General features: G+C 43.4%; 3 protein-coding genes, 1 non-coding gene and 1 pseudogene across 4 annotated transcripts in view; 4 read left to right on the top strand and 1 right to left on the bottom strand.

The window, feature by feature from the left end:
* Positions 1 to 159,564: 159,564 nt before the first annotated feature.
* LOC126476094 (5S ribosomal RNA) lies at positions 159,565 to 159,682 on the bottom strand (annotated as a pseudogene).
* Positions 159,683 to 358,720: 199,038 nt separating this feature from the next.
* On the top strand, positions 358,721 to 949,970 carry LOC126473517 (tyrosine-protein phosphatase Lar). The gene is made up of 32 exons (XM_050100619.1): positions 358,721 to 358,757; positions 407,926 to 408,216; positions 814,826 to 815,020; positions 826,764 to 826,874; positions 833,864 to 834,139; positions 834,699 to 834,983; positions 837,378 to 837,401; positions 843,991 to 844,091; positions 849,844 to 850,039; positions 863,410 to 863,543; positions 864,180 to 864,330; positions 873,313 to 873,612; positions 887,196 to 887,335; positions 887,440 to 887,642; positions 893,115 to 893,284; positions 903,597 to 903,868; positions 912,198 to 912,416; positions 917,260 to 917,541; positions 917,705 to 917,921; positions 927,890 to 928,065; positions 931,621 to 931,815; positions 931,907 to 932,130; positions 932,670 to 932,895; positions 933,292 to 933,492; positions 934,516 to 934,734; positions 934,842 to 934,996; positions 935,096 to 935,225; positions 937,277 to 937,432; positions 940,766 to 941,071; positions 944,130 to 944,410; positions 944,551 to 944,686; positions 948,737 to 949,970. The coding sequence occupies exons 2-32, from the start codon at positions 408,051 to 408,053 to the stop codon at positions 948,803 to 948,805; spliced, it is 5,916 nt and encodes a 1,971-aa protein (XP_049956576.1). The 5' UTR covers positions 358,721 to 358,757; positions 407,926 to 408,050; the 3' UTR covers positions 948,806 to 949,970.
* Trnat-ugu (transfer RNA threonine (anticodon UGU)) lies at positions 521,372 to 521,445 on the top strand. Its single transcript has one exon. It is a non-coding gene; the product is annotated as a tRNA-Thr (tRNA).
* A 109,187-nt stretch (positions 949,971 to 1,059,157) lies between the features above and the next one.
* On the top strand, positions 1,059,158 to 1,130,254 carry LOC126474817 (pancreatic triacylglycerol lipase-like). The gene is made up of 5 exons (XM_050102290.1): positions 1,059,158 to 1,059,232; positions 1,070,586 to 1,070,715; positions 1,092,707 to 1,092,828; positions 1,119,687 to 1,119,941; positions 1,130,118 to 1,130,254. The coding sequence occupies exons 1-5, from the start codon at positions 1,059,178 to 1,059,180 to the stop codon at positions 1,130,252 to 1,130,254; spliced, it is 699 nt and encodes a 232-aa protein (XP_049958247.1). The 5' UTR covers positions 1,059,158 to 1,059,177.
* Positions 1,130,255 to 1,134,116: 3,862 nt separating this feature from the next.
* The window catches only part of LOC126474816 (lipase member H-B-like), a 39,089-nt gene continuing 19,772 nt past the window's right edge, over positions 1,134,117 to 1,153,433 (top strand). The window contains exons 1-3 of the mRNA XM_050102289.1: positions 1,134,117 to 1,134,253; positions 1,138,137 to 1,138,147; positions 1,138,255 to 1,138,452. Coding sequence (XP_049958246.1) covers positions 1,134,117 to 1,134,253; positions 1,138,137 to 1,138,147; positions 1,138,255 to 1,138,452 — 346 coding nt within the window. The remainder of the gene's footprint in view (positions 1,134,254 to 1,138,136; positions 1,138,148 to 1,138,254; positions 1,138,453 to 1,153,433) is intronic.

The following is a 1,153,433-nucleotide window of genomic DNA, read 5'->3' as shown; positions in this document are numbered from 1 at the left end:
TTTTTTCAATGAAACCAAACTAGCAGGTAATGCAAATTGGAAACAACCAAACTTAAAAATAATTAGAGCCTTCCTAAATGTAATATTTTGTATATGAAAGATACACGAAAATCGTTTTATACGAATTTTCTTACGCTAAAAATTAAGCAAATTATTGAAAGTTAGCTGCTAAATCAAGTCGATGAAACCAAAAAATACTCGTATATGAATAACAAAAAAAAAACTTGCCTTGTTATAAGTATGTCTTCTGCTGTTCATCGATATAATAAAGTGAGCAGATTTGCCCTTTTATTACCTGAAAATTACATACAACGTAATTTTTATGTAATTTACGTAACTATAAAATACTTTTTGATTACCGGTCGTGGATGCAAGTGCAAGAACAGTTTGGAGCACATGTAAAATAGGCGAGAGCAGCGAACGAAACGAATAACTGGATACTGAACTAACTTGGAGCAGTCGGCAGTGAAAATGAGACAGGTGGTCATGCGAAGAACGACAAGTGCGGCCGAGGGAGACCGAGACTGAGACGAGCACGCGACCGAGGCTGGAACGAGAACTACCGAAGTGACCGCCGCGACCGAAGTGAACTATGAACCGATCGTTCCTCGTTCCCGGGAACTATAAGTAGACCGCCGCGACCGAAATGAACTATGAACCGATCGTTCCTCGTTCCCGAGAACTATAAGTAGACCGCCGCGACCGAAGTGAACTATGAACCGATCATTCCTTGGAATTCGTTCCTCGGTCCTTTCGTTCCTCTTGGTGAACCGTTCCTTTGCACCCGTTCGTTCGCGAACTACCCATCTCTACACCAGAGGTGTGAAGGAACACATTAGTTTAAATAGGCCGCCCACAAAATACACAGTAGTAAAAACAGTGGCCATAAAAACAGCAGCCAGTAATTACAATCGTTCTTCAAAAATACCACAGCAAGTTAACACAGAACCTCTCACTATATATCAGTAATGAATAAGAAGCGTTTGTACCAGACACAGTCACCTTTTTAACTTGACAAAGTAAAGTTCATAAAATGTTCTTAACCCAGTGCATCTTGGCATACAAGAGATTTCTAGTGAGCCAAAAATCCATATACTTGTAAGTCTGACAAAACAGACCACGCGTCAAAAGAACAGGCCGACTGGAAAACCGGTTGACGTGCCCCACTTGACGCCAAGTCGGGAGTAGACCGCGTCCGCGCGGCGCAGGTGGTCCGCAGGAAGTTCACTTGTTGGCCGCTCGACAGGAATTATCGAGGCTGCCCCGGAAGCGGCAGCGCCGAAGCCCCCTCTCACAAGTTGGGGTACTTCTCCAGCGGGGCGCGCACCCCGCGCCAGAGCTGTTGAGCCCGCATCTCGTGGTCGTGCGGTAGCGTTCTCGCTTCCCACGCCCGGGTTCCCGGGTTCGATTCCCGGCGGGGTCAGGGATTTTCTCTGCCTCGTGATGGCTGGGTGTTGTGTGCTGTCCTTAGGTTAGTTAGGCTTAAGTAGTTCTAAGTTCTAGGGGACTTATGACCACAGCAGTTGAGTCCCATAGTGCTCAGAGCCATTTGAACCAGAGCTGTGGAGCGGGTGTTCAAAGCGGCTGTAGACACGACGGAATTGAACCGCCACACAGTCGTATCACCGAGTGCATCATACCTACAGTTCCTTTCGTTAACTTTTGGGACAAACAGAATAGTTTTGTGTTTACTTTGAGAGATAACAGACAAACAGTCAAACGAATTATGTTTGTTATTCCAACAGACAGAATGATATTCACAGAGCAATAAATTGGACATTTTGCTTCATTTAATAATGACGCACAAAATACAAATAATTTCATATTAATGTGAAATAATATAGGCTTGGTTTGCCTTCGCAAATGTTTTGCAACAAAATGCAGAAATAAACCAAAAGCTAGGAAATAATGAGTAATTAATACTTTGAACTTCTACCGCGACGTTGTAACACTTGTGTCAGCCATTGTGGTATACTTTGTACAAGCTTCTGTAAGTACAAAATACTTAGATTTTCCCATTCTTCTCGCCGGCCGAAGTGGCCGTGCGGTTAAAGGCGCTACAGTCTGGAACCGCAAGACCGTTACGGTCGCAGGTTCGAATCCTGCCTCGGGCATGGATGTTTGTGATGTCCTTAGGTTAGTTGGGTTTAACTAGTTCTAAGTTCTAGGGGACTAATGACCTCAGCAGTTGAGTCCCATAGTGCTCAGAGCCATTTGAACCATTTTCAACCCATTCTTCTCACAGCCGTGTCCTGACGTCTTGTTTGGACTGTATTGGGTCTTTGCAAATATTTTTTCTGACTCATATCATAATGGCTACATTATTATAGTTGAAACCATGGTCAAGATTTAGAATAAACATAATTAGTTCAACTGTGGGCTATTTTTCATTCGAGGGATACCATAAATTCTCTGTGGGGTGCATGTCCGGACTCGGTGGAAGGTATTGACAACTTTTGGACAGTTGTACAGGAGACACAACCGTACAGTATACGGGGTATGTTTGGGATCGCTGTCCTGATAAAATTCAAAACAATCTCCAATTCCCAGATTTTCTGCGCTCTTCTTCAAATTGTTCCTTAGAATCTGCAGGCACACATTTTTATCCATTGTTTCGTCAGTGAAGACCAGCTCACCCACTCCCTGGGTCGACATACAACCGCAAACCGTAACATGGTCCCTGTTACGTTTCACTGTAGCTGCATATTTTGTTCTTCCAGCTCTTTGTTAGGCTGCCGCCAGACCGTTATTCGTCCATCCGGTCCTGATATGTTAAATTTTGGTTCATCCGAAAAAGCTACTTGACTCCATCACTCCATGTTCTTGTTTGTGTGTTCCCTTGCGAATAACATCCTTATCTTCCTATTGGCAGGAGTGATGTAAACCTTCCTTTTTGCAGTTCGGGCATGGTAATTTTCTCTGCACAGTACTCGTTTGATTGTGCAATTCGTGTAGCAGTGGTTCGTGGATCTTTCTTGACCTTTTGTGTTATTGCCCTCTCTTCTCCTCTCTCAAATATCCTTGGACGGCCCGTCTGTGGCAGATTTTCTATCCTGTCTTCATATTTATATCGACGGGCGATGTTCCCTACAGTACTTTTCTTCATATTCAATGACGTTGCTGTTTCTCCGCATGTTCTCCCCTTTTAGTGATGGAACATTACGATCTGCCTCTGTTCAAAAGACCTGTTTTTACCTCTACGTACGGTTGTATACGAGCACACTTGTGTTTCCTTCGTGCTCTCGACAGGTAATGACTGACATCGCCGGATGTGACGAATAATTAAAGTGAAGAATAGTTAACCATCATAAATTCTTTCATACCCAGACATACTGTGCACAAAAACTTATGAGAGGCACTGTACGACTGCAAGTATATTTTGGTGTGCACTGCTGCTACCAGTATCATCCCAATACCAGTATACCATACCAGTATACCAGTCCAGCATCATCACGTTACATTAACTGGCGGTGAACGGAAAGAACGAGTATCGATGTCTCCGTATCAGCTCCAGTTTCACCGACTTTCCCGTCCTAAGCATTTCTCGAGGGAAGAAATATCGTGTCTCATTCTTCTTGGAACGTGCGCTCTCGTCATTGCAACAAGTAGCCCTCTGTCATACACACCGCCTCTCGTGTAGTGTCCACCACCGGAGATTGTTGACTGTATCCCTAATGCTCTCACGCTGACTGAATAAACACATATCGAAACGCACTGCCTTGGAACTTCTCCGTCCCCTGTTTTAAACCTATCCGGCAAGAGTCGCGAACTGAGAAGCAATCCTTGTGTAAGCCACTTACTTCGTAGATAAAGATTTTTCCACTGTATCTCAGTCTGCCATTTGCTTTTCCTAAAAGCGTCATCTGCAAACAACCGAAAAAGGCTGCTCAGATTGTCTCCCTAATCGTTTGTGCAGATTAGGAACAGCAAAGGGCCTATAACACTACCTTGGGGAACACCAGGAATCGCTTCTGTTTTACTCGATGACTTTCCGTCAATTACTACGAACTGTGATCTCTTTGACAAGAAATCACGAATCCAGTCACATAACTGAGACGATATTCCATAAGCACGCCGTTTCACTACAAGCCGCTTGTATGGTACAGTGTCAAAAGCCTTCCGGGAATCTAGAAATACGGAATCAATCTGAAATCCCTTGTCAATAGCACTCAACACTTCATGCTAATAGAGAGCTAGTTGTGCTTCACACGAACGATGTTTTATAATTCCATGTTCACTGTGTGTCAATAGACCGTTTTCTTCGAGGTAATTCAAAATGTATGAGGTAATTCTGCTGTCTCTACTGCGTATTCTCTGGACCTTATTCGATAGGAGTTTTTCTTCTTGTTTCTCTTTCCTTCCGTTGATTGGGCGTAACGTCTAGTCGTTTTTAAGTTCTTTTTCGTATTAGGTTCTAAGGTTATGACATGGGCGTCTATGACCTCATTTGTTCAAAAAAGAAAGAAAGAAATAAAAAATAAAAAAGCACTCTCGCGCTCTTCTTCGGATGGGTCCCGGCTGGTCCATAATCCATCTTCGAAGTCATCATTCTACGTTTTTAGAACTTGCTTGAGGAGTTTGCAATTCCCGTTGGTATCATCGGGGGAGAACGATTCCCAGATAGAAACCTTCGTTGGAACCGAATGATGCATCCCTTTTCTAATTGTATTGTTGGAACGGTTATTGTTTGTGACTCGATTATAGTTGCTGTATAAAAGGTTCTACGCAAAAAACCTCCCATCTCAGCAGTCGGTTAATCGGAAATTTTGACCTTGACCGCGTGCGCCTGATAAAAACAATTTGGCAGGCAATCGTTTCCGAAGAAAAGTTACCGGTTAGTGGGGAGAAGTGTACAAGTTATCTTAAAGAACAGCCAATTCCAGTTCTTCTATCCATTGCTTATCAGAATTTTGATTACAATACATAAAAGAGCGCAGTCGCACACGTGAAGCACGAAACGGAAAAAGATACCACATAACTCGAATAATTCACGAAAAACTCAAATGAAAAAGTTTAAAAATAATTAATATGGTCGCCAACCCAATTGGACCCTGTCTGTTCCCTAACTGAACGATATTGAGAAGAGCTATGATCACGAATCTGTTTAACTGCACGTGTGGCAACAGAAGGTTCGCACACACGTTTCCAACAGTTCAACACGGTACAGAGTAATAATGAGAAAATGATAGCATTTGCTTCGAATCATTAATAAAACAGAAACGTAATATTTTGGAATAGTAACAGACTGTTTTTATTTAAAATGATGAACTGGAGGCAATTGTTTTATGACATGCAAAAAATTTCTGGAATTTGCAAGCTAAACACGATGGAATGTTGTAACTAATTTGAAAACGCTCAAATGAATAGACAAGCATTGCCCTTCAACAAATTTGCAACGCCGGAATACGAACCAAGCCAACATACAGTGCACTTTGATAATTGACATAAAACGAAATGTGAAAAAATTCGTAATTTTAGTTAGATTTGCCAGAAAAGTAGCATTTAAGTTGACTTTGCCTTTACTTCAGTTGAGATTCGAGAATGAAATTTGCCACTGATTATTACTATAGGACAGAATAGTTAAATTCCTTAGGCTTCTTCAATAATTACTTTCATTTATGGTTCCAAATCAATAAGGAGACAAGTGACTTTCACATTCTTTCATTTAGTTTCTAAGCGACGGCACTCCGATATTTAATAACGGGAAAGGATTTGGACCCTTTGTAGGTGAAAATGACATAGGATGATAAGCTCGAGAATCTACAGTTTTAACGTGCAACACGTTACCGAAGTGAAGGTCGCTTCAAGTGACAGCGTAATGCTTCACAATGCTACAAAACGTGAAGTAAATAATACGATATGACAGTTCCTCGTAGTTGAGATGCTGTATCCGCTAATGCTCCTGTTGCTCCACACATAGCCCGTACACTTTAATTAACAATGCCTATTACGCAGCAGGATCTTGATGTTCTTGCAACGTCGTACATCTGCCCACATTTTTCATGCTTTTTGCGTCGCAATTAACGACTTCGCCTTACATAGACATAATTTTCCACTGTACACGCAACCCGCGCGTCCACTAACTCTCCTGTTTCACGCTGCCGCGGGCTCGCTCAGACGTCACATTCGTCGCGTCCAGTGACGACGCTAGCTTCCTAACTGCACACACTGACAAACGATGCTAAATTTCCCTACCGGCACTAACTACATCATACTACAGAAATAGTTTGCATTGGTTGCGAAAAACATATTCCATTTTCAATTTACATCTAATATTTTAATGTTTGCAGAAAAGATAATCTCATACAATACGCAAAATTGACAAAAAGATTTAGGTATCACATCTCCGTTGTAGTGTCACAAGTGCAATGAAAATTACGTGGGCGTTTACTGTAGTGAATCTGCAACGTTATTGGATAATATACGTATATACATTCACTTCGTTTTCAATAGAGCATTTATTGGAAACAAATTGCGTTCTAACTGTGTGACCCAGGACCGGACGTATGTGTATGTGTCCTGTAAATGTACTGATATAGACAGAAACTCTGTTAAAGGTGCCGCTGTATTTTTAATCCGATTGCAGAGCGTAGCCGGTCTTTATCGGACAGTGAAAGTGCGTTAGATTGGATAGGTGCAATTACTCCTGCAGATGAAATTACTGCGACGTGAAGCTGTTTATACGGCAAACAGTGTTGCCATATATGCCTGATTCAGGCTACTGTTCATGAGAAACGCGATCTGTTCTCATCAGCGGAACTGCTTTCCCTGTGTGCGAAAGGACAGCGTATTGCACCAGCCGAAGAAAAAAATCAGCGAAATTCATCTGTGTGTGTGTGTGTGTGTGTGTGTGTGTGTGTGTGTATGTATGCTCGCGCGCCCACGCGCGCTAGACTGCCATCTGCCCTCTGGAGCACAAGCCCGGGACTGGGTATCAAATTGTGGATGTTTACACTTCTCTTAAATGTAGTAGTATCTCTGCAATTAACTCCCTCGACCTCCTTTTCTGTGTCATCGTAGGAACTGGCTCTTACATGCAGTTTCGACGTTAGCAAACATCTTGAAATTTAAGGATGAATCATGCATTACCCGTTTTCAGTTAAACATATGACTGTATTTCTGTATTCTTGCAGAGTAAACGCTCTGAAGGCAGAATAAACTAGATATGGTTTCTAAATCAATGATAGATGTGTTTCTTCTGATTTCGTTCTTTTTTTGACAGTAGTGTACACTGACGAGCCAAAACATTACGAACATGAATTTAATGAGATGTTGGTCCACCTCTGGAATGCAGTGCATCAGCGATTTTGCGTGTCATTGTTTCGCTAAGTCCACGGTGTATTTCCGGAAGTGTGTCTCACCAGGTGTCTACGCACACGCCAACCAGTTCCGGCAACTTGCGGTCCAGTGGCTTGTGGGAGCAGCGCTGGTGTTCACTGGCGTCCTCCATGTATTCCACGCCTCGATGTATTCAGAACTGCAGATATCTCCCGAAACGCCAGAGAAAACGCGCCTGACGACTGTTAGAAACGACACTGCACATACACTACTGGCCATTAAAATTGCTACACCAAGAAGAAATGCAGATGATAAACGGGTATTCATTGGACGAATATATTATACTAGAACTGACATGTGATTACATTTCTAACGCCATTTGGATGCATAGATCCTGAGAATTCAGTACCCAGAACAACCACCTCTGGCAGTAATAACGGCCTTGATACGCCTGGGCATTGAGTCAAACAGAGCTTGGATGGTGTGTATAGGTACAGCTGCCCATGCAGCTTCAACACGGTACCACAGTTCATCAAGAGTAGTGACTGGCGTATTGTGACGAGCCAGTTGCTCGGCCAACATTGACCACACGTTTTCAACTGGTGAGAGATCTGGAGAATGTGCTGGCCAGGGCAGCAGTCGAACATTTTCTGTATCCAGAAAGGCCCGTACAGGACCTGCAACATGCGGTCGTGCATTATCCTGCTGAAATGTAGGGTTACGCAGAGATCGAATGAAGGGTAGAGCCACGGGTCGTAACACATCTGAAATGTAACGTCCACTGTTCAAAGTGCCGTCAATGCGAACAAGAGGTGACCGAGACGTGTAACCAATGGCACCCGATACCATCACGCCGGGTGATACGCCAGTATGGCGATGACGAATACACGCTTCCAATGTGCGTTCACCGCGATGTCGCCCAACACGGATGCGATCATCATGATGCTGTAAACAGAACCTGGATTCATCCGAAAAAATGACGTTTTGCCATTCGTGTACCCAGGTTCGTCGTTGAGTGCACCATCGCACGCGCTCCTGTCTGTGATGCAGCGTCAAGGGCAACCACAGCCATGGCCCAGAGCTGATAGTCCATGCTGCTGCAAACGTCATCGAACTGTTTGTGCAGATGGTTGTTGTCTTGCAGACGTCCCCATCCGTTGACTCAAGGATCTAGACGTGGATGCACGATCCGTTACAGCCATGCGGATAAGATGCCTGTCATCTCGACTGCTAGTGATACGAGACCGTTGTGATCAAGCACGGCGTTCCGTATTACCCTCGTGAACCCAACGATTCCATATTCTGCTAACAGTCATTGGATCTCGACCGACGCGAGCAGCAATGTCGCGATACGATAAACCGCAATCGCGATAGGCTACAATGCGACCTTTATCAAAGTCGGAAACGTGACGGTACGCATTTCTCCTCCTTCCACGAGGCATCACAACAACGTTTCACCAGGCAACGCCGGTCAACTGCTGTTTGTGTATGAGAAATCGGATGGAAACTTTCCTCATGTCAGCACGTTGTAGGTATCGCCACCAGCGCCAACCTTGTGTGAATGTTCTGAAAAGCTAATCATTTGCATATCACAGCATCTCCTTCCTGTCGGTTAAATTTCGTGGTTGTAGCACGTCATGTTCGTGGTGTAGCAATTTTAATGGCCAGTTAGTGTCCTGCATGACTTACGGGCTGATCTCTCTCTCTCTCTCTCTCTCTCTCTCTCTCTCTCTCTCTCTCTCTCTCTTACACAAACACAAACAAGCCCCGCTTAACCTTTCGCTCTTCTTGCATCTCACACATTTCCTCCTCCTTTTCTAGTCCCCTTCTTCCGTTCACCAACCAGTTTGTGTTTTGCCACACTCTTACTACGTCACTTACGTGTCCACTCTGACTTTTATCGGACCGTCTGCGCTTCCCTCTTTCTTCCCGCTACGCCCTCTCTCTCCATGCACTCAGTGACCGTTCTGCCCGCACTACGGCACTGCGCCAACGTGCTCGCCACGGGCTAACAAACTTTGCCAAATTAAATGACGAGCGGCGGGAGACGGGCCGGCTGCGTAATTCGCGCGCAAACACGGCGCCCCGGAGCCGCGCGGCCGGCCTTTTAATAAAGCAGTACTCGGCCTGTAATGAGCATGGGCGGAAACCGCGCCGTAGCGATGAGCGACGCGTCCCGGCTGGCCACTCCGCTCATAAATACCGCAGCGTCGGGCGCGCGGGCGGCTTCCTTGTACCGCGCGCCCGCCTGTTTAGCCGGAACCGCTCAGCACGAGTGCAGAACGAAAACTGAATTACGGCTGCTTGTTTAACGTTAGCTGCCGACTGTTGATAGGCGCAGCGGCGATGCCGGGCGTGTCTGCCCTTCGGCGCCCTCTGTAACGCGACACTGCGTACGTTTAATCGGAGCCAACGCGCGCACCAAGGTACAGGGCAAAAGCGTATAACACTACCAAGCAATCAGAAGTTGCTGGTAGCGAACGTGTGGGCTATTCTATGTGATGAACCAAGATCCCTAATGACCTACGGTTTGGTATGCCAGAAAAGACTCTCAGACATCTTGAGACGGGTGTTACGATTAATCAAGGAAAACCCCCAGTTGGGAAAGGGGTCCAAAATTAGTTGGTTTCTGTCGAGTTCCATTTTACAATTTCTTTATTGATTACTTCAACCATTAAAAATCATTTCCTTATCACTTCACCAGGAACAGATCCAAAAAGCTAGTAGGCATGAGTGCCTTCTCAAAACAATTTACTTTATAGTTAACGGCCAAGACATTTTACTTAAAACCGACTTTGATAAAACATTTGATAACAAATCAAAATTTTCCAAGTACTGAAATTAAAAACTTTACTTTACCGTTAATAGCCAAGCCATTTTATTTAAAACAGACTTTGATGAAGCATTTAATACAAAATTAAAACTTTGCAAGTAATGAAACAAAAGAACCACGAATTTGCATACAATTTCGCTACCGAACATTTAGGGAGCCAACTTCTTTTAAACTTTGGCACAACAAGATATTAAATTACAAGGGCTCGCTAACAGGAAGGCAGAACTAGGATTTTCAAAGGATGCCAAGTACACTAAAACAATCAAAGTAAAGATGCAGTCATTCACCTTTTACAGTAACTAACAAAGTTAAAGGCACGCAATTTTAAAAACGCACCAACGAAAGGCAAACTTAACCTTTTTAAACAGTGGCCAAAAAAGAATCAGAGTAAAACACAACCATTTAACATTTTGCAATAACTAACAACTTTAATACCGTGTCCTGACACCAAAATGCCCTGGGATAGAAATAATTAACCGACCGGGTGTAAGGGCGGCCACAATTGTCTCCTGAAGGATGCTCAGGCTAGAAGCGGACTAACAGACCCACAACGCCTCACATTCGGCAATCACATCGACCTCACGCGAGGCCAGGGGAGGAGGAGGAATCAAATCAGGAACCATAATCCCTGCCCAAAAATACACTTCCTCCCAGGCAGTACTAATAAGAAGCCAAAAGATCACTGTCTATAAATACACCGGCAACAGGGACAGGAAGCCCGAACGCAGGAGGCCACGAGGCAGAAAAGACGCTGGTTGCACAAACCAAAATTCTTCAATTAACATCTAAACCTTTAACCAACTTAACTTGCAGTTTTTCAGAGAAGCAGCACGTGAACTCCGATGCAAAAGTTCCTCTCACGCGACCGTGTACACGTCGTCAGCGTCCCCAACTGGGCACAGTCACGCAGCCACGCGCTCTGTCACCGGAGCCCTCGTCTTCTCTGCAACCACGGTGGCGAAATACCACTCCTCAGGTTAGGCGAGTTACTACTCCATCATTCCCGCCTCCAGACGGAAAATTTAAAGACATCCGTTGCCGCTCCCACCACGTAGTGACTCGGAACCACAGCCGTGGCCCCCGGGTGCTCACAGCAAGAGCTTACAGCCTTGTCCCCCTCGTCTCGCACCGCCAGGATAGACCACGCGGCTTCTCTGAACAACAGCCAACTCACCACTGCCACGCCACGCCGCGGTCTCATCGTACGACATTCTCTAATTCCCGATTTTAAAAACCGACCGACCGACAATACGTACACTTCATAAGTGAGATATAGATAACTTTGTATAGCCATAGATTGTTTTGTGTTGCTGAGTTAAATACAATGAAAGTAATGTTCTTGATAGAAACAATTCGTCTTTTGGCTACAAAATCCTATTTTTTAATATAACTTCGGTTCAGTGCGATGCCCTTGCGCCACCTTACTGCGAGGGCATGTATGCCCATATGGCACCATTCCACTGGTCGACGTCAGAGCCAACGCCTTGCTTCATCAGTAACCTCCCAATCATCCAATAACTGCTTCACGAGAAGCGCCTCCTTCATTGCGCCAAACACATGGAAATCGTAGGTTGCGAGATCTGGGCTGTAGGGTAAATGAAGAAGAACAGTCCATTGGAGTTTTATGATATCTTCTGGGGTACGCAGACTTCTGTGAGGCCATGCGTTGTCAAGGAGGAGGAGAAGACGGCAATTTTTTTTTTTTTTTCGCCGAACAGGCCGATGTCGTTACTTCAATTTCTTAAGGGTAGCACATTACAGTTCAGAGCTGATCGTTGAACCATGAGGGGTGATATCAAATAGAACAGCCTCTTCACAGACCAAGAACACAGTCTATATGGCTTTACCAGCGACTTTCTCCCTTTCTTAAAAGGTTGTATATATTGCCATTTTGTTTCCGGTTCGAAGTGATGAACGCATAATTCAAATTCTATGACTGTGTTCGATAGAAAAGTTGTCTTGATCAGCCTCGTATCACCCATGCAATTCCGCACAGATGGTCGTTCGTTGCTCCTTATTAGGCAGTGAGTAACCCAGTAAGTAACACTTTTGAGTACCCCAGCTGATGGACGAGTGTGTCAGTACTACCAACGGAGACGTGCAGTTGAGCAACGAGGTGTTTGTGATCAGTCGATCACCTCGAATGAGTGTCCGCACGTTCCAACATTGCAGGAGTCACAGCTCTGTGCGGTCGGCCGGCACGCGGGAGATGAGACAGGTTTCTTCGACCTTCCTGCACTGATGACAGGTGCCATGCCCAACGACTCACCGTGCTTTTGTTTACTGCTAGGTCTCAGTAGACATTCTCCAAGCACCTATGAATACCTGCCATTCTCTGGTTTTCCACCAAAAGAAACTAAGTGGCGGCTTTCTGCTTGGAACGCACTTCCGTTAAAGACGCCATTTTGAAGGTTATGTATAGTGTCGCCACATATCGGAAGTTCATGAAACTATAGGAGCTGAAGCGTGAATATTCCACGATGCCCCACCACAAATTCTGCATTTTTTTGAGCCGAAATTGGCCGAGAAAAAGAAAGTGTTGCCATATTTGTTGAACGCCCCTCGTACAATTAATGTTTTTGATGCAAACGATCAGTCCTGAATGCTGAGGAAACCATGAAACACCCTGACTCTTATTAATGGTTAGTAGCGTCGTCCTACATAGATGTATTTCTCTCACTGCAGTGTTCCGTACTAATTTAGGCAGATCTATGTATACACGGAATGTGGGCTGAAGCTCTGAATTGCGGCTGCTTGAAAAGTTGCGCGGCCGATCTGAAGCGCACGTAGTGAGGTCTTGAGAATTCATCGTCCTCTGGTGCCATGTATGCGTGGCGCTACCCTCCTCCTCCTCCCCGCTCCCCGCCCCCCTTTCCCCCCTCCTCCCTCCAACGGTGAGGGGGAGCGATGGGTGAGCGAGCTCGCCCGGCGGCGCGCTGGCGGAAGGTTTGAAAGGGTTGTCTTCCGCGTACGTCGAGAGGGGTGTGGCTCTTCGGGAGCGGTCGACGAGGGTGACATCGATGCTGCACGCGTATAGATTTTTCCGGAACTGTATTTATTATTACCCATAGGTAAACCAGGGGGGCAGGCTTGAGTTCATTGGTAACATGCTGCGAAAATACTGTCAATCTTCGAAGAGTATTGCTTACGGGCACTAGAGGGACCCATTCTACAACACTCTTGGAGGGTTTGGGATCCTTACCAAATAGGGTTAGCAGCACGAATGGTAACAAGCTTGTTTGATCGACAGCAGAGAGTCAAGAAGATGCTGTAAAACCTGAATGGGCAGTCGCCTGAGGACTGACATCATCTATGCCGCGAAAGCCCCCTTACGTGTCTTCATGAACCAACTTTAAGGGAGGAACTGAGGAATGTACTACGACTCCCTGTGTATCACCATCTTACGGACATTGAAGATCAGACTAACTACAGCGAGCACAGAAGCATTTATCAGTCATACTTACGATTGTTCCATACGCGAGTGGAAGGAGAAGAAAATATAAGAAGTGGGAAATATCCTCTGTTGTGCACATCACAGTGGCTTGCAAGGTGTGGATGTAGAGGTAGAAATATGTTCTGGTGTCCCAATATCCTCTTGTCCGACCTATCGGTTGGTTACATAATTGATATGCAGGTACCCACGGAAGTCCATTGTCGAATGTGATTATCCTATCCCTTGCAAACTTGGTACGTATGCTAATGCGTTAATGTGGAACCGATTTACGGTGAAACAAAAATTAGTTCCAATTTTGGCCACCAGGTGTAAATCTGGTGCCATAAGCATCTCGTCGACGTCTCCGTGTTGATATTGGGAAAAAATCTGCAAGCGGTGGTTAATAATAAATTCGACGTTATGCCTTCCTAACTTGTTTGACCTTTTCTGCCCACGTTCCGTTCCTAATCCATTGCACATGCAAACAATTATATACATCTTTCTTGCATTCATAACGCCAGATTTGCACCTGGTGGCTAAAATTGAAACTAATTTTTTTCCGGCGTACGTCGGTTCTTCATTAACACATTAGAATACCTACTAAGTGTCGCTATCATATGATAATCACAGCACACACTGGAACTCTCCTATTAGCTGCGCTTCAGTTATAACCACGCCGGTATGTGTATTGATGTCACAAACTTTCGTCTCGGGGACGTTATATTTTATTTAACTCTGACTGTCTCACACCTAATCACCTGTTCTACGAGTTTATATTTCTTTCAGATCACACTGGAAAACTTTTGCTTCCATCCCTTTAGTACTGTTATTTCCATGAATCTGAGAAATTTGGGCAGTATCCGTCGTTTTCTGCATAGTTAAATTCCTATAGTTCGGTCTATGATGTACCTATTTTTTAAAATGCCGTTAGCGTTGCGGTCTTATAAATTACGTTGGTGCAGCATTTGCATTATTTGGTATTTCTGTAATTTAATATGATACATGCATTGGTTACATATCTATGAATGATAGAAATATTTCCTAAACCTCTCCAGCCAATGAGCGGGATCCCTCTTACATAAAACCATCGGCGAGACAGTGCTAAAAAAGATGCATAGTTTTGTAATCTTCACAAAGGATGAGGAGGAACTGTTTGATCAATACTTCTATGTCAATAAGTGTTGTAAATATGGAATGCTATTTTAGAATAACGAATTAAATGTTGCCGAAGAAAAGTTGAAAGAACCTTTTACATATTTTCGCAGTGATTGTGTGTAAAGGCATACCAGTCCGTAGCAGTTCCAAGTTCTAATTCATGCGTAGAACAGTATTATGCAACGAATCTTTCGTGTACAAAATTTATTAAGTAAAACTCTCTTAACGTTGCAAGAACTTTTGTTAAGCTGTTTCATGCAATTCGATATTTAATGGAAGTAAGTCTATAGAGAAAATCCACATTGCTAAAAGTTGTAGCCAAAAGCTAATGAGTCGAACACAGTCGACTTCATTGCAGGAGATAAGTCATTCACATACATCTACATCGACACTCTGCAATTTACCTGGCAGAGGGTTCATCGAATCAGCTTCACAGTAATTGTCAACCATTCTTTATTATTCCACTCTCGAACTGCGTGCGGGAAAGACGAACATCTATATCATACGTGCGAGCTCTGATTTTCCTTTTTTTTTATGATGATCGTTTCTTCGCATGAGGGTTGGCGTGAACAAAATATTTCCGCATTCCGAGGAGAAAGTTGGTGATTGAAATTTCGTGAGAAGGTCCCTCCGCAACAAGAAATGCCTTTGTTTTAATGTCCATCCCAAATCCTGTGTCATGTCTGTGACACTCTTCCCCCCCCCCCCCTCCAATTTCTCGATAATACGAAACGTGCTGCTCTTCTTTGACCTTTCTCGATGTACTCCGTTTATCCAATCTGCTAAGGATGCCACACCGAACAGCAGTACCACAAAAGAGGAGGGACAAGCATAGTGTAGCCAAACTATTTCGTAGATCTGTCCCATCTTTAAAGCGTTCTCCAAATGAAACGCAGTATTTGATGCGTCCTCCCCACAGAATTTTCTACGTGTTCTTTCCAATAAAAATTGTTCATAATTGTAATTCCTAGACACGTAGTTGAATTTACGGCTTTTAGATTTGAATTATTTACCGTGTAATCGCAGTGTTAACAGATTTCTTCAGCACTCATTTGGATGACTTTTCATTATTTAGAGTCAATTGCCAATTTTCTCATCATACAGACATCTTTTCTAAATCGTTTTGCAATTGGACTTATGATGGCTGTATTGGACGACAAACGACAGTATCGTCTGCAAACAGCCTAAGACGGCTATTCAGATTGTCTCCTAAATCGTTTATATAGATAAGAAACAGCAGAGGATCTATAATACACCTTGTGGAACACCAGAAATCACTTTTGTTTTACTCGATGACTTTGTGTCAGTTACAATGAACTGTGACCTCTCTGAAAGGAAATCACAAATCCAGTCCCATAACTGAGACGATATTCCATAAGCACCCAATTTGATTACAAGCCGCATCTGAGGTACGGTGTCAAAAGGCTTCTGGAAATCTAGAAATACGGAATCAATTTGCAATTCCTTGTGAGTAGGTCTTAACAATTCCTGCGAGTAAAGAGCTAGATGTGTTTCACAAGAACGATGTTTTCTAACTCCGTGTTGCCTGTGTGTTAATATAATAGACCGTTGTCGTCGAGGTAATTCATAATGTTCGACACACAATATATGCTCCAAATTACTGCTGCATATCGACGTTAATGATACGCGCATTCGTGCAATACGGTCGAGCAACAGTAGTATCTGGTTTCATAGTTGACATATCGGATTTTGTTGTATCATTTTAGACAACCCCTCATTGTTCAGAATGCCGAATAGCGTAGTTGGCATAATCTTAAAACTATGACACCCACTTTCACGGTACGTTCTAACATGATTTAGATTTTCCCTAAACCACTTCAGATGAATGATGGGACAATCCTTCTTTACCGTGTCGTTGTACAGTGGAAACTTGCGCTCTCATTTTAATAATCTCGTTCCTGTCTGGACATTGGATTCCAAGCTTGTTTTCCACGATTCTGGTGCTTTAGATATTGTTTACTGTCACTGATTACACCGTATTTTTGCTCCACACTTATACCAGCTTTGAGTGATGTCTAACGCACTCCTTCTGCACTCGCAAAAGTATTTCCTATTTTATATAAAGAAATCGTTTTTAAACCATTTACACGGAATGCTAAATTTCAGTTTAATCACCCTGCACTATTGTTCACACTGGTGCTAGCTTTCGCTCCTGTATCTTTGCTTTCATAGCCCTTCGTTAGTTTATGTCCACAACTATACTGAAATCCTGAAATAGCGCTCACGTTATCCCAGATTAACTATCCTAACTGGCGGATACTCATTTCTCAAAGCTGCTACTCTTCTGCTCTCTGGAACGTAATGATGATAAACATTTTGACGCGGCGATGCGACTGTAGCTGTTTTGTGGACCTATTCCACAGCCGACAGTTAACGCAATTAAAGTTTATGTAGTGTTTTTTGCTGGGCAACGTTTACCACGCAAAAGCTGAGTACCGTGCTTGTATATTTTGGCCTAACAGTAATTTCAGGGTTCGTTGACCGTCAGTTCTGTTAGCCGTGATGGCTAGAGCAGACCACCGATAGGCAACGCTCGCAGTTAATCCGACAACATCGCTGCAGTTGCGCTAAAAGTATAAAAATGAAAAAAAAAGTTCGATCTTGCTGCGCGAGTTTAAAGCGCTGGATAAATACCGACACGTTTAATATCACGCACAGGCTTTTGGAACGTAGAGATATTTTCTTTATTAACCGTGCTACCCGCTTTGTACTTCATTATCTTTACGAGTTGTTACTGGTGTGAAATGGCTGAGCGATGGACTACTGTGCCTCAATAAAAACATGCAGATCTATTATTCTGCTGCTAATATAGTGTTTCCATATCAAATTTTAATTGTATATTTCGTATTTAAAATCTGTACTATTAGTAGTTAGGTGACAGTGAGGTTCGCATTTTAGTTATTCGGGCTTTATTTTTCGAAAAGACTTGTCGGAGAAGTTTTTTTTTGTGCCAGCACGTCAGCAAACACTCTATAATCATTGTGTTTGTTACGGCAACAAATTTCAGCTATTGGTAGTCACATGTAGCCCAGCTGAAGCTGGAGAGACATTCCAGTCGCTTACACTCACACACATTTGTTGCAGGGGAAGAATCCAGAAGTACAAGTGCTGCGGACGAAATTTACGTTCGTCTAAATAGCTCTGTGCCTACTGATACTTTTTAATTAATATTCAGTAACTTCTCCGACTTAGAAGCAAAAGTCTTATATGTGAAGTTTCGAGTAAAACTGATCTGATATGCATGTACGTACCCGATGCAGTTCGATGGTCCATTTATGGAAAGCGTGACAAGACTCTGTGGCATGGATTGAAGTCATTGATAATAGCTAACTGTATATGGCATGCACGATTTGTGAAGTGCCCAGTCGGGCGGAAGTGACACTAATAATGGCATGATGCAAGTGGTCAGGATTTCAGGATGGGCGGTGGGGGTGGTGGTGGTGGTGGTGGTGGTGGTGGTGGTTAGTGTTTAACGTCCCGTCAACATCGAGGTCATTAGAGCCGGAGCGCAAGCTCGGGTTAGGGAAGGATTGGGAAGGAAATCGGCTGTGCCCTTTCAAAGGAACCATCCCGGCATTTGCCTGAAACGATTTAGGGAAATCACGGAAAACCTAAATCAGGATGGCCGGAGACGGGATTGAACCGTCGTCCTCCCGAATGCGAGTCCAGTGTGCTAACCACTGCGCCACCTCGCTCCGTCAGGGTGGGCGTTATACCTTCTATAATATTCACCGCGTCCAGACAGGCAAGTGCGGAAGTGCCTTACGACGTATAACTGCCACCGGAGACAAAGCGCAGCGGTTGACAGACTGCTATAAGTCCGTCCCCAGCGACTACATGGACTTTAATCTGCCTTCTTCCTTCATTCTGCTTCCTGAAAATTTGTAATCCTGATGCTGTTAAAATAAAGATACGTCACAGCAAGTGCGTGTGTTATTCCGAATTACGATGTAATGTTCCTTTGAACATGCATGCATGTCCGAAGGAACAGGCACTTCGGCGACTACAGTCGTTATGAAATACATTAAATGTATTCGCATTTGCGAATATGGAAAACCATCGGCTGTGTATTGGAATGACGACAATGAAAATTGAACCCGGATTTCCCGCTTACCGCGACCGGTCGCCTTACCATTAAGCTATCCGATAACTAATCACGGCCAGACTTAAACTTCCGTATGTCATCAACCATGTGTCTTCAACCATTACTTGTCCGGATTCAAGTCCCGATTCGGCATACATTTTCGTTGTCGTCATTCCCTTGTACAGCTGATGGCTGTCCGTATACGTAACTGCAAATGAATTTCATGTAGAAAGTAAAAACGGTCGATTCGGTAAACATACCTTCGAAATGAACCATCTCCAGCAAGCGTAATGGACAGCATGTTATTGTAAGAACAGTTACGTTCTAATAAATATCACGAACTACGGATATATTGGCACATCTCCATTGGAAAACCGTTTCGTCTCTATCATTTGTTTCGTAGTTGGCAGTGCATTCAAGAAATCGTCCATTCCTCAACCGGAAAAAAAACCGTAATTAATTTGAGCCGAAGTGCGGAAGGAAAAGAGGGGGAGGGGGGAAGACGGAGAAAGTGAAAGCGGTACAAATTAAAGTACTTACTTCCTATTGATTCACCTTTTAATGAAAACGCCTTCCCACGCGCCAGAAGAAACTCAATTAGTGAGCTTAAAAGCAATATTAATGCCTGCGGAGCTCGGCGAGACACCGAAACTTTCCAAAGTAATCGCTGAATTTTTGCGCGTGTCCTCCGGCAGAAGGCAGAGCGGAAACCAGTCATAACTTTATAAACTTTTTTGTCGTCCGAATTCTTAGTCGCAGAGTAAAAAAGCTACATTTCTGCGCCTGTTTTAAAACATTACGCCGCTATTTCTGTTGCTGGTGGGATATGCATACAGAACTTTCGGTGATTGTTTGTCATTCTTTGCGTCCATCCATTTTCGTATCCATTTTTTCTTTGATTGTTGTTTCTCGTCTTGTAAACGTCCCTTGAAAGATAAAGTCGTTTCATAACGCCTTATCCGTGGTTGACGCTGCTTTTTATCCACCATACTACATCCTGTTGATTGCCTTACATTCTTTGTCATTAATTTGGTCAACCTACAAGCAAAGAAGTTGCAGTGGCTTTGGGAGACTTGAGTCTTGTTGGGGAGAGCTGCATTATATTCCTATAAATTTTATTTAACATTCTGTTTCACGTTTATTGCAGGATTTAAGAGTCATGGAATACTCTGTGGCCGAGCAGTTCTGGGCGCTTCAGTCTGGATCCGCGCAATCGCTACGGTCGCAGCTTCGAATCCTGTCTCGGGTATGGATGTGTGTGATGTCCTTAGGTTAGTTAGGTTTAAGTTCAAATGGCTCTGAGCACTGTGGGACTTAACATCTGAGGTCATCAGTCCCCTAGAACGTAGAACTACTTAAACCTAACTAACCTATGGACATCACACATATCCATGCGCGATGCAGGATTCGAACCTGCGACCGTAGCGGTCGCACGGTTCCAGACTGAAGCGCCTAGAACCGCTCGGCCACTCCGGCCGACTAGGTTTAAGTAGTTCTAAGTTCTAGGGGAATGGTGACCTCAGATGTTAAATCCCATAGTGCTCAGAGCCATTTGAACCATTCATGGAATATTCAGGGCTGTAAGAAACTATTCTTGATTAGCCGCCATCGTAATTTAGGGCATATATTACAGACGCAGTTGTACTTGTATAGTGAACACACAAGTTAAACGCAATTATCCTTTGCGATAACAATTTTTGTGTGGAAAGTTGGCTGTAAAAAGTTTCAGCTAATGCCTTAGCAAAACACTGATCAAGACGAAACGATTGAGGCAACCAAAAAATGTTGGTTCCTATCCTTTTTCTCTTCTCATACACACAGTGAAGAGGTAGCTAATGCGCTGAAAATGTCTTTAGAAGTGCCCATGATCGAAGAGAATCTTTGGAATGTTCGCGCTTTGCAGTTGTAAGCGTGACGTGACTTCATCCTAACAACGCGACGACAGTGCAGGCATATTTCTGCAAATGCGGGTGCTCGAGCGTGGGAAGATACTTGCTGCAACACGTCATTTATCTGCCTCTTTGAAATGCAGGATTCCTGGCTAATCTGTAGCAGCGATGGGTTCTTAGAGTCTCTCTCCAGCATCCTGGGTTTCGTTTTCCGTAGATTCCTGGCGTCACTTTAGCTAAATGTTCAAATTGTCCATTGATGTCATAGATAATGCTGGTTATTTCTTTTGTGATTTCAGTATCAACGAGGTGATAAACGGTTGCTCCGTTTCCATGTTGTAGGTAGGAATCTTCAAGCATTTCGCGAATAGCTCCTTCACACATCGTCCGTGATCGAATTTCGAATCAATTGATGTGGCTGCAGGAGCCGGAAAAATATATATAATCGGTTTTTTGCTGGAACCGTGTCACCACTTAACTGCCTTCGCAAGCATATCTGATATGAAATATGATAGTTTTTCTATTCTGCTTCTTTCAACTTCACTTTATACTTTTCTCCATCGCAGTTAATGATGTGACCTTCCCCTCCCTTTTTTACGTTTTCTCTATAACGCCTTCATTTTACTTTCCCTTTTGCACTCACGCGCCTAATAATTGAAATTGCTCAAAAAGGTGTGTAGTTTTTTACATTTCTGAATGTGTCGCAGGTCTAATGTACGGAAGCGAAGGGATCAGAGAAAGAATGATGGATTACTCAGTTTAGGGTCGCTGCATAATAGAAGATTCAGCATACTGTAAAATCGAAAGCCACAATAAGAGGTGGTGCTAATATCACTGCTTTACTTCACTTACCGGCAGTACAAGGTTACCAGCCCTCCCACTGAAATATTTCTTACAGTGAGAAAGTAGATTGTAAGTAGATACACCGACTTTAAGGTGCAGTGTTAAGAAAGAAGGGGAGGCGTAGTTGACACAGAGTGCCACGAATAACAAATGAGTGTTTGTAGCAACATTCGCTGCTGTCTTTCAACGCTGCGGCCTTAAATAGTTAATCAAAAAGTCAAACTGAGCAAGGTGGCTCAGCAGTAGACAGCGAATGCCCTTTGAGGAACAGCGAAATTTAAATATGTACCTCTTCCGTAATCCCACCCCCTTCTTCCCAGCTGACTTAATTTAGGTTTTCCGATATGTGGCTCAGTCACTTCATGGGAATGTCTGGGTGGTTCATTCGGCGCGGCTATCGCCGATTGCATCCTCTATTCTCGTAAAAATAAAAAATAAATTGGAATGCGATATGCACGTACAGAGATGCCGGTAGTATCACATACACAAGGTACAAAAGAACAATGCATTGGCGCATCTGTCGTTTGTACTCAGATGATGCGTGTCAAAAGGTTTCCGTCACGATTATGGACTCACGGCGGGAATTAACAGCTTCTGAACGCGGTGGGGTAGTTGGAGCTAGAAGCATAAGACATCCAGTTTCCGAAATCGTTAGGCAATTGAATATCCCGCGATCCGCAGTGTGAAGAGTGTGCGAGGAATACCAAACTTCAGCCGTTAACTCTCACCACAGTCAACGCGGTGACCGACGGCCCTCATTTAACGGAAGTTGGCTCTGAGCACGATGGGACTTAACACATGAGGTCATCATTCCCACAGAACTTCGTAAACTTAACTAACCTAAGGACATCACACACATCCCTGCCCGAGGCAGGATTCGAACTTGCGACCGTAGCAGCAGCAGCGCGGTTCCGGACTGAAGCGCCTAGAACCGCTCGACCACAGCGGCCGGCTTAACGAAAGAGAGCAGCGGCGTTTGCGTAGAATTGTCAGTGCTAATAGACAGGCAACACTCAGTGAAATAACCGCGGAAATGATTGCGGGACGCACGACGAACGTATCCGTTAGGACAGTGTAGTGAAATTCGGCGTTAATAGGCTATGGCACGCGAGTGTGTTTGCCAACAGAGCGACATCGCCTGCAGTACCTCTACTGGACTCGTAATCATATATGTTGGATTCTAGACTATTGGAAAACCGTGACCTGGTCAGATGAGTCCCGACTGCAGTTGATAAGAGCTGATGGTAGGGGTAGAGTGTGGCACAGATCCCACGAAGCCATGGTCCTAAGTTGTCAACAAGGCACTGTGCAAGCTGGTGGTTGCCTGATAATGGTATGCTATGTTTACATGGAATGGACTGGATCCTCTGGATCAACTGAACCTTTCATTGACTGTAAATCGTTATGTTTGGCTACTTGGAGACCATTTGGAGCCATTCAACTTCGTTACGAACAACGATGGAATTCTTATGGATGACACTGCGGCGTGTCCACCAGGCCACAATTGTTCGTAACTGGTTTGAATAACATTCTGAACAATTCGAGCGAATGATTTGACCACTCATCGAATATTTGGGACATAATCTAGAGCTCATTTAGTGCAAAAAATGCTGCAGCGGCAACACTTTCGCAATCACAGACGGTTGTAGAGGCAGCATGCTCAGTATTTCTGCAGGGGAATTCCAGCGACTTCTTGAGTCCATTCCACGTCGAGCTGTCTGCACTGCGACGGGCAAAAGGAGGTCCACACGACGGTATTCCATGACTTTTGTGACGTCACTATAGCTTACATTTTCCCACAAGTCGAGCAGGCTGCTATTCATCACACCAAGTAGAGACGCTATCCGAGTCGTCCTGTATCTGAAAGATGACACAGTCCGTCCGCTACAGCATAAGCTACAAACAGGAGAGCAGTCCCATTACACTCCTTCCCTGAGGCACTCCTGACGATACTTTTGTCTCTTTTGGACACCCGATCGCCGGGACAGAGCACTGGGTTCTATTACTTATGAAGTCTTCAGGCCACTCACATATCTGACAAGGGAACCTCCCCATCGCAACCCCCTCAGATTTAGTAATAAGTTGGCACAGTGGATAGGCCTTGAAAAACTGAACACAGATCAATCGAGAAAACAGGAAGAAGTTGTGTGGAACTACGAAAAAAATAAGCAAAATATAAAAACTGGGTAGTACATGCGCAAGATAGGCAACATCAAGGATAGTGTGAGCTCAGGAGCGCCGTGGTCCCGTGGTTAGCGCGAGCAGCTGAGGAACGAGAGGTCCTTGGTTCAAGTCTTCCCGCGAGTGAAAAATTTACTTCCTTTATTTTCGCAAAGTTATGATCTGCCCGTTCGTTCATTGACGTCTCTGTTCACTGTAATAAGTTTTGTGTCTGTGTTTAGCGACCGCACCGCAAAACCGTGCGATTAGTAGACGAAAGGATGTGCCTCTCCAATGGGAACCGAAAACATTTGATCGCAAGGTCATAGGTCAACCGATTCCTCTCTGTTCTGTGCGCTGTAGTCGACTGACGTCGTGTGTATCGACGTTTGTTTGGGTGTAGCGTCCCCATGCTACGGCGCAGTTACCTCGCATCGGACGGACGGACGGACAGATAATAATTGTTTGAAAATAAAATTTTTTTTCACTCGGTGGAAGACTTGGACCAAGGACCTCTCGTTCCGCAGCTGCTCGCGCTAACCACGGGACCACGGCGCTCCTGAGCTCACACTATCCTTGATGTTGCCTATCTTGCGCATGTACTACCCAGTTTTTATATTTTGCTTATTTTTTTCGTAGTTCCACACAACTTCTTCCTGTTTTCTCGATTGATCTGTGTTCAGTTTTTCAAGGCCTATCCACTGTGCCAACTTATAACTAAATCTGAGGGGGTTGCGATGGGGAGGTTCCCTTGTGAGAACCTGTTCCGTACGCCAGGACCTCAGTTGTGAACAGTGGGGTATCGTGTCAAACGCTTTCCGGAAACGTAGGAATACTGAATGCGTCTGATGGCCTTTTTTTTCACTTGCGCAGCGGAAAGTGAGCCGTAGCAGACAGAGAAACGTAAGCGTGATTCGACGGGGGAGGGGGAGAAAAATGCGCGCGGAGCTGAGGGCCGGAATTGGCTGCGGCGGGCCCCCGTAATGAGTGCGACCGCTACCAAAGCGCTCCGCCAAAACAGCTGGGCCAGAGGGCGCGCCGCGCGTCGCTCTGCGGTCGCCCAATTTACGGCTATTAAGCTGTTTAATGATCTGGCAATTAAGCGCCGACCGGCAAAGAGTGCGCCAAACCTCAGGCCCGCACGCGCACCGCTCAATGTGGCCAAACCCGCCCGCGGCCACTCCTGCTCCGCGGGTTACCAGGCGAACGGAGAAAGTGCGCAAGCTTCCCATTATTAATCTGGATTTCCACAGACGTGAATTACTTACACACGCATCGTCCCTTCCCACTACCATCACCACCAGGACGCTTACGTATATTTTTGATCGTCTGCACGTCGCAGTTGGAAATGCTACTTACACAACTTCCAAAATGGCGGTAAGTGAAATTAACCGCGCGGGAGTTTAGCAGCTTTTAGCCAAAGAGCTCATAATGACGCTGATGAACATATCTACGTCCATAATCCGCAAGCCACCTGACGGTGTGTGGCGGAGGGTACCTTGAGTACCTCTATCGGTTCTCCCTTCTATTCCTGTCTCGTATTGTTCGTGGAAAGAAGGATTGTCGTTATGCCTCTGTGTGGGCTCTAATCTCTCTGATTTTATCCTCATGGTCTCTTCGCGAGATATACGTAGGACGGAGCAATATACTGCCTGACTCCTCGGTGAAGGTATATTCTCGAAACTTCAACAAAAACCCGTACCGAGCTGCTGAGCGTCTCTCCTGCAGAGTCTTCCACTGGAGTTTATCTATCATCTCCGTAACGCTTTCGCGATTACTAAATGATCCTGTAAAGAAGCGCGCTGCTTTCCGTTGGATCTTCTCTATTTCTTCTATCAACCCTATCTAGTACGGATCCCACACTGCTGAGCAATATTCAAGCAGTGGGCGAACAAGCGTACTGTCACCTACTTCCTTTGTTTTCGGTTTGCATTTCCTTAGGATTCTTCCAATGAATCTCAGTCTGGCATCTGCTTTACCGACAATCAACTTTATATGATCATTCCATTTTAAATCACTCCTAATTCGTACTCCCAGATAATTTATGGAATTAACTGGTTCCAGTTGCTGACCTGCTATATTGTAGCTAAATGATATGGGATCTTTCTTTCTATGTATTCGCAGCACATTACACTTGTCTACATTGAGATTCAATTGCCATTCCCTGCACCATGCGTCAATTCGCTGCAGATCCTCCTGCATTTCAGTACAATTTTTCATTGTTACAACCTCTAGATGTACCACAGCATCATCCGCAAAAAGCCTCCGTGAACTTCCGATGTCATCCACAAGCTCATTTATGTATATTGTGAATAGCAACGGTCCTACGACACTCCCCTGCGCCACACCTGAGATCACTCTTACTTCGGAACACTTCTCTCCATTGAGAATGACATGCTGTGCTCTGTTATCTAGGAACTCTTCAATCCAATCACACAATTGGTCTGATAGTCCATATGCTAGTACTTTGTTCATTAAACGACTGTGGGGTACTGTATCGAACGCCTTGCGGAAGTCAAGAAACACAGAAATGTTGGGTATGAAAATGGGCATCTCGTAGGAATCGTTTGGGAACATCCAATATGCTAATGATGGAGTTACCTTCCGAAGAGAAATTTTCTTTCGAAAATCGTTTTCGAATGAGTAAAATCAATTTTGAAACCTATCCATATTTCTGCCTCTGTACACTTATGTAGGATGCCGTGTCAGCTCGCATTGAATTACGAGTAACGCTGCAATATCTCGGCATCTGGAGTCACTGTAATATACATATAGCATTCCGAAGATCACTGGAGGTAGATCGAAAAGTAAGGCTTTTGTCTCAACAGTTAAGCTTTGTTTTTATTTTCGAAGTTAGTCAAGGGTCTGATAGGTCACATGTGATGTAAATGTAGGTTGTTTTACCGGTGGAATCTATAAATTTGAAATCAAACTTATTACTGCTGTGCAGAACAGTCATTACTCGACGATAGCGTCGGTACGAGCACTGTTGTATTTGCATATGCGTGCCATGGCGATGGTGTGGCCCAAACGAATAGCGAAGTTCTGCATGACCCGATGAAGTGTCGGAAAATCCGTGCTGTCGATGCCCTGCTGTCGATGTCCTGAATGGCTGTTTTCACCTCAGCAATAATTTTGGGGTTATTGCTGTAGATCTTGTCTTTAATGTAGTCCCAGAAAAAGGACTCATATGTGTTTAGATCTGGAGAATACGGCGGCCAATCAAGGCCCATGCCAGTGGCCTCAGGGTACCCCAGAGCAAGAATGCGGTTCCCAAAGTCGTCCTTCAGGACATCACTCTCCTCCTTTGATGGGGTCGAGCCCCGTCTTGCAAGAACCACATCTTGTCGGAATCAGGGTCACTTTGGATAATGGGGATGAAATCATTCATTTTCGAAAACCACGTACCGTTCGGTAGTCACCGTGCCACAAGGAATATCGAACCGATTATTCCGTGACTGGACATTGCGGACCACACAGTCACCTGTTGAGGGTGAAGAGACTTCTCGATAGGGAAATGCGGATTCTCTGTCACCCAGATGCACCAATTTTTCTTATTGACGAACGCATCCAAATGAAAGTGGGCTTCGTCTCTAAACCAACACGTACAGCTATAATAATTCCTATCATGTCCCTTGTCTAACCGTGCAGTCTGAACGTGCTAACGCAAATCATTCAGAAGTTACGTCGATTTTATTTTGTATAGTGCAGTAATTGTCACCCTTTAAGACCTAGGTCTGCCAATTCTTTGTTTCTGACCACTACTACTACTACTACTACTACTACTACTACTAATAATAATAATAATAATAATAATAATGTAGTGTAGGCCTTACAGCAGTGTAGTAACCGTCATATTGTTACTGTTGTGCTGTCGCCGGCCGTGGTGGCCGAGCGGTTCTAGGCGCTTCAGTCTGGAACCGCACGACTGCTACCGTCACAGGTTCGAATCCTGCCTCGTGCATGGATGTGTGTGATGTCCTTAGGTTAGTTAGGTTTAAGTATTTCCCAATTCTAGGGGACTGATGACCTCAGACGTTAAGTCCCATAGTGCTCAGAGCCATTTGAACCATTTGTTGTGCTGTCAATTCGTTTGTTTACTTTTACGAAATGTATAATGCAGCAATTTCTAGCCTGTTGCGGGAACTTGGTACAACTTGGAGAAGGCATTTTCATGAGATATTCAAGCATATGTGAGGTACATGTTTCAGTTTTAATGACATAGGTGCATAGTGCAAAGTATGTTTGTAGGGTGTGGGCTCTATTGGGAAGGTGATGTTCATACATTCGTCTCACAAACTTTAACACCCATGTGATAGTGTCACACGTTCATGCTAATCCATGAAAAAAATATAATTATTCTGAACTTTTGTAACAATATCACGCAGCAGTGATAATAGGAATAACCTTTTAGGAATATCAGGGGCTGTCAAAAAGTTTGCGTTTGAGGACGTTGCTCCAGCGTATACGGATCGAGTACTGATTCCGATGACGGTGTATAGGCGAGGGATTAGTCGGGCATTAGAATTTTTCAGACGTGTACGCGGTGAATTTGGATACGTGAAATATGGCGTCCAAAATGGACCTAAGTGCTGTTACAGTTTTTTTGGCTGCCGAAGGACAAACACCTGTAGACTTTCACCGAAGAATGAAGAATGTGTGTGGGGCAGCACTGCGTCGAAAACCAGGAAAACTGTGACAGGGGGTGCTGCTGCTTCTTGATAACGCACGTACTCACCTCGCAAATGTCGTAACTCAGTAACTCCGGTGGGAGACACTCGATCATTCGTCCTACAGTACTGATCTCTCCCCATGCAATTAACACGCCTTCAGTTCCTTAAAAAAAAAGAAAAAAAACCTAGACGAGTCGACAATTCCTGTCGAACGAGAATTTTCAGCAGGCAATTAGGACTTCTTCATGCAGCAGGAGACGGTGTTATTTTCAATGTGGAGAAACGGTGGGATGATTGCCTCAATGCTCAGGACGACTTTGCCTGATTGGCATACCGATTCTGGACATTACACTCCTTATAATTTAGTTTCATGACCAAAATACAATAGACCTCTTCTGTTTTTACGCTTCAGACAACATTTTACCCCTCCGGGGGTAATTACGGCCATGTTGGAAACCACTGCTTTACATTATATTGAAATAACTATGCGAAAATCTGACGTATGTATGCCTGTCAGAGGCTGAGTAAGAGTTGAACAGGGGTCGCTTTGTCGTACTAAATGACTTCTCCAGCTGTTTGCATTGTGTTCGGGAGGCAACTGACATTACGTGAATGTAATTATTAGTTTCGAAGAAGTGGCGCTCTTCCACCTTGACGCCCTTGACGTCATCAAGGAAGGCAGCAGTGGCACGTGTACGTGTAACCAATCGCCACCTGCCGGAGCTTAACAATGGGGGCCGTGCTAACGAGACGGCGCATTACGGCGGACGAGCTGCTCAAGAATTAACACGATCGATCGTACGCAGTCCGTGTCCGCGGGGGGCAGCTCTGGAGGCCAGGTAACGACCTCACCTGTGGAAGTTCGACGTGGCCGGGCCCGTCAACGTGGAGGTCATTAGAGAGCGAGTGCTGGCTCGACGTCGCACGCACCGATCGCGCCGATTTTTGGAGGGACCTTTTCGTCAACAGACAGAGAACATATTCCTCTGAAGAATTCCTTGCCGTATCACTACAGATTCGTCGCCAGTGTCAGTACTGTTTCTCTTTATCTTTCTTCTTGTGGCGGTACGACGGTAAAATCGAGGCTTTGGAAGCTATAATATCGCCAACCAGTCACTTGACGAATTTATTGGTTGAGTTGGGTTGTTTTGGGGAAGGAGACCAAACAGCGAGGTCATTGGTCTCATCGGATTAGGGAAGGAAGTCGGCCGTGCCCTTTCAAAGGAACCATCTGGGCATTTGCCTGGAGCGATTTAGGGAAATCACGGAAAACCTAAATCAGGATGGTCTTAGGCGCTGGAGTCATGGACTGTGCGGCTGGTCCCGGCGGAGGTTCGAGTCCTCCCTCGGGCATGGTTGTGTGTGTTTGTCGTTAGGATAATTTAGGTTAAGTAGTGTGTAAGCTTAGGGACTGATGACCTTAGCAGTTAAGTCCTATAAGATTTCACACACATTTGAACATTTTTTTTTCTAAATCAGAATGGTCGGACGCGGGATTGAACCGTCGTCCTCCCGAATGCGAGTCCAGTGTCTAACCACTGCGCCACTCGCTCAGTAATTTACTGGTGCTGTGCCGGAATTTAACCTCGGCAAGGGGGCGATTTGCGTCAGAGACACTCAGTATTCAATGATGGGACCTTACTGATGGCGCTGACCCGAGTGGCCTTAACATGTAACCTTCCTAGCATATTACTGTACAATGTTCTTACCGACGCAGCTATCAAGCCACGACATACGGCCTGCCCTTACAGCTGCACTACTTCAAATATCTCTGCTCTGCTATCCAAACATAAAAAGAAGGCTCTAAGCACTATGGGACTTAACGTCTGAGGTAAGCCGGCCGTGGTGGCCGAGCGGTTCTAGGCGCTTCAGTCCGGAACCGCACGACTGTTACAGTCGCAGGTTCGAATCCTGCCTCGGGCATGGATGTGTGTGATGTCCTTAGGTTAGTTAGGTTTAAGTAGTTCTAAGTTCTAGGGGACTTATGACCACAGAAGTCAAGTCCCATAGTGCTCACAGCCATTTGAAGCATCTGAGGTCATCAGTCGCTAGACTTAGAACTATTAAACCTAACTAACCTAAGGACATCACTCACATCCATGCCCGAGGCAGGATTCGAACCTGCGACCACAGCAGCCTCGTAGTTCCGGACTGTAGCACCTAGAACCGCTCGGCCACCGCGGCCGGCTATCCAAACTTCGCAGAAGCTCTGCTGGAAACGTTGCTGCACTAAGATTCCCGGAAGAAGTAGCATTCTGAAGAAATTAGTTCTGACTCTGAAGAAATTCGTTCTGACCTTATCATCCTCAAGAAAGTGAAATGGAACATTTCTTCCTTCCGTCTTACGACTGGGTCCTACGTACACAGGTAGTTATTTGAGATTAGATTGTTGTTAATGTTGTTCATTTGTAATTTTATTTTCTATTAATTACCTCGGATTTTCCGTAGTTTGGTCAGTGTTGTTTTATCAAAACATTTCCTCCTGGTACTATTTGGTGTGGGTATCAAGCATTTCACCAATAATGTAGGATGGTTGGTACGAGTGTTTTGCGACAATCTGCTTTGTAGACAAATTGTGTTTTCTCATCATCCAATCAGTTAACCGAAATCTGCCACACACTCTACCTGCGACGGGGTCTGTCTAATGTTAGAAATCGTAACATACTGTTGCATTTACATCTACATCTACAAAGATACTTCGCAAGCCACAGCACAGTGCGTGGCGGAGATTACCGTATAGCACTACTAGTCACTTCCCTTCCTGTTCCACACGCAAATATAGCGAGGGAAAAACGACTGTCGATATGCCTCCGTATGAATCCTAATTTCTCGTGTCTTATGTTCGTGTTCCTTACGCGCATCGTATATTGGCGGCGGTGGAATCGTTCGCCATTCAACTTAAAATGCTGTTTTTCTAAAGTTTGTCAATAGTGTTTCTCGAAAATAACGTGTCATTTCTTCCAGGGATTTCCATTTGAGTTCCCGAAGCATCTCCGTGACACGTGTTGTTCGAACCTACCGGCAACAAATGTAGCTCTTCAGTGTCTTCGTTCAATCCGACCTGATACGAATCCCAAACACTCTAGCAGTGCTCAAGAATAGGTCACACAAGAGTCCTTTACAGGTAAACCACTCTTTCCTAAAATTCTCCCAATAAACGGAAGTCGAACATTCGCCTTCCCTACCACAGTTCTCCCGTGCTCGTTCCATTTCATATCGCTGTGGAACGTTATGCCCAGATATTTGAGCGACTTGACTGCGTCAAACAGGACAGTAGAAATATTGTATCCGAAAGCTACAGGCTCGTTCTTCTTACTGATCAGCATTAACTTACATTTTTTCCGCATTAAAGCTAGCTGTCATTCATCACAAGAACTAGAAAGTTCGTTTGAATCATCTTATACCTTCCTACAGTCACTCATTGGAGTTGAGGGATTGCAGCTGCGAGTCGTTGGTATTATGGTGATAGAGTACTACGTCTTTGCGCCTTATGAAGTGTACAGTTTTACATTTCTAATCATTTAAGTTACCAATGTTTCCACTTCTTCGATATTTATCAAGTTCTGCTTAAAAATTAGTAGTGGTACAGTTATTTTTCTACAGTATTTCATCATAGACAAGTGCCTCATCTATAGGGGTCTAATGTCACTATTAATATTTCTTGCTGAGTCATTAATGTACAACATGATCAGCAATGGTCTCAACACACTTTCCTGTATCCGCGATAACATGCTGCGTGGTCTCTACCGAGAAATTCTAAGTCACATACTTCGTTTAATACTGTGTACGACCGTATCTCTGTTTCTCTCACGCATTCAGCGAGAGAAATTTCGAACTTCCAAGCTCCCTGTTTTGTTGAGCCATGGTACGCACGTAAAACATTTTGTCGTGGAATAATCTGGTGAAGAGTCAGTGAACCAGTACTGTACGTACTTCATTCTGCGGGGGCGGCAGGTCGTGGACGTGCCGGCACGCGTTGTGAATATTGCCGCAGCGTGCTCCAGTAACTGCTCGCCTCGCCAACAGGTACCGCGAAAACTCGCCCCACCCCTACCGCCCCGGCAGCACTGCCTCCGCGGGTGTTGCTCTTGTGCATCCTAAGGCAGCAACTTCGCCGTAACACGGAACCCCCCCCCCTGCCGAGAACTTCACCGACTGAACGCATGTACCGGTTTCGGCAGCACTGTCGTGCCCGTGTTGTATGAACTCGTCAGCATGTGAAGGGCTTACCATAACTTCCGACGAGAGCCGCTCGGCGTGCCTTCTACGTAGGCGTTGCTCGCAGGATTTGCCTCGCAACAACAAACGAAGTTATGGTTCTCTTACGGAGCCGTGTGCTAGCGGAGGATTGGGTATTTTAGGAAGCTACTCCACCCAGAAGCCACCCTCAGCGCCTTGTTGGTGAATTGCTGAACGTCGATACGTCTCAGTCCTCCAGTTTTGCGTATTATCCGTCGTAGATAAGTTGCCACTTACCTAAAACTACACTACTGGACATTAAAATTGCTACACCAAGAAGAAATGCAGATGATAAACGGGTATTCATTGGACAAATATATTATACTACAACTGACATGCGATTACATTTTCACGCAGTTCGGGTGCATAGATCCTGAGAAATCAGTACCCAGAACGACCACCTCTGGCCGTGATAACGGCCTTGATACGCCTGGGCATTGAGTCAAACAGAGCTTGGATGGCGTGTACAGGTACAGCTGCCCACGCAGCTTCAACACGATACCACAGTTCATCAAGAGTAGTGACTGCCTTATTGTCACGAGCCAGTTGCTCGGCCACCATTAACCAGACGTTTTCAGTTGGTGAGAGATCTGGAAAATGTGCTGGCCAGGACAGCAGTCGAACATTTTCTGTATCCAGAAAGGCCCGTACAGGACCTGCAACATGCGGTTGTGCATTATCCTGCTGAAATGTAGGGTTTCGCAGGGATCGAATGAAGGGTAGAGCCACGGGTCGTAACACATCTGAAATGTAACGTCCACTGTTCAAAGTGCCGTCAATGCGAACAAGAGGTGACCGAGATGTGTAACCAATGGTACCCCATACCTTCAGGCCGGATGATACGCCAGTATGGCGATGACGAATACACGCTTCCAATGTGAGTTCACCGCGATGTTGCCAAACACGGATGCGACGATCATGATGCTGTAAACAGAACCTGGATTCATCCGAAAAAATGACATTTTGACATTCGTGCACCCAGGTTCGTCGTCGAGTACATCATCGCAGTCGCTCCTGTCTGTGATGCAGCGTCAAGGGTAACCGCAGCCATGGTCTCGGTTGGAAACTTTCCTCATGTCAGCACGTTGTAGGTGTCGCCACCGGCGCCAGCCTTGCTGAATGCTCTGAAAAGCTAATCATTTGCGTATCTCAGCATCTTCTTCCAGTCGATTAAATTCAGCGTCTGTAGCACGTGATCTTCGTGGTGTAGCAATTTTAAAGGCCATTGCTGCATCAGTGGAAGTGCGTAAGGTCTTTGTAGCATCACTGATGTCGATGTGTGGATTTGAAAGTTCTCTTTGAACAAACCATTTATAATGCTGAGATGTGAAAATTACTACCCGTGAACCGGTAAAGCGCTATTATGAAATAGAGATTCGTTTGTCTTCAGAAAAATTGTGAGTACCAAAAGAGTACAAGATGCTACAAAGTGAGAAATTTAGGACATTAGCTAAGGCGAAAAAAGGCAAGGTGATTGAAGCGAATGCCGTCATATTTTTACGAAAAGCGGAAGTTGAGGAGGTACAGATGTAGGTACCGTTTGAACTCAATATGACAGATATTTCCATTGCAGTCAGTCGGAAAGTATCTGATACAATCACTCGCAGACTCATCTCCAAAAAATGCGGTATTAATTTTGTGCTAATAGAAGGGAAACAAGGCTGTATTAATAAGTTATGATCTAGATCCAAAGGAACTACAGACCTTCGCTGCGATCGGGCATTGATTGAATGACTGGGAAAAGTTGAAAATTTGTTCCTGACCGGGATTCGAGCCCGGGCCTCTCCTCACTTTGTCAGGATGGCTCAGTCGGCAAAGTATCTGCCTAGTAAGCAGGAGACCAGGATTTGAATACCGGTCGGGAACAAATTGTCAAATTCCCCCATTGATTTCAATCAATGCCTGCTCACAGCCAATATCTGTAACTCCTTTGTGTCTTAATTCATAATGGGTGCTGGATCTGCAATAGCGTCTGTTGTTTCCGACTTTTCCGAAGGAACAAATACCCCCCTCCCTCCACGCACACACACACACACACACACACACACACACACACACACACACACACACACACACACCTGTCATAAATAAAATATGTGAAACGATTTATCCTGCCGCCGTGTGAAGTTGCGAGCAATTTTGACGTGAACCGCTACGCAACTCATTGTAGACTGCACTAGGAATTAGAGACAGTAATTTGATTCACAATAACTTGGAAAGCCTTAAAACAAAACATCAGTTGAATCCGTTTGCGGCGCTTCGTATTTAAGCGACGCGGCCTCTCCAACAATCAGTGCAGCCATCGTTGATTTTGAGAGCTGCAGCTGTTTACTCTCCTCTCAGAAGAACTGATTGAGAATTCAGCTGCAGGTATCTGCCAGACATACAGCCGGTACAGGGTGGTGTGTGCTCTTCTTTCGTCTGCTGCCTCGTGATTGCCTCGCAAACAAAGTGGGTGAATTTGTGGTTACCGGGGGTACATGTGGAGCGCACAGTTTTGACATCGTTTTCATATATGATGGAACGCGACTTATTTCGTGTATGCTGTCTGCAAGCCACCGCATGATGTGTGGCGGGGGTACCATTATCATATTGTGTCAAATCGCGACTGTGTACGGGAATAACGGCTGCCTTTGAACTTACGTACGAGCTTACCGTCACGATCATTTTACGAGAGACATGCGAGGAGCAGTGATGTTCTCCTCCACTCCATTTGGAATGCCCACTCTTGGAATACACAGGCCAACAAAAATTTTTGTTTGAAAAACTTTTTTTTACTTTGATAGCTGATCCTTATAGATTTTTATGAGCTGAATCGAAATCTAGCTTTAGTTTTTTTGTATCACCCATAGTTTTCTTGCAATATGCTTTTTATTATACAGTATAAAATCCTATGCTATACAGTAAACGGGGAAATTAATGAAACGCTTTTTTACAACATAAGCGTGGTTTGTATTTACAATAAGCTACTTAAAACAATGATATGTGTTAATAGAGGTTTCACTTGTCAGCTGGAATTGGTTTGTATTTCCTTTCTCTTTTATATTTGAAGCTTCTTGTGTAGCTTTTCCTACGATGAACTTCTCGGTGAAATGACCAACAGTTGTCCCCCATCATGTTGACGTTCCAGCGGACTTAGTAGCGTTTTTCCATCACGAGTTTTTGGTGAATCAATAAACAGCCTACAGTCTTCCTTTTTGTATTCAATACCAAACTCATTCATCAGACCGGGAATGTCTGAGCAGTACACTAAATCACCTTCTTATTGAAAAAACTTGGAAAATTGCTGCTCTCTCTTTCTGTTCATGTATATGCTGGTTCCAACTGCCAATAAATTCTTTTATTTTAATGTAGAACCAAACAATTCAGCTTTCCCTTTCGTTAAGCCCAGATCCCTAACCAAATCGTGAAGCTAGGTCTGAGTAAAGAATTGGGCTCTAGACTTTCTGTGGAATTCATCATCATCTGGTTCATCTAAATCAGATTGTAAATCAGAAAATAGTCCTGTTGGAATAGAATTTAAATCATCTCGTGGTTCAGGAACCAGCAAATCTACACCATGCCCTACTGGTCGGATGGCGGATGGAAGGTTAGGGTAGCTTATTACCTTCTTGTTTTTCGAATTATGACCAGTGATACCAACACTGCAAAAGTAGCAATCATCAGAAGGGTTTCTTGGCTCTCTCCATATCATAGGAACAGCAAATCTAAAGGCTTTTTTCTCCTTTTTGGACCATGTTCTCAAATCTTCAACGCACACAAAACATACTTTAAGCGGGGCCCAAGATTTATGTTGATCGAAACGAGGAGCTATGACCATTCGTTCATCTTGACTAATGTGAAACACATCTCCTCTATTGAGAAAGTGTTCATAGCTGTTAAGGTACGCACTTTAGAGCCCACGTTTAGTAAACATTTTTTCCCGTTTTTGTCCATACTACCACCTCTGAAAGTAACCTACCCTACACTCTTCGCAACACAAGAACCGGTACATGTATTCAACTGTCAGAGGTATCAGAACGGTTTTCGTTTATAACTTTCGACTCGTTCGTTTCCGGTACAGGGATCCTTATTTCAGGTTAACACATTTAGCCTTCTTCATCATCCAAGAAAGTCTGTAACATCATCACGGAATCACCCCGTGTATACGTACATTTACAGACGCCCGCGCCTATAACTTTGACACTGTCTCGTTGGATGACGATCCCGGACATAGGATCCTATTCAAAATACGATATACTCACTCCCCTCTACAAGTGCTAGAATTCTGTAACGAGAATGGCCGACCACCCTGAATAGTCAAATTTGCTACTATACACATCTTCAGGTACTTAAAATAATATTTAGTTCATTGTTTTTACTTGGCAGTTGCCTCTGATGATGAAGTGATGCGTTAGGCACGTGACGCTGTGGTTTTCCAGTGCCTGTGTTATTCTGATTACGACACAAAGTTCCTTTGTACATGCAGGCACTGCGTCGACTACAGCCGTCATGAAATTCATTAAATGCATGCATACAGCCGCGCGGGATTAGTCGAGCGGTCTGAGGCGCTGCAGCCACGGACTGTGCGGCTGGTCCTGGCGGAGGTTCGAGTCCTCCCTCGGGCATGGCTGTGTGTGTTTGTCCTTAGGATAATTTAGGTTAAGTAGTGTGTAAGCTTAGGTACTGATGACCTTAGCAGTTAAGTCCCATAAGATTTCACACACATTTTTTGCATGCATACATGCGTGTCCAAAGGAGCTTTACATCGTAATCAGAATAACACAGGCACTGCAACATGGTATTTATCTGCCGATACTGGGCAAACGACTTACAAGTACAACGTCTGACTTGTACGGGAATCGGTCGCAGGTTCGAATCCTGCCTCGGGCATGGATGTTTGTGATGTCCTTAGGTTAGTTAGGTTTAAGTAGTTCTAAGTTCTAGGGGACTAATGACCTCAGCAGTTGAGTCCCATAGTGCTCAGAGCCATTTGTACGGGAATACACACAATGGATGTAAGAGTACAGGTCGTAGACGCATGGTTAACGACATATAGAAGTTTGGGGCAGTTCATGAGTGGTGCACGGATAGCCAAATGGTAAGGTGACTGCTCGTCGTAAACGGGAAATCCGGGTTCGAGCCCCGGTCCTGCACAAAACTTCAATGTCGTCATTCCATTCTACTGCTGATGGTTGCCCTTATTCGCAATTGGCAATTCATTTAATCTATCTGTCGCTGTGCCTGCAGTACTCAGATGCATCGTAGTCTAAATAAAACTATGGTTGGGACTGGGGGCTGATGTTCTTTTCTTTGTATCTTACCAATGTAAATCAGTCACGGCTGCAACTCTAGGGACCATGGATAGGATATGACTAGAGTTCCGACTGCCAGTTTATCAGCTATTCTTGTGGAAATAATATTATTGTGTATATAAGGCGCATACTCGAAATGGGATTTCCCTCTAATATTATTCCTGATAAATATTGCAAATGCCACATATGAAGTTGTTCGCACTTGAATGGAGAAAAGCCGGCCACTGTGGCCGAGCGGTTCTAGGCGCTTCAGCCCGGAACCGCGCTGGTGCTACGGTCGCAGGTTCGAATCCTGCCTCGAGCGTGGATGTGTGTGAGTCCTTAGGTTAGTTAGGATTAAGTAGTTTCTAAGTCTAGGGGACTGATGACCTCCCATAGTTCTTAGAGCCATTTGAACCATTTGAATTTTTGAATGGAGAAAATGTGACTTTACAACAGTTCAGCTCGCCCATGTCGATAGGTAATTAAAGTAAACTAAAGTGGGAGATCGATGTGAACGCTAAAATAATAATAATAATAATTCCAGACTGGAGTGGGACAGGGTGACGGACTTCCACTATCACTCTTTAATATCATTCTTGAAAAAATTATCAGGACATGGGGAAAAGAAGTCAAAGGAATCCAAATTGGCATTAGAAAAGATAATAGATTCAATGTGAAGTGTTTAGCTTTTGCGGATGACCTTGCAATCCTCACAAATAAGCCACTAACGCCATAGAGAAGTTACACGAAATTGCACGAAGAACTGGCCTGCAAATCTCATATGAGAAAACCAAGTACATAGAATGAGTGCCACAAGACAAATTGCCTTTTGTGACAACCCATGGGAAAATCGTACAAGTACCACATTTTAAGTACCTGGGAGAAATCATCCAGCCATCTGCGATCAGTCGACCGGTGTGACCGAGCGTTTCTAGGCGCTTCAGTCTGGAACCGCACGACCGCTACGGTCGGAGGTTCGAATCCTGCCTCGGGCATGGATGTGTGCGATGTCCTTAGGTTAGTTAGGTTTAAGTAGTTCTAAGTTCTAGGGGACTGATGACCTCAACTGTTAAGTCCCACAGTGCTCAGAGCCATTTGAACCATCTGGGATCAACCTAAAGGCCAATGAGGAAAGAATAAAAAAACTACAGAAAGCATATAAACTCACGTGGAACTATTATAACAAAAAGTCCATATCCGTTAACGCAACACTGTCATACTTCCGGAGGCACTGTATGCATCTGAAACAACACAAATAGGTGGGCAAACTAAAATCAAAGAAATAGAGAAACAAGAAAGGAAAATTCTCAGGAAAATTTTTGCACAATACAAGAGCAAGGAATCTGGAAGAAGAGGCCAACATCAGAATTATACACTCCTGGAAATGGAAAAAAGAACACATTGACACCGGTGTGTCAGACCCACCATACTTGCTCCGGACACTGCGAGAGGGCTGTACAAGCAATGATCACACGCACGGCACAGCGGACACACCAAGAACCGCGGTGTTGGCCGTCGAATGGCGCTAGCTGCGCAGCATTTGTGCACCGCCGCCGTCAGTGTCAGCCAGTTTGCCGTGGCATACGGAGCTCCATCGCAGTCTTTAACACTGGTAGCATGCCGCGACAGCGTGGACGTGAACCGTATGTGCAGTTGACGGACTTTGAGCGAGGGCGTATAGTGGGCATGCGGGAGGCCGGGTGGACGTACCGCCGAATTGCTCAACACGTGGGGCGTGAGGTCTCCACAGTACATCGATGTTGTCGCCAGTGGTCGGCGGAAGGTGCACGTTCCCGTCGACCTGGGACCGGACCGCAGCGACGCACGGATGCACGCCAAGACCGTAGGATCCTACGCAGTGCCGTAGGGGACCGCACCGCCACTTCCCAGCAAATTAGGGACACTGTTGCTCCTGGGGTATCGGCGACGACCATTCGCAACCGTCTCCATGAAGCTGGGCTACGGTCCCGCACACCGTTAGGCCGTCTTCCGCTCACGCCCCAACATCGTGCAGCCCGCCTCCAGTGGTGTCGCGACAGGCGTGAATGGAGGGACGAATGGAGACGTATCGTCTTCAGCGATGAGAGTCGCTTCTGCCTTGGTGCCAATGATGGTCGTATGCGTGTTTGGCACCGTGCAGGTGAGCGCCACAATCAGGACTGCATACGACCGAGGCACACAGGGCCAACACCCGGCATCATGGTGTGGGGAGCGATCTCCTACACTGGCCGTACACCACTGGTGATCGTCGAGGGGACACTGAATAGTGCACGGTACATCCAAACCGTCATCGAACCCATCGTTTTACCATTCCTAGACCGGCAAGGGAACTTGCTGTTCCAACAGGACAATGCACGTCCGCATGTATCCCGTGCCACCGAACGTGCTCTAGAAGGTGTAAGTCAACTACCCTGGCCAGCAAGATCTCCGGATCTGTCCCCCATTGAGCATGTTTGGGACTGGATGAAGCGTCGTCTCACGCGGTCTGCACGTCCAGCACGAACGCTGGTCCAACTGAGGCGCCAGGTGGAAATGACATGGCAAGCCGTTCCACAGGACTACATCCAGCATCTCTACGATCGTCTCCATGGGAGAATAGCAGCCTGCATTGCTGCGAAAGGTGGATATACACTGTACTAGTGCCGACATTGTGCATGCTCTGTTGCCTGTGTCTATGTACCTGTGGTTCTGTCGGTGTGATCATGTGATGTATCTGACCCCAGGAATGTGTCGATAAAGTTTTCCCTTCCTGGGTCAATGAATTCACGGTGTTCTTATTTCAATTTCCAGGAGTGTATAAATACACAGACAAGATTACGGATACAATAATGAAAAGAAGAATGCAGTTCTACGGACATATCCACAGGATGAATGAAAACAGAATTTCAAAGCGAATTCTTAAAGTCATCAACTCAGGCAGGGGAAAAACAAAATGGATAAAAGAAGCTGAAGAGGATCTCAGACAAGCACACATAACAGTAAACGACGCAGAAAATAGAACTGAATTCAGGAACATAATCAAAAAACATAAATTTGACCACAACACAGAAGAGACCAGGATGCAAATGGACAGCGGAGCGAAAGAAACAACACAGTGAACACATGAAGAAAATTTGGGCTCAGAAAAAACATAAACAATCATCATAAAGGAATTCAAGTTCAAACGCTCTCTTAAATGGGAATAATCGAAAACAATAATGGCTCTGAGCACTATGGGACTTAACTTCTGAGGTCATCAGTCCCCTAGAACTTAGAACTAATTAAACCTAACTAACCTAAGGACATCACACACATCCATGCCCGAGGCAGGATTCGAACCTGCGGCAAAACAATAATAATAGTAATAATAATAATAGTAATAATAATAATACAGTTTGAAAATGTTGCGCTGCCGATGCTAAGTCGTGCCTTTTCGCCTGGTACAGCGCTGATCATTGCAGCGGCAGGCTTAAACAGGGTCACCTACTCAGCTTCGTGTTTTACCGGACATAAATGCGAGAGACTCACTGGTGGCTGCTGCCCGTGGAGCTAATCGGCCGCCAGTTTCCAGAGAGGTGCTTCATAAACAGAATTGTAAAAATTACCGCCAGTGAACGGGTGGTAGGGGAATTCCCCCGATAGACCAGCGACAGAGCGTAAAGGCCGACGAATCGTTAAAACGAGAAAATAATTGGCGACCGCGCTGCGTCCAACTGGGGCTGGCTGTGAGCGCGCCGACCAGCCCCCGAAAGCCACACTCCACTCGGCCAGAATATTGTTCGCTGCAGAATCAACGCCCGACGGCCCATACGGGCAATGTGTGAACAACGGTAAATGCTTCAAAACGCCAAAGCATCAAGTTACCGTCGAGTGACCGTTTTATTATAGCAGCGCGTCCCCGAACCGTAATGAGTTCTCGCTGACCGGGGATTTCAATACTTCCACTACTGTGCTACGATTATATCCACTAATCTTCGATAGCTGGCCACAACTACATATCGAGAACTAACTCTTTCGCAGTGGTATATATTACAAAAACCTTCAGATCAGAATGTTCAATGCCACTACTCATTCACGTTAATTCCTTCAGTTTTTCCATCAGATGACTGTTTCACATGGGCTATACCAATTAAGAAATAGGAGGTCAGTGTTTTATAGAGCGACATCGTAAAGTAGGTGTACTGTTGACGGTGACACACTACTTAGCGAGTCGGTGTACAGCAGTTCACTAAATTGCAGGGAGCATAAATACACCCAAACTATGTCGACTGCTTTGGGGCGATTATCGCGAGCTTTCGTACGTATCGTATACATGAAAGCTGCAAGGTTTTCTTTTTGTTTCGTAGCGTGACCTCCTGATAGCCCTCTATTAACGCTGAAGGCGATATGGTACCACCCGATACTCGGTTATCGCATTTACCAGTTTTTTCTTCTGTTTCTTTATGTTACTTTTTGATATGTCTCTATTAAAGGAGAAGGCGATATGAGAAAATCCAGTTTAACTCACAGCACCTGTCGGCAAAGTCTCCATTAGAAGTCGCGCCACTGCCACTCGTTCTGAAGAACATTACTTTGTCATTTGAATTGGTTCCGCGTTCATGTAGCGCTAATATTTTTCTAGAAAGCTGTCCATTTTTTGGTGTTTCGCATTTCAGCGCTCCATACTTACTCGCATTCTCAAAGCGTTCTGCTTTCTGAGCTGTGACTCCCAAAACAGCTCTCAGACTAACGAACATCAGTTACTTTTTCTGTATCACAAGTAAATTAGTAAATATTTAAATATGCGAAAAACTCATATCGTTCTTCAGATGTGCGACTCAAATGTAGGGTGCAAAAAAGAAACCTGATATCGTCGAATCGATCAAAATTTGCTGAATGACGACAGGACAGAAAATCGCCATCGTGGAGCTACGGGCGTAAAATTTGCAGCCAAACAGCGACAAGCGCACGCAAATGAGTGGATTAACCTGCCTCAGTTAAAACGTGTTATACTAATGCAATTGCTTAAGCTGAATTGTCAAAACTCGGCAAAAGCTAAATTTGTATTCACGGCTGGTTAATGCGTTGTTCACTTACTGGGCAAAGCTAGACTATTAAATCAATTATCCTGCAAGTAGTGTAATTGCAATAATTTGTTATCATAATGCGTTAGAGAAAGAGCACATCAGTAAGGTTGTCGACATATATACCTGTACAATCTAAAGGATAAGTGTTTTAATTTTTGGTAATATTCTGAGACCATGAACGAGAGTTTACTCCGGCACGCAGGTCAGTAACTGTGAACTAAGTAATCTGATGATAAAGAAAGCAGTAGTTAAATTTTGAAGCACCACTGCTTTTTCAAATGTATCCACGAAATTTCCGCCGCCAACATCGCTAAAAAGTTGACAACGTCGAAGAAATGATTGGGTCGCCTTCTCGAAAAATACTGACGTGTTAAGAATGATTGCCACGATCTGAAAAATTATTCCCATCAGCTCTTCACTGGTGTCGACCGCACAATTTCGCAGTTATTTCGGTACGGGTCGTTTGCCGTCTCATATTTGTTGGAACGCTTTCGCTTCAATCTTCTGATACTTTCACCTGTGTCACTCTTTGACATAATTACGATACACCAAATAAATTTGCGATTCCGTATACTAATAGGAAAATCTAAGCTTCCGGTCGACAGTGTATTCGGTTTTCCTCAAAACCACACTAACCGTATTGTGTTTCGTATTTGTTTACTGAACAATGTTGTTTTATTTTCTTTCAGGTAAGTATCACAAGCAGCAGCTTTCCTGACGCTCTCTGCTCACGTGCAAAAAGATGGGACGGTCTCGGTGAAGCTCTTCCTGGTTTTTCATCATTTAAGAACGGCCCGATTTGTGGTCGTACAAACGTTATATGTTTGACCTTAAAGAGCCACTTTCATCGAGGTAAGTTTTCATAATATCAATTATTGTGGAATGGCGACACGTTAGCGTTTTCTTTGTATGCAGGATTTTTCAATTGTTACGGACGGCATTCTGGCGGAGACGGATATCACACTCACAAATCACACTCACAACGCCATTGCGTCATTCTTGTACTTAAGTTTTTGTAGGAGATTAATCTGTGCTCATGTCTGGAGGATACCTTCATACTTTTGAATTATAGGAGATGGTCAAAAATTTTGAGATAAATAAGTGTAGGTGTCTGGCGATACGCCTGATGAGAAGTAGACACACGGTTGTCTTGCTGCATCACCGTTTTACGCAAAATCTACGGATCTTTACTCCTTTGCCTGTTCAGAGACGCCATATTAACAGATGGCATTCTGGCCGAACAGAACTATGACGACGATAACATTCGTAAGTGGGCTTTTCTTGGTTATTGGACGGGAATAACTGTGGCGCCTAGACTGTTAGGCTGTAGCAAAGTGAGGAAGGAAGTGGTATTTGAACGGAGTAGCACAGAAGTTATCACACGCTGTCCATATGTTGCTGGAATGTGTTTGTGGGGAGATACGAAGGTGTTTGCTATGAAAAGCAAAGTGCATGCTTTAACTGCGAGTTTCGTCGTGTTCCCACCAACATAAGAATAGCTGCCTTTCCATGCAGCTTCGGTTACTACTGTAGAAACTGAAGTGTCAGAGTTACATCGGCACTCACATTAGGTGTCGAGCAAGACATCGACAGTACTTGTCGCATAAACGAATGTACAAACTCAGTCTAGACGTTCATATTTATGTCCCTTGTTCCAGAAACAAAGCCGGCCGCGGTGGTCTAGCGGTTCTAGACGCTCAGTCCGGAGCCGCGCGATTGCTACGGTCGCGGGTTCGAATCCTGCCTCGGGCATGGATGTGTGTGATGTCCTTAGGTTAGTTAGGTTTCAGTAGTTCTAACAAGGGAACCTCCCCATCGCACCCCCCTCAGATTTAGTTATAGGATGGCACAGTGGATAGGCCTTGAAAAATTGAACAAAGATCAATCGAGAAAACAGGAAGAAGTTGTGTGCAACTATGAAAAAATAAGCAAAATATATAAACTGAGTAGTCCATGTGCAACATCAGTAACATCAAGGAAAGTGGAAGCGCAGTAGCGCCGTGGTCCCGTGGTTAGCGCGAGCTGCTACGGAGCGAGAGGTCCTGGGTTCAAGACTTCCCTCGAGTGAAAAATTTACTTTGTTTATTTTCGCAAAGTTATGATCTGTCCGTTCGTTCATTGAAGACTCTGTTCACTGTAATGAGTTTAGAGTCTGTGTTTTGCGACCGCACCGCAAAACCGTGCGATTATTAGACGAAAGGACGTGCCTCTCCAATGGGAATCGCAAACATTTGATCGCAAGGTCATAGGTCAACCGATTCCTCCACAGGAAAACACGTATGATATATTCTATACGACGCTGGTGACGGCATGTGCGTCACATGACAGGAATATGTTGTCGACCCACCTAACTTGTACACTTGGCGAATGGGTAAAAAGATTCTTTTACCTTGCCCGATTTAGGTTTGCTTGTGGATCTGATAATCACTCCCAAAAAACTGATGAAAACATAATAGTTTGTCACATAAACTGAAAATAAAAAATTAAACTTTTCGCTCGAGGGAAGACTTGAATCAAGGACCTCTCGTTCCGCAGCTTCTCACACTAACCACGGGACCACGACGCTCCTGTCATTAGATTGGCCTTCATGTTGCCTGTCATCCACTAATCAGTTTATATATTTTGCTCATTTTTTCATAGTTCCACACAACTTCTTCCTGTTTTCTCGATTGATCTTTGTTCAGTTTTTCAAGGCTTATCCACTGTGCCAACTTATAACTAAATCTGAGGGGGGTGCGATGGGGAGGTTCCCTTGTAAGTTCTAGGGGACTAATGACCATAGATGTTAAGTCCCATTGTGCTCAGAGCCATTTGAACCATTTTGAACCAGAAACAAATTAAAAGTAGCTCTAATCCCTCAGTTCTGGGCGAGACACATAGGAGGTATACATAGTTTCTGAGGCTATGTTCTTAGTGTCAGAGTTCACCAACACCTGAGCCCCGCAGTGTCTCGGACAGCAAACAGCCCGTTCTGTCTTAATAGCAACGAGTGAAAGGTTTCGTAAAATAAAAGCAGTGTGTTGTATCGCGGATAGATCCGAGGATCTCGCTGGCCCATAAGTAGCACAAAATCCTACACACAATGCACAGAGGCAAGTATTCTGTGTTGACTATTGCAGTAATGTTGAAAGCTGATACAAGGATACAATCTTTTCAGAGGCAACACATGATGACCTGCTATGTCTGTGGCATACTGCTCTACTACAGAGGTCCCTGAATTAGTGCCAGAGATGATCTGAAGTCATATCCCGTGGCTCCCCACAACAGTCGTTAGTGGTAACACTGTCGTCTCTCACCAAAACTTTGGCAGCATTCAATGCACCACGTCGACATCATATCCGCATACGACAGTCATCGGAGGTAATGTAAAACGGTGTGTCATATATCATGTAGATTGAGAGGAGGACTTACAGAAAAATGCATATCAGCAGGAAGCGTGTGGCGAATGAATTCATACCTAGAGACGTGTCAGACAGTAGCATTCCCAGACAGTGGGTGTTGTGTTGCGAGTGTGGGGCAACACATGCACTATTACATATGCCCTAGACGCAGGCGAACGCACTGACGACTTAAGAGCACGGATAAACAACAATAAACTGTTTGCTTTTGTCCTTTTCCCGTATGCCTGAGGGGCTGAGCGGATGTATCTACCACATTCCAGTACTAAATATCTTGTCACTCTGTTACATTAACTACTACATTCTAGAGCCAGAGAAACTGGTACACCTACCTAATATCGTGTAGGGCCCCAGCAAGCACGCAGAAGTGCCGCAACACGACGTGGCACGGACTCCACTAACGGCTGAAGTAGTGCTGCAGGGAATCGAAACCACGAATCCTGCAGGGCTGTCCATGTATCCGTAAGAGTACGAGGGGGCTAGAGATCTCTTCTGAACAGCACGTTGCAAGGCATCCCAGATATGCTCAGTAATGTTCGTGTCTGGTGAGTTTCATGGCCAGCGGAAATGTTTAAACTCAGAAGAGTGTTCCTGGAGCCACTTTGTAGCAATTCTGGACGTGTGGGGTGTCGCACTGTCCTGCTGGAATTGCCCAAGTCCGTCGGAATGCACAATAGACATGAATGGATTCAGCGGATCAGACAGGATGCTTACGTATGTGTCACCTGTCAGAGACGTATCTAGACGTATCAGGGGTCCCACATCACCTCAACTGCACAGGCATCACACCATTAAAGAGCCTTGAGTAGTCCCCTGCTGACATGCAGGGTCCGTGGATTCATGAAGTTGTCTCCATACCCGAACTCATCGATTTGCTCGACACAATTTGAAACGAGAATTTCTTGTGCGTTTGAGTGCTTGCTCTGCACAACCTTTATTTTAATAACAGTGTAGTGTAGAGTACCGCCGTTGCTATCGACCCTTGTATCGTACAGGCTTTTGTTTGTTTTGGTTAGAACAGCTCAGAGTCAGTTAGACTGTCAGTGAGAGAGCACCGCAAGTTCCTGCTGCTAATAAGGCGAGTACACCGTTCACTTATTACATATTTTTACGAGCTTCAAACAGGAGCGATTTCAGTAATGAATAGGAATAGGAACTGCGATTGCTGTGTACAGATGCGAGCTGAGTTGCTAACCCTTCACTCACAGCTCCAGGCTGTGTTGGCTTCTGTCACACTGTGGCAGGTCGGACACGGGTATGCGAGGGACGTCTCCTGATCGGTCCACTGCTGTGGCCGCCCTGGCCAATGCCTGCACTGAGGTGTATCCCTCACCCATAGTCGAGTGGCAGATCATTCCAAAGTCTTGCAGGCAGCAGAAGACTTTCCGAGGGGCCGATCGTAGAGCCTCCTCGGTTCGTTTCGGGCCTTATCTGTAGCTGACGAAGTCTCTGAGCCGGATGCAGTCGTCCACCCTGTTCCAGAAGAGGCTGCTCGGCCCGCAAGGGTTGGGCATTCACAGAGGGTGGGTTTGCTGGTAGTTGGGAGCTCCAACGTTAGGCACGTAATGGGGCCCCTTAGGAATATAGCTGCCAAGGAGGGGAAGGAAGCCAGTGTGCATACCGGGGGGAGTCATTCCGGATATGGAAAACGGTGCTTTCGGATGCCATGAAGAGTACAGGGTGCAGACAACTGCAAGTGGTGGCCCATGTCGATACCAATGACGTGTGTCGCTTTGGATCGGAGCAGATTTTTTCTGATTTCGGTCGGTTAGCGGAAATGGTAAAGACTGCCAGTCTTCCTTGCGAGAGTAAGGCGGAGCTCACCATCTGCAGCATCGTCTCCTATGTCGTTAATATACGCTCCTGGAAATTGAAATAAGAACACCGTGAATTCATTGTCCCAGGAAGGAGAAACTTTATTGACACATTCCTGGGGTCAGATACATCACATGATCACACTGACAGAACCACAGGCACATAGACACAGGCAACAGAGCATGCACAATGTCGGCACTAGTACAGTGTATATCCACCTTTCGCAGCAATGCAGGCTGCTATTCTCCCATGGAGACGATCGTAGAGATGCTGGATGTAGTCCTGTGGAACGGCTTGCCATGCCATTTCCACCTGGCACCTCAGTTGGACCAGCGTTCGTGCTGGACGTGCAGACCGCGTGAGACGACGCTTCATCCAGTCCCAAACATGCTCAATGGGGGACAGATCCGGAGATCTTGCTGGCCAGGGTAGTTGACTTACACCTTCTAGAGCACGTTGGGTGGCACGGGATACATGCGGACGTGCATTGTCCTGTTGGAACAGCAAGTTCCCTTGCCGGTCTAGGAATGGTAGAACGATGGGTTCGATGACGGTTTGGATGTACCGTGCACTATTCAGTGTCCCCTCGACGATCACCAGTGGTGTACGGCCAGTGTAGGAGATCGCTCCCCACACCATGATGCCGGGTGTTGGCCCTGTGTGCCTCGGTCGTATGCAGTCCTGATTGTGGCGCTCACCTGCACGGCGCCAAACACGCATACGACCATCATTGGCACCAAGGCAGAAGCGACCCTCATCGCTGAAAACGACACGTCTCCATTCGTCCCTCCATTCACGCCTGTCGCGACACCACTGGAGGCGGGCTGCACGATGTTGGGGCGTGAGCGGAAGACGGCCTAACGGTGTGCGGGACCGTAGCCCAGCTTCATGGAGACGGTTGCGAATGGTCCTCGCCGATACCCCAGGAGCAACAGTGTCCCTAATTTGCTGGGAAGTGGCGGTGCGGTCCCCTACGGCACTGCGTAGGATCCTACGGTCTTGGCGTGCATCCGTGCGTCGCTGCGGTCCGGTCCCAGGTCGACGGGCACGTGCACCTTCCGCCGACCACTGGCGACAACATCGATGTACTGTGGATACCTCACGCCCCACGTGTTGAGCAATTCGGCGGTACGTCCACCCGGCCTCCCGCATGCCCACTATACGCCCTCGCTCAAAGTCCGTCAACTGCACATACGGTTCACGTCCACGCTGTCGCGGCATGCTACCAGTGTTAAAGACTGCGATGGAGCTCCGTATGCCACGGCAAACTGGCTGACACTGACGGCGGCGGTGCACAAATGCTGCGCAGCTAGCGCCATTCGACGGCCAACACCGCGGTTCCTGGTGTGTCCGCTGTGCCGTGCGTGTGATCATTGCTTGTACAGCCCTCTCGCAGTGTCCGGAGCAAGTATGGTGGGTCTGACACACCGGTGTCAATGTGTTCTTTTTTCCATTTCCAGGAGTGTAGATCAGGAACAATAAAGAGCCTGTAGCACTTCCTTGGGGAATAACGGATAGTACTTCTGTTTTACTCGATGACTTTACGTCTATTACTAAGAACTGTAACCTTTCTGACAGGAAATCACAAATCCAGCCGCACATATGAGCCGATATTGCATTGGCACGCAGTTTGATTAGAAGACGGTCGTGAGGAACGGTGTCGAAAGCCTTCTGGAAATGTAAAAATATGGATTGTTTGTTGATTATGCTGTCATTCACCGTCTTATAAAGTCATCAGATGACCAAAACGAAACGGAAAATGATTTAGATAAGATATCTGTATGGTGCGAAAAGAAGCAATTGACCCTGAATAAAGAAAAGTCTGAAGTTATTCACATGAGTACTAAAAAAATCCGCTAAATTTCGATTACTCGATAAGACAAACAAATCTTAAGACTGTAAATTCAACTAAATACTTAGGGATTACAATTACAAATAACCTAAATCAGCACGATCACTTAGATAATGTTGTGGTAGAGCAAACCAAAGACTGCGATTGATCGGCAGAAAACTTAGAAGGTGCAAGAGGTCTACTAAAGAGACTACTTACACCACGCTTGTCCCCCATATTGTGGAGTATTGCTGTGCGGTGTGGGATCTGCATCAGGTGGGATTGACGATGACATCGAAAAAGCTCAAAGAAGGGCGGCTCGTTTTGTATTACCGCGAAATAGGGGAGATAGTGTCAAATGACATGATATGTGAATTGGAGTGTTATCATTAAAACAAAGGCGCTTTTCGTTGCGACGGGATCCCCTCATGAAATTTCAATCACCAGTTTTCTCCTCCGATTGCGAAAAATTCTGTTGGCACGCACCTACATAGGGAGAAATGATCATCACGATAAAATAAGAGAAATTAGGGCTCGCACAGAAAACCTTAAGTGCTCGTTTTCCCGCACGCTGTTCGAGAGTGGAACGGTAGAGAGACAGCTTGAAGTTGGTTCAGTGAACCCTCTACCAGGCACTTTATTATGAATAGCAGAGTAATCACGCAGATGTAGATACTCATCCGACCAGGCAACGTGTTTCCATTCAAAAACAGTGCAATGTCGGTGTTGACGGGCCCAGGCGAGGCAGTCATCAAGGGTACACGAGTGGGCTTCACCTCCGAAAGCTATATCGACGATGTTTCGTTGAATGGTCCGCACACTGACGCATTGAAATCTGCAGCAGTTTGCGGAAGGGTTGCACTTCTGTCACGCTGAACGATACTCTTCCGTCGTCGTTGCTCCCGTTCTTTTTCCGGCCGCAGCGATATCGGAGATTTTATGTTTTACCGGAGTCCTGATATTCACGGCACACTAGTGAAATGAAATGGTCGTACGGCAAAATCCCAATTTCATCGCTACTTTGGACGTGATGCGTCCCATCGCTCGTGCGCGGACTAGAACACCAAGTTGAAACTCACTCACATCTTGATAACTTGGCATTGTAGCAGCAGTAACCGATCTAACAACTGCGCCAGACCATTCTCGTCTTATGTAGGCGTTGCCAACCGCAGCGCCATATTCTGCCTGTTTACATATCTCTGCATTTGAATGCTCATGCCTATACCAGTTTCTTTGGCACTTCAGTGTATAAACCATTACAGTGACGGTAGCCGTCTGCATGAATGTCATGATGTTCAAGCGGCGAATGGTTTGAGACGAGGCAGATTGTGGCGACTACAACACCAAGTTCAAACTCAGTCACATCTTGATAACTTGGCATTGTAGCGGCAGTAACCGATCTAACAACTGCGCCAAACCATTGTTGTCGTATGTAGGCGTTGCCAACCGCAGCGCCATATTCTGCCTGTTTACATATTTCTGCATTTGAATGCTCATGCCTATACCAGTTTCCCTGGCACTTCAGTGTATAAACCATTGCAGTGACGGTAGCCGTCTGCATGAATGTCACAGTGTTCAAGCGGCGAATGGTATGAAACGAGGCAGATTGTGGTGAGTATTTCACGCACGTGGCGGCCGCCGGCGGGCGATTTTCGCTTCGCTTCGCTTGGCGACGCGCGCGCAGCGCAGCATGCATCCGGATCGCGTGCGCTGCCCGTCCCGGCTGGGAATTTATCGCCGGCAGCTCAGCTCAGCGCAGCTAGCTCCACCAGCTCGCCTCCCGCCATCGACCGCGCGTTATCGAAAAGCCATCGCAGCGCACCGCAGCACACCGACCGCCCCAGACCCTCCGCAACGTTCGGCTGCGCGCCATTTGCCGGCAGCGCCGGAATGGCGGGAGTGGGTCGCGTAAAAAGAGGACAGCGGGTGCGCCTGGGTCCTGAGTTGGCAGCGGCGCAGTCCGCTGGCTCTCGTAGACGCTGACACCACTTTTGATGAAATTAAGTAGGTACCAGTCTTACTGGCAAATAAAAAGCGTGTACTGGACCGGCACTCGAACCCGGAACCTTTGTCTATGGCTAGCAGATGGTGCACCGACTGGGCAGTCTAGTTACGATTCACACCCTCGCTGCATTAGAGTGGATCGTGAACCGTGTGTGGTTAGCTCATTGTGATAAGCATTTGCACGTGAAAGGCGAAGGTTCCAGGTTTGAGTCCCGATGCAACTCGCACTTTTATTCTGCCTAGAAGTTTCTCACCAGCGTATACTCCACTGCAGAGTGGAAATTCGTCCTTGAAAGTGATAAGTACCTCATACACTGAAGCGCCAAAGAAACTGGTACAGTCATGCACATTCAAATACAGAGATATCTATATATATACTGGTATCTGTTCTTTCGGACATGTCCGAAAGAACAGATACCATCGGCGACCATGCAGCTCGTTAGAATGATAATGGGCAGGAGCACTACGAATATAGAGCGGGACAATACGTTGAGAATGTGGGTTTCGAGGGAGGCGTGCCAGAGATAAATCCCTGAAGTCGCGCTATCCTGTGTGTCCTCGGTGGCTCAGATGGACGCCGGCACGGTACCTCAGCGTGTTCGGTCAGAGGGTTACGTGCCCTCTGCAATAAAAAAACTGAGTTAATCGATCAACGGCAAACTAAACCGATGTCTTACGACGTCCGCCTCGAGCAGCTGCAACGAACAAAAGCGAACAAAATGCCGGCACGGTAAATCAGCGTGTTCGGTCAGAGGCTTAGCAGCCCTTTGTAATAAAAAAAAAACTGAGTTAATGGATCAACGACGAACTGAAACGGGTGTCTTGCGACGTCCGCCCCGAGCAGATAGAGCCTCTGCCATGTAAGCAGGAGATCCCGGGTTCGAGTCCCGGTCGAGGCACACATTTTCATCTGTCCCCGTTGACGTATGTCAACGCCTGTAAGCAACTGAGGGTGTTCATTTCATTGTAATTACAGAGATACCTATCCAGGCTGAATATGGCGCTGCGGTCGGCAAAGTCTATATAAAACAACAAGTGTCTGTCGCAGTTGTTAGATCGGTTACTGCTGCTACAGTGGCAGATTATCAACATTTAAGTGAGTTGGAGCGCGGTGTTATAGTCGGCACACGAGCGACAGGACACACCATCTCCGAGGTAGCGATGAAGTGGGGATTTTCCCGTACGACCATTTCACGAGTGTATCGTTATTATCAGGAAATGCGGTGAAACATCAAATCTCCGACATCGCTGCGGCTAGAAAAAGATCCTGCAAGAACGGGACCACCGATGACTGAAGAGAATTGTTCATGCGACAGTAGCGCAACCCTTACGCAAATTGCTGCGGATTTTAATGCTGTGCGATCAACGAGTGTCAGCGTGCGAATCATTCAACGAAACATCGTCCATATGGGCTTTCGGAACCGAAGACCCACTCGTGTACCCTTGATGACTGCAAGATACAAAGCTTTACGCCTCGGCTGGGACCGTCAGTATCGACATTGGACTGTTGACGACTGGAAACGTGTTGCTTGCTCAGACGATTCTCGTTTCAGTTCGTATTGAGCGGATGGACGTGTACGGGTATGAAGACAACCTCATGAGTGCATGGACCCTGCATTTCACCAGGGGAATGGTCGAGCTGGTGGAGGCTCTGTAATGGTGAAGGCGTGTCCAATTGGTGTGATACCGGCCACCTGATACGTGTAGATACGACTCTGACAGGTGACACGTACGTAAGCATTCTGTCTGATCACCTGCATCCATTCATGTGCATTGTGCGTTCCAATGTACTTAGCCAATACTTGCAGGGCAATACGACACCCCACACCTCCAGAATTGCTACAGAATGGCTCCACGAACACTCTTCTGAGTTTAAAGACCTCCGCTGACCACCAACCTCCCCAGACATTATCTTTATGGAGCATATCTGCCCGAGGTAGTATTTGAACCTGCGACCGTAGCGGTCGCGCGGTTGCAGACTGAAGCGCCTAGAGCCGCTCGGCAACTGCGACCGGCTCTTTCATAGGAACCATTCCGGCATTCACATTAATTTATATAAGGAAATCATGGAAAACCTAATTCTAGACCCTCCAGGTAGCCGAGAGCACTAACACGCTGCTTCCTGGACTCGGGTAGGTGCGCCGACCCCGCATCGTATCCGCCCGGCAGATTAACGACGAGGGCCGATGTGCCAGCAAGCCTGGATGTGGTTTTTAGGCGGTTTTCCACATCCCGCTATGTGAATACCGGGCTGGTCCTCATTTCCGCCTCAGTTACACGGCTCGCAGACATCTGAACAATTTCGCACTATTCCATGCATTACACTCGACGCAGATAGTTGGAGTACACTAATTCCGTCCCGGGGGGTACGGGGTGACGGCAGGAAGGGCATCCGGCCATCCCTTAAACATTAACATGCCAAATCCGATTAACGATGGCTGACCCTGCGTAACTGCGGGACAAGGCTCAAGCGATAGATAGAACGGAAAACCTAATTCTAGATGGCTGGACGGGGTGAGTGAAGTATCAACCCCGTGCTTGAAACTAGTGAGACGGTTTGCATGACGCAGCTTAGTAGCGCCTCTTTGACATTATCGGTTGTCGCTTGGTGTTTTCCGACAGGTTTCAGTGCATACGACAAGCGATAAACGTCCCGTAATACGAGCGAGGCGACCTTTCGGTTTAATTACAGGGCAGGTGTCACTGCGTTAGCTGTGAGGCGTGGATGACTTCGACAGCCTGCCAGGTGACAACCCGCTTCGTCCTGAGGCCTGCGCCCGTTGCGCACCCGTTCCCAATTTCCACTCTGTTGGCGTGGCGGGCGCAGACCACCGGGCGGAATTAGATTACTGTCACTATTCCACGGCGTGTAATATATCAAAATACAGCGGCGATAAAAATCCACTCTGCCCACTGCCCGCGTCCCTCGAGCGCGTCGTGCTCGCCGTGTGTATCAAAAGTGAGACCGCCGTAGTAGCTTAACCCGTTCTGGTTGCAGCTTTACTCGCCGGCAGGTTGATGAGTAATTACAGGCACACAGTTGAGCGGTTTCAGTTTCCATTTCATTGATAAGATGTTGACAATTTGCCTCCAATTCTCAAAGACGATGTTTTGTCGATTTCTTTTTAATTTTGTCAGGTGAAATTAGTAACAGCCGGAGGACACAACATCGGCGATCGCATTGTGTAAGCTGATACTTCGTAGTTGTTTCGAGAGTGTTACAGTAATAAATGGAAGTAGCCAATCCATAGGGAAGTAAGTGCTGTCTTCGCATGGTTCGAGTGGTAATGGTACACATCAACGTAAGACCGTGAATATCGCACAACAAGTTAGCCAGCTAGTTAGTTAAATGTTCCATAGAGTATTTGAACGATACTTTTATCGAAAAGTATGGAACGTGTCAGTACACAGGATATGTAAACATAGCTAGTGCAAACATCAATTAACACATTATATTTTTAGCCCTATTCATGTAAGTACTCATAAAACTAGAAGTTTTTTTGTTCTTTTTTGACAGGTATACAGACACCAGTTTTTAAATAGAAATTTGCCCGTGGAATAGGAGGTGTTGTCCAGGAGAAATGAGTTTAGGTTTGATTTAAGGCTAGCATTACTACATGTCAGACATAACACGGTATTAGGCTAATGCTCAAAAACTTTTGTTGCTCTGAGGACAGCTTTAATAACTGGTAATAAATGTCATTTGATCCTGTAGTGTTGTTGATACAGATATCACTATTCTTCAAAAATTCTGTTGGATTATTTATGCCGAATTTCGTTAGCGATTATATTGGGGCATTCTACCCTGTTGACTGATTCCTCCTCATGTGCTACATTAGTTGTTGGTATGGCTCTTTTTGTTGTAAAGAATCAAATATACTGTGTTTTCTCCAAATTCAGGTAGAGTCCATTTTCAGAGAACCATTTAATAAGTCCTTGAAGAACGTGATTAAGAATCTCTCCTGTTGGTTTTTGTCTAATGGACTTCATTATAACACTATTATCATCTGCAAAAATTATCCTGCTTGCTGGATGTTGAGTGGAAGGTCATTCACATATATAAGAAATAGAACTGAAGACAAAATTGAACGTTGTGGGCTGCACATATAAATTCTTCCGAGCTACTTAAATTTTCTACATTTCCAAGATTGTATGAAGTAACCAGCACAACTTTCTGCACACTGTTTGTTGAGTATGATTGAAACCAATTGTATGTAAAGCCATCAGTTTCATAAAACTTGAGTTTGCCTACCAGCGTTACACGATCTACACAGTCAGACGCCTTGGAAAGACACAAAAATATTAAATGGCGATATTTTATTATTTGATATTTATGTTAAACATTTGAATGTGTAAATAGCATTGCCCGTCGAGCAACCCTCCTGGAATTCAAACTGTGATATGTTAAGTAAATTCTTTCTACATCAGTGCGAGAGTACTCTTGAGAAGACTGCATATTTTAATCGGTCTCGAAGAGTTCCCTGTGACAGTCATGCACAGGTTCAGGTTCCCGTCAAGAGCTGCTGGCTGTATATGAACGCCATGTGTGTTGCTGTTGGTGATGTATGCTTCTTGACAACAACTTTGGAACTTGGGATGAGTTTTGCAAGGGCCTGATTCAAGTTAATTGGTCTCTCCGACATACCGGGCAACACGTCTCCATTATGGTGACTATTTCACAGTACTGGAAGGTGCGCCTTATCGATGTCACAGTATAGCATCCCCAAAGAGCCGAAAGATTCTTCGACAAGGCTTAACAGTAGTGAAATGACAGTGAACCGTTATGTGTACCCCTACTCCTGTTGGCAAAAGTTAAGCAGTGCAGTTCGTTGCTATCCGACAAACCGTATGATAATTTGGTGTTTTGCGTACCATTCAGTCAGCACCACATTTCGTTAGTAATACATCTGATGATACCAAATTTATGTTAGCACTTGTTGAGTACATTATGCCTTTTAGTTATATTTGTAGACTACTATATATTAGAAAGATTAATATTTTGTGTTTGCATTTTCTGCTGCTTTATTAGGAATTTTCTGCTTCTTTATTAAGGATTTTATGCTGCTACTTACCCTAGTGTTCCTGGCGTAGGGTAGTATTACAGTAAGGTGAGACTTTTCAAGTCTCCATTTATGAGAGACTGATTGTGAATTGTAGACACCTTTTCATGCCAATTGAAATCATGTGATCTTCATTGGACAGGAAATGATTGGAATGAAACTTCGTGCGTCTTGCTGCAGCCAATCCACTGCTCAGTATTCGGGAACACAGTGGGGGGAAACACGACAAGCTGTCTGATACTACGACATGCAAGGAATAGGAAAAAGTAAAGTAATCACAAAATTTAAAAATTAAATTATATTCACGGTACAGCAGTCTACATTTCATAAGGTTTTTTTTTTTTTTTTTAATTTAAAACCGCTGATAGTGGTGGATTATTGCTGAAACTAAAAGCGGGATTAAAAACAAATTCTTTGATTCAAGGAGGATCCGCCAGTCCTATATTACTATTCTAAAACTGTGTGTGATGAATCACTCCGCCTGGACGGCGTTAACGCTGGATCTTAGCGAATGCGTTGGCGTATTCCAAATAATGGCGGTTAAAGTGCCCACCCAATGATCCAGATTAACGTACTTAAGGCAAATGCTCAATTTGAGTGTGCAAATTGCATGCGAAACGATGTGATAACATACTTATTACGACTGGTATTTTTGTCAATTCATTACATGGAAGAGATTCCGAACATTGGTGAAATTCCAATGACATCTTGTCATCGGATCAACCGTTTTCCTTTTTTTCACTTCGCCGTTTGGAAGTGTCTTCTCGGTGGAGCTTCACAGAGCGAAAGAAACTGGTACACCGGCCTAATAAAGTTTAGGGCCCTCGCAAGCACGCCGAAGTGCTATGGCTCGACGTGGCGTGAACTTGACTAATGTCTGCAGTAGTGCTGCAGGGAACTGACACCATGAATCCTGCAGTGCCTGTCCGTAAATCCATAAAAGAACTAGGGGCTGGAAATCTCTTCTGAAAAACACTTTGCAAAGCATCCCAGATACGCTCAGTAATGTTCATGTCTGGCGAGTTAGGTGGCAAGCGGAAGTGTTCAAACTCAGAAGAGTGTTCCTGGAGCCACTCTGTAGCAATTCTGGACGTGTGCGGTGTCGTATTGTCCTGCTGGAATTGCCGAAATCCGGTAGAATGCACAGTTGACATGAATGGATGCAGGTGGACAGACAGAATGCTTACACACGTGTCACCTGTCAGAAGCGTATCGAGACGTATCATGTGTCCCATATTATCCCAAGTGCACACCCCCCACGCCATTACAGAGCCTCCACTAGCTTGAACAGTCCCCTGCTGACACGCAGGGTCCATGGATTCATGAGGTTGTCTCCATATCCGTACACGTCCATCAAAAAAATGTTCAAATGTGTGTGAAATCTTATGGGACTTAACTGCTAAGGTCATCAGTCCCTAAGCTTACACACTACTTAACCTAAATTATCCTAAGGACAAAGACACACACCCATGCCCGAGGGAGGACTCGAACCTCTGTCGGGACCAGCCGCACAGTCTATGACTACAGCGCCTTAACACCGCTCGGCTAATCCCGCGTGGCACACGTCCATCCGCTCCATCCAATTTGAAACGAGACTCGTCCGACCAGGCAACATGTTTCCAGTCTTCAACAGTCCAATGTCGGTGTTGATGGGCCCAGGCGAGGCGTAAAGCTTTTTGTCGTGCAGTCACGAAAGCCCATAACGGTGATGGTTCGTTGAATGGTTCGCACGCTGACACTTATTGATGACCCAGCATTGAAATCTGTTGCAATTTGCTGAAGGGTTTGCACTCTGTCACGTTGAACGATTTTCTTCAGTCCTCGTTGGTCCCGGTTTTGGAGATTTTTTTTCCCAGCCGCAGCGATGTCGTAGATTTGATGTTATACCGGACTCCTGATAGCCACGGAACGCTATTGACATGGTCGTGCGGGAAAACCGGCACTTCATCGGTACCTCGGAGATGCTGTCCCATCGCTGTTGCTGTGACTATAACACCACGTTCAAACTCACTTAAATTGTGATAACCTTCCACTGTAGCAGCAGTAACCGATCTAACAACTGCGCCAGACCCTTGTTATCGTATACAGGCACGTCACCGCAGCGCCGTATTCTGCCTGTTCACATATCTCTGTATTTGAATACGCTTGCGTTTCTTCGGCGCTTCAGTGTATGTTGTTAGTTTTTCGTACTTTCTCAAATTAATTTCTCTTGATAAAAAGCGCCTGCTGTCAAAATACTTTCACGTCGGTTATGGCAAGCAGTCACGTGCACCGTGTATAAAGGGCATTCTGTCGTTTGGTTGTACGTACACTACTGGCCATTAAAATTGCTACACCAAGGAGAAATGCAGATGATAAACGGGTATTCAGTGGACAAATATATTATACTAGAACTGACATGTGATTACATTATCAAGCAATTTCGGTGCATAGATCTTGAGAAATCAGTACCCAGAACCTCTGGCCATAATAACGGCCTTGATACGCCTGGGCATTGAGTCAAAGCTTGGATAGCGTGTACAGGTACAGCTGCCCATGCATCTTCAACACGATACCACAGTTCATCAAGAGTAGTGCCTGGCTTATTGTCACGAGCCAGTTGCTCGGCCACCATTGACCAGATGTTTTCAGTTGGTGAGAGATCTGGAGAATGAGCTGGCCAGGGCAGCAGTCGAACATTTTCTGTATCCAGAAAGGCCCGTACAGGACTTGCAACATGCGGTCGTGCATTATGCTGCTGAAATGTAGGGTTTCGCAGAGATCGAATGAAGGGTAGAGCCACGGGTCGTAACACATCTTAAATGTAACGTCCACTGTTCAACATGCCGTCAATGCGAACAAGAGGTGTCCGAGAGGTGTAACGAATGGCACCCCATACCGTCACACCGGGTGATACGCCAGTATGGCGATGAGGAATAGACGCTTCCAATGTACGTTCACCGCGATGTCGCCAAACACGGATGCGACCATCATAATGCTGTAAACGGAACCTGGGTTCATCCGAAAAAATGACGTTTGGCCATTCGTGCACCCAGATTCGTCGTTGAGTACACCATCGCAGTCGCTCCTGTCTGTGATGCAGCGTCAAGGGTAACCGCAGCCATGGTCTCCGAGCTGACAGCCCTTGCAGCTGCAAACGTCGTCGAACTGTTCGTGCAGATAGTTGTTGTCGTGCAAACGTCCCCATCTGTTGACTCGGGGATCGAGACGTGGCTGCACGATCCGTTACAGCCATGCGGATAAGATGCCTCTCATCTCGACTGCTAGTGATACGAGGCCGCTGGGATCCAGCACGGCGATCCGTATTACCCTCGTGAGGCCACCGATTCCATATTGGATCTCGACCATCGCGAGCAGCAGTGTCGCGATACGATAAACCGCAATCGCGATAGGCTACAATCTGACCTTTATCAAAGTCGGAAACGTGATGGTACGCATTTCTCCTCCTTACACGAGGCATCATAACAACGTTTCACCAGGCAACGCCGGTCAACTGCTGTTTGTGTATGAGAAATCGGTTGGAAACTTACCTCATGCCAGCACGTTGTACGTGTCGCTCTCGAGATCATTGCTCTGAAAAGCTAATCATTTGCATATCACATCATCTTCTTCCTGCCGGTTAAATTTCGCGCCTGTAGCACGTCATCTTCGTGGTGTAGCAATTTTAATGGCTAGTAGTGTATTTTGGCTGGATTGGGCTAGGGTAGATGCAGAATTGGCGCATAGGCGTCCGGCATCGGGCCCCCGCCGGAGGCTGCCGGCGTTCGATGGTGCGGAGCAGCGGGCTGCAGCGGTTCCCACGGAGACGCGCTCTGTCAACAGGTGACGTCACGTCGCGCCGGCCGTTGTTTGCGAGCGGGCAGCAACAACACAGGTATGCAAACAGGCCGCGGCTACGACAGCAGCGCCGCCAAAACTCACCGCCGCAAACGTTTTGTCGGCGACCCGCCGCTGTTGACAAAAGCGTCGCGCTTATGCGCCGCCTCCGCTTGCTGCGGCCGGCTTGCTCCAAAACATGCGCCATCACGCTGTGCAACCACGGCTGGCGGCGGTCACCAGGCCGACGCGCAGTGCACAGTGCTTTCAGGTGGGACAGCGAAAGATTCTCCGTCCCATGTATCTCCGGCTACTGAAGTGTTTGATCTGGAGGCTGCTTTCCCAAATTAATGTGGGCCGCGGTGGCAACACAGAGGAGCAGAGGTGAGGTCGAGGCGTAGTTCGTGAGCTACAGGCAGCGCTCCGAGCGAGAGAGAGAGCCTGAAATGTCGATTCGATGATGCTACGTCCTCACCCACACATGTTAAAGCTGTGTGAATCTTGCAGGGTAAATCACCTAAACCTTGCGACGCAAATATTGCCCAAATGAAGAGTGTTATAGATGACGGTTTTCACAGAATGGATTGGACGTCAGGGGCTCGTACTGTTAGCCGATCATCAGATAGGTAATCATACTTAGATAGTGTATTTTTCTGAAAACATACCATTTTTAAATGGAAAATGCCTTTTGATATTAATAAACTTAAAGCAGGGTAAATGTAAGTGATATTTGTCGGAGGATTGTAGTACGAGTCGTTTACGGCATATCGTATTTTGAAAAGTTCCCACAATGACACTTCTACAACACCTGTCGTAGCACACACCAAAGAACAAGTGTCCAGAATGAGATTTTCACTCTGCAGCGGAGTGTGCGCTGATATGAACAATGAATGTTTCAACAACACAAGTGTATTCACTAGTTATATGGAGTCTGACCAGTAATGAGACAACTGACAATCACGGGCTGTGTTCAGAAGCACCACCGGCAGCGGCAGTGCACGCTCCCAGTGTGGTATGGAACGACTGCTGCACACGTGCCAGCATTCCAGCGGAGATGTCCGAGCAGGCTGCAGTAATGCGTCGTTGCATATCTTCGAGTGTACTTGGTATGTCCTTGTCGACAACGTCTTTCAGCTTTCCAGGCAGAAAAAAGGCTACAGGCGTCAAATCTCAAGAACGGTCCGACCAAGGTACAGGTCCTCTGGGTCCATTCCAGGTATTTGGAAACAGTTCGTGAAGACATTCAACAAAAAAAAAAAAAGGTTCAAATGGCTCTAACCACTATGGGACTTAACTTCTGAGGCCATCAGTCCCCTAGAACTTAGAAAAACCTAACTAACCTAAGAACATCACACACATCCATGGCCGAGGCAGGATAGGAACCTGCGACCGTAGCAGCTGCGCGGTTCCGGACTGAAGTGCCTAGAACCACTCGGCCACAACGGCCGGCCCAGTTTAAGTCAACAGAGCAACATGAATTCTCCTGTTCACCGCTACCATTCAGAACACGTGTATTCCTCTGAGTTGCGGACACAACTCCTGCGCGATTTGTGCGAATCTCCTCCATATCCTTATAGCCGTTATGTAACAGTGTGGTTACCTTCTCCCTCGTAAATTGAAAACGTCCTCACTATTCACGTGAATGAATGTACAGGAGCAGCTAGAATACTCAAGTGAGTGGCCAGCAGAAAAGCGACCGCCAGTCCTAGGCTGCAGAAAACTACTGCCTTATACAAGCGTTATGTTTTCATCTTTCGTCAGTATTTTAATGCTTCGTCGTGTGAAAGGGTAAGAAACGTAAAAATATCGTAATCTAGCTTATACGACGAGGAACGACTCAGAATGGTAAAAAAGTTGTGGTGTCAGCAACTGCAGTATTGAACAAATAAAATCAGTGTATAGAAATCCTGTGCGAGAACTTCCGGAAGTATGTTATCGAAGACAGCCCGGTGGGATAAAGTCGGCAGGTTGGTTAAAAGGGCGCTCTCTAGCACCGGAGACGGAAAGCAGATCCTTTTTCGCGAGTGCTGTGCTTACGCGTGTGCGAGTATACCACATCGCCCTCTCCACTAATGCTGCCTGTTTTCCGGGTAAAGACAGCGCAGAGACTTTCATTTCAAAGAAGCGCCTTTGTGCTCCAGGATTTAAAGAAAGAAAGATTGCAGGTAGGACTTCTGCGTCGTGCTTGAAGGGAGTGAAAGGAAATTATTTCTCGTCCCACGTTCCGGAGGCTGCTGCCTTTGTGACGTGATTCTCAGTTCTTTAGGGAACGGGGAGGGAAGAGAAGGAGGGCGAGAGAGAGAGAGAGAGAGAGAGAGAGAGCGACGTAACTAAGGGCTCGTAAGCATCCATTCATGCCTCCTCGACTCAATTTACGGAAATCTTCTTCCTTTTCTCATTTTGTAAGCCACCGTCAAACAGCTGAACAATGCAGGCGTGTACACAAGCATCATTAGACATTTAAGTTGCTGCGTGTAGAATGGTGTTGACCAATGCAGTAAGTAGATTTTAAAGAATGAGTGGTCCAGTTAATATCACGGGACAGTCACCATCTGATACTCGGACGAAACACGGCGCAGCTCGAAGCTCAAGACAGGAAGTTGTAACCCCCGTAAAATATACGGCATCGAGAAGCAAGAGGAAATTACAAGTAGCCGATGTGAGATTTATGAGCTCCCTTGGAAGTAATGATGTATGGACGAAACTGGAAATGTTCGCTTTCAGGGCACTTAACTAAATCGAAAATGACATATTGAACGAATGGACACTAACAATATTCCAAAGATTTTGGTTGCTTATAAGCCAAAGTTTGAACCTTATGGATCACTATTATTATTATTATTATTATTATTATTATTATTATTATTATTATTATTTACTTTCTCCCCTTACATAAACCCGGTGAGATGGCGCAGTGGTTAGCACACTGGACTCGTATTCGCGAGGACGACGGTTCAAACCAGCGTCCGGACCTCCTGATTTAAGTTTCCCGTGATTTCCCTAAATGGCTTCAAACAAATGCGGGATGGTTCCATTGCGAAAGGGCACGGCCGATTTACTTCCCCATCCTTCCATAATCCGAGCTCCTTCCATAATCCGAGCTTGTCGACGGGACATTAAACACTAATCGCTTCCTTCTCCTCCAATACATAAATGGATAGTGTAATGGAAACTACTGATAACAGCTTGTAAAAAACACGTGAAAAACAACTGCAATCTGCATGAAAATTCTGTTTGGGCTATTGTCGTGTATCAATGTAAACTGATCCATTTCATCATTTCATACTGCTACTTGACATGCATTCAATCCCGTCCATGTGCGAACGGATCTGTGGAAATCAAAAGTATCCGGACATCTGTTAGTGGATTTTAATACAGGGTGTGTCCACCTTTCACATTTATGACAACTTCAACTTCGCTGGGGACATTTTCAATTAAGTGTCTGTATGTCTTTGTCGGAGTTACAGTCGGTTTTTCCCCAAGACGCGAAAACAGAGAAGTAGTGATTTTGGACGGTGGGGCCTGGAGCGAAGCCGAAGTTCTGATGGGCGTTAGCTACAACAGCTCCACAGACGAACTCGCCGCCACTCCGGGGCACACTATTGGTGCTATGTACTTTTTAATTCCTGTCTTCTATGTATTTGACAAGCCTGTGTATTACAGATGGAGTGTGCTCTCGTCATGACGGAAGATCCGTGCACAGTAATATTATTTCCAGTAGATCCGAGGATGACACAGACTTGTCGAAACCGGCCTCTGAGAAAATAAAAATATTTCATCACACGATCTTGGCTGCAAAAATTCTTATTTGTGAAAAGATTCTCCTCTGGGTTCAATTCGGTGTCTCGGCAGGACAGTCCATTTTAGAGATGCTGCGTTATGACAGGATGCGTTTTCATGCTGATCCAAAAAATCATCGTTTCGGAGCTGGTGTTCTTTGGTACTCAGTACGAAATACTGTTAAACTAGCTGACCCGGCGAACTCTGTTCCGTCTTAAAGCCAATAAATAATCGGATTTTGGATGTTAAGTTCAATTTTTTATTAGGAAATACAAACAAAAAATTAAGTATTTTATTGATTCTTTATTCTTTATGTTTTTTTAGTGCATAGCTTCCGCTCTTCAATTAAGTACCTCGTCGTACACGACATGTTTTTGTTTTATTATCAGGCGCAAGAACAAACAACGCAGATGGTCTTTCGATCCGTGAACATGCCACATATAATTGACCATGTGAAAAACATGGATATTCCAGATGTAAACCACAGACTTTCAAGGATTGGCCTTGTGATTTGTTAATGGTCATGTCGAATGCAAGACGGATCGGAAATTGAAGTCTTTTAAACTCAAACGGCATATCGGCTGCGATCACCGGGATCCTCGGAATGAGAACTTCCTTACCTTCGAATTTTCCTTTGAGTATCGTCGCGTAAATAACGTTGTTCATCGATTTACTTACCACCAAATGCATACCGTTGCACAGTTTTGGTTGGTTTATGTTTCGAAGTATGATTACTACGGAGCCAAGTTTTAGGCGTAAATTGTGCGGTGGTAAACCAGGCACATCCAAGGAGTTCAAAAATTCAATTGGATAGTTGGTGGCTTCGTCTTCATTTGTTACACAGTCAGTAGTATGAATGAATGCATTTTACCAATGATCTCATTCTGAATTAGGTAGTTTAGGTCATCTACATCTTAATTCTTAGCCGCTAAAATTGCTCGCTGACTCAGCCATTCATTACTTTTGTAGTTAGCAATGATGTTTGGGAATACTTTATTGATAAGTTCGTCTTTCGATGAAACAAATATACAGAAATATTTGATCGTCTTGGTCGCGGCATTGTTAATGATGATTCAAAGAAAATTCAAATTATTTCTTTAAATTTTTAATTAATGATATATGCTGATACTTAACCATAGACGTTTAGCTGTCATTTGCGTTTTGTTATTCCATGTCAGATGCGTTTTTGTTATACCACGTTTTATAGTGACGTTTAGCTGACACTTGCGTTTTGTTGTTCCATGCCAGATGCGTTTTTGTTACACCACGTTTTGTAGCGGTCGAACGGGATAAAAAATATCCTATGTCCGCCTCCTGGTTCTAAGCTACCTCTCCACCAATTTTCAGCCAAATCGGTTCAGGCGTTCTTGAGTTATAAATAGTGTAACTAACACGACTTTCTTTTATATGTATCATATCCTTCCACATTTGGTGTTCTCTGATCACGAAAAACACCTGCCTATCGTAACATTAACTCCTCCGTACTTCACTGTTAGCACTAGACATAATGGCAGGCCGGTCGGAGTGGCCGAGCGGTTAAAGGCGCTACAGTCTGGAACCGCGCGACCGCTACGGTCGCAGGTTCTAATCCTGCCTCGGGCATGGATGTGTGTGATGTCCTTAGGTTAGTTAGGTTTAAGTAGTTCTAAGTTCTAGGGGACTTACGACCACAGCAGTTGAGTCCCATAGTGCTCAGAGCCAGCCATAATGGCAAATAGTGTTCTGCAGGCGTTCATCACCACAAGCCGCCCCATCAGATTGCCACCGGGTATAGCGTGATTCATGACACAAATGCGCTCGTTTCCAGTCGTCGAATCTCCACTGGTGGGGCTCTTTACACGATCTCAAGCGTCACTTAGCATTGGCTACAGATTGTGTGGTCTTTTAGGAGCTATTCGACTATAGTACGCCATTCTCCTTAACTCCGTAGGCACAGTCATTGTGGTAGGCGGTAGCACGTTGGAACTCACGTGTGAGTCCTTCCGCCGAATTCGTGCGATTTTTACAACTCTGCTCCCTGACACTCGACGATCCCGTTCCATCATTACACGAAGTCTTCCTGGTCTTGGTTTAGTTGTGATTTTTCCTTCGCGTTCCCACTTCGATTTGGGCAGGTTTAGGAGGGTTGAAATTTTACTCGGCGAGTAGTCAACGTTCGAAGTCACGAAGCTCTCCTCGCTGGCCCAGTCTGCTGATGCTGCTTCTCTGGTGTCAAGGCAACTGTCCCTGTCTTCTTATATACTGGCGGGTTAAGCTCTCGTTGCATCTAGCTGTCAGTTCCACATTGCAATGGAATGTCCGGACACCTTTTTATCAGGTAGTGTACGTTTCTGTATCGTCGCCAGCCGTAGTGACGGCAGTAAATGCAAAATTTTCTCTCACAAGAATATAGAGCTGGACAAAGAAAGTACTTTTCATAGCAGAAAGCCGGCCGTTGTGGCCGAGCGGTTCTAGGCGCTTCAGTCCGGAACCGCGCTGCTGCTACGGTCGCAGGTTTGAACCCTTCCTCGTGCATGGATGTGTGTGATGTCCTTAGGTTAGTTAGGTTTAAGTAGTTCTAAGTTCTAGGGGACTGATGACGTCAGATGTTAAGTCGCATAGTACTCAGAGCCATTTGAACCATAGCAGAAATATTCGTCAACTACGTGCTACGTGAATCATACAACTCTCGGCACAATAGTTTCATATTTTCTGTTTGTGTTTTTACTCTGTTTGCTGCTTGAAAATTTTATCATTCGTTCTCTAAATGAAGGTAAGACAGATTTATTAACGATAAGATTAAAATACTCTGTATCCAACATTCCGAAAAGAAAATAATTTAATTGATTGCCGACTCCATGGAGCCGGCCGCGGTGGTCTAGCGGTTCTAGGCGCTCAGTCCGGAACCGCGCGACTGCTACGGTCGCAGGTTCGAATCCTGCCTCGGGCATGGATGTGTGTGATGTCCTTAGGTTAGTTAGGTTTAGGTAGTTCTAAGTTCTAGGGGACGGATGACCACAGATGTTAAGTCGCATAGCGCTCAGAGCCATTTTGAACTCTATGGAGTGCTGTGTGCACAACGACCATATATGTTAAATTAAAAGGAAGGTCAGCGTTGGCCGTAGTAATATTGATGGTTTATTGATAGCAAAATCGATTTTCAGTCACATAGTGATCATCTTCAGTGCTGTGGTGTACAAATTAAACTTGATTACTGATAATAACTTGATACCAGTGCCAATGAGTTTAATTTGTACACCACAGCACTGAAGATGATCACTAGGTGATTGAAAATCGATTTTGCTATCAAAATTACGGGCAACGCTGACCTTCCTTTTAAAATAATTTAATGTAACGATGGAGTCATCGGACTAGTTAGGGCAGCTGAAGATGATAGGCGGAGAAGAAAGTCGTTCAGCGAAATAGGCTTTTAAAATTACGCTTGCTGCTTGTCTTTGAAGGAAAGTTCAAATGGTTCAAATGGCTCTGAGCACTATGGGACTTAACAGCTGTGGTCATCAGTCCCCTAGAACTTAGAACTACTTAAACCTAACTAACCTAAGGACATCACACACATCCATGCCCGAGGCAGGATTCGAACCTGCGACCGTAGCAGTCGCACGGTTCCGGATTGCGCGCCTAGAACCGCGAGACCACCGCGGCCGGTGAAGGAAAGTTTACAAAGTGTATTTTACCAGTTGTGATGTAAGGCAGTAAGGCGGGGACTTTTAATTCTAACATCGTTAAAAAAAATGGAGGTTGCTCAGCGAGGTACTGAAATTGAGTTGGAGAGACAGGAAAATAAGCAAATGGAACAGGCTAGAGCGGAAGGACAGGAATGAAAGTGAAGAACTGAAAAACGTAGAGGAGGTCTTTGTGGAGCAGTTTGTGTCCACTGACGATGATTTCATGGCATGTGGCATGAGGGCAAAAGAGACTTATTTTGTTCACGGGGAAGTGTAGCACAGAAACAAAGGTCTTTATAATACTGACCTGAAATATCCTAGTGTGTAACTGACACAACTACCGCAATGGATTCTGGAAAAATAGCCGATGCGTTAACCCGATCAGTGTTTCAGCATTTTTACTGTTTGATTTTGCTCTCCTTTTTTTCATTAATCCTAATAGCTTCGTTAGAAATTGTTCTTTCCTTCGCAGAGCCGATTACGACAGATTTATCTAGTGATTTGCTCTCCTATTAAGCCAACCTTTTTTTCCCCCCTTGCGCGGCAGGTTTATACAGCATACTCTCAGTACCAGCTGCAGAGCGCCTTTACGCCAGCATGAAATAGAATCAGAGTTTTTACGCTGTGGCATTTCGAGTGAAATACTCGATCTTTCGACAGCTGACTCCCCAATCGTACGCTTCATGACGGGGCCGGGCACAGCTCTCCCGAGTATTTTATTCGAAATGGCGCGCCTTGAAAACCGAGAACATTTTATTCACGCATCCTCCCACGAAGGACCCAGAGGAGACTGGTCAGTGTGGACTAAGTCGATGAGCGAATAAAATGATTTTGTTCTCTCGAGTGTATCAGAGTAAATGATTTTATCGCAACGAGACGGGAGATGAGCGTCCCAGCTGGCGAACGCGTGTTGAAACAGAAGGAATTCCTTTGAAACGCGGCCGCTGTGCCCGCGGAACGAGCCGGACACGGTGCTCGTAAAAGCAGATGGCGCCATTCCCCACGTAACTGGCCCCGCTGGAAGCTGGGCTCATGCATGGAATTTCCATACAGATCCAGCGCCTCGGCCCTCCCACGTGGTCAGGACAGGGTCGGCCCGCTGTTATCAGCGGCGGAGGTTCGGGTCTCGCTGTCGTGTAGCGTGTTGGCGGTAGACGTCGATTCTAACTCACAGCCTCCACCGGAAAATCTCATTATGAAGAGGAATACAAAAAGGATGGCGTGAAGATGAACATGAAGAACTGTGAGTACTTGACTGTTGGAAGGGAGAAAGTAAATAATTTGGAGTTAGATGCAGAAGTAATTGTAGGTGTGGAAAAAGCAAAATACCTTGGGGTATTATTTAAAAAAATAGGACACAAGCAACCATGAAAGCATCAGTACGATTAATAAAGTACGACCTGCAAAGTGAACTCTGTTCTGTGGAACAAAAAGATAAGAAAAACAACAACGAAGAACAAGGAAGAAGACGCAAAGACACAACTCGACAGCTTAAGTAAAGTAGCCAGAAAGGTGGGACTGAGGATCGCCTATAACAAGACAAAGACATTAAACACCAGTGCAAACTGGGAAACACCGGAAGGCACTGTGCAAATGGTGAACAAATTTAAATATCTGGGAGAATTTATAACAGGAAGGAACAGGAGCAAGGAGGGATTAACAGAGAGGATAAAGAAGATGAGGTCAGCCTTCTGTATGACGAGAGAGGTATACAATAAAAAGAATATATCCACAGAGGCAAAGATAAGCCATTACAAGGCAACAGTGAGGAATGCAGTATTATATGCTGCTGAGACGATGACACTAGGAAGAAATGAGGCAGAGCAACTAGAGAAAGAAGAGAGGGAAATGCTGAGAAAAATACTAGGTCCCAAAAGAGGTGGAGAGAGGTGGATGCGAAGACCTAGGGAAGAATTATACCGGAACATAAGAACAATATCCGGGGAAATCAGACTCAAAAGGGCAAGGTTTGCTGGGAATGTAGTTCGGACCCAGCGACCACACACCTGTGAGTACCCCAACTGTTGGACGAGTGTGTCAGCGCTGCCATCAAAGACGTCCAGTTGAGCAGAGAGATGTTTGATTGTGATCTTTCGATCATCGCGAATGAGAGTGTCCGCACGTTCCAACATTGCAGGAGTCCCTGATGTGTGCCACCGGCCAGCACGTGGGAGATCGAACGAGTTTGCGCGACATTGTTGCGATGATGACAACGCCTCGACCAACGACTCACCGTGCTTTTGTCCACAGCCAGGCATCCGTATATAAGCTACAAGCGCCAAAGGAAACTCAATGACAGCTGTCTTCTTGAATGCAGCTCCTTTACAGACGCCATTTTGAAACGTATAGCGCCGCCACCTGTCGAAACTCTGTGAAACTATAGGATTTGAAGCAAATTTCGTAATTTTTTTAACCAAAACTGGCCGAGAAAAAAGTGTGATGTATTAGTTGTTGACCGCCCCTGTATCTAATAGCTAAGGGCGGATTGTTTTTATCCATTCTGATGACAAGATTTATTGTTGCGTAACTTTTCTAGTCCCCTTTGTGAACGCGGACTAGAACGTAGCAGGTATAATCCTTTCGCTGTCGCCGGCCGCCCACAGCAGATGCGATTTAAATCGCAAAAACCGCGCCGCTGTCCAGTGCGCGACATGGCGGATCGTCCGGTGCAAGGCACGCCGGAGCCGGGCGAGAGCTTCTAAATTTACGCTGACTGGCAGGTGGTATTTTGCTTCGGCGCCGCGTTCTGACGGATCGCGTGACGAGGCCGGGGCGGATTTCAATTAATCCGGGTGAGCAGCGTCTAACGGCGCTCCGGATATCGTGCGAACCGCGTCGGCCTAGTCGAGCACCCGCCGTATGTACGCTAATAAACCTGGACGTACCGCCGTGGGCTAGTGGTGGAAGTGACGGGCAGTGATAGGCAGCCCGCTAGCCGTGTTGCCTGTCTAAAAACAGGTAAACAGACGGCGCATAGTGCAGCTGTCCAGCACTGCTCTCTGATCTGCATTTTCACTGGCCTTCCCTTCTCCATAACATACGGGGTGATTATAATTAAACAGACACCACTTGCGGGGGCCCCATGAAAAACGAGTCATCATAGGACGATGAAACTTTGTGCAAAGATTTGTCAGGACATGCGGAACAAAAATAACGAATAAACCATTGAAAGAAACACGTTTTAATGTCCACTTGAGACGGGAACATTTTTTTATTTTGTTCTATGTTTTCGACCCAGGTAAGAAACTTCTGTGTCTCGCAGCAAACGTAAATTTACTTCAGGTATAGATCGAGCGGCTGCTGCTACTCAACAGTAATCGGAGACACTTTTAGAAGAATCACTTTATTAAAAAACATAACTCAGTTTTAATGTCGTCGGATGAATAGCCGTACAGCTGTATATAACAGAAATGTCTCATCTATGGCCGCGCGGGATTAGCCGAGCAGTCTGGGGCGCTGCAGTCATGGACTGTGCGGCTGGTCCCGGCTGAGGTTCGAGTTCTCCCTCGGGCATAGGTGCGTGTTTGTCCTTAGGACAATTTAGATTAAGTAGTGTGTAAGCTTCGGGATTGATGACTTTAGCAGTTAAGGGGGGTAGGACGTCAAACGGGCCGACTTGGAAAAGGAGAGGCATCACAGGATATTTTAATTTCCAGTGTCTATACTTTTACAAATAAATTCATAAAACTTTGTCAGGATTCACACTCATTCCAGTGGAATTTCGAAAACATAACGATTTCTCAGGATCTATGCACCCAAATTGCGTGAAAATGTAATCACATGTCAGTTCTAGTATAATATATTTGTCCAATGAATACCCGTTTGTCATCTGCATTTCTTCTTGGTGTAGCAATTTTAATGGCCGGTAGTGTATATATAAAAGTTCATTAAAATTTCGTAGTGACTCCCCTTGTAACCACCACTCTTCCTAAAACGTAGTCAGTTACCAACTGTACCTTCCGCAGAATAAATCCGCGTATGCCGACCGTGAACTGTAGCGGTGTCACAACGTCTGCATTCCGTTTTCGTGGGTTCGTCTCCCTCCGGAAAAACGCGACTGGATGTAAACACATATGTGACACTACGGAGCATCTCATGTACGTAATCGAGGAATCAAAGACATTCGTACCAAGTATCAAGGATAATTAAGACCCTCCCTTTGGAAGTGACTGAGTATTCGAATGACAGCACGGTTCAGCATATCCCATATCACTACTATAACTGATGTTCGAGGTACCTAAACAAACGACGAAACTATAACACTTTACGTGTGAAATTTCATCATTTTTTCACTTACTAATGGCTGCATTTGTTGCTGTAGGTGCACTTTTCTTCATAAGTTAGAGAGTTTCTTCGATGAATTTTGCACAGCATACATACCGTACTTACAGGTGTATGAAACTCTAGAATTTATTTAATTTATGAAAAAGCGAATGAGCTGCTGTATTTCAAACTTGATGTTTAGAAAAAACACAAATTTTGTAGTTAATTACCTCAATTTTTACCAGAGTTTTTAATAGATTTTGAAAATTCTAGAGTTTCATACACCTTTAAGTATGGTTTGTATGCTGTGCAAAATTTATCTAAGAATCTCCCTTACTTATGAAGAAACGTGTACCTATAGCAACAAATGGAGCCATTAGTAAGTGAAAATGGCTCTGAGCACTATGGGACTTAACATCTGTGGTCATCAGTCCCCTAGAACTTAGGACTACTTAAACCTAACTAACCTAAGGACACCACACATATCCATGCCCGAGGCAGGAATCGAACCTGCGACCGTAGCAGTCGCGCGGCTCCGGACAGAGCGCCTAGAACCGCGAGACCACCGCGGCCGGCAATAAGTGAAAAAAATGATGAAATTTCACATGTAAAAATAAATTACGTCGTTGTGTTTTTGAACATCCACTGGTATGAATGTGAATTCAGAATCCTTCCTGGTCTTGCTGACAAAGTTTTATGAATTTATTTGTAAAAGTATAGACAGTGGAAATTAAATTTTCCTGTTGACGTCCTACCCCCCGTAAGTCCCATAAAATTTCACATACATTTGAACATTTATCTTCTATGACTTTGTACGTGATGTCCTGCATGACGAGTCCTAGAGTCATGGTAGGCCGCTCCGTGAGGAAGTTGGACGTTACTGGTCCGGTATATGACGGCTGACGTACTGCTGGTGCAGACCAGAACGAAATGGTACGGTGCTACCGCCGTGGAGCGGTGATACCTGAGTGCTGGTACTGCCAATTTGAAGAGTAGGCGTTAACACTTCGCACCGTTCGGCGGTGGCCTAAATAGTCGGAAGCAGATAGCTACCCGTGTGTGCTGCGAGGGCCTTGCATAACGTGCTCTCTGCTGCGAGATATTCGCTGGGTGTCGGCGAGGTCGGGCCTTCCAGACCCTGTGGACGCGACGTGTAGCTCTGTAGTAAACAGCCCAGGCAATGCTTCTTCAACACAGCCGTGTACGCACGTCCTCCTGGCGCGACGGCTGCCCGCACGATTCGCCTGTTGTGCGGAGGAAACGACTACTAGGCGGACACAACAGTAAAACACACCAGTCTCTTACACTTCGGTGATTTCCATGTCCACTTGAATAACAATATACATTGTGATAACTCAGGCTAGTAAGATAAAAATATGAAACTGGTGTCTAATTGTTTACAAACTATCAAAGTTTTTTTTCACACATCAGTAAACTTCCACATGAGCACCCTTGATAGCACGTAGCACATCTAGGCGATATTCAATTTCCGTCCACACATTAGCCTATATCACTGGAGGGATCGATTCAACGACTGTGGTTATCCATTGCCTCAGGGTTTCAAGATCTGGTTCACGTGTTCGGTAGACCTCGTCCTTGACACAACCCCATAAAAAGAAGTCTAATGCGGTTATGTCAGGAGAGCGTGGAGGCCAAACCGTTGGCCCATCACGACCAGTCCATCGCCCAGGAAAGGTCATATCGAGATAGGCACTGAAATATGGCATCCCGGTTAAGACACAAGTTGAAAATATGGTCACTATTTTTTATAAACTTAAATTTGCCATATTTCGTGACAGTACCTTTTCCATTAGACGTTTGCAAGCAAATATAAGTCTTGGCTTCAGTTGTCTAAGTATGATTCCACAATGCATCGTTGTCGGCTGCAGAAAATGACGTGGTTCAGCGTGTTTCTCTCATTTTGGTGTTTCAAATACAGTTTCTTCCAATGTAGTTTCTTCTTTTCAGATAATACAAAAATAATAGTTAACATAATTCAAAATTATTTATGACTGCGACCTTCACATTGTTCTTCCGTCAACACACACCAAGAGTTAGCTTCCGACTCGGACTGACTATAGTCAAAGACTACTCCAACGTCAAAGATATTTTACACAATTCACAAGTTTCCACTTATAATCAGTCTCTTTGCTATTCTTCGATACATTTTCTAATAGTAATCAATATGCTTTTACTCTCAAAAACAGAAGTAAATTAACATATAATAAGACAAATTATAATAAATTCTGACAAAAATATAAGAAAACATTTTCAATTCAGTATCGACAAATACGGTAAAAAAATAACATCTCCCAGATCCATTACAGCACGGACGTCCAAACCCCAATGAGGTGGTGCACCGTCTTGCTGAAACAAGACATCGGGTGATACTGAAGCAGCTGAGGAACAGCATACAGTTGCAACATGTACAGAGACTCTGCAGATGTGATGGTAGCCTCAGCGAAGAAGAATGGCCCGTTAATTCGATCATGCAATAGCGCGCACCAAACATTCACCTTTGTACTGCCTCTGGTGCATTCCACGACCTCGCCAGGGGGTTGTGAACCCCAAATGCGCACATTATGGCGATTCACCACTCCAAATGTTGTCTGGAAGTGTTTCAGCACTGTGGTTGGTGATCATGTCTCATGGTACCACAGGATACATTGTGCCTTCTTCTGATTGGTTAACATGGCTTCTTGGGCACTGCATCTCATTCACTACTTACGTACTGCCAACCTAAAACAGAAAAAAAACTTTGACAGTTGTAAACAATTCGACACAAGTTTCATATTTGTATCTTACTTCTCGCCTGAATTATCAATTAACGTAATCAGGGAAAGTCTTTTCGGACAGCCTTCTGTCGCAAAGTATAAGAAATTATTTGTACTTGAATAGAACAGAAGTACAGTCACATCTCAATGTATCTTAAACTTTGAAATTTTGTACACGGTTCTGATGGATCTGAATTACATTGACGCTGCTGTGATAATTGACGACCGCAGTGTGGGGCTGAGCGGCGGCGCACTGTGACATAAAAACTCTTGCGACAGCTGTGGCGTATGCAACCTCTTGAGCTCGTCCTCGCCGATGACTCTCAGGCGTGGCTGACCTCATTCTACAGACGGCTCCGCACAAAAGTTGCTCAGTGTGACTGCCACCCGCACCCACTACAGCCTGGAGCCGCACTAGAGATACCATTTCACAATTGTTCTCAGCTCTTTTCCAACGGTGGACCAGCAAATGTTCAGCTGCCGTATCACAGCTCGAGTACTGCTTCCAGATCGTACATGACGTCCCCGGCGCTCTTAGCCATGGCAACAGCAATTTCTTTAACTGTTTGTGGATCAGCCTCTCTCAAGAGCAGTGCCCAAATCGTCAGGTAATTCGCACCGGAGATGAATAATATGATTCTTCCGAATCATATTCGTCATCTCCGGTGCGGAAAAAGGAACTCTCTGGATAGCTTAATACGCCGATACTCGAGAAGAGCAGCAGCACTATTCTTCACCAGTGAAGCCCTGCTCACCTTGTCCAGGCCCATTCGGACGGAATCTATAATGTATGCTGATACTTCTGTTTCGACCCTACGTCGCCGAACCAGTAGCGGAGCCTAAGGCAAGTCGTGACACGAACACTACTAAGAACGAAAATAAACAGCACATAGTAAGTTGTCATGAAAAAGAAGTTATTGCAACACCTTATATCAACTAAATACGCTGAAGAGTCAGAGAAACGGGTACACCTGCCTAATATCGTGTACAGCCCCCGCGAGCTCGCAGAAGTTCCTCAACACGATGTGGCATGGACTTGACTAATATCTGAAGTAGTGCTGGAGGGAACTGACACCATGAAGCCTGCAAGGGTGTCCATAAATCCGTAAGAGTACGAGGGGGTGGAGATCACTTCTGAAGAGCACATTGCAAGGCATCGCAGATATACTCAAAAATGTTCATGTCTAGGAAGTGTTTAAACTCAGAGGAATGTTCCTGGAGCCACTCTGTAACAATTCTGAACGTGTAGGGCGTCGCATTGTCCTGCTGGAATTGACCAACTTCGTCGGAATTCACAGTGGACATGAATGGATACAGGCTATCGCATAGGATGCTTACGTACGTGTCACCAGTCAGAGTCGTATCTAGAGGTATCAGGGGCCCCATATCACTCCAACTGCACACGCCCCATACTATTACAGAGCCTCCACCAGCTGGAAAATTTGAAACGAGACTCGTCCGACCAGGCAACATGTTTCCAGTCATCAATAGTCCAATGTCGGTGTTTACAGGCCCAGCTTTGTGTCGTGCAGTCATCAAGGGTACATGACTAGGCCTTCTGTTCCGAAAGCCATATCGATGATGTTTCGTTGAATGTTTCGCACGCTGACACTTGTTGATGACCCAGCTTTGAAATCTGCAGCAGTTTGCGGAAGGGTTGCACTCCTGCCACATTGAACGATTCTCTTCAGTCGTCGTTGGTCCCGTTCTTCCAGAATCTTTTTCCGTCCGCAGCGATGTCGGAGATTCGATGTTTTACCCGATTCCTAAAATTCGCCGTACACTCGTGGAATGGTGATACGGGAAAATTCCCACTTCAATGCTATCTCGAAGATACAGTTTCCCATCGCTCGTGCGCCGACCTTAACACTATGTTCAAACTCACTTAAATCTTGATAACCTGTCATTATAACAGCAGTATCTGATCTAACAAGTGCGCCACATATTTGTTGTGTTATGTAGGCATTGCCGATTGCAGCGCCGTATTCTGCCTGTTAACATATCTCTTTATTTGAATACGCCGGCCTATACAAGTTTATTTGGCGCTTCAGTGTAATTCTATCTCTGCTGACCTGAGTAAAATACCAACGCACAACGATGCTGCTGTGACGATATAATCGACAACAGGTTTTATCTTTGCTTACATATTCGGTCACTTGCATAGCGTCGTCCAAGCCACAAACGTGTTCTCTGAAACCTTCTCCGCTGTCCTATCTAGTAATTGCATGTGCTCTTATGTATTAAGCTCATCGTCATGAAAGCGTCACACACAGCAACATTCGACATCTTTGCCGTCAATCTTATCCAAGTGTTTCGCGATCTTCCCAAAATTACATTGTGCGCAATATGAACTGATCCCTAAATAATACCACATATTATTCTAAAAAGATCCCTGGGAAACTGGGGATTGTATCTGCCGTAACGTCCACGGCTATGAGACGAAGTCCAATAAAAACGTAAAACATTTATATTAATAATAAACATTATCTGTCCGTCTCTCATTTCAGTATTACAGGCGGTGGACAAAAATTGGAAACAGCACAAACATAACACATTACCATACCTGATCCGGCGTAGGAAAAGCGTTGTCATTCAAAACAGCTCCCAACCGTCTCTGAATGTACACTACTGGCCGTTAAAATTGCTACACCACGAAGATGACGTGCTAGAGACGCAAAATTTAACCGACAGGAAGAACGTGCTGTGATATGCAAATAATTAGCGTTTCAGAGCATTCACTCAAGGTAGGCGTGGGTGGCGACACCTACAACTTGCGGACATGAGGAAAGTTTCCAACCGATTTCTCATACACAAACAGCAGTTGACCAGCGTTGCCTGGTGAAACGTTGTTGTGATGCCCCGTGTAAGGAGTAGAAATGCGTACCATCACGTTTCCGACTTTAATAAAGGTCGGACTGTAGCCTATCGCGAGTGCGGTTTATCGCATCGTGACATTGCTGCTCGCGTTGGTCGAGATCCAATGGCTGTTAGCAGAATATGGAATCGGTGAGTCCAGCAGGGTAATACGGACGCCGTGCTGGATCCCAACGGCATCGTATCACTAGCAGTCGAGATGACAGGCATCTTATGCGCATGGCTGTAACGGATCGTGCAGCCACGTCTCGATCTCTGAGTCAACAGATGGGGACGTTTGCAAAACAACAACCATCTGCACGAACAGTTCGACGACCAGCTCGGAGACCATGGCTGCGGTTACCCTTGACGCTGCATCACAGAGAGGAGGGCTTGCGATGGTGTACTCAATGACGATACTTGGGTGCACGAATGGCAAAACGTCATTTTTTCGGATGAATCCAGGTTCTGTTTACAGCATCATGATGGTCACATCCGTGTTTGGCGATATCGCGGTGAACGCACATTGGAAGCGTGTATTCGTCTTCGCCATACTGGCGTATCACCCGGCGTGATGGTATGGGGTGCCATTGATTACTCGTCTCGGTCAGCTCTTGTTCGCATTGACGGCACTTTGAACAGTGGACGTTACATTTCAGATGTGTTACGACCCGTGGCTCTACTCTTCATTCGATCCTTGTGAAACCCTACATTTCAGCAGGATAATGCACTACCGCATGTTCCAGGTGCTGTACGGTCCTTTCTGGATACAGAAAATGTTCGACTGCTGCCCTGGCCAGCACATTCTCCAGATCTCTCACTAATTTAAAACGTGTGGTCATTGGTGGCCGTGCGACTGGCTTGTCACAATATTCCAGTCACTACTCTTGATGAACTGTGGTATCGTGTTGAATCTGCATGGGCAGCTGTACCTGTACACGCCATCCAAGCTCTGTTTGACTCAATGCCCAGGCGTATCAAGGCCGTTATTACGGCCAGAGGCGATTGTTCTGGGTAGTGATTTCTCAGGATCTATGCACCCAAACTGCGTGAAAATGTGATCACATGTCAGTTCTAGTACAATATATTTGTCCAATGAATACAAGTTTATCATCTGCATTACTTCTTGGTGTAGCAATTTTAATGGTCATTAGTGTATAATTACAAGTTGGTTGGCTGGTTGATTTGGGGGGAGGTGGCCAAACAGGGAGGTCATCGGTCCCATCGGGTAAGGAAAGGATGAGGGAGGAAGACGGCCGTGCCGTTTCAAAAGAACCATCGCGGTATTTACCTGAAGGTGTTTGAAGAATCACGGGAAACGTAAATCAGAATGGTCGGTCTCGGGTTTGAACCGTCGTCTTCCCAAATGCTACCCCAGCGTGCTAACCACTGCGTCACCTCGCTAGGTAGGTACAAGTCCTATTTAGTTTTCAAGCGAATCGTATGCCATTCTTCATGCAAAACGGTGGCAAGTTCCGGTAACGCTGATGTAGGTGTATAGCGAGTACGCACCCTTCTTTCCAAAGTAGATCACAAAGGCTCAATAATATTTGGGATCTGGTGACTGTGGCGGCCGCGCGGGGTTAGCCGAGCGGTCTCCGGCGCTGCAGTCATGGTCTGTGCGGCTGGTCTCGGCGGAGGTTCGAGTCCTCCCTCGGGCATGGGTGTGTGTGTTCGTCCTTAGGATAATTTAGGTTAAGTACTGTGTAAGCTTAGAGACTAATGACCTTAGAAGTTAAGTCCCATAAGATTTCACACACATTTGAACATTTTTTTTGCAATGCATAGTCAGAGTGAATGTTAAACGCATATCTGTCCAGATGTACTCGAAACTTGAAGGTAGGAAATTATGGGCTAGTTTGCAGCGTGTATTTGTTACTGTGATGTGACGAATGAAACCGTAGAATTGAGTGAATCCGCTAAATTTAAGGAGCTGAACGCGTTGCTGTAAGCGCGGGGGTCTACTTTCCCGCCCACAGTAAAACGCCTCAGGCGTAATAAAACGCCCCGGCTGCGCCCTGACGCGCAACGCAGGACGGGGATTTCGCAATGAGACCCAACGACGCTATAAATAATGGCGAATTAAAGAGAAGGCTATTTACGAGCAAGTAGGGGCCGGAGCCGGCAAAGGCGGCCGCGGCAAACAAGCTGTACTTTATATTACGCCGCACCTTAATGCCGGTCGCTCGTGGGGGCCATTCGTTTCACTTATGCCGTCCGCTGGCTCTGTGCACGGGCTGCGTCATACCTTTGCCGGCTTCTCGCTCTACACACACTTGCGGTCCGCACCCTCCTGGTAGTGTGATGGTCAGCCAGCAAAAAACAATGATTTTTGCTCGGTCGTTCAATTTGCCACGTTGCCACGAAACAATTGAAATATTTGAAAACAAGTTAAGTTGCTAGGGCCGAATGGAATCTCATATCGGTTTTACAAAGAGTAAAACCGCTTTTATCGCGAATCCTTCTCCAGGCTCTTCGTCCCAAGCGACTGAAAAAAGCGCAGGTGAGTCCTGTATATAAGAAAGGTAAAAAACAGATCCGAAAAATTACAGACCAATATTGTTAAAATCGATCCAGATTTCTTCAGTATATTCTAAGTGCGAATGTAATAAATTTCCTTGAGACAAAAAAAATTTTGTCGATAAAACAGCACTGATTCAAAATCAAATGGCTCTGAGCACTATGGGACTTAACTTCTGAGGTCATCAGTCCCCTGGAACTTAGAAGTACTTAAACCTAACTGACGTAAGGACATGACACACATCCATGCCAGAGGCAGGATTCGAACCTGCGACCGTAGCGGTCGCAGACTGTAGCGCCTAGAACCGCTCGGCCACCCCGGGCGGCTAGCACTGATTCAGAAAGCATCGCTCGTTGCGGAACAGCTTGTCCTTTTCTCATACAATATCCGGCGAACCTAGACTAACTGCAACAAGTACATTCCTGATTCCTAGATTTTCGGAAACCATTTGATATAGTGCCCCACTGCAGACTGTTGACGAAGTTACGAACCTACGGAATAGATTCCCAAATACGTGACTGGCTCGAACACTTCTTAAGTACTAGAACCCATCACGTTGTCCTCGACGGCGAGTGTTCACCAGAGATAAGGGTATCGTCAGGAATACCCCTAGGAAAACAGCTTGACTGATGGGGTGAGCGGCAATCTGCGGCTGTTTGCTGTTGATACTGTTGTGTACGGGAAGGTGTCGTTATTGGATTACTGTAGGCGGATACAAGATGACGTACACAAAAATTCTTCTTCCGTAATGATTGGCAGATAGGTCTAAATATAGAAAAATGTAAGTCAATGCAGATGAAGAGGAAAAACACCCCATATTTTTCGAACATAGCATCAGTAGTGTATTTGCTTGACACGGTCACGTCTCGAATGAAAAACAGCCCACAGTTGCACTAAATTATGTTTATTTTAAACCTTGACCATGGTTTCTGCTATAATTATATAGCCTTCTTCAGAAGTCATCCACACTAATAAATGAAAAATGTCTTAGCCCAGCGGCTGCGTCAAGACCAATAAAATAACTTCAACAGACATAAGCCTTTTTCGAACATAAGTAAAATTATATATGGTACCGTATGTCCTCCGCCACTACCTCTGTTATAACAGTGGGCGGACTTGTCATCTACGCGGTACAGAAAAATAGCCATGCCAACATCTTTTCAAAAATTCAAATGGCTCTGAGTACTATGGGACAGGTTTCTTTTGTTCACCCTTCATTAATTACTCTCTGTTCGTCAGTTCGTTACATTTCAGCTTTGGTACCCACTACATTTGCGTAAGAGACCTAAGGAGGAAAGCAACACCACGGGTGAGGTGCCAGGAGCGGTGTACGCACTGACCAATGTGGATATGCGACTGACTGCTCAGTCATCGAGCGAGGTGGTGCCATAGTGATTAACAAGCTGGAGGCATATTCGGGAGGGCGGTAGTTTATGCACGTGTAAGTATGCCATGGTTTTCACAAAAAAAAATGGTTCAAATGGCTCTGAGCACTATGGGACTTAACATCTGTGGTCATCAGTCCCCTAGAACTACTGAAACCTAACTAACCTAAGGACATCACACACATCCATGCCCGAGGCAGGATTCGAACCTGCGACCGTAGCGGTCACGCGGTTCCAGACTGAAGCGCCTAGAACCGCACTGCCACACCGGCCGGCGCGGTTTTCACATAACGCTCAGTTTACCTACTGGGATGTTTCTCTGAAAAGGACGAGGCTCCTTCGTGTTCCCTATCATTCGTACTGTCTGGGCTAGTGCCACGTCTCTAACGAACTGGTCTTGCTTTTCACAGTACATCATGTGGTTACTCTTGCGCTATGGCGGGCAAGCGACAACATTAAAGTGGACGTCACACTTTCATTCTGAAACAGCACAATAATAACATTTCAGTAAAAGAAATCGGCAATAAACAGTTGGTGTAGTGAATGAGAGAAAAAAATTAGCGAATACAATCGCTTTGAGGTACTGAGGTAGAAATTATTGAGGAAGAGAGGAGATTTTTCAGTGAACTGCAGGTGGATGAAGGGTCCATTGCGACACTTTGCAAGCAGCAAACGGCGTTCCCTTTGTGCAGCTGACGGGTGTAAATGGCGATCTGCGGGCGGCGACGGCGCGTGAGCGCGCAAAAGCCAGAGCGCCGCTGCGCTGCGATATTAAGCTCGGCGCATCAAAGCCGCCGGCATTATCCCGGCAGCGCGGCGGCGCTAAAAGGGCGCCCGAATCTGGAAAAGCTGCGAGCCGCGAGCCCTCAGCCCGTTGTCACAGGTGTCCGCCTGCCTGTGCCGCCCTCACAAAGGGCGCCCCGACGAGCCCTCCCGGCCTCAAATTGGCTGCGCAGATGTGCTGCGCCGTGGCTGCGGCGGGCGCGTCTCAGGAAAGGGAGCAGTCCGACGTCTCGGCGACAGCCTGCTTATGTGGGTCGGAATAGCTGGGATGTGGAAAGGTAGTGGCTTTGGTGAAGGAGTCATACCGACATCCGCCTAAAGCAGGGACGGCCACGATTTCGGCTCGCGGGCCGACTTACGTCTCACGCTTATCGACAACATGTTGTTGTTGTTGTTGTTGTGGTCTTCAGTCCTGAGACTGGTTTGATGCAGCTCTCCATGCTACTCTATCCTGTGCAAGCCTCTTCATCTCCCAGTACCCGCTGCAGCCTACGTCCTTCTGAATCTGCTTAGTGTAGTCATCTCTTGGTGTCCCTCTACGATTTTTACCCTCCTTGCTGCCCTCCAGTACTAAATTAGTGATCCCATGATGCCTCAGAACATGTCCTGCCAACCGATCCTTTCTTCTAGTCAAGTTGTGCCACAAGCTCCTCTTCTCCCCAATTCTATTCAATACCTCCTCATTAGTTATGTGATCTACCCATCTAATCTTCAGCATTCTTCTGTAGCACCACATTTCGAAAGCTTCTATTCTCTTCCTGTCCAAACTATTTATCGTCCATGTTTCACTTCCATACATGGCTACACTCCATACAAATACTTTCACTAATAACTTCCTGACACTTAAATCTATACTCGATGTTAACAAATTTCTCTTCATCAGAAACACTTTCCTTGCCATTGCCAGTCTACATTTTATATCCTCTCTACTTCGACCATCATCAGTTATTTTGCTCCCCAAATAGCAAAACCCCTTCACTACTTTAAGTGTCTCATTTCCTAATCTAATTCCCTCAGCATCGCACAACTTAATTCGACTACATTCCATTATCCTCGTTTTGCTTTTGTTGATGTTCATCTTATACCCTCCTTTCAAGACACTGTCCATTCCGTTCAACTGCTCTTCCAAGTCCTTTGCTCTCTCTGACAGAATTACAATGTCATCGGCGAACTTCAAAGTTTTTATTTCTTCTCCATGGATTTTAATACCTACTCCGAACTTTTATTTCGTTTCCTTCACTGTTTGCTCAATATACACATTGAATAACATCGGGGAGAGGCTACAATCCTGTCTCACTCCCTTCCCAACCACTGCTTCCCTTTCATGTCCCTCGACTCTTATAACTGCCATCTGGTTTCTGTACAAATTGTAAATAGCCTTTCGCTCCCTGTATTTTACCCCTGCCACCTTCAGAACTTGAAAGAGAGTATTCCAGTCAACATTGTCAAAAGCTTTCTCTAAGTCTAAAAATGCTAGAAACGTAGGTTTGCCTTTCCTTAATCTTTCTTCTAAGATGGAAATGGAAATGTCGTGTGACGAGGGCCTCCCGTTGGGTAGACCGTTCGCCTGGTGCAGGTCTTTAGATTTGGCGCCACTTCGGCGACCTGCGCGTCGATGGGGATGAAATGATGATGATTATTAGGACAACACAACACCCAATCCCTGAGCGGAGAAAATCTCCGACCCAGCCGGGAATCCAACCCGGACCCTTAGGATTGACAGTCTGTCACGCTGACCACTCAGCTACCGGGGCGGACCCTCTTCTAAGATAAGTCGTAGGGTTAGTATTGCCTCATGTGTTCCAACATTTCTACGGAATCCAAACTGATCTTTCCCGAAGTCGGCTTCTACCAGTTTTTCCATTCGTCCTTAAAGAATTCGCGTTAGTATTTTGCAGCTGTGACTTAGTAAACTGATAGTTCGGTAATTTTCACATCTGTCAACACCTGCTTTCTTTGGAATTGGAATTATTATATTCTTCTTGAAGCCTGTCTCATACATCTTGCTCACCAGATGGTAGAGTTTTGTCAGTAATGGCTCTCCCAAGGCTGTCAGTAGTTCTAATGGAATGTTGTCTACTCCCGGGGCCTCAACAACATAGATCACAAAAAAGCAAATTTTCATTATTATTTAATAGCTTTTGACGCGGTGAACACGTAACTTAATTTTTATCTGCTACAGACTGTCGCCATACAGACAGACGCAGACAGTTTCACAGAGTTTCGCGCTCAAGTTGCCACGTCATTGGGACTTATTTAGTTTCACACAAATAGAAACGTCTGTCTCACAAATCTGTCGTTCGAAATACTGTAGCACTTCTGCCACCTCATTAAGGAGAGTTGGAAGTTCTACCTAAGGAAATCCATGTAGATGTCCTGCATAGTTTTAACGTAAAGAAATGTCATTATAACTGGAATTACCTTGCAGATCCATCAGTTACATCTCTGCGTGCACAAGGCTCCTTAACGTAAATGGCAAATAATGTCGGAAACATCTCGGAGACAGATGTAAGACTGAAGTGTCCTCAAAACTTTTACAAAACTATTCTTGTAACTCTTTCAAGGCCACAATGAATTCTTCAAACCTCGCGCTTTTTTAATACCAGTGAGTTTAGGGAACTGGTCTGTCTTCGTCAGAATGTGCCCATTCTAGAACGCGATTTTCTCCCTAAATTCATCGTCATAAAACCGGAAAGAAGTTACCTCTCTTAACTGTGGGCAGTTTGCAGTCAAGTCTGCATAAAAAACGAAGTCTGCAATCCATTCCGGATGTTCTGATTTCCGTTGCTGCACTCCTTTTTACTTCAAAAAATCGAAAAATTATTCCATGCATGCCCCTTCACTTAACGTATTTTGCAGTAATATATGAAGCCTCCGTACTCTTCGTTCAGTTCCATTGAAAACTATTGCAGCTCACAGTGGAATAATTGTGGCACTTCAATTTCTTAACGTGCTCTATGCCTGCAAGTTTAACACACATTGTGTCTTGATGTACGGACCAATGAATCCCGTCTTCGATCTTTGTAATTGTCATTGTCAACTAAATCACGCAATAGCCGTCTCTTATGCGAACTGAAAATACTCATCCCTCTCTTCTGTCATTCTCGTTCATTTTAAAGGATTCGATAGATCACTAGATTGCCTCTCTTTGCGCAAACAGCCACTAAACCTGTGAACTTCCTTTGTGCCACGAACAAAAAGCAAAGAGTAAACAGCGGTGACGCCACTATTCTGACGAACTGAGATTGTCGTTCCGACGTCGCGCTGTTCCGGGTACTTCCGAGAAGGACCGAGGAAAGTCGAGAGGCTGGCAGGGGCTTGGCCGGCACACACTGAACTGAACGAAGAGTCCGGAGGCTTTATATATTACTGCAAAATACGTTGATTAAGTGAAGGAGCGTGCATGAAACGATTTTTCGATTTTGTGAAGGAAAAAGGAGTACTGCAACGGAAATCAGAACATCCGGAAAGGATTGCAGACTTCGCTGCATGTGCGAAGTTCGGCACGCCTTGGCCGGCCTTGCGGTAAAGGGATTTGAAAGCGCCATCGCTAGCAAGGGAAACTGACGAGACTCCCTCAGGCCGCTAAAGGCACGAAAGGGCTTGCCAGTACTTGGCAAATTTCCCTCTCACCTTTTTATTCAGTTGCCCATTCATCAGGAGTGTACAGTTATCAGCGTGTATGACATGTGTTCTTCCCGTCTGTGCTGAGCTTCGAAATGCTCATTTCCCTGTCACTAACGGAATGTATTAGAAAAAGAAAATCATTCTGGGAATGTACTAGAAAAAGAAAATAGTGCTTACAGGAGGAATTGAAGTAGAACGACGACACAAAACTGGTAGTAGGAAACGCAGATGCCAGACGGACAACCGGACCGCGCCCACTAATCGTCACCAATTTCGTCGAAACTTACCTTTTATGCAGGACGTAACCAAAAATAAAAGTGACAGGAGTGGTAGCTCGAGATGGCCAAACGATCAAATGAAATTAGAATTTTTTGCGCAAATCGGACGAGGCACGAACCATGGTGTTAGCGTAGTTTACTGAGAGCGGTCGGCGCAGCGGAAAGACTCCAGGACGTAACCCTAGGAGCGTGGGTTCGAGTACGTACACGGAAATTATGTTTATTTTTATTTTCAATTTTTACGTTACTTACACCGTTAATAAACGAAGTAACGTTCAATATCTCATGTTACTAATATTTTCATAAGAGGCATGGAAAGGAAAGGCAAAGGAATATTTGTGGGCCGGCCGCTGTGACCGAGCGGTTCTAGGCGCTTCAGTCGGGAAACGCGCTGCTCCTACGGTCGCAGGTTCAAATCCAGCCTCGGGCATGGATGTGTGTGATGTCCTTAGGTTAGTTAGGTTTAAGTAGTTCTAAGTTTTAGGAGACTAATGACCTCAGATGTTGTCCCATAGTGCTCAGAGCCATGAGAACCATTTTGAATATTTGTGATTGAAAATAAGTTTCCATCAAAGGATTGCGCTTAACAACATCCAGGAGAATTCTGCAAATAATATTTCAAATAGTGATTATACTTAAAGCGCACAGGACTTCTTACTCACCGAGCGAGGTGGCGCAGTGGTTAGCACACTGGACTCGCATTCGGGAGGACGACGGTTCAATCCCGTCTCCGGCCATCCTGATTTAGGTTTTCCGTGATTTCCCTAAATCGTTTCAGGCGAATGCCGAGATGGTTCCTTTGAAAGGGCACGGCCGATTTCCTTCCCAATCCTTCCCTAACCCGAGCTTGCGCTCCGTCTCTAATGACCTCGTTGTCGACGGGACGTTAAACACTAACCACCACCACCACCACCACCACCACCACTTCTTACTCCGTTAGTTTCATTTTGGCATTGGAGAAGACTGCATCAGAATACATTCCATTGTACGTCAACTGCTATCGTCGCCAATATTTGGCGAAATTTTGCGTTGTGCGTGATTTGCTGCCAAAGTGTGCCGATGAGAGAGAATCTTGTCTGAATGTAAACCAGCTTTGCTTTTCTGTAGAAACTGTATAAAAACATGTAATGGTAAAAATGCGGCGTTTATAACGTGTGAAATATGCCGAGAAAATAATTGTTTCCCCTGCTTTGCGACGAATAGCACCCCATCACGTTTAACTAATCAACTGTAAAATAATAAAACTACCTAATTTTATATCCAAAGTTCTCGTGTACGTATTACAATGCCTCCCTTCATGGAAGTTTATTTGCTGTCACAGCTCATACATGCTCTCTTCATGTCTCTACGAAAATGTTAATAAACAGAATATATTTAGCATTATTGCCGTACTTCGCAGTGTAAAGTTATGTAAAAACTGAAAATGAATAAAAATATTTTCCGCGACCTTCGAATTACCGTTCTTCAATCTTTCACCTGCGCCAGCCGCTCTCACCAGACTACTCTAACATCAATGGCTCTTGCCTCGCTCAACCCGCGCCAAAAATGCTACTTTTTTCTGAACGCTCGACGATCTGGAACTCCAACTCTTGTCACTTTCATTTCTGACCAAGTCCTGCGTAAAATCCGCACGATATCGGCGGTGACGCGCAGGCGCTCTCCTCTGATGGGGCTGATTGGAAGAATCCTCAGGAAGTAGCCCGCCCACCAAGCTGGTAGCTTAAAAAAACCCTCGTTCGACCCGTACTTCAATACTGCTCGCCCGGAGGCCAACATTTCGCGCACCACGCACCATTTGCGGCTGAAACAGGACGCTGGTGCACAAAGTACCCTCCACCATAAACCACCTGCGGTGTATAGATGCAGACGTAGAACCACGGTTTTTCAAATGTTCAAATGTGTGTGAATTACTAAGGGACCAAACTGCTTAGGTCATCGGTCCTTAGACTTCGACACTACTTAAACTAACTTATACTAAGAACAACACACACACCCATGCCCGAGGGAGGTCTCGAACCTCCGGCGGGAGCACTGTTTTCCATCACACAGTTCACTGAAATTTGATTTATTTAGATGGTGATTTAACTTTTAACTACTGATACTGAAGAATAGATCAACGTATAACCAGTCTAATTTCTTGTCCATGTAAATTTGTGTGTCGGTTGAAATCTTTAATTACAGTGTCAGATGTAAGAAACTGCAAGTGTCCATCAAATATTACATCCGTTGTAAGTTTCTCAGCAGTTGTGTGCTGCATGTTAGTCTTATCCAGATTTCACGCAATTTTGTAACGATATTCATCCCAGTTACATCTCTTTCCTTCGACAGCGATGAAAACCGATTAGATACTTCTTCATAGCATTGGCTTTCTTCTCCTTGTTAATGCAATAATCAATTTCAGTGCTCCGTGAGGAAGGCGTGGAAATGATAGTATTAAAAAATTCACTTCAAAAGTGACGACTCATTAAAAATTCAGACTTTGCAACGAGTAATAATCGTACTAAAGTTCAGCGAGCAAGATCAGACTACCGAAATAACTTAGCTGGCACAAGAAATGGGAGCGCAGTGCTTTCCTCATGTGCGAATGAAACCCTGCAGTAAACAGTCGACACATCACATACCGTAAACAGTTCACAAGCTAAGGACTGCTGCATCAAGTATTTCCCTTGGATCGCCTTGCCATTTTATGGACGTTCACTGCGCAATCTCCAAAGAAGCTGTGGAGACATGCCGAGAAGTTGTTCAAGCCTTATCAGTCTGTATCCCTGATGCCTTAACATATGTCCTGTTTTCCTGTCCTTCCTTTTTTTTGTGTCTTTCACATATTTCTTTCGTCGCAGATTGTGCGCATAAACTGCTCATTTCTAATCAGAGAACCAAATTTTCGGTATTCTTCTGTAACACCACATATCAAACGATTCGATTCTCCACATTTCCTATTTCCACGCTGCCCATCGTTCACTTCCATAGAATGCTGTGCTGCAAACGCACATTCATAAAAACTTCTTCCTTAAATTGAGGTCTGTGTTTGATATTCAGATTTTTTTTGGGTGAGGAACGCCCTCTTTGCCTATAGTCTTCTGTATATGTTCTCATTCCTTCGCCTGTCATACGTTATTTTCCTTCCAAGATAGAATAATTCCTGCACTTCGTCTACTCTGTGGTAGGTGGAATGCTGTATTGAGTAGGCGTAAAATATTATATCAGATCTGAGTAAAAGTTCAGAACATTTTGTACTGGTTCAAAAAATGATTCAAATGGCTCTGAGCACTATGCGACTTAACTTCTTAGGTCATCAGTCGTCTAGAACTTAGAACTAATTAAACCTAACTAACCTAAGGACATCACACACATCCATGCCCGAGGCAGGATTCGAACCTGCGACCGTAGCGGCCGCTCGGCTCCAGACTGTAGCGCCTAGAACCGCACGGCCACTAAGGCCGGCATTTTGTACTGGCTAATGTATAAACATGAATAAAACGATTTCAGTTTTCAAGTCGCGTCAATTCGAATAAAATCCTCGAGCTTTCGATGACCATCTCCGCCATCCTCGTCATGAGTTCACGGACTGTCGGGTCTGCTACGGTTTCTCGCTTATATAAGGCATGATGACATCATCAGCGGCCAGTCAGATAGACTCAATGTGGCGCGCGCGCGTTAAGTCGACCCTGGCAGCACCGGTGACGTCAGTTGGCGCCAGGGCCAGGCGCCACATTTGAAACTGCCGCACCCGCGTCGCGCATCTGTCTTTGCTTTCTTTCAATGTCCAACGCCCGCCCCATGCCCTGCTGAGTGTGTATCCCTGGTCACTGTTAAAATTGTTGTTGTTTAAACGAATCTCGGCCGCTTCCTTTATAACTGGAGTCCCACTATGTAGATGCATGAGACAACACTTTTGCATTTTCGAACTGTATTTTATGTCCATTTCCTTGGCCGTGCTCCGCTGTGGCCGACTTGTCAAGCTCTCTTTGTTTTATATGGCACTTGTGCCCAGTACAACGCTTCGCAACCGTCTATAAACAGTTCTTAACACTCTTCTGAAGAGTACTATTGTTATGACCAGACGAAACAACAATCGCCTGGCCATGACTTTGAGTTCTTCGATTGCTCTGGGCAAAGGCTAATAGATGAAATATTAGTTCATTTTATTACGTGAATGATAACAAGATTTACTTAAATTGATACAATCCTTTGCCACAGGAGTTGTTGATCATTTACAGCTGTCATTAACTATTAAAGCTTCATTTGACACTTGCAATTAAAACGCTTCTCTTGAAGCACAAAGTTTAAAATTTACAAAACAACATTTCCATCTTAAATAACTGTTTAAACTTACTTGATGATGATGAGTGCTTCAGCTGAAGTCACGAACTGGGACAGAGCACTTCCAAGCTCAGCTCTGTATTGACCTCTGTGTGAGGCCGCTGCTGTGCAGAGAGGGATGGCATGTCTTCTGGGGCGCCTTCTGTTCGTCGTTACGGACTGTAGCTAGACCTCGCTAACGTCTGTGGTATCGATGTGCTTTGACGAATTTGGTTGAATTGTGATCTCTGGGCGATACCACAAATGATGTTAGGTACAAGTAATCACTCTGTATCAAAGCCCTAATCACGTCCAGTTAGACTTCCAAGAAGTTCTACGTCAATTCTTGGAGCTAAGCATTGGTGGGAGAGCGGCGGTCGTCGAAAGATGGGTGGTGGTAGACTGTGGTCCACTGACGTTCGTCACATTAGCTTGCATGACGTCAGTCCTGGGACCTGCAGACTCTCCAGTAGACGCTGCACTTCGTTGTGGTGTCGTCCGGCCGCGTAGCTCCCCAAATATTCGGCAGGCGGAGGGATACTTAGCAACGCTCTAAGCGCACGTGACCGTCGCTGCAAAATGTGCGCAAAGGCTGCGCCCGCTATAGGTCTGACCGGAACTACGGTGTCACCTCGCCGCTTAGCCTGCTGCGAAGGCAACCCGGCGGACTCTGCTGTACTGCGTGGTGCCTATTTGCCCCTGCAACGGCTGCGCAGGCAACCCGGCAGACTCTACTGTACTGCGTGGTGCCTATTTGCCCCTGCATCCTGCGAAGTTCGAGGAGTAGACTTGCGACTTACGGGACCGTATATCCGGGCAGCGTTACTGTGCGCACCGTTGCGGCGACCAGAGCGCATTGAGGGTTCTAGCAGGGCTGCAGCAGGCGGTGAAATAGCCGCTGCTCTAACTGCAGAGGCATTCAGGGACGCCGCGACTACTGTGCGACAGCGGGCGCAACCGCGGCCGCATTAAAAGCGACTCAGCGCCCGGTCAAAGCGTCGGCCAGCACCCTGAAAGCGCCGCTCTGGCACAAGTTGTCCGCGACCGGCCGGCGCCTCGCCCCCCTCCCCCCCCCCCCTCGCTCCACCTCGCCTAATTAATCCTTTTACGGCCTTCCTCTCCCTTTCGCTCTCTCGGTACAATCTTATCAGTGGCGGCTCCTCCTCCTCCTCCGGCACACGCGCCGCCGAGTTAATTATCCAACAAGCCCACTGGCGCTTCATCACCGCCATAACACAAGGAACGCCGGGAATTATACGGCGCTATTTAAATTTACATCTGAGCACGACGCGACGCACCTGTTAAGGCACAATGTGGCCCCGGAGGCTGTTAAACTCACTATCTCGCTGCCGTAGACTACTTTCGCGAGCACTCTTTCATCCGATATAACTTCCTGGAGCTTTCGCCAGCTTTTGCAGGGGCCACGGGCGTCAACGGCGCGGATTTTACGCGGATACCTAAAGCTGAACTCGTGCTACTACCGACAATGTCATCAACGCGTTCGTTGCAAAGCGGTGGCCGCGTGTTCGACTACCAGTTATTTAACGTGCCGTTATTGCCTCTCCTGCTGACACGGAGACCTTGCCGACTGCCGCCGTACGCGCCATCAACAGTGATTTGAAGCTCAGTGCCCAGACATGAATTTCCTAGTACAGTACAGTGAGAGAACAAGGCTTCTGAAAATTATAAGCTTGCCGACTGCTGTTAGGTACAGAACATAGTTTACGGTAGCTGACTGAGTAGCGTAGAAGTCCAGTAATCGCAAAGTCATTAGATCGAATCTTTTTGCTAGCGACATTTTTCTTTTATTTAAATTCCATATTTATTAACAAATGGAAATGTTAATAAATACTGAATCTTTATTTTGATTAAAAATATGTTTCTATTTTTAATTATTAATCTCATGGAACTAAATTATAATTAGATTAAATGAAAAATGCGTATTGTCAAAAGAAAAGTTATATACGTCAGTAATATTATTCAGTCTCTGTAAACAAGCAAGTGTTTTATTTTCTGTTTGACGTTTCGCTTTTTCATGTACTTGGTTATTAAAACATAGAAGACGTTATTTTTATTAAAAAAGTATTGTTCAGTATTTATTAATTAACATTTCAATTTGTTAATAACAACAGAATTTAACTAAAATATGAATGTCGCTACCAACAAGATTGGAAGAAACGACTGTATGCTAAAAGCTCAGCCAGCGGCAACTATGTCAAGAAGTGCGAAATCTTTTGTTCTTAAGAGCGACTGGAGATCTTCTAAGATCTCCTCAACTATATATGATCTTTTATAAGCCCGTGGTGTTCCTTTAGGAAAGTGGCGTCAGAAAACTGACCTTGAAATCCTATAAGTATGAGGAAAATAAAAGAGGGCAGTGCGGTGCATGAGGTGAACTTGTGAGAGAAACTTTTTAAAATGACAGAAATCGGGCTGGCCGTGGTGGCTGAGTGGTTCTAGGCGCTTCAGTCCGGAACCTCGTGACTGCTACGGTCGCAGGTTCGAATCCTGCCTCGGGCGTGGATGTGTGTGATGTCCTTAGGTTAGTTAGGCTTAAGTAGTTATGAGCTCTAGGGGACTGATGACCTCAGATGTTAAGTCCCATAGTACTCAGAACCATTTGAACCATTTTGAACAGAAATCCGTGTAACCAGTCCTATCCTAATCAATGATGGGTGATTCAGCACCCCTACGTATGGGTTTTATGGAACCCACAATTCCTTCAAATACCACGTGCAAAATTTTCATATTTCCTTCCTTGCTACGAACAAATATTAGTCGAGTATAAAAAATAAACTGGACCTTGTTGAAGGAAATTTAATGCAGTTAAATACTGTATTGGCATACATTTTCGCTAGAGGCCGTAGTTTTCGAGTTATTCAAGATAAACTTACAAAAGTGACGTCCAAATTCGTTTTTCTTGAGTAACTCGAAATCCGTGGGCTCTACCCCACTTTAAAATTTAACTACATTAAATTTCCTACAAAACGGTCCTGTTAATCTTTTGTGTATTGAGCAGGAGAATATTAAAATCTCTCACGTCGTTTTTGGAGGCGTTCTGGGTTGCATAAAACCCACAGATAGGTGCAGATGACTTACTCTGTGTGTAGCAGATCTTAACAAAATAAAGCGTTGTTTAAATAACAGCTGAGTAAACAGCACTCTTAAAGAATGTAGGCTCTGGTAAATTTGTTACTTCAAATTTGTCTATATGACCTAATGTTCAGTCACCGATGTCCTTAATGTGATGAGGTGGGGACTCAAACTTGGGTTCCTTTGTCTTAATGCTGCAATTGTGATTACCCTCTTCATCAGCTGCTACCACCGATAATCTTTTGATTGAAACAACATTCCTGGTATCATCTCTCTCGCGTGCTTATTATAGGTAGTTGGGACTAAGAAAACAATTAGCACACTGTCAGCCGTTGATGGTACCACATTCCAGATTATCCTTTTATTGGCGTCGTGCCTTCGCTCTGTTCTCACGCTACCGGATATCTTAATACGTTCACATGTAATTGCTATACAGCGTACTGTCCTCGTTCACCTTGAAAATGATCATTCATGTTGATAAAATATTCGACAATCTATTTCACGATGTTATGTGATTTTTGTCTTCATTTTTGAAAAGGATCCCTCAAATCTGAGTGTTTTATTTTGGCCTTTACGTCACTCTTTTCCACATAGGAAAATCAGTTTGTTTTATTTGCATCTTTACGTCACTGTTTTTCACATAGGAAAATCAGTTATTTTGAATTTTTAATTTCTTCTTATCCTTCTTCTTTCGGGATAAGCGTCATTATTATTATAGGGTTACGTTTTCAAGCGATTCTCTTTCGAATTTCCGTGCCGTATGCATTTCAAAATAATTCGTCCAAGCTACGACCCACCAAAGTGCGTTTCACGCATTCCTTCTTACTGTTTGTTTTATGGCTAAGTGGGCAAGTGTCAGACTACAAATCCAAAGGTCTGCGGCGGAATCGTCAGTCTTTTCTAGCAATTTCTTCGAAACTTCACTCTTTTTCGCTTCCGACTGTGATTTGATAATGTAAAAAATGCCAAGTTGTCGCGTCTTTCGGAAAGCACGTAAAACTAGAGATCCAACTGTAACTGATGGCGTAAGCCAGCTTAAAGGTGTAAGGAGAGGCTCAGAACTGCTTTTCGGGTGCTTTTGCCTTTCCTGAGGCCACGGTGGTCTACACTACTAAACAGCTGAACCATCACTCCGTCACCAGTTCGGGGTTGCAGGTTGTCTATCTAACGGGTTCCATGAGCAACAGAAATCTGATTAGTCAGTTAGAGTTGTAGTGTTATGGTAAACGTATAACCCATTATGTCAGGCTTGGCGGAAACTGTGTGTATGTCTTGAGGTGGCACAGCTCACGGTGCGCAAATTACCCTGATCATATTCACGCAGTATTTTAAAAGGAGAGCATTTAGCGACTTACAAGAAACTTTACTCATAATTTCAAACCTTTAAGGAGCTCTTTCTCACTGACACCCTCCACAAAATTATGAAAGGAAAAAGTTTTTCGCTTTCTGCATTTTCGCTGTTCATGCAGTAAAACTACTTCGTTGCTAGAAACTCTATTCTCAGTACATTTTGCAGACAGAATCCTCACTGGACGACACGAAGTTCAGGAACACGCCGTCATGAACATTGAGTTTTGTGTGAAAAACCAGCTTTCGTTTAAAACGGAGCCCAAATTACTGAGACTATACTTATCCAGTGAATAATCCGAAATTAACAAAACCAACATAATTAAGGTTTTTCGTCTTCAGCCATGAAATAACGTCAGATATTTAAGGTATGAACTCGTTCGTAAAGTAATCAGTTGTTTGAAATTGTTTTATGCAAGGGAGTTCGATTCCTTAAAGAATCGGGGGGGGGGGGGGGGGGGGCGTTGGAGGAGGTGGGAGCGTTATCTTACTGACTGACGTCTAACAGGAATTCTATTTTATTTCCAATTCTTGTGTATGTTAATTTGGTGAGCAACTTGGATCCAGGAGCTGCCAAGCTGACTGTAGTATAATTCTCGGAGTGACTTGCCCTTGCTATTCCTGTGATTGGATGGATGACTTTTATCAGGATGTCTTATGGCATGTCTCTAGTCTCGTAAAGTGTACACTCTGACTCGACCAGCTGACAAGGCTCATTTGAAAATATTGTGTTTACAGTTACGACAGGAAAAATATTAGCTGCTAATGACTCACCACGTGCATCGGGAGGGCGACAGAAAATGTGTGTCCGGGAGGTGCAGAGATCAGTGTTTCATGGGATGTATGTGTTACACTTCACAAAGTCGACATCTTCGACATTCATCAAATGTTGAAAACAAACCATTAACTTGCACCATGTAAACCAAATGAAAAATGGCGCGACACAGTGATCACAAAGGTTCGCACCATCATGTTTGAAGGCAAACTCCTTGAAAACTACAAACCATGCAGCTTCGTATCAAGTCTTAAAGAATGCATATAGAATCACATTGGTGTAACGGGGTGATGATAACTGATGGAATGTGATGACATACAGACGAATGCGAAACAATCTGTTGTGGTGCTTATCGTGAAACTAACTATCCTTTAACGCTTAGTTGCAGTTAGTGTGATTATGTATTTTACAGGCATGGAAAAACAAACGTCCAGAGGCTGAATTTGTCCAGTGGTTGCAGGTGCTATGAATTGCAGTGTCATACTCTTTTCAAGAGGAATATCTTTCTCGAAAGGAGTATGGTTTTTATACGCATTCCTGGAATCAAGCAAGCAAAAGCAACTTATTCTGATCAGCTATAGGTCAAAAGCAGTGCTCATATCATAGCTGTAGCTCTCTTACACTCATTTTCCCACTTTCTTCTGACTGTGACGTATATATTCCCTATTGCCCTTCCAAGGTTACGCACGCCAGAAAGAATCGTTTGTATCTGGGAACCTCCAACTTTTCGCAGCACGGTAAATAAATTTCCAGCCAGTTTACCATTGAGATTAACAATCGGCAAAATTGTTTACTATTGCGTTAAGGGATTCATGTTAGTTGATCTCGATACAACTCTCCTGGTACCTTTAATTTCCAGGGTTCGTTTGACATGCATTTCCTCTTCAAACCCCGACTGCTCGGAGTTGAAAACAAATCTTACTGGACAATGGGAAAGTTTGTTTATCTTATCTACAAATTTTCGGGCCGATTCTGCAGTTTCCTGTGCATCGTCAAGCTGATGCTTTGCTTGAAATTTCGTTCTCTCACGTTTTTCAAGTCTATAGCACTGTTTGAAGTTATTCAGCCGCCCATTGCTTACACTGAAATCAGCATAATCTGCGTCGCGCGCAGTTTGATGTGCATAACATAGTAGGTCACTGCCATGCACGTGCTGTAGAATGTATTCAGCATCCCATGTACATTGTCCGCACGAAATATTTCATCTACCATTTCTTTCTCCCTCTGCGAAATTCCTTGGGTTTCTTTCTGACGAAATGTCATCTTCGGCAGCTGTTGTTGTAGATATATTGCATGGGTTTGCTTTGTTTATCATTGCCACTGATCTGTTTTGCACCAACACCACTAGCACTGCAGCACTGTTGTGAGCTACTGGCGGACTAAGCAATTCAGCTATGCGTCCTAGCCTTATGTGGTGCTCATCATTGGATACCCCGCTCTCGAGGAGCTCCTTGTGAGAGCAATTTGTTGCACGGTGGTGAACACTCGGTCACTACGAGCGGGTGGATGAATGCTTGACCGTTAGCACGGGGAGAACCCGGTGCAGAACATTGCGCCGTGCTGCCTGCAGCCGCCCCTCGCCGCCGCGGACGTCACCGCGAAGCCCCGGAACGCGCTCGCTAAGCCCTGTGAGACAGCCCTGCAGGGCGGCGGCGACGGCGGCAAAAACGGTGGCGCCTGCAAAACGCGAAGCGCAGCCACCTGCCAGCTACCTCCTGGATCCCTAGGATTACCGCCGGCGAGCCCTCAAATCCCCGCCACCCCACTCTCCTCCCAGCAACTCGACGTATACAGCTGGTAAGCAAAACTACGCTCCAGTACGGCGCTGGGCCAATGTCATCCTAGCGTGCATATGCAATCCGTCGCGGAATGCATGTAAACCATTCACGAAATTACCATTTCAGAAGTCTCATTTCGCAATCTTCTCTAAGCTGAAACGACCTGCAAAAGGACGATCGCGTTTGGAGGGTTTGGCAGTGTCAGATGTGGAGGTGCGGAGCTAGAAATGGTAATTAGGACATCGTCGTATAGGAAAGGTGACTTCCATTCTAGCGAACAAGAGGTGCGCGTTGCGATGTAATTGATAATAAAAATACACTCAGATGACAAAAGCCAGTCAAATAGATGGCGTCAGTTTCGCGTACACAAGGTACGAACGGCCATTGCATTGACGGAGCTGTCATTTGTACTCAGCTGATTCATGTCAGAAGGCTTCCGGTGTGATTGTGGCCACACGACGGAAATTAACAGACTTTGATCGCGGAAAGGTAGTTGCAGCTAGACACATGGGACGTTCCATTACGGTAATCGTCAGCCAATATTCCAAGATCCACAGTGTCAAAAGTGTGCCGAGAATATCAAATTTTGGGCGCTATCTCTCACCACGGACAGCGCAGTGGCCGATGACCTTCACTTAACGACCGAGAGTAGCGGAGTTTTGCGTAGAGTTGGCAGTGCTAACAGGCAACCAGCACTGTGAAACATCCCCTTAAAAAAATTAGTGAATTACTGTACTGATAAACCTCTTACATTATTTGATTTTCAAACAGCTGAGCAGAACTGAACGTACTCAGATATTTCGCTCTTTACTTATTCCGATCAACACTAAACTAACACGCAATATTTTTAGCGCAACGCAATCTGACTTTCAATAATCCCTACAAAAGAATGGCCCTCACTAACAATAACCTATACCTTTCACGAATCACCTCACAAAAATCTTAGTTACTCGAACTACTGCAATACAGTGAGCGCCAATACTGCCAGCTAAATAAAAGATTCTAACTACTGAAGGCACTAACTACTGATAGGCATAGTTAGCAAATGAAAGATTTTGATAGAGAATAAACAATGTTTTCACCTTAATAGTGTTCAAAAGTCATAATATATATATCAGTTCATGACATCCAATCTTACATATTTACTGTCTCTGTCCAGACCATCCGCTCTCAAAACTCCGCCATCTCTCTCCCCACATCCACCACTGCTGGCGGCTCACCTCCAACTGCGCAACGCTACGCGCTGTTCACATCCAACTGCCCAACACTACAATAGCGAATATTCCAACAATGCCAACCAGCCACAGACTGCACACAGCACATCCAGTGATTTTCATACAGAGCGCTATGTGCCGTTACCAACATAAAAACCTAAACAACCTACTGGCAACTGTTTGAAATAACCGCAGGAGCCAAGACGGGACGTACGACGAACAGATACGTTGGGACAGTGCAACAGTAAGATGTAGTGTTAATGGCCTATGGCACCAGACGACCGACGCGAGTGCCTAGCAAGATATCGCCTGGAGCGCCTCTCCTGGGCTAGAGACCATATTGGTTGGGTCCTGGACGACTAGAAAACCATGGCCTAGTCAGATGATTCCAGATTTCAGTTTCCTTGGAGCTGATGGTAAGGTTCGAGTGTTGCGCAGATCCCATCTAGTCGTGGGTCCAAGTTTTTACGAGGCACTGAGCAAGCTGGTAGTGGCTCCATAATAGTGTTCGCTGTGTTTACGTGGAATTTACTGAGTCCTCTGGTCCAGCTGAACTTATAGTTGACTAGAAGCGGTTATGGTCGGCTACTTGGAGACCATTTGCAGCCATTCACGCACTTCGTGTTCCCAGACAAAGGTGGAATTTTAATGGATGACATTGCAACATGTCACCGCGACACAGTTGTGCGCGATTGGTTCGCGGTACTTTATGGACAATGGAGCGAATGATTTGGCCATCCGCCCGACATGAATCCCGTCGAACATTTATGGGTCATAATCGAGAGGTGAGTTCGTCCCCAGAATCCTGCACTGACAACGCTTTTGCAATTATGGACGGCTGTAGAGGCAGCGTGGCTCAGTATTCCTGCCGGGGATTCAACTACTTGTTCAGCGCATGCCACGTCGAGTTGCTGGCAATACGCCCGAGTAGGGCCGACACAATATTCGGACGTATCCTCTGACTTTTGTTTCCTCAGTGTATGCCGTTAATTTGCGATATGCCGCTGTAGATCTTGTAGATCACAATGATAGCTAATTATAAAAGTGCTTCCTGCACTAACATCATTTTCAGGCTTAATCGGTCTGCATGCGAGTGGACACTTGTTTGAAACTTCCTGGCAGACTGAAACTGTGTGCCGGTTCAAAGTTTACTCCGGAACCTAGTCATTTATTCGGCCGTCCGTCTGGGCATGCACTGTGAGCTAATGAAAGCACGGTCTCGCATTAATATCTCAACTAACCACACGTCTCAGGGCTCAGATATTAGCGAAACATCAGCGTTAGATGTTTCATGTGTCGACAACGGTCGCATACATAGTTCGCTTTCAGCACATACTCGTAGCACGGTTAAAAACGTAAACATCAATTGCGTGACATGATGGACGTCTCTTCCTGTTAAGTTGCAGTTGGGTTCGGGCTGATATCACCGTACATGAATTATTATGTTAACGTAGGACTGTATTGCGCCCGAACACGTCTGACGTTCACGAATCAGCGATATAGAAATAAATTGGAACCAAATGAAGTTAATCAATTATCCTCTTTTATTTACGAGAAAAGTTACACAAGTAAGTACTCACAGAAAAACAATGTCATCAGTGCCAGCCAAACATTGTGAGTTATCCCACTATGACAATATCGAGAAATCTGAATGATGTTATACTGCTCTCAATTCCCGATGACTGTTCAAAACCATATAGGCCTACATAGGAACATTTGGAATCTCATGTAAGTCTAATCCTTGTAACTGTCACACTGTTTCGCTTAATATTCGATGGATCTGAGAATACTTGCCACACGCTCAAGCCTCTAAGCTGAATTCTATTGAGTACATCTGTCACATTGTCCATAAGAAAGTACACACGTTGGGTTCGACTCCCGACACTTTCCGCTGCAGGTGGTGGCTGTTGAATGATCACGCGTTCGCAGTGCTTCCCACAGCACGTTGTTCTTGCGAAAATCATACCATTCCGAGCTCTCGTCTTAATTAGGTTGAAAGGGATTCTTATCCATTATTGGAGAAGAAACTCTGCTTCGTTTTTCTGCAGTGGTTTGTGGTAAACAAGAACAGTAAAAGGTTACCCAAGCTAACCTGGCTACTCCGCTGCTACAGAAGTTAGAGAAATGTACGGAAACACCAATTCCACAACACATTACCAGGCCTAATACGACGTAAGAAACACGTTGGCATTTAAAACGGATTCCAGCCGTCTCGGAATGGATAAATGCGGGTCTTGTATGTTATCCAAGAAAGTCGTAGACAATTATTTCTCCAAAACAGCGACAAGCAAGCGTGACGACGATGGAAATGGATAGCGATGATGCACACTTCTCTCCTCAGTAGACTGCAAATGATCAATACTACTGAGATCTGGTACCTCTCGTGGCCTGAGAGGGTTCGACAATTAATCCTTGCGCTCGTAAAACCAGTCCTGGGCGAAGCGAGCTACATGAACAAGGACTTTGTCTTCTTGGAACACAGCATCATCATTGGGGAACATACACTGAACATTGGGATGGACCTGATCAGCCAAAATTGTCACATCGTCCTTGGCAGTAATGCGACCCTGCAGAGTGACAATGGGGCGCACGGAATACCACAATATGAACGCCGAAATCATCACCTAATCCCAGACTCGTTTCACTGTTGGGACGTACACTCGCCCAGAAGTTTGGAACATTGTGAAAGACGACTCGTCCGACCAAATGACTTTCTTCCAAGGCTCCTTAAGCCAGGTTTTATGGCTTCGTCACCACATTATCCTATTGTTTAAATATCTTCTACATTTCGCGGCCCTGTCAGCAACGGTGTAAATATTAATATTAGTAATTAACAGCTTCAGTTGCACCGTTTACCTAGAATTTACCTAGGTTTCAATCGAGATAACCCAACCATCTTCAGAACTACCGTTTGTCCATAGTGGACATCGTCAAGCTAAAACTACAAATCCATAAATCAACTGCAGAGTATAAAACTTATCTGGAGCTGCCTCGGCCCCACTTCGCGACCGTGGTGCGGCAACCACTAGTGCTGTACTAGGCGGGCCTGATGACGCTACGGTCAGTTCCAGTACAGCACTAGTGGCTGCCGCACCACGGTCGCGAAGTGGGGCCGAGGCAGCTCCAGATAAGTTTTATACTCTGCAGTTGATTTATGGATTTGTAGTTTTAGCTTGACGATGTCCACTATGGACAAAAGGTAGTTCTGAAGATGGTTGAGTTATCCCGACTGAAACCTAGGTAAATTCTGGGTAAACGGTGTAGATGGTTCAGATGGCTCTGAGCACTATGGGACTTAACATCTGTGGTCATCAGTCCCCTAGAACTTAGAACCACTTAAACCTAACTAACCTAAAGACATCACACACATCCATGCCCGAGGCAGGATTCGAACCTGCATCCGTAGCGGTTACGCGGTGCCAGACTGAAGCGCCTAGAACCGCACGACCACACCGTCCGGCTAGGTTAATGGTGCAACTGAGGCTGTTAATTATTAAAATTAAATTATTAAAATTAAAATTAATTTTCGTATTGTGGTCATTTGCACCACTGATATGTTTTGGAATTTCCCCTCGCCTTGCAGTTCGCTGCTTCTGGAGCTCCCGTCGTATTGTTTAGGTGCGGACAGGGTTCGCTACTGAGACATTTGATCGTCTCTCAGTCGTTTTTAATCATCGTCTGTCGTGATTGCTCAACACGCACTATCGTCCCCAGTGTGAGTTAGAGGACGATGTTTTTCCACTTTTTCTATATGCGGTATAAATCTTCGATCGGTGCCTATTGAAATACCAAAGACATCGGCTACCTTGGTTAGGGAAGCATGCACCGTACGAGCGCCAACAACTTGCCCACGTTCGAATTTACGTAGTTGCGACATACTGCACTCACATCTACACAGAACACTGGTTTGACCACGACTGACGCTTGCTAAGTATTGAGGACATTGGCCAGAGGACGATTCGTGGTAAAACACTGCAATACTGTCTGCAGGATCTCTATTTATGTTGAAGCATGTTTTTGTCCACCCCCTGTAGCTACATATCCATAATTGTGCAAACTCTGCAAACAGGCAATGGAATTACATTTTCCTCCTTGCGTAAGTTAGGGGACGCAGCACATGTTACACTGCCAGTTTCGAGGTCCTCAAGAAAATAAGAGAAATATTCCGTCTCCCAGGAGCAAAGTTTAAGCGAGGCGTCCAAGCAGGAATGAATGCGACGGTGGAGGTGCCGTGGCGCACACGTGGCGCTGGATATACGCCGGCTATTGGAAAACGCTAAGGCACGCCCCCGCGCCCCAGGGGCATTACCCGTCGCTTTTACTGTGCCATTTTTCTTTTGCCTGCTATCTTTCTCTCTTTGCCTCTCACAAATGGCCCTCGGCATTGAGGAGCTAACCTCCTGCCGCTTCCTTACGCCTGCGACGGTAAACAATGTACCGTTCTATAGGCGGCGGCCGGCGGCGAGGCGCCGACTCGGCCAGGCGTGCCACGCATCCCTAATGAGGGGCGAAATTTACAGTCTCCCTCCAGCGCGATGTAAGAGGTAACGGGCAAGAACAGTAACAAGTCTATAAATTATTTGGGAACTTTCTCTGGTAATCACCTACAACGTATTGTGAGCAGCTGTCGTAAGTGAAGACAATAACTGAGAATTGAAGTTAACCGCTCCTTGAAAACACACTACAGGCCATTAAAATTGCTACACCAAGAAGAAATGCACGTGATAAACGGGTATTCATTGGGCAAATATATTATACTAGAACTGACATGTGATTACATTTTCACGCAATTTGGGTGCATAGATACCGAGAAATTAGTACCTAGAACAACCAACTCTCGCCGTAATAACGGCCTTGATACGCCTGGGCATTGAGTCGAACAGAGCTTGGATGGCGTGTACAGGTACAGCTGCCCGTGCAGCTTCAACACGATACCACAGTTCGTCAAGAGTAGTGACTGGTGTATTGTGACAAGGCAGTTGCTCGGCCACCATTGACCAGACCAGGTGGCCCACAGAACATTTCAGTTCTGCGTAGTTATCAAATGGTGCAAATGGCTCTGAGCACTATGGGACTTAACTTCTGAGGTCATCAGTCCCCTCGAACTTAGAACTACTTAAACCTAACTAACCTAAGGACATCACACACATCCATGCCCGAGGCAGGATTCGAACCTGCGACCGGAGAGGTCGCAAGGTTCCAGACTGAAGCGCCTAGAACCGCTCGGCCACACCGCCTGGGCCTGCGTAGTTATCCTCCTGTTTGTTACTTAAAAGTAAACAGTATTTAAAGCAACTGTTAATGTTTAATTCATGTTCTATTCGAAAATAATGGGTTTGTAACCTGAAACAGAGGGATGTTGTAGTAAAAATAAAGAAAATAACACAGGTTTATCACGGAGCGCTAGAAAACGCAATTTCATAAACAAAAAGTTTCAATTAAAAAAGTGCAGAATGAAAATATATCAAACATGGTTTCAGTACTTCGTCGATTTTTTATGAAACATACTTCTGTTATTTATAAACAACTTCTGCATTCGCCAATAATAATAGGAAACTCTTACCTTTGATCAAGATGAAGAACACTTCATTGTATGCAAAGTAGCAACAATAACTTCATATATTTTATATGTCTGTGCGCGTGAACTGTGCTTACATCAATGGTAATTGCTTTGGTTACACAAAAGCGCAGACGTTACGCGATCAAATCATTTTTGTTAGTTAGAAAATGCAATTTATATTCTGCATCTAAATCTACATTTATACTCCGAAAGCCACCCAACGGTGTGTGGCGGAGGTCACTTAATATGTCACTGTCATGGCCTCCCTTTCCTCTTCCATTCGCGTATTGTTCGCGGGAAGAACGACTGCCTGAAAGCCTCCGTGTGCGCTCGAATCTCTATAATTTTACATTCGTGACCTCCTCGGGAGGTATAAGTAGGGGGAAGCAATGTATTCGATACCTCATCCAGAAACGCGCCGTCTCGAAACCTGGACACTTTTTTTTTTTTTTTTTTTCACTTGCCGCCCTGATTTTACGACCCACCACCTAAGTGCTTAAGGTGGGTCTATTTTGACCACTTGGCCGCTACGACCGGTGTGCGGACACTGATGTAGTTGATGAAACTCACACCAGTTCCCGCATCCGGTCGCACCGTTGCCCGTGTCCCGCCACGTGGAGGCGGGTCTGTGCTTTTTTTTTTTTTTTTTTTGTTTCTTTACTTTGGCAGCTTTCCCAAAACCGATTTAACAAAAATTTTACAAAAATTAATTTTGAATTGGAAGAAGGAAATACAAAGAATAGTTTAGTCTGAAGAGGAGAAAAGACGATAGGAAAGGAAGAGATGATAGTCCCACCACCGTAGGGGACTGAGGATGAGCGCCTTGGGATTTATCTTCAAGCCTCTGATCTTCAGTCCCCTAACCTTAGCCTAGGAAGTTCTATTCTATTCTATTTATGGCGTTTGATATCTCTATTTATGTTCTATCTGGTTACTTGTATACAGGTTTAGAGTGCCGTGGTAGCTGATGACAATTGCGACGGTGCGCCGACACTGTTTATGTCTAATTTTATACATTAATCTATTGTCAGTTTTAGGTCTACTTATGTAAGTCTATTGCATGTCAGTTGTTTTATATTGAGACTTAGTATAGTTCTTCCACACTATGGTGTCTGTCTGGGTGCTGCATATAGGTTTATTGTCTGTATGGTCTTCTGTTCCTGTACTCTTTGTGGCATTCGTCAGAAATTTTGTCTGTTAGTGCGTTCAGTATGTCCCAAAGTTCAGGTGTTCTGATCGCGTCGTATATGTGTTCCTCTGTCTGTAAGTGTTGTATCCCAGGTGTGTTCCTGTGCTGTCTGTATTTCCCGCAGAATAGGATTGTGTGTTCGGGGGTTCCCATACCTCCACATGTACACGTTGATGTGTCTCTAAGACTCACGCGATTTAAGTGCGTGGGATAAGGTCCGTGGCCAGTCAAGAAATGCACCATGCCGCGGCTAGGATCGGCATGTTTCATTCTTAATCTTTCCGTTATGTTCGGAAAAAATGTATAGACTCTCCGTCCCTTATCACTTGTGCCCCATTCCTGTTGCCATGTGTCGATTTTCCATTTTTTGAGGTCCCGCTTATTGTTCAGCGGGGAACCAGTCGATATGTTGACCTGGTCTAGTCTACCCATCTTTAACCAGTACAGAGCGGCCCGATATTTGATTGTGATATCTGTCGGGAAGATTCCTAGCACGACACACAGTGCTTCAACTGATGTAGTGCCGAAGGCTCCCGATAGTCGCAGAAGGACGCTTCTCTGCCCTCGCCTAACCGCTGTTCTGTTTGTGACGAGGTTGAGTCTGTGCGCCCATGTACTGGCCGCAAAGCTTAACACTGATTCGAAGAGTGCGCAGTGGTAAGTTCGTGTGACTGACAGAGGAAGTCTGTATTGTCCTGAATTAATCCTTGCCAGTTTATGTAGTAATTTTTCTGCCTTGTTTGTTGTTATTCTGATATGTTCATGGAAGTTCAGCTTCTCATCTATGTATACGCCCAAGTAGCGGGTTACCGTCATTCTCTTTATGTTGTTGTTCTGTATTTTAATAGATGGATTGCGTCTGAGTTGCCCTTTGAGCAGTGTGTATGTTGTTTTGTTGCCCGCTATCTTGAGCTTGTTTGTGTTGCACCATTGTGTTATTGTTTGCAGTGTGCCACTCGCCTTCTCCTCTAGCTGGGCTCTTGTATTTGCTGAGATGACCACCAGTAGGTCATCTGCATAGGCGACAGCACCGTCTGTCCTCATATCCTCCTCCAGCAGTTGCAGGAGAGGTTCAAAAATTATGTCCCAGAAGATGGGTCCACAGATCGATCCCTGCGGACATCCCTTGGTAATTTTCCTTATTACCTTCCGGTTGCCCACGCGCCATTCCACTATTCTGTCTCTGCAGTAGTCTAAAAGACTGTTGTATAGGGCTGCGGGTACTTCCATCTGGCGTAACCTCAGAAACAGTGCTGGCCACCACAGGTTGTCAAATGCTCCTGCGATGTCTATCATGATTGCCAAGGAGTATGTTTTATCTGTGTTTTGTGTAATTTCTAAAGCTCTGTTTATTGCATCATCGATGCTTTTCCCTTTCCGAAATCCAAACTGGTGGGGATTCATTCCAAGTAGGGTTCTGTGAGCCTGCAAGCGGTCACACAGTAGCCTCTCTTGGATTTTTGCCATGGTGTTTATGAGGCATATTGGTCTGTAGGATTTCGGATCTGACTGGTCTCTGTCTGTTGATTTTCGTATGATGACTGCATTTGAGGTTTTCCAGACTGTCGGTACACGGCCTAGCCTTAAGGCGTCGTTTAGTAGTTCTGTTAAGTATGGGGTGATCTGTGGTGCTAGCCTCTTAAGCACTTCTGCATGGATCCTGTCGGGTCCAGGTGCTTTTTTATTCTTTAGCTCTCTTATCGCTACCGCAACTTCCTCGTGCGCAAAGGGGCAGGTGACGGCGTCGGTGTTATACTGTTCATGAAGTTCTTGTCTGAGTGTGATCTGCTCCTGTGTGTCTGAGTCTGTGGCATCTTCCGGGAGGAGTTTGTTCAGCAGATATTGTGCTGTGTTTCTCCATCCCACTGTCATTGTGCCGTCTTCCTGCCGTAGCGTGCTTAATGCCAATGGGGTCTTTATTTTTTCTGTCAGGATCTTGTATTGTTCCCCCCAGATATTCTGTTGTGTGTGTGTGGTCAAGTAGCTCTCCCAATGTTGTTTCCTGGTCTGAAATAATGTCTTTTTGAAGAGTTCTTTGGCTTCCCTATATGCAGCTAGTCTTAGTAGTTTGTCTCTTTGTATCCATGTCCTCTGGTATAGTTTACGTTTCCTTGTCATGTCACGTTTGAGTCTGGTTAATTCGTCTGACCATGGTGTTTCCCGTTGTTTGCTGTGTGTGTGCGTAGGTATTGCTGTTTCTTGTGCTGTTTGGATGATTTGTGTCAGTTTGTGTGCTCTGTAGTCCTCGAAACCTGGACAGCAAACTACACCGCGATGCAGAGCGCCTCTGTTGCAGAGTCTGCCACTTGAGTTTGCTAAACATCTCCGTAACGCTATCACGCTTGCCAAATAACCCTCTGACGAAACGCGCCGCTCTTCTTTGGATCTTCTCTATGTCCTCTGTCAACCCGACCTGATACGGATCCCACACTGATGAGCAATACTCAAGTAAAGGTCGAACGAGTGTTTTGTAAGCCGCCTCCTTTGTTGCTGGACTACATTTTCTAAGGACTCTCCCAATGAATCTCAACCTGGCAGCCGCCTTACCAACAATTAATTTTATATGATCATTCCACTTCAAATCGTTCCGTACGGGTACTCCCAGATATTTTACAAAAGCAGCTGCTACCAGTGTTTGTTCCGCAATCATACAGAACGGTGCTATATAGTTGCGCGTCTCTGCAGTTTAATGTGTTGTTGTAAAGATATAAAATACGCAGTAGTCTAATACTGAAAACTAAATGATGTGCGGTGCTCATTATGCGCAAAACAGCCAAAGAAACAAAACAACAAAGATAAGTCGTTGGCTCCCTGTTTCCCTCGTAGACATTGATTTACATTTCTTTCCCTACCAACACTACCAATAATCCAACCATTTACTACGTCATTCATGTAGTGTACTAAAACTACTGAAGTGCAGGTTTGGTAGGACGCAACTCATGTCCAAACCTGAAGTAAGATTCGAACCCGAAGAATTCCACGTAAATACCTAGATATCTTCTAAAGTCGCCATATTAGCGTGAGCTGTACTGTAGGCACTGTGTAATGTGAAAAATTTTAGCACTATATCGTCTTCGTTAAGTATTGTCAGCCGTCAACGTGGTCGTAGACTGTAGATACAAAAAAAAAACAAAAGCTGTGTTGGACAAACCTCGAAACAAGTCAATAAGCAGTTTGTACACGGCAGTTTGCAGAAAGTTTTAAGCGTGTTTTTAGCGCTGACTCATGCGCGAGGTCAGCGGGTCTGCGCCCTCAGGTCGGCGGCTGCAGTCGATGGCATTGTGGCGGCGTTCTTGCGGCGCTGACCCTAATGACCGCGGGGTCAATACCGCTGGCGAGGACAAGGTCCCGGATGGCCACTGCCGTCCCGCCAACCGCTACTCATACACACACGTTCCACCTAGTCTGTGTTCTCAAACGCTTTCAAATACACGGGCACTGACGCACGTACGCATTTATCTCTCTCTGCATGTTCCTACAGAACGGTGCTACATAGTTGCGCGTCTCTGTAGTTTAATGTGTTTTATTACGAGGGATAGTCATAAATTCTTAATTATCATCACGAATAGATGAAGTTACGTAATTTAATTTTTTGTGGGTTTGCAGGTACTTGTCTGCAGTCCCAGTAGACACTGAAATCCTCATACCACTGACCGCAGCGGGGCGCTACAGGAACAAAAACAACAGGACGCAGCCCGTTTATAAAATGGCGTATCGTGCGATAATTAGCTTTCAGCAGCTGCGGAAATGGTGTACCTGTGTGAACCTAATTAAGACGGCTACAGAAATCATATGCATTGGCCTGACACAGCTGCACTAATTCTGCTGCTGCCGACAGCGAATTACCACGCGATACTACACTTTATCCTCTAGTGGCGTGGGAATTTCAGTGTGTACCACGACTGCAGACGTGTTCTACAAATTATTTTTTCGTGGTTGTAACTGAAACTTTATGAATATACATTGCATAGTGCACAACGTGAATATAATTTGCATAGTACAGGAAAAGGTGCGAGAGATATTCGCATGACTTAAGCATTTTGTGTAACAACTGTGGGTACATCAATACACATATATAGCACTAGTGTTGGTTTCTTTTTATTTCGTCTATTTGTCGACTTTCCGATCAGCTGGTATACAAAAAATATTGCCAAAGAGCGGGTTATTTGATTTCTCTTCCGCGTACAAACATAAAGGGAAGCCAGAAGCGGAGGGAAGAGAAGCGAAACACAGCAATATTTTCTTAACGAGTTCGAGGCTTTCTACAATATCGCCCTTTAAAGAGAGAGAGAGAGAGAGAGAGAGAGATCTTAGCATTATCCTTATCAGTGCAGCCTGAGGAACAAAAATTATATTGAGCGAAACTTCATAAAACAACTGAAATTTACAAAACCATCAAAGACGGTGCAGACACTCTGTATCCTTTACGTCATACGTATTGATGCTCTGGATAGACAAAACGTCGGAGTCTTACAAAATTTTCGTCATTGTTGGAATAAATTCAATACTTCTATTGCATGAATCTCAAAACACCATGAATGCATGAAGGTAGATGTAGATGCAGAGGAAGAAAGTAAAAGACAGAAGAACGTACATAAAGAAAACCTCCCTCAGGAACTCGTAGCATCGCACACGACATTGCGTCTAGTAACTCTTACTGTGCATAACTCTACTCCGCGCGCTGATAAAGGATAGCCGGCCAATGTGGCCGAGCGGTTCTAGGTCAGTCTGTAACCGCGCGACCGCTACAGTCGCAGGTTCGAATCCTGCCTCGGGCATGAATGTGTGTGATGTCCTTAGGTTAGTTAGGTTTAAGTAGTTCTAAGTTCTAGGGGACTGGTGACTGTGGTGTCACCGCCAGACACCACACTTGCTAGGTGGTAGCCTTTAAATCGGCCGCGGTCCGTTAGTATACGTCGGACCCGCGTGTCGCCACTATCAGTGATTGCAGACCGAGCGCCGCCACACGGCAGGTCTAGAGAGACTTCCTAGCACTCGCCACAGTTGTACAACCGACTTTGCTAGCGATGGTTCACTGACAAAATACGCTCTCATTTGCCGAGACGATAGTTTAGCATAGCCTTCAGCTACGTCATTTGCTACAACCTATCAAGGCGCCATATTCAGTTACTATTGATATTGTGAATCATGTACCGTCAAGAGCGACGTTCATCATTAATGGATTAAAGTTAAGTATTCCACCAGCTACGTCCGTTTTTCTAAATTCTAATTTCCTAGTCATGTTCCAGACCTCACGCCAGCCTGCGTGAGCTAAAACGCGAGCATTTCGGCCTCCTTTAGTAAAACGGTGTTGGCTCTCCTGCCAACCACAACAGTGACCTCAGATGTTAAGTCCCATAGTGCTCAGAGCGATTTGAAGCATTTGATAAAGGATATCCTAAAGATTGATCCATCTGGTCAGAAACATTTTTTAGCATTTCACTTCCACCTGCAATATGTTTTTTGTCTGCACACAGTACAGACCGGAAAAATAAAACTACAAGCAAAATGTTAGGTTTCCAACATAAAACAGAAGTTTGCCGTAATTGTAAAAAATGAATAAGCTTCCCCTGTACTCACCAAGGAAATGCATCATTTATAGTACCTACATAACTGCAGAGAGTACATTCCAGTCGAGACTGTAAAAAGCTTTTTCTAAATCTACAAGTATCTTAAATATACATTTGCCTTCCAACTGCAGTACTCGCAAACCGTAGTGCAGATTTAATATTCTGAGACTTGTCGCCTAGGCAACAAACACCAGAATATTGTAGAAGCTAACAGTGGTCGCCATGCATAGTGCACAGTGACAGCCCCAGTAGGAAGAAAGAAAAATAATACTAATGAATATGCCTTGTGTCTGTCACGGTTGAATAGCATTTGATAATATTGCGAGTCCAATTTCACATTTGTGGCTGAGCTCCGGGCCAGAGTGGCTTTCATGTCACAGTTGAGGGAAAAAATAACATTGCCCGTGAAGTTTTTTTACTAGGTTTAAATCGACCCTTTACCAACAGTGTCAAATATTGAAAAATTATTTATTCTTTTATTTGCTTGTTAAAGCAACACGCCACTTCCACAAAAAGGAAAACTGAGCACCAGCGCCCTGCAGCACTATCTGTATCTCAATATGTTATGTTTCTGACTGGTACCTAATGGATATTATTACTGGTTTTTTTAAAATAATCTCTGCAAGACAACGGCAGAAAATAGCTGCAGAAGGACATTTACACACAAGTTTCTACTCTTTACACGTCAGTAGCACAACAAAGATTATAAGGAAGGAGCATAGTTTAAACACAGTATTCCGGTACTTCATTTATAGAGGGCCATTACAAATGATTGAAGCGATTTCATAAATTCATGATCATGATCAGCAATTCATGTCATGGCCTCCACGCTCTCCCGACTTAACCCCATGCGATTTCTTTCTGTGGGGTTATGTGAAAGATTCAGTGTTTAAACCTCCTCTACCAAGAAACGTGCCAGAACTGCGAGCTCGCATCAACGATGCTTTCGAACTCATTGATGGGGACATGCTGCGCCGAGTGTGGGAGGAACTTGATTATCGGCTTGATGTCTGCCGAATCACTAAAGGGGCACATATCGAACATTTGTGAATGCCTAAAAAAACTTTTTGAGTTTTTGTATGTGTGTGCAAAGCGTTGTGAAAATATCTCAAATAATAAAGTTATTGTAGAGCTGTGAAATCGTTTCAGTCATTTGTAACAACCCTGTATTTTCTTTCAGACACAATTATTTTTTATTGTTACATAAGTCCTTCATCGTATTACATGAGAAAGACAAAACGTATACATAATGTCCGTTCTATATTAGGAATAAAATAAAAACATACGCGCACACACATTGAGCTAGTATGCTAGCATTTGTCGGTCGCGATCACTGTCCGTTCTCACCTCCTCCGTTACAAGTTCCCATTTTTAGCAACAGAAAACGCCACAGGAGTGCAGCTTTCTGTATTGCTTGGCCGTCGCTAATCATGTAGAGTTTATGAAAAAAAGGGAAAAAAAAGATTATCCAAGTATCAGAACCGCGTCTTGTGTGTGGAACCGAAGCTAATTAGTGCACATAAGTGTAAAGAAAATATTTACTTTTAATACGCCAGGTATTAGATGTAGAAAATATATACAGAAAATATTGATTTATGATTTTATAATAGCTTTCAAATACTTATAAGATTTAAAAAGAAAAACACGGGGCTCATCCAATACGTAATAGTAAAGAGGTGTGTGTGTGCATTGAATCGGGGACCTAGAAACGACGGAGAGGCTTCGTTGGTCCACAACCCCACAACAGTCCACCCACCCCGCCGCCGCTCCTCACCGAACCCAGGGTTATTGTGCGGTTCGTCCCCCAATGGACCCCCTCCCCCCCCCCCCTTCCCCTGGAAACGTCAGATACCAGACGAGTGTAACTCCAAACATTTGCATGGTAGAGTAATTACTGTATACGCATACGTGGAGACAGTTTTTGCGCAGCAATCGCCGACTTAGTGTAACTGAGGCGGAATAAGGGGAACCAGCCAGCATTCGCCGAGGCAGATGGAAAACCGCCTTAAAAACCATCCACAGACCGGCCGGCACACCGGACCTCGACACTAATCCGTCGGGCGGATTCGGATTCGTGCCGGGGACCGGCACACCTTCCCACTCGTGAAGCAACTTGTTAGACCGCGCGGCTAGGCAAGCGGGCAGTAAAGAGGTGAACTGTTCATGCATCGATTATGCATAACAAGCGTCAGACGTTTTTCATTTTAAGGATTACGAGTACTTTCATAGCTATTAAAAATGCACAATCATAAATTTTCAGGACTACCTTTATGGACTTGCGAGAAATTATTTTATAGGGCTGAGAGAAATTATTTCATACTTTTTAGTCTAATTTAATAGCGTGTCGTATTAATAGTTTTATTGACATTGAAATAATTTTTTTTGTTTTTAGTCTTGCTGGTGGGAAATTTCCCAATGGGTTTCAAACATTTTGAGGAGGTTGTAAGGCAGACATTAAATTTTAGGTTTATTTCAGTGCCTTTTCACCTGGTAATATCTGAAACAGAATAGTGTTATACCTACCTACTAATAATATATCAATCCATTTGTTATTTTCCTAAAAATAAAAAAAAGCAAGCAAATTAATTTTATATTGTTTTTTACAAGATCTTTATGTTAATACTAGTTTTATATTGACAGCTTCATTCATGTACATGTATGTCGTCCTCCGCCTCTCTCTGCCCGCCTCCTGCCCAACCCCCCCCCCCTTCTCTCTCTCTCTCTCTCTCTCTCTCTCTCTCTCTCTCTCTCTCTCTCTCTCTCTCCCCCTCCCCCTCTCCTTCCCTCCCCATCTCTCTGTCCATCTCCTGCTCACCCCCTCCATCTTTTCATCTGCTCCTCCACACCTCGTCTCTCTGTCCATATCTTCCTTCTCCTCTCTGTCTGTCCATCTGTTCCTCTTCTGCCTCCCTCTATATCTACTCCTCTCCTTGTCTCTATCTTATACTCCCCCCTCACACTATTTATTTTTGCTCCCTTCTCTCTATTCAGTTGAGCCCATCTCTGAAACACATCGTGATACTACTCTGCACACCATGCTGGTCACACAGGATGGACTAGATGTCAGGCAGTACCAGTCTTCTACACCCCATCTCCCGCCCTGTCGACCAGACCGACAAGAATGGGAGCTAATATTCCATTGTCACCCCCTTGTGAGCTATGTGCATAGCTCATTGGAAAGTTAGTTTAAAATGAACTACAAAATTTGTACAGAACAGAAATACAGACAGACTGACAAGAAAGCGAGTTAATCCAAACATCGTAAAAATTAATAAATACCTAAAACATACGCGAGCAAAGTGTACTGGTCCGTCACACATTCTTCAGGGTATATTCACTACTGGCCATTAAAATCGCTACACCACGAAGATGACGTGCTGCAGACGCGCCCACAGCAGCGAAAAACTTAGAATGCCATCACATCTCCAGACGTACAGTCTCCGAAATTTGTTCCTAAAATTAAAGCAATGTTTGGTACTGTTAAGACTTCTCTCGGCCAGAAACGCCCTCTTTGCTTCTGTTATTGCGTTTCTCATGCCGTTCAGGCTTCGTCCGTCGTGCGTTACACTGCTTCCAAGATAGCACAATTCTTTCATCTGGTTACAATACGGTGCTCAATTTTGAAATTAAGTTTATCGCTAATCTGATTTCCGTTATTCCTCATTACTCTCGTGAATCTCTGGTTTACTCTCTAGCCATATTCTGTACTCGTTAGACTGCTCATTCCATGCAAGAGGTCCTGTAATTCTTGTTCTGCCGCGCAGGATTAGCCGAGCGATCTAAGGCGCTACAATCATGGACTGGGCGACTGGTCCCGGGGGAGGTACGAGTCCTCCCTAGGGCGTGGGTGTGTGTGTTTGTCCTTAGGATAATTTAGGTTAAGTAGTGTGTCAGCTTAGGGACTGATGACCTTAGCAGTTAAGTTCCATAAGATTTCACACACATTTGAACAATTCTTGTTCTTCCACTGAGGTGTTCACATTCTGCCGGCCGTAGTGGCCGAGCGGTTCTAGGCGCTACAGTCCGGAACCGCGCGACCGCTACTGTCGCAGGTTCGAATCCTGCTTCGGTCATGGATGTATCTGATGTCCTTAGGTTAGTTAGGTTTAAGTAGTTCTAAGTTCTAGGGGACTGATGACCTGAGAAGTTAAGTCCCATAGTGCTCAGAGCCATTTGAGCCATTTGTTCACATTCATTACACGAACTAAATGGTGTAGGCGTCTTTCTACACTCCTGGAAATTGAAATAAGAACACCGTGAATTCATTGTCCCAGGAAGGGGCAACTTTATTGACACATTCCTGGGGTCAGATACATCACATGATCACACTGACAGAACCACAGGCACATAGACACAGGCAACAGAGCATGCACAATGTCGGCACTAGTACAGTGTATATCCACCTTTCGCAGCAATGCAGGCTGCTATTCTCCCATGGAGACGATCGTAGAGATGCTGGATGTAGTCCTGTGGAACGGCTTGCCATGCCATTTCCACCTGGCGCCTCAGTTGGACCAGCGTTCGTGCTGGACGTGCAGACCGCGTGAGACGACGCTTCATCCAGTCCCAAACATGCTCAATGGGGGACAGATCCGGAGATCTTGCTGGCCAGGGTAGTTGACTTACACCTTCTAGAGCACGTTGGGTGGCACGGGATACATGCGGACGTGCATTGTCCTGTTGGAACAGCAAGTTCCCTTGCCGGTCTAGGAATGGTAGAACGATGGGTTCGATGACGGTTTGGATGTACCGTGCACTATTCAGTGTCCCCTCGACGATCACCAGTGGTGTACGGCCAGTGTAGGAGATCGCTCCCCACACCATGATGCCGGGTGTTGGCCCTGTGTGCCTCGGTCATATGCAGTCCTGATTGTGGCGCTCACCTGCACGGCGCCAAACACGCATACGACCATCATTGGCACCAAGGCAGAAGCGACTCTCATCGCTGAAGACGACACGTCTCTATTCGTCCCTCCATTCACGCCTGTCGCGACACCACTGGAGGCGGGCTGCACGATGTTGGGGCGTGAGCGGAAGACGGCCTAACGGTGTGCGGGACCGTAGCCCAGCTTCATGGAGACGGTTGCGAATGGTCCTCGCCGATACCCCAGGAGCAACAGTGTCCCGAATTTGCTGGGAAGTGGCGGTGCGGTCCCCTACGGCACTGCGTAGGATCCTACGGTCTTGGCGTGCATCCGTGCGTCGCTGCGGTCCAGTCCCTGGTCGACGGGCACGTGCACCTTCCGCCGACCACTGGCGACAACATCGACGTACTGTGGAGACCTCACGCCCCACGTTTTGAGCAATTCGGCGGTACGTCCACCCGGCCTCCCGCATGCCCACTATACGCCCTCGCTCAAAGTCCGTCAACTGCACATACGGTTCACGTCCGCGCTGTCGCGGCATGCTACCAGTGTTAAAGACTGCGATGGAGCTCCGTATGCCACGGCAAACTGGCTGACACTGACGGCGGCGGTGCACAAATGCTGCGCAGCTAGCGCCATTCGACGGCCAACACCGCGGTTCCTAGTGTGTCCGCTGTGCCGTGCGTGTGATCACTGCTTGTACAGCCCTCTCGCAGTGTCCAGAGCAAGTATGGTGGGTCTGACACACCGGTGTCAATGTGTTCTTTTTTCCATTTCCAGGAGTGTACATTGACTGATGACTGTTTAGCGGCGATACTTTAGAGCAGACAACAGCATCGTCAGCGAATAGTAAGAAGCCGTAGACAGATAAAGGTCCGCTATGTTGATATCGGACGTGGAAAAGAAAGTCTCCAGTGTACAGAGGTTTCAGCAGTTATGGAAACGGAGGACAGCAGACGAAACTGCTCCAGTGATCGTTCGGCTACAACGTCGATGTGAATGTGACGTGACAACACAAAGTCTCAGTCGCGAGCAAATTTATTCATAAAAATATTCCGTAGAGTTAGCAGAAAGTTAGCAAGTGTCTTCATATCCCGGCGTTTAACGACGGTATCGAAGCGGCTCACCTCAGCTCGGCGCGGCGGCCCGGTGTACAGTGAATTATAAAAGGGCAGAGGAGGAGGCAGAGGCGGCGGCGGCGCAGGAGGAGGAGGCGGAGTTAAGCCGCGTGAGCCGGCGGGCGGCGGTTATGACCTCCTTTATAGGCGTGATAAATTTAATAACGCGGGCCGGCAGATTTATTCGGGCGTGTGATTTACGCGGACGCCGCCGCGGCCGCCGCCTGCGGCCGGCCCGGACGCGCGGCTCGCGGCCCGCAGCCACAGGCGGCGCTTTTATCGGCTTTGCAGCGCGGTTGTCGGCGGCCGCGCGGGCTCCGTAATCCCGGTTTATCCTCCGGTGCCGGCGGCGGCAGCGGCGCCGCTGCGGCCGTGGCCAGCCCAGCACAGCACAGCCGACCTGCCTGGTGAGCGCGCATGCCTGCACACCGCGTCGGCGCTTCTCGCTATACACGGCCTGCCGCGTGCACTCCTCTGTTTCGTGGTACAAACTACTGAGCCGACACCTACGAACACGCCATTTCACCGCGACTGGATAGTGTAACTGGAAAGGGTGATAAATACTGGCCATTAAAATTGCTACACCAAGATGATAAACGGGTATTCATTGGACAAATATAATAGAGCTGACATACGATTACATTTTCACGCAATTTCGGTGCGTAGATCGTGTGAAATCAGCACCCAGAACAACCACCTCTGGTCGTAATAACGGCCTTGATACGCCTGGGCATTGAGTCAAACAGAGCTTTGATGGAGTGTACAGGTACAGCTACCCGTGCAGCTTCAACACGATACCACAGTTCATCAAGAGTAGTGACTGGGGTATTGTGACGAACCAGTTGATCGGCCACCATTGACCAGACGTTTTCAATTGGTGAATGTGCTGACCAGGGCAGCAGTCAAACATTTTCTGTATCCAGAAAGGCCCGTACAGGACCTGCAACATGGGGTCGTGCATTATCCTTCTGAAATGTACAGTTTCGCAGGGATCGAATGAAGGGTAGAGCCGCGGGTCGTAACGCCGGCCGCGGTGGCCAAGCGGTTCTAGGCGTTTCAGTCTGGAACCGTGCGACCGCAACGGTCGCAGGTTCGAATCCTGCCAAGGGCATGGATGTGTGTGATGTCCTTAATTAGGTTTAAGTAGTTCTAAGTTCTAGGGGATTGATGACCTCAGATGTTAAGTGCCACACTGCTCATAGCCATTTGAGCCGTTTTTGAACGGGTCGTAACACATCTGAAATGTAACGTCCACTGTTCAAAGTGCCGTCAATGCGAACAAGAGGTGACCCAGACGTGTAACCAATGGCAGCCCATACCATCACACCAGGTGATACGCCAGTATGGCGATGACGAATACACGCTTCCAATGTGCGTTACCCGCGATATCACCAAACACGAATGCTACCATCACGATGCTGTAAACAGAACCTAGATTCATCTGAAAAAATGACGTTTTGCCATTCGTGCACCCAGGTTCGTCGTTGAGTACATCATCGCAGGCGCTCCTGTCTGTGATGCGGCGTCAAGGGTAACCGCAGCCATGGTCTCCGAGCTGATAGTCCATGCTGCTGCAAACGTCGTCGAACTGTTCGTGTAGATGGTTGTTGTCTTGCAAATGTCCCCATCTGTTGACTCAGGGATCGAGACGTGGCAGCCCGATCCGTTACAGCCATTCGGATAAGATGCCTGTCATCTGGACTGCTAGTGATACGAGGCCGTTGGGATCCAGCACGGCGTTCCGTATTACCCTCCTGAACCCACCGATTCCATATTCTGCTAACAGTCATTGGATCTCGACCAACGCGAGCAGCAATGTCGCGGTACGTGAACCGCAACCGCGATAGGCTACAATCCGACTTTTATCAAAGTCGGAAACGTGATGGTACGTTTTTCTCCTCCTTACACGAGGCATCACAGCAACGTTTCACCAGGCTAGGCCGGTCAACAGCAGTTTGTGTATGAGAAATCGGTTGTCAGCACGTTGTAGGTGTCGCCACCGGCGCTAACCTTGTGTGAATGCTCTGAAAAGCTAATCATTTGCATATCACAGCATCTTCTTCCTGTCGGTTAAATTTCGCGTCTGTAGCACTTCGTCTTCGTGGTGTGGGATTTTTAATGGCCAGTAGTGTAATTAACTTGAAAACGGCGCAATATATTGAATTTTTCTCTTAACAATTATTTCTCAGCTCAGTCTACCCTGCAACACCTTTACAGGTTTTTCAGACTGTTTTCTACCGCCCTGTATAACGCACCAGCCCTGACAACAACACCAATATAATTTTGTGGACATTAGACGCGTCACAAAAAAACTCTGGTCATTCAAATACCCGCTAGTGACGCGTACGGATACGAAGGTACATTAACTTCTGATCGTGTCGTCGGGGTGCTTCAGTTTTTGTGTCAGGCACTTTGCGTAGGTATGGAAGACGTATTTGATTTGGAATCTTTCCAAATGTCTCTGAGCACCATGGACTTAACATCTGAGGCCATCAGTCCCCTAGGACTTAGAACTACTTAAACCTAACTAACCTAAGGACATCACACACATCCATGCCCGAGGCAGGATTGGAACCTGCGACCAAGCGCCTAAAACCGCTCGGCCACACCGGCCGGCGGAATCTTTCCAGAAGCGCGGCTTATTTGGAATTCCAGTATAGCGTCTTCATTCGTAGGTAGATCTTGTTCATTTCTACGAACAGATGAGTTTGTACATCAAGTAGAAATATCGCACTAAGTGGCAACGGAGTGTAGTCCCCGAATGCATCTCCGTACCGCTATCTTGTTTTAGGTAATCTTGTTAGCGGGAACAATGGCGCGGCTGAAATATTTTTAATTAAGTTAACAGGAGTGAGGAGGGCAGTGGGAAGAGCTGAAGCGAAGCGGGAGAGCGGTGACTATTTATGACCCGAGAGGCGCTCGCCGTTTCAAACTTTAATAAGCATTGCGGGCGCCGCAGCTGGGTGGAGACGGGAGCAGGTAGCCACCGCTTTGCCTCCTCGGCTATCGCGCTGTTTCTCGAAACAGCCGCGCCGTCGGCGACCTCTGCTGCTGGTAACAGACTCGTATTTCTGCGCTCACAACGGGACGATAATTAGCCGGAGACAACGGCGGAAGACCCACTTGCTACTCCTGCGGACGGCCACACCGTCGTCAAGTCGGCGCGGAACCCGAGCTGTTATAGCCGCTATCGAAACCTGATATTAGCCGTTGGCTCGGAGCTGAAGTCCCGCCGCAACCGACGCGACCGACGTTCTGGGACTCCCCGAAAACTAGACGGGCAGCTGCTGCAGCGACCGCAGGCTACAGCTGACCACGCGGTGGATCCACGTCAAGCGTCGATACCGAATAACCGCTGCTGGAAAAGAAACACAAGCGAGGATACGGCGTGCTATTTTAGGCCGGTATTCCCCTGTCATATTTCTTTGTCAATACTCATACGTCAAATAATCATGTCAAAGAAATTTCATTGTGTAATAGGGAACTTCGTCAAATCTCGCCTGTGGTCAAATAAATATGATCAAAGCTAGGGTCTCGCCGCAAATTTGATCACAAAAGTCGTTCGTCTTCTGTTCACTGCAGTGTGAAATGTAACCGCTTCGAGCGCTGGCATCGCTGCAGCTATTTGGCGTCTCTGTAGTGTTTTAGTAAACATGGCTTCAAGGTTGATATGTTCCTTTGAGTCTCTTTCGTTTCGACTAGGGGTTGGTGGGGGTGGGGAGGGGACTGAGCAACGGGCACAGTGCATGCTATTAATTGTGTGTTGATGGGCGGGCGGAATACGCTGCAGGTGACTTCGTGTCCACAATTGCAGTTACAGCCATCCACCTCTGCATCTGGAAACATCCACGCAGGTTTCCAGTAAGGCAGAATAGAAGATGTGGTCAATCTCTAAAATAAAAAAGATCTTTCTTATCTTTCCATCGTACTTTGTCCATTTTTGAACTCTAGATGCGACAAGTTAAAAAGCGCTTCATCTGTTTCGTACTTCTTATTAATTTTGTAGTTGTCGGAACACTAATTTCAGTAATTAAATTATTAAAAATTAAGAATAGTTCTTATAACCTATATCGTGTGCTAAACATTTACTTTCTTTCTTTCTTTCTTTCTTTCTTTTGCTTGTGCCTTTTTCCCGCAACGGCGCAGGGTCGGCGTGGTTAATCGGATGTGGCAAGGTTAATTAATGGGTGGCCGGATGCCCTTCCTTCTGTTATCCCGTACCCCCCAGAACGGTATTAGCGTACCCCAACTGTCTGTGTCTAGTGTAATCCATAGAATAGTGCGAATGTGTTCAGATGTCTGCAAGCCTTGTAACTGAGGCGGAACGTGGGGACCAGCCCGGTATTCACCTAGCGGTATGTGGGAAACCGCCTAAAAACCACATCCAGGCTGGCTGGCATTCGGGAGGATTCGATCCGGGGCCGGCGCGCCTACCCGAGTAGGCGGATTGTGCTAAACATTTACTGAGCTTCACATATTCCCTCTTCAGAACTTTATAAATCGCTTCACATTTTCTCGAATTACAGTATGTGATCAAAAGTATCCGCACACCTGGCTGAAAATGACTTACAAGTTCGTGGCGCCCTTCATCGGTAATGCTGGAATTCAATATGGTGTTGGTCCACCGTTGGCGTTGATGACAGCTTCCACTTTCGCTGGCATACGTTCAGTGAGGTGCCGGAAGGCTTCTTGGGGAAAGGCAGCCCGTTCTTCCCGGAGCACTGCACTGAGGAGAGGTATCGATATCTGTCGGTGAGGCCTGGCATAAAGTCGGCGTTCCAAAACATCCTAAAGATGTTATAGAGGAATCAGGTCATGACTCTTGCAGTCCAGTCCGTTACAGGGATGTTATTGTCGTCTGACCACTCTGCCACAGGCCGTGCAATTTGAATAGGTGCTCGAACGTGTTGAAAGAGGCAGTCGGCATCCCCGAATTGATCTTCAACAGTGGGAAGCAAGAAAGTGCTTAAAACATCAGTGTAGGCATGTGCTTTGATAGTGCCACGCAAAACAACAAGGGGTGCAAGCCCCCTCCATGAAAACCATCGCCTCCGAATTTTACTGTTGGCACTACACACGACTGGCAGATGTCGTTCACCGGGCATTCGCCATACCCACATCCTGCCATCGGCATGCGACATTGTATACAATGATTCGTCACTTCACAAAACGTTTTTCCACTGTTCAGTCGTCTTATGTTTACGCTCCTTACACCAAGCAAGGCATCGTTTGCCATTTACCGGCGTGATGTGTGGCTTACGAGCAGCTGCTCGACCAGAAATCCCCCTTCCGCCTAACTGTCATAGTACTTACAGTGCATCCTGAAGCACTTTGGAATTCCTGTGTGATGGTCTGGATAGATGTCTGCCTATTACACATTACGATCCTCTTTTAACTGTCGACGGTCTCTGTCAGTCAACAGACGAGGTCGGCCTGTACGCTTTTGCGCTGTACGTGTGCCTTCACGATTCCTCTGCACTGTCACATCGGAAACAGTGGAGCTAGGGATGTTTAGGAGCGTGCAAATCACGCATACAGAGATGTGACACAAGTGGCATCCAATCACCTGACCACATTCGTATATGGGAGAAACGATTTTTAATGAATAAAATTTGCTAAAAACAGTCTTGATCGCATTAATATTTTTGTAACTGGTGACCTGTTTCGATCTATTGTACGTAGTTCATCTTCGGACCTTGTCCTCCACTTAGGTGACAAGAGGTGGTCTAACTGAGCAGGCTGCTCTAGAGACGTAGTCGACTATTGAGTGGCTGAAGATGATCTAAGAACAATAGCTCGAAACTGGTCACCAGTGTAAATAAAATATTTGAGCGATCAACACTGTCTAAGCAAATTTTATTGATGCACCTGAGATCGCTGTTTTCCTAGTACAATGTTCCAGAAATTTAATTTTGTAGCGGTTTAAATACCTTGCTATAGTAGTTGAAATTGACTGCGACAAAGAAAACAAACCGCACAGTATTTTCCCAGTCGCTTTCGACAAGAAACCTCTACATTACTGTTTAAAAATGTAAGTTGTGTAGATAAACGTGCAAAAATTAAACTAAAGAAATCGATATCTTCTCGAAATTTTACTAGCATTTCCCATTTATAAATTAGATGTGTATTTGTGAAGTATGTGACCTGTGTCCATGTGAACGTTCATTAGAGTAACATGTAAGAGTTTTAAGGGGGGTAGGACGTCAAACGGGACGACTTGGAGCATGAGAGGCATCGCAGGACATTTTAATTTCCAGTGTCTATACTTTTACAAATAAATTCATAAAACTTTGTCAGTATCACCAGGAAGGATTCAGGATTCACACCCATTGCAGTGGAAATTCGAAAACGTAACGAAGTAATTTTTTTACATGTGAAATTTCATCATTTTTTTCACTTACTAATGGCAGCATTTGTTGCTATAGGTACACTTTTTTTCATAAGTTAGAGAGATTCTTCCATGAATTTTCCACAGCATACATACCATACTCGCAGGTGTATGAAATTCTAGAATTTATTTAATTTATAAAAAAACGAATGAACTGTTATATTTTAAACTTCATGTTTAGAAAAACAAAAATTTTATAGTTAATTACCTCAATTTTTACAATAGTTTTTAATAGATTTGGAAAAGTCTAGAGTTTCATTCACCTTTAAGTATGGTTTGTATGCTGTGCAAAATTCATTGAAGAATCTCTCTTACTTATGAAGAAAAGTGTACCTATAGCAACAAATGCTGCTGCTGATGATGAAATTTCACATGTAAAAAAAATTTCTTCGTTATGTTTTCGAGCTTCCACTGCAATGAGTGTGAATTCTGAATTCTTCCTGGTCATGCTGACAAAGTTTTATGAATTTATTTGTAAAAGTATAGACAGTGGAAATTAAAATGTCCTGTGGTGCCTCTTCTGCTGCAAGTCGGCCCGTTTGACATCCTACCCCCCTTAAGTAAATTATTAAAAACTTTTCGAGATTCTTGGAAACAACCTTTCCCACATATCCGTCCGAATGTTTACTAAAGCATCCTCCAAAAATTTCAAGTAAGCTGGTCAAGAACTTCAAAAGATTTTTGGAAACAGCGTCTTGTTTTTATATAGTAGTATAAATTATGTTGCGTACTGTTATAAGATTTTATTTTCATCTTCATCTCTTCGAACGGTAAAATTATTCGTGAAATAAGTCATTGTTCGTTTGTGTAAATATAATACAGGGTGGTCAGATACAGTCTGAAAGCTCGTAAGGGTGTTGCAGGGTAGGTTGCACTGAGAAATAATTATTGAGAAAAAAGTCCGACACGCTCCACCGTTTTCGAATTACGTAATTAACATTGAAGTTAGCCAGTCAGGCATTGCATGCGCAAATTCAAGCGACCTGCCAGAGACGGTGTCGTCTAACGTGTTCTTTTAGCTTCCTAAAACCGAACTAGAGAACGATATAAAAGTTGGACCTGGGGCGGAGAAAGGATCGAACCCGATCCTGAGGTTGAGTACTCTTGCGTGCTATGTTCTGCACTGTAAGAACAATGACACTAATTGTACCTGGCGGGACGCTTGAATTTGGGCGCGCAACGGCATCATTGGCTAACTTCGATGCTAATTAATTAAGTCAGAGCCGGCCGGGGTGGCCGAGCGGTTCTAGGCGCTGCAGTATGGAACCGCGCGACCGCAACGGTCGCAGGATCGAATCCTGCCTCGGACATGGATGTGTGTGATGTCCTTAGGTTAGTTAGGTTTAAGTAGTTCTAAGTTCTAGGGGACTGATGACCTCTGAAGTTAAGTCCCATAGTGCTCAGAGCCATTTGAGCCATTTGAATTAACGCGGAAAAGGCGCAACGTGTCAGATTTTTTTCTTAATAGTTGTTTTTTAGTATAACCTGCCCTGCAACACCTTTACAAGCTTTTCGGACTGTTTCTGACCAATCTGCGTATCGTGTGAATATTACGTCGGCTCTCTTTAACAGACAAGAGGAAGCTCAGAAGGGGAAAAGCGCCGGCCACTATTCGATAGGTGGAAAACAGTGAAAACGAAAGATGGAGTGCGAAAGGTTGGGAGGGGGCGAGAGAAGATCCGCTGTAGCGAACGGGTCAGCCTATTACGAGTTCACACCGACTGCGCCACATAAAAGGCTATTCGACCCGCGAGCCGCGTGTCGTTACAGCGAATGGAAGTCGAATGTCACCCGGCGCGGACACAGACCGGCCGGCTAATTTGTCGCGCCGCAGCTCGTATGGCATTGAAAAAAAAAAAAAAAAAAAAAAAAAGAAAAAAAAGCGCAGCGCGCCTCTGTTTGTGCGTGACGCACCGCGGCCGCGTCCGACGAACAAGCGCGCAGCAGTGCTGGCCTGTCCCCACCTCTTCACACACTCACACATACACACACACACACAGCGCGCGGAAAGGGGTCAGTGCTCGTGGGTTACCCACGGGGAACATCGGCAGCGGCGTCTGCAACTCTGGCAGACGGCAGGAAGAATAAAGGCGTAATTAAATTCTGAAGACCTCGCTACAAAAATAGACCGTAATTAATCGCCATCGGAGCGGCGCGACCTTTGTGTTCGGCCCCCCTTTGATACCGGTTCTCCGTTTCCGTCGCGGTTCCCGCTTTCTGCCCTTGCTGCTTCCTCCCTTCATTCCGCAAGAGAGTGCCTCGAAACAAGTAAGGCAATTGATCCGATCGACAGGGGGGGGGGGGGGGGGGGGCGTGAAGCACTTGCATTCCCGCCCCGACTACATCCCAAGTCATTCTTTTTTCCAATAGAAAACTGAATGGCAGATTTTATCCGAAGTGAATAAATCGTAGGCACAGCTCACGTCCGTGTGATACTAAGAGAAGCCTTACTTTTTTTTGTTTTGTCCACCCTTGTGACTCTGACTGGAGGTTGGGGAGACTACGACCATTCATTATTGAAAGAAAATGAAACACTTACATACGTCCTTGTGTAGCTACCACTTTCGGCGCTTCGGTGCGCCTCAGTGACCAAAGTAACTACACTACTGGCCATTAAAATTGCTACACCATGAAGATGACGTGCTACAGACGCGAAATTTAATCGACAGGAAGAAGATGCTGTAATATGCAAATGATTAGTTTTTCAGAGCGTTCACACAAGGTTGGCGCCGGTGGCGACATCTACAACGTGCTGACTTGAGGAAAGTTTCCAACCGATTTCTCATACACAAACAGCAGTTGACCGGCGTTGCCTGGTGAAACGTTGTTGTGATGCCTCGTGGAAGGAGGAGAAATGCGTAACATCACGTTACCGTCTTTGATAAAGGTCGGATTGTACCCTACCGCGATTGCTCCTCGCGTTGGTCGAGATCCAATGACTGTTAGCAGAATATGGAATCGGTGGGTTCAGGAGGGTAATATGGGACGCCGTGCTGGATCCCAACGGCCTCGTATCACTAGCAGTCGAATGACAGGCATCTTATCCGCACGGCTGTAACGGATCGTGCAGCCACGTCTCTATCCCTGAGTCAACAGATGGGGGACGTTTCCAAGACAACAACCATCTGTACGAACAGTTCGACGTTCGCAGCAGCATGGACTATCAGCTCGGAGACCATGTCTGCGGTTACCCTTGACGCTGCATCACAGACAGGAGCGCCTGCGATTGTGTACTCAACGACGAACCTGGGTGCACGAATGGCAGAACGTCATTTTTTCGGATGAATCCAGGTTCTGTTTACAGCATGATGGTAGCATCCGTGTGTGGCGACATCGCGATGAACGCACATTTGAAGCGTGTATTCGTCATCGCCATACTGGCATATCACCCGGCGTGATGGTATGGGGTGCCATTGGTTACACGTCTCGGTCACCTCTTGTTCGCATTGACGGAACTTTGAACAGTGGACGTTACATTTCACATGTGTTACGACCCGTGGTCCTATCCTTCATTCGATCCCTGCGAAACCCTACAGTTCGGCAGGATAATGCACGACAGCATGTTGCAGGTCCTGCACGGGCCTTTCTGGATATAGAAAATGTTCGACTGCTGCCTTGGCCAGCACATTCTCCAGATCTCTCACCAATTGAAAACGTCTGGTCATTGGTGGCCGAGCAACTGGCCCGTCCTATTACGCCAGTCACTACTCTTGATGTACTGTGGTATCGTGTTGAAGCTTTATGGGCAACTGTACCTGTACACGTCATCCAAGCTCTGTTTGACTCAATGCCCAGGCGTATCATGGCAGTTATTACGGCCATAGGTGGTTGTTCTGGGTACTGATTTCTCAGGATCTACTCACCCAAACTGCGTGAAAATGTAATCACATGTCAGTTCTATTATATTTGTCCAATAAATACCCGTTTATCATCTGCATTTGTTCTTGGTGTAGTAGTTTTAATGGCCAGTAGTGTAGTTTACGCAGACAACCTGTAACTGTGATGTCTCTCCAGTCATCAAGTGTCAACAGTTACTAGGTTATTTTCAGAGTATACGGATATAATAGCTCCATACTTAGCTATTATACGCGACCTCTCGCTCGATGGAAGATCCATATCTAAATACTGGAAAGATGTGCAGGTCACATCAGTACTCGAGAAAGGAAATAGGAACAGACCGCTGAATTGCAGAGCTACATCACTGACATCGATTTGCAGTTGGATTTTGAAATATATACTGTGTACTGTGTTCGAACATTACTAGTGACCGTGATCAAAATAGTCTATTAAGACATAGCACGGATTCAGAAAATATCGTTCCTGTGAAACTCAAGTAGCACTTTATTCATGCGAAACAATAACTGCTATCACCTGGGGATCTCTAATTAATTGCTTACTTCTAGATTTCCAGAAAGCTTTAGACAATGTTTGTCACAAGCATCTTCAAATCAAATTGCGTGCCTTTGCAGCGTCGTCTCAGTCGTGTGGCTAAATTCGTGATTTGCTGTCGGAGAATTCAAGGTTCGTAGTAACTGACGGGTAGTCGTCGTGCAAAGCTGATGTGATACCTGACGTTCCACAAGGAGTGGTAGACGTCACCTGCTGTTCCTAATGTGCTGCAACTGCCGGCCGGAGTGGCCGTGCGGTTCTAGGCGCTACGGTCTGGAACCGAGCGACCGCTACGGTCGCAGGTTCGAATCCTGCCTCGGGCAGTGATGTGTGTGATGTCCTTAGGTTAGTTAGGTTTAATTAGTTCTTAGTTCTAGGTGACTGATGACCTCAGAAGTTAAGTCGCATAGTGCTCAGAGCCATTTGAACCATTTTTTGTGCTGCAACTGACGGGCATTAAACTTCAACGCAAGCATGATATCGGCGAACAAGGTCCTGCCGCACCGTGACAAATATTGCTGGCGTGTTTCGAATCACATCACAGGGAGCTACAATTCTGGCAACTAATTCCATCTCCGTCTCGCACACAAGGGACTTTAGATCTCCCCACAGCAAATAATCAAGGGGATTCAGGTTAGGTGATCTTGCAGGCCGTGGAATAGGATCTCCCCTTCCAGTCTAGCATTGAGGTGTTTGCGGGCCTCCACACTGAAGTGAGGCGGTGCACCATCATGTTGTATCCACATCCTCTCACCAACAGTCAAGGGTACGTTTTCCAACAACTCAGGCAGAACTCTTTGCACGAACCTCAAGTGCAGGTGACCATTCAGGCTTACTAGTAACCAGGCTCGTCCCTCCGGGAAGTAAAGAAGGCACATGTAAATAAACAGCACAGTACGTGCAAACCTGTATGCATGTTAGTTGTAAATAAGCTAGAAAACAGTAAAGCTACTCAAAGCGGTAGACAAGTTTACTTACACATCTCCTTAAGCTGGCTTCTGCGACCCCAGGTTACCTACCTCAGATTGTTCAATGGAGCATTCTCTATGTCCTGTTACATTTTGGACGCTCTTAAGGAAACGCCCTGTATAGGAACGCCGGCGGCAGCGACTCAGTCCACTCGAGCTCGTAACCACATCAGTACGTGAAGCTCGCTGACGCTGAGTAAGTCACGGCTCCGTCACCATCGTTGCTGCAATAGCTGGACTCTATTTCTTGTCGCATTATCTGTATTGAGACTTCGCACGTTTTCAGAACTATACTGAAGAACCAAAGAAATTGGTACACCTGTCTAATATCGTGTAGGGCCCCCGCGAGCCACAGCACGACGTGGCATGGACTCGACTAGTTTCTCAAGTGACACTATGAATCCTGCAGGGTTGTCCACAAACCCGTAAGAGTACGATGAGGAGCAGATGTCTTCTACACACCACGTTGCAAGGCATCCCACATACGCTCATTAATGTTCATCCCTGGGGAGTTTGGTGTCCAGTGGAAGTGTTTTAGACTCACAAAAGTGTTGCTGGAGCCACTCTGTAGCAATTCTGGTCGTGTGGGGTGTTGCATTGTCCTACTGGAATTGCCCAAGTCTGTTGGAGCGCACAATGGACATGAATGGAAGCATGTGATCAGACACGATGCTTACGTACGTGTCACCTCTCGAAGTTGCATCAAGACGTATCAGACGGCCCACATCAAATGGCTCTGAGCACTATGCGACTTAACTTCTGAGGTCATCAGTCGGCTAGAACTTAGAACTAATTAAACCTAACTAACCTAAGAACATGACACACATCCATGCCCGAGGCAGGATTCGAACCTGGGACCGTAGCGGTCGCTCGGCTCCAGACTGTTGCGCCCAGAACCGCACGGCCACTCCGGCCGGCTTGGCCCATATCACTCCAACTGCACCCGCACCACACCATTACAGAGCCTCAATCGGCTTTAACAGGCCGCCGCTGACACGTTGGTCCATGGATTCATGAGGTTATCTCCATACCCGTACACATCCATCCGCTCGATAGAATTTGAAACGAGACTCGTCCGACCAAGCAACATGTTTGCAGTCATCAACAGTCCATTGTTGGTGTTGACGGGTCCAGGCGATGCGTAAAGCTTTGTGTCGTGCAGTCATCAAGAGTACACCAGTCGGCCTCTGGCTTCGAAAGCCCATATCGATGATGTTTCGTTGAATGGTTCGCACACTAACACTTGCTGATGGCCCAGCACTGAAATCTGCAGCAATTTGCGGAATTGTTGCACTTCCGTCACCTAGGACCAATTTTATTCAGTGGTCGTTGGTCCCGTTGTCGCAGGATCTTTTTCCCGCCGCAGCGATGTCGGAGATTTGATGTTTTACCGGTTTCCTGATATTCACTGTACATTCGTGAAATGGTCGTACGGGAAAATCTCCACTTCATCGCTACCTCGGAGTTGCTGTGTCCCATCGCTCGTGCGCCGACTATAATACCACGTTCAGACTCACTTAAATCTTGACAACCTGCCATTGTAGCAGCAGTAACCGATCTAACAACAGCCCCAGAGAGTTGTTTATATAGGAGTTGCCGACCGCAGTGCCGTATTCCGCCTGTATTTGAATACGCATGCCCACAACAGTTTTGCCGGCCACTGTGGCCGAATGTTCTAGGCGCTTCAGTCGGGAATTGCGCTGCTGCTACAGTCGCAGGTTCGAATCCTGCCTCGGGCACGGATGTGGGTGATGTCCTTAGGTTAGTTAGGTTTAAGTAGTTCTAAGTCTAGGGGACTAATGACCTCAGATGTTAAGTCCCCTAGTGCTTAGAGCCATTTGCACCATAGCAGTTTCTTTGGCGTTTGAATGTATAAGTTAATTAAATCTTGTGTTCGTTGTGTTACTTGCTCGTTAACCATCTCTGCTCCTGTCGGGCTTTCCTCCGACGACAGTTGCCGTACCACTCAGTAGCTCAAAAATGGTGCAATTGGCTCTAAGCACTATGGGATCTGAGGTCATCAGTCCCCTAGAACTTAGAACTACTTAAACCTAACTAACCTAAGGACATCACACACATACATGCCCGAGGCGGGATTCGTACCTGCGACCGTAGCAGCAGCGCGGTTCCGGACTGAAGCGCCTAGAACCGCCATGCCACAGTGGCCGGCCACTCTGTAGCACCCCTGTCTTACCGTTGTGTAGGAAGTCGTACACAGCACTCACAATAAGTAAAATTTATTTATTTGCTCTCCTCACTACAGCTGCAGTGTCAATGATCAGCAGTGTATTTAATGAGCTTTTCAGTATAACGGTAAGCGCTTCCGCGGAAGAAATCGGTATATTTCCCGATGGGGCACAGAACGGCCTGCGGCGGTGTCGGCGCGCTGTTGCTGCGGCAAACCGCCGCCGTTCAGGCTCGCCGAGCCACTCCTCGCCGTCTTGGCTGTTTACATCGACCGCCAATTAGCGCGCGACGGCGGCTCCGCACCACACACGCACAAGTAGCCGCGCCTTGAAAGGAACAGCTCTGCCGCGTTCTCCTAAGCTGTTTGTTATTGCTCGCCCTAATTATAGCGGGAAGCTTCGCCAGTACGTACGCTCGTTGTCATTCGAAGAAAATACTTCTTGCCTGAATAAAATCTGCTCGGTTTTCAATCCACGTCATTCCGAATAGAATACTTGAGCTTTTGATAGCAGTTATGAAATAAATAAATAAATCTGACTGCCGGGACTGGCGTGTTGTTCCGCTAATAGGGGCGTGATACTAGCGTCTGGAACCTTCCAGAGAGAGCGCGTGCGCGGGAAGACGAGTTGCGTAGCTCACAGCTGCCCCGGCCCGCCACGGGACCGGGGCCCGCGGGAAATACGGGCTGCGCAACAAACTTTTGACGTCACACTAGTTGCCTTGCTCGACCTACATAACGTACATTCGGCTACGTTCGGGGCCAGGCGGGAAATCCTTAACCTTATATATTATCGCGAGTGAGGTAGCCAGAAACGTGGGACTGAGGATCGCCTATACCAAGACAAAGACATTAAATACCACTGCAGACTGGGAAACACCGGAAGGCACTGTGCAAATGGAGGACAAATTTAAAAACGTGGGAGAATTTATAACAGCAAAGAACAGGAGCAAGGAGGAATAACACGATGAAGAAGATGAGATTAGCCTTCTGCATGACGAGAGAGATATGCAATAAAAAGAAAATATACACAGAGCCAAAGATAAGCCACTACAAGGCAGCGGTGAGGAATGCAGTATTATATGCTGCTGAGATGATGACACTAGGAAGAAATGGGGCAGAACAACTAGAGAAAGAAAAGATAAAAATACTGAGAAAAATACTATGCCCCAGAAGAGATGGAGAGAGGTGGATGCGAAGACGTGGGGAAGAATTGTACCGGAACATGAGAACAATATCCGCGGAAATCAGACTCAAAAGGGCATGGTTTGCTGGACATGTAGTTAGGATGAGTATGGACAGAATGACGAAGAGAGTGTGGTAAACAACAGGGAAAACAAGGGGAAAGACAGGAACCATGTGGATTGTTGTACTTCGGGAGGACTGGTTGAAATTGGAGATCAACGTCGAAGGAAAGGAAATTTGTAGGAACAGATATACACCGACCATATGCCGGAGATCAATGACAAAGATGAAACAGGAGAAATGGACACTGAAGATCTCGGAAGAAGAGCGGGAGAAAAGAAGAGAAAGAACGAAGAGGTTCTGGGAGAAGAAGAGGAAAATGCAGTCCACGAAGGGGCTACCCGTGGTCCTACAGAGGCCGTAACGCAAGAAGAAGAAGAAGAAGTTTATCGCGAGTGTAAGTCTCTCTACACAAGTAGCTACAAAGTATTAATTTGATCTCAAATGGTATCTTGTTCCCCGCTGGAGACTGTCGCTGCAATTCGTACGACATATAGTGTCACATGATGTGACATAGGCCACAGGAACCATATATTTTCGTAACATTGGTTTTCTGAAGAGCCGGCCGCTGTGGCCGAGTGGTTCTAGGCAGTCGCAGGTTCGGATCCTGCCTCGGGCATGTATGTGTGTGATGTCCTTAGGTTAGTTAGGTTTAAGTAGTTCTAAGTTCTAGGGGACTAATGACCTCAGCAGTTGAGTCCCATAGTGCTCAGAGCCATTTGAACCATTTTTTTCCCATAGTGCTTAGAGCCATTTGCATTGTTTGTTTGCTGAGGAATTCTAGAACATATTCTGAGCTCGAATATAATAAATTTCCTAGAGATCAAAAAGCTTATGTCCACGAATCAGCACAGTTTTAGAAAGCATCGCTCCTTCGACTCAGGTTGTCCTTTACTCTCATATATACTGCAAACTGTGGATGAAGGGCAACAGACAGATTCCACATTTCTAGATTTCCGGTAAGCGTTTGACGCGGTGCCCCGCTGCAAGCTCTCGAAAAAGCTATGTGCATATGGAATATGTTCACAGATATGCCAGTGGCTTGAAGACTACTTCAGTAATAGTTCAAATGGCCTTGAGCATTATGGGACTCAACTTCTGAGTTCATCAGTCCCCTAGAACTTAGAACTACTTAAACCTTACTAACCTAAGGACATCACATACATCCATGCCCGAGGCAGGATTCGAACCTGCGACCGTAGCGGTTGTGCGGTTCCAGACTGTAGCGCCTAGAACCGCTCGGCCACCCCGGCCGGCACTTCAGTAATAGTAACCAGTGTCTTGTACTAGACGGCAACTGTTCATCAGAGACGAATCGTCAGTAGTGCCTCAGGCAAGTGTGGTAGAAACGCTATTAATCCGCATATACGTAAATGATCTCGCTGACAGGATGGGCATCAGTCTGCACTTGTTTGCTGATGCTATGGTGTCCAGGAAGTTGTTGAAGTTGAGTGACTGTGGGAAGATGCAAGATGACTTAGACAAAGTTTTTAGTTGGTATGGTGAATGGCACCTAGCTCTAAATGAAGAAAAATGGAAGGTAATGTAGATGAACAATAAAAAGACAATTCCATATTTTCGTATACAGCATTAGTAGTGTGCTGTTCGTTTAAATGTCTGGGCGTAACAATGCAAAGCGATTGTGATAGGGAAGGCGAATGATCGACTTCGATTTATTGGTTTTAGGGAAGTATGGTTCATCTGTAATGAAGACAGCATAGTGCGACGTGTTCTTGAGTTCTGATCGACTGTTCGGGATCCGCACTAGATCGGATTAAGGAAGGCATCGAAGCAATTCAGAGGCGGGCTGCTACATTTGTTGTAGTTTTGAACAACGCGCAAGTATCACGGAGATGCTGTGGGAACTCAATTGGGAATCCCTGGAGGGAAGGCAACTATCTGCTCGTGGAACACTACTGAGAAAATTTAGAGAACTGGTATTTGAGGCTGACTGCAGAACGATTCTGCTACCGCCAACGTACAGTTTACGACCAAGAAGGTACGAGAAATTAGGGCTCGTACGTAGACACATAGAAGGTCGTTTCCGTCACACTCTATTTGCGAGTGGATAAGGAAAGGAAATTAGTAGTGGTCAGGATACATTGGTTACGCACCGTCCGATGCCCCAGTGTCATTTTTGGTGCTTCCATTGTAACATTCCACTCATCAAATGAAGTTTCCGCTTACCGTGATGTGAAAATTTTCAATGAAAGTTCTGAAACTCAGGATTTGCGAATTTAAAAAGTACAGACTGCACTTATTGGTCATCTCTGTGAGGTGTGAGGAACGATAATGAAATTTCTGTCTTCACATCATCCGTTACAGTATTGTCGTAAGTTTAAAATAATGGTTACGTGCCCTATGAATAGCCAGGCAGTCATTACCACACTTCAAAATTTTTTCCTTCGCGTTTCATCACTATTTACATAAATTTTGTTTTTTTTGTTTTTTCAGCACGGTTTGGGATTTCTTGTTTGGTTCAATATCGAATAAGATAGTTTTATGAGTTTCCGTTCACGTGGGGCTACAGTCAGCCATTTGGCTGCATGATATGCCTCATTACACGATCTGTATTTGAGCCCTAGGCCATTTTCAAGTGTTATAATTCGAGCAAATGAAAAGTATGGATAGCAGGAAAGTAGGGCAAAGTATAATTAACGTATAGATTACATGATTGATTTTCTTACTTACATGTCAAAAATTACTTGTGTGGAACAGAACTCATCGTTGAAGTACATATCGTGGGTTATATAAACCTGATACTTCCTAAGTAAAATTGAGAACATTTTTGTAATATGTCAATTGCTTGGCGACTTGCCATAACATATCACTAAAATTTTCTGACTTTTGCGTATAAAGTATCAGGTTTACATAACCGAAGATACATATTTTAACGATGTTCCAAACTAGTGAAATATTTTTGACATGTAAGTAAGAAAATAAGTCATGTAATCTCTACATTAATTATATTTTGCCTTACTTTTGTTGTATTTGTACTTCTTTTGTGTATTCATTTGTTCCAGTTGTAAAATGGCCTATGGCTGAAATCTAGATTGTGTAATAAAGCATATCATAAGAGTCAAATGGCGATTATATCTATACGTAAATCTTTCCTGGTCAGCTAGGTCGGAGTCAGATATCTAGTATTGTATTACGTCGAGTACAGCACGGAAGAGATTATATTGACGATTGAGCTGAACAGGTATTCTGGTAGCGGCGACAGGCACACCTGGCGACTTTCCCTCGAACTTTCGTACATCGTAACAGTTCGTTTCTACCCACTGGCGTTCGGCCTGCAGTCCCAAGAGATAGCGTATGTCGGTAATTTCGAGATTCTTGAAGTAGCCCACAGACGTGAATGAAAGCGCCTGTTCCTACGCCCCGAGACGTTGGGCAGTTTCTTCGGTCTGCAGGTGCGTCCGTTGGGAGGAGTCTGTGCTGGCCGCCAGTGAAAGCTGAAGACGCCGGCGTGCGGAGTGGCGGCGCGAAACAAAGGCGGCAGCCGGCTGCAGGCAGTCGGCACTCATTGTAATGCAACCTGTTGAGAGGCGGCTTTTCGTGCCTGCGAAGGCGGCTATATTCGGAGCAATATTATCCTCCAGCGCCGTCCCTCCTCCTCGCTAAGATTGCCACCGTTGTGCGAGGACTATTAAATGTCTCTTTCGTCCTGTAGAAAGGCAGTTTTGTTCTTCTTCCGCGCACACAATACCGGGAAGTGCTTTTATTCTGTGCTTTGTGTCCGCGCACCAACAACTTCGTCTCAAGGTCCGTCTTATTCAGACGCGCGTCGCTGCTTGTTCTATAAATATTTCTGTTGGCGTTTCTCTGGAACGGCGTCAGAGATTGTTGTATTGACGCTGCCATTATACGCGACGGGCCGAAGGAAGCAGGTAGAAGAATAGAAGTGTTTGCTCACCTCTGAAAGCATCCCGGGCAATGATTTTCTTTCGACTTATCTCGAGATCGGCTCTAAATACTTCGTACGAATCCTGGTTTTTGAAAGACGAAATTCGACATCATTTCGCTTGCCTTACCAAAGTTTGTCGATAGCGCTTTTTGCAAAAGAATGGTACGTAAAATCACTAGAGATATTTCTGACCGCCTTGCTGCTATTAGCACACAAAAAATTTGATTTGATTTGAATTAAATAGATATGTTGTATTAGTGAATGAATTTTCGTTCTGTAACAGAGTGTTCGCTGGTTTGAAATTCCGTGGCAGCTTAAAACTGTGCGTTGGACCTATACTCGAACTCAGGACCTTTGCCTTTCGCGTGCAAGTGCTCTAACGACTGTGCTATCCACGCCCAACTCACGAGTGGCCTTTAAAGCTTCACTTTTGCCAGTCCCAGCGAAGTTAAAGGTAGGAGAAGGCGTAATGGCGGGAAAGTACCTCTAATGGCGGGTCGGAGTCGCGTTTCGATAGCTTGTCTTTCACTATGTAAAATATTTGATAAAAAAAGGGAGAAAAAGATAGCTCAGTGGGGTTGCATGTGCCCGCGAAAGGCAAAGATCTCAGGTTTGAGTCCCGGTCCAACACACAGTTTTAATCTGCCATGTAGTTTGGTTGTACCCTTCTTTTCAATCAATGTACTAAGCGTCATTATTTGGTACATAACACTTTACTGTTTTCAGTGGCGATTGCTGTAATGAGAAGACGAAGGCCATTTTTTGCATTGTGTATGTCACACATTAGCGTGTAATATCAGCTGTTCTCTTAAAACATCGGTATTTCGACTGGTTTCATGCTGAGCTTCAGCCGTTTCTATAGTGTTCTTTTTTAAAACTTTCTGGCTATCATATTCTTCTTCCCATTTCTACCATTATTCTTCACCAATGTTCCTTCCACAGTCAAGTTAACAATTTCTTATCTTAGCATTTCCATGTTTTGATAAGGGGTTCAACCCAGAATTGTATAATCCGATACTGAATCTGTTTCTCCTTCATTTCTTAACTCTAATGACCACTTAATTTGCAGCGTCCTTCTGTAGCACATTTCATGCTTGAGTTTTCTTCTTCACTCCTCTCATTTCGGCACAGTATATTGCCTCAGAGATACACCTGCTCTTTTTCTCCGTATGTCAGAGTTAAACCTTTCTGTCTAAGTAAGTTGTTTAACCCTGCGTCTGATATCTTCCTAGCTTTGGCCATGTTATTTAATTATGACGTATTATTAATTCTTCTGTTTTTTTTTTTTCTTGTGCGTGGTTTGCAAGCAGCGCGTTTGCTACTGAAAATATTGCATTTCCCCCTGGGAGAATTGTGTGCTACATTGCGGGAATAGATTAGTGTTACCTAATCTGGCTACGTCCCCGCGTGACGAAATATCGCGATTGACTTTCCTTCTTTACACATCTTGCCGATAATTAAGGTTCATCAAGTTGGTAATAGAGGAAGGTGGTGGAATTAAAAGTTATAGACTAAGGATTGTGTAGGTGAGCAAGTTCAAATGGATGTAGGTTGCAGTCGTTATGCAGAAATGAATAGGCCTGTGCGGGATAGACTAGTCTTAAAATTTGCATCGAGTCAGTCTCCGGAGAAAGGACTGCTGTTATTATAACAATACCAACAGCAGCAACAGCAACAACAACAACAACAACAACAAGTATACACTCATCCGACGAACAATCGTGTTGCCAAACTACTGTCTAGGTATCTTGAAATTTGAGTGCATCGGTATGATTCTTATCAGAGAAGCTGTAAAACGTGTTGCCTCGAAATTGATAAGTTTCAATACTTCTCGCAGCGTTTTACTATAGCATAAAAATGTGAATTGAACCTTTAGACTTGTTAAGTATGTCAGCTTCAGTCTCTCGACTGCGCATACTGGACTCGCCTTCGGGAGGACGACGGTTCAATCCCGCCTCCGGCCATCCTGATTTAGGTTTTGCGTTATTTCCCTAAATCGCTCCAGGCAAATGCTGGGATGGTTCCTTCGAAAGGGCACGGCCGATATCCTTCCCCGTCCTTTCCTAATACGATGAGACCAATGACCTCGCTGTCTGGTCTCCTCCCCCAAAACAGGCCAGCCAGCACAGTCTCTAGACTGCGAACATAAGCTGAAGCGTGGAACAGCGTGCTCGCCGGACATAGACATCGAGATGGATGCACCAGCTTTGGCCATCCAGATGTATTTGGTTTCGAGTTCGCATCATGGGAGACGTGGACCCTCTGTAGGCGCGAGCTAAATGGAAAGTTTCGCGCTTTCTCGTACAGTTATGTCGATGTTTCCGAAGCTTCCCGATCGGGGACGTTATTTTCGCAGTCACTCAGTTGCTCTTGATTTCTCTCCCGATTTGCTATTGTGGCTTTTGTCGTACACTGTTGGCGATATTTCGCTTTTGCTTTTTGGACTATTCTCAGTGTGTAGTTTCGGATTTGTGTACCGCTTTGGCTGTCGACCTCTCGATCCTTTCGGCCACTTGCCGTTTCCCAGAAACCGACTCGAGGCGCTCCCACACGTAGATAGAACTTTACTAAACATTGCAAAAGAGAAGCTATAGTCCGATTAAAATTACTTTATAATTGACACTTCACGCGCTGGAGCCGGTTTCCTCCAATCAGAGCGCTCAACATCATGCCAGAACCGTTCGCCGCTGCCAGACACTCACAACGACTGCAGTTCACTTGAAATTCGTTGTCCGGCTTTCTTTCATTATGTGTTTGGATCCCGAATCAGGATCAGACACTTTCATTTCGTGCTTCATCACAGATGACAATCACAAAAAAGCGACCCCACCTCCCTCCCCTCACCACCACCACCACCACCACCACCACCACCACCACAACCACACACAGCGATGCTAATGAAATACAGGCGTCTCATATACAGAACTAACCAACATTGTTGGATACTTCACATGTAGCGATTCAGCTTCGGCCGGCCGAAGTGGCCGTGCGGTTACAGGCGCTGCAGTCTGGAACCGCAAGACCGCTTCGGTCGCAGGTTCGAATCCTTCCTCGGGCATGGATGTTTGTGATGTCCTTAGGTTAGTTAGGTTTAACTAGTTCAAAGTTCTAGGGGACTAATGACCTCAGCAGTTGAGTCCCATAGTGCTCAGAGCCATTTTTGATTCAGCTTCACATACACCATTGCCATGGCCACAGAGTTTGGCTTAAATTAGGTAGGATTCGCACGATATTGCGTGAAGCCGAATTTTTGGAAGCTGCATTACATCGTGGTGACTAGGTCACTACATTTATAAATACAGCGGAGTAGCGCAAAGGTTGTTGGATGTTGTAGGTTCGTATCTCGTCAAATGTAGCGAAAGTTTTTGTTTCTAAATCTAATTTAAAGAGTTTGGTTATTAATTTTATTCAGTTAATTGGTTTAAATGTAATTTTTTATTGTGCTATTGACAAGGGATTTGAAATTGATTCCGTATTTCTGAATTTCCCGAAGACTTTTGGCACTGTACCGCACAAACGGCTTCTAGTGAAATTGCGTGCTTGTGGATTATCGTCTCAGTTGTGTGACTGGATTCGTGATTTCTTGTCAGAGAGATCACAGTTCGTAGTAAGTGAAGGAAAGTCTTCGAGTAAGACAGAAGTGATTTCTGGCGTTCCCCAAGATAGTGTTATAGGCCCATTGCTGTTTCTTATCTATATAAACGATTTGGGAGACAATCTGAGCAACCGTCTTAGGTTCTTTGCAGATTTGCAGATGACGCTGTCATTTATCGACTAGTAAAGTCATCAGAAGATAAAAACAAATTACAAAGCTATTTAGAAAAGATACCGGTATGGTGCTAAAATGGGCAATTTTCCCTAAATAACGAAAAGTGACATGTCATCCATATGAATGCTGCTAAAAGAAATCCATTAAACTTCGGTTACACGATAAATCAGTCAAACCCAAAGGCCGTAAATTCAACTAAATACCTGGGAATTACAATTACGAACAACTTCAATTGGAAGGAACACACAGAAAATGTTGTGGGGAAGGCTAACCAAAGCTGCATTTTATTGACAGGACACATAGAAAATGTAACGGATCTACTAAGGAGATTGCCCACACTACGCTTGTCCGTCCTCTTTTAGAATACTGCTGCGCGGTGTGGGATCCCTACCAGACAGAATTGACGGTTTACATCGAAAAAGTTCAAAGAAGGGCAGCACGTTCCGTATTATAGCGAAATAGGGGAGAGAGTGTAACTGAAATAATACGGGATTTGGGTTCAAAAATGGTTCAAATGGCTCTGAGCAATATGGGATTTAACTTCTGAGGTCATCAGTCCCTTAGACCTTAGAACTACTTAAACCTAACTAACCTAAGGAAGTCACACACATCCATGCCCGAGACAGGATTCGAACCTGCGACGGCAGCTGCAGCGCGGTTCCAGACTGTAGCGCCTAGAACCGCTCGGCCACTCCGGCCGGCCAGGATTTGGGATGGACATCATTAAAACAAAGGCGGTTTTCTTTGCGGAGGAATGTTCTCACGAAATTCCATCACCAACTTCCTCCTCCGAATGCGGAAATATTTTGTTAACGCCTACCTACAAACGGAGAGACGACGACTATGATAAAATAAGGGGAGTCGGAGCTCTCACGGAAAGATACAGGTGTTCGTTCCGTCTGCTCGCTATACGGGATTGGAATAATAGAGAAGTGTGAAAGTGATTCGATGAACCCTCTTAGATGTGATTTGTAGAGCATCCATGTAGAGGTCGACATGTAGCTGTAGATTTATAATATTTGGCTGCGTCATTTTCATTAGCGTATTGACGGCATTATTTGCTCTTATTTTTCGTCTCGTCATTCTTTTTTCGTTCTGAATGTGCCTGTGTCGCCCATAATCCGCAACCAAGTGCCAACGAGGACTGCCCATCGGTTGGTAACGCGGCAGCGTCGTGTAGCCTGTGTGAGTGCAATTTCAGATAACCAATGATAGCGAGGAATTACAGTTTGCTTTTAGCGCTGAAACTATTTTTTTTTTTTTCTGTCTTTAGTTTGCTCGTAGAGGTTCACTTTAATCGCGGTGATCAAACTGATCGCGATTGTATTTCTGCCACAGATTGTTGACTGTAATTTTTTCGGATACATTGCACGAGGTTGTGTTTAGGGCATGAGTTTAAATTCAAGGCTACAACACGCTTCGTATGCCGCATTCTAGTCATTGGTCGCTAAAAATCAGCTGCCGACTGATCATCATTTTCGTCATACTGCCTAGCGGCTGCTTCGGATATTGCTCCTTGTTACACATTAACAGCAATTGTTAAGTGACCCACCATATGTGTTCTTTCTGTCGCTTACGCCATAGTCCCGCAGTGATCGCAGGGTCGGCGTGGTTACAACGGATTTGGGAATGTAAGTTTTAGGGGTGGCCGGATGCCCTTCCTGCCGCCACCCCGTACCCCCCAGGGATCGAAGCAGTGCACCCCCAGCTGTCTGCGTCTAGTGTGAATCGTGAAATAGTACGAACGTGTTTCAAATGTCTGCGACGCGTGTAACTGAGGCGGGACGTGGGGACCAGCCCGGTATTCACCTAGCGGGATGTGGAAAACCGCCTAAAAACCACATCCAGGCTGGCCGGCACACCGGCCCTCGTCGTTAATCCGCCGGGCGGATTCGAGCCTGACCCACCATATGTGTGTGTCACCTATAATCGAGCGGTACCCATCAGAAGATGTGGCAAGACTGAAGTGACAAGTGACAGGCGTCAGCTATCAAGTAACTTTAATCGGACTATGGCGTTGCAGTAGCAGGTAGCACGCCATCACTGTATTTGGCAGAACAGGCCCGTTGCAAATGGCGCAACTGCTTTTGCGAAAGATTCTACTGCGGCGCCCCATATCGCCCCCGTGAAAAAGCTCTTCGAACGCCGCCGTGCTGTATCCCCGCCGTTTCCAGCTGCGCCTGGGAATTGCGGCCTCCTTTGTTCCTTCTTTCTGCGTTCCGTTTCCCCCGCTCGCCGCCTTAATTTTTATTTTAATTTTCTCTCTTTGTTTCACTTAGGCACGGCATTACCGGTATTAATCCTCGGTGGGCGCAATTTTTCACGCGGCCCTCCTCGGCGGCGATAGTCCCTGCAGCTCGCAAACGCCCGTCCATCTAATCGCCCAAAGTAAATTAGGAAGAATAATTAATGAAGATGCATCTGGAGGAGCCACCGAGGTGCAGCCGGAGAGGAACATTATTGAAATTGCTTTCTGTGGAAGCAGCGGGAAGGAGGGCGACGGTCTGGGAGGGTGGGGGGGGGGGGGGGGGGCTACGCCGCGCTGTCCTCGCCTCAGAGCACGCTTCTGCTGCCGGCGATGATGGATCGTGGCAGCGGCAACCACTTGCTGGTCGCCCCTTTGTGCGCCGCTTCCGCGGAACAGCATTTGTTGTGCGAATACGGGATAAGCCCCGGCTGAAGCTTACTCCGTAGAATTGCGTCAGCTTTACCTCAGAATTAGTTTTGGCGCACCTCTGCAACTTGTCACCACTGTAGGCACTATACGTACAACTTACACATGCATTCGTCTTCACGGAGCTCAGCTGTGGCTGTCATACTCGTAAGAGGCCTTTTGCTTAAAACAACAGTAGAAGCTTCGTGTCAAATATGGTAAATAATAAAAAAAGATTAATTTTTTTGACAGTTTCCAAATGTACTCCCACATTCTTTAAGTGAGAAGTTAGCATTTTCATGGCGATAATTGCAAGTTGTCGGCAGACTTCAAAAGTTGAATGCAAATAATAAAATATTGTTCACATATATGCTTATCTTCTGTGGCGAAATAAATAAAAAAAATTAAATTTAAGGATTTTTTGAAAAGAGAAAATAATTATGGATATGGAACTGTAACCTTAGAATTTTTTAAAGGCTTTTTTACGGACTGTATTGACCGGCTTGAATGTTGCCAAATTCAGTGCTGCGTGAGATTTGCCTGTAATATAATTTACAATTCTGATTAAATACATTTTTGAATTCTACGTCATTGTTGATTTAGTCAGAGTTCTCACCTTAGACATAGAATTAGTCCTTCTGCCACAATATTAATTCATTAGTCGCCATCAATGTTCTTCTCTTTGTTGACCGTGTGTATCTTCCTGAGTCGGCATCGGTTCACTTCACGTAAAACTTAGATACTTCTCACTATTTTTTATTCACAACACAATAAGACTTGCGCTGCTCGTCGCACAAACCAAGAAATACTAACAAGATGGCTGCCTTTCAAAAATGGTTCAAATGGCTCTGAGCACTATGGGACTCAACTGCCGTGGTCATCAGTCCCCTAGAACTTAGAACTACTTAAACCTAACTAACCTAAGGACATCACACACATCCATGCCCGAGGCAGGATTCGAACCTGCGACCGTAGCAGTCGCACGGTTCCGGACTGCGCGCCTAGAACCGCGAGACCACCGCGGCCGGCGGCTGCCTTTCCGCACACACCAAAAAATTACGTCCATCCTCTACTAGGTAACAATCGAAAGTGTCTCCTAATTCCTTCTTGGAGTATGAAACAAAAGAGAATCTAATATGAACATTACAAATATTATATTCTACATGCCTCTCAATTTAATCTATGGCGCAGCCTTTAAGGGATTGTATGTCTCTGCGTCGGCATGTGTCATTAAACTTCGTCTTAGATATTTTCTTCTGTGGCTGTCTATTCGAATGCTGTTCGTTTAATTAGCATTTAGTGCAGAAACATTCATAACACGCACTTTCTGTTACTGATTCATTTGCTCGGTCTTAACTGCAACGTCTTCGTCTATGATATTTTTATTATATTGCCAAGCTTGGCCAATTAGCAATCATATACAATACATTCCACTTTTCTTCCGCACACTCTGGCCGGCCGCGGTGGCCGAGCGGTTCTAGGCGCTTCAGTCTGGAACGGCGCGACCGCTACGGTCGCAGGTTCGAGTCCTGCCTCGGGCATGGATGTGTGTGATGTCCTTAGGTTAGTTAGGTTTAAGTAGTTCTAAGTTCTAGGGGACTGATGACCTCAGATGTTAAGTCCCATAGTGCTCAGAGCCATTTGAACCCATTTTTCTACACCCTATACTTCCAGTCATCATGTAACTCGCAAAAATTACATATAGCGTAACATTTTAAGACAGCATTCACTAATAATTTCATACTTTACATATCATAACTTTTTCATAAAAATGTCCTACAACGAAAGATATTATCAAGCGTTGTCTTCAAATACATACTTAGTTAATTTCATTTAGGTAGTTTTAGTATGAATCACAGAAAAACCAAGTATTCTCGATTTCACTCGGGTAGTTGTAGTGCCACCACCATTCCCAGAAATTTTTATGCCTAAAAAAAATTATCTTATTTTGCTCTACAAACAATAATTGGCCGTAATAGCTACCGATAATGACGTTAATTTACTTTAATTTACCAACAAATTAATTCGTTTTAATATATACGAGGGCAGTTCAATAAGTAATGCAACACATTTTTTTTCTGAAACAGGGGTTGTTTTATTCAGTATTGAAATACACCAGGTTATTCCCCAATCTTTTAGCTACACAACACTATTTTTCAACGTAATCTCCATTCAATGCTACGGCCTTACGCCACCTTGAAATGAGGGCCTGTATGCCTGCCTGCACGGTACCATTCCACTGGTCGATGTCGGAGCCAACGTCGTACTGCATCAATAACTTCTTCATCATCCGCGTAGTGCCTCCCACGGATTGCGTCCTTCATCGAGCCAAACATGTGGAAATCCGACGGTGCGAGATCGGGGCTGTAGGGTGCATGAGGAAGAACAGTCCACTGAAGTTTTGTGAGCTCCTCTCGGGTGCGAAGACTTGTGTGAGGTCTTGCGTTGTCATGAAGAAGGAGAAGTTCGTTCAGATTTTTGTGCCTACGAACAAGCTGAAGTCGTTTCTTCAATTTCTGAAGAGTAGCACAATACACTTCAGAGTTGATCGTTTGACCATGGGGAAGGACATCGAACAGAATAACCCCTTCAGCGTCCCAGAAGACTGTAACCATGACTTTACTGGCTGAGGGTATGGCTTTAAACTTTTTCTTGGTAGTGGAGTGGGTGTGGCGCCACTCCATTGATTGTCGTTTTGTTTCAGGTTCGAAGTGATGAACCCATGTTTTATCGCCTGTAACAATCTTTGACAAGAAATTGTCACCCTCAGCCACATGACGAGCAAGCAATTCCGCACAGATGGTTCTCCTTTGCTCTTTATGGTGTTCGGTTAGACAACGAGGGACCCAGCGGGAACAAACCTTTGAATATCCCAACTGGTGAACAATTGTGACAGCACTACCAACAGAGATGTCAAGTTGAGCACTGAGTTGTTTGATGGTGATCCGTCGATCATCTCGAACGAGTGTGTTCGCACGCTCCGCCATTGCAGGAGTCACAGCTGTGCACGGCCGGCCCGCACGCGGGAGATCAGACAGTCTTGCTTGACCTTGCGGCGATGATGACACACGCTTTGCCCAACGACTCACCGTGCTTTTGTCCACTGCCAGATCACCGTAGACATTCCGCAAGCGCCTATGAATATCTGAGATGCCCTGGTTTTCCGCCAAAAGAAACTCGATCACTGCCCGTTGTTTGCAACGCACATCCGTTACAGACGCCATTTTAACAGCTCCGTACAGCGCTGCCACCTGTCGGAAGTCAATGAAACTATACGAGACGAAGCGGGAATGTTTGAAAATATTCCACAAGAAATTTTCGGTTTTTTCAACCAAAATTGGCCGAGAAAAAAATGTGTTGCATTACTTATTGAACTGCCCTCGTATGACAAATTTATAACTGAGGTCTAATTTATGAATAGTATAAAATCTGAAATATTTGACAAATGCGTTTACGAAATAAGGTCATTGCCCTTAATTTGGCTCCAAATGGCCACAAATTTTGGAAAAAAAATTCTCTCTTTAAAAAGAAATAATGATCGTTCTAACATAAAAGCGTTGTTCACATAATGAATAATGTTACTTATTCTTGAAATTCAAGTTATTGGCGTAAGATTTTAAGACAGCACTCCGTAACAATTTCATGCAATCGATGGACTCTCTAAAGCGACATATGAAAATTTCTGCCCGACCGTGACATGAACTCAAATTTCCCTCTTATCATGGGCGGTCACCTGACCAATTAGGCTATCTGAGCACGCGCTCTACACTCACCAAAATTTCCATATGTCTCACACACACAGATTATTAATTCATTTACCCACACTCGCGTATCTCGTGGTTCCCGTGCAAGTTTTAGAATCGAGACGACGACGACGACTAAGAGAGTGACGTTGTCATTTTCGTCACAGGCCTGCCTTCGCCTTACGTATGTTTATATTTGATGATTTGATGACGAACTATAGTTTCAAGTATTGAATTATACACCTGTGCGTGTATAGGCAAGTAAATTAATAATCTGTGAGAAGAAATAGAAAGGTGTGCGAAGGACGGAAGTTTGAGTCGGCGTGGAGAGCGTGTTCACGTAGCGTAAGGCGACTGCTCGCAATACGCCGGAAATCCGGGTTCGAGTCCCAATCTGCACAAATTTTCATATGCCGCTTTATCTGATACATCTGCACCTAACACAGTTAAATTCAGTTTCAGGAATAAATTTCAGTGTTTGAAACTATAGTTCATCATCAAATAAAAATATATGAATGTTGTTAAATTACTCAATCTGAATTATTTCAGCGTAATTTTGGCCTTAAACGAATAATCTATATGTGAATAAGTAACAGCAGCAGAATAACATATGTTTAGTGGAGGCTGTACAGTTCTAGGAAATTGCACATACTCGACTCAGACGAGACTTAGTGAATAGTGTTCTTCATCAAACTGATAGATCGCATTCCTTATTGAAACTAATGATGGCGTACCCAGTTTCATTACAGAAGCCGTTTCCTGGGTTCAGCCGTAACCTCGGTTTTATGTGCCGCATTGCTGTGGCATAATGGTTACACCTGGTAGAAAGGTTGCGTGCCCTAGATCGTGCAGTCTTGATTGTAGTTTGATTGTAGCTGCTCCAGGCTGTTATTAAGCATAGCGTTTCATGCCCATGAAAGCGTGTTGTAATAAATCTGCTTCAAAATCGGTTTGCTCCGATACCTCCTATTCTATCGTTCTGTATATGACTTTATCTGTATGCACACAGAGTCATTTGACGGAAAGATAGATGGGCACAGATAATGATCTTATGAACGTTAATATAGGTCATCTAGCAGTAATCGGTATGTCGAATTGTACTGCACCTGATAACTCACTTTTTCAACACGCATACAGTTTTCTTGTGAATTTCACGAAGTGCGTTATGTTAAAACTTTAGGACGGATGTAGTGGATTAGTCACATTTCTTTTATTCCCGTTATTCTGATTCCCAGTAACATGTGCCTACTGAAGATTCGCATTTTTTCCACAATTTTGTGCTATTCCGCGGTCAGTCCTACAGTTTTTATCATTGATTTATCACATCTGCCCGCCCCTTTAGCTGACCAGTCAGTGCGTCTCAGTGATATGTGAAAGACCCGGGTTCAGTTCCCGGTACTGTCAGGAATTTTTCTTCGGTGGACGCACTGGAACTTGATGCCAAAAGAGGAGCCCCTAGAGACAGAAGTAGCGGCTCCAAGGTCGGGGAAACAGACTGCTGCCGGAAGGGCGTGTGTTGACCCCACTTCGCTCCAGATCGCATCAAAAACGTTCAAATTTGTGTGAAATCTTATGGGACTTAACTGCTAAGGTCATCAGTCCCTAAGCTTACACACTACTTAACCTAAATTATCCTAAGGACAAACACACACACCCATGCCCGAGGGAGGACTCGAACCTCCGCCGGGACCAGCCGCACAGTCCATGACTGCAGCGTCTGAGACCGCTCGGCTAATCCCGCGCGGCACTGCATCCGAAAGACGCCATTGCCAGAGCATGAGACGCCAGTCGGTCGATCTAGACTGGCGCATCAAGACTTGACGCGAAGTGGTACTTACCTCCTCTGTCGTCTCCGGCAATGTTTGTAAACGTGAAAAATAGCGAGTTGCGCTGCAGTTCGAAGTCAACTTTAATATGTTTTTCGACTTTTGTTCAGATTCCTTCTATTGACGTTGCAGAAACAACGAAACAAACATGCCAAATTTAAACAGACGCAAAATCCCGAAGATTGGCGGTCCTATACAGAAGCTCTAAACTTAGCGCGGAGTTCAATGCCAGACGCCTGTAACAGTTTCCACAACGAAACTTTGTCTCGAAACCTGGCAAAAAATCCAAAGAGATTCTGGTCGAATGTGAAGTATGTTAGCAGCAAGTGCCTTCTCTGCGCGATAACAGTGGAGATACTATCGAAGACAGTGTTGCCAAAGCAGATTTACTAAACACAGCCTTTCGAAATGCTTTCACAAACGAAGACGAAGTAAATATTCCAGAATTCGAATCGAGAATAGCTGCCAACATGAGTAACGTAGAAGTAAATATCCTCGGAGTAGTGAAGCAACTCAAATCACTTAATAAAAGCAAGTCTTCTGGTCCAGATGTATACCAATTAGGTTCCTTTCGGAGTATGCTGATGCATTAGCTCCATACTTAACAGTCATATACAACCGTTCGCTTGACGAAAGATCCGTACCCAAAGGCTGGAAAGTTGCACAGGTCACACCAATATTCAATAAAGGTAGTAGTAGTTGTCCACTAAATTACAGGCCCATATCGTTAACGTTGATATGCAGCAGGATTTTAGAACATATATTGTGTTCGAACATTATGAATTACCTCGAAGGAAACGGTCTATTGACAGTCAACATGGGTTTAGAAAACATCGTTCCTGTGAAACACAACTAGCTCTTTATTCACATGAAGTGCTGAGTGCTATTCACAGGGGATTTCAGATCGATTCCGTAATCCTGGATTTCCGGAAGGCTTTTGACACTGTACCACACAAGCGGCTCGTAGTAAAATTGCGTGCTTATGGAATATCGCCTCAGTTATGTGACTGAATTTGCGGTTTCCTGTCAGAGAGGTCACAGTTCGTAGTAATTGACGGAAAGTCACTAAGTAAAACAGAAGTAATTTCAGGCGATCCCCTAGGTAGTGTTACAGGCCCTTTGCTGTTCCTTATCTATATAAACGATTTGGGAGACAATCTGAGCAGCCGTCTCCGGTTGTTTGCAGATGACGTTGTCGTTTATCGACTAATAAAGTCATCAGAAGATCAAAACAAACTGCAAAACGATTTAGAAAAGATATCTGAATGGTGCTAAAATTTTCAGTTGGCCCTAAATAACGAAAAGTGTGAGGTCATCCACATGAGTGCTAAAAAGAACGCGTTAAACTTCAGTTACACGATAAATCAGTGTAATCTAAAAGCCGTAAATTCAACTAAATACCTAGGTATTACAATTACGAACTACTTAAAGTGGAAAGAACACACAGAAAATGTTGTGGGTAAGGCTAACCAAAGGCTGCGTTTTATTGGCAGGACACTTAGAAAATGTAACAGACCTACTAAGGAGACTGCCTACACTACGTTTGTCCGTCGTCTTTTTTAGAATAGTGCTGCGCGGTGTGGGATCCTTACCAGAAAGGCAGCACGTTTTGTATTATTGCGAAATATGGGAGAGTGTGTCACAGGAATGATACAGGACTTGGATTGGAAATCATTAAAAGAAAGGCGTTTTTCGTTGCGACGGAATCTTCTCACGAAATTCCAATCACCAGCTTTCTCCTCCGAATGCGAAAATAGTTTGTTGACACCGACCTACATAGGGCGGAACGACCACAGCGATAAAATAAGGGAAATGAGAGCTCGTACGGAAAGATATAGGAGTTCATTCTTTCCGCGCGCTATACGAGATTGGAATAATAGAGAATTGTGAAGGTGGTTCAATGAACCCTCTGCCAGGCACTTAAATGTGATTTGCAGAGTATCCATGTGAGGTTTTGTGAGGTTTTGGACGGATTAAATAAAAGGTTGAGAACGTTAGGTGTTTTCTTTGATTTAACGAAGGCTTTTGACTGTGTTGACCACAAAATATTACTGCAGAAGTTGGAACATTATGGAGTAAGGGGAGTAGCTTACAATTGGTTCGCCTCCTACTTTAAGAACAGAAAGCAGAAGGTAATCCTCCGCAATATTGAGAGTGGTAATGATGTTCAGTCCCAATGGGGCACTGTTAAATGGGGCGTTCCCCAAGGGTCGGTGCTGGGGCCACTGCTGTTCCTTATTTATGTAAATGATATGCCTTCTAGTATTACAGGTGATTCAAAAATATTTCTGTTTGCTGATGACACCACCTTGGTAGTGAAGGATCTTGTGTGTAATATTGAAACATTATCAAATAATGTAGTTCATGAAGCAAGTTCGTGGCTTGTGGAAAATAATTTGATGCTAAATCACAGTAAGACTCAGTTTTTACAGTTTCTAACCCACAATTCAACAAGAACTGACATTTTAATCAGACAGAATGGGCATGTTATAAGCGAGACGGAACAGTTCAAGTTCCTAGGCGTACGGATAGATAGTAAGCTGTTGTGGAAAGCCCATGTTCAGGATCTTGTTCAGAAACTAAATGCCGCTTTATTTACCATTAGAACAGTATCTGAAATAAGTGACATTTCAACACGAAAAGTAGTATACTTCGCATATTTTCATACGCTTATGTCATATGGTATTATTTTTTGGGGTAATTCTTCTGATTCAAAAAGGGTATTTTTGGCTCAAAAACGGGCTGTTCGAGCTATGTATGGTGTAAGTTCGAAAACCTCTTGTCGACCCCTATTCAATAGTCTGGGAATTTTGACATTGCCCTCACAGTATGTATTTTCTTTAATGTCGTTTGTTGTTAGCAATATTAGCTTATTCCCAAGAGTTAGCAGCTTTCACTCAGTTAATACTAGGCAGAAATCAAATCTGCATGTGGAATGCACTTCCTTGACTCTTGTGCAGAAAGGAGTGCAGTATTCTGCTGCATCCATTTTCAATAAGCTACCACAAGAACTCAAAAATCTTAGCAGTAGCCCAAACACTTTTAAGTCTAAACTGAAGAGTTTCCTCATGGCTCACTCCTTCTATTCTGTCGAGGAGCTCCTGGAAGAGATAAAAAATTAAGCAAATTCCAGTGTTACATTCTTGATTTTCTTTATTTAAACTAACGACTTGTTTCATTTTATGTGTTTCTACAATCGTGTTATAATTTCATGTATTGACTCGTTCCATGACCATGGAGACTTCTCCTAAATGTGGTCCCACGGAACAATAAATAAATAAATAAAAAAAAAATGTAGATGTAGCCGTTGCTTCGTATCAGGTAATGGCGCCTCCGGCGTGTCTCCATCCCCATTAGCGGCGGGAGAGGTGGCCTCCTGTTCTGGAGAATTCCGATTCAAATCCCCGTCTGCCCATCCACATTTATTTTTTCCGTCAAGTCCCTAAATCGGTATGATAATTGCTGGGATGGTTCCCGTAAAAGGGCAAGGTGGAATTCTGTCCCCATAATCCCCCAGCGCGGGCTGGTGCTTCTTCTCTAATGCCCTCGTTGTTGGCTAGGCGTAAAACCTGGTCTCTCTTCCTTCCCTTTCGCTTCTCCGTCGTGTTTGACGGAACTTGGGCACCGTGGAGACCTTTGCCGCTGCCGCCGTGCCATGCTCTCACTGTGACGGCGCTATCGACCGTGCGATGCAGTCCGACAGCCCGCGGACGCGTATACGCACTCTCTGATGTAAATGAACCACACAAGAACGTGCCCTTTCTCTCTGCCGACTATCGATGATGCTGCATGTTGTTCTTTCCATGATAAAAAGAGTGTACAAAAATCATATTCATCGAAATAAGAGAACGTATTTACTCGAGCTATCAAAAACAAATGTAGGTTAATTCTTACAAAGAAGAAGACAGCAACCAGCCACTATTAATACTGCTATTTATTTAGGTAAATAGCGCCGTTACCGGTTTCGAACTGGCAGGTTCATCATCAGACGACTGTTCACATGATTTTCAAGATACACTTTACTTTATCGTCCGTTTCCGATTTTTATTCTTCCACTGTGGCGAAGTATTTTTGGTGTCTTGTTGCCCTATGGTGAAAATAACTAACCTCCAAACGATGAAATACAGAGTAAATAAATATGTGAGGTTAAGTGGCTCTGGTACTTACGTCGAAAATTCCGCGCGATTTTGTTGCGAAGTTACCGGATAGTATATTTCGAATATTCCAAAATATATCCAGCACTTATGTAATATGTACATCACCATATTGTGCAAAGTACCCCCCCTCCTCTCTCTCTCTCTCTCTCTCTCTCTCTCTCTCTCTCTCTCTCTCTCTCTCTCTCTCACACACACACACACACACACACACACACACACACACCAAAAAGAATATACCACATGTGAAGTTATCACAAACATTGCAGATTTACAAATACAACAGTGTCAGAGACGTTCTCTCTCAGAGACATCACAATATACAGATTGCTTTGATTTCACAGTATGTTTTTAAAGAATAGCATAAAGTAATGAAAATTAAAGCACAAACATAATCCTTACATTACGAGCATGTAATATTACAGATGAAGTTGACATATGTAGTAACCAGCTTGTGTGAATGCTACTTATATGGTATTATGGAAATACTGTGCTTTATACAAGGAGCAACAGAGAGATGAGATATAATGAATAATATGACAGTAACAATAGTGCACCATAGGTGTTAATATAATTAACACAGTGGAAGAATAAAAATCGGAAACTGATGATAATGTAAAGTGTATCTTGAAAATCATGTGAACAGCCTTCTGATGATGAACTTGCCAGTTCGAAACCGGTACCGGCGTTATTTACCTAAATAAATAGCAGTACTAATAGTGGCTGGTTGCTGTCTTCTTCTTTGTAAGAATTAACCTACATTAATTGTACACAGCCGTGTCAGTTTTAGACAAAATAGCAAAAACAAATGTCTTACATTATAAATCGTTAAATGTAGATAGAGGAAAAGTTAGAAAATTGGAAGACATAGGAAAAATATTGGACCTGACTTAAATCAGTGAATTTAGGGAGGGTTTCCAGTGAATGAACTTTCTGTGAAAGAGATTTAACTACAACTCCCGTATAATTAGGCCGCCAAACTTTAGAGAAACTGCATCGAGTGAGGTTGTCATCCGCGGGGAGTCGCTTTTGAAACACCTGCTGCATTGTAAGGCGTGATCCTGTTAGGGCTGATAGATGGTTGCCTCTATCCGTTCAACCTGTAGCCTGGCGCCTTCTTACACACGTGGCTGCACGGGTTTAGTCGTCGATTAACTATATTCCTCCGATTGCTAGGCAAAATGTGGAGATGATGAACTCGTTAAATATAAACTCGTGTTGAAAATACAAAGTACGAACAGGAGAGAAATTGTACTCGCTCTGACATTAAAAAGAACATAATAAGAACATAATGTGGACAGTAGCAAACCACCTTTGTCTTCACGAGTACCAATATGTAATTTACTTGGCTGATTGTTTTACAACAAGAGCTGTTATGGGAAGTTGGCGGCATAAAAAGTGTTAAATTATCTTTTAATTCCTGTTGTTTTCGCAATTCCGGTTCAGAGGAATTCAGTAAAATTAAGCAGGTACTGTGTGAACCAGCATTTATCAAGCGGGTAATCGAGAGAACCATATTAGCCACTCATCAGATACAGTTGAAATCCTCTCGCAAAGGTCTGAGATCATTTGAATTTCTTTTTTCGTATGCACGGGAATGCTTATCACTCCGTCCAACGTGTGGAATGTGCTCTTCCTTACTAACCGAGGTCATTACTCATCACATTTATGCAAGATAAGGAAAACCTCTACACATGTTTGGAAGATGGAATACCAGACGTGTCATCTCCGTTCCGTATGTATCACGCTCGGCCTCTTTACGAAGATAGGAGCTGAAAAAAGGGCAAATGCGGAGGAACTGAAGGAAGAGCTAATAATTAATAGGCTAGCAGAATCGCCTGGGATCGTTACGTGTGGAAATCCAGTAACATGAATGATATTAAATAGGATTCACTTTCCTAATGTTCTGCAAAATACGTTATTTACTTAGTCGTGAACCGGCTTTTGTCTCCTTACTCCCTAACCAGACGACAGCTCAATGTTGCAAACACAAATAAAATGACGAGCTACTTGCGTAGGTATTACTTACACAAAAGATAAAAAAAATTAAAAAAGTGATGCGTGCAGGATGTTTAGAATCGAATGAATTACACTTATGTCCGCAGCTCGTGGTCGTGCGGTAGCGATCTCGCTTCCCACGCCCGGGTTCCCGGGTTCGATTCCCGGCGGGGTCAGGGATTTTCTCTGCCTCGTGATGACTGGGTGTTGTGTGATGTCCTTAGGTTAGTTAGGTTTAAGTAGTTCTAAGTTCTAGGGGACTGATGACCGTAGATGTTAAGTCCCATAGTGCTCAGAGCCATTTGAACCATTAGCCAATTACACTTATGTGCCATGCACAAATAGCTGTATTTAGCTAGAAATGAAAAATAGATTATGTGGATATCATTATACATAGGAAGAGATGAAAAACAAAATTGAGTTGATAACTGTAATCTAATATCTGTACAACTGAAACTTAATTTAGCAGGGGGAGAAAAAGGATACTGAGTTTGCTCATTTGAAGTTAAGTTTCCGTTTTGTGTGATATGTTTACTGATTTCATGTATTTCCAAGAAGTTGATACTCCAACTTTTCTTAATCTACATTTTGTGGATGTTTCTCTGTTAAAATATGTTCCGCACAAGTTGCATCTTTATTTCCTAATCTGCAACTTCTCTCTCGTTCAAATAATGTAATTGCAGCATCTCTGCTAGACTGACTGACATGTAATTTTCCACAGTGCTTGCACCTGATTTGATACACACCTCCCTGTGCCGAAGGTTGCATTTTGTCTTTATTATTGAATGAAAATTTTCATCTGCTGCTGTTATTGTAAAACACAAATCTATAGCTGCGAGGCGTTAAGTTTTTGCGAGGTTATCTGAAATTTGGCCAACGTATAGGAATGGTGGATAATTTTGTGTAACTTTTGGCGGGTCCCTGTTGGCCAGCGTAAGAAGAAGTGTAATTTTACACATTTTCTATTTTCGAGTTATTGTCAGTCAGGGTAGAGGTATAGGTGTTACTGGAAGCGATGATTCTGATAGACTGTAGTTCAGTTTGAAAGGCAGGTTCAGGTTGTGGAACTGATATGAGACGTTGCTCTGTGGTGTATCAAGCTGCATGTTTGTGTCTGGGAGCTTCCAGGGATTGTGGTATCTATAGGTGCGCGTTTTCTGTGAACGGTAAATAATTGTGCCCTTGTGCTCATGTTTATGTTAACATCCAAAGAAATAGTATATAGAAGGTACTCCCAGCTCCATTGTGAGCTGAATTTTGTTGTGTTGGCATTGCAAATGTTGTAACAATGTATTTAATTGTCGGGAAATCAGACCATAAAAACAGCAGCAGGTTGTATAGTTGTTAGCTGTCTCCTACCAGCATTGTAAAAGCTGCAAATCGCTGGAACATGGAAAGACGCCTTGCGGCCGTCACAGAGACACTCCACTTCGCGCTTGCGTGTAAATTTTTAATATTAATTGAGCCTGCAGTGAGCTTTCAACGTTTTGATAATTGTGGCTGGTTGCTACAAATTTTGATTCGTGGCGATCTGTTTGTTTACATGTTGTAGTAGAAAGCACATCGAGATAGTAATGTATAGTAGGGACTGTTTGTCGTAGACGAGGAACCTTCCTACTGATGACCAAGCTGCCCATATATGGGGATGGATGTTACACCACGTGTGTTTGACGTCAGACTTCGGACAGGTAATATTTCTGGGTGACTCGTTTACTTGTAACATCAATAAGAAGGTCTCCTATCGCATTAAAGTTGCTGAGAAAGGTATACAGATGGACTTCCTTGAACAATGACAGATTTACATCCACAAACTAAAATCACCTCAAAAAATCCTAAATTAACAAACTGAATCAACTCAAAACCTTTTCATCCAGAATTTCCAGGACATCCTGGTACCAAAACAAAAAAAATGACAATAATAACACACATTCTTCTTCGCGCATAAGTTTTGCTATCCTTGTCATGTAACAACTATGGCATTCAGTAACTTATAAAAAGTTTTTAATTACGTAGTAAATATTTCACTCTATTTTTATTTTTTGCCTTTTGTATAACTGTTGGGCCATATTAAAATTATGTTGTCGATATAAAAACGCTCCAGCAGCCAGCAGAATTTGCGGAAATATAATATCTGTACTAGTAATATTACGTACTGTAATACAATGTATCTCATGCCAAGACCATCATGTAGATAAGTGTAATATCTATCACATCTATGTTCTTTGTAAAAACATTAAATGTTTACTTTTTGTGAATCAGTGTAAAACAAGTACAGCTGAACACTGTATATATTTGTGCACACAGCTTAATAATATACATTATAGGAAGAGGTTTGATATGTGTGTCACAAGGTAGTGCACTGTAGGTACCTAAAACATAAGAAACTTTCGGTTTCGTACACTTTTCGTCACCATCTGTTGATGAGTCTGCAGTGGGTCGGAAACATGTGTATGGTTGAATGAATCTTACTAAAAAACAAAAAAAAACTCTGCTGGTTGCTTATTTATTACCAGGTATACCACCAACGATATATTATCTGATGGTTTTTCCTTAAAAAAAATGCCCACCTTATCATCTCTTAATCAATGATTAATTCCCCCAGAAAGATTTGAATGAAAATTTGCCCACGAAACACAGCTTGTCGAGCGCTACTTTAGGTGGAGCTCGTTCATTATTGCTGGAAATGGGAAGGAAAGATAAGCAATTCTGCAAGGAGTGCGGTCGTTTGTTCTTCTGGTCCACACCGGCTGTGTAGTTGCTAATGACGCGCCGGATTCTTTGCCGCCGCGCCCTATTCTTCTGCTCTTTGTCACGTAGGCGCCACCGACCCGCGGCCAGCAATAGCTGAGCCGGCGGCTCATTAGTGTTTATTGTGTATCTGCGGAGCAAGTTGCAGCCGTGTAGCTGCAGCCAGCAGTCGCCCCCCCCCCCCTCCCGAACCTTCACCTCCAGCCACAAACCCCCCCCCTCCCCCCTCCCACACACAACCCCACCTACCAGGCTCTCCCACACTCTTTGCGCCGCGGAGCGACCGGCAAACTTTTTTCACGTCTGATCCGGACCGGCCGCGCGGTCCACTCGGTGCTCGCTTGTTCCCGGCTGTGGTCGCACACCCCGCCCAGCCGTTTCCTTGGACCGCGTTTCATCTCCCTGTTACAAACGGAGGGAGAGCCTTGTATGTCCAAAGTCTTGACGCCGGCAACCGCAGTTGCTTATTCTAAATCTGCGACATATTCTGAGCTAAAATAATGTAATAAGGTATCTAGAACAGAATTACCTTATCCGTACCAACCAGCATGGATTCCGAAAACATCGATCGTGTGAACCCCAAGTCACGATTTCCTCACATGACGTCCTGAAAGCCGTGGATTAAGGCAGTCTGGACTGTGTGGTATCGAGGACGCCTTCGTTGTAACACTTGCAGTGCTGGTCTTGTACGTAGCTGCCATCACCTGTGGACTGGCCTAAATACGTGGTTTTCTTGGAGGTTATAATTCGTGTCTGCAAATATGTAGTGGGAATATCAAAATTTTCCTGGTTTTATTGGATTTTCTACATTATATTTACGTACCTTGGCGTTAATAGTACTACGTCTTCAGACCACGAGTGGCCTACCGGGTCCATCTACATCTACATATACATCGATACTCCGCAAGCCACCCAACGGTGTGTGGCGGAGGGCACTTTACGTGCCACTGTCATTACCTCCCTTTCCTGTTCCAGTCGCGTATGGTTCGCGGGAAGAACGACTGCCGGAAAGCCTCCGTGCGCGCTCTAATCTCTCTAATTTTACATTCGTGATCTCCTCGGGAGGTATAAGTAGGGGGAAGCAATATATTCGATACCTCATCCAGAAACGCACCCTCTCGAAACCTGGCGAGCAAGCTACACCGCGATGCAGAGCGCCTCTCTTGCAGAGTCTGCCACTTGAGTTTATTAAACATCTCCGTAACGCTATCACGGTTACCAAATAACCCTGTGACGAAACGCGCCGCTCTTCTTTGGATCTTCTCTATCTCCTCCGTCAGACCGATCTGGTACGGATCCCACACTGATGAGCACTACTCAAGTATAGGTCGAACGAGTGTTTTGTAAGCCACCTCCTTTGTTGATGGACTACATTTTCTAAGCACTCTCCCAATGAATCTCAGCCTGGTACCCGCCTTACCAACAATTAATTTTATATGATCATTCCACTTCAAATCGTTCCGCACGCATACTCCCAGATATTTTACACAAGTAACTGCTACCAGTGTTTGTTCCGTTATCATATAATCATACAATAAAGGATCCTTCTTTCTATGTATTCGCAATACATTACATTTGTCTATGTTAAGGGTCAGTTGCCACTCCCTGCACCAAGTGCCTATCCGCTGCAGATCTTCCTGCATTTCGCTACAATTTTCTAATGCTGCAACTTCTCTGTATACTACTGCATCATCCGCGAAAAGCCGCATGGAACTTCCGACACTATCTACTAGGTCATTTATATATATTGTGAAAAGCAATGGTCCCATAACACTCCCCTGTGGCACGCCAGAGGTTACTTTAACGTCTGTAGACGTCTCTCCATTGATAACAACATCCGACCGGCGTGTTACCCTTAGTGGAGAATGCGGATAGGAGGGGCGTGGGATCAGCACACCGTTCTCCCGGTCGTTATGATGGTATTCTTGACCGAAGCCGCTACTATTCGGTCGAGTAGCTCCTCAATTGGCATCACGAGGCTGAGTGCACTCCGAAAAATGGCAACAGCGCACGGCAGCCTGGATGGTCACCCATCCAAGTGCCGACCACGCCCGACAGCGCTTAACTTCGATGATCTTACGGGAACCGGTGTATCCACTGCGGCAAGGCCGTTGCCCCTTGGCGTTAATAGTGCTGAATCTAAATTCACAAATAAAACTTCAATTTAATAATTATTATTTTTAAAAAAATTGAAAAGGAGTTGTACTGTTCAGGTGTACATCTTAATAACCAAACAGTTGATTTTTCTGTTTAAATTTCTTTAACAGGCAATTTAAATCTAAAGAAATACACACGACACAAGAACAAAATAAAATTTTGCATCCATAGTAGGTAGTAATTTACCCGCAGGAGAATCCTTCGTAACAACAGAAACTGCGAAAATAACACGATAAACGTATAATCTGAATCATCGTCAAACTGTATCATTTCGTTTTCATGATCTGCATAATAGTAAAAGGGCTTTGTAAATCAATTGCTTCCGGCGTTCCTCCTCTTCACTGCACATTTTGAACACAAAATCAACATAAAGCACAAAAAAACTCACGAAACAGAGAGTTTGAACATCAGCTTACGCCTACAAAACAAGAGACGATAACAGGTTCTTTTTCTAGTCATAACGCTACTACCAACGAACAGAAACTATGAAGCCTGCAGACGTCACAGACGATTTTGGGGTAAATATACGGTGGGGTAAATATACGTTTGACACCGTAGAAAATCATCATAAATCGCTTAACGTAATATTACGTCCACCACACATCCCCATTGTCCGCAAGCGCAGTAATATGATGTCAGCCGTACACTGTTAACGATTACCATCGCAACCCGCGTATCATATCCGTCATGTTCTGTTCCGTATTTCTCGATAATACAAAACGTGCTGCCCTTCTTGAAACTTTTTCGATGTACTCCATCGTTCCTATCTGGTGGGGATCCCATACCACGTAACAATATTCCAGAAGAGAACGGACAAGCATAGCGTAGGCAGTCATTTCGGTAGATTTATTTCATTTTCTAAGTGTTTTACCAATAAATTTCAGCCTTTGGTTCGCCTTTCCCAGAACATTCTTTGTATGATAGTTGCAATATAAGTTGTTTGGAATTGAAATCCCTACGTTTATGTTTGAATCAACAACCTTCAAAGTTGCGTGATTTATCATGTAACCTAAACATATCGTGTGTAAGTGTGTGTTTTTATTTTGTGCTGATGTGGATGACTTCACACTTGGTATTGTTTGTGGTAAATTGCTATATATAATATATATATATATATATATATATATATATATATATATATATTTTTTTTTTTTTGGGAGAGTGAACTAAAATACCTACAGTTGTTTCACGTGCAACAGCACGAGCGCATACCATGAATGCATATACAACAGTATTACGAAGTGTTTTTGATGTTCAAATTTGTATAATTAAACTAAAACGGCGAACAGTGCCAGTTGCAGGTTGTCTGTTTAGTGTCTTCCAGGGGCAACAAAAAATTTATTTTTTCAGTGTTTCATGTAATTTGATTAACCGAATTAAAAAGTTGAAAATGCTGTCATAATCTACTCACTGAGAGGTCATAATCTTATATTGAAGGCTTAACATAGTAAGAAAAGTGATGAAGTGATTCAGCTGCCGCAACCGCTAGGTTTCATGCAACCTGCAGCACTTTCAAATACTAAACACAAGATTTTCATGCACTCTTGCTCGTTACCATTAGTCCTGCAGAGAACATGAACGGGACATTTCTGTAGTAAATTTAATGTAGTTTAATTTTGTACCAGGATATGTTGTCGTTGAAGGCTGTAGTTTTAGAATTATTCAAGAAAAATGCACAAAAGCGATCTCCAAACTCGTTTTTCTTGAATAATTTGAAAACCATGGTCTCTAGCGAAAAGGTATCCCAGTACAAAATTTAATTACATTACATTTTCTTTATAAAGGTCTTGTTCATTATTTTTGTAGGACCAGTAGTTTGTGTGTAGCGAGCAAGAAAATCTGGTGCATGGTTTTTGAAGGTGTTGCGGGTTGCATAAAATCCAGAAGTAGGGGCAGCTGAATAACCCTGGATATCTTAATGGCACCGTATCCAGACTATATTCACCTGTTATTTCAGAATGTGAGTGCTTAGCCACTTCCAGCAAACTGTACACACAATGTGAGGCTTTCAAGAAACTTTTTCACGTTGATACCACCCAGAAACTACCGAAAGGGAAAAAGTTAGTCGCGTACTATATTTTCGCTGTTCTTGCAGTGAATTCTTCTAATAATAGCGGATGTAGGTTACTGAAAGCACAAAACCGAAACGATACGTCCCACAGTGGCCGGGAAGCGAGCAATGGCGTTATGCGGTGGGAAGAGTCGGCTTCACGAGGTATATGTTCCTATGCAACGCCAAAGACTCGCTTACATTGTGCTTGAAACAGCCAGTACCGTAGTATTCCGTGCGCTTAAAACATTGAAGAGCCAAAGAAACAGATACACCTGCCTAATATCGTGAAGGGCCCCCGCGAGCACGCAGAAGTGCCACAACACGACGTGGCATGGGCTCCATTAATGTCTGAAGTAGCGCTGGATAGAACTGACGCAATGAATCTTCCAGGGCTGTCCATAGATCCGTGAGATCTCTTCTGAAAAGCACATTGCAAGGCATCTCAGATATGCTCAGTAATGTTCATGTCTGGGGAGTTTGGTGGCTGGCGAAAATGTTTAAACTCAGAAGCCACTCTGTAGCAGTTCTGGACGTGTGGGATGTCGCATTGTTGTGCTGCAATTGCCCAAGTCCGTCGGAAAGCACAATGGACATGAATGGATTCAGGATGCTTACGTACGTGTCACCTGTCAGAGTCGTATCTAGACGTATCAGAGATCCCATATCACTCCAACTGCACACGCACCACATCAGTACAGAGCCTCCACTAGGTTGAACAGTCTCCTGCCGACATGCATGGATCAATGAGGTTATCTCCATACCAGTACACGTCCGTTCGCTGGATACAATTTGAAACGAGACTCGTCCGACCAGGCAATATGTTTGCAGTCAACAGTCCAGTGTCAGTGTTGACGGGTCCAGGGTAGGCTTTGTGTCGTGCAGCCATAAAGGGTACACACGAGTGGGGATTGGGGTCCGAAAGCCCATGTCGATGATATTCCGTTGAATGTTTCGCACGCTGACACTTGTTGATGGCCTAGCACTGAAATCCGCAGAAATTTGCGGAAAGGTCGCACTTCTCTTCAGTCGTCGTTGGTCCCGTTCTTACAGGATCTTTTTCCAGCAGCAGCGAGAGATTTGTTGTTTTACCTGGTTGCTGATATTCACGTTACACTCATGAAATGGTCGTAGGGGTAAATCCCAACTTCGTCGCTACCTCGGAGATGCTGTGTCCCATCGCTCGTGCGCGAACTATAATACCACGTTCAGATTTACTTAAATCTTGATAGCCTGCCATTGACGCAGCAGTAACCAATCTAACAGCTGCGCCAGACACTTGTCATATAGGCGTTCTACATCTACATCTACATTTATACTCCGCAAGCCACCCAACGGGTGTGTGGCGGAGGGCACTTTACGTACCACTGTCATTACCTCCCTTTCCTGTTCCAGTCGCGTATGGTTCGCGGGAAGAACGGCTGCCGGAAAGCCTCCGTGCGCACTCTAATCTCTCTGATTTTACATTCGTGATCTCCTCGGGAGGTATAAGTAGGGGGTAGAATATGTTCCATACCTCATCCAGTAACGCACCCTCTCGAAACCTGGACAGCAAGCTACACCGCTTTGCAGAGCGCCTCTCTTGCAGAGTCTGTCGCTAGAGTTTGCTAAACATCTCCGTAACGCTATCACGCTTACCAAATAACCCTGTGACGAAACGCGCCGCTCTTCTTTGGATCTTCTCTATCTCCTCTGTCAACCCGACCTGGTACGGAACCCACACTGATGAGCAATACTCAAGTATAGGTCGAACGAGTGTTTTGTAAGCCACCTCCTTTGTTGATGGACTACATTTTCTAAGGACTCTCCCAATGAATCTCAACCTGGCACCTGCCTTACCAACAATTAATTTTATATGATCATTCCACTTCAAATCGTTACGTATGCATACTCCCAGATATTTTACAAAAGTAACTGCTACCAGTGTTTGTTTCGCTATCATATAATCATGCAATAAAGGATCCTTCTTTCTATGTATTCGCAATACGTTACATTTATCTATGTTAAGGGTCGGTTGCCACTCCCTGCACCAAGTGCCTATCCGCTGCAGATCTTCCTGCATTTCGCTGCAATTTTCTAATTCTGCAACTTGTCTGTATACTACAGCATCATCCACGAAAAGCTGCATGGAACTTCCGACACTATCTACTAGGTCATTTATATATATTGTGAAAAGCAGTGGTCGCATATCACTCCCCTGTGGCACGCCAGAGGTTACTTTAACGTCTGTAGACGTTTCTCCATTGAGAACAACATGCTGTGTTCTGTTTGCTAAAAACTCTTCAATCCAGCCACACAGCTGGTCTGATATTCCGTAGGCTCTTACTTTGTTTATCAGGCGACAGTGCGGAACTGTATCGAACGCCTTCCGGAAGTCAAGGAAAACGGCATCTAACTGGGAGCCTGTGTCTAATATTTCCTGGCTCTCATGAACAAATAAAGCGAGTTGGATATCACACGGTTGCTGTTTCCGGAACCCTTGTTGATTCCTGCGTAGTAGATTCTGGGTTTCCAGAAATGACATGATACGCAAACAAAAAACAAATTCTAAAGTTCTACAACAGATTTATGTCAGAAATATAGGCCTATAGTTTCGCTCATCTGCTCGACGACCCTTTTTGAAAACTGGAACTACCTGTGCGCTTTTCGAATCATTTGGAATCTTCCGTTCCTCTGTACTTGCGGTACACGGCTGTTAGAAGGGGGGCAAGTTCTTTCGCGTACTCAGCGTAGACTCGAATTGGTTGCGTTGCCGACCGTAGCACCGTAGTGTGCCTGTTTACATATCTCTGTATTTGAATATGCACGCCTATACCAGTTCCTTTGGCGCTCCAGTGTGTAATGCCGCGCCTGCACGATAGAATGAATTTCATCATATCAGTGCTCCGGGCGAGAGATAACGTGACGGATACAGAACTGACGTGGTGTGCAGGCGGGAGGTAGCATTTCCAGTTTGCGGGTACGACTTCGCCGCCGCATCTTCCACTCGCCGTAAGCAGATTCTTCCGTTTATGCAGAAGGGTCTGGGACTCGCCTGCAAAAGGCACAATTTCTATGCAGCGGAAGTTGGCCGTGCGGACGAGCGGCTAGCGTGGGAACGGAACGGTTCGGCGCAGCTGACTGGGTGGCCGCGCCGCTCAACTTGGGTAATGAACGCGCGGCGGGGGAGGTACGGTATGTTTACGCGCGAGGCGCATTGGCGTTCGTTCCGCCGGGCGCTGTTTCGGCCCCGGGAGCTGGCGGCGGCGGCGGCACAGTAAACTATCCGGCGACGGCGCCGAGATTGGCCGAGCGCGCGGGCCCGGGCGGCCGCCAACTTTTAAATTCATGGACTGGTGCGCCGTGCGCGGCTTAGCCGCAAGTCTTGCGCTATTCATTTCCTGCCGCCCGCGGCGGTGCCAGTTTTATGATGCCGCCCTTATATTCGGCGCAGCTTAAAAGAATATTAGAGGCGGATCTCTCCTCGGCCGGCGCCGCATCGTTAAGTAGTTATAACGCCGCCTTCCCGGCGAAATTTTAAATTAACGTTAATATTTCATTGCACTCACACTGAAAATGAAATTGCTTAAGGTCTCACTTACGGAAGGTTTCGTATACTCCCCGTATACAGCTGTAGACTACTCGGGAAATCGAAGAAGGACGCGTGCCAGAGCACGGTTCTGCTGTGCATCACAGGGTGAGCCTAAACTCCACCGACCTACTCCGAGGTGTTACAGAGGGTGTCCTGAGAGACGATTTATGGCTGCGTGGAAACGTCCTCCAACGACGCTGCACAGCGCCAAAGCTATAGGGAAGGTGCTTGCCACTGGTAATACTTTCGACAGCAGACGCCAGTTGTAACGCTGGCTCCCCTCCCACCAGTGCGTGTGGCTGGCTCGCGTGGACGCATTCCAGGTCGTTCGACGACGGGAATGCTGACAGATCTATTGTTTGCGATCTGTCAGCGAATAAACTGAAGTTTTCTGCATAAGGGGTGGCCTAGCGCTCTGTAACGTCGTTGGGTGATGCTTCCGGAATTCGGTTCTTATCCGCAAATTGTTCAAGACACCCTCTCTAACCTCATGAAGGTTGTCGGTGACGTTCACGTTCACAAAATATAATAAGGTATCTTACCACGGTCTTCGGTATACAGGGTGGTCCATTGACAGTGACCGGGCCAAATATCTCACGAAATAAGCGTCAAACGAAAAAACTAAAAAGAACGAAACTTGTCAATGGTTCTGTCAAACTGAGTTTTATTTCGAAACTTCCTGGCAGATTAAAACTGTGTGCCCGACCGAGACTCGAGCTCGGGACCTTTGCCTTTCGCGAGCAAGTGCTCTGCCAACTGAGCTACCGAAGCAGACTCACGCCCGGTCCTCACAGCTTCACTTCTGCCAGTATCTCGTCTCCTACCTTACAAACTTTACAGGAGCTCTCCTGCGAATCTTGCAGAACTAGCACTCCTGAAAGAAAGGATACTGCGGAGACATGGCTTAGCCACAGCCTGGGGCTTACAATCGCCTGAAACCGGTCGAGACTGAAGAAATAAATCTTTTACAGCTGAAGCGATATATTACCTGATTCCGCGATGCTTAGTTGCGCATATCCTGTCAACCAAATTTCGTGCTAGCCAATAGTATTTATTGAGGTTGGGGGACATGGGGGCTCACACAACACGACTATATCGATAAAACCCATTACTGCACTTCGATACCATCGTAAGATGGCTTTTTATGGGTTACATGTTCTGAGCTATTACGCACGAGCGTAATGATTCTTTCATTTTTCGGGTGTGGTTCCCGTGTGCTGACGTGGCGTTTCAACTGTCGACATTATTCTGGAGCGATTTCATAAATTACTCGTAAAACGCACTGCGAAGTGTCATTTGTGTCTGTCTAGCCAAGTCCATTATCGCTCGTTAACGAGACGGAGGTACCTGTTTCGAATTCGGTTGGCGCAGGGAATTTCCGCCTCGGGTATCGGTTTGGCAAGTGGATAAGAGGTGATGGCATATGGTATCTGATCATGACTCGTGTGTGTGTGTGTGTGTGTGTGTGTGTGTGTGTGTGTGTGTGTGTGTGTGTGTGTGGGCGCGCGCGCCATCGTGAGCTGAGCCATGAAAACAGAGGTAGCTTCTTCTCATACATGTCCTTCGAAAAAAATTTTTCACCATTTGTTTTCTAAAAGATTTTTTATTTTCTTATTCATTCAGTATAAGTATTATCTCAAAAGCCGATGTCCTGGATTAAATTCAAAATGTATGCGCAGTGTTCCTAGATGTAAGACCGCGCCATCTGAGGTTGAGAGGCTGTAAGTATTGCTCGTTTTGGGATGGCGAGTAGCAGTAGATCGGTCGGTGGCTGTCCAGCAACGAGAGGCTCAATTTCTTTGTGAGATATTACTCGTATACACCATCGGTGGTGGCAGTCCATAAATTAAAAACTCGATACATAAGTTTTTAATTTGATATCTTTTAGTTTCCCAATTAGTTTTAATTTTCCTTATATATATTCCATTGATCGTGACCGGGCCAAATATCTCACGAAATAAGTGTCAAACTAAAAAACTACAAAGAACGAAACTCGTCTAACTTGAAGGAGGAAACCAGATGGCGCTATGGTTGGCCCGCTAGATGACGCTGCCATAGGTCAAACGGATATCAACTGCGTTTTTTTTAAAAATAGGAACCCCCCATTTTTTATTACATATTCGTGTAGTACGTAAAGAAATATGAATGTTTTAGTTGGACCACTTTTTTCGCTTTGTGATAGATATCCACCAGATGCTCTGGTTTTCCGCCAAAAGAAACTCAGTGGTAGTTTTCTGCTTGTAACGCATCACCACTACAGACCCCATTTGGAAGATGTTAGAACATTTAGTCTTAACAAAACTTACATATAACACAAAGCAAAATGAGTAAGTAAGCAAGAACAAAACATTTAAGAAAAGTTAACAGTGCACTCAAGCAAAACTATTGAACGCTTAACAAAAAGTACAAATATTACAAGAGAATAAAAGAAAACTATTCCTATTGAAGCACACTACACGAATTTTGTAATGGTGAACTACAAGGGTTGAAGTAATTTGAAGAGAAAAAATTCATTCGGTTATATCGGAGCGCAAGTGCGAGAAAAATAGCACTAGGTGGAACTATTCACGGGCAGCAGCGAAAATATTAGTTTGAAAGGAAAACCGCTGAACCTTTAGGTCAGATTGCATAAAACATCTACGGTTTATCTTCTATGTTGTGAGAAAGGAGAAGCTTAATACTGTTCCACGTATCTGGTATCTCGGCGTGGCAGCCAAAGAAAGAAAAGCCGGTGGCGTGCAGTGCAGATGTTTCAGCGAATAGCGCACAAGGCTCATCACAGTGCATTTGGGAAATCATAAAACACTCCGAATGAGTAACTTCAAAGATGGTGTGGAGAGCTCTGTAAATGAGTCTTTTACGGCGAGGTGGCCGCGAAGCGCCTGCAGAATTTCCCTCAGGCCGCAGCTACGAAATGTATCGGCGCGCCGCACGAACTGACCCTAATGAAAGGCCGCTGCATTTTCCATTCCAGGATTACGCAGTCATAAAGTCGGCTACGCAGTGTGGAAGAGGTTGCCCATACCCTCATTTGCTTAATGTCTCTGTAATTAGCGTTTGGACTGGAAGCAGGTATTACAGCGGAAATTCGATGTCAATAAATGTAATAACCTATGCAGTTCTACTTGCGGTAAATGAGCACAATTTACTTTTTCTGCCACTGCTTTTTGACACCTAAATTGGTAAGTCGTGTTCAGACAACACAGTTTAATCATCTCCCTTTTTATATATTTCAACAGTTTACGTATCACGACGTCGATGTCTGCACGCTGTTACGTCACTGAGATATGTTACGATATCTGTACACTGTTACATGATTGAGGTATGTTACGATTGTTTCCGGAGGCTCCTGCAGTTGTTCTGGTTGACCCCACCTCTGTCGGTGCTTTCGAGCTTTCTTAAATGTTCCTGCTTCGCACAGGTGACTGATTAGTGCGCGCTGAGTCTAGGCTATTAACGATGACTGGAGAAAAGTGGCAGAGGACGACGCAGCTAACGTTGGGCGCACACATGCACGGAAACGCAGGCGCGTAAAACAGCTGAGGTAACTCTGTTAGCGATTGTCGAAGAACAGCGGAGAAAATCGGGAAGAAGATTTGGACTCGTCGATGGCTTGAAAAGCGAATTGTAAGTAGAGAACATCACATAATGCTGTGAAACCATCTAATAATATTACTCGAAGTTATTCGTTAACTCAAATGAATTGTCATCTCATTTTCCGTTTTAAATGGAATACAGCTAAGGTATAGCGTCTAATGTCAATTTGCTGCCTCTGGATCACGGGGGCCCGGGTTCGATTCCCGGCCGGGTTGGGGATTTTCTCTGCCCGGGGACTCGGCGTTTGTGTTGTCCTCATCATTTCACCATCATTTGTGACAGTAACTAAATTGAACTGTGTAAAAAAAAAAAAAGGGACTGTGTAAAAATTAAGACTTGTTACGGGCGTTGTTGAACGCGCAGTTGAACGCCCCAGTAGCCAAACATCATCACCCCAAGCTTTTAAAACTGAATTAGAATGACAGAAGAGAGAGATGAGAATTCTAAAATTCTGTTGGCAGTCATCTAATCGACGGGTACTGCAAATTTGCTATGAAGTGACATTACAACCCCATGTGGGAAGAATTTAAAGATTTTGTTGACAATAGAAGAGAAAATAATTACAACCTAAGACAGACTGGGTTCATTGTTCTGTTCATCAAGAAGCTTTTTGTGGTAAATTTCCAGGCATGGACCACATGATGAAATTGGTGGTACGAATACTAAAATGGGGTACTAAATTGTCTTGAATAATAAAATATTTCAGCAATTAAAACATTTTAAATACCTGGGATGCGACATCACTTACGAATATAATCATGACATGGACCAGAAATTAAACAAATTTACTTCCACACGTATAAGTTTTCAAAATGAACCCAGGACCAGCTGAAGTTTTATAAAACAATAATAATACTAAACCTTACTTATGGGAGTGAAGCACGGTTAATAACATGACACCAACGATGTAGAATAAGGGTTCAGGAAATCATATTTCTTGTAAGAGTCGAAGGGAGTACAAGGGAACATAGAAAAAGAAATGACCATGTAAGTAATGTTTTAGGGATATATAATATCTACCAAAATAAAGGAAAATAGGAGAAAATGGAAGGAACGTGTAGATCATATGGGTGGAAAAAGATTCCCGGTAAAGGCTCTGAATCATTAATTCACTGGATCAAGAAATGTAAGAAGGCCATATAAGAGATGGACTACCATAACAGACAATTGGCATAATACAAGGAGTAAAGGACTGGCTCTGAGCACTATGGGACTCAACATCTAAGGTCATCAGTCCCCTAGAACTTAGAACTACTTAAACCTAACTAACATAAGGACATCACACACATCCATGCCCGAGGCAGGATTCGAACCTGCGACCGTAGCAGTTACGCGGTTCCGGACTGAAGTGCCTAGAACCGCACGGCCACCGCGGCCGGCATGGAGTAAAGAAGAAGAAGAAGAAGAAGAAGAAAAAGGTGATGAAGAATAGTAAAATTTCTGAAGACGCACGCATTATTCCACTGTCAGCTGCCATAGTTTTCGATGGAGCTGAGCAGAGAGTATGGAGACATTATATATTACTGCAAAGTACATTGATTAAGTCAAGGGGCGTGCATGGAACGATTTTTCAATTTAAGGCTCCCTATTGTTGAATTTATGACAGGAAAAGGAGTGCAGGAACGAAAATTACTCATGGACTATGCGGCATGGATTGCAGACGATATATTTTAAGCGGACTCGACTGCAGAGAAACCATAGTAAGGCACTGCAAGATGAGAAACAATTTGTTTCTGACTTTATGGGTATGCATTTAAAAAAAAAATCATATTGCAGGAGGGACAAATGCTGACAAGCACAGTCCAGCACCATAAACCCACTGGCGCTAAGGAAAGCGCGAGGTTTGAAGAGTTCGTTGTGGGCTTGAAAGAATTACAGAGACAGTTTTCTAAACGTTTTGAGGACGCTGCCAAACTTTGATCTGTTGTCGAGACCGTTTGCCATTGCTTAAAAGTGTCCCTCCCCATGTGCAGATGTAACTTATTGATCAGAAATGTAGTTCTGTTTTTAGAGAGAACTTCTTTTACGTTAACAGTGTCCAGGACATTTCTTTCCTTATGTAGAGTTTCCATATCTCCATAATGAAGTTGTAAAAGTGCTACAGTATTTTGATCAGTATATGTGTGTGCAAAAAATATTTTTTCGATTCTGAAAGTAAGTGATAGCATGGCAACCTAATGCGAAAATTTCTCAAATTGCCTGCATCTGTTCCTATGCCAACGATTTGTACAAGAAAAAAATTTCGTCTTTAGAATGCCAAAAATAATTAAATAATACTAAACACTTGCATTGTTTTTGATGTATGTTGTTGAGAAATGTTTAAGAGCAAGTTGTATACAGTGCGACTGAATTGTAATTTACATGCGGTGCTTTCGCAGTGTCCCCGTAGCCGCCTCACCACGCTGAGACGGGGTGCCGAGGCGGTTGGCGAAATGCGTAGCAAGGCTAAGCGCTATGGCACTCGTGCCCAATTCTTGGCCGTTTCCACTCTACAACAGTTTGCTTAAGTTCCATAGAAGTCTGGTCTTGCTGGCCTATGTTCGTGTTTCTTGTTCTTGTCAGTGTTTCCCCACATATTCGTCTCCAGACCGACTCTGCGAAATGCCTCCTCATTTGTAATGTTATCGATCTTGTACTCTCACGAGGGAAACTGCCCATCGCACCCCCGCACAGATCTAGATGTAAGATGGCTCAGTGGACAGACCTTCTAAAACTGAAGACAGGTCAAGCATGAAAACAGGAAGAAGGTGTACCGAACTGTGAAAAAAGGAGCGAAATAGAAACAGTGGGCGGTCCAAGCTCAAGATGTGCAACATCGAGCATAGTTGTGTAGCTGTGGCGTGGTGGTTATGTGGTGACGGTGTTGGACTGCGAAGGGGGAAATCTGTCTTCAAATCTCACTCGCCTCCCAAATTTTTTTTCACAAAATTATAAACTTTCCGTCCGGTCGTTGACGTGTCTGTTCTCATTCTGTAGTCTTGGCGATTATCGTACTATATATTGGTTATAAAATATGCCACATGGTAAAAATATAGTACCGTCGCAAGTATATATGATGAATAGCGAGAGCAGGCATCTACTTTCACAGTGTAATGGTTCTCTATTTACGTGACCATTACGGCACTCCAACCCCAGTTCTCGATACCAGTAATAGCGTACTACTTTTCTGCGAAGTAACAAGACATTTTTGTGACAATATTCACATTTGGTATTATTAATGTATAGATACTCCGATGTATCGATATATTACAGTGATATGGTTCTTGTGTGTATTCATTTCTATGAGACTGTCATAATCTTTGACTTACTTGTAACCGTTTTGGAGCGATTCCGCACAGAGCAGTCTTTGTTTCACTTTGCAGAAATTAAGTTGTTATTTCGCTTTGTAAAAGAACAGTCAAGTCTTGTGTTTGGTTAAAGTGGAAATTAAATATTTGAAGATTATACAAAACTGTTTTCTTGATGATGTGACAATTAAGAAGTAGTATATGTGAATTTGCAAGAAGTTTAATAAAAATGTGGATCTTGAACACCAAGTCAAAAATTATTTCTACCATACCATTGTTCTGATCTGGAATTGTTTGATCATTAAGAATTTCCTGAAAAACGCATTTGTTAGGTCTTCAAATATTGCTAAAATACAGATCTGGACCTTCTAGCAGTCAAAAGTGGAATAACCCTAGAATCAACAAGATGAGCCATAACAACTTCGACGAAATCCGAGTGGGAATCCCTTCAAGATAAGTGCGAAAATTAATGACTTTTTTACAGTGACTTCATTATTTCCATTCTGACGATACCATCCACAGTCAATAACTTTGTTGTTACCCATAAAGCGAGCATATGCTGCGTGAGCAACATTATTAATCTGATTTCTGACCTACTTTGCAAGTGGTGGTATTGTTAGAACAGAAATGAGGACAATGAGTAAGTAGGTGTGAACAATGTTACAAGAAAGGAATTCAAAAGTCAAAATTTCCAGAACGGAACGCAAGATTCATAACATGTGACACTTGTGAAGAACAAGTGGGAGTCACGTACATCTGGAGCTCCTCTTGCAAACGGACGTTAGAGCACGACGCAGACACAAATCCGAATGTAGCGAACAGACAAGTCAATAACCGGACAGATAGTTCCAAATAATATGAAAAAAATTTTGGGGTGCAGTCGAGATTTGAACACTGGTCTGTCCCTTCGCAGTCCAACACCGTAACCACGACATACGTAAGTATGCTCGATGCTGCACACCTTGAGCTTGCGTTGCCCACTGTTTCTATTTTGCGCCGCCTTTTTTCACAGTTCAGTACCCTTGTTCCTGTTTTCGTTCTTGATCTGTGTTCGATTTTTCATGGGCTATCCACTGAGCCATCTTACGACTAAATGTGAGTAGGGTGCGATTGGGAGGTAACCTTGTTAGAAACTACGAAACAGAACATAATTTTCTCTTAGCAATTCCAGGAGAAAATAAAACATGATGATTAGAACTTCGTTGTTTTATCCAGTGACAATTTGACGTGTGCAGCCTCTGTTTATGGCCGTAATCGTTACAAGGAAAAATTTTCAACGGCTTGAGAAGGAAAGGGGAGAGCACAGTGGCTCCCCTCTTCTCAAGGACAACTCTGCCCATCTCTGTGACGGGCGGAATTTGCACTCCCGGCGGGCTGTGCCTCGGCGGACATATGCGGGGATAAAACGAGGGCGCGCGGGAATATTGAAGTGGCTCTCAGACTAATTACCGTCCGCAGGGAGAGGGGCGGCAGCGGGACGTCGCGACGTAAGACAGACGCCGCTCGGCGACAAAGAGCGTTTAACGCTATTTATAAGGCCCAACACGAGCCGGCTGGCTAACGCAATTGCGACGCAGAGAGAAGGCACGCAATACGGAAGAGCCAAATTAAAACCGCGCGCGCGCCCGCGCCGTAGCTCTCTGGCCAACTTCGTTAACTCGGGGTCGCTTCATAATAGTAGTGGGCCGGCGCGGGAGGCGAGAGGAAACGCGCCCGTGGAGGCGGAACAGTCCGGGGCAAAGATACTGCGCGGGTGGCGAATTGGGGATGGCAGGCATCGCTGTGAAACAACCAGTTTTCGCTTATATCCTTTTTTTTCAGCGCCAATTTAGCCAGACTACTAAAACTGCCCAAAATAACCATTTTCTGAAATAACCGTTTTTCGGTTTTTATTCCCATTGCTTCCCATAAAAAACGTAGTAAGCGAAGAAAAATTGAAAAATTTTGGCTCACTCAGTTTCAAGATACATGGAATCAGGATATTAAATTATATAGTAGTAGGGCAACAGGGGTATCAGCACAGTTTGTAAGTGCAGGTTGCGTACATCAGGGGTAAGTATGAACTCAGTTTGTTCTCCATCGATTGACAGGCTATTAATCTGTTGTTCTGCTAAGAGGATTAAGATCCCTGGGAATAATCCTTCCTTTTGATCGCCAGGCCCTTAACCTATTGTTCCCCCACCCCTCCCCTTCCCCCTCCTCATCTGCTCAGGAAATCTCCAACCCTCCCCCCTCGCTGATTCAGGTACCCTCAGGTCTGAGATATTCGAATAGCCCCCTCTCAATTTGTCCTATCAATTTGATTTACTGCCGGCTGGAGTGGCCGAGGGGTTCTAGGCGCTACAGTCTGGAACCGTGCGACCGCTACAGTCGCAGGTTCGAATCCTGCCTCGGGCATGGATGTGTGTGATGTCCTTAGGTTAGTTAGGTTAAGTAATTCTACGTTCTAGGGGACTGATGACCTCAGAAGTTAAGCTCCATAGTGCTCAGAGGCATTTGAACCATTTTTGATTTACTATCTAATTAAATTGATCAATTAATTAATCCCTCCCCTCTGGTAAACCTCCCATCCTTCCCCCTCCCCTCTCTCCCTCTTCTCTCCTACCTGGAATTCGGCGGCACTGTGGCGGAGAGGAAAGATCTCATGACAAGAAATTGAAGGGTGTACTGTTATTTATAAAAAATGCAGTTTCCAGGGGTTGGTTTTCTCTTGCTCATCATTCTCTGCTGTTCAGGAAGATGCAGATCTTGTAAGAAGTAATTAAATCGATCGCTTTTTTATTCCGATCCCTTTGGCCGTGCGGTTCTAGGCGCTTCAGTCTGGAACCGCGTGACCGCTACGGTCGCAGGTTCGAATCCTGCCTCGGGCATGGATGTGTGTGCTGTCCTTAGGTTAGTTAGGTTTAAGTAGTTCTAAGTTCTAGGGGACTGATGACCATAGATGTTAAGTCCCATAGTGCTCCGAGCCATTTGAACCATTTATTCCGATCGCGCAAGGAATACTGTCATGAAACACCCACCAAACGTAATCACGCTGCTAAAAATCCTTCGATCGCGAAGCACACACCGCCCGCCATCGCCTGTCCACTGGACCGCACTGAATGCCACCGCACGCGCTGCCAGGAGTCGGGCTGCACCAATGAGAGCCTTGACAAGCGGCCACCACACGCAGGTGTCCCCGCTCGCGCCTCCAAGACTCACAGACCTGACGTGATACCAATCCTAGAACAAAAGCATCAGGCGGTGGCATCCCTTTCATACTTGACATCTGAGAAATTCCTGTCAAAACACGTTCTCTTTCTCTTTTCTCCTCGTGTCCTGCTGGAAACGCGGCCGTGGGGGCGGAACAATGCGGGACAAAGTTACTGCACGGGTGGTGAAGAAGGGATGACGGTCATCGCTGTGAAACAACCAGTTTTCGGTTACATCGGTTTTTTTTTTTTTTTTTTTTTTTTTTTTTTTTTTTTTTTTTTTTTTAGCACCAGTTTAACCGGACTCTAAAACAGCTCAAAATAACCGTTTCTGAATTAATAGTTTTTCGGTTTTTATTCCTGTTACTGCCGGCCGGTGTGGCCGTGCGGTTAAAGGCGCTTCAGTCTGGAACCGCGTGACCGCTAGGGTCGCAGGTTCGAATCCTGCCTCGGGCATGGATGTATGTGATGTCCATAGGTTAGTTAGGTTTAATTAGTTCTAAGTTCTAGGCGACTGATGACCTCAGAAGTTAAGTCGCATAGTGCTCAGAGCCATTTGAACCATTTTATTCCTGTTACTTCCAATAACAAACGTAGAAAGCGAACAGAGACTGAAAAATTTTGACTATCTTAGTTTCAAGAACATAGAATCAAAATATTAAATGAAATAGGCAAATAAAAGGAAGCAAAGTGATTGACTACTACAAATAATCGTTGGTATTCTCGTATTTACCGTAATTTTTTGAAACTGTGCTCAAAAATCATGTTGTAATCAGGGTTCGCACCACTATTTGGAAAATACGAATAGTCAGTGCTAAAGGGGAAAACTGAGGTGGAAGAATACTATTTTTCGTGTTAATTCGCCCGTTTTCAAGTACTACAAGCAGATAAAGGGATAGACACGGGCGGCAGGTCAGCTGCTTTCTGTTTTTATTGTAAACTATGAATGAACTGTTAAGTTTCAAGTGTCCTCCTTATATACTCGCAGTCTCACAAGTTGTTTATGGCTCCTCCAGTTTTTAATCTTATAAAGTAAAGAGCATTATACAGCGCTGATACTGCACTTCGTAAAATTACTTTCAGGAAAGAGATGGTGCCATTCTGTAATACAACAGATGTCCGACGATGAGAGCGAGAAACTACCGTAAAGGCGAGATGGAGCAAGTCTTGTTGCACAATGCATGTACACGCATACTGTGTAATGTGCCACGCCACTTCGTAACTGGTACATTACTGCCTCAGCAGTGCTGTACCAATTCCTATGACCGAGCGAGGTGGCGCAGTGGTTAGACACTGGACTCGCATTCGGGAGGACGACGGTTCAATCCCGCGTCCGGCCATCCTGATTTAGGTTTTCCGTGATTTCCCTAAATCACTCCAGGCAAATGCCGGGATGGTTCCTCTGAAAGGGCACGGCCGACTTCCTTCCCCATCCTTCCCTAATCCGATGAGACCGATGACCACGCTGTCTGGTCTCCTTCCCCAAAACCAACCAACCAACCAACCAATTCCTATGCGAAGTGTTTATTGCTCTTTTCTTTCGGCATTGTTATTAAAATAGCACTGTTCGCTTTTCCCATTTTCTACAATATTTCAAAGCAATGCAAATTTTACGAATAAAAATTATTCGTTTTTCAAAAATGGTATATTTAAAAACGAAAAAATTGTACTTCTGCTATAGCGAATTGATAATCGTTTTTTTATCCGGTTATTCGTAAAAAATAAAAACACGTGTCACAACCGAGACCAAGGAAATACCGAACAATACCGATTGTTCTAAAATACTGGTAACGGTTTTAACCGGTCTGTTTTTTCCATCCGGCGAACGCGCCGCTGCTGTTGCAGCTCTCGTGCCGAGATCAAGATCAGCCCGAGTTTCTAAACAATCGGAAACAACAGCTGTGGCACTAGACTACGGAAAGATCGACAAAAAGTCAGTGATGGCCAGAAAAAAAACTAGCTACCTGCAGCCTGTAATGTTATGTGAGCCTGACTGCACCTTTTTTTAAACTAATTTATGTCCGATTTTATTCTGAGAAGCTCAGTAATGTATGTAAATACTGTAAATGTAAATTTGATTTAAAAAGTGCTTTAAGAGAAGTGAAGCGCAGCTGGACAGCAACAAACTCTTTAGCGCGCAATCCCTGCAACGATAGTAGTTGTGAATCTGATAAAAAAAAAGAGAACTGTTAATCTGTATCTTGTGGAAAGAGGACGTGTTGCTAGGCCGTCGCTCAGAACTTATTGTTACATTTAATGAAAATTGATATTTTAGTGATAAAACCGAGTAAAGTATGTATAAGAGTTGCCAAACATTTATGTATACAAATTTTCTGGAAGTGAAGAATAGAGATACCTTGTTTTTGGAAAAGGAGGTGAACTTCATTGTTGTCGCCGTCTATCAATCGACAGAATTGTAAGTGTACAAAGTTCACTAATATACAGGAAAAGAAATGCATTCTCTATAGTTTTCATTCAATAAGTAACAACCTCTCATAATTTCTTAATTAAGTAATTGGATTATGTTCTTGTACAATTGTATGGTGCTGAACTCCACTGACCAATTTTGATGTAGCAGGACGTGTAGTTTTAAGGGAGTTTGTGTGCTAAGCAATCTCGTTTTCTTACGAAAAGCAGATTGCTGTTTGATCTTATTTCCTTACAACAGTGGTCCCTTAGGTACGAAAAGCTACGAAAACTTGGGTTCAAAGCTATCCGTAATACGGCCAAGTAACTAACAGGGTCGTATTTTAAACCTTAAAGAGCAATAACTTCCTCCAAATTGTAATACGTCACCAACTGGTGCAGAAGCTGATCATTCAAGGGGGCAGCAACCAAAATACAGGTACCCCTTACGACTTAAAAATAAATAATCTCTATCAAAAATCAATCTCTCTCTCTCTCTCTCTCTCTCTCTCTCTCTCTCTCCAAATACATATATAAATATTCATACTATTAAAAAAAAGTAATTTTATAAGCCAACTTAACTTCGGTTCCTGTGCTAAACGTTACTGTGGGGCACACATGCTGTCAGCTATTAAAAATATGTGGCGTGCGTGACGAACAATGGAAAGTTGCATGTTACGCATAACAAGAAGGGGTAAGGGTTCAAATGGATCCGAGCACTATGGGACTCAACTGCTGAGGTCATTAGTCCCCTAGAACTTAGAACTACTTAAACCTAACTAACCTAAGGACATCACACACATCCATGCCCGAGGCAGGATTCGAACCTGCGACCGTAGCGGTCTCGCGGTTCCAGACTGCAGCGCCTAGAACCGCACGGCCACTTCGGCCGGCAAGGGGTAAGGGAAATAGAACAGATGGGTAAGAGAGAAAACAGGGTTTTAGGACGTAATAGTCACTGTTGGGAAGCTGAAATAGAGGTGGACCGGAGACATAGCGAGACGAGATGATGGAAGATGGGTAAAGGAGATTGTGTGTTGAATTTCTCATGATATGAAAAGAACTTGAGAACGATCTGATTGGAAAATGGATTGACTTCATAAAGAAGGAAATAGAATAAGCATGGATAGGAAAAGCAGAAACTGTAAAGTGTGAAAAAATGTGGAATAGCCCTGTATCAAACAATTTATGATAAACCAGAACCCCCCACCTCCGATTCCTTAAAATAATCGATTCCTGTGTATAGACAGAATGCTTAAGTTATGTTAGAACTCGCTAAGTGGTATAATCAGCAAACACAGAACAGTATACTACCGGCAGTATACTGCCATCTGCTTTCTGTACAAATTGTAAATAGCCTTTCGCTCTCTGCATTTTACCCCTGCCACCTTTAGAATTTGAAAGAGAGTATTCCAGTCGACATTGTCAAAAGCTTTTTCTAAGCCTACCAATGCTAGAAACGTAGGTTTGTCTTTCCTTAATCTATTTTCTAAGATAAGTCGTAAGGTCAGTATTGCGTCACGTGTTCTAACATTTCTACGGTATCCGAACTGATCTTCCCTGAGGTCAGCTTCTACCAGTTTTTCCATTCGTCTGTAAAGAATTCGCCTTAGTATTTTGCAGCTGTGACTTATTAAAGTGATAGATAGATGATTTTCACATCTGTCAACACCTGCTTTCTTTGGGATTGGAATTATTATATTCTTCTTGAAGTCTGAGGCTATTTCGTCTGTCTCATATAAGATCGATTACTTTCAATCGAGAATGTTGGCATTGCCAGAGACAGTCTCATAGCCGACGCCACGTGATTGACAGTGGCGCCCTCTGTACTGCCTATATAATCAGCGCTTCCTCGAGTTCTCTTCGCAGTTCGCCGCTGTAACTCCGAGGATGCCTCCCGCAGTCGGAGACGAAACGTCAGGGGAGAGTTTTATACTTCGACCACGGCCTGTCAGCTCGGAAGTTTTAAGTGAAGACAATACCGGCCGTGAAAGCCTACATTGTACGATCAATTCCTCATTGCGTGGAGGTATCCGGATACTTCGGATGAGACAGTATATATTGGTGAACTGGCAGTTTCTGTTAAGGACATCATATAACTTTCCTGTTAGCTTTTAGTAAGGAGAAGGAAGTGCAAGTATAGCAGAAGCTACCCACGGTCCGCTGCTTGGGACATTACACGCCTCCAGCGCCCCCTCGCTACGTCTCCTTCCCATTCGCGTCCCAGTGCCTCGGCTTTCGCAGTCCCCGGCCACTCGGAGCGGGAATGGCCGCTCGCCGCTCGCCGGACGCCTCCTCTTCGATTGCCTGCGAATTAATTGCGCGCATTAGCATAAGGCGGGCCCCGGAGGCGGAGGCGGGCCCGGCTGGCCGGCGTGCCGGGGGCGGCGTGCGTGGCGTGGCGTGCCGTGGCGCGGCCGGCGGAGCGGCCGGGATCAATACGGCCGGCCGGGCGGACAGCGGCGGCGGTGCTGGCCCGCCGCCGCACGTCACCCGCAGCGCCGCGCCGCGCTCCTGACGACGATGCGTCGCGCCGCGGCCGAAACCTCTTCGCGCCCCGCGCGCTCCGGCCGCACACACGCGTCCTCCGCGCTCGGCGTCGGGGCACCACATTTCCCTGCATGTCTTTTGCTCCTTTTGTCTCAAACTTCTCTACTGGCTTCAGTCACCTCCGTTACGGTGTACGTATTACCGACATCAAGCTCACCAAAGATAATGTACTGCTCACTCAGCATAAACAATATGGTAAGTGTGAGTCCGTTTTAACGCAAAACACTTTATTTCTTTACTTATTTATTTTCCCAAACTAATTTCGGCGACAAATGCCATCATTTCCAGTGGGTTGTTTAAATCTTATTTATTGTACTTTATGACATATTTTTAAGAATTATTGTCGCTGTTCGCGGCTTATTTTCTTGACGTCGTAATGTTCTTTACAAAGTGCGAAAGTTTTTCTGTGTATAGAATCAGCTTCGTACCGTCCAACGAACTTGCAGATGACATGATGTACTCTGAGAAAAAACCGGCACCAGAAAATAAGCCGCGAACAGCGACAATAATTCTTAAAAAAATGCCAGAATGTACAATAAATAAGATTAAAAGAACCCACTGATGATGGTGATAATATGAATTACATTCTTTTTAAGTTCGTAGGCGTCCACGGTCGGTATCATTTTGGATAAAATAATTTTGGGTAGCGGGCTGCGTCATTGTAAACTATGAAAACAACTAAATTGCCGACGTTTCGACCGTCTTGATGCGCCCCTGTTCAGGGCAGCTTACTCCTATGTACTGGTTAATGTCTTTCTTTATATACCGTCATTTTTGGTTACCTGGTGGCTACTGAAATCACATATCTGAGATGTCACTGAACTGTTTAAAGAGGCTGTTACAGAGAGGGTGACTGTACGGTACGCTATTGCCTGTGCTTTTCGGCTGGCTGTTGCCTGTGTTTCTCTGTTAAGTCCTCGGTGGACAATGTCTCGTTGGTGATTGGAAGGCAGTTACAAATCGGCCGCTTGTACCCAAGGGGTAGTGTTTCTGTGCAGCGAGGCGTTAAGGTCGCACGGCAGTTCTCTCGCGGCCGCTATTTATCTCAAAAAAAAAAAAAAAAAAAAAAAAAAAAAAACTGGGAATTCGTCGTGACGTCTTTATTTCTTAATGATCATCTTCAAGGTATTCTCCGTAGACAGCAACGCACTTCTTCAAACGATCTTTCCACTGTTCAAGACATTTTTTAAATTCACTTATAGGGTTGTTCTTTATGCTTTTCAACAATTTTTGCTTTACTTCCTCCACATTGGCAAAACACTTTCCTTTTGAGTCTGGGCAATAGAGGGGTAGATCCGGTGTCTATTGTAGGGGGGTGGGGTGGAAATCGGTGTCATGTGTCATGCCGTTTTTGGTCAAAAACTGCTGTTTTGCCGCACGGTATGAGGCGCCATGTCACGGATTGCGTGGCTTCTCCCACCGGAGATTCGAGTCCTCCCTCGGGCATGGGTGTGTGTGTGTTGTTCGTAGCATAAGTTAGTTATGTAGTATGTAATTCTAGGAACCGATGGTCTCAGCAGTTTGGTCCCTTAGGAATTCACACACACTTGAACTACTGCTTTACGGAGAGGGCAGTGTGGACCAGCGCATTGTCATGATGGGAGAGACAGTCGCCTGAGAGTCAAAGATCTGCCCTCTTCTTCCGGATATTCTCCCTCAATCTTTTCAAAACCTCCAAGTAGAACTCCTGGTTGAGACAGATTGACCCGTGGGAACGAACTGCGCATGCACAACACCGCTGCAATCGGAGAAACAAGAGAGCATTGTCTTGATGTTTGACTTCACGTGGTGAGCTTCTTTGGGACGAGGGGAGCCGTTTGCCTTCCACTGGCTTGATTGCTGCTTTGTTTCGCGGTCGTATCAACAGCACCACGATTCATCACCAGCAATCATGTTGGGAAAAACAAGTCATGGTCCACTTTGAGGTGATTTTGAAGCTCAAAACATGCCTGAAGTCGACCCTCTCCTTGCTCGCCTGTGATCGGGTGAGGGACAACTTTGGTTGCAACCGTACTCATGTGGAAATCTTCAAAATCTTCAGGTAGAACCCTGTGAATTGAACTCCATGATATTCCAGACATGTCACAGATTTGATCAATGGTTCGGCGACTGAATTCACGAACTAGGGTATTGATATTGTCGACGTTTTCGTCACTTCTTGACATTGAGAGGCGTCCGGAAGGGGGTTGGTGTTCAGTTGACATTTCTCCGTTTTCAAAACGGGAAAACCACTCGTAGACTCTGGTTTTACTTATGGCAGCATCACCATAAGGAGTCTTAAGCATTACAGTGGTTTCCGCGGCCGATTTCCCCAACAGGAAACAAAATTCCACAGCCGCGCGTTGCTCTCGACAATCTGCCATCACTTTTTCGCCGAAATGGAAAAAGTTGTTTTACTAAAAAAACTCCCACGGGTGAATCGATGCACTCACAGCGACACAACTTCGCACACTGACTCAGGTGCCGTGACCGTAAGGGACACCTGGTCGAACAATGGGTTCCTCCTCTCTCCCTCCCCGCGACAGCCCATAACCCGTTACTGTTGGGTCCCGCCTCGTATACTTTTAAACCCGGGTCAGTTGCCTTCCAGTCAGCCATCAGTGTAGGACAGAGAATAGGGTACCGCACAGCCATCCCTTCTGTTACAGCCTCTTCAAAAGTGCCCACCGATATCTCTGATATATGACGTCGGTAACGACCAGATAAACCGAAAATGACAGATATAAAGGAAGGCATTCACCACTATGCAGCAGTCAACCGCTGTGGTGTGCGTACTGTAAGACCTTCAGCACATACACCATCAGATTAATTGACTTGTCGCTCTAACGAAGTAGGCGAGTGTCAGCAATATGTCTCGTGGTCTTATCGTGGCATGTTTATCTTCTGCCGTTAGGTCAGACGATAGAAATGCCACTTGCACGCTTAGAGTAGCAGATTGACAGTGACCAACTTTAAATAGAACTTGATTAATTTTCACACACATTTATTAAAATAATAAAAAGCATAAAAATTACTTAACTTGGTTCTGGGTGCTATTTACAATTGACGATCTGAAGTTCCTTTGGTATTGGTACGTTAATCTTATTCTCACATATATCTCTGATACTTGACAAAAGTGTCTACACATTTATCTTCATGGCTATGTACAGGAATATGGTAATCTTATTAGGCGCAGACTGAAACTTGACTATAGACTGGTACAGACAAATGTAGAACTCGTACAGAGTGGTAAAAACTAATGCAGACTGACTAATCGGAGGTCTGTACACTCGTTATAATACCTCGAGCGTTCAGGTATCACTGCGCGAGTGTGATCCGCGAGGAGAAAAGGTTCTACGTTAGCAGCAATCTCATTGGCTGCATTACATATTAATACGCGGATCGGCGGAAGCAGAATTTGGTCCGTCTCTATGGCAGCGCCATCTCGTAATGCGGAGACGGACGAGCGCTGCGCCTGCGCTGTTGTTCTTACAAGGGAACCTCCCCATCGCACCTTCCTCAGATTTAATTATACGTTGGCACAGTGGATAGGCCTTGAAAAACTGAACACAGATAAATCCAGAAAACAGGAAGAAGTTGTGTGGAACTATGAAAAAAAATTAGTAAAATATACAAACTGAGTAGTCCATGCGAAGATAGGCAGCATAAAGGACATTGGGAGTCAAGCAGCGCCGTGGTCTCGTGGTTAGCGAGAGCAGCTACGGAACGAGAGGTCCTAGGTTCAAGTCTTCCCTGGAGTGAAAAGTTTAATTTTTTATTTTCAGTTAATGTGACAAACTCTTATGTTTTTATCACTTTTTTGGGAGTGATTATCACATCCACAAGAAAACCTAAATCGGGCAAGGTAGAAGAATCTTTTTACCCATTCACTAAGTGTACAAGTTAGGTGGGTCGACAACAATTCCTGTCATGTGACGCACATGCCGTCACCAGTGTCGTATAGAATATATCAGACGTGTTTTCCCGTGGAGGAATCGTTTGACCTATGACCTTGCGATCAAATGTTTTCGGTTCCCATTGGAGAGGCACGTCCTTTCGTCTACTAATCGCACGATTTTGCGATGCGGTCGCAAAACACAGACACTAAACTTATTGCAGTGAACAGAGACGTCAATGAACGAACGGACAGATCGTAACTTTGTGAAAATAAAGGAAGTAAAATTTTCAGTCGAGGGAAGACTTGAACCCAAGACCTCTCGTTCCGCAGCTACTCGCGCTAACCACGGGACCACGGCGCTCCTGAGCTCATAACCTCCTTGAACCCAAGACCTCTCGTTCCGCAGCTACTCGCGCTAACCACGTGACCACGGCGCTCCTGAGCTCATAACCTCCTTGATATTGCTTATCTTGCACATGGACTACTCAGTTTGTATTTTTACTAATTTTTTTCACGGTTCCACACAACTTCTTCCTGTTTTCTTGATTGAACTGTGTTCAGTTTTCCAAGGCCTATCCACCGTGCCAACTTATAACTAAATCTGAGGGGGGTGCGATGGGGAGGTTCCCTTGTTAGCGGGGCGCGCTCTAGTGGGGAAGTTGAGTACGCGCTGACTACGCGGAACTATGTACACAACAACCGCCCTGAAGGGAATACACATGAACAAAGCTACTACTATTAACGCTAGTAGTAGAAGCTGCACTGTATGAATGTAGATGATCGCGAGCGTGTAGTAGAGTGCAGTGATTCACAGAACCCGCAATAAACCAGAATCTAGAGAAGTGGATCGAGAATTGAATTCCGCCGTTGCCCCACGGTGTACACAGCACTTGTGAACACGCTGCGTGCGCTCCAGGTCAGCAGGTGGGACCTCGCACGCTGGGGGTCGGAACAGACGGCGCATCAGCATTATTAAGGGCACATTTGCGTGGCTGCGGGCCCGATCTTAAAATATGACGGCGCATTAGCCGGTCTGCGGCCGGCTTAACCATTACAGATGGGAGGCGGCCGGAAGGGCCGCACGCGCGCGCGCCATAGTGGCTATGGCGGGGCGTGCTGTCGGCGCGGTGCCGGCAAATGACATAGGAGAACATTTATACAGAACGCGCCTCGCCCACGCTGAAACACGATTCGCCGACAAAGCCCCGCAACGTGATAGCGCAGCCGCTGCCGCCGCGGGCTAGCGCGTTGTCAAAAAATGCCGACCCACCGGCGCAAACGAAGCGCTCTCTCATTTCGCGCGCCACCATTTCAGGTCTTTTTCAGGCGCGAAACCCGGCTCGCGTTTCCCTCTCCATTTTTTTCCCTGCACCTTCTTTTTCATGCAATCTGCGTAGCTTACACACGCCGATAATGCAAGAAATTGCACGGTGCAATTGTACCGATGTTACAGAAAATTCTGGGCTAGCAGTTCACACTGCTGCAAAGCGTGCTGGCAACTCTCGGTAATACGATTCGACACACTGTAGCCCAAAGGCTCGCAGATTTGAACAGTGGCGTTATTACGGCTGCTATTTTAAAGTGCAAAACTGCTGTCCCGTGCACATTTTCCGGTAGCGACTACCAGTCATATCGGTCGCATACTTTTAGAATTAATTCGGCACCTGACAAGACGAGTACTAAAATATGGAAGGTTAGAGTGTAGCTTCTTGTTGACGTCGGCGTCGTTAGTGATGGAATATATGACCACTTGGATGAAAAGAAAAGAAAAGAAAGCTGTAGGAAATTGAACATGATCTTCTTTTTTCAAACCTGCTTAATATATAAATGAGGACGTCCGACTTCCTGACGCAATATGAATCACTCTCCCCCGAACAGAAATGCAGCGCCACACCGCGCGGCAATGCTGGAGCGGTTCGTGGGACCCTGAAACACTCTGGGAAGAGGCACTGGAGTAAAACATACCGTGTGTATTTTCCAATGTAACACAAGACATCGCACCATCATGTGGAAGATTTTGCAGTTCAATGGATTCCGAAAACAGAGATCTTGCGTAACTCGGCTCACTCCCTTCTTCCAGGTTGATGCCGTGTTCCTTGACTTCAGGACGCCATTTGACACCGTCTCGCATTGCCATTTAGTGATAAAAAAGAGCTCATCGGGTATCGGAGCAGATTTGAGACCGGATTCAAGACTTCCATGCAGATAAAACTCGATAGTTCCCTCTTAACGGAACAAAATCGACAGATGTAAAGCTAATTTCCGGAGTTCTGTACTCGAAGGAAGTGTGATGGGCCCATTACTGTTTACAGTGTATGTAGATGATGTAGTAGAAAGCGTCCTGTGCTGTTTAATACTGTTCGCAGATGGTCAAATGATCAAATGGCTCTGAGCACTATGGGACTTAACATCGGAGGTCATCAGTCCCCTAGAACTTAGAACTACTTAAACCTAACTAACCTACGGGCATCATACGCACCCATGTCCGAGGCAGGATTCGAACCTGCGACCGTAGCGGTCGCGCGGTTAACAGACTGAAGCGCCTAGAACCGCTCGGCCACCGCGGCCGGCTAGGCGTTATGTATTAAGGAGAGGTTTACTATTGAAATTTCGAGAGAGAACTCTCCCGGAACAATCGGACAAAATGTTATTTCCTCCCGCATACATCTCGCATAATTCCCTAGAAATATTGGAACACGTGAGGCAATACTGACCCTACCACATACCTTAGAAAATAGATTAAGGAAAGGCAAACCTGCGTTTCTAGCATTTGTAGACTTAGAGAAAGCTTTTGACAATGTCGACTGGAATACTCTCTTTCAAATTCTGAAAGTGGCAGATGGCTATGAGCACTATAGGACTTAATTGCTGAGGTCATCAGTCCCCTAGAACTTAGAACTACTTAAACCTAACTAACCTATCACACACATCCATTCCCGAGGCAGGATTCGAACCTGCGACCGTAGCGGTCGCGCGGATCCAGACTGTAGCGCCTAGAACTGCTTGCCCAGAAGGTGGCAGAGGTAAAGTACAAGGAGTGAAAGGCTATTTACAATTTGTTCAGAAACTAGATGGCAGTTATAAGAGTCAAGGGACATGAAAGGGAAGCAACGGTAGGGCAAGGGAGTGAGACAGGGTTGTACCCTCTCCCCTATGTTATTCAATCTGTATATTGAGGAAGGAGCTGTTGTGTTGTTGTTGTTGTTGTTGTTGTTGTTGTTGTGGTCTTCAGTCCTGAGACTGGTTTGATGCAGCTCTCCATGCTGCTCTGTCCTGTGCAAGCTTCTTCATCCCCCAGTACCAACTGCAACCTACATCCTTCTGAATCTGCTTGGCGTATTCATCTCTTGGTCTCCCTCTACGATTTTTACCCTCCACGCTGCCCTCCAATACTAAATTGGTGATCCCTTGATGCCTCAGAACATGTCCTACCAACCGATCCCTTCTTCTAGTCAAGTTGTACCACAAACTTCTCTTCTCCCCAATCCTATTCAACACCTCATTAGTTATGTGATCTACCCATCTAATCTTCAGCATTGTTCTGTAGCACAACATTCCGAAAGCGAGCAAGCGGTAAAGCAAACAAACGAAAAATTCGGAGTAGGTATTAAAATCCATGCCGAAGAAATAAAAACTTTGAGGATCGCCGATGACATTGTGATTCTGCCAGAGACAGTAAAGGACTTGGAAGAGCAGTTGAACGGAATGGACATTATCTTGAAAGGAGGATATAAGAGGGATATCAACAAAAGAAAAACAAGGATAATGGAATTTAGCCGACTTAAGTCGGGTGATGCTGAGGGAATTAGATTAGGAAATGAGACACTTAAAGTAGTAAAGGTGTTTTACTACTTGGGGAGCAAAATCACTGATGATGGTCGAAGTAGAGAGGATATGCATGGCAATGGCAATGGCAAGGAAAGCGTTTCTGAAGAAAAAAAATTTGTTAACATCGAGTATAGTTTTAAGTGTCAGGAAGTCGTTTCTAAAAGTATTTGTATGGAGTGTAGCCATGTATGGAAGTGAAACATGGACGATAAATAGTTTGGACAAGAAGAGAATACAAGCTTTCGAAATGTTGTGCTACAGAAGAATGCTGAAGATTAGATGGGTAGATCACATAACTAATGAGGAGGCAATGAATAGAATTGGGGAGAAGAGGAGGTTGTGGTACAACTTGACTAGAAGAAGGGATCGGTTGGTAGGACATGTTCTGAGGCATCAAGGGACCACCAATTTAGCATTGGAGGGCAGCGTAGAGGGTAAAAATCGTATAGGGAGACCAAGATATGAATACACTAAGCAGATTGAGAAGGATGTAGGTTGCGGTAGGTACTGGGAGATGAAGTAACTTTCACAGAGTAGCATGGAGAGCTGCATCAAACCAGTCTCTGGACTGAAGACCAAAACAACAACAATGACCCCGACAAGAATATTCGAGAAATTGGAGATAATGTTTGATGTCGAAACTGTTCGCAGCAGATTGAAGTGTTATTTAATAGCAGGTTTTGTGGTATCAGAAAAATTCTTTCGTAGGAGACGAAACAGCTGTTTTTGTGTCATTATTTGTCCATATTAAATTAACGAAGTTCAAACATGTGCGCTCAGTGCCTCATACCTGTCCACTTTGCAAGTCGTTCCGCGATGTGTACACACAGCCCAGTTCTATTCCCGGAGCGTGTGAAGAAAGGAAGCCGGCAGTTCAACTGGCTGCCCTGTCACCTGATTACAGCTCGTAATTGAAACGGGCAGAATCGGGCTCGTTGTGTTCCGTGTTTGATCCCGGCGTAGTTATCAGCGCCTGTGTACATTTTGAGTTTCGACTGTTTGTGTTTGCGAGTCGAGGGAAGGCGTGCCGCGCGCGTTACGTAGGGGGCCTTGTTGAATTATTCAGGCGCCGAGTATTCACGTAACGAATAATTAATTCGCCAGTCACTCATGAACTAATAAAAGCACGGCGGCTAATACCGCTGGGCGGTGTAGCTGCATGTGAATTCGCGGTCGATGGCTGGATCGAGAGATCCGGGAGCAACGACACCCTGGCGGTGTGGGCCGCTGCTGCGCGACGCTGCTTGCCGGCCGGCTGCCCTTTGGCTGGCCGGTTCTGCGGCTGAGTTGTGCCGCTGTTTGTGCTGTGTACCGACCTGCCAGTGCCACAGTCTTGCGCTCTTGCTTGCGGGGTTAGCGACTTTGTTGTGCAGCTGTTTGTGCCCTCGCACAGACCCGTCAGTATCATTGTATGTGTTTTCACGGCTTGGAGTTGTAAAAAGGCAGAAAGGCTGCATACGAGGTGTGTGAGGAAAGTAATGAGACTAATTTTTTATCTTCCAAAGTTTTTAAACAACAACACTGTTGCCAGTCTTGATATCAGCGTTGAAAGTCTTCAGCTGGTTGGGCCTGTAACATGACCGTAACATTTGGATGTTCTGCAGAGTGCAAATTGGTTCAAAAGACTCTGAGCACTATGGGACTTAACTTCTGAGGTCATCAGTCCCGTAGAACTTAGAATTACTTAAACCTAACTAACCAGAGGGCATCACACAAATCCATGCCCGAGGCAGGATTCGAACCTGCGACGCGACGTAGCGGTCGCGCGGTTCCAGACTGTAGCGCCTAGAACCGCTCGGCCACCCCGGCCGGCCCAGAGTGACAAACTGACGTCGTTTTAAGACATTTTTCAACTTCAGGAAAACCAAAAAAGTCACAAGATCACGTGAATAGGGGACTGCGGAACAAAAGAAATGGCTTCTGAGGCCAAAAGTTCCGCCATGGAAGTGGCCGTGTAGTGGCGTTGTCATGTAGCGTCAGTCACTTCTCTGCAATGTCCGGTCTCACTCGATTCACCCTTTTCTTGTGACTTTCAAGGAAATCTGTGTAAAACATTTGGTTGACAGTTTGTCCTGGAGAAACAATCCCACAAGAGCACGCTCACCTCACGTTTGACATTTTCGTCGGATTTTGAAGTTGTAGGCCTCTTCAACGTGTTCTCGACCTTCTACAAATAATCTGTACCGGCGGAAAACTTGTGCTCTTGATAAGAAATTTTACTCATAGGCCTGCTTCAGCTTTTCAAAGATCACACCCGCGGATTCCCAAAGTTTAAGACGAAGCTTGAAGGCTAAATTTGCTCTAAATTCCGCTTTTTTCGTAACACACAACAAAAACACAGCATCACTTATGGCGCTCTCAAAAATCACATGATCGCTGAATGGAGCTGAAAATCGGACTGAGCATCTGGAAGGGTACGGGTAGAATAACTCAGCATTTCCAGATCGCTCGCAGTGTTGTAGTCTCATTGCTTTTCGCACACACTTCGTTTACTCACATTGTTTAATAACAGAGTGCAGTAGAGGACCTAAGTGCAGGTCGTGGTTGAATTTGGAGCTGGGACACAACGATATAAAGCTGTGTAAGTGACATAAAACAAAGATTCTGTCTGTATTTTCACATCTGCGTGTAGTGTTTGCAAAGTAATGGCTGTTATTTCGCAAATGAGTGGCATTGAAGTGGGGGTAGAACGGCGTAATATTCGCACTTTGCATATGCTATATCGCCGCCCACTTTGATTTCTATACGCTGTGTGCAACAACTTGTCATGTCGTAACTGCATCTATTCATTTAAAATCAAGCTATAGATTCTCTGGTATTCTTTGATGTGATGAAGGGGTGACAGGAATGGGATTTGACCAGATAAACAAAAAAATCATCTAAAGTAGTTTAATAAATGTTACGTATATTAATATAAAAATGTTATTTATACGCTAATTTTTGTATGTTTGAGCTGGGGCATAGACACCAATCCATGTGCGACTGAAGCTGTGCAACTGAGGAGCGTGGACACCAGTTGGTGTGCACCCGTACTTACGAAAAGCGGAACTGAAACATCAAAAGAAGACATGTCTCTTAACTTTGTTTTTATTTTTGTTATCTAAGATGTACCAACTGTCTTATAACATTACCTACTATAAAAAGGGCAACCAATAGGTCTGTAGGTGAAACTAAATAAATAAATAATTAATAAAATCCATTAGGGGTCCCTTGAAAAACTACATAAGTAGCAGCTAAAGAGGACCGAAAATCTTTTATGAAGAAAACCAATACATGGGAGGTTCTGCTCGGTACCTAGATGGACGACAAATGTTTATAAACTTTGGTAAAATATGTCAAGTATTCAAATAAAATACTTAAGAGAAATCATCCAACCCTCTAGATTAAATCATGAAGCAATCTCAGTAGTCAAATCTAAACCATTATATACCTCAGAGGCTGTAATAATTGGAGTTAGATCATTAACTAAAAATATAGGAAAAAAAGGAAAGGAAAATACTAAAGAAAATTTTGGTCCGGTTTATGTTGAGAGAATGCGGATTGGACGGAAGGCTATGTGTTATATCAAAAGTTGGAAGAAAAAGAGATTCAAGTACTATAACAACATTCTCAGAATGAACGATAATAGGCTGACCAAAAGGATTCTCCACCTTGCGCTCTCTGCGAAAGTTAGGAACAACTGGATACTTGAAATTGAAAAAGATCTTCGTGAAATAGGCATTACAAACAAAATTCAAGACTCAGCTGCATTGAGGACTGAAACTGACAAGTGTCAAATCAAAGCATAACCCAATATTACGTGCAAGAAAACATGGACAGAAGAACGTAGGACGAGGAGGAGGAGGAGGAGGATGTTAGTGTTTAACGTCCCGTCGACAACGAGGTCATTAGAGACGGAGCGCAAGCTCGGATGAGGGAAGGATGGGGAAGGAAATCGGCCGTGCCCTTTCGAAGGAACCATCCCGGCATTTGCCTGAAGCGATTTAGGGAAATCACGGAAAACCTGAATCAGGATGGCCGGAGACGGGATTGAACCGTCGTCCTCCCGAATGCGAGTCCAGTGTGCTAACCACTGCGCCACCTCGCTCGGTAGGAACGTAGGAAAAACCACTGTGAGAAGATTAAGAGGTTTTCAGAGAAGAAGAAAGCAAGGACATTAGCGGAATAAGTTCAGTCGCGCTCCATAGCTCGGCTTAACGATGAAGAAAAATTCATTATGGGCAATTGTTTATGAGGTACCTACGCCAAAGACAGTATGCAGTTTCGGTGTAGACTACCGTTCACTGTTAAGCTGGAAAGAGACAGAAGGAAACCTGATGGATGATCCTAGCCTTCGCACCAAAGGACGGTATTTGGGGTCCTGTTCGATGTTTAGTATCTTGTATTTAAGAGACATAGTCAGTGTTCTTTGTTTCCTGCAAATAACCCGAGGACCTTTTAAGTTATGTGATACGCGTCTTACCTAGTTTAAGTACGCGTACCATCGTCGTAATACCTGCAGTTGCAGACTAATTTATCGTTCACTCATATCCAGCCGTTTTACGGTTATTAACGTGGGATACTCGGGTAACTACCAGGTGTAGAAATATGAAACCGGAACTTGGTTGCACTAATTACACGTCTCTTGTTGAGACTGGTAAATAATATTCGATTCAAAATAATCTCCATTGCTATTTATACATTTCCCCCACTTCTCCGGTAGGCTATGAATGGATCCCCAAAAAATCTTTTTTTTAAGCAAACCAGTCAGCGAGCCATTTTCGCACATTTTCATACGAATTGAAGCGTTGTTCAGCAAGAATGTGTCTTAGTGATGTAAATAGACGATAGTCGGACGGAGTCAAGTCTGGAGAATAAGTCGCATGTCCTAGTATTTCCCAACTGAACGCCTCGATCGTTTCCCTGACTCGTTTTTCTGTGTGTGATGGGGCGTTATCATGGAGCAAAATGACTTCGTGTTGCCTTTTGCCATATTCAGGTCGTTTTTCACGTAATGCTAGATTTAAATCGATCATTTAAAGCAATCAGTGTTAACCGTTTCACCAGGTTTTAGCAGCTCATCATAGATGACATCCTTCTGATCCCAGCCAACACAGAGCATTGTCTTTTTTTCCAAAGCAGTTTCGTCTTGCAGTGGATGTCGATGGTTTGCCTGGATTCACCCATGATTTACAACGCTTAAGATTCTCAGAGTATATCAGTTTTTCATCACATGTCGCTATTCGATGGAGAAACGACTTTCTTTTGCATCTGGCGAGCAGCATTCCAGAAGTGGTCTTTCGAGTTGCTTGCTGTCTTTCATTCAGTTCATGCGGAACCCTTTTCTCCACTTTCTACATCTTGCTCATAGCTTTCAACCGAAAAGAAACGACTTTCGGCGTCGCATTCAATTGTCCCGCGAGTTCCTGTTGAGTTTGCGTATGATCTTCATCGATTAAGGCCTGAAATTCGTTGTCTTCGAAATTTTTCGGTGGTTTCCCGGGCTCGTTCTCACCTCAAAATCAGAACTTTTGAATTTTTTGAACCACTCGAAACACTGTTTTCCCAAGAGCGCGTTCGCAGAAAGCTTTGACAAGCATTCGATGCGATTCTGCAGAAGTTTTCTTCAAGTGGTAGAGGAAAACCAATTCTGTCCGCCAGTCGTAGGTCATAAGCACGAAACTCGACATGTTTAAGGGTTTGAAAGAGACACCGATTTATGGAAATTGGGTTACTGTGTGTTGACATTCGACATCGGCAGTCACAGGAAGGCAGACGCGGTCTCATTGGCCCTGTACTGCAGGCTATCACCATCTATATGGAAATTCCGGTTTCACACTTCTACACCTGGTAAACTAAGAACACATGTATTGCGAATGGCCGTTGAATTTTCGATAATATGTTGAGCAGAGATGAAAATTTTTTCAACCGTGTCTCGCAAAAGCCCCTTTTGGGCTGGTGGGATACCTCGATAGCGAGTATCAGTGACCTCCACTGCTAGCCAGCTACTGTTAAGTGATAGTGTTGGAAATATTGACGGCCTGCCAAAGATCCTGGCCAGTCCGCCCCAAATCGCTCCATTGTGTGTCGAGAGACTGTGGTATTTACAGTTAAAGACCGACGCTTTTCTTCGAGAACAACCGGCGCGTATTTTTCGGTAGTTTCCGTTGCCTAATCCGGCGTATCGGTTAAGCCGTCGGCACACGGACCATGCATCCGAACGTTGAGCGTGCCGACTTTCTGACGTCATAGCGTGGAATAGCACGTTCGGGAGTCTTTCCGAACGTGCAGAGCAATATCCGGCATGTCAGATAATCTGAGCGTTGCGTCTGAGCGTTGACCAATGAGATGGCACAACGCCACCTACGTCACACGCACGCCGTCTCCCTTCAGTACAGAGTTCTGAGGCGCCAAATTGGCATTCATTTCAAGCCTACATGTATATATGCCGTTTCTGAGCACCAGCAAATTGAGAATCACTGGAAAACCCGTTGTTAACTGCATGATTCGTTCCAATAAAATAATGAGAAACATCATATTCGTGGCAAACGAATTTTGTAACTGGCGTATTGTGAGAGTAGGCTATTTGAGGCAGCGACACACTGAAGATGCACCCAAAACGCGTTGTTCTTGGTACAATCTGTTATAATTAAATTTCAATTAGTAACATAATTATCTACGATTAACGTTTTTAGCAAGGGTTAAGACAATATGATTAGATACCAGACGTGTGTTGTTGGTTTAGCGTAATGAGTAGCATCAGTGTCCGCTGATAAATTCGTAATTGGTGCGGTGGTTCGCGTCCAAACACTACCAAATTTTTTTCCGTAACATTCGAGTTTTTATTAGGTTCTGATACTTTATTATTAGTTCAGTGTAAGTATATGCTATATTATTTGATGTTACGAAAATATAAGTTCACCTTTTTTGACGGGTGACTTTTTTCGATTGGCTTAATTTACAGCACAGCTTTCGCTACTTGTATAAAGATATTTTGCTCCTTTTTCTTTTACGCTTCGTAATTCACATGTTGCGAAGATTCTGCTACTGGGAAGGAACAGTGATCAAGCAAGACTGACCTTGGGGTTTTACTAAAATGTGGGAATGACGAAATAATGTTTATTTTATGCGGAGAAGTATTTCAAATTTGTACCACACTGTTTGTAGTGGAACTTTTATTAGACTGTGTCCTCACTGATTGGACATGGTACTTTCCTTTTCGTGGACGATGGAGGAAATGTGCGTTTTAATAGAGCTAACGTGGGAATTTGAATCACGCCCGTTGAGTAAACAGTGTGATTTACGAACTAGCAACATCCCAACTGTCGCTGGAGTGCGTTGCGATCGCGTATACCACGTTGAGGCCCACGTACCGTATGCACAAGTAGCATCGTCCCTGAGCGTTGAGCAGCACGTTGAACTTGGCACGCTCCACGTTAACGTTCAACTGCACGGTCCGTGCGCCGACGGCTTTAGGCGGCGTCTGAGGAACTAGGAAAAAGCGCCGCCGGCGCACGTCGGCAGTTACGACCAGCTAGCGAGCCGGTGTGCGGGCCCGCGGTTCGACGCTCTGCTGCTGCAGCTGCAGCCATTACTGCGGACTCAATTAGCGCGCGCGCCGTTGTTACCGCCGGCGGGATTCGGTTTCCTCGGCGGCCGGCCGCCAGTTAGGGCCGGCGTGCATCGCTAATTGCGGTCGCGACCTGCCCGCCTGCCTCTCCTGTGCAAATCTGGACACCCCTGTGTGTGTCGGCAGCGGCTGTTGCTCCAGCTGCGCACCGCAGCCGCGAATGGGAAGCAGAGCGTTGAATGGCCAGTACTGTACATCGCTAAGGCTGAAACAGACAAAGCAGAAAAACATACTACACGAACTGGTGAGGCTAAATTCAAAACAGTGCAGACTAACCACCACCATACCAGTCATACGGACATACCATCGTGTGCTCTTCGAATCAGTACTCAGCTTCGCACCTAGCACGTGGGCACGCACACTGAACCTGGCCACCAACAAAGCATCAGACGAGGGCGGAGAAGTCCCTACCTAGGCTATCTGGAGCCTTCGGTACCACCTCAGTGGATGCACTGAATGTAGTGCCCGAAATATGCCCCATAGATATCATGATCAAATACAGAGCTGAAAGGTGGGGAGACTAGACATGGTACACACAATAACTGGTGTGCCGATACGGACGATACGTCACCTTAAAATTTGGCGTTTGGATACGTGGCAAGGTGAATGGGATATAAATGATAAGATCTTGATGCAATAATTTACCAACAGCCGTATGTATTGTAGAAATTTATTTATTTTATGAACTTCTATGTGCCACCAGTTTCGGCATTACATTGATGTCATCTTCAGGCCCCACTCGTTATAGTCGTAAAATCGCTATACACGGAAGGAGCCATATAACTGGATCCGCGAATCAAAGACTGTGTCGCCAAGAGCTGTAGCAGGACGATTTGATTCGCGGTTCCAGTTATATGGCTCCTTCCGCGTATAGCGATTTTACGACTATAACGAGTGGGGCCTGAAGATGGCACCAATGTAATGCCGAAACTGGTAGCACATAGAAGTTAATAAAATAAAATAAATTTCTACAATACATACGGCTGTTGGTAAATTATTGCATCAAGAAGTTCATGCCAGCCGTCGTCCCTCGATCCATAATGGATCAACGAAAAATGAATGATAAGATGACTTCCTCCATTACATAAGGAAGCGGTTGAGAATGAAACATATCGATCCCAGCCGCGGTGTACATTTCTTAACCGGGCGGGGACCTTATCCGACGCGCTTAAACCGTGTGAGTGTGAGACCAATATACACAGCGGGGAAGAAGGTTCCACAGAACACATTGTCTTTTTATGCGGGCAATACGCGAACAACAGACGTACACCACACTTAGACTACACAGAAATAGACATACATTCACAGAAAGAAGAACAATTGGCACAATTAAAGGTATTCACAAATAGTATTTCAAAAACAACACACGAAGAGTACCTGCGGACATGACAAAACAGACATGCCTACATGCAACGTAACAACAATCTCCAGAGGGTGGACAGCTACACTCACAGCCACAGCGAAAACAGTGACAATGAGGAGGAAGACGATGTGTGACATTAAATAAGCATAAGGTGTTGCCGATCTAGTCAAGAAATCACCAAATGCTGTACAGGGTTCAAATGGCTCTGAGCCCTATGGGACTTAACATCTGAGGCCATCAGTCGCATAGAACTTAGAACTACTTAAACCTAACTAACCTAAGGACATCACACACATCCATGCCCGAGGCATGATTCGAACTTGCGACCGTAGAGGTCGCGCGGTTCCAGACTGAAGCGCCTAGAACCGCTAGGCCACAGAGGTCGGCACATCAGAGTTAAGTAGCAACGGTACAGAGGCAGCATTTGTATGGACCGAGAGATATTCTGAGATTGTGGGGACGAGACAGCCGACAAACTGGTAAAGAACTCAACTACGAGAGGGATGCATTCCGACGGTTGATCTGATTGCTATCGTCAGAGACAGTTCATAAGGACCATAACCAGGTTGAAATTCAACCACGGCTACTATCGTCAACACCTCTATATAAGTCACGCTATACGTTAACCATACTCTTGACTGTGGAGAGATCCAGGATGTTAACAACATACAAGGTGTCCCAGGAGGAATGGTCAGCATTCAGTGAGATGACAGGAACGATCATTCAAAGCAAAAATATCTAGTAAGCATGAGCTCTAAACTGCATGCCTTAGGAACTGTGAGCACTTCATCTTCGATGCGGTGAAACACCCTCATCTACTGTAAGCTCTTTGCTTTCCGTATGTTGAGAGGCTGTAGCATGTCCCAAAATGAGAAACAAACGATCCGTAAACATGCGTTTTAATGTGCATACCTTAAGAGATATGGGCACTTGGTCACCTTCGCTGTTGTGAAACACATCCCTTCTACTGAACAAGTATTCGTAGCTCTTAACGTATGAATTTTAGAGCCGATGTTTACTAGACTTCGGTGCTTCGAATAATCGTCTGTCGCATTTATCTGAATTCTGACCGTTCCTCTGGGAATGTATACTTAGGGTGGCCTAGATGCAGAAGAGAATCTGGAGCTAGTTCACAAGTGAATCAAGAACTACCTCGGAATGTGTCGGAACTCCTGACAATAGTTATTACAAGCATTTATAAATTGATTGTGGGATTCGTGTTAAAATTTGGGATTAAATTGTAACTGTTTAATTTATTTCGGTTAGTTAGAAACCTGTCGGTTAACCTAAGAGAATTATGCGTTGTCAACCACGTCAGTGAAATTTATGTTATATTCCTTAGAAACTTTATAAAAGATAGATTGATCCCTTTAAAGGATAGGCAGCCCTGTAAGTTGGGACTGGCTGTATTGATGTACCCAAAGATTGGTAGAAAAAAGGCATAATCGAGAACTTTAAGGATTCGAAAACTATTGTCTGGAATATCGAAATTAATGGAATGCCCAACCGAGATCTTTGCTTAGTACAGCGTGGTTGCGAGGGGCACCGTACATTTACGCCACTCGCCCATTAGCTACTAAAGTCGTCGGCTCACGTATGTATCTCTAGTATGTGTCCATTATGTGAGACTTCACGTCATCTGCTGCGCCGTTAAAGGTGTTAGTTTTGCATAAACGAAGCAAAACTATATGTTTATCAATGCAATTCATCGCTAACATTTTACTTTTTGTATAAAAATGCATGTATTTGGGTTAGCGTATTTTGTATGCTGTGCTGTCTTCTACGTGTTGGCTTTCGTGCATCTAGAAACAAATACATGTTCTAGAATCCAGCAGTTCTCGTTCTGGCCTCGCGTTCTTCCGACAAAATCCTATCTGCAACATGAAACGAGAGGTCTTGAACTAGGGTGTGGTATCCAAATACTCGATGTTAATTCTAGAGAACACATCGGATTCGATACCTTCTGAGATCGCGGTTCTCGGATTGCCCAATATTACTACGCACCTATCCCCTCGCTCCTTTCCCGCTACTGTTACACGGTACGTGGCAAGAACGATTGTCTGTACGTCTGTGTGTCCTACTTTCTCAGTTTACAGCCACTGCAATTTATCGACATACGTGCAAGGAGATGATACGTCGCTTAACTTTTTGGAACGGGTGCTCTCGGAATTGTAACAGTACGCCAAACCGTATAGCACAATATAACTCTTGCAGGCTTCCCCTCTGGAGTTTTTTTTTTTTTTTTTTTTTTTTTTTTTTTTTTTTGGTACTTCCTTATTTGCATTTTGGTCTTTGGAGATACTGTCATCTACATGCAGTTTGTAATCATAAGTACTTAATTCCTAGGATTTCCTGTCATGTTCTTTAAATGGATTAAGTAGATCAGAAGCAACAACTTTTGCTAAAATACGTGGAGAGATATAACGAAGCGCAGCGGAGGGTTGTATTCCAGTTTAAAAAATTGTGTGTGTGTGTGTGTGTGTGTGTGTGTGTGTGTGTGTGTGTGTGTGTGTAAGGGAGGAGGAGGGAGAGGGAGAGAGAGAGAGAGAGAGAGAGAGAGAGAGAGAGAGAGCCATAGTGCAAGTTAGGCACAGATAACAGTTACATAATAGACAATTAAAACATATACGTAAAGCGTTGAGATAAACAAACGACTATAAATATAGGTGTTATATAGGCCTGACGTTAACCGTTTGTGCAAGAAAATGAAACACCCACAGCCGTCTTTATGATCTTCTTTACTGAGTAGCTACCAGTTTCGGCGCTTGATTGTGTCATTTTCGGACCTTAGTTGATACTCAAGGAGATATCATCTGCCAACTGAGTCAGTTGGCAGTTGATGTTGGAGTGCTGATATCACAGTTCAAGATAGTCTGCGTAAACCAGTTATGTTGGCCACTGATGCTCGTATATATAGATCGTGGTAACCCCTTCAGCAACAACTGAGGCCTGAAGATGGCACTTTGAAGCGCCGCATCTGGTAGCTACACAGTAAAACTGATCATAAGGACGGCTGTGGGCGTTTGATTTTCTTACAGTAGTGAACGGTCGTGGTCCCAAAGAGCTCCAGTCAAAAGGATGGACGTACAAAAACTTAGCCATTTGTAGTTTGACATTAGAGCTGAATCAAAATCTCCATTGCATTCTCGGGATGACTAAATGAACTTTCGATGCAATGTGAAGCTCTCCTTTGAATGTCCTCTATATTTTGTGTCCGTGTATCTGTAGCTACAGCAATGTCTCTCTTGAGTGAGGAGTAAGTATGGCTTTTTTAGTAGTAGCAGTGATGAGTCTGTATAGACCGTCATCGTGCGGGCACACCGCAACCAAGTGAAGTGCAGCTAGTACTCCACGCCGAATGACCAAAATCATAACTGCAGTGGAACGAAATATCGCAGTCGGCGACATTCTGTGGAACCGTCGCTTTCTGTACAGGATCTGACACACACACACACACACACACACACACACACACACACACACAAAAGTTTTATAACCCACCCATCCCCTCAGCAAATAAAACAGAAAGCTCTCCCTAACGACCCTCTCTACTGGGTAGGCAGCATTTCAATTAATTTTTGTGACTTTAATTTCAAAGCCACAATTCTTTCATGTTTTTTAATTGCAGGTGTAGAAAGTATTTATTTGCTAAACAAAGCCTGCTCTGCGTATGTGTTTGGCCTTCGGTGATCAAAAACAAATTAAAAAGTAGCACGCACTCTTAGCTCTTATTTCCACTGAGCACTGCACAGTAAACTGGCCAGAATCACTGTTTACACTATACTTGTGAGGCGGAAACTTATTGTATTCCGGTTTCTGTGTTCCACTTACTGCGCAGAGCGCCGCCCTGTACATTGTAGGTTGGACTAACTAAATCACAAAGCGAATTGGTGCAATGTGTGCTTTGGGAGGGTTGGGATTGAAATCAGCTCTTGCCCGCCTGAGATAATTTTTTCGCTTCTTCCCAAATCGTTGCTGGCAAGTGCACACCACCGCCTAGCTTTCCCGTGCACTCTTCTGTGGTAGAGCGTCTAGTAAAGCGATTAATGACGTAGATATGAAATTAGCTCCGACCTTTTTTCCGTAAATAAGTTCTTAGCTACTTGTTCCGAATGTCACTGAACTGAACTTTGCCTACGAGCCAGGATCCTTCAGGACGGATCCATGAATAAAGAGAACGTGACATATTTGCGCTGATTAGCGGCCAATAACTATGAACGTAATCGCGACGAAATAGATTCGAAAGAAGGTCGCTTGTTTTTGTTTACAAGAAAGAAGCGTTTTGCAAGTGTAACAGAAATGATTGGTCATTCGCTATAAAAGCAGAAACCGTATGGCATTAGTATCTTGGAGACTCTTGAAGGTAGTTCACTCCTCAAAATGGGTCTCTTAGTTCTTGCACTATTCCTTAATCCTTTCCCTTCTCTTATGTTAGATACTAATAGAGAAATGGTGATGAAAGTAATAGTGCGACAAAGCCCTACCACCTCCTCGCTAATATAAAGTGAAGAGTTATGAAAGAGAACGACACTGCTGCTCGGTTACATCTTAAACCGTGTACAGTACCTGCGAAGTGTAGTATGAACGTTAATGATTGAAGCGGGAGACAGTGAGTAATAGTCGTCCATGTGATATTTTCTTCTTGACAGGTTCCAGTCGCTTGTATCATAGCCTAATGCATGAGTGCTATTAATCTTCGATCTGTAACTGCTGATTGGCAAGTAACTTTAACCGAAAGTACCATTTGGTCTGGCAAGCCTTCCAGGACTGGAGAGTGATTAGCAACGATTCCAGAATTATTGAAAGCTTTGCTTCATTTCTTTCATTTCTTTCAAAGGCAGGTGTGACAATTCTACGTCTTCGATCAAGGCTGACTACGAAAATAACGATATCCACGGATCAGAGAATGAAAACTCTTGCAGAGAAGAATCACATCCATTGTCAATGCTTCAGTCTCTCTCTCTCATTTCTTTTTATTATTATTATTAATTTGCTGCATGGAATTTTATGCTCGTGACAGGACACTGTCTGTCTCGTAACGTAATTTACATTTGCGCAGAGGGAAGATAGCGTGCTTGTACGGACAATTACGATGAGACGTCGTAAATAGTTGCGGCTGTTGCTGTATTTTTCTCCCTTGTTTGCAACCTATTCCACTAATGAGCTGCGAACGCGGACGTGTGAAAGTGAAGGATTGCCCACAATTTGGTTTGCATAACAGGCCGGGCGCAGCGAACAACTTCATTTGGCGTCGTGCTTCTTTTTGGGGCGAGCACGACCCGCGCTTTCCGGCCATTGGCTTGGTAAATTTTAATTCGGCCGCCGATACGGTTAACTTATTCACCATTAAAAGCGGCCCGGCGGTGCGCGCACTCTACCGTGTTTGCTATCAGGATTTTTTCCACTGTCCATCGCCATGGTCGGCCGCGCTGATTTATGTCTTTAAAGGCAGCGATTTTTCCAAATGGCTAACATATTTCATATGTAGTACCGAATATATCAATTACACGACAAATGTGATCGCGGTGATGCATTGTGTTCCAGGCGCCACCGTGTACTCTGCCCGTGCGCCACAGTTTCGCTTCTTTTTTTCCCACTGCGTGAAATTTTTTTTTTTAATCCTCGCTCAGTCTCTGCAGTGCAGTAAAGTCCCCTCACCCACTCACCTCACTCAATCCCTTCTCCCCTCCTCTCCCTCCCTCCCCCCCCCCCCACCCCGCTCTCTCTCTCTCTCTCTCTCTCTCTCTCTCTCTCTCTCTCTCTCTCTCTCACACACACACACACACACACACAGACAGACACACACACACACACACACACACACACACACACACACACAGGTGCAAGCGTCAGTGTTGTTTTGCGCTGTGGTACTGTGTACAGGTGCTTTTAGACTTGTTACGATGCACCTGCACAGCCGTACTTGATTTACGCTTTCTGTGGTTTTACTGAACCACTTTAAGTAAAAGCCAGTTTTGTTTTCTGTAGCGGACTACGGCGATTTCCCTCTAACAGTTGTTGTGAGACTGTGCTTCATATCCAACTGCTAGGTCGTACGACTACATACATCGCCTTTTTGAAATTGAGGGGAGAGGAATGCTCTATAAATGATAACTTTTCTCCACTGACGGGATCCTTAAGGAGTAGTAGTAAATACGAGGGTCGTTCAGTGAGTAATGCCCCACATTTAAAAAAAAAGCCATTAATATACATAGACAAACGTCCTTGTTGGTGCTTCACATTTGATGTTTATTCTGTGCGCTGATGAAGTTTCGAACCGTCCTAGCAGATGGCAGAGCCGTTGTACAGCGTCCTAATGGCGTCTACATACGACTCACTTTAAAAGCAGCGTCTGTTATTGAATTCTTGTGTGCAGGAAAAGCAACCGCGGTGAACGTCCATAAACGTGTATGGCGATGCTGCAAGTGATAGGAGTATAGTTGGGCGATGGATAAAGAACGTTTCAGCCTCAGGAAAGGCAGAAACAGAGCTCCATGATCAGCCACGCTCAGCACGTCCTGTCACAGCCACTGCTCCAGACATGCTGAATCGTGCGGATGCCATTATTTGCGCCGACCGGCGTATCACAACTCGACAGTTGTCGGTCAGCACTCGAAGTGCGTTTGCAATGATCGAGGCTGTCGGATATTCAAAGAGGTGCTCACGATTGGTTTCCACGAATGCTCACAGCGGGGCACAAAATTCAAAGAAAGGTAATTTCATCTGACTTGTTGGAGCGTTTTGAGACCGACGGAGAGGCCTTTCTGTCACGGAACGTTACAGGGGACGAAAGCTGGGTGCACCAGTTTGTGCCGGAAATAAAAAGGCAGTCCGCGGAGTGGCATCATCATCATTCACCACAAAAGAAGAAAGTCAAGACAACCCCCTCTGCCGGAAAAGTAATCGTGACAGTCTTCTGGGATTGTGATGGCGACATTCGATGTGATGCCAGGAGGATCAACCACCAATTCAGGGGCATACGTGAAGAGTGTGAATAAACTCAAGAACCGTTTCCGACCTGTTCGATTGGTCAAGAATCCAGCAGAAATCTTGGAGTAAGATAAATCACGGCCACACACAAATCTGAGAACACGGGAACACATCGCCAAATTGGGTTGGACATCATTGCCTCATATACCCTACAGTCCAGACTTAGCACCCTCGGACTTCCATCCTTTTGGCCGCTTAAAGATTCTCTACGGAGAACACACTTTGAAGACGACAAGAGTGTCAGTCATGCAGTGAAAATATGGCTACTCCTAAAGGATAAGTGCTTTTACCAGCAGGGAATACATGCTCCTCAAAATGGTTCAAATGGCTCTGAGCACTATGGGACTTAACATCTATGGTCATCAGTCCCCTAGAACTTAGAACTACTTAAACCTGACTAACCTAAGGACAACACACAACACCCAGTCATCACGAGGCAGAGAAAATCCCTGACCCCGCCGGGAATCGAACCCGGGAACCCGGGCGTGGGAAGCGAGCTGCAGACTACATGCTCCTCCACAACGTTTGTGTGCGGCTATAGAACGTGATGGAGACTACGTAGAGAAATAGCACATGGACATGACATGTTGATGTATATTGTCACCAATTTCTGACTTTAAGAATAAAGCCACGCGGTCTAAGGCGTCTTTTCACGGTACGCGCGGCGCCCCCCCCCCCCCCCCTCCCCGCCCACCCGACGGAGGTTCGAGTCCTCCCTCAGGCATGAGTGTGTATGTTGTCCGTCGTGTAATTTACATTAAGTAGTGTGTAAGCTTAGGTACCGATGACTTCAGCAGTTTGGTCCCATAAGATCTTACCACAAATTTCCAAAAATTAACAATAAATATGTTCTGAGAAAAAAATGTTGGGCAGTACTTATTGATCGACCCTCGTATTTTAGAAGGCGGTAGTGCAGACTGATTGCATGTAACATCTGTATAATTTGTATCGGATTGACCGACCCTTGTATTTTAGAAGGCGGTAGTGCAGACTGATTGCATGCAACATCTGTATAATTTGTATCGGCTAGATAGATGCAACTGTAATAATGCATCTCAATCAGATACTCGCATAACGTGTTAAACAAGGCAGCCGATAGATTTCAAAGTCGATTTTCCATAAATTCCACCTCTGACTTCTGAATTCTCTTGACAGCCGACTTACAGCCCTACTGCTGCGGTCTTGGAATTCTTTTAAGGGGAAGCACTATGCATAATCCGAACGGTCAGTTCGTCTCTTGTGTTTACTTTTTATCTGTAGCCTTCGCTTTTCAGCCCTCCTCGAGGGCAAAAATATGAAGGCAGTAAGGTCTCGGTACCTTCGTGGCCGAGAAACGTGCCCACTTCTGCCTATCCATCTTCGAGGAAATGTTCGGTTTTAAATGTCACTGGACAACTACAGTGTGAAGGGGACTTTTTATATTGAAAGAATATACCGACGCTTCTAGAGAAACGGCCTCTTCCAGTAACGCTCGGAGCTCGGCTTCAAGGAAGTGTAGGCTGCGGCGGCTTGTGAGGCGACGAGGTAATATAACGGGCTCAATGGACTGATGGTCTACCATACCACACCATACATTTACAGGGAAGCGTTCTTGAAAACTTGAGTTCACAAAGATATATTTTTCTCACTTACCGTTCTCACACCTCTGGCAATTAACCGTTCCTGCAAAAGCACACCAATTTGCACCGTGGTTGCGAGTCCACGGTGTACCGATAATAAGTTTTGAGAAAAAGCTTATAATTCCCATCGCTAAAATGCGAAAATTACCGAAAGCTTAGCCTAATTGTGCGTACATCAAAAATAATGAACAACATCGTCCTCAACCGGATGCAACAAAATGTTCAAACCCCACTATCAGAAGCTTAGTTAGGCTTCCAGGGAAAACATTCTAACGAAGGAACATTAGCTTAAAATTAGCTGTACAGACGGATGGAAAGGAATTTTAAAACGTACTTAGTTTTTTGGGGTACACATTAAGCGTTTCATAATACGAAATGGGAAAAGAGGTTCAGGGTAGAAATAGAGTACGGAAATTGATACCAATCATTTTTAATCTGTATAATGAGCAGACACGTAAAAAGTCAGAGAAGAGTGAGAGAAAGGAGTAGTAATACATGGCGAAAGAATAGAATGATTTCTCTTAAATTGAAGAAGACCTCAGAGCCATGTTAAATAAAGTAAATAATGGTATGGGAAAAGAACGGAACGCTTAAATAAACAATCTTAAAACATGATGATTTATGACAAAGGTGAGAAAGCGAAAGATCTAATACATGCGTGTGAGGAAAATGGTTCAAATGGCTCTGAGCACTGTGGGACTTAACTTCTGAGGTCATCAGTCCCCTAGAACTGAGAAAAACCTAACTAACCTAAGGACATCACACACATCCATGCCCGAGGCAGGATTCGAACCTGCGACCGTAACAGCAGCGCGGTCCCGGACTGAAGCACCTAGAACCGCTCGGCCACAGCGGCCGGCCGCATATGTGGGGCTGCTGCAACGAAGTGACTCTCTTACGTATTTGGGAAGCATGATCACTGGACGTGTAAGAAGGAAGGAAGAAATAAGAAACAGAACTGATCAAGCGAAAAGCGCCTTAAATAAAGTGAAGACGATAGTAACGTAGAAAGTGCCTGCAAAACGAGGAAAAGGTTTCAGAAAGGATTGTTTGCCACGTGGCTTTGAAGGGCTCTGACGACTGAAGAATGGAAGACTGAATTCTTTTGAAACATGGTGCTACTGCTGTATTTAGTAAACGCTATTTTTAACTGCTGTATCCAGTAAACGGTATTTTTATTTATTACTTTAAAAAAAGGAAAGTTAAAAAAACACACAAATACACGACAGAGAGAGAGAGAGAGAGATAGATAACGACCCCCACCGTCCTGCCCCTCTGCAGCCACACCCAACACCGCACTCCAGTCGCACGGTCCATAGTTCCCATGCTTTCTACAGCTAACCAAGTGAGCAAGACTATGTGTAGTGTGCAACAGGAAAGCCAATGTGTAATGAACTATATGAGTGTGATCCATCAATCGGCAATGTGTCCTCCGTCCGTCATTGTTTGAAAGAATTCAAGGATACATGAAGAGAAGAAAATGAAAGTAAATGATGAATCACAATAATGTATTTGTAAATAGAAAATTTGAATTTGCTGCTAAGAATCTCTTCAAATCTCGTAACAAAATAGGTATAATTAAATAATTTTCTCTGTAGCATGGACCATTGACGATATTTAGCGTGAACAGGCGTAACATTTATCGAGTAGGAAAAAAATATTCAGTTACAAAATACGTATTTGTTCTTATCTGCGTGACAAACAAACGAGCGTGGATCAAAAATTAATGCTTCGTGTGTTATAAAAAATTTAATAATTAACATAAAAGAGCTGAATTAGTACAGCTTTGCTCTTCATAATACCACCATTCGACAGAGGCACCATGGCGCAAATGTATGCAAGTGCACGGTGATTATTTTGAATGGTAGTGTTGTGTATACAGGACAATTCAGGCTGTGTTCTGTAGTAATTCTGCTGTTATATGTTCGTTATTACATTTTTGATGACTCAGGCGGCATTACCGGTTGATCCACGCTCGTAACTGAAGTTGCGGAAGAATGGTTGATAATATTGACAGTACTAGCGGAGAAACCCAGCGTTGCCCAGGTATATATTTATAGCTGTGTGTCGGCGCCCGTACCACTCAGCGTCTGTCCCTGAGCTTAACATTTATGTCGTCATGTCTCGTGAAGTATGTGTCGTGTAAAGGTATAATTCTGCACTTACTTTCGGTGGTATATGTGCATATTGGCTGCAAAAATGCACTACTGGCCATTAAAATTGCTACGCTTCGAAGATGACGTGCTACAGACGCGAAATTTAACCGACAGGTAGAAGATGCTGTGATATGCAAATGATTAGCTTTTTAGAGCATTCACACAAGGTTAGCGCCAGTGGCGACACCTACAACGTGCTGACACGAGGAACGTTTCCAACCGATTTCTCATACACAAGCAGCAGTTGACCGGCGTTGCCTGGTGAAACGTTGTTGTGATGCCTCGTGTAAGGAGGAGAAATGCGTACCATCACGTTTCCGAGTTTGATAAAGGTCGGATTGTAGCCTATCGCGATTGCGGTTTATCGTATCGCGACATTGCTGCTCGCGTTGGTCGAGATCCAATGACTGTTAGCAGAATATGGAATCGGTGGGTTCAGGAGGGTAATACGGAACGCCGTGCTGGATCCCAAAGGCCTCGTATCACTAGCAGTCGAGATGACAGGCATCTTATCCGCATGGTTGTAACGGATCGTGCAGCCACGTCTCGATCCCTGAGTCAACAGATGGGGACGTTTGCAAGACAACAACCATCTGCACGAACAGTTCGACGACGTTTGCAGCAGCATGGACTATCAGCTCGGAGACCATGGCTGCGGTTACCCTTGACACCATCACAGACAGGAGCGCCTGCGGTGGCTTACTCAACGACGAACCTGTGTGCACGAATGGCAAAATGTCATTTTTTCGGATGAATCCAGGTTCTGTTCACAGCATCATGATGGCCGCATCCGTGTTTGGCGACATCGCGGTGAACGCACATTGGAAGCGTGTATTCGTCATCTCCATACTGGCGTATCACCCGGCGTGATGGTATGGGGTGCCATTGGTTACACGTCTCGGTCACCTCTTGTTCACATTGACGGCACTTAGAACAGTGGACGTTACATTTCAGATGTGTTACGACCCGTGACTCTACCCTTCATTCGATCCCTGCAAAACCCTACATTTCAGCAGGATAATGCACGACCGCATGTTGCAGGTCCTGTACGGGCCTTGCTGGATACAGAAAATGTTCGACTGCTGCCCTGGCCAGAACATTCTCCAAATCTCCCACCAATTGAAAACATCTGGCCGATGATGGCCGAGCAACCGACTCGTCACAATACGCTACTCACTACTCTTTATGAACTGTGGTATCGTGTTGAAGTTGCATGGGCAGCTGTACCTGTACACGCCATTCAAGCTCTGTTTGACTCAATGCCCAGGCGTTTTAAGGCCGTTATTACGGCCAGAGGTGGTTGTTCTGGGTACTGATTTCTCAGGATTTATGCACCCAAATTGGGTGAAAATGTAATCACATGTCAGTTCTAGTATAATGTATTTGTCCAATGAATACCCGTCTATCATCTGCATTTCTTCTTGGTGTAGCAATTATAATGGCCAATAGTGTATTTCGGCTGTACAGGCGCTAATGAGGGAGTAACAAATTATAGCGTCATGCCTCATGCGATACTTCTACTGCATGTACAGCGGAAAAAAGTAAGCAATAAACATTTTTCTGTAGGGATCGTCGCCAGTAATAACCACAATAATGATAATTATAAAATCTTAAAGGTTTGAAATCATATGTAAAGTTTGTAGAAAGTCGTGAAGTACTCTCCTTCCCACATTTCGGGCTACGCTTCTTTTTCACCCCCGTCCTTTGATAGTAGGTTGTTCTTAGCCCCACAACGAATGTCACCTGGCAGTCGAGTATATGTCTGTGGTTCAGGAGGAGATGTGGGAAACACAAACGCGCGCGCACGCACACACACACACACACACACACACACACACACACACACACACACTCTCTGTTGTTTCGTTTTTCTAGCCGTTCGGTGTGGCCGAGCGGTTCTAGGCGCTACGGTCTGGAACAGCGCGACCGTCACGGTCGCAGGTTCGAATCCTGCCTTGGGCATGGATGTGTGTGATGTCCTTAGGTTAGTTAGGTTTAAGTAGTTACTACGGTCGCAGGTTCTAATCCTGCCGCGGGCATGGATGTGTGTGATGTCCTTATGTTAGTTAGGTTTAAGTAGTTTTAAGTTCTAGGGAACTGATGACCTCAGAAGTTAAGTCCCTTAGTGCTCAGAGCAATTTTTCTAATATGAGTGTATTTAAAAGTCCAGATTATTGAACATCTATTGAGACATGAGGGGCTTCAAAAAATAGTAATAGAGGGATGTGGCGATGGAAAAGGCAGTAGCTAAAGGCCACATTGATACAATTATAGAACACGTCAGTTGTAGCTCCTGCACAGAACTGCAGGACGACGCAAGAAGACGTACAGACTGGGGACGTCCTGCCAAGCAATCCACCGATTGAACGCTTGTGGACGAAAAGGAGAATGTCCCTCCAGAACCAGACTGTATACATCCAGAGCGAGCGCGGCCGCTACAGTGGCTGCGCAGGATGTTGACTTATACGCGCAAACACAGAGCGCGCTTGTCTAGGAATCGCCGTACGTCTCCGGTTAATTTGGGGGATTCGGCGGGCGCCTTATACGGCGGACGGCAGGTGGAGAAGCGGCGCCGCGTCGCGTGTGTACACACGACACACATCAAATTAGGCCGGCCGGGCCGGCGTTGTCTTGCGAGCAGACGCCGCCGCGCAGCACGCGACACACACATACTGTAATTGAATCGGCGGCGGGCGCGCCGTGTGCGTTATACAAGCACCATTAGCTGATGGGCCGCCGCCGCTGCTGCCACATCCCGTAGGGACGCAGCGGCCGCCAGCCGCCGGTCGCCGGTCGCCCTGCCTAGGTATAGGGCCGCGAGGGTCCGCCGGGACGTCGGTGACAGACACAGCGCAGCCGCCGCCATTCACCTGCAGCGTTCAGTGCAGGCCCGTCTGCGCAAGTATTACTAGGCTACCTCCTGCGACGAACTTGCGACCTGTCGATAAGGCCGCTATTACACTATCAAATTTCTTTGTCAAAGACTTGATCTACATCTACATCTGCATGATTATTCTGCAATTCACATTTAAGTGCTTGGCAGAGGGTCCATCGAACCACATTCATACTATTTCTCTACCATTCCACAGCGCGCGGGAAAAACCGACACCTAAACCTTTCTGTTCGAGCTCTGATTTTTCTTATTTTATTTTGATGATCATTCCTACCTATGTAGGTTGGGCTCAACAACATATTTTCGCATTCGGAAGAGAAAGTTGGTGACTGAAATTTCGTAAATAGATCTCGCCGCGACGAAAAACGTCTTTGCTTTAATGACTTCCATCCCAACTCGCGTATCATATCTGCCACACTCTCCCCCCTATTACGTGATAATACAAAACGAGCTGCCCTTTTTTGCGCCCTTTCGATGTCCTCCGTCAATCCCACCTGGTAAGGATCCCACACCGGGCAGCAATATTCTAACAGAGGACGAACGAGTGTAGTGTAAGCTGTCTCTTTAGTGGACTTGTTGCATCTTCTAAGTGTTCTGCCAATGAAACCCAACCTTTGGCTCGCCTTTCCCACAATATTATCTATGTGGTGTTTCCAACTGAAGTTGTTCGTAATTTTAACACCCAGGTACTTAGTTGAATTGACAGCCTTGAGAATTGTACTATTTATCGAGTAATCGAATTCCAACGGATTTCTTTTGGAACTCATGTGGATCACCTCACACTTTTCGTCATTTAGCGTCAACTGCCACCTGCCACACCGTACAGCAATCTTTTCTAAATCGCTTTGCAACTGATACTGGTCTTCGGATGACCTTAGTAGACGGTAAATTACAGCATCATCTGCGAACAACCTATGAGAACTGCTCAGATTCTCACCCAGGTCATTTATATAGATCAGGAACAGCAGAGGTCCCAGAACGCTTCCCTGGGAAACACCTGATATCACTTCAGTTTTATTCAAAAATGGTTCAAATGGCTCTGAGCACTATGGGACTCAACTGCTGAGGTCATTAGTCCCCTAGAACTTAGAACTAGTTAAACCTAACTAACCTAAGGACATCACAAACATCCATGCCCGAGGCAGGATTCGAACCTGCGACCGTAGCGGTCTTGCGGTTCCAGACTGCAGCGCCTTTAACCGCACGGCCACTTCGGCCGGCTCAGTTTTATTCGATGATTTGCCGTCTATTACTACGAACTGCGACCTCCCTGACAGGAAATCACGAATCAGGTCGCACAACTGAGACAATACCCCATAGATGTGATTAAATATTTTGTAGCGCTAGAAGGGGCATTACACTGTCATCATATTTGTCGTCAAAGTTCAAGATGCTGACAACAACAACTTGTTATTAACCGCAGTAGTTGCACGTACCACAATTGCACTATGTGCACATGAGTAAGAGACGCGGGGGAAAAAAAAGGAAACGTACCTGGGTGAAGCCGTAGGTTTTACGACGACATTATAAAAGCATTCAACAAAACTTGTTACATGAGCTTATAGTGGAGGATGTCAAGTCGTACATCAATTACTTCAGAATGGATGGGCATACATTTCTGTATGTGCTCAGTGATGTGTATCCTCATGTCGCAAAGCACAGTATTCACTTAAGAACTGCTACATCTGCATAAGTCAGGCTCAATGTAACACTCCGATTCCTTGCTAAAGGGCCGGCCGCGGTGGCCATGCGGTCCTAGGCGCTGTAGTCCGGAACCGCGGGACTGCTACGGTCGCACGTTCGAATCCTGCCTCGGGCATGGATGTGTGTGATGTCCTTAGGTTAGTTAGGTTTAAGTAGTTCTAAGTGTAGGGGACTGATGACCTCAGATGTTAAGTCCCATAGTGCTCAGAGCCATTTGAACCTTGCTACAGGAGACGGTTAGGTTAGGTTAGGTTAGGTTAGGTTAAGTCTACAACCTTCTTAATCTGTTTTTGTATTCACGGTGCCTCACGTTGTAAAGCGCCTCATCAGCTTCATACATCTCTATTAATTTTGTAGTTGTCGGCACACACCAATTGTATTTACCGGCAATGTTTATAAAAACAATACAGACGACAGAACGCTGCAGCGATGCTAGCTCTCCATGTGATAACTTGTCACTTTGCAGTGAACAGAAGACAAGCGACTTCTTTGATCAAATCTACAGCGAGGCCCTAGATTTGATCAAATATTGGACGACATTTGACAAAGTTCCCTATTGCACCATCAGATATCTTTGACAAAGATTTTTGACAGAGATATTTGACAAAGAAATTTGATAGTGTAATACCGGCCTAATCAACAGTATGCTATCGAACGTCAATAGTAGGGCCGCGTAGACTTACGGGGTGACAGTTTTTGAACCATATGAAATAATATCGTCATATCTTCTGAACTGTTTGCTTTAGGACGTTAAACTGCGCGGTTGGCCGCGGGGCTTGATGGGAATTAGTATGCGCATGCGCAGGTGCATTGTTGTTGTCCGCCATTTGCACATGAAAATGTCACGGTACAGCGTGTCTGAGCGTATAGCCCTTTTGAAAGCCTACTATGCGAGCAATAACAGCCCAGCTGCGGCTCAAAGGAAGGATAACCATAAACTGTTGAATCGGATAAAAAAATGAAAATTTGTGCCGGATCGAAATTCGAGACCGGGTTTCCTGGTTATCGCGAACGGGAAATGCGGGTTAGAGTCCCGGTCCGCCGCAAATTTTCATTGTCATCATTCCATTCTATAGCTGATGGTTGTCCTTATTCGCAATTGTGAATACATTTAGTGTATTTCATAACAGCTGCTGTAGCCACATTTATGTTCCTTTGGACATGCATGCAGGTCTTAAGAAAATTTGCATCGTAATCAGAATAACACAGGTCTGACAGGAATCCGAAAGAAATTTTACTCCAAATGTGATCCCACAAATAAGCCTCAGAACCCAAAACACATCATCGAGTTGGATCGGACGTTACTGCCTCATCCACGCTACAGTCCGCACATTTCGCATTCAGGCTTCCATCAGTTTAGGCCACTCAAAAATTGTCTACGACACCGTTTGAAGAGTCTGCACCTCGTGGTCTAGTGTGTTGCTGCCTCTGGATCACAGGGTCCCGGGTACGATTCCCGGATGGGTTGGGGATTTTCACCGCCCGGGGATTGGGCGTTCGTGTTTGAGCCGTGCCGGCTCGTATCGATTGATCGATCGGGTCGGTATGGTGTGATCTTTGGGCTCGGCCGTTTGACGTGGCTTTTGGCCGCGACGAGCGTGTGGTGCTAGAGAGGGAAAACCGGAGAGCCGCGCGGCCTTGGAGAATCAGGGGGAGCGTGCTTGAGCAGGCCGGGGCACGACGCAGAGGTTGTGGTGTGTTTGGCACGACTGCAAGACCGAACCTGGCTTGTTGTGTGGGAACAGGACTCGGCCACATTACCCGAATCGGTGCGGCCCTGGTTTGGATCTGTAAAGGATTTCATAAAAGATTTGGTTTATCTGGACTTTGTGATGTGATACAGTCCGAGTAAGCGAGGTGTATTAATTGCTACTATTGCTGTTCGGAGTAACAGACGGCATAAGCCAGTATGGTGAAACTGTAATATTTTTCCTGGTGCAGTGAGCTGTGTGGACGTTGTTATAGTTGGTTCAAAGCACAGGCTTAACATTGAATCTGTACGTTCTGTGTTATCTAATCGCATTACTTGTTCACTCGTAAACAGTGAAATGGTAGTCTTACTTGACTGTTTAAGTTTATCAGTATCCAGTTAAGGGGTAATTTAAATGAGCTCCCCAGTTTCAGTGGGCATATGTTAACCTACTATAGTTCAATTCTTTTATCTTGGCGGCTCGCGCATGCCCGCCCAGACGCTGGAGATTGCTGCGTTGCCAGTTGCACACGACGCACGCGCCAATAGAAGCAGCGCCATAGTATAGCATAGTTCGCAAGCTTACGTTTAGGGGGGAGCGCGCAGTTCATGAAGTAAAGCCACCACGGCCGCATTAACCCCCTTCGCTGCTACAAAGACGTGCTCCCCGCATTCCGCGCTGGGCGCGATTTTGTCACTGCACTGCTCGCCTGTGCAGACACATCGTGTTCCAACTGCTTTGACACTCTTATCATTCGATTCCACAAAAACTATTTGGCCCAAAAATTTGATTTTTACATGTCTTCTTGACTGATACCTTCCCCCCATAAATGACTTAATTTTGTTTCGATGTTCAACTGAGTTATTATGCAGCATTAAATATAGTAAACCTTTGCACGAAATTTTGAAGAGTTTGCAGAGGTAAAAGTCCATAGAGTTTTCTTTCCGTATGGTCGATTTTAGTTGCCACAATGTTGAGAATGAAATGTGGACAAGATACCTAAATTTCATATAAAATTTACTGTATAACAAAATCTCATTTAATGTAAGTACCACATAGGTGTCGTATGTAATATTGAGAAATATTCCGTCTTTCGCGACTGTAACAAAAGTTTTATTTACATTGAGCACGTTTGGCTTTATTTTAAAGCACTTCAATCAATCAAAAGGAAGCAGACAAAATACATTAAACAAAACTGTGGACTTACAAAAACATTAGGACTTGAATATACCGTCTATCAGTGAAGTGCTCTGAGCTATGTCAAATATAATTTTTGTGTGTGGCACACACAAACATCATTTATTTGCTAAAACACTCATCAGCCAACACAAACGTTGAATATTGCCGGCCGCGGTGGCCGTGCGGTTCTAGCGCTGCAGTCCGGAACCGCGGGGCTGCTACAGTCGCAGGTTCGAATCCTGCCTCGGGCATGGATGTGTGTGATGTCCTTAGGTTAGTTAGGTTTAAGTAGTTCTAAGCTCTCGGGGACTGATGACCTAAGATGTTAAGCCCCATAGTGCTCAGAGCCATTTGAACCATTTTTTGAACGTTGAATATTGTGTTACCGCAGCACAAAACTACGAAAGGTGACTTGGCAATGGAGGACACAAAATATTGTCCACTGAAGATGCTTCAAAAGAGAGAAACGCGTCTGGTCTAAATAAGTCGCTTATTACAGTTGCAGAAGAGGAATATATTTCAGTACCATTGGTAAAACTGCGACTGTGGAACAAAAACAAGAAAGAGAACATGAGTATCATTGTGTATGTGCCGTACCTTACATTGATTGCAGTGCTTTAAAATAAAGCCAAACGCGTCCGGTGTAAATAAAACATTTATTACAGTCGCGAAAGACGGAATATTTCTCAATATTACATACGACACCTATGTGGTACTTAAATTAAATGAGATATTGTTATACAGTGAATTTTATATGAAATTTAGGTATCTTGTCCACATTTCATTCTCAACATGTGGCAACTAAAATCGACCATACGGAAAATACACGCTATGGACTTCTACCTCTGCAAACTCTTCAAAATTTCGTGCAATGGTTTACTACATTTAATGCTGCATAATAACTCAGTTGAACATCGAAACAAAATTAAGTCATTTATGGGGGGAAGGTATCAGTCAAGAAGACGTGTAAAAATCAAATTTTTGGGCCAAATAGTTTTTGTGAAATCGAATGATAAGTGTGTCAAAGCAGTGGGAACACCATGTGTCTGCACAGGCGAGCAGTGCAGTGATGACAAAATCGCGCACAGCGCGGAATGCGGGGAGCACGTGTCTGCAGCAGCGAAAGGGTTAATGAAGAGACAAAGCACTAGAAATTTCAATTGCATTCAAACTAATAAAATTTGTGAAGTAAGGCACTTCGATATTGTTTTTAAATAACGAAAATATTAAGCACCGCACAAGGATTGAACTCATAACCTTATGCGTAGAAGCACACTACCTTAACCATTACGCTAACGCAGCTCGTTTGAGTACAGAACGTCATGAGGACTATAACACGTCACGCAAAATACTGATAAACACTGTTGATATGACTATGAATTACTCACGCTTCGTCGAAGTACAATAGGAAATAAACAATTACCGCTGTTCTTTAATGCGCAAAAGCGGTTTGTGAGATTGATACAAACACCTTTCCCTGCTATCGCCTGAATGAGGAGTCTTACTGCTTGTTTGGTTTAATTAATTAATTAATAGAATATGAAGGAATTGGTATAAAGAATGCTTTTTCCAAACTTTCTATAAAAGGAAGTCTTCTGTCAAGACATTGCTTTCGTTCTATTACTTTATTTATGGCTGAACGTTTCTAAAACTGAAGACACTCGTCCATGCTCTGCACTGCAGTCGACATCTGGCAATGTCGTTCTCTGTTCATTGGCTGACTGTGTTTTGTGACGTCAGATGCGCAGAACGAACCTAAACTCGGCCGCCTACATAAATGACGCGCACTTTAGTGTAGTTTAAATTTCTAAGCTGACTTGGTATTATGCTGTTCGCCCTCGTCCTTTAAGGTTACCTCAAGGGCATTAGTTATTGATTCACCCTTGACTATTTTATTTGAATGTTCGTGAAATAGGCTATTATTTTATACATCGTAGTTATTTTACGTTTGAGGAATCAATGTTTGCCGTCCCCCCCCCCCCTCTCTTTCTCTGAAATTGTGTAGTAGCACGGGCTCTAAGACCTTTTCTTCAGTGTGTTATAGTGTTCTGTGTGCGGCACCGCGGCCGGCTCGCCCGCTTGCTGTGGGTTCTGTCTGGGTCCAGCCGCCTCTGGTCTGGGTCCAGTGCCCCCTTTCCCTTCTGCTACTTGAATTAGCCCGTACCTTTGTAACGTCACGTGTTTTGAAAACGTGTCACGAAGGGGTGTATCCGTTTGTATTTTTTTTTTTTTAATTTTGTGATATCCATGACTGGTTAAACTTTTTCTCATTATTGTAGCCTCCTTTCGCGAGCTTTACTGTGTACAGAATTTAATTAACTTGCGAATCACTTAATGCCTGTTTAAAGATTAATGCCGTTGTTTGAATAGGGCGCTTGCCCGTGCTTGTAAGGATTCTTTGCTAACTTAACCTTACCACAAAAATTTTAAAAATAAAATTTTATTTCCTAAAGAAAAGTTTAATAAAAGTGTTCTTGTTATAAACCGTGAATGTTGCTTATGTGGCCCGGCCCTCCCACTCAATAGCAATTGCCTGATTAGGGTGGATTGACCACCACAGTGTTCTCCTCATCATTTCATCATCATTCATGAAATTGGCGAGATTGGAGTGAGTGATGGTTGGAAATCTGTACGGGCGCTGATAACCGCGCGGTTGAGCGCCCCACAAACCAAACTTCACCAGCCGACCGGAGTGGCCGAGCGGTTCTAGGCGCTACAGTCTGGAACCGCGCGACCGCTACGGTCGCAGGTTCGAATCCTGCCTCGGGAATCGATGTGTGTGATGTCCTTAGGTTAGTTAGGTTTAAGTAGTTCTAAGTTCTAGGGGACCGATGACCTCAGAAGTTAAGTCCCATAGTGCTCAGAGGCATTTGAACCATTTTTGAACCAAACTTCCCCACAGTTTGGATATGTGAGAGCGTGACTGGCGCAGTCAAAACATGGCTGGAGCACGGACAAGAGTTGTTACCAGCAGCTGACGTAAGGCCACAGAACGAGATGGAGATATTGTAAAAAAAAATACCTGGTACATATAAAAGAAACGTTGAGTCATACTGTCGCCAAATACAAATTGTTGAGAGTAAAAATGTTCTGAGAAAGAAATTGTGGGGCATTATTTGTTGAAGTACTACCCTTCAACATGGTGTAAGCGTGGTGTCCAGAGTACAGATACTCTTTCTCGAAATAACGTTTGTACGGCTGCGAATTGGGTACTAATTTCTGTTGCGCTGTAGCACAGTGTAACAGTTATTGCTACTCCGTGCTGGGACCGGCGAGGGAAGATGCAGCCGTAGCGAGCGGGGGAGGAGGCTTGCGCGCGGTCCCGCGTGTAATCGCATTGCCTCCGGGCGGCGGATCAAAGCGCGCCGCGGGAAGTCGCGTCTTTTGTGGACCTCCTTACCTCCGCCTCTTTCCTTAATTAGCCCGATAATTCTGCACGGGCGGTGTCGCTCCATTGTCTGCGGATGTCTGTACTAGATAGATTGTGCGCCACCAATAGCTTCCGTCTTTCTCCGACAGCGAAACACGGTTTCACGCACGGCGAGTGGATTCGAAGAACACTTCCACTCATTTTTGTCTTTCTCCTCCTGCCCTCCGTGACGGTAAGAAGCCATTACAAAAGAATTCCAGGGTTGTCGGAAGCCCGATGTGGCCTCGAATTGTTATTGATCTACATTTGTAAAGGAGCGGCCATTTATTTTGTCAGAAACCTACGCTTGCAGTGTGTAGGGGCAGCCGCTGTTTTCAGGAAATCCTGCTTCTTTGATTACATCAAACAGAATCCCCTGTTAGATACACCGCCCATTATACCTTTCAGCAAGTATCTTCTGAGTCCTTTTTTATTGTGCCTTTTGCCCCAACTTGCTGAAGCCGGAAGATTCGACGATTGTTGGAATCTGGATAGGAAGGTTCAGAGCTGGAACTGTTACTATCCTTTGACAGTGTTCACTGGAATATATTCTTTGAATATCTGATGGTAGCAAAGATAAAATGCAGGGAAGGGGAGATTATTCGAATTGCATTTTTAAGAATCGAAGGATGCGAGTGGGAAGCAGCAATTAAAATAGTGCCACGAGCATATAAAATGTCAATAATTTTAATTACGTGTCAGATCAGAACTAGGAACGGACACAGGCTTTCAGGTGCATGCAACAGACGGGTGACAAACAGGATGAGATAACCGAAAACTGTTCGATTCTCATCGCCTGACCAAACACGTCAGGGAGGATTATTCGTGACCGGTTCGCCAAGGCGACAAGGTTTGATAAGTTTCCTTTAATTTACGTCTATGGTCACAAACTTTTTGCTAACAGATTACCGGTTTCGGTCTTTAATGACCATCATCAGATCTGCAGCAAAAATGGGAAAAAACATAAATACACTCGCAAACTGTCTACAGCTTAAGAGCAATACATAGACCATAATGAGAAATAGTAATTGCAAAATTTACATTTGTGCGCTTTAAATATGAAGAGGCATTCCTGTTTCATAAAAACAAAGTCCTAATGTACTGCAGCCATAATGGCATCGTCAAATGTTAAATGCGAAATCAGCACCAGCATCGTCAGATACATATAAATAACATCATATGCACGAGTCATATTGTCAGTAGCACTACTGTTCAAAACAAGCTACCGTACAGTAGCCACAAGATGTTTGTGTTGTAAGTTCACCAGATGTCGCTAATGTCGGCATACACTAGTTTTCAATAATTAATTGAAACAGCGAAAATTAATTAATTATTGAAAACTAGTGTATGCCGACATAGCGACATCTGGTGAACTTACAACACAAACATCTTGTGGCTACTGTACGGCAGCTTGTTTTGAACAGTAGTGCTACTGACAATATGACTCGTGCATATGATGTTGAATGTGGCTCTGAGCACTATGGGTCTTAACATCTGAGGTCATCAGTCCCCAAGAACTTAGAACTACTTAAACCTAACTAACCTAAGGACATCACACACATCCATGCCCGAGGCAGGATTCGAACCTGCGACCGCAGCGGTCGCGCGGTTCCAGACTGAAGCGCCTAGAACCGCTCGGCCACTCCGGCCGGCCCAAATGATGTTATCTATATGTGTTTGACGGTGCTGGTGCTGCTCCTGCTCCTTTTTCACAGAACCAAGAGTAATTTCAGTGATTAGCAGGAACAAGTTGCTGATTAGTACTTGTCTATAATCAGAGTTGGAAAGAACACGCTAAAAATGACAAACAAATCGGGTACACATGGTATCTTCACACAGTTGATTGTGACCCGATTGCCGCGCGGGATTAGCCGTGCGGTCTGTGGCGCTGCAGTCATGGACTGTGCGGCTGGTCCAGGCGGAGGTTCGAGTCCTCTCTCGGGCATGGGTGTGTGTGTTTGTCCTTAGGATAATTTAGGTTGAGTAGCGTGTAAGCTTAGGGCCTGATGACCTTGGCAGTTAAGTCCTATAAGATTTCACACACATTTGAACTTTTTTTTTGTGACCCGACTGTCAAACGATGACTTTGATCTCAGCGCCGTGTAGATGTTATGCGAGTGCAGGAGGGCATACGCCTGCGTTTGACGATGCTTCCTTCGTTTTGGTTCATACTGGGACGAAACAACGAAAGCAGGCATACCCGCAGTTATCTTCACGCAACATCTGACACAACACTCAGATGTAGGAAAAAGGCAGACTTTGTAAGAAAGAAGTGCGAAATCGGTTACGAGACTTAGGTGGCGAAGTGCTACGCAAACGCCGGGCGGTGTGGCCGTGCGGTTCTGGCGCTTCAATCTGGAACCGCGTGACCGCTACGGTCGCAGGTTCGAATCCTGCCTCGGGCATGCACGTGTGTGATGTCCTGAGGTTAGTTAGATTTAAGTAGTTCTAAGTTCTAGTGGACTAATGACTACAGATGTTAAGTCCCATAGTGCTCAGAGCCATTCGAACCATTTTTGCTACGCAAACAACGCACTACCGCAGGTTAAGAAGAAATGAGAATTACGCCATGCAGCGATTCCAAAGTACTTGTGGTCTGTATTGTCCACAGTAACTAAAAGAAGTAACGTATCTGAAGAAAACTGTGTAATCAAGTGCTTTCTGTCACTTTTTTTTTTACCTCTACATATTGTGCGACCAAGGATTTCACATTATCATGAAATTCGTATAGAGATTCATTCCCCGTCCGATCCGCTTGTCGCAAATTTTCGTTTAGGAGAACCAGTACGAGATCTTCGGTTACAAGTAAACTTTTTCGCGTGTCTCGTTAAAATTCTTCTGAATGTACTGCTACATCAACTTCCAAAATAATTACTTACAATGCTGAAACATTAAAGTATCCGACGTGACGGATATTTCAGTATTTTAGTATTGTGAAGATTTTGGAAGGTGATGTAGCAGTGCACCCAGTGTGATTTTAATGAGGACATCTGCCGCGGAAGCCTACACATTTATGCTTTTCGTTTGTGTGAAGTTCGAGGAAGACTTGTATCAGTTTCCTTTGTGCGTACCGTTTTTTCGCAATACACGAAATGATGTATCAGAATGAAGAGGTGGCAAAGGGGTACTTGTATTATCCCAAGTTTTACAGATGCAGGGTGCTCTTAACGGAAGGCAGCCATTAGCGCGGGAGCACTGTAGCGTACGTTGCCATTGACAGCTCGTTCCGGAAATAGGCTCGTGCGTAGGCGCGCGACCCGGCGCGTACGCACGCACGCACGCACGCACGCCGCATCGGCGACGCGCGCAACATTTAAAGCCGTCCGGCGCGACGCGCTAATTGGCTTAGCCTGTAGGGCCTGTCGCTGAATGTTTGATGCGCCGAGTGGTGGTTTCGGCGTCGTTTGAATGTTTGATCGGAGGCCCCGTGCCCTCTGCGGCCGCCCCCGCCATCAGATCCTCCTACTCCCCCCCCCCCCCCGCCCCCTCCCCCCTCCCAGTGCCCTGCAACATTGATGCGTCTCTCTTGCTGGCGCACTGCCGCCATCTACGGGTCGCCATGGTCACCTCACAGCCGCCCCACCATACGCGTAAAAAGAATCGGCTAGCAGGTGAGAGCTATCGAACCAATTACTGTAGCACTGAAGCTGCATTACGTTCCTGGGAATGAAGGCAGGTGCTACTAGAGAATCGGTACCGCCTCATCGCATTCTCCTAGAAGCTTTCTATCTTGCACTTTCCGGTTCAGCTCACCTTCGTGTTAGATGCTTGACAACCAGTTCTCCGCTCTGCTGATTGGTGAATCTCACGTTTCCAGAATGAAATTTTCACTCTGCAGTGGAGAGAACGCTGGTATGAAGCATCTGCCAGATTGTGCAAAATAAGTTTTAAACCTGATGTTGTTGGAATTGTAGCCATCTTTTCCTACAAAATGATTCAAATGGCTCTAAGCACTATGTGACTTAAGATCTTAGGCCATCAGTCCCCTAGACTTAGAAATACTTAAACCTAACTAATCTAAAGCCATCGGCACACGGACTGTGCTGTCGAACGTCAACGTTGAGCGTGCCAAGTTCAACGTGCTGCTGAACGCTCAGGAAAGATGCGACGTGTGCATACGGTACGTGGGCCCTAACGTGGTATACGCGATCGCAACGCACTCTAGCGCCAGTTTGAGGGATGTTTCTAGTTCGTAAATCACACTGTTTACTCAACGGGCGCGCGTAAAATTCCCACGTTCGCTCTATTAAAACGCACATTTCCTCCATCGTCCACGAAAAGGAAAGTACTATGTCCAATCACTAACGACACAGGCTTATAAAAGTTCCATTACAAACAGTGCGAGGTAAGTTTTGGGTGGATCTTCAGTGTGTTGCTGCCTTCAAATAAGCTACTCTTATAATACGCACGTTACAATAACGTTTCTCATTATTTTATTGGAACGAATCACACAACTAAGAACGGGTTTTCCAGTGATTCCCAATTTGATGGTGCTCAGAAACGGCATATACAGGGTGTTACAAAAAGGTACGGCCAAACTTTCAGGAAACATTCCTCACACACAAAGAAAGAAAATATGTTATGTGGACATGTGTCCGGAAACGCTTACTTTCCATGTTAGAGCTCATTTTATTACATCTCTTCAAATCACATTAATCATGGAATGGAAACACACAGCAACAGAACGTACCAGCGTGACTTCAAACACTTTGTTACAGGAAATGTTCAAAACGTCCTCCGTTAGCGAGGATACATGCATCCACCCTCCGTCGCATGGAATGCCTGATGCGCTGATGCAGCCCTGGAGAATGGCGTATTGTATCACAGCCGTCCACAATACGAGCACGAAGAGTCTCTACATTTGGTACCGGCGTTGCGTGGACAAGAGCTTTCAAACGCCCCCATAAATGAAGTCAAGAGGGTTGAGGTCAGGAGAGCGTGGAGGCCATGGAATTGGTCCGCCTCTACCAATCCATCGGTCACCCAATCTGTTGTTAGGAAGCGTACGAACACTTCGACTGAAATGTGCAGGAGCTCCATCGTGCATGAACCACATGTTGTGTCGTACTTGTAAAGGCACATGTTCTAGCAGCACGGGTGGAGTATCCCGTATGAAATCATGGCGGTGAATCGAGGATGTACAGTACATACTGATGAAAATAAAATGAGCTCTAACACGGAAATGAAGCGTTTCCGGGCACATGTCGACACAACATCTTTTCTTTATTTGTGTGTGAGGAATGTTTCCTGAAAGTTTGGCCGTACCTTTTTGTAACACCGTGTATACATAAAGGCTTGAAATGGCGCCTCATAACTCTGTACTGAAGGGAGGCGGCGTGCGTGTGACGTAGGTGGCGTTGCGCCATCTCATTGGTCAACGCTCAGACGCACGCTCAGAATATCTGACATGCCAGATATTACTGTGCACGTTCGGAAAGATTCTCGAACGTGCTATTCCACGCTATGACGACAGAAACCCGGCACGCTCAACGTTCGGATGCACGGTCCGTGTGCCGACGGCGTAAGGACATCACACACATCCATGCCCGAGGCAGGATTCTAACCTGCGACCGTAGCAGCAGCGCGGTTTCGGACTGAAGCGCTTAGAACCGCTCGGTCACAGCGGCCGCGCCAATTTTCAAATAGAAACAGAAACAAAAAAAAATGAACATTGTGTGTAGGGAAGTATGGAAAAAATTTCGTATCCATGTTTTCGTGAAAAAAACCTCCGAAATTATGAAACGGTCGTACAAAGAAATATGCATAATGTACAGATGTATAAATACTGTATCCAAATTAAGAAACATGATCACAGACAGCTTCTCTATTGTGGACGCAGGGGCTTCGCGTGTCTGTAACGCGATTTTGAAAAAGTCTGTAGGGTAGTGCGTCTTCATAGCTCTGTAGACGGCTGCTGTTTTCAACTACAGCTGTTTGCGCTTTGCAGTTGAAAGCTTTCAGAAGCAATGCCAGTTAGCAAAGATTTCCTTACCTTGACTCGACTGTATGTATTAAAACTTTATTCATGATGCGGCAATTTTTCACGCATCTGTATGTTTCGGAAGTCATATCTCTTGAACTGTATGTCCTACAATGATAAATTTGTCTAGGTACATTCAGCGGCATATGTGGATACCGTCTGCGAAATTTATTGCCAGTACAGTTAGCAGCACAGGAGTAATACATTTAAACTTCATGCTTACAGTTTTAAGACTGCGTGGGGTGAGTCTAGTTTTACTAGTAGCTTTAGTTTGTTAAGAGTGTAACTGCATTACCTGTACATTAGGTGTGTTGCATACCTGTCACGTGTTATCTTATTTTGATCGCTTCGTTTGCATCTGCGATCAGTCTCGTATTAGATTTCCCTAGAAACTGGAAGCAGCGATCTGTCTTGGCACTGAGTGAAGGTTTTTAAAGGACCATGTACCCAACAGAACATTTTTGTTCTACATAGTTATCCTCTTGTCTGTTACTTAAAAATAAACCGTGTTTGTAGCAGAATTGAAATCATCTATGTTGAAGTCTGGTTTTATTTGAAAATTGCTGATTTTTAACGTGAAACAGAGGAATGTTGTAGTAAACATAAAAGGAACGATATCGATTCATCATATTGAGCCAGAAAACGCAGTTTCCTCAGAAAAAGGTAAAATTTAAAAAAAAACGCAAAAATTATATTTCACATCACTTTAATATTTCATCGAGCTTATGTAAAAACACGTTCCTGTTATTCATAGCCGGCCGGGGTGGCCGAGTGGTTCTAGGCGCTACAGTCTGGAATCGCGCGACCGCTACGGTCGCAGGTTCGAATCCTGCCTCGGGCATGGATGGATGTGACGCCCTTAAGTTAGTTAGTAAGTTCTAAGTTCTTGGGGACTGATGACAAAAAAAAATGGTTCAAATGGCTCTGAGCACTATGGGACTCAACTGCTGAGGTCATTAGTCCCCTAGAACTTAGAACTAGTTAAACCTAACTAACCTAAGGACATCACAAACATCCATGCCCGAGGCAGAATTCGAACCTGCGACCGTAGCGGTCTTGCGGTTCCAGACTGCAGCGCCTTTAACCGCACGGCCACATGGCCGGCTGGACTGATGACCTCAGATGTTAAGTCCCATAGTGCTCAGAGCCATTTGAACCATTTTTTTTTGTTATTCATAAACAACATTCGCACTTATCAGTAGTAACAGGGATACCTTGCGTTTAGTCATGGTGAAGTCCGCCTCCGGTAGCTGAGTGGTCAGTGGGACAGAATGTCAATCCTACGGGCCCAGGTTCGATTCTCGGCTGGGTCAGAGATTTTCTCCGCTCAGGGACTGGGTGCTGTGTTGTCCTAGTCATCATCATTTCATCCCCATCGACGCGCAAGTCGCCGAAGTGGCATGAAATCTAAAGACTAGCACCCGGCGAACGGTGTACTCGACGGGAAGCTCCAGTCACACGACATTTATTTAGTTATGTCGAAAAACATTTTGCTGAATTCAAAATGACAACAGTAATTACATAAATACTATTATGTTTGCGATATAAACTAGGCTTGCATCAAAATTAATTGCTTTGGTTACATAAAAGCGCATAATTTACGCGATAAACTAACCTTTATTCTTCATAAAATGCAATTCATATTTTGTAAGGATGTAAAATACTCAGTAGACTACACAGAACGATACGCAGTTCTGCTTCTGCAAAACAAACAAACAGAAAACAGAGAGAAGTGGGCGTATTCCAATTTCTCTCTGGCACTTCCGTTTGTGTTTCTTTTCCTACCATTGCCACGAATACTACAGACTATCCTATTATTTACTACGTCATTTATGTACTGAACCAAAACTACTGAACTGTAGTTTTCGTAGGGTGCAGCACTAGTCATGCACGATGCGGCAGTTTTTCCACGCATCTGCTTGTTTATGGCGTCATATCTCTTGAACTATGTTAGCTATGTGGTTCTTACGTCCAGATCAATTGTCAGTTGACAGTAAGGGATATGTGTACCAAGTTCGGCTGAAATCACTCCATTGGTTTAGGAGGGGATGTGGAATACACACACACACACACACACACACACACACACACACACGTATATATATATATATATATATATATATATATATATATATAACGCATGGGGTGGCTACTCTGTATCACTGTCAATTCCTTGTGTACCTCTGTACGATAACTAGTCTCCTTTATTTTGTCCTTACGCGAAATGAAAAGCGATGCCACTACAATAGTTCTGCAAACTATGGCACACGCTAATTCTCTAGATTCTCTCAAAAGTGTTTCGCGGAATGATCGTCTTCTACCCTCAGGTATTACCATTTAAACTCACAGAGCATTTCCCACAACTTTCTGCAACAGATCGATCCGACTGTAACAATTCTAGTAGCACGCCTAAGGGCTAAGGGCTAGTTCGATGCCTTACTTTACTTCCACTCGTTGAGGATCGCAAGCACTCGAGTAGTACTCGAGAATTGGTCGTACAAGCGCCCTGGTTGCGGTCTCTTTTAGACTTGCAGTGCACTTTGTCAGAACACTCCCAAAAAAATGTTGTGAGCCATTCCTCACATCGATGTTACGTGGCCGTATCATTTCATGTCAGTTCACAACGCTAAGGCTAGATACTTAATCGACGCGGCTGACGCCGCATGCTACTGATACAGTATTCGAACGTTACGGCAATGTTTCTCCTATCTATTTGCATTACCTACATTATTTGTACAGATTTAAAAGCCAGCCGTCATTCTTCGCTTCAAATTCAAATTCTGTCCAAGTCACTCGCTGGCTTTATTTCGGCACACAGAAAAATGGTTCAATTGGGTCTGAGCACTATGGGACTTAACTTCTAAGGTCATCAGTCCCCTAGAACTTAGAACTACTTAAACGTAACTAACCTAAGGACATCACGCACGTCCATGCCCGTGGGAGGATTCGCACCTTCAACTGTAGCGGTCGCGCGGCTCCAGACTGTTGCGCCTAGAACCGCTCGGCCACCCCGGCCGGCTTCTGCATACACAACGGAAGTATTAGTAAACAGGTGTAGCATCGGTTTTATGTCGCTGGCAGAACTTAAAGAGACGCTATATTATATTACGTCATAGGGAGCTGACTGCACATTTGGTGGTTTTTTTATGTCATTGTGTGCGTGGTATGTATATAAGCTATTTCAGAAGACCAGCACACTAAGCATTTCTTGAAAATACGTCGGTTTTGGTACGACATCATATATATATCCACCAAATGTGCAGTTCAGCTCCATATGACGTAATACAATATAGCGTCTCCTAAGCTCTGCCAGCGACATAAAACCGATGCTACACCTCATTGCCTACGTTTCCTTTCACTCCTCGCAGTATAGTGGAACGCGGAATTCCGCGTTGTGGGGGTCAGCAGCTCCTGGTCCACGAAAGTTTCCTCGTACCGCGAGAGAGCGCCTTTGGTCCGCCCTCGGCAAGTGCGTAAACGCGAGAGCGACTGGGCGGGAGGGAGTCGCGCTATTCCGGTGCGTGACGGGACGAGCGGGCGCGCCGGTATGCAGTATGCAGGCCGGCTGAGTGGCAGGACAGGCGCGCGCGCTGCATTGTTAACGGCGTCCGCCCACCTCACGCCCGCCACGCCCCGTCGACAACTTCTGGCCGCCCCCGCCGTCAATCCGGCGTCAGCGGGCCCGCAGGTGTCGCCGCTGGCGCTGTCTCGCCGGCACCCAGTGCAGCGCCACCAGTGCTGCGGTTTCCTAGACAGACGAAAGCTTTGTCCGTAAATCACCAGCGCTCGTGCTAACCGTACGTAGCTCGCCCTTTTCACCGTGGAGGCAGGATGATTCTATACTTCTGTTTCCTAGGGTGCCTCAAACCATTCAACATTGTATGTCACTGTAAGACTCTTGCTAAAAGTGACAGCATACACAATCCGTCGCGCAGGAAAATTTACTGTTATGAAATACACTACTGGCCATTAAAATTGCTACACCAAGAAGAAATGTAGATGATAAACGGGTATTCATTGGACAAATATATTGTACTAGAACTGACATGTGATTACATTTTCACGCAATTTGGGTGCATATATGCTGAGAAATCAGTCCCCAGAGCAACCACCTCTGGCCGTAATAACGAACTTGTTACAGCTGGGCATTGAGTCAAACAGAGCTTGGATGGCGTGTACTGGTACAGCTGCCCATGCAGCTTCAACACGATACCACAGTTCATCCGGAGTAGTGACTGGAGTATTGTGATGAGCCAGTTGCTCGGCCATCATTGACCAGACGTTTTCGATTGGTGTGAGATCTGCAGAATGTGATAGCCAGGGCAGCAGTCGAACATTTTCTGTATCCAGAAAGGCCCGTAGAGGGCCTGCAACATGCAGTTGTGCATTATCCTGCTGAAATGTACGGTTTCGTAGGGATCGAATGAAGGGTAGAGCCACGGGTCGTATCACATCTGAAATATAACGTCCACTGTTCAAAGTGCCGCCAATCCGAACAAGAGCTGACCGAGACGTGCAACCAATGGCACTCCATACCATCACGCCGGGTGAAACGCCAGTATGGCGATGACGAATACACGCTTCCAATGTGCGTTCACCGCGATGTCGCCAAACACGGATGCGATCATCATGATGCTGTAAACAGAACCTGGATTCATCCGAAAAAGTGACGTTTTGCCATTTGTGCACCCACGTTTGTCGTTTAGTACACCACCGCAGTCGCTCCTGTCTGTGATGCAGCGTCAAGGGTAACGGCAGCCATGGTCTCGAAACTGATAGTCCATGCTACTGCAAACGTCGTCGAACTGTTAGTGCAGATGGTTGTTGTGTTGCAAATGTCCCCATCTGTTGACTCAGGGATCGAGACGTGGCTGCACGATCCGTAACAGCCATGCGCTTAAGATGCCTGTCATCTCGACTACTAGTGATACGAGGCCGTTGGGATCCAGCACGGCGTTCCGTATTACGCTCCTGAACCCACCGATTCCATATTCTGCTAACAGTCATTGGATCTTGACCAACGTGAGTATGAATGTCGCGATAAGATAAACCGCAGTCGCGATAGGGTACAATCCGATCTTTATCAAAGTTGGAAACGTGATGGTACGCATTTCTTCTCCTTACATGAGGCATCACAACAACGTTTCACCAGGCAACGCCGGTCAACTGCTGTTTGTGTACGAGAAATCGGTTGGAAACTTTCCTCACGTCAGCACTTTGTAGGTGTCGCCACCGGCGCCAACCTTGTGAGAATGCTCTGAAAAGCTAATCATTTGCATGTCACAGCATCTTCTTCTTGTCGGTTAAATTTCGCGTCTGTAGCACGTCATCTTCGTGGTGTAGCAATTTTAATGGCCAATAGTGTAGAATGGGGAGGGGCGTTCAATAAGTAATAAGTAATTCCGTTGAAAAAATTCGGAATTTGTTGTTAAGAGATCGTGGAATATTCCCGTGTGAGCCCCTATAATTTCATGAAGATCCCATTAGTGGCGGCACTGTACGTAGCCTTCACAATGGCGTCTGTCACGGAGGTGCGTTCCCAGCAGAGAGCTGTCAATGAGTTCTTTTGTCGGAAAACTAGAGGATCGTAGACACTCACAAGCGCTTGCAGAATGTCAACGGTGATCTGGCCGTGAAAAAAAGCACGGCGAATCGTTGGGCGAGGCGTCTGTCATCATCGCAGCAACATCGCACAACCCTGTCCTGTCTCCAGCGTGCCGGCCAGCTGCATAGCTGTCACTGCTGCAGTGCCGCAACGTGTGGCTACTCTCGTTCGAGCTAATCGACGAATGACAAACACCTTTCTGCAGAGTTGGTCGTTTCCATTCCGGGCTTCGGCGCTTTGTAAGTGACTCTTACTGAAAACACCATGTTTCGTCACCTGCTGCGGTGCAAGACATGAAGTTTTGGCCCCTAACGTCCGATCTTCCCATGCCTGTGTGGTGTGCCACTCTGTAGTCTTTGCGATCGTCAGTGAGCGGCGACTCATCTTCTTTTCTCCAAATTTTCTGCCAGAACGCGATACGCAATTGTTTTAGGATATCCTGTGGGGTCCTTAGTTATCCATTAACGATCAATTAGAAGAATTTCAGCCACATTTTGAACATTTTCTTCGACAAGAACTGTCGATGTTACTTTTGGACGTGGATCACTCTCTGCTATCACGAAACCTTCCATAACCCGTAAAAACATTTTTGTGACTCATTGCTTCACTGGCATAAACAGTGTGTATCTCTTCAAAAGTGTCTGTGGCATTTTGAATCAATTTGAAACAAAATTTAATGTTCGCGCGTTGCTCCTTTCACGACCTAAATTCAAAACATACTGTCAATCATTCGGTTATTTCGAGCAGTCTGTGATACCAGTATTACGAGCAGTCTGTGATACCAGTGCTGTTAAATGTGAAACGGAAGCTATTCGACATACCACGCTCGTTATTTCATGCATTCGTTTACAAATGGCATTAGTAGGTACGCGAATATGAAATCATTCACCTTTCCCTTGTGTGTAGTAGGCCCTCCAATACGTAACTAGCTCCAACTACGTAGCAAGTTGTCATCAACAGCGAGTGTTCATTGGAGACATAAGTTATATGAAGAGTGCCACTGGGAAATGTGATACGAACGCTGTAGTTCTCAGAGTTGATAAACCATATGTCGGATAGGTCGGCGCACACGAACTCCCCCCACAGGGAAAGAGACGATGGCAGTGCGAGAGAAAGAGAGAGACACAATGGCAGTGAGTTCGTGAGGGCCAGTGATAATGAAAGACAGAGTCTATGACAGCGACAATTAAGAAGAGAGAGAGAGATAGTGAGAAGAAGCAGCAGCAGTGGGAACGAATGAACGAAATAGCAGGAGTAAGAGAGAGACGTGGGAGACAAGAGCAGCGAGAGGGGACAGTAGTAGTGGGACAAAACGAAGGAGTCTGTGGCTATAAGATAGGAGACAGTGACAGTTAGAGATACTCAAGAGATAATTACAATGAGTGAGCTGAATGAGTGAGAGAGAGTAGGCAAGTAGGAGCGGAAGGGTATGAGCGACTTACAGCGGTGGACTAGTTGTGTGAACGAGTTACAGTCAGGGGAGCCAGAAGGAGTGAAAAATTAGCTGCATGTTAAAAAGAGCGCGTCTATGTTGGCATGGCAAAATTTTTGGGAAAGTTTCTAAAGATCCTGAGGAAGGAAGAATGAGGCAGCTGGAATTCCACTTCTCATTCAAAGTCATTTTAAAACAGAAGTGTATTTTCCATTGTACTTTGTTAGGCAATTTGAGTACCCTTAGCATATCAGCCACCTTTTTAGTCTGGTTAACGCATAGGTATCTATTGTCTAAATTGAAATTTACCCTACAATAAGAACAATAATGTTAGAAAAGTTATTAAGAAAATTACAAATTACGAAAATTGTTATTCAGGGGCAATGAACTATATAAAAATTATTAATTCGTCTAAAATAAAACATATGACTAAAACTGTTCTCGTCCGTGGACTGTGTGGTTACTGCTTTTTAATGTTCCGTCGTTTACCGAAGCATCGTTTCACAGTTTTAAGCACTGTCAACATGTAGCTACAGTGTTGTCAGATGCGAGTAAACTCCAAAAACTGCAACGTACTGCACGGCCAATTCTTTGAGACTACTATTCTTCTGTCTCCATATTCGCAGAAACTATAGTGGACATAGCACTCTTTCCGGAAAGGTCGCAGAAAAGTAAAAAGGCCGTAACATCGCCAGTGGCGTTAACTTACGCAGCAACACGAGAGGATGCTGTGGAAAAACTGCGTCCGTCCGCTCGCTCACACACACTGCTGCTCTCGCCAACGCCAGGGCAGTGGCGCGTGAAATGTCCGAACCGAGTCTCGCTCAAGCACAGCAGGTGAATAGTACCACCTTCTCTGCGCGTAGTGTTTTAATCTCTTCCGCACGTTTCATTCGTGTCATGATGACATGCGATAACTACATTTTCGTTCCGTGTACCACTCTGTTCTTCAAAAGAAAAATTGTTTGGCATTTTACAAAAAATGGTTCAAATGGCTCTGAGCACTATGCGACTAAACTTCTGAGGTCATCAGTCGCCTAGAACTTAGAACTACTTAAACCTAATTAACCTAAGGACATCACACACATCCATGCCCGAGGCAGGATTCGAACCTGCGATCGTAGCGGTCGCTTAGCTCCAGACTGTAGCGCCTAGAACCGCACGGCCACTCCGGCCGGCGGCATTTTACAGTTGAAAAAAATTGAAAGAGAGAGAGAGGGCGGGGGACACAGACGAAAACAATATACTGGATGTTCATTTATGAGTGGAGGGGAGCGACAGTAAATTTTGAAATTACGTGCAGTTTCTACGAAAAGCTAGCTTGTAAGTTTATCTTAGCATTCATTGCTATATGCGTCTGTAGGACTGTCTCTTAGACTACAGTGGGACGTCGTGACATTGAAGCTAACACCTCGATCAGTTGACTGCTCTTGGCGCCCATTTGCAGACAACTTCTGGCATGCTGGGGCTCGCTGTTGTGACCGAGCGGTTCTACGCGCTTCGGAACCGCGTTGCTGCTATGGTCGCAGGTTCGAATCCTGCCTCGGACATGTGATGTCCTTAGGTTAGTTAGGTGTAAGTAGTTCTAAGTTCTAGGGGACTGATGACCTCAGAGTCATTTGAACTATTTTTCAGTGATAAGGATCATTTCAATGAGGCGACAAAAGTCATAACACTGTGTCGGACCTCCATTTGTCCGGCGTAGTATAGCATCTCGACGTGGCATGGACTCAGCGAGTCGTCAGAAGTCTGCTACAGAAATATGGAGCAATGCTGCCTCCACAACCGTCCATAGTAGCAAAAGTGTTGCCAGTGCAAGATGTTGTGCACCAACTGACGCCTCGATTATGTCCCATAAATGTTCGATGGAACTGATGTCAAGCGATCTGGTCAGTCGAGTCAATCGCTCGAATTGTCCAGAATGTTCTTCAAACCAATCGCAAACAACTGAGGCCCGGTAACATGACGCACTGTCGTGGGAACATGAAGTCCGTGAATGGCTGAAATTGCTCCCCAGGGAGCCGGATATAACAATTTTCTGTTCAGTTGGACCAGAGGGCCCAGTCCGTTCCCTGTAAACACAGCCCACACCATTATGGAGTCACCACCAGCTTGCACACTGCCTTGCCGGCCGGAGTGGCCAAGCGGTTCTAGGCGCTAAAGTCTGGAAACGTGCGGCCGCTGCGGTCGCAGGTTCGAGTCCTGCCTCGGGCATGGATGTGTGTGATGTCCTTAGGTTAGTTAGGTTGTTCTAAGTTCTAGGGGACTGATGACCACTGCAGTTAAATCCCATAGTGCTCAGAGCCACTCCTTTTTTTTTCCACAGTGCCTTGTTTCCATGGGTTCGTGAGGTCTGCGCCTCTCTCGAACCCTACCATCAGCTTTTACAAACTTAAATCGGGACTCATCTGACCAGGACACTGTTTTCCGGTCGTCTAGGGTCCACCGAAAGGGTCACGAGCCCGAGAGAGGCGCTGCAGGCGTTGTCGTGCTCTTAGCAGAGACACTCGTGTCGGTCGTCTGCTGCCAAAGCCCGTTACCGCCAGATTTAACTGCTCTGTCCTAACGGATACGTTCGTCATACGTCCCACATTATTTCACGCAGTCTTCCTTGTCTGTTAACACTGACAGCTCTACGGAAACGGTGCTGCTCTCGGTCGTTAATTGAAGGCCATCGGCCACTGCGCTGCTCATGATGAGGAGTAATGCCTGAAATTTGGTATTCTCAGCACGCTCTTGACGCTGTGGATCTCGTAATACTGAATTCCGTAACGGTTTCCGAAATGGAATAATCCATGCGTTAAGATACAACTGCCATTCTGCGTTCAAAGTCTGTTAGTTCCCGTCGTGCGGCCGTAACCACGTCGGAAACCTTTTGACACAAATCACGTGAGTACAAATGACAGCTGCGCCAATGCGCTGTCCTTTTATAACATGTGTACGCGATGCTACCGTCGTCTGTATGTGTGCATAACGTAGTCCCTTGACTTTTGTCATCTCACTGTATAACTATTTTGTAAAAATACTTGAGTCATTAGACCGAAAACTCGATGAATGACGAAGCTTTTGAGGAGACATGGTATCTATGTCAGTACTACAAATGACTCGCAGTGCAACACATACAATAATTCACTGAATAACGGCAACTCTGTCGCTTTTGAGGAAAAAGAACTGTCAATACAGTTGTTCTATGTGTTAGCTACCCTTTGACCTGGGCAAATGGAAAATAACCACCCCATCAATATTAAAATTTTCCAAAAAATTAAGTTAAAAGTACTCCTGTCAGAGCGTTTTGAGAATTAATGCCTCCGATTTTTTAAAGTGAAAACTCTTAAAGCTTTTTAAATAAAACTAACATTATTAACATTCTACATCTTTATTCTTCATGTGTACGTTGTATACTTTGTGTTTAAACCGGGGACCTAGAAACGACGGAGAGGCTTCGTCCCGCCGTAGCCCTCAGTAGTTCACGATCCCACAACAGGCCACAGAAGTCCACCCACCCCACCGCCGCCCCACACACAACCCAGGGTTGTTGTGCGGTTCGGCTTCCAGTGCCCTCCCCCCCCCCCCCCTCCCACCGTGGGAACGCCTCATATCAGACGCCTGTAACCCGAAATGTTTGCGTGGTAGAGTAATTATGGTTTACGCGTACATGGAGACAGTGTTCGCGCAGCAATCGCCGACATAGTGTAACTGACGCGGAATAAGGGGAATCAGTCCGCATTCGCCGAGGTAGATGGAAAACCGCCTTAAAAGCCATCCACAGGCCCTCCAGCACACCGGACCTCGGCACTATTTCCGCCGGGCGTACTCGTGCTAGGGGACCGGCACGCCCGCCCGCTCGGGAAGCAGCGCCTTAGACCGCGCGGTTAGTCTGGCTTCATGTGTACATAACTGTTTCTCAACATATTCAATCTGACGGCGAACCAAGGAGAGATCGGTTTGTTCATAACGGTACTGCAGAATGCTTGATTTCATGACGGAGCCACGACCTCACTCTGCTTGCACGTTTCATCCCCCAGAAAGTTACGTCCCCGAAGGTGTGCTTTAAGTTTCGGAAACATATCAAGGTTAGGGCCTTAGGTGCTATCTTACTTGCGACGAGACGTTATAGGCTACATATTTTCCACTCACATGTAGCGTAAGTTACATCTATAAAACATTTAATAGTTGCTGTAGTGCAGAGAGAGGGGGAAAAAATAAAAACAGCTAACATTCATTGCGATAAGCATATCATAAGTTACATGTAGAAAACATGTAGTAGTTACCGTAGTGCAGAAAGAGAGAAATGAAAAAATAAAAATAGTTTACATTCGTTCATGAGAAGTACAACAGCCGGCCGAGGTGGCCGAGCGGTTCTAGGCGCTACAGTCTGGAACCGCGCGACCGCTAAGGTGGCAGGTTCGAATCCTGCCTCAGGCATGGATGTGAGTGCTGTCCTTAGGTTAGTTAGGTTTAAGTAGTTCTAAGTTCTAGGGGACTAATGACCTCAGAAGTTAAGTCCCACAGTGCTCAGAGCCATTTTTGAAGTACAACAGTAACGACAAATTACAGGAAGGCAGATTTAACGAATGAGCGCTAGCAGTATTGGGTTAAGATAAAGGATGGATGAAGCAGAGAGACAGAGAGAGAGGAACTTAACAAAACGAAAGTGATGAAGTTAGGAATAGGAAACAGAGCATAAGGCTAGTATAAAGACCATAGAAAAACGAAGTAGAATGCCATACGTTCTGCAACTCAGCTAAATTTTCGTACTTCATGTGGGAGGATTTATATACAGACACTGATAATATGCCTGCCTGCTCGCAGTCACAGTGGTCGGGTCACACCCTTGAGACGGAATGACGTGGGGGCAGCGAAACGCTTTCTGCCCCTGCATGCCGTCTGTTGCACGTCTGAAAGCGACAGAGGGAAAGCGTGTTAGTGGCACACAGCTTTTGCAACCGTAAGTGAAACAATTCACATTTGACTGAAAATCTCATTGTGTGCCATTAGTATTTTCTGTAGCTAATTTAAGGCGTGGAAAGGCTAGAAATTTATGAAATTAAAGCGTCGTAATCTGGCTGGAGATAAAGGCTTCGCTTTGAAAAGGTTGTGGAGGCGAGGGGAGTTTTGCGACGTTTTTCATTACGCAAGAGCCGCGATCAGACAAGCAGACGCGGCCGGGCCGCTGCGAGGCGAGGTAATTGTGCGGCGCGGCTTAGCGGCGGGCGCTCCAGGCTTCCAGCTGCGGGCTTCCAGCTGCAGGCTGCAGGTGCAGCCACAATGGCGCCAAATCCCGCCAGCCGGCCACGTCGTCCCACACCCCCCACCCAGACTACCTCACACCGACCTAGGGATTACAGAGTGGCCACTGTCGCAGCCCTAATGCTTGACGAGCCAGTACGATTTACACTTCATAACTGACTCTTACTTCTCTATGAGAGGGAAACCAGATGTGGTAGCACACTTTCGTCGTGCTTTTTTTTTCATTTAAACGCTACAGAGTAGCCCACCACCTGAGTTACTAAGGTGGGCCGTGTGTTACTTAAGACAAGTAACAAGCCAGGCAGCATGTAGGTCTCTTAGCCATCATGGTTGCTCACAAGTTCGGTTAGCTTGGCAAGCACCCATTCCGTTGCCCGTCCCAGCCACGAGGAGGCGGAGCTGTTTCTGATATTTCTGCCCTGGCTGTTGCTCTGCGTGTTGGTGCACTATATAATACAGTAAGTGATGTGAAATTAGCGTAATTAATAAAAACAATATAATTATACAAAATATAAAAGAAAATAAAAATAGACAGAGAAATTTCTAGAATATACGGTATCAAATGAAGGGCTTATTTCAATAGTGGTACAAGTCCATTTTTGTTCATTTTGAGATACAGAGTCCTAAAGTTAAATGAGAGCTGAAAAATCTGCAGTTGAGATACCAGAAATATTCAAGCATATGGCTTCTGTCTGGAGATGAACCATTCTTTCTGTTTATTTGGATCATTAATTTCAGAAGCATTATAGACAGAAAAGTGGAGGTAATGGACTTGTACTACTATTGAAATAAGCCCTTCAAATAAAATAAAGTTCTCACTCATGCGATTCCAGAGTGCAAGGCTGAACATGTGCCCTGAAGTTGAACAGAACTAGATGTCTCTATATGAGATTATAAATGAAGTTTAGACTTCACATGACTCGTAAAAACAGTTTGAATATTAACATACAGTGATAGAAGTTCAAGATAACATTTCAAAGCTATTAGTGATAACTAAAGCCAAAATTCTTGCATAGGCAATTTTAGATACAGAAAGTATTGATGTAGCTAAAAGTTGAACATAACCAAATTCCTCTATACCAAATTTTAAAAATTTACTTTAAAGATGAGATATCATTACAAATCAACAAAGGTTAGAGACAAACGATTACCAAAATAAGGATAATTAACAAAAACTGTAATTAAACTAAGTATACAAGAAAATAAAAATAGACAGTGAATTTTCTAAAATATATGGTGTCATCTGAAACCAAATTCTCACTCATGCAATTCCAGAATACCGAGGATGTACATGTGTCTTGAAGTTGAACATAACTAGATTTCTCTGAATGAGATTATAAATAATGTTTAAATTTCACATGAATAATGACAACATTATGAATATTAACATACAACAATAGAAGTAAAAGATAACATTTGAACGCTATTAGTGACAACTAAAGCCAAATTTGTCACACAGACAAGAATAGATACAAAAATATTCAGGTAGCTATAAGTTGAACATAACCAAATTCCTCTAAACAAAATTAAAAATTTAGTTTAATTTAAATGAGATATCATTGCAATATTAACAATAGTTAGAGACAAAAGATTAACTAAATGCAAACAATGTGTTGAAAATCGTTAAATAAAACTAGAAGTAATTAAACACAATAAACGATTTAATATTACGTTGGAGAACAGTTCATAAGAATTCCATATGCGTAACAAATCTTGAATGTTTGAATGCGCTAGGATGGACTTTATTAGAAAATCAAACGTTAAATCTCATGGTGATATAGAATATAATGTTTCAAATGTGAAAATACTTCGTACTGTAATAAAATGTACCACCTGTTGAGGTGGGATACATCTGTAAAGTATCCTCTGGCCTTGACCAGATTCCACTAAAAATGGGAACCGCCACGGAAACGTAGTCAGTAGCGTTATACAACAACACAACAAAATATATTTTCCCAGTAGCATGATGGATTTACGCCCAGTGTTTCTGCTCAGTCATATTTGAAATGATTAGAAAAGGACTTAAAAATATAGTATGGGAAGGATGCTGTACAAACATTAGAGGAGGATCGTACTTAAAAGAAAACTGAAACTGGAATTCCCGGAAGAAAGATGTAGTTGTCACTAAACACTCTGGGGTAAATTTAGAGTAGGCATGCCATATTCGGAGAAGACTGAGACGATTATACTGTCAGCATCCTGCATCTCGCATACGGATCATCAGAATAGGATTAGTGAGATTAGCGCTTATACAGAGGAACATGGAAAATTTTCTCTTGTTCAGCACACGAGTCTCAAAAATGGTTCAAATGGCTCTGAGCACTATGGGGCTCAACTGCTGAGGTCATTAGTCCCCTAGAACTTAGAACTAGTTAAACCTAACTAACCTAAGGACATCACAAACATCCATGCCCGAGGCAGGATTCGAACCTGCGACCGTAGCGGTCTTGCGGTTCCAGACTGCAGCGCCTTTAACCGCACGGCCACTTCGGCCGGCACACGAGTCTAATCATTTGAAATTTGTGTCATATATTTATGTCTGTGATCCTTTTATGATGTGAAAAAAAGTTAAGCTTCTAAGTTAATACAATCAAGCATTTGTGTCACGTATTTTGATACTTGCAAACTCATTCATCAATAGCTATTCTTCCCGTTGATCTAGACCCATGAGATAGGCAGGAAGCAAGATTTTGCAGTACAAGTAAAAGAAAAAGTCATAAAATTGTTAATTTGTAATCATATCACACGAAAACATATTTCTTTTGTAATGTGTTATGGGACTTCACATATTAAATTAAAGTGTTCTCCAAGGTCTTGGAATTCATGGGGCTGATGTCTTGCCAGTATCGGTATGGATATCAGGTAAGAATTGTCGAGATTCTCGATTTTCGAGGTGGATGAACTGTGTGTATTGTGTATTAAACCGGGGACCTAACGACGGAGAGGCTTCGTCCCGGCATAGCCCTTAGTACGGGCCAGAGCAGTCCACCCACCCCACCGCCGCCCCACACCGAACCCAGTTATTGTGCGGTTCGGCCTCCAGTGAACCCCCCATCCCGGGAAAGTCTCAACCACACGAGTGTAACCCCAAATCTTTGCGTGTTAGAGTAGTTATGGCTCTGAGCACTATGGGACTCAACTGCTGAGGTCATTAGTCCCCTAGAACTTAGAACTAGTTAAACCTAACTAACCTAAGGACATCACAAACATCCATGCCCGAGGCAGGATTCGAACCTGCGACCGTAGCGGTCTTGCGGTTCCGGACTGCAGCGCCTTTAACCGCACGGCCACTTCGGCCGGCCAGAGTAGTTATGGTGTACGCGTACGTGGAGACAGTGTTTGTGCAGCAATCGCCGACATAGTGTAACTGAGGCGGAATAAGGGGAACCAGCCCGCATTCTCCGAGGCAGATGGAAAACCGCCTTAAAAACCATCCACAGGCTGGCCGGCACGCCGAACCTCGACACAAATCCGCCGGGCGAATTCGTGCCGGGGACCGGCACGCCTTCCTTCTCCGGACGCACCGCGTTAACCCGCGCGGCTAGCCGGGCGGGCTTATATGAACTGAATATATACAGAATGAAGCTCGTACGGAAGGCTCAGAGCGCCATTGCTCGCACCTGGCCAGTTTTTTCTAAACTCTTGGCGAACTGGCGCTGCTACTTCTGGCACTTTCCAGTACTGATGAAGTCATGGATATGCCGTAAATTTGAACGAAATCGGCGATGACTAGTAGCCGCGGTCCCCCTGTAAGAGAGAGACGGCGTATCGCCGTGGCAGCGGCTGCCTTCCCAGGGCCTAGCTGCCGGCGGGATGGCGGCACTGCACCGCCCGCCAACTTTAGCGCCAGAAGGACCACGCCGGCGCGTAAATCCATTAGTCGGCAAGTAGTCGCAAATTGACTTTAGAACTGGAACAAATTTGTGGGGGACACTTGGCGGTATAGCGGCGGACGGCGGCCAGCCGCCGACGCCGACGCCTCCTCCGTGTCCGAGCCGACGCTTCCCACTACGGGCACCGCTTTTTATCTTTTCAATCTGTTTCTATTAAGACCACTCGCGCGCAGGAAAGGGAATTAAAAGTTTTTGTTTCCGTCGGCGGCGCACAACAATTCGGGAAGTCTTGCGCGGTGCGGACCTCGCGGAACAACAACGGCGGAAGGGAGGGGGGGGAGAGAGAGAGAGAGAGAGAGAGAGAGAGAGAGAGAGAGAGAGATGGTCGGACGGAGGGAGAAGAAAGTGAAGGTTAGCTCCTGCAGACGAGACGGCGGCGGAAGAGAAAGACGAGACGGTCGTAATAAGGACGTGTCTGCAGACTTGCGTGTGATTTTCTCTCTCAATTTTCGCGGTCTCTGTCTTTCTGGCGTGCCTCGCCAAGTCTTAAGAAGCCACACGTTGAGCGAAGAAACGCGCGTAAAAACAGAAAAAGAGCGTAAGGGGCAGACGACTGCAGACGAAGAAAGACAGCGCGCGAGGCAAATTAAAAATAAGAAGGGTAAGGTGAAAAATAATGTGGGTAAAAGCGGAGCGGAACAGAAATTCCAACTGCTGGGTGTGTTCCCGCTGCTCGGCGTCCCGCCCCCGCGCACGCCGCAAAAAACCCGCTGGAAGTAAACTCGACTCGCGTTGCGCCAGCCAAGTTAGGGCCGGCGTTGTTTTTATAAGTAATTTTACACCCGGGACTCGGCTTCGGGTCCGCGCGCCCGCCAGACGGAGGGGGTGCGTGCGGCTCTTCTGGCTGGTGCAGTCGCTGTCCTGTCCTGGGGGAGGGACGCATGCGCGGGCAGCGCCGCTGGAAACGGTTTCCTGTGGGGCCCGGCCTTATGAAACATGCATTATCCCCCAGAGTGTGCGACTGTTGCGCCCGTATTTCCATGGGGTGAATAGGCCTCGGAGGCCCAGCGGCCACGAGGTGAGTCGGTTGTCCACTGCTGAAGGGTGTGCTTGCCCATCGTCTCGGGCGATTCCGTTCTTATTTCTTGGCCGTTATCAGCTCGTGCGCAGCTCTACGATCCACCTACTGGCAAGTTTGTGGAGTTCTTTCTAGAGCATACCTCGCTGCTGTTGCGGTCTTTAGTTTGATTTGATGCAGCTCTTGACGCTTTGCAAGTATCTTAAGCTCTGAATAACTACTGCAAGCTACGTTCATTTGAACCTGCTTACAGCGCTCATGCCTAGGTCTTCCATATGTCCCTCCATCACCAGCTCGACCACTCCACAGAGTCTCACGATGTCTGCTGTCAAAAGATCCCTTCTTTTTGCCAAGTAAAGCCATAAATTTCTTTCTTTTCTCCGTTGCGATTCAGTACCATGTTTCAGGAATTGTTTATCTTCGTATCTGAACTTCTTACGTTCGTGGATATGTTCCAAACAAACACCTTCAGAAAAGAGTTCTTCACATTTCAGCTTATACAAGGCGATCAGAAAGTTTCCGGTTTACTTTTGAGGGCGTTGGTGCAGTGTATGTGCAACCCAGCGCACTTCATTGCAGATGTATCGGTTAGCGGTTAGTGTGACATTTGAAGAAACTTTTTGATAATCCCTTATATATTAGCTGTTTACAGATTTCTTTTGTTTTTTCATTATTGCCGGTCTCTGTTTTACGTGATCCCCACTTCAGCCGTCGTCAGTTATTAAACTGCGCAAATAGTGAAACTTATTTATTGCTTTCAGTGTTACTTTTCCTAATCAAATCCCTTCACCATCGCCTTATTTAATTCCAGTACTTTCCATTGCCCCTGTTTTACTGCCGTTGATGTTAGCCTTATGACTCTGTAACGACCCCTATACCTTCTTACCTGTTCGTAAAAAATAGCGTTCTGTACATTATGACCTTTTGGTAGCGCCTGCAAAGCAGCATGACCTTACCACCACCCTGACTATCTTTCGAAACTTATAACACTTCAAACACTACTTTTGCGTTAGTTGCACACTTGTACTACAGTGAACCGCGTTCTACATCTATATACGACTACGAGTACATACTCCGCAATCAGCCGTGGGGTGCATGGCGGGACTGTACAACGTACCAGTACTAATCATTTCCTTTCCTCTTCCATTCTCAGATAGAGCAAGGGGAAAACGTTTATCTAAATTCGTCGGTACGATCCTTAACTTCACGCATCTTATTTTGTGGTCCTTAGGCATAACGTACGTTGGCGGCAGTAGAATCGTTCTGCAGTCGGCGTCAAACGCCGGTTCTCTAAATTTCCTCAATAGTGTGTCGTCTTCCCTTCATAGATTCCCATTTGAGTTCACGACGTATCTCCGTAATACTCGCATGGTGATCGAACCTACCGGTTATAAATCTAGCAGCATACTTTTGAATTGCTTGGATGTCTTCCTTTAATGCGACCTGGCGGTCATCCCAAAGACTCGAACAGTACTCAAGAATTGGTCCACAAGCACTGTAGATGCCGTTTCACTTATGGATTAACTGTCGCTTTTAACGTTAAGCCTAGATATTTAATCGATGTTCCTGTATCAAACAGCACCGTACTGACGCTGTATTCGAACGTGACAGGGTTGTTTTGCGTACTCATTCGCACTAACTTTTCCGCATTTAGAGCAAGCTGTTATTCATCACATCTGCTAGTAATTCTGTCAAGTCATCTTGTGTACGACTACTGTCCTTCAACTACGACTCCTTCCCGTACACCAGGCCGCGGTGGTCTAGCGGTTCTAGGCGCTCAGTCCGGGACCGCGCGACTGCTACGGTCACAGGTTCGAATCCTGCCTCGGGCATGGATGTGTGTGATGTCCTTAGGTTAGTTAGGTTTAAGTAGTTCTAAGTTCTAGGGGACTGATGACCACAGATGTTAAGTCCCATAGTGCTCAGAGCCATTTGAACCCGTACACCACAGCGTCGTCAGAAGACAATCGAAAATTGTTGTTCACCCTGTCCGTCAGATCATTCATGTATGCAGACAATAATAACGATTCTGTGACGATTCAGTGTAGCACTCCTAACGGTATCCTTGTCTCTTGTGAACACATGCCATATAGGACAATACTGGGTTGTATTACTTAAAAACTCTTCGAGCCACTCACATTCTGGGAATATTATCTACACAGTCTTACTTCATCCGAGGCATTTAGTGGGCATACTTGGGGGTCATTGTGAAAGAAAGTTATGCACTTCACTTTTACCTTCATCTATCATTCTGATGGATAATGCTTTCGTCTAAAGCGCAGCGACGGCATACAGTGCTACGCCAGGATCAATGATGACCCACCTTTCGCATTCTCCTTCTGGAAAACAATTTAATACCTGTTATAAACCGACGGCACATCCTGAATGGTTGAATCCGTTCAGCTAAGAACAGTTAATGAGTTTATTGTTTCACTAATGTGATTGACGTTTGTCTTAATAGAATAAAACTGAAAATCATTAAATAACTTCGTACTCAAATATTGCGTTTAAGAATTCTGAAAACAAAACTGAAGTTAGCAATGATGAAAGAGTGGGAAACGTCTCCTATTTGAATCTCTCTCTTCCCATCTCTCTTTTTAGAAAATACTGCGTAGTAAGTTGTGTAATCCGCTGAATGGGCTACCTGAATCCTCGTTTCATCTACCTAAGCCTTCGTCATAAGTCGACTGCATCCTCGGCCATGCACTACTTCCGTGGTACAGTGACACTTGTCGCGGCTTAACGGGTACGGGTACAATAATAGAAGCTGTCTTCATTTCATAAGCTTTTTTAGTATTTCATATTTTTCGGAGAGGAGCTTATAGCTAGCTTATCAGTCAGTCTTTCGTTCTCGTAGTTTCTGACATTGACGTGTTTTAAAAATAACATATAGATATATGTCTTAAGCGAGAATCGTGACGCAGGTTTCCTTGGTCTTGATGAGCTTCGACAGATGGTATTACATCGACGTTAGCCACCTAGGAATAATCGTCGGCTGATACTCGTATCCGAGTTTTCATTTCTCTCCTGAGATTTCCTTTGTCACGGTTCAGGCGTGGAAGTGTCGTTGATGGCTTAGCAATCCAATCCTAGCGTGGAACAGGCGGCCACAGACATTACAGCTGATGGAAGGTGGAGGACGTGGCTGAGCCTGGAGGAGTTTACGTCTCTGGCGTTTGTCATTCTCCATTCTTCGACGTTCCAGCTCAAAGTTTTGAAGAGCATTTGAGGTAACTGAACGCCAGCGACTTCGGTCTTCTGCTATTGTGGACCAGTTACTCGGATCGATGTTCAAGTTTTTCAGATTTTTCTTGTACTGATCCTTATAACGTTTGAGAGGGGCACCTCGTGGCCTTTTACCTGTGCTCACTTCGCTGTACAGCATTTGGCGTGGAAGTCTGTCATTTTTCATCCGCTGGACATGTCCGACCCATCTGAGTTGATGCCCAATGATAAGAGCTTCCATGCTATGCATTTTTGCTCTCTCTAGAACAGCCGTGTTGGATATGAAGTCATCCCATTTTAGGTTCATGATATATCTTAGCTTCTGTTGGTTGAAGCGTTCTAGTTTCTTCAGATCGCAGCGATACAACGTCCAGGTTTCGCAACCATATAGCAGGGTGGAAATGACTACAGCTTTGTACACCATCAGTTTGGTGTACAGTGTTAGGTCTTTATTCAGGAAGACACGCTTTGTAAGACGACCAAATGCTACATGTGCAGCACGTATTCTATTCTCCACTTCTTTTCCAGATGAGCAGTTGGATGACAGTATGCTTCCCAGGTAGAGGAAATGGTCCACTTGTTCCAGGAGTGTATCATAGATGGATATGCTGAAGTCAGGAACGGAGGAGCCAGGAGTTGGCTGCGCCATCACCTTTGTCTTTGAAATATTGATGGAGAGACCAAATCGTTCGTACGCCCTGCTGAAGGAATCAACTGACAGCTGCAACTCTGCAGGTGAATGAGCTGGAGAGGCATTGTCATCAGCATACTGCAGCTCTGTCACACGAGTGGTACTGGTGAACCTTTTTGAATGGAGTCTGGACTGGTTGAATAATCCTCCATCAAACCTGTACTTTAGTTCTATTCCTGCATTGTTTACGGTTGTCTCGTAAAGCATAGCTGCCAGATACAATGCAAACAATGTAGGTGCAAGAACGCATCCTTGTTTAAGCCCACTTGTTATTGGGAATTCACCAGTCATTTCATTCTGGCAGAGGACCTGTCCAGTCATATCAACGTGGAGAGCTTCAATCAGGTCAACAAAATGTTCAGGGCAGCCGAAGCGTTTTAAGACCATCCACATGGCTTCTCTGGGAACTGTATCAAAGGCCTTTTCTAGATCGTAGAAAACAAGTAGTAAAGGCTTTTGCTGTTCTCTGCACTTCTCCTGTAGTTGTCGTGCACAGAAGATCATGTCAATTGTCCCTCTTGAAGGTCGAAACCCGTATTGAGACTCAGGTAGTATAGTCTCTGAAAGTGTCTGGAGGCGATTTAAAAGGATTCTTGCAAGAATTTTTCCAGTGACAGAGAGTAGAGATATTCCCCGGTAGTTACCACAGACGCTTTTGTCGCCCTTTTTGAAGATGGTGACAATTGTGGAGTTCTTCAAGTCAGCTGGTACCTTGCGGGTTTCCCACATTAATATAATAAGTGAGAAGAGTCTAGTTTTTAGAGGCAAGCCGCCACCCTCAATAAGCTCCATCGGGATGCTGTCAGGTCCAGGAGCCTTCCCAGGTTTCACACTCTTGAGTGCCTTGCAAAATTCTTGAAAAGTTGGAGGATCAGCCAGACAGGGTTTTGGAGGGTGCTGTGGGACATTTTTGAGAAAATCTCCAGCGGCAGTAGAAGGGCTGTTTAACAGTGAGCTGAAGTGCTCTTTCCAACGATTTAAGATGTCCTGACTTTCAGTAAGAATGGTGGAGTTGTCAGCAGCTTTAAGTGCTCCTGATGATGAGCGGATAGGTCCATACAGCTCTTTAATACCAGCATAAAAGCCACGCAGGTTCCTTGCATCAGAAAGATTTTGGAGTTCTGCGGCTTTCTGTTGCCACCATTTGTTCTTGATTACTCGTATTTCACTTTGACATTTCTGCTTGAGTTTTAGAAAGTGTGCTTTCTTTTCTGCGCAGGATGGATCTTGAGCAAGGGATAGGTAAGCATCCCGCTTTGCATTGATGATGGCTTGGATTTCTCCGTGGTTGTCATCAAACCAGTCACTTCTTTTCCGTGCACTACAACCAACAACATTCTCAGCAGTTTCTTTGATGATGTTCTTTAATGTGGTCCATTCTTGTTCGACGTCATCTGTGGTTGCTGGAGCTTTGTTAAGTTGTTCGGACAGTATGTCTTGGAAGTGTGAGCGAACATTTTTGTTGTTCAGGTTGCTTATGTTGAATTTTCTGCGTGGTGGGTTTGAAAAGTGGGATCGTGGCTTGCGATACTTTGGTACTCTCAAACGGCTGACTAAAAGTCTATGGTCCGTCCAGCACTCATCGATGTTTAGTGCTGCTTTTGTGATGAGAATGTCTTTCTTGTCACGCTGTCGCGTAATAACGTAGTCTATAAGATGCCAATGTTTGGAGCGTGGGTGCATCCATGTGGTCTTATAGCGGTTACGCAAACGGAATTGGGTATTGGAGATGAAAAGCTCGTGCTCAGCACACAGACCAAGAAGTAGCAACCCATTTGCATTGCAGTTTCCCACCCCTTGTTTACCCATGACATCTCTCCAAAAACGGTTGTCCCTTCCCACTCTGGCATTGAAATCACCAAGTAAAATTAATTTATCTTGAATGGGTATTTTAGAGAGAGTACTGTTCAGTTGGTGGTAGAACTGATTCTTTGTGTCTTCATCACTGTCTAAAGTAGGAGCATATGCAGAGACGAAGGTGATGAATCTGTCTGAACCAATGGGTACTCTAAGAGTCATCAGTCTTTCATTAATTGAGACAGGTGTAAGTCGAAGATCTTTCACTATTTTCGTTTTTACGGCAAATTCTGCACCATGGATGCGTGGTTCTCCTGCATCCTTTCCCTTCCAGAAGATGGTGTACCCTGAACGTACCTCACTAATGTGTCCCTCACCTGAGAGTCTTGTCTCACTCAAGGCAGCAATGTCTATATCTAGACGGGCTAGTTCTTGGGTGATAGCCGGCCGAAGTGGCCGTGCGGTTAAAGGCGCTGCAGTCTGGAACCGCAAGACCGCTACAGTCGCAGGTTCGAATCCTGCCTCGGGCATGGATGTTTGTGATGTCCTTAGGTTAGTTGGGTCTGGCTAGTTCTAAGTTCTAGGGGACTAATGACCTCAGCAGTTGAGTCCCATAGTGCTCAGAGCCAAGCCAGTCTTGGGTGATAAGAGCAGTTCTTCTCTCTGGTCTGTAATTGTTCACGTCCAGGAGGGTCCTGACATTCCATGTCCCAATTGTCATAATCATTTCATTCTTCTTTTGTTTACGTCCGCAGTATAAGGAGTGACCTACTGGGTGCGGATTCCCAGCCCGGTTCAAGTGTGACTTCCGATGTTTAGCCCACATTTTCTAGGGCCTTCCCCATTCAGGGTGGGCAGCGGTCATCCTAAATAGGCCTGCCCAGTCGCAGGTGCAGGACCGGATTCCCGAGTAGTCACACGGGTTCTCAGGAAGGCGACCATCACACACCTGCCGCCAGTGTGCAGGTCCAGACTAGTAGCTTCCAGCCTCACTCGGAGCCTGCTACCATCGTCCTTATCCCATCGCCATTGGTCTTTAGAGAAAATGACAGGAGAAATTGCCATTTGCGTGAATTTGTTTAAGGTGGATTACAGCTTGCGAGGAAGTGACCCACACACTATGATTCTGGAACAATTCATCACGGCACATATGTATGTGACATGTGACTTCCGGTACCAGAACTGCAACGAACTGCCGCGAGCTCAATGATGGCTGAGCGGCGCCTTTACAGCCAGTTCGTCTGGCATGACCTCTTCCGCCTCCACGATCTTTGAGAACCTGGGATATAAGATTCTTCTTCCGCTCGCTTCGCCGTTGCGTCGGAGGGTAGATAATAGATACTAGAGAGGAAAGTGAAAGACACCCTTGGGCCTCGGAAACCTAATACCGTTGGGGTCGAAGAAACCAAGAGTTGGCCGAGGGGGGCCGGATAGGAAAGGAAACAGGAGAAGCCTGACACAAGTAAGTGGAAGTAATGCCAGGCTTAGCTAAGGGCCCGTGTGGATGCCATCCACATACTCCCAAGACGGGAGCCCCCTGCGGACCTAGGAATAATACATTTGTATGAAATAGTGGCGTATAAAAGACGATTGACAGTTGCTCTTTGGCGGATCTTTTAGTTGTTCTGTAACGGAATTTGTTGTTTGCTTGTGTGTGTGCGTGTGTGTGTGTGTGTGTGTGTGTGTGTATGTGCGCCTTTTCAGCTACTGAAATTTAACCTCCGTAATTGACTCGTAAGACACTGATTATCCTATTGCCGGCCGCTGTGGCCAAGCGGTTCTAGGCGCTTCAATCCGGAACCGCGCTGCTACTACGGTCGCAGGTTCGGATCCTGCCTCGGGCATGGATGTGTGTGATGTCCTTAGGTTAGTTAGATTTAAGTAGTTCTAAGTCTAGGGGACTGATGACCTCAGATTAAGTCCTTCTTTTTTTTCAGAAAGGATCGAGATGTTTGTTTTCGTGGAGTTACCTGGTTTTCTGCATTGCCTCATCTGAAGATGGTGCAGATCCAATTTTGATCCAATTTTCACTTCAGTAGATAGGGGCGTGGCGCCCGTAACAACATCAAGAACCATTATCTCCTCACTCTGGCTCAAGCATATGTTTTAATGCCGTCCCTGTCGAATGGTCAATTAAGTTCTAGCGTAAATTATATTCTTTCCAAACAGCTGGAGCTCGTAAATTGCGTGCACGATTCTATGCTACCTACTTTCATTCACTGGCATATTAACACGAAGCGATATTCCCTTCTTTCGCGTTGTTCTGTTTTGGTCGTGCCAGTACATGAGTTTCGTAACGAAAAGTAGCAGGTCGGTGGATAAAGTTCCTATCCGCAATTTAGTGTCTTTTGTTGCCATTTCCGCAGCTGCATATGAATTATTCAGCAGACCCACAGCTGGATGAACACAAAAACTCCCGAATAAGTTCCTTTCGCGTCCGGAGTTGTAGATTTCGGCCCCTTTTCCTTGTTAATTACTGAAGAAGTTGCGTAATTACAAAGGGGCCGTCCTTGTACGGCTGCCCCACAGTCTTGTCGTCTGACGTAGCCTACTCTACTCACTGGGAGTACACTCCATCTCTTCGAGATGCGGTCATACTCCGGAGCGCAGAAACACTAAAGTTTCATTAAAGGTATTGAACAGCGCCGTTCTCGAGAATAACGGGGGGAATATTCAGTCTCAGCAGCACTTTTCTTTCTTTCTTTTTTTCTTTCCCTCCAGCCCCGGCGGTTTGCCCCCAGAGAGTTGCAGCATAAATTGGAGTGCGGGACTGCCGCCTGCTAGCGTATTATGTTAATTGCGTTCCGCGGCTCGGAATCCTGCGGCTGACAATAGGCGCGCATCCTCGACCCGCTCCGCTAATTACGAGTGGCCAGGTTTATAAAATTACAAGGAAATTAAAAGAAAATTAGCTTCCCCTGCTCGCGCCCTCATCTCGCCGCCCGGCGCGGGTTTAATTGCGGAGGCGCTCTGGCGTGGATCAGGTGGAGGTTGCGCCCAGGATTTCTTGGCAGGCTGGACACAGAGCATCTGTACCTTGAACGGTCAGATTTCCACAGGCTCTAGGCGTGGACGCCGCCTGTGGGTGTATGACTGGTCCCTTTTCTTAACCACAAAAATACTTTTTTTATACACCCAACGAGGTTTCAAAAAATGGATCAAATGGCTCTGACCACTATGGGACTTAACATCTTAGATCATCAGTCCCCTAGAACCTAGAACTACTTAAACCTTAGGACATCACACACATCAATGCCCGAGGCAGGATTCGAACCTGCGACCGTAGCAGTCCCGCGGTTCCGGACTGAAGCGCCTAGAACCGCGCGGCCACCGTGACCGGCCAACGAGGTCTGCTGGTCACTTAGCTATCGTGAATGGTCGCAAGTTTGTTAGCTTCCGGCCACCCTCGATGTTGCCCGTCCCTGCCACATGGAGGCGGACCAGTTTCGTGAATGAACCACCTATTTACAATTGGGTGTCATCACATTTTCATGTACAAGCTTTGACATATTTAAATACACACATGGAATTCAATCACAATTTGTTTAACGGGTAATGCTATAAAGAAATTAAAAGGAAATGAAACAAGTCACTTGGTTAATGCCCTCCCATATGTTCTCATTCCTGATTGCGGAATTTATGTCCTCAAGCGTTTGTATCTGTAGCTGTGTAGGTGTTGTGTCTTCGACGTGTAACGGGCAGTGAAATACTGTGTGTTCTGGGGACCCATTTTCGCCACATACCAAGTGTTCCGGTATGAAATGAGCGTTTTTTTGTGAAAATGGAACACTAATTTTGAATTGAAAAGTAAAAATATTTTATTCAAAGTACTGACCATTACTTTCTATACATCTTGACCACCTTTCTGGCAATTTGTGGACACCACGCACGCCAATAGAAATGTTCGTCTTTTTAAGAAAACCAATCAGACACCCAATTTTCGACTTCTTCATAGGAATCGAAGTGTTCCTCATCCAATGCGTGTCCCATTGACAAAAACAAATGGTAGTCGGAAGGGGCCAAGTCTGGTGAATACGGCGGGTGAGGTAGCAGGTCCCAACCAAGTGTTTTGATTGTATCCTGGACCAAGAAAAATGTTGAAATGTGTGTGAAATCTTATGGGACTTAACTACTACGGCCGTTAGTCCCTAAGCTTACACACTACTTAACCGAAATTATCCTAATGACAAACACACACACCCATGCCCGAGGGAGGATTCGAACCTCTGCCGGGACCAGCCGCACAGTATCCTGGACCAGTTTTGCTTTGTATGCAGGTGCACTGTCGTGTAAACAAATTACTTTGTCATGTCTTCTGGCCCATTCTGGTCTTTTTTCGATCAATGCATAGTTCAAATTGATCATTTGTTGTCTGTAGCGATTAGTATTCACAGTTTCACCGGGTTTTAGAAGCTCATGATACACCACACCTTTCTGATCCCACCAAACACAGAGCATTGTCTTCTTGCCGAATCGATCTGGCTTTGCAGTCGATGTTCATGGTTGTCCTGGATTAACCCATGATTTTTCCCGTTTAGGATTCTTAAAATAAATCCATTTTTCATCGCCAGTAACAATTCGATGCAAAACTGATTTTGTTTCATGTCTCTGAAGCACAATTTGACAAATGGGTTTTCGGTTTTCCATCTGTCTTTCATTCATTTCATGTGGCACCCATTTTCCACACTTTTGGACCTTTCCCATGGCTTTCAAACGGTCAGAAATTGTTTGTTGTGCAACATTTAGCATTGCTGCCATTTGCTTCTGGCTCAAAGTATCATCTTCATCCAACATTGCTTGCAATTCGCCGTCTTCGAACTTTTTTGGTGGTCTTCCACGTTCTCCATTTCTTACATCAAAATCATTATTTCTGAACTGTTGAACCATCTTTGAATGTTTCTTCTGATAGAGCATGATCACCATATGCCTCGACAAGTATTCGATGCGACTCTGCAGCACTTTTTTTCAAATGAAAACAAAAAATTAATGCTTTCCGCAAATAATCAATTTCTGGTACAAAATTCGTCATTGTTAACACGATGAAAACATATGATGATGTTATTTGTTCCATGACTTGATGTATACTAAATATCTTTGACAGATGTCATACCAACCAAACAAAAAAAAATTAAGGCTCGTTCACAACAAATGTTCCCTATCGGCACGTTTCTATCTTAACGCTCATTTCATACTGGTACACCTGGTACACGGGTGTCACTGTAGCTGAGTCCCACGCGATGTAGATGCGCGGGGTATGGGCCATGACCCGTGAGAAAATGAACCGTGCCCCGACTTGGGTTAATGTGATTCATCTTCAGACGTTCCCTGATGTCCGGGGAAAATTGGTAGACCCTGCAGCCCCTGTCGTCCGTGTTCCATTCCCTCTGCCATGTGTCCACCCTCCACTCAGTAAGTTGGCGTCTGTCGGTTAGGTTGTGCCCTGTGATCTCTGTCACCTTGTCGTGTCTTCCTTTCTTTAGCCAGTACATGGCTGCCCTCAGTCTGATTGTTAGCTCAGTGGGAAAGATTCCTAGGATCACACAAAGCACTTCCAATGATGTGGTTGCGAAGGCCCCAGATAACCTGACCAGGGCGCTTCTTTGCTCCTTCCTTTCAGCGTTCCTGTAAGTTAATAGGTGCAGCCTATGGGCCCATGTACTGCCCGCGAAGCAGACCACAAATTCAAAGAGCGCACAGTGATAGATTCTAAGTGTTGACAGTGGTAGTCTGTACTGTGCGGCGTTCAGTCTAGCGAGCTTATGCATTATTTTAGTCGCTTTGTCGGTCGTAATTTTTATGTGTTCGTTAAACGTCAGTCTTTCATCTAGGCGTACACCTAGGTACCGTGTTGTGTGTTGTCTGTATATGTTCTTATTGTTTATTTTAATTGTCGGATCTCTCGCCAGCGAACCTTTCAGTAGAATGCAGACTGTTTTGTACAAAGCCATTTGTAGTTTATTATTGTTGCACCATGTACTGATATTCTTTAGTAGGTGTGATGATTTGTGCTCTTGAGTCTGCCGTGACTATCACCAAGAAGTCGTTCGCGTAGGCTGTCACACCAAGTGCTCGATTACCCTCAAGGTGGTGGAGGAGGGGTTCAAAGGCAATGCCCCAGAAAACTGGAGCACAGATTGACCCTTGCGGACAGCCATTGGTGATTTTCTTAACAACTTTCTGGTTTCCTGCCCGCCATTCCACTACTGTCTTTACAATAGGGAAAGCTGATGGGATGGTTCTAAATCCGAAAGGATCATTGCTGTTTACGCCAGTTTTCGTAATGCCGAAGTAGACTGATTCAATCCGTCGACAGTATTACAACAGCATGGAGCAGAGCGGAGACAGCGTGAAGTTCCTGTGATCGTAAGACAAAGTACTGGTGTTGTGATTGCCCGTAGGAGTCCGTTTATGGTCCAGAGTCACTGAAGTATCTCGAAGAAATCGATTTATTGACACATAGTCAGCACGGATTTAGAAAATATCGTTATTGTGAAACACAACTAGCTCTTTATACTCATAAAGTAATAAGTGCTATCGGCACGGGATGTCAAATTGATTCCATATTTTTAGATTTCCAGAAGGCTTTCGACACCGTTCCTCACCAACGTCTTCTTATCAAACTGCGTGCCTACGGAGTATCGTCTCAGTTGTGCGACTGGATTCGTGATTTACTCCCGGCCATAAGTGCTATATGATCATTTCATTTAACTTTAAATTATCTTAGAATATTATGTACTATATTCATGTCAGTTCAGGTGCAACATTTGGTTTGTTCTTTTGTCTAGATACAGACTGAAAGAAAATGGCAGATAAATAAAAATAAATGTTGTGACCGGAAGGTCTGTGCGTGACCTTTAGGCGTTTAGAGCGACCAGCACACAAGGTTTATTTATTTATTTAATCGTATGGCTAGGGCCCTCCGTCGGGCAGACCGTTCGCCTGGTGCCGGTCTTCCCATTTGACGCCACTTCGGTGCCCTGCAGTCGATGAGAATGATAGGCTGATGATGAGGTCAGCACAACACCCAGTGCCTGGGCTGAGAAAATTCTCCGACCCAGCAGGGAATCGAACGCTGGCCTAGAGGACTGACAATCCGTCACGCTGACCATTCAGCTACCGGAGGTGGGCAACACACAAGGTTAACGCTGAAAACAGGTCTCTGTATTTCCCGTGTTAGGGGCAGCTGTATTTTACGCGGCTAATGAGGCAATCCTTTTGCAGCCGAGTTGGCGCCCGCACTCCATCGACTTCGCCGTTGACAGGACGGTAACTTCCTTCCGTCTGTCAGCCCCAGAACGATGCGGCTGATAAGCGAAATTCAGGTTTCGGACTCAACCCTCCGTGAAAGTGCTCAGCCCAGGGACAGGCGACGACGCCGTCTATATTTTTAGTAGCATTAAACCTTCGAGAGACGACATAGTCGGACGCCGGAGCGGATACAGCCGCTGCAGGGAAATCCAAACTTACTGCTACTGCTGGAGTGCAGGATTTTGCGCTCGCAACAAAACGCCGCGATCGGCCGCGCCAGCTGGAGGCGCCGCCTGTCTTCGTAAAGCCGCGATAATCCGGCGCGCGCCGCGTTAGCCCGCCTGTGGTGGGGAGGGTGGGTATGCGGACAGGGTGCACGGACACGCGGTGTATATGAGCGCGCGTGGGCGGCGCCGTGTCCGGGCATTAGCGCGACCCGGGCTGACCTCTGCCGCGCTTCCACCTGGCGCTACTTTCTAAAAGGGAAACCCTGTACCTCTACCCTCGCCGCCCTCCACATCCAGCTTCCGGCTTTACGCGGCGCTGCGCTGGCGCGATGTGTCCGAGCGGTGCACTGCCGGGAGACTACATCGCGCGCACGCAGAATTCTGGGAAAGAGGAGAGAGAGAGACAGAAAAAAAGGAGTAAGTTTCCCTCTGACTACACGGTATACGTGACGGTATTTCCCTTTGGTGCACTGGTAGAATGCTTAGAATCTGATTTATCAGTCTTCGAAAATCCAAGGAAAGAAATTATTACCGCCCCATCAATAACGAGGTCAAGGGAGACGGAACACAAGAACGAATGGGACAAACGAAGGGAAGGATACTGGCTGTGCCCTCTTCAAATGTACCATACCGACATTGGTCTAAAAAAAAAAAATGGTTCAAATGGCTCTGAGCACTATGGGACTTAACATCTGAGGTCATCAGTCCCCTAGAACTTAGAACTACTTAAACCTAACTAATCTAAGGACGTCACACATGTCCATGCCCGAGGCAGGATTCGAACCTGCGACCGTAGCGGTCGCGCGGTTCCAGACTGAAGCGCCTAGAACCGCTCGGCCACACCGGCCGGCTTGGTCTTAACAGATCTTGGCCATGCGTAATCGTTCGCAGATTTGAAAAATGTTCAAATTTGTGAGAAGTCTTATGGGACTTAACTGCTAGGGTCATCAGTGCCTAAGCGTACACACTACTTAACCTAAATTATCCTAAGAACAAACACACACACTCATGCCCGAGGGAGGACTCGAACCTCCGCCGGGCCCAGCCGCACAGTCCATGACTGTTGCGCCATGGACCGCTCGGCTAATCCCGCGCGGCGGAGTTTTGAATCCCACGTCTCATGAATGCGCGTGTAATGCATTAGCCACTGTTTTAGTCTCTCTAAATTACACTTGTAGGGTCACACAGTAATGGACCACAGGGGCCCTTAGCCAACCTGCTGTCATGATTTACTCGCGGAAGTAAAGCTGCGAGGACGGGGCGTGAGTCGTGCTTGGGTAGCTCAGTTGGTAGAGGACTTCCCCGCGAAAGGGAAAGGTCCCGAGTTCGAGTCTCGACCCGGCACACAGTTTTAATCTGCCACAGTTTCAACCTCCTATCATGTCGTCGCATGGACAAATATCCAGTTGATGTTATTACCTAATAGTTCTCTTTTAGGGTGTAAATTGAGACCTTAAAGCGATTTCCTGATAGGGAACGTACGTCGCCTATGTCTTCTTGCACTTGACGCAAGGTGTGTGGAATATGGTCTATTTTGCCGCAGTTGGTTCCATTTCGATGGCGACGACCGTATCGTGGATACGTTGCCGGAGTCGGAGGAGGTTGGGCGAGTGTGCAACGTAACACTCTGTGTTGAGGTACCTTAAGAGATTGCAGTTGGTGGTATTGGAAGCTGTGCTGTCATACTGCAAAAGTCATCTACATGTGTGTGAAATCTTATGGGACTCAACTCCTAAGGTCATCAGTCCCTAAGCTTACACCTCACTTCAGAATCTCACGTGGTATCCAACCACTCTTTTCTACAGTTTGGAGGCTAAAGTTAAACAAAAAAGAAACTAAAAAATCAACCCTGTCGTTCAGCATTCCTCAACTGTGATGCATGCTAAGAAACAAGTACATAATCATATATTTTTGAACTATTGACTGCAAACGTTCAGCGCGAAATAAGTGTATCGTTTTCCACAGAAAGAAACTTTAAATGGTTATGAACCTTGACGAATTTAGGATACCACAGATTGCACCAGCGCCTGGAAAATTTGCGAGATGATGATAGATTTCAGTGCAGTAGGTACGTTGAACTGGAACATCATACTGCGGTAATTATTGTATGTTGCAGTAATACAAAGTGTCAGAGAAAGCCATGTCTTATATCTGCCAACTCTCCCGACTTAGACGGGAGGCTCCCTATTTTCCACTTTTTTTTCCCGCCTCCCGATTATTCCATTATTTCAACCGATTTTTACTAATTATCGTCAAACCTAAGATATTTGTTTTGAAAACCCACCATTTCAGTTTTTTTGCAAGTGGTCGGAATTCGTTTGCTTGGTGGTCGGTTTTAATTACTATTCGTATAGAAGTTTTTCGAAATCGAGAAGTCGAGCGCGACCTGTGTATCGATAGTTATTTGTCCTCTTTGAGTCTTTCTGCGTGTGCTTTTATAACCATTATATAGCTTTGTGACTTCACAGGGAAAGACTCGAATCAGTTGTCTTAGGTTTACACTAAAATGAGCCGCAGTATGTTGAACATTCATATTTCGTGATTGTCCTGATTTTTAAAACTGAATCTCCTCGTTTTTTGTTTTCGAAGGTTGGCAGGTATGTTGCCACCACTGGTATAGGGTCTCTGTATTTTGTACTTTCCTTCGCTATGAACAGAGAGGACCAACATCATGCAGTATTACTTCGGAATAACGAGCTCACACAAGCATTACGCGAAATGTAGTATCTATCTCAGTAATTGGGTTCCTTTTTATGGTTTCGTTTTCGTCTCAAAATATACCGGCTGCGGGGATAGGAGTGAATGCAATTAAGCGTGCACTCATGTCGAGAAAGAAGCGCGCACCAACACTAATGCAATTTCTTGCGTGTGAGGCAGATACAGACACGACGACTAGGTACGAGGCGCACAGGTGTAAACTCACCTTCATTCACATTAAAAGATACGTTATTCAACACTCGTTTATTCCTCCATGAAACATTGTATTTCTGATTAGCATATCGACGTGCTGGCACATTAAATGTCGGTGGACAGCTGGTATCTCTCAATGCACGTCTCGGGAACGACGTCCTTCACACACTTAACAAGATCCAGGCCCTTGCGGCGGAGTACCCGCCTGCGAAGTCTAGGCCAGAGCTGAAACTCCCAGCTGCAGAGCCCCTGTGAAAGCGCTTTGAGGCGCCCCGAAGACAGAGCAGTTGGCCAGAAGGTCAAGTCTGCAGCAGGCGCGGTTCTGCGGCCGAAAGGGCGAGATAGCGGTGTGCTGTGTGCGGCGTGCGCAATAACGGGGCGTCACCCGCAGATGGCACCGCCTGCTGAGTAGGCAGCCCGCGGCGCGCGCCCGCGCCCGCCTCCGTGCTCCCTCTGGCGTCGCGCCCGCGAGTTTCTTTCGCTCTCCTTTTCCAGTTTAATAGAAAGCGTACGTCAGATGTGTCAACCGACTTAACACCTGCATAACTTACACAATCATATTTCCCAAATAGGAGTTCATTTGCTATACGTTCGTCCCACATTCATTGTGAATGTGCAGATGTCGAGTTTCAGGGATGTGATTAAAACACAAGGAATGGAACAGCTCGTGGCAAAGATCTGGATAGTGTGATCACTGTGCTTTTTCACTCTGGGTTACTGCAGTACAGATACGCCTAAAATATGTGTCCAGACTTTTCCCTCTTAAGTGTGCATACTGTTCCTGAACAGTGGTAGAGGGTAAGCTTCATATATCTTCGAAAGGGGCCACATTTCTTCGAAAGAGGCGAATATTCATTTCGAAATTATTTTATGATACGCAAGGACAGTTACTGATACCTGTAGTGTCTTGTTGTTGTCTTCAGTTCGAAGTTTGGTTTGATGAAGCTCTCTGTGCTAATATATCTCGTGCAAATCTCTTTGGCTCTGCATACTTCTACACTATATTCAAGCCCCCCTCGACACACACACACACACACACACACACACACACACACACACACACACACACACACACACACAATGCTACACTCTATTACCAAACTGGCTATTCCTTGCTGCCTCGGATGTGTGCTATCAGGCATTCTCTTACTCTACTTCTACCACAAATTTCTATTCTCTCCCATCAGATTACTACCTCCTCGTTAGTTACATAATCTACCCATCGAATTTTCAATATTCTTCTGTAACACCACGTTTCAAAAGCTTCTATTCTTTTCTTATGTGAACCGCTTATCGCCAAAGTTTCACTCTTGTACAAAGTCGCACACTGGTCAAATGTCTGCAGAAAAGATTTCCTAACATTTAAATTTATATTAAATGTTAGCAAATATAGATGCTGACAAAATTCCTCATTCCAAGTGATGCTTTTCTTGCTATTCCCAATCCACTTATCTTCTCCACCTCAGGCACCACCAGTTATTTTACTGCCCAAATAGCAAAACTTTCCCACTACTTTCATTTCTTAATCTAATCCATAGATAACATCTGATTTTAATTGTACTACATTCCGTTATCCTTGTTTTAGTTTTGTCGATATTCATCTTATACTCGTAACTTTTTTTCAAGATACTATCCATTCCGTACTCTCTGACAGTATTACAATTTCATCGCCAAACCTCAACGTTTTTATTTCTTCTCCGTGAGCTATAATTTCGTTTCTAAATTTTTTCGTTTGTTTCTTTTACTGCTTGCTCAATCTCCATATTGAACTGGATCTCGCACAATATAAATTATGGAATCAGGGCATGGCTGCGGAAAAATTTTGCAATGTCTGTAGCATGCAAGCGTAATCCTTTCATGACCGATTCTCAATAAGCCTTCATTGGCCTCTCGTTCTGTACAGGACTGAGAAGACAGATATTTTGATATTTTTAGTTTTCTTGCCTAACTCGTATTTAGTGCTGTATCACATTGCCCCTGTTGTCATACTCTTTACTTTATGTTTTAAAAAGATATGGCTTCGGTTCATACTGTCCAATGGAAAAAAAGAAAACAAAAAAAACCACACTCATCGTCTTTGCCCAAAGCTATCTTATCCTGTCGTCTTTTCCCTATATCACCGTGGCACGTTAGCTGAAAAGTGCACGGGGTGTAAGTCAGGTATGTTACCTTCTGCACTTGCTCTTAAATCTATGAATCGACGACGACGGAAATAAAAGAAAGATTCGGGGGAATGGCGAAAATTCACGGCGAAAATACATCAGTAATAGGATTCAAAATGGTTCAAATGGCTCTGAGCACTATGGGACTTAACTGCTGAGGTCATCAGTCCCCTAGAACTTAGAACAAGCCTAACGAACCTAAGGACATCACACACATCCATGCCCGAGGCAGGATTCGAACCTGCGACTGTAGCGGTCGCACGGTTCCAGACTGTAGCGCCTAGAACCGCTCGGCCACCTCGGCCGGCTCTAGTAGGATTCGTTGATGACGTTGTATCCTGAGAGACAATGGAGAAGAATTACAGGAGTGTTGAATGGTGCGAACAGTACAGTAAGCAGATACTATGGAGTGAGAGTAAACCGAAGAAAGGTGAAAATAAGGTAGCAGAAATGAGATTAATGTAATGGTGAAATTCTGGTACCTTGCAAGCAAAATAACGCATGATGGACGAAACTAGGCATAGGAAGCGGAAAAACACAGGGAAAGAGGGGATTTATGTCCAAAAGAAGTGTATTAGTATCAAACATCGGCCTTAGTTTGAGGAAGCAATTTCTGAAGATGTGCGTTTGGTACACAGCACGGTATTTATGTGACGGTGTTTATGTGACTTATGGTGTATGAGTAAACACGAAACGAAGAGAATCGAATCTTGCGAGGTGTCGCAGTGTAGAAGGGTAACGAAATTTCGATGAACTTACAAGATAAGGAATGAGAAAGTTTCCGCAGAATCGGGATGAAAGAAAGGTGTGGAAAACACAGTCAAGGAGAAGCGGCACGATGACAGGGCCTATTTTAAGAAATCAGGGAATAACTTCAAGGCACTAGACGGAGGTGTAGACGGTGAAACTGTAGAGGAAGGCAGAGACTGGAGTGTATCGGAGGAGTGCAGGTGGTATGCTGAGATGAAGACATTGGTACAGAAGAGAAATTCGTGGCGGCCCGCATCAAACCATTCATGTTGCTATTGTTGTTCTTCTTCTTTTGCCTTTTCGCGGTTCTACTGCGATGTCAGCATTGTTACATTACTGGCCATTAAAATTGCTACACCACGAAGATGACGTGCTACAGACGCGAAATTTAACCGACAGGGAGAAGATGCTGTGAATGCAAATGATTAGCTTTTCAGAGCATTCACAAAGGTTGGCGCCGGTGGCGACACCTACAACGTGCTCACATGAGGAAAGTTTCCAACCGATTTCTCATACACAAACAGCAGTTGACCGGCGTTGCCTGGTGAAACGTTGCTGTGATGCCTCGTGTAACGAGGAGAAATGCGTACCACCACGTTTCGGACTTTGATAAATGTCGGATTCTAGACTATCGCGATTGCGGTTTATCGTATCGCGACATTGTGGCTCGCGTTGGCCGAGATCCAATGACTGTTAGCAGAATATGGAATCGAAGGGTTCAGGAGGGTAATTCGGAACGCCGTGCTGGATCCCAGCGGCCTCGTATCACTAGCAGTCCAGATGACAGGCATCTTATCCGCATGGCTGTAACGGATCGTGCAGCCACGTCTCGATCCCTGAGTCATCAGATGGGAACGTTTGCAAGACAGCAACCATCTGCACGATCAGTTCGACGACGTTTACAGCAGCATGCACTATCAGCTCGGAGAACATGGTTGCGGTTATCCTTGACGCTGCATTACAGACAGGAGCGCCTGCGATGGTGTACTCAACGACGAAACTGGGTGCACGAATGGCAAAACGTCATTTTTTCGGATGAATCCAGGTTCTGTTTACAGCATCATGATGGTCGCATCCGTGTTTGGCGACATCGCAGTAAACGCACATTGGAAGCGTGTATTCACCATCGCCATACTGGCGTATCACCCGGTGTGATGGTATGGGGTGCCATTGGTTACACATCTCGGTCACTTCTTGTTCGCATTGACAGCACTTTGAACAGTGGAAGTTACATTTCAGATGTGTTACGACCCGTTTCTCTACCCTCCATTCGATCCCTTCGAAACCCTACATTTCAGCAGGGTAATGCTCGACCGCATGTTGCAGGTCCTGTACGGACCTTTCTGGATACAGACAATGTTTGACAGCTGCCCTGGCCAGCACATTCTCCAGATCTCTCACCAAGTGAAAACGTCTGGTCAATGGTGGCCGAGGAACTGTCTCGTCGCAATACGCCAGTCACTACTCTTGATGAACTGTGGTATCGTGTTGAAGCTGCATGTGCACCTGTACCTCTACACGCCACCCAAGCTCTGTTTGACCCAGTGCCTAGGCGTATCAATGCCGTTATTACGGCCAGAGGTGGCTGTTCTGGGTACTGATTTCTCAGGATCTATGCACCCAAATTGCGTGAAAATGTAATCACATGTCAGTTCTAGTATAATATATTTGTCCAATGAATACCCGTTTATAATCTGCATTTCTTCTTGGTGTAGCAGTTTTAATGACCAGTAGTGTATATGATATGAGACATTGTTGGTGGCAGACGGTGGCCGGTTGCCATTCCTGACGGTAAAAAAAAAAAAAATAATATCAGCTTTCCGAGTGCTCCGAAATCTCATTTTTGCCAGGTATGTGCTATAGCGCCACCTGGTGTTAGGACGTAGTAGAGTGAAGTCTCTTGCTCTCAGGGCACTAATAACCTCGCCGTTGAGCGCCCTAAATCCATCCACCCACTCGCATCACACACGCACCCCTGCCCCTGTGTGACGCTAAGTTGTGCCCAAGTAAGCGGCAAGTCGGCGGCGCGCAAGGTGCACGGCAGTGCGGCGGGGCAACTAATGCAGTTAGCGGAGCACTAACAGCCGTAATCGCATCGCAGCGGGCTAACCAGCGGCGGGCCGGCGGACGTCCGCGCCGCCGCCGGAGGACAATCGACTCGGCGGCCGATAAAGGGGCTGCTGGGGCGGCGGGGGCGGCAGGGCCGGTGGGGGCGGCTATATTGCTGACGTGCCCCGGCGGAGCCCCGTTATTGCTCACGCGGCCTAAGCCGGCGGCTCAGCGCCGTATTGGCACGCCCTGCCATCGGCAGCCCGGCCGCGGAAAGACGGCGCCGGCGAAAGACCGCGACTGCGGCTTACCTCGCCCTGTCAGCGGCCCCGCGTTTCTAACGGCTCGCAGCCTGTAGCCAACTTCCGGCGCCGTGTCTGTCTGTCTTCCTTTATTTCTCCCTGCTCCTGCCGCGGTTTTCAGTTAGAACGCCGATTGCTTTGGAAACTTTGTTTGAAATGGAATGTGCCAGGGCATTTTCACAACTGTAACATTACTTCGTACCGTCTTTATCGGAGGCAATACGGTTTTAGCATCTCCACGACATAAAGAGCTGTTTCTCGTAATGGGAGAAAGATCTAGCGGTGCACGGAGTAGCACTGGGACAGTTCTCCCAGCTGTTGGTCATGAAATGTGTACTGTACTGCTCTGGACCAGATCTTTTTCCCACTCATGATTTTCTGGCTCTTACGGCTCTTGCGTTATTGCGTACCTCCATCTGTACCCTGCGAATTGCTGTAAAGTGAGGTGGTAGATGGTACCTACCGTATATACCGGGTGATCAAAAAGTCAGTATAAATTTGAAAACTGAATAAATCACGGAATAATGTAGATAGAGAGGTACAAATTCACACACATGCTCGGAGTGACATGGGGTTTTATTAGAACCTAAAAAATACAAAAGTTCAAAAATGTCCGACAGATGGCGCTTCATTTGATCAGAATAGCAATAATTTGCATAACAAAGTAAGACAAAGCAAAGGTGATGTTCTTTGCAGGAAATGCTCAATATGTCCACCATCGTTCCTCAACAATAGCTGTTGTCGAGGAATAATGATGTGAACAGCACTGTAAAGCATGTCCGGAGTTATGGTGAGGCACTGGCGTCGGATGTTATCTTTCAGCATCCCTAGAGATGTCGGTCGATCACGATACACTTGCGACTTCAGGTAACCCCAAAGCCAATAATCGCAGGGACTAAGGTCTGGGGACCTGGGAGGCCAAGCTCCTTTTATACACGATTGTCATGCGCAGTCACTGACGCTTAACTGTCCAGAGCCATCTGTCGGACTTTTTTCCGAGCATGTGTGTCAATTTTTACCTCTCTATCTACATTATTCTGTGGTTTATTCAAATTTATAGTGACTTTTTGATCACCCGGTACGTCATGAGTCGTAAGAGTCACGAGGCAGATTTTCTCTGATATTCCAGTAGATATTTCCAGTTACGTGTATGCATTCGATAGAGAGGTGCCAGATTAGCCTGGTACGATATTTATTTTTATCGCTATGTATTAACAGAGACAGTATTCTAGTAATCCAGCAGCGCCCTTATATCCCTGGCCCGCGCTGACTGCTATCGCTAAACATGCAGCGCTACTAAGTCGCTGCTGGATTCCTGTTTAATTTTCCTGTTTTACTGGCACTCTTAATACATATTGATGAAAGAAATATCGCACTGTACTAATCTGGGACCGCTCTATCGCATGAGCACTTAAAATTTCGCGCCGGCCATTGTGGCCGAGTGGTTCTAGGCGCTTCAGTCTGGAACCGCGCGACCGCTCCGGTCGCAGGTTCGAATCCTGCCTCGGGCATGGGTGTGTGTGATGTCCTTAGGTTAGTTAGATTTAAGTAGTTCTAAGTTATAGAGGACTGATGACCTCAGATGTGAAGTCCCATAGTGCTCAGAGCCATAAAATTTCGCCTTAATAATCATTTCGTTTGAAAGGGAAACAAACCGACGCTTCCGCCGACACTGGACGCCGCATTGAAGACGTGATGACCACTGTTTGTTTGGCTGACTCCAGCTACACGATCTAAAAACAAAATTGTACATATCTGTTGAAACAACAGAGAAAATGCGCCCGTCGTGTCTTTGGAAAGAGGCCCTATATAATCAGCCAATTCCATTCGATCACTTGCTGATGTGGCCTCTTCGAGTCGGCGTCCAACGTACCAGCAGGTTCATCCATTTCTGCCGATCTTGAGCTTTCCATCGCCAGTTCAATCCGGCTGTCGTTATTAAGTCTCAGTCCCATCTGTCCGGTGGTCTTCCCCGTGGTCTCTTTTGCTAAACTGGGCTTCAGTGTACTACTTGTTCTGACCATCTCCCGATTTTTCTTCGAGTGTCATGGCCAGTCCACTGCCATTTGAAGGTATTCACTCTGTCCATGAAGTGACTGACCTTCCTTCTGCGTCTGACACATACTGCTTTTGCCCTGTCTTTCTTTGTATGAGCCAACATCGGACTTTCTATTCCTCTGGGAGTTGTTATTAGTTTTCTAACAATGAAGTCGTTTAACGTATATGTCTCACTGCCAAGTTATTACTGGCTGTATACATCGGTCAAAAACTGTCTTCTACAGCTCAGCTGACACCTTAGGCTTCAAAACTGAAGCTTATCTTCCATAAGATTGCCAGTCCAAATTAATGTTTTGTTCCATATAGCGCCTCTGAAAGTTTGTCGGTAGAGTTCTCCTTCACGCTGTATGGTTATGGACCAAAAAATGTCAAGTAAACATCGACTTAAGAGCTAGGAGCACTTTTTCAGCAGGAGAGATTTGCGTGTGTGTGGTTCTCAGTAAGAAAAAATGTTATAAGACCTGTTTATCTTCGCTACTGGGACGCAAATCTCTTCTGCTGCGAAAGTGCTCGTCGTTGCCACAGTAGTCTTGTACCAGAGGAAGCAAGTGTGAGGATGTTGCTTGGTGGCCAGTATTCTCTTTCTACAACGCAACTGCACACATATATAAACAGGGTTTCTTATTTACTACAACAGAAAGCTACTTATCTTTAAGCTAGTCCATGGTTGTGGTACAAGCTCTTCCGTAGTAATCCTCGTTAGCCTCACTGCTGGTGAAGTACCAGTCCCACTATAAACACTACACTCTCGTCGTTAGGTACTGACTGACACCGACGAGGATAGTGACTGAGACTGCCAGTCTGACTCGGTCTGCAACTGCGACTGCGACTCACTGCTTGAAACTGCGACTGACTGGCCCCTCCGGTCGGCGGCGGCGGCGATCTAAATTCCGGCGAACGATTGGGCGTTGGCGGCGCGTTGCTCGCGTGTGTGTCTTTGTCCTCTCTCCTGATAGGCGCTTGATTCTGCAACTGTTATCGATCTTCTTGCAGCCTCTTTGTCGACCGGCGTGCTGGCGACGGCCTACACCAGCACAACCCTTAAGGTACACATTTGCCTAATTGTTATCTGCATGTTTGCTACAGTGCAGATTCAATGGAGACTGGAGAATACTCGTAGTCTCAAAGACGAAGAAAAAGTGCCTCATATGAAACGATCCGTGTATAAATACAACCTGATGGCAAATTCTGTTCCCAAACGATGCCATTGTATGTAGGGGCGTCATCTGGCTAGCAGACTGTGAATAAAGGGAGTGAAACTAGATCGTGATCAGCGTTTGGTGTGGTGACAAGGCTGGAAGCTGACAGTCAACTTTTTTAACGTAATCTAATGCCCAGTAAAACGAGCGAAAGTTACTGTACGAAAGTGGACTATACTAAAGCCTCTGGCCATGTCTGCACATACAGAACGACACAGGACATGGCTAATGGAGGTGCTATTACCGCGCTCCACCGACGAAAGTAAGTTGATCTGCAGCTCCTTCTCCTTCTACATCTACATCTACATCCATACTCCGCAAGCCACCTGACGGTGTGTGGCGGAGGGTACCTTGAGTATCTGTATCGGTTCTCCCTTCTATTCCAGTCACGTATTGTTCGTGGAAAGAAGGATTGTCGGTATGCCTCTGTGTGGGCTCTAATCTCTCTGATTTTATCCTCATGGTCTCTTCGCGAGATATACGTAGGAGGGAGCAATATACTGCTTGACTCCTCGGTCAAGGTATGTTCTCGAAACTTCAACAAAAGCCCGTACGGAGCTACTGAGCGTCTCTCCTGCAGAGTCTTCCACTGGAGTTTATCTGTCACCTCCGTAACGCTTTCGCGATTACTGAATGATCCACAACGAAGCTCGCTGCTCTCCGTTGGATCTTCTTTATCTCTTCTGTCAACCCTATCTGGTACGGATCTCATACTGGTGAGCAGTATTCAAGCAGTGGGCGAACAAGTGTACTGCAACCTACTTTCTTTGTTTTCGGACTGCATTTCATTAGGATTCTTCCAATTAATCTCAGTCTGGCATCTGCTTTACCGACGATTAGTTTTATATAGTCACTCCATTTTAAATCACTCCTAATGCCTACTCCGAGATAATTTATGGCATTAACTGCTTCCAGTTGCTGACCTGCTATATTGTAGCTAAAAGATGAAGGATCTTTCTTTTTATGTATTCGCAGCACATTAAACTTGTCTACATTGAGATGCAATTGCCATTCCCTGCACCAAGCATCAGTTCGTTGCAGATCCTCCTGCATTTCAGTACAGTTTTCCATTTTTACAACCTCACGATATACTACAAAATCATCATCCACAAAAAGCCTCAGTGAACTTCCGATGTTATCCACAATGTCATTTATGTATAGCAACGGTCCTACGACACTTCCTGTAACCTCCCCCTCACTTATCGACGTTAATGACAGTGAAAAATTAAACCGCGTGTACCTAATGGAAATTTGGGAAAAGCAATCGTCACCGAAGTTAATCTGTCGATAAAGAGGGAGGAAAGAGTTACATCTAAATGAAAGGAAAAATGCAAATGAAACTGGTGGAAATTAATTTTGAAAAGGGATAAAGTTAATAAAGAAGGTAAACGTGCGGCCGTTACGTTAACAATTAAGTAGCGGTAATTAGATATTTGAGATTTGGGGAAAATTACGGTCACCAGTTCTATGGACAATTACTATAGTAACTGAAAGAGAGAGGTTATTGCACATATAATTAGCACTAGAAGCGTGGCAACTGAAGGTTGACACGTGCAGTGTGAAAACTGAAAGTTTGTCAGAAGTAATAAATTTCACTACACTCTGACTTAATTTACAAAAGAATTAATAAAACCGGCAAATTGAAAGTTAATTTAGTGACTGAAATTAATAGTGAGTTTTGTTTCTGAAGCACTTCGAAATTCAGTAAAATACGGTTAGTCTTGGGCTACCTCAACAGTCATTTCAAAAGCTACTTGAATCTAGGCAATTTAGAAATAAGAGATTTAACTTTGAACTTGAATTAAATGATTCTGAACAATTAACAATAGTAAAATTTAGTACGTACCAAGCTGAGCTGCAGTAACAGGTAAGCTAAAATACGGTAACAAAACTCGCACTCTTAATTTGTGCTTGTGTAATCTAAATATTGTAGCCAGCTATGAGTACCTTATCTGAACTTTGAAATTAAAGCAGTGAAATCGAATGATATTACTTTAATGCTGGCGTTTGAATTTCAACGACACTCGGGTTCATTCCGGAATAGGAAGGGAGCCTGCTTGGTAATGCAATTGGGACAATGAGCAACAAAGGTTCATGCCAAGTTGCTGTAATTTTGATGCAACAGTTTGAAAGCTCAGGTCTGCCGTACAGTTCTAAAACTTTACGTGCTACCAGTCTTCCTTGTTGGTTGATTGAAGGTTTGAAGTCGTCGATCGAGTAGGTGGCGACAGTCACTCATTGTCGGCCGTCGCTGTTGCAGAAGCTGGATGTGGCGCCTTCTTCTCGACACGGTCTCCAGCCGAAACGGGCTCTTGATGTGTGCCAGCTAACGATTCCCGTCCGCGACACCATGTCAGAAGCTAACATAGCAAGTCGAGCGCAATTACATGCTGCCAAACCCCGAAAGCGCGGCAACTCGTGGGAACGTTACACAACACACCTGCTCCACTGCCCTCCTCCAGCCAGACTCTGGTCTGCCCGGGATACACGCGGCAGCGTTAACACTACCAAAGATCCTAAACACTTTGGTTCGCCACACGACCTATCGATGTAATCGTTCGAAAGCATAATTTTCCCTAGGCCAGAGCCAGCATAAAAATACAAATAATATTCACAAAACAAACCAATTATACATCGACATAAATGCATAAATATATATATATATATATATATATATATATATATATATATATATATATATATATATACAAATAGTAAAACAATTACAATATATAAAGACGCAGAAATGTCATATCTTCAGGTAACCAAATAAGGAAAAATCTATAGTACAATAGATGGAAATAGGAGGATATGCATTTCCGGCGTCACATCCCCTGCGGCAGACCTGAAATCACTCTTACTTCAGAAGACTTCTCTCCATTGAGAATGACATGCTGCGTTCTGTTATCTAGGAACTTTTCAATCCAATCGCACAATTGGTCTGATAGTATCCTTGACATGCAAATCCTGGCTGCGTCCAATCCTGTTCATCACAGCCGTTGTCCATTGGCGGCCTCCAGCGACGTCGATCTCCAGAGGCGATGAACGGTGCAGTGTCTCTAATTAGAGAGGTGTTCAGATTCACACCGCTTCTGCCGCAGCTGGCGTGATGGGCCACACCTTTCCGCCGTGTTTCGTGTCGCGGTGCCTGCGTGACCGCGCCGTTTAAGCAGTGCAGCGCACGTGGCCTCTGCGAAGACTATGGCCCGCACTCCTCTTAACGCAGACCGGCGGACACGCATTAAAGCTATTGTTTCGTGCGCACTTTTCCAGGGCGCCGTCGCTCGAATCGTTTCAGCCTTGCGTGCGAGGAAAAGATTCTGTCACTGCGGTCCCGTATCTTGGTAGACTCCACTAGGCAGAGTACGGAGAGGTAGCTAAATGCGGCATGTCCTGAAGTATACAACCTTAAACAGTCGCTCACGTAAATAGTTCATAAACCACTCTTCGGCACAATTGCCCGACTTAGCGCCGAGCGTGCCTCCTTAGAATCGTATTTGGGAGAATGAGGTGTTCGCATGTCTGGATATGTGAATTGCGCAGATAAGCATCGAATTTACGGATATAAACCTTCGGAAGGTCATCTATAACTGCGTACCATAGCAGTTACTACGGAGGACAAATAAGCATCGCTTTTCATGTTACCCTACGCTGCTGGTATTCCAGAGATGGTATGAAATGTTACGAATCATAAAAAAGGCTTTATAGTACACCGAGTAGTGTCTTCCTTTTTTGTTCCTTGTTACTAGCGAGAGAGTTGTACTGCTAGTGCCGTTTGACGTCACAAACTTAGTTCAAAAATGGCGCTGAGCACTTTGGGACTTAACTGCTGAGGTCATCAGTCCCGTAGAACTTAGAACTACTTAAACCTAACTAACCTAAGGACATCACACACGTCCATGCCCGAGGCAGGATTCGAACCTGCGACCGCAGCAGTCACACGGTTCCAGACTGTAGCGCCAAGAACCGCTCGGCCACCCACGTCCGGCACTAACTTAGTTGCAAAGTCTCTCATTAGTGAGTGTATAATTACATTAACAGATCTCTTGCACGAATCTAAAGTTATCCTGTACAATTACACGACATAATCTTTGCTACTCAAACATGTGAGAACATAATTATTTCCAGTTTCAGAACACGTATTACTGTCCAGTCTGTTGGCATAGTTATGGGTTCCCCTCTTAGTCCTATACTATCCGAAGTTTTTATGACCTGTTTCGAACAAGTTTATGTTCAGTCACTAAGTCCTAAAATTATGTACTGGCTCAGGTATATGGGTGGTGTGCTGATACCAATAGATACATTGCCACAACGTTTGCACTCCCAACATAATAAAATTCAGTTCACAATAGAGATGGGAAGTTCTTCTATAAGAAAATGGTGTACACTATTGTAGTCTTTAGCTCAACAAGATGCGTATTTAGCATTTACAGAGAAACTGCGGTAATCACTCGAATTTCCCAGTACGAACAAACTCACAAACATGCCGCTTTCCATTCCATGGTGCATCGCCTCATATCAATTCCAGTATCTGAATCTGCTTTCAGAATTAATTGCAGACTATCAAACTTATCGCTGCTGGTAATGGCTATTGCTCTGCAATGATTGAGTTCTACAGAAAAAGAAAATGTGGAAAATCACGAGTACTCAACGTCTGTTCGCTGACGAAGAGGAACCAGTCGTTACTTACGCAGACTAGTGCGTCGTTCCAAATGTTAGCAAAATTTCAAATGACCCCGCAAAAAAATGAGCCTCGCAAACACAGACCTGCGTCTATAAAAACTCTTATCGAGTAGTAAAGAGAAATTGCAACCTTTCGCACAAATTTGTGTGTCATATTCAAACACTGTGAGAGATGATTTGTTGTTTTGTCAGTCAGAGTTGTGGCAGTTAAGTTATGGGAACGTGAGACAAGTCGAAGTTTTTCACACCGTTAAGAAAAGCAGAAACATGGCCATACTGGAAATACTTGAAATCAGTAAAAGTGTGACACATAATGCCATCTTAGTATTAAATAACCAAAACCAGTTTCCTTTTTCTCCTATTAAATTATGTTCAAGTTATGTAAATATTAGATTACAATTGTAAACAGAGCGTTATTTCAAATGGCTCTGAGCACTATGGGACTCAACTTCTGAGGTCATTAGTCCCCTAGAACTTAGAACTAGTTAAACCTAACTAACCTAAGGACGTCACACACACATCGATGCCCGAGGCAGGATTCGAACCTGCGACCGTAGCGGTCTCGCGGTTCCAGACTGCAGCGCCTAGAACCGCACGGCCACTTCGGCCGGCAGAGCGTTATTTCTCATTGTTTTTAAATTCAAAGATAGCGATGTAAAATTGTTTGTTCCTTTGTTAGTGAAATGTAACTGTACTTTTTGTGACATGGAAATTTAGTACTTTCCTTTGTAAACACTTTGCATGTCATCAGTTGTGTGTTTAGTATCGTCTGTTTAGGTAATCGCTGTGTAAGTAGCACGTCATTGATTTATGTTTGCAAAATTCAGTTGTCACCGGACGGTGAACTAAGAATCTGAAAGGTGCTGCGTGACAATGTCAATATGTGAAATAAAAGAGTGGTTTGTCCGTGCTTGTTGGTGTAACTGCACAACCCATGCCCTCAGCGCCATGGAGGCTCTGTAGTATTGTAGCGCTCCACCTCGCCATCAGTAAAGAAGGTTTCGGTTTGGAACTGCAGGAATTGGGTTCGCAGATATTAGTGTGAGAAGAGGACATCGCACCAATGAACTTATTGGAATCGAATGTCAGAATAGCTGAGACTGGCCGTAATGAACTGGAACGTGCTATAATGCTCCAGACAGAATGCTCCGAAATGTTGAATGTTTCAAAATCTTACATAAAGTTCGAGAATGTTCTTGTATTTACTATAATCTTCTAGAAGAAAGTCGTAGAATTTACTAGTATGTTGCAGAATGTTCTAAATTTTCGATAATGTTCCATGATGTTCGAAAATGTTCTCGAATGTTCCGTTGTCCTGTTGTGAAGCGGATACGTTCTAGCACAGAATGGAATAGCCATTTTAGCAGTAATTTGTTGACTATATTAAATTAAAAATGTCCAGTAAGATTCTTTGTGAAGAAAGAATAGATAAATCAGCCAATTCAATGATTAATGCAAATGGAAGTGTTGATTATCCTACCGATTTTTTGAATTCGATACAAGTGCCAAGAATGTCTTAACATTATAAATTAGATTAGAAAGAAGATCATTAATTATTTTGTTGATATGTTATTGAGAAGTTATATAATGGAACAAGAACGGCCGTGAAATAGTTTTGGAACAATATAATTGAAGCAAAAATAATATCGGAAAAAGGAAAGCAAAAAAAAAAAAAAAAAATATTCCGGAACTCTGCTGATGTCCATGGAACTGCCGTTTCAGTTCAAAATACTGCAATTTGCAGTGAAATCATCATTTAGTATCGCTATAAAGAAGGCACATGAACGAACTTCAAGATATTACGGTATTAATAGTCGATATTTTTGAATGTTTCGCAATGTTCGTGGATATTGTGGAATGTTCTTGGTGTTCTACAAGAGATTTGAAAAAACTTTTAATAGCCAAGATCGCATTAATTAGTATTTATTATTGATGATCCGTTTTGACAGTGCAAACTTTCATCTTCTGATCTTCAAAAATTGTTTGATATAAATCGAATTCCATTACGAATTCAACACATATGCTATGTCGTCATTATGGTGGAGGATATACAGCACGTTATGCGTACGTAGGTTTGTCAGAAGTAAAACCATATACAGATGATAAGCACCTTTTACAGATGGGCGTGTTAACGCAAATAGCACTCGACTGAGGCTTGTTACTTCTTACAGTGCACGATGCATAGTAAAGATGCACATTTGTACAAATGTGTACATTTACGTGACATGTTGTATACATCATGGATACATCTCGGTCAGAGTACAACCATTCATTTTACAATTTTCTGGTATTTTCCCGAGCGATGTGGAATGTTAATATACCGGGTGATCAAAAAGTCAGTATAAATTTGAAAACTGAATAAATCACGGAATAATGTAGATAGACAGGTACAAATTGACGCACATGGTTGGAATGATATGGGGTTTTGTTAGAACCAAAAAAATACAAAAGTTCAAAAAATGTCCGACAGATGGCGCTTCATCTGATCAGAATAGCAATAATTAGCATAACAAAGTAAGACAAAGCAAAGATGATGTTCTTTGCAGGAAATGCTCGATATGTCCACCATCATTCCTCAACAATAGCTGCAGTCGAGGAGTAATGTTGTGAACAGCACTGTAAAGCATGTCCGGAGTTATGGTGAAGCATTGGCGTCGGATGTTGTCTTTCAGCATCCCTAGAGATGTCGGTCGATCACGATACGCTTGCGACTTCAGGTAACCCCAAAGCCAATAATCGCACGGTCTCAGGTCTGGGGACCTGGGAGGCCAAGCATGACGAAAGTGGCGGCTGAGCACACGATCATCACCAAACGACGCTAGCAAGAGATCTTTCACGCGTCTAGCAATACTTATTTTTGTTCTAATAAAACCCCATGTCATTCCAAGCATGTGTGTCAATTTTTACCTCTCTATCTACGTTATTCCGCGGTTTATTAAGTTTTCAAATTTATACTGGCTTTATGATCACCCGGTAAATACCAATCGAGGCGTGTCTTTTATCAGCTAGTTGTTAATAATTTGTGGAACATTAGGAAATAACTTGTTGTTTAATATCTATCAGAATGACTTGTCGCGGCAGCAGACCAGACAGTGTTGTACGACTTCGCACTGGCGCGGCGGTGTGGGGGCTGTGCTGTCGCCATTTCCACGGCTGGCAGCAGCAGCCGGAGCTCCAGCAGTGTCTCTCGTTGCCGCCCCCACGCCACGCCCGTCACACGCGTCGCATTATTCCATATTCCTGGAGGCGCCCTTTTATTCGATTCGGCGCCAACTTCTGGAGCTGTCAGCGGCGCTGCGCATTTTGGCCGTTATTGCTTCTTGCCTCCCGCCTCCAGCACATTTTCGCACGTGTCCCGCTAACCCCTCCTCTGGCACGTGTGCCTGTCCTCGCTCGTTAGCGCATCGTCACTCTCCCTGCGAGTGCCCAATGAAATTGCCTGCTCCGACGAGTGCGCTGACGTCCGCCGCTAACACACGGCCTTAGTCTCGCGACGAGTTCCTGCATTCCTCATGCGCAATTTGACAAGTTTCGTCTGCTCCGACACTTTCATTCCTCTCCGTCGTTTCCCTCTTTGTTTCGCTCACTGTTACTATTTTTCGCCACTAGCAACGTGACTTGCTTTCACCGGAGGCCGATTCATACTAGATGTTAGCGGTACGGAACGGAGCAGCAGGCGACGTCATCACGCAAAAGCGATGTGTTCATACTGCAGACGGAACATCAACACGACGTCACTTCGCTTAGCTCAGAACCGAGCGTTGAAAGTGAGGCTATGACACATATAAATACAGGGTGCGTCAAAAAAATGTATACACACTTTGAAGCGTCATAGAAAATTTATTTCCCGTCCTACAATGTTAAATTTCTGGAAATGGAAAGCTTAAACTCCAATTGGAAAAATAATTGTACTTTGAAAATATGATTAATGTTCAAACTGGTGGCCTTCAGCGTCAATACATTTCTGAGTACGATTCACCACTAATTCGGTACATCGTACCAAAGTGATAAGATTTCTGTGCACACCGCCTGAATCTCATTCCAAAGTGTGTCCAGGTTACGTGGTTTACGTTTGTACACCTCATCTTTTACTCTGCCCAATAAGAAGAAATCCAGCGGCGTGAGGTCTGGAGGGCGTGCAGGAAATTCGATTGGTCCCCTGCGTATTATCCACTGGTCTGGCACATTGTGATCCAGGTGTGCTCGTACGTCCCTATGATAGTGCGGCGGGGCGCCATCTTGTTGGAAATAAAACTCATCATTGCCGTATAATGCACGAATGGCAGGGAATATGGAGTCAGCAAGTATTATTAGGTGCGTTTCTCCAGTAACAGTACCTTCAAAGTGGAAAGGCCCAATGAGTCCCCTTGCAGACAAACCACACCACACATTTACACCAGGCGAATTCACAGCCTGTTCAACTGTAATGTGAGGATTATCTTCAGACCAGTACACACAATTGTGCCCATTGACAGTTCCATTGAGTTTGAATTGGGCTTCATCCGACCGAATTATGCTTCCCATGAATCTCGGATCACGTCTCATCATTTCCTGAACCCATTAACAAAATTCTAACCTTCCATCTGGATCGTCGTCACTTAGCTGTTGCACCAGCCTTGGAATGTACACACAAAACCTGCCTTTCTTCAGAATGCGTAGCACACTATTAGCACTTACATTACTCTCACGTGCCGCTTGCCTTGAAGATTTTTGAGGCGAACGCTGAAACAATTCCAAGACCGCAGTTGTGGAATCATCACTTGTAGCTGTACGAGGTCGCCCTGATCGACCTTTATGCACATCACACACTGCTCCATGAATTTCGAATTTGTCTCGTAGACGTGTGATTGTTAATCTTAAAGGTGGTTCTGTACCATACTCACTTCTCCATTGTCTTCGAACCGAAGCTACATTCTCAGACTTCCAGTACCACCTAATTATCTACTTCCGCGCTTCAAAGCTCAAACGCACGTCCGCCATGTTGCAGTTACTTCCTTGCCACTGCTGCCACCTGTTGAAGAAACATAACATTACTTTCTCACTGATATTTAACGTTGTAGAACGGGAAATAAATTGTCAATGACAGTTCAAAGTGTGTATTCATTTTATGACTCACCCTGTATTACGATGTTGTCCCTGTGGTAAAAATGGTTGTATTTTGCTCTGTTTCACGTGAAATTTCTTAAAACAATTCCTTTCTGGTATTGGATCAACAACTTTCTTTCCGCCGTTTTTTTCTCCGAGTTCGAGGCTTTATTGTGAAAAGCGTATAAATAATTTACGATTCAAAGTATTGGGCATCGCTGGTCACTATATATCCCATCTTTCGTGCAGCGTACGAATCCTGCAACGGAAGAACTGGGCGTCGTTTGAGGATGTTCATGAATCGATCCGGTTTTGCATTTGTTCATATGACCGGAAGTGCTGGTCAACCAGGCCGTGTGCCATTGGTCGAAACAGTGGTAGCCAGAAGGGACATTGTTTGGAGAATACGGCGGGTGGGATAGGACTTAACATTTCAACATTGCCTAGTGTGTTTTGACGAGTGTTGCAACATGGGGTCGAGTATTGTCGAGCTGCAAAATCACCTTATCTATCGCTGTATTGTTGCCGTTTGTCTTTCAGTTCTAGGCTCAAATGTGTCAAGTGCTTTCGATAACCATCTCCTGAGATTGTTTCCCTCGGCTTCATTAGCTTTAAAAACGTGCTCTCTTCCACCGTCATACCGGTCTTCGGCGTCAGAATCATCATTCTTGAAAAATTAATAACGTTGTCTGCAAGTTTTTTTCACTAATAAGTGTGCACCAATGTGTGTGAAATCTTATGGGACTTAACTGCTAAGGTCATCAGTCCCTAAGCTTACACACTACTTAACCTAAATTATCCTAAGGACAAACACACACACCCATGCCCGAGGGAGCACTCGAACCTCCGCCGGGACCAGCCGCACGGTTCATAAGTGCAGCGCCATAGACCGCTCGGCTAATCCCGCGCGGCCACTAATTGGTGCCTCACCATAAGTCTTTCCCAGCGCTTTATGACCCTCACCGACAGATTTCTTCATGTTAAAGCAGAAACTTAAAACTTCCCGCAAATGACAAGAACTGGGCTCGTAAATTGACGATTCAATCGAGAATAAATTTATGATACCATCAGAGATCGACTAATACTTTGTAGAGTTATGTTTACAAAGGTCTAAACTTATTGCATGACACTTACGACCTACCGCCTGCGCCCTCTATTGCAAAACTGCGTATGCAGAGTTGTAGACGCAATGCAAGGCACAGAAGAGTTCCTCATTTCCCACATTTTACAGTCGAATATCCTTACGAGTAAAGTCTGTGACCAAGACTGGCGTATCGTACACCATTCTCAGGCACAGCAGCTGCTGTTTTCTTCTTCTTCAGGTTCGATTGTCCATCACAGTGATGGTCTGGCCAGACTACCTCTTCCCAGAAAACGTGAGTTCATTTGCAACGTACCACGTAAGAATTCGCTAACAGATTTGTATAATAACTCACCTTCTAGACTTTACCTATCTGTTCATAAACAGCGCCACAAAATCGAAAGAAACTGCTACACCTAGTATGGTGTGTGTTGAAGACGCACACTCTTCAGGAACTTTGCACCAGAGATAACAGAACATCGCTGGAGGAGAGTTTAAACATTGCTTGCAAGCATCATTGCCTATCCAAGGACGAATCTTGAAACGTGCAGAAAAGAGTGTACAATTTTGACGTCGCTTGACAGCAACGTTGTCCAATAAGGGGTTTAGGAACTAGCAATAGTAAATTTTACTAATGGGCAAGTCAAATTTCATAGCGGATCTTCTTCATAAAATTTGTGTAGTACACCGCTGAGAAATGAAACAAATGGAAAATTGTCGTCCAAACATTTCAAACTATCATCAGTTATTAACTAGCGAAAATGCAGGCTGTGCCAAAAGTCACGAAGGCGTTATAATTGCTTTTACATATCCTGCTCATTTTTGTTTCAGATTCTGAAAAACTATGAATGATAAATCTTCCATACTTGATCTTTAAGTTTGTGAAATATTAATTGAAACTAACGATAAATAAAAAAGTTGTTCGCAGTTATGAGCCGTACGCCACTTTTGCCCACCCAGTAGATACGTTGAAATACATCAAACAATATTTGTAATACATAGAGCCTGTTTACCTTATCCATTGAGGTCTGTCTGTTCTAAGTATCAGGTAACATCTAAAACGTCTGTATTTTCCTCCTTTAATAGAGCTGGTTTTTTTTGCTGTTAAAAAATTATGTAATGAAAATTGCTTCATCAGTGCATCTTTTTATTTCTAGATAATGTAGTCCAGATATTGTGGTAAAACGTAAATAATTTGTTGCTGTCAGACTTCTAGTGCTAGAACACGTGATGGGAAAATATCGAAGTCATCATGGAACGTTTGTAATGTGCCACTAAAACAAAGCAAAATAATAAAATAAAGACTAAGAACACGCAAAAGCAGGAAATACAGTTCTATAAAATGAGCGGCGGCAGCGAAAATAAGTTAACCTCTTAAGTCGGCAGCGTCACTCTAGCGTCAGCATCAAAACTTTCCTTATGTGATACCTTGCCATTGACGTATAACAGTTCCCGCTGGCAGCTTATACGATTGCCGCCATATTTGATGCCCTGTTTCGTCAATTGTGAATCGACCTTTATTCATTTAAATGTAGGCGATGAAAGAAATGTTCAGCAGAATTGGCCACTAAGAGAACAGGAGGTGGAGCTATGAAAGTTTTTGGTCACCTGACAGTGAGTCAGTTGTGTGTCTTAATTTCAGATCCATTGCCGCACTCTTTATGACGATATTGCTTCCTTCCACAGGTAGAGCGTTTAATCTGGACTATATGCATTGTGGATTTTCATAGGAGCACGCCCTGTGTCTGCATAAGGTGACACTGTCACACGACTTTCCCGCGGTATCATCAGCCACAGAAGTACTTTGCTGTTGCTGACACGAACTGATCTCAGCAATCTTCTTCGTAGACTTGTCGACATTGGTTATTTCACGAACAACAACTAGTTTCCTAACAACCACAAAGTGCTCTCCAACCAGTAATGCCAGCACGGCAATTTTTTTTACCTCGCATAGCCTCAGTACCAGTAATAACACTCTTAAATTGCGGAGTAATGTTCCCGAGGGCGTGAAGTATTCGGAGTGGCATTTCTGCAGATATACGGACATTTTATCTGATTATTACACATATGAGAGCGTTCGTTATGGAATCCTTCTACAGACATCTTACACCTCAAAAATCTGCATTTTTTAAAATTATATTCCTCGAGTCATGACTGTTCCACAAGGTCTGTTTTGATGGGTCACGTCAGTAGCACTAAACGGCTGAGTGAAGAGAGTCTTTCACGAGAATAGCGAATATCAGAGAATGGATGTGTCTGCTGCAGGAATGTCAAACACAGACAAACGTCCCACCTCTCTCTCTCTCTCTCTCTCTCTCTCTCTCTCTCTCTCTCTCTCTCTCTCTGTCTCTGTTATGTTGATAGGTAGTGAAAGAGATGGTGTGCAGTTTAGGCGGTTTTATCGTCCGTGTAATCTTAATCACGGTAATATTTTTTCGTGCTACGTTCCGATGTGTAAGTGCCCATGACGGGGTAGCGAAGTGTAACATTTCAAGAATATTCTCACGGCCTCTCAGGAGGTTCGAGCACGCGAACTTGTGATTATCACGTCTGAAATGTCAGATACCACTGCCCGTCCGGCCATCAACGGCAAGGATTCGTATTCTTTTCTGACCATGGTTAATCTAGAATTTCCAGAAACGCCCAGAGTAGCTGTTGAGCATAAGAAAAGGGCAAACGGAAATCATATCGAAAAATCGTGTTCAGCAACACGGTTATTGACTAGGTATGATTCTATTGCAAAGGGAAACTTCAGCATTGGTCGTATACATTTTAAAACTTTTTCTTGTTATTGAATATCGATTTCAAAGACAGAGCGATTATATCAAGGCAAGACTAAGTCTGGTGGACTCATTTAATCATACACACAGTATAACTTCAAAGATGTTCATAGTGAAGAATATGCCAACTAGCTGGTACCTCTAAGTTCTTCACTGTGAACACCTGTGTATGAAGTTATATTGTGTGCATGATTAAACGAGTCCACCAGAATTAGTATTGCACTGAAGATGGTCACTCTGTGATGGAAATCGATATGCAATAATGACAAACGGTTTCAAATTTAGACGAACAATGCTAGAGTTTCCGTTGTTTCCGATACTTGTATGGTCGTGGTACACAAATTTACTAATGGAATCCAATCTGTTGCAAGTGGTATGCATTTCTCTTCCAGTGACCCGAGATTCATCTCGCTACACGAAGACTTACCGTATAATGTTAAAAACATTGATTATTGCTTTCTGGCAAAGATATACAGTACTTCAGATCTTAAAAGTGACAGTTCTTCATCTGCATTCGAAATCTGTTTTTAGTGCATAGTGAAGATTTGGGTGTAGCAAAGCTAATGCAGTGAGCGCTCAGCTAAGATCTACTCTCTTCTGCAAGAAGGAAGTCAGTACCAAGACTAAGTTATCTGTGCACCGTTCAATCTTTCGACCAACTTTATTGTATGGGAGCGAAAGCTGGCTGGATTCAGGTTACCTTATCAACAAGGTAGAGGTTACGGATATGAAAGTAGCTAGGATGATTGCAGGTACTAGTAGATGGGAACAACGGCAGGAGGGTGTCCACAATGAGGAAATCAAAGAAAAACTGGGAATGAACTCTATAGACGTAGCAGTCAGGGCAAACAGGCTTAGATGGTGGGGTCATGTTACACGCATGGGAGATGGAAGGTTACCCAAGAGACTCATGGGTTCAGCAGTAGAGGGTAGGAGGAGTCGGGGTAGACCAAGGAGAAGGTACCTGGATTCGGTTAAGAATGATTTTGAAGTGATAGGCTTAACATCAGAAGAGGCACCAATGTTAGCACTGAATAGGGGATCATGGAGGAATTTTATAAGGGGGACTATGCTCCAGACTGAACGCTGAAAGGCATAATCAGTCTTAAATGATGATGATGATGATGATGATGATGGTGATGGTGAAGATTTGTTAGTACATTGTTGGTTTTTATAGCATTGGAAGGCAGGGGAGGCCGAGGTGGCCGGGCGGTTCTAGGCGCTACAGTCTGGAACCGCGCGACCACTAGGGTCGCAGGTTCGAATCCTGCCTCGGTCATGGATGTGTGTGATGTTCTTAGGTTAGTGAGTTTTAAGTAGTTCTAATTTCTAGGGGACTGATGACTTCAGATGTTAGGTCCCCTAGTGCTCAGAGCCATTTTTTTTTGGAAGGAAGTGTTTTATGATTACACTCTAAGGTTAGCCAAAGGGATGGAATACCACGCTAGTAAAAATGTTACATGAATAACTAAAACTTCGGGCAATGCAATGAAATAGTTTCTGACTATAGCCCCCTCCTGCCCCCCCCCCTTCTTTCTCTCTCTCTCTCTCTCTCTCTCTCTCTCGGAATAACTACTCATCGTAGCCCTAAGCAATGCGTTCGGGAGTCGTTCGTTCCCGTTAGGGGGCTTTCGTGCTTGAGCAGTTGATGTCCCAAAGGCACACGCAACTTCTATTTATCACCACTCTTGTTTGGAGTCGCATGTCGATGCGTAGGCAGGCTCTTTGACCGTGCCCTATGCGGTTTTTGTGTTTTTAAGGGCGCAAAAAATGCTCGGGTATAGCGATGGGAAACTTGCCAGTCCTACCTTTTGATCTTTCCTGCCCGACCCCAAGCGGAGGTAGTGTTCACGTCTGGGAGCTGGTCGCTAACGACGCGGCCACTTTATCAGTGTCAGCGCGGACATGGAAGGCGCACATTTCGCGCCGGATTGCAGCCCAGCAGCCCCTGCCCCTGGATGGCTTCCTCGCCCGCGGTGCAGCCGCGCGTTCGACCGGCCGGCCCGGCGCGGCGCCTGTTGCGGCCGCAGTAATTGTGGCGCGGCCGTGTCGCGATAAAAACCCGCCCGCACGCACGGCCGCCGCCCCCACGCGACCTTGTGCGGCCTCCCGCACTCCCTCTCCTCCCACACCCCTACCTCTGCGCACGCCAGCCGAGAACCGCCGGTGGCAGCAGCAAGCAGTCCAACAGGCGACGGAGGCTCCTGCTGGAGCATGTACCTGCACGTGGGATACCTTTGTAGAAAGACCGGAGAGATGCCGCATTGGCTCGCATTTTGGAAGGACGAAGGTTCAAATCATTTAGGATTCCCGTGATTTCCGTAAATAGCTTAAGGCATATGCTGGGTTGGTTCCTTTGAAAAGGCCACTGTCGATATCTTAGTCATTAATAACCAATCCGAGAATGTGATTTTCACTCTGCAGCGGAGTGTGCGCTGATATGACACTTCCTGGCAGACTAAAACTGTGTGCCGGACCGAGACTCGAACTGGGGAATGTAGGAGGCGAGATACTGGCAGAAGTAAAGCTGTGAGGACGGGGCGTGAGTCGTGCTTGGGTAGCTCAATTGGTAGAGCACATGCCCGCGGAAGGCACAGGTCCCGAGTTCGAGTCTCGGTCCGGCACACAGTTTTAGTCTGCCAGGAAGTTTCATATCAGCGCACACTACGCTGCAGAGTGAAAATCTCATTCTGGAAACATCCCCCAGGCTGTGGCTAAGCCATGTCTCCGCAATATCCTTTCTTTCAGGAGTGCTAGTTCTGCAAGGTTCGCAGGAGAGCTTCTGTAAAGTTTGGAATGTAGGAGGCGAGATACTGGCAGAAGTAAAGCTGTGAGGACGGGGCGTGAGTCGTGCTTGGGTAGCTCAGTTGGTAGAGCACTTGCCTGCGAAAGGGACAGGTCCCGAGTTCGAGTCTTGGTCCGGCACACAGTTTTAGTCTGCCAGGAAGTTTCAAGTTTCAACCAATCCCAGCTTTTATTCCGTCTCTAATGACTCAGTTGTAGATGGGTTGTTAAACGCTAATTTCCCCTTCTTCCTCCATAGTAATCTACATCTACATTTATACTCCGTAAGCCACCCAACGGTGTGTGGCGGAGGGCACTTTATCTGCCACTGTCATTACCTCCCTTTCCTGTTCCAGTCGCGTACGGTTCGCGGGAAGAACGACTGCCGGAAAGCCTCCGTGCGCGCTCGAATCTCTCTGATTTTACATTCGTGATGTCCTCGGGAGGTATAGGTAGGGGGAAGCAATATATTCGATACCTCATCCAGAAACACACCCTTTCGAAACCTGGACACCAAGCTACACCGCGATGCAGAGCGCCTCTCTTGCAGAGTCTGCCACTTGATTTTGCTAAACATCTCCGTAACGCTAACGCATCCGCGAAAAACCGCATGGAACTTGCCCGACACAGTCTACTAGGTTGTTGTTGTCTTTAGCCTGAAGACTAGTTTGCTGCAACCCTCCTCACTATATATCCTGTGAAACCCTCCTCATCTCTCTGTAACTACTACAACCTCATATATCTGTTTCAACCAGCTTACTGTATTCAGGGCTAGATCTCCCTCTAAAATTTTACCTCTCCCCCCTCTCGCCCCCTTCAAGACTTCCCTTTTGATTCCGTAATAAACTGAGGATTCCTTGGTGTTTCAAGATGTCGTGTGACCGGTCAACCGATTCATTCTTTCAGTCAAGCTCCCCATTAATTTCTTTTTTCCACAATTCCATTCAGTACCTCCTCATTCGTTACTTGATTTATCCATCTTGTCTCCAGGAGTGTACTACTGCATCACAATCAGAAACTTCTGTTCTCTTCCTGCCTGTTCACTTCCGCACATGCCTACACTCCATGCAAATACCTTCAGAAAAGACTTCCAAACATTTAAATTTACATTAGATGTCAACAAATTTTCCTCTTTCGGAAATGCTTTTCTTTTCATTGCTAGTCCATTTCACAATCTCTCGACTTCGGTGGTCATCATTTATTTTGCTGCTCATGTAGCTAGTGTCTCTTCTCCCAAGCTAATCCCCCTCAGCATCGCCTGACTTAATTCGACTTCATTTCGTTTCTTGCGTTTTACTGTTGTTGATGTTCATCTTATAATCTCTGTTGAAGACACTATGCAGACCCTTCAATTACTCTCCCAAATCCTTCGCTGCCTCTGGCAGAATTACAGTGAGACTGTCAAATCGTGAAATTTTTATTTCTTCTCCCTAAACTTCAATTTATTTTTTCAGATTTCTCTTTGGCTTCCTCTACTGGTTGCTTAATACACACATTAAATAACACCATGGATAGGCTACATCCTTGCCTTATTCCATTCTCAACCACTGCAGTTTCTCCTGTGAAGTGACTCCGTCAGTATTAGTGTTTTCAGATGCGATTTGGAGAAAATCGGTACTTAGACTGCTGATATTAAAAATCGACGAGACAAGGACGTAAAATAAAGATAAAAATGCTGGTGCAAGCAGCTAAAAAATGACGTCAATTTTTTGGTCGTTGGGTAAGTACTTCCTTATTATTTCATATGAACGAAGTAGGACACTGGTGCAAGTGTACTAATGAGAGGTACCAACTTTAAGCGGATAGTAAAAAAAAGTACAGCATCTTTTCTTTAATGCTACTACTTGTTTTAAACGGAAGTATGTTGAGTTTTCGGTCACATAAAGGACCTATAACAGTTTACCGACAGTGTGGCGCCGTTCCCCTGATACAGAGCCGGCTGCAGTTATGAGAGGCGGCGGGTATTCCCCGCCGGCTGTCAGAACCCACCCCACGTGCGCACCAGCCGGCCGGCTTAACGGCGGACCAGGGAACGCTCTTAACGCCGCAGCGCCGCTAATGCCCCCGCAGCCAGTAGGCCGGCCCAGAGTGGCAGCGTTCCCAAGTTGGCAGCCCTTGCCGCCACGCTCAAACACAAGACGATCGACAAGCGCGTTATCGCCGCGGCCCGCACGCAACCGCCGCCATCTTTGCCTCGCCGGCCGCCCACGGCTTATCGCAGCCCAGGCGTCCCCATTCAGAAAACGGGCAGTTGGCGACAAACGAATGGTGTCTCGTGCGAACACAGGCGCTGCGCCTGAATGTCACGGAGGAATGGCCTCTGCCTTTAAGTCCAAGTCTTACTATCTAGCACCGCCGACGCCAACTCTAGAGAGTTGTGTATTGTGTGCCGGAGCTCTTATTGTGCAAACAGGCGAAGGGCAAACATAGCAAACTGGAACTGTAGCTGCGGAAGACTGGGAGGTACGACGATAGCTCTTCTGTCGTATTGTGATTCTCGCTGTTTAAACAATGTACAAGATTCTCTCTTTTTATGACGAAACACTGATGAGACTGAACATTATAACCACCTCTTAAATAGTATGTTTAGGGTTATCAGGTATCCGTCTTTAGCCAAACATGCCAGGTTTTTTAAGGTCTTCTCCGGCCAAATATGCAGAAGTCCAGCCTATCCGATTTTTGTTTGGCTTTTCCTCCATGAAGGAGAGAACGAACAACTAACGCCCGTTCGAAGCTGACGACGTAAGTGCGAGGAATGAGCGTAACGAGGACTAAGGAGATATATCGTAAAAATGTTTAGGTATACCAGCCAATTCTGTTGTCATGAGTCTGCGATACGATTTCCCTCGTAGACTGAAGGAGCCTGACGTAGAGCATCACAGCCGCGCTACGTGCAGATTGAGCGAAGCAGAGTTGTGTGTGCCGATCGCCCGTCCCGCCAAATGCATGACAGTAAGGTCGTTGACAAGTAGCAAAATTTCATGAAATTCGTGTAACAAGCTTGGAAAGCTTATTGGCACGTGAACTGTGGACAGCTTGTTTTAAATCACAAAATAGTGAAGAATTTTTATCGGAACTAATGAAATACACTACTGGCCATTAAAATTGCTACACCAAGAACAAATGCAGATGATAAACGGGTATACATTGGACAAATATATTATACTAGAACTGACATGTGATTACGTTTTCACGCAGTTTGGGTGCATAGATCCTGAGAAATCAGTACCCAGAACAACCACCACTGGCCGTAATAACGGTCTTGATACGCCTGGGCATTGAGTCAAACAAGGTTCAAAAATGGTTCAAATGGCTCTGAGCACTATGCAACTTAACTTCTGAGGTCATCAGTCGCCTAGAACTTAGAACTAATTAAACCTAACTAACCTAAGGACATCACACACATCCATGCCCGAGGCAGGATTCGAACCCGCGACCGTAGCTGTCCCGCGGTTCCGGACTGAGCGCCTAGAACCGCTAGACCACCGCGGCCGGCAGTCAAACAAGGCGTGGATGGCGTGTACAGGTACAGCTGCCCATGCAACTTCAACACGATACCACAGTTCATCAAGAGTAGTGACTGGCGTATTGCGACGAGCCAGTTGCTCGGCCACCATTGACCAGACGTTTTCAGTTGGTGAAAGAACTGGAGAATGTGCTGGCCAGGGCAGCAGTCGAAAATTTCCTGTATCCAGAAAGGCCCGTACAGGACCTGCAACATGCGGTCGTGCATTTTCCTGCTGAAATGTAGGGTTTCACAGGGATCGAATGAAGGGTAGAGTCACGGGTCGTAACACATGTGAAATGTAACGTCCACTGCTCAACGTGCCGTCAATGCGGGCAAGAGGTGACCGAGACGTGTAACCAATGACACCCCATACCATCACGCCGTGTGATACGCCAGTATGGCAATGACGAATACACGCTTCCAATGTGCGTTCACCGCGATGTCGCCAAACACGGATGCTGTAAACAGAACTTGGATTCATCCGAAAAAATGACGCTTTGCCATTCGTGCACCCAGGTTCGTCGTTGAGTACACCATCGCAGGCGCGCCTGTCTGTGATGCAGCGTCAAGGGTAACCGCAGCCACGGTCTCCGAGCTGATAGTCCATGGTGCTGCCAACGTCGTCGAACTGTTCGTGCAGATGGTTGTTGTCTTGCAAACGTCCCCATCTGTTGACTCAGGGATCGAGACGTGGCTGCACGATCCGGTACAGCCATGCGGATAAGATGCCTGTCATCTCGACTGCTAGTGATACGAGGCCTTTGGGATCCAGCACGGCGTTCCGTATTACCCTCCTGAACCCACCGATTCCATATTCTGCTAACAGTCATTGGATCCCGAGCAACGCGAGCAGCAATGCCGCTATACGATAAACCGCAATCGTGATAGGCTACAATCCGACCTTTATCAAAGTCGGAAACGTGATGGTACGCATTTCTCCTCCTTACACGAGGCATCACAACAACGTTTCACCAGGCAACGTCGGTCAACTGCTGTTTGTGTATGAGAAATCGGTTGGAAACTTTCCTCATGTGAGCGCGTTGTAGGTGTCGCCACCGGTGCGAACCTTGTGTGAATACTCTGAGACGCTAATCATTTGCATATGACAGCATCTTCTTCCTGTCGGTTAAATTTCGCGTCTGTAGCACGTCATCTTCGTGGTGTAGCAATTTTAATGGCCATTAGTGTATTATAAAATACATTGCGACTATGTACCTCTCAGATGCCATCGTCAACAAAGATGGAAAAACTGAAAACGATTTACGTAGCATGATCGTAGCACTGGTTTGAAAGGTGCACGGTGACATTGGTGGCGCAGGGGGTCTCCTGTTTCTCGCGGTTTCAAAGACAAAAGCGGTTTTGCGCGTTATATGACACAGCGCGTAGTCTGCGCGGAGCTAGTAAGCACTCCACTGCAGGTAACTACCGCCTCGCGTCCTTCATGGCCCCACTGAAAATTTTTAATGCCTCTCCCCGGCATTTAGGTGCCGGCAAACTTTGTCCAGGAGACGCTCGGGGCAAACAAACAGTTTAGCCGTGGCTGTCCGCTTGTTTTGCCTCGCCGTTTCCCTTCCCTGCCCCTTCCCCTTGCCATCTCCACTGGCCTCCAGAACGCGGCCGTGCGTCGGGCGCGGTCGACGTCGACGTCGGCGTCGTCGTGGCCGGCGGAGCGACTCTCTCCTGCCCATTAAAAGTTGTCCTAATGAGTCGCTAGCGCGACCGTCCCCGCCCGGGAATTGCATTGTGTTTGTGTGCACCGCAACTTTCTTGCCGGTTAATTTCCTGTCGCCCCCCCCCCCCCCCGGCCCGCGGGACTAATTGGATTATATTGGAGATGCGCGATTGGCCGATATGCTCGGCGGGGCCGCGCCGCTGTCTGCATCTGTATCTGCATCTGCGTTACAACTCTGCGGGGCGGCCCCTGCACCAGCATTACGCGTCGCCTCCCCTTCCGTAGTACTGGGCGCGCTTCACGGGAAGGGTGGCGTAGAACACTACCTTATCTCTCCCATTTTATCGCCGTTGTCTTCATGCGGCTCTCTTATAACATTAGCTTAATGAACTACTCGTAGCCACACTTCGTTAGGTGCTCCGACCGAAACAGGGCGATTCAAAAAAGAAAGAACGGATTTTAATAGTTCACTACATTCAAACTATAAAAGATAGAAACACATTGCACATGCCACTGGGTAGAGGAAGGTTCAAAGTGTTGGCACAGCTGCGCTATTGTCTGTAGCAACAGAGCGACTATACCACAAAGAGAAATCATGTTGTGTGGTGGAATTTGCGCGAAGTCAGTTCATTTGTTCAAGTGCAGCGTGCACTCCGCCGTAGATTCAGCAAGAAGCCGCCAATGCACAGACAGTTAATGACTGCCATACAATATTCTTGGAAGCTGGTTGCATATGCCGAGGAGAAGAGACTGGTCGGCTACTCACGTTTGATGAAAATGTCGGACGTACGCGAGGTTCGTTCTCACGGCAAACCAGAAACTTCCTCTAACAATGGTGTGACGTGTTCTGCAAACGACGCATTCATATGAAGCCTTGCAGGTCGCAGTTACTTCAGCAACTGCATCCCAGAGAGCTTGACAAAAGGTACGAATTTTGAATTTCAGTTCTCCAAGATACGGCAGAGGATACTTTCTCCGAACGACTCAGCTTTTCGGACGAATCGACGTTTCATCTATCGAGTAAAGTAAACCGCCATAATGTATAAATTTTAGGGCCACAAAATCCTCGCATAGTCGTCGAACATGAAAGAGACTCACCGAAACTCAATGCGTTTTGTGCCGTTTCTGTTCACAAAACTTTATGGACCTCTCTTTTTTGTGGATAAAAACAATGACAGGAATTTCATACGGGGATATGCTGCAAAATTGGTTGTTTCCTCAATTTCACATAGGTACCAAAGACTTCGTTTTTCTGCATGATGACGGACCACCTCACTTTCTCCTTCAGATGCGGCGTTATCTTAGCAACACCATACCACAGCGCTGGACTGGAAGAGATGGACAACAAGATCTTGAACATTGCTTTTGGCCTCCCAGGTCAGCAGACATCACACCTTGCGATTTTTTTCTGTATTGTACGTAAAAGATTGAGTCTTTGTTCCAACTGTGGCAGCTACTCTTTATGAGCTGAGAAATCGAATTGTTGAAGCTGTATATTCAATAAACAGGGGCCTGTTCATTCGTGTGTGGAATGAAACGGATTACCATTTCAGTATTTGTCGAGCAAGACATGGTGCTCAAATTGAGTATATGGTGTAGTGACTGTGCGAATATAATACTCTGAACTTTCCTCTGTCCAGTGACATGCGCAGTGTTTTTTCTATCTTTCGTAGTTTGTTTGTAGTAAACAACTGAAATCCGGTTTCTTTTCAATCACTCCGTATAAGAACGTAAATGGATAAAAAGTTTTAATAAAAATTGTTTAAACAGTGAAAAAGTCGGATTTAGTTAAGGACGAAACGAATTTTTATATTGCTTGACACTTAGCAAGAAAATAAGATACAAAAGATAAAATCAAAAGGGGTGTCCTCCTGGATATCTTTTTATGTGATTGCAGGTATATATTCTCTTGAGAAATGTTTTGAAATGTTTGGAGGACACGTTTTCTATTCTTTCAGTTCTCAGGATTGTAGTGCGAACTTTGTCCAGAACATCTACCACGAATGACTCTTTTGTTACTAATAAACTATTATTATTGTTTGTTCCTACGTTCTATTACCAAATTTTGATTTTTTTCGTAAAAGGGATGTTCCCTCATAACATCACTTTCACCATTCAGACGCCAGGCTGCACATCACGCAGCTATCACGGTACGGTACACTAGCAAACATTTTTACTGAAATAATACGTACTTAGTAGCTGTTAACGTGGGAGTCCGTAAGTAGGAATATCATTTCACACCGGTACTGTCATGTGCCTTCAGTATTATTTAATTATGTACGAGAATTCGCCTTTGCGTTTTTTCCGAAAGAAATGTTATAGCCCGAGAAGTAGTCGATGGCGGAGTTAATAATATGTAGACGTGTACATTATTGATTCATCCATAATGAGAAAGTGTAGCCCCATGTAACACTGTCAGTTGTAGGCTTTCGCCCTCCCTGGTATTTTGCTGTCGCGTCGGTGACGAATAACCGTTATGCAAATACCTAAAGAAAATTGTTGGAAGGCTGTATTGAAGCCATGTGAAGAAGAAAGACACTACGCCAGCAGTTAAGCAGAACAAAAAAATTATTGTTTGTTATTATGCACAGGTACATAAAGCAAAATCATTCAATGCTGTTTTTAAACGCCCTGAAATACATGGTGAGCCCAAAGTCTTGACCTGATTATAACAATTTATGGCAGAATAACCGTTTGATATAATAAATTACATTTGATTCCGTTACATAGGTTGGTGTTACTAATCTTTTGTAAGACCACTTACGTTAGTAAACCTCAACGTGTGCTCCCTTGGTAGTTCGGAGAATGTCGAGACGGTATTCCTGTCCCGCCAGGTGTTTCATAACATGTGTTCTGTCACAGTCAAGGGGCGTAATGCCTGGAGAGCGCGGTGGCCAGGGTGTTGCACCGTTCCTTCCAGTCCACCGATCCGGACAATACTCCCCTGACTTTCTTTTCTGGAGCTATATCAAGGACAGAGTCTTCGTCACACCAGTTGCTGACGTCGACGAACTGAAGGCTAGGATACAAGCTGCTGTGGGTACTGTGACAGAACACATGTTACGAAACACCTGGTGGGAACTGGAATACCGCCTCGACATTCTCCGAGCTACCAAGGGAGCACACCTTGAGGTTTACCAGCGTGAGTGGGCTTAAACTAGTAACACTAACCTGTGTAGTGGCATCAAATGTAACTTATTATGTCATAGGGTTATTCTGTAATAAATTGTTATAATCAGGGCAAGACTTTGTGCTCACCCTGTACTACATTCGAAGAAACTGGACAAACATGAAATTTCATCGGTACCGCCGCCTCAAATTACACGTCCTCAAGATACGCATGACATCAAACCTATTCTCAGGCGATCATCAAAACCGGTGACGATGTCGTTTGTGTGCCCCGAAACTGAAATGTATAATTATTTTTTTTCCACAAAAGGGTTAAAAAATGGTTCAAATGGCTCTGAGCACTATGGGACTTAACTTCTGAGGTCATCAGTCCCCTAGAACTTAGAACTACTTAAACCTAACTAACCTAAGGACAAAACACACATCCATGCCCTGCGACCACAAAAGGATTACTGTGTGTGTGTGTGTGTACCTAAGGCGGTATGCCTGATATTCTGTTGAGGAGAAAAAAGTAATTTGAGAATACGCAATATTTGTTGTGGATGAGTTACTGGTAACAAACATAATTGATTAAACACATCGTTTTCTGTATGAATGCAGAGTCTCGCGGCGATAACATTGAATAAAATGTTCTCGGGTTTCCAACCGCGTCAATTGCTTAAAACTACACGAGTGTTATGACTGCTCACTGCCCACTGGAAGTCATAACACTTGACAATAGCCAAGGAGTGTTTGGCCGAAAGCTCTTGTAGTTTTAAGCAATTGACGCGGTTGGAAACCCGAGAACATTTTATTCCACATTGGTTTCTGTGTGGAAATAAAATAAATATAGGCACTTTTACGCCCTTCCGCCAAAATGCTGTCCATAGTATTTGTGTTCTAGGAAATAGTATCAAGAAGTAAACAAATTTGTTCATTACACTTCCACGATTTTTTAAAAAATTTCGCATCTGTAATATTTTGCCAAATACTCTTCATAGAGGCTCCACTGCCAAATTGAAAAACGTTATTTTTCACGTCGCTAAAAGCGTCGCGTGCATCGTCTACAGCTTGTACACACTACAGCGGTGTATCCAATTGGTAGTAAGGCCCGTTTTGTATAATGTGATGCATTCTGCCACTTAAGTTCCGCAGATCGTTACTGCCAATAACATGTTTCCGTCCTAACATAAATGCTGCTCGTGATATTTAAAGCCGCAAGCGACAAAGTAACAATTTCTCGCGGGTTGTTGCCTCCGTTGCTGGTGTGATTCGTGGGTACAGGAGTGCTGTGCAGGAAGAGTGGGTTGTGGTGGGGGGGGGGGGGGGGGGGGGAGGGGGGGACGACCAACCATCACGCCAGTCAATAATGGCTCCCATCGGTGCAACTTTCTTGATATTCTCCCCATATCCATGCGCCGACTTTCGATCGTGTTGGATTATTTTCCCTCCAATATTTCCCTCCCTCTCCTTTCTCTCGTTTTCTACAGTTTGATCCTCTAAGATATTGAAACAGAGTTGTCCAATTCTGAAGTGATTGGACGGAAGCCTGAAGAATATTACACCGATCGCAGAGCCAGCTGCCTGGGGGAGACTTCTCATACGTAAAAAAAAGAAGCCTGCCGCCTGGGAAAGCAATATCTTGTATCGCCTAGGCTCATTTCAGTTGCTTATTTTCTCGAGCTGAACTGGCGCCGCGTTAGCATATACTCCAAAAGAGGTACTCTTAACTTTGAGTGCTTTTGCCTACAAGGAAAGTGAAAGGTTCAAGTTATTGTATTATGTAGTGTTATTGTGAGGCTATCGACTATCTTCAAAAATACCTTGCGATTTTTTAAACCTTTGGAACTTGACTGTCAGAGATTAGATATATTCCACCTACTTCGGTATAAAGCCATCGTTAGAATGGTAAAAGCTCGTATAATAACATATCCCCCGTTTTTCAATTTATTTACAATTGATTTTTCGTCAGTGAAGTAGGTCGTCATCGAACTTTATATCGAAGGAAAATATGCTTATTACGTACAACTGTTTGTCTGCTAGAGTGCGATGCAAAATAAACTATGCTGCACATTTTTAAATTGCTTTGGGCTACGCAGCCATTCAACCATCACAACTCTGTTTTCCGAATACACACATTTTAAATGTCTATATCATCGTATGTGCTTGAATTATCTGTTTGTTATTGTTCCAGAATACACAGACAGTAAACTCAGTTTCAAAGTCCACACGTGATCCTGTGCTGCGTCGGCAGATGTATTTACTAATCCAGTAACAGAAGCCACTTCTTCTTGTTAGCAACTTTCCTTAGATTTCGTTCTGTCTGACACCTCTTCGTTTGGTACTTCACTTATCAAGGTGTGGTGGACAGCACATTATCATTGGTTCATAATGTATAAACGAAGCTAGGAAATACTATTCCAATAACACTTGCTAGTTCGATTGCACACTGTCGAGAGATAACGTATAGCAGAAACGTAGTACATTAAACCTCAAACCGGCTCATCGGAATGCGATTTTTGTTATTTTGAATAGCACGCGACCGATTTCCTTTCTCATCTCTGTCCAATACGCGCTGGTGTTCCGCGCTTAATAACCAGGCGTTCGAACGAATGTTAAACCTTACCTTCTTAAGTTCCCCGGTTAAAGTATCAAATGGTTCAAATGGCTCTGAGCACTATGGGACTCAACTGCTGAGGTCATTAGTCCCCTAGAACTTAGAACTAGTTAAACCTAACTAATCTAAGGACATCACAAACATCCATGCCCGAGGCAGGATTCGAACCTGCGACCGTAGCGGTCTTGCGGTTCCAGACTGCAGCGCCTTTAACCGCACGGCCACTTCGGCCGGCAGGTTAAAGTATAGTGAGTACAAATGTTAGAGTTGCTTGCAGTGTTGGCAGCAAAGCACTACTTGCCATTCGTAAATCATTGCAGCCGGTGAGAAAGGAAACCTTGCTCGTAATGGCGGTATAAAAGTTTTTTTCCCAGTTAGTACCGCTTTATCAGGTGGCCAGAAAAAACAATAACAGATGACTGCGGCGCGTGCTGGCAGGACACGTGTAGGGACACGTCCGTGGCTTTGCCTACAAGTACCTCTCAAAGGGTGATGCTTGCGCGCGCGCGCGTAAAAAACTAAAGAGAACGAATCGCCGCATCTGGAAAGCCGAGCGGAAGCAGAAATATGATATTCATTTACACCAGCAAAAAACAAAGGGTTTCATTTATCTCCCTTTGCATTGTCCATCAGATTAAAATTTCGAGGACAAAGGAGGGCGTTTGTTTGCACGCGGTGTATTGCGAGGAGGCCGGCTCCCCGCCCGGGGCGTGCAAAGTGTAACAAGCAGCAGCAGCAGCAGCGACGCGCCGCGCCGCGGTCGCGCTTTTAATTAATTTGCGGAGGTGGCGGCGGCTCGCGAGTTTGTGCCGCAGCCGCGGGCGCCCACTTGTCGCAGTCTTCTGACACCGCCGCGCCGTGGCGCCGGCGTCAGCGCGATTTCTGCCGCGCCCTCCTCTACCCTGCCGCCGGATATATGTGCTTTGTCAACAACGTCATACGTTTCTCATTGTGTCCATTTTTTTCATGCGGGTGCCACTATTTCTATACGTATGGGATATGGGTTGTAGGATGTGGGTTAGGCTTATATGTTGCAGGGTATAGGTTGCGGGTTATGGGCTCTGAGCACTATGTGACTTAATTTCTGAGGTCATCAGTCCCCTAGAACTTAGAACTACTTAAACCTAACTAACCTAAGGACATCACACACATCCATGCCCGAGGCAGGATTCGAACCTGCGACCGTAGCGGTCGCGCAGTTCCAGACTGTAGCGCCTAGAACCGATCGGCCACTCAGGCCGGCTCGGGTTATGGGGGATCATGGGTTTTGGTAAAGGGTTATGGTATGGGTTGTGGATTAGAGGTTGTGAAGAGTTGTAGGTCATGGGTCGTAGAAATTGTTGAAACCTCAGAATAGCACTGACATTCCGTGTACTCAATTATTTTCATCTTCTTCTGTATTTCAGCTATATAGTCGTTGCCTGTTACGCTGCCCATCTCGTCCTTGACCTTCTCACATTTCTTCCGCCTTCTGGTTTACAATTTTTCAAACTTTTCGTAGGTGGCAGTCTGCAGCTGTTAAATATTTTGGAAAAAGGCATATTTGTGTTATCAACTGTACATTCTGTGTGTATTCTCTACTGGTTTCAGATATTACAACTACCTTTACAACACAAGAATAATCCACATCAAGGGATAAAAAATTCTTTTTTAGAAATTTCTTCCTCTTCTTCTTTTCCTTGTGCCTTTGTCCTACAGTGTCGCAGGGTCGGCATGGTTAAGGTTGAATTTGGCGTGGTTAATTTTAAGGGGTGGCCGGATGGCCTTCCTGTCACCACCCCGTGGCGCGAATGGTGACGATGATAAGGATGAAATGATGATGACAACATAAGCACTCAGTCCCCGGACAGAGAAAATGCCCATCCCGGCCGGGAATCGAACCCGGGACCCTGTGATCCAGAGGCGGCAACGCTAGCCTCTGGGCCACGAGCTGCGGGCACATTTTTGTCGAATATGACCCACCCAAAGGTAGAACACATTTAACTGTCAGAAGAGCCTTTCTGCATATAATCTGTATAAACGTGCTGTACCTTGGCACAGTAACAGTAATGTACGCTTGCTGAAAGCCTCACACTTAATAAATGATATGTTAACCTGTCAAAAGCACAAATGCTAAGTTATCGTCATAGAGACCAAGTTGAAACACATAAAAAGTTGATGCTTTATATCAATTTCTACACAAAATTGATATTTTGTTAGCGTTTCAAGCTGATCTCTTTGTCGATCACATAGCATTCGAATCTTTGACAGTTATAACGTGTCAGTTATTAAGTGCGGTGCTTTCACCAAGTGTAAAATATTGTAATTGTGCCAAGGTATAGCACGTTTATAAGGACTCTGTCACTTAGAACAACTCAGTACAACCATAACAGGTACTGACACATGCGAATTTTGTCACCGTATAAAGATACACAAAACTGTATTCAATTTGTTATACTTACGTTATTTTAAATATTTCTTTTTCTTTTAGTTCAAAACATATGTTAGTCCCCCACATGTTACTGTTAATCATTGTTTACTTTCATTCGCTTAATAAAATCACACCCAAACGTCAGCACCAGATGTTCTTTTAGTGTTCGTAGGTACATTAAATTCAAAGGTTATTAATTTGACTATTCATTGAGTTTTTGCAACAGCAGTGTCTGCTTAGGGAACGTAGCACCAGTCTATTACTGCTTACAGTTATTTATTTTGGAGCTCATTAAACTCCAGATGATTACCACAACTTTATTGGAAAACTGATTGTTCTCTGTATAATTATCTGTTCATCGAACAATTCACGGCAAACACTCCCAGTAGCTCTAGTATACTACTTACCTTCTTCTTCTCCTCCTCCTCCTCCGGTCTTCACCAATAGTGCGTGCCTCAGTCTGGTATCCTTAATATGGGCGCATATTCGTTGTCGTTCAGTGCATCAAGAGTGCTTCCTCTTTCCACGTGCTCTTATTCAGAGACACTGGTATTTCGCCAAAGCACAGAAATTGGTTACTTACTTTACGCGTTCAGGCTCAGAGAACAAACGGCTACAAGACTCGTTTTCCATTGAATTCTGCTTCCTGCATTATGGCGTCAATCATTCCCTACACAGTTATGCAGCAAGTCTTCGAAGATTCCATCTGTCGACGTATTCGCTGTTTTACATAATGGTCCTCTTCCGCGGGAGTAAAAGCCATAGATTTCAAAGACAATGGAAAATTGTCCACTCCACCCGGACGATGTGAGCTACCCATACAAGCAGTTTGGTTCTCATCAATGTGTGGCCTATTGTAGATCTCATCCAACTCACAGATGTTCCTGATTCTCCGTTCCCCGCGTGGCCGAGCCGTTCTAGGCGCTACAGTCTGGAACCGCGCGACCGCTAGGTCGCAGGTTCGAATCCTGCCTCGGGCATGAATGTGTGTGATGTTCTTAGGTTAGTTACGTTTAAGTAGTTCTAAGTTCTAGGGGACTGATGACCGCAGAAGTTAAGTCCCATAGTGCTCAGAGCCATTTGAACCATTTGAACAGTTTCTTACTTTACTATTCGACTTTTTGTGTTAAATCTATCGCCCGATTATACCTCTTAGTCAGTAGAGTCTGATGGCATTTTAAATTTTTAAATTCGGCAGTAATTATATGAAGTGCACCAGAACCTCATTTATCTGGACTAGGTTGGACCAGACGTAATCCCGATTACCGAAATTCCCGATATATTGCACTAACTGCTAAAATTCTATTATGTATTATATAACATAATATATATTTTGACTCTAATAAGAAACAATTTTTTGGCACTTAAACTCCACCGTTACTGCAGTCTACCCACGTGTATAAGTTTCTTTCGTTATTGTAAAGGCTGTGTATGTAAGGATAATTGATCATTTTATATCACATAATTTGCTATAAAATGTACAATTCGACTTTAGAAGTCGTTTAACAACTGAAAATGCTAAACTCCCTTTGCTCTGTGAGGTTTCGAACGCTAGGCATTGTTTTTAATTTAACTAAGACGTTCGATTGTGTTGATCGCAAAATATTGCTCCAAAAGTTGGACCATTGTGGAATACGGGGAGTAGCTGACAGTTGGTTCACCTCTTACTTTAACAACAGACAGGTCATTATTCACAGTGTTGAGAATGTCTTGTGATGTTGGGACTGACTGGGGTACAGTCAAATGGGGGAGGGGAGGGGGTGCCTCAGGTATTAGTCTTGGGGCCACTGCTGTTCCTTATTTATGTAAATGATATTTCTGTTTGCTGATAACAATAGCTTGGTAGTAAAGGATGTTGTGTGCAACATTGGCTTGGTTTCAAATAGTGCAGTTCATGACATAAGTTCATTGCTTGTGGAAAATAAACTACCGCTAAATCATAGTAAGGCTCAGTATTTAAAGTTTCTAACACACAATTCAACAAAACCCGACGTTTTAATTTCACAGAATGGGCCTATGATTAGTGAAACTGAGCAGCTCAAATTGCTAGGTGTTCAGATAGTAAACTGTCGTGGAAAGCCCACATTCAGGATCTTAACGGCGGCGCAGACGTTTCACTATCGTCATTTATGCTGGAGTTGTTTCCAGCTGAAGTTCTAGGTAAACCATTAGCCAAATCTTTAACATATTGCAGCGTATCAGCAACTGTGAAATGTACAGCAAATAAACAATTTTTTCAGCATTCAGTTGCAAGGTAATTTTACTCGTTTACCTAGGTTTCGATTCCAGTAATGGAATCTTCTTCAGAACAAAAACTTAAATTATTTTGTGAGCCAAACACTGGCCATGTCACAGATTAAAAATTTAAAACAATAAAGACGCATAATCATAAGATTATGTCAAAAATGGTTCAAATGGCTCTGAGCACTATGGGACTTAACTGCTGAGGTCATTAGTCCCCTAGAACTTAGAACTAGTTAAACCTAACTAACCTAAGGACATCACAAACATCCATGCCCGAGGCAGGATTCGAACCTGCGACCGTAGCGGTCTTGCGGTTCCAGACTGCAGCGGCTTTAACCGCACGGCCACTTCGGCCGGCTAAGATTATGTCAGTCAAAATTAAAACCATTAAGGCGAACGTAGACGGAGCTACGCCGGCCAGAAATCAGGACCACACGTAAGCGGCTCGAAAACTAGCACTAGTCACAATACGCCGGTCACTACTGTTGATGAACTGTGGTATCGTGTTGAAGCTGCATGGGCAGCTGTACCTGTACACGCCGTCCAAGCTCTGTTTGATTCAATGCCCAGGCGTATCGAGGACGTTAATTACGGCCAGAGGTGGTTGTTCTGGGTACTGATTTCTCAGGATCTATGCACCCAAACTGCGTGAAAATGTAATCACATGTCAGTTGTAGTGTAATATATTTGCCCAATGAATACCCGTTTATTATCTGCATTTCTTCTTGGTGCAGCAATTTTAATGGCCAGTAATGTATATTACGTAGACGAATGTATTGCCGAAATTTCATTAATGTACGTTAGTTACTTTTTGGTGTGCGATTTTTTTCCATCACTGTGGAAAACATGGTAGGCGTACAGTCTGTGACACACAACAGGGAATGCAGGTGCCGTGAAACCCGCAGGTGGCGGCGCGCCTCTTTGTGAGCACCTGGTGGACGGCGGCCAGCGTCCGGCGGCCGGTGGCCAGCTCCGGATATTGATATGGATGCGCTGGAGCCGGGGCGGCGCGCGAAAGTCCGTCCCCGGAGTGCGATATATCAATTAGGCGGCGCGCGCCTCGCCGGCCGGATTAGCCGCGTAATTCTGCCCGAGGGCGCATGATGGACGGCCGGCGCTCTTCCGCTCCTCCGGGGCCGCCGCGATTGCGCCCGGCGCCGTTTCTTCTGTTTCTCCTCCACCTGTCCGGGGAAAAGCGCGCGCACTGCCCGCTTCCCGACGATGTGCGAGTGATAATGGCCGGTTTCGCGTCTCTCAGATTTTGTCTAACAAAACAGCTGTCGGAGTAGACATTAAATCAAGTCTCGTGTCCGTCGTTGGCCAAAAGGGGGTCTGTATTTCCACAGAACGCTTTCTTGTTCCTTTCCTGCGCCCTCTCCCCGTACCCCGATTCTCTTCTTCACAGTGCGCCATACGCTACCTGCTCAAAAGTACCGCGTGATCAAAAAGTCAGTATAAATTTGAAAACTGAATAAATCACGGAATAATGTAGATAGAGAGGTACAAATTGACACACATGCTTGGAATGACATGGGGTTTTATTAGAAACAAAAAATTACGAAAGTTCAAAAAATGTCCGACAGATGGCGCGTCATCTGATCAGAATAGCAATAATTAGCATAACAAAGTAAGACAAGGCAACGATGATGTTCTTTACAGGAAATGCTCAATATGTCCACCAGCATTCCTCAGCTCCTCAACAATAGCTGTAGTCGAGGAATAATGTTGTGAACAGCACTGTAAAGCATGTCCGGAGTTATGGTGAGGCATTGGCGTCGGATGTTATCTTCCAGCATCCCTAGAGATGTCGGTCGATCACGATACACTTGCCACTTCAGGTATCCCCAAAGCCAATAATCGCACGGACTGAGGTCTGGGGACCTGGGAGGCCAAGCATGACAAAAGTGGCGGCTGAGCACACGATCATCACCAAACGATGCGCACAATAGATCTTTCACGCGTCTAGCAATATGGAGTGGAGCGCCATCCTGCATAAACATCGTTCGTTCCAGCAGGTGTTTATCAGCCAGGCTGGGGATGGTGCGATTCTGTAACATATCGGCGTATCTCTCACCCGGCACAGTAGCAGTTACAAAACCAGAATCACGCATTTCCTAGAAGAAAAAAGGCCCGATAACGGTAGATGTGGTAAATCCAACCAATACCGTGATTTTGTCCTCGTGCAATGGAGTTTTCACGACAGTTCTAGTATTTTCGGTAGCCCAAATTCTGCAGTTATGGACGTTGACAGACCCTCGGAGCGTGAAATGAGCTTCGTCGATCCACAACACGTTACTCAACTAATCGTCATCTTCCGCCATCTTTTGAAACGCCCACAACGCAAATGCCCTCCGCTTCACTTAATCACCAGGTAACAGTTCATGATGCAGATGGATTTTGTACGGACAGTATCTGAAGTACGCCTAAGGGCCAGCCAAACAGTAGTGTATCGAATGCCGATGCGACGTGCGACTGCACGAGCGCTGACTTCCCCGTGCATAGACGAACCCGCTACAGTCTCCATTTTTTCCTGTAACTGTCTCAACTGCATTACGCCTTGTGTTCGGTCGGCCACTATGGGGTCTATCGTCTAAACAACCCGTGGCTTCGAACTTCGAAATGATTCTTGCCATAGCTGCATTTGTCAGCGGACCTGTACCCGTTCGAATCCACTTCCTATGGCGATAGGATCGTAACGCTGCACTAGCACATTCCCCATTCTGATAATACAGCTTCACTAAAAGCGCCTTTTCAGGTAACGTCAACATGCTGCGACTACATTATTCCGTGGTTTATTAAGTTTTCAAATTTATACTGACTTTTTGATCACCCGGTATCAGGCCAACCGTAAGTAATGCGGATTTGATGACGAGGTGGGCCGACCAGTGTGAAAGGAAGCAGGGAGTATCCTCCTGTCAGTAGACAAGCAGTGACAGCGGAGTGAGTCTGTCGAGAGCTATCAGTGACTTGGAACGTGGAATTGGTTGTCACTTGAGTAATGAGTTCATCAGCGACGTTTCGCCTCTTGTGAAGCTACCTAAGGCGACTGTTGTGATTGCGAAGCGGACCCGCAAAAGAACAACCGCGGCTGAACCGGACAGAGCAGCGCCGCCAAGTATTGTTGAAGGTAGTTTTAAAAATGGCATAAAATCAGCCGAGGAAAACACTCGTCAGTTCCAAAGTGCTACCATTAGTCCCGCTACGCCACTATAGTTCAATTCTTTTATCTTGGCGGCTCGCGCATGCCCGCCCAGACGCTGGAGATTGCTGCATTGCCAGTTGCACACGACGCACGCGCCAATAGAAGCAGCGCCATAGCATAGCATAGTTCGCAAGCTTACGTGTAGGGGGGAGCGTGCAGTTCATGAAGTAAAGCCATCACGGCCGCATTAACCCTTTCGCTGCTACAAAGACGTGCTCCCTGCATTCCGCGCTGTGGGCGATTTTGTCACTGCACTGCTCACCTGTGCACACACCTGTGTTCCGACTGCTTTGACACTCTTCATCATTCGATTCCACAAAAACCATTTGGCTCAAAAATTAGATTTTTACCTATCTTCTTGACTGATACCTTCCCCCCATAAATGACTTAATTTTGTTTCGATGTTCAACGCAGTTATTATGCAGCATTAAATATAGTAAATCTTTGCACGAAATTTTGAAGAGTTTGCAGAGGTAAAAGTCCATAGAGTATACTTTCCGTATGGTCGATTTTAGTTGCCACAATGTTGAGAATGAAATGTGGACAAGATACCTATATATTTCATTTAATTTAAGTACCACAAAAAGTGTCGTATGTAATATTGAGAAATATTCCACCTTTCGCGACTGTAACAAAAGTTTTACTTACACTGGGCACGTTTGGCTTTATTTTAAAGCACTTCAATCAATCAAAAGGAAGTAGACAAAATACATTAAACAAAACTGTGGACTTACAAAAACATTAAGACTTGAATATACCGTCTGTCAGTGAAGTGCTCAGAGCTATGTCAAATATAATTTTGTGTGTGGCACACACAAACAGCATTTATTTGCTAAAACACTGATGAGCCAACACAGACGTTGAATATTGTGCTACCGCAGCACAAAACTACGAAAGGTGACTTGGCAATGGAGGACACAAAATACCGTCCTCTTATGATGCTTCAAAAGAGAGAAACGCGTCTGGTCTACATAAGTCGCTTATTACAGTTGCAGAAGAGGGATATATTTCAATACCATTGGTAAAACTGCGACTGTGGAACAAAAACAAGAAATAGAACATGAATACCATTGCGTATGTGCCATACCTGTCACCGATGGAAATGCTTTAAAATAAAGCCAAACGCGCCGTGTGTATATAAAACTTTTATTACAGTCGCGAAAGACGGAATATTTCTCAATATTACATACGACACCTATGTGGTACTTAAATTAAATGAGATATTGTTATACAGTAAATATTATATGAAATTTAGGTATCTTGTCCACATTTCATTCTCAACATTGTGGCAACTAAAATCGACCATACGGAAAGTATACGCTATGGACTTTTACCTCTGCAAACTCTTCAAAATTTCGTGCAATGGTTTACTACATTTAATGCTGCACATCAAAACAAAATTAAGTCATTTATGGGGGGAAGGTATCAGGCAAGAAGACATGTAAAAATCAAATTTTTTGGCCAAATAGTTTTTGTGAAATCGAATGATAAGTGTGTCAAAGCAGTGGGAACACCATGTGTCTGCACAGGCGAGAAGTGCAGTGATGACAAAATCGCGCACAGCGCGGAATGCGGTGAGCACGTGTCTGCAGCAGCGAAAAAGTTAATGAAGAGGCAAAGCACTAGAAATTTAATTTAAACGAATAAAATTCGTGAAGTAGGGCACTCCAATATTGTTTTTAAATAAAGAAAATATTAAGCACCGCACAAGGTTTGAACTCATAACCTTTCACTTGGCAGCCCAACACCTTAACCGTTCCGCTACCTCAGCTCATGGAACAGTAATACTCCATAAGTATTCTAACACCTCACGCAACTACTTATAAACGCTGTTGGTATGACTATGAATTACTCACGCTTCGTCGAAGTACAATAGGAAATAAACAATTACCGCTGTTCTTTATTGCGAAAAAGCAGTTCGTGAGATTGAAACAAACACCTTTCCTTGCTATCGTCTGAATTTGGAGTCTTATTGCTTGTTTGGTTTAATTAATTAATAGAATATGAAGCAATTGGTATAAAGAATGCTTTTTCCAAACTTTCTGTAAAAGAAAGTCTGCTATCAAGACATTGCTTTTGTTCCATTACTTTATTTATGACTGAACGTTTCTAAAACTGAAGACACTCGTCCCTGCTCTGCACTGCTGTCGAGATCTGGCAATGTCGTTCTCTGTTCATTGGCTGACTGTGTTTTGTGACGTCAGATGCGCAGAACGAACCTAAACTCGGCCGCCAAGATATATGACGCGCACTTTAATTGTGCATAAGGAGTTAAAAATAATGGGCTACTGTGGTCGAGCGTCTGCTAACAAGCCCCACATTCTGTAGCCAGTGCTAAGCGACGCTTCAGGTAGTGTAATGGATGACGTCGTTGGACAGTGGATGATTGGAAACGATTTATTTCGAGTGATGAATCACGCTAAACCTTGGGGCAATTCGGTGGAAGGACTGGGGCTTGGCGGAAGCCTGGAGAATGTTACCTGCCACTATGTGTTGTCCCAACAGTGGAGGACGAAGGAGCTACTGTTAGGACATGGGAGTGTTTTCGTGGTTATGATGTAGTCCACTTAAATGTGGAAAAATGGGAGGGTGTTCAGAAAGTAATGCAACACTTTTTCTCGGCCAACTTCTGTTGAAAAATATTAGCGCGGAATATTCCCGCTTCAGCCCATATAGTATCACGAAGTTCCAAAAAGCGCTGAACGTAACCTTAAGAATGACGTCTGTAACGGGGTTACGTTCCAGGAATAGAGCTATCATTGAGTTTCTTTTTGGGGAGGACCGGAGTATTGCAGATATGTATAGGCGCTTGCAGAATGTCAGTGGAGACGTGTCAGTGAGCAGAACCACCATCAGTCGTTGGGCGAGGCGTCTTTCACCATCGCAGCAAGGTCGCGCGAACCTATCCCGTCTCTCACGTGCCTACCGGCCTCACACAGCTGTGACTCCTGCAATGCTGGAACGTGCGGACACTCTCATTCTAAGTGGTTGACGAATCACAATCAGATACCTCGCTTCACAACTAGACGTCTCTGTTGGTAACGCTGCACATTCTCATGTCGACCTCTAGAGTGGTACCTTGCACACATAAAGGCCCCCCAGTAAGGTGGCGTAAGGCCATCGTATTGAAAGATAGAGTTTTGAAGCCAAAAGAGTGGGGAATAATATGGTACATTGTAATCTTGAATAAAACCAAGCTGCTTCCAGAAAAAGAAGTATTATTTATTGAACGCGCCTTGTGCAAACACATTTTACAGCTTTGTGAACCGCTTACAATAGCGAAGCAGGTCGGAGACGATGATTGTTTGCACCAGCAGTACAGTGCACACTGCCGTAAAGTCGGTGGATACACTCTACGATGGTTGGAACATTAATAGTGGCAACTATTTATTTACCGCTCGTACAGCATAGATACGTGTCTCAAAGTTTTCCAGACTTTCAAGCTAGTCACCAGCGATGTGGAAGACGTAGGATAGTCTTACCAGTGGAAGTTGTGTTGACAGTTCGAGCGGCGTGGTCTATTGCTCGACGAATTTGTAGCAGTTCTGAAGTGAGTGCCGTGAAGTGTTTCCAATGGTTCCAGTGGCTCTGAGCACTATGGGACTTCCAACCATACACTGGCCCTCTCGTATATGATGACTGAGGGTTAACGACAAAGTGGTGATGTTATTCAATAACTAGGCTGCAGCTCTAATAATAGAGATATCTCCCATGTTACTCAATTTGTCCATCGAGCAAGAGGTAAACAAAGCAAGGAGAAATTTTGAATGGAAGTAAATTCCAAGCGTAAGAAATGAAGACTTAGAACTTGGCCGATGGCGTTGTAACTCCGTCAGAGACAGTAAACCGCAGAAATAAACAGGATATAAAATCCTCGGAAAGAGAAGTATGTTGTCATCGGAAATATATTCAAGTGTTACGAAGTATTTTCGAAAGTATTCGTTTAAAAGTGAAATGTGAACCGTAAAGAGGTGCAAAGAACGGAAGCTTTATAAACGTGATGATTAACAGGAATGTTGAAATTATTTTGGTATACTGGGCAATTAATAGAGATGTCGAATCAGGGAGGGGAGAGGTTCATGGTATAAATTGACTTAAAAACGGCGAGGCTTAGGTTACGTTTTGACGCATGAAATAATAGTTAATGCGGTAATTGAAGGGCTTGGGTAAAAACTGCACCGGAAGACTATGCTTGGAATTGGTGTTAGGTGCACGTGCAGTCTCACAGATCGTAAATATTTGAAGAAAGTCATAGTTACGAACCACCGAGAGGAACTGATAAAATAAACCTTTACTCACTATTAGTTTCGATCGACCGATTATGATTAGATACCATATAACTGTTTACATAGTCGTATATAGTATTGTACTTACTGTGGTGTTAAAAAAAAAATAAAGTGAAGTAGCACACCTATGCATGCAGGAGCGATCTCCACACAGGAGCGTGCATCGTGAGTGTAGGCAGTTTGCTAATACTATTTAACTGTATTCATGCATCTTACTGTTAGGACAGTTTCAGTGCTGCAAGACGGTGTTTTGTTTTGTTGTTTGACGTCACAGTAAGTACGGCACCATGCAGGCTGAAGTAAATAAGTTCATGTTTTTGATGAAAGTCGGTTAGTCAAAATTGATTGTAAACAAATGGTTATGTTGCTATTGGTTGTTCTTTAACATCCATCAAAATGCAGTATATATTCTAATATAAATAGGTATACGGGCGCAGACAATTTCACCAAACCAATCTTCGAACCGATGACAACGACGACGACGACGACGACGACGACGACGACGACAACAACAACAACAACAAAACTACAACTACAACTACTACTACTACTACTACTACTACTACGTTACTAGTGGTAGAGAGGAACACTGTGGTTGGTATGCGTAGAGGGCAGTGTTCTGTTTGCGTTGGTATCCATTGTGACTGTGAACTCTGGTAATGTCGCATGTATAACACTCCACAAGTGTTCTTACAGCTCTTGTGCCCGTGAAACGCCCCAAACAGGATGTCGTTAGAGTTAGGCATTGTAGTCGTAGTTGGGAGAGTCTTCCATGTAACACTGCGATGGAATTTAGCCTTGACTTGGGTTCGAACATATTGCTTTTGTATCGAGCTATCCTGCACTACCTATATAGCCTATAATAAAATTATAAACAGGCGACCAGTTGCAATGGATAAAGAATTCTTTACCTAGATTTCAACAAATTTAAATTTGTCTTCTTCAGAAGGTGGCAATTTTACATTAGTATGGACTGATGTATCATCGCCGTTTTTACAAATGTCTGCATAGATCCATTTGTCAAAATTAAAATATAGCCCTAAAAATAGGGTTTGTCACGTAAATATAAATTAATACATGGATGTTGCAGAGCTCACAGCCGACTGAGTGATAGCCTATGTGATAAGTGGAAAAGAAAGAGGACATCCGTTATTCAGTGTATCTCACATGAATAGCAATAATGAACCTCCGTCTAAGGCCACCCTCTTCCAAAAATCTTCTTCCCGCAGTTAACACTTACCGCTGTTAACCTCGATTTTCGAAATCTGTGCGGGTCTTGGAGACCCACAGGTTCTGGTGACGTTTAGAAGATGTTCCGTAACTAGAATTATTCTGGTTAATGGAAGAGTACGATATTGTGTAACGGCTACATTCCAGACCTACAGTGTCCCGCGTAAGAGCGAATAATACAGTTGGTGATGCCGTGGTACTCGAACGGGAACGTCAAAACTTACGGCCAGCCTTTCGCTTTTCGAGAAGAATGCTGTATTTAGGGCCTAATTCCACAATACTCTAATACTCTTCGCTCAGTTGAAGCGACAGCAACACAGTACACTGCTCTACACGGGATCATCGCCTGCACATCTGCGTAAGTCATGAACCTTTATTTTGCCGATAAAGAGTCAAGATTACGAAAAGCTTTCCAAAGAGGGACGCTATATCACTGCTTCATGTTGTACGACTCTTTGTCCAAGTGTGTCACAAGATGTTATTTGGAGATTAGCTTTTCCTTAATCATGGTTGGTTGGTTGTTTGGGGAAGGAGACCAGACAGCGTGGTCGTCGGTCTCATCGGATTAGGGAAGGATGGGGAAGGAAGTTGGCCGTGCCCTTTCAGAGGAACCATCCCGGCATTTGCCTGGAGTGATTTAGGGAAATCATGGAAAACCTAAATCAGGATGGCCGGACGCGGGATTGAACCGTCGTCCTCCCGAATGCGAGTCCAGTGTCTAACTACTGCGCCACCTCGCTCGGTCCTTAATCATGGCTACACAGAAAGTTGCGTCGTATTTTCAGGGCATTCGTGCGTAATTGTGGTTATCCTGTTTACGCTGGGCAGAAATCTAGTACTTTCGTGGCTTTAGCAAAAACACGAAAAAGGGGTTTTGTTTGCAGTTCGATCAGTGTTAAAAGACGCGTAGTATTTTCCACATCGGAGGGATTTAAAGCACGAAACTTAGAAAAATTAATTTAGTGTATCTTGGGCTTTCCCTGACATCGATAAATCTAATTTCCAGTCATCAAAATAGTTTTGCTCTTAAGTCAAAACAGAAATTTCTGGGGACGAAGTGCGTTTAGATTCTGTTATCGCGCTGTCCTTTTTTTTCTAAATTTCCTGCGAAATTCTTCCCCATTGCACGTGGTCTTCATCTTTTACATTCACTCGACTGATAAACATGTCTGTTAGAACAACTGTATAGTTATTACCGATTTTACTAATTTCTCTGACCATTGCGATTAGAAACAGTAAAGTTAAGAAGACTTTCACTATTACCCTGGAAGCTGTCAATGCTCAGTAGAGGACGCAACTAACCGCTCATGAATAGAGCAACAGCTAGCATTGACAGCTACTGCCAGTGACGTCACAGCGGGCAGCACGGCCTGGAGGGACGATCCCCGCGCGTACGTCACACACAGAAGGTCACGTGATCCCGCGGGGTCCCGGCCTGCAGCAGTCAGGGCGATTTAATAATTCATTAACCCGCCTCTGTAACCGAGGTTGCTAACGCTACTGCAGGTAGTCGAGGCAATAAACTTTCGATAACCAATACTCGTCCGGAGATATGAACACAGTGATTGCTGCCTAAATTGGATGTCCAAGTGCAGTGGGCGGAGCGTTCCGCCAAAAAGTCACCTACTTCGTTTTCCTACGTAATAACTCTAAGGCGCCATTAGAACCATAAAGATGCTGCGGCCTCAAGAGCATATTACATTAGATGCACAATTACCAGAGTAGTAAACAACCTTCATAGTTGTAAATTGATATTAAAAGAGCGCCAAACCCCGACCTAAAGCGAATTATATTTTTATTTTCTTGGTATTTGGCGTGGTGCATTTCCCACCAGCTTTTGTGTTACGCACAAAGGCCTCAGATACACGTATCGCAAATACAACACTGCATTTTTCAAAACAGGATACTAAATACTGAGTTTTCAGAAACACACTCTACACTTGTGGGTACTACGTGCAGTTTATTATGCTTCATCACGTACAGACCGACCGAAACTCTTTGCCTTATCTCCAGCATGATTATTATCTGTCGCTTTGACTGTTGCTACTTGGATTAAAGTATGCTCCTATGTTCTGTTTTTCAGCGCTGCACAATGTCAGCTGTGTAGCTTTATCCAGTAAAGCCCGTCAAATGGACATACTGTGAGTTTGGAAATGGCTGCTAAACCGCCAACTGTGCTGCAGTGAAAAATGCGAAGAGTATTTTAATATAGTTCAGAGACATCAAAGGACTAGGGCGGACAGATAAAAGGGTTTGATAGGGCCTTGAAAAGAAGTTGTAGACTAAGATGAATATCAACAAAAGCAAAACAAGAGTAAAGGAATGCAGTCGGATTAAATCAGGCGTAGATGAAAAAGTTAGATTAGAAAATGATGCACTTAAAGTCGCCGTCAGTTTTGCTATTTTAGCAGCAAAATAACTGATCATGGAAAGAGAAGAAAGAATATAAAACGCTGACTGACTAGCAAGAAAGAAATTCTGGAAAAGAGAGTGTGTTAATATCCAACATAACTTAAATATTAGGATGTTGAAGGAATTTACACTGTATGTGGACAGATGGGGCACACAACTTCCGTTCGAGGGGAATGGCGGCGTCAGGAAGGACATCTGATCACTAACTGTCAACAAAGTTGCCAAAACTGTATAACAAATTCGGCCCCTTGGATTAGGGGAAAATGCAAGGAAGAAGAAGATGATAAATTCAAGTTTTATGAAGTTTGTTTTATGAAGGTATTTATGTGGAGTGTAGCCTTGTGCGGAAGTGAAACATAGACGATGAACCCAGACAACAATGGAATAGAATCTTTTTAATTGTGGTGCCGTTGAAGGATGCAGAGGATTAGATGGTAGATCGAATATTGAGGAGGTACTGAATCAAATTTGCGAAAAAAGAAATTTGAGGCACAGTTTGAGGAAAATGAGGAATTGTTTGATAGAACAGCTTCATTTTGGTTGGAGGGAAGCGTGGGGGGTAAGAATTGTAGAGGAAGATCAATGGGTGGTAAGCAGGTTGCGGTAGCTGTACAAAGATGAAGAGGGCTGTAATGTGGAGAGGTGCATCAAACCAAGTCCAAAACAACAAGTACAAATACAATAGCAACCACCAGTGATCCATGTTATTATCATTCAGAAATTCTGTTTTCGCTGCAGATCCAGTTAGAAATATAATATTACAAAATGATGGTAGGTACAAATCAGAGGAATCTGCAGCATGTGCAACCCCTACGCTCAGAGAGCACGTTTCTGCACCCACCCAGTACGGAGATAACTGAATACGTCCTAGTAACTGCATATTTTGGCGTGAGAACATAAGACGAGATTAATGATCTTCCCTCCTCTCTCTCCCACTCTTTTATCGAATGGGGGTATTAACTTCTGCGATCCCGGAATTATATAGGGCGATTCAGCTGCTCCTTCCTGTGGGTGTAATACAACCAGCAATGCCTTCAAAAACTACATGCGAGATTTTCATATCCTCTCATTCACTACGCACAAACTGTTAGTCTTACATGAAAAAAGAGCAGTGCCCTTTTGTAGGAAAATTAATATAGCTAAATTTTGTACAAGGATACGCTTTCTCTGGACGCCACGATTTTCAAGTTATTCGAGAAAAACGCATTTGAAGCCGGCCGTTGTGAGCGACCGGTTCTAGGCGCTTCAGTCCGGAACCGTGCTGCTGCTACGGTCGCAGGTTAGTTAGGTTTAAGTAGTTCAAAGTCAAGGGAACTGATGACCTCAGAAGTTAAGTCCCATAGTGCTTAGAGCCATTTGAACCATTTTGATACGCGTTTGATGCTGACTTTCGTATGTTTTTCGTGAATAATTCGATAACTGCAGTCTCTATCCCAGCACAAACTTTAACTACGTTAAATGCCCTTCGAAAAGGTCCTGTTAACTTTTTTCTCTAAGATTGATAGTTTGGGCAATTTAATCTCAATGTAGAGAAGTGTAATGTGCTGCGAATACATAGAAAGATCCCTTATCATTTAGCTACAATATAGCAGGTCAGCAACTGGAACCAGTTAATTCCATAAATTATCTGGGAGCAGGCATTAGGAGTGATTCAAAATGGAATGATCATATAAAGTTGATCGTCGGTAAAGGAGAAGCCAGACTGAGATTCATTGGAAGAATCCTAAGGAAATGCAATCCGAAAACAAAGGAAGTAGGTTACATTACACTTGTTCGCCCACTGCTTGAATATTGCTCACTAGTGTGGGATCCGTTCCAGATAGGGTTGATAAAAGAGATAGAGAGGATCCAACGGAGAGCAGCGAGATTCGTTACAGGATCATTTAGTAATCGCGAAAGCGTTACGGAGATGATAGATAAACTCCAGTGGAAGACTCTGCAGGAGAGACGCTCAGCAGCTCGGTACGGTATTTTGTTGAAGTTTCGAGAACATACCTTCACCGAGGAGTCAAGCTGTATATTGCTCCCTCCTACGTATATCTCGCGAAGAAACCATGAGGATAAAATCAGAGAGATTGGAGCCCACACAGAGGCATACCGACAATCTATCTTTCCACGAACAATACGAGACTGGAATAGAAGGGAGAACCGATAGAGATACTCAAGGTACCCTCCGCCACACACCGTCAGGTGGCTTGCGGAGTATGGATGTAGATGTAGATGTGTGTGCAGCGAGCGAGCGAGAGAATATGAAAATACTGCACGATGCATAAAACCCATAGATAGGAGCCGCTGAATCACGTTGTATATTGGAAACGAGAATCGAACCCACCGCCCCGTACCTCAGGGATGTTTAGTTTTTTTCCGAGCACAGACGAGACGTCACTGCAGACGGTGTGTCGCGACATCGGGGCCGCAGAGGTGATGGCCGGCGTTTCGTTGCGGCCCGGCGGTCTCCGCACCGCGGCTAATTGGCGAATTGCCCGGGCTGGCGCAGCGACCGCGTGTAATTAGCAATCTCTTTATGTGGCGCGCGCCTTTGTCCCGGCCGCAGATCGTCTTAAAGGCGATGTCTTTTGGGGCCTGCGGTCGGCCGTAATTACCGCCGCCGTGGGGTGGGGTGGGCCCGCTCCCGGTTATTGTTATTGGCTCCCCTGCTGCGGCGCCGCAGCCGCTACCCGCAGCACACAGCCGCAGCCACCGCCCGTGGCGGAGCGCCGTGCAACTGCAGGCGGTCAGCGCTGACGAATCCTGCCCGGCACTTACCTCTGCTTCTCGTAGTCTCGCCCTGCAGTTAGCTCTGCTCTCGGCACCGCACAACACCAAATTGGGCGGACGAGGGTGGGCGTAGGAACACGGCTTCGATTGAAAAGTATGGCTGTTTTATACTAGAGCAATGTCGTACTCATTAACGTTTCGATACCTTGAAGTATGATAAGAGTAGATCAAAGCGGCTCCAATCTCACGATCTGTTTTCAAACTCCACTTATAACAAACACACACACACACACACACACACACACACACACACAGACAGAGAGAGAGAGAGAGAGAGAGAGAGAGAGAGAGGGAGAGAGAGAGAGAGAGAAAGTAGAGGACATTGAGAAAGTTACCTCGGATAACAGACTGTTATTTTAGTCACACTTGTGGCAAAACCTCCGTAAATATCAGTAGGTGAAGCCCCTATTCATTTCAAGTTATCATCCATCGTTAAACCAAGCTGAATATACAAGGTGGTCCATTGATAGTGACCGGGCCAAATATCTCACGAAATAAGCATCAAACGAAAAAAACTACAAAGAACGAAACTTGTCTAGATTGAAGGGAGAAACCAGATGGCGCTATTGTTGGTCTGCTAGATGGCGCTGCCATAGGTCAAACGGATATCAACTGCGTTTTTTAAAATAGGAATCCCCATTTTTATTACATATTCGTGTAGTACGTAAAGAAATATGAATGTTTCAGTTGGACCACTTTTTTCGCTTTGTGATAGATGGCGCTGTAATAGTCACAAATGTATAAGTACGTGGTATCCGCCAGGACGGACGGTATTTGCTTCGTGATACATTACCCGTGTTAAAATGAAATAGTCAGATCTTTGTGATGAGTGAGAGCTGGGACCATACATTACGTACTTTTACTGAGAAGCATTACAACACCATTTGTAAGGTGTACATCACTACATAACATTACTAGGATGGCAGTATCATTAATAAATACTTACTACTCTTCACAAGTGCTGAGATTTTAATAACATCACTTCATATTTCCAAATGGTAATTACTTATTGTGTGTGTGTGTGTGTGTGTGTGTGTGTGTGTGTGTGTGAGAGAGAGAGAGAGAGAGGGAGAGAGAGAGAGAGAGAGAGAGAGAGAGAGAGAGAGAGAGTGGGGGGGGGGGAGAAATTTCACAAGTTTTAAACAAATTAATACAACCGTTAAGTAAAGCGTTGTTTTATTGTCACGAGGAAAGTTGTTTTCCTGAGTAGGCACTTTTACTTTTGAAATAATGACTTTATTTCATGATTTAGCAATTTGCTATATTCGCCTCCATTGGCATTATTAACCTATCTCGTGATAAAAAATATCGAAAGCTACATCAGCTCCAAGAAGAAACAAAACATAAAATAAGAAATTTACATACATAAAATTTTACCCACCTCACACCTGCGTGGCAGAAAAAAAAAGTCAGCGTACAGCGTAATATATCCCACTCATGTGTGTGAAGGAAGCAACTTGTGGTGGCGTCCTTCATAATGGCTTTGCGTAGCCGTGCTGGTTACGGGGATTGTATTCATCACTGTATGGAAAAAAAAGGAAAGCAGATACACGCTTTGTCAAAGACAGGACCACATAAATATGCTTAATCAAAAAGTTTTATAGAAAATCTCGTAAAAAAAACGTAATTGTATCGGAGACATTCGAAGGCTTTTACTTTTTATTACAAATTTTAAAAATTTGGAACTCTAATCATGAAATTACGTAACGGATTATCAGAAAAGTAAGTAAATAAGAGGGTTCCAAATGTTCGAACTGCAGACGAAACGGTCCCAATGTTGGTGAAGTGTAGCAAATATCCTCGTACAACAACTCTCATTCATCTGTTGGACTGTTAGTGCTCGCACCTTGAATTGTTAATAGTGTTAAAATTTTAGGTAAATAATAAAAATGCGACAGATCATTATTCGGATCATACTGTACTATGCGTACTGTGGAGGATTGATAAAGGCATCGGTCGAAAAGTATCGAATAAAAAAGTATTGCTGTCGAGTTGAAATTACTCGATATCGAGAAGTATAGATACCGTGTCCGTGTGCGTAGGTGGGGTCGGAATGAAACCAAGAAATATATAGGATGACTGGACGGGGACTTCAACACCACTTCTAAAGGAGACGAGTGCAGTGTTTTAATCACCACTCCACATTGCCAGGTGGGAAGCTGAAAAATCAGTTTCCGACGTAATAAATATTTGTTGCTTCCAAGGTTTTAATGGTCGTTGTCATGTTCCAGAAGTGTGACCGCGTCGTTTAACTTTCTTCGAGAGCGCCACATTTCAGATGTATTCGGTTTCGTCTTCTCCTGATTTTTCCCATGGTTCACATTTCATTGTAACGTGTAAACCTAAGTTAGCAAAGAGTAGGCTGCCTTCAGGAGAACTTCCACTGCTTTCGTAACAATAAAACACCACAGTACCATCGTTCGTGCGAAAAGAAAGGAAAGAAAGACGACAGAAATGTTATGTTGGTGTTGCAGAATTAATGAATGTAGACGCAAGCCTCACCTCGCAGTGGAATTCGCGGGTGAGTGTAGCGTTGCCTGGCTGCCGCGACAAGCAGACGCCAGAAATGTATCTTCCGCAGCAGTTCTCGAGATGTTTCCTTTTTTTTGCGGCCGGCACCCCTGACCTGGAGACACTGGCGCAGGAACGCCGCCGCGCGCCCTAATTGTTGTAATTCCGTGCGAGATGCGGCGTAATTTGCGGCTCGGCAGGCGCCACCGCGTGGCGAGCTTTCGTTTGCAGCGCGCCTCGTAAAACACTAATGAAGTAATTCAACACGTCAGCTCTGCCGGGTCTGGTTGCAGTGCGCCAGCTAGGGGCTGATGGAGGCAGCGCTGCAGGTGGCCCGTACAACGGTGCGCGAGTGTCGAAAGACCACGTGCAACTCATGGCAGTCGCCTATCAGTGCAGTTACCTGGCAACTGTTGCGAGTTATCTGATATCTTGGTATCAGTTATAACGGAAGACCGGGCGTATACGTCGCGTACGAGAATCTAGAGGCGTCAATAGGAACAGAAGAACCAAGAGAAGTGCTCGGATTAAAAAAGAGCGTAAGGCTAGGTTGCAATCTATTACCGAATCCTCAGTTAAGGAAATAAAAGAAAAGTTCAAAAATAACGTAAAATTACACAGAGGTGACAAAAGTCTCCTAATATCGTGTCGGACCTCCGTTTGCCCGGTGTAATGCAGCAATTCGACGTGGCACGGACTCAATAAGTCGTTCGGAAATGTTGAACCACGCTGCCTCTAAAGCCGTCCATAATTGCGAAAGCGTTGTCGGTGCAGAATTTTGTGCACGGGCTGACCTGTCGATTATGTCCCATAAATGTTTGATGGGATCTGGGTGACAAATAATTCTCTCGAACTGTCCAGAATGTTCTTCAGACCAATGACAAATGATTGTGCCCCGGTGTCCTCCATAATTGTTGGGGAACATGAAATGCATGAATGGCTGCAAATGGTCTCCAAGTAGCCGACCATAAACATTTTCGGTCAACGATTGGTTCAGTTGGACCAGAGAACCCAGTCCATTCAATGCAAACGCTGTCCATACCATTATGGAGCCACTACCAGCCTGCCCAGTGCCTCGTTCAAAACTTGGACCCATGATTAGGTGGGGTCTGCGCCACACTCGAACCCTACCATCAGCTCCTACCAACTGAAATCTGGACTCATCTGACCAGGCCATAGTTTTCCAGTCGTCCAGGGTCCAACTGATCACGAGCCCAGGAGAAGGCGATGTCGTGCTTTTAGCAAAGGTACTTGCGCCGGTCGTCTGGTGCCATTGCCATAGCCACACTGTCCTAAAGGAAACGTTCGTAGGATGTCTCACATTGATTTCTGCGGTTATTTCACGCAGTGTTGCTTGTCTGTCAGCACTGACAACTCTACACAAACACCAGTGCTCTGGGACGTTAGGTGAAGGGCGTCATCTACTGGGTTTCTGCGGCGAGAGGTAATAACTGAAATGTGGTATTTTTGGCAAACTGTTGACACTGTGAATCTCGGCATATTGAGTTCCCTAACTATTTGCGAGGTGGAATGTCCCATACGTCTAGCACCAACTACCATCCTACGTTCAAAATCACGTCGGAACCTCTCCACACGAATCACCTGAATACAACTGATACTCCGCCAGGCACCGCCTTTTTACACTTTGCGTGCACACCGAGCGAGGTGGCACACTGGACTCGCATTCGGGAGGACGACGGTTCAATCCCGTCTCCGGCCATCCTGATTTAGGTTTTCCGTGATTTCCCTAAATCGTTTCAGGCAAATGCCGGGATGGTTCCTTTGAAAGGGCACGGCCGATTTCCTTCCCAATCCTTCCCTAACCCGAGCTTGCGCTCCGTCTCTAATGACCTCTTTGTCGACGGGACGTTAAACACTAACCACCACCACCACACCTTGCGTGCGCTACACTTGCGCCATCTGTCTATATGCATATCGATATCTCATGTGTATCACCGATGACAGTGACCAAGAATTAAAGGAGCCGATGAATGGACTGAGCAGTCTACTGTGCGTAGAAAGTGGACTGAGAGAACAAAGACGAGGAAGTACTGAGGAGTAGCAGAAATGAGATTAGCGACAAACTGAACGTCAAGTCTACGTAGGATGTGAAACAGAGGAATTTTACTGCTGTGGAAGCAGAATGAAGCACGAAGGATGAAGCAAGGAGTACATAAAAGGAGACTAGCACAGGCAAAATAAACATTTCTCGCAAGGAGAAGTCTTCATCTTACCTATTAGGATGCGGGTATCCGGACACTGTGGCAATTCAAATGAAAGCATTATTAACACTGCCTCCATTCAAAACGTATCTGTGTTTAAATCATCCGCTATGTCCACGTACGGATTCAGTTATTCCTGAAGCATTAACGTGTATGCTTTCAAATACTTTCTTGAATATGAGGTTTGCAAAATCGATGTTATAATACACGGAAGAGTATTACGATAAAATTAGGTATTTGCATTGGGTTCTTTACCGGGTGACCAGTGTAAACTAGCTCCAGAAATACAGGAAGGAGGGGGAGAAGGAGATTAGTTGACGCCTCGTCGTCCACGAGGTCACTGGAGACGGAGCTCAAGCTCGGATTAGGGGAGGATGGAGAAAGAAATCGGCTGTGCACTTTCAAAGGAACCACCCCGGCATTGCCCGATGCTCTTTACGTAAATCACGGGAAACCTAAATCAGGATGGCCGAACGCGGGTTTGAACCGCCGTCCTTCCGTATGTGAGTCCATTGTGCTAACGACTCCGCCACATTGCTCAGTAAAATACAGGAAAAGGTATGTTAAGCGATGTGACATTCCCGTATTACATCGTACCATTTACTGTATTTTTGGACTCAAGAAACGTTCGTACCCATAAAAATAACGTGTTTTATCACAATATTGTTTGTATGTGGACCCTGCTATCACATCTGTTTTATTAGCACCTGTTTCAGGAAAACGTGTGAAATATTTGGCGCTGGAAGAAAATAAGCCCATGAAGATGGACTCACAGCATCATAAATGAAATAGTGTATGATTTAAAAAGTTTACTTTGTGACTGGTGAGGACAAAGTGTTTAGCGAATTGAATGAAGCTCGGTGTAATGAACTGAATGGTACAAATGGGAATAAAGTCAATGAAGATGCAATGGTATGAAATTAATTCAACTTATGTTCTCATGTCATCGCATTTCAGTGATTTCATTCCAACTGATTTCATTTCGCTGAATTTAATTCGGTTCATAAATTCCTGTATGACAGAAAGCCACGGTGCTGCACTAAACTGGCAACCACAGTGATGTTGCTATACCCGCGCATCCTGTGGGATAATCTTTGATTGCACTTCATACGCGGAGCCATCAGTGACCGTGAAAGCTCGAGGCAGACAAGGAGGTGCCCGTTGGTTATGGCAACCGCTTGAGAGACAACGCTAAATAAAGGGTTTGAATCCAGCTGTGACAACATCGCGTTGCAGGCGCAGCGTTTGTGGACGGGTTTCGCTGATACCATCTCACGTCAATGCATCTTCATTGATTTCAGCCTCAGTGACTCCATCCATTTCCTTTCAGCGAGCCTTATTCAGTTCATTTAATACTTTGCGGGGAATGAACGCGTTTTAATCCCTTCCGTGATGGAACGCTACTCCTTCTTGACTCCTCTTCTATAAGAATTACTTTTACGGGAATGTGTTGAGTGTCTAACTTATTCAAATCCCTGTCATCACTTCTGAGTCAATCCTTCACACCCAGTGGAATGCTAGCACTTGACATCGATGTTCCTCTGTGAGAATATATTAATATTTCTCCTTCGTACACTGTTCACTGTCTCTTTCAAATTCATCTAAATAATTTATTCACGTAAAGCACATTTGATACAATAAGTACCTCATAGTCTTCTTTAACGATTGACAACATGCATTATAAAAACACGCAACATTCCATATGAAGAATGGGTGATGCCGTCAATCAAGCTCGATTATGCATTACATATTCCACTGAAATTTTCAGACGCGCCCCGACGTTCGAGCGTTAATCGCGAACAATACGCAGCCGTGGAGAGAATCTGACAGTTACCAACTGACGAGTACCGGCCAAGTTAATGATTTACAGGGTTTACCTGTCTTTGCCATCCGTGTAGTGGATAGGCATTGATACGTGTTGCTGTTAACGTTAGGGACTTGAAAGGCAGGAGGTTCGTACTTCGCTATCGGATGTCGGACGAAGATCAGAGGGAGTGATTCCTGCCAATAACGTCAGTGGTATTAATAGAATGTCTGATGGTAGAAGGGAGAATGCTTTCTCGGAATTTTGAGATCAGTTCAATCGATATTTATTATGCGTAATCCATACTGAAACTACTCTGTGTGTCTTTTACTTCGGGTTAGGCCTTTTTATATCCCCCGGATTATGTTGGACCTCCAACCTTTACGTATGATGTGATCATTTCGATGTCTTTATAAGGTCTGGAAAATTCCTTCATTGTTCGTGTTGTAAGCAATTGTCTGTGACCTACGGCCGGGGACTACGTGACTATTACCTTGTCACTCTGCCCGTTGCATGTTAGGCCTGGTTAAACAACCCGCTTCTTATCTGCCTCGAGTGAACTACACGAAGCTGCCTGATACTGACTGATTTGGGGGGAATTTGTGAAAAGAAATTCATATACGTTAATATAACATTATACCCGTTGTTTTTTGCATCCTAGCTGCCGATGTCTCCATCTTTTCATACTTCAGCTTGCAAATTTCGTTCCGACATATCTCTTATAATTCACTTCTCCCGTAGTGTCAACCTACAGCAACACCTCTAAAATTCGGTCTTCATTGACAATTAATACCTCCTAATTCTTTCAGTTATTTCCCATGTTTCTACTCCATATGTTGCTACACTTTCTACAACAATTTTAAATGCCCTAATTTTCGTTACTGATCTCATATGTATGCTGCATAAAGCTCCATTCAGTTCTTTTGTTGTTTGACTGCTTGGGCCTATTTGGTTCTTAATTTCGCTTTTCTTTTTGGATCCATAATAATGACTCTCAAATATTTATAAGAATCCACTGGACGTACCAACCAAAAATCTAACTTATTTAAAATGTGCTCTTTAAGGTTTTGGAAACGTTTCTATCGTAATAAGGATGTGTCTACAAAATATGACGAGCTCCTCACTTTGAATTTCGCTGATGACAACTCATTTTTGCAGAAGCTGATGAGGACATGAACTACGTGGTTAGAAAATAGCGCGGAGAATATTATAAATGGGATTTAACCATTAATGTAGAGAAAACGTCGTGTTTGTTGCTGGAGACTGACTCCTCCAGCAACAAACACGACGTTTTCTCTACATTAATGGTTAAATCCCATTTATAATATTCTCCGCGCTATTTTCTAACCACGTAGTTCATGTCCTCATCAGCTTCTGCAAAAATGAGTTGTCATCAGCGAAATTCAAAGTGAGGAGCTCGTCATATTTTGTAGACACATCCTTATTACGATAGAAACGTTTCCAAAACCTTAAAGAGCACATTTTAAATAGTGTAGGTCCAATAGCACATCCTTGTAATTCTTTAGTCACTGAAATTTCGCCAGATTTTTTTGTACCTACTTTAATTCTACTAGTTGTGCCGTGCCACTGTATAAGGCTGTAACAGCTTCAAGATATAAATGAGTCACTGTATTCTCTAACGTTGCAGGACACAATTTACAGAGGCGAATGGTATCTTAGGCGGTCTTAAAATCAGTGAAAACCGTATGAATCTTTAAATTCCTGCCCAAACCTCTTTGCCACACGTAATTTTAGGCAAAACAAATTGTCTGTTCATGATCTTCCAGCAAGGAAGTCATTTTGTACTTCTTCGTTCACAATCTGTGATTCGATTCCTGCTTTAAATTTTTTCCGCATAATCTACAGACTTAAGTTGTCACATTTACTCCCCTATAGTCTCAATATTTTTTCCTATCGCTATCTTTATCTGTGTCGCATATGTATGACGTTTTCTATTGCTCTGGCAATTGTTGCACCATTAGAAAGCAGTTGAAAAGATAGGCTATTAACTCCAGAAGTTTATCTGGTCCACTTTTGAACAGTTCGATCGACAATCCGTTTGGAACTGAAGCACGACCATTCTTCAATTCTTCATAGCAAGAAGCACTTAGTTTTTTAAAGATGCTTTTTCCATGCTCGATCTTGTGAACTTCTCGAGCGTTAATGATTATTGGTGAATAATCGTTGCGGCAGTCACCAACACTTAATACGAGCTGACCGCGGTGGCCGAGCGGTTCTAGGCGCTTCAGTCCGGAACCGCGCGACTGCTACGATCGCAGGTTCGAATCCTGCCTCGGGCATGGATGTGTGTGATGTCCTTAGGTTAGTTAGGTTTAAGTAGTTCTTTCTAGGGGACTGATGACCTCAGATGTGAAGTCCCATAGTGCTCAGAGCCATTTGAACCATTTGAACTTAATACGAGTATTCTACAAGACATATATCAATTCTGTAATTACCTGACAATGTCAGAAGGAGAACCATCTCTATAGCAATGTAAAAAAGCTTTCAAAATAGAAGCTTAATTGGCCAGATCGCAGTTCATAAGTATCCTTATTAGTAGTTTCAGCAAAGCTATGTTGCCATCTTTAGATCAGCGGATGCGCTAATTATAAAGGCCCTACGTGTCACGCGTTGCTATCTGGCCATTGAAAACATGTAGCTAAAGGCACAGAAAAGACACTCAGACGCTACAGTATGTACACTAAAGTAGAAGCTATAGCTGTATCAGCTAGGCACAGAGATTTGAAATATGTCACATACAGCGCATCCACTGCTGTTCGTACGGAGCCGGCATACTACCCATAAGTTCATCAAGGCATTGTTGGTCCAGATTGTCCCACTCCTCAACGGCGATTCGGCGTAGTTCCCTCAGAGCGGTTGGTGGGTCACGTCGTCCATAAACAACCCTTTTCAATGCCAGGTATGGTCGGTAGGGTTCATGTCTGGACAACTAGCTTGCCTCTCTAGTCGAGCGATGTAGTTATCCTGAAGGAAGTCATTCACAAGATGTGCACGATGGGGGCGCGAATTGTCGTCCATGGAGGCGAATGCCTCGCCAATATGCCGCCGATATGGTTGCACTATCGGTCAGAGGATAGCATTCACGTATTGCACAGCCGTTACGGCGTCTTCCATGACCACCAGCGGCGTACGTCGCCGCCACATAATTCCACCCCAAAACAGCAAGGAACCTCCAGCTTGCTGGACAACATACACCCATGTGACAATAGTGGATGTGCTCTATCTGATGTATTTCACGCCTCTGTGCCTTGCTGATAACAATTATGACTCCTGTTTTAGTGTACTTAGTGTTGCGACGGAATGTATTTACCTCCACGTCTTCAGTGGCCAGATGGCAATATGCCACACGTATCCGATGATCTGAAGATGGCAACGTAACTTCGCTGAACCTAGTAATCAGGACATGCTGTAAACTGTGACGTGAGCAGTAAAAGTTCTATTTTGAGAACTTTTTACTTGTACATATCAGTACGTTACTATTTATGTATATACGTCAATTTAGTTGTAGACGACAAACGGCGCCCGGGTTCGAGTCCCGAACAGGCGCCTAGCTGGATACGGCTACTTTGAAGTGCGGCGAAAACAGCTTCTGGGATCGGCCGGTACAGGTGTGCGCAGTCGCAGCTTGTGACAGGGCAGCGCGTCAGAGGACGCTGGCTGCGGGCGCCGCTCCGTGGTGGGGTGTGGCGCGGTAGGTCGGTCGGCCGGTCGCGATGGACGGCAGTCTGCCGCACAAAGGCGCGCCCGCCATTGTTCTCTGGCCGACGTCGATTTTCCGCGCTGGCCTCTACTTAACCTCGTTTTCACCGCTTCGGTAATTAGAGGGATTGAATGCGCGCTCTAATGGAACGCTTTGTATCCTAAGAGCTGCAGAAAAGCTGTCTTGTTCGTTAGAGTTGGAGTATTTTGCTGTCAGCGCGGTTCTTTATTGTCCCCTGGCCAGGCAGTCCTTGACTGGTGGCGGACGAGCTCTGCCGCAGGTGCCTTCCCGCTCGTGCGTACTTTTAATTATTAACGGAAAATGAAAAAACTAATAGTAACGGATAAGAAATCGTGCCCGTCGATGTTTCGTCACAAGTTGTAGCCACGTCTACGTACATACTGCGCAAGACGATGTGCAGCGCACGGCCGAAGGTACAACACTGGCCATTAAAATTGCTACACCAAGAAGAAATGCAGATGATAAACGAGTGTTCATTGGACAAATATACTAGAACTGACATGTGATTACATTTTAACGCAGTTTGAATGCATAGATCCTGAGAAATCACTACCCAGAACAACCACCTCTGGCCGTAATAACGGCCTTGATACGCCTGGGCAGCAGTCGAACATTTTCTGTATCCTGAATGGCTCGTACAGGACCTGCAACATGCGGTCGTGCATTATCCTGTTGAAATTTAGGGTTTCGCAGGGATCGAATGAAGGGTAGAGCCAAGGCGCGTAACACATCTGAAATGTAGCGTCCACTTCAAAGTGCTGTCAATGCGAACAATAGGTGACCGAAACGTGTAACCAATGGCACCCCATACCACGCCGGGTGGTACGCCCGTATGGCGATGACGAATACACGCTTCCAATGTGCGTTCACCGCGATGTCGCCAAACACGGATGCGACCATCGTGATGCTGTAAACAGAAACTGGATTCATCCGAAAAAATGAGGTTTGGCCATTCGTGAACCCAGGTTCGTTGTTGAGTACACCATCGCAGGCGCTCCTGTCTGTGATGCAGCGTCAAGGGTAACCGCAGCCATGGTCTCAGAGCTCATAGTCCACACTGCTACAAACGCCGTCGAACTGTTCGTGCAGATGGTTGTCGTCTTGCAAACGTCCCCATCTGTTGACTCAGGGATCGAGACTTGGCTGCACGATCCGTTACAGCCATGTGGAGAAATCGCCTGTCATCTCGACTGCTAGTGATACGAGGCCGTTGGGATCCCGCACGGCTTTCCGTATTAGCCTCCTGAACCCACCGGTTCCATATTCTGCTAACAGTCATTGGATCTCGACCGTCGCGAGCAGCAGTGTCGCAATACGATAAACTGTAATCGCGATAGGCTACAATCCGACATTTATCAAAGTCGGAAACGTGATGGTACGCATTTCTCCTCCTTACACGAGGCGACACGAAAACGTTTCACCAGGCAACGCCTGTCAACTGCTGTTTGTGTATGAGAAATCGGTTGGAAACTTTCCTAATGTCAGCACGTTTTAGGTGTCGCCACCGGCGCCAACCTTGTGTGAATGCTCTGAAAAGCTAATCATTTGCATATCACAGCATCTTCTTCCTGTCGGATAAATTCCGCGTCTGTAGCACGTTATCGTGGAGTAGCAATTTTAATGGCCAGTAGTGTATTTAACCGCCGTACTCGGGACAAGCAAGATACCGTTAGTACCCTGTTTGATCCTTTGCTTTCCATTTAAATCGTACTGTTGTCGACAGTTTCAGGATTTGACGCCTTTGCTAATGTCCGTGCTCTGCGACGCACGGCGAGCAGACATAATCGTCTGTGGGCGGTGTCTTCTGCTCCGTGTAACGTGCTGTTGGTTTCTGGTGGTGTGGTAGTTGATCGGTTCCAGCGCTTCTCGCCTATTCCTGTGTACACGGCACATCCTGGAAGTGGTGGCACGTTAAAAGCCTAGGACCCTCGCGATCTCGAGACCGACTGCCACGTAGGTGAGGCACCCACGAAGTGGTCGCTTTCAGATCTCTCTCTCCCTCTCCCAACTTCTTCTTTCTATTTTATTTGTTCATTATGACTAGTTGACTCTCTCCACTTGTCAGCTTACTTACCCGAGGCGTGTTTTCGACCTACTCAAAGCCGCTAATCCCGACTCACAAGACACTACATCAGTGTTCCACGGCCGATTTCTGATAGTAATAGGAGAGGTGCCCAACGGTGCGATCCACTTCTTGAAACTGCCTATACGGCGCTGTAGGTTAAGATCGCAGGTATCGCACACTGCAGTCATTCACCATATTGGGCCCCCGTTATGCGAATAACTGACAGAAAAAGTCCCAATTTTATGTGACTTGCAGTAGCGCTAAAAAGTTGCACTATACTGTCTGGTTGTGCGGTGTAATGGATAGGATAACAGCTACACGTGCAGGAGAATGTGCGTTCGAATCTCGTTAGGTACCCAAAATTATTCTTTTTTTTTTTTTTTACTCTTTATCGAAATTGTTGCAATCATTATTTTTATGCAGTTAACTGGTTTAAATGTAATTTTTTATTTCTGCTCCTTTGGCATGTCATTTTAATCACCGTATGATCTTTATTTGTTTCATTTTTTTCTTCATATAATTCTTCTTCGATTCGGAATTTTTGTGAACGTGAGTTTAATTATAGCTATCTATAATTATCTGTCAGCTAAAAATAAAAACCGAAAGACGAAGTAATCTGTTTATGTCTGTGCAATGATGTGAAAATGTATTTTTGTTACTAGATGTTGCTTTTTTTTTTTTTTTTTTTTTTTTTTTGCAGGGTGATTGTCATAATAACATTTCAAACGTGACGTGGAAAAAATAACGCAGATGAAAATTTAAATGAAAGACGGGTTCATGAGTAAAACGAAATACGAGCAAAATGAGGAATAGATACAACGAACGCAAAGGAATTGAACTAAAAAATTACATATAAATCAGTTAACTGAATAAATAATGATAACAGTCATCTTGAAGAGATTTAAAAATAAAAAAAACTTAAGACACCTGACGAATTCGAACCCATGGGCTCTTGCATACGAAGCTGTTATTCTATAAGCTCCACCGCACACCCAGACTATGTCATGAAACTATTCCAATGGTACTGAGTGCCAAACAAAATTCCGAGTTTTTTTCATTAATTACTCGTAAAACGAGTTCCCACCAGGGCGAATGGCTGCAATGTGTGATACCTAGGATCTTAACCTACATCACCGAATAGATAGTTTCAAAAAGCCATTTACTCCGCTGGGGACCTCTCCTTGTAAGATGTTCAAATGGCTCTGAGCACTTTGGGACTTAACTTCTAAGGTCATCAGTTCCCTAGAACTTAGAACTACTTAAACGTAACTAACCTAAGGACATCACACACATCCATGCCCGAGACAGGATTCGAACCTGCGACCGTAGCGGTCGCGCGGTTCCAGACTGTAGTGCCTAGAACCGCTCGGACACCCTGGCCGGCTTGTAAGGTGTATAACTGTATATCAGTCCTTGGAAAAAATAAATGTATGAAAAAAAACAACTTAGGACTCATAGAGATGGTTTGATGCTACTTGTGACCACACACACACACAGATACTTTAACCGAAGAATGGGTGGAGCAGTAGAAGCTGGAAATTACTCGAGGTATCCAACAGTTGTGCACGTAAGGCAGCATAATGCATAGAATACAAAGATAATACAGAGGCTGTCGAACAGCAGGAGGAGACACATCTCCGCTGGTAATCGATTCTAGCAATCGAGAGTAGCTTCTCAGTAATTTATCTTCTGCTGTGACATGTCCAAGCGACGAAATATTGTCGACGGCGTTCGGTAGTAGTCGTAGCGTTTGCATTTCCTTTAAACTTAGCTGTCATTGTGTCAAAGTTCCTGACAGCAGACAGGCGCGGGATGGGGGACGCAGACGCACTAATTTACTGAAAGTCAGAGTTCGCATAATTTGCTTAATGACCCGTGACTGTAATAGCAGTTGATTGCCGCTCTTTGTCGCCCCGCCTGTATTTTTCCAGCGACCAGCGTGCTCGCTCTATCTCATCAGGTATATGTATAAGTAAATTAAATTCCCCCTCATTTGAAATGCTGTTTGTGTGGGCATCAGAGAAGCGAAACGTAGCGAGTCGTGTTCAGCAAGAGAGAAATATTACTGGCAATTTCTCATTGGATATTCTGATTGGACATTTTCGTGCTCAGTGGTTTGAATTTGGTGCTGAAGGAGATGTACGCTACAGAATATTACTAATTATATGCTTATTATTGTTGAAATGGAGAATTTGAGCAGATATCCTTCCTTGTCCTCCAATATTCTTTTGTCATAGCTAATGATGTAAATTAAATTGCGCAAAAATATCTCTCTTTTTCTGACAACAAATCTTTGATAATACGTGCATTTTTGAAAAGAAAAAAGTACGGGAGAGATTGCGAAGGCACTATGTAGGAAGCTTTATTTCGGTTATATTTTCATCATTGTTTTCTTGTTATTTTGGTGTTGATCGCTAAGTTTTATGCAGTTTTTCATTAGCGTCGCTTTCCGGCTAATGTCTTCATTTCACCGTCACTCTGCATTCGATGTCATCGACTGTCTATTCGATGTAGTTACATCCAAGCCTGCCCCACGATTATTTTTCTTCCATCGTCCTTCCAATTACAGTTTTCAGCTACAGCTCATGTCCGAGTATCTCTTTGATTCTTTATTAGACATTTATTTCTTGTCGACCACTTGCAGAACTTCTTCCTGCATAGCTCTGTCAACCCAGCTCATTTTCTGTTTCCTGTAACACTACATTTCAAACGCATCCCATCGTTGCATTTTCCTCTTCCCCATATTTCAAGCATCTGTTCATGAAACTCTTCCTGAAAAAACTGTTTGCTTTAGTCTATAGTTGACTTTCTTGTTGTCTGATGACTACCGGGTTCGGCGTAAGTACAAGCATGAGGCCGTCCTACGATCAAAGAATCACAGTTCATAGATAAAATATTCTTTAAAAGACATTTAAAGAATAATTTTATCTGTGATAGACATGTAGTAAAAAAAGTCCTTAAAGTAGAGACAGCCCCTTCCCTGACTTACTGAAAAATTTCTAAATGTAACTGGGAGTCAACCGCGGGACCTTTCGGTTCGTAGTTCATGGTGCTCGGTGATAGTTGCAGGTTCTCTGTCTAAAAGCTTACAGCAGCAACAAAAATATGATTTTCAATATTTCATGTAATTACTGTCTAAATTGAAAAATTTTGAACACTGTCATAAGCTACTCATTAATAGGTAAAACAGGTTAACACAGTAACAAAAGTATTAAAATCAGGAACTATGTGTATCCCTTGGAGCAACGCAACTCATGGCGCGGAAATTATCTAGACTGTATTGATGCAGTATTTGAGAATGAGTGCACTTGCCGATTTTAATACATTATTATTATATTGGCTAGTTAATTAAAAGTATTCTTTATTTATTTATTATTATAAATAAATAATCTTTATGTGGGCTTTTATTTTAATTTTTGGTTTAGGCCGCGTAGGATTAGCCGAGCGGTCTAAGGCGCTGCAGTCGTGGACTGTGCGGCTGATCCCGGCGGAGGTTCGAGTCCTCCTTCGGGCATGGGTGTGTGTGTTTGTCCTTAGGATAATTTAGGTTAAGTAGTGTGTAAGCTTAGGGACTGATGACCATAGCAGTTAAGTCCCATAAGATTTCACACACATTTGAACATTTTTTTGGTTTAGTTATTGTTTTAGTTGATCTATCTTAGTTCCTTACTTCCTTTTATTTTTACTGTCCTGAAAACCTGGAAAATATAAATATTTCGTCTTAATTACCACAGAAGAGCAAGAAATGTATTCCGCAGCGGCGATCTCGCGGAAATTCCTCGTTATCCGCTCCACCTGAAAACTCTAAAACCTTTACTCGCTACGCAGATCGTTCGGCACAACTGTGTGCTATGTTGTTTGAAGAGTCTGGATGATAGCTCCAACAATTTAGCAAGTTAAAGTTTGTTAATTCTGAGATAAACTCTCGACGAATTCTGACCGTGGAAAATGCAGGTTCGCACTATCATTCCAAACTTCACCTCCGAGCGATCTACGTCTCGTAATATCTGTACCGTGATAATTGACTCATTTCGGTGTAGAGATATACACACCTTGAATACTTGATGTTAGTTGTTGGATTTTATTTTGTGCAAAAAACTGTTTGAACATTTACTATATATCGTAATGGCGTCTCACAACAATACAATCTCTCTCCTCCTCTCATGCGTCCGATATCTCCATTTTCTTCACAGTGTGTCAAAATGGTTCAAATGGCTCTGAGCACTATGGGACTCAACTGCTGTGGTCATAAATCCCCTAGAACTTAGAACTACTTAAACCTAACTAACCTAAGGACATCACACACATCCATGCCCGAGGCAGGATTCGAACCTGCGACCGTAGCGGTCGTGCGGTTCCAGACTGTAGCGCCTTTAACCGCTGGGCCACTCCGGCCTTCACAGTGTGTCCACAAAACAAATCTTTGGTTCGGTAAGACACAGAGATGTGTTCGGAGCACGGAACGTCCGATTCTCGCAGTCGGTGTATTCCGTTCACCACAATATCATTTCGTCGCACCCAGATTTTTCTGTAAATCTGCAGTAATTTTGCTCACGCCGAGAGACCATACGACTTCTTACCAAATTTGCTCGTGATTTCCCAGGCTTTTAGTTGCTAGCGTCACCTCAAATTATGAAAGGGAGGAAGCTCACTTGCTGCTGCTTACTACATTTTCGCTATTTGTGCAGTACGTTTTCAGCATCATGACGTTTTAATTTATTCCTTCTTTACTACTAACACTATTCGCAACACATTTAGCAGACGTTGAACATATATGTCATGGAAGGTAACTGTAAAATAATATAATTTTACTACGTATACGGCGTCATAAATACCGAGATGCGTGAAAAGAACGGACCGCAGACTTTGCTCGTACCGTGTGTGGGAATGAGAGCACTCAGCAACATCCAACACGTTATAAACGTAATTCCAACATTTTCTAAACTTTTTCATTCATTTAGGACGTTGTGATTTGTAAAGTATTCTAGAAGTTTGAAGCTGTTTTGTACGTGGAAGTCTCGTAAGATGGTTTCGAACGCCCTCCGTCATATTTCTTATGTGGTGACATTATACAGGAAGTCCGGTCTAAAGGTATACACAAACCAATGCCATAAATGAAAGAATTCGACATTTGATGTTGTAGGGTAAGTACGCAGTTGATAGATACTCTCTCCAAGAAGTGATCGTCACCATTTCATGCATAGCGCATGCGCACATATGTTTTCTGTGCAGCAGATAGACGTACTCCTTCAGTCAACATGTGGACGCAATGTGTGCTACGGTTAGAACAGTTAATATCTGTAACATGTGTTCAGCGGCGTGCAAAAAAAGAATGGAAAGTGAATCATCCCACACGTAAATCCCTTTATCTTACAAAAACTGAAGGTTTGATTTCAAATGCTGGAAAAATCCTAAAACGATCTTAAATGAAGAGAACGTGTACGTGATGCATTAGGTACAAGCCCAAGTAAATCCGTTAGACAGGCTAGTCGGCAACTAACCGTCCCCCTTTCTAAGGTGCGCGACACTGTGCAGAAACGTCTCCGGTTGCGCGTCTACAAATTCCAACTTTTGCATCACATTAAACCCGAGGATCACCGCAGATGATTTGATTTTTCTGGTGAAATGTTGCATCTTATAGACGAAAACAATGTGATTTTGCTGGTGAAATGTTGCATTGTATAGACGAAAACAATGACTACCTCAGTGCAGTACTGTTCAGTGAAAAATCTGTCTTCCACGACTGTGGCAAAGTTAATCTACATTACTGACGAATATGGGGAAGTGAGCCTCCAGGGGAAGTGAGTACGAAAGGGACACAGCAAAGTTAAAATGTGATTGGAATTACATAAACATGGTGTGATTGGTCCATTTTTTTTATAGTCTGCAGTGACACAGCACGCGTGTCTCGGTATGCCGGCGAACTGTGATGTTCCAGAGATGTCTCCCGACGTCGTTTTCCAGGAGGATGGTACACTGCCCCACTGTCATGAGGATGTTACACATTTTGTATCGCTGGATGTCAGTGCACAGGTTACAGAACAAATATTCAAGATCTAGCAGATCTGTGACAAGAGATCTACGCCACAGTAGAGGCCGTAACAACAGTAATGCTTATTAACATGTGGCGAGAAACGGAGTACTCAAAATGAGACTTTCACTCTGCAGCGGAGTGTGCGCTGATATGAAACTTCCTGGCAGATTAAAACTGTGTGCCGGACCGAGACTCGAATCCGGGACCTCTCCCTTTCACGGGCAATTGCTCTACCAACTCTTTTTTCCGCCTTTAGGGGCAATTTCCCACCCCCTTTTTTTATTAGTATTATTTTTTATTTTTATCTTTTTTTTAGGGTTTAGTAGGTCAGGGGGCAGAGTGGGCAGGGGTCGTACTTGGAGGCCTGGCCACGGTGTCCCCGTCTCCTGATAGGATAAGGGAGAGGCAGCGGGAAGGAAACATTGTACATTTATGTAATTTTTTTGTATTAGTAACAATAATATTTTATTTATTCATTTAATTTTAATGTCCCAAAAGAAAAATCATAGATGAAAAAGAAGGGAAACAAATAGAAGGACGAAGTGACATCCTCGACACTTCACTGGGAGTAAATCCTATCCCTCGTAACAACGTAAACCTGGGACTCCCCACCGCTTCGGGGGGTTATGAAGCAAGCTGCCTAGAAAGTTCGCAAAATGCGTTTTATATTTAGACTGGCGTCGGATGATTTCATGTTGTTCCAGTAGATAATGCCAATAGTCTATGACCGATATCAAGGTCCGCGAGAGCATCGGATTGCCGATGTTTTTTGTGAGGGGAAAAAGACAGCGTCAGGGAAGAATAAAGCGTCCATCGTGATCGTAGATTCGCCGGTGCGTCGGAGGAGGGCCATGATGCGTTGCGTCAGCTGCCAAACATCATTTGCCTCACCGCACTGCAGAGAATGTTCGTCGGAGTCCTGCATGCCACATATAAGGCAGAGTGGGGAATCGACCATGCGAATGTCGTAGAATCTTTGGCGGTTGACTGTCTTGCGGTTGATGAATTTATACCATGACGATCTCGCTGCGGTGGTGAGGAGAGGCGTATGGACAGCTCGCCAAATCTGTCGCCAGTCTCGCGTTGGGTATTTAAGTTCGACAACATTGCTGCCATGATGACGCCGCAGGTATCGATATATCTCACGGGTAGTAGGGAGTCTTGTAGAAGGTATCTGTAACTGAAGATAACTAAATCAACAAAGAATCGCGCGACGTGAGAAAAAGAGGGCGAAATTGTGCCTACCGCCACCGGCGGTTCAAAGGACGTGGGAAGAAGCACATCCAGGATGGCCGATGTGACGGCGTGTTGCCATTGGTTTCAAGTTCGCAGCGTCGCTCGCAGGTATAGAGCTAGAGCCTTTTTCCTCACATCCGTGAGGTTATGTCCTCCAGAATGGTGTGGGAGAGTTAAAGTCTCGTATTTGATCTTAAACAACATTCCTTGCCTGACGTAGTATCCAAAGGCCGCCATTAGTCTGTCAGCAATACCATGTGGCATTGGCAGTACCTGTGCCAGGTGCGGCAGTCGCGAGGCCAGGTGAACATTAGTGTAGTCCACCCTTTGGAGCAGGTCGTGCGTCCGGAGTGAATTGTTGCAGTCGGACGTGCTGGAGGAGACGTCGATAGCTCGCCGCCGCTGATTGCCTTAGCGATCGGGTGAATAATACACCTAAGCATCTCAAGATGTCCACCGTCGTAAACGGACTGTGCAAAGCGTCCAGCCCTCGACCGATGTGCATGATCTTGGTTTTATTCATGTTGACCCTGCCCCCCGCAGCTACTCCGTACGTAGTAAGAAGGGTAACCACCTTACTTACTTCGTTCTCCGACGGGACGAGTATCATCAAGTCGTCAGCATATGCGCGACACGTGAAGGAGCTCGCACGAAGGCGGACGCCTGTTAGAGTCGGTCGAAGAGTCTGCATTAGTGGTTCGAGCGCTATTGTAAACAGTATCATCGACAAGGGACATCCTTGCCGAACTGAGCTGCTCCAACTGAGCTACCCAAGCGCGACTCACGCTCTGTCCTCACAGCCTTACTTCTGCCAGTACCTCGTCTCCTACCTTCCAAACTCTCAGCGAAAGGCAAAGGTCCCGAGTTCGAGTCTCGGTCCGGCACACAGTTTTAATCTGCCAGGAAGTTTCAAACGGAGTACTGTTTGGATATCTGTCGAGCTACAGACAGTGCCCACACGGAACTGCCCCAACGTACACAGAAATGTTTGAGCCCTGTGTACAGTGTTGGACAGATAAAGTTGTGAACCTTAATGTGTGCTATAACGTAAAAACAAATCTGTATTGTGGGGCCCTCGTGAGTGAGAAGAGGGCAGCTGCAACGGCGCCCTGCCACGGCCCGCCTGAGGTGGGTGGTGGCTCTGTGTCCCCGCGGGGCGTGCCGCCGGCAAACAAAAGCTAGCGGCTAACGAGTAGCGTGGCGGCCACGCGCCAGCGCTGGCCGTTTATCGCGGCGTGGGCGGCGGGGGCGGCGCGCTGGGGCGACAAATCACGCGCTGCCCCCAGCCGTGCCCTGCTGGTCCTTAGCGCCGATACGGCGACCCTCACTCCAGAGCAAGCGACTATCCTGCGCCACTCGCCCGCCATGTCGCAACGCCAGTTTCCATACAACCACTACAGTGCTTAGAACTGGAATACTATAAACCATGAAGAAATGTTGTGCTTATAATATACACGGAGTCCAACTTATCTTGGCCGCAATAAATAATTTTTTATCGATAAGAAAAATAAAAAAAATATATCAAACAAATTTTGCTTGGCTCTCAGGGGGACATAACCAGCATTATTGCCTTTCTTGTAACTTTAAACGATGGAAACTCTAGGTTGTAATATAAACAATTTAAGGAAAAGATAGATTGCATGGCATTCCGGTCCGAACTGATGTAGGACACGTGTGCGTGAGGTCTGCCTACTTATGTCAATGAATGTGTGTGTATTTCTGTTCCTGGCGACAGCTTTGGCCGAAGGCTATTGCGTAAGTGTTCTTTCGTTGTGTCTATGTGCGACTCAAAGTCTCATTTTTGCGGTGAGTCACAATCTATCTTTTCCTCATATTGTTTCTTGTAGCTTTGCTCGTCAGGAAGATGTGTACAGCAGTACATCTTTTCCAAATAGCACCCTACATTTTTTCATTCGGTAATCTCCTCAAGACCTGTTCGAAAACATGACTCAGTGTATCATTCACGTAAACATGATGCTATTAAAAACGTAACCCAAAATTGACTTTCTTCTGTTGACAAACAGCACAGGTATCCGGCGTACTCTTCCAGTTGCTGCAGCTGACAGCCAACAAATAGCAACAAAAGGGAAGTGCACACCGTTAGTTCAGTTAACCGTCTTCATTTGAAGGTTCGCATGAGTACAGTGTACAATGACAAAGCTCCTTATGGGCTGTGTTATCTCTAAACTTCTCGTCGCTATCGTTTCGCGAGACTAATGTCAGGAGAAATAACATGTTGTGTTACCCTTTTTGGAATGTAAGCTCTCGAAATTTCAACGGTATATATATCCGTGGTTCACAACGTGTTTCTCGTAGCGTCGACCACTCGACTTTCTTGAGCGTCCCCGTAATGCTCTCCTGAAGAGGAAACGTCCCCGAGGCGATACACGCCACTGTTCGTTGTATCGTCTCTATCTAGTCTGTTATCCCACTGAGAGAGGAACAATACTCTGTACTCACTGCAGTGAGTGTTTTGTGACTCACTTCTTACGTGCATGAACTAAATTTCCCTATGATTCTCCCGCTCAATATGGCATCTGCTGCTCCTACTATTTGTTTTGTATGTTGATTCCACTTTAGGTCGACTTTGTTCCGATAAGAGCGACTTGTCGGTGCCTCACGCGGAAGTTCTGGACCCAAGAGTAATAACAGAAGAATTAAGTCACAGTTTACAATAAAAAATTACACCCACACACACCCACCCACACACACACACACACACACACACACACACACACACAGTACCTCACTACCCACTGTCCCTCTATCCCCACCCCAACACCCCACTCCACCCCTCCCTCTACATCTTCCATCATTCTTCAAGCCCGCCCTAAAGCATGTAAACAAGAACTTGTGCAGTGCGCTAGAGTTAGGTTGTATGGTATGAAATGTTTAAATCTTACATAACTGTTGGCAGATGTGACGTCCGTTTGGGATTCGTTACGTCACATACAAAAAAATTACTTACATACATATTTTATATATTTTTATTTTTAATTTATCAGCATGATTGTTTCTCTCAGGGATATTGTCTTCTCTTATCACTTTTACTTACGTGCATAAGTAAATGTGAAACGGGTTCTTGAAGGGCCTCAGTTATTCATGTACCAACTTTAGATTTTGAACGTGATGACTAAAATATAGTTGCCGTTAACTGAATTGAATATAATTTTGTTAATTTCTATTTATTGATTGCAAAGCAAGGCTTGAGAGAATTTCGATTATTGCCGTGGAGCGGCCAAGATAAAACGTACTGAACTAATGGAATCTTTATAGTTTAAAAACATGAACTGAAACGTAAATTAATTATCTGTTGCAATTTAAAAAAGGTTCTTACAACGAAATCTCTCGCATTTGCATTTACTGTTAACACTTTGATAAATAAATTAATAGTTCGGCGCGTAGTGGCCGCCTAGAGGCTGCATCGGAAGATGAGCTTCTCGCAGCGCAAATTACTGAAAAATGCTTATTAAAAATAATTAGCCACTGCGAGCAGTTGAGGTGACAACTATTACAAAGAAATTCATTTTCTAATAATAATAACAAGTTTATTTAAGCAGAAATACGAATAACTTACATAAAATATGTGTAGCCGCTCAATGGCTGCCTTCCGTATAGCGAAACAAAACAGTGTGTGTACCACAAAATACGTCCTTCCTCTTCGGCCGTACAATCGCGTCTCTTTCGATCCTTTTTTATTTTAATAGACATTAAATAAAGATGGTCACTGCATATCAGTTGTTTCAAGAACATTAACTATATCTTTTACACTAATTATATTCATAAAATACGTAAACTACGATTTACAACCGCTAAAAATGTCAATATTTATGTGACGTACCGTCACACAGAGATCCATGTTATGTGTATGTAGTACATGTAGAACAAAAAATGGGTGCATGAATAGAAGAAAAAACTGAACGCAAGTAAAAAACACAACAATAAATGGAAATAGCTGGATTGAATGAGCTGCCAAGAAGCACAGCAAAAGTCATTTCAAAATATGTGTAATTAAGTAATTATGTTTGTATTATAAACCACTGAAGATGCCTAGCATAACTAGGCGAAACATGTTTGGCACACACAAATAAATTCAGTTGCAATATACGAATGTTTTCCTTGTCTGCATGATAAACCACAATTAAAATTAGCAACTGAGGAGAAATGGCTGCCAATATTACGGCTGTCTTTACCCTACTGGACGCCGGTGGAACCATTCTAGTTTGAAACAGTGTCTGTTATACTAATTGTATTATATTGTGGAAGTGTACGTGGACAGGGAAACTGTGCGATGATGTGATGGCAGTGTTGTTTCCTCTTTCACGTTGTTACGAGAGAAGTCGCCGTTGCGTCATTACGCCCGCTCAGTTGCGTCAGAAATGATGCCATCGAGTCGCCTCTGGCCGCGCCGCGCTACGAACGGAAAGGTCTCAGCTCGGGCAGAAGATTCTCCCCGAAACAGGAACAAGTTTGGACGTCCAGTCTGCCGAAAGTTTTAATTGCAGTCCTAACCTTGGTGCGCCGCTGCCGCTGCTGTGGTATTTCAAGTTCGCCAGGCCGCTGCGTTGTCTGCACAAGTTTGGACTCCATTTTATTCTCGGCGGAGGGCGCTGCCCTGCCCGTGGATAACTGTACGTTAATTGCTTCTGCAGTTCACAGCTGTTGTGGTCATTAGAGTCCAGGGATTCAGTGTGCGCCGCGTCGAAATCAAACATCTTTGCGTTATTTTTGTTTCTTCTTTATTCGCACAGGGTAGCTATATCAAATTGATTCCATGTTTGTAGATTTCCAGAAGGCTTTTGACACTGTTCCTCACAAGCGCCTTCTAATCAAACTGCATACCTATGGATTGTCGTCTCAATAGTGCTACTGGATTCGTGATTTCCTGTTATACAGGTCACACAGTACGTAGTTATCCATGAGAATATCTGGCGTTTCCTGGCGAAGAGTTATACGCTCTCTACTGTTGCTAATTTACATATACATCTACGTGATTACTCTGTTATTCACAATAAAGTGCCTGGCAGAGGGTTCAATGAACCACCTTCTTGCTGTCTCTCTACCGTTCCACTCTCGAACGGCACGCGGGAAAAACAAGTACTTGAATTTTTCCGTGCGAGCTCTGATTTCTCTTATTTTATCGTGATGATCATTTCTCCCTATGTAGGTGGGTGCCAACAGAATGTTTTCGCAATCGGAGGAGAAAACTGGTGATTGAAATTTCATGAGAAGTTCCCGTCGCAACGAAAATAATCTGAGCAGCCGGCGTAGATTGTTTGCAGATGATGATGTCTTATACCTTCTAGTAAAGTCATCAGAATATCTAAACGGATTGTAAAATAATTTGGACGAGATATCTGTATGGTGCGAAAATGGGCAATTGTAACCGATTGAAAGTGTGAGTTCTCCCACATGAGTACCCAAAGAAATAAGCTTGGCTATTCGATAAATCACACAAATTTAAAGGCTGTCGGTTCAGCTAAGTACCTTAGCATTACAACTGCTAGTTACTTAAAACAGACCCATCACACAGAAAACGTTGTGGGGAAGGCGAACTACGTTTTATTGGAAGAACACTTTGAAGATGTGACTAATCTGGTAAAGAGATTCCCACACTGCGCTTGTCCGGCCTCTTTTGGCGTATTACTCCGTGGTATGGAATTCTTACCACAAAGGCTTGACGAAAGACGTCGAAAAACTTCAGAGAAGGACAGCTCGTTTTCTGTTATCGCGAAACAGGGGAGAGAGTGTCACGAATATGATACGCAAGTTCGGGTAGCAGTCATTAAAGCCAAGACGTTTTTCGTTTCGGTGAGATTTTAATCACCAACTTTGTCCTCCGAATGCGAAAATATTTTGACTCCCACCTACACCGGGAGAAAGGATCATTGTAACAAAATAAGAGAAATCAGAGCTCGCACGAAAGTTTTAGGTGTTCATATTTCCCACGTGCTGTTCGAGAGTGGAATGGTAGAGAAATAATCTGAAAGTGGTTCGATGAACCCTCTGCCAAGCACTTAAGAGTGAATTGCAGAGTAGTACTGTAGATTTCTCGTCACGAAAACGTGCCCAAAAGCGGTGAAAAAGTAAAATGTCCGTTTAGTCCTCGAGTCACTGCTTCGACTATATTTCCGTTCCAGTTTCTGGGATCAGACTTTCTTCTTTACGAAGAAGAGTGCGGCATTTCTTATTATCGTCTGTTTTTCAGCTACATACAGTAAAATTGAGATATTGTATTTTGTAAAATGCATAATTTTCTAAGCGTATTTGTTGTTGAACTAAACGTGGATACAAATTACGAGTACCTCAAAATGAATTAGACCATAATGCTACATACTGATCTTAATATGACCATTCGATACGTTTGCAAGCAAACATGTAAGAATATGAATGTCTGGTTAGAAAAATCGGTATTTTCGTTGTTGGATCCAAAAATTTGCGCTGGAAGATTTTTCCTTGTATCAGCATCTGCCAAACCGCTCTGTGATTGTAATCATTGCTGTATTGGCGGTCTATCTGAACAGAAGGAAACCCAGCAAAGACGCCGCAAGAATTAGAAGATGGATGATCGCAGTCGAAATGAAAAATGATGTATCTTCAAATCTGTGCAAATCAGTGTTCGATAGAACCCACTCTGCTTTGACGATGTCAGAGGATGTTGGGTAGGAAATCTCCATGATTCAAAGAATAGTGAATGATCCGTCAGCCTTTAAGATACCGTATGCTGACGTCACAGAAGCGAGGGCTGCTTCCGTGTGAGAAGGAATACATCGTAGCATCCTTTACGTTTTAGCAACGTTTTGGTACACCGTAGCAGACAAGCGAATGGGTTGACTTTAAAGCTGTGGATCTTTGTTGCGCGCATTGTCACACGATGACTTTGCCTCATTGGACTGACTGCCTCGAAGTTTCCCAACCCTGTCCACATCAGTGCAGCGCGCTGTGTGTAGAAAGATTTGTTGCTGACTGTGATGACTTCACAGAATACTGATTTCTCAGTAACGTTGCACTGGTCTCAATTTTCAGGTACTTCTGTTAAGTCTGCGTATGACAATCTATTCACTTTTCAAATAATTATCCCCATACGCAAACACTGTAGCTTATTGCCATCACAGTTCTAATTTTTTACCGACATGTAGCCCCACAAAAGTCCCTGGTAAAGGCGTCAGTTTATTGCTTCTATTTCCGTAGTTTCCGATTAGGTAACTATTTGAAACTGTGTAAGAGAACGTACAGCTGTTTAGAACTGCGCAATCGAAACTGCAGAACTGCCGTACCATTACGCTGTAGAGAACACGCTGTAAATGCGACTCAGTCCTCGCTAATGTGATGGAAGTCGTAAACAAATCGTCATTTTTAAGCCAGTGGCAGATAACGAGCCATGAAAGTCTCCCTCTAGTGTCGATGTGGGCGTGGCCTCTCTCTACACTATGGTGCGTTGGTGGCTCAGTGTCTGATGCGCACACTGGAAAGACGATGAAATTTCTTTTTATACGGCTGTCATAGAGACGGACTCGTATCTGTATGGTGATCATGTGTAAGTATTGCAATGTGTGTTGTATAACGAGACGTTACCGTATACTGTTGATGTGAATGGTTACTTACGTTCCTTCAAACCTTAGTCTTGCATTGCTCCTTTAGATGTTTATGCACTGAACTATAAAAATGCACAAAGGAAAAATCTTACTCAAGACTCTTCTTCTCCCTCTGTCATTACCAAGTGTTTCTCACACGCCCTCCCACTAGAAGTCGACTAAATTGAAGGGAAAAGCACCCAAAATATTACAAAAATTGCTTTATACGTAAGAAATCTAATCAGTATAGTACTAAAAGGAATCCGTTACATTTTGGTTACACGATAAATTACACAAAGGGCTGTCAATCCAACTAAGTACATAGTGATAACTATTACGGACAACTTAAACTGGAGCGATCACATAGAAAATGTTGCGAGGAATGGAAAAAGAAAGACTGCGTTTTATTGGAAGAACACTCAGAAGATACAACAGATCTGCTAAACAGACTGCTTACATCACTCCGCCATCTGCTTGACTATTGCTGTGGGGTATGGGATCCTTACCAGACAGGATTGATAGGAGACATCGAAAATGTTCAAAGAAGGGCAGCTCGTTTTGTATTATCGCGAAATAGGGAAGAGAGTGTCACTGATATGATAGGCGAGTTGGAGTGGCAGTCATTTTAAAAAAAAAGTTCTTTGTTGCCGCGAGATCTTTTCAGGAAATTTCAGTCTCCAACTTTCTCCACAGAATATGAAAATATTTTGTAGACACTCACCTACAATGGGTGAAATGATGATCATAATAAAATAAGAGAAATGAGATCTCGCACGGAAAGATTTAAGTGTTCGTTTTTCCAGCGCGCTGTTCGAGAGTGAAGTGGCAGAGGAGTATTGTGGAAGCGGTTCGATGAGCCCTCTGCCAGTCACTTAAGTGTGCTTTGCAGAGTAGTCATGTACACTCCTGGAAATTGAAATAAGAACACCGTGAATTCATTGTCCCAGGAAGGGGAAACTTTATTGACGCATTCCTGGGGTCAGATACATCACATGATCACACTGACAGAACCACAGGCACATAGACACAGGCAACAGAGCATGCACAATGTCGGCACTAGTACAGTGTATGTCCACCTTTCGCAGCAATGCAGGCTGCTATTCTCCCATGGAGACGATCGTAGAGATGCTGGATGTAGTCCTGTGGAACGGCTTGCCATGCCATTTCCACCTGGCGCCTCAGTTGGACCAGCGTCCGTGCTGGACGTGCAGACCGCGTGAGACGACGCTTCATCCAGTCCCAAACATGCTCAATGGGGGACAGATCCGGAGATCTTGCTGGCCAGGGTAGTTGACTTACACCTTCTAGAGCACGTTGGGTGGCACGGGATACATGCGGACGTGCATTGTCCTGTTGGAACAGCAAGTTCCCTTGCCGGTCTAGGAATGGTAGAACGATGGGTTCGATGACGGTTTGGATGTACCGTGCACTATTCAGTGTCCCCTCGACGATCACCAGTGGTGTACGGCCAGTGTAGGAGATCGCTCCCCACACCATGATGCCGGGTGTTGGCCCTGTGTGCCTCGGTCGTATGCAGTCCTGATTGTGGCGCTCACCTGCACGGCGCCAAACACGCTTACAACCATCATTGGCACCGAGGCAGAAGCGACTCTCATCGCTGAAGACGACACGTCTCCATTCGTCCCTCCATTCACGCCTGTCGCGACACCACTGGAGGCGGGCTGCACGATGTTGGGGCGTGAGCGGAAGACGGCCTAACGGTGTGCGGGACCGTAGCCCAGCTTCATGGAGACGGTTGCGAATGGTCCTCGCCGATACCCCAGGAGCAACAGTGTCCCTAATTTGCTGGGAAGTGGCGGTGCGGTCCCCTACGGCACTGCGTAGGATCGTACGGTCTTGGCGTGCATCCGTGCGTCGCTGCGGTCCGGTCCCAGGTCGACGGGCACGTGCACCTTCCGCCGACCACTGGCGACAACATCGATGTACTGTGGAGACCTCACGCCCCACGTGTTGAGCAATTCGGCGGTACGTCCACCCGGCCTCCCGCATGCCCACTATACGCCCTCGCTCAAAGTCCGTCAACTGCACATACGGTTCACGTCCACGCTGTCGCGGCATGCTACCAGTGTTAAAGACTGCGATGGAGCTCCGTATGCCACGGCAAACTGGCTGACACTGACGGCGGCGGTGCACAAATGCTGCGCAGCTAGCGCCATTCGACGGCCAACACCGCGGTTCCTGGTGTGTCCGCTGTGCCGTGCGTGTGATCATTGCTTGTACAGCCCTCTCGCAGTGTCAGGAGCAAGTATGGTGGGTCTGACACACCGGTGTCAATGTGTTCTTTTTTCCATTTCCAGGAGTGTACATTTAGACGAAGAAATCGACAACAGTGGAGACTATTACTTCGAGAATGTAAAAACTAGTAAAACATTCATTTACCATGATACCATACTTTTCTTGGACACGGATTTAATTTCGCATTTACGACCACCCGTTGAAAGTTCATTAAAACTATAAAGTTTCGTGCATAGCTCGATGTTCGAATTATTTCTCGTCGTACAACAATGAAATGATCGTATTCAGCAAAAACAAAAAAGAAGTTCAAATGGCTCTGAGCACTATGGGACTTAACATCTGAAGTCATCAGTTCCCTATATTTAGAACTACTTAAACCTAACTAACCTAAGGACATCACACACGTCCTTGCCCGAGGCAGGATTTGAACCTGCGACCGTAGCACTCACGCGGTTCCAGACTGAAGCGCCTAGAACCGCTCGGCCACAGCGGCCGGCCCGTATTCAGCAGTACTACAATAGAAAATAAAACACAGAACTGGAGCACGATTTTCAATTTCGTGATTATAAAACAGAGTATAAGTTATGTTTACTTCTTGAAAATCTATCTCCAGGTTGAAGGAAGGAAGGTTAGTGTTTAACGTCCCGTCGACGATGATGTCAGAGGCAAAACATAGATTTCGAGTGAGGAAGGATGGGGAGGTCCTTTTCGAAGGAATTATCCAGGCATTTGCCTTAAGCCACAGAAAGCCTAAGAATGAAGCAGTCGGAAGGGGATTTGAATCACCTTTCTCCCGAATGCGAAACCAGTGTCTTACCTGCACCATCTCGTTCGGTTTCCGTAGCATGAAAAGTGGGCGCTTACATTGCACCACAGGACCACTGACATAGAAGAGCCTATCATTGCCTAAGGTACAACAATTTAAACCGCTCTCTCTCTCTCTCTCTCTCTCTCTCTCTCTCTCTCTCTCCCTCCCTCCCTCCATCTCCTACATACGTATGCACAAATTTCCTGTGATATTACGACGGTGTTGCCTTTCTTCCGAGGAGTTAAGAAAGATCATAATAGCTACCTTGTCCACGGTACTTATATTGTACTTATTTATTCCCGTCAAATATTATTTTGGTGGCCCTGGTGGTCCAGTAGGTAGAGCACTAGACTCCATCCTTAGAGATGCCGGGATCAGTTGCGGATGGGGGCGGAGATTTTCTTCATTCCAGTATTCCCAGAGCGCCCCCATGTTCCTTCAGCGTGTTGTCAAATTAGTACTGTTGTTGTCTTCGCGATCCCGACGGGAGCGATGTGTAAACAAATTATAGTACTGTGGTGTCACCGCCAGACACCACACTTGCTAGGTGGTAGCCTTTAAATCGGCCGCGGTCCGCTAGTATACGACGGACCCGCGTGTCGCCACTGTCAGTGATAGCAGACCGAGCGCCACCACACGGCAGGGCTAGAGAGACTTACTGGCACTCGCCCCAGTTGTACAGCCGACTTTGCAAGGAAAGGTTCACTGACAACTACGCTCTCATTTGCCGAGACGATAGTTAGCATAGCCTTCAGCTACATATGCTAGGACCTAGCAAGGCGCCGTATTCAATTGATAATTATAACGTGAAGTATGTATCGTCAAGAGTGATGTTCTACAATTGTGGATTAAAGTTAAGTATTATATCAACTACTTACTTTATTTGCAATTCTCAAGATATTGTCCTGTTCCAGACCTCACGCCAGTCAGCGTGTAATTAAACGCGTGCATTTCGGCCTCCTCTAGAAAAACAGTGTTGGCTCTTCTGCCAACACTACAAGTACATTCCAAGATTCATCAGTTAAAGGTGGTTCTTGAAACTCTTAAAATCCGCTTTCTCGGGATAATTGGCGTCTATCTTCAAGCGCTTGCCTGTTCAGTTTCTTCAGCATCACTGTGACACATCGCCACAGATCAGAGAAACCTGTGACCATTCGTGCCGTCCGTCTCCGCATATGTTCACCATCTCCCTTCGTCGTGAAATATTCTAGGATTGGTCGCACGAGTGTTACGCACTCTCCTTCTTGTAGAGTTCTTGCATTTCCTTGGTCCTCTACTGCTGAATTTTGCTTTACATATGACTACGCCTTCATGACAGTTCCACTTCACGTCCCAACAAATTATTACCGAGTCCAACTGCTTTAAAAAGGCTAAATATGTAACTGTATGATCATCGGCCTCCGTTACCGCGGTGTCTTACACACGTAAGGGCGATGATGCTCCTCCTGAAGGTAGGGAGCTCGCACCCAGTACGGTGGATCAGACACATGTAAAGAGCTCGTGACATACAGTACTTGATTACTAGCCCTTCCTGTAATGACATGAGATATATCTCACAATTTTTTTTCTGTAGTGTCATACGGAATGAATTCGTGTGACATGTTCAGTGGTGGACCGTCTGTCCAGTACTGACCTTCCGCTGAGTGACCATCTTCAAGGTAGCCGAGCGGAGTACGCTATGTACCGACACAAGATTTTAACTTTTGTATTAGCAGAAGAGCCAACACCGTGTTACGCGTCGAGGCCGAAATGCACGCGTTTTAGCTCACGCAGGCTGGCGTGAGGAGGGAAGAACTATACTGACGTGAGGTCTGGAACATGACAAGGAATGAGAATTCAGAAGGCGGACGTAATTAGTTTGATACGTAACTTTAATCCATTAATGATGAACGTCGCTCTTGAAGGTATATGATTCACAATATTATCTGTTCAGAATATATTCTTGAAGATAGTACCTATCGTAGCTGAAGGCTATGTTAAACTGTCGTCCCTGCAAATGAGAGCGTATTTTGTCAGCGAACCATCGCTAGCAAAGTCGGTTGTACAACTGGGGCGAGTGCTAGGAAGTCTCTCTAGACCTGCCGTGTGGCGGCGCTCGGTCTGCAATCACTGATAGTGGCGACACGCGGGTCCGACGTATACTAACGGACCGCGGCCGATTTAAAGGCTACCACCTAGCAAGTGTGGTGTCTGGCGGTGACACCACATTAACCTCTCCTCCGACTGCGTATTCTCAGGTCGGAATGCCTGGTCTAAGATCTACATGACTACTCCACAACTCTTAGTTAAGTGTTAGGCACCGGTCATAGAATCAATTTCGACTATAACTCAGTCATTCCATTCTCGAATACCAACTGGGAGAAAATGAACACCCAACTATTTCCGTGTGAGCTGTCATTGCTCTTATTTTAATACTATAGTCATTTCTCCCTATGTCAGTGGGATACAACAAAATATTTTCTGTAGAGTAATTATTTATCCTCTTTGTTTTGAAATTAGTTCCAAAAATCCTTATTTGATGATGACGGTATTTGGAGGAGGCGGATGGGAATAGAAATTTCGTAAAAACCGTAACAGAAAAGGCCTTTATTTATATGACGGCAGCCACAAATCAGTTAGCATATGTGTGACACTCTATCATCGATTTCGCTCTAATACAAAACAGCATATCTTTCAACTTTTTCGATGTCCTCCGTCAGTCCTATGCGGTAAGGACCCCATACAGCGCGGCAGTACTGTAGAAGAGCACTGACTGGTTTATTTGAGGGAGGCGAACAAACAGCGAGGTCATCGGTCGCATCAGATTAGGGGAGGATGGGGAAGGAAGTTGGCCGTGCCCTTTCAAAGGAATTTTTGAAGAGGACGGGCATACATAGTGTAGACATCTCTTTCGTAAATTCGTTGCACCATTTAAGTGTTTTGCCAGTAAAACTCAGTCTTTGATTTGTCTTCCCTACTTGATAGTTGCAATTTAAGCTGTTTGTAATCTCTAGGTATTTAGTTGAATCCACATTTTTAAAATTTGTATTATTTATCGAGTAACCGAAGATTAGGTAATTTTTTTGGTACTCATTTGCAGGACCTCACATTTTTTTATTGTTTATGCAGATATCTTTCTAAATCATCTTGCAATTCGTTTTTATTTTCTGCTGTTTTTGGTAGACAGTAAAGAACAGCAAAATGACTTACCATCAGTTAATACGAACTGTGACCTTTTTGACAGGAAATCACGAATCCTGTCATAGAACTGAGTCGATGCACCATAGTCATGCAACTTGATTAGAAGCCGCTGGGAGTAACAGTGCTGGAACCGTTCTGGAAATACAGCAATAAGGAATCAACTTGAAATCTCGTGTCAGTAGGACTCATTACTTCATGCAAATAAAGAGCCAGGTTTGTTTCAGAAGAAGGATATTTTCTGGATCCATAGTGGTTATATATCCACCTTCTCGTATCTCTCTGTCCATCTCCTGCTCCATATCACTTATCTCTTTTCCCCACTCTGCCCATCTCCTCCCCCCTCTATCTATTTCTATGTCCTCTTCTCCTTAGTCCGCCTCACCGACCCCCTGTCACTACCGATTCCCACACTCTGCTCAGCCATGCCCATCCGCATGTATAGCCCCCGGAACACATTTGAATACTACCCACACAGAAACACGCGTGTTATGGAGGGCAGCGTAGGTGTTAGTGGTTATCAAGCCTTCTCCCTCCCATCTCCACGACTAAGAGAACTAGGTGGTTCTTGTCCCCTCCATTACGCCTCCTCAGACCCTAGACCATGTGCCATATTTGGCACATATCGATCCAGTGGTTTGAGAAGATGCGGAACACACACACACACACACACACACACACATACACACACAAACGCGAGTGCGCGCATATCCATTTTTATTTGTGTATAGGATATATATGCAGTGACTGAAGGATTTAGAACGGTTGCTCATGTAGAGAAACCAGCTCTACAGTTTTAGATGACGGTTACTGTAGAATACTCAGTGTTGTAGAACACTCAGTATAATGTCGTTTATTGAAACTGAACTACACTTCTCGAACAATCACTATATACACACAAAAACAAATAACTTGTAGACGACCATTCATTAAGAGCGTCGGTGAGGTCCGCCGGAGCTGGTCCTAGCTCGGCGAAGAACTGGCTGTCTGTACTGCTGCTGCGCTGGCCTTATAAAGCCGGCGGAGTACTCCAACTTTCCCTGTGTCTGTGAGACGACCTCTGCAGAAAAAGGTTCGCATTAGTCTCTAGCAAGTTCTGTTTGTTTTGAAGAATTGTTTTCCTCTTGGTTGCGCCTGCAAGTGATTGTGTATGTTATTTGGTACACAGGGGTGTCTTGAGTGTAGTCTGCCGTCTGTGGCAGACGTAACAGTTACTATGGAGACGACGGTGGATGCGGTGAAGAACACCTGTCCGTGTGTCGCTAGGGAGGCTGTAACCGTCACGTGACGTTACCACCTGCCGCATCGTGGCACAGAGCCGCTCTGGTGTTTGACATATCGCTGTGTATTGGGCGGGACATTTATATGATATTTATTAACTAGGGTCCGGCAGGGCGCGGCGCACTGTTTTTGCAACGCGTAATTTACGTGACTGCCCGGCGGCGCAACAAAACAGGGCGACTGGTTAATTGCGAGCGTCCCGTGGCGCTGCGGCCCATCCAGCGCCGCCGAAAATATTCGCGACTGCAGCGCCACGCCGCGGCTGGTCGAGCAGAGCCCCCCCCCCCCTCTCCTACCCGAGCTCACCCCTCCCTCAGCGCCCACCCACGGCGCGCATACATTTCTGCTCTCCGCGCCGCCATTGCTTATGCATAAAAAGTTATCAACTCCATCTTGATATTTCCATCTGCGGCGCGGCATTCCTTCGCGGGCCCTCCGCCGTTATCTGCGTCCGCTGCGCCTTTCTTCGCTCCTCCGGAGTTCTCCGCGTCCCATCCGTCTGGCTACGCGAGTGATGAGCATTCCGATGGCGGCCCGCAAATATTCCAATAGCGGCCGCACACTGGAAGAGAGACCGGGCCGATTGAAGCCAGTGAGCCGTGCCGCGGTTTTACGGCGCCGGCGACACAGTAGCCCGCCCGACGACTCATCACTTGCCTGCCTTCGCGCCCACACTCCCTCCCTCCCTCCCAACCCATGCCACTACTCCCTCTGCCTCTTACGCACATAATTTCCTCGCAGTGTATTTCCGGCGTTAGTTAAAAACCATTCAAGATCGTGTAAAATATTTTTTTAAATTCAAGACAACCGGTTTCAAGTCTTAGCTGTCATCTTCAGGTCTTAAATATATTTTGTAATAAAATATGGTCCTTTTACGCTGACCTCATGTACAAGATCTCAAGTGGATAAAACTCAGCTCATAATAAACGTTTATCATAACTAAGTTTTATCCACTTGACATCTTGTGCAGCGTAAAACGAACATGTTTCACTACAAAGAATGTTTAAGACCTGAAGATGACAGGTAAGACTGTTGAAAACTCTTGACTCGAATAGAAAAATATTTTGTGCTATCTTGGCTTTTGAGTGACTTTGAGCAATTAAAGCAGATCGCCGTTCAATACTCTCATAATGAGAAAATTCAGTCCGGCGTTAGTGTTCAGCTTCGAGAGACGGGGAAGCGCTTAATGCTCTGCATTCGCAGGTGGGAGGGTCAGGGTTCGGATCCCCACCCGGCGATCCAGAGTTTGGTTTTGAATAGTTTGTATTCCAGTGATATCTATCTAGATTGGACGTAAAACTCCAGTGGTCTAACGAGCAGAACACGTCAAGTGCGATAACCCGATTTCCCAGAAACTTCGCTCAGTGGAAGAGGGGTCAAAATAAGCGAACACGTGCCTCGGCTTATCCGTAGATACTCGACTGTTTCTGAAAAAACGACGGTCAAAGTTTCTGAGCTACTGTCGAGGTACTTTATGTGCAGTATCCTTCTTAATTTTGAGCCCCGTGTTCGAAACTCGATTATAGCCTTCATTATAGTTTTTCATTTATATATCCATGTCTGTAGAAGATTACTATAAGAATTTTTTCCATCCTTTATTGATATAACGTTGCCCTTATTCGTCTACTAATTTTATGTCAGATGAATGAATTTTAAAAAAGGAATGATAGAATTGTTTGTAATTGTTTTTGGTGAAATATCGGTAGTGTATCTTGATTCATAATCAGTTGCAAGCGCCAGGTTTCGGGAAAGTGATCCGTTATGCGTGGTATGCCGCAGAATTATCGCCAACGCATGAAATTTTCACCCGCGTCCACGACGTTTGCTTCGCGAGTGAGACTCATACCAAAAAATGTCACTTTGGATGCTCGCGGTGTTCGGGATTTCTGTGTTTCGAACGTTTGTACGATTGGTAGCATTCAAGGGAATGCACCAAAATTTTCTGAAGAATAAGAATAAAACATAAGAATTGGTATGAGAAAGAAATGTCAGAGTATGAGAATTTAAAAATATTGTAACCCCTCAACATACCATAAACACATATATTATGTAATAAATGTGTGACACTTATTGTGCAATCCTATTCTAATTTTACTATTAATATAACCATATTGTGTCCCCTAATTTGACAAGAAACCTTCTATGGATATGGGTAGATAAATGAAAACAAAATAAAATAAAGAAAAATAATAATCCGGTGTCATAGCAATGCAGAAGAAAATACTTTACGACCCTACACTCACACGACTTTGTTACACCGCATGTTCCAGATTTCTGGGGTGCAAGAACGGCCGTAATTCTGTTGTACCGTTTCAAAAATCTCGTGTCATCCGTGTGCTGACAGGCTGAACAGAAATCTGATTCTGCACTATTTCAGTTATACTTTACTCATACGTTCTGTTCGTATGCGAAAGAACTGCATTACTTGCAGCAGAAACCAGTAAATAAGGTACTACTTTAGTCAAACCTTAATGGTCCCCATTGCCTAGTGGCTAACGTGACTGGGTACTAAAGAGGATATTGCGCGAAGGGATATTCTTTCAACAAACTGCCTTTTGGCTTCTGTTTCGGGTCCTTCGGCCGATGTTTGTTTAATTTTGTGGCGTTTCGTCAGTACGAGTGGCTGGTATTGTCAAAGCTTCACCCACCATTGGTGGTGGTGGACTGGGGTCTAGCTCACGACCGCGGATTGTATGTTCCTGGCGCGCCAACGTCCAACGGTTTTTCCATAGTCATTTCCGCTGCGGTTCTCCTCTTGCTACCTGCAACGGTCGTTCGCTGCAGCACGGGAATCCAGGATCCGTTCACCATGACTCTTACACTTTTACGTTCCAGAGGACGTGGAAGTTTTACAGCAACTGCCATAAAATATATAAGTAATTGGCATCACTTCTGACGTCAGTTTTGTAGCCATAAACTTTATCGTGCAACTGAGTTTCGCAGATAAAATCTTCAGAATGTTATGCTTCACGCTAGTCATAATTATCGGTTTGCGTGTGTTAGGATTATCCCATCTACACACACAAGTTTGCCGTTACAGTGTAGTCTACACGGTATAGCACACAAGTGTTGCTGGTATTCTAGAGTCTTGAATGTTTACTAATTACAGTCCGTTTGTCTATGTTCCTTCTAATTATGGAATGGCGAAAATAGTTGTTTCCGCGAAGCATTTGGAAGTGGAATTTGAGGTGGTGTTAATCGGAGCCTTCTATCGTACTATGTATTTATCCTTGACTCATCTGACAAGAAGTTGTATTCTATCAAAAATACTGTACAATTCGTTGAGCTGTGAGAGTTCTTGGGCGCATCTGTAGAGCCAGGCAAGTAAAACGCAGTAGTTGTACTGTGTTTCTCGATATTGAAAAAAACATTCAGTAAAGTATAGCACAATGGAATCATTTTCAGATGACTTCAGCACGACTAACCACCACCTAGTCGAAAGTTTTTCATATGTTTTGGAAAACAGACAGTTCTGTCTGGCTATGCAAAAGACAGATAAGCAGCCGAGACAAACTGAAATAGGAGGTATTCCGAAACAGCTAGGTATCACGTGTTTTTGTTACCCAACGGCACAACTCTCTGTGGAAGTGGAACTCTAAATGTATCGCTTGCATCTACAGGACGCTCTTAAATGGGCCTTGCTTTGGGAAATTGTTATAAATGTCTAGATAACTTAATCCGTCGTGTTCACTAATAAAATAATTAATCAGAATGTAGACAGCATTACTAATAAACAGGGCCTACCTTGGGAAACAAGCGTACAATATTTAGTCCTAATCATTGTTTCAAAGTTAACATTCAGTACACTCGTCGAATTTATTTCCAAGGAAGGAAAGTGATGTATCAACTCGCCAACGGAGATGCACACAATAACTCGATTCAGTGGTTTAGTTTGTTGTGAAATAAGATTTGTTGCTACCAGTCACAATTTATTTTCCGCACTGTGCGTTTCGAGAAATAATTCTCATTATCAAGTGCATTTTTATGTTATTGTGTAACAGGCGAAACGACTGTTTTACAGTCGCAGGCGCTCAAGATTTATTTAATAAAGAATAAAATAAACTCGAGACTAAATTAAAAATCTCCACATTATGTTTTCTTGGAATGATCACTTGCGGCTTGGAAATAAGGGTGAGTCAGAAGGAAAGGTACATGGTTTGAGGGGTGATAGTATTAGTGATTCTGAACAAAAAACTTCATATGGACGTATGCCCTATTCCGAATGGTTTCCGAGATAGTACACATTTAATATTAATTTTGTACGTTTTTCTTGATTTACTCGAAAACCGCACCCTCTAGCGAAAACGTGTCGCAGTACAAAATTAAACTATATTAAATTTCCCTACCTGATAGACCACAAGTGTCCCGTATCAAACTGTTCGTCTCAACTTGCTAATTCAGTATGCTACCTCACACTGGTCTACAGAAACTACGTAAGCTACAGCGCATGCGCGTCGAGCGAGTTTTTCAACATTCTCGCGCTGTCTTCGCGCACATCATTAGTTCTAGAGAAAAAAATGAATTGGACATTTTGTGTAGGAAATTTAATATAGTTTAATTTTGTACTGCGACACGTTTTCGCTGGAGGGTGCGGTTTTCGAGTTATTGAAGAAAACGGAAACCATTCGGAATAGGGCATACGTCCATATGAAGGTTTTTGTTCAGAATCAATAATACTATCACCCATCAAAGCGTGTACCTTTCCTCCTGACTCACCCTGTATGTTCGTCCTTCAAGAAGATGCAAGGTGCGCGTAGACATCTAACGCCACTTACCTCCACAAACCTACCAACAAGCTGTCGAATTCCTGATGCGCAGAATCAGTGATGTATTTCGCTACAAATACGGACAAACAAGATGTTAAGCGGCTGGTCATAACGTTTTGGCTGTACATTAGTACAAAAACTAACACATAATTACGAAAGCCCACAACCCTGACAAATGACGGCCGATGTCTCACGGAGCTTCAGACACAGTGGAGTTCGGAACACCAAAGCGCTTGCCCGATCGGCTGTTCTCGCGTCCCACCCACGGGGCACCGGCGCAGGCCTAGGTATCGCCGCTGAATGCCTCGCCTGTCGATACGCGCGCGGCCTGTCCGCCGGCGATGCGGCGCCTCCTCGCCTGCGCCGCCCCCGCAGCCTTTTATCTGCCGACAATCCCTCCCCGCCGAGTGCCGGCCGAGGTGGCTATCGGAGTGCATCGGCTGGTAAGAGCCCGGAGATAAACCTGGCGCGCCCCCCGATGAAAGAGTGATGAGTCCGCCCAATCTGTCTGCCGGGGGATGCGCCTCTCGAATCCCTCGCCCCGCCGCTACCTGCCACCCTGGCCGCCTCGTATTTCGTCAATATTGTACCGCGCGGTCCCTCGCTCTGGCGCGCAGGGTGGGGCAGGAGGGGGTTAAAGATGTATGCCGAGCTGATGAACGAGCCTCTACCCCTCCCTGGTATACTAAAAGGATAGGTTACCAGCTGCCTCGTTGCGATGTCGGCCCTGGCTCTCGTTAATGATTCGAGGGGAAGGGGAGACACCGAAACTGATGGGAGGTCAACGTCGTTAAACTCGGAACCTCGCGAGCTGCAGGTGATCTGCCCTCCAATAAAAACGCTCGATAGGAGGAAGAGCTGTCAATGGATTTAAACTGTCTCTCCGAGTGCGAAGAAATTGCAAATGTGAGCAACGTCCGTAGGGTCTGTTTACCAGACTGCAGAACGATGTACCACATTCTAATACATCCTGCCTTGAATGGTATCGTGTAAGAGGTGTGCCAAACCAGTGGATTGAATCATATTTGGAATATCGCTCTCAGCTAACTGAAATTAAGTACATGGAAGGCAATGAACTCCAGGTACACCTTTCAGAACCATGTGGACTAAGTCATGGTGTTCCACAGGGCTCCATTTTAGGTCCCTTTCTTTTTTTGGTCTACATTAATGATTTCCAATCACACGTTAGAGATTCTGAACAAGTACTGTTTGCAGATGACACCAGTCTATTGATTGAAGGGAATGAAGAAGAAAATCTTACTGTATCTGCCAAAGATATTACAAGAAGAGTGTCTGAATGGTTTACCAGAAACAGGCTAATAGTTAATCCCCAAAAAACGGTACTCATTAATTTCCACAGTGATCAAAATAAAAATCCGGCACAGCCTGTAATATATATAGATAACCAAAACATTAGTGCTGTCAATGAAACTAAATTTCTTGGGATTCATATCCTGGAGAATCTTAAATGGAGCACTCGTATCACATTTCTAAATTCAAAACTAGCTAAAATGAACTATATAGTAAGAATTCTCTGCAACAATACTAGTGTAGAAACGATTAGGGCTGTATACTTTGCCCATGTACATTCAATACTGAAGTACGGTATCATTTTCTGGGGAAATGTACACCAGTTTTCAAGAAACAAAAGGCTATTATAAGAATAATGAAACGAGTGAGCAGCAGAAAACCATGCAGACCTTTCTTTAAAGATCTAAAGATCCTACCCCCTTCCCTTCATTTATATACTGGAAGTAGTCATGCATGTCAAAAAAAGCGTACTGAGAAAAGCAAACCTTTTTCCTCAAAACAAAAGTGTCCGTGATTACAGTACCAGGTCAGACAGTGACATACATGTTAATCATTGTAACACAATATTATGCCAAAAAGATGTATATCATGCAGGAACAAAACTTTACAACAGATTACCGAGACGTATAAAATCTCTTCCTGAACTACAATGCTTTAAATAGTCTGTGACAGCCTACCTTCTGGAAAAACTGCTACTATTCAATCTCACAGTGTCTTATGCAAGAAAAAATGTGATTTGTATCTTTAGAAATAAGTTATAAATATACAGTATTTCAAAAATTTGTAATTATTAACTGTATAGATCCAATTTGTCATAAAAATTTAAATAATGTAAGTTTGACGTTTGAAAAACCAATAGCTAAAAAGGTTTTCTGTCCAATATCCTGTGTACAATATATGTACTGAAAAAGAGATTTATATGGACAAATAAATAAATAAACAACATCTCTGAACAAAAATTTTTATTTCGGTACTGGCATGCAGCTTGTAAATGTTTAAAGAACACTGTGGCCAGCAGGAGAAGCTACTGCTTGAGTAACAGCTGTTTACTGTCAACCGATTCCCATCGCGAAGGGCGTCATCAGGTTCTTAAAAAAGTCAAGGCAGTGTACTTAACTCAAGCAGTATCGTGAAGTCAATAATAATGTAGTATGAGTGCCTTTTAAATTATTGGCTACACGCTCAGGCACTAAATGCATCATTACTATTGAAAATAAAGAATGAGACTGCCTTTTTTGTAGTCAAAACGTTTTGGATCAAATTGCATAAGAAGGTAAGTCATAAGACCATTTAAATTAAGATTTGTGTGATTTTGTTTGGATAGAGGTCCACACTTGCCACAGTTAATTTTTAATGCCTTTTTCAAGTACCTACATACGTTTCTTGACAGCACAATCATCAAAATTTGCGATGGCAAATGATGTCGTGCTGGTCTCTTGCACGTATTGTACGTAAATAATGCGTATAGCCTTGTAATTCTGAGTTTAGGTGTCATGTGTACGAGGACGTGCAGAAAAGTAATGCTTCCGAACTTTTTTTTCGAAAATTCTTAAAATGTTTTAAATAAAACAAACGTTATCAACATTACACATCGTTATTCTTCATGCCTAGAAATTTATGTCTCAACATAGTCACCTTTGCGACGAAAACACGTTTCTTCCAACGAGAGACCAGTTCGTTGATGCCGTCACTGTCGAATATTTGACTTTATTGACTGAGCGACAGCTTCAGCTCTGCTTTCCACCGCTTCGTCACTATCAAAGCGAAGGCCTCGAAAGTATTCTTCAAGTTTTTGAAACAGATGAGAATCTGATGGGGCCAAGTCGGAAGTGTATGGAAGATGTTCGATGACAGTAAACCCGGGGCGTCATCGAATTGTTGTAGATGTCGCAGCGGTCGTGTGTGGTCTGGCTGTGTCGTTCTGAAGGAGAGAACACGTGTGGACGAAGTCTTCAGATTTGAAACTCTGTTTCTCGCGCAGCGGCGCTACAGCCCGGAGCCCTCTAGCAGCCGAGCGGCTGAAAATATGTAGACATGGAGAATAAAGATGTGGAATGTTGATAACGTTCGCTTTATTTAAAGAGATTTAAGACTTTTCACATAAAATTTCCGAGACATTACTTTTCTGCACTGCAACGTATAATCAAGCAAGAGAAAAAAAAAAGTTCAAATGTGTGTGAAATCTTATGGGACTTCACTGCTAAGGTCATCAGTCCCTAAGCTTACACACTACTTAACCTAAATTATCCTAAGGACAAACGCACACACACCCATGCCCGAGGGAGGACTCGAACCTCCGCCGGGACCAGCCACACAGTCCGTGCCTGCGCCCCTTTGACCGCTCGGCTAATCCCGCGCGGTCAAGCAAGATAATAGCATGACAATTTTGCCATCGCAGTTTTTGATGATCATTTTGTCAACAAATGTATTCAGGTTCTTGAAAATGGCCTGTGGCCGGATTTGGACGATACTACAAAAAATTCCTGTTTAAGGCAGTATGTAGTATTTAAAAATAATTTTATCTGTACAACATACATAGGACGCGATGCTTGTCTGCCTGAACGTATGAAACTTCAACGTAGTATAGTGCAGTTATGCAAAGACTTTTTGGTTGTTGCTTACACTAAAAAAGTGCTTGGTCACTGCTTTGAAAAGCTATTCTTACAGTGTAAACTGTTGTTTTTATGGTTTCGTAGACAAGATTAGCACGTCTTCTTGGTTTTAAAATAGTTAATGGAAATTTCCACTAAAACTAATATCGTCTTGTGTGTGTTTTGTCGTGTGGTAATATGTTGGTAAAGAGCTGTGGCAGATTTCTTGTTGCGTGGTCTTGAGTCCGTTGAAAGTCTTCGTGTTTATTTGCAAATTCGTTTGCCAATCTCCCCAGTGTCTCTCCAACTCCACGTCGCCGCAGTGTAGCTGAAACTGTCTATAATAGTTAGAATGAATGACTAGAAAGAGTAATATTTATGTTCGAGTCTAACCTAATGAAAACTTGTTTACTTCTTCCTTGAATGCAACTTTTACTATCGAGCTGTAATACGTAATATTCACAGTTATAAGTTCCCGTAGTCTTTATCAGAACAAGAACAAAATTGGAGTCATGAACATTACAGTCAACAAGAGAGATAAAAAAATAGAGATAATGATCCGATAATGTTGGATTTTCTTATGCAAGAAATAAAATCTTTGGTTCCTACGCACAGCACAGTATCTGAAACAGTCATCTCCGTAATAAAATGTGATATTATAAACGATTAAAAATTTTTCACTTATAGGTCGATACTAACAGAATGCGATCGTAAGTATCCTTTCTGAGAGCTTTTTCTCTAATTTCAAAACGATGTCCTATTCTCCGTTTTAGATGTTTCAAACACATTCTGTCGTCGAAAACATTACCGAACGAAGCAACTGTAGTATCACAAGAAACACTTGCGTACAGACTACGTAAATTATAGCAAGGTGCACACTGCTGAACGAGAAGCGAATACTTATGTCCCTGTGGTTGTGACGCGTTTTTGGTGCTCGTGCTTGTTTACTGACTATACCTGTGGTAAGTGCATCAGTTTGATTTTTTATAGACTTGGTTTTGTGTGTGATTGACACTGATTGTCAAAAATCTCTTTTTATTCGAGCGGCAGCTTGTTCTGGTGATCATGACCTCCTTTAAATCTCGGAACAATTTCGAAATCCCGCAGCAGATGAGAGTATATGTGGAATTTACAGAGCAGCATGAAAATTATCCAAGATTATTCAGGTATACTGTCATTCAAACTACCTGCGGCATTGACATTGTAGACAACTTACATATGTACATACTGCATATATTAAATGTGACTTAATAAAAAAAATTGGCCAGGCGCGAGTAAGATCGCGCTCTGAGGTTTCCGTACGAATTTAATTATGTATATTCAGGGAATAGTGATTATCGACGATTTTTGTCTGTTACCGAAATGGATACCGTTAGGGTATCGGTCTCAGGGATTCCAAGACTTTCGAGAATGTTATAATTTCAAGTTTGAAATCGGATAACAAATGACAAAAATAATTTTTTCCGTGTGACATAATTCGTTGTTAACAATTTGCATATTTTTGCCTTTGTTTGTATTGTGAAATCTTGCCGCTTGCAAAATTGGGTCAACCGGAAGTGCGCTACAGTTTTTGATGAGTTTGTTTGTGAGTAAGTGGCCGTATTTTTTTTTTTTTATTGTATTGATTTGGAAGCTTCACTTTTTTATACCACCAAGGAACCTTAGATGCTAGTATGTGACATAAATTTCAACATGTATCTGCCCGTTCCTGAAAAAAAAAGGGATTTTTAACGGTAGGACCGACAGACAGACAGACAACAACAAAGTGATCGTATAAGGCTTCTTTTACCGATTGAGATACGGAGCCGTAAATAGGACACAAGCTGTGACTAACTGAATTAAGACATGCTCATTGCCTCAGCTGTGATACGATTGTTCACGGTGTCCCATTGCATCGTACACTTGTGTCGTATTGTGCGATAAGGAACCTACCTGCACGGACCATGTAGTGCGGTGATAGGCAAAGTATTCCGCGAATTACGTATCGCGTTTTCGGTGAATTTATCAGCTTCTAACGTTTATTGCTCGTTCTTTAGTACTGTGGAGTGTGAATGTAGCACGAGAGGCGAACGTTAGCGGAATGAAAGGTGCTTGTGTGTTGATTGAGGTTGTTACTGGTTTGTATTGTCTTTTATAACACTGCCCGTTAAATCAGCATCGGGATTGCAATTTATGAACGTACAGTGTAGTAATGCAGATGCCCTCTTATGTCCAACCCGTGTTCAAGCTACGCAATGCTCTTGTGCTGGTTCAAACACGCACACATAGCTACTCAGGTGATTTCTACTGTATATGGCAAAACCTGTTCAGCCTTCTGGATGAAGGCGACTATTTAACAGTGCAAGTGAAACGTTGAGAGTTCAAGAATTTTAAAAAAAGAAATGAGGCAACTGAACGTCTCGGGATATATTGGATGTATGAAGACGCATCGACGCAATTGAGAGTTCATTATTTGTTCAGACTCAGATAACAATTTATGCGACGTGCATCCTCGGCGGTTATGAAGCTGGACAAGAATTTCCGTGGCTATGGGATACAACTGCAGAAATCGTCTTCTTAAGATTAGTATTCTTAATTTTTAGAGCTGTGCTTTACCTCCGTCTACCTGACACGGGCCATATTTCGTAAGTTTCCGTGTATAGCGATTCTCAAATGGAGCAGAGTCAACACGCTTCTTCCAACTGGACAGATCCACGCGAGAGCGTAATCTTCGTCGCTGAGAAGTCTCTGGTCCAAACCGCTTCACTTAAAATGACTGTTCGTAGTGTACTTTCTTTGACATATCTTTTATTCGTGTCGTCAGGGCGGTAAAGCGAGAAGCTGTGAGTATGGTCCCTGTCAGATGGCGGTCACTAACAGTACTTGTGAGCGGCATCGGCCTGTCTGTATGACCTACGGTCGAACAGCCGCGCCAGCCGCCGTGTTGCAGATATCCTATAACGGAATTGTTTCTCTGGTCTCTGTGCAGGCGCCAACTACTCCGAATACCCGTACATCCAATACCTTACACGTAAGTGCCCTGTGGCAACCCAAGGAAGTAAATCGGGAATACGGTGCACGGATCGTAATGGTCTCTGAGTACTCTGGCACGAAATCGATGTTTTTCAAAGTACAAGTTGGCAATACAGCTTGCTCTTCACAGCAGAATGGTCGAGTCGTCTACAACAGAAAGATGCTACTCACTGACATAAGCATTGTTCTTTTACTGAAAAGCGTGAAACATTTTACGTTTCTTTAAAATAAATGCTTCAGGCATACCATATATTGCTCATCTTTAGACACCAGTCTCGTAACAATGATATATATTTTTCAACAGTAATGTACAGTAAAGTAAAATGCGGTGGCAGATGAATCGAGTGTTCAATCAATACCTTTTTCTTTTTCATCCGACACATTCTTCGAATTAAATAATAACTCTTCACATCACATTATCGTAGAATGAATGTGGTGGGATTATTTGCAAAAAAAAATTAAATGTAAAGAATACCCACGGAATGGTATATAAACCCCTAAACGATGTTACCTTTATATTAAAGTCCGAAGATGAGCATTAAACGACCGAAACACATCGTTAAAAGGAGCATGTAGTTGGAAGATCTCAACAGTGACAGTAGTTGCGGCTCGTGCCTTAAAATAATTAAGACAGGACCCACAGCTACTTCCACTGTTGAGATCTTGTTATACTTTATAACACTTCTATGGCAAACTGAACAGCCTCCAGGACAGCATTACTTTTTGCTGTTCAGAACGTACTGTTGGTGTTTAAAAGCACTAATAACTTTTGTTAAGTTCACATCATATCACAATGACTGTTTCACAACAAAGCTGGGATACTGACCGAAAAGAAATTTTAATCGCTGGTACAAATCTTAAATTGATGAATTCGTGCGTGCACTCAAAATCGGAAAGCCGGTCAAATAATGTATCAAGACAAAAACACGCTGCCACCAGTGTTGGCAGTAATTTGCAGGAAGTCATCGGCCACCGACGTTGTTTTCGACTGTAGTGTGTGTAAGGTGGTAGCAAAATACGTGCCCATCTCGAGTGCAGCAAAATACGAAGCTGACGATGATATGGACTGGATGCTACTTTGTCAACGGGTTCTCTGCAAACTTTTGACATTTGCGTTTCAGAACTGATTCTTCTTCCACCGGAAACACGACTTATATTTTCCCTTCCATTTCCTGCGAAATGAAGTGCTGCAACTTCTCGCCATTTTCATATATTGAAAAATATATTTCCCCCAGTGGACGCACAACCTGCTCCCTGTATGCAGTCACATAGTTCGCTCATGCGTGATGTCTAGTATAAATTTATGGCGCATTCCATTCGTGGCAAATAAACAGCCGGCGTGCTATATTACGAATATGTAACTGTAAGGTTTCATGGCTCTTATAATGTGCAAGGAAACTTTTTTCACAGCAATTTTCTCCTACACAGCGTTCTGTCTGATATGCTTTCAAACTACATCATGCTGCAATTCGATGTTTAAAGGTCATCGTGGCCCAGTACAAGACAGCAAGATAAAAAATTTAGTGCAAGACATTTGCAGTCACAAAAGTCGGGAAACGCGTTTTTGTTTTGACGTCCAATAGCGCCATTAAGCAACATTAGTCGCTAGCAGTATGATGGAGTCAGCTAATACGTAAAATATTGGGTCAGAGTTTTTGTAAATGAAGTAGTTCTGCAATAGGGTTACGAAATGACATGTTCACAGTTTCAGTGACTTTTATCTACAAAAAACAGTGTGGCACCATGTGTTTCAGCAACATGCTGCCATTTGTTGTTAATAAATCACGCCGTGGGTTACACATTTCTTTCAAGTACTGTGTTCTAGTCAGACCACGTAGCCAAATATCGTGAACTTTGATCACGAAAATGCAGTTAGTTGGTTTGTATCATCCTGTGCTTTGGCAGATTTACGTCGAAGCAACAGTATAGTAGCCATTTCTGACACTCTAAACATTAAAGCAAAAACTATGCTTCAGATTTCGTTTTGTTTGCCCGACAGCTTAATGTAGTAACGACTCGGAGACGAAGATGCGCTGCCGAAATGCGTCATGTTTGTAACGTATTATTTCCTTATGTTCGCTAATCATTAAGAATCTTAGCTGCGCATCTTCCATCGAAATAAATTAACTTTCAATGGAATACGTTAATACGGTGGAAGATGTTTGTACTAAACCACGCTCCGAAACCTAATCTTGAAAGATGAGTTTTTTGAGTCTCCTTTTCTTCGTTAGAACTGCGTTATACCGCTTTAGGAAATTTATAATATTACTTGAAAATACAGCTCTTCGGTTGCACAGGTAAAAAATTTCCAACCTTACCTAGGTTTCAACTGCTCTAAGGCAGCCTCCATCAGAAGTAAAAAATTTTTACTTTACCTATAACAGAGTTTTGGAATAATATAAAAATTATTAAATTATACATATGTAATAAATAGATGCTAACATCGACGGCGCGCGCACCTGTCAGTCTGATGCTGCTTACAGCGGCGGCCGCACACGCGACCCTTAGCAGCGCGTCTTAATCAAGTTGTGCATTCCTAGGAAAATGTTATAATGTACAAATATATTTTTATCTTTAACGTGAGCACTGTTGCTCTAAACCATTTCATAACTATTTACTCTATGTAAGTATTCTTTCTTTGTCTACTGTACCGTAGCAGTTAGCTATGATGTAACTTTATTACATATGTATAATTTAATAATTTTTATATTATTCCAAAACTCTGTTATAGGTAATGTAAAAAATTTTTACTTCTGATGAAGGCTGCCTTAGAGCAGTCGAAACCTAGGTAAAGTTGGAAATCTTTTACCTGTGCAACCGAAGAGCTGTATTTTCAAGTAATATTATATATTTCGTCTACGGTTGCTGCGTTATCGGCCATGTTCAAAATTGTAAGCTTTTGGAAATATAATAAAGTACGAAGAAAATGGATGAGGGCCAGTGCGAAAGGTCTCCTTGTCAATATTAGCCTTGTTTTGAGAGCTGCGTTTCATACCGCCCGTCCCTAGAAGAGCGCGCCACGAATGGCGTTCTAAGGGTGAGCAGTTTCACGGAAGATGCCGCAGCAGTAGAGCATAAAAAACACTCGGGCCGGGAATCGCTTTTTCGCGGGAAGCTCCATACTCGTTGTAACAAAGTGGCCGGAAGCACAGGCGAACCGCCAGCGATCAGTCGACTGCGCGGGCCGTCCCCTTTTTTTTTTTGCTGTATTTTTTCCGGTCGGCCGGCGCCGCCACCGCAGCGGAAAATTTGCGTGCGCGCCGCGCCGAGCCGGGGCTCCCGATTGACAGCGGCGGCTGAATGGCAGCCGCTAGGGTGGGGCGGAGCGGCAGGCAAATGTTATTAATTGGGAGGCCGGGGAAGCCCCGCGAATGGCGGCCCGCCAAAGCCGCTTACTGCGCGGCCGAGAATGGACGCTTAATAGCGCCTCTCCGCCCCTTCTGTCTGTGGAGAAGCCTGTCTGCGGCTGCGCAGCAACACGACTCTGACCGCGACTTGTTCCTTGTTAGCGGCATTTTCTTTTGTACAAACTCCCCAATTACCCGTTTTAAGCGGACCAGAGACTGCACGGATAGCACAGATGGTTCACAAAGCCCACGTTATACCAATAGCTGCTATTTATTATATTTACAGAACATACGCAGTTCGAAGCCCACTTCATTGCTTATCGTAACCCTTCAGAAACTGACAACTCATTTACAAAATTACGCTCAAAACACACTGTATTCCGTACCACTTGCTTTCAGTTCGCTTTCGACGCATAATAGTCCAGTATACTCTGTCTCTTCTTCTTTCTTTCTTTCTTCGTTTGGGTCATCTAAGGACCATGTAGCAATTTCAGTGCTTCCTTCTCTGTTGTTCTCTCTTCCCCCCCCCCCCCCCCCCCCCCCAGTATTCTTTCATCTTTTCACTGTTGTTGTTGTGGTCTTCAGTCCTGAGACTGGTTTGATGCAGCTCTCCATGCTACTCTATCCTGTGCAAGCTTCTTCATCTCCCAGTACCTACTGCAGCCTACATCCTTCTGAATCTGCTTAGTGTATTCATCTCTTGGTCTCCCTCTACGATTTTTAACCTCCACGCTACCCTCCAATACTAAATTTGTGATCCCTTGATGCCTCAGAACATGTCCTACCAACCGGTCCCTTCTTCTTGTCAAGTTGTGCCACAAACTCCTCCCCAATCCTATTCAATACCTCCTCATCAGTTATGTGATCTACCCATCTAATCTTCAGCATTCTTCTGTAGTACCACATTTCGAAAGCTTCTATTCTCTTTTTGTCCAAACTAGTTATCGTCCATGTTTCACTTCCATATATGGCTACACTCCATACAAATACTTCCAGAAACTACTTCCTTACACTTAAATCTATACTCCATATTAACGAATTTCTCTTCTTCAGAAACGCTTTCTTTGCCATTGCCAGTCTACATTTTATATCCTCTCTACTCGACCATCATCAGTTATTTAGCTCCCCAAATAGCAAAATTCCTTTACTACTTTAAGTGTCTCGTTTCCTAATCTAATTCCTGCAGCATCACCCGACTTAATTCGACTACATTCCATTATCCTCGTTTTGCTTTTGTTGATGTTCATCTTATACCCTCCTTTCAAGACATTGTCCATTCCGTTCAACTGCTCTTCCAAGTCCTTTGTTGTCTCTGACAGAATTACAATGTCATCGGCGAACCTCAAAGTTTTTATTTCTTCTCCATGGATTTAAATACCTACTCCGAACTTTTCTTTCGTTTCCTTTACTGCTTGCTCAATATACAGATTGAATAGCATCGGGGAGAGGCTACAACCCTGTCTCACTCCCTTCCCAACCACTGCTTCCCTTTCATGTCCCCCGACTCTTATAACTGCCATCTGGCTTCTGCACAAATTGCAAATAGCCTTTCGCTCTCTGTATTTTACCTCTGCCACCTTCAGAATTTGAAAGAGAGTATTCCAGTCAACATTGTCAAAAGCTTTCTCTAAATCTACAAATGCTAGAAACGTAGGTTTGCCTTTCCTTAATGTATTTTCTAAGATAAGTCGTAGGGTCAGTATTGCCTCACGTTTTCCATTATTTGTATGGAATCCAAACTGATCTTCCCCGAGGTCGGCTTCTACCAGTTTTTCCATTCGTCTGTAACGGTATTTTGCAGCGGTGACTTATTAAACTGATAGTTCGGTAATTCTCACATCTGTCAAAACCTGCTTTCTTTGTTATTGGGATTATTATATTCTTCTTGAAGTCTGAGGGAATTTCGCCTGTCTCATACTTCTTGCTCACCAGATGGTAGAGTTTTGTCAGGACTGGCTCTCCCAAGGCTGTCAGTAGTTCTAATGGAATGTTGTATCCTTTTTCTCTCCTCGTACCATTTTGACCCTGTCTTCTTCTCCCTCTTGCCTTGGAATCCTTCCATTTTTAACACATTTATCTTGAAACTCTCTTTCTGTTGCATCTTTTTCACTTATGTTTTTTGTTTCCAAATCTTTCCTAACTTCTTGAATTCAGGCTGTTGTTGACTTCTTGTCTCAAAGATATTTAAAAATCTGTTTGGTTAACCTGTTGCTGTTCATACTGTATAAGTATCCAAAAAATAGCAGTCGCCTCTTTCATAGTGTTTCTTTTATGTTTTCTGTGTTGCGATAAACTTCTTCATTGCTTCTTAATTTCCATGCCTCTTTATTTTTTGGTGGTCCAAGTATTTTTCGAATGATTTTTCTTTCTAGGACTTCAAGTTTGTGTAATTTGTAGTTCAGTACTAAACGTTCTCCTGCATAAAGACATTCTGGTTTTACTACTGTGTTGTAGTGCTGTATCTTGAAATTTTTAGACAGACACGTTTTGTTGTAGACATTCCTAGTTATTCCATAAGCTCTCTCCATTTTATGTACTCTTTCTTCTGTAGCGAATTTTTCTAAGCCATTTTCTTGGATAATTTCTCCCAAATATTTAAATTTATTTACCCTCTTTATCCGGCCAATATCTGTTGCTAGGGATTCCGGAGCATTTTTTATATTTATCATAAATTCTGTTTTTTCTACAGGTATTCTTAAACCTGCTTTGTTGGCTATTTTGTAAGAGATTGATTTGTATTCCAGCATTTGTCAGGTTTTCAGAAAGAATGGCAGAATCATCCGCAAAAGCTAAACAGTGAATTTCATTACCTTTTATTTTCAGTTCCCAGTCTGATTGGTGATAGCTTCTCTTCTTTTAGTTTTTGTTTCCATTCTTTTACAATTTTCTCTAGTACGCAGTTAAAGAGGAGTGGAGACAGGCCATCACCTTGCTTTACACCTGTTTTTATGTTGAATGCCTTCGATATTTCGCCCTGAAACTTTACTTTTGATTTAGTGTCTGTGAGCGTTAACGAATAAGGTTTGCTAATTTAGATTTGATGCCAAATTCTATGATCAATTTATCTAGTATTTCCCTATCAACTGAGTCAAATGCCTTTTTAAAATCTATAAATGTTATAACTATATCTTTGTAGTTTGTAAGTCTGTGACGAATTATGGACTGTAGGTTGAAAATCTGTTCTGAGTAAGATCTTCCCTTTCTAAAGCTACTCCGATACTCTCCAAGTTGGCTATCAAGTGTTGCTTCTACCTTGTTTAGTTGTATTGTTAAAAATATTTTATAACCCACTGGCAACAAAGATATGCCTCCGTAGTTATTTACATTTTGCTTATCACCTTTCTTGGATGGATGAGAGCCACTTTCCAGTCTTCTGGTATCTTTTCAGTTTCCCATATTTCTTCAAACATGAGCTGAAGGTTAGTTATAATTTTTGGTTGAGACCATTTTGTGTTTCGTTTTTCATTCTCTTTTATTTCCTGATGACTGTTCACATTTTAACGAATTTTGTCCTGCTTAGGCTAAAAACAGGTTAGTCCATTTATGTGGCTCGGTGAGCATGGTAACGGATTCCCCGATAGACTCTTCGTCTTCGCTCTCTTCGTCTACCGAGGAATACACTAAAATATTTATACATACAGCAAGCACCCAAATGTCAGGGTGCGAACTGGGATCCACATCATATTTCGGCGGCAAAATATTAGTCATATGAATATTACTGCATTCCAAACGAAAATGTAGTTTCTTCGTATAACAGAATACTTCGTGCTTTTTTTTCAGAAATTGCGGAGCTGTGGTCCCATAATGCACAAACCGGATAATCCATACTCAGATAATCAGGAGCTTCCTGTACGTTAAAATAATCATTTACAACGGTTTCATCAATGTTAGAGACATCAGAATGTTCCATATCTATGACCATAACTTTATTTTTGTTTCCACGATGCGTTTCTTGCTGTTACACCTCAGCCACCATGTGGTTTCAGATAAAAAATAATACATATACATGTTAAAGAGGAACTACTTGAATGACATCAACAGCGCGCATTCTAAACTTCTATTCCTAGAATCATGAAATGTGAAACGAACATTTTTTGTGTGATGTAGTCGCCCATGTGGAAAGGACTTTCTTTCAAAGGCATGGACTATATGCATGAAAAGGACGATCCAACTTTTTTGGCGTATCGACGTCCAGCCTAAACGTTGGTCCTATAATCATGAATTTTCTTGCGAATTGCGAATTTTTGTTATTTATCGTATTCTCCCACTAAAAACAGATTCTGAATAATTCAACACCCAACGGGCTAAATGGGCATTGTGGGATGCAACGCGAAACAATCTAAGAATCAACGTCCAGGCGAAACTATTGGTCGCAAAAACGTGAAATCTGGAGGCATCATTCGTTGTACATCGTAGGCAGGCACTCATCGATAAAGCATTTTTTCGAAATTCAGTCCCTAAGGAGATGGACTGGATGTGGATTGCGTGATAAATATTCTATTGTGCTGCTGGCGTCTGGGAGAGTTAATAGACCATGCAAGCTGGTGCACGTAAGGTTCACACAACACATGTTAGTGACTCACGCCTATTTTCAAGTTCTTTTGCGTGTGTACAAAACGTAGAAATATACGATTGTGTACTTAAGCCCAAGTCTTTTCAGACGAACCATAGCAACCGGAAAAACGCGGTAAACTTGCTCTAGGGAAAAACAGTAATCATAACAAGTGAAATATAAAGTTATAGATTTCTTCGCAATGTAGAATTCAGAAAACAGACCATAACGACGGCTGAAAAGGTAGAACGCAACCACTCAGAACTACATACTAATGAATACATTACGGTACGCCATTCCATTGTTAATAAAAGCCATTCGGCGGATTGAAATAAGTGACTCAAGACCGACTTTGGTCATAGAAAAACATCATGTTGCAAAATTTACGAGTAATTCGACATTTACTCCATAAATCATTTGAGAGCTCTCAAATTATCGTTTCGTTAAGTAGGAGTACTCTAGAAACATTCTTGGAGGTTTTGTTATTTATGTTCCAGTATACAAAGAAAACATATGAAAAAAATTGTGGGTTCACTTTCTAGCTTTTTAGTTTTAAAAATAAGTTTTTGGACGTAGTATGAACACCACTGGTACAACTTTTAGATGCACTTGAATTACACGAGATCTACGTAAAAAAAAAAAATCTGATTGTCTACCCGGCGCCCTGTGTAAGTATCATCATGGTTGGTTTTGTGGACTGGTTGTACGTACAATAACAACTTTTTCTGAGTAATTTCTGTAGAAACTTGTTCCTCATTTGCTCAGTTTAACGCGTACACTCTACTATATGCCGTTTGAATTTGTCTTTGTTTTAGTTTCTTCGTTGTAGGGCAGCCATTTGTACTCAACGTATCTCCAGCTAGAGTCACACTGAAGTAAACAAATTAGAAAAATCTATAGTAGAATGTGGGAGCTTATAAATAGGCTTTAAGTATTACACTCTGATGTACACAGTTAAAACAAATCACTTAACAAATGGGCATAAGTTCTTCGGCGCCAAGTGCATCACACGATAACGAAAGGTCTGTCGGCAGGAGTATTCGAGATGCTATCTCCAAGGCTTCAGCACGTCTTATATCGTACATAAGAGATGCGAAATTTAAGTAATGAACTCTCATCTGTAGTTACTGAGAAAACGTATATCTAAAAATATTTCAGCTTTAATATCGTTATAATTAGGTACTGTTGTTGCAGGACAACATATATTATGTAAGTATTCTTCATGTACTACGAAATGAGCTAACAATGTTATCAACAGCTAGTGCTGTTTAACTCTGCACACCCAGCTTTTCCCATGAATTATGGATCAGTAATACTGTTTCCTTTAGAAGCAAATGAAATTTGTGCATGCTTTCTGTAACATGCTTACAATTTTTCTTACACGTTGACAGTAGCTATTTTGATTATTTAGCTTCGGACGCCTGGCCCGTGTGTTGGCATCCACTACATGGAGAACTTGGACGCTTGTCTGCTACGAATGGAATGCGCCGTATAGGCGACCCTGCAGTCACCGGAAACCACCCACACAAGGGGTACACCCCTGCTCACCGGTCGCATAATACTTTCGTACTGTAACGGAGGAGCGCTAGGGAAACAACAAATATTTTTCTGTGAGAGCGTCGTTCGACATTACGTAAGCAATTATTTCCATGAGACTCTGGCCATCTGGGTTCTTCCGCAACCGTGCAAGCTTATTTAACTTACTTCTGCAGAGCTCGAACATTACGATTCGTGAACCTGTTCCCGATTTTAAAGTGTTCATCTTAATGTTAAAGGAGACAGGCGTGCTTCATATGGATAGCTAGAACAGGCAATTCCCGGGACAGTAACTGTGGCATCTTTTTATGCATTCCAAGCTAACTTCAAAAATAACATGTCACATAAATTTGTTGGAGTACACATTCTTGTTTGTTATTTTTTTACGTTTGTTTCTAGATCTTGTACATCTTGGGCTGAGTCTATGAAATTGGGTTAAGGGAATGTTAAAGCGATCATTGAAGCTGTAAGCACAGAGATAAATATTTGTCCTGTTCGAAAAACTTCACATGAAGCACGTTGCTCTACCCTATCTAACAGTACGTGTTACTGTAACATGGTCATTTCTACGTCTTTCTTTATGTACAAATTTCTTATTTTATATTGCGAAAATTTTATGGAAATCTGACTTCAGTATCGAATCTTTTGGACTTTCCTGGTAACAACACTTTCCTTTACGATGATGTGAGCAAATGCGAGTGAGAATGATTGGTAAGGCAGCTGGCACGCCAGTACCACCATGATATGCAGTGTGACAAAACTATTTGAGCGCTAACGTGCATTCTCTTCTCGTTATCTTAGAATGAGAGACATATGATAATCTATCTTTTAACCTGAGTTGACCTGGAGTATCTATTGCCATGTAATTCCAGTTAGTAAGTAAGCTGCGATGACCTTTTGGAAGCAGTTGGTAAATGGCAGCATGAATCGCTGTGTGCACGGGAAATATTTTAGAGGAGCGTCAGAAATATATCTCTATATTCCGTAAGAGCACAAAAATTGATGTAATTTTAATGATAATACTAATTACTAATGCTGAGTTGAAATGTAAATTTCTGTGTTAATCTTTTAAACGACAATGTTATTTTTGTTTGTTATTTTCATTTATTTCTTATTCGCCCCAAAATTTATCTCTGAATAGTCAGCGGAGTACAGTATGTGCCAAAACAACTCGCTACCAATCATCTGCGCGGCGTAAGACACTGAAATTTGCTGTTCATATGTACCATGCTTAAAATTACCATCCGTTTGTACAGGATGGGGGAGGTTGGATCAACAGCACAACTTAGCTACGGCTCTGGGTCCGCGGTGATAGTGTCGAAAGGGCTACGTATAGAAGAAGATCACGGTCATCTATGTCGACCTGAGGAAACTCGACAGTAGTTTATCCTTGTCTGTCAAATCTCAAAGGTTCAGTGTTTTTGGTTCTGCAATCTGCTCTCCATATTTAGTTGCTACTTTCTGGATTATTTTGAAAACATATATAGGATTAATAATACATGATATTGAAATAATGCAGGCAACAGCAAATTCTTGATCAGATCACAACTATATTGAGCAAACTCTTATATTAGAGTGTGATCGCGCTTCTGGCTTGCGTACACTTGCTACGACACCTATGAGAACAAAAAGACTAACGAGGATTCCTTCGGTAACATGAAACGTGGTCGCCAGTAGAGACGTACGGGCGGGGAAAGTATGTAAAAGTGTCCTCAAAATAAACCATCCACCTTAAGACAGGCAACCCAGCCTCTGATGATATGCGAGGCCGATAGACTCTTGTGCAAGACTGCGTTTTTGTATCTGTTCGTCAACTCGATGCTGCTTCTTTGTTACCTCTGCACTGATTTGACGTTATGTTAACGTCGGTTATTGAACAGAAATGACGAATGCAAGTCAGAGGAATATATTGGCTCTTAAATACGCCATACTGTGTGTTAATGGTTTTCCACTGTGCACCATGTCAGCCGTGTTATATACCTAAGATATTTACTCATATTCTGTAATACGACAACTGGTCTATAAGAACAGAAATATGTATTTTCGACGATGACATGTCACACAAAGATATATTTTAACATGTATGTATTGTTTTCAAATATGTAATAATACCTTGTCCCTATGACCTACACTGTAGGATATGTACGCTTTATTAATTTTCAGTTCAGCGTGGACTTAAGAGTGGCTGTAAAGCCGAATTCACGTTTTTGTAAAATAAATGGGCAATTTACAGTCAGATTTTCTTGAAGAAAAATCTGCACTTCGTGTTGTTCGTATTAGCGACGCTGACAACAGCCAATTAAACGAGCTTCTGAATGATTTCTCCATTCGGACGAAGAACTGGAACAGCATCATATGTAGCACTAGTAGCGATCCGATTTACATTAATTTCTGTGAGCGAAATATTCATTTACACTACTGATCATTAAAATTGCTACACCACGAAGATGACGTGCGAAAGACGCGAAATTTAACGGACAGGAAGAAGATGCTGTGATATGCAAATGATTAGCTTTTCAGAGCATTCACACAAGGTTGGCGCCAGTGGCGATACCTACAACGAGCTGACATCAGGAAAGTTTCCAACCGATTTCTCATACACAAGCAGCAGTTGACCGGCGTTGCCTGGTGAAACGTTGTTGTGGTGCCTCGTGTAAGGAGGAGAAATGCGTACCGTCACGTTTGCGATTTTGATAAAGGTCGGATTGTAGCCTATCGCGATTACGGTTTATCGTATCGCGACATGCTGCTCGCTTTGGTCGAGATCCAATGACCGTTAGCAGAACGTGGAATCGGTGGGTTCAGGAGGGTAATACGGAACGCCGTGCTGGATCCTAACGGCCTCGTATCACTAGCAGTCGAGATGACAGGCATCTTATCCGCATGGCTGTAACGCATCGTGCAGCCACGTCTCGATCCCTGAGTCAACAGATGGGGACGTTTGCAAAACAACAACCATCTGCACGAACAGTTCGCCGACGTTTACAGTAGCATGGACTGTCAGCTGGGAGATCATGGCTGCGGTTACCCTTAACGCTGAATCACAGACAGGAGCGCCTGCGATGGTGTACTCAACGACGAACCTGGGTGCACGAATGTCAGAACGTCATTTTTTTAGATGAATCCATGTTCTGTTTACAGCATCATGATGGTCGCATCCGTGTTTGACGACATCGCTGTGTACGCACATTGGAAGCGTGTATTCGTCATCGCCATACTGGCGTATCACCAGGCGTGATGGTATGGGGTGCCATTGGTTACACGTCTCGGTCACCTATTGTTCGCCCGCATCTCGTGGTCGTGCGGTAGCGTTCTCGCTTCCCACGCCCGGGTTCCCGGGTTCGATTCCCGGCGGGGTCAGGGATTTTCTCTGCCTCGTGATGGCTGGGTGTTGTGTGCTGTCCTTAGGTTAGTTAGGTTTAAGTAGTTCTAAGTTCTAGGGGACTTATGACCACAGCAGTTGAGTCCCATAGTGCTCAGAGCCATTTCACCTATTGTTCGCATTGACAGCATTTTGAACAGTGGACGTTACATTTCAGATGTGTTACGACACGTGGCTCTACCCTTCATTCGATCCCTGCGAAACCCTACATTTCAGCAGGATAATGTACGACCGCATGTTGCAGGTCCTGTTCGGGCCTTTCAGGATACAGAAAATGTTCGATTGCTGCCCTGGAGAGCACATTCTCCAGATCTCTCACCAATTGAAAACGTCTGGTCAATGGTGGCCGAGTAACTGGCTCGTCACAATACGCCAGTCACTACTCTTGATGAACCGTGGTATCGTGTTGAAGCTGCATGGACAGCTGTACCTGTACACGCCATCCAAGCTCTGTTTGACTCAATGCCCAGGCGTATCAAGGCCGTTATTACGGCCAGAGGTGGTTGTTCAAGGTACTGATTTCTCAGGATCTATGCACCCAAATTGCATGAAAATGTAATCGCCTGTCAGTTTAATATATTTGTCCAATGAATACCCGTTTATCATCTGCATTTCGTCTTGGTGTAGCAATTTTAATGGCCAGTAGTGTACGTAGCATTTATACATCATCGCAGGGCTGTTGTTTAATACTGTTGCGACATTTCTCCACCTGTCCCTCTGCGGCAGTTTTGGTAGCGTATCCCCTGCGGCTTTTACGTGCACGCACCGTGTATCGTTCCCTCTTTTTTTTTTTTTTTTTTTTGCTATTTTTTATCGCCTCGTGTCGGCGCACGTAGCGCAAACTCGGCGATCCGGGCCGTGTCGATGGGCCGCGCGTAAAATAAAGTAGTTTGGTTTTAACGTCATTGTAGCGGTAGTAGGTGAGCGACGCGCGGTCGGTCGATGGACGCGCTACCAAGTGGAGCGGGGCGTGGCGCGGCGGCGGGTCGTCACCGGCGCTTTTAATATGCCGCCCCCGGCCGCCGCCCCCGCCGGCCCCCGGCCATGTTAATTGGATGTTTAATTTATCGAGCCGCGGGGGTGGACGGCGTGCGTGCAGCGCGGCCGACGCGCGTCCAAACAGTTATCGGCCGACGTGGCGTTGCCGGAGCGGCGACCGAACCGCCGTGTACCTCGCCCGCCGGTCCTTCGCTGTAAATAAATATTCTTCCTCCCCCTCTAATTGAAATGGCTTGTTGCGTATTTAACCCGCCAGCGAATCGGTTATTTATTTCGTGTTTTTGCACTGGTAGCCGCCGCACTAAAGCCCCTGTCCAGTACCGGCGATGGAAACAAAAAACGGGAGACAGAAAGAGGAGGGTGGAAAAAAAGGAGGGCTCGACATGTAGTCAGTGGCGCCACTGTTCTGGCGCCGCCAACCCTATTGACAGCTGTTGACAAATAAAATGGAGCTAATGAAATATGTGTAAAGCTCGCAGTGCGCCCGGCTTAACGATGGCTGCGCGCTGCTGCAGGGCCCCGTCTTCCCCTTCAGCCCCCGCCCCCACTCCGCCCCCACCCACAGCTTGCTGCACGTCCAATGTTATGAAAGCCAGAGCAGCGCACAACAAGCAGCGACAAGAGACGACGCCATTTTTTTCTTTCGTTGTCCAGACATCGGTGATTGGACACATGTTTCCTTTTTTCAGACCGTATGATTATTCGTTTTTGTACTATTATGAAAGGTTGTAAGGTGCTTCTTACGTGAGGAAGACATTTTCACCAGTTTCATTAAATTATTGTCTCTTATTGATGTATTCACGATAGTTAGGAAGTGCTGTAGTCCGTAGCCGACCATGAATCGGAGAGCATTTCCCACGCTGGCTGGTTAGGTGACGAAGCGACCATATGTCGCGCGTAGTGGGGTGGGGCTCGGCGCTGGACCGTAGCAACAAGCGTCAGCCTGGGAAATACACATGGCGGGAAGTACCGCCATCTTGGCGCCGAAGTAACCGATTTTGTTTATTTATATTTAATAATTAAAGCCATTTATGACAACACGAATACTAGGAGGAGCCTCTGGATGTTTAAAACTATTTATCATAATTTTGCCTCGTTAAAATTCACACCCGTTCATACACAAATGCATATCTTAGTAACTACGAACTTGATCGGAAATCCACGAACTGTGACGAAACTAGTAAGAGATACGGACTGCGCGCCAAAGACGGCAGTCGGCGTTAAGAGCTCTTCGTGTCTTGTTCCATGGTAGCCATGCTCTCGGTTACGAGTAGTTTGTGACATGAGAGTTTCATTATTGATCTAATAGGAATAAAAGTGGTATTATGGCATTCTGAATGTTAATTTCGAGTAAATAGATACCCCAAAGTTGATCGACAGCAATTTCAGATGATTAGCTTCCACCGACAGAGACATCCAATGCGCCAATGAAGAATCTGCACGGGACGACATTTAGAGAGCTGCACGGCGCACAGGTAGGAGGAAATCCGACGACACGACCCACCAAGGCGGATCAAGGAAAGTCCGACTTACACTCGCAAATTCCGGGTGGAAACGCTGACCAGTTATACTGTACGTCTCGTACACCCCCCTCTACGGACTCGCGGCTGAGCCGAGTAATAACAGTATCAGTTTAGAAGCGAGGGGATCTTGCAAGATGTCCCAACTAAAACCGATGCACCTCACGTACGCGTTAATCGCCTGTACTCGAATTGTTTGTGAAGTGACAAAACTGTCTCGAAAGTTTGCTACAATGCATTTTATCGAAAAGTTGAGTACAGCTATGTGTTCGTGCGTCAGTTGTTGTGAGAAGCTCGTATTGTTGAGTTGTTACAGAAATGCGGCAGTTTGCATTAGAACAGCGAATTGATACCGTAGAGGCCCCATCAAGGAATGTAAAGAAATGTTTCAAGCGAAGTGTCGTGGTAGGAAACTCCTCACGACCAGCGCTACTCAAGATATGTACAAGAAACAGCGGGCTCTAGGATCCGTTCAGAATCTGCAGAGGTACAGACGACCGACAATGAAGATCCCTGAAACTATAAGCAGAATTCGCATGGACAATATGTAAAGGTCCCGCAAGTCTTACTAGGAGGTTACCACAGCCGCTTGGTGTATCTAGTACATCTTCTACTAAAAGATATGAAATTAAAAGTCATCATATGAGTTTGGTGCAAGAGATGAAATTTGAGGATCAGGAAAAAACCTGGCTGTCAACAGTAATTGCTAACGGTTACTTGGACCCCTTGCTTCATGTCAGACGAAACTTGGCTTCATTTGTCAGGTTATGTAAACTCCCACCATTGCAGATACTAACCCACGACTCAGACAAGATGGGTGTTTCGTGTGAGTTGTACGGCATGCGTATTACTTGCTTCATATTTTTCAGTTACGCGTTAAACCGTGCCAGACATATAGAGATCTTTGACTCTTTCTGTCGACGGTTAACAGACGTAAGAGAAGTTGTATGCAGTGTTCGAACAAGACGGGCCAACCTCTCACACATCCAACCGTAGTATGGCCACATCACCAACGTGTCTGTAACAGAAACCAAAACATTGCATTGAAACAAGCGTTCAGTTCATAGTGCTGTGGAGTGTGGGAAAAAAACCGCAAAGTGGCATTCATAAGAAGAAGAAGAACACCAAAAATGCAGCAGGAGCGTAATATGTAAGTAATTGTCCGCGCAGCCTGCCACTGATGATGCCTTGCAGAAAATAAAGGCGAAACGCGTATGGCACTAAAATTGTGTTTTATTCAGTTGCTGTCAGACGGTCCATAAGTAAAAATTATCAATATACCGTAATATTACACGCAACCGAGGAAGACAGGACTACAAAAGTTGAAGATGTTAACTCAATAATATTGACCCTGCGTGGTCTGCTTTGGAGAGAAATTTGCGTGATCGCTGTTCAACTCCATCACCTTTACCTGAAGTTGCCACTATTTTGCATGAAGAATGGTGTAAAATTCTGTATTTATCCCTTCCGAGACGACTGGAAGATGCTTTGAATGCCAGCGGTTTTCCTACACCGTATTGGCCATGATAAGTGTTGCGTTTATTTGTATTTCCATATTATTATTCAACTCCTGTATAATTGCATGCATCAGTAGCACCAACAAATATTAACAGCTGGTGTCACTAATAAATTAAAGTGTAAAATCAGACAAATAGATCGCGAAATGTAAAAAAATCTGCGTTATACTTAAGTGATGGAACAGGTACAGTTTGATGATAACGAAATGCGCAGACCGCTATAGTTACTGCATAGACATCCCTAGTGTATGATTTAAAAATTTTCAGAACAGTCGACATCAAGTTATATTTGCCTTTGCTTCTAAGGAACATTCTTGACTACAGAGCTCGCTGCCACCTTGGAAGTGTAAATATTTTTCACTCTCTGGCAGATGTGAATGTCACCATTATGCCCTACTCTAAGTGTGCACGCACTGTGCTTAGAAACTTGAGAAAGAGACACTCAAACCATGCTGTGGCATATGTCGCAGTGACCAACATGTGTCGGCTGACTAGCAAGGTGTTCCACATCGTAATTTGTCGGCTAACAGCCCATAACAATCCAGGCAATCAAATAACTGACGCTATTGTGAATGAATTCATTTACAGCGGCAAAGAGGAAAACAGAGTGATGCCATCGGAAGGCTGTATCCACAAGACGAAGCATCTCTTCATAAGAGAATGGGACAGTGCGCCATGATGGCGGACGAAAATGCTTAGTCAGTATACCCCGCATGATGCTTGATGGTAGTCGACTAAGACAGCACCTCCAACGCATTATACCATCTCCTCTACTCGATTGTGTTGAAATTGTACATCTTAAAAACACATGTTATTTGCCTGCTTATGGCGGAAAGACTGAAAACTGAAGTCACTTGTACATTAAAAACAACTGCATTTTTTGTGTTCTCGGATTATCTTGGGCCAATTTTCAATGGTACATCATGCATTCATTGACGACGCTATTCAGTCAAGCGAACTGTTCCTCTGAAAATGGCATTGCAACAATCCGAAACCGGCTCGCAAATAAATAAATTTTTGTAATTGCTTGGTGACACAGAAGTCATTTATGCTTGAAGCATGCAGCTACCTATGCAGCGGATTCCATCACAACGCGCGGGAAGCTCAAAGTTGCAACACAAAAGTTGACGCTAAAACTCAGGATGCAAGTTAATCGACAATTGCGCGAAACCTGATACGGGAATATGGAGCTGTTGACAGCAGTCCTCGTATGGGTTGGTACCCAGAGACTACCATACAAGCAGTGTGTGAGAGGGTTTTGTTGAGAGAGGCAGCTGTCACTGCCATACTTTGCCGCTGGCCTTTTGTGTACGCGCAGCAGTGACCGAGCCGCTGCCGCTAATTGCCGACTGCCGTTCGCACCCCCAGCGGGCCCCTGCTGCGACTCGAACTAATTCTGAGGTTGCGGGCCCGTGCTCGTCCCCAGATTAAACCGGCGTCGCGACGCCATTGCCACGCCGACGCCGACGGCGACGCCGCCTTCTTTCATTTCAGTCGCGGCGGTTCCCCCCAACCCTCTCTCGTCTGGCCGCTTCTATATTCGCTGCAGTGCGTGAACGCGGCGGAATTCTCTTGTTTCGGAGGAGCGGCTGACGCGTATTCGGAAACTTAATGAATAGAAAGAGACGCTTGCGGTGGTCTCCGCCCCAAAGCAGTAAACGCTTGTGCAGCGGTGAGTACAAATCCTCGCTAGACGCGCAAAGGAAATTGAATTTTCTCGCGGACTGACCCAGATGAGGAAACCAGAAGCACCGGCGTAGCGGAATTGGGCCCTGCCGTAGAATGTGAGAGCTCCAGATGCAAACTTGCCGCTGTTTGTGTCGATGAAAGAGCTCGTCTCGCTTTACGAAAGAAACCGAGTGCAGTTGTACAAACTTGACCGTTCCAGAAAAGTATTAGTGTTGCTTAGTTCGCTTACGCTTACAGCACAGCTAGCGTATTATGTTTTATATAGAAACAGAGATCGGAGAGCGAAGCCACTGAAAATTTGCCATCAAATTTTCTGGGTGTTCAAGCAGCCTCACGTCCGAGTTAAAAGTCCAGCTTTCGAAGCTATTCACCATCTTCATTGTGAGGAGTAATCTGACTGGTGCAACCGATATCGGCGATACCGGCACATAAAACTTCAGAAAGGACATATTACGTTCTTTGGAGGTACGAAGATCTTGCGTCACACGTCGTTTTACAGAGACTGTGTAATAAAAGAAACTATAGCAGTTCCGATGTGCATCAGTAAATCTGTCAGAGATGCCGTCTCTAATCTGAGTGGATCCGGGATTGGACACTGAAAACGGTGCATTGACAAACAAACAAAATTGCAAATGTCGTTCTGGGAACCGTGTGTCCATTTACCTCCAGCCCCGTAATTTGCGCTTACAAGTCTCACTTCCCACGTAGATGACATCACTTACCATCACTACAGTGTCTCTGTTGATCGATTGTGGACGTGGGACAACAGCTGGTCAAATATTTAACAAAGAAATTCTCCAGACACCAGTGCAAACTTGGAAGTTTTTTTTTTTTTTTTTTTTTTCGGCAATTCAATATGCCATCTTCAGGCCCCATATGCACCTCATAAAAATTCCGATATTGACATATTGAGGCCATCTGTTTCTGCCTGTCGTGAATTCCCTAGCGCTTTCTTCGAAGAAAGCGCTTGAGAATTCGCACATCCAGGAACAGATGGTCTCAATATGCCAATATCGATAACTTTTGAGAGGTGCATATGGGGCCTGAAGATAGCATATGGAATTGCCGAAACTGGTAGCCAAAATAATGTTATTGTTGTTGTGGTCTTCAGTCCTGATACTGGTTTGATGCAGCTCTCCATGCTACTCTATCCTGTGCAAGCTTCTTCATCTCCCAGTACCTACTGCAACCTACATCTTTCTGAATCTGCTTAGTGTATGCATCTCTTGGTCTCCCTCTACGATTTTTACCCTCCACGCTGCCCTCCAATACTAAATTGGTGATCCCTTGATGCCTCAGAACATGTCCTACCAACCGATCCCTTCTTCTGATCAAGTTGTGCCACAAACTCCTCTTCTCCCCAATTCTGTTCAATACCTCCTCATTAGTTAAGTGATCTACCCATCTAATCTTCAGCATTCTTCTGTAGCACCACATTTCGAAAGCTTCTATTCTCTTCTTCTCCAAACTATTTATCGTCTATGTTTCACTTCCATACATGGCTACATTCCATATAAAGACTTCCAGAAACGACTTCCTTACACTTAAATCTATACTCGATATTAACAAATTTCTCTTCTTCAGAAATGCTTTTCTTGCCATTGCCAGTCTACATTTTATATCCTCTCTACTTCCACCATTATCAGTTATTTAGCTCCCCAAATAGCAAAACTTCTTTACCACTTTAAGTGTCTCATTTCCTAATCTAATTCCCTCAGCATCGCCTGACTTAATTCGACTACACCCCATTATTCTGGCTTTGCTTTTGTTGATGTTCATCTTATATCCTCCTTTCAAGACACTGTCCATTCCGTTCAACTGCTCTTCCAAGTCCTTTGCTGTCTCTGACAGAATTACAATTTCATCGGCAAACTTCAAAGTTTTTGTTTCTTCTCCACGTATTTTAATACCTACTTCGAATTTTTCTTTTGTTTCCTTTACTGCTTGCTCAATGTACCGATTGAATAACATCGGGGAGAGGCTACAACCCTGTCCCACTCCCATCCCAACCACTGCTTCCCTTTCATGTCCCTCGACTCTTATAACTGCCATCTGTTTTCTGTACAAATTGCAAACAGCCTTTCGCTCCCTGTATTTCACCCGTGCCACCTTCAGAATTTGAAAGAAATCTCAATTTGCACGGGTATTTGGGGAATTTTTTTGTTGGCTTCTACTGATTTCTTTTCCCTTTACCCAGCATCGGCGCAGAGTCAGTGTGGTTATTACCTGAGTACCGGGTTATAGAATTCCGAGGTCACCAATTTGTTCCAGTTTCACAAATTATGAGGAACTACGCAGAAACAAAACAACGCATTGCCGCGCTGTGCGCATTGCGAGATGAGCACTTTCCATATTTTTAGGTTGCACCACGACACATTGTACGCTACATACTGTCCTATCACGGAGAACGCAGCTCCTTCCGTCGTGTTAATGCCTCGCGCGTGCTACTTTCAGCCGGCTGCTCGCACATTTCGCACCAAGGCAGCCGCGAACAAAAATGCAGGATTGGCCTTTTTTTGCTGCGCTTCGTATTGATGTGGCGCTTGTGTAATGTATCAGATACGAGGACGGCGATGTATTTTTTCGATAATCGCCGATTATTCATGACGTGTTAAAAGGGCTTTTAAAATTAATCAGTTTACAAATGCATTATTTTGAAGTAGATTATCCCGCTTCGCCATTGTACACGAACGTTTTTTCGTTGTTCGCAAAATGGGGTGTAGCGTTTCTGACAGCTATCGACTAATTGAACGGCGGCACTGAATCGATGGACAGACACGAGCGAGAGAAGGCAAATCAGAGTGTTTATAATGCGTTCTAAATTCGCCCTATCGTACGCCTTTGCGTTAAATGGAACGGAAATTTCATATCGTCGTAATATCAACTACATTAATAATACTACAAAGGTGGGTGCGTCCAAAACTGCCCATATATAATGCAGATTTTTTTAAAAAGTTTGTTGCTCACATCTTGTTGTTATGCGTGCATGTTAGTCTACATCGCTACTTGTTTTTTTGTGTGATATATTTAAAAATGAAGTTACCTGTTACTGTGATGAAGTTTGATAAGAGAGTTACTTTGGCGTGTGTAAATGGTATTTTGTCGTATCTCCTCTAAACTGATGTTTTATAATGAGTCGTGGATATCTTTCTAAGGGCAAAGAACTATTTTCGTATATTAAACTACAGTAACTCTAAGTGAGGAAACCATGAAAATCATCGAAGAGGACAGAAATGACAAAATTGAATAATATGCGTGTCAAAGTTAACCGCTGGAAGCAAGAGCGTTGTTATAAATTAAGAGAAGCTGTTTAACAAGACTCCACACCATGTAATTAAAAAAAGATGTACTTTTGGTGACTAAATAAGCGGGATAATACTCTTCCCATACCGAAAATACTGCTTAGTACTGGAAAGGCTATGGGGCAAGGCATGACTCAACAAGTTGCTCTGCGTTTCTATAAAAATATAACGGAGACATGTAGATGTCAAGTATGGATCAGTTCCAGACCCCACAATATGCAAGAGCAGTAAATTAACAAATCTTAGAGAAATTCGCTTACCTGGGAACAATCAGGAAAAAGATTGGGGCATACACTGAGACCAACACCCACCCGTACAGAACCAGTAACCAAATTTACAGTTCCATCAGTCACGTAGCTGTTCTCCATGGCTTCAGAACAAAGTAAGTTACAAAATGTGATAGAAAAGAACATGAGATCTGTGAAAGAAAGAATATTATGCAAATACTCCGACATGTTGCGTGTGGATTAACATGGCTGAGACGACAGACAAGGAAGTGTATGCTGTGGCGGATGGAATACCGTATTGGCGTTGTAAAGAGGTAACAGCTGCAGTGGGCTGCTCACACGACAAGAATGTCTGAGATCTTATGTCCTGACCTATGAGAGCGGATCACAAACCGGACGAATAGGATTCATCGGCAAGATGACCTACGTAGCGTCATTAGCTGAGAGGGGGGAAAGATAAGAATTATTATAACGCTAACGAAAATGAAACGGACAACTAAACTGGATCCTGAGACTGACATCAGAAGCCAGAGTGTTTCGGTCGATTGATTAACGGCAGAAGCAAGCAATGGAAAAGGAAATGAATAATGTGACAAGCAAAGAGGAAATAGTACAAGGGCTGTACAGAAAGTAAGGTCCGATCGGTCGCGAAATGGAAATCACTGTAAAAATCAAGAGTGGTGTATTTGCATCAGTTAGCTACACCTTCCAGTTACTTCTCCACATAGTCGCCGCTGGGACTTAGACATTTATCGTAGCGCTGCGCCAACTTTCCCATACCCTTGTCATGGAAGGCAGCCGTCTGTGCAGGTTCACGTGAGCAGCCATGAAAATTGAGGGAGCCACATCTACACTATATGATGAGCGATGAAAGATTTCCCGTCGAAAACGCTGCAGGATCGTCTTCGTTGCGCCTGAAGAAGGAAATGCATGTCAGGTACGTTGTGTGGGATACATGAAATCAGGCGAAATCTCACGGGAGGCACCGATACTTGATGGGAGACCCTATTTTTTAAGCATCTTACTTTCTCACTGTGCGCTCAGAACTCAAAAGGGCAACGTGCTGCGATTGACGGACATACTAGAGACACATCCCAACACATCTGTACAAAGCTTAATCGGATTTTCACGGTGGTTCCCATTTCACGCCAAATCTGGCCTTACTTTTGGAATAGTCCTCGTAGTATTGAAGGGAAAACGGAAGAAGGTGACGTGAAAAGGTGGTTTGTATATAGCTCGCGAACTACAAGTAAAATTGCTACGACAGTTCGCATTACTGAAGGTACTTTCGTTTGAATCTACTAAGCGATAAAAAATCATGTTTACCCTTGAAGTGGGTAGTTTTAGCGCGCTCTCCTCTGCCTCAGTGACCACGAACAGCGATCATATCCAGGCTACAGAGAACACTTCTGAAACCAGGTACAACTACGGGTGAAAGGTAGTAAGTATAGGCAAAAGTGTGCAAACTGTATATAAACACTGAAACTAATTAAAATATGAGATGGAAAAAAAAGAAAGACAGAAGAAGATACAGAAACAGGAATGCTACTGTTGCAGTTTTTGTCTTGCTGGCTGTTGCTGGTAGCTTCCTTCTGCGAATTTGGTGTTCTTGCTCTTGCAAATGTACACAGTATCTATGTAAATTCTAGTCAATAGGACGAGTGGTTTTCTCGGTAGTCTCTTGAGCTGTTCATTTGTTATTGCACCTGGACCAGGTGGTTTGCTGTTCTAAAGATTCTTTACCTTGGTCCTCGCTTCGTTGAGTGTTGTTCGTCGATGTGCATTCCTGTACAGTATCTACAAAGACATGCTTCGTGCGAAAATAAATAAAGCCTCTGAGGTGGACTACATAACTGCGCCCAGTCACTTTCCAGAGTTAATGTATATTTTTCGCATACCCAGTAGCACTGATGACTTCATTCTGCCATACCTTGAAGCTGGATGGATGGCAAGGGACCATGTTCTTCATGCGGAACCGAGGAAAACCAGAAATTGCCGAGGAAAAAGCCGGTGGCGGAAACACGGCAGGACAGTGGAGCAGCCAAAATAATGGCGGTGAAGTACTGAACAAGTAGGAGGGGGAGGAGGAGGAGGACAAGAAGAAGAAGAAAAAGAAGGTAATGCTCACGATGGTGACGATCAAATTGCAGATAGCTATGATGCTGTACTTCCAGCCTCTTAAAAGAAAGAAATGGGAGTAACTGAGATAACAATACGTGAAATTTATAATGTGCCGATATCAGAAGACACTACTGTGTGCTACTTGATTTGAGTACGTCTGCATTATGTTGAAAGATTGTACGTTTAGTATTAATAAAGCATTTTTGATTAAAAAAAAAGTGGGTAATTTCCGCCAGCTCTATCTGGCACAGTGGTGCCGCGTGTCTTGTTCCCATATTAAAACATTCCTTTTTTATATTAGTTTATGGAGCAAAATGAAAGCGGATTTGGATCCAGTAGGATGTATTAAAGAAAAAGACCGAATTTCATTTTCATATAATTGTAGGTCGTTTTGTGTGTGAAATGTTTATAAACATTGTGCTACACAGGGAGGAATTTCGCATTTTGCGCACCAAATAAGATGTCTCCCGTCGAAGGCCTCTTCTCGTCTGTACTCCACACTTCCTTGTTGGTCCTTCCTTCGTTGTGCGTGGCGAAAATTCTAGTAAATGCGTAGCAGTAAGACGAAACGCTTATTGTACTTAAGGAGGACATCCAGTCGATGACCATGGTTATGGAGAGGATCCGGCCAACTGTTCCTCGAGACTAATTACGAATTACAACCTTTTTTTTCACGACCATTTTTTGTACACAACGTACACATTGAAGAATGCAGCGCCCAATAAATGGTGATAAATCTTTTTATAATATATTTTTCACTCTGCTCCTGGCGCCGGCCTGAGTGGCCGAGCGGCTCTAGGCGCTACAGTCTAGAACCGCGCGACCGCTACGGTCGCAGGGTCGAATTCTGCCTCGGGCATGGATTTGTGTGATGTCCTTAGGTTAGTTAGGTTTAAGTAGTTCTAAGTTCTAGGGGACTGATGACCACAGCAGTTAACTCCCACGGTGCTCAGAGCCATTTGAACCATTTCCTGCTCCTGGCCATTTGTTAATCTTTCAACAGATAATCACCTCCCTTGTCTGACGAAGAATTCGCCTATCCCGCAGTTTATTAACGCGCGCTATTTGTATTCTGCGCATATTGGTGAAATATGGACCACGCCATCTGGGGAGCAGCACCCTCACTGCTTGAATTGTGGAATTCTGCTGTCTTCTTGGTTGTCGTCATCCTTTGAAACAAATAGTGGGAATGAAGGGGCTCCACGCTGGATTTAACCGGAGGCATCCTCTGTTACGGCTCATGTCTGTCGCCATGGTTATTTCAATCGATTCTTCAGTAATGGTGTCTCAAGATGTTACAGTGGTCCATTTCATTCTTTTATCATGTTCTATTGGTTGCTGGTGATGATACAATATTCAGCAACAGCAGACGTGATTGGTTGCAAAAGGCGAGTGTAGCAAGGTAATGTGCAGCTTTCCTAAATAGCAGATCTTCAGTGATACCAGAAGGTCAGCAATCTTAGGTGGTTGGCTGGAAACCACTTTAACACGGAATTTACGAGGTTTATAGCTATCTTGAACGAAATATTGCGGAAAAAGGGAAGAAAATATAATTATTTTGCCGGCGTGCTGTCCTCTTTTGTCCACTTCCTGATGTCAACTACGTTATAATTGGATCTGAGAACAACTGGATACGTAGGACGGAGTTTAGCGTGCGGGAGTCGCAGCCAAGAGGCTCTGCACGGTGAATCACGACGCAGGAGTCATCCACTGGTATAGCGGAGGAGACGGTGGTAGCTGGGTGCACGTGCAGGCAGGTGTGTGTACTGCGGTGGTGCCGCTGTATGAGGACTGGGGGGGGAGGGGGGGGGGGTGCCAGTCGCCCGTCACCCGTCAGCGTCGCGCGTTCATGAATATAAATAGGACGCGGCGCACACGGCTGGTTTGCATGTTATTATATGCGGCCCGCCCCCGCAGCTGCCTGCAGCAGCCGCCGGGGCTCCCTCTCTAGCAGCAGCCGCCTCCGCACTCCCTTCTGTCACAATTAACACCGAAAAAAAAATCTCGTGTACCACTGTCCCCATCTCCTGTGCATACCTGTTGCTACAACTACTTGCCCTGTAATTATGTACTTCCAGATCGACACTGCTGAACGCTGGACTTATAATTTCGTTCGTAGGCAGTCCTAAACAATTAGGTGCAAGTGTCACCGCTGTTAATCTTTTAAGTCGTCATGATAGATATCTCTGCGCATGGCACTGTCGTTCTCAATCGGTTCGACGGCTATATCTGTCCGTGGCATTCTGTGGTTTGTAATGGCTCTGAGCACTATGGGACTTAACATCTATGGTCATCAGTCTCCTAGAACTTAGAACTACTTAAACCTAACTAACCTAAGGACAGCACACACATCCATGCCCGAGGCAGGATTCGAACCTGCGACCGCAGCAGTCGCGCGGTTCTTGACTGAGCGCCTTAACCGCGAGACCACCGCGGCCGGCCGACTATCATTAACATCCGTTTGCTGCATAATTCCGTAACATATCATCATTTCGCGATTGCAGTTTATCGTATCGCGACATCGCTGCTCGCGTTGGTCGAGATCCAATGACTGTTAGCAGAATACGGGACCGGTGGGTTCAGGAGGGTAATACGGAACGCCGTGCTGGATCCCAACGGCCTCGTATCACTGGCAGTCGAGACGACAGGCATCTTATCCGCATGGCTGTACGGATCTTGCAGCCACGTCTCGATCCCTGAGTCAACAGATGGGGACGTTTGCAAAACAACAACCATCTGCACGAACAGTTCGACGACGTTTACAGCATGGACTATCAGCTCGGAGACTGTGGCTGCGGTTACCCATGACGCTGCATCACAGACAGGAGCGCCTGCGATGGTGTACTCAACTATGAACCTGGGTGCACGAATGGCAAAACGTCATTTTTTCGGATGAAACTAGGTTCTGTTTACAGGATCACGATGGTCAAAAAAATGGTTCAAATGGCTCTGAGCACTATGGGACTTAACATCTATGGTCATCAGTCCCCTAGAAGTTAGAACTACTTAAACCTAACTAACCTAAGGACAGCACACAACACCCAGCCATCACGAGGCAGAGTAAATCCCTGACCCCGCCGGGAATCGAACCCGGGAACCCGGGCGTGGGAAGCGAGAACGCTACCACACGACCACGAGATGCGGGCTGTGGTTTGTAGCCAGTGGGAAAGACGAGTTGCAGGCAAGCAAATATTATGATGCTGTCGGTACTTCTTCGATAGTACTTCTCTTCAGTTTCATATATTCTTGGCCATTCATCACATTTTTCATTGCTTATGCTGACAAGGACCCAAAATACTGCAGTCACTATCCTGAAAAGAAAAAAAAAATTCTGGAACTGTTTCGGTATCATGCACATGATAAGTTCGGAGAGGGTTATTATATTTACCTCGACTACTGGTACACTAGCCCACATTTGCTTGACAAGCCAACGAATAAGAACACCGACGTTGTCGGTGCAGTGCGGCAAAAACGGAAAGGAGTTCACAGACTTCACGAAAATTGAAGAACCTTAAAAGAGAGAATACGAAACGCCGTTCAGAAAAAAGCAGATGTTGATGGAATGGAGCGACAACAGAGACGATACATTTCAAGAAGTTAATATAAACAATGGCACCGTGCAAAAGCCAACTGTTGTCACGGATTACAAACAAGAATATGGGAGGTGATTCTCTGCTGGAAAGTCAACAAATGGCCAGGAGCAGACTGAAAAATATATTATAAAAAGATTTATCGCCATTTATTAGGCGCTGCATTCTTGAATGTGTACTTTGTGTACAAAAACTGGTGGTGGAAAAAAAAGAGGTTGTAGTTCATAATTAGTCTCGGGGAACAGTTGGCCGGATCCCCTCCATAACTATGGTCATCGACTGGACGTCCTCCTTAAGTACAAAAAGCGTTTCGTCTTACTGCCACGCATTTACTAGAATTTTCGCCACGCACAACGAAAGGAGGACCAACAAGGAGGTGTGGAATACACACGAGAAGAGGCCTTCGACGGGAGACATCTTGTTTGGTGCGCAAAATGACAAGTTCCTCCCTGTACAGCAAAATGTTTTTAAATATTTCACACACAAAACGACCTACAATTATATGGCAAGCAGAGAAGCACATTTGGTCGTCCATTCATTATGTGGCTGTCCTGTTAAGTGTATGCAACAAGTGCAATTTTTTAACAGGGTCTTTGAAAAGCCACAGAGTTGTAGGCGTTTTAAAAATTTTCCAATTCTGCAGTTAACTGAACTATACCATTATAAACTAATGTGTTCTGAAGCTTTTCATCTTGTCAGTATGGTATAACTGTGTCTGACCAATATATCGTGTGAAGGCATCTTCTGTCAAACAATAAAACAATTTTTCGTGTGCTTTCTGCAATGGAATTCTCCCTACAGGCGGCAGTACCATTTCGAGCCGCCTACGGCGTCCTTTCCGTTCCCTTATGAAAGAGAAGAACATGTCTGAAGTGTTTATTTCTTTCTACCTGTCATATCTTGTGTAGCACACAAAGAGTACGGAAGTCCTTGACGTCTACGAAATTCTAGTCGTATTTACAAGCACAACAAATCGAAATGACGAATAACTTACGTGTCCTAGTAACGGATTGTTGTGGCAACGAGAAATATTGGTGCGAACTTATACACCAGCCTAGTATTCCTAGTATTTGCTTCTAGAGTCTGGATTGCACCTTACATTACAGTGTGTGTGTGTGTGTGTGTGTGTGTAATGCCTGATAATGTTTATTATACGGTAAATTAAATTACTTTTTTCTTCATCATTCACTTGGCATATTGTAGAACTTCTCCTCCTGGTTTTTTTCCACTGAGAGTCTTCCATCTTTCGACGTACTGGAAGTTGTTGTCCTTTATTCTATCTGGAATGCCTTCAACTTATCGACGTTAGTTATGAACACCTCGTGGTTGCAAATTTTCTTGAGAATTAATCTGAGCTTCGTCCAGATGCTCGTACTTTTGTAATGTTCCCATAGAATTTTAGTCTGCTCATGCGTACATTTATTTACATTCTCTGCCTGCCGTTACCAATATTCATCTTATCATTCTAGGTTCCTCAACTACCCTTCTTCAGTGTGGTACGTTGTACGAGATCGTTCTCTTGTTGTGTCTGATCTATTTTAACCTCGGAGTAGGTCACTCATAAGCACTTATTATAGTAGCCAGTGTCAACATCACGGAATGGTCATCTCAAGGATGAACATGATTAAAGAGTTATGTCTTACTTTATAGAACACTCAGATCTCTTCTTTTAACTACATTAATCTTTATGGCAAGTTCTGCTATCTTATGATATTGCTAGGTCCTAGAAATGTGAATTCACTGCAAGAAAACTGTACTCAGGTACTTTTGAAATTTGAAATTTATGCGATAAAAATTGCCTAAAGGGCTGATTGTGTTCTTTACTATGCCACGAAACTCTTGTGTTTAGTATGGCGTCAATTTTCCGAAAAGACTAGGCACTTGCTGTAGACGCTATTCTTTCTCTGCCACAGTAAAAACAGCTCGTACTTCTTTTTGTGTGGACTCTACCCTATGGGACATCATGCCTAACTAGCTTCCCCTGGAACAGCGCGAGAGCTTTCTCATTCTGGGTGACGAGTGAGAGGCACAGGGTGCTTTTAACACTGATGAGCGGCGGAGCCTATTTTTAGTGATGGCGGCCCAACGTCATTACAGCACAGGTCGACCGAGGTGTGTTTAATTAGTGCGTGTAGCCAGCGTCAGAGAGCGGCACACGTCAAGTGCTGGCAGCGGCGGGGCTACGCCTGATGAGCCGGCGCGGTTGCCAAATGAAGTGGCGCCCCGCCCCGCCGCCAGAAGCGATCAGCCATTAGGGCAATCTGGCAACGCCGGCCGGCGCAGGGGCACTGACAGTGCAGCCAACTGAGGCGTGGTCATCTGCGACACGGCCACTGTCCGCTGCCGAGCGAGGCAGTAGCAAGCCCACAGTCTGGCAACCCTGGGGACGTTTAACAGCCGTGCGGACAAGTGCTGCCAACTCAGGCGGAGTCCCTTGTGCAAAGCGGTTAAACTGATCACCACTCCGTACAGATAAGAAAGCGTGTAAATTCTGACAGAGTTATACAAACCATAAAGTAGAAATTTCTCGCATTTGGGATTTTGGTTCCAATCTCTGATTTGACTCCAATGTTTCTAAAAGAAGAGATTGTACTACTGAACTGGCTGCGACCTAGATTTCATTTGTGAAATAGCACCGTGTGAAATAAGAAGAAATGATTCGTAGAGTCTGGCTGCAGATTTATGCTGCATGAAATGTGTATTCTAATGTTTTACACCAGCGGCTTCAAACAGATGTGTATTTTCATACGTACTATCTATATTTTACTTAATGAAATCATTTCTTTTGCGCGATGTGAGCTCGAAAGATGAAGTTGCTCGGAAGTGTGATTACACTGCTGTAATGATGCACTTGTTCCATCGGTCACATGAAGCATTTCCCAGGAATACACTACTGGCCATTAAAATTGCTACACCGCGAAGATAACGTGCTACAGACGCGAAATTTAACCGACAGGAAGAAGATGCTGTGATATGAAAATGATTAGCTTTTCACAGCATTCACACAAGGTTGGCGCCGGTGGCGACACCTACAACGTGCTGACATGAGGAAAGTTTCCAACCGATTTCTCATACACAAACAGCAGTTGACAGGCCTTGCCTGGTGGAACGTTGTTGTGGTGCCTGGTGTAAGGAGGAGAAATGCGTACCATCACGTTTCCGACTTTGATAAAGGTCGGATTGTAGCCTATCGCGATTGCGGTTTATCGTATAGCGAAATTGCTGCTCGCGTTGGTCGAGATCCAATGACTGTTAGCAGAATATGGAATCGGTGGGTTCAGGAGGGTAATACGGAACGCCGTGCTGGATCCCAACGGCCTCGTATCACTGGCGGTCGAGATGACAGGCATCTTATCCGCATGGCTGTACGGATCTTGCAGCCACGTCTCGATCCCTGAGTCAACAGATGGGGAAGTTTGCAAGACAACAACCATCTGCACGAACAGTTCGACGACGTTTACAGCATGGACTATCAGCTCGGAGACTGTGGCTGCGGTTACCCATGACGCTGCATCACAGACAGGAGCGCCTGCGATGGTGTACTTAACTATGAACCTGGGTGCACGAATGGCAAAACATCATTTTTTCGGATGAAACTAGGTTCTGTTTACAGGATCGCGATGGTCGCATCCGTGTTTGGCGACATCGCGGTGAACGCACATTGGAAGTGTGTATTCGTCATCGCCATACTGGTGTATCACCCGGCGTGATGGTATGGGTTGCCAATGGTTACACGTCTCGGTCACCTCTTGTTCGCATTGACGGCACTTTGAACAGTGGACGTTACAGTTCAGATGTGCTACGACCCGTGGCTCTACCCTTATTCGATCCCTGTGAAACCCTACGTTTCAGCAGTATAATGCACGACTGCATGTTGCAGGTCCTGTACGGGCCTTTCTGGATACAGAAAATGTTCGACTGCTGCCCTGGCCAGCACATTCTCCAGATCTGTCACCAATTGAAAACGTCTGGTCAATGGTGGCCGAGCAACAGGCTCGTCACAATACGCCAGTCACTACTCTTGATGAACTGTGGTATCGTGTTGAAGCTGCTTGGGCAGCTGTACCTGTACGCGCCATCCAAGCTCTGTTTGACTCAAGGCCCAGGTGTACCAAGGCCGTTATTACGGCCAGAGGTGGTTGTTCTGGGTACTGATTTCTCAGTATCTATGCACCCAAATTGCGTGAAAATGTAATCACATGTCAATTGTAGTATAATGTATTTGACCAATGAATACCCGTTTATTATCTGCATTTCTTCTTGGTGTAGCAATTGTAATGGCCAGTAGTGTATTACTGCGAGGCGGAGTTTGATCGTTACTCGAGGGCAGCAGTGTTTGGTCTTAGCTAGTGATGCGCAGAATTTCGCCGCCGGCAAGAGTCTATTTGGGCTGACTTTTGGGATATTCGTCGCGTGTGGTCGGCCGTTGGCTGGAGGCCGCTCTGGCCGGGTCGCCCCTGGCTGGTAGCCCACCGGGCAGCGCACGGCCGCGCCATGAATATTTGATGGCGCGTGCCGGGCCGGCCGCGGCGCTCCTCGTATAATTCTTATCTGCGGAGCGCGAGCCGAGCCGCGACACGTGTTTGCGCCCTTGTCCCGTGTGTAGCGCCGCCACACCGACTTCTCTCCGTTTAATTCGTGGCCGGCGGTCATTTTTACTGCATGTGCCGCGGCCATTATCTGATGCGCGTCGCGTTTCCTGGGCGTTAGCAATTAAAGTAGACGCCGAGCGAATTAGTGCGCACTTCCGCGGGCGAACTACTTGTTTTGTAATGCAGGTGTGCTGGATAGCTACCTGCGTGTTGTTGTCCATACAGCTCTAAACGCATAAGCTGCTAGATAGCCATCTTCGGTAATCCGAGCAGCCATAGATGATGACGATGACTAATTCTTCGCGGGTAGTTCCCAATTATTAACGGGCATCGTGGAAGTTTAACTGGAACATTTTTCAAATGAAGTAGTTAAACATTTTTTAAATCGATTACCAACGGCTGTTTCGTGAAATGCATGACACACAGCTGTCTAGATGTCCTTTATTATCGTACCAGTTATGCTAAATAACCATCATCGCATCTGATATTCTTCACCGGTTTGCAGCCGGATCATGTCGTCGTCCAGACACAATATTTCGGCGGAGCAGCTGGTCGCCATCTTCAGGTGAGTTAATGCTCGTGCACTGTCTCGCCGGATCTGAATTCCAGCCACAGCGACGGAAACCTTTATACAAATTTTCAAGAATTTTAAGAAAATATAATATTAAAAGTGTTTTTACGCCAGTGGCCAAGACTTGAGCCCTTCGTGGCTCAGTAGAGCTAATTTGGGCTTGAGGAGGCCCGGGGTTTATGAAACTCCGTGTCACTATGGAAAGAAGTATATTGGTCAAACTATTCGAAACATTCAGGACCGGTGCGTGGAACATCATCGGCACACTCGGTTGTTCGAGCCTGAGAAGTCAGCAGTGCCGGAACATCGCCTTAACGAAGGACACAGGATGATGTATGACAAGACACAATTGATCTCTCCTGCTTCTCGCTATTGGGAATGTGTTCTTAAAGAATCCATTGAAATTGGATTATCCAGGGATAAAGGTTTTCCTCTAAGATATGGAATCCGATTTTGTCCGACGTTAAACAACAACGGTCTTCTTTTCGATCATTGGATTCTTCCAACTTGTGCGATTTATCGTTTCTGCCGTCTTCTCCCACAGGCGCGCTGCGTGTCTATTTGCCGCCAGGAGGCGCTGCACATCATCTCACGCACGCGCGGTGCTCTGTTCTTGGTGTATAAAGGTTTCCGTCGTTGTGGCTGGAATTCAGGTCCGGCGAGGCAGTGCACTAGCATTAACTCACCTGAAGATGGCGGCCAGCTGGTCCGCCGAAATATTGTTTCTGGACGACGACATGATCCGGCTGCAAACCCGCGAAGAATATCAGCAGTTATTACGCCGGAAAAGTCTACGAAATCACAACCATCACCACAGTATCAATATGCAGCAGAAAAGATAAATTAATTAAAAAAAGACAACCACCAGAAACGCATAGTTTATAATCAGTTACGTATTATTTTACGAGCGCCATGCCAGTACAGCAATGTTATTAATACGGCCCCGTCAAAACTACTGAACATCAAAAGAACGAACACGTCGTATCCGTTTCAAGAGGTGGCGTGTCAGATGTGAAAGCACAACTATAATAACTGGTCATTAATTAATAGTAAACAAATCAGAGCGTTTGTTATGAAAAGCAAAGCAAAGCGAGGATATAGCTAGTGCTGCTTCGTGCATTCAGTGTTGAAAGACACTACAAAAAGCTATAAAAAGTCGGCCTTAGACACAGAAATAAGATAAAGAAATACCATAAAACACAAGTCATATATTCAGAGCATAATCAAAAAAAAAAAATCTGCTTAGGGAGTAGGAAAATGAATTTGGAGAACGCATTAATACATTCCTTTTATCGAACGTATTATTGGGACAACCAAATCGCCGCACGTGAATCAGAATACAACACATAACAAAGTCAACATCAGCTGAATAACAAACGAAAGAGAGAGATAGAATCATTAAAAAGTAAGGAGGTGACGAACTGCCTCCGGCACAAGAACTAAAATCTTGAAAGCCGTAGCATCAAGGGACATCTTGAGTGCCATGAAGGCGTATCGCTTCTATCATTTCTGTGTGGTTCTAAAATATTAACTGTTCGCAAAGCTGACGAATACACAGCAGAAATGGAAGTTCAGGGGACAACAGTAGACGTCGGCCCAGGCCCCCAGTGTCGAACAAAGGGTGAACTAAGCTTGAAGCCAGTGCTAAACCAAATCTTAGCAAGTACTTCACTTTGGGTACAGCCCGTTTAAAGCACGCGGTGAGAAAACGAGCCTAACGAAATAACCACATAACGATCCAGTCAGAAGATCGGTGACGGCAGACCATTCATCAAACTAGAACGGCCTAGGACCTTATCCTGACCCAAAGTAATTTTCTTTTATCAAGCTGGTTCTTTGAAATAGATTTATCCTATCGAATACATCGGTTGATGATCTGAAACTTCGTGACACACTGAAAATGTTTTGGGCCTGGACTTCCGAACACGACAGATTCAGAGCTACATGGCAGCTACCCTACAAATTTTCCATATCTGAAATGCAACGCTGTTCAACGAAAGACACAGTATGGAGTACTTTAAGAGCTTTCATTCAAGGTGTTCTGGTTTTTTTTCTGAACATGAGTGTGCGTAGTGTCCTAGAATGGGTGCAGAAATGCACTTATCACGAATAAAAATTTATTGAAGTACTGTCAAAAAAAGTAAAACTTAAATTCTCAATGTCGTGTGTGCAATGAGATTGTACATCGAGCACCTGATACTCCCTTTAATTGTAAATGTCTGTTTTCTTATTATTTTTATAATTATTTTTATTCTCATTGCAAAGGGATTACAAACTGTGTTAGCTCTTTGCTGCTGATTTTTAGACTCACTATTTTGCTCTGGCAACTTCTCTCCCTTCTCAAAACCTTTGCGTTGTATTGTCTTCTTTGTAGGTTTCCTTTTCCATTTTAGTCAAGAGATCAGGTTTAAAATGCTTACCTATTCGCATTTGATGATCTTCCTAGAGATATTCATGCTGTTCAGTATGATTGATAGGGCTTAAAATTCTAACGCTACCTCCATCTGTTACTATGTAAATTTTCTATGTGGTAAGAATGTTCTCAGTTACTTAAATTCGTTCATTTATCCAATATTTGAGTTTAGAATATCAAGGTAGTGGTTATAATGTAATTTAATGAATAAAGCAGCAAAATGCATTCTCTACAGTCATGTTTTTCTTATCTTAATGACTTCCCTGTTTAGCTTAGTGAAATAAAAGTTGCGAATGCTGTTATACTATGCTTGCAAACTGATAGTATACTTTGAACGAAGAAAAATTTATTGAATGTTTTTATTCCTGTCTGAATTACTCGTTTAACTTCATTCGTGAAGTGGTTTGCTACTCAAAATTACCAATTCGTGTATTTATCCAAATATTTGAGTCTGGAATATCAAGTTTTCTAATGTAATACCTTTTCTGCAGTATTTTTTTCTTATCCTAACGACTTGTCGGTTAGCTTAGTGAAATAAAAGTTGCGAATGGTAGTATACTTTGAACGAAGAAAATTTTATTGAATGTTTTTATCCCTATCTGAATTGCTCTTAACTTCATTCGTGAAGCGGTTTGCTACAGGAAAATACCAGTTTTTATAGGCGATTCATTTCGGCTCTGCGAACTGCTGGAGATTAAGGAAGAATTATGACACTAATTGGGTCTATCCGCAGTTTGCCGCAGAGAAGTGCAGCGCTTCTCGGCGAGTTTTACGAACTGTTGCTGTTAATCCGAAATACCAATAGCGGGGCCCCTGGCGGCCGATACGTTTTGTTGCCGCTCTCTCGACTGATAGCGGCGCACGCGGGGATACGCTTAAGTGCCGCCTAATGAGTGGCTCGCTAACAAGGCCAACTCCGGACGTGCTGCTCTCTCTGTATGCGAGCTATCGCTCCCACCCCCCACCCCTAAACAAACAATTAGCCGGCTCGTATTTCGTCGTTTAATCGTATCTCTCTGCCGCCATTATGCGTTATCGTCTTCCAGGCGCGGACCTAACTGCGCCCCCACGACCGTTGGCTCGGCGCGTTCGTCTCGTAGCAGAAAGGCACTCGTGGATACATATAATGCGTCCCTGCAATCTTGTCGCCGACTTGAATTTTGTGGAAGCTATAATAATGCTGCTGCTTTCTAAACATTTCAGTGATGTAATACGTCCGCATCGCTGTGGGCGTGGTTCAGGCCCGTTTATTTGGCAGCACGTGGGAAGTTCAGCAGAATTTTAAATCACTCTATGACATTCAGCCGGTGGCCCTTTTCTTCTCGCTAGGAAACGACGAAGTGTTCCCACGTGCTACGTTACTCAAAGAGCGGCTGCACTTTGCTGGAATAAAGTTTATCGCAGTTCAAATATTTCTGGTGCTAAACATGTTTCGACTGGACATCGAGTTTTCAATCATTTTTGAAGGCGATTTCCAACCGCTGTTAAGTATTTCATAAAATGCATAACGTACAATCTACGTGTATTTATAAATTATAGACCGCAGCAAACAGTCGTCCATTTTTTTCAGGTTTTATTTGGCAAATCCAGATTTCGGGTAGTGCCTAGCCATTATGTGCTAAAAAATACGAGAAGTACATGATCATGTGATACAATAAAAAGTTACAAGTCATGCCTTATACATTAGATTACATACCACTATTTTCTACTCTCGATGCATGTCAGTTCCGTGTTGTTCGGGCGTCAGTCACAGTTCTTTGAATACTACTGTATAAAGAAGGTAGGCTGTGTGGAGAACCTTCCTAATGGAAGGTAACCTGAATCTACATATACTTTATTGTCAGTAACCGTCACAACAGTACCTGCATACAGCAAAAAACAAAAGCATGGAACAACCAGAAATTTTTTTTCTGCTTGTTCCATGATTTTGTCTTTTGTTGTATATAGAGTACGTTTTTATTGCTGTGCCCAGGTACTGTGGTGATGATTATCAACGGAAACCGTTAGTGATAATAAAGGACATGTCGATAGCTGCTTGTCACGGATTTCATAAAGTGTTAGTTACCAGATACCGTACAACTAAACTTAAGAAAAAGTGCAAGCAAAGTGCGCAAACACAGTACACTGATGAAGCTCACAACTACGTACATAAACTACAAAAACATTATGAATGACACTGTGGAATGAGACTTGGCGGAACACTGCATCGTAACCGATCGAACTGCAGCTAGTCTTTGCAAGTCCTTAACTAGATACCGGGAGTGTTTACAGCTTAGTTTACACGCATTACTTAAATTTGTGTTTACATAGCAAAATACATACGAATGCTTTACCGTAGTGTAGAGCTGTCAGTTATAATATCATACGGTACATAAATGAATAAAAGTACTTTGAAACGTTGAAACCGGTATAGCTTCATAAATGTGCACGTGAATTGTGACTGTAATAAATTTACTGTTGGATATTGTGTTGTTGTTTGTACTTTATTTTCTCTAAAGAAAATCGAAAGCCAAATACCCGTAATATCCAATCACGCTCCGTAACGTCTGGTGAACGATACATAAATTAAATAATAGTAACGTAATTTTATAGCGCACTTACCTGTATACAGTGCAACCGACGACTATTGGCGCCGCATAGAAGTTGCCAGGGAATGGACTGTTCCCACACACTGCTCATGGTCGTACTGGTGTTCCCGCCTGTATGGTTTCTACGTGATTACAGTAAAGCTGTGAATATGGAAGGGATTCTTATATGAAACTAGCTATCCATGAGTAATATTGTGTAGTATCTTTTCAAGTGTTTCACATTTCAACGAAAAAAGATGACATATGACAACGGTTCACCGGAAGGTGATTTTATGTGACGACAAATCGTTCTTTATTAAAAAAGAATGGTATCGTATTGAGATTTTTTTGCATCCTTTAGCAATAGTCATTCTGTTGCAGTGATGTACCGACAGCTTATCTCACAACTGCCCTCTGAGCGAATCATATAACTGCCATATGAGCGAATCATACGCAGTACTTGTGAGGGAGTTGTCTACTCACCTCCGCTTTAGGCCTTCCTGTTTTAGTTACCTATAAGTTGTAGATATCATGTCATACGTAATCCGCAGCATTCATTTGAGATTCCATCATATTTCACATTCACTTTCCACTGCCAGTGTATGTAATGTGTGCTCTGTCACCCGATTGTGTGTCACCCTCCTCACATTGTCCACTACTCTACTACTAATACCTACAGAAACGCTATGCCAAGAGAGTTTTTCAATGAAATAAGCCAACAGTGCATCTTTAACCTCTGATCATCCTCTTTTTTAATTCTGAAAATTGCGACGATATCCTCCGTTTCACTGAATGGTTCTTCATCTAGGATGATAAGTCCAATTGTTGATACAGCTAACTAGTTAGTAATGTAAAAATCTCATACTTGTTTTGGGGCTTGGGGACTCATGTTTCTGCCCTTACAGTAATGTATCATTTTATGAGTGTGGCGGGTCGTACCTTTCTCCATTCCGTAAATCTTCGTACTGCAGACAATAGTACGATTTTCTTTCTGTCATTTAACTGATGTTTCCTTAGCACCCCCAGCCCGTTGCCGTTGCCGTACTAGTGGTACTTCCTGCAGGTACTCGGGTATTTTCGCAAAAAGCTTGGAATCCAGTTTCGCGTGCCAGTCTGACACATATTTTCATTCGAATAGCATATTCATTACTTTTTCTGGGTCATCAGTGTTTCGTCTGGTTTGTTGCGGCCCGCCACGACTTCCTCTTCTGTGCCAACCTCTTCAAGTCAGGGCAGCATCCAACATCTTCAAGTATTTCTTGGGTGTATTCCAGAGTCTATCTTCCCCTACGATTTTTACCCACTACAACTTCCTCAACTACGAGGAAGTTATTCCCTGATGTATTGACACATGTCCTAACATCTTGTCCCTACACCTCGTCGGTGTTTACCACATGTTGCTTTCCCCTCCAGTTGTACAGAGAACCTCATCATCTCTAGTTCTATCAGCATACGTAATTTTCAACGTCCCTCTGCAGTAGCACATCTCAAACGCTATGATTCTGCTCTTCTCCGGTTTTCTCACAGTCCATAATTCACGTGCGTACAATGCTGTGCTCCAAATGTACATTCTCAGAAATTTCTTCCTCAAATTAATTTCATTTTAGCTCCATAATTCTATTTCCTCGCCGATATCATGTCATGTCATCGCATCTTAATTGAGCTCATCACTATTACTGGTACTCAGGTAAATTGATTTATTGAGCATTCTCACCTATTGTGGAGAAAGTGAGTCTGTGCACTGCAGTCAACATTAACTATTTTTGTTTCCTTTTACTGTCAGGCAAGGTCTAATGTAGATCTTTCTCTGCCCATCCCATACAGACTGCGTCTTTGATTAGTACCTACTATGCTGACAGGTGGTTTTTTTTCAGGTGTCAGAGGGGAGCATCACTTCACGTTTCTGCCATTTGTGGTGTCAGCGGATGATTTGTGCGGAAACGGCATTCACTCATTTTATTTTGTTTTAAAACTCTTTATTTGCCAATTTTCCAGCTTTCAAGCCACTGCACGATCATCATTAGACGATGGTATACACAGATAATTTGTACAAAGGGCAACTTACCACTGGGATTGTAGTGCTGATGAAAAAATTTGGGATTTATATGAACTGATCAGAAGTAGTTTTTCGGACCTGCAAATCTGCGAATGTGTGTAGTCATGAGAGAACAGCGAATAAAAGGCAAGCCTCTACTAATAAGCTACTGTCCACCATTTCTTTTTTTTTTTTTTTTTGTTATCAGTCTACTGACTGGTTTGATGCGGCCCGCCACGAATTCCTTTCCTGTGCTAACCTCTTCATCTCAGAGTAGCATTTGCAACCTACGTCCTCAATTATTTGCTTGACGTATTCCAATCTCTGTCTTCCTCTACAGTTTTTGCCCTCTACAGCTCCCTCTGGTACCATGGAAGTCATTCCCTCATGTCTTAGCAGATGTCCTATCACCCTGTCCCTTCTCCTTATCAGTGTTTTCCACATATTCCTTTCCTCTCCGATTCTGCGTAGACCTCCTCATTCCTTACCTTATCAGTCCACCTAATTTTCAACATTCGTCTATAGCACCACATCTCAAATGCTTCGATTCTCTTCTGTTCTGGTTTTCCCACAGTCCATGTTTCACTACCATACAATGCTGTACTCCAGACGTACATACTCAGAAATTTCTTCCTCAAATTAAGACCGGTATTTTGTATTAGTAGACTTCTCTTGGCCAGAAATGCCTTTTTTGCCATAGCGAGTCTGCTTTTGATGTCCTCCTTGCTCCGTCTGTCATTGGTTATTTTACTACCTAGGTAGCAGAATTCCTTAACTTCATTGACTTCGTGACCATCAATCCTGATGTTAAGTTTCTCGCTGTTCTCATTTCTACTACTTCTCATTACCTTCGTCTTTCTCCGATTTACTCTCAAACCATACTGTGTACTCATTAGACTGTTCATTCCGTTCAGTAGATCGTTTAATTCTTCTTCACTTTCACTCAGGATAGCAATGTCATCAGCGAATCGTATCATTGATATCCTTTCACCTTGTATTTTAATTCCACTCCTGAACCTTTCTTTTATTTCCATCATTGCTTCCTCGATGTACAGATTGAAGAGTAGGGGCGAAAGGCTACAGCCTTGTCTTACACCCTTCTTAATACGAGCACTTCGTTCTTGATCGTCCACTCTTATTATTCCCTCTTGGTTGTTGTACATATTGTATATGACCCGTCTCTCCCTATAGCTTACCCCTACTTTTTTCAGAATCTCGAACAGCTTGCACCATTTTATATTGTCGAACGCTTTTTCCAGGTCGACAAATCCTATGAAAGTGTCTTGATTTTTCTTTAGCCTTTCTTCCATTATTAGCCGTAACGTCAGAATTGCCTCTCTCGTCCCTTTACTTTTCCTAAAGCCAAACTGATCGTCACCTAGCGCATTCTCAATTTTCTTATCCATTCTTCTGTATATTATTCTTGTAAGCAGCTTCGATGCATGAGCTGTTAAGCTGATTGTGCGATAATTCTCGCAGTTGTCAGCTCTTGCCGTCTTCGTAATTGTGTGGATGATGCTTTTCCGAAAGTCAGATGGTATATCGCCAGACTCATATAGTCTACACACCAACGTGAATAGTCGTTTTGTTGCCACTTCCCCCAGTGATTTTAGAAATTCTGATGGAATGTTATCTATCCCTTCTGCCTTATTTGACCGTAAGTCCTCCAAAGCTCTTTTAAATTCCGATTCTAAAACTAGATCCCCTATCTCTTCTAAATCGACTCCTGTTTCTTCTTCTATCACATCAGACAAATCTTCACCTTCATAGAGGACTTCAATGTATTCTTTCCACCTACCTGCTCTCTCCTCTGCATTTAACAGTGGAATTCCTGTTGCACTCTTAATGTTACCACCGTTGCTTTTAATGTCACCAAAGGTTGTTTTGACTTTCCTGTATGCTGAGTCTGTCCTTCCGACAATCATATCTTTTTCGATGTCTTCACATTTTTCCTGCAGCCATTTCGTCTTAGATTCCCTGCACTTCCTATTTATTTCATTCCTCAGCGACTTGTATTTCTGTATTCCTGATTTTCCCGGAACATGTTTGTACTTCCTCCTTTCATCAATTAACTGAAGTATTTCTTCTGTTACCCATGGTTTTTTCGCAGCTGCCTTCTTTGTACCTATTTTTTCCTTCCGAACTTCTGTGATGACCCTTTTTAGAGATGTCCATTCCTCTTCAACTGTACTGCCTACTGCGCTATTCCTTATTGCTGTATCTATAGCGTTAGAGAACTTCAAACGTATCTCGTCATTCCTTAGTACATCCGTATCCCACTTCTTTGCGTATTGATTCTTCCTGACTAATGTCTTGAACTTCAGCCTACTCTCCATCACTACTATATTGTGATCTGAGTCTATATCTGCTCCTTACGCCTTACAATCCAGTATCTGATTTCGGAATCTCTGTCTGACCATGATGTAATCTAATTGAAATCTTCCCGTATCTCCCGGCCTTTTCCAAGTATACCACCTCCTCTTGTGATTCTTGAACAGGGTATTCGCTATTACTAGCTGAAACGTGTTACAGAACTCAATTAGTCTTTCTCCTCTTTCATTCCTTGTCCCAAGCCCATGTTCTCCTGTAACCTTTTCTTCTACTCCTTCCCCTACAACTACATTCCTGTCGCCCATGACTATTAGATTTTCGTCCCCCTTTACATACTGCATTACCCTTTCAATATGCTCATACACTTTCTCTATCTGTTCATCTTCAACCTGCGACGTCGGCATGTATACCTGAACTATCGTTGTCGGTGTTGGTCTGCTGTCGATTCTGATTAGAACAACCCGGTCACTGAACTGTTCGCAGTAACACACCCTCTGCCCTACCTTCCTATTCATACCGAATCCTACACCTGTTATACCATTTTCTGCTGCTGTTGATATTACCCGATACTCATCTGACCAGAAAGCCTTGTCTTCCTTCCATTTCACTTCACTGACCCCTAGTACATCTAGATTGAGCCTTTGCATTTCCCTTTTCAGACTTTCTAGTTTCCCTACCACGTTCAAGCTTCTGACATTCCACGCCCCGACTCGTAGAACGTTATCCTTTCGTTGATTATTCAATCTTTTTCTCATGGTAACCTCCCCCTTGGCAGTCCCCTCCCGGAGATCCGAATGGGGGACTATTCCGGAATCTTTTGCCAATGGAGAGATCATCATGACACTTCTTCAATTACAGGCCACATGTCCTGTGGATACACGTTACGTGTCTTTAATGCAGTGGTTTCCATTGCTTTCTGCATCCTCATGTCGTTGATCATTGCTGATTCTTCCGCCTTTAGGGGCAATTTCCTTCCCTAGGACAAGAGAGTGCCCTGAACCTCTATCCTCTCCTCCGCCCTCTTTGACAAGGCCGATGGCAGAATGAGGCTGACTTCTTATGCCGGAAGTCTTCGGCCGCCAATGCTGATTATTTATCAAAATTTAGGCAGTGGCGAGGATCGAACCCGGGACCGAAGACGTTTTGATTATGAATCAAAGACGCTACCCCTAGACCACGGGTACGCCCTCACTGCCCACCTATCTTCAGTATTTAATGTCTCACAATATCGGCTGAACGGTCGAACGACGTCACTGTGGTGTATACCAATTCGTCACGCAGTTCCTTCTAGCCTAAAAGTGACATTGTGAGCACAGTCGAAATTTGGAATGACCCCCCGAGGTTTGCTGATAGCCTGAGCAGCGTACACGAGTTGCATTGTGCCAACCACTTAAATGCACTGGGAATGAAGATTTGCTCGGTCTTTTAGCTCAGTTACGCTTGTGCCTACGCGTTATAATTTTCTATGCCAAAAGAATATTGAGGAAGTGGTACGAGATTAGGAAAAAAGCATCGACTGGAACAGTTTATAATCACCAGTACTGTATTCCTAGCGGCTAACTGGATTTGTGAAATGTATACGGGCGTCGCGTTCGAGCCGACCGGCCGCCGTGTCATCCTACGCCTTATGGCTTCCCAGACACTGGAACCGCTACTTCTCGCTCAAGTAACTCGTCAGTTGGCATCGCAAGGCTTTCGCACCGTGCTAGAACTTCCACCATGAAAAATATCCGTGATAGTAGCAATATTTGATAGTTTTTTCCTCCGCAAGGCTGTGAAACACGTTGGCCACTCAGCAACTTAGACAGACTTAAGAAATGTGGAGTTCTCGTAAATGTCCACGATCTGATGGTGAGCATGCAGTGACTACGAAGCTGGCTAACACGAACGTAAAGATGTTTGCTTCCACGACCATGTGCCTCAGCGCCTGTTATATATCAGTTATTGTTGTTTTTTCCGACTTAACCTCCCTGTAATTTAATATAGCTATCACCTGAACTGTGTCGCTTCTATTCGCATATCAGCTTCAGTGGTCATTCTGTAAACGTAATATAGATAACACTTGTCTATATTTTATTATTTGTACATTAAGAACAGTTTTTCTTCATAAATTTTGGCGTAAAATTTTCTAAGGGTGTTTTCCCTCTTTTTCATATTTTTTTCAAAGTTCACTGGATTTCCCCTCGTTGTTAGCGGATGTTGAAGTTACAAAAGACCTCCTTTCACCTTCCGCAGTTTTTCGGATTACGAACACACGTCTTCTGTGTTTGTGTTTCTTGCTCATAACTTTGTAAAACGTAGCAAAACTCGACGTCATTGAAATATTACTGATTCTTTACGAATGAAGACGCAAAAACTTTGTGCTGAACGTGGGACATATGAAATTACAGTTCGCAAAGACGAACAATCGCGAAAAGGGGAAAGAAAGTAAAACCAATTTTATTTTAACTTCCACCTCTGTTGACACGGAGGAAAAAATCAGTGTTCAGAAGGTGTGGAAAGAAAATTTAAGTAAATTTTACAGCAACATTTATAAAGAGAAAACTGTTTTTTAATCCACACTAATATTATAAATGCGAAAGTGTGTTTGTCTGTTATCTTTCTACGAGAAAACCGCTGAACCGATTTCGATGAAATTTGGTCCAGATATAGCTTGACCCCTGAGGAAGAACTTAGGCTGCTTTAGACATTTAGAAAGGGAAATGATTTCGACCCCATAGAGGGGTGCCGGCCGCGGTGGTCTAGCGGTTCTAGGCGCTCAGTCCGAAACCGCGAGACTGCTACGGTCGCAGGTTCGAATCCTGCCTCGGGCATGGATGTGTGTGATGTCCTTAGGTTAGTTAGGTTTAAGTAGTTCTAAGTTCTAGGGGACTGATGACCACAGATGTTAAGTCCTATAGTGCTCAGAGCCATTTGAACCATTTTTTTTTGTTAAATTTGTTGCATAATGTACACATTGTATAATGCATAGCTACTTCAACATCACGCAGCGTAGACGGGCGCTCTTGCCTGCGCTCCTGCGCACGCATCGCTCGACAGCGACACTGCGCGTGACGCGTCGTGGAAAGCAGACGCATGAGGGCAGCTGACGTTGTTGCACGTACAGTAGCTGACGTACCCACCATCACTCCGCATAACAACACTAGTGGTACGCGAAAACAGCTGTGCGTAACAGGCAGTATGTTGTTGTTGTCTTCAGTCCAAAGACCGGTTTGATGCAGCTCTCCACGCTACTCTATCCTGTGCAAGCTTCTTCATCTCTGAGTAACCACTGCACCCTACATCCTTCTGAATCTGCTTACTTTATTCATCTCGTGGCCTCCCTCTACAGTTCTTACCCCCCCCCCCCCCCCCCCCCCCCCCCGAAGCTTCCCTCCAGTACTAAGTTGGTGATCCCTTGATGCCTCAGAATGTATTCTACCAACCGATCCTTTGTTCAGATGTGTGTGAAATCTTATGGGACTTAACTACTAAGGTCATCAGACCCTAAGCTTACACACTACTTAACCTAAATTATCCTAAGGACAAACTCACACACCCATGCCCGAGGGAGGACTCGAACCTCCGCCGGGACCAGCCGCACAGTCCATTACTGCAGCGCCTCAGACCTCTCGGCTAATACCGCACGGCCAACCAATCCTTTCTTCTAGTCATGGTGTGCCACAAATTTCTCTTCTCCCCACTTCTATTCAGTACCTTCTCATCACTTGCGTGATCTACCCTTGCAATCCTGAGCCTTCTTCTGTAGCACGACATTTCGAAGGCTTCTATTCTTTTCTTGTCTAAACTGTTTATTTTGCATGTTTCACTTCCATACGTGGCTACATTCCATACACTTTCAGAAAGGACTTCCTGACGCTTGAATCTATACTCTTCTTCTTCTTCTGCTTTTACGGCCTCATTGGACCACTTCAGTCAATCATTTCTGGTCCTCTTCTTTGGTATTTTCCCCTTCCGAGTGGCCCAGTATCTCTTCATTCGTTCCGATGCTTTTCGTCGTTCCTCATCTGTAAATACCCTTTTCATTGTATGTCGTTTGTCAATTTTTGGTTTAAATCTTATTTCTGTGTCCCTCAACTTCTTTAAATTTGGCGTTTTGTTCTGCAAGTCATCCAGAGTTATTTCCAGTTCTTCCATATCCTCTCTTATTTCCTTAAGCCATCCTCCTTGTTGTTTCAAATTCCAGAGTTTCTCAATAATTTTCCTTGATAATCTGGTTTCTGGTGTCCTCAGAAGGTGACCACAAAAAGAGATCCTTTTCTTTCGTATAGTATCGGTGATGGGCTCCAGTTCTCTGTATACCACTTCATTTGGAACTATCCGCCATTGCCCAGCTTTTTGATATTTCTTATTTATGCATGTTCTAGCAATTCTTCTCTCTACTTTTAAAATTTTGTCAATTCTGTTTTTCTGGGTGACTTTAAAAAGAGTTTCACTTCCGTATGTAACCTCTGGTTGAACCACCGTCTTGTAATGTTTTAATTTTGTTTTAATTGATAGACATTTTTTATTGTATGTAGACCATGTTAGTTTTTGAGCTTTTATCATTTTATTAGTTCTTGCTCGCCATGCAGGTTTCTCGTCCAATTTGTGTGTTATAATTTCACCCAGGTATTTAAATTGTTTCACTATTTTAATTTCCCTATTGTTCACTGTGATGTGATCTATTACAAGTGGATCTGTTACCATTATTTCAGTCTTTTCAAATGATATCTGGAGTCCTAATTTTTGTGCTATATTTTGTAAACTTGTTATTTGTTTCGTGGCTTCCTGAATATTATTAGCTAGTAATGCTAGGTCATCAGCAAATCCCAAGCAATTTAGGTTTATTTTATCTTTCTTAGTTCCAATTTTAATATTCATAGGATTTTCCTTGTACCATTCTCTCATTACATATTCAAGAGCACAATTGAATAGCAATGGTGATAAACAATCTCCCTGTCTCAACCCTGTTTTAATCGTAAATGGTTCAGATATTTCTCCTCTAAATTTTACTTTGGATTTGGTGTTTGTTAAGGTTAACTGTATCATTTTTATTAATTTAGGATGAAGTCCAAAATTCCTTAATATTTTCATCATTGAAGATCTATGAATGCAATCATACGCCTTTTTGAAATCTACAAAGGTTATGACTAGTTGTTTTTGCCTTCTTTTGTAGACATCCATAACTAATTTCAAGGTGATTATCTGTTCTGGGCAGCTTCTCCAGGATCTAAATCCTCCTTGATATTCTCCCAGTTCCAGTTCTAGTTGATCTTTACAGCGGTTGTATAGTATTCTTGACATGATCTTATACGTGCAGTCCAAAAGGGAAATTCCTCTATAGTTGTCTGGATTTGATTTTTCTCCTTTCTTATGTAATGGATGTATTATAGCAGTAGTCCAATTTTCTATGTTAACAAATTTCTCTTTTTCACAAATACTTTTCTTGCCATTGCCAGTCTCCATTTTATATCGTCCCTACTTCGACCATCATCAGTTATTTTGCTTCCCAAACTCGTCTACTACTTTAAATGTCTCGTTTCCTTATCTGATTTCGTCAGCATCATTCCATTATCCTCGTTTTGCTTTTGTTGATGTTCATCTTATATCCTCTTTTCAAGACACTGTCCATTCCATTTAACTGCTCTTCCAGGTCCTTTACTGTCTCTGACAGAATTACAATGTCATTGGCAAACCTCAAAGTTCTTATTTCTTCTTCCTGGAGTTTAATTCCTGTTCCAATTTTTTCTTTTGTTTCTCTTGCTTCTTGCTCAATATACAGATTGATTAACATCGGAGATAGGGTACAACCCTACATCTACATCCATACTCCGCAATCCACCATACGGTGCGTGGCGGAGAGTACATCTTACCACAACTAGCATCCTCTCTCCATGTTCCACTCCTAAACAGAACGAGGGAAAAATGACTGCCTATATGCCTCTGAACGAGCCCTAATCTACCATATCTTTGTGGTCTTTCCGCGAAATATAAATTGGCGGCAGTAAAATTATACTGCAATCAGCCTCAAATGCTGGTTCTCTATATTTCCTCAGTAGCGATTCACGAAAAGAACGCCTCGTTTCCTCCAGAGACTCCCACCCGAGTTGCTGAAGCATTTCCGTAACACTCGCTCCCTTCTCATTCATTGCTTCGCTTTCGTGCCCCTCGACTCTTATAACTGCTATGTGGTTTGTGTACGAATTGTAAATAGCATTTCGCTCCCTGTATTTTACCCCAGTCACTTTTAGAATTTGAATTTAAAAAAAAAATGGCTCTGAGCACTATGGGACTTAACAGCTGTGGTCATCAGTGCCCTAGAACTTAGAACTACTTAAACCTAACTAACCTAAGGAGATCACACACATCCATACCCTAGGCAAGATTCTAACCTGCGACCGTAGCAGTCGCGCGGTTCCGGACTGCGCGCCTAGAACCGCGAGACCACCACGGCCGGCGAGACAATTCCAGTCACCATTGTCAAAAGCTTTCTCTAAGTCTACAAATGCTATAAACGTAGGTTTGCCTTTCCTCATCCTAAGTTAAGTCGTAGGGTCAGTATTGCCTCGCATGGTCCAATTTTCTCCGGAATCGAAACTGTATATAAATAACAAAATGTAGGAACATTATGTATACCGTATTTACAGAATGATCTCAGAAGATGCTTTGTAAATGAAAGCAGAAACGGTCAGGTGATGAACATTCTTCATTTGCAGGAAGCGTAAGTTGGAACGAACAAAAACTGAGGCGAACGTAGAAATTTTAAATATATTATAAAGCAGCTAGTCACAGTTGCCGCGCAGATCATCCGCTGTCGCACTGTTGACGGTGTAGAGTGGCAGATTTTAGCGGGGGCCGGTGCTGACGGACGCGTGTGCGGTGCCGTGTTGCAGACCCGCCGGAGATCACGCAGCGGCCGCGCGACCTGACGGTGAAGGCGGGCGGCGTGGCGGCGTTCGTGTGCGGCGCGCGCGGCGACCCCACGCCCAGCATCACGTGGCGCAAGAACGGCAAGCGCATGTCCAACACGCAGTCGCGCTACCTGCTGCACGACTTCGCGGGCGGGTCGCTGCTGCGCATCGAGCCGGTGCGCGTGCAGCGCGACGAGGCCGCCTACGAGTGCTACGCCGAGAACGGCGTGGGCGACGCCGTCAGCGCCACCGCCAACCTCGTCGTCTACGAGGGTGAGTACTCGCCGTCCACTGTACACTTTCAGCACTCACCGGCAGCCGGCCGCGAGCCTGCTGCGTCCAGCCGTCAGCGGATGAGCACCGAAATATCTCTCGAGCACGCGAAGAGAAAAATTTTGCGAGTAATAAAACATTTGCCATCTTTCTGATTTGCAGCTCCTTGTATTGGCCGTGTTTGCAGTTAAAATTTTTGGGTGTGAGGTCCGCCAGTTATGCAAAACATCGTTTTTCTCAGTACCCAAACATGTTTCGGCACCACTGTGCTATCATCAGTGGATTTTCGTTTTTTTTTATTCTTCACATTTAGTGAACATGAATTTTCTGGATCATTTTTGTGTTAATTATTACAGGTAGCTCGTCATTTTTCGTGTGGCAAGCACTTCCGTTTCCGCATCATGCTGAGATATTGTGATGCATACGTAACTGTAACAAATATTTTCCACAAATAACGTAGTAAAACACTAGTCACTACACCAGAACACAGTGTGATTGTCGTTTGTTCAAACCACAAATACTTGTTATAGTTACTACGCGCAACATTAGGAAAGTCATCCCGCAAGGAGGAAATCGTAGAGCGTCTGTTTTCTCTCACCTTATTGTCCACTTCCTGCACAAACTTTTATTAACAACCGAAGGACGCCCACTCCGTTGTTCATCATGCACATGTGTGCGGCCATCTTTAAATGCTCTCACCCACTTTCTTACCGTTCCATCCCTCATAATGTTTTCTCCGTAAACTGCACAGATCTCACGATGAATATCTATCGCTTTTAGGCCTTTAGCACTAAGAAATCTTATAACAGCCCGTACTTCAAAAGTCGGCGGGACTCACGATTATCAGAGGCATCTTAAACACTCAGTACGCAACGTAAACAAGGAAGAATCAGACTGTAATGGCGTCAGTGCGTAGATTAAGGTACAGGCTTTCATTTAAAAATAGAATTATTGAGATATCTTAGGACGTCTTATTTTAATTTCAAAACGGCAATTACTTAAATACACGCCTCGTATATTCTGTTTTCTTCGGCCATCGTCAGGTAATTTTGCTGCCCAAAAAGCAAAAGGCGCCCAATGCTTTTAGTGTCTCACTTCTGTGAACGAGGAATGTGTGCTGAGGGTCTGGCCAGATCTTTTCGTTGCTCCATGTGTATTTGGACTACACGATAGTATTTTTGAGCGCCCAGGTCCCACTTGTCACTGTTACGTTTCTGAAGTTGACTGGTTGCTCTAGAACAGGGCTTCCCAACCTTTTCGAAAATCCGTGACGAACACCTAGTCAGTCAGGAGCACAGTAACTTTAAATTTCAGAGCGAAACCCATGGGAACTGAAAGCTTCTTAATGGAAATGCCATGTTCCCAATGACCCCCCCCCCCCCCCCCCCGAAGTATCAATAGTCTTTGGTGTAGAGATGAATGAAAACAACTTGAAACCAACGACCCAGTTTGAATTCCCACTGTATCCAGACACTTACTAGTGGATTTACTCCCTTTTTCAACACACTATAGCCTGATTAAAATTACTTGGTAATTGAAATTTCACACGATGGAGCTGTCTTCCTCCAAGAGCAATCAACGTCACGTCCAAATTGTACGTTGTTGACAAGCTGCCGCTATTGGTCTGTTCACTCCCAATATTTGGCTACTTTTGTGTAAGGAGCATGCATATTTCGTAACAGTCGTATGTATGTGTGTGTGTGTGTGTGTGTGTGTGTGTGTGTGTGTGTGTGTGTGTGTGTGTGCGGGTTTGGGTGGGTGTGTGGGTGGTTGTGTGTGGTTTTTCGTGTAATCCGAAGAAAAATAATCAAATGTATGTAAAGTCTTCCTTTGGTTGTCCTCCCTCCTCATTCATTTCAACTGGAAACTTCCCTTGTTGTGAAGGCGATGGAGAAACTGCACCCTTCTTCAATGATCCTGACTTCAGCCACCGATCCATGTTAGAAGTAATAAACTGGTCAAAAATCGACTTATGGAATAGGTAGTGCACTGACAAAGCAAGTTCAACATTCAACGATGCTTGGGGCCGCATACGTGCCAGCGAGCGCTGTGATTGGTCGACAAAACTCGCTCCGCGCATGCGTAAAAGGTTTCAGCGCATCTAGCGCCGTGAGCTGGGGCACAAACGATCCCCGTATTGTTGCTAAACAGTCGATTAGAGAAGCCGTATTCTCCGACATTAAACTGCGTATACGTCCTCACTTAGGAACCGCAAAGGCTGCTTGGGGATACGACTTGAAGTAAAAGTACACATGTTTTTCACACGAAAAAAAAACAGTGATGAATTTGATTTTCACATTTTTAGTCAATAATTTTACTCATTATTTTACACGATTTGGTGAAAGGTGGCCGCTGAGATGTTTATATTTTTCCACCTCCGCGTTGCAAATGTTTTGAGTGACATGCCCAGTCGATGCGGTGTTGTTTTCACGTCAATTCTACCAACATTGAGAGTTGTTAAGTTCTCGGGGTTTTGTAAAATTCCTTGATTCATGTCTCGTCGCTGTGCAGCCTATGAAAAGGATTGCGGAAGACTCCCAAATAAATTCCAAAGTACAGTGCAGTTTTAACACCAATATATTTCCTGGACTCTGATGTCCGAGCCTGGTGAACCGTACCGGTTACACCACATGTACCCAAAGTTGACATCAAACGACACAGAGTTCACAACAGTCAACAAAAGAGTGTGCCTACAATACATTTGCTCGCAACCCTAGCCAAAAAACGAGTGCTCCAAGGCGCTTGCGTGACCTCTATTTATACTTTTGTTAACAATTACCTACAATGAAAATTACAATTTTATGTAAAATCACAATTAAAAGTTAAACCGAATATGAGATACACATTGCTAAAGATTTACAATCTCAGTGCTGAACAAAGTGAACCTATTTCCAACTTAGTTACGAGTTAATATAACATTTTCTGACCAATTATGTTACAGATAACAATTACATTTCTAAATTTGTTTATAACAAATCAACTAGTGCCTGAATTTTAGTGCTAACATATATCGGAGATTCAGTTAACATGCTTTATTTATATGTTCTATTTAAATTGATGTAGTAATTTTATACTGATAGGTTTACTGGTACATCCTGACCATGTGCTACATTTCTTTCGATTAGTTACAGTATTAATCTCACATTTATATTATGTTTCTCACATAAGAACAATGTTAATCAGCAAAGCATCGTTTTCGAATTATATGTATACTGAAATAGTGGTTTTTTTGTATGTAAATTGAACAATTAGGACTGGTGTTTATCTTTAATGCTCTCCGAGAGGTTCTGATAGGTAACAGTGGTTGGAAAGCCGTGCTCTAGAAGAATATCCGTTCGTACGACTTTCGGAACATACGCTGACCTGGCAACGCATGCCGTACGCGGTGCCCCGCAGCATCACAGCTGCGCTGTTGGGATTGTTCCTCTTCGCCTGCTGCCGCGGGCCTTCTGGGGCGCGCGGGATTGTGTAAGACGGCGGCTGGCGCCTCGAGCCGCTGCGCCAGTAGCTCGGCAGGCCGTATTATCGCGGCTGCGCGGTTGCGTTATTGCTGGTGCCGCCAGACTGCCACACTGCCGAGCCGCGTAACGTTTATACCAAACACGAGAGGCCCCGCGAAGGCAGAAAATTGAGTTTGCCTGCGAGATGGGCGCGCCGCTGATACGCGCCCTCGCCGTGATTCGGCGCCGGCCTGCGCCACTCCGTTCCGAGTCTGAATTAGTGCGCGCAAACACTGTGCGCTCTGAGGCACAGCCAGCCACAGGGCTCTGGCTGCCGCTGCTGCTGCCAACAGCACTCGCGCGGCTACATCACTCGCTTTGTATTTTCGAGTCATCGGCCTGCTGATTGGTTTCATGCGGCCCGTCACGCATACCTCTACTGTGCCAACTTCTTCAATGTATTCCAATCTCTCTTCCTCTGCAGTTTTTACTTGCTACAGCTTTCTCTAGTCCCATGGAAGTTATTCCTTGACGTCTCAGCAAACGTCCTGTCGTCGTTTCCGTTCTTTTTGTCACCGTTTCCGATTTGTTCCTTTATTTGCCGATTTCTCATCAGTCCGCCTAATTTTCAACATTCCGAAGCTCGACTTCTCAGATGCTTCGATTCTCTTACACTACTGGCCATTAAAATTGCTACACCACGAAGAGGACCTGCTACAGACGCGAAATTTAACCGACAGGAAGAAGATGCTGTCATATGCAAATGATTAGCTTTTCAGAGCATTCACACAAGGTTGGAGCCGGTGGCGACATCTACAACATGCTGACATCAGGAAAGTTTCCAACCGATTTCTCATAGACAAACAGCAGTTGACCGGCGTTGCCTGGTGAAACGTTGTTGTGATGCTTCGTGTAAGGAGGAGAAATGCGTACCATCACGTTTCTGACTTTGATAAAGGTCGGGTTATAGCCTATCGCGATTGCGGTTTATCGTATCGCGACATTGCTGCTCGCGTTGGTCGAGATCCAGTCACTGTTAGCAGAATATGGAATCGGTGGGTTCAGGAGGGTAATACGAAACGCCGTGCTGGATCCCAACGGCCTCGTAGCACTATCAGTCGAGACGACAGACATCTTATCCGCACGGCTGTAACGGATCGTGCTGCCACGTCTCGATCCCTGAGTAAACAAATGGGGACGTTTGCCAACAACCATCTGCACGAACAGTTCGACGACGTTTGCAGCATCATGGACTGTCAGCTGGGAGACCGTGGCTGCGGTTACCCTTGACGCTGCATCACAGAGCGCCTGCGATGGTGTACTCGACGACGAACCTGGGTGCACGAATGGCAAAACGTCATTTTTTGAGATTAATCCAGGTTCTGTTTACAGCATCATGATGGTCGCATCCGTGTTTGGCGACATCGCGGTGAACGCACATTGGAAGCGTGTATTGGTCTTCGCCATACTGGCGTATCACCCGTCTTGATGGTATGGGGTGCCATTGGTTACACGTCTCGGTCACCTCTTGTTCACATTCACGGGACTTTGAACAGTGGACGTTACATTTCAGATGTGTTACGACCCGTGGCTCTACCCTTCATTCGATCCCTGGGAAACGCTACATTTCAGCAGGATAATGCACGACCGCATGTTGCAGGTCCTGTCGGTCCTTTCTGGATACAGAAAATGTTCGACTGCTGCCATGGCCAGCACATTCTCACCAAATGAAAACGTCTGGTCAATGGTGGTTGAGCAAGTGGCTCGTCACAATACGCCAGTCGCTACTCTTGATGAACTGTGGTATCGTGTTGGAGCTGCATGCACAGCTGTACCTGTACACGCCATCCAAGCTCTGTTGGACTGAATGCCCAGGCGTATCAAGGCCGTTATTACGGCCAGAGGTGGTTGTTCTGGGTACTGATTTCTCAGGATCTATGCACCCATATTGCGTGAAAATGTAATCACATGTCAGTTGTAGTATAATATATTTGTCCAATGAATACCCGTTTTTCATCTGCATTTCTTCTTGGTGTAGCAATTTTAATGGCCAGTAGTGTATTTTCCGGTTTCCCCACTGTCTTTGATTCACTACCATACAAAGCTGTGCTCCAAATGTACATTCTTAGAAATGTTTTCCTCAAATTAAGGTTTATCTCTGACACTAGTAAACTTCTTTCGGCCAGGAATGTCCTCTTTTTCTAGTGCTAGTCTACCTTTTATGTCCTCTTTTCTCCGTTCATCATGGGTTACTTCGCTGCCTAGGTTGCATAATTCCTTTACTTCCTCTACTTTGCAATCACTAATTTCGATGATGGGTTTCTCGCTGTCCTCCTCCTGCTACTTCTCATTACTTTCGTCTTTCTTCGGTTTTATCTCAATACGCAGTATTTACTGATTATGCTGCTCATTCTATTCAGCAGATCCTGTAATTCTTCACACTTTCTCTGAGGGTAGTAAAGTCGTTAGCGAATCTTATCATTGATATCCTCTCAACCTGAATTTTAATCCCACTCATCAATCTTCATTCTATTTCTGTCTTTGCTTTTTCGATGTGTAGATTGAACAGTAGGGGCGAGACACTGCGCTCCTGTCTGATACCGTTTTTAATCCGAGCACTTGGTTCTTGGTCTTTCCATTTTATTCTTCCATACTGTTTGACATCTACCGATGTTTTTCCGGCCTACAAATGTCGCGCTAGATCAGAATGCTAGAGGTTTGATGGCTAAATCGAACAACATATGGGTAGGTACTGAATCGAACTCATGACAAAGTAAATTTGCCGGCCGCTGGTGGCCGAGCGGTTCTGGCGCTACAGTCTGGAACCGCGCGACCGCTATGGTCGCAGGTTCGAATCCTGCCTCGGGCATGGATGTGTGTGTTGTCCTTAGGTTAGTTAGGTTTAAGTAGTTCTAAGTTCTAGGGGACTTATGACCTCAGCAGTTGAGTCCCATAGTGCTCAGAGCCATTTGAACAAAGTAAATTTGTTAAATAAGTAATTGGTTGATAGGACATATCACAAGGAATCAAGGAATTGCCAGTTGTTAATGAAAGGAATTGGGCTGGAGGGTGTAAACGTTGCAGAGGGAGATCATGTACGTTCTGGTGGTTACACACATATGAGGAGGCTTCCGCAGGAGAGATTAGCGTGGAGAGCTGCAGCAAACCAATCTTTGTATGAAAACGACAACTACGTCTGTAAAGCCCAATTAAAAAAAAACAGCTATGAATATTACAGAATCATCAGTTCATCAGTTTAATAAGTCGTGGCTGCAAAATTGTGACAGGAAGTATTTAATGATGGAGGAAGGTTTGGGTTCCAGAGAAATGTAGGAACAGTTGAAAACAATAGAACCTTACGGTTTACCTTACAAGACAGACAGAAGGAAAACATTTGTATTGTAGACTAAGAGAAAGCTTTTGGTAATGTTAACAGGAATGTACTTTTTAAAATTTTGAAAGTAGCAGAAATGAAAACAGCGAGCGAAAAGCTATTTACAACTTGAGCAGAAACCGGACTGCCGCTATAAGATTGCAACGACATGAAAGCGAAGCTGAGGCTGAGAAATAACATCCTCGATGTTATTGAAACTGTACACTGGCCAAGCAATAAATGAAAATTTGGGGAAATGAAATAAAAGTTTATTGAGAAGTAATAAGAACTTTGACGTTGATAATGCGTTGTAATTCTACCATAGATGGAAAAGGGCTTGGAGGAGAAATTGAATGGAATAGATAGTGTCATGAAACGAGATTATAAATATCAACAATAGTAATGGTATGTAGGCAAATTAGTTAAATTATGCTAAGGGACTTAGATTAGAAAGTTAGACACTATAAGTAGTAGATGAGTTTTGTTATTTGGGAAACAACTGACGATGGACGAAGAAAAGCCTGTATAAAATGCAGACTAGCAACAGCAAGGAGAGTTTTTCTGAAAACGTAGAATTTTTTAACATCTAATATAAATTTAAGTGTTAGGAAGTATCTTCTGAAAATATTTGTCTGGAATGTTGCCTATTATCGAAGTGAAACGTGGTCAATAGCCAATACAGACAAGAAAAGAACAGAAATATTAAAATGTGGTGCTATAGAAGAATACTGAAGGTTAGGTATGTATATCGAGTAACTAGTAAGGAGGCACTGAATAGAACTAGTAAAAAAAGAAGTCTGTGGCAGAACTTGACTTAAAAGAAGGGATCGGTTGATACGACACACGGTGAGGCATTAGCGAATCGTCAGTTTGGTAATACAGGTAAGTGTGGTCGGTAACAGCTGTAGAAGGAGGGCTAGGCAAGCAGACAGTAAGCAGGTTCAGATGGATGTAGGCTGCACTACTTGCTAAGAGAAGAAGGGTCTTGAGCAGGAATGGCTCAAATGGTTCAAATGGCTCTGAGCACTATGGGACTTAACTACTGTGGTCATCAGTCCCCTAGAACTTAGAACTACCTAAACCTAACTAACCTAAGGACATCACACACATCCATGCCCGAGGGAGGATTCGAACCTGCGACCGTAGCTGTCGCGCGGTTCCAGACTGCGCGCCTACAGCCGGTAGACCACCGCGGCCGGCTGAGCAGGAATGAGTAGCGTGTGGAGAAACATCAAACCTATCTTAGGACTAAATACAACAATTGTTATAACCGAGCCCCTAGCAGTAGAAACTAAAATCCACAACCTGCTTCGATCTACTTGTGATTCATAGTTTCATCAAGGTTACAGGTTTACGGCCGTTTGGAATCGATCTATACTGAAAGTGACTTTGTCACAATTTTGGAGCAGTTCTGTCCAGTGTCTTTATTTCACCACAGGCCCTAGGACAGTCTTTGAATATTACGAAATAATTTTAAGTTCTGGTGGCTATAATACTGGATAGTCTTCTCAAACTTAGGATAATTATACTTTATTGTTCATTTTAATCGAAATCCACTCAACCGGACGTGCATTGTTTGGCGATACTGGTGAAATGTGACATCTGTGGTCACACTGCATAGTATTCTAAATTTAATCATCATGTGTATATGTCCCTTAACTTGATTAGATTAGTGACGCATAGGGTGAATATTTCGACTAACTATGTGATACTACTTGGCAAGACAACTTGTTTTGTTAATGAAATTCCCTTTTTAAATTCAAACAGCCTCAACGGGAACAGGTCTATTATTTTAAAACTGAAAATAATTCAGTTTAAAAGCCTCGAAAGCGACTTTATGATCAGTAATAATAATTATATTTAATGAATGAATTGTGTGAAAGAATTAGAACAAACCCTGGTATGGCATGAAATTTTATAAAATGATCGCCATGCATGAATTTTTGCGTGGTAGGGAGACCTGGATCAAAAATAAATTACCCGAGTAGAATAAGGCTAGTAAAATTAAATTATTTAGACAGCATCGAAAACGAGCCTTGCCAGAAGAACAGAAGATCTAAATTCAGTTCTTTTTTTCAGTATTCAATAACAGATACTAGCTGTTGTATTCAGATACTATGACTATGGTTTCGGTAGTGTACTAACTTTTGAAAAAGTGCGACTGCTACGGTCGCAGGTTCGAATCCTGCCTCGGGCATGGATGTGTGTGATGTCCTTAGGTTAGTTAGGTTTAAGTAGTTCTAAGTTCTAGGGGACTAATGACCACAGCAGTTGAGTCCCATAGTGCTCAGAGCCATTTGAACCATTTTTGAACTTTTGAAAAAGCTTGGCAGTGACACCAAAAAAGCGTTAGGAAATCTAAAGCTTTCAAAATGAAAATCCAATAGAAATGCCTCATGTTATTCTGTGATAATTATCGAGTCGTCGTCGATTTTCGAAGCGCCTCCGTTGCCAAACGTCCCTGTTTCTCTGATAAAATATTTTTTCATTCGTGTTTGTTGTATCCACATTCTAGCAGTTACAAAATAGCTGCTGTTATTCTGGTCTCTTCTCTTGTTCTTCTCGATTCTGAGAGAATTGTCTAGCAAGGTTTTTGTCGTTTCAGGCGCCTCGAATGGTATAACATCATCGCGATTGCTTTTGTTATAATATTCATGTGAATCTATCTCCGTGTTCAACTGACTGAAACTCCAGCTGTTTGCGCAAATTGATCGCTAGCTGCCAGGGGCAACTAGCAGCGCAAGCGCGGTAATGATGTTTTTCGTAGAAATAATTTTCCATTAATTCAGTTGTTTTCTGTTTTTTTCTTCCGAAATAACGCACTTACTAATTTTCATGTTTATATGAACGTGAGTTCTGATTACAGATGTAAACATGTGGTTACTATGTATTTAATAATGCGTATGGCTCGGACAGAATCTATATTTTGTATTGCTGCAAGATATTATACTGAATGGCGAGTAAAATAGTCATATGTAGCTAGACTGATTTTGCAGCCTGCAGTAGAACGCGTAAGTGTATTGTGGTCGCACATTTTGCGTGATCTGCTGATTGTGGTGTGGTTGATTTACAGCAGCATTTGCATACTCATTGCGGAATGAACAGCGTTTTATCTATTCAGAATACGAACCTCCGTGCGAGATGTCTTCTTTGCCTCTCTTGGTTCATTGTTCGTGGTACAGACCCCTAAGGTAAATTAGATGTGTGAGGGGGGGGGGGGGGAGGGGGAGGATCCCTCATTAGTGTGTTCAAAAAAATGGTTCAAATGGCTCTGAGCACTATGGGACTTAACAGCTGTGGTCATCAGTCCCCTAAAACTTAGAACTACTTAAACCTAACTAACCTAAGGACATCACACACATCCATGCCCGAGGCAGGATTCGAACCTGCGACCGTAGCAGTCGCGCGGCTCCGGACTGAGCGCCTAGAACCGCTCGGCCACCGCGGCCGGCTCTACAATAACATCCAAGTCATTTCTGTTGGAGGTACTTCGGCACAACTCACTATTAACTTGTCTCTACTCCGCTGGATGATGAAGAAATGCCTTATTCCTATATGCGTAAAGTATGAACGCCAAAAATTAACGGAATTTGCATAAACTACTTCCAAACCACGAGAATACATCATGAAAATAAAGTTTTACATTCGGGGTGAAGCGACGACTGGAGCCTAGATGGGTATCAGAACAAAAACTATTTCAGTTACACCCTTGTATTAGTTCTTAGGAAGTTGATATGCACAACCCAAACTGCCAAAGAAGCTTTTAAGTATTCAGTTGTAATGTAAACCTTCGACGCTACTCCCCCGGCTCGTTCCTTTTGTTGCAGGAACGTAATCAGTTCCGTCAGCAGAAGACACGAGTTCAGTATCGCTGGCTAAAAGTAACATTAACACTCGCGCAGTCGGGTCATACCCAGCTGACAAGCAGGAGGGCTTCGCATCGAATCGTACGTCATTGCATAAATATCAGTGGACAGCGACGGGGGGCAATCAGAGCTGGCTTTAGGAGCACATGTGCAGTAATATTGAAGCTCCGCTTAGCCACTGTACATCACGATAGCGGGGCCAGTAGATTAGCTCCATCAAAAGTACATTAATATGTAGTTAAGGCAGGGTTAATGCGGGTGACACGCCTGCCTATAGGCGGCGCAAAGCCCGTTAATCACGCGGTGTTTCACCTGCTGCGCGCGGCGAAGGGGATTCCCTGATAGCCACAGGGCTGCCAACGCCGCGGAACAAAAGAGGACGAGCTGCCCGATATTGTGGTTACTGGATAGTAATGTATGAAAATTATAAAGGCAGCGTTGCATATTGACGTCGAGTTCGTGTTCATGGATTACACAATCCACCAGCAACCCTCCGATTCTTTAAAGAATTAAACTCCCATGTATAAAGCAGCTTCAAAGGTCTGTTTGGTTTACAAATGAGTTAATGTGTTAAATATTTGCCTTTAAACATTTCAGAGAGAAAATTTTAGGAAAGACTGGAAATTATGCGTAGATTTGTCGGAAGTTGCTAAGTGCTCTCATTGTGAAACACTGGATGAATATAAACAGGGTAATTTGCACCCCATTTTAAGCAGTTCACGTATCCAAACATTTATGAAGTCATACACACGGAACTGTGTGTCGTACAATGATACAATCTTACAGATACAGTCAGTGACATATGTGGATACTATATGGAGAATGTGTCACAATCAGAGTTAGTAGTAAAGAAGTTATAAATTAAAACTTAGAGCTCGATGTTGAAGTTTTACTGCGCACCATTTTAAGCTAACGCTGGCTTTTCACGTGTATAAACGATTATGACGTCATATCTCCTGAATGATGTGGCGTACAACGATGTAATTTTACAGATACAGAGAGTGGTATATAAAGATACTGTCTGAAAACTGTATTGAGAGTAGAAATAGTAGTAAAGAATTAATAAAATAAAGCGTCATGTCTAGTGCTTAAGTCTGACTGCATGAAAAGCAGAAACGTAGTTAGAGATGAAATTTTTTACGTTCACCAATTTGCGGACGGGGGTGTAGGCGAGTGAAAATTTCTAAAAGGTTTGAAATTGCATGTGAAGTTCGTTGGAAATATATATGAAGATAGTATCTGTGCCCGAAAGAACAGATACCATTAATGACCGTGCAACTTCTCTAGAATGAAATCATAATTAAATCGACACACTAGCTGCAAACAGGCGTTTATATACATCATTGGGGACATTTCCAACATGTCCTCAATTATGTATATCAACGCCTGTTTGCAGCTGGAGTGTCGATTTAATTATCATTTCATTCGTTGGAAGTCGCTAAGTACACTGATTTTCAAATATTGGACGAATGAAGCTCGGGTCTTTGTGGGCCGTGAGTTACGCAACTTCAAGGCAAACACGTAGTTTCTAACTATAGTACTTGTCTACTGTGTCAAACTTTTAGCGTAAGATTATACCTCTTAATGATTAGATTATGATAGCATTTTAAAATTATGAGTTAGACCAATAATTAAATGAAATACTGAAGACAAAATTTTTGTTTCCACTGCGCAACAACTGATGCTAAGTGCCGGGATGTGTTTTAGTAATATAGGTAGGTTGATTATGGCAACGGCCTTGCTGAAGGGTAACACCGGTTCCCGTCAGATTACCGAAGTTAAGCGCTGTTGGTCTTGGTTAGCGTGTGGATGGGTGATCGCTCAGGTCTGCCGAGCGCTGTTGGCAAGCGAGATGCACTCAGCCCCTGTGAGGCCAATTGGGGAGCTCCTTCACTGAGATGTAGCGGCTCCGGTCACGAAAACTGACATGTGTGTTGATCACATGCCCCTCCATATCCGCATCCAGTGACGCCTTTCGGCTCAGGATGACACGGCAGTCGGTTGGTACCGTTGGGCTTGCGAGGCCTGTTCGGACGGAGTTTAGTTTTAGTTTTTTACGTCGACTATAGGGCATGCTAGTGTGCTTTATTTTCACATGAAATATTTATTCTTCACTTATCACTCAAGAGAAAAATTTAGGAAACAGGTAACTCTCAGTTTATTTGCACTCCTCGCCCAATTTTATTACGACGGCACACTAATTGACCGCAGCTGTGATATACGGGTAAGCGAAGCGTCCTAACCGATTTAGGCATATGTTGGAAAGGCTAAATCATGACGGAATTTGAAGTAAATCAGTGTGCAGTATCAAAATGGGCACTTGAACTATGTTACTGATACCAAACGGGTTGACGAAATTTTTCCTTAGGGAATCTTCTGTTTTTCGCTGCCTGTCGAATTTGTAGTTCTGACAGTAGTATTACATATTAATATCTTCATAATCTTCAGCGAACATAGGTGTGTGTGTGTGTTGTCCTTAGCGTAAGTTAGTTAAAGTTAGATTAGGTAGTGTGTAAACTTATGGACCGATGACCTGAGGTGTTTGGTCCCATAAGACCTTACAACAAATTTAAACATTTGCACCACTGGTCACAGCCATATCCTGTGTCAAGTGTAAGAGATAAGTAAGATGCTAGTGTGCTAGCAAGGTAATACATGTTTGCCAGGACTAGTAAGTCTAATAACCTGTTTTCGTAAAATGATGTAAGCTGATCAAGCACCTGAAGATGAGTCCCAATGGCTCTAAACACATCTGCAGTGAAATAAAACTCACGATTTAACCTGAATGCGGCTATTTCTTTTTATTATGAAAATAATAGAGCCACGGGGACAATACAGACAACAGTCTATATAAATTTAAAACAAAAGAACTTACGCTTTTGACTACCTTGGAGGAAGCGTTTTCGTGGACGCCGTCGTTATTTTGAGGCCAGCGTGAGCCGCTACTCTGCGTAATTTCGTTACTGGTTAGAGGCTCCGAAATTCCGGCCGGCTGATGAGGTCTTTATAAGCGCAACAACTCATCTGCACTGATACGCGGAATTTCTGGAGGGCGCAGGGCGAGGGCCCCGCAAAATGTGACAATTAATTATGTGCGGGGCTAACGAGGTGACTATGGGCGGAGGCGGACCTGGTCAGCAGAAACGGGCCGGGCGCGGGCAGTTAGAGCGGTAACTGCCTCCATTCCAGACAGCGGGCTGTGCTCCCGGGCCGGCGGACCACGCATTAGACACACACGGCGGGAATCTGCGCCAACTCCGCCGAAACACTGCGCTGCGCGATGTTAGCCGCCGGCCTAGCAGACCCACGTGCTCGTGCGTCTGCGCTCTACCTGTCCAGAATGGTCGCTTCGTTTAGGATTGACTGCTCATGCTCAGTTCGCTCCACTATAACTTCATTCACTTTTCAAATGGTTCGAAGCAGTATGGGACTTAACAACCGAGGTCATCAGTCCCCTAAAACTTAGAACTACTTAAACGTAACTAACCTAAGGACATCACACACATCCATGCCCGAGGCAGGATTCGAACCTGCGACCGTAGCGGTCGCGAGGTACCAGACTGTAGCGCCTAGAACCGCTCAGCCACTTCGGCCTGCTCCTTGATATCCATATATGTTTCATGAATGGCTCTTCAAGGTAGTTCAAAGTGAATGCAGCCCTTACAAACAGCTATAACTGTACACTGCAAGACTATCTAAGAGAAGGTTCAATTTTTTTTTTTACATACTTTATAGAATTTCTGTATGAATCCCATTGACCACATGGACAACATCTCAGCGGTAATCGATTTCACGCCATCCATTTTGAAACACACGTGGAGTCACCGACGTCAGTGCGTCAGAAATTACACAGATGGATTTCTTTTCATTTATATCTACATCTACAATCCGCAATTGCGGTGTGTGGCGGAGAGTGCTTCTTGTCCCACTGTCACTTCCCCCCTTTCAGGTTCCAGTCTCTCACAGTTCACGATGAGAACGATTGCCGATAACCCTCAGTTCAGAATGGTTCAAATGGCTCTGAGCACTATGAGACATAATTTCTGAGGTGATCAGTCCCCTAGAACGTAGAACTACTTAAACCTAACTAACCTAGGGACACCACACACAACCATGCCCGAGGCAGGATTCGAACCTGAGACCGTAGCGGTCGCGCGGTTCCAGACTGTAGCACCGTGAACCGTTCGGCCAACCCGGTCGGCGATAACCCTCAGTGTGAGCTCGAAAATCTCTAATTTTGAAACTTCCTGGCAGATTAAAAGTGTGTGCCCGACCGAGACTCGAACTCGGGACCTTTGCATTTCGCGAGCAAGTGCTCTACCATCTGAGCTACCGAAGCACGACTCACGCCCGGTACTAACAGCTTTACTTCTGCCAGTATCTCGTCTCCTACCTTCCGAACGTTCCTGCGAACAGGAGAGCTTCTGTAAAGTTTGGAAGGTAGGAGGCGAGATACTGGCAGGAGTAAAGCTGTTAGCACCGGGCGTGAGTCGTGCTTCGGTAGCTCAGATGGTAGAGCACTTGCCCGCGAAAGGCAAAGGTCCCAACTTCGAGTCTCGGTCGGGCACACAATTTTAATGTGCCAGGAAGTTTCATATCAGCGCACACTCCGCTGCAGAGTGAAAATCTCATTCTGGATCTCTAATTTTATCTTAATGATCTTTTCGCGAGATGTGCGTAGGAGGAAGCAATGTATTGGTTGATTCTTCTAGAAATGTACGCTGTCGGAACTTTAACAATAAACCACACCATGATGCAGAATGCCTCTCTTGCAACGTCTGCAAGAGGAACTGGTTAATCAGTTCTGTAACGAAACGCCCCCCTCTTATTAGGATCTTCTCTGTTTCCTGTATGACTCCTATCTGGTACAGCTCCCACTCTGACGAGCAATACCCGAGTACTGGTCGAACGAGTGTTTTGTAATGTACTGCCGGTATTGGTGGACTAGGTTTCTTCAGCATCTACCAGTGACTCTCAGTGTGGCACTACCATACCCGCGATTAACTTTATGTGGTCTTTCCATTTCAGATCCCTCCCTTGGCATACTGCTCGATATTTTATGGGAGTAATGCTTCCAGTGATCTATCTGCAGTTGTGTAATCAAACAATTAAGGGTCTTTCTGTCTACGCATTTGCAATGCGTTACGTTTGCATCTGTTGAGAGTCAACTGCGACTCCCTGCATCAAGTGTCGATCATCTACATACAGGTCTTCCTGCATTTCGCTACGACTTTCTAGCGTCACAATACAACGTCATCATCCATGAAAAGTCTCATGGAACTTACAACGTTATCCACTTGCTCATTTGTACACTATATATCGTGAAGAGTTTATATCACTTCCCTTATGCACGCTCGAAATGTACAGAGGAGATTTTCAGCTTCCAGAAATGTCATAATATGCCAGCATAAAACTTCTCAAAATTCTACAACTGAGCGATGTTAAAGATATAGCCTATAATTTAATGCTACTTTTCGACGACGCTTCTTGGAAACGGAAATGATCTTTTGTGGTGTTAATTCAAAGACCTCGTGTAAAAGCCTCCTTTGTCGAAAACAGTTCGAGAACTCAAAATTCGCTTTTATAATACGCTCGCGTTGGTGTGTATAGGGGTTTCAGATGCGATGTTATTTTCTGTAACTTACAAAATAATAAGCGAAACCAACATTTCTGTGCCGGCCCGAGTGGCCGAGCGGTTCTAGGCCCTACGGTCTGGAACCGCGCGACCGCTACGGTCGCAGGTTCGTATCCTGCCTCGGGCATGGATGTGTGTGATGTCATTAGTATAGTTATGTTTAAGTAGTTCTAAGTTCTAGGGGACTGATGACCTCAGATGTTAAGAGCCAGCCAACATTTACTTAAATATTTAAAGTCAGTCTTTAAGCGGAGTTATCAACATAGCTTTTTAGTTATCTCCCATGCAGGTACAGTACGGTTCATAAATTGTTAAATAGAACATTACCTTTTTTATCATGCAGCTGATATGTCTGAAGCACTTGAAATCAAATAAACCAAATTTCTATCAATTTCAGTTAAGGACATAAAAATATACAAAGTTCTAAGGGTGGATGCAACATGTTCCACCTAACTGCTGTATTTTAAGTGGCCGTTCTGGTGGTAGAGTTCTTCTGTCCATGTCCGATTGGAAACGACACGTTACTAGCTATCAGCGCAGGTAGCCAAAACAATAGAACTGTATTAATTCAGTGTAATCGAAACTTTTCTGACAGGTTAAAACTGTGTCAGACCGAGACTCGAACTCGGAACCTTTGAGGGAGAGCTTCTGTGAAGATTGTGAGGTAGGAGACGAGGTGAGGAGCGGGTAGTGGGTAGTGAGTCGTGGTTGTGTTGGGTAGCTCAGTGGGTGGAGTACTTGCCTGCGAAAGGCAAAGGTCCCGGGTCCGAGTCTCGGTTCGGCACACAGTTTTTTAATCTGCCAGGCAAGTTTCATATCGGCGTATACTCCTCTGCAGAGCGAAAATTTCGCTCTGGAAACATCCTGCAGGCTGTGACTAAGCCAAGTCTCCACAATATCCTGTCTTCCAGGAGTGCTAGTTCGGCAAGGTTCGCAGGAGAGTTTCTCTGAAATTTGGAAGGTAGGAGATGAGGTGCTGGCAGAATTGAAGCGGTGAGGGCGGGTCATGAGTCGTGCTTGGGTAGCTCTGTCGGTAGAGCACTTGCCTACGAATGGCAAAGGTCCCGAGTTCGAATCTCGGTCCGAGACACAGTTTTGATCTGCCAGGAAAATTTCATATCGGCACACATTCCGCTGCAGAGTGAAAATTTCACTCTCGAAACAAGAGTAATCTCTGTGTGCGAGAAGGCACTAGAAACGTTGTAGATGCCCGCTGTCAGTGGTAGAATGCAGTGCTGCAAGGCAGAAGCCGTGGATATTGTGATGGAGTAGTCCCCCGAAGCGGTGCGGAATAAGCACTCGGCGCTCGCTCGTCGGTTTGACACATGGCCTGCGATTGCTTCGGTTCTGGGGGGGAATCCGGTGAAGCGATAGCTCGAAGACGGTGTTGGGGCTGAGGAAACTGCGAGGTACGGCTGGCGCTGGACCGGAGATCGGCGAAGAAAGCTCCGTATTGAGAGACCGCTGACGGTGAGCGCTTCGCCACGGGGCGACTCCCAATGTGGACTGCCGTAGATCGATCGAGTGGCGACCTAGAAATGTTTCGCGGGATCGCGGATGGATACAGCGCTTGGAGGCACGTGACTGGGTGTAGCGATGTAATGCCAGCGCTGGCAGTGGCACGTGTGGGGAGACTCGCGCCACTGGGAACCGTGGCCACTGCTACAGCCCCGGAGCAGTCCCTCATGTTTATGCGTGCGGTTGATTGCTTCCCTGTGATTGCCAGTGTCTGTGTAGCGAGCGCCCGCAAGGCTGGTGGGTCACAGGCGATAGCGTACGATACAATAAGAATGTTCACCTATACTGAGGTGACAATAGTCAGGTGTTAGAGATATGCACTTATACGAATGGAGGAAACATCGCGTACACAAGGTATAAAACGGCAGTGCATTGGCTGAACTGTCATTTGTACTCGGGTCATTCATGTGGAAAGGTTTCCGACTTGACAATACTCGCACGACTGGAATTAACAGACCTCGGACGCTGAATTGTAATTAGAGCTAGACGCATGGGGTATTACATTTCGGAAATCGTCAGGCAATGCAGTATCCCAAGAATTTTGTCGCCTCAAGGTAAATGAGGCGTTAGAACGAGTGCCGTTTTCCTGAAATTGCAACTCATTATGTCTTGAAACTAATTGTACACGAAATGTAAAGCAGCTGGTGTCCCGGAGCGACACGCTTATTCATTGTGCTGTTCCGAGTCATGGTCGGTTAGACTAGGCTCTCATTTGAACACTTCAGAACATCCATGCAAACACAGCATGTTATGTACACCGTGTTCCATGATCACGGGGTCTCGGGTTCGATTCCCGGCCGGATTGGTGATTTTCTATGCCCAGGGACTGCGTATTTGTGTTGTCCTCAACATTTCATCATCATTCGTGACACTGGCTAGATTGGATTGTGTAAAAACTTGGGCTGTGTAAAAATTGGGAGTTTGTACGAGCGCTGATGACTGCGCAGGTGAGCGCACCACAAATGGAAACATCACCGTGTTCCACCCACCCCTAAATCGTTGAATGTCTCTAGCTCCCAAACTACGAGACGTATTCGCAAACTGACGTCCGATCGGTCGCGAAATGGAAACCACTGTGAAAATCTGATGAAGCTTTGATGTGTAGGGGAGCTTCCCTAGAACGCCCGTCGATCCCATCACGTTGCTCTTTTCAGTTGTGAGCCCACAGTGAGCACATAAAGATGCCTAGAAAATAGTCTCTCTTGCCAAGTACGAGGGCCTGCTTGGAAATATCGCCTGAAGTTATGCAGCCCACATCACATATCTGTCTTGCGTTTTCTTCTTCAAGGCAATTCTCATCCGCATTCTGAAGGGGCAATGAAGATGCTCCTGCAGCGTTTTCAGTTGAAAGTGTTTGATTATTCACAATATAGCCGTTTCATCGCTGCCCACATGAACATGAGCATATGAAGAGAACGTTTTGGCACAGACAACGGGGTGTAGGCCAGCGTAGAGAACTGCCGTAAAGCATTGACGGATGCCTCCTAAAACGAGGGTATTGGAAAGTTGTTATGTAAATGTCATGTGGCTAGGGGCTTCCGTCGGGTAGGCCGTTCGCCGGGTGCAAATCTTTCGATTTGACGCCACTTCGGCGACTTGGCGCGTCGATGGGGATGAAATGATGATGATTAGGACAACACAACACCCAGTCCCCGAGCAGAGAAAGCTTCCGCCCCAGCCGGGAATCGAGCCCGGGCCCTTAGGACTGAAATTCTGTGGCGCTGACCACTCAGCTACCGGGGGCGGACGGAAAGTTGTTACAACGCTATGACAAACGTCTAAGTCGCATCGGCGACTATGTAGATAAGTAGCTGGAAGTTATAGCTAACCGATAAAACATTTTTCATTTTCACAGTGGTTTCCATTTCGCGACCGATCGGATCTTACATTCAGAATATGCCTCGTAAAATTGATACAAATTTCATTTAAATTGATTTATACACAAAGACAGCATGATTAAATTAATCGACTACATGACTGAAAGAATTGCTTTCTATCTAAACAATTTTAACTCATTGCTGTTTCTTTCTGGAAAATAACAAAAGAAAGTATGCTTAAAACTCTGCACAAAGTGTAGGGTTCTTACACTTACCTAAGTAAGTAGTCATTGCCTTTGTTATTTTATAACTGACTGGGGAAAAGGACCTCTGACAAGTCGTGTATATATGAGGTGTACTGTAATCGTAGACAAGTTGTTGATACCGCTCTGAGCTATAAAGACTGCCAGGAGATAACGCTATGTCAAAAACTGTACGAGCACAATAATATATTGTCTAATACAGTGGTACAGAAAAACAGTCATAGTACAACTCTTACGCGGTACATGTATTACTGCCAGAACCACAATTTGCGAGACCTCCAGCAGGGCCTGGCTTTGCAGTGAGCCCGCTTTGGTGACGTCGTAGAAACGTCCGCTCGGGGTAAAGCGTTGTAGGGACGCTTGTTGAGCGCGCACGGAGCAACACATGGCCCCCGCGCCGCCGCTCAGCCCAGCAACAAGTCGCGAAGAAACTGCCCGGCTGAGCCTCGTCCCTCGTAAATATTCATCCGCGCGCCAGGCCAGCGCAGGTGCCCCGTGCCCGAGCCCGTGCAGGCGACGTGATTTAAATAAACATCGCGCCCTCCGCCGAGCTTCCGTGTCGTCCTCTGCAACCAGATTCGTTAACTCGCCGCTTATGGACCCTGCAGACACACCCGGTGCTCCTTTTGTGCGGACGGCATATATACTATGAGTTTTCAACTTTGTGTCTGGATCACAATGCCGAACGATCAGTGGAGTGGGTATGGAAGAATCACATGACTGTGTAGAAAATGATTCGCATGATAAATTCCATATACACTGTCTGGAAGCGTATTTCATATTCTGAAACTGTGTCGCAGTTGCGTTGACCGGTGAATGTAACCTGTTCCAAGATTTGCGGTGGTGCCAAAACCGTATACACTATACCAGGGGTTTCCAACAAAATTTTCTAGAGGACCCCTTCATCGAGCATGATTGGTAGCTTGTCATATCACAGTATCAAGTACCTAAAAAGGCCAGATTAAGAATCTTTTTATACGTTTTCTATTTTTGGCACTTAGAAAAAAACTTTGACATATCATTATTGAAAAAATATTGAGCTTAAAACTTTTTCAATATAGCCATCTTTGTTGATGTTCAATTTTTGATTATTGCTCAAAATCTTTGTCTTCCAATCTGGATGTTTAGTATAACAAACTCCTTAAAAAATGAAAATTGAGTATGAGCTGAAAATGACAGGAAAAATTAAAACTGAGTGTATTGGTCTTTTAAGTGTACTACACTTGAGATTGCATTGAGCAGACATGTGTGAAAAATAAGAAAACACTAATTTCATACAAGGTATTATTTATTTGAAAAAATACAATTACAATAGAGTACTCCATCAGTATACAGTTAGTTTTGATTTTCAGTTCTTAATGAGATGAGTTCAGTCTGACCTGTGAGTACATTATTTCTGAAATATTAGGTTCCAAACTTGAAACTTTCACTCTGAAATTCGACCGCATGTCGAGCCGATTCCTATATTTGTTTTTCATGAAACACATGGAAGAAAATGCTTGCTCACACCGATATGTAGTTGCAAATGGATCTTTTTCGTTGCCTTATCTCCAAGTTTCTTGTAGTCCTTGCGTGCTGATGCCCAGAAGTCTGTAATTTTATCACCGATGAAAATGTTTTTCATGGTACCACAGCTGGACAGATCCACAAGTTGATCTTGCTCTTCTTCAGTGAGGCCTTGGATTTTGTCTATTTCTTCACAGCTAAAGGGATTTCAAATCCATCTATCGTCAGGGTCAGGTTAATACTCTCTAAAAGGCTAGGCTGCTTAGATGCTCGGCTACATTGATCTTGATCTAGTCAGGCAAACTCTCCACTGATGACTCCCAGAATTGTTTTAAAGTAGAAAAGTTAGTTAGCGACTCGTTTTCTATCCTTGACGCCCAGATCTGACACTTTTTGACCATAGCACTAATCTTATCCTCAACTTTGAACATGTCTACATTTTTTCCTTGTAAACAAGTTTAACACATTCAAGTGTTCAAACACATCAGCTAAGTACCCAACTGAGCAAAGCCGAGAGAAGTTAGTGATAAAATCCGCGTACTTTGTGTCAAGGAGGAAGACACGAACCTTGTCTGTAAGTTCAAAAAATCTTGACAAGATCCTACCTCGAGAAAGCCATCTTACTTCCGTATGAATAAGAAGTTGCTCATGCTCACTGCCGATCTATTCACACTCTAGGAACACGCTAGAGGCAGAAGTTAGCTAAAACTCTGCTCATGCAGGAAGCGGCCAAAACAAAAAATCTGTTATACGAAATATATTTTTTATTCTAATAGCATCTTGCGAACCCCTTTGGCATAGCTCGCGGACCCCTGGCGGCCTGCGGACCACCTGTTAGGAACCACTGTGCTATACTGTCGAGGAGTGCGGTCGAGTGCCCTTCTTGGGTGAGATTAGATTCAATCTGGACGTACTGTCACATGACGAGAGTTGGGAACACGTAAAGCGCCCAGGAACATTGTCGAACATGATCGTTTGTGGTGTTCCAGTTGTAATGGTCTGGTGAGGCATAATGTTGCACGGCCTTACTGACCTCCAAATTTTTGAACACGGTGCATTCACCGGTGAACGTGATTGCGGTACTGTACTGCTTTCCCCTGCGCATCTTTTCAGGGTGCATTGGACTCTGACTTCAGTCTTACCGCTGTCGATGCGCTATCGCATCCTTCAGCGCAGGTGGATAAGCTCTTCGAACCAGAGGGTGTTCGGCGAGTGGATTGTTCTGTGTAGGAGCATGTGACACAGCATCCGCTACCATCCGTAGTCATCACAAACTTTATTAAGAACCATATCCCGTCTTTTGTAGCGTCCAGTGGACCATCATAAAGAGCTGTGACTTCACTGTAATGATTCTGCAGAATAAAAGTATCATTTTTGTTCGTCTAATTGCGTAATTCTCTCACTTACCGCCTGTGCTATACTGCATGAATTCTTACTATGTATGGTCCAAGTTTCATCGATCTATGCTACAAGGTGTACAACTTTGTTTCCGCCGTTTTTTCCCCAACATTTGAGGCTTTAATGAAACAAATTGGTACACATGTATCACTCAAAGTATTTTCCATCGCTGGCCACTACTTTCTCCCATCTCGCGGCCAGTGTACGAATATCGTGTTGAAAAAATTGTTCATCTTTTGAAGCGATCCACGAATCGATCCAATTTGTGACTTCTTCATGAGATCGGAAGTGTTGGCCAGCCAGGCCATGCGCTATTGTTCTAAACAGGTGAAGAGCAATGTCTGGAGAATATGGCGGGTAGGGCAGGACTTCACATATTATCGTTTCTAAGTACGTTTTGACCTCTTTTTGCAACGTGGAGTCGAGCGTTGTCGTGCTGCAAAATCACTTTATTGTGCTTATCGCCGTATTGCGGCCGTTAGTCTTTCAATGCTCTGCTCAAACGCATTAGTTGCGTTCGATAACGAGCACCTGTGATTGTTTCACTTTGTTTTAACACCTCATAGTACACGACGCCGAGATGGTCCCACCAAATGCAGAGCATGATCTTGGGAGCCGAGAATATTCGGTTTCGCCGTCGACGCGGAAGCATGGCCGAGATATCCCCATGATTTTTTGCGTTTAGGGTTATCGTAATGAACCCATGTTTCGTCCCCGGTCACAATGCGATGCATAAATCCCTTCCGTTTTTGCCTCTGAAGCAACAGTTCACAAACGCCGTTCAACGTCTCTTGGTTGCAGCTCACACTGTACCCAAGTTCCTTCTTTCTGAATCATGCCCATAGCCTTGAGACGTTTTGAAATGGCTTGCTGTGTCACTCCCACGAACCGTGTCAATTCTTCTAGAGTTTGACACGAATCTTCACTCAGCAATGTTTCCAATTCTGCATCTTCGAAAACATTCTCTCCTCCACCACTATGCCGGTCCACGACGTACTTTTTTTGTCTGGGACAATCGTAGGAAATGGACAAACATGGTACTTAACGTTTTACATCAGTTACGTGTGTTCCACTAACAGGATTTTTTGGCATCTTATACCGTTTACTCGATGTATATATTACCGAGTTCTTTATCTCTGTGAAGCGCATTACTTTACATTTATCCACATTTAAAAAGACGTGCCGTTCTCTCGAAGTGGAAAGCCTTTTTGCATTTCCGTATGATCGTTTATAGACGATACTTTCAGATCAAAAACAACATTATACAGAGTATCGCAGAAGAAATGGTTAATTTTCAGGGATATGAGAGGAGCCATTATTCGAAGCAAAAATGTCTCACTGAACATTAGCTCTAAAACGCATACCTTAATAGCTATGAGCACTTTTTCATCTTCTATACTGTGAAACTGATCTCTTCTATTGCAATGTCCTCGCTTTCCGTATTTTGCGAGGAGATAATAAGGGAAAAAGGGAAAAAAGGCCGTTAAACATGAGATACGAGTTATGAGCACTTCTACAGCAGAGAAAGACGCATACATTAAGAACTATGAACACTTCTTCAGCAGAAGAAATGTGTTTCATAGTAGAGAAGAATATCTTTGGCTCAAGAAAAAGAAATTTTCCTCTGAATTTTGTTATTTATTTAGAACAAGTTACTGAAGTTCTTGTAGAGTATCAGGTTGTGCGAAAGACAAGTTACCAAAGTTAGCAAAGTTACGTAACAAAGAACAGTGTACATGAAAAATTGTGATAACACCAAAATTTACACACGTCAATGACATTCGTACATTTTGCACCAAGCTTTGGCTATCTTTTTCCAGATATTGCATACACCGTCGTAGCTTTGTATTAACTTTTATATCCTATTCTTTAATTTTCAGAGTACTGAATAAACAGAATTACCAACCAAAGCTAATGCAGTGAAAGACTTCTCAGCATGAAAAACTTTGAACTGTCCGGAACTTGCTGTTAGAGTGTATCTAACTCTCGAGTTTCTCTGCCTGCGGCCGTCACAAAATAATTCAACTTGCCTAGTACGTGCGTTTCGGATTTCGGCCTGTTCTGTTTACATGCCAGAAACAGCTGCTGCAAATGCGTTTATGTTGATTGAAATCCGTCTCAAATGCGGAATGAAAAGACTGCTGCGTTTGTTATCAAACGTGAACGAAGCGAAATACAAGAGCCGTAACACACGGGCGAATAGCAGAGGATTAGAATCGAATCTAATTTTAGCATTGTACTAACTCCGCATTGCAGAGCCAGGAAGAGCAATGCGCCGATGGCATTCGCAGGCGGGGCCCCGCACAAAGGACGACGTATGCCGCGTGTATTTCGTCCTGCAGCGGTAAACTGAACGAACGGCTCTCCCGCCATTTATCCGCTCCGCACTTTGCGGTTACGACAGGCAGTATTTCAGAAGGCACGCCACACCGCGCATCGAGGCACCCGTTTCCCGCGACAAGACAGACAAAACGTGAGTTTACTCGTCTCGGGAAGGATGCTTTGTGCTGATGTGCGACAAATATATCACGTGGCTAATATGTTTTCGTTCAGGTTTATGGCCTCATGTATCCTCCTACAGTGATACACCATAGTGCAACTATGTTCGACCTGGATGTAGCCAGGTCATAACTTGGTGTTGAAAGATATTGCATCAGCATCATCTCGAGAATAAGCAATTGAGAGGCGGCGGCGTATATATCCTGATTTCCAGACGCGGGGGCAATGTTCAATCCACTGTTGCCTTTAGAGGCTGATCCATGTTATTTAGCTTTCCCTGCAGCGCTTCAGTGCCACTTGGTGCTGTAACTTACTTATTTTGTATTTTTCATTGTCTAGCCCAATATGCCAGAAGCCGGATGTGTGGAATTCCAATTGAATTTCAGAGGTGTTTCCAATTCCGGCATTCGCCTGATAACGAAGGGAAATCGCCCAAAAACCTTGAGTCAATTTTTGATATATACGGTGTCCATAAAGCCCCTTTACAACTTCAAAATTGTATTACAATAGCAGTTGTTGAAATATTTTACCAAAATTTCTTTTATTGTAATCAGTGTTTATAAAAGTTTTTTTGGCAGTATTTAATAGACCCCTATATGGGCGCCTTTAGTTGCACGAAGCGCATCAAGACGGTACTCGATTTCTTGCCATGTTCGCTGTAGCATAGCGTCATCAATGATGGCAATGGCATTACGAATCCTTTGCTTCAAGTCAGCGTTGTCCCGTATCTGTGTTTGATACACGATATCCTTTACACACACCCATAAAAAAGTCCAAGGGAGTGATATCTGGCGAACGCGGTGGTCAAAAAATTGGCCCATTCCTCCCAATCCACCTGCCTGGAAATGTTTCATTGAGGTCAAATGGTTCAAATGGCTCTGAGCACTATGGGACTTAACATCTGAGGTCATCAAATGGTTCAAATGGCTCTGAGCACTATGGCACTTAACAGCTGAGGTCATCAGTCCCCTAGAACATAGAACTACTTAAACCTAACGAACCTAAAGACATCACACACATTCATGCCCGAGGCAGGATTCGAACCTGCGACCGTAGCGGTCGCGCGGTTCCAGAGTGAAGCGCCTAGAACCGCTCGGTCACCCCGGCCGGCTTTCATTGAGGAACCGACGAACATGCAGTCCCCAATGTGGTGGTGCACCATCTTACTGGAAAATGATAGTTGGTTGTAAGTCAATCAGTTGTGGTGCTACATATTCGGTCAGAAGGTCGAGGTAAACATCTGGAGTAATTGTTGACTCGTTGAAGAAAAATGGACCAATTATTCGGTTGCACATGATTCCACACCACGCATTCACTCTTGGACCATCCCGGCGAAGCTCCCTAGTCACATGGGAGAGTTCAGATCCCCAGATTCTCAAATTGTGTCCGCTTAATGTCCCAGAAACATGAAAAGTTGCCTCGTCACTGAAACAAACTCGCTTGAGAAATGCTTCATCCTCTGAAAGACGTTCCAGCATGTTGAGTGCAAACTTTGTCTGTTTTGGCTTGTCATTTGGCTCAAGTGTCTGTAACAGTTGCACTTTGTAAGCGTACAACCGTAAGTTCTTGTGGAGGACCTTATGCACAATTGAACGTGGTAGTTGGAACTGCAGTGCGGATGGACTTCGTAGGTGAAATTCAAATCTTACGAGAACACGGCAAGTGCCATAACCCAATTTCCCAAAAATTTTGCTCAGTGGAAGAGGGGTCAAAACTAGCGAAGAACTGTCTCGGCTTATCCGTAGGTACTCAACCGTTTCTGAGAAAGCTACGGTCAAAGTTTCGACATAATCTAGATGCCTTTCAGCGCGCGATAAGCTCAGTCCAACTGCTGGCATAGTGGCTAGCATCGCGGTCTCTCACTTTTTCGTCCTGTGTTCGAAACCCGATTACTGTTTTTTTTTCTTTTTTTCTTTTATCTACACATGTCCGTAGAAAGTTACTGTACGAATCTTTTTGTCAAGATAAGAAATATAAGGCTGTTATATTAATTGTAAAATAACTACTGGGTTTCACAATAAGTGCCATACGTTTATAACGTAATATATGTATGTGTGGTGCTTTCACGGTTTAAAATCTTTCTAAATTTTGTTATTCTTATATTTCATTCTTACATCAATTCCTAATTCTTATGTTCTATTCGTATGTTTATTCTTCAGGAAGATTTAGTGCATTCTCTTGGATGATTACGATCGTTCAAACATTCAAAACATAGCAGCTCCGAAACCCGCGAACATCGACCGAAGGTAGGTTTGCCACAGTGACATTTCTTCGTGTGACTCTCATTCGGGAAACAAGAGTCGTTAACATTTCTGAACATTTCATGCTTTGGCAATAATTTCGCGGCAAACTACGCATAATGGATCACTTTTCTGAAACTGGCGCTTGCGATTGATTATGGAGCAAGATGCACTACAGGAATTTTACCGACGATTTTAAATAACTTTTCCAGTCATTTATTGTTACTTTTTAATTCATTCACCAGACATGCAGTTAGTGGGAGAGTAAGGACAACGTTATTTCAACATACATTCGAAAACATTCGTGTAGTAATCTTCTACGGACATGGTGGATAAATGGAAAACAAAAATATAAATAATATCCAGGTCTCGAAAATGGGGCACAGAACTATGAAGCCGCGGCGCGAGCCTCTATCCCACCACCTCGGGTGACGTAATTACGTGCTAAAGGAAGCATAAAGTACCTCGAGAAATTTGATCATCGTTTTCTCCGAAACGGCGGAGTGCCTACGGATAAGGCGAGACACGTGTTCGCTTATTTTGACTCCCCCTTCCACTGAGGAAAAACGGGTAGTGGCACATGCCGTGTTCTCCTCGTTAGGATCATAAACTGAAAGAATTGGAACCTTTTTAATTTGTTTCTGGGAGGTTTCACTACAATGTCTCGTTAACTTGCTCACACAGTACGCAGTGGTACTGTGCTGACTCATGTTAAGTGCATTCAATGTGCAACTAAACAATGTTAATTAGTCATAACATATTCATATTTTGAATACAGTTTAAGATTTTAAAAATATGTCGTTACTCTAGGAATATTTTAAAATAGTGGCTCATCTGAATAAAAAATTACAGTGGATGTTCTTGAAATATCTTATGAGATTTTATTGAAACGTTGCTGCGCAATTTCTAAAAAAAAAACCAACTCGTCCCCCACCGTTGTTTTTTATAGCCGAGGTCTTCAGATGTGTAGGATTGGTGCCTTGGCTTCGCTTTGGAAGAACCAATCCGGCATTCGGTTCAAATGATTTCGAGGAATTGACGGGATATCTGAAACGCGGTGGCCACTGTCGTTACTCTAGGAATATTTTAAAATAGTGGCTCATCTGAATAAAAAATTACAGTGGATGTTCTTAAATATCTCGCTCGATAATTCCGCATTAGTAATAATAAACCCACTAGCGAGTCGCTTTTTCGTTCAACAGGATGTTATCACACACTTGACTGACGCTTTCCCGAAGCTAAAATCGAAACGCATTAATAAACGAAATACGGTTCTGTTAAATATGAGGTGCTTGCATTCTTCGCAAATGCAAAGTTCCTCGAATGTACCACGTTCTGCGCTGACTTCAGCTGAACAATGAAGGATGTAAAAGGCAAGAGAAAAAATGCTAATAGCGACCGTCTATTCTTATTCTGGTAACTCGTCAGCCGTGGGTGTAACAAAACTCTCCCGGCTACGAGACTGCATAGAGAGAGAAATACTTTGTACTGTACTGCTGTGCCGGGAACGAAAATTAAGAACGACTGCAGAGGTAGCTTAGCTAGTCCTGGAAACCAAACGCAAAGCAGCGATTGTTAATCCGTAGTGTAGAGCTTTCTGATTGCTTCCTTTAGAAGATACCGAAGCCGACAAAGGGGATGTATAATGGGCTGCCAGGCTGCCGGAAAGTTAGCGCAGGATTCCGACCGAGGAGCGAAACGCCGTGCATCGCGGTAATGAGATAAAATTCTGTAGCCGCCGCGCAACTCGTCGATCGTAATGCATGCGCCTGCGAGCTTTATTAATTAAAAGTTCACAAACGTAATTGTGCTCCATTTTAAAGTTCTGGCAAAATGTTTCAGAAGCTATTAACATCGCAGAAAGTTAAAGAGGAGATTGGCAGTTACGCCGTACGCACGCCATTGTTTGCTAACTTATTAATGAAAGGCGGAGAGGTATTGCACCCGATAGTGGATCGTCCGCGGAAGATAGCGCCGGAGTAAACAGGTCGCACGAGCAACACCGTGCAGCGAAAGGGGCGTTAATTGCAGTATAGTAACACACAAGTCCAGTTGCTCACTTTGGGAAGCATTTTTTTTTTTTCAGTGTATTGGCTTTCGGGCCATGCCAATTCGCCCTCTCAATAGTAGTGTCATTTACGAAGACACGAATCTAAGGAGAAGATAGCACCCGGTTTCGGAGCGGTGAAAAACTCCGACTCGGCTGGGTGTTGAAACCGGGCCCCTTAGCTTAGCAATCCGCCGCGTTGATCGGGCTCCTACCGAGGCGAACACTCTGGGAACTACTGTTATTGTAACAATTTCCACGTTAGTAGTTAATGATAGATATTCCCAAGAAATGAGGAGGATATTCTGTATTCGGGGCGTTACGTATGCACGTGTTCTATAGAAACTCCCCACCACTAGTGATAGCAAGGAGCCATTATACCATTTATATCGAGTATTGATCGTAAATTAAATTTTGTTGTAGTACTGCAGTACTCGAAGACTTCATAATAGCTGACTCCAGTCGAGATGCAATTCTCTTTAGTGCGTATACAACCAGCTGCGAGTTAACAGGTTTAGAAAGACAGTTTGTCTGCTGAGTTGAGTGAGCGAGCGAGTTCAGGACTACCTTCGTGACGTACGCACCTCGGCCTGTCTTTCTCGTGGGCCTCGTGCCCACGGGAGGCTCTCGAGAGAAAGTCGTTAATTTGCAATTATATTATATGAAAAAATATTTTTTTGTTATTTTTTATCCTACTGTACATCTGATAAGACTTCTTTTTTCCTCAATGATGGGTAGATGTATGTATTGCCATTATCGATATTAGTAACGGGCAAAAATCATCTAGATTCTCGATTTCTGGGGTGGGTGAACTACCTGTACACATAATTAAACTCTCGTTGCGCGATTCCTACTCGCACCTAACTGCCTTTTTTTGCATCTAGCAATTATTCCTCAGCACAGCCTTAGTCTGCAATATCCTTACAAAATTTTCAGGCTGTTTCTCACCAACTTGTTTTTAGTTGCTTTGGAAATACTCTCCCCAAACAGGAAGACCTGTGGCACAGTTTCTCGTAGACGAAGTGAGGCAGCGCGACGAACCGGCACGTGGGTGCCGCCGTGGCGCGCCGCCTTGTGGCTGCTGGGGGCGACGCTGAGACCGCAGAGGGCGCGATCCCGGGGCCTCCCGGCGTGTTTAATTCGCGGCGGGTGTCGGCGGGGCATACCTCGGCACCGGCGCCGGCTCACAGGCTAATAAAGACGGCGCGCGTTAATTAAGACTGACGGCGCGCGTGTGCGGGGGGCGGAGGGGGCGGAGGCGGCACCGGTCTCTGGCGGCGGCGCCTCCTCCTGCCCCAGGATTATTATTAATCTGCACGCCCGCGCGGCGCGCCATGCAAAGTAGGCGAGGCGCGCGAAACAATCGCGGGCCGCAGGGAAGCCGCCGGCGAAAATACGGCCGGGGTCGGGGCGGCCCTTCAAAAAGGGATTACCGCGGCTTAGCGGCTGCGGCAATTCGCGCTCGAGGGGGCCATTCATATTTCACACACCAACACCTTCAGCGTGAGCTTTACCCAAGATGCTGTTCATCTGTGTCGCCGCTTCGTTGCGGGCGTCCGAAATATAATAAAGCGCTCGTTGGTATTACATTATTTTCTTTTTCTTCTTTTATGGCAGCTAGAACAAATTTCGAGAGGAAATACGACGCAGGAAACAGCAAACACACTCCAATTTCTTTGAGACAAATTCCCTCAGATCTGACGAGAGCAGGAAAATGACTCGTCTCTTAGGGTAGTAGGTACGTTTCGTCGACAGCGCCGCGATGTCCTCCCACAAATGCAGCACAATGAGGCTGTTACCTGGTGCGACAGGCAGCGCACTGTCTCTTGCTACAGAACATCGCTCCAGCTCCCGCCTTCTGACGTGCGCAGCGTTCTACGTATGTTATTGTTGCTGTTGTTGTTTTTAATCCGAAGCCTGCTTTCATGCAGCTCTATATTCCAGTTTCTCCTGTGCATTGAGCACATATACAGCGTGGCGCACGAAATGTGTTACCATTTTGTTTTTGAATATAAACTTTATTGTCAATACAATCTGAAAGGAACATATATTACAATGAAGAGCCGTCCATGGAGATTTGTTCTAACTCAGCACATGCTCAGTATGTCCACCATTTCGTTTCCTAACTTCCTTCAAACAAACACTGAAGTTAGTGATTACCCTACGGCACATGTCTTCCGTAATTTCACTGCAAGCTTGAAGAATAAGTCTTCTGAGCTCCATTAAATCACGTGTACGTTTCGGGAAAATTTTTTCCTTTAGGTTCCCCGAAAGAAAAAAGTGACATGGATTGAGGTCTGGACTATTGGGGGGCCAATATTGTCCGCCATTGAAGCGACCTGGAAACCTGAATGAAATGATCCGCATGTCGAAATGCTCGTGTAAAAACTCCAACACAGTGTTTGCAGTATGTGGCCTCGCTCCATCTTGAATGAACCACTGCGTGTTGAAGTGCAAGGCAGTAGCAAGAAGCTGTGGAATGAAGCTATTGCGAAGCATGCTCAAATAACGCTCGCTGTTCACAGTTTCTTCAAAGAAAAAGCGTCCAATAAGTCCGTGACTGGAAACTGCTGCCCACGCTGTAATCCTCGGAGCAAAATGTTGTCGTTCATGAAGCACTTCTGGGTTTTCAGTGGCCCAAAAGCAAACATTTTGTTTGTTAACCACACCGTCTAAATGAAAATGTGCCTCGTCTGAAAACCAAACGTTGTTGAGAGTTTCTTCTCTATCCTCCCCCCACTGAGCAAACAGTAGTCTCTGCTGCTTGTGTTCTTCAGTGAGGTTCTGTGCACAGGTCATCTTGTATGGGTACATATGCAAGTCACTTTTAAGAATGCGTTGAACGGAGCGTCTGGATATTCCCAGTTGCACTGCTGCCTTTCTACACGATTTCCCGGGACTTCCCTGTACAGCAACTCGTACCGCTTCAATATTCTCCGGCGAACAAACAGGCTTAGGCCGAGGTCGCTTCGCTTTCAATACTGTTTCTTCCTGCACAAATTTATCATACAACCTGTGGATGGTCTTCTTGCAAGGGACCCATCGTGTGTTAAACTGTTGTCGTAAAGGCCTCTGAGTCACAACAAGGCTTTTCGTTTCAATTGCTGCTTACTAGTCTCCTAGCGGCAGTATCGTGAATTACACGTCATTTCGTAACTCATTTGTTTCTCCAAGCTCTGTTGGTACTGCTGTAGAGATCCCAGCGGGATATCTAATGTGCGTCGTAAATTGTGAAAGAAACAATTGGTAACACATTTCGTGCGCCACCCTGTATAAGAGCGCAATGGCTCTTTGGCTTTAGTTTCAGTGCTGATGCACTAGTACCACCAGAACTCCTATGGGAATAAATAATTTGCCGGTTGGGGCATAATGGACGGGGAGCGCTGCATTGCAGCGTACGATAAGTTGAAATCTGAGTCGGTCAGGGACCTTATCCTGATGGCCGAAGTGGGTAAAGCAACTGCTCATGAAAAGCGGTAATTCCGGTTTCGAGTCGCGATCTGCCTTATCCTGTGCCATGTGTGGCTAGAAGTCAGGAGTTTCCCACCCATCCTTTCCCTTTCTTTCCCTATCTTCTCTCTCTCTCTCTCTCTCTCTCTCTCTCTCTCTCTCTGTCTCTCTCTAGATTCAGTTCAAAGTTTTCGGCTCTCATGGAGACATTTCCATAGCAACTTTCATCCCCTAACAACTCTTATCTCTTATAAATTAAGTTTTAAAGTCTTTTAGTATAACGAAATATTTGCTTAAACTATGTGTTCTTACGCCGAAAAATCGGCGGTCGCTGAAAGTGTTACCTGGCAGAATTCCCGGAAGTTATTTTAAAGTTGTATACGCCAGCAGAAACTCAGGTCTCACATAGTACCATTTAGATTGCCATCGATAAAATGGGGGACAATTATCCTTCCTCCCTAATGCCGCACCATACATTAACCCGCCAAGGTCGCTGATGTTCCACTTGCCGCAGCCATCGTGGATTTTCCGTTGCCCAATAGTGCATATTATGCCGGTTTACGTTACCGCTGTTGGTGAATGACGCTTCGTCGCTAAATAGAACGCGTGCATAAAATCTGTTATCGTCCCGTTATTTCTCTTGTGCCCAGTGGCATAACTATACACGATGTTCAAAGTCGTCGCCATGCAATTCCTAGTGCATAGAAATATGGTACGGGTGCAATCGATGTTGATGTAGCATTCTCAACACCGACGTTTTTGAGATTCCCGATTCTCGCGTAATTCGTCTGCTACTGATGTGCGGATTAGCCGCGACAGCAGCTAAAACACCTACTTGCGCAACATCATTTGTTGCAGGTCGTGGTTGATGTTTCACATGTGGCTGAACACTTCTTGTTTCCTTCGATAACGTAACTATCCGGCGAACGGTCCGTACGCTTGGATGCTGTCGTCCAGGATACCGAGCAGCATACATAGCACGTGCCCGTTGGGCATTTTGATCACCATAGTCATACATCAACACGATATCGACCTTTTCCGCAAATGGTAAACGGTACATTTTAACACGGGTAATGTATCACGAAGCAAATACCGTCCGCACTGACAGAATATTACGTGATACCACGTACTTATACGTTTGCGACTATTACAGCGCCATCTGTCACAAAGCGAAAAACGTGGTCCAGCTATAACGTTCATATTTCTTTACGTACTACACGAATAAGTTATAAAAAATGGTGGTTCCTATTAAAAAAAACGCAGTTTATATCCGTTTGACCTATGGCAGCGCCATCTAGCGGGCCAACCATACCACCATCTGGTTTCCTCCTTCAAGCTAGACGAGTTTCGTTCTTTGTAGTTTTTTCGTTCGATGCTTATTTCGTGAGATATTTGTTTGGCCCGGTCACTATCAATGGACCATCCTATATATTAGCTTACACCGAAATTGTATTTATGGCTTATTGGTTGATGATCATAATATGGAATCTGAACTTACATTAACTATGAACAAGGCTCAACGTCAGAGAGACGGGATGAAGAGGAGGGGTGGCAGGAAGTGGACACAGAAACCGGAAGGAGGAGATGGACAGAGAATGGGGACAGATAGATAGATAGATAGAAAGGGGGGAGAAATGATTGAGAGAGGAAGGGGGAAGGAGGTGGTGGATTTTTGGAGGGGCAGAGATGGGCAGGAGAAGAGAGAGAGAGAGAGAGAGAGAGAGAGAGAGAGAGAGAGAGAGGAGAAGATGGACGGAGGGAGGGGGAGGAAAAGATGGACGGAGAGAAGGGGAAGGAGGAGGAGATGTGCAAAAAAGAGGGGAGAGGGAGGTGGATAGAGACAGGGGAGAGAAGGAGATTAGCACGTGTATCCAATTCCTGTACCTATTAAAAACGCGTGCTTTCTCTTTTCTTTTGTTTCCACATAAGCAGACCGAGCCACAGCAAAGCGTGGCCGAGTGCAGATAGTATGCGATAAAACTGGAATAAGGACCGTGTCATTTAGGGAAGGAATTTTTTCTGTCCTGTGTGTCTTTCTAATCGGACTTGGGTTCTTTAGTTTGCCTGACGAACAAACTCTGTTGCCGAACGGAGGAGGTCAGTAGGTATTTGGCAGTGGGGGGAACGGCTCGTAAAACGCCGCTGTTTGATGGCCACCGCGGGCCGCGGCGGGCTCTTTGGCAGGCGGAGCGTTCCTCGGCGACGATAAATTTCATCGGTGCGCCGCCGTAATGGCTGTTCGATGGAGGATGAAATTGTTCATCTGCGGGATGGGGGCGTGGCCGGCAGCGCGGACTGTCGGCGCGTTGCGGAGGAAGTTGTAAGGCCCGGTGCGGCGAGGCGCAATTACACGTGGCCGCGGCGCCAACTTGGCTGATAAAGGGCGACCATCCCTCCCCCACCGTCTCCTCCCTATCCTGCACGTGGCGTCCGGTGCGACGTGGCCAGGGGGAAGCCACGCTGAGGCGCCTCTCTGGCCAAAATCGACTACTCGCTGCGGGTGCGCGTCACGTGCTTGCGTGTAAGTCACCCTTCAGCCACGTGCCGGGTGAGCAGTGACGTCAGTGATCAACTGACTGGACCGAGCGTTGAATTCTAAAATTTGAGTGTGTTCCAAACTGCGCATGCGAGGAAAAGGGGGACAGGGGTGACGTCTGCTAACACGCCACTTATACACTTGTGTCCAAAATTAAGGCATCACTTGGAAATTTTGCAAAGTAGAAACAATGTAAAGAATACAGAACGTAAACAACTGCAACTTACAGAACATTAGACGAAAATGTTCTTCGTTTTTTCCAAATTAACAGATTTGAACGCACACTTTCCGACAACAGGTTAATTTGCTCACTATGGAGTGTGACCACGTCTGACAACAACGGGGCACGCTGTGAATAACTTCATCAATGTCATGTCGAGGCAATAACGCTCATTCTTCCTGCGGAGCTGCTCGCAAGTCTTGGATAGTGGTTGGTGGATGTTGACGTCATGCTGTCTCCCTAGCGCGTCCCAGACGTTCTCTATGGGACCCCAAATCGGGAGCGCGACCAGGCCACTTCATCCGTGCAGTATCTTCCGTTTCCAAGAAAACATCAACCTCTCGTGGTCTAAGAGGTCGAGTTTTATCATCCATCAGTATGACGTCTGGGAGAACGGGACTTTGAAACAACCGTACATGAAGTCCCAAGACCTCGTCACGGTACCTGACAGCAGCTAAATCTCTCCGACTAACCCATTCAATTTGGAGTGGTCAACATGATCCCTGCTCACACCTTTAGCGATCCTCCTCGATATCTGTTTCTTTCCATAATGTTCGGGTCTCGAAATCGTCTTCCTAATTCCCTTCAGATTTCGATTGCGTCGAGAATCACTCTCCAGACGAAATCAGGACTTATCTGTAAGAATAACATTGGACCACTGTTCGGCTGTACGGGTGGTATGTTGACCACTCCACTCTACACGTTCCCTTCTGCGAATACGCGGCAGAGGCACACATACAGTAGGGCTCCGACAATAAAGGTCACTCTGCCGAAGCCTTCTGTACACCGTTTGCCTCGATACAACACATCAGTGTAAGCTGCGAGATCAGATGCGTTGCTGTGCAGTGATAAGGCGGCACCGTCGTGCCCTTACAGCCAAATCACCGTTCTCTCTTTCTGATGTCACAAGTAGCCAGTCCTACCATGGTCTTCGAGATACAGAATCGATCTCTATAAACTCCCATTTTTATTGCAGATTGAGTTTCTAGACCAAAAAATACTTACGGTTCACTCAAACCATTATCTTCTATTCGTCGTAGATGGCCCTCTTATCAAATAATATCAAGTATGCGTCTTGTTTTTGCAGTGAAAAGCCGACGCATTTGGTTCCTCATTTCATTTACAATCTACATCTAAACATTTGTTTTCTACCGTTTGATAGTGTTGTTCAGTCGGTACTTGAGTGTTGCGAATGTGATCGTATAGTACAAATAATATCGCAAGACATTGACATTTCTGGCAAATAAGCTACGTGTATGGTTGAAATGACTCTAAGCACTATAGGACTTAACATCTGAGGTCATCAGTCCCCTTGAACTTAGAACTACTTAAACCTAACTAACCTAAGGACATCACACACTTCCATGCCCAAGGCAGGATTCGAGCCAGCGACCGAAGCGGTCGCGCTGTTCCAGACTGAAGCGCCTAGAACCGCTCGGCCACACAGACCGCCCAGCTACGTGTATGCTAAATAGTTTTCTTTCCCGTAGAGGGTGGATGTGGTGAGTCCGCATACCATCTGAATGCTTGATTTCGGTGGCCGCTCTCGAATCCTGCCATCTGGCTGACTGAATTCGGTTGTGTTTCCATCCAATCGCCGTTAACTCTCGCGCTGGCCGGTTCACAGACGCACCTGCCATGGATACTAATCGAAATCAAGCGCCATAACCGTGAGAGGCAACGGGGCTAGCCGATATCAACCATCCCAATCGGAAAAGAAAACTATTACAATCATGTTGTTGTTCCTGGATCACGCTAAACGTAGTTCCTAACCTGACATTGAAACTGCTAACCGTGTGTATTGTACTGTACAATCAAATTTGCAATACTAAAGTAAATTTTGAAAATAAATGTCAACTGTTGGAACACACAGATTTACATTTACATTGTAAATGAAATGTAAAATCAAATGCGTCATTTCTAAATTGCAAAAACAGGCACACTTGATATTTGTCGGATGCAACAGCGTCTACCACGAATGGACGAGAATGGTGTGGGTAAACACACGTATTCTTTGGCGTACAATCTCAATATGCAATAAAAATGGGGGAGGGGGGCCGGTTCCATTTGAAAATATACAGTTGATTCCGCCCTCGCAGAAGAGGTGGTTAGGAGATGACGAGTCGTCAAACAGACAAATGTCCCTTTACTGATTTTTTTTTTCACCTGTAACATATTTTTTTTTTCGAGATATTTAGCTGCCTCAACTTAAAACAAGCACCATGTATATTTTCTCGACCAGTGTTTTAATATGTATGGACGGCACGTTTCCCATTCTGTCAGTTCTCGGGAGTGTGGAGAATTTACCATATGAGCTTTGTCAGGAACATCCACTGTGAATTTTGTTTTTGTTACTGATAAATTATCATGATTGTTTGTTTCCTTCATTTTCTCACTTCATTTCGATATTTTCGTAAGATTGATGGTCCCTCATAACCTCACTTTTACTAATCAGACGACAAACTGTAAGCACACAGCGATCACGACCCACGCAGTTTTGACTCTGTCGAGTAAGGGTAGACGACCATTGGAGGCAGACGGAACTCAGTGTAGGAAAAAGTACGCCAGGAGAACTCCAGTAGGATTCACTTGCCACGAGTGATCGATTTAAGGAAAGAAAAACACTTTTCTTTTCCTTTTTCCACTCAGCTGCATTTGTTGTTGTAGTTGTGGTCTTCACTCCAGAGACTGGTTTGATGCAGCTCTCCATGCTACTCTATCCTGTGCAAGCTTCTTCATCTCCCAGTACCTACTGCAACATCCTTCTGAATCTGTTTAGTGTATTCATCTCTTGGTCCCCCTCTACGATTTTTACCCTCCGCGCTCCCCTCCAATACTAAACTGGTGATCCCTTGATGCCTCAGAACATGTCCTACCAACCGATCCCTTCTTCTAGTCAAGTGTGCCACAAATTTCTCTTCTCTCCAATTCTATTCAATACCTCCTCATTAGTTATGTGATCTACCCATCTGACCTTCAGCTTTCTTCTGTAGCACCACAGTTCGAAAGCTTCTATTCTCTTTTTGTGTAAACTATTTATCGTCCACGTTTCACTTCCATACATGGCTACACTCCATACAAATACTTTCAGAAACGGCTTCCTGACACTTAAATCTATGCTCGATGTTAACAAATGTCTCTTCAGAAACGCTTTCCTTGCCATTGCCAGTCTACATTTTATATCCTCTCTACTTCGACCGTCATCAATTACTTTGCTCCCCAAATAGCAAAACTCCTTTACTACTTCAAGTGTCTCATTTCCTAATCTAATTCTCTCAGCATCACCCGACTTAAATCGGCTACATTCCAATATCCTCGTTTTGCTTTTGTTGATGTTCATCTTATACCCTCCTTTCAAGACACTGTCCATTCCGTTCTGCTGCTCTTCCAGGTCCTGTGCTGTCTCTGACAGAATTACAATGTCATCGGCGAACCTCAAAGTTTTACTTTCTTCTCCATGGATTTTAATTCCTACTCCGAATTTTTCTTTTGTGTCCTTTACTGCTTGCTCAATATACAGATTGAATAACATCCCGGATAGGCTACCACCCACTCTTATAACTGCCACCTGGTTTCTGTACAAATTGTAAATAGCCTTTCGCTCCCTGTATTTTACCCCTGCCACCTTTAGAATTTGAAACAGAGTATTCCAGTCAACATTGTCAAAAGCTTTCTTTAAGTCTACAAATGCTAGAAACGTAGGTTTGCCTTTCGTTAATCTATTTTCTAAGATAAGTCGTAGGGTCAGTATTGTCTCACGTGTTCCAACATTTCTACGGAATCCAAACTGATCTTCCCCGAGGTCGGCTTCAACCAGTTTTTCCATTCGTCTGTAAAGAATTCGTGTTAGTATTTTGCAGCCGTGGCTTATGAAACTTATTAAGCAGCATTTATTGACTGCAAGTGGATTTCAGACCGAAACGGCATCATAAGTCATTTTACTGAATGCAGGAACCAACCAAATCTGCGGATTGTGTTATCTTCTGAAAGAGGTTGTGACAAAGTGTTTTGGATGTGTCAAGTATGAAGACACCTCAGTGCAACCACTTGGCACTACTGCAAACTTTAGTCATATTGATCGACACTGGAAATTACGAGAGTGTTTCTTTTGAGACTTCCTACGTGCCGTGGCACGTCGTTGGGAGGAGCGGACGGAACTCCCCGCAACGGCCACGCCGCGGCAAGCAGATGCCTCCCTTCATAACGGCGTGTCAGCCGGCTGTCGCCGTGCATGACGTCACGCGCCACTGGCGACGCGGTGTGGGTCTCGAAGGCGCGACCTCCGCTCCGCCTCCATCCGCCCCGCGTTGCATTATGTATGGCGGGCCCGTCCGGCGCCTGTTGAACAGGTGACGGCTCGGAGCGCCTAATTCCCCCGGGGGACGCGTCCGTCCCATCCCACGCCCCCTCCACCTACTGCGCCGTCCAGCGGCTGTGGCAGCGCCGCCTCCTTGATCACTTGCTGACAAGCGGCTAAGCTTCTCTCGCAGCCGTCACTTTCATGTTTTCCGCCGGAGAAGGAAACAGCTGTCCTGTTGCCAATACGTCACTTCTCTTGTTCCACTAAGGCCATTTGGGACGATCCTTTCGTCGCACGATGTTATTTATTTTGGCTCTGTTAACAAGTGACATGCTGTACAGTTCAGTTACTAAATGACGTACAGGTAAGTAGCTTGCAAGTTACAGGCTGGCGAGAAATATGTATTTCATTTAGCCAAATCTGTTTCGAACATTGACCAATCATTTTCAGCTAGAGTGGAGAGCAGCTACGAAGGCGGGTCATGGTCGGATGTGGAAGTGTACCACGTGACTCACAACCAACCGCGCGTCTTCGTTCTGTGCTGTGTATGGAAGTTCCAACTGTTTATTTCAGTCATAGTGTTCCGTGCTGACTGCTGACTGCCTTCATAATGTTCATCGTTAGTGATGGTAAGCAATCACGCCAAATGGTTCGCAAACAGGCAAGAGGAATAGTGAAGAATACTCAGTATTGTAGAACAGTATAATGTCGTTTATTGAAACTGAACTACACTTCTCGAACAATCACTATATACACACAAAGAAAACAAATAACATGTAGACGACTATTCATCAAGAGTGTCGGTGAGGTCCGTCGGAGCTGGTCCTAGCTCGGCGAGGAACTGGCTGTACTGCTGCTGCGCTGGTCTTATAAAGCCGGCGGAGGTCGGCGGAGTACTCCAACGTTTCCTGTGTCTGTGAGGCGGCCTCTGCAGAAAAAGGTTCGCATTAGTCTCTAGCAAGTTCTGTTTATTTTGAAGAATTGTTTTCCTCTTGGTTGCGCCTGCAAGTGCTTGTGTATGTTATGTGGTACACAGGGATGGCGTGAGTGTAGTCTGCCTGGCAGGGGCCGTCGGTGGCAGACGTAACAAATAGTCTTCCGTTTTTACCAATACTTTCAGAGACAAACCTCCGCTGAATCCACGCCGGCACAAGGCGCGACCGCGGGTCGCGCCGTTGTCTAACGCCAAGAGCAGACAGCTGAAGCCTGTGGTATTGACTTGAGGACCGTTCAGAGAATATCCAGCGAATCTAAGACTTCTATGCAAGCCTACAGCTCAGTTGTTTTCAAAACACCGGGGAAGCAACACAACTGCAAAAAAGAAGAGTGTGAGGTAGACGGTTTCGCGAAAAACGTTTTGCAGCGCCTAGTGTTCAGCATGTATGCTGAAGGCGAGTATCCGACAACAGAGAAACTAGTTTCGCGTATGAAAAAAGCTGAAAATTTTAACGGAAGCAAATTGACCACGTTGAGGATACTGAAAGACGTGGGGTTCAGGTATCAGATAACGAATGATAGTAGGAAATTGTTAATGGAACGAAGCCATATTATAGCTGCAAGGACTGTGTTTTTGAGAACAATGCAGGAGATCAGTGAAGCAGGCACAGCTCGAATTTATTACTTAGATGAAACTTCCATTAATCAGAACCACGCAAGGGCTATGTGCTGGAAAATGAGCAGTGGGTACGATGAATTAAGAGTTCCTGTTGGTAATGGTAGTGGAACTATGGTGCTTCATGTCGGTTTTATTCCCCAGGGTAAGCTGATTTTTAAGGTTCAAAAATGGCTCTGAGCACTGAGGTGATCGGTCCCCTGGAACTTAGAGCTACTTAAACCTAACTAACCTAAGGACATCACACACATCCATGCTCGAGGCAGGATTCGAACCTGCGACCGTAGCGGTCGCGCGGTTCCAGACTGTAGCGTCTAGAACCGCACGGCCACTCCGGCTGGCGATTTTTAAGGTGTCAGATGCTAAGAATACTAAAGATTACCACTGTGAACTGACGTACAGCGTCTTCAAAAGGTGGTTTACACAACAATTATTGCCGCATATTCCTGCGTCTTCAGTTATTGTCGTGGACAATGCGAGCATCCACTCAGTGCAAGTGAACAAAGCTCAAAATACGAACTCCAAAAAGGCAAACATCATTGCATGGAATACCTCGTAACTCGTCGCTTAACAGAGCAGAATTGCTGGTTCTTGTCAATCAAAACAGGCCTGCATACAGAGTTTATGAGAGAGACGAAATTGCAAAGCAGTATGGACATGGACACCGTATCGTTAAATTACCCCCATACCATTGCCATTACAATTCAGTCGAGCTGGTATGATTTCAGGTGAAAGCATATATTGCGGAAAAGAACAATACATTCAAAATTGCCGATGTTGAGAGACTTACACATGAGGCAATAGACACCATCTCAACATCTGCATGGGCACCGTGCGTAAGACACGCAGAAAAACTGCAAGATGAAGATTACAACAGGGAAATTTGCAGGGACATGCTTATGGAACCATTCGTCATAAATCTTGCAGAGTCTGATTCATCTACGTCGGACAGTAAAGACGATGGCGTGGGTTTCTTGTTGTGAAGTAAGTAAGTGCCAATTACTGCTACTTATGACTTTGTTTGTATGACTGTGCCTGCAGCAGCATAAGAAATTATTAGTAACTTAAGTTTCGTCTTTGACCTCGTAACAATGCCGTGTTTTTTAATAAAACACATTTCGTTCGATTAAGTACACATACTATAACGCCGTAGCAGGTTGCACAATAAAAGAAAATCAACTTTTAGTAACATATGAACGATCTGTTTCTGATATTCTTATAGTCACAAATTATTAAAACTAGAAAATGCTTGAAATGTATTCGATCACTGTGGGTGCATAATGTAAGCAATGCAAAAAGTCGTTTGATTAACGAAACAAATCGTTGTCACTCAAAAACGGAACATTAAACATTGACAGTATTTAAAGAAAGAATGAAGCTACATCATGATTACTGACAAAATAGTGTGTGTATCGTCTTGAGGATGAAGCTCTTCCGCTTTTGTTTGCTTTTCACATAAACTGGTGTTTTGGAAGGGATCCACATTGAGCAAAACACAATTGTTTCTTTTTGTGCTATCATCCAGAGACGTTTCGTTGAGGTTTCAGCTTCATCGCTGGGCTTTTATTTGCTTTCTGTTGTACAACAGGAAAAATATACGTTACTACTTACATATAAATTAGAGTTTTTAAGAAAGTTTTTACAAATCTGAAAGCTGCATAAAGTTTTGCATCAGTACGTTGTTACCACATGCAGTGGTTTTCCTGGTTTTTATGTTTTTCTTTACAGCTGTTTTACATTTAGAGTCTTCAGCCATATAGAACATAATGTAGAGAAATTATTTATCTCGATATTTTATACGACTGGGAATGTTGTGATTGAATTCAACATTAATTAATTCTATGTGGAAGTTCGTGTGTGCGCGCCGGCCGAAGTGGCCGAGTCGTTCTAGGCGCTACAGTCTGGAACCGCGCGACCGCTACGGTCGCAGGTTCGAATCCTACCTCGGGCATGGATGTGTGTGAAGTCCTTAGGTTAGTTAGGTTTAAGTAGTTCTATGTTCTAGGGGACTGATGACCTCAGAAGTTAAGTCCCATAGTGCTCAGAGCCATTTGATCCATTTTTTTGTGTGTGTGCGCGCGTAAGGATTCTCGTTACTAAGAATGCATTTCTTAAAGTTCACTGTGGAACGATGTGTATGCTAGCGTCAGCTGTCTCAGTGCGTGAACTGACGGAAGGATATTGGCAGCTTTGCAACGTATCATCCTTATCTCTCTGCGGAGAATGCGCGACGCACCCGCCTTTGTAGCTGCTCTCCATTCCAGAACATACGTAAATTACTGTGGAATTTTATCTTTTTGTTCCGTCCAACACTTTGAGGTGCGTGGTAGTGTTTGTTTTATTAGATATATTGGTCTTCTGACCGATTTGATGCGGCCCGCCACTAATTCCTGTCGTGTGCCATCTTTTCTTTCTTCGGTTTGTATTGTACCACACGTTAATCTGCCATTTGATTTGCGGATAAAGCTTACTTGTCTCGGTGGCCACGGTTTCTTGCGGAAAACGAAAATCGAACTTCGGAAACTGATTTTCGATGTCGTGTTAACATGTTAAACTGAATCGATTTTGGTTTGCCCGATTAAATACCAGTTCCCCCAGCGTCGGTATTTGTACACGAATGGTGTCTGTAAAATAGTTGTTCCGATTTCTTCAGCACGGTAAACTTAAGTTTCTCGTATTAGTAAAGAGAGAGCACGATTTCCTGATGACCGTCAGTGAACTTGTGAGGAGGAGAAGGAGGAGGATAAAAGCAGTAGTCCTCCCTTGGGCATGGGCATGTGTGTGTGTGTGTGTGTGTGTGTGTGTGTGTGTGTGTGTGTTGTTCTTAGCATTAGTTAGTTTAAGTAGTGTGTAAGGCTAGGGACCGATGACTTCAGCAGTTTAGTCCCTTAGGAATTCACACACATCTGAACGTAAAAAGCAGGAGAAGAATAGCGTTCCAGAAGTTATTTGTAGAAGGGCAATTGGTAACAAACTGTTCTTTTCAAGAAAGGAAAAAAGAAACTTAATCATGTAAATACAACTTAAATATTGCGTGGAAAAATAATAAATGAAAGTCTCCGAAATATACCTAAATCTGATTGAAGAAAAACAGGTTTCTAAAAAGGGAGGTACTGTAATCATGTTTTTACAATAAAACCAATAATTTAAAAATACGGAAAATCAACACGCCTACCTTACAAAGATTTCGGAAAATCATTTGACTGTGTTCGCAAGTAAAAGGTACAGGAGCCTGCAATCTTTTATAGAGACGATGAACCCAATTTATGATGTCTTCAGCTGCCTATCTTCTACCTTTCTTAGATCCCAGCATTATGCTCCGAGGAAGAATGGGGGAACTGTCGTTGCTTATGATACAGTGAAGTGAGTCTGTATACCAATATCAGATTCATGATAGGTATTGTAAAGCAGTACCACAGACAGACGTAATACAGGTAATTAGACGGGGATACAATGTGTTTCCATCGCTATTTAACATTTGTGAGGACTTAATAAGAATCTGGTGCGACGACAGTATATCTCTGGGAATCAAATTAGTAAGTCAACATTATGGAACTGTACTGATGTAATTACTCAAGAAAGTGAAGACAAACCAAGACCAGTGTGTAAACAACTTGTCTTGAGATCTAAATATAATTTACAGATTTGACCAACTAAAATTAAGGTAGTGCCTTTCCTACAAAAGAAACGAGTGAGAGCAAAAATCCGTATCGATGGTAACATATTTGAACAAGTGTCCCGTTTCTAGCCGCTTAGCTGCGAGTTAGCGTACGAAACGATAAGAATGTAAGAAATAAGACAAAGACCTATCCTAGAATAAGAAGACAATTGCAAGAACTCTCAAAGAGAAGGTGAGGAAAGGGTTGCAAATCAAACTTTATAAAGTACTGGCAGTTTCCACCATTTTCAACGAATCAGAATGTCGGTCTCTAAGAAACAAAACTCTTCGATAGTTGGAAACATTCGAAACGAAGTACCTCAAATCAGTAATAGGTTGCTGCAGAGACGAATATCTGCATAAATGCTGCACCAGGTGTAAAATACACAGCAGACAAACCTAAAAACAATAAAGGTGATTAGGTGGAACGTGTTCTACACACATTGGAGTCCAGAACCCAATAGCAAGGCCTTACTTTATAGATCTTTGAGGAAAATAGCGGCCATCAGGAGAAATCACAAACCCCTAAGTCAGCTACGTAGACTCCCGCGACAACCCATTTAGGAGGATTAGGGAAAGACCGACCTATCAGTTCTAGGCTGAAGAAAGCCTTCTTCCCTCAGAAACTTGCCCTATTGAGACAATAACCAGAGGTAGAACACACAGACGCTGTCCAGAAACCAGATGTTAAAAGATCAGTGGGCAGACCGATGAGATTTATGTTAGGCTGAACCTGGAAAGCTAAAAGAAGAAGAAGAACCGAACGATTTGTCTCGTAACGAGCTACTAGGGACCAGGGATTCCTCGCCTCCGTTCAGCAAAGAGCTCTCATCTATCCGTGAAAGGCTAACTATGTAGCCAGTAAATAAACGAAAGTTTTGAAACCTCGTCCTTCAAAACGTGGGAGGCATCCGTCCAGACATGGAGTTGTTTTTGTAGCTGCATTGTATCTTTTGTTCGTATTTTAGTGTGTTATTTGCTGTCTGTTCCCTCGTGGCTGTTCAATGGTTGAATTTGCAAGTCTCTCTTCTCCTTTTGTCCGGCGGTGTATTTGGAGGAAATTGCCCAGAGACATTTTCACCTGAAACGCGGCATCTGTGTGGGGGGGGGGGGGGGGGGGGGGGGAGGTAGAGAGAGAGAGAGATGTCCGCATGATCTTGCTGCATCCTCCTTCCCTGCCCTCCCCCCCCAAATATCTCTCTCTATCTCTCTCTCTCTCTCTCTCTCTCTCTCTCTCTCTCTCTCTCTTGTCCTCCTCCATTTCTCGGACTCGCCTGTAGGAAACGATCGCTTAATTATCTTGCCCGCCGCGCACGGCGGAGAAATTTAATTCTCCGAATAAGCTGCCGCTGCCGACTGCCGATTCTACGCAAGCCGCTACCGGATTTTTCTTACATTTTCTCCCGACTCTTCTTTTTTTCTTTAAAAAAAGTGCTGACTCAGTCCTCATTTGTTTCATCCGCGGCACAGAATTTAAGAAGAAATAATATTTAACTGCCGACTCGGCACTTTTCTTGCCGGCGAAATCCGACGATTGAGCACGGCAGAAGAGATCAAACTTCCTTCTTTTTCCGGCTTAGCATCTCCAGACGGCGAGGTCGCGAAGCCGGCCGGTATCTGATTACCGCGCCGACTGGGAGATTGCGTTCTGCGCCCGCTTTGCGCAGTAACTTAAGGTCGCATTCAGATGGCCGCATAAATGTTTAATAGAAGCTGGAGCTCTGCGTTTCAGGTAATTATGGACTATTGTGCGAAATTTCTCTGAAGAAGTCGCGCGTTCCGAGGTCCAGCCGAAAAGCAGCGAGTGCCGTATTGCGAGAATTAAATTAGCCAACATCGAAGCATTTATTAAAAAAGATGGTAATTCTCGTGCTAATAGACTGTCAAAATTTGTTTTGATTATAGATTGACACTGGTAGAAAAACACACAGGGAAAATGTACAGCTAGACATTTCTTCTGCTTTCTTGAGAAATGACAGTATTATTTTAGCCCCAAGTGAAACACCGATTGTCATGTGCTCTTGTCAGCCTAATGTATATGATTTAGCAGACGCAGGAGTGGGTATGTTTCTTGAGGTTATCCCGGCGTATAGAATATTGCATCAACTTTCTTGCGTGCATCTGGGACAAAATTATTACTTCTTCCGGTAATTTGCTGATGACAAGTGCATCCATCTTCAAGGTGAGTCGGTTACTAAATTAAGACCACTTGGCACTGTACAGTAAATGAGCGTTTGTCAAATGTGACACGCTTGGGAGAGGTATTCAGTAGAAATGGGTATACAGAACATCAGATTAAGGGAGCTGTTCAAGCAAAAACGCCAGGCCAACCGAGAAGAAAGATATGTTTTAACCGTATGTGGAAAATGTTTCTTCAAAAATTACCAGAATAATGAATGAGCATAAAGTGGATGCTACCTTCTGTCCACCGACCGGGGTCCGTGAAAGACGATCTGCTTTTACGAAAATCGGTCAGTTACGAAATTCCTTGCCGGTGTAGTAAAAGCTACGTACGACAACAATACGGACTATACTAGAACCGTACATCGAACACCAGTGAGACACGAGCTTTCTACAGGCCAACAACTCTACTGCATTAAATTTCCAATGGTCAATTCATGGATTATCAGAAAGTAAAATACTGGCCATAGGTTTATACTGTCAGAATTCAGCGGTCAAGGAAGCTCTAGAAATATATTTAGCACACAACTTGCTCAACCGAGAAGTGAGTTTCTGCCCGCATCTCGTGGTCGTGCGGTAGCGTTCTCGCTTCCCACGCCCGGGTTCCCGGGCTCGATTCCCGGCTGGGTCAGGGATTTTCTCTGCCTCGTGATGGCTGGGTGTTGTGTGCTGTCCTTAGGTTAGTTAGGTTTAAGTAGTTCTAAGTTCTAGGGGACTTATGACCACAGCAGTCCCATAGTGCTCAGAGCCATTTGAACCATTTGAAGTGAGTTTCCAGCTCGACGGATCATGGAAACCACTCATTTAACATAGCCGTCTCAGAGGTTTGTTGTCATGAGTCTTTGCTGCCTGACATTCCAACATACGCCCCGCATGTTAATAATTAACCAGCTAATTAGTAAGCACTATGAATTTGATGTGTTATTCTTAGATACATAAAGTTTTATATATGACTAATGCTCTTGTGCCAATTGTTTTATCTGTGACGCACGCCCATTTGCCCCACAGTATATTTGCTCCACGTTGTTTTAATTTATTAACCGACTCACACTGAAACTAGACGTACGATAATCAGCCGAAGTATCCGAAATAGAAATAATTTTCTTCTGGACAGACGCGACTGAACGCATACCGTTTCTGACTAGAAACTGTCGTAAAAGTCCAACTTGCTATCGCAGGGTGATTAAATAATCTGTGAAGTCCACATTGTTACCATCCAAGATGGCTGAAAATCTGTGTTAGACGTATCACAGTTCAGATCTTATGCAGAAACTGAATTTTAGTTTCGCTATAAGAATGGTCTTAGCTATCCGAGACATTGAAACGTGAAACCTTGTTTGCGTTTGCTCTATTATAATCTGCGGTGTCTTTTGGCTTGGGTTTACTCAGTACATTCACGAACAGTGTTTCTGCCTCGCGGCCCGCGCGACATTCAGCGTCATTTCGCAAACTTCACGCAGTCCGTTGATACAACTTTGCCTCTCCTGGTCAGCGCAACAGATTGCACTGGTCTCGCTTCATTAGGCGTGTCTCCAGACTCAACCTTCGTTGTGAGATGATTATAAACTGTGACCAAAGCTCACAGAAACATTTGGTACACTTAAAGGTGTGCCGTGTATGGCGATCAAAAGTTGCAGCTAAATGGTACATACGGGACGAGTATAGAAGCGAGATCTGAGCGGTCTGCTACGGTCACGTGTGCAGCGAATGTGGTAAAATGTCCCGAGTTAAATTGCTTTGGAAGTGGGATGATAACTGGTGCAAGGCGCATGGCTCAGTATACTGGAGATTACAGAAGAATTCGGGTTTACGAGGTCAACAGTCTCTGTGTAGTTCTTCAGTACAGCAAAATTTCCACCCATATAAATCGTCGTAAAGGAAGATCGCAGTTCGTCTCCTCAGACCCATACGGGGCGATCTACAGTCCGTTGTGAGTCTGTTCAAATGGTTCAAATGGCTCTGAGCACTATGGGACTCAACATCTCAGGTCATAAGTCCCCTAGAACTTAGAACTACTTAAACCTAACTATCCTAAAGACATCACACACACCCATGCCCGAGGCAGGATTCGAACCAGCGACCGTAGCAGTCCCGCGGTTCCGGACTGCAGCGCCAGAACCGCACGGCCACCGCGGCCGGCTGTGAGTCTGTAGTTGTACGGCTTTCTGATGCGATACACTAGCATTATGAAGCAGCGGTATGTGAGTGTGGCTATGTATCTTAGCTTCACTTGCTCATTGTGCCAGGAACAACATCATCCGCAAGCTAACAAATAGCAGATGGGGAGCGCAACCTACAGTTCTCCGCACGTCAGCTTTAGCTTTATGTTTCTCCACTGCGGAGTACTCGGCACCCGTTTGGCAAAATTCCACCCACGCTGAACAAGTAAATATAGCATTGAATGAGACTGGACGCATCGTGACAGGATGCCTCCGCCCAACTCCCACAAAGCAGCTGTACCACCTCATGGGCATAGCCCCGCCAGACATCAGAAGAAGGACTGCCGCAGAAATCGAGAAACATAAACAGGAGACAGATCCCAGGCATCCACTGTTCGGATACAATCTTCAACCTCGCCGACTTAAATCAAGGAAGAGTTTCCTACGAACAACTGAAGCAACTCTTTTATCGCCTAGAGCACGACGAGAAGAGCTGTGGTACAATGTGGACCCAGGAAGACCAGGGAATAGCCCCAGGGAAGAACCCACAGCTGGCTCTGAACTCCCATATACGACCTGGAAAGCCCTGAATAGACTACGAAGAGGCGTATCAAGATGCAGAGCAAACTTGGAAAAATGGGGCTACATCAGTGCAGACGAGCCCTGCGAGTGTGGAGAACAGCAAGACCCACAACACCTACTGGTCTGCAGGAAACTAAACAACCCGTGTTCGACTCAAGACCTATTTGAAGCAAATGACAAGGCTATTCAAGCTGCAGTGTATTGGGCTTCACGTGGGATATGAAAATCGCTCTGTTTCGCATCCTTAGCGCTTATCGTTATATGTTACATACTTTTCTATATTATTGTAGTTAATTTACCTTATAACCATGTATTATTGTATTATAACTGCTTCTCTTGCATTGTAATATAATTTTTTTTTTTTGTAAAATGGTGATGTCTTGGATACGATAAATAAAATAAAATACTTGCTCATTCGCTAGGCCTGCGAAGGTCTACATTTACGTCTGGAGAAATTAAAGATTCTTTTCAGGTTCTTTCCCGCTCTTGCAATCGAATTGTAGGCAATAGCTCTTGGGTGTATTCGGTTGTGTCGTATGCATCAAGCGGAAATAACTTCTGACTGTCGCGACTAGGATGCAATACTCTCTGATATATGAGACAGTCACTCTCAGTTAATTGCGAATTTGTATTTGAATATACATATCCTCTGACTACTTTAGGAATGATAGATTTTAAACCACTATTCGCTATTCAAAAGCATCTACGTGTACATCTACATCGATACTCCGCCGGCCACGGTAGGGTAAATTGTACCCTGTACTATTACCCGTCATTTCCCTTCCTGTTCCTCTCGCAAATAGAGCGAGGGAACAACGACTGACTGTTTGCCTCCGTTGTTGTTGTTGTGGTCTCCAGTCCAGAGACTGGTTTGATGCAGCTCTCCATGCTACTCTTTCCTGTGCAAGCTTCTTCATCTCCCACTACCTACTGCAGCCTACATCCTTCTGAATCTGCTTAGTGTATTCATCTCTTGGTCTCCCCCTGCGATTTTTACCCTCCACGGTGCCCTCCAGTACTAAATTGGTGATCCCTTGATGCTTCCGTATGAGCTCTAATTTCTCGTACCTCATCTTCGTGGTACTCACGCGCAATGTATGTTGGCGGCTGCAGAAGCGTTCGGCAGTCAGCTTCAAACGCCGGTTCTCTAAATTTTCACAATAGTGTTACTCGTAAAGAACGTCCTGCAGAGATTCCCATTTCAGTTCCCGAAGCAATTTCGTAGCACGTGTTGCTCTAACCTCTCAGTAACAAATCTAGCAGTCCACCTCCGAACTGCTTCGATGTCTTCCTTCAGTCCGACCTGGTACCGACCCCAAACACTCGAACAGTACTCAAGAACAGGTTGCACAAGGGTACTGTATGCGGTCTTCCTTGCAGGTGAACCTCTCTTTTCTAAAATTCTCCGAATAAACCGAGATCGACCATTCGCTTTCCGTACCATAGTTCTCTCATGCACGTTCCACCTCATGTCACCTCTTTCCCTTCAGAACATCACAGTATTCAGACTTGACTTCAGAAATACGTAATATGTAGTGGCCATAGATATCCTTGCATTATTGCTTGAGTGCCGTAATCAGTCTTGATTTTAAATTAATGTTTTCGAGTTATTTTGGAATCATTTTTATAGATAAATTTCTAGGTTCACTATAAATATTAATATGTGCTATTCACTTCAACACATCAAAAAGTTTTAGTGTACAGAGTAGAGTACAGATTTTTGCCAAGCAATAACTTGAAATTATTGTACTTGTATACATTATATGATCAAAAGTATCCGGACACCTGGCTGAAAATGACCTAAAATTTCGTGCCGCCCTCCATCGGTAATGCTGGAATTCAGTATGATGTTGGCCCACCCTTAGCGTTGATGACAACTTCCACTCTCGCAGGCATACGTTCAATCAGGTGCTGGAAGGTTTCTTGGGGTATGGCAGCCCATTCTTCACGGAGTGCTGCACTGAGAAGAGGTATCGATGTCGGCCGGTGAAGCCTGGCACGAAGTCGGCGTTCCAAAACATCCCAAAGGTGTTCTATAGGATTCAGATCGTGACTCTCTGCAGGCCAGTCCATTACAAATGATTCAAATGGCTCTGAGCACTATGGGACTTAACATCTGAGGTCATCAGTCCCTTAGAACTTAGAACTACTTAAACCTAACTAACCTAAAGACATCACACACATCCATGCCCGAGGCAGGATTCGAACCTGTGACCGTAGCGGTCACGCGGTTTCAGACTGAAGCGTCTAGAACCGCTCGGCCACATCGGCCGGCAGTCCATTACATGAATATTATTGTCGTGCAACCACTGCGCCACAGGCCGTGCATTATGAACAGGTGCTCGATAGGTTGAAAGATGCAATCGCCATCCCCGAATTGTTCTTCAACTGTGGGAAGCGAGAAGGTACTTAAAACATCAATGTAGGCCTGTGCTGTGATAGTGCCACGCAAAACAACACGGGGAGCAAGCCCCCTCCATGAAAAACACGACCACAGCGAAACACCGCCTCCGAATTATACTGTTGGCAGTACACACGCTGGCAGATGACGTTCACTGGGCATTCACCATACCCACACTCTGCCATCGGATCGCCACATTGTGTCCCGTGATTCGTCACTCCACACAACGTTTTTCCACTGTTCAATCGTCCAATGTTTGCTCCTTACACCAAACGAGGCGTCGTTTGGCATTTACCGGTGTGGCGTGTGGCTTATGAGCAGCCGCTCCATGAAATCCAAGTTTTATCACTTCCAGCCTAACTTTCACAGTACTTGCACTGGATCCTGATGCAGTTTGGAATTCCTGCGTGACGGTCTGGATAGATGTCTGCCTATTACACATTACGACGCTCTTCAACTGTCGGCGGTCTCAGACGAGACCGGCCTGTACGCTTTTGTGCTGTACGTGACCCTTCACGTTTCCACTTCACTTTCACATCGGAAACGTGAACCTAGGGATGTCTAGAAGTGTGAAAATCTCACGTACAGATTTATGACACAAATGATACCCAATCACCTGACCACGTTCGAAGTGTATGAGTTACGCGGAGCGCCCCATTCCGCTCTCTCACGATGTCTAATGACTACTGAGGTCGCTGATATGGAGTTCCTGGCAGTAGGACGCAGCACAATGCACCTAATACGAAAAACGTATATTTTTGGGGGTGTCCGGCTACTTCTGATCACACAGTGCATATTATAATCATCGTGCCTGCATATACGTCTTGTACAGAATCTGACAAGTCTCAAACGGTAAGTGAAAGCCTTACGTCACCTGCAACATTTTCTGTCTTTATTCATTTTTAACGAATGACCAATGAATTGCAGGCCCTGGCATTTTCTTTATTCGCACGGTCGTCGATTCTCTGGCGAATACATACGGTGGTGCCAACTACTCGTGCGTAGTTGGAATCTGCCGTCGGATGGCAACTAGTTACTGCACCACCCATGAAAAAAAATATAAAATAAAATAAAATGAAAAACAAGAAGAAATTGGTAGTCGAAACAGGCATTCGTAAATCGGCACTGAAAAAGCACTGTGACTTACGATGTATCGTTTCTGCGTTAAGACCTAAATATTAGTATCACTACAAGCGGGAATGCTTCTGATTTGATTGTGGGCTGTCAGCACTCTGTTTCTACCAAGACTGTACGGAGACAAATGTGCCTCATAGGCTCCAGCACTCGTCTCCCTTTGCCTTGCTATGAGGTCTGGCCACTCAGTGTATAACCTAATACCGTATATTTGTTATAATGCGGTGAAATCATTTTGGACCTATTTCTTGCCCGATAAAAATACATCTGAGCGACACCTGTTTCCAGAGAGAATTTATTTACCGTGCAGATTGTCGAAAGCGGCCGGTGGGTTGCGTATGCCGGCTTGGTCTCTGCGTGTCACGTACGGCAGACACGTGCGTAATTCACAAAAGCGAGCGCGCGTCACCCATTCCGGACACATCGTCTCTCTCTCTCTCTCTCTCTCTCTCTCTCTCTCTCTCTCCCTCCCTCTCTCCCTCTCCCTCCCACGTTTTTTTCCAGTCTGTGCGACCGCAGGTGGAGCGCCCTTTCATTTGATGCGTGCCGCCGCGTTTAAACGCTTGAAAAGTGCGCCGCTTTCACAATTTTAAAATAGTGGCCGATGTGCGGCGCTCAGCGACCCAGTCTCCATGACGGCTGCCAGGCGAAAAAGAAAAAAGAAATATATACAGCGAGAAAGCACTGTGACTGCGTGGTCTTTTTTTCCGTATCGTCTCATTATTCTCGTCAAATGCCTCTGAAACTCAGCGCTAGCCGTGCCATTGACCGTGATTCTAGTCCACGTATCCGGAATAATTGCTAGCCTTAATTTGAAACCCACAGCGGTAAAAAAAAAAAAAGAAAAAAAATCGCTGCAGCAGAAAACGGCAGCACGCGCACGCGTTTAGAGCCTTGTTCCGAAGAGCACAGGCCGCTTCGATTGCAGTGTGCTCTCTGCGTGCGCGCGCGCGCGTATGTGTTCATTTTGCGCGACATGCTGTGACCTCAACTGGCGGAAAATGCTCTAATGCATAATGGCGCTCCGTGGACGAAAGCTTTTGCTTTGAAATGCAATTTCCGCTGAAATGGGACGTTTACAGAGAAATCCCTGACGACTATCACCAATGCGCTCAACCTTTCGTCTCATCTGCGAAATAAATTCACCAAAATTATTAATCAGTAACTTGCTCCGCACGTTATCCACCACTTAAACGTTTGTCAGAGTGTTTCCGTGTTGTGTTGTGCTGCACTGTGCAACTCCTTCAGTATGGAAGACGTGTTTTCTGCGTTTGTAAGTTACTGCAGTCAGTGCTCATATTACTTCCTGCGATTACGCAGGATTGCAAGGAAGCTTGTATCCTCGGTAGTTGGGCTGTCAGCGCGGTGGATTGCTAAGTGAAGGGGCCCGGATTCGATTCCCGGATTCGCGGCCCTGTCGGAGATTTTCCTCCCCTCGGGAACTGGATGTTGTGTTCTTTTCAAGTCCATATAGTCATAATTGACATTGCACTGTTGAGATGCTGTTTGGACACGTCCCTTTGATGTAATTCATTGTCTGGTTCGGAGCCCCACAGTCACAAACCGGGGACTCTATAGGACCCCATTTGTATAGAGAGTCTGCGCATCGTACATGGCCAGTGCGAGCTCTGTTCAGTTTGACCCACAGCTTCCTGTCGAGGTCTCTGCCTGTAGTATCACAGATATACTTTCGGAATCACTCTCACTCTTCAGGATTTTCAATAAGTTGGCACTTCTGATCCCACAGGTCTCTCACCTCGATATTCTGCTTCCCATAACGATGCATTTCTTGAATGGAATCTGTTTCGTCGTAGATGTGGTATGTCTCTCTGTATGGGTAATTCCTGGTTCTCCTGTAACTTACCGTATTCCTTAAGGAAGGTCTCGCTTCTACGCATTGCGTGTGGATAGATGTTGCTAAGGAGAGGAAGCCAGTAAATGGGCGTTGACCGGATCGTCTCAGGTATTAACCGCGTAGTGTGGTTCAACTAGACGCCGATCAGGTTGGTGTGGCAGCTGTTAAATTATTACTGGCACAATACTCTGCTACTGAGAAGGTCAGCGCAATTGATGATGTGCGCAAGGTATCTGCTGAGGCTCACCATGTCATTCCACACATTTAAAAAAAATATTATTACGAGTTTTTATCTTGGCAGCAGTATTTTCAAGATGTGTTTTATACGAAAGGCTTCGTTCAAGGGTGACACCAAGGTACTTACAGTACTTGTTATTGCAAAGAGTGTTTCCGTCAAGTTTCATTTGAGCTCCGTGTTAACTTGTTTGTTGTTCAGATGGAATGAACATACTTCAGTTTTACTTGTACTGGGTTTAAATCGCCACTTTCTAAAATAGGAGTTCATAACGGCTAGATATTCTGTGAGAATTGTCTCCGCGAAGTTTTAAAGCGATGTTTGATATGTCTTTGTTTTGCATTTTCTAGCACTATATGAAATATATAATTTTTTTTAAAATTTTAGTGCAACTTCCCTATGCTTCACGTTACAAATAAGCAATGCTCTAACAAAACATAAATTAAATACCGAAAATTTCAATTTTGCCATAAATACTGTTTGTTTTTAAGTAACAGACAGGAGGATAATTATGTTTTATCAATATGTTCCGTAGTTTTCAAGGCCCTTTATGCTTCCTCACTCAGTTTCTAGGCGGTTCACCGCTGCCGGTTTGTAGGGGAATCTAGTGAGACACTGATCGCATGCAGTCGAAATGAGGTACCGCTCGACAGGTATGCGACACACTTAATGCGGCTACGATCTGAACTGAGCAAAACTACTAACTGCCGTAATCGACGCTTGCTTACGATATTCTACCGTACGATACGGTAGTTCTACAACTTATGCTGTGACAGAGGCGTTCGCCGTCATTGTGTTGTCTGTGTAGCTAGTTTAAGTTTGCGGCAGGTGGTTAATTATCCCTAAGGAACACACACACACACACACACACACACACACACACACACACACGCGCGCGCGCGCACTTTGAGGGTACGTGCCTCTGCTCTTTAATTGCCGCAAACTGTTTTCCGACTGAACGCTACGCAGCCGGCAAATGAGCGAATTAAAGGAAATTAATCGGCCAACGACCGCTCGTACAGCGAGCTGATGGGCGAGGGGTGAGAGGGGAGGGGTGGAAGTGTAGGACACGTGCTACTGGTGGGCAGGTGGGCACCCGTTGCACCCACCATTCTCGGAGGAGCTGGTTGCTTAACATTCGCCTGCACGGTACGTATTGTACGGCAGTCTGCGGACGCAATAATGTTGCCCTCGAAACGGTTGCAATTTGGCTGCAAAACACGGCAGTAATGCGGTATGGTTCAGCAATATTGCTGACCTACACCTACATCTACTTCTACATCCATACTCTGCAGACCAGTGGGATTGACGGAGGACATCGAAAGGGTGCAAAAAAGGGCAGCTCGTTTTGTATTATCACGTAATAGAGGAGTGTGGCAGGTAGGATACGTGAGTTGGGATGGAAGTCATTAAAGCAAAGACGTTTTTCGTCGCGGCGAGATCTATTTACGAAATTTCAGTCACCAACTTTCTCTTCCGAATGCGAAAATATTTTGTTGGGCCCAACCTACATAGGTAGGAATGATCATCAAAATAAGAGAAATCAGAGCTCGAACAGAAAGGTTTAGGTGTTCGTTTTTCCCGCGCGCTGTTCGGGAGTGGTATGGTAGAGAGATAGTATGATTGTGGTTCGATGAACCCTCTGCCAAGCACTTAAATGTGAATTGCAGAGTAATCATGTAGATGTTGATGTAGATGCAGATGATACGTCGTATTATACAAATTGTTAGTGCGTTGACCCATTCCATTCACGTATCGAGCGCGGGAAGAATGATTGTTTAAATGCCCCTGTGCCTGCTTTTATTGATCTGATCTTGCCATCACTATCCATTAGTGAGTGATACGTTGGGGATTGTAGTATATACCTGATCATCATCATCAGTGTTCTGCCAAAAGGCAGGTTTTCACATGGTAGTTGGGAGGGCTGTCCGGTCTTCTGCCATGCTCTTCCCTTTATGTCGTCTGTCATCTTGTATCTCCTTCTTCCTCTCAGTCTTCTCCCACAAACCAATCCTTCCAAAGCATCTGCTAGCAAGCAGTCCCTTCTCAGTGAATGTCCCAACCAGTTCTTTTTCCTTTCTCTTACAACCTTCAGCAGACATCTTCTCTCACCAACCCTTTCCAATACTCTTTCATCACACACTCTTTCCATCCAGCTTATTCTCTCCAGTCTCCTCCACATCCACATCTCAAATGCTTCTAACCTTTTTTCATCGTCTCGTCTCAGCGTCCATGTTTCTGCCCCATATAGTGCCACACTCCAGACAAAACATTAGCCAAGCCTTTTCCTTAGTTCTTTATCTAATTTGCCACATAAGAGTCTCCTCTTTCTGTTGAATGCCTCCTTCGCTATGGCAATTCGAGTTTTCAACTCCTGGTGACATCTCTTCAGTTATTGTGCTTCCAAGATATTTAAATGCACTTACTTGGCTAATGGTAGATCGTCCTATTTTAATATTGGACAGTCTGCATCTTGTACTGATGACCATACTCTTTGTTTTTGCTGTGTTTATTTGCATCCCATATTCCATACAAGCTTCATTCAGATCTTTCAGCATGTTATTCACTGTCTGCTCACTTTCTGCCACTAATACCACGTCATCAGCAAATCTTATACAGTCTGCTCTCTTTCCAACAATACATATTCCTCTTTTCCCATCTAAGCTTTTCGCAATAATCTCTTCAAGGTATACGTTAAACAACAGTGGGGAAAGGCAACAACCTTGTCTAACACCTCGTCATCATTCAAAGCCGGTTGCTGAAAATTTGTAAGCAGGATTTCTCTGGATAGTTTACGTCTATCTTCAGGAGTCTGCCGTTCAGTTCTTTCAACATCTCAGTGACACTGTCCAACGGGCCAGACAAACCGGTGACCTTTCGTGCTGTGCTATGTATACGTTCAATATTTCCTGTCAGCCCTATTTTGTACCGCTTCCCCACACTTGAGCAGTTTTGTAGGACAAGTCACACGGGTTAATTGTAAGTAATCTCCTTTGTAGACTGTTGTATTTCCCGAGTATTCAATCAACAAACCGGAGTCTGCTAGTTGCTTTACCCATATCTGAGCGTATATGATCCGTTCCATTTAGTGTCTATACAAAGTGTTACACCCATGTATTTGTTTGAATTTACCGATTCCAGTTGTGACTCATTGACATTACAATCACAGGATATTACGTTGTTTTTTTTCGTTTGTGAAGTACTCAGTTTTACATTTCTGAACATTTAAAACAATCTGCCAATCTGCGCACCACTTATCAACAGCTGACTGACAGACCTTACTTCATTTTAATAATTGCATTACCTGCGAAAAGTCTGAGGTTTCTTTAACGTTGTTTGCAAGGTCATTATTATACAATATGAACAGCAGGGTACCCAACGTATTGTCCTCGGGTACATCCGAAGTTACTTCTACATCTTACGATAATTCACCATTCAAGATAACTTGCTGCGTCCTCCACACCAAGAAATCCTCAATCCAATCATAAATTTCGCTTGATACCCCATACGCTCGTAATTTTGACGATAAGCGTAGGTATGGTGATGAGTCAAATTCTTTTCGGAAATCGAGAAATATTGCATCTACCTCACTGTCTTGATCCGTGGCTTTCAGTATGTCATGTGATAAAAGTGCAAGTTAGGTTTCACATGATCTACGTTTTGCGAAATCCGTGCTGTGGCATGGGAGAGTTCATTCTGCTCAAGATACGTCATCTTTGAGCTCAGAATATTTTCTAAGATTCTACAGCAAACGTATGTCAGTAATATTGGACGGTAGTTCTGTGAATCACTACTGCAACCCTTCATATATAGGGGATCTATGATAAATTACAATTAACTGAGGGACTAACTCAACTGCAAATTTGGCATAGAATCAAATAGGGATTCCATCGGGCCCTGGCGTATTGTTCAGTGCCAACGATTTCAGCTATTACGCAACGCCACTGCAACTGGTTGTCCAGGTGTTGCCGCTGTTGTCCATCAACAGTGGATATTATCTGTTTTCCCTTTGTGTAGTCTTTGTGGACTACTTCGGATATCATTGCCCGCCTTTATCATCGTTACCGGAAGCTGCTAATATTTTACAAGAAAATGGTATATACACTATTGGCCATTAAAATTGCTACACCAAGAAGAAATGCAGAAAATAAACGGGTATTCATTGGACAGATATATTATACTAGAACTGACATGTGATTACATTTTCACGCAATTTGAGTACATAGATCCTGAGAAGTCAGTACCCAGAACAACCACCTCCGGCCGTAATGACGGCTTTGATACGCCTGGGCATTGAGTCAAACAGAGCTTGGATGGCGTGCACAGGTACAGTTGCCCATGCACCTTCAACACGATACCACAGTTCATCAAGAGCAGTGACTGGCGTATCGTCACGAGCCAGTTGCTCGGACACCATTGATCAGACGTTTTCAATTGGTGAGAGATCTGGAGAATGTGCTGTGTGCTGGCCATGGCAGCACTCAAACATTTTCTCTATCCATAAAGGCCCGTACAGAACCTGCAACGTGCGGTCATGCATTATCCTGCTGAAAAGAAGGGTTTCGCAGGGATAGAATGAAGGGTAGAACCACGGGTCGTAACACATCTGAAATGTAACGGCCACGGTTCAAAGAGCCGTCACTGCGAACAAGAGATGACCGAGACGTGTAATCAATGGCACCCCATACCACCACTTCACGTGATACGCCAGTATGGCGTTGACGAATACACGCTTCCAATGTGCGTTCACCGCGATGTCGCCAAACACGGATGCGACCATCACGATGCTATAAACAGAACCTGCATTCATCCGAGAAAGTGACGTTTTGCCATTCGTGCTCCCAGGCTGGTAGTCGAGTACACCATCGCAGGCGCTCCTGTCTGTGATGCAGAGTCAGGGGTAACCGCTGCCATGGTCTCAGAGCTGATAGTCCATGCTGCTACAAACGTCGTCGAACTGTTCGTGTAGATGGTTGTTGTCTTGCAAACGTCCCCATCTGTTGACTCAGGGATTGAGACGTGGCTGCACGATCCGTAACAGCCATGTGGATAAGATGCCTGTCATCTCGACTGCTAGTGATATGAGGCCGTTGGGTTCCAGCACGGCGTTCCGTATTACCCTCCTGAACCCACTGATTCCATATTCTGCTAACAGTGATTGGATCTCGACCTACGCGAGCAGCAATGTCGCGATACGATAAACCGCAATCGTGATTGGGTTCAATCCGACCTTTATGTAAGTCGGAAACGTGATGGTACGCATTTCACCTCCTTACACGAGGCATCACAACGACGTTTCACCAGGCAACGCCGGTCAACTGCAGTTTGTGTATGAGAAATCGGTTGGAAACTTTCCTCATGTCAGCACGTTGTAGGTGTCGCCACCGGCGCCAACCTTGTGTGAATGCTCTGAAAAGCTAATCATTTGTTTATTACAGCATCTTCTTCCTGTCGGTTAAATTTCATTTCTGTAACACGTCATCTTCGTAGTGTAGCAATTTTAATGGCCAGTAGTGTAATTTCCTATAAAACCATATAAGACCTGTATTCATCCATTCCGAGTCGACTGAAAATATGTTTTGAATGCCAACGGTTTTCCTACACCGTAGTAGGTATGGTAATGTGTTTGATGTTTCCACATTTTTGTCCACCCCCTGTCATTCTCTCACTGTACTCGTGAACCACAAGAGAATATTAACACAAGTATATGATTTATTTCAAACTACGTTAATGAATTACTTGTGATTTTCTACCAAAGCAGTGAAAACCTCTGTTACGAAGAGGTGGGAAGTGCTCTCTAGAAGTAGGCCTACAGGTACATTACCAGTAGCTAACAGTCGAAGGGTGAGCGTCATGCTGTTTATAACTGGTACAAAGTCTTTCATATTCGTATTGGTCTTGCCAGTTCTCGAAAATTACTTTTACAATACATTCAAAATTGCTTGCGACATTGCAGTATACTTCTGGAATATGTACGAGGGTTATTCAATACGTAATGCCCCCTCATTTTTTTCTTAGAACATATTTATTGTTAAGAGTCAGAATCTGGTGACAGTATACATATACAACTCTTGTCCATGACCTATTTTTCTACGTTATATGGCCGAACGCCTTCGTTGTGGAAGAGCATGTATTCCCTGCTGGTAAAAGCTCTTGCCCTGTAGGCGTACCCATGTTTCCCTGCATGGCTGACACTTTCGTCATCTTCAAAGTGTATTTCCCGTAGAGAATCTGTAAGTAGCCGAAAGAGATGGAAGTCTGAGGGTGTCAGGTATGAACTGTAGGGTGGATGATGCAGTGATGTCCAACCAAATTTGGCGATCTGTTCCCTGGTTCCCAGACATGTGTGTGGGCGTGCGTTATTGCAGATGCACTTCCAATACTGACCGACAACTGTAGGGCCAATTGTCGAGTTGGGATGCGCCGGTCGGTCGAATAATGGCATCCGCACGATTCAGCATGTCCGGAGCAGTGGGCGTGACAGGACGTCCCGAGCGTGGCTGATCATGGAGCTCTGTTTCTGCATTTCCTGAGGTTGTAACTTTCTTTTTCCAACCCCTAACTGTACTCCTATCAACTGCATCATGGCCATACACTGCACACAATCGTTTATGGATGTTCACGATGGTTTCTTTTTCTGCACACAAGAATTCAATAGCAGCACGCTGCTTGTAACGTGAGTCGTTTGTAGATGGCATTTTGACGTTGTACTACGGCTCTGTCATCTGCCAGATGGGTTCGAAACTTCACCGGCGCACATAACAAACATAAAATGTTTAGCACCAACAAGGACGTTTATCTACGTATATTAATGGCTTTTTAAAAAAATGTGGGGCATTACTTATTGAACGAGCCCCGTATGTATCCTGCATCAGTTCACATTTTAAAGTTTAGGGAGCGGTTCGCTTACTGAAAAATGAACGCATCAGCAGAGCCTGGTTTCTTCCCCCCCCCCCTCCCTCTCTCCCTCTCTCCTCCCCCCCCCCCCCCCCCCCATTTTATGACTTATTGCCTAGTGGAATGCAGAAACAGCAGAGCTACACTCATTACCATTAATTCAGTTTCGCCCATTTAGCTGAAATACTGTGGCTCTCGAAAACATTTTCAGCCTGGAAACGTGATGCCGCAAACATTGGCGAGCAGTAGTGTTTGTGAGTGTTCCCGATCACGTGGTTGCAATTCGGGTGCCGCAAATGTTGCCGAATAGCACTGCCGTGCCTTATTGTCGGCAAGATGTAATTTCTGTGAACCGCGTAAACGTACCTTTACCGATTGTCAAGAAACCCTAAACTCCAGTATAAAATCAGGTTCCAGTGCTCGCCTGTGAAGTATTGTACCAAGAGCTGCTGTCGGCCTGTGCTGGTCCAAATAATCCGCACCTGATGGTCGCTGTAAGCATTTTCACTCAGGCGTAGGCCACTGTTTACTCGTGAGCTAGCGTCGCGCGACCAACATTTATTGCACACGGACTAATTTTGACAATGGCGGGGAATGTGTATTGAGCGGTCATGTCGGCGCTGTTTCATTTTGTAAGTGCTGTTGTTACGCTTTTACCGCGTTATCTACTTCCTTCCGTAAATATTGTCCGGCGCAAATATTTCATGCAGCGCGGGGCGTGTCACAACAAGCCGCTGTTACCACGTACGGATGTTTAAACGTGTTTGACCGGTAAAGTAAATGCAATGCGTTTTATCGTCCTCCGCTTTCCGTTTGAGAGGAAACAGATTAATCGTAATTCTCTTTCTCTCTCTCTCTCTCTCTCTCTCTCTCTCTCTCTGTGTGTGTGTGTGTGTGTGTGTGTGTGTGTCTGTGTGTGTGTGTGTAAAATCCTCTCGTTTCAACATAATGTGCGGTTTCGCGGCTTCGGCGAGTAATTTGATTGGCTGATTCGCTCCGCTACCTCGATGATTTTGTCCAGAATAGTTACGCTGAGGTTCACCGCCGTGGGAGTTCTGTAGCGTACGGTCGTTTCCGTCGTTGTTGTATGAGTACAGTGAGGTTGGCTGTACTAGTAAATCGCCTGCTACGCCACCTTTCGTGTGTTTAATAAACCCACATGTATTTTGTGTGGTAGCTACTGTCTTTAGGTTCAGCGTGCCGTACTGTTTTACAGTCACGGAAATACGGAGCGATACTGTCCTCTTCGCATGAGTGAACGTTTGAGTGTAACGCCCCGTCGACATCGCGGTCATTAGAAGCAGGCACTGGCGTATTTGTACAATGTATACAAGGAGGGCGAAGGAAATGGGCAGTGCCATTCTTGAAGGCACTGTCAAGTAACTCACATGTAATACGTTAGACAAACCAAAGTGAGGTGGAGGGGATATCGCATCCGCCTCTATAAATACCACAATTGCATCACCTCATTCGGTCCTAGAGGGGCACTGGAAGTCAACAACGGCACTGAAAGCACAATAAGACGGAATACGTGTACGATTTGATGCATGTGTATTCTTGCTCAACACGTATGGCGTATAAGCAACGTATTGCGATCATGTCTCACATAAGAGGAACAAATACACGGATGACGTAACTGCTCCGGTCTGTTTTTGACTCGGCCCAACGTACGTGGTAGATTAGAGACTTGGAATAAAAAGATTCGGGGCGAATAGGATGAACGAAGAGTTGTACACAAAGAACAGCGTCGTAATTAGCGTCAGAATTAGACACATTAATGCAAAAGAGTATAAGCGTTGTGTTATCTTGACAGCAGGCGTAAATAAGACGGGCGGTGCAAAGAATGTCCCAGGAAAGGATTGTTAGAGACGAAGAAAGTTTTCTGCAATAAAAAGATTCCAAGAAAATCGAATATTGACAGTACATTTAGAGATCTGTAAAAGTGAATATGCGGCATATTGTAGTCGACCGTCGTAAGAAACTGTAAGAATATGAAATGTGCAGCTGCGGGAGAATTTTAAAAATTAAGTGGACGAGCAGACTCTAAAAATCGAAATGAAGGGCTGGAATGAACAAGCGAGTAAAGAATTTTACATGAAGTTTCTGCCCGAAGATACAGGTTGGTTGGACGTCAGATCATTTTTGTTAACATGGCACTGGCAGGAATAGAAGAAGAGAGAAGCAGAGACGACAGGAAACAGAACGAATTGTCAAGGATGTCGGATGTGGAATAGGTAAAGTGTGGCACTGAAACAGTAGAGAGGGAGTAAGAACTGCTGCGAAACCAGAATATCGTGCTGCGTTGCAAATTCGAAATGCGAACTAATGTTACGCGAACGGAGGTAGGTTTTGCTTGTGGGAGCGTGTGACGAATAACACAAAAGAAATAGGTGCTCTAGAAAGGTAATTGGCATTACACGTAAAGCTACATAGAGGATTGCAACAATTTGTTTTCTGCAAAGAATCCGAAATTAGGTGGGAGCTCTATACAGACAGCTCCATTGGGGCTATGTATGCTTGGCCCAATTTAAACAGCCACAGAGGCATAGAAACAGTTATTCATCGCATGAATGAAATAAGGAGAAGCGTCGGGAGATTGGACAGTGAAATGTGGCCTCTGTCATGTCTCCTTCAGGGAATCGCGGAGTATGAATGAAAGTGCAGTTTAAACGCTCCCGTTTCACCTCACTCCATATCTACATACATATCCCCGCAGGCTAGTGCACAGTGATAGCGGATGGTAATTTGTAACACTACTAGTCGTTCAGTTTCGTGTTCCTCTCGCAGATGCAGCGGTGCAAAAATGCTTGCCTGCGTTCGCCTGCACGAACCTAACTCTCTCATTTGTCCTTGCGGTATCTACAAGAGGTGAACGATGGAGGCAGTAGAATCGCTATCCAGTCTGCTGCAAATTCTAGTTCAGTAATCTTCGTAAGTACCGTTATCCGAAAAGTTCGCCTTGTTCCATTCAAGGATTCCCAGCTAAGATCAGTCAGCTTTTCCTTAACGCTCTCGCGCTGATCGGGCCGATCGGTAACAATTCTAGCGCAATGCGTTGGAGTTTCTTCGTTGTGTTCTTTAAACTCGACTTGCTGGGAATCCCAAACACTCTAGCAGTACTTAAAAATGGTCCTCACAAGCTTTCTGTACGCGATCTCCTTCGTTGGTGCACGACACTTTGTCAGGACTCTCCCAATAAATTGTAGGCGGCCTTCGGCCTTCTATATAACTGCCTGTCCCGTTTCATGTCGCTTCGGAACAGTGAGTCTAAATATTTACTCGACATTAGTTGTAAAATGACAAGGAATGTTTCTCCTTCCAAAATGCATTAATTTCCATTTATCCAGATTTAAACCAAATACAATTTATGTCCAAGTCACCCTGACTCTTCCCTCCCACCCCCCCCACCCCCACCCCACCTTCCCCATGCAGTCACTCGACGATGACACATTCTCGTACACAACAGAGCTATCAACGAATGGTCTCTGACTGCTGACCACCATGACCAAATCGTGTACATTGACTGCTGACCACAATGTCCAACGAACATAGTCTGCCGGCCGGTGTGGCCGTGCGGTTCTAAGCGCGTCAGTTTGGAACCGCGTGACCGCTACGGTCGCAGGTTCGAATCCTGCCTCGGGCATGGATGTGTGTGATGTCCTTAGGTTAGTTAGGTTTAAGTAGTTCTAAGTTCTAGGGGACTGATGACCTCAGTAGTTAAGTCCCATAGTGCTCAGAGCCATTTGAACCATTTTTGAACATAGTCTATCAAATGATCCCTTCTTTAACACAAATTGTACCGCAAATTTTTCTTTTCCCCCAATTCGATTCAGAACCTCGTCATTAGTTATTCGATTTACCCATCTAATTCTCAACATTCTTCTGTAGCACCACCTTTCAAAAACTTCCATTCTCTTCTTGTCTGAACTGTTTATCGTTCGCGTTTCAGACCCATACAACGCTACGCTCCACACTTTGGGAAAGACTTCCTAACAGTTAAGTTTATATCCGATGTTAACAAATTTCTCTCTTTGAGAAACGCTTTTCTCGCTGTTGCCAGACTGCATTTTATATCCGCTCCACTTCGGTAGTCATCAGTTATTTTGCTGCTCAAATGGCAGTACTTAGCGGCTACATTTAGCGTCTCATTTGCTAATCTAATTTCTTCGGCACCAACTGATTTAATTTGACTGCATTACATTACCCTTCTTTTAACTATGTTTTTCCCCCAGTTTGATTCAGAACCTCCTCATTAGGTATTCGATTTACCTCTCTGATTTACAACATTTTTCTGTAGTACCACCTTTCAAAAAAGAAATGGTTCAAATGGCTCTGAGCACTATGGGACTCAACTGCTGTGGTCATAAGTCCCCTAGAACTACTTAAACCTAACTAACCTAAGGACATCACACACATCCATGCCCGAGGCAGGATTCGAACCTGCGACCGTAGCGGTCGTGCGGTTCCAGACTGTAGCGCCTTTAACCGCTCGGCCACTCCGGCCGGCCACCACCTTTCAAAAACTTCTATTCTGTCAACTGCTCAAATGGCAGTGCTTAGCGGCTACTTTTAGCGTCTCATTTGATAATCTAACATTCATGTTCATCATACATAACTTCTTTTCAAGGCACTATCGATTCCATTCAACTTCCTTTGTTGTCGTTGACATGTCATTAACAAACCAAAAACATTTTATCTCTTTTCCCTCAACATTAATTCTCTTTCCATATTTCTCCTTCATTTCCTTCACAGCTTGCTCAAGGTATAAATAGAAATATTTATGTATACCACACAAAGCCATTAAAGTCTTTATCATGCTGCAGATGGTTCCGACAATATGGCATTGTCTGGAAGACTGTACAGTTTTAAAATAGTGTATACCACATACCCATAATTTTAGAGTATACTATATGCTATACAGGGCTGCCCATACCTATGGGTTTATGCAAACTTCAAAAATCAAGCATGAGATTTTCGTATTCTCTCGCTCGCTGTTCGCAAACTGTTAATAAAGAAGAACTTTTTGTACTAAATTACATATAGTTAAATTTTGTGCTGGGATACGTTTCCGCTAGAGGCCTTAGTATTCGAATTGTTCAAGAAAAATGTACAATAGTGACCTCCAAACGCGTTTTTCTTGGATAATTCGAAAACCGTGACCTGCAGCGAAAACTATTCCAATGCAAAATTTGACTACAGTACATTTCCTACAAAAACTGTTAGCGAACGAGAGAGTATGAAAATTTCGTGCGTGGTTTTGGAAGGCGTTGCGGTTTGCATAAAACCCACCGGTGCGGACAGCTGAATCACCGTGCACATCTGTTAGGGATGCGAATTTAACTGGGCATGGGGCATGGGGCGACATCACCCAGCCCAGAACACTTCCCCGTGGCACACCAGACGTTGTCTTTGCCGCTGATGAACACTCAGTTTCCACGACACCTTTCTGGATTCTCTTACTCAGAATTTTTGAAAACCTATTCCGTGCTCTAGGATCTTTGTCCGCACACTGCAGTATGCAACAGTTTTTAAAATTTGATGAAATGTAGATTCTGTCTCTCTGCATTCGTCATTCGCAAGGTATCGTATGCGAAAAGGACCAAGAGCACACAAAACGGTAAGAAGGGCGGGAGTGAATGTTTCCTGATTTTCTAAACCTGCACGTAATACGGCGGATAATTTAGCCCGTTTCACAGAGCGTCGCCTTTTGTCAGACTTTGGTCCGTGGCTGTCCGCTTGCACAACAGAGGCGGTGTTCTCTGCCACGCAGACGTCGCGGGGGAGGCGAATTCTGTCGTCCGGCGGGCACCTGGCGTAATGAATAGCAGGGGCCCCTCCCCCCCTCCCCACCCACACCGCTTCTCCCACCAGGCTTATCGATTGTCCGGCGGCGCCACGTGTGTGCGTGCGTGTGTGTGTGTGTGTGTGTGTGTGTGTGTGTGTGTCGCGCCCGCTCCTGCCGTGCCAGTCTCTCCAGCAAACCAGCAAAAACTGCACCCGGTACAAATGCTCAGTTGCCGCTGCCATTCGTTAGCGAAATTAGTGGCGTTTTCATACAAGTCATTATTTGGAACTGCTGGCTGCTAATCCTGTGTAGCCGCGTGCCCATTACTACACTTACCGAAAATTTATTTTGTTGTTATTAAATGCAGCTGCCGTACTTTGCATCCACTCAATCACGACGCCAGTGCGGGGTCATTCGTAAGTGCCACCAGCGTTTCAGAAGACAACTGCACAGAAATTAAAATACGCTACTGGCCATTAAAACTGCTCCACCAAGAAGAAATGCAGATGATAAACGGGTATTCATTGGACAAATATATTATACTAGAACTGACATGTGATTACATTTTCACGTAATTTGGGTGCATAGATCCTGAGAAATCAGAACACAGAACAACCACCTCTGGCTGTAATAATGGCCTTGATACGCCTGGGCATTGAGTCAAACAGAGCTTGGATGGCGTGTACAGGTACAGCTGCCCATGCAGCTTCAACACGATACCACAGTTCATCAAGAGTAGTGACACGTATTGTGACGAGCCAGTTGCTCGGCCACCATTGACCAGACGTTTACAATTGGTGAGAGATCTGGAAAATGTGCTGACCACGGCAGCAGTCGAACATTTTCTATATCCAGAAAGGCCCGTACAGGACCTGCAACATGCGGTCGTGCATTATCCTGCTGAAATGTATGGTTTCGCAGGGATCGAATGAAGGGTAGAGCCACGGGTCGTAACACATCTGAAATGTAACGTCCACTGTTCAAAGTGCCGTCAATGCGAACAAGAGGTGACCGAGACGTGTAAGCAATGGCACCCCATACCATCACGCCTGGTGATACGCCAGTATGGCGATGACGAATACACGCTTCCAATGTGCGTTCACCGCGATGTCGCCCAACACGGATGCCGTCATCATGATGCTGTAAACAGAACCTGGATTCATCCGAAAAATGTCGTTTTGCCATTTGTGCACCTAGGCTCGTCGTTGAGTACACCATCGCCGGCGCTCCTGTCTGTGATGCAGCGTCAAGGGTAACCGCAGCCATGGTCTCCGAGCTGATAGTCCATGCTGCTTCAAACTTCGTCGAAATGTTCGTGCAGATGGTTGTTGTCTTGCAAACGTCCCCATCTGTTGACTCAGGGATCGAGACGTGGCTGCACGATCCGTTACATCCATGCGGATAAGAGGCCTGTCAGCACGACTGCTGGTGATACGAGGCCGTTGTGATCCAGCACGGTGTTCCGTATTACCCTCCTCAACCCACCGATTCCATATTCTGCTAACAGTCATTGGATCTCGACCAACGCGAGCAGCAATGTCGCGATACGATAAACCGCAATCGCGATAGGCTACAGTCCGACCTTTATCAAAGTCGGAAACGTGATGGTACGCATTTCTCCTCCTTACACGAGGCATCACAGCAACGTTTCACCAGGCAACGCCGGTCAACTGCTGTTTGTGTATGAGAAATCGGTTGGAAACTTTCCTCATGTCTGCACGTTGTAGGTGTCGTCACCGGCGCCAACCTTGTGTGATTGCTCTGAGAAGCTAATCATTTGCAAATCACAGCATTTTCTTCCTGTCGGTTAAATTTCGCGTCTGTAGAACGTCATCTTCATTGTGTAGAAATTTCAATGGCCAGTAGTGTAACATGTGTTAGTGGATAGAGCGTCTCTTCAATTTTCGTAATAGCGCTGGGACGTAGTTGCAGTAGTGGCCAGCTGCGTCAGAACGTGTAGAGAAATGGGTATTGTAGCATTCTAATCAATTCTCGCCTGCAGGCAACCCTCCTTCCCAGGCGCTTCGATTAAGCGGCACGTACTGACGTTAGCTGCATCACAAACCTGCGATATGACTAAACCTAGCCTCGTGAACACTGGCAGTATTATTGAAGTAATGATCAACCGTTACTGTTGAAGCCCTAAAATATTTTTTGTGGGTTTCGAAATTGTAATTTTCGACTGTGTTTAAAAAAAAAAAAACCTCTATGCTCATTTGTGTATTTATACAGTAGCTGAGGGTGTAGATAGGGTCATCTATACAGAGAATGACAATGATAAGCTATACAACAGTGTAAAGAAGGACCGACACTGTAGGAGATGAGAATTGAATAGACGTATCCAATGATGATGGTACAAAAGTGTATTAAAAGAACACTTGTTTACATAATAGGTGGAACTGAATAGTGAAGTTTTTCATTTCTCTATAAGTATAACTTGACGCATTCCAAATCCAAAGAAAGCAGGTGCTGACAGTTGTGAAAATTACCGAATTATCAGTTTTTTCAGTCATGGTTACAAAATACTGTCAAGATTATTTACAGAAGAATGAAAAGACTGGGTGAGGCCGATCTCGGGGAAGATGAGTTTGGGATCGAGAGAAGACAGGTTAAGGAATCGCAAACCAACGTTTGCAGCTTATGTAGAATTTAATAGAAAGCTTTTGACAATGTTGAATGGAATACTACCTCTGAAATTCTCGAGGTGGCAGGAGTAAAATGTAGAGAGCGAAAGGTTATATACAACTTGCGCAGAAACTAGACTAGAGTTATAAGAGTCGAAAGACATAAAAGGGAAGCAGTGGTTGAGAAGGGTGTGAGACAGGGTTGTAGGCTATTCCCATTGTTTTTCCATCTGCAGTTGAGCAACCAAAAAAGGATGCCAAAGAAAAATTTGGTGAAGGAAATGAAGTGCAGGGAGTGGAAATGAGAACCTTGAAGTTTGCGGATGACATTGTAATTCTATCAGAAACAGCAAGGGACTTATAAGAGCAGTTGGACAGAATGGGCAATGTGTTGAAAGGAGGATGAAATATGAACATTAACAAAAGCGAAAAAATGCTGTGGTTGGATTAAATCAGGCGATGCAGAGGGAATTAAATTAGGAAAAGAGACACCAGAAGCAGTAGATTGGTTTTGCTTTTTGGGCACAAAAAACTGATGATGTGCAAGGTAGGAATAAAATTTGGACTGGCAACAGCAAGCAAAGATTTTTGGAAGGAGAGGGTTTTTTAACATCGAATTTGAATATAAACGTTTTTTTCTGAGGGCATTTGTCTGCAATGTAGACTTGTGCGGAAGGGAAAGTGGACGATAAGCAATTCAGACGAGAAGAGACTAGAACCTTTTCAAATGTGGTGCTCTAGAAGAATGCATAAGTTTATACAGGGAGATCGTGTAACTAATAAGGAGGTACAGAATTGAGTTACGGAGAAAAGAAATATGTGGCACAACTTGATTAAAAGAAGGGATCGGTTGATGGGACACACTCTGAGACATCAAGTAACCGTGAATGTACTATTGGAAGGAAGTGTCGGATGTAAATGTTACAGAGGGAGTCTAAGAGCCGAGTGCAGTAAGCAGATTAAAATGGATATGGGTTGCAGTAGTTATTTGGAGCTGAAGATATTTGCAAAGAATAGAGTAGCGTGGAGAGCTGCATCAGATCAGTATTCGGACTGAAAACCACAACAACAGCAACAAAATCTACTACTACTTTATCTATAGGCTACACACGATACCTTGATAAATGTTTATGTTGCACTTCTGCTAATCACTTTATATTAAGTCGCTGTTTAACACATCTCCTTCCGATATATTTTACTGATTTCTAATTGAAACTTTTCTTTGTGGCAATCCGACATGATTAACAGGGTCAGTATGTGCGAAACGTATCCGTGTTGCCTATCTTTTCTTCACAGTTGCTAAAATTTTTCAGCCTTAAGTGAAAAAGTTGCTTTGAAAGGATAACTAACACAGTTCGTAACAACGGCTGGATCCAATAATTCTCATATTTGCAGTTAAATTTAGTTCCACTTTCACACTGAACTTAGCCGTTCTTGTATTTTTTTCGCCAGTTGAACAACAGAGCCTTTGGGGGACGCATATAGATATACTCGTATGTACATCATTTACTGTCGTGCTAGAATTGACTTACTATTTCAGCTTTCCAAGGATGCGGAACTTGAACGGTAAACAAAATTCTATGTGGCTTGTGGCACAAATATTTAATGTGTTCGTACGTGTTAATGAATGTGTAAGTTTACTTTGAAGTTTCATATATGCCCGATCGCCCATTTGTCATTCCGCACTCAAATGTATAAGTGTGGGACAAGTTTGCCTTTCGCCGCTCGCCGACAAACCATGACAGCTAAGGAGGCAAGATGCACTGCTTTTTTTAAACCTTCCAAAACACTATCGCTATATTTGGATGGGTCGGTGCACAGTAAAAAGCCTTTGCTGAATCATTTTACGTAACGCGCTTACTTCCACATCACTCATGTACCCACGCGTTCCTGGAAATATTTCTCCATTTCTTCCTGCTGCAGAATTTGTTTCTTTCGAATTCTGAATAAAATCGGAGGGACAGTCCAGTTAACGTGGGTAATGACGATAGTTTCCCCTGTCGCGTACTCCGAGCCGTGGTGCCGATCACACCCTACCTTTAGCTAACATCTCGTCCGGTCTCCGTCACCCGTTGTCTGTATTTGTCGCACTTAGTTTCGTACTCTTCTTCGCTTTGTGCCCCCTTCCGAGCTGTGTAGATGCGGAAATAATAAAAAAAAAACTGTATGCAAATGGACTACCGTGTGCAACGGACGTGTAAATATTTGATGAAACAATATTTACTATTTGGATGGGCCCGTGAAATTAAGTGGTAGCTTAATGCGCGGTAAATAACATTGCGGAATAATTTTACGCCGTACTCCAAGTGGTGGGCAAATAAAAGGAATTCTCTTGTTTACGTCAAAATAGCTCCACAAGTGTAGACAGAGATCCACAGGAAATCAGTTTTGTACACTTGCTCACGTTGTGTTGACGTAGAACGGAAGAGTATAGGATGTTTGTTAAGTCAATAGCCTTTCTTCTGTATGATATGAATTGTTCAAAAATAAACTAAGTCATGAAGAGACTCGAAAAGAAAGTATCTCTCGGTCACCAATACGACAGCTGTTCTGGGACTGTGAGGATTTGCTGTTACAAAAAAAGGGGGAAGGGGTAGGACTTCATAAAATTTCACGTGGATGTTGTAAATGTTTTGGGAGCAGCGCACAATGGAAGTCACTGCGCTGCCGTCCTCTTCCGCGCTGACGTGCTCTGGTATTGTTTTCTCTGGCCACTCAGCGACTTACGGCAACGTTCTCATCCTTGCCACACCCTCTCAAGGAAATACTTAAACTAGAAACATAATTAACTAGGTCGGATACTTGAAGTTAAGCAGTTCATGGTACTAACTTACATCTCACCGTCTCTCTCAAAGGGGTTCGTGTTCGGAGTATTTGCTGCTCTGTATACCGTCACCTGTCACCAGTCTTAATGCCGATCTAGATAAACCACTATCCTCGCCGTCTTTTGGCCTCTGCACGGTTCTGTGCTGCTGGACCTTGTTACACTGCAAAATGGCTCTGAGCACTATGCGACTTAACTTCTGAGGTCATCAGCCGCCTAGAACTTAGAACTAATTAAACCTAACTAACCTAAGGACATCACACACATCCATGCCCGAGGCAGGATTCGAACCTGCGACCGTAGCGGTCACGCGGTTCCAGACTGAAGCGCCTTCAACCGCACGGCCACATCGGCCGGTCGTTACACTGCACACATTTACCTGTGACGCTGCTCTGCCATCCGTATCCTCCACTGAGTACTCGTGCCCGCCTAATTACTTCTTTATCCCAGTCGTTTGTTATACAGTAAAAGGAATAGAATCTTTCAGACGTAGTTTATTTTCATGTAACTTCCTTTCCACCCACAACTCACTCGCAGATAACACCAAAAGCGACGGAGCCGAGAATAATATTAGTTTTCGATTGTTTTTTCATGTCACTTTGCAACGTTTCTCCCTCCCTAATCGGCTGTGTAGATGACCGTTATCGCGTGAATCTTCAGAAAATTGAAGCAGTCTTTTTCAAAATATTAACTGACTAGCTGGGAAAATGTACGAGAAGTTAACCTAACAAAAAACTTATTCACACTCTTCGTTCGTAAATTTTGAATGGATGTTACTAAGTAATGCAAATCACACGAAACAAAGACAACGAAAAGTACAACGAAATTTTTTGTAACCTGCAGGGAGTCAGTGAAGTTATTTCTGAATTGGGTCTCCACTGAATTGTAGAAAACTCTGTTCAGCAACGAGTTGGTTATCACAACAGTAGTTAATACGTAACTTAACGGAACAGACGCGTGGTGACTAAAGAGTTCCCACACGACATCAACAAAAACACTTCCAAAATAACAAAGAGAAATATTGACTATGGTTCTAATTTACTAGAGAAACTCAAACATAATTAATTCGGAAAAAATGAAAATAATCGTTACAAAATAGCTAAATGGTGAGCTCACTGTATTACAATCAAAATTATATTATCTCCCAATAACGTATACCTGCACAGGCAAAACTCGTCAACTTCACTAATAGAGACTATAACATTCCATTATTTTAAATAATTTAAAACTCTCTACACGAAATTATAACAATCAAAATTCAACGCCGTTGCAATCCAGAAATACGAGTCACCAAACAAGCAACAGATAATACTTTCAGAAAATCGTGAAATGAAAAAGTTTGAATGATATTGTTTTGCTTTGCCATTGTTATTGCACTTAAATTATACCGCTATTACTTTAATGGCCGAATCGTGTTCTGCCAAGTTTGGGAAATGTCTTTGACAGTTGCAGTTAACAAGAGACGTCATGGAATTCTGAACAGGGACTAAGTTTATTTTAAAAGCTCCCTCTCATCTTCCCAGAATATCCATTGTAACAATGATTAGTGTCCTTAAGGAAACCTGCTCGTGAAGAGGCAGTATTTTCGTCCACACTTCCAGAGTGCATTACTGTTGATACATAACACTTAAGACTTGCTGTTTTCTGCCAACACTGAATGACATTAGGTTAAGCAGTAGTATTAATTGTGTTTATTTACCTATAATAGCTTAATTACTACAATAGTTTGTTTGTGCGATAAATTTTGAACAAATATTAGTTTCCGGTACCATTGTCTGGCAGATCATGCCTCTGATATCGTTCAAAGTTTGTCAGGCTTGGAGCAGCACCCATAGTATTAAGGATGTTCGGAATTTCCCGTTACAAACTTCAAGGACTTGTAGAGGGGAGCGAGTATGTAATATTTTGATTAAGAACACTTGTTCAGAATCGTACCGTTTCCGTTCTAGATCGGTTTCAGTTTAGATGTGTAACGCGTCCATGTGTGCTGAGGGAAAGAGAAAAGTTTCAGAGCTGGTTGATTCTGGTTGCAAGAGGGTAGACAGGATGACGTGGAGTACTCCTTTTGGGGTCGTATACAAAGGTTAATTTACGAGACTACTGTAGGAACAGAGGAAGATCTGTTGGCACGAGTTCTGGCCGCTGCACTGGAAACTGAAGAGACACCAAATGGGACGAAGAGTGTCTACCAGAACGTGCTTCGTAGGTAAAATGTACGTAATTACGTGGGATGGAGAGTGTCTACCAGAACATGCTTCGTAGGTAAAATGTATGTAATTACGTTGGTGGTCCCCACATCAAGTCGCTGTTGTAATGCGTCAGTACTGTCCTGTGCGTACAGTAGGCTGGGTTATTTTTATTGTGGAATAATAGTACAAAATAAAAATACTACAGCTGTACTGAAGAATAAGTCTCACCAGCGTCCTGTATGCGGTCTCCTTTACAGGTGAACTGCCCTTTCCTGAAAGTCTCCCAATAAACCGAAGTCGACCATTCGCTTTCCCTGCCACAACCCTCTCATCGTAGTTCCATTTCATGTCGGTTTGCAACGGTACTCCCAGATATTTAAACTACGTGACTGTGTCAAACAGGACGCCGCTAATGCTGTATCCGAACATTACAGGTTTGTTTGTCATACTCATCCGCATTGGCACACATTTTTCCACATTTTGAGCTGGCTACAATTCATCTCATCAACTAGAAATTTTGTCGGAATCATGTTGTATCAACCTGCAGTCACTGCACTTCGACACTTTACCGTAAACTACAGCATCGTTCAGCATACAAGAGCTGATTGCTGCGCACTGCTACACCAAGAAGAAATCCAGTTGATAAACGGGTATTCATTGGACAAATATATTATACTAGAAGTGACATGTGATTACATTTTCACGCAATTTGGGTGCACAGATCCTGAGAAATCAGTACCAAGAACAACCACCGCTGGCCGTAATAACGACCTTGATACGCCTGGGCATTGAGTCAAACAGAGCTTGGATGGCGTGTACAGGTACAGCTGCCCATGCAGCTTCAACACGATACCACAGTTCGTCAGGAATAGTGACTGGCGTATTGTGACGAGCCAGTTGCTCGGCCACCATTGACCAGACGTTTTCAGTTGGTGAGAGATCTGGAGAATGTACTGGCCATGGCAGGAATCGAACATTTTCTGTTTCCCGTACAGGACCTGCACTATGCGGTCGTGCATTATCCTGCTGAATTCTAGGGTTTCTCAGGGATCGAATGAAGGGTAGAGCCACGGATCGTAACACATTTAAAATGTAACGTCCACTGTTCAAAGTGCCGTCAATGCGAACAAGAGGTGACCGAGACGTGTAACCAATGGCACCCCATACCATCACGCCGGGTGACACGCCAGTATGGCGATAACGAATACACGCTTCCAATGTGCGTTCACCGCGATGTCGCCAAACACGGATGCGACCATCATGATGCTGTAAACAGAACCTGGATTCATCCGAAAAAATGACGTTTTGCCATTCGTGCACCCAGGTTCGTCATTGACTACGCCATCGCAGGCGCTCCTGTCTGTGATGCAGCGTCAAGCCATGGTCTCCCAGCTGATAGCCCATGCTGCTGCAAACGACGTCGAACTGTTGTTGCAGATGGTTGTTGTCTTGCAAACGTCCCCATCTGTTGACTCAGGGATCGAGACGTGGCTGCACGATCCGCTACAGCCATGCAGGTAAGATGCCTGTCATCTCGACTGCTAGTGCTACGAGGCCGTTGGGATCCAGCACGGCGTTCCGTATTACCCTCCTGAACCCACCGATTCCATATTCTGCTAACAGTGACTGGATCTCGACCAACGCGAGCAGCAATGTCGCGATACGATAAACCGCAATCGCGATAGGCTACAATGCGACCTTAATCGAAGTCGGAAACGTGATGGTACGCATTTCTCCTCCTTACACCGGGCATCACAACAACGTTTCACCAGGCAACACCGGTCAACTGCCGTTTGTGTATGAGAAATCGGTTGGAAACTTTCGTCATGTCGGCACGTTTTAGGTGTTGCCACGGGCACCAACCTTGTGTGAATGCTCTGGAAAGCTAATCATTAACATATGACAGCATCTTCTTCCTGTCGGTTAAATTTCGCGTCTGTAGCACGTCATCTTTGTGGTGTAGCAATTTTAATGGCCAGTAGTGTACAAGTTTTGAGCTGGGATGAGGTATCGCGTGACGACCGCCAAGTGTAGCGTGTTTTCTTCATCCTCTGGTTGCCCTGACTTCCCATCAGAGAGGAAGTCGAGTGTGGAGGGAGTCGTGAGGCGATCCGTCTTGGGACAGGAGCTGCTCAGTGAGGCCGCGAATAACGAGCGACGGTCGCCGGCCGCCACCTCGCTAAGAAGCCCCCCCCCCCCCTCCTGCCTCTGCCCGCTTGCCTTCTTTCCGAGCGGTGCGCCGTATCCCTCCTAATGGGCAATCTAACAAGCAGCTTTGCCGCGATTACGCCGCCTGTCCGTCTGTAGCAGCGTGTGTGTGCGCGCCTGTGCGCCGGGTTAATCAGGATTTGCTGGTGCGCCGTAGCTCGCAGACTCCTTGTCCCGGGACGGGCTGGGCGCCGGGCGTTCGTTAAAACTAACGAGTGCGCCGGCGTGATTGTGCGGTTTGGCGGCCAGGCTGCGCCTCCGTGTCTGTGCGTCTGTGCCCGCCTGCTCATTACGCGCTCCTCGACAACTTTATTAGCCGGGCGCACAAAAAAGTAAAAGTGGTGGTAGGCACGCGCGCGCAGCCCGCAGCACGGAGGCAGACCCCCCAGTCTCGCCTCTTCATTGTCCCCCGCTGACAGCGGGCGCCGGCGCCAGCTGCCACACTTCACGCCAATACGTGCTGCAGCTTAGGCGACGAGGCGGTGCCTGTTTTCTGCTCCATTTGCCTAGTTTTGGCCAAATTAAATCTCATCACATCTGTAGTATGTACAGGGAAAAAATACTGAACGTACTTCGCACGTGAATGACAAGAAAATGGAGGAAGTTTCGTACTAACATACTGCAGTAGCAGCACTTTATGACTATTGTTGCAAAACTACCGTAGGCGACCGAAGTGGCCGTGCGGTTAAAGGCGCTGCAGTCTGGAACCGCGAGACCGCTACGGTCGCAGGTTCGAATCCTGCCTCGGGCATGGCTGTTTGTGATGTCCTTAGGTTAGTTAGGTTTAACTAGTTCTAAGTTCTAGGGGACTAATGACCTCAGCAGTTGAGTCCCATAGTGCTCAGAGCCATTTGAACCATTCTACCGTAGGCTATCGTCTGCTACCGTAGAGTACGGTAGATTTCCTCGTAACTTTGTTCAGTTAAGATTGTAACCGCATTACCTGTACGTTAGGTGTGTTGCATACCTTTCTGGCGTCGTTTCGATCGCTTTGTTTGCGTATGCGACCACTCTCACACTAGGTTCCCCTAGAAACCGTCGAGAAACTGAATTAGGGTATGTAAAGGGCCGTGTAACCTACAAAACATTTTTGTTCCACATACTTATCGTCCTGTCTCTTAATAAAAAGCATTATTTACAGAAAATTTGACATTGCCATTCTTTAATTCTGATTTTATTCGAAGATGTTGGATTTGTAACGTGAAACAGAGGGACATTGTAGTAAAGATAAAAAAGGCAATATAGGTTTATGATATATCAGTAGAAAATGCAATTTCCTAAAAAAAGATTAAATTAAACGTAACACAAAACCGAATCATATCAAATATCGCCAAAGTACCTCGTCGAACTTATAGGAAACAAGTTTCTGTTATTCATAAACAACTTTCACACTTATCAATAATAACAGAAAACTGTTACCTTTGATGAAGAACACTCTGTCAAGCACAAAATAACTCAAATAATTTTTTGCGGACTACGTTAATTAATAAACCATTCATTATTCTTATTAGCTGGTTGACCACAAAGTATGTCGTTACAATTTCAGTTTGTCTTCTTTCTCCAGCATTTCCTGTGTTTCCAATATTCCTTCATGTGGTAGCTATGCTCTTGCTTTTGTTCCTCTGTCGTTGTTGTTGAGGTCTTTGCAGTTCTTCTTTCGACCTAAAACCCATCTAAACTTTGTATTCTGTTTCGAAACATGTCCTGTTCTAACAGGAGGGCTTCTTTGCTGTACCTCTGAATTTCTTTCTGAGTTTCTTTAATTCAAATCGTGGTGGTCTTCTTGTTCCGAAGGTAATCAGATATTTGTTTGGATAGTTCTTGTCCATTCTGTAGACGTGTCCTAGAAATATCAGCCTCATTTTCCTCAAACTCTCCGAGATCCTCTCCACATTCTGTTAGCCTTCTTTGTTGCACCTGAAGTTTCCAGCTAATCTCAGTTCATGATCTTTCGTAGGATTCTCGTTTGCAAGATCTCCAATTTCTCTAGCTTGTACTTCATCGCGAGGCATTCATTACGATAAAGGAATTCTGTTTTGACCACAGTATTATAGTGTCTCAATTTAGGATTCCCGAAGATTAACTATTTGTTGCAAAAGGTACCCGCAAATTATTGTAGCTTTATGTTAGTATACAGACACAGGAAGACAGTTATCTAGAAAGGAACGAAAAGGTTTCCTCGTAAATTCACTGAAGGTTATATGAGACCTGTATAGTTATTGCAGCTCGCGACTGAGTCACAAATGGAGCTACGCTACGCTCTCCTAAAACTACGTACTGTGTTATTGAGCTAAACGCCATTATTCTGTTCTTCCTTTTGAAATCCAAACTGACTAACGTGCAAGTGATATTTATAGTCAAGTCCCATGTTGCTTAGAGCCATTTATTTATAGTCGTCTGAAAAAAATAGACAACTCTACTCTCAGATCGACCAGTTCTTCAGAATGGCAACAGAGCAATGTGACACTGGCCTACTATTAGTTAGCACCGGTGCTCAAATTTCTGTCCGCTCAAACTCGTGTGACCATTACGCTATTTCCACAAATCGTTTAACCGAATGCTGTAGGACTATTACTGCTTCAGGAAAAGCACCACCGCCTTCGATGTCGGCGCGCTTATTTCGTTTCCTCCTACACACCATCCCTTTCGTCCTTGCCTTTTACTACAAATAAAACAGAGAACAGTGCAGTGGACACACTGTAGCGTTGTCGGCAGCCTCGTAGTGCCACTGAGGTGAAGAGTGTGGAAGGGTTGCCTGCTTGCAGGCGCTTAGGACGCAGTGAAGGGCTGTCTCTGTAAATGTACATTTTTAAAGTGCTCCTCAAAGATGTGCTGGTGACACTGAGGGTGTTGCCGAAGTGGGGGTTCTTAGAGGGACCTTTTGCCATTCTATTCACGCACTTGCCAGTGTCCCACTTCCCCGTCCCCCTGTTGCCACAGGAGGCGCGAAACCAGAGGGATCAAAAAGCATAAATACACTTTGCTGCTTCAGATCTCCTTATAATTTCAGTGAATGGCTTTGAATAGTGCTAGTATTTCTATCCTGTATACCAAAGCAAAAATTGCTGTCGCACCACACTCTAAAGAGTTGAGATGACGTCCAGTGGGCTTGCAGCGTCCCCCCCCCCCCGCCCCCCCCCCCCCCCCGATGTCCTTAGAGAAGCGTTAAATCGTCCGGGGGGCGTCAGCATTAAAAAAGGTTGTCAAGAACGCCGCAGTGTTGCACACCGCACTGTAAACGATCGTTTTTAACCGTGAAGTGTGTGTAAATGAACGCCCCAAGGGAGAGGGTTGTTTCATTGACGCCCTTTGTGCCGGCTGCTGAGACCTTTCCGTGTCGATTTTGAGCGGCGGTGTGTCTGAAATGACGTCATCAGCCACCCATAAGAAATTCACGTTTCAACGCTGGGCGTCGCCATTCTGTTCTCAATCGCAGGGGTGTCAAGAGAGAGACCGTGATTTGGGTAACAGAGGGAGGGGGGGGGGGGGGGGGGAGAGGAGGAGCGTGACGACTTTCCGTTGTGTGAGACGTCCACACTGGCGTTGAGCAGAATTGTTGTGCAATTTGGTACACCTCACACGAACTTCTGAGCTCTGACCCCCTTTTTTTTGTGTCGACGCCTTGCTGTTCGAGGCATCGCCACGTCCGACGATGACGTAGCAGGGCACCACGCTTTTGCATTATTACAGAGGAAGGGTGACGGCACCTTTGGGCCAAATTTTAAAACTCGTGCCTCATAATTGGGGAAATTGATGGGCTTTCAAAGCAGTGACCCTTTAATTTTTTGTGCAGTATAATGTGTATATTAAATCGTTTTGGAACGATGTAGAAGAGCTAAAAATGTACAAAAATCAAATGTCGAAATAAAAATCAAACAGAATGTTACTGTTGTGTATATCAAACGATTTCGTTTGATCAGAAGATTACTAAATTGAAATTGGGTTTTGTCTAGGTAAGGTATAAGGGGCGATCAATACGTTTGCGTTCAAAGGCCATGCAGTCCACAATCGGTATGCCAGTCACGCAAAATCGCCTTCAGCATTGATACAATCCCACCAACACACCAGGCTGGTTGAGTTTGGGTTGTTTGGGGGAAGAGACCAAACTTCGAGGTCATCGGTCTCATAGGATTAGGGAAGGACGGGGAAGGAAGCCGGCCGTGCCCTTTCAAAGGAACCATCCCGGCATTTGCCTGGAGCGATTTAGGGAAATCACGGAAAACCTAAATCAGAATGGCCGGACGCGGGATTGAACCGTCGTCCTCCCGAATGACCAGGCTGGAGATAGCCGTTTGTTAAAATACCGTGTCCTGCTGCGTGAAGAAGTGCGTAAGTGCCTGCTGCACAGCCTCGTGCGACAGGAATCGTCGACCCTTCAACGCTTTTTTAAGGGACCGGACGCGTGTTAATCGGATGGGGAGAGATCAGGGCTGTATCGCGGGTGTTCGAGTGTCTCGCACATGATATGGCGTAACTTCCGCGTTGCGATATTTGCGGTAGGGGGTACGTGCGTTACCATGACAAAGGTGGTTTTCGACAGACGTGCTGCCCCTTATACATTCTTCACATTCTTCACTCTCCGATGGATGTCTACCGGAGCTTGTCATCCGGCAGCAAAGACAAGAGTAACAGCACGTTGGACCTCAAATTCAAATGGCTCTACGAGGGGCGTTTCAAAAATCCGAGCAAAGTCCGAGAGATGGCACCACCGGCGCGTATCTAGATCATGTTTAGTTAGTAGCATCTTTGGATAGAACGCACACCAAGTTTCAGCCATATTTGTGTATTTCTTTATGTTTGGCATTCGTGTGAATCAAGGAAGTCGAGTGATTGTCAAAAAATGGACGAAAAAGAATTTCGTGTGGTGATTAAACATTACTTTATGAAAGGTAAAACGCCTCCGGAGACTAAAGAGAAGCTTGATAAACATTACGGTGACTCTGCACCTTCGATTAGAACAGTTTATAAGTGGTTTCAAAATTTTCGGTGTGGCCATATGGGCACAAGCGATGTTGAACGTTCTGGACTCCCTGTGGAGGTTTTACGACTCCGGAAATCATTGATAAAATCCATGATATGGTGATCGATGACAGAAGAGTTAAGGTGCGTGAGATTGCTAGTGGTGTGGGCATCTGGAATGAATGGGTACATAATATTTTTCATAAACATTTGGACATGAGAAAGCCATCAGCAAGATGGGTTCCGCGATTGCTGACGCTTGACGAAAAACGGAATTGTGTGAAGTGTTGCGAGGATTGTTTGCAGCTGTTCAGGAAGAATCCGCAGGACTTTAAGCTTCGTTTCGTCACTGTGGATGAAACATGGATACATTACTATACTCCTGAGACCAAACAACAATCTAAACAATGGGTTACCAAGGGACAGTCTGCACCAAAATAGGCGAAGACCATTCCTTCGGCCGGAAAGATTATGGCGTCTGTCTTTTGGAATTCGCAAGGGATAATCCTCATCGACTATTACAGGTGCGTATTATTCATCGTTATTGGACCGTTTGAAAACCGAGCTGCAAGAAAAACGCCGGCGATTGGACCGCAGAAAAGTCCTTTTCTATCACGACAATGCACTAGCACACGCCTCAGCAGTTTTGGTCGCAAAATTAATGGAAACAGGATTCTAACTCGTTTCACATCCCCCCTATTCTCCAGACGGCTCCCTCGGACTACGATTTGTTCCCCAGTTTGAAGACATGGCTGGCGGGACAAAGATTTTATTCAAACGAGGAGGTGATTGCAGCAACTAATAGCTAATTTGCAGACCTGGACAATTCCTATTATTCGGAAGGGATCAACAAATTAGAACAGCGTGGGACAGAGGGTATAAGTCTAAAATGACACTATGTCGAAAAATAAAAATGGTTTACCCCAAATACATAAGTAGTTTTTATTTTTGCACGGACTATTCAAACGCCCATCCGTACTGAAGTGCCAGAACCGCTCGGCCACGTTGGTCTTGGTAGCGCGCTTTTGCTAATAACGTTGCCATAGTTCACGTTTCCGCATTTACCGCACGCACGTCGGAAAGACACGAATGCCACACTAATCCCTGCCTACATGTCGGTGCTTAAATTCCCGCATGGAAGACACCGCTACGTTGCATGTACGGTGCAGGAACAACCTCAAACGGAAACCGTTTGATCACCTCGTTTAGTACGTGAGGTACCGATCGATCTGTATCAGTGATTTAATTAATTAATATCAATTAAGTCATCGTCTTTTAAGCAAAACTAGTCACCAGTATCGAGGTATTTTGACGTCGTGGTTCGATTGTAATAGATCAGTTTCTTCAAAAAGCTTTTCTAAAAAGTGTCAAAATTACGATGAGCAGTGGTTCTCGTATCAGTCTTTGCCCCGCGAAACCTATTACGTCCCTACGAATAAGAAGAGCTTCTGACTTTCAACAAATGTTGTTAAAGGTGGCGATAATTCCTAAAAAAGAAACCATATACGAAAACTTGCACCACACGACGATAGTTGATAATGTACGTGCAAGTAGAAAGATCGATATGGAGACGGAATGATAACTTTAACGAATTTCATATAATGAGTGGAGGTGTTACGTGTGTTACATCAGAACCGACTTTTATTACGTAGAATTTTAGGTTATAGTTTACCAATCAGAAGAGATCGATTTTTACCACGTCCGTATTATCTGGATTGCATTACGGACACTAAGGAAAATAAAACCAAATATTCGGCCTCGGATGTGACCTAGGTGCCGACACGTGTAAAATGAAATGAAAGCTTTTTGGCGCAAAACTTCCTTACTCGATGCGTGGGTAATGTCTTTGTACAAAAGCGCACTGAAATATTTATGGGACACGAGAAAGCAGGCACAGTCCGCAGAACACAGGGAGAGTCAAGTTCCTTTCAGCTGCGAGAACTTTGTCATCGTGTAGTGCAGTGTCACGTCCCCTGAATATTTTATGTTCACGAAATACTTATCATTTTATCTGAGTGCGACGAGGTTCTTCTGTTGTAGCACAGGCATATAGCCTGCTGAATATTTAAGAAATGCGACACACGCGTCTCTCTCGCTTGTCTTAGACCCTAGATGGCAACCACTGCTAGCTCCGCTTCTTTTATGGACATCCTGCGATCTGACTTTCATATACAAGATATTGGCAACGAGGAATATGAATTGTCAGTGTTCACTCGTTTTCGGACGCATTGTATTTCTATGTATTCATTTGTTATCCAGTTACAGGCTTTTTGGTATTTCTTCATCAGTATTAGTGCCACGTTCTGTAATCTTTCTCCTTCACGTCAAAAATGTTGATACATAATGTTTGAGGACTAAGGAAAAAACTATTCTGGCTTGAAGAGGAGCTGTAAGATGCGCCTTTTTCCTGCTACTTAAGGAAAGACTTTTAATGCAATTTCAGCTGGCTGTTGGGATATCGTAATTTTGTAACGTCAAGACTGTATTGTATGGAGTTGTTGTTTGGAATCAGTTTCATTGTCTCCTAGATGAGTCTTACAAACCTGCAATGTACAGGGGCTGTTCGGTAATAAAGATCGGTCGCGAAATGGAAATAGTGAAAATCAAAGATATTTTATTTGCAGCAGTTTGCTACACCTCCCAGTTACTTCTCTACATAGTCGCCACTCCGACTTAGACATTTGTCGTAGCGTTGTACCAACTTTCCCATATCCTAATCATAGAAGGCAGCCGCCTGTGCTTTCGGTCACTTTTCTGCGCTGGTCTGCAGCTCGGTGTCTGTGCCAAAATGTTGTCTTCATAGCCAGCGGTTAATGTGAGCAGAGGACAACATCAGAGGGAACCAAATCGGTGCTGTATGGTGAGTGATCGAATACTTCCCATTGAAGACGCTGCAGTAGTGTCCCCATTGCCCCTGCAGTGTGCGTGACAGGAACGTTATGTGGGGTAGCATGAAATCAGGCGGAACATCGCAGCAGGCACTCGTACTTGGCGCTGCTTGGTGTCGCGGTTGCGAAGATGGACATCGCCATGGACGTCGGGAGTGAAGTTGCGCATCATGCAGCGTATTGAGCACAGTTTGAGTCGTAACACGACGTCCTGTGGCTGCACAGAAAGCATTATTCAAAATGGTGGCGTTGCTGTCAGGATTCCTCCGAGCCATAATCCGTAGGTAACGGTCACCCACTGCAGTAGTAGCATTTGGGCGGCCTGAGCAGGGCATGTCATCGATACTTCCTGTCTCTCTGTATCTCCTCCATGTCCGAACAACATCACTTTGTTTCACTCCGAGACGCCTGGACACTTCCCTTGTTGAGAGCCCTTCCTGGCACAAAGTAACGATGCGGACGCGATAGAAACGCGGTATTGACTGTCTAGGCATGGTTGAACAACAGACAACACGAGCCATGTACCTCCTTCCTGGTGGAATGACTGGAACTGATCGGCTGACGGACCACCTCTGTCTAATAGGCACTGCTCATGCATGGTGTCTTACATCTTTGGGCGGGTTTAGTGACATCTCTGAACAGTCCACGGGACTGTGTCTGTGATACAATACCCACAGTAAACGTCTATCTTCAGAAGTTCTGGGAACTGGTGTGATGAAAAACTTTTTGTGATGTGTGGCGGTGGTGGTTAGTGTTTAACGTCCCGTCGACAACGAGGTCATTAGAGACGGAGCGCAAGCTCGGGTTAGAGAAGGATTGGGAAGGAAATCGGCCGTGCCCTTTCAAAGGAACCATCCCGGCATTTGCCTGAAACGATTTTACGGAAATCACGGAAAACCTAAATCAGGATGGCCGGAGACGGGATTGAACCGTCGTCCTCCCGAATGCGAGTCCAGTGTGCTAACCACTGCGCCACCTCGCTCGGTTGTGATGTGTGTATTTACGATCTGCTGAACAGCACTTCCTGAATATATATAGTAATTTAAAACCCACATTATGGTGAAACTCTTAGGATTAAGTATAATCTGTATTTCCATCGTACAATGGAAGCAGCAGATTAACATAACGATCCGTAATGCTTTGGCCTTGCTGATTTTTACGACAAAGTATTTCGAAGCGCATAGTCAAACAAGTCCTGTTCTCCGGCGACGAAATATCACTGTTTCCTAAAAAAGCTGCATGTTTGTTTCTTAAATGATAGGCAGGTTAAAAAATGTTCAAAGTGTGTGAAATCCTATGGGACTTAACTGCTAAAGTCATCAGTCCCTAAGCTTACACACTACTTAACCTAAATTATCCTAAGGACAAACACACACACCCATGGCCGAGGGAGGATTCGAATCTCCGCCGGGACCAACCTTACAGTCCATGACTGCAACGCCCCAGACCGCTCGGCTAATCCCGCTCGGCTAAGGCAGGTTAGTTCTAGCCATTCCCCAGATAACATTGCAGTGTCTGCTTTCATCATCCTACGCCTGTTTACGCAAAATAACGTTTATCGCCACATGCGAGAATGTAAGTAAGATCTGTATACCTTTTCACTCTTCTCACATGAGCGAAACGTGTTCGCATAAACGTAGAAATGCGCTATAATACTCGTAATATTAGAAAATAAATCAAAAATGGCTCTGAGCACTATGGGACTTAACATCTGAGGTCATCAGTCCCCTAGACTTAGAACTAATTGAACCTAACTAACCGAAGGACATCACACACATCCATACCCGAATCAGGATTCGAACCTACGACCGTAGCAGCAGCGCGGTTCCGGACTGAAGAGCCTAGAACCGCTCATCCACAACGGCCGGCTAGAAAATAAATCCAGAAGATTTTTCTTGTGTGATCAACGTATGCGTTATTTATATTATAAACGAGCGTAGACATTTTAGCTATATTAACATAGACTTAGCATATTATTTGTAAGTTGTAATGTATTAACCCACTAACATGTTACCATAAGAAACGTAGTTGTAATAAACATTATTCCATTCGATTGTGGGAGGGTGCTATATATGTTTTTATGACGGATGGATTACATGTCCAGCTAATGTTGGGTCCATTATGCATTATCGTATGTGGCTTATGACGGATGGTTCAAATGGCTCAGAGCACTATGGGACTTAACTTCTGTGGTCATCAGTCCCCTAGAACTTAGAACTACTTAAATCTAACCAACCTAAGCACGTCACACACATCCATGCCCGAGACAGGATTCGAACCTGCGACTGTAGCGGTCGTGCGGTTCCAGACTGAAGCGCGTAGAACCGCTCGGCCACTCCGACCGGCTATGACGGATGGGTTATATATATCCAGCTAGTTGTACACAATCTGATGATGCCCCAAAAGCGTGTAACGCGGAATTGATATTAAATAATTTCCCAATCTAAACCGTTTTTAATCTGTAGTAGTTGTAATATACTGAAATATTAAAATAACATAGCTGGATAATATTCTTAGTTTGTAGAGCGGAACACATATGCGTTTAATTAAAAATTTCTAATAATAGTTGTCACCGCTGTGGTACCGAGGCAGCAGCTCTTTATTCAGTGCCAGCAAATGAATAACTAAATATAATAAAACGAAGTAATGAATGTCGGAGTGCACACACCGTGTCTAGAGTATTGTGATCGGGTACTGTAATCGAGATGCAACAAGAAGATCGCCGACAGCTCGCAGCGCTATTGCCGGCTTTCAACCCAAAGCCGAAACAGCTGCCGGCCAAAACAATAGCCGTCTGCACTCTACAGAGCTGTGACAACCCTGGAGCGTTGCCATAGACACGTTTACAAAATCGCGTTACGTCGTTGGTTAAGATAGGCCAGCGAACGTGCCGCGCCCAGCCCACTGCAAACTGTCTGGGATCAGCTTTCGCCCACTGAACTATAGCAACCATACTACTGCACGCACGCATAATCTCGTCTTCTGGTGAGATATTTGACTCGCGTTTCTACGATACTCGATGGTTGAAAGAGCTGTGGCTCCGACGACGATGCCCGCCGGCATTCCAGGAATTTGCCGCCTATTGTGCGCCGTTTCGTATAGCCAACAGTAACGGGCAATGCTCATTACGGGTCTGGACCACTATTGTAAATCCGAACTGTGGCTTCAACGGTTCAGTCGGTGTATCTTCTCAGAAATTGTCGTTGGCAGTTTAATTTTCAGGTGTATTAGAGGCGTCGCTGTAATTTCTTCGCCGGCCGGAGTGGCCGAGCGGTTCTAGGCACTTCAGTCTGGAACGGCGTGACCGCTACGTTCACAGGTTCGAATCCTGCCTCGGGCATGGATGTGTGTGACGTCCTTAGGCTAGTTAGGTTTAAGTAGTTCTAAGTCCCATAGTGCTCAGAGCCATTTTGTAATTTCTTCTAAGTGTTTCGGTGGCTTGTGGAGCTATTGTTGTTAACCTTTACGCTGAAGTATGTGGTGACAAGACAAGCAAAGAACAAGCCCTTTCAGCGAAGCACGCATGGTTCCCTTAGAAGGTTTGTAGCAGCTGCTGTGAATTATGGTGTGCGTACAGTACCAGACAAGCAGAATATACAGGGTGATCATGTGTCCGGTAATGCACGGCGTGCGTGCAACGACAAAAATCGTCCCGTAACGCAGTACATAGCTCCATCGCATCCACGTCACAACAGATATTCAAAGTGGTCTCCATGGCATCGCAGGTGATAGGAATATTAGCGGTCGTCGTGCAGGATACACATAATAGTACTTTGGCGTACTCCCTGTTGGCGAGCCACTAGCCTAGGGGTTGTACTAGGGTTCGCCTCAATATTCTCTAGAACCCGGTCCTTCAAATCTGGTGTACGCACTGTCCATCGCCTTCCTGCATGATCATCTGTCTGAAAGGACCCACAATCACACAAGCGCCCAAGAAGGGCTTGAAATGTTGTGGTCGGTGGCTGTGAAGCTACTTGTTACAGCCGTGCTGCCTCTTAACCGTTTCCGTTTGCTTAGCCGTACACGAACACTATCTCGGCTTGTTCTCGACGTGAATACCGGACCATTCTGCAGCTTACAGCACGCTACGTCAATCACACAGCCTGCAACGCACATGGAACGTACGGCACGTCGTCAGAGGAACTCTCATTCGTCAGCGACCGTGCCAACGATGTATTTGCAGACACTTGTTCATAGAACCTTTCTTCCTCAATTTCCACTCAGGAATACGTCCCTGCAGTTTGTTTTATTAATGTTCACCCTGTATGGAACTGCTCGTACATCAGGGAAACCCTCAGATGATATTACGTTTTTTTTCTGGACGTATTACATACGTTTAAAATGGCACAATTTTTCGCATAATACTATCGGCAGTTCATTTGGAGATATCATTGCAGATTAAGGTGAGTAATAGATTCGCTTTGCTTAGAAAGCTGTTCAGTTCTGTTTCTTCTTCCCGATGCTACTAGTAAATGTTTTCTCCTTTAAGATACTATAAATACAGAGTTTTGCGCGTACAACCTACTCTATTGTACGTTTATTAAAACCTTCTCCTGCTGTCGAAATCGAATTACCGCACGATTCTGCTTTACCAATCGGCCGCTCCTTCAGCTGCGCTCTAACAAAGCTACGGTTCGATAGTTTAGTACAGTACATGAATGACGTAGTAAATGCTAGGATTACAGTTTGTATTGATAGCATTGTTAGGGAAATGAACGTAAATGAATGCATGACACAAATTGGGAGCAAACGATTTCTCTTTATTCTTATCTGTTTTGCACATAACTGGAATCGCTCATCGTTCAGTGTTACAGCATTGTGTATTTTATATCGTTCCAGAATATAAATTGCATTCTATAAGTAATAAAAATTAGTTGATCGCGTAACTTCTCCGCTTTCATGTTACCAAAGTTGTTACTCGTGTTGCAAGTGCAGTATACATGCGCAAACAAAAAATTTATGTAATTATTGTTGTTATTTTGTACTCGGTAGAATGTTCTTCAGCATGATCAAAGGCAAGAGTTTCTTGTTATTATTGATAAGTGAGAAATTTTTTTGCGAATAACAGAAACATATTTTATATAAGCCTGACGAAGTACTGAAGTTAGCTTGATATGTTTTTGTTTTAGTTTTATTCTTTTTTGAGGTAATTGCGTTTTCTAGTGCTATACGATAAATATCAATTTTTTATTTTTTATTTTTTTTATTTTTATTACACCATCCCTGTGTTTCTTGTTGCAAATCAATAATTTTCGAATAAAACCCGAATTAAACACTGAAAATTTCTATTATGGTATAAATACTTTTGCGTCTAAGTAACAGACAGAAGGATAATTGTAGAACAATAATTTTCTGTAGGTTACGCATATGTTTATATATCCTCAGTTACTTTCCAGACGGTTCACCGCTGTTGGTTTGTAGAGGAATGCCGGCCAGGGTGGCTGAGCGGTTCTAGGCGCTACAGTCTGGAACCGCGCGACCGCTACGGACGCAGGTTCGAATCCTGCCTCGGGCATGGATGTGTGTGATGTCCTTAGGTCAGTTAGGTTTAAGTAGTTCTAAGTCCTAGGGGACTGATGACCTCCGAAGTTAAGTCCCATAGTGCTCAGAGCCATCTGAACCATTTGAACTACTTACCCAACTTTGATTCCGTATGGAACCGTTGCTCACAGCGATCGTAGACGATTATTAGGAAGGATAGGAACACAGCAATCAGTCGCAAGCCCACCGATTTTTTATTATTGTTACATATCCAGATAAAAGTTATAATCATCTTCATTGTGGAAAATTTTGGAAATTTTTGGTAAGGTCCTGTGGTACCAAACTGCTGAGTTCATCGGTCCCTAGGCTTACACATTACTTGATCTAAGTTAAACTAACTTATGCTAACGACAACACACGTACCCATGCCCGAGGGAGGACTCGAACCTACGACGGGGGGAGCCACGCGATTCGTGACAAGGCGCCCGCGACCTCGCGGCTACACAACGCGCGGCTCTCCTCAGTGCGTTTGAGTGAAATGGGTTACACATGGTGATTCGTATCGATGTTTGGAAACTTCCGAAGCGATGAGCGACCTAGATGGCGCCGAGACAAGTGATTTGATACAGGACACACGTGGCCGCAAATGTCGGGAAATACCACAAAAGTGGAAATACCACAAAAGTGGATTACAATTGTGGCATATGTGACGTCACCTGATGACGTACCTTGCTACTCGTGGAGCGGTGGAGCATATGGGTATGTTTCACCTGATCAGCCCAACCTAAGTGAAGTATTCACGTCGGTGTGTCGGCTCTGGGCCTACGTGCGCGAATTCAGCGCGTGGGGCTCAGGGTTGAAGTTCTGTGTCTTGACAGGCAGCGTTCTTTTGCGTTACGCTTGACAGTTATGTGTTTACACTGAGATACTATTCATTATTTTATTTGCCGGTCTTGCGGTCTCCGCTGGTTAATTCCGAAGTACAGATGTTCAAATGTGTGTGAAATGATATGGGACTGAACAGCTAAGGTCGTCAGTCCCTAAGCTTACGCACTACTTAACCTAAATTATCGTGAGGACGAACACACACACCCATGCCCGAGGGAGGACTCGAACCTCCGCCGGGACCAGCCGCACAGTCCATGACTGCAGCGCCCAAGACCGCTCGGCTAATCCCGCGCGGCTCCGAAGTACAGTACAACAAAAACCTACGATAGTGCGTCATAGGTAAATAAATATAAGCTTCCGAACTGCATCGCTACCATTTAATTTGCCTATTGTTCTTTACTAAATAAAGTCTATAAACAAAAAAAGGAAAGGGCAAAAGGAAAGAAACACAAAATAAGAACAGCTTTTGCTTGGTTACTGCGAGGACAATAATTTTGTAATTTCTGCGTTTTCAGCCGACCACATTTACAAAAGGTGTTCGAAAACAGAGTAGCTTAGCGGAGCAATGTGTAGCACTGTCCCCTATCGGAGGTCAGGACCGACAACCCCAATTGCTGCACTTGGGGCGAGGTACGTCATCTGGTGACGTCGCATGTTCAACGTTTGTCGTCCACTTTTGGGCTTATTTCCCAACATTTGAGGCTCCAAGCGCCCTTTATTAAGTAAACTGTCCCAGCGTCATCTGCGTCGCCTCGGGGTTTTTAAACCAATGGCTCTAAGCACTATGGGACTTAACATCTGAGGTCATCAGTCCCGTACACTCAGAAGTACTTAAACCTAACTAACCTAAGGACATCACACACATCAAGATTGGATCCTGCGACCGTAGCAGCAGCGCAGTTCGGGACTGAAGCGCCTAGAAGCGCTCGGCTACGGTTTTTAAACGTTAATAAGAATCACGCTGTATATGAAAGGAGTCAGTACTTTGCACACTGCTAGAACCGATATAATTGTTCCGATGCTACATGTGGGATCGGTATTGGTGCTAAATGTATCGAATCTTGTATTGGATACACGATCGTGACTCAGGACTGACCCTATAGACAGTTGAATTCGTCTCAGGTGTGCCAACTTCTCGATCCGGAGTGCGCGAGCGACAGTAGCGGCACTTAGGGAACACACACACACACACACACACACACACACACACGATGGAGCCGAGTTGGGCATCCAAATGGTCGTATCGCTGTGCTACATCTCGCCCAGGTCCCCCAACGTCACGTCGGCCTGTGACTGTGACGGGCAGAGTTTGTGCCAGCTAACAAAGAGCGAAGCCATTCAGCAATCACAGCGGCGGAAGATGTCTGCGAGCTGACGGCTGGGGAATACACGGAGCGGGAGAGCGGGAGCAACGACAAGGGACTCGTGGCAAGTCTCCCGTATTAAGAAGTCTGCCGCGCAGCCGCAACTTACCCGTTCGACGTTCTGTCTCTCCTCCTCGTCCTCTCTCCCCCCCCCCCTCCCCTCTCTCCCACCTCTCGCTCTCCGCTCCACCTCTCCCTTTCCAATTCGTCGTCCTTTCTCCCCGCGCCGCCCTGCCACGGCCGAATGCATCACCATCGTAATGTGCCCGCCGGAACAGCCGCGTCACTGCTTGTATAAAAGATGTCTCAGGGGGGATTAAAGAGAGGCTTTTTTCCCTCTGTAAAGGAAATCCCGTTCTTGTAAAGTTCCACTGTATACCGCCCTGGCTGAGACTCCATCGCCGTCTGTCAGAGCGAGCTGCTGCTTATCCGCCGCGCGTGTGTTCGCCGCGTAGCAGCAAGGACCGCTACAAACCCCCCCCCCCCCCCCCCCGCTCCTGCACGTGTGTGTGTGTGTGTTTCTGTGAGCGCGTGCCCGCAATTTATCGTCGGCACAAGAAAAATATTCCTGCTCGTTGAGATACGGCGGGGCGGCGCCATTTGTCATCCGCCTCGCTCGGCCAGCTGTTATTTTATTAACTACCGACACGTCCGATTCGATTTGGAACTGTGGGTGATATTCATTTGTTCCGCTGGCCAGAGACGCGTTCGTGAAATGTACACGTATATCTCCGCTGCCACCTGCACTGGGTGGCCAAAGATATCAGTACTGTTCCGAACACTACGGTTGAACTGAGGAAACCTAAGAGTTACGACCTGCTGTTCATGTTTATGGCTAAGTTCACTACGTCTGACAACAATGCCGTACTGTACATAACGGTTTTCCAGGACTTCACCGACATACATTTTTCAGAAGAGTCGACAGAAATGTACGTTTTTCAACGTTATTGTATGCTTATGACTCTAAATTTATTTTCACAAGCTGCGACACCGTCGCGAAGAAACAGTGACCCGTATATGTAATAGGTTTCCTTTAATTTACGTCTGTGGTCACAAACTTTTTGTTAACAGATTACCGGTTTCGGTCTTCAATGACCATCATCAGATCTGTTTCATAATAACAAAGTCCTAATGTACTGCAGCCATAGTGGCATCGTCAAGTGTTAAATGCGGCATCAGCACAGCATCGTCAAATTTATATTTATGTGTATTTGACGATGCTGGTGCTCTGGCTCTGAGCACTATAGGACTTAACATCTATGGTCATCAGTCCCCTAGAACGTAGAACTACTTAAACCTAACTAACCTAAGGACAGCACACAACACCCAGCCATCACGAGGCAGAGAAAATCCCTGACCCCGCCGGGAATCGAACCCGGGAACCCGGGAGTGGGAAGCGAGAAGGCTACCGCACGACCACGAGATGCGGATGCTGGTGCTGATTCCGCATTTAACACTCACTTGATGCCACTATGGCTGCAGTACATTAGGATTTTGTTTTTCTGAAACGGATCTGATGATGGTCATTAAAGACTGAAACCGGTAATCTGTTAACAGAACATTTGTGACCATAGACGTAAATTAAAGGAAACTTATCTAAATTTATTATCCAAAGACCATAAACATGTAGAAGTTTCTTCTCTTTTGTCATTCTTTTTTTCAATATTAACGTACGGAAAGTTCTGGTTGAAAATTACGATTTATTTAGGAAGAAAGGAGACGACTTATCGATAGGCAAACATTCTTTTAGCCGACTGAGCTAAGTGTGGGGAGACAGGCGTGTGTATGTTAGTGTGTGTGTGTGTGTGTGTGTGTGTGTGTGTGTGTGTGTGAGAGAGAGAGAGAGAGAGAGAGAGAGAGAGAGAGAGAGAGTGAGAGAGAGAGAGAGAGAGAGCTTGTTTTTCCTACGACTAGGAAAAGGAAATGTATTCCGAAAGCTAGCCAAGCTCCATACCTTTTGTTTGTATGCCTACGCCCAGAGCTTCTGCCTTTCGTCTCCTTTGTTGCTAAGTAATTCGTTTGTTCCAAAATTATTTTTTTTTAGCAAGAACATTTAGGCATTATTTCTGGCACTTTTCGTCTGTTGTCTTACCCGTTTGCCTATAAACACTTTATTGGTTTTAGATTTACTTATACTGTTTCTTTTTTCAGTTGTTTATTTTTAACGTGCCTACTCGTACATCGTAATGCGAAGGACACCACCTTGCTATACGCAGAGATGACGGGCACACACATGACTTCGCGTGCTGATTTAACGACCGTTCGTCTGTTGAAATGTCTAACCTGAGCGTGGTTTTTGGTTGATTCTCCACACTCCCTGTGAAAACATCAGAGTTGGCTTATATCATTTCCGCACAGTGCCTTTGTTGTCTTTCTGTGCCTATTGTCTACAGCAGGGTCTGTTTCTGGGCGAAAGGAGGCTTTCTTTAGCTTGTAGTTGATGGATCTTTCTGCCCCGATCCTCTTAAATAGGCAGTGTTCTGGGCTTCAGGACGGCTCAAGTTCGAATGACTTCCACATAGCAGTCGGCGCTTCCTAACACGCATTGGCTCTTTAAGGGGAAGCACCACACTACCAAGCGATATAAGTGGAGCAGAAATGACCAGTGAAAGTATCTATATTCTACTCCAGATTCTGATTCCCTTAAAGGAGCAAATGTTAGATGAAGAGATCTGAAGCAAGTTGTACAAGCGACATCCCTTAGAAAAAAGAAATGAGATAAACGCACATAAGAGGATGGTAAAGCATATAGCATTGATGTGGCAAAGCGATACAAGTAAAATCCCTCTCTCTGCTGCTTCCTGATGAACGAAAAGAAAACTAGTTACAAGATGTCACGAAACAGTTGGCACCAAAGCAGACATGTCCACTTCTAGATTAATTCCTGAATGCGATCCAACAAAGCATGGTAGAAAAGGTAAAATCCCATGAATGTCATCTTGTCAGTTCTGTGCATCCAATCTCTAGAGATTAATCTTTCTCAGTACAAAAATCTTCTGGACTTGCTTCCATTTATCGTGGCTATCTATCATGCATTCTTCCACTCGCTTCGACGTGAAGAAGGACAATCAATAACAACAACTAGGATTGACCGACTTGAGGAACTTGAACCAGATGATGAGAAGGACTTTCTGGAACGAGATTATGAATATAGTCTTTCTTATTTTGTACCACTACTTTAAATACTGAATCTACAAAATGCAGTATGTTGATGTAGAATTATACTGACGTAAAATGTTGTGTATTATCTAGATAATCTTTTAATCATACATGAGAATAAGGAATCAACCCAGGTGGTATGAAATATTTTTAATAATGGGATAATGCGTTAAACAGTATTCTTTCTTATTTTGGTTCAGTATTGTGAGGACGAAAGGTGTGATGTGGGATTACATAAATGTTTTGTTATAGGTCTAAATGGCAAGTTTATGATTAACTGAATTGATAACTACCGATAATAAAGCATTATAGAGGAAGTATAAATCACATTCGTCTTAATTCATAATATTGTGGAAGCAAAGGGATACAAGCGCATACAGACTCTTACGAATTGTGGTATAAAACTGATCTTTTGTATTGACTAATTATGCCAGAATGCTAATGGAAAATGCTACAAAGTAATACACAAAAATTTTGAAATTCCGTTTTTCTATCTCAAGACGATTCTGTAACCTTAGGAACTTTAGCTTCAGTTTTCCCAAAACTACAAGAAGTGTACTTATACCCCTTTACTTATAACTCTTTGCTTCTGACTCCATCAAATAAGTTCCAAGTTTGCTAAATCGAAGAGTCGGGCGGCAGCTCTTGTGGGGTGCACAAGTCGTATGCCCTCTGGTGTTTTCGAAGTGCACATCAGAATTCGGGAGAAGGTGATCCTTTCGTGATCGACTTGAATTATTTCTTGCAGTACGGAAATCTGTCTCATTGCAGCTTGTCTCGCATACGGTTAGTATGCAAAAAAATACACTGTGGCGTCCGAGTAAGCGAATTTTCGCTCACGTTGCATATTAAACACTAACGGTGAGATCAGCGATCCGTAATGAAAGCCTGGTGTTGTGAATATAGTTTCTGACTTCGCTTGCCGCCCGAGTGGCCGTGCGGTTCTAGGCGCTACAGTCTGCAACCGCGAGACCGCTGCGGTCGCAGGTTGGAATCCTGCCTCGGGCATGGATGTGTGTGATGTCCTTAGGTTAGTTAGCTTTAAGTAGTTCTAAGTTCTAGGGGAATGATGACCTCAGAAGTTAAGTCCCATAGTGCTCAGAGCCATTTGAACCATTCTGACTTCCTTACTTGCGTTTGTACAATTAATCTTGTAGAGGATGGCTATAATTAAAGTGCAAAACACTGACGGAGGTCCAGTGTGGGCTGTAAATATCGTATGACAGCGAAACTTGGTAGATATGCTAATGCGTTAATGTGGAACCGATTTACACTGGAAAAAAATTAGTTCCAGTTTTGGCCACCAGATGTAAATCTGGCGCTGTACAGCAGCTCGGATGCTCGTATTGAACAAATTGTGTAAGCGGCGTTTAACAACATCAAAATTATGCCTGTCTCGCTTGTTTGACCTTCTCTGCCCATGTCCCGTTGTAATGGTACTTGAATTACGTAACCATTACGGCACCTCACCTCAACCTCTCGATACCAGCAATATTCTGGGTTTCTGTAAAGTAGTTAACATATTTCTGAGACAACATTCAGATTTGATTTCATTAATGTAGAGGTACTTTGATACATCGATATGTTTATATTGCAATGATATTATTCTTGTGTGTATTCTTTCTTTTGTCACTATGATCTTTGACGTACTTGTAACTCTGATTTTTGGGCGCGTAAGCGGTTATTAAAAAGTCAAGTCTTGGTCGTCATGTTGGACAGACGCAAATTGTAGTCAGTTTGTAAAATGTCAACTTTAACAGTGAGGAAGATATTTTCAAGTATGTTTTATATTGTGAAGTGATGCTTTGTGTGTTACGTGATATTGGAACAAAAGTAATAAAAAAGAAGTGTAACTTAAAATCGGAGTGCAGATAACTTTTTCACATCACCATAGTGGTAACTCTCAAAGGTTTAATCTTCAAGAACGGTTTGTGAAACACATCTATAAAACTTCTGAATATCGCAGAATAACATCTAGGCCTCTTTGCATCCGAGCTTGGAATCATCACCACCGACGATTGAGCCATGAGTTCACAACGAGACCAGCGTGAGAAACACGAAAAGATGAGTCCCTACTTTATTCATTATTTCATGAAATGACTCTATTAACTGTGCTCTAATGACACCTGCCACATAATATAACGTTGTTGTTGCCCGAAAATACAGTATTTAGCAGCGTGAGCAACACCACAATCATAATTAATTTTTGACCTTTGTTGCGGTAGGGTTGTTAGACCGTTCTTAATCCATTACATAGGGAAACACTTCTGTGCGCCCTTGATGCATTCACAGTGCCAAATTTGCAACTGGTAGCCAACATTGGAACTAATTTTTTTTCCATTGTAAATCGGTTCCACACTAACGCAGTGGCATATCTACCATGTTTCTCTTCCTACGATAATTACAGCCTACACTGGTCCTCTGTGAGTAGGTGCACTCCAGTTTACACGTATCTCGAAGGTAGTTATTTATAAAGTTGATACAGATGATCTTGCTCTCCTAACCAACACCCCTCAAGAAGCCAGGCAACAAGTGAAATCACTACAAGAAATAGCAGAGAAAGTAGGCCTTAGAATATCATTTGAAAAAACGGAGATTATGCTAACTGATCCACCACTTGCAAACAAAATTACAATAGGAGAACAGGAAATCAAAATTGTTGATAAATTTAAATATTTAGGCGAAATAATAACATACAATCTAAATGAGATGCCATCATGGCAAAATAGAATAAAAAAACTGAACTATGCAAATTACATTACCAAAACTACATACAGCAAAAAAAGCCTATCTATAGATGCAAAATTAAAACACTATAAAACAGTTACACAACCAGAAATAACGTATGCAGCTGAAACTATCTTCAAAACAACAAATACAGCAGAAATTGACAGAATACTAAAAATAGAAAGAAGAATAATTAGGACATGTATAAATAAACAGTATAAAATAAATGGACATTGGAGAATAGCATCAAATGAAACAGTATATAAGAAAATAGAACCAGTCATGAGCACAATCAGGAAGAAACGCATGTCATTCTTTGGACATCTGATGAGAACTCCAGAAAACAGAATTAGTAAAAAAATAATACAAAAATTGTGGAATAGCAAGAGCGACATTAAATGGATCACAGAAATTAAGGAAGATATAAAAGAACTTCAAATTACAGTAGATGACCTAAAAAACAAGACAGAGAAAACCAGAATACTGCAAGACCCGCAAACCAGACTACAAATGAAAATCAATAAAAGGAGTACAGGAAGAGTTGTCTCAGATGAAGAAAGAAAGAAGATACCTGAAAGAATGAAGAAATATTGGGCAGACAGAAGAGCAAAACACCTTTCATATAAGAATAGTATCTAATAATTATATTATCTAAATATATTAAGTTATTGTCGAACCAAATTGTATCCATGTGTAACAACATGTTTAGAACTTTGTATTTTTGACTACAGTGGTCCAATGAAGGCCATAAAATAAATAATAAAATAAAAAAACAGTAATTAAGGCTAGTTTCCCAAAATATTAGGAAACTTGTGACGTTCCCGCGAGGTGTACGGCCTGCACGGCGGTGTGGCGGCCAGACGGCCTCCGCGGCCCTCTCCCGCCCGCCCTCGAAGTTTCGGAGTGTCCGCCGCCGTCGTCAGTAGCCGCGTCCGCGTCCGCGCCACAGAGGCCGCTGTCAGCCTAATGGAGCGGCCAGCGAGCAGCGGCCAGTGGCCGGGGTATCGACCGGCCCGTGTTTACAGCCCGCTCCGGCTGTGTTTGCCGCGAGGGCGGAGCACGGCGCTCTGCGGCCGGCCGCCGGGGAACTCTCTGAGCTGAAGGCGTGGAGCCGGCCGGCTCCTCCGGCCCCGCCCTGGATCACTCACAAAGGACGCGGCTTGACTCTTCCTCCCACGCCAGCGGTGCTTGGCAAGCGATCGACGTCGACGAGGACGCGAGCCTAGAAAACACGCAGCCACTGGCGGGAACACGGAAAATGCCATAACCCGAGTTCACAGCAACGTCGTTCCCTGGAAGAGTCAAAATAAGCGAACTCGTGCCTCGGCTTATCCGTATATACTCGACCGTTGCTGAGAAAACGACAGTACCAGTTTTCAACGTAATATAGATGCTTTTTAGCGCGCTGTCATATCAGCCAAGATGCTGGCACACTGAAACTTCCTGGAAGATTAAAACTGTGCGCCGGACCGAGACTCGAGACCTTTGCCTTTCGCGAACAAGGGCTCTACCAACTGAGCTACCCAAGCACGAGTCACGTCCCGTCCTCACAGCTTTACTTCTTTCAGTGCCTCGTCTCCTACCTTCCAAACTTTACAGAAGCTCTCCTGCGAACCTTGCAGAACTAGCACCCCTAAGAGAAGTAAAGCTGTGAGAACGGGGCGTGGGTCGTGCTTGGGTAGCTCAGTTGGTAGAGCACTTTCCCACGAAAGGCAAAAGTCCCGAGTTCGAGTCTCGGTCTGCCACACAGTTTTAATCTGCCAGGAAGTTCCATATCAGCGCACACTCCGCTGCAGAGTGAAAATCTCATTCTGGAAACATCCCCCAGGCTGTGGCTAAGCCATGTCTCCGCAATATCCTTTCTTTCAGGAGTGCTAGTTCTGCAAGGTTCGCAGGAGAGCTTCTGTAAAGTTTGGAAGGTGGAGACGAGGTACTGGCAGAAGTAAAGCTGTGAGGACGCTACTGTGATTTTAGTGAATTCGGTCTCTTCTGGATGGCTTCTTATTCATCAGAAAGAATCTGCAGAACTTTCCAACCGCAGAAAGGGATCATTAATCTTATGTGTCTTGTAATATCTTACAGAATATATTACGGTTAGTAACTCCGTCAGTGGCAGTGCTTCGTTGCTCATAATACGAAGACTTGTTCTTTGAAGTTTAACACTCCGTCGCACTTTGTTCTTATAATGAATATCATTAACATCCCACAAGCACCCCGAAACCGAATAGTTTCCACAACGACTTTCGCGCAATGCTGGGGCTAACAGTACAGTTCCGAAACTAATGTTAACAACGTATTGTCTCCGAGCAGTGTTGGCTTTAATATTCATCTGTCTTGCTTCGTGTCTTCTACAACTAATGGTTGCTCAGAAAAGATTCCTTTTTTGACTAATTTCGATCTTAAATCGTCCTCTGATCGACATATATTATCAATAGAACATGGGAAGACGATTTGTTGACATTAAAAGTGCAGGCAAGATCCAGAAGTCATTTATCAAGCATCATGCTTTTATAGTATGCAAAGTGTTTGAGATAAGTTGGTTTTGTCTCTAACTTACAAAATAACAAGTGAAAGGAATATTTATTTAGTTGGGCAAGCGTAAGAAATATTGTACTGTATTGTATTGAATTGTGTGTTAACCGGGGACCTAGAAGCGACGGAGAGGCTCCGTCCCCGCCGCAGCCGCAGTGGTCCAAAACTCCACAACGACTACCGCGGTCCACTTCACCCCTCCGCCGCCCCACACCGAACCCAGGGTTATTGTGCGGTTCGGCCCCCGGTGGACCCCCCCAGGGAACGTCTCATACCAGACAAGTGTAACCCCTATGTTTGCGTGGTAGAGTAATGGTGGGACACGCATACGTGGAGAGCTTGTTTGTGCAGCAATCGCCGACTTAGTGTAACTGAGGCGGAATAAGGGGAACCAGCCGAGGCAGGTGGAAAACCGCCTAAAAACCATCCACAGACTGGCCGGTTTACTGGACCTCGTCTCGAATCTGCCGGGCGGATTCGTGCTGGGGGTAAGAAATGTTACTCTTTCTGCTAAATGACGGATTTGGTTTGTTTAGTTATTTTCCGGAAAACTACAGCAGTGAGTTATAATTTTTTAACTAGGACACTATTTTGTGCATAATACAGATTGTGTATTTAAGGGAACAAATTAAAAAAATCAGTTTTGTATCAATTTTAGTAAGGCAGCTGGAAAAGTAAAAGTTATAGGGGTCATTGCAGCGTGCTGTACATAACTGGCTGTGTTCAGATGGATGTTCTGGTGGCGGAATGCGCATTTCAGCGAGGTGTTCGAACGAGTGCACATTTTTCTGAATTCATAGTTCAGTGCGTCATCCTAGGGCAACGTGTAAAGTTGTGGACAGAGAATAGCGGAAGACAGAAATTGGATCACACCCAAAATATAGTTGTAGATGAAGAGATTGGCACAAAAGAGAAACGTATAGGATGTCCCTCCTAAGAGCTGTCAAGTGTATTTTCTCTTGTGTCTCGGTAGTTATTTACAATTTCGTTTTTCTAATGTGCACCTGGAGTCCAAACCAACACCGCTCACCAAGCGACGCCCAATGTCGACAGAAAGCGTCATTTTCTTTTCCATTACAAACAAAATGACTAAGCAGAATGTTACTGCCGCTTTCGATGGAGCGGTCTCAGGTCAACCTAGAGCGATATTTGTTTTATTGATGTGCAGTAATAGGTCCAGTAGAACACGAAGAATAACGAGTACTCCAGCCAGTACCGCCCTGGCCATAGCTGTATACTACCGCCATTCAGCAACACTGCTTATTCAGTGCTGGAGTAGTGATTATTCTTACTGTTTTACTGTCCTCGATAATGCTTACCGATGAAATAAATATCGCACTAGACTAATTTTGGGGCAACTACACTACTGGCCATTAAAATCGCTACACCACGAAGATGACGAGCTACAGACGCGAAACTTAACCGACAGGGAGGAGATGCTGTGGTATGCAAATGATTAGCTTTTCAGAGCATTCACACAAGGTTGGCACCGATAGCGACACCTACAACGTGCTGACACGAGGAAACTTTCCAACCGATTTCTCATACACAAACAGCAGTTGACGGCGTTGCCTGGTGAAACGCTGTTGTGGTGCCTCGTGTAAGGAGGAGAAATACGTACCATCACGTTTCCGAATTTGATAAAGGTCGGACTGTAACCTATCGCGATTGCGGTTTATCGTATCGCGTTGGTCGAAATCCAATGACTGTTAGCAGAATATGGAATCGGTGGGTAATGCGGAACGCCGTGCTGGATCCCAACGGCCTCGTATCACTAGCAGTCGAGATGACAGGCATCTTATCCGCATGGCTGTAACGGATCGTGCAGCCACGTCTCTATCCCTGAGTCAACAGATGGGGACGTTTGCAAGACAACAGCCATCTACACGAACACTTCGACGACATTTGCAGCAGCATGGACTATCAGCTCGGAGACCATGGCAGCGGTTACCCCTGACTCTGCATCACAGACAGCAGCGCCTGCGATGGTGTACTCAACGACGAACCTGGGTGCACGAATGGCAAAACGTCATTTTCTCGGATGAATCCATGTTCTGTTTACAGCATCATGATGGTCGCATCCGTTTTTGGCGACATCGCGGTGAACGCACATTGTAAGCGTGTATTCGTCATCGCCATACTGGCGTATCACCCGGCGTGATGGTATTGGGTGCCATTGGTTCTACGTCTCGGTCACCTCATGTTCGCATTGACGGCACTTTGAACAGTGGACGTTACATTTCAGATGTGATACGACACGTGGTTCTACCCTTCATTCGATCCCTGCGAAACCCTGCATTTCAGTAGGATAATGCACGACCGCATACAGAAAATGATACAGAAAATGTTCGACTGCTGCCCTGGCCAGCACATTTTCCAGATCTCTCACCAATTGAAAACGTCTGGTCAATGGCGGCCGAGCAACTGGCTCGTCGCAATACGCCGGTCACTACTCTTGATAAACTGTCGTATCTTGTTGAGGCTGCATGGGCAGCTGTACCTGTACACGCCATCCAAGCTCTGTTTGACTCATTGCCACGGCGTATCAAGGCCGTTATTACGGCCAGCGGTGGTTGTTCTTGGTACTGATTTCTCAGGATCTATGCACCCAAATTGCGTGTCAGTTGTAGTATGATATATTTGTCCAATGAATACCCGTTTATCATCTGCATTTCTTCTTGGTGTAGGAATTTTAATGGCCAGAATTTTAATGGCCAGTAGTGTATATCGAATGGGCACGTAAAATTCCGCATTCAAAGGGAAACAAACTGACGCTTTCAGTCGTCAGTGGGCGTCGCATGAAACTCGTGATGAGCAGTTTCCTTTTGGGTTGGCTCCGGCTACAGGTTGCAAAAAGGAAATGCCAAATATCTGCCGAAACACCAGAGAAAATGCGCGTGACTCCTGTTAGGAGCGATACCCTGTGTATACAAGTGGCGGGAAAACTGAAATGTTCGAATCCGTTGAATTTCAGCCGACGGTTTCATTCAGAATGAGTGAAGCTGTAAAACAGAGTTGTGTTTCCCTCTTCACTGTGATTTAACGTGCGCTCCTCGCCGTGTGACAGCTGCACGGGGTACAAAAACTTTGCTGGCGAAAGGGAAGTGAGTCTGCGTGCCCCCTGCGGCACCGTCTCAAGTGTCTGGGTAACGGCACGAGGGCCCTCAGAGAGCCTGACCCCGTGGGAAGTCAGCTCTGAATGGCAGCTGTCAGCCATATGTGCAGCTGCGTACCGCTCTCTGTCGCAGGCTCCACCCAGAGGATGCCGACAACAGGAATAAATAAAATGTAGCGTTAGGCCTGTTTCACACGAGCGACTTTCTGTTCACAGTAGACTGCCTGTTCCGGGTGTGCGCGTAGCTTTAGACTGTTTGCCGATGATGCTGTAGTCGACAGGAAAGTAGAGTCACACGAAAGTTGTGAACAAATCAATGAGGATTTTCAGAAAATAAATGCGTGGTGTAATGACCAGCAGTTCTCTCTCAATATTAGTAAGTGTAACCTACTGCGTATAGCAAGGCGAAATATTCAGTAATGTATGAGTACAAAATAAATGATCAGTCTTTGGAAGCGGTAACATCAGTCAAGTATCTGGGTGTGACTATTCGAAATGATCTCATATGGAATGATCAGATTACACAAGTAACGGCTAGATTGCGGTTTATTGGTAGAATCCTGAAGCGATGCAGTCCTTCAACAAAGGAAATAGCTCACAATACGGTAGTTCGTCCAGTCTTATTGTTTGTCTGTATGGGACCCTTACCAGTTGGGTTTGATTCAAAAGATTGAGGAGGTCCAAAGAAGAGCGGCAAGATTCGTGACTGGTACAGTTAGCCATCGCGAGAGCGTTACAAATCTCATAGAAAATTTAAAGTGGGACACACTTGCAGATAGACGACGCGCTATACAGAAGGGGCTGCTCACTAGATTCCGAAAACCAATCTTCACCGAGGATGTATAGCATATATTATTACCACCAACTTTCAAATTGAGTAATGATCATCATTCAAAGATAGGAGAAATAAGAGCTCGTACTGAGGCGTTCAGACAGTCGTTTTTCTCTCTCGTGGTCCGCCAGTGGAACAGAGGGGGGGAAATATGACCTTGGCGCGAATTGTGCCCTCCGCCACACACCGCTTGGTGGATACCGGAATATATATGTAGATGTAGCTGTAGCATCCAGCTGGTAAATCAATTTCCGGCACATCACAAATGGTTTGGTGACGCCAATGAATGTGCCGAGCGCAGAGTCCTAAAACCGTAGGACGGTACATATGTGCGTACGTTCCTTTACTGCCGTTAGGAAGCAGACGCCATTAAAGACAGTGGATGTTGTGTACACACGCCACGATTGTGCAAAGCCACGTGAAAAACAGTTATCATGTGATGATAAAACAAAAATCGGTACGTACCTCGAAATGGGAGTCTCTAATCGTCAAATTGCCAAGAAGATGAAATTTGGAAAATTTGTGGTAAGGTCCTATGGGGCCAAACCGCTGAGGTCATCGGTCCCCAAGCTTACGCACTACGTAAGCTAACTAAACTAACTTGCGCTAAGGACAGCACACACACCCATGCCCGAGGGAGGACTCGAACCTCCGACGGGGGGAACCGCGCGGACCGTGACAAGGCGCCTGAGACCGTGCGGCTTCAAGAAGATGAACTGTTCAGGTACAGTGATTGATAATTTCGTTAGAATGGGCGCGCGATGTGGACAGAAAGAGAAATGTAGAAAATTATCTGAGGTATAGAATGAGCTACTTTTGCTCAAAGCAAGGACGACAGACCGTTATTTGTCGCATCTTGTTGCTGATTTACAGTTGCCAGTAACTTCCACACGCGTGCAACAAATTTTGTCACATGAGAAACATTTGCATTCATGAAAAGAATGAAGAAACTCTCATTAAAACTTAAACATAAACAGGCTACATTGGAGTTTGCTGAAAACCATATGTCGTGGACTTCAGAATGGGATAAAGTGATCTTCAGTGATAAGAAGTAGTTTAATTTAGATGGGCAGGGTGGATTTCAATATTATTGGCATGATCTGAGAACAGAACAGCCGGTATGGATGAGAAGACTTTTGTTGGTGAAAGAGTTATAATTTGGGGCAGCCTTATGTACACTGAGATGTTAGACACAGAATTGATCAGAATGTATGAGGACCTAGGGGACGAAACTCTAATGATTCAGCTAGGTAGTGCATCTGTGTATGCTTCTGTTAGAACGAAAAAGATAAAGATAAAGATATCGCTGTCTTGCCCTGACCTGCACGTAGCCCGCATTTGAACCACGTGGAAAACCTTTGTGGAATACGTGCAAGGCATGTTTATCGCAATGGAAAGCGATTTGAGGCCGTAAGTGAGCTGAAAAGAGCGATACGAGAAGAATAGTCGACAGTTTCACTGCAAGAACTACACACTCTAACAAAATCAATGCCGAAGAGAATTTTTGACGTAATTTGGAAGAGCGGAGGTTGGACAAAGTACTAACGGTTCAATAACAGAAGAGTGCCTTTATACCTAATTTCATTCTGGATATGCAAATGCCTTATTTTATTACTCGTGCTACGAAGGAAACGTTGTAATTCCTTCTTGATTGTTTATGTCTTAGACGTATGTACTACTTTCATAATAAATTCGATACATGTATCCTTCAGTCTTTATATTACCAATTTAATTTTATCCATGTTTTGCAGCTCCAAACGGACTGTAGTGAATACACTGGAAGTATGAATTCAAAAACGCCTTGAGTCACAAATTTTCGTGTTTTATTAAATACGCGATGTATTTCGGACCCTGTGGGTTCATCATCAAAAAAATTGTGCAAATGGCTCTGAGCACCATGGGACTTAACTTCTGAGGTCATCAGTCCCCTAGAACGTAGAACTACTTAAACCTAACCAACCTAAGGACATCACACACATCCATACCCGCCGGCCGGGGTGGCCGAGCGGTTCTAGGCGCTACAGTCTGGAACCGCGCGACCGCTACGGTCGCAGGTTCGAATCCTGCCTCGGACATGGGTGTGTGTGTGATGTCCTTAGGTTAGTTAGGTTTAAGTAGTTTTAAGTTCTAGGGGACTGATGACCTCAGAAGTTAAGTCCCATAGTGCTCAGAGCTATTTGAACCATCCACGCCCGAGGCAGGATTCGAACCTGCGACCGTAGTGGTCACGCGGTTGCAAACTGCAGCGGCTAGAACCGCCCGGCCACTCTGGCCGGCCATTTGCATACACAAGTTTGTAAACACTTCGTAGATGTTGTTATACATGGTGTGATGAAAGACGTACAAGAACATCTTTGAAGTGTTTACAAACATGTGTATGCAAATGTGCCTCTTGAGTGAAGTGATATGCATGAACAGGATAGAGTTAAGGATGTGTGATGATGATAAAAAGTTAAAAACGCTCTTCTTGGGTTATGTGTCAAGTTTACCCTGTTCATTTTTTCCACTGTTTCGCACCTATTTTCAGCATTTGACTTACGAAATTGACGTAATTAGGAAAAACGAAGGTTGGACAAACCGAACATAACACCAGTTCACGGCAGGAATATGCATTTCACCTCAAAAATGGTTCAAATGGCTCTGAGCACTATGGGACTCAACGTCTGAGGTCATCAGTCCCCTAGAACTTAGATCTAGTTAAACCTAACCAAAGGACATCACACACATCCATGCCCGAGCGGTCGCACGGTTTCAGACTGTAGCGCCTAGAACCGCTGGGCCACTTTGACCGGCCATTTCACCTCATTCAAGAGCAAAAATAAATCGTGTTAAGAGGAGTTACACCAGATGATGGACCCACAGTGTGCGAAATGCATCTTGTGTTTAATAAAACATGAAAAATTTGTGTCTCAAGGCGTTTTTCTTCTTATAGTTCCAGTGTATTGTATTATCACTTTCGTGGACCCGTCCTTTTATACTGATTTCCACTACTGTATGTGATGGTACTGTCGCACGCTGCATAAATCTGGCGCCCCACGTCTGGCCCATACACGTGGACTAGCAGGCTGCGACTTGTCCGTCTGCAGAGGCACACGGCAGCAATACAAACAGTGGCCCGGAACCCGGGCGAAGCTGCGGCAAGCGGGGCGGTGCTGCGCGGCCATGCGTCTTGCGCGAGCCGTTTATTGCCGCCCCCTGCCAGCCGAAGCGACGCTCCTCCGCCCCCGATCGCACACAGACGGCGCGGCGGCGCGTTTTAGCGACGTCGCGACGCCACAAGAAGCCGTAATTAGAGCGCCGCGGCGCGCACCGAGGTCGTAAAGCGCGCAGGCCGCGCCGCGCCACGGCAAGAACACGCGTCCTGATTTGCGCCGCCCAGACGTCGCAGCCGCAGACGGGAGTCGCTACACGGCGCCCTCTCCCTGTTTACCTCCCCCGCCGCCCGCCCCCCAGCACGCTCCACCCACGCGGCCGAGATATATGCCCAAAGTTTCTTACGAGCCGGCTAACCTCTGCGCGGCAGTAGACTAGTGGTGCCTTTCCTGGGGCAGATTACTGTAACGGCCCGGGCATCAGCGCCGGCCGTAGCGCCTATTTGCATAATCTGGGCGCGCCAGAGTCAACACGCCAGTAGCGGGCTGCCGCCTACTGCGGCGACTCAACTTGTAAGCCGGCAGCGATATTCGGCGCGGCCAGGGCCCGCTTTCGCCGTAGGCACTCGCCGCGGACATCGGCAAACAGTCGGCGGCCGCAACGCCTGCTCTCTCTCTCTCTCTCTCTCTCTCTCTCTCTCTCTCTCTCTCTCTCGTCGTCCCGCCCATCACAGGCTCCCAGTTCACATTTCGGGAGACCGCGGTAAAACTGGCCCGAGACACTGACCTTGCGGCTGCTTTGAAAGGTGAAAGTGAAACTGAGCCGTGTATCGACTCGCGCTACACCTTGTATTTAGATTGCAGTGGTTTTCCTTTTCTTCAAATCAAATGGTTCAGATGGCTCTGAGCACTATGGGACTTAACATCTATGGTCATCAGTCCCCTAGAACTTAGACCTACTTAAACCTAACTAACCTAAGGACATCACACAACACCCAGTCATCACGAGGCAGAGAAAATCCCTGACCCCGCCGGGAATTTTCCTTTTCCTCTCCTGACATGTTTGTTTGATATGTTGTCTGTCATTAAGTGGCTGCTTGGTTGTCTTTTCCCTCTGCTATCGATATCTGCGTTTGCTTCCGGGAAACTGCTATGGAGGAAGTGAGGTCTTTGACCGGTGGTAACCATGTGTGGTGGCGCGGAAGGAGGGGCGTGGTGCGCTCAGAGAGTCTGGTGGACACGGGAGGGCAATGTGGCTCACCAGCGCGGACCAGGCGTGGTCGATTGTACCGAGTCAAATGGTTCAAATGGCTCTGAGCACTATGAGACTTAACATCTATGGTCATCAGTCCCCTAGAACAGAACTACTTAAACCTAACTAACCTAAGGACATCACACACATCCATGCCCGAGGCAGGATTCGAAGCTGCGACCGTAGCGGTCACGCGGTTCCAGACTGAAGCGCCTAGAACCGCACGGCCACACTGACCGGCTGTACCGAGTCGCCACGTGATGTATGTCGGTCAGGTACATGTTAGAAGACGGTAACTGCTGCACCGATTGATCACAGTGATTTCACAGAACCGTCGCGGACCTGCAACAAAATGGACTCCTTCAAGAAGAGCGGGCTGGGAGAGCGAATCTCCTGGGTTTTCTTGTCTCGGAAGAGACACAGTGGAGTGCCTACTCTAGGAAGGTGTAGTTTCTGTAGCCACCTTACTGCGGGTCAGCACTGACCACTCCTGCAGCTATTTAGCTAGAGCGGCCGTGGAAGATTTCTTGGGAACTAGGTTGATCATTCTGCCCTGGCGCGAGGTGGTCACCTTCACTCAAAAGAAAGGTTGTCTCTCCAGTTTGAAAGTAACGGCTCCGTTATTTAACAGTTTATGACTTTCTTAAACAATATGTACTGCGATATTAAAATTACTTTGTCCACACAGTCAAATGGTCGTGTATTGAGACAGCACATCGGCGAGTTCAGAATTCTGCAAAAATTAATATTTTAATAAAAATTTACATATTAAGTTTTCCATTCAATATTCAGGTAATCGGCCCATTATGGAGGCCACTGGATTTTTAATTTTTACCCCTGTATGAGTCTGTGATTAGAAATTTCATGAATCGAGTAATAAAGTACTTTTTCTTTGTAAGGGCTGGACGACACAGTCACTGAGGTCTCTCTACATGTGTCTCATACATCGCGGAAAAGTCTCAGATTCACAACCTGAGCGAACTGCCTTGCGAAGTGTAGCATGCAAGCTCGTCCTGTTTCACCAGTATTGTGCACTATCGAATTCTTTCACTAATCTACTAGGGTCAATCAAATGGTATCCGTACTTTTGTCGTGAAACACCTTTAAAGTTCTCACACTGCTTTTTGCGCATGAACGCTTGCAGTGCGCACCTCTGCACCCATGTAGACGCCACTCTACCGCTTCAGTTGAAGTATCTTGTCAGTTACATACTGTCAGCGTCATCGTAACCATGCCCACTCTTCTAACAGTGTGTCCCAATGTGCGAGAACAAACATTGATTCGATTTCTATGGTTTCAAGGGGTGGAAGAGGCTGAAATCGATCGTAGTCTTCCTGCACAACATAAGGACAGGGCCGTGTTACGTAAAGACGTTTATGTGTGGATCGGGATGATTCAAAGCGGCCAGACGACCCACGAAGAGGGAGCACGCTTCCCTTCACTATCTACCATGCTCCAAGAGATTCAGCAAGCTCAAAAAATGGTTTAACAAATAAGCGAGTTACCATGGATATGGTAGCGTTTTCGATGGACATCAGTCATGGATGTGCCTATCAAAGTGCTGCGGTTTGTGATACCGCATTGGGCTGACAACACCCCTGAACTCTCCCTACAGATCAGATCTTGCTCACTCATTCATTTATTTGGGGCTCTCAAGGGTGCCTTACGAGACCGTCAATTTTCCTCAGACGTCGAAGAGCAGAGAGCAGCACAGAAATGGTAGGAGATGTACTGGCGAAAGCAAAGCGGCTAGGACGGGTCGTGAGTCATGCTTGGGTAGCTCGGTTGGTAGAGCACTTGCTTTGCTTAAGGTACCGATTTCGAGTCTCGGTCCGACACGCAGTTTTAATCTGCCAGGAAGTTTCACTCCATATATACTAAGATGGTATCTGTTCTTTCGGACATGTCCGAAAGAACAGATACCATCGGTGACCATGCAGCTCAGAATGAAATTACAATGAAATGAACACACTTAGCTGCTTTCAGGCGTTGTCATACGTCAACGGGGACAGATGAAAATGTGTGCCCCGACCGGGATTCGAAACCGGGATCTCCTGGTTTCATGGCAGACGCCCTATCCACCTGACCAACCGAGGACACAGAGGATAGCGCGACTGCAGGGATTTATCTCTGGCACGCCTCCCGCGAAACCCACATTCTCAACGTATTGTCCCGCACTAAATTCGTAGTGCCCCCGCCCATTATACTCATTAAGATGGTATCTGTTCTTTCGGACATGTCTTTGCGAATGTACAAACAGTGCCCGAACTCTTACGGGAATCGGCAACGCGCCGCGCGTAATGAGTATAATGGGTGGGGCCACTACGAATGTGGTGTGGGACAATACGTTGAGAATGTGGGTTTCGCGGGAAGCGTGCCAGAGATAAATCCCTGCAGTCGCGCTATCCTCTGTGTCCTCGGTGGCTCAGGTGGATAGAGCGTCTGCCATGTAAGCAGGAGATCCCGGGTTCGAGTCCCGGTCGGGGCACACATTTTAATCTGTCCCCGTTGACGTATGTCAACGCCTGTAAGCAGCTAAGGGTGTTCATTTCATTGTAGTTTCACTGCAGATGTGGCTTCTCGAACAATCGAAAACCACCTTCTCGTCAGGAGAACACAAGCCTTTGGATTTTTGTACCAAGTTCATTGCAAACGAAAGAGCATACGTTGAAGAACAATGTACATGTCAAACTATCATTATTTTATAAATACATTGTAGAATGAAAAGTGTAAATAATTTTCATTATCACACTGTCTGTAGCCTCAGGGAAGTTCAAGTGCGCGTCATCATTCCTCAGAACTTCAGTATATTTCTTCTTTCCACGTTGATTCCTCTTGACGATTCCCTGTGCTGTCTACTCATCATTACTAAATTGTGGTCTGAGTCTGTACGTGCAGCTGGACACACCTTACAATCTGTCTGGTTTCGGAATCTCTGTCTGACCATGATGTAATTCAACTGATATCTTCCTGTTTCTTCAGACCTGTTCTGTGTGACTATTGAACCGTGGATGCACGGTTACCAGCTAGAGTTTACTCCAGATGAATCTTAACCTATCTCTTCTATTACTGTTGTTGTTGTTGTTGTTGTTGTTGCGGTCTTCAGTCCTGAGACTGGTTTGATGCAGCTCTCCATGCTACTCTATCCTGTGCAAGCTTCTTCATCTCCCAGTACATACTGCAGCCTACATCCTTCTGAATCTGCTTAGTGTATTCATCTCATGGTCTCCCTCTACGATTTTTACCCTCCACGCTGCCCTCCCACGATGTCTCAGAACATGTCCTACCAACCGATCCCTTCTTCTAGTCAACTTGTGCCACAAGCTCCTCTTCTCCCCAGTTCTATTCAATACCTCCTCATTAGTTATGTGATCTACCCATCTAACCTTCAACATTCTTCTATAGCTCCACATTCCTTCTATTACTACCAAGATCATATTCTCGCGTAACACTGGCTTCAGTTCCTTGGTCTACCACAGCGTTCGAAACCTTTCCTAATTATTAGATTATCAGCTTCCTTTACATACAGAGTTACCTATTCGGTGCCCGCATATACTCTCTATACTCTCTGTCTCTTCGCCTTCAGCCTGTGAAAGGGAAATCAGAGCTCGCACGTAAAGATTTAGGTGCTTACTTTTCGCACTTGCTGTTCGATAGGTGAATGGTCGAGAAATTGAAAGTGGTTGTATAAATCGTCTGCCAAATCCTCTACTGTGCATTGCAGAGTAATCATATAGGTGTAGCTGTAAATAGGAATATCGCGGCCGAAGGTGAGGCTGGAAAGGATTTGGCGCAGGTACGTTATGGACGAGAGCTCAGTAGGTCCTCGGAGGATAACAGTCGCGTGTACATAATTGAACGGCGTCATTAGCCGGCGCCGTTGTATTTGTGTGTGGCTGGGAGCGGGCGGTTACGACGGCGAGGCAGGCGGTCCTTTTTCGCCGCGTCTGCGGCTGCGGCGCCGGCGATGGGCTTTTAAGACCGGTGCGTGGGAGCGGCCGTAATTGCCGGTGTCCAGGCCGGGACGTCAGCCTGAGAGCGCCGTGCATCACGGCCGCTAAAAGGCCCGCCGCAACACGCCACGCCGCGCCGCCGTCTACAGGCCTTTCCACACCGAGCCCAGCCGCCTCTGAAACACTGTGCGGCCCGCACCCCAACCCACACACAGCCTCTGTGCCTCTACTCCTGCATCTACACACTCACCCTCCCAGCCACTGCGAACTGCATGGCAGAGGGTGCTTCCCCTGTGCTACTTACCAGCGTTTCTTCCCATTCCATTCTCACACGGAGTGCTGAAAGTATTGTAAGCCCTCCTGCTCTGTCCTGAACAGCGGACAGCCAGTTGCAAACAGCTCGCCACAGAGTGTCAGATCGTAGCGACTGGATCTGCCTTTTGCGACGTAATTCGAAAGCTGTATGCAATTTAAATCAGATCTAAGTTCGTGTTTCTCCCCGTCACTTTGAAACATATCGATCCATATATAAACACTTTTACATGACATGGCACTGTCATTGTATTGTGCTGATAACCTAAGATCAATTTCAGCCTCTTTCACACGTTCAAACAGAAGAAATCGAATCACTGCTCGTTCTCGCACTCTGGTACAAACTACACTACTGGCCATTAAAATTGCTACACCAAGAAGAAATGCAGATGAACGGGTGTTCATTGGACAAATATATTATACTAGAACTGACATGTGATTACATTTTCACCCAATTTGGGTGCATAGATCCTGGGAAATCAGTTCCCAGGACAACCACCTCTGGCCGTAATAACGACTGAGTCATACAGAGCTTGGATGGCGTGTACAGGTACAGCTGTCCATGCAGCTTCAGCACGATACCACAGTTCATCAAGAGTAGTGACTGGCGTATTGTGACGAGCGAGTTGCTCGGCTACGATTGACCAGACGTTTTCAGTTGGTGAGAGATCTGGAGAATGTGGTGTCCAGGGCAGCAGTCGAACATTTTCTGTATACAGAAAGGCCCGTACAGGACCTGCAACATGCGTTCGTGCATTATCCTGCTGAAATGTGGTGTTTCGCAGGGATCGAATGAAGGGTAGAGCCACGGTTCGTATCACATCTGAAATGTAACGTGCACTGTTCAAAGTGCCGTCAATGCGAACAAGAGGTGACCGAGACGTGTAACCAATGGCACCCCATATCATCACGCCGGGTGATACGCCAGTATGGCGATGACGAATATACGCTTCCAATGTGCGTTCACCGCGATGTCGCCAAACACGGATGCGACCATCATGATGCTGTAAACGGAACCTGGATTCATCCGAAAAAACGACGTTTTGCCATTCGTGCATTCAGGTTCGTCATTGAGTACACCATAGCAGGCGCTCCTGTCCTGGCAGCATCAAAGGTAACCGCACCCATGTTCTCCGAGTTGATACTCCATGCTGCTGAAAACGTCGTCGAACTGTTCGTGCAGATGGTTGTTGTCTTGCAAACGTCCCCATCTGTTGCCTCAGGGATCGAGACGTGGCTGCACGATCCGTTATAGCCATGCGGATAAGATGCCTGTCATCTCGACTGCTAGTGATACGAGGCCGTTGGGATCCAGCACAGCGTTCCGTATTACCCTCCTGAACCCACCGATTCCATATTCTGCTAACAGTCATTGGATCTCATCCAACGCGAGCAGCAATGTCGCGATACGATAAACCGCAATCGCGATAAGCTACAATCTGACTTTTATCAAAGTCGGAAACGTGATGATAAGCATTTCACCTCCTTACACGAGGCATCACAACAACGTTTCACCAGGCAACGCCGGTCAACTGCTGTTTGTATACGAGAATTCGGTTGGAAACTCTCCTCATGTCAGCACGTTGTAGGTGTCGCCACCGGCGCCAACCTTGTGTGAATGCTGTGAAAAGCTAATCATTTGCATATTACAGCATCTTCTTCCTGTCGGTTAAATTTCGCGTCTGTAGCACGTCGTCTTCGTGGTATAGCAATTTTAATGGCCAGTAGTGTACTAGCAGAGGGGACACGGTTGCGGTAGCACTGATAGATCTAACTCGTTTTTTTTTTACAATGTTTACGATGCTCTATGTGTCTATCCTTCATCACACGGCACCCATCCTGCCGATGATATTTCACACGTGACCGACTCCCTAGTAACGGAGACCAGCAAGTGGTAGGTAAAGATGACGGCGTCTCCACACTGATGCTTTACAATGATTTGACAGCACCGTCGCAAAGCTTCTTCAAAATGGGCTCCGCCAAGAATTTGCATACGATTGGGCTACTACAGAAAAATAGAAAAATGTAGTTCCTCTAGCCAACTTTACTGGAGGGTCAGCATTGACCACCTGCCGCTATTTATACAGAGTGGGCCTGTCAATTAGGTGGAAGACAGTCACCTTAGGTCCTGCTTCATAACTGTGCAATTGTCGAGAGGTGTGCTGTCTTGCTGAACGATGAAACCTCGCATGAGTCATCGTGGCAGCATGTCGAGTTAGTGACAGTTCTCTCAGCTTAGAAGAATGGTCACCGCGTGCTCATCCCCTTCCTCAGACTGCAGCCTGCAGAAGAAGGGTCCGATAGACCTGCAACCTTTCTCACATTTGTGGTAAGCAAGTTGCCTACCATGGAAGGGGCTACATCAGCAGCTACTGAGTCACAATTAAGCATGCTGACTAGACTAGCAGGCGGCAGCTTGAGCGCCGTTAAGAGGTCACTGGCTCCGTGGATCTTTTTCCTTCCATGGGCCATGTGATCGCAAATAGTACTGCTGTGCTGCCTAGGTATTTAGGCCGGCGCAGAGCCACTCCAAGCAGACTTTCATCCAGTCTCTGGGCCAGGCGCCGACTGCACCCACAGTTCTTTAATCACTCGTTGGAAACTTCGCACCAGCCACCGAGGGAGTCGCCAGTCTCTCTCACTGCCACCTCCAGGACGTGACCTCTATCTCGGGTACTGCAAGGACTTTCGGTATCAGCTACCGACCTTACCTCGTGTTATAGTCCCGCTATCAACTGAATCTCAGCCTCTTCAGTGGGGCCGTCAGCCGAAGTTCAGACATGCGTAAATTCAGCGCATGTTACGAACCTCCACAAACGGTTATTATGATTAACTTTTTCTCCAAGGAGGAGTTTTTTTTGTTTGTTTATGTATTCTTAATAAAATTGTTTACCTGGACTGTGTCCTTATTGCGCCTCAACTGGCATGACGTATTGCGCAGACTGTCTTTTGGACACGAGACAGAACACGTTTTCTCGGAACTCCAGTCGGGTTTAGCAGTTGATCTGAGCCCGGTGGAACACATTGGGAGCGATATCGATCGCAAAGTCAGCACATGCTAACCACCGGCCCGTAATTTACGGGGATTGTCTGACTTGTGCATAGGCATCTGGTGAATAATACCTCCCAAGTCCACCGAGGACTTGTCGCATTCATGCCAAGTACAAGTAGAGTTGCTGTCACACTGCGTCCTAAAGGTGAACCAAACACGCTACGAGGATTATGCCGGTGGCCATGAGGTTTTGGTTCCTCAGTGTAGACCTCACATTTTGCATAGCAGTTGCACTCAAACGAGTCTTAAGAGGGATAAAAAAATCTTCAATGTATCCCAATCGCATATTACGTAAGTTATTGTGAAGCAGATGCAGGCTAAGGAAAGGGATGAGCACGCGGTGAGGATGGCGACAGATGCGGCGCGAGGAGAGACGTCTCAGGGAAAACGCAGACAAAGAGGCTGAGAGCCGCGGACTCTGTTTCAGAAGTTGGAGCCACATTTCGCCAGGTTTACAAGGAAATTCACTTTCCGTCATCTGTTAGAGGAGCGTTCCGTTTCGTATCAGTCGGCGCCCGCGCGCGGAACTCGGGGCGGCTTATATTACATTCTGGCCGACCGCGAACTCCACTTTACATCCACTTTAAAAGTGCACTCGTCCGGGCGGAGTCGCGAGCTCTTGCGCCGGATCTCATTATCTTAGGCGCGGGACAGGTCGCGCGCCAGATTACACGCCACAACTTGCTCTTCCTTCCACTTTCATCGGCGGCCGCAGCCACTTTGTGCTTCCTCGCTGGCTGGAAGAAGGCGCCACTTTATAAACTTCAGCCTCCCGCCACCATATTGCTGTGTCTCGCTCTAAAACGTCACCGCGTGTGCGGGCCCATACCAACAGACCTGTCTCTGTATCGGTGAAAATCAACCGCTGTTTTGAAGACAGATGCAAGACAAATCCAAGAAGGATAAGATAAATATACTCAATTATTCCTCCTCCGTAACAGGGTAAATACTAACAAAACGGCAGTGATAGTTTTAGATTTACTATAAAACCTCACAATAATAGCCTCACAATAATAGCTTCTTGTTTCACCCTTATTGTGCCACATACCACTGAGGTGACAAGAGGTCATGGGGTAACGATATGCACATATACAGGTGGCAGTAGTATCACGCACACAAGGTATAACAGGACAGTGCATTGGCGGAGCTGTCATTTGTATTCAGGTGATTCATGTAAAAAGACTTCCGACGTGATTATGGCCGCACGACGGAAAATAAGAGACTTTGAACGCCGAATGGTAGTTGCTACTAGACGCATGGGACATTCTAGTTCGGAAATCTTTAGGGAATTCATTGTCAAGAGTGTGCCGAGAATACAAAATTTCAGGCCTCTCACCCCTGACAACGCAGTGGCCGACGTCTTTCACATAACGACCGAGAGCAGCGGCGTTTGTGTAAAGTTGTCAGTGCTAACAGACAAGCAACACTGCGTGAAATAACGGCTCAGTGCGGCGAAATGTGTCAACAGGCTATGACAGCAGACGACCGACGCTTGTGCCTTTGCCAACAGCATGGAATCGCCTGCAGCGTTTCTCTTCGGCTCATGATCACATGAGTTGGAACCTAGAAAACTATAAAACCGTGGGCGGGTCAGATGAATCCCGATTTCAGTAGGCAAGAGCTGATGGTAGGGTTCGATTGTGGCGCAGACCCCACGAAGCCATGCACCCAAGTTGTCAACAGGACACAGTGCAAGCTGGTTGTGGCTCCGGAATGGTTTGGGCTAAGTTCCCATGTAATGGACTGGGTCTTCTGGTCCAACTGAACCAATCGCCGTAAATGGTTACGTTCGGCTACTTGGAGACCATTCGCAGCCATTCAGCGATGGAATTTTTATAGATGTCAATGTGCCATGTCATTGGGCCACAGTTGTTCACTATTGGTTTGAAAGAACATATCGGGCAATTCAAGCGAATGGTTGGGCCACCCAGACTGCCGACATGAATCCCATAGAACGTTTAGAAAATAATCGAGATGTCAGTTGGGCAAAAAAAAAAAATCTTTCACCGGCAACACTTTCGCAGTTATCGACTTTTAAAGCTGCAGCATGGCTCGGTATTTCTGCAAGGGACTTCCAGCGACTTGTTGAGCTCGTGCCACGTCGGTACCGCATGACTTTCGTCGCCTCAGTGTAGATGTTAATAGGTCTTAATTTTCTTTTTTATTTCTCTTCTTCGAAAGCTGTGTCATATCGTAGGTACTGGAAATACGCTACCTGTTGTATTATTGTGTCACTGGTGATTATCTTGGTAGTTATCGAGTATTTTCCTAAAAAGGCCACTGTTTTAGTTGTTGATGTTTTTGGTTTAGAGTTTAGGGTTATATGGTTTAATCTATGTACCGCTGTTTGCAGTTGATAAGCTCCACTGTCCTGTATGAGTACCTGGTCGTCGGCAAAAAGTGTTGTATTTTAGAAATTTAGCTGCCCAACTTTTATACCTTAAGGTTTCCTGTCCTCCATCCATTTCCGGACCATTCCTTCGATGTAGATACTGAATTGACCTACCATAACCTTGCGTTACTCCCCGGTTTATCTCGGTCTCTGGTGTCAATTCTTGCCAGTATCTGTTTTTATATAAACCATGGCATACTTTCTCAAGTTCACGGGGAAAACACTCTTCTCCAGAATGTACCTGAGCTTTTTTCTGTGCAAGCGGTCAAATGTTTTTCATAAGCGATTAACGCTCGGTATGTTTCCAAATTGAATTTTCGTCTTTTTTATATGATTTGTTTCAGCGCAGAAACATCATTGGCACAGGACCTTTCCTTACAGAATCCTGCTTGTTGTTCTAATAAAAGTGATAGAGATGTTTCGAACCTTTTCTTTTAATTATTTTGCTGTAGATCTTATATGAGACATTCAGAAGACAGATTGCGCTGTAGTTATTTGTGTCACTTCTGTTCCCCTTTTTGAATAGTGAAATAACTTAGCGCATCTCTGTTCTTCTCGTACTTCGCCTGTACGTCAACACCTATTACAGTGGTGGAGCATCTGAATTCTGCAAATGTTCCACCGTATATTATCAGTTCCGAGCTAATTCTATTTAGGTGGTTCTCTATTTTTTCTTTTCTTGAATGCATGTTTCAATTCTGTCAAAACTATTATACCTGTTCTTTCCTCTGCCCTTTCTTCCGTTGGTTATTCTGCTCGTGGATTATATCATAATTTGTTGTAACGATTATCCCAGTCCTTTGAAGGAACGATATTTTTACTTTGTGTAACAAAAATGGACAGCACAGATTGCAGGACACATTACTCACACGTAGGCGTCCTCACACGTAGGTGATGGAATTATATGAACATGGGTCTGGAAACCCTTTGTTTCCGTGTTACAACTCACTATCTCCAACACATTTGTCACTGGAAACACACAAGATCAGAACGTTAGAATCATGGGGAAAATGCACTCTTGGTGAAGTTTGGTGACGTTGCACACGGCCAATGTTTCGTCTTACATGTCCTTGTTGGCTTGAGACATACGTAGTAGGAAACATCAACTATTCCAGCGATCAGTACGACCATTGCAAGCACACGTGTTACTACGTAGGGTTAATCAGAGACTTTGCCCGTGCAATGGGCAGTGTACAGAAATGCAGAGTTGGCAGACCCCCATGTGATGCGTGGATTAGCTGACGACAATGAGGCTCGTGCTCAATGTTTGTGCCGGAAGTAATTTCCAGGTAGAAGGTGCTCTGGCGGGAAAACGTTTGAGGCCATCGGTCGTCAACTTACGGGACATGGGGCATTTCAGCCGAATACTCGGCACCGGCCGGCCGAAGTGGCCGTGCGGTTAAAGGCGCTGCAGTCTGGAACCGCAAGACCGCTACGGTCGCAGGTTCGAATCCTGCCTCGGGCATGGATGTTTGTGATGTCCTTAGGTTAGTTAGGTTTAACTAGTTCTAAGTTCTGGGGGACTAATGACCTCAGAAGTTGAGTCCCATAGTGCTCAGAGCCATTTGAACCATTTTACTCAGCACCGGAGGAGGCGTATAAGGACGAGGACACCGCAACGCGAGGTGGCAATTCTTCATGCAGTTGACGACGACCATGTAGCTGCTACACTGAATGTTGGCCACATGACGAATACCAGATGCATCCATACCATTTACTGCATGTGTAGGCACTATCGGCAGCTAATTATCCTGCACAGGTACTCTTCTGCGAATGGTTTATTGAACAATATGTAAACCATAATTTTAGTCCAATCGTGCTGTTCGCAGATGAGGCGTCGTATCAGGGAGATCAGATGGCAAACTTTCTCGAAAAAATGGTTCAAATGGATCTGAGCACTATGGGACTTAACTTCTGAGGTCATCAGTCCCCTAGAACTTAGAACTGCTTAAACCTAACTAACCTAAGGACATCACACACATCCACTTCTGAGGTCATCAGTCCCCTAGAACTTAGAACTACTTAAATTTAACTAACCTAAAGACTTCACACACATCCATGCCCGATGCAGGATTCGAACCTGCGACCTTAGCGGTCGCGCGGTTCCAAACTGTAGCGCCTAGAACCGCTCGGCCACTCCTGCCGGCAAACTTTCTCAATCGGCGTGTATGGGCAGACATCAATCCTCACGCAACTGTTGAAGGACGTCATCAACAAAGATTTTCTATTAGTGTTTGGGCCGACATTGTTGGTGACTGTTTGCTAGGGCCTCACTTTCTTCCACGCAGACTCAACGGGCAAATTTCGTAAAGAATGCTCTATCTGATCTGTTAGCAGATGCGCCTTTAGCTGTGTGACAAAACAAAACATATACATCATGCACGATGGAGCACCTCTTCATTTTAGTGCCAATATCCGTCGGCTTCTAAATAACAGATTCGGTGACAGATGGGTAGGTACAGATGTACCAGTTGCTCTCCGGGTCTAAACCCACTGGAGGGCATACGAAAGCTCGTACGTATGTAACCCTAGTACAAGATCCTCATAGTTTCCGAGCCCGTACTATGGAAGGCTGCTTAACAATACTCAATACTCCGGAGATATATCAGCGCATCCGAGATTCACTACGATGGCGGGCTGGCGTATTTATCAATGCCGACGGAGGCCTTATTGAACACGTGTGTGGACATGGTATGCTGGTGCGTTCTGTTCGCGCGTGTTTCCCGTGGTTAATTAGTAGAGAAAAGGAGTTGTAACATGAAAACAAAGCATTTCGTGACCCATCTTCTTATAACATAATTTCTTTGTCTACGTGTGAGGAATGTGTCCGGCAATTTGTGTCGTACATTTTTGTTAAAGCCTGTATATGCAGTGTCCTTGTCCGTTCCTTTTGGCTGTCTGATGAAGGACAGAAACCCAAGTGAAATTTAATGAAGTCAGAGTACTACATCTAGCAGAAAGTTGGACATTAAGTTCAGAAGGTCTACGATAACTTGGAACACCAGTAACAAATTTCGTTAGAACAGTGAAAGAGTGCACTAGAGAAGACAGAATAAGAAATGAAGAAATAAGGAAATAACTAGGGTACAACCATTAGCTGAAAAAATAATCCACCGAAAGCAGGATTGGAAAGAGCACGTATTGCGTATGTCATCTCAGAGACTCCCTCGAGAAGCAATGGAATACAACCCTATTGGAAGAAGGAGTGCGGGAAGGCCGAGGGATAAATAGTTAGGCAGAAACGTGTCGTAAGGCATAATCCTGGACTGGTAAAACAAGACAGACAGTCATAGCACAAAATCAGTATTTTGTAAATGCACCTTCAGCTAGGAAAAGAGTTGTTATTCCACAAGTGGCGTAGTTTAACAAGATACCTCCCGATCGCATACGTGTACAATAGTCACACACTCTTCACAGTATTTTCCGGAACTCACCGTTACTGGGTGTCCGTTCTCTGGTTAAATCTGCTACTGAATGTCTGCCGTATGGTCACTTGGCACCTCCCCCATCATTGTATTCCAGATATCAATACCGACGAATTGAAGATTCGAACCGATGCAGCATATCGTGTAGTATCGCAAGAACATCACTCTGGAGCGCGTCATTCAGTTACGCATCAAAGTCACCGACTTTCTTCTCATCGCGCGCACAAAAAAACAACGAGAATCATAAACGGTGCTCAAAATTGGATTGGATGTGGAAGTAACAGGAAACCTCCCGTGGCCTATCCAAAGGAACTGTCCGGGGTATCCGCTTTCATCGATCTGGCGGTCCATGGAAAACCCAAATCAGGCAAATCACGAATTTCTAACGTAGATTTGAAATCAGTTTTTCCCGAACGCAAGTACAGTGTGCTAACTACTGCGCCACCTCGCTATATCACATATATACTGGTACTGTTACAACAATATGTTCAAATTAGTTCAGTCCCCATGTACTCACAAGGCTTTTTGCGAGGTTTGTCTTGGTTGTGATGTGAGTGCCAGAACTGGAAATCCCCTCCAGAATACTTCTTTGGGCCGCCCACTGGCTCCACCCCCATCTTGATGGGATCTGCCAGAGAGGTCTCAACAATTTTACGACGACTGTCGTGTCGTGCTGAGTGACCAGTTGAACAGAAATAAATAAACTACTAGGACGCCCTAGGTTAGATATAAAGACACTCTTGTTGGAATTTCCGGTTCCTTCATAACACACAGATGTCGCCTTAATGACACAAAAATTTAAAATAGCGATTTCTATCTTTGTTAGTTGTTGTTTTTGTTGTGATCTTCAGTCCAGAGACTGGTTTGATGCAGCTCTGCATGCTACTCTATCCTGTGCAAGCCTCTTCGTCTCCAAGTACTTACTGCAACGTACATCCTTCTGAAGCAGCTTAGTGTATTCATTTCTTGGTCTCTCTCTACAATTCTTACCCTCCACGTTGCCCTCCAATACTAAATTGGTGATCCCTTGATGTCTCAGAACATGTTCTATCAACCGATCCCTTCTCCTAGTCAAGTTGTGCCACAAATTTCTCTTCTCCCCAATTCTATTCAATACCTCCTCATTAGTTATGTGATCTACCCATCTAATCTTCAGCATTCTTCTGTAGCACCACATTTCGAAAGCTACTAGTCTTCTATTCTATTCTCTTCTTGTCCGAACTATTTATCGTCCATGTTTCACTTCCATACATGGCTACACTCCACACAAATACTTTCAGAAACGACTTCCTGACACTTAAATCTATACTCGATGTTAACAAATTTCTCTTCTCCATAAACGCTTTCCTTGCCATTGCCATTCTACATTTTATATCCTCTCTACTTCGATCATCATTAGTTATTTTGCTCCCCAAATAGCAAAACTCATTTACTACTTGTGTCTCATTTCCTAATCTAATTCCCTCAGCATCACCCGAATTAACTCGACTACATTTGTTAGTTGCATACATAAAAATATTGTAATCGCTTTGTCACGTGAAATAATAGCGCGCTGTGCATTCACGACAGCAGGTAAAAGCAAAGGCCATATTTAATGCAGCCCTATGCAGCAGATGCTAATAACTGCGTATGTTGAAATAAATGTTAACTTGCAAATACGCCCTCCATGATTTTTTCTTGCCCTATAAGCGACGCGAGCGTATTGACTGCGGTGACAGAATGAACTAATAACTGTAAGCGACAGATGTGCATTCAACCAGTCGGTTGTGAGCAGTCTGTGTTAGTAGTGGACTATAACACATCGTGTTACGACCCCTCCCAAGGACACCATGTTGCAGTGACGAGCACGTGCGTGGCCGCCTAAGGCCAGAAACAAAGGATGAGTCTAGAAGCCATTAATGAATATGGAATCAGATGACAGATTCGGGTCGTGTCGACGAGGAAGAAACAGATGCTCTACCCATAATTTGCACGTCAATATTATTTCGATCTAAAGATTCAACCGCGAATTAAAGCACCTAAATAATTGCAATGAAACCTGATAATTCGGCTGCCGTCATTTTGAGAGGAGTTAATAAATTGTTCAGTATAGCGGCAGCCGTTAAAAGGGTACAAGTTTAAACGGAGCGTCTTCTTGGTCTTGAGGCACGCACGAGCGCTCTTCCGAACGGCCGAGACTGCGCCAGGTGTGGAAACGTATAAGCCACGTCGGAGCAGTAACTACGGTGGCTGGATCAGTTAATAGCTGTAAACAAAAGATTTGCGTTCGACCTGTCAGTTGTGAGCAGACAGTGTTATATAGTGGACGTGTGCCCGTAGGGTGTCAACGCCTTTGCATCACAAATCGCAATGGAGCAACTAACTGAACACATCTAAATCAAGTGTTCAACACATTCTCCATATCGTTTTGAAGAAGAGAAAAGTGTGCGCAAAGTTTGTGTCGCACACCTCGACTTCCGACTTGTGGACACCTGCTGCGAGATGATTGAAACTGCACAACGCGGACAGTTCTTTTCACTACAAAAATCGTCACTGGTGAGAGACTCGGTGTTATCAATACGAAACGACGAAGTTCAGAATGGTTCTCTGTGATTGTTCGCCAAGGCCGAAGAAGGCGCGAATGTGACGCGCGGAATGAACCAAAAAAAAAAAAAAGACTTTTCTGCTAGTTTCAAATTGTTGTTCGAACGTTCTGTGCATGGTACTCAAGTGGGGGCAGACAATGTATTACAGTGGAAGCATTAACACCACTGTCTTAACTTTTCTCAATTTTTTTTATTAATCCAGCCTAGAAACTTTTTGGGCTGACGGGGTAAGCCTGAAAGGGACTCTTCACAGTGTTCTTCCGTTAAGAATTCCGTTGTCCATTCAATTACTACAAGCGGTCCACAAGGAAACTTCGTATATTCTGTGACCTCGGATCATTCTTCTGTCGTGTAGGTAAAAAAAAAAAGAAAAAAAAAAAAAAAAAGTAAGAGTGCGAGCTATATTCTGAAAACTTGGGAGAATAACCCCCTCTACTTTGTGACTAGGACGAGCCCACCTACACCGAATTAGTTTATTTATTTTTAAAAAATCAACAGCAAAGCCCGTATATACGTCAATGCATCACGTCAAATTTGATGCGCGATTCGCTACTAATAGCTCGCCATTACTCTTCGGGCTTCACAGCGTCGTGTTATAAACGTTGTAGTCATTAATAGTCTGCCAGCCTTCATGTCGCGGATTATCTGACAGTCACCAGGCTCTGATTTTAGGAAAGTATTATGCGGAACTGAAATACATCGGCTTTCTGTTGAAGGAGACAAATGATTCCGATAGCAGGTGGTGTAAAGGAAGTGAGTAATGGGTTCAATAACCCAGGTGGGAGCTTTTTGAAGCAGAGAGTACGTAGCATTTGCAGGAAATACGTAACAAAGATTGGTTACGGAAAAGTCCGGATCTTATTCTGGCTTCTTTTATCGTACGTGACACTGGTTCCAGCAGTGATCGTACAAAAAGAAACTGGGTCAGAGTCTGCCAAGAGGTTATCCTGAAACTGGCTTCTTGACATGTAGTGTCCTGGAAAATTGCTGTTGACCCTTCCGAATTGATGTCAACTAAAAATAGGGGTAATAGTGAAACTGATATAATTAGAGCGGTAAAATGAAACTGTAATCTGGGTTTGTGCCCTCCGAATATCAGAAATGAAATGTTTTTCCGTATTTTTTCCAAATAAATTTCTGCTAATAATACCATAAAATATATATATTTTTAATTTTTGTCGTAGTTATGAAACAATTTTTCATAGGAATGCAACGAATCGTCGAAAAATAATAATTTTATTATTATTATTTACCTTGTTCCGCGAACAGACAAAAAATATAAATTCTGAAAAATATTTGCAGTAGGGCGATGCGGTTTTCACAGGAAAGCACGAGATTTAATTTCTCAGCAATGCAAAAACAAAGAATTGCTGGCTGAATAGTTACGTTTTTTATCGACAATACAATTATGTCGTAATTGCCTCTGCTGCCATTTCGAGGAGGAAAATGGCTACTAAACAAAGTACATTTGAAAGTGTGAACTGTGCCATCTCTTCTGCTGAAGTTCCACTTGTCTTTAAAAAATGTAACTAGTCTGAAAATAAATATTCCATTAGGGGATCATTCCATTTCTATGTAACAACATCTTAACGCTGGCAGTGCTTTTCAGATTACACTGGTGTGCAAAACTTAGGGACTAAAGTAGCTTTCACATCATGTGTCGCTGCTGAGTTACGTAGTTCGATGAAACTTGGACCATGCGTAGAAAGAACTGCTAGACTATAGTACAGACGGTAAATGAAAGAAATGAGACAAACGGAAATGACACTTTTATTCAAAGACAAGAATTACTTTGGAGGCACCGCCGTTCATGATGGTCCCCTGGACATTACAAAAGGCGGGACTTGTTTTTTAAGGGGACCACACCGTGGTTGAGGTCGAAAAAAATCGATTTTCGGTTTTCATCATATTTCTATAAATTAAGGTTTTATTTAAGTACTCTGAAAAGGATTTTGCAGAAAAAAATTTTTTCGAACATTTGAAGAGCATTTTCCTACCACGTGTGTTTATGTGCCACGCACACTTTTCTGTCACCCACTGTTAACTCTAACCCATATGGAGATGCCATTATTAGCAAAATAGAATGTGTAGGCCATGTTCAAAAACGTTTGGGAACAAGGCTGAGAAAACTAACTGTTGATATGAGAGGAAAAAATTAGAAGATGGAGAATTGTTGACTGGACAGGGTCGGTTAATTAAAACTGAAATAGAAAACTTCCAGATATACTATGGGCAGGCAGTTAGGAGAAATAAAGAAAATCTGGAGGCAATGAAGAGAGATGTTTGGACCATATTCTTCCATAAGTCCGCTACTGATGATAAACCATGTCGTGGATTGTATCCATGAGGAGAAAATTCGTGGTGCAAATACAATAGGGCTCAGGCAACTGGAGAATCTTATTCTCACCAGCATTCTGCTGTTATTACAGCAATTAAACCTATTTTCAGAGACTTAGCTCATCCTGACCTTCTACGGAAATGTCTGCATGGGCAGACACAGAACCCAAATGAATGTTTCAACAGCATAATTTGGAACCGCCTTCCTAAAACTGTATTTGTAGGCATGCATACAATGAAACTAGGAGTTCACGATGCTTTTATTACATTCAATTGTGGTAATATTGGAAAGTGTTGGATACTGAAAAAGCTGGGAAAAATCCTGGTGAAAATATGATCACTGGGCTGCAACATTGCGACAAAATGAGGATAGCCGATGCAAACAGGTCTGCATCTAATATGGCCAAGAAAGCAAGATAAACATCCAGGAAAGTGAAAAAGAAGCTGGAAGACCTGCTACAGGCCAAAGAAGGGCCAGCATATGCAGCAGGACAGTTTTAATGAACTGTAAGTAACAAATCTCTAAAGTTTTTTCTTTAAAATCAATTCCACGCAAGCTAAAATTTTCAGTACATGTGCCCCATTATATCAAAAAGTATCATAGATAAATGAATGAAATTTTCAGAAACACTGCATAACATAAAAAAGCCAAAATGGTTCAAATGACTCTGAGCACTATGGGACTCAACTTCTGAGGTCATTAGTCCCCTAGAACTTAGAACTAGTTAAACCTAACTAACCTAAGGACATCACACACATCCATGCCCGAGGCAGGATTCGAACCTGCGACCGTAGCGGTCTCGCGGTTCCAGACTCCAGCGCCAGAACCTCGCGGCCACTTCGGCCGGCCATAAAAAGCCACCTCTGGTACTACATTCATTAGTATTCCCACAGTAGGAAGTTCACAAAAAAATAGTTCCTGCAGAAAATACTTAATATTTTTTGTTAATAAATTTAAAAAAGTATTTGTAATGAACTATAAAATGGATAAAGTAGATTTTAGTGCAGTTGTCTCTCTTAGCATCATGTAACATAGAGTAAAAATATTTAGGGCCTGCATCAATTAGTTTTTTTCAGAAATGGGTCAAATAATTGCCTAAATTAACATGGGTTAGATAGGCACTGTGTGGTCCCCTTAATAGGGTGTGTGATCACTGCGGAGACGAATGCAAGCTCTGCAACGTGCTCCCATGCTGATCACGGTGGTGGTTGGGAATCCAAGTGGTACGGAGTTTCGTTACCCCTCTTGCGCGGTTGAAAACTACTGGCTGGTGGATGCGCTGCGGTACGTCTCCCAACGCATCCCGCACGTGCTCGGTGGAATTTAAGTCAGTCAAACGGTCAGTCTAGTGCGCTCGCCGAGTATTCTCTCGTTCAAGAAGAGCTTCTCCGTCTGCTCAGTTCGATGCGGTCGCGCATTATCATCCGCAACCGTGAAGTAAGGGCCGAACGCAGTTCTGAAACTATGCACATTTCCGCAGCTCGCGGTCTAGTGGCTAGCGTTGCTGTCTCTGGACCATGGGGTCCCGGGTTCGATTCCCGGCCGGCTTGGGGATTTTCTCTTCCAGGGGAATTGGTGTTTGTGTTGTGCTCATCATTTCATCATCATTCGTGACAGTGGCTACATTGGACTGTCAAAAAATATTGGACTATGTAAAAATTGGGACTTCGTACGGGCGCTGATGACCGCGCAGTTGAGCGTGCCACAAACCGAACATCGTCATTATTGGAAGGAACATTGTCTGGCAGGTATCGTGTTCAAAGAGTTGGAGGTCAGTATTCCCGTGCAACATTATGCCTCCCCACTCCATCACACCTGAAACTCCAAATCGATAATGCTGGACGTCCCCTCCTGTGGTGAGAGGTGGGACACACAATTCACACAGGAACAATGCCGAACATGATCCAGGTGTTGTGGTTTGGGGAAGCATAATGCTGCGTGGGCGTACTGACCTCCAAAGATTGAAAAACGGTGCACTCACCGGTCAACGTTACTGTGATAGTCAACCCCTCCGTCATCTGCGTCTTTTCAGCGGTGTATTTGGCCCTGAACTTCATTTTTATAGGTGAGAATGCGCCACCGCGTCGGCGCAGGTAGATGAGTTCCTAGAAAGAGAGGACATTCGGGGGTAACTGCGTGCCCATTTCCGTCCGACCATGGAGCACGTGTGTGATACGATGTTGTTGTTGTGGTCTTCAGTCCTGAGACTGGTTTGATGTAGCTCTCCATGCTACTCTATCCTGTGCAAGCTTCTTCATCTCCCAGTACCTACTGCAACCTACATCCTTCTGAATCTGCTTAGTGTATTGATCTCTTGGTCTCCCTCTACGATTTTTACCCTCCACGCTGCCCTCCAATACTAAATTTGTGATCCCTTGATGCCTCAAAACATGTCCTACCAACCGATCCCTTCTTCTAGTCAAGTTGTGCCACAAACTTCTCTTCTCCCCAATCCTATTCAGTACCTCCTCATTAGTTACGTGATCTACCCACCTTATCTTCAGCATTCTTCTGTAGCACCACATTTCTAAAGCTTCTATTCTCTTCTTGTCCAAACTGGTTATCTTCCATGTTTCACTTCCATACATGGCTACACTCCATACAAATACTTTCAGAAACGACTTCGTGACACTTAAATCTATACTAGACGTTAACAAATTTCTCTTCTTCAGAAACGATTTCCTTGCCATTGCCAGTCTACATTTTATATCCTCTCTACTTCGATCGTCATCAGTTATTTTGCTCCCTAAATAGCAAAACTCCTTTACTACTTTAAGTGTCTCATTTCCTAATCTAATCCCCTCAGCATCACCCGATTTAATTTGACTACATTCCATTATCCTCGTTTTGCTTTTGTTGATGTTCATCTTATATCCTCCTTTCAAGACACTGTCCATTCCGTTCAACTGCTCTTCCAAGTCCTCTTTTGTGTCTGACAGAATTACAATGTCATCGGCGAACCTCAAAGTTTATACTTCTTCTCCATGAATTTTAATACCTACTCCGAATTTTTCTTTTGTTTCTTTTACTGCTTGCTCCATATACGGATTGAATAACATCGGGGAGAGGCTACAACCCTGTCTCACTCCTTTCCCAACCACTGCTTCCCTTTCATGCCCCTCGACTCATAACTGCCATCTGGTTTCTGTACAAATTGTAAATAGCCTTTCGCTCCCTGTATTTTACCCCTGCCACCTTCAGAATTTGAAAGAGAGTATTCCAGTTAACGTTGTCAAAAGCTTTCTCTAAGTCTACAAATGCGATGGGGAGACATATTGCAGCACGATCGCTTGCACTAACGACCATCAGCAGCTGCCAAACACACTAATGGAGGAATGGAGCAGCATACCTCAAGAACACTTCATCAACCTTTTGGTCAGCATGAGAGCACGTTGCAGAGCATGAACTGCACTCCGTTGTTATCAAACACGTGCTGCCCTTTGTAGTCTCCAGGGGTCCATCATAGATTGCAGCAACTTCAGTGTAATTATTGTCTCTGAATGAAAGGTAATGTCACACATTTTTTTGAAAGCCATTAAAAGCCTACAGACGATTCACGTTACAAGCAGCGTGCTCTTATTGAATTCTTTTGTGCAGAAAACGATCCCGTAGTGAACAAATGGCTCTGAGCACTATGGGACTTAACATCTGAGGTCATCAGTCCCCTAGAACTGCTTAAACCTAACTAATCTAAGGACATCATACACCTCCGAGGCAGGATTCTAACCTGCGACCGTAGCGGTCGCGCGGTTCCAGACTGAAGCGCCTAGAACCGCTCGGGTACACTGGCTGGCTGCTGTTGATAGGAGTACAGTTGGGCGACGGGTAAAGAAAGTTAACAACCCCAGGAAATGCAGAAACAGAGCTCCATGATCAGCCACGCTCAGGACGTCCTGTCACAGCCACTGCTCCAGACATGCTGAATTGTGCGGATGCCATTATTCATGCCGACCGGCGCATCACAACTCAACAATTGGCTCCACAGTAGTCGGTCAGCATTCGAAGCTCGTCTGGAATGATCGAGGCTCTCGGATATCCAAAGAGGTGTTCACGATGGGTTCACAGCGGACCACAAAATTCACAGAAAGACCATTTCATCCGACTTGTTAGAGCGTTTTGAGACCGACGGAGAGGCTTTTCTGTCACGGGTCATTAGGGGACGAAAGCTGGGTGCACCACTTTGCGCCGGGAACATAAAGCAATCCGTGTACAGGGATCATCCTCATTCACCACAAAAGAAGAAATTCAAGACAACTCCTCTGCCGTAAAGTCATAATGAGAGTCTTCTGGGATTGTGATAGCGTCATTCTCGTGGATGTGATGCCAAGAGGGCAACCGTCAATTCAGAGGCATACGTGAAGACTCGAATAAACTTTAGAACCGTTTTCGACGTGTTCAATCGGACAAGAATCCAGCAGAAATCTTGCTCCAACACGACAATGCACGCTCACACACAAGTGAGAGAACCCGGGAACACTTTGCCAAATTGGTTTGGACATCATTGCCTCATCGACCCTACAGCGTTTGCCGCGGCATTCCAAGTTCACATATTTGGCAAACCGCTGATTTTATTTCATCTGCATATGAACCTTTCGGTCACGCTGTCCACGGTTGAATCTGGCACACTAGGTCGTGTACTTATCTGCTTACAGCCTCCTTTAATTGTCGATACCAACGCACAGTGCTCTGTTTACGTGGCGGTTCTTCCTTCTGAATGCGGCTACTGTGTTGTAACAGATAAACATCTCGCATATTCCAATACACAAAAAGTAGTTTCTTACTTTGTCGCCATTTTGCCAAGCCATTACATTCGTAACGCCAACTGGTGAGCACAGTAAAAACTTAGTGAGTTTGCAGTTCTATTCAGGTATCAATCACACGTATTTGTACCAGTAATACTGTGGAAAATATAGAACTTTCAAAATGAATGAATCATTTACAGTTTTCTGTAATCTAACAATGATTTCTTAAAAGACATCATAGTCGCCGTTGACTGTATTAAATATTTATTGTTACTATTGCCATTTCGACCTTATGGCCATTTTCAAGTAACGCTGTAAAGTTATCTAAACACAAAAATACAAAAGTGAAGCACGGGGTGTATATACATAATTAAGCAAACATTTCATTAAGAAAGTAGCTCAATTATAAAAATTGGAGATAAATGTTTCACTACTTACATTCTGTCAAAATATAAAACTGACACGAGCACATGTCGTCGTCAAAATGCAACCTTTTGACTGTGAGAGTCTCACAAGATCCGATGAGTACGACACTTATTACATCGTAATATGCTGTTAATTATATACTGAACTGTCTATGCTACCATCGTTTTAATAATCTGTCACACATACAAGTTCAGGTGCACTGACAACATGTGGAGTTAAGTCAGTTGGCGCGAAAATTCATTTATTGCCTGTGCACGTAGCAAAGATAGCGCACACCAAGGATACAACTTATAAGCTTTATATCGTAAAGTCTTTTCATCTGTCGACATCATACAGCTTACTAAATAGTGCTATGATTGTAATGGGCAGTAGGATAGGATGGGAATATTTATTTATAACATAATAGGGGATACTATATGTGTTATCTGTTAATAAGCTCTCACATTGACGTAAGTGCTCGTAAATGTATGCTCATAAATTTTAAAACGCTCGCCAGCAATCTAATTCACTGTGCAGAACCACAAATTCTGACAAAACATCACAATGCCTCCGGACATATACTTGATGCATCCTTCAGCCAGGCTCTATTATAGCAAACAGGACTAAGTAAATATGTATACTATTCCATCTAAATTCTTTAAGATGTTTTAGGTAAGTGTCTAAAATAACTGTTCAATTCTATGAATTACTGTTGAAATAGATTGATACAATAAATCGCAAGCTTCGGATACAATGAAATGTCGAGGCTACATTTCATTTATAACACATACAAAAATAAAGTACATTGGATTATGCTTTTCTTCCCTCGTTATAGTCCATAAACTTTTCTTTACAGTAAAATACACCAAATTACTGATAAAATTTGTTACTTATGATTTAAGACAAAACTGGCCAGATACATCACATAAAAACTGGCAATCTTAAAATACATAAAATAAAAGAATAGATACATTGCGAGTGGTAGCGGATATGACATTACACAGTTACTAATATAATTTTGAAGCATCTACGTATTTTTTTCTTTTTTCTTTTTTTTTAAATATATATATATAAACTCGTTTACACGCTTGTCTATACAAAATTTAACAGTGATTTGTTGCATTTGGCGAGATGGGCCGTGTCTTTGCTTGTACCCCGCGTTCTCGGAAAGCAGTTGGGCGCTGCTGCACGGATGCGGAAAGAGGCGGGCAGGGCCTCCTTTGGTCTCGCTCGCTCGCTCGCATATAATAATCTCGCGCGGCAGACTCCCGCTCCCGGGCTCTGAGAGCGGGCTGTGTTTTGCGCGCGGCTGCTGATTGTTGCCTCTGCGTGGAGTGGCCTGGGGGCCAGAGAGGCGGCGGAGGCGGAGGCGCGCGGAATTAGAATTAGCCAGCCGCCCCACCGGCCGCCATTGTGAAGCCGGGGGTTGCAGGCGCAGGCGCCGCGAATATATCACCTCAGGGGGCGCTGTCGGCGCGTAATCAGCCGCTGCCCCTGCCGCTCTGCCTCACTGTAATAATAATAATAATAATAATTATTATTATTATTATTATTCAAAAATACACGGTGATTCATAAGTAAAGCCTACTTCCAGGGTTACTGTGCGAAAGCAAGATATACAGTAAAATGACACATATCAGAGGATAGAGCATTCTCTAAGTTTCCATCAGCGCCTTGGGTTCGCCGCACTAGGGAGCAACGGTGCCAGAACTTGTACAAATAGTACTTGGATAAAAATAAATTTTTAATATTGTTTATATCGGACGAAAAAGTGTGAAATAATTTCTTCTAGCCCCCGACAGATTCCTAAACTCATACTGATAGTGCTGGAAATTTGTGCTTCAGGCTTTCAATAGCTGTGAAAATATTTCAAAGACTCAAAATGAAAAATATGGCGCACATGCAATAAGCAGCTGTAAGGAGGTGAACAACTCAAGCATGTGTTAGTAAGGAGCGTAATAGCGGAGTGAACTATTCGTTCAGTTATGTACTGCGTATGCCCCACGTTTTTCGTGTTAAATCTTACAGTTATTTTCATAGCTATTAAAAATTCACGCTCCAGCTTTTCAGGACTATCTATCTGTACGGTGTTTTGAATCTGTGTAGGAGCAAAAAAATTAGTTTTAGTCTTTTTAGTACAATTGAGAAACACGTTACATTAAAAACTCATTTTTATTTAAGTAATTATGTTCTCCTTTTTTGCTTGTGTGTGTGGAATTTTTCAGTTAATTTAAAAAGATTTTGATGAGATTACAGCAGAGACATGTGGTAAATTTCAATTTCTCTTCACCTGACGCAGCCATTATATTGCTTCCTGCTATGTGTACCTTGCAGTAGGATCTTGAAGGTAAAAATTACAAAAATTCGTGCTCACACAGAGGCTTACGATGAACCATACGTGACTGAAACAGGAAGGGGAGGGAAATGGCAGCGGTTCACAAAGTAACCTTGGCCGCACGCCAGACAAGAAAGAGAGTGAATATTGCATTCTCATCCAGTTCAGAGTATTTTTTAATTTCATGTCTGTAACTTCTCGGGAAATCAGTTGCGGTATCCATTTCCTCTCTCTCATCTCTCTGCTCAGCCGTGCCCATCCACTGGCATACCACCTGAATGTATTCTGATACCGCCTGCACAACATGATGATTGTACAGGGCAGTTAAGATGTCACGTGGTATCAACCTTTTACACTCCCACCTCTACCGAATAGACCGACAAGGAAGCGGACTAATATTGCATGGTCATCCAGTCATGAAAAAGAAGAAGAAGAAGAAAAAAACAGCTAATACAGCTTATGGTACTACATAAAAGATTCAGTAACAGCTTTTACCCCTCTGTCGACCAAAAGTTGGATTTACAGAGACAGCATTTTTGCCAGTTACATCGATCATAAATTACTTCGTTGCTCTTTGTCTCTTCTCTGAGAACAGTCTGTTGCCAAAACTTTGATACCCATATTTAAGCATGGTTTAACAGTGACATTCACTTACCTAATTTTCACGTCGTATCTACTTGTAAGTGCGACTACCACCGTTCTTTGTTACAGAATTGGCACTCAAACACAGCACAAGTATGTTTCTGTACAAATAACTATAAGACGTTTTGAAATACTCTGCATGATAACCTCGAACTCCACCGACCGTATTTCGGAGGTTGCTCAGGCATATTTCCAGAGTGTTTTGGTATTAGAGACTCGTGATCTCCCGCAGCTGGTTACAGAGTAATTGTATTATGTTTGTTTTCTTACACCTACTTACCTTTGAATCAGTATTAAACTGAAAATGTCTGCGGAAAAGAGCAAATGTCGACGGTATGCACTGTGTGCTGCCTAATTTGAAAATAAATCTTTTTTCACTCATTGTGTTAGTCGTCTACATTATTATCGCAGCTGGGTGTGAAGGCGCCCTGCTCGGCTTATCGTGAGTTTTTATCGTTATGTTTCACGGGGACACGCTGAACTGCTTGACAGTATATGCACAAGTGCCCTTAAAGCATTCGCAGTGCGATGCGTTTTCGTTCATCTCCACTGTAGTTGTTTACTGTAACTTCTCCGCATGTTACCGATACCGGCCACAGGAGACCAGCTGCAGTAATATCGTGGTCAGGTAGTACTTGCTGTTGATAACAGTAATGCCTACGTTAGTCTACGCCCTCAAGCTTGAACTCGTTGTTGCTCGTTTCTGGCGCAGGTTTGTTTTCCCGACAGTGTTATTTCTCCGTTAACAGCGATACACAGCAGTATGTATAGGTCTATTGATAAAGAGTCGGCCGATATGAATCTCGTGCATGGCTCCACAGAACAGGTGCACAGTGACGCAATGCCCATCTGCTATCGTATCGACGGCACCGCAGCACAGTACTTCTGTGTCTGTAGACAGGCGCCTTCTCCGTGTTTCGTTCTGTTCGTTTTTCTGATTGTACACTACTGGCCATTAAAATTGCTACACCAAGAAGAAATGCAGATGATAAACGGGTATTCATTGGACAAATATATTGTACTAGAACTGACATGTGATTACATTTTCACGCAATTTGGGTGCATAGATCCTGAGAAATCAGTACCCAGAACAAACACCTCTGGCCGTACTGACGGCCTTGATACGCCTGGGCATTGAGCTTGGATGGCGTGTACAGGTACAGCTGCCCATGCAGTTTCAACACGATACCACACTTCATCAAGAGTAGTGACTGGCGTATTGTGACGAGCCAGTTGCTCGGCCACCATTGACCAGACGTTTTCAGTATGTGAGAGATCTGGAGAATGTGCTGGCCAGGGCAGCAGTCCAACATTTTCTGTATCCAGAAAGACCCGTACAGGACCTGCAACATGCGGTCGTGCATTATCCTGCTGAAATGTGGGGTTTCGCAAAGATCGAATGAAGGGTTGAGCCACGGGTCGCAACACATCTGCAGTGTAACGTCCACTGTTCAAAGCACCGCCAATACGAACAAGAGGTGACCGAGACGTGTAACCAATGGCACCCCATACCACCAAGCCGGGTGATACGCCAGTATGGCGATGACGAATACACGTTTCCAATATGCGTTCACCGCGATGACGCCAAACACGGATGCGACCATGATGATGCTATAAACTGAACCCGGATTCATCCGAAAAAATGACGTTTTGCCATTCGTGCACCCAGGTTCGTCGTTGAGTACACCATCGCAGGCGCTCCTGTCTGTGATGCAGCGTCAAGGGTAACCGCAGCCATGGTCTCCGAGCTGATAGTCCATGCTGCTGAAAACGTCGTCGAACTGTTCGTGCAGATGCTTGTTGTCTTGCAAATATCCCCATCTGTTGCCTCAGGGATCATTTTTCCTTCTTGCCCGAAGCATCACAACGTTTCACCAGGCAACACCGGTCAACTGCATTTTGTGTGTGAGAAATCGGTTGGAAACTTTCCTCATGTTAGCACGTTGTAGGTGTCGCCCCCGGCGCCAACCTTGTGTGAATGCTCTGAAAAGCTGATCATTTGCATATCACACCATCTTCTTCCTGTCGGTTAAATTTCGCGTCTGTAGCACGTCATCTTCGTGGTGTAGCAATTTTAACGGCCAGTAGTGTATATTACAGGCTTTTGCATTGTTATGGAAATATTTCCACAGAAACAAACGTAATAGGGGGACCAAACTGCAAAAATTCTTATTTCAGACATACCACTGGAGAACCCCGGGTCCGGTTCCCGTATTCGGAAAATATGCCAGAACAACGTCCGAAATTTTGTCAGTGGAGTTCACCCTGTATATAAAACGTCGTCTACGTGGAAGTCTTTGCAGAGAGCCACAACGCTTGTCTTTCCTCCCTTTCTAACAAAAGGGCTCACGTCGGGTGACTGCACTTCCGCCCGAGGTCAGGTCGTTTGGGAAACGCGAGGTGGTTGCGCGGTGAATCGCGGGGCTGGAGCGCGCAGCTCGCGACCGCCCGAGTGTAGTAGAGTAGAGTTAGCGCCGAACAAGCGGCCGCGTGTTTTGCATAATCGCCCAAGTTGCGGCGTCGCCGTGTACGCCTTCCGGTCGACAAATTTACCAGCCGCGGGCCGACCGAAGCCGCGCCAAGTTACTGTACGCTCCGCGCCCGCTCTCTGCAGCACCAAGAAACTGCACCGCCCGTTCCCCTATGTACTCGACCGTGAACGTTCCTCATCCACGTCTACACGTGCACTCTGTAAGTCACCGTACAGTGCGTGGCTGAGGGTACACTCATACCAGTTCTATCCACTTTTCGCTTTGAGCAACGGGAAAATGACTGTCTACGTAACCCCGTACGCACCCTAATTTCTGTTGGCTCAGTCTCACTATCTCTCGCTGTTCGTGTTGTACAGGGTGGTCCATTTCTCCTGATCGGGCCAAATATCTCACGAAATAAGCATCAAACTACAAAGAACGAAACTTGTCTACCTTGAAGGGGGAAACCAGATGGCGCTATGGTTGGCCCGCTAGATGGCGCTATCATAGGTCAAACGGATATCAACTACGTTTTTTTACATAGGAACCCTCATTTTTATTACATATTCGAGTATTACGTAAAAGAGTATGAATATTTTAGTTGGACCACTTTTTTCGCTTTGTGATCGTGGCGCTGTAATTGTCAAAAAACATATGGCTCACAATTTCATACGAACAGTTGGTAACAGGTAGGTTTTTTGAATTAAAATACAGAACGCAGGTACGTTTGAACATTTTATTTCGGTTGTTCAAATGTGATACATGTACCTATGTTAACTTATCCTTTCTGAGAACGCATGCTGTTACATCGTGATTACCTGTAAATACCACATTAATGCAATAAATGCTCAAACTGATGTCCGTAAACCTCAGTGCATTTGACAATACGTGTAACGACATGCCTCTCAACAGCGAGTAGTTCGCCTTCCGTAATGTTTGCACATGCATTGACAATGCGCTGACGCATGTTGTCAGGCGCTGCCGGTGGATCACGATAGCAAATATCATTCAACTTTCCCCACAGAAAGAAATGCGGGAACGTCACATCCGGTGAACGTGCGGGCCATGATATGGTGCTTCGACGACCAATCCACCTGTCATGAAATATGCTATTCAATACCACTTCAACCGCATGCGAGGTATGTGCCGGACATTCATCATGTTGGAAGTACATCGCCATTCTGTCATGCAGTAAAACATCTTGAAGTAACATCTGTAGAACATTACGTAGGAAATCAGCATACATTGCACCATTTAGATTGCCATCGATAAAATGGGGGCCAATTATCCTTCTTCCCATAATGTCGCACCATACATTAACCCGCCAAGGTCGCTGATGTTCCACTTGTCGCAGCCATCGTGGATTTTCCGTTGCCCAATAGTGCATATTATGCCGATTTACGTTACCGCTGTTGGTGAATGATGCTTCGTCGCTAAATAAAACGCCTGCAAAAAAATCTGTCATCGTCCCGTAATTTCTCTTGTGCCCAGTGGCAGAACTGTACACGACGTTCAAAGTCGTCGCCATGCAATTCCTGGTGCACAGAAATCCATGTTGATGTAGCATTCTCAACACCGACGTTTTTGAGATTTCTGATTCTCGCGCAATTTGTCTGCTACTGTTACATCGCAGATGTTACATGTGCAGATTAGCCGCGACAGCAGCTAAAACACGTACTTTGGCATCATCATTTGTTGCAGGTCGTGGTCGACGTTTCACATGTGCCTGAACATTTCCCGTTTCCTTCAATAACCGTAACTATCCGGCGAACGGTCCGGACACTTGGATGATGTGGTCCAGGATACCGAGCAGCATACATAACACGCGCCCGTTGGGTATTTTGATCACAATAGAGATACATCAACACGATATCGACCTTTTCCGCAATTGGTAAACGGTCCTTTTTAATACGGGTAATGTATCACGAAGCAAATACCGTCCGCACTGGCGAAATATTACGTCATACCACGTACTTATACGTTTGTGACTATTACAGCGCCATCTACCACAAAGCGAAAAAAGTGTCCAACTAAAACATTCACATTTCTTTGCGTACTACACGAATATGTAATAAAAAATGGGAGTTCCTATTTAAAAAAACGCAGTTGATATCCGTTTGACATATAGCAGCGCCATCTAGCGGGCCAACCATAGCGCCATCTGGTTTCCCCCTTCAAGCTGAACGAGTTTCGTTCTTTGCAGTTTTTTCGGAACCGTGGGGCTGCTACTGTCGCAAATTCGAATCCTGCCTCGGGCATGAATGTGTGTGATGTCCTTAGGTTAGTTAGGTTTAAGTAGGTCTAAGTCCAGGGGACTGAACTATCAAAAATCGGTTTTATAAATGGCTCTGAGCACTATGGGACTTAACTTCTGAGGTCATCAGTCCCCGTGAACTTAGAACTACTTAAACCTAAGTAACCTAAGGACGTCACGCACATCCATGCCCGAGGCAGGATTTGAACCTGCGACCGTAGCGATCGCGCAGTTCCAGACTGAAGCGCCTAGAACCGCTCGGCCACACTGGCCGGCTCGGTTTTAAATGATGACTCTAGGAATATACTACAACCCCGTCATACCTCATGATGAAAAAACAAAATACTACAACGAGAAACATAATTCCACCAAGTCAGCGTGTCCCAGGTATGCTACGGTAACTTGCCACCAGCACTTTTTTCGAAGACTTGAAATTTACATGTGCAGTTTCGTCTTGAAGTGTTTGAGACATATCAATGGAACTGTAACACGCAGAAATATGTGCACCGAACAATCATATTGGGGGTAGGTAACGTATCTTTGCATCGTTTCTAAAAAAACCGTGCTTCGTTGCCTCTCCCGTATTTTTGAGTAACAAATCATTCGATTCGTTCTTAACATTTATGTTTTTGTATTCATGTGCCATAACATCGCAAAATTCTGGCAATGGTTATACATGTCGATCCACTCTAATAATAAAACTCTTTCCTCTTGTTTTGAACTCATTTCCACCACTATCACCAGCACAACCACAACAACAATAATGAGCAGTGAACAGAATTATATGGTTCAAATGGCTCTGAGCACTATAGGACTTAACATCTGAGGCCATCAGTCCCCTAGAACTTAGAACTACTTAAACCTAACTAACCTAAGGACATCACACACATCCATGCCCGAGGCGGGAATCGAATCTGCGACTGTAGCGGTCGCGTGGTTCCAGACTGAAGCGCGTAGAACCTCTCTTCCACAGCGACCGGCCACTGTGACATATCCACATTCTGTAGCACGCTAGAGACTGGCAAGGATATTTGCCAGTACTGTCTACAGACGGTGCATTATTTCTTGCCAGACCACTGTATATTCTGAATAGTACTGCTCAACCTCTCAGTCTCACACGTACACGTTAAATATTATTGCGTAACCTCTCAAACTCAGAACTACGCGTCCAGCATTATTGCGCATCACGAAATATTGCGCAATATTATTGGCCATCTAGGGACATCTTTGGTATTACCCAGAAATACACTCCTGGAAATTGAAATAAGAACACCGTGAATTCATTGTCCCAGGAAGGGGAAACTTTATTGACACATTCCTGGGGTCAGATACATCACATGATCACACTGACAGAACCACAGGCACATAGACACAGGCAACAGAGCATGCACAATGTCGGCACTAGTACAGCGTATATCCACCTTTCGCAGCAATGCAGGCTGCTATTCTCCCATGGAGACGATCGTAGAGATGCTGGATGTAGTCCTGTGGAACGGCTTGCCATGCCATTTCCACCTGGCGCCTCAGTTGGACCAGCGTTCGTGCTGGACGTGCAGACCGCGTGAGACGACGCTTCATCCAGTCCCAAACATGCTCAATGGGAGACAGATCCGGAGATCTTGCTGGCCAGGGTAGTTGACTTACACCTTCTAGAGCACGTTGGGTGGCACGGGATACATGCGGACGTGCATTGTCCTGTTGGAACAGCAAGTTCCCTTGCCGGTCTAGGAATGGTAGAACGATGGGTTCGATGACGGTTTGGATGTACCGTGCACTATTCAGTGTCCCCTCGACGATCACCAGTGGTGTACGGCCAGTGTAGGAGATCGCTCCCCACACCATGATGCCGGGTGTTGGCCCTGTGTGCCTCGGTCGTATGCAGTCCTGATTGTGGCGCTCACCTGCACGGCGCCAAACACGCATACGACCATCATTGGCACCAAGGCAGAAGCGACTCTCATCGCTGAAGACGACACGTCTCCATTCGTCCCTCCATTCACGCCTGTCGCGACACCACTGGAGGCGGGCTGCACGATGTTGGGGCGTGAGCGGAAGACGGCCTAACGGTGTGCGGGACCGTAGCCCAGCTTCATGGAGACGGTTGCGAATGGTCCTCGCCGATACCCCAGGAGCAACAGTGTCCCTAATTTGCTGGGAAGTGGCGGTGCGGTCCCCTACGGCACTGCGTAGGATCCTACGGTCTTGGCGTGCATCCGTGCGTCACTGCGGTCCGGTCCCAGGTCGACGGGCACGTGCACCTTCCGCCGACCACTGGCGACAACATCGATGTACTGTGGAGACCTCACGCCCCACGTGTTGAGCAATTCGGCGGTACGTCCACCCGGCCTCCCGCATGCCCACTATACGCCCTCGCTCAAAGTCCGTCAACTGCACATACGGTTCACGTCCACGCTGTCGCGGCATGCTACCAGTGTTAAAGACTGCGATGGAGCTCCGTATGCCACGGCAAACTGGCTGACACTGACAGCGGCGGTGCACAAATGTTGCGCAGCTAGCGCCATTCGACGGCCAACACCGCGGTTCCTGGTGTGTCCGCTGTGCCGTGCGTGTGATCATTGCTTGTACAGCCCTCTCGCAGTGTCCGGAGCAAGTATGGTGGGTCTGACACACCGGTGTCAATGTGTTCTTTTTTCCATTTCCAGGAGTGTACATACACGATGTGATGTGCTCAACATATTCACTAGTAGTCACGTAATCGTATGCTATCACGTTCTTTATTACAGGCATAGTCATACATTTATCGACTTATCATTTCATTGCTCTGTACCTGTATTTGTCTCTCCAGCTTCTGTGATTGCCCTTTAGAGCGACATGCACAGTACTCTTCAACCGTGTGGTATTCATTATCGCAATATTTACGGCCTTTACGAACTTCAAACATTTCTAATCTTCCTTTAGTAGTTCTGTATCAAACTCCCTACTACAATGATTCTTCAGGGCGATTCTCTTGAACTTCGGTGTACTCTTCATCATTACTAAACTCTGATCCGAGTTTGTATCTGCTCCTGGGTACACCTGATTTCTGAATATTTGCTTGTCCGCGATGTAATTCATCTGGAATGTTTTCGTGTCTCCGGTTCTTTTCTAAATTTGCATCCTTCTCTTCTGATTCTTGAACACACGCCGGCCGGAGTGGCCGTGCGGTTCTAGGCTCTACAGTCTGGAACCGCGTGACCGCTACGGTCGCAGGTGGAATCCTGCCAAGTCCCATAGTGCTCAGAGCCATTTGAACCATTTGAACACACGTAATCATTTCTCAGTACTTCAGTACCGCACTTCTTTCCCTGCTGAATGTTGCTGACTGTTCTCCTAAACTTCAACATGGTAGCTGTGGTGTCACCGCCAGACGCCACACTTGCTAGGTGGTAGCCTTTAAATCGGCCGTGGTCCGTTAGTATACGACGGACCCGCGTGTCGCCACTATCAGTGATTGCAGACCGAGCGCCGCCACACGGCAGGCCTAGTCTAGAGAGACTCCCTAGCACTTGCCCCAGTTGTACAGGCGACTTTGCTAGCGATGGTTCACTGCCTACCTACGCAGAGACGACAGTTTAGCATAGCCTTCAGCTACCTCATTTGCTACGACCTAGCAAGGCGCCATATTCAGTTACTATAATTACTTTGTGAATCATATACCGTCAAGAACGACGTTCATCATTTATGGATTAAAGTTAAGTATCATGCTAATTCCGTCCGCTTTCTGAATTCTCATTCCTTGTCATGTTCCAGACCTCACGTCAGTATAGTCCTTCCCTCCTCACGCCAGCCTGCGTGAGCTAAAACGCGTGCATTTCGGCCTCCACTAGTAACACGGTGTTGGCTCTTCTGCCAACACAACAGTAGCAGCGTGATTCTACGGAACATGCTTACCGCGCTATCCAGGGGTAGGCCGCGCAGACGGCCAGCGCAGCGTCTGGGCAGTGCGCCTCCCACCGCTCCCTACGTAACCGCTTTTCAACGGGCAATTGCTCCAGGGGCGGCCGGCACTCCGCCACGCACCGACGACGCGGCCCCTGCCGCCGGGAAGGGAACTTCCCCGTCCGCCCTCCTTGCAAGGAGCGCTTCCGGCCCAATCGAGCGGAAAATCACATTTTCCTATAAATTAAACAGGTTTAGCTAATGGCCGTGTCCTCGGCGGGCCTTTGTGTGTGACCCCGTACGCCCGCGTGCTGCCGAACACGGCGTGGGCGGGCTGGGACGCAACCAGCCTATACAGCTCGTCTCCCTGTTCGCCGATATATCCTAGGCATTCAGCAAGCACAGCCATCACAGCGACACATTTCTTAAAGGAGCGCCGTCTTCTCGTTTAACTCTGTTGTCTAGTATGTGTCTTTGGAGCTGCGTCCCTTCACTCTTTCAACATCGTTCTCGTTTTCTCCGCTGATCACAAAACGTTTTTCGTACGTCTTGTTCCCAGATCGTACGAGGGAACTTCAGAAAGTAAGTTACATATGTCGTCCGACGTTAAGAGCATAGTACAAGAAGAGTGGTGCAGTGTCAGAAAAGGATACATGTCCTGGGTTTCCTTCAGACTTATTTCTGCTGCGGTATGGATTACAGGAGCGTCACTATGCGGGAGGAAAATTGCCCGGAAACTGGAAACGTACTCCAAGGCTGGAGTAAGCGGAACAGCATGAGTCTTGTGGGAAAAAATGTCTAAACTGCACATAGATTTACCGTGAAATTCTATTGGTATGTGGACGAAACGCAGTGTCGCTTCCAACAATTTGTCCAAGGCCGATGATGCTGCTCAGGAAGCAAAGCCATTGACATCGACGACACATGACAATTGTCCAGGCAGTCGATGAACTCAATTATTCAAAAACAGTCTTAATCGCATTTATTATTATTATACCGCCAACCGGTTTCAACCCTATGTAGGGGTCATCTTCTGGGTGTTTACTCCATTGGTCGACTGCTGGTGCTTTCACTCCTGTCTACATAACGGCAGGAAACTAGGAGTGACACCACCAGCAGTCGACCAATGTTGTAAACGTCCAAAAGATGACTACTACGTCGGGTTGAAACCGGTTGGCGGTATAATAATAATAATAAATGCGATTAAGACTGTTTTTTAATTATTGATTAATCATACTAATCGCTGCTTCATCTCCACAACCATGTTGCCCAAAAGTCGATGAACTGATTCGCAATAGTCGCCAGTTTCCCGAGGATAAGGACGTTCCGAAAGCGGTTGTCGAATGGCTCCGTTACCAAGGAGCGGATTTCTGCAGACTGGAGGACTGGCAGAACGTTCCGACCAATTCTTTACAGGGACTTGGTTGGCTATACTGAAAAAAATGCTCTCACGTACCTGTGTTAATTCAGAAGTGCATTGAAGTTTCTTATCCTGCCATAATAATGGGTATCTACCCCCCCCCCCCCCTCTCTCGCTCTCTCTCTCTCTCTCTCTCTTCCAGAATGCATATTTCACTCTGCATGGGATTGTGCCCTGTTTCGAGATTTCCTGGCGCTGGTGTATTAAAACCCTGACCGCGACTCGAACCTGGATCCTTAATTTGCGCTGATAACTCTTTACCTACTGAGTTTTATTCATAGCTTTACGTGCTCCAGTACCTATTTAGCCTACCTACTTCCAAACGTCACAGAAGCTCTGTATATTACGGAGAAAATGGCCGAGGGGGATTATTAAAAAAAAAAAAGTTCAAATGTGTGTGAATTCCTATGGGACCAAACTGTTGAGGTTGTCGGTCCCTAGACTTACACACTACTTAAACTAACTTACACCAAAGACAGCACACACCCCCCTGTCCGAGGCAGGACTCGAACCTCCGGCGGGAGTGGCAACCCGATTCGTGACATAGCGCCTTTAACTGCGCGGCCACACCGCGCGGCAATGAGGGGATTATTTCCAGAATGAATATTTTGTTTGGGACGAATAAATAGGTAATCCTGCATTATTGGAGATGTTCAGCAAAGTCAGGCTGCAGACGCCACAAGAGAGGTGCATCACCGCTCAAATTACGAGAGCGTTCTTTTGAAAAAGAGTCAGGCAACACTTCGCTCTCTCTCGCATGCGCCATGCATAATGACCATGACGGGAACATCAGGGGAAATGGATGGTAGTCGGGTAGGAATGAGAGCGCTACCACACGTACCAAGACGGCTTGCGGAGTGTGGGTGTAAATACAATGTAGAGTCTAAATTGATTTAGAGGGCCCTAGCAGATGCGACTGTTGCTGACTTGAAATCTGTTATTCAGCGTTAAAGTGGAGTCTGTTATTGATAAACCACCGAAAACTGACAGACAGACAGACTTTTAAAAGACATTTTATCGTATGTCACGGTGCTACTACATCCCCCTTCATTCATTAAGCAGCCCTTCCATCCATGAAACTGCTTAGGGTTTTGAACCCTGTGATTTATGTTTATTCGACGTCTTTGAAAACAGCGTGTAAAAAGCAAAAAAAAAAAATCGTATTCGAAGTAGATGCTAATCCTTAGCGGTAAAGCAGAAATCGCATTTTTAGGTGTAATGTGAGTGCGCGACAGCCTGTAGGTTAGGCAGCCCACTTCACCATCTTGCGTGCCATGCGAAATGATACCTTGCCTGTCTGTGGCACTGCATACTGGAGACGCAACAACGTATTACACGTTTTCAAGCAAATGCAGTAACTAATCTCTTATTAAGTTGTTCCAGTATGGTTGCAGATGATACAGGCAAGTGCAGATGTCGTCCGTGTGACCAGTGGGATCCATAGAACACTATGGGGCTGAGACTGTTGCGGGTGCAGGATGGTGGTGAAGGCCAGTTGGCGCTCTTTGCGGTGTTGAAATAGCTTTGCAGATGAGGCAAAGCCGCGGCCAGCGGACACAGCACGCCAGCCTTGGAGCACATTAACACTCACACAACAGGGTCTCGAGACCGTCGTCTCTGTCGCGGCCTTTCAGGTGACACAGCTATGTCGTGTAGGGTGGTGGGAGGGAGGCGCATCTTGTACAGTGGCGGCGACCATCGTCGACTGCTTGTTACTAGGGCACTCTTATGAACATTGAAGGGGTGTGCCCAGCATCTCTGCATGGGGCAGAAGCCTTTAGTGCACCTCCCAGACACAGTAACACATCGATGGTGTACCATCGTCAGTTCGGCTCTCAAGTTGACGGTAGGGGTTCCCAAGACCACATCAGTGGACGAGACGTTGGCAGCACACAGCGATCAGGTTTGGCAGATCAGATAGGCGGCAGTCTCGAAGGGAGAAGGCATCTGGCGAATTGTAGGCAGCACGTCACAGTGTCTGCATCGTGGCTGGCTCACTGTGACTGAATGGAATATGGGCTTGGAAGCCTGAGATGGTTCAAATGGTTCAAATGGCTCTGAGCACTATGGGACTCAACGGCTGAGGTCACTAGTCCCCTATAACTTAGAACTAGTTAAACCTAACTAACCTAAGGACATCACAAACATCCATGCCCGAGGCAGGATTCGAACCTGCGACCGTAGCGGTCTTGCGGTTCCAGACTGGAAGCCTGAGAATTGATCGCTGTCCATCTGAGACAATGACATTACGTGGTGCCAAAGGTGCTCGTTTCCTGGGCCTATCAACATTCTCTGCCACACCTCAGTGTGACAACAGTGGCTTTCAGAGCTTCAGGTTTGTGCTTTTCCGCCATGTCAGCGGGCTGATAGATGTTCTTGTGGTTCATCTACTCGTTCTTGCGGCATCGCCCTGTGCTGTCACAATAACTTCATGTTATGGCTGTTGATATACTTTCCGGGATGTGAGGTCGTGGTCCAAGAACTTTTCTGCTCCTTACGTTTCGTCCAGGACTGCGCTGGACTTCCTCAGAGGCGCTGCTCCGCTGAGTCTTGCCGGCAGAAAAGTTCTTGGACCACGACCTCACATCCCGGAAAGTATATCAACAGCCATGTCACCCGGTCGTGAAAGCCTTCATTCTACAACATCATGATACTTCCTCCGGGGTGACATGTTGCTGAGTTACCGATTCAGACTTCTCGCCCGAGCGAAGTGAAGCAATAGCTTCCGGGGTGTGCCACATTATTTGCAGTATCTGCTCTTTGCTTGTTTGCCATTCTGATTGCTACATGGCACGCTAGCCTGGTTTAACTTGGCTTGTCGCTGGCTTGAGAAAACTTTAAGAAAATTTTGCGTTTACCCACGAAATTTTTCCACAGCGCAACAATGTGTAAAAAATTTAAACTTTCTTTTGCAGTCTGTCTAATTCTTTTGGATGCATCGCTACGCATTAGCTGTAGCAATTTGTGATCATTGTATTTATTTTGAATTGTCTTGTATTTTACGTTCAGTATTTGTCCCTCAAGGAGAGGTAGACATGGCGAAGGGACTCTGCGTACAGCCTTCCTTACTAGCATCCTTACGTACTCTTCCCATTTCATATCGTTTTGCAACGTTACGCCTAGACATTTAATCGACGTGACTATCAGGAAATACACTACTAACTCCATATTCGAACATTACAGGATTGTTTGGCCTACCCATCAGCAATAACTTACATTTTTTTACATTTACAGCAAGCTGCCATTCATCACAGCAACCAGAAATTTCGTCTAAGTCATCTTGTATAATCCTACAGTCACTCAGCGACGTCATGTCAGAACGTAATCCACATGCTCGGACCATCGTTAAGGAGCCTGCAGTGGGGATCCCTGTCAGACACTTTCCGGACGTCTAGGAATACGGAATCTACTCGTCGCCTTTCACCCATGGTTCGCAGGATATCATGTACCACAAGAGCGATTCTTTGTAAATCCGTTTTAATTTGTGAACAGAAGTTTTTATTTCTGAAGGATAATTATTACATTCTGAGGATTTGTTCAAGATTTCTGGAGCAAACCGATGCTAAGGATATTGGCCTCTAATTCTGTGGGTTAGTTCTTTTACCCTTCTCTTTCTTGTATGAGCGTCACCTGCGCTTTTTTCCATGGCCCAGTGCCATAGATTATTCTCAGCAAAACCGAACTGGGATTCCAAGAGGACTGGATATTTGTTTCCATCTTTCTCAGTAGATGTTCTACGCCAGGAATGCCGCTTACTATGTCCTCTATACGGGAGTCTGCGGGACGGTCACACGAAGGTGTGTCTTTTACTGTACTCCTATGTGAATGATTCCTTAAATGCGAAATTTAAAACTTCAGCTTTCCCTTTGCGATGTTCCGACTGTGTCACGTCCGTGGTTACAGGTGAATTTCTCTGAAGATAAAAAGTTGCTTATTTTAGAGTAAGGAAGGAAGCGAAAGTTGGCCGGCTGTAGTGGCCGAGCGGTTCTAGGCGCTTCACTCTGGAACCGCGCTGCTGCTACGGTCGCAGGTTCGAATCCTGCCTCGGACATGGACGTCTCTGATGTCCTTAGGTTAGTTAGGTTTAAGTAGTTCTAAGTTCTAGGGGACTGATGACCAAAGAAGTTAAGTCCCATAGTGCTCAGAGCCATTTTGCAAACATCGTCGAACTGTTCGTGAAGATGGTTGTCGTCTTGCAAACGTCAGAAGCCACTTGAACCATTTTTTGAAGTGAAAGTTGTGGAAAGACAGACCTCAAGACTTACAAGACTTTACACTAATATTGTCGATTCCGTTTCATGCCCCATCGAAAAGAGCAGCAAGGTAGAGGAAAAGATGAAGGACAGTATCAAACCGCTGGAAAGAGTGAGGACGTAAAAACGAAGACCAGAGCGCAGATGCAGATGCAGATGCCGCACAGCTCTGGTTCAAAGGACAAAGTGGTGCGCGCTGGACGACCGGAGGTACCGTAAAGCTGGTACTGCGAACAAAAGGATGAAAATATTTTCCGTACTGGCTGCGTCCGCGACCCGCGCGCCGAGTTTATTGTGCAGCTGGAAGAGGCGCGCCGCACAGATCGCGATCAGATGTCGGCGCCGCGCCGATACAATGGGGAATCCATCATCGTTAATCCTTGCTCGCCGGAGCCTTTTCGCCGGCAATTTGGCGCACATCTGAGGCGCCTTTGTACACAGTAAGCGGCGGGGCTTCCCCTGTGCCCCCTCCCCCCCCAAACCCCCCCACCCCCGCCACCCCCTCCCACCCCAGGGAGCGGGCGCGCCGCAGCAAGCGAGCGCATTAGCGGTGATTAGTGCCATCGATCGCCGATTTTCCCTGCGGATCGGCAGAGGTCTGGCCGTGCCTCCCGGCGCCAGATTACGTTCGCTCCGCTGGCGGCCACTGCTTCCTGTCCAGAGTCCGCGCTGCCCACCGCGAACAACGAAGCGCGTCTGTTAAAACACTGTGCGCGCTCACTGGTTCCTCTCCTTCCGCGTGCCTTCCGTTGCACAGTAGGTTAATTACTCGATTAGATAGTAATCATTATAGAAAGAAGAATTGTGATGAACAGGAAACCATACACTGAAGAGCCAAAGCATTATGACGACTGCCCACTGCGAGATTAAATGCCTCCCGATGGCATTGCGAGCGCGTGACGCGGTACGGTCTGTGTGTAAGAGGAGCACAGGCGAATGGGGAATCACTGTAGCGACGATACGCGAAGCAAATAGCCAAATCTACTGTCATAAGTGACTTTAACAAAGAACAGATTGTTATGGCCCGGCTCTGGAAACGATCATCTCCCAAAGGGCAAAGCTGGTCGACTGTTCGCGTGGAGACTTCTTAACTAATAGAACCCATTACGTTGTCCTCGATGGTGAATGTTTATCGGAGGTGAGGGTATCATGTGGAGTGCCCCAGGAAAGTGCGGTAGGTCCGCTGTTTGGATAGGATGGATAGCAATGTGCGGCTGTTTGCTGGTCTACGGGAAGGTGTCGTCGTTGAGTGACTGTAGGAGGATACAAGATGACTTGGACAGGATTTGTGATTGGTGTAAAGAATGGCAGCTAACTCTAAATATAGATTAATGTAAATTAATACAGATGAATAGGAAAAAGAATCCCGTAATATTTGAATACTCCATTAGTAGTGTAGCGCTTGACACAGCCACGTCGATTAAATATTTGGGCGTAACATTGCAGAGCGATATGAAGTGGGACAAGCATGTAATGGCAGTTGTGGGGAAGGCGGATAGTCGTCTTCGGTCCATTGGTAGAATTTTGGGACGATGTGGTTCATCTGTAAAGGAGACCGCTTATAAAACACTAATACGACCTATTCTTGAGTACTGCTCGAGCGTTTGGGATCCCTATAAGGTCGGATTGAGGCAGGACATAGAAGCAATTCAGAGGCGGGCTGCTAGATTACTGGTAGGTTTGACCATCACGCGAGTGTTACGGAAATGCTTTAGGAACTCGGGTGGGAGTCTCTAGAGGAATGGAGGCGTTCTTTTCTTGAATCGCTACTGAGGAAATTCAGAGAACCAGCATTTGAGGCTGACTGCAGTACAATTTTACTGCCGCCAACTTATATTTCGCGGAAAGACCACAAAGATAAGAGAGATTAGGGCTCGTACAGAGGCATATAGGCAGTCATTTTTCCCTCATTCTGTTTGGGAGTGGAACAGGGAGAGAAGATGCTAGTTGTGGTACGAGGTACCCTCCGCCACGCACCGTATGGTGGATTGCGGAATATGTATGTAGATGTAGATATCGTGAACGACTATAGAAAGTGATTGAAGGACTGTGAGACAACGACCACGTATTGGACGTCCTTGTCTCATCCCAGAACGCACAAGAGGCTCCGTAGCAGACGACTGCTGCTTGTTCCCATGCTGACCCAGCAACATAGTCTGTGGGCATGGGATCAGCGAGGTTTGACGATGTATCGATGGAAAGGTGTCGTCTGGTCAGATGAATGTCGTCTCTTGTTACACAAGTCCAACGGACGCGTCCGAATATTCAGTCATCCAGCCGAACGGCTGTTCGAAATAATGCACTTCGCCAAGGGCGCAGGCCGCTGGGGGCAGTATTAACCTGTGGTCTTCCACGGTTCCTGCGGTAGTAATCGAAGGCACCATGGCAGCTGTGAAGTACGTGAACATTACAGCCTTACTCCCGTCACAGCCACTGCTTCCCTTCATGCTCTTGGACTCTTGTAACTGTCATCTGGTTTCTGTACAATTTGTACATAACTTTCCATGCTCTTCGACTCTTGTAACTGCCATCTCGTTTCTGTACAAGTTGTACATGACTTTTCGCTTCCCACTGGCTACAGAAATTCCAGATGGAGTATCGCTCCAGTTGCGCGACTGGATTTGCGATTTCGTTTGAGGAAGCACATAGCAATCGACGGAAAATCATAGAGTAAAGCAGAAGCTATAGGCCTATATGACATTCCCCAAGGAAGTGTTACAGACCATCTGCTGTTCCTAATCCATGTATATAAACGATTAACGAGAAAATGTAAGCAGCCCTCTTAGATCGTTTGCAGATGATGCTGTCATTTGCGGTGTAGTAAAGTCGTCAGAAGATCAAAACCAATTGCAAAATGATTTCGACACTATATATGTATGGTGCGAAATTACCCGCCAGGATAGCCGAGACCTCTAACGCGCTGCTTCCTGGACTCGGGTAGGCGCTCCGGCCCCGGATCGAATCCGCCCGGCAGAATAACGACGAGGGCCGGTGTGCCGGCCAGCCTGGATGTGGTTTTTAGGCAGTTTTCCACATCCCGCTAGGTGAATACCGGGCTGGTCCCCACGTTCTGCCTCAGTTACACGACTCGCCGACATCTGAACACGTTAGCACTATTCCATGAATTACACTAGTCGCAGACAGCTGGGGTACACTAATTCCGTCCTGGGTGGTACGGAGTGGCGGCAGGAAGGGCATCCGGCCACCCCTTTCCACTAACCTTGCGAAATCCGTTCCAAACAACGCCGACCCTGCGTTAGTGCGGGACATGGCACCAGTGAAAGAAAGAAACAAAGAATATGTATGGTGCGAAATTATCTCTGAGTAAGGAAAAGTGCGAGGTCATCCACATGTGTGCGAAAAGAAATCCGTTTGAGTGATCGTTTCTGTCATATCCCTGAGAATTGACCGTTCCTCCCGGGGCACTGTGTATAGTGGCAGAGTACCTCGTCACTAGTCGGGGCTGTGCAGGGCCTGATCACCGCAGACACGCATGGCCAACACTGGGTAGCACCCAAGTGTCCTCATTGCATTACCGTGATAAAGCAGTCTCGAAATTTCACGCACACAATTCTGCTCCGTATACTTAACAGTCGAGAAGAGTTTAACGAGAAGCAACATTCCCTCACGCTTTCTGTTTATATCAAGGGTACGCGCGCAGCTTTGTCTCCGTTTCGTGTAGCGGAGAAAGAAGCCGGCACGAGAGGGGCTGGGCGCGGTCACGAACGGCGGAGCGCTAGTGGGCGGATTGTGTTGTGGCGTGGCACGCACGCACGTGGACTGGCGGCGGCCCGGGAACAACGAGCCGCCTTTACGGCTTATAAACTCGGCGCACCATTTTCATAGCCCGGCGCCGCGGAAGAGGAGGAACGAAAGCAACGCGCGGCGCCAGCCAATCCGCTCACCGCTGTGAGAGCACCGGCTGTCAGCGGCGGATCTGCGGCCAATCGGCCGGCGGCCTACGGTGATCTGTACGTGGGGCTTCCCCTGCCGGGGCCCTCTTCTCGCCGCCGCACATAAATACGCTTCAGGGATTCCCCGCGTCGTGATGCGATTCATGACCCGACCGAGCCGCCGCGTGTGACGTCATCTCGCACTGTGTAGAAATGCTTCCATTCCCTGAAGCTGCACTCTCCGTCATTTCCCCCTCTCCCACCAGCAGCTCCCATCGCCCGAAGTTGCCATCCACCTCTCCCACAGATCACGACACACACACACACACACACACACACACACACACGCAGTCGCCCGCAGTACACAACCTCGCGGCTTTATTTTATTACCGCGGTGATGCGCTCTTCCACTACAAAGGGAATTTGATGCCGAGCCACTCGCACGGAAAGATATATATAGAATTAAAATAAAACGTGATCGGAAGAGATATCTGCAGGAGGAGCAGTCGAGCTCGAAAAAAATTGGCAACGCGGGAGAGAGGCCGGGCAGCGAAGATGTGAGTGGGGGTGCGGTGCGCAGAGAGATTGGCCCCGAAGAGAGGTGGAGTGATGAAGGCAAACGGGAAACGGGTGAGGGGGGGAGGGATGGGTGGGGGAGGGGTAGGGGTAGACGATCTCGCTGTCGACAGTGGTGCGTCTGTGCGAAGTGCAACAAATAACCGCGTAATGGGAAGAGAGTGGGTGGAATAAGGCGGGCACCTCGACGGATGGCCGGGGGGGGGGGGGGGGGTGAACCTATACCTCCGAACTAGTGCGAAATTTATGAACCCCGCTTCGTCCTACTGTTTCTCTTCCTTTCCCTCGCGCCTTTGTCGATGCAGGAAGGCGCGCTTATTCTGACAGCGGTGAGGCGAACCGCTGACTCAGCGCATTGCGGTCCCACCGTACTGTCAGTTTCTTCGCAACAATTTCATGGCCGCCACCGAGACTCGAGAAGCGTATATAGACCTACCTCGGCTTTCGAAAGTTTCTTTCATCTCTCCGTATCCGACTGGCTCACAGATCACTCAAACGTGACATGGCAAGGAAACGTAAACTATACCAGAGGACATGGATACCAAGACTAGCTGCATATAGGGAAGCCAAAGAACTCTTCAAAAAGACATTACTTCAGACCAGAAAACAACATTGGGAGAGCTACTTGGCCACACACACACAACAAAATATCTGGGGGGAACAATACAAGATTCTGACAGAAAAAATCAAGACCCCATTGGCATTAAGCACGCTACGGCAGGATGACGGCACAATGACATCGGGTTGGAGAAACACAGCGCAATATCTGCTGAACAAACTCCTCCCGGAGGACGCCACGGACACAGACACACAGGAACAGACCAAACTCAGGCAAGAACTACATGAACAGTATGACACTGATGCCGTCACCTGTCCCTTTGCGGGCGAGGAAGTTGCGGTAGCGATAAGAGAGCAAAAAAATAAGAAAGCACCTGGACCTGACAAGATCCACGCAGAAGTGCTCAAGAGGCTAGCACTACAGATCACCCCGTATCTAACAGAATTAGTAAATGACGCCTTAAGGCTAGGACGTGTACCGACAGTCTGGAAGACCTCAAATGCAGTCCTCATACGAAAATCAGCAGACAGAGACCAATCAGATCCGAAATCCTACAGACCTATATGCCTCATAAACACTATGGCAAAAATTCAAGAGAGGCTACTGTGTGACCGATTGCAGGCCCACAGAACCCTGCTTGGAATGAATCCTCACCAATTTGGATTTCGGAAAGGTAAAAGCATTGATGATGCAATAAACAGAGCTCTAGGCTTTGACAACCTGTGGTGGCCAGCACTGTTTCTGAGGTTGCGCCAGATGGAAGTACCCGCAGCCCTATACAACAGTCTATTAGACTACTGCAGGGGCAGAATAGTGGAATGGCGTGTGGGCAACCGGAAGGTAATAAGGAAAATTACCAAAGGATGTCCGCAGGGATCGATCTGTGGGCCCATCTTCTGGGACATAATTTTTGAACCCCTCCTGCAACTGCTGGATGAGGATATGAGGACAGAGGGAGCTGTCGCGTATGCAGATGACCTACTGGTGGTCATCTCAGCAAATACCAGAGCCCAGCTAGAGGAGAAGGCGAGTGGCATACTGCAAACAATAACACAATGGTGCAACACAAACAAGCTCAAGATAGCGGGCAACAAAACAACATACACACTGCTGAAAGGACAACTCAGACGCAATCCATCAATAAAGATAGAGAACAACAACATAAAGAGAATGACAGTAACCCGCTACTTGGGCGTATACATAGATGAGAAATTGCACTTCCATGAGCACATTAGGATAACAACAGACAAGGCTGAAAAAATACTACATAAACTGGCTAGGATAAATTCAGGACAATACAGACTTCCTCTGTCAGTCACACGAACTTAGCACTGGGCACTCTTCGAATCAGTGCTAAGCTTTGCGGCCAGTACGTGGACGCACAGACTCAACCTCGCCACAAACAGAACAGCGGTTAGGCGAGGGCAGAGAAGCGTCCTTCTGCGACTATCGGGAGCTTTCGGCACTGCATCAGTCGAAGCACTGCGTGTCATGCTAGGAATCTTCCCGATAGATATTACAATCAGATATCGGGCCGTTACAATCAGATATCGGGCCGCTTTGTACTGGTTAAAGATGGGTAGACTAGACCAGGTCAACATAATGACTGGTTCCCCGCTGAACAATAAGCGGGACCTCAGAAAATGGAAAATCGACACATGGCAAGAGGAATGGGGTACAAGTGATACGGTACGGAGAGTGTATACATTTTTTCCGAACATAACGGAAAGGTTAAGAATGAAACATGCCGATCCTAGCCGCGGCATGGTGCATTTCTTGACTGGCCACGGACCTTATCCCGCGCACTTGAATCGCGTGAGTCTAAGAGACACGTCAACATGCACATGCGGAGGTATGGGAACCCCCGAACATACGATCCTATTCTGCGGGAAATACAGACAGCACAGGAACACACCTGGGATACAACACCTACAGACAGAGCAACATATATACGACGCGATTAGAACACCAGAACTTTGGGACGAATTGAACGCACAAACAGACAAAATTTCTGATGAATGCCATAAAGAGTACAGGAGCGAAAGACCCCACAGACGAAAAACCCATATGCAGCACTTAGACAGACACCATAGTGTGGATGATGTAAACTAAGACTTAATATAAAATAACTGACATGCATTAGACTCACATAAGTAGTTCTGCAATGGACAATACTGACTAGATTAATGTATGAAACTAGGTCGAAACAGTGTCGGCGCACCGTCGCAATTGCCACCGGCTACCACGGCACTTTAAACCTGTATATAACATAACCTCCTAAAAATAAATAGAGATATTAATTGTTAAAGATAGAATAGAACTTCCTAGGCTAAGGTCAGGAGACTGAGGATCAGCGGCTGGAAGATAAATCCCAAGGCGCTCATCCTCGGTACCCTAAGGTGGAGGGACTATCATCTCTTCCTTTCCTATCCTCTTTTATCTTCTTCAGTCTAAACTATTCCTGTACTCCGATCGTAGCGGCCAAGTGGTCAAAAAAGACCTGCCTTAAGCAATTAGGTGGTGGGTCGTAAAATCAGGGCGGCAAGTGAAAAAAAAAATCACCCTAGTATATATCCTACTAATACTTCTTCCAGGCGCTGCAAAAATGGCTCTGAGCACTATGGGACTCAACTGCTGAGGTCATTAGTCCCCTAGAACTTAGAACTAGTTTAACCTAAGGACATCACAAACATCCATGCCCGAGGCAGGATTCGAACCTGCGACCGTAGCGGTCTTGCGGTTCCAGACTGCAGCGCCTTTAACCGCACGGCCACTTCGGCCGGCCCCAGGCGCTGCAGTCATGGACTGTGGGGCTGGTCCCGGCGGAGGTTCGAGTCCTTCCTTTTTTCATTGTCTTCTAATGTATGTTCTAGCTCTTCAGAGTGTTTCTTAACTTCGTTTGGAATCTGTTAGTTGGATCTGATTTTAATTTTCTAATTTTATTTTTTATGATAAACTCCTGCGTCTTTTTCATGTATTGCTATTGCTCTTTATCCATGAGAACCACAGTGTCGCCTTTACCCGCTCTTGTGATGATAGTGTTGTGTTCCTGTGGTTTCTTTTTTTAAGTTTTGTCGGTGTTATGGAGTCTGTATTACTTTGGTTTCTTTCGGTTTCCTTCATCTGTGATGTTATGTTCAAATGGCTCTGAGCACTATGGGACTTAACATCTATGGTCATCAGTCCCCTAGAACTTAAAACTACTTAAACCTAACTAACCTAAGGACGTCACACACGTCCATGCCCGAAGCAGGATTCGAACCTGCGACCGTAGCGGTCACGCGGTTCCAGACTGAAGCGCCTAGAACCGCACGCCCACACCGGCCGGCGAAATTGTGTATTTTTGATTTCATTGCTTACTAGCTCTCCCGTCAGACCAACGTTTACCTCCATTGTTTTGTTTTTGTTTTCCTGCATGATAATGCTTTCTGACCAAACTATACGGCTTTCTATGTATTTTTCGTCTGTATGTGTAATGACATTGTTTTTAAGACCTTTTTCGAGTATTTTTATTTCTTTTGTATGCAACACAGTGTCACAGAGGTTTACCAGTCTCGGACAGAAATGATGTTTATCGTTAGACTAGATGTAATTTGTGGTTGTGCGAGGTATTTGTTTAGCTTCAAATTTGCAATTCTTTTTTCATCATGACACCCGAATCGATATCCTAACTAAATTCGTTTCCACGTACAGCAATTTGTAATATTACACAAAGCTAATTAGTAACAATTACATGCATGTGCCTACGTTGGTAGGATGACGTCACAGGCAAAATAAATACCGCGCAACAGACACGTACAGATTTATCCGTTGGGAGCTCAACCACAGCTTACGCATTAATGATCTCGTACTTATTAACGATTCAAATATGGCGGTATTTCATCAAACAAGAAAGTTCGACCGAAGAACGAATATACGTTTTGACATTAAAAAGACGACTTTAGCGGCATTTCATTCTTGAAAATCGGATTAGTTATTTCGAAGTAATTACAGTATGCAAGTCTGAGGATTCATCTGCTTTGTACATGAAACCGATTACTATCATATGCGCAAGTTTGTGTTGCTATAAGGAGCAGCCCCGTTAGAGTGGTTGGTTGGTTGTTTTGGGGAAGGAGACCAGACAGCGGGGTCATCGGTCTCATCGGATTAGGGAAGGACGGGGAAGGAAGTCGGCCGTGCCCTTTGAAAGGAACCATCCCGGCATTTGCCTGGAGCGATTTAGGGAAATCACGGAAAACGTAAATCAGGATGGCCGGACGCGGGATCCGTTAGAGTGGAGCTTCAGCTTTAAGTCTAGTCACAAAAGCGGAATACTGGACGAAAGTTAAATTTATAACTGATACTAATCACGCTTGACAACATGTGGTTGAAAAGACACACCAACTGGGAGGCAACTTCTAAGGATGGCCACCAGTTAACAACGGCCAGGGTGCACATCACAAATTGAATGGACTTTGGGGGAAGCGACCTCGCATCGCATAGGTTGAAGTTACGTACACTCGAGAGTGCTCTGAAAGGTGAAATCCCATGTTATGGCGTCTCACAGAGCATGCCCCACTCTGATTTCACGTCCCGTGTGAAGACTGCTCCCCCCAACAAAAGCCCGCAGCCCCGCAACCAGCGGAGCAGGGGACAAGCCGACGTCGGAGACAAAGTTGGTGGCTCTTGCGCCAGCGCCGCCTTTTCTATTTTGTATTACTTCTTTCCTTCTTGGCGCATCCCCCAGCTGCCGAACGAGATGGCAGTAAAAGCGCGCCGCAGTCCCTTGATATCCCGGCAGCGGTAACTGGGTCAAAGTCGCCCCGAAGCTGTTAGCGCGCGCTCGGGGTACAGGTAGTATCGTTCACACGGCAGCGGGAGCGGATGCTGGCCAGGTACGACTAAGATATTCGCTGGCAGGTACAATATTACTCATCAACCGTATGTGAGTAGCACCTTCTTTTTTTAAAGTTCCCTACTTCCCTCAGATTATGCAAGGACGTGGCCCTTGTGCCAGCTGCCCAGCTCGTCAAGTCAATTAGACTGAACGAGATCCAGATCATATATTTGGTGTGCAGAGGTTAGCAACATGTACAAAATTGTTGAGGCTTCGTAGACGCTTGTTGACCTACCTATTGCCTCTTGGCTTTTGTCTCGGGACCTCCGTTGACGTCTCTTTTAAGTTTTCTGACGTTTCGCCAGGACGACTGGCTGACACTGTCAAAGGTTCACCCTCTATTTCTGGTGGCGGGCAGTGTTGAGAATACACGGCATACCGTGCACTGACACCATGAATCCTGCAGAGCTGTCCATAAATGCGTAAGATTACGAGGGGGTGGAGATCTCTTCTGAAGGTATTCCAAATATGCTCAATAATGTTCGCGTCTGAGGAGTTTGGTGGCCAGCGAAAGTGTTAAAAGAGTGTCCCTGGAGCCACTCTGTAGCAATTCTGGACGTATGGCGTGTCGCACTGTCCTGTTGGAATTGTCCAAGTCCGTTGGAATGCACAATGGACATGAATGGATGCTGGTGATCAGACACAATGCTCATATACATGGCATCTGTCAGAGGCGTATCTAGACGTATCAGGGATGCCGTATCACTCCACCTGCACACGCCCCACACCATTACGGAGCCTCCACCAGCCTGAAGAGCCCCTGCTGACATGCTGGGTCCATGGATTCATGAGGTTGTCTCCATACCCGTACACGTCCATCCTGTCGATACAATTTGAAATGAGACTCGCCCGATCAGGCAACATGTTTCTAGTTACCAACAGTCCAATGGCGGTGTTGACGGGTAGAGTAATGGTGATAGAGTAATGGTGGTGTACGCGCACGTGGAGAACTTGTTTGCGCAGCAATCGCCGACATAGTGTAACTGAGGCGGAGTAAGGGGAACCAACCCGCATTCGCCGAGGCAGATGGAAAACCGCCTAAAAACCATCCACAGACTGGCCGGTTCACCGGACCTCGACAAAAATCCGCCGGGCGGATTCGTGCCGGGGACCAGGCGCTCCTTCCCGCCCGGAAAGCCGTGCATTAGACCGCACGGCCAACCGGGCGGACACTGTCAAACCTAACAAACGCTCACGACCGCTACAACGTGTATTTAAAGTAAACGTGATTTGCGTCCACATAGTGGCGCTACTAGCATCACAGTTACACGACTTTCGCGACATCATCTTTCAGGTGTACAAAAACGCCTGCCAACTTAAGTTTTTGCCGCACAACCCCTTCTTGGTGCTGTGATTTTTTTTCGTCAGTGTACATACAGAGAACAAGGTTGGTCTTGTCACATGTCCCTAGGGGCAGTCCTGACGATACCCTTGTCTCCTGTCTCCGCTAAACACTCGCTGTCCCGCTGAACGTAGTGGACTGCGTTACTTAAAAAGTGTTCCAGTCAGTCACTTATCTGCGAACCTACACTATATGCTCGGAGGTCTGTTTACAGTCTGCGGGGAGGCACTGCGTTTTGGCAACGTACGTCTAGTACAAGGAAAAAGTAAGACTGGAAGAAGTTCAAAAATGTGTGTGAAATCTTATGCTGCTAAGGTCATCAGTCCCTAAGTTTGGTTCAAATGGTTCAAATGGCTCTGAGCACTATGGGACTTAACATCTATGGTCATCAGTCCCCTAGAACTTAGAACTACTTAAACCTAACTAACCTAAGGACATCACACAACACCCAGCCATCACGAGGCAGAGAAAATCCCTGACCCCGCCGGGAATCGAACCCGGGAACCCGGGCGTGAGGAACGAGAACGCTACCGCACGACCACGAGATGCGGGCAGTCCCTAAGTTTACACACTACTTAACCTATATTATCCTAAGGACAAACACATACACACCCATGCCGTCGAACATTTTCTGTATCCAGAAAGGCCCGTACAGGACCTGCAATATGCGGTCGTGCATTATCCTGCTCAAATGTACGGTTTCGCAGGGATCGAATGAAGGGAAGATCCACGGGTCGTAACACATCTGAAATGTAACGTTCACTGTTCAAATTGCCGTCAATGCGAACAAGAGGTGGTAGAGACGTGTAACCAATGGCACCACATACCATCACGCCGGGTGATACGGCAGTATGGCGATGAAGAATACACGCTTCCAGTGTGCGTTCACCGCGATGTCGCCAAACACGGGTGCGTCCATCATGTAAATAGAACCTGGATTCGTCTGAAAAAATGACGTTTTGCCATTCGTGCACCCAGATTCGTCGTTGAGTACACCATCGCAGGCGCTCCTGTCTGTGTTGCACCGTCAAGTGTAACCGCAGCCATGGTCTCCGAGCTGATAGTCCATGCTACTGCAAATGTCGTCGAACTGTTCGTGCAGATGGTTGTTGTCTTGCAAACGTTCCCATCTGTTGACTCAGGGATCGAGACGTGGTTGGACGATCCGTTACAGCCATGCAGATAAGAAGCCTGTCATCTCTACTGTTAGTGATACGAGGCCGTTGGGATCCAGCACGGCGTTCCGTATTACCCTCCTGCACCCACCGATTCCAGATTCTGCTAACAGTCATTGGACCTCGACCAACGCGAGCAGCAATGTCGCGATACGATAAACCGCAATCGCGATAGGCTACAATCCGACCTTTATGAAAATCGGAAACGTGATGGTACGCATTTCTCCTCCTTACACGAGGCATCACAACAACGTTTCACCAGGCAACGCCGGTCAACTGCTGTTTGCGTAGGAGAAATCGGTTGGAAACTTTCCTGATGTAAGCACGTTGTAGGTGTCTCCACCGGCGCCAACCTAGTGTGAATGCTCTGGAAAGCTGATCATTTGCATATTACAGCATCTTCTTCCAGTCGGTTAAATTTCGCGTCTGTAGCACGTCATCTTCGTGGTGTAGCAGTTTTAATGGCCAGTAGTGTACATCAATTTGTCTGTTTCATTACTGAATGTCTCTCCTAGTTGTGAAAAGAGATTAGTAATTAGATTCTAGGAATTCCTTTGGCTGAAAACAGAATTACGATATCTCGAACTGTTCAGGAAATATCTGATGTTAACAGCTCAGCTGAGTCACGCAGAATAGGCCACGACTTTAAGCTTAGTTTTGGTCTCATCTTTTCTGTGGGAAGCTAGGCGTCGTCAGAATAAGATCTCCCAACACCTGACGAATGACGCGTTGCGCAGCACAAGGACGGCGGACTGAACATAACTTGTCGTTATATGCTGGCTCCGTTGGTGTTGGGCCGTGGGGGATGAGCGCCCCTTGCAGGACGGGCCCCGCCGCCATATTGGTGAGGTGTCGTGGGAGCTGCGAAAGTCGCCCCGCCGCGCCGCCTGTTACATATTCAGCGGCCGCGATATTTCAATCCCTGGCTCCTCGGCTCGCCGCCGTAAACGCGACAGTAAAACCCGCTCCGCGCCGCGCCACCGGACCTGCTGCCGAGCTGTCCGCCACGCGCCGTTTGCACGCCTGCTCCTTCACGGGCCGCAGTTGCCTCGTTGCCCGCCTCCTGGGTTCTCTGTCTTCGCCGTCGCCGCGTCTGCCTCGAGGCTTCACGGCAGGGTTTCGTGACACTGCTGACATTCTTGCTGTCAAACAGATGTAAACCATATTTTTCATTTTTGCGCTTCTAAATTTCCGCGCTCCTGAACAACCACCTTATGCAATAAACAACAACAATAACACCACCCGAACAGGCTTTGGAGGCCCAACGGTACCGACCGGCCGCCGTGTCATCCTCAGCTGTTAGGCGTCACCGGATGTGGATGCGGAGTGCCATGTGGTCAGCACACCGCCCTCCCGGCCGTTGTCAGTTTGTAGGGAAGCAGCCCACTCACACCGTATAAAATTCAGATGCTTTCCATTGTGTGCCAGCCTAGTCCTCTGTAACTAGCTATGACGTCACGAATGTTGCGCAATAACTAAAAAATAAAGTAAATCATCTGAAAAGTTGATAGCATGTCAGGAATGATGCTAAAATGATAAAGTTTAATAACTTCAGCAGTCTTCTAAATTTGGACGTTTTACGTAAAAATCATCGGCGCAACAGGAAGGAGCTAGAAACTTCAAAATTTATTTTCGGATTCCTTTTTCATTGTAATTTAATGGAAACAGCATGCTGGATCTCACAAAGTAATATTTTGGTTGTAATTCATGATTTTCTGGAATCCAGAATGAGATTTTCACTCTGCAGTGGAGTGTGCGCTGATATGAAACTTCCTGGCAGATTAAAACTGTGTGCCCGACCGAGACTCGAACTCGGGACCTTTGCCTTTCGCGGGCAAGTGCTCTACCAACTGAGCTACCGAAGCACGACTCACGCCCAGTCCTCACAGCTGTACTTCTGCCATTACCTCGTCTGCCCGCCAAAGGCAAAGGTCCCGAGTTCGAGTCTCGCTCCGGCACACAGTTTTAATCTGCCAGGAAGTTTCATATCAGCGCACACTCCGCTGCAGAGTGAAAATCTCATTCTGGAAACATCCCCAGGCTGTGACTAAGCCATGTCTCCGCAATATCCTTTCTTTCAGGAGTGCTAGTTCTGCAAGGTTCGCAGGAGAGCTTCTGTAAAGTTTGGAAGGTAGGAGACGAGATACTGGCAGAAGTAAAGCTGTGAGGACCGGGCGTGAGTCGTGCTTCGGTAGTTCAGATGGTAGAGCACTTTCCTGCGAAAGGCAAAGGTCTCGAGTTCGAGTCTCGGTCGGGCACACAGTTTTAATCCGCCAGGAAGTTACATGATTTTCTGTTTTTGTATCCTAAAAGTATGGAAGCAAGGTAGATTGAGTAAGTGATTAGATAAAGCTAGGATGTTTAGATTTAGGTAGAATGGAGATACGCTGTAATAACAAAGATGTGAGAAGTTTCAAAAAGGTAGCTATAAAACTATAGCTGTAGCGTCTCTCCAAAGGGCAAGATCAGAGGTTATCTGTTGCGAGCAGTACAACTAAAATAATTCTCTCGCCAAAAGTATTTAACCTAACCACATTAGAATTTTATTACAAATACTTCCCTGTGTGCTGATTGCACAATTAAATTGAGAGCTTCATTGACCTTCACCGGATGAAGCAATTAATTATTTAGTAACTTGGTGTTCTGCTAGCCCCAGCGGTTGCTCAGTAAGGCAAATGCGGCTATATAAATAAGAGCGTGCGAGCTAGAGTAAGGCCCCAGTTTTCTTCTAGATTCGTATCAGCGTGCACTCCGTGTCGGAAGCCGCTCGCGTTTGGGCAGTTGCAAGGAACAGCCTTGGATGCCGCTGCTCTGAAATTTAGTGTTCTCGGCACACTCTTGACACTGTGGATCTCGCAATATTGAATGCCCTAAGGATTTCCGAAATGCAACTCCAACTATCATTCCGCGTTCAAAGACTAATTCCCGTCATGCGGACATTACCACGTCGGAAACCTTTCCATATTAATCAAACGATTCAAATGGCTCTGAGCACTATGGGACTTAAACTGCTGTGATCATCAGTCCCCTAGAACTTAAAACTACTTAAACCTAACCAACCTAAGGACACCACACTCATCCATGCCCGAGGCAGGATTCGAACCTGCGACCGTAGCGGTCGCGCGGTTCCAGACTATAGCGCCTAGAACCGCTCGGCCACCACGGCCGGCACAATATCAGGAAGTAACCCATGACTTTCGTGAGTTCAGTGTAATGCTTCCTGTGTACTGCAAGATCTGTCTAGTTTGTCGGGTGTTCGGCATTCTGTTGATATTCTTGTAAAATTTCAGTCGACATTTCCTCATGTGACGTACTGTGTTTGGTATCTATTCAGTCTCTTGTCTATTCCGCAGTCTGAACCGTCCTTCTTACAGGGTACTCTGTTTTTTCTGGTCGTCCTTCTCTCTAGATTCTCGAAATTTTCTTGTCTGGAAGACGTAGCAGTAGGACCAAAAGTCAGCAAGCCACAAAATGAAGCTTTGCAATATGATTCTAAAAAATAAAATTTGTTTCGCGGTTCCGTCTGTTAGTGGATACAGCTGGTCTTCAATAAGGAGGAGAACACACCGGCGGTCCCCGCTGACCTCAGCGGTCCTCCATCTCTTCCGCGGCCAGCCGGCCGGCCTCCTGAGATTAAATTAAGACTGTTCTTTCATATAATACGGCGGCGGGCAGAAAGGAGCGCGGGACCTCATGGAAAAGAAGCGAGCCCGGCCCGCGCTGGATATTACGTCTCGGCGGGCGCCTGCCGCTTGTTAGTGACGCATGAACAGGTTTTAATTAAACTATGGCCCGCCCTGTCTCTGCGCTAGGGGGCGCACTTTTTGCAGGGACGAGCTTCCGTCAAGGTACGCGGCGTTTCCCCCTTCCCAAACAGTAGCGACATCTGCGCATATCTGAAATTAATTTGTGGCTTCCTGTCTTTCAGCTTTATCGACGGAAACGCTCAGCTTTTTGATTTCTTCCCTTCCGAGGCGAATCCGCTAAGCAAGCTGCAAATCAGCATCATAATTTCAACGCTCTCAATCTTTTAAAACTGAGAAAAATTTTTGTTGAAAAGTACACTTTTTTTTTTTGTCATCAGTCTACTGACTGGTTTGATGCGGCCCGCCACGAATTCCTTTCCTGTGCTAACCTCTTCATCTCAGAGTAGCACTTGCAACCTACGTCCTCAATTATTTGCTTGACGTACTCCAATCTCTGTCTTCCTCTACAGTTTTTGCCCTCTACAGCTCCCTCTAGTACCAGGGAAGTCATTCCCTCATGTCTTAGCAGATGTCCTATCATCCTGTCCCTTCTCCTTATCAGTGGTTTCCAGATATTCCTTTCCTCTCCGATTCTGCGTAGAACCTCCTCATTCCTTACCTTATCAGTCCACCTAATTTTCAACATTCGTCTATAGCACCACATCTCAAATGCTTCGATTCTCTTCTGTTCCGGTTTTCCCACAGTCCATGTTTCACTACCATACAATGCTGTACTCCAGACGTACATCCTCAGAAATTTCTTCCTCAAATTAAGGCCGGTATTTGATATTAGTAGACTTCTCTTGGCCAGAAATGCCTTTTTTGCCATAGCGAGTCTGCTTTTGATGTCCTCCTTGCTCCGTCCATTATTGGTTATTTTACTGCCTAGGTAGCGATTGTGCGATAATTCTCGCACTTGTCAGCTCTTGCCGTCTTCGCAATTGTGTGGATGATGCTAATCCAAAAGTCAGATGGTATATCGCCAGACTCATATATTCTACACACCAACGTGAATAGTCGTTTTGTTGCCACTTCCCCCAATGATTTTAGAAATTCTACTGGAATGTTATCTATCCCTTCTGCCTTATTTGACCGTAAGTCCTCCAAAGCTCTTTTAAATTCCGATTCTAATACTGGATCCCCTATCTCTTCTAAATCGACTCCTGTTTCTTCTTCTATCACATCAGACAAATTTTCCCCCTCATAGAGGCTTAAAATTGCTACACTACGAAGCTGACGCGCTATAGACGCGAAATTTAACCAACAGGAAGAAGATGCTGTGATATGCAAATGATTAGCTTTTCAGAGCATTCACACAAGGATGGCGCCGGTGGCGACACCTACAACGTGCTCACCTGAGGAAACTTTCCAACCGATTTCTCATACACAAACAGTAGTTAACCGGCGTTGCCTTGTGAAACGTTGTTGTGATGCCTCGTGTAAGGAGGAGAAATGCGCACCATCACGTTTCCGACTTTCATAAAGGTCGGATTGTAGCCTATCGTATCGCGACATCGCTGCTCGCGTTGGTCGAGATCCAATGACTGTTAGCAGAATATGGAATCGGTGGGTTCAGGAGGGTAATGCGGAACGCCGTGCTGGATCCCAACGACCTCGTATCACTAGCAGTCGAGTTGACAGGCATCTTATCCGCATGGCTGTAACGGATCGTGCAGCCACGTCTCGATCCCTGAATCAACAGATGGGGACGTTTGCAAGACAACAACCATCTGCACGAACAGTTCGACGAGGTTTGCAGCAGCATGGACTATCAGCTCGGGGACCGTGGCTGCGGTTACCCTTGACGCTGCATCACAGTCAGGAGCGCCTGCGATGGTGTACTCAACGACGAACCTGGGTGCACGAATGGCAAAACGTCATTTTTTCGGATGAATCCAGGTTCTGTTTACAGCATCATGATGGTCGCATTCGTGTGTGGCGACACCGCGGTGAACGGACATTGGAAGCATGTATTCGTCATCGCCATTATGGCGTATCACTCGGCGTGACGATATGGGGTGCCATTGGTTACACGTCTCGGTCACCTCTTGTTCGCATTGACGGCACTTTGAACAGTGGACGTTACATTTCAGATGCGATACGACCCGTGGCTCTACCCTTCATTCGATCGCTGCGAAACCTTAAATTTCAGCAGGACAATGCATGACCGCATGTTGTAGGTCCTGTACGGGCCTTTCTGGACACAGAAAATGTTTGACTGCTGCCCTGGCCAGCACATTCTCCAGATCTCTCACCAATTGAAAACATCTGGTCAATGGTGGCCGAGCAACTGGCTGGTCACAATACGCGAGTCACTACTCTTGATGAACCGTGGTATCGTGTTGAAGCTGAAGCTGCATGGGCAGCTGTACCTGTACACGCCATCCAAGCTCTGTTTGACTCAATGCCCAGGCGTATCAAGGCCGTTATTATGGCGGGAGGTGGTTGTTCTGTGTACTGATTTCTTAGGATCTATGTACCCAAATTGCGTGAAAATGCAATCAAATGTCAGTTCTAGTATAATATATTTGTCCAATGAATACCCGTTTATCATCTGCATTTCTTTTTGGTGTAGCAATTTTAATGGCCAGTAGTGTAATCATATTGTGGACTTGTAATAAGTGCATTCTACTCGAAGTCTGGCTGTATTCCAAGGACAGGAGTGAATATTACCAACTATGAGTCTAATAAGTTACGCTTCTAAAATGCCGACACGAAATTTTTACAGTGTCGAAAAACTGACAGAACCTGAACTCGGCGAAGGTCAGTTTTGATCCCGGAGAAATGTAAAACAACGCGAGGGAATACTGATCCTACGACTTTACTTAGAAGTTAGCTTGAAAAAAGTCAAAATTAGGATTACAGCATTTGTAAGTTTAGAGAAATGATGATGTTGACGTGACTGTACTTGAAATTTTGAAGGTAGCAGGGATAAAATATAGCGAGCGGAGGATAGTGTACAGTGTCTACAGAGACCAGTCTGCGGTTATGAGAATAGGACATGAAACGGTAGAAGCTAATGTCAGATGTCATTCAGTTCTATTGCATTGAACCGGGGACCTGGAAACGAACGACGGACAGGCTTCGTCCGACCGTAGCCCTCAATGGGTCACAACTGCACAACAGGCTACAGCAGTCCACTCACCCCACACCGAAACTAGGGTTATTGTGCTGTTCGGTCCCCAGAGGATCCCCCTCCCCCCCTTCCCCCCCCTCCCCGCGGGAACGTCTCACAACACCAGATGCAGATGAGTGTAACCCCAAAAGTTTGCGTGGTAACGAGTAATGGTGGTGGAGTGTGTTTGGGCAGCAATCGCCGACATAGTGTAGCTGAGGCGGAGAAAGGGGAACCAGCCCGCATTCGCCGAGGCAGATGAAAAAACGCCTTAAAAACCATCCACAGGCTGGCCGGCACAGAGGTATTTGTGGATTTTCAAAATTTGCCAGCTGCTATTTACGATGTAGTTTAATCATAGTTCCCAAAGGTTTTCCATTGGTGCCCGTATTAGAACCCAAAATATTGATTTGCTCCAAAGACACATTTCCTGATGACCTAATATGTAGAAAATGAAAAAGAAAAAAAAGTATTTATCTGGAATTATCCGTTGGCATGCCTAATCCCGTCAATCCCTCCCCTTCAGTCCTTTTTATCGCAGTTTTTATTTCTATACTTTGCTGTCACTGTTATACTTATAAGAAATACACTATGCGTTTGCTTCTGATGTATCTAATTGCTTACACAGTGATTTATAAATAAGGACTCTTCGTTCAGCACGTTATCAGAGCAGCGCGCTAGTGGTATGCCCGTAAAAAGTTTGTTTAACTCGGGAACGCACTTCTGAACTTAGTCGCTGATCTCTTCTTCTGGAGTTTGTAGTCTCGAAGTATACAGCCGAGACGAACTTTGGAAGCGAAGTCAGTAAACGTCCTTCTCTTGTTGCCAGCCTCTGATCTGCGACGACACTGGTCCATCAGCACTCACCACTAATACCTCTCTCTTTTTTTTATGCTTTTTACATCCAGTACCGTCTATGCCAGTTCGTAATTGCTGAAAGTCTTCCTATCGATAGTAAGCGACGAATGACGAATAACATTTAACTGTTATCCGTAGTTGTAAAACGAAGGAAACAAGAAATAATTTAGGTTATCGTATCGTTGACACGAGGTCTTTAGTTATGGAGAGCAAGATCTGTTTGGAAAGGAACGTGATCTTGTCCTTTTCGAAGGTACCATGCCAATATTTTCCTGAAGAGATTTGAAAGCCTAAGCTTCGATGGTCGGACGTGGTTTTGAATTGCTGTCCTCCGGAATGTGAATTCAGCGTCGCAAGCTTTTACGCTCGATCCGCAGTAGCAGACGTAACTGAGTTGTTTCGTATTGGAAACCCACGTTATCGATCTCCATTCGTTAGTGGTAACGTGATCGTCTTAGATAGCTGTTGCCGTCTCCGTCACGTAGCGGTTAACGTAGAGCACACATATCAACTACGTTACACGTGCGGGTGACGTCAGCAGGCGTGACATAGGACGACACGGTGACGTCAGCCGGAGCTATTTGGCGCGGTTGTGCGCAAGACACAGCGTTACCCGGCCAACCGCACTTAAACGCACATGTGCGTCCAGCAGACACTCACTGTGTCACGGCCCCTTTCCCCGTGGACTGCAATACTTATACGGCACGTTGAATGTTTCTGCACGCTATGAAATCTCAAGTTTAATGCTGCTTTGAGAGGTGTATATCGCACCACTTTCTAGTTCAGTTTGCAAGCAGTTTGACGGACTGCACTCGTATTCGGAAAGGTAATGTTCAAATCTCATTCATCATTTTGATTTACATTTTCTGTCATTTCCAAACATCCCGTCTGGCGTATTCCAGAATGAATGCTTGAACATACCAAGGTAGCTTTCTTTCGCCCCGTCCTTGTTAATGGTGGGTCTCCAGTGATTTCGGTGATGTTGGGACCTTAAATTTTGATCTGCAGTCGCGAGTCGTTGATGTTTTCTGAAAATAACAGCACAGTATTTTCATCACACCTTTACTCTATAGTGATTTGTTATTTTTTTCTGCAGCACTGGTTTTGGGTGTTCGAACAATTTCAAATCGTACGTGCAGCACGTCCCAGGAAGAGTGGTCAATATTCATAAGTATGATAGGAACTATTATTCGAAGCAAAACCGTACAGTAGACATAGGCTGTAATTTGCATACCTCAAGAGCTGTCAGCACTTGTTCATCTTCCACTGAACTTGTTACAAAGACTATGTTTGCTAGACAATTTTTCTTATTTTGGTCCGTACAATCTCCTCCAAAAATATGGAAAGTAAAGAGCTTGCAATAGAAGAGACTTGTTTCACAGTATCGAAGATGTGTATGAAAGGTGACATGGATCATGTAGTATTCAGGTTACTTTCCATTCAGAAGGCTGTTGCACCAAGCGACTGTTATATTGACGTGTAAATAATAGATTTCAGCCATCAGTCGTCCTTTTCAAATTTTATTGGCAGATCTAGATTTCAGCTAGAAACTAGCCATTCTCAATGCACTACCATTTTTGATCAATGCATGTAATGTCTGTTGGTTGGGCTTCATCCACAGTTCATTGAATACTGTAGTACAGGGTTATTACAAATTATTGAAGCGATTTCACAGCTCTACAATAACTTTATTATTTGAGATATTATCACAATGCTTTGCACACACATACAAAAACTCAAAAAGTTTTTTTAGGCATTCACAAATGTTCGATATATGCCCCTTTAGTGATTCGGCAGACATCAAGCCGATAATCAAGTTCCTCCCACACTCGGCGCAGCATGTCCCCATCAAGTTCGAAAGTATTGTTGATGCGAGCTCGCAGTTCTGGCACGTTTCTTGGTAGAGGAGGTTTAAACGCTGAATCTTTCACATCACTATGCGTGAAACTTGCCCGCACGCGTTCAACCGTTTCTTCGCTCACTGCAGGCCGACCCGTTGATTTCCCCTTACAGAGGCATCCAGAAGCTTTAAACTGCGCATACCATCGCCGAATGGAGTTAGCAGTTGGTGGATCTTTGTTGAACTTCGTCCTGAAGTGTCGTTGCACTGTTATGACTGACTGATGTGAGTGCATTTCAAGCACGACATACGCTTTCTCGGCTCCTGTCGCCATTTTGTCTGACTGCGCTCTCGAGCGCTCTGGCGGCAGAAACCTGAAGTGCGGCTTCAACCGAACAAAACTTTACGAGTTTTTCTACGTATCTGTAGTGTGTCGTGACCATATGTCAATGAATGGAGCTACAGTGAATTTATGAAATCGCTTCAATCATTTGTAATAGCCCTGTATTTGTCGGGCTTCATCCATAGTTCATTGAATACTATAGTATTCAATGAACTGTGGATGAAGCCCGACCAACAGACATTACATGCATTGATCAACAAATGATAGTGCATTGACAATGGCTAGTTTCTAGCTGAAAACTAGACCTGCCAATAAAATTTCAAAAGGACGACTGATAGTTGAAATCTATTATTTACAAGTCATACAGTATTTGTTTTCTTTCAACGGTGAACGTTGCATGAGAAATCATTATACATCTCCGACGCAAAACAAAGTTTGTTTGGATGGGGCAATTTGTCGGCATTTGTGAGTATTATTGTTTGCGCTCCAAAATTCCAATCACTATGACATATTATTGGACTTCACCATGTGTTTGTGGAACAAATGGGTAGAAAGCAGCTGAGTGAATCGTAGACTTGAGAGTGTTTCAAGTTTTTTGATGTCACGACTGGATTGTAGGTACCTCATCCGCTTCTAAGTGAAGGAAATTAAGGAATTATCTGGATGTTGGCCCTTCGCGTCAACACCGTCTCGCGCACGCAGGTGTATGCGCGCGCGCGCGCGTGTGTGTTTGTGTGTTTGTGTGTATGTGTGTGTGAGAGAGAAAGAGAGAGAGACATCAAACACCACAGTTTAATATTGTAGGAAGTGACCGACGCTAGGTCTCTAGAAGCCGCTGTGTTTCTAAATATGGTAGAGCTGCACTTTGGGCATTTCTTGAACGCACTGACACACTACCATTCCTCGTAATTGAATCGGATGCTTTCTGATACTTCTGTTGCATTCATTGCGGTATCCGTTGATGTTAACTGATCAATTTTACATAAAAGACGTTGAAAGAGATCTTCTTGTCCATATTTGATGCAAAAATCTCACACACGAGATGGATATCACTTGACTACCAGCAGTCTAACTGCAAACGTTCTTTATATGTAAACACACACGTGGTAAGTCATTACAGACTGCATGACACTTCTGTGTAGACTGCCTGGCAGTTGAGGAGCTCCTTCCTTGAGAAGTAGCGACACCGGTCACGAAAACTAACAGCGGCCGGAAGAGCGGTGTGCTGAGCACATACCCCTCCGTATGCACATCGGCATCCGGCGACGCCTAAGGGCTGAGGATGGCACGGCGGCCGGTCGGTGCGGTTGGGCCTTCAAGGCTTGTTCAGACGGTATTTGTTTCTATAGATTGCCTATACGCCTTCATAAGATAATCATTCCCTCTCTCTCTCTCTCTCTCTCTCTCTCTCTCTCTCTCTCTTCTCTCTCTTTATGCGAGAGATTTACCGAAGAAAGGAGATCGGTTCTATAGTCTGTTTGGAATATTGGCTCTCTAACCCTGTGCAAAAGCAGTTCTTGAAAACAAAGTCGTGTTTATTCCATGGGTTCCGTAAGGCCACTAAGCATTTCCATGACGCTCTGAAGCGATCAAAATGGTTCAAATGGCTCTGAGCACCATGGGACTTAACATCTGAGGTCGTCAGTCCCCTAGAACTTAGAACTACTTAAACCTAACTAACCTAAGGACATCACACACATCCATGCCCGAGGCAGGATTCGAATCTGCGACCGTAGCGGTCGCGCGGTTCCGGACTGTCGCGCCTAGAACCGCTCGACCACACCGGCCGGTCTGAAGCGATCGGTTGCAAGTCTTTGAATCACACTTCTGAAGCCATTGCATCTCGTCTTCTGTTCTGACCTGATTAGGATCCGAAAAACTCCCGAAGTACTACATCCAGTCGTCTGATTGTGCTTTGCATGATGATTTGAGTAGCAGAATAAGTGATGACAGCAGAAGTAGAGAGGATATAAACTGCAGACTGGCAGTAGCAAGAAAAGCATTTCTGAAAACCATATGTTAAGATCGAATATAAATTTAAGTGTCAAGATTTCAACAGCCAACCGCTTGCAAATAACTGGTACATCGACATAAGTTTCGATATCTCTAAGGATGTCATCATCAAAATGAAATTTTAAGAAACCGTAAAGTTACATTCCGAGAAGGCAAGGGTCAAAGTTTAGAGCAGATATGCTAAGTCAAAGATTAAAATTAAACACGTTTCAGCCTTTGGCACGGATGCTCTGACCAGTCTGGTGTTTGATTTTAATTTTTGATTTAGCGTATCTGCTCTAAACTTTGATCATTGCCTTCTCGCAATGTAACTTTAATGTTTCTTAAAATTCCATTGTGATGAAGACATCCTTAGAGATGTCGAAACCTAGGTCATTGTACCACACAGTTATTTGCAATAGGTTGGCTTTGTGATTCCTACGTTGAAAATTATATACTGTTGCTGATAGACAGCCATGTTTAAAACTGTAAGTGTCAGGAAGTTGTTTCTAACGGTGTTTTTTTGGAGTGAAGCGAAATGTGTACGATAAGCAGTTCAGACAAGATGAGAATAGGAACTTTTGACATGTGTTACCTACAGAAGAATGTGGAAGATTACACGGGTAGATCGAATCGATAACGAGAACGTGCAGAATCGAATTGGAGAAAAAAGAAATGCATCGCACAACTCGATTAAAAGAGGACATAATTTAATAGGACACATTCTGAGGCGTCAAGGAATCATCGCAGGCCGGGGTGCCCGAGCGGTTCTAGGCGCTACAGTTTGGAACCTCGCGACCGCTACGGTCGCAGGTTCGAATCCTGCCTCGGGCATGGATGTGTGTGATGTCCTTAGGTTAGTTAGGTTTTAGTAGTTCTAAGTTCTAGGGGCTAATGACCTCAGATGTTAAGTCCCATAGTGCTCAGAGCCATTTTTGAAGGAATCATCGTCAGTTTTGTGTTGGAGGGAAGAGTGGTGGAGGGGGGGGGGGTAAAAATTGTAGGGGGAGACCAAGGCTTGAATGCATGAGCAGGTTCAAATGGAGATAAAGTGGCTTGGCAATGACAGACTGGTGAGGGGAGCTACATCAAACCAGAATTCGGATTGAAGATCATGTCAGCGTCATCACTGATGTGATCTATCGACATACCACTAGTGCTTCTGGGGAACTGTTTCTTCTACTCCTGTACATTATGTACTTCGTACCCGCTGCTGGTGATTCATTTCATCGTGGTTGGTCATAAGTGAACTGAATTTCAATAATTTCCCTTGATACTGTGATAATGTCGGTGTCACTAACTTTAGGCCTAAGGTGCACAGAAAATGTTTGTGAAGGAGCACGATGACTGTTTACTGTACTCTCAATGTTTCACTGTAAACCCGCCTCTGATTTCCGCTTTCATCTTTATAGCGTGCGGCACGGCAGAAAATACTCATGAGGTAAATACTCGTGTGTGATGTATAACTCTGATACCGGCGACGTTTTCCATTTTTTCCCCCCACATCTGCGACGAAGCACTAGCAACATGAAACGAAAACACGCACGTTATTACATTTTATCGGTTTTCCGCCGCGGAACCGTGTCCAAAATACTTACTGGGAATTTTTTTGTGCGTTTTGTAGTTGCCTTTTGCGAATCGAAGAAAGATCGGCGGCAGTTCGTTCCCCGCCAGCGGGAATGTCAGATAATTTAATTAGCATATTTGCCCCGCCTGTTGCAAGACCGACCGGGACTAATTTCGTTTCAAACGAGACAGAAAATATTATTAAGATTGTTGTCACTGGGAGGGGGGCCGGCGGGAAGGGGGATTGGCGTAGCGTATAATAAAGCTTTTAAATTAAATTAGCGCTACACTGGCGCTTCTGTCGGAACAGCGCTGCGGACTCCACAAGTCAAACACATTTTAGTTTAATTAAAGTAATTAACTCGCCAACCCCCACTCCTGCGCCCCTCTCGATGGAGCGTGTATGCGAGCGCGAGCGTGTGTGAGTGTAGCAAGTGCGCGCGCTCCGCCTGTCACCGCGCATAATGTTTACCGCGTTACAGTTATTAACTCGGGCCGTGTGTGCGGCCGAAATTATACGAATGACGGCAACTGTCAGCTCCGCTAACGTCAACACTGGCCGGCCACTCCTCCACCCCGACTGTCCGCGCCCCGCCTCGCACAGTGGGGTCCACCCGGCACGGGGCGCGCGCTGCTGCTGCTGCTACAGCTTGGGCCGCAGCCGCTGCCAGTTCGCCAGTGCCCGGTAATTAATCTCCCATTCAGCCGTTCGACTTACCGCCGGAAGCCCCTCGCGGGCCGTCATTCACGGCTTAGCACGTAATTTCGCGACGATTACCGCGCCAGGTAATGCCCGCCGCCGGCATCTACTGTCCAGATATTACTGCCCTGCGCGCTCCTGATTTAGTGTTCCGGGCTGCTGCCGCCGCCGCCGCCTCCCGTGTCTGTCTGTCCGTCATACGCGCGCCTGTCACATTGTTCACCGTCCCGTTCGACTTCCCAAATTAGTACTTGTCCAGCGTGGCTGCAGCTCGATGTTGGGTGCTTAATCTTCTAACTCTGTGTGCCCACTGCACATCACGCAGCTGTATGTGGTTCGACTGGGAAACTCTGGCTGCAGCGAACCCCTCCATTTGATGCGAAACATCTCCGTATTCGGAAGACGCGCCATTCACCGAGAGGCCGATACCGCGAACTTTCTGTAACACTGGACGCTCCCCGATACGCAGTTACAGCGTACTCGCGTGACCTGGTTTGGTGTAAACTGCGCCCAGTGAAATTTGCACCTAGAAAAGATTGAGTTCAAATGGCTCTGAGCACTATGAGACTTACCATCTGGGATCATCAGTCCCCTAGCCTTAGAACTACTTAAACCTAACTAACCTAAGGGCATCACACACATCCATGCCCGAGGCAGGATTCGAACCTGCGACCGTAGCAGCAGCACGGTTCCGAACTGAAGCGCCTATAACCGCTCGGCCACACCGGCCGGCGAAAAGATCGGGGAAAAGTCCACTGTTCCCCACGTCCAAACTCCCCAATTTGCCCGTCAGGCAGAAGAGTAGAGGGCTCATGCGTGCGTTTGTTTCATTCGCAGTACTTCTCAAGTCTGCATGAACAATACAGAGATTCGACAAAAATATAAAAAACACCGCGATAAATGCGCGCTTGAACATAAATGCAGTGCCTAGCCAAGGCCTCAGCACCTTATAGGTATCAGTCGTGTCCAGAACAGTGTTCTTTGCTATTGTGAGTGCGTTATGACGGAGCTAAGTGAATTAGAGACTGGGAAAATTGGTTGGCTCTGAGCACTATGGGACTTAACAGCTGTGGTCATCAGTCCCCTACAACTTAGAACTACTTAAACCTAACTAACCTAAGGACATCACACACATCCATGCCCGAGGAGACTGGGAAAATTGTTTGTTCTCGTATGGTGGGCGCTCCCCTCGCCAAGGTTCAAATGGCTCTGAGCACTATGCGACTTCTGAGGTCATCAGTCGCCTAGAACTTAGGATTAATTAAACCTAACTAACCGCATGGCCACATCGGCCGGCCCTAACCAAGGCAGCGAAGTGTTTGGTGTTTTAGTACATAACGACATGGGTAGAAGGAGGACACAAATCAAAAAGTGTTCGGTGTTACAAGAGGCACCGAACGCAAGGTTTTTACCACGTTCAGAGGAAACAGAAATATCTCTGAGCCGTGCTCTCTCCCAACTATGCGTTTTCGTGAACTTCGCTGTCTATCTGCGTTTGTTTCCCCTCCATTGTCGCGGTTACGTTGCGATTCTTCTTCCTTCTACGTGTGGCAGCAGTGATGTGTATCGATATTTGCGCCGTTTACCATCTTTGGTTTTGGTGCATATAGTTTCCGGCAAGGCCGGCCGCGGTGGCCAAGCGGTTCTAGGCGCTTCAGTCCGGAACCGCGCGACTGCTACGGTCGCAGGTTCGAATCCTGTCTCGGGCATGGATGTGTGTGATGTCCTGAGCTTGGTTAGGTTTAAGTAGTTCTAAGTTCTAGGGGACTGATGACCTCAGATGTTAAGTCACATAGTGCTCAGAGCCATTTGAACCATTTTTTTCCGGGAAGGGGGTCTGGAGTGAGTCGGTCGGTTGTTATCTCCGCGCGGTGCAGTCGGCTGGGGACGCTGGCAGCCCCTGCGCAGTGTCGGAACGTGTGTGGAGCTGTCCGATCGCTACGAGCTTCGTGGTTCGCCGACCCAGGACGTCAAAGTTGATTAGTGGTTTCCACTACCCAAGCCATGCCTGTTCATGTTGTGGTGGTTCGCTCCGGTGGTTTTCTGTAGGGAAGGTTTTCCGGTGAGCAACATCGTGTGGTTCTACTGCTGAGATTTAGCCGCCAAGCGGTGCAATTAACTATTTTGGTCGACTACGGTTTGAGTGCACCAGTGTAATTTTCTGCCTAGTGGCCGTTAGTGTTCCGGTTACCTGCCATGGCCACTAACGTGATTTCAGGCAGCGTCCTTTCCTCACCTGTTGTCGCTGTCCAACATGGAGTGTAATTTTTACAGCTGATACATACTCCATTGTGGATTTTCACGTTTGTAACATTGCCGGTTTGAGTTCTCATGTACTGATTGACGGGAAGCAAGTCGTTGTGTCGGTCGGTCCGTAATTGTCCCCTGGTTGGGTTCCGACGGGCTCACCACCTGTCTCACCTGAGTGAACGAGGGCAGACCGACCTCCCTGGAGGCCTTCTGAGTGCCACCCGTGTTTTATTATCTGTTGTCAGCTATTTTAAATTTTAGGCTTATGGTTATTTGTTTTGCTTTCTTAAAATTTTTGCAGAATTAATTTTAAATCTATCCTTCAAGCTTAAACACTGCGGCCTTCTGCCTTTAAAGGTCTATGGTAATATATTCTAAAATTTTTGAATTTCATTGTGGCCCTGAGCCATTTGTATTGCACCTTGCGTATGTTGTTTTTTGAATTATTTTATTGCTATCTAAATAGAATTTTTACCTTGTTAAGATTTTTTGTTGGAGGCCTTCAGCCTTGAAAGAGTTGCATTCGGTAATGATTCGGCTATGTGCCGCTTTGGTTGTAAAGGTTATTAAATTACAATAAATGACAATTAGAAGCAGAAATTGACATCTGCCCTTGACCCTTTCCACAATCCTATTACCTGTTCTGCCCAGCGGGTTTAGCGGGCGTATCAATCTCCTAAGGTACAACACGACGAATGTGTGTTTTGAGTGTCCGTGACAGACGGTCATAGAAGAGGATTGTGGTCTAAAATAAGAGGACGGTAGCTGCAAAAGTCATGCATGCATATCCGAAGGAACGTTGCATTGTTCTTCGTAACAACACAGACACTGCAATATCGTATTGACTATGTACCCAACAAATTTGTCTTATTTTTGGAGAAAATTGTGCTGTATCTGCTGAATTACTCGTTACTGTCTCGTTTATTATATGGAGATAATTATCAAGCAGTCAGTATATTCCTTAAATATGTAATGCTCCATTCCATAACATGGTAAGTTGATTCCTAAAAGTGATGCACTGTCGCCTACGGCCCAGCCACCAGCCACACAGCAGTGTACTGCGGGTTGCCGCCCTTTCCATACGCCAGCAATACATTCAAACGAAAGACGGTGGTGGCCATAAGCAGGAGAGCCAGAAAGCTACACCTGTAACCAAAGCTGTGGCAAGTACACAGAAAAGAAAGGAAACTGAGGAGACCGATTCAGATTCAGGCGTCCCTCTGAAGAGAGGAGACAGCGTGGATAACGTCGATCTCTTTGGATAATCAACACCAGATACTATTGTAATGTAACGCCGGCCGCTGTGCACGAGCGGTTCTAGGTGTTTCTGTCCGGAACCGCGCTGATACTACGGTCGCAGGTTCGAATCCTGCCTCGGGCATGGATGCGTGTGTTGTCCTTAGGTTCGTTAGGTGTAAGTAGTTCTAAGTCTAGGGGACTGATGACCTCAGATGTTAAGTCCCATAGCGCTTAGAGCCATTTGAACCATTTTTGCTATTGTAACGACACACCTAGTACCTGTAGGTGGAGGAGATTATATCTAGACTAAATTTCGAGGAGGAAAGAGGAATTTATTCAGCTACAGATATGTCTGCACCATAAAAAGAAAAATACTGGAAAATGACAAGTTATGGCTCTCAAGGCGGTGCACAAGGACGAAACAGTTTTTCAATGAAATGAAAAAGATATTTCTCTTCTAATTACTGTGGGAGCTAAATTCCTCTTGTTGGTACCGGGCTGATAAATATGAAATAAGGACCTGCTTTGTGAAATCTCTTGATGTTCATAAGAAAATATAAGATAGTGGTTCTCTTCTACGTATCTCTTACTTTTGTATTAGTGTCAAACTATAATTGTAAATAGCTCCTAACTCTTGCTGGTTGATCTAATAGTATTAGAAATGGGAAAAAACAAATTAAAGAAACTTCAGTAGTTCTCTCCGACGTCTGTTTGATGCCATAAATATCCCAGAAATTTCCACACAGAAAATGTTATATATATATATATATATATATATATATATATGTGTGTGTGTATATAGTTTTGTGCATTCTCTATATCCTTTTTAAGACCTCAACCTTCTATCTTCAGTGAACGAAACAATCACACGTGTATCATTTTCTGGACGAGCCGTATTATATTTAAGAATTTCAGTTCAAAAAATGATACATTGTGTTTATTTCTCCTGGTCTACTTTTGTAACTTTGAAGAATTAAATACAGTGTGATTTTAAAGCATCCTGAACTCTAATATTTACAATTTTTTCCTAATACTCAGTCCTTTCCGTCTTTTTGAAAGAAAAGAAGTGACTATAGAGACAATCTTCGTTATTTTGTGTCATATTTATGTATCCTTACGCTAACTGTCATGTCGCACTTGAGATGAAACAGCGATTCTTACGGGCCTGAAAGGTGTTTTAACACATTTCCTCATGCGCGAAGGAGCCGAACGCACTCCCTGCCTGCTTCCTTAATTCATCACACGTGTCTACTTCACAATGCAAATATGTTAGTTTTCACTACAAAGTTGTTAGACACTGACGAGAGCTGCTTCAAAGATGATGACGTGGTCTTGAGCTCGAAGAGTAGTTTGATAAGCTGTCGGTGCTGATCTCTTCATATCTACATAAATACCGAAACTTAAATCCATTTGAGCCTGCTCGTTGTGTTCGAGCCCTGGTCTCCGCGTACAATTTTTACTACCCACGCTTCGATCCATTACGGAGTTGTTTGGTGCCTCAGGCTGTGACCTATCAACTGATATCTTCTTTTATTCAAGTTGTGCCATAAATTTCTTTTTTCCTGAATACGATTAATTACCTCTTCGTTAGCTACTCCATCTACCCATCTAATCATTATTCTTCTGCAGCACCAGATTTCAAAAGTTTCCGTTCGTTTCTTGTCTGATCTGTTCATCGTACACACTTTGCTCCCGTACATGGCTACACTTTAGACATAGACCTTAAGGGAAGTCTTCTTAACACGTCTATTCCAATCAACTGCCCTCCCAAGTCTCTTGCCATGTCTGACTGAATTACAACGTCATTAGCAAACCTCAGAGTTTTTATTTCTTCTCCTTGAACTTTAATTCTCTTCCCGTGATTCAACTTGGTTTCCTTCAGAGATACTGAGACAAAATACTGTATGAGGTGTGTGCGTAAAGTAATGAGAATGACTAGACTGCGATTGTTCTGCTTGTGTAGACGAGTGTGTTCATCCCTGCTATGTGCTCAGTCCGAGTTTCAGCTCCGTACAGCCGGCCGGAGTGGCCGTGCGGTTCTGGCGCTGCAGTCTGGAGCCGAGCGACCGCTACGGCCGCAGGTTCGAATCCTGCCTCGGGCATGGATGTGTGTGATGACCTTAGGTTAGTTAGGTTTAATTAGTTCTAAGTTCTAGGCGACTGATAACCTCAGAAGTTAAGTCGCATAGTGCTCAGAGCCATTTGAACCATCAGCTCCGTACAGCCGTGACGCGACTTTTGGGAGCGCCATCAGCAAAGTTGTGTTTCTATCTGTGTTACAAAAATGTAAGAACGGAATTTAGGGCAAATTTATGCCATCAAGTTTTGTGCTGAACTTGGGGAGTCCGTGAGTGTGACTTTCGGAAAGTCGAAGCAAGTCTATGGGAAACATTCCTTATCAAGAGCACAAGTTGTTTGCTAGTTTAAATCATTTTTGAAAGGCGTCGAACACGTTGAAGGTGAACCTCACTCAGGGAGACATTCAACTTGAAAAACGGTCCAAAATGACGAAGACGTGCGTGCTCTTGTCAGATCAGACCAAATCTTGTACTTCACAAGCAGTGAGGCTGACGTGGACTGTTACAGAAGAGTTTGTACCACAACAACTTGCTTGAAGATAAGTAGCTCTCTGTTTATGTTAATAAAGATCCCTGTTAATGCATGCCACCAAACAACACCCTCTTCTTGTTCCCCTGGTACAAGACTACAGTGACAACGAGCACTCTGATCGGCAAAGAGGCCGCGACAATATCGGTAGTAGGCACCAGAGCAAGCGAGCCTATCAGGAGAAAAGCCAAAGACTAACTCGCAAGAAACGTACCGCCAACGCCCTCTCGACCGCCAGTACTTAGGTCGCCCAGTCAGTATTCCAGCCAGTCATAGACAGTCAGTACCTAGAGACCAGAGTAGTGTCCTCCAGGACAAACTATCATCCAAGTGTTTTACGAAGCTATCCTCAGAAGTGTTAATAGACAGAGACCGGGCATTGCAGACAGGTGGATGTCGTATCATGATAACGCCCCATGTCCCGCGGCCACTTCCATGACGTAATTTTTGATCTCAAAAGACATTCCTGTTTTTCCATAGGCCTCCTCCCCGCACGCCACCATCGCCCATATTCTACATCTACATCTACGGTGTGTGGCGGACGGCACTTTACGTTCCACTGTCATTACCTCCCTTTTTTGTTCCAGTCGCGTATGGTTCGCGGGAAGAACGACTGCCGGAAAGCCTCCTTGCGCGCTCGAATCTCTCTAATTTTACATTAGTGATCTCCTCGGGAGGTGAAAGTAGGGGGAAGCAATATATTCGACATCTCATCCAGAAACGCACCCTCTCGAAACCTGGACAGCAAGCTACACCGCGATGCAGAGCGCCTCTCTTGCAGAGTCTGCCACTTGAGTTCGTTAAACATCTCCGTAACGCTATCACGCTTACCAAATAACCCTGTGACGAAACGCGCCACTCTTCTTCGGATCTTCTCTGTCTCCTCTGTCAACCCGACCTGGTACGGATCCCACACTGATGAGCAATACTCAAGTATAGGTCGAACGAGTGTTTTGTGAGCCACCTGCATTGTTGATGGACTACATTTTCTAAGGATTCTGCCAATGAATCTCAACCTGGCACCCGCCTTACCAAAAATTCGTTTTATATGATCATCCCACTTCAAATCGTTCCGTACGCATTCTCCCAGATATTTTACAGAAGTAACTGCTACCAGTGTTTGTTCCGCTATCATATAATCATACAATAAAGGATCCTTCTTTCTGCGTATTCGCAATACATTACATTTGTCTATGTTAAGGGTCAGTTGTCACTCCCTGCACCAAGTCCCTATCCGCTGCAGATCTTCCTGCATTTCGCTGCAATTTTCTAATGCTGCAACTTCTCTGTATACTACAGCATCATCCTCGAAAAGCCGCATGGAACTTCCGACACTATATTCACCTGATCTGAGCCCCTGTGATTTTTTTTCTTTTCCCGAAATTGAAAAACGTCTGAAAAGGACATCATTTTGAGACTTCAGAGAACATTCATAATAATGTGACCGACATGTTAAAGGCCCTCCCAGCACTGCTACCAACTCTCAGAACGACGACTCCGTCGGTGTATATCTGCCTAAAGGTACTACTTTGAAAGGGACAAGATTGTTGTTTCAAGAGATTAAAACCTTTGGTTCACAAAAAATCGCTCTCATTACTTGTCTCACACAAGTCGTATGTCGTGAATAGCAGTGATGCAATGGTATTTCCCTAAGGCATGTCCGACGTAACGGACGATGTCGTGCGACTGAGATCACGGGAGACGTGAGTCCAGTCACATAGTTGGTGCGACATTGCGTAAGCGTATTGTGCAACGACGGAAGTGTGTAATTTTGGGAGACAGGAGCTCAAAATCGAGCTGTGCTGCTCTGCTGTCGACACTGTGCGAGAGGTATGACAGAAATATGTCTCAGAAGAACGCGAGCCTCGCGGCGGGCCGGAGAGAGAGAGAGAGAGAGAGAGAGAGAGAGAGAGAGAGAGAGGAAGAAGGCGGCCAATAAGAAGTCGGGCAGGCGTTTTCCAGGGCGGGGCCGGCGGCCGCTTTTACGGCTGAGGAGAGCGAGGCAATCAACATCGGGGGCGGCAGCGGGGGCGGGCTTATTGCATTCCTGGGGGCCTGCCGGCCGCCGCGGTTCACACGGCGCGCCGCCTTCCGGTCACTGGGCTCTGCAACCCGCAGCGCAGCGGCCGCCGGCGGCCAGGTGCTGGCGCGGGAGGAGAAGCAGGGGCAGAGCCGAGCCGCGCCGTCCTGATCGGCCCGTGTTCGCGGGCTCACACCAACATGTGCTCCTGTAAACACCACAAGGGGCGTGGCATTAATACAAAGTATGTCCCGAACCTGTGGGGTAAAAATTATTTACTTATTCAATTTTTTTTAATTGCAGGCCAGAGTGGCCGAACGGTTCTAGGCGCTACAGTCTGGAACCGCGCGACCGCTATGGTCGCAGGTTCGAATTCTGCTTCTGGCATGGATGTGAGTGACGTCCTTAGGTTAGTTAGGTTTAAGTAGTTCTAAGATCTAGGGGACTGATGGCCTCAGAAGTTAAGTCCCATAGTGCTCAGAGCCATTTGAACCATTCTTTTTTATTTGTGGCGTTTGAACACTATCCACACAACCAGCTATGAATAGTAATGCGTAACACTTCTTTCAGTAAGTTAAACACGTATTTAGGCACACACATGACTCGCGTTCCAAGCATAATTGTATACTACTGGCCATAAAATTGCTGCACCACGAAGATGACGTGCTACAGACGCGAAATTTAACCGACAGGAAGAAGATGCTGTGATATGCAAATGATTAACGTTTCAGAGCATTCACACAAGTTGGCGACACCTGCAACGTGCTGACATGAGGGAAGTTTCCAACCGATTTCTCATACACAAACAGCAGTTGACCTGCGTTGCCTGGTGAAACGTTGTTGTGATGCCTCGTGTAAGGAGGAGAAATGCGTACCATCACGTTTCTGACTTTGATAAAGGTCGGATTGTAGCCTGTCGCGATTGCGGTTTATCGTATCGCCACATTGCTGGTCGCGTTGGTCGAGATCCAATGATGTTAGCAGAATATGGAATCGGTGGGTTCAGGAGGGTAATACGGAACGCCGTGCTGGATCCCAACGGCCTCGTATCACTAGCAATCGAGATGACAGGCATCTTATCCGCATGGCTGTAACGGATCGTCCAACCACGTCTCGATCCCTGAGTCAACAGATGGGGACGTTTACAAGACAACAGCCATCTGGACGTACAGTTCGACGACGTTTGCAGCATCATGGACTATCAGCTCGGAGACCGTGGCTGCGGTTACCCCTGACGCTGCATCACAGACAGGAACGCCTGCGATGGTGTACTCAGCGACGAACCTGGGTGCACGAATGGCAAAATGTCATTTTTTCGGATGACCCAGGTTCTGTTTACAGCATCATGATGGTCGCATACGTGTTTGGCGACATAGCGGTGAACGCACATTGGAAGCGTGTATTCGTCATCGCCATACTGGCGTATTACCCGGCGTGATGGTACGGGGTGCCATTGGTTACACGTCTCGGTCACATCTTGTTCGCATTGACGGCACTTTGAAAAGTGGACGTTACATTTCAGATGTGTTACGACTCGTGGCTCTACTCTTCATTCGATCCCTGCGAAACCCTACGTTTCAGCAGGATAATGGACGACAGCATGTTGCAGGTCCTGTACGGGGCTTTCTGGATACGGAAAATGTTCGACTGTTGCCCTGGCCAGCACATTCTGTAGAGCTCTCACCAACTGAAAACGTCTGGTCAATGGTGGCTGAGGAACTAGCTCGTCACAATACGCCAGTCACTACTCTTGATGAACTGTGGTATCGTGTTGAAGCTGCATGGGCAGCTGTACCTCTACACGCCATCCACTCTCTGTTTGACTCAATGCCCAGGCGAATCAAGGCCGTTATTACGGCCAGAGGTGGTTGTTCTGGGTACTGATTTCTCAGGATCTATGCACCCAAATTGCGGTAAAAGGTAATCACATGTCAGTTTTAGTATAATATATTTGTCCAATGAATACCCGTTTGTCATCTGCACTAATTCCCCCACCTTGCCCAATATTATACCACAGGCACACGAACAAAACCAGTAACATTTTCGCTTTCTCTTGGTCCCGAGTTACCCAGCGCCTCGTCAGTAACTATCGGCTCTTTTGGTGAAACTAACTTTTCAAAATTTTATCGGGGCAGCACTCAGCAGTTGTCTTTCAAATTTAAAGGTAAAACAAAGCACGAGGCTGTCCAAAATAATGAAGGCAAATAATTCTAGAGTGAACAAGTTTCTTCTCAAAATAACGGAAAATTAACTGTGGAATCACGGTTGAGGAATCCTCTACACAGTTATGGCAGTGTTCACTGAACAAATCGTGCAATGTATGATGGCTGTAGGGCCGCCGAATATATACGAATGACATATTTTTGAATCGTAGGAGACAGAGCGACTTTTGTTCTTCAAATACTGCTGAATGCTGTCACGTGATGTGATCGGAGTAGATACGGTTTTAATATCTGAATGTGCACCCTTCGACCAAGCATACTACGCTCTCTCCGCGTCATTTTCCCTGTATCTGATGAGGAAACAATTTGCTTAGTTGTTATTTTCCAGAACGGAAAAAAAAATTCTTGCATGTATTACGTTCCTGGCGTTATCAGAATGATCATTGCGTGCAACTTGACACGAGACCAATTTCAATGGAAACGCTCCATTATCAACAGTGAATGGAATTTTCAACACTGTTACTCCATTTGTCTCCAATGAGCAGGGCGTACATGGTAGAAAGGTTGCTTGCACAGAAATTTACTTGTCTCAGTTACTGTTTATGTGGAAGGACCACAGAAGTTGCATTGTTACATCTTGCTGATTTCATTTCGTTACGTTTGTTGTACATTATCTTAGTATGATTATAACTGATGTTTTAGATTTACATTCCGACTTGCTCTAGTAACATCATCCATTAGGCCAACAGTAAAGTCTCATTAGAAAACAAAAGTATTTCATGTATTTTCGATCGACATCAACTCCATTTTCTTTTTATCAGTTTGAGGCTCTGAAAGGTTCCTCCAGGATTGTTGAGAATAGTTTTGGTGATATGGAGACAGATTTTTTTAACCCGACTTTTTCTTCAGCTGATTGCTACTTAGGTGATAAAGTATTGCTCCGTAAACTGTATGTAATTCACAAATCACACTCCAGAGTGTTTTGTACATTTAGTGATTTACGTTAAGACGAGACATATTTTGCTCTTCGCCAGATGAGCAGTTTGAAGTATTTGGAACAAATGTCTCTTACAGAATCCGTGAATAAATCGATGTGGAAATGATGGCCGAATTTTTTCATATAATGTGTGTCACTGAAGAGGAGAGAGGCCATCGAGAGTTGTTTAGGGCAATAAAACTCCGCCATTTGTGACTGGTTGCTCCATTACCTATAGAACTCAAGAGGTTCCAAGCCTTCAGGAGCAAAACTATACAAATTGTAGAGAATCGCATCCTAAGATAAGGAACTAATGGTGGCAGTAGAAATTTAGATTTTAATCAACGTGAACGACTTACGTCTTATAGCAACAATTTCAGCTTGTAGTGACATCCACCAGTCTCATTCCAGTCATTAAAAAACAGCGCGTGAAAATTTTTTCGCAGTCTCTCAATATTCGTACTGTTTGTTGTACGAAAAGACAAGCAGCTACCAACCATTTCATCTTCAGTTCCGTTGGGGTATTCACACACCAACGCATCATGTAATCTCATAGGAGGGGAATACCATACGATTGACAGCCGCCGATAGCGCTGGGTCATGGGACGGGAGCTCCCCTTTCAGTCAAATGATGAGGGTACCTTACCGAGATACTCACGAACATTAATATAGGAGTCGGATGCAGCACCGTTGTTTTGGAACTGCATCTTTTCGCAGGCAAGAGGAGTAACATGTCCAACGACTGTGGAAGTAGTTTCTGAGTGTTTGTTGCATTGTATCCTTATACGGCAGCGAAACAGTACATACATAGAAAAAAATGAAGTATTGTTACAGAACAATGACGAAGACTGGATACGACGGCGTGCTGAAAACTAGTGCTACCGAATTTTTTATGTGAGTAGTCTTAAAGCTTTTTACATAAAACAAACGTTATTATCATTACAAATCTGAGTTCTTCATGTGTACGTATTTGCAGCCTCCTGCCGATAGAGGGCTCCGAATTTTAGCGTGTGTCATGGCGGTGTGTAACGTAACTATGTCGTAATCTAGTTTTGAATTGGAACAGTTCATCCACACTTACAGCAACCTCTCCTTCGGCGTGACAATACCAGACTACACACGTGAACTACGACGCCTTGGTTTACCTGTCTGTCATCCATGATCCTCCATACTGTTCCGACTTGGCCCTGTCCGATTTTCGTTTGTTTCCAAAACCGAAAGAGCACCTCATTCATTTTGATAGTGATAGCCAAAGTAGTGAAGCGGTGCCAGCAGAGGAGACGTTGTGGCTCCGTCAACAAAGTCAAACATTCTATAGTGACGGTATCAACAAGCTGCTCTCAAGTTGCGAGAAATGTTTTCGTCGTCAGGATGACTATGTTGAGAAAGAAATACACTACTGGCCATTAAAATTGCTACACCAGGAAGATGACGTGCCGCAGAAGCGTAATTTAACCGACAGGAAGAACATGCTGTGATGTGCAAATGATTAGCTTTTCAGAGAATTCACAGAAGGTTGGTGGCGCCGGTGGCGACACCTACAACGTGCTGACGTGAGGAAAGTTTCCAACCGATTTCTCATACACAAACAGCAGTTGACCGGCGTTGCCTGGTGAAATGTTGTTGTGATGCCTCATGTAAGAAGGAGAAATGCGTACCATCACGTTTCCGACTTTGATAAAGGTCGGATTGTAGCCTATCGCGATTGCGGTTTATCGTATCGCGAAATTGCTGCTCGCGTTGGTCGAGATCCAATGACTGTTAGCAGAATATGGAATCGGTGGGTTCAGGAGGGTAATACGGAACGCCGTGCAGGATCCCAACGGCCTCGTATCACTAGCAGTCGAGACGACAGGCATCTTATCCGCACGGCTGTAACGGATCGTGCAGCCACGTCTCGATCCCTGAGTCAACAGATGGGGACGTTTGCAAGACAACAACCATCTGCACGAACAGTTCGACGACGTCTGCAGCAGCATGGACTATCAGCTCGTAGACCATGGCTGCGGTTACCCTTGACGCTGCATCACTGACAGGAGCGCCTGGAGTGGTGTACACAACGACGAACCTGGGTGCACCAATGGCAAAATGTCATTTTTTCGGATGAATCCACGTTCTGTTTACAGCATTATGACGGTCGCATCCGTGTTTGGCGACATCGCGGTGAACGCACATTGTAAGCGTGTATTCGTCATCACCAATACTGATGTATCACTCGGCGTGATGGTATGGGGTGCCATTGGTTACACGTCTCGGTCACCTCTTGTCGCATTGACGGCACTTTGAACAGTGGACGTTACATTTCAGATGTGTTACGACCCGTGGCTCTACCCTTCATTCGATCTCTGCGAAACCCTACATTGCAGCAGGATAATGCACGACCGCATGTTGCAGGTTCTGTACGGGCGTTTCTGGATACAGAAAATGTTCGACTGCCGCCCTGGCTAGCACATTCTCCAGATCTGTCACCAATTGAAAACGTCTGGTGAATGGTGGCCGAGCAACTGGCTCGTCACAATACGCCAGTCACTACTCTTGATGAACTGTGGTATCGTGTTGAAGCTGCATGGGCAGCTGTACCTGTACACGCCATTCAAGCTCTGTTTGACTCAATGCCCAGGCGTATCAAGGCCGTTATTGCGGCCAGAGGTGGTTGTTCTGGGTACTGATTTCTCAGGATCTATGCACCCAAATTGCGTGAGTATGTAATCACACGTCAGTTCTTGTATAATATATTTGTCCATTATCATCTGCATTTCTTCTTGGTGTAGCAATATTAACGGTCAGTAGTGTATGTAGATATGAACAATAAAGATGTAGAATGCTTTTAACGTTTCTTTTATTTAAAAGACTTAAAGAATTTTTCCTTTTTAAAAAATACGCCCTCATAGGTAATCAAATGAAAAAAATGTTGTACTGGCTCCGAGAGGACAGAGATTTGTAACAAGTTGACGAAAGAAGGGATAGGTTGTTAGGAAAAGTCCTGAAGTATCATGAAACAGTTAATGTAGTAACTAAAGGAGGAGTAGGTGGGTAAGAACTGTAGACTGAGACTGTAGTTTGAATAGAGTAAGCAGTTTCAAGTAGATGCAGGCTGGAGTTCTTATGACGAGATGAAGAGACTTGCGTAAGACAGAAGAGCTGCAAAAAAATACAAAAATAACCATTTTCTGGTTCATATTTCTCGCGTTCTTTAAGGTCTGTTGATTTACTCGTAATTTACGGGAAATTTGAAGAAACCTGTGCTGAACAGTAGCGTATCCCGTGTTGAGCGTTTCGGCACCGCAGCACCACCTCAGGACGGGGTGTGTGGCCCCGACATCGGCGGCTGAATTAGGGCGTGTCGCCTATCTGGGGCCTAACGGCCGCTTACGGGGACTTAGCGCGGCTTTGCGACGCCGACGCCGACGCCAGCCGGTAGCGACGCTTTCTTCGCGCCGTCGCGGATTATACGGCTGCGGCGCACGGCTCTCGCGGGCCTTGTTGCCGGAAGGCCGTGGCATTCTTGAGGGGCTCGCCGACGGCGCGGAGTGCCATCGGTTCATTCCGAATATTTCACTGTATCCCTCCTCCCCACGACGCGTTTTGTTAGGGGATTACAACGGCGTAAGGCCAGCAGCGCGGCGCACAATGCTATACGCCTTTCTGAGCTCTGACCAGCCCTATACAGGGTGTTACAAAAAGGTACGGCCAAACTTTCAGGAAACATTCCTCACACACAAAGAAAGAAAATATACTCCTGGAAATTGAAATAAGAACACCGTGAATTCATTGTCCCAGGAAGGGGAAACTTTATTGACACATTCCTGGGGTCAGATACATCACATGATCACACTGACAGAACCACAGGCACATAGACACAGGCAACAGAGCATGCACAATGTCGGCACTAGTACAGTGTATATCCACCTTTCGCAGCAATGCAGGCTGCTATTCTCCCATGGAGACGATTGTAGAGATGGTGGATGTAGTCCTGTGGAACGGCTTGCCATGCTATTTCCACCTGGCGCCTCAGTTGGACCAGCGTTCGTGCTGGACGTGCAGACCGCGTGAGACGACGCTTCATCCAGTCCCAAACATGCTCAATGGGGGACAGATCCGGAGATCTTGCTGGCCAGGGTAGTTGACTTACACCTTCTAGAGCACGTTGGGTGGCACGGGATACATGCGGACGTGCATTGTCCTGTTGGAACAGCAAGTTCCCTTGCCGGTCTAGGAATGGTAGAACGATGGGTTCGATGACGGTTTGGATGTACCGTGCACTATTCAGTGTCCCCTCGACGATCACCAGTGGTGTACGGCCAGTGTAGGAGATCGCTCCCCACACCATGATGCCGGGTGTTGGCCCTGTGTGCCTCGGTCGTATGCAGTCCTGATTGTGGCGCTCACCTGCACGGCGCCAAACACGCATACGACCATCATTGGCACCAAGGCAGAAGCGACTCTCATCGCTGAAGACGACACGTCTCCATTCGTCCCTCCATTCACGCCTGTCGCGACACCACTGGAAGCGGGCTGCACGATGTTGGGGCGTGAGCGGAAGACGGCCTAACGGTGTGTGGGACCGTAGCCCAGCTTCATGGAGACGGTTGCGAATGGTCCTCGCCGACACCCCAGGAGCAACAGTGTCCCTAATTTGCTGGGAAGTGGCGGTGCGGTCCCCTACGGCACTGCGTAGGATCCTACGGTCTTGGCGTGCATCCTTGCGTCGCTGCGGTCCGGTCCCAGGTCGATGGGCACGTGCACCTTCCGCCGACCACTGGCGACAACATCGGGGTACTGTGGAGACCTCACGCCCCACGTGTTGAGCAATTCGGCGGTACGTCCACCCGGCCTCCCGCATGCCCACTATACGCCCTCGCTCAAAGTCCGTCAACTGCACATACGGTTCACGTCCACGCTGTCGCGGCATGCTACCAGTGTCAAAGACTGCGATGGAGCTCCGTATGCCACGGCAAACTGGCTGACACTGACGGCGGCGGTGCACAAATGCTGCGCAGCTAGCGCCATTCGACGGCCAGCACCGCGGTTCCTGGTGTGTCCGCTGTGCCGTGCGTGTGATCATTGCTTGTACAGCCCTCTCGCAGTGTGCGGAGCAAGTATGGTGGGTCTGACACACCGGTGTCAATGTGTTCTTTTTTCCATTTCCAGGAGTGTATGTTATGTGGACATGTGTCCGGAAACGCTTACTTTCCATGTTAGAGCTCATTTTATTACTTCTCTTCAAATCACACTAATCATGGAATGCAAACACACAGCAACAGAACGCACCAGCGTGACTTCAAACACTTTGTTACAGGAAATGTTCAAAATGTCCTCCGTTAGCGAGGATACGTGCACCCACCCTCCGTCGCACGGAATCCCTGATGCGCTGATGCAGCCCTGGAGAATGGCGTATTGTATCACAGCCGTCCACAATACGAGCACGAAGAGTCTCTACATTTGGTACCGGGGTTGCGTAGACAAGAGCTTTCAAATGCCCCCATAAATGAAAGTCAAGAGGGTTGAGGTCAGGAGAGCGTGGAGGCCATGGAATTGATCCGCCTCTACGAATAAAAAAAAAAAAATGGTTCAAATGGCTCTGAGCACTATGGGACTCAACTGCTGAGGTTATTAGTCCCCTAGAACTTATTACTAGTTAAACCTAACTAACCTAAGGACATCACAAACATCCATGCCCGAGGCAGGATTCGAACCTGCGACCGTAGCGGTCTTGCGGTTCCAGACTGCAGCGCCTTTAACCGCACGGCCACTTCGGCCGGCTCTACCAATCCATCGGTCACCGAATCTGTTGTTGAGAAGCGTACGAACACTTCGACTGAAATGTGCAGGAGCTCCATCGTGCATGAACCACATGCTGTGTCGTACTTGTAAAGGCACATGTTCTAGTAGCACAGGTAGAGTATCCCGTATGAAATCATGATAACGTGCCCCATTGAGCGTAGGTAGAAGAACATGGGGCCCAATCAAGACATCACCAACAATGCCTGCCCAAACGTTCACAGAAAATCTGTGTTGAAATACGTGATTGCACAATTGCGTGCGGATTCTCGTCAGGTCGCAGATGTTGATTGTGAAAATTTACAATTTGTTCACGTTGGAATGAAGCCTCATCCGTAAAGAGAACATTTGCACTGAAATGAGGATTGACATATTGTTGGATGAACCATTCGCAGAAGTGTACCCGTGGAGGCCAATCAGCTGCTGATAGTGCCTGTGCACGCAGTACATGGTACGGAAACAACTGGTTCTCCCGTAGCACTCTCCATACAGTGACGTGGTCAACGTTACCTTGTACAGCAGCAACTTCTCTGACGCTGACATTGGGGTTATCGACAACTGCACGAAGAATTGCCTCGTCCATTGCAGGTGTCCTCGTCGTTCTAGGTCTTCCCCAGTCGCGAGTCATAGGCTGGAATGTTCCGTGCTCCCTAAGAAGCCGATCAATTGCTTCGAACGTCTTCCTGTCGGGACACCTTCGTTCTGGAAATCTGTCTCGATACAAACGTACCGCGCCACGGCTGTTGCCCCGTGCTAATCCATACATCAAATGGGCATCTGTCAACTCCGCATTTGTAAACATTGCACTGACTGCAAAACCACGTTCGTGATGAACACTAACCTGTTGATGCTACGTACTGGTGTGCTCGAAGCTAGTACTGTAGAGCAATGAGTCGCATGTCAACACAAGCACCGATGTCAACATTACCTTCCTTCAATTGACTGGCGGTGAATGGAGGAAGTACAGTACATACTGACGAAACTAAAATGAGCTCAAACATGGAAATTAAGTGTTTCCGGACACATGTCCACATAACATCTTTTCTTTATTTGTGTGTGAGGAATGTTTCCTGAAAGTTTGGCCGTACCTTTTTGTAACACCCTGTATAGGGAGGGTACTAGTAGAGATGTCAGTAGCTACCGTCGACTTCCGCAACTAACATCATTCTCTAAAATTTTTGAGATGGTGATGTACCCTAGATTTGTCTTACCCTAGCATCAATAATATCCTTAGTAAATTACAGTTCAGATTTAAGAATAATTTCTCAACTGAGGATACCGTTTACGCGATTACGTTACAAGCACTAAATAACAAAATAGCACCAGTTGGTATTTTCTGTGACCTATCAAAGGCATATCACTGTATGAATCACAGTATCCTCCTAGGTAAACTAACTTTTTATGGAAAGACGGTTTAGCCAATCAATGTCATATCTAACAAAAATAATGCAAAAATTGTACTTAATTCCTGGGTGTGCAGTATGTAATGCAACACATTTGTTTTCTGAAAGCAGGTTGGATTTATTCAGGATTCCAATACACCACATTATTCCCCACTGTTTTGGCTACAAAACCGTGCTATTGAGCATGATCTCCGCTCAATGCGACGGCTCTACGCCACGTTACTGGGACGGCCTGTTTGTCCGGATGGTTCCACTCTACTGGTCGACGTCGAGGCCAACGTCTTACTGCATCAGTAACTTCCCCCGTCATCGAGGTTCTGCTTCCCGCGGAGTGCTTTGGGTCGAACATAGGGAAGTCTTAAAGTCCGAGATCCGGGCGGTAGGGTGGAGTCCAGTGAAGCTTAGTATGCTTCTCTCTGGTTGCAGACTTGTATGAGACCTTGCGTTGTCGTGGAGAAGTTCGTTTGCATTTGTGTGGCGATGAACACACTGACGAGGTTTCTTCAATTTCCTGAGAGTGTGTGCAACCAGCCGGCACGTGGCAGTTCTGACAGGTTTGCGCAACCTTGTTGCCGTGATTACGAACGTCTCGCCCGACGACTCTCCGTGCTTTTGTTCGCTGCCAGGTCTCTGTAGACATTCCGTAACCGCCTGTGAATATCTGCGATGGCCTTGTTTTCCGCCAAAAGGAACTCATTGACAGCTCTCTGCCTGCCACACACCTCCGTTGCAGCCGCCATTTTGAAGGCTATGTATAGCACCGCCACCTATCGGAACTATAGAGCATGAAGCGGGCATACGGCACGATATGCCACAACAAATTCAGCATTTTTTCAACGGAAAATGGCCGAGGAAAAAATATGTTTCGTTACTTATTGGACGCTACTCGTAATTCGATCAAAATAAGCTGCAATTTTTCTGCCTGGGGAGAGTTCACTCATGGTTCAAAAATAGTTCAAATGGGTCAGAGCACTATGGGACTTAACTTCTAAGGTCATCAGTCCCCTGGAACTTAGAACTACTTAAACCTAACTAACCTAAGGACATCACACACATCCATGCGCGAGGCAGGATTCGAACCTGCGATTGTAGCAGTCACGCGGTTCCGGACTGAAGGGCCTAGAGCCGCACGGCTACCGCGACCGACCTGACTCATGGAATTCCACAAGTACCACTCTAGTTCAGCTATTGTTTCTGATTTATGTCAACGATCTTTTGCCTAATATACAAGAAAAAGAGGTAATTCTTTCTGCAGACGACTCTAGTATTGTAATCGGTCTAAACATACTTATAGTAACAGAAGACATTTTAAACCATGTTCTTAAAAGTACTTTTCTACAAATGGTCTCACTCTCATTTTTTTTAAACTTAGTTCTGCACATCTTGAGGTTTACAGCTCTTATAAATGTAACATATGGTGAGAATGGAAACTTCATAATTTTTAGCTGCCCCTTATTGAATAGAATTTAAAACACGTTTTTGAAATAAAGTATGGTACACTGCTCTCGTATTTTCCCGTACCCTCTTGAAGCGAGTGGCGAGTTGGTTCCTTTCAAAAGCCAAAGATGTTTCCTTCCATGTTTGATGAACTCGTTAGATCTCTGTGTATTGTACTGACAGTTTCGTTAATTTAGTTTCGTGGATGCTTGAAATTGAAAAAGTATTGAACAAACTGGTGTAAAAAATTAGTGAGTTTGACGATGCATCCCATCGTGTCACGTAGTCTTTCTCGCTTCAGAAGCCTGCTGTCTAGAGGCTGTGTTGGTTTCAGTATAAGAAAGATCTGCCCTTCGTCGCAATGCGAACTTCTAAACAGGAAGAAGGACAGCTAGCGATTTACAGTTCGGTCTCATTGCCATCGTTCGCGCAGTTTTGGAAATGGCTATTACAAATGAACGCCAAAAAGTAAGAAATTTAACATCCCGTCAGCGTCGAGATGCAGCACAAGATAGGATACGATAAATACGGAGAAGGAAATTAGGTATGTCCTTTCGAAAGGACACGTTAGTCGCTTTTGGGAAACAATGGAAAATCAGGATGGCTAAACGAAGATTTGAAACTCTCACTCTCTCTTCTTGCACGTGGAGTCCAGTGTACCAACTACTGGCCCACGTTGGGGTGGTTTCAAAACAACGACTTTCATACAGCATTCGCATCATGGATTTTGGAGAATTGTACAGTAGTGCCAGATTGGTGTCGGCTTTTCAGGGTTCGAGGAACGTATGCCAACGAATGAAGACCGAACAACGGAAAGTGTCACACAACTATGCGGCTGTATTCACGTTAGGAACAGTACGCTTCACTAAGTGGTGGCTGTTAGGCAAGCCGAAGATATTTACCTTTTTATAAAGAAGGGGACTGCAGCTCAGATGCAAACAATATTGTGTGAAACCAGAGTTTCTTGTGGTGTCACCGCCAGACACCACACTTGCTAGGTGGTAGTTTTAAATCGGCCGCGGTCCATTAGTACATGTCGGACCCGCGTGTCGCCACTGTGTGATCGCAGACCGAGCGCCACCACAAGGCAGGTCTCGAGATACGGACTAGCACTCGCCCCAGTTGTACGGACGACGTAGCTAGCGATACACACTGACGAAGCCTCGCTCATTTGCAGAGCAGATAGTTAGAATAGCCTTCAGCTAAGTCAATGGCTACGACCTAGCAAGGCGCCATTAGTAACGTTGCATGTATCTAAAGAGTCTCACTTGTATCGCCACAATCTCCAGATGTACCAAAAGGATGGATTAAAGTTAAGTATTCCAGAAGCTACGTACTTTTCTTTATAGCATTCATTACGTATCCTGTTTCAGACCTCACGCCATCCTGCTTTAGCTTAGCGCGTGCCTTTCGGCTTCCTCTCATTGTGTCTAGGCTGTCTTGTCTAGACACAACATTTCTCGTGACATAAAATGTTCAAAAAATTTACCCAAATGCGGCCGGGCGACTCTCCGACAACCACCGATATTTCGACGACAGCACACACTGTCATTTTGAAGGCACAAGCGCAGAAAGAAAGCACTGTACAAACGAATTTAAAACCTCAGCATGTAGGGCGTATCCGGAAAGATGACACACACACACACACACACACACACACACACACACACACACACACAACACTCACAATAAACACTAGCGCCGCCGCACAACGATGTATAATAGTCGTAAGAAAAGGCTCAAAAGCGTTGCATACGCTCACAAAAGCCGAGCCAATCTGCTACTGCAGAACATTGCCTTGGCAACGGTCATCTTCTGAAATATAATAACACGGAGACTGTCGCATGACTTTCCAGCTAATCTGATAGTGTTATTGAGGAAGCAGTTGAAATAAAATAAGGAAGTGACGTTATAATAAAATTTCTATTAAATTTTGAGTGAATCGTGTTCTCTCCCTTGTCAAAAAAACGAGACTGATTTAATGCTACCTCACCCGTTGGTTATTAATATTCACTATTTATAACTTCTGACGTCGGTCAACGTTGGTTGTATGGCAACGCTTTTGTGTGTGTGTGTGTGTGTGTGTGTGTGTGTGTTATTTTTCCGTATATGCATACCGAGGTTTTGCACAGAGTTTGTTTGCTACGTTTGTGCTTTAAAATTAAATGGATGTGCCCCTTTCGAAATATCAGCGGTTGTCCGAGACATCTCGCAGCTGCATTCCCGTAAGTTATTTGAACAATGTTGATGGGACTTCATTATGGACAGTGCAGCAGCCCTTGATCATATATAATCTGTCGCAAGTCAACATCCCTTTTTCTCAGCACGTATTAATCGTACAGGAATGAATGACATACCGTTAGGAAGGTTTTTAACCAGCTTCCGACATTGCGTACCGACTTTTCGCTAAAACGTACTGTTTGTTGATAATTTTACCATAAAAGAAACTTTCAACTGTCATACGGCCTAATGTGCTTACTGTAACTGAAAATGTATGTCGAGGTAAAATTATTGTTTATGTGGCCCTAATGACAGTCGCTGGTCTCTGCCCGTCGTACACGCCGGGGCAAATATTCCGAATGCAAAACACATTTATGGACAAATGGAAATATACACTGAAGAGCCAAATCATCTGGTACACTCCCTAATATCGTGCAGGGCCCCCGCGAGGACGCAGAAGTGCTGCAACGCGATCTGGCATAGACTCGACTAATGTCTGGTGTAGTGCTAGAGGGAACTGACACCATGAATCCTGCACGGCTGTCCAGAAATCCGTAAGAGTACGAGAGGGTGGAGATCTCTTCTGAACAGCACGCTACGCCGGCCGAGTTGCCGAGCGGTTCTAGGCGCAGCAGTCGGGAACCGCGCGACCGCTACGGTCGCAGGTTCGAATCCTGCCTCGGGCATGGATGTGTATGATGTCCTTAGGTTAGTTAGGTTTAAGTAGTTCTATATTCTAGGGGACTGATGGCCTCAGATGTTAAGTCCCATAGTGCTGAGAGCCATTTGAACCTTTTTTTCTTTTGTTTTTAACAGCACGTTGCAAGGCATCCCATATACGTTCAATAATGTTCATGTCTTGGGAGTTAGTTGGCCAGCGGAAGTGTTTAAACTCAGAAGAGTGTTCCTGGGGCCACTCTGTATCAATTCTGGGCGTATTGTGCTCTTGGAATTGCCCAAGCCCGTCGGAAAGCACAATTGACATGAATGGATGCAGCTTATCAGGCTGGATGCTCACTAAGACAGTATCACAGGTCCCGTATCACTCCAACAGCACACGCCTCCAGCTTCAGCAGTCCCCTGCTGACATTCAGGGTCCATGAATTTATGAAGTTGTCTCCATACCCGTACACATCCATCCGCTCGATACAATTTGAAACGATACTCGTCCGAGTAGGCAACATGTTTCCAGTCATCAACAGTCCATTGTCGGTGTTGACGGGTCCAGGCGAGGCGTAAAGCTTTGTGTCGTGCAGTCTTCAAAGGTACACGCGTGGGCCTTCAGCTCCGAAAGACCATATAGATGATGTTTCGTTGACTGGTTAGCACACTGACACTTGTTGAAATCTGCAGCAATTTGCAGAAGGGTTGAACTTCTGTCACATTGAACGATTCTCTTCAGTCGTCGTTGGTCCCGTTCTTGCAGGCTCTTTTTCTGGCCTCAGCGATGTCGGAGATTTGATGTTCTACCGGATTCCTGATATCCACGGTACACTTGTGAAATGGTCGTACGGGAAAATCCCCACTTCATCGCTGCCTCGGAGATACTGTGCCCCATCGCTCGTGCACTGACTATAACACCACGTTCAGATTCAGACTCACTTAAATCTTGATAACCTGCCATTTTAGCAAAAAAAAAAAAAAAAAAAAAAAAAAAAAAAAAAAAAAAAAAAAAAATATGCTCTGAGCACTATGGAACTTAACATCTGAGGTCATCAGTCCCCTAGAACTTAGAACTACGTAAACCTAACTAACCTATGGACATCACACACATCCATGCCCCAGGCAGGATTCAAAACTGCGACCGTAGCTGTCACGCGGTTCCAGACTGAAGCACCAAGAACCGCACGGCCACACCGGCCGGCGCCATTTTAGCAGCAGAAACCGGTCTAACAATTGCGCGAGACACTTGTTGTCTTATATAGGCACTTCCGACCGCAGCGCCGTATTCTGATTGTTTACATATCTCTGTATTTGAATACGCATGCCTGTACCAGTTGCTTTGGCGCTTCAGTTTATATACAATGATGTGTCATAAATTCATCATTGGTAATTCACGTCACTCAGTTCATTTATTTAAATTTTTCTCTCGTTCTCACCTCAACCCTTATCCCAACGACTGCACTTATTCCAGATTTTGTTATTATCTAAAACTATAAAAGTGAGAAAGTTTCGCATGGTACCAGTGTTAACTAGTCGATTAACCTGCTGACTCAAGCACTGTGTAAAGGTTAATGTTACTTCGTTCAAAAATTTAAAAAAAAAGGGAAACAGGAACCAGCCACTGTTAATAATGGTATTTATTCAGAACAAAAAGCGCTGTCACCTGTTTTGAACAGGCGGGTTCATAATCAGATGGCTTCTCACGTTCAAAATTGCATTTAACTTATGCCGTACAGACGATGCGGCTGATTTTGGTAGTGGTGAAGTGTCTTATTGCGGTGCTGAGTACACCAAAAACCGATATTAGAGGAATGCACTACTTCAAAGTGGGGTCGTTGTGCGCCACGCCGTCAAAATTTCTGTGTCGTTTTATGGATTGTGCCTGTTTTTGAAGAGGTGCATATTCTACGGAATAATAAGCAAGATTCAGTACTGTTCTGAACTTTAGGGCACAGTTCATTTTGTGTGTGTGTGTGTGTGTGTGTGTGTGTGTGTGTTTGTGTGTGTATGTAGTGCTGCAATAATTAACTTTAATCGTAATACGTACCAACGTGATAAATCCAGTGTGTTCTATGCGGAAAGCACTTCAAAATTTCGTTAAGGTTCCTTAACATTATTCACAAATATAATCGAAGCTCATAAAGTAGATACGCATCAAGCCAACAGCACAGGCCAACCGAAAAAGAACTCTGTTCTTACGAACATACGACACCGAATGAGTGATGTTTACATACCGAATCACTCTAAGACTGTATTCAATAAAAACGTCAAATCATATAATGTCTGCCAATAAGTTAATACTTACGTATGGCGTTGTGTAATCCCCTCGCACCACTATCGACAGTTACCGAACAACGGCGGAGCGGACATGCTGAGACAAATACACTCTTCGACATTGTGAAGTTATTAGAGATAAAATGCACGGAGCGAGAGGCTGTGGAGGCATCAGTGAATAGTTAATCTGGTAATGGAGAGAGGTGTATGAGTAAAAAACAGCAAACGGAGATTGAAGCTCCTCTATACGAAGTAGATTTAAGCGAATCAGCGTTTTTCTCATTACAGAGCACTAAATCTAGGATTTTTTTCCAGTGAACCGCATACACGACTATGAGATCCAGCGAATCAGCCGTAGCATTCTACTGGAGTATACGCATAATTTTTGCTGCTCACACACCCTCCTGCCTCCCGCATGTGTCCATCACATGCTGTGTTAACAGCACAGTAGACGCACTTTACTCTCTGTGTGCGAGATTGACGTAATGAATGAGAGATGTTGGAGTAATGACTTTTTTTTGTCTCTCTCCCTCGTGTTTGCCTTCCCTCTCCGCTTTTAATTAAAGCTTCCGCCGGTTCTTGCGCTGAAACACACGTAATAAACTAAATGGCGCCGGATGTGCGAGCGGTCCTCCGCAACTAGAAATGTGGCGAAGACGCGACCTCACGCTCGCCTGCCGCTTTGCAGGACAAATACTGCACGGAGCTGCATGGGGCGCGTTTCATAGCAGTGGCGTGACGTGCTAGTAGCTGCGTTGCGCTTGTTCTCTATCGTAGCTAGGAGTGGGCAACTGGTATCGCCAACTCGCGTTCAGTTCGCAGTGGGAGCAAGAGGTCAACGGTATTGAAATTGCAACATGAAGTACCACGCGTCGTTTCTTTTGCCGAAAATCAGAACCCGACGCCTAGGTCCATGTCGAATTGTTGTTATTTACGTGGTTGGCTTGGATTCCACTTAAAAATTAAATTGAATCGACTAGCTGTTGACGTACTCTTTTGTATAACTGCTTCAAGAAAATCTGCCTGTGAAACGTAATACTGCCGGTGACTTCGCGAAATAAAGTACACACTCATTCGAATGTTTTTTCCGACGTTCCTTGACGATTGTACCAGGACCTAAAAATGTGTGAAAGACGAAAAATTTATCGAATGCAAAATCGATCACTAAACGTTTTTATTTTTCTGCAAAATATTATTGTGTGCGTAGCATACTGTATTCACAATCCTCCGATTAGAAATCGGATGCTCTTCTAGAATATTTTGTATTTTGGTAGAACGGATCTGTTATCTACGGCGGTTCGTTACAAAGTATCGTGGTTCTTCACCATGAACTGATCGGTCACCGGTCACGACACCAATGGACTAATACTTCTGGTATCATGTGAAGATACTTGTGGTGTCACCGCCAGACACCACACTTGCTCGGTGGTAGCCTTTAAATCGGCCGCGGTCCGTTAGTATCCGACGGACCCGCGTGTCGCCACTATCAGTGATTGCAGACCGAGCGCCGCCATACGGCAGGTCAAGTCTAGAGAGAGACACCCTAGCACTCGTCCCAGTTGTACAGCCGACTTTGCTAGCGATGGTTCACTGTCTACAGACGCTCTCAATTGCAGAGACGACAGTTTAGCATAGCCTTCATCCACGTCATTTGCTACGACCTAGCAAGGCGCGATATTCAGTTACTATGAGTACTATCTTCAAGAATGTATTCTGAACAGATAATATTGTGAATCATGTACCGTCAAGAGCGACGTTCATCACTAATGGATTAAAGTTAAGTATCAAACTAATTATGTCCGCTTTCTGAATTCTCATTCCTTGTCATGTTCCAGACCTCACGTCAGTATAGTTCTTCCCTCTTCACGCCAGCCTGCGTGAGCTACACGCGTGCATTTCGGCCTCCACTCGTAACACGGTGTTGGCTCTTCTGCTAACACAAAAATACTTGTTTACGAGACTGCTGTCAGTATTCACATTGACCTGGTTGCTAGGATTTCCGCAGTCGCCGAAATAGTACTCGTAAGTGCTAGGATTCTTGAACGTGACAAGATGGCCGCTGTGCCCAAATCCGTCGTCACGGTGGTTGACATTTTGAACAATAACAGTAAGGGAACAGTCCTGCGTTTATTACGTAAAGACCGGGCACTGACAGAACAGACTAAAAACACACTGTGATGAAAGTGTGCTCGAATCGTCTGAGGGTTGTGGCATTACTCTGTGTTTAGTGTTGTGCCTTTTGGTGATTACATTTTACGTTTCACTGTTTTTCAGCTGGCCGCGGTGGTCTCGCGGTTCTAGGCGCTCATTCCGGAACCGCGCGACTGCTACGGTCGCAGGTTCGAATCCTGCCTCGAGCATGGATGTGTGTGATGTCTTTAGGTTAGTTAGGTTTAAGTAGTTCTAAGTCCTAGGGGACTGATGACCACAGATGTTAAGTCCCATAGTGCTCAGAGCCATTTGTACTGTTTTTCAGGTTTGTTTACATAAATAAAGGTAACTGTACAACAAACAGAATAAATTATGAAACTTTGACAGATTAAATCTACGCGCCGGACCGGGGCTCAAACATTGGATCATTGCCTTTCGTGGGCAAGTGCTGTACCGGCTGAGATAGCTGAGTACGACTCACGATCCGCCGTCGCAGCTATAATTCCGCCAGTAGCGCACTTCCTACCTGCCAGTTCTCCTGCATACCTTGCGGTACTAGCACTCCTTGAAGAAAGGTTATTGGAAAGTAGGAGAAGAGGTCCTGAGTGATGTGAAGCTGTGTGTGTGTGTGTGTGTGTGTGTGTGTGTGTGTGTGTGTGTTTGTGTGTGTGTGTGTGTGTGTGCGGGGGGGGGGGGGGGGTCCCCATATTTTTCGTCACATTCCACTTCAATGTCACTCTGCCACAATCACTCAACGTAGACTCCCGTCTGCATTCTGATTTAGCGGATAATGCTTTTCCACTTTTCCTGCACGCGGTTTAAATATTGGATATGGTGCCTCTTGAAATACCGAGCATTTTGGCTCCCTTGGTTACGGAACCATTCAACATGCGAGCACCAACAGTTCACCCACGTTCAAATTCACGTAGCGCCGACGCAATGAACTCACTGCACAGAATACGGTCAGAGAGCTTCCTGGCCTCTGTAATAAAAAAAAAAACTGAGTGAAAGGATCAACAACGAACTTACATGGATGTCATGTGACGTCCGCAACGACCACACACAACGATAAAAAAAAAGAACTTTTAGGAGCACGACTGAGACTTGCAACGTATCAAAGACGTTGCAGAGGTGCCGTTCGTGGTCAGATGTAACGGTGCAACCAGCAGGCCGGGCTAGCGTCTGCATTTATGTTCAAGAATGCATTCCTCGCGGTGTATCATATATTTGTCCAACTCCTGTACATAAGTGTATTAGGGAAAACCAGTACTAGGAATCGTGAGGGCGTATTGCCGAAGATGTTCGTTGTTATGAGTATTCGAAAATTTGTGGACTCCCGCAAGATGGAAGAAACGGTTATTGAAATGATTTTGACTATCTGTACAGCACATGCTGTCTCTTCAGAGAATGCAGAGTGCATTATTGGCCGGTCTGATTAGCATCAGATACGTTTGTTTAAAAGCGCTGGAAGACCGAAATATATATAAAAAAAAAGAACCGCTTTTCAGTGTAATTAAAGAGGCGGATGTAACCGAATGCAGTGGGTTCTGAATTGAATTGGATATCGGAACAGACAGAGAGGAGTCGCGTTACACACAGCTGCTATTAATTAGGTCTTTGGCATAATGTGATACAATGTAGAGCGTCACGTTGATTTCTTTTGATGCCATCTGCAAATTTTAATTTAATTATTCAATAGCAATTCGCAGATAAGCACAATGAACATAGATATTGAAACAATTTTAATAAAAATTCAGTGATGAATCGGTTGTCACGTTTGTAGTCACACGGGAACAGAGAACGAGTTTCACTATACTGTCAACTGCGATTCTAAATTTCGCGACGTTGCCAATCGATTATTCTCTTCTTGCACTTCTTTTCTCTCACCGCTACTCAGTAATTCGAGATATTTTCGTACATTCTTATCGCTATTATCGTAGTTAACTTATTTTGGGCCACAGGTAACGCTGTGACAACAACATGTTGCCTCCGCACTCTTTAAGCTGAAAGTCTGACAGAGTGTTCCTTGACAAGTGATTCGGTCTGAAAGGTTACGTTATCCTACAGGAAGCCTCCGTCCGACCTACGTTCGCAGTAGTAGAACGGGCGAAACAGAAAAAATAAGGCAGAAAGATGAACTATCAAATCAGGTCGCCCACCCATTTATTTAAATCAATCCCCCGAATCTTTCTTTTCGACTACTACAATTTGTCCTTTATCCCTGCCAGGAAGACGGCAAATTCTGCTTACACCTCGTCTGACCAGAAAATTATGTATATACAGCCAGTCGGTTGCAGTATTGCAGCTAGTTGGCTCTGTTTCACGTTATCCTCACCAAGACTCCGTTCTACAGTTCCTGCATCCAGCCAAGTTCAAGATTAAATTGTTTTCCAGTCTGTAGCTACAAGTGTTGGTGACAGACACGAGAGTTCAACTTACCCCTGCCTACGACCGCATCGTAACTCCAAAACACAACACTCGATCCACATGGGCATCTACATTTTCATCCGTACTCCAGAAGGCATCCTACCCCGTGTGCGGCGGATGGAACCTCAGGTACATTCTCTTCCCCCCCCCCCCCCTCTTCCCATCTCTGTTCCATTCGCGAATGGTGCATGCAAATGTCTTCTAACTTCCGTATGAGCTCTAATTTCTATGATTTTTTTCGTCGTGGTCAGTTTGCGAAACAATAGTGGGAGGATTTAGCATGTTACCCAACTCTTCGTCTAACGCATGCTCTTGGAATTTCAACAGTAACCTTTTCCGTGATACATGAGGCATTTCTCGTAGCAGCTGCCACTTGATTGTGTTGAGCATCTCCGTAACGCTCTCACGATCAATAAACGATCCCCTGACCAAACATGTCGCTCTTCGTCTGATATCTCTCTCTCTCTCTCTCTCTCTCTCTCTCTCTCTCTATCTCTCTCTCTCTCTCTCTCTCCCCTCGAAATCCTACTGATGACCAGTATTCAGAAATGGGTTGAATAAGTTTATTGTAAGTCACTCCTTTCGTCGATGAATTACAAGCGGCCCGCCAACATAGTGTAAACCAAAGAACGATTAATTGAGAATGTTGCTGTCAAGTCTTCCATCGAAATATTCGTTGATTTGGAGAGATGCATATGGGGCCTGAAGATGGCACAGTGAAATGCTGAAACTGGTAGCCTTCAAAATTAAATAAAATAACATCTTAAGTTACACGGCTGTTGGAGAATTTCAATGACATTCGCAGTTACATAACCAGCCAGTGTCCCCAGTCCATGATAACCCAAGAGAGATTGCAAGTATCATTATCTGTACCCTGCATGACAACTGCTATTGTCTCTATCAGCTGCAAACCCACGGAGGCCACTTTGAACATTTGTTGTGAAGTGGACGCCATGTAGATCGGTACTGTGTTGCGGGTCGATTTGTTGTCGTTGCGCGCACACTGTCCGTTTCCGGATACACGTTGACAGGACCTTTTTGCCTCTATTTCCAGTCAGGAATCCGTCCCTACAGTTTGTTTTATTGATTTTCACTCTGAATGAAATGTGTGTGAAATCTTATGGGACTTAACTCCTAAGGTCATCAGTCCCTAAGCTTACACGCTAATTAACTAAATTATCCTAAGGGCAAACACACAGACCCATGCCCGAGGGTGGACTAGAACCTCCGCTGGGACCAGTCGCATCACTCTGAATGTTACAGAAATTTGCCTACGGCTGTCCGATTGTTGTTAGAGTATCGTGTAAAAATTTGAAGTAAGTCGGTCAAGAACGTTCCGAGATTTGTGATAACTACGCATCCCCTTTATCTGTTACATACATTTTACAAAAATATATAGCCTATGTCATCTCAAGGTTCATTAGAGGCTCGTGTAAGAATTTGTAGTAAATCGGTCAAGAGCTCTCAGAGATTTTCGGTAAGAGCGTTTCCCTTTTATACACTACATACGTATTTATATAAAAAACTGTGAAACTGATATTTTTTTGTTATGAAAATATGTGACAGCAGAACTGTCAAACTGAGCGCAATTACGAACAGAATAAAAAAATCAACGAAAACGGTCTAGCCATTCTCAATTGATGATCTTAGACAACTGGTTTTAATTTCCGAGTTTTCCGGTAGATTTTACAAATTATTTTCTTTCGTAAAAACCTTTTCCCAACAACTACAAACATAAAATAGAAAAATATCAACTAAATCTCACGAGCCGTTATGAAGTGTTAAACTTTCATATATGCGGGAATTTATTTTTATTTATATAAATTATTCAAACTCACAGTAAACTTACGTGAATACACTTCTGGCCATTAAAATTGCTATACCACGGAGATGACGTGCTACAGACGCGAAATTTAACCGACAGGAAGAAGATGCTGTGATATACAAATGTTTAGCTTTTCAGAACATTCACACAAGGTGCTGACATGAGGAAAGTTCCCAGCCGATTTCTCATACACAGACAGCAGTTGACCGGCGTTGCCTGGTGAAACGTAGTTGTGATGCCTCGTGTAAGGAGGAGAAATGCGTACCATCACGTTTCCGACTGTGATAAAGGTCGGATTCTAGCATATCGCGATTGCGGTTAATCGTATCGCGAGATTGCTGTTCGCGTTGGTCGAGATCCAATGACTGTTATCAGAATGTGGAATCGGCGGGTTCAGGAGGGTAATACGGAACGCCGTGCTGGATCCCAATGGCCTCGTATCACTAGCAGTCGAGATGACAGGCATATTATCCGCATGGCTGTAACGGATCGTGCAGCCACGTCTCGATCCCTGAGTCAACAAATGGGGACGTTTGCAAGACGACAACCATCTGCACGAACAGTTCGACGACGTTTGCAAAATGTCTCTGAGCACTATGGGACAACATCTGAAATCATCAGTCCCCTAGAACTTAGAACTACTTAAACCTAACTAACCTAAGGACGTCAGCACATCCATGCCCGAGGCAGGATTCGAACCTGCGACCGTGGCGGTCGCGCGGTTCCAGACTGAAGCGCCTAGAACCACTCTCCCACACATGCCGGCGACGACGTTTGCAGCATCATCGACTATCAGCTCGGAGACAGTGGCTGCGGATACCCGTCAGACAGGAGCGCCTGCGATGGTGAACTCAATGACGAACCTGGGTGCACGAATGGCAAAACGTCATGTTTTCGGATGAATCCTGGTTCTGTTTACAGCATCATGATGGTCGCATCCGTATTTGGCGACATCGCGGTGAACGCACATTGGAAGCGTGTATTCGTCATCGCCATACTGGCTTATCACCTGGCATGATGGTATGGGGTGTCATTGGTTACACGTGTCGGTCACCTTTTGTTCGCACTGTCGGCACTTTGAACAGTGGACGTTACATTTCAGATGTGTTACGACCCGTGGCTCTACCCTCCCTGTGAAACCCTACATTTCAGCAGGATAATGCACGACCGCATGTTGCAGGTCCTGTACGGGCCTTTCTGGATACGGAAAACGTTCGACTGCTGCCTTGGCTAGCACATTCTCCAGATCTCTCACCAATTGAAAACGTCTGGTCATTGGTGGCCGAGCAACTGGTTTCGTCACAATATGCCAGTCACTACTCTTGATGAACTGTGGTATCGTGTTGAAGCTTCATGGGCAGCTGTACCTGTACACGCCATCCAACCTGTGTTTGACTCAATGCCCAGGCGTATCAAGGCCGTTATTACGGCCAGAGGTGGTTGTTCTGGCTAATGATTTCTCAGGATCTATGCACCCAAATTGCGTGAAAATGTAATCACATGTCAGTTCTAGTACAATATATTTGTCCAATGAATACCCGTTTATCACCTGCATTTCTTCTTGGTGTAGCAATTTTAATGGCCTGTAGTGTAGTTCTGACACGACGTGAAAGTAGTACCAACAGCAGTCACTATACTGCGGGGCGACTGAAAGATCGAGTAGAACCCGAGATTTCTCGAGCGGTGACGTAAACTGCTCGAGCAGTTCGAGTCGTGTTCGAGCCGGACGAGACAGACGGCACGCACGCATCTTAGGCCGGCGCGGCGGCTGGGCTCGGCCGGGGTCGGGAACGCTCGGCTGTGCTCGCACGCGGTCGGCGCTGACAAATGACGGCGGCGGCTGCGCAAATTAGCGGCGCCGCCATTCATCAGGCGCGCGCCGTGCTCCGGCGGCCATTAATCTTGGCGCGCGCATTCCGCGCCCAGCTGGGGCGGCTACTCAATCGGAGCGGGCGGCTAGCGGCCAGGTGAGCGCCGGCCCCGTCCATTTGTCCGTCTTTAGCCTGGCCGACTGACACCGCCGCCCGCGTCAGCCGCGCTGCACGGCAAACTGGCCAACGACCGCGATCTAAGCCGCGTCCTGGAAATAAAGGGGGGTATTCGCGAGGCTTTTGAAATTCATCGTCGCGTTCGTGTGCAGCTGCCAACACCGAAGAACACTAAACTCTAGCACCAGATGCAGGCTGATAGGAAAAGTTGTGGACAGGGAGTTCTGATACGGAGCGTGACTTCTCGAAATATACTGAAAATCGTACGACGTACATATAATGCTCTAAAGAATCTCAGAATTGTGTATCATTCTTTCACGAGATCAGCCTTCACGAAATTATCACTATTTTTCTGTATCCAACAAATGAAAAATCGGAAGAACATGAAAGTAACCAGATGGCAGTTATAAGAGTCGAGGGACATGAAAGGGAAGCAGTGGCTGGGATGGGAGTGAGACAGGGTTGTAGCCTCTCCCCGATGTTATTCAATCTGTATATTGAGCAAGCAGTAAAGGAAAGAAAAATTATATCGGGTGATGCAGAGGGAATTTGATTAGGAGATGAGACACTTAAACTAGTAAAGGAGTTTTGCTAATTGGGGAGCAAAATAACTGATGATGGTCGAAGTAGAGAGGATATAAAATGTAGACTGGTAATGGCAAGGAAAACGTTTCTGAAGAAGAGAAATTTGTTAACATCGAGTATAGTTTTAAGCGTCAGGAAGTCGTTGTATTTGTATGGAGTGTAGCCATGTATGTAAGTGAAACATGGACGATAAACAGTTTGGACAAGAAGAGAATAGAAGCTTTCGAAATGTGGTGCTACACAAGAATGCTGAAGATTAGATGGGTAAATCACATAACTAACGAGGAGGTATTGAATAGAATTGGGGAGAAGTTTGTGGCACAACTTGATTGGAGAGGGGATTGGTTGGTAGGACATGTTCTGAGGCATCAAGGGATCACCAATTTAGTATTGGGGGCAGCGTGGAGGGTAAATATCGTAGAGGGAGACCAAGAGATGAATACACCAAGAAGATTCAGAAGGATTTAGTTTGCAGTAGGTACTGGGAGATGAAGAAGCTTGCACAGGATAGAGTAGCATGGAGAGCTGCATCAAACCAGTCTCAGAACTAAAGACCACAACAACAACAACAAACTAAGCTTGGTAGATTACAAAGAGTTCGTTGCAAAATGCGCAAGAAATTTCAGTAGATTATATGGAAACACAAGAAGTTGGATACAAGCTGACAACTGGCATCACCTTTCCTCACTGACAGGAGACGTGGGTTAGTCTCGGGTAATAGCGTTTCACCCACGCCCTTTTAATACAAAGTGTTTCAAAAAGTATGACCTGATTTCAAAACTCCATATTGATTGATACAAACATACTACAAACACGAGATGAACTGCGAAATAACCACAAAATCTTCAAGTTTTAGCTAAGCTATTACAAATGCTCTAGATGTCAACCAGCAGCAACATGAGCAACATCTAGACGCTAGGTAAATACATCATAAATATTGCACAATATATCTGCTTTTACAGAAGTTATGGCGGCTGTTGTTCTGTTCTTTACTTCTTCTATGTCACGAGGTAAAGAGGGGATGAACCTTATTTCATTCGCACGTCTCCAAAATAAAAATCGCGTTGGGTCATGTCTGGCGATCTTGGAGACCAAGAATACAGGACAGTGTCTCGGGGTCCTGTGCGACCTATCCGTCGTCGAACTATCTTCAAATTCTTCAGAATTGGCTTTTTCCATAACTTCAGGGGCACTCCGATGACTTCATTTTCCAACAGTATGGAACTCCACTACACTGGCACAACAACGTACGTCTGTTTCTCAATGGCACTGTGCCTCGACGCTGGATAGGGCGCACGGACCAAGACACTGCCCTGCATTCTTGGCCTCCAGGCACGCCAGACATGATTCCTGGAGTTTTTTCTTGTGGGAATGTGTGAAGGAAAGTGTGTTCCTCTCCTCTTTAGTTCGTGACGTAGAAGATGTGAAAAAAAGGATAACAGCCGCCATAACGTCTGTGAAAGCAGGTGCATATTGTAAAGTTTATGATGAATTTAGAGCTGTCGTCTAGATGTGCTAGCTGCTGCTGGTGGTGGACACACAGATCATTTGTAATAGCGTAGCTACAACACTAATATTTTGTATTTTTCAGTTCATCTCATATTTGTAGTATTTTTTATCGATAAATACGGAGTTTGAAATCAGTTCATTCTTTTTGGAACACCCTGTGTAGACCAGGTTGTCTCACAAAAGTCGGCAGGGGCGTTTCCTCTGGTGTTTCGGCAGATATTAGCAGTTTAGTTTCTGCATTGTGTATCTGAATTCAGCGCAGACAAACAGTGCTCATCACGTCTTTCATGCGAACGCCCAATGTCTACGGAAAGCATCGTTTTGCCGGCCGGAGTGGCCGTGCGGTTCTAGGCGCTGCAGTCTGGATCGGAGCGACCGCTACGGTCGCAGGTTCGAATCCTGCCTCGGACATGGATGTGTGTGTGATGTCCTTAGTTAGGTTTAAGTAGTTCTAAGTTCTAGGTGACTGATGACCTCAGGAGTTAGGTCCCATAGTGCTCAGAGCCATTTGAACCATTTGAAAGCATCGATTTGTTTCCCGTTACGAACAAAATGATTCTTAAATTGGAATTTTTCGTGCCCATTCGACAGAGCTTTCCCAAATTAGTCTAGTGCGGTATCTATTAACAGGGACAGTAAACTACGAAGATTTTGTCCCGTCTCATGTGACGCCGTGTCCTGCACCGACTGCTTCCACCACGCTGCAGCGCTACTCAGTCGCTTCTGCAGTACTGGTGATTCTTACTGTTTTTACTGTCTCTGTTAATGGCTGTCGCTAAATCGAATGTTGTTGTTGTAGTCTTCAGTCCTGAGACTGGTTTGATGCAGCTCTCCATGCTACTCTATCCTGTGCAACCTGCTTCATCTCCCAGTACCTACTGCAACCTACATCCTTCTGAATCTGCTTAGTGTATTCATCTCTTGGTCTCCCTCTACGATTTTTACCCTCCACGCTGCCCTCCAATGCTAAATTTGTGATCCTTTGATGCCTCAAAACATGTCCTACCAACCGATCCCTTCTTCTAGTCAAGTTGTGCCACAAATTTCTCTTCTCCCCAATCCTATTCAATACCTCCTCATTAGTTACGTGATCTACCCACCTTATCTTCAGCATTCTTCTGTAGCACCACATTTCGAAAGCTTCTATTCTCTTCTTGTCCAAACTGGTTATCGTCTATGTTTCACTTCCATACATGGCTACACTCCATACAAATACTTTCAGAAACGACTTCCTGACACTTAAATCTATACTCGATGTTAACAAATTTCTCTTCTTCAGAAACGATTTCCTTGCCATTGCCAGTCTACATTTTATATCCTCTCTACTTCGACCATCATCAGTTATTTTACTCCCTAAATAGTAAAACTGCTTTACTACTTTAAGTGTCTCATTTCCTAATCTAATTCCCTCAGCATCACCCGATTTAATTTGACTACATTCCATTATCCTCGTTTTGCTTTTGTTGATGTTCATCTTATATCCTCCTTTCAAGACACTGTCCATTCCGTTCAACTGCTCTTCCAAGTCCTTTGCTGTCTCTGACAGAATTACAATGTCATCGGCGAACCTCAAAGTTTTTACTTCTTCTCCATGAATTTTAATACCTACCCCTAATCTTTCTTTTGTTTCCTTTACTGCTTGCTCAATATACAGATTGAATAACATCGGGGAGAGGCTAAAACCCTGTCTCACTCCTTTCCCAACCACTGCTTCCCTTTCATGCCCCTCGACTCTTATAACTGCCATCTGGTTTCTGTACAAATTGTAAATAGCCTTTCGCTCCCTGTATTTTACCCCTGCCACCTTCAGAATTTGAAAGAGAGTATTTCAGTTAACGTTGTCAAAAGCTTTCTCTAAGTCTACAAATGCTAGAAACGTAGGTTTGCCTTTTCTTAATCTTTTTTCTAAGATAAGTCGTAAGGTTAGTATTGCCTCACGTGTTCCAACATTCCTACGGAATCCAAACTGATCTTCCCCGAGTATCGAATAACGCACTTGAATAATTAGGGACTGCTCTATCGAATGAGCACTAAAATTCGGGTACAGCAATGTTGCATATAAGAGTCTCGCCGATATACCCGAGTCGCGCAGTCCCGGCGAGTAGTAATGCGGTAATTGCACTACCTGGTTACGGTGGCCGGCTTAATCAGGGGTCTTGGTTGGCGCCGTACTGTCGGCTCGCCGCCCCCCCCCCCCCCCCCCAATCCCACCCTCCTCCCTATAGCCGCTGAGCCGCTTCGGCGGCCGCCCGCGGTGCAGTAAGTAATGAACAGACTGGATGAATTACGCGGCGGGTGCCCATAATTTCGTGGCTGACATTTGCATGTAAATTGGAAGCTCGCTCACTCACCCATCGTGCATAAAAGTTTGATATTTATGGCGCAGGTAGGCGGCGCTAGTTCGGCAGGGAACGCTGCGGCTTTTCCAGCCAGATGCCGCGTTGTCTACTTTTGGCGAACCTCGCCCTGTGTGCCTAGCTGAACCTCCCAAAGTTGCACTCTCTCATTTCGACGCCTGCACCAGGTGTACACGGTTAAGCTTCTGACCTTTCCCATTCCTCAGGCGATTATCCGAGCATTATCAGGTACGACATGGCCGGGTTAAACAAAGCAAAAACGTTGGTGATGACGAGCAATAGAAAGGAAAACGATGAATTTTGTACATTAGAATTGGGAACGACGCAGTAGTGGAGCAAGTGCAAGAATTAGCCGATTAGATAGCAGGATTATACTGGAGGACTGAAGCAAGGAAGCTACCAGATGAAGACTGGCACAGGCGAAGAAAGGCTCTTTTCTCGTGTGGGATATTAATACTGAATTGAGTAAGACGTTACAGAAATCATTTGTCTGGATAACATGGTCGTTCAGCAGTGAAATGTGGACCATCGGAATCCAGAGAGGCAGAATTTTTAGGATTTGGTGGAACTGAAACATGTTAAAAATTAAATAGAGCGATAAAGCACAAAAGGAAGTGGTGTTCAAAGGAATAGGTGAAAAAAAAAGAAGTCCGTTACTACCGAAGGGAGACGGCCTAGCGGGACATGTGCTGTGGCATCCAGAAGTAAGTTTACGCTGAAAGGAGCAGTATAAGAGGAAAATAGTAGGAGCATAGTAGACAATACAAAACATTACGGATGACTTAGAATCTTTTAGGTACCAAGAAATGAAAAAAAAACATAAACGGAAAACATCGTTGACACATCAACCTGAACGAAAAACTGATTGCTTAAAAAGGTTGAAAGTGGTTCACTGATATTATTTCGTGACAATTTTTTCCGTCACTACGTGATATTTTAGGGGTTATAGATCGCAAAATGGCTCTGAGCACTATGCGACTTAACTTCTGAGGTCATCAGTCGCCTAGAACTTAGAACTAATTAAACCTAACTAACCTAAGGACATCACACACATCCATGCCCTAGGCAGGATTCGAACCTGCGACCGGAGCGGTCCCTCGGGTCCAGACTGTAGCGCCTAGAACCGCACGGCCACTCCGGCCGGCTATATATCGCAAAACGGACAGGCGTCAAACTGAGAGATCCCGTGTAGTTCGATAAAGTTTCCGTTAAATCGTCCCTCTCTGGCCAGGAATTGCGATTTTCAGGATTGGACACACGCTTCAGCAGATCGTATGCTTTTAATGAAACATGAATTTCTACCACTGAGTTTGCTTGTAGTAGGTTGTGTTGCTCGCATATTACTTGAGGTCAGCAGTTTCGGCCGCGCGGGATTAGCCGAGCGGGCTAAGGTGCTGCAGTCATGGACTGTGTGGCTGGTCCCGGCACTGGTTCGAGTCCTCCCTCGGGCGTTGGTGTGTGTGTTTGTCCTTAGGATAATTTAGGTTAAGTAGTGTGTTAGCTTGGGGACGGATGACGTTAGCCGTTAAGTCCCATAAGATTTCACACACATTTGAACATTTTTTTTCAGTAGTTTCGCTCTCATGCTCGGATATTAGGTGTGGACTTACGACAAAATTTCTAGTTGGCGTGATAAATGGCAGTTAGCAGTAAATGTAGAAAAATGTAAGTTGATGCGGATGAGTAGGAAGAACAAACCCGTAATGTTAGGGTACAACATTAATAATGTCCTGCTTGAAACAATCACGTCGTATAAATATCTGGGCAAAATGCTGCAAAGCGACATGAAATGGAACGAGCATTGAGGATTGTGTTAAGGAAGGTGAATAGTCGACTTGTCATTTCTTGGATAACTGAAGCCATGCAGCTTAAGCAAAACTGTTGCTGCTAATTTTTGCTGAAATGATACGAAGACAACACTGATGTTTTTTCGTGGCACAGTCAGTGGGTAGGTTGTGTGTCAGTGTGACTTCGGCCTGTTGGCCCTTCGCCACATCCTTACTAACTTTTCTGATCTCGTTTTTACAGTTTCTCCTTCCTGTGTTCTTAAACGGGTTGCTGTTCGTCGTATTTTACATTTGCGTGAAGACACATTTAGGAGAAGCAGAGGCTATGTAGCGAATTTTTCAACTGCAATCGATGAAACTAGCAGGGGGTAGCCAATTACCGTGATTACTATGGGAAAAGTGTGACGAGTATTTTCGTTTCACACTGATTCAACAGTGTAAGTACACTTAACTGACGACAGTATGGAAAACGTTATGAACCTGTTCTACCGTTGTTCACAGCGTTATAGTGTAGTAAGAATAAGATTATCCTTAAAACTGGTGCCTACTGCTGGGAGGCATTGATGCCCAAAGGAACAACAGTTTCTGTCCAAGTAGTTTCAGACATCACCAGTTTGGCTTAAAATAGGCATCATGTCACCTTTGCGATTTCGTTGTAAAGGGGGAATCTGCAGACAAGAGTTTCTCAAGCTGGTCACACCACTAACAGCATCTCTCACTTATGCAGGGTGGTCCATTGATCGTGCCCGGGCCATATATATCACAAAATAAGCGTCAAACGAAAAAACTACAAAAAACGAAACTCGTCTAGCTTGAAGGGGGCAACCAGATGGCGCTGTAGTTGGCCCGCTAGATGGCGCTGCCATAGGTCAAAAGGATATCAACTGCGTTTTTTTTTTTAACTAAGGACCCCGATTTTTATTACATATTCGTGTATTACGCAAAGAAATATGTATGTTTTAGTTGGACCACTTTTTTCGCTTTCTGATAGATGGCGCTGTAATAGTCAAAAAACATATGGCTCCCAATTTTAGACGAACAGTTGGTAACAGGTAGGTTTTTTAAATTAAAATATAGAACGTAGGTACGTTTGAACATTTTATTTCGGTTGTTCCAATGTGATACAGTACCTTTGTGAACTTATCATTTCTGAGAACGCATGCTGTGGAAGTGTTAATACCTGTAAGTACCACATCAGTGCAATAAATGCTCAAAATGATATCCGTCAACCTCAATGCATTTGGTACTATGTGTAACGACATTCCTATCAACAGCGAGTAGTTCGCCTTCCGTGATGTTAGCACATGCATTGACAATGCGCTTACGCATGTTGTCAGGCGTTGTCGGGGGATCACGATAGCAAATATCCTTCAACTTTTCCCACAGAAAGAAATCGGGGGGACATCAGATCCGGTGGACGTGCGGGCCATGGTATGGTGCTTCGACGACCAATCCACCTGTCACGAAATATGCTATTCAATACCGCTCCAACCGTACGCAAGCTGTGTGCCGGACATCATGTTGGAAGTACATCGCCATTCTGTCATGCAATGAAACATCTTGTAGTAACATCGGTAGAACATTACGTAGGAAATTCGCATGCATTGCACCATTTAGATTTCCATCAATAAAATGGGGGCCAATTATCCTTCCTCCCATAATGGCGCACCATACATTAACCCGCCAAGGTCGCAGATGTTTTACTTGTCGCAGCCATCGTGGATTTTCCGTTGCCCAATAATGCACAGTATGCCGGTTTACGTTACTGCTGTTGCTGAATGACGCTTCGTCGCTAAATAGAACGCGTGCAAAAAATCTTTCATCGTCCCGTAATTTCTCTCGTCCCCAGTGGCAGAACTGTACACGACGTTCAAAGTCGTCGCCATGCAATTCCGGGTGCATAGAAATATGGTACGTGTGCAATCCATGTTGATGTAGTACTCTCATCAAAGAAGTTTTTGAGATTCCCGATTTTCGCGCAATTTGTCTGCTACTGATGTGCGGATTAGCCACGACAGCAGCTAAAACACCTACTTGGGCTTCATCATTTGTTGCAGGCCATGGTTGACGTTTCACATGTGGCTGAACACTTCCTGTTTCCTTAAGTAACGTAACTATCCGGCGAACGGTCCGGACACGTGGATGATGTCGCCCAGGATACTGAGCAGCATACATAGCACACGCCCGTTGGGAATTTTCATCACAATAGGCATACGTCAACACGATATCGACGTTTTCCGCAATCGGTAAACTGTCCATCGTATCACGGGTAATGTATCACAAAGCAAATACCGTCTGCACTTTCGGAATGTTACGTGATACCACGTACTTATACGCTTGTGACTATTACAACGCCATCTATCAGAAAGCGAAAAAAGTGGTCCAGCTAAAACATTCATATTTCTTTACGTACCACACGAATATGTAATAAAAAATGGGGGTTCCTATTTAAAAAAAACGCAGTTGATATCCGTTTGGAAGCGCCATCTGGTTTCCCCCTTCAAGCTAGACGAGTTTCGTTCTTTGTAGTTTTTTCGTTTCATGCTTATTTCGTGAGATATTTGGCCCGGTCACTATGAATGGACCACCCCGTATCAGTGAGAGATTTTGTCAAGGCTGAAGAACGATTTAATTCCAGGAACGTTAGTAGACTTGAGAAGCGTAATCCAAGGCATCGAAGCCGTCCACAGCGGACCTTCTTCGTAGAATTGGGACAGGAGAGGCCTGCCGCTTTGACGTCAGTCGTATTGCACATTTAGGTTAACATCTTTCCGCCATAAGAAACCATAAAAACTTGTCTGTTTCAGGTAGTGCAAATATCATTTCTCTGGGGATTGGTTCACAGTTCCCCGATCGGTTGTCTATCTGCCATTTCGACCTTCATACGACGATTGAAAGGAGGGACAGTGATTTCCGAGAACTGTTATTGAAAGGCCGTTGAACATTGTCGGATCCTGCTGTGTCCCACTCGCTCATCCACCGGTGAGAGTCGAGTGTCTTGCGACCGTCGTCCTCGGCATTCTGGCTGCTAATTTGGAACTATGTTTACTCCACAAGGGGCAACAAATTAAAAATCGTCAGACTAATCATTCACAATGCTTGACATGCAGTCCGTTGTGAGTGAAGAGTGAAGAAATACCCTACTAGCCATTAAAATTGCTACACGACGAATATGACGTGCTACAGACCCGAAATTTAATCGACAGGAAGAAGATGCTGTGATATGCAAATGATTAGTTTTTCAGAGCATTCACACAAGGTTGGCGCCGCTGGTGACACCTACAACGTGCTGACATGAGGAAAGTTTCCAACCGATTTCTCATACACAAACAGCAGTTGACCGGCGTTGCCTGGTGAAACGTAGTTGTGATGCCTCGTGTAAGGAGGAGAAATGCGTACTATCACGTTTCCGACTTTGATAAAGCTCGGACTGTAGCCTATTGCGATTGCCGTTTATCTTATCGCGACATTGCTACTCGCGTTGGTCGAGATGCAATGACTGTTAGCAGAATATGAAATCGGTGGGTTCAGGAGGGTAATACGGAACGCCGTGCTGGATCCCAACGGCCTCGTATCACTAGCAGTGATGACAGGCATCTTATCGGCATGGCTGTTACGGATCGTCGCGGTGAACGCACATTGGAAGCGTGCATTCGTCATCACCATACTGGCGTATCGCTCGACGTGGTGGTATGGCGTGCCATTGGTTACACATCTCAGTCACCTCTTGTTCGCATTGACGGCACTTTGAAATAGTGGTCGTTACATTTCAGATGTGTTACGACTCGTGGTTCCACTCCTCATTCGATCCCTGCGAAACCCTACATTTCAGTAGGATAATGCACGACCGCATGTTGCAGTTCCTGTACGGGTCTTTCTGGGTACAGAAAATGTTCGACTGCTGCCCTGGCCAGCACATTCTCCAGATCTATCACCAATTGAAAACGTCTGGTCAGTGGTGGGCGAGCAACTGGCTCGTCACAATACGCCAGTCACTATTCTTGATGAACTGTGGTATCGAGTTGAAGCTGTACGGGCAACTGTACCTGTACACGCCGTTCAAGCTCTGTTTGACTCAATGCCCAGGCGTATCAAGGCCGTTATTACGGCCGGAGGTGGTTGTTCTGGGTACTGATTTCTCAGGATCTATGCAGCCAAATTGCGTGAAAATGTAATCACCTGTCACTTGTAGTATAATGTATTTGACCAATGAATAGCCGTTTATCATCTGCATTTCTTCTTGGTGTAGCAATTTTAATGGCCAGTAGTGTATTTCCGGAGAGTGCGGGTATTTGTCATGGCGCACCGCCACGTCGCCGCTCAGTTAATCACGCAGGTGGGTGTGGGTCTCGCGACGCCCCCCGCCTCACTTCCGACTGCCGCTCGAATATCTGGCGGCGCGGCGGCGACTTTCCGTGCCGGCCGTATCTGGAATTCGCGATCGAGCCGGCGCGGGGTGCAGGCGGGGAGTCGGCGGCCGGGCGGCTGTGTTCCGCCGGGAAGGCATTCGCGTGCAGCCCGCGATATTAATAGAAGCCAGCCGGCAAGTGGGGCGCGCGCCGAATCGATTCGCATGTCCTCGATTACGGCCCGCTCCTAATGGCGAGTCCCCAGGCCCGCGCCGCCGACGGCCGGCTTATCCTCCTACGACACACCGTCACCAGCTCTATCCCTCCCTTCCCACTCTCGCAACACTTTTCAATGGGAGTGCCGAAAACAGACAACACCTTCTCTGCCTACCACGAACGATATCAGGCAACGATCTCCCAAATTAATAAGGACTTGCCTTTCCTATTCCACTTCCAAACAGCGTGAGGAAATGACGACTGTCTATATGCCTCTCTATGAGTCCTAATTTCTCGTTTCTTGTCCCCATCCATTTATTTGCCACACACAGATATATTGTGAAGAAAAAGTATTGTTGTTGTTGTGTTCTTTTGGTCTTCAGTCCTGAGACTGGTTTGATGCAGCTCTCCATGCTACTCTATCCTGTGCAAGCGCCTTCATCTCCCAATACCTACTGCAAGCTACATCCTCGTGAATCTGCTTGTATTCATCTCTTGGTCTCTCTCTACGATTTTTACCCTCCATGCTGCCCTCCAAGGCTAAATTTGTGATCCCTTGATGCCTCAGAACATGTCCTACCAACCGATCCCTTCTTCTAGTCAAGTTGTGCCACAAACTCCTCTTCCCCCCAATTCTATTTAATACCTCCTCATTAGTTATGTGATTTACCCATCTAATCTTCAGCATTCTTGTGTAGCACCACATTTCGAAAGCTTCTATTTTCTTCTTGTCCAAGCTATTTATCGTCCATGTTTCACTTCCATACATGGGTACACTCCATACAAATACTTTAAGCCGGCCGAAGTGGCCGTGCGGTTAAAGGCGCTGCAGTCTGGAACCGCGAGACCGCTACGGTCGCAGGTTCGAATCCTGCCTCGGGCATGGATGTTTGTGATGTCCTTAGGTTAGTTAGGTTTAACTAGTTGGAAGTTCTAGGGGACTAATGACCTCAGCAGTTGAGTCCCATAGTGCTCAGAGCCAGCCAATACTTTAAGAAACGACTTCCTGACACTTAAATCAATTCTCGATGTTCACAAATTTCTCTTCTTCATAGCAAAACTCCTTTACTACTTTAAGTGTCTCATTTCCTAATCTAATTCCCTCAGCATCATCCGACTTAATTCGACTACATTCCATTATCCTCGTTTTGCTTTTGTTGATGTTCATCTTATATCCTCCTTTCAAGACACTGTCCATTCCGTTCAACTGCTCTTCCAAGTCCTTTGCTGTCTCTGACAGAATTACAATGTCATCGGCGAACCTCTTTTATTTCTTCTCCATGTATTTCAATACCTACTCCGAATTTTTCTTTTGTTTCCTTTACTGCTTTCTCTATATACAGATTGAGAAACATCGGGGAAAGGCTACAATCCTGTCTCACTGTCTTCCCAAGCACTGCTTCCCTTTCATGTCCCTCGACTCTTATAACTGCCATCTGGTTTCTGTACAAATTGTAAATAGCCTTTCGCTCCCTGTATTTTACCCCTGCCACCTTTAGAATTTGAAAGAGAGTATTCCAGTCAACATTGTCAAATGTTTTCTCTAGGTCTACAAATGCTAGAAACGTAGGTTTGCCTTTCCTTAATCTATTTTCTAACATAAGTCGTAGGGTCATTATTGCCTCACGTGTTCCAATATTTCTACGGAATCGCAACTGATCTTCCCCGAGGTCGACTTCTACCAGTTTTTCCATTTGTCTGTATTGAATTCGCGTCAGTATTTTGCAGCCGTGACTTACTAACTGATAGTTTGGTAATTTTCACATCTGTCAACACCTGCTTTCTTTGGGATTGGAATTGTTATATTCTTCTTGAAGTCTGAGGGTATTTCGCCTGTCTCATACATCTTACTCACCATATGGTAGAGTTTTGTCAGGACTGGCTCTCCCAAGGCTGTCAGTAGTTCTAATGGAATGTTGTCTACTCCCGGGGCCTTGTTTCGACTCAGGTATTTCAGTGCTTTGTCAAACTCTTCACGCAGTATTATATCTCCCATTTCATCTCCATCTAAATCCCCCTCCATTTCCATAATATTGTCCTCAAGTGCACCGCCCTTGTATAGACCCTCTATATACTCCTTCCACGTTTCTACTTTCCCTTCTTTGCTTAGAACTCGGTTTCCATCTGAGCTCTTGATATTCATACAAGTGGTTCTCTTTTCCTCAGAGGCCTCTCTAATTTTCCTGTAGGCAGTGTCTATCTTACCTCTAGTGAGATAAACCTCTACATCCTCGCATTTGTCCTCTAGCCATCCCTGCTGAGCCATTTTGCACCTCCTTTCGATCTCATTTTTGAGACGTTTGTATTCCTTTTTTCCTGCTTCATTTATTGCATTTTTATAACCTTTCATCAATTAAATTCATTATCTGTTCTGTTACCCAAGGATTTCTACTAGCCCTCGTCTTTTTACCTAGTTGATCCTCTGCTGCCTTCACTACTTCATCCGTCAAAGCTACCCATTGTTCTTCTACTGTATTTCTTTCTCCCATTAAGTTACTTAAATTAGATGCATATGGTTACGCGAACCATTTTTACGTACGTTGTATCAAAATACATTATCTCTGCCTACAAAAGGCGGTTGGGAGCTACAATAAAAATACTACAGTTTTTTCCCTGTGTCTGCGAAACTAGATAAATTTGCACTGTTGCACTTGAAATGTATTTGAACCGTTCCTTTTTGCTACAAAGCACAGAACAATTCCACATTTTCCGCATTTTAGAGTCGACTGACCTGAGGTTCGGCTTCTCTCGGTAACATTCGTGGAGCGACGTATGCGCTTTCACGCACAGACAGATTTGGCTTCGGTTCCGTGTAACATGTGCTAGCAGTTTGCGCAACACCATGGACTCTGGTTAAGTTCTAAAGGGAACCTGTAAACGGCCACTTACATAGAATGGAAACCCAAGCATTCCCTGCCGACATAGCGACCGTTGAAGTTCATGTTCATATAAACAGCCGCAGCTCACGTTATTACTTGCTTTGAGTAGTTTCGGTCGCATCCTCTGATATTCGCTGCGCTGATAGCAATATATAACCGGTTAGAAGCACCATTCGGTACCAAGCGGTTGACTTCTAGCGGTGCTTCTGACCCCTAACATTTTGCAATCAGTGCAATGAATCTGTACCACTGCTGGTCATTTCCTTTCCTTTTCCACTTGCAAACAGAGCGAGGGAAAAACGACTCTCTATGTGCTTCTGTCTCTCTATATGCACTGTCTCACCGAGGGACGTAGAATGCTGTATGACGAGACGCAAATGGGCGCCCCTGCATCTCACTATTGGGACTGTCTTTTAAAAGAATCCATAGAGGTGCGATTATCTGATAATCTTATTAATAGAGACAAGGGTTACCTTTTAAGTAAGACTTGAAACCCGGCGTTATCAAGCATTAATAAACAACGGTCTGTGTTTCGATTGTCGGAATGATGATTAATTTTTGATAGCCGTATCTCGATTTCTCCTGTTTCAACCACTGGGGCGCTGTATATTTACTTTCGCTAGAGGGCGTTTACGGCACCTTCTCGCGCACGCGTTGTGGGTCTTCTGCGGCCTATATAGGGGCCGCCGCTTGCGCTGAGAAGTCAATTCCGACGAGATCGTGTACCAGCACTCTCACCTGAAGACCGCTGAAATATTCTGTCAAGATGACGTTATGATCCGGCTGCACACCCAAGAAGAATATTTTCAATTATTACGCCGGGAAAGGCTTCAGAGTCACGTGATGAAAAGTTGGATTAATAACTTTGAAGAGACTGGATCTGCCCTCAAGAAGAAACCAACACGACGACCATGAAGTGTGCGTTCTCCAGCGAACGTTGAAGTTGTACGCGAGTCTCTCTTAATGGAGCCCACGGCGTTGAATTCGTGGACAAGCAGCAGTGGTTGGAATGTCCCCGGAGAGTGTTCGCAGAATTCTTCATCTTGATTTAAAAATTTCATGCGTATAAACTACAGATGGTGCAACAATTGAAGGACAACGATTAGCGGTTACGACTCGGATGCTGTCGACAAGTGATAACTAAAATAAACAATGACGATGAATTTCTAAACAAGTCGTGGATTGCAGATGAGGCACATTTTCATCTCGGAGGTTATGTGAATAAACAGAACTACCGTTACTGGGCAAACACAAATCCTAATGACGTTCATGAGCGCACTTCACACGCTAGTAAAGTGACGGTGTGGTGTAGTGTTTCATCACTTGAAATTATCGGACCGTATTTTTTAATAAATGAACAGGGAAACACAATCGTTACGTGGAGATGTTACGAACTTTCGTTACACCTGCATTGAACAACTTTCCAAACGTTCAAGAAGCCTGGTTTCAACAGGACGAAGCGGCATCACACACTGCCCGCCAATCAGTGACATACGTGCGAGAATTCTTTGGCAACCGTGTGATCTCACAATTCGGTAACATTCCCTGGCCCCCTAGATCGCCAGATTTATCCGTTTGTGATTTTTCCTTGTGGGGCTACCACAAGAGCAAATTCCACACGACTCAACCAAAAACCCTGGACGAGTTAAAACATAGAATTCGGGATGCGCTGGCCGGGGTGGCCGAGCGGTTCTGGGCGCTACAGTCTGACCCCGCGCGACAGCTACGGTCGCAGGTTCGAATCCTGCCTCGGGCATGGATGAGTGTGATGTCCTTAGGTTAGTTAGGTTTAAGTAGTTCTAAGTTCTAGGAGACTGAGATGCTGCAGCGGTCAATGAGCAATCTCAGCAGCAGATTTCCCGAATGCATTCGTACAGGAGGACGCCATCTAAAGGACGTAATTTTTAAAAAAATGATAATGCCATCAGTGTTTCGTAAATGGCAAAGCTGTAAGTCTTTAATTCCTATGAATGCAATTTCTTCCCTTCATCACTTCTAGTTTTATTGGTTTGGGGAAATGTTCCCGTTTTTCTGTGTCGCCCTGTTTATGGAGTAATTACTCAAGTTATTTCATAATGATGCGGCATTTAGCGAAAGAGTACAGGACGAAATGGATTAATCGACAACCAGAGGACCTGTCTATATTGGAGGAATGCAGAAGGACCTGTCTCTACGTTTATGGAATGATGCCGCTTAACGGGTTTTACATAGCGCAGTAGCGAGTGATGGTTCATCCAGACGTCGTATAGCTGCATCTGGCACGTAAACTGGCCAATAAGAACGCAGGCGCAAAAGGGTTTGCGCGCTCATTGGCCAGTTTACGGGCCACATACAGTACAGTAGAGTGCACAGAGTGGGATGCGGGGCTCGTCCTAGTTGGAGCGCCGTGTAAATCGAGTTTTATGGGACCTGCCTGAGAGCCTCGCGCGGTGCCACCTGCCACACCCGGGCTTACTGACTGACAGCACAGGCTTCGCCGCGGTTTGAGATGTCACACCTCTTTTGGCTTCTGCAGTTTTCTATCTGAAAACATCGAATTCCTATAAAATTTGCCATATTCAGCTACAGTACTGAAAGGATGTTAACACTACCACTTCGAAGGTTTTGCTGCGTAAACATATCCTTTCTGATAGCACGAAATATTGAAAAATATAAAAATGCGAACAGCAGGGAAGTGAAGTGTCGTCGTAATGATCTGCGGTAGCACCAAACAATCGTAGTCGAGAAAAATACTTATGTTATCGTCTTTGTTACCAGTGCTCTAGCTTCCATGCAAGCAGAGGCATTATATCACTGTGCACAAATACGCTCTCACTTGCTTCACAAACCAGCGATAAGGAATATTACTGAATTCCAATCAAGAACAACTGCCAAGATGAGAAACAGAGAAGTAGATATCCTCGGTATAGCAAAGCAGCTCAAATCAATTAATAAAGGCAAGGCCTCCGGTCCAGATTTCATACCAGTCAGGTTCCTCTCGGAGTATGCTGATACAAAAGCTCCATATTTAGCAATTGTATACAACCGCTCGCTCACAGAAAGATACCTAAAGACTGGAAAATTGTTCTGGCCAAACCAATACCCAAAAAGGGAAATAGGAGTAAACCGCTGAATTACAGGCCCATACCATTAACGTCGATTTGCAGTAGGGTTTAGGAACGTATACTGTGTTCCAACAATATGAATTACCTCGAAGAAAACGATTTGTTGATAACTAGTCAGCACGGATTCAAAAAATATCGTTCTTGCTAAACACAACTAGCTCTTTATACTCATAAAGTAATGAATGCTATAGACAGGGGATGTCAAATTGATTCTGTATTTTTAGATTTCCAGAAGGCTTTCGACACCGTTCCTGACAAGTGTCTTTTAACCAAACTGCGTGCCTATGGAATATCGCCTCAGTTGTACGAATGATCTGTGATTTCCTGTCAGAAAGGTCACAGTTCGTAGTAATAGACGGAAAGTAATCGAGTAAAACAGAAGTAATATCCGGCGTTCCCCAAGGAGACAATCTGAGTAGCCGTCTTAGATTGTTTGCAGATGATGCTGTCATTTACCGTCTTGTAGAGTCATCAGATGATCAAAACGACTTGCAAAATGATTTAGATAAGATATCTGTTTGGAGCGAAAAGTGACAATTGGCCCTGAATAAAGAAAAGTGTGAAGTTATTCTCATGAGTACTAAAAGAAATCAGCTAAATTTCGATCTGAAGGCTGTAAATACTTAGGGAATATAATTACAAATAACCTGAATGGGAACGATCACATAGATAATATTGTGGGTAGAGCAAACCAAAAACTGCAATTCATTGGCAGATCGCTTAGAAGGTGCAACAGGTCTACTAAAGAGACTGCTTACACCACGCTTGGCCGCCCTATTCTGGAGTATTGCTGTGCGGTGTGGGATCCGCATCAGGCGGGACTGACGGATGATATCGAAAAAGTTCAAAGAAGGGCAGTTCGTTTTGTACTACCGCGAAATAGGGGAGATAGTGTCACAGACATGATACGTGGAGTGGCAATCATTGAAACAGAGGCGTTTTTCGTTGCGGCGGAAATCTCTCATGAAATTTCAATCACCAGTTTTCTCCTCTGATTGCGAAATCATTCTGTTGGCACCCATCTACACAGGGAGAAATGATCATCACGAGAAAATAAAAAAAATCGGTGTTCGCACTGAAAAATTTTAAGTGCTCGTATTTCCCGCGCACCGTTCGAGAGTGGAACGGTAGAGAGAGAGCTTGAAAGTGGTTAATTGAACCCTCTGCCAGGCACTTTATTGTGAATAGCAGAGTAATCTCGCAGATGTAGATATAAATCAAGTTTTTGTGCTGGAGGCACAGTTCGGTGACTTCAGTCGTGTAAGGAGTCGCGGCGAAGAGAATATGCTTCGGTTCTTTGCCACCTCCAAAGTTTGTCTTAGGGATACGGCTGTGTCGTAGATTATGGCGGTAGTCGCTGGCAATAAAGAAGTAAAGCCATATGGCATGGTTAGCTGGCAGAGCCCTAAGGGCAGGCTCGGGCGCCTCACTAAAAGCTTTCTCGTCTCCTTCGCGCACAGTGCCGCCTTTACTTCGAGGAGTGTGGGGTTGTGTGCTGAAGTGTATCGGAGAAGTGCGGGTGACATTGTGTGCGGTATAGTGTAATGTGGATGTGTGGGTGAAATTTGGTGCCGGCACGAAGCGTTACTCCTCTCGAATAGCACCAATGGGGCCTCCGAGCTTAACATCCACATTCGAAAGACGAATCCCATCGACACTGACACGTCCCCTCACTGCATGAGACTTGCGAAGAGTTTTGGAATTTAATGCGGGATGTTGGCGCTGAGTCTGGTGATCAGGAACTCCACGCCAGTATCTTTGCTCCCCTTCGGCGTAAAAAGCCACTGGCAGTGATTCATCCATTGAGTGTTGCAGTTGAGGACCTGCATGTGATATCCATAAAGACGTCTGGATGTATGACTCAGTGCGTCGTCGTGCTATAACATGGACCGAGTTTTCTGACACTTTTACAAGTGCCTTCTACTGAGAGCATATTGGGCCACTCCTATTCTCTCTTAAATATTTTTTTTTTATCGCATCGATGATTTACCAAGAATAAGAACTCGTGACTGGATAACGAAAGTGGTAAGAAGGGCCGCTGAAACCTTTCGTTGATCATAAATTTTACTTATTTCTTATTACTAATCTACTCGCCATTAAAATTGCCACTCCACGAAGATGACGTGCTACGGACGCGAAATTTAACCGACAGGAAGAAGATGCTGTGATATGCAAATGATTAGCTTTTCAGAGCATTCACACAAGGTTGGCGCCGGTGGCGACACCTACAACGTGCTGACATGAGGAAAGTTTCCAACCTATTTCTCATACACAAACAGCAGTTGACCGGCGTTGCCTGGCGAAACGTTGTTGTGATGCCTCGTGTAAGGAGGAGAAATGCGTACCATCACGTTTCCGACTTTGATAAAGGTCGGATTGTAGCCTATCGCGATTGCGGTTTATCGTATCGCGACATTGCTGCTCGCGTTGGTCGAGATCCAGTGACTGTTAGCACAATATGGAATCGGTGGGTTCAGGACGGTAATACGAAAAGCCGTGCTGGATCCCAACGGCCTCGTATCACTAGCAGTCGAGACGACAGGCATCTTATGAGCATGACTGCAACGGATCGTGCAGCCACAGCTCGATCCCTGAGTCAACAGATGGGGACGTTTGTAAGACAACAACCATCTGCACGAACAGTTCGACGACGTTTGCAGCAGCATGGACTATGAGCTCGGAGACCGTGGCTGCGGTTACCCTTGACGCTGCATCACAGGCAGGAGCGCGTGCGATGGTGTACTCAGCGACGAACCTGGGTGCACGAACGCACATTGGAAGCGTGTATTCGTCATCGCCATGCTGGCGTATCACCCGGCGTGATGGTATGGGGTGCCATTGGTTACACGTCTCGGTCACCTCTTGTTCGCATTGACGGCACTTTGATCAGTGGACGTTACATTTCAGATGTGTTACGACCCGTGGCTCTACCCTTCATTCTATCCCTGCGGAACACTACATTTCAGCAGGATAATGCACGACCGCATGTTGCAGGTCCTGTACGGGCCTTTCTGGATACAAAAAATGTTCGACTGCTGCCCTGGGCAGCACATTCTCCAGATCTCTCACCAATTTAAGAAGGTCAATGGCCGGTTAGCCTGAAGTATATGAAGATGTCCGAAAGAACAGATACCATCCTCATATATTCATGTATAAAATTTCCTACGTCGTGTATCGTACGAAACAAGTTGGGTGGAGCGACCAGAACTTCTCATTGTGCAGGGTTATGTGAGAGATACGTGTCCGTATTGCATCGCTGTCGTCTATTGTGAACCAGTGAAGTTGGTTCATTCACAGGATGGCGCACGAAACGATCCAATATTTGTTTTGGCATTAATTATTTAGGTTATCAGTTGTTATTATGCGTTTGGCAGAAGTGAGAGTATCTTGTGGAGATTACTTCCTTTTCTTTCGGAGTGCACTGTTTATGCATCGTTCTTAGATGGATGACAGAGAGAGTGACGAACAGCGCGTTAAAACTCCGTTATTTTTTTCGTGAATCGGAAAGTGTGGTGTTTTCACACATACGGTTTCGTGCACTTTTTAAAACTAGATAGTCGTCCTCATTTAAAACAATGTGTAGATTTGGAAAACATTTAATAGTGGTGGTTCAGTACTTGCGAGGAAGCGCGAGCGGCCTGCTGTGTTCGTTCTCCACCGATCATCGAGCTGTCGGAACTGCGCTATTGAGGAGGTGCGGCAAATCAACGAGGAATACAGCGACACAGCGAATTCTAAAACTCATCCGTACCAAATGACAGTGTTGCCTAAAATAACGGCGAACAAAAAACATCGAACAATGACATTCACTGAATGTACTGTGAATCAAGGCGTAGTGTTCAGTGATTCTGTTGATTTTCAAATGTGGCACATTTTTACGTTGATGGCGTGTCCTTTTTTTTTTTGTCATCAGTCTACTGACTGGTTTGATGCGGCCCGCCACGAATTACTTTCCTGTGCTAACCTCTTCATCTCAGAGTAGCACTTGCAACCTACGTCCTCAATTATTTGCTTGACGTATTCCAATCTCTGTCTTCCTCTACAGTTTTTGCCCTCTACAGCTCCCTCTAGTACCATGGAAGTTATTCCCTCATGTCTTAGCAGATGTCCTATCATCCTGTCCTTAATAAACAGAATGTGCTCTTTTGGGCTTCCGAGAATCCAAGCATGCTTCAGGAAAATGTGCATCACGCTCCAAGAATTACTGTATGGGCCCCTATCTCAAATCATGAGGTAATAGGGCTATTGTTTTTAGAAAAAAAAAGGGTTCAAATGGCCCTGAGCACTATGGGACTTAACATCTGAGGTTATCAGTCCCCTAGAACTTAGAACTACTTAAACCTAACTAAGCTATTGACATCACACACATCCATGCCCGAGGCAGGATTCGAACCTGCGACCGTAGCGGTCGCGCGGGTCCAGACTGAAGCGCCTAGAACCGCTCGGCCACACAGGCCGGCTTTTAGAAAACAAAGAGAACAGTGAACGTTGTGTAAACAGGCTGCGTAATAACTTTGTTCCTCAGCTTCTTGGAAAAGGGTTTCAATTGTAAACTCTTGGTTCATGCAGCATGGAGCCAAAGCACATATAGTTGGTGTCTTAGAATTCCTACATGAAACTTTCAACGGAAATGTCGTTTCAGATAGGTTTCCTAACAGTTTCGCGTGTGGACAAAAGTCTCCCGAACAGTACTGACTTGAATCCGTGTGATTTTCCTCTTTGGGAATTTCTAAAGGAAAAGATTTGCGCTAAATGTCCTCGTACAGCGACGGAACTGGAAGTGCTGGTGACTGAGACATCCAGCCAGATATCCAAAGATGTGTGTCGGCGAGTAATTCAGCTCATAGGAGTTCGTGTTGAAGAAGTGGGTAGACGTAATACTGGTCGTACTGAACACGTCATAAGCGTAACATGAGATTCATTTATCTCGTTAACTCATTATATTTTACATTTACATCGTAGTGACAAAAGTCACGGGCAGCGATATGCACGTATACAGATGGCGGTAGTTTCGCGTTCACAAGATGTAAAAGAGCAGTTCATTGACGGAGCTCTAGTTTGTACGCAGGTGATACACGTGAAATGGTTTCCGACGTGCTTGTGGCCGTACAACGGGAATTAACAGAATCTGAACGCAGAGTGGTAATTGGAGCTGGACGCATCGGACATTCCATTTCGGAAATATTTGAGGAATTCAGTATTACGAGATCCACAGCGTCAAGACTGTGCCGAGAATACCAAATTTCAGGCGTTGCCTCTCACCACGGACACCGCAGTAGCCGACAGCCTTCAGTTAACGACCGAAAGCAACGGTATTTGCGTGGAGGTGTCAGTGCTACCAGACAAGCAACGCTGCGTCAAATAACTGCAGAAATGAATGTGGGACGACGTACGTATCCGTTAGGACAGTGCGGTGAAATTTGGCGTTAATTGGCTGTGGCAGCAGACAATCGACCCGAGTGCCTTTGGTAACAGCACGACATCGCATGCAGCGCCTCTCTTGGGGCTCGTGATCATATCGGTTGGGCCCTAGAAAACTGGAAAATCACGGCCTGCTCAGATGAGCCCCGATTTGAGAACTGATGGTAGTGGGCGAATGTGGCACAGACCCACGAAGTCATAGACCCAAGTTGTCAGCAAGGCACTGTGCAAGCTGGTAGTGGCTCCGTAATGTTGTGGGCTGTGTTTACATGGAATACACCGGGTCCTCCGGACCAACTGAACCGATCATTGGCTGGAAATGGTTATCTTCAGCTACTGCTCAAATGAGCCCCGATTTGAGAACTGATGGTTGGGGGCGAATGTGGCAAAGACCCACGAAGCCATAGACCCATCCGTTCCACCTGTCAGTCTTCGTCAACAATTCCTCGCTCTTCTTGCCTCGTTTCGTGATGCAGATGTAGTCTACACCGATGGTTCTTGGTCGATGGACGCACTGGGTTTGCTTTGTCCACGGCGACTACATTGAGCAGCATTCCCTGCCTTGTGGGAGCAGTGTTTTCACAGCGGCGCTGGTTGCTTTTTATCGTGCACTCGCTCACCTTTCCTCCTGCTCTGTGGAGTCATTTGTCATATGCAGTGACTCCCTGAGTGGATTGCAAGCACTCGACCAGTGTTTTTCTCGGGACGCTTTGGTACGTCGTATTCAAGATGCTGTTTTTGCTCTCGCCGAATGTGGTCGTTCAGCGACGTTTGTGTGGACCCCGGGCCATATCGGCATTCCAGGAAACGAACGTGTCGATCGGTTGGCCAAGCAGGCCACCACTTCGCCACCCCTGGAGCTTGGTCTCGTGGAAAGAGACCTCCGGTCAGCCCTACAGCGCAAGGTTCGTGATGTCTGGACCTCTGAGTAGTCTGTCTTGAACACGCCAAATAAGCTCCGCATGGTCAAGTCATCCACCGCCGTATGGAACTCATCCTTGAGGGGCACGCGTAGGGACTCAGTTGTTCTCTGCCGTCTCCGAATTGGATATACGCGGTTGACCCACAGCTATCTCCTTCGTCGTGAGAACCCACCCAAGTGTCGCTGTGATGCAGGGCTGACAGTGGTCCATCTTCTGATGGACTGCCCCCTTTTAGCCCCCTTGCGGCAGTCCTTTAATTTACCAGCTGCACTTCCTTTAATTCTAGGTGACGATGCCTCTATAGCTGACTCGGTTTTACGTTTTATCCGTGCAGCTGGGTTTTATCACTCACTCTAGTGTGGGCGCTCTTGCCTGATTTCTCAGGCTACACTCACTCCAGCGACTTTTATTTGTGACGTGGATACCAAATTAGTGTCTTTAATGGCAACAAGTTGTGTTGGTACCTCTATCAACGCTTTTCAGCTGGAGGTTCTTGGTTTGTAGTTGAGTGGTTGACCATTTACCTGATCCATCAACCACTGTAGTCTGTTCTACTCTAGTCAACTACTTGCTCTGCTCCTTTTAAGTGTCCTCTATTTTGTGTTACTGCGGTGTTCATTTTAGCTCTGTACCCCTTGGTGTTCCCCCCCTCTGGGTGCAGAGGTTACGCTTTTACTGTATAGGCCTTTTACAAGTATGTCTGTTTGGAACTGGGGAGTAATGACCTCGATATTTAGCCCCCATCAAACCCCTAAACCAACCAACCGTAGACCCAAGTTGTCACCAAGGCACTGTGAAAGCTGGTGGTGGCTCCATAATGTTGTGGACTGTGTTTACATGCAATACACTGGGTCCTCCGGTCCAACCGAACCGATCACTGTCTAGAAATGGTTATCTTCAGCTACTTGCAGACCATTAGCAGCCATTCATGGAGTTCATATTCCCGTGGCAATGCGCACACGACCGGGCCACATTTGTTCGCAATTGGTTTGAAGAACATTCTGGACATTTCGAGGGAATGATTTGGCCACCTAGATCGCACGACGTCTATTGTATCGAACATTTATGGGACATAATAGAGAGGTCAGTTCGTGCACAAAATCCTGCATCGGGCAACACTTTCGCAATTATGGACGACTTTAGAGACAGCATGGTTCAGTATTTCTGCAGGGTCTAACAACCCTCCCACAACAAAGGTCAAAAGTTAATTATGATTGTAGTGTTCCTCACGCTGCTAAATATTGCATTTTCGGGCAACAACAAAGTTATATTATGTGGCAGGTGTCATTTCTTGAAATAATGGATAAACTAGGCACTCATCTCTTCGTGTTTCCCACGCTGGTCTCGTTGTGAACTCATGGCTCAACCGTCGAAAATCTAGGTAGTGATGATTCCAAGCTCGGATGCAAAGAGGCCTCGGTGTTATTCCGCGATATTCAAAAGTTTTATAGATGTGTTTCATAAACCGTTCTTGAAGATTAAACTTTTGCAAGTCAGGACAATGGTGATGTAAAAAAGTAATCAGCCCTCCGAATTTAAGTTACACTTCTTTTTTATTACTTCTGTTGCACTGTAACGTGACTCGTTCCAAAACATCAGTTCACAATATAAAACATACTTGAAAATATCTTCCTCACTGTTAAAGTTCACATTTCATAAACTGACTACAATTTGCGTCTTTTTAACATGACGACAAAAACTTGACTCTGTAATAACCGCTTAGGCGCCCAAAAATCAGAGTTACAAGTACGTCAAAGATCATAGTGACAAAAGAAAGAATACACATAAGAATAATATCTTTGCAATATATACATATCGACGAATCGAAGTACTTCGACATTAATGAGATCAAATCTGAATGTTTTCACAGAAATTGTTAACTATTTTACAGAAACACAGTAGGATATTGCTGGTATCGAGAGGTTGAGGTGAGGTGCCGTAATGGTTACGTAATTGAAGTACCATTACAAGGGGAACTTCCGTCGACTTGCTGAGGCCATGCTACGTCGGGCTGCTGCACTAAGCAGGCCGAAAGGAGATCCGACACGATATTAGGAGATACTGCACGACTTTTGTCACCTCTCTGTATGACCGTTTTCACAGAAACAAATTTTGTGTCATTTCGCCCGCTTTCCTGTACTTTCTATGCACTCCACCGAAGCGAGTTGCTTCCGCGTCGGCCGGCCGGAGTGGCCGAGCAGTTCTAGGCGCAACAGTCGGGAACCGCGCGACTGCTACAACCGCAGGTTCGAATCCTGCCTCGAGCATGGATGTTGTGATATTCTTAGGTTAGTTAGGTTTAAATAGTTCTACGTTCTAGGGGACTGATGACCTCAGAAGTTAAGTCCCGTAGTGCTCAGAGCCATTTGAACCACTTTTTGCTTCTGCGTCGCTTTGCGAGTATTATATTGCCTCAATGTGGCCGCGCCCAACATTGGCAAATCAGTATTAACATACGAACCCTGTGAAGATGCGGAATAAGGCCAAGAAGAATACAGTGCCGTCTCGTGCGAGCACATCGCGTTGTTGTGCAGTCTGCGAGCACATCGCATTGTTGTGCAGTGAGGTGCGGAAGGTCGTAAAAAAATGGGTCGAGAGGACAGAATGGTGCCACCTGTAAGCAGGACAGGGAAGATGGTGACATGAAGTCTTGCAGACAGGCAGACACGGCACGGACGGCCGCTGGGGAGGCAGGCAAGTCACGGCCGGGGCTGCGGCCGCGCCGGCTGAGGCCGGAATCGAATCTCTGGCTGGCTGCGAGCAGGACGTACATTGCATTAGCTGCGCAATCCAATATCGGCCCAGGCGAGCCGTCCCACCCCCACCTCGCCGCGCTGCGCCCCGGACCAGTCCCCCTTGCTTATAGGTCCGCCGCCGCCGGCTTCACACTGCCCCCTTCGGGCTTCTCTTTCCCTCGCCAGCTCCTCTTTCTCGCCCTATTTTTTTTTCCGCGCCCCCCCCCCCCCCCGGCCGCGTGTTGCGCGGCCTGGCTCTACCCTCGCGCCCCGTGTTTCGCAGTCACAGCAGGCGAAACACCAGCAGGCGCCGCTGCTCTAGCAATGTTTCACTCCTAGGCGCGCAGCAGCTGTCGCGTAAGACGCGTGACGAGCGTACTGTAATGCAATGCTTCCCAACCTGGGGGTAATTACCGGTTGAGGAGTAAAATGAAATTTTCTGAAACGATTTGATTGTAAATTATTTTCAAAGTACACTACTAGCCATTAAAATTGCTACACCAAGAAGAAATGCAGATGATTCATTGGACAAATATATTATACTAGAACTGACATGTGATTACATTTTCACGCAATTTGGCTGCATAGATCCTGAGAAATCAGTACCCAGAACAACCACCTCTGGCCGTAATAACGGCCTTGATACGCCTGGGCATTGACTCGCAGCTGCCCATGCAGCTTCAACACGATACCACAGTTCATCAAGGGTAGTGACTGGCGCATTGTGACGAGCCAGTTGCTCGGCCACCATTGACCAGACGTTTTCAATTGGTGAGAGATCTGGAGAATGTGCTGGCCAGGGCAGCAGTCGAACATTTTCTGTATCCACAAAGACCCGTACAGGACCTGCAACATGCAGTCGTGCATTATCCTGCTGAAATGTAGGGCTTCGCGGGGATCGAATGAAGGGTAGACCACGGGTCGTAACACATCTGAAATGTAACGTCCACTGTTCAAAGTGCCGTCAATGCGAACAAGAGGTGACCGAAACGTGTAACCAATGCCACCCCATACCATCACGCAGGGTGATATGCCAGTATGGCGATGACGAATACACACTTCCAATGTGCGTTCACCGCGATGTCGCCAAACACGGATTCGACCATCATGATGCTGTAAAGAGATCCTGGATTCATCCGAAAAAATGACGTTTTGCCATTCGTGCATCCAGGTTCGTCGTTGAGTACACCATCGCAGGCGCTCCTGTCTGTGATGCAGCGTCAAGGGTAACCGAGCTGATAGTCCATGCTGCTGCAAACGTCGTCGAACTGTTCATGCAGATGGTTGTTGTCTTGCAAATGTCCCCATCTGTTGACTCAGGGATCGAGACGTGGCTGCACGATCCGTTAGAGCCAAGCGGATAAGATGCCTGTCATCTCGACTGCTAGTGATACGAGGCCGTTGGGATCCAGCACGGCGTTCCGTATTGCTCTCCTGAACCCACCGATTCCATATTCTGCTAACAGTCATTGGATCTCGACCAACGCGAGCAGCAATGTTGCGATACGATAAACCGCAATCGCGATAGGCTACAATCCGACCTTTATCAAAGTCGGAAACGTGATGGTACGCATTTCTCGTCCTTACACGAGGCATCACAACAACGTTTCACCAGGCAACGCCGATCAACTGCTGTTTGTGTATGAGAAATCGGTTGGAAACTTTCCTCATGTCAGCACTTTGTAGGTGTCGCCACCGGCGCCAACTTTGTGTGAATGCTGTGATAAACTAATCATTTGTATATCACAGCATCTTCTTCTTGTCGGTTAAATTTCGCGTCTGTAGCACGTCATGTTCGTGGTGTATCAATTTTAATGTCCAGTAGTGTACTAGCATGAAGGCGTGAAATAATGTGGTGGAGGTTACAGGTTGTGAAAGGAATGTATGATTATGGTCCTCCTAACTTAGTCTACCCACTTCACGCAGACATTTTGTACTTTCTACCATGCGTCTGTGTTAGCCAAATGAATACACATATGTCTCACATGTCTGAATATCTTATGAAAGTGCCTCTCTGAGTTGCAGGTAGTCATTTCACGAATAGCATGTCACAGGAAATAATATGTTGCTTTGCTCTCATTGCTGTGCGCATTTTCTACATTTCGACACTAAGAAGAGTTACATAAAATACCAATCGTGACCTCCAAAGGAAAAAAAACAAACAAGTTGTATTCATGATACTCAATGATTTCATAAGCTGCGACATAGTCGCGAATTGAACAGTTTAGGATAAATTTCCTTTACTTTACTCCTAGGGTCACAAATTTTTTTGTTTGTCATCAGACTGCCGGTTTCAGATCTGTTTTATAAAACCATGTACAGTACGTTAGGACATGTTTTTTTTTATAAAAACGTGTCTAGTATGTTAGGACATGTTTTTATAAAACCATGTCTAGTACGTTAGGACATGTTGTTTTATAAATCAGATCTGAACATAATCATTATAGACCGAAACCGTAATCCAACGACAAAAAAGTAAAGGAAATTTATAGTTAATGATGATGTACGCATGCGTTCAGTAAATAATGCAACACGTTTGTTTTCTGAAAGCGGGTTGGTTTTATTCAGGATTCCAATACACCATATTATTCCCCACTCACTTGGCTACAAAACTTTTTTTTTTTTTTTTTTTTTTTTTTAGTATAATCTCCGTTACACCACCTTACTGAGAGGGTGTGTGTGCCAGCATGGTACCACTTTCATGGTCGGACCCACTATGTTGCTGCATCAATAAAGTCCCCATCATCCACGTACTGGTTCCCACGTAGTGCATCCTTCATCGGGCCAAACAGATGGAAGTAGGAAGGTGCGAGATCCGAGCTGTGCGGTGGATAAAGAAGAACAGCCCAATGGAGTTTCATGATCTCGTCTCGGGTGCACATACTTGTGTCAGTCCTTGCGTTGTCATGGAGAAGGAGAAGTTAGTTTGAATTTTTGTGGCGATGAAAATGCTGAAGTCGTTTCTTCATTAGGGTAGCACAATATTCATCAAAGTTGATCGTTGCACCATGAGGGAGGACATCAAACAGAATGACCCCTTCAGGGACCCGGAAGACTGTCGCCATGACTTACCCGGCTTTGAACTTTTCCTTCAGAGGAGAGGTAGTGTGGCGCCTCTCCATGGGTTGCTGTTTCGTTTCCGGTCCGAAGTGATGAACCTAAGTTTCATGGTCTGTGACGACGTTCAACAAAAAATTGTCACGACGAGCCTCATATTGCGCATGCAATTTTGCGCAGAATTTCATTCATTGCTCTCTACAGTATTCTGGTAGGCACACACCTTTGAGTACTCCAACTGTGGACGACTATGTCAGCACTACCAACAGAGATTCCCAGTTGAGAACCGAGGCGTTTGATTGCGATCTATCGATCACCTCGAATGAGAGTGTCCACACGTTCCAACATTGCAGGAGTCACAGCCGTGTACGGCGGGCCAGCACGCGGGAGATCGGACAGGTTTTGCGCGACCTTGTTGGGATGATGACAGACGCGTCGCCCAACGACTCACCATGCTTTTGTTGACTGCCACGTCTCCGTAGACATTTTGCAATCCCCTACGAATATCTGTGACTCTTTGGTTTTTAGCTAAAACAAACTCTCTGCTTGGAACGCACCCCTCTAACAGACGCCATTTTGTATGTTACATATGTCGCCGCCACATGTTAGAACTTCGTGACACTATATCTCAGGGTCGTGGGTTCGAGCCCCACATTGGGCGCCAATCTCGCGTCCGTCGGCCGTCGTAATTTAATTTATTATTTACTACAGAAATTGATTGGTGATGGTGATTGTTGCCGACTTACGTCGTGGGCCTTAATCAAAATGATATTTCATTCAATTTTGATTTACAATTAAATCCTCTTGTGAAGGTCTCTTTTTTTAACAATATTAATCATCAGTGGAATTTGTTTTTTACGTTAATGAACGTTAGACTCGCTGAATCTTAAAACATGTGCATATAAGTTGAACAATGGAATTGATTTCCTCGGCTAGTCAGTTCTCTTGAAAGCAAAAAATCTTTAGTTATTAATTACAATTGCGGCCCACACACGCGCGAGAGTATTGTTTCTTACCTCCGCTAACCATTGCATTGTAGTCGGAGTCCTGGCTCTGGCTCTCGGCTGTTGTACCGAAAATAAGAATCTTAAAGCAGCGTCGGGCGGCTTTGGAGAAAAATGTATATTATGTTAATAGCGGGCAAGTTTTTCGCTTCCACTAATTTTTATAAGCTAATATCGCCACGTAATGGCGTCGTTGGCTGCATCGGCTGCTGCGATTGTTGGTAAATTACTCGAATGCAGGTTAATACACGGAAGGCGGACATGAAATCGGGATCACCTCTTACAAATTAAAAGTGAACAATCATATTAAATCAATGTATTATCTGCTTAGTTAGTACAAATATACTTACATTTGCCAGCACTCGCAAGATGTCCGTCTACACTCAACCAAGACAAGAGAGGAAGTGAAGACGACTAAAAAATTAACAAAAGTGAGTATCTTGTCATCCCTTTAGATCATTTTGTTATATTTATTTGCCCTCGAAACTTACACAGAGAAATTATTATAATACGGATACATGAGAAAAATGTATATTATTCAATTTTTAACTGTCTCTTCATAATAAATAGTGTTTTTAAGTCTTTTCTTATTATTTCACTGGGGACGCTATATTGACCCCTCATATGTCCAGGTCCCCCCTGGAGCAGGAATGTTACACGAAGTCGTACAACAAATCCGCATTTTTTTTTTCAACTGACATCGGCCGAGAAAAAAAGTGTTGCATTAATCACTGAACGCCCCCCGTGTTTTGTGTAAGCTGTAAATAAATAGTCGCCACTATCAAAGCTTTTGACAATGTTGATTGGAATACTCTCTTTCAAATTCTGAAGGTGGCAGGGGTAAAGGCTATTTACAACTTGTACAGAAAGCAGATGGCAGTTATAAGAGTCGAGGGACACGAAAGGGAAGCAGCGGTTGGGCAGGGAGTGAGAAAGGGTTGTAGCCCATCCCAAATGTTATTCAATCTGTATATCGAACAAGCAGTAAAGGAAACAAAAGGAAAGTTCGGAGTAGGTATTAAAATCCATGGAGAAGAAATAAAGACTTTGAGGTTCGCCGATGACATTGTAATTCTGTCAGAGACTGCAAAGGACTTGGAAGAGCAGCTGAACGGAATGGACAGTGTCTTGAAATATAAGATGAACATCAACTAAAGCAAAACGAGGATAATGGAATGTAGTCGAATTAAATCGGGTGATGCCGAGGGAATTAGACTAGGAAATGAGACACTTAAAGTAGTAAAGGAGTTCTGCTATTTAGGGAGCACAATAACTGATGATGGTCGAAGTAGAGAGGATATGCATGGCAATGGCAATGGCAAGGAAAGCGTTTCTGAAGAAAAAAAATTTGTTAACATCGAGTATAGATTTAAATGTCAGGAAGTCGTTTCTGAAAGTATTTGTATGGAGTGTAGCCATGTATGGAAGTGAAACATGGACGATAAATAGTTTAGACTAGAAGAGAATAGAAGCTTTCGAAATGTGGTGCTACAGAAGAATGCTGAAGATTAGATGGGTAGATCACATAACTAATGAGGAGGTATTGAACAGAATTGGGGAGAAGAGGAGTTTGTGGCACAACTTGACTAGAAGAAGGGATCGGTTGGTAGGACATGTTCTGAGGCATCGAGGGATAACCAATTTAGTATTGGAGGGCAGTGTGGAGGGTAAAAATCGTAGAGGGAGACCAATAGATGAACACACTAAGCAAATTCAGAAGGATGTAGGCTGCAGTAGGTACTTGGAGATGAAGAAGCTTGCACAAGATAGAGTAGCATGGAGAGCTGCATCAAACCAGGTTCAGGACTGAAGACCACAACAACAACAACATCAAAGCTGCAACCCTCGTCTAAGGTAGTTTGGCTACCGCGCTATTTCCACTACGTGGAATGGTGTCGAGACCGGTGACCCGCACACTACGGAGAATACGAGATTCAAATCCGCTACAAACAAAGCAAATCCCACGGAAAAAACGACAGAATAAGTCGATATATAGTAAAAACATTACTCGATGCCGCAGAAACAAGTAGTACGGGCCGGACGCGTTATATAGTACAGACAGCCTTCTCTCGGACACACTGCTGTGATGGCGCCGGCGCGGAAAAAAAAGGAAAATAATTGGGAAACTATCAAACAAACTGACAAGGAGGCGGGCTCATTTGCATGGCGAGATTGGTTCGGTGGTTCGGAATCGGCGGATGGCTATCGGCGTGACAGCTGTCGCGTCACGGCCGGCCGGCAGAGGCCGCTGTCACAGCCGCGCCGCCGCACGCATCGCGTCGCATCCGTCACTGCCGCCGCAATCGCTGCCCGACGGCGCCACGTGCGCGCGATCCCTGCCCCCGCCGCTTTTATTAAAAAACGAAAAATTACAGTACTGTGTTATCCGGAACGCGGTTCCCTACCGCAGGCGGGGTCGGTTAGCAGTGTGCATTCCGGGTCAGTCTGAGAACTTTAAAAGAGTTTGAATTTTGTAAACTCAGTCTGTCGGCCGGCCGAAGTGGCCGCGCGGTTCTGGCGCTGCAGTCTGGAACCGTGAGACCGCTACGGTCGCAGGTTCGAATCCTACCTCGGGCATGGATGTGTGTGATGTCCTTAGGTTAGTTAGGTTTAACTAGTTCTAAGTTCTAGGGGACTAATGACCTCAGCAGTTGAGTCCCATAGTGCTCAGAGCCATTTGAACCATTCAGTCTGTCGAAAGAACTGACGCAGTCCTACAGGGGGGGAACATTCGAGATATTAATCCGACTTCGACTTATTCCATAACAACAGATACACAGTTTCGTATCTCGAACTTGCTGTATTAACATACTGTGTTATTTAGCCTTTTTTCTTGTGGTCTCCTCCCCCTTGGCACCCCGCTCCTGGATATCCGAATGAGAGACTAGTCCGGAATCTTTTCCCAATGGAGAGATCACGATGACACTTTATCAGCTACAGGTCACATGTCTTGTGGAGTTCTCTGTGTGAAGAGTAAAGCAGTCTTTTTTAAAAAAGTTAATGTATACGAGGGTTAGTCATAACCTTTTAATTATATTCTCGAAAAAGTCTATCTGTGAGGATTAATTTATTTATTTAGTGTATGGCGCTACACAAATGGTTTACACTCATTACATTATGAATTTATATGATAAAATACACTATAAAATACATAAGTGAAGGATACATATTCGGATAAAATATAATACATAAACACAATAAAAAGTAAAATCACAGCAGATATTTTGCGTTATACAAGTCTTCAAATTCTGACGTCCAAATTGGAGATCCATTCGAGGCAGAGCGGTGTGGCGTTGAAGAAGTCAGCCCGACTACCCTGGTAGGCTGTTAATTCACAGTCCTGGGCGATGTTCTGTACTGTTTGGTTAGGTGCCCCACAGTCACAGCTAGGGCTGGGGAGCTTTCCCCACTTGTTTAGATTGTGTGCACATAGTCCATGTCCTGTTCGGATTCTGTTTAGGCTTTTCCATAGCTGTCGTAGAAGTTCAGAGCCATATGGTTTCTCTGATAGACAGATAAGTTCACGGTTGTCAGGGGAGGCACTATCACTGCAGCTCTCGTGCCATTTAGTATCCATGCTGAAGTTGGCAGCTGACAGTTGTTGGGCCAGTCTTAAAGGGGGATTTCTGGAGCGGAGTCGTGTTCTTTCCAAAGTTGCGACATCTTCGTGGATAGGAAGTAGGGGGTTATTCATTATTTTTGTGCATTCCTTCATCAGAGCTTCCTGTCTTCGCAGGGAGGGTGGAGATATATGACTAAGTGTTGGAAACCAATATAGTGGGGTAGCCTTTATGCATCCAGTTATGGTTCTCATAGCAGCGTTGAGCTGGGTGTCCACCTTGTTTACATGTTTGCCGGTTAACTACGCTGGTGCACAGTACTCGGCTGCAGAGTACACTAAGGCAAGTGCAGAGGTTCGTAGTGTGTCTGCTGCTGCTCCCCAGTTAGTGCTGCAGAGCCTCTGAATGAGGCTGTTCCGTGAACTTGTTTTATTGGATACATTTTCCAGGTGTCTTTTGAAGGATAATGTCCTATCCAGAGTGACCCCCAGGTACTTTGGATATGGCTGACATCGCAGTTGACTGTTATTCATATGAACCTTCAGCTCATATCCCGCCATTCTACTGTTCAAATGAAAACAGCTGACTTCAGTCATGGTGGGATTTGGTATTAGCCTCCATTTGGTGAAATACTCATGCATTTTGTTTAGGTCAGTTGCGAGGATGTTTTCAGTGTCTTCAAACTGCTTGCTTTGGATAGCTGGGGCCATATCATCAGCATAGCTGAACTTCCTTGAGATGGTTTCAGGCAGGTCAGAGATGTAAAGCATTGGTGCTACAACTAATCCTTGAGGCAGTCCATTGTTCAGTTTCCTCTGTTTGCTTATGTCATTACCCTGTATCACCTGCAAGTATCTATCCGAAAGCATGTTGTTAAGTCTCAGTGTCATACGGCAGGGGATTACTTTTATCAGTTTGTGTAGAAGTCCTTCCTTCCATACAGTGTCATAGGCAGCTGTTAGGTCTATGAAAATTACCGCAGTCTTTTTTTGTTTTTGAAAACCTGCTTCAATATATATATCTGCGAGGATGAAACGTGGTAATGGGTGTAGTTCTGCTCTACATACTCACCCTTCATACTTGCCTCGTACCTAAAATTATACGTTAATTATTAGATTTGGGGCCGTTAATGTTATAGGGTGGTCGGATGCACTTCATGCAGCCACAGTTAAGTTATTTGGTTGCTTGTCCACACCTTGGTCAGCGCAGTTCTTAATTTCGCTCATTGTGGATGAACCTTTGGTGCTAACGACTCCCAAATTTTTATAAGGGTCCACAGATCTTATTACCCACAATCCAACGTCAGGTCATGACTCACTCCTCCAGTAACCAAATATTCCGATTTTATGTATATTAATGGTTAAACCCCATTTATGATATTCTCTGTAGAACTTTCTAACCATGTACTTCATAACCTCCTCATCAGCTACAGAAATGACATAGTATTTAGCGAAATTCTGATAATTAAAACTTTATGCCTACCCCTCGCTTATGTAGTGTACATTAATAAGATTAAAATCGCTTTACGGTAACATATTTCTCAGTCTCTGTACTACGGAATGTCGTCCTTATCTGCCGAAGAAAACACACACACACACACATTATAATTTTTCTCAGGGACAGTGGTCAACATTGTCCTAGAAATAAATTAAAGTACTTCTTAGCCCCCAGTTCCCAATTGTTGTACCCTCTTCCTCATTCCCAGCCTGGTGCGATGAGACCGACGTTCTGCATCAGTTCGCCCTGCTTTCCTGAGATGAGAATAAAAAATAAAATGCAGTTTAAAAAAATATAGAATTTGACCAATCTCAGTCGGACGTTGTTCATGGAAGCCAATAATATCGCATCCTTTCAGGCATCGCACTTACTGCGGCACAGGTTTTGAAATACCTTTCTCGTCATCAGTGTTGACGAGGCAGTAAACGGTAACCTTTCTTTATCGATAAATTTCTTGAAACTATACGTTACGTTGCGGCTGCTCACCTGTTCTTGTCGTTGTCTGTTTCGAAGTACAACGCGCGACACGCCCGTCTGCTGTGATGACGTCATATGCCGAACCGCTGTCCTCGCTTGTCCCATATCAGGTATTTTTGTAGCTGGCAGTAATTCCTCAGCTACGATCGCGGTATAGCTGTATTGTAATGGATGTACTGAAGGCTAATATGCGGGAAAAGACGTACCCTTTTTTCCTACGCCTGTGTTGTTTGCGAGGACGACCATGGAAAATACTGTGCGGGCGTCGGAACTAATCCATATATTGCCGTGGAGCGCTCCACCTGGCGCGTTTGTGGAGAGGGGGGGGGGGGGGCGAGTGCCAGGACAATATTTTCACCTGTCAACTGGCCTCTCCATTTTTGTTTGCAACGAAGCGCTATCGGGAAATAGCTCAATGCGACCGCCTGGCTAAGTATTATCTCTGCACAAATAATGTATGCGGCCTACCGTATCGGGCGACACATTCCCCTCTCCCCCTTTTCACCTGTCCCGACCCCTGCCAGATGCTTTAACAAATGCCGTCTCGTTCTGCGTGCGTTGTCTGGCCAACCCTCCCCCACACTCCGGCGCTCGCGGAGCTATCTGGAACTGGTCGCAGTGCGAGGCGCCGCGGTATGGCCTCATACGTGTTGTTTGGCGGCTGTTTATTGAGGCAGCGGTTTTTGGTGCCACTCTTTCCAGCCCGGCAGGGCGGAAACCAGAGCGCGTCCGCCGACACCTGCTGGCTCGCTCCCCCATCCACCACGTGGCGTCCGCCCCGTCATTCGTTCTGCGTACTCTCTGTGCTTATTTATTCGTCCGAGAGAAAACTCGCTTTGAATTTTAAGGCGGACCACATTTCGACACATTGTCACCCTGCTTCGCTCGTCACGTAGATCGCTATTCACAGTTCATGAGGAGACGTTCATGAAATTCACCGAAAGTGTCAATTTTCAATTCATTTTTTATTTGTTATTGTAGTAAAACTCATGGACAATAGGTTTCCAAAGTTTCAGTGATGAAATTCGCATCCGAAGTGCCCAAAAAATAATTAAATGTGTGGCACGACCTTCGGTCACGCCCACTTTTTGAATTATCGCTTCAGTATATACTCAGAGGGGTAATAACCCATATATTCACAAGGAGTGGCTTCTGAATTATATCCTGGATACTGTCAAGCCCACGTACATGTTTCTGGCCGACCCTAAACTTCTAAAAAACTGTGTTCATGGCAAAACCCAGAATCCAAGTGAACTCGTATGGAAATAATGCCCTAAAACAACATTTCTTCGCTAGAGTTGTCAGAACAGCAACTTATGATGCTGTTCCTGTATTTAATGATTGGAACGTAGAGAGCATGAAGATTTTATAAAGAATGGTCTTTAAGATATGAAATTTCGCTCAAGAAATCTTGAGAAAAATCGATTTACAGTACCTCTCTGCTGCTGTAAAGTCAGTGGAACTGATAAAGGAAAGAAGTCACAACATAAGAAACTAGAATCCTTGAAGGGAAAGAAGACCCTGAGTACAAGTGTGGCCCTTCTGAAGAGGTGACATAAGAAAAAAAGTTGGTTTGAACTTTAAAATTCATTTCCTGAAAATTACGTTTCTTAAAGTTTACGTACCTTCTTCTTAGAACTCTGAAGACTAGAATTATAAAATTTTGTGCACATATTTCTATAAATTCAGTGCATGTTGTCTCAAGAGTAAATTTTGAAACTCTGAGATTTGGGCCAAAGAGCCTGGAATCTTTCATGAATTTTATATTACATTTATAGAATTATAACTACAAATTACAAAAATTCTCGTAATCGATATCAAAACAACTCATGAGAGAAGCTTACTATATTCAAAGAGATTAAACAGAAAATTTTCTGGAAATCTCCTGAATAGTTTCTGAAAAAATTTAAATATATGTAATAGAAGAAACTTAACAATAAACGTGTTAATTTCATATAAAGCATGGTAAAAACTTTAACTGCTGTATCTTCAGAATTATGGATTTGATGCATCTTTTAAATAGTGAATGAACTTGTAACGAAACGTTCTGCGCTTCTTTGGATTTTCTCTAGTTCCTCTAGCAATCCTATCTGGTACCGATCCCGTACTGCCGAGCAGTATTCAAGTTTGGTCCAACGAGTATTTTGTAAGCTACTTCGATTGCCGAAGGACTGCATTTCCTGAGCATTCTTCCAATGAATATCAATCTGGCATTAGTCTTACTCGCGATTTATTTTATGTGGTCGTTCCATTTCAAATCGCTCCGTACGCATACTCGTAGATATTTTAAGGAGGTAACTGCTGCTAGCGACTGCTCTGCAATTTTGTAATCATAAAGTCTTTCTTTCGACATATTCGCAAAACGTTAGATTTGTTTATGTTGAGGGTCAGTTGCCACTCCCGTCGCCAAGGGTCGATCTACTGCAAGGATTCGTGTATATATTGAAAAGTAATGGTCCTACAACACTCCCCTGAGGCAGGCCCGAAGCTAGTTTCACGTCTGAAGACTTCTCCCCGTTCAGAGTGACATGTTGTGTTCTGTTTGATAGAAACTATTTAGTCCGACCACACAGTTGAGAATACCCTATTCGCTTGTATTTCGTTCATTAGGCGGCAATGCGAAACTGTATAGAACGCCTTCCGGAAGGCAAGGAACACGGCATCTACATGAGTGCCTCAATGAACTGCTTTCTGGGTCTCGTGGACGAACAGAGGAAGCTGGGTTAATCACGAGCGTTGTTTTCGAAACCCATGTTTGTTCTACAGAGGAGATTTTCGGTCTCCACAAGTATAATACACGAGCGTAAAACGTGTTCCTAACTTCTAAAACTGCAATTATGCAATCAGAAATTGTTATTACAATTCGTGTATAGGTAATTGCATCACCCTTTAATGTTTATTCTGTGGTGTAGGATCTGTCTATTAACATTTATATCGCGTAAATGTCAATCTTTTTAAATATTTTATTTACTCATTGGTTTTATTTTTGTATCATCTAATCTGACTGCAAAAGGAAATGTTAGTGAGAGAATTTTCAACATCCTGTGTTTATTCTTGAGCTCTGAGTGCCACGTCTTCGCATTAAAAAGTTTGTCGTGATCCGTCTTGTACCCCTGAAGAGGTGGTTTCCATAGGATGCCAATAATACGCTCTGTTTTACCTGCAGCGTTTCGGCGAACCCTGATTTGAAATAATCCAAGGAAAGACGAAAGTAATGAGGAGCACCAGATTAGCTATAATCTTAACCTAAAAATAGGGGGCCACGAAGCAGACAAATGAAGGAGTTCTGCTACCTTGGAACCGAAATCACACATGGGAGGTGAAGCAAGGAGGACACACTAGCAGACCAGATCAGCTAAAGAGGATATCCTTGGCCATAAGAAGTCTATTCAGATGGTTCAGATGGCTCTGAGCACTATGGGACTTAACATCTGAGGTCATCAGTCCCCTAGAACGTAGAACTACTTAAACCTAACTAACCTAAGGACATCACACACATCCATGCCCGAGGCAGGATTCGAACCTGCGACAGTAGCAGTCGCGCGGTTAGTGAGTACATAAAGATACTTGAAAATACTGTCTCCCGCCAAGTACGAGGGCCTGGTGAGAAATTCCACCTGGATCTATGCAGCCCACATCACATAACTGTCTTGCGTTTTCTTCTGCAAGACAGTTCTGAGCCACATTCTGCAGGAGCAATGAAGATGAGCATGTAGCGTTTTCAATTGGAAGTGTTTGATTACCCACAATACAGCACGTAATTGGCTCCCTCTGAGCTTCATGAACCGCTGGGTATGAAGTCGATATTTTGGCACAGGCAACGAGCTGTAGATCAGCACAGTGACTTTGTGGAAAGCACTGGCGGATGCCTTCTGTGATTAGGGTATTGGAAAGTTGGTAAAACGCTACAACAAACGTCTAAGTTGGATCGGCGACTATGTAGATAAGTAGCTGGAAGTTGTAGCCAACTGTTACAAATAAAACATTTTTGATTTTCCATTTCGCGACCTTAGTTTCCGAATGCGCCTCGTATATGTGCGAGGACGGCTCTAGGTACTTTCAGTACAGATGTAGCAGATCTTCCGAACCTCTGCGAGACTTAGCGGTAGCTACGATTACTGTGTCTAATGGATAGGGGTGTGACAGATTGAGAATTCGAGTTGGACAGGAAGCGTGTCCTGATGGTAGAGATGGTTAAGGCAATTGTTCTAGAGAAATGGAGCATCTTGTTTCTAGTCCTCGTCCAACAAAACTTTTCAGCCTTTATTTCAATGCCTTTAGACGGCTGAAGTCGTGATTTCTTGTAATATCTCATTCCTATAAAGTTGGGTACCAATACTGTAAATACGAGGGTGAGTCAAATGAAAACCTAAATTTGTAATAACAAATCGAAATTTCGCGCCGTTATCCTGTAAGTTGGTAAGCGTGCTAAAAACATCGTGCAGAATGGCCTGTAGGTGGCAGCATAGTGCAGATACACGCATACCGTCGCATATCAGATAAAGATGGCCGCCCCACTTGCGACTAGCGCCAGGGAAGAACAGCGCTCTGTTATTCGGTTTTTGCGTAGTGAAGGTGTGAAACGAATGAAGGTTCAGTACGGTGATGCATGTTTGTCACAGTAGCAAGTCTGCAAATGGTGTGACTTCAGTGGAAGATGCTCCTCGTCCAGGTCAGGCACAACGAGTTGTGACTGCACAGAACATTGCAGCAGTTGAAGCCATAGTGAAGGAAAACCGCCGAGTGACACTGAATGACATTGCACCATGTTTAGAGATTAGTCGTGGGTCAATACACCACAATGTGCATGATGTGCTCCAGTTTCACAAAGTATCTGCAAGATGGGTGCCACGGCAGCTGACTCCTGAAATGAGAGAACGACGTGTTGATGCTTGTGAAGAACTTCTTCGGCGCTTTGAACGTGAAGGTGATGGCTTCCTTGCAAGAATCGTTACTGGGGACGAAACCTGGGTTCACTTCCACCAACCGGAAACGAAGAGAGCGAGCAAGGAATGGCGCCTTTCCTCATCACCAAAACCAAAGAAGTTTCGAACGGAACATCAGCAGGGAACGTTATGCTGCCTCTCTTTTGGGACGAAAAAGGCGTCATTTTGGAGCACTACATGCCTAGAGTTACTACTGTCACCAGTGCATCATACACAGATCTCCTAAGAAAACATCCGCGGCCTGCAAGCAATCAAAGCGACGTGGATTGCTGTCAGCAGGTGTCCTTTTGCAACAAGAGAATTCAAGGCCCAACACTGCAACAATCACAGACCTGTATTTTGAGTGTCTTCCTCACCCACCATTGTCACCAGACCTTGCCCCGAGTGATTTCCATATGTTTGGACCACTCAAAGACGCAATGGGAGGAAAGAAGTTCCGTTCTGATGAAGAGGTACGCCACGCGATGCGCGAGTGGTTGCGCGGACTACCAAAAGAATTTTTTTCTAAAGGAATTTATGCACTTTGTAAGCGCTGGAGGACTTGCATTGAGCATGGGGGATATTATGTTGAAAAGTGATACAGCTTTGTACCACTTCTGCACAATAAATAATATTTAAAAGAATATTTAAGGTTTTCACTTGACTGACCCTCGTAGTTGACCGCCTACACTGGATCAAGTAGCGAAGGTTTAATTATTAGCAGCCCGTGGTCTGGGTCACAGCATTGCATGGTAATGAGTCGTGGATTGTGGGAACTTGAAAGGAAGAGAAAGTGTTTGAGATATCGCACTGTAGAATGATGTTGGAAGTTGGGGGGTATGATGAGGTAAGGAATGAGGAGCTCCTTTGGTGAGGGTAAAAGGTTACAAAAGAAATGACTATCTACAAGATGTTTTAGCTGGATGCAAGTGGTACTATGAGATTCAAGAGATTCCCACAGGCGATGAATTCCTGACCGGCCGCATAATACCGGAAAGGACAGGGGGGGGGGGGGGGGGAATAAATAAAAATTTGGCGCTACAGTTATTCGAGGTATTGGCTGACATCTAATCTCGTTAGGTTGGGGACCAGTGCCGACGACACTAAAGAGAACTGGCTTTCGGTGAAGCGGTAGGAGCCACGGGCTCAGGTGGCAAGCAGCAGGTAAGGCTGTAGGCACGTGCTGGGTGGTCAGCACGTGCGGCCGTGCGTGCCGGCGTTGCGTGAGACGGGCGGTGCGTGGCCGCCGCAGATGCAGCACGGCGATGGGCCCGAGGCGATAGTGGGGAGGCGCAGGGGCCCGTTATACCTGCCCGCTGGACGCCGCAGTCGATAGCGGCCAGAGGTCGCCACGTCGCGCACTGCAAACACTTGTCCTGCTGTCGGCGGCGGGCTGTCGGACTGCGGCCAGGGGCCGAGGGAGCCAAAGTGGTTCAAATGGCTCTGAGCACTATGGGACTCAACATCTCAGGTCATCAAAACTTGGAACTACTTGAACCTAACTAACCTAAGGACATCACACACATCCAGGATTTGAACCTGCGACCGTAGCAGTCACGTGGTTCCGGACTGAAGTGCCTTGAACCGCACGGCTACCGCAGCCGGCCTGAGGGAGCGAAGTCTGCCAGCAGCTCCGACCTTTGTATACTGCTGCTGGTTTAACTCCAGCACCAGAAAGGGTGGCAAGCAAAGGAAGTGTCAGTCACACTTACAGTGCCTACACACAACAGTACGAGAAATACATTGATGAAAAAAAAATCGCGAGATCAAAAAATAGTTAAGGTAGAGTAATGAAATTTCGGCAATACATTTGTCAGTGCACCATATTTAAGTGATTAACTTGCAAGGATACACATTAATGTAAGCTCGAGATAATGCGTTGCAAATGTAAAATATTGATACATTAATAGACTACTGGCCATTAAAATTGCTACACCACGAAGATAACGTACTACAGACGCGAAATTTAACCGACAGGTAGACGATGCTGCGATATGCAAATTATTAGCTTTTCAGAACATTCACACAAGATTGGCGCCAGTGGCGACACCTACAAAGTGCTGGCATGAGGAAAGTTTCCAACCGCTTTCTCATACACAAACAGCAGTTGACCGGCGTTGCCTGGTGAAACGTTGTTGTGATGCCTCGTGTAAGGAGGAGAAATGCGTACCATCACGTTTCTGATTTCAGATGGTTTAAGAAGTCCTGCAATTTGTCCTCCCCATCCGACTTTGATAAAGGTCGGGTTGTAGCCTATCGCGATTGCGGTTTATCGTATCGCGACATTGCTGCTCGCGTTTGTCGAGATCCAATGACTGTTAGCAGAATAGGGAATCGGTGTGTTCAGGAGGGTAATACGCAACGCCGTGCTGGATCCCAACAGCCTCGTATCACTAGCAGTCGAGATGACAGGCATCTTATCCGCATGGCTGTAACGGATCGTGCAGCTACGTCTCGATCCCTGAGTCAACAGATGGGGACGTTTGCAAGACAACAACCATCTGCACGAACAGATCGACGACGTTTGCAGCAGCGTGGACTATCTGCTCGGTGACCGTGGCCGCGGTTACCCTTGACGCTGCATCACAGACAGGAGCGCCTACGATGGTGTACTCAACGACGAACCTGGGTACACGAATGGCAAAACGTCATTTTTTCGGATGAATCCAAGTTCTGTTTACAGCCTCACGATGGTCGCATCCGTGTTTGGCGACATCGCGGTGAACACACATTGGAAGCGTGTATTTGTCATCGTCCTACTGGCCTATCACCTGGCGTGATGGTATGGGGTGCCATTGGTTACACGTCTCGGTCACCTCTTGTTCGCATTGACAGTGGACGTTACATTTCAGATGTGTTACGACCCGTGGCTCTACCCTTCATTCGACCCCTGCGAAACCCTACATTTCAGCAGGATAATGCACGACCGCATGTTGCAGGTCCTGTACGGACCTTTCTGGATACAGAAAATGTTGGACTGCTGCCCTGGCCAGCACGTTGTCCACATCTCTCAGCAATGCAAAACGTCTTGTGGCCGAGCAACTGGCTCGTCACAATACGCCAGTCACTACTCTTGATGAACTGTGGTATCGTAATGAAGCTGCATGGTCAGCTGTACCTGTACACGCCATCCAAGCTCTGTTTGACTCAATGCCCAGGCGTATGAAGGCCGTTATTACGGCCTGAGGTGGTTGTTCTGGGTACTGATTTCTCAGGATCTATGCACCCAAATTGCGTGAAAATGTAATCACATGTCAGTTCTACTATGATATAATTGTCCAATGAATCTGCATTTCTTCTTGGTGTAGCAACTTTAATGGCTAGCAGTGTAACTGGAGTAATCGCCAGAGTGTTGAATTCAAGCATGTGTAGGTGCCGAATGTCAATTTACGGGATGAAGTTGCTCTTGGTCGATCAATACAGGGACGGTTTGTGGATGATGCTGGATTTGTCCGATGATTTCCCATATATGCTCGACTGGAGACGGATCTGGTGATCGAGTAGCCCGAGGCAGCTTATCCACATCCTGTAGAGCATGTTGGGTTACAACAGCGGTATGTGGACAAGCGTTATCCTGTTGGAAAACACCTCCTGGAATGCTGGTCATGAATGGCAGCATGACAGGTCGAATCAGCAGATTGACGTATAAATTTGCAGTCAGGGTGCTTGGGATAGCCACGAGAATGCTCTGCTGTCATACGAAAGCACACCCCAGACCATAACTCCAGGTTACTTTCAGCGTGTCTAGCGCGCAGACATCTTGCTTGCAGGCCCTCAGCTGGTCTCCTTGTAGCCAACACAGGGCCATCACTGGCACTGGAGCAGAGCAAGTTTTCAGCAGAAAACACAACAGACCTCCGCCCTGCCCTCCAATGTGCTCTCACTTGGCACCACTGGAGTGGCAAATGGTGGTGGTCTGGGGTCGGTGGAATTACATGGCGTCCGGCCCGGATCTGTCCTTGAAGTAACCGACTTGTTACAGTTTGTTGTGTCACTGTGGTGCCAACTAGTGCTCAAATTACTGCTGGAGATGCAGTACGATACGCCACAGCCATACGCCAAACACGATGATCCTTCCTGTCGGTAGTGCAACGTGGCCATCCGGAGCCAGATCTTCTTTCAGCGATACCTCTTCGTGACCAACGCTGCCAACAGTTATGTAAAGTGGCTACATTTCTGCCAGGTCTTTTTTGCAATATCGTAAAAGGAACACCCAGCTTCTCGAAGCCCTATTACACCACCACATTCAAACTCAGTAATGTTTTGATAATAGCGCCTTTGTCGCCTTTACAGCTTCCTTGATTAATATATGAACTCACCACGTCCAGTCTCAAAAGTAGCTATCTCTCACGACCCTTATAGCGTGTATTCCAAACGAATCTTGATTCGGATCCTCGTAATGGCGCTGCTAACGCCACTCGTATGCAACTGGCGCGAAATTTGAATATGTTACACCACTCCATGATGATGAGATTTTTTCCATCAGGGAAGTTACATGTTAAAATTTCTCGGTGATTTGAGGCCTTAGGGGTTGCGAAACTCAGTACTCCTGCAGCTCCAGTGGCTCAACCGAGATGGCCATCGAGCCGAACTCATCTTGGATGGAAGATGCGAGTACATCGTTCTGTACTGCTTCAATTAAATTTCAGAGTTAATCAGTCAGGTCAGTGTCCAAACTTCCATTTACTAAAGCAGTACAACGCATTTCTCAAAAAATGGTTGAAAAATGGCTTTGAGGATTATATTATTTCCAACGCTGTTAAATATGGAGAATTTCTGAAGTATTAAATTATATCCATTGGCTGAATACATAGCTTGAAAGGCTTGTAATCGTAAAGTCGCTGGTTTCACCTTGCCAGTAGTACCAATTTTTGCTTTTTTCCTTTCAATTAAATTCCATATTTACTACTCAGACTTCATCAACATCATAAAAAAAATCTAATTCGTAAGGTCTGACGATCTCAGGGGCCAGTAAATAGTACTGGGGAGAAATCACAAAGGGAGTCCCAGAGGTTCCTTATAAATATGTTCTAACGTGGCAAGCATTCAGAATAGGGCATATGTCCTAAGCAGTTGTTTCCTTTAAGTGAACATTCCTCCTGGGTCACACATTATATACGAGGTGATTGAGCTGTTCCTACCGATGGATTTTATGCAACCCGCAACGCCTTCAAAAACCAAGCACGAGATTTTTATACTCTCTCGATTGCCACGCACAGAGTATTAGTCATACAGAAAAAAAAAAACAGGACTTTTCTGCAGAAAATTTAATCTCGTTAAATTTTATACTGCGATAGGTTATCACTGGCGGATGTAGTTTTTGAATTATTTAAGAAAAACGCATTTGAAGGTCATTTTGTACGTTTTTCGTGAATAATTCAAAACTTACGGCCTCAAGCGAAAATGTATCTCAGTACAAAATTTAACTCCATTAAATTTCGTACAAAAAGGTCCTGTTGATGTGTTCTGAAGGACTAATTGTTTAAATGTAACGAGGGAGAGAATATGAAAGGCTTGGAATTTGAAGGCATTGTGGGCTGCAAAAATCCATCGGTAGAGGCAGCTGAATGACTCCGTATAGTGCTACCTTCAAATACCACACACAAGTGTTTCAAATTCTCCAGCTCGGTACGTGCAAACTATTAGACATACAAAAACAATTAACTAGAGCTTTTTGTAGGAAATTTAATGTAGTTAAATTTTGTCGTGTGATACGTCACTTTTGTACGTTTTCCTTGAATAATTCGAAAACTGCGACCTCTGGTGAAAACGTATCCCAGTACAAAATTTAAGTACATTAAATTTCCTACAAAAAGGTCCAGTTCATTTTTTTCAGTGGGACTAATAGTTTGCACGTAACGAGCGAAAGTATTTGAAAATCTTGGCGTGATATTTGAACGCTTTGCGAGTTGTATAATATTCATCAGTAGAGACAGCTGAATCGCCCTGCGCGGCTTTGCCGTGAAGCATCATGGAACAATTTATCTCTAATCGAGGCTGTTCTCCATGACGTGGTTGTGACCTATAGATGTTTCTCGTGTTTCATAGTTTCGTACCAAATTTTATCTTCTTGTATAAACAATTAGCAATTAACAGTAGAAGGATGTTATTTTTTTCTTAAAAGACATCATATTCGCCGTTGACCGTATAAAATATTTATTGTTACCATTGCAATTTCGGCGTTATGGCCATTTTCAAGTAACACTGCAAAGTTACATTCTGTCAGAATATAAAACTATCTGACATGAGGCCGAAATTGCAATAGTAACAATAAATATTTTATTCGGTCAACGGTGACTATGATGTCTTTTATGAAATATTATATGACTGTGAATCCCAACCATGAGAAGTTAATCAGATGTTATTTTTATTAGATATTATGATTGCTCGTGAGGAAGATGTATGAAACAGGCGAAATACCTTCAGACTTCAAGAAGAATATAATAATTCCAATCCCAAAGAAAGCAGGTGTTGCCAGATGTGAAAATTACCGAACTATCAGTTTAATAAGACACAGCTGCAAAATACTAACGCGAATTCTTTACAGACGAATGGAAAAACTGGTAGAAGCCGACCTCGGTGAAGATCAGTTTGGATTCCGTAGAAATGTTTGAACACGTGAGGCAATACTGACTCTATGACTTATCTTAGAAGCTAGATTAAGGAAGGGCAAACCTACGTTTCTAGCATTTGTAGACTTAGAGAAAACTTTTGACAGTATTGATTGGAATATTCTCTTTCGAATTCTGAAGGTTACAGGGGTAAAATACAGGGAGCTAAAGGCTATTCACAATTTGTACAGAAACCAGATGGCAGTTATAAGAGTCGAGGTACATGGAAGGGAAGCAGTGGTTGGGAAGGGAGTGAGACAGGGTTGTAGTCTCACCCCGGTGTTATTAAATCTGTATATTGAGCAAGCAGTGAAGGAAACAAAATAAAAATTCGGAATAGGTATTAAAATCCATGGAAAAGAATAAAAACTTTAAGGTTCGCCCGATGACATTGTAATTCTGACAGAGACAGCAAAGGACTTGGAAGAGCAGTTGAACGGAATGGATAGTGTCTTGAAATGAGGATATAAGATGAACATCAACAAAAGCAAAACGAGGATAATGGAATGTAGTCGAATTAAGTCGGGTGATGCCGAGGGAATTAGATTAGGAAATGAGACACTTAAAGTAGTAAAGGAGTTTTGCTGTTTGCGGAGCACAATAACTGATGATGGTCGAAGTAGAGATGATATAAAATGTAGGCTGGCAATGGCAAGGAAAGCGTTTCTGAAGAAGAGAAATTTGTTAACATCGAGTATAGATTTAAGTGTCAGGAAGTCATTTTTGAAAGTATTTGTATGGAGTGTAGCCATGTATGGAAGTGAAACATGGACGATAAATAGTTTGGACAAGAAGAGAATAGAAGCTTTCGAAATGTGGTGCTACAGAAGAATGCTGACGATTAGATGGGTACATCACATAACTAATGAGGACGTACTGAATAGGATTGGGGAGAAGAGAAGTTTGTGGCACAACTTGACTAGAAGAAGGGATCGGTTGGTAAGACATGTTCTGAGGCATCAAGGGATCACCAATTTAGTATTGGAGGGCATCGTGGAGGGTAAAAATCGTAGAGGGAGACCAAGAGATGAATACACTAAGCAGATTCAGAAGGATGTAGGTTGCGGTAGGTACTGGGAGATGAAGAAGCTTGCACGGGATAGAGTAGCATGGAGAGCTCCATCAAACCATTCTCAGGACTGAAGACCACAACAACAATGATTGCAAAGCTATTACGTTATGCACTCCGCTGCCCGCGACTTTTTGAATTATTCAAATAAACTTCGTACTTAACAGCATTCGGATATCCTGTAATCTTCAAAGGCTTTTTTCCATTGCTCTTGAGATTGCATCGTAATGGTTTAGCAAACGGATTGCGAGGAATGACCTTCAAATGCTATACCTGTAAGAAAGTCAAAAGGCGGCCGGACCTTAAGATCCCCTAGTTTGACAGTAGAGTGGATGGACGGCTGCCACGACCTGGGGACGAAACAGCTGTTTATGTGGGTCTGTTTTTGCACCTCATCAGAACGGAACAAAGCGGAGCGCGGCTTAGCGCCGGCACCTGTGTGTCTGTGCGCGGCTCCCGGCTGGCCGCTAATTGTGGTTCAGCGGAGCGCGGCGTTCCGCGTTCCACGCCGACGCCAGCGCCAGCGCCGGCGCCAGCCGCAATTAAGCTCCGCGGGCCGGGGATTCCCCGCTCTGGTTCTGGCCGCTACAAAGCCGCACCGCCGCCGCCACACCTGTCTGTGCCTGAGCAGCGCGTCTTCCCTACCCGCAAACACCCCTCACCCAGCCCCTCGTCCTCTCTCATATGTGTCCCGGATCAGTGGTCACGCCGCTTACTGTGGGGATGGGCGGCGGACTCTGGAAGTCTGTTAACGGTGTGTAGAAGCAGATGCCGGTTGCGGCAGTTGACACATCCTGCTATTGCCCCTGTGCAAACTACTTGTGTGAATATACCATGCCGGCCGCGGTGGTCTAGCGGTTCTAGGCGCTCAGTCCGGAACCGCGCGACTGCTACGGTCGCAGGTTCGAATCCTGCCTCGGGCGTGGATGTGTGTGCTGTCCTTAGGTTAGTTAGGTTTAAGTAGTTCTAAGTTCTAGGGGACTGATGACCACAGATGTTAAGTTCCATAGTGCTCAGAGCCATTTGAACCATTTTTTTTTGAGCCATTTTGAATATACCATACTGGCCATTAAAGTTGCTACACCAAGAAGAAATGCACATGATAAACGGGTATTCATTGGACAAATATATTATACTATAACTGACATGTGATTACATTTTCACGCAATTTGGGTGCATAGATCCTGAGAAATCAGTACCCAGAACAACCACCTCTGGCCGTAATAACGGTCTTGATACGCCTGGGCATTGAGTCAAACAGAGCTTGGATGGCGTGTACAGGTACAGCTGCCCATGCAGCTTCATCACGATACCACAGTTCATCAAGAGTAGTGACTGGCGTATTGTGACGAGCCAGTTGCTCGGCCACCATTGACCACACGTTTTCCATTGGTGAGAGATCTGGAAAATGTGCTGGCCAGGGCAGCAGTCGAACATTTTCAGTATCCAGAAAGGCCCTTAGAGGACCTCCAACATGCGGTCGTGCATTATCCTGCTGAAATGTAGGGTTTGGCAGGGATCGAATGAAGGGTAGAGCCACGGGTCGTAACACATCTGAAATGTAACGTCCACTGTTTAAAGTGCCGTCAGTGCGAACAAGAGGTGACCGAGACGTGTAACCAATGGCACCCCATACCATCACGCCGGGTGATACGCCAGTATGGCGATGACGAATACACGCTTCCAGTGTGCGTTCACCGCGATGTCGCCAAACACGGATGCGACCATCATGTTGCTGTAAACAGAACCTGGATTCATCCGAAAAAATGACCTTTTGTCATTCGTGCACCCAGGTTCGACGTTGAGTACACCATCGCAGGCGCTCCTGTCTGTGATGCAGCGTCAAGGGTAACCGTAGCCGTGGTCTCCGAGCTGATAGTCCATGCTGCTGCAAACGTCGTCGAACTGTTCGTGCAGATGGTTGTTGTTTTGCAAACGTCCCCATCTGTTGACTGAGGGATCGAGACGTGACTGCACGATCCGTTACAGCCATGCGGATAAAATGCCTGTCATCTCGACTGCTAGTGATACGAGGCCGTTGGGATCCAGCACGGCGTTCCATATTACCCTCCTGAACCCACCGATTCCCTATTCTGCTAACAGTCATTGGATCTCGACCAACGCCAGCAGCAGTGTCGCGATACGATAATCCGCAATCGCGATAGGCTACAATCCGACCTTTATCAAAGTCGGATGGCGAGGACAAATTGCAGGACTTCTTAAACCATCTGAATTCCATCTATGGACAAATTCAGTTTACGATGGAAGTGGAAAAGGAGGGATGTCTTCCATTTTTGGATGTCTTGGTCCGGCGCAAAGAAGATGGCACTTTGGGTCATGCAGTATATCGGAAACCGACCCATACGGACTTATATTTGCATGCAAATAGCTGTCACAATCCTTCGCAGACGAGTAGTGTTCTAAGAACTTTGGTACACCGAGCACACGTCATATCTGATGAAAGTAGTTTAAAAGACGAACTTTTACATCTGAAGAGAGTTTTTGAGGACAACGGGTATTCTCCACAACAGATAAGTAAGGCACTACAAATAAAACCTAAGGTGTCCGTAAGGAATGCAGAAGATGACGAGGAAACATTTAAATCCATGGCTTTCCTGCCGTATGTGGGAAGCCTTTCATCCAAAATAGGACGGATCCTCACTAAACATAAAGTAAAAGTAATTTTTCGTCCACCGGCGAAGACGGCTGCACTCCTGGGTTCCGTTAAAGATGACTTACTACTCCGCAAGCCTGGAGTTTACAAGATATCATGTGAATGTGGCATTTCATATATCGGACAAACGAATCGTACAGTCCAAGAGAGGTGTACGGAACATCGCAGGTACACTCGGCTCTTACAACCCAGTAAATCGGCTGTGGCAGAGCATTGTATTGATTCTGGTCACTCTATGGTATATGAAAATGTCGAAATTCTGACTTCTGTTTCATCTTTCTGGGACTCCGTAGTAAAAGAGGCCATTGAAATTCACTTGACGAAGAATTTAATTAATAGAGACAGCGGTTTCACATTAGATAAATCATGGAATCCGGCACTTTCAATATTGAACTTACAAAGACGTCGCTACAGTTCAGCTCCCAGTAATACATCGACCTCCCAGCATGGATCGAATGCGCAGTCACAGACGTAACTCATGCATATTGTACGTCTTTGCCGCCAATCAACATCACTGGCGCCTTGTTTATCTGTGGCCGCAAGCGCAGTGGCGCGGTCCGCGAGTTTCAAAGGATGGAGCGGGCGCTGGAGCGTCAGTCGTACGGCTCTCTCTGAAGATGGCTGAAAGGTATACAGCCGAAATATTAGAAGAAGAAGCTGAATACATGCGGCTGCATTCCCGAAACTTAATGGAGCATCCCAAACATCGTTTGACAGCAGTTGTTACATGTGAGAAGAACAAACACTGCTCGTGAAATCACCTACGGAAACATGGCTCAAAAATTGGTTCCCTGCTATGTACGCATACACGATGATGATGATGATGATGTTGGGGTTGTGGGGCGCTCAACGGCGTGGTTATCAGCGCCCGTACAATTATCCAATCTTTGCTCAGTCCAATTTCGCCACTTTCCTGGATGATGATGAAATGATGAGGACAACACAAACACCCAGTCATCTCGAGGCAGGTGAAAATCCCTGACCCCGCCGGGAATCGAACCCGACGCATACACGTACGACTGTATGCTTTTTGTTGTTCATGCTACAGAGCCTGAATATGACTCTGCTGACGAGTCGATACTGGTATCTTTAATACAATAATATAAAGTAACGGCTGTTGCAATATTCATCGACCAACCGCTGTCGCACACTCCATAACTGCAAGATGGGAGTTGCGTTTCCCAAAAAATCGGTCCGCAGGCTGAGCCCTGAGGACAACCGTTGGAGATTTCCTTTGATATCACGTTGCCAGAAGCCGTGATCAGTCAACCCACTATACAGCGGCTGAGGACCTCTATCTGCCACAAGCAGGGGAGGAGTGTCAGGCCCCACTGGTTGTCGAAAGCCGTGAAACGTGTACCGCCACTCCGACAGCATACTTCTGCGTGTGCGAGTAGACAATCTGTGCGCTCTTTCGAAAGCCATATTGTCATTCATTCATTCCAAGCAGAATTCCATGAGTTTCCAGTCTATTGCACAGCTATTTCTCGGAAGCCTTGCCCGGTACCTCTAAAAGGAATATTGAACACTGCTGATTTTATTAAAGTGGGGTCTTTATTTGCGCCTGTTTTGATTGTTAGACCTGCAGCTACTCTCCCGGTTGTGGGAAATTTGAATTGATCTTAAAAGTCAAATGGTTCCAAGCACTATGGGATTTAACATCTGAGGTCATCAGTCCCCTAGACTTAGAACTACTTAAACCTAACTAATCTAAGGACATAACACACATCCATGCCCGAGGCAGGATTCAGACCTGCGACCATAGCAGCAGCGCGGTTCCGGACTGAAGCACCCAGAACCGCTCGGCCACAGCGGCCGGCTAATTGATCTTAAACATTGATTATACATTGTGCAAACTGCAGGGGCTGTTAATGGCGCTAAGAACTGCTAAATTTCAGTTGGAATTGCATCAAGGCTGGGTGCTTTTTTCCTAGTGGAAGAGAGTAATACTTCTATGAACTCGGCAACTGAGAACGGATAACATTAAAATTGTCCTCTTACTCTTGTATTGATGCTCTGATTCGTCTTTCGATATCATCATCAGATTCCTGTTTATCAACTGGAAGGAGAACTTCCAGTAGAATCTCAGCTGTTTCCTGCAGGACGTGGTCCAAACAGGAGTATTGTCACCTGACGGTAGACAGCAACTTTGATGAATGCTTTTTTTCCCGTATCATTTTGCAGGGAACGCCCCAGGTGTCCAGATTTAATTTCTTCATTGCGAATCGTTCTCAGATCTCTTTCCTTTGGCGATTCAAGTCGCCTTTGTATTTCCGCTTTTGGCGCCTGTAGTTCGCAAGATGTATCGCCCGGACGAAGCTCGGTTGATAACTGCGGCGCGCTTGCGCACAGACTGCCGAAGTCTGGTAACCTCCGCAGTCAACAGGGTAGACGCGTTGCTCCTCCCCCTCCTCCCCCTTCTTATCAGCACCTCTGCCGCAACTGCTGCGTCATCTATCACAAAATAACCATGTCCAACTCGGGAAGATTTCGTTCCTGCGCCAGTAGGTCCCGTTTCGTTTTGCTGAAGTTATTCTGCATCATCCACTCTCCTCTCCCCCCTCCCCTCCCCCCAGCACAGCTCTCGCACCAGTAGTAGTTTCGAATTCGATTATGTTATGGTCACTTAGTGTTGTGGTGCCCCAGCACAGGTTCTGACCAATAGTGCTGGTGTAGCCTGCGTGGTGTTTGTTTGTTCCCCAATTAACCTTTGTAGCGGAGTCGAGAGAGAGTGAAGCCTTCTTACTTGCTTAGGGTTGGTGGTTCTGGCGAGAAGAGGATGAGTCTAACAGGGACATTGATCTGTCCACGAAGCAAGGTGGTGTAGACATTGGTAAGTCTCGTTAAACCAATTTAAGACATGTATGTATGTCAAGATTTTAAACATGGCTGCAGCAGCAACTGTTAAAATTCTTCACAATAAAGGATGGCAGCCAAAAACAGTTGCAGGATAGAATTTTTTTATTAAAATTCTTGACCAAGGTTTCGGTATATATAAATATACCTTCATCAGAAGTAAACTTCCTGAATAGAAAGACACATTCATTAGAAAAGCCATATCAACTAAAGTGAGAAACAGAAGCTTAAATAACGGTGAAATAGCTAAAGTAATACAGGCACACAATCTTTAGTACTTACTAAAATTACATCATGCACTGGAGAATAATGAAACAATTATGCCAAAAGGCGTCGTCAGTAATTAAAATATCATCTCCATTTGTACAACATGTGTAATGGGTACAGGATCAAAGCGAACAGTTTAACAATGTTACTTCGCCTATGAACTGTTGAGACACGAGTGTGAAGGCACTAAGGCAGATTGTTTCGCCGAGAGAGGGCACTTGCATGTGCCAGACTCGCGCATATTACAATCCATAAATACATACATAAGCGCATCAAAATTATTAAAGGTTGTGTTAATTCAAACTTTGTCTTAATAAATAAAGCGTATCATGCCAATTAAAGACATTTATGTAAACTAGAAATATAGAACCAAATTTACCTGTGTCTTAGTGTCAAACGGATAAAGCTTGCGCTTGGAACATCTAACGAGAGAGGGCACTACTGTAATGCGCGAGAGTCTCGCGTAACGTAGGCAGTGAAATACATACTAGCGAAACAACCAAAATGTTATAATAAAACGAAACCATCTGTCTGTATGAATAAAACATAGTAGTCATTTAACCACACATACACATTGAAATTCATAATTAACAAACATCACAATATGTAGATCCCAACAAGATAGGAAAAGCGCATTTCACCGGCATCAACAGCAAGAAAATAACTCCTAGTCAGCCAGACTATATTACATTAAGGCAATGAGGGGTTTGAAACTGTCTAAAAAATTTTTGTTTCGAAGCTGCACCTGTTCATTAAGAACAAAACCATCTTTTAGAGACAGATGCTTGAAAATCTCTAATTCTTCGAGCAAGTCTAGTTTGTCACCTTTATCAGCTTCATGAAGCAGCTCTACGTCGTCCAGTTCTCTTGGCGTGTGCTGTAAGAGCCATAGATGTTCAGCAAAGGTGGAATTATATACGTTTTCCCCATTTTTACCTAACTTGTGTTCTTTATACCTAACTTTAATGGGTCTACCTGTCTGCCCTATGTAATAGTTTGGGCAGTCGTTACAAGTAATTTTGTATACACCGGACTTAGTGCTGAGTTCTTCTCGTGCTCCAATATTATGAATTACTCTACGTTTGAGGCTATTATTTACGGAAAAAGCAACTCTATAACCGTATTGTTTCTGTAAAAGTCTTTTAATCTTATATGAAACGTTCCCTATGTATGAGCAACCATTCGGCTTAGCCATGGGTTGCCCGTTAGCTGGCATCTTTGCTGACATCTTTATGAATGCACTAGAAGAAAATTTCTTCAAAAACAACCCTACGTTAGGCAATAAGATTTCTTTTTATGCTCGTTATGTTGATGATATACTCATACTATTTCAAGGTTGTGACCAAGATCTACAACAACTGTTTCATGTTTTCAACAGTTTCCACGAGAAAATGAAATTTACAAAAGAGATACAAAATAACGAGAGAGAACTCAATTTTCTTGATTTGAAACTTAAGTTATCGGGTAACACTATTAGCTTCGACATTTTCCGTAAAGAAACTTTTTCTGATAATATTATTCCAGCAGATTCCTGTCATCCTCAAACTCACAAGATCGCCTTTTTTCATTCTGCAGTTCATCGCGCTGTGAGCACACCTTTAGCACAGAATTGTTTTGAAAATGAAATATTTTTATTAAAATCAATAGCTACTAACAATGGATACGACCCTAAATTAATTGACCAAATTGCTAAGAAAAAAACAACTGTAAAATTTTCTACTTTAGGAGATAACAGGGCAAAAAACTATGAGAGTAATAACTTTATTTCTATTCCATTTTTAGGGAACGTTTCATATAAGATTAAAAGACTTTTACAGAAACAATACGGTTATAGAGTTGCTTTTTCCGTAAATAATAGCCTCAAACGTAGAGTAATTCATAATATTGGAGCACGAGAAGAACTCAGCACTAAGTCCGGTGTATACAAAATTACTTGTAACGACTGCCCAAACTATTACATAGGGCAGACAGGTAGACCCATTAAAGTTAGGTATAAAGAACACAAGTTAGGTAAAAATGGGGAAAACGTATATAATTCCACCTTTGCTGAACATCTATGGCTCTTACAGCACACGCCAAGAGAACTGGACGACGTAGAGCTGCTTCATGAAGCTGATAAAGGTGACAAACTAGACTTGCTCGAAGAATTAGAGATTTTCAAGCATCTGTCTCTAAAAGATGGTTTTGTTCTTAATGAACAGGTGCAGCTTCGAAACAAAATTTTTTTAGACAGTTTCAAATCCCTCATTGCCTTAATGTAATATAGTCTGGCTGACTAGGAGTTATTTTCTTGCTGTTGATGCCGGTGAAATGCGCTTTTCCTATCTTGTTGGGATCTACATATTGTGATGTTTGTTAATTATGAATTTCAATGTGTATGTGTGGTTAAATGACTACTATGTTTTATTCATACAGACAGATGGTTTCATTTTATTATAACATTTTGGTTGTTTCGCTAGTATGTATTTCACTGCCTACGTTACGCGAGACTCTCGCGCATTACAGTAGTGCCCTCTCTCGTTAGATGTTCCAAGCGCAAGCTTTATCCGTTTGACACTAGGACACAGGTAAATTTGGTTCTATATTTCTAGTTTACATAAATGTCTTTAATTGGCGTGATACGCTTTATTTATTAGGACAAAGTTTGAATTAACACAACCTTTAATAATTTTGATGCGCTTATGTATGTATTTATGGATTGTAATATGCGCGAGTCTGGTACATGCAAGTGCCCTCTCTCGGCGAAACAATCTGCCTTAGTGCCTTCACACTCGTGTCTCAACAGTTCATAGGCGAAGTAACATTGTTAAACTGTTCGCTTTGATCCTGTACCCATTACACATGTTGTACAAATGGAGATGATATTTTAATTACTGACGACGCCTTTTGGCATAATTGTTTCATTATTCTCCAGTGCATGATGTAATTTTAGTAAGTACTAAAGATTGTGTGCCTGTATTACTTTAGCAATTTCACCGTTATTTAAGCTTCTGTTTCTCACTTTAGTTGATATGGCTTTTCTAATGAATGTGTCTTTCTATTCAGGAAGTTTACTTTTGATGAAGGTATATTTATATGTACCGAAACCTTGGTCAAGAATTTTAATAAAAAAATTCTATCCTGCAACTGTTTTTGGCTGCCATCCTTTATTGTGATGTATGTATGTGACTTGTCTGACCACCAAACCCATTAAAACAAGTGAATACCTAGCTACATTAGCCGGAGCTCCTTTCAGTTTCATACTCTGCTATCGCAACTAAGAGACCAGAGTCACATTCCGTCTGGCTCCACGCTTTATTAGCCGCACTACCTTAGGAAACTCAGCTCAGAGACAATTGCAGTTACCGTCGCTTGTTCTGCTACAAGCGAACACATTGGACACGTGGATTATTTCGCAGGAGGCAAGTGGTAGTGTAGCTACTTGTTGCTTCTAACAACTAAATGCAAGGCACCAGTATTCGAGACAAAGACCAAGTGTCTTTGTTCAACGCTAACTATGAAAAGATATATCAAACACTTGCTACGTATCTATCAATAGTATGTGCCGGCCGGAGTGGCCGAGCGGTGCTAGGCGCTTCAGTCTGGATCCACGCGACCGCTGCGGTCGCAGGTTCGAATCCTGCCTCGGGCATGGATGTGTGTGATGTCCTTAAGTTAGCTAGGTGTTAGTAGTTCTAAGTTCTAGAGGGCTGATGACCTCGAATGTTACGTCCCATAGTGCTCAGAGCCATTTGGACCATCAATAGTACCTGCTGCGTCGCTGAATTACTGCCCTCTCGTAGTTCTTTGGCCCAGTCCGCTGCTGTTGCGGCTGTCACCCGTAGCTGCTGCCCTTCCTCTGCCCACGATTACTGCTCGATGCTCGCTGGATACGCATTTCCTCCTTTGCAGGACTGCCACCTCAGCTGCTTTGATACGGCCTTTGATGGTCGTTTTATATACGTTTCGAAGGACTTTCTTATTTCGGTACAGTGCCGTATACCCGCTTTCCCCTTGTTTCCCACTTATTCTTCAGACTCCCAAAAATGTGTCGGTCTGTTCTCGTTGCCGGAGTTCCTGATTGGAACTTTCCAACATGGAGTACTTGAAGGTTCCCGGGCATACGCTACTCGTAGCTCGCCCGCAGGGGTTTGCCCTTTACGCTGGTGTTATCCCGGCGCCTCATTTTCTCTCAGAGCTTCTGGCCGCCTGTATCGTTAAGCAGAACATGCAGGTGTGCCTATATGGGGTCTCGGCTACAGTTTTCACTTTACAAAACACTTGTTTAATACAATTAATCTACACCCACGACAGTGGAAGACTTTCTAAGTCGTTCAAGTTACATCAATGTCGGTATACCGCCCCGGCTCTACAACAACATTGTAGGAGGCTGGCCTGATTTTCTAGCACAAGTAGGTGTAATTGGATAATGATATCCTCGAACACCATGCCGCGTGCATCTGGTATTAGAGGAGAGACTTTGCAGCGGTACAGCAAAGACAGTACGCAGATGCATTATACGGTGCTCGATGCGTGGGGACTGAGCGCCAGGGCGTGGTGGGCTCCTCAGAAGCAGCCGAGTGGAAACGCGCGGGCGTGGCAGCAGAGTCCCTGCGGCTGGGCGGGCTTTGGGGGGAGGGGGGGGGGCAGGCATGCATGATGCAGCGGTGCCCCGGGGAGCAACAGTGGCGCAACTGCTGCCTGGGGAGTAGCCGGCCCTCTCAGAGGGGCTGAAGAGGAAGACGGCGCACGCGCACACATCCCGACACCGGCCGCCAGCAGACCGCATTCTCTCCACTTTTCTCGTCGGTGGGCGTAGCCCGTCCGACAACTGTTTACCACTGAGCGGAGTGAAAGTCCACGTAGAAATGGCGCGGCAAAGGGAGAGAGAATTGCGGATATAGCTCGGGCCTGGGAAGTGTATCAGAACACTACGAGAAATGCATGCTTGAACATACACTGAGGCGACAAAACTTAAGGGAGACCCTCTAATATCGTGTCGGACCTCCTTTTGCCCCTCTTACCCATATTTCACCCCTTCTTTCGCCACCTCCATGGTGGAGGTCAGCACCGCGACACATTGCGTTGTAATCACGCGGTTTTCTTGTGGCTGGCCAAGGAAATATTTCAGAACGCCGCTGACAATCGGCACGAAAAGGCCTCAGGGGGTGCCATAAAGGACGTTAATGAAAAGACCCCTGCTCCTCGGGCATTGATTCCCACACATTTTGCGGTTGAAAACCACAGTGCGAAGAGCAACGGGAAGACTTTCTTCACAGCCTTATGACACTGCTCACACCCTCGGACGTTTCATCCCTCCTCCAACTACATCATAAGGCTGCATCCACATCGCACGTGGTTGTACATGTTTGGAGTGCAGCGTGACCGCAGTTTTTGCTGTTGTGTACAGTTTGGGACCTCTAGGGACCTTTAAAAGCCATTCAGTGAGATGTCAGTGTGATTCGAAACAGCATCTCTACTGTTTTTTCCGTCCTCCTGTGGCGTCACCACGCGGGAGTGCAACATTGACGTGACCGTGAATACAACGGGAAAGGGTCCCTCTAGCACCCCCACCCCAAAATCGGAAACACTCTCCGTGCCACCCGAGCAAAGTCGTTCAGGGAAAGGGGTGGTTTTATTAACACCCTTTCGGCCACCCCGTGGGGCCTTTTCGTTGAGCGGCGGTGTGTCTGAAGTCTTTTCCTCGGTCACGCCTAGCAAATGGTTCAAATGGCTCTGAGCACTATGGGAGCTAACTTCTGAGGCCATCAGTCCCCTAGAACTAAGAACTACTTAAACCTAACTAACCTAACGACATCACACACATCCATGACCGAGGCAGGATTCGAACCTGCGACCGTAGCGGTCGCGCGGTTCGAGACTGTAGCGCCTAGAACCGCTCGGCCTCCCCAGCCAGCACCCGTAACAAACCAGCGGGAATACAATGCTGTGTGTCGCGGTTCTGATCTCTACCGGAGAGACGTCAAAAGAAGCGCTGAAATGTGGGTAAGACCGCTGGGACGACCTTCTCATCGTGTGACACGTCCATTGTGGCGTTGTGCGGAATTGTGGTGAAAATGGTGCTAATGTGACGCTATTAACCGACCTTACAGCTTTCAATGAAGTTCCTAGCTGTGGGAATTTTTCGCACATGTCGACACGTTGCTGTCTGAAGTGTCGCGTAGCCCGACGGGGGCGGCGCAGGCGCCACGCTTTCGCAGCATTACAGAGGAACGCTGTAGGCACCTTGAGTCCAAAATTCAAACTTACGCGTCGCAATGGGAGGCAGTTATAGGGTTTCGAAAAAGTGCTCTTTCAATTCTGTTGCGCAGTGTATTTCATGCACCTTAAGATGTTTGTTGTTGTTATGGCCATCAGTCCTGAGACTGGTTTGATTCAGATCTCCATGCTACTCTATCCTGAGCAAGCTCCTTCATCTACCAGTACATACTGCAGCCTACATCCTTCTGAATCTGCTTAGTGTATTCATTTCTTGATCTCCCTCTACGATTTTTACCCTCCACGATGCCCTCCAATACTAAATTGGTGATCCCTTGATGCCTCAGAATGTGTCCTACCAACCGATCCCTTCTTCTGGTCAAGTTGTGCCACAAATTACTCTTCTCACCAATTCTATTCAGTGCCTCCTCATTAGTCACGTGATCTACCCATGTAATCTTCAGTATTCTTCTGTAGCATCACATTTCGAAAGCTTTTATTCTGTTTTTGTCCAAACTATTTATCGTCCATGTTTCACTTCCATACATGGCTACACTCCATACTAATACTTTCAGAAATGACTTCCTGGCACTTAAATCTATACTAGACGTTAACAAATTTCTCTTCTTCAGAAACCCTTTCCTTGACATTGCCAGTCTACATTTTATATCATCTCTACTTCGACCATCATCAGTTATTGTGCTCCGCAAATAGCAAAACTCCTTTACTACTTTAAGTGTCTCATTTCCTAATCTAATTCCCTCGGCATCACCCGACTTAATTCGACTACATTCCATTATCCTCGTTTTGCTTTTGTTGATGTTCATCTTATATCCTCCTTTCAAGACGCTATCCATTCCGTTCAAGTGCTCTTCCAAGTCCTTTGCTGTCTTCACTGCTTGCTCAGTATACAGAATGAATAACATCGGGGAGAGACTACAACCATGTCTCACTCCCTTCCCAACCACTGCTTCCCTTTCATGCGCCTCGACTCTTATAACTGCCATCTCGTTTCTGTACAGATTGTAAATAGCCTTTCGCTCCCTGTATTTTACCCCTGCCACCTTTAGGATTTGAAAGAGAGTATTCCAGTCAACATTGTCAAGAGCTTTTTCTAAGTCTACAAACGCTAGAAACGTAGGTTTACGTTTCCTTAATCTAACTTCTAAGATAAGTCGTAGGGTCAGTATTGCCTCACGTGTTCCTACATTTCTACGGAATCTTCCCTGAGGTCGGCTTCTACTAGTTTTTCCATTCGTCTATAAAGAATTCGCGTTAATATTTTGCAACTGTGACTTATTAAACTGATAGTTCGGTAATTTTCACATCTGTCTACACCTGCTTTCTTTGGGATTAAGGTAGGCAACCCAATTTACATGATTCTCTTCAGATGCGGGTAAGTTGTCTGTCTTACGGAGCATGAAATATTTTGTGCCCCGGTTTTATTTTGTGCACCCTGTAGGTGGTTTGCTACTTCCTTCCGTGGAGTAAGCCACCTACTCTTTGCCGGTGCTGCGTCTCGTGTCGTGGAATGTGACATATAGCTCACAGAGAGATGGTACAGTGAGAAGCTGCGCGGGAGGCGGCTGAACGGTAGAGGCTGCCCCGGGTGGAAGGAGCTAATCCGCGCCGGCCCAATAAAAGCCAACACCGGCCACCAGGCTGGGGTGAGAGGGGCGGTGGGTGGGGGGAAGGGGCCGCCTCCCCTTCCCAGGGAGCGATATTTCTCCCGCCGGCCGCGACAAATCACGCCGCCCATTACCGCCGCCACTTTATTGCGATTGAAAATGTTGCCGGCACAATAAAAGCGCCCTTGACGGCTCGTACGGGAGCGGTCTTTCCTACCGGCTAAAGCCTTCCATTTCCAGGCGTCTGCCATATTTGCCATTCAGTAAATATTCTGTTCTGCAAAAAGAGCCTTTTTTTTCACTCGCGTAAGGTTTTTAATCTCGACATCGATTTTTGGTCAGCTGAATAGGAAACAATGTTCTTCCTTGTGTAACATCATAAAGTTCCAGCCTATCCGGTGGCTATTCCTTTTTTGATTGATGATCGCTACAATATCCCGTTAAACTTATGTTCACAGCATTTGTAGAGTTAGAGTGAGCTTTTGACAACGTTGAGTGTGTTGCACTCTTTTAAATTTTGAAAGTAGCAGTGGTAAAATACCGGGAGCGAAAAGTTGTTTACAATTTGTACAAAACCCGACTGCAGAGGTTGTGAAGGGATGAAGACAGGTGTAAAGCCTATCGCCAATGTTATTCACTCCTTACTTTGAGCAAGCAGGAAAGGAAACCGAGGAAAATTTGGAAAGGACATTAAAGTTTAAAATATTTTCTTGTTATTGTTTCTGTTTCTTTACACCATTTTGCTTGTTGTATTCGGTTTTGTACTTTGTACTGCTGAATAGTCTGTCTTAAAATGCACCCGTCTAAACTCATCGTATTTATTATTATCATTTGCATCAATTACAGTAATACACATTTAGCAAAACAAAGAAATATATATAAATGAACATGTGAAATTATATACAGTACACAAGTTTTAAAACGGCTCAGACTACGCTCGGATGTTGATGGACTCCATCCAGCGGCGTGCCTCGTGATGCTTGATGGAGCTTCGCAATGCCACTGATTGGACATTCATTCACAATGTCGCTCATTGTCTGGGTGTCACCTCACTCACACATACTGTCACTTGAAAAGCCCCACTTGTGCATGTTGTATTTGCACCTACCCTCTTCAGTCCGATATCTGTTTAACTGCACCCACACCTCCCTTGTTTGGTGGAAGCCTGGAATTGGAACTCTTGGATTGTCTACAAGTTCGTGGTTTCGGTTCTTGTAGCTTGCCACTCACGTTTCCACTCTGTGTCCTGGTTGAATCCTGTGAATAGCATTTGGACCCCCATTTCATATGCTGGTCTCCTAGATTTTAGGCGTTTCCTGGGCAGTGATAGAAAATCGCCATGAAGAGGGATCGAGTTGTTTTCAGAAACTTGCTTACAGAGGTTGTAAAGATCAGCCTTTCGACGGAGGTCTGGTGGACAGATGTTTGAAAGCACTGGTAGCCAGCAAGTAGGTGTAGACCGGACTGTACCACTAATTACTCTTATAACTGAGTTCAGTTGGACGTCTACTTTCGCTACGTGGGCGCTTCGGAGCCAAACTGGTGCACAGTATTCTGCTGCAGAGTATACCGGTGCAAGGGATGCTCCTCGGAGGACTAATGGGGTTGCTCCCCATGTACTGCCTGCCAGCTTTCTCACAAGGTTCATTTGTATTTGTATCTTCTTGGCCAAGTTGGAAAGGTGTTTTTTGTAAGTTAAAGTTCTGTCCAGAGTGACTCTCAGGTATTTTGGGCTTTCGTTGTATCTGACTGTGCCAAGAGAGCCGGACTGTGGACTGATCTTTGCTGATGAAAGGCGATTAGAGAGTTGGAACAGGCTCACCTCGGTTCTAGAAACATTTGGTCTCAGTCGCCATGTCTCTCATCGTATCTCATCGTATAATGTGCTGTGAAGCTCAAGTGAATGTCCTCAACGATGGTCGCCTTGCATCACCTCGGTGAAGAGCGAAACAGTTTTAATCTCGGAGTCATTTGAATTCGTGATGAGTCGCCGTGTAAGCAGTGCACGTTCGTTGCGATGTCTCCCTGACAGCGTATCCTCGCAGAAGTTCTGAACAATTCTATAAGATTAGAAATAATGTGATACGGTAGTAGTTAACATCCATCCTCACCTATTATTCTGTGGTGAGCACACATTTATTCTCCAATTCTTGATTAGTAAACAGAAAAAGAAGTTATCTTCGTTAATTGGCTATCATGAACCCCAGCCCAGAGTCAAAGATATACCGTTACTGTCCTGTCTCTGGCATGGAGGTCAAAATAGAAGGGAGATGGTGCTATAGACTTACGCTGTAGGTTGTTTTGAAGCCAGAGTGCGCGGGAGCTGCCGCCATATTAAGTAGTCCAAACATTAGCAGACGACTATTTATGATTGATTCTCGTTCATTATTTCTGTTTTAAATACTAAAGATTACATTGGTTACATGAATGACATTGTGTCAGAAAAGCAACTTCGAACTTTTTCTGTTCTTGAATGCTTGCTTGCTCTAATAATACGAGACATGTGGCCTTGTTACTGTAACTTGTTTTTTTTTTCTTTTATTGATGTAATTCGAATAACCAAGAGGAGATGGAAGTGACGTGAAAAGAATGCTTTCGTAATCCTTTTAATTCCACTTTTACTGTACTTGTATAGGTAACATATAAAGGTGCAACTCTGAAACTAATACTTGTTTGCTCACTGGAACTACTTATTGTTCGTTACATTTTCAGCTTTCGACTCGTATACACAACATTTTTAATGTTCACGTTTGCAAAAACCTTACCTACTTGTTCTTTGCTAGCCCATAAACGTGTGCAATGAGGAAAGAAGCAAGGCATGCTATCGTATCTTGTGCGTGTCAACAAAATGAACCGTTATTGAAGTGTTAAAGAAACATAACTGCATAGAGGTACACCTCCATGCAGAATAGAGTTCTTGTTTTATTATACTATCGATGCATCAGTCAATAGACATCCCCAGTGATCGAAACTGGGCGCAGAAACGTCAGAGTGACGTCACGCGGAAGTATCACACGGTGAACCATGGAGTATAAATGCGGTGAACGTAATGACAATTCCCTTCTGTTTTTACCTCCATGGCCGCTGGTTCATATGTCACGTAATAAAGGTGTCTCTGATTCTTACGTGCGCCGCAGTATTGAACACAGGTAACATACAGTCTATATATGATACAAGTTCATGAAGAAGAAATAGAAGCTTCGAGTTTATCCGACGATATTGTAATTCTGTCAGACACGGCAAACGACGTCGAAGAGTAGTTCAATGATAGTACCTATGGGTATTAACAAAAGTAAAGGAATGCAGGCAAATTTAATCAGACGACACTGAGGGAATTAGATCAGGGAATGAGACAGTAAAAGTAGTAGGTGAGTTTTGGTATTTGGGAAACAAAATGAGAAAAAAAATGATTCATATGGCTCTGAGCACTATGGGATTTAACATCTGAGGTCATCAGGCCCCTAGAACTTAGAACTAATTAAACCTAACTAACCGAAGGACATCACATACATCCATGCCCGAGGCAGGATTCGAGCCTGCGACCGCAGCAGTCGCGCAGTTCCGGACTGAAGCGCCTAGAACCGCTCGCTCACCGCGGCCGGCAAACAGAATGAAAATATACAAGATGCAGACTGGCAACACAAAGAGAAGCGTTTCTGAAAAACAGGGATTTGTTTACGTGTGATGCACATTTAAATGTCAGGAAGTCTTTTTTGAAGGTATTTGTCTGCACGATAAGCAACTGAGACAAGACTAGCAGCTTTTGAAATGCGGTGATGTAGAAGAATGCTGAAGGTAAAATGGGTAGATTGAATGAGGAGGTACTGAATTGATTAGCTGGGAAAAACGTAATTTGTGGGACAGCACTAAATGAAGAGATCTGTTGATAAAACACATTCCGAGGTATGAAAGAATCATCGGTTTGGTTATGGTGAAAGGTGTGGTAGGTAAAAATTGTTGAGGGAGACCAAGGCTGTAATACAGTAAACAGTTTCAAATGACAGTCTTCGGGCCGAAGACAGTCTCTTTAACGTTGACATTTCCGTTATATTTTGAAAGCTAGCTCTGTGTGGAAATGTCAGATTAGATATGCAGCGATCCGAAGTTCAGTTACCTGTTAGCCCAAGGATTTTTTCCTGTCACTTATGACTTATTTCACGTCTTGCAATGGTCTGTCATTCTGGAAAATGACAAATTGCGCTGTAGGCACGGAGTCCACGTTAAACCGCCCTTCTCTCTGTAATCTGCTGGGTAAGAAAGTTGAAAGGTCGGGATAAATCAAGGGCGTACCATCACTTACTAACAGATCATTGCTGTATTCAAAACAACATTCTGGTTGAAGACAACTTTTTTCCAGCAAGGTCGCCATTTACGTTACGGCCGTGTGCTACCATAATGTATCCACTGTCCCATCCTCCATTTCCAGGCAGTGTTCGGTGCTTTACAGTAGTCGAACTTGCCACATTCACATATAATACGGTAAACGACTTTCGGAGACCTAAATCGTGTTTATCATTACAAAGAAAACTTTTGGCGGGGTCGAAGTTCGCTGAACGTCATGTGTCCATAGAGTTTTACCTGTCGTTTCGGAGATTTTTCCAGCATAATGCAGATAAGTGATTCTTAGCTGTTTTTCTTCACATATTCAACCTCTTATTTACGTTTTATTCATTTTGATTGCAACGCCACTTGTTCATCTGAGTGCGCATTTGTTAGGGATACAATTTGTAGATGTAATTCTTTGTTGAGACTTTCGTTGCTGACAACATTCGAACTGCATGTCTTTAGCAAGGTTATTTCGTTTCGACCGATGGTGATGGATTGGGACGCGGGATAGATGTCAATGTGCGCAGATTTTCTACGTACACTGTTACCCCAAGGATCCGTACTGTTTTCCCGTAACACATCGAGGAAAGGTAAGGGGCTGTCTTCCTCAAGTTCCACCGTGAAAGTAATATTAGGCCTCGAGTACACGTAACAAGATATGTCGCAGCAGGTTGAAGAAGACGACTGACTGATTCGTCAGTTTTTCTGTTTAAAATGGAATGTACAACGAGGTTGTACAACGGAATACACGTCATTAATCAATCACGCCTAGAAATCTCACGATAGTCCTTCATTGTATAGCAGTTCCTACAAAGCGTAGCGTGGCGAACACCATCAGCGAACGGTCTCTGTGTGCGCACAGTGCTTCGAGGCCAGGCCGCCCGTGGTGTGCGTCGCTCTCAAACCCCGGCGCGTTAAACAAACGCAATAAATTTATGAGTAGCGCGTGCTGCGTTTCCCCATGTCTCCTCCCGCATTCGGATAGCACTCCGAGTCGTTTCGCAATAATAATTCATCTCAGAGTCGCGACGCGATAAATCTGTCCCCCTCCCCCGTGAACGCACACACACCCTCGCACAGACACACACTCACGCTCTGTTCTTATGGGAGATAAAACGCCGCCACTCACTTGGTAATAACTCCGGACAGTTCCCTCATAAATTTCGAAGTGTCCCTAATGTCGCAATGAGACAAATGACAGTTCCTCTGCAGGTCCGGCTGTCTGTTCGGATCACCTTCCTTTTTCACACAGTGAATAATAATCAAAAAAGACCACTGAATGTCCATAAATTCAAGGGGTGCCAGTTTATAGCTATATGTTTCAGCAAGAGGTAGACCGTTCTTCCCCTTCGTCCTTTAATTGTACACTTTTATTTTTTATTTTATATTTATTTATTTTTGTAATCATGAAATACAACGAAATGGAAATTATTTTACTGGCTAGTGGTTCACGCTTTGTTGAAAAGGAGACGGTAAAAAAATTTTGTTACTTCCCACGCATGAATGTAGTTTTTAATACAGTTCATTATTTTACATAGATATTTAATCATCGCTCTTAAGTAAAAGAACTGCATTATTTTGTCTTTGTAGTGATGTTAAATACCAATTCTAATAGTACCAGGGGCCTGATTCCTTTTTTACCACATTTATATTAAATCGCTTTCTTGTTTGTCTGTTTGTTCTGTACAAATTTTGGGGTTTATTTTAAACAACCTTCCCTTTGAGCTAGAGATTTAAAATTTTAAACATAACTCAAAACTCGGCGACAATGCAATATTAACTCTTTTCGTGTATGTTGTGTTTCGGAGAGTATTTTGCTTACCACTGCCATTTCCAGATGAGCTAGAGACTTTAAATATAGCTCAGAATTGGATCACAATGCAGCATTAACCCTTTTTCTTGCCTGTTGTGTTTCGGAGGGTATTTTGTTTACCACTGTCATTTCCCGATGAGCTAGGGACTTGAGACTTTAAACATAGCTCAGAACTCGATGACAGTGTAATATTAACTCGCTTTATTGCTTGGTGTGTCGCCAAGAGAACTTTGTGGGCCACTGCCATTTCCCTGTTTTCCTGTTCAGCTGTTCAGTTGCGAATGGTTCAGTGAAAGAACTATTGCTGGTAAGCCTGCGTATGAGCTCGAATAACTCTAATATTCATGAGCTTTTCGCAAGATATAAGTAGGAGCAAGCAATATAATGGTTGCGTTAGGCGAAGAGAAACTGAAGTAAATCTTAGATTAACCAAATGTGTCTGTCGTGATCTCATCAAAATTTTTGGGATCGATTGAATAATTTTACAAACAGAAGACTAAAAAACATAAAATAATTATTAACATTCCAATTTTGCACGGATTGCTAACAGAGAGAAACGCTTCAATGCGAAGTGTGGCCAGAAATCCTCAGTTTACTAATGAAATAACGAAACTTCATGTTCAACACACAACTTAAGCTTTGTCAGCTTGAAAGCGTTATCAACTGAGAAATCCGTAAAAAATATTGTTAAAATGTCATGCTCTTGCTTGAACACGAGCATGCACCAATGGGAGCATGTACTGTCGCATCCCTTCAAATGCTCCCTAACACTGTCGATTGTGATGCCACGATGGAGAATATCTGTACCTGGGTTGCCTGCTCTACAAACGAACTGGTTAAGGTGCCCCCAGAGACAAAAATTCAAAGTATTGAGGTCGGGAGAACGTGCAGGTTATGGAACTGGGCCAGGTCTACCAAACCACCGGTCATGGCAGACACCAGCCAGCGCATTTCGAACAGTGAGACTAAAATGTGCTGCAGCGCTGTCATGCACATGTTTCTTCTGTTTCTTCTTATTTGCCGTGGCTCATCTTCTTAGTAAGTCTGGGAGAGTATTCTGAATGAAGTCTTCTGTGAACGACACACTACGCGTCTACCTTTGCATAACAAAATATGATTTATGAGTTTTATATTTTGCATACACACACACTATATATAACCGGTTGTACAGTTAAAAATAAATTATACAGCATTTTTTTCTGGTAAACCTCCCGGGATGTAAGGTCGTGGTCCATGAAACTCTTCAGCTCCTAACGTTTCGTCCAGAGCTGCGCTGGACATCTTCAGAGGGGTGTTTCTCCTCCGGTGAGTCTTGCCGACTGACGGGTCGGACGTCTGAGAGCGACTTATATATCGTAGAAAGTGGGCGTGACCAGAGTTGCACGTGATATGCAGAGATAATCTTTGTCAGAGATAAAACTTAACTATCGATCGTAATCTCGTCACGGATAAAACTGTCTAGCAATTCTGTAGTGCTACTGTCCAAATATCACTAAGTTTCATGGTCTCTTCTTTTCGATTAAAATTATCCCTATGTTTATATATTTCAATAGCTTCTCTACAAAGCCGTGGGTAATAGTTCGTCGTCGTAGATAACATTTTTGTTTCGGAAAACTTCACTTGATGATTTCCTGACTGAAAAGCGTGTTCTGCTACAGCCGATTTATCTGTTTTTCCTAAGCGGCAAAGACTTCTGTGTTCTTTTAACCGTGTATTTACGCTTCTTTTTGTTGTTCCTATATAAACTTTACCACATGTACACGGAATTTTATATACGCCACTGGCTGAAAGAGGAGCACGTTTATCTTTTACAGACCGGAGAACATGACAAATTTTCTTCGTTGGTCTAAAAACAGGTTTAATATCATGCTTACTTAAAATCTTTCCAATCTGATCCGTTACTTTCTTTATAAAAGGGGAGAGAGACTGTATTCTTCCATCGTTTTTCGGGCTTGTCCTTAGGCTTTTTGTTGTTTGGGTGCAGAATTCTGCTTACTTCTTTCTTTGAGTAGCCATTTTTCTCAAAAGCGTGCTTCAGATGTTTTAATTCGACATCTAGATACTCTGGCGTGCAAATCCGTCTGGCTCTGTCAACGAGACTTTTAATCACACCTCTCTTTTGTTGTGGATGGTGGTTAGAGTTTTTATGTAAGTATCTGTCTGTGTGCGTTATTTTTCTAAAAATCTGTTGTTTCAATCTTCCATCTGTCTGTCTCATAACCAAAACATCAAAAAACGGTATTTTGTTATCATTTTCTCTCTCCATGGTAAACTGGATTCTTGGATTTGTATTATTAAGGTAATCAAAAAATTCATCTAAGGCTTCTCTACCATGTGGCCAGACCACAAATGTATCGTCTACATACCGATACCAGCGAGATGGTTTCTTATCTGCTTTTTCCAAGGCTGACTGTTCGAATTTCTCCATGTAAAAATTAGCTACTGCAGGACCCAACGGGTTACCCATTGCTACGCCATTAAGTTGCTCATAAAATTCATTATTCCACTGGAACTGACTGGAAGTAAGACAATGTCTGAAAAGAGCAGTCAGATCTTCTGGAAAAATATCCGTTATAAAATCCATAACTTCGTTAACTGGAATCATAGTAAATAAAGATACTATATCAAAACTTACTAAAATATCTTCAGGAGTCAGAATTAAACCTTCAATTTTTTCTATAAAATGACGTGAGTCCTTAATATATGAATCAGTTTTTCCAATATATGGTTGTAAACGAGTTGCTAGATATCTCTGAGACCGATTGTTAGTGCTATCAATTCTCCTACGTATGAAATAGCAAGATATCTAGCAACTCGTTTACAACCATATATTGGAAAAACTGATATGTAATTTCTAAGATTTATATGAGTAAGAGCAACACACCACTCACTAGAATTCAGTGAATCAGATGCTTTCTCGAATGATTCATTGTATGTTAAGAGCTGTCTTATGTAATACATCGGTGTACTAATGATTTTATTTTTTATTGTCGATTTCGGTCAATTTAAGACCATCCAACGACAACATGTGTTATACCGGGTGTTTGAAAATGAATACCGGGCTTTTCGGGCTTTGTAGAATTCATTACATTCAATTCACAATTATAAAGAAAAATGTAGCAAATGAAAGTGCAACACAAACAGTTTTGTTTGTATTCCTGTGCGCATGTGCATAACTGTTTCTTGAGTCTTTCGTTAGAAAGCGCTAGTTGTAAAGACGGCGATTGCTTAACGGAAAGGTTTTTGTGTTTTGCAGTGTACAAGGACTGAATCTATTATTGCAGTGCGTTCCGCTATTCCATTGAAAACTTCTAAATGATGATAACATCCGTGGATGATATCATCAGTTTGAAGACATGGGCTGTCTTTGCAAGGGGAAGAGTACAAGACGACCAAGGGTGACTGAAGAAGCTATTGAACGAGTGAGATAGTCTTTCTCGCATAGCCCCAAGAAATCAGTTCGGAAGGCTAGTCGTGAATTAACAGTGGCAGCGATCTCTGTGTGGAGATTTAAAGGGAGGCGCTTCCAACGTCCTTACAGTTTGCAGTTGTTACAGACTGTAAAGCCTACAGACTATGGTTTACGTTGCCCATTTTGTAAACGAAATATTGCTGCATGACGATGAAGATTTCCTGGACCTTGTCGTCTTCAGTGACCAATTGACATTTCACCTAAGTGGAAATGAGGATGCTTATGAGGAGTTCATAAAATGCCCACGAGATGGTACAGTTGCAACGAGACTCGCCTAAATTGAATGTCTTTTGTGTCACATCCCGGCGGAAAATTTGTGGCCCTTTCTTTTTCTGTGACGCAATTGTAACTGATGTTTTCCATCTTGATGTGCTAGGACTGTGGCTCTTCCCTCAACTGAAACAAGCTTAACCGCAGAACTCTGACAGCAAGATTGTGCGCCACCTCACTGGCATTACTCAGTAGGCCATTCGTTAAACGACGTCATACTCGCCCGCTGGGTTGGCCGCAAGGGGCCGGACGAAAGATCTTGTTGCGCGCGAGCGTCATTTTCACCTGATCTGACGCTGTTCAGTTTCTACCTTTGGGGATCCGTAAAGGGTCATGTGCAAGTTACTCCGCTACCAGCTGATCTATCCGACTTAAGAAAGAGTATTGAAACAGTTGTTGCAACAATTATTCCTTGCACACCGATCAATGTTTGGGAAGAATTAGCCTACCGACTCGACGTGACGAATGGTGCTCACACGGAAAACTCGTGATGAATACTGTTTGAGTTACTCTTTCACTTGGTGTACGATATATACGAGGGTTATTCCAAAAGTAAGGTCCGATTCGCCGTAACTATTGAAATTTGGCGCCAATGACAAAACACGCATGCGCGCCGACTCCCGGCAAGCCTTGCGCGTCAAACGCCGCCATTCGCTTTGTTACTGTTGCTGAGTGTAGTTCACAGTGTCACTTTACAATGTTTAAGACAATTGATCAGCCCGCCGATTGTGAAGTAAGGGCAGTGATACGGTTTTTGTCTGCAAGAAACAATTCAGCGGCGGAAATCCATCGGCAGATTACTGAAGTGTACGGTCCTAACATAATGAGCGACAGTAAAGTGCGCAAGTGGGTGCGAGCTTTTAATGAAGGACGGGATAATGTGCACGATGAACCACGGTGTGGCCGACCATCAGTGATTTCAGACGATTTGGTCAATGCGGTTGACAAAAAAATTCGTGAAGATCGCCGATTCACTATTACAGACGTAGACATGCATTTTCCGAATGTGAGTAGAACAACTTTGTACAGAATTGTGTCTGAACATTTGAAGTTTCACAAATTGTGTGCCCGTTGGGTTCCCAGGCTGCTTACTGAGCCCCAACGAATGAAAAGAATGGCTTTTGCTCTTGATTTTTTGGAGCGATATCATAAGGAAGGTACAGTCTTTTAGACAATGTTGTCACAGGGGATGAGACATGGGTTTCTCACATCACTCCAGAGTCTAAACGTCAGTCAATGCAATGGCGTCACACGTCATCGCCAGTCAAGGTCAAGGCAAAGCAGACAATCTCAACACGTAAGGTTATGGCGACTGTGTTCTGGGATAGACGTGGAGTATTGTTAGTCGACTTTATGGAGAGAGGAACAACGATTAATAAAGCCGCCTACTGCGCTACCCTGACTAAACTTCGACGTGCAATCCAGAATAAGCGACGTGGTCTTTTGTCGTCTGGAATCTTGTTGTTGCATGACAATGCCAGACCCCACACTGCAAATGAAACGCAAGCTCTGATCAAGAAATTTGGATGGGAACAGATGGACCATCCTCCTTACAGTCCGGACCTGGCGCCAAGTGATTTCCACCTGTTCCGTTACTTAAAGGAGTTTCTCGGCGGCAAGCGCTTCGACACAGATGATGAAGTGAAAGAAGCAGTTAAGGACTGGTTATCGTCACAGGCGGCCGATTTCTATAACATGGGCATTCAAAAGCTTGTTGAACGATGTGACAAATGTTTAAATAAGTATGGAAGTTATGTAGAAAAATAGATAAAGATGTAAGGAATGTAAATAAAACAATTGTTTTGAAAAAACATTTTAGTTTTGATTTTTTTTTTTTTTATAACCGGACCTTACTTTTGGAAGAACTCTCGTAATTGTAAATTGACTGTAATAAATGCTAAAAAGCCTTAAAATCCCTATCTTTCTTTTGATATACTTGATGCACAATACGCGTCCTATTTTTAATGTTTACGTTGCAAGACAGAGGACATGTTTGGTCTAAAACATAGTAAAGCAGAACATTTCAGAATGAAGAGGCATTGTAGTTGTGGAATACTTAGGTTTTCTGATCGGTGGATGGTCTGAAATCGGGCCAAAATCGATAATCAAAAAATAATATAACTGTTAGATGTTCTAACAATACCACCACTTGCAAAGTAGGTTAGAAATCAGATTAATAATGTTGCTCACGCAGCATATGTTCGCTTTATCGGGCAACAACAAAGTTATTGACTGTGGATGGTATCGTCAGAATGGAAATAGTGAAGTCACTGTAAAAAAGTCATTAATTTTGGCACTTATCTTTAGTGGATTCCCACGTAGATTTCGTCGAAGTTGTTATGGCTCATCTCGTTGATTCTAGGGTGATTCCACTTTTGACTGCTAGAAGGTCCAGATCTGTATTTTAGCAATATTTGAAGACCTAAAAAATGCGTTTTTCAGGAAATTCTTAATGATCAAACAATCCCAGATCAGAACAATGGTATGGTAGAAATAATTTTTGACGTGTTGTTCACGATCCACATTTTTATTAAACTTCTTGTAAATTCACATATGTTGTTGTTGTTGTGGTCTTCAGTCCTGAGACTGGTTTGATGCAGCTCTCCATGCTACTCTATCCTGTGCAAGCTTCTTCATCTCCCAGTACCTACTGCAACCTACATCCTTCTGAATCTGCTTAGTGTATTCATCTCTTGGTCTCCCTCTACGATTTTTACCCTCCACGCTGCCCTCCAATGCTAAATTTGTGATCCCTTGATGCCTCAAAACATGTCCTACCAACCGATCCCTTCTTCTAGTCAAGTTGTGCCACAAACTTCTCTTCTCCCCAATCCTATTCAATACCTCCTCATTAGTTACGTGATCTACCCACCTTATCTTCAGCATTCTTCTGTAGCACCACATTTCGAAAGCTTCTATTCTCTTCTTGTCCAAACTGGTTATCGTCCATGTTTCACTTCCATACGTGGCTACACTCCATACAAATACTTTCAGAAACGACTTCCTGACACTTAAATCTATACTCGATGTTAACAAATTTCTCTTCTTCAGAAACGATTTCCTTGCCATTGCCAGTCTACATTTTATATCCTCTCTACTTCGACCATCTTCAGTTATTTTACTCCCTAAATAGCAAAACTCCTTTACTACTTTAAGTGTCTCATTTCCTAATCTAATCCCCTCAGCATCACCCGATTTAATTTGACTACATTCCATTATCCTCGTTTTGCTTTTGTTGATGTTCATCTTATATCCTCCTTTCAGGACACTGTCCATTCCGTTCAACTGCTCTTCCAAGTCCTTTGCTGTCTCTGACAGAATTACAATGTCATCGGCGAACCTCAAAGTTTTTACTTCTTCTCCATGAATTTTAATACCTACTCCGAATTTTTCTTTTGTTTCCTTTACTGCTTGCTCAATATACAGATTGAATAACATCGGGGAGAGGCTACAACCCTGTCTCACTCCTTTCCCAACCACTGCTTCCCTTTCATGCCCCTTGACTCTTATAACTGCCATCTGGTTTCTGTACAAATTGTAAATAGCCTTTCGCTCCCTGTATTTTACCCCTGCCACCTTCAGAATTTGAAAGAGAGTATTCCAGTTAACGTTGTCAAAAGCTTTCTCTAAGTCTACAAATGCTAGAAACGTAGGTTTGCCTTTTCTTAATCTTTCTTCTAAGATAAGTCTTAAGGTTAGTATTGCCTCACGTGTTCCAACATTTCTACGGAATCCAAACTGATCTTCCCCGAGGTCCGCTTCTACCAGTTTTTCCATTCGTCTATAAAGAATTCGCGTTAGTATTTTGCAGCTGTGACTTATTAAACTGATAGTTCGGTAATTTTCACATCTGTCAACACCTGCTTTCTTTGGTATTGGAATTATTATATTCTTCTTGAAGTCTGTGGGTATTTCGCCTGTCTCATACATCCTGCTCACCAGATGGTAGAGTTTTGTCATGACTGGCTCTCCCGAGGCCATTAGTAGTTCTAATGGAATGTTGTCTACTCCCGGGGCCTTGTTTCGACTCAGGTCTTTCAGTGCTCTGTCAAACTCTTCACGCAGTATCTTATCTCCCATTTCATCTTCATCTACATCCTCTTCCATTTCCATAACATTGTCCTCAAGTACATCGCCCTTGTATAAACCCTCTATATACTCCTTCCACCTTTCTGCCTTCCCTTCTTTGCTTAGAACTGGGTTGCCATCTGAGCTCTTGATATTCATACAAGTGGTTCTCTTCTCTCCAAAGGTCTCTTTAATTTTTCTGTAGGCAGTATCTATCTTACCCCTAGTGAGACAAGCCTCTACATCCTTACATTTGTCCTCTAGCCATCCCTGCTTAGCCATTTTGCACTTTCTGTCGATCTCATTTTTGAGACGTTTGTATTCCCTTTTGCCTGCTTCATTTACTGCATTTTTATATTTTCTCCTTTCATCAATTAAATTCAATATTTCTTCTGTTACCCAAGGATTTCTATTAGCCCTCGTCTTTTTACCTACTTGATCCTCTGCTGCCTTCACTACTTCATCCCTCAGAGCTACCCATTCTTCTTCTACTGTATTTCTTTCCCCCATTCCTGTCAATTGTTCCCTTATGCTCTCCCTGAAACTCTCTACAACCTCTGGTTCTTTCAGTTTATCCAGGTCCCATCTCCTTAAATTCCCACCTTTTTGCAGTTTCTTCAGTTTCAATCTGCAGTTCATAACCAATAGATTGTGGTCAGAATCCACATCTGCCCCTGGAAATGTCTTACAATTTAAAACCTGGTTCCTAAATCTCTGTCTTACCATTATATAATCTATCTGATACCTATTAGTATCTCCAGGATTCTTCCAGGTATACAACTTTCTTTTATGATTCTTGAACCAAGTGTTAGCTATGATTAAGTTATGCTCTGTGCAAAATTCTACAAGGCGGCTTCCTCTTTCATTTCTTCCCCCCAATCCATATTCACCTACTATGTTTCCTTCTCTCCCTTCTCCTACTGACGAATTCCAGTCACCCATGACTATTAAATTTTCGTCTCCCTTCACTACCTGAATAATTTCTTTTATCTCGTCATATATTTCATCAATTTCTTCATCATCTGCAGAGCTAGTTGGCATATAAACTTGTACTACTGTAGTAGGCATGGGCTTTGTGTCTATCTTGGCCACAATAATGCGTTCACTATGCTGTTTGTAGTAGCTAACCCGCACTCCTATTTTTTTATTCATTATTAAACCTACTCCTGCATTACCCCTATTTGATTTTGTATTGATAACCCTGTAATCACCTGACCAAAAGTCTTGTTCCTCCTGCCACCGAACTTCACTAATTCCCACTATATCTAACTTTAACCTATCCATTTCCCTTTTTAAATTTTCTAACCGACCTGCCCGATTAAGGGATCTGACATTCCACGCTCCGATTCACATATACTTCTTCTTAATTGTCACGTCATCAAGAAAACAATTTTGTGTCAATCTTCATATATTTAATTTCCACTTTAACCAAACACAAGACTTGACTGTTCTTTTACAAAGCGAAATAACAACTTAACTTCTGCAAAGTGAAACAAAGACTGCTCTGTGCGCATTCGCGCCAAAACGGTTACAAGTAAGTCAAAGATTATGACAGTCTCACAGAAATGAATACACACAAGAACCATGTCACTGTAATATATCAATACATCAGAGTACCTATACATTAATAAAACCAAATGTGAATATTGTCACAAAAATATGTCTGTTACTTCGCAGAAAAGTAGAACGACATTACTGGTATCGAGAACTGGGGTTGGAGTGCCGTAATGGTCACGTAAATAAAGAACCATTACAATGTCCAACCACCGCCTACACAAAATACATTCAACTGGAGGTGCAGAGCTGTACATGTTAAACCACTGAACATAAACTGTGATTAAAACTCGAAAATAAAGGACATAGTGGACCTATTTTGTAAGGAGCCTGTTGTGTACATAGTTCCGCGTTGTGAGCGCGTACACAGCTTTCCCACTAGAGCGCGCCCCGCTAAGCACAACAGCGCAGGCGCAGCGCTCGTCCGTCTCCGCACTACGAGATGGCGCTGTCTTAGAGACGGACCAAATTCTGCTTCCGCCGATCCGCGTATTAATATGTAACGCAGCCAATGAGATTGCTGCTAACGTAGAACCTTTCCTCCTCGCGGATCACACTCGCGCAGTGGTACCTGAAAGCGCGAGGTATTATAACGAGTGTACAGACCTTCGAGTAGTCAGTCTGCATTAGTCTGCATTTGTCTGTAGTCAAGTTTCAGTCTGCGCTTAATAAGATTATCATATTCCTGTATATAGCCATGAAGAGAAATGTATAAACACTTTGTCAAGTATCAGAGATGTGAGAATAAGATTAACGTACCAAGACCCAAAGGAACTTCAGATTGTCAGTTGTAAATACCATCCAGAACCAAGTTAAGTTATTCTTATGCTTGTTAATATTTTAATAAATGTGTGTGAAAATTAATCAAGTTCTGTTTAAAGTTGGTCACCGTCAATCTGCTACTGTAAGCGTGCAAGTGGCATTTCTATCGTCTGACTTAACGGCAAAAGATGAACACTCCACGATAAGACCACGAGACATATTGTTGACACTCGCCTACTTCGCTAGAGCGACAAGTCAAATAGTCTGATGGTGTGTGTACCGAAGGTCTTACAGTACACACACCACGGAGCCTGAATCTAAAAGTTCGGAAAAGTATTTTTGAGTCACCCTGTATACTTTCTTAAGTGCTGTATATAATTCCTGAAACTTATTGGAAATAAAATACGATTCGGATGTCGGGGACGAGAGGTTGATGTTAATGATAGTAGTTAAACATCGAATTTTAGTGGCCCACATTGAAAAGCGGGAGGGAGGCGTCCTCGTAGTGTAGTACTAGGACAGTTTGAATAAGAAATATTTGTTACAGCATATAGTCGTCTGACTAGAGATACGACGCAGTAAGTTGAATAACAGACGGCAGTATCGCCGTGCGGTGTTGGACACGACACGCCACTGTTGCGATCTGTAGCGGGTGCTGGCGCGAGCGAACAATGGACCGCGCGCGCCTTCTGCCCAGCCAGGCCGGAAGCCCGCCGCCCTCCATCTCACATCCGAAATTGGATCAAAGGCTGCGACGAGGAAGCACTCAGCTCTCTGAAGAGCATACGAGGCACTCCCCCTTTCCTCCCCCTCCCCCGCCCCCTACTGCCGCGTAGTCTGGGGACGGGAGTACCGGCGCGAGTGTCACTCTTGTGAATTAGGTCGAGCAGCTTGGAGCAGGCTACCGAGTCTCCGATCACTTGCGTACTTTCGCCGTAAACGATAAGATGCTTTCTGCTGTTCGAATACAAGTGGCGGAGGACATCTTCACTGTCGGAAATTGGCCGACTCCTGTACGTCTCTAATCTGCAACACTAGAGCAATTCACTGTTACCACTAACACTTCATGTTCCACCCGCGAACTCTACATCGAAAGAACCTCTGTTGGTAGCCTCCACATCATATCTAATTTTCCATCGTGGTCATACACTGATGCGCGGAAGAAAGTGGTATAGGCATGCGTATTCAAATAGAATATAAACAGGCAGTATACAGCGCTGCGGTCGGCAACGCCTGTGTAAGACAAGTGTCTCGCGCAGTTGTTAGATCAATTACTGTCGCTACAATGGCAGGTTATCAAGATTTAAGTGAGTTTGAACGTCGCGTTACGGTCCGCGCACGAGCGATGGGACACAGCATCTCCGAGGTAGCCATGAAGTAGGGATTTTCCCGTACGACCGTTTCACGAGTGTACCGTGAGTATCAGGAATCCGGTAAAACATCAAATATCCGATATCGTTTCGGCCGAAAAAAGATACTGCAAGAACAGGACCAACGACGACTGAAGGGAATCATTCAACGTGGAAGAAGTGCTACCCTTCCGAAAACAGCTGCAGCGTGCGAACCATTCAACGAAACATCAACGTCCGCAGCTCGTGGTCGTGCGGTAGCGTTCTCGCTTCCCGCGCCCGGGTTCCCGGGTTCGATTCCCGGCGGAGTCAGGGATTTTCTCTACCTCGTGATAACTGGTTGTTGTGTGATGTCCTTAGGTTAGTTAGGTTTAAGTAGTTCTAAGTTCTAAGGGACTGATGACCATAGATGTTAAGTCCCATAGTGCTCAGAGCCATTTTTTGAAACGTCATCGACTTGGGCTTTCGGAGCCGTAGGTCCACTCGTGTACCGTTGATGACTGCACGACACAGAGCTTTATGCCTCGCCTGGGCCCGTCAACATCGACATTGGACTGTTGATAAGTGAAGCAAGTTGCCTGGTCGGATGAGTCTCGTTCCAAGTTGTATCGAGCGAATGGACGTTTACGGATATGGGGACAGTCTCATGAATCCATGGACCCTGCAGGTCAGCAGGGATTATTCAAGCTGGTGGAGGCTCTGTAATGCTGTGGGGCGTGCGCGTTTCGAGTGATTTGGGACCCCTGATACGTCTAGATATGACTCTTACAGGTACGTAAGTAAGCATCCTGTCTGATCACCTGCTTCGATTCATGTTCATTGCGCACTCCGTCGGACTTGTGCAATTCCACCGGGTCAGTGCGACACCCCACACGTCCAGAACTGCTACACAAAAAATGGTTCAAATGGCTCTGAGGACTATGGGACAACATCTGTGGTCATCAGTCCCCTAGAACTTAGAACTACTTAGACCTCACTTACCTAAGGACATCACACACATCCATGCCCGAGGCAGGATTCGAACCTGCGACCGTAGCGGTTACGCGGGAACTGCTACATAGTGGCTCCACGAACATTCTTGTGAGTTTAAATACTTCCGCTGGGCACCAAATTCCCCAGACATGAGCATTGTTGAGCATATCTGCGATGGCTTGCAACGTGCTGTTCAGAAGAGGTCTCCACCCCCTCGCACTCCTATGGATTTATGGACAGCCCTGCAGGATTCATGGTGTCAGTTCCCTGCAGCACTAATTGAGACTTTAATCGAGTCCATGTCACGTCGTGTTGCAGCGCTTCTGCGTGCTCGCAAGGGCTCTACACGCTATTAGGCAGGTGTACAGTTTCTTTGGCTCTTCAGTGTATTACGGGATGTATGAGTTAGAAAGTAATATGATGCCCCACTCTTTCTGGAACGCTTTGTGATGCACAATGACTCTCTTTCAGAGCCTACCACGGATTATCGTGAACACCTCTACAAGGTGTTTCAACTGTTATACACCGACGGAAAAAATGAAACATCGTCAGTGACACTTTTTATTAACTAGTTAGGTGACAGTAGTTCATCTTTGTAGACGAGTATATGGTAACAAACTCAGACCAAGTGAAACACACATCACTGCAAACGCCGCCCAAATAGTCGCATCAGCACACAGTGTAGCCTCTCTGGCGGCAACGCAGGCGCGTATTCTTGCGTGCAAAAGATCGTGAAGGTGTCGAATGGCATCCTGCGATAAATTGTTCAAAATGTTCAAATGTGTGTGTAATCTTATGGGACTTAACTGCTAAAGTCATCAGTCTCTAAGCTTACACACTACTGAACCTAAATTATCCTGAGGACAAACACACACACCCATGCCTGAGGGAGGACTCGAACATCCGCCGGGACCAGCCGCCCGCACAGTCCATGACTGCAGCCCCTCAGACCGCTCGGCTAATCCCTTGCGTCTGCGATAAGTTGTCCTAAGAATGGTTCAAATGGCTCTGAGCACTATGGGACTTAACTCTGAGATCATCAGTCTCCTAGAACTTAGAACTACTTAAACCTCACTAACCTAAGGACATCACACACCTCCATGCGCGAGGCAGGATTCGAACCAGCGACCGTAGCATTCGCACGGTTCCAGACTGAAGCGCCTAGAACCGCTCGGCCACACCGGCGGCCTGTCCCAAGAATCTTGCACTTTTTGTTGAACACAGGATGCGGCGCTTAAATCTGGACAAATTTCAATTTGAATTTCCCGCCCTATCGTAGTTCCTCCAGAGACCACGATCAACGTTATTGATAGCCATAGGCGTCTAGTAAATAGTCAGAACCTCAAAACGGCTGAGATATTAGAGACAATTGCGGAGTAAACCTGAAGAGCCGCGATTGTCGGAGGTCTTCACGCTGGGTATTCGCCCACTGAAATAGTTCGAGTCTTCGGGTGCTGGAGATCAACTGTTTACGATATTGAGGCCAAGTCTAATGCTTCGAAGAAGTCTGTGGTTCACGTCCTAGGTGTTGTGTCCAGTGAGAGTGATATTTCGCCGCCACATTTCTTTGAAAAGGGACAAACTATCACAAAAGAAGGTCATCTGCAAATTTTTGACGAATGTCGTGAAATTGTGGATTGTCACTGTGGCCCTGGGGAGACAATACGTCTTTCAACAGGACGGTGCACCGGCTCATACGAGCCGTTTAGTCCAAAACTGGCTCTCTGATAGCGTTGACATGTTCTGGTCAAATAGCCCGGATTTGAACCCCCTCGGCTACTATGTTTAAAGCGTAGTCGAAAGAGTTACCAATAAGACGAGGTACCCTGATGTCGCATATCTGTGCACCGCTATCGAAGCAGCATTCGCGAATATGGACAGCGCTGTTTTAAAGAGTGTGTGCGATAGTTTCAGGACAAGACCGGAGGCGCTCGTTGCGCCTGAAGTGGGCTACATCGAGTAATGTTACTCCTGAAAGATAACAGTATTTAATATGTAAAAGGATTGTCATTTTCATTTGTATTTTTTTTTTAATAAATTTTATTTTAAAAATGTGTTTCATTTGTCCGAATTTAAGCGCCGCAATTGCACTAGCGTCCTTTCTCAAGACCCTGATGTTTTCATATGAATAGTTAATCTTATTAAATCGAAAAGTGGAGGCCATATAACTACAGCAACAATCATAAAAAATTTCCACAGTGATCTCCAGTATATGTACACATGTCCTCGTCGAACCTTAACAGTATAAATAAGACAATGAATGTCATTAAGATAGTTGGTTAATCGCGGAAATAATAGGATGAGCCAGGCACCAAAAACATATTAAAACGGTTGACCAATTAAATTGGGCAGGAGTCTTGACGTCACACAAAATGTCAACAATTTCAGTACTCTTATTTCGTCATTGTCTACAACTGATGGTAAGTCCCTCGGCAGACCAAAGGCTTCCCTTCTATCAGCTTGTAAAACACCGACGTTAAAACATGGTGCACCGTCAGTGTGACTCCGCAAACACAGCATTCCGGTGTCTTCGTGCTGCAAGAGGTAAGCATGTGCCATTTGGCTGTATGCTATACGAAAGCGCTTGAGGACCACTTCGCTCCTTCTTGGAGTTCAAAAGAAGTGCGCCTTGGGCGAACAGTCGGTTGGACCGACCGCAGCATGTTGCTGACGTATTCCAGACACTGCCTTACCCTCTCAGCCAGTACCCTCTTTTCAAATGAAATAACGCAAGTTCCGGACTTAACTGGTCTTATACAGATATGGTTTTACGTGTATAGACAAAAAATTGTGCCAGTTCGTTTGTATAAGTACCTTCACCGGCATTTCATGCTGGATCCCCCATTTACGTCCGACGCTGAGGTGCTATTCCAGAACATGGAGAGCCTCGACAATTCTGTTCGCGTGTAAGACTGGCACGGCAGTGAGAATTTGGATCGAGGAGGGAGTCGTGCCAGGGTCATCCGCGCAGTTGTGTGAACCGCTGTGTCACGGTGGCTTAGTGGCTAACGCACCTGCCTACTAAGCAGGAGACCAGGGTTCGATTTTCGACCTTGGTACAAATTTTCACTCACATACATAAAGGTACTCACTTTGTTAGCCACGACACGACAGGCTGTAGGGAGACGTTAAGATGCACTGTGGTAATTTCGTAGTAGATCGGTTTTCGTGTTGTGTAAGCTTCTTCATTCCCCTCGATTCCCATGTGTTCAGGGACCCAGCAGAAGACCATCGCTTGCTTCTCCCTGTACGGGATGTGCGTAGCTCCCTGGACCATCTGAACTAGGTTTTCCGCTGGGAATGCCATTAAGGCAAGAGGCCATTTTCATGTCACGGGTCGGAACAAAGTTTTTGTTTCATATGTCAGAAATTTTATTATCAGCGCATACTCCGTTACTTACAAGGGAACTCTCTATCGCACCTCCCTCAGATTTAGTGGTAAGAGGCTCACTGGATAGCCCGTCAAAAACATAACACAGATCAAGTAAGAAAATAGGAAGAAGGTGTACTGGAATGTGAAAAAAAGCAAAATAGAAATAGTGAACGGTCCAAGAAGAAGAAGTGCAATAAAGAGCAGCCCGAATCGGCTACGGCGTCATGGTTAAGTGGTAATGGTGTTGGACTACCAAGCGGGCGAGCCGTATTCAGAACTTACTCGCGCCTGTCTTTTTTTTTCACATTTTTATGAACTGTCCGTCCGGTCAGTGAAATGTTTGTTCACTTTCTGTAGTCTTGGGTATTGTCATACTATACATCGGTTATAGAACCTGAGTCATGTGGTAAGAATGCGGTAACGTCGCCAGTAAACGTGATGAATAGTGAGAGCAGGTGAGATACCACATAGACATCTCACATAAATGAAAACAACAAATAAACGTGTGTGAACTATGTTACAACAAAGGAATTCAAGAGTCAAGACTTCCAAACGGAACGCAGCTTCAAAAACATTAAAAACATATATTTTGACAGAGCACAGAGAAACTGTGTGACTGTAAAACTGTTGCGTTTTTTTGTCGCAGCTTGTATGACAAACTATTACGTTTTCATCATTTTCTTAGGAATGACTGACATTCACATTCATATGAACACCTATATCGGGCAAGGAGGCTTCTCTCACTCACTTGTCCTACAAATTAGGCGCGTCGATAAGAGATTCGTATCATATGATACATGTGCTGTTGCTAATGCCGTGGATGACACACCAGACGTGTTTTCTGGTGGAGGATTCGGTTGACTTGATGCGTTGTCATCAAACGTTTGCGGTTCCCATTCAACAGCCACTTTCTTCCGGCTGGTAACAGAGTAGTGGCGCAGAATGAACTGTCATTAAACGTCCCTACCGTACACCTCGCTGTTGCAAACGGACGTTACACCACGACATAGACACAAATGTGGTTTGAATAAAGCGAACAGCGAGAACACAAAGCGCAGCGGAGGTTTGAACATGGCCCTCCCGCTTGGCGGTCTACGACCGTAACTAGTTACCCACGACTCCATTTCAGTTACTGGCTGCTCTATACAGCACTTCTTCTTCTTGGACCGTTCACTGTTCCTACTTTACTTTTTTTTCACAGTCCAGTACACCTTCTTCCTGTTTTCGTGTTTGATCTGTGTTCAGTTTTTGACGGGCTATGCAGTGGGCCCTCTTACCCCTAAACCTGAGGGGTGTTTCCATCGTTTCAACTGATTCACGATCGGAAATGACAAGTGTTTTACGAGGATTGTTGGGTTCGAATTGCGAAACTCAGAATGTCTTTTGTCGAGTGACGTAAGTTCCGGTTAAAGAAGTGTGTGGGTCACGTGACTGAGCGGTGTGCTCCGAAACAGGTCGCGCGTGGTTGGCAACCTAGCATGACGTCACAGCGCGACACATTCGCACACTCTTCGCATCCGGCCGCGGCGCGTCGCATATGCTGCGCTGCCCAGCGACCTTCTCCAGGCAAATTACATCATTGTTTCCGATGGATCCCCTGGGAAATCTCCACCGCGGCCACTTTTTCACGACGGCGGACTGTCCCGCCCCCACAACTCCACCCCCTCCCGCCCCTACGCCCTTCCCATGCCGCGAATAGCTCGTTCGATCGCTCACATCGCCGCCCGGCTGCGTCATAATATATATCCGACGTACCCACACGCTGTAATTAACATCGTTACGTGACACACAAGTACTTTTCATTCGTTTCAGCTTTTTGCCCCCCAGGAAAGCCTCCCCCATTTTTTTTATCCTCCCGTGCTTCCGGGAAGCACTCACAGCCCGACATGGCCGAACAATTATTTCCGTGCCATAAATTGATTGCTCCGCCATTCCCTGTCGTTCGGGCATAATTATTATGGCAAACAAGTGAATTATCGAAGCTTTCGAGCTGTGAATTGGGAGCCGGCGCTAGTGTACCCCACCATAAAAAAAGAAAAAAAAAGAGAGGTCAGCTACAAACATAGAAACGCTGCACGACCCGGCCGCGTATAAAATATTTTATATATAAAACATCGAACGGCGGCGGGAGCAGTCGAAAGGGGGAGCGGACAGTGAAAAACAACGCGCACGAGAAAAAAGGAGGAGGCCAACAGATGTGTCCGGGGCTGGAACAAATTTGTCCCGACAAAACGCAATGAATTATGTCGCACACTAGCTGCTTCGGGTGTATTAATAATCTGATCGAGAAAGAATGATAGGGCCACGGTTAGCGTCAGCCATAAATCAGCAAATTAATCAACAGTGAGCCGTGCGCGCAGATGCGCCACGGCCGCCCATCCCCGCACCCGATTTATTAGGTATCACTGCACGCTGCGAGCTCCACTCACCGTCACCCAGTGGCCCGCTGCGACGCGCTGCGCTCGCCCCGATTTACGACACTTTAAACAGTTCCGGGGAGATGTGCTGGCAGAAATAGGCTTCGCCCCGCTAAATGCCGTGTTTCCGCTCTCCATTATGCTTCAACTAGAACCGTGGGGACCGATGATAGTAGGACTATGCTCTTCAGAATGCCCCCGAGTTAATCCAAATATATTATACATTTATGAAACAGAATGGTAAGCTGCAGGACTAGAGACAGCTGGCGCCCATGTTAGCTCCCTCTGTGAAGTTGAGTCGGCCGTGGAGCTGGCTGGTTCAAATGCTCTGACAAGGGAACATCCCCATCGCACCCCCCTCAGATTTAGTTATAAGTTGGCACAGTGGATAGGCCTTGAAAAACTGAACACAGATCAATCGAGAAAACAGGAAGAAGTTGTGTGGAACTATGAAAAAATAAGCAAAATATACAAACTGGGTCGTCCATGCCTAAGATAGGCAATATTAAGGGCGATGTGAGCCGAGGAGCGCCGTGGTCCCGTGGTTAGCGTGAACAGCTGCGGAACGAGAGGTCTTTAGTTCGAATCTGCCCTCGGCTGAAAATTTTGCTTTCTTTATTTTCGCAAAGTTATGATCTGTCCGTTCGTTCATTAACGTCTCTGTTCACTGTAATAAGTTTAGTGTCTGTGTTTTGCGACAGCACCGCAAAACCGTGCGATTAGTTGACGAAAGGACGTGTCTCTCCAATGGGAACCGAAAACATTTGATCGCAAGGTCATAGGTCAACCGATTCCTCCACAGGAAAACACGTCTGATATATTCTATACTACACTGGTGACAGCATGTGCGTCACATGACAGGAATATGTTGTCGACCCACCTAACTAGTACACTTGGCGAATGGGTAAAAGGATTCTTCTACCTTGCCCGATTTAGGTTTTCTTGTGGATGTAATAATCACTCCAAAAAAAGTGATGAAAACATAAGGGTTTGTCACATAAACTGAAAATAAAAAGTTAAAATTTTCGGTCGAGGGAAGATTTGAACCAAAGACCTCTAGTTCCGCAGCTGTTCACGCTAATCACGGGACCACGGCTCTCCTCGTCTCACACTGCCCTTAATATTGCCTATATTGCACATGGACGACCCAGTTTGTATATTTTGCTTATTTTTTCATAGTTCCACACAACTTATTCCTGTTTTCTCGATCGATCTGTGTTCAGTTTTTCAAGGCCTATCCACTGTGCCAACTTATAACTAAATCTGAGGGGGGTGCGATGGGGAGGTTCCCTTGTGAGCATTATGCGACTTAACTTCTGAGGTCATCAGTCGCCTACAACTTAGAGTAATTAAACCTAACTAACCTAAGGACATCACACACATCCATGCCCGAGGCAGATTTCGAACCTGCGACCGTAGCGGTCGCTCGGATCCAGACTGTAGCGCCTAGAACCGCATGGCCACTACGGCCGGCGCCGTGCAGCTACATGAAAGGCAAGCAATCGTTGAGAAGGGAGAAATTGTTGTTACTATCCCCAGTGTCATTCTGTCTGAACATTATACAAAAACCAGAAGTAGTTTTTTTAAAAGGAATTGACGTTCAGCGAGAAGAAATAAAACCTTACAGGTTTGCTGATGACGGTGTAATTCTCTCGCAGGTGGCAAGGGAATTGGAAAAACAGTTGAACTGAATGGATAATGTTTTGAAAAGAAGTTGTAAGACGAACATAACCAAAAGTGAAACAACGGTAATGAATATATGAAGTCATCACGGGTTGTCAGCCGAGTAGCATCGTCGTCTCGTAGCAACGTTTCGATGGAATGCGTCTCCATCATCTTCGCCTAAAGATGATGGAGACGTATTCCATGGAAACGTTGCTACGAGACGACGATGCTACTCGGCTGACAACCCGTGAAGACTTCATATATGAAATTCGCCGAGAAAGCCTGCTCTCGCATATAACGGTAATGAAATATAGTCGAATTAAAGCAAACGATGCTGAGGAAATTTGATTAGGAAATGAGATATCAAAAGAAGTAGATGAGTTTCGCTATTTGAGCAGCAAAATAATTGATGATGGCCAAAGTAGAGAGGTTATGAAATACAGGCAAGAAATCCATTTTTGAAAAAGAGGAATTTGTCGAGGTCGGATATAAATTTAAGTGTTAGCAGGATTTGTCTGAATGTATTTGTCCGGAATGCAGCCTTTTGCAGAGGGAAAATTGGGCGATAAGCGGTTCACACGAGAAAAGAAGAGAAGCTTTTGAAATGTGATGCTACAGAAGAATACTGAAGTTAAAATGAGTACGTTGAGTAACTGATGACGAGCTACTGGATGGAACTGGGGACGAATGATTATGACACAAGTTGACTAAAAGAAGGGATCAAGTCGATTAGACACATTCTGAGACATCAGGGAATTGTTAGTTTGATAATGGAGGGGAGCGTAGGCGTTAAAAATTGTTACGAGAGATGAAGGCATCAATACAGTAGGCAGCTTCAAATGGATATAGGTCGCAGTAGATGCGTAGATAAGAAGAGGCTTGCACAGCATGGAGTACCGAGGGGAGCTGTGTCGAACTAGCCTTTAGACTGAAGACAACAACAGAAATAAGTGTCATTTGGTTTACACATGGTGCATTGCAACACCATATTTGTTCGGAAGACATCTGACGCCTACAAAAAATGTATATTAGTACAAAAAAGCACATCGTAACTAACTATTGTTTGTCTAGATTAGAATGCCTTACAAAATCGGTGATTACTCAAAAGTCGTTTGTCACATTACTAAAACTACCAGTTTCGGTTAAACAGCAGGCCGATCTAAGATATCCTATGAGGCCTTGCTGAAAAGTAACGCCTCCGAATTTTTTACGTGAAAACCTTAAAGCTTATTAAATAAAACAAACGTTATTGACATTATACGTGCCTGACCATACACGGGCGCTGCGACATCTACAACAATGCGACGGCTTGTGCTCCCTGTCATCGATCATCCGACATACAGTCCCGACTTAGCCACATCCGATTTTGATTTGTTTCCAAAACTTAGAGAATACCTTCGAAGTCTTAACTTAGATAGTGATGAAAAAGTGGAAGCAGAGAAATAATTTAAAATATATATTAGCGCACACTCCGCTGCAGAGTGAAAATCTCATTCTGGAAACATCCCCCAGGATGTGGCTAAGCCATGTCTCCGCAATATCCTTTCTTTCAGGAGTGCTAGTTCTGCAAGGTTCACAGGAGAGCTTCTGTAAAGTTCGGAAGGTAGGAGACGAGGTACTGGCAGAAGTAAAGCTGTGAGGACGGGGGCGTGAGTCGTGCTTGGGTAGCTCATTTGGTAGAGCACTTGCCCGCGAATGGCAAAGGTCCCGAGTTCGAGTCTCGGTCCGGCACACAGTTTTAATTTGCCAGGAAGTTTCATATCAGCCCACACTCCGCTGCAGAGTGAAAATCTCATTCTAGAGAAAAAGTTTGTGGACCTGAAGAATAATGATGTAGAATGTTAATAAGGTTTTTATTATTTAAAAGGCTTTAAGAGTTTACACATAAAAAAACTTGGAGGCATTACTTTTCACCACGCCTCTCAGATGCAGTAGAGAAGACTATCTTTACGTACACTAATAGAGTCGGAAAGCAATGGACATATATCCATAAAACACTCGTCACATAATATATGCTTACTAACTTATCACCCTGGACGGCAACATGGATGTTTGGGCTGTCAAATTCATTGCGCTATAGTTCTCTCATTTTTCTGCCCTTACTGCCTTTAGAATTATATGCATTATATTATTTTGAAAGTTTGATGACATGCATCCTTTCCCTTAGACTCTACCCGTTAACCTCAATAATCATTGTGTTTTTATAAATTCTACAGATATGGTGTCCATTTCTTGTGCTTTGTTCGATCTCAGATTCGATGATTTTTATCCATAATATAGTAAAGAATACCTTAAGTCTGTCGTATATTACGCAGTAAGGAATTGCGGCAACATGTTACTATTTATTTATCAATTTCCTTCAAGTACTCAAAATATTCATCTTTTAATAAGACAGTATCGACTTCGTTTTCATTTTTTTATAGGTGTTATCTTGCATTCATCCATATTTAGAGAGAGCTGTAGTTCTGTAAACAATGTGGAAATTTTGTCCAACTCTTTCTACATTTCTTCACTGTCGTCTAACAACAATACTTTCCTGTGGACAAAAGCATACTCAGTGAAAAGCCTTATAGTGCGGCTGATCTTATCAGTGTTATTCCGGTAGCCGAACTTTTGAAGGAAAAAAGAATGTGCGAATGCTAGCACGTGTGAGACCTAGTTCTTTTTATGTAATAATAATAACAATAAAATATGTAATACTTGTAAGAGTGCAGCTGTCGAAGATGAGTATCATGAAAAGTAACTGGCTGTTGAATTTCCTTCCTCTGCAGTGCCCGCAATACTCGCCAAACTGTATCAGACACTAGCAAAGCGAGAGTAGAACGTAACCATATTTTAATAATAATAATAATAATAATAATAATAATAATAATAATAACCCACTTCACCTGACCACAATTGGCACTTCCATTTTAAAAAAATTGCGATTCCCACCACTCATTTTTATCCCTTTACCCTGAGCATCCCCAACCACACGCAACAACACATACAGCTGCATAAGAAACAAACGAAAATCAAGAAGATTACAGACACCACAACGCAAATAAAGCACGACCGCTAAACACAAAGCGAAGGTTGGCAGCACTGTACATAGTAAACACACACAACTAATAAAATAAATAGTGAAAGTGAATTGTTTATGTGAAATCTGCTCCCCAAGGCCGACAGTTTCATTGTGGTGTATGCGGGCAACAACGCACAATTCCAGTGTGATACGTATGTGATAATACTCGTAAGATCCCACAAATTCGTGCGTAGAACGAAACCGCAGTTTAATGAAACTTGCAGTCCTCAGAATTTTCTTCCGTAATAACAGTCAGAGTGTAAAGAGAAAACTGTAATGTAGTAATATACCTGGAAACACAATTATTATATGCACGCAACGAACGTGTATTACAGGCCACTGAGGATGCTTTGCAAATAAAAAGAAGCGAAATGGCATAAAACGGGGAAATGGCATAAAAAGAGCCTTTTATTTAGATGCATAGACGGGTCACATCTCCGGAAAGAAAAATGTCGTGTGACTAGGGGCTCCTGTGGGGGAGACCGTTCGCTGGGCGTAAGTCTTTCGATTTGACGCCACTTCGGCGACTTGCGCGTCGATGGGGATGAAATAATGATGATTAGGACAACACAACACCCAATCCCTGAGCGGAGAAAATCTCCTTATGATAATAATAATAAAAAATCTACAGAAAACAAAAAATTACGGTACAACGATGTCTGCCTCTAGATATCTCAACGAAGATAAATGTTGTGACAGCAGTCACAGAGAATTTTATTGCATATCAAATAAATTTTAGTAAATTTTAGGATCTCTGATGTGGCCATATAATTACAAATGGCAGTATTAATGAAAGTCACCACAAGATTACTTAAAAGCAAAGTATGTTGTACATTCCGGATTCAAACTCCAATCCAAACTAGGATGTAGTCCAATTTCTAAATATTCGTAAATGTGAGTGGAATCGCAGAAGGTCGCTCGGAGGGTACAAGATGACTACTGCTAGACAATACGTGGGTAACTGCTGGCAGAACTTGGAGGTAACTGCTTCACTGGAATCACAATTCAAGTGGCTGTTGAGTAGTGCTGCCTCGTAAATATTGGTCGATCGGAAGGTTAGTTGTACCGCTCTGTTTTGTATGCGTGACCGGAGTAAGAAAATAGTGTAGCGACGTTGACGTCGCCTGTCGCAGTGGCGCCTTCCGCGGGACTCGCCGTAAACATGTTGTTCTTGCAGTGCTGTTGACGTCTGCGTGATAGGCAACCCGACCGAAATGGCTGTACTGTGGGAGAGCTTAAGCTGTAGGATACAGCACTAAAGGACCCCCAATACATTTTGTATGGTTATCAAGCGGTTCCTCCCATTTATAGACACCCTTAATTGTCTCTTTCAGCCTATTCGCTCCTGCCGTCCCTTCAAACGGCGGGAGGAATTCTACAGAATTTAATGTGCTGGATATTACAGAGTAATTGAATTCGCAGCAATTTGCCAGAACCATCGAGCATATATCTGTAGCCTCGTAGCGAAGCAAAGCAGCGGCGTTCCTTTTCTGCGGCGCTTCTGCCACGAATAGAGCGGGGAAGGGCGCGGGGGTGCAGGGAGTAAGCGGAGCGGAGTAGCGCAGCGCTTGCAGCGCCTCGAGGCTGTGCCCGGGTCGGCGGCGCCGGGCTGTTAAGCCCCTACCTGCCAGCCGAGGCGGGGCTGCGGTGTGCAGAATTAATAGAGCGGCCTGGCCGGCCGGCCGTGTGTGCCCACTAAATCTGCCAGACAAACTCGTTGGCCGGCCTGTGGCCTCCCAGGCAGCCGCCCCTAGCAAACACGCCGCGCACCTCACCTCAACCCACCCGCTGCGCAGCCAACTTTACACCTGAGGACACTGTCCAGCTGCCTGCCGAAACGTATTCTTCTTTGACGCGCTTGTTTGCCCATTTGCTGCCTACTGCGACGAGTGCCTTCTCTTCCCACTTTTGCTGATCTTTTTCCTCTTGATGGGCAACCTTTTAGGATCTACTCTGTGCCCATTTCGTTTCCTTAATCTGCATTTTGTAATGTTTCTGACTCTTGCAGTCACGATTACTTTTGTCATCGAAAGCATTTTATGTGTTGTAACAGACAAATGACGTTACAAAAAGTATTGCTCAGCCCTTGCGACCTAGAGAAGCTATCAGGTTTCAAATTTTTGGCTGTGAGGTCCGCCAGTTATGCAAAACACAGTTTTTCTCAGTACTCAAACATTTGTCATCAGTGGGTTTTCGTTTTTTTTGTTCTTTAGATTTGGTGTGCATGACCTTTCTGGATCACGTTTGTGTTAATTACTACAGGTAGCTTGTCATGTTTTCGTGTGGCAAGCGCTTCCATCCTTCACATCATGCTGAGATGTTGTGATGCATACGTAACTATAACAAGTATTTTCCACAGATAACGTAGTAAAATACTTTTTCACTACACTGGGACACATAACAAACCACTATCACACTGTGTTCTGGTGTAGTGAAAAAGTATTTTACTACGTTATCTGTGGAAAATACTTGTTATAGTTACGTATGCATCACAACATCTCAGCATGATGTGGAGGATGGAAGCACTTGCCACACGTAAACATGACAAGCTACCTGTAGTAATTAACACAAAAGTGATCCAGGAAGTTCATGCACACCAAATGTAAAGAATAAATAAAAAAAACGAAAACCCACTTACGATGGCACAGTGGTGCCGAAACATGTTTGGGTACTGAGAAAAACGGTGTTTTGCATAACTGGCGGACCTCACATACAAAAATTTTTAACTGCAAACACGGCCGATACAAGGAACTGCATATCAAAAGATGGATATCAGGTTTCAGTTCACACACAGCACTACAGGGTGACTTGGCTGCCCCTACCTGTGGATTTTATGCAACCCGCAACGCCTTCAGATACCACGCATAAAATTTTCGTTTTCTCTCGCTCGCTACGCGCTAACTATTAGTCCTACAGAAAAAAATGAACAGGAGCTTTTTGTAGCAAATTTTTACTTGAGTAACTCGAAAGCTGTCTCCAGCGAAAACGTATCCCAGCACAAAATTTAAGTACCTTAAGTTCCAGAATGAGATTTTCACTCTGCAGCGGAGTGTGCACTGATATGAAACTTCCTGGCAGATTAAAACTGTTGCCAGACCGAGACTCGAACTAGTTCTGCAAGGTTCACAGGAGAGCTTCTGTGAAGTTTGGAAGGTAGGAGACGAGATACTGACAGAAGTAAAGCTGTGAGGACGGGGCGTGAGTCGTGCTTGGGTAGCTCAGATGGTAGAGCACTTGCCCATGAAAGGCAAAGGTCCCGAGTTCGAGTCTCGGTCTGGCACACAGTTTTAATCTGCCAGGAAGTTTCTTACCTTAAATTTCCTACAGAAAGGTCCTGTTCATTTATTGTCTAGGACTAATAGTTTGCACGTAGAGAGCGAGAGAATATGAAAACTTAGCATGTGATTTTTGAAGGCATTGCAGGTTGCATAAAACCTATCAAATGGCTCTGAGCACTATGGGACTTAGCTACTGTGGTCATCAGTCCCCTAGAACTTATAACTACTTAAATCTAACTAACCTAAGAACAACACACACATCCATGTCCGAGGCAGGATTCGAACCTGCGACCGTAGCAGTCGCGCGGCTCCGGACTGAGCGCCTAGAACCGCGAGACCACCGCGGCCGGCCATAAAACCTATCGGTAGGGGCAGCTGAATCACCCTATAGATTTCAGTGAGCTCCCGGTTCTTCCTGAAATGTAACCAGCAGAGAATGCTACACCCTGACTGGCTACTGGGGGACCGCTTGTGCACCAAAATCTGTAACTCCATTGTTATTCATTACTTAAATAAGATGTCAAATAAGAATTTGCAATGGTATAAAGTGCCTCTTTTCAGTGAACTCATTAGGATCCACGTATTAAAATAATCTGACTAAAGCAGATGCGGAAAGGTGTGAACAGCCCGATTCCTTTCGTGCATTGTCAGGTTGTTTGGAACTGTGCCAACATTGGCAATAAGGGTAGAGTGCATGCCTTGCTTGTAGCAGTATGGTTGCTTGTTGGTGCAGTTCTGCGAACAATGCAGGCCAGTTACCTGTCACAAAATGTATTTATTACTCATTGTGACTGAAAAGTGTTCCTGTAACATATGCATGAGGAGTATAGATCACTTATCATTGTGAGCAACTAACTTTGTGATTATACTTTCCTTATGCCAGCTAATAAGTGAATAAAATAATCGGCATCCCTTGCGAAATTTTGAGCCATCACTTAGTGTACAAAGCTTCAATATCTCAACCGCATATAGTAGCAGTCCATTTCAGCCAACAGTACCTATTCAAGAACAGACGCCTCACCTAACGTTGAACTAGGACAAACTACTTGCAGTGAAGATGCAAGGTCAGTGCTACTTAAAGAACACTGCGATATTTTCCGATGCGTTATGATCCAGTCGTGGACACGGTTGTAACATACGTAGGGGGAAGGTTTCCTAAAAATAAATAAAACTGTCCTAATTCCTACAACACCAACCTCGGATGATGCACAGAATGGAGCATTTGCGAAGTGAGTACTACTCCCATTCGAGTTATGTTTCTTCACTCACAATGGACTGCATGTCAAGCATTGCGAATGATTAGTCTGACGATTTTTAATTTGTTGCTACATGTGGTATAAACATAGCTCCAAATTTCGTTTCTTCAGTCGTCTCTTGTGGTTCCACAGAACTGAATACATATTAGGTCCATGGTTCCTGACTTACTGGGGAAGTTAACGATTCTCCACAAGAAGAAATATTGAGATTATACAATGAAGGCTTTAACGACCGGTTGTCTTAGTTGCTATTGAATATTCCGGATTGTATGGCTGTGTTCCATGAAACTTTTTTCCTAAGTTTCGTCCAGAGCAGCTGCGGACGATGACCACCACAACTCTGGGCGAAACGCTTCATGGACCCCCACCATACAACTCGCAAGATTCACCAGCAGCTAAGATATTGAGAATGCTCTACGCCCACAAAATATGACAGCGTTAGTACTTGCTCGAAATGTGTTAAATCAGTTTGGATGGAAGATCTTTGACCATAAATCCTGCAGCCCCGACCTCGCCCCCAAGTGACTTTCGCCTCATGACGCGTTTCTGGCAGAAAAACATATCCACCTAACGTACAGACTTGAAGTGACTTTGTGCCTCTGGCGTTGGTGGCAGATTCCTGTGATGTGGGTATAAAGTTGATGGTGCATCGTTACGATAAAAGCCTCAACAATGCTTGTGACAATGTTCAGATATGGCCATAGAATCTATGTAAATATTTCTTACTTGATGATGTCTTGTCTATCGGTCATGGAACTTACTTTCTGGATGTATCTCGTTCATAGATCTTTCCTAAATTTCACAGAATAGTTAAGCCTAAGTGCTGACTGCAACTCCACTATGGCCTGGCGAGCCAGAATAAACTGGGAAGCGATAAACCAGTCGTTAAACACGGCGCTAGTATGAAGGCGGATTTTTTTTCTTAAGGAAACCCAATAGGGCTATGGAACACAACTCCTTCCTCTTCTTCTTCTTCTTCTTCTTCTTCCTTTCTTCCTAGGTTAGAAGCCTGTTTCCTTTAGCACCCAGTCTACCCTGAGATTGTCACTTCATCTTTTACTTGGACGGCCGATATTTCTTTTACCGGCTGGTAATTTATTTCTTAAGATTTTTCACAATCTTCCGTTCATCCATCCTGTCTATGTGTTCGTTCCGTGCATGCTTTCTCTTATGTATCCATTCATTAATGGAGTCCACTTTACATCCTTTTCTAATGATTTCACTTTTCTCTCTATGTCGCAGTGTCTTCCCTGTAATTTTCCACAGAATTTTCATTTCCGTTGTTTCCAAAAGTCTTTTTGTTTTTGATGTTTCCGATTTGCCTTACCTATGTTTGTCATAACTGGTCTCACTATTATTTTCTATATTCTTGCCTATTCATATTTCCTTACACGCTTATTTTTCCAAATAGTATCATTTAAATACCCCACCACTTCATTGTTCTGTAAAATCCTTTTCGACATTTCCACTGCTAGACAGTACAGAACAAGGTACTTGAATGTCATTACCTATTGCATAATTTCTCCACCCATCTCCAGTTCATCTAATTGGTTCCACAGACGTGGTTGTACATTTGGTTTATTGATTGTGTATGACATATTTAGTTTTTTGTCTGCCACGTTAAATATATGTAATAGTTCCTGCAGATTATCTTCACTGTTTGCCAGCATAACTGCATCATCACCATAACAAATGGTTTTCATTTCTTCGTCGCCCATTCTGTAACCAGTACCAGTCAATACCTTCTTTATCACCTATATTAAAAAGTACGGCCCAGAGAGTCATATTGTCTAATACCACTATTAACTGCAGCTAGTTAACCTGACCAATTTTCACCTGGATATAGTTGTTAGAATAAACGTCTTCCGTTGTTTTCATTAAGATGGAAGGAATCCACCGATTATAGAGCGGGTTTACCCCATATGTTAACTAATTCCTATCGAAAGTCTTCTGCAAATCAATAAAATAAAGATAAGCTGGTCTGTTGTATTCAGTGGACTTGAGCAAAAATGGTTTCCTGTTAGCCTGCTCTTTTCTTCGAAAACTATGTGCCATAATTAGTAATTTTACTGAAAATTCCGGTGCTTTAGTTGTAAAGAGTGTTTTATTCCGAATATCAAGCACATTTTGCTTAAAATTACATTTTTCTGTCCACACCATTTTTGTGTACATGCGTGAGAGAGAATCAACATGAAAGTACTTGTATGACAATATTTTGGTTGCAACTTCCATCTGATTGTGCTTCTGTTCGTGAAATCCACTGGTAAATCCCTCTTGTTTGAGCTGTAGACTGACGTATTTTCCATCAACTTGTGAGACAGGTGATTCGTTTCTATCGAAACTTTTTTTTTTTACCTTTGTGTATAGCGTATTCGCAGAAAGCCAGCAATTTTCGTAGTTCCCGTCATAATTGCCTGCGGATAGTACGAATTTTGCTGAGCTCTAACAAAAAAAGTGTGTCACACTAATTGAGGCTGCTATATAGCGCCCTCGTTGGTGCTTCAGTAATCCAATGCTTTTTCCCTATACTCATCCGCCTTTCGACTGAATAGGGCGTTATTTTACACACGCGCTTCGCTTTGCTAGGGAAATAAAGAAGCGATGTATGTGGAAGGGGAATAGCAATGTTATTCAGTTACGGGACCGACGAGTTCACACAGTGTTTTATTTTGCGTCAGTATACAAGTAGACCAGTATTACAAATCTAACACTGACCGCGCTGATAAAATACGTAGCAGGTAATTGACAACCGAGAACGCTGCCGAATAAATCGCACCGCAAAACACAGTAACCTCGTCCACGGCCCGAAACCACGAGAGCTGTGCCGTGTTAATACAAACGAGCGCTACATGTATACTGTGTAACATAAAAACATATACGCACGTAGTTTACAGACGCACAAGTCGCCGAAAAAACAATTCGGTGTAACAGGCATGTATGTCAGAACGTTCGTGAATGAGGTGTTATTTGACAAAAGACTCAACATCGGTTGAACCAATATATGATAACACGTGCAGTACTTACAGAACCATATTTCGGAAAAATTAAGTTGCTGTGTTCCTTTATTCGTCATCCAAGTGTAAGTACGCAGTTCCACTGAAGTGATTAAAACAAAGGGAAATGAAACAGTTTGTGGCAAAGATCTTGAAAATGTGATCACTGTGCATTTTGTTATTGGAACGCTGACGAACAGAAACACCGAAAATTGTGCTTCATGTCCATATGTTGGGGGGTGAGCTTCTTGTCCCATTCGGCTGTACTTTAATCACTTCATTGAAACTCCGCATCTCCTCATGGATAAAGAAGAACTACGACAACATAATAACTTGTATTTTGTGAAATGTGAGTCTGTAAGTAATGCATGAGTTGTCATTTATTGTTTCCCACAAACGTTGAGCTTTTTTGCCGAATAATGACTCATTTATGACTCTTGTGAACCCGCTAGTCATACTTCTTGTCACGGTATAGTTTCTGCGCTGGCATGTGGCTGCGTACTCCTTAGATTTTTTAACTTTCAAACATCGATTCTACACAGATACAGAGTTTTATATCTGAATCATATATATTGGTGCTAGAAAATAGTCATATCCGTATTTTAAAGTAATTTTTATTCGGTTATAGCCGTTCGAGCAGGGGTGGTTGTATAAAGACGTGGGATCTAAAACGCCATCTGGCCATTCTGTTAACTTGTTATCCTAAACTAATAACTACGTACCCCCCCCCCCCCCCCCCTCGCCCCACTCCCAGTCCACACTTCTTTGAAAAGTCGAACGTCATGCCTAAAGCTGATGTTTTACCTCATGAACAATGAACACTGAATAAGAGGTAAACTGTTTTGCTTTCATTATTTTGTGCCAGATGCTTTTTTTCAGATGCCCTGCCATTAGAGGTCTGCACGAATAAGAAAAATGCATCACCGTCCACGAGTCCTTCATTCGTTTCCGGAAGTCGTTTATCTGCGTCCTATTCTATTCTATTCTATTCTATTCTATTCTATCGCTTGCGCCTTTTCTCGCGGTGACGCAGGGTCAGCCATGGTTACCGGATTTGGCATGTTAATTTTAAGGGGTGGCCGGATGCCCTTGCTTCCGCCACCCCATACCCCCCAGGACGGAATTTGTGAACCCCAGCTGTCAGCGTCTAGTGTAAATCGTGAAATAGCGTGAATGTGTTGCAAATGTCTGTTAGTCGTGTAACTGAGGCGGGACGTGGGAACCAGCCCGGTATTCTCCTAGTAGGATGTGGAAAACCGCCTAAAACCACATCCAGACTGGCCGGCACACCGGCCGTCGTCGTTAATCCGTCGGACGGATTCGATCCGGGGTCGGCGCGCCTACCCGAGTTCAGGAAGCAGCGCATTAGCGGTCTCGGCTGTCCTGGCAGGTCTCGTTTATCCGCATCCACGGATATTAAAAATTTTGAAACCATTTCAATCTGCTCGCAACGCCATAGCTTTGACCGTTAGCATGCTTTTTTTATGTCGCCTCGTTGTCACTGTAGAGTCTTGTACCAGTGGAAGCAAGAACAGGATGTTGTTTGGTGGCCAGTATCCTCTTTCTATAACACAACTGCACGCATGTATTAACAGTGATCTTTATTAACATAAACAGGGAGCTACTTATCTTGAAGCAAGTTGTTGTGTTACAAGCTCTTCCGTAATAGTCCACGTTAGCCTCACTGCTTGTGAAGTACAAGTCCGCTGTGTACACTACTCTGGTCTCTAGGTACTGAATGTCTGTGACTAGCTAGAATACTGACTGGGCCCTCCGATCCGCGGCGGCGATCTAAGTACTGGCGGTCGAGAGGGCGTTGACGGCGCGTTTCTTTAAAGTTAGTCTTTGACTTTTCTCCTGATAGGCTCGTTTGCTCTGGTGCCTACTATCGATGTTGCGGCGGCCTCTTTGCCGATCAGAGTGCTGGCGACAGCTTATGCCAGCACACTTTTGGCCTGACTTATCATCTGCCGAAGTTGGACCACGTAATTTCCATTCCATTGAACGTAGCAACGTAGTGTGCTGCATACTTGATATGTTTTGTAAGTTAAAGCTTTCTGAACTGTGCTGAACACGATTTTGTGAATTTTCAGCGTCATCGCGAAGTCAGATGAAATGGTTAGGAGCTGCGTACTGTCAAATGTTTGTTACATAGTTAGTTTATTAATTTTACGGTAATTCACCATGAAGCGAAAGTTGCGTCCGTCACGCCTCAAAATAGTGTAACAGAAGCGCTGCTGTTGGTATAAAGAAATTACATGCCCTGTATGCATCTCTGAGAGGTTGTTCGCAGACGACCGCAGTTTTGTATGAGGAGCGGACATTTGTAGCAAATTTTGACGAAATGCGAGAGCATAATCAGCCCTGTTGCAAAGATTTATAACTGATATTGAGCGTAAAAGACTGCAAAGGAATGCAGGTAAATAGACGAAAAGATTCGATACCACTTGACTATCACAGTGGCGATCAACCACAACCGTCAAATATCTAAGAGCATCTCGCTGGTTCTTGAACTTGCGCCAGTGTGCGGCAGGCCGCATAAATTCTTATGTTCGCCAATACCACAGCCACGAAATGCTTTTCACATGCCTCGCTATCGACTGGGCAGCGGATAAAGGCATCGGCCAGTCGCTTCCAGAACGAGGGATAAGCAATTTCCGACGCTGCTCGCCATTTCCGTTAGATACAGACTTCCGAAACGCTAGACATCTTCCGCGGCCGCCTTCTAGCAAACGTTCTGAAGGAATCGTCTGCTGTGCAGTCCCCAAGTTCTTTGTGTCACGATGATAATGCAGTGATCCAGTGAGAACCTTTCATGAAAACACCCATTTCGAAAACAATAGTTATTTTCACGGTTGTTCCACCTGATTTACTATCTTTATCTTTTTATTCACACTAGAGGTCTCCAACACCGATGGACGGAAGGTAGGCGAGAGGTACTGGCAGAAGTATACCCGTGAGGGCAGGTCATGCGTCGTGTTTCGAGTGCGACTCCGGCACACAATTTTAATGTGTGAGGATGTTTCAAACCGAAGGACTCTTCGTTACTGATGCACCATCTGCTATTGAGAGTTCACTAACTACGTCCGATAATTTATAGAGCACCGGAGATGTCAGAGATAAGAAAGATAACGAAAGAAAAATTGTTGATTCCGAAAACTGTCTTTAATTGAGGAAGTAGTTTGTGAGACTACGATTGAATCATATAAAAGAACTGTAGTGGAAGTATGACAATAGCATCTAAGACGAGGAAAACGTGGAAGAAAGATTCGTGCAGGTATTTGAAGTGGTGTGTGCCTAAGTGTGTTATACGAATTACCCACAAATAATTAATTTTAACTATTGAGTTCAAGGAAAAAATTATACAAAAAAATCGACGCTAGGATGGATGATGCAGAGTTTGTGGCCATAAGCCTATTCATTAATGGCCAACACCATATCCAATGTAATCAGTGACAGGAGGAACTTAGCGGAAAGTCGTGGAACATTTAAGCATGCCCAAAAATTAGTTCTTGTTGGCTACGGACGTGGCAACGAGTACGTCAAAATAGAAGAAGATTATTAGTTAGTTCAAAACTGATATATTACGTATTCAGAACCGTTTTACCATGGAAAAATCATCGCATCAACCACTTTGCAAACGCACGGTTCTGTTTTAGTCGAAAATAATGGAAGTAGCTCAGTTCCTCAAACAGAAAAGCGAGAATGTTTAGTGGCACAACACAGATTCGTACATTGCGCTCTCAGCAAAGCGGGCGGTAGGATAATGTTTCATTCGTATATTACCTGCCACTCAGCCAGTAATGGTTCCCCCTTTGTAAGTTACAAACGGACGCAAAGCGTCCAGATGCTGACACTCCAGCGGATCACTTCCCAGTTTTACATTAAATGCAGTGACTAGCCGACGAGTGGCCTGACGGAAATAGCAGGAGTTCGGATACCGTGGCTTCAACGCACAGTGACACACAAAGAGCTGTCTCGCCTCTCTATACTACCGCGACAGCGGGCTTTCCGGATGATTGACATCTCCACACGGCTACAATGGAAAGCGAAACCCGTCTAACAATATTACGCGAGAGCTGGTGCGCAGAATTCTACGGGACGAGGTTTTGTTGGGAGGATCTCAAGCAGTTGTTAGAGTGCCGTTAATGCTCATAGTATATGCAAGTGATTTAATGGATAACGTCGAAAACACCGAGGTGATGTACAGTTCGAGATGAACAGAGTGTACCCGCCTAATCGAACAGTAATAGATCTGAAACTTCCTGGCTGATGAAAACCGTTTGCCAGACCGGGACTTGAACTCAGGACCTTTGCCTTTCCCTTGCAAGTGCTCTACCGACTAAGCTACCCAAGTACGATTCACAACCTGCCCTCTTGGCAGAAGTTAAACTGTGAGGACGCGTCGTGTGTCGTTCTCGGAAGAGCAGTCGCCTGCGAAAGGCTGGGTTCAAGTCCGGTCCAGGACACAGTTTTAATGTACCAGAGAGTTTCATAGCAACGCACACTCCGCTGCAGAGTGAAAATTTCATTCTGAAACGTTCCCCCAGGCTGCAGGTAAGCCATGTCTCCGCAATATCCTTTCTTTCGGGAGTACTAGTCCCACAACTTAAGCAGGATAATTATGCAGTTTGGAAGGTAGGAGATGAGATACTGTCGGAAGTACACGTTTGATGACGGGGGCGTGAGTGGTGGTCGTGTAGTGCAGAAGGTAGAGCACTTGCCCGCGAAAGGAAAAGGTCCTGGTCACAGTTTTAACCCACCAGGAATTTTCATATCAGCGCACGTTCCGCTGCAGAATGAAAAATTCATTCCGGAAAGTAATGGATCTCTTCGCCTTAGGCTAAATGACAAACACCTTCGTCCTGTCTCAAGGTGCGAAAGCATTCCTGATGCAGCTGATGTAAATATCGGTTATTCCAGAGGAGCACGCTAGGCGTGGCCACTATTTTGTTTCCATATTCATCCACAACAGCACCAACACAACGGTTCTGCAGAAGCACTGGGCCTTGTCATCGACACATGCATATAGATGACAGTCTACCGAAAGGCAGGTATACGTCCACTATGATCTGACAAGAAAGCGGTGCGGAAGCGAGCAAAGTGTATGAGACTGTCTACAACGTAAAAACGAGCCGCTGGTTAAGAATTATGCCTGCATTAAAGCATTCGAATATATTTGTTAAGATTGTGGACCTTCAACTTGCCTCTGTGGTTAAAGTAGCCAATGGGTTGTATTTCGACTGCGCCGAGTCGTATTATAATACTTTTCAAAAAATGTTATTCCCTCCCTAACTGACACTGCAGGCTCATCCTAGTACAGTGGGTATTGAAGGGTAAAGCTCTAACCAATCCGAAGATTGGTCTGAACAACACAGTCCTTTACGAGGCATGGTCCTGTTTGACGTGGTGTGCCGTTACCTTCCCATTTTAATCGGCTTATTCAGTCAGTTATAGGGAGCGCTACAGTTTAACGTAGACTCCGAAATATGATGCAACTCAGCAACACTGCCAGCGGTGAAGGAAGTGGTAGGTAAGAGATTAAAATCTTAGGAATGATCGGGGGGACCTCTGATCCATCGTGCGGCGCTTGTAACCCACCGAGGCATACTAGAAGTACTTAATGTTTTGTGCCAGTTGCAGCTAGGGCTGTGACGTTATTTTGTTTATTAATTTTCATGTAATTCTATACAGGAAACAGGAATGAGGACATGACATGACCTTCCCACAAACACACATTCTAATGCAGTCATACAGTAAAAGGAATTGACATAAGGCATGAAAGGAAGAGAGAGAGAGAGAGAGAGAGAGAGAGAGAGAGAGAGAGAGAGAGAGAGAGAGAGAGAGAGAGAGAGGGGGGGGGGGGACTGGGACAGAGGGGAATGGAGGGGGTGAAGATGAGGGAGAAAGAAATAGGTAGAGGGGACGAAAAGGGTTGGGGGTTGGGTTGTTTGGGGGAAGAGACCAAACAGCGAGGTCATCGGTCTCATCGGATAAGGGAAGGATGGGGAAGGAAGTCGGCCATGCCCTTTCAAGGGAACCATCCCAGTATTTGCCTGGAGCGATTTAGGGAAATCACGGAAAACCTAAATCAGGATGGCCGGACGCGGGATTGAACCGTCGTCCTCCCGAATGCGAGTCCAGTGTGCTACCACTGCGCCACCTCGCTCGGTAGGGACGAAAAGGGTGGGAGAGAAATGGAGCCAGACGAGAGAGAGAGAAAGAGAGAGAACATGAGAGAGAGAGAGAGAGAGAGAGAGAGAGAGAGAGAGAGAGGGAGGATGAGTGGGACAGAGGGGAATGGAGGGGGTGAGGATGAGGGATAAAGAAATAGGTAGAGGGGACGACAAGGGTGGGGAGGAGGGAGAGAAATGGAGCCAGAGAGAGAACATGAGAGAGAGAGAGGATGAGTGGGACAGAGGGGAATGGAGGGGGTGAGGATGAGGGATAGAGAAATAGCTAGAGGGGACGAAAAGGGTGGGGTGGAGGGAGAGAAATGGAGCCAGACGAGAAAGAGAAAGAGTGAGAACATGAGAGAGAGAGAGAGAGAGAGAGAGAGAGAGAGAGAGAGACGGGGGGGGGGGGGGATTGTGACAAGGGGATGAACGAAAACGTGATGAGTGGGAGTAAAGGACGGTAAACAGTGAAGGGAGAGAGAGGGACCAAGAAGAGAGATAGCAGGTATGTGGCACAGCGGTTGGTTAGGAGGGGAAAAGGTTTGTGACACGGGAGTGTTCCAGGGGGACGGAGGACAGATAAAGGAAAGAGGATAAGAATGAGAATTGGAATACATCGGATTGTATAGCGTACAATAGCCTATGATAATGGCAGGCAACGAAACATGGGGCGTGGCGGAGTACGAAGGGCTTATAATGGGACAGGAATTACCATAAAATATACAGTCAATAACCGGATGGAGAGAAAACGGCGAAGCACCGGGAGCGCGCGCGCGATGCTCCGCTGTTTACCGACCGGGCTGCCATCAATCACAGCGCCGAGGGACGTAAACCAGATATCAACGAACAATAGCCGCGCAACATTAGGCAGCGCCGGCCACATTTAATGCAGTCGCACGCGCGCCAGCCATAAAACGGCCGCGCGTCAAGCCGACCTGTCACACGTGTCACCGTTCGGCTCTGCGCACGCGTCAAAAACTACACGCCGCTTATGGACGGCCACTGTGTGCGGACTTTATTACGGCAACCTTCACGCATTCTGGCTGCTGAAGTCAATACCTATCGGATACGAGGAATCGACGAACCCACTGAAAAGCTAATCAACGAATGGTACGTGCGGATATCAACAGTAATGATTACTGTACTTGGCAGATGCTGATATCCGCGGTATCCGCAATAATTTTTCATCTACATCTACATCTACATGATTACTCTGCAATTCACATTTAAGTGCTTGGCAGAGGGTTCATCGAACCACAATCATACTATCTATGTACCATTCCACTCCCGAACAGCGCGCGGGAAAAACGAACACCTAAACCTTTCTGTTCGAGCTCTGATTTCTCTTATTTTATTTTGATGATCATTCCTACCTATGTAGGTTAGGCTCAACAAAATATTTTCACATTCGGAAGAGAAAGTTGCTGACTGAAATTTCGTAAATAGATCTCGCCACGACGAAAAACGTCTTTGCTTTAATGACTTCCATCCCAACTCGCGTATCATATCTGCCACACTCTCCCCCCTATTACGTGATAATAGAAAACGAGCTGCCCTTTTTTGCGCCCTTTCGATGTCCTCCGTCAATCCCACCTGGTAAGGATCCCACACCGCGCAGCAATATTCTAACAGAGGACGAACGAGTGTAGTGTAAGCTGTCTCTTTAGTGGACGTGTTGCATCTTCTAAGTGTCCTGCCAACGAAACGCAACCTTTGGCTCGCCTTCCCCACAATATTATCTATGTGGTCTTTCCAACTGAAGTTGTTCGTAATTTTAACACCCAGGTACTTAGTTGAATTGACAGCCTTGAGAATTGTACTGTTTATCGAGTAATCGAATTCCAACGGATTTCTTTTGGAACTCATGTGGATCACTTCACACTTTTCGTTATTTAGCGTCAACTGCCACCTGCCACACCATACAGCAATCTCTTCTAAATCGCTTTGCAACTGATACTGGTCTTCGGATGACCTTACTAGACGGTAAATTACAGCATCATCTGCGAACAACCTAAGAGAACTGCTCAGATAGTCACCCAGGTTATTTATATAGATCAGGAACAGCAGAGGTCCCAGGACGCTTCCATGGGGAACACCTGATATCACTTCAATTTTACTCGATGATTTGCCGTCTATTACTACGAACTGCGACCTTCCTGACAGGAAATCACGAATCTAGTCGCACAACTGAGACGATACCCCAAGGCCCGCAGCTTGATTAGAAGTCGCTTGTGAGGAACGGTGTCAAAAGCTTTCCGGAAATCTAGAAATACGGAATCAACTTGAGATCCCCTGTCGAGATGTTTTCTGAAACCATGCTGATTACGTATCAAAAAAAATGGTTCAAATGGCTCTGAGCACTATGGGACTTAACAGCTGTGGTCATCAGTCCCCTAAAACTTAGAACTACTGAAACCTAACTAACCTAAGGACATCACATACATCCATGCCCGAGGCAGGATTCGAACCTGCGACCGTAGCTGTCGCGCGGTTCCGGACGGCGCGCCTAGAACCGCGAGACCACCGCGGCCGGCAAATATGTATCAATAGATCGTTCCCTTCGAGGTGATTCATAATGTTTGAATACAATATATGCTCCAAAACCCTACTGCAAACCGACGTCAATGATATGGGTCTGTAGTTCGATGGTTACTCCTACTACCCTTCTTAAACACTGGTGCGCCCTGCCTCTTAATTAAAATTTAAAGGAACGTGTCAATGTCACGGTTTTCGTCTACTTGAATAAAATACTACCGACATAATAACCAGCAAATCCCCGATTCTTAAAGAACTGAACATTCCATGTGTAAAATAAGTTCAAATTTCTGATTACGTTATATACTGAAGAGCCAAGAAACTGCTACACCTGCCTAATATCGTGTAGGGCGCCCGCGAGCGCGCAGAAGTGCCACAACACGTCGTTGCATGGACTCGAATAACGCCTGATGTGGTGATGGAGGCAACTGACACCATGAATCCTGCAGGGCTGCCCATGAGTACGAGAGCGTGGAGATCTGTTCTGAACAGCACGTTGCAAGGCATCCCATATATGCTCAATAATGTTCATGTCTGGTGAATTTCGAAGCCAGCGGAAGTGTTGAAACTCAGAAGAGCGTTCCTGGAGCCACTCTGTAGCAATGTAGCAATTCTGGACGTGTGGACTGACGCATTGTCCTGCTGGAATTGCCCACGGTCCATGGGAAAGGACAAGGGACATGAATGGATGCAGATGATCAGACAGGATGTTTACCTGTCAGAGTCGCATCTAGACTTATCATGGGTCCCGTATGTCGCAGCTTGTGAAATTGCTGCAGATTTCAATGCTGGGCCATCTAACAACCCTACCACAACAAAGGTCAAAAATTAATTATGATTGTAGTGTTGCTCACGCTGCTAAATATTGCATTTTCGGGCAACAGCGAAGTTATATTATGTGGCAGGTGTCATTAGACCACAGTTAATAAAGTCATTTCTTGAAATAATGGATAAACTAGGCACTCATCTTTTCGTGTTTCCCACGCTGGTCTCGTTGTGAACTCATGGCTCAATCGTCGAAAATCTAGGTAGTGATGATTCCAAGCTCGGATGCAAAGAGGCCTAGGTGTTATTCTGCGATATTCCAAAGTTTTATAGAGGTGTTTCATAAACCATTCTTGAAGATGAAACTTTTGCAAGTTAGGACAATGGTGATATAAAAAAGTAATCAGCGCTCCGAATTTAAGTTACACTTCTTTTTTTTATTACTTTTGTTGCAATATCACGTAACTCGTTCCAAAACATCACTTCACAATATAAAACATACTTGAAAATATCTTCCTCACTGTTAAAGTTCACATTTCATAAACTGACTACAGTTTGCGTCTTTTTACATGACGACCAAAGCTTGACTCTCTAATAACCGCTTACGCGTCCAAAAATCAGAGTTACAACCATGTCAAAGATTATAGTGACAAAAGAAACAATACACATAAGAATAATATCTTTGCAATATCTATCATATCGACGTATCGAAGTACTTCTACATTAATGAAATCAAATCTGAATGTTTTCACAGAAATTGTTAACTATTTTACAGAAACACAGTAGAATATTGCTGTTATCGAGAGGTTGAGGTGAGGTGCCGTAATGGTTACGTAATTCAAGTACCATTACAGCCATCAACAAGTGTCAGCGTGCAAAGCATTCAATGAAACATCATCGACATGGCTTTCTGAGCCGAAGGCCCACTCATGTACCCTTGATCTCGCCTTGGCACATCAACACCGACATTGGGCTGCTGATGACTGGCAATATGTTCCATGGTCGGACGAGTCCCTTTTCAAATTGCATCGAGCGGATGGACGTGTACGGGTATGGAGACAACCTCATGAATCCATGGACCCTGCATATCAGCAGGGCACTGTTCAAGCTGGTAGAGGCTCTGTAATGGTGTGGGGCGCGAGGAGTTGGAGTGATCCCTGATACGTCTAGATACGACTCAGAGAGGTGACACGTACGTAAGCATCCTGTCCGATCATCTGCATGCATTCATGTCCATTGTGTTTTCCGACGGACTTGGGAAATTCGAGCAGGACAATGCGACACCCCACACGTCCAGAATTCCTACATTGCTACAGAATGGCTCCAGGAGCACTCTTCAGAGTTTAAACATTTCCGATGGCCACCAAACTCCCCAGACGTGAACATTATTGAGCATATCTGGCGTGCTTTGCAACGTGCTGTTCAGAAGAGATCCCCACCACCTCTTACCCTTACGGATTTATTGACAGTCCTACAGTATTCATGGTGTCAGTTCCCTCCAGCACTACTTCAGACATTAGTCTAATCTATGCCACGTCTCGTTGCGGCACTTCTGCGTGCTCGCGGGTGTCCTACATGATATTAGACAGGTGTACCAGTTTCTTTGGGTCTTCAGTGTATAAGAATAGTAAAAAGACCCTTAGACAAATTTCAGGAAGGCGACGAAAATGTACCGGACGTGTTTCCATACTTTGTACTTGGCTCAGCAATAAATCTGTGGAGAACAGAAGAAGTCGTTCGAGACTTAAGTTTGAAGGACTTGTGCTGGGGTGAGGGGGGGGGGGGGGAGCTGTAGAAGGGTGGCAGAAAGAAGAAGATGCAAGAGCAGAAGCGGGCACTGTTCGAAACGAGGCCTTCCCCCCGGAGCGGCGTGGAGACGGCAGGTTGTAGCGGATTCCCGAGCCCTCGCGACGTGCTTTCCTCGCTGCTCGCCCATTGCCGTCGCCCTCCTTGGCGCGGCCAACTCGGTTGATCCAGCGGATTTTTATGCCGGCTCGGCTCCGGTTGCCGCGTGTAACTCATACTTGTCGGTCTGTTTTTTATACAGGAAACAGCTTTTTTCCCCCGTATCGAAAAGCTGTAAAAATTTATGCGGGACGGACTTTTTAATGTCCTTTTACGGCGCACTAAAACATTCGTTTACGAGTAGGGGGCGAGTAAGTGGACCAGAAGTTTAAATACCGGCGAGTCGCTGCTGGTGGTGGGAGGAAGCGCCGTTTGCTGTTTCACTTGGACCGGCGGCGGCGGCGGCGGCGGCGGCGGCGGCCCTGCGAGCGTGCAGCTCGTCGGCAATTCAATCCGCGCGCGCGCCCTTCCCTATAAAACCCACGGCGCGCCGCGCGTCTCCGCCGTTATAATTCGGAGCATTGAGAGCTTTTAGTGCCGCCGACAGGGGCATCATGAAGGTCGTAAAAGCTTCCTTGCAGCGGAACGGCGCAGGTAACTGCCGTGTGGGCCGCTCACGGCTCCGCTATTCTGTTTCCGCTACCGCCGGCTGCGGTAACGTAATTACACCTGTGTTTTATTGTGTACGGATTGTAAGGCAACTGCAACCTCTGCCGGAGGTCGATAGATTTTTGTAAAGCGTAGCTATTACCCCCGAGTCTGTGGAAGAGACAGGTGCACTGGAAGGACAGGAGAACCAACCGTGCACAGGTACATATACGAGGGTCACTCCAGAAGAAATGTGCACTATTTTTGTAAAAATACAGTTTTCACTCTGCATGTGTGAAAGTTTTATAGTGTGTAGACACATCCTTCCCGCTTGTTTTCAAACTTAGTTCAACCTGTTCCCGTGAGTGGCGCCGTCACAGCATGTCTTCAAGATGGCTGCTACACTTGAAGTTCGTCAGAAGCAACGTGCCGTCATAGAATTCCTGTGCTGTGAAAACGAGACAGTGGGAAACATCCACAAGAGGTTGAAAAAGGTGTATGGAGATGCTGCTGTCGATCGCAGTACAGTTAGTCGGTGGGCAAGCAGGTGACGTAATGAAAGCGGGCACGGCAATATTGAGGATTGTCCTCGCAGCGGCAGGCCTCGTACTGCACACACTCCAGACAATGTGCAGAGAGTTAACGAACTGGTGACTGCTGACAGACGCATCACAGTGAACGAATTGTCACGCTACGTTGGGATAGGGGAAGGAAGTGTTTGCAGAATGCTGAAAGTGTTGGCGTTAAAAAAGGTTTGTGCCAGATGCGTTCCCAGGATGTTGACAGTGGCTTAAAAAAAAAAAAAAAAAAAAACGGTAGGCAGCGAACTTTTGGAAAGTACGAGAATGGTGGAGATGAATCTCTTGGGAGAATTGCGACAGGTGGTGAAACATGGCTCCATCATTTTTCACCAGAGACGTAGAGGCAATCAGTGGTGTCGCATCATGCAAATTCACCCAAGAAAAAAAAAAATCAAAACCACACCTTCTGCAGGCAAAGTTATGGCTACGGTGTTTTTCGATTCCAAAGGACTCTTGCTTGTGGACAGCATGCCAAGTGGAACCACCATAAATTCTGATGCATATGTGACGACACTGAAGAAACTTCAAGCTCGACTGAGTTGTATTTGACCACATCGGAAAAAGCAGGATGTTTTGCTGTTGCACGACAATGCCACGTTGTCAGTCACAAAACCATGGAAGCGGTCACAAAACTCGGATGGACAACACTGAAACACCCGTCTTACAGTCCTGACCTGGCTCCACGTGACTATCATCTCTTTGGGAAACTGAAACACTCTCTTCGTGGAACAAGGTTTGGAGATGATGACTCCCTTGTGCACGCTGCCAAACAGTGGCACCAACAGGTTGGTCCAGAATTTTACCGTGCGGGTATATAGGCGCTGGTTCCAAGATGGCGTAAGGCAGTTGAGAGGGATGGAAATTATGTGGAGAAATGAAAATATTGTTCCTAAAGGATGTATCTACACACTGTAAAACTTTCAAACATATAGAGTAAAAGATGGATTTTAAAGAAAATAGTGTGCATTTCTTTTGGAGTGACCCTCGTACATCCATATACTGTATGTAATCCACATGCCACCTGTACAGTGCATTCGTGGATGGCATTTCGTACCAATATAACCGATTTTATTTCCTAATAGTGTAGTGCCCGGAGTTGTTTACAATCTTCTATTCGTCCATCTCTTCTTGGCCCTCCCTCTGTCTATCTTCACCACTCTCTCTCTCTCTCTCTCTCTCTCTCTCTCTCTCTCTCTCTCTCTCTCTCTCTTTCTGCCCACCTATTCCCATTAGCCCTTTATCCATTTGCTTCTTCTCCCTCTGTCCATCTCTTCCTCTTCCCTCTAAATCCACCTCCTCCTACCCCACCTCTTTGCCCATCTCTTCCTCCCCCTTATGTGTCCATCTTGCCCTCCCCCCCCCCCTCACCCAGATAATCACCTCCCCTCTGCTTTCTGTGTCCATATTCTCCTCATCCCGCTCTCTGTCCATCTCCTCTCAGTCTCTGTCCATTTTCTACACCTCTGTGTCTATTCATCTCCTCCTCCCCCATCTCTCTGTCTACGAGTCTCTTCGTTTTCCTGTCTGTGTCCATCTCCTCCTCACCCATCTCTCTGTCCATCTCCACCTCTCCCCTTTCTCTGTCCACTTCCCTCCCCCTATCTCTCACCTCTCCCCTATCTCTGTCCGTCTCCACCTATCCGTGCCTCTCCTCGTTCCTCCTCGCTGTCTATCCAGTTCCTTGCCGTCTGCCCGGGTTCCCGGGTTCGATTCCCGGTGGGGTAGGGGATTTTCTCTGCTTCGTGATGACTGGGTGTTGTGTGCTGTCCTTAGGTTAGTTAGGTGTAAGTAGTTCTAAGTTCTAGGGGACTGATGACCATAGATGTTAAGTCCCATAGTGCTCAGAGCCATTTTGAACCTTGTCGTCCCTTCTCTCTCCACGTTGTCACACTCATGTGCCGCGCGGGGTAGCCGCACAGCCTGGGGCGCCTTGTCACGGTTAGCGCGGGTCCCCCCGTCGGTGGTTCGGGTCCTCTCTCGGGCACGGGCGTGTGTATTGTCCTTACCGTAAGTTAGTTTAAGTTAGATTAAGTAGTGTGTAAGCCTAGGGGCCGATGACCTCACCAGTTTGGTCCCATAGGAACTCACCACAGATTTTCCAACTCATCTCAGTAGGAGGCTGATGGTTCTTATCTGCACAGTATTTCTTTCCAGACTGTAACTAATATGTATTGAAATCGTTCCAGGGGTTTAGGATGAGTTTTACCCGTGCCTTTGCTCGCATGCACACGTTCCAGAGACATTACGCAGATCTCATATTTCACGTGTATTTGTACGCACATTTTACTTGTATGTCTGGCCGGCCGGAGTGGCCGAGCGGTTCTAGGCGCTTCAGTCTGGAACCGCGTGACCGCTACGGTCGCAGGATCGAGTCCTGCCTCGGGCATGGATGTGTGTGATGTCCTCAGGTTAGTTACGTTTAAGTAATTCTAAGATCTAGGGGACTGATGACCTCAGATGTTAAGTCCCATAGTGCTCAGAGCCATTTGAACCATTTTTACTTGTATGTCTAGCGAATTTCGAGCTACCGTTTCTTTTTCAAACAGCTTAATACTTATGACGTAGTATTCATGCTTTGTACAGTGATATACTTGTGCAGGTACATCCAGTGGTATATATGCCTACTACGTGCGAAATGCGTTGGGAATAGATCTAGCAGTAAAGAAGTAGTAAATTAAAACGTCAGGCATGATGCGGTAGTTAGTTTCTCACGTATCTCAGTGTTTATGACGTCATATCTCCAGAACAATGATACATCTTTGTAGCTATATACAGGGGAAAAAGTAGATAGCGTCTGCGAAAATTGTTGCGAATAGAGTTAATAGCAACGAAGTAATAAATTTAAACGTCTTGCATGATGCGGCAGTTTTTCACGCATTCATTGTTTATGACGCAGTATCTCCTAAACTAAGTGTGGTAAAATGATGTAATTTTTCTGTTACATTCAGTGGAATATGTGAATACCGGACAAAATGTATCACGAATACAGCGTATAGTAAATAAGTATTGAATTAAATCTTCGTTCTACATGTGGCAGTTTTTCTGTATGAACAGCGAAAATGTATGAAGCGATAAACGTTTTTCCTTTCATCACTTTGTGGGGGTTGTCAGTGAGAAGACGTTTCGTGGAGGTTTTAAATTATGTGTAAGGATTGCTGGTATGTTAGTGATGACATAGTATGGGTATTCTCGCATCGTGAGCTACACTGCTTTTCACCTCCTCCCCTTTGTTAGGTATGTGGTTGATACCCACACAGTGATTCCTCCCAGACAGTAATAATATGTGTACCAATTTTTGTTGAAATCGGTTCTGTGGTTTAGGTTCAAATGGCTCTGAGCACTATGGGACTTAACTTCTAAGGCCATCAGTCCCCTAGAACTTAGAACTACTTAAACCCAACTAACCTATGGACATCACACACATCCATGCCCGAGGCAGCATTCGAACCTGCGACCGTAGCGGTCACGCGGTTCCAGACTGTAGCGCCTAGAACCGCTCGGCCACTCCGGCCGGTTGTGGTTTAGGAGAAGATGTAGAACGTACATACATTTTTAAAAAATTTGCGGATTCGATTGGTGTACCGTGTATTTATTTATTGAACCTAGCAGGCTCAAGGCCATCAGGTACAGTGCTACATGAGTAAGGACTGATGGGCTGTGACCCTACAGATCCAGGATGACGAAGCGTGGACCGCGGTAATGAGGGTCTGTCAGGCGACGTGGCCGCTAATAAGAAAGCGTTAGCGAATTACTTGTTTATTAGGTTCAGTTTGGACTGTAATCGTATTCTCCCCGGCAGTAACGAGGAGGGTTGCGGACGCAGCAAGCAGAATGGATCGCTAGGACGCACACAGGTCAACAGTCTATGTAGGCTGCCTACGAGGTCGTGGCAACTCACGCAGCACGTGTGGTGTCGTGCAGGGCAGCCGACCCAGCTCGTGGCAGGCGTTAGCGTTCAGCTGCTCGACGGCGCTTTTGACTAGGGCACACTCGTGGACGCCACACAGTGACCCAGTAAACCTTCACTGAAGAGGAGAGAACGTATTTGTCAGTAGACTATGCACCCAGCGCGTGGTGACGACGCAGCGTGTCTCGCCAAGTTCAGTTTATCCCACATTGCTCACCATTACAGTGTCCGTATAGTCCAGTGCTTGACTGGAATAGCTGTCCTCCAATAAACTCACATGTTGTTTGAGATTTGGCAGAGCTCACCGCATGGCCAGCGATCCATAAGCACTCGATAACGATTTTATTTGCAACGCAACTCTGTTAAAGATGCACAGCTAGCACGTCAGGCGAGTTCCCTAAAATGTTGCACGGTTTACTGTGATCAGGAAACAAGTGTCCTCTAGTACACTTCAGCGACAAACCCATGTAGTTTTCACCGTTCGGATAAGCAACCCGCGTTGCAGTGTTCCGCCAGTAAGCACTGTGCGAGATTTCATGTGCGATATGTTGTGCTGTCCAGGAAGTAAAGTTCGGTCCCTAAATATCCGGGCGGCTACGGGAGGCTGAACGGCAAATCCAGTGGTGCCGCGCCGCGGGCTCCGCTGTAAGCAGTCGTGTTTATGACTGGCGCCAAACAGCGCCATAATAACAGCAACAGCTTGTTCCGCCGGACCAGGCGTTGAGAGCCGCACTCCCTCTCCTCCCCCCCCCCCCCCCCCCGAGACTAGTGTTCTTTACGATCCCACTCTCTCTCACTCTTCCTCTTTCCCTCCCCCACGCCGCGTCACATGTGCTGCTGCGGGCCGGCTCTGTAGGGGTTTTACTGTCGAATTAACATACGTCGGCCGGCCGAAGTGGTCGTGCGGTTAAAGGCGCTGCAGTCTGGAACCGCAAGACCGCTACGGTCGCAGGTTCGAATTCTGCCTCGGGCATGGATGTTTGTGATGTCCTTAGGTTAGTTAGGTTTAACTAGTTCTAAGTTCTAGGGGACTAATGACCTCAGCAGTTGAGTCCCATAGTGCTCAGAGCCATTTGAACCATTAACATACGTCGGCGGCCGCTACAGTCGTCTACACTGGCGTTGCGTCTTCCGCCCTGCTACCAGTCACTGTCGTCGTGTAACAAACTGACTCGCCGCTTCCGAGAGCCTGCTGTGGTAATTGGGCCAGTGCAGAGTAGGACAAAACACGCAAGAGTGTTTCCATTTAGCCTCTAGCTCCACAGTTATTTAGTCAGCTACATTGATATGTAATATGCCTACTTACGCGCTGTGTTTACAGTGAACTTTGGATGATCTTGTGCTCTATGACGTGTCTGATGCACCTGTCCACGATCGCCTACCCTGCGCAAGCCTTTTCAGCTATACATAACTACTGAAATCCATATCCATTTGGACTTGTTTACTGTAGCCAAGCCGAAGTCTTTTTCCACAGTTTTTACCATTCCTTTTCAATACATTATGGGAGTGGCAGTGATCAATGTGTTATAAATATTTACTACTAAAAACAGTCTTGATCACGATTTATATTTCTTAAGGTGACTCGTTTCGACCACTGCTGTGGTCATCTCCAGCTGAAAGAGGTTCCTACTCAATGGTCTGAAGATAACCACAGCAGTGGTCGAAACTAGCCACCTTAATAAATATAAATCGTGATCAAGACTGTTTTTAATAGTAAATATTTTACCATTCCCTCCATACTCACTCCCATTAACAAACTAAAGATTCTTTGAGCCTCAGGATGAGTCCTATCAACCTATCCCTTTTTTTTTGGCAATTTGTGCTATAAATTTATTTTTCCCCTAGTTCGATTCACTACTTCTTCAGTTATTCGACATACGCACCTTATTTTCGACATTCGTCTATGTGGGCGACTTTCGAAAGGTGCTTTTCTCTTCTTGTTTGAATTTCGTACCGTCCACCTTTCACTAGACAAACACTTCGAGAACAGACTTTCTAAGTTTTTGTTCCTTCTCCTTTAATTACATATTGATAATATTTCTCATATTTTTTTGTATTATCATATTCTTGAGGTGTCTGTGCCACACTCGAACAGTCAGCTCTTACCAACTGAAGTCGGGACTGACGTGACCAGGCCACGGTTCTCCAATCATCTGGGGTCCAACCCGATGCGGTCACGAGCCCAGGAGAGGCGCTGCAGGCGATGCCGTACTGTTAACAAAGGCACCCGCGTCGGTCGTCTGCTGCTCCAGATTTCGCCACACTGTCCTAATGGATACGTTTGTCTCACGTCCCACATTGATTTTTGCAGTTATTTCAAGCATGTTGCTCGGCTGTTAGCACTGACAGCACTACGCAAACGCCGCTGCTCTCGGTCGTTAAGTGAAGGCCGTCGTCGACTGCATTATCCGTCGTGAGAGGTAATACCCGAAATTTGGTATTCTCGGCACACTCTTGACACTTGGATCTCGGAGTATTGAATTCCCTAACGATTTCCGAAACGGAATGTCCCATGCGTCTAGCTCCCCCTACCATTCCGTGTTCAAAATCAACGGCCGCTGAGGCCGAGCGGTTCTAGGCGCTTCAGTCCGGAACCAGGCTGCTGCTGCGGTCGCAGGTTCGAGTCCTGCCTCGGTCATGGATGTGTGTGATGTCCTTAGGTTTGTTAGGTTTAAGTACTTCTAAATCTAAATCACCAATTTAGTATTGGAGGGCAGCGTGGAGGGTAAAAATCGTAGAGGGAGACGAAGAGATGAATACACTAAGCAGATTCAGAAGGATGTAGGCTGCAGTACGTACTGGGAAGGTTCAAATGGCTCTGAGCACCATGGGACAGCTGAGGTCATCAGTCCCCTAGAACTTAGAACTACGTAAACCTAACTAACCTAAGGACATCACACACATCGATGTCCGAGGCAGGATTCGAACCTGCGGCCGTAGCGGTCTCGCGGCTCCAGACTGAAGCGCCTAGAACCACTCGGCCACCCCGGCCGGCGTACGTACTGGAAGAAGCTGGCACAGGATAGAGTAGCATGGAGAGCTGCATCAGACAAGTCTCAGGACTGAAGACCACAACAAAACAACAAATCTACGGGACTGATGATGTCAGATGTTAAGTACCATAGTGCTTAGACCCATTTTTTTTCCAAAATCTGTTAATTTCTGTCGTGCGACCGTAATCTTGTCGGAAACTTTTTCACGTGAATCAACTGAGCACAAATGATAGCCCCGCCAATGGGCTGCCTTTTTATACCTTGAGTGCGCAATATTATCGCCATTTGTATACGTGCATATCGTTGTCCCATGACGCCTGTCTTCTCAGTGTATATCTGTTCCATCCAGCTAGAGTACGTTTTGTAGGGAATGGGCCACTCCGGCTCGCTTTCAGTGCTGCAGGCAGAGTGTGTATACCTGGCTATATAGGTGGAGGTGTCGCGGCAGGCTAGCACGGCACGGCAGGTCACGCATCCGCGGACGCTATATTTCGCGGTAAGCCCCATAACGGCGCGCCGGGCACTCGTGTAAAATGAGAAATGGCCGACAATAAAGCGGCGCCTCCTTTCTGGCGGGCGGCGCCCTTAGCCGCCGCAAACTACCCATTACGGCCAGCACGCAGCCGCGGCAGCGTCTAATTTTCGAATTGCCGCGTCCCGCGATAGCGACGGCGATGGAGTCTGCGGGCACACTTTTAAGTACGTGCCGCGCTTCCCGAGCCAAACGAGCCCCTGCACTGGCCCGCTTTTATGGCTCCGGAGTGGCCCGAGACGGGACTGTCTCTGTACAGTAAATCCCGGGCGCCACTGGCAACCGCCTGCGGCCTACCACCATCTGGATCCGCATCCGCCTCTCCCAACCACTTGCCGTCCATCTCGCTCTTTACGATTTGCAGTCGGGACCACTCTCTTGAAATTTAATTAGGTGTCACTTATGTTCTCGAGTGTACCTGCTTAATATCATAAGCCATCTTGAGCCGCTCCTTCTCGTCCCGTTCGCACAACTTACGTAGCGTCTGGCGAATTTCTGCACTAAGGCAGTTCGCAAAATATCGATATAGCGATGTTGTTGTTGTTGTTGTGATCTTCAGTCCTGAGACTGGTTTGATGCAGCTCTCCATGTTACTCTATCCTGTGCAAGCTTCTTCATCTCCCAGTACCTGCTGCAGCCTACATCCTTCTGAATCTGCTTAGTGTATTCATCTCTTGGTCTCCCTCTACGATTCTTACCCTCCACGCTGCCCTCCAGTATTAAATTGGTGATCCCTTGATGCCTCAGAACATGTCCTACCAACCGATCCCTTCTTCTAGTCAAGTTGTGCAACAAACTCCCTCATCCCCAATTCTATTCAATACCTCCTCATTAGTTATGTGATCTACCCATCTAATCTTCAGCATTCTTCTGTAGCACCACATTTCTAAAGCTTCTATTCTCTTCTTATCCAAACTATTTATCGTCCATGTTTCACTTCCATACATGGCTACACTCCATACAAATACTTTCAGAAACGGCTTCCTGACACGTAAATCTACACTCGATGTTAACAAATTTCTCTTCTTCAGAGACGGTTTCCTTGCCATTGCCATTGTATCGTCTCTACTTCGACCATCATCAGTTATTTTGCTCCCCAAATAGCAGAAGTCCTTTACTACTTTAAATGTCTCATTTCCTAATCTAATTCCCTCAGAATCACACTTAATTCGACTACATTCCATTATCCTAGTTTTGCTTTTGTTGATGTTCATCTTATACCCTCCTTTCAAGACACTGTCCATGCCGTTCAGCTGCTCTTCCAGTCCTTTGCTGTCTGACAGAATTACAATGTCATCGGCGAAACTCAATTTTTTTCTCCATGGATTTTAACTCCTAGTCCGAGTTTTTCTTTTTTTCCCCTCTACTGCTTGCTCAATATACAGATCGAATAACATCTGGGAGAGGCTACAACACTGCCTCACTTCCTTCCCAACCACTGTTTCCCTTTCATGCCCCTCAGCTCTTATAACTGCCATCTGGTTTGTGTACAAATTGTAAATAGCCTTTCGCTCCCTGTATTTTACTCCTGCCACCTTGAGAATTTGAGAGAGAGTATTCCAGTCAACATTGTCAAAAGCGTTTTCTAAGTCTACAAATGCTAGAATCGTAGGTTTGCCTTTCCTTAATCTATCTTCTAAGTAAGTCGTACGGTCAGTATTGCCTCACGTGTTCCAATATTTCTACGGAATCCAAACTGATCTTATTACTACCAAGCATTATGCGACAGTTTTGGCTGATCGCTTCATCCCATGGTATAATGTTTGTTCCCCAGTGGTGACACTGTCTTCCAAGACTACAGGGCCCCTACGCACACAGCTCGCATCGTCCATGACTGGTTTTGTGAGCACGATGACGGATTGTCGCATCTTCCCTGGCCGCCACAGTCACCAAATCTCAGTATTACTGAGTCTTTGTAGTATACTTGGGAGAGAAGAATGTGTGATGGCTGTCCACATCCACCATTCTTACCTGAAGTTGACGCTTGGGAATGTTCCCTTGTGAGTGGACTGTGCTCCGCTTACACAATGCGCTAAACAGTGTCGTCTCACGCGCAACTGATTAGTTTGATAGTTTTACTGAATTGTCGTACACCAGGCTGGCAGAAATGTGTGCTAGGAGTATTTTTGCGCGTTGTGTTACGTGCTGGAAGACGAATATTACTCAGAAGAGCTAACAGCTGAATGGGGAACGCTGCCCGCAATATTATGGGCGCGGCAGCCCTGACCAAGATTGTCGCGAATGGGTCGCGGATGTGAGTAGAAATGCGTAAGATTGCATAAGACGAACCCTGTAGGAAAGCAACCTAACGTCAGCCTGGGCGCTGGGAAGCAGGAGAGGTTGCGTTTTTGTGCTAAGGGACGCTGGAGCTACGTGACCAGCAACGACAGAATGTTCTAGAAGGACGACAGGACACGGTAGACGCGCGTGATCGCGGTGGATTGCATCAGACGAGCCTATACAGGGTGTTACAAAAAGGTACGGCCAAACTTTCAGGAAACATTCCTCACACACAAATAAAGAAAAGATGTTATGTGGAGATGTGTCCGGAAACCCTTAATTTCCATGTTAGAGCTCATTTTAGTTTCGTCAGTATGTTCTTCCTTCTACGCTCAATGGAGCACGTTATCATGATTTCATACGGGATATTCTACCTGTGCTGCTAGAACATGTGCCTTTACAAGTACGACACAACATGTGGTTCATGCACGATGGAGCTCCTGCACATTTCAGTCGAAGTGTTCGTACGCTTCACAACAACAGATTCGGTGACCGATGGATTGGTAGAGGCGGATCAATTCCATGGCCTCCACGCTCTCCTGACCTCAACCCTCTTGACTTTCATTTATGGGGGCATTTGAAAGTTCTTGTCTACGCAACCCCGGTACCAAATGTTGAGACTCTTCGTGCTCGTATTGTGGACGGCTGTGATACAATACGCCATTCTCCAGGGCTGCATCAGCGCATCAGGGATTCCATGCGACGGAGGGTGGATGCATGTATCCTCGCTAACGGAGGACGTTTTGAACATTTCCTGTAACAAAGTGTTTGAAGTCACGCTGGTACGTTCTGTTGCTGTGTGTTTCCATTCCATGATTAATGTGATTTGAAGAGAATTAATAAAATGAGCTCTAACATGGAAAGTAAGCGTTTCTGGACACATGTCCACATAACATATTTTCTTTCTTTGTGTGTGAGGAATGTTTCCTGAAAGTTTGGCCGTACATTTTTGTAACACCCTGTATAAGCAGGGCCGCTGGTGTTGCTGGGAGATTCCTTCGACAGTTGGCTCAGACGCTGGACCTGTGTTAATCTGCCCTCGGGACGGGACTTAGTTTCTCGTGGCACCTAGCTGCGCAGGGTACATGCGGGATTGCACTACTTACATTCAATGTGTCAGTGCCTCTTAGGGTTCGACAGTGGTCTTATCCTACCTCCTGTTTCGTCTCAGTTATTTCATCAGAAGTATACGTCCTTTATCCCACCGAGTTACCTTATCTGCAAAGAATTTCCAGCTTGTTTTCCAGCACCAGGACTTCGAGTTGTACGAGCCACCTCATTACCGGATTTAGCGTCTAGCTCCCATCCTGATCCGCTCGCAGGAAACTACAGACGCGACAAGATGTGCCCATGATATTAAGGGCATGACAATGCTTCCAACGCTGAAGCCAACGTAATGTTACGAGCACGGCAGTCTAAATGTTTAGGGGCACTTTTGGGCAAGCTACGGAGGGAGTTGGTGTGCAGGGCAGGTAAAGTTGCGGAGTCGGCTGCGTCAACCCCTGCGGCGCTGGCAATGAAGATTAATTGCCGGGCGCTGCGCTGCGTCACGTACGCGCGGCCGGGCAGCCGGCGTTGATGTATGGCGGCTGGATTGATAGCGGCGCCCTTTGTGATCCTTAATAGATGCCGCGGCCTTCCCTTCCAGGGTCCGTCTGCGGGGCGGCCAAGTGTTTTGCAGGCGCGGCTGCACCCTTTGTTTGGCCGGCCGTGTTTTCCGCGTGCCAGCCCGAGGACGGCCACTCGGCTGACCGCGAAGCGTTGCAAAAAGCCGCGCCGCGCCCACGCGCCCGCAGCGGCACAGTAAGCGTGGCGCATTCGCGGCGCTTCTTCGCCCCCCTCTAGCACGCTGCCGATTAATCATTCGCAGCTGCGGCTTCCCGTCGTCGCGTCCCAGCGAGGCATATCGCCAGTTACGGTACGGATTCTCACTCGGGGTCAGATCCAGTCTCGGCCACTTACTGTTTCCTTGCACTGCAAGGAGAATGTTACACGCCAGAAAAGACAGAAAGTTGTAACGGGACATGCTCCTCTAGTATTACTTTTCCTCAACAGTAGTTGTCGATACCAGTATTATTTTACGGATTTTGGACAGGTCAGTATTATCTCAGTTGCTTTTCTGAAAACTTCCATGTACTTTTATGCACAGTATGTTATACTTCAAGCTAAAATTTATGAAAAGGAATTACTTTATAAAATATTTTAGTTTCGATGTTACAATCGATAAGTACTAGTTCCGAATATGCAGTTAAAATTATTTTTTTAGAAACATTTAAAATTTATATTTGTTGTGGGTTGCCAGGAGAGCCAACACCGGGTACTAGAGGAAGCCGAAATGCTCGCGTTTTAGCTCACGCAGGCTGGCGTGAGATCTGGAACAGGACAAGGAATTTAGACTTTAGAAAAACGGACGTAGCAGGTGGAATACTTAACTTTAATCCATCAATGATGAGCGTCGCTCTTGACTGTACATGACTCAGTATCAATAGTAACTGGTAATGGCGCCTTGCTAGGTCGTAGCAAATGACGTAGCTGAAGGCTATGCTAACTATCGTCTCGGCAAATGAGAGCGTATTTTGTCAGCGAACCATCGCTAACAAAGTCGGTTGTACAACTGGGGCGAGTGCTAGGAAGTCTCTCTAGACCTGCCGTGTGGCGGCGCTCGGTCTGCAATCACTGATAGTGGCGACACGCGGGTCCGACGTAGACTAACGGACCGCGGCCGATTTAAAGGCTACCACCTAGCAAGTGTGGTGTCTGGCGGTGACACCACAATATTATTAATAATGCAAATTGCACTGGCTACTATGTTTATTTCTGGATTCATTTATGAAATAATAATCGGAAGTAATAATATAAGAGGAACTAGTAGAAATTCATTTATTAAGAAGAATTGTACACCCTTTAGAATATAGTTATTTCCGCAGAGTGTGGGAGTCGTAAGTGTGACTCTGATGTGACTGGATGTATTTTTGTGCGAACAGTGTTCAAATGGTTCAAATGGCTCTGAGCACTATGGGACTTAACTTCTGGGGTCATCAGTCCCCTAGAACTTAGAACTACTTAAACCTAACTAACATAAGGACATCACACACGTCCATGCTCGAGGCAGGATTGGAACCTGCGACCGTAGTGGTCGCGCGGCTCCAGGCTGTAGCGCCTAGAACCGCTCGGCTACTTCGGCCGGCGTGCGAACAATGTAATTTCGGCTTTGTTCACCACGTGAAAAATCAAAAGACTGTGTGATATAATAAAATGTGAGAAAATATATTTACGTAAAAACAAGAAGTATACAACAACAATCTTCAAATCTGTTTGGTTCAATCCAACCGCGAGGACCTAAAATACTATATTCTCGGCTTCAAAAATCAGACGCCAAGACAAGAAGTAGAGCCATTGCATCATGACAAGCTAACCTGAAAGTTTATAGTAACCTTCGCCCCTCTCAGATCTTCATAAAAGACTTTAATATGGACAATAGATGGACGTAGAAAGAAAAAATAAATGTCTGTGAAATCTTATGGCACTTAACTGCGAAGGTCATCAGTCCCTAAGCTTACACACTACTTAACCAAAATTAACCTGAAGACAAACACACACACCCGTGCCCAAGGGAGGACTCGAACCTCCGGCGGGATCAGCCGCACAGTCCGTGACTAACGTAGAAAGAACGGAGGGAGGGGGGAGGTGGGGGAGGCAAGGCAGTAAATCGGCCTTAGTCCTTTCGAAGATACCAGCGGATAAGGATCACTTTTAACGATTGCTTTTGCTGTGCCACTCGCTTCATTTCAGAGCCTTGACGAGGGACAGCCGTAAAAGTTACGCAATTAATTTCTTGTTTGCTAGCAGGTACATGTGTGCAGTCCTGTTACACACTGAATTTCCCGCTCTGTCAGAGCAGCCTAAACAAAATGGCGCCGCTTGCAGCCACTTTATCAGCAGGCTGTGCTAGTTTGTTTCGGCACAATGACAGAGCACTGCGACACTGTGGCACGGTTATTTCGGTGTTCACCACACCCACATAGCTTGTCCTCTGAGGCGTATCCCCATTTCTTCATGTTTGCCCCACACCAAGGTGGTCCAGTTCTCAGTCTGTTGAAGACGTTCCTTGGTGGTGACCTGCAGCAAGTTCTTCTCTGGGGTCATCCCAATATTCCTCAGATGATGAACTACGCCAGAGTTGTATTGTACGCATTGCAGGTGGTGTCGGAATTGGTTGTGTTGTCTGCAGGAAACTTTTTCACGATTTCAGTCTTGGTTACTGATGTTTAAGTCCAAACAGGGGCTGTCTTGGGTCTGCCTCCTGCTTCTTTCAACCATTTCAGCTGCAGTTCTCCTTCGGACATCTGGAGGTGCTATACCCAAGAGGTAGTAGATTTTAACAACCGGGTTTGCCCGCTGGCAGTATGTCACAATGCGTCCTGTTTCATTTACACTTCATTAATTGTGGTGTTAAGCTAGAAGCTATTGTGTTTTCTTATTATTTTAAAGCTACGTGTTCTTAGACGTGGCAATGTTGATTATTTGTGACATTAGAACTGGCCATGGGTTGAGTAATTTAAATGCCGTTCCCAAATCGAGAGATAGTGTCGAGGGATTGAATAGGAAGTTTCATCTGTGTCCAGCAACCGATAGCTAAGTAGACAGTTGCTTCAAGGTTTGCTATTTGCCGAGACACAACACATGCTGACGAGTTTAGCTATCGCACACATATCCAACAGAATGCCACGTGTGATGGGAAAAAAAGGGATCTGCGAAATATAAATGCTTACCAACGATACGTGAACTGCCGACCGGTGTGGCCGAGCGGTTCTACGCGCTTCAGTCCGGAACCGCGCTGCTGCTACGGTCGCAGGTTCGAATCGTGCCTCGGGCATGGATGTGTGTGATGTCCTTAGGTTAGTTACGTTGAAGTAGTTCTAAGTTTAGGGGACTGATGGCCTCAGATGTTAAGTCCCATAGTGATTAGAGCCATTTGAACCATTTGATACGTGAACTATATTTATTACCTGTAGCCCTTTCGACACTAAATACGTTTTGTAATTGTAAATGAAATTGAAGTACCTGAACATTTAGGCTTAGTAACGGCGAGTGATAACAAGATACACTTGCGAATAACCAGCAAAGTCGTTGTACGGCAGTTGGGAGGAAGAAAATTTGCGTGCAGAATGACGGCCGTGGTCGCACGATCATGTTTGTTAGGCTGGAAAGAGTCAAATTTATCTGAAATAAATCAGTACTTATTAATGACCGAATAACATATAGCAATGGAACATTGATCGCTGTTGGCCAAACAGTGTTGGTAAACAGCTTGCATTTGTACGTGCTATAGACGTGACGCACAGAAAAGAAACGAGAACGCAGAAATATTTCCCCATTTTGTTCGTCATTCATGTTTTTACGGTGACTAATTGTAAGACGTTCTTTCACCTCAGCTGTATTCCAGAGCTGAATCAGATTCCTGACCGACGTAGGACGGCACGATTTCGAAATGCGGAGAGCGTCTGCCGTGCTTGCTGGCTCACGGAAAGCGAGGAGGAGGCGTGCGTGATAGGGGGCAAGCTGTAATGGCAGATAACGTGGGGTGGGAAAAGCAGTAGCTTTACGTGTCATAAAAAATTCCTCTTTAATTTTGTTTTTCGTTACGCTGGTTGCTGCCTCTGCCGCAGCAGCGGCGAGGTCGCGGAGGCGGTCGAAATAATAATTTCACGAGGAAGGCCCTCTCCTCTGGGGAACACTACACAAGCCCGGGTAATGACATTCATTAAAAAGAAGCCTAAGAATGAAGATGGCTGCGCGGTCCGCGCGCTTGTAATAGGAAATGTCAGAAAGCTTTTATACCTCTGCGAGGATAGCGGGAGTAGAGCAGAGCCGAGGAGGAGGGGAGCCGGTCCTTTTTTTATTTTTACGGTCGTCATTCCATACGACGTCATTACGCCGTTAAAAAATAATAAGCGGCTCGGAGTGACAGCCGCTACCGCGCCGGGCACTTAGCCGACCGCAGCTCGCGGGTGGGGTGTGTAGGGGAAGGGGAGGGGGGAAAGCCACGCCCAGACGCGTCTAATGACGCTTACCTTCCGGCGGCGGCGGCCGGTAAACAGGCGCTAGCCGCTACCCGCTGCTCGTGCTGCAGCGTACGGACAGATCAAGCGGCCGTCTCGCGTTCCCCAGTCGGCCAACATATATCCCCGTCGTAAAACTAGGCTGCGCAGGCCCATTTCCGTCCACCTCACCCCGTTTCGCCCTTCGCCCTGATACGTTGCCGTGACCGGTACCATCTGACCGATCAATAAGATTTGATATTTGCGTGTGATTGATTTCCCCTTTGTTCCAAAGATCGTTGTTGTTGTTATTGTTGTTTGTGTTTTTCGATTCCGGAGGACTCTTGCTTGTGGACATCATGCCAAGTGGAACCACCTTAAATTATGATGCATATGTGATGACACTGAAGAAACTTCGCCGGCCGGAGTGACCGAGCGGTTCTAGGCGCTACAGTCTGGAACCGCGTGACCGCTACGGTCGCAGGTTCGATTCCTGCCTCGGGCATGGATGTGTGTGATGTCCTGAGGTTAGTTAGGTTTAAGTAGTTCTAAGTTCTGGGGGACTGATGACCTCAGAAGTAAAGTCCCATAGTGCTTAGAGCCATTTGAACCATTTTTGAAGAAACTTCAAGCTCGACTGAATTGTGTTTGACCACATCGGAAAAAGCAGGATGTTTTGCTGTTGCACGACAACGCACGGCCACATGTCAGTCAAAAAATCATGGAAGCGATCACAAAGATTTGATATTTGCGTGTGATAGACTTTCTCTTTGTTCCAAAGATCGTTGTTGTTGTTGGTGTTGTTGTTTTTTGTGGTGGTGGTGGTGGTGGTGGTGGTGGTTGTCGTCGTGAGGGTATTGTCTTCTGTCCGAAAACACCTTTGATGCAGCTGCCTACGCTAGCCTATCCTTTGCAAGCCTGTCTACCTTCATCTGCGTTCACGACTAAGTTTTTGGCGGAGGTTTCATAGACGCACTTTCAGACTATTTTTCGACTGTGCCACTCTCGAATAGCACGTCAGAAAAATGAACAGCTAAATCCATGCGAGCTCTGATTTCTATATTGTTTTATTACGATGCTTATTTCTCCCGATGTACGAGGGTCACTCCAAAAGAAATACACACTATTTTTGTAAAAATACAGCTTTCATTCTGCATGTGTGAAAGTTTTACAGTGTGTAGATACATCCCTACCGCTTGTTTTCAAACTTAGTTCAACCTGTTCCCGTGAGTGGCGCCGTCACAGCATCTCTCCAAGATGGCTGCTACACTTGACGTTCGTCAGAAGCAACGTGCTGTCATAGAATTCCTGTGCTGTGAAAACGAGACAGTGGGAAACACCCACAAGAGGTTGAAAAAGGTGTACGGAGATGCTGCTGTCGATCGCAGTACAGTTAGCAGGTGGGCAAGCAGGTTACGTGACGGAAGCGGGCACGGCAATATTGAGGATTGTCCTCACAGCGGCAGGACTCGTACTGCACACACAGACAATGTGCAGAGAATTAACGAATTGGTGACTGCTGACTGGCGCATCACAGTGAACGAATTGTCACGCTATGTTTGGAATAGGGGAAGGAAGTGTTTGCAGAATACTGAAAGTGTCGGCAAAAGCAGGCACGGCCACATGTCAGTTAAAAAACCATGGAAGCGATCACAAAACACGGATGGACAACACTGAAACACCCGCCTTACAGTCCTGACCTGACTCCGTGTGACCATCATCTCTTTGGGAAACTGAAAGACTCTCTTCGTGAAACAAGGTTTGAACATGATGACTCCCTTGTGCACGCTGCCAAACAGTGGCTCCAACAGGTTGGTCCAGAATTTTACCGTGCGGGTATACAGGCGCTGGTTCCAAGATGGCGTAAGGCAGTTGAGAGGGATGGAAATTATGTGGAGAAATGAAAATATTGTTCCTGAAGGATGTATCTACCCATTGTAAAACTTTCAAACATGTAGAATAAAAGAAGGATTAAAAAAAAATGTGCATTTCTTTTGGAGTGACCCTCGTATAACTGGCACTCAAATGAAAACGAGACGTATGGAAAAAATTAGCCAAGTGCGAGTATGACTCGCGCATTGAGGGTTCCGTACAAACTTAATTATTTATAGGAAGGCAGTTCATCCATCTTGGGAATAGAGAATATTAACGGATATTGGTTGTTATTGATACTGGTGAGATACTGGTCCCAGAAATTGCATGATCGTGTCAAAATCTGTACAGACTAGGCCGGACATACAGAAAGAAGCGAGCAGTGTAAATATGTAGAGAGAGAAGTTTTAATAAACGATTTTTGTTTTCTTACTAAAACATGACCCCATCTTACATTTTCTGTTTGAATGCAGTAATTTTCTACATTATGCTTTTGGCGGGAACCGTGGGCACCACGACCGTGTTATTGTCAATACAGTTCGTAAAGATTTAAATCCTTTATTTTACAGATCCTTTATTTTACTGATCTACGAAAACAGCAGCGGTACTGGTGCTGCGTTAGAAGCGTGAGGTGTCGATGGAGTCAGGGAAGGGGGGGGGGGGGCACACGCCTTTCGGTCTTTTGCCGCAGAAAGGTTCCTCTGCTTACTTCAACAAGTCTGTTCTAGCGATCGCGCTGTCGATAGTACGTTACACGGTAATCTTCCTTCACTCCCCACGTTGTGTCAAACGATAACGGCAATCCGCGACCTGCGTATGGGAGTCGATAGAAAGCGACCTCTAGCGACTTCCTGCGTCTGTCTCTCTGCCCGTACCGGCCACGCGCCGCGCCAGCGGAAGTCGCCCGGAACCACACACTTTCCTTATTAGCACACCTCGGCGACGGCGGCGCAGGCGTGCCGGAATGCCGGTCGCGCACACAAAAGCCGCGTACTCGACAGTCGGTCTTGCCGACCGCAAACACACACGGCCCGCGACGCGCGGGAGCCGCGTGTACAAATATCGCACCCCGGCGACGTAATGCCAGAGCAAATAGAGGCGGCGCGGTCGTTGTTTGCTCTGGACGGGCCGCACTGCACAAAGTAGCGCCGGGCCGCAGGTCCCTGCTCTTTACAGAAGCCACTCTGCTACCTGCTGTCTGCTACTACCTTGTCCCCAAAACCTCACAATCGTCTAATATCCCTAGCAGCTGCCGGTCCAACTATATTCCCGTAGTACGAGGGGCGTTCAATAATGCAACACATTATTTTGTCGCCCAATTTCGGGTGAAAAAAATGCGGAATTTGTTGCGGGACATCGTGGAATGTTTCCGCTTCGGCCCCCATAGTTTCATGAAGTTCCAATGGCGGCGATGTACGTGGCCTTCAGAATGGCGTCTGTAACGGAGGTAGATTCAAGCAGAGAGCTGTCATTGACTTTCTTTTGTCAGAAAACCATAGCATCGCAAATATTCACAGGCGCTTGCAGAACGCTTACGGAGACCTGGCAGTGAACAAAAGCACGATGAGTCGTTGGGCGAGGAGTCTGTCATCATCGCAACAAGGTCGCGCAAACCTGCCCGATCTCCCGGGTGTCGACCGAACGCACACAGCTGTGACTCCTGCATTGTTACGAGGGTCACTCCAAAAGAAACGCACACTGTTTTTTTAAAATTCAGTTTTCATTTTGCATATGTGAAAGTTTTACGGTGTGTAGATACATCCTTACCGCTTGTTTTCAAACTTAGTTCAACCTGTTCCCGTGAGTGGCGCCGTCACAGCATGTCTTCAAGATGGCTGCTACACTTGACGTTCGTCAGAAGCAACGTGCTGCCATAGAATTCTTGTGCTGTGAAAACGAGACAGTCGGAAACATCCACAAGAGGTTGAAAAGGTATATGGAGATGCTGCTGTCGATCGCAGTACAGTTAGTCGGTGGGCAAGCAGGTTACGTGACGAAAGTGGGCACGGCAGTATTGAGGATTGTCCTCGCAGCGGCAAGCCTCGTGCTGCACACACTCCAGACAATGTGCAGAGAGTTAAGGAATTGGTGACTGCTGACTGACGCATCACAGTGAACGAATTGTCACGCTGCGTGGGGATAGGGGAAGGAAGTGTTGGCAAAATACTGGAAGTGTTGGCGTTAAAAAAGGTTTGTGCCAGTTGGGTTCCCAGGATGTTGACAGTGGCTTACAAAGAAACAAGAAAAACCGTATGCAGCGAACTTTTGGAACAGTACAAGAATGGTAGAGATCAATTTCGTGGAAGAATTGTGACAGGTGATGAAACATGGCTCCATCATTCTTCACCAGAGACGAAGAGGCAATTTATGGAGTGGCATCATGCAAATTCGCCGAAAAAAAAAAAAAATCAAAACCACACCTTCGGCTGGAAAAGTTATGGCTGGGGTGTTTTTCGATTCCAATGGACTCTTGCTTGTGGACATCGTGCCAAGTGGAACCACCATAAATTCTGTTACATATGTGACGACGCTGAAGAAACTTCAAGCTCGACTGAGTAGTGTTCGACCACATCGGCAAAAGCAGGATGTTTTGCTGTTGCACGACAATGCACGGCCGCATGCCAGTCAAAAAACCGTGGAATCGATCACAAAACTCGGATGGACAACACTGAAACACACGCCTTACAGTCCTGACCTGGCTCCACGTAACTATCATCTCTTTGGGAAACGGAAAGAGTCTCTTCGTGGAACAAGGTTTGAAGATGATGACTCGCTTGTGCACGCTGCCAAACAGTGGCTCCAACAGGTTGGTCCAGAATTTTACCGTGGGGGTATACCCTCGTAGAACGTGCGTCAAAAACGCAAACGAACTGCTCCTTCTCCATGAACAACTCAAGGCTTCACACAAGATCGCAAAACTTCATTGAACTGTTCTTTCCCATCCATGCTACAGCCCAGATATCGCACCTTCCGTCTTCCGTCCGTTTGGACAAACGAAGGCAGCATATCACGGGAGGCAGTACATGGATGATGCGGAGGTTACTGATGCAGCAGGAGGTTGGCTCCGACGTCGACCAGTAGCGTGGTACCAGGCCATCCCAGTAAGATGGCGTAACGTTTCGCATTGAAAGGAGATTTTGTTGCAAAATAGGATTTTGTAACCAGGAGAGTAGGAAATAACTTGGTGTATTGGGATTCTGAATGAAACCAACTACGTTACTTACTGAACGCCCTTTCCGCACTTACCCACATCAAGAATTCCGAGGGTAAATCAAAAACTGGGTTAAAACAACAGACTATATCGCAATAATATTTTATGTGATCCGTTTCGACTTTATGTAGACGTCAACTTCAGATAATGAGCACCATCTGGTTGCAGTTGGCGGCTCCTCGGATGTTCGCTTGACGACACTATCTAACTCAGTTGTATAACCAGAGCGCCGTACTCCGCTGGACCATGTTGCCCATATTTATGAAACCAAAAAGCATCTGTACAGCATTTTTCTAGTTTATTACAACAGAGCAATATTGACGATGATAATTTTTCAACATAGTCACCCTCATTAAGCCTTTCTGACAAGCAAACGTCACCAACTTGATGATGCGATGTTTCCTTGTGAGTGTATTTCCATGTCATCTCTCTCTCTCTCACTCTCTCCCTCCTTTTGAATTGTCAGTATTCTAACTGGTTTGATGCCGCCCGCAACGAATTGTTCTTCTGTGCCACCTCAGAGTATCAGTTGCAACGAATGTCATCAATTATTAGCTGGATGTATTCCAATCTCTGTCTCCCTCTACAGTTTCTACCTTCCACAGCTCCCTCTAGTAACAAGGAAGTTACTGGAAGCGTGTATTCGTCATCGTCATACTGGCGTATCACCCAGCATGATGGTTTGGGGTGCCATTGGTTATACGTCTCGGTCGCCCCGTGTTCGCATTGACGGCACTTTGAACAGTGGACGTCACATTTCTGATGTGTTACGACCCGTGGCTCTACCCTTCATTCGATCCCTGCGAAACCCTACATTTCAGCAGGATAATGCGGGACCGCATGTTGCAGGTCCTGTACGGGCCTTTCTGGATACAGAAAATGTTCCACTGCTGTCCTGGCCAGCACGTTCTTCAGATCTCTCACCAATTGAAAACGTTCGGTCAATGGTGGCCGAGCAACTGGCTCGTCACAATACGCCAGTCACTACTCTTGATGAACTGTGGTATTGTGTTGAAGCTGCATGGGCAGCTGTACCTGTACACGCCTTCCAAGCTCTGTTTGACTCAATGCACAGGCGTATCAAGGCCGTTATTACGGCCAGAGGTGGTTGTTCTGGGTACTAATGTCTCAGGATCTATGTACCCAAATTGCGTGAAAGCGTAATTACAAGTCAGTTCTAGTATAATATATTTGTCCAATGAATACCCTTTTATCATCTGCATTTCTTCTTGGTGTAGCAATTTTAATGGCCAGTAGTGTAATTCTGTACCACTGATGTAGGGAGCAAGGAAAGATAGCAGCGAAGTTGAAGAGGTGGTAAGAAGGGAAGAAAATGCTACCTCTAGACAACTAAACAAGAGAGTGAGTTTGAATGGCGAACGGCGGGAGGTGGGAGGCAAACGCGGCACCAGAGCGAGCTTCTTGTGGGACAGTGCGCTAACGAAGCGGCCGCAAGCGGTGTGTAGCTTGGACGAGCACGTGCTAAAGAGAGACAGGCGCTTGCGAGCCACGTGCCGTACACTTGCGTGGGCAAGGCGTCTGCAGCTGGCGAGCTGCAGCGAGGAAGGAGTAAGCTAGTGGCGATGGGCCTGCAGTTGGACTTGGATCAAAATGACTTTGTGGTCGACGTTTCAGCGAGGCGAGTGGCACGAGCCATCCGTCGGCCAACCGCAGCTACATGCACGGGTTCACGTGCTCGCCGTGTTGTGTCCTTTGTAGGTACCTGCGGAGCATTACTCGCCGCTTTCACCATGGCTGCTGTCTATAATAAACTTGCCGGTACGGTACTTTGATAAGGGGACTGTGCTTACTATACCAACATCACACATCATCACAACTTGCAGTTTGTACCCACATGTAATAAATTACACTGAAATTAAAAAAAAAAGACAGGTAAGGAGAGATAAAAAGAAAAACCTCATGATCCGGGAGCATAGCTACGTGCGTTTCTTGGCGTTTGATTCCGTCCCTCTTGATTCTACGTCTTGGGGAGGAGCCATCCACGCGTTACGTATTCCGAGCGCGCCGCGGCTGCCCCTGTAACTTCTGCTCCCCTCCGCCCCCTCCCCCTTCCCACCATCCCCTCCCTGTCTTACTAGTGGTTCACCTGCACCATCCCACACCCTCCCACTTCGCGACTGATGATATTTCTCTACATCGGCCGCGGTCGGCCGGCATCCCCAGAGCGGACCAAGTCTTCTAGTGATCGTTCTGCCACCCTCCTCACCACCACTCCCCCCAGAAAGTACGCCCTGATGCTCAGCCCTGGTCAGCCCTGCAAGGATTACACTTCTAGTGATCGTTCTGCCACCTACGGTTAGACTAAGGTTCTGCACACTTGCAACTGTTCTCCTGAATTAAATGGCGCACCATGAATGATGGGAAGAAATAAGGCATAAATCGATAAGGGACGGCCCCTTGTACTTACTTTACGGTAGTTAGCCTCAGGTTACTCCGAAGAGTCTGCAATTTTTATTTCGTGTTCCGAAACATACAGATAAATTGGTTCACCTGCATACAATTCCAGAAACCAAAGAGTTTCAGTCCCCCATTTGATCACCCGAGCACTTGTTGAGGTGATGGAGGAGGGAATACATTGGCTATGTGACACTATTCCCAACCAAAATTGTGCAAGGTTACTTTTTAAGAAGTGCCCAGACAGCAATAGTATCTCTCGCGAGTTGCGACGTAGTCGCAGCAAAGTTTTACACTGATCGAGGATTAGCAAACTATGTGTTCTCAGATCTGGAAGACGGTCATTACGGAGCGAAATTAATAACATAATTTTTTAATTTAATTGTCGTAACCACGAAGTTTTTTGAATGGAATTTGTGGTTTCGACTAAACAATAACCTTCTTCAGAATCTCTCATTTTGCTGCACTGCAACAGCTCATAATAATAATATGAGTCGAAGTTAATAAATTTAAATTCCGCGTATTGCACTACTACAAATAAATTTGAGAACATGATGTGTTTCCACTGGCCACAAGATTGTGTGAATAAAGTGTATATGTTTGGTAAATATCTTGCAATAAATAGTATCTCTCTCAGAAGGTGGATCTGCGAGACTATAAATTTTTCAAAATGGCTCCGAGCACTATGCGACTTAACTTCTGAGGTCATCAGTCGCCTAGAACTTACAACTAATTAAACCTAACTAACCTAAGGACATCACACACATCCATGCCCAATGCAGGATTCGAACCTGCGACCGTAGCGGTCGCTCGATTCCAGACTGTAGCGCCAAGAACCGCACGGCCACACCGGCCGGCTAAATTTTTCAGTTGGCGGCGTTATTAATTGTTCGTTAGTAGCTGGATGTGGATTTAAAGTGCATATTGAAACCCAGAGGAATGTTGCTGATTGATAATATGAGACCGGCAGTGTGAGGCCGTCTCGAAAAAGAGTGGATACTGTTCAAATAAACCGGTGGAGCCCAGTCTGCCCGAAGAAATCAAGTCGAAGAGCACGCAGCGGGCCTTTGTAAAGAATCCCTTTGATACTGCGCAGCCAATCCGACCGTTATGTAAGTAAAGCAGCCTCCGGCCAGCCCCATCTTTGTTCTTGCCTTTGGATGGAGGACTGTCCGCATAACGGCGCCACTACTTTGCAATGGACTCGCATAAAGTTGCCGCTGAGGTATCCGCAGCTGGAAGCTAATAATATGTAAATGCTTCGAACACTTCAGGGGATAATATGATGAGTGGTTGGCATTAACTATGGCGGCACGTGCATGTAGACTACCAATCATGATATACATTTATTTCAATCCAAGTGACTAGTGATAGCTAAACATGTAATTTATATTCACAGTTATTACAGTATCAAATAAATAATGCACATGTTATGGACTCGTCATAACCTCAGGGTACTTGAGCGAGAGTAGACGGTGTTTGTAAACACGTAGGACGGGGATTTATGGCTTTGCGTGTGCTGTGGACAAGTTCACTTCATCATCATGTGGTACAGGCGACGGTTTATGAGTGCATTAGACTACGCAAATTGGAGACTGTGCATCTAGCAGGAGTAGATCTCTCTGCCAGTCTCTTCAGTGTCTTGTGGATCAAACCTTTTATGTCATAAACTGCGTATTAGAAGAGACAGCTTCAGTCATATCTCGAAAGAGGTAGAGGTAGCAGATACATCTAGAAATAGCAGAATAGCATATTAGGCTGCATCATTGTGTGTTATTCCTTATAACGTTTCTTTGCGACTGGTTGAGAATTATTCTTTCTCCATCAATCGTAAAATTCCTTACAACGTAGACGCCTTGTCTTTTTCATCTCAGCTTTACTCTTTGTTCCTCTTCCTTCTGCCAGTCGTTCTGTCTTCAACTGCGGCCAAACCATAATCCGTGTTGCTTGTGGCGATTTGATCTGCGGCTCGAAGGGACTTTACTTCGATGTCCCCTAATGCGAACATTGCTTTGATGCAGCTCACCGCACTAGTATATCTTGGGCAAGCCTTCATATCTATGCTGTACTGTTCATCCGTTTGAACTTCCTTACTCTATTCCAGCCTTGCTCTCGCTGTCCAGCTTCCATCGCTACCTCGAAGATGCTGTGTCCCATCGCTCGTGCACCGACTATAACACCACGTTCAAACTCACTTAAATCTTGATAACCTGCCATTGTTGCAGCAGTAACCGATCTAACAACTGAGTAAGACACTTGTTGATTACATAGGCGTTGTGGACCGCAGCGCCGTCTTCTGCCTGTTTACATATGTCTGTATTTGAGTACGCTTGCCTATACTAGTTTCTTTGGCGCTTCCGTGTATTTACGGTGGAGCACAGGAATGCTCAACCAGTCCGCGATCATCGACTAACGCGACATATTCGTCTTCTAGCAGGCCATTTGTGTGATCAATGTATTAGGCAGATCTGTACGTCAAAGTTACTATTAAATGTACTCTGAGTGAGAGACTTGTCTTTTGTATGTATTAATTGATACAGTTCTAGGCGCTTCAGTCTGGAACCGCGCTGCTGCTGCGGTCGCAGGTTCGAATCCTGCCTCGGGCATGGATGTGTGTGACGTCCTTAGGTTGGTTACCATTAAGTAGTTCTAAGTCTAGGGGACTGATGACCTCAGATGTTCCATAGTGCTTAGAGCCATTTGAACCATTAAGTGATACGTTAATGTTCAGAGACAGTTGTAAATATTAATGACAATCCTGTGGAAATGGGTTGTACAAAGTGAAGTAATTATCATTATCTGTCTTATAATAAATTGGTAAAATATTTTGTGTGTTGTAGTAGCCACTCGGTCCCCTTCCGTAGCACAGTAAACAACTCACCATTGTACCGACGAGTGTATTTGCCTTTGGTGCAACAGTACGCACTTTGAAGGCCCTGTTCACTGGACATCTTTGCTGTTTTAGTCCATATCACCTCCCCCAAAATACGGTAAGCTGTAGAAGATGTCAATTGTCAGAGGTTTTGTAACGATTTTCGGTAAATGTAAATGTCTTGTGACTAGGGCCTCCCGTTTGGTAGACCGTTCGCCGGGTGCAAGTCTTTCCATTGACGCCGCTTCGGCGACTTGCGCGTCGAAGGGGATGAAATGATGATGATTAGGACACTTTTTTACATTAGCTGCTTATTTTTTATGACCCACCATCTAATTTCTTATGGTGCTTCATATGTTGCCACTTAGCCGCTGTGACTGGGTCCGGGGTCCGTAGTGACTGATAGTAACACCACCTCGGCTCCCGCCCCCACTCACACCGTTGCCCGTGTCCCGCCACGTAGAGGCGGGCTCTTTGTTTACATCCATTTAATATCTTTTTTTTGTGCAACATTAGAAAAACTTATAACTAATACAAAATCAAGTGAGATATTAATAAACAAAACGAAATTAAATATTTAGAAAGAAGGAAGGAAGAGAATTGAATAGAAAAATGGTTCAAATGGCTCTGAGCACTATGCGACGTAACTTCTGAGGTCATCAGTCGCCTAGAACTTAGAACTAATTAAACATAACTAACCTAAGGACATCACACACATCCATGCCCGAGGCAGGATTCGAACCTGCGACCGTAGTGGTCGCTCGGTTCGAGACTGTAGCGCCTAGGACCGCACGGCCACTCCGGCCGGCCAATAATTGAATAGAGAAGAGATGGGTATTATATTGCCTGTCACCTGGTTGTGGGCGGCGGCCCGGGTCTTGGAATGACCCTCAAGACGCCGGCCATCGCTCACCATGCCTTTAACGTCTACCATTCTAAAAACTAACTTAACTAGAGTCGGTTGTGAGCTCTGCAAGATCCATGTACTAATTTATATTTACGTGACAAACCCTAATTCTAGGGCTATATTTCATTTTGACAAAAAACTGTGTGACATTTGTAAAAACGGCGATGGTACATTAGTCCTTACTAATGTAAAATTGCCACCTTCTGAAGAAGACAAATTTATATTTGTCGAAACCTAGGTAAAGAATTCTTTATCCATAGCAACTGGTTGGCTGTTTATAATTTTACCAACTAGAAGAGATTAGGGTACGTTAAAAGTAGAAACTAAGACCTCCATGTCCAGCCTGCTAAACTATTTACGATAAAATAGAGAGGTAACCGATTTTTTGCTTGGCTCAAAATTGCTAATGAAGGGGTACTTGTGGTAAAAGTAATAAAGGTAATGACGCTAATGGTTTGTGTTGGGCCTACAAGGCTGATTCGGACAACACCCATTTCCTGAGCGGAGAAAATCTACGACCTTGACGGGAATCGAACGCGGGTCCTTACGATTGACATTCTGTCGCGCTGACGACTCAGCTACCCCTATTACCTCAAATTGCTACATTTATCCTTCTCCACCATCCCAGGAAGTTTGTAGCATCATCAACGAATCACTGTATTGCTTCCTCCGTCGTATATCTCACCAAAGGACCATGAAGGTGACGTCAGAGAGCTGTTTTCCCCCCGCTTACCATTCGCGACTGCAACAGCGTAAGCGTGATAGCGTTACGGAGATGTTTAGCAAACTCAAGTGGCAGACTCTGCAAGACAGGCGCTCTGCATCGCGGTGTAGCTTGCTGTCCAGGTTTCGAGAGGGATGAGGTATCGAATATATTGCCTCCACCTACTTATACCTCCCGAGGAGATCACGAATGTAAAATTAGAGAGATTCGAGCGCGCACGGAGGCTTTCCGGCAGTCGTTCTTCCCGCGAACCATACGCGACTGGAACAGAAAAGTGAGGTAATGACAGTGGCACGTAAAGTGCCCTCCGCCACACACCGTTGAGTGGCTTGCGGAGTATAAATGTAGATGTAGATGTAGAAGAGAGGGAGAAAGTGTCGTCAGTGGTTCGTAAGTAGCGTCCGCTACACACGAGAAGGTGTCTTGCGGAGTACAGATATGGGTGTGTCACTGGGCGGTTAGCTAAGTGGACACCTGCAGCATGTAGAGAGTGCGAGACCAGAGCCGGAGTCTAGTTATGCCATCAGGGGGCTTCCCCTGGCGAGGCGTTTCCGCTCTCTCAGATTCAATTCCCCGTGAAACTCTGGCAACTGTGTAATTGCATTTACCGCGAGGAAGGTGGGGCCGCCCGGGCGCTATAGCCTCCGGAGGTTGGGGATTGGTTGAGGAGGGGGCGGGGGCGGGGGAGGGGAGGGGGGAGGGGAAGCGGAGAGCGAGGTGGCGCCACCCAAAACAATGAATGATCCTTCCGGGCGCTTACTGCCTCGGGCGGAACGGCCTGCCGGTCCACTCATAAATACCTGCATTGTTTCGGCAAAGTGCCTTATTAGATTTGACGAACAAAGGAAAACCAATTACGGAAAGAGAATTATTTATTCGTCTACCTTTCAGATGTCGCTGGAAGTAAATTAATTGAGCGCAGTGCAGGCGCTCGGACTGACGGAGCCGTCGCAGCCGCCGCCGTCGCCGGCGCCGCCGTAAATACTGGCCCCAGGGGCCGCGGCGCGCGCGGCCGCCCGGGGGCGCAACTTTCGGCCAAAGTTTCCCGTTTGCGACGTGCGAGAGAATAAGCAGTTTGTCAGCGGCGGGCGGAGGCAAAACTCGCCGGCACGCAAAATTGAATTTGTCGCCGGGGCGCCGAAGAGGCCCAGTTATAGATGCTAAGTGGCGTTCGCCGAAATATTAAGAGGCAGGCAGGCAGGAGGGCAAGGGGCGGAGTCGAGGACGGCCGCACATCCGGGCCCTTCGGCGGCGTCAGCGTGTGGGCGCCCCGCACGCCGTGCCGCTCTGCGCGACGCGATTACGGCCCCAGTCTGCCGCTCTTGCCCTGAGACCGGGCTGTGCAGTCGACGCCGACGCCGTCGAACTGCAAGACTTGAAGTGGCAAGCCTTTGGGCAAAATCGTAGGCGAGCGAGTAGACGTGCTCCTGGTCCCTGGCATTCACGATATCGTGTTACTTGCGAGCATTGCATTACCTGAGCGTAAGTTTCTTCTCTGCGACGATTTCACTCTGTTAAAGTCTTTCCTAAACTGGCTTTCTGCTAAAGGCAATACAGCCATTTACAAGTGTAAATTAAAATTCACATTACAAAATAACATCGTTATTCATATATTAAAACCCACTCATCGTATTTCAATTCAACATTCTTTTTTAAACAAAATTTTTCTGAAGAAATGTGCTTGAAACTGAAGACAGAGGTGACCAGTCATTGGAATGTATGCCTCGAAGGTACTGATTTGTGTGTCAAAAAGTTCCACTCCGTTCTTCTGTTACGTAAATCAGTGCTCTCGCTTCTAAACACTAAGGAAATCCTGTTTGAAATACTTGCGGCGATTGCCTCATTTATTCTCGATGTACGAATAAAGCTATTGCAACCCTAACAGTTTCGTAATGATTACACAGAACAGCGTAATTATAAATAAGACAGTACGCAATTAAGAACATGAACTGCCACTAGGTATTGATTGATATCAGTGGGGCAAGTTGAAAATTTATGCTGGATTGGGATTCGAAGCCAGGTTTCCTGCTTACTAAGCAGTTGCGCTGAGCACAACGCCATCCGCACACAGTACGGACTACCCTAGCAGTTCTTCCGTCAGACTCAAGTTTTACCGCGCATCACAGATGTAGTGCCCCTGCTCATTCGCCTCATTACTTGCCGAATCCCGCCGATCCCGTATGACTTCGGGTTTGGTGTGTGTCTGCACTGAAGGAATCATTGGCCGTCATAGCCTCAACTATACACACATCAAATAAAGTTTGGCATCACCCCAGTTTCCAGAACTCCTGAAGGTACACGTTGACTTTGGATATTGTATCACAGACATAGTCCCTTTGACTGTTCAGAGATGTCACTAAAACCGCCCAAAGATGTAAACAACCGTGCATCAGCAGCGCCTATTAGACGGAGCAGGTCAGACAGCCGATCTGTTCCAGTCATTCCACCAAGAAGGAGGTTCACGGCTCGTGTTGTCTGTAGTTCAACCGTGACTAGACGGTCAATACCGCGGTTCGATCGCGTACGCATTGTTACTTTGTGCCAGGAAGGGTTATCAACAACGTAAGTGTCCAGCCGTCTCGGAGTGAACCAAAGCGATGCTGTTGGAGGAGATACAGAGAGACAGGAACTGTCGATGACAGGCCTCGCTCAAGCCGCCCAAGGGCTACTACTGCAGTGAATGACCGCTACCTACGGACTATGGCTCGGAGGAACCCTGACAGCGACGCCACCATGTTGAATAATGCTTTTCGTGCAGCCACAGGTCGTCGTGTTACTACTCAAACGGTGCACAGTAGGGTGCATGACGCAACTTTACTCCCGACGTCCATGGAGGGGTCCATCTTTGCAACCACAACACCATGCAGTGCGGTACAGATGACCCAACAACATGCCGAATGGACCGCTCAGGATTGGCATCACGTTCTCTTCACCGATGAGTCGCATATGTCTTCAACCAGACAATCGTTGGAGACCTGTTTGGAGCCAACCCGGTCAGTCTGAACGCCTTAGACACACTGTCCAAGCGAGTGAAGCAAGGTGGAGGTTCCCTGCTGTTTTGGGGTGACATTATGGGGGGACGATTTACGCCGCTGGTGGTCATGGAAGGCGCCGTAACGGCTGTACGATACGTTAATGCCATCCTCTGGCCGATCGTGCAACCATATTGGCAGCGTATTGGCGAGGCATTCGTCTTCACGGACGACAATTAGCGCCCCCGTGGTGCACAACTTGTGAATGACTTCCTTCACGATAAAGACATCGCTTGACTAGAGTGGCCAGTCTATTCTTGACCAACAGTGCCTTGATGACTCTGTGAATAGTATGCCACGACGAATAGAGGCATGCATCAATGCAAGAGGACGTGCTGCTGGGTATTAGAGGTACCGGTGTGTACAGAAATCTGGACCACCACCTCTGGAGGTCTCGCTGTATGGTGGTACAACATGCAATGCATGAGCAGTAAAAAGGGCGAAAACGATGTTTATGGTGGTCTCTATTCTAGTTTTGTGTACAGGTTCGGAACTCTCGGCACCTAGATGATGCAAAACTATTTTTGATGTTTGTATAAAGGGTGATTCAAAAAAAGTTTGCAAACTGACTAGGCGCATCGGGCATACAGCAAGGATCAGTAAGCACATGGGAACCGGGGCTCGAGAAGGGCGCCAGGGGCTACTAAATGGCGTTGAGTTACTTAGTTACATATTATAAATGGACGCCCACTACGGGAGATGCTCAGAGTTCTGTCCAGATGCATCGAGACGCGCCTGACATCGACGCTGCGTTGAACGGCGTAACCTCTCAAAGATACCTGGTGTATCTTGAAGACATACTGTGCCGCAACAATACTGCCCACCAGGTCCTTCGGCGTGTTTCATGCACAAAGCCCTTCAGATGCCCCTCGCAAGAAAATGTGTTTGCGAATGGATCGCATGTTCGTGGAGTCATGCGACTAGCCCACGGCGACTAATCCAGCGTCCTGGAAGGTTGCCTGCAGATGGACCCTCATCTGTCTGCTAAATTGCACGGTGATTCCATCGTGCGGAAATCGAATGCGGCGACGAGCAGGCATGGGAACTTCATTTACAGTGTGCGGCAGAACCTCTCGCAGAGGGATACGAGATATGTGCGACCATCAAGTCGGTTCGGAAGAATGCACGACCTAGTTAAGCAGTCTCTGACGATACCAGCCGACACGTTAAGGGTAAATTTGCGTAGTGAGGCATCCGTACGTGTAGCATATGGGTTCACATCCGCCGGCATATGCAGGTTGTGAACGTTCATCACACCGCCGAGTGAAAACGCAGCCTCGTGGGTGAAGGGGACAGTCGCTGTGAAGTTTCGGTCTCCTGACTGTAGCGGCCTCTCGTTCGTTTTCGATCCCCAGTTCAGATCCTGAACCTTCTTGTAAGCCCGATGTGCCATGCCAGTTTGTAAACGTTTTTTTGAATCGCCCTGTATGTGGTGCCTGTTCTTTCAAACATGTCCGACAGAACAGACACCATTTTGAACCTCCATCCACTATGGATCAAGACACGGTTTAACAGTCCGGCACAAATTTTCAACTTGCCCCATTGATATAATTCAATGCCCACTGGCAGTTAATGCCTTTAATTCATAGTGACTGCAAGATGGTGTCTGTTCTTACGGACTTGTCCGAGAGAACAGACACCACAGATATACGTAAATGTTCACGCTAGTAAGAGGTGAGAAAGACTTGTGATACCTGTTGAAAAGAACAAATAACATACATGTCACAGCATATCGTTTAGACAAAGCATAGTTTCAGTTCACAACAAGACATTTAGCCACCCAAATAAATATCAGTTAATGGCACCTCTTTTTACGATTCAAGATGATTGCACCACATCCCATCTGTCAGTTGTTTTCAATCGATAAGCGCTATATTTGTAAGAGACAAAAATTAACAAACTGAGTGCTACGTACATTAACGAGGATTTTAGTACCTGTGAAGTAAAGCGAAGTTCTGTGATTACTTTACCCAAACAGCAGTTCCCCGTGCGACGTACCCGCCAAAGCAACGCTGCGGTCGGTCAGTGGAACGTATGGCAAGAGCCATAGGGCAGTTATGTGACTGACCATGGGGGTAGCTCACGAAGTAAGGTACCAGAGGAGAGGACAAGTTAGCTGGGCATCTACTTAAGCTGCGGCATCCGGGAATAATTACCTTGGTGCCAGGAGGACGAATGGAGCCGAAAAACAGCAGTGGCAGGCAAGGACTGAAATATGCAAAATATGATGGTTTTAGGTATAAATGGAAATGTCGTGTGGCTAGGGCCTACCGTCGGGTAGACCGGTCGCCTGGTGCAGGTCTTTCGATTTGACGCCACTTCGGCGACCTGCGCGTCGATGGGGATGAAATGATGATGATTAGGACAACACAACACCCAGTTCCTGAGCGGAGAAAATTTCCGACCCAGCCGGGAATCGAACCCGGGCCCTTAGGATTGACAGTCTGTCACGCTGACCACTCAGCTACCGGGGCGGACCCTGGTTTTAGGTGTAACAGTTATGTAGGGATGTAAAGAACTGTGTCAAACCAGTCCAGATACTTAAAAAACAAATGACATGACATGAGCGATTGCCAGCTGCAACCTTTTCGTTAACGATGATCAGACCAAAAGTGAGCGAAGTGAACCATCAGTTGCTTGTGTTTTCTCTTCTGTAGCTGTTTGAGGACGTCAGAATGCAAAATCTATTACTTGGTCGACATGCACTGGCACTAGGAATTTGCCCCAACTTTGCAGGACAGTGCTAAGTATTTGAAACCGGACAGCTCGTCTAGCGTAGCGGTAATTTGGTTTATGAGCCATTGTGTAGAGTTATGATTAAAAATCAGAGAACAACTTTAGGTAATTGAATATCATCACTTTCATATAACTTAAACGATTTACGACGCACGTCAGGAAAGTTCTCAGCTGACACGAAATTTATCTGTTCCATGTTTATATGGCATTTGGAGTGACATCTCGTGACAGCTACAGGCTATCCAATTGCAGAGCTACAACCACTTGCTGAGCGCCCGACCGCAGCCGGAGTCCGGCACGAGCCACATTTTCGTACCAGCTTAATATCTGATACGTCCTACACTGAGAGTAGTTTAGGATGAGGCTGTAGCTCCCGCCAACACCCCCCCCCCCTTCCCCCACCCCTCGTCCCCCGTATAGGCAGCTCGCTCCAAACGCCCCAGTATCGGCAGCTCGCGCTGTCCTAGCACCTATCTCCTCTGCCCATAAACCATTCTCGTGAATCAGTCTGTCTATTAGTGAAACCAGTATTTCTTGAGATTAGGCTTCACATACAGAGAGAAAAACGTGGCAGGGGACGATACAATATGTATAGAAGGTGAATTGCTAGGTAGAAGAGCAACTACAATCGTTTGGCAGTGGAAGGACATCAGTACCAGATCAAATACCTGTACGATTCTACAGAGGGTATATGAAACAATGTGCTTTTTTTCTAGCACCAGGTTATCATAAGCAACGAAGGGAACTTGGCGACTGGAAAAAAAGGTGCAGATCGTTCCCGTTTTGAAATAGGGTATTCTGACAGACGCAAATAATTATAGGTACCATTTAATTAAGTCGGGTGATGCTGAGGGAATTAGATTAGGAAATGAGACACTTAAAGTAGTAAAGGAGTTTTGCTATTTGGGGAGCAAAATAACTGATGATGGTCGAAGTAGAGACGATATAAAATGTAGACTGCCAATGGCAAGGAAAGCGTTTCTGAAGAAGAGAAATTTTTTAACATCGAGTATTGATTTAAGTGTCAAGAAGTCGTTTCTGAAAGTATTTGTATGGAGTGTAGCCATGTATGGAAGTGAAACATGGACGATAAATAGTTTGAACAAGAAGAGAATAGAAGCTTTCGAAATGTGGTGCTACAGAAGAATGCTGAAGATTAGATGGGTAGATCACATAACTAATGAGGAGGTATTGAATAGGGTTGGGGAGAAGAGGAGTTTGTGGCACAACTTGACAAAAAGAAGGGACCGGTTGGTAGGACATGTTCTGAGGCATCAAGGGATCACCAATTTAGTATTGGAGGGCAACGTGGAGGGTAAAAATCGTAGAGGGAGACCAAGAGATGAATACACTAAGCAGATTCAGAAGGATGTAGGTAGCAGTAACTACTGGGAGATGAAGAAGCTTGCACAGGATAGAGTAGCATGGAGAGCTGCATCAAACCAGTCTCAGGACTGAAGACCACAACAACAAACAACCATATAACTGACGTCAATCTCTTGTAGAGTTATGACACTTGTTTTGGAGAACGAAAATCTCCTCTTTAAAAATCATCATCGGTACTGCAAACAGAAATCTTGCGAAAGTCAGCTCGCTGCGTTACTCCACGAGGTCCACAGTGCTGTAGACATCGGCGCGCATGTTGGTGCCGCATTACTTGACTTCAGGAAGGCATTTGACACCGCCTCGCATTGCCGTTTAGAGAAAAAAAAATACGAGCTTACCGAAAATCGGACCAAATTTGCGACTGGATTCAAGACTTTTTTGTAGATAGAACTCAAGAAGTCGCTCAGGACGGAACAAAATCGACAGGTGTAAAAGGCAGTTTCAAGAGTATCACAAGGAAGTATAACAGGAGCACTACTGTTTACGACATATGTAAATGATCTAGTAGAAAGCGTTGAAAGCTCCTTAAGGGTGCTAGCAGATGAGGTGGTTTTCTATAAGACGATAGCAGCGCCTGAAGACTAGCGATTTGCAAAAGGACCTGCAGAGGATTTATGAATGATGCAGGACTGGCAGTTGACCCCGATCATAATTAATGTAACATATTGCGCATAGATGGGACAAGAGGTCCGCTACTGTAGAACTACACCACTTATGACAAATTTTTAGCAACAGCATATATCGTAAAGTACCTAGTAGTGACTATCCAGAGTGACTCGCAGTGGAATCGCCCGTAAAACATACAGTAGTAAAAGCAGACGCCAGACATATTCATAGGGCGAATCTTAAGGAAATGTAACTCATCCACGAAAGAGGTGGCTTCCAAAACACTTGCTCCGTCGATTCTTGAATACTGATCATCAGTCTGGGACATTTACCAGGCAGAACTGATAGAGAAGAGACAGAGAAGATCCAACGAAGAGCGTCGCGCTTCTTGACGGGGCCGTTTAGTCGGCGCGAGAGCGTTACAGAGAAGCTCAACAAATTGCTGTGCCAGACACTACAAGAGAGGCGCACTGCGTCGCAGAGAGGTTTGGTATGGAAATTTTGAGTGAGCATTTTCCTGGATGGGTCGGAGAACGTATTTCCTCCCACTACGAGAAACTTCGAGAAATTGGAGCTAACACGGGGATTTACCAACAATCATTCTTTCCGCATGCCCGTCGCGAATGGGACAGGGAAGGGCGGCTCAATTAGTGTGTGTTAGTCTGTTGGTCGATTTTAGAGTAACTGTGCTGGGGGGGAAACCCAACAGCTAACACAAAGAATATGAATGGGCACGGCCAGCCAGGGTGGCCGAGCGGTTCTAGGCGCTACAGTCTGGAACCGCGCGACCGCTACGGTCGCAGGTTCGAATCCTGCCTCGGGCATGGATGTGTGTGATGTCCTTAGGATAGTTAGGTTTAAGTAGTTCTAAGTTCTAGGGGACTGATGACCTCAGATATTCAGTCCCATAGTTCTCAGAGCCATTTGAACCATTTTTGATGAATGGGCACGAAATTTACGTAATGAGAGATAATTACTGCTTGCAGTACTGGAATTAAAGCATGGATTCTTGTTGAAACTAAGTTGGTGCCATGAACAGTCCTCCTCGCAGCGTCAGAAAGATACAATGTAACGTACAAATACTGAAGATGCAAAAATGAATAACGTATCTAGGATAACTTCTCTTACTCTGTCACGTAGATTTTTTGACTGTTTGATTTTGCAGCAAACACACACACACACACACACACACACACACACACACACACGCTGACATCGTTAATTTACTTCTAATTTTCTGTGTTTGCCGATCATAAAGTCCGTCCATTAAGTCTTGAAGATTATCACATATATATTTTAAGATGTCTTGCAGGATGGAAGAAATTAGTGCCTCTTCGTATGATCGCCGGCAGAAGTCATCCTTATGAACGAATCAAATAAAAATATTCTTGCGGAGATGATGATGTATATATTCTTCTCTTTTTATACACGCACCGCATTTACTACACACTTTGTTGACGCACGTGTAAAAATTACACGTTCTTTTTGTTTAGATCTTGAACATAAGTACTCTCAAGCGAGATTGAAACAGAAGTTGCTAAAAAAAATTAAATATTCTCCGGACGTTGCTCTTCTATCTTTGCCGTTTTCTGCAGCAATGTACAAATTTCTTATTACTAATGAGGAAAAGAAAAAATTCACATAAATTAATAACGCACTCCGTCTTCAGGCCACGAGTGGCCTACCGGGACCATCCGACCGCCGTGTCATCGTCTGAGGAGGACGCGGAAAGGAGGGGCGTGTGGTCAGCACACTGCTCTCCCGGTCGTTATGATGGTATTCTTGACCGAAGCCGCTACTATTCGGTCGAGTAGCTCCTCAATTGGCATCACGAGGCTGAGTGCACCCCGAAAAATGGCAACAGCGCATGGCGACTGGATGGTCATCCATCCAAGTGCCAGCCACGACCAACAGCGCTTAACTTCGGTGATCTCACGGGAACCGGTGTATCCACTGCAGCAAGGCCGTTGCCAAATTAATAACGAGGAAAAGGAAAAGGTATGGTGTTGGGAGTTAGTTGTTTAGGTATTACACAAATGGTACCAGAATTACCCTCCGCCACACGCCGTAAAGTGGCTTGCGGAATTTAGATGTAGACAGAGAGATAAATAGATAGATAGAAGGTGAATCTGCCCTCCTCCACGACTCTCCGTTCGACCTTGTAAAAAGAAAGATCGAGCCTGAAATGCAAATAGAGAAGACAGCACAGAGAGTACTTTATAGATAAGAGGCCACGACTACGAGAAAACCAAATGCGTGAAACTAGAAAGAAATGCATTCTTCCCAGTTTGTCGAAAGGCCAGGGAATGCTGGCGCAGAGAAAAAGAATAGAGAAACAACTGTGACGAGGCTACAGGAGTAAAGGACCGAGTCGCAGCAGCCGGCAGCTGTGGCGACGACGACCCCGCACAGTGGCCAGCTACGGAGAGCAAACGAGGCGTGACTTTACACACACTGCTGGCGTGCCGGCATGCCGGCGTTTACACGGCCCCTGCATGCGCTGCACTCTGCCATCTTTTCCCTCTTTACAGTGACGGAAAATAAGAGAGATTTCTTCGCTGCCGCGGACAAAGATACGCGGGTGGGGAGAGGGTAGGGGAACCAGATACGGCTGGAAGCCTATTTACATGTGTATGCGGAGAGGCAGCCTGGGACGAGCCCGTTCGCCGTGTTGCTCCCGAGCCGGTTTTCGCAGGAGGGCGAAATTCCCTCGGCGGCGCCCTAAGTAGTCTTATGAATCATTTTTCGGTGGTTTGCATAATACAGGGGCGAGAGGCGCCGGGCTTACCAGTGTAAGTCAGGGCTTCGAAGGAGGCGTCGGCGCCGGCGCCGCACAAAAGTGCCGCCATTAATCGAGCGCCCCGGGGATCGGAGAATTTTGTGCGACGCCGGCGTAATCTCCGAATACTTGCGGCGCGCAACTTGGCGTACTGGCCGTTTAGCGCCTGCCAAAGTGCTAATGCTTCCCGCATTCGATACGGCACTTTAGCCGGAGCAGCCTTGCTGCATTTCACGGGCGACGGTGTTAACTTTTTGCTCTTCGTGGCCCTCTGAAAATGTTGAGAGCGAAGAAAGCGCTGGGAGGGGGGCTATCGCGCGAAAAGAACAAAGGACTGTTTCAACACACGGCTGCTCATCAACTGCGGCTCCACATAAATGCAAATCTTTAGGGCAACAGAATATTCACAATGGTTATTAAAAGATCTAATACGTTTTCCGGCGGGAACTGTAAGTGATCGCTAAGCAACAGCTGTTTTAAAAATACGCGTTCTAACTTTGTATAATAAATTATCTGACAAATCCGGCGTTGCTTCGGTATTTACACACATCAAAAAAACTTTTGCATCGCCTCAGCTCTGAGAGTTCGGGAACCTGTACAGAAAATTGGAATAGAGATCACCATAAACATCATTTCCGCCCTTTTTATTGCTCATGAAAACCACACATTGCATATTGTACCACTATACAGCGAGACCTTCAGATGTGGTGGTCCAGATTGCTGTAGACACCAGTACCTCTAATACCCAGTAGCACGTCCTCTTGCATTGACGCATGCCTGTATTCGTCGTGGCATACTATCCAAAAGTTCATCAAGGCACTGATGGTCCAGATCGTCCCACTCGTCAACGGTGATTCGGCGTACATCCCTCAGAGTGGTTATTGGATCACATCGTCCATAAACAGCCCTTTCCAACCTATACCAGGCAGGTCCGATAGGGTTCATGTCTGGACAACATGCTGGCAACTCTAGTCGACCGATGTCGTTATCCTAAAGGAATCATTCACAAGATGTGCACGATATGGACGCAGATTGTCGTCGATGAAGACGAATGCCTCGCCAGTATGCTACCGATATGGTTGCACTATCGGTCGGAGGATGGCATTTACGTATCGTACAGCCGTTACGGCGCCTTCAACGGCCACCAGCGGCGTACCAGCGGCTAATGCGACTTTGAATAGGCATCATCTCTGAGATGTAGGAACGTGCCTACCAAATTTCGTTTATGTCGCACAACTCTATCTTGGTGTTGCTAATCTAGAGCTTTGAAAACGACTGAATCGTTCATGGTAACCTTGTATATTCGTACCTGCCTTTTTTTCTTCTAAATAGCAAAACGAATCGCGTATTACTATAATAGGAGATGAGAAAAATAAGACTCTTGAAAAATGCAAGGAATGTTTGAAAAGGTAGAGGACGAAAAGAAGGAGATTGCCTGTTTCACTTTTCTATAATGCGCAGCGCAATAACCGTCATCCCTTGCCGGGTGAATAACGCCTATTCGCAGTGGAAGCAGAGGCGTGGTGATGTTTAGATGCAAATGTGCACATGCAAAGTTTGGGCCGGAACTAGTTGACATTTTGGGGCGACAATTTGCAGCCGCGAGGAAGCACGGATCTCGGCTAAGGATACCGCTATCGCCCCCAAGCACGCGACCGTCCGAGCCAGCCTGCCACGTGGGCAGCCAACTAGCCCCACACTTCCAGAGTTGACCACGCTGTCGAACCGTGTTATTCGTCGACGCCGCACCCGTCTGGGGAATGAGAATTTACTTATTTTGACACTGTCCCCGTACGCAATGTGTCATCTCATCTAGGCGAAAGCTACGTAAACTTAAACGTTACCGTATTTGGAACGTTCCTCCAGCAGCCCTCCGCAACTTGCGATACTGAATCGTAACATTTCAAGGACCGCTGAATGGTAGGTGCAGCGCTCAAAGTCTTCATACCCCTCAGATCTGCTCCTTATAAGTGATATCAGTTTATTGGAAATCTGGAAACGTCATCACATCTCTCAGATATGTTCATTCGTAATTCTGAATTTGTCAGGGATAAAGTACATGCGGTGAAGGGTTGCCTACAAGGTGTACAGAAGCAATACTGCTGTTCTAAGAGTCACAGGACATGAAAAGCGCGAGTAAGCGTAATTGCGAAGGGGGTGAGACAGGATTGCTACATATCACCCGTGTTATTCAGTAGGTGCACTGAGCAAGCAGTAAAGGATACCAAGGAGATATTTGGAAAGGGAATTAAAGTTCTTTCAGGTTAGATTAGATTAGATTTACTTTCATTCCAATTGATCCGTAGTGAGGAGGACCTCCAGGATGTGGAACATCTCAGAAAAACAATAATACATGACCAATATTTACAACTCAAACAAATAAGCTACTGTACTATTCCACAGGTCCCAAGTGGAATGATCGTCATTTTTTTAATGAACACTATATAAAAGAATCATTTTACAAATACTAATGCACTGAATTTAAAATAAAAAAGTTTTTTATTTGTTTATAAAGTAATAAACGTATAATACAACTACTGTAATACTTATTTACAATGAACACATTACTGCACTGAAATAGTGCAGTAGTTAGATTCTTTCCAAGGAATAGAAAAGCAACTGGAATCACTCAACAGAGGAAAGTCCACTGGACCTGACGGGATACCAATTCGACAATTCGATTCTAGACAGAGTACGCAAAAGAACTTGCCCCCCTTCTAACAGCCGTGTACCGCAAGTCTCTAGAGGAACGGAAGGTTCCAAATGATTGGAAAAGAGCACAGGTAGTCCCAGTCTTCAAGAAGGGTCGTCGAGCAGATCCGCAAAACTATAGACCTATATCTCTGACGTCGATCTGTTGTAGAATTTTAAAACATGTTTTTTGCTCGAGTATCATGTCGTTTTTGGAAACCCAGAATCTACTATGTAGGAATCAACATGGATTCCGGAAACAGCGGTCGTGTGAGACCCAACTCGCTTTATTTGTTCATGAGACCCAGAAAATATTAGATACAGGCTCCCAGGTAGATGCTATTTTTCTGGACTTCCGGAAGGCGTTCGATACAGTTCCGCACTGTCGCCTGATAATCAAAGTAAGAGCCTACAGAATATCAGACCAGCTGTGTGGCTGGATTGAAGAGTTTTTAGCAAACAGAACACAGCATGTTGTCATCAATGGAGAGACGTCTACAGACGTTAAAGTAACCTCTGGCGTGCCGCAGGGGAGTGTTATGGGACCATTGCTTTTCACAATATATATAAATGACCTAGTAGATAGTGTCGGAAGTCCCATGCGGCTTTTCGCGGATGATGCTGTAGTATACAGAGAAGTTGCAGCATTAGAAAATTGTAGCGAAATGCAGGAAGATCTGCAGCGGATAGGCACTTGGTGCAGGTAGTGGCAACTGACCCTTAACATAGACAAATGTAATGTATTGCGAATACATAGAAAGAAGGATCCTTTATTGTATGATTATATGATAGCGGAACAAACACTGGTAGCAGTTACTTCTGTAAAATATCTGGGAGTATGCGTGCGGAACGATTTGAAGTGGAATGATCATATAAAATTAATTGCTGGTAAGGCGGGTACCAGGTTGAGATTCATTGGGAGAGTCCTTAGAAAATGTAGTCCATCAACAAAGGAGGTGGCTTACAAAACACTCGTTCGACCTATACTTGAGTATTGCTCATCAGTGTGGGATCCGTACCAGATCGGGTTGACGGAGGAGATAGAGAAGATCCAAAGAAGAGCGGCGCGTTTCGTCACAGGGTTATTTGGTAACCGTGATAGCGTTACGGAGATGTTTAACGAACTCAAATGGCAGACTCTGCAAGAGAGGCGCTCTGCATCGCGGTGTAGCTTGCTCGCCAGGTTTCGAGATGGTACGTTTCTGGATGAGGTATCGAATATATTGTTTCCCCCTACTTATACCTCCCGAGGAGATCACGAATGTAAAATTAGAGATATTCGAGCGCGCACGGAGGCTTTCAGACAGTCGTTCTTCCCGCGAACCATACGCGACTGGAACAGAAAAGGGAGGTAATGACAGTGGCACGTAAAGTGCCCTCCGCCTCACACCGTTGGGTGGCTTGCGGAGTATAAATGTAGATGTAGATGTACTTACACACACACACACACACACACACACACACACACACACACACACGGTTCTACTGAGAAATTCATCAATGGAGTAGAAGGAGTTGGCCACCAATAAATCCTTTAAGCTCCTCTTATCGGTGACATCAGCGTAGTGCATCAACTCGACATGGCATGGGCTAAATCGACATATTGAGCCATGCCACCTGTACTACAGCCATCCATGACTGCGAAAGCGTCGCATGTGCAGGGCTTTGTGCACGAACTGACCTCTCGATTACGTCCCATAAGCGTTCGTTAGCGTTCATGTCGGGCGATCTCGATGGCCAAATCTATCGCTCGAATTGTCCAGAATGATCTTCAAAGCAGTCGCGAACAATTGTGGCGACTGTCATACAAAAGAATGCCATCGTTGTTTAGACACGTGGGTGCGTCAGTGACGTCAGCGATCAATGCTGTGAGCCGAGTGTAGAGATGAAAAATTCCGAATTAGCTGAAGACTGGCTTGCTCAGAATCAGTGAAAGATGGCGTAGTCTGGCTTGTACTAGACGTTACCCAATTCTCGGCGCGCAGATCATGCTATAGGAGTGGATTTTGTAATTTTGTGTCTTCTTAATCTTTATTGTATTTGGATCGGTTTCGTGAAACATTGCAAAGATTTCGAGAGGGCTTGATAATTTTTCCTACGAGTGTTCTGCTACAAGAAAGACTAAATTATTTACAGTTCCTGGACAAAGAAAAATCCTACGCTCTGCACAAATAAGAACGTAAATAGACAGAAAAAGTTGTTACCTAATGAAAATTATTTCAACAGTGAAAAAGTCAGTTCTCCTACAGGACGAAATAATTTTGAATTTTATTTGGCACTTAGGATGAAAACAAAACACGGAGGGTAGGGAAAGAAGCCGTTTTGCGCTGTTATGTAAATATTGTTGGATGTTTTTGTATGTACTGTCGATTCTCGAGAGTTCTAAGTTCAAGGGACCTCAGGAAAAGTTCAAATAAAAGCGATTGCGATTTGACGAAAATTTGTCTGATTAAAATGAAAACAGGACAAAATCGAAGCAAGAAGACTCTGTGCAAACAAAAAGTAATTTCAATAACGTTCTTACTTCCTTACGAAGATAGGCAACAATTAATAACTTGAACTAAAATTAAAAGAAAACTGGTTTTTGATGTGTATTAGTTTTCATTCGTTTCAACATTTCATACGAGTAAAACGTAGAAATTTCTGAAAATACATAACAAAACTTCAGTTTTGTTTTACAGAAAATTAACGACCCTATTCTACTCCGTTAACATCCAGTTTGATTGGTTAATTGCATTTTCTGTTGTGACTTGAGCCGATAATATGTATACCATCATCTAGGTCTGTTTTAACGATGCACATGCTCAGAGACTCTGCCTCTTTTCGATTCACAGGTGGAATCAGCACTTCCTCTCCTTCTTCTTTTTCTGCTTTCTTATCATTTTCGATTGTGTCAACCATAACAAAGTGTGTTTCCACTTGGCTTCAATCAAGAAACAGCAGAATTTCACTTGATCACCACAATGTACGCTGTTCATTGCAGAGTAAACAAACGAGTTGAAAGAATTACCGAGTGTTAGATAGCCGCTGACTTCGAATTACAAGGGTGTTTGTGTGCGGCCCGTCACGAAAATCGCTTCGATTTATCGAAATTGTTTTGATGCGAGTCGGTAGCCGCTATGTTCCGAGGAGCTCAAATGGCTCTGAGCTCTATGGGACTTTTATGTTCCCAGGAGCCAAATGATATGTCCTCATTGCTAAGGAGGGTGGAAGGGATCTGTCGCCGTATGAACTTGGACAGGCAAGCAAAAGATTAGTTGACTGAAGTGCACTTTTTATATTGTGCTCAACTCATAGGTGAAGAAATGCTGCGCTGTTGACAACTTACGGCAGACGCGGCTAGCTATTAAGTTACGTTTACGTACACTGAATGTTTGTCCGTAGAGCTAATTGTCAACAACGAGGTGCAATGTTCGGCACCAACTAGCGATTAGAAGTAATCTTGAAGTAGAAGACTGGCACCCCAGTGCCCACCTTAAGAACTACGTCTGGCGATGTTCAGTGGTCGGCTTCCTGGAATCAATGAAGTGAAGAATCACTACTGCTGCTGATGATGAAAGCGCCGCTTGCTGCGCCCGCAGGAATCTTCGAGACGCCGGCTTCGACAATGTCGACAGACTATGATACCCCAAAGATGTTTTCACGTGGTCAGAAAACTTGTTCGATTTATCGATAAATTGGATTTAACGAGAAATTGGATTCATCGTGCAAGAGCCGCCTGTACGTATTTCCTCGATAAAATGATCTTTTGAAAAGTTTGATGACGGTTTACGTATTGGTTCAGTTCTCAGAAGTGCACGACCTTCGCCAAGAACATCGACTATGAATTTGTCTTACGCCATTAATAAAATCCACTGTCATAGGTAGTTCCTTAATGTTGTTATTACATTCCTACTTTTTGTAAGAGGGACAGTCCCTCTCAACTACCCGTTCAGAGCAGACAGCACTCGACGTGTAAAAACAAATGACGACTCGTGACAAGCGAGTCTCAGCATGTGAATAATGCTGCAGGCTTGTGCAGTAGACTCTCTTGCCACAAGTAGTCGATTTGGTCAAGAATCGTGTAAGAGAGGATTAACACCGCTGTCACTCTGCTAACCGTTTTCCTCAAACAGGTATGGCCCAGTTACACACGTCAATGTAACTCCACCCCCAGTTGTTGTTTCGTCAGGGGTATCTCTAGGGTGTTTACTGTCGAACAGCGGAATCTCCTGTTAATAATGCCAGATGAGCTTCGTCGCTCATCATGAGAACCTAATCATCAGTCTTCACTTCAAAAGTTTGTTCATAGTCGCTGAAACATGGCCCTCATGTAATCGTCAATTGTATTATTTCCCCTTAAACTGCCATCAGTAACATGGATAGAAGTCTGTTTACGAGTTGGGCGGTGAGAACACAGCGTGTCGTAGCCGCCGAATGGCTCTGAGCAAATGCTCTGAGCACTATGGGACTTAGAACTACTTAAACCTAACTAACCTAAGGACATCACACACACCATGCCCGAGGCAGGATTCGAACCTGCGACCTTAGCGGTCGCGCAGTTCCAAACTGCAGCGCCTAGAACCGCTCGGCGACGCCGGCCGGGGCAGCCGCCGAATGTTTTATGGTCTTCCGACGTGTTTACTTTCGTTTTAGAGAGGTACGCTCCCATAGCAAAAATATGTGTTGCGGCAGGTATTATACGTTCTCTTTGACCCACGTTGGAGTGCTGGATTAATTGAGTTGCAGTGCAAGAATTAGCACTTTAAAAAAATGTTCCTACGAAAAATACACGGCGCTTACACGACCATAGCTCAGTAACTTCAGAAATAGCATCGCACGGGCAGTGATGTTTCTCGATGCAACCATGGAAATGTTGTGTTGTGTAATTGTCAATCAAAAACTGTCATCTTATAGCAGCACCTTTTACAATGTTGTATGAAAAGGGCAGAATATTTGCGTTCAACATATCTATGTAAACTGTAGATTTCCTGAGTGAGACAGTGTTTCGGTTGCGCGGCGCTACAAAAAATCCAAAGGTAATCTGCAGGCGGTTCCGAGCGACGTGGCTAATTAAGAGTTTGTAAATACTACTCCAGTAACGTCAAAATACTGCTGCCGCTAATGAGACGGACGGAAACAGGCGGTCCATTAACTGTTACACGCCTGGATGTTTTGGAAACAGCTTTACTGTCCCGCCTGTCCCGCTTAAACAATGTTTATTTTCTTCGTTGTTTTGCAAGGCGAAGCAAGTAGCTCGTCATTTAACATTGATCTAATAATCTGCAGGAGAAGCTCTTGTCCTGTAGGCGTAGCCATGTTTTCACTGCATGACTGACACTCTCGTCGTCTTGAAAGTGTGTTACCCGTAGAGAATCTTTAAGCGACCCACAGAGATGGAAGTCCGAGGGTGCCAGGTCTGGACTGTAGGGTGGATGGGACAATGATGTCCAACCCAATCTGGCGATGTGTTCCTGGGTTCTCAGACTTGTGTGTGGACGTGTAATCGTGTTGGAGCAAGATTTCTGCAGGGTTATTGTCCGATATAACACGTCGGAAACGGTTCTTGAGTTTATTCGGAGTCTTAACGTATGCCTGTGAGTTAATGGTTGACCCTCTTGGCATCACATCCACGACCATGACTTTACCGGCAGAGGAAGTTGTCTTGAATTTCTTCTTTTGTGGTGAATGATGATGATGCCACCCTACGGACTGTCTTTTTGTTTCCAGCGCAAAGTGTTGCACGTAGGCCTCGTCACCCGTAACAATCCGTGACAGAAAGGCCTCTCCGTGGGTCTCAAAGCTCTCCAACAATTCAGATGAAATGACCTTTCTTTGAATCTTGTAGCCCGCTTTGAGCATTCGTGAAACGCGCTCCCAACGATGACCGACAACTGTGGAGGCAGTTGTGGAGTTGTGATGCGCCTGTCAGCACGAATAATGGCATCCGCACGATTCAGCATGTCAGGAGCAGTGGCTGTGACAGGACGTTCCGAGCGTGGCTGATCGCGGAGCTCTGTTTCCGCAGTTCCTGAGGCTGAAGCTTTCTTTACCCATCGCCCAACTGTACTCTCAACTGCAGCATCGCCACCACACTGCACACAACCTTTATGGATGTTTGCCACGGTTTCTTTTTGAGCACACAAGAATTTAATAACAGCACGCTGCTTGTAACGTGAGCCGTATGTAGACGCCATTTTGACGCTGTACTACTGCTCTGCCATCTGTCAGAACGGTTCGAAACTTCACATAACAAACATCAAATATGAAGCACCAACAAAGACGTTTGTTTATTAATATTAATGGCTTTTTTTAAAAAAAAAGTGGGCTATTACTTATCGAACGACGCTCGTATTAATCCCGCGATGTATTGTCAATCAAATTCCCTGACCGACAGATCTCTAAAAGTTTTTATATAAGAAACGATAATATTTTCGACATTTAGTTTCTTTCCTGTTCGTGGTTCTACAGAAAGAAGACGGTTCGGCTCAAGGGAATGCGAGCAGCGGAGGAAGTGCGATATAGACAACGCGTCTTTGGAGGGGGGGGGGGGGGGGGGGGGGGGGGGGAGTAATGAGATGGGGAATGTCACTTTTTTCTTGGTCAGTGCTGATAATCCACGGAAGCGCTCGCGTCGTGTCGATCAGTAGTTATAGTATAAAAAAACTCACGGAATTAATAAGCGGATTATAGCGACGTTCATGTGTAAACACATTCGCTACGTTATGTCTTACTCAATTGACTCACACAACACAACTTTTCGCACCGCATCGAAAGGACCAGTACTGATAGATCCGTTAAGTTGGCAGTAATCGAAAACAAAGGAAAGTCAACAGGAAATATTCCGATTTGTGTAGTTGTCTTTTCGTAATCGTACCCGCTATCCTGTTCGGCGTTCATTTGTTTCTAAAGTGATTCAGTTTTCATCATATATTCTCACAGTGAAAATGAAGATGTAAAAAAAACCACGAAACAAGATTAAACTCTTTACATGTTGATCTGAAGAAATGGAAAGAACAGTCGCCTTGGTCAAAGCGCTCGACCTCCGAAATTAACCGAGCGTACAGTATGCTATGTAAGCATGACTTCAGCAACGCTGAATCTTATTGCACGCTTTTGCACTCCGAAACCTTTCTGTTGGTTTGTTGAGTTGCTTCTTAATATGTTGCTCAAAGTAACTAAATTGAAATTATACATCTGAAGTGTGAGTATTACGAAGAAGTGACAAAAAACAAAAAAAAACAAGGTTCAAATGGCTCTGAGCACTATGGGACTTAACATCTGTGGTCATCAGTCCCCTAGAACTTAGAACTACTTAAACCTAACTAACCTAAGGACATCACACACATCCATGCCCGAGGCAGGATTCGAACCTGCGACCGTAGCAGTCGCGCGGTTCCGGATTGAGCGCCTAGAACCACTAGACCACCGTGGCCGGCTGCGATATTTATGACTAAATGTAATGTCACTACTGGTTTCCAAAAATTCATAGATGTTTTGGGAACCATCTTGGTTGACTAAGATATCAATTGACTAGAAGCAAAAAATAGAACATACGAGACCTATACTCTTTGAACTGCAGATTACTGTTGTTTTCCGTAATCTTTGACAGTACTGTGTTAAGATTGCACCACACATAACAGCTCGCTTGCGGCATTAAGACTGTACAAGCAGCGAATGTTTGATCGAATTTCGATTATGCATGCTTTACTTGTGCTTGAGCGTGTGTACCAAGAATAGGGGGGCTTGTGCAAACGTTTGTCAGTGATCTGGCTTGATGTAATTTTTATTTGATTATGTTAAATTGCGTACAAAGGTTGTGCTGTATATCAAGTCAAAGAACACAATATTATGTGGATAAAGAGGAGGGTAATCAACAGTACTGTTAGATAAATTCCATTGGGTGTCTACCTCGAATAGTTAATACGGGAATAATCTTGTCGTTTCTGTAACTACTCATTACTCCATATATCACATTTTATCTTTTTTTCGTAACACAAGCATCGTTGTCTGAGTTCGGCATTTTCTGATAAACAAACTAATGCTTACACAAGTTTGCTTGAAACGTGTGTAGGCGCAAGGAACTTGTGCGCGCTCGACAAGCGCGCCTGCGCAAACGTGCTTGTCAATATGCAGTTACGAGTGTGGCCTACTTTAGACATCCAACTTGTAATATATATCTTTTAAGTTTGAAATAATCAGTTGTAACAGCTGATGACTGGAGTTGATTTGAGGATAATGTATACGTGACTCACCATGGTACAGCTTTGTAAGTACTTTCTATTTGACTATTCTTCACACTTGTGCTTCTTTTGTCTATGTGTACTACGTAGGTTTTTTCTGTTTCTATATTTTATAGTCTTTCTGTGAAGATGGTTATTTAATCGAAGGCGGTAGAGAATAAAGATGTGTTTGTACAGATTATGGCTCAAAGATGCATTTCTTCAGAAACAATTACATAACTCATGGACAAAACTAAAGGGTTATGTAAGTAGAGCACTCTAACCACAAACCGTTTGCAATTGCCGGCAGGAGTTTGTTTCATCTCTTTTTTACTTCCGCGTTGACAAACATTTGCACAAACATCGATAGAGGCTTAAGCCGCAACGTCGCAAACACTTTTTGTTTAAGTACTACGAACGTACTCCCTTCGGTAGCTGTTGCGCTGGAGTGAAGGCGAGCACATAGCGGCTGTTGGCGTTTGTGCAAGGCACCAGACCCGACCTCTGCCGGCCGACGTTGCTTTGTCCGAGGGGCGACATTCCTTTGTCTTCCAATATGTCCGCGGGGCGCCGCGTCCACTGCGCCACTGCCCCGCTCGTTTCGCTACCCACGCACTTCTCCCCCCCCCCCTCTTTCCCGACTCTCTCTCTCTCTCTCTCTCTCTCTCTCTCTCTCTCTCTCTCTCTCTCCGAGCGACATAGTCCCACATCTCTCTCGCCGAACCCTCTTCCGTCCTCTTTTTGTGTCGTTTTCTCGTCTGGGCCGAGGCTGCTGTAAAGTGATCGCCCTCTTGTGGAGAGCGCGAAGGATCGATTTCGTGTATCCAGGATTTTTTCATTTTCTTTCGTGCTCCAGCGGCATCGTTTTACATAGAAACGGATACGCGCACTCCTTTTCGCCTCGACTTTAAAGGCTGTCGAACAATTTTGTGTGAGGACGTCGCATGAAAAAAGGGGTGAGGGGACAAGGGGGGGAAGGAAGAGTGGATGAAAGGAGTTGGGTAGTCTGTCGGAAATACGGCGCGCAAAGAAAGCGGAGGGTGCCTCTTGGAAAGAGACGGGGAACTGCTCCGCGCAGACAGCGCCACCCCAATGCTTCCCCGATCTTGATTTTCTTTGCTCCGAATTTTAATTACTCCGTCCCTGTATAAACTTTCCCCTGTTATTCTTTCACAATTTCTCCTGATAGCTGACGATCAACTATTTGTATACCAGTGCCTTCATTTCTTTCGATATGAAGATGTTCTTTGTCTCCTTTTGGCCGTATTAATTTCTTTCAGTAACGAACGAAACGTGTTGTCCCAGCTTTGCTTGTTATTCTTTGTAGTCGTAATTAATATTCAAACAGTGGTCTCTGATTAACCTGAATGCTTTCGTCGCCCCCAAGTCGGACAAGAAACGTCATGTGACAATAGAGCCATGCCTTTCTTGTTTAGGGTTAGTGAGAGGTTCTCAATTATTGATAGTAAAGGAACTCATATTTAAACTGAAACCAGAAATCAGAGAGTAGTCATTTTCACTGTATGTCGTTATAAAATTTCACTCAAAACGGCTCTGAGCGCTATGGGACTTAACATCTATGGTCATCAGTCCCCTAGAACTTAGAACTACTTAAACCTAACTAACCTAAGGACAGCACACAACACCCAGCCATCACGAGGCAGAGAAAATCCCTGACCCCGCCGGGAAAAAATTTCACTCATTGCGGCAATAAGAAAACTTACTACCTGAAAGCACTTAAGGACATGCTTCACTGAAAAAACCTGATTTTTGTAACATTTTTACGTGTTCACAAATAAATAACAAGGAAACTAGACTGAAAAAAAATTGCAAACAAGCTGAAAAGTTAACTTGCAGAATCATTGCAACAGCTTGTGGCATCCGTAAATTAACTTTACAGCCTTATACCTTAATAACTTTCAAACTGTACTAGATAATAACAACAGATCTTCTGCATGTGACAAGTTTTGTCTTCTCAGCCACACACTTAATGTGTGCACCCCTAGTGTCGCGGACGAAATCCAGTCGGTATCCAATTCCTCTGCTTATACGCTCCAGCAACTCAGCTGTGACATGTTCAAATGCATTTCGAATTTGCATTACAAGTTGTGTAGGTCTGTAAACTTATTTCGGTACATTTGGTAATTTAGAAAACCCCAGAGGAAGAAGTCTGTAATTGAGTCGGCGCAAGATGATTCCTGACACTTGCAGTAGGCTGGGCGCGGCAACTTTACAGGCCTACGTCAACCAGTAACGTAACGCGATTTTGTAAAAGTCTCTATGGCAACGCTTCAGTGTCGCCACAGCTCTGAAGACGGCTACTGTTCTACCTGCAGACGTTACGGCTTCGTAACGGAAAACTGGCAACAGCTGCGAGGTATAAGGTATCTTCTTAGACCTTCTCGACTATAGTAGTATGAGGTCATGTCACATCGTGAAACCACCGAATCGGACACTCTGTTCCAGTTCACCTATACGGAAGCTTTTCATTCCTGTCCCGCTGGAATATGACGTTCGGTTGCAGGTGTTTCAGTTGTAGCACAGCAAAATTTTGTAACATGTCCAGATAAACTGTTGATGACCAATAATCCAAGTCGCCATAAGTCCGCACCACAAATTGATCTTGAGACTCTCTTTCTATTTCACATGTAACATGAGAACACTCTTATATGCGAACCTTATGACGGTTCAGTTTTCCAGATACTTGAGAAGCTGACTCACCAGAGAAAGAAATCTTTTCCAGAAAGTTACGTTTTGCGTGAAGCTCGGCTAGCATATTCATTGCAAACTGTTCGCGCTGAGATTTGTCCGTTAGTTTTGATACCTGAAGTAGTTAGCTCCATTAGGTGTCAGGATACACTTCTTGATCAGGAAGCTAGAGCCTGTAGAAGATTCATTGGGATAGTATAAGGCAGGGGTCTCCAAACTATGGCCCGCGGGCCGAAACCGGCTCGCGAGGGCCGGCAAACCGGCCCACATTTGCTTGCCGGACATCCCTGGTATCCGGCCCGCCAAATATTTGAGGTGGTGCCTATACTGCCTACAATTGATTTTGGAGGCCTATCGTGACCAATACACCGCGACATTGTCGGAGCTCTATCTTTACAAAGCGGAAGGTCATGGTTAAACTTGTGGCTATCCACAGTAAACAGACAGACCATTCTCCGTGCGACAGTGAAAAAAAAAAGGTTAACAGACTAGTTTGGCGAAAACATTTTAAGTAAAAAAATTCTTTGCATTTTATTCTGCTCACGAGTCTGGTGCAAGTCTTTCAAATGGACGCCACTTCGGCGACTAGCCTTAGGAGTCAATCATTATGGAAGATGCTTCTTAAGCAAGGTTTCACTTTCTTTACGTATTTCGATTTGCAGATTTTCTGTCTCTTCGAATTCAAACTTTGAATTGTCCCACACCTACTAGTACAGCGCATAAAACACTAAAAAGCTCGTGAGACACCCGCAACATAGACACAACCACGCAACAGAACTATCAAATATATGCTCTGGCTCTACTGCTCGCTACAAGACTACATAACTAAACTTATTGTTGCGCTGCTTGAAATAACAATGCGTTGATATACTCTACCTCTGTCACGTCTTGTAGTAGTAGTGTTGCTAACAATGATTTTGAGATTTCGTTAACTTTGCACGACGCTTTCGTGAAGAATGTGCAGTGACATACTTTTTTGTCGGTGAAATTCGCCAGAATAAAATATGCCAGAAATTCGGTCAGGTACGTCCACCAATCAAAATTATGTCATTAAATAAGAATCGTAGTTCGCTTCAGTACTGGCTATTCCCACAACCTTAGATTTTTGCGATTTCATCTTTCCTTTAGCCTTGCATTACGGTGATCATGGAGTGCTAGGGTTCTTTAATCCCACTACGTAGATCTTGGCCCTTATGACTTCGTGGAGGAATCAGTGTGGCCCGCTGACTAAAACGTCTGAAGACCCCTGGTATAAGGTGGACGTGGAGATATAGGAAACCAGGATTAGAGATGGTTGGGCGACCACTGAGTTTGCAAAGATGTTAGAAGAACTTAAGGAGAGGACAGAATTTACTATCTTTCACAGAACACACCCATTACATACAGAATCAGGCTTGAGAACATGGGCACGCGGCCAGCCTCACAAAGTCCATTGTAACTCCTAATTATTTAGATACCCACGATGTTCGAGTACGAAATTGCATGTTCAGCAATACTTAACTGTTTTTCTGAATCAGTATATTTACAGTATGTGAACTCGACAGGCGCCTTGTGCAGCTGGCTGTATTCGCGATGTATCCGTCCTGTCTGCTGGTCCCGACAATTTGAAATGTTCCTTTCCGCCCGCAGCTTCTGTAGCGTCGGGCGAAGATACGACTCGATGGGCTGGCTAGAGTTCAACCACTTTGCGGCGGCGTGCGGCAAGCTAGGCGGATTACGCGACATATTGCTCCGTAGACGTCTGTTGGCGGACCCGGATTACTTTTGTGCACCGCTGCACCTATCAGTCTACATGAAGGTCGCCAACCTCGCTTTGACCCGCGAGACAAGGTTAATATTCCTGTGCAGCACTAATCAACGGCATGTAGCATTCCATCTGCTTTCAAAAACACTCGCATATCCGACAACTGGATTGGAAAACGAGCATCACAAACAGGCACTACACAGTCACCAAACGGTTTATATCGCCTCCTCTATAAACAATGCAAGATCACAATAGAGTCAAAAAGGATGAGGACTTACACAAGAACTCCACATTTAAGATCTCCATTCTGTCTGAACGGAATTTATTATCTTATAGCCAAGTCCTCCACGTTTGTTAAACAATACCTCCAGCTAGTTGATGGTTCCAGTCTCTGCTACGCAGCTCCTTTCGCGCACTATATAGCAACGCCCTCCGCCACAAACCGTTGGGTGGCTTGCGGAGTATAAGTGTAGATGTAGATGTAGGTTCAAATGTGAGCGAATTCCTAAGGAACCAAACGGCTGACGTCATCGGTCCCTAGACTTACACACTACTTAAACTAACGTACGCTAAGAACAACATGCACACCCATGCCCGAGGGAGGACTCGAACCTCCAGCGGGAGGGACCGCGCAATCCTTGACATGGCATCTCAAACCGCGTGGCACCGGACTAAGGAAAAATCACCCCTTTATTTCCAGGCTGGAGAACAGCCCCGTCCCGAAGAAACCGGGAAACTCACTCTGGCGTTCCGAATAGCGACGAGCCCTAACCGGAGAGTACGACAAGGGAATAATATTTCGGAATCTGACCTTTTAAGGAGTATAAACGGACGCTCATAAAGTACATGATCATTTGTCTTGTCAATGAACCTACGTCCTCAATTATTTGCTTGACGTATTCCAATCTCTGTCTTCCTCTACAGTTTTTGCCCTCTACAGCTCCCTCTAGTACCATGGAAGTAATTCCCTCATGTCTTAGCAGATGACCTATCATCCTGTCCCTTCTCCTTATCAGTGTGTTCCAGATATTCCTTTCCTCTCCGATTCTACGTAGAACCTCCTCATTCCTTACCTTATCAGTCCACCTAATTTTCAACATTCGTCTATAGCACCACACCTCAAATGCTTCGATTCTCTTCTGTCCTGGCTTTCCCACAGTCCATGTTTCACTACCATACAATGCTGTACTCCAGACGTACATCCTCAGAAATTTCTTCCTCAAATTAAGACCGGTATTTGATAATAGTAGACTTCTCTTGGCCAGAAATGCATTTTTTGCCCTAGCGAGTCTGCTTTTGATGTCCTCCTTGCTCCATCCGTCATTGGTTATTTTACTGCCTAGGTAGCAGAATTCCTTAACTTCATTGACTTCGTGACCATCAATCCTGATGTTAAGTTTCTCGCTGTTCTCGTTTCTACTACTTCTCATTACCTTCGTCTTTCTCCAATTTACTCTCAAACCATACTGTGTACTCATTAGACTGTTCATTCCGTTCAGCAGATCATTTAATTCTTCTTCACTTTCACTCAGGATAGCAATGTCATCAGCGAATCGTATCATTGATATCCTTTCACCTTGTATTTTAATGCCACTCCTGAACCTTTCTTTTATTTCCATCATTGCTTCCTCGAAGTACAGATTGAAGAGTAGGGGCGAAAGGCTACAGCCTTGTCTTACTCCCTTCTTAATACGAGCACTTCGTTCTTGATCGTCCACTCTTATTATTCTCTCTTGGTTGTTGTACATATTGTATATGACCCGTCTCTCCCTATAGCTTACCCCTACTTTTTTCAGAATCTCGAACAGCTTGCACCATTTTATATTGTCGAACGCTTTTTCCAGGTCGACAAATCCTATGAAAGTGTCTTGATTTTTCTTTAGCCTTGCTTCCATTATTAGCCGTCACGTCAGAATTGCCTCTCTCGTCCCTTTACTTTTCCTAAAGCCAAACTGATCGTCACCTAGCGCATTCTCAATTTTCTTTTCCATTCTTCTGTATATTATTCTTGTAAGCAGCTGCGATGCATGAGCTGTTAAGTTGATTGTGCCATAATTCTCGCACTTGTCAGCTCTTGCCGTCTTCGGAATTGTGTGGATGATGCTTTTCCGAAAGTCAGATGGTATATTGCCAGACTCATATATTCTACACACCAACGTTAATAGTCGTTTTGTTGCCACTTCCCCGAATGATTTTAGAAATTCTGATGGAATGTTATCTATTCCTTCTGCCTTATTTGATCGTAAGTCCTCCAAAGCTCTTTTAAATTCCGATTCTAAGACTGGATCCCCTATCTCTTCTAAATCGACTCCTGTTTCTTCTTCTATCACATCAGACAAATCTTCACCCTCATAGAGGCTTTCAATGTATTCTTTCCACCTATTTGCTCTCTCCTCTGCATTTAACAGTGGAATTCCCGTTCCACTCTTAATGTTACCACCGTTGCTTTTAATGTTACCAAAGGTTGTTTTGACTTTCCTGTACGCTGAGTCTGTCCTTCCGACAATCATATCTTTTTCGATGTCTTCACATTTTTCCTGCAGCCATTTCGTCTTAGCTTCCCTGCACTTCCTATTTATTTCATTCCTCAGCGACTTGTAGTTCTGTATTCCTGATTTTCCCGGAACATGTTTGTACTTCCTCCTTTCATCAATCAACTGAAGTATTTCTTCTGTTACCCATGGTTTCTTCGCAGCTACCTTCTTTGTACCTATGTTTTCCTTCCCAACTTCTGTGATGGCTCTTTTTAGAGATGTCGATTTCTCTTCAACTGTACTGCCTACTGCGCTAATCCTTATTGCTGTATCTATAGCGTTAGAGAACTTCAAACGTATCTCGTCATTCCTTAGTACTTCCGTATCCCACTTCTTTGCGTATTGATTCTTCATGACTACTGTCTTGAACTTCAGCCTACTCTTCATCACTACTATATTGTGATCTGAGTCTATATCTGCTCCTGGGTTCGCCTTACAATCCAGTATCTGATTTCGGAATATCTGTCTGACCATGAGGTAATCTAATTGAAATCTTTCCGTATCTCCCGGCCTTTTCCAAGTATACCTCCTCCTCTTGTGATTCTTGAACAGGGTATTCGCTATTACTAGCTGAAACTTGTTACAGAACTCAATTAGTCTTTTTCCTCTTTCTTTCCGTGTCCCAAGCCCATATTCTCCTGTAACCTTTTCTTCTTCTCCTTCTCCTACAACTGCGTTCCAGTCGCCCAAGACTATTAGATTTTCGTCCCCCTTTACATACTGCGGTCGGTTTATATTGTAATAAAAGCAAATTTAGAGCTTTGTGTTTGTGTGTGGGCGATTTAACACTAAAAGCTTGCAGGCAGAAGCTAAAGAGATCAGTTATACCGAACCTGGCAAATCTGACCCTCAGCAAAGGGCAGGGTGATACCAGACTGTCTCCGAGCGCTTACACGGCGAACGCAGGTAAGCGCATGTCGCAATGAACTGCATCCGCTGTGTAAATGCCTGGCTAGCGCAGACGTTGCGTGTAGCCTGTTCCCCGTGTTTGCACAGCGCGCGCGCTTGGGCGTGTTTGCTTTACGCGCTCCGCTGTAAAGACAGCACGGACTGCAAAATCAACACACAGAGAAGTGGTCGTGACTGCGGAATGAATCTGTCTCTCCACTGTGGTGTGTACCCGAACGGCACTCGAAGTGGAATCATTACGCTTCGCGCGCATCATCTGTCCTATCCAGGAGGCGTTACGCATGTACTCACCTAAATACGCGGAAGGTTTTATCTGCCTTGGCCCTCAGACTAGTCGAGGGACGTTATACCGGTCACTAGCAATGCAGGGCTTTCGTACGTCGCTGTCGGATAACAGGCGAAGGTGAGAGGGAATGATTGCTTGTCATCACGGCAAGAGGATTTGTAGAAAGTCTGCAGGTACGACTTCGTATGTAACGATAGGAGAGGTGGGCCACAGACTGGTGTAGCAACTGTCATCGTTTGACAGCTGTACAGCAACAGAAGTGACTAGCGAACAAGTTAACACAACAAACAGAAGATTTACACGGCATGGGTAAAATAATGTGAACACATGTACTGACTTGGGAATGGTTTATTAATAAGGGTTCAAAAATGTTCAAATGTGTGTGAAATCTTATGGGACTTAACTGCTAAGGTCATCAGTCCCTAAGCTTACACACTACTGAACCTAAATTATCCTCCCGAGGGAGGACTCGAACCTCCGCCGGGACCAGCCGTACAGTCCATGACACCAGCGCCCTAGACCGCTCGGCTAATCCCGCGCGGCTTTATTAATACGGGGTTGGTCCCCCATTTGCCCGTAATACAGCTGCGATTCTTCTTAGAATACTGTCATATAATGATTGTATAGTCTCCAGTGGAATGTTATGCCACTCTTCGATCAGAACCTCTTCTAACTCCTGTAGTGACGAGGCGGAAATCTGGTCCCGGAGTCTGTGCTGGAATACCGCCTACAAGGTTTCGATAATGTTCAACTCCGGAGACTGTGCTGGCCAGGAAAGACGCTGCAGTTCAGTTGCATGCTCCTCATACCACGATTGTACTGTCCTGGCTGTGTGAATGGGTGCATTATCATCCTGAAATATGGCAGCATTGTTGGGAACAACATTTGAATCATGGGATGCACCTGGTCACCCAAAATATTCACATAATCGTTGGTTGTAACAGGGCCTTTGAGAGTAATGATGGGACCAGCAGAATACCATGATATGGCTGCCCACACCATCACACTTCTACATCCATGCTTAATTGTTGGAATGAAGCAATCATGATGGTAGGCTTCTTTTGGCGTTCTCCAGATATAAACCTGGCCCGATGTTGGGAATAACGAAAACGTTGACTCGTCGGACCATATGACGTGCTTCCACTGATCAGCTGTCCAAGGTTTATGCTCCTGACATGTTTTACGCTTTTTTCCATTGGTTGTCGTCACTAATGGTTTCGGTATAGCAGCTCGTCCATGAATATTCGCTTTATGGAGTTCTCGGCGGTCAAGGTTGTTAGATATGGGGTCTCGAAGATAGCTATTGAGCTCTGCAGTCACTTTAGCTGCCGTAGTTTTGTGTTGTTTTGACACAAATCGTGTTAGCGTCGATCTCTGTCGTTTAGTTCTGATTTTCGCCCACTGTTACGTTTACACAATGATGTCTTTCCATGTTTTGTGAGGCTGTCATGACTGTTGAAACAGTTACTCTTGGAACATTCAATAAGTTGGCTGTCTTGGTACTGACGCCTCAGCTAATCGGGCCCCCGCAATCTGCATTCTTTGGAACTCTGTAAGGTCTTTCATTGCACGTCGACCTCGGCCTCTGAATGCAAATACGTAGTGTGTACTACTCGTAAACAACCTGCACTGATTTCTAGCCCATAATGAGCATGCACAGTTCAGTGCGACACGTGCCTTACCTGCGTTGTTGACCGTCAAACACAACCATCCCGTTACTACCACTGCTCACATTATTTTACCTATCGTCTGTACTTAACTTGTATTTCTCTAAGTGTAAAAGGACGTTCTACAAATAGTGCAACCAGAAATAGAGTCCGGCTACCACGATGTGAACAACGATGAGGCACCCTGAAGTAAGCAAGAACTATGGTGTCATCGCGATGAGGCTCCAGGTGCAAGTGGGCTGAGCGGTTACCGCCGGCTACGGTCGCAGGTTCGAATCCTGCCTCGGGCATGGATGCGTGTGATGTCCTTAGGTTAGTTAGGTTTAAGTAGTTCTAAGTTCTAGGGGACTGATGACCTCAGAAGTTAAGTCCCATAGTGCTCAGAGCCATTTGAACCACTTTTGGTTACCGCCGTCCGTCCTATATTCCGGCGGCAGAGAGCGTTCGTAGTAGAGTAAGTGTGGCTCAGCGGACGCGCGCCATTGGGTCCGTCGGGTTCCGCGTGACCGTTATCTGCGTCAGAGGGCAACTTGTCATTCCGTTACCAACCTTGATACTCCGTGGGGCGGTATCGATATGTGACACCACAACAAGGACGAACGCATGCTTGAAATTATGCGACCAGTTAAGCGAGTGTTAATTATATGTGTATGTACATTGCATAATATTTATTGAATAGGAAATCACAAAACTCCGACCTCCAACTTTCACCATCTATTCCACCAGAGTTGCCGTTTGTTCTATCTACCATCTACAGAATTCATTATTTACAGCACAAAACACCACAGCACATAGCACATAAACTCAGCCAGTACATAGTACATCTAAACGTTTCTCCGCTTCTTTTGATGCCCATTGTAGGACGACAGTTTCCCGTACCGGCTGTGGCCGTGTGAAGAAAAGACTGATGTTTGTACATGCTCCATAATTTGCCTCAGTCCTTAGGCAGAATCGCCTAGCAGCTGTTACTGAGCTCGACTGTCAGAGATCATTTTACCGGCGACTAGTAATCCCAGTCACTGTAAACAATACTGAGACTTATCTTACTTTTTTCGGATTAGGCCCTTTTGTACGCCACGGATGATTGGATCTCCCCTTTTTAAGTGTAACGTGAATAGTCTAATGCGATAAGATCCCGAAAATTCCTTCCTTGTTCAGCTGGTAAGCAATTATCAGTGACCTATAGCCGGTGTCTAAACGACTATTCCCTCTTCACGTTTCCCATTGTATGTTAGCCCAGATTCAACAACCTGCTTTTTACCTGCCTAGAGTAAACTCTGCTGGCTACTGGCTGATACTGACTAACTTGACAGATATGCTGAAAAGAAATTCATATGCTTTTAATATTCTACGAGGGTCACTCCAAAAGAAATGCACACTATTTTTGTAAATATACAGTTTTCATTCAGCATGTGTGAAAGTTGTACAGTGTGTAGATACATCCTTCCCGTTTGTTTTCAAACTTAGTTCAACCTGTTCCCGTGAGTGGCGCTGTCACAGCGTGTCTTCAAGATGGCTGCTACAAAAAATGGCTCTGAGCACTATGGGACTTAACTTCTGAGGTCATCAGTCCCCTAGAACTTAGAACTATTTAAACCTAACTAACCTAAGGACATCACACACATCCATGCCCGGAGCAGGATTCGAACCTGCGACCGTAGCGGTCTCGCGGTTCCAGACTGTAGCGCCTAGAACCTCTCGGCCACCTCGGCCGGCGGCTGCTACACTTGACGTTCGTCAGAAGCAACGTGCTGTCATAGAATTCCTGTGCTGTGAAAACGACACAGTGGGAAACATCCACAAGAGGTTGAAAAAGGTGTATGGAGATGCTGCTGTCGATCGCAGTACAGTTAGTCGGTGGGCAAGCAGGGTACGTGATGAAAGCGGGCACAGCAATGTTGAGGATTGTCCTCGTAGCGGCAGGCCTCGTACTTCACACACTCCAGGCAATGTGCAGAGAGTTAACGAATTGGCGACTGCTGACAGACGCATCACAGTGAACGAATTGTCACCCTACGTTGGGATAGGGGAAGGAAGTGTTTGCAGAATACTGAAAGTGTTGGCGTTAAAAAAGGTTTGTGCCAGGACAGTGGCTCACAAAGAAACAAGAGGAAAGGTATGCAGCGAACTTTTCGAACAGTGCGAGAATGGTTGAGATCAATTTCTTGGAAGAATTGTGACAGGTGATGAAACATGGCGGCTCCATCATTTTTCACCAGAGACGAAGAGGCAATCAATAGAGTGGCATCATGCAAATTCACCCAAGAAAGAAAAAAAAAAAATACAAAACCACACCTTCTGCTGGAAAAGTTATGGCTGGGGTGTTTTTCGATTCCGAAGGACTCTTGCTTGTGGACATCATGACAAGTGGAACCACCATAAATCCTGATGCATATGTGACGACACTGAAGAAACTTCAAGCTCGACTGAGTCGTGTTCGACCATATCGACAAAAGCAGGATGTTTTGCTGTTGCACGACAATGCACGGCCACGTGTCAGTCAAAAAACCATGGAAGCGATCAGAAAACTCGGATGGACAACACTGAAACACCCGCTTTACAGTCCTAACCTGGCTCCATGTGACTATCATCTCTTTGGGAAACTGAAACACTCTCTTCGTGGAACAAGGTTTGGAGATGATGACTCCCTTGTGCACGCTGCCAAACAGTGGCACCAACAGGTTGGTCCAAATTTTACCGTGCGGGTATATAGGCGCTGGTTCCAAGATGGCGTAAGGCAGTTGAGAGGGATGGAAATTATGTGGAGAAATGAAAATATTGTTCCTAAAGGATGCATCAACACACTGTAAAACTTTCAAACACGTAGAATAAAAGATGGATTAAAAAAAAAAGTGTGCATTTCTTTTGGAGTGACCCTCGTACATGACACGATTTATCCATATGACACATCATTTTACCCATATGTGATATCCCAATTGGTAGACGAACGTGTCTGCACTACCAACAGAGCCGGCCGGAGTGGCCGAACGGTTCTAGGCGCTACAGTCTGGAACCGCGCGACCGCAACGGTCGCAGGTTCGAATCCTGCCTCGGGCATGGATGTGTGTGATGTCCTTAGGTTAGTTAGGTTTAAGTAGTTCTAAGTTCTAGGGGACAGATGACCTCAGAAGTTATGTCCCATAGTGCTCAGAGCCATTTTTGAACTACCAACAGAGACGTCCGGTTGGGAAGCGAGATATTTGTGATCCGCACGTTCCAACATTGCAGGAGTGACAGCTGTGTACAGACGGAGGGCACGCGTGAGACCGGCCAGGTTTGCGCGAGCTCGGTGCGATGATGGCAGACGCCTCGCCCAACGACTCACCGTTTTTTTGTTGACTGTCAGGTCTCCGTAGACATTCTGCAAGCGCCTGTGAGTATATACGAAGCTCTGGTTTTCTGCCGAAAGAAACTCATTGACAGCTCTATGCTTGGAACGTTGCAGACGCCATTTTGAAGGCTATGTATGTAGCCGCCATCTATCGGAAGTTCATGAAACTATAGCGGCTGAAGCGGGAATATTCCACGATGTCCTACAACAAACCGCTGTTTTTTCAATCGAAATTGGCCGATAAAAATTGTGTTGCATTCCTAGTTGAAGGCCCCTCGTACATTAGGTGGTGTTGTTGTTGTGGTCTTCAGTCCTGAGACTAGTTTTATGCAGCTCTCCATGCTACTCTATCCTATGCAAGCTTCATCACCTCCCAGTACCTACTGCAGCCTACATCCTTCTGAATCTGCTTAGTGTATTCATCTCTTGACCTCCTTCTACGACTTTTACCCTCCACGCTGTCCTCCAATACTAAATTGGTGATCACTTGATGCCTCAGAACATGTCCTACCAACCGATCCCTTCTTCTATTCAAGTTGTGCCACAAACTCCTCTTCTCCCCAGTTTTATTCAACACCTCCTCATTAGTTATGTGATCTACCTATCTAATCTTCAGCATTCTTCTGTAGCACCACATTTCGAAAGCTTCTATTCTCTTCTCGTCAAAACTATTTATCGTCCATGTTTCGCTTCCGTACATGGCTGCACTCCGTAATAATACTTTCAGAAACGACTTCCTGACACTTAAACCTATACTCGATGTTAACAAATTTCTCTTCTTCAGAAACGCTTTCCTTGCCATTGCCAGTCTACATTTTATATCCTCTCTACTTCGACCATCATCAGTTATTTTGCTCCCCAAATAGCAAAACTCCTTTACTACTTTGAGTGCCTCATTTCCTAATGTAATTCCCTCAGCATCACCCGTTTTAATTCGACTACATTCCGTTATCGTCGTTTTGCTTTTGTTGATGTTCATCTTATATCCTTCTTTCAAGTCACTGTCCATTCCGTTCTTCCAAGTCCTTTGCTGTCTCTGACAGAATTACAATGTCATTGGCGAACCTCAAAGTTTTTGTTTCTTCTCCATTGATTTAGGATGCAGGTGAAATCAGGGGAAGTTATGACAAAATGTTTTGTTTTGTTACGTATCACAATGCATATGAAACCGAAACTGACGGTGGAGCGTACGAACCTAAACTGGGACCAGGTTTGGAGCTACTGATTTAGAACATCCAAGCAGCTGACCTCATAGCGAATGAAAGTAGGAGATAATCCTGGTGTCGGACGGATGTTGTTTGTTTGCTGTGCGGTTTGAGTGGCCTCGCGTACCTGCGGTCTTGTATGTTTTGTTGACGTTGCCTCGTAGTTATGACTTGTGGGCCGTCCCTGGGTGGAGAGGAGCGTCCACGCCTAGTTAGCGGCAGAGAGCGCGACGCTATCTGCTGGCGCGGCGACAGCGGCGTGCGGTGTAACTCAGGGGCTGCCCGTCCTATCTGCGTGACGTTTACTGCCCGCGTAAATCACGGCTCGCCAGCCCGGCGTCCCCGGTCGAACCCCGGCGACGGCTGCGCTGCCATCGGACCGACACGGCCGCACCGCGACCCGCCGCACTAAATTACGTTTACCTGCCGCTGCCGCCGTAAAGTTGGCACCGCCGCGCAACTTCCTCGAATCCGTCCTGAGTCACACCTCATCGCGAATATTACTCGACAGTGCCGCCGGGTGTTCTGCGATGACACTGCCGCCAGCACGGTGAGGTAGCGAACGAACGAGACAGTTACGACACGTTGGTGCTAGAGCATTCCTCCGGCGTTTAGAATCCTTATCAGGCATGCGTGACTGTACACACCGAACGAACGAGTTGGAAAACGCGTTGCTAGGATCGTAACAGGTCACTATAGCTCACCATTACCCCCTCGCAATACCAAAGGAGGGGGCGATAAATGTTCAGATGTGTGGGAAATCTTATGGAACTTAACTGCTGAGGTCATCAGTCCTTAAGCTTACGCACTACTTAACCTAAATTATCCTAAGGACAAACATACACACCCATGAAACTTCCTGGCAGATTAAAACTGTGTGCCCGACCGAGACTCGAACTCGGGACCTTTACCTTTCGCGGGCAAGTGCTCTACCATCTGAGCTACCGAAGCACGACTCACGCGCGGTCCTCACAGCTTTACTTCTGCCAGAATCTCATCTCCTACCTTCCAAACTTTACAGAAGCTCTCCTGCGAACCTTGCATAACTAGCACTCCTGAAAGAAAGGATACTGCGGAGACATGGCTTAGCCACAGCCTGGGGGATGTTTCCAGAATGAGATTTTCACTCTGCAGCGGAGTGTGCGCTGATATGAAACTTCCTGGCAGATTAAAACTGTGTGCCCGACCGAGACTTGTCCGCGAAACGCAAAGGTCCCGAGTTCGAGTCTCGGTCGGGCACACAGTTTTAATCTGCCAGGAAGTTTCATATCAGCGCACACGCCGCTGCAGAGTGAAAATCTCATTCTGGACACACACCCATGCCCGAGGGAGAACTCGAACCTCCACCGCGACCAGGCACACAGTCCATGACTGCAGCGCCCCACACCGCTAGGCTAATCCCGCGCGGCTGGGGGCGATAGTATTGTAATCTAGTCTGTTTCTTTATATTTTCAAATTTTCAAAAAAATGTTTATAATTTTTAATGAATTCTTGTACCATATTCCATGTATGTTTTAGATTTTTCAGTAAAACTAAAACCAAAAATTGTAAGCCTCAGTAGTAGTTTTATGGGTGGGCTCGAAATAAATATCCCCCCCCCCCCCTATGGTTATGCGCGTTATGGAAAGTGCCTTGGTACTGAGAATCTTAGTCACGTGTATAAAACAGTTTCAAACGTCTGATTACTTTGCAAATGAGTTACTGTTTTAGATATTTGACGGTAAGCGTGTAAGCATGAAAAGGTTTACAAAAGGTTTGAAATGGTTTGAAATTATGATTACAGTTTGTTGGAAGTCGCAAAGTGCTCTCATTATGAAACACCGAATGAATATCGTCTGGGTAATTTGCGCTCCTTTACAAACAGAAGCAAGTTTTTCGTACATCTAAATGTCTAAGACGCCATATATCCTCAACTATGTGTCGTGCAGTGATAAAATCTTGCAGGTACTTTCAGTGGTATACGTTGATACTGTCTGGAAACTGTGTTCCATATAGTGTCAGTAGTAAAGAAGTAATAAAATTTTTGAAACGTTGTTCACGGAAACAGCTGCAGCCAAAAAGCACTATTACAATTTCAATTAAAAAGCGTGTCTCGGCTGTATAAAACAATTTATTTTAATTTTAAAATGTGATCGGTTTCGATCGGTGTGAGATCAGCTTGAGCACATTTGCTCCATGATGAGTGATGGAGCCGGCCGAAGTGGCCGAGCGGTTAAAGGCGCTACAGTCTGGAACCGCACGACCACTACGGTCGCAGGTTCGAATCCTGCCTTGGGCATGGATGTGTGTGATGTCCTTAGGTTAGTTAGGTTTAAGTAGTTCTAAGTTCTAGGGGACTTATGACCACAGCCGTTGAGTCCCATAGTGCTCAGAGCCATTTTTTTTTTGAGTGATGGAGAGAGTGGTAAAGAGCAGTTGATCTTAACGCCTTCCCATAGCGGTTCCTCCTCAGTGCCGCTGTCTCCAACAATACTGGAGTAACTGGTGTGAAGATGACCAATCGCGGTAGCTCAGTGTTTAGCACACTGGACTCACATTCGAGATAACGACGGTTCAAACCCGCGTCCGGCCACCCTGATCTAGGTTTGCCGTGATTTCCCTAAATCGCTTAAGGCAAATGCCGGGGTGGTTCCCTCGAAAGGACAAGTCCGCTTTCCTTCTCCATCCTCCCCTTATCCTAGCTTGTGCTCCCTCTCAGATGCCCTCATTGTCGGCAGGATGTTAAACACTAATGTTCATTTCTTCTCTTGGCGTGAAGGTGATCTAACACATATCGAAACCAGACACCTTTTAACACAATGTCTGTTTACTGCATAAACAGCGGAAACGTAGCATTTGGAAAGGTGCAGAGGAATATTTTGATGTATTTATACGTCTTATCATAAACCTACATGTAAAAACTGATTAATACTTTGCCTGATATCTTATATATTGAAGCGCCAAAGAAATTGGTATAATCATGCTTATTTAAATACAGAAATATGTAAACAGGCAGAATACGGCGCTGCGGTCGGCAACGCCTATATGAGACACCAAGTGTCTGGTGCAGTTGTTAGATCGGTCAATGCTTCTACAATTGCAATCAAGATTTAAATGAGTTTGAACGTGGTGTTATAGTCGGCGCACGAGCGATGGGACACAGCATCTCCGAGGTAGCGACGAAATGGGGATTTTCCCGTACGACCATTTCACGAGTGCACCGTGAATATCAAGAATCCGGTAAAACATCAAATCTCCGGTATCTCTGCGGCCGGAAAAGGATGCTGCAAGAACGGGACCTACAACGACTGAAGAAAATCGTTCAACGTGACAGAAGTTCAACCCTTCCGCAAATTGCTGCAGATTTCAATGCTGGACCATCAACAAGCGTCAGCGTGCGAACCTTCAACGTAACATCATCGATATGGTTTTTCGGAGCCGAAGGCCCACTCGTGTACCCTTGATGACTGCACGACACAAAGCTTTACGCCTCGTCTGGGCCCATCAACACCGACATTGGACTCCTGACGACTGGAGACACATTGCCTGATCGGACGAGTCTCGTTTCAAATTGTATGAAGTGGATAGATGTATACGGGTCCGGAGACAACCTCATTAATTCATGGACCCTGCATGTCAGCAGGGGACTGTTCAAGCTGGTGGAGCCTCTGTAATGGTGTGGGACATGTACAATTGGAGTGATACGGGACCCCTGACACGTCTAGACAGGAATCTGACAAGTGACATTTTCTAAGCATCCTGTCTGATTACCTGCATCCATTCATGTCGTTTGTGCATTCCGATGGACTTGGGCAATTCCAGCAGGACAATGCGACACCTCACACGTCCAGAATTGCTACAGAGCGGCTCCAGGAACACTCTTCTGAATTTAAATACTTCCGCTGGCCAGTAAACTCCCCAGACATGAACATTATAGAGCGTATCTGGCATGCCTTGCAACGAGCTGTTCAGAAGAGATGTGAACCCCTCGTGGTCTTAATGATTTATGGACAGCCCTGCACGATTCGTAGTGTCAGTTCCCTCCAGAGATACTTCAGACATTAGTCGAGTCCATGCCACGTCTTGTTGCGGCACATCTGCGTGCTCGCGGGGGCCATACAAGATATTAGGCAGGTGTACCAGTTTCTTTGGCTCTTCAGTGTATAGGCTCGGTAGAGCGAGTGATAATTCTGACATTTTATAGCGGATTGGTCATTGTGAGGGAATCAGCACAAGTAACATTACCTTTAAAGAACGAAGTTTTTACCACAACTCAACTAGTAAAAAAACCTATCACGAAGTCGTAAAATGAATACTGGTTAAATCATAAACTATTAATAAAATTCCTTTCATTGTAAGATGAAACTATGTCTCCCTCCACGTCTATACAATAAAAATCCGGCATATCTTAAAGTACCTCCTTTTGAATAAAAAATAAACGTCTTTTGCAAGTGGCTGTATACAGGCAAAACTGATAAATAGCCGCAGGCAGTTACTGCATGACACCCTTATTTGAAGACATTGGTACCGAGTCTTAACTCATTACCTTTAATATTTACAAACTATCACGCAAGTTCTGAGACTGCTTTTCTATAACCGTTACATTACAGTTCAGTTTTTCTGTCATATGAAAAGGGCATTGTAAGTATCTCTATAAACATTAATTACTGTTTTGTTCACTTTATACAACCAGTATCAAATATTTTAGAAGAAATACTGTAAAAAGTTGCGTGAATAGGTTAACCACGCACAAGGTAACCCCTGCTGAATCCTGATGATGCTGATGATTGGGTTGTGGGGTGCTCAACTGCACGGTCATCAGCACCTATACAAAGTCCCAATATTTTCAGAGTCCAATTCTTTTTACACATTCTAGTCTAGCCACTTTCTCGAATGATGATGATGATGGAGAAGACAACATAAACACCCAGTGCCTGACTCCCGGTAAATTAGCAGAGAACTGAGGTAAGATGCATTCCCTTTTTTTTTTCTTTTGTTTTTAATGAAGAGAACTGTGGAGAACATAGGTGTGCTCGGTCTCCGCTGAAAAATGTAACGGAAGCTCTGGGAAGCTGTTTTGCATTAGGTTTCTCCGCGGGAACTCGTAAAAAAGGCCAATCGTGGGCCGGTCGTATCCTTGGTGCGGCGCATCAAGAGAAAGCGCCGTGGATGACGGTGGGAGTGGCGGGGAGGGGGGTAGCAAGGTAGCGAGGTGTATCGGCGGAGGCGGCGCACCTGTCGGCGTGCGGCTCTCGCCATCAATCAATGGCCACAAGCCGCCAGGCGGCGAGGCTTTTAGGAAATGAGAACTCCTGCCTGCACCAGCGACGTCGCACGCCTCGCCTCGCAGACGCTGCTTCCCGCCCCCCTCCTCCTCCCCCCCCCCCAACCCCTGTCTTCTTCCTGCGACATGACGTCACGCGCGCGTATTATTTTATTACGAGGTTACTTTGTCATCTCGCGAATGGACCTGGGAGCCGCGAGGCGGCCGTAACGAAGCCGGCGGCGGGCCCCAATCCGTTTCTGCCTTTGAGAGCTGCTCTGTTTCCAACTGTCTGCTGTGTTCTTTCTGCCCGCCGTGTGTTATAGCGATACCTACTATTGGTACGTACGCCCACTCGCACACTGTAGAGAATTAGTAAATAGTTTGCTGCTTGATATATATAAACTTATTTCGCGTTTATTGCTTTCACCAGTACATCTACAAACAAATAGTAAAAACGTATTATAATACAGGGTGCGTCAAGAAAATGTATACACACTTTGAAGCGTCATAGAAAATTTATTTCCCGTTCTACAATGTTAAATTTCTGGAAATGGAAAGCTTAAAGTCCAATTGGAAAAATAAACGTACTTTGCAAATGTGATTAATGTTCAAACTGGTGGCCTTCAGCATCAGTATGTTTCTGAGTACGAGTCACCACTGATACCGTACATCGTACCAAAGTGTCCAATGAGATTTCTGCGCACACCGCCTGAATCTCATTCCAAAGTGTGTCCAGGTTACGTGGTTTACGTTTGTACACCTCATCTTTTACTGTGCCCCAGAAGAAGAAATCCAGCGACGCGAGGTCTGGAGAGCGTGCAGGAAACTCGATTGGTCCCCTGCGTCCTATCCACTGGCTCGCACATTGTGATCCAGGTGTGCTCGTACGTCCCTATGATAGGGCGGCGGGGCGCCATCTTGTTGGAAATAAAACTCATCATTGCCGTATAATGCACGAATGGCAGGGAATATGGAGTCAGCAAGCTCTGTTAGGTCCGTTTCTCCAGTAACAGTACCTTCAAAGCGGAAAGGCCCAATGAGTCCCCTTGCAGACAAACCACACCACACATTTACACCAGGCAAATTCACAGCCTTTTCAGCTGCAATGCGAGGATTATCTGCAGCCCAGTGCACACAATTGTGCCTATTGACAGTTCCATTGAGTTTGAATTGGGCTTCCTCCGACCAAATTATGCTACCCATAAATCCCGGTTCACGTCTCACCATCTCCTGAACCAATTCACAAAATTCTAACCTTCGATCTGGATCGTCGTCACTTAGTTGTTGCACCAGCCTTGGAATGTACACACGAAACTTGCCTTTCTTCAGAATGCGTAGCACACTACTAGCACTTACATTACTCTCACGTGCCGCTTGCCTTGAAGATTTTTGAGGCGAACGCTGAAACAGTTCCAAGACCGCAGTTGTGGAATCATCACTTGTAGCTGTACGAGGTCGCCCTGATCGACCTTTATGCACATCACACACTGTTCCAAGAATTTCGAATTTGTCTCGTAGACGTGTAATTGTTAATCTTGAAGGTGGTTATGTACCATACTTACTTCTCCGCTGTCTTCGAACCGCAGCTACATTCTCAAACTTCCAGTACCACCTAATTATCTGCTTCCACGCTTCAAAGCTCAAACGCACGTCCGCCATGTCGCAGTTACTTCCTTGCCACTGCTGCCAACTGTTGAAGAAACATAACATTACTTTTTCACAGATATTTAACCTTGTAGAACAAGAAATAAATTGTCTATGACAGTTCAAAGTGTTTATACTTTTTTTTGGCGCACCCTGTGTATGTGAAACAATAAATCATCGAACAACTTTAAAACATTACTGAAAAAATAGAACATCCAACTACTACGGTTAACACTAATAGTTTACTCGAAATTGATACGTCAGGACGTGAGTGCAATACCCAACAACCGCCCGGCCAGCCGCGCGCTCTAACGCGCTGCTTCCCGAGCGGGAAGGAGTCCCGGTCCCTGACACGAATCCGCCCGGCGGATTACTGTCGAGGCCCGGTGTGCCCGCCAGCCTGTGGATGGTTTTTAAGGCTGCTTTTCATTTACCTCGGCGAATGGGGGTTGGTTCCCGTTATTCCGCCTCAGTTGCACTATATCGGCGATTGCTGCACAAACACTGTCCCCACGTACGCGTAGTACACCGTAATTATTCTACCACGCAAACCTTTGGGGTTACACTCGTCTAGTATGAGGCGTTTGGGGGGGGGGGGGGGGTGTCCACTGGGGGCCGAACCGCACAATAACCGTGCGCTGGGTGTGGGGCAGCGGTGGGGTGAATGGACTGCTGTAGCCTGTTGTGGGGTTACAGAGGGCTACGGCGGGACGAAGCCTCTCCGTCGTTCCCAGGTCCCCGGTTTAAATACACACAATACACAATACCCTATGCAAAAAAAGCCTTGTAAAATACATATTGTATAAATATAAATAAATGCGATTGTTAACAGATGTACCGATGAAGGCCGAAATCCGAAATAAGCTTATTTAAATAAATAAAATATCAAGCTGCAGACTGTCTACTAATTCTCTGCATGACGTCCAAAAAAGTAATGACTTATACTCCTGCTATTGTCGAGTGACTTATTTTCATGCACTATCAAATCGTGAAATATGCGTAGGGAGACCATATTTCCAAATGCAAAAAAAAAATAAATAAATAAATAAATAAATAAATAAAAATAACTGTGTGGATATTGGAAACAATCTTCATGTGAACCACAGTTCCTTGCTTACTTTTTTACACAAGCTTTCTCGACATTCTCAAGTAACTTTTTCTTGGATTTCATGTTACCACTGCATTGAGAACAAGTGATAGCTTTAACAAATTCTTTGCACATTGTACAGAAATTCCGTTTCCTTCATATTACTTAATAAGGAAAATATCCATTCCATAGCTGCATTGTGAGTAGGGATTGTAAGAAAAGTGCTACACAATTTTCAAAAGTTGTGAATAGTCGTCTCCATGCCGATTGTTCAAAAATCACACCGTCAAGACGCCGTACCGCGACAGTCGCCAATCGGCTGTAGTGTTGCCAACCTACTTTTGCCTCTTGCCAATTTATGCCCATTTTCAGTTCCGGCCCGCCAAATGACGCTTGACACCATAGAACAACAACCTGACATGGAAATCCAAAAATCTTTTTTTTTTTTTTTTTTACTGTTTTGTAAATGTACGACCGGGTTTGGAACAGAGCGATAAAACTCTGGTGATTTGGTAACCCCAAACATGCATGCATTCATGCAGTATCATGTCATTAGGCATAAGGTAGTAAAACATTGCAGAAATGCAGTATCAAAATTCAATTATATATATCTATTTTCTCCAAAATAGCACACAACAACCAGTTCCTCCAAATCCTTTTCACTTAAGCTCAAAAGTTTATCTGAAAGAACAATTCTGCGCATAGAACATGAAATGGCTCTGAGCACTATGGGACTTAACATCTGAGGTCATCAGTCCCCTAGAACTTAGAACTATTTAAACCTAACTAACCTAAGGACATCACACACATCCATGCCCCAGGCAGGATTCGAACCTGCGACCGTAGCGGTCACGCGGTTCCAGACTGAAGCGCCTAGAACCGCACGGCCACACCGGCCGGCTATAGAACATGAAATTTATAGTTTAAGAAGACGTGACAAGTGCATATTTAAAGGTAAGAAATTTCAGACAATGTCAGGAGCCATAACTAATTTGACATAAGCGTTCATAATATCCCGGGCGGTACGGACTTCAGCCGCTTTCCTTTGTTAGCGACAATGAAAAGTATGCACCGCCAACTGACTTCGTAATACAAATGCAGGAACGATATTGTTTAGTGACGCGTTGTTACCGTATTTTACACACAGTCCTATAAAACCAACGCCCTGTTCAGAGCTGCTTAAATTTTTCATTCCTAAAATAGTGAATTGTATACATTTTAAACTGCATATTGAACTTGCTTCAGAGGCGATTGTGGAGAGTGGGTAAGGAGCGGGAGAGATAAGCTGCCTACGTACTTTTCATGTCGCAATAATTTCATACTCACGTACAATAATAATTCGTACCGTTCACCGTAGAGAGCAAGAATTGGCGACAGTGACCCAAGACACGGAGTACGTTGATTTCTACCAACGTCTACCGCGCCGAACTACGCTCTTGACCTTACTAACAAAGTTCGCGAGATTACTCATATACCGCACCACCGGCTTAACTCATGTGGAAAAAAAAAGTCAGTAAAAAGTGCTTTCAAGCGGTAAGTCGTTGTAATATATACATTGAAGTGAGAAAAATAATATAATGCATTATAAATGTCTAAAATCAGAGTTGTTTCTTTTTTGAGTCATCAGTCTTCTGGCTGGTTTGATGGGGCCGGCCGCGGTGGCCAAGCGGTTCTAGGCGCTATCCTTAGGATAGTTAGGTTTAAGTCGTTCTAAGTTCTAGGGGACTGATGACCTCAGATGTTAAGTCCCATAGTGCTCAGAGCCATTTGAACCATTTTTGATGGGGCTCGTCACGAATTCCTCTCCTTCGCCAACCTCTTCATCTCATTGTAGCACTTGCAACCTGCGTCCAGAGACCGATGACCAAGCAGTTTGGCCCTTCCCCCCCCCCCCCCCCCTCTCTAAACCAACCAATCTACGTCCCCAGTTATGTGCTGCTCGTATTCCAACCTCTGTCTTCCTCTGCAGTTTTTGCCGTCTACAGCGCCTTCTAGTACCATGGAAGTCATTCCCTGACGTCTTAACATATGTCCTGTCATCCTGTCCATTCTCCTTGTCAATGTTTTCCTCATTTTCCTTTCCTCTCCGATTCTGCACAAAACCTCCTCATTCCCCACCTTATCAGTCCACCAAATTTTCAACATTCGATTATAGCACCACATCTCAAATCCTTCGATTCTCTTCTGTTCCGATTTTTCTACAGTCTGCGTTTCACTACCATACAATGCTGTGTTCCAAACATACATTCTCAGAAATTTCTTCGTCAAAGTAAGGCCACATTTCTTTCTGAATCAACATTTTCATATGCCAGTATCAGACGTAAAATGTTATAACTAAGATGACGTTCCTCTTCTACTTCCTCAAGTCTTCTTGCCTTCATATCTTGTGCTGTATAAATTTTCCAGTATCTTCCGGTATTGGCAAACTCAGTTACTGCTTTCCCAAATGGGACGCGTTTCTGCAGTCCACCTAGCTTGAACGTTTCGAGCAAGGAAGTTAACTTGCGCCCAAACTAAGCTGACACTCGGTGCGATGGCTGATGGAAGCGATCGCAAATGGGAAATGCCTTTACGGTCGCTCCCATCAACCACCGCGCTGAATGTCAGCTAGTTTGAGCGAACAGTAACTCCTACAGGTTTTTTTTCTGTTTGCTTGTCTGCCTTTTCTATTTACTCGTTTTCCCATCCTTTGGAGTCCATTTGTTTACAGGACACCAATTTATTCTGCATCATGTGCCAACGTTTCATACTGCTATACTGAGAGAATCATGCGATGCTACGCAAGTATGTGGAATATATGCCCTGTCCCATTTTGCCTCTGTGACACTATCACATTGGATAAAACTTGCACTTGTATCTCTTAATACAATGTCTTTAAGGTTTGTGATCCAGTTTGTAACTTATGAGTACTTGTTTTTTTTTCGCTCGATTAATATTTAGTCACACACACACTGCACGGACTGCAATTACTGTTACGGTTTGATTTCATGTTTCGCTTAGCATGTTTTCAACAATTTGCTCTTGTGGCTCCTTCCTGTAGCTTTAATCGTGCAACACTGTGACATTCAAGTTTTAATGTGATGAAACAAATTGATGGTTAACGGATCGATCCATTTTATCGAAGCACGAGCACAATTGAAAACAGTGTATTTCCAAAGAAAATAAATTATACCCGATTGGCAGTCGTGTCACGCTACCGCAAGTAGATTGCGTCAAGCGTAAATGAGTGGGAGATAATTCGTCCAGTTTTGTCGTTAATTTGTTTCCACTGGTGGGTGGTTGCCATTACAGTAATTTCAGAGCTCCCGCCTTGCACGCATCAACAAAATGCCATTTGTGGAAACTGCATCAGCCTGAAATACAACAGCCCGCAAAATGAAATTTACTCTGAATATTATTTGCTGAACTTCGTATGACGCATTGCGTCATCAGAGCCACATAAAAATGTTTCGGTAGGTTTTTTGAAATTATCAGGCAACGCTCGAACGTTTACGCGGTAGTTCTTGTGAGATTAAGAAAAGCAGAAGCGCGATTGGAGGGAGCGTAGCTTTTATTTACTACTTATGCAAACTTATTTAGTTGTGATTAATGGCACATTTCTAACACTTTTGTTCTATACTCTAGCTACCTCGAATGGTAAAAAGGGACACACACAGACATAGTGATGACGATGTTTGGTTTGTGGGGCGCTCAACTATGCGGTCATCAGCGCCCGTACAGATTCCCTGTCGGTACACAGTCCAATCTAGCCACTGTCACGAATGATGATTGAATGATGAGGACAACACAAGCACCCAGTCCCCGGGTAGAGAAAATCCCCAACCCGGCCGGGAATCGAGCCCGGGACCCTATGATCCAGAGGCAGCAACGCTAGCCACTAGACCACAAGCTGCGGACCCCAGACATGGTGAAAACCAGTCGTTGTAGCACAGTGAGACTGGCAGAGTACAGATATACATCGGACGATAAATGGAGTTGATAATGATGGATCTGTATTCCAAATTACAAAAAAATGGTACAAATGGCTCTGAGCTCTATGGGACGTAATATCTGAGGTCATCAGTCGCCTAGAACTTAGAACTACTTAAACTAATTTAAGGACATCACACACATCCATGCCCGAGGCAGGATTCCAGCCTGCGACCGTAGCGGTCGCGCGGATTCAGACTGAAGCGCCTAGAACCGCTCGGCCACACCGGCCTGCTTTTGAATAGACTTACACAGCCAGTTGCTGGGCGGTCTTCAGTTTTCTTGGTACGATGTGAATCGTTCCTAGAGTTGCTCTCTACCGAAACTACAGTTCGGTAATTTTGCTATGGTGCATAAGTGACGTAGTGAATGGTAGGATTACCGATAGCTTTAGTAACATGCACGAACATAAAAATGTGTATAATTATTGTTGTTACCTTGCCCTCAATAGAACTGCAAGATTTGAGTTTCCTGTTATCGATAAGTTCGGAAATTGTTTATGAATAACAAAAGGGTTCAAATGGCTCTGAGCACTATGGGACTTAACATATGAGGCCAACAGTCCCTTATACTTAGAACTACTTAAACCTAACTAACCTAAGGACATCACACACTCCGTGCCCGAGGCAGGATTCGAACCTGCGACCGTAGCAGCGTAGTGGTTCCGGACTGAAGCGCCTAGAACAGATCGGTCACAGCGGCCGGCTTATGAATAACAGAATCCTGTTTCATATATGCCTGGCTTTGTACTGAAGCGGTGTTTACTATGTTTTTTTTTTCTTTAGGAACCTGCGTTTTCTAGCTCTGTGTGTTAAGTATTTCTTTTTTAATTTTTACAAGATGCCTTTCGTTTCATCTCACAAACCACCGTTTTTCAAATAAATCTTGAATTAAGCATTGACAATTTCAGTTCTGGTACGAATACTGTTATTTTTGATAGACAGGGTGATAACGATGTAGAACAAGAATATTCCGTAGGCGACCCAGACCTTTATTTATCATCACTCATTGTCAGACGGTCCACCGTTTCCAGTTTCTAGGGGAATCTAGTAAGACTCTGATCGCATACGCAAGCAAAGCGACCGAAATTTGGTAACACCTGGTTGATATGCAACCTGATGTATAGGTAGTTCGGTCGAGATTTTAACTGATCAAAGCTACCAGGAAAACTAGTCCACCTTAGCCTGCGGTAGTTCTACAACACTAATCGTTCCACAGCTCTAGCAGACAGCAGAATATTTTCTTTAACATGATTTGGGTTGCAACGTGTTGTACATTCTGTTGTCCAAGAATGCTCGCATTCTTATCGTTTTGTGGCATTTCCAACCCAAATAGAGGTATTACAATGAGAGACAGTAAATACTAAGCGAAACCTCGATACATGTCGATAACTCTTGCATGTACACTGTCGATTTACAACAATCCCCAATAAATGACTCTACCTGCATTTTACAAACTTGTGTCAGTTTCTGTAATATTTCTCCTCATTACGAACCTCCAAAGAATTCACAGAACACCCATGGATCCAAAACTTCCACGTATTTGCATGAAAATAAGATTGGTTACAGCAGATCTGACTGTTGATCACCTCTTATTGACAGACGTTTTCTGAGTTCAGGTTACACTTCAAAGCAATATCTCTACGGTTTTCCACAAATACACAAAGTGACCTATAATGTGATATAGTACCACGTGTTTCTGGGAGACAGCCTGTTATCAGTGGCACAATTTCTTAACAGTGTCGTGATCTCGCAACTGCCGGATTCGCCGGAAAAAACTGGTGTTATTGTATGAGGAATAGCTATATAGTTTTAATTGGCATCCCGAAAGAATAAAGATTATTAATTTTTATGACGGCTCGTATAGTGCATCAAGGAATTGTCACTTTGGTGAAGCTGGGAAGTGTGAATGGGGATAAAAATTGTAGAGGGTAAGGTTTACGTACTAGTTAGCAGATTCAAATGAGTCGATATCATTATTGTCCACTCTCTCTCTCTCTAACGTAGGAGTAGCATTGCAGAGTGCCCGGGAAAGATGCGCAAAGCAGGAGCGTGGATGGACACAGATCTGCGTTGTGTTAACGACGTGTGAGCCCCGGGCATGCACACCGGCGCTGAATAATTCATGCCGCCACCGTGAAAGAAAACTTGTGCTCCGGAAGGATTATCTGTTTGCTCGCCGCATTAGGCCAGTTACACCCCTCTGGCTGACTCGCCCCTCTTGCAAATACCCTTTCCTTCCTCCCTTTTTTCTGCTTCCACTTTCCTACCCGACATTAAGCCACTTCAGCAGCGAGGTGAACTGAAGCATTCCCACTGGGAACGGACAGTCGTCCATACACTTGGATGACCAAGTAATCATGTGGTAAGGATCGTATCCCGCGAAAAGAGTAAGTTTCTGGCTTTCGTATTGACGTCGCGGTCTGCGAGCCTTCGATCATCTTTTTGTAGTGTTCAGGGCCGCTTTAAGGCCCAAGCGACGGCTTGGGGCGCCAAGTTGAAAGTATCGCCAGAGGCATCACAAGTGGAAGATTTCTATAAAAGACGTATCACAATTATTTGCGAATCCTGAGATGGCTGAAAGTGTACGAGGGAAAACGGAACGTCAAGTGATAAGTCGCCTGCGCAGAAAAATGTACTCGAACCGGCCCTACGTCCACAGCTCGTGGTCGTGCGGTAGCGTTCTCGCTTCCCACGCCCGGGTTTCCAGGTTCGATTCCCGGCGGGGTCAGGGATTTTCTCTACCTCGTGATGAGTGGGTGTTGTGTGATGTCCTTAGGTTAGTTAGGTTTAAGTAGTTCTAGGTTCTAGGGGACTGATGACCATAGATGTTAAGTCCCATAGTGCTCAGAGCCATTTGAACCGGCCCTACGATTGTCTAACAAAAAAGCATACTAACATCTCGCCAGTCTGTTGAAACATACAGCTAAATGCCCCAGCGAATGGCACCAAGTGTGTGATTAGCCAGTGCTTGGCAGACAGAAAACGATAGTTCAAAGGTAGCCTGCACATTGGTAACCTGCCTCTGTTTTGTCCTCTGCAGAAAATGTTTCAAAAAACTCTAGAAGCTCTTCAAAGTTTTTCAATATTCTCAAGATACTAGAAGCTCGCATAGTCCATCGAGTAGGGCGAAGGGGTCGTAGATTAGGTTGGTCGTTGGTGGTCTCACTGAGTATGCTTCTGAAAAGTCCCATCCTTTTGTTGGATTCCCTTACGTTGTTTATTAAGTCCTTGGCTAAAGCCATAATATCCCTCATAGACGTAAGGTGGCGGAGACTGTCTACAGCTGCCAAGTCTAAACTGTGAGCAGTGCAGTGCACGTAAAGGCTTTGGTTGTATATCCAAAACTGACTTTTTTAGTCCTTTGAACTTACCTCTCATATTCGAGGCACCATCATAGCACTGACCTCTTAAGTTATCCATTGACAAATCAAGACGAGCGAAAACGTCTTTTAAAATACTAAAAAGAGTTTGTGATTCAGTGTTGGGGGTCTCGTATAAGCCAATAAAGTCTTCGTTGATGATTAAGGGATCATCGACAGTGCGGATACAAAATGACACTTGTTCGTGAATCGAAGAATCACTTGTTTCGTCAACCATAGTAGAAAAATGTTCAGTTTTTCTCAACACAGGATTTCCTAATAGATCTATGATCTCGTTTTGAATATCGTGGGACGGCCACTTATACCCCGTACTCCCTAATCAATCTTTAAACTCGGTTATGTCATTATTTCTGAGTTCCAACAAGTGAAAAAAAATTGAGTTTACATCTTCGTGCCCTATAATTGCTAGTCTTTGTCGGCATAGAAATTGCACGGTGGTATAAATTGTCTCAAGAACTAAACGGCCTTTCTTCATATCACTATCTAACTGTTCATTCAATTGGGAGGCCATACTTCGGTCAGTGATAGAATTCAGTTTCAGAACACCTTCTTTAACTTAAACGTATTTTTATGAAGATGGAATTTTTCCAAAAACTTTTTCCAATTAGAAAACCCTTCGGAAGTAAATGTATCTTCCTTTTTTGAAGAAAATTGTAATAGATTTTTAGCATCTGCCTCTTTGCAGGTTTTGCAAAAAACTTTCTCGGTAGATGCTTCATTTTCTAGCCATGTATATTTAATCATCAAGACTTCTGAAATGATCTTCTCTTACCGGATTGTCCAGGTTTCGGCTGTGAACGGTTCTCACCTGACGACGAAGCAATTGACGACACGATAATTGTTGGAGGTTGACTTCCAGTATAATCAACTTTCAAGCGCACCTTTTTGGTAACAAATATATCCATTGCAAACTTCAGTCATAATACACTAAGAAACTAAAGTAAATGAATAAAATATAGTCTTATAAAATAGTCCACTAGACACTAAAGATGGAACACCAAACACGTCTGCAGCATGCACTGAACGAAACTATCCACACTGAATGACTGCGAAAGCAGGGTGGACTTTATATAGCCGCGGCTTCGTAAAGTCTCGAAGCGTCAAGGCAACGCGAGGCGAAGGGTTTCAGGCGCTTCTGCTCCAGTGTTTCTGATATCGCCGGGGCCGCAACGCTGGCCCGCCGGCGCCAGACTTTACCCGAAGGTTCGAACACCGGGACAAATTCTAAGTGTGCCCGCAGCACCATAACACTATCATGATTCACACTCGTCTTCAGTTAACCTGCTTACTGCCGTAATAATTATTTAACTCATTACGAAATGTATTTTAAAAGGTAACCATCATCAAACAAGGAAAAAAAATCCAACATAATTGAGTGATTTTACAAAGCATAATATAACTAATAATTTTCTTAAATTATTGGGGGTGCTCTGCCGCCCCCCCCCCCCCACCCCAAACGAATTTTTAAGGGGCCTCGGGCCCCCGCAGGTCCCATGGAGTCTGCGCCTGTGGTTGTTCTATCCGTGTAGGCCGGTGTATTCATCGCTTCTAGATGCTCAGACCAAGTTTTAACTCCGTACAGCCATTACTTGATCTTTGAGAGCGCAATCAGTGAAGTTGTGTTTTTATTGTATGTTACGAAAATGGAACAGCGGAATTTAGAGCAACGTTATGCCATCAAGTTTAGTGTTACACTTCAGGAATACGCGAGTGTGACTTTTGAAAAATTGAAACAGGCCTATGGGGAATATTTCATATGAAGAGAACAAGTTTTCCGCTGGCACAAATCATTTTTGGAAGGCCGAGAACTCGTTGAAGATGAACCTCGCTCACGAAGACCTTCAACTTCAAAACCTGACGAAAACGTCGAACGTGTGCACGCTCTCGTGAGATCTGGTGAAACTGTCAACCAAGCATTTTACAAAGATGTCCTTGATAGGCTCAACAAAAGAGTAAATCGAGTGAGACCGTGCATTGCAGACAGGTGGATACTGCACCATGACAACGCCAGATATCACACGGCCATTTCCATCACAAATTTTTTGACATCCTGTTGTTCCACAGTCCCCTTATTCACCTGAATCCATGTCAATTTTTCTTTTAACGAAATTGAAAAAGTCTTAAAAGGACGTCATGTTGGGACTCTGAAGAACACTCAAAAGAAAGTGACCGACATGTTAAAGGCCCTGCCAGTTGAAGCCTTTCAGCACTGATACTGGAACACACGGTAGGGATCACGAGGCGTGTGCGCAGTATAAAGCTGTGCCGCTGACGTCAGCGTGAACGCAACCAACCCTCAGCAGCCTACAATTGCCATAACGTATTGCGTTGAAGTTGCGTTTACCAGTGAAAAACGAAGTTGTTTATGGCAGTGTGAATTTTTATTAGTAACTGGCGATTGAGTTCAGAGTTACGTCGTTATTATTAGTAATATTGGAGGATTTCTTAGAGTAAGTTTTTAAGTGAAAGATAATGGTTTACTGCGCGATTGTCAGTTTTACTGGCCTCAACAAACACAACTAAATAAGTTAGTAATTCATATATTTTCTAAAAACAATGAGACTGAACGAAAATGAATGAATGCTTGTAAAAGTGCAGACTTGTTTTCAATAATGAAAGGGAGTTGAAAAGTGAACTCTTGAACATTCCTTCGAAACGCAAGCTGAAAACTGGCGCTGTTCCAACTCTAAATCTACCTTTCTTCGGTGCTGATTTAGAACTTAGTAATGAGCGTAATAATAAGGAAATGTTTGTGCACAAAAACGAAGCTACCGTAAAGAGGAATTTTTTTTTCAGGTAAATGTATTACCAGCTAATGAAGGAATTTCTACTAGGCAAAATATTAACCGTGAAAACGAACTCTGCTCTGAATGTGACTGGCAAAGAAAGAATGCATATTTAAGGACCGTCTTTCTCGAGGTCGCGCTAAGTTACTGAAATTAAAACATATTTGAAAAGTGATTCAGGGCTCTTTTGTGACTGTCAACAACAAGTGGTTATGAAAGGACGTAGTAACTGGTCATCTGAAGCCACTTTATGTTGCCTGTCTTATAAAGCGTTATCTTTTGTCAGAGACGTGTTGAAATATCCTCTTCTCGTGAAGTCAGTATCAAAAAGAAAATTCAGGCAGTTTAGCGTCCTACAAGGTTTCATTGATTTATACCTTAGTGCTTTGACAACTCAAAGCTATTAGCGAAATTTGAAAAAGACGTTCAAATGTTCAAACGTGTGTCAAATCCAAAGGGACCGAACTGCTGAGGTCATCGGTCCCTAGACTTACACACTACTTGAACTAACTTACGCTAAGAACAACACACACACCCATGCCCGAGGGAGGACTCGAACCTTCGGCGGGAGGGGCCGCGCAGTCAGTGACATGGTGCCTCTAACCGGCAAAAAGACGTAGTTCGGAGGCTTTACACCAGTATTTCACGGGCCATAGAAAAAATAGTCTAACTAATATAAAGCTTAATAATAATAATAGTAATAATACACTAAAACCTTGAAAACCTCGACTACTTTCATACCTGTGTATGAGTTAAACAAACGTGCGCCCAGTGCCCATAAGCGTCAATGGAGTGCGATGTGACGAGAGGGTTCACGGTGACGTCACAGCTCACAGCCCCTCCTGCGCGTAACCCGTACCGTGTATTCCGTACGAACGGTGGCAGTTCGCCCAACTCGAGACATGGTTGGTTGGTTGATTTGGGGGAGGGGACCAAACAGCGAGGTCATCAGTCCCATCGGATTAGGGTAGGATGGGGAAGGAAGTCGGCCATGCCCTTTCAAAGGAACCATCCGGGCATTTGCCTGAAGCGATGTAGAGAAAACACGGAAAAACTAGATCAGGATGGCCGGATATGTGTTTGGACCGTCGTCCTCCCGTGTGCTATCCACTGCACTACCTCGCTCGGTCTCGAGACGTGGACGGGAACTGCATTGTTGCCGGTTCCAAGCGACGTTTCCGGTAACCGCATACACATGCTCAAGTGTGTGTATTGCAATTTTTGTCTCTCGTTTGTTTATGCTAAATCTGGCGCTTACCACCATAATCAGCCGTGACAACTCGCAACACTTTGAATAAAAATTTACAAAATAACTCGCTACGATCACGTTTAATGCTCGTTTTGACTACGGCATTAAGGCCAGGTTCTAATGCAAATGCGCATGAAAACACACAGAAAAGATCTCTTTGGGGATTATGGTTGATCATACTTTGAAATTTATTTTACATTTCCAGTAAAAAAACAAAATGGCGCCAGTAATTGTGATTTGATCAACGGCCTGTGAATTTGACGTACGCAGACTGCGTACAGTGTAGCCCCTCAAGAGTTATCCTAAATCAAAAATGGGTAACATCAGTCGATACTACATTAAATTTATGGGAGCTTATACCTAACCACAATGCAGAGCCTTAAATTTAACGATATGGTGCTAACTCGAACTCTGAGTTAGATTTTTGGAGGTTTGTTTCACTATTTATGGTTTCACAAAAAATAGTTAATATTAACAAATTTCATATACTATAGATATACTCTCCCAAGATAGGTGTTTACTTTTCTGGGGTCAGAGATAGAAGTTAATAGATTCAATCATTTTTATTTTATGCTGCACGCAGTTTTGACGAATCGTTTCTCGGGGAAATCCTGTTTAAAGTTTAGGGAAAACTTTTGTATGTATTATTAGTCCAATATACATAAAAACTATATGTTATTATATATTTTTGGTGTCGCTGAAGTTAGATTTTCAGAATTCAAACTGGTTAATCCAATATGGCGGAACAAAAATTATGTTTTGACCAATTTTGACAAAAAAAAACTGTTTTCGTTACTTTCGTTTAGTCTGGAACTCCAGGACCGTATATCAACCTTTCCTCGAACTCGAGTTGTTGCTGGAGAGCAATTTCCTCGTTCTTCTTGGCCAGAAAAGCGAATCTGGCTGAGATGGATGTCCTGCGTCCTGCAACCTGCACACATTGTTCGTCAGCTTATTCGGCGGATATGTTTGCATGTATGCTGCAACGTATATCATTTTGCGAACGTGCGTCACGGCACAGGTTTATTGCCTGAGCGGGGCGTCTCCGACTGAGAGCGCCCCACGGTGGCCGTGACACTGCTTCGAACAGTGGGCTGTAGAAACTTTTGCAACGCACGGATTAAAAATCCTACGTCCCAACATTCTAGAAACATACACCGTTCAACAAATGCAATAATAAAAAAAATCGAATTGTCGAACATTTTGAATGAGAATCTGGCCGTAACAGCAGAGCACTGAGGACATTACTGAACGCTCATTGGTTGTTGGGGACGTAGATGCGCAGAACAAGCCTAATTCGACCGTCTTCTTTCATGATCCCATCTGTAGTATTCGTGCCTTTCAGTGCTGCTACCAAGACTGGAAACGACGACTCCGCTGTGTATAGTTGCCGAAGGGAACTACTTTGAAGAAGACAACATTGTCGTATGAGAAAAATAAATACTTCGCTAGATAAAAAGTTGGTTTCATTACTTTTCTCATACACTTCATATATGAGATTGCTTCGTTTCTTGCGTCGTCGCATTTAGTCTTTACTTTTCTCCCCTCTATAGTGTTTGAGTTAAATGACATTTCAGCACACTTATATCTAATGTAGATCAATAAACGTCTTGTGGTGTGGTTATTGCGCATGTGTTGAGGGCGCGCCTGCGTTGCTGTTGCAGCGGACAAGCTGCCGGAGGGCTTCCCGCAGATAACGCAGTCGCCGAGCACCAAGGTGGTGGAGATCGGCCACAACGCGGTGCTGCTGTGCTCGGCCACGGGCGCACCGCCGCCGCGCATCTACTGGGTGCGCGACATGCTGCCCGTCGACACGGCCGCCAACCCCCGCTACTCCGTGCTCAACACCAGCATGCCAGGTCAGCACACTGCTCCGACAGAACCACCTCACGCCGGTATTACACTATCAAATTTTCTTTGTCAAATAAATCTCGATAGTGTAATAACGAACTTTGTCAAAGTTAGGGCTTCGTCAAATATTCTTTGATCAAATCTAGCGCCTCGCGTTAGATTTTATCAAAGAAAGCGTTTGTCTTCTGTTTGCTGCATGGAGAAACGTAACCACTTGGAGCGCTAGCATCGCTACAGCTGTTTGCCGTTTAATGTAGTGTTTGTAAACATGGTCGCGAAATCCGTGAGCACACGTGACATTGGCGCATGCGCAGTGAAGGAACTCTGAGGAAAATATTTGATGACGGCGTAATACCATATAGTAGAAATATCTCTGGAGTGAACATTGCGTCCTGCGCATCTTGTCAACATTAAACTGGAATTGTCACGTGATCTAGGGACAACGTCCATTGTTTAGCGCCACTTCGCGTCCGCCATCAGGTAACGTCACGTCTCGTCACGTAACACCAAAACATTCTACAATACCTTTCGAATGGAGGCATTCGTACAGGTCGTCAACGGAACGTCACGTCATTTCACGGTACGTCAAGGTTTCTCGGGAAGAAAATTTTAGCGGTACCAGTCTGTTAACATCTTGAGTTAACCTATTTTCACCGCGCTCTTTCTCCTTATAATAGTGGATTTTGTACTGTTGTATCTTCAAAAAAATGGCTCTGAGCACTATGGGCTCAGCATCTGAGGTCATCAGTCCCCTAGAACTTAGAACTACTTAAACGTAACTAACCTAAGGACATCACACACATCCATGCCCGAGGCAGGATTCGAACCTGCGACTGTAGCAGCCACGCGGTTCCGGACTGAAGTGCCTAGAACCGCACGGCCACCGCGGCCGGCTGTTGTATCTTCATAATTATATTTTGTAACAGCGCTTTGTTTTGGTGACAAATTGGAGATGTTCCATGACGACTGGGATATTTTTTCCACTTTCTTACACAACCGAGGTCGTATATCTGAAGGCGAAAAGTTATTTAGGTTTTGCGATAACACAACGGCGCTGACGCCCTCAATGTATATGTATAAGAACACAAGTACACGAAGCAAATTCCACCATTGGACATTTTAAGCAAAAAAGTCAGCTTTAATGAAGGAGTAAAATACAGTTGTTTATGACGTTATTAATTACGTAAGAAAAAACATAATGGATAAGTTTAACAGGCTTCATTAATTCGTTTGAAGCTTTCTTTGATGTGTACGAATGTACATATTTTCCCTAGCAAATAATTGTCGATGTTTTGAAACGTTGTCTCACTTCTCAGTAATTTACCAAACATAATTGATCAAGAACATAGGTTATAAAGTTTGCTTCGGCCATTGACAAATTTTGTCGTTGTTAGCTCCTCAGTTCTGACACTATACTCTAACATTTTGTGCATATTAGGGATGGTGATTCAAAACCCGAATTTCGCCGTTCAGTACTGTGTTAAGCGACTTGACGAGATGTGACATGAAACACATTGTAAATACATGCTGACTTGAAGCTTCTGTGACGTCATGCTCGTTCATTTTGCTCTTCAAAGCTAAGAGCCCAATTTATTTCAAATATCAGACGTAAACTGCTATGGTGACTGCAAATGTCTATACTAAATCCACAGCACTTACGAAGGGAATTTGTCTTTACTAGCGATATGACAACATTCAAAATTTATAGGACAAATGTCGGACAAATCTACGGCGTCCCGAGATCACGTGACCCTTGTGGCAACGTATGTTGACAACACAACATCAATTCTGCGCTTCTGAATGCTCACTCCAGAGATATTTCTACTCTATGCGTAATACCACAGTCAAACATATACACTCGGGGCATTCTCTGCTGTGAAAATTGTTACCATCTGACAGTTGGTGAAACACTAGTGCCCCAAGCGGCGAGAAAGCAGCTATGAAATTCAAACTTGTTTTTAATCATTTTTCTAGTTAAATAGCGAAATCGTTATTAAACTTTTGCGTCCCAAGCATTATTAAATTATCAAGACATGAATGATCATGAAACACGAGTGAAATCTCGATTCAGTGACATAAGCTACAGCTTAATGATTAAGAAATACTTTCGAATATGTGTGTAATTGCAGCTTACTCCACTGAAAATAAGAGAATGTAAACACGTATTTCATGCTTGAGAGGAATATATTTCTTTTGTTGTCTGTTATTTATTATGCCAGGCACATCTCGAGACAAGTCACAGGCAAAAAATTATAATGAAGATTACGCATTCAAGTGAGCAACACAGTGACCTGATGGAACAAGACACTTAGGAAATCATGTAAAATAACGAAGAAACTAGACTGAAACTGTAGACTGGTTTGAGACACATTTAAGAGTGCAACAGAGATAAAGTATTGTTTTTTTAAATTTTTTAAGTGTCAGAAAGGAAATTATGTTTTGCATATCATTTCTGATTTATTATGTACAGAGTTTAATGAACAAAAAAGTTGGAGAAATTAGTTTCATTTACAAAAAAAGACTGAATTTATCACTCACGTCATTAACATAAATATCAGATGTTCACTTTCTTGCAGTACACATGAAATTACTATTGTTCTTACAATTCTAATATATAATTTCTTTATCTTACATCTGAAAACAGTTAAAATAATATACCAATATAGCATACCGAAAATGTTCTCCAAGAAAAACTTAAAAATCAGTTTATGTTGCTTAAAAAAGTTACAGTATTTTGGATACAGAATGTGCAATGCTATAGTTGCGTTTTTTTTTATTATTATTATTAACTTCTCGCTTAAAGTACATAATTTGATGGGTGTATTGATACTGGTTACGTTAAGTAACATTCGTTAAACATCGTAATTCATTGTATTTCAGTACAATGAAAGGTTTCAGAATAATGTGCATAGTGTAAAAGTTTTATAATTGTAACGTTACTGGTTCAAATCTCCCTAGTCGCACCATTTTTTCTTTACTTTTATTTAAAGTCCATACCTATTAGCAAATGGGGGAGATTTGATAGTCGTAATAAAATAAGAGAAACCAGAGCTCGTACGGAAGATTCAAGTGATCGTTTTTCCGAAGCTCTTTTAGAGAGTAACGGCAGAGAATAAGTCTGAAGGTAGTTCAAAGACCCCTCTGCTAGGCATTTAACCGTGAACCGCAAAGTAGTCATGTGAATATAGATGGAAATGTTAATTAACAAATATCGAGTCATAATTTTCATCCTTCATTTTTAATTACTGATCTTATGAAAATCAATTAAAATTTGATGCACATTGTGAAAAGCCGTATTGTCAAGTGAAAAAACTACGCATTTCAATAATACTGTTCAGTCTCTAGAAATGGAAAACTATTTCATAATGTATTCGACGATTCACATTATTTTTTTACAAAATTTTAATAATTATAAATACTCGCATTTTCGTGGGGTTAGTAAGTAAATTTGTTTTGTTGAGGAATTTCCATTTGTTAATTAATATGGACACTGTTAAGCTTCAGCGTGAGCTAGCAGCGACTAGGGAAAAAGAGTATAAACGTTTTGCACTTACCAGCGCTCAGAAATCTTCTAACCTTCAAAGGCGAATTTTTCGAGGTCTCTTTTTTTAATTTTATAATGCACTGCTTTAAGAAACTGATGTGTGGCCACTGACATTAAAGTTCTGAAAGAATAAAGCAGATCGAAGCGAGCCAGACCGTAAAGTATCATTGCCAGATTAACATTCCTCTTTTAAAGCAACAAATAAATCACACGAGAATCGCTTTTATTTTTTTACGAACGAACACGAGATATCGATATTGAAACGTGACCTTACTAATGTTTCAAAATTTGTCATTTTTTGTTAAAAACAATTTCAAATCAGTAAAAGTCCAAGTAATTTATTTGCAGTGAGTGTTTAAGGAAACGCTGTTGCGTAAAAGAGGAAGAATCGCCCAAGAACAACGCTTCTTCAAACTTTTGATGATCCAGTACTTTCAGAAAAGACTGTTGACAATAACTTTGGACAATTAATTACTGGACATACTAAAACATTTGTAGTGTCCCAGGAAAACAAAGCAAAGTACAAAATAAAGATTAAGAAGACGCAGAAGGACAAAATTCGTCACAATAAGACGAGTGAGCTAGGCGATGATTGATCAACTTCCGACGCCACAATCCTCGTTTTCTGTACACGCACATTCTGCAGCATACTCAAGATCTCAGAAAGCCTCACTTGGCACTGCCATTTCATCGCTGACGCACTGGCAACGTGCTTGGCGGCTGATTTACAAGCAAGCACAGGCACGAGTAGTCGATTTTGATCAGAAAGTCGTTCGTGTAAAACGGGGATGTAGAGTTTATGCAGGAGCAACAATGGGTACATATCACATGCATTTCTATACTGGTCTCAAGTCCGGAGGCCACTTCAACATTGAGGGAAGTTGCCTAATGTAAAGAGTAACTGTGCGTACAGTTAAAAAAAGAGTGGGCCCTCTGCTGGCGTTGAAGACGCTTAGGAGCTCCCTCAGCGGGTCTTTTGTTTCTGGAACTGGGGGAGCGTTCGTCTCGTAGTAATGGCGAGGTACTTGTTCGCCGTTCCCCACTTCTGGCGCCATTAAGGGACAGCGGCACCTCTCTACAGTCTTCGGCTCCAATTCGGCGCCACTCCGTGCCCGTAAAATGGCATTATCGGGCATTTGTGTGTCAGCGCCCGCCCCTGGGACCATTAGGGGGGTGGCGCTCCTGCGGGGGCTTATATCCCATCAGAGCGCCCACTGATCCCATCCCGTCTGTAGCCGAGAAAGTTCCGCCTGCGAGCCGAGTGGTCCCCATTGTCTGTCTGTCCGCTGACGACGTTCGCACCTCGGGCTGCGCCGGTGCGGGTCTCTTGTGTTAACGCGACCCGTGGAAGCTGCTTGTCCGATGCATTTCAGAACCAGCAGCGACACGGGCGAGGCATCATTATTCAAAGAAGGATCCAGGACTACTGTAACATCATTTCCTGGCCGCCCAACAGACACCAGAATCGGAGCTAGTACTAGTCTGATGTTATGTTGAAGACTGCGTACATTAGAAGTCAAGGCGGCACTTGCACGTCATTGCTCTCTCTCTCTCTCTCTCTCTCTCTCTCTCTCTCTCTCTCGCCTAAGGATATGAGCCCGTGCAGGCGACATCAGTCTCACGTGACGAGGAATGACTGCTAGTCAGACAGACGCGCGGTGCATGGAGTATCAGTGAGCGTGCTGTCCCTGTGTAGAATGGGGAGGGCGCTCAATTGATAAGAGTTTGATTGTGATGGCCTGGAGGCTCGGCACGAGCATTTCGGAAACTGCACGACTCGTCGGGTTTTCGAGGAGTGCTGTGGTGAGTGTCTTAAACATGTGGTAAAACAAAGATGAAACCACGGCCACACGTCGTGGGGTTGGGCGGCTACCCCTCCTTACAGACGTCGAACGTCATACAGGCTGGGCAGACTGCTAAAACAGGACAGGCGCAGAACAGTGACGGAACTAACATCACTTTAATCCTGGGCAGATTACAAGTGTGTGAACTCAGTGCACCGAACACTCCGACCGATGGGCCTCCGCAGCCAACGACCCGTGCATGTGGCGACATGCACGTTAAACGGGCCGACTTTGAGCAAGAGAGTCACCACAGGACATTTTAATTTCTACTTTCTATACTTTTACAAATAAATTCATAAAACTTTGTCACCATGACCAGGAAGGATTGAGGACTCACACTCATCGCAGTGGAAGTTCAAAAACGTAGCAAAATATCTTTTTTTACGTGTGAAATTCCATCATTTTTTTTCACTTATTACTGGCTGCATTTGTTGCTATAGGTACACTTTTCTTCCTAAGTAAGAGATTCCTCGACGAATTTTTCATAGCATACAAGCAGTAGTTACAGGTGTATGAAACTCCAGAATTTTCCAAATCTATTACAAAACTGTGGAAAAAATTGAGATAATTAACTATAAAACTTGGTTTTTTTCTAAACATGAAGTTTAAATTGTAACAGTTCATTCATTTTTTTCATAAATTAAATAACTTCTAGAGTTTCATACACCTGTAACTATGGTTTGTATGCTGTGCAAAAGTCATCGAAGAATCTCTCTTACTTAGGAAGAAAAGTGTACCTATAGCAACAAATGCAGCCAGTAGTAAGTGAAAAAATGATGAAATTTCACATGTATAAAAAGTGTTTTGTTACGTTTTTGAGCTTCCACTGCTATGAGTATGAATCCTGAATCCTTCCTGGTCATACTGTTAAAGTTTTATGAATTTATTTGTAAAAGTATAGACAGTGGAAATTAAAATGTCCTGTGGTGCCTCTCCTGGCTCCAAGTCGGCTTGTTTGACGTCCTACCCCCCTTAACTCCACGACATTTCCAACTACGACTGAAATGGGCACCGGACGATGGCGCAGTGGCTGAGCGTTGCATGGTCTGGTGAACCCTGATACCCTATTCAAGGGCGGGAATCGCTCGTCTTCCCGGGGAACAGGTCCTTGACACCTGTAATGCGGGACGAAGACAAGCTGGCGGCGGCTCCATTTTGCTCTGGCGAACATTCCAGTGGGCATATATGGGTCCACTGTAGCTCGTGCAAGGCACCATGACGCCCAAGAAGTATCGTATAATAGTTGTAGACCACGGACACCCATCCCTGACGATTATGTTTCCCGACGGCAGTGGCATTTTTCAACAAGACAATGCGCCAAAAATGTCACAAGGCCAGGAATTTGATGAAGTGTTTCGAGGAACACAGTGGCAAGTTCCAGTTGATGTTCTGGCTCCCCATCTCCCCAGGTTTGAACCCGATTCAACACATATGGGATGTGGTTGAAAGTGATGTCAGAGCTCATCCTCCCGGAATTTACGGGAATTAGATGACTCGTGTGTGCAGATGTGGTGCCAACTCTCTCCAGCGGCCTAGCAAGGCCTCATTGCTTCCACGCCACGACGCGTCGCCTCTTTTATCCGTGCCAAAGGTGGACGTACCGCCTGTCAAGTATATGGTCATAATGTTCTGCCTAATCAGTGTAGATTGTAGGAGTCTTAGCTGTATTGGTTGCTTTCCTTACTTCCCGCTACAGTTTCGCGAGAGTGACAGAATCTGAGAAGGGTGGCGCTGCGATCGTTTCATATGCGTCGACCCGTTACCCTTACTGACAAGGGGGTGTTTGGTTTGGTTTGTGGGGCGCTCAACTGCGTGGTCGTCAGCGCCCGTACAAAGTCCCAGTTTTTGCACAGTCCAATTTTTACACAGTCCAATCTAGCCACTGGCACGGTTGATGATAATGATGATGAAATGAGGAGGACAACACAAACACCCAGTCCCCGGACAGAGAAAATCTCCAACCCGACGGGGACCCCGTGACTGACAAAGGGACGCCACGGCGTTGGGATCACGAATTTACTTCAAACTTTGTATACCTTTAGTAGGCCATTAAAACGACGTAATGTGCACTACTCTGGCAATTCCGAGAAAAACGCAAAATAAGTTTTACGCGTCTGTTACGTAACTGACGTATCTGTGCGTACCTGCCGGACATTATAGAGTTCATGGTGGTCAACTGGTTAGCGTTCGAGCTTCGTAATACCTAATCGTATGAGGCGACGGTTCGACTCCCGTTCAAACCTTCGTGCTTGTAGTATCTACATCTACATGGATACTCTGCAAATCACACTTAAGTGCGTGGCAGAGGGTTCATCGAACCACCATCACAATTCCCTATTATTCCAATCTCGTATAGCGCGCGGAAAGAATGAACAGCTATATCTTTCCGTACGAGCCCTGATTTCCCTTATTTTATCGTGGTGATCGTTCCTCCCTATGTTGGTGTGTGTCAACAAAATATTTCCGCATTCGGAGGACAAAGTTGGTGATTGCAATTTCGTGAGAAGCTTCCGTCGCAACGAAAAACGCCTTTCATTTAATGATGTCCATCCCAAATCCTGTATCATTTCAGTGACACTCTCTCCCATATTTCGCGATAATACAAAACGTGCTGCCTGTCTTTGAACTTTTTCGATGCATTCCGTCAGTCATATCTGGCAAGGATCCCACACCGCGCAGCAGTATTCTAAAAGAGGACGGTCAAGCGTAGTGTAGGCAGTCTCCGTAGTTAAGTCTGTTACATATTCTAAGTGTCCTGCCAACAAAACGCAGCCTTTGGGTAGCCTTCCCCACAACATTTTCTATGTGTTCTTTCCAGTATAAGTTGTTCGTAATAGTAATACCTAGGCAATAGTTGAATTTACGGCTTCTAGATTAGACTGATTTATCGTGTAACCGAAGTTTAACGAGTTCCTTTTAGCACTCATGTGAATGACCTCACACTTTCGTTATTTAGGGTCAACTTCCACTTTTCGCACCATTCAGATATTTTTTTCTATATCAAGTGTAAATTCTGTGATATTCAAAAATGTTGCAGCTACGCTATTCGTTCTTGCTACATTAAATAGCAACGTCTCATCACTACGCAGATTAACTGCCAAATGAGGCCTGCGTCTGCAGATCAAAGTGCTGAGGTGCAAAGCAGTTCCGCGTACCTTACCTGATTGCATGTACAAGGAATTTCGTAAATCACGACAGGCATAAATTTTCGAGAAAACTCTATTCGTTTCTTCATATACTTGTCGATAGTTATAAATATAGGCACTATTTGTTCTAATATTTAAATTTAATTAAAAATAGTAAGTAGTGAATAACATGAAATTCACTAAAACTTCATGCAAATAGATTAAAAATTACGTTTGAGCTTGAGTCGAACCGTCGCCTCATACACGTTTGTTTCATGAATCTCCGAAGCTAACCACTTTTTTTTCCTTAGGTTCGTTTGGTCAGGGCGGACGTCACATGATATCCGTTCAAGTTGGTCGTCGATTCTTTTACGCAGTTTTTTTTATTACAGAGGACAATCGGCCCTCTGACCGAACACGCCGGCAGTTAACCATCTGAACTCCAGCATCCGCGCACAGATAAATCCGTTACGGTATATAAGAGACGCGTAAAACTTCTCTTGCGATTTTCTCGGAATTTCCAGAGTAGTGCACGTTTCGACTTGCACATTCCGTTGTTTTAATGGCGTACTGAAGGTGTACAAAGTTTGATGTAAATGTGTGATTCCACCGTCGTGGTCTCCCCTTGTGAAGCGCGCAGGAGTATGGGGTTAATCGTCTCTTGCAAGGGGGACCGCGCCTACTCGTGTTCACCAATTTCGTTCAGATTTACTGTGTATGCAGGACTTGGCCAGAAATGAAAGTGACTGATGGTCGAGCGTTTAGACAAAAATAGCATTTTTGACGCGGGTTGGACGAGACATGAGTCATCTATCTTATCTCTCCAAGTAACGGTTGGCGCAGCGGAAAATTAATATTTTCAAAAAAGGCGGGAAAAGGAAAATTTGGAATTGCAAATAAATTTCCAGGAAGGGATTGTAAGGCGTACACGAGAACTTCGTATGCAAAAGTAAATAATTTTATTATTTTACTGTTCACGGTTTGCACGTAATGCGGCGATATTCATCGGGAAGACAGGGGAAGCAGTAATTTTCACGGCGCCTTACACTTGCTGTAAAGGCCACACTTTGGAATTACATCGTCACTTTAAAGTTTCTGTATAAAAACAAACATAAAAGATTCTAAATTTTGAAAAACACTGCCCTCAGTCACGAACACAATTAATTTGTAACCTAGGTTTCGGTGTCACAAGAGACACCAACTTCGGACAAAACTAAAACTAAATGTTACAGCATAACGTACCAAAAAATACGAAAGCTGCGGTCATACCTGACAGCGTCAGATAGTCAGAATTAAAATAAAATGCAACAGAGGTGCAGGCCACTAGGGGCTGCCATGTGTCCTCTACTACAGTCAACACAAAACTGTAAAAGATTCTCTCTCATCGCACAGTTTGGCAGTAAACCACGCATAACATACTGTTTCGCCAAGTATTGGCAATGATAACTGGTGACGGACAATGGAATACGTTTTGATGCAGGCTGCTCGGGATGTGACTGCTTTTTCACTCTCGATGAGATTAGAGCACCATTTGATCAAATTCTTCACCTGACGATGGTAACAGAAATCACTAAGTTGCATTAGCCGCCGAGGGCTGCTCGAAAGCAAAAATGAAACTAACGGAATACGAAGCCCTGTACGCTTTAATTACCATCCTCTCTTGAAATGTTATTTACCGTGTTCCCGTGGACGCTGTAATTTCTCTGAAATTTATTTGCAATCCCAAATCTTCATTTGCCTTTCCTATTTTCGCGTTTAATGAAACTGTCAATAGATACGATATATTGAGCATTATTTCGGTTTATTTGCGGTGTAAGTAACGGAAAATCTGAAAATAAAAGGAACTGTCAGCACAGGGAGTCGAACAAATGCCCCTCACATTATTATCCTGCACTATTTCCGGTGCCCCAACCGCTGCCTTGTTACTATGCTAACATAAAAGGTTCATGCGCCCCCCCCCCCCCCCCTTTTCCCGAAAATGCTTCTTTTTTTCCATATGCTTGGTAATTTGCGGCTCACACTTCTGTCACTTACATTTCTGGCCGAGGCGTGCATAGACCAGAAATTTGTACGAGTAGGCGTGGTCCGCTTGTTAGTGCGGAAGCTGAGTGGATGCACGATTAGGCCGAAAATAATCGACTCTAAGGATCAGCTGACCTATAACAAACCTACTGTACGTTTTGAGAGGCTATGGATGATATGATACGAAGATTAGGCACTGCAGTGCAAAATAATGTGCTCCCTACGAGGAAGAATGATGCCTGGAAAAAATTCGAAGCTACCAATCATACTTCATATGAAAAACATACAAAGTTCGCCTAGTCCAAACAAAATGGTTGTATTCGTGTTTATTCCACCTCCACCATGAAAAAACATATGTGCTCCATCAAATGAAGGAAGGGCACAGAGCAACAACACTGTCGTGTCTATGCGACCAAGAAGTGCGCTATTTTTGTATTATTTTTGGGTATTGCAACTTGTGTTTATGGGCTAATAGCGAGTTGTGTAGCTTATCATCAATTCCTGTTACCATCCAGTTTCAGCCTGTGACCATTTTCAAATACAGATGCACATGAATGACACATGAGTAGTTGTATTTAAAATGGCAGTAATTTGTCTTACCTAGCAACAGGAATTTGTTCCCACATACAAGATTTTTGCCTTTAGTATTTATTTCATTTACAAGTGAGATCTCTGCCCCTTTTCTATAGCTTTGGCTTTTGCTTTTGTTTCTTTGGATTGTAAGAAGAGAAGTTTATCATGGAAAGCCTCTATAAAGCAAGTACAGATTTAGATGATAACAAAGTTAGGAAGTATCTGTAGTCTGCAATGTTATTGGTTTATTGTTATTAACTTCACTGTACTTTATTAGCTAACAGATTACAATGTTTCATAAGTGTTGATAAGTTAAAAATATCTGCCATTCTTTATTCCTCAATTATGCCTTATAAATCTATATTTTGTTACGTCTATAGAGCTGCTAGGCAGATTTTGTGAAGCATTACAAAATATTTTATTACACGGTATATGGGGATTACGTGTACTGCTCAGAGTTTCGTACAAACATTTTGCTACAATTTTCTTTTAATGCAGCTCCCAGAACCTGTCAGTTAACTGACTTAATTGGTTAGCATAGAAAAGTGTTTTCAAATGTGATGATGCTATTTTTCTTTTTCTGCTTATATAAATGCTTCTTATGTTGTAACCACTTAGTCAATAAGTTGCGCATTGGTTGCAGGAGCACTTCAGATTACTGATAGTGAGGAAGAGGATCAAGGGAAGTATGAATGTGTAGCTGAAAATGATGTGGGAACAGAATATTCACATTCCATAATGCTTTATGTTAAAGGTAAGTTTGTAGAGGTAAATTTGATATATCTGATGTAATATTACTTCTATAATATATTCCTCATTATTTTTTCAATATTATTAATTGTAGATGTGTATGTTTTGTCTGATTTACTGCCACAGTTACATACACAGTCTTACGTAATAGCTATGTCTGTGCCACGTTATAACATACATGCCTATTCAACAATTTTACTTGTTGGCCAAGAACCATACAGAAATAATTTGACTTGGAACCAATGGTCTCAGCTCTTAGATGGCCTGCCAGATTATTTTGATATATTTGGTCTCTACATTTAATTTTAAAAGAACTGAAACTTTTTGGTTAGTGACCAAGTCAGCTTTTCTTCACCTTTATCTTACTGTATGAGGAGAAATGACCTACAGATTCTATAAACATTTTTAACAGTTGCATACCAATGCTGTATGTTGCACTGGCCAACGCCAATGGGAGGGGTCAGCGACTGATCCCACAACCATCACACATTCTCTATTTAGGATAAATCACATTACTTACGTATTTCCATATTTTTGGTAGATTATAAGACTAAAATGTTGATAATTGTTACTGGGAAAGGGTTTCTGGGACATTTTAGTAAAAAATAAATAGTTTTTTTTGCATTTATTTTTATTAATTTCACAATTACAAGGATTACTCAGATTCACATTCAGAACACTTTACAATACGAACTACTTCTTCTTTCTTGGTGTGTGCAGGGCAGATATACTTCCTGCAAGAAGTGAAAGCCTTCATGTACTTACGGTCTTTGCTTCTGGCACATAAGTAAGAGCGTCCTTTCTTTGGCAGATTATGCACAGCTGCATGTGTTACTTTCCGTTGCGGCTCCGTAATGTTGTTTCCTCTGCTCACAGCACCTCGATTTTGATTACACTCATACCCAAAATTTGATGACGCTGTAGTGTATTTTGAATGTAGGCCTACAGCAGCCGGCCGGTGTGACCGTGCGGTTCTAGGCGCTTCAGTCTGGAACCGCATGACCGCTATGGCCGCAGTTTCGAATCCTGCCTCGGGCATGGATGTGTGTGATGTCCTTAGGTTAGTTAGGTTTAAGCAGTTCTAAGTTCTAGGGGACTGATGACCACAGATGTTAAGTCCCATAGTGCTCAGAGCCATTTGAACCATTTTTTAGCCTACAGCAGTTTGAGCGCGTCTTTTCATGTTGAGGTCACAAAGTCCACGAGCAAGATCTTTCAGGTACTTCTTTCTTCCAGAACTCTTTTTTGGGTAATTCTTTGTCCATTCCTTGTGTGTATCTTGAAATACAACAGATGAATTGTATGCTGCTATGTCAATCAAGTTGAAAAACACCGCCATTGGCCATCGACGCGTTGCTCGGCGGCAGCTGTGCGTTCTTACACACTTATCGAATGTATCCACTCCTGACTTTCTGTCCAAGGTAACATTTTTTCCCGGTTGTTTCAAGTTAGACATTTCTATCAATCTTCTAACTATTTCAGGGCCACCGTTATGGTTCTTCTCATTAGCGTGCTTTCCAGTGTAGGGATCTGCAGCGAAGCAGTGCTACACCTTCAGTTATAACAATCGCTATAACTCAACAATGAGTGTAAACCAAAATCTGTTCTTATTGTCAATTGTAGCAATTATAATTACGATAAATGTCGTGTATTTATTTAATAAACTACTGAACACGACAGGAGGTTTAGCCTAAAAACTTCGATGGGGTCAGTTACTGACCCCCGCATTGGTATGCAACTGTTAAGGTATTGTTATGGAAAGGGAAAGTTGCCACTCACCATATAGCAGAGATGCTGAGTCGCAGGAAGCCACAACAAAAAGACTGTCACAAATAAAGCTTTTGACAAGTATGGCCTTGAGAAGGGCCGAAAGCTTTTGACAAGTATGGCCTTGAGAAGGGCCGAAAGCTTTATTTGTGACAGTCTTTTTGTTGTGCCTATCTGCGACTCAGCATCTCTGCTAAATGGTGAGTGGTAACTTTCCTTTCCATAATATTGTTACATTCCATCATGGATTTTTCATTGTTTGACATTTCTTCACTTGTTTTTCTACTTGTTATTTCATTTTGTATTTTCACTATAAATGAAATTTTAATAGATTTTTTTTTTTTTTTTTTTTTTGCCTCATGTTTTGCAACATTTATCCCTGTTCTTAGCACTTCCTTTCTTTGCTTTTTTGATTAGTATTACAAGTGGAATATTTAATTGATAACTTATTTAATATACAGATTTTCAATGCTTTCTGAAATACTGTGATAACAATAAATTCGAGGAATTCATAACCAGAAACATTTTCTAAGTGAGTGGAGGCATCATAACCAGAAACATTTTCTAAGTCGGTACCAGAAAAGATGGTTCAATAAGAACTTCTACAGCAAAGTCAATTTCACCTGTCAAAATAAAATAATACTGGAGGAAATGAGGCTAATCAAGAAATGTGCAGGGAAATCATGTGGAGTAGTAGGTCAACTGAGATTTGATGGGATGTGGCGGATGAAATTACTAAAGAAAATGTGAAAATCTTAATGTTTAGAAATGTCAGATGCAACCATTGATTAGTCATATGCAACAATTGATTATTCATAGGTAAAGGAAGAACAGGCTGAAGTAGATGGATAGATCTGACACAAATCAATAGTAACAGAGGAAGAATAAAGAACAAGCACAACATAGACAAGAAAAAGGAAATGCAGGAGATACAAGAGAACCAATGTGGAATGTAAATCAGAGATGAGAAATGGAAGTTAAATAAATGGGGAAGATTGCAGAGATGTGAGGGGAATGGAGAAGTGTATAAAAAATTAGACAACAACAGTAATGATTCGTGAAAGTTGTGGCTAGATGGATGGAAGAACAAAACACCTCTTGTAGAGCATTTTCCAATTCTAGAGCTTCTGATGGGATGATGTTTGCAGAAAGAAAGTGTTAGAAATAATACAAATCAGTCATAAGGTGAAACAAGCACTGATTTAATGGCTTTTGGATTGAACAGCATGCTCTTTGATAGGCTTTGTGTATTGCCATTATAAGCTTTCAGTTTATTCGATTTTCAGCGACAGCTTATTGGCCCATGTGCCAAAATGCTGATAGTATGCGGCATTTCATAGGTGTGCCTCATCAACAGTGAGGTTATAAATTGGTGGTTGGGGCAATTCACAACAAAATAATTCTTTATGAGAGTAATCATAAGAACATGAATCGTATAGCAAGGTTTATCACAAGTTTTCAAATATCATCTTTTACTAATTTTTGCTCTGTCCTTTTCCCGACATCTGAACATGGGGTCATGGTGTCATCGTGGTTTTACTAAAAAATTCTTCATCAATCTATTTTCTCACCCCCCCCTCCCCCTCCCAGCCTGTACATCATCCCCCTCTCTGCCCAACCTGACCCCAACTGCTGCATATTTTATTCAATGAACTTGTCAGATGTATTCTTTTTGTTTTCTAACACACAGCTAATGAGATAGAACAGCCTGCCAACAGTAATATAAAATGAGATTCAAAAGCTATGTTTATATAATAAGGCTAGTGACATACAACATCTTGATTATATTCAATTCTTCTTTCATAAACTCTCTACACAGAAGTGATATTTCTGTAGCAGAGTATAGGACAATGAAGCTTATTTTTCAGCAGATCTAGCTTCATATTGAGAATGTTCTTGTGTTTTAGTTTGTCATAGATTTTTGCTTCCAAATTGTGGGGTGTTGAGCATTTAATTTTATTATTGTAATTGATGAATACCAAGTACCTATTAACTTGTCTTTATTTCTTGTATTACATTAAGGAAATAACTGTATATGATATAAATTCTGATTTTCTATTTATAAACATAGCAATTCCACAGACATTTATGGAAGGGATGTTAAAAGTTCTATGTTTCAAATAATGGATGACATGGTTTCCTTGGCTGTGTGGGCCACATGTTCATAATTTATGCCGTAGTTTTTCTAGGGACATAACATTGTTTAAACTTCCCCAAGAAACAACATTGTCTTCTTACTGGTTGACAGTTACTATGGTATGTTGCTTTATGTAGCTCCATGATACTACCACAAGATAAGATTCGCACTGCAAATGCAAAGCTATATAATTTACTAACTAGCTAAATATGGTGCATATTCCAGTTGAAATTTTCATGTAGAATTAATCCTATAAATTTAACAGAATCCACTTACCCCAGGAATGGCCAAAATTTGGTATGCAAGGAGTGTTTTTGCATGCGTGCATAGCTCTCCCATCTGGCTGCACACTTCCCCCTACCTCCGTACCATGTTGTCTGAGCATGAGGATGGGAAAGTGAAAGAAGCAGCAAATGCAGCACTTACAGATAGCAATGCAGTCACACTGCATGTAACTTAGTTTTATGTTTCATATTTGTCAGTAATCTAGATCACAAACAAAACAAATTTTAGATATTATTTAATTAGGTATTTTTGTGTGCTGAAGACATAATTTTTATCTGCTACAAAGTGTCGGTATAGAGAGAGGTGCAGACAGATTCATAAATTTTCAAACGCAGGTTGCCACATAATCATAACTTATTTAGTTTCATAATCAAAAAAACCCTTTCACCCACGTATGTTGATCGAAATTAAGGAGATGTGGAAACTCGTCCTGAGGAAAACAGTTTATACCTCATGTATAGTTATATCATAAAATAATTTCTCTCTTAAACAGGAATTTCATTGCAGATCAATCAGTTCCATCTGCACATGCTCAGGGGCACTTTAAACTGAAATGGTAGATGTAAGAAGGGCAGTGTCCGGAACATGTTTAGCAAACTATCTTTGTAATTCTTTCAAGGTCATAATTAATTATTCGAAATCCATGTTTTCTTTGATACCATTGAGCTTAAGGAATTAGACAGTGTTTTTTGCCAAACTTTGTCTCTTCCACAATGTGATCTTCTTTTTAAATGCTTCCCCATCAGATCAGAAATAAGTTGTTTCACACCTTGCAACAGCTTATTGTGGGCAATGTGCAGACAAGTCCATGTAAAATGCAGTGTCTGCTGTCTATTCCAGATGTTCTAATTTTTGTTACTGCTTTCCTTTTTCCTTCAGAAATTCAACAATAGTGGGTTTGAAATCAGAAATTTTTTGTAGGTATGCCCCTTCATGTAACCGATGTACTTTACATTATTCTATGTACAACTCCATAGAAAACTGTTGCAACCGACAGTGGAATAATGTGTGCAACTTCAGAAAATTTACTACTCATACCATCAATTTCATCATATCCTTCATGTCTGCAAATTTATCACAAAATGCTTTTTGATGTCGGAACAATGAATCCTATCTGTCACTTTTGTAATTTTTTGCTCTTTCATTGTCAACTAAATCTTTAAATTCTTTCTACGTGGTGTTATCAAGCAAGTGCAAAAACTTGATAGTGGTGCTCCCCCCTCCCTCCCTCCCTCCCTCTCTCGAGTGTTTGAGATAGGATGTCAAAAATTTTTAAAAAATCGAATTTTCTAAAATATGTTCATTTTGTAGTGGGCACCTTCCTGAAGGGTTTGATACATAAAACATATGTTCGATGAAATGTAAGACATGTTACTTAAAACGTGTGCCAAAGTGTAGTGCCAGGCCTCTTCACACAGCATTTTTCTATACACATCACTGTATTTTGCTCTGTGGAATTCAAATGTGTATATTTTGTAATGGTATCCATAAAACCTATATTCAGGACAGTGGAAATTAAAATGTCCTGTGGTGCCTCTCCTGCTTCTAGTTGGCCGGTTTGAGATCCTTATCCCCCTTAAAAAAAAACAACCTCAAACTTAATACTTAGTGGGATTATTTGTAACTGGGAGTTTAAGTACACTGCATAAAATTTGTGCTCTTTATTGCCTGTTAGCTAATAACTTTCTCTTTTGTTGATATAAAATTGAATATAGTAAACGCAAAAACCAGTAAAGACAAGACTAGCAAAACAGTACACATTTCTTCAATCCTAAGGTCCCAGTATTTTTTCCTCTCTAATTTTGCTACAGTTTTACATGGTGTGCTTTACTTTCAGTGGAAGAATCTATTACCTCATCAAATTTCGTTCAACATTTTGCTGCATGAAAACTCAAAATTTCGTTGTCTAATACTGAAAATGCTGTTAATACATATAGTACCCATGACTGGTGTGGTTTCTCGATTTGATTTGATTACATCTGTTTTGACGCTGTCTGCTAGATAAAATGAAATAGGCCTTTCTGATATTGCAGCAATTGTAACACATGTCAAGTAAATGTGGTTGTTTTGGCACAAATGGTCATTTTTACCCACCTCATTTACACACATAACACCATGGGAAAGCTTTTATTTCTAGATGCGATGGGGATTCTCCTGGCAGACATATTATGCACACATTCAAAAATCAACTTATGATTTGTCCCAAAATCAACTTAGAATGTGTTCAGAAAGCAACAGGTCTGTGTTACAAAATCATATGAATAATCGACAGACCAATGTACACTGAATGCTAGGCGCTTTGTGAATATGAATTTAGTGTCCCCTGAAATTGTCGTCACCTGGGGCAGATACCCTAATAGTTACGTAACTCACCATCACTCATAATAACAAAATTACTGACATGCGAATGCAGCCATGGGTAGCAGGTTGTGTGTGTGTGTGTGTGTGTGTGTGTGTGTGTGTGTGTGTGTGTGTGTGTGTCTAATCAGTATTCAACAACCAGAAGAGATAATGAATTGGATAGGCATGCATAAAGGATAAGTAATTGGTTATCATCCATCGTACATGACTATCCATTGTTGTGCACATCTTCTACTGGATGAGTAGTGATCTGTCCTCACATATATTTATTTTTTGTAACAAGTGTTACACCCACAGCATAGTAGTGAATAAATTTGTATCATTCAAAAGTGGTGAAGTTTCAAATGTTTACAAGACCCGTAACACTGGACTGTTCAGTATTAACTGTAATATTTGAAACATTATTAATCAGGTACTATATAAGTAATTTTGGATTGTTCCAGTCCGTCGAGTGCCTCCACAGTTCTCAATCCCTCCACCAGAGGTCCAGGAGGTGATGTTGGGTGCAGACCTCAAGCTTACGTGTGTTGCTGTTGGATCACCAATGCCTTATGTCAAGTGGCGTAAAGGTCTTGATAAAGACATTACTTCAGATGACAAATTACCAATTGGTAAAAATGTGCTGGAGCTTACAAACATACAAGAATCAGCAAATTATACATGTGTTGCTGCTAGTGCACTAGGTGTCATAGAGGCAACAACAAGTGTGAAAGTACAGAGTAAGTAATTTAGTCTGTATTTAATGCCTCATTTAGATGTTACATAAAAAATTCCAAAACTGTAATTTAGTGTGATACCTCAGGGAAGGCAGCTACTTACATCAATATTGTTGTAATAACATTTTTTGTTAATACCAAGTGGAGTGTTCTCAAGTATTTTGTAGTATATGTCATTTTAAAAGAAACTTGATATTATACAGGATGTGTCACAATTAATTAAATGCATTATATTATAAAGTAAGAAAAACTTCTAAATTAGAAAATGTGCAACAATCAGGGTTGCAGGATTACATGAATATGTGACAGATACAAATGCCTACTTTGCAGTCACTAAGAGAGGAGCACCCGCAGGTGTGCTGAGAAGTAAATGGATAAGGAACATGAATATGTTGTCGTTTCTGTCTTGTGTGAAGACTGTTTCTTTATTTCCTATCTTCAGGAGTATAGAGATAATTTATTAAAAAACCGTGTACCTATACAGCTATGCAACAAAAGGTCCATTAATTTGTCAGTGTGCTGAAATTTAGGCCTTCATTCTGATAGTTTTCTTAACCTGCAGCTCTTCCAGGACCACCAACAGATGTCACTGTGTCAGATGTCACAGCCACATCGGTTCGCCTGTCCTGGAAATATCGCAATCCAGAAGATCCTCAATACTATGTAATTCAGTACAAACCAAAGTATGCCAACCAAGCATACAGTGAAATCTCTGGCATTATAACAATGTACTACACTGTGAGGGGACTTAGTCCTTACACAGAATACGAGCTCTTCGTCATTGCTGTGAACAACATTGGCCGTGGACCGCCCAGTGCCCCAGCAGTTGTCACAACAGGCGAGACAAGTGGGTTTTCATTTGTTAATAGTTAATTATTTGATTCAACTGTGCGTATGTTTCCATTACATATTCTGTGAATACTGTAAGGTTTGGTCGCTGTGAACACCTGATTATGTTAAGGAAGATGTTCAGCTACTCTAAATAAATAATCTCTCTCTCTCTCTCTCTCTCTCTCTCTCTCTCTCTCTCTCTCTCTCTCTCTCTCACACACACACACACACACACACACACACACACACACACACACATATTCACTCACTCTCTTTCTCACTGTGTGTTTGATGCTTCACTGTCTACCCAGCAACTGAGTGGACATAAATAATGGAATTCTAAAATCAGAATTGCTTTTTTAATAGGCTGTGATGAAAAGAATACATGGAAAGGGACAAGTCCTTACTGCAAATAATACATTTTCCTGGAGCATGCTTACATGTTAATATAATGCCATTAATTAAAAACAGCGATTCATATCTTTTCTCATTTTTTCAATATGCATCATATTTTTTGCATTATATTCCCAAATGAACAGTATCTTCTTTTACAAACTGAATAAAGGATGTTTGTATTGAAGTATTTCAGTTTTTACTTAGTTACCTCTGCATTAATTTTCTTGCCATTATACAATATGTACAGATCAATAGATAAATATACAGATAAATTAAAAATGAAAGAAATGTATACATAGTTTTCTGAACTGTCGAACCTTGTGAGGATGAGGGAGGCCGAGTTTTATCACATTTTGGCCACCCAAGTCCTCACAGCAGATAGGTCCCTCTCGTTTTGGGATCTGAGTGACCTTCTCCACCTTTCCCTTACTCCACCCTGATGAAAGAACTATATAACTTATCTAGAATAGGAGACAGATTTAGTGCAGTTTTCCTTAGAAGAAATTATATTTTTGCATAATAGGTGTGTGTGTGTGTGTGTTTATTTATTTTTTTTCCACAGGCATGAGCACATGTATGCATACACATTCTGTGCACATTCAAGTGCGTGGTGCATGTGCGCATGCACAGAGAGAGAGAGAGAGAGAGAGAGAAGTAGGGCATGCAGGATTTCATATCACTTCTATCCATATATTACTGCATAATTTGGAACAAGTTATAAATTAAATGTGACAAAATAATACAGTTATGTCTACAGAATGACAGAAATATTTAACACGCATTCTTCTTCATACATTCCTTTCTGATTGTTAGTTTTCTGCTTCAAGTTAGAGATTATGAAAATGTTGCTGCTTCTCTCAAACTAACGTTAGCAATTTCCTTCCTTTGGTGCTGTACTATAATTTGCTTTCTGGTATCTGTGGCTTATAGTCAATATATTCAGACAAAATATGTAAATGAGTGTGCTTAAAAAAAAAGTTTTATCCCAGTTCATATGACCAACAGAACCAAATAGTACAACGTCTTCTCTCCTCCAGCCGTGTTTATTTCAAATATTGCGACTCTTAACTACTCCACACAAAAATTTACATAACTCATAATCCTTTCAATGAAATTTTTTCATGCCAACAGTAGTTTTTAACAGTAGTCTTGTTTAGCTAAAACTGAAAATTTTTGTAAGATTTTTTGTACCCTAGTATTTTTTGACTTAAGAAGAGAATTTTTTAAAATTTGCGTCATTTTTATTTGCAATTTTTGAAGAGCTAATTTTTCAATTTTCATGCCCAATCTCGGAAACTATTCGATGGATGGCATTTATCTCAAACTTGGAATCTAATCGATGGATGTAAGTTGTAATTTTCTAATGTGTAGTCTTACTGTTTGTGAGGTGTTGCGCAAATGAGAGAGAGCAAATTAGTAAATGTTTAGCTGCTTTTTGTCTCCAACCCTCTTTGAATCTAAATGCTGGTAGTGTGTGCTATGTCGAGCACTTAAGTATCCACTATTATATCACTGCTTTGATGTCACTGTAATTTCATCTCACAATGCCTTTCATTCTCTCATAGCACTCACAAGTAGGTTAAAAACTCTTTAACCTGTGTTAGATGCCGTACCACACCAATCTGGTATGTTGTTAATTTTTTCTTCATCCAATGATTTAATTATTTTCCTGCTTGGTATTCACCAGTTCAGCAGCACTGCAATGTGCACTTTATAAAATATCTGCACTCTGAGTTTTAGAATATAACAGTTGTCACTTACTAACTAATTTCATTTTTTGTCAACAGTGTTACATTGTTATTAATAACTCATTGCATGTCAACATTCCTGAAAATTTGACATAAAAATTTTGTTTTTAATTGTCAAATAATAATAGTGAAATATTGGTTTAAAACTCTCAAATACTGATTATATAAGTTTGTGATATTGTGAGAATATAACTAAATAGTCCACAAACTTGTAGCCCCATCTTTATACACAATAGATTAATTGAAATTTTATTTTGCCTTTCTAGCTGATTCTTCCTATGGAGGTGGCAGTAAGTTGGAGACTTTTTCATTAATGTGGTCTGCATGTGTTGCTTTTGCTTGTGTGTGCTTGTGTTTTATTGCTAAGTTACTTTGAGCAGGTACACCATAACATGATGACATCTTTGTGGAAATACTGCTACGCATTTGTTGAAGGAAACAAAGGGGGAGGGGGGGGGGAGATAAGATTGAACTAATGTCTTCTTTCATTAAACGAATTCTTTTTTTTCTTTTTTTCATCATACTAAAATAGAACTCACATAATAGATCACAGGGAGATGGGGACAAATCGAGAAGGAATTTCTGAGTAGAGAAAGGCAGTGTTAGCTTGAGTGATGGTACTGCGGAATCAAGTAAAAGACAGTGAGAATCACTGACTGAGCTTGTTTCTTATCATCTGTGGTTATTACCATATTTTCTATGCTCCAGATATATGAGCACATTATACACATCTCTTGCTATGTTACTATCTGAATACCTACGAAGCCATGAGGCATAGGTGTTCTCATATGAGATTAACAATTTATTGTTTTCTTTATGGCTGTTACAAAAGATAAAAGTTTGTTGTAAAGAATGTTTTGAAAAGCTTTTATTCTTATTTCAAAACTTTCTTTGCTTATAATGCTCACTTGCATATTGTGTAATGCACTTTTTTCAGATTAGTGTTTTCCTTTTGCATGTTGTGGGACATGTGAAGTAGTTTATTAAGAGTATGCAATTGAAATTGTTCTCTTAGGACTATCCTGGACCCATGTTAACAAATTTGAGGAAATGCTGTTCACATTTCCTCACCATACTTATGACAATAGTTATCATGTATTTTATAGGTGGGTAATGGAGCCCATCAGGAAAACAGCAGGTAGGTCGGGAAAGTAGGTCAGTGTGCATTTGGTATGCTTGTAGGAAGGTCTTGTCTAAGATAGCCTGAAAATAATATCTCACATCGGTATGAATGATGATTGGGTTTTGAGGCCATACTCAGCTCCTTTAGATACTTGGCAGCTATTGTCGCACACAGAGTGGAAGATGGGTCGTTATTTGCAGCATTTTGCTAAGACTCAATGACAGTCCTCAGATTTCGATTTGGGTGGGATGTCTAAAACAGAGGCTCAGACAATTCTGCATCGATCTGGGATGGGAGTTTCTCAACCTCCACTATTGACTAAAGAATTGTAGGACCCATTCATCAGGTCAGGCATGCACTGAACAAAGAAAGTAGCTAGTGAGTTAGTAGAGTGAGTGTAGCATGTACATGGACAATGTTAGATTAGTATCCCTCCATGCAGTCAGTGTCAAATTACCTGTTGTGATCAAAGAAAGATCTTTCACATTACTCATGGAGGAGAGCTTTAACGTAGCTTGTAGAGCAAAAGAGAGAATATTGATGTAGTATTAGTAAAATGCAGGAGCAGGCCCCAGAATTAACCTCTCTTATTATATGCAACTATGGCCATGTAACATTAGAAACAGATAGCTGTCTGAAACCGAAAGTTTGTAGCAGTGAAATTCAGGTATGATTATGTGTTTCAAGGATAGGTTGGATGGCATTGTTAGCAACATATTTATTGCTGCAAAGAACTCAGTAATATCTACTGATGTTATTACATATCTGAATTTGAAATAATCTGGACAAAGAAAAGCATCAAAAGTGGGTCAAACAGGGTAACATAGGTCGACAAATTTTGTCTTGTTGTCTAGGATTTGCAAGAAAATATGAATTTCTGACTAATCTATTGTGTCAGTCATAAATCTGAAGCCCGTTTCTCTAAAACACATGAGGGTTTTGCACCACCACATCACCACCACCACCACCGTTGAAACATATACCCAATGAATTCCAAAAGCAATTACAGGCAGATAGAGGTAAAATGGAACCATAAAATGGTAAAAAATTAATATTATATATAAGAACAAAGATGAGGTGACTTAACGAACGAAAGCGCTGGCAGGTCGATAGACACACAAACAAACACAATTGTGTTTGTTTTTGTGTGTTTGTTTGTGTTTGTTTGTATGTCTATCGACCTGCCAGCGCTTTCGTTCTGTAAGTCACCTCATCTTTGTTTTTATATATAATTTTTCCCACGTGGAATGTTTCCTTCTATTATAAAAAATTAATATGAGACACATATAAATCAGAAGAAGCAAATGCGGTGATTTGGACACTTATCAGATGGAGGCATTACTTCAGTTTACGTTTTCCTGTGAATGAACACTGTGTTCTTCCCATTGAGTGTCACTTCTCCTTCATGTGTGATATGCCGCCAGTAGTCAGACATCATGTTCATTCTCCAACAACCTTGGTAATGACAATCCAGAGTTTTAAGTTCCTGATGGAACCGTTCACCGTGTTCCTCTGATGTGTCAGCTAAATTGTCCAGAAAATTGTTTATGTGTGACATTAGACAATGTAGGTTTTGGGAGACTTTACATCCTAACTGTTTAAACAATTATAGCATATCTTCTAACTTTGCTTTGAAATCCAGGGTGGAATCTAACAATATTATGAAAAGGAAAGTTGCTACTCATCATATAGCAGAGATGCTGAGTCGTAATAGGTACAACAAAAAGACTGTCACAAATAAAGTTTTCGTGTGTGTGTGTGTGTGTGTGTGTGTGTGTGTGTGTGTGTGTGTGTGTTTGTGTGTGTTTGGTCTATTGTTGATGAAGGTCTTACTGGCCGATAGCTTTATTTGTGACAGTCTTTTTGTTGTGCCTATCTGCAACTCAGCACCTCCTTTAAATGCAGAGTATCAACTTTCCTATTCATAATACTGCAGCATATCTTCTGCTATTTCTCTGTAATAGGGCTGCTCATTCTAGCCAAGGAAATGATGCATAATATTTTTTAAGCTTCTCTAAGCTTGCTGTTCTGTTTCCATAGTTGTGCTTTTAAAATATTCATTACACATCTACTTATGTATATAGAGTCCAACAAATATCCCATTTTTTCAACTTTACAGCTGATATATTTGGGGTTGGTTGCACTGGTATTGGAAATGGTTTCCAGTTTTGTCCACTGTTTTCACATACTGCTTATCGGTCCTAATTTGATGTGCAGTGGAGGCAATAAAATGTGATGTGGATTAACCAAATGCTCATTCACAATGCTCTTCAATCCCACTATCAGGGTTTTCCTCTGAGACCTCTCTCTGTGACTCCAGTATTCATGATGTGCTCTACTGTCCCACTCACACATTTATAAAGACATCTTTGTGTACCATGTTTGCTGTTTGAGAAGAGTGCCAGTCAGTTTAAAGTCACCACATACAAGCCTCTGGTGTTTTTCACACTTCACATTTTGAAGGAGTACTTTCATGGCACTGTATGTTTCTTTAAGTGTACTGAATATGCGACTGGGATTGATGCTGGTTCATTTCCAATATGTAACAATACTGCTTCCAAACTTTGCTTTGAATAATCTATAAATAACCTCCACTGCCTACTGTCATAATTTTGAACTTCTGCTCTGATTATTAATCCAGTGACGTTTTTGCAAAACACTGTTAAACCATCTTCCACAATATTTCCCTGATGCCATTATTATGATTTTTTACACTTTGGAAGTACATTATTTTCACTGAGAGATGATCACAGAAGTTGTGCTGAGTCTTTCTTGAGTCCCAAGTCTTTCATCAAATTGTTAAGTTCTGTTTGAGTAAGAGGTTTTGGGTTAGTTTCAGTACTACAATCGGAATAGCAAGATTCACTTTTTACATGAGTTGCCGCGACTTCAGAGAATTTATGTGTATCCACTGACATTGCTAGAGATGAGATTGGCAGCTCTGGACCAAGAGGTAGAGTTCTGATTAGCAAAACTAAGTTCAGATACTAGATTTTGTTTAAGTTTCTTCATTGTATCCCACTACTTCTTCCCGTTGCACCATACCATGAGAATAGTGAAGTTGAAACATTTCATTTTACCTTCACTCCATTTCCACATAAAGGGTGGTGCAAATGATTTGCTCTGATCTTAGACCTTCATGATGAAATAAGCGAAATATGATTTTTGCATAAATTCTGTTATTTGTCAACAAATTATCATGTATGTTCCATATGGAACAAAATATATATGGGCTCTTCACACATTGCCTTCCTGAGCAAATTTTTGATGAAATAATATCACTCACAACAACATGTGTAAGCACCTTATTTAGCTCTCACACTCACTCGACTCTTGATTTCTGCAGCGTCAACTTTGGAGGTCAGCTTTGGAACGTCAGCTTTGAAGGTCGTTTCCCATGTCAACCTGTGTAATCAGTTGCTAGTTACAGAATGGGGAGCTTCATGATGAAGACTTGTGCCACAGCCAAAGATTCATGTAAGATTGTTCTGAACGTCTTGTTTGAAAATTACTTTGAGCAGATAGAAAACTAACTCTTCACATGTTAGTGACCAACAGACCCAAACTTTTCAGATCAGTTAGTGTAGGTAGTGGCATCACTGATAGTAAATCTGGTATAAACTCGATGACTACAGGCATTATAAAGAATGTTAAGAAGTGTAGGAAAATATTTTTGCTTCACAAGAGTGACAAGGTACAAATTACAAAGTACAAGAGCAGTCAGCACTAAATATTTAGCTCAACAAAAAGTTGCTCAGTGGCACACAGATGCATAGTAACAGAACATGCCAAAAATAAGATCAAAATACTGAACTCAGTCTTCTGAAATTGTTTCACTGTACATAAACAGTTCCTCCTGTCAATCATCAAAGAAATGTCAGAATAGTAGATATTGAGATGTAATCACATATAGGAAAACCAACTAAAATGGTTCATTATGACATTTTTGAAGAATGAAAATCACCTGTATAAAATAGTTGTGCCAGATGTACCCTCCACCTGACACCAGACAGGTAGTTTGTGGAGTATAGATGTTGTTGTAGATCTATTGTCTATCTCAGTAAACATTTCTGAATTTGATTTGTGTTGTGAAATGATGTGGTACATGGAGTGTAGTTAGTCCAATTTAACAATGTTTGAGTCACATGAAATCTGATTAATTGCATGTGAAACAGATAAAGGTTTGACTGTTTTGGTTTTATGTTCAAAAATGGCTCTGAGCACTATGGGACTCAACTGCTGAGGTCATTAGTCCCCTAGAACTTAGAACTAGTTAAACCGAACTAACCTAAGGACATCACAAACATCCATGCCCGAGGCAGGATTCGAACCTGCGACCGTAGCGGTCTTGCGGTTCCAGACTGCAGCGCCTTTAACCGCACGGTTTTATGTATAACAGGGCTGAACCAAAACTAATAGTGTACTATTGATATTAGTAACATACTTTGGATAAATTATTTGGACACTTATACATCCATTTTGAGAAACTCTAAGTAGATATTTATTCATATTGTTTTAGTCAAGTACAAATAACTAACAATTTTTGAGGGACAAAGGAGCATCTGCTTACCACTCAATAATGAGGTTATCAATGCATCAAAAGCAAAAAAGTTTAGTAGCAGAAAGATGTTTGAATAGTGAAGCAAGATGCTTTGTATTTTAAGATGATCTACTACTACTTCCAAGAAGTGTATATGAAATCAGGATATGCTGTTCAACTCTTACTTTTAAAAAGTCACTTCTCCAAGAGATACTACTCCTTTTCTGTGCGCCTCATATTTCTCAAGGTTTCAGTTTTTTGTTACTTTATGGTTCCCAAAATTACGATTATTAACAAAGGTGTCACTACTAGTTTTCCTGTAAACATTGAAATTAACTACATGTTGATATAAAAATTTGAAAGTAGATGTTGATGAAGAGTGACATTCCACAAGCAGCATGTCATAAGGGAAGAGTTGGAAGAATAACATTAGAAGTCATTCAAAGAGGGAGATGGGAGCAGTGAAAGTGAAACAGAAATAGCATCCAACTTAGTAAGAAATCTCTGTCTGTCATCTTTACTGTTCTTAAATTTTTTGGTTATGTTTAATACATTATCTGCGCCCTTCAGAAAAGAGATGTTATTACTACAGTTGTATAGGCAATGCAGACAGAGAGAGACAGAGAGTGAGAAAGAGAGAATGAAAATACAAAGAAAAAAATGAGGAGGATGAAAACAGAGCATGGTGCAAATTCAGGTATGAACTAAAAGGAAACAAAGTATTTTGCTGCTTTCACCTATGAAGCCCAAAGTGCAGATTTATTCTTTCGTAGTTAAGCTTTGATAGGATATGTTACTTGCTAATTAGTGTGTTCTAGAGCTGTGGCCATGATTTGTGAATGTAAACACTATAGTTATTCCTGTTTCTCATCAATAATATCCCAATCTGTCATCTTTACTGTTCTTAAAGCTTTTGGTTACATTTAATACGTTATCTACCCAATAGTTGTTTGAGATTTTGTGGTATCTCTGTTGCTGTTGTTACTGGTTTTTGCTTTTGCCGATGCTGCACAGTTAAATGTTGTGTTTTCTGCACTTGTTTTAATTTTACCAATTATTATTGCATATTTGAATAATCATCTTGCTAATGGTCATGATCTTTCATTTGTATTGCATCCAGTACTTTTTATTTCTGGGACCATCAATGTGTAGAGGTGATTGCATGACAGGAGTGTTTGCTATGTTGTTCTTAACGTATGCGTCTTCAATTGTGCAGAACCAGGGACGGCACCCAGGAATGTCCAAGTCCGGCCACTGAGTTCCAGCACGGTGGTGATTCAGTGGGATGAGCCTGAGACACCTAATGGACAAGTCACTGTAAGCACAGTTTTTGTATCTAAAATACATTAATCTCTGCTGTATCTCTTTTTTTTCCCACTTAGATTCAAATTAGCTACTACGATATGGGATTAAGAATGTGTATTTCTTTCTTACTAGTTTGAAGACCCTGAAATTTGTTACTGAGAATACATCATTTCATAAATAAGGTGATTTTATACCACAATGTGAACAAAGTATATAGTTAATAATTTTATGATAAGGATAGAGTGCTACTGTTCATGTAGTGGAGATGTTGAGTTGCAGACAGGCACAACTGCTAAAAAAGTGAGCTTTCTACCAACAAGGCAGTCTTCTAAAGTAGACATACACACACATTCACACAAACACAACTCACACACATTACCACAGTCTCTGGCCAATGAGGCCAGACTGTGAGCAACTGTGTATTATGGGACAACCGATCTAGGTGGAGGGGTCATGATCTTTCATTTGTATGGAATCCAGTACTTTTTATTTCTGAGACCATGCAGACTGACAGCTTGTTGGCTATCATGACCACGTAAAATGCAGCACAATGGTTGCAGCTTAGCTTGTAGATTACATGACTGCTTGTGACTGGACTCAAGCAGTGGTGGTGGGAGATGTATGGGACAGGTCTTGCGTGTAGGCCTGTAGATATGAGCCATGAGACAAGGGATTGGAAGCGGAGGTGGAGCAGCGATTGATGAGAATGTTGTGTGGGTTTGGTGGGTGGTGGAGTACCACTGTGGGAGGGACAGCAAGGGTAGGATATTCCTCATTTCAGGGCACAATAAGAGGTAGTCAAAACACTACTGGAGAAAGTGATTCAATTGTTCCAGTCATGGGTGATACTGAGGGTAGTGCTCCTTTGTGGCTGGACTGTGCGACTTTGGGAGGTAGTGGATGACTGGAGAGAGAAGGCATGGGAGATTGTCCATAGTTCATAATTTTTATATATTAGCACACTGTATAAACATGACTAATAAACATTTACTTACAAAGGAAGCACATGTTATGTATTACCCAGCAAGGGGAAGTGCTAATGTGACAATAGCAGGAACTAACTTAGTCACGTGGATAGCTACAGTCTCACTCCAATCAAAGTAGTGCACATTGTTGTGTTGCTGTGCGAACATGGATGGTGAGCATCAAATATGTCCCTGTGGGCTGACACATTTTTATCTTTCTTTGACAATCAGATATATACAAATGCTGAAATATTTTCAAAACTAACAAAACAACACTAATTGCAGGCAGCCATATTATCTTTCGTAGTTGGCTACTTTTTAAATTATTATATCCACTTTTTCTTGCTGCAAATGCTCTCATCCACAGTCATTTGCTGGTGACAAAACATTTGGCAACTCAGAAAGGGAGGGCAGTGGAGAATAAGTTCTTTGAAACTATCCATAAGGTGGTGGGCAAATAAAAAAGTCTATATGATAATTAAAAACACATGGCAAAGGATTAGAAATAAAACAAATACAGCTTATTAAATAAAAATAATGAATAATGTAATTTTCATACAGATTTAAAAACAATAATTTCAGAGCACCTGATGTGATTCAATCAAACAACTTCTTGCTTTTCAGGTACATGTTTCATTCCCCTGTGCTACACCACTCGTCAGGAGAACCAATTAGTCTTTATACTCAAAAGTCTAGAGCATGACACACATTCTTTATGTTGATTACCCATTTAGTAGTTCCCAAAATGTTTGATTGCAATAATGTTCAACCTGTGATCACTGGGCAGTTATTTTCCATAATGTGCACGATTTGGCAGGAGTAATACAGATAAAAAATTTTAAACATCACTTTTTCGATTGCCTCCGCTTTCTATTAAATAAAAATACTGCAAAGACACTGATAATCTTGCTTCACAGAGTTGACTAAATTGGAACAGCACATTTATATACTCCATTTCTTTTAGACAAGTGGCACTCGCAAAGTGATGTTTGATTGGGTTAACAAAATAGATACAGGCTTAACGAATGAACATGACAGTGAACATCACATTAGAACACAGGAGTGTCTGTCAGTACCTACTGCTCTACTTCGCCCCTCCATCTTTCTTGGGCATTAACACAACAGTGCTGCCACTGTGGCAACAGTACCACTTCACTTTGTTGAGTAATAAATTGATTCAGATGATGGCCAGCATCATAAGAGCCCATTTCAATGAACCACTTTTGTGGATTTGAGTTGATTGCCATACATTTACATATCAAAACTGAAATAATATAACACTGGGTGGCCATTACAAGTTTCATTTAGTAATAAATAAAATCCACAGAGTGTGGCTTTATGATTTTGTTTGCCAAGCATTTAAACCGTGTATATTCAGAAAGGAGAGGAGAGCATGAAATATTTTCACTGTGAGAAACTTTCTTGTGTACATACACACTACTTAATTTTCAAGTGAATAATAATAATAATAATAATAATAATAATAACCACACAAAATCACACATTTGCTATACATGGATGATCTAAAACTACTGGCAGCAACAAATCAACAACTCAACCAATTACTAAAGATAACAGAAGGATTCAGCAATGATATAAGTACGGCTTTTGGAACAGACAAATGTAAGAAAAATAGCATAGTCAAGGGAAAACACACTAAACAAGAAGATTACATATTGGATAACCACAGCGACTGCATAGAAGCGATGGAAAAAACGGATGCCTATAAATATCTAGGATACAGACAAAAAATAGGAATAGATAATACAAATATTAAAGAAGAACTAAAAGAAAAATATAGACAAAGACTAACAAAAATACTGAAAACAGAATTGACAGCAAGAAACAAGACAAAAGCTATAAATACTTATGCCATACCAATATTGACCTACTCATTTGGAGTAGTGAAATGGAGTAACACAGACCTAGAAGCACTCAATACACTTACACGATCACAATGCCACAAATATAGAATACATCACATACATTCAGCAACAGAAAGATTCACATTAAGCAGAAAGGAAGGAGGAAGGGGATTTATCGACATAAAAAACCTACATTATGGACAGGTAGACAATTTAAGAAAATTCTTTCTAGAACGAGCAGAAACTAGCAAAATACACAAGGCAATCACTCATACAAATACATCGGCTACACCACTGCAATTTCATAACCACTTCTACAACCCTTTAGATCACATAACATCAACAGATACGAAGAAAGTAAATTGGAAGGAGAAAACACTTCATGGCAAGCACCCGTATCATCTAACACAGCCACACATCGATCAAGACGCATCCAACACATGGCTAAGAAAAGGCAATATATACAGTGAGACAGAAGGATTCATGATTGCAATACAGGATCAAACAATAAACACCAGGTATTACAGCAAGCATATTATTAAAGATCCCAATACCACAATGGATAAATGCAGACTTTGTAAACAACAAATAGAAACAGTAGATCACATCACAAGCGGATGTACAATACTAGCAAATACAGAATACCCCAGAAGACATGACAATGTCGCAAAAATAATACATCAACAGCTTGCCTTACAACATAAACTTTTAGAACAACACGTTCCTACATACAAGTATACACCACAAAATGTACTGGAGAATGATGAATACAAATTATACTGGAACAGAACCATTATAACAGATAAAACAACGCCACATAACAAACCTGACATCATACTCACCAATAAAAAGAAGAAATTAACACAACTAATCGAAATATCCATACCCAAACAACAAATATACAAAAGAAAACAGGAGAAAAAATTGAAAAATACATCCAACTGGCTGAGGAAGTCAAAGACATGTGGCATCAGGATAAAGTTGACATCATACCAATTATACTATCAACTACAGGAGTCATACCACACAATATCCACCAGTACATCAATGCAATACAGCTACATCCAAACATATATATATACAACTACAGAAATCCGTAATTATTGATACATGTTCAATTACCCGAAAGTTCCTAAATGCAATATAACACATACCGTACAGTTAAAAGGAAGTGACACTTGATCAAGGTCCGCGTCACTCCATTTTTAACCGGACTAAACGTCTGAGAAAGTGAAGGAAATAATAATAATAATATTTACCACTTATTGGCTGTGGTAAGTTATTTTAGATTAAACAATCGAAAGTCGAAGCTGGAATATCATCAGTGTTATGAAAAGTGTGATTGCTGCTTGCCATAAAGATGATGCATTGAGTTGCAGACAGGCACAATGAAAAGACTGGTATACATTTAGCTTTCAACCAAAGTCTTCTTCAGGAAAGAAAAACACATACACTTTCACCCAAGCAAGCACACCTCACACACACATGTCCACTGGTTCCGGCTGCTCTGACAAGAATGCAACTGAAATGCATCAAATGGGAGCAACACTCTGGAGTGGGCCAGGGAAGGGAGAAGGACAGCAGGGTATTGGTCAGAGAAGAGGAAACAGCAGTGTCTGGTGGAACGTGCAAGGACTAGAGTTGGCAGGTCAGGGCTGCTAGGTACAGTGTTGGAAGGCTGTGGGAGAGGGAGGGGGGGGGGGGGGGGAGAACAGGGAGTAGGAAGGAGAGGAGCAAGTAAGATGAAGAGACTGTTAACTGCATTGGCAGAGAACAGCTCACAGTGTGGGTGAGGGGATGAGGAGGGTGATAGGACAGGGGGGCAGAAACAGTTGGGTGGAGAGTGTGGGGACAATGTTGGTTGAGGCTGGTATGGTTTTGGGAGCAGAGAATGTGGTCTAAGGATAACTCCCATCTGTGCAGCTCAGGAAAGCTGGTGGTGGAGAGGAAGATCCGGATGGTATAGGTTGTGAAGCAGCTGGTTGTCCGGAGTTGGGGGGGGGGGGGGAGGTTAATTTGGGGGAAGAGACCAGACAGCAAGGTCTCATCGGATTAGGAAAGGATGGGGAAGGAAGTGAGCCATGCCCTTTCAAAAGAGCCATCTCGGCATTTGCCTGAAGTGATTTAGGGAAATCATGGAAAACCTAAATCAGGATGGCCAGACACGGGATTGAACTGTCGTCTTCCCAAATGCGAGGCCAATGTGCTAACCACTGCACCATCTCACTCAGTATGAAGCAGCCAGTGAACTCAAGTGTGTTCAAGTGCATGTTGTGCCACAGAATGATACACTCTGCTCTTGGCCACAGTTTGCTGGTGGCCATTCATCCTAGTAGACAGCTGGTTGGTACTCATAACAATATAAAAAGCTGAGCAGTGATTGCAGCAGGCCTGGTATATGACATGGGTGCTTTCACGGGTTGCCCAGCCTCTGGTGGAGTAGGATAAGCATGTGACAGGCCTGGGACAGGAAGTGCTGGGTGAGTGGATTGGGCAGGTCTTGCACCTTGGTCTTCCAAGGTACATGGCCCCTGTGGCAAGGGATTGGGTAATTAGAGTGGCCTAGAGATGAACTAGGATGTGGAGGTTGGGTGGGTAACAGAACACCACTTTAGGAGGGGTGAGAAGGATCTTGTGCATGATGCCCCTAATTTCAGGGTGTGATGATAGATAATCAAAGCCCTGACAAAGGATGTGGTACAGCTGTTCCAGTCCAGGTAGGTATAGGTTGGAGGATTAGAGGTGTGTGAGGATATTTTATATGTGGTGTTTATATTTTAGCTTAGTGATATGCTAAAATTAATTTTTTATAATTGGACTCTGTCAGGAATGAAAATGAATAACATGAATGGCTGTCCTTCACTGTCCAAACTTGTGAGAGTAATTCATTGAAAACTGACTCATAAACAGAGACTATTTTGCTGTGTTCCATAGGGTTATAAGGTTTACTATACAACAACACCAAATCAACCAATGGCATCCTGGCAGTCACAATTGGTGGACAACAACCAGTTGACAACAATCAGTGATCTCATCTCACATACAATCTACACTATCCGTGTGCAAGCATTCACAAGTGTTGGTCCTGGACCACTTTCTGCTCCAGTGTTGGTTAAGACACAACAGGGAGGTAAGAATATACCAGCAGTTTTACATTTTAGATATTACAACTGTTTTATATTATTTTTGTGTGAAGTGTTTCATCCTGATAACATGTTCCATTGAACATTAGCAAGATTTTTATGTAATGCTCTAAATGAGTTCATTTACAGACTACAGATTTGTTGTGTGATGAGTATCTACTGATCACTTACAGATTACAAAATAAGACAGTGGCTTAAATTTAATAAAAATGAAGCATATCGCTCTTTGACATTACTTATGTTTGTAGTAAAAGATACTTAAATCTGACAACAACAGTAAACATCTTTTTGTTGTACACAATACATGCTACTGATTTTTATTAAAAATTCATCTTTAGAGAAGAAGTCATTGAAAAGTTAAATTAAAAATTTTCTTTGCTTCCTGTTGGACATTTATAAATATGGATATCAGTACTTATTTTCAAACTTTGCATTGTTTGTTACAAACTTCATTAGTGGGTATATATAGTGAAGATGTACCTAGAACTCCAGAAGAGAATACTACATTTTGTTCTAGTTTCCTTATATTATGAAAGCGTAAGCTTTCACAGGTGGAGTCTGTTTCAATAAAACTCATTTGGGTGTGTGACCACATGATGATGTGATAAAACTACTGTGATGCTTCTTCTGACCTTGATGAAGACTGCCAGTGATAACAGTTGAAAATTAAGTAGTTTTGTCATATATTGATGTTGTCCCAAACACGTAAGAATTTTACTAAAAAACTCCATATTATTGTTGTAAAAGTAGATGCATTCTTTTACAAGGATAAACATAATTTTTTCAGTAGTTTATGTTTTCTGATATCTTTAGTAAAAATTGTATTACACTATACTTAAAATATCTATGAAAATAATCAGTTTTTTAAAATATAATGTAATTAGATAGATAACAAATCTACTCACCAAGCAGCAGCAGGGGAAGACTGAATCAGCCTCTCCTCCTCATCCCGTCTGGTACGTCTCCCCTGACCTGGGACTCGGGGTGACTTTTCTGAACTCTCCCCATTTCCTAAAGCCTCCCCATAAACTGTCAAACATTTTGTAAAACTTAACTATGCTTGCCAAATACTTGATCATGTATAGTGCTTTTTGATGTTTTTGTCAACGTATATCATGTTTGAAGCGTTTGCCAGAAATTTTGATTAATGGAAATTTTTACAAGATGCCAGACATTATTTGTAATGATGTTCTGCCACATATGTTTAGTGAAAAATTGTTTTATTACAATTTATCTCATTATATTGTGGGTTTTCACAACCACAGAAACTGCAGTCAAGTATAAAAACAAAATAGCACTGACAGTTACCAAAATGGTAGAGGTGTAGCATCTTTCCCAGCCATATATTACACATGAAAAGCTTATGAACAGAATCAGTATTTATGCATAAAGTCACATACAAGTGGAAGTGGAATGAAATAAAAGAAATCAAAGTTCTCTGGTTCTTCCATGGATGATGTGGGCTATATGTTCCTACGTTGTGGTATTATAATGAACTGTCTTAGAGGAATAAGTAGAAGAGAATAAATTTCCGAAAACTTGTGTCTTATTTTTCAATGCAAGGGCAAAGTAAGGCTAAACAAGTTATTGAATGTTTCACTGTCCATCTGAGGAAAGTTGATGTAATCATCAGGTTCTGAATGTAACATTCCGACTAACAAGTTTTCAGTTGTATATTTCTCTCTCATTTTAAACCATTCCATGGACCAGTGTCTTGTTTTCTTCTTCTTTAAATTCAGTGCCAGAGTCAGTGTTGTTTTTTGTGGTCTTCAGTCCAAAGAGTGGTTTGATGCAGCTCTCTGTGCTCCAAAAATGCTTTATCTGCATTTGTAGCCATTCACACTAGTGCCAAAATACAGCACATGTAAAAAGCTTCTGTTCAAAAGTAAGGTAAAATTGACAGGCTTTAAATGTACAGGCTTGTTTGACACATCCATGGCTGGGTAAGAATCAACTCTACAGACAAGTTTGCTCGTTTAAGAGGGCCTTAACAAATTAAAAAAAAAAAAAATCATTATCCATTCAAAGAAAGTTGATGTAATCATTAAGTTCTGAGGGTAGTGTTTCCTTTAGCACATATTCATGGACAAATCTCTCATTTTAAGCCATTCTTTTTCTTCTTCTTCTTCGTCTTTAAACACAGTGCCAAAATCAATCCCAGGACTGGTCTGTCTGCATTTGTGGTCAGTCCCACTACTGTCAAAATACTTACGAAGACAGACAGAATCTGCTTCAAAGTGAGGTTAGATCGACAAATGCTGTTTGAATGTGTATGAGTTTGCTTGGCAAATCCGTGGCTAGATACGGGCAATTTTGTCAAACACGTTTGATTGTTTACAGGGACCTTAAACATTGCCAGTGCTTCCTCTTCATCCCTCTTCCTTTGCCTTCAACCATTCTGTCAGAAGAAGGAGCTACTGACTCAGAAAGCTTACACTTTTACTTAACTTTTAGAGGTTTTCTCCTGCCACTACATGGTGGGCAGATTTTTTTTATCCATCCAATTGCAGTAAGGGCACCCATGTCTGGACCTGGGTCCCTGTCTCTTAGGGAAAGGAAAAAATGTAGTGTAGTCAGATGTTTTTCTTTCAATAAAATGATTTAAAAGGTGGTATTAAACAGGTTTTTAGTAGGGTCAGAGCTGGAACTTCTTTTTGGCTACTTACAAGTCACCATTTATCTTCCAAAATATTAAAAGTGCTCCATACCTCCAGGTCTAGCACATCCCTGCAAACTATTGTATGGGCACCCCTGAATTACACCATATTTAAAATAACAACAAAAATAATCAATTATTGATAATATAATATAAAGGGATAGATACAAACTCTACCCGCCAAGCAGTGGCAATGGAACACACACACAAAAGGATTTAACTTTTACAAGCTTGCAGAGCCAGTGGCTCCTTCTTCTGGCAGAAGAATTGAAGTGGAAGGAAGAGGGATGAAGGAAAAGGACTGGAGAGATTTAGGGGAAGGGGTACAGTTCAGAAAAGTCACCCAGAACCCTGGGTCAGGGGAGACTTACTGGATGGGATGAGAAGGAAAGACTGATTGTTGGGGACTGTACTGGATGAGATCTGAAAACCTGATAGCTTAAAGGTAAAAGACAGGATATTATGCAAGATAGAGATTACTACTAAAATGTTGTGCACAAGTTAGTAAGAGTGAAAAGCTAAATGCATTGTATGTATCAGAGGTGGGGTGGGGGCGGCAAAAAATAGAATTCCTTACATCCAGCATTGCTTCATAACCTTTCCTCGGGTCCTTACAACATGACCCTAACCTGTCCTCTGCAGAACTCCAGGCTCTACATTCCCTAGAAGTTGATGACTTCATCATCATCCTCCCAACAGACAAAGGATCTACCACTGTGGTACTTGACCAGTAGGAGTGTGTTGGCGAAGGTCTACGACAGCTGTCTGACACTTATACTTACAGCATCTGCCATCAAGATCTCGTCCTTGTGATTCAAACTGCCCTGCAGTCCCTCCTAGAACCTCGGGCCCCTCACAAGAACTTACATCTTAATCCATAGAACTTCTTATCCCACCCAAACCATGCACCCTCACCTTTTACCCAATCATCCTGGCTGTCAAAGCACCCACCGAACGTGTATCTGCATTAGTTGATTGACACCTGCAACCCATAGTACAAAGACTTTCCTCCTATATTAAAGATAACAACCATTTCCTAGATCATCTGAAATATGTGCCCATCCCACTCCCACTACACACTTGCTTGTCACCATTGATGCCATCTCCCTCTACACCAACATCCCCCATGTACATAGTCTGTCTGCTGTTGCAATTTTCTCAGTCAATGCCCACCTGATTTCAAGCCCATGACATCCTTCTTGCTCATATACTTCACCTTCGAGCAGCCGACATACAAATCAGATCAGGGGTATGGTCATGGGAGCCAGGTTGGTTCCTTCCTATGCTAACCTTTTCACGGGTCGCTTGGAGGGGACTTTCCTGGGATCCATAAGCCTTCATTCCCTGGTTTGGTTTAGATACATTGATGACATCTTTTTTCTATATGGACTCATTGTGAGGCTGACCTGTTAAAATTCCAGGAATCTCTTAAATATCTTCTCCTAATTAAATTTCATGTGGTCCTGTTCTGAATCCCATGCCACTTTCCTTGATGTTGATCTCATCCTCACCTGAGGCCAGCTACACACTTCTGTCCACATGAAGCCTACTAACAAACAACAGTACTTACAAATTGACAGTTGCTGCCCTTTCCATGTCAAACGTTCCCTCCCATACAGCCTTGTCATTCAAGGCAAACATATTTGTTCAGATGCAGACTCTTTACAATAATACATCACCAACCTCACTTGAGCCTTCACTGGACATAATTATCCCAACAGCCCAGTTCAAAAGCAGATTTCCTGGGCCATCACATCCAATCCTGGTACTGATGATCCCCCCAAAAAACAACTTCAGAGCACACCACTTCTCACCCAGTATTATCCTGGTCTTGACTGTATCAGTCAGCTACTTCAACAAGGCCATGACTTCATAAAATCATGCCCTGGAATGAGATCCATTCTGTTTGAGATTTTGCCCACCACACCTAGAATAGCTTTTCGTCACCCTCCCAATCTCCGCAATATCCTCGTCAGACCCTATGCTTCTTCTGCACCTATCTCCCTACCCTATGGCTGCTACTCCTGTGACCACCCCCACTGCAAGACTTTCCCTATGCATCCTCCTACCACCACTTATTCCAGCCCTGTAACTGGCAAAACACATACTATCAAAGGGAGAGCCACCTCTGGATGACACAAGTTATATTCCAGCTGTTATGTAAACACTGCTCGGCCTTTTACATTGGCATGACTACCACCCAGTTATCAGTCAGGATGAGTGGGCATGGACAGAGGGTGTATACAGGCAACACAAGATATCCTGTTTCAGAGCATGCTATACAGCGTTACAGTCATGACCTCAGTTCCTGTTTCACCACATGTGCCATCTGTATTCTTCCCCCAGACACCAGTTTCTCAGAACTCCACAGGTGGGAACTAGCACTACAACATGTCTTTGCTTCTTGCCACCCACCTGGCCTTAATTTATGTTAATTCCTACCATCTCAGCATGTATTCACAGCAGCTACTCCTTTCTTCACCCTATTTTAGATTCCTACATCTTTCATTTTCTGATTTGTCTGTTTTTCACCTTCTCCCATCCCACGTCTGTTACATACAATGCATTTAGCTTTTCACTCTTATGAACTTATGCTCGATAGTTTAGTAGTAATCTCTGTCATGGATATTACCCTGTCTTCCACCTTCAAGCTCTCGGGTTTTCAAATCTCATCTGGTGCAGTCCCCAAAAATCAGTCTTTCCTTCTCATCCCGTCCAGTAAGTCTCCCCTGACCTGGGGTTCTGGGTGACTTTTCTGAACTGTACCCCTTTCTCTAAACCTCTCCAGTCCATTTCCTTCACCCCCTCTTCCTTCCCCCTCAATTCTTCTGCCAGAAGAAGGAGCCAGTGGCTCTGAAAGCTTGTAAAAGTTAAATCCTTGTGTGTGTGTGTGTGTTCCCGTGCCACCACTTGGCGAGTAGATTTTTTATCTATCCATTTATACCATATTTAAAATGTATTTTATAAACACTATGTGTAAAACAAACACTGTTATTTTCATATATTATGACAGAGAAAATATTAATAATTCGTTTTGTGAGCATTATGGATTGACTGCTTTGTGTATCAATGCTTCCTGGACACCATAAACTTCCAACTCCTGTTATATCATACCTTGATGTTTATGAATCCACTAGTCTTGAAGAGCTTCCTGTCTCATTTTGATAAGTACTGTTCATTTCTCATAAGTTTTCTTCTTGCCCATATTTAAATATTTTAAATTCACTTTCATACAAATAAAAAGTTAATATTTGAGAAAAGAGCCAACATACAAATTTAGTGTATTGCTCTACTTTTTCGGAATTACAAATTTAAAGTCTGTGCTACAAAGGTTGCATGCATTCTCAGAGTGATAACATAACCCATACAATATAAAAATGACCTATAGTCAACTAGTACAAAACTAAAACAGAGTTTCTCAACTATCCATGTCATTGAAGTGTATTAGTTTCTCCAACAAAATATTTAGAATGCCTATGTACACCGATGGGCAGCAGCTGGCAGTGGGGTTGCACAGCCACTGCCCTCACAGTTTTGACATCTGCCACTGGCTGCACTCCACTGTCTAGTTTACCAGATACCTCAAACAAAATAGATAGTAAACAGTTATAGAACAGACATATAACATGTAAGAACCTTATTACTGTAAGGAATGGGAGGTTGAACTTCAACTTTTCTTCCACAGTATTTGCTTCCTTTCTGTTTTATTCATGTTCTGAAAATTTCTGTAACCTTTCTTTGTGCTTTTCCAGCACACAAGTTAAGCAATATGACTGATAATCCGAACATAAATATATAACAAAGATGATAAAGAAACAACCACACATCTACAGCTTGTGTGTGACATCTCTCTCTCTCTCTCTCTCTCTCTCTCTCTCTCTCTCTCTCTCACACACACACACACACACACACACACACACACACAAACAAACAAATAAGCACAAATGCACAGTATGATGGAGGTATTTTTCTGAAAATTTGAGTGTAAGTTTCATCCTGGTAAGTTCCATTCTTTACAGATTTGGCATAACATAAATTAACTTGACAGTTCATATATTGCTACTGGTTTGGTAACTATAAACACTGACTTTCTTCTGTTTGCCAGTTGTTACACTGTGACAGCATCTAGTATAGGCTATCGTCCATCTACATCTACGTCTACATGATTACTGTGCTTTTCGCAATAAAGTGCTTGGCAGAGGGCTCAATGAACCACCTTCAAGCTGTCTCTGCACTGTTCCACTCTTGAACAGCGTGCGGGAAAAACGAGCACTTAAATCCATAACTGCTGTGCCTTCTTTTTGTCATGCCACAGAACAACTTTCACTCATAATATATCCAAAACAAATAAACATACTGAGATATGGTTTGTGCTAAATTATAGAGGATGATGTGAGAAATATGTATGACATATTCAAATATTTTTTTTTTAATATTTATAATTGCTGGATTATGACATACCAACTTTGTTTTTCTCAATTGTAATTTCTTAATAGAATTATCTCCTTTTTCTGTGGCACTGGAGAGAGCTTTTGAAGTAGAATTCAATGACAGGCCATGTGTGTAATTTGATCAAATAGTAATGAGATAAAAGTACTACAAACCACTGTCCTGCTGCCAAGAGAACAGATCTCAGAAACACACTCTTATTGTACCAAATGTAAGCAAACATGTAATGTGGGTACAGTTTGCAATTTTTTTTATTAAGACTGCCATATCAAGGACTGGAAATGTTGACCTTGAGCATTGTTAGATATTGTAAAGTAATTTTGGACAGGCAGTACTGCATGTTGAATTGTGTCTGGACATACGACAGTACAGGGCTGAATTATACCATTATCACTTGTACAATTTGTACTGTATAATATAACTCTGTACAATGCCACTCATACCATTTATTCAGTATGATCAAACTGGACCAATAAAAAATCAATCCATCAGTTATACGGTATTTCACATTTTCAGGAATGCCTGTGTTTCCTCAAATATTTCTTGTTTTGATTTTTCACAGATATAAAATTCCAGAAGTCTGGTTAGTGTGCAGGCCATTTTGGTTTCCCAAACAACTGATACTATGATATTTATATGTTTTTTATGGTGATCTGTAATTATTAGTGTGAATGGTTGGGATGTCCAAGAATGGAAACTGCAGGTAGGAATACCAGCAATGTAGGAAAAAATAGATTGCTACTAACTATAAAGATGACACCTTAAGTTCAAGACAGGTGCAATTGTAAGACACTTACATACAAGGTTTTGGCCTCAGCCTTCATCAGAAAGAGGAAGAGAAACACACACCTTTCATTCAGACAAGGAAGCACACCTCATGCACACACAACTGCCAACTCCGGCAGCTCAGGCCAGAATGTCAGCATTTTGGCAGTCTAGCTTTTGCTATGTTGTTGATTGTGATATCTCTCATGTTGATACCTAATGGATTGCCTAATGTACAGGGAAATGTCTTACAATTACTGTGCCCACATATCAGACAGGAACTATAGATACTTACGGTTATTTAGAGCCCTGTCAATAAAACTGGAACCAGTTATGTGATACTTGGGAAGATCACACCACACATTGATAGAACAGAGTTGCTTTTTACCCTCTCTCTCAGAGAGTATGGATTTTCAGATGATCATCAGTGCACATTGCAGATATTAATTTTCCGGTGATTTGTGAATGATGCTTTTCTAGTAACGTAATCTTGCATAGAAATCGTGCATCACTTTGTAGTTTAGTAGATTGCACTGTAGTTCCTTCTCTAGATTGCCACACAGATAACAAAATAGTAGATATAGAAATAGATGACAGAGGGATAGAAAAACAATTAAAATCACTCAAAAGAGGAAAGGCCACTGGACCTGATGGGATACCAGTTCGATTTTACACAGAGTACACAAAGGAACTTGCCCCCTTCTTGCAGCAGTGTATCGTAGGTCTCTAGAAGAGCGTAGCATTCCAAAAGATTCGAAAAGGTCACAGGCCATCCCCGTTTTCAAGAAGGGATGTCGAACAGATGTGCAGAACTATAGACCTATATCTCTAACATTGATCAGTTGTAGAATTTTGGAAAAAGTATTATGTTTGAGTATAATGACTTTTCTGGAGACTAGAAATATACTCTGTAGGAATCAGCATGGGTTTCGAAAAAGATGATCGTGTGAAACTGAGCTCGCGCTATTCGCCCACGAGACTCAGAGGGCAATAGACACAGGTTCCCAGGTAGATGCTGTGTTTCTTGACTTCTGCAAGGTGTTTGACACAGTTCCCCACCGTCATGTAATGAACGAAGTAAGAGCATATGGACTATCAGGCCAATTGTGTGTTTGGATTGAAGAGTTCCTAGATAACAGAATGCAGCATGTCATTCTCAATAGAGAGAAGTCTAGCGAAGTAAGCGTGATTTCAGGTGTGCCGCAGGGGAGTGTCATGGGACCGCTGATATTCACAATATATATAAATTACCTTGTGGATGACATTGAAAGTTCACTGAGGCTTTTTGCGGATGATGCTGTAGTATATTGAGAGGTTGTAACAATGGAAAAGTGTACTGAAATGCAGGAGGATCTGCAACAAATTGACGCATGGTGCAGGGAATGGCAATTGAATCTCTATGTAGACAAGTGTAATGTGCTGCGAATACATAGAAACAAAGATCCTTTATCATTTAGCTACAATATAGCAGGTCAGCAACTGGAAGCAGTTAATTCCATAAATTGTCTGGGAGTAGGCATTAGGAGTGATTTAAAATGGAATGATCATATAAAATTAATCATCGGTAAAGCAGATGCCAGCTGAGATTCATTGGAAGAATCCTAAGGAAGTGCAGTCTGAAGACAAAGGAAGTAGGTTACAGTACACTTGTTCGCCCACTGCTTGAATACTGCTCACCGGGGTGGGATCTGTACCAGATAGGGGTGATAGAGAAGATCCAACGGAGAGCATTGCGCTTCATTACAGGATCATTTAGTAATCACAAAAGCGTTACGGAGATGATAGATAAAACTCTAGTGGAACACTCTGCAAAAGAGATGCTCAGTAGCTCGGTAAGGGCTTTTGTTGAAGTTCCGAGAACATACCTTCACTGAGGAGTCAAGCATTATATTGCTCCCTCCTACGTATATCTCGCGAAGAGACCATGAAGATGAAATCAGAGAGATCAGAGCCCACACAGAGGTATACTGACAATCGTTCTTTCCGTGAACAATACGAGACTGGAACAGAAAGGAGAACCGATAGAGGTACCCAAGGTACCCTCTGCCACACACCGTCAGGTGGCTTGGGGAGTATGGATGTAGATGTAGATGTAGATGTAATTTGGAGAACTGTAACCAATTTCAAAAGTCATTTCCATGAAGCTGCCGATAGATCAAAACGTGAGGAATGTGAATGGCATTGGAATATAGAATTCACAAAGCTGTCCTATGCTTGATTCCAGTAGCAAATTCAAGCTGCCTTGTAGTGACATGTGGCTTGAGTCCTACTGCTGCTATAATCTTAGATCCATTTTTTTCATCAGTCAAAGCTCTTTTTCATTGGTGTATTGTATTCTTCACACTTCAAGTTCCTTAAAATCTGTCTGTAATATTTTCAAAGACAGAGCATGAAGGTTTGGCACAGTCAAAATAACTTTCAGCATACAACCATATTGTTACTCGGATAGTCTGGTGACATTCACCATAAATTAAAAGCATATTCACTTTTCGGCCTGTCGTAAACATTATAAAAGTCTGAGCAACTTCACAATCAACTAGTCTATCACTAGAATAGCAGAATAAAGACTGGTAGGCTTCAATCAACAGGGAAACACACGAACTGTACCTGAGTAAGGTGTTTAATTATACGGGGGAGGATCAGAAAGTAATGCACAATAATATTTTTCTCCCCTGGTATTGCAGCTGAAATGTTGAAATTTCACAACAATTCAGTTTGTAGTTTGCACTACAGAGGGTGTTTTGTTTTTGTGTGCAGTTCTAGAAAGACACCCTTGAACTATGAAATAAACATGGTGTGCATGTTACTATCATCAACTTGGGACGAGCAGCGAAGTGTAGTCCAATATTTGTGGACCAAAGGGCATAAAGTGAGTGAAATTCACAGGGACATGCATGACGTGTATGGGGATGACTGAATGGACTGTAGCAATGTGTCCAGCAGTGTGCATTCTTCCAAGAGGACCTTGTGAACCTTAGTGATTGGTCACATTCCAGGTGGCCAGTAACAGTTGCAACCCTGCAGAATGTGAGAGCCACTGAGGCAACAATTTTGAATGACCAGCATATGCAACTGTGAACCTTATCACAGCAGTTCCATATTTCCTATGGTGCAGTGTGTAATACTGTTCATGACACATTGAAATTTTATTAAGTTAGTTCTTGCTGGGTGCTTGAGAACTTGAGAGAACTCTTGACAGTCTGACGACCTTCACCATAAATGAAAAGCATATTCACTTTTTGGCCTGTCATAAACATTATAAAAGTCTGAACAACTTCACAATCAATTAGTCTATCACTAAAATAGCAGAATAAAGACTGGTAGGCTTCAATCAACAGGGAAAGACACGAACTGTACCTGAGTAAGGAGTTTAATTATATGGGGGAGGATCAGAATGTAACATACAATAATTTTTTTCTCCCCTGGCCAGTGAATGGTGACAAGCTTAGATCACTTAATGCATTAAACCAGAAAAGTGCATGACTTTCTGAAAGGAATTGTCACTGGTGATGAGTCGTGGGCGTACACTACATGCCTGAACCAGGCAGACCTCTATGGGCAGGAAACATGCTAGTTCCCCAGTATGAAAAACATTCAAAGTGGCTCAGTCTGCTAGGAAAGTGCTTGTGACATGGACTTTGCTAAACATGGAACTGCTGTGAATGCTGCAGCCTACATTAAAACTTCAGTTAAGTTGCATCGTGCCCTTCGCGACAGATGCCACAGTATTAATGCTGATGGCGTCAAACTTCTTTATGACAATGCTCAACCTCATGGTGCTGCTCCTGTTCATGGGAAAATTGCCAAATTTGGGTGGGAGGGACTCCAGCATCCACCATACATTCCAGACATTGCACCATCAGGTTTTCATCTGTTTGCTCCCAAGAAGAAATTCTTGGCTGGCCAACACTTTGTGACAGATGCAGAAGTGAAATCAGTGGTCCGCAGATGGCTGTACTCCATCCAGATGAAGAGGTCAATATGAAACTGGTAACATGATGGGAGAAGTGTGTCGAGAATGTTGATGACTTTGTAGAAAAGTAGGTAAAAGTTGTAAGTTCATTTGTGTTTTTTTTTGTTTTGTTACCTCGTAAACATTTTGCCAATAAAATTATTGTTTGTTATTTTCTGATTTACGCTGTATTTGGTACAGAAAAATCAGAAATTTGTGGGACCTCTTCACCTGATGATGAGACAGTGGTTTTATGGTGCTTTTATCTTGTTGTTATTTTATCAAATTCCACATATGTTATGTAATTGAAGTCCTCTTTGGAAGCTGTTTCCTATGCTAAACATAGAGTACATTATTCCAAAAAAGTTATTGTCATAATTTGTGAGATATAAATGTTAAAAATTACTAGTGTACATCACAAAATTCACCACATTGTCCATTATAACTTGATGACAAGCACAACTTGGTATATTTACTCATTATGGATATATTAGGGGTGACCTCAATTTGTATTAAGAATAAAAAGAGTTCAGGTACTGCTGTTTAAGCATGCATAGTACTTACCAATTCACAGTATCTTATCCATTATGGCAAAGCTAAGCATTTCGCCAAGTAATATGAGGGCTGGGGCAAAAGTCATTGCAACTATTTTGTTTACTAGCAGATACCAGCCATATTGGGAAATGCAACTCATACACATGAAAGGACAATGTGGGAACTAGATGTGTGGACATTTAAGAACATGCGAACATCATGCCTCACATAGTTATTACAGCAGTGTACAGGAAAATACTAGTCTCATGGTGCAAAATGATTACAGCATAGCACACATACAAGTGACCTGACAGAACTGGATTTAAAGGCCCTCAAAGTAGTCCCCTGCAATATTTACCACATGCCTTCAATTGTGTGGTAAGCACTTAAAATCATTTGCATAACCATTTGGTGCACCATGTCAGAATTTGGTCATCTGTTGTTGCACAGCATTGGGTGTGCCCTCTTGTGTCACAAACTGCCTTCCATGTAGTTTCCTTTACCTTTCATATGACATCAAAGTTACAGGGCGAAAGGTCAGGGGAGTACAGTATGTGCTCCACTTCTCCCCATCCCCAGCACTGCTGTTGCTGCCATAAGCACCCTGCTTTATGTGGTTTTGTGGTGTCATGCAGTATGATTGCACTGTGAAATTCTCTCAGAGTTATCTCTTGGAGAATGACTGATTTGATGTATGAGTACTACTCAACACAGGGTACTTCCATGTCGCATGACACTCGCCACACAACTCTTTTCATAGTGCACTCTGTGCTACTACCAGCAATCACAGTTCCAACTGTTGTCAATACAACACTATGCCTGCATAGCTTGCATGTGACAGATAGCAGTTTGTGACATGCTGGAAGAAAAATAATAGTTGCAATTACTTTTGCTCCAACCCTCATATATAATATTTTAAAGAAGCTGCATCAAATGTACGTCAGTATATGACAGTTATACCTCCTGGATCTCATTGCTGAAGTGAATTTCTTCATTTTCAGTTCCGAGTCAGCCTAGCAATCTGCGTGTGAGTGATATTGGAGAAACATCAGTTACACTTCTTTGGAGCAAGCCTTCCCATTCGAGTGAAAATATCGTCAGCTATGAGCTGTACTGGAATGATACATATGCAAAGGTAGGTTGATTCCAAAAAGATTTGATTTTATGGTATATGTGTTTATTGACAGTTGCTTCTGAATACATGGGTGTTTTACATTTGAACATATGCCTTGTAGCTGAAGATTATAAGTCTGTAATATATAAATGGCCTTACATTCTGAAATAATACAATGCATAGAACACAATAGAAGATAACAAAATCCTAAGTTTACAAATCCCCACGTGTTCTTCTTCCAGGATTAAAAGGAGAGAACAAAACATTTCAGGGGTGTAAAACATAATATTGAGACTGACCTGCCATTTAAAACAATGTATCAAAAGAGAGAGAACAATGGAAGTTTTTTATTTCAATTATTTGGCGTTTATATTGCTGTACATATGTATTTTAATGCCATCCCTTGAATTATATTTCTCCAGTAAGTCTTCAGTGGAATTCTATACACCTAGATCTATAACACAATATGGATCTACAACACGTTTGTGGATCTCTTTATTACATTGTCACCTATAATTTTGGAAACAGAGATTTTCTTTTCTTAGGTATTTGTTTCTGTACCAGATTATTGCAGCCTGCAGCTTTACTTTCTAGTTACTAACAGAATGAAATGTTCCTCTTTGATGTTGTCAATTCATTGCTCGGTTTTATTTCCAGGAGAGGAATCATAAACGAATCCCAGTAGTAGAGAATTTCACATTAACTGGGCTGTACCCTAACACATTGTATTACGTGTGGCTAGCAGCACGCTCACAGAGGGGTGAAGGCGCGACCACGCCTCCAATACCAGTGAGAACGAAGCAGTATGGTAAGCCACACAGTGCTCAGACTATGTTCCTTTTAAAGTCCCCTCATTGACCTTCAGGTCCTCTCCCTGCTGATCAGATCTTTTCATTCTGGAATAATATCTCTTATGAGATAAATCATATGTGCACAAGTTTTAAAAAAGCACAGGTAAGTTTTTGTAAATGCCAGTATCATTCACTGTTTTGCACATAGATTGAAAATGAGCAGTCTCACTTCAGTATATTGTTGTTTATACAGACAGAGCAAGTTTTATACAGAGCACATAATGCATTACAGCACATTCTGTTGCAGTAAAAGCCCACAAGCAAAGCATAAGTAAAGACACATTGCCTACCACCTGTACTTCTTATTCGTAAGTGAGTCACCTGTAAGATGATCAATATTTTAAAATATATGCTGTTACTTATTCAGAATCGTCTCATTGTATGAAGATAAATTTTGAATCCCATTGAGACACACATTTTATCAATTCAGTTGTAATAACAAACAATATTGTGACTGACAATGGAAGATTCTGCCAGCATTTGAAAAATATTACAGATGGCTCATTTTTAATGAGTAGCACTGTAGCACTTAATACTTTTTATTCACTGTAATACTCAGTTAGCTGAGTGGATTGGTTCTGTTTATATTCACTTTGTATGTGTATTGTAACATCACAAGCATTGCATGCTTCCAGATTGGGAATGTTTGATAAATATCACACATATTATATACAAAAACTTTATTTATTACTTATCGTTCTCATTATTTATCATTATTGTTCAATGGCTTAATTTTCACTGTTCCAGCACAGCCTATTTCTTAACAGTATTTGTCACAACATTGCACCAGTTCTGCACTGTTTATATTCACTGTGCATTTTGAGTGCACCTTTCCTGAAAGTTACCGTATAGTCTCACTCACACTATTTATGTTAAGAGTGTGAGAGTGCGTGAGTGTGCGTGTGGACTGCACATGAGTCACCAAATTTATATTTACCACCCATTTTTTTAATGGTCAGTGGCAAATGCAAGATGCTGGATATGCACCTTGATTTTTTTGGGTGCTCAGTTTTTTCCTCTCTTGTTCTTACTCCATATTAGACATTACTTACACCTAGCTCTAACAGTATAAGGAAACTATAGTTCATTTTGTTTTTTGGGATAATCTGATTTCTCTCATCTGCTTTTAAAATTACTTTTTTAATTTTTTATGTCATTTTGTTGTAAAATAGTGTTTGTTAGGCAAAAATGAATCTAGTTGTAATGAATTTCAAATCCATAAACTTGAAATTAATTGTGGAAAAACAGTGAAATTCTTGTTGTCAGACAGAACATTTTAACTTACAATTTAAAATTAAACCATAGATTATACAGAAATCTGTCTGACACACAGGGACCAAGATGGAACTAAGTAGATAGACTAATATGAAATGACAGTGCTTTTTCCTTACATTGAAAATACTGTGAAGACCATAAAATTATTAAAAAAAAACCAAAGTTTAAATTTTTACCAAGAAGTTGCACTTCACTTAAAAAACAAAAAAACTACCAACATTAGCCATTCCCAAGTCTACTTCTTACAATTCAAAGTTAATCTGTGTCCATAGGCACCTGCAAGGGAGAAAGGAGGGGCCACATAATGGCCCCGCACCTCCCCCTCTTGGAATCTGGAGTACAAAGCTTTTATTAATTATAGAATTCTCATGTACATCTAGAAGTGAATGTATAACCATCAGTTTTCTGGGATATATTTGTAATAAGTTTTTTTGTGTTACCTGTAAAATGTAGGTCTTGTGGTTGACATGTCTTGAAACTGACCAACTTATTTATATACAAATGGCAATTTTGGAGTGTTGCCCCCCATCTCTGTACCCCACCTACCAAGATTAATTTCTGTGGACACCTATATCTGTGTCCAGGTATGAGCTCAAGGCATACTGGCCATTTATAATGAGAATCAATAGTTCACTGATCTACCTGATTTCTACTTCTTTTGTGTATATTTCCTGGGATACAGTTGGCTGTTGATTGTCCAGTTGTAATGGGACTACTTCAATGTGATTAAAAAGAGATGTGGCAGCCTCAATTTACCATCAGCTAAAACATTTATCTGGTAGCTTACAAGCTTGTCATGCTACATCTCATCTTTTCCTGGCTCAAGGATCTGAAAAATTCCTAGGACTGGTGAGAAGAGTTCTAATGGGGAATCATCTTCTGTGAATACTCTTTCAATTTTTAATTCTTCATCATCCTGATGAAGTTTGATGGAAGCTGTCACATTGACAGACATATTTTGAGTGTATTAACATGAATTGCATCAGTATCCTGTTTCATGAGAGCTGTTGGTATCTTAGACCATAGATGATATAGACAGTGCATGACATCATAACAGTGAAACTAGCATTTTGATCAGCTGACTGATGGTGGCATCCATTTGCAGGTGACTTCTGGAATACTGTCCAGTTTATCTTTATAAATTGTAGTATTTGCAGTAAATTGTAACAGGGGAGTCTTGAGTAGTATTTGGTTGCAAAGAGGAAGTAAGGCACTGCAAAAAAAAAAAAAAAAAAAAAAAAAAAAAAAAAAAAAAAGAAAGGATTCATCATGAAGGTATTATCTGAATGGGATGGAAATCGGTAGATTTGTTGTACAGTTTCAGAAAAATTGGGTGATTTATTGAAGTGGATGAGCCTTACAAACTGAGCAAGTCAGTACTATGTAGGTCCACCTCAGGTCGTTATGTGAGCAATTATTTAGCTTGGCAATGATTGGTAGAGTTGTTGGATGACCTCCTGAAGCATGTCATGCCAAATTCTGTCCAACTGACGTGTTAGGTCATCAAAATTCCAAACTGGTTGAAGGGCCCTGCCCATAATGCTCCATATAGATCCAGAAACCTTGTTGGTCAAGGTATGGGTTTGTAAGTTTGTGAAGGTAAGCTGTAGAAACTCTTGCCATGTGCAGGTGGGCATTATCTTACTGAAATCTAACCCCAGATGACCTGACATGAAGGGCAAAGAAATGAAGCATAGAATGTCATCGTTGTGCCACTGTGCTATAAGACAGCTGCACATGACAACCAAAGGGGTCCTGCTATTACAAGAAATTGCATCCCAGACCATCACTCCTCATTGTCAGGCAGTATGGTGGTGTCAGTCAGATTGGTATCCACTGCTGTCCAAGCGAGGCACCTCGAGATACGTCTTCATCCTGGAATCTCATTGACTGGAGTAAAGTTGTCTTCAGTGATGAGTCTGGCTTTGAATTGAGCCCCAGCGGCAAGTGAAGATGTGTCTGGAGCCTTGAATAAATCATCCAGTTTTTCTGAAAATGTAATCATTTTTTTGTCTGTACGTGTAAGTCTCATCTACTGGTTTCCATACCATTTGGATAATTCCTTCATGGACTGTCATTTTTTGTGTCTTAGAGTGTATTTTGTACCACAAACAGCCCCTGTAGTTTCATAGAGTTCCGATAGGTGGCAGCTCTATATGTAGTGCCGATGGTACTGTTACCGATGACTGTGCCGCTAAAGCGGAGTTATTGAACACAGTTTTCCGAAATTCCTTCACCAGGGAAGACAAATGGAATATTCCAGAATTTGAAACGTGAATGGCTGCTAGCGTGAGTTTCTTAGAAGTAGATGCCTTAGGGGTTGAGAAGCAACTCAAATCGCTTGATGCGGGCAAGTCTTCAGGTCCAGATTGTATACCGATTAGGTTTCTTTCAGATTACGCTGATACAATAGCTCCCTACTTAGCAATCATATACAACCACTCGCTCACTTATAGATCTGTACCTACAGATTGGAAAATTGCGCAGGTCGCACCAGTGTTTAAGAAGGGTAGTAAGAGTAATCCATCGAATTACAGACCTATATCATTGACGTTGGTTTGCAGTAGGGTTTTGGAGCATATACTGTATTTAAACATTATGAATCACCTCGAAGGGAACGATCTATTGATACGTAATCAGCATGGTTTCAGAAAACATCGTTCTTCTCACGAAGTAATGGCCGCTATCGACAGGGGATCTAAAGTTGATTCCGTATTTCTAGATTTCTGGAAAGCATTTGACACCGTTCCTCACAAGCGACTTCTAATCAAGCTGCGAGCCTATGGGGTATCGTCTCAGTTGTGCGACTGGATTCGTGATTTCCTGTCAGGAAGGTCGCAGTTCGTAGTAATAGACGGCAAATCATCGAGTAAAACTGAAGTGATATCAGGTGTTCCCCAGGGAAGCGTCCTGGGACCTCTGCTGTTCCTGATCTATATAAATGACCTGGGTGACAATCTGAGCAGCTCTCTTAGGTTGTTCACAGATGATGCTTTAATTTACCGTCTAGTAAGGTCATCCGAAGACCAGTATCAGTTGCAAAGAGATTTAGAAAATATTGCTGTATGGTGTGGCAGGTGGCAGTTGACGCTAAATAACGAAAAGTGTGAGGTGATCCACATGAGTTCCAAAAGAAATCCGTTGGAATTCGATTACTCGATAAATAGTACAGTTCTCAAGGCTGTCAATTCAACTAAGTACCTGGGTGTTAAAATTACGAACAACTTCAGTTGGAAGGACCACAAAGACAATATTGTGGGGAAGGCAAGTCAAAGGTTGCGTTTCATTGGCAGGACACTTAGAAGATGCAACAAGTCCACTAAAGAGACAGCTTACACTACACTCGTTCGTCCTCTGTTAGAATATTGCTGCGCGGTGTGGGATCCTTACCAAGCGGGATTGACGGAGGACATGGAAAGGGTACAAAAAAGGGCAGCTTGTTTTGTATTATCACGTAATAGGGGAGAGAGTGTGGCAGATATGATACGCGAGCTGGGATGCTTACCAAGTGGGATTGACGGAGGACATGGAAAGGGTGCAAAAAAGGGCATATTGTTTTGTATTATCACGTAATAGGGGAGAGAGTGTGGCAGATATGATACGTGAGCTGGGATGGAAGTCATTAAAGCAAAGATATTTGTCGTCACGGCGAGATCTATTTACGAAATTGCAGTCACCAACTTTCTCTTCCGAATGCGAAAATATTTTGTTGAGCCCAACCTACATAGGTAGGAATGATCATCAAAATAAAATAAGAGAAATCAGAGCTCGAACAGAAAGGTTTAGGTGTTCGTTTTTCCCGCGCGCTGTTCGGGAGTGGAATGGTAGGGAGATAGTGTGATTGTGGTCTGATGAATCCCCTGCCAAGCACTTAAATGTGAATTGCAGAGTAATCATGTAGATGTAGATGTAGATGTAGCCTTCAAAATGGCATCTGCAACAAGAGATGTATTCCAAAAAGAGAGCTGTCACTTTGTTTCTTTTGGCGGTAAACCAGAGCATTGCAAGGTATTCATAGGCACTGGCAGAACATTTACAGAGACCTGACCATGAACAAAAGCACACTTTGTCATTGGGCAAGGCTTCTGTCATCATTGCAACAAGGTAATGCAAACCTATCCGATCTCCCATGCACCAGCCAGCCAGATACAGCTGTGACTCATATAACGTTGAGACATACGGACACTGTGACCTGAAGTGATCGATGGACCGCAGTCAGACTTCTCGCTGCTCAGCTGACACACTCGTCCACCAGTTGGGATACTCAAAGATGTGTGCCCACTGTATTCCTTGCTGCCTAAAAGAAGATCATAAACTGCAACAGAGGATCATCTGTTCGGAATTGCTTTGCACATTACAAGGCCGAGCACGACAATTTACCGTCTAACATCGTCATAGGCGATGAAACATTGGTTCATCATTTTGAACTAGAAACAAAATGGCAATCTGTGGAGGGGCACCGTGCCATCTCTCCTCTGAAGAAAAGGTCAAAGCCACATCCTCAGCCAGTAAAGTCATGGTGATGGTCTTCTGGGACTTTGGAGGGGTTATTCTGTTTGATGTCCCCCCTCATGGTGCAGCTATCAACTCCGAAATGTACTGTGCTACCCTCAGGAAATTGAATAAATGACTTCAGCATGTTTGTTACCACAAAAATGTTAACAAACTTCTCCTTCTCCGTGACACACAAGGCGCCACACGAGACTGTGCTCCCAAGAGGAACTCACAAAACTTCATTGGACTGTTCTGCCTCATCCATCCTAAAGCCCAGATCTCGCATCTTCCGACTTCCATCTGTCTGGCCCAATGAAGGATGCACTCTGTGGGAAGCAGTATGTGGATGATGGTGGGGTTATTGATGCAGCAAAGTGTTGCCTGCAATATTGACCACTAGAGTGATACCATGTGGGCATACAGGTCCTCTCATTAAGGTGGTCATGACATTGAACAGAGATTATGTTGAAAAATAGGGTTTTTGTAGCCAAAAGAGTGGGGAATAATATAGTGTATTGGTATCCTGAATAAAACTAACATACTTTCAGAAAAGAAGTGTTGCGTTACTTATTGAATGTCCCTAATAAAAACTATTGTAACTGTCAGCTTCACTTTGGGTAGTCTGTAATGGTAGAAATGTAGGTTTTTAACCACTGTCACATGACTTAGGTGTTGGTTTCGAACCTTAACACATCAGAGATAGAGGTGTGCACTGTCTATATGTATCTTTGGTTTAAGATTAGTATGGATCTCCATGAAACAGAGTGATAAACTTTGTCAAATAGTATGAATCCCACAACATAGTGGTAAATCAAACTCATAACGAATTTTGTAATTTCATTCATGGCTTGCAAATGGTCTCTTGTGCTATACACATTTCTAAAACCAAATTGTTTTCTTTTCCTGATTAAAAGCAATTATTTTTGTGTTATCATTTTGGTGAGTAAATAGTGCATTAAAGAGAAGAGCCTGTTAGATCTATAGCTTTGTATATCTTGTCTGTCTCATTTCTTCTCAGGCAAAACAACTGCAGCATTGTTCCAGTTTTGGGTAAATGTCTATCTCCATAGGCAATATGGAAATATTTTTACAATAATTTGTATTGCAATACCGTCATCTCCAGGTGCCTTTCATTTTTCATTCCTTGAATGGCTTTATACTCCTCATATAGCATTTTCATGTAATGGCACGGTTTCCATGTATATTTTGTGTGCATCTGTGCAATTTCTTGAACTTTATGGATTTTTAAAGAGCTAACTGAATCCTTGAGCAATTTTCACTCTGTTGTTAGTTACTGTGCCATCTGTCAGTCAATGAATTTGATTTCTGTCAATGAAGTTAGTTCTGCTATGTAGAAAGCATTGTCACTCGAGAGTGAAGACAGTAGGCACATGGCAGAACTCAGAAGGAGAACTGTCCTCACTATACAAGTCTTCAGAACAAGAAACAGCTTCTGACAAACAGGCACATGAGTATTAAAGTAGGAAAGAATTCATCAGAACATTTGTGTGGTATGTTTTGTTATATGACTGTGAAACAGGTGTCCCAATGGAACAGGATATAAAACACATAGAAGCAATAGAAATGTGGATGTGAAGAAGGGAAAAGTTGAGCGAGTCCAGGTAGATGAAACAAGGAATTGGTCACTTGGTCACTACTGTAGGAAAGAGGGAAACAAAATTCTTTAGCCATCTTGATGAATTCTTGATGACTATATTGGAAGGAAAGGTTTTAAGGAAGAGGAAGACTATGAAGAATCATCTGGATTCTGTGATGGATGGGTTTAAATTTAATCAGTAATCTAGACTGAAATTTAAATGCTCTGCAGAGGAGAGCCTAGCTTTTAGAAGATGATGGTGATGACATTTCTGTTTTGTTTTATCATTCCCTTATTGTTATCTAGTTTTTGTCTTCAGATCACCTCAAATATATTTTTAAACTGTTTCATTTTATTCAGCAAACTCTGTCATATTCCTTTATTGTTTGTGTGTAGCTCTTTACTCTTCTTTATTGTTTTGTTCAGTCAATTCTATTACTCATTTCAACAATACACAGCATTTTTCCTAATGTGTATTTTTCCTCTATATAAATATAACAGCCTGTTATTAAGTGTCTGTAATATTATACAGCGAAAGATATTTATAGAGAACCTGAAGTATTTGTCATGATCAGTTGCTATCTGCATTGCAAAACTAATAAAGAAATATATAAAAGGAAGTGAAGTTAAAAATATATGAGAGAAGAGTATGACAAAACAATTTTAGCAAGTGGAAGGACGGATGTTTAATACCATGTGTCAGAAATACACGATACAAATGTAAAAGCTGTCAGAAGAAACAGAAAGCAGTCTCTCTCAGAAAAAAAGAAATTTGAAAAAAGACAGTGAAGATGTTGGGCACAAGTTCACATTAAAGAAAAAAAGTGTAAATTTTTAAATTTTGTTTAATTTTTCATTACTTTTTACTTTTATGTTATGCTGATTTTGTTTTGACTCTTTGCTTCTTATGTTTTATTTGCTTCATATTCTGTAGTTTAAAGTAAACTGGTCAGTTACCACCTTGTTATGTCTTTTAGTAATCTCCCATCTCTTTTGTAGTACATCCTACATACAGAGAGATATTTTAAGCATTGTTATCCTCCTTGAGTCAAGGGTTTTAAAAAACTACCCATGTATTTAGGATTTTAGAGTAACATAAAAGCTTTTTGGTGGGCAGATGATGTAAAAAATGTTTTTATACTCGATGTGTACAGGAAAATTTATTATATTTTTTGTTTTGTTTCCATATTGTTCCATTAGTTTTTAATGTGGCTTAGTAAGAGTTTATTATTTTTTTATACTTTATTTATCAGCAGATGAAGTTATCAGATTGTCCACATAGTATGTAAATGACAGTTACATAGATTATTTACATTTATGAAAAAGAAAACAACAGAACATCCTTTCCAAAGACATTAACATCTCCACAGACTGGAACACTTAACAGTTACACCTGACCTCCTTCCATCATTTATCTACCTCTCCAACCCTCTATTGGTATGATACAGTGTATTCCAAACCCATTCCCATATCCTGTACCTGCAAAGGCATAGCTGTGCTAGAAAGTCAGGTGCAATTAGAAGGCTAGGCAGAGTCCAAGAGGCCACATAGCGAGAGCCCTGTCTGAACACAGTGCCAGGTGCGCCCCCACAGAATGTGCGCGGCGAGGCAGTGGGTCCGACATCGATACGTGTCACGTGGGATCCACCACCAGCAGACCGCAGCAACGGCCGAATCGTCTACTACAAGCTGCAGGCAGTGGAGGCTGGCCGTTCAGACTCCGAAGCACATGTCATCACCCTGCAGGACAACACCTCGTTCACTCTGGACGAGCTCAAGCGATGGACCGAGTACCGCATCTGGGTGTTGGCTGGAACCAGTGTGGGAGATGGACCGAGCAGCTACCCCATCACAGTCCGTACCCACGAGGACGGTACGTAACTGCAGGGTGGCGGCGTGCACTGGTGGCGGGCTCTCTCTGTCTCTTTTTCTCTCTGTTTCATTTCTCTTCAGTTCATTGGGTGTGCGAACAGAATAGCCTTATGTATATTACAGTTTGTATTGTTGGAGAGTGGATTATTTTTTCATGTGATGATTGGTATTTGACTAATTAATATTATTACTTTCACAGTGTCAATAACATTTTGTTGCATATTTATTCAAAAGTGTAGGGACACCCGAGAAGTTTGTAGTACTTGACTGCTGTGCTGGTCAGACATCACTTATTATCCAGATACTTGATGTTGTGTAATTCCACGCATCCTGTATTTTCATGGAAGTATGTAATTGTCCAATAAAATGCCCCAGTTTCTGCTTGATTTCTCTCATTATCTGTAAAAGGACATGTTACTATAAAGCATTATTAATTTACAAACCAGTATTTGATTGCTATGTTTTGCATTTGACATGCATAAAACTACAGTTTATGTGGAAACCGTGCAAAGTGTTATTTGTTCCATTATTAAGGGTATTTCTTTAATAGTGTTCAAGCAATATGGCATGCCTTAGCAATGGTCAAACAGTGGTCAACCTGAGAAGTTTTCATTCTTATTTTGTCAGTGTAACTTGACCCCTTGCCCAACCCCCCCACATCATCCTCTCCTCACGGTAGTAAAATGTATAAAGGATCTGTGTAATTGATTGAATATTTTGGTTTGTGACATATCATGTAAATCCAGTTATAACTACATGATCTCACTGATCTATGCATTCTGATATGATCTGCCTGTATTTATTCAAAATCACATGTTTTATAAATGTTTGATTTGATGATTACTGTTTTTGCTCTTTTAATTTAATTTTAATGAGTGAAACTTATTTTCCTCTGTTTCTTACTTCACATACAGTTAAAAATTGCTGACACTATGAAATAGAATGAAACATGAAAACAAGTAAATTACCATAAATTTAGTTTCTGGTTGTTTGCATAATCATTCAATCTCCAAAAATATTTGTGAGTGGAGTTTGATTGTTTCTCCAAAGTCCAATATCATTCTGTCTGTAGTTCCTTCAGTTAGTAGTGTTGCTCTGCTGTATAATTTAGTTAAAATAGACTACAAAAGCTACTTCTGTTCACACACCCTTATTTAGAGTAATTACCAAGACAAGTTAATATTTTGAAGGTGTCCAGGTGTAAAAAATAACATAAATGTTAATAGTGTAGGTAACTGACAGGTTTCTTTTCTTGAATTCTCAGTAAACCCAATAATTATATGTCATAGTCATGTGCCTGAAAAGAATCTGAAAAAAGCAGTTGAGATTAATCAAAAAGATAAATTTCCTTAGCCCTCCTTGTTCCTGACATGATTTTAATGCCTTTTGAATTATCACCACCTTACACCTTGCCCACAACTCCATCGTGAGGACTCAAACCATCATTACCTGTTTCCACTGATCATGTAACAATTCAAGTATTCATACCTCTTATTATACTCTGATTCAGAGACACATTTTAAATACTAGTACAGTATTTCTCATTCTTACAGATAATTTTTGGAAACATAATAATTTTTAATGTAGGCTCAGTATTTTTGATACTATCAATATATTTTCTTGTAAACTATTTTTGGAGTACTTTTTGATACTAATGTTTATAAAATTTTTGAAATATATTACATTTTTTGTGTGTGTGAGTGTATGGGAAATCCGTAACATTTTTTGTGAGGGTTATATCGAGGAAAGCTAAAAAAAAAAACTATTTTGCTAATTGCTTTCTTTTTTCTATTTTGAACAAATGGAGGCCTTCCAGCCACTGGAAGAGGGAGAGGTCTATGGCTTGTATATTAATTTTTAATAATCACTGTCATTTGCCTTCCCCATTTTTGCATTCCGAAAATAGGATTTACAAGTAAATGGAAATGACTGTGTGTTGTTTAATGGCCCAGTTTCTTTTCTATAATTGTATAGAGCAGTTAAATCACTCACTCTCACATATTTGTATTGCCCTTGCTTTCACTAGCACACTAAAATCACGTGAATGTTTTTGAAAAAAAAAAATTATCACATACAGCACAGTTTTTGCCTTTGTTTTCCAGTACTTATTGATTTTAGATTTTTTTGTTGCTTTCTGTTTTGATTACATTTTACTGCACATTGTGTATTTATAGATTCACATTTTACTGCATGTTGTCATTGTAAGTTTCCCTTTCCATTCACAGTCCTCAGTTTTCCTCTCCTTTACCGTCCTTTATAATATGATCAGTTTCTCTTAAGGCCTTAACTTAGGCAACGCATATGTGTTGCACTGTTGTCATTCACCTAGGCACTTATCTGGCACTTTATTTTACTGTGATTGACTTTGCACCAATGATTTAAGTTTCTTTTTGAACTCACTATTGTGTAATGTATATTGCCAATGTGTGTAATGTGTGTACGTGCGTGCGTGTGTATTTAATTTTGATTTTCTTTTGTGCTGTAAGTATTCATATTGATGCTGCTCTTTGTTTTTATTTGTCTGGCATTAAACAGCCAGTGAAAATTCACTGTTACTTACAATGTGTGCATATTTTTCATTAATATGTGAACTTACAGCACATATCACTTTGCACTGCTATATTTGAGGTACTTATTAGCATAGTCATTCACTGTTGTATAGAAGTCATGTGCCACAAGTACTGAGCAGTGATCTTTGCATAGCTCTCAGAATGTCTTCACATTCCTTAGCACAAACACAAGTTTGTTGGAATGGTCTTCCTAAAAATTTTGTTCACCTATTACCTTAATTGCAAAGCTATCTTTCTCAACCTGTCATATAACCACAAATACAGTTTTCTACAATTATTGCAAGTTTTCTGGTCAATTTGGTCTTGTAGACACTAGCTTTTCACAAAAACACTATTAAACACACTAATAACCTGTTACTGGACATGATTATTATTTGTGGAGACATGACCTTCTTTTATTTTTAGTCTCTTTGTACTTGTAAAACTTTCACATTACCACATTTGAATACCAATACACATCTGTACATGATTGGCACTATCCCTAAAAAATCTGATGGTGTAAAAATGAAGTATTAATTTATTACTTTCCTAACTTGTTGAAACATTGTGCATGGTTTGACAGCAATTTTCTCACTTTATGAAGCAGTATCATAATGCTTTTTGTTCTTTAAAGGAAATGCTACCCTCCTGTCAAATTAAACCTGTTTATGGAAATACTGGTGCAAATTAAACAAGGCACTTGTGCAACAAATTTTAGATGTGGAATGTATGGATCTGATTCAATGACCAGTGTACACATATTCACAAAATTTGTACGAAATTCTGAAAAAAGATTTAGTGTATTTGTTATTTATGTCAGCCTTGTATTCAATGCAGTTCATTAGAAATAATTTCTAAAGTATCCCATGTACGCAGTAAAATATGGAGTTTTCATTTAAAGCAGTATGAATATAAAAGTCTTACACAAAATAATTATTGACAATAAGTAGAAAAAAAACTTGTGGAAAATTACATAATTTAATGACAAAGTAGTAGCTTACAGTTGGGTTTATGAGTGGAAAAGTTAAGAAAAAAAATAACACTGAATTGAATCAGATTATCTTTAGCTTATGGTGTGATGTGTCTTAACACTACTAAGAGAAAGAGTTTGTTAAACAGCAGACAGTGAACAGATTAACCCAGTTCAAGTGTGCTTGTTGTATCACATATAAGTTAGACTTTTATTGCTTGCACTGTGAAGAGACTGAATGAAAAGTCTTATGAAGAGTCCCATTCTAGCAAACAGTTTAAAAGTGATGTGACAAACAAACTTCAGTGTGCAGATAATGAACATCTTACTCTACAAGTGAATGAAACTTTTGCATACCAACAGCTCCTTTTGTCTTTTCACAGTGTGTAATATTGTAAAAAATATAGAAAAGGAGGAAGGTAAAGATATGTTAGCAACATTGATTAGGACAATTTAAGTTATAGATTTATTCATTGAAAAGAAAGAAAAGCAGAGAAAAGCACATAAATATTTCAGTTATAGAGGGAAATCTAATAAAAGTAAGTGAAACTTAAGATAAAAAAATTGAGATAGATAAAAATCTGAAAATTAAAAAAAAAGTAATCCGTATATAAAAATTTAATCAAAATGAACAGCCCTGGGTCAATACATGTTTGTAAGCTTGGCTACCATGTTAATTTCTTATGACCAAGGTCATTTGCTTTTCTTCTTCATCTTCTTCTTCTTATTATTATTATTAATCTTTCTTCTTGCTACACTGAGTATTATGAACATTAGCTCCAACCTTGTTGTGGCTCTTGACCTCTATACCATACCATTACATATACTGTAGTAGGCACTGACACAATCACTTACATTCTTGAAATTTTCTTAATTTTAAAATTTTCAGTGTTGCCTCATTAATATTATACACTTCTGGTCACTTAAAAAGGATGTTGTCAGTGGTAGCTGTATCTGGTTTAACTATCTTTGTTTATCTGCCTTTTTTAGTGCAGTTTCTATTTCCCCATTCAATCTCTGCAAAGTAATAGAACCATGAGTGAAGAAGATCGGTGCATTACACCTCCCACTGGTGTGTACACACTGACATACACTAAATGAACGAACAATGAAGCCTGTGGTTTGCCATTGGCTCTGCCTGATGTGTTCAGTATGGCTGCTGAAGGCCCTGCAATCCATGGTAGTCTGTATCTGTGTAATAAAGTCAGTGTGCTGATGCCCCATTGTCTACTCCACAAGGAAGCTGTAGCTACATAACTCTTGCACTCATTGCCTTAAATCATGCCTCTTTATGTTAATCCAATTTTAATTTTCTTCCACATCATGGTTGCCACACTTAATTTTCCTGACAATGAAAAATGATATGAAGATAATTGAAGGGTAAACAGGGGAAAGATCAGTACAACAAATAAAGGTCTTAAGAGGGATTCAAACACTGAAAAGAAAAAAGGCAAAACTTACCACACAGTTGAAGTGCTGAGTGGTAGACAGGTGCATAAAAAATCATTTGTTGCTAAGCTTTCAGACAATAACTGCCTGATTTCTAACAAACAAGGCAGACATAGGTAAATCTGCATGAGCTTTCAAGCCTGACTGGGTTGAGGGTTGTGTCAGATGGAATGTGTGAGATGAACAAGATGGGGAGGAGAGCAACAGAAGAATGAAGGAAAGGGAATGTTAGGGCTAGAGGAGAGGCAGTAACAGTAGAATGGGATAGGGATGTGGCCCCTGGGAACTCAGCCTCGAACAGCTAGGGGAAGCTGCATTGTGATACACAATGAAATAGGCTGTGTGGGCCAAGACAAGATGGAGGAGGGGAGCAGGACTGCATTTGAGACTGAAGAACAGAGGGAATGTAGATGAATGAAGTAAGCTAAAATGATGGGAAGCTGTTTGGGAGAGAATGCATGGCAACAGGAGTAGAAACTGGAGCGGGACGAGGGATAATGGAGATTAAGGCATGAGAAACTGCAAAATCGTAGGATGTTTTGTAGGGATAGTTCCAGTTTATGCAATTTGGAGAAACTGATATTGGGAGAGAGAACCAACAGGCTTGAGTTGAAGTCAGCTATGTTGTGCTCAGCAGCATTGGGCTGTCAACTCCGTTAATAGGCCACAGTATGGTAGTGGCTATTCATTACATTGGATAGCTGGTTGATGGTCGTCCCCACATAAAATGTTGTGTAGAAATTGCTCTGGAGCTGATATAAGAGGATATCCAAAAATGCTCACATAGTGTTGATCAGGGAAGAGCTTCCATAGTACTCTTTTTTTTTTCTTGCTAGGTTTTTTTTGCCTGTAGTGAGTTTTTCAGCTGTTCCGATTTTTCCTTTTTTTCGTTTCATGTTTCTTTCTTTGCTTGTTTTTCACAATTGCGGGTATCAAAAAACCGTGTGCAGTTGTGAAATTTTGTTTTATGTTTGGTAAAAGATGACACTATGGGAAGAACTCAACTGTAAGGATATTTTCCTTGTTTAAAAAATAGTAACATGGTGATTGCTGACGAACCTCAATTTGGACATCTGTCAATAGACCTTATAGATGAAAATGTTGAAAAAATCTATGAACTGGTTTTTGAAGATTCACAACGGACCATGACAGAGTTAAATGGATTTTCTTAGGTTGAAACAGTGAATTTTAACAAAAAGTATGGGAGTGAGTAGGGTTGCTACCATATTTTGCCCTGGGATCTGACTGACCAGAAAAAAAAGAGCACTGAATGGCTTGAAAGGAAAGCTCTAAATCAGCCCAGATTTGAAATACAGCAGTTAGTTTGGATGCAAATCCATACAAATAGAAGTGATTCACATAAGGGATTACTATTTTCAGTCAGAGTTCAAAATAGGAAACTGAAAAGTTGACTTGTCGTGTCTTAATGAATAGTTAATTAATCACTAATTGACCAGGTCAACTTGAAGTTTATTACTGAGACTAAATTCAGCTAGGAAGTCCCATGTGTACTAACTAAGTCCAACTGGAAATTTTCTGCCCATTAGCAGCAGAGTTCAGTGAAGCTGTAGTCAATGGCGAGAGCAACAGCTTCACACTTGTGAAAGGCTTGTCTGCTCATTGAAGTTGAGAGTATCTAGAACTGCTCTGCGTTTTCTATATGGAGGGTCTGAGAAGGTTGCATTAACTGTGTGCCTTAAAAATACTCAACCTGTTGGGGTAGGGGTCTGGTTTTCCACCAACACAGCTGTATCATTGCACCAGTTTCTGGGCAAAAATGGCATGACCCCTGTGCCCCATGTCTCTTATTCACCTGATCTAACCATGTGTGATTTCTTCTTGTTTCCACAAATGAGTAAGGGCATGGAAGGATACCAGTTTCTTACAGATTAAGTATCAACACTGATTGCATTATTTTTTTTAAATGACTGGTTACAGTTCAATATGAACCATCCTCAGCTATTAGCTGGATGGATTATTTGTGTAACTGGTATAATCAGATCTGAGGATGGTTCATATTGAACTACAACCAGTCATTAAAAAAAAAAAAAAAATTATATACTGCATCATATGTCCAGTTGCACAGCATGTAAGGACAAAATAAAACACTGAAAACAAAAAAATACATAAAGTCACTCCAGATCTTGGACTATGTAAGTAGCAGAAAAAAATATTGACAGTAAGCAAGCCAGTGATCAGTAAGAGACACTTAAGAAAACATAGAAAAATGGAACTTTTTAAATGTGTGGATTTATTTACCCTGTCAGAATGGAAGGGAGATAAAACAGAAAAAAGGAGAAGTGAGGAGTCAGATTGAGAAAAATTAAACTTAGGACAACAGTAGTACATCTGCACACAAACGCAAACGCAAATGTGCACACAAATGCATGCAAGCACATGCACACATGTGCACACGCGCGAACGCGTGTGCACACGCACACACACACACACACACACACACTTGCTAAGTACCCTAGTAATGTGCTGCAAGTGATTGATTACTCAAAGATGACAGCTGAACTTCAAGACGATAAATAGGATTATAGTAAAGAATAGAGCAGAACTTGAATTGAAGGAAGAAAATGTAGAAGTTAAGAACTAACTAACATTCAGAAATGTAAATAAAAGAAAAGAAAACTAGATGTGTAAGGATACAGGGAAAAATTTGGTATAGTAATAATAATTGGAATTGTTATCATTATTGTTATTTTATTATAGGCACAAGAAAGAGGAAAATGTAAAAGAGGAAAAAAAAAACATGGGACAAACATAAGTGCAGGGATGGAAAGATAGGGCTTGAAACAGATAAAAATAGGGGTCAATTTCCATATTCAGAATTGTGACTGGGTTAGCGTATTTGTATGGCTGAAGTGGTAAAACAAGTACCTAAGAACTTCATGTGTTCTACAGAATGCTTGAAAACAGGGTATTAGATGTCATTGGGGTGTATAACTTGTCTGTGACATAAAGAATCGTAGGACAAAAACTTACAGAAAAGTTAGTGGACTGCATACGTGCTCTTACAAGTTGCTCATTTGCATGTCTTACAAAAATATAATAGGACCATTATTGTACTGTGAATGTATAATAGTGTAGCTACTAACATCACATGTACCATAAGACTCTTATGAAAGATTCCATAAGGCAGTGTAGCCAGTATCGTGCCCTCTCCTGTGCAGTCACTTCTCTCAATTAAGATCAAAGACAAAAATTTTAATTAAATCGGAAAAAAATGTCATACCTTTTGACTGGAGGCGCATAGTTGCTAAATAGTCACAGCAAATATGAAGGAATAACTTCCTGAATGAGATGGTTGAACAAATCAGGTATTGGTAAGATGAGTGACAGACTTTCATAGAAAAATGATGAAGTATTGTTAATATAAAAAAAGAAATGCTTGCTAAAGTCACTTTGAGAAATTCAGTATTAAATGTCAAAATATTGTGCAGTTGTTTACTCAGTAGCCATGCAGAGGAAGAGAAAGGTTATTAGATTAGCAAAAATGATTTATATTCTCTGATAACTATTTTGTCTATAGTCCCTACAGAATACAAAGAACGAACAACCATAATGATAATTAGTATTTACCATTGCTTTTGTCTGTATAAATATTCCAAAGGTCAGCATCTGTGTATTTACAGTCCAAAGAGTTGTTCAAGGGTGGTCCAGTAAGTAACATCGTCATGTATGCACTACTTCAGGGAGGTAGATATGAAGCACTGCATGGTATAAAGTGAGTTCATGCTAGCAAGGTGGCTTGTTTTATTTCAGAACATCAGAGGTCAGGTCCATGTGAGTGCATATGGGCACCTCTTACAGGCGAAGTCTTTTGTCAGGGTATATTGCAGACTATTGACCTCTTTGTCTGAGGACACAGGTAGAGCAATATAGCAAATGCTTAATACTGATATTATAGATATAAAAATGTGTTGTTGCTGTTACTAAACAAAATAGACACAAGTACATGTTTACTAAGTGTACAGGACAAAGCAGCTGGGAGTACAGTATGAATTTGATAGAACACACCATATGCCTCGTGGTATTATAAGGTGGAAGAAAGGGTACACTAGAGTTTATTTTTCTGTGCTTGTATAAAAGCTTTTTTATCATTTGAGCCAATAAAGAAACTGACTGCTACAACATTTGAGAATGCAGTATTTGGGAAGTGCAAGCAATCAACATTTTGGAAGCACAAGTAATACAACTGCAGCTATTCATGTCAACTTGATATTATACATTTAAGATTCTGTTATAAGGTACTGATCATGTACTGTTACTTGCCCCTCTGTTATCGGTGGGAGCCAGCTGTCTTTGTACCACTCCAGAATGTTTACAATTGCTGCCAGTGTTAGTTATGTAACATTATTGTGCCCTCTAACAGTAAACAGCCATTGTGAATATAGTGTTGATATGTTTGTTGTGTTGTGCTTAGTGATGGTTAATATCATTTGTGATAGGGAGGGAAGAGGCTGTACCCAGCCCTTGTAGCGACTCACCATCAACTTTCATGTCACTTCTGTGGCACATTAATCTATTCCATGTCCATGCCTTTTATAAGCTGCAAGGTGGCTGCTGTGATGAAAGGAGGTGGCACTTCTCTCAGCAGCAAATGTGCTATGAGCCGATTGCAAGCTTCTGCACCCAGTATCCTCCACTCAGTGACCAAGTAAAAGTTTGCAATCAGTAAACATATGCATCATTGTGCAATCAGTTGGCTTTGTGCAGTTTAATACTGGAAGTTATGGAACTGATCAAGTACAATATACAGGATTCTTGCATACCAAGAATGCGTTTAATACTTCATATGCTGTTCAAAATATTCAGAAAGGTTATTACTTGAGTAATACCCATGATCTCTCTCTCTTCTCTCTCTCTCTTATTTTAATCTGCTGGGGTAATGAAGAAACTACATATTACCTTTTATTTCTTTGAATAGTGGATCTTCACAGTGGAAACTACTGTTAAATAAGACATGTCAATATCTCCAGTAAAACTAGCCAGGAAATGTGTTAAATCATGAACTGAAACTTCCCCAGGGAAGTGTGATAGAACCCCTCTTATTCTCACTAGACATAAATGATCAAATGGACTGGGTAAACAGGAATCTGCAAGTGTTTGCTGATGATGCTCTAGTGTACCAGAAAGTGTCATCATTGAGTGACTGTAGGGGGAAGAAGGATGACTTGAATAGAATTTCTATTTGGTATGATAAATGGCAACTTGCTGTAAATTTGGGAAATATAAAGTATTGAAGATAAGCAGGAAAAAGAGTCCCACAATGTTTGAATAAAACATTAGTGTGCTGCTTGACGCAATCACACTGATTGAATGTCCAGCCATAACATTGTAAACCAACATGGGATGAAACAAGCACGTACGTTTGATAGTAAGGAAGGCACATGACCATCTTTAGTTTATTGGGGAGTTCTAGGAACATCTCTAAAGGAGACTTGTGTAGAACACTAGTGTGGCCTATTCTTGAGTACTGAGCATGTGTTTAGGATCCCCAACAGGTCAGATTAAAGGAAGACATCAAAGAAAATCAGAGGTGTGCTGCTATATTTGTAACTGGTAGGTTCGAACAACATGCAAGTATTATAGAAATGCTCCATGAACTCAAGTGGGAATCCCTTGAGGAAAGACAATACTCTTTTCATGAAGTGCTACTGAGAAATTTCAGAGAACTATTATTTGCTGCTGACTGCCGAATGATCCTCCTGCTGACAACATACATTTCGCATAAGGACCGCAAAGATAAAATAAGAAAAATTAGGTCTTGTACAAAGGCATAAGACATCATTCCCTTGTTTTATTTGTGACTGGAACAAGAAAGGGAATTACTAGCAGTGGAACAAGGAACTCTGTGGCATGCACCATATGGTGAGTTATAGAGTATGTACATAGATGTAGATCTCATTTACTGATCTTCATCTTATACTGTATTATTTGGTGAACTAGCTATTTTTAAATAATATGATGCCAAACTGTAACAAACTGGTTAATGTGTTCATTTGTTTTGGGGGCCCTGTGAACTAATGACATGTTATCATGTACTGACATACTGTCTTGGGGTTTAAGTGATTGAGTTATGTTCTTTTATTTTTATACTTTTTACAACATAATTACATGATAATTTTGCAGTAGTGTAACTGGTTTTGACCACTACTAATGTTGACAACTGAATGTAAAATGCTTGCAGCATGTGCCTTTAGTCCAAAGATGACCACTGACTAATCGAGACTCGTTATGGCATTGTGATTGTATCATTCGAGGACTAAGGAATACAGTAATGTGTTCTTGTGTAATTTTGACTCATAAATTTAATCTTCTGTCATGGGAAGGAACAGAACTGTTCTGGGAAATGTAAAGTTGCACATTTAACACACATATTAATCCACAATATGATGGAAGACTATTGCCAAAAAATGGCCAATGATAGGCAAAGTAATTTTCATAACACAAACTTTTCAGACCTGCATGAGTTGGACTTGGATGACCTCACATTGTAATTAAAAAAAAAAAATACAACTTTCATATCCTGAATTATTATTATTATTATTGTTATTATTATTATTATTATTATTATGGAAACACTGAGTAGTCATGCATACTTTTGTTGGAGGCACCAGATGTCGCCAACATAACTGTGTACGTTTTTGTCAGTTAGTAATGATTTGCACTCCTTATTGAAGAGGCTGCATCATTCCATTTGAAATCTGCTATAAGTCACCTTATCTGTCGTATGAAGATTTTGATAAGTTGTGGTGCACATTTGATGCAGTAAATACCAGCTTTCCTAATAACTTTGTCAGAGGGCAGCATTTTCTTTCAAAATGAATAAAGAACTAAACCTCACTGTGTGACTCCTCTCTGATGCCAGAGTAAGAGTGTAAAGTGTGTGAGCGCTATTGTAAATTGCCAGCTCTGTGCTATGAGTGTTTCAGTTTCACTAAACATTTGGGGAATTTATTTGCTTCATGTTCTGTATAATTCAGTTACTCTTTCCATGTAGTTTGTGTTTAAAACTGTCAATAAATGAAGGTTATTAATTGCCAACTTTTTTTAAAAAAGGGGGAAAACCGAAGAAATAAAAACAATATTAACAATCTTACACTTCTGACAGTTTTAGCACAACTATAAATTGTAGCAGTTTCTACCAAAAGGCTTGTGTAGAAAAGCCCTAACTCTTTCTTGTAGTACAGTAGAAGGCTTTCTACCTCTCCTGTTTACACACCTGTATTACTGCATTGGTTTATGGTTTCATTTGCTATTTTGTTGTGGTTATTTCATTTGCATAAATTTCTTTACAGTGCTTGATTTGGCATCTCTCTTCAAAATGTAGCTTATGTGCTGTTGATTACATCATGCATGGTGAAAACATATTACATGCATTACACAAGAACAGCTCTCTGCAAACACATACTGTTTTTTCATTTTGATTTTTGAAAAAAATATCCCATTTTGGAACTGCAACAGTAACACATTTGCCATTTTTGAAAGGACAGAGTAACAGACTATAACAATTTTTTGCCGTGTTGACTAATCAAAATACAGTTTTCACACACAAAAAAGAATTTTTTGATATGTAGAAGAAAAAATACTTTTCTCACTTACATTACAATTTTTTCCACTTTTTTCCTGACAACTGTTGGGTTCATCCGGTTCAGCAGCAGACCGCAGTGAGTACTTTCCATAACATTTCCTCAGATGTGTGCCTTTGTAGACATTTTTACATAATTAGACAGTACAGAAAAAATATCTCAGTCTTATTTCTGTTACAGTAGTGTTGATAGATATACTGAATGGTATTTGATCTGTTATTACTTTATAGTTAGTTGATTAGTGGTAGCAGTGGGACCTTCCAATCATTAACCAGCGGTATTATGGGCATTAACACAAAAATGAAAAGGTACGTTTTCAGTCATCTTTATTAATCAGGAGCAATAATTATCTCATTTTGGATTATGCCTTCTGAATGTTAGCATTCATACTCGAGGTGTCTTACTGTGTTGGTATTCAAATGTTCATTTCCTTTGTCATGGAGGACTGCTCATCATCCCACTCCAGTGTTTAAGAACTAGTAACTTCTCTCCTGTTAATATAAGAAACACAAACCTGTATGACAAATATGAGCCCCACATAATCAGAAAAAACTAGAAATAGTCATAATCATTCCACCCAGAGTCTTTAAATGCACGGTGAGTCATACACAGTTTTTTTTCCTCACAACAAGGATCGTAAAAAGGTAATGTATCTGCTATTAGATGTAGTTAATTTCAAGAATTATTTGTCTGTTTTAATTGAAATAAAGTTATAAACATTCAGAATTCATTTACAATCTTTTCCTATGTAAGAGTGATTTTCAATAGCAAATATACAGCATCAAATTCAAGCTACTATTTATGCTTTCATTGTGAGCTTTCAAAAGTATTAATACCAGTTTTACATGCAAACTTAAAAATCATAATTTTCTTGATATACTGTTACATACAATTTCTTAATTCTTGTTCTTCTATCTGAGAGTGCTTGATGACTGAGTGTGTATGGTTAGAAGATATTACTTAAAAATGTGACTGTCTGAATCGTATGCTACATACAGTATCTCATAACTTGCAGTGCCAGGAGACCCTCAAGATGTTCGAGCCACAGCCATAAATTCAACAGCCATTAATGTCAAATGGAGGCCTCCAGCTGAAAAAGACCGTAATGGCATAATTAGAGGCTACCACATTCATGTACAGGAAACGAGGGAAGAGGTTAGTCTTTTCACATTTGGAAGATGATCTTTTAAGCATAGGTAAATTTCTGTTTCCTGTCACAGCCGTGTATGTCATTTAATGAACAATCAAATACAAAACAGGGAAAGAGCCTACTGAATGATCCAATCCGATTTGATGTTCTCGATGGAAATGTGCAAGAATTCAATGTGACTGGTCTTCAGCCTGACACCAAATACTCTGTGCAAGTTGCAGCACTTACAAGAAAGGGTGATGGTGATCGGAGCCAGCCAGTACATGTTCACACCCCTGGTGGTGTTCCCAATCGACCAACAGTTAATCTAAAGTGAGTTCCTGTGCTTTTAAATATTTTATTGATTGGCGACTCCATGGAGTGCTGTGTGCACCGCGACCGTATATGTTATATTAAAAGGAAGGTCAGCGTTGGTTGTAATGTTGATGTTTTATTGATAGGAGAATCAATTTTCGATCATATAGTGATCATCTTAAACTCAGACACTGGATCAAATTATCAATAACCAAAACTGAGAAGCGATCACAATTGTGATCACTGTGGTCGAAAATCAATTCTGCTATCAATAAAACATCAATATTACGACCAATGCTGACCTTCCTTTTAATTAATTTAAATATTTTGTTAGTCTGAAGCAATTTTATTGTAATGATATCTTGTATACTTTGTTTATTGCATTGGAAGACAAGAGTATTTCTTGTGATTTCACTTGTTTCGCAACCAAACAGCTGACTAGATTCCATCATACTTGTTGTGCAGTGAATCAAAGAAAGAAATTAAAAGAATTTTAGCTTCACCATTTGTTATATAAAGTAACTTAATCATAGAACTGTAAGCTAATCCTCCAACTGATGTCAACAAACAGCATAAAAATAATAATACAAAGATGTTCTACATACATACAATAAAAATCTAACACTGAATTACCCCTTGCTCAAATTATCATTTCATCATCTATGAATTCTTCTACTGAATAGCAGCATTTCTCCCAAAGCATTTGCTGTAGCCTTATTTTTAGATTCTCTGGCTTCATATAAAGTACATTTTTGTCCATTAACTTATTATATGTCATCCTCATATACTGTGAAGTCTGTGCATATAATTTCAGTTTGTATGTGTGTAGCATAGATTCTCCTCAAGTATTTTTGTCTGCTGTGTAGGAAGACTATAATTTCATAAACATTTAGTATATGCAGTATCTGAAATAATAGGTGACAAGATTCTGTTTGCTGTAATTTTTTTTTTTTTTTTTGCTCATGTCAGTAGAATTTGTTAGCATGTGCAATGTGCATTGCAAATGCAAGACAGCTAATCATATTTGATAGGAAGTCAACATGTGTACTGCAGCTGAAGTGTTTGTCCACATTTAGTCCTGGGAATCTGATAATGTCAGCTTCTTCCATAAGTTAATTGTTATGTATTTTAAGTTAAGGGCGATGTACTTGAGGACAATATTATGGAAATGGAAGAGGATGTAGATGAAGATGAAATGGGAGATACGATAGTGCGTGAAGAGTTTGGCAGAGCACTGAAAGACCTGAGTCGAAACAAGGCCCCGGGAGTAGACAACATTCCATTAGAACTAGTGACGGCCTTGGGAGAGCCAGTCCTGACAGAACTCTTCCATCTGGTGAGCAAGATGTACGAGACAGGCGAAATACCCTCAGACTTCAAGAAGAATATAATAATTCCAATCCCAAAGAAAGCTTTTGACAATGTTGACTGGAATACTCTCTTTCAAATTCTAAAGGTGGCAGGGGTAAAATACAAGGAGCGAAAGACTATTTACAATTTTTACAGAAACCAGATGGCAGTTATAAGAGTCGAGGGGCATGAAAGGGAAGCAGTGGTTGGGAAGAGAGTGAGACAGAGTTGTAGCCTCTCCCCGATGTTATTCAATCTGTATATTAAGCAAGCAGTAAAGGAAACAAAAGAAAAATTCGGAGTAGGTATTAAAATCCAGGGAGAAGAAGTAAAAACTTTGAGGTTTGCCAATGACATTGTAATTCTGTCAGAGACAGCAAAGGACTTGGAAGAGCAGTTGAATGGAACGGACAGTGTCTTTAAAGGAGGATATAAGATGAACATCAACAAAAGCAAAACAAGGATAATGGAATGTAGTCGAATTAGGTTGGGTGATGCTGAGGGAAGTAGATTAGGAAATGAGACACTTAAAGTAGTAAAGCATTGGAAGGCAGCGTGGAGGGTAAAAATCGTAGAGGGAGATCGAGAGATGAATACACTAAGCAGATTCAGAAGGATGTAGGTTGCAGTAGGTACTGGGAGATGAAGTAGCTTGCACAGGATAGATTAGCATGGAGAGCTGCATCAAACCAGTCTCAGGACTGAAGACCACAACAACAACAACATGTCTAATGTTTGGTATAGCATAGTACACTTAATCACAAATTACTCACGACCTTTTACGTTAACTTTGTTAGATGAACATTGACTCCTATGACATCAATCCATGTAGGTTGTAACTAAACTGGGAACCATGTGACTGATAGTTTATAATACTGTCAGTTTTAGCAGGAAGCTAACAGCTTTTCTGAAACAAATACCTTTGACTGTATTGTAAAACTGGCTGTGGCATAAAATTATTTTTGACATTTGATTACATCTTTATAAATACAAAAGCAGTGGCATAAAAATTACTTCACATTGGTATATTCTTCCTTTACTCCTTTTTCTTCTTTCGTTTGAAGTATACTGTTATGATATGTTTTCACATGCAGTATATAACTAAAGGAAAACTTGAATGGCACTTATATTAATTGTTGTTACTTAGCACTGTGCAGAAAGGCATGTTTGTTGACTGCATGCATTGTAAGTATCTGTAATTTTTTCCATGGTTGTTACTTTTGAATCTTTTCCTGTACCTTTTTAGATAATTTCAGTCTTCTAGGGGTATGTTATGCCATATGTTATGAGGTTATAATGTTGAGAAAGTTTAATAGTTGTGCACAGTCTGTTGGGGGTGTTGTTTACAGCCAGTTGAGGCTACTGGGCTGGGAATGGTAAAAGATCATCAGCAGTCATAGTGATATACAGCTGTGAAGCTAATACGCCTATTACTGAGTCTAGGGTTTGGGCTCTTGCTAGGTTATGAGATATTTTCCTCATGCTAATTTCAGAAACTGTAATACACAAGTGCACTTGCAAGAAAATCCGAACAATGGATTGACAGGTGGTGCTTGCATAGGAGCATAGGAGAGTACTGACTCTGAGTGCTTAGCCTAATTGTTAGTGCTTCACACACAGTCAGCTGGGGGGGGGGGGGGGGGGTGACCATTATGGACCTGTCTGGGTGGCTGCAGTTAGCTAATAGGGAGCAACAGAAGAGCTTAGTACCATACGTAGGAGTACAGCTGAAGATTGGTGGTATTGCTGTTGCAAAATGAATCTTCTCTTTGTTGACAAAGGTGCAAATGGAAATGTAGTTTTCACTGTTGCCAGTGATTCATGAAATTTATGTGTATTTTAACATTTATTTGGGCTCTATAAAGATGTTTTTGTTATATGGAAAGGGAAATAAAACATGTACAGAAATAATAAATTCTGATACACATGTAGCATTTCTGTGGAGGAAGGAACGGGTATATTTTTGACCAGTGTCACCGTGACATATTATAGCTGGGTTTGTATGCAAAAAATATATTACATGTGGAGTATAACTGTTGCCAAAGTGTCACCTATCAAAGAGAAGTGTATTTCATGCATTTAATCTCTCTCTATTTTAGACATGAAGAATATTCTCGTTCTGTGCAGTTCCAGTACATTTTACCTTCCTTTTCTCCTTATTTTGTGTATTTATTTATACTTTCCTTTCTTTACTGTAGGACACATTCTGAGGCATCAAGGGATGACCAATTTAGTATTGGAGGCAAGCATGTAGGGTAAAAATTGTAGAGAGAGAGCAAGGCATGGTTACACTAAACAGATTTAGAAGGATGTAGGTTACAGTAGTTACTCAGAGATGAAGAAGAATGCACAGGATAGAGTAGCATGGAGAGCTGCATCAAACCAGTCTCTGGACTGAAGACCACAACAACAACCACCTTTCTTTTGGTGAAAAGATTTATAAAAATTCTTGAAGTCAGAGGTTCATCCATGGTTTTTAATATGCAGATTTGTCAGTTTATGCTGTATAATAAAACAGGACCAATAAAAAATCAATACCAATTTGTAATTGCATCTTGTGACTTATAGTTGTAGTTTTTTGACAGAAAATCATTTGTTACATTTTATGTGAATGTAGGCTCTTTTATTATTCATGTTGTCTTTGAACTTCTAACACATAACAGTAGAGCAGGCGCACCACTCTTCCATTAGTCACCATATATTTTATAACCCAGAACATAATTTACATAACATGATCTCAAACTTTGGAAAAATTGTGTTTATTTTGTGAATGCTGTTATTGAACATTTTAATTCTAAACTTTTTTGTGAGCTCAACTGCATATTTGAACCTTTTAGGCTAAAATTTAAATATTTCATCAAAAGTTAATACAAAGTGCTTCACTTGAGGTTTACTTTATTTTTCAGTTTAGTGCACATTCCCTGCATTTAGGGCCCCCTGAACATAAGCCACTGTTGCACAAAGGAAAACCCAGGATGGAATGTAACAATACGAGAGAAGGAAAGTTGCTACTCACCATATAGCGGAGATGATGAGCCGTGATAGGAGCAATAAAAAGATTCACACAATCATAGCTTTCGGCCATTATGGCCTTTGTCAGCAGTAGACACACACACACTCACACAAGCACAACTTGCACACACATCTGCAGTCTCAGAGAGCTGAAACTACACTGAGAGCAGCAGCACCAGTGCATGATGGAAGTGGCAACTGGGTGGGGGTAAGGAGGAGGCTGGGGTGGGGAGGGGGAGGGATAGTATGGTGGGAGTGGTGGACAGTGAAGTGTTGCAGTTTAGACGGAGGGCAGGAGAGAAGGTGCGGGGGGGGGGGGGGGGTAAGTAGCAGAAAGGAGAGAAATAAAAACAGAAATAAAAGAAATTAAAAGACTGGGTGTGGTGGTGAAATGACGGCTGTGTAGTGCTGGAATGGGAACAGGGAGGGGACTGGATGGGTGAGGACAAGGAGTAACAAAGGTTGAGGCCAGGAGGGTTACAGGAACGTAGGATGTATTGCAGGGAAATTTCCCACCTGCACAATTCAGAAAAGCTGGTGTTGGTGGGAAGGATCCATATGGCACAGGCTGTGAAGCAGTCATTGAGATGAGGGGTATCATGTTTGGCAGTGTGTTCAGCTACAGGGTGGTCCACTTGTTTTTTGACCACAGTTTGTTGGTGGCCGTTCATGCGGACAGACAGATTATTGGTTGTCATGCCTACATAGAATGCAGCAGAGGATGTATTAGACCTAGAAGCAAGACTTGTCTCTCTCTCTCTCTCTCTCTCTCTCTCTCTCTCTCTCTGTGTGTGTGTGTGTGTGTGTGTGTGTGTGTGTGTGTGTGTGAGAGAGAGAGAGAGAGAGAGAGAGAGAGAGTGTGTATGTGTGTTTGTTTGTGCAGGAGGCGGGGGGAGGGGGTCTGTGTGGCTCACTTAATACAGAGGTTATACCGTATATAGCTGTTGTTCACTATTAAGTTTCAAGGGCTGTTAACCTTACATTTTACTAAGATCCAGCTATTTTTTCTTTTATTGCAATAATGTATCAAGTTTCCTTTTTTCTGTTAAACTAATTATAGAGTGTAGACTGCAGAATGTTATGATTAGTAACTGTGACTTACTTCAATATTCTGATGTAATCCCAAAGGACAATTGAGAGAGAACCATCTGTTACTGTTGAACTTGAATGGCAGCGTCCCACACTGACATATGGTGAACTTCTTGGCTATCGGTTACGCTACGGCGTCAAGGATCAACCATTAAAAGAAGAAATGTTGAAGGGCACCACAGTACAACATCGCCGGATACCTGAACTTGGTAAGTTCAGACACTGCTTTCATAATTCTGTTTCAGTTATGTCACAATTTTCAGGAAAGAGATACATGTGAACATATTTTTAAAAATCCAAAGAGCATAAGCAGTGATGGAATTTCAGATAAGATAACAATAGACAGATTTACTTATTGTACAAAAGACAGCAACAGTCATCAAGAGATAGACAAAAGATGGCTAAATCTGAAATGTTTCAAGCCAAATACCTAATCTCCCAAAGGACATAGAGATTGGTAACAAGTGGAAAATACTGGAAAATTTTAATGTAAGACTGGTTGGGGGATACACTTACAATCCTAACTGATAAGGGTTACAGCAGGACAGAGGATGAAAATTTTTGTTATTAATTTTTGAGCTCGGATGATATGCCATGCTTCTCAGGACTGAGAGTTGCAGGGGATTTTCCAGTTCAGTATTCCTCTCAGCAGGCTCACAACTCTTTTGTGAGTTCATGACATGAACTCTTTTGCAAGTTCATGTTTGGCAAACACAACTCTTAAGTCCACAGTGCTACTTCTCCTTCTCTCTTGGAATTCTAACTATTCTCTGTTCTGTCCCTTCCCCTTAGGGACCCAGCTAGCAATGACTGTGTACACGTCTGCCAATTGTGGGGCTACATAGCTGGAGCTTGGCCAGTGCAGCCCATTCAACACTGCTGTGTTCTTTGAGATTTCTTTAGAATCACTGTTGTTGTGACAATCAAACTTTATTTGTTGCAGGCAGTCGGGGTCTTGATTTAACTATTCGTATCATGAGGGATTTGAAGAGTTTAATTGATTTATTTTAAATTGTTAGCAAGCACCTTTGTGGAGAATGCCATACTTCAGTTGTAATAAGCCATGCCCAGGCAGACAGCTCCTACCTGAGTGGACTGTTTAGTTTCCATAGCTGTTTATGGGGATAACGTGTTTACAGAGATAACTAAACACACTTCCCAGCAGAATGGATGTAATGCTGTAATAAAGCCACCAAAGCAAACAAGAGCTAGTTCTCATGATCAAGCTTCTCCTGGAGATCATAACAACACATGTTCCATAATACAGGCCGTGTTTATAGAAATAAATATGAAGAAAGAACATTTGATAAAGAGGGTGTGGCTGGTGCATTTACATTTATTAAGTGGTTAAGAAATGACACTTTCTTTGTCGAGATAACAGCAGCTCAGCAAGGTACAAATGTAATAAAAAGTAAGAAACTTTGAGAGTACCCAATCAAAGTATAGCTACATTCAACATGTAATTCAAGTAAAAGTGCCATGATGTGCCAATATATGTGATGAGCCATAAGACGTAAAACCCCTTTTTATATTGTGAACAGTTCATAATACTGAAACAAGATTTTCAGCAAGTTATAGTGTGCAGCCAGATGTTAGTATGCCTAGGGGCAAATAATTTTGTTGCATGGTTAATACCCATAACTTGTATCAAGCAAGATACTGAAACAGGTAATTTGTTTTTTAGAAGAATGATATACTCTTTCTAACAACACTCATTAGCTCTTGAACATGTGTGCGCAGTGATGTAGTGCTTCTCAATGCTGGCACCGAAACTTTTCACAGAAGTGTCTGAGAAATGTTTTTAATTGAAAGGCATGATTGCTGAAATCAGCTATTGTGGTTTAAACGCTGCCAAGTATGGCTCTCATGCCAGGCTCTGTTGTTATATGTAGCAAGATGCCTACACTGCTACCTCATGGACCTACTACATATGGCATACCACAATTTTCCTGTACAGAACTACATTTTAACATCTAGTGTATCAGATCGTGCTTAGGAAAACTACACTGCATGACAAAAAATGTGGAGCACCCAGTAGATATGTTTTGATGTCAACAGAACTTTGTACACACCTTTGGCAGGTATGTAAATTGAATTTCACTCCGACAGGTAGAATGGCCATCAAAGTGCATTAGTGTTGTTCATGTTTAGTGTACTTACCAGACCTAGTTGGGTCTATAATGGTGTGAACAGAATCGTATGTTGAGTGATTACTGTGAAGGACATGGAGATACTGTGTACTTGTGTGAGATAGTGTTATCAGCACCTGACAGAGTTTGAAAGGGGCCTCGTTGTGAGTCTCCATTTAGCCAGCTAGTCGATTCGTGCAATATCTAGAATTGTGGGGCATTCGGATGTGGCAGTGGCCTGTTGTTGGTCTGTATGAGAACATGAGGGAACTCATACTCATTGACAAGTTCTGATTGTGCAGGACTGACCACTACAAGGGATGATCACCATATTGTACACCAAGCACATTGTAACGCCTCTACATCTGTCTTGCCGTCTGAGAACAAGTAACAGACTCCCTGCAATATTCTGTGTCATCCTACTTGTTTGGTCAGAGACTAGGGAATTACCATTCCATGTATAGGTTGCAGTTAACACCACAACACAAATGTCTGCATTTGGAGTGGTGGCATGACTGGGAAGCCTGGACTGCTAATGACTGGCATCACATAGTGTTCAATAGTTAATCACAGTTCTTACTACCCCAGCTGCCCATCCACGCCAAGTACAGTGGCGACTTGGGGGGGGGGGGGGGGAGGGGGGGGAGTCCATTCTTCCAATGTCTTGGAGAGCCACAGAGACATTACTCATAGTTTCACGGTGTGTAGGGTGTGATGGGAAATTACTTCACTTCATGGCTGGTATTGATTGAAGGAAAGTCAACAGCACATTGACACATCATGGACATTCTGCTCCCTCATGTGTGACCTCTCATGTGACAGTATCATGGCTCTATTTTTCAACCCGATGGGCTTGTCCACATATAGCGTGTGTCTTTACAAAATGTCTGCATGATGTTGAGGTACTTCTGTGGCACTAAGATCCCCAGACCTGTCCGTGGCAGAACATGTGTGGGATTATCTTGGATGTCAACTCATCAGGATATCAAGGACCAGTTGCATCAGTTGTGTGCCAGCATGCCTCAGGAGGGGATACTGTGGCTTTAAGACACCCTTCTCAACAAATCAGTGCATGCATCCAGGTCAGAGGGGGCTCAACTTCATACTGATAAGTGGGCTTATACCGTCAGGTTCTTTGTGAATTTGACTATATTTTGTAATCACTGAAATAACATCACGTGCCCTTTCAGCCTATGAAGTTTCATTTTGTTTTTCATCCTCCACTTCTGGGCACTTCACTTTTTTTATCTGCCAGTATAAATTACTTTTGCTGTACCAACACCACGTGTTACAATCTATATCAGAATTTTTAGTGTTCTGTATATAAACAAAGATGCTGTAACTTACCAAACGAAAGTGTTGGTATGTTGATAGAGACACTAAAAAACACACAAACACACACACAAATTTCATTATTTCGCAACCCAAGGTTGCTTCATCAGGAAAGAGGGAAGGAGAGGGAAAGATGAAAGGATGTGGGTTTTAAGGGAGAGGGTAAGTAGTCATTCCAATCCCGGGAGTGGAAATACTTACCTTAGGGGGAAAAAAGGACAGGTATACACTCGCAAACACACACATATCCATCCGCATATATACAGACACAGGCAGACATATGTAAATGCAAAGAGGTTGGGCAGAGATGTCAGTCGAGGCGGAAGTACAGAGGCAAAGATGTTGTTGAATGGCAGGTGAGGTACGAGCGGCGGCAACTTGAAATTAGTGGAGGCTGAGGCCTGGTGGGTAACGGGAAGAGAGAATATATTGAAGGGCAAGTTCCTTTCTCCAGAGTCCTGATAGGTTGGTGTCAGTGGGAAGTATCCAGATAACCCCTACGGTATAACACTGTGCCAAGATGTGCTGGCCACACACCAAGGCATGTTTAGCCTCAGGGTGATCCTCATTACCAACAAACACTGTCTGCCTGTGTCCGTTCATGCAAATGGACAGTTTGTTGCTGGTCATTCCCACATAGAAGGCTTCACAGTGTAGGCATGTCAGTTGGTAAATCATGTGGGTGCTTTCACACGTGTGTGTGTGTGTGTGTGTGTGTGTGTGTGTGCGCGCGCGAGTGTATACCTGTACTTTTTTCCCCCTAAGGTAAGTCTTTCCGCTCCCGGGATTGGAATGACTACTTACCCTCTCCCTTAAAACCCACATCCTTTCATCTTTCCCTCTCCTTCCCTCTTTCCTGATGAAGAAACCTTGGGTTGCGAAAGCTTGAAAATTGTGTGTGTGTTTGTGTGTCTTTTAGTGTCTCTGTCAACATTCCAACGCTTTTGTTTGGTAAGTTACAGCATCTTTGTTTTTATATATATTTTTCCCACGTGGAATGTTTCCCTCTATAATATATATATATAGAGGGAAACATTCCACGTGGGAAATATATATATATAAAAACAAAGATGATGTGACTTACCAAATGAAAGTGCTGGCAGGTCGACAGACACACAAACAAACACAAACATACACACATAATTCAAGCTTTCGCAACAAACTGTTGCCTCATCAGGAAAGAGGGAAGGAGAGGGAAAGACGAAAGGATGTGGGTTTTAAGGGAGAGGGTAAGGAGTCATTCCAATCCTGGGAGCAGAAAGACTTACCTTAGGGGGAAAAAAGGACGGGTATACACTCGCACACACACACATATCCATCCACACATATAAGCAGACATATTTAAAGACAAAGAGTTTGGGCAGAGATGTCAGTCGAGGCAGAAGTGCAGAGGCAAAGATGTTGTTGAATGACAGGTGAAGTATGAGTGGCGGCAACTTGAAATTAGCGGAGATTGAGGCCTGGTGGATAACGGGAAGAGAGGATATATTGAAGAGCAAGTTCCCATCTCCGGAGTTCGGATAGGTTGGTGTTAGTGGGAAGTATCCAGATAACCCGGACGGTGTAACACTGTGCCAAGATGTGCTGGCCGTGCACCAAGGCATGTTTAGCCACAGGGTGATCCTCATTACCAACAAACACTGTCTGCCTGTATCCATTTATGCGAATGGACAGTTTGTTGCTGGTCGTTCCCACATAGAATGCGTCACAGTGTAGGCAGGTCAGTTGGTAGATCACATGGGTGCTTTCACACGTGGCTCTGCCTTTGATCGTGTACACCTTCCGGGTTACAGGACTGCAGTAGGTGGTGGTGGGAGGGTGCATGGGACAGGTTTTACACCGGGGGCGGTTACAAGGGTAGGAGCCACAGGGTAGGGAAGGTGGTTTGGGGAATTCATAGGGATGAACTAAGAGGTTACGAAGGTTAGGTGGATGGCAGAAAGACACTCTTGGTGGAGTGGGGAGGATTTCATGAAGGATGGATCTCATTTCAGGGCAGGATTTGAGGAAGTCGTATCCCTGCTGGAGAGCCACATTCAGAATCTGATCCAGTCCCAGAAAGTATCCTGTCACAAGTGGGGCACCTTTGTGGTTCTTCTGTGGGAGGTTCTGGGTTTGAGAGGATGAGGAAGTGGCTCTGGCTATTTGCTTCTGTACCAGGTCGGGAGGGTAGTTGCGGGATGCGAAAGCCATTGTCAGGTTGTTGGTGTAATGCTTCAGGGATTCCGGACTGGAGCAGATTCGTTTTCCACGAAGACCTAGGCTGTAGGGAAGGGACTGTTTGATGTGGAATGGGTGGCAGCTGTCGTAATGGAGGTACTGTTGCTTGTTGGTGGGTTTGATGTGGACGGACATGTGAAGCTGGCCAGGACAGGTGGCGGTCAACATCAAGGAAAGTGGCATGGGATTTGGAGTAGGACCAGGTGAATCTGATGGAACCAAAGGAGTTGAGGTTGGAGAGGAAATTCTGGAGTTCTTCTTCACTGTGAGTCCAGATCATGAAAATGTCATCAATAAATCTGTACCAAACTTTGGGTTGGCAGGCCTGGGTAACCAAGAAGGCTTCCTCTAAGCGACCCATGAATAGGTTGGCGTACGAAGGGGCCATCCTGGTACCCATCGCTGTTCCCTTTAATTGTTGGTATGCCTGGCCTTCAAAAGTGAAGAAGTTGTGGGTCAGGATGAAGCTGGCTAAGGTAATGAGGAAAGAGGTTTTAGGTAGGGTGGCAGGTGATCGGCGTGAAAGGAAGTGCTCCATCGCAGCGAGGCCCTGGACGTGCAGGATATTTGTGTATAAGGAAGTGGCATCAATGGTTACAAGGATGGTTTCTGGGGGTAACGGATTGGGTAAGGATTCCAGGCGTTCGAGAAAGTGGTTGGTGTCTTTGATGAAGGATGGGAGACTGCACGTAATGGGTTGAAGGTGTTGATCTATGTAGGCAGAGATATGTTCTGTGGGGGCTTGGTAACCAGCTACAATGGGGCGGCCGGGATGATTGGGTTTGTGAATTTTAGGAAGAAGGTAGAAGGTAGGGGTGCGGGGTGTCGGTGGGGTCAGGAGGGTGATGGAATCAGGTGAAAGGTTTTGTAGGGGGCCTAAGGTTCTGAGGATTCCTTGAAGCTCCGCCTGGACATCAGGAATGGGATTACCTTGGCAAACTTTGTATGTGGTGTTGTCTGAAAGCTGATGCAGTCCCTCAGTCACATACTCCCTTCTCTGCCGGAAGAATGACGATGGACCGGTCAGCCTTCAGATCACGGATAGCCTGGGCTTCAGCAGTGGTGATGTTGGGAGTAGGATTAAGGTTTTTTAAGAAGGATTGAGAGGCAAGGCTGGAAGTCAGAAATTCCTGGAAGGTTTGGAGAGGGTGATTTTGAGGAAGAGGAGGTGGGTCCCGCTGTGATGGAGGACGGAACTGTTCCAGGCAGGGTTCAATTTGGATAGTGTCTTGGGGAGTTGGATCATTAGGGGTAGGATTAGGATCATTTTTCTTTGTGGCAAAGTGATACTTCCAGCAGAGAGTACGAGTGTAGGACAGTAAATCTTTGACGAGGGCTGTTTGGTTGAAACTGGGAGTGGGGCTGAAGGTGAGGCCTTTGGATAGGACAGAGGTTTTGGATTGGGAGAGAGGTTTGGAGGAAAGGTTAACTACTGAATTAGGGTGTTGTGGTGCCAGATTGTGTTGATTGGAATTTTGAGGTTTTGGAGGGAGTGGAGCTGGAAGTGGGAGACTGAGTAGATGGGAGAGACTGGGTTTGTGTGCAATGAGAGGTGGTTGAGGTTTGCTGGAAAGGTTGTGAAGGGTGAGTGAGTTGCCTTTCCGGAGGTGGGAGACCAGGAGATTGGATAGTTTTTTGAGGTGAAGGGTGGCATGCTGTTCTAATTTGCGGTTGGCCTGTAGGAGGATGCTCTGAATAGCCGGTGTGGATGTGGGAGAGGAAAGATTGAGGACTTTTATTAAGGATAGGAGTTGACAGGTGTGTTCATTGGCTGAGTTGATGTGTAGGTCAAGGATTAGGTGGGTGAGGGCAATGGATTGTTCAGTTTGGAACTGGTGTAGGGACTGATGGAAAGAAGGGTTGCAGCCAGAGATGGGAACTATAAGTGTGAGGCCTTTGAGGGTTATGCCAAATGTCAGACAAGCCTGAGAAAATAAAATATGCGAGCGTAATCTGGCAAGGGTGAAGGCATGTTTGCGGGAGGAATGTAAATAAAACTTAATGGGGTCGTTGTGGGGGTGTTGTGAGGGTGACATGGTATTAGAAGGTGGAAAGTGTAACATGAGGTTGAAATGAAAATGAAAGATAAAAATATATGGGGAGAGATAAGGGTGAATTAGAAAGTAACTGGAGATCTGATATGAAAAAAGGCGAAAAAGTGTTGGTTAAGTTGATCCTGTGGTGAACTTGGGTTGGTAGACAGCGATGTGCATGAAGGTTAGGTGGTTGTGTTGCCGCTAAAACACGTTAAAGGATGGAGAAATTCGGGAAAATTTCGAAAAAACGTGTAAATCTATTAAAAGGAGTGGTGTTGTGGTGAAAGATTATGAAAATGGGGCTAACAATTGTCTGACGAAGAAATAATGACGTTAAAACCTGTGGGGAGTGCCTAAAAATGATCAGTGATGTGCGAAAAACGGAAGTGGAAATAAAGTGAAAGTTATTAGAACTAGCCGAAATGGTTGTTTAATACGTGAAAGCAGCTGTTATTGAACTAGAAATGGTGGATTTTATAGCAGCGGTAGTGTTGAAAGCGGAAAATAAAAATTTTTTTGGTTATGGTTTGGAAGTCGGTTACGTATTATTGAGTATATATAGGCGGGATAAAATTGTATTACGGTAAAAAGGGGAAGGTGAATACAAAGTGAGACTGTGGATGGATATGTGTGGGTGTGCGAGTGTATACCCGTCCTTTTTTCCCCCTAAGGTAAGTCTTTCCGCTCCCGGGATTGGAATGACTCCTTACCCTCTCCCTTAAACCCCACATCCTTTCGTCTTTCCCTCTCCTTCCCTCTTTCCTGATGAGGCAACAGTTTGTTGCGAAAGCTTGAATTTTGTGTGTATGTTTGTGTTTGTTTGTGTGTCTGTCGACCTGCCAGCACTTTCATTTGGTAAGTCACATCATCTTTGTTTTTAGATATATTTTTCCTACGTGGAATGTTTCCCTCTATTATATATATATATATATATATATATATATATATATATATATATATATATATATATATATATATATATATAGGGAAACATTCCACGTGGGAAAAATATCTATAACAAAACAACAAAGATGCTGTAACTTACCAAACGGAAAGTGTTGGTTGTTGATAGACACAATAAAAAACACACACACACTAAAAAACACACAAACATTGTGTCTATCAACAACCAACACTTTCTCGTTTTTTATATATATATATATATATATATATATATATATATATATATATATATACATATATCTGTGTGTGTGTGTGTGTGTGTTTTTGGGGCAGCAATAGAGCCATCACTGGGAGTCACTAACAATGTTTAATGATTGATGAGTTTCTTTATTGCCTGCATCAATTTAGAATTGACTGTGGATGTTTTAAACAAATGTTGCCGTGTATGTGCAGTTACATGTACATGTGTTGGTGCCAGAATTGTGTGTCCTATTTTAGGTTGAAGTACTTGGCCTCATAACTGGCTAATGAGGGCAGATGCAGATGACAGATACTGGTTCTCAATATTTTGTAATTATATATTCTTAGGAAGGTATATTAGAGGTATGCGTTTTGTGAATTTAATTTCTTCAGTTTTCTCCTCTTCATTGAACTTACAGCATTACCAGCTCCAGCCTGGATGTTTAACTGGTTCAGTTAATGCACCATGGTGGCAACTAGCATGTTTTCTTTGGTTCACCTCCTGTATGCTGCACTGCCTGTTCTTCTTAAGGTAGTGTGGCCAAGTCTTTGGCATTTAAAGCACCTCATTGGATTTGGGATTAAAGGCTTTACTTTCAGTCGAACAAAGTCTGCCTTAAGATACTCTTGTAAAACAAGATAAAAAAAGATAACAGTTTCCTATAGCAAATCACTTACCTTTTTTATCACATTGCACACCTCTGTGATTCCCATCCTTTTTTGCACTTTTATTGTGTCTATGTCCATTATAAAGGCTGAGCCACACAAGTCATAACATTGCTTGTAGTCTGTGAACAGTTCAAAATATTGAAACAAGTTAACAGTTCAAATACTGAAACAAGGTTTTTGCCAAATACTAGAAGCAGAGGAGCATATAATTTGGACAAGTCAATTTTTGTGAAGTTCAAATCTTTCTCCAGCTGTTGGTATTTCGATTTTATTGGTTCCCCAATTCAGTTAAGGCAAATATTGGGACAGTTCCTTTGGGGGGGGGGGGGGGGGACTAAGTTTCTGACTTTCCTTGTTGATTTTTGGCTTGTGGTTTGATTCTAATGACTTAATTGTCAATAGAATATTAACCCCAGATTACTAAAACCTCATAAAATTTATGATTGCAGTTGGTACCCATTAGCGGTTCCTGCCAATCTCGTATCATCAGCATAGGGTATAAAACAGAACAATTTGTAATTAGTCTGTATGTGCCGTATGGCTGGAGACCTTATAATTTTAATTAACTAATGAATAAACATAAGTTATGTCATCCTTTGAATAACATATTAAGTAGAAAAATTTACAATGGTTTAGTAACAATGTAACAACCCCCCCCCCCCCCACCCCCCCAATACTGTTCTAGGGTTAAACTGTAATATTCCTTCCTTTCACTCTTGTGGTTAAGTATATATAATAAAAAATATTGAGAATCGGTACCTGTCCTCAAGTGTTTTCTGTTCCTGTCAAGTTTTCCACCTATTAGTTGAGAATTATGTCTGTGCTTTTATTACATATGACAAATTGATGTCATTTGTCTATGCTAGTTTACATAATCCAGAATCACTTTGTAACACAATACACACAGCTGCAAACATTTATTTTATGTGGTGTGTACTAGGAGCAACAAAATCATGATAATGTTGTATAAAATATTTATTTACCTCTAACAGAAAAAGGTGTGGAGTACGAGTTCCGCGTAGCTGGTCAGAACAAAATTGGTTTTGGTCAAGAAACCATTAAATACATGCTGACACCAGAGGGACCTCCAAGTGGGCCCCCGAGTAACATCTCGCATCATTTCCAAACGCCAGATGTTCTCTGTGTCACTTGGGGACCTCCACTTCGGGAGCACCGCAATGGACAGATAGTCCGTTATGATGTTCAGTTCCATAAGAAAGTAGATTATTCTACAGTGATTGATCGTAGTACAAATACGACAAAGGTGAGTACCAAGATCTTTTATTAGTTTCTCTTTCTAAACAGTCTAAAATGTGATGTTGTTAGAACCCTTTGCACGAAAGGTATGAAAAGAGAAATTTATAATTATCAGTTTCTATATTAGCATCTCTCTCTAAAGCTTTAAAAGTAATAAATTACTCAAGAATGCTTGAGCATATCTGCCAAACTAAGAGTCCAAGTCAGTAATAACTTTTATTCCAGCATGGCATCTCTATAAAATATACCATTTACTGAATTAAAATGATGGAAAATTCATGATAAAAACAGTAGATAATCTTTTTGTAGATCAATGTTGATCAGAAGTTGAATTGGAAAAATGTTTAATCATTTTAAATGCTTGAATTTAACCACTGCTGCTTTGTGTGTTCTTACTGATTTTGCCAATAAATGTTTTAGACAGTTAACTAACACATTGTATTTATGCCAAGATGATTATACATGTAGGTATGAAGTATTTATTGAATAAACATTATGAGAAGCATTCATGTGAATTTTACAGTCAAAATGATTTGCAATAAGCATGTTCCTGGGGAAATTCTTCTGACAGGAAGTGCAGTGTAGTAAATAGACTTGTGGTTGAAATAGATATTAGCATGGGTGTGAAAGAACACTAATTTAATATTCTCTATCAAAACAACAAGCTTTACTTGGAGAAGGATAAACTTCTTGCATATAACTAACAGAACGAAAGAGTGAATGAAATTCCAGCATACTCAGTGTACTTAACAGAACATCTCTTAGGAATTACAGATGTTGAAAGTTACATGTTTTTGATTACAAGCTAGTATAATATTATTGTGAAACCAACAAAATAACACTAAGAGTTGGTATATATATAAAAATTATAGTTCAGTCCCAGGCCCTATTTGTTGGAAAATGTTGTTTCCAACACCAGTAAGAATCAGTTAAAGTGGGTTGTAATAAGGATATGGAAACTTCTGTGAAGAATCATTGTTTATGGAGATCTTAATAATTTATGTTATGGATTCTTCTGCTGCTGCTTGACAGAATAATTTAATATTTATCAGAGGGAAACCTAAACTGTGGTCTGTGGTCCAGAACAGCCAGTTAGAGCTACAACTAACATGGATGTTTATTTAGTCAGTTTCATTAACGAATATTAGTTGGCACCATACATATTACTTTATTTACCACTATTTTGGATGGATGTTGTACTTGGCAAACATTGGTTGGTTTGAGAATGGGCATAGTCTGAAACTGGTCACCGATTAAATAAACATCCATTTTAGTTGCAGCCCTGGCTGTCTCTTTTGCATCACAATCCAAAATGAGTTGCTGACCCACATTGCCCAGCACACTGGAGTTATAAAAACTGTGGATGTTGTACAATACAATACTGTAGAACATCAACAGTTTGTGTATTTCATTGACACATTTTAACAATTATTTTGTGGTAGATGGTAATGATTGAGGACTTATAGAGTCCAGTTATGGATAATGTCCTGTACTGACATGCAAATCAGGGTTGAAGTGCGAAGTACAATGACCGCTGACAACTTGTTTTTAGACTCAGCTATCAGGTTCTACGAAGGTAACGCCATTCCATCTCCAATAGTGATGCTGGTAGTAAAACACTGTGATGTTCACAGCAATCCTCAAAATTATGATGGCTTTATTTTTAAGTTAAATTCAGTGATTTATATGTGCAAATGATTATTATAAATAGATCACCTTATTTTTGAATGTATGGTTTGGGGTAGTATGAATAATAAAATATTATTGGGTTTCCAACTGCATCAAGTGGTTAAACTCCCACAAGCATTCAGCTGAGTACTCTTTTGGCCTTTGTCAAGCGGTAACTGACTGCCAACCCATCAGTGGCTGTGCTGCTGGCTGTAATTTCACTGGCACTCATTATAGGAGTTGGACAGAAATGTGAAAACAACAAGAGAAGTTGCATGCTTGAACATAAGTGCAAATGTTAGCCAAGTCTGCAGGTTTTGCTGTTGTATTTGATCACAGATGGCACCTGTGTAACATACGCACTACATGGCAAGCGTCAGTTGTGGTCAGAACAGTGCTTTGTGTAGTTGTGAATGCATTATGTCAAAGCTACATGAATTCAAAGTGGACAAATTGTTGGGGCTTGTATGGTGGTTGCTGTAACCAAGGTAGCCAAAGTGTTTGATGTTTCAATAGGCATTGTATCAAAGATTTATAGCACGCACAAGAAAAGCATAAAAACATCATCAGCTAAGTCACTACACAAATAAAAAGTTTGTATAGGGTGATCATGACCGACGGTAATTGAAGGGGATTGTGATGAAAAATAAAGAGGACAGCAGCTCGAAAAGTCACTGCAGAACTGAATATTGCACATGTGAACTATGTCAGCAACATCAAGGAAGCTCCATAAGCAAGGAATTGCAGAGCGAGCTGGAATTTCAAAGCCAGAGTCATAAAAACTGGACTATGAAACAATGGAAGAAATCCATTTTCTTCAGATCAGTGTTGTTTCACACTGTTTCCAACTCCTGGCTGAGTTTACATCCCGACAGTGAAACATTGCGGGTGTTCGGTGATGAGTTGGGCAGCTGCATTGTGCTATTTAATAGACCCCATATTTACTCTGCAGGGTCAAATTACTGCCAAGGAGTATGTGACCATTTTGGATGGTCAGATCCATCCCATGATACAATGTTCCTTCCCCAGTGGTGATGTTGTGATTCAAGATGACAGGGCCCTGTTCATACAGCTCACATTGTCCTGGACTGGTTTTGTGAGCACAGGTATGAATTACTGCATCTCCTCTGTCCATCACAGTCAGTGGTTCCCAATATTATTTAACCCTTGTGCTTTACTTTGGAGAAAAGGATGCATGATTGCTATCCACCTCCATCATCATTACCTGAACTTACCACTATTTTGCAGGAAGAATGGTATAGGACTGCCTTGAAAACCATGCAGGATCTATATTTATCTATTCTGAGACAATAGAAAACTGAAACTTCCTGGCAGATTAAAACTGTGAGCCGGACCAAGACTCGAACTCGGGACCTTTGCCTTTCGCGGGCAAGTGCTCTACCAACTGAGCTACCCTAGCACGACTCACGCCCCGTCCTCACAGCTTTACTTCAGCCAGTACCTCGTCTCCTACTTTCCAAACTTTACAGAAGTTTGGCAGAAGTAAAGCTGTGGGGACGGGGCGTGAGTCGTGCTAGGGTAGCTCAGTTGGTAGAGCACTTGCCCGCGAAAGGCAAAGGTCTCGAGTTCGAGTCTCGGTCCGGCTCACAGTTTTAATCTGCCAGGAAGTTTCACATCAGCGCACACTCTGCTGCAGAGTGAAAATCTCATTCTGGAAACATCCCCCAGACTGTGGCTAAGCCATGTCTCCGCAATATCCTTTCTTTCAGGAGTGCTAGTTCTGCTAGGTTCGCAGGAGAGCTTCTGTAAAGTTTGGAAGGTAGGAGATGAGGTATTGGCAGAAGCAAAGCTGTGGGGATGGGGCGTGAGTCATGCTATGGTAGCTCAGTTGGTAGAGCACTTGCCCATGAAAGGCAAAGGTCCCGAGTTTGAGTCTCGGTCCGGCTCACAGTTTTAATCTGCCAGGAAGTTTCACATCAGCGCACTCTCCGCTGCAGAGTGAAAATCTCATTCTGGAAATAGGAAACTGTTTTGAATGGAAACGGGTTTCATATAGCACGTTGTTGTTGTTGTGGTCTTCAGTCCTGAGACTGGTTTGATGCAGCTCTCCCTGCTACTCTATCCCGTGCAAGCCTCTTCATCTCCAGTACCTACTGCAGCCTACATCCTTCTGAATCTGCTTAGTGTATTCATCTCTTGGTCTCCCACTACGATTTTTACCCTCCACACTGCCCTCCAGTACTAAATTGGTGATCCCTTGATGCCTCAGACCATGTCCTACCAACCGATCCCTTCTTCTAGTCAAGTTGTGCTATGAACTCCTCCCCAATTCTATTCAATACCTCCTCATTAGTTATGTGATCTACCCATCTAATCTTCAGCATTCTTCTCTGGCACCACATTTCGAAAGCTTTTATTCTCTTCTTGTCTATTTATCACCTATGTTTCACTTCCATACATGGCTACACTCCATACAAATACTTTCAGAAACGACTTCCTGACACTTAAATCAATACTCGATGTTAACAAATTTCTCTGCTTCTGAAATGCTTTTCATATGCCATATTAGATGCAGTAATGTCTTGTGTTTTTGGTGTTTCTGTATTGTTGCCCACCCCTGCACCTCCAGTGTCCATTGTGCCCACTTCAGCCTCCTGCCAGCTGCATTATACACTGTACTAAGTTGCAGTGTGCTGTCCTTATTGAGGGTGTTTTCTGAAGTTTTAATTTCAACAGCTTCTTGCACACTGTACCAGGAATGGTTCATTGTAGTAATGACTCAGATGACTAGTTTTTGAAGCACATTCTGTCAAGGATGGGCAGAACACCTTGCATGTTCTATGTGGCACTGTGCTGCAGTGTGAACTGTTTATCCGAAGTTGTAGCAGCCACAATCATATAGTATATTATATACGCCAAGCAGTCTGATTGCTATACTATCCCTCACAGGGCTCATGTATTGTCTTATTGGGAGCCTAAAGACTGTTTTGAGGTTGTGTATATTTAGGAGCTGTCTAATCTTCCCCTTCACTGAATGATAAAATCTCAGGAAACCAAATGCATTGCTGTGAAAATCTTTTGTTTGCACGCTGCTCACGAAATAGGCTTTCGGACCTGGTGGTGATTGTAGCCATTTTCACAGAGGACTTTTTTTTAGATATTTCAGTTCTTATGTCATATTTTCAGCATCTTACACAATACAAGGTGTGATTCAGAAGTTTCAAGACTGATTCATTTCTGAGTAGGGGAGCCGGTTCCGCTGGGTGGGGGAAGTAGTGGGGGTCTCGGGGAACGAACTGATGCTGTGGCAGTTGCCTCCGGAACCCTGGAGAGTGCGCATCACTTGCAGTGTGAGTGTGTGTCATTGACCTTGGTCGAAAAAGTGGGAGAGGTGAAAATGGAGCAGCTCTTGGAGCAGCGTTATGCGATTAAGTTTTGAGTGCTACTGAACAAAACTGCCACGGAGACTCTCGGTACGATTCAAGCGGCCTTTAAGGAAGAAGACATGTCCTGTGCAATGGTTTTCATGTGGTACAAACATTTCAAAGATGGCCACAGGAATGTTGAAGACGACAAACGCTCTGGGAGGCCATCATCAAGCTGAACGGATCAAAATGTGGAGAGAGTGCGGGAACTTTTAAACAATGACCGTCGTCTTAGTTCTAGATTAATTGCCGATGAACTGGGACTCAGTCAGAGTATGGTGTGGAGGATTGTGATGGAGAATTTGATGATGCGAAAAGTGTGTACCAAACTGATGTCAAAAGTTTTGTTGGTGGATCAGAAGAAACGGCACATTACTGTTTGCCAGGAAATGCTCCAACAGTTGAATGTTAATCCAAACCTTCTGGAGAAAGTGGTTACTGGTGATGAGACCTGGGTCTACATGTATGATCCTGAGTTGAAGTGTCAAAGCTCAGAATGGCACACTGCTTCCTCACCTAAGCCCAAGAAAGCTCGCATGAGCAAGTTGTGTGTGAAGTGCATGCTGATTGTTTGTTTTTTTATGGTAAAGGAGTGATTCACAAGGAGTTTGTTGCTTGTGGACAGACTGTCACAGGTGACTTTTATGCTGGAGTGTTCTGCTGCTTGAGGGATCAAGTTTGCCGCGTCCGCCCGGCGATCAAGGGCAATTGGATTCTCTGCCCCTTACTACGCGCCCACTCACATGTCGCATGCCGCCACCGAAGTGTTGGTCAAGTTCAACATAACAACACTGCCGCAGCCACCCTACAGCCCCAACTTGGCTCCAAGTGACTTTTTTCTCTTTCCCCGAATCAAGACAGGCCTAAAAGGGAAGTGATTCCACTCCATCGATGCCATCCAGCAGGTTTCGATGAGAGCCCTTGACATCATGACACCCGAGACTTCCAGAAGGGCTGTGAACAGTGGAAGACACACTGACAGTGCTGTGCTGATGCTGAAGGATCATATTTTGAAGAATTTTAGTCCGCTGTACTTAAATGTCCAATAAAGTATCTAGTTCTGAGTTAAGTCGTGAAACCTTTGAATCACACCCTGTTATTTGCATGATACACTAGAATCTTCAGAATACTGTGCTTCTATGCCAGATTGTGGTGGCTGAATTCATGCATATACTGGCAAGGGTAGGTTTCCCATGTACATAATGGCTGGGACACTCACTGGTTCTTCAATGGACAAGGATGTCAATGAAGGACAAGGCACTATCTAACTTTACCTCCATTGTGAACTTGATATAGTCATGAGTGCTCTCTTGGTTTTTCACAACCATGGAATGCCAGATAATAAATAGGTCATTGACATGAAATAAAAGCAATTAGTCATGACCATGTCCTCAAATTTCTCTATTAAAAAAAAAGTTTGCTACTGGTGAAGTTAATGGGCTTCGCAATATTGTCCATCTTTTGATTGTAATACTGTCCATGAAAAGAGGTGGACCCCTTTTTGTAAGTTATTGGCTTCCATGATGTGCTGGTACAGCCATCTCAATAGTGGAATGTCAGTTATGATGATATGAAGGTAAGGTCAATGAAACACCCAGTCTCTGAGTGGAGAAAATCTCCGACCTGGCCAAGGGTCAAAACTAGATCCCTTCAGTTAGCATCCACTGCACTGACCTTCAGCTACTGAGGCAGACAAGAGGAAGGACATGCCAAGATGTGCTTAAACAGTATGACATTCATGCTGTCAAAGACTGAGAGAGAAGTCCACATAATCTTCAAGGGGAACATCCATGTATAATGAGAATAACACTGGAAACAATTTATAAATCAAATTATGAAAATTTTCTTTTATTAAATACAGTCATACACCACTGTGAATCCTGTTCTCCCATAAAAGATAAAACTAAAATAAAAATATTCAGGGTGCAAGTTCAATCCTCAGTGTCGTACATTTTACATAACAATAAAAAGCTGTATTACAATCATTACTAGTGTAATGAAATCCTCCATTTTCTTATAAAAAGAGCAAAACACAGGTGCTATGTTACAAAAACACTCCAAAAATAAAGCAAAAATAATCTTAAGCATGTTAAACAAGAAATAAAGAAAAACAGTGAGATGTCCGAGGTTAAGCCACACTTATTGTGTGGATGCTATTTCTAGTAGAGTATTTGTAGTTGAGTATCATTAGCTACAAAACCGACTCTACAAAAATAGACAAAGAGCCCTTTAGCACACTATCCACAAGTTAACTATCTTTATGTATCACTTTATGGGAAACAAATGTAGATGGGCTACTCAGCCACCTGTATGAGATGCACAGGGAGGTGCACATCAGATGGTGTGTTGATTCAAAGTCAGCTATCCTGTGGACTGGAGTTATTGCATAATGGTTCATACAAATTGTGGCTGACTGAAATGGTGACACTGGCCGAAGCTCGACACACAAATATGTGAATGGGTTGTGTTGATCCCAGACTCTGAGATTCAAGAGCACTGAGTCTGGGCAGACAGTGCTGTGAGCACATCATTGCCTAGGTTTACTGTTCAGGCGTCTCACCAAACTCTTGGGGGTTTCATAGGATAGTGTACCATGGTTAGAGTTGTTAGAGGCCCTATTGTCATGTATGAGATCCTGGAATGGATAAAACTACATGAGGAGCTCATGCAATGGATGTAGACCACAGAATGCCCCCTTCTGTTTCTCCACCTATGTTTTGCTATGTGAAATTGGCTGATTAAACAACACTTTACACTTTAAAAGCCCATCTGCTTTATTGCGGTTTTTATTAATAGTACATTGCATAGATTGAGGATCTAGAGATTGGTTGGAGGGATTAGAATGGATTTAAATAAAATTAAATAGGTTATACAAAAGTATCTAGCTACCGAACATGCTCTTCAGCATGACTGAGGGGACCTGAGAGCCTTCTACACCCAGGGGCTGTTTGGATCCTCCACCTGATAGTAATTTGCCTGAACTCCAGAGATAGAAAGTTGCCCTTCAGCATGTGAATATGCAGCTATGGTACAGGTGTCACGGATAATCAGAACAGAACTATGAGTAACTGGAAACAGACTTAGGCCAGAATTTATGCAAGAGGATCAGATGTTTGCAACAGATTCAAAGAATTGTAAAATTTCCAGTAATTCTGAAATGGAACTTAAATGCCAGTTAATGGTAATATAAGATATTTCAATAGTTTGGCTTCAATAACATCATTTATGTTATGATAGTATCATAATTTATGTTTGTAATATTCATTGCTTCTTTGTTTACAGGCTGTGTTCATTAATCTAGATGAAAATACAGATTATGTCTACCACATCAGAGCCCATACCAGCCAGGGGCCAGGACCGTACAGTGAAAAGGTGACAGTACACACCGAGAGGGACATTGTGCGTGCCCCAATGAGTGTGCAGGCCGTGGCTACTTCTGACCAGAGTGTGGAAGTTTGGTGGGAAGGTGTTCCAAATCGTGGCAAAGTTATAGGTTACCAGGTAAGACAGCAGCAACTTTATAACCTTAGAGATGTGTTGTATTATTTTCTAGGTGAATTTTTGGTTGTGTTAGAGTTCAGTCTTTCTGTTTCTGTTTTTAAATGATAGTTTGTTATTCTATCTACTAAATGTACAAGTGAAAAAAAGCATTTTACATTATTATTATTATTATTACAGGATTAATCAGTACAAAGATTAATTAATAACAATATCTTGTTGTATTCCTGTTATCCTCCACCAAACCCCTCTTTATCCAGCACATCTTCCTTGTCGATGCTGCAATGTTCCATTACTCCATTTATGTGGTCTGTCCAAGAACGTCGTGGTCTTCCGCGCTTACGTCTGCCGGGTGGTTTCCATTCATAAACCTTCTTTAGCCATCAATGACCTGGCATTCTCGTCATATGCCCATACCATTTTAATGATTTTCTTTCAATTCTGTCTATCACTGTATCATTTGCTTTCATTATAGATCTTACTTCATCATTAGTTTTCCTTTTGATACTTGATATTCTGGCACTCCTATGCAAATAATCCATTTCCTTTTGAGATCCACATTTAAGGTCCATAGTTCTGATCCATAGCATAGCACTGATTCGACCATTATCTTACCTACTCTTTTCTTATTGCTGTTGAAAATATTCTTATATTTTATATTCTTTTCATATTTCTCACTGCAACATAAATATTTACAGCACATCAGCTTTTGTGACATCTGGTATGCTTCATTACCAATATAACAGCAGCATAAAAATCTACTTTGTTGCAAACTTAAATTGTGAGTAAAACTACATCAGTTTGCTGTTAATTACTAGACTCCTCATTGAAATAGTGTGTTACGTTTATCCTTGTGTGACTGCAGCACATCATGAGATTATACAGTACACAGATTCAATAGGAATGTTTACTATGTACTTCAGTCAAGATGATTGTATGACATCAGGCTACAGTTAAAAGACTTACGAATGTCAGTGTCCACTCATTTACTTACACTGTCTGTAACATTTTGAGCAGTATTCAGATGTGACATTTCTCACTGCTTATTAAAACAGTAAGTTCAAAACATCATAAAGTCATAGAATTGACCAAAAAAAAAAAAAAAAAACCAGAAATATTGGCACACATGGGCTGTCAATTATTCAGCATGTGGTGAATTCAAACTAGCAAAATTCCTGTAAAATATTACATAATTTTGATTTAAATCTGGCAGCAATGCAGTTCAGGCACCATTCCTTGAGATGTTTACACTTGGATTCCATGGGTGAGCTACACCACATATAGTAAGGACCGAACAGTCACAACTTTCCGTTTTGCAATGCATATCATTTGATTTTAGGAGAGTGGAAACGAAATGGTGAATCATGTTATGTGTTGGCATACTCTGTTAAAGATCTCTTGACCTATTAAATGCTACAGAGCAGTATTTACTAGAATGAATTATTTCTGTCATTGAATTTAATGGAGGAAGCATTATTTTATATGGCCTTTCTGTGATTTATTACCTCAAACCATAAACTGTTAATGCATTGGATTGGACACCTCTCTGCCATCAAAAAGTCCTTTCATTTTTTAGATGAAAGTGCTCTTCTTCATAAAACAGACTTGAACCAAGTGAAACAATAGAAAATCCAGGCTGAAATGTAACAGTATTGTGAAAAAGGGCAGTTGCTACTCACCATATAGCGAAGATGCTGAATTGAAGATAAGCACAACAAAAAGACTGTCACAAAGTGAGCTTTCAGCCAACAAGACCTTCATCGGAAATTGACAACATACACACCAATGCGCGCATGTGGGCGGGAAGGGGGAGAGATAGCAGGGTAGGGGTGGGAGACGGTAAAATGCTGCTTGTGGGAGCTTACAGTGACGGCAGGAAGAGAGGGTATGGCAGGTAGGTGCAGTCGGGAGGTTTGACAGAGGACAGCAAGTGGGAGGGGGGCAGGGGGGGGGGAAGTGGCAGGAAAAGAGAGAAGTAAAAAGACTGTGTGTGTATGTGTGTGTGTGTGTGTGTGTGTGTGTGCGCGCGCGTTGGTGGAATAGACCTGTTTAGTGCTGGCATGGGAACAGGGGACGGACTGTATGGGTAAGGTCAATGACCAATTGTGATAGAGCCCAGAAGGGTTGCAGGAATGTAGGATATATTGGAGAGTGTTCCCACCTTCACAGTTCAGAAAAGCTGGTGTTGATGAGAAGGATCCAGATGGCATAGGATATGAAGCAGTCATTGAAATTAAGAACGTCATGGTAGGCAGCGTGCCGAGCAGTGGGGTAGTCCAGCTGTTTCTTGGCCAGTTTGTCGGTAGCCATTCAAACGGACAGGCAGCTTGTTAGTTGTCATGCCCACATGGAATGCAGCACAGTGGTTGCAGCTTAGATTTTAGATCACTTGACTGTTTTCACAGGTAGCTCTGCCTTTGATGGGATAGATTATGCTTGTGACTGGACTGGAATTTGTGGGATGGGTCTTGCATCTAGGTCTTATTACGGGGATATGAGCCATGAAATGAGGATTTGGGAGAAGGGGTTATGTACGGATGGACGAGGATATTGTAAAGTTTCAGTGGGCAGCAGAATACCACTGTGGGAGGGGTGGAAGGACAGTGGGCAGGACATTTCTCATTTCAGGGCACAATGAGAGGTAGTCAAAACCCTGGTGGAGAATGTGATACAAAGTCAAAGGGGAATGCTCATCTGTGGGTGGAAGGTGGGACTTTGGGAGGTGGTTGGTGACTGGAAAGATAAGGCACAAGGTAATTACAGTCATGCCATGAAATGAGAAATGTCCCATCCACTATCCTTCTCACCTCTCCCACAGTGGTATTCTGCCATCCACTGAACCTACACAATGTCCTCAACCATCCCTATACAACCCCTACTCCCAACTCCTTACCTCATAGCTCATATCCTTGTAATAGTCCCAGATGCAAGACCTGTCCCATACATATTCCCACCACCACTTATTCCAGTCCGGTCACAAGCATCATCTATCCAATCAAAGACAGGGCTACCTGTGAACATGACATTCTTCATTTCAATGACTAGCTCACAGCCTGTGCCGTCTGGCTCTTCCCACCAACACCAGCTTTACTCAACTGTGCAGGTGGGAATTCTCCCTGCAAAATATCCTACATTCCTGTAACCCTCCTGGCCTCAATCTTGGTTAGTCATTGTCCGTACCTTTCTAGCCCCTTCCCTGTTCCCATTCCAGCACTACACAGCTCTCTGTTCCACCAATGCGCCCATAGACTTTTTACTTTCCTCCTTTTCCGCTATCCTTCCCTTCCTGCGCTATGTCTAACCTCCCGACTGCACCTAGTTGCCCTACTCCCTCTCCACCCCACTTCCACAAGCACTTTACTGTCTCCCACGCCTACCATGCTATGCCTCCCCCTTGCCCTACCACCTGGTTGCCTCTCCCATCATGAGCTGCTGTTCGCAGCCTGTCCTCAGCAGCCAGAGGCTATGGTCAGTGGTCATGTGTGTGAGTTGCATTTGTGTGCATGTGTGTGTGTGTGTGTGTGTGTGTGTGTGTGTTTGTTTGTGTGTGTTGTCTATTACTGACAAAGGCCATGTTGGCCAAAAGCTCACTTTGTGGCAGTCTTTTTATTGTGCCTATCCGCTACTCAGCATCTCCGCTATATGGTGAGTAGGAACTATCCTTTTCATAATATTATTACTTGAACCAAATGGTTTGGCAGAATAGGCATGAATTAAACAAATGGCCAGCTAGAGTCATGTTTTGTATTCATGATTGTTAATGGAATGACCAACAAAGGCAGTTTCCAGCAGAACAGACTTTCCCAGAATCTAGGATAATATTTACTGTGTTTCAAGGAGAAACAGAAGAAAGTAGCAGTTTATATCTCGTCATCATATCATAGACACCACAACAGAACCAGGAAAGCATTTCAAATGCATGTGATTACTTGGAAAATCCAGGATAGAATAATGGCAATATTATGAAAAGGAAAGATTGCTACTCACCATATAGTGAAGATGTTGACAAGCACAACAAAAAACTACCAAATATGTAAGCTTTTGGGCAGAAGGCCTTAGTCTGGAATAGAGAACATACACACACACATTCACACAAAAGCATCTCACACACATGACAACTGGTCTGGCCCCAGTGTTTGCCTGAATGTGTGCATGTATGTTTCTATTTTGGATGAAGGCCTTCTGGCCAAAAGGTTATGTGTTTAGTAGTCTTTTTGTTCTGTCTGTCTGTGACTCAGCATGTGCTCTATATGGTGAGTAGCAATCTTTCCTTTTCATAATATTGTCATACGGCCACTTGGTCACAAATAGTAATATAACGTACTTATTTTTTAGAAACCTCTACATCTGTACTCTGCAAACAACTGTGAACTGCATGGCAGGGGTACATACCATTGCACCAGTTATTATTTTTTCTTCCCATTCCATTCTCTTATGGAGAACAGTTATTTTGAATGCCTCTGTGTGTGCTACAGTTCATCCTCATGATCCCTATGTGAGTGATATGTAGGGGATTGTAGTATATTCCTAGAGTCATAACCTGAAGCCAGTTCTTGAAATTTTGTAAGTAGTCTTTCTTGAAATGGTTCACATCTGTCTTCAAGAGACTACCAGCACAGTTTCTTTGGTATCTCTGTGATACTCTCCCACAGCTTTAACAAACCTGTAATCATATTGAGAAAAATGGGAGTGAGCTATTTTAGTGGCACGTGTAGGCACTAAACCTCAATTCCTTTCTCTTATTTTTAGAACTCTTATGAGTAGCTCGTTTGCCTTCAGTTTAAATGTGATTGTGTATACATCTAAGGTAATAATGTATTGTCAATGTGGATTTTTCATTTTTCAGATATTTTATACAATGACTGCTGTTGAAGATCTTGACGAATGGCAGCAAAAGAAAGTAGGCCTTACAGAGTCAGCTGACTTAGTTAATCTTGAGAAATATGCTCAGTATGCAATTGCAGTTGCAGCACGAACAAAGACGGGACTTGGTCGCCTGTCAGAAAAAGTTACAGTAAAAGTAAAACCTGAAGATGTTCCTCTTAATTTAAGAGCACAAGATGTAAGCACTCATAGCTTTAAACTATCATGGTCACCACCAATTCGGCTAAATCCAATCAACTATAAGGTAATTACTGCAGATTTCTTTTTACACATAATACAAACAAAAACAGAAGAAATGTCACACCATAACTGTTTATTCACTATAATAAAGACAATTGTAAGTTAAATATGACTTCTGATAGTTAAATGACAGGAAGGAATAATTAATTTCTTGAATTCTTTTGTAGATATCATATGATGCACTAAAAAATTTTATGGACTCACAAGGAATGACACAGACTCAAATAATTCCTCGGCAGGAAATCCTCTTGAAGCCCCATATACGTTCTTATACTCTGAGTGATTTGTCACCATTCACTACTTACAGTGTCAATGTCAGTGCTATTCCATCAGATCATCAATACCGTCCACCTACTAAGATCTCTGTAACAACACAAATGGCAGGTGAGTTATTAATTTTGTATTTATGATGCAAGTATTTACAAAATTTTCATTATATGATATAATGAGTAAATCATTTTATTTGTGTTACTGTATTTGTGTAAAGATTGAGAGATTGTCAGTGTAAATAAGACAAAGTACTGTACCAAGGATTAGACCTTGACACAGCCAATCATGACGACACATCCAGTCTTGATTTTTTCTCAGTCCGATTTAGTGTTATCTGTTATAGCTTCTTTTCATCTCTATTATTATTATTACTACTCTCATTATTATTACACATGCAGGCCACTAGAGAGGACCATGTGAAGCACATACTTTTCTCACTATGTATTTTCTTTCGACCACGTTGTCTTTATTCTGAATTTCTTGCTTCACTTTCTAACCTTATACCTGAGTACTTTGTGGTTGAATGTTTTGCTGTCTTGTATATCTGAATCTGTTATGCCAGCATCCTTCAGGTCCTTTAAGACTTCAGTGATCCACTTCATGTTCTTAATGCTCTCTATGTACTCTGAGATTTTTTTAGTTTGTTGGGTGTCCGACATTCTTTCTTCATGTCATGTATATGTAAAATATCTCCACAATCTGTAGCCTCCTTTTCTCTTATTGGCCATTACGGTTTTCTTGTGATTCTTATCTCTAGTTTACTGATGTTCTTTAGTGCACATTTCAGAATCTGAACCAAAGTTTCTGATTCATGTAAGATTTATGGATTGGTGGAGATATTGTGTTGTCTAACTTCCACATTATGTGACAGGCATGCTTTATAGTAAGTGTGTAAAAATGTGCTTGTGCCTAGGACTTTCCATCAGGTAGACTGGTTGCCTGGTGTAAGTCTTTTTCATTGTTACCACTTCAGTGATTTGTATCGGTGAGGATGAAATGGTGATGAAGGCAACACAACACCCAGTCCCCGAGTGGCAAAAATCTCTGACCCAGCTGGGAATCAAACCCGGACCCCTTGTTTGGCATTCTGCCATACTGACTACTCAGCTATGGAGGTAGACAATGTAGATGTTAGTTGGTTAGTTTCATTTTCTATGGATCATTTGCATGATAAATCATAATGATGTGGAACAAGTCGTGACAACACAACACCCATTACCTGAGTGGAGAAAATCTCTGACCCAGCTGGGAATCAAACCCGCCATACTGACCACTCTGCTGTGGAGGTGGACGTTGTAGATGTTAATTGGTTAGTTTCATGTTATATGGATCATGTGCATGATAAATGATAATGATGTGGAACAAGTCACAGCAGCACTACACCCATTTCCTGAGTGGAGAAAATGTCCGACCGTCCTGGAATCAAACCCAGATCCCTTGTCTGGCATTATGCTGTGCTGACTACTCAGCTATATAGGTAGACATTGTAGATGTTTGTTAGTTAGTTTTGTATTCCATGGATGATTTTCATGATAAATCATAATGATGTGGAATGAGTCAGTTTACATTCAAATAACAAATTAATTTGTAAATATGGTTTCATGCTGCCCCCCCCCCCCCCCCCTTTTTAAAATAAACTCACACACAGATACACACACATACGAGAGTTAGTGACTCCTTCCCACCACCTTTACACATTGCAGTAATGCAAATTCTTGTACAGAATAAAAGGAGCTAAAAAGGAAAGAATTCGTCAGTTTGTTTTCAGATTTTACTTTGCTGTCCGTCAGACATTTTGTATCACTGGATAAGTGGTCAAAAATTTTGGTTATGGTTTTGTACACACTTTTTTGTTCTAAAGACAATTTTAATATGGAGTAATGAATGCCATTTTTTCTTGTGGTATTATAATTATGTGCATCATTGTTCCTTTTGAACTGCAGTGGATTATTTGCAACAGACTTCATGAAGGAATAAAGATAATGTGAAGCAGTAGTCAAAATACCTAACTCCTTAAACATGCATTTAAAGATCACTGTAGGTGAGCACTGCATATTATTCCTATGGCATGTTCTTGAGAAATGAAGACTTTCCTTCTTAAAGATGAGTTACTCCAGAACATTGTTTCATATGGCATTATTGAATGAAAATTTGCAAAATATGTCAACTTACTGATATTTCTGTCCCCAAGATTTGCAGTGATTCAATTTATAATTGTGGCTGAATTAAATTGTTTTAGGAGTTCCAAAATGTGCTTTTTCTGGTTTAAATTCTCATCAATATTAATATCTAAAAATTTTGAAGTTTCCACCATACTTATTATTTCCTCACTATGTGTTACACTTACCATTGGTGTAGTACCTCTGTAAGTTCATAATTGATTGTATTGTGTCTTTTTGAGATTGAGACCATTTGCAGCAAACAAGTCAGTGATACTTTCAAGAACATAATTCACTATTTCTACTATTGCTGTATGTATGCTAGGACTGGCAAGGTACTAGTGTCATCTACAAAAAAACTAATTCTGATTGTTGTATATTAGACAGAAGGTCATTTTCATATATGAGAAACAGTAGTGGATTTGATTTCTCCCAATTCAGAGAATATGTCTTTATTACATTGGTTGAATTACTAAGTACAACTTCCTGCATTCTTTGGTTAGATATGACATTATCCATTCGTTGACTATATCGTAAGTTGCACAGAACCTCAGTGTATCTGGGGGAAGCCTGTGATTCACTGAGTCAAATGCCTTAGATAAGTCACCACCAGTGCTATTTTGTTAGTAATGCATGTAAAATTTGGCAAAAGAACATATAAATGGTATTCTCAGTTGAGTAACTCTTCTGTAATCCAAAATGCGATTTAATGAGGACACTGTTGATGCCCACATGGGATACTATTCTAGAATACATCACCTTCTCAAAATTTATGGAAAATGATACCAGCAGTGAAACAGGTTGGCACACCAGTAGTTATTGATATCTTTCCTGTCACCTTTCTTATAGAGGGCTATTAAAATGGCATATTCCAGTTTGTTTGTGAAAATTCCATGAGCTTTTGATGCATTACATGTTTCAGATAATACAGGCTTATTATATGGGAACAAATGTGTAGTCTCTGTTGGAAACAACATCAAATCCACAGAGAATATATAATTCTCTTAATTTCAGAAGGAGAAGTTGGTGATGCATTCACACGATTGAATTTTATGAGAGTTTTTTTTTCAACATACTGCTGCAATTTTTCACTTCAACAGTTTGTCCCTTTCTCCTACATTCAGAAAATGATTATTAAACATATCTGCTACCTATGACTGATCATATGTAGCCCTTCCATTTAATTAAGTAGTAATGTCATCCTATTCTGATGTATGTTGTCCTGTCTTTTGTTTTACTAATTCCATGTAGCCTTTTAAGTATGTTGTCAGAATTATTGATTTCTGACATAATATGCATGTTGCTAGATGTTTTAATAATGTTTCTTAGTAATTTTGAGTAGTTTTTCTAATGTGCAGGTACTGTAGGATCTTTACTTGTTCCTGCCAACAGATACATTCCTCTTTTCCTTTCATGTGTACTCACAGGTGCCGACTCCATAGAGCATGAGGGGGCCTAAGCCCCCACAAAAATTCGTTTGGGGGGGGGGGGGGGGCGGAGCGGAGTTCCCCCAATAATTTAAGAAAATTTTGATGATAGTTACTTTTTAAAATACATTCAGTAATGAGTTAAAACAAATAATTATTATGGTAGTAAGCAGGTTAACTGAAAATGAGTGGTGTGAATCATGATAGTGTTACGTTACTGTGGGCCCACTTAGAATTTGTCCCATTGCATGAACCTTCGGATGAAGTCTGGCACTGGCAGGGTAGCACTGTAGTCGCGACAACATCAAAAGGAATCAAGCAGAAGTGCCTAGAACACTCGGCCTCGCATCACCTTGACGCTTCAAGACATTACGATGCCACGGCTATATAAAGCCCACACTGCTGTCACAGTCATTCAGTGTGGATAGTTTCGTTCAGTGCATGCTGCAGACATGTTTAGTGTTCCAATTTAGCATCTAGTGGACTATTTGATATGACTATATTTTATTCATTTACTTTAGTCTCTTAGTGTATTGCGAATTAAGTTTGCAATGGATAAATTTGTTACCAAAACACGCGTTTGGCAGTTGATGATGCTGCAAGTCAACCTTCAACAATTATTGTGTCATCAATTGCTTCATCATCTTCAGGTGAGAACCATTCACAGCTGAAACCTGGACAATCCAGTAAGGGAAGATGATTTCAGAAGTCTTGGTTGATCAAATTTATATGGATAGAATATTAAGCATCTACTAAAAATTTTTTTTGCAAAACCTGCAAAGAGGCAGATGCTAAAAATCTTTTATAATTTTCTTCAAAAAAAAAAGAAGATGCAGCTCCTTCCGTAGGGTTTTCTAACTGGAAAAAGGCTTTGAAAAAATTCCATCTTCATGAAAATACATTTACGCATAAAGAAGGTGTTCTGAAACTAACTTCTATCACTAACCGAAGTGTGGCCTCCCACTTGAATGAACAGTTAGATAGTGATATGAAGAAAGGCCGTTTAGCTCTTGAGACAATTTTTAGTACGATGCAATTTCTATGCCGACATGGACTAGCAATTAGAGGGCATGAAGATGTGAACTCAATTTTTTTTTTCAATTGTTGGAACTCTGAAAGAATGACATACCTGAGTTTAAAGATTGGTTAGGGCATTCGGGATATAAGTGGATGTCCCGTGATATTCAAAACGAGGTCATTGATCTACTAGGAAAGTCTGTGTTGAGAAAGGTACTGGCTTCAGTCAAGAAGACTGAACATTTTTCCATTATGGTTGATGAAACAAGTGATTCTTCGATTAATGAACAAGTGTCATTTTGTATTCGTACTGTCGATGATCCCTTAATCATCAACGAAGACTTTATTGGCTTATACGAGACCCCCAACACTGAATCACAAACTCTGTTTAGTATTTTAAAAGACGTTTTCGCTCGTCTTGATTTGTCAATGGATAACTTAAAAGGTCAGTGCTATGATGGTGCCTCGAATATGAGAGGTAAGTTCAAAGGACTAAAAAAGTTAATTTTGGATACACAACCAAAAGCGTGTTACGTGCACTGCACTGCTCACAGTTTAGACTGGCAGTTGCAGACAGTCTCCGCCATCTTACGTCTATGAGGGATGTTATGGCCTTAGCCAAGGACTTGATAAACACCATATGGGAATCCAACAAAAGGATGGAACTTTTCAGAGAGTGCCAACGACCAAGCTGATCTATGACCCCTTTGCCTGACTTGATGGACCATGTGAGCTTCTAGTATCTTGATAATATTGAAAAACTTTGAAGAACTTCTATAGTTTTTTGAAACATTTTCTGCAGAGGACAAAACAGAGGCAGGTTACAAATGTACAGGCTACCTTGAGTCAGTGTTACAATTCAAGACTTATTTCTTTTTACATCTTTATTGCCATGCAATGAACCCAGTAGAGGATGTCTATGAAAAAATTCAATGCCCTCATCTAAGTGATGCTGATCTGGAAAAAATATATGAAGACTTGATTTGTATATTGAATGGAAGGCATGATAGTTTTGAACACTTTTGGGAATTGTGTTTAAAAGGGAAACCTTCATAAGTTGATGATCCTTCACTTCCTCGGAATCCAAGTATACCAAAGAAGTATGAAAACAATGAAGCCAGCTCACCACACACTTTCAAAATCCCAAAGGAATACTACAAAGCTATTTACACTGAAGTTTGTGAAACGGTGCAGTCTTGCTTTACCGAGCGGTTTGCTTCAACTGGACTCAAACAGGCCATTGCAGTTGAACAAGAGTGCTTGCTTTTAGCAAACAGAGGTGGACATTGAGAGACTGCACTTACACTTGAATATGTTGGCCGATATCACTAATAAAAAACAACTGGTCTTAAAAAACATGTGTGATACAAGAAAGTACATTACACAAGAGCCTGCAATTGGAGAAATGCTATGTGAAGTAGTGAAGTGCATTAAGCTTCTCCAAGTAGTTCCAATCACGACAGCAACAGCAGGACAGTCATTTAGCACCTTTAGATGTCTGAAGTCATATATCCGATCAACAATGGGACAGAAGCAACTGAACAACTTGGCTGTTCGTCATGCCCACAGATATGTTTTGGATTGATTGGATATCTGATCAGTCATCAGTGACTTCATAACCAGTAATCCAGTCAGATGGTCGGCATTTGCCCCTTTCTAAAGGCACTCTTAGCCCTAATAATGGCAGTTAGACCAAAATTAAAAATCTTTATAAAATAGAGAATTAAATACATACATAATGTTACTGTATTACTATAGTACTGTATTAGTTACTTTCAAATACTTCAATATTTTTAGGGTGCCCCAATTAAAACTAGCTATTTACATATTTTTTGACTGAAAGTATTACGTATACTGTATTAACTTTATTAACTGTATTAAAGCTTTAACTTCAAGATATTGTTTTTATTTAATGAACCCTGAGCCTTATTCAAAGTAAACTTAAAGTAGCTGTTTCACTTATTAATCAAAGTGCTATTATTGTGCGACAGCAATATTTTATGTTTTATTCTTTTAAAAAATAGTCTAGGATTTATTTAAATATAATTTTGGTCTCTTCAGAGCTATATATTCACTGCTCTGTAATAGTCTATAAGTATGATTATTACGGTAAATTAAATTAGCTTCATGATAATTCATGTGTGTTTATGTTTTGTTTCTTTTTTCAAAGCCAAAAAATGTGTCAGGCTTATCAAGTTTTCCAGAGTGTCGAGTTACCGAGAGTCCAGTTTTCAGGGTTCTAATGTCGATCATATGACTCTAAAAATGCTTAAAAAAATCTTTAAAGCTCACTATTTTTTATCTAAAATTTAGAAAATTTCCAGGGGCAGGACACACAGTATGCCCCCCCCCCCCCCAAATATTTTTTTTTTAAGTCAGTGTCCCTGCATGTACTGTAGGATCTTCTCTTGTTTCTGCCAACAGATACATTCCTCTTTTCCTTTCACATGATACTTTAATGCCTCTAGTGACCTGTGGTTTTTTACGTGACTGTTTACTGTCCATTCTGATTAGCTTATGCAGAAAGCTATTTTCAGATAATGATATGATTTTATCATGAATTAATTATGTCAGAATTTGGTTCATTATAAATTTCACCCCAGATCATTTTTTGTAAACTATTCTTAAAAATATTTGTTCAGGAGTCATAAATTATTCTAACTGATTTCCACTGAGGAGTATCTATACTGCACGGCCCTCTCTTATTTATCCTAACTAACTGTGTATCATGATCAGAAAGAGCATTTGTTACTGGATATACAGTTGCTCTCTTGCTTTGATCTTCATCAAAGAAAACATTATCAATCAGGATCCTATTTTTGTTATTCACCTGTATTGGTCAGTTAATTACTGAGATCAAATTGTAGGATGTAAATAACATTTTCAGATCATTTTTCGTATCAGAATCCTTTAGAAAACCTACGCTGAAATAACCACAGACTATTAACAGCTTGCTGCTGCCTGACTGATAGCATAATGAAGAACCCAAATTCCTCATAAACAGATCAAAATTTGCTGGTGGGGATCTCTATGCAGTGACAATTAAAACCGAACTGTTTTTCTGTACTAGTTCACAAGCACACACTTCTATGTGCTGATCACTACAAAATCTACTTATCTCAATGTTTTTGAACTTGGCCTCTGTCTCAATATTTGTAACATTTCTCCTTTTCCCATATTAGTTCTTCATGAATAAGGTGCCAGAGTGTAATTTTTTTATCTTTAACTTTTCTAACCTTGTGGTATTCAGTAGTAAGTATACTTGTCTCTGACCATTTACAGTGGAACAGATTTGGACATTAAATATACAATTAACAAAAATTTTTACAGTGAAGTTTTTACAGTTTGATTCCAAATCTTTTAGGAATATCCTTAAATACTGTCAATCATGTTTACCTCAAAACATTTGACTATCTCATAAACCATATTATAGGGCATGTCCAAGCAGATACTGGAAATTTATTAAAAACCTTCTGTGGTGCTCAGGTAGGCACATGATGTATTCTCCTTCCAGAGCTCTTTTCCAAACAGACACACAGTTCTTCTAGCTTATTACACAAACCTCTAATGTCCTGATAAAACAAGCGAATCTTACTTTTTTGTGCATTTTTAAGTGTGGGGCTCTTCTGTTATTTTAATTTCTTTCTTGCTTTGTGCATTTCCTTTAGGGATTTTACTCATGGTCTTCTCTAGTTTGTCCCAGTACTTATTGACTCCTTCTTTATCTGTCTTATCTTAGTTTATTGGTGAATGTGAGTTGATTATGAAGTAAGACTAAGATTTATTAGAACATTTAAACCTCATCATCATCAGTTTGTTGTTTATTGGTTTTAGTTCCTTTACTGATTGGAGCATCCTCTTATTGACTGCAAAGGCTTTCCCCAGGAGCAGAGCTCCTTTGCATGTTTTGCCATCTATTTTGCTCGTGAACAGTTGTAGTTATCAAAACCTGTAGTGTTGCCATCCGTTCTGCGGAGCTCTTGGATTCCTAATATCACAATCTTTTGTTCATCCAGTGTCTTTTCTAACAAAAGTTTTCCAGAGGTCTCTGACTCACTCTGTTTTTGTTGTGGGCAAAAGCCCCTCAGAATCTGATAAATGTGGTTGTGGTGATGTGATGGGTACCAGTGGATTGGTTACCACCGGGGGTACTTATAATATTCCAGTCACGATTTATGTCTGTGTTCGGTTTATAAGTCCAGTTTTGCTGGGTGAGTAGAACTGGAGTGGTTAGTTCCAGCACTTTGTCTGTAGCTGCATCAACTGGGTGAACAGTTGCTGATCTTTTGCTGCTTGCTCCAGGCAGACACTGAGAGGGTTTCTCTGAATAATTCCTCTGTTCTCCCCTTCATGTTATTCTGTTCTCTCTGTCATTGGAGATTCTTCTTCCACTTTTTAGGCAGTTGGGCCGGTTTAATTATTATTATTATTATTAAACTGTCAAGTCAGACATGCAAGAATTTAAACTTGATTTATAAATCAGTAGATACTTATTTATAGGTGGAAACACAAGATGAGATTAACTTGTATTATTATATCACATGTGTTCAGAAGGTTGCAACAGCACTAAAGGTGGTTTGCAAGAATTCATGTAATAGCAACATATGTTATTGGAATTTCCAGTAATATGTGTGTTTTGAAAGAAGTGGAAAGACCTCCATGGTTTAAGTGAATTATTCAGTAAAAGTAAATAAATAGAAAAGTTCCCTTCATGTCTGTGCAACAATGATATGAAAGATTATTATGTAATTAAACAATGGAAACTCCAGGTAGGATTATCAATGTAAGAAAAGATAGATTGCTACTTACTGTAGAGGTGACACATTAAGTGGCAGACAGGCACAGTTAAAAGACACTTACACACAAGCTTTTGCCCACTTCCTTTGTCAGGAAAAGAGAAATGCACACCATTCGTTCACATAAGCAAGCACATCTCGTGCACAATGCATTCTGCCCAATCTGCCAGACTTGGCAGTCAAATTTGCATGAGGTGTGCTTGCCCGTGTGAATGAATAGTATGTGTTTCTTTTTTTTCAGACAAAGGCTGTGACTGGAAGCTTCTGCATGAGTGGCTTTTAATTGTGACTGTCTGAAACTTAATGTATTATTAAGTTAATGGCACAGTGTTCAAATTTGTGATTATAATATATCTTTAAGTGTAATAATGTGAATGAGAGGTAAGACATTGCTCAGTAATTGCTATTATTGCCTGTTAAATATCAAATTCATTATAACTTACATTTTTTTGTAATATTTATGCTGATTGATTACACACCTGGACAACATCAACTGGATTACAGATGCATAGAATATCTATAAGAAATGCCTTGCACAGTTATTAGTTGTTGTCATCCATGGCAGGCAACTCAAAATACAGTAGCTTTATAAATATTTATTGACTACCTATGAACTAAAAAGGTATATTGGTGATGGTTTGCATATGTATCCCACAGTTATTGAATATTTTATGCTTTTCCAGCACCTCAACCCATGGTGAAACCAGACTTTTATGGAGTTGTCAATGGACAAGAAATACAAGTAATTCTACCTCAAGCTTCAGAAGAATATGGGCCAATTAGCCATTATTATTTGATTGTGGTACCTGAAGACAAAGCAAATCAAAACAAGAATCCTGACCAGTTCCTTACTGAAGATGTAAGTGTAACTGCTCCAAGATATTGATGATAATTATACAACTGAATAATGAAAAAAAGATGCAGAAACAAATGTAGTCAAAATTTGCATTTAATCCATTAGAAACAAGTCTATAAAGGGAGTTTTCTCTTGTGGACCCTACCATTAGGGGTCTCCTAGCTGGTAGTACCACATGACTCTTTCTTATACTTTTTGTAATTATTAAAAATTTAGCACTCAGTAAATGGCTCTATTGACCAGTTTATGATGCAACAAATTTTTTGATTATCTAGACCAATTCTGATTATGTGTGCATGTTTTGCCTTGTTATACCTCCGTTAAGTCCATGATCATGCATTTACACACTTTTCCGAGCCAAATTTCACACATACAGATTTTATTTTGACAGCTTCCTATAATGCAATGTGAATGAATTCAGGAGATTGTATTGTTAACTCTAATCAAAAACAAAGGGTATATTTGTATAATGACATCTCATCAGATCTGAAACAGTGAACATTAAAGACTGGAGAATAATGTTTCCATTAAACCAACTAAAACTTTGCTCATATGTTTAAATGTCATAACAAGAATTTTCAGACAGTTGTTGGTGTAAAATGCAATGCTGCAATGGGAGGGAATGTAAGCATGTGGAGAATTCTGGTTTGGATAATTTTTTACATAAACAGATGATGATTAAATAACAAAATTTGTATGTTCACATATCTGTCCAAGGTATTGTTGAGAAAAGATTCCAACCCTGTATAATAGTACATTATCTTCAAAGAATCATGTAGCTCCAAAATTTGAATATTACCATAAAAACATCATTTGAGAACTGATGACCCAGTATCAATGAATGCTTTTGAAAAGCATCCTAAATAAGACTTTTATTTTATAGTTATGATGTCAGAGCCATAATCTCATTTAGCAGACATAGGGCAATGAATCATTCAGACATAAGGTCAATGGTGGTATTAGTGGAGTACATATACTGGAGACAGTTATGAATGCCACATTTGGGAAAAAATCTTGTTTAGCTCAAAAACCGTCATATTTATATAATAATACTCACATATTTAGACAGGTTTCAACCATATGAGACTGTCACTTTCAAATTTTATAGCACTGAGGTCTTAGTCTCACTGTGGGCTATACATTATCATATTGCAGTAAGTGTTAATACTTAAGACCATTCAGTTTCTTGAATATTAATGTGACTGTGTGCTAAAGTACTTCAGTAATGTTGGTATTGGTACTTTTTATGGTTCTGTACCTCAATCAGTAAATATGGAACCCTTATAAGATCACTTCGTTGTAGATCTTTCTGTCTGGTAATACCTTTATTCTCAGGAACAAGTTGAGATATCAAGTTGAAATTTATATCTAATACTAAGGTTTATAGTCCTTGGCATTGTAAAAAAATTAAGATTGTAAGTCAATGCAGTCAAAATATACAGCCATTTGTGTCATATATTTTGAACTCACGAACTCACTCATCAAAAACTGTAGGACGAACTATGTACAAGGTGACACAGAAAAATGGGAACATTTCCACTATCCAATAAAACTAGTAGTGATGAAGGAAAGAAATTGCATTCATTGTAATTGAAACCTTGCAACTTTGCTATTAACAAAATATTGATGCCATTGATCACTTTTTTTTTTTTTTTAATTATGACCTTTGGATGGCATGCTGCTGTACAAATACATTTGTTAAATCTGTTGTTGGGATTCCTCATTGACCGCTGCAACATCTCAGCTGGGATACTGTGAGTTGCATCCCGAATTCTCTTTTTTGATTCATCCAGGGTTCTTGGACAAGTCATGTAGACTTTGCTCTTGAGGTAGACTCACAAGAAAAAGTCACAAATGGATAAATCTGGTGATCTACGGGGCCAGGGAGTGTTACTGAATCGTGGGGTCACATGGTTGCCAAATAATTCTCACACATATGCCATTGTTTGTCATGCAGTGTGTGATGTTGCTTCATCCTGTTGAAACCAGGCTTCTTGAGCATTTGGAAAGTTGGTCAATGCAGGAGTAACAAAAGTTTGTAACACCTCCACGTAATGATCAGCATTGACAGTTATTGTGTTTCCCTGTTCATTTGTGAAAAAATACAGTCCGATGATCCTATGTGATGGAACACCACACCATACTGTCACTTTAGTAGCATGTAAAGGGCACTCACGAACATCATGAGGAATTGTGTTTGCCCAGTAACGGTAGTTCTGTTTATTCACATAACCTGTGACATGAAAATGTGCCTCATCTGACATTCACAACTTGTTCAGAAATTCATCATCAATGTTTATTTTTGTTATCATTTGTTGACGGAATCCGAATCGTAACCAGTAATTGTTGTCCTTAAATTGTTGCACCATCTGTAGTTTGTACGGATGAAGTTTTAAACCAAGATGAAGAATTCTGTGAACGCTCTCCCAGGACATTCCAACCACTGTACTTGCTTACGAATTGAATGCCGTGGGCTCCATAAGACAGACTTGCGTACAACATCAATTTTCTTTGGAGAATGCACATTTCTTGGTCATTCAGTTGGTTTCTTCTTGAGGGCAGATCCTGTCTCTTCAAAGTTATAAATCCAACATTTTATCATGTGTTTCGACGGAACGTCATCATGATGTCCTAAATTATAAAAAATCTAAACTCCCTCTGCGCCGCTACCAAACTATCATTGTTTTTATAAAACATTTTTATGGCTAACGCCTGCTGTTGTCCATTCCACTGATTCATGATTGCTGAAATGGCGGACTGTTTACTCGCTATCTGTCAGGTACCCACAGTGCTGCCATCTGCCCATTGCTGCCACTACTCATTTGAAACATTCCCATTATTCTATGTCATCCTGTATATACATAATTTGGTTCCTATTCACTTGAGTTCATTTTCCACACTTGTCTGGTTTTCTTTGGTCAGTCTTCCTTTTGGCTGACAAGGAATCTCAAGCAGTGTTGCATTTTACCTCGTTTATAATGTTTTAAATGCTGTATTCATATTTGTCTCTACTTATAGTCTCTAATTATAATAATGGTGCTGATAATCTGTAGTTGAGTGCCCTTAAACCACTAATTATCACCAATCCTGAGTTATGAGAATGACAGGGTTGGTTCTAATGATGCAATAACTGTAACAACACTGTGCATGAAACATGAGGACTCTATTACCATTTTTTCTACACAATGTCCAAAGTCCATTTCCTTCAAATTTTTCTGGCATTTCTGTTTATGTAGTTTGACATAATTTTGTACCCTATTAAACTCCTGTCATGAAATGAAAAAGAGTGTGGGCATTTATTGAACACTCCAAGAGTTTAAATTTAATAATACAGTCTCCTCCAAAAAATCTTTATAAAGATATACTCTTTGTTTGTCATGTGCACCAAAGAATCATGTGGAGAGGAAGTTTGAGACACTGGATGAGAGCTATATATAATTATGCTCAATTACCAGTAAGTTGTAAAATATTATGAAGCAAATGGGTTAGTATTGCACTAAGAATTCGTTAGTTTGGTAATAACTATGATTGTAATTGTAGTATTTCTTTTGGTTTCAGCTTATATCTAACAAAGGAACAAAGCCTGAAAGAGAAAATGCGCCATACATTGCTGGAAAATTTTCCCTTCGTAGCATGCCATATACTTTTCATCTCGGAAATGGTGAAACATATGAAGGTTTTGTTAATCGGAAATTAGAACGAGGTAAACGTTATCGCATTTTTGTGAGAGCTATTGTGGACACTCCTCAGAAGGTATGCAACTTAGAACATTTCACGAATTAATGATTTATCATGTTGTCATGTTGTATCATAGATATTACTATACAATGTTACCCTTTTGCAGCACCTGTACACATCAAGCCCATTCTCTGAATATTTATCACTGGATATGCGTGAAGTGCCTCCAGGGGACCCACCGTTAAGACCAGATCCTAACATTCCTCCTGACAACTCAGATGTATCAATGAAGAGCAACACTGAAGAAGCAGGCATGGTCTGGGTCATAGGTCCTATTATCGCTGCTCTTATGCTGTCCATCTGTTTCATGTTGCTGTTTATTATTAAAAAGTGAGTAAGTCCAGGAAGTAACTTAAGGTTTAGTATGACATCTCAGTAGTAGTGAGAATGTAGTTATTAAAATATGATTAATTGTAGCTATAAAAACAATATGAAAATTGTGGTATCATCACTGACATTTAATATACTAATAGTTCTATCAACCTGGTGCACAATGTATCCAGTTCAATATACTTGACCGCAGCTATCAAAATAATTTTGTTTTGTTAGATATTTAATAAAGGCTGCACTTCACTTCCATGTAATCGATAATATGAAGTAAAACCAAAAAACTGTGAAGCAAGAAATGATGAATAAATTATTAATGATGAAATTTTTGCATACATTCCCTTTAACATAAAACCTAAAGATGCAAAATTTGTGGCATTTATAATTGTTGTAAATGATGTAATTAAGTTTTTGCAGCATGAAATACTTGTACTTTATTTTACAGAAACAGACATGTTTTATAGTATAGTGTGAAAAATTTAGCTTTGCACATGTTGTCTCATACATAGTGTTGTACAAGCTCAGAATTCCACTGTTTGCAGACGAAGGCAGCCTTGCAAGGCTCCTGACCAAGCAGCAGTAACACGGCCTCTTATGGCAGCTGATATTGGCACCAGCCACGCACCAACTGATCCTGTTGAAATGCGCCGCCAGAACTTTCAGACTCCTGGTATGATTTCACATCCTCCTATACCAATCTCTGAGCTGGCAAACCACATTGAACGTCTGAAGGCTAATGACAACCTAAAATTCTCACAAGAGTATGAGGTAAGATCTACAAACTTTTGTCTACAAAAACTGAACAAAATTCATAATATTTTAGAAGTCTCATCATGCTAGTAATAGAGATGTGAACATAAAATTGCCAAATTATCAGGTGACTTTAACAGATAGCAGCACTTCAGTATCATTGGCTGGCAAAATAGCAACACATGTACTGTCATTCTGATTAAACATGAATTTTGTAAACTTTTGTGACAAGTGCATACAATAACAGAAGCACTGGAAAATTAAAGTACTATTACAGGTTGGGGCAATGTTGTTTTTAGTCTTGTTGTTATGAAACACTGTACAGACAAAAAAAAAAAAAAATCACACTCACAGCATATTTATATCCATTAATGATACCGAGAATTTCTTCACTTACATGGAATTTTTTTCCAGTCAATAGAGCCAGGACAGACATTTACATGGGACCATTCCAACATGGAAATTAATAAGCCAAAGAACAGATATGCAAATGTTATTGCTTATGACCATTCACGTGTCATCCTTCAACCATTAGATGGCATTCCTGGGAGCGATTACATCAATGCAAATTATTGTGATGGCTATAGAAAGCATAATGCTTATGTAGCAACCCAGGTAAGTTGTATGAAATGACAATTATTTATTTGACAGACGGTCATTACACAATCAACAGTGAAAATAGCACAGTTTTTAGAAGTTTACAAGTGACTTTAGATCTTAACGTGAAAAAAATTTAATTGTAAAGAATTTTGTATGTAATGCAAATGCAACAGAAAACTGAGTGACAGTGCCCCATGCTTTGCACCCAATTGGATGGATACTTAAGTAACAATAAAATACTATTTCAGACACATGGTTCAGTGAAGATAAACATTTATCTCTCATATAAAGTACATGTAATCTTTGGAGTTTAGAATTTGAAATTCTTACAACAGAATCTAGATAAAATGCCAACATATCTGTTGCAAATAAATTTGTTCAGCAGAACATAAAACATTCACTCAGTAAACAAAAGATAGAAACCACATCTACACCTGGCTTACACTTTTACTGTGAAGCAAAAAGAACTACATTTTTCTGCAGCATCTGTTTTCAGGAGACTTCCATCAGACAAGCAAATAAAAACAACCAACTCCCACCACATAATGTGGTTCAGTGGTTAAGACATAAGACTCCTGTTTGGGCTGACTGAGTCTGAGTCTCAAATTACAAACTGCCAATTCTGATTTTATTCTGAAGTTTCCTTTAATCAAGTCATATGAAAGCTGGGACAGTACATTCCCAATATTTCTCCAACTCAACCAGTGCTCTGTCTCTAATGACATGAACACATTATAGATATTAAAATCTATCATCGCTTCCTTCACAATAGATAGTCCACTTTGAAGGATTTCTTTGTAGTTTCACCGTTTTAAACAAATAAATAACAAAATGCAAATTTAAACTATTTTTCACTGTATGATATTATGACATAACTAGTATAATGCAAACATGTAAATTTCTAAGTCATACTGTCATGATTCTCTGAGCTCTTTGAACGCATTGGCTGTACTGAGATCTATTAATTTTCAATTTTGAAATATTTAATGTTAATATAGCACAGCATTTCACTTGCTTACTCACACATTAACATTTTAGGGTCCCCTTCAAGAAACATTTGGAGATTTCTGGCGGATGTGCTGGGAATTACGTTCAGCAACAATAGTTATGATGACTAAGTTAGAAGAACGCACACGTATTAAGTGTGATCAGTACTGGCCTTCGCGAGGGACAGAAACATATGGCACAATGACTGTTACTATCAGTGATGTTCAGGAGTTGGCAACATATTGCATTCGTACCTTTCAGATCCATAAGGTATGCAGCAACAGAAAGTTCTTCTTCTCCACATTTTGTATTTCTTATAAAGATCTTTTGTTCCTAAATGGCAACAAATGTATAATATTAAACTGTTTGTTTGTCAGGGTGGCCACCAAGAGAGGAGAGAAGTAAAACAATTTCAATTTACTGCTTGGCCTGATCATGGTGTCCCAGATCACCCAGCACCTTTCTTACAGTTCCTACGCCGTGTCCGAAATATGAATCCCCCAGAGGCTGGTCCAATGATAGTTCACTGCAGGTACTTGTCAACTTATCCAACTGTGCAGTATAAACATGCAAATTAAAACCATTTATTATGAATTTTGATACATGACGCATGACAACTTTTTGTTTCCAGTGCTGGCGTTGGACGCACTGGTTGTTTTATAGTTATAGATTCAATGCTGGAGCGACTGAAGCATGAAAAAATGTTAGATATATATGGTCATGTAACTTGTCTCAGGGCTCAACGCAACTACATGGTTCAGGTGAGTATGCAAGGGCTTATTGATATTATGTTATGTTCACAGTGTAACTACTTTTAATTAAATGTGCTACAAATTAATTGAAAAATATGTACTTTTTCTAATATCTTGTGATGTAATAGACTGTTTTTGTGCCCTGAGATCATCACCATTTCTTCTCAGCAGAAGAATACTGCTATTTCCATTCTTCCAGTTCTTCCTGCCTGACAGTATTTTTCCTCATGAATTTACTGGTTCCTGCAGTTGTGGCTTATTTGCTATGGAGATTCTAGTTCACAAGCTAAGGAAGTTGACTCTACCAGCACATTATCTTTTATGTAAATACTTTACAAGTAAAAGAGATCACTCACCAAGCTGTAGAAGCATTGAATCGTTGATGTACACACAAAAAAGAATGAAAACTCTGCTAGCTTTTGGAATAACTCCTGTGAGAAGCTAGAGCACAATATAGGAGAAAGAGGTGTTTTGTGCGTGGACTTGTCATGTGATACATGGACACTGGAGCCGGTGAGATGAGGCACACGAAGATGATGTGGAGGCTTAGATTGGGAGGGGGTGACAAGATAGAGGAAGTGGAAACTGATGGTTAGAGGATATGAGGAATCTCCACATCATCTTAATCATGAGACACACCAGCATATGGGGAACATCCGCATCATCTCCATCAAGCGACACACCTTATTGGCTCTGGTGACTGTGTGTTGCATGTCTAGCCCATTCACCCACCACCTCTCCTTCTGTGTTTCTATCCTGCACACTTGCTGCCTCCCTCGGAGCCGATAGCTACCCATCCCCAACTGCTCCTCCTGATTCCTGGCTCTGCCTCCCAACTCCCCCCCATCCTCCTCAACATCCCCACCGCACAGCCCACCTATTGAACTGCAAACCCAGTGTTGTGCACCCAGCCAACACAATACAGGTGCACAGGTGTGTGTGTGTGTGTGTGTGTGTGTGTGTGTGTGTGTGTGTGTTCTACAGCTCATCAAAGGATTTCTTCCAAAAAATAGCATTTTTTTTAAATTTTGTGTGTGTGTGTGTGTGTGTGTGTGTGTGTGTGTGTGTGTGTGTGTGTCAACAAGTCAACACTTCAGCTCTACCCAAATGTTCCTAAGTAAAATTAACTTTTACAGTGCTTCTCAAAAGAAACCTGTCAAATCATAAAATCAGGCAGATACTACATTTGATGTGACACTTTCTCACTGGCCTTATATTTTGGGGGACTGTCATATTAATACAAGTTCTGTAAACATATTTGACTTCTTTAAATTTCCACAGATTTTGATGAAATAGCACATGGACTACAAGCCACATATAGTTATTGCTGTTTTTTTTATTCCTGGCTTAATAATTTGAGAGGGTAAAGATCACTCTTGGCACATTAGCAATCTGAGGAATCTCTGGAGAAAAAAAAAAAAAAAAAAAAAAAAAAAAACAGTACCTGGTATACCTTAGATAAAAGCAAAATATAGAATCACAAACATATAGATGTTATTTGAAACACTGTCAGCTACAAGGGACTCAAATAAACACAGGAACAAAATAGACAATAACAAAATAAGACTCACAATATGTTTTCAAATTTTTCATCACAAAGAACAGTCAAACCCATTGTTACAGTTGAGGAAGTGATGTAGTAATTAATGCAAGTGGCATTGAAAGGCAGCCAAAATTCATAACTAAACAAGACCACTTCGACTATAGAGCATCTGTTTTTGTGTTGTGTACTAAATTTAAAAGTTAATTAGTTTCACTCTGAACATAATTTAGTGTGCATTGCTTGCACAGAAAACTCTTCACAGAGACTGAAAAAGAACACACAGGCCACACCCTTTTATAAAAAAAAAAAAGCACTAAAATTTCCACCAGTGTGTTGTATGGTGATTGATTAATAAAGTATTTTGGCAAAATAGAGCTACCAGTTTTTTCTTGTGTTAATTAGAATGTAAGAAAGGAGACAGAGAGAGAGAGAGATAGAATATGGATGTAAACTGACAGTGACATAATTAAAATAACAACAACACTGATTCCTAATCCTGTTTCTTACACCTTTTCAGACGGAGGACCAATATATTTTCATTCATGATGCACTACTTGAAGCGGTAATTGTAGGTAATACGGAAGTTCCAGCTCGTAATCTGCACACACATATCCAGAAGCTCATGCAGACTGAGCCAGGTGAAAATATTACAGGAATGGAACTGGAGTTCAAGGTGAGCATTAGCAGCAGCTCTGAAAAATAGTGCAGAACTATGTCACGTGGCATATGAAAACTCTTGAAAATATGACTGCTGTGACTAATGCATGTTAATGTTGGCAATTAAACTTTTTGCAAAATGTGCTAAAATTGAAAGGCAGCTAAAATCAGCCATTGGAGTGTACACATTGCCAAGAGAGACCCTTAACCCAGGCTGTTTCATCATATTGAGAATTTTCACTGTTTACATATATGCACTGAGATCTAACAGGTAACGCCTTGTCTATTGGCAGCTTATTTCTGCTTCAGCATTCTATATGCACAGACATGTATACCAATGAGAAGTTAGAAGTATTATTTGTATATGGTGAATGTAAAGGAAATGCTGCCAGACCAGCATGGAAGTAGAGGGTTATCTGTTCTGATTGCAGATGTCAGAAGCACTTGAGAATGCAATCTGCCACGAAGCCCCACCTATGCGGACAGTATGTGTCAATGAATCACCACAGCATATGCTATCTTACCATCCACTGATATAAGGTTTATATAACTCTCAAATGGCATTTCCAAATATGTTTCTCAGTCATTGGGAAACAGTCTGAGCACATGCTTAAGTGACATGTAAAGCTGTGTTTTATTAAGATAAGTATTTAGTTTGTAGATGATGGGTGGTTACGGGATCATTATGAGTAAAATGGTTTATGCATTGATTGTTATGCCATTTGATTACAATTTTGATTATTACCTGTAGTCACAGTTGTCCAACAACTTGTGATTTCCCTATAAGAAGCATTCCAGCATTTCCAGTCAAAGACGAGCTAGATAATCATTTCACAAATATAGAATTTAAGATGGTAGTTCCTTTTGTCTGTGGAAAGGGGCCATTTTCATCTCTGTCTTAGTTGAGTGGTGACAAGTAAGTAGCCAAGAGCAGCCTTAACTAAATGGTGAAAATGCAGCTGTTTCCGCAAAAGCTGTTCACTTGAACCTGGGAAAATAGACACATTTGAAAGTTTTTCCTAAGCCTCTACAGTTAGCATATAGCTCCATTTACAAAAATCGTAGCTTACCCTTTGTCTATGTCATAAAAAGAAGAGCCTAGAGGAAATAAATTTTACACTACAATAGCTGATTCCAACAGTCTTGCTTTCCAAATTTTGCACATCCCTCAGGTACTTCAGTGAAAAGTTTCAATGTGAACATTAACAATAGTTATATCATTGGACTTGTATTTTCAAGAGGTTTCTATTGCTGCTTAAAACCATAATGCTTCTTTAGAGAGAGAGAGAGAGAGAGAGAGAGAGAGAGAGAGAGAGAGAAACATACTTGCTTTAATGTCTTTGGCTGATCCAAAAGTTAAGAGGGTTAACCATACTACAAAATTATGTGCCCCTCTGCATACTGTCATTTGCCAAAAACCTTCAATATCTTGGACCATTCATGAAATAAAAGAGGTGTTATGTATGCAACTCACTATGTATATCCCTACTCATGAAATAGACGTGCTGAGCAGTGAACAAAAGTTTACCAATCAGAAAGTGCTCATCTCTGGAGCAATAAACATACACATTCAACTGCTTCTCTCTCAATACCACACTCATTGTCAAACGTAAGGTGACAGTGTCAGGAGGCAGCAGTGATTGTTGTGTAGTCTATGTGATAGCTCTGTTAAAGGACTTTGTCTGAAAGCTAAGCCTTTGCCCCATGTTTTACAGGGTTGTTCATTGTTCAGCACGTTCTATGTTTGATAAATAATCTGTACCCTTATACATTAACTACTCAAACAAAGTTTTTCACCACCTTCATATCTGTGAACATATACTGGCTTAGATTCAATATTGTGTTGCTCTACCTCACATGTCGTAACACACTCGGGCCGTCGTTGGCAAGCCATCAACAAAGTGGCCAATATGTTGTTGTTTGAGCTTGTCTTTCTCTTCAGTGCAAGTCGTTCTTTTGTCGTCTGGGGTGTGAGGAGGTTTATGTGACAACGCACTACTCATTTCAGCTGATTCCAAGCACTCTCAATCATGCTCATGTCAGAAGAAACTGGAGGCCTTCCATTTGATCACTTTCTGCTTCCTAGATGAAGATGTTCATGAGTGGGATGCCATTTGCCTGTGGATTATCAACATAAAAGACAAACCCATCATGAAGATGTTGACTGTAGGGCTGAAGGGTAGCTTGGAGAATCCTGTGCACATTCTGCATAGCCCTGAAATTACCACTGATAATGACTAGACATGTTTGATATTTATGCACAGTACTGGTCAAAAACGTGACTGACTCATCTCCCTGCTGAACCCTGCTGGTGGCTGCTACTGCCTGGCTGCCTTTACACTGTTCTACAACAGTTGGCAGGTGTTGGAGAAATTCTTCACTCATTACTAAAGGAAACTTGATGCTATTGATCCAGGTTCCCTTTCAGGTGTTCCCTTTCCTGCCTTCTTTGTTTACTATGCTGCTGGGTAGTTTATGCTGTTTTTGATATGCTATGCCTAGAGGTCCAGTTGATTGTGTTGAGGCAGGGTTAACACAGCTGTTCCAGTTGTCTGCAAAATGGCAGCTCACTGTTCTGTTGCATTCTCCTCAGAGTAACTTACAGCCATAATTTTTTGGTAGTGGTCATCAACTGGTGTTATTGATCACAGAAGACACTACATGGCAGTTTTTCAGTGTTTCGTATCACACGAAGTTGTTTGAACATCATCTTTGTGATGCCAGTGTGGTGGGAAACACACCATACAGATGCTCCTTTTTGCTGGCAAGTTACTCTGTGTGCACAGTCTAAGCCTGAAGCGATCCTCCAAGACATGTTGACAGAACTGAATTAGAGACACTATGCCCTCTACTGAATTGCACTGAGATGACTCATTGGCTGTACATAGCAGTTTCTTGTGGTCAAAAGGGTATTGAGAAAGAGGTTTTGGATTAAAAAAAAAGAAAGAAAGAGAGAGAGAGAGAGAGAGAGAGAGGTATTCAAGTCATGAGATTGTTACAAAACGTTTTTTGAGCCATTTATCTCTCTCCATTCTGGATTTTACTGACAAAGCTTAAAGAGATGGGAAGGGTTTGTATTAACCTTTTATATTACTTTTTTTCTGAAATACAGTAACTCACATTGTATAAAATTATTGTGTATTTATATTATTAAGCCGAATATGATTATTTCTATTATGAAAAGACTAAAATCAGATTTTGCTACTAAATATTATACAGAAATGTGGATTACAGTGTAAATGAGAACATTATTATTGATTGCAATCAAAATAATTTTTTTCATCATGTTTGCAATGTTTCCCTCTGTACAACATGTGCATATATAAGCAAATACTATTCTTTTTTGTAGAAACTGTCCAACATCAAGGCTGATTCAACACGCTTCATCAGTGCAAACCTGGCCTGCAACAAGCATAAAAACCGTCTTGTCCACATCTTGCCATTCGAGGCCACTCGTGTTTGCCTAACACCAGTCAGAGGTGTTGAAGGATCTGACTACATAAATGCTAGTTTTATTGATGGCTACCGATATCGTTCAGCTTATATAGCCACTCAGGGTCCACTAGTTGATACGACAGAAGACTTCTGGCGCATGCTGTGGGAACACAATTCCACAATTGTTGTAATGCTGACAAAGCTTAAAGAGATGGGAAGGGTATGTATTAACCTTTTATATTACTTTTTTTCTGAAATACAGTAACTCACATTGTATAAAATTATTGTGTATTTATATTGAAAGTTGTTAACATCATTCACCATAATTATGCTATATTATGGGACACTAATGACAATATCCATGACAGATTTCTGATCAGATTCACAGTACACTATCAGTTTTGTACTGTTAACTTCTCCCACAGATATCAGCACAGGATCAAGACTGCTTATGATAGTCACACCAGAAGTATAGAAGAAGTGTTGCATTTTTAAACTTTTTTCTTTTCAAAATACTCACTCAAGTTGCATTTTCTGAAATACCTTTGTGAAGACTCCTGGAGATGCCTTCTTAGCAAGACAGTTCAGGAATGTTACTTGGATGGAGAGAGCTGTTTTCACTGACTAAAAATATGTTTGCACATGCTGTTCTTCAACTTTTTAAATGGAATAAAACTGTATACACATTCCGGGTTTGGATACTGAAGTAATTGATAGATGAATTAGTGGCAGTTTACATTGGTTTCTGCAACAGTTTGTCTTTGTTGGTAGTTTGACAATGATCCAGTTCAGTTATTCATCGGAACTATCCATGTGACATTCATTCATGCACATTACTCAGATAACCTTGGCTCAGCATTAACCCATTACTGGTCCATCAAAATATCACATGTTAAGTGCCTAAAAAGGAATGTTAAGTGCCTAAAAAGGAAAATTCCATTCAGCAAACCAATAAAATCACAAAGGGCTAGTCAGAGAGACAAAGCACCCAGTACAGCCGAAAGAAGAACAGAAAAGGTATAACAGTACTTCTGATTCCAGGTGGTTTGTCAGGGTGGGGGTGCGTGCAGGTCATGTCAGCTGACAAGAATAATACAAATAAGATAGTAAAAAACATCCATACCCTAAAATTCCTATCCTGGAACCACTGTGGTTGGAAAACCTGCTCAATGCACCATCCAGCTACCATCTACTCAGCACTGGCACAGCATGTAACATTAAAGGCCGACAAAAGTGTGAAACTGCTTATATGATATTATCAACTGATATTTGTTCTCTGCAAGGCTTTCTGCACTGGAATGAGCACCACAGAACTGGTAAAATACACTAGTGGATACAGATGAACTGTCTGCCTTGGATATATCCATGGGGCTTGCTATACCACACACTCTATTTGGATCTTACAACCTAGAATTCCCTGAATGCTTGATATAGGTACTTGTTCTGCAACATATTCCTCTCTCCTAGACTCAATCGACATTATCCTAAACCTCCCCTATCCTGCATCCTCCCACTGGTATTTGTACAGTTCTCTCTATCTTCTGTTGTGGTTTATTCCCCATAGGGGAATATACCACCATTACTTCTTACTCGACCTGAAGCAAAGTCAACATAGCATAGAATGCTAAGCTATGTGCTGGCACCTACTTCCTCTGATACATTTTCCTTCTACCCTTTTTGTAAAAGATTAGTCCTTGCTAGTTGGTTTCTGAGTGACATGCCTCCCACCTCTTCCAACCCTTTCCTCTTTTCTCCTCAGAAGCATAAATGTGTTGTTCCAAAAATGCTATGAGTGCTGTCAAATGGTTGTGCTTTTCTTTTGGTGGCACTGGATGTTGTGCCACAAAGTACTGGGCAGCTCAAAACATCAAAAATACTACTTTGGTATCCTAACATCATTCTATATATTCTGTACCTGAATCCTTAACTTTAATCTCCAAATTGGTGTAGAAGCTGACTAACATATTGTACACACCTCCATATTAGCCTGTCATTATTTGCTGTCGAGTTCCTGATAAATGATTCCAAGACTCTACACTACCAGTGATACACTTGTCCTGGAACCATTTTACCACTTACCTCAAACTTTCCTAAATGTACGCTCAGAGTGAAAGAAGTAGCAGTGAGAATGACTATATTATTTGGCAGCTCCAGCTGCCAGCTGTATTTAGTAGTCTACTCGCATGACCACCACTGATGCCGCTAGTCACAAACAACCTTTTGTAGCATTCTGCAGTTTGTTTTCAGTGCAGGAAACATGCCACAGCAAGTGTTCCTAAGTAATTGCTCATCAGACTATTCCAGATATAAATTGATTGAATTTTACATGACACTTGGAAACTGCTAAGATTCATCTATATGCTAAATAATAGTTTATACTATATGAAAGAAAAACAGACAGCATTAGGGGCACCAAGAAAGTGCAGGCAGGGGGGAAGGCATTGTGCACAGTGAGGTATGGGTTGGGAGGGGACAATAGTGTGGAGGAAGAGTAGGAAGAGGAAGACTGTGGAGAGGACCGTGTGAGTGGAGAGTGAGGAAAGTATATTCGTGGATCAGGGGCTTGCTTGCCGATACTGAAGCAGGGAGGGCTGCAAGATCAAAGGGTGTATTACAAGGACAGTTCCCATCTACATAATTCAGATAGTTTGGTTTCGGCAGGAAGGACCTAGGTGGTTGATTGTGAAGCAGCCACTGAAATCGGTCTTGTGTCGGCACCATGTTGTGCCACTGGGCAATCAAATCTGCTCTTGACAACAGTTAGGTGGTGGCCGTTCATTTGGGTTGATAACCAATTGATAGTCATACCAACATAAAATGCTCTGCAAAAGTTATAGCAAAGCTGATAGCACATTCTACTATAGTCCAATCACAGTGTATATAATTCTAGTCATCCTCCAGGAAAATACATTATCATCACCAATCTCCTTATTGTGAAATGTTGCACAGCAAATGCAGAACACGAGTAATTCACTTTTAGTGATCTTAGGTCTCTTGCGAACAGGAAATAAATAAATATCTTCCCTCTATTTAGTTAGTATGAATGACAGTTCACAAACTTTTAGAGTTAATCCATTTTATTATTTCCCAATTTTCATGAAATAGCATTGCAATATGTATATGATTGATAATATAATAGGGTTTGTCCCTGCCACAGAACAAATAATTGTATGATTTACAAAACTGTACCAAGTAATTAGATATCTTAAATTGTCAATTATTCTATGAGTTGATAGTAGCTGTGAATAGAGGTACTTAACAGTTTTTTTTTCTTTTAGGAGAAATGTCACCAGTATTGGCCGAGTGACCGGTCAGTCCGTTATCAGTGTTTTGTTGTTGACCCAATAGCAGAATACAATATGCCTCAGTACATACTACGAGAATTCAAGGTTACTGATGCCCGTGATGGTAGTTCTCGCACCATTCGCCAATTCCAGTTCATTGACTGGCCAGAACAAGGTGTGCCAAAGTCTGGTGATGGTTTTATTGATTTCATTGGCCAGGTGCACAAGACCAAAGAACAATTTGGTCAAGATGGGCCAATTACTGTTCACTGCAGGTATGTCACACTCATAATTATGTCAGTATATTGTACAAAAATGACATTTCAGTTACTTAAGGGAAATGTCTTAATCCAGTGAGTAATCCTTTGTTTGATTTCCTTGTTGTGTACTAAATTGTAATATTCTACTTTTCCAGTGCTGGGGTAGGCCGTACAGGTGTATTCATTACACTAAGTATCGTTTTAGAAAGAATGCAGTATGAGGGCGTTGTAGACGTCTTCCAAACCGTTCGGATCCTACGAACACAGCGCCCGGCAATGGTTCAGACAGAGGTTTGTATATACAATCGTTAGAATGATGTAAAGTGTATGTTAGCTCTATTATCCTTGAAAACATAAAAGCCAATACATACGTAATTGTTTTGGGCTCCAGACTGCAGACGGAAGATACGAGCCCTCTAATAAAGTACTAGTTACCTGTGATAGAACATAAACCAAGTATCTTGGCCCATCAAATAGCATCCAAATTGTAAAACTGAATTGCCCTTAACAGGAACTACTATTGTACTCAGTTGAAGCGGCATTCCTCAAAGATTCATTGCTGAAATAACAATGTGCCTATAATAACATGATTCCTCTCTTACATGACACTTACTGCCACGGTGTCACTTTTCAGTTCACTCTGCTTATATTCAGTGAAATTAAAAACTTTGCAAATCCCTCTGGATGCAAAATGGCCCAAGTAGGCCATTTAACAAACATTTCTACAGGGTTAAGTTACGTCCTTTGTTTTCATTGGCAGAGATCATATCAGTGTGATTAAAACTACTACTTAAGTTTTTACCAGCCAATACCATTAATGTACAGGCAGTATTTTTCATATTTGTGTAACAGTATTTTCTTGCATGCAGATCTTCATTGAATTAACCTACACTCAACATAAGCCAAGTCGAAATCCTTCTGAAAATGAGGCATTTAAATGTTTCAGGGCACTCTAATAAATAACTATTAAATTTTTGGTGAATGTATAGGGTTACTTTTAAGTACTACCAGGGTAGATGACTGCACAGTACAGAAAATAGGGACACACTAGTGGATAGAATGTCTTTCCAAGTTTTTAACGTACATTGCAGTTGCTCAATATGGGCTTCATAAGTGACACGTCAAACATCAATATGATAGTCAAACTCTTGCCATACACATCCCAACACATCGTGTTGGATATCAGCGACCACATTAATTTTCCTTCCTTGCAACTCTTTCAAATTACTTGGCAGTCTAGACAGGAACACAAATTATTTGACATAACCCCTTAAGAAGAGTTAAGTCTGGCAACCACAAGGGCCACTGAAGAAGAGGAGAAGCATGATGAGAAGCACATCCAGTCCAATCTAATGTTAGGCAATTCAGCTCTAAGATAATCATGAATGTCTGGAAGAAAGTGTGATGAATTACTGTCTTGCTCCAAAATGGACTCTCCAATGTCTTGGGGTAATTGTGGCTCCCAGACCTCCTGGTGCATGAAACTGATCAGTTTTCCTCTCAAAGAAAAATGGTCCATGAACTTTTGAAGAGGACATGGCACAAAAGACATTCACTTTACATGAGTCACAAATGTGTTCAAAATCATATGTGGATGGTATGCATCTAAAACAGCATGTTATGACATGTTACCTTTCCAGACAAATGAAAGATGGCTTTCTTACAGAAAAACAACTTCTGTGAAAAACCATATTCCTCCACTAGCCACTGTAAGTCATTGCAAATGTCTGGATGAAGGGTATTGTTCAGAGTAGTCAGTACGTGTAACTGCAGCTGGTATGATTTTACATGCACACATTTGTGTAGAACATGTCTGACAGTTGACTTTGGTACCTGCAGTTCTCAGCTTCCACATGTCACTGATTTCTTTGAGCTCCTGATGAATGATTTCCACACACATTCCACCTTCTCTGTTGACTGTCTTGGCTGGCTCGTTTCCTTTGCATCACGTAAGCAACTAATCTCATGAAATGTTTTGTACCATCAAGGACAAATGGCTACAAAGCTGAGAGATCCCATAGGGTGACATCATATTACATACAGAAGCATTGTCACATAAAACTTACAATTTCCCTCTTCATAGGAGAAATATTTCATATTGTATTGAACACAAATATGAAAATTAATACAAAAACATTTATAAATGGAGATCATGATAATGTCAGCTCCCCTTCTCCAAATAAATATTGACTGTGACAAGGTTCAAAAACTTATCTTTTTTTTATTTTAAAAATAAAAGAGAAGTATATTAGTCTACTTCACATACAGTGTGTTAACTGTAAGACGGCAGAGTTGTGAGGGGAGTGCGGGGAGAGGAGGAAGCAAGCATTGGCTGGCGAGGGGAGAGGAGCCGTTGGGGGGGACAAGGCACGCCTACCAGTTGCAGTGCTGGCACTACAAATTGTGCATCATGCTTACACGAAAGCAGACGAAAGGCTTGGAATTAAAACATGCTTTAAATGTTGTTCGTAAATGAAACTGAAATCGTCATGTACATTAAAATTCAGTTTCGTTTACGAACAACATTTAAAGCATGTTTTAATTCCAAGCCTTTCGTCTGCTGTCGTGTAAGCATGACGCGCAATTTGTAGTGCCAGCACTGCATATATATATGTGTGTTTGTCTACTATGCGCTCACAAACCATTCATCCGATTGCCATGACGCCGGCGCGGTAACTCAGTGTGTTCGGTCAGAGGGTTAGCTGCCATCTGTAATAAAAAAACTGAGTTGATGGATCAACGACGAACTGAAACGGGTGTCTTGCGACGTCTGCCCCGAGCAGATACAATGAACGAAAACAAACAAAATGAGATTTAAAAAAATTAGGTCAAGGCTTGTCATGCAGCGGACCCGAATTCGATTCCCACTGCTCGCAATTTTTTTTTTTTTAATTTTATTTCATTCATACTTAAGCAGGTCATATAGTATAACGTAACTGTCAATCTCTATATATAAAAATGAATGTATGTATGTCTGCCCTCTGTGTGTTCCCAAACCATTCATCCGATTGCGATGAAATTTTGGTGATTTGTTCTCTGTACGCCCACGAAGGTTCCTAGGCAAAAAAAAGAAATGAGACACATTCCTGAGGAGATATGACGTCATAAACAACGAAATGCCACCGCGGGAAAATACCCAGATTTATGCATCCACTATTTGAGAACGAGAGCATTTAGCGACTAGCAACAAATGTTACATACAATTTCAAACCTTTACGAAAATTTTTCTTGCTGACACCCCCCCCACAAAATAATGAAAGAAAAAAAGGTTGTCGCTTACTACATTTTCTCAGTACATACCGTAAATCTGCCGCAGTAGGCATGACGTTTTAATGTATTATTTCGTTACTATTAACTCTAATCGCACATATATCAGTAAATGCACCGGCAAATTTATGTCTCTTTGCGACATATAATTCAGGAGATATGACGTGATAAACATCGAGATTCGTGAAAAAGTGCCGCGTCAGGCATGACGTTTTTTTCTGTTATTTCTTCACTACTAATACTATTCGCAACACGTTTTACAAACATGTTTAAAAAAAATTATAAAACCACGCAGAACAGCACAGAGCAAAACAATAACGAAGCAGACAACAATGGCTACCTTGTACAACACAGCTACGTAATGTTGGCAGCAGTCGAAACTGCGTGCCTCCCAAAGCCTCCCGACTTCTGCCGATTTAGAACTAGGGAGAGGTCTGCCATCTAAAAGTTTACACACTGTAGTTAAGATGTTTAAGAGGGAACTTGAAGAATAAAATAATATGAATAGAGCAGGCAGCAGCCAGCCAGAGATAAAGAAAACAGTATGGAGAAGACCATCACCTGGAGGGAAAGCAGTCAACACAGACAAGAATTATAATTAAGAATGTGACCACTGAGAGATACACACAGAAAGAAGATGAGTAAGAACATGGGTTCAGAATGTACTAAAAAGTAGAACAAATTGAAAGTAGTTAAGTGATTAGAGTTGGGGGAGGGGGGGTGAACAGAAAATAGATGAACACACAGGCAAACATGAGTAATTAAGATTAGGATTCAACATCCCATTAATGGTAAGATTGTCAGAGACTTAGTACAAGCTGAAATAGGACAACTGGCCTTTTTTGTTTTGCATTTGTCAATTTCTCAGGTAGTATACTTGAGTAGTGATACCCTTTTAATTTTGTGATAGTCCTATGTAGAAGTTTTCCACTGCTTGTTTTCAAACTCTATAGCTATAACTATTGAAATTATTGTTACTATTATTATTTGTTATTAATGTTGATTGTTATAATAAATAGCTGTTTTTAAATTCATTTCATTTTGTGAATATTTACATGCCTTTTTTCCCACCAGGATCAGTACCAGTTTTGCTATCGAGCTGCATTGGAGTATTTGGGATCATTTGACCATTATGCGAATTGACAGTAACACCACTGTGGAACATGATGAGAGACATAGCAGTCAATGGCTGTTTATTTAGAAAGATGAGTAATAAGTAGGGTTTGAGTATGTTTGTCCAGTAAAGTTAGCAAGAGAAATAACTAAGAAAAATTTTAAGGACGGACAATATTTTAATGATGCTGTGGTGAAGAAAATGAACATAAATACTATAGCTGTTATTGTTCTCCCACTCCATTTGCTGGAAAACATTGACAATAATTCGACAACTCTCCAATTTTCTGTAAACTTGCTGTTTTTGTTTTCGCATTCATCTGTTATTTTACACATTTGATTTACTCTGAACTGGATATAATATCCAGATACTGCCTCAAGAATAATATTGAAACGTCTCTTACCTGTGAATGGACAAACTTTTTTTAGAGCTTTGATGAGTGACACAAACTTAAACAAGTGGAGTGTATGTGTGTGTAATGTGCATGTTACTGAACTGCACATCATCCCCAATGTCCCAAAGTGCCATCATCGTGCAAGCTGGATGGCATAAACATTTTCCATGGTGCCTACTTAATGAAAAATAAATTCCCAAATAAAGATTTAGAGAAAGAAGAATATGTGAGCAAAATGGGAAAGCGCACATTTGTCGTACATACAATCACTGGGGACATTATTACCAAATTCCCCTCTAATTTGAAACCTTTCTTTTTTTATTTTTATAGTTCCAAATTTCATGTATACCTGTGTTGTTTTGTAGGAAATATATGTGCACTCAAGTGTTCATTTGTGTTTTGGTTCATTGCCTGTGAGGTGTTCATAAGAGAATTGTGTTATGATGTAGTTAGCATTTATATAAAAAGAGCCAAATTTGTAAACATTTCCTACTTTTTTTACATTATAGACATGTTTTCTATATGTGTGTGTGTGAGTGAACCTTTTCGTTATGTGTTTTTAAATGTGACTCTAAGGCAGAAATATTATGACTGCTATTATTTTTTATTATTGACATATCATAAAATTAAAGAAGAAAAAGAAACACCTCAAAATGTATAATATGTATTGTTTACTTTTCTGTAGACTTAAATAAGTACTGATCATTGTATAAGTTTCCATCTTTTTTGATTTTTAATGTTTTCCATTGACAGTACAAACAATGTGTTTTCCCGCATTATTGATTGACATAGTGCTCTCTTTTTAATAAAACCAATCAAACCATGTTTTGTACCCAAAAATTATTGTAATTCCTGATTTTGAACAGTGTGCTGACCACACTCTTATAAAACAAGAAGCACGTGGCTGTCTTGCAAGGTGAACAAGGCACCATCAAATTGACACACAATTCAAGTGATCCTGCTTACTGTGGGAAAGGTGGGGGGGGGGGGGGGGGGGGGGATTATCCACTGTGCTAAGTAGTGGTATCTGATATGCAACATGTAAATTAGTAGTAAATATTTCATAATTACATTTGAAAATTGTTCATTCTCAGTAACTGAGAAAGTAATTTGGCTGAGAAGCAACAAAAGGAGAAATAAGTGGTTAGTAGTAAAGGCAAGAGATGAATGACAAACAGATTATTGACTGCATATCTGGAAACATCTGCGACACAGGCTAGGATTGGTGTATGAGACTACAAATGTTTCTATAACTCAACAGGAATTTGGACAGGTACCTTATATTTCTGTCATGTGAAAAAATATGAGTGAAATGTGGAACTACTCAAGTTATTCCTGATTTCATCACACAATAAAAGTCCAGACATGCAAAGTTGCCTCTGCTGTACCTTCACAATTTTCTTTCTACACTTGACATTTATTTATGGTTTAGGATATGAGTGAACACAAGTATTAAAATCTTCAGTAGCTGAATCTCACAGACCTACCTATTTAAATTTAGTAAAACTATTTACCATACTACCCCTGAATATTCTTTATCTCTTTAAGTATTTATATAGAACTGATACTGCTTTTCAGAGTTTTGATAACCAATATATGATGGACTTCTGCAGTATGAACATGAAATAATTTCTTTCTGACATAAATTTTTTTTAATATTCCATGAATTAAGGACTTTCTTTCTTTTCCTGAGTTTGCAAATTTGTTCTTTCTCGAGAAAATTACAAATACATTCTCTTTGGTTGTTTTCATTTAATTCAGTTTTTCTTTGCATTCCTTCACCTCCAACATCAGTATTACACTACTGGCCATTAAAATTGCTACACCAAGAAGAAATGCAGATGATAAACTGGTATTCGTTGGACAAATATATTATACTAGAACTGACATGTGATTACATTTTCACGCAATTTGGGTGCATAGATCCTGAGAAATCAGTACCCAGAACAACCACCTCTGGCCGTAATACACCTGGGCATTGAATCAAACAGAGCTTAGATGGCGTGTACAGGTACAGCTGCCCATGCAGCTTCAACACGATACCACAGTTCATCAAGAGTAGTGACTGGCGAATTGTGACGAGCCAGTTGCTTGGCCACCATTGACCAGATGTTTTCAATTGGTGAGAGATCTGGAGAATGTGCTGGCCAGGGCAGCAGTCAAAGATTTTCTGTGTCCAGAAAGGCCCGTACAGGACCTGCAACACGCGGTCGTGCATTATCCTGCTGAAATGTAGGGTTTCACAGGGATTGAATGAAGGGTAGAGCCACGGGTCGTAACACATCTGAAATGTAACGTCCACTGTTCAAAGTGCCATCAATGCGAACAAGAGGTGACCGAGACGTGTAACCAATGGCACCCCATACCATCACGCCGGGTGATACGCTATTATGGTGATGACGGATACATGCTTCCAAAGTGCGTTCACCGCGATGTCACCAAACACAGATGCGACCATCATGATGCTGTAAACAGAACCTGGATTCATCCAAAAAAATGATGTTTTGCCATTCGTGCACCCAGGTTCGTCATTGAGTACCCCATCGGAGGTGCTCCTGTCTGTGATGCAGCGCCAAGGGTAACCGCAGCCACGGTCTCCGAGCTGATAGTCCATGCTGCTGCAAATGTCGTCGAACTGTTCATGCAGATGGTTGTTGTCTCACAAACGAATCCATCTGTTGACTCATGGATTGAGACGCGGCTGCACGATCTGTTACAGGCATGCCGATAAGATGCCTGTCATCTCGACTGATAGTGATACGAGGCCGTTGGGATCCAGCACGGCGTGCTGTATTACCCTCCTGAACCCACCGATTCCATATTCTGCTAACAGTCATTGGATCTCGACCAACGTGAGCAGCAATGTCATGATTTGATAAACCTCAATCGCGATAGGCTACAATCCGACCTTTATCAAAGTCAGAAACATGATGGTACGCATTTCTCCTCCTTAGACGAGTAATCACAACAACGTTTTACCAGGCAACACCAGTCAACTGCTGTTTGTGTATGAGAAATCAGTTGGAAACTTCCCTCGTGTCAGCATATTGTAGGTGTCGCCACCAGCGCGAACCTTGTGTGAATGCTCTGAAAAGCTAATCATTTGCATATCACAGCATCTTCTTCCTGTCAGTTAAATTTAGTGTCTGTAGCATGTCATCTTCGTGTTGTAGCAATTTTAATGGCCAGTAGTGTATAATTTGAGTTTGTACATATATTTTTTTTTTATAAGACCCTTCTTGAATCACAGTTTATTCATCTTCGTTTTAGGGATAATTGTTGTCTCTGACTGACCAGCATCAATACAATAAAAGACAGGGAAATACTAACTTTTTCCTTACATCTCATTACAGAGATGGTCTAAAATAAACGTGTTTTAACTTTCACAATAAATGTCACTGCATATCTGGACAATTCAGCTGTCATCTTGCACTCACTGTCTGTTGGCTATAAGATGGAGTTATAGTTGCAATAGGTCTATGTTGTGTCTAGACAAGACAGCCTAGACACAATGAGAGGAAGCCGAAAGGCACGCGCTAAGCTAAAGCTGGATGGCGTGAGGTCTGAAACAGGATACGTAATGAATGCTATAAAGAAAAGTACGTAGCTGCTGGAATACTTAACTTTAATCCATCCTTGTGGTACATCTGGAGATTGTGGCGATACAAGTGAGACTCCATAGATACATGCAATGTTACTAATGGCGCCTTGTTAGGTCGTAGCCATTGACTCAGCTGAAGGCCATTCTAACTATCTGCTCGGCTAATGAGCTATGCTTCATCCGTGTAGTCGCTAGCAAAGTCGTCCGTACAACTGGGGCGAGTGCTATCCCGTATCTCGAGACCTGCCTTGTGGTGGCGCTCGGTCTGCGATCACACAGTGGCGACACGCGGGTCCGACATGTACTAATGGACCGTGGCCAATTTAAAACTACCACCTAGCAAGTGTGGTGTCTGGCGGTGACACCACATTCTATGTCAAGTTCAGCTTCCATGAACTCAACACAAACCAAAGACAAACTTACCTGCATGAGTATATTAAAATATAAATATTGTAAATATACAGGAACATTAAGATATAAAGATCTGTCTGTTGTCACTTGGGAGCAAAAGACAGTAATGTTATTAGCAGTAAAGTATAACACTACACACTGCAAAACACACATCTAAAAAGAAGCTCCACACAAAACAAAAAAAGCATATTAATTTCAAAGAGCAATTTACATCATCTGAATCTTTCAAACTACAGGAGTAAATTTATAGTATCAACGATCAGACTGATTTATATCATTTATTTATGACAGACCATTGGTAAAAAATTGGTGATAAATAATTACAAATTTGCTCATCCCCAAATTTTTTACTGCAGCAGCAGAAATTTTCAGGTTATGTTTTTGTGAATGGGCAGTTTTACTGATTATTGAGAAGTTTATGATGTTAATAGTAATAATAATAATAATAATAGTAATAATTGTTGTAACCATAAATGTGAGCAAGTCTAACCAAACAGCACATGAAACAAGAGCCTTCACAGCTGACCTAGTGAGGTCACCTTGCAACATGGACAGAGAGCACAGCAAGTACTGTGGTGTGTGCTCAACAGCCCAATATTAGCCTGACACACCAGGCCCTTGGCCGCACTTGTGATTATTTGCTTATTGTATACTCACCTATGAGACTGTATATTGACGTGTTCTATAGCTATGAGACTTTTCACTGTTCTATACTTCATTCAGGTTTACTGTGAATCTCTTCATGTGGAAACAGAATAAAATTTGTTTGGTGACTGACATTGTGCCTGTACAACATCATAACATACTTAACAATGAGTGTGGTATTATGCTCCACATGTTTCTTTTCTTTGCTTCAATATGCAGCCAACACATCAGTGGAAGTAGTTCTTCAAACCCTTCTTGAATAACACCGAGCTCTCACTGACCAGCCGAGCAGCTCCAAGTTCTCGCCATGGCACGTAACAATTTGGCAGTGTCGTTGATATGCCAGGGTCCACCACCATTGACCCACCCCCCACCATTTTCTCCATATGATGATTCTTTGTATGCATATGAAAAATGCCTATAGCAATATTTTCATGCTTTTGGAGTTGCCAACCCTAGCTTCTGTAAGGTTTTATTTGAATCATGGATTTCTCCTTGTGTTTATCACCTTTTGTGTCATCCAGCTCTTAATCAGAAACCTGTCAGTCCCTCTTTTGATGAAAAGTGAGAGTTACTCTCTAATTATCATTGCAAATATAGTCATGTTATTGGCAGTACTGTTGATATTTTTAAAAAATATAGAGAATCTGATATATCGATATTTAATAAGACAAAATTATTGGCCCTTGATACATAAAAAAAAGGATCAATATATTGGTGGAAAAAATATTGAAGCACCGGACTGTGATAATATTGGCTGCTCATTGTAAATCTGTCTGCCCCTGGTAGCTGAGTGGTCAGTGCGACGGAATGTCATGCCTAACAGCCCAGGTTCAATTCCCAGCTGGGTCGGAGATTTTCTCTGGGTGTTGTATTGTCCTTATCATCATCATTTCACTCCCATCAACACGAAAGTTGCTGAAATGACAGGCCCACATGGCATTTCCATTGTAAATATACTGCCAGTTTTAGAGCTGTGTATTTAAATATTGGTAACTGCATATAAGTGGCAGAATAAAAGGTGTCTGATGGGTCCACATCGTTCAGTTTTGTCAAATATTCGATTTTCCCAGAACACTTCATGTTGACTTCCCTGTTTTTTCATAACTGCAAACGTCAGTGATCTAACAGTTGTTGTGTCAAAATTGTGTGGTGAAGTAAAATGTTGCGGTCTTTGTTAGTAGCACAAAGCACTGATTACATCAGCATTTCTGCTCGCATATCTCCACCCAATGGAAGACCAATCTTGTCATTTAGATTTTTGTTCATCATTTAAAGCTCTGTTTTTGAAGAATGCCAATTTGAGGAAATAGCACACTAGCTGCGTTAAAAATTGCCTTTTAATGTAACTGGTGTGCTGTTTCTTCACATCAAAAATATTGTTATTCCTTTCACACCGACAACCCCTGTGCAATCAGACTTCTCCTCTTCCATCTTGCTCTAATTGTTTTGTTCAATAAGAGCAGCCCACATACCCAAAGCGTTGGCCGATGTTTAACCATTGTAAAAAAAGTGGACATAATTGCATCTGTGTGCAACTGTCAGCCTCCTTTACCAGACATAAACATGGATGTGAACAATGTTTCCCAAGTGATGGTAGATCCTCTACATTGAAGTACATGTGATGGACAAGATATAAAAAATCCAAGTGCACAAGGGTGCAGCAGTGACTTTGCTAAATTTTCAACCCTGTGTGGATCTTGGATCACCAGTTGGTGAGTTCTAACAAATACCTATACTGGGACAGTTTTCTACTTCTGTAGTGTACAAAGCAGTTGTTCAGCCTTTGACCTTCCTAGTAGTGGATGATGTCAACACTGAAAACTTGCTTGGATTAGACGCCTTCAAAATTTTTGAGTTTTCTATTTCTGACAAAGTGCATTTGGTGTCAGATCAAGTTCCATACCAAGAACTGGATGTGCTCTCCTCAGAACATTCCTCTCTGTTTTTGGAACGCTTAGGGCATGGTAGCAGTTTCAAGGCTCACATGACAATGAAACTGTTGACACCCCCATTTTTTTCATGCCTATCCAATCCTAATAGTATTATGGAAATAAGTCAAATCAAAATTTGATCAACTTATGTCATTGTGTGCTGTCATGCTTGGCTCTTTTAGGGAATGGTTTACTCCATAAGGAAAACCTAATGGCAACCTTCAGCTCTGTGGTGATTTTTAAAAGTCTGCAAATCCACAATCTATTATTGATACCTATCCGTCACTCAGTCAAGATGAAGTCTTGGCATAGCCTTCCAGGAGCCAATATTTTTCCAAATAGACTTGTGAGGAGCCTTCTGCCTCTGGAAGATCATTCCAAACATGTTCCTGTAATGAGTATCCACATCGGGCTGTATCAATTCCAGCACCTGCCATTTAGAGTGACTAGCACTTCTGCCGTATTCCAACAATTTGTCGATGGCATTACAGCTTGGCCACATCCTACCAATGTGAAAGAGTTGCAAGCCTTTCTCAGAAAGATGATGTACTACCATAAATTTCTTCCTGGTGCTGCCACATTGGCCCAACCAATTCATTGTCTCTTACATAAAGATGTTCCTTTTCATTGGTCACTCACCTGTGAGCATACTTTTGCCCTATTAAGGTCAAAATTAGATTGTTGATTGGCCCCTATACAGCATTTGATCAGGATGTACTGTTGTGTCTCTATGTAGTTGTCGAAGCCCAAACACCATGGATGTTCTCCCATTACCAGTTCTTGGATTTCAGTGGCTGTTGTGCCAGATCCTATCTTACATCTGAAGTTAAATTCGTCCACCACGGCTGGCCAGATGAACCACTGCCCTGAGCGTGAGATCCTTTGCATGTGTCTTGCACACCTTCAATGGCTTGGTGTCATAACACTATGACCAGCTCTGTCCATGCATGACCAACCGTGCACTGGAGAGCCCTCTGCCCCCGTGGTCATCTCCACCAATTGTGTTGCCCCCCCCGGTGCGGTCCACACTCCCTCCATTTCCTGTGCCTGCTCTGGATGCCACTGCCACCCAGCAGAGTCATCAGCACTGGGCAGCCACTGTCTCCAAAGCCCCTGTCACCACCATCATCTTCTCTTCTGCCTCCATTGTTGATGCCTGACTGGATGTGAACATGGATACATCACCATCATCACCACTGCTCCCTCAGCTGGGGAGTGGGAGCCACACCTGTCCACGTCCAAGCAATTTCAAACCGTATTCTCCTGTGACAGCATGGCGTCTGCTCCAGCAGTAGTCACCTGCTAAAGAAGACATGAACATCTCCACTGTGAACACTTTTCTCACAAAGGGGGAAAGAATGTTGTAACACTATAGTGTGAGTACATGTAATCAAACAGCGCGTGATACAATTGCCTTCATGGCTGGCCTAGTGAGATTGCTTCGCAACCTTGGACAGACAATGCAGCGAGCCTCACTTATGTTTGTTTGCTAATTCATTGTTGTTGTGAATCTCTTCATGTGGAAGAAGAATAAAACTTGGTTGGTAACCCCTCATATTGTTGCTGTGCAACCTAGCAACAACAATAATAATAACAATTTTTGGACATCATCATTTTTCACACATTTACAACAATTTCGTGTCATAAGTATAATGACTATATACAACAGGTAGCACATTGGATACTATTATATAAACTTTTACCACCACTAATATTCAAAAGTAGTAAAATGGATCTCAGAAATATTTGAGTGAGTAATAAACATCTTTTAATTAATGACTGTTTCAGCTTGCCCCTAAAAGATTTCCACTGAGTTGCCTTACATCATTTGGCAACCTGTTATATAATAGTCTTCCAACTCTAAGTGGACTGTGATCTGTAACTCTTTTACTTCTCAGGATTCTATGATAATCACATGTGGTTTTTGTATTGCAGTTATGAATGTCCCTACTATTCCTCATACTCTTTTACAAACATAACATGCTATTTTCCTATATTAAAAATATGGTTCAAATTGTTGTTGTCTGGAGTGATTATAACATTCAAACCACATTTACAGTCAATATTCTCACATAATATCTCACAATATCTCTTATTTTTATGTAATTAAAGCTCAGAAATCATTAAATATCAAGATTTGGTCATGTGATCGAAAATACTCTGTTATTGGCTGAAGCTCTGGTGACGTCACACACTAGGAATAAGATGAAGTTATATGTGCGTTACAGAAGTGTTAACCAAAGTTACTGTGTTTTTCTGTACTTTTTATGCAAACAGCTCGACTATTTAGTGATGGAAATGCATTTACAACTTTTAAGTAACAATAGGAAGGAATTTTGTGAACACTGATAGTGGAAACCTTACGAAAACTGATGTGTTTATGTTGCACCTATTTAGAGCGGTGATATGAGTAAAGAGGGACGTTCTTTCTCTGTCCCCTGCAACATCATTAAACATGCTCCTAACCTTATACCTAGAGTGTTCACTATCAGTCATGAAGTATGACCCAAAGCAAAATAAAATTATTATTGGCAAATCTTAATGCTGATTTCCGCCAAACAAGATACTCAGCAGATGCACCACCAGAAGCATATGCTCTGTGGTGTGGCAGATAGCACATGTGACTACAAAGAAGCAGAACACTAGTTTGAATCCTGCAAGGGTCATAAATGTTTAAAAGTTTTACACGAAATATGAAAATAGCATTAGCAAGAACTCACTGTAGCAGTTGTTTCGATGGTGAGATGTATTGTATATAACTTCATATTAATCTTAGACTGATAAATGGACAACCGAGGATAAATGCATCCACTTTGCTTGCAAACAATTACCTTTTTTGGAAAGCATTGCTAGTAGTGAAGATATCACCATACTATCACAGTACAATGAAGTTTTGTATGCGGAGAGATATAAGACATGTACAACATGCAGGTAACACAGACATAAGGGTCGTGCTGTTTGTGAGCATAAACTAATGTCAGTGTCTGAGTAGACTTAACTGAATCTTATGTAAGATGATGAAACTTCAAAAGCTTAAACAATAAGAATCATATAGTTGGACAGTACAAAGATAAAAAAAAAATTTGTTCCCAATAAAGTAAAAAATGTGTGGTCACAATAACTAGAAAATATCTTTCTGAACGTGATGTGAGTGAACAGCTATTGCAAATGTAAGCACATGTAAACATCAAGGAAAATACAGTAACACTCTGTTTCTAATTGGTGTGATTTGGTTTTTATTTGAAAGGACTGTCTATTTGTTTTACAAATAAGTTAAAATATTGTTGCAGGCTGAATTCACATCAGTGACTTATGGTTATCATCTTCTAATGTCTGTCATTCCACAGCTCTACCTGTATCGTATTTTTTTAATTTTTGTAACCAGTCGAGCTACCAGTGATGTGCAAGGAAGCACGTATAACGATACATTTTACTAAGAGCTTAACTTTGTCGACTGACATTATCCTTCTTTGTAACAGTGGGAAAGTGTATGTCAGAAATAAATTAATGTTAACTTCAGAGTGTAAGACATTTTTAACTAAGGGAACTTTGGCATCGGCATGGTGGCATTTTGCCAGTACAGTGCAACAAATATTTTCGCACCTTCTCATTATCTGAAACACTCACAAACAATTTTTCAAGAGATTTTATAGATGTATTTGTACATCATGGTACTACACAAGATTTTTAATCCACTTTCCAAAATGTAAATTCCAAAGAAAGACACCACTGTGAATTAGCTTTATGACACAGGAGCAACTAGCTAGCCAGGCATCACACGAATCAAATGGAGCGTTTTAGTGGGGTTTCAAATTATTTGAATTTCATTTCTGTTTTTACTAAAGAATATTGAAATTCGAGAAAGAAGAAAGCATGTTATGAACATAAAATGACACATTTAACCATTTAAGACGATTTCCAGAAAACAGTCAAATACCCTATTGTCTTAAGAGTTTACAGTGAGAACACAGTCAATACATTATACATGAAGTAGTCACTACAGGACTGACATTTGCATATATTAGTAATTATTGTAACTACTTTCTTTTGATGCCTGAATATGCTCTCTGTGTAGACTATGGGTGCCCCACCCCAGATTTCAATCACTTATTGCAAACGCAAGTGGATTAATCGATAGTTTATTTGTTTAAGGATAGGAGGAATATTATGTTTGTGACATTTAATAAGTAAAAGTTGCAGTTAATTCTTTTACAGATGTAATAGAAAAGCTCTTTCCACAACCATTAGCCACAATGCCTACATTTTTATTTTTATCATAAGTTTTGCTGTGACTGTGATTCAGTATTTATGTCTACACCAGATTGTTTATAATTTAACATGAAAACTATCACAACAGTCTTGGTTCTTATTTAATTTTAGTTTATTAATGATCAGATATCCTGCTATCATAGTGAACTACTCTTTATTGTTTTGCAATGCTAGCTGTTCAGCACAGCTCCAGCTAACAACTGGTGCATTGTCAGCATAGTTCACTAGCTTTCAGTTTTTCTGGCGTGTTAATACATACAAGGTAATTATAAAGTCCATGCAACACTTTAAAAATTTGGTATAGATAAATGGCCAAGAACAACATAACACATGATACAGTATGTGAAAGACAAACTCAAATCTTTTTTTACAATATTTATAAATGTTCTATGCGTCCATCCTTCATCACCTGGACACATCTAATCCTTAGTTCAACTCTGCTCATACCCTCCACAGCATATCCAGTCTGATGGTAAGAACAGTTGCTGTGATACAGTGTCACAAGGCTCTGAGGTTCTGTGATAAGGGTGGAGCATAAATGCTATTCCTGATGTGACCCTACAAGAAAAAAATTCAATAAGTCCAGTGACTGAGGTGAGCAGTTGAGCAGTGTCACATCAACGACCGCAACACAGCCTCTCCAGAGAAGCTTATGAAGGATTTTCCTTGCCGTTGGCTAAGGAGTGTTCAAATCTGCACTTGCTCAATAGGTAGACTTTGTGGGACTGCGCAACATCACATAGTCCATTCTCTATTCATACTTGCACGGTTGGTCCAAATGTTTTGCATCACACAAACAACCATCTTCCTCTTTTTTTTCTGTGTACTATATCATTTGTAACACTGTGTTTAGACACGTACCTATACAATTTTTTAAAATGTTTCATGTACTTCACAGTTACAATATATAAGAAAAAAAAATACTTCATTGTGGACTCCGTAGTTGAGAGTCTTGTATGTTGATTTTACTGTTAGGTTTTTATCTGCATTCTTGTAACACAGTTCAGCACATTGTCTTTTATCTTGGAGGTAAGAACTTAAGAAATTTAGTAACACTCCTGTTATACTGTGAACTTTCAATCTGATTAAAAGTACTGCATGACTGACAGAATAAAAGATTTTAGGCAAATCTGGAAAAGTCCTTTCCTTCTGCTGTTATTGTGGACCACCATTTTCGGAGCCCACACTATGTGTCCTTTAGTTTGTTGTATTTACAAAGGATAGTTCCATTTCACCTGGAATTACTCTTTCAAGTAACTTGTCAAGCACTGAAGTTAATTAAATGGGCCTGTAATTATTTATGTCCGCAATTGTTCCCTTTTTATACACTGGCAACATCTCAGTAATTTTTAAAATATCAATAAAAATCCCTAACCAACTGAACTGTTCATTAAATATGTTAGTGATTTTATCAGTTCATTTCTACATTCTTTAAATAATGCAGATGAAATGTCATTCCAGCCACTAGATTTTTCATTATGAGATTTTTTTCATTAGCTTACATTCTGTTATATTCTTTACAAGAAATGAGTTAATATTTTAACTGAAGTACTGCAGTTTAGTCACACTGAACAGCATGTATAAGTCTTTCATATTTTCCTTTAATTTATTGATTTATGGAGAAATTTTAACATACTTTGTATAACATAATTTCCACAGTTTTTTGTAATTGGATATGCCCAATTAAAACTATGATTAAATATTTCATAGAAATGGCCCACTTTTCATTAATATCATCTGATCTGTATACTTGCTTTCAACCTCTTTGTGCAAGGTCCTTCTTAAGATTATTATGGCCTTTAAAACTGAGTAAGTCACTAAGCAGAACTATTTTGTGATTTCTATTAGCTTCTATGGTTGGAGAGGGATTTTCAATAGTTTTTACTATTAATTCTTTCCTATTCCAGTTTCTACCTACATGATCAACAAGACTATGAGTCAGATGTTACTCTGGTTAGTGACAAATTTATATGGATAGTGTTATAGCACTGTATCAAGTCACTGTTCACATCATCTAAGTGTGGTTTTTTAATATATATATATATATATATATATATATATATATATATATATATATATATATATATATTAGTGAGGTATGGGCATTCTGGAACATTATTTTACATTTTTCATCTTCTTTGGTGGTGGCAGTGAGTGTTTTGCCTTCTTGTGTGCATACTGAAAGCTGCTTTATAAAAAAAAGGGACATTTAAGTTCACAAACGAACAAATTATAACAAGAATTTCTTTATATGTTTAATCTCACATATCCAAATTTACACAGTAGTCTTGAAGTACTACTTGAATAGGACTATTCATGGACTCAGCCTCTTTTTGTGTCGAATACTTGTTGTTGTTGTTGTGGTCTTCAGTCCTGAGACTGGTTTGATGCAGCTCTCCATGCTACTCTATCCTGTGCAAGCTTTTTCATCTCCCAGTACCTACTGCAACCTACATCCTTCTGAATCTGCTTAGTGTATTCATCTCTTGGTCTCCCCCTACGATTTTTACCCTCCACGCTGCCCTCCAACACTAAATTGGTGATCTCTTGATGCCTCAGAACATGTCCTACCAACCGATCCCTTCTTCTGGTCAATTTGTGCCACAAACTTCTCTTCTCCCCAATCCTATTCAATACTTCCTCATTAGTTATGTGATCTACCCATCTAATCTTCAGCATTCTTCTGTAGCACCACATTTCGAAAGCTTCTATTCTCTTCTTGTCCAAACTATTTATCGTCCATGTTTCACATCCATACATGGCTACACTCCATACGAATACTTTCAGAAATGACTTCCTGACACTTAAATCAATACTGGATGTTAAAAAATTTCTCTTCTTCAGAAACGCTTTCCTTGCCATTGCCAGCCTACATTTTATATCCTCTCTACTTCGACCATCATCAGTTATTTTGCTCCCCAAATAGCAAAACTCCTTTACTACTTTAAGTGCCTCATTTCCTAATCTAATTCCCTCAGCATCACCTGACTTAATTAGACTACATTCCATTATCCTTGTTTTGCTTTTGTTGATGTTCATCTTATATCCTCCTTTCAAGACACTGTCCATTCCATTCAACTGCTCTTCCAAGTCCTTTGCTGTCTCTGACAGAATTACAATGTCATCGGCGAACCTCAAAGTTTTTATTTCTTCTCCATGAATTTTAATACCTACTCCGAATTTTTCTTTTGTTTTCTTTACTGCTTGCTCAATATACAGATTGAACAACATCGGGGAGAGGCTACAACCCTGTCTTACTCCCTTCCCAACCACTGCTTCCCTTTCATGTCCCTCGACTCTTATAACTGCCATCTGGTTTCTGTACAAATTGTAAATAGCCTTTCGCTCCCTGTATTTTACCCCTGCCACCTTTAGAATTTGAAAGAGAGTATTCCAGTCAACATTGTCGAAAGCTTTCTCTAAGTCTACAAATGCTAGAAACGTAGGTTTGCCTTTCCTTAAACTTTCTTCTAAGATAAGTTGTAAGGTCAGTATTGCCTCACGTGTTCCAGTGTTTCTACGGAATCCAAACTGACCTTCCCCGAGGTTGCCTTCTAATAGTTTTTCCATTCGTCTGTAAAGAATTCGTGTTAGTATTTTGCAGCTGTGACTTATTAAGCTGATAGTTCGGTAATTTTCACATCTGTCAACACCTGCTTTCTTTGGGATTGGAATTATTATATTCTTCTTGAAGTATGAGGGTATTTCGACTGTTTCATACATCTTGCTCACCAGATGGTAGAGTTTTGTCAGGACTGGCTCTCCCACGGCCGTCAGCATTTCCAATGGAATATTGTCTACTCCGGGGGCCTTGTTTCGACTCAGGTCTTTCAGTGCTCTGTCAAACTCTTCACGCAGTATCGTATCTCCCATTTCATCTTCATCTACATCCTCTTCCATTTCCATAATATTGTCCTCAAGTACATCGCCCTTGTACAGACCCTCTATATACTCCTTCCACCTTTCTGCTTTCCCTTCTTTGCTTAGAACTGGGTTTCCATCTGAGCTCTTGATATTCATACAAGTTGTTCTCTTATCTCCAAAGGTCTCTTTAATTTTCCTGTAGGCGGTATCTATCTTACCCCTAGTGAGATAGGCCTCTACATCCTTACATTTGTCCTCTAGCCATCCCTGCTTAGCCATTTTGCACTTCCTGTCGATCTCATTTTTGAGACGTTTGTATTCCTTTTTGCCTGTTTCACTTACTGCATTTTTATATTTTCTCCTTTCATCAATTAAAGTCAGCATTTCTTCTGTTACCCAAGGATTTCTACTAGCCCTCGTCTTTTTACCTACTTGATCCTCTGCTGCCTTCACTACTTTATCCCTCAAAGCTACCCATTCTTCTTCTACTGTATTTATTTCCCCCATTCCTGTCAATTGCTCCCTTATGCTCTCCCTGAATCTCTGTACAACCTCTGGTTCTTTTAGTTTATCCAGGTCCCATCTCCTTAAATTCCCACCTTTTTGCAGTTTCTTTAGTTTTAATCTACAGGTCATAACCAATAGATTGTGGTCAGAGTCCACATCTGCCCCTGGAAATGTCTTACAATTTAAAACCTGGTTCTTAAATCTCTGTCTTACCATTATATAATCTATCTGATACCTTTTAGTATCTCCAGGGTTCTTCCATGTATACAACCTTCTTTCATGATTCTTAAACCAAGTGTTAGTTATGATTATGTTGTGCTCTGTGCAAAATTCTACCAGGGGGCTTCCTCTTTCATTTCTGTCCCCCAATCCATATTCACCTACTATGTTTCCTTCTCTCCCTTTTCCTACACTCGAATTCCAGTCACCCATGACTATTAAATTTTCGTCTCCCTTCACAATCTGAATAATTTCTTTTATTTCATCATACATTTCTTCGTCATCTGCAGAGCTAGTTGGCATATAAACTTGTACTACTGTAGTAGGTGTGGGCTTCGTATCTATCTTGGCCACAATAATGCGTTCACTATGCTGTTTGTAGTAGCTTACCCGCATTCCTATTTTCCTATTCATTATTAAACCTACTCCTGCATTACCCCTATTTGATTTTGTGTTTATAACCCTGTAGTCACCTGACCAGAAGTCTTGTTCCTCCTGCCACCGAACTTCACTAATTCCCACTATATCTAACTTCAACCTATCCATTTCCCTTTTTAAATTTTCTAACCTACCTGCCCGAATAAGGGATCTGACATTCCACGCTCCGATCCGTAGAACGCCAGTTTTCTTTCTCCCGATAACGACATCCTCTTGAGTAGTCCCCGCCCGGAGATCCGAATGGGGGACTATTTTACCTCCGGAATGTTTTACCCAAGAGGACGCCATCATCATGTAATCATACAGTAAAGCTGCATGCCCTCAGGAAAAATTACGGCTGTAGTTTCCCCTTGCTTTCAGCCGTTCACAGTACCAGCACAGCAAGGCCGTTTTGGTTATTGTTACAAGGCCAGATCAGTCAATCATCCAGACTGTTGCCCTTGCAGCTACTGAAAAGGCTGCTGCCCCTCTTCAGGAACCACAGGTTTGTCTGGCCTCTCAACAGATACCCCTCCGTTGTGGTTGCACCTACGGTACGGCTATCTGTATCGCTGAGGCACGCAAGCCTCCCCACCAACGGCAAGGTCCATGGTTCATGGGGGGGCGTCGAATACTTACTAATTTTTTTTTTTACTAATTTGTGATATTTCAGGCAAGTTCATTCTGCAGTTAGTTTTTATGTTGTTGAAATAAATAGTCTGTATAACCTAATTTTTTTTACTCCCAGGCTCTTGGTGGAACATTCCTAGTTGTTACTGTTTTTATTTCTTTATCCCACAGTGGCAATTGAATGATTCTGTTCAAATTTCAATTATTTCATGAGCACCTAATAAAATATTAGACAGCAAAATGAACAGCACTATTTCAACAAGATTACAAGATAACAAATTTGATATTCCCAGTAAAGAAGAGTTTAATGGGGCGACAGGCAATGGAGAGATTAACGAAGGGTATTATAAATTACAGATGAACATAGTCAACATCTGTGATACTGGTATAGATTATGTGATTGTGTTTGTTGCTCCCCCTCCCACCCTTCCACCCCCACCCACCCATCTTTCACATATCTCTTGCCAATTAAGTTCAATATCTCATGTGTCCTACCCACATGAACCATGGACCTTGCCGTTGGTGGGGAGGCTTGTGTGCCTCAGCGATATAGATGGCTGTACCGTAGGTGCAACCACAACGGAGGGGTATCTGTTGAGAGGCCAGACAAATGTGTGGTTCCTGAAGGGGGCCAGCAGCCTTTTCAGTAGTTGCAGGGGCAACAGTCTGGATGATTGACGGATCTGGCCTTGTAACAATAACCAAAACGGCCTTGCTGTGCTGGTACTGCGAACGGCTGAAAGCAAGGGGAAACTACAGCCATAATTTTTCCCGAGGGCATGCAGCTTTACTGTATGGTTAAATGATGATGGCGTCCTCTTGGGTAAAATATTCCGGAGGTACGAGGGCAGTTCAATAAGTAATGCAACACATTTTTTTTTCTGAAACAGGGGTTGTTTTATTCAGCATTGAAATACACCAGGTTATTCCCCAATCTTTTAGCTACACAACACTATTTTTCAACGTAATCTCCATTCAATGCTACGGCCTTACGCCACCTTGAAATGAGGGCCTGTATGCCTGCACGGTACCATTCCACTGGTCGATGTCGGAGCCAACGTCGTACTGCATCAATAACTTCTTCATCATCCGCGTAGTGCCTCCCACGGATTGCGTCCTTCATTGGGCCAAACATATGGAAATCCGACAGTGCGAGATCGGGGCTGTAGGGTGCATGAGGAAGAACAGTCCACTGAAGTTTTGTGAGCTCCTCTCGGATGCGAAGACTTGTGTGGGGTCTTGCGTTGTCATGAAGAAGGAGAAGTTCGTTCAGATTTTTGTGCCTACGAACACGCTGAAGTCGTTTCTTCAATTTCTGAAGAGGCACAATACACTTCAGAGTTGATCGTTTGACCATGGGGAAGGACATCGAACAGAATAACCCCTTCAGCATCCCAGAAGACTGTAACCATGAATTTACCGGCTGAGGGTACGGCTTTAAACTTTTTCTTGGTAGGGGAGTGGGTGCGGCACCACTCCATTGATTGCCGTTTTGTTTCAGGTTCGAAGTAATGAACCCATGTTTCATCGCCTGTAACAATCTTTGACAAGAAATTGTCACCCTCAGCCACATGACGAGCAAGCAATTCCGCACAGATGGTTCTCCTTTGCTCTTTATGGTGTTCGGTTAGACAACGAGGGACCCAGCGGGAACAAACCTTTGAATATCCCAACTGGTGAACAATTGTGACAGCACTACCAACAGAGATGTCAAGTTGAGCACTGAGTTGTTTGATGGTGATCCGTCGATCATCTCGAACGAGTGTGTTCGCACGCTCCGCCTTTGCAGGAGTCACAGCTGTGCACGGCCGGCCTGCACGCGAGAGATCAGACAGTCTTGCTTGACCTTGCGGCGATGATGACACACGCTTTGCCCAATGACTCACCGTGCTTTTGTCCACTGCCAGATCACCATAGACATTCTGCAAGCGCCTATGAATATCTGAGATGCCCTGGTATTCTGCCAAAAGAAACTCGATCACTGCCCGTTGTTTGCAACGCACATCCGTTACAGACGCCATTTTAACAGCTCCGTACAGCGCTGCCACCTATCGGAAGTCAATGAAACTATACGAGACGAAGCGGGAATGTTTGAAAATATTCCACAAGAAATTTCCGGTTTTTTTCAACCAAAATTGGCCGAGAAAAAAAATGTGTTGTATTACTTATTGAACTGCCCTCGTAAAATAGTCCCCCATTCGGATCTCCGGGCGGGGACTACTCAGGAGGACGTCGTTATCAGGAGAAAGAAAACTGGCGTTCTACGGATCGGAGTGTGGAATGTCAGATCCCTTAATCGGGCAGGTAGGTTAGAAAATTTAAAAAGGGAAATGGATAGGTTGAAGTTAGATATAGTGGGAATTAGTGAAGTTCGGTGGCAGGAAGAACAAGACTTTTGGTCAGGTGAATACAGGGTTATAAATACAAAATCAAATAGGGGTAATGCAGGAGTAGGTTTAATAATGAATAAAAGAAAACAGGAGTGCGGGTAAGCTACTACCAACAGCATAGTGAACGCATTATTGTGGCCAAGATAGACACGAAGCTCATGCCTACTACAGTAGTACAAGTTTATATGCCAACTAGCTCTGCAGATGATGAAGAAATTGAAGAAATGTATGATGAGATAAAAGAAATTATTCAGGTAGTGAAGGGAGACGAAAATTTAATAGTCATGGGTGACTGGAATTCGATGACGCTATGGTTGGCCCGCTAGATGGCGCTGCAATAGGTCAAACGGATATCAACTGCGTTTTTTAAAATAGGAACCCCCATTTTTTATTACATATTCGTGTAGTACGTAAAGAAATATGAATGTTTTAGTTGGACCACTTTTTTTGCTTTGTGTTAGATGGCGCTCTAATAGTCACAAATCGTATAAGAACGTGGTATCACGTAACATTTCGCCAGTGCGGACGGTATTTGCTTCATGATACATTACCCGTTTTAAAATGGAGCATTTACCAATTGCGGAAAAGGTTGATATCGTGTTGATGTATGGCTATTGTGATCAAAATGCCCAACGGGCGTGCACTATGTATGCTGCTCGGTATCCTGAACGACATCATCCAAGTGTCCGGACCGTTCGCCGGATGTTGTTTAAGGAAACAGGAAGTGTTCAGCCACATGTGAAACGTCAACGTCGACCTATAACAAATGATGATGCCCAAGTAGGTATTTTAGCTCCTGTCGCGGCTAATCCGCGCATCAGTAGCAGACAAATTGTGCGAGCATCGGGAATCTCAAAAACGTTGGTGTTGAGAATGCTACATCAACATCGATTGCACCCGTACCATATTTCTATGCACCAGGAATTGCATAGCGATGACTTTGAACATGCCACTGGGCACAAGAGACGATGACAGATTTTTTGCACGCATTCTATTTAGCAACGAAGCGTCATTCACCAACAGCGGCATTATATGCACTATTGGGCAATGGAAAATCCACGATGGCTGCGACAAGTGGAACATCAGCGACCTTTGCGGGTTAATGTATTGTGCGGCATTATGGGAGGAAGGTTAATTGGTCCCCATTTTATCGATGGCAATCTAAATGCTGATTTCCTACGTAATGTTCTACCGATGCTACTACAAGATGTTTCACTGCATGACAGAATGACGATATACTTCCAACATGATGGATGTCCGGCACATAGCTCGCGTGCGGTTGAAGCGGTATTGAATAGCATATTTCATGGCAGATGGATTGGTCGTCGAAGCACCATACCATGGCCCGCACATTCAACGGATCTGACGTCCGCGGATTTCTTTCTGTGGGGTAAGTTGACGGATATTTGCTATCGTGATCCACCGACAACGCCTGACAACATGCGTCAGCGAATTGTGAATGCATGTGCGAACATTACGGAAGGCGAACTACTCGCTGTTGAGAGGAATGTCGTTACACGTATTGCCAAATGCATTGAGGTTGACGGACATCATTTTGAGTATTTATTGCATTAATGTGGTATTTACAGGTAATCACGCTGTAACAGCATGCGTTCTCAGAAATGATAAGTTCACAAAGGCACATGTATCACATTGGAACAACTGAAATAAAATGTTCAAACGTACCGACGTTCTGTATTTTAATTTAAAAAACCTACCTGTTGCCAACTGTTCGTCTAAAATTGTGAGCCATATGTTTGTGACTATTACAGCGCCATCTGTCACAAAGCGAAAAAAGTGGTCCAACTAAAATATTCATATTTCTTTACGTAATACACACATATGTAATAAAAAATGGGGGTCCTATTTTTAAAAAACGCAGTTGATATCCGTTTGACCTATGGCAGCGCCATCTAGCGGGCCAACCATAGCGCCATCTGGTTTCCCCCTTCAAGCTAGACAAGTTTCGTTCTTTGTAGTTTTTTCGTTTGACGCTTATTTCGTGAGATATTTGGCCCGGTTACGATCAATGGACCAGCCTGTATATATCGCTGTACTAAGCCGAGCTAGGTCATTCCACACTTCCAAGGAGTCTCCTATACACCTCGCTTTCTGAGGCCGAGATCATCTATGAATTTGTCTAGCAGAATACCGTGGCCATTCGGTTGGAAAACTCTAGTAGGTTGTTAAACAGCTCACCTGCGAGGTATTACATTCGGACACGATGTGTGCTGCGTGAATCAAGCATGAGTTGTACACCATCGCGTTGTGCGGGATAGTCACAACTCAGTCCTGTCAGATTTCCTCTGTAGCAGAACTTCCAGCTAAGGCAATGGGCCCTCTTTCTTCACATCCATCGTAAACTGAATATATGGGGTAACTCTAGTTGTGTGCATAACACCTTAATAGTGCAGAAAAGAAGCTAGTAGGGTTCTTACTGTTTCGTTTTATAAGTCACACTGTAAACCATTGTTTTGTGAACAAAAGATCACGACTGTAAGAAACTTATACATAACTATGTTTTAATGTACACAAGAAAGTGGTTACCAGAAGCTAAATGCAAAGAAAATGTACGTTGTTACAGTAAAAGAGAAAACAGATGCTACCCCATACCACTGACTGTCAAAATCACTGGGCAGTTATGAACTCGTGTGGCACAAATTATTTAATAAGATTCCATAATCTGTATAAGAATTACCTGTATAAGTATTCAAACTAATACTGTATGACAGGCTAGTTACCCACCCATTCAACAACATAAATGAATATTTCAACTGTAATATTATATTGTAACACTAATAACAATGCTGTTGTTTCTTTTAAATTATCAGTTGCATTGTATAATATGTGTGACGTTGTCAATTGCTGTACTGGCCGAATGGCATTAAAATTATTATTATTATTATTATTGTCATGGGTCGACTTTATTAGTTGAAGAATTATGGGTATGGGAGTAGTCGGTAATACACAGAACTCCTATTCGCAAAGGGCGGGAAAAGAATGTCAAACATTTCAAACACCGGTAGGTTCTAAAATCTGTGGATCGTGCACCAGCTGGCATTATACTACATTAAAACAACGCATAACTGTAAATACAATAACTATACAAAAATCCGTTTCTCGCCTATTTTCCATAAAATAGATATGATTTATAACTGACCTGGGCCTACTGTTGGTTCAACACGGCCAACCACAGAATGGTGGTAAAAATCATTTCTCACTGTTCCCGTTTGCACGACAATGAAAGTATTATTATACTGTAAACGAAGGTACCTTGCATTTGTAAATTTATTTCCTATAGGATGCCTATATTTTCTGTTATTAAAATAGGGTACGTACGGAACTTCAGTCCACATTTTTTAGGAATCTTCAGGAATAAAGCTTTTTCACTAATACGATTATAAACAATGTTTCAAATACTTCCCTGAGCCTCTTTCACTAGCGCAGAAAATGCAGTATTTCAACTGACTGGTGCGTGAAGTTTTTTTTTTTTTGTTTTTTTTGTTTAATTTCCCAACACTCCATAGTTCACTATCCACAAAATATTGTTGTCTTGGTCCTCATAAATGTGGGCTGTACTGTGACATTTGTGAGTGTTTTGTAAGCTATAAATAATAACGCCAATTGATACTGCAGTAAAAGTAATCACACTTCCTTTTAAATTTTTTGAGATGTAATCCATTTTTTTTTAAAAAAAAAAAAAAAGCATAGTCTCTTTTCTGCACCCTCTTATATTGTTAGGTGCTGCACTATAACGATACTACATTCAAACTTCATATGGTACTGGAATATATTTTTTGGGAATTTATAAGATTATTCATACTTTTGTAATCGTTATCACTGAGGAATTTCTACAAGATATTTGTGGCGCACGAATTGTGGTCTGTCCCGTCACTACTGAAATTTAAAAGTGCGAATTCGGCTTTCCGCGGAAAGCATGTTTCAATAATTATCTGCCTTCATGTTTCAATAATTATCTGCCTTGTACTTACCTATATACAAACGTGTGTTGCTAATATAAACGTCTCTCATATAAATGAGACACCTTCCTGCTAAATATGTGGACCCAAAGACGACCCACAAAAAATTCAATGTGAACGCAACAGCATATTATGCTAATTATCGGTGAGCAATGACGGCGCGAGGGGTGGCCCAGGATGGCCCAGAGCGCACCCAAAATTTTCTTGGCCCATCCAAATAAGACGGGCAAATTTCAGAATCAAAGTCGAAATTGAAAGTTTATCTCATAAAATTGAAATAACTTGTACAGTTATATACATATGTAAAACCACTCTGTTAATTTGTTACACGAGGTTATATTGCCCCGTATTAAAGAAGATGTACAATTAAACAAATATATTCGAAGTGGATTTAATGATGAAGTTAACATCGACCTACGCGTTGAACCGTACCTGTTGAACAACGAGTGAACAAATTAGTCGATCGATCCATCGAGCGTACGGTTCTTCCCCACAGTCTGTTTTGTGTGTGTGTGTGTGTGTGATTTGCCTTAACGGTAAAGAATATCCAGTTTCACTGTGGTCTTTGTTCTGTTTTTGGTAGCGAATTGTACGTTTTATGGAAAGTGAAAGTAGCAACATGGCAAAACGCCTAGCATATCAAATTTCTTCAGTCGGCAACAAAATACAATTAAACAAAATGAGGACATTACAAACTCTCCATCTGTAATGGCAGAGGCTAGTTTCCACAATCCAGAAAGTGACGTAGCAAATTTGTGATTGATGATGATTAAGAAATGGAAGAAAAGAAGAAATGAAAAAAATCGGTGAAAATTAGGGTAAAGGTTTATTTTATATTCCTAGCAGTAGCACCAGCAGCACTACTGCATGCTTGTTTCTGATTTATTTATGAAACCTACCAATGTATTTGTTAAGTTAGGGTTTCACTAATTGGAAAGAGTTTAATTCCGGTTGTAAACAGCATGACATTATCTTCATATACAAAAACTGTGTAGTTGCTCGTAGAGACTATTCTAGAAGTCGGTAAAAGGAGGAGGGTGGGGGATTGAGGGAATGGAATATCGCTTAACAAAAGGAGAGTTGGGGTTCTCCACCGACAAATTCGTAAAATTTGGTGTTGATTAGTTTTAAGTAACTGTTTTGAAGTTCACGGTAAAAACGTGTCTACAGTATGTGTGTGCCCGGGAAAATAATACAACTTGACCCATATGTCTGGCGATTTTGAAGTTTTTGTCCGGGGGCGGCAATTTAAGTGTTAGTGGGAATACCCGGCATATTTAGCTTTCTTGATTATTCTAAGTGGTACTTGCACATTAATATACATCCAATGTATATTAATAAATAATAAGACGCCCATTTTAAGTTAAATGATATTCATTGGTTTAGATAGTAAGCTATTTGCTGCTCTTATTCTTTTGTTGAAATGTGTTTGAAATACATTGCAGCCTATATAGCTACATAATTATATTAAAAAAATGATTGAATCCGTTGAAGTAACATATTCGCTGATTCCTGAAGTCATTTTATCCAGCTATAGCCCCCACAGCCCCCTCCTTGCCACCGCCCCAGGTTGCTCGGGAGCCCTTCAAAAATTTAAAAAGTAAGTTTGGATTTCCTGTTCTGATAGATGAAACATATCGGTGACAGGCAATGAAAACCTCATAACTCCACTTTGTTAATTTTACAGGAGATGCAAAAACGGTTTCTTAAAGGGGATAAGGATACTTGTGTAACTATGTAGTAGAAGCCTAGTTATTGACGGATTATAGAAATCCATGCACTTTCAAATTTCTCTTTGATATTGGAGTTACTGATTACTGTACTCAAGTGGTGTTTACAGATGGTTACAAGGTTTTCAGTGCCTACCGTCTCTATGCTATAGAAGTACAAGAAAAAAAGAAAACTTTTTAGAGTTAATGAAACTTATAGGGAAAAAAGATCTTGAGTGTTAGGAAAAAACTTAAATCTAAAAGGGAAAACTACACACGTCATGATATACAAGACGAAATTCTTACCATCGTGAGCAACACCGTGCTAGAGCACATCTCAAAAGAAGTGAAAAAACACAGCATTTTGGTCTTATAGTTGACAAGTCGAAAGGTAGTTCAAAAACTGGGTAATTATAAATTATCATTCGGTACTATTTAGATGGCAACATATACAAGGTTTCTACGCTATGAACCAGCAATATATATATATTAGTTTGCATTAAGAAAAAACTAGCAAACTGTGAAATTAATTTAAATTACTGTATTGCACAAATTTATGCTGGAGCTGCAGTTATGAGTGGTTTTTTTGGAGGTGTTTAACCAGGGAAGTTCGACAAGCCATCTACACACACTGTATGATCTACAAGTGGAACTTCGTCATAGTAGAAACATTTAGAGGGATCAGATTTATTTATTTATTTTGTGTCACTGCAGAAACCCCTATTTTTTTTTGTGAGTGGCTCAGCAGTACATCAAATGTTTATTGACATACAAATAAAAATGAAGATTGGAAAAGTGGAATTAAAAAAAGTAATGCTTTATTATTTGGTGTGAAGAGGACAATTGAAGCTGTCGTTGTAACCCTACTTTACAACCAGGCAGAAAATTCAGAACGAGCTGCGGAAGCATCAATACAAAGTTAAATTTTACTTGTATTTTGCGTTTATGCCTGTTCACATCTTTGTTACAGAAATACAAGTTAATTCCTTCAGGGCAATGAATGTGGTGCAGTCAACTTAGTAGAATTACAAGGGCTCAGTTCTCGATCAAATGCGTGATTCAGACTGAGGTTTCGCTCATGTATGGAAAGAAAGTGCAGATGAGGCAACAAAAGTAGGCGTTGATATTCCCACAGGGATCCTCTTCTCTTGGTAGAATTCGAAAGTTGCCAAAACATCTTGGAGAATATGTTTGTGATTTGCCGAATGAAGACAACCTGGAACCTGTTCAAGCAACTGATTTCAAATCTTTACTGTTTGAAAAAGTTTCACAGTGAACATGAGAGACTTTTATTTCAAACTGTGGAACAATTGAAGGAATCACTTGTCTCCCAAAAAGTGAATATTTTATTGAGAAACAAATGATTCATGCCATATTGAGTCGTTGAAGGCAGAAATTAAGATATTAAAAAAAATATATGTTATTAGGCGTGGAAAGCAAACCTGAATGAAGACAGACAATTTACTTGCATTGCTAAAGTTGTTAGAGCAATGCAAACTTGCGTTCTATGATATGTACAAATTAAGTCAAGTAGCAATGATTATTCTAGTTTTCTCACGTCATCTGAAAGAATATTTTCGTGTTTGCGACACATAAAAAGTTTTCTGAGGAATTGTGTTTCTGTCAGTTTTTACAATAGCGAGGCCGGTAACAATGACCATTGGCATGCAAAAAGTGGTTCATGATTCAGCCGTGTTGCAACAACAGAAGGATTAACCTGATTTAAAAATAGGTTGTTATTTTGTATTTTACAGTTTTCCGCTTGTTTCTCAGTGGTATCGATTTTTCTGTTTTCAGCTGAACATAAAATGTACTCTCGAAAACGCGTGGTTTGAGGCTTAATTTGTTTTTATAAAGACATAATTAGTCACTGGCTGTATCATGTAATAACAGTACATTTCGGTGGTTACTCCGTAATCTTAAGACGGAACATGCTTAAATGACATTGACTTACATTCCGCGTACCAACGACATGTAAAGTCACCATTAAACGACTAACACGGGGCACTGTACCCAAACCTATTTATATGTTGCCTATAGAACAGCGTCCAGGGGCAGCAAAAATTTGAACCTCAATATTTTTCGTAATTAGTGACCACCTCCAAAAATTTTAAAACGCTATCATAATCCACTTTTTAAGAGGTATAGCCTTACGTTAGAAGTTTAACACGATAAGGCACCTACTACGGTTCGAAACTATGTTTCGAGGCAACGTGCAAATGGCCTGCAAATGCCCAGACTTTATTCATCCAGTATTTGAGAGCACGCAGTGACTTCCGACGTAATTTCAGACGTTTTCGAAATATTTTCTTGCTGACACCTGGCACAAAATGATGAAAGGAAAACGTTTATCGCTTACTACATTTCCGCTAACCACGCGGTAAAACGGCGGGATCAGGAATGGCGTTTTGATTTATTACTTCTTTGCTACTAATCCTGCTGCCAACACGCAGGCCGTATCTACATGCATCACTGAATATACTTGCAAACTTATGATTGTACGACACACATGATTTCAGCAAGATATCTTTGGGCACACGTTTTAATTTATTAATTCTTCACTACTAACTCTATTCGCAACACACTTTGCGGACATTATCCACATAAACCATCGAATGTACCTGCAAAATTATATCATGGTACAGCACATACAGTTCAGGAGATACAACTTCATAAACAATGAGACCTGTGTAAAGCTCAACTTTCGCTTTAAACAGGGCGCAAATTAGATTATATTCATCCAGTATTTGATAAAGAGAGCACTCAACGACTTCCAACAAACAAATTTTAAGCATAATTTCAAACCTTCCCAAAACTTTTTTTCCCTTTTACATGCTTAAAGTCAAATGTATAATCAGATGTTTGAAGCTGTTTTGTACATGATTGATTGATTCTGTCAATTGTTTTTACTAATTAAAATGCTATACTGTGTTCATCATAAGACGATGTAACCATTACACGACGTATTTTTCCGCATTTACTTGAATCTCATTGTATTTCGTCTCACGTGGAGCGGAAGCCAAGCTGTATCCAGTCCAGTAAAGTAGGATAATAGGGATACGTTTTATGCTGTTTTACACGCGCACAGACTGAGCGATAATGCGGGAGAATAGCTTTACCGGAGCATTTCACTTGGGCAGCACCGGCCAGCCAGCTGGTCCAACTAACCTGCAAGGTGCGAGCAGTTGCAATCCAGACTATATAGCTTCGAATGTCACTTACTTTTTAAAGACAATAAATAATATTCGGCAAAACTACAGCACTACCGCACGCTTCTTAGATGACCAGACGGAAAACATAAAGTGCTCTAGTTTTCACTTAACATATACGGTATTCTAATTACAAACAAGAGTGATGAAAATTCCTAACTTGAAAACAAGGTAATTTTTCTGAGCGAGTTATGTGTGATGCAAAAGCATTCTGCGGAGATTTCACCGTATTGTTGAGTACTGACGCCACTGAGGGTATTAATTACTGTCAGTCGTCTGGTAATACCTTAGCTCCTTCCTTATCCCATTCGAGAAATACATTTCAGTTCTTGGAACTGTCATCTGCTACGTTGATAACGGGTCGATAAACAACAGAATCCACGAAGCTATCCTGGCGCCGTAAGTTCTTTGATAGCAGTGACACGCGAAAATGCCGCATGCGTTAGTTCCAACACGTCTGACAGCTGAGCAGTCTTCTTATTTCTCGCTACAAATCCCTTAACTTGGCTCAGTTTTGTTGGGTTCATATTGTAATAGTACAGTTGTTGTTGTTGTCTTCAATCCTGAGACTGGTTTGATGCAGCTCTCCATGCTACTCTATCCTGTGCAAGCTTCTTCATCTCCCAGTACTTACTGCAACCTACATCCTTCTGAATCTGCTTAGTGTACTCATCTCTTGGTCTCCCTCTACGATTTTTAACCTCCACGCTGCCCTCCAATACTAAAGTGGTGATCCCTTGATGCCCCAGAACATGTCCTACCAACCGATCCCTTCTTCTTGTCAAGTTGTGCCACAAACTCCTCTTCTCCCCAACCCTATTCAATACCTCCTCATTAGTTATGTGATCTACCCATCTAATCTTCAGCATTCTTCTGTAGCACCACATTTCGAAAGCTTCTATTCTCTTCTTGTCCAAACTATTTATCGTCCATGTTTCACTTCCATACATGGCTACACTCCATACAAATACTTTCAGAAATAACTTCCTGACACTTAAATCTATACCCGATGTTAACAAATTTCGCTTCTTCAGAAACGCTTTCCTTGCCATTGCCAGTCTACATTTTATGTCCTCTCTACTTCGACCATTATCAGTTATTTTGTTCCCCAAATAGCAAAACTCCTTCATTATTTTAAGTGTCTCATTTCCTAATATAATTCCCTCAGCATCGCCTGACTTAATTCGACTACACCCCATTATTCTGGCTTTGCTTTTGTTGATGTTCATCTTATATCCTCCTTTCAAGACACTGTCCATTCCGTTCAACTGCTCTTCCAAGTCCTTTGCTGCCTCTGACAGAATTACAATGTCATCGGCGAAACTTAAAGTTTTTATTTCTTCTCCGTGGATTTTAATACCTGCTCCGAATTTTTCTTTTGTTTCCTTTACTGCTTGCTCAATATACAGATTGAATAACATCGGGGAGAGGCTACAATCCTGCCTCACTCCCTTCCCAACCACTGCTTCCATTTCATGTCCCTCGACTCTTATAACTGCCATCTGGTTTCTGTACAAATTGTAAATAGCCTTTCGCTCCCTGTATTTTACCACTGCCACCTTTAGAATTTGAAAGAGAGTATTCCAGTCAACAGTGTCAGAAGCTTTCTCTAAGTGTACAAATGCTAGAAACATAGGTTTGCCTTTTCTTAATCTAGCTTCTAAGATAAGTCGTAGGGTCAGTATTGCCTCACGTGTTCCAACATTTGTGCGGAATCCAAACTGATCTTCGCCGAGGTCGGCTTCTACCAGTTTTTCCATTCGTCTGTAGAGAACTCGCGTTAGTATTTTGCAGCCGTGACTTATTAAAGTGATAGTTCGGTAATTTTCACATCTGTCAATGCCTGCTTTCTTTGGGATTGGAATTATTATATTCTTCTTGAAGTATGAGGGTATTTCGCCTGTCTCATACATTTTACTCACCAGATGGTAGAGTTTTGTCAGGACTGGCTCTCCCAAGGCCGTCAGTAGTTCTAATGGAATGTTGTCTACTCCCGGGGCCTTGTTTCGACTTAGGTCTTTCAGTGTTCTATCAAACTCTTCACGCAGTATCATATCCCCCATTTCATCTTCATCTACATCCTCTTCCCTTTATATAACATTGCCCTCAAGTACATCGCCCCTGTATAGACCCTCTATATACTCCTTCCACCTTTCTGCTTTCCCTTCTTTGCTTAGAACTGGGTTTCCATCTGAGCTCTTGATATTCATACAAGTGGCTCTCTTTTCTCCAAATGTCTCTTTAATTTTCCTGTAGGCAGTATCTATCTTACCCCTAGTGAGATATGCCTCTACATCCTTACATTTGTCCTCTAACCATGCCTTCTTAGCCATTTTGCACTTCCTGTCGATCTCATTTTTGAGACGTTTGTATTCCTTTTAATAACAGAATTCACGAAGCTATCCTGGCTCCGCAAGTTCTTCTATACCAGTGACGCGCGAAAATGCCGCATGCATTAGTTTCAACACGTCTGTCAGCTGAGTAGTCTTGTTATTTCTCGCTACAAATCCATTAACTTGACTCAGTTTTGTTGGGTTCATATTGTAATAGTACAGTGGTAAATGCAAAAATTCAGCATTTGTATGGCATGCTCGACTGTGAAAGTGATGGTTTCTCGTGTTCTCTGCGACAGTTATCACTTTCGTTCGTGTGAGACTACATCTGTGGTATAAAACAATGAACATAGTCCAAATAAGGAATATCTGGTTTCTTACTTTTGCTCTAAAAATTAAATTAATAAGCAGCCTTTATTAACACCCTTCATAAAATATCAGTACTTAACTGAGAATTTATATCTGAAATGCAAACAGGAACTTCGTGTGCAATATGTAATTAGAAACAAGAATGCGCGCATTATTCATAAAAAATATGATGAATTTTACAGTTACGAGATGTGATACTCCTTGACAGATCGTAGGGGGCGATGCAGGAGACCCGCACCGCTGTACTAGGCAAGGTCCTACTGGAGGTTGTTTGCCATTGCCTTCCTCCGACCGTAATGAAAATGAATGATGATGACGAAAACGATACATCACCTAGTCATCTCGAGGCAGGTGAAAATCCCTGACTCCGCCGGGAATCGAACCCGGGACCCCGGGAAGCGACAACGCTAGCGCGAGACCACGAGCTGTGGACTTACGAGATGAACGTATTTCAAATTGAACGAAAAAAAGGACGACCAAAGCGAGACCTTTTTGCAATGTCATCTTCATGAAATTTGCCAAGGTGTCGCTATATTTCTGTCGTGATTGTTGCTTTCCGTATTCATTCCATCGATACTCCAGGAAATCAAATTTATCAGACATTTTTAAGTAGAATATTGCGTAAACTACGTGTCTCATAATCCAGGACATGGCATTTTTCTGTGTTCGGGGACACAGGTTCAGTTGTGGTGTGATGTCTGACACAGTGATGTGACCTCCGGAGAACTTCGAAGCCGATTTTCTTGTTAATTTATGAAAAATATTAAGATCAACGTATTTGTCGGCACTTTTTAATCGTGTTCCACAACGGAGCAAGAAGCAGCCTCAGCCAATTTCACACTGCGTATTAACAAAATGGTTCAAATGGCTCTGAGCACTATGGGACTCAACTGCTGAGGTCATTAGTCCCCTAGAACTTAGAACTAGTTAAACCTAACTAACCTAAGGACATCACAAACATCCATGCCCGAGGCAGGATTCGAACCTGCGACCGTAGCGGTCTTGCGGATCCAGACTGCAGCGCCTTTAACCGCACGGCCACTTCGGCCGGCTGCGTATTAACAACACGACAGTCAAGAGCACAACATTACGGGGACCGTGACACAACACGATTTTTAAAAGATGACGATTGCCCAGAAAATAATGCACTGCATTTTTTTTTCTCCGCCGAAAACAATGCTACAAATGCGAAACGTTATCCGTATGTATTATTTGAAGTCTCCTGGAGCGCGCCTAGTTTCCGTCACTTCCGACAGATAGTGTAGCTGCAGGACAATTTCAAAATGGCGTCTGTAGGTGATGTACGCGCCGTCATTGAATTTCTCATTGCAGAGAAACTGTGGGGAATATTCACAAACGCTTGTGCAAAGTCTATAGACAATCTGATGTCGACAGAAAGAGGCGCAGTTCGTCGCTGAGTTCGGAGGGTGAGGTAATCAGAAGTTCGGCGGAGCTCTACGACTTGCAGCTATCGGGAGGAGCATCCACGGCTGTCACACCTCACATGTTGCAGCGTGGTGATGTTGTCACTCCCCATTAAAGGATGCCATTCCTGTCAGACATTTTGAGGACACACAGTGAAGCACTGGATTCGCCACCAGGTCAAGGATTGATAGCGACTGGGCATACACACCCTTGTTTCGCACTGGAGGAGATTATGTGGAAAAATAGGGTGTGTAGATAAAACACTACTCTTTCGCGTGCGAATTCTCATTATGTTCAATAAGGAATTGTTGAAGAAAAAAATGCTGTGCATTACTTTCTGGGCAACCCTCGTAAAAACTACGTAGTTAAAGCATGTCTAAAAAAAACGTAAATAGCTGATAATATATAAGAATATCTTAAGTTTCAGTTAACGTAATTTGGTGATTGGATATCTGATACATAAGTAGGACCCCCTCCCCCCCCATGAACCATGGACCTTGCCTTTGGTGGGGAGGCTTGCGTGCCTCAGCGATACAGACAGCCGTACCGTAGGTACAACCACAACGGAGGGGTATCTGTTGAGAGGCCAGACAAACGTGTGGTTCCTGAAGAGGGGCAGCAGCCTTTTCAGTAGTTGCAAGGGCAACAACAGATAGCTGTACCATAGGTACAACCACAACGGAGGGGTATCTGTTGAGAGGCCAGACAAACGTGTGGTTCCTGAAGAGGGGCAGCAGCCTTTTCAGTAGTTGCAAGGGCAACATTCTGGATGATTGACTGATCTGGCCTTGTAACAATAACCAAAACGGCCTTGCTGTGCTGGTACTGTGAACAGCTGAAAGCAAGGGGAAACTACGGCCGTAATTTTTCCCGAGGGCATGCAGCTTTACTGTATGATTAGATGATGATGGCGTCCTCTTGGGTAAAATATTCCGGAGGTAAAATAGTCCCCCATTCGGATCTCCGGGCGGGGACTACTCTAGAGGATGTCATTATCAGGAGAAAGAAAACTGGCGTTCTACGGATCGGAGCGTGGAATGTCAGATCCCTTAATCGGGCAGGTAGGTTAGAAAATTTAAAAAGGGAAATGGATAGGTTAAAGTTAGATATTGCGGGAATTAGTGAAGTTCGGTGGCAGGAGGAACAAGACTTCTGGTCAGGTGACTACAGGGTTATAAACACAAAGTCAAATAGGGGTAATGCAGGAGTAGGTATAATAATGAATAGGAAAATAGGAATGTGGGTAAGCTACTACAAACAGCACAGTGAACGCATTATTGTGGCCAAGATAGATACGAAGCCCACACCTACTACAGTAGTACAAGTTTATATGCCAACTAGCTCTGCAGATGACGAAGAAATTGAAGAAATGTATGATGAAATAAAAGAAATTATTCAGATAGTGAAGGAAGACGAAAATTTAATAGTCATGGGTGACTGGAATTCGAGTGTAGGAAAAGGGAGAGAAGGAAACGTAGTAGGTGAATATGGATTGGGGCTAAGAAATGAAAGAGGAAGCCGCCTGATAGAATTTTGCACAGAGCACAACGTAATCATTGCTAACACTTAGTTTAAGAATCATGATAGAAGGTTGTATACATGGAAGAACCCTGGAGATACTAAAAGGTATCAGATAGATTATATAATGGTAAGACAGAGATTTAGGAACCAGGTTTTAAATTATAAGACATTTCCAGGGGCAGATGTGGACTCTGACCACAATCTATTGGTTATGACCTGTAGATTAAAACTGAAGAAACGGCAAAAAGGTGGGAATTTAAGGAGATGGGACCTGGATAAACTGAAAGAACCAGAGGTTGTACAGAGTTTCAGGGAGAGCACAAGGGAACAATTGAAAGGAACGGGGGAAAGAAATACAGTAGAAGAAGAATGGGTAGCTCTGAGCGATGAAGTAGTGAAGGCAGCAGGCGATCAAGTAGGTAAAAAGACAAGGGCTAGTAGAAATCCTTGGGTAACAGAAGAAATATTGAATTTAATTGATGAAAGGAGAGAATTTAAAAATGCAGTAAATGAAGCAGGCAAAAAGGAATACAAACGTCTCAAAAATGAGGTCGACAGGAAGTGCAAAATGGCTAAGCAGGGATGGCTAGAGGACAAATGTAAGGATGTAGAGGCTTATCTCACCTGGGGTAAGATAGATACTGCCCACAGGAAAATTAAAGAGACCTTTGGAGATAAGAGAACCACACGTATGAACATCAAGAGCTCAGATGGAAACCCAGTTCTAAGCAAAGAAGGGAAAGCAGAAAGGTGGAAGGAGTATATAGAGGGTCTATACAGGGGCGATGCACTTGAGGACAACATTATGGAAATGGAAGAGGATGTAGATGAAGATGAAATGGGAGATACGATACTGCGTGAAGAGTTTGACAGAGCACTGAAGGACCTGAGTCGAAACAAGGCCCCCGGAGTAGACAACATTCCATTGGAACTACTGACGGCCTTGGGAGAGCCAGTCCTGACAAAACTCTACCAACTGGTGAGCAAGATGTATGAAACAGGCGAAATACCCTCAGACTTCAAGAAGAATATAATAATTCCAATCCCAAAGAAAGCAGGTGTTGACAGATGTGAAAATTACCGAACAATCAGTTTAATAAACCACAGCTGCAAAGTACTAACACGAATTCTTTACAGACGAATGGAAAAACTAGTAGAAGCCGACCTCGGGGAAGATCAGTTTGGATTCCGTAGAAATACTGGAACACATGAGGCAATACTGATCTTACGACTTATCTTAGAAGAAAGATTAAGGAAAGACAAACCTACGTTTCTAGCATTTGTAGACTTAGAGAAAGCTTTTGAGAATGTTGACTGGAATACTCTCTTTCAAATTCTAAAGGTGGCAGTGGTAAAATACAGGCAGCGAAAGGCTATTTACAACTTGTACAGAAACCAGATGGCAGTTATAAGAGTTGAGGGACATGAAAGGGAAGCAGTGGTTGGGAAGAGAGTAAGACAGGGTTGTAGCCTCTCCCCGATGTTATTCAATCTGTATATTGAGCAAGCAGTAAAGGAAACAAAAGAAAAATTTGGAGTAGGTATTAAAATCCATGGAGAAGAAATAAAAACTTTGAGGTTCGCCGATGACATTGTAATTCTGTCAGAGACAGCAAAGGACTTGGAAGAGCAGTTGAACGGAATGGATGGTGTCTTGAAGGGAGGATATAAGATGAACATCAACAAAAGCAAAACAAGGATAATGGAATGTAGTCTAATTAAGTCGGGTGATGCTGAGGGAATTAGATTAGGAAATGAGGCACTTAAAGTAGTAAAGGAGTTTTGCTATTTGGGGAGCAAAATAACTGATGATGGACGAAGTAGAGAGGATATAATATGTAGACTGGCAATGGCAGGGAAAGCGTTTCTGAAGAAGCTAAATTTGTTAACATCGAGTATAGATTTAAGTGTCAGGAAGTTATTTCTGAAAGTATTTGTATGGAGTGTAGCCATGTATGGATGTGAAACATGGACGGTAAATAGTTTGGACAAGAAGAGAATAGAAGCTTTCGAAATGTGGTGCTACAGAAGAATGCTGAAGATTAGATGGGTAGATCACATAACTAATGAGGAAGTATTGAATAGGATTGGGGAGAAGAGAAGTTTGTGGCACAGCTTGACCAGAAGAAGGGATCGGTTGGTAGGACATGTTCTGAGGCATCAAGGAATCACCAATTTAGTATTGGAAGGCAGCGTGGAGGGTAAAAATCATAGGGGGAGACCAAGAGATGAATACACTAAGCAGATTCAGAAGGATGTAGGTTGTAGTAGGTACTGGGAGATGAAGAAGCTTGCACAGGATAGAGTAGCATGGAGAGCTGCATCAAACCAGTCTCAGGACTGAAGACCACTACAACAACAACAAAGTAGGACCCCTTCCAAGAGCGTATCAACACCACTGTACATGTGCTATGGCTTCTTACCAATCGTCGCGTTTTTGTTTGTTTACATCAGGTTTATTCTTGTGATGGACATGGTATAGCATGAGCTATTTCAAGTTGAAGTGTACGTCAATTATGACGGCGGCCGAGTTTAGGTTCGTTCTGCGCATCTGACGTCACAAAACACAGTCAGCCAATGAACAGAGAACGACGTTGCCAGAGCTCAACTGCAGTGCAGAGCACGGACCAGTGTCTTCAGTTTTCGAAACGTTCAGTCATAAATAAAGGAATTGAACAAAAGCAATATCTTGATAGCCGACTTTCTTGTATAGGAAGTTTGGAAAAAACATTCTTTATACCAATTGCTTCATATTCTATTAATTAATGAAACCAAACAAGCAATAAGCCTCCTAATTCAGGCGATAGCAAGGAAAGGTGTTTGTATCCTTCTCACTAACTGCTTTTCCGCAATAAAGAACAACGGTAATTGTTTATTTCCTATTGTACTTCGACGAAACGTGAGTAATTCATAATCATAACAACAGTGTTTGTCGGTATTTTGCGTAATATTTTAAAGTCCTCTGGGAGATATATTGTATGACAAGTTGTGTTAGTGTAATGGTTACAGGTTGTGGCTGCTAAGTGAAAGGTTTTGAGTTCAAACCTTGCTTGTTGCTTAATACTTTCTTTATTTTAAAAACAATATCGAAGTGTCTTACTTCATGAATTTTATTCGTTTGAATGTAATTTTTTGAAATTTCTAGTGGCAACTAAAATCGACCATTCGGAAAGTATACGCTATGGACTTTTACCTTTGCAAACTCTTCAAAATTTCGTGCAATGGTTTACCACATCTAATGCTGCACAATAACTGCGTTGAACATCGAAACAAAATTAAGTCATTTATGGGGAAAAGGTATCAGTCAAGAAGACGTGTAAAAATCAAATTTTTGGGCCAAGTAGTTTTTGTGAACTCGAATGATAAAGTGTGTCAAAGCAGTCGAAACACCATGTGTCTGCACAGGCGGGCAGTGCCATGACAACATCGCGGAATGCGAGGAGCACGTCACTGCGCCCCCCCCCCCTCCCCCCGCTAAAAGATAAATGAATTGAACTATAGTAAAGGGAAAAGAGATAGGATTTTCAAGGGGGCATGACAAACCAGATGATTTCCTTCACTAAAGAAGTATTGGCAAGCAGAAGTTAAGTACGCTGGAAGTCAGTTAAATCCCGTTGATATACCGGGTGATCAAAATGCCAGTATAAATTTGAAAACTTAATAAACCACGGAACAATGTAGATAGAGAGGTAAAAATTGACAAACATGCTTGGAATGACATGGGGTTTTATTAGAACAAAAAAAAAACAAAGTTCACAAAATGTCCGACAGATGGCGCTCGACAGCAAAAAAGGTCAGTGACTGCGTATGACAATCGTGTATAAAAGGAGCTGTAATGAGAGAATCAGATGTGCCAGCAGTCGCAGCATGTTGGCGTTACCTGAAAAGGCGCTTTTAGTGAAGCTGTATCATCAGAATGGGGAATGTGCTAGTTCAGCGTTACGATCCTATCGCCACAGGAAGGGTATTCGAACGGGTAAAGGTCCGTTGACAAATGCAGCTGTGGCGAGAATGATTTCGAAGTTCGAAGCCACGGGTTGTTTAGACGATAGACCCCGTAGTGGCCGACCGAGCACAAGGCGTAAGGAAGAAATGGAGACCGTAGCGGGTTCGTCTATGCACGGGAAGTCAGCGCTCGTGCAGTTGCACGTCGCACCGGCATTCCATACACTAATGTTTGGTTGGCACTGAGGCGTTCCCTCCTATGCTATCCTTACAAAATTCATCGGCATCGTAAACTGTTACCTGGCGATTTAGTGAAGCGGAGGGCATTTGCGGTGTGAGCGTTTCAAAAGATGTTGGAAGATGACGATTGGTTGAGTAACGTGTGGACCGACGAAGCTCATTTCACGCTCCGAGAGTCTGTCAACGCCCACAACTGCAGAATTTGGGCTACCGAAAATCCTAGAAGGAACTGTCGTCGAAACTCCATTGCACGACGAGAAAGTCACGGTATGGGTTGGACTTATCACATCTACCTTTATCGGGCCTTTTTTTCTTCGAGAAAATGCGGATTCTGGTTTTGTAACTGCTACTGTGATGGGTGAGAGGTACGCCGATATGTTACAGAATCGCATCATCCCCAGCCTGGCTGATAAACACCTGCTGGAACGTACGATGTTTATGCAGGATGGCTCTCCACCCCATATTGCTAGACGCGTGAAAGATCTCTTGCGCGCGTCGTTTGGTGATGATCGTGTGCTCAGCCGCCACTTTCGTCATGCTTGGCCTCCCGGGTCCCCACACCTCAGTCCGTGCGATTATTGGCTTTGGGGTTACCTGAACTCGCAAGTGTATCGTGATCGACCGACATCTCTAGGGATGCTGAAAGACAACATCCGACGCCAATGCCTCACCATAACTCCGGACATGCTTTACAGTGCTGTTCACAACATTATTCCTCGACTACAGCTATTGTTGAGGAATGATGGTGGACATATTGAGCATTTCCTGTAAAGAACATCATCTTTTCTTTGTCTTACTTTGTTATGCTAATTATTGCTATTCTGATCAGATGAAGCGCCATCTGTCGGACTTTTTTTGAACTTTTGTATTTTTTTTTGGTTCTAATAAAACCCCATGTCCTTCCAAGCATGTGTGTCAATTTGTACCTCTCTATCTACATTTTTCCGTGATTTATTCAGTTTTCAAATTTATACTGGCTTTTTGAGCACCCAGTAGGTACATAAATGCACACAATAACTACAAGTATGTAGTAACTGTAAGTAACAGTACACAGATCTAAATTTAACCTGCACTACAAACCAAATAAGGCATTTTATGTTGTCTGTTGTTATGAATTTATTGGCAGAATTATGTAAGGCCTATAAATTTATGTTTTAAACTATATTTTGTACTCTATATTTATCCATGTCAACTCATGGCTAGGACCACCCATTTTACAATCTGGCCCATCCTTGGCCGACACATGTAAAACATGAAAGAGCCGCCACTGTCAGTGAGGAACTTCTGATTACAATATCAAGAAGTATCCCAAATAACAGTTTTTATGTGTCAGTTTTTAAGGAACAAGTGTTAAGATATATAGCTTCAATCCACTGCACACATGGGAAATTTGGCAGCCGATTGTTTACGATAATTTTTCATTGTTGTTTTGCTCATAGCACGTGCGTTGTACCGCGTCCACACTGAGTTTGCCACGCCTTACACACTTTTCTACGGACCTTAACTTTTACAATGTTTGTAACAGTGATTCCGACTTATATGGCAGATTTTCAACATGCTGCAGACATTGTGAAATATTGACAAACAGCCGTGCGGGACAGTATCGGCACAAATCACAGGGAAACAATGTTTCCAGCCATCAACGTCTGTACTGGGAGACACTGCATGGCCCCGATTTTGTTTAGAGTTTTCTTGTGCTTATGGTACATTTGGAGCAAAGAATACATTATAGAAGTAGGCTAATTAAAAAAGTCAAGACTCGTGCAGAAAACTGCTGCTGTGAACCACACCAACAGTTATGTGGCTACAGTCTGTTTTAAATCACTAGACAGTTGACACTTCACGATCTGGAGCTGGTTTCGTCCAATGAGTGTGCTCAACGCCATATCACGCCCGAACCGTTTGCCGTTGTCAAACTGCCACAACAAATGCCCAACTGACTTCCACTGTTTGGCTAGTGCTGTGTATCAGACATGCGTATTGGTTGTGCGGGTGTTTTTCGTGTGGTTTATCATGTCTGATGAAATCCGAAAGAAAAGAGGCAGACCCAGGATCTGGGATGCAAACACATCTGAAAAGAAAGCCGGGCGAGGAATTGCGTTTCAAGGACAATCGCGACAACTCGTGTGCAATGTGCAGGAATACTTTGGGAGGGAGGCGTAAAATGGGGGCCCTGTCTTATCGGTTTCGAAAGTAGTCGCGCGAACATAAGTCGCTGTTAAGTTAAGCGAACCGACCATGCTTTGTGTTAGTAAAGAGAAATACCAGAATGAAAGAAGCGAAACAGGTTCCTCATGTCTTCATACTCAGGACATGAAAAGTATGCAGAAACGCGTAACAAATCTGGATGCTTTCGCACAACACGCGTTCCTGAGTCACATATACAATTATTATAATAAGAGAGATTGGCATACATTAGATAAGTGTCATACAACACTGCATCAGGCCGAACATTCTGAAGGCAACAGATCGTCTTTGCAACTGATTCTGCAGAGTCTCGACATTAAATACAAAAGTACTTCAGGCTGTAAAATGTTGATGGAACGAGAAGACATAGATAGCTTCATGGCGATGCAGATTTTTGCGTGAAATGAAAGATATTAATTTCGAGGGCATTGTTTGGATCGGTGAGTGACTGCAGGTCATACTGTTACGAAAGCTTGGAGTGACGACGAAGGAGAAGGTATTGCACTCCCCACTGGAAAATGTGGTAGAATTATTCTTATGGATGCTGGTCCCTACCACAGCTGCATTCCCGGTCGTCACCTACTTTTCAGATCCAAAAAAAATCGGAGGAACGTGAGGAAATGAATCATGCACTTTTTAAACTGGATCGAAAATAAATTGTTGCCAAGTTTAGAATATCCGTCCGTAATTAATATCGACAATGCCCCACGCCATTCAGTTTTAAAGAATAAGACTCCAACCCTGTCCTCTCGAAAGAAAGATGTTGTTCAGTGGTTACGATAACAGACTTATTGCGGATGATTCATTGAATAAAGTAGAATTATTAGAACTCGCGTCACTTCACCAGCCACCGTTTCAAACATACACTACCGGCCATTAAAATTGCTACACCACGAAGATGACGTCCTGCAGACGCGAAATTTAACCGACAGGAAGAAGATGCTGTGATATGCAAATGATTAGCTTTTCAGAGCATTCAAACAAGGTTGGCGCCGGTGGCGACACCTACAACGTGCTGACATGAGGAGAGTTTCCAACCGATTTCTCATACACAAACAGCAGTTGACCGGCGTTGCCTGGTGAAACATTGTTGTGATGCCTCTTCTAAGGAGGAGAAATGCGTACCATCACGTTTCGACTTTGATAAAGGTCGGATTGTAGCCTATCGCGATTGCGATTTATCGTTTCGCGACATTGCTGCTCGCGTTGGTAGAGATCCAATGACTGTTAGCAGAATATGGAATTGGTGGGTTCAGGAGGGTAATAAGGAACGCCGTGCTGGATCCCAACGGCCTCGTATCACTACCAGTCGAGATGACAGGCATCTTATCCGCATGGCTGTAACGGATCGTGCAGCCACGTCTCGATCCCTGAGTCAACAGATGGGGACGTTTGCAAGACAACAACCATCTGCACGAACAGTTCGACGATGTTTGCAGCAGCATGGACTATCAGCTCGGAGACCACAGCTGCGGTTACCCTTGACGCTACATCAGAGGCAGGAGCGCCTGCGATGGTACACTCAACGACGAACCTGGGCGCACAAATGGCAAAACGTCATTTTTTCGGATGAATCTTGGTTCTGTTTACAGTATCATGGTGGTCGCATTCGTGTTTGGCGACATCGCAGTGAACGCACATTGGAAGCGTGTATTCGGCATAGCCATACTGGCGTATCACCCGGCGTGGTGGTATGGAGTGCCATTGGTTACACGTCTCGGTCACCTCTTGTTCACATTGACGGCACTTTGAACAGTGGACGTTACATTTCAGATGTGTTACGACCCGTGGCTCTACCCTTCATTCGATCTCTACGGAACCCTACATTTCAGCAGGATAATGCACGACCGCATGTTGCAGGTCCTGTAGGGGCCTTTCTGTATACAGAAAATGTTCAGTTGCTGCCCTGGCCAGCACATTCTCCAGATCTCTCACCAATTGAAAACGTCTGGTCAATGGTGGCCGAGCAACTGGCTCGTCACGATACGCCAGTCACTACTCTTGATGAACTGTGGTATCGTGTTGAAGCTGCATGGGCAGCTGTACCTGTACACGCCATCCAAGCTCTGTTTAACTCAATGCCCAGGCGTATCAAGGCCGTTATTGCGGCCAGTGGTGGTTGTTCAGGCTACTGATTTCTCAGGATCTAAGCACCCAAATTGCGTGAAAATGTAATCACATGTCAGTTCTAGTATAGTATATATGCCCAATGAATACCCGTTTATCATCTGCATTTCTTCTTGGTGTAGCAAGTTTAATGGCCAATAGTGTATATTATCAATTCGTAATTATATTGACCGCCAGAGAGGGCATATTGATATATTGTCAATACCAGAAATATTGACGAGCAGTACTGTTGGCTCCAAAAATATTCTCAATGCGTGCTGAGCGTGTTGGGCCGAACATTGACCGTTTGACATGATTCGCCATTCCCTGTTGGCAGAGTTCACGAACCAGCCACGCAGCACTAAAGTGCACTCTTCATGCTATCAGTTCGTCTTAGAGCATAACATCTCTGATTCAATTTTTGTAGTAGTCTTTTAACAGAAAACAGTTTTAAAAGGACTATGCAGTAGTCGTGTTTATCACTTTACAGGGGTCAATCGAGTATACTCTACGGCATTGGTTTTGTTTTCTTTTTTAATCTGGACACACAGTAGGCTTCGCTATGTACTGTACATGCGATGGCTACGAAATAAATTTCAGCGTCGTTAAATTATTTGCGTTAATTACCTGAATATATCACTGCAGCACAGATGTAATTACTTCACAGGGTTCAACAACATTTTTGCTAATTGTGTTTGATGATAATACAGCAGTAAATTTCAAGCTTACGAATGTCTGCCTATTGCCAGAAATCTCAGGTACACGTAATTTTGTCAACTTCCATTGACGAATTTGGCTTTTCTATTTTACGTCGTGTCAACAGTAATAATTTGTTGTAAGATGAAGGATTCATACATGGTGGACCGCGGTAAATTTCTGATTTGGGAATGAAATAAAAAAATAATGAACACTTAGAAACTTACATTTTCGTTTCTCTCATATTGGACAATAATGGAAGTTTCTAATTACATGGTTTAAACAGTACATCTGGCAAATGTCTACCTTCACGATCCACACACTGCCACAGTAATTTTCTGAAACTGTCATGCACTTTTTCAAGCACGTTTTCTGGTATTCTTGCAATTTCAGCTACTATATTGTTTTAGTTCTTCCGGGTCGTTGGGACGGTTGCAATACACCTTTGACTTCAGGTAACGCCAAAGAAAAAAATCGCGTGTGGCTAAGTCCGGTGATCGTGCGGGCCGGTTGAGATCCCTCATCCGAGAGATAACTCTTCCAGGAAACGTTTGTCTCAAAAAATTCATGGTAATGCCTGCTCTGTGTGCAGTGGCATCGTATTGTTGAAACCAGGTATCGTGTGATTGCATTGCTTCGAAAGCCGGCTGGAAAAATTCTTGCAGCACAGTTAAGTAGGGATCCGCATTTACACTTGCAGCATGACGGTTTCCGTGGAAAAGGTAAAGGCTAATGGTGCCTACCCGTGATAGGCATACCACACAGTGACGCGGTCTGAGTGCAGGGATCTCTGATAAATTTGCCTGCGGTTCGTGTCGCTCTAGTACCGTATATCCTGCCTGTTTACACACCCACCGAGGTGGAAATGTGCCTCATCAGAAAAGAACATATTTGCATCACAAGGTATGGCTGCAAACATGTCTTAACAAGGTGTTTATCGTGTTACATAAACTTGTACTGACAATTGCTGGGCCACGTACATTTTATTCGGGTGAAAATTCAGTTCATTATTAAGAATTCAGTGGGGAGAACGTGTTGAAATGCCAGGAGCAAGTGCGTCTTTCCGAATTGATCGTTCCCGAGATTGCAGTACTGCTGCTCTAACTCGGCGGTAGCGTTCTCGCTTCCCACGCCCGGGTTCCCGGGTTCGATTCCCGGCGGGGTCAGGGATTTTCTCTGCCTCGTGATGGCTGGGTGTTGTGTGCTGTCCTTAGGTTAGTTAGGTTTAAGTAGTTCTAAGTTCTAGGGGACTGATGACCATAGCTGTTAAGTCCTGTAGTGCTCAGAGCCATTTGAACCATTTTGCTCTAACTCGTTCGACGTTTGTCGTCTTGTAACGCCTCTCACAGGTCCTCTTCACACAGATGACACATCTCCGCTGTTGTTCTGAATGCATTTACCCAATTTAAAATTGCATGCTGTCCAGGAACACGTACGCGTGGGAGCACTGCAAATCGCAAACGAACAGCACGCTGCACTGCAATGGTCGTGTGGAAATTCGAGAAATATACGTAAACACAAAATGAGCGCTCCTCACGTGTCCACTACATTATCACAACTGAACAACAATTTAATACAAACCTTCCAGTTGGTCGCTATAAACCACACCCACTCTCCCCTCTATTCCATCATCAGTGCTGCCACAACATGAATTCTAAAATAGCAATTCACTGCGGTCCACCCTGTACCAAAATGGTTTGACATCTTTTGTTTCCGTAGCTAAGATTTGAGTCAGTAAATTAACATACGACAAGTAGCCTCTTTTTCAACCATTATCAGACGTATTGCCCCATCTTCGTTGTTTTCTGTTGTTTACCAGCTATAGCTAAAATAATTTCGGCACACGCTTTCTTTAACCCTGTAAAATGAAGAAAATAGAAGTAACAAACTTCAAAACGCTACCACCGCTTTGGCAGAGCATTTATTCAGGTTATGGCAACATAGTTTGCCGAAATCGGTAATCTGAATAAACGCTGTACTAAAAAGATCATGGCAGTTTGAAGTGTGTTCCTTTTAATTTCAAACCAATACAGATGGTTCCCAGAATGGAACAATGTGAAGCATATATAACCTTGTAAAATACCGTTGCCCTCTGACCACATTGATGGCCTGTCGAACGTGTGCAAGCCTGTTAACAGCACTAGCGGTGACGTGCCGTGTGTCGCCTGTAATAGGGGGGCATCCGCCAACCGATGTGGCAACACTGTCGCTGCAAGGGACAGACGTCAACTATCAAGTAATTCTAAACGGACCACAGTAGAAAATCCGTTTGTTGGTAGTACGAGCGTAGTACAATAGATGGCAAACGGATGGGATGTAGGCAAGTAATTCGTGTTTCTTGTGAAATGCATCATTTTTGAAGGAGTGACTCAGCCTTGCTAGGTGGGGAGAGGGAGGGGAGAGGCAAGATCTGGATGTATGGAGTAGTTTTAATGTTTTGGAAGATGAGTGGCGTCTTGAAAGTAGCCATTAAACATTCCCAGTTCTGCCCCTGTAAAAACCTGTGTTGACTATTCTATATTTTTTTCATTTCCCTGAGAGCGGATGACTGTGCCAGAATATGACACAGCCTTGTTGTTGTTATGTAGCTGCTTGTTGAAGTACGTACTGAGCTTACAAACAAATTGGCAATTTAATTGAAAACAAGCAGCCGCTCCCCTCCCCCATAAGGCTTGTCCCCGACAACAAAGATATTGGCTATGGCGAAAATAGGATGGGTATTTACTGTCATCAAATTTTCTTTGACGTCATAGTTTCTTGAGAGTGGTCGACAAAGACTTATTACTGTGGGTTGCAGTTGCTCGATTTACGTTTGCATTTTATTTATATTTGGAAGAGGAGCAAAAGAAAAAGCATTTGAGTGAAGCTGTGGGTTTTACAGCTAGATGCTAAAAGTGTCCAACGAAATCTGTTGCAGGAGCTGCAAGTCGAGGACGTAAAATCGTATGAAAATTATCTGCAAATGAACGAGAGTGCATTTCAGTATGTGCTCAAGAAAGTAGCTCCTCATATTTCGAAGAAGAGCACTCACCACAGGAGTGCTATATCCGCAATAGACAGACTTATCGTAACATTCCGATTTCTTGCAAGAGGAGAAAGCTACTTTAGTTGATAGTGTGTAGCACCGCAGTGCCCATTGACGAAAATAATACCAGAAACGTGCGAAGCTATTTATAAATCATTGAAGAAGGAATATCACAAGGCAAATATCAGTTCAGTACATATTACAGGCATTAAAAAATACTTTTAATTCTGCAAAAGTTGGAGATTTTATCGCTTATATCTTCGGGTTACAGCCTGGCCATACCTCATAGCTTCCGCAGTTTTTTTTATAGCTCTCGCGGTGCTTCTTATTCCTCTTTTGTATTCGGGATGCTGCAAGTTACACAGTGCGTCGTACATTTCTATCTGTTTCGTTGTAGCTGCAACGCACGATGTAAATTTCGAAGCCATGTCGATAAACATTAGATATTACACAGCTGCAACGATGCTAGCGCTCCAGGCGGTTACATTTTTCAGCGCAGTGAACAGAAGAGCCACTTGTCAAAGAAAATTTGGTAGTGTAATACAGGCCCAAGGGCCACTTCGAGAGCAAATCATTTTTCCCAGACAAGCAACGTATTATTTGGCGTACCCCATCCCTTCCCTTTTCCCCCCTATACTGTCACCCATGTCAGTTTTCGCTACTTATTGTGATAAGCATCGTATACAAATCTTGAATCTCACACATCCCCCTGTCCCTGCACCTCCACACACTCTATATCCTCTCCCATTGCAACTTCAACCAACTCCCTCTCCCAGACAATCAGATCCGTCCTGATATTTATCAGTCCTACCAACTTTAACCTTTCCCTGCCTCTTCCACTTCACATCAGGCTCCTCTCTCCTTTTCCCGTATCCCTTTCTTCTTGTACCATTACCCTCCACACACACCGTTACTCCTCCTCTCCCTCTGTCCCTCCCAATGTATGCATTCCCACTATCTGCTTCGCCTCCTACCCTCCATCTCCAAAGTTTCCCCACCCCTATCTCCTTACACCACCCCTTCACCCCCCTTCCCGAACTTGGACAAATTCCCTTCATCTACCATACTTTTGACCCTGTGAAGGTCCTTCAGATGCTCAGTAAAAGTGCAGTGCTCCAGTGTTTTTTCGCTGAAGAATTTCAACTCATCGCAATTGTGTTTTTAAGTTGTGTGCATTCTTCATCCTTTTAGCTGTCTATCATTAATCTTCTTAACTTACAATGTAATCAGTCGTCAAATATTCATTTTACTATCACTTTTGTTCTCTTTTTATGAGCACTCTTGGCTGAAGAGCGGAGTATTGTACCGCTGAGAGCCCCCCCCCCCCCACCCCTCGATATGGGGGCGCTGGGGGATGAAATAACAATAAAGGCCTGAACCTGGGCGCCGCTCTGTTTTAAGCGCCGCTACTTAATTGAGACACGTTTTTGTACGGCAAGCTCAGTTATGGCGTTTTCCTCAGCTTGGCGTCCGAAACATTGGCTTGTATCGCTTTGGTCTTAAATCGGCCCTACACCCCATTAAAGAAAGACAAGATGATAATCGCCAACCGAACTCGCATCCTGCCTCGCAAAACAGACAAATTTAGTAATTCAGCATGAATTTGAGAAAATCGTAACATGAATATAGAAATTCGTCATAAATAATCCATCACAATTTCAGGAGAATAGTGGGTCCTATAAAACGAGAGGGAAAAATGACATTCATTACCCATTACCGAAGCTGTAAAAGAATTCAGTACGCAGCAACAAAAATCTTTGATCATTTGCCCAAGAACATAATATGTCTGACGGGTAGTAAAGCAACTTTAAGTTGAAACTGAAATCATTTCTTCTGCACAACTCTTATTCCATTGAACCAATTTCTGTCGAAAAACTGGTAGCTTGTGTTAAAGAAACCCCTTTTTTTAGTAGAGTTGCATGAGTAGGTTTACGAAAATTTATTTGTTCATTAATTTTAATACTAATCATGTATACATATCCTGTAAACTAACTCGTTCGACACGATCTCGATAGAAGAATTGTTCACGTGATCTATGGAACATGTAACTAAGTAACAGAGTTAGTTGTAGTAAGTGTATCCAGAGCCATTTGTCGTAAGGAGAAGTTTGAAACGAACATTGTTTTAAGGTATTTAAATATTATCACTCATTAACTCGATAAAATATACGCACATACATACAGAAAAACAACAGTTGTAGAGGAATATGTATCCCTTTTTGATTTTAACTTCTGTTTACCATTATTACAGGATTCGGCGTTTTTTTCGGGTTGGGGTTATCGTTTGTTAATGGCTGCTTCATAGATGCTTAGGATTTTAATTTTAATAATAATAATAATAAAATATATAAAATATTTTTTAATTATTATAATTTGTTCGCATCAGTACATAAATCCGTTCCGAGAAATGCTTTACCCTCGATTAAGCTGACTTTTTTTTCACTTTCTTTTAGAGTTAGGCGGCCCAGTGGTTAAGCCAAAGTACGCGTATTGTGAAAGATAACGTTTTAAATTCAAGTCCTACCATCCAGGTGTACGTTTTCTTTAGTTTGACTAAAGAGCTTAAGGCAGTGGTCGTCACACTGCGGCCCGAGTCAAGTATTCGTGCGGCCCGTGGTTCTCAGGCGTGTTTTACACATATCAAAAAAGTTTTGCATCACCCAAGTTCCCAGAACTCCTGAAGACAGATGTTGACTGTGCATATTGTATAACAGACACAGTACCTTTGACTGGTTAGAGATGTCACTAACGCCACCCAAAGATGTAAACATCCATGCATGAGCAGCGCCTATTAGACGGAGGGTATCCGCGAGCCGATCAGTTCGTCATTCCACCAGTAAGGAGGTACACGGCTCGTGTTGTCTGTAGTTCAACCATGCCTAGACGGTCAATATCGCGGTTCGATCGCGTCCGCATTGTTACTTTGTGCCAGGAAGGGCTCTCAACAAGGGAAGTGTCCAAGCGTCTCAGAGTGGACCAAGGCGATGTTGTTCGGACATGGAGGAGATACAAAGAGACAGGAACTGTCGATGACATGCCTCGCTCAGGCCGCCCAAGGGCTACTACGGCAGTGGATGGTCGCTACCTGCGGATTATGGCTCGGAGGAACCCTGACAGTAATGCCACCATGTTGAATAATGCTCTTCGTGCAGCCACAGGACGTTGTGTTACGACTCAAAATGTGCGCAATAGGCTGCATGATGCGCAACTTCACTCCCGACGGTCATGGCGAGGTCCATCATTGCAACCACGACACCATGCAGCGCTGTACGGATGGGCCCAACAACATGCCGAACGGGCCGCTCAGGATTGGCATCACTTTCTCTTCACCGATAAGTGTCGGCATATGCTTTCAACCACCCAATCGTCGGAGACATGTTTGGAGCAACTCGGTCAGGATGGACGCCTTATACTCAATGTCCAGCGAGAGCAGCAAGGTGAAGGTTCCCTGCTGTTTACGGGTGGCGTTATGTGGGGCCGACGTACGCCGCTGGTGGTCACGGAAGGCGCCGTAACCGCTGTGCGATACGTGAAAGCCATCCTCCGACCGATAGTGCAACCATATCGACAGCATATTGGCGAGACATTCGTCTTCATGGACGAGAATTGGCGCCCCCATCGTGCACATCTTGTGAATGACTTCCTTCAGGATAACGTCATCGCTCGCTAGAGTGGCCAGCATGTTCTCCAGACATGAACCCTGTCGGACATGCCTGGGATAGATTGGAAAGGGTGTTTGTGGACGACGTGAGCCACCAACCACTGTGAGGGATATACGCCGAATCGTCGTTGAGGAGTGGGACAGTCTGGATCAACAGTGCCTTGATGAACTTGTTGGTAGTATGGCACGACGAAATCAGGCATGCATCATTGCAAGAGGACGTGCTACTGGGTATTAGAGGTACCGGCAATCTGGACCACCACCTCTGAAGGTCTCGCTGTATGCTGGTACAACATGCAATGTGTGGTTTTCATGAGCAATAAAAAGGGCGGAAATGATGTTGATGTTGATCTCTATTCCAACTTTTTCTTCAGGTTCCGGAACTCTCGGAACCGAGGTGATGCTAAACTTTTGTTAATGTGAGTATAATATAATATTTTGTTTGCGGGTTTACGATTTAAAATCGGAGGCGGTCGTCCGGTAAATGAAGAATGTCACGTTCATATAAATTAAAGGATTTAAGCAGGACACGCCACTAGCCGACCCACTGCAGCGCCGTAAGGCCCGAGTGGACTCCCCGAAAGCATCCCGATAACAATGCGACCCGTGCATCAAAGGAGTCCCACTTGGTGGTCAGTGGGGCTGTCGCGCCAGTCCGCCGCCGGTGGAGGAGCAGGAGGACGACGACACGAGTAGAGTTTAACTTCCCGTCGAGAAAGAGGTCTTTAGAGACGGATCACAGGCTCGGATTAGGGAAGGATGGAGAACGAAAGCGGCCGTGCCCTCTCGAAGGAGCCATCCTGGAATTTGCCTTAAGCGATTTAGGGAAATCGCAGATAACGTATACCGCTAGAATCGACATCTCTGCAGTGCATTCTGAGGTCGACCCGTACATTCTTGTCCGCACCTCGTGGTCGTGCGGTAGCGTTCTCGCTTCCCGCGCCCGGGTTCCCGGGTTCGATTCCCGGCGGGGTCAGGGATTTTCTCTGCCTCGTGATGACTGGGTGTTGTGTGATGTCCTTAGGTTAGTTAGGTTTAAGTAGTTCTAAGTTCTAGGGGACTGATGACCATAGATGTTAAGTCCCATAGTGCTCAGAGCCATTTGAACCGTACATTCTTAGGCGAGACGGGAACTTTAATTCATATATGTAGAGAAGGAAAGAGATGCATACAGCAACTTTCAGGCGAATCCAAACATGTACAGATAGAAAAATGCGGAAGTGGACTCCAATTTATAACATGTATATAAGGAGCATGTTGGCATATTCGTATAGATTTTGGTAATAATAATTTCCTGATGCACACTGTCTTGGTGTAAGTCTTTCAATTGGGTGTCACTTCAGTGAGTGCATCTCCCTATCCAGTTACCCAAGTTGTAAAAGGTGACCTACTGCTGAAAGCGAAAAATGAAACACGTTTAGCCGGCCTTTGTCGCCGAGCGGTTCTAGGCGCTACAGTCCGGAAACGCGCGACCGCTACGGTCGCAGGTTCGAATCCTGCCTCGGGCATGGGTGTGTGTGATGTCCTTAGGTTAGTTAGGTTTAAGTAGTTCTAAGTTCTAGGGGACTGATGACCTCAGAAGTTAAGTCCCATAGTGCTGAGCCATTTGAACCATTTGAAACACGTTTAGTTTCTAGCGAATCTCCACCATCATTAAGAGGTGTTAAAAAACAGAGGTAGAAGGGCATAGTTCGACCAGGATTCGAGTCCACGACCTTTCGGGTGTGTGGCACGGGCTAGACCAGCAGGCCAGGAGCTGCGGCATCTATACCGGTAGATTGCAAAGCCAGCGGCGTCAGAATTTAATTCGTCGTCGTTCAGCCAGTTTCCACGACATTTTGGTAAATGGTATACGCAATCCTTTTTCGTGAATCAGTTGGTCTATCAGTCAAAACAGGAGCAAAATCCCTACAGTAGTTTCTGAGATTAGCTCGTACATAACATACAGAAGCGAGTAGGGAACTTCATTTATGCTGCGCAAAATAAAAAAAGTAACTTTTCGATACCCCAAAATGGTTCCCATGCCGACGCTGAAGCTTGAAATTTTACGTAAATGTGCGTACCACCTTCCTCTGTAATGGCGCAAAAGCGTGGCACACTGTGACTTCACCAACGGACCCAGCGACGCTTCAAACAGCTAAGTGGCCATGTGGGTAAAAGAAGGCCACATCTCATAAGTTCACGTGAGGTGGGTTAACGACGTCGCATTGGCCTCAAATGTCACCACAATTCTGCCTAACGCCATCGTGCACGTGTCACGTGATGGGAAGGTCGTCACACTCCCATTACCCACACCACCCTGCCGCCTCTGTGATGCAGGTCAGAACCGTGACACCTAGCGTTGTAATCACGCGGTCGTCTTATGGCTGGCGGAGGAAAATATTTCAGACACCGCCGCTCAGAATCGGCATGGAAAGCTCTCAGGAAGTGTTATAAAGGGCGTCATTTATTTATTTATTCATCCAGTAAATCTCTACAGATCGTCGGATGTCATTTGCATGACACACACACTCACATACACACACGTTACATATAACTTCAACATTTACTTTAGTAGTACAATAAATTCGTTATATTTGATTTTGCTTTAGCAGCAGCAGTAGTAGTTTGTGCATATTCCTGCTTCATTTCTATTATACTTCACGTGGTTTAAGAATTCTGCCACTGAATAGAAGCAGTGATTTAGTAAGAATGCCCTTATGAGTTTGTGAAACAGAGAAAAATGAAGAAATAACTTTGATTTTTGTGTGGCAGACTATTGTACATATGTATTGCATTATTTGTACTAGAGGTTTTGTAGACTGTTGTCCGTGCTGACTAAACATGGAGTTTGTCTTTTTGCCTGGTGTTATGTTCACGCACATTACAGTTTTTATTTATCTCTTTGATATTTTTTCTCACATATTTACAATTTTCTAGAGTAAAAAGACATGAGAGAGGGAGGATGGATGACTTTTGAAAGAGGAGTCGACATGAGTAAGTCTATTTTGCATGGTACATTGCTCTTACAGCTATTTTTTGGGTCTGGAAGATTACTGAACTAGCAGCTGTGATACCCCAGAATGTAATTCCATACTGTAGAATACTGTGGAACTGGGCAAACTATGCAATTCTAAGAGTGTGGAGGTTTGCTTTGTGTGCAAGTAAGCGTAACCTATAGCAAACTTTTTTTTCAGTGTCGTATTCGTTTTTGTTATATATGTCTTCCATTTAAAATCATTTTGAAGCCATATGCCTCAAAATTTTGTTTCCAGTGAGGGTGTAATTCTACTGGCGTTTAATATCACAGAGGTGTTGCAGGCCTGCCCCTTCAAGCAGAAATTAAGCTCAGTTGTTTTGGAAGTGTATTATTAGTTTATTTGCTCCAAACCAGTCATTTAGCTGGTCTATAGCTTTATTTACGTTTTCTTGTAGCTGTGTTTGTGTTTCCCCTGTAAGAGGTACGCTTGTATCATCTGCAGACAAAGTATTTAGTTGCTTACATCTACGTCATTTATATAGAGAAGGAAAAGAATAGGCCTGAGAATGGATCCTTCAGGGACTCCAATTTTAATTATTCCTGCATCTGAAAAATATGTTGTAGTGCTATCATTTAGTTTGTATGTTACTACTACTGTTTGTTTCCGATTTGTTGGGTATGAGGAGAACCAATTTAATACGGTGACTGTAATGCTATACTTTTGGAGTTTTACCAACAGGATTCTGTGGTCCAAAATGTCAAAAGGTTTTCTCAGATCTAAGAAAATACCAGTAGAATTTTGTTTATTATCCAGTGCTTCTAGAGCATTTTGTAAGAAATTATTTATGGTACTGCTTGTAGATTTATTTTTCCGGAACCATGTTGGGCATCAGTGAGGATTTTGTTCCACATTGGTCCAGAAATTCCATTAATCTGTTGTACATGATTCTTTCAACTAGTGTGCCAAAAACTGATAATAATGAGATTGGTCTATAGTTGTCGATATTTACTTTGTCACCTTCTTAAAACCACCCTCTCCCGTGGGTCGTCGACTCCCACACATTTCGCGGTTGAAAAGGACAGTTCGTAATGCGATGAGCAACCGGACGACCTACTTGACAAGGTTAGACACTGCTGAGCAGTGCATTGTGCTGCCGCCTGCTGCCAGGTACTCCATACCAGTGGCCTCAGTAGTCATTAGACATCGTGAGACTGCATAATGGGGTGGTCCGTGGAACTCACGGACTTAGAACGTAACGTGTTCAGGTGATTGGCTGTCACTTCTGTCACACGTCTCTACGCGAGATTTCCACACTCCTAAAACATCCCTAGGTCCACTGTTTCAGACGTGATAGTGAAGTGGAAACGTGAACGGCCACGTACGGCACCAAAGCTTACAGGCCGACCTCGTCTGTTGACAGAGAGAGATCGCCGACATTAGAAGAGGGTCATAACGTGTAATAGGCAGACATCTATTCGGACTATCACACAGGAATCCAAACTGCATAAGGATCCACAGCGAGTACTATGACAGTTAGGCGGGAGGTGAGAAAACTTGGATTTCATGGTCGAGCGGTTGCTCCTAAGCCACACGCCACGACGGCAAATGGCAAACGACGCCTCACTTGGTGTAAGGATTATAAACATTGGACGATTGAACAGTGAAAAAACGTTGTGTGGAGTGACGAATCACGGTACTCAATGTGGCGATGGTAGGGTGTAGGTATGGCGAATGCCCGATGAACGTCATCTGCTAGCGTGTATAGTGCCAACAGAAAAATTCGGAGGCGGTGGTGTTATGGTGTGGTGGTGATTTTCATGGAGTGGGCTTGCACACCTTGTTGTTTTGCGTGGCACTATCACAGCACAGGCCTACATTAATGTTTTAAGCATCTTCTTGCTTCCCCCTGCTGAAGAGCAATTTGGGAATGGCGATTGCATCTTTCAACACGATCGAGCACCTGTTCAGAGTGCACGGCCTGTAGCGGAGTTGTTATACGACAATAACAAGCCCTGTAATAGACTGACCTATACAGAGCTCTGACCTGAATCCTATAGAACACGTTTGGGATGTTTTGGAACGCCGACGTCGTGCCAGGCCTCACTGACCGACATCGATGGCTCTCCTCAGTGCAGCACTCTGTGAAGAATGGGTTGCCGTTCCCCAAGAAACTTCCAGCATCTGATTGAACATATGCCTGCGAGAGTGGAAGCTGTCATCAAGGGTAAGGATGGGCCAACAACATATTGAATTTCAGTATTACTGATGGAGGGCGCCACGACCTAAGTCATTTTCAGCCAGGTGTCCAGATACTTTTGATCACATAGTGTGCTTTGCACGAGTGTAACATGGATTCGTGAATGCGCATTATAGAACATCTTCAAATACGGTACATATCTGTAGCGAGAGATATGAAATTAGATTGAGGCTGTTGTAATACACGGTAGAGCCAAAGAAACTGGTACACCTGCCTAATATCGTGTAGGCCCCCCGCGACCACTCGGAAGTACCGCAGCACGACGTGGCATGGACTCCCCTAATGTCTGAAACAGTGCTCAATGGAACTGACATCATGAATCCTGCAGGGCTGTCCATAAATCCGTAAGAGTCATAAATCCGTAGGAGTACGAAGGGGTGGATATTTCTTCTGAACAGCACGTTGCAAGGCATCCTAGATATGCTCAATAATGTTCATGTCTGAAGAGTTTGGTGGCTAGCAGAAGTGTTTAAATTCAGAACAGTGTTCCTGGAACCACTCTGTAGGAATTCTGGACGTGTGGGGTGTCGCATTGTCCTGCTGGAATTGCCCAAGTCCTTCGGAATGCACAATGGACATGAATGAATGAATGCAGGCGCTCAGACAGGATGCTTACGTACGTGTCACCTGTCAAAGTCATATCTAGACACATCGGGGGTCCCATGTCACTCTATCTGCACACGCCCCACACCATTACAGAGCCTCCACCAGCTTGAACAGTCCCCTGCTGACATCCAGGGTCCGTGGATTCATGAGGTTGTCTCGATACCCGTACACGTACATCCCCCTCGATACAATTTGAAACCAGACTCGACCGTCCATGGAACCTGTTTCCAGCCACCAACAGTCCAATGTCGGTGTTGACGGGCTCAGGCGAGCCGTAAAGGTTTGTGTGTGCAGTCATCAAAGGTACACGTGTGGGCCTTCGGCCCCGAAAGTCCATACCGATGATGTTTCGTTGAATGGTTCGCACGCTGACACTTGTTGACGGCCCAGCACTGAAATCGACAACAATTTGCGGAAGTGTCGCACTTCTGTCGCGTTAACGATTCTCTTCAGTCGTCGTTGGTCCCGTTCTTGCAGGATCTCTTCCCGGCCGCATCGACGACGGAGATTTGATGTTTTACCGGATTCCTGATGTTCGGGGTATACTCGTGAAATTGTACAGGTAAACCCCCCACTACATCGATACCTCGGAGCTGCTGTGTGCCGTCACTCATGCGACGACTATAACACCACGTTGAAATTCAGATCTTGATAACCTGCCATAGAAGCAGCAATAACCGATCTGCCAGCTGCGCCAGACACTTGTTTCGTTGTACAGGCGTTGCCGACTGCAGCGCCGTATTCTGCCTGTTTACGTGTCTCTGTATTTGAATATGAATGCCTATACCAGTCTCTTTGGCGCTTCAGTGTATAATGCAATGAGCAGGTGAAAGATGACATTCAAAACATTTAGTAAACATTTGTGGTCGTGTTTCGTACAATATAAGTACAATTACTGTTATTAATCAATTACTCATTCGTTCACAAAGACAACACCTCGTCAGGCAATTACAGTATTGTAATTTTATGATCGGTGCGGGAGCCAGCCATCTAAAACAGAGAACGGTCAACAAGAAGTGTTCCGAATGGCATCAACTGTTAACGATTAATGCTTGGAGGTCAGCAGCAAACTTATCGCTCTGTTACTATAGCATGGGCACTTATACGAATTTATTTATGTTACCTATTAATAATAAGATCGGTACATACGCGACCCGAGACGCCTCTCCGCAATATCACTATTGGCTTTCGAGCAGAAAACATTGTCGACCAATGGCTAAAGGCATCTGCTGGGATGATTATTGTGTAAAGGGCACGGCCGAATCCCTTCACCATCCTTTGCCAGTGACAGCTTATGCTTCGTTCTTTAGGTCATGCTCCCAGGCGCATTTCTCTAACGATTCGCCTTTCAGAGACTATAAAGATCTGCACAACAGTACAGCTTACGCCATCTCACTAGGCGTACTGCTTAAACATAACCACTGATCTGTCATTTCGTGATGTCATCAGACCACTGCCACGGGTGGTGTGTTAACGGAGCTTCTAACGAAGAAAGATGGGCGCTGATTGCTTTATTTAGCATTAATTCTAACAATGTGCCTAATTTCAATGCTTCTTCTTTTCTGGTAAAGACATTTTTGTACTTTCTACGGTATCTCTGCACATCCAGCTTAGTGATGATTGTGGACCTTGTTTAAAAAAGTAGTATTGGAGAAACGAATTTTTGTTGTTTGATGCGCTGCTACCGATAGGTCCGTGTTTCCCAGATGACATTGCTCTAAGTCAGTGTTAATGCGTGGTTCGTATGTACACTTAACTTCACTACTGGCCCTTAAAATTGCTACACCAAGAAGAAATGCAGATGATAAACGGGTATTCATTGCACAAATATATTATACTAGAACTGACATGTGATTACATTTTCACGCAATTTGGGTGCATAGACCCTGAGAAATCAAAACTCGGAACAACCACCTCTAGCCGTAATAACGGCATTGATACGCCTGGGCATTGAGTCAAACAGAGCTTGGATGACGTGTACAGGTACAGCTGCCCAATCAGCTTCAACACGATACCACAGTTCATCACTAGTAGTGACTGGCGTATTGTGACGAGCCAGTTGCTCGGCCACCATTGACCAGACGTTTTCAGTTGGTGAGAGATCTGGAGAAAGTGCTGGCCAGGGCAGCAGTATAACATTTTCTGTATCCAGAAAGTCCCGTACAGGACCTGCAACATGCGGTCGTGCATTATCCTGCTGAAATGTAGAGTTTCGCAGCAATGCGAACAAGAGGTGGCCGAGACGTGTAACCAATGGCACCCCATACCATCACGCCGGGTGATACGCCAGTACGGCTATGACGAATACACGCTTCCAATGTGCGTTCACCGCGATGTCAACAAACACGGATGTGACCAAACACGGATGCGCCCATCATGATGGTGTAAACAGAACCTGGATTCATCCGAAAAAATGAGCTGATAGTCCATGCAAATGTCGTCGAACTGTTCATGCAAATGGTTGTTGTCTTGCAAACGCCCCCATCTGTTGACTCAGGGATCGAGACGTGGCTGCACGATCCGTTACAGCCATGCTGATAAGATGCCTGTCATCTCGACTGCTAGTAATACGAGGCCGTTGGGATCCAGCACGGCGTTCCGTATTACCCTCCTGAACACACCAATTCCATATTCTGCTAACAGTCATTGGATCTCGACCAACGCGAGCCGCAATGTCGCGATACTATAAACCGCAATCGCGATAGGCTACAATCCGACCTTTATCAAAGTCGGAAACGTGATGGTACGCATTTCTCCTCCTTACACGAGGCATCACAACAACGTTTCACCAGGCAACGCCGGTCAACTGCCGTTTGTGTATGAGAAATCGCTTGGAAACGTTACTCATGTCAGCACGTTGTAGGTGTCGTCACCGGCGCCAACCGTGTGTGAATCCTCTGAAAAACGAATCATTTGCATATCACAGCATCTTCTTCCTTCGCGTCTGTAGCACGTCATCTTAGTGGTGTTTATACACCCTTCTGTGGCAATCAGCGGGCATAGACCCCTTGCAATGTTCACTATTCGCCCATCTTTCTTATTGGGTTTAATCCTGCGTCAATACTGTGTTTTCTTAATGTTCTACTGATGCAGTCTGTGATCGTTTTCATGAATGAAAGAAACATTTTCTTTTAAATGGTTCTTTTCCGATAGAAGTTTCGGGTCTTCCAGAGTGTAGTGCCAGAAGTGCGCCATTTATCTCTTTGTCAGATTAGCCGTTTCTTCCGAAAGCAATTTTTAGATTATCGCGGTCATTCTCCAAGTACTGTGGTTCACAAATCCTTGTAGGCTGAACCACCAGTGTGATGAATCCTCCCCTGGAAAAGTTGGTCACAATTATGGTGAGTGGGTGCCCCTTAGCCAAAGCATCAGTTTGCTCACAGAATTCGCTCTTCAGCTGAAAGAAAGGTGATGTGAGACAATATTTGAAACACGTTTGCTGTATCCTTTGCGAAAATACTGTCCGAAAATGACATCACCTCGCTAAGAGGAACATAGCACGCGCAAAAATACGCCGGTGACCACGGCCCATAAAACAAAAATCACTATATACCCTTGTGTGATTGCAGTGGCGTAGCGTGAGGGAAGACTTTGAGACTTAGTCTCCCCTGTATTCCTGCTTAAAAAAGATGCAATAGTAATTCATAACAAAAATATAAATAAGTTTCTGCTAAGAGCTCTAAATGTGCGAAGACTTCAGTTTTGTAGCCTGCGCCGCAACTTGAGTATTGGCTATTTCCCTTAGAGGTGGCAAAAAATAACGTAACTGATAGAAATAACCGGCTACTGAGAAGTAACAGTTACTGCGATAACCGTTCCTCTGATACAGGCAGTTATTCAATAACTGTGTAATGTCAACAGTGCCTCGCGCCATCTGTTGACTGAAGATCGTACTACGCTTTCCCGTCAACTCATCGGAGATCTGGCTAGGAACTAAGGAGAAGGTAGACCATTTGGAAGGCGTTCTATAGGTCATGGGAATAACTGTGAGACTGCGCGCCATCTGTTGATAAGAACTGTGTACTATATCTTGCGTCTTCGTTACTTTTAGCACAAACAATTAAATAAAGTTAATGTGCGAGCGGTGGCTGATAGGAGCTGCAGTACAGGCATTAAGAAGTACGGTCGTTCCCTTAAGCCACCGCCTCATATGTCAATTTAGCTTGGACGGGTAGTATAAAGTGAGGTACCGCAAGGAATTCGAGCGACTATGGAAATAACTGTCAGAGATCTGTATGTTTCTCCATCTCCAGCGGTACTCCGCAAGGATACCACCCTTCTATTGTGCCATTCCAGCACTAATCGAAGTGCTAGGTTTTTCAGGTGCCAGCCAGCCAGCCAGCCAGCCGAGCTGCAGCGGTCCAGCCGAGCAGCAGCAGCGGTCCCGGTCCCGGCCCTGGCCCTGGCCAGCAGCAGCGGTACCGGCCAGCAGCAGTGGTCCAGCCCGCAGCAGCCATCCAGCCAGCCCTCCTCCTGCAGCAGCAGCAGCAGCAGCAGCAACAGCGGTCCAGCCAGCAGCAGCAGCAGCAGCAGCAGCAGCATCAGCAGAAGCAGCAGCGGCCCCGGCCCCATCCGCGGCAGCAGCAGCAGCTGCGGCATTCCTGCCACCCGTGGTCGCCGTCAGTGGCAGCGTCAGTGGCAGCGTCAGCAGTGTGGGACTCTGGTCGCCCCCTCTCCAGCTTCTTCCTCCCGCTCCTCTCCCTCTGATCCTTTCCCCCCCACCCCCAGCCTGTCACTGCAGCTCCAGCTAGGGTGGTGGCCCGTCGGGCCACTGCACATGCCCAACTCTCCCCATCGCCTTCGCCATCACCGCCACCACCTTCGCCGTCGCCATCGCCTTCACCGTCACCATCTCCTGCTGTGTCCACGCTGGGACCTGCCCCTTCCCGCCACCTCCCTATAGCTCCCGTCCCTCATATCACCACCTACCCTTCTGCCGCCGTTAAACGCCCTAGTGGCACCACCACCACCTCCTCCGCTCCCAAAAAGGCCCCGCCCCGTCCTCCTTCCCCCCCCAGGATGCCATGGATGTCTCCCCGCCTGGCCCTGCTCCCTCTGCCTCCTCCTCCTCCTCCTCCTCCCCCCTCTTTATACACATACCTCCTCTCCTGTCCCGATCCTTCCCTTCTCGAGGCCCGGAATCTCTCCCTCCTCCTCCGCCAACACTTCCCTGGTGCCCCCATCTCTCTCCTCACTCCCAGACAGGATTCTGTTCTCATCTCCTCCCCCAGCCCAACCCTCCATACTGACATCCTCTCCCGCCTCCCCATCACCCATTTTGGCCCCAACGCCTCCCTCACCCCTGCTCCTTCTCTGTCTCCTACCTGCCAACCCCAACCCCCGCATCGCCCGCCGACCCTCACCGCCGTGATCACTCGGCTTAGTCCGACGGAGGAGGAGGTGTTGGCGGAGCTTCAGGCACTTCCCCATCTGGAGGTGCGTGCGGTTCGTCGCATCCACAACGCTGCCAGCCCCACCTGCCTTGTGCGGGTCTTTTCCAAGCGCGCCCCTTCCATAGACCGTCTCCTGAAGGAGGGTGCCCTCCTTTTTAACCAACGTTATAAAGTTGACACCTCCCGTTCCCCTCCTCAATCCCTCCGCTGCCAAAGGTGCTTGCGGTATAATGCACACCCGACATCTGAGTGCCGCGAGGCCCCCACCTGCCCGCACTGTAGGCAAGCCCACTTTTTACGGAAGTGTCCCAATCTCCAGTCCCCCCCCTTCCTGTAGTACCTGTAACCTCCCTCATCCTACATACTCCCAGAAATGTAAGGCCCGACCCCCTCCTACCACTCCTGAACTCACCATTCCTGTCCGCCCTCTGGACGCCCCCATCCCTCCCGGCAATTCCCTTTGCCTGCCCCCTACCGCTGAGGCCATCATCAGATTACTCACCATCGTCCTTCAGAATGTTCATCCTTTTCAGCGCCCGCACACCCTCCAACAGATATCCCTCGCCACCTGTTCCGTTTTCCAACTAAAAATGTACGCCACCTACTCCAACAACCAGGCCCATTTCACCTTCTCCCGTCTTGACACCCACGTTTAAATCCCTGTCATGGTGCGACAGCACTGTATCCTTTTCAACAACATCTGCTCCCTTCCCGACAACAAGAACCTCTTCCTGCACACCCTTGCCACCCACCGCGTAGATGTCTTCCTCCTCAATGAAACCTTCCTCCAACCCCACCACACCGTCCACACTTAGCCCTACCTCCTCCACCGCTCCAATAATCCCCTCCCGATTGCGCGAGGCGGAGTTGCCATTGGTCACCACCGCCAGATCCCAGATCGGCTCCAACCTCTCCTTCCCGACCCCACCGAACACCTGATCCTTAGTCTCTTCTTCCCCGGCCTTACCGTTACCTGCGCCACCATCTACGTCCGCCCTAACGCCCCTAATCCCTTCGACTTCCTCTCCCACGTTGGCCATACCTTCTCCTCCTATGTGATCGCCGCCAACCTCAACATCCATAGTCGTTCCGCCGCCCAGTTACGGCGGTGGCATCGGTTCCTCTCCTCCCTTCAAGGCGACCTCATCCCCATCCCCCAGCCCACCCGTCCCGAATCCAACTCCACTCCCGATGTTATCCTTTCCTCCCCCAACCTCCTTGGCCACATAACGGTGGATGTCCTGGAGCCTATTGGTAGCAACCATCTCCCTCTCCTCCTCACCATTTCAGACGGTCGTCGCCCCTGCTCCGACCCTCGCAATGACCCTCCCCCTAAGTACATCCATGACTATTCCTGTGCCAACTGGAATGCCTACCGGGATACCCTTTCCACCCAGGTTGATAGCCACCCCTTCACCTACCACCACCCTGAAGAGGTAACCCATGCCGCCTCCTTTCTCCAGCAGACCTTGTCTGTGGCTGTCGCCGTCCACCCCCACCGTCCTACATTACCCCCACAGGCCGTCCTCCTCCTCCGTGAATCCCGCCGTCTCTACCGTGCCTTCCTCTGCACACGTGACCCGGACACACTACGACGCCACTGGCAACTCCAGCGATACATTCGTAACTTGCTCGCAGCTAAGAAACGCCGGGACTGGCGACAGACATGCACCCGTTTAAATGCTACCCTACCTATCAACTCGTCCAAGTTCTGGTCCGCCTTCCGTCGCCTTACCGGAACTAAACCCTCCCCCTACTATCCTCTTCTCCATGATGATCACCCCTTCCCTGACTCCCTTAGTAAGTCCAATCACTTTGCCTCCATCCCTGATGATCCCCAGTTCGATTACTCCCTCTTCCTGGATGTCTGCGATCGAACTGACACCTCTGTCCCTCCCCTCGCACCTGGTTTCCAGTACTTGGACAACATTGCACACACGGAACTCAATGCCCCTATCACTACACAGGATCTCATTGCTACACTCCGCACAAAATGCGACACTGCTCCTAGTCACGATCGTGTCAACTACCGTCACCTTCGTGAAGCTCCTGTCTCTTTCCTCTACACCCTGGCCAGGCTCTACAATGTAGTCCTGTCCACCAGTTACTACCCCGACCTGTGGAAAACCTCCCGTATCCTGATTTTCCTTAAACCTGGCAAACCGCCATCTGCCGTCTCCTCCTACCATCCCATCAGCCTTACCTCGGTCTTCAGCAAGGTCCTGGAATCTATCCTCACCCGCCGCATCCACCAGCATCTCCGCCAGCACTGCCTCCTTCCCATTACCCAGTGTGGCTTTCGGCCGTCCTTCCCTTTCGACGATCTTCTCCTTCACCTCACTCTTCTCCTTTCTGACCAGCTTAATTCCCGTCGCTCCGCAATCTTCCTCTCCCTGGACTTCGAACGAGCTTATGACTGCGTATGGCATTCTGGTCTCCTCTTCAAGCTCCAAACCTTCGCCCTTCCCATTAACTACGTCCGTCTGATCGGCTCCTTTCTCTCCCACCGTCCTTCCTACGTCACCATCCGTAACAGAGACTCCTACACCTTTTTCCCCTCCACCAGTATGCCCCAAGGCTCCATCCTCTCCCCCCTTCTGTACCTTTTGTATACGGCGGACATGCCGCCACCGTCACCCCCCGTCCACCTTCTCCAGTTTGCCGATGACACCGCCTTCCTCGCCCTTGCCCTCACCCTGAAGCGCTCCCAACACCTTCTCCAATCCCATCTTGACCAGTTCACTGCTTGGTACAACCAGTGGTTGCTCAAGGTCAATCCCTCCAAAACCCAGGCGATCATTGTAGGCAAAACCACCCCTTCCTTCCACCTGCTTGATTTCTATCTCACCGTCTATGGCCGTCCTATCACCCTCACTCCCACCCTTAAGTACCTTGGCGTCACCCTCAACCGTCGCCTCTCCTGGACTCCCCATCTCCGGACAATCCAAGCCAAGGCACGCTCCAGACTCCGTCTCCTCAAGCTCCTTTCCGGCTGTACGTGGGGTCTGGACCCCTCCACCATGTTCCACACCTATAAATCCCTCACCCGCCCTATCCTTTGTTACGCCCATCTGGCCTGGATCTCCGCCCCCCCCCTACCTTTTATAAATCCCTACAAATCCTTGAACGCCATGCTCTCCGCCTTGCCTATCGAATCCGTCTCCCCTCCCCCACAAGGATCCTGTATGATCTCATCCCCTTCCCCCACCTCCTCCTTTTCCTTGAAAGGATACGGATCCTGTACACCTCCCACAAACTCGATCCTCCTCATCCGCTTCTCTCACCCATCCTCTCCCACCCCTGCCCGCTGCCACGCCTGTATTCCCACGTCCCACCCAGTCTCCATCTCTCCACCCTCCTTACCCTCTCGCAAGGTGGCTTCTGCCAGCTCCCCCTCCCTGATGATGTCCTCCTCCCCTCCATCTACCCCTCCTATCAACTTTGATCCTCCCCCCCACTTCCTGTGTCCTTCCCTTTAGGCACCCTCCCTCCCTTCCTTTTCCTTTATCCCCGTCCCCTCCCTCCACCCCTCTTCCCCCGTGCTTCCCCTCCCCCTTCCTCCCTTCCCCGTCTCCCCTGCAAATGGCATCTGCTCTCCCCTCTCCTTCTCCCATCCCCCCTCCTCCTCTCTTGGCAGGTCCCCGGACTTGTACACGGTTAGTGAACATTCGCGCGCCGGAGATCAACGCCTTGTGCTCTGTGTGTGCCATCGTTTTGTGCTTAAGTGGTTCAGTGTTATTCGTTTTGTGCACCTACATTCACGTGTGACAATTATCGTTTCTGTCTGTGTCCAAGTGTCTGAACAATTTTATCTTGGAATCTACGCCCATGAACGGCACCTTGTATTTTAAAAAGTGTTTGTCTCCATTTATATGTCCACCATCTTTTTTCTCTAATTTTCTTCATTGTATCTTTGTGTTTCTCTGCGGCCAAAGAGTGGCGAAGTATGCTGCTGCAGGCGTGCCTGTATACAGGTTTAAAAGTGACAATAAAGGAAAAAAAATCCTCTGGCAGTTATTGTTATTGGCTCACAGCTCTCACTCTCTGGCAGTTATTTGGCTACCATTACAGGTAACCTGGAAGTTGGTAACGGAATAACTGTGTGTCTGTGTTCCTGACACAGTGACTCCAGTCTTAGACCCCGGTGATATTTCAGAGAGGATAGTTACTGGAGCGAACAAATATTTATGTACTTCTTCGGAAATAGCCGCTGGCCATCGCGAATGACAAATAACATGTCAGGAAGTATAACATAATACAGTTGAATATAATAATTATTATCCTCATCAATTGTCAGGAGATTGTCAAAATATGTGAATATATTACAGTAATTGCTAATCTTTACAGAATTGATACACTGTCAGAATAAAACACAGTTACGCACTTTTAATAAATTTATCATACACAGTATACCCGATCTTGACTGTTGTAACCAAGTGCTGTCAAAACTGAAATATAGCAGAATTTTTCCCTAAGCTGGTCTATCAGTCTCTGTTACGATATTCATGTACAGAGAAGAAGGAGGGGTCAATGGAAGCGTCTGATTCCACCTGTCTGCTTCGACGTAAAGGTGTTGTGGTGTGTGAATGTCATTACGGCACGGTGTTTACGATTTTTTTTCTAGCTGTGATGTTTTGTGTATTTATGGAGTATTAAATGTGATTTAATTTATGTAGGGATGATTGATTTGTGGACTTTTGGGATTGTGGTTTCATTTTCGCAGTTGTAGGTGTTGGTTTTTTGGCATCAGTAGCTGTGGTGGACCTATATAGGTCACCGGAAATGACCGATTCCCATTTTCATAGTTGTAAGTGTTGATATTTTGGTATCGTCATCTGAGGTTTACCTATGTAGGTCAAGCGAAATGTCCGATTCCAATTTTCGTGCTTTTAGTTGTGAGTATTGGTGTTTTGGTATGGTCACCTATGTTTGACCGATAGTGTTCAAGGGAAGTGTCCGATTCCTACAGATTTTTGTTGGTGTAGCAGAATGCTGTATTTTTTTCTCTTTTTGTTCTTCATTTTGTGTTTTGGGATCATGGTGTGTTTTTTTTTACTAGCTTGTCCTCACCCTAAAACCCCAAACTTCCCGCAGTTGTCCCATTGGTTTGATTGCATTTTCGGTGGGAGATGTTATTGTATTACTTATATGTATCTTCATGTTTGTTGCCATGTGTATGTAGTGACATCATAGACACACTTAAAATAGCCATTTCCGGCATATTGATGACAGGTGGAATCAGACACTTCTGTATCAAATAGTCTTTCAAACACACTGTAAACCGTGCTTTATCTGAAACCAAGTTTTTAATGGTTGCTGACTTACTGGCAGTTTATTGAAAATGCATGTTCCTGAATATTGGACCCCTTTTGGACCACGATAAGTGATTTTAGGTCTTTATGTAGCTTGCTATTCATATTTCTAGTACTGATATTACGTATTGAGCTATTGGTTGGGAATACTTGTAACAAATTTCATTAAGGAATAAATATACTAGGAAGCAGTGGTTAGAATACAAAGTTCCTTGAACAGGTTCCTACATGATGTTCTTGAATTGATACCACAAACGATTTTTATTACACGCCTTTACATGCGAAAAACTTTTGCTACGTTTGATGAGTTACCACCTTATGAAATAATAGAGTGAAAAAATGTGGTATGCCCTTCCCAACTGAATTTATTATTGAGTTGTAGTCCCAGAAATATAACACTGTCAACCTTTTCGATCTGCATGGCTTCATATGTTATAAACATGCTGTAGCTGGAGAAATCGAGCAGTTTCCAAATCTCACATAAAACTTGGTTTAGCGTACTCACACTTTCCCCAATAGGACTATCTTTTACAGCACAGGAGTAAACGAATCTGTCACATTACGTAGATTATTTTGTTGTATTACAAGGCAGTACTTTTTATTCTATAATGTGAGCAGCACAAGAAATTAAGCTTCGAATTTAACCTACAGTACCCAGTTTACATATTACTTCATACTTAAAAACGCATGTTGTTAACATTTTACTTAAACAGTGCTGTGGCGAAGTTCCGTGTACTTTCTGTTGCAGCTGCGAAAATAATATTTCTAATAGCGACCGATAACCTACAGACATATAATACGAAACACTAATAATCGTTCTAACATCAACTAAAATGTACCCGGAGTTAATAAGCTAAGGTTATGACACGATTCATACAACATTCCTGCCATTTCACACTACTCGCAGTTATACTGATAACTAAACTGGTGGATTCCAACTATGTCGTTATTTAACTGTAGCTCCTCGGAGTACTCGGTATTCGCTAGCGAAAAATAACTTGGCAGTTATTAGTAACCGTTAACAATAACGGTTATCAAAGAATAACTGGAACTGTGATAACGGTTATTCCAGAATAACCGTTTGGCCCACCTCTAATTTCCCTGCTCTCGACTGCTCTCAGTCTCTGCCTTCTGGAGGTGGCAAAAAATAACGTAACTGATAGAAATAACCGGTTACTGAAAAGTAACAGTTACTGCGATAACCGTTCCTCTGATACAGGCAGTTATTTCAATAACTGTCTAATGTCAACAGTGCCTCGCGCCACCTGTTGACCGAAGATCGTACTATGCTTTCCCGTCAACTCATTGGAGATCTGGCTAGGAACTAAGGAGAGGGTAGACCATTTGGAAGGCGTTCTATAGGCCATGGGAATAACTGTGAGACTGCGCGCCATCTGTTAGTAAGAACTGTGTACTATATCGTGCGCCTTCGTTACTTTTAGCACAAACAATTAAATAAGGTTAATGTCCAAACGGTGGCTGATAGGAGCTGCAGTACAGGCATTAACAAGTACGGTCGTTCCCTTAAGCCACCGCCTCATATGTCAATTTAGCTTGGACGGGTTGTATAAAGAGAGGTACCATAAGGAATTCGAGTGACTATGGAAATAACTGTCAGAGATCGGTATTTTCCTCTGGCAGTTATCGTTATTGGCTCACAGTTCTCGCACTCTGGCAGTTATCGGACTACCATTACAAGTAACCTGGAAGTTGGTAACGGAATAACTGTGTGTCTGTGTTCCTGATACAGTGACTCCAGTCTCAGAACCCGGTGATATTACAGAGACGATAGTTACTGGAGCGAACAAATATTTACGTACTTCTTCGGAAATAGCCCATGCCTATCGCGAATGACAAATAACATGTCAGGAAGTATAACATAATACAGTGGAATATAATAATTATTATCCTCATCATTTGTCAGGAGATTGTCAAAATATGTGAATATATCACAGTAACTGCTAATATTTACAGAATTGGTACACTGACAGAATAAAACACAGTTACGTACTTTTAATAAATGTATCGTACACAGAATACCCGATCTTGACTGTTGTAACCAAGTGCTGTCAAAACTGAAATATAGCAGAATTTTTCCCTAAGCTGGTCTATCAGTCTCTGTTACGATATTCATGTACAGAGAAGAAGGAGGGGTCAATGGAAGCGTCTGATTCCACCTGTCTGCTTCGACGTAAAGGTGTTGTGGTGTGTGAATGTCATTACGGCACGGTGTTTACGATTTTTTTTCTAGCTGTGATGTTTTGTGTATTTATGGAGTATTGAATGTGATTTAATTTATGTAGGGATGATTGATTTGTGGACTTTTGGGATTGTGGTTTTATTTTTTGCAGTTGTAGGTGTTGGTTTTCTGGCATCAGTAGCTGTGGTGGACTTATATAGGTCACCGGAAATGACCGAATCCCATTTTAATAGTTGTTTGTGTTGATGTTTTAGTATCGTCATCTGAGGTTTACCTATGTAGGTCAAGGGAAATGTCCGATTCCAATTTTTGTACTTTTAGTTGTGGGTATTGGTGTTTTGGTATGGTCACCTGTAGTTGACCTATATTGTTCAAGGGAAGTGTCCGATTCCTGCAGATTTTTGTTGGTGTAGCAGAATGCTGTATTTTTTTTTCTTTTTGTTCTTCATTTTGTGTTTTAGGATCATGGTGTGTTTTTTTTACTAGCTTGCCCTCACCCTAAAACCCCCAACTTCCCGCAGTTGTCCCATTGGTTTGATTGTATTTTTGGTGGGAAGTGTTATTGTATTATTTATATGTATCTTCGTGTTTGTTGCCATGTGTATGTAATGATGTCATAGACACACTTAAAATAGCCATTTCCGGCATATTGATGATGGGTGGAATCAGACACTTATGTATCAAATAGTCTTTCAAACACACTGTAAACCGTGCCTTATCTGAAACCAAGTTTTTAATGGTTGCTGACTTACTGGCAGTTTATTGAAAATGCATGTTCCTGAATATTGGACCCCTTTTGGACCAAGGTAAGTAATTCTAGGTCTTTATGTAGATTACTGTTCCCAGTTCTAGTACTGATATTATGTATTAAGCTATTGGTTAGAAATACTTGTAACAAATTTCATTAAGGAATAAATATACTAGGAAGCAGTGGTTAGAATACAAAGTTCCTTGAACAGGTTCCTACATGATGTTCTTGAATTGATACCACAAACGGTTTTTATTACACGCTTTTACATGCGAAAAACTTTTGCTACGTCTGATAAGTTACCACAGAATATGCTCCCTTATGAAATAATAGAATGAAAAAATGTGGTATGCCCTTCCCAACTGAATTTATTATCGAGTTGTAGTCCCAGAAATGTAACACTGTCAACCTTTTCGATCTGCATGTCTTCATATGTTATAAACATGCTGTCGCTGGAGAAATCGAGCAGTTTCCAAATCTGACATAAAACTTGGATTAGCGAACTCACACTTTCCCCAATAGGACTATCTTTTACAGCACAGGAGTAAACGAATCTGTCACATTACGTAGATTTTTGTTGTATTACAAGGCTGTACACTTTATTCTATAATGTGAGCAGCACAAGAAATTAAGCTTCGAATTTAGCCTACAGTACTCAGTTTAGATATTACTTCATACTTAAAAACGCACGTTGTTAACATTTTACTTAAACAGTGCTTTGGCGAAGTTCCGCGTACTTTCTGCCGCAGCTGCGAAGATAATATTTCTAATAGCGACCGATAACCTACAAACATATAATATGAAACACTAATAATCGTTCTAATATCAACTAAAATGTACCCGGAGGTAATAAGCTAAGGTTATGACACGATTCATACGACATTCCTGCTATTTCACACTACTCGCAGTTATACTGATAACTAAACTGATGGATTCCAACTATGTCGTTATTTAACTGTCGGAGTATTCGGTATTCGCTAGCGAAAAATAACTTGGCAGTTATTAATAAAGGTTAACGATAACTGTTATCGAAGAATAACTGGAACTGTGATAACGGTTACTCCAGAATAACCGTTTGGCCCACCTCTACTGCCTCCCTTAAGGCCCGTCCACACGCAACGATCTGTCTGCGCAAATGTCTGCGCACATCACATCTGCGCAGACAGATCGTTGCGTGTGAACAGAAGATTTGCACCAACCTGAGGTGTGTGCAAACCTGGAAGTTGGAGTTGGAGGTTTGAGCGAAACCTCTCAAATCTGTCGGTTCAAACCACATCTGCGCAGACAAGTTGGAGCGTGTGGACAGGAGATCGTCGCAAATCTGGCGCGAAACAGCTGTTTGCTCAGTCTAGTGTTTGTATTTGTGTGCACAGGGCATTAAAATGGCTGATACTCGTCAGTGTTCTCGAGAGTTTGTAAGTGAATTCATTGAAATATACAGAAACCACCCATGTTTGTGGAAGATTAAAAGTAAAGAATATAGTGACCGAGACAAAAAGACAGCAGCATACAATGCTCTAATTGAAAAATTGCGGGCAGTTGGCGCCTCGGCAAACAGAGAAACGGTAATAAAAAAATAATTTCGTTGCGAACTGGCGAAATTATTTGCGGATGGATGTCGAAACTTATAATTATCTCTTAAAGTATGTAACCCCTCATATTATGAGAAAAATACTTGTATGAGAAGGGAAATTTCTCCTCATGAACGCCTGGCAGTAACATTAAGATTCCTAGCAACAGGAAGGAGATACAATGATTTGGAATTTTCATCTGCAATATCGAAACAAGCATTGAGTGAAATAAAACCCAACACATGTGAAGCTATTTACGCTTTCCTGAAAGATGAGTTCATGAAGGCAAGTCAAGTAAATTAGTCTGTCAGCGAACTGTTTACCGAAAAGAGTTATCCAAAGTTCAGAAATCTAGAAGATCTGGTGTAGGAGTAGATCAAGTATACCAGCCAACGTTATGGTATTTTGATCTACTTGGCTTTCTTAGTGATCAAGAAACGCCAAGACCAAGCAGGAGTACAATTGAAGATGAAATTGGAGTGCCAATGTGCGAGGAAATGCAACACGAGGTTATGTAAAACAAAACAGGTTCGCCCTGCAACTCTCGCAGTAAATTTACGTGACAAAACTGCTTTCGCTTTAGCAGCCACTGTCTGCACCATTTTGACCGCTTTCTCTGTTTCTTGCGGTTGGTCTGAATGTTTTTTGCAACACAAGTTGCGAACACAGACCACAACAGAACTTCCTCCATTTCTATTTTTCAAAATAACTGAATTAAATTTTGACGTTTTCGGGGAGCGTAGTCGCTTGCCACTGATATTTCTTTTCTACACCGACAGATGGCGGGCGAGTAGTAGATTGGGGTTTGTGTCGTGTGAACACACCACATTTGCAGCGATCTTTTGCATGTACAGACATCTGCGCCGATGTCTGCGCAGACAGATCGTTGCGTGTGGACCGGGCTTTACCTGGCTGTAGACTTGGCCACTGTTTCTATGTTTCGATACAGTGTATCGATATGTGGAACTGTTTCAGTTATTTCGGAACGGCTGTGGTTCACTGTTTCGAAACAGTGGTGTTTCATTCCGCCCCTGTTTCGGGTAACCGCACCAGATTCGATCTCGAGCCAGACACAGAAACTGTATCGTTGTTTCAAAATAAGGCTGTTTCAGTCCACCTGCGCTTGGAACGGACTAATTGTATCGAAACAGTGATGTTTCATTCCGCTCTGTGTCGTACGAGATTCGGGCTCGGCACAGATACTGAAACACAACATAACACTTCATGAAACACTTTCAAGACTGTCGAATTCTTTTTGACAAGCAATAGAATGAAGCTTAAGATATCCGAAAATAAAGCTTCGTTTCTAGCTGACTGTCCTGTTACGAAATGGCGTAACATCTGCTTTATAAACACTAACCAAACAATGAAACAACGCATACTATTCCCATTCAAAATAATAAATATGTGAAAATCATTCGATTAAATTACACTTTTTTTTATAACATACGCTTCTCTTTTCATGTACAGTAATCGTATTAAGAATCGCAAGTAAGCCTACAACATTTTGAGTAAAAAAAGGCTTAGACATATACATAAATTTGATCTAGGTATAGTTGCAAGCAATCTATTTGACACATCACTGATAGTGTAATGGTGAAGGGGAAGGGCTGGGAAGCATGGTGACTTTATAGTAAAGGTTCGAAACACCTTGAAAGACAAAATTTTTTTCTGTTATATTTTGTTATTTATACGAATTATTTGGCGTTATTTGTGAGTCTATAGTCACTGTGCCTATTATCCACAATGATTCCCTTTGTGTGCATGGAAATTAGCAGGATGGGTATATTACCCATACTAACGGAATGTGGGAATCCCAGTAGCATATCCGTTGTTTCTGCAGTTTGCTCCTACCTCCAGTTCCGTTCGTGGTGGTTCTTCTGTCTTCAGCTATGGCTGCCCTCAGCCAATTGAAAAGTATGAAAGTCACACAACACGAAAGCAGCGCATTTGCTGCAGGAAATACGAAACTGCCAAGACGCCCAGGTGATAGTTTCATACTTTCTGCGAAATGATTAGCGCTCTCGCACCTCATTTGTGTTTATATGGACATACTTATACAGTAGACATTCAAGATGATTAAATGTGTACGTTTATTAGATTACAAAACACAAACTGTTTCACTGTTTCGAAACAGCGTATCGAAACATTACATTGTGCTGTTTCATTTGTTTCGAAACAGTTAAGAGTTTCAGTTTGCCCATTACTACCTGGCTGTGTGCGCCTGCACCCCCTCCACTTCCCCTCTTCCACGAAGGCTGGTGCGCTGCACGTGCTAGCAGGTATCGAGACTAGTCTCTGCCGCTTCTATGCTGGCTTTTAACATAGAAGTGAACAGTCGCGCGGTTTGTGTTCATAGTCATACTTGTGTGATTTTAGCGCATATTTTCGTTCTGTCGCCAACATGAGTGAGCCAGCAACTGAATACCTTATAGAATTTTTATTAAAAACGCCTTTTTCTACATTAACGAACAAAACAAGTGCGAACTGAAGGACAAACGACCTATTCCTATACTCGGTGTAGTTTTAAGAGAAGCCAAACAAAAACGCACTTTTCAGACAGCCTGGTACGAAAAGAATACTTGGCTGACTGCGAATGCAGTTAATAACAGATTATATTGTTATATATGTCTTTTGTTCGGTGGTGAAAAGGAATGGTGCAGTGAGGCATTTGTACAATACAGAACTTCGGCAGGAAAGCACAAAAGCATCAGATATCAAAACGTCAACTGCAGAACAAATAATCATTTCAGTTATTGGGCAAAAGTAGACTTGAGCGCGCCCTTTCTGAAGCCGCTCGTCTGACTGCAACAAAATAAAATGAACAAGTTGCATCCAACAGGAGAGAATTGGCTCGTCTTATTCAGGCAATTGTATTTATTTGTAAACAAGAGCTAGCCTTTTGCGGCCATCGAGAAGACAAATCATATAGCAACTACGGTAACTATCTGGAATTATTGGATTTACTAGCTCAAGGAGAGCAGTTAATCAGAGACCATCTGTCATCATCTTCAACTTTTAAAGGAACTTCTCCAGATATACAGAATGATGTAATACAGATGATAACTTTGGAAGTTAATGAGAAAATAAAATCTAAAATTCAGGACTGCAATTTCATTTCGATTCAGGCTGATGAAACATTAGACACGTCACACAAGAGTCAAATGATTATAATATTCAGATACTGTATTGCAGACAAAATTGAGGAAAGATTTCTTGGATTTTACGATGTTTCTGGAGATTAAACTGCTGAAGGTTTGTCAAACATTATTCATGCAGTATTGAAAGAATGGAATGTGGAAGGAAAAGTGGTTAGTCAAACAGATGATGGCGCTTCAGTAATGGAAGGCAGAGAAAGAGGACTACAGCAATTGGTGAAGCAGTTCTCTCTCCAAGCGCTGTTTATTCATTGTTAAGCACACCACCTGAATTTGGTACTGTTACATGCCTCCAAAATCATATGGCAAGTACGCATGTTTGTAAGTGATAGTACTACATTCCATTCGTTTTTCAGCAAATCATCAAAACGAACTGTATTGCTAACTCAGAAAGGATTTAAACCGCCAGACACGAGCAACACTCGCTGAAACTTTCGTTCCAGGGCAGTTACAACAATATTTAGTCATTTTTCAGAGTTATATGGTGCTTTTAATAATATAATTGATGATACAGACTCTCAATGGGACCCAGAATCTTTGAGCTGTGCTGCGGGAATGAAGCGAGGAATGGATGATCCTACGTTTGCCTACTTGCTTTGCATCTACAGCGGGTGCTTTGTTTATGTCGATCATCTCTTAAATGTTCTTTAGTCAAAATCTGTCAGTACAACTGTTTGCCACGACGAAATAAGAATTGTTTTGAGAAACTTATGACAATTAAGAACGGAAACATTCGTTGATGAATGCATTAAATGCAGCTTCTGTTTGAATGGCAACTTATCATTTGACAGTCAAAAGACACCTCTCAGGGCATTAACTTACGAGATAATGGATTTGCAAATTGTTCAGATGGAAAGAAGATTTAAAGAGTTTATCCCAAATTCTGTTTGTTGAACTTCTGAACGAAACGTGTTTCCCAAACTATCAAAAAGAATTCCCAAAGTTGAAACTGCTTCAGTTATTAGAACAGTATCCCTTTTACGAACAAGAACAACTTGAGCATGAACTGTGTAACATATACGCTGATGAGAAAAAACACTTATCTCCAAGAATCCTCTTAAAGTACATCGCCAACAATGATTCAAACTCTGTTTATGAAGAAACAACGAAGTTCCTGCTTTTGGTTTTGACCCTACGCGCAATTATAGCAAGCACTGAACGAAGCAAGAGTACTCTTAAACGAGTGAAGAATTATTTAAGGAATTCAATGTCCATCACTCGGCTGTCGTGTTTCAGCACGTTAGCAATAGAAAAGACACTACTTGGAGAGCTATCCAGTGATCGGATCTTTGTAGACCAAGTTATAGACTTATTCGTGTAAAGAAAAGACAGGTGCATTGCACTTGTGTACAAGAAAATATAAGTGCTTCATCTCTTGCTGCTGGAGTTCTACAAATTTGTCATCCTTTCTTGAACAAGTTAGCTATTATTATTATTATTAACATTATTATTATTATTATTATTTGTGGCGGTGGTAGTGGTAGTAGTAGTAGTTGTTGTTGTTGTTTTATTTGATGCATTTTGTTTCATTTGTTAAATTATTGTTTATTGTACTATTTTGTCTCTGTATAATAACTGTAGAGTCTCCCCAACCTTTACAACCACGCTACGCCACTATGTGATTGTTTGTTTTACATAACTGGCTGGCAAAAACGTATACTTTAAAATCATGTAATTTTGGGAGAGAGAGAGAAAAGGGGGGGGGGGGTGGGGAGGGGTAGCGAGGGAGGGATTGATTAACGTTTGATAATGTCAACGAAATAAATGTTATAAACTTGATAAAAATGTTTGTGATTTAATGTCAGTGAACCTATTTACTTTGGAAAAGATTGTGCTATTTAAGTTGATTGTTGAAGAAACTGCAGATAGTTCACAATTAGGACTGATTAATGGCATTTTATTATTTTGCCGAAAAATGGATTAAGGACCACAGCATAGCTGTGTACATGGAGTTATCAATTCATAATACCATTTTTTCAGACTCATAGTTTCATTGTCTTGCGTCTGAAAGTTCTTGACTTTCCCATTTGTGCAATGTGTACATCAGGACGAAAACGAAGATACAGCAGTTGACTTGTTTACACGCTGACGTGCAACCCCTGGTCCGTGATGCGGTGTGCAACTACGGTTTCACAGAGCCGATCTTCCATGGCAGACTCGAAGCGTTACGAGACTATGGACAAAACACATGAGTTGTCAGTGGCTCAATGTCCGACGTCTTGTAGCGCAAATGGTCTGATTTATAAGTGTTGGCCGGTCGGGGTGGCCGAGAGGTTCTAGGCGCTACAGTCTGGAACCACGCGACCGCTACGGCCGCAGTTTCGAATCCTGCCTCGGGCATGGATGTTTGTGATGTCCTTAGGTTAGTCAGGTTTAAGTAGTTCTAAGTTCTAGGCGACTGATGACCTCAGAAGCTAAGTCCCATAGTGCTCAGAGCCATTTAAACGGCTTTTCGTAAGTGTTGGAATTTACAGTTTTCGTTGACATCCCATGAATTTTTTGTGTTGTGGTTAAAGAACGAAATTCTTTTCCTTGAATCCGAACTAGGACGGCACCATTACAAACATGGTGCATAAAAGTAAAAAATACTCACATACAGATAGCGAATGAAGCTATCATTACAGCAAGAATTTGAGAAAAAACGTATTACAACCTATTTGTAGTTAAAATTACAAATAGTTTACAAACATTTGTGTACCGGTAGTTTATGTGGCAAACAGTTTAACCACAATGTAGTATGTTATGAAAGAAATTCGCATGGATTAGAAATTGGCTGTAGTACACTATGTGATCAAAAGTATCCAGACACCTGGCTGAAAATGACTTACAAGTTCGTGGCGCCCTCCATCGGTAATGCTGGAATTCAGTACGGTGTTGGCCCACCCTTAGCCTTGAAGACAGCTTCCACTCAGGTGCTGGAAGGTTTCTTGGGGAATGGCAGCCCATTCTTCACGCAGTACTGCACTGAGGAGAGGTATCGATGTCGGTCCTTGAGGCCTGACACGAAGTCGGCGTTCCAAACATCCCAAAGGTGTTCTGTAGGATTCAGGTCAGGACTCTGTGCAGGCCAGTCCATTACAGAGTTGTTACTGTCGTGTAACCACTCCGCCACAGGCCTTGCGTTATGAACAGGTGCTCGATCGGGTTGAAAGATGCAACCGCCATCCCCGAATTGCTCTTCAACAGTGGGAAATAAGAAGGTGCTTAAAACATCAATGTAGGCCTGTGCTGTGTTAGTGCCACGTAAAACAATAAGGGATGCAAGCCCCCTCCATGAAAAACGCGACCACACCATTTCACCACCGCTTCCAAATTGGATCGTCTGTACGCGAGATTTCCACACTCCTAAACTTCCCTCGACCATGAAATACAAGTTTTGTCACCTCCAGCCTGTCATAGTACTTGCAATGGACCCTGATGCAGGTTGGAATTCTCGTGTGATGGTGTGGATAAAAGTCTGCCTATCACACATTACGACCCTCTTCAACAGTCGGCGGTCTCTGTCAGTCAACAGACGAAACTGACCTGTGCGCTTTTGTGCTGTACTGTCCCTTTACGTTTCCACTTCACTATCACGTCGGAAACAGTGGGCCTAGGGATGTTTAGGAGTGTGGAAATCTCGCGTACAGACGTATGACACAAGTGACACCCGATCACATGACGACGTGCAAAGTCCGTGAGTTCCGCGGAGCGCCCCATTCTGCTCTCTCACGATGTATAATGACTATTGAGGTCGCTGATATGGAGTACCTGGGTAGGTGGCAGCATAATGCACCTAATATGACAAACCTATGTTTTTAGGGGTGTCCGCATACTTTTGATCACACAGTGTATCACAGGAGCTCAGGAAGTGAGCATCTGTCACACGATCGGTGAGGAAAAAAAGGTCCATTCTGGTTTTCTGTTCCCTCAGTGGTTGTTGTTAGTATTAAGTATGTGCAGACCAAAAATACTCCTGTTCTTCCAGTGTGGCGCTTGTATGCAGAAAGGTCGGAGAGACATTGCTGCGTTGGAGTGACAATCGCATTAATTAGCGGGTGGTCATTTGTGCATCTCTGGTTGTTCGTAGGCAGTTGGCTCATGAACAATACCGACAGTTCCTATTCTGTATAGTTACAGGCGACGAGATGTGGTGTCTTTACGCTAAATACGGAAAAGAAAGGAATGGTTGAGGTCAAACAAAGCAGACGAAGACTTGGGCGCATCCATAAAAGATGATGATATGCATTTGCTGGAACAGCGGCAGTGAGGTGTACCGTGGATTCCTTCCCCGAGGCGTAACCATCACTGCCGACATTAATTGTCAACAACTGGCGTGAGACGTTTCGCTGATGCAATCCAAGAACAAAGACCAGGAAGGCTGCGTGAAGTGTCGATACTCCATGATAACGCTAGCCCGCATTCTGCTACACTGACAAAAAACAGTATGCAAGAGTTGGGTTGGGAAGTCATTCCGCACCCACCTTATTCATCTGATCTTGCGCCCCCAGACTTTCGCCTTTTCCGCTATCTGTGCGGACAACCTTCAAGAAACTACTTTTCCTTACGAAAATACGCTCCAAACATGACTCTGCGGTTCTTCGCTTCAAAACCACATGATTTCTACAATCGCGAAATCGAGAAGTTACCCCAGCGTTGGCAAATTGTTGTAAATAGTTAAGGTGAATTTATATTAAGGACTAAAGTCTCTGTTATGTTGTGTTTATTAAACTTTTGGATAAAAGCTACGAACTTATGCACCAACCCATAAATGCATTTAGTAACAGTCCAGGTGACACATACCGTTTCTAAAATAGTACAGAGCAGTAGACACAAGCAAAGAAAATTGTCGTTGCAAACACGACTAATATCCAGTTTTATAGCGAATCTTAATAAATAATTATTCCTGTGCTGTTATAACTGAAGTGACGTCCAATTTTCAATTTCAGCTCAGACATGGATATGCTCCAAACTGTGGCAAATGACACAATATCACAAGTATCAGTCTGGTTTCGAGTTAATGGGTTCCTGCTTAATGAGAGTAAAACTCAAAAGATTGTATTTAGTTTAAGAGATCTGCCCCTAGCAGACTTCATGTATAGTGTTAAGTTCTTAGGTATTGTTCTAGGTAGTAAATTGACTTAGGAACCACATATTAAATGCATTAGTGCAAGGCTGTCTAGAGTGGTGTATTTGTTAAGAAATTTAAAAAACCATGTACCTGCGGCCTATGTAAGATCGGCCTACTTTGCTTTTTTTCAGAGGATTACATCTTATGGGCTTTTAATATGGGGCAATAGCTCACATCTTCAGGACATTTTGGTACTTCAGAAGAAAGTAATTCGAATTATCACAAACAGTGATAAACTGGCCCACTGCAAACCACTGTTTATCAACTTAAAAATATTAACTGTTATAAACATGTATATTTACACTGCCCTACTGCATATAAAGAGCGACTTATCAGAATACCAGCGTAGTAGAGATGTACACTCTCATGGAACAAGAAATAGTAGCCATCTTGACATACCTTACTACAGATTATCCAAGTCACTGAACAGTTACGAAGTGGTGGGTATGAAGATGTTTAACAAACTGCCACTAGAATGAGTAGAAGCTCCATTTGATTTATTTAAAGACAAATTATTCAGTTGGTTAGCTGTAAATCCTTGCTACTCACTTCAGGAATTTTATGACTGTAAAATATCATAATGGTACCGGTTTGGATAGTACAGCGTAATTTCTTTAACTGAGTAATTTATGATGCAATGTTTTTCGTATTATTTGATTTTAAATATTGTATTATATGGAAAACCAATAGTGACATATTGATCTTCAACCCATGTATATATGCTGTATAACTTGTATTTTTCTAACTTGACTTTGTCAATTGCTGTAATAGCTAAACGACAATAAAATTTCATTCAGTTCAATTCAATTCAGTTGACTTTTACAAAGCCTTTCAGCCACAAGAAATGATCATCACTGTCAAAAGAAGACCAATAAAATAGTGAATACCACGGAGCTGTCGTCGGTGAATATCTGTCGGCTTCAGCGGCGGTGTGTATTAACTACGTGTCATCTGTTGAAATGACATGTTAAGTTGCTGAAATGGCGTCAAATAGAACGAATTGCACCAGACGGCCGAACCACCCGGCCAGTAATGCTATACGATCATTTCATTTCACCTTTTGAAGTGGGCGACTTCTCTCACAAGTTCGAATCTACCTACCAAGAATTATCCAGTGCAGTTCCAAATGCAATTTTTTTACACCATCATCAGTTTCCTAATGTTTTTTAACTTACTGAGAGCTGCGCATACGGTTCTTGAAGTGACGTCAATTTGCTGCGCGAAATTAATTAAATGTTTCTTAATAGCAAACCTGAGGTCCAGACAGAACGAAGATCGATAAACTAACACCAAACATCTTATCCAGATTCCACTTTAAATATAGGAACATTTTTAACCGTATTTGTATTCTGTAATATATACAGTTCTCCAACTTCATTTTTAGGAGATGCATTGACAGGAAAGTATCATCCGGGTGGGGAATTGGCAGACCTTCCATATTCACACTTTCTGCTCACCTTAAAAGACGTGGACATGACATCTTGACCTAAAATGAGACCAGTCCGAGAAATAGGTGTCTATTTGACCTTTAAAATAAAAAAAGGCCTCCATTTCTCCGTTTTCTCCCTCGTTTTTCGAAAACGTACCATAGACATCATTACGTAACGTTTCATTATGGGCTATCACAGTTTTTAAATATTTACTTACAGAAGAAGAAAGAGATGTCTGAGGTTGTGACAAAAATTTAGAACACAACTGGTTCTGTAGACTGTATCTTGATGTGTTGTTGTTGTGGTCTTCAGTCCTGAGACTGGTTTGATGCAGCTCTCCATGCTACCCTATCCTGTGCAAGCTTCTTCATCTCCCAGTACTTATTGCAACCTACATCCTTCTGAATCTGCTTAGTGTATTCATCTCTTGGTCTCCCTCTACGATTTCTACCCTCCACGCTGCCCTCCAATGCTAAATTTATGATCCCTTGATGCCTCAGAACATGACCTACCAACCGGTCATCTCTTCTTGTCAAGTTGTGCCACAAACTCCTCTTCTCCCCAATCCTCTTCAATACCTCCTTATTAGTTATGTGATTTAGCCATCTAATCTTCAGCGTTCTTCTGTAGCACCACATTTCGAAAGCTTCTATTCTCTTCTTGTCCAAACTATTTATCGTCCATGTTTCACTTCCATACATGGCTACACTCCACACAAATACTTTCAGAAACGACTTCCTGACACTTAAATCTATACTCGGCGTTAACAAATTTCTCTTCTTCAGAAAAGCTTTCCTTGCCATTGCCAGTCTACATCTTCTCTGCTTCGACCATCATCAGTTATTTTGCTCCCCAAATAGCAAAACTCCTTTACTATGTTAAGTGTCTCATTTACTAATCTAATTCCCTCAGCATCGCCTGACTTAATTCGACTATACTCCATTATCCTCGTCTTGCTTTCGTTGGTGTTCATCTTATATCCTCCTTTCAAGACAGTGTCCATTCCGTTCAACTGTTCTTCCAAGTCCTTTGCTGTCTATGACAGAATTACGATGTTTATTTCTTCTCCATGGATTTTAATACCTACTCCGAGTTTTTCTTTTGTTTCCTTTACTGCTTGCTCAATATACAAATTGAATAACATTGGGACAGGCTACAACCCTGTCTCACTCCCTTCCCAACCGCTGCTTCCCTTTCATGCCCCTCGACTCTTATAACTCACATCTGGTTTCTGTACAAATTGTAAACAGCCTTTCGCTCACTGTATTTTACCCCTGCCACCTTTAGAATTTGAAAGAGAGTATTCCAGTCAACATTGTCAAAAAGCTTTCTCTAAGTCTACAAATGCTAGAAACGTAGGTTTGCCTTTCCTTAATCTTTCTTCTAAGATAAGTCATAAGGTCAGTATTGCCTCACGTGTTCAATATTTCTACAGAATCCAAACTGATCTTCCCCGAGGTCGGCTTCTACCAGTTTTTCCATTTGTGTGTAAAGAATTCGCGTTAGTATTCTGCAGCTGTGACTTATTAAACTAAAATAAATGGCGTGTGACGAGGGCCTCCCGTCGGGTAGACCGCTCGCCTGGTGCAAGTCTTTCGATTTGACGCCACTTCGGTGACTTGCGCGTCGATGGGGATGAAATGATGATGAAACACACACAACACCCAGTCATCACGAGGTAGAGAAAATGCCTGGCCCCGCCGGGAATCGAACGCAGGACCCCGTGCGCGGGAAGTGAGAATGCTACCGCAAGACCACGAACTGTGGACACTTATTAACCGATAGTTCGGCAATTTTCACATCTGTCAACATCTGCTTTCTTTGGGTATTTCGCCTGTCTCATACATCTTGCTCACCAGATGGTAGAGTTTTGTTTGGACTGGCTCTCCCAAGGCCGTCAGTAGTTCCAATGGAATGTTGTCTACGCCCGGGGCCATGTTTCGACTCAGGTCTTTCAGTGCTCTGTCGAACTCTTCACGCAGTATCGTATCTCCCATTTCGTCTTCATCTACATCCTCTTCTATTTCCATAATATTGTCCTCAAGTACATCGCCCTTGTAAGACCCTCTATATTCTCGTTCCACCTGTCCGCTTTCCCTTCTTTGCTTAGAACTGGGTTTCCACCTGAGCTCTTCATATTAATGCACGTGGTTCCTTTTTCTCCAAAGGTTTCTTTAATTTTCCTGTAGGCAGTATCTATCTTACCCCTAGTGAGATAAGCCTCTACATCCTTTCATTTGTCCTCTAGCCATCCCTGCTTAGCCATTTTGCACTTCCTGTCGATCTCATTTTTGAGACGTTTGTATTCCTGTTTGCCTGCTCCATTTACTGCATTTTTATATTTTCTCCTTTCATCAATTAAAGTCAATATTTCTTCTATTACCCAAGGATTTCTACTAGCCCTCTTCTTTTTACCTACTTGATCCTCTGCTGCCTTCACTACTTCATCCCTCAGAGCTACCCATTCTTCTTCTACTGTACTTCTTTCCCTCATTCCTGTCGATTGTTCCCTTATGCTCTCTCTGAAACTCTGTACAACCCCTGGTTTAGTCAGTTTATCCATGTCCCATCTCCTTAAATTCCCACCTTTTTGCAGTTTCTTCAGTTTTAATCTACAGTTCATAACCAACAGGTTGTGGTCAGAGTCCACATCTGCCCCTGGAAATGTCTTACAATTTAAAACCTGGTTCCTAAATCTCTGTCTTACTATTATATAATCTATCTGATACCTTCTAGTATCTCCAGGATTCTTACATGTATACAACCTACTTTTACGATTCTTGAACGAAGTGTTAGCTATGATGAAGTTATGCTCCGTGCAAAATTCTACCAGATGGCTTCCTCTTTCATTTCTTACCCCCTATCCGTATTCACCTAGGTTAAAGTTAGATATAGTGTATCTTGATAGCTTGTATAATCGTTCATTTTCGTTTTAAATGTAATATTTCCATTTATTTCTCTAACTGACTGTATTGTGGCTATGGATGCCACAGGGAAAGTGTATAGTGTTAAATGCACTTGCCATGGATTTCACAATTAATATATTATTCCATTAGAACCTGAGGAGCTGATTTTTAACTATAGTGGCAGTAACAAAATTATGGCCGTGCGGTTCTAGGCACTACAGTCTGGAGCCGAGCGACCGCTATGGTCGCAGGTTCGCATCCTGCCTCGGGCATGGATGTGTGTGATGTCCTTAGGTTAGTTAGGTTTAATTAGTTCTAAGTTCTAGGCGACTGATGACCTAAGAAGCTAAGTCGCATAGTGCTCAGAGCCATTTGACCCAGTAACAAAATTAGACAGGTCAAGGTCACTTCGGATTGCGGTGTAGCCAGTTAGTGATAATTTCAAATCTCGATAAAAATTCTGAAAAATGTATTAAGACATTTCTTTTCATAGTCTAGAATATGATAGAGTACTTTCCAAAAGAAAATTCTAGCCAGTCATTACGACAAAAACTGTACTTAGATAAATTTTCAAGAAAAATTATTTAATTCATCCTTTGGAAAAAAACAAAAGCACCAACATATTTGAGCTGAAAAAAATATGAACATTATCCGAGTTCCTAGACGCATGTGATACTTATTTTATCGTGAAAATACACTCCTGGAAATTGAAATAAGAACACCGTGAATTCATTGTCCCAGGAAGGGGAAACTTTATTGACACATTCCTGGGGTCAGATACATCACATGATCACACTGACAGAACCACAGGCACATAGACACAGGCAACAGAGCATGCACAATGTCGGCACTAGTACAGTGTATATCCACCTTTTGCAGCAATGCAGGCTGCTATTCTCCCATGGAGACGATCGTAGAGATGCTGGATGTAGTCCTGTGGAATGGCTTGCCATGCCATTTCCACCTGGCGCCTCAGTTGGACCAGCGTTCGTGCTGGACGTGCAGACCGCGTGAGACGACGCTTCATCCAGTCCCAAACATGCTCAATAGGGGACAGATCCGGAGATCTTGCTGGCCAGGGTAGTTGACTTACACCTTCTAGAGGACTTTGGGTGGCACGGGATACATGCGGACGTGCATTGTCCTGTTGGAACAGCAAGTTCCCTTGCCGGTCTAGGAATGGTAGAACGATGGGTTCGATGACGGTTTGGATGTATCGTGCACTATTCAGTGTCCCCTCGACGATCACCAGTGGTGTACGGCCAGTGTAGGAGATCGCTCCCCACACCATGATGCCGGGTGTTGGCCCTGTGTGCCTCGGTTGTATGCAGTCCTGATTGTGGCGCTCACCTGCACGGCGCCAAACACGCATACGACCATCATTGGCACCAAGGCAGAAGCGACTCTCATCGCTGAAGACGACACGTCTCCATTCGTCCCTCCATTCACGCCTGTCGCGACACCACTGGAGGCGGGCTGCACGATGTTGGGGCGTGAGCGGAAGACGGCCTAACGGTGTGCGGGACCGTAGCCCAGCTTCATGGAGACGGTTGCGAATGGTCCTCGCCGATACCCCAGGAGCAACAGTGTCCCTAATTTGCTGGGAAGTGGCGGTGCGGTCCCCTACGGCACTGCGTAGGATCCTACGGTCTTGGCGTGCATCCGTGCGTCACTGCGGTCCGGTCCCAGGTCGACGGGCACGTGCACCTTCCGCCGACCACTGGCGACAACATCGATGTACTGTGGAGACCTCACGCCCCACGTGTTGAGCAATTCGGCGGTACGTCCACCCGGCTTCCCGCATGCCCACTATACGCCCTCGCTCAAAGTCCGTCAACTGCACATACGGTTCACGTCCACGTTGTCGCGGCATGCTACCAGTGTTAAAGACTGCGATGGAGCTCCGTATGCCACGGCAAACTGGCTGACACTGACGGCGGCGGTGCACAAATGCTGCGCAGCTAGCGCCATTCGACAGCCAACACCGCGGTTCCTGGTGTGTCCGCTGTGCCGTGCGTGTGATCATTGCTTGTACAGCCCTCTGGCAGTGTCCGGAGCAAGTATGGTGGGTCTGACACAACGGTGTCAATGTGTTCTTTTTTCCATTTCCAGGAGTGTATAATCGTATTCCAAGATAAAAAAATTATTTAAAATACTGATACGAGATGTGAAACTGTTTCGTCAGTGTAACGAAAAATGTCGTTGCGGATGAATTTGCATTCTGACAGACATCGTAGAAACTTCTGTGAGAAAATTGGAGAGAAAAGTATAATATTAATTTTGGTAAAATCTAAGACATCGTTATTGAGCGCCATTTATGTGTGGGAGACTCTGCATGCTGTAGCCGCCGCCAGTATTTCAGCAGTTCGCATTAGTAGTAACCAGAATATTCCTTACCTCCCGAAAAATTTCAGTTTGGAGTTGTTACAGACCCTTTGTCACTACATTCATCATCCAAAAGGCCGGTATCCACTGTACAAAAGTAACTATCGGTATTTACAGGCCACTATTTCCCTTAAAGTGAGGCATAGTAAAGGGTGTATCAAAAAGAATCATTCGATTTGGTAGGTCTAAAGTTCTGAAGCTAACAAACATATACAATGAATTTTGTTTTTTGATGAACGGGAAAATCAAAAAATATTTTTTTCATAACTTTTCATTGGTGTTAAATACGCTACCCTCAAGATGCACGGCATAAGTCAATGTGGTATTCAAATTTTTCCTACACTGCAGTGAGCATGTCTTGAGTTACAGCCTACACAGCTGCTGTCATGCGATGTCTCAGATCACTGATTATTGCTGGTAATAGAGGCACCTAAACAGTCTTTTATAAACCCCCCACAAGAAATAATCACGTACAGTCAGGTCTGGTGACCTTGGAGGCCAGCAGTGTAAAGTTGAACCATTTGGTCCAGTGCAACTGGTCCAACGTTCAGTAAACCTTTGATTTAAAAATTCCTGCATTTCCAGATGTTAGTGTGGCAGTGCCCAATCCTGTTGGTAAATCGAGTCATTTGAATCAGTCTCGAACTGTGGGAAAAGAAAGTTCTCAAACATATCGAGATATGTGCTTCCTGTAACAGTGTTCTCGGCAGAGAAGAAAAGGACCATGGGCCTTTTCCTGTGAAACTGCACCAAACACATTAAATTTTGGAGAGTCCCTCTCTTTTTGCACAACTTAACCCTTTCAGACGCAAAATAAATAAAATCATTTTTTGAACTTTTTTGTTTTATTACGATATAACTCATACAATATTACGAAAAAATGTGAAAAAAAATTTTTCGTGCAGTATTTCAGCAGGTACAGGGTGGTTTGAAATGAAACCACTGCACACTAAATGCGGTGGCTTCAAATGAGACCACCACTATAAACTTCATTACTTTCCGTGCTAGGGCACAAAACAGTTCCTTTCTGCTGATAAACACAAAGCAACTTGGCAGGAAGAACAGGTCCATCTGCTTCTATGTGGATTACTTTTTGTGCTGCAGTGTACACATAGCCTTGATGTGCCACGTACTGCCAGATGTTTTGATTCTGTTGTGCGTTTTTTCACTGGAACAACAGTTTTAGGTTCAGATGATGCGCTTGGGCGATCAGGACTGTCTTTGAAAACAATGGATCCTACAAGGCCAGCTACAATACACTGCCGAAATTCTTTTAGCTTTTTCTTTTCATTCGGCTTGGTTAGTCGAAACAATATAAATGCATTTCCAATAGAAATATCAATCATATACCAAAACAGTCTGAGCCACCAGCGTCTAGATTTTCTGTCAATTGCATAGAAACTATTCATCTTGTCCGCTTTATGCTCACATCCCATGTTCGAATTATAAGATTTCACTATCTGCGGGCAAGGTATTTTGTAACTGTGCCATCCTTTTCTTTCCTACTGACTTCTTTCAAAGTTAAAGGTGAGTCAATTGTTGTTGATAGTAACGTGACAACACGTTTATCTTTCCATTCATGCATGCAGTCCCATCAGAATGAACTGACCAGTCACTTTCTCCTCTTCGCAACTCTTTGTCCGGTTTCAGAGGAGGAAGTCCTTTTCTGTGGGTTCTAAAGGTACCACAGGCTAGGATACCATCAAGTTTTAGTGTCTGCAAAAGTGGAACACTAGTCAAAAAATTGTCAAAATATATGTGATATCCCTTGCCTTCTAAGCCTTTACACAATTCTCTTACAATCCTCTCTCCCAAACACTTCTCCACTGTACCATCTGATTTCCCAGTATATATACCTCAAAATCGCAGATATATGCCATTTTGTCAGCTCTGACCCATATTTTGTACCCCCTCTTGATGGGCTTTTGAAGCGTATACTGTTTGAATGATATTTGCCCTTTGAATTTCACCATGCATTCGTCAACAGATTGCTCCTTAGTTGGAGCATAACATTCTTTGAACCTTGTCAGTAATTGATTTATTAGTGGTCGAATTTGATATAATTTGTTGTAACATTTATTCCCTTTTTGTGGCGTAAGGGCATTGTCATTTACATGTATATGACATAAAATCCAGTTGAATCTTTTCAATGACATAAGTGAAAAAATATACTGATCTCTGAGTTCGTTGTGTGATGACCAGCAATCACGATATGCGCTAGGTTGTTTTATACCCATTTGAATATTTATAGCCAAAAACACCTTGAGTTCATCTTTTTCAAGAGGTCTGCAATTCTTACCTCTCTGAGTCGCATAAAGATTAATCTGGAATACTATGTGATCCAGCATATTATCCTCAAATAGATATAAAAAGAAATAAACTGGCAGCATACCTTAACCTTCAGTTTTCAGTTTTCCTTTGGCACCAACTTCCTCTAAAAAATCAACAGAATGCATCTACTGTCATCCCTTGCCCATGTAAAATTCACAGTCCTTATTAGTGGCACATTATCTTCAGAACTGAAACTGTAATCACTGTCATTTTCAGAATGATTATCACTTTCACTTTCAGAAACAACATTACATATCACTGGTCTTGGCAACTTTGAATCAAGATCACTGTCTTTAGCCAAAATATCACTTTCATTATCACTGGTACTGTCAATCTCAGAGTCCACATCAGAAGGAATTTCTTCTACACATCAGAAGGAATTTCTTCTAAAAGACACGCCAAAACTTCTTCATCCTTTATTTTGCGAGAAAACATTTCGCGAAACTGAAATTAAAAAAAAAAGATAAGCTTCTAATACTACCCCTGCAGCCGCAGTGGTTTCAAACGAAACTACCAGAGTAAATACGGAAAAAGTACATGATTTTCATTACTGTTGCAATACATATAGCATAAAGACAAATTCAATCACAAATCAAGAAAAAGGGAACTAGCACACCACAAACAATAATGGCACTATTACTTGAATTACTAACTGCAACCACGTGAGAAATATTGACGTAGTTCAAATTTTCATCATTAGATGGCAGTACCATCTACGTCCAGAAGCGTGGTTACGAATGTAGCCACTGTGCTCTTGCCACAAAATCAAAATATCATGGGTGGCTTCAAATGAAACAACATCGTCACAAAGGGTTAATGTGGGTGTTGCGTGTCACATATTCTCACACTAATAGTTCACTTTTCAATTTAAATGGAATGTTGCCTCATCACTAAACATTAAGTGTGGAATAACACTGTCATCCTCCATCTTGCAAGAACGAAATTACCGAGCTCCATGCGTTGTTGTTTGTCACCTCCACGAAGAGCTTGCAGAAGCTGGATTTTGTTTGATGTCGTGTGTAAACATCGAGGCAACACATGCCACATTGGGGGCATGTTGAGCTATCGAGCAGCACGGCGAACGAATTTCTGTGGACTGCTTGTGAAACTTGTTCGAAGTCTGCGTCAGACACTCGAGGACGTCCCGGCGATTTGCATTTATACAGATAACCTGTTTCTCGGAATCGTTCGTGCCATCGTCTAATGCTCTGTGCAGTAGGAGGATCCACACCACACCTAGTACAAAAGTCACGATTACTGACCCGCACCGCGCAAAATATAGAAAACAAAATGCTTTCGGTTGTCCCAGCACCATTTTTACTAGAACTGAAGTGGGTACACACTGCTGCTACCTAGGAGGAACCATGTAAAACTCGAGAGTTTGCGCTTACCAGCAGTATGTTGTTCACATACATATCTCAAATAACGTAATAGTTAAGATTTTTTTTTAAATCGGATGATTCTCTTTGATACACTCTGTATATTTGTTCATCTGGTTTTGTGATCCCCGAGTTTTACCCAAATGTACACTACAGGCCATTAAAATTGCTACACCACAAAGATGACGTGCTACAGACGCGAAATTTAACTGACAGGAAGAAGATGCTGTGATATGCAAATGATTAGCTTTTCAGAGCATTCACACAAGGTTGGCGCCGGTGGCGACACCTACATTGTGCTGACATGAGGAAAGTTTCCAACCGATTTCTCATACACAAACAGCAGTTGATTGGCATTGCTGGTGAAATGTTGTTGTGATGCCTCGTGTAAGGAGGAGAAATGCGTACCATCACGTTTCCGACTTTGATAAAGGTCAGATTGTAGCCTATCGTGATTGCGGTTTACCGTATCGCGACATTGCTGCTCGCGTTGGTCAAGATCCAATTACTGTTAGCAGAATATGGAGTCGGTGGGTTCAGGAGGGTAATACGGAGCGCTGTGCTGGGTCCCAACGGACTCGTATCAGTAGCAGTCGAGATGACAGGCATCTTATCCGCATGGCTGTAAGGATCGTGCAGCAACGTCTCAATCCCTGAGTCAACAGACGGGGATGTTTGCAAGACAACAACCATCTGCACGAACAGTTCGGCGACGTTTGTAGCAGCATGGACTATCAGCTTGGAGACCATGGCTTCAGTTACCCTTGACGCTGCATCACAGACAGGAGCGCATGCGATGGCGTACTCAACAACGAACCTGTGTGCAAGGATGGCAAAACGTCATTTTTTTCGGATGAATCCATGTTCTGTTTACGGCATCACGATGGTCGGCCCAACCAGGACACGAACCTTAGATCTCCTGCTTACATGGCAGACGCTCTATCCATCTGAGCCACCGAGGACACAGACGATAGTGCGACTGCAGGGATTTATTTGTGGCATGCCTCCCGCGAAACCCACATTCTCAACACACTGTCCCGCACTACATTTGTAGTGCCCCCGCCCATTATACTCATTACTCGCGGCACGTTGCTGATTCCCGTAAGAGTTTGGGCTCTGTTTGCGCATTCGCACTGAAGAAGAAGATGGTCAAGTGGCCGGTGAGCCTTAACTATATACACTCCTGGAAATGGAAAAAAGAACACATTGACACCGGTGTGTCAGACCCACCATACTTGCTCCGGACACTGTGAGAGGGCTGTACAAGCAATGATCACACGCACGGCACAGCAGACACACCAGGAACCGCGGTGTTGGCTGTCGAATGGCGCTAGCTGCGCGGCATTTGTGCACCGCCGCCGTCAGTGTCAGCCAGTTTGCCGTGGCATACGGAGCTCCATCGCAGTCTTTAACACTGGTAGCATGCCGCGACAGCGTGGACGTGAACCGTATGTGCAGTTGACAGACTTTGAGCGAGGGCGTATAGTGGGCATGCGGGAGGCCGGGTGGACGTACCGCCGAATTGCTCAACACGTGGGGCGTGAGGTCTCCACAGTACATCGATGTTGTCGCCAGTGGTCGGCAGAAGGTGCACGTGCCCGTCGACCTGGGACCGGACCGCAGCGACGCACGGATGCACGCCAAGACCGTAGGATCCTACGCAGTGCCGTAGGGGACCGCACCGCCACTTCCCAGCAAATTAGGGACACTGTTGCTCCTGGGGTATCGGCGAGGACCATTCGCAACCGTCTCCATGAAGCTGGGCTACGGTCCCGCACACCGTTAGGCCGTCTTCCGCTCACGCCCCAACATCGTGCAGCCCGCCTCCAGTGGTGTCGCGACAGGCGTGAATGGAGGGACGAATGGAGACGTGTCGTCTTCAGCAATGAGAGTCGCTTCTGCCTTGGTGCCAATGATGGTCGTATGCGTGTTTGGCGCCGTGCAGGTGAGCGCCACAATCAGGACTGCATACGACCGAGGCACACAGGGCCAACACCCGGCATCATGGTGTGGGGAGCGATCTCCTACACTGGCCGTACACCACTGGTGATCGTCGAGGGGACACTGAATAGTGCACGGTACATCCAAACCGTCATCGAACCCATCGTTCTACCATTCCTAGACCGGCAAGGGAACTTGCTGTTCCAACAGGACAATGCATGTCCGCATGTATCCCGTGCCACCCAACGTGCTCTAGAAGGTGTAAGTCAACTACCCTGGCCAGCAAGATCTCCGGATCTGTCCCCCATTGAGCATGTTTGGGACTGGATGAAGCGTCGTCTCACGCGGTCTGCACGTCCAGCACGAACGCTGGTCCAACTGAGGCGCCAGGTGGAAATGGCATGGCAAGCCGTTCCACAGGACTACATCCAGCATCTCTACGATCGTCTCCATGGGAGAATAGCAGCCTGCATTGCTGCGAAAGGTGGATATACACTGTACTAGTGCCGACATTGTGCGTGCTCTGTTGCCTGTGTCTATGTACCTGTGGTTCTGTCAGTGTGATCATGTGATGTATCTGACCTCAGGAATGTGTCAATAAAGTTTCCCCTTCCTGGGACAATGAATTCACGGTGTTCTTATATCAATTTCCAGGAGTGTATATACTAAGATGGTATCTGTTCTTTCGGACATTTTAATGGCCAGTAGTGTGCTACAGGGCTATTGGTCTCAAGACGTAGTAAGTGCATTGTCCTCAAAAACTCGCGTTATGCTACTGAGATGTGTCTGCATTCCATTAAAAATTCCATTTCTGAGTAGAAAACCAAGTGAGTGGAGAAGGCGAAGAATGGAGGTTGGGACAGTGAGCCAGAATAATTATTTTTTTCATGGTGATCACTCAGTAACTTGTCTAGCCTACAGATATTCTCCTGTGTCGCAGTAATGAAGTACCGTTCATCACTGCATGCACCACCCAAATCCATGATGTACACTGCACAAAAGTAACTGTAGGTTTTCAGGCCACTAATTCCATTAAAGTTGAACAAAATATATTTGTGTGCATGATTTTGTGAAGCCCAAGTATTTTTGGAGTATACTACAAGATTATCGTCCTCAGCATGCAGCAAGTTCATTGTACACAGAGCGTCGTTACTCCTATTGCCGTGTCCCAGCATTCCATTAAAGGTTTTCGACCACCATTACATTCTCTGAACCAAAAACCAAGTGAGCGGAGAAGACAAAGAACTGAGATCTCTGACCCAGCATAATTAACTTTTTAGAGCAGGATCACAGTATTTTTCTAGCCATTGGATACTCTCATCTTTCAAAGTATCTAAACACACTTCTATGCATTAACATTTGCCAAAATCATAAAATTCTGTAATTTCCATTTTCATTTATCTCCCTTTCTTGGAGAATGAAAAACGTGCTCTCACCTGGAGATTTTGCCGATGTTACAGCACTGTTAATATGGCATAAAGTCGATTCCGAAATACTGCAAGCTTTCGCTGTCAGATTATGAATTTGCGAAAAATTTATGTTATTCCTGGCTTCTTCATTGTTGGTCTATAAAAAAATGTTCAGTATTGAGGTTCCCAGATAATAATGGAGACACTTTACAGCATATTTATCTGTGCTGTGTCACTTTATAAACGACGTTAGCACCTCAAACCTGATTTTACGCGTGTATTTTGTGTGTACAACTTTGCCTTTATACTCAGAACTGGAGAAAGACATGAAAAAAATTTTCTAGGCTGTTCAAGATCGGGATCGTAGGAATACATCGTAAAAATTACGACCATTTGCTGTGCGTAGTCATTTCAGGATCCGCAGCTGAGTTTTTGTACCCAAAAAACAAGCTTTTGGGATGAAACTTCCTGGCAGATTAAAACTGTGTGCCCGACCGAGACTCGAACTCGGGACCTTTGCCTTTCGCGGGCAAGTGCTCTACCATCTGAGCTACCGAAGCACGACTCACGCTTTTGGGATCTTTCTCAATAACAGATAAAGATTGTTGAAAACAGGGAGATAGCTCTTATAGATAAATTCCTAGATAATATAGCGTTAAAATCTGAGCAAATTGCTGCAATTATTTAGATTTCGCCTCATACCGGATTTTACATGTAGAAGTAGAGTAGGACTAACTTTAAACTTCAGTATCATGGAAACGGTTTAAAGATGTCAAGAAAATTTTCAAGGTTGTTTGAGATTTGGACCTTAGGAATATATTTTTAAAAATTTCAGGAATAGCCATCTTAGAATCATCAGCTGGGTTTTGGTCTGCTGGTGATGGCTAAAGTGTAGTACAAAAACCCTTTTTTTGGCTTTTCCAAGGAACCGCGTGTGAATTAATGGTGCCTCGATAAGTCCCATCAAGCACGCCATAGAGCACATCAAATGCAAAAAGAACCAAAGATTTTCCCCATTTGGCTAAGCAGAAGGAAGTGTGTAATATTCATACATTGACCCTGTACTGTAAGACGATCCTTATGTTGGGTATACAAAAGGTCCCCTTAAGACGATCCTTCTGTTGGGTATACAAAAGGTCTCCAGTCCAAGGGCTACCAAAACATTGACCCTACCTGTTTATCACCAATAGAACCCGAGGTATGAGCGCTGGAAAATCCCGTATTTATGCATAGTGTTTTGGCGCATACTAGATACACATGCTGTCGCATACATAACAGTTACGCAAAATCACAAGTGAGTGAAATTCGTAGCACCACTGCTGAACAATGATCCTGCCTGTAAAAAGTGCTAGTTAGGTTTGTGCAGACTTAACCCCCTATACGAGAAATAATAAACAGATTTAGAATATGCAATAAGAATTGTCTCTCCCAGAAGATGATTATTTCCCTTTGAGCTATAGAATACTCACAGCCCTCACCTTCACACTCCAGCTGTGAAATTGACAGTGACATGGCTGATGTTACCTTTTCCTAGAGGTCGCAATACGTCAGAAATTGTCAGTGTAGTGGTGATGTTGGGTTACATAGGCCTATAGTGGACAAGATAAAACAAGAGGGAATAATAGGATGGTTTTTTATGGGTTTATGTGTGGTAACTTGCAAGTGCGATAGACTTTTAAAGTTTGCCTACTGTTAATGAGAACAGTCAATTTTTCTGTTTATAAAGCTAGAAGGCACACTCACTGTGCTAAAGAATAGCAAGATTGTTGTCCTTACTGATCTAGTTTACATAATATTAGAATTAAACAGTGTAAAGAGTATGGAACAGCTCATAAGATACTGTTATTTTAAGCTAAGTACTCTCAACATTATTAATGTCTGTCATGACAAGGCATCAAGCAGTTATTAACCTGCATTTCATCATATAAAAGTGTTCCGAGCATGACAGTGATGCGAGAAATCCTTGTGCAATAACGTATACTGTTGAAGAGGCTTGAGCAGTTCATGATGCCCAAGGATACTCATGGGGCGATGGGGAGCCACGGCCCGCCCTTAGATCTGAGGGAATGGAAAAAAAAACCGCAGTTTAGTCAGGTGCTTTTCTTTAAAGAGAATGATTTAAGACTTGGTATTATGCAGGTTTTTAACAGGGTCAGAACTTAAACTTGCCATTCATCTTCCAAAATGTTGAATCCCCAGGTCTATGTCCCCTCCCCTCTACAAACTATTGTATGGGTGTCCTTGATAATGTCTATAGATTTTCTTATGTTTACAGATGATTTTGTGAGCATGTGAAGTGAAAGGATCAGACCCATTATTTATTTACAAGATTGCTGGAAAGAAATATGCTAGCCTATAATTATGGGCCAGAGTAGGTTTATGCATTGGAATATAAATGGTTTAAGTGCTGCTGCAACAAATAACAGCAGCTCTACAATGGACAGTTATTTGCTTAAACAAATGCTGGTTTGTTGACACAATTAAAATTTTAAACAAAACTAAAAATTTAAAGTTAGCAGTGAACTTTTGCAGAAGAAACAAGTCACTTGCAGATTCACGTATACCCCCTCATAGGAATTATTTAACTCTTCTAGTAGCAATGGGATCAATATGACCCAATGAGAACATTTAAAATATACATCTCCCTCGTTTTCAAAACAATTATTTTCAAAATTTATGAATTTGTCTTTCTAAGTCGCTTGTGTACAATGACATATTGTTGAGTTTTACATTTACAAGATATTAAAATATATTCATGGGCTATGCACTGAGTACCACTGGGGTCAAAATGACCCCAACCTAAATTTCTGTTTTGTTTCTTGAATGTAACATTATAAAAACAGAATGACGAGTGTTATGTTGAACAATGTTGTACAAAACACCTGCAACAATGAAACTAAAATTTCCCACATATTATTTATACACACTGCTGCCGTTTCTTGCCTCAGCCGTTGTTGTGTATTGCCTCAGTTGTTGCTAATGTTTTGATTCAGCGTGTGCAGGAACTATTATCATGACTGGAAAACGTTTGAGTAGTGCTGAAAAACAAGCAATTTTAAATGAAGAAGCGGAATTAGGATATATACAGTCTGATGACGATGAAGAGATTGATACTATTATTTCTGGAGGTAGTGAATCAACTGAAGATTCTGATGAAGATGTTGGAGATTTGGAAATTCTACTTTCTGAAGTTGCTTACATCTCAAATCAGAATGTTTTCAAGTAAGTGTATAATAATCTACCATACGGTTGCAAAAACTTTAATGATAGTACTAATGATAATAATATGTAAGTACATAGTAATCCCATATTTTTCAGCTCGAAAAATGGAAATGAGACACGGGAAAAATCCTGTTAGATTGCATGGGAGACAGCCAGCACAAAATATATTCAAGACGCTTCCAGGTCCCGCAAGGCATACTATAAGGAATGTAAATACTGTGCAGTCAGCATTTGAATTATTTATGAAGCCCAGCATTTTCCAGATTATTTTGAAGTGGACCAACAAAGAAGATAACCTCACTTTCGGTAACAAATGAACAGATCTTGATAGAGAAGAATTTTAGTGCTTTCATGGCCTGCTTATTCTTGCGGGAGTGTAAAACATCACAATAAGGGCATAGTGAATTTATGGAATGAAGAGCATGGCCGACCTATTTTCAGTAGTTGTATGACTAGGAATTGCTTTACTGAAATATCACGTTGTATTCGGTTTGATGATGCTCGACATTGGCGGCAGAATCGTAGGCCTGATAAATTGGCTCCTATAAGGTATTTATTTGAACAGTGGGTAAGCACATTACATGATGCATATGAACTGCATGAGAATATTACAGTAGATGAAAAACTGATAACTTTTAGGAGTAGGTGTCCATTTCGCCAGTACATCTCCCCCCAAAACCTAGAAAGTATCTTATAAAGATACGGGTTGCATGTGACAGCACTAATCACTATATTACACGCCTGCAGGTGTACACAGGAAATGGCGGAGGCCAATCTAGAGAATAAATCAGGGAAAAAGAGTAGTGTTAGAGTTGACAGAACATTTATCCGGGAGTGGCAGAAATATCACAACAGATAATTTCATTACAAGTTTGGAGTTGGCAAAGAAACTAGAACGAAAACAGAGGACTCTGCTAGGAACACCAAGAAAAAGTTGTCGTGAACTACCTGCAAGTAAGGGTAAGAACTGCAGCTTCACGTCTCTTCGAATTCCAGGAATCAGCCAGAATAGTCTCCTATAGCCAAAAAATGGGTAAGATAGTCACATTGCTAAATACTTTGCATTTCAGAGAGGAAATAGGTGACGGCGAAACAGCAAAACCTATCATAATCCTAGACTATAATGCAAGCTGGGCTTTCATGATCCTAAGTCGACCCACTAGTCGAAGCACTAGTAGGCGTGTCCTTATCACGGATCTGTGAAAAATCAATTTCAGGGTCAACACTGGATTCAGATTTTGTGATATACTGATTTCCATGGAAACGTCCATTCTTAAAACAACCCTTTCTTTTCGTCATGTTGAAGAGAGGTATAAGAGCTTATAATAACACACCAAACCATTATGTTTTAAGTTCAAAAGTTATGAAACGTGACAACCACAAAGTAAATAAACAAAATACATGTGCTATACCGCCATTTCTGTTTACACAGTGCATCCAACCTCTTAACACGAACATTAACATGATTTCCAGGAATAAATAGCTGCTGAAAACCACAGCCTTCTAGATTCAATAGTTCAAGAGATAGAGATACTTAGGCAAGTCAGTGCAGAACAACCGGATAATTTTACACATGCACTATTAACTTTGAAATGATAAAAACTACACTTCCAGTTGGAATTCTTCGACAAATAATGCATCAAATTATTCAGGAGAGATCAAATATTAATAAGAGCTAATAATCCAAAAATGTCACTTTATGACCAATTCCGCCATTAAAAGGACTTGCTATAAGGAGGCTGAACTCGCCCGAATGGGGCCTCCCAGCCAACATGCCATACAATCATTTCATTTCACCTGGTTTCAATCAGTAATGTATGCTTTTATGTCAGTTCATTAAAATAAATAAAATATTGCCAATATATACTGTGTTAATTACTTGGGGTCATATTGACCCCAGCGGTACTCAATATAACAAAAAAATTCTGGAAGTAGGAGGGTTAAATGAGGAAAATGTTTCGAGAGCTGTTGTGTATAATTAATAAAATTAGGTACCAATAAATGTTATATTAATTTCGATATATACAATCCCAGAGTTGACAACAATAGAACTCATCTAAATTAAAGTGCTAAGTTTCAATGACTTGGTAAAGAAACATGGTTCCAAACTAAATTTCTTTGCATCTACGAGAAGGGGCCAGTCAGAAACTAATTATTACGTATATGGAAATGTGTGTAAATTTTGTGTAGATTTATATATCTCAGATCATTGTGACTGTTCATTGAACTGCCATAGAAAGGCAGACACATTTCAGATATGAAAACCCATATGAGAAGGGACTTTGGCAAAGAAAAAGTTATAATAATCAAAATATCCACGGGTGTGCTGCCGGTCTATAGTGTCCAACGGGCACAATATTTCGGCGAACATACATGTCGCCATCATCAGCTGAACTGACGGACTGAGCTCCTGTGAACGTGCTGGCACGGAGATCCGTACGCTATGGCTGCTCAGAGGGAACTAGGTTCGGTCGCGGCGGCGGCCGATTTAAATACCCTCCGCCCGCGGCGCGCTCCCTCCGCCGACCGCGCCCCGCGCCACGGTCGCGCGGTGGAACAGATTGCGGCGGCGTCTGAGATGACGTTGGTCTGATGGCTCTGTCCGCCGTGGTCGTCACAACTATACGTTTGCTCGATTTACTCTTGATTAACCCAATCGCTGGTTCCCAAGCCTTGCTAAGATTATAGCCACAGTCACGGTTTATGAGGTCGTCATTGGTGCGAATTTCGATGGCCTCTCTAACAACGCTGTCCCAGTATCTCGACGTCTGTACCAGAATCCTCGTGCTTTCATACTCCATAGCGTGATTTTCCGACAAACAATGTTCAGCGACCGCCGACTTGCTCGGATACATCAGTCGAGTGTGCCTCTGGTGTTCACGGCATCGATCCTTGACGGTACGCATCGTCTGACCAATATACGACTTGCCACATTGACACGGATTCTGGTACACGCCAGCCTTCCTCAAACCGAGGTCATCTTTGGCGCTCCCCACCGGTGCACGAGTTTTATTTGGAGGACAAAACACAGTTCCGACCCGGTGTTTCTTCAGAATGCGGGCGATTTTCCCCGAGAGTGCGCCTGTGTATGGAATAAATGCAGTGGCTACCCTCTCCCTCGTGACTTCATCCATCTCAACAGGTTGTGCTGCAGTGGTTGGGCAGAGAGCACGTTGAATCTGCCACTCTGAGCACCCATTTTTTCGAAATACAGTTCTCAGATGTTCCAATTCCTGGGGTAGATTTCATCAAATATGTTAGACTTTATAAAATTATATTGAAAAGACTTAGCAAGGCAGCAAAAATATTTGCAAATAACAGGATAATTCTATATGATAAAATTTGAATTAGCTCTTGAAGCCTGTAACCAAGAAATCAAAAATTAACCTTGAAGGAAACAATATTGTAAGTCCAACTCAAATACCAGAGTGTTTCAATGAATTCTTTATAAATGTAGCAAAGTTTGACATTAATGTAACAGATTATCAGCACGAGGTAAGTCCCTTTTAGTCTTGATGAAAACTTTAAACATCTTATAAAGTTTTTAAAAGTTTCAATGAAGGATATAGAAAATGCCTTCTTAACAGTACTCACCAAAGATATTAAAGCAACATAATTGCACACTCACTAGCTCAACTAATTAATAAATACTTACCAGAGGAACTGAAATATGCTAAAGCTAAATCACTTTTCAAAATGGGCTCGAGAGATCATGGGAAGCTATCACCCTATCTCAACTCTCCAGTCATATGTAGAATATTCGAAAAAGTTGTTGTTACTCAGATCCAAAACTTCACTGCAAAATATTCCACTATTTTAAACTGTCAGTTTGGTTTTTAGCAGGGAAAAAAACACACAGATGCACTAAACAATTTTGTTGAGAAATAGGCAGAAGGTAGCAGGAATCTTCTGTGACCTGACAAAGGCTTTGGATCCTGTAAACCTTGCCTTGCTTATTTATGAACTTGATAAGTGTGAAATTTGGGGCAGTGCCCTCCAAAGGCTTAAGTACTACTTACCGAACAAAAACCAAAGAGTTAACACAGGTTTAAATGGACAAATTATTTTTCTGACTGTAAAATAGTACCTCAGGTCATCCAACACCCAGTGCAGTTTGTGTTCTACACGGTCCAGTCACATTAATGTCACCACCTGTCAAAAACCTGAATAACTAGCTTTTGCAGTGCAGAGTGCTGTGAGACATACAGGAAGAGTGTCAGTAACGTTCTGGAAGGTACCAACAGGGATTGGGACTCCAGTGCTGTAGCCAACTGCACTCGGTTCCTCAGTTGAGGATCAATGGTGCGAACACCTTGATCAAGATGGTCCCACGATTCTTGATTGGGTTTACATCTGGGGAGTTTGGTGGTCAGGGGACTATGGTAAGCTCATCCTGGTGCACTTCAAATCACATACGTGCTCTGTGAGCTGTTTGACTTGTTGCATCGTCTAGTGTGGCCTGCCACAGACTGTGGTCATGTTTGTGTGAGTTGTGAATTTTGTGTGTGTGTGTGTGGGGGGGGGGGGGGGGCTATTTTTGACAAAGGCCTTGTTAACTGAAAGCTTATTTTGTGATAGTCTTTTCATTTTGCCTATCTGTGACCCAGCATCTCTGCTACATTGTGAGTAGCAACCATCCCTTTCAAAATATTGTTACATTCCATCCTGGATTTTCCATTGTTGAATTGGATCTAGGCATATCAAAAACTCATATGATGCAATTCAAAACCAAACAGTCAAAAAGTGACCAGATTAAGATTATTCACAACAACCAAGATGTAGAAGAAATTGATTCTTAAGATAAAATTTTGATAAAAATTTGAGCAGGCAGCACACATTGAGTATTTAGCTAACAGATTTGCATTTTCAATATTATCAATTGCAACTGACATGGACACCTGAAATGTAATATATACAAGTTACTTCAGATCTATTACTAGGTATGGTATTGCTTTTTTGGGAAACTTTGTTATCATGTAGCAGATACTAAAGATATAAAAAAAATAGTTCAGATTGTGTCCACTGAACACCACAAAGAACTATCTCACCCATTATCTAGAAACAATCAAGTATTAACTCTCTCATCTCTATGAATGTATGAGATACCAAACAGGAATTATTTTGGCACCATGATACAAGTAACATAATCAGCTTTATACTTCTGACCCACTGCCTCAAACTGTAGGCTCAGGTTCCTCACTGCACAGGAATGAAAATTTATAATAAATTAAAAGGGAAACAGTTGATGCAGGCAAATTTAAGATCGCTGAAAAAAACTATGAATAAGTGTAGTCTCTTAAATTGGTTTCCATTTCAACAGGTCATGGGAAGTCAGCATGTACTGAGACTGCTGGCAGATCACATTGCCATGAGTGAATGAGGAAGAGCGTCCCGATGTCACCACAGCAAACCTGTGAGCCATTTTCAAGACCTAAAACAAGTACCCAACTTTGCATCCCAAATAGCCGCTGTATGTGTGTGATGTTGGAAGGGTGGCATTATTGCTGTGAAAGGCATTCACAGCACGTGTTCGGTTTCACAATAACATAGGTATTAAACAGAAGAATACCTCCAAAACAAGAGAGACTGCTTGTGTCAAGTCTTAAGAAACAATGAAAGATGGGGTAAGGTAATTGCAAATTGTAGATTATCTTATTTTCTTTTCTCTTACATGTTCACTGTCAACAAAATGCTGGTTGTTGTATAAAGTTGGTGTTGATGAAGTTTTGTTTCCTCTTTATAATTCAGTTTTTTTATTTGATATGGGAGACATGTTAATGAAAGTTATTGGTTCCATTGTTATTGCTTTTTGTATTGTTGTGTTACTACGTATATTAATGCTTCACTTGAATAAGAATGCAAAATACTGAACTGAGATGTGTAAGTAAAATATTGTTTCACATGTTTTTAGTTGGAAGGTGTACTAGCAACCTTGTTCACAGTTGTGTTGTCTACTTTAGAAGAAGATCTTTTGGGTGAAAGCTAACTTGTTAGCATTCTTCTAGTTGTGCCTGTCTGTGAATCATCATCTCCATGTCTGTCTATGAATCATCATCTCCGCTATATGGTGAGTAGCAGTCATCCTGAATTTTCCGTTGTTTAATATAAAATTTTGTTTGTTTGTAATGTTCTGGTGGTTCTTAAAAGCTATACTTGCCTAAATATTTTTGTTTGTGATGAACCAATATTTCAGATGTGTTTCTGTGAGTGGAAAAATTGTGCTAATAATTTTGTCTTGTTTCTGTTTCATCTGCCATTTGTTCTAAATTCTCCAGGAGACAAGCTGTGAAGCCGCATTTATTTGAAAAATGTGTAGAATGAGGTATGGGATGGCAAATAACAATCTAAGAACAGGCTAAGAAATGAATCCAGAAGGGATCACATGTATTAAAATTTTGGTTACTTTTCTAGTAATAATTCATATAAACTTGGCAGCTGATGAAAGGACTAGAATGAGGTTAGCCATGTCAGTATAATCCTGATGAATTGGAGAACTTACTTCTCAGTTCCTGAGTAGTTATTGTTTCATGTTCAATAATTTAAGTAATTAATTATTGCCTAATCTATTTGTTTTTGCTGTCCACCATCCTTAGAATACTGACTCTTCTCTGTTGCCACTATAAAAAGAAATAAAAGTTGCTACCTCTTGTGACTCTGCAGTTCTGTTGGTATTGGAGAGTGGAGAGAGTGACTTCTTATGCACCTCCTCTAGGACTGAGGTAATAAAAAGATGATACAGATTTGATTTGCTCGTATTTTGCTCAGTACTTCCAGTTGTGTACATTCTGTGGACGTTTTTCCATGGAAGCACAATATTTAAAACCAGGCTTTGGTGTGTGGTAGAAGAATTTGGAAGTGAACCCCCTATTAAATGGAAATGGTTTGGCAGTTTATCGTGGATGTGCTCAGCTGGATGCTACTTCAGAGTGTGCACACCATGCTTTTGCAATGACATCCAAAGCTCTACTGACAGAATCTTCATGTGGTCATACTGTCACTAATTACTTCTTTCCCTTTTCCATGTAATTCTCTCTGCACAATCTTTAGGCAATGGTAATTCATTTTCTCTTGTGGGTAGTCATTTGCTTTTTGTGACACTTGTTTTAATTGCTGAGCAAATGTACTTATTTTACCAAATGTAACTTCCAATTCACTGATGATGGCTACTGTGCTATGTGTGATTTTTAAGTATTCCCTTTAATTCCAAAATACACTATAGTGTCTAAAATGAGACAGTATCAGAACTGTTTTTTTCTAACTTTTGTAACTGACCCAATAATGAAGCTGTTGCATTATCGTAATATGGGTAGCGGTCATTATTTGACTGTTGTTGTGTAGTTCTCCCCTTTTGTTTTTATTGTACCTATAAGTATTGTCAGTTTCATAGAAGCAAATAACGTATTAGGTGCCAACAACATAATCAGCTGGTGATACAATTTCAGAGTCCAAATTGCCATTGTATCAACATTTACTTTGATAAGATTCATCTGATCACCCAACACACTCATTCTTCTAGCACTGGAATTGATGCAAGGAGTATCAGGCTATTTCTCTCACCATTGCACAAAAGAGAAATGACCTAAGTGAAACCACAGCACCACATATTGATCTCTTTGCTTTCATGTCAAATTTGTTTAGAACTCACCATGTAGAAGAGATGAGTTTCCTTCTCTCTCCTTTCCCACTTTCAATCCCCATGCCCCATTACCTCACAAATCCACGTAGCAACCATACCCTGGTGCTCACCACATCACTGCATGCTCCCACAAACAACAGTAGACTGTCCCCCTCCCTTACCATGCTTGCCCTCCCCCTCCCCATCCTAGCCTCCTCCTTACCCCCTTCACCCATGGACTGCTTCTGCCATCAGGTGCTGTTGCTCACTGTCTGACCTCAATGGCCAGAGACAGTGGCCATGTGTATGCGAGTTGTGCTTGTGTGAATGTGTGTGTGTTCTCTACTTTAGAAGAAGGCTGAAAGCTCAAATGTATAGCAGTGTTTTTGTTGTGCCTGTTGCAACTCAACACCACTCTATATGCTGAGTAGCAGTTTGTCCTTTTCATATTATTATTATTAATTTTACTTCAACTTTTAAGCTTACTCGCCAATTTGATAAAATTTGTTATTATTGTTCATTTGTTTATTGTATATATATATAATAATATGTACCTGACTCATCCTTGTGATTCAGCACCATATGGGTTCACAGAATTCGTAATAAATAAAGAAATAAATAAAAAGCTCAAGTTTTAATTGCCTAGATGAGCCCAAATGTGGTTGAAAAGGAAACACTATCTCTATAATAGACAATAAATACTAGTGCCTGACAGATGCGTGGCTACAGTGAGAAAACTGCAACTTCAGCACAATATCTTTCTTTCAATAATAAATGTAGGTGAGGTAGCAAGCTAAATGCCGTTTGGAAGTCAAGAATTACTGCATTTTCTGTCAGCCTTTATCTATGGCTTGCAGAATGTTGTATGAGAAAGTGCAAGTTGGCTTTTCCATGACCAATGTTTTTGGAATCCAAGCTGTGTTGAATGCTTCATGTCTGAGCCTCTCTTGCATGGCCTCAGACCAATATTTACCCAGCAAGGCTGTTTCAAACAGTTCATAGCAGTGGCAATGTTCTGCCATGTCTGTAGTCCATAGCAGAACGTCACACTTTGTATGTCCAACTACAAATCTTCAAAATGCTCTGATAAGGACCATGGGGCATGTTCTATTCCCTTCAGAGGTAAATATAAGAAATTTTCAATGCCTAAGTAATCCCTCATCTGCAAGTAATGTTGAAAAATATACTGCACTGTCAGTGACAGGCGTTTTTATGTTCACTTGTGGCGTAGCGCATGGCAACTGCACTTGCTCGACAGTTACAGCTGCTGGCAAGTGTTGCTGCATTCTGCAACCTTCACTATTTTCCTTCTATGGGCTAGGGCCATATTGTGAGTAAGGAGTGAATGTATCCAACTTCTCTAAAAGCATGGATTTGTTTTCTGTCAAATGTTGTTTTGGACTGTCAGTAGTTTTAGCAATACTGCCTCGTAACCTTTCCTCTGCTTCCTTTACACCTTAATCTATTTTAGCTAGAAGTTGACTTTCTTTCCCTTTTAGAGCTTCTTCTGCAGTATCTACATAAATTTTGCACTCTGACACTACCTTTTCAGCAAGGGTGCTGCCCTTATCTAGCATCACAGCTTTAGTTGTTTACCTAGCTCTGTCAACTTCCCAGATAGTTTGTCCAATAACTCAGTGTGTATAGTTCTATTCACCTCACTGAACTGTTGACTAATACTACTCTTGAAATTGTTAAATTCCTGATTTTGGTGTGTAACCTGTTGTCCTATACCTTTAAGCTGCTGTGTTATGCTCTGCTGAAATTCCTGTAGTTTTGTAAACTGTTGTATTATTAGTTGCATGAACTGTGTCAAATTGTGTCTCTCTCTAGTATTTACATTGCTTTTATGAACTGTTTCCTGTTCTTGTATTTGCAACATCATGAAAAAATAGAAGTAGTTTTGGTGTCACGCGCTTTAGTTTCACTATTTGAAAAACTGTTTCCTGGTGAGAACTGAGAAATTGTCTCATCGAGCATCATAAAAGTGACATCATGACTAGTTATATTACCAGTGTCATAATTTTTTAGTAGTGGGAAGCCAGTCTCGTTGTTTTGGTAGCCACTGCCCAGTTCATGAGTTGGGGCATTACTTTCAACTGTTACCAAGTTCAGATTTCTGACATCTTGTGATATTGCATTTTGTAATGAGTTTTCAATAATAGCCATTTTCTTTGACTCCATTGTGAACAGTGTTTAACAAAATTACGAAAAAATTTAAAAATGAAATTTTGTCTGTATTGTTATTTTTCAGTTAAAGTAGATTTATCTGCATGTTCACTAATGAATCTGATTATTCTCTGATACAGTCTTATAGAACTTGCTGAGCTATCTTTCACTTTAATGTTGATCTTATACAAATTTTTGACTTTTTTTTAGAAGTGCACTTTCCATAAAGGATATTAATTGGAAGGATAAGAGATTATCTAGTGCGAGAGAGACGGCACCAAGCACAGCCATATAAGCATACAGCATAGCAGCTTCTTACCTTTACTGCTGAAATCAGCATTCCCGGCGCATCTCGTTTGTAGGCAGAATTTAATTTTAATTTGATCCTTCAAGTTTTTATTGGTCCCAATCTCACAGACATGTAACAAATACAACAAAAGTCTCATTAGCGTGTTGTAATGATAAAATGTATCATTTATCTCAAAAATTTATCTCAACAATTAAAAGGTCTGTTCATATTCCACTCAGCGCCGTCCTTTAAACAGTTGCCATTGAATAGTGGCATATAGGGGAGCAGGCATAAAATAATGGAAACTGATTAGTAATTTGCTATTCTAATAATTAAAAAAATTGGAAAGAATAATTGAAAGAAATTGGAAAGTACACACATCCTGGGTGAACTTTAACCAGAACTAATAATAACAGAGCTTCAATATCAATACAGTTAAGATCAATATTCATTATTTAAAGTTACATACTTCTTCTTAATAGTTCCATTGTGCATAGAGCTGATTATGAAAATGCTGTTACTGGATTGCCCCTCTGCTGCTTATGCAAATTCCTCTTGTCTGCTTCGATCCTTTTGATGCAGGATTCTCGGCAGGGGTGAAGTGATGAACAGTCAGTGTTATTGATATGAATATAAATAAACTTGGTTTTCCTAATAAATTTTATAATACTTTTTTAATGTACAGTTGGAATACACATTTTTTAACAATACTGGTGTGGCGGAGCTTGTCATACCACTTATAGAGACAAACAGGTGAAGATACAGAAATTAACCAATTGCAGAATGTATCTCCTTTTTTTTGTTTTGTATCACAACATTATCACTGGCACAAAATAACATGTTACTTTACCATTGTTTATATCTGGCTTACAAGTATAAAAAAAAGAGCAAAGAAAAAATAGTATGATCCATTACACCATTCTGATTATCTGGGATGTGATATCACATATGAGTATCAAAAGATAATATATCATGTAGACAAGACACTAGCAAAATTTGGAAACAAATTTTGGACAGTAAACAGATACCTTAGAAACAAAACACAAAAAATAAAATGGATTAAGTTTTATAAAATATTGGCCAACCTCATATTACTCCATGGAAGTGAGTCATGGGTCATTTACAAACAAGAAATAAAGATACACGCAGGTGAAATGAAATTTTTAGGTCTGTGAAAGCCTGTACCAAAGTTGACATATTAAGAAACAATGACATTAAGATAGAATTCAGTTTTAACATATTTAATGTAAGAAAAAAATTGCAGACAATGGAAGAAAATGAAGTGGACATCTCAGTTTAATCAAAAGTTTCCTTTCAAAGTCAGAAATTGTAATATGATAGGTCAAAAAAGTCTTGGAAGATTGAGGAAGAGATGGGCACCATAACAGACAAATGACTGCTACTTGAAGTAAAAGAGAGAGAGAGAGTATTTAATTTAATAATACAAGTAAGTATTTAATACTTTTGCACAAAATAAGCTATGAATTTTTAAATATAAATTCTTCTGTGAAATAGAAGGAATTAATTAGAAGGAACTTTTGCTGCTTTCTTTCAAATTTGGCTTTGCTGTGCCAGGGATTTCAAATCACTGAATAGGTGATCAAAGATTTTTGTAAGCTACAGTCAGTTTTAATGGAGTTCATTTTCTCTTCTACTGTTGTAGGTATGGATGTCATTATTCCTTCAGCACTAATGGGTTATTTACTGCAAATTTTATGAGATAAAATATGTACTGTGACGCTGTAGTTAAAATACCTAACTCCTTAAACCAGTGATGCAGCCTGTGGTTTTCATAATATTTCATATTAATGTGCTTCTAGCAACTAACAGAAGAATCCAGAAATGCTAACTAATGTTAAGAGCTTCTTAAGAGAGTATTTTTCTTGCTCAGTAAAAAACAAAAATAGTTAGAGGGACAGTAATATTTTAAGATGCGCTTGATTTTAAATGACGCTGGTGAATTTGGCTGTGAGCTAAGTCAAGTTTGCCGCTTCGATTAGGTGTTGAGTGGAAAATAGCGTGACCACTGTGGCATTAATAGAAGTGAGAGGGGAAATATTTGATTGTTTGTCTTCCAGTGCTGACAACTCACAAGAGTGCACTGATCAGCTGCGTGGTAGAAATACCAAACAGAAGTAACATGGATTTGTGAATATACATTACAGAGATAGTCATCTTAAAATGTGATAGATATTGTTCATAAGTAATAGGAAATCAAATTAAATCTGTTGCAGCACAATGTAATGAGTAAAGGAAAAATGACATTCAAAACATTTAGTAAACATTTGTCATTGTATCTCATATTGCAATTACTGCTATTAATTAATGTAACATACTAATTTATGTAGGTTACCAATTAATAGTAAGTTTGATAGGGGAAAGTGTTGTAATGTGGCCAGGATGGGGAGAATAGTCATTCCATAGTTTTTCCCTGAACAGCGCTGCTGCTTGCCGAGAAGTGGTCAGACTAATTCCGATATACATCGCCATTGTTGGTAGTGAGAGTGACAGAGGAAGCTTGTTCTGCTATTTAAAAAAAAATTATGTTTTTGAGTCATCAGATGTAAGATGAATCCTTTATATTATTCTTCTTATCTCAATTTTGTGGAGAGTAATTATCTGTTTACAACATCAATGGCTTTTGGCGAACAAACATAGTTTCTTGTTATTTATTTCAGTTTGTAGTTTCTTCTGTGGATCACTAATGCTGACATGGTGTTTGATCAGTAAAAGTAGACATACAACTCATCATGAAAAGTGTCCCAGGTGTTCACCCCAGTAAGACTTAGGTATTTAAAAAAATAAAATAAATAAAAAAAAACATTCTTACTTCAACAGATTAAACTAACTTCTAATCCCTTTTACACACACAGCCATCATACACCATCCTATCCATTTGTGACAATTTTGAATTAATTAAGTTGTACCATTTAAAGCCATCTCTGTGCTGTTATATTTGGCCTAATGTAAAAGTCCAATTGGAAATAGTCTGCTGCAACTGCTTGGTATTGTTTCAGATAGTAGGACGTCAAGATGCTTGGAAAATATGTCTGGAAAGCAGGAAAACAAACAAAGGATCCTGTTGCAATGGCACTGGTCACTGTACCCACTTAGATATTAAAAAATGGTCACAGTGTAAGCATTTGAAAGATGCATGTAGATCCAATATCTTATTTTTCACTTTAAAATATTTGGTATGGTACTTTATAGTATCTATATTCCAAATATGTAAGTGATAAGCTTCTGTCAGTAACCATGGTTTGGTGAAAATAAAATTTCTCTTTGATTAGCCACTTTACACTCTTCGCATTGCCACAGCCCTTTCCTATGTGACCCAAGCTGTCACCCCATGATGTCAGTATTGGCTCATAACTGAAAAAGTTTGGTGACCACTACATTAAACAGTTCTCTACAGGATGTTCGAAAGTAAGCACCACGTGTTGTTATTCTTATAGAAAACTTGGACTGGAATAACAATATGAACAGAGGTAGATTGCTGCTCATCACATAGAAGAGCCTTTGAATAGCAGACAGTCATATTTAAAATAGGCTATTCTATCAGACAGTCCTTCATCAGACTGAGAAAAAAACCCACACAAAAAACACACACGCAGACGCATGTGCATATATATCCATACATGCACAAATCAACACACACATAAACATTTTTGCCTCCAGGCACTGTGGGGCCACTGAAGCAGCTGACCTGCCACCACATATGTACTGTAAGACTATACTTATTTCATTTATTTTTCCTCATTTGGTGTCATCGTTTCCACTTTTTTCACAACGGAGGAAACATGAGATTTATATTTCTTCTTTTTCTTGCATACCTGGTGCGATTCATATACTGTTCATTTTTATTTCTGATTTAGGTCATTAAACGTTTTCTTTTACATTTACATAGGGAATTTGTAATCCATTACACAATATGCAAATAACTTACAAGAATGTTGTAGAACTCCTTTTCTCTAAAGCTACAAATTTATTGTGTTTTTCCTTATGTTTTTTCCATTTCTTTCTTTCTTTCTTTACTGCTTAATGTTATGCACAAAATATATATTGTGCTCATATATGAGGGAACTAACAAAGCTAGAACATGTCATTCTTCAGTTTTTTGGCTGTACCCATTAATATTGTGAGAGTTTTTGGATATTATCAGTGAACACAGCTTTCTGGTTTTCTGGTAGCTGATAATGTAATGATAAGAATCAGTGCTCAAATTCCAAGGTGACAAATAGACAACCTTGATTGATAATCAGTTACCGCAGTTCATGTTTTCCTTTAAGAGCAGATTTAGTGCTTGAAATTCAAAGAATTCATCATGCTATTTTTCCGTATTTTGTTCTTCACTGGTGTCACAATTGCTTCAGCAAAAAGTAAGTATTTATCAGTCTTAGAAGTATCCAGACTATATGGTAGCACCAGCTTTTAATAATTCTGTTGTGTTGAAGTAAATCTCTGCAGTTGCTAGGGACATGCAAACTTAGCATATATTTTCGGCCAAATTGTCATCTATTTTTGGTGCAATTAGAATATATTTTTGGTCAAATTAGTAAGTGTATAATATATGTATAGAAATGATTACACATGTTCATTTAAAAGACCCTGAATTTTTCCTCTGATTATGAATGTTACATTTTGTAGCTGGCAATTGCTTCATTAACTATTAATGTCTCTCTTAAGAAAGAAACAAAAGTGTCATTTCACAGCAGATTTTTTTAATATGCATTTTTATTGCTAAAAAAATATTGTAATTAGATTACATTCTTGAAAGTTAGGCTTCTCATCTGTAATAACATTGTAGTGAGAAAAAAATCTGCTCACTGTCAGCACTGGATGGCGATTTTACTGTTTGCAGGCTAAGTAACTTGCGATATGCATCTTTACATGCTACTTGTCGTCATGTAATTAGTAACTGTAGTAATTTTTCAATTGTGTCAGACCACTGTAACTCACATGTGATTCAAAATTTAATTCCTGATTTTTAGGTTTTGGGTACAGTAGATTTGATCTTGGATATCTGGAGCCTCCATGCAGAGTTAAGTTAAGCTGACTGATGGGCACAATATTTCACAATTCCTATTCCTGCTGCCTTATAAAAAAAATTTGATCACAGTTAACCCTAGAACAGTTGGGCTGGGTCTGTGAGACCCACTAGTTTTTGTTTCTCTGAATTTATATTCTTATAGTTGCTGATTTGACTCGAGCGCCCTGCTACCTTCCTGAAACATCTGAGAGAAATCATTATTGTCGTGAATAAGGTTTTTATTTGTTTAGTCGTTGTTTGGCAGTCTTTCAAAAAGTGTGCGGGTCTGTCAGACCCAGCCCGACCGTTTACGTAACTAATTTCTGCCGGTGCAACCCCATTTTTATTTTGGTGTATCATTGAGTAACTAGTTATTTTGTGAACTATATGTGATATACTAACACCGAATTATCATTGTCAGTAGTCTGCAGTATAACACGGCAAGAGAAAGTCTTTCTTACAGTGAAATTTGCAGAATTTTGTATGATGATCAGAATGAAGCAGACGATTCTGATGCAGACCCCAGACTTCGAAATAAACAGTTATCATGACAGCAATGGTGAAATAAGTGCTGATGAAGAGGAAGATGTTCAGTCATCTGCCGACACCGATGCACCTGCTATTGCTGATTCAAGTACAGCTTCTCTAACTGACTCAGTTACGTCACCTATACAGTATTACAAAGGAAGGAATGAAGCAACTAAATGGCAAAAAATGTGCTTCCCACAAAGCATTCGAACAAGATGTCACAACATAATTACAATGCATTTGCCTGGAAGTATTCGAGCTGCGATGGATGTACATTCACCGCTAGAATCATGGCAGTTATTTTTTAGCAATGCATTGATTGATACAGTTCTTGAATTAACCAATATCTATATTGATTCAGTTCGAAACGATAATGCAAGTGACCTGAACATGGCTAGGCCTACCAGTTTTGATGAGCTGAAGGTATATTTTGGCCTACTATATTTAGCTGGAACATTGCATGGTGGTAAAATGAATATTGAAGACATTTGGAATACAGATGGGACAGGAATAGAAATCTTTTGTGCAAGTATGTCACAAAGAAGTTCAGATTTTTGACTTGTTGTATCAAGTTTGACGACATCCATAGTAGGGAAGAAAGAAAAGCACAAGGTAATCTTGCTGCCATAAGAACCATTCTTGATATCTTTGTCTCCAACTGCAAAGCATATTTTGCTTCATCAGAAAATGTTACTTTGGACGAAATGCTCGTGCCATACAGAGGCAGGTGCACGTTCAGGATGTATATCCCAAATAAACCTGCCAAGTATGGGATCAAGGTCTTCATCCTGGCTTGTTCTAAAATGTACTATGTAAAACATTTGGAAGTTTATGCAGGTGCACAACCTCAAGGACCGTACAAAGTCAGTAATAAGGTAGATGATGTTGTTTTCCATATTGTACACCCAGTAAAAGGGTCTGGAAGAAATCTGACGATAGACAATTGGTTTACTTCTTACACAATCATCAAAAAACTATTGCAAAAAAAGAATGTTACTGCTGTTGGTACGTTAAAAAAAATAAGCCTGAAATTCCGTTTGACTTTTTACCCAAAAAGTGTAAAGAAGAGTACTCATGTATGTTTGGTTTTCAGAAAGATGTCACATTACTTTCATATGTACCAAAATGGAATAAATCAGTACTCCTTTTGTCATCAATGCACCGTGATGATGAAATTGACAGTGACAGCGGTGGAAAGAAAAAACCAAGTATAATAATGTACTACAACAAAACCAAGGGCGGCGCAGACGTCGTTGAAGCTATGTGTGGTGAATATACTGTTGCTAGAGGGACAAGACCGTGGCCTCTGCGTCTGTTTTTTCACTTGTTGAATATTGCAGCTCTCAATGGCTACATTGTGTTCAAAGCCAACAAAAATGTATCAGTTAGACAAGAATACCTCAGAACACTAGGAAAGTCTCTCATAACACCATATTTGACAATGTGTGCAACCCAACCAAAACCCCCACGCAGTATTTACAGGCTTGCCTCTAATCTCTCCAGTACCAAAGAACAAAGAATACTCAAAGATCCACAACCAGGGAGAAGGAGAAGATGTCACAAATGCAAGGACAGCAAAACTAAATACTTTTGCAAAGTTTCCAAATTGTGGTTATGCTTGGCGCGTGCAGAAATGGTTTGCGGCGACTGTTTTGAAAAGTGATAACTATAGAGGATGATATTTCATTAACTATTCTTCAAATTCATGATTTCCATTTATACAATGAAAGTTCATCATTTTTGCTTCTTATTTCTACAACCTACTCTCATTTATATTCTTATTTCAGTCAAATTTACTTGTATTTTCAGTTTACTGACATTTAGTACTACAAAGATGTATATGTTTCAGTTTTTTTTTACAGTAATTGTTGTATGATGCTGAAAGCTGAACTAATGTCACTATAGCATTTAGTAGTACCTAATCAAAATCAAAATTCGACATTTGATCCAAACATACTGTTTGTCAATTGTTACAAGTGATTTATTTATTGGGTCCCACAGACCCCCAACCCAACTGTTCTTGACATTATTTTTCACCTGACCGTTCTAGGCAACTTAAAGATGCTTACCGTATCAAGAAAGTAACTTCTCAAATACAGCACAGCTTAAAACCAGTTGTTCCATGGAGTTATTATGTCTAATGGGAAAAATGGTTCCTGTAGATTTCTATTTTACAACTTCATATATTAAATACAATTATATTTACACTTTCTAGTGTTTAAGTGGTAGTTTAAGTAGTTACAACTTTGTTTAAATCAGGCATAATTGTTGTACCTCATGAACCAACCAAACTTAGCATAGGTGACCAACACTGTACATGGATCAGGTGGTTGTCAATGAAGACCATTGAAGTTTCGTGACAAAGAGTCATGTCTTTCAAAAACTATTTCACAACATCATAAGGCACCTAGCGCCCATGTACTGTATCTACTACTATATGGGAACAGGTCTTTTGTATTTGCTGATTCAGGGAATGTCATTGCAGTATTGATTAAGATACATTGTTTTGCATCTGATATTTTAAATAGGTCAGTGAAAAAACAATCCCCATTCTGTCATTCTGTCTATGGTTTCATCATACAGCAACAAGAAGTTACTGTACAACTTTGTTTAAATCAGGCATAATTGTTGTACCTCATGAACCAACCAAACTTAGCATAGGTGACCAACACTGTACATGGATCAGGTGGTTGTCAATGAAGACCATTGAAGTTTCATGACAAAGAGTCATGTCTTTCAAAAACTATTTCACAGCATCATAAGGCACCTAGCGCCCATGTACTGTATCTACTACTATATGGGAACAGGTCTTTTGTATTTGCTGATTCAGGGAATGTCATTGCAGTATTGATTAAGATACATTGTTTTGCATCTGATATTTTAAATAGGTCAGTGAAAAAACAATCCCCATTCTGTCTATGGTTTCATCATACAGCAACAAGAAGTTACTGTAGGCAGTAAAGCCAACTTTAGATCTACAACTACACTTTCTAAACTGCTGTGAAGTGCATGGCAGAGAGTACTTCCCAGTACCATTTGTTAGGGCTTCTTCGTGTTCCATTTCTGTATGGAGTGCAGAAAGAATGGTTATTCAAATACCTCTATGCATGATCTAATTGATGTGAATTTTTACTTAACAGTTCCTACAGGAGCAATACATAGAGGATTCTGGTATTCTTCTAGATTCCTTATTTAAATGTGCTTCTAGAAACCTTGTAAGTACACTCTATCTTCAAGCATCTGCCAGTTGAAGTTCTTCAGTATCTTAGTGATGCTCTCCCAAGGCTCAAGCAAACCTATGGTCATTTGTGCTGCTGTCTTTATACACGTTTGGTTGGTATATGAACTAATTCTACAGGTGTTTCATACATTGGCTGAATTGAAGGCATTCCTGAGTTGTCAAAACTGTTTTGTTCCGAATAATGTTATCTCAGCTAAGTCAAGTCCTTCATTACTTTCCATGTTGGCTAGTCTGTTAGCTGTAACTAATAAGTAAAACAAATACTCTTGACTTAACCTCTGTGGTTGGCATCAGCATATGATGTGGGTGTGGTGCAGTGACAATTGGCATTGCATACTGCAGGTGAGAAGGGAGGAGAGGTTGGAGTGGAGTTGCAGCTATTAGTAAAGCTGAACACCACAGCTGTGATGACGTGGCAGTGATGTAGGCCACAGATACATCGGTGGTGACTGTGGCAGCAACATATCGGAACCTCTCGGTTCCCAGTATTTCAGATACACAACAATTGAAGTAGATAGGAAGTCATTAGATTTCATTACTCACTGATTCACTGTATTAAACTTTGATACTAGGGTAAAAAAAGTTTATGAACTTCACAATTCACCTTCTGCAAAGTAACTTTGCCTTGTTAGCTTCTTCTGCATTGTTATGCCCAACTATTTTGATTTGACTGACTTTTCACTACATATGGTTTACTGTTGAGGGCAACTGCAGCTGAAGTAATCCATGCTTCTGAAACAAACCACATTCAGCTGTAAAATTCATATACAGCTGAAAGTGGTTTATTTCAGAAACATGGACTTTTCATTAACGTTCCCAGCTGATGAACCTGGTGTATTGAGGTTGTGTCATCTAATTTCTAATTTAAGTTTGATGATTGTCCCTTCTTACTTCCACCCACTCAGCAAGAACCAGCTGACCGCTTCTACGAACAACTAGAAAAGTAGTCAAAACCAATTACCTACAATCTTCTGTCAACTTGCTGATATGGCAGCTACTGTGCTGAAATGTAGCTAAACCTTGTTCCAGAAACTTGTAAAGTAAATGCACTTAAATTTGCATTAGGGTGATGAAATATCTTCATTTGAAGAAGCAAGTTCTTTTTTTTATTAATATCTGTATGTTGAATCCAGATTCTCCAGATTCAGACAAGCCATTTTTCCCAGCAGCACTTTACACATGTTGCAATTGAAAGACTATGGAACTTCCTCAGTTCCAGACAATAAATTAAAAACTCTCAGCAGCTAAGTTCAGTATAAGTTTGCTCACCTTAAAGTGGTTCTGGTAAAATTCCACTTGCCACACAGTACTTTATGCAGACAGCACACAATAAAAATGAAGAGTTCCTCAAATCTGAGATGCAGATAACTGAAAATCATTTTACAGTTTTATAACTAAACTGAAGAGCCAAAGAAACTGGTACACTTGCCTAATATCATGTAGGGCCCCCATGAGCATGCAGAAGTGCTGCAACACTATGTGGCGTGGACTCAACTAATATCTGAAGTAGTGCTGGAGGGAACTGACACCATGAATCCATAAATCTGTAAGAGTATGAGAGAGTGGAGATCTGTTCTGAACAGCATGGTGCTAGGCATCCCAGATACACTCAATAATATTCATGTCTGGGGAGTTTGGTGGCCAGTGGGAGTGTTTAATATCAGAAGTGTGTTCCTGGAGCCACTCTGTAGCAATTCTGGACGTGTGGGGTATTGCATTGTCCTGCTGGAAATGCCTAAGTCCGTCGGAATGCACAATCGGCATGAATGGATGCAGATGATCAGACAGGAGGATTATGTGCATGTCACCTGTCAGGGTTGTATCTAGACATGTCAAGGGTTCCATATCACTCCAACTGGACATGAACCACTAGCTTGAAGAATCCCCTGCTGGCATGCAGGGTCCATGGATTCATGAGGTTGTCTCCATACGTGTACACATCCATCCACTCAGTACAATTTGAAATGAGACTTGACAACCAGTCAACATGTTTCCAGTCATCAACAGTCCATTGTCAGTGTCAGTGGGCCCAGCCGAGGCATAAAGCTTTGTGTCATGCAATCATCAAGAGTACACAAGTGGGCCTTTGACTCTGAAAGCCAATATCGATAATGCTTAATTGAATGGTTCACACGCTGACACTTGTTGATGGCCCAGCATTGAAATCTGCACCAATTTGCAGAAGGTTTGCACTTCTGTATAATTGAACAATTCTCTTCAGGCATCGTTGGCTCCATTCTTTCAAGATCTTTTTCCAGCCAAAGCGATGTTGGAGATTTGATGTTTTACCGGATTTCTGATATTCGTGCTACACTCGTGAAATGGTTGTATGGAAAAATCTCCACTTTATCACTGCCTTGAATATGCTGTGTCCCATTGCTCATGTGCCAACTATAACACCATGGTCAAACTCACTTAAATCTTGATAACCTGCAATTGCAGCAGCAGTAACAGATCTAACAACCATGCCAGACACTTTTTGTTTTATAGAGTTGTTGCCAACTGCAGTGCCATATTCTGCTTGTTTACATATCTCTGTATTTGAATAATCCTATACCAGTTTTTTGGGCACTTCAGTGTGTATTATACATGAAATGTAAGTTCACTAAATTCTTGTGACATGATACAGAAGTTCTTTCTGTGACAAGACACTTCACTATTGCAGTCATATGAGGCATGTAACATCACCCACATAATGTCTGTTGTGAATGTAGAGATGGCTGTCGAGAGACTGATTTGCTGTGCCTGTTAGCAGAGACTGATCTGCTTCTCTGCAGTGGTCTTATAGATCTGCACTATCTGATAAAAAGTATTGAGACTCCCTATTAGTGGAGATTAATACAGGGTGTGTCCACCTTTTGCTTTTATGATGGCTTGAATTCTGCAGGGGACGCTTTCACTACAACGTCTGAATATCTGGGGAGAAATTGCACCCTGTTCTTCCTCAAGAGCTGAAACAAGAAAGGTAGTGACGTTGAATGCTGAGAACTGGAGCATGCTCAATGTTCTGACTCATCCCAAAGATACTCTATTTCGCTGAGATCAGGACTCTGGGCAGGCCAGTCCATTTCATGAATATTATTGTCCACAAACCATTGCCTCACAGATGCCTCTATATGACCAGGTGGCTCACCTTGCTGATACAAACAACCATTGTTTCCAGACTGTTCCTCTATGTACACAGTATACAATGATATAAAATATGTTAATCTCCTTCTGCATTTAGCAGAGTCTGATGAAAAACATACCCATACTGTGTCACCACTTCCTCTGTACTCCACTGCTAGCACTGCACATAATGGCAGGTAATGTTCCCCAGGCATTAGCCAAACCCAAACCCTTCCATCAAATTTCCACAGGGTCTAACATGATTCATCAACGCAGATCAATCATTTCCAGCCATAGCTTGCCCAGTGATGTTGCTCTTTCCACTACCTAAGTGTCACTTAGCACTGACTGCAGAAATCTGTTCCTTATGAGGAGCTGTTCAACCTTTGTGCCTCATTCTTTTTAACTCCCTACACATGGCTGTGATAGCTGGACTGCCGGAGAACTCACAAGTGATTCATTCCACTGATTTCATATGATATTTTTACAGTCACCCTCTGTAATGATTGAAAGTCCCTGTCCATCAGTGTGTAAGATCTGTCTGGTCTTGTTTTAGTTGTGATTGTTCCTTCGGCTTTCCCTGTCACTGACAGTTTACTTGGCAGCTTTAGAAGGGTTGAGGTGTCTCTGATGGATTTGTTACTCAGGTGAAAAAGCCAGTGACTACTCAATGTGCAAAGTCACTGAGCTCTCCTGACTGATGCATCCAAACACTTTTGATCAGACATTGTATTTGGGTGAGGATGGCTCAGGGAGCACCTCTCTAATGACTGGAACAACCAAGGCTACTGGGTATGAAATGCTTCTAGCTTATTTTTAAACCACTTACTGCTTTCCTATTTGGGGTTATGCTAAACTGATATTCTATTTTTGATAGAATCTTTATACCTAATAAAAATTTAAGATGGTGCTGATCATGGTCTTTCACCTCCAACAATATACTATGTTTAAATATCACTGTACCCCAAAATATCATAATTACAATTGTTAAACTCGACACAGCTTTACTAATTTTTTAAATGAAAATGGTGCTGAGACTTCTAGACACTATACCAATTCTAAAGGCCAGTTAATGTATCATGTTTCGTTTTGCACTAGAAAATCACATTTTTCTCAGCAATTTGGAAAATAATAAAAATAGTTTTTTTAATAACATTAGGACAATATTTTTGTGTCCACAGGTTTCATGTTTGGATCTATTGTTTGCAGTTGACTTAAAATTTATGAAAAGAAGTGGACTAGGTCTAACTCAAAAAATGCTCTATAAAGTTACATCAAACTTGGAATTATATGTGCTCACATACATCTGCACTGGGTGTGCTGTAAATTTATATAATTCATCTACCAGTTATTATCAGTGATGTGTTCTCATATAACTGCTGTTAGCATGGGCAGCGCCATGCCTAACAGAGGCTGCTGCATACAGTATGGGGAGGTCCATATCCACTGCACTTGAGGCTTGTTAGAATTTCAGTTACGCATAAGAAGCTGTACTTCTTTACAGACAGTGGGAAGATATACAGGAAGAACCACCAGTTTTTTGGTATGTTAAAGATATTGGCTCTCTGTTTTCACTCAGATGATTACTTGCAAGGGTTTCATAAAATAGTGACCACTGCGTTTTTGTAATATTATCATTGCGCAAGTTAAAATCATCAAGTTTTTATTCCCAAATGGAACTGTATTGTATTTTTTCACCATAGTGACATTTTTAGATCAAGTGAATACAGAAATGTAGGCTAACTGTTTTGAAGGTGTGTCAAGTAGGAGGTTAATCATAACGTTTTAGTTATCACACCAAAAAAACTGAGCTTTAACATACAAACATGAGTAGTAACAATGAATTCTGTTATGTTTAATGAGCTCTGCAGAAACTCATGTTAAATGCAGGACTTTATTTTTTGATGTAGTAAAGATATACAGGTAGAAAAATAGTTTCAAAACTGCTGAGCTTTAATACTGAATCCCAATTAAATTGGAAGACTCATATTAGCTACATTTACAAGTGAGTGGCTTGAGCATGATATGTGGAAACTGAGAGATGTAGTCAAACCTTCTTGTGATATCAATGACATTGTGGGTTGGAGGGGGGGAAATTAGTCTAATGGACAAAGTTGCTTCTAAGTAACAATGTCCTCAACTCTTTATTTCTCACAAAAGTATAAAATTGTGCAGTTATGTTGCAATACTTTAAAGTAAAAGCAACTTAATTGAGTTTGGCCCCAAGGGAGCCATCTATTGCATCTAGGGGCCAGCAGGACATCAACATCTGGGAAAGCAATCCAAGTGTACTTACAGAAACAGAAATGGTAAACAACGTTCTTAAAAGTATCTTTGACTGGTTTTCTGCAAATAGCCTCACCCCAAATTTTAAAGAGAGAAAAAAATATTCTGTTGTGCACATCTAGGGATTTTACACAAATGATAAGTATAATACTTGGTGAGGAAATAATATATAGGGTGGAAACTTTAAAACTCATAGCTGTCCATATTGATGAGAATTTAAAATGGAAAAAGCCCATTTTGGAACTCGTAAAACAACTTATTTCAGCTGAATTTGCCCATAGAATCATTGAAAATCCTGTGGAGAGACAAATCAGTAAGCTGACATATTTTGCAGATTTTCATTCAGTAATGTTATGAGGTAAATTAAAAGGAAGGTCAGTGTTGGCTGTAATATTGATGTTTTACACAACACTCCATGGAGTCGCCAATCAATAACTTATGAGGTAACTCACCCGTAAGAAACAAAGTCTCTATTGCTCAAAAATATCCTGTAAGAATGTGATGCTCACCCACAATTATCTTATACGCATCTGTTTAAGCAGATGGGCATTCTGACTACTGCTTCACAATATATTATTCCCTCATGAAGTTTGTTGTAAATAATCCACTACAGTTCAAACAGAACTATGAAGTACATAATTACAATACCAGATGGAAAAATGACGTTCATTACACCACATTAAGGTTGTCTTCAGCAAATAAATGTGTGCACAGTGTTGCAACAAAGATTTTTATCACTTACACAGTGATGTAAAATGCCTGACTGACATCAAAGCAAAATTTAAAAACAAACTGAAAAAGTTTTACCTTGACAACTCTTGCACAAAGAATTGACTTTAAAAATTGTCCCCATATGCTTGTCCCCCAGCCCTTAACAGGTTCGAAGTTAAGATTTGTAATGCCTTTTGTATATAATAATATTGATATTATATTGTAAGGATGTTGATAAAGGGAGAATGTTTACCTCCAGTTTTAGTTTCTAAAATTTTAGAGCGTCCAAAGTCTAAGATATTTTGTTTTGTTTGACACCACAATAATGTATTAGCTCAGAACAGTAAAAAAGTTTGAATTGGTAGTGGTAGATGACCTTTTTTCCATAAAAGCAAGTGGGATAAAATCATAGTTCAACATATTTATTTGAATTGAGCCTCCTATATCATTAGATTAAATGACATTGCACAAGAAGCTAAGACCTTCCTGTTTTACAGACACAGCAACAGAATGTCATGGTGAAAGCATTTGTTGATGGTAGGTGCATTTTGCATAAGTGTATGTAAATTTTCCTGATGAGATAAGAAATGCATTCTGCCATAAAGTGGGTGTTATCAGCTGAGAGCTGTCATGTTAAATGTCATAGCAACTGTTAAATGTTGCAGTAACTTTTTGTGTTGGCTTTGTTGTAGTTCCAGTTGAGTGCTGAGTGCTGGTCTGTGCTTTCACTCATATGTGGAATACTATCACTCTATCTGAATGTTCTTGGTCTTTGTGAGTCTTCATAAGTAGATTATTAAATTACACCATTTGTAACTACTTCTAACAGGGACCAGGACATGGTATTTGATGCCAGATGATGGAGGACATGGAATTCATCTTGTGAATATGCTACATAGTGCCCAACAAAATGATGTACCTAGTATTGAGTCCAATGTTACACTTTATCTCTATACAAGGTAAGTGATACTTCTTGCAGCCATCAATAAATGTGAACAATCCCATTTTAGCTCATGAGACTAGCAGTAATGCAAAATTTATCTACCCAAAGTCAGCTAATTAATAGAGCCCAGAAATCTGTTTTGACAGTTTCTGAAATGGAGTTCATTCATGAACCATGCATTACTATGGACAAGCTGTCTCTGATTCCTAATTTTTGTAAACAGAAGAAATGAAACTGAAATAAATAGTTGGAAGTGTATACTAAAAAAATAGAAAGTCATTGTGGGGCAGAAAACACCATTCAAAATGGAAGAAAGGTTGAGTAAAATGGTATGAAAGTGGAAGATAACATATTGAGAAAATAAAACAGGTGGAGCCAGCGATATAAAACAGAAGATCAATGAAAATGTGATATCATCTCCAACAGATTAGATTTAAAATTTAGCCAGCTTATAAAATGTACCTAGTTTCTAGTTTATTTTGAAAGACTGATAGTCATTTGATCAGCAAACAGTGACAGCCAAAGAAAGATTATAAACATTGACAACATGATTCAGAATATTAGAAAACACAAGCAACACTTTCTGTAACTGATTCAAATCAGACAAATGTAGCAACAACGAGATTTCATAGTCAAGTATCATATTACGTAATATGTTGGAAAATAGATATCACATCAAATTAAGAAACCTGCAGGTGGATTAAAACTCCATGCTGTCCAGGAACTGAAATCCACCACATTGTCTTCTACAGGCAACAGCCAACTGAACTATCCGAGCAGTCGTCAACAGCCCAACTACAATTCTCAGTCTGCCAGTATCTCTCTCCTTCATCAAATCTTTACCACTCATCTTGCAAGGCTGACACTCTTGTGAGAACAGGATACCACAAAGAATATCTAAACTTAAAATACATAGAATGGAAATATGATGTACAATTCTAATCATGTATTGACAGGATGAGCAAGATCAGGCCATTGTGTAACCAAGGATTTTTGTTCTATTGAACCAACCCTGGTACTTGAATGTTAGTCACATGCTTTTTGTAAGTGACTAACTTGAGAGATTCATTATGAGTAATAATTGTAGTAATCAGTCATGTTCCTATAGTATTCAGTTGTTTGATGCAGCTCTCCTTGCTATCCTACACAAGTCTCTTCATCTTAGCATTACTACCACAACCTAGCTACATTAGAATCTGCTTACTGTATTCAAGCCTTGGTCTCCCTCTACAATTTTTACCTCTCACACTTCCCTCCATTACCAAACTGATGATTCATTGCTGCCTCAGGATATGTCCTATCAGCCATTACCTTCTTCTAGTGAAGTTATATGAGTAAGAAATTTTTTTAATTTAGCCATAGATAATTTGAGAGTTTTGTTCTTGACACAGCTCAGTATTATCAATCCAGAAATTTACTTTATATTGGAGAAAGAGACAGTGGGTAACTTAATTTCCTGGATGTACCAGTAATCAAATAAGTGAACAAGAGTTGGGGTAATAAGGTGTCCATGAAAACTACACACGCAGATTGATGCCTCCCACCACCCAACACAAAAAAGAAGTGTCATTAAAAGCTTACTGGACAAGGCTAAAAATGTATGAAGTGGATTATTTACAATATGAGGTGAATCTCTTACAATATGAGGTGAATCTCTTAAGGTTAGGTTACTCCAGGCAGGAGGTTGGTCAACGAGTCCAGCCAACAAAAAGAAAACCAAGAGTGATGTGGAACATCAGCTGCTCACTGGGAATGCTTTACTCCCTTTTATTAAGAAGGTTAAAGGTCATATCAAGAAAGTGTTCGTCAAGTATGGAGTTGAAACATTGCTAGTCCCTGTCCTCCATCGGCCTATTCCATTCCATGCATCCACTGCAGCCCTATACATGTCTTCTATCCTATTAACATATTTGCATAGTCCTTTTTACTTCTCTCCACTCCCCTTGTTCTCATGTTGGAAAGTACATGTGAGACAATGAGTATTTGCCACCTCTGAAGAAATGCAAATTGCACTAGCTGCTGCTGGTGCAGACTGCAAGCTATTTGCAATGCAAAAGGCACTAGCTGCTGCTGGTGCAGACTGCAAGCTATTTGCAATGCAATGACAATTCATTGTGAATAGTGGAGCGAAGTATGAAAACAAGTATATGAATTTGTTTAAACAGGACATGGAGGTCATAAAGCAACAGATCGATGTGTAGCCAAACAATATTGATGGTGGACATCTAAGCAAGATGTAGAACAGTATGTAAAGATATGTATATCATGATTTCAGTGCACTGAATTAAGTCATTGTAGAGGTTGCTGGAGACCATTTGAGATGATTGCATTGGATACATTAGCTGCTTTCAGGCAGAATGTCTCATTGGAGGGCGCTGCACAAGGTCTATTGCTGTGCCAAGATGCAAAATACATTGGTGTGTGGCCCACATATCACTTGGCTGGTTCCAAACTCCAGCCCGAAACTCAATATCCAGCAGGGAATCATTATGTGTTAATGATAATAGAACACAGTTCACACTTTGTAGAAATGATAGCTGTTCTCAATAAATAAGCTGAAACACATCAAAAAAAGTTTTGCATCACCCCGATTCCCAGAACTCTTGAAGATGGATGTTAACTGTGGATATTGTATCACAAACACAGTCCCTTTGATTGTTCAGAGATCTCAATAAACCTGCCGAAAGATGTAAACAACCATGCAAGAGCAGTGCCTATTAGATGGAGGGAGTCTGACAGCCGATCAGTTCCAGTCATTTCACCAGGAAGCAGGAACATGGCTTGTGTTGTCTGTAGTTCAATCATGCCTAATGCCTAGAGAGTCAATACCATGGTTTGATAGCGTCCGCATTGTTACCTTTTGCCAGGAAGGGCTCTCAACAAGGGAAGTGTCCAAGCATCTTGGAGTGAACCAAAGCAATGTTGTTCGGACATGGAGGAGATAGAGACAGGAACTGTCGATGACATGCCTCACTCAGGCTCCTCAAGGGCTACTATGGCAGTGGATGACTGCTACCTACAGATTATGGCTCGGAGGAACCGTGACAGCAACACCACCATGTTTAAATAATAGTTTTCGTGCAGCCACATGACGTCATGTGACGACTCAAACTGTGTGCAATAGGCTGCATGATGAACAACTCCAATGACAAGGTCCATATTTGCAACCATGACACCATGCAGCACGGTACAGATGGGCCCAACAAAATACCGATTGGACCACTCGGGATTCGCATCATGTTCTCTTCACCAATGAGTGTTGCATATGCATTCAACTAGACAATCGTTGGAGACATGTGGAGGCAACCTGGTCAGGCTGAATGCCTTAGACACACTGTCCAGCAAGCTGGAGGTTCCGTGCTGTTTTGGGGTGGTATTATATGTGGCTGACATATGCCACTTGTGGTCATGGAAGGAGCCATAATGGCTGTGCGATACATGAATGCCATCCTCCAACTGATAGTGGGACCATATTGGCAGCATATTTGTGAGGCATTCGTCTTCATGGACAACAATTTGCGCCCCCATAATGCACATCTTGTGAATGACTTCCTTCAGTGTAATGACATTGCTCAACTAGAGTGGCCAGCATGTTCTCCAGACATGAACCGTATCAAACATGGCTGGGATGGATTGAAAAGGGCTGTTTATGGATGATATGACCCACCAATCACTCTGAGGGATCTACGCCGAATCACCATTGAGGAGTGGGACAATCTCGACCAACAGTGCCTTTTTTAACTTGTGGATAGTATGCCATGATGAATACAGGCATGCATCAGTGCAAGAGGATGTGCTATTGGGTATTAGAGGTACCAGTCTGTATAGCAATCTGGACCACTACCTCTGAAGGTCTCTCTGTGTGGTGGTACAACATGCAATGTGTGGTTTTCATGAGCAATAAAAAGTGTGGAAATGATGTTTATGTTGATCTCTATTCCTATTTTCTACATCTACATTTACATTTATACTCCGCAAGCCACCCAACGGTGTGTGGCGGAGGGCACTTTACGTGCCACTGTCATTACCTCCCTTTCCTGTTCCAGTCGCGTATGGTTCGCGGGAAGAACGACTGTCTGAAAGCCTCCGTGCGCACTCTAATCTCTCTAATTTTACATTCGTGATCTCCTCGGGAGGTATAAATAGGGGGAAACAATATATTCGATACCTCATCCAGAAACACACCCTCTCGAAACCTGGCGAGCAAGCTACACCACGATGCAGAGCGCCTCTCTTGCAGAGTCTGCCACTTGAGTTTGTTAAACATCTCCGTAGCGCTATCACGGTTACCAAATAACCCTGTGACGAAACGCGCCGCTCTTCTTTGGATCTTCTCTATCTCCTCTGTCAACCCGATCTGGTACGGATCCCACACTGATGAGCAGTACTCAAGTATAGGTCGAAAAAGTGTTTTGTAAGCCACCTCCTTTGTTGGTGGACTACATTTCCTAAGGACTCTCTCAATGAATCTCAACCTGGTACCCACCTTACCAACAATTAGTTTTATATGATCATTCCACTTCAAATCGTTCCGCATGCATACTCCCAGATATTTTACAGAAGTAACTGCTACCAGTGTTTGTTCCGCTATCATATAATCATACAATAAAGGATCCTTCTTTCTATGTATTCGCAATACATTACATTTGTCTATGTTAAGGGTCAGTTGCCACTCCCTGCACCAAGTGCCTATCCGCTGCAGATCTTCCTGCATTTCGCTACAATTTTCTAATGCTGCAACTTCTCTGTATACTACAGCATCATCCGCGAAAAGCCGCATGGGACTTCCGACACTATCTACTAGGTCATTTATACATATTGTGAAAAGCAATGGTCCCATAACACTCCCCTGTGGCACGCCAGAGGTTACTTTAACGTCTGTAGACATCTCTCCATTGATAACAACATGCTGTGTTCTGTTTGCTAAAAACTCTTCAATCCAGCCACACAGCTGGTCTGATATTCTGTAGGCTCTTACTTTGTTTATCAGGCGACAGTGCGGAACTGTATCGAACGCCTTCCGGAAGTCAAGAAAAATAGCATCTACCTGGGAGCCTGTATCTAATATTTTCTGGGTCTCATGAACAAATAAAGCGAGTTGGGTCTCACACAATCGCTGTTTCCGGAATCCATGTTGATTCCTACATAGTAGATTCTGGGTTTCCAAAAACGACATGATACTCGAGCAAAAAACATGTTCTAAAATTCTACAACAGATTGACATCAGAGATATAGGTCTATAGTTTCGCGCATCTGCTTGATAACCATTCTTGAAGACTGGGATTACCTGTGCTCTTTTCCAATCATTTGGAACCTTCCGTTCCTCTAGAGACTTGCGGTACACAGCTGTTAGAAGGGGGGCAAGTTTTTTCGCATACTCTGTGTAGAATCGAATTGGTATCCTGTCAGGTCCAGTGGACTTTCCTCTGTTGAGTGATTCCAGTTGCTTTTCTATTCCGTTTACACTTATTTCGATGTCAGCCATTTTTTCATTTGTGCGAGGATTTAGAGAAGGAACTGCAGTGCGGTCTTCCTCTGTGAAACAGCTTTGGAAAAAGGTGTTAAGTATTTCAGCTTTACGCGTGTCATCCTCTGTTTCAATGCCATCATCATCCTGGAGTGTCTGGATATGCTGTTTCGAGCCACTTACTGATTTAACGTAAGACCAGAACTTCCTAGGATTTTCTGTCAAGTCGGTACATAGAATTTTACTTTCGAATTCACTGAACGCTTCACCCATAGCCCTCCTTACGCTAACTTTGACATCGTTTAGCTTCTGTTTGTCTGAGAGGTTTTGGCTGCGTTTAAACTTAGAGTGAAGCTCTCTTTGCTTTCTGTACAGGTTCTGGATCTCTTGGAACTGAGATGATGCAAAACTTTTTTGATGTGTGTAATTGATGCATGAGAGACAATTATTACTGCAAAGTACTAACTACAAGTCAGAAGAAATAAAGCAACTTTGTCATTTGTTATGAATTTATAAATCAAGAACATGCATTTAACAGCTGCAAGCAAAATGGCAAAATGGAATGTGTTCACAGGACAATAAGGCAGATGTTGAGTCAGTATGACAACAGTTATCATGGCTTGGACATGTTTACATAAGGTAATAACATGTCCAAGCCATACAATTCAAAAGTACATGAAAGTATGTAACTGCTGTGATGGTATGACCAATTGGGACTGTGAAATCCAGAGTGACAGAAAATTGTCCATTAGTGTGGAATATGTGAAAACCTTAAGGACAGCGTGGCACCAAGTTCATAAGGCAATCATAATAGCTCTACAGTAGTAGGAGCAAATGGGACTATGGAACACCAGTCTGCCAAATATTAGGTTGGTGCATAAGTTCATAGCATTTTTCCATATGTTTAATTAACACAACTACTACACATAGCAGAGACTTTAGCCATCAGTAATATATTCTCCTTAAGTATTTACAACACTCTGCTAATGCTGGGGCAATTTTTCAATTCTGCAACTATAGAAATCTTGTGGTTTTGAGATGAAGAACTCGTTGGGCCATGTACACAGTGCATTTTCATCTGGAAAATAAGTTCCTTGAAGGTTGTTCAACAGAGAGTGGAAATGGTGAAAATCTGGGGACACAAGATCAGGTGAATAAGGTGGGTACAGAACAACTTCCTAACCCAACTTGTACATACAGTTTTTGTTAGTCTTGCCAAACGGCAGGCATTATTGTGGAGTAGCATCACTTCACACAGTCTTCCTGGTCATTGTTCTTGTATTACATCTGCATGACATCTTAGTTGTTGACAATAAATGTCAGCAGTGGGTTACACCTTGGGGATGCAATTTGAAGTGCACCCTACTGTTGCTGTTCTGCCAGATGCATAGCATTAGCGCAAATCTTTGTTCAAGAAATTGCTGCTTTGTTTGGGCTCAACCATTCCTTTCTTTTCTTATGTTCACCAGTAACAATACAGTATAGCAATGGTCGATGCTGTTCATAAGCCAACTGATGACAAACAAGCAGAGATGCACATATGACAGCTCACAGATTTTTTTTATTTTGGCTTTGAGAATATGATATCTGTATGCTTGATTTTAGAATCTCCCTCACTGCATGGAAATGTCACACAGTGGTCTAATGATGACAGTTCATCAGATCTGCCAATTCTTGAGTACCCTGATAAGGATCATTGTGGATTAATGTGTTTAAATGATTTTCACCAGACATGGAAAGTCACTCATTTCAAAACTATGCTCCTTAAAATGAGAAAACCCTTTCTTCCAATGCTCTGTCCAATGGCATTATCCTCACACATGGCACAAATGTTTCCAGCTGCCTCCACTGCTGTTGCCTCTCTATTCACAACTCAAACAGAAGGACATGTCGGAAGTGTTCTGATTTCTCCATTTGTCACTCCTTTTTCTAGTGTCTGCAGTTCAACTCAGTATCTCAAAATGACAATATGTAAACTCAAATAGCAGCAGTGAATTACAAATAATAAAATAGACCATCGATAAATACACTCATAGCAGCTGGAATACCAGCATGCAAAACAAAGGGAATTTCAGTATCAGGAACTTTCTCAACTTGGTCATCACTTGTGTGGCCTATGATCACCATTAGTGGAAAGCTACATGCCCATTCACTCTCCCAGTGGATTACCTACCAACCTGATGGATCAGCCACAAAGTGTAACTAAAGTGATAGAAGATTCTGGGTTTAACAGTTTCCATATGCTGTTTGGAGGAGTAGTAGAGAAGAAGAAGACAAGGAAAAAAGTGTAAATGGTAGTGTGGAAAAAAGTGCACTGTAGGGGGAGGAGGACAACTGTAGACAGGGTAGTGCTATGTCAGTTTAGTAGTTTACAGATTCAGCCGTAGATTCTAATTTGGAGGTCTGAATTTTCCGCAGTGGGGTAGACTGTTTTGACCTAAACATCAGACAGTTCTTTGTAGCCAGCCTACTGATATGTGTGCCACATATGTGCTGCAATAGTTCTGGCACAGCAGCATGTGATCTGGTGTTCTGCCATTAGTGGTTGACTGTGTTGCTAGATGATGTATCGCAATGCAGCATTTCCACAATTGCCTGCATCGCGAGAGCCTACCGTCTGTCACAAAAAGCCAAACGAGAAGGAATGTAAATGTGCCCAGTTCAGATGGTAGCATCATACCCTTGCAGTCACACCAGCTATCGGTCAAATGCAGAGCTAAGCTACTTCAGCATCATGGAGCTGTGTAACCAACTAGGATAACCTACTGATCTATAAGCCATCAGCTAGCCATAATGGTTCTGAGCCTTTAACTGGATGCCAAGATGAGGCCTCCTAATTAGTGCCATCGCCTGACACTCCATCCACAGGAGATGCACTTGCTGCCTGCTAGCTTTGACTGGCACCTAGGCCACTACTGCAAAAGTACTTTATGGAAGGCATACCCTTGTTCCTGTTTCTGTTGAGTAAGTGTTTTTGACTCCACACTTGATGTTGTGCTGGAAAACCCAAACCGTAGGTGCTTGCACACCAGCTCTGCAGCCAGAACCAGCCAATGCATAACAACATGGTAATTGTTTGCAAAATCAATATTGACTCCTACTACAGATGCATTTTCTTACCTACAGAAAGGTCAGAAAATATGAATATAAAACATTTTCCAAAATTTTTAACAGACTGATGCCAGTAATTTAGGCTTGTACTTGAATGCTAGAAGCTGGAAGGAATATATAGAAGGGCTGTACTGAATCTGTGACTTATCTTACAAGATAGGTTACAGGAAGACAAACTTACATTTCCAGCCTTAGATTTACAGAATGCTTTTCAGTGCTGATCGGTCTACACTCTTTGAAATTCTGAAGGTATCATGGATAAAATATAGGGAATGAAATGTTATTCACAACTTGTGCAGAAACTAGACTACAGTTATGAGAGTAGAAAGACTTGAAGCAAAGCAGTACCTGAGAAGGGAATGTGACAGGGTTATAGGCTATCCTGATGTTGTTCACTTTTTACAATGAGAAAGCGGTGAAAGAAACCAAGGATAAATTTGGAGAGGGAATTAAAGTTCAGGGAGAAGAAATAAAAAGTTTGTAGTTTGCCAGTGACATTGTAATACTGTCAGAGACAACAAAGGACCTGGAAGAACAGTTGAGTGGAACAGAAGGGGTTTATAAGATGAACATCTACAAAAGTAAAACAAGGGTAATGGAATGTCATCAAAGTAAATCAGGTGATGCTGAAGGAACTAGATTAAGAAGTTTGGCACTAAAAGTAGTAGATGTATTTTGCTATTTAGGCAGAAAAATAGCTGATTAAGCTCAATGAAGAGAGGCTGTAGCATGCAAAGCATGTCTGAAAAGAGGCATTTGTTAACATCGAATATGAATTTAGGCATTAGGGAATCATTCTGAAGGAATTTGTCTGGAGTTTAGCACTGTACAGAAGGGAAACATGAGTTTATAAGCAGTTACGAAGAATGGTTTGTGTGATAGAACACATCCTGAGGCATGAAGTAATTGGAAATTTGGTAATTGCAAGATGTGTTCATTTGGGGAGGGGATGATTGTAGAGGAAGTCTGAGGGATGAATCCAGTAGGCAGATTTAGATGACTGTCAGTTTCTGTAATTACTTGTAGATTGAGATGCTTGAACAGGATAGACTAGTGCAGAGAGCTGCATCAAACCCGAATTTGGACTGAAGACCACAACAGCATTTTGACAGCCTTTCTCAAAAATAGGATTGACTTGTACCATCACTTGGAATGCTTTGTTCCTCCTTTCAGCCTATGGCAGACTGCTGGTAGGGGAGTAGCAAGTTCTTTTGCATACTCTATTATGTAGAAACATGTAGGTATCCCAATAGATCCATTTGCTTTTCCTCTGTTGAGCAAATGTAGTTTTTTCAATCTGATGGCCACTTATTGTGATGTATGTCATTTTATTGTTTGTGTGGTGATTGATAAGAGGAACTGTAGTACAAACTTCCTCAGTAAACAGTTTTGGAACAAAGAATTTAATATTTTGGCCTTCTCTCTGTCATCATCCATTTCAGAGCCATTATGTTCACAGAATGTTTGAATAGATGGCTTTGATCTGTTTCAAGATTTCACATTAGACCAGAACTTCTTAGAATTTTCTGTCAGATCATTAGATAGAATTTCTTATTTATGAGTTTGCTGAACATTTAATCCATTGCTTTCCGTATGGTAATTTTGCTTCACACTGATTTTGTTCATCTATGAGACTTTTCCTATGTTTAAATCCATTTCTGCTTCTGACATTCTCTACTTGTGCTCATTTTGGGTTCATTTAGCTCTTGTTTCAATAAAGCTTTGACTTTGCTGAAAGCTCTTTTTGTTTTCATAGCAACTTTCTGATATGTCTATTGAACCATTGGTGAGTCAGTCCCATCCCTCACATCACTTTTGCCTTGAAACAAAGTCACCAGACATGTGTAAATGGCAAAAGATAGCATTTTCTCTGTCAGACACCTCAATTTATGAACTAACAACTACATCTCCTGTAGAAAGAAAAGGTTGATGGGCATTGCTGAAGTACATGGCTAAGAGCTTCTGTTTTCAGTTACTGTTGATGAGTCACTCTTACAGTATCTACTAACCTGTGGGCAGTGATGATGAAGTATCATATTGTGACTCTTCAAGCTTTCCCGGTGGATGTGTTGTAAATAGTCTTCACGAGTTTGCTGCCGGATCACGTTGTGCAAATTCCACAATATTTCCTCGGAGCAACTGTCTGACATCTTCAGGTGGTTCAACCTTGCTGGACGGTAAAGTTCACCAACTAGAGCATGCTAACCAAAAAAGTTCAAGTGTCAAAACTTTAGCTTATAGTTATAATAATCTCATAACTCTTGAAGTCCTATGTAGGTGTTATTTTGTATGATTGTTTGTTTTAGTTGTCAATCCAAAGACTGGTTTCATATCCCTATCCATGTTAGACTATCCTATCTAAGACTGTTAAACTTTGCATCACTATTGTAACTTATATCCGTTTGAACCTGCTTGCCATATGCAAACCTTCATTGCTGTATTAAAACCTTCACTCTATGTTTCTTAGGCTCCACACTTTCCCCTGCCTGTACTTTTTATCACTGACGTTACAGTGCATTTGCAAAGAGTCACAATCAACAATATTACATGACAATTACAAAATCATGCGCAACATATTATCATTTCTTCTTGCTATGTAGCATCAGGACAACTCATGTTATCATGATTGTCGGTTGTGGCTATTTGCAAATGAACCAGTTGTATTACGTTTTAATACTGAACAATGAAGACAATGGTTGGATAATGGACATAGTGTCTGAAAGTATTCACCACAAATAAAGGATATTTCTCATTGCAACTTTGACAGAATTACAAACAATAATTTTAATCATGATCTTTTTCAGAAAAGATTTTCTACTGCTATTCTATACTGTAAATCATTTTTGCTTCTGCTGCCATCAGTTATTTTGCTGCCCAAATAGCACTATTCATCTACTGTTTTTAGTGTTGCAGTTCCTAATCAAATTCCCTCAACATCATCAAACATAATTGAAGTACACACTGTCATCCTTCTTTCACTTTTATTGGTTTTCATCCTAAATATCTCTTTTCAAGACTTTATACATTCTGTTCAACTGATCTTCCATGTCCTTTGCAATCTCCAACAGAATCAGAATGACATTGGCAAACCTTAAAGTTTGTATTTTATCTCCTTGAACCATGATAGTAATTTCTTAATTACTTCTAGATTATATTATATCTATGTCTTAGGAGAAAAACAGCTACTTTGAAAACAAGCCACTGTTGCTTTTAGTATATTACTCACCTGCTGGTTTCTTTATTACTTGGTCTAGCATACTGTGTTGAGATTTTCAGTCCAACTGCAGAAAGTCTATCTTGTGCAACACTCTTCACCTCAAATAATTAACCACAAATACCATTAAGAAGTATTTACATTGGTATGTATGTTAAGAATGCTCAGGCTTCTGCAAGATGTTCATCTATCAACCTCAACATTTGTATAAATATTTATTGTATCCATCTTTGATTATTATATTGTAGTTGATGATGTTTTTCCAAGTTTATATTATTATTATTATTATTGTGTTAACACTAATGACACCAATTGCATGTTATGATGCTCGAAGGTGGAATAAAACATTTGTATTTGTATTCTTATCTGCAAAAAATAATTATATGGTTCTGTAGCGTAAATATCTTTCTCAGTTTAGCTTCATCGCCTCAGAAAATTAAGGTGTATTGAGGACAGGTATGAAAAATATGCAAGCAGTTCTGTTTTCAGGCCAACACAGTTATGGAGATTTCCAAGTGCTAAGCAGGCTAACGGAGCTTTTTGGGTAACTTACCCACATGCTGTTGCCACATCAATATATTACCCTTAAAGTTGCCCAGCCTTATCCTGTGTATGCCCATTGATCTCTTATTTCTAGTACATGTCAGCTATGGTTTTTATTTTAAATTGAACACTATGAATTTTTGTAAGATTAATGGTTTATTCATTTATTCCTTCACCCACAGACAAATTTCTTTATAGGGCTGTTACTTTTGTACATTATGCATTATAAATAACAAACGTATATAAGATAAGAGTAATGGAAGAAACAGGATACTGACATACATATGGTATGTATCACTGGATTGCAGGATTAAAGAAGTGGAAGGGTTCTGATTCAAATAAAATAATGATTCACAAGAGTCATCCAATAATACACCTCAGCTTTTAGATTACATGCAATAATTTACAAACTATACATGTATGATGTTTCTTACAAATATATTCCTTTCTATTTAGCTACCTTGTTATTGTTGAAACTGATTACTTGTTTGTAATAATTCTTAATGTGTGGACTGGAAAGAACCTGGTGCCTTCATTCATATATAAGTGATCAAACAAATGCTCATTTCTGTGCACATAACTCCACTTCAGGGTACATTTATTCATTGTTATAGTAATGTTGTCCGATTAAATGTAATACACAAAACAATGTGAACCATCCAATTCTTCATTGTGTGGGAGTGGTCAACACTAGATGACGCCCCACAAGGCAAACCGGCATTCACTAAAACCCACACTACTTTTGCCATACCTGCCAGTATTTTATCCTGTTTATCAATCTTTAACAAACTCATCTGCAGTTTTGTTGGAATCACCTTCATAACAGATGAGCCTTGTGGCATGGCTTCATTTGCAACCATATAACCCAATTGAAACAAAATTCCACTGAACTCAGTGGTGCATTGGCGAAGATCGATTCTAGCATGACGTTGGTTGAGAAAATATAGCCTGAGAATCAATGAATATCCTTCACCCACAGATGGCAAAACTTCCATACACTCCATAAACTTAGTTTCCCAATAGTAAGTACCATCATGCCCAATAACTCAGCACTGTTATCACCAACCCCACATAATGTATGTCACGGTGGCCCAAGTCTCCTCCTGCTCACCAAGTCCAGATTGATAACGGACACATGTGCCCCATGTCCACAAGAAACCTCTGTTCTAGACCACTCACTAAGCCCACTAAACAGCATTCCATCTGTGCACTAACTTGTGTATTGTTAAGGTCTTTAGGACTGCTTTCCAACAGTTGAAGCATTCCTGTTTGAGTTTAATGACTGCTTATTCTGACGCTGCTTCCCATTCTTCCTTTTCAACAATCCAATGCTCAGTGATCCACTTCCCTACATGATTAAGACTCTGATTGCCTATGCGGTTTCTGCATATGGCTCTTACATTTACACCTGTAATATTTGACCTCTGAAGCCAAATCATGGTTATTTACCTATTGTTCTGTGACAAAATGTATCTCCTCCAATTACTCTGCAATTATAAGAGCTGCTGTTCTGTCACTAGGATTACCAGTGTGAACTCTTTGTAACATTTCTGGGTGTTTCTCTGCATGAAAATAGCTAATGCTCTGTTTTCTGCTTCCTGCAGTAATAGTTCCTTGGCCTCCACATTCTGGTTAGGCATCAAGATGAAGACAGGTTTGTGATGAAAACGACAACTGTAGTTTTTGACTTCTCGTTGTCCTGATTCTAAAACCTGCACAGAAACCAAAAGATATGCAAGTATGGGTAAATGAATTTATAATCTATGAGAGGAAATAGATAGGTGTGTGACATACAGAACTTTGTGTCAGTCTGGACAGCCTAAGTGGTAAGGCAACCACTTGCAAAAAGCTGGAAATCTGAGTTCAAGTCCTGGTCCAGCACAAATTTTCATATGTTGCTTTGGATAGCACATCTATACCTGTTACAGATAAGCTGGATTTTAGGAATGAATTTCACTTAAATTTATATTAGTCGTATGATGGATCTGGTCCAGGATGAGCAGAGGCTGGGTGTGGGTCATCAAGGTGAGCTGATCAGTACTCATAACCAGTTACTTTTACATAACTTTATTCATAACACAATACAATACACCCACTCAAGCAGTCAACATTCCAGCGGCCTACTGATATGAATGTGAGATGCTCGGGCTCCAACTGGTGGCGACACAACCGTCAGCCAACAGAAAAGACCCACTTCTGTTTTGCTTGGCCAACTGTATTTGTGATTGACGAATTGCATATGTGGCATCAGCAGATGCTTGAAAGCACATATAGTGTTTGAGTATTCTACTTCTGTGCTCTTATGTTTGGTAAAATTTTATGAACAATACAGTCTAGATGTTTTATTGACTGTTATTTCTGGTTTTGTTCAGATTAGGCCGTCTTCAGATGTAACACTACAATGGAGGGAAGTAAAAACTTTTATTATTCTGTTTCACCCAAGCTAAGAGATATGTAGACGGGATAAAATATATTACCTAAAATACAGGATGTTACTGCAACTAGTGTCAGCTACTGTGTCGTTACCTAACAACAAATGCTGTCTTTATGTAATCTTAAAATTTTTCTTTTTTGGAGTAACATTTTTTTTTCTATTCCCAGAATGAATTTTTTACCCTCTCTGCTGCATAGACTGAATAACATTCCTTTCTAAACAGCTTCTTCTAGTTCATATCCTTTGACATATATATTGCAGTCTAATTTCTGTACATGTTTCAAATAACCTTTTCCTTCTAGTATTTTACTCTTGTTGACTTCAGAATTTCAAAGAGTGTATTCCAATCAACATTGTCAAAAGTCTCTTCTACATCTACAAACGCTATAACTTTAGATTTGTCTTTCTTCAATCTATCTTTTCAAATAAGTTATAGGGCTAGTATTTGTCTGGTGTTCCTACATTTCTTTGAAACCCAAACTGATTCTCCCCCAGGTCAGCTTTTCACCATTTGTTCCACTCTTCTGTTGATACTCATACTTGTTTGCACCTGGCTTCTCTGGTACTGAGATTATTACATTCTTCATGTCTGCATGGAAACTGAAATGAGTCACATTAATTTTTAAAAAAAAAAAAAAACTTATTGCTGTCCCATCACCCAGCTTTTGCGCCACTGTCGGGCCGTCATCTGATTTTGTGTTTTTACTGGAGTATGATACTTTAAAATTGTTCATTATATATCAGCATCAAAAATACAGCATAAATCACCAAGTAATTGACAATCGAGCATGGGATTGTGCAGTGTTGCCTGTGCACACAATATTACGGCAGCAGCAACAGCTGGTCCCTTTCTGTTCTGGATACATTCAAGCTCCCCCCCCCCCCCCCCCCAACCCCTGTGGGTCCAGGGGTTAGAATAGGGCTGAGGTATTCCTGCCTGTTGTACGAGGTGACTAAAAGGAGTTTCACACATTTCGGACTTTATGTGATGGTCCCCTGTAGGATTTGATCTCCATTCTTCAAAATTTTCACAAAGAGTGAGCCAATTTGGGAAGGGTGCCTTATAAGGTGCATTGTGTCCATCATGCATTGAGATCTTTAGCCCACTTTCTCATCATTGCATAGCAGTCCAGCTCTTTCTCCGTCTCTTGGCTGAGGACACCTTCCTGTGTGCGTTTTCCACCATGCACTATGCAGCATCGATTTCTGCGTCGACGATGACCATGGACTTCTTTGCACCTGATATCCAGCTTGGTAGCCAGTCCGTTGTAGTGGGGCTGCCATGTACCCTGTTGGTTGTAGCCCCCTGACCACACAGGGATGGCTCTGCTGATGCCTGCACCATTAACTCCCCACATATGCCAAGGGGTAGATGCACATCCTGTTGGGGCATCGGGACTCCCAGCAATGGCCATCCTGCCAGGTGGCCTTACTGCAGCTGGGTGGCACCCATAGGGAGGGCCCCTTGTTGGAGTGGGTGGCATCAGGGCGGATGACACACAATGAAGCATAGTCCATCATCTCTTGCTGGTGGTGGAACACCAGCAGTCTCTAAGCGATCACGAGCTCAATTCAACTCATAGAAGTATGACAAATTATTCTCCTCCCTGGCCACACCATGGGAGGAACGTCAGGCTAAGGATGGCAGCAGATCTTATTCGCCCCAGTACCTTGTATGTTCGAGAACTGATTGGGAATATTTCAAGACGATGAAGCCTCAGTTTTTTGTTGAGCATTTAGAGGACAAGTTTGGGGAGGTGGAAGGCTTGTCCAAAATGAGATCTGGGTCAGTCTTGATCAAAACGGCATCCTATGCCAAGTCATGGGAGTTACTCACTTGTGACAAGCTGGGAGATGTTTCTGTAACCATCACACCCCACAGGAGCTTAAATATAGTCCAGGGTATCATATTTCACAGAGACCTTCTTTTTCAGTCCGATGATGAGATGCACACCAATTTAGAGCAGTGGGGTGCATATTTCATCTGGCATGTCTACCGGGATCCGAGGGATAATCAGGTTGCCACCGGTGCCTTCATCTTGGCCTTTTAGGGTGGTACATTGCCCTAGAAGGTCAAGGTGATGGTCTACCAGTGTGATGTAAAGCCCTATATCCCTCCCCTGATGTGGTGCTTTAAGTGCTGGAACTTCGGCCATATGTCTTCCCGCTGTACTTCCAGCATCACATGCTGAGATTGCGGATGCCCATCACACCCCAATAATCCATGTGCCCCACCTCCCATCTGTGTCAACTGCAGAGAGCACCATTTGCCTTGCTCGCTTGACTGCAGGATTCTCCAGAAAGAAAGGAAAATCATGGAGTACAAGACCCTGGACCAACTGACTTACACTGAGGATAAGAGAAAATTTGAATGCCTGCATCCTGTGCGTATGACATCGTCTTACGCTGCTGCTACAACAGCTCTAGCACCATCAGCTCCACCAACCCAGGTCACTTCTCAGAGCCAGGTTTCTTCTAGTGGGAAAGATGACACCCGCCAGTGGCTGAAGAGCCAAAAGCAGTTGGTCACAGGGATTCACGCTCATCATCAGTCCCGGAGCCTGAGCCAGTGAAGTCTTCCCAGCCAGGGACACCCAAGGAGCAGCGAGAGAAATTCAAAAAGAAAACCCCTAAGACCAAGGAAATTGCAGTGGCACCCACACCACCGCTACCTACAAGCTCTGCAGCTGAGGATGGGGTGGAGATTTTGGCGTCCGCTGAGAACCTAGATCTCGCCAGACCCTCAGACACAATGGATATAGACTGCTCAGGCAATAAATCGGTGGCAGCAGGTGACTCTGAGGCGTAAACTGCCTCATTGAATGTTCCATGCCTTCCCAATCTCACAATGTCATCCTCGAGTGGAACTGTGGTGTTTTTTTCCAGCAGCTGGCTGATCTATGGCAACTGTTAAGCCTTACACCTGCTATCTGCATTGCCCTCCAGGAAACCTGGTTGCCAGCAACGCGAACCCCTGTCCTCCGTGGCTATAAGGGATATTACAGGAACCACAGCAACTATAATAGAGTGTCAGGTGGAGGTTGCGTTTATGTCATAAACTCGGTCTGTAGTGAACATGGGCCCCCTCAAAACCCTCTTGAAGCTGTGGCTGTCAGAATAAGGATGACACAGGCAATAACTGTCTGCAATGTATATCTTCCTCCAGATGGTGCAGTACCCCTGAATTTATTGGCTGCACTGATTGATCAACTCCCTAAACCTTTCCTACTTTTGGGAGATTTTAACGACCATAACCCCTTGTCGGGTGGTACCATGCTTACGGCTGAGGCAGAGATGTCGAAACTTTACTGTCGCAATTTGACCTCTGCCTCTTAAATACTGGGATCACCACACATTTCAGTGTGGCTCATGGTAGTTACTCGGCCACTGATTTATCACTTTGCAGCCCAGGACTTCTCCCATCTCTCCACTGGAGAGCACTTGACGACCTGTGTGGTAGTGACTATTTCCTCATCTTCCTGTCACTGCCCCAGCATCATGCACATGGATGACTGCCCAGATGGGCTTTGAACAAGGTGGACTGAAGAACTTTCACCTCTGCTGTCGCCACTGAATCTCCCCCACATGGTAACATCGATGTGATAGTTGAGCAGGTGACTAGCACAATTGTTTCTGCGGCCGAAAACGCGATCCCTCGCTCTTTAGGGTGCCCGAGGCATAAGGCAGTCCCTTGGTGGTCGCCGGAAGTCGCTGAAGCAATTACAGAGCATCGGCAAGCTCTACAGCTGCATAAGAGGCACCCTTCCCTGGAGCACATCATAGCCTTTAAACAGCTCTGTGCCCGTGTTGACTACCTTATCAAACAATGGAAGAAGGTGTGTTGGGAGAGGTACGTCTCCACCATTGGGTGCCACAAGTCACCTTCCCAAGTCTGGGCAAAGATCAAATGTCTCTTCGGGTACCAGGCCCCCACAGCTGTCACCAGTGTTACCATAAGTGGCGAGTTATGTATCAACCCAAATGTGATTGCTGAGCACTTTGCTTGAGCCTCTGCATCAGAGAATTACCCCCCAGCCTTTCGTACACTCAAACGGCGGCTGGAAGGGAACATCCTCTCATTCACTACATGCTGCAGTGAATCCTATAATACCCCATTTACAGAGTGGGAGCTCCTCAGTGCCCATGAACATTGCCCTGACACAGAACCTGGGCCTGATTGCATCCACAGCCGGATGATTAAACATCTCTCATCTGACTACAAGTGACATTTTCTCATCATCTTCAACCAGCTCTGGTGCGATGGCATCTTTCCATCTCAAGCACCATCATTCCGGTACTCAAACCCGGTAAAAACTCACTTGATGTGGATAGCTATCAGCCAATTAGCCTCACGAACTTTCTTTGTAAGCTGCTGGAATGTATGGTATGTCGGCGGTTGGGTTGGATCCTCGAGTCACATGGCTTGCTGGCTCCATGTCAGGGTGGCTTCCGCTAGGTTTGCTCTACCACTGATACTCTTGTGTCCATCAACTCTGCCATCTGAACAGCCTTTTCTAGATGGCAACATCTGATTGCTGTCTTTTTTGACTTACATAAAGCATATGACACAACTTGGCGACATTGTATCCTTGCTACACCGTATGGGTGGGGTCTCCGGGGACCACTCCCAATTTTTATCCAAAACTTCCTGTTGCTCGGTACTTTCCTTGTCCAAGTTGATTACTCCCATAGTTCCATCCATATCCAGGAGAATGGAGTCCTGCAGGGCTCTGAACTGAGTGTCTCTCTATTTTTAGTGGCTATTAATGGTCTAGCAGCAGCTGTCGGGCCCTCTGTCTCACCTTCTCTGTATGCAGATGACTTCTGCATTTCATACTGCTGCTCCAGTACTGTTGTTGCTGAGCGGCACCTCCAGGGAGCCATCCACAAGGTGCAGTCATGGGGTCTAGCCCATGGCTTCCAGTTTTCAACTGCAAAGTCGTGTGTCATGTACTTCTGTTGGCGTCGTACTGTTCATCCGGAACCCGAACTTTACCTTAATGACGATCCACTCACTGTAGTGAGACATATCAATTCCTAGGACTGGTTTTCAATGCTCAATTGATTTGGCTCCCCCATCTTCATCAGCTTAAGCAGAAGTGCTGGCAGCACCTCAATGCCCTCCGCTGCCTGAGCAACACCAATTGGGGTGTAGATCGCTGTACGCTGCTGCAGCTCTACAGAGCCCTTGAATTTACTATGGGAGTGTGGTTTATGGTTCAGCAGCTCCTTCAGCTTTGCATTAATTTGACCCTGTGCCTCACTGTGAGGTTTGATTAGCGACAGGAGCTTTTAGGACGAGTCCGGTGACCAGCTTACTGGTGGAGCCTGGTGTCCGTTCACTGCAGATCAACCGTGCACAACTGCTCGCCAGTTATGCAGCACACATTCATAGTTGCCCTGAGCATCCGAATTACTGTCTCCTTTTCCTGCCCACGGCAGTCCATCTCCCACATCAGCGGCCGAGATCGGGGCTAACAATTGTGGTTCACGTGTGCTTCTCTCCGAAGTGGAGTCCTTTCCTTTACCACCTCTACTTGTGGTCCATTCACGTACGCCTCCATGGTGTCACTTCCTCTTGATTCTTGACATGTTCTGGGGCTCTGAAGTTGTTTACACTGATGGCTCAATGGCTGATGGTCACGTAGGCTTCGCATATGTTCATGGAGGACATATTAAGCAGCACTCCTTGCCAGTTGGCTGCAGTGTTTTCACTGCAGAGCTGGCGGCCATATCTCGTATTCTTGAGTACATCCACTCATGCCCTGGTGAGTCATTTCTCCTGTGTACTGACTCATTGAGCAGCCTACAAGCTATCGACCAGTGCTACTCTCGCCATCCTCTGGTAGTGTCCATTTAGGAGTCCATCTATGCCCTGGAACAGTCCCGCCTTTCTGTGGTGTTTGTGTGGACCCCAGGACACACTGGAATCCGTGGCAATGAACTTGCTGACAGGCTGTTTGGCTCTGTTTTGTATGAAACTGTATATGAATTATTTTTACAAATCCTATGAATTGAGACCATGGGACCTGCATCACACTGCACTACTCACACTACTCTCACAACTTGGGATGACATTCTAACAGGCTACTAATAAAATCCTTTCTCTAATGTTTTCCAGTGCTGTTTAGGTGCCTGTGACATAAAACTGGATATTCACTATGATAGCACATGTAAAATTTTACCAGTGTGCTACAGTATTACAAAAATGAACGCATTGGTAACATCACACCCAGCTCCGACTCTTTTCATACACTTTCATAATAAATTTGCTCATGTACTCACTTTTTTTGCTACCTCTTATAGCCTTTTGATGTACAAGAGTAGTAATCATAACTAAATTGAATGTATTAAGTTTACATGTATAAATTGAACTGTTTACGTGTATTTAAATTTTGTAATTAGTAGTTTAACATTGTGTGTGTGTGTGTGTGTGAGAGAGAGAGGGGGGGGGGGGGGGGGGGGAGGGGGGAGAGAGAAGAAAAGAAGAAGAAGATGGTAACAGCAGGAACTGAACCAATTCAATACCAATGAGTTAGAGAGCATTTTACCTTTTCCTATGGCCCACTCATACAAAATATTTTAGGCACTTGAATGAGGCATTTACTTGCTTCTACTCACAGAGTTTGAGCCAAATCAATGAGCCTTGTCCCAAGAGTGTGAGCCAGATTGGATCCCTGTCTCATCTCTTCCCCATGTTATATTTAAATTTGAGTAGGTTAGCCACACTTTTTAACTCTCACTTCCTCATCTGAAGTTCTACTGGGAAAGTGTCTATTTAACACATCATCTACAGAATTCGCTACATTGCTTACACATTAGTTTACATGAACTTTCAAGCAAAAATACTGATCAGGTGATGTGAGAAATGGAGCACCCGTAGTGCCGGAAGGGATGACGTCACATCAAGGTACGCACAGTCAGAAACGGACAGCTGTATCCCCTGCCTGAGTTGATTGTAGCATAGCTGGCCATAGTTTCAGCACTCACCATTGGTTTCTAGTGATATGGAGAGAGTGCTATAAAGACTGTATTTTTACATTTTATGTGCATACCAATATACATTTGAAGAGAAATGGCATGATTTAAGTGTGATATTTACAGTGTGCTGTAACACATTAGCAAATGATTATTGGCTGCCTTTGGATGTCCAAATTTGAAATGTTCATAGCAGCTGTAACTTTTTTTATATGGCAATAAAAATGAATTTGTCACACCAATACAACATTTCTTTCTAGGAATAATGATACAAGTGTCATTGACTGTGATAACATTGGAGGCTTTGACTCCAAATGGCCTACTGTGGTGCTCGCCCATGGTTGGATGAGTAAAAGTAGTGATCTGGACCACATAAAGAATGGTAAGGAGTTCCAATAATGATATTTAGTTACCAGTTAACATAATAGAAATCAATTCTTTTCTATTCTGCTCAGACAAGTATTGCACTGCAACTGGATTTAAATATTTATCCTGTCTTTTATTTCATATCATTTATTCATTCAGATACAATGCAATACCATATTGATGTCATCAAATAAACACACAGTTTGATGTAATAAAGAGTATCCACTGCAATAAAAGTTATTGAGACATATTTGAATACTTTCTTCAATATTTTGCATCATTTACGATAGTCATTTGACCATTTCACAATGCCATCTTTCAGTAGCTACTTTCGACCAACCAGTGGTCTTCTCCAAACTAAAGGCATCTGTCACAAGTGGTTTTCATCACATTGTCAAGTGTTATTGAGAAAACAACAGAAACTACTTGCAACATGTGCCTTCAGTCTGAAGATTGTGATAGTGATTTTTTATTGGTTCCATAAATTACCTTTTGTACGTGTATGCACTTGTTATATAGGACATGTCATTTTGCTTACATCTAGACAATACACATATAATAGACTACATGTTAATAACATACATCAGCTTGCACAGTATGTACTTAATGCTAAATGATTGACACCAGAGTTAAAAATACATTTTTGTGAATCTTATATTGTACATGAATATAATAGAGGGAGACATTCCACGTGGGAACAATATATCTAAAAACAAAAATGATGTAACTTACCAAACGAAAGCATTGGTATGTTGATAGAGACACAAACACACACACAAAATTCAAGCTTTCGCAGCCCACGGTTGCTTCATCAGGAAAGAGGGAAGGAGAGGGAAAGACGAAAGGATGTGGGTTTTAAGGGAGAGAGTAAGGAGTAATTCCAATCCCGGGAGTGGAAAGACTTACCTTAGGGGGAAAAAAGGACAGGTATATACTCGCACACACACACATATCCATCCGCACATATACAGACACAAGCAGCTGGTGTCTGTATATGTGTGGATGGATATGTGTGCGTGTGTACGAGTGTATACCTGTCCTTTTTTCCCCCTAAGGTAAGTCTTTCCACTCCCAGGATTTGAATGACTCTTTACCCTCTCCCTTAAAACCCACATCCTTTCGTCTTTCCCTCTCCTTCCCTCTTTCCTGATGAAGCAATCGTGGGTTGTGAAAGCTTGAATTTTGTGTGTGTGTTTGTTTGTGTCTCTATCAACATACCAACACTTATATTGTACATGAGTAGTTTTAATTCTAGTTTAGTTCCTTGCACTAATTTGTAATTCTAGTCTATCTTAATATTGTACATTGTGTTCATCATTCATGGTATGAACTTCTCCTCACTATCTGCTTCTGTATTCAGACACACTGTAGAGTTCTTCTTCTTTCAAAAACCTTTTTAGGGATGCAGGCAACATATTCTCAGTTTTTAGGTTTAGTAATGCTTGTATTAATTTTACACCAATGTATTTAGGTACTTTTTCAAAAATTTGAAGTCTGTGTGAAATGCATTGCAATTGTTTTCTGTTCATTGTGTTATGAGGAGAAACAGTTTCACTGGTCTGTAGTTTTGTGGGATCTTGTAATGCAGTCATAATGCCCTTGAATAAATATAATGATGGAAACATCAAAATATTTAGTCATTTGGAATAGTGAGCTTAAAAGATGACATTGTGAAATTATAATGTGAGTGTGTCATCAGAAAGTATAAAAAGTAAAAGAACATGTAATCAGTCACTTAATCTCTATGGAGTACATCATTTTTTTCCAATTTCAGGATATAAGCTAAACTTGAACTTTGTGAGACACAATGCAGATAAAAATACAGTTTGATTTGATAACAAAACATAAGTCCAAAATAATACACAATATATGAAGTGGGACGGTCTTGGGCAGTTCTCTGCCAGGTGTTACCAGCGATCTTCTTGATGTCTTTGTCCCATCTGTCTGGTGGTCTTCCTCTAGGCCTCCAGTGTCCGAGAGAGCACCGGAGGCCTGGTGGAAGACCACCAGACAGATGGGACAAAGACATCAAGAAGATCGCTGGTAACACCTGGCAGAGAACTGCCCAAGACCGTCCCACTTGGAGAAGACTGCTGAAAGCCTACCTGAATCCACGACTCGAAGAGGTCGCATCATTTAATGATTGAATTGGCTGATGATGATGATGATGATATGAAGGCTAGTATAACAGAAGCAGAAAAAATTATTGCATAATTACATGACATTAACACCTCATGTAAATAATGATGCCATAGATCTTTCTGTAAGATTCAACAACTATTTATTGCATTTGGTGCAAGTAATCACTCACACCATAGAAGCAGTTTACCATGAGATATTTGAAATCTGTGTTCTTGAACACAGTAATCTTCTTAATTGCTTTTGTAGAATCAAGGAGCTGCTTGTACAGCTGTGTTCAAATGTCTATGTGTGATGGCTTTATTTACCCTTATTACATGGATGTTTTTGCGTGTATGGATGTTGATCCAAAGCAGTTCTCAACTTATCCTAATTTTATGCTAATTACATTTTTTTTATATAGAACCAAGAAAAAGAGGAGTATCTTCAGCTGAACAAGCATTTTAATCTGCAACTTTTTGTAATCATTCTTTCTTTGTCCAGTGAAAAATGTATTGAGATCTGCTGCCCCCAGATTGTGATCACATACACAACTGCACAGTGGAAATATGAAAAATGTATAGCTTTTACACAGTTTATGCTGCACATTTTTCAGACTAAATGTAAAGCAAAGCAGACAGGGTTCAGTTGATTTGTGAGATGTAGAATATGGATGTTCTAGTCTAAACTTTCATCAAGATTAAAACACAAGATTTTAGTGGTAGTTGTCATTTCTGTTTACTGGTTATTAATACTAAATGGGTTCTTGCTGTGATCCTGTTTTTCTGAAACAAATAAAATTGATTTTTGAATGATTTAAGTCAGGAAATTTGTATCACACCAGTTTTGTATGTACTCTTAGAGCTCTATTAGTAGTACTTGGAAATGCCTGATCTAGGTTCCTTATTACAGCACTTGTATCATCGGCAAAGAATGTAATTTGAACATTATTTGTATGGACCCTAATGTCAACAATATAAGAACAGAAAAGGAGGGTTCCATGATATTTTCTATCACTTTTGAGAAGGGTGACACTAACGATGAGACCGAGCGAGGTGGCGCAGTGGTCAGCACACTGGACTCGCATTTGGGAGGACGATGGTTCAATCCCGTCTCCGGGCATCCTGATTTAGGTTTTCTGTGATTTCCCTAAATCGCTTCAGGCAAATGCCAGGATGGTTCCTTTGAAAGGGCACGGCCAATTTCCTTCCCCATCCTTCCCTCACCCGAGCTTGCACTCCATCTTTAATGACCTCGTTGTCGATGGGACGTTAAACACTAATCTCCTCCTCCTCCTCTAACAATGAGAGGAGGTATCCCCCCAAAAAAGAAAAGGAGGGATTATTTTTAAAAGCTGTATATATTCAGATTGCTTACAAAACAACTTTATCTCCTTCAGAGTACTCTCCATTACAACTAAGTCATTTGTCTCAGTGATACTTCCACTGTTCAAAATATTTTTTGTAGTCATCTTTAGAAATTTCTAACAGCTCATCTCATTTTTTCTTGACTTCTCAATGTTGTCAAATGGGTCTCCTTTCATACCCCTTTTCATGCATGGAAATAAGAAAAAGTTGCGTGGAGCCAAGTCAGGCAAATAAAGCATGTGGGACAGTGGAACCATGCCATTTTTAGTCAAAAACTGTCTAACACAGATGGCCGTGTGTGCAAGTGCATTGTTGTGATGGAAGAACCAGTCTCCTGGCTGCCACAAATCGGATCTTTTTCGAGAAACACTATTGGACAACCTTCTTAAAAGTTCCAAGTATAAGGTCTGATTGATTGTCTGACCTGGGGGAACAAACTCTGATTGAACTACGTCTTGGCATCAAAAGAGCAAATCAGCATTGTTTTGATATTTGATTTGGCATGATGACATTTTTTTGGATGGGGTGGCTTGACGGTCGTTTGTTTCTGGGTCACAACCATAGCACCATGACTCAGCACCAGTCATGAACCTTGACAGAAAATCTGGATCAGTTTCAAGCTGTTGTTTCAAAGCATGACATGTTTCAACTCCATTTGATTGTCAGTCAGAACCCACCATGAAACAAACTTGACAGCAACCCTTTTCATTCCCAGGTCTTCCACCAATCTCTGACAGTTGGTCAATTGTCTATCAATGGTTTGTGAGCACAAGCTCTTGATTTTTTCAATATTTTTGTTGATTTGGGCAGTTGGTGGACGTCCAGAATGAAGTTTGTCATTAATCAACATGTCACCATTTTTAAATTGAGCAAACGACTCATACACGAGTTTTTCCCACAGCATCATCTTGGCAAGCTGTTTTCAACATTAAAACAGCTTCAGAAGCATTATTATTGAATAGAAAACACATGTGCACATTGTTCATTTAAACTTGTCATCATAAAAAACGAAACAAGAATGAAACAGCACTAGCAAAACCAATCACTGCAGATGAACAGAACAAGTAAGGTCAACAAGACAGGTGGCACTGAACTGGCAATGAGTTGCACTATATGCACCTAGTGGCAGAAATGCGTAATACACGGGGTCTGCCCATGGCATTGTTATTCAGTTTTTTTTAACCCCCTCACATTCATAGTTACCCTTTTCTAAGATATCTCCCTTTTTGTACAGGCACTTTATTTCAGATACATTTGAAAGCTCTTGAAGAGATGGATACAGTCCTGTAACACATTTTAATGTTGGCAGTGAAACTATTTTGCAGAAGTATGCCAGAATCATATCCAAACCGAATGGCATGTCGACCATAATGAACTGTTGTGGTGTAAACACTGACAAATTTATCTTTCATGCAAGGCACTGTTATTACATGCAGCAAGAAATAGGCCTAAACTACTAAGATTAAACAGATTTCTGCTTGGACCTTCTGCATACTGAAGTGACAAAAGTCACAGGATACTCCCTAATAATCATGTTGGACCCCTTTTGCCCAGAATAGTGCAGCAACTAGATGTGGCATGGACTCAACAAGTCACTGGAAGTTCCCTGCAGAAATACTGAGCCACACTGCCTCTATAGCAATCCATAAGTGCAAAATGGTTGCTGGTGCAGGATTTTGTGTAAAAACTGACCTCTCAATTACATCCAATATATGTTCAATGGGATTCATATAGGGCAATCTGGGTGGCCAAGTAATTCACTCGAATTGTCCAGAATGTTCTTCAAACCAACTGCTATTAGTTCCGCCCCTGTGACAGTTCCATTGTTCAAAAAATGGCTCTGAGCACTATGGGACTCAACTGCTGTGGTCATAAGTCCCCTAGAACTTAGAACTACTTAAACCTAACTAACCTAAGGACGGCACACAACACCCAGCCATCACGAGGCAGAGAAAATCCCTGACCCCGCCGGGAATCGAACCCGGGAACCCGGGCGTGGGAAGCGAGAACGCTACCGCACGACCACGAGATGCGGGCAAGTTCCATTGTTGTTTGGGAACATGAAGTCCATGAATGGCTGCAAATGGTCTCCATGTAGCCAAACATACCACTTCCAGTTCAATTGGACCAGAGAACCCAGTCTGTTCCATATAAACACAGCCCATATTATTATGTAACCAGCACCATCCTGCATGGTGTCTTGTTGACAAATAGGGTCCGTAGCTTCATGGGGTCTGTGCCACTCTTGAACCCTACCATCAGCTCTTACAAACTGAAGTTGAACTTGTCTGACTAGGTTACGGTTTTTCAGTCGTGTAAGGTCCAACTGATATGGTGATGAGCGCAGGAGAAGTGCTGCAGATGGTGTCGTGCTGTTAGGAAACGAACTCGGTCATCTGCTGCCATAGCCCATTAACGCCAAATTTCGTCATACTGTCCTAATGGATACATTCATCGTACATCCTGCATTGATTTCAGTGGTTATTTCATGCAGAGGTGCTTGTCTGTTAGCACTGACAGCTCAAGCAAACACCACCTCTTTCGGTTATTGAGTGGAGGCCATCAGCTACAGTGTTGTTCCATGGTGAGAGATAATCTTTGAAATTTGGTATTCTCGGCACACTTTTGGCATTGTGGATCTTGGAATATTGAGTCCCCTAACCATTTCTGAAATGGAATGTCCCATGCATGTAGCTCCAACTACCATTTCACTTTCAAAGTATGTCAGTTCTCATTGTGCGGCCTAATCATTTCGGAAACCATTTCATCTGTATTGCCTGAGTACAAATGACAGGCCCACTAATGCACTGCCCTTGTGTATTGTATACCTCATGTATGCAATACTGCCACCATCTGTATATGTGCTCCTGCCACCATCTGTATATGTGCATATTGCTGTCCCATGACTTTTGTCACCTCAGTGTATATGACATAAATATGGGGACAGACACAATTTTTGTATCTTCTAGCATATCACAGAAAAACTTATGAAGACAATTTCAGATGTGTATTCATACTATTGTCAAAGTGGACAACATTTGTGACTCATGCCAAAGTGAACAACATTTGTGGGAAAAAGTAAACAATCAAAATGCTAGATACAATGATGGTGACCTGTCATGAGAGACCTCAATAGCCACTTGCAGCCATCCTACCTTTTCAGTTCTAGCACATTTCTCAAACATTTTATGAACAGTTTCAGTGCCAACATTAACTAGATTTATAAAACGGTGCTCATTTTTTCAAGAGCTTCTGAATGTGATTTCAAAGAACTGTGTTATTCTATAAAATAAAAAAAATCTTGATTCAGTATTTTAGTTATTACAAGAGTTAAAAGTATTAACCAAGTAATAAAATTGCGTGCCCCTCCATATACCATATTTACTCGAATCTAAGCCGCACTTGAATCTAAGCCGCACCTGAAAAATGAGACTCGAAATCAAGGAAAAAAAAAAATTCTCAAATGTAAGTGGCACCTGAAATCTGAGACTCGAAATTCAAGGGGAGAAAAAAGTTTTAGGCCGCACCTCCAAATCGAAAAAAAGTTGGTCCATTGTAATATGAGACACAATTTAGGTCGAATGAATGACGATGCAGCTACAGTAGTTTGGTTCGAGTCGTAAGCTTAGCAGTTAAGCTTTACCAGGTAGCCATGGCTATGCGTCAGGCACTCCATCCGTATTTATACGGGTACCCTTCCTTTTTCATGCGCTTCGTCTGGTTTGAATCGATTGCTTATTTTGCTTTGATCTGATAAGTGCCATTTTCTTTCTTATAGGTGTTTACATCACTCTAAGCTGAAAATGCATTACTGTACTGCGTCATGCATTGTTTGTCGCATTCTGATAGTTCTTGTTTACGGCCTGTCGCCGCTCGCGGCATGGCTTGCTTTTGTGCGTGCTACCGCCGCTTACAATAATAAAAAAGAGAGGAATTGTCTCATAACCGAAACAACGGCAAGAGACTCCTATTTGTTGTTACTTACACTGCTGCTTTCTTTGATAATGATCAACAAGAACCAAATAATAGACTGTGTATGATAGAACATAGTCCTGAACGAGAGCCAGGCGAAAATTTTTCTCCGTTTGAAAATCTTTGCAGCCGCTTCTTTAGTACATCAAATTCTGCACAGAAATTAGAGTCACCTTAGATTTAAAAATCTAGTCAGTTGCTGTGCTTCATTTCTGACTGTATCACTATTAGGCATAAGAATAATACGAATATAAACATGAAACAATATGAAACAATACGTATATTCTTCCGCGTTTGCTGTTGTCTCACTCTAGTTTCGTAGTTTATTAGGCAGACAGGATTTAAATGAGATAGCAGCAAACACAAAATAATACATGGCAAAATGTTTATATTCGTATTATTCTTATAGTGAAGAGAATACGGCATGTGATTCACATTTCATCAGGTTCCTATTAGCAACCATCTCTTCTCACAGGTAGGAAAAAATTCAGAATGTAGAGTTGGCCATATTGACAAACATCCCAAACAGTCTTGCCAGTCGGATTTTCGTATTACATTGAAATTCTGCTACATTCGAAGATGGACAATACGGAATTTGTATTTACTTCATTGAATAATGTATGAAAATACAGTGGTCGAAACTCGGGGCGGAGAAAAAAGCTCATCTTTCACCTTTTTTATTAAAAATTTATTTACTGACGCAGAGGTTTTGGCGCCAGTATTTATCTTTGTGCCTACAAAGCATGCCTATGTAGCGCTACATATATTCGACGGCAGAAGTTAGTTGTGGTGGCACCTACCAACATTTTTCAGAACTTCCGCTTGCTTTGTACTCGATTCTAAGCTGCAGGCGGTTTTTTGGATTACAAAAACCGGAAAAAAAGTGCTGCTTAGATTCGAGTAAATATGGTACTATTATTTGCCAAAAACCTTGCTTCGCTTGCCATGTATATACATTGCATGATGAAAAAAGTGAAATACCCAGATGTGTAGAAGGAAATGAAATGAAGCTACATGGTTTGAGAGGGTATGCGGCATTATTTCAGTGATCGCAATCCTGAGAAAAATTTGCAAATAACTTGTAAGTATGAGCCCAATATCCATATTATATTGTACTACCCCTGGCCAGGATGCATGTACTAATTTTGTTGGGAAGGGTGTCATGCAGCCATTGTAACCCCTCCCACAGCAAATGGGCTCACAACTGTTGTAATGGTGGTCCTTGATATCCTGGATGCCAGCACTGAGCTGGAGTTGATTTGTGAGCTGGTATCACACATAACATTGATGACAGATTTGGAGATCTTTCTGACCACAAGAGCAACTCAACATCACACAGACAGTTCATAGAAATGTGCATAGTGTATGGATGAGCATTGCCCTGATGAAAAATGACGCCATGTTACTAACACGTGAGCAGTAATACATGAGATTGTATGATGTCTATGCCATGCCATTGTGCCTTTTGAGTTCCCTGAATCACTATCAGCCATAACCTGTAGTCGTACCCAATGACTCCCCTCACAGCGTCCCCATGTCATTCATAGTGATCACTCGATGTTTGATCCAGTTTGTGCCCCTAGTATAGCTTATCAGGCCTAGTAAAAACACTAAACAAGAGCAAAGTTAATGAATCCTAGTGATTGTTGTACTTGTTACAGAGAATTGCAAATCTAATCTTTTACATTCTTATTGAAGGTGCTTATGTGTATGAAGTTAGATTGACATCTGACCATGTCTTCTTGGTGCTATACATTTTTTTGGTAGGTAGTGTTTTTACTGTGTTCAAGGTTGAACAGAATTGAGTAAATCTTCACACTGTAAACAAAAGCCAGAACTACTTGAGCATAGGAACATCTGCAAATACCAAAGAAAGCGCAATATTCCTCTCAGTTTTTATACCAGTGATATAAATTAAGAACAAAGTCATAAGTTCAGGATTTTAGATTTAAAATATAAATATGCCAACCAGCTTCTCACACTTTGGTGCAGGAAAGGGTTCCATCAATACATCTGCAGCCATGCCCCCTGTTATGTGATACTACAGTATCAGTGCATTGTCTTGGAGAATTTGACACATAAAATGAGTCTTTATGTGACTACCTGAGTTTCTCCTGGTATATACAATTTTCAAACAACTTACAGGTATTCATCCAGGTAAAATTTTCAGTGACTGCCGATACTTAGGTGAGAATACACCCACCCATTTTCAAGGCAACTGTCTCGGAAATGGCGAGGTGTACTCCCACCAAAATACCAGCAGTCGCTGAAAATATTACCTGGATGAAAACCCATAAGTCGTTTGATAATTTATGTGACTATGTTATGTCTATGAGCGAAAAATTTGGTGGTATGCTAACTTTCCAGCAGACTGATTATCATTAAGAAGCAGATGTTTGACTGATCCCTCTATCCTGGTTCTTTCATGAATGTTGGCACATAAAGTAATCCCTTTATTGCTTCAATGAGGCTCATGTTGTCAGCTTCTATAGATGAAAGAGTAATGGTTCCTACTTGCATGAATACCATGAGGTCAGTGCTCTGGAAAATCTGATGTTGTAACCTATGTGTGGTGCCCTATCAATTTCGGCATTTCCCAGTCAGCTTGTACAAAACTGGAAGGTTCTCTCCTTAATCCTTGATATAGACCAACGTCTTGTCAGTCATTCCTTTATGATATCTTAGGATTTGCAGTGCAGCTTGACTATGAACAATGTTGTGATTGTTATTGTGCCTGCTTTACTTGTTGACTGTATATAATATGCCAGGTGATTTTGCTGCAGCAATGTACATCAGGCTCCAACCAATTCTTTGACAGTAAGATGAATGTTGTTTCTTGCAGTGACAGCTGCTGAGTCCAATTTCCATACAGTTGCTAACATAATCCTTACAGGCATGTATTTAGACCTCTCTGAATTGATGTAAGTCTTCTTTGATGTGGTTACTTTGACATAACATAAATATGTAATCTGAATAATTGATCTCAGTGCAGAGGAATACCTTATTTCCCAAAGCTCTTTGACATTGAATCTGGAAGAAAGCTTGTCCTTGATTTGCTTCATCCTGTTTGGCTCCACAGAAACAATTACAATGCCATTAACATAAATAACCAGGAAGACAGGACATTTTCCTTCACTATTCACATAGGTACAAGGGTGTGCAGTCATTGGTTGCAGTGCAGTTGATTTTATAGTTACATTCAGTTTGGCGTGCCAAACCTGCCATGTGGAATCCATAAATGACTTTTCTCAGTGTACACACTTTTGTCACCAGGTTTCAGGATTTGAAGCATATCATGTGACTTATTGACTGTGGTAGTCTTTCTCAGCTTGTGTCATGCTTTCTAAGATTTCAAGCAGCAACTCTATCTCTTCCATGCAAGATTCTGCATGAATGTCACCTTTAAGATATGCAGTTGTTATATCCGACCGAGAAACACTCCAAATACAAGTTTGACTGATAGAGCTGTCAGTAGTCTAAATTACACAATAATTGTAAGCCTTGCAAACCTTCCCATGCTCGTTACTTCTGCAAAGTGTACCAACAAAATGTTATGACTGCCACTAATTTACTCAAATTGAAAATTATCCTTCTACAATTTATCAGACTACTTCCTCACAAGAATGTAAGTTGCTGATAACTTTAGTATTTGTCTTGTATAAATCCTGACTGTGTCAGAATATACACAGCTGACAAGGGTGTCCATAAAGTTAAATAAATGTTCTGTTTGAAGTATTTGATAGTAACGGCAACTGAATAGTACAGTAGGAGCCAGTGGCTTAATTTGAAATAGTTGTTTTCTCCTACTGTACATGTATAAAATGATCTAGAAGTAATTTTTATAATGATTAGTTTGAGCATACTTTGCAGAAGAAGTCAGCAGTGTTTGCTTCTGCCTGTTAATGTATCTAAATCTACATACATATTCTGCAAGACACCATACGATGCATGATGGAGGGTACCCTGTACCACTACTTGTCATTTCCTCTCTTGTCCCACTCACAAATAGAGCAAGGGAAAAATGACTGTCTGTATGGTTCTGTATGAGCCCTAATTTCTTGTATCTTATCTTTGTACTCCTTACGCATAATGTATAATACTGAAGGCTGTCCTTCATGAGGGAATTTTCAGAAGTATTTGGCAAGATTCAAATAAATGATCCCCACAAATGAAACAATCCTAGTGATAACTACTAAAGTATTTGCTACAAAGTTCCAGAGTTCTAAGCAGTGGAGTGCATATAGTACTATCTAGTTAAGCTAGCTAAAACCCAAAATTTTCAGCAGTGAGATTTTTGGCATAAACTCAAGTGTACGTCACAGCAGACAGGAACTAAAATCTACTGAGACAGAAACTGAAGCTGCATGTAAGATTGATGAGCTAGACTCAGTGTTGACGGTGTTCATAAACTTATAATTAGGTCTTCCTGTCTGTTGTCAGACTCAATTCTGGACATAACTGAGAGCTTTAGGAAAACATCTCAGCTCACTAGCATGTAGATTTCCCAATCACACCTTCATCACTGGAAGAGATTTTAATCATCAAAAATTCACTGAAAACATTACAGAAAATAGCATGACAAAACATCCTGCACACCAGTACTAAAGAAAGAAATGGGGAATTTCATCCAGTCCAAAAGAAAATTTTTAAGGTACCCGAAAGCCACACTTTTCACAACTTTTCTGATTATGTTGATTCATGGTTTGAAAAATCGTGTCAGCAACATGACAAGCACTAGTGGTCGCTGTAAAGTTCCATTACAAGTAGTAACATACTGTAGACAGAACTGGATGTTTACAAGTGGAAGTAAACTGTGTGCCATACACAGCCATATAACATGGCACATAACAGTGGATGTAAAAAGATCCTGAGAGGGACTGGAGACAATTCTCACTCCTTTTAATTTTCAAACCCAACAGGAATTGTGAATTGCTTCTGTTACTGAATACAGATCTATCTCAATCAATTTCTGAGTGAAGAATGAGAATTGCATGCAATTGACATTTGGAGTTGTCTACCAGGCAAAAAGCCCTTGCTAACAACGGCATATAAAGCTGTATATCTTTAATGGACCAGACAACATTGAACATTGAGAAACAGCTGAAATCATTAAAACTGGAGAAAGCTCCTATCTTAGTAGCCCCTTATCAGAATGAAATTTTCACTGTGCAGTGGGCGCTGATATGAATCTTCCTTGCAGATTAAAACTGTGTGCCAGACCGAGACTCGGACTCGGGGCCTTCACCTCGTAGGCAAGTACTCTACCATCTGAGCTACCCAAGCACGACTCGCGGCCTGTCCTCACAGCTTCACTTCTGCCAGTACCTTGTCTCCTGCCTTCCAAACTTCACAGAAACTCTCCTGCGAAACTTGCAGAACTAGCACTCCTGGAAGAAAGGATATTCTGGAGACATGGATTTTCCACAGCCTGGAGGATGTTTCCAGAATGAAATATTCACTCTGCAGCAGAGTGTGCACTAATATGAAACTTCCTGACAGATGAAAACTGTGTGCTGGACTGAGACTTGAACTTGAGACCTTTGCCCTATACCACTTGCCCACAAGGCAAAGGCCCCGAGTTCGAGTCTCGGTCCAGCACACAGTTTTAATCTGCCAGGAAGTTTGAGCCCCTTATGTGTTAGAAGGTCCGTGCAACAGACAAGCAAGATGGGCTGCCGACCTCCCTTCAAGATCTCAGATCAAAACATCACCAGAGGATGTAAACATAAATAAACTTTCCACATAAATACAACACTACTTCGTGAATGGCCATGTGGCAGAGATCCAACAATTGGAACTAATGTGACTATGTGTAGCACTCTGCCGAATTGGTATTATAAGGATGCCAGCAGAGTCAGACCAGCAGTGTGTACCTACAGCTAGGACAGCTCTGGCTAATATCTGTGTGGGCTCTAGCCTAGTAGACACTCACCATAGCTTTCAGTAGAAAATTGTATTTTGTTGCCCACTTTGTAATTGTATAGAGTAGAATTTTGGTTATTACTTCTTTTCATTGTTTTGTACTCTTATCTGGCTTTTTCCACCACAACAATTGTTGTGCATCTTGTTGTTCTTGCATTTGGAAATTAGTGTATGCCAAGATCTTGCAGGCAATATTAATAGTAACCTCAGACTTTTTGCAGATGATGCAGTTATTTATGATGAAGTACTATCGGAAAGAAGCAGCATAAATGTTCAGTCAGATCTTGATATGATTTAAAAATGGTGCAAAGATTGGCAACTTGCTTTAAATGTTCAGAAATGTAAAATTGTGCAATTCACAAAAAAGTGGTATCCTGTGACTATAATATTAATGAGTCACTGTTTGAATCAGCCAAATCATACAAATACCAGGGTGTAACATTTTGTAAGGACATGAAATGGAATGATCACATCAGCTCAGTTGTGGGTAAAGCTGGTGGTAGATTTCGCTTTATTGGTAGAGTGCTGGGGAAGTGCAATCACTCTACAATGGAGATTGCCTACAAATCACTCGTATAACTGGTTCGGAAACACTGCTCAAGTGTGGGGACCTGTATCAAATAGGACTAAAGGGGACATTGGAGGGATACAGAGAAAGGCAGCATGAATGATCATAGGTTTGTTTGATCTGTGGGAGTGTCACAGAGATACTTAAGGAACTGAACTCAAAGACTCTTGAAGATAGACGCAAACTATCCCAAGGAAGTCTCTTAAGAAAGTTTCAAGAGCCAGGTTTAAATGATGACTCTAGGAATATACTGCAATTCCCTATGTATCACTCACATAGGGATTGTGAAGATAAGATTAGAAAAATTACAGCACACACAAAGACATTCAAACAATCATTCTTCCCGCACTCTGCATGTGAATGGAATGGGAGGAAATGCTAATAACTGGTACAATGGTATGTACCCTCTACCATGCACCTCACGGTGGTTTCCAGAGTATAGATGGAGATGTAGAACAGTAGGAGGAGGGCCGGCAGCACATCAGCCTTCTCCTCATGTGCAGTGTCCAAGCAGGGTGCAACAGCAGACCACAGCTTTGGCTTGCATCGGGATGACTGCATCTGGGTGTCAGACTCAGCAAGTAGGTGGCACCGTCACCATCACCATCAGCTTTTTGTGGTTTCACTGGAACTCAATAGACTGTCATTCCCTCTTGTACTGGAGACACTGACAGAATGGTGACATGACTGATCTGAATGTGAAGTCCACAAGCCCTGCTATTTAAGCAGTGTAGCCTGCACCTATGATGCTGTGGCTCTAGGCAGGTGAATGCAGTTTCTCTGGTTGACTGAACTTGTCGGCATTACTGACCTTGTTTTAGTGGCTCAATAATTATTCTGGGTTATTGAGTTTGGGCCCTTCAGCAGTATTTGACTATTGCAGTAGCGCTCTGATAGTTGGAGTTTGAGAGTGTTACTTCATACTGCCCTGTAATGATGTATTTTGTTCTTGCTCTTTTGCTAGCACACTCACAGGTTTTTTGGCATTGCTTGACTGGTGCCTTGCCTTCTGCTACATTGGTAGTGCACCGTGTTGACATTAATTGCCACACCGGGTTCATGCTGGCATTCTTGTCTCTGAGCTTGTCAAGTAGAAACTTGGAAAAATTTATGCATGGACACTGTATTCATTCTGGGGTGCAACACTCCTCCATTCCACAAAAAATTTGCCCTGAGTTTTCCTTGGATTTTGCCAGTTAGAAGGCTGAGATAGATGTTGGCAGGAAGGTGCATGGGACAAGTCATATAGTGGCAATGATCACAGGGTAAGAGCTATAGGGTAGGGATACGAGCACAGAGAGAGCATAGGGTCTAACCAGGATTGAGCTGCTGATCACTACATTGAAGACAGGGGTAGTACTGAGCGACAAGGCATGTACTCCTGAGTTGTGTTTTGGAGAGATCAGCAGTACCAGGGTTGGATGTGGTGGCCTGGGAAACCTACTTTTGAACTAGACTGGTGGGATAATTATGTTCATTGAAGGCTGAGGTGAGAATGGTGGCATACTGCTGTAAAGAGTCTGCATCTGAACAAGTATGTTTGCCTCAAACACCAAGGCTGTATGTGAAGTAACATTTGATGTAGAAAGGACGGTAACTATTAAAATGTAAGTACTGTTGTTTCTTAGTAGGTTTAATATGAACAGAAGTGTCTAGCTGACCCACAGTGAGGATGAGGTCAACATCAAAGAAAGTGGCATGGGATTCAGAATAGGACCATGGGAAATTTGATTTGGAGGATATGTTTAGAGATTTCAAAATATTTAACAGGTCAACCTCAACATGAGTTCATTTGGCAAAGATGTCATCGATCTATCAAAACCAGACCAGGGACTGAAGGCTTCTGGGTCCAGGAAATGGTTGGCATAGGAAGAGCCATCCTGGTTCTCATGATCATTCCTTTTACTTGTGTGTTGCCTGCACCTCAGAGGTAAAGTAGTTGTTTGTAAGTTTTCTTTTTTTTTGGGGGGGGGGGGGGGAGGGGGAGGGAGGTAATTCTATTTTTTCTGATGAGCTTACTTTATTTACTTTTAGTGTACTGTCCCAGGAGACAATTCCGAAACACAACATAATGTGAAAAAAGGCATCATCACCAACATCCTTGTCTTTATCTCAACTCAGTGGGAGATACTTCTAAGAGAAAAACATGCTGAACTGCATTTCTTGGTCAGTTTATCTATTTTTATCTTGTTATCCATTTGAATCCCAAGGCATTGTACATTCAGCCTCTCATTTAATATTTGCCTGTTTGATATTCCAAGTACAGATGCTCATCCAGAATTATGCTAAGACCTGTAATTGTTTTTTGAAGGGAATCCTGAAGACTGGAATAGCTGGCAAGTGTGAGAATTATCCCTCAGTTAGCTTATCAGCTCATGAATCAAGTTGCTGACAAGAATGATATACAGAAAAATGGAAAAGAAAATTGAGGATCTATTAGATGACGATTAGTTGGTTTTTTTTTTTTTTTAATTTTCTTTTTTATGTTGAATCATCAGTCTTCTGACTGGGGTGATGTAACCTGCCACGAATTCCTCTCCTGTGCCAACCTTTTCATCTCAGCAGCACTTGCAACTTACGTCCTCCGTTACTTGCTGGATGTATCCCAGTCACTGTCATCCTCTACAGTTTTTAGCCTCTACAGTTCCTTCTAGTTCCTTGGAAATATTCCCTGATACCTCAACAGATGTCCTAATCATCTTCTCCCTTCTTCTTGTCAATGTTTTCCATATATTCCTTTCCTCATCAATTCTGCAGAGAAACTCTACGTTCCTTACCTTATCAGTCCACCTAATTTTCAACCTGTCACACCACATCTCAAATGTTTCAACTCTCTTCTGTTTTCCCACAGTAGTGTCTCACTGCCATGCAATGCTTTGCTCAAAATATACATTCTCAGAAATTTCTTCGTCATATTAAAACCTATGTTTGACATTAGTTGATTTGTCCTGGCCATGAATGCACATTTTCCCAATGTTAGTCTGCTTTGTATGTCATCCTTGCTCCATCTGTCATGGGTTATTTTGCTGCCAAGGTTGCAGTATTTCTTAACTTCACCTGCTTTGCGATCATCAATTCTAATGTTAAGTCTCTCATTTCTGTTACTTCTCATTATTTTCATCTTTCTTCATGTACTCTCAATCTATATTCTGTACTCATGAGACTGTTCATGTCATTCATTTGATCCTGTAATTCTTCTTTACTTCAATTGAGAATAGCAATATCATCAGAGAATGACTTTTCTGGAGACTAGAAATCTACTCTGTAGGAATCAGCATGGGTTAAAAAAAAACGGTCATGTGAAACCCAGCTCGCGCTATTCGTCCACGAGACTCAGAGGGCCGTAGACACGGGTTCACAGGAAGATGCCGTGTTTCTTGACTTCCGCAAGGCATTCAATACAGTTCCCCACAGTCGTTTAATGAACAAAGTAAGAGCATATGGACTATCAGACCAGTTTGTGATTGGACTGAAGAGTTCCTAGATAACAGAACGCAGCATGTCATTCTCAATGGAGAGAAGTCTTCCGAAGTAAAAGCGATTTCAAGTGTGCCGCAGGAGAGTGTCATAGGACCGTTGCTATTCGCAATATACATAAATGACCTTGTGGATGACATCAGAAGTTCACTGAGGCTTTTTGCAGATGATGCTGTGGTATATCGAGAGGTTGTAACAATGGAAAATTGTACTGAAATACAGGAGGATCTGCAGCGAAATGACGCATGGTGCAGGGAATGGCAATTCAATCTCAATGTAGACAAGTGTAATGTGCTGCGAATACATAGAAAGATAGATCCCTTATCATTTAGCTACAATATAGCAGGTCAGCAACTGGAAGCAGTTAATTCCATAAATTATCTGGGAGTACGCATTCGGAGTGATTTAAAATGGAATGATCATATAAAGTTGATCATCGGCAAAGCAGATGCCAGACTGAGATTCATTGGAAGAATCCTAAGGAAATGCAATCCGAAAACAAAGGAAGTAGGATACAGTACGCTTGTTCGCCCACTGCTTGAATACTGCTCAGCGGTGTGGGATCCGTACCAGATAGGGTTGATAGAAGAGATAGAGAAGATCCAACGGAGAGCAGTGCACTTCATTACAGGATCATTTAGTAATCATGAAAGCGTTACGGAGATGATAGATAAACTCCAGTGGAAGACTCTGCAGGAGAGACGCTCAGTAGCTTGGTACGGGCTTTTGTTAAAGTTTCGAGAATATACGTTCACTGAAGAGTCAAGCAGTATATTGCTCCCTCCTATGTATATCTCGTGAAGAGACCATGAGGATAAAATCAGGGAGATTAGAGCCCACACAGAAGCATACCGACAATCCTTCTTTCCACGAACAATACGAGACTGGAATAGAAGGGAGAACCGATAGAGGTACTCAGGGTACCCTCTGCCACACACCGTCAGGTGGCTTGCAGAGTATGAATGTAGATGTAGATGTAGAATTTTAACATCAGTATGCTGTCACCTTGAATTTTAATGCCACTCATGAACATTTCTTTTATTTCTTCATTGCTTCTTTGATGCATAAATTGAACAGCAGAGGCAAAAGACTGCATCCCTGTCTTATCCCTTTTTCACTCTTTTTGTCTGCTCTTGGTTCCTCGTGGTTCTTGTGGATATTGTATATTACCCATCTTTCTCAATAGCTTACCCTGTTTTTGTCAAGCTTTCCGACAGCTTGCGCCGTTTTACATTGTCAGATACTTTTTCTAGGTTCAATGAACATGTTTTGATTTTTCTTCAGCCTTGCTTCCATTATCAACTGCAACATCAGAACTGCTTTTCTAAAGCCAAACTGACTGTCATCTAACTGATCCTCAATTTTCTTTTCCATCCACCTGTATATTATTCTTGTCCATAACTTGGGTGCATGAGCTCCTAAGCTGATTGTGTGACAATCCTATCACTTGTCAGCTCTTGCAATCTTGGGAACTGTGTGATATTAATTTTGTTGCCACTTCCCACAATGATTTTAGTAATTCCAATGGAATGTTCTATATCCCTATTTACCTTGGTTGATTTTAAGTCATCCAAAGCCTTTCTGAATTCTAATTCTAGGATTGGATCCCCTATCCTCTTCCTTATCAATTCCCATTTTTTCTTCTATCAAGTCATCAGATGAGTCCTCACCTTCATACAGGCCCTCAGTGTACACTTTCTGCCTGTCCACTCTCCTCTCTGCATTTAGCAGTGGAATTCCCACTGCAATCTTAATGTTATAGTGCTTTTAATTTTACTGAAAGTTATTTTGACTTTTCTAAATTCTGAGTCATTTCTTTTTTGATTTTTTCACATTTTCATGTAGCCATGTCACCTTAGCTTCCCTGCACTTCCTATTTATGTCATCCTTAATTGACATTTAATTCTATATTCCTGAATTTCCTGGAACATTTTTGTACTTCCTTCTTTCAACGATCAACTGAAGTATTTCTTCTGTTACCAATGGTTTCTTTGCAGTTAACTTCATTGTGCCTAAGTTATTCTCTCCAGCTTATAAGCGTAAAGTTGATTAAGGTGAGTCAGAAGGAATCAAGTGGTTGAGATAACGTTCAGCAGCAGGCAGACCAAGTACATGGGAGATGTTGGTATAGATGGAGGTGGCATCAATGGTGACAACTAGGTGTGGGCTGAGAGGGAGTTGGGCACAAATTTCAGATGATCTAGGAATTGGATGGTGCCTTTAATATAGGAAAGGAGTATTTGTACTATGGGTTGCAGGTGTTGATCAGCTAACACAGATATACACTATGTGATCAAAAGTATCCAGACACCTGGCTGAAAATGACTTAACAAGTTTGCGGCGCCCTCCATCGGTAATGCTGGAATTCAATATGATGTTGGCTCACCCTAAGCCTTGATGACAGCTTCCACCCTTGCAGGCATACGTTCAATCAGGTGCTGGAAGGTTTCTTGGGGAATGGCAGCCCATTCTTCACAGAGTGCTGCACTGAGAAGAGGTGTCGATGTCGGTCGGTGAGGCCTGGCATGAAATCGGTGTTCCAAAACATCCTAAGGGTGTTCTATAGGATTCAGGTCAGGACTCGGTGCAGGCCAGTCCATCACAGGGATGTTATTATCATGTAACCACTCCATCACAGGCCATGCATTATGAACAGGTGCTCAATCGTGTTGAAAGATGCAATCGCCATCCCTGAATTGCTCTTCAGCAGTGGGAAGCAAGAAGATGATAAAAACATCAATGTAGGCCTGTGCTGTGATAGTGCCACACAAAACAACAAGGGGTGCAAGCCCCTCCATGAAAAACATGACCACACCATAACACCACCGCCTCCAAATTTTACTATTGGCACTACACACACTGGCAGATGACATTCACTGGGCATTCGCCATACCCACACCAGGCCAGCAGATCGCCACACTGTGTATCATGATTCGTCGCTCCACACATGTTTCTCCACTGTTCAGACATCCAATATTTATGCTCCTTACACCAAGCAAGTGTAATTTGGCATTTACCGGAGTGATGTGTGGTTTATGGGCAGCCGCTTGACCATGAAATCCAAGTTTTCTCACCTCCTACCAAACTGTCATAGCACATGCAGTGGATCCTGATGCAGTTAGCAATTCCTGTGTGATGGTCTGGATTGATGTCTGCCTATTACACATTATAATCCTCTTCAACTATTGGCAGTCTGTGTCAGTCAACAGACAAGGTTGGCCTGTATGCTTTTGTGCAGTATGTATCCGTTCACGTTTCCACTTCACTATCACATCAGAAACAGTGGACCTAGGGATATTTAGGAGTGTGGAAATCTCATGTATAGATGTATGACACAAGTCACACCCAATCACCTGACCACGTTTGAAGTCCATGAGTTCCAGGGAGCACCCCATTCTGCTCTCTGGTGATGTCTAATAACTACTGAGGTCGCTGATGTGGAGTACCTGGCACTAGGTGGCAGCACAATGCACGTAATATGAAAAAGTATGTTTTTGGGGGTGTCTGGATACTTTTGATCATATAGTGTACGTTTGGTGGATGCTTTGAAGGCAGCAACTATGGGGCAGCCAGGGTGATTTGGTTTGTGTATTTCAGGAAGAAGGTTAAAGTTGGGAGTGTGTGATTTGGGTGGGGTAAGGAGTTCTATGGATTGAGTTGTTAGTCACTATGAGGAGCCTAGCTTTCAAGGAGGAAGTGCAGATCAGTTTTTATTCCAGAGATGGGTCCTTAATGGCAGTACATAGTGGTGTCAGAAAGCTGGCATAGATCCTTGCTTACATAATCACATCAGTCAAGTACCATAGTAGTAGGTCGCTTGCCAGTGGGGAGGTTGGTGATGGTGTCATCAATTTTTAGGGAATGAAGAACTTAAGAGTTCCACAGGAGGCAGCATATGGTCATATTGTAGGGAATGAGAAAGGAGTGTGAAGCAATGATGGATGTTAGGAGTTCTTGGAACTCTTGTAAGGGCTTAGTTTGAGGTAGTGGTGCTGGATAAAACTGCGATCATGGTCTGAAGTGGTCGAAGCCAAGTTAAATGTTAAGTTTTCTGTTGAATAGGCTTCGGGATTGTGTTGCAAAGTGATATTTCCATTCAATATTACATATGAAGGAAAGTAGTTCCTTTGCCTCCCAACCTGTCTCATAAGTCTCACCTGACTCAGGATTCTAGGCAACTTTTCCATAAGTCTCCCCATTTTGTAAACCTTACCACTCCTTTTCCTTCATTCCTCTTGCTGTTGCTTTAACCTTTCTGCCACTGGCTCCAAATGCTTGAACATTTCCTTAACTTTTATGTGTGTTCTTCTGTCACCACTTGGTGAGTAGATTTTTTTATCCATCCAACTTATATTATATTTTCAAAAATTGCTAATTTTTGCTGACACATTAGCTCTTGAGGGCATCATTCCTTCTAATGCAATCCCCTTGTCAGTCTTTGTTGTCATCTGTCTTGTTCAGACTGTCATCTGTTTTTGACCTTTTGTGCTAGTTTGCTCATTTATTTATTCCTACCACCATTTTTAGTACTGATTTTGACATGCTTGGACTGGTCTGTTGTCATTTCCGAATTTTCATGTAATGCTTTGTTTGCTGCATGGCCTTCTTCCGATTGTCTTTTGCTGATTTATTTGAAAATTTGACAGTAGTTTTCTTCATTGCATAGCAACTTGAAGAGGTGTGGCCAAGTAACCAGGATTTTGTACCCTAACTCCATATGACATCTCGGTGGCAATACCACACAAACAAACATCAAAAACTCTATTTTCGTCTTCCTGCAGTAAGACACTATTGGTTTCTGAATTTTGTGTCAGTTTGTATGTCTGCACACTAATATTCCAGTTTATAGCTGAAAAGACCTGTACCAATTCATTATGTTATTGCATGAGAGTCCTCAGTTTTTCTCTGAAGAACCTTGTGCTATTTTGCTTGTGATAATGCTAACGCAAACCGTAGGCCAACCGTTGGAATGTTTGTGCCTTACTAAGAACTTCATGAGGGAAAACTTATACTTTAACTACGCCTGTTCATTGTAAATTAACCACACAAGGAGAAGTCTCATCTGACCAACCACACAATGTGGTAGTAGCCCTAATATCATTGTATTGAAGTAGTTCAGAAGCAGGCTGGTTACTGATCAGTTCGAACAACATGCAACTGTTACGGACATGCTTCAGGAACTCAAATGGGAATCCCTATAGGGAAGGCAACATCCTTTTTGAGGAATACTATTGAGAAAATTTACAGAACCGGCACTTTAAACTGACTCAGGGTTGCTACAGGTTCTGAAAATCAGGGGAATTTTGAACTTATCAGGAAAATTAGGGAATTATCAGGGAAATTTGAGGAAAAAAACCCTGAAAAAATCCCATGTCTCAGTAGATGAAATGATTTGTTAACTGAGGTGTCATGCATCGTCACTGGCTGGGTGCAGTTGAGTACGTTCGCCGCTTCTCTATTCCCTCATTCCTACTGCTTCTTCCCTTCCTACCACTCCCTTCAGCTTGCAGTCAGTGCTGCCACCACTTCTTGCTGCAAGCCTAGCAGCTACCGACAAGAGGCAGGGAGGTGTCAGCAGTGGTTTGTTTGGGTCTGATTCTCAGTGCCTGAGTTGTGTCTGAGTGATTCTGTGAATGTGTGTGTGCTCTCATTTTCTCACAAAAGCTATGGCTGAAAATTGGTTGTGATTGTCTTTTCTACATGTCTGTCTGTGGCTCAGCAATCATCTTTGTGATGAGTTGCTACCTATCCTCATTATTATTGTTTCTCAGAGTATTTGAAGAAGTTATCTGTTGCATAGATTGATCATGTGGTCTCACTTCATCAACATGCTGTCGGTGGCTCGTGATCAGCTGGCCACACAAGTGGATTTCTGTGATAGGCCAAACTGGAGGTCATTTCTGTGGGTATCTGTAATGGATCATGCCGGCCAATCTGAAGCCATTCGATTCCCACTAAAGTGCAGCCCCTGCCTGTCAGATCTAGTCTCCTCAATCTGCCTGTAGGCCGGTTCTGTTTGTGTGTGGCATAATGCAGCAGATTTTCATGGTTTATCCATGGACCCAGGACTGCAGTGCTCCTCACCAGGCCAGGGGCCATGGATGATGGATTTCAGGAATTGAAACTGTCTCACCACAAGTATGTTGTACAGTCTGGTGTTTTATAGACATTTTATTTGTTCTAGTGCATTTTGGCAGTTCAAAAGTAGTTTATATGTTAGAAAGTGTGGATGATAAGAAGCAGAAAATTGTGTCACTCATTGGTGATTTGTATGCTCTGAAAAATCAATTATACCTGTAAAATAATAGATATAACACTGTGGGTAATGACCAATAATAATGAACATTGTAAAATGAACAGTTTATTGGCAGTCACCTACAGCATTGGTTTACACAGTTCTTCCCTACCTTATGCATGTCTTTCAAGAGGCCTACTTGTGTCTGAGGTTATTTCTGAAATCAGTGAAGGTATTTTAAATCTCTCTTGCAACTCCAAGGAAATGCATATTTTTGCCACCAATTGTGCTTCATTTTATTGAAATTAAAGTGGTCATGAAACACATATACCATTTGGCTTGCTTTCTCCATTTAAAAACAGTTCAATACAAAAGATGTTGATGTTAGTGCTTAAGATTTTTGCTCACATCAGGAAACACCATTTTTTTTAAAGCTAGTTCCTCATTTATATTTAAATTTTAAATATGTCTGCTTGTGTCTGTAGATGTGTGGATGGATATGTGTGTGTGTGCGAGTGTATACCCGTCCTTTTTTCCCCCTAAGGTAAGTCTTTCCGCTCCCGGGATTGGAATGACTCCTTACCCTCTCCCTTAAAACCCACATCCTTTCGTCTTTCCCTCTCCTTCCCTCTTTCCTGATGAGGCAACAGTTTGTTGCGAAAGCTTGAATTTTGTGTGTATGTATGTGTCTGTTTGTGTTTCTATCGACCTGCCAGCGCTTTCGTATGGTAAGTCACATCATCTTTGTTTTTTTAAAAAAAAGGTTGCTTCGTCAGGAAAGAGGGAAGGAGAGGGAAAGACGAAAGGATGTGGGTTTTAAGGGAGAGGGTAAGGAGTCATTCCAATCCCGGGAGCGGAAAGACTTACATTAGGGGGAAAAAAGGACGGGTATATACTCACACACACACCCATATCCATCCGCACATACACAGACACAAGCAGACGTAACTATATATATATATACATCCTTTCTCCACGTCATTGCCCAATGGGACTCAAAAATATCTTATGCCAGGTGTCTAAATCATATAAAAATACTATATGTGGCTGGCACACCCTTGGTACATGGCAACTCATGCCCTAACACTCCACTGCTGTCAGACATGTCTGTTTGCAATTCCCCCTTAAATGGCAATGAATCTGAAGGTGCCTCTGACCTGACAAGGGTAACTTTAAGGTCACGATGAATGTCTCTATGTCGTCCTTCCATGGCCAAGCAAGATACACACATAAACCAAAAAACTATCAATAAAAAATATTCACTTACTGCATCACATTGTGCTTTCACTTTGAGACAATGTACAAAGGCTGCAGATGTGGTAGCAAGAAGTAGTTGAGATAACTGTTACTGCTGCCACCAAATGTAGCAGTGTCAGAGTATTTGGCAACCACTTCGTGATATCAAATGTAGTGGCCCGAGCAGACCAAGCTGTGGTGTGGGAGTTGTCAGGCTTTGCCAGGAGGCATTAGTAACATAGATAGGGATATCTGGAATGACATTCTGTTGTCAGTGTGAATACACAGGGTAATGTAAATACTGCATAGCATCCTGCAGCGAGAGGACCTCAGCGCACACTGAGGAGAACTGCTGATCCACCTCGTTGGCGAGTCATGGTGCTAGTGCCACAAGTCACTGAACACTGGCTATCTTGGAGATACGTGGGTGCCAGTGGGGAAGATAAATAGGCACTGTCTGTTATAAGATTTTTGACAGCACAAGTCAGCCTACGCCTCAGTGCGCTCGTAGATGGCCCATCATGCTTTTAATTGAGCATAGCTGACAGTGTAATCCAGGGAGATGGTTGTCATGTAGGACAGTCACCACGAACAACCCTCTGTAGGAGGATGTCCAAATAGGCTGCAATGGCAGACCATGGCTTTGGCATACATTGAGGTGGTTGTAGACCACATCGATCAGCTTGTCATGGCTTTACTGCAACTCAGTAGACTGTTATTCTCTCTGGTACTTGTGTCATGGACAGAATGGTGGCATGACTAAATGTGAATGTGAGCTCTAAAAGCCCAATTATTTAAGCAGCATAGCCTGCACCTGTGACATGGTGGCTCTAATTGGATGAGCACATTTGTTCTGGTTATTGGACCTTTCAACATTCCTTGCCTCATTGCTGTGGCTAAATAATTATTCTGAGTTTTTGAGCTCAGGTCTTTCAACAGCATGTGACTGTTGCAGTAGCCCTCTTGTGCTCACAACTACAGAATGTTACTTCACACTGTCCTGTTGTGATGTACTGAATGGTTTTCTGTTTTGCTTCCTTGCTCGCAGTTTGTGTAGCGACACTCCATGTTTACATACTGATTGGCACACCGGGCATAAATTTGCCTGCTTGACTCTGAACTTGCTGAGTCAAAACTTCAAAAAATTTAGGTGTGTGTGATTAACTCATTCTGGAGTGGAACAATATTGTGTAAAGTACATTACTGTAGATCTCACAAACTTTTTCAGGATCCTGAATTCCTACAGTCACTTCTCAATTGCAGCTAAACAGTGGTTTGCATACTCATAATATACAAATCAATAAACTAATTTTTATGCACATTTTGCCTCCTTGTCAATGGTTCAGAGAGGAGTTATGTAACAAGTTGTTATGTAACATAGTGTGAAAGTGGAAATATCTACTAACCCATAAAGAAATTTTAAAATACCTTATTAACCAGTCCTTCTACAAATTATCTTATTGTGTAAATTCAGAGTTTGTAAATTCCTGTTAACTGCATAGGAAGCAGCAATGTTCATTATAAAGCTATATGCCAAGTTGTTCAGCATTGTAAATGAGATTCAGTTGTTACAGATGTTTTCCTTGAAAAATACCCATGTATTCAAATAAATAATTAGCAACTTGTACAAGACAAACAGCAGTAACTTAATATAAAGCAGGAAGCAGTAGCTGCTTTCTAAGTTTTGTCTTTTCTGCCATTTTCCTTGGTTACATTTAGGTGGGGTAAACACAAATGGTATTGAGAGAAGTATAGTGATTGTTAATAAGTGTAATGATACATTTTAAATTTATAAGAGATGTGTCTGTTTTGTAAATGTTACCTTTGCTCATTCCATCACCTTCGCAGTTCTTGCTTTTGATAGATATGTGGAACATTGTTAAAGAATAAACAAAACTGATGAAAATATTGTTGCTGTACTAGAAAAAAAAACTGATTCCAACTTGAGCCATTAACAAATATTATTTGTTCTTTTACAGCTTATTTGACAGCAGGTGATTATAATGTTATTTCTATAGACTGGTCACCTATTGCAAGCAATGCAGCATATGATCAAGTAAGAGAGGATCTAGTCATTGTTGGTCAGTTTGTGGCAAAATTTGTGGATTGTTTAGTAGAGATACATGGCCTGAACTTGTCAATAACTCACTTGGTTGGTCACAGTCTGGGTGCCCATGTTGTTGGTGTGATTGGAGGTTCATTATCACAGCAGAATAAAGTGGCACTCATCACAGGTACAGTATTCAACACTGCTAACATCTAAAAAGAAATTATTTTGCTATGGATATGTCATCTATTTCATATAAAATAACAAAGAAAATCAGTTTTTTGCAAATTGTGATATCTGCAATTACGACACAAGGTGTTGCGCATGCTTGTAACCCTTGGTTGCAGATCTGTTGTTTCAAAATCTTACCAAGCTACAAACAGATATAAAGTGCAAAATTGGATATGAAGCTAATTCAAATGATATTCATAGGAACAAGTTGTACAGCTTTTCCAAAAAGTAAAATAATGTTTTTGTTGCATTGCTATCAGCAGTTGTTCTTACCTAATTAAAGGTGTTTATTTCAGACCTAGAGTTTGTTTTTTTCTGAAAGCTCCAGTTTTCTTGCATTCACCAGATGTCTATATTTCATGTTTCCATCATTAAATCACAGTATAGGTGGATAAAGACTTGATTTCAGTCTCTTTAACTTAGTTGTATAATACAAATTGAATGGAAACGTTGTCTGAATCTATTTAGTGGTACAAACTGAGTACATACCATCATGGAGAAGGTTGCAGTTAGATAAAAGTGACTTATAATTAAAAGATTCTGCTGAGGAAGAATTCATTTCAAGCTCTTCTGTTTGTGAACTACTTCAGGAAGACAATGTTTAATACTTCAGCCATAGTCTGCCATCATATTTATGTCTCTTCTCCCTTGATAGTGCTCTTCTACAGTCTTGAAGCTCTGATGGAACCGATCACCTTGCTCATCACTGATGTCTCCCAAAGTTGCCATGGTATTTATCAGGGTAACTGGATAGGAAATGGAATTTGGCACTCATATTACATCCTATGAGATGAAATGCTGACAGCGCATCATCTATGAGACTTTCATAGTTAGCAGTTCTTTTATTGCAGTGGAATTTCCAGTACCACTAGGATGCTGTTCAGTATAATCTTATAATCTCTAATTCATAGAGAGGACCAGAGACATTATGGCCATAGCCAATCGTATTATCCTCTGGAAAAAAAAAAAAAAAAAAAAAAAAAAAAACTGCTTCCTGCTTTTAGTAATTTGACATTTTTATGGTATCACTCAGTACACATTTTTCTTGTGCTCTGGAGGCTAACACTTCAGCTGCATGTTTAGAGACAGACCCTGATTCGTTCCAAGCTCTTCCATTTGTTGACCACTTCACTTTAATGCTCCAGGAACAGTTTGCCATCATATGTTTGGCGTCCCTCACTTGTAAGTAATTAATCTAACAGTGAACTGCTGGAATGAGAAAGTTTGAATTGTATGAAAACCAGAGTATGGAGAGAAAAACCATCTACAGATTTGAAATCAGCAGATCAGAAACATTAAGAATCAGTAAAAAAAAAATCTCATGCAACCAAGAGTTTGAAAAAAAACTATTGACCAGTGTAATATTTCAATCAGAAAATCTGTTCACTAACTTATTGACTGTAGCAGTTCCAGATTCTGATACTTTACAATGCTGATGATGTATAAACTTCAAAATCCGTGCTGAAAAAAAGAGTACTTCACAGAAATATGTTGTCTCTTCTGTGATATAGACATTGGGGGTATAAGCTGCTTAAAGCCAAACCACTGACTGAATTACTTACTTCGTGAAATCCCATGTCATTTTTCAGTATTGGATTATATTATAGGGTAATATTCCACCTAGCTCAATCATCTCTTGTCTCAGAAACAAACTCAAAGAAGACTTCAACTTCTCAAAAAATAGATTATTGTAGGCAGCTCATTTGGAATGTAACCTCTTCCCATTTTCTTTGGGATTCATTAAAATGATTGACTGAAGTTCATATGTAGGCAATCAGTGGCTTGCATTGGTAACTGTGCACATGACAAAATATGAATGTGAACTGAGTAATTACGATGTTGAGAAAAAGCATCATCTTAATAGAAATAAGTTATTTAGGTAGTCTCCTTAATGTAGTCTTCTTGAAGTTTCTTTTGGTTGGCTGCTGGTAGATTCATACTTTGTGAGGAGAGAGCCACATTTTTCCAAGTCATGCATTAAATTTCGTAATGAAATGTTATGGAACTTTTTTGTCTTTTTTACCTATTGCATTAGTCAGAATCCCACAGTACATCACACAAATAAACAATTATAAATTTTTTAAGCTAAATATCTGCCTTCCCACACATGGTAGTCAACATCCTTTTCAAACACAGAACAGAACTAATAACAAACAACTGAACTTTTAGACCAACACTCCATTACTACGTGCTGGTGATGTATAGCTCATGAATGAGTCATTCAAAAGAATGCTTCATCCTGTGAAGTGTGAATCAACAACTCTGTTTCAATGAACTGTTATTTCAAACACTTCACAGTTCTCACACTTCATAACATTGACAACTCATTTTATTCGGCTGTGGCTCCCTCACTTTTTTAGTATACTGACTGCCATTCAGACCACCACTGAAATGGACTGCCTTACCTCTGTAGCAAGGGTTCTTGCAAATATTTGTCCACTTACACTATCGAAGCAGCTCTTAGGTGTGGAGTACTCTTTAACCTGGAAGACATCACATTAAATTCAACCCAGAGATACGAAGTAGATTTGGTGATGGGAACTGGGTTTTTTGCAGTGGCTGTGGATGTGTGCACTTTGTATTTCTCAAATTGCCTTATCAGATTGAATTTTACTTTCTCACCCAAATTTTTATCAGAAAATCAATATAATTTGAACTGAGAATCCAATAAATTTGCTTCTGTGAAAATTGAATTTCCCTCTATACTGAAAAATTGCCAGCATAGCTTTTCAACTAACTTCTCAGTCATCTGGTACACATCACCATGAATTTTAGTGTTATTGACAAACTTGTAACACCCAGTGACCACCCTTTCACTGCTCATGTCTTCAAACCAGTCTTTGAAAACTTCCAATACTTCACAAGCTTGTGTGATACATGCAGTGTTGTCTGTGGTCAAATTTGGAAGAGCTGGATAATTGATAATTAGTAGTGACATCAGGGAATGCTCGACATCAGCTGTTATTTCAAGCGCAGCAAAGGTTGACTTTCACCTTGTAATGGTATCCTGTTTTACTGCCAGGGCAGGCTCTTTCAATCTGCGGACTTCTTTTTTAAAAAATTCAGTATTTTTTCACTTTATTCAGAATGACTTGAATGTGCTGAAGGCTATTATGAACAATTAAATTCATGGTGTATGCAAAGCAGGGGATTTTTTTCCAGGCTGTGAGTCGTATAGCTGCCACATTATTAGCAGTATTGTCACCAACTACACACAAAACTTTTTCTTCCGAGCCCCATTCTCTGGTTACTTATCACATTTCTTCAGTGAGGTTTTCTGAATGTGCCATTCATTATATCTAAAACACTCTAGCAGAGAAGTCGCGAGCTCCAGGTCTTTAACATAATGTGTTATCACCGACAAATAGCTCTCATTACTGACTATAATCCACACAATTGCTTCTACAGAATTAATTTTGGTTTTCGCCATTACTTCCTTTGTCATTGTGTATTGTTATTGGAGAAATTTGTTGAAAATGGTCTTTTATGCTGGCATTCAGTAAGTGCCGTTCAGTTTACTTATGAACTTTTGAAACTGCTTGCTCTCAGCTATGCTAAGGGACAAGTAATCTGTCACAGGCCAAGTGCAACATCTATCTCTTTATTTATTTTCTAAAAACAAAGATGATGTAACTTACCAAACGAAAGCATTGGTATATTGATAGAGACAATAACAAACACAAACATACTCACAAAATTCAAGCTTTTGCAACCCACAGTTGATTTATTTTTTTAGACAGAGGCTTCACAAAATGCATAGCCAGTGTTCCTTGATTTGGAGGTTGACTTACTGCTGTTGAGGTGGTACTGTCATCCACTGGCAGTGACTGCCATTCAGTTCTGGCATGTGTTGATGTTGGTTGCTGATCATCCTGGTTATCTTTACAAGAAATATCAAGAATTGCAGGAGCAGGAGGTGCTAAACACACACAAAGACTCTGTTGGCTGCATCATACAAACATGATGAGCAAGTTTGAATGTATTTCCTCCTTTATGTGAAATAGACAAAAGTTGCACTTGGCTTTCCCATCACCTAATTTGGCAAAGAAACCCCATATTTCACTATGTCTCTGTGATCGCAGGTTGCTAGCAATAATATAACAGTGAACAGATACAAAAATGCGTTCCAAATAAAAGAAAGAGTGATTTTACCTGAAATGATACCAATGCAACGTGACAGTATACCTTTTGTACCTGGAAGTTATTATTTTCAACAAAAATAAAATCAGCAGGAAAATTAATTAAAAATTAATTAAGGTAGGTATATAGACTCTATGGCAGTGGTAAATGTATTCATTCTGTTTTGGATTAAATTTTAAGGAGAACATAACATTACGATACATGTGTCTATCATTGGTAAACTGGAGTTTTATGCCAGAGAATATGATAAACAAGATATCACATGGCAAATAAAGATTTTTTTGGGCACATAATCCAAGAATAGCAAGGTAGATGAAACATATTTCCTTCTTTGCATGAGACAGAGTTCTCTGTTTATCTCTTCCTTGCCTCCTTCAACCATGATCTATTTAAATCAGATCAGATGCTCTAAGTGTGTAAACCAGGTGTCTCCAAACTATGGCCTGCAGGCCAACACATTCCCGTGAACATGATCACGATGCACTTTTTTCAGCGTCATAGCTCATGTCACGTCATGTCATCTCACCAGCGAATGACTGCAGATATTCAAAGCATAGGACATGTGATGTGTTCGGCCAATAGCAACATGTCTATTAAGTGGCACATAGTGGAATCCGATATATCAATATTAAAAAAAAAAAATCATTATCGGCCCGTGGTATATCGAGAATAAATATCGATATATCAATGGAAAAAAATTTTGACAAACCAGCCTATAAAAATATTGGCTGCGCATTAGTAATATACTGCTGGTTTTAGAGCTGTATATTTAAGTACTGATTTATTATTAGATATTCTGTACATCAACAAGCTAGCAGCCTGCTTATCCCCTTAGAGCAAGAATTGATAGGAATGGTTGATTGGTTAGTTGATTTGGGGGAGGGGACTAAAGGATGGGGAAAGAAGTTAGTCATGACCTTTCAAAGGAACCATCTGGGTATTTGCCTAAAGCGACTTAGGGAAATCGTGAAAAATCTAAATGAGGATGGCCGGACACGGGTTCACCACATCACTCGATACGAGAATTGATAGGAAAGTGATGCACATTTACCCTGGCAATAACCACTTTGCTAACAATGGTAACTGCATGTAAATGGCAAAATAAAAGGTGTTCAATGGCTCTGTCATTCACTTTCGTCACATGTCGGATTTGTCCTGAGCACTTCATGTCGACTTCCCTGAATTTTCATTTCTACAAATGCCAGTGACCTAGGAGTTGTGTGGTGAAGTTAAATGTTGCAGTTTCTGCTGGTAGTGCTGAGGACTGATTGCATCAACATTTCCCCTCACACATCTCTGCCCATGTCAAAGACCAGTCTTGTCATTTAGATTTTTGTTCATTATTTTCAGCAAGTATTTTTGAAGAATGCTGATGTGAAGAAAAATTGTTTTTTAATGCAACAGGTGTGCTATTTATTCACATCAGAAGTCTTGTTATTCCATTCACATTGCCAAATCCCAGTGCAATTGGACTTCTTTTGTGCCACCTATACTTGCTTCACACAGTCAAAGAGAAAGACTGGACACGATGAAAGCTCAAAAAGCAGTAAGACTGCTTCTCACACTGAAAGTAAAATTATGTTCCATTAAAATTTCAAAAGAACACTGTAGAAAAAAATATAAAATAAAATAAAAGTATTGGAGCTTGATATTACCATTTCATTAGCAATATATGCCAATATATATCGATATTTTTTGGAAAAAAATATTGATGTATCAATATTTTAATAATGTACCAATATTTTAATAATTTTGTGCACACAAATAGGAAAAGTTAATAGCTTAAATTAATATACAAACAATTTATCTACAAGAAAAGCTTTCATGTATATTATTGGTCTTTTTTAGTATGTGTTGCCTTTTAAGATATATCAGACACAAATGTGCCAATAAAATTTTCAATAATGACATAAATGGCTACTCCATGAATTAAGAAATCATCGCGCAATCTTACACTTAACATAATTTATCTTGTGTGAAACAAAATTTACTTCGAGAGTAACGTTTCTCAAACCACCACTGGCAATATTTTCCTGTGATGCGTTAGACATGTATACACAGGGCGTGCCATATTGGCTTCCCGTGTAGATTGCTGGAGGAACACCATCATGTCACTGGAAATACAGGAAGTGAGAAGCGTCAAGCAAGAACACTATGAGTGTGCAAGCAAATTCCCAAATCCTTCTGTTGAAACAAATAGAATTCAGTTGCGTGTTAGCTATTCTTGTTGTTGGCTGTTTTAAAGTACTATGAGCAAAAGCAGAAATCATTGTGCTATTGCTGAATGCAAAAAAGCTTCATATAAAACTGCAAATGTTGTTTATACCAATTTCCAAAAGATGGAGAGCTCCAGCACAGATGATTGTCATGCTTTAAAAGAGCTGAATAGTGCAAGGATTTGGGGAAACAGATGAAATATTAAAATGTCACTCCTGAGGAAAGAAAAGTATGCTTTGAAAAGAAGTAACGATGTTTTGAAAGCCAAGTGTTCAAAGTTTGTTGTGGAAGTAAATAGATGTGCTTCTTCTGCAAAAAACACCAACAAATTTAAGGTATGTAACTTAGTAATAAAAAGTAGGTGGAATGAGGCCTGAAAGATATTACAAATGCTCACATTTAAGAACATTCTCACCCAAAGCTTACACTTAACTTGTTGAAGAAGAACTATACTTTTCCTTGCCAATCAACAAATCAGAAATGAGCGAAAGAATTCAATTTCTGAATGGAGTGTTGGATCTTATAAAAGCTTAGACAGAACACACTAAAGGGTTGTTCTAACATGTATTGTGGCAAAAAGCAATACCTGCTTGTCATTCCAGAAGGGTTTCATAATTTCAGTACACTCTGTATCTGTATAGTTCTTTGCACTTTACACTGACATAAACAATTATGAGAGCTTTATACATTTTGACTTCTTGGCAAAACCAAGACTGTTCCGGGAAATTTGTTTTTAGAATTCTTGGGCTGAGTGCATTTTACAACAGTCCAACATCTTTTGAAGTGAAAAATAGAATGTGGCTTCTAGTATTGACTGGAAATACAGAATGCAACCCCTTATCAGCAAATACATCCATTATGGTGAATACAATACTCTGTACATTGAGAGAAGAGCTCTGACACCTGGCAGCACAGTTGCCAGTATTCAACATGGATGGACAGTGAGCCAGTGGCAGGGGGAGTGGGGTGCCAGACATTCCCATCCCACTGTTCGGCCCACAGCATCACTCGGCTCCTTCCAAACTGAACAATGCCGGTCATTCATTGCAGCATTCCTATATGAGCAGCATTCTGCTGATCGATGTGTTCCTTGATGGAATATTTTTTCACATGTGCTACCAGTGTTTGTCACCTTACACATACATACTCATAAATATTTCTTTAATGATGTTGCTGCCATTTGACAGCAACAGTTTTTATTTTATTGTTATACCGTTCAGATTTCACTGTATTTCATACCAGTCTGATAGCATTTGACATACAAATAAGTTACTGTACTTAAAAATGGTCTATGGCTGAACTCTGGATTGTATAACAATAAAATAAAAATTATTATCCTCAAATGGCAGTAACATCATTAAAAAAAAATTACCATGACTATGGTTCCAGCCAAAATAAAAATTACACACAATCAGATTTTCAACATTAACAAGGTAAAGCAAATTGCACAGATGTTACATATAAAATATCAAATAAGGACAATATCTCTATTTTTCATGTGGGAGAATGGAAACCCAAAGATCATCATCATCTGATTGGTCATCTCTTGTCACAACTGCATAGTCTTCGGTATCTTCACTGCAGCTGTCCTCATTGTCTGATAAAGAAATTACAATATTATGAATAGATTTTTCTCTTACACCTTCTTTTGTGTTTGGCCTTGTAATCTCGTTCCACACGTGGTTGATGATGCTCCTCCAATTTTCTGGCATTATTCGGCGACAGCCTCATTTAGCATCCTCTGTGTGTCTCACAACATAAAGGATTTGTTTTGCTCTGCACCATCTGCTTTTATTTGAGCCTAGATGAGTTCAATTGCTTTGTAATGGCAGTGGTATGGTAAAAGATGTCTAACTTTGTGTCCGTGGTTCTTTGCTATTTATCAATCACATAATGCATCTTCTGTGGCTTGTATCATTTCACTAATTCCAGAAGTTCCACTTTCTGGATATTCTGATCAAAGCCTATTTTACTATCTTGCAACCAGCTGACTATTTTATCTCTCCTTGCAGCAGCTGTTGGTGCCTTATTTAATTGTACAGAATGGTACAGAGAATTTTCCATTACAAAAACACTACCAGAACTGAGATTTGGTAGCGAACCAGTTTTTGAAGTATCTGCATTCATCTTCTCATTATAGTAGGCAGTTTTTGTTTTTGACTAGAGCATCATATAGCACCAGGAACAGAACCACTCATAGAGCCAGCATGAACTATAATTAGTCGCCCTCCCTTACCAGTTGGCATACTCATAGTTCCGTGACGCATGCCATCTGTCCATGCGACAGAATGTGCATGATGCATGTTGACCCATGTTTCATCAATCCATATTACATTTTCCGGATTCACTGCTAGCAACTCACGCAGGCAACAACATCTCCATGCTACAATGTCTCTGTGTTCCATTAATACTTTTCATCCGGAGAACTTTTTCCAATGGAAGCCAATTTTTTTCAAAACAGTAGAGAGACTTGTCATTCTGCCTGTGAACAAACCACTGTCTGACAGTGATGCCATCAACTTTTTGAGTGTCAGACACTCCTTCCTGCTTTAGTATGCATATATGTGTTGCCTGATAGCACTTTTGGCAAAGTTGTCTGTTTCAGTCACACAACGTGGTCTCTTCCTTAGGTTTCCAGGCGTCAAAATAACAGCTAGCAGCCTCTTTATCATTTGTGACTCTCTTCACTGTTGCTGTAGAGATGTTTTCAATGCCTCTGCCATTCTGTCAACCACTTTTCTCACTGATATGAAAGGCCCATCATTGTCCCTTTTTTCCCTTTCAAAGTAAACACGCAATCTGTATATAAATTCACGTGCTTGGGATTTCAGCGTAGCTCCTTTCCCAAAAGCCCTCTTCTCTGCCCTACAGGCAGCCATTTTCCACTTATACATACTTCTCCTCTTATATATATGGCAAGAAACTCACAGAAACAGTGGAATGCACACGTCAGAAGAAACTAAACAGGACTTAGTTTATCACAAGTTGTGTATCAGTATAGCTGGAAATACAACAACTAATTTGGGTTTTACTAATTTCAGCGAGAAATAACTAGAACTGAAGTATCTAAAGATACTGAAGTCATGTAACAACTGTTTCCTCTGCTGCAAGTAAGGCCATACTTTAAAAGTTGTATGAAGAAAGGCCAGAGTTTCTATTCATTCTGTGAACTGATTCATTCTGTGAAGGCAATCATCACAAATCTGTTTGTGTCCATTAAACTCCTACATCTCCTAGAGTGCAAATGAGTTCTAGTTCAGTGGGTAATGTAAACACAGGATGCCCCAGCTTCACACATCTGCAAACAGCATGCATTTATGTTACAGGACCCACAGGTAAGAGAAAACTGGTATGTTTTGTTCTGGATTCTGACAACCAGTCCACTTTGCTGACAGATCTTCGATTTCCAGCTTGAATTTGCAGGTGATTAACACATGGGCCCTTAAGACTGATGCATTTGGATCCTCAGTTACCATATCAGAATCATGCAGAGTCATCCATCTGAATTTAAGAAGTATATGGAAGAAAGGGCTCATTAGCATCAATGCCTTTGAGAGTTCACATTTGCTCAGCAGCCATCCTTCTGTAGCACAAGATGCGTGAATTATGCAGCATGCGTGTAACCTGTCACTGACTAATCCCATTGACAGACAGTTGTTTTCATTGATATATTTATAGGAGCCAATCAATACTGGCAAACTGACCATACTACTATTTCTGTCTCTAGTCTGATTGTCCTCGAAGTTTGACTAGATACTTAGCATAAATCGAACAGGAATTGCAGTGATTCAGACTGCCATTAACCTTCATGTTGCAAGAGGCAAGGAGCAGGAACCATCAGTGAGCATGAAAGACTCCATGCTTTTGGAAGGGTTCAGTGCATCTTATTTCTTTCAAGATACTGCATTGTAAAAATGTGTACTAAACACAATGAGTTAAGACTTGCTTATGACACACTGATGTTAGAATACATCAGGCAAGACCATGTTGAGTTAGCTCCTTCTGATGCACATACAGGCATCTCTCATCATCCACACCACACAGTAAAAAAAAAAAAAAAAAAGAAGGACAAGGAACTATAAAATAGTGATCTGTTTTTGATGGGTCAGCTCAAGAAGAGAGCCCGACATAGCTTAATGACATTTCAAAAACCTTCAACCAGAAGTAATGGTTGCACTACAATGATTCTGCCTACGACATTTTGCCATTATAGCCCACATCACACAAACTTCCCTTCAGCTTGCTCTTCACTTGTATGAGCAAGAGCTTGTGAGATTGTGAGATTCCTATAGTGCAACACACCTGTCATTGAAACTTCACAATCAGTTCACACAACGGAGACAGCTGTTTACCATTTAAAATGTCTTCCTTTCAGTTGTATATGCAGCTTCTTCCTGTTATCGTCCACTCTCAGGAAACTGACAACCACTTATTCCTCTTGGTTGCAGCCTTAATACATAAAAATATGTACACAGATGATGCTACAACTAGAACTGAAACACAAGACAGACTGGTGGTCTCTACTATGAGCTTATCTCATTGATGCAACAAATATAGTAACAGTAGCAAATCTGCCATGGTTGAGCAAAAAGAGGAAGGCCCAAGAATAAGTCATAAAAGTGAATGCTGCAGTAGTTTGTGTGTTATGGAACACAACAAACAATATGCTCCCTGTACCTGAAATGGTTGTCACTGGCGAAACACTAGACACGATAGCTACCAAAAGAAATTTGCTTTGAGTTACTGCAAGCACCTATGATCCTCTGGGCCTAGTCTCACCAGTATCCATCACCAAAAAGGTTTTATTCCAAGACACTTGGCTACTATGGTTGTGTTTGGACAAAATCCTGCTTCATCACTGTGTCTCGAAATGGTGTATTTGGCTATTGTGACTTCCTAATCTATATGCAAGTGGATCTCAACTTGTGAGAACAGAATCTTGTACATTAATAACTTTTGTGATGCTTCTGAGCTAGTATATTGTGCCGCCTAATTCATCAGTTGTGAGGAACACGGGAACACTAATAAAAACCTTATGTTCAGTAAAAACAATTTAGTATCTGTCAGGAGAGTAACAGTCTCAGGTATTGAATTACTAGCTTTTGTTGGGAATGAGACTGTTGCTTTATTAATACAATGTTACCAACTGTGGCATTGGCAGAGCAAGTCTTTGGACTGACTACTCCATAATCATAGCATCGATATGGGCAGACCCCAGCATTTTTAATCTCATTTTCCTATGTGCAGCTCTGTGGGGAGCCAGGTAGAAAAGAATGGTTGGTTCAGTAAAATGGTGCCTTTGTAAATTACTCGTGTGAAGCAGTCTGGGTGAGGAGAGACTTCCGATTTTTCTTGTAAGCATCAAAGCCATGCTCAGCTCTACACCTGTCTTCCAGACTTACGATGAGGTGCTTGTGCCAGCTCACTTTCTGGTGTGGATGAGACTTACGACTTGATTGAGTGGGATCGAGCCGTGAAAGCCAATTGACTTAATATAAGAATTCAACCTATAGCAGAAATTAACAGAAGACTTCTGGAATCAGTGCAGCAAAGATTACTTGCTCTTACTCATGTGTTTTCATCGAGTTCAGAATGTCGGTAGAAGTGCGGGAGATTAGAATCGGTGACATCGTCCTTCTTCAAGAAGGTGTCTGGCTCAAACAGGGGGTGAAGATAAAGGACTTCAGAACTGGCCAGGATGGATTTTATTGGACTGTTATTCTCACTACTCTGGAGCAAAGAGAGATTACCAGACTAAGCCAACTGGTTATAACATTGGAGGCTGTCCAGGGTTGGAAATGGTGCAGTAGAACTGTATATTATAATACAAGGGGTGTCCGGTAAATAAGCAACACATTTTTTATGAAAGCAAAAGAAACTCAATGACAACTGTCTGCTTGGAATGCACCTCTGTTGCAGAATTTTGAAGGCTGTGTATAGCACCACCACATATCAGAACGTCATGAAACTGTAAGGGCTAAAGCGGGAATATTCCACAAAGTCCCACATCAGATTCTGCACTTTTGATTTGAAATTGGCTGAGAATAGGAAAGTGTTGCATTACTTATTGAATGCCCCTTATATCTTTGCATGACTCTTTTTCTGTTTGGTAGAAGTGTACCCAGTTGTCACCAGCAACTGCCTCAGCTGTTCCTGTTGATGATGCAGGATCCACTTAATTAGTTTTGAGAGTATTGATGATCGTGTGGACACAATGTGAAGGCAAGGGCACTGTGGGAGTGGAAAATGAATATTCTGTGGTGTGGCTGCAGGATGTTGTAATATGTCAGCTATGTTTGATGCTGCTGGCTGTGGAGTTGATTCTGATTCCAATGCCACTGGAGTCATTCAACTTCTGTGAAGAACAGCCATGTGTAGCTGTAATTGTAGTGGGACTCATCGTCATTGCTGTCGTTTGCTACAAACCCACATATGGTGGTACCTGTGTAATACTGATGATGAGATGACATCTTGTTGTTCATCTACAGAGGCACTAGGTGTAGAAGGGTTGGTGGTTCTTGGCTGTGGAGCCCCTCCAGACTCCTCTCATGGATCAGGGTGGCCCTTTATATGCTCAAAATTATTTTTAGTGTCTTCAGGTGATTTTAAACAGATGACAGTCTTCATCTTACCTTAAAAACCTGATAGATTTGTTCAACTCATTCATTAGACTGTAAATGAAAGGCAGCTCTAAGCACATGTCAGGTTGTATGATGATTGCAAAAGTCAGAGAAGACTGATGAAATAAATTTTTGTTCATTGTCAGGCAGGCCATTGATTGTAAATATTTGGTTGTGGGCTGCATAGATGTTTCTTTAGTAACCAAGTAATACATGAGACTGGTCCAATTAAGATAAATATGGTATCATTCATGAATATCTAACAATAATGGAAAACCACTTAACAAGACACAGTACACTGATGTGAACGATACACTGGCAGGACATAAAAGAGCTCCGTTAGCACTGCTCCACACATATGTGTGTGTGTGTGTGTGTGTCACTGGCAGACAGCATGGCAGAGCCCTCACTGCGCGTGTGCCTCCCGCAGGCAGCCTCCAGTGTCCAGCCCACACTGATACAGTTGACAGCTGATTCAGAACCCCCTCCCCACACACATACCCACCAACACCAGACATGATGCACTCGCAATCACATGCACTAGCTGCAGCATACAGTGATCTCGTCCTTGTTCAAAGGTGATGGACAGCATGCCAGCAGCCCAACAAAAGGCACATGCATTCGACCCAGAATGGTGCCGAAGCGGCGGGGGCCGTGGGCCATGTGTGCAGGGCACCACAGTATAGGACCAGAATGCACGGGGATTTGGGCGTGCCCAAGGGAGGTGGGCCCACAAAGCGCCCAACAAAAGCACTGGAGAGCTGGAGAGAAGGGTGCCATCGCCATCTCTGTGTCATCATCAGCAGACAAATGCCAGTGGAGATGGGAATGGACCCACTGGCAACAATGGGTGATGAAATAATGATGAGGGGGCTGGAGGAGGGTGGCCTGACTGGCACCAAGTGGGGGCACAGCCAATCAAAGTGGCTAGCTACCAGCCATCGGCTGTACGGACATCTCACAGACAGCATCTCCAGTTGCAGATAACCTTGGCCGGTATCCACTGGGGCTAGTGACCAAAACCTTGCACCAACATCGGCAATCCCGGTGCAAATTGGCCAGATGAACCTGGCTGCATATGGTGGAAGAGTGTGCATGGTTACCAGCTGTGAAGCAACTCAGCCTGGTTCCATTCCCCCATAGGCGTGAAGTGAATGGTGCTCAGAAAACAGAGAAAGGCATCAGCTGGCAAAGAATTTACAATAAACTTTTTCATTTGGGGCTTGACCATACATACTAGCTGTTTTGCAGTAAAGCCTTCTGGTGCACTTTCTCATATGGTGCTAAGGGGGTAATTCCATCACACACCACAGAGTCTGCATAAGAGTAGATATGGGCCTCAGTAAGGAATTGGCACTTATGACTAAGGCTGTGAAGTTCAGCTGCCTAGGCCCTGTGCGACTAGTGCGGTTTCAGGTGACACCAGTAGAATTCAACTTGCATTGCTATGACATGCATTCATTTGCAATAGTAGTTGGACAATAAACTGCACATGTGATCAAAAGTAAGATGTGCCAGTTCTTGTGAAGGGGCCAGCTGACACAGTAAATCATACATTTTAGGTGGAATACGCAAAAGGGAGGGGCTTTGCATAAATTCAAGGCTGTCACATCGAAAGCCAAAAAATACTGATGTACATAAGGTAAAATAATTTAATTGCATGTAAAACAATTTCAATTAAATAAACAATCACAGTAACATCAAATTAAAAAATGACAAGAGTACTGAAGTATAACTTGAAGAGGTAATTGCATATGGAAGGTGAAACAGAAATAGAGCAAAAGGTAGAACTGGCAATTGTAACTGGAAATACATAAGCTAAATTGTATAACAGTACTGTGAAGAATTTCTCTTACTTAGGGAAGATGCACAAATTGCAGAACAGCAGCATACATGGAGTGTACAATCACAATAAAATAAATAAATATACGGAACAATGTTGTTGTTGTTGTGGTCTTCAGTCCTGAGACTGGTTTGATGCAGCTCTCCTTGCTACTCTATCCTGTGCAAGCTGCTTCATCTCCCAGTACATACTGCAGCCTACATCCTTCTGAATCTGCTTACTGTATTCATCTCTTGGTCTCCCTCTATGATTTCTACCCTCCACGCTGCCCTCCAACACTAAATTGGTGATCCCTTGATGCCTCCGAACATGTCCTACCAACCGATCCCTTCTTCTAGTCAAGTTGTGCCACGAACTCCTCTTCTCCCCAATTCTATTCAATACCTCCTCATTAGTTATGTGATCTACCCGTCTAATCTTCAGCATTCTTCTGTAGCACCACATTTTGAAGCTTCTATTCTCTTCTTGTCCAAACTATTTATCATCCATGTTTCACTTCCATACATGGCTACACTCCATACAAATACTTTCAGAAATGACTTCCTGACACTTAAATCTATACTCGATATTAACAAATTTCTCTTCTTCAGAAACACTTTCCTTGCTATTGCCAGTCTACATTTTATATCCTCTCTATTTCAACCATCATCAGTTGTTTTGCTCCCCAAATAGCAAAACCCCTTTACTACTTCAAGTGTCTCATTTTCTAATCTGATTCCCTCAGCATCACCCGAGTTAATTCAACTACATTCCATTATCCTCCTTTTGCTTTTGTTGATGTTCATCTTATACCCTCCTTTCAAGACACTGTCCATTCCGTTCAACTGCTCTTCAAGTCCTTTGCTGTCTCTGACAGAATTACAATGTTATCAGTGAACCTCAAAGTTTTTATTTCTTCTCCATGGATTTTAATACCTACTCTGAATTTTTTCCTTTGTTTCCTTTACTGCTTGCTCAATATACAGATTGAATAACATCAGGAGAGGCTACAATCTTATCTCATCCCCTTCCTAACCACTGCTTCCCTTTTGTGCTTCTCAACTCTTATAACTGCCATCTGGTTTCTGTACAAATTGTAAATAGCCTTTTGCTCCCTGTATTTTACCCCTGCCACCTTCAAAATTTGAAAGAGAGTATTCCAGTCAACATTGTCAAAAGCTTTCTCTAAGTCTACAAATGCTAGGAACATAGGTTTGCCGTTTCTTAATCTAGCTTCTAAGATAAGTCGTAAGGTCAGTATTGCCTCACGTGTTCCAATATTTCTATGGAATCCAAACTGATCTTCCCCGAGGTCAGCTTCTGCCAGTTTTTCCATTTGTCTGTAAAGAATTCACATTGGTATTTTGCAGCTGTGACTTATTAAACTGATAGTTCAGTAATTTTCACATCTGTCAACACCTGCTTTCTTTGGAATTGGAATTATTATATTCTTCTTGAAGTCTGAGGGTATTTCGCCTGTCTCATACATTTCACTCACCAGATGGTTGAGTTTTGTCAGAACCGGCTCTCCCAAGGCTGTCAGTAGTTCCAATGGAATGTTGTCTACTCCCGGGACCTTGTTTCAACGTAGGTCTTTCAGTGCTCTGTGAAACTCTTCATGCAGTATCATATCTCCCATTTCATCTTCATCTACATCCTCTTCCATTTCCATAATATTGCTCTGAAGTACATCGCCCTTGTATAGACACTCTATATACTCCTTCCACCTTTCTGCTTTCCCTTCTTTGCTTAGTACTGTGTTTCCATCTGAGCTCTTGATATTCATGCAAGTGGTTCTCTTTTCTCCAAAGGTCTCTTTAATTTTCCTGTACACAGTATCTATTTTACCCCTAGTGAGATAAGCCTCTACATCCTTACATTTGTCCTCTAGTCATGCCTGCTTCGCCATTTTGCACTTCCTGTTGATCTCATTTTTGAGACATTTGTATTCCTTTTTGCCTGCTTCATTTACTGCATTTTTATATTTTCTCCTTTCATCAATTAAATTCAATATTTCTTCTGTTACCCAAGGATTTCTGCTAGCCCTCGTCTTTTTACCTACTTGATCCTCTGCTGCCTTCACTACTTCATCCCTCAAAGCTACCCATTCTTCTTCTACTGTAATTCTTTCCCCATTCTTGTCAATTGTTCCCTTATGCTCTCCCTGAAATTCTGTTCAACCTCTGGTTTAGTCAGTTTATCCAGGTCCCATCTCCTTAAATTCCCACCTTTTTGCAGTTTCTTCAGTTTTAATATACAGTTAATAACCAATAGATTGTGGTCAGAATCCACATCTGCCCCTAGAAATGTCTTACAATTTAAAACCTGGTTCCTAAATCTCTGTCTTACCATTATATAATCTATCTGAAACCTGTCAGTATCTCCAGGCTTCTTCCATGTATACAACCTTCTTTCCTTCTTTTATGATTCTTGAACCAAGTGTTAGCTATGATTAAGTTATGCTCTGTGCAAAATTCTATCAGGTGGCTTCCTCTTTCATTTCTTCCCCCCAATCCATATTCACCAACTACATTTCCTTCGATTCCTTTTCCTACTATCGAATTCCAGTATTCGAATAGGGAACAATATAGGAATAATATCAGAAAATGTGGGAAGAACTGGAGAAGTATGACTATTAAATGAAGTTTAGAAGAGGGAATTATTGAGCTGTGTTTGATCATTTAATATTAAATTAGGACTGTGGGCTGGATGTTTATTGATTTCTGGGGCTTCCAACAGATTGTTTTTGGATTTTGTTTTCTAAGTGGTGGACTGTGGGATCGTAGCTTTGGCCCACACGCAGTACACACTCAGCCAATGTGAAGTCATAATTCTGCAACCTCCAACTGTGTTCATGTTCAACTATGCCTTAGCCCAATTGACCAATGTAAAACTTATTACTATAAGGACAAGTGATTTTTTATACCCCATGATTGGCTATAACTGGCTCTTGTCTTTGCTACTAAAAATGCTCTGGATTGTGGTGTTCCTTGCAAAGTAGAAATGTGGTAGTTGCAGAATTTCAGTGTTTAGGCTACAGTCTGTGATACTTGTGCAAGGTATGGGATAATACGCCACTTGCTGCAAAATTTGGAAGGAACGACAGAGGGGATACAATTTTCAATTTTTGCAGTGGGTAGCGAACAAATTTTATTATGTCCAACTCCGCTCACATTGCTTTTTAATAATATCCAATTGTAGCTTTTTAAAATAGATATTAATATTTTATTCTTTGTATTCTGTAATATTTGCTGGACATGCAGTACAAGAATAAGCTTTGCATGGGATTGTAAAAATATACATGACAAAAAATACATGTATGCATACCTCTTACAATAAAAGTTCAATACAGACTCTTCACAAGTATTTTAAGTTTTCAAAAAATGGATAAGTGTTATCAGTTTGAGTTAAATCACAAGCTAATACTTGAGAATGACATTAATGTGCCACTAAATTAAAATACAAAACAGGATTAGACCCAGCAGGGCCTGGATATGATGATAATGAAAACCCAGAAAATGAGAAGATGCTAGACCAAGAAGATGCAGAGTTTGTCCAGGTCATCCATACAAATGCTGGTGTTCTAGGATATAAATATACCCTGGGAGATGCAGACTTCTTTCCAAATGGAGGTTCAGATCAACCAGGCTGTGATACTGATGATTATGGTGAGTTTTTTTGTGCCAGAACATTTTACTTTCTACTTACATTGCAAGTTATTGATTTTGTTCATTGAAACATTGAGAGAGGGGGAGGGAGACAGAGAGACTCTAAATTCATCTCTGTCCTTTCCTATTTTCCTCGTCTTTTTCCATCCTGAAATTTCCACTATTAAAATGGGCAGTTGCTATACTTTTTTAGATTAAGCTGCCACTATTACTACTCCACAATAGTAAGAGAACAAAAGAATGTGTAGTGCATCTGTGAATGACATATTAGACTGATTAGACGGTTAGGATTGAAGTTTTTAAAAATTCCACTCTGATTGTCTACATCTGTTCAGATAAAAATAGATTTCCATACCATATCACCTAGAGGTTCCACTGTAGCATATCATAGACTTTAAAAAGCCAAAGTTATACTTTAATCTCCAAGAAAGATAAAACCCATTATTAAATTTGAATTGCTATTTCACTATTAGTGAATGTCTGTTTTGGATCTAACATATGCAATTTATTAGTTTATCAGCTTTTCACACACTGATGCAGAAAGGTAGTTTAGTATGTTGTTCGGACTATTTTTGAGCTAGTAGCAGCAGATTATAAACATATTCTGTTCATGAAATTCAGGTAGAAGTAATCTGCGTGGCAAAGCTAATGCAAATAGTTGCAAATATTATATGAGACATTTACTCTTTTAAATTGATGGTCCAACACCTATAGACCATTTCTTGCATTACTTTTTTTTATAAGTTGTACAAATCCCAGTATATATTTATGGTTTTACAATTAAATAAAAGCTTAAAAAATAATATTGGATTGAGGAATTTTAGTAATTTAACTTAAGATTATTTGATTATTAAGGGGAAAAAAAGAAGATATGGTAGATCATAAAATTCTATCACCAATACCATTCCAAACGCAAGGAGCTCTACAGTACACATCGAGCATGCACCTGTGTGTGGTATACTGATTTGTAATTCCAATGCTTGATTGACTGTAGGGAAACATCTCTAAATTAATGTAGGGTTGCTGCCTTAACTCTGTCTTCTATGCTATTCTCTGCTAATTATTATTTTACTCTAATATAAACTAAATTTTTATATCATTCTGTGTGTGTGTTTAGTGTATTTCATTGATATACAATCTAGTTATACTACTTCCGCCCTATAGCTATTACAGTTTGTTTGTTCTTCTTCTACCTCTCCTGGATTAGGCCAAGGCCTGTTCTGATCTCACCATCTCTCCCTCAGTCTTCCCGCACTTCTCTTACCCCATTGTTTATAATATGTTGCTAGTTAGGAAGCCTTTGTGATGACATGCAAAATTCATGTTCTCTTCATTTTTATTTGTACTGGATTGCCTCTTGTGTTATTGGTTGCATCCCTAATACTTCTTGTATTGCCTCATTTCTAATTTTGTCTTTCTTAGTGCAGCCTTTCACAGAGCTTAGAAATTTCATTTGTGATGTTTTTAGTTTATTTCTCAGTGACTAGCTTCCTATCCATTTTAATAAACTGGGAGCTGCCATGACTTTATAAAATTTTAATTGTCTCTCTGTTCTTGTTTTTCTCTTAAGTGTTCTTATTTTGCCACATACATGTTGGTAAGTATTAGCTTTTGCTATGTATCCATATCTTGATCATATGATATGTCACATCCTAAGTACTTGAAATGGGCTAGCTGTTCTATTGGTTTATTATTGAAGATTAATTTTCTTTGCACTGGGTGAACACCTAAAAAGACAATGCTTTTAGTTTCATTTATAGATAAGATATAATCATATTGTAACTTTCACTTATCTAGTTACTGGCTTAACACACCTATTTAGTGCACTCCATAGCGTGGTTATAGCTGGTTATTCTTTACAGATGTTTCATCTTGGTGTCTCCTGATGTGGGAGGTGTTAGTTATCAATCTGTCAGAGTTGTGTGCCCATTCTGCTTCCATTGCATTGCTCATTCATTATAAACTGTGATTGTTAGAGTCAATGTTCTCAGTTTGTTCTTTCAGATACCTGTCATGGTTTATGTTCATCTCAGATAATTGCCTGTCTAGTCTATCTGTACAGTCTTGTTTCTATGTGTTCAGCATATAGTATATGTGATGTATTGTCAGTGGCACTGATAGGTCTTACATTTTGTCTGGCTCGGTCATGGAATTGCAGATGTCATCATGTGTGAAATTTGTTTTTTGGGACCACATGTACAGCATGCAGTGTAGAAGTATAAGCTCAGGAGTTCCTGGTTCCTCACAGGAACATTCTGTTCACTGACTGTGGTGCATTTGATGATGGTGCGTTGGAATGGGGTTGTGTTCTGGTAGATAGTGCACCATACCATTGTATTGTATTGTATATTAACCAGGAGCCTAGAAATGATGGAGAGGCTCTGTCCCTGCCACTGCTGCAGTGGTCCACAACCACACGATGATTACTGCAGTCCACTTCACACCTCCGCCGCCCCACACCAAACCACTCTTTCAGGATTATTGTGCGGTTTGGCCCCCGGTGGAACACCCGCCCCCCCACCCCCCAGGAATTGTCTCACACCAGACAAGTGTAACCCCTATGTTTGCGTGGTAGAGTAATGGTGATGTACACGTACATGGAGAACTTGTTTGCAATTGCCGACAGAGTGTAGCTGAGGCGGAATAAGGGAAACTAGTCTGCATTTGCTGGAGCAGATGGAAAACCACCTAAAAATCATCCACAGACTGGTCAGCTCACCAGACCTCAACACAAGTCCACCAGACGGATTTGTGCCGGGGACCAGGCACTCCTTCCCAACCCAGAAAGCCATGCGTTAGACCACATGGCTAACCAGGCAGGTGCACCATACCATGACTGGGGTCTGCTTGTGTCATGTATTTACTCGGCACTGTTTTAGTTGGCACTTTTCCCTTAATTCTTCCCCATAATTTCCATTACTTTGTGTAGTCAGCCACTCCTCAGTCAGTATACCATAACTCGCTGAAGGATTGTTAGGTAAGTTGGGTACATTCGAGCACCATGCACAGTGCTTCCACTAACTTGGTGCTGAAAGCCCTGATAGTCTCAGCAGAACACTTCTTTGACCTTGCCTAACAATGGTTCTAATCACTGTGAGACGGAGATTGTGTACCCATGTGCTCAAAGCAAATAATAGTATTGATTCAAAAAAGGGAATTGATACATTCTTATAGTTAATAGTGGAAATATGTAAGTGATTGTATTTAAAAATTTTTGATTGGAAAGTCAGTGGTGATAACAAATGTTAAATTTTTTTGTAATAATAAAACAGTCCCAGCCACATAAAGATGTCTATTTATTTACTGGTGACCAGTTTTGACTGCTGTTCTGGTCATCATTGGACTGTTTACTCCTTGGGAGTCTGCTGAAGCTGGGAAGGAGCAGAAAAAAAATGTCAGTCTTGGAGGGATATAACCACCAGTGGGTATGTCTCCTAAAATGGTACCTGCTCCTTGCCAGCTTCACCAGGCTCCCATGGAATAAGAGGTCTGATGATAACCAGAACAGTGGCTGAAACTGGTCACCACTAAATAAATAAACATCTTTATATGTTTGGGGTGGTTTTATTTTAAGAAAAATTTTAATGTAAGTGATCGTGTTGATGTGTGCGATTCTGTGTATGAGTTTTTCTGCCTTATCAATTACCTGTTTTCTGTGTTGGTTAAACTTCAGTTGATTGTCAGCCTGTGGATCTAAGTATCCGGTTATGTGTTTTCTGTGATTATTGGTGTGCTGTTTTATAATCGTCTTTTTCTGTTGTTTTCCTTTCAATCATATATGTAGTCTCTCTTGTCCAGAGCCACAGTGAGCTTGTTTTTCAGACACCACCTGCCCATCATGTGAGAAATAGCTATGGCTTTGGCTTCCAGTTCTCTACTTGAATTTTCTGTAGATGGGCCCGCAAACTGAAACCTGTGGGCACCCTTTCCTAATTCTTTTCATCACTTTCAGTTTACCCACCAACCATCCAACTACTCTATCATTACAGTAGTCTAGTAGGCTATTGTATGGCATTGCTCATACTTGCAATTCTCATACCTGTATGAACATTGTGGGCTGTCAGAACTTATCAAATGCCCCTGTGATGTCTATAGATATGGACACTAAATTCTTGCAGTTGATGTTGTGTGCTTAATTTGAGTGCCTGGTTAATTGCAGCATCAATCAAATTATTTCTACAGAACTCATATGGTGCAGTGAGCGCCAGGAGTCATCCGTGATCCTCCAATTAGTTGTGCAGAAGCCGCTTCTTAATCTTAGACAAGGTGTTGATCAAGAAAATCAGCTGATACAGCTTTGGATTTGTTGAGTGTTTGTCTTCTGACTTCTTCATGGTTACTGTGTTTGCTAATTTTCAGGTTTCAGGAACTCTTCTCACTCTTAGTGCTTCATTTATAACCACAGTTCATAATGGGGTAATTTTTGGTGCTACTTGTTTAAGGGTCCCAGAGTGAATGCCATCCGGGCCTGGTGCTTTTTCAGCTTTTAATTTTGCTATGGCTGGCACTACCTCATCCTGTGTTAATAGGCAGGTGACAGACTCGACTGTGTATTCTGTCTGTATTTAAGCTCTCAAATTGGTATAGTGTGGATAATCTGTGTTGTGATTGTCATCAGGAAGGAGTCTGTAAAACTGTTCTCCATCCCTGAAGGTTCTGTCATCTTGCCTAAGTATGGCTAGCATAAATGCTGTTTTCACCATCTTGGTCAAAAGTGTGTATGGGCTCTCTATAAGTTGTCACTTATCTCTGTTCAAAAATATTTGTCCCAATGGCATTTCTTTGCAGTATCGGGTCCTTATATTGTTGCTTCACCTCCTTAAACTGTTCCAGTCATATTGGTCATTCTCTAGCAGTTACTACCCTCTGGTATTGAGTGTGTTTGGTTCTCAAATCCCTTTTGAGTCTGCTAAGTTTATTTGATCAGGATATTTTCCTTTTACTCTTATCTATTACTGTTGGGATTTCTTTATCATATACATCTTGCAAGATCTCTGTCAGTCTATGTATCTTATAGTCAGTGCTGCCTTCAGTCTGTGAAAGGTCATGTGTAGCTACAAAGTCCTGTAATTTTTGCCAGTCTTCTTTACTAAACAGAAGCAGCTTATTGTGTTTCTTGTGTTGTCTGTATGGCAATGACTATGACATTATGATGGCTGTGTGTAGCACCATTACATACCTGTCATGATGTGATGAGTTTGATAGATTTTATATTTGCTACTGTAATGTCAGAGTTTGATTTTACTCCTAACCTGTTGTTGCATGTGTGGGATTGACCCTCCTTGTTAACCATGTACAGGTTTTACATTTGTTTCTTTTCCTTAAAGTAGCATCCTTGTGTATCTGTTCATGATGAGAGCCATAGTGTTGAATAAATGTTGATATCTGCAATGATGATTAACTTTTTACATCATGTGTATCATGCAATTCTCTCTACCCATTCTCCAAATGAATGGAACTCATCAGAAAGTTGAGGATAAATTGATGAAATTACCCATACATTGTTCCCCTTACATGTTTCTTCCATAACTATGTGATAAGAGCATGGTTATGAGATGTTTATCACAGCCCACTGCCTGTTGATTAAAATGACTGCAGCTTTGGGATTTGTGCCCTCTGTAATCACTGTTGTATTTATGAGACCAGTTATTTATCCATTCCTTGTGTATGACTCCTGCCAGTACACTATGTCCACACATTTCTCATCCACAATATTTTCCAGCTCCACACCCATAACAGTACTTTGCATAGCATTTAGTTGGAACAGAGGCACCTGTAATTTTATCAGATGTTATTTAAAAAAATAGTCTGTGGCTTTTGTTCTTACTTAGGGTATCTTACAGAATTCTATAAAAAAGGTATTTATGTTATTATCACAGAGTTTTTCATATTATGAATGTATCATAGCAGGCAAGAAATTCACATACACTGAGATATGGAGATAGAAATTCAAGCTATGTGGGAGATTGTTTGGGCAAGACAGTATCAAGAGTAAGGATAAATTTATAATTGGGGCCTTCTTTGGATCACCTGATTCACACCAAAAGTAACTGTAAACTGTAGAAGGATTATTAATACACCAACATAAACATTTTGTGATCATAGTGTTATCTTTGGAGGAGAGTTTAATAATCCACTAATCAGTTGGGTTAGTTTAAGTTTTGTGAGTGTGAGTGTGGGTGTGACATGGTATCCTGATAAATAATACTAAATTCTTTCTCAGAAAACTACACGGAACAGATATTTTGGATGCATGTGCTTGATGATTAAATATAGCATTGGAAAGATGTGGTAGAATGTAAATATACACATCTTCAGAAAAAAGCAGAACAACTTGAATGTATAGATATAGGACGTTCATATTCACATGACGTGCACTAATGTGTTCTGCAGAAGTGATTAGCATTTCAGTCACCTCAGTTCACCATGTGCCCTGTTGCCTAGTAGGCACAGGGTCCACCATGAGCCCTGATAACTTGTTCCATGCGTGGTAGTATTGACACATATAAGGTATGAATGGCATCCTGCGGTATAGCCATCCATTCTGCATTCACCAGGTTCCAAAGTTCATCTGTGACAGTTGGCATTGGGTCACAGTGCTGCACTCATTGTTTCACTATATCTCTCACATTTTCAATTGGTGGCAGGTCTGGTTATTTGGCAGGCCAGGACAAAAGGCTGACATACTGTGACACCAAGAAGGCATGTGTCCATGCAGCAATATGTGATTATGCATTGTCTCACTGAAAAATGGTCTTTGGGATGTAGTGCAGAGAGGATATGGCTATGGGTTGCAGGATGTCATTTGCGTACGTCACACTGGTTACAGTGCCCTGAACATGCACCAGCTGTGATTTGTAGTTGTACCCAAAAGCACCCCACACCATAAGGCCTTGAGTTGATGCTGTATGTCTTGTGTGAATGCAGTCAATGTGATTCTGCTCCCCTATCTGTGGAGAATCAAAATGTGACAATTATTTTCAAACAAACAGAACCTGAATTTGTCCAGAAATATTATCTGATGCCATTCCTGTCCCCAGTGACCTAGTTTCAAACACCATCTGTGTCTAGCATGTTTCTGCACATCCATCAAAGGTAGTCAGAGAAATGGATGACACCCAGGTAACCTGTGTCATAATAAACAGTGATGGACTGTGATCCCTGATAATGTATGATGCGTTACACTGTTCCACTGTTGCGTCAAAGCTAAGGAGGATGCAGATCTGACCTGCAGTGCCATTCGGATGAGGTGTCGATCATGTCGGGGATTGGTCTGGGTGGTGTGACCTGACCCATCTCGTCATGTTCTATGGCCTTCCATGACCCATTGCACTGTTAAAACATTTTGCCTCACATGAGCAGCAATTTCCTGGAAGGATGCATCACATTCTCCCATGCCAATATTGCAGCTTTGTTCAAACTCAATGATTCAAAGCATCTGCAAGGCTTCCTGCACATCTGCTCAGTTCACACTGATCCATTACCTTCTGCTTACAGAGACAATGAGAGCTGCAGGAACATATTACCAATAGGTGGGTTGTGCCGTGGTATGATGTTGACCTCGAACCTGCAGGCTGACATGGTTCAAATGCTAATCATTTTGGCAGAACATACTAATGAACATGTCTTACGACTATGAAAGTCCTGTCTCTAGTCATTCAAGGTATTCTGTTCGTTGAGGGGTTGAGTCGTCAAAATGCATATAAGAAAGGCTTAAAACTTTAGTAGCTTTGAAACAAATACCTTTATGAGCCAGAGCTCACATGTGCTACCCTTCTTTCCCCCCCCCTCCCCCCCCCCTCCCGCACACTCCCCACCCCTCTCCACACACGAACCAGTACAGATACCATGTGCGTGCTAAATACACTGTGCCAAGACAGCAGTTCTGCAGCTTGGCTGGAGTGATGGTGGTTTGTGTTAGATGGTTTGGGTGAAGGGAGAAAGGAAGGATGATAGTGAGAGGGTGGTTGAGAACTGTGATGACTGGGAGGGTGGCATCAGCTGAAAGATACAACAATACAGGAGGGAGAGGCAGTAGGTGCACAGGGTACAAATGCAGCATGAACACCACCATCAATTAATTCATGTGGCATATGATGGTGATGATGACACGATGATGTCAAAGTGTGTTGTGAGAGAGAGTGAAACAACAGGAGAGGGAGAGAGTGTGGGACGAGGATGGATGTAGGTGTGAGGTAGCAGTTTATCAGAGATTGAGGCCAGGCAAATTATGGGAACAAAGGAGTGATGCATGTACAGCTCCCATCTGTGTAGTTCAGAGAAGCTGGTGTTTGGGGAAGGATCCATGTGGCACAAGTTGTGAAACAGCCATTGAAACTGAGCTTGTTGCACTCAATGGCATGTTCTGCCACCAGAAGTTCATCTCTGTTCTTGGCCATACTGTGGTAGTGACCACTCGCTGACATGGACAACTGGTTGGTGGCCACGCACATATAAAATTCCATGCAGAAGTTGCAACAGAGCAGGTATGTGACATGACTGCTTCCACTATAGGCTGTGCCTCTGATGGAATAAAATAAGCCTAAGACAGCTCTGGAGAGAGATGTGCTGGGGGGAAATATCAGACAGGACTTGCACCTGGGTCTTTTACAGGAATGGCAATTGGTCAGGAGTGGATGTAACATAAAGAGGGACCAGGGTATTGTGTAGATGGGGTGGGCTGCAGAATATCTCTTTAGAAGAGATAAGAAGGATTGTGAGCAGCATGCTACTCATGTCTGGGCATCGTCACCAGCTATTTGAATTGAGTAAGTTGCTTGTGCCAACCGACTGGGTATACAGTGCTACTGGTCATGGGAAGGGGCCTTGTGATGGTGTAGGAGGCCTGTTGAAGCATCATGTTACAAAACATAATCGTTCCAGACCAAATACAGCTGCAATTCAGAATGCCAAGGATTTTACGAGAGTCATGAGATCTTACTCATCCACAGACCTCATTCTTTTGTCCAAAGACAGAATGGAAGAATTCCATGAGCAGAAAAAAGAAGAATGGTCCAAACAAACTACTTCTGTGAAAGGAATTCAGAAGACATATTTTTGGACTCAAAGTGATGGGCAAACTTATATTGCACATGCTTTAAAGAGCAAGAAAGAAGAAATTTCGTTTGTTCGGCCAACACCTCAGAAACAGCAGGATAATATTCAGATACACAACCTGAGAAGGGGGATGTTTGTGGTGTGTGTGTATGTATGACTGTGACTGGTGTATTGCAGAGATTATAGACACTAGTCATGATTTAAACGAAATTGTAGTGAACTTTATGCTACCACATGGACCAGCTGCTGGATATAGGTTTCCAGCTGAAGGCCAGCAACAGCGCCATCAGTGCTCTCTTCCTGTTCATAATGTTTTGAAGATTGTAATTGCTCCAATTCCTATAGGTTCAACAGGAAGGCATCACTCTATATCAAAGGAAGGTACTGAAGCAGTGGAAAACATTTTTAGTTGATTGAATGGCTCATTTCAGTACAAAACAGAGTGCACAGAAGTTGTATAAATTGAAACCTTTAATTCTTTGGATCTTTCACATACATTTTGAAACCATTTAAAATGCTTGAAAAATGAGTCTCTTACTCATCTTTCAAAACTAAAATTATGTTAAATAAGGCTAGGTATTGATTCTTGTAGCTTGTTATGTGATAATGTGGTAATAAAACAGGTTTTATGTATGGCAAAAATTTCAATTGTTTCTAACACCTGTTCAACCTAAAAGTGGAAGCTCTCCTTTTCAGGGAATGTAGAACTATATGGTACTAATCAACAGAAAAAAATCAAAATTTTATGGACTGGTATTTTGAAAAAAAAAAAAACTATTTTCCATAAATTATAAAGAAGTTCAAAGCACTATAGTAAAAGAACTTTGACAGTTAAGTCCAAGTGGAGGGTTTCTTTGTAATCATAAAGCAATTATCTTTCAAATTTAAAAAAAAAAAAAAAAAAAAAAAAAAAAAAAACAACAAAATATCTAGAGCTGTTCCAGAGTTACAGCATTTTAAATTTTTTTCGAAATTCACATCTTCAAAGTGGTATGCGCAATGTCATCTTTGGAGGGCTGTATCTTGGAGCAGAATTTTTTAGGAGAAAACAAAAAAATACGTATTCCTTACTTAGTCCTTCATTTTAACCTATGCTAAATTCAATAATATCTGAGACTATGAAACTAAGGTTTTTTCCTAGCCTGCCTGAATTGATATGGACTATACCAATAGGTTATGGGTAAACACTAGGAGAATATTGGAGATAAAACTGGGCAATTGTGAAATGTGAAACAGACATGGGAAATGGGCAGACAAAAGTGTTAGATGGCTTTAAAGGGAACTGTGGACAACAATTTCATAGTTTTGGGAAGTGAAAATGCTTGAATAAATTATACTGTGGGCTGTAGGATTGTTCTGGGACATGAGGACATTCATTTTTATGTTAGAGAACATCACATATGGGAAGAAGTAACTAATATGAAATCATACAATGGAAAATCCAGGATGAAATGTAACAATATTATGAGAAGGAAAGTTGCTATATAGTGGAGATACTGAGTTGCAGATAGGCACAAAACAAGACTCTCAAATCCTTTGTTTTTTTGTTGTGCCTATGTGACTCAGCATTTCCCCTATGTGGTGAGTAGCAACTTTGCTTCTCACAATATTGTAATATGAAATTGTGATGGTTTTGCTCTGTATCCTTGCTTCCTTTCTCCTCTCACCCACTCCACCTGATACATCCCCTCTTCCCAGTCAAACTGTAGGACTTAAGTCCTGTCACACCACATTGTATTCAACTGGCCCCATGTGTGTGTGTATATGTGGGCACCAGGTGGACTTCCTGATGTGTGTGTGTGTGGGGGGGGGGGGGGGGGGGGCGCATGGATGTGTGGGTGGATGGGTGGCACACAGTGCCACCTCTACTATTCAATGAGTTGTTACCTTAGTCCTAAATTATTTGTTGTTTAAGCTAGATAAAGTGGTAGCTGATGGATATCTCAAAGAGGAGCTCAAAACATGTACCTCTGATAAGGAGTATGTAGAATCAATCAGTCAATCTTTATTCACCATTGACCATATATACAATGGAGTAGGCTTCATTTGCCTCATATAAATAATTACAAACATATGTAAAATAAAGGAAAGGCAACCACTCACCTATAGCTGCCTGATGTCTCTCTCTCTCTCAAGCCAAAGTAGACACATTTACACACACAACCATGCAAACATCCAAACACACACAGCCATAGCCATAATGAGACTGATTATTGCTTACTTATCATTGAGAGCAGTTGCCTAGGTAGATAGAGGTGGGGAGAGGGCAGGGAAGAATGGGGTAGTGGGATAGTGTGAGGCAGGTCTTTTGACAGATGACAACAAGACCAAAGGGGTTCAGAGGGTAGAGTGTACAAGAGATACAATGAGAGTGGGGGGGGGGGGGAGAAGTGGAAGGAGGAGACGAAGGAGACAGAAAAGAGAGAAAGCAAATGGGGGAGGAAAATGGGGGAATGGGGAGAGAGAGAGAGAGAGAGAGAGAGAGAGAGAGAGAGAGAGAGAGAGAGAGAGAGAGGGAGGGAGAGGGAGAGAATACCTGCACTGGGAGTGACTGGGGGGGGGGGGATGTTGGAGGAAGAGTGGTAGGAAAAGACAGGACATGATCAGTATGGGGAAGGAGAGGTAAGGCGAGGCAGTGGGAAACAGGTAAGCAGAGGTTTAGGTCAGGAGAGGTAGCGGGGGTTTGGGGGGGGGGGGGGGGCTGCAAGAGCACAGGATATGCTGAACAGACAATGCCCACCTGCGTAGTTTAGAGAAACACATACTGGAAGGGAGTATCCAAATGGCTAGTGCAGTGAAGCAGCTGTTGAAGTCATTTGTGTTGTGATGCGCAGCCTGTTCGGCAACTGGATTATCAAATATGTGGCTTACCACAGTTTGGTGGTTGCCATTCATGTGAGAAGACAGTTGGTTAATTGTCATGCCCACATAGAATGATGTACAGTAAATGCAGCATAGCTGATGTATAACATAGCTGCTTTCACACATCTCCCTGGCTTTTATAGGGTTGCGAATGCCAGTGACTGGACTAAGATCGGAGGTGGGTGGGTGGATGGAACAGGTCTTGCACATACATTGACCGCAGGGGAATGACCTGTGGCACTGTGGCATGTGAGGCTTTTTTTTTTTTTTTTTAACAAAAACATTTAAAATGCTATATACTTTCAAATTGCTTACAAAACAACATCCCCTTCAGAATGCTCTCCATTACAACTAATAAATTTGTCCCACTGGTGGTTCCACTGTTTGAAAAATTTTTTGCTGTCAACTTTAGGAATGGCTGACAGCTTCTCCCTCAATGTTTTCGTGACTTCTTCAATGTTGTCAAATCTGTCCCTTTTCATGCCCCTTTTTATGTGTGTAAATAAGAAAAAGTAGCACTGGGCCAGTTCAGGCAAGTAAGGTGAGGGGCAGCAGAACCATCCTACTTTTAGCCAAAAACTGTCGAGCAGAGATGGCTATGTGCAGGTGTGTTGTTGTAGCAGAAGAACCAGTCTCCTGGCTACCACAAATAGGGTCTTTTTTATGAACACTGTTGTGCAATCTTCTTAAAACTTCCAAACAAAGAGTTGGATTGAGTTCTGATCTGGGGGGAACAAGCTCTGAATAAACTATGCCCTTGGCATCATAAAAGCAAATCAGCATTGTTTGGATTTTTCATTTGACTTGACATCATTTTTTGGATGGGATGATGATGATGATATCTTCCATTGTTTCTTTTTTTTTTTTTTTTTTTTTTTTTTTTTTTTTGGGGGGGGGGGGGGGGTGGTGGAGTGGTTTGTAACCATAGCACCATGACTCACCACCAGTAATGACGTTTGACAGAAGATCTGAATCAGTGTCAAGTTATTGTTTCAAAGTACGACATGCTTCAATGCTTCAACGTGACATTTATTTTGTTTGTCAGTCAGAACTGAGGAACAAACTTGGCAGCAAACTTTTTCATTCCCAAATTTTCCATGAAAATTCATTGAACCAAGCTCCAAGATAACCCACTAATCTCAGACATTTAATCAATTGTCTGACGACAGTCTGTGAGGACAAGCTCTCAAATTTTTTCAATATTTTCAGCAATTTGGGCAGTTGATGGACATCCAGAACGAGGTTTGTCATCAATCAACATGTCGCCATTTTTAAACTGAGCAAACCACTCGTATGCCTGAGTTTCTCCTACAGTGTCATCTTGGTAAGCTGTTTTCAACATCAAAACAATTTCAGCAGCATTTTTAGTGAGTAGAAAACAAAATTACACAGCTTCATGTCGTTCACTTAAACATGCCATCATAAAAAGTGAAACAGGAACAAAACAGTGCTAGCAAAAACAATAATTGCAGATGAACAAAAAAAGCCATGTTGACAACACAGGCGGCACTGAACTGGCAATGAGTTGAGCTATACACACCCAGCGGCAGAAATACATACTACACAAGCTCCACCCACGGCAGTGTTATTTCTTTTTTTTTTTTTTTTTTTTTTTCAGTGGTTAGTTAATGGGCTAACTGGTGTCAGAGGAGGGGATCACACTAGAGATCTGTTTGTGGATGAGCTGCTGTTTATGAGTGACCTGAATGGGATAGGTCTTATCTTGGTTACACAGAAGTTTATTGGAGGAGAACCATTTTCGTACAGTATCTAGTGATTTCATTGAAATGTGTTTTAATACTTATGTGTCTTGATGGCTGGTAAAAGAACTAATGCATAATAGGTGTAAACACAAAGCATAGGGCTGTAACTGGAAGATGCTGCATGCAGTGTATTAAGCTGTCAAATAGGGAATACATGAAGCCTACAATGACTACTGTACAGTTAGTTAGTTACTTTCATGCCATCGATTATTTTGCACGATAAATCCTCATGATGTGGAACAAGTCATTTTACATTCACATTGCAAATTAATTTGTACATCTATTTGTACTCTCAACATCACCATATAATAATTCCCCCCTCCCCAAAATGAGAACAAGTTATACAGATTGAGTTAGCAATTCCTACCCACCACCTTTTACACATTACAAACATAGCACTTCCTCTATGGAATAGAAGGAGTTGTCAAGGAGAAACTTTTTCAATTTATTTTCAAATTTTATCTTGCTGTCTGTTAGACATTTTATATCACTGGATAAGTGCTCAAAAATTTTTGTTGCAGCATTGTGCGCCCCTTTCTGTGCTAAAGACAATGTTAATGTTATCTTTAGCACAGGAAGGGGTGCACAGCATTTATCAAAAGATCTCTCACAAACCTCAAAGAAATTTTGATAATATGTAAAGGTTGTCAGTGGTACCAAAGTTCTTGTCCAGACACAGAGCAGCCATAATTGAAGTAGCAAAGCAAAAGCAGAAGTACTGAACCCATTTATCAACTGTTCCATTAAAAGGAAGATACAGAGTACTGCCCCAGTTAAATTCTTGCATCACTGAAAAGTCGAGTGATGTAGATATTAGAGTCAGTTGAAAATACTCATATTACACAATACTTCAGAGCCCAAGGTGATCCCCCTAAGATACTATAAGCATTTGCAGCTGAGAAAGCTCCTATTTTAATCATAATATATCACAGATTCCTTAAACAAAAAACTGTGGCCAGTGGTTGACTGAAAACTCAGGTCACAGCCATCTGCAAGAAGGGCGGCAGAAAGTATCCACAAAATTATAAAATTATGATCAAATCTCATTAATCTTCAGCTGTTCTAAATCTTAGAACATATTCTGAACTTAATGTGCTACCTCAAACAAAATGACCTCCCCAAGCCAACAAAAATGGACTATGTAAACATTGGTAAGCACTGGAAACACAATTTGTGCTTTTATCACATGACATTTTGTGAATTGTGGATTAAGTCTGTTGTGTGGGTGCAGTATTGTTTTGACTTTTGAAAAGCAACAAAATTTATTAACAAAATTTGTGATTGGACTGAGGATTTCCT

The sequence above is a fragment of the Schistocerca serialis genome, chromosome 4, assembly GCF_023864345.2.
Source record: "Schistocerca serialis cubense isolate TAMUIC-IGC-003099 chromosome 4, iqSchSeri2.2, whole genome shotgun sequence".
NCBI classification, from domain to species: domain Eukaryota; kingdom Metazoa; phylum Arthropoda; class Insecta; order Orthoptera; family Acrididae; genus Schistocerca; species Schistocerca serialis.
Note: the sequence above shows the minus strand (reverse complement) of the source record. Positions and strands in the feature narration are given on the sequence as shown.

What these genes read in the sequence shown, in the direction of transcription:
- LOC126474817 (XM_050102290.1), top strand. Translation starts at nt 1,059,178, where the DNA reads ATGCTATTTTTCCGTATTTTGTTCTTCACTGGTGTCACAATTGCTTCA. An exon ending in TCTGGACCACATAAAGAATG is followed by an intron (nt 1,092,829 to 1,119,686) that starts GTAAGGAGTTCC and finishes GTTCTTTTACAG; the next exon opens with CTTATTTGACAGCAGGTGAT. An exon ending in TAAAGTGGCACTCATCACAG is followed by an intron (nt 1,119,942 to 1,130,117) that starts GTACAGTATTCA and finishes TAAATCGAACAG; the next exon opens with GAATTGCAGTGATTCAGACT.
- LOC126473517 (XM_050100619.1), top strand. Translation starts at nt 408,051, where the DNA reads ATGTCCAACACGCAGTCGCGCTACCTGCTGCACGACTTCGCGGGCGGG. An exon ending in AACAAGTGTGAAAGTACAGA is followed by an intron (nt 834,140 to 834,698) that starts GTAAGTAATTTA and finishes CTTAACCTGCAG; the next exon opens with CTCTTCCAGGACCACCAACA. An exon ending in TCGCCGGATACCTGAACTTG is followed by an intron (nt 893,285 to 903,596) that starts GTAAGTTCAGAC and finishes TACCTCTAACAG; the next exon opens with AAAAAGGTGTGGAGTACGAG.